We start from the raw sequence: 1,153,433 nt of genomic DNA on the forward strand, positions 1-1,153,433 counted from the left end.
ATATATGCATTTTTTTAAGGATTTATTTTATTTGCATGAAAGGCAGAGTTACCAAGAAAGAGAGGGAGAGATACAGAGAGAGAGAGGTCCTCCAACCACTGGTTCACTCCCTAAATGGCTACAACAGCAGGGATAGACCAGGCTGAAGCCAGGACCCAGGACCCAGGAGCTGCTTCTGGTCCCTAAGGGGTGCAGGGACCCAGGACTTGGGCCATCCTCCACTGCTTTCCCAGACACATTAGCAGGGAGCTGGATCAGAAATAGAGAACTTGAACCAGCACCCATATGGGATTCCAGTGCTACAGGAGGTGGCTTAACTCACTACACCACACTGCTGGCCTCACATTTCTTATTTTTAAGTGAGTTGTTTGCTTATATTTTTCAAACTGAGTAGTCTACATTTCCAATTAAATGGTATGGTCATTTGAAGAATAACTTCTTAAAATCTTATGATATTCACGATCTTCTGTATATAAAGAGAATTGGAAATGAAAAAAAAAAAACAAACGTGGTGTTAAATTGGAAATGGCATAGAAAATTAATTAATTTAAAAAAATATTATGTAGGATCTCTGTCTTTAATGTGCTGTACACTGTTATTTAATGCTATAACTAGTACTCCAACAGTATTTTTTTCATTTTGTGTTGCTATAAGGGGGCAAACTGTTGAAATCTTTACCTAATATGTACTAAACTGATCTTCTGTATATAAAGAGAACTGAAAATGAATCTTGATGTGAATGGAAGGGGAGAGGGAGTGGGAAAAGGGAGGGTTGCGGGTGGGAGGGAAGTTATGGGAGGAGGGAAGCCATTGTAACCCATAAGCTGTACCTTGGAAATTTGTATTCATTAAATAAAAGTTTAATAAATGAAAAAAAATCTTATGATATTCAGTTTCTTAATTCTTCAAATTTGCTTCCTAACCAAGGGATATTTGCACACTTAAGGTAACTAAGATTGTAGATGTTTACGTTGCGGGGCGCACAGATTAAAAGCACAGTGAGACTTTTGAGGTCAAATTAGGAGTCTTTGTTAGCCAGCTGGCGACTGCCCTCTCACAGAGCGAGTCCAGAGAAGACAGCAGCGAGCTGCAGTGGTAGGGGTTTAAAAAGGCAAAACCTATTTTTTATCAGACATTTGATTATACGTGTGAGCTTGTGCAAGCAGAAAGCAGGCATACAGAATCGAGAAGCAGCTAGCCAATCAGCCAGGTTTTTTGTAACCTTATTGAAAAATGTAATGATTCAATTATTCAGTTGTTCCTGGTCGGGGTCAAGCATGGCGTCACTGATCTTAGTGCCACCTATGTTACCTTGTGGCTGCAGCTGGGAGTAGACAGGAGAAACCTTAGTCTGGTGGCCTTGGCCATTATCAAGCAAGCAGAGGTACGGAAGCTAGAAATGGGCCAGTTACAAGCTAACATTTATTTTTATGAAGAACAAGCCTGTTTTAAGACAACTAAGCAAAATAACCTATTGGTTATAATCATCCAGGTGTGCTACACTTTGTAGACAAGTTAAACTCTGAGTCCCTTGTCACACTTATATATTTAAGTCTTATGTTCAGTTATATGATCTATTGAAAGTTAATTTTGTTGTGAAATGAATGTTGAAATTCTTTCTTAATTCCTTCCTTTTTTCCTTTTCCTCCCTCCATTTATCCTTTTATGTGTAAATTATTTTACTACTTAATCAAAGAAACTACAAAAAGTTCATGAGAAAAGTGATTTATAATATGCAGTTTCCATGAACTTTCTGAAGACTTCTGATATACATTAATTTCAAAATTTTTTACATTAATTTCAAAAGTTTTTGCATCAAAATAAACTTATTTTAATTATATTTCCATGAACTTTTTGAAGTGTCCTTTATAGCAGTTTTTATGTGTTTTAAAGGTTTTCTACATAGAAGAAGATGCCATGTTCAAATAAAGATCTAATTCTTTCCTTTCAAATTGTCTGAAGTTTATGTAGTTTACAGTCGAGTAGAAACACAGCAGCAATAGCACAGCACACATCTCTGCATAGTACATGTGAAATGTTTTTAAATATGTCATACTCTGGAATGTAAAACAAATATAAATAAATTGAAAGGATTTTCAATCATAGAAAGATGAAAGTATGGTTTCAGATGGCAAATGAATTGCATGAAAACTGGTAACATAAATATATCTAACAAAATACCCAAATATTTGGAAACTAAATACTAGACTTTCCGTAACTCCCTATCTGTATAAGAAAATCAAAAGAGAAATTAGGAATTCTTTTTAATTAGTGAAAATGAAATTTTGTAGCATACAACTTATCAATGCTTGAAAATTTCAGAGCACTAAATACTTGCTTCAGTAAAGAGGAAATATCTCAAATTATCTCAGACTCCTTTTAAGAAACAAGAAACAGGGGCCGGCGCTGCCGTGTAGTGGGTAAAGTTGACACTTTCAGTGCTGGCATCCCATATGGGCGCCAGTTTGAGTCCCAGCTGATCCACTTCCGATCTAGCTCTCTGCTGTGGCCTGGGAAAGCAGTAGAGGATGGCCCAAGTCCTTGGGCCCCTGCACCCGCGTGGGAGACCTGGAAGAAGCTCCTGGCTCCTGGCTTTGGATCGGCGCAGCTCTGACTGTTGTGGCCATCTGGGGAGTGAACTAGCAGATGGAAGACCTCTCTCACTCTCTCTGTCTCTCCTCTCTCTCTGTCTCTCCTCTCTCTGTGTAACTCTGACTTTCAAATAAACTCCCCAATATCTGATAGGAATATAGATGCAAAGCGGTTCTGTCTCTTTAACTGCAGGTTGGCTATGCCCACCTTCCCAAGATGCACCTGTCACATGGGACCAGGGCGCAAGCTCAGACCGCGGCTTTATAGGCCTCTGGGTGTCCGTTCCCTTCCGTATGGAAACGGGTAGGGGAGAGAGGGTTCTCTTTCCACCGTGGAATGCACTCTGACGTACTGCTTTCGTTTGCCCTCTTTTTGCCGTGGACCTACCTCAGGCGGAAAAAAGTCCTTTGTGGACCTCTCCTGAACTTCCTTAGAGGTACTGTTTTTATTTTTCTGTTTATCTCTTTTAAGGGTGGCTCTTTGACCCACCTGTGTTGGGTATTTCTGTGGGTACTTCTCACGTATGAATGTTTGTTCTTCCCCTCACTGTTAAGTACATTCTGTTCCTGTTTGCATGCAGTACTAGTGTCAGTTTTTTGTTTTTGTGTTTTTTTTTTTTTTTAAATCTACGGAAGACCAGAACCTGGTTTGGAAGTTAATATATTCATTGCACACATCTGTAGGTTGATTGTATTAATTGGCTACACTAGTTCTCTCTGAGAGATCACTGTCATTGACTGGCTTATGTCCCTTGTCTAAAAGCCAGTGCTTCCGGCCGGCGCCGTGGCTTAACAGGCTAATCATCCGCCCTGCGGCGCCGGCACACCGGGTTCCAGTCCTGGTTGGGGCGCCGGATTCTATCCCGGTTGCCCCTCTTCCAGGCCAGCTCTCTGCTATGGCCAGGGAAGGCAGTGGAGGATGGCCCAAGTGCTTGGGCCCTGCACCCCATGGGAGACCAGGAGAAGCACCTGGCTCCTGGCTTTGGATCAGCGCGATGCGCCGGCCGCAGCAGCCATTGGAGGGTGAACCAACGGCAAAAAGGAAAACCTTTCTCTCTGTCTCTCTCTACTATCCACTCTGCCTGTTAAAAAAAAAAACAAAAACAAAACAAACAAACAAAAAACAGTGCTTCCCATATGCATATTAATTAGCTGTTTCAGACAGAAAAGAAAATACAGTATATGTTCCTGAATCTTGGTCAAGAGCTCACGTTCCTTCCTGTTCACACCCTGTTTTTCCTCTTTATGTCAATTTGGAAAATTTTGGTTAATTGGCTCCTAAGTTCTTTTCTTGTCTTATATTGTCATAGACTCTTCAGAGGAGTTTCTCATTTCTGACTTTTGTTTCTACCTGAATCCTTTCGTTTCTGCTCCTCTCTTCAGGTTTTAAATGTTTACTGAATTCCCCAATTGCACAGGCATGTTCTCTGACTTTTTTACTAGATCTATTTTTTTAAAGGCTTATTCATTCATTTATTTACAACAAGACAGAAACAGGGATCTCATGTTCACTACTTTGCTCTCCAGATGGCCACAACAGCTAAGGCTGGGCCAGGCCAAAGCCAGCAACCTGGAGCTCCATCCAGATCTTCCCTGTGGGTGGCAGTGGTCCAAGCACTTGGACCATCATTTGCTGCCTTCCCAGACATATTAGCAGGAAGCTGGATCAGAGGCAGAGCAGCAGGGACTCAAACTAGCACTCCCATGTAAGATCTCAGCGGCTTAATCCATTGTGCCACAACAGTTGGCCCTCTACGAGATCGTCTAAGATGTTACTAATGATCGTTTAATCTCTAGTTCATAGTCCTGATATCTGTATCATTCCAATTTCTGTTTCTGTGGATATTTCTTGGGTTGATCGTTTTTCTTATTCTTTTCTTGGGTTTTTTATATTGTTACATGTTGATTTTGGAAAAGAACTTACAGAATAAGAAAATAATTTTTATTTATTATATATTTATTTATAAGATTTATTTATTTATTTGAAAGGCAGAGAAAGAGGGAGAGAAAGAAAGAGATCTTCCGGGGCTGGCGCCATGGCACAGTAGGTTAATCTTACGTCTGCGGCACTGGCATCCCAAATAGGCACTGGCTCTAGTCCTAGCTGCTCCTCTTCAGCCCAACTCTCTGCTATGGCCTGAGAAAGCAGTAGAAGATGTCCCAAGTCCTTGGGCCCCTACACCCACGTGGGAGACCTGGAAGAAGCGCCTGGCTCCTGGCTTCAGATGGATGAAGTTCCGGCTGTTGCAGTGGCCGTTTGGGGAGTGAACCAGCTGAAGGAAGACCTTTCTGTCTCTTCCTCTCACTGTCTGTAACTCTAACTCTCAAATAAAATAAATAAAATCTTAAAAAAAGAAAGAAAGAGATCTTCCATCTGCTGGCTTTTCCCCAAATGGCCACAATAGCCAGAGCTGGGCCAGTCTGAAGCCAAGAGCCAGGAGCTTCTTCTGGGTCTTCCATGTGGGTGGGTGCAGGGGCCCAAGCACTTGGGCCATTTTCCACTGCTTTCCCAGGCCATTAGCAGGGAGTTGGATGGGAAGTGGAGCAGCCAGGACTTAAATCAGTGCCCATATGGGATGCTGGCACCACAGGCAGCAGCTTTATCTGCTACCCCATGTCGCCGGCCCACAAATAGAATTTAAGCAAAGAAATCGGTAAGCCTCTTGTTTTTCTCCTGGCAAACAATGATAGGGATTGCATCCATCTGTTCCACACATGAGCTGGCGTGGTATTTTATTATTATAGCTTCCTATTTGGGAAGAAATACTTTTACTTTTCTAAAGTGGGAAGATAATGCTCTCCTGATTTTAATGCTTTTGTTGTCAAGCAACAGGTTTGCCCCACCTGGACAAATTCTTTTCCAAAAATGAAACACTAGGAGCCTGATCTTTCAAGAAAGAGAATCCTTGTTACAAAGGAGCCATGTGAAAAGATCAAGAGCATCCTAGCTCCATCTCCCCATTCCAAAAGGAGTGTGGGAATTTATGAAATTAGAGCAAACTGGGCAAAGATAGGTGATGAGATATGATATAGAAAGAGAAAGATGGTACAGCCTGTTCCTTGCGCACATGTGTTAACAAATCATGCATGCATGTTCAAAGACGGCTTGTGGGGGTGGGGGAGGAAGATGGTGTTGTACAGCAGAATGTGTCGCAGCTTGTGGCTCCTGCATCTTATGTCAGAATTCTGTTTCAAATCCCAGCTTTTCCACTTCCTATACAGTTTGCTGCTTATGTATCTGCAAAGCAGCACATAAATACCCAAGTACTTTGTCCTCTGCCACCCATATGGGAGACCCAGATGGAGCTCCTCAATCTTGGTTTGTCTTGGTTCATTCCTGGCTGTTATAGTTATTTGAGTGAACCATTAGCTGGAATTCATTCTGTTGGTCTTGGTTTCTGTCTCTCTCTCTTCCCCACTCCCACCCCCCTCACTCTGCCACTCAGTGTTTCAAATAAATAAATAAATCTTTTAAAAAATGTTGACTGAAAGAATATCATGGGTGGTATGTAATTTAGCATTATAATGAATCACAATGACAGCTCAACAAAAGTTTTGCAAAGGTAACTATTATAGGTTAGAAGGTCACCATGCAGTAGGCTGGTGAATGACTGTTATGGGTTGTTAGTATGTTAAGCAAGTAAGGAGAACTTACTGCTGACTAAGGAGGCAGGGAGCATTTATTGTCATTTCTTTTCTTTACTTGGCTCTCAGCAAACTCTACAAACCCCCTTCAGAAAGAGTGTCTTTCTGCGCTCTTGTTCCTTCCCGGGGGAAGGTTGCTGTGGCTTGTTACTTGGAACTACTGTCCTGGTGCAAGAAGGAATGTTGCTTGGTTTCATTCCTTGAGAGTCAGGGTAAGACAAGCTCATTTGAGCCTTAGGAGCAGAGCTTTATCAACGTTCCTGCTCCTTGCCTCATGAAAATCATATTAAATCTGTGGCTTGTCTTGAATAGCAGATAATTTGCTATTCTTCCTCCAGTGATTACAGGGAACATGAAAGATATGGCCACTGAATGTTCTGATTCATCCTTGATTGGATTCACAATTTTTTAAAATCCAGATATGTATAAATTACAGGTGCAATAGAAGCAATAGAAGTATGGATTTTTATGTTATTTATTTTACCAAACTGAAATAGAGATAATATGATCAATGGAACTCACTTTCAAATGGTCCTACCAAAAGAGGAAACAGTATGCCAACTTACACATAAACATGGAGAGAGAGAGAGAGAGAGAGAGAGAGAGAGAGAGAGAGAGAGAGAGAATAACTGTGGGAAAAATTACGCTTAAAAATAATGCTATATCCTGCCTAGAAAAATCATAGGTACTACATTTACTGTAAGGTGTTCTAACTTAGGTACACGAAGCAATCATTTGTTATATATAGTCATAAAACTTAGAAAGCTTATAAAGAACATTGAAAAATATATTGATTTGTAGAATCAATTGATATCTACTAAACTCTTGTATTTTTATTTACTTATTCATTTATCGATAGGCAAAGAGACAGAGACAGAGGGTGAGCTCCCCTCTGCCATTCATTCCCCAAATGCCTGCAATGGGCCTGGCCCAAAACCAGGAGCCTGGAACTCAACTATGTGAGCCTTCACCTGCTGGTTCCCAGGGTTTGCATTAGCAGGAAGCTGGAATGAAGAGCAGAGCCGGAACTCACACCCAGGCAGTCCAACATGAGATGTAGACATCACAGCTGGCTTCTTAACCTCCAGGTCAAATGTCTGTCCGTCTTGTATTCTTGAGTTATCAATGTCTTTTCTTTCCTTAATACCACATAATAGTTTAGTGTAACTGATCCAAAAATGTTTTGCAAAGCTAGTTGACACAAATATAAAATTATGCTCATGAATATATAGCTTTTATTTCAATACAGTTTATTTTAAGTACATGTATTGCAAGCACATATAAAAATAAGACATTTTATTTAAAATAACAGAAGATAGGGGAGGCATCTGGTCCAGTGGTTAAGTCGCCATTTGGTAGTATGCCTGCTTTGCACACGGCGTGGCTGGGTCCAGTTCTGTGTGCATTGCTTCACATCTAGTTTATTGTTAACGTGATGCTCAAGTGTTTGAGTCCTGTTACCCACATGGGAGTCCTAGGTTGAGTTGCAGATTTGTAGGTTATTTTAGTCTAGTCTTGGCTGGCATTTACAGGGAGAACCAGCAGATTGAAGATCTCTGTCTTGTCTCTCTTTGTCTCTCTGCCTTTCAAATAGAATAATGAAAAATGTACAAATTTAAATGACAAAAGAACATTGTGAGAATGAAAAAAATTGAAATCCAGAAATGGAATAATATGAATTTTGTTCTTGCCTAAAAATCAGAGAGATTATTGTCACTTCAACAACCACTTAATAGTTACCTACAGTGTGCCAGACATACAGGCATCAAAAAGTTATAAAGATGGCTAAGTCATGCTTTGCTGTTAAGGTGGTGAATAGCTTATTTTTATTTTAATATCTCAGTGAATTACTGAATCTATTTGCAATGTTTGATTGAAAATTTAAAGCTAATTATTTTGCTTTTCATTTTTTCTCTAACAGACAAATTATATGTTTAGAAATATGCGGCTCTGCTTCTTTGTAACTAAATATATTTTTGTTTTGTTGCCAACTGAAGGGTAGAAAACTATTTGATCCATTATTAAGTTGACATTGTGTTCTTCAAGGGAAAAACAACTCTCATATTTAATGAGTCATTTTATATTTCAATTGCTGTGTCTGTGGACTACTTTTATCTGCTATTTTTCTGTTATCCTACGAAGTCTACATTATCACAGAGAAAGCATATCCTTTTCAGAATAGCTAAAATAAATTTAAGTGCTCTTTTTAAACATTTGATTTCATTAAAATTACATAAGTATGTTAGATCAGAATATTGTAAGGGCATTCCTAATGTTTGCATTCAAATGTTGGTTAATGATGACATTTTGTGATGAGTTGTTTATCTTTGACCAAATAATAGCCGTGTCGAAATTCTAACACTCTCACCAAAAAATTTGATGTCTATGATATGTTATTAGTAGATCCTCTATAATAATCTAAGCATAGTATTTTTTTGCATACCAGACAGTTTTCTTAAGAAGTGACAATATATTTTTATGCTTCATTGAAACTATTTTGTAATTGCTCTAAATAGGATACTGATTAAAATATAATTCCACCTCTTCCATCAATATTTTTAATTATTAGTAATGAAATTATTTCACGAAAGCCATGATACATTAAGGTTTTTTCTACCTAAGATCTATCCAATTTAGTTTTGTGGAAAATTTCAAAATAAAAAAAATTATTATTAAGTATATTTTGTTTTAGTTTAATTGAGCATAAAAGAACAGATTCTGTTTTTTCTAATTGAGACATGATTTTGTTCTTCATTGAGGAAATGGATACATTGTTGTCAATAGAGAAATTTAAATGTGAAAGTTAGTATATATTTTATAGATGTGGATATTTATATAGTCCTATTACAAGAATAAGGAGAGAATTAAAACAAAAGCAGTTAAAAGAATAGGATAATGTGTCATAGGAGACAACACATAGGCTTTGACTATAAATCAAGTGTGTAATTGCAAAAATTATTTCAACTCTTCATGCTTTATATTTTCCTAAAATGATAGGTTTCATTGAAAATGCAGATTTACTGCAAAGAAGAGTTATCTTAAATTCAGACATTCCTTCCACTACACCATGCTTTTAGTTTTCATCCATAAATTCAGCATTAAGTTAACATTAGTATTTTTATTTAATAATTATATATAATCCATTTTATTTAAGAAAACAAAAGCAAGACTAGGGATATTAGATATAGAATTTACTAAATGTTAACAAGCTGTCCCCTACCTCACCCTATGATCTAAGACTTTTTTTAAGATTTACTTAGGTATTTGAAAGTCAGAGTTACACAGAAAGAGGAGAGGCAGAGAGAGAAAGAGATGTCTTCCATCTGCTGGTTCACTCCCCAGTTGGCCACAATGGAAGGAGCTGCGCTGATCCAAAGCCAGGAGCCAGGACTTCCTCCAGGTCTCCCATGTGGGTGCAGGGGCCCAAGGACCTGCACCATCTTACAGTGCTTTCCCAGGCCATAGCAGAGTTGGATTGGAAGTGGAGCAGCTGGGACTCCAACTGGCGCCTATATGGGATGCTATAATTGCAGACAGTGGCTTTACCCACTTTTCCACAGCACTGGCCCTGACTATTTTTTTTTTATTTTGTTGTTTTTCTTATTTATTTGGCATTGCTGATTTTTAAAATATTGAATATATGAACTCATCAAAAAAAGTTCTATAGTTTTAAATTTCAATTCATTTAAAATTAAGCAAATAGGAGTAGATCATAATATTGAGGAAAATATGGCATAAAGAACTTTTTTTTGTTAACAATTTATATATTTATTTGAAAGTCAGAGTATACAGAGAGAGGAGAGGGAGAAGGGGAGAGAGGTCTTCCATCTGCTGGCTCACTCCCCAGATGGCTGCAATTGCTGGAGATGTGCTGATCTGAAGCCAGGAGCCAAGAGCCTCCTCTGAGTCTCCCATTCAGGTGCAGGGGCCCAAGCACTTGGGCCATCTTCTACTGCTTCCCCGAGGCCACAGCAGAGAGCTGGATGGGAAGTGGAGCAGCTGGGACTCGAACTGGCGCACATATGGGATGCTGGCACTGCAAGCGGCGGCTTTACCTGCTGCACCACAGCACCAGCCCCAGGAACTTTCTTTTCTTTTTCTTTCTTGCTTCTTCTTCTTCTTTTTTTTTTTTTTTTTTTTTGACAGGCAGAGTGGACAGTGAGAGAGAGAGAAAGAGAGAAAGGTCTTTCTTTGCTGTTGGTTCACCCCACAATGTCCGCTGCGGCTGGCGCGCAGGGGCGGGCGCACTGCGCTGATCCGAAGCCAGGAGCCAGGTGCTTCTCCTGGTCTCCCATGCGGGTGCAGGTCACAAGGACTTGGGCCATTCTCCACTGCACTCCAGGGCCACAGCAGAGAGCTGGACAGGAAGAGGAGCAACTGGGACAGAATCTGGTGCCCCGACCGGGACTAGAACCCCGTGTGCTGGCGCCGCAGACAGACGATTAGCCTAGTGAGCCTTGGCGCTGGCCCCAAGAACTTTCAAATTAAATTAAAAATGTAAAGTAGCAATTGTTAAAATAAATAAAAGTGAAAAATCTGGGCAAGGCAATATTTTGGATGCATATGTCAGGAAAAGAACATGGGAATAATGAAAGACACTGGGTTCTATAACTGCATCACTGAAAAGACTGTGAGATTGAAGAAACAAAGTTAAAAAGCTGAGGATCAAGACTGGAATGAGAAAAGCGGTGAACAGGACTTGAACTGACCAGCAGATTTTCTCCTTAACACATAGGAACTGTGAAACTTCCAAGTGGAGTAGGGTAACACTGTGAGATTACATATCCATTTAAAAACAGAAAGTGTCTTTTGGCAGTTTGAGTTTGCAGAGGCAAAAAGATTGAGAATTCAGGGAAAGAAATCTCAGTTGACATTTCTGAGGACTCTAGCCGACGTGTTGGGTAACTCAGGGTGGACAGATCTTAACAAATTACTATCCACCATCCTTTCAGCAGGGCGTCTTGTTAGAGGGAAGCTACCAGCTGTCTTTCTCTCTTTCTAGCAGAGGAAAGAGAGACTATTCCTGAAGGAAAATAATAACAAACTTTATCTGGCACCTCTATAACTTTTTGAGGATGATTGCTTGGTCTTCCATAAAACGAACAGATTACTAGATATTTTGAAATATAGGATCATATGTAGTGGTTTCAGAAGTTGAGGCTTGTTGATTTGTGGCTTTTGCTGACTTCTCTAAATGTAAATATTCCCACTGTTACTAATGGTGCTATCAACATGAAGTCACGGAATGCAGTGTTGGGAAGCAGGGCTCGTATCACAAAAGATAATGTCATCTAAATTCTTATGGTACTATCGCTTTTTTTTTTTTTTTTTTTTTTTGGACAGGCAGAGTTAGACAGAGAGAGAGAGAGAGACTGAGAGAAAGGTCTTCTTTTTCCATTGGTTCATTCCCCAAATGGCCGCTATGGAATACATGTCCCATAATTTCTTTATCCAGTCTACTGTTGATGGGCATTTGGGTTGATTCCAGGTCTTAGCTATTGTGAATTGAGCTGCAATAAATATTAATGTGCAGATGGCTTTTTTATTTGCCAAATTAATTACCTTTGGGTAAATTCCAAGGAGTGGGATGGCTGGGTTGTATGGGAGGGTTATGTTCAGGTTTCTGAGGAATCTCCAGACTGACTTCCATAGTGGCGTAACCAGTTTGCATTCCCACCAACAGTGGGTTAGTGTCCCTTTTCCCCCACATCCTCTCTAGCATCTGTTGTTGGTAGATTTCTGAATGTGAGCCATTCTCACCAGGGTGAGGTGAAACCTCATTGTGGTTTTGATTTGCATTTCTCTGATTGCTAGTGATCTTGAACATTTTTTCATGTGTCTGTTGGCCATTTGGATTTCCTCTTTCGAAAAATGTCTCTTGAGGTCCTTGGCCCATCTCTTAAGTGGGTTGATTGTTCTGTTGTTGTGGATTTTCTTGATTTCTTTTTAGATTCTGGTTATCAACCCTTTATCTGTAGTATAGTTTGCAAATATTTTTTCCCATTCTGTCGGTTGCCTCTTCACTTTCCTGACTGTTTCTTTTGCAGTACAGAAACTTCTCAATTTGATGCAATCCCAAATGTTAATTTTGGTTTTGACTGCCTGTGCTCCTGGGGTCTTTTCCAAGAAGTCTTTGCCTGTCCCTATATCTTGTAGGGTTTCTCCAGTGCTCTCTAATAATTTGATGGTTTCGGGTCGTAGATTTAAGTCTTTAATCCATGTTGAGTGAATTTTTGTGTAAGGTGAAAGGTATGGGTCTTGCTTCAAGCTTCTATACGTGGAAATCCAATTTTCCCAGCACCATTTATTGAATAGACTGTCCTTATTCCAGGGATTAGTTTTGGATCTTTGATCAAATATAAGTTGGCTGTAGATGTTTGGATTGATTTCTGGTGTTTCTATTCTGTTCCATTGGTCTATCCATCTGTTTCTGTACCAGTACCATGCTGTTTTGATAACAACTGCCCTGTAGTATGTCCTGAAATCTGGTATTGTGAAGCCTCCGGCTTTGTTTTTGTTGTACAAGATTGCTTTGGCTATTCGAGGTCTTCTGTGTCTCCATATGAATTTCAGCATCATTTTTTCCAGATCTGAGAAGAATGTCTGGTATCTTGATTGGTATTGCATTGAATGTATAAATTGCTTTTGGGAGAATAGACATTTTGATGATATTGATTCTTCCAATCCATGAGCATGGAAGATTTCTCCATTTTTTGGTATCCTCTTCTATTTCTTTCTGTAAGGTTTTGTAGTTTTCATCATAGAGATCTTTAATGTCCTTGGTTAAGTTTATTCCAAGGTATTTGATTTTTTTTGTAGCTATTGTGAATGGGATTTGTCTTAGAAGTTCTTCCTCAGCCGTGGCATTGCCTGTGTATACAAAGGCTGTTGATTTTTCTGCATTGATTTTATATCCTGCTACTTTGCCAAACTCTTCGATGAGTTCCAGTAGTCTCTTAGTAGAGTTCTTTGGGTCCCCTAAATAAAGAATCATATCATCTGCAAAGAGGGATAGTTTGAGTTCTTCCTTCCCAATTTGTATACCTTTAATTTCTTTTTCTTGCCTAATACCTCTGGCCAAAACTTCCAGAACTATATTGAATAGCAGTGGTGAGAGTGGGCATCCCTGTCTGGTACCAGATCTCAGCGGAAATGCTTCCAGCTTTTCCCCATTCAATAGGATGTTGGCCATGGGTTTTTCATATATTGCTTTGATTGTATTGAGGAATGTTCCTTCCATACCCATTTTGCTTAGAGTTTTCATCATGAAAGGGTGTTGTATTTTATCAAATGCTTTCTTTGCAACTATTGAGAGAATCATATGGTTTTTCTTCTGCAGTCTGTTAATGTAGTGTATTACGTTGATTGTTTTGTGAATGTTGAACCATCCCTGCATACCAGGGATAAATCCCACTTGGTCTGGGTGGATGATCTTTCTGATGTGTTGTTGCATTCTGTTGGCCAGAGTATTTTTGCATCTATGTTCATCAGGGATATTGGTCTGTAATTCTCTGTCAATGCTGCATCTTTTTCTGGCTTAGGAATTAAGGTGATGCTGGCTTCATAGAAAGAATTTGGGAGGATTCCCTCTTTTTTGATTGTTTTGAATAGTTTGAGAAGAATTGGAGTTAGTTCTTCTCTAAATGTCTGGTAGAACTCAGCAGTGAATCCATCTGGTCCTGGGCTTTTCTTTGTTGGGAGGGCCTTTATTACTGTTTCAATTTCTCTGTCAGTTATTGGTCTGTTTAGGTTTTCTGTGTCTTTCTTGCTCAATTTAGGTAGGTTGTATGTGTCCAAGAATCTGTCCATTTCTGATAGATTTCCCTGTTTGCGGGCATACAAGTCCTTGTAGTAATTTCTGATGATTCTTTTTATTTCTGTGGTGTCTGTTGTTACGTTTCCAATTTCATCTCTGATCCTATTGATTTGGGTCTTTTCTCATCTTTTTTTAGTTAGTTGGGCCAATGGGGTGTCAATTTTGTTTATTTTTTCAAAAAACCAGCTCCTCGTTTGGCTGATTTTTTGTAATTTTTTTGGGATTCAATCCTGATGATTTCTTCTTTGATTTTAATTATTTCTCTTCTCCTACTGGGTTTGAGTTTGTTTTGCTGCAGATTTTCTAGATCCTTGAGATGACTTGAAAGCTCATCTATTTGGTGCCTTTCCAATTTCTTGATGTAGGCACCTATTGATATAAACTTTCCTCTTAACACTGCTTTTGTTGTATCCCATAGGTTTTGGTATGTTGTGCTGTTATCCTCATTTACTTCCAGAAAATTTTTGATTTCTCTTTTAATTTCTTCTATGACCCATTGTTCATTCAGGAGCATGTTGTTCAATCTCCATGTGTTTGCATGTGCTCTAGGGATTCCCGAGTTGCTAATTTCCAACTTCATTCCTTTGTGGTCTGAGAAGCTGCATGGTATGATTCTAATTCTTTTGAATTTGCTGAGACTTGCTTTATGGCCTAGTATGTGGTCAATCCTAGAGAAGGTTCCATGTACTGCTGAGAAGAATGTAAATTCTTTATGTGTAGGATGAAAAGTTCTGTAGATATCTGTTAGATCCATTTGGGCTATATTGTTATTTAAATCTACTGTCTCCTTGTTGATCTTCTGTCCTGTTGATCTGTCTATCTCCTAGAGTGGAGTATTGAAGTCCCCCAGAACTATTGTATTGGGGTCTAAGTCTCCCTTTAAGTCCCTTAACAAGTCTTTTAAATAACTGGTGCCCTGTAATTAGGTGCATATACATTGATAATCGTTATATCTTCCTGTTGAATGGATCCCTTAATCATTATATAGTGCCCTCTTTGTCTCTCCTAATAGTTTTTGTGGTAAAGTTTATGTTGTCCGATATTAAGATGGCTACGCCCGCTCTTTTTTCATTTCTTTTGGCGTGGTATATATTTTTCCAGCCTTTCACTTTCAGTCTGTATGCATCATTGTTGGAAAGATGAGTTTCTTGTAAGCAGCAAAAAGATGGGTTTTGTTCCTTAACCCAATCAGCCAATTGGTGTCTTTTAACTGGACAGTTCAAGCCATTAACATTCAATGTGACTATTGAGAAGGAGTAACTTTGCCCTGTCATTTGCCAAAGACATTTTCTAATATATGGTTTGAGATTCCTGTGATCTTTTGCTGTGTGGTTTCCTGCTTTTACCTTCTTTCATATTGGTGACCGTGTTTGTGTGTTTCTGTATGTAACACATCTTTGAGCATCTTTTGCAGGGTTGGACGAGTGGTGACAAATTCTTTCAATTTCTGTTTGCTGTGAAAGGTCTTTATTTCACCTTCATTCACAAATGAGAGTTTTGCAGGATATAATATTCTGGGCTGGCAGTTTTTCTCTCTTAGTACCTGGGCTATATCTCGCCATTCTCTCCTAGCTTGTAGGGTTTCTGATGAGAAGTCAGCTGTGAGTCTAATTGGAGATCCTCTGAGAGTAATCTGGCTTTTCTCTCTTGCACATTTTAGGATCTTTTCTTATGTTTCACTGTGGTGAGTTTGATTATGACGTGTTGTGGTAAGGATCTCTTTTGGTCATGTTTATTAGGGGTTCTATAAGCTTCCTGTACTAGGATGTCTCTGTCCTTCTCCAAACCTGGGAAATTTTCTGCTAGTATCTCACTAAAAAGGCCTTCTAATCCTTTCTCCCTCTCCATGCCTTCAGGAACTCCTAGAACCCGAATGTTGGGTTTTTTAATAGTATCCTGTAGATTCCTGACAGTATTTTTTAGATTTCTGATTTCTTCTTCTTTGCTTTGTTTTGCCTGTTTCCTTTCCTGTTCTCTGTCTTCTAATCTGATATTCTCTCTTCTGCTTCACCCATTCTTTTTTTAAGGCTCTCTAATGTGTTTGTCATTTGATCTATTGAATTCTTCATTTCATTATGGTTTCTTGTCACTATCACAGTTTCATGTTCTACTAGTTGTTTCATTTCATTTTGATTCCTCCTTAATATTTCATTTTCAAGAGAGAGATTTTCTATCTTGTCCATTAAGGATTTCTGTAGTTCAAGAATTTGTTTTTGAGAACTTCTTAATGTTCTTATCAATTTTTTGAGATCCGCTTCTTACATTTCCTCTATCTCTTCATCTTCATAATCTTGCATTGGGGTGTCTTGTCCATTTGGGGGCGTCATAGTGTCTTCCTTGCTCTTGTTACCTAGGTTTCTACGTTTGTTGTTTGGCATGTTGGAGATAATTTATGATTTTTTTTTTTTGCTGTGGTGTTTTTTTCTCGTTATAGTATTCCTCTAAGTGGGCTGTCTGCTTTGATGGATCCTTAGAGGCTGTGATGGGTGTGGCCAGAGAGCTCTGCTTGATTCTTCAGGTTTAAGGGTGTGCAAAAAGTGACTCACCCAGATTGTTCTCTGCCTTGCTCCTTGCTGGATCTCTCTCTCTCTCTTTTTTTTTTTTTTTTTTTTTTGACTCAGTTGGGAAGTAATTCCGAATGGCTGAGTGGAATTGAGGGTAGTTGAAATCTGGCCTCTGTGAGTATTCGTTTGATCTACCCCTGGGACCACACAAAGAGTTTATGCAGCCCTCAATGTGTTCTCAAGTTTCACCTTAGACCCAAAGTTACTGAGTTTGTGTACTCGTTGGCGCTTTACATATGTAAAAGGCTCCTGCTCTTTGTTTTGCTTGGTTTTGTTAGGTGAGTGGAGAGAGAGGCCTCTGCCTTTCCCCACCAATGTCTCGGGTTTCTGAGGTTTTTATCTTACCTCCCTCCCGTTCCCGCGCCGGCGGGATTCTGCGGCTCGGCTCCCGTGGCTGGGCTTCCACACAGTGGGCTCCCTGGAGGTCCTCTGTGTCACAACCACTAGATCCGGAAGCGTTTCCTCTGCAGTTTTTTTTCTTGAGTCTTTTCCTGAGGCTACAGTAATTCCACTTTTATGAAACTATATTTTCCCAGACTATCGGCGCACGTCCTCACTATCCGCCATCTTGGCTCCGCCCCCCAGTTGCATTTCTTATACTTTAGATTGTCTCACTTTATGGGATGATCCTACTCCATCCTTTCCTGTCATGGAAGTGTTGACTGTTTGTGGCACTATAAAATATATTACCCTCCCCCTAGAATATATACCCATAAATCAAAGTTGGTTGCTGTTGTGGTTAACATCATATCCCTAGAAATTTTTATAACACCAGTTACCTTACTGGTTTCCCATAAACATTTAAGGAATTAATTAATACTTAGCTTATACATGTTTTCTTAAAATAATTCTTGTCACCTAAATTAATCTGGTCTGTGGCTTCCTTACAGAGAGAAAAACATTAGCTACCTGTAGTTTTCACAAATATTCCTCTTTTTTTTTAAAGATTTATTTTTAATTTGAAAGGCAGAGTTCCAGAGAGGCAGAGGCAGAGAGAGAGAGTGAGGGAGTGAGAGAGAGAGCTTCCATCCACTGGTTCACTCCCTAGATGGCTGCAATGGCCAGAGCTGGGCCAATCAGAAGCCAGGACCAGGAGCTTCTTCCAGGTCTCCCACATGGATACAGGGGCCTAAGAACTTGGGTCATCTTCTGCTATTTTCCCAGGGCATAGCAGAGAGCAGCTGGGTCTCAAACTGGCACCAATATGAATAGCACTATGCCATAGCACCAGGACCCTCAAATATTATTTTCTAAACCTTTGCTCCTGTAACCAGGCATGGAGAACTTTGTAGAACTTAGGCAAGAGAAAGAGGTCATAGGAATGGGACAGAGACTATGAAACAGATTACTCATCAGAGCTTGTTTCCAGAGGATGTTCAGGAAGGTTTACCTTCCACCATTTTAACTTGGAGAGGGGGCAGTTGAACAGTCAGCCATGGAAAGTTACAAGAAACCACTCTGCATCAGAGTTTTAAATGCATGATATATGGGAGGTGTGTGTGGCTTAAGCAAAGTGGGTCCTCCAGCTCCCCTTTTCTCACATCCTGTGTGACCCATAAACCTTGCTTTAAAGCGCTTGACAGTTTCTTCAGGGATATAACTAGACCATGTGTCCTTTTTGGTCACAACTAAATAAAACTTCCTTTGAGTACTCTCACTTGAAGCTGATTATTTGGTGACATCCAAGTGAACACACACCTTGTGTCTATTAACACTCATAAAATTGTTTCCTTGGAATACCTTCCACCTGCTTATACATTTTACTGAATCTTATTGATCGCTAAACATAGTTCAGGGTGTACTTTTTCCTTCAGGCATCCTTGTAGTTTGTAAATCTATGTTAAATGTCTCTCTTTGCAGTTTATAAAGAGGTTCATAATAACTCATATCAGCTCAACTCTCCTCTATCATAAATCATTGTATAAAAGACTATAAATACGTTAATAGTGGAAACCATGTCAACTTTGTATAGGAAATATTATTTATGGCCAGTAGGTATTTGTCAAGTAAAGACAGTTAGTGGCAAATCCTGGCCTTGATTCAAAGAATCTCTTTCAACTACTCTTTTCTCTAAAACAATTGTCAAGTGTTTCAGAGAGATCAAATCTTTCCACAAATATTATCTTTTAAAATTTGTCTTACTATATGGGTAATTAATTTAATAGAAGAATTAATTCATTTTTACCAATATTATTCTATTGAGCAATCAAGTATAGGTTACCTAAACTCCAGAACTTAAAAGATATTAATGTAGGGGAAAATTAGATAAAACTATCTGTTAACCACATAAGAGCTGCTGATTGATAAACAAATGTAATATGGTATAGTAATAGAAGTTTGTATCTGCTGTATTAATAACACTGCTGAGAGAATATTCAACTCTATGTGTAGAGTTCAGGAGAGATTTTTTGAGTGCAAGCAATGATAAATTTAAGAGTCAAGAACCAGTTATTTTCCAAAGAAGTAGATATATGTATAGGGATTATATTTCTTTTTTTTTTTTTTTTTTTTTTTTTTTTTTTAACTTTTATTTAATGAATATAAATTTCCAGTGTACAGCTTATGGATTACAAAGGCTTCCGCCTCCCATAACTTCCCTCCCACCCGCAACCCTCCCCTCTCCCGCTCCCTCTCCCCTTCCATTTGCATCAAGATTCATTTTCAATTCTCTTTATATACAGAAGATCAATTTAGTATAAAGATTTCAACAGTTTGCACCCACATAGAAACACAAAGTGAAACATACTGTTGGAGTACTAGTTATAGCATTAAATCACAATGTACAGCACATTAAGGACAGAGATCCCACATGAGGAGCAAGTGCACAGTGGCTCCTGTTGTTGACCCAACAAATTGACACTCTAGTTTATGGCGCCAGTAACCATCCTAGGCTGTCGTCATGAGTTGCCAAGGCTATGGAAGCCTTCCAAGTTTGCCGACTCTGATCATATTTAGACAAGGTCATAAAAGACAGAGTGAGGATAGTAACCAATGATCCTAAGAGTGGCATTTACCAGGTTTGAACAATTATACAGCATTAAGTGGGGAAGAGGACCATCAGTACACACATGTTGGGAGTAGAGCCATTGGTGGTAGAGTAGAGGTTATGATTACAAAGGAATGAGGCCCAAGTGCACTAGACAGGGCCTAGAACAAAGGACAGAGTCATTATTAGAGGAGCTAAGAAAGGTGCTGTCTAAGCTACAATTAAGTTTTCTGATTGAGAGGCAAATAGAACCTGATAGAAGGGGCTTGATAATAATCTGGTGGGCTTTAGGCCTTGTAAGTTAAGAGGCCCAGACCTATCTATCTCTTCACATGGGGTATATCCTAAGGGAGGTGTGAACCTCCTAGGGGAAGGCACTCTGTTGACTTTCATTACTTGGCTGGCCTGGGAGGAGAGCTGGCCAGGTAAAGGCAGGTGGCATCTCTAACAAGAAATTTACAGTTCTGCCTGCAATGTTGCTGACCCTACTTGACCATCCCCTCAGCTGCAGTGGTCACTTTGGAAGTTGGGCTGAGTGAAGGGCTTTTCAGCTTAGAGCCAATAAGATCTGTGGCTCTGACCTGGGCATCCTTCGACTCCAGGGCAGGTCCATTTCCAGTGATCCAACTCTTGGCAGAGCTGCCAGGGCTCTTCACAAGCCGACTTCTGCTGAAGCCCAGGCTTACCACATTGAAAGCCACTGCAGTGGACTGGCCTGTTGGGTCTCCTTGAGGGCAGATCACTGTACAGATCAGCCATTAATAGGCCTGCCACCCATTGCTTCTGATGCCGAGCTTTCTTTTCCTCCTGGTTTGTGTTAAAGCAGACCAGAGGATGCAAGTCAAGGGAGTGCCCGTTTCCCATCTCTAATCTTCGGTGGCCTGAACTACAAGTCTATAGTCACAGGCATGTTCTGTAGTAGTTTTTCTAAGGTAGACAATGCCCATGAGGAAAATTATATTCTCACTTTAAAACTTTCTTTCCCTTTGGTCTGAAAGGGAGGTTTTTTCTACTTACTGTATACTTCGCTGATGGCGAAGTGAATCTAGCTATGAGATTATTATTTGAGTTCTTATTTTGGCTATGCTATTGCAGAAAAATGTTAGCCATCTCTTTTATAAGGTCTAAAGATTAAATTGTGCTTCCTACAGATTCCTTCATAATAGAATTAGTTTCCTACCTTGAAGAGAATAGAGAAATGAAAAAACAAGTTGGGCTTAGAATAGAGAAATGAGGGAGCAAGTCCTAGATCGCTTGCTGACAATAGCAATATTACATGAATACTTAGCAAACTGTTTCAACCATTAGATAACAACTTAAGAAAACATTTACCAGAAGGTCCAATGCCTTCTATAAATTTTAAGAATCATGTATTTGAAAACACCTCTTAAATATCTAACATGGTGTAGTTTGTTTAGCCAGTAAACTTAAGCACAACCATCTAAAATGTTGTTAGTTTCTTTCTACCAACAAGTCTAAAACATATGATACACAGATTCACGTCCCACAAATTAAAATGTATCTTTGATTGATTTTAGCAGCTTAAATTTATGGACAATCTTATCTATAAGCCATTTAAAATAAAACTCTTAATAAAATTTCCCCATGTGGACATACAATATGTACACACATATAATATAGCATAATAGACCAATATAGCAATTTTAATAATAGCTTTTAAAATCTTTAACTCTTTTTGTAGATTGCCAATTGATTTGAATTGCTTTTTCTTTTTAGTAACCTCAGTTAACCATACTTTCTCTCAGTTGGTACTGTTAATACATTATTGGCTTCATCTGTTTACAGAGCCATCCCAAAGTACTGAATACAATAAAAGTGGCTGGAAAAAGTCCATAGGAACCTATAGGAGGACAGCTAAACACAGAACCAACAACGCTTTAGTTTTATGAGCAGCAGATCATATATAACTGTGGATGACAAAAGACTTTAAGTCGCCATGTTTAAAATTATAAACTCATCAACCAACAAGAGGCACTTGCTTACTTCACAGTATTTTTGAAAGCACCTGTAGGATTTTACAAGTATTTAACCCTTTAAGCCTCTGGGGCTTTCTCATTAAGATAACTATCATGTCTAGTAACACAAGATCATTAGACTTTTTAATTCTCAAACATTTGTATTAATAGCATTTTCCATTATAGAAACTTAAAGTCTGGTACCACATCACATCTTGACAGTCCTTCTAATATACTCCAAATAGACTGATTAGTTGGTGTCTCTATAAGATGAGAGACATAGGTCCTTCGATTTTTTCAGTTGGGCCCAAACTGGAAAAACCAAAGTCCAGGATTTACTGGAAATTTTAGAGACCAGATTGTTTGAAACTTTGATTTTTTGAATGCCTGTCAAGAATGCAAGAAGGCTCAAAATCCAAAATATCTGGTTGAAATAAGATTTCTTAAAATCATGACATAACATAGACCAAATTTGATCATTGTTACAAGGTGATTATTCAAATTTTTGAAAAAAGCACATATTTAAATAACCCATAGCTCTTAATAAAAATTCAGCTGTTTTTGAACAATTAGAATTTAACAGACATCAAGAGAACATAATAGATTACTTTAACACATTGCTTTAACAGAGCATCAGAGTTTAATTCTATGTCAAAGAGAAATTGAGCTTCCTGTGATCTTTTGCTGTGAGGTTTCCTTCCTTTACCTTCTTTCATATTGGTGACCATGTTTCTGTGTTTCTGTGTGTAACACATCTTTAAGCATCTTTTGCAGGGCAGGATGAGTGGCAACAAATTCTTTCAGTTTCTGTTTGCTATGAAAAGTCTTAATTTCACCTTCATTCACAAATGAGAGCTTTGCAGGATATAGTATTCTGGGCTGGCAGTTTTTCTCTCTTAGTACCTGGGCTATGTCTCGCCATTCCCTTCTAGCTTGTAGGGTTTCTGATGAGAAGTCTGCTGTGAGTCTAATTGGAGATCCTCTAAGAGTGATCTGACGTTTCTCTCTTGCACCTTTTAGTATCTTTTCTTTATGTTTCACTGTGGTGAGTTTGATTACAACATGTCGTGGTGAGGATCTCTTTTGGTCATGTTTATTAGGGGTTCTATAAGCTTCCTGTACTAAGATGCCTCTGTCCTTCTCCAAACCTGGGAAATTTTCTGCTAGTATCTCACTGAAAATGCCTTCTAATCCTTTCTCCCTCTCCATGCCTTCAGGAACTCCTAGAACCCGAATGTTAGGTTTTTTAATAGTATCCTGTAGATTCCTGACAGTATTTTTTAGATTTCTAATTTCTTCTTCTTTTCTTTGGTTTGCCTGTTTCCTTTCCTGTTCTCTGTCTTCTAAGTCTGATATTCTCTCTTCTGCTTCGCCCATTCTGTTTTTAAGGCTCTCTAATGTGTTTGTCATTTGATCTATTGAACTCTTCATTTCATTATGATTTCTAGTCACTATCAGAGTTTCTTGTTCCACTAGTTGTTTCATTTCATTTTGATTCCTCCTTAATATTTCACTTTCACGAGAGAGATTTTCTATCTTGTCCATGAAGGATTTCTGTAGTTCAAGAATTTGTTTTTGAGAACTTCTTAATGTTCTTATCAACTTTTTGAGATCCACTTCTTGCATTTCTTCGATCTCATCATCTTCATAATCTTGAATTGGGGTGTCTTTTTCATTTGGGGGCGTCATAGTTTCTTCCTTGTTCTTGTTAGCTTGGTTTTTGCGTTTGTTGTTTGGCATGTTGGAGATATTTGGTTTCTTCACTGTGGTGTTTTTTCTTGTTACACTATGGCTCTATATTAAGTGGACTGTCTGCTTTCGGTGGCGCCTTAGAGGCTTGAGATGAGTGTGGACTGAGAGCTGTGTTTGGTTCCTCAGGGTTGAGGGTGTGTCAAGGATGACACTCCCAGGTTAGGTGTGGTAAATCTTTCTTTTTTTGATTTAAAAGGGAAGTAATTCCGCACAGCTGAACGTAATTGGAGGTAGTTAGCAGGCAAATGATATACCCACAGGAGCCAGAGATCGGAAGCTCTTTCCCAAGGACCACACAGGGAATCTCTGCTGCCCTCAGTGTGGGCTCTAATTCTCCTGCAGTCTCCCACTGGGTTGCCAAGTTAGATGCTAATCTCCTGTTATTTCACCCCTCCCCACAGAGTCAGGTTTTTCTGCTAGGCTCAGGGCTGGTGCAGACCTGAGGTCGCCCTGCTTATGACGTATCTCCAAAATGGCGCCTGCTCTGTCTTGCTCGCCTTTGAGAGGTGAGCGGAGAGAGAGAAACTTGTGTCCGTATCAGTCACTTTTTTTATTTTTTTTTCTCTCTCTTCTAGTTAGCCTGGTGAACTTTTCCCCACGGAGTTTCAAGCCTCGTTCCCTCTAGCCTCCTCTTTCCGCTTGCCCGCTGGTATCTCGGGCTAAGGAGGTTTGGCTCACCTCGCGTTCCAGCGCTGGGGCGTTGAGTCTGCCGCTGGTGTCCCGAACTTGGGCTCCCACGCTCTCCACGCAGGTCCACTGTGAATCACTAGTTCCGGAAGAGTTTCCTCTGCTGTTTCATCCCCTACTCTTCCTTGGCCCTGCAGTATCTCCACTTATATTAAACTTTCTCTCCCCCCGGACTAAGTGTGCTCCCTGCCTATTCCGCCATCTTGCCGCCTCCCCCGGGATTATATTTCTGAATAAATGGAAAGAAAGAAAAATAAACAGCACATTTAGAACATTCTCTAAATATTGTTGAGTGTAGAGTGCAATGGGGGAGAAGTTAGTGAGTAAATATGAAGAGGATATATAAGCAGGGATCATGTCCTATGTCATTGATAAGAATTTTTATTTTATTTGTCAACTAATAAGAAATCCTTGCTAGGATTATTTCCCTCTTCTAAATTTAATTTAATGATTTATTAAAAACCTTTTAACTGACAAAAACATTGTATATATTCATAGGGTGACATGTGATGTTTAGCTACATATATACATTGTCTAATGTACAATCAGGGACCTGTGCTAAATTTTAAGTAAGGAAGCACAATGATCACTGACACAGAAAGAGCACCTGTGAGCAGTGTGTACAATTTAGAGAGCAAAGACAAACCACCAATTTACAAGCAGTTCTGAGGACAACAGAAACATGAAGTGAAACAGATACAGAAAGTATGAAATTATTTGGATTTGAGGAAATAATAGATGGCTAGAATTATGTAAGACATAATTGCCTAAGACATAGGGACATCAGGAACTCTAAATGTTGGTAACAGTTTATTTCTAACTTAGCCAGCCAACATCACTGTGGTGCTCTTAATTGCAATAAGGATAATGAAAAGAAATGGAATATGCGAATCTCATTTTTTCTGAAAAGAAATCATCTGTTGGTTATGGCCAAAGCCATCATCATTTTTACAATATTGCTTATTATTGTTTTTGTAGTTGTTTTAGACTTCTGTGATTTCTTTTTTGATCTCAAGGAGAAAAAAAATGAAAATGGTTCTTTGTTACACTCTAACAATGCCCTTGACATTCTTCATGGATTCAAGTAGAAATGTATTCCTTGTCTAAGGTGTCCTCACAGAATGGGTAAGCGTGGGAAAAAGGCACATACACATTTATGGTGTTAGTTATTTACATGAAATTCACTGAAGAGTCATTTTACAAGAATATAGTAGTTTACCACAAAATAGACACGGAAAAGAGGGGAAAGTAGTACCTTCACAGTAATTGTGACCAGTGTCTGTTTTCCCTAAAGGATAATGATATGCTGTTAGCAACCAAGGATGAGATCATTTTCCAGTCTCTTCCCACACTTTTAAGGTTTTATTTTTATTTTTTACTGTCCTTTCATGTAAAGGTTAATGAAATGAAATTAGAAAACTAAGTAAGCTAATATTGTTGAATTTCTTGAATAATAATACCAAATACTTTTAAAGAATTTAATATCATAAACTCTTATTCTGTAAGTGCTGATGCAAATTTTGCCTTGCATCCAGGTTGCTAAGCAACAGGCCTGAAAATGTTTTTTGACCGTAAATATGTTATTGTGCAGTCCCAAAAAACATAAGCATTTCCTCCAACTGTTTTTGAGCTATTGTATTATATTATGCTAGTCATACTCTTAAAATAACAATGTTCTATAAAAATGAAAATACTATGTGTGAAATGCAAACATTTTTATATACAATCAAAATGTCTTCCCAGTCAGTAATTATTGTGGCAGAATTAAAATTGTAATTATGAACTATGTAATTAATTTGGATGAAGATTGTGAAAAAAAGCCCTGTTTTTAATATATGTGGAAATCAATCAGAATAATTCTTAATCACATAAAAGAATAATCTAAGAATTCTCCCAGCTTTTCAGTTACTCAAAAATTGAAATACATTCCATATTCTTTGATTTAAATTGGAGTATTTTATGTTTCATGATTTATTATGTTTAATGAATTTGGTAAGTTCTATGTGTATGAAGGATTGGTATAGGAAAGATAACTCTATAGAGAAAGATGTACAAATTCTTAAAGGCGAAATGGAAAAGGGGAATTAAGGTAGTTTATTCCATTATAAAATTAAAGTCACCAAATCAAAAGTTCAGGGTTACACACTACAGCACACAGATCTGGAAAGAATATTTAAAAGTAAATTCACAGTTGTGGAAATGAACTGCACTTGATGGTCTTTGTACGTTCTCAGGGATAAGGAAAGTAATTCATATGTTTTCTTATAATTTGATACCCTGGTAAATTGGAATCTGGCCTGTAGGGAAATAAACAAATTATTACTAATTTTACACAACCTTTGTGAAGTTCAGTTATGAAATTTCATTTAGAGGTGTAAGCTATATGTTCCCAAACAAAGATGGACATATCTTCTGATTCCAAATTTTGAATAGTATCTATCATTGTTATAGCATGTGTTTGAAGGATTGGGCTCAGAGTTATACTGAATCATAAGTTCACGTTTATTAAATACAGTAGTAACTGATATTGTTAACATTTTTCAAAAACATTTTATACATCTTATTAGAGGGATAAAGCAGCGGATACTTCATCGATTGTTCAGGAAAGTAGCATTGAACAAAATAAAGGTTACATAAATATGCTTTAAAAACAAATGAGGCTGGCTCTGTGGCGCAATAGGCTAATCCTCCTCCTGCAGTGCCGGCACACCAGGTTCTAGTCCCAGTCGGGGCACCGGATTCTGTCCCGGTTGCCCCTCTTCCAGTCCAGCTTTCTGCTGTGGCCCGGGAATGCAGTGGAGAATGGCCCAAGTTCTTGGGCCCTGCACCTGCATGGGAGACCAGGAGAGGTACCTGGTTCCTGGCTTCGGATCAGTGAGGTGCGCCGGCTGCAGCAGCCATTGGAGAGTGAACCAACAGAATAGGAAGACCTTTCTCTCTGTCTCTCTCACTGTCCACTCTGCCTGTCAGAAAAAAAAAAAAAAAAAAAAAAAAGAAGCATTAAACCATATTTTAAAAACCTATGCCTAAAACTGATGAAATCTTTACTTAGTATATACTGAATCGATCTTCTGTATATAAAGATAATTGAAAATGAAAAAAAAAAACCCTTGGTTTTAAATTCGAAATTGCATAGAAAATTAATCAATTTTTAAAAAAATATCATGTAGGATCTCTGTCCTTAATGTGCTGTACATTGTGATTTAATGCTATAACTAGTACTCCAACAGTGTTTTTCACTTTGTGTTGCTATGTGGGTGCAAACTGTTGAAATCTTTACTTAATATATACTAAACTGATCTTCTGTATATAAAGAGAATTGAAAATGAATCTTGATGTGAATGGAAGGGGAGAGGGAGCGGGAAAGGGGGAGGGTTGCGGGTGGGGGTAAGTTATGGGGGGGGGGAGCCATTGTAATCCATAAGCTGTACTTTGGAAATTTATATTCATTAAATAAAAATTAAAAAAAAAAACTATGCCTATACTACTTTAGCTGAAGTGGAATTTCTAGAATATACACTGCAAGGAAAGAAATAACAATAGAAAATTTGTTATAAAGTATAAACATTCAGGGACCTGCATGTAGTGCAGCAGATTAAACCCGCAGTGGCATCCCATATGGGCACCAGTTTAAGTCCTGGCTGCTCTAATTCAGATCCAGCTATCAGGTAATTAGCCTGGGAAAGCAGCAATTTGGGGAGTGAACCAGCAGACTGTAGATCTCTCTCTTTCTCCTGTCTCTCTGTAACTCTGCCTTTCCAATAAATCTTAAAAAAATAAGAGTAGCATTTTTTATGGAAAACTTTTATTTAATAAATATGAATTTTGAAAGTACAACTTTTGGATTATAATGGTTCTTCCCCCCATAAATACACTCCCACCTGCAAACCATTCCATCTTCTACTCTCTCTCCCATCCCATTCTTCATTAAGATTTATTTTAAATTATCTTTATATACAGAAGATCAACTCTATACTAAGTAAAGATTTCAACAGTTTTCACCACACAGACACACAGAATATAAAGTACTGTTTGAAGACTAGTTTTACCGTTAATTCTCATAGTACAACACATTAAGGACAGAGGTCCTACATGAGGAGTAAGTGCACAGTGACTCCTGTTGTTGATTTAACAATTGACACTCTTATTTATGACATCAGTAATCACCCGAGGCTCTTGTCAAGAGCTGCCTCTTGAGTTCACAAACTCGAGCTTATTTAGATAAGGCCATAATCAAAGCGGAAGTTCTCTCCTCCCTTCAGAGAAAGGTACCTCCTTCTTTGATGGCCCCTTCTTTCCACTGGGATCTCACTCACAGAGATCTTTCATTTAGGTCATTTTTTGCCAGGTGTCTTGGCCTTCCATGCCTGAAATAAAGAGTGACATTTTGTTAAAAGTGTAAACATTCAGCTTTATTTCGTATTCATTTATTTTCAATTAGTTAATTATCTCCTTTTAAGGCAGAAAGAGAGAGACAGGTAGATAGAGATAATTTCCATGCCCTGGTTTACTCCACAAATTTCAAGAACAGTTAGTGGTTGGTCAGACCAAGGTCAGGAGCAGGAACTCGGTTTGGGCCTCCTATGTGTGTGGCAGAGACCCAAGTATTTCCAGTTCTGATGCAGTAGCTCATTGGCTAACAATAGGCTCTTACTATCCTTCTCATAAATGGTATTGCCTTTTGGTCCTTAGTTTGTTACCTCATGGCCTAAAGATCTCTTCCAATATGATTGCATCATATTTTCTTGAAACTACATTTAAGGAAAGAAGAATCAAAGGAAAGGTCTCTTTTTTCCTTCCTTTTTTAAATTAGAAATGAAAGCCCTCCACAAAATTCCATTCGCTAGACTTCTGACTCATGTATCAGAATTAGTCACCCTTTCACTAATAACCAGTAACTAGTAGAGGACATGGAGTTGTCATGTATGGTTTCAACAGATAGTAACTCATCCCTGGGATTAGGGAAAAGGCATGTGTTATGTTAGTGTATTGTGGCTCAGACAAAATTTAGGTGTAATAAACTGAGGAAGACAAATTGTTAACTTACAAATGGTGTCTGACACCAACTTTGGGCAATTGACTGTTTAAATTAATTAATACTTTTTGAACAGAATGTAAGCAGAAGAAGAGTTGGGATTTTTTATTATGAGTGGATTCTGCAGAAACAGTTAATGCTAATAATTTGGTAAAGTACCAACAGTATTTATGCATAATTTTCATTTGTAAATTATGAAGATTGGTTATTTTACATTCAATTAATATTTATATCATATTAATTTTAACCAGCATGAAAATATAATTTGTAATAGTTAATAGTTAATTTTCATTTCAAATGAAGGAAGATAGAGAGATTTTATAATAAACGTGACAAAAATATCCACAAAAATTAAAAGTGTTTAAGTACTGTGCACATTTAACATGGAGGTCAAAAGATTAATGACTTAGTGATAAAAATATAAATTTCTAAGGATAGTCTATGGCCATACCTCCCTGAATGCACCTGATCTCCTCTAAGGATAGAATGTGTGTGGTTTTGAATCTCTGTGTATGTAACTGGATGAGGGCTTATAGAGTGTTTTCTGATAGATGACATTTATCACAAATTTTTAAAGTATGAATGAGGTGCCCAAGCCCTACCATAAATGCATGTGATAATGTTTAAAACAGCTGAAGATGTAGAATACATTAAATACATTAACAAGAAATAATTGTAGAGCGCACAGAAGGACATGCCTAAATTTAAGCTATTCCATTTGCTTAGATAAATAGAATTCTTAATGCAGTAGAACCATAGATGATTGCAAGAGTAAATTTTACATTTCTGTCTAGATATTAAAAAGTTTGTATGAAATGAAGTTTCCCTCCTGATCCATATCAATTTGTAAAGGTAGGCAATTCAGTTTACTATGAAATATATCCTTATGAAGCATAACAAAATCCAATTTCCAGTAAAATCTATTTAAATTAAAATCAAAGACTAATCTTCATATACTTACTTATACCATAATGATGAAACATGAACAACTACTAAAAGTGAACAGCCACTTATCCTGATTATTTTCTTTTTTTTTATTTGATAGAAATTTTCTTCCACATGGAAGAAAACTATGGAAATGTCACATTTCTTACTTCTTGTGTCAATAAACTTATTAAAGCTATAATAGAGAAATAAGACTGTCTATATTTTCTTGGTCATAGAGAATAGAACTGCATAATGGTTGTCATTAAATCTAAAAAAAATATAGAACTTATAAATCTTACAAAGTTCTCCTAAACAATTTTTAAAGTCTGCTGAAAAGTCATCATTCTAATTATCATATACAATTTTTTACACATAGAAATGAAGAATTTAAATGCAAATAGTTAAAATAGGGAAATACTGAAGAACAAACATGGAATTGCACTGTCATATATCACATTTCATTATACAGTTACAGTGTTTGATGGCTTTGAGTGAGTGAATGTTCTTAAGTGATGTATCATTGTGATAGGATCCCTTTGACTCTTTTATAGAAATAAATTTAGGGGCCGGTGCTGTGGCGCAGTGGGTTAACGCCCTGGCCTGAAGCGCTGGCATCCCATATGGGTGCTGGTTCAAGTGCCTGCTGCTCCTCTTCCTATCCAGCTCCCTGCTATGGTTGTTTCATTAATTTGTGATATAGTTACATTGCTTTTTCACTTACGTCAGTACATCTTGGAATCCCCTAAACTCCTAATTATTATTATTTTTTTAGTTTTGAATATATTGAGGGTTGGTATTTGTACTGTACAGTCATATAGGTTTTGAAGTACACATAGTGTCGTGTGTCTACCATTATCATATCATACAAATTACTTTCAGCACCCTAGAAAAGTTCCACATATATTACCTCATCATTGTTCTCCATTCTTATACCTGCAACCTGGCAACCAGTAATCTTTTTTGCCATCACTGTAATTTTGACTTTTCTAGAATGTCATTCCATTCAAATCACATAATATTTACCATTTTGCATTTGTTTTTTTCACTTAGTAGTATGTAGTTAATATTAATATCACATTAATATTAATATTCCAAAGCTTGATGACTCACTTCCTTTTATCACTGAATAATATTCCATTGTATTGAGGCACCATGGTGTGTTTATTCATTCACCTGTTAAGGGTATCTTAGTTGCTTCCTTTTTGTGGCAACTATGAATGAAGTTGCCATAAAATTTCTTGTGTAGGTTTTGTGCAACGTATATTTTGTGTAAAATTATTATATTCTGTGATTGCTTTGTCAAAAAGTAAGGCTATATTTATCTTTTAAGGACCAAATTGTCTTCCAAAGTGGCAGTATCACTTACAGTTCTATCATCAACTAAAGAAAGTTACTATTGTTACACTATCTTCCCAAAAGCTGGTTTTCTTTTTTGTTATTGTTTAATTTTTTTCTTTCCTAATAAGCAGAGTTCTTATGAGTAGATTAATGCTGCTACAAAAAGGGCTTGTAAGAGTAAATTCACAGGAAGTGCTGTAAGGCAGGGGTGAAATGGGTTAAGCCTCTGAGGTGCTGGCCTCCCATATTGGAGTACAGGTTTGACTTCCAGCAGCATCTCTGTTTCTTTTTTAAGATGTATTTATTTATTTGAAAGTCAGAGTTACCCAGAGAGAAGAGAGGCAGAGTGAGTGAGAGAGAGAGAGAGAGAGAGAGAGAGAGAGAGAGAGAGGTTTTCCATCTGCTGGTTCACTCCCCAATTGGCTGCAACGGCTGGAGCTGCAGCGATCCGAAAAAGAAGCCAGGAGCTTCCTCCGGGTTTCCCACGCTGGTGCAGGGGCCCAAGGACTTGGGCCATCTGCTGCTGCTTTCCCAGACCATAGGCAGAGAGCTAGATCAGAAGTGGAGCAGCCAGGTCTTGAACCGGCAACCATATGGGATGCTGCACTTCAGGCCAGAGTGTTAATCCACTGCACCACAGCACCGGCCCCAGCACCTCTGTTCTAATCCAACATCCTACTAATGCATGTTGGGAGGCAGTAGCCTTTGGCTTATGTGCTTGGACCACTGTCACCCATGTGGGAGACCTGGATGGAGTTCCAGGCTCCTGGCTTCAGCCTGTTCTATACCTGGCTATTATAGGCATTCGGGTAATAAACCAGCTAAAGGACAATATAGCTTTCTTTCTTGTTCTCTCGCTCACTGTTGCTCTTGCTCTGCCATTCAAGTAGATGAAAGTAGGAGGGATATGGCAACTTTAAAACCCTTTGTACTTTGGAGCTTAAACCCAGAGTTCCTCTGTTACTTGTAAAAATCAGCTGTCGTCTCCAGATATTATGCCCAATTTTTAAGTCATATTCACTTTCTTTTAGCTTTTGCTTATAAAAAATTACGCAGGGGCCAGCGCTGTGACGCAGTGGGTTACTCTTCTGACTGTGGTGCCGGCATCCCACGTGGGCACAGGTTTGAGTCCCAGCTGCCCCTCTTCCAGTCCAGTTCTCTGCTATGGCCTGAGAAATCAGTAGAAGATGGCTCAAGTGCTTGGGCCCTTGCACCCATGTGGGAGACTGGGAAGAAGCATCTGGCTCCTGGCTTCAGATGGGTGCAGCTCCAGCCATTGCGGCCAACTGGGGAATGAACCAATGGAAGGAAGACCTTGCTCTCTGTCTCTCCATCTCACTGTCTGTGACTCTACCTCTCAAATAAATAAATAAAATCTTTAAAAAAATTACACATACAAAAATAGAACTGTACTACAACAACATCATTTAGGTTCAACAGTTATGAGATGTACAAGAGGATTATGACTTTTTCAGGTGAGATAGAAGGTATACTGCAAACTCTACTGGAAATTGCATCATTTAGAATCCAACTTGAAGAGGCTACCATTGGCAAAAAGTGAGTTATTATGAGTCTCACCAAGGATTACTACTACAACTGATTAAAATGTTTCAGATTCATTTAAATTTACATAATCATAGTGATAAATAGGTGAAGACTAAAGATATTAAATTAATCCATTATTTTTAAAACTAATAAATAACAGAAAAGCTTGAGCCATATTTCCTATGTTTCTGAAGAGTCATTATGAAACAGGGTTTAAATATTACTATTTTGTAATAATATAAAATTTTGTAATAATGAACTTAGGCATCAAAAGTCAGTGCTAATAGTATCAAAAAGTTACATGCATCCATTATATTCTTCCTGATGTAAAAACAAGTATAAATTGCCCTCTGAATTACTCTTATCAAAAATACATAACCTGAACCTAGTATTATGTTTATTCTATTATCAAATTATACAAAATACAGAGAACTGAAAATGTTATCATACATTGTGAGGCCATGATCGATAAAATTAAGAATATGGAAAACATAGTGGCAATTACCTCAGTTAATTCAACAACCAAAATAACAATAAAAATGTGATGAGTAAAATCTTTTTTTTTTTAAGGTTTGTTTATTTATTTATTTGAAAGGCAGAGTCATAGAGAGGCAGAGGCAACAGAGAAAGAGAGAGAGGCCTTCCATCCACTGCTCCACTCCCCAAAGAGCTGCATTGGCTGGAGCCACGCCAATCTGAAGCCAGGAGCCAGGAGCCTCCTCCCGGTCTCCCACATGGGTGCAGGAGCCCAAGGACTTGAGCCATCCTCCACTGATTTCCCAGGCCATAGCAGAGAGCTGGATCAGAAGTGGAGCAGCCAGGACCCGAACTGGCACCCATATGGGATGCCAGCGCTTCAGGCAGCGGCTTTACCTGCTATACCATGGCACCAGCCCCAAAAGAATCATTCTTACACAGAATATTCTCAAAGCTAAAGGAGTAAAATCTTAATGCATTTTAAAAACATCATAAAGAATGAGAGAAAACCAAGATATTCTTTTTTTTATTATTATTATTTTTGACAGGCAGAGTGGACAGTAGAGAGAGACAGAGAGAAAGGTCTTCCTTTTGCCGTTGGTTCACCCTCCAATGGCCGCCACGGTAGGTGCGCTGCGGCCGGCACACCACGCTGATCCGATGGCAGGAGCCAGGTGCTTCTCCTGGTCTCCCACGGGGTACAGGGCCCAAGCACTTGGGCCATCCTCCACTGCACTCCCTGGCCACAGCAGAGAGCTGACCTGGAAGAGGGGCAACCGGGACAGGATCGGTGCCCCGACCGGGACTAGAACCCAGTGTGCCGGCGCCGCAAGGCGGAGGATTAGCCTAGTGAGCCGCGGTGCCGGCCAAGATATTCTTTTTAAGAATTCTTTGTGAGATGTAAAAGTAGGATGTATTCTACAGTTTATTTTTTATCTTTTTAATGTTACTGTTTATTCTTTTCTTCCAGGCAATTTTGAGGTGTTAGGAACGTATCTATTGAAATCTGTGTTGTATAATTTTAATTATCTAAAAAAACCAGAAGTATTAGGAAATAATACCAAACCATATCCAAATTTACACCAGAAATATGCTGGATATTTTGGGGAGAAAAATTGTATCAAAAGTAGCTAGAGAACTATAGTCTTATATAACTTGTATGATACTGATAGTACATGCTGTAAAGAATAATACTTTAAATAAAAAAAGTTCATTGGATTACAACATGTATCTTTTTTTTCTGGACAGGCAGAGTTAGAGAGAGAGAGAGACAGAGAGAAAGGTCTTCCTTCCGTTGGTTCACTCCCCAAATGACGTGCTGCACCGATCCAAAGCCAGGAGCCAGCTACTTCCTCCTGGTCTCCCTTGTGGGTGCAGGGCCCAAGCACTTGGGCCATCCTCCACTGCCTTTCTGGGCCACAGCAGAGAGCTGGACTGGAAGAAAAGCAACCAGGACTAGTATTCGGTGCCCCAACTGGGACTAGAACATGGGGTGCCAGGCTGCAGGCAGAGAATTAGCCAAGTGAGTCGTAGCGCCGGCAACATGTATCATTTCTGCAACTATCCAAAATAACATTTGCATAATTTCCAAAATTGTGAAAGTAAATATTTTATATACTTCTTAGATATCACATAAACATAGGAAAAATTTCAGAACATTTTAAGAGGAATATGTCATGATGTTGATGATGATAACCACAATGATGAATTTTGCTTTCTGAGCACTTTCCAGTATATGAAATATAGAATACAAAGGCAATTTTATAAATTTAAATTTCCCATAATAACCTCTATAACAAAATTACTTTTCCTCATTTCAAATTGTATGTCAGGTAAGGAAATCAAGTAAGACATCTTGGCTTCCTCAATTTTAGGTATCTTATTCCAGAATTAAATTGCTCTATAATGCTTTAATATTGAAAGCACTAAACAGCAAATTATATTTATGGAAAGATATATCGCCTAAGCTTTCTTTCCCTTTCATAGCCAAAATCTATTTTTCTGAAACAACCCAAGGGGCAGAATTTTTTTTTTTTTTCCAGAATGTTGACTGTTGGGAATAACATCATTGGTTATAGCATTTGATTTTCTTTTTTTTTAATATTTATTTTTTACTATTTATTCGAAAGTCAGAGTTACACAGAGAGAGGCAGAGGCAGAGGGGGCTCTTCCATCCTCTGGTTCACTCCCCAACTGACCACAATGGTTGGAGCTGCACCTATCTGAAGCCAGGAGCCAGGAGCTTCTTCCAGGTCTCCCACATGGGTGCAGGGTCCCAAGGACTTGGGCCATCTTGTACTGCTTTCCCAGACCATAGCAGAGAGCTGGATTGGAAGAGGAGCAGCCGGGACTCGAACTGGTGCCCAACTGGGATGCCAGCACTGCAGGCGGCGCCTTTACCTGCTATGTCACTGCACCGGCCCCTGATTTTCTTAAGAAGGGAAAACATTTCCTCTTTTATTAGTTTAAGCCGAGAAAGTTTCAACTTTACCTAAAAATTTGTAATGCCGTTAGTCCATAACCCATGGTTTACAACTTTACCATCATCTACTGTCACATCAGTGGTGCATAATAGCCACACTTTGAAATGCAGAAGTGTACATAATTAAGCATCTGCCCCATGTTTGTAGTTCTGAATTCACCTGCAGATCATCACATTTAGGCAGGGCTCTAGTTGGAAACCACCTTTTCAGACCACAGGTCTGTGAGATATGGTTTATCCTTGTAAGTTCAGCTAAGATCCACTTCACATGGCTTCATATTAGCTAAAGGCAAACTAGTAGGGCAAAAAAATAAAGTCCACCTACAAACTCACATTTAACTCTTATTCTCTCATGCCTGTTAATATTCAGTTGTCCAAAGCAACTCACATGGTCCAGCACATCTATGCAGTGGTTATGAGTTACAAAATAATAGTTAAATCAGGGCTGGTGCCGTGGCTCACTTGGTTAATCCTCCACATGTGGCATCAGCATCCCATATGGGCACTGGGTTCTAGTCCTGGTTGCTCCTCTTCCAGTCCAGCTCTCTGCTGTGGCCCGGGAGGGCAATGGAGGATGGCCCGAGTGCTTGAGCCCTGCACCTGCATTGGAGACCAGGAGGAAGCACCTGGCTCCTGGCTTCAGATCTGCGTGGCGCTGTCTATAGTGGCCATTTGGGGAGTGAACCAACGGAGGGAAGACCTTTTTCTCTGTCTCTCTCTCTCACTGTCTATAACTCTACCTGTCAAATAAAAAATAATTAAATCTACCACTTCTCTACTTTCTCAGTCACATATTTATGATCCTTCCAGCTCCAAATTTCATCCTCTGCTTCCTAAGATTTACCAGTTGGTGCTGAGGATGTCATGATCAACATTTAGCTCTGGAGTCAGTTGTTTTATGTGGAGAGCTATTAACTAAAGTAAGTTCTTCTCTACCTCTATTTCCTATATAAGATTGTGGAATAGGGACGGAGAAACTTGTGTTTGAAATTAGGAGAAGACGGTTATCACATGAGCCACTGGTCACTAAGAACTGTGAAAGCCTCCTGGATACGCATTACCATACCTAATCTTATGGTAGAAAACTTTCTCTGTGGACTCTGAAACCACTTCCTGGCAGAGGTTCTTTCCATTTGCCTTTTTGCCATGATCTGTTTATTCACTTCCCAGACTAAGTGAAGGACCAGAAGTCTTTTTAACATCTTGAACGCACTGCTAGTATTCTTGCAAATATGTAACAATCATTTTTAAATTTTTCTGCATTCAATTCCAGGCCAGAAGCCTCACTGAAAAATCTTTATAAGACATGATTCTTATCCAGCTTTGGTAAGGTCACATGCTTCTATTTAGGAGTCTGTTTGCAAGGGTGTACAGATCTAGCAAGTGCCAGCCTAATTGGCTCAGAGGTCTAAATGAATAGTGTGTATGTCAAGTCCTCGACTTCATTTATTTCTCTAGGAAATATTTTAATGACCACTTGATTTTACTGAGTTTTGTCCCAAAGTTGTGTGTTAACTTTTGAATTTTTATTTTATTTTATTATTTTATTTATTTATTATTTATTGATTTTTATTGACAGGCAGAGTGGACAGTGAGAGAGACAGAGAGAAAGGTCTTCCTTCTGTTGGTTCACCCCCAAATGGCTGCCATGGCTGGCGCGCTGCGCCAGTCCGAAAGCTGGAGCCAGATGCTTCCTCCTGGTCTCCCATGCGGGTGCAGGGCCCAAGCACCTGGGCCATCCTCCACTGCCTTCCTGGGCCACAGCAGAGAGCTGGACTGGAAGAGAAGCAACCAGGACAGAATCTGGCGCCCCAACCAGAACTAGAACCCGGGGTGCCGGCGCCGCAGGCGGAGGATTAGCCTAATGAGCTGCGCTGCCGGCCTTGAATTTTTATTGATTGAAGATGAAAAACAGTATTATTTTCAAACCTATAATATTTCAACATTTCCATGCTCTCCATAAGCCTTCTTTTTAAATTTTATTTTAAAAATTTATTTATTTATTTGAAAGACAGTTATAGAGAGGCAGAGAGAGAGAGAGAGAGAGAGAGAGAGAGAGAGAAAGGTCTTCCATCTGCTGGTTCACTCCCCAAATGGCCGCAACAACAGGAGCTGGGCTGATCTGAAGCCAGGAGCCAGGAGCTTCTTCTGAGTCTCCCACATGGGTGCAGGGGCCCAAGGACTTGGGCCATCTTCTACTGCTTTCCTAGCCATAGCAGGCAGCTAGATTGGAAGTAGAGCAGCTGGGACTGGAACCGGCACCTATATGGGATGCTGGCACTGCAGGCAGTGGCTTTACCCCCTTTGCCGGCCCCCATAATCATTCTTAATTCTTTTTGAAAACCAGGCTGTGTTTTTTACTTCCCCCTAAAGCACTGTTAATAGTTTTCTCTACTCCTGATGCACAGTCTCAAAGCCCCTATCATACATTTTAGTTTTTCATGATGGCAGCATTATACTTGAAGTTGTCAGTATCTTGATCTTTTATCTTTTGACTCAGTAATAGAAACAACTCACTCCAAATCTCAGAGACATGCATAACAGTAAGCATTTATTGTTTTTCAAAGTATTCAGTGTTTACTGTGAATATTTATTTTATTTTATTTGAAAGGCAAACAGTGAGAGGCAGAGATCACTCATCTGCTAATTCACTCCTCAAATACCTGCAATAGCCAAGGTTTGGGCCAGGCCAAAGCCAGAAGGTTAGAACCAATCCAGGGGCAGGAATTCAACTCTTTCAGCAATCACCTGCTGCCACCCACAGTGTGCATTAGTAGGAAGCTGGAATTGAGAATATAGCTAATACTCAAACACATGGTCTCTAATATGGGAAGTGGCATCCCAAGCAGTGTAAATGACTACCATATCAAGCTTTTACGCTTATGTTCATAGGTTCCAGTCTTCTTGTGAATCAGCAATTCTAGCCTAGGCTTGGTAGAGTGGCTTTTCCTGAAACTGTGGGTCTGGAAGGGTTCAGCTGCTCACTATGGGTTTGGCTTACAGAACTTCACTTGTGTTCGTGCTGAGGCAAAGGCTAAAAAAATTCTTAGGTACTTAAGAGAAACTCTACTCATAGTAAAGACAGAAATGCTAGGGGCAAGCCCATTTGCTAGAACTTTATTTATGTATCCATTTACTTATTTAGAGAGAGAAACAGATTGAGAACTTCTACCTATTGTTTCACTGTGCACTTACCTGGAGAGGCCAGGGTTAGAATGTGACCAAGGCTGGGAGACAGGAATCAGGAACACAAAACAGGTTTCCCACATGCACGACAGGAATGCAATTGCTTGAACCTTCACCACTGCTTGGCAAGAAGCTAGAGTAAGGAGCCAGAGTCAGGAATCAAGTCTTGGCACTCCAACATGTGACATAGGCATCTCAACCACTGGACTAAACACCCACTCCCTGAGATATGCTTAAAGGGCTCTCTCTCTCTCTCTTAAGATTTATTTATTTTATTTATTTATTTTATTTATTTATAAGACAGAGTTACAGAGAGAGGGAGATCCAGAGAAAGAGGTCTTCCATTCCCAGATGATTCACTCCCCAAATGACTGCAATGGCCAGAGCAGAGCTGATCCAAAGCCAGGAATCAGGAGCCTCTTCCAGGTCTCCTTTACAGGTGCAATGGCCCAAGGAATTGGGCCATCTTCCACTACTTTGCTAGGCCGCAGCAGAAAGCTGGATCAGAAGAGGAGTAGCTGGGACTTGAACCAATGCCCATATGGGATGCCGGCACTGTAGGCTGGGGCTTTAACCTGCTGTGCCACAGCGCTGGCCCCAAAGCTCTCTTTTACTGTCACATGAGATAACTAATTGATGAATTCATATGATAAGAAGTAGGGATACATAGTGGCATAAGTATAGGGATCAAAATGTAAGCAATCACAATAGTATCACTAAATTTATGGTAATTTTATATTAATCACCACATGCCAATTTTAATCTAGTTCACTAAGAAATTATAAACTACCTTGTTAATAATAAATAATCTTTAAAAAATGTAAAACAAGCCTCAAATATATGAAACTGTTATAATCAGAAATATCATAAAGTGCATCAGTTTACCCATGAAAATATACTTACTTACATAAAGCCTTTAATCTTGGAACACTCATTTTAACTCATATTGTTCTTAATACATATGCACAAATAGAATAAACTCAAGGTCAATGATTCCTCCAAGGAGACAGACATAACACAGATTTTAAAACATGTTTACTCTCTTTGCTTGGAACCAGTCTCCTCCTTGGGCACTTTTTTTCTGGAAGGTCAGTGAAGTCACAAATTGTCTTATTTTTGCTAACAGTAACTTTACCATTCATATTTTTAATAATCATTTACTTATCCTTGTTTAATTATCTTCTTCATCTTCTGCCATTTACCTGCAAGGATTCTTTTCATTGTCCCTTGCAGGCAAAGTCATGGCAAAACATCTTTATTTCCTCCACCTTTCTGTAGCATTTGAATGAAGGACTTGTGTCTTTGAGGTTGGTAAACAGAGCAGAGATGATCGGAAAGACATTTTAACTCAGGTTTCTGCATTACCTTAGGTATGTTTTCCTCTTTGTCTTTTCCAAAGTGCTCATAGATATTATGCAGGGAAATAGAGCATCAGGGAAAAGGAAATGCCTAATAATCCACAGATTATTAAATACTTGTCCTAAGCCACCAGAAACCCTGTGGAATTAAAATGCTGACTGGTAGAATAAAGCTTTGTCTGGATAAGGTGATAAGTAAGTTTTCCCTCAAGTTCTTATATTTTAAAAATGTATTTGAGAGAGAGAAAGAAGGATAGAGGGAGAGCTCCCATCTCTTTGGTCACTTCCCAAATGCCCAAGAGTGGGAAATTCAATCCAAGTTTCTCAAATGGGTGTCAAGGACCCATGTATTTGAGGCATCATCTGCTGCATCACAGCATTTGCATTGACTAGAAACTGGAATTGGGAGCAGAGCAGGGACTTGAACCCACAGACTATGATACAGTATCCAGGCACCCAAGTGACATCTTAACCACCATGTCATTCACTCAAGTTCAATTCAGTGGAGAATGTGTCAGTACAAAGGTACTGAGATTCACTGGATTAGAAATATAAGAACCACAGAATACCCACATTAATTATGAAATCATAGTGAAAGCTATTATTGAAGGATCATCAAAAGCCAGACAGGGGAATTTCAACCTCGCATTTCAAAATAATACTTCAAACAATACACATTCTGCTTTCTAGGTAGATTCTAATGAATAGATGATGGCCAAGTCTCCTGTGCAAAAACTATGGAAATTTGCACAAATTAAAAAAAATTTCAGTGAGGGGATCATTTTTCTGGAGTAAGCTGAAATCTAGAGTCTTTTAGACACTCATAAACATTTGCTGTTTCTGACAGAGGTTGGGGATGAGGTTGAGTGAGATAAAGCGGACAGAGTCTGCCTGAAGGAAGAGAAACCAGAAAGCTTTTAGTAGACATACGGTCCTGGATTAACAAAGGGAAAAGCCTTAAACGTGTGTCCAATTCTCTCCACAGCACATTTTTTGAGCTCTGAGACTATGTAGCAGTCTAAGGAATGAGGAAAACAGTTCTGAAATCCAATCTGTGCTGCTTGAGAAGGAAAGCCCTGCTGAGGGGAAGTGTCTGGACTCAAGCACAGGGCTGGATTGGTTTCAAGATCTTTACCAGATGTTGATCTTTCACGAGAAGGAGAAAGTAAAGCTTGCCTAGGAAATTCTGAGGTGTCGAGCTTCCAGTTTTATTTTAAAATCTTCAGAGCTATCCTTCTTTTCTTTCTTTTCTTTTCTTTCTTTTTTTTCTTTTTTCTTTTTTTTGGACAGGCAGAGTGGACAGTGAGAGAGAGACAGAGAGAAAGGTCTTCCTTTTGCCATTGGTTCACCCTCCAATGGCCGCTGCGGCCGGCGCACTGCGACCAGCGCACCGTGCTGATCCGAAGCCAGGAGCCATGTGCTTCTCCTGGTCTCCCATGGGGTGCAGGGCCCAAGGACTTGGGCCATCCTCCACTGCCTACCCGGGCCATAGCAGAGAGCTGGCCTGGAAGAGGGGCAACCAGGATAGAATCCGGCGCCCCAACCGGGACTAGAACCCGGTGTGCCGGCGCCACAAGGGGGAGGATTAGCCTATTAAGCCACGGCGCAGGCCCTTCTTTTATTTCATTAGCAAATGTATCATGTAAATATTCCAAATGATAATGGACTTTTTTTCATATATTTTCAAAGAATTACTTTAAGCTCTCATATGCAGAGAAAGAACACATGGATTGCTAAAGTAGTCACCTTAATCCTAGCTGGGAGGCCATTAGAAAGGCACATAAAACACAAATAAACACAAATCTCTGCTTTATGTGAAGACAGAGCTATTTTCACCTCTTACTATTCAATTGGCTTAGAAAGTTCTTTCCTCTAATTCAGGATGCCTCAGTAATGTTTATTCTTGAAATTTTTAGCTTACTTAACCTCAAAGAAACTGTGACTGGTCAGATTATTGGAGATAGCCTGGCATTCAATTTTAGCCTTTATGCTCGTTTCCTTCTAATAGCTTAGAACAATATGTAGGCAATCTATATTTTCTAGATTCATTTTCTCTCATTAATTTGCTTCTGTAGAATATTAGTTTCATGAAGATAGGGACCATTTTTATGCCTTTTCACCTTTGCATGTTTCTAGAAACCCTAGCACATGCCAGGTACAAAATAATCACTGAATGAATCAGTACAGAACTATAAAATACATGTTGTGGAAATAATTAATTTCCACTTTATTTTTGCAATTGCATATGATTTTCACAATTGTTCAGGTTACCAGTATTATTCTGTCCATAAAATAAAACTTACTATCTCAAATACTATATATTAAACAACCTCTGATATGTTATTAAGATATGCTCATAGAAATAAATGGACTTCCCCCTTTTACTGTGGTTTAATAACTACAATTCAATTGATCATTGTATTGTAGTCTTATTAAATAAGCAAGCACATTTAATGTATTGTTATCTAAAACAACTTTTGAGATTTGTTGATTGTTTATAGCCCTTATCTCTTCTGATGAGAAACAGTATTTTCTTCCTTCATACTATTTGTTGAACTCTTTTAGTTAGTGTAGGGTTAACTTTATGGCCATTAAATAAACTGGAAGTAGATCTTGGTAAAAATTCAGAGTGGGAATGGGAGGTGGATGAGGAAGGGTTGGAGTGTGGGTATGAGGGAAAGTAGAGTGAGAAGTATCACTGTGTTCCTAAATCTGTATATATTAAATACATGAAACTTGTATAATTAAAATAAAATTAAAAAAAAATAAAAGGTAAATATTTTCCTTGAACCTCAATTTGTCATTCAATAGGAGATAATAGTGTTTGGAATTCCAGATTGCTATTCGTGAATTGATTTCTTTTTATAGCTATCCCTTTGATAAAACACATCAGTGTTAAGCTTCAGTAGGCTGAGAAATTTAACATAATTAGTTCTCATTAATGTCAGAATTTAGCATTTTCCTTATAATAAGGGCAGATCCATTCAAACAAGTTTCTTACAGAACCCAAATATCTGTCATACAATGATTGTCCTTTCTGCACCATTAATTTCTAGTCAACTAACTGAATGTTAATAGAACAGTATTACATTAAAATTAAAGACCAGAAGTTTACATATGTGTGTATAAATTTAACAGTTATCATGAAATAATACATACAAAAATAAAATTGATCTGCTATAGGCTTTTAATTATTTAAACAGTATCATTTTATTTCTGATATTTGAAATCTATAGTCAATATAATCATTGGGAACTAAGCAAGAAAATAAAAGTTAATTGATAATCACCAACAAATCTAAAATCCAGGGGAAATAATCATTATCATATATATGCGTTCATTTCTTTCATGGCTTTGCTATTGGCATGTCCAAGGATGACTGAACTAAATCACTCCATTGGTGGTACTACAAACATTTGTTGAAAAAGAAACCTCTAGAAAAATAGAAAGTTCTAGAAAAATAGAAACTCTAGAAAAATACAAAGGTAGGTTGGGAGGGATCAGGCATTGAATTAGAAGTTAAGATGTTTATGCTGCCCACTGGAATGCCAAGTTTTAATTCCAGATTCTGGTTCCTGAGTCCAGCTTCCTGCCAATGCAGAGCCATGGAGGCAGCTCAAGTAATTAACATATGGTAGACCTGGATTGCATTCCTGCTTCCCAGCTTTGACCAGGCCCAATCCTGGCTATTGTGGGCATTTGGGTAGTGAGCCTGCACAAAGGACAACTCTATGTCTCTTGCCTCTCAAACAAATAAATTAAATAAATTTTAAAAGGCAGTTTGGGGCAATGGAATTGTGATTTTGATATTAAAAATAGAACTCAGGCTTATAAAATATTTAATGCAAATATCCTTTTTTCAGAATATAATTTTAAAAATCTAGTGATTTTTAAATATTGTACATTATATTTTATATACTGTGCATTATATTTGCTATGTAAATTTAAAATTGCTCTGAAGTAAAATTTTTTAAAGTACATAATTCACTATGGATATCTAGCAACTTGAATGTAATAAAAAATCTATAACTATATAAACTAGATTCCTTTTGTATTAAGAAGGCACACCAAAGCATAACAGGAATGGATATTTTATTCAGAAATAAATATACCAGTGTTAACTGATGAGATTCAGAAACTACATATGTATAGTAGAACAATAATAGCATGATATAGTAGTGGATTTTATAATATTTGCCAGGAGAAAGGAGGTCATCAGTTATGATGGTTAACTTCATGGCTTGCATGCTGTTAGTCATTGGTGGAAATTGGAAACCAATTGAATTTTTTTTATTTGAATCTTGTTTTCACTTTGGACAGATTGATTCTTTACCTCTAAGACAATCAAATAAAATTGAATACAGTGTTGAATATACAGGACTATATAGCTCATATAGAAATTAAATACTCAGGGCTGGCACTGTGGTACAGTGGGTTAACACTCTGGCCTGAAGCGCTGGCATCCCATATGGGCGCCGGTTTGAGACCCTGCTCCACTTCCAATCCAGCTCTCTATTATGATCTGGGAAAACAGTAGAAGATGGCCCAAGTCCTTGGACCCCTGCACCCACGTGGGAGACCCAGAAGAAGCTCCTGGCTCCTGGCTTTAGATTGGCTTAGTTCCAGCCGTTGTGGCCAATTAGGGAGTGAACCAGTGGATGGAAGACCTCTCTCTCTCTCTCTCTCTCTCTCTCTCTCTTGCTACTTCTCCTCTCTGTGTAACTCTGACTTTCAAATAAATAAATAAATATTAAAAAAAATAAATTAAACACTGAAGTAAATGAAATGACTGTGATTGATATTCAAATAACAACTGTAGAGCAAAAAAATCTCAAAATGATGACTCTACAGATGTGTTTTATTGTCCCATTGATGTTTAAAAAACCAGCATGTATGATTTTATTTTTTAAAAGATTTATTTATTTATGTTGAAAGAGTTATATATAGAGAGAGAGACACAGAGAGAGGGATTGTCCATCCTCTGGTTTACTCCCCAGATGGCTACAGAAATCAGCACTGGACCAGGCCAAAGCCAAGAGCCACATGGGTAGCAGGGAGCTATTGTCTGCCTTTTTTCCCAAACAACTAGCAGGAAGCTGGATCAGAAGTAGAGTACTGGAACACGAACTAGTATGCTTATAGGATGTTGGCATCGCAGGTGGTGGTTTAACTCGCAATGCTACAACACTGCCCACAATACGTTTGATTTTAGTTAGGGCATGCTCATAGAATCTTATTCTGTTAGGCAAGTTTTCTCCCTATTTACCATGTGTTACTTTGAGTGTTTTCACTTAATTGTGTTCCCCAAATGTCTCGTAAAGGAAAAACAAGAATAGATAAGCTTGGGACATCATTCTGATAAAATCAAAATATATGCACTTGATTTGTGAATGCAATATATTTCAGAATTACCCTTAATCAAATTATCTAGGGGTCAGCGCTGTGGTATAGTGGGTTAGCACCCTGGCCTGAAGTGCCAGCATCCCATATGGGTGCCGGTTCTAGTCCCGGCTGCTCCACTTCTGATCCAGCTCCCTGCTATGGCCTGGGAAAACAGTGGAAGATGACCTAAGTCCTTGGGCCCCTGCACCCATGTGGAAGACTTGGAAGAAGCTCCTGTCTCCTGGCTTCGGATCAGAGCAGTTCTGGCCGTTGTGGCCAACTGGGGAGTGAACCATTGGATGGAAGACCTCTCTCTCTCTCTCTCTCTCTCTCTGCCTCTCCTCTCTTTGTGTAACTCTGACTTTCAGATACATAAATAAATCTTTAAAAACAAAATCAAATTATCTGTAGAGAAGGGCCAGGATTTACTTTGTATTACATATATTTTTAAAAATTCAGCACATTAAGCCGGCGCCGTGGCTCACTAGGCTAATCCTCCACCTTGCGGCGCCGGCACACCGGGTTCTAGTCCCGGTCGGGGCACCGATCCTGTCCCGGTTGCCCCTCTTCCAGGCCAGCTCTCTGCTGTGGCCCAGGAGTGCAGTGGAGGATGGCCCAAGTTCTTGGGCCCTGCACCCCATGGGAGACCAGGAGAAGCACCTGGCTCCTGCCATCGGAACAGCGCGGTGCGCCGGCCGCAGCGCGCCTACTGTGGCGGCCATTGGAGGGTGAACCAACGGCAAAGGAAGACCTTTCTCTCTGTCTCCCTCTACTGTCCACTCTGCCTGTCCAAAAAAAAAAAATTCAGCACATTGATGTTTGACATTGCTGTAACAAAGTGCATTAAAGCAACAGAAATGTATTGGTTCATAATTGTGGGAATTAGCAACCTAAAATAAAGCTGTAAGCATAGGTGATTCCTTCTGAGGACTGTTGAGAAAGAATCTCTCCTAGCTTCTTTCAAGGAGTCCACTGGAAGTCTTTGATTTCCCCTGATGTGTGTAACATAGCCAGACCTCTGTTCATTTTCATGTGTCATCCTACTTGTGTGTGTGTTTGTGTCTTTGTCCAGGTTTCCTCTTTTGATAAGGATATGAGGCAAAAATGACTAGGGCTCACCCTAATGACCTCATCTTAAGTATTTTTTGCAAAAATATCACTTCCAAATAAGGTTATAATCTGAGTTACTGGGAGTTAGGACTTCAGCATACGAATTTGGAGGACACAAAATTTAACTCATAGTAATTACAAAAAAAATCACAGGAATTTCAATTTTTTAAAAAAGATTTTATTTATTTGAGAGGTAGAGTTACAGAGAGAGAAAGAGACAGAGAGAAAGGTCTTCCATCTGCTGGTTGACATCCCAAATGGCCACAATGGCCAGAGCTGGGCCCATCCAACGTCAGGAGTCAGGAGCTTCCTCTGGGTCTCGAAGCACTCGAGCCATCTTCTCTTGCTTTTCCAGGCCATTAGCAGAGAGCTGGATCCAAGAAGAGAGCTGGGACATGAACCAGTGCCCATGTGGGATGCCAGTGCCACAGGCAGAGGCTCAGCCTAGTATGGCCACAGCATGGGCCTAGAGTGTCGATTTTTTAAAAACATTTTTGACTATCTTCTCTAGTTACTGTACTCATTTGGTTTCAAAATAAACTGTTATTTGAGAGAGAAAGAGAGAGAGAGGGAGGGACACTAAAATTCAGAAGACTAGGAAGTGTAAATTACATTAAAGAAAAATGCTACTTTTTTTCCCCCCTTAGGTAAGCTGTTACCTTTCATTTCTGTCAGAAGCAAGTCCTGTGTGCCAGGTCCTGGGATTCTGGGGTTCTTTCTCTCTCTCTCTCGAAACTCTGCTTCCTGACTTTTCCGTTTACTGCTCTGTTGGCCTTGGAGAAACCCTTAGTTTTTGACTACTTCACTGTTTATTCTGGTTGGAACTTGCAGATTAGGAAAACATTTCTGTATCATTGTCTATTTCTAATCTATCTTCATATTTCTGTATAAGGAAATGTTTATAGAGATTTTTTTCTGGACTTAAGCCATTTTTCAGAAGTATTACTATTTTTAAAAATTATGAATATGAATAATCCTGATTACAGTGCCTTTCCATTTGGCTTAATCTCCACTGTAGCAAAAATTGCTTTATGACATATGCTTGGGACTCCATTTTCCTATTCAGCAGTTTTCCTATTAATGTCCCCTGCCCCAGGATTCACTTTTCTATAAGGTTAGAGAAAAAGCAAAATAAATATCTGCATTCATATGACTCTTTAAAAAACCCTGTGACTTTCTGTTTAAATCAATCTGTATGCACGAATGGTTTCTTCTTTAAAAACACCTTAAAATATATGGCTAATCTATTCTCTGTTTCAGAAAATAAATGTCTTTGCATACAACGGTAGACTTTCTTCCAGGCTGACTCAAAGTGTTACTTTATATCTTGGAAGGTCTAGTGAAAGAATTCTAAGAATAGTTTATACTAGGGAGTAAAAATCATACCTAACATATAATATTCTAGTATCTGAAGTGTGAAGTAGCTTATCAGATCCCTGCTGATGGGTGGTGAGAAACTGTCCAAGAGAATTATTTGAATTACAACATGAAGTGATACAAATAGTTAAAATGAGTATTTTCATTATAAAAGTAGTATGGTACAAATACTATTTAGTGTGAATGTTTCAAATATTTCTTAAAGCAGTTACTAAATCATTGATGGAACCACTTGGCTCATAAAGGAATAAAATCCTATTAGGTTTGTGGGAAAATTCACTTAGCTGTGTATATAAATTATTCAGATATAAGTCAAAATGGGTTTTATGCTATATCCCATTGTGCTTTATACTGCCTATTTCTATTTTGTTTGCAATTTTGAAAATCATTATTAAATGATATGATGACTTGATAAAAGTAAAGCAACTTTATATTGTTTATATTTTAAGAATGAACATCTTAGACTTTTATATTGTTTATAATTTAAGAAATGAACATCTTTATTTTTACTTACATATTTTTATTTTTTATATTTTATATTGTTTATAAATATTTAAGAATGTACATCTTAGATTTATTGTAAACTGCTAATTTGTGGCTAATTTAGTATCTCTTTGCCTCAGTTTCTTCATGAAAACTAATGACTTAATATTTGTAAATCAGTTAACATTTTTATTATGTGCATGTTTTCTACCTAGAAGTATTTTAAGATTTTCTTGTAACGTCAATGCCTCACTATTTAATAGTTTCAAAAATTTATATTAATATTCTCAGTTACATGACTTCCATCAAGTCATATTGTTTCAATATATGTTTTAAAAAGAAGGTAATCAAAACATAAATTATATCTTAATTAATCAGTTATTCCCAGTGCCCATCAAAGAAACAAATACATAATAGGTAACCATTTCTCACTTGATTTGCAAGAGGACCTTGCAAGGTATCCGGGGCAACAAATCTTCCCAGGCAGACGAATCAATTAATTCACAGGCTTTTGTTGGCGAGATTCCCCGGTCCCAACAGAGCAACAGAGTGGGGGGCTGGGGAAGTCTTGCATCAGAGATTGGGAGGGCTCCTTTTATAGATTCAGGGCATGGGGGTTAAAGGTTGAGGCGGGTCTTATCCTCATTGGTTGACCTTTAGGCACCCGCAGGGACCTTGACAAGGACTTTTCTTCCCTGGAAGTACAGGTAGGAACTTTCCATTCCCGGAGGTGTAGGCCTTTCCTCCTTGTGGATCCCAAACCTACCAGACCTGGAAATAAATTATCCAAGAACGGTAAAAGTGTGGACTGAGAGCAACCAGATACATGATGGGACAGTCCCTGCTTTGACTTCCCAGGATAATTTTTTTTATCTTCCACTGATATTTAAAGCAGTAATGATAAAAGCATCATCTTCTTCATTATATGATACAACTATCTTTCATGCAGCCAAAAATAATTTACCATCCTCCAACATGGATGTTTTCAAACACAGTGTATGAGCAGAAAATCTGAGACAAATTAAACCCAACAAGTGACTTTGTGATTGAAATAAAAGTTTATTACTCATAGTTACCAAGAAGAAGGGCATGTCATGCCATTGAGGGTAACACAGGGAAGCAAAGAGGTTGGACACAAAGCAGACACACAGGGGAGAATTTATAGCCAGAGCCTTTATCCATACATAGGCTTCCATAGGAAACGGATAGGTAAGGCATGGTAAGCAGGTTTAGAACAAAGTGATGTCAGGTTCTGGAGCATAGAGGCTACACCTGGTTATTGAGTACCTGGCCCTGGGGTGATTAGGGAAGTCATATTCTGACTGAGAGTGTAAATGCCCAGTAAAGTAGGTAGTTGGGAATTTGGACTTTGATTGATTGACTTGTATTGGATAAGTGTTCTCCCCAGTCCCAAGAAAAGACTGGTGAGGAAAGGGGAAGGAGTTATGAAGGTTTTCGAAGGCCAAACCATAGTTTTGCAGCCGTCTTGTCATATTGTTTAGAACAAGGTATATCTGGCACCTGCAGGTAGGGCAGATATTAAAGCATCAAGTTTACAGAAGAAAGTTAACAAGAGCCACACAAGAATATCAGTATCTTATCTATTGTAATTACGTTCATATAAAAATATTCCGTGATTTTATCTTCAATTAAGTTGTAAAGTTAACTATCACTACTCCTTGCATAAAATATGAACACAAGTGGTGAAGGTAATGCCTTATAAAACTTGTCACAAAGGGTAGTTTAAATACCTTCCATTACCTGCTTCATGTCTTTTTTTCCTCAACATGGACTTTTTCCTGTAGTTATCCTTAACTGTCTGTGTTGTTCAGACTTAGCATTCCTAAAGATGGGAGTCTCAAAAGTTCTGACACTGTCGAGTTGGGGAGTTTTTCATTTACATTTATGCCATTATACTGATATAATAGTAGATATCCTAGAGGACCATTCTGATTTAAACATAGTTCTCCCTGCCCCTTCCTAGTTATTTATTAATACTTTGATATGTTGCAATGATGAATTGCTATATGAATACCTAAAATACAAGATTATACTAGGTGCTAATTAAAAGAACTGGTCAAGACAAAAATCAGTTCCTTATATTTCTGTTGGCTGTAAACATAGAAAGTAGAAAATGAATGAAGTCCTTTGGCTTTGAACTGTACTCATGAAATTACAGCTTTACATGCTGACTCTCCTGTGGAAAACAGATTAGAAGGCAGCCTGAGAATGATGACACAGAGACACACATGCACTTTTGTTTATGAAGATATTCAATACTTAAAGATTTCCCTTACTCACATATTCCACAGTTCAATTTTCAGTAACTGTTTTATCAAGACACAGAAGTACAGAGATACTGATGGAAATGAAAGGATCAGATGATGAGCCTGTCTGTCATCGTTGGTAGATTGTAATGCCAAGTGTTTGCATTTTGGTTATTTGAATGGGAAGAAAGGAATTCAAGCCTCCAATAAGGAGGAGTAAGAAAGTGACAGAATACACTTTGGTTTTAAAGATTTTATTACTTTATTTGAAAGGTAGAGTTATAGACAGTGAAAGGGAGAGACAGAGAGAAAGGTCTTCCTTCTGTTGGTTCACTCCCCAAATGGTTGCAACGGCCAGGGCTGCGCCAAACTGAGGCCAGGAGCCAGGCACTTCTTCTGGGTCTCCCACGTAGGTGCAGAGGCCCAAAGACTTGGGCCATCTTCTGCTGCTATTCCAGGCCATAGCAGAGAGCTGGTTTGGAAGTGGAGCAGCCTGGACTAGAACCGGTGCCCATATAGGGTGCCAGCACCACAAGTGGAGGATTAACCTGCTGCGCCACAATGCTGGCCCTCAGCATACATTTTTTACCCCTAAAAATCTCACAGTAGCAAGTACTTTAGTATAGCAAGTTTCTTCTATTAGGAGAACACTGATAGATTTTAATAACTATAGTTTTCTGAACATTTTTTTCACTTCTATCTCTTAGTGACCCATTTCAGTAATTGTCAGGCTAGACTGGTAGGCATGATTTAGAAAATAGCAATCATGAAGAAATTTTAACTTTGGAGAACAGTGGACATTGGATAAAAGTCACCACCAGCATAATAAATATAATAGTAATTATATAATTATTAACAATAGTTACCATGCATTAAAATGGAATTCTATGAAATAGGTATGCTTATTATTTCATCTTTATTGCAAACTAATATTTTGGGTACTTTCACAAAAGATGACTTGAAAGGTATTGAAATTGGAGAGCATAAAAAGAGGTATTAGCTACTTTTATTTATTTTTAGAAATTAATGGTAGCTTCAATATCTGTGCATTGGTGAAAAAGATTCTGGTGCACTAGTGAGCATCCCACTTGCTGACTGAAAGGAGTGGGGTTTTCATTTGCGGACAGATAAACTCACCATCAGGTTGTAGGATGGAGATATAGAAATTTTTGCTAGAAAGAATATCTGCCTAATTTGGCTTCTGAGAACTTGCAATATATAATCATTCAGATAATAATTTCTTTTGGTCTATTAAGATAGAACTTTCTAGGAAGCTCAATCAGCAAGTTGTCCTTTTATAATTCCCCTAGCCTCCACGCTTTATATTCTACATCTTGATCAGTAAGCTATTAATAATATATCCCTTTATTCTTTTCATTTTTCTTTATCCATCTACATTTAAGGCTTATTGTTATTTTTCTCTTTTCTGCTCTAAACTTTTGAATGATGTAGTATTGGTAATCTTAATTGACAAGTCAAACAACAACCAGTCAACCAACAAGCGAACATTTTTGTTTGCTTCTCAAACACAAGGAGTAATTGAGATTCAAACACATCAAGTTACAATAAGGTACGTTAATGTCCTACCAACTTTGTGAATTTGAATCATCCCATAGCAGCAAGAAAATTAAAGAAAAGCAGGAATTCTGAGATTCATAGCAGAAAAGATACATAATGCTTTGCTATAATTGCCTTGGATACACTGATCTGGTCATTCTTAGCCTAATGTCTCTACATATGGTTCCCAGTTAATGCATAGCAGAAGAAAAAAAAAAAGGGATGAAAATAAGGTTAAAAGAGAAAACAACAAATAATATATACACCTGTGTATCGTGAAGTGTTGAGTTAATCCCCATGACTCTTGAGACCCTCTTATTTTCCCAAACAAAAATAGTGTTCCATATTCTATACTTAACAGAACATGAAGGCAACAAATATGAATGTATCATATAATTAAATCAAGCTGTAAACTTCTAAAGTTGTTTTTAACTTCAAACATTCTGCCATATAAGAGCCATGAAGAAAAGCTTAGTGCTTTGAAGATGATTCAAAGTTAAATATTGTTATGTGTACTACAAAATTAGAAGGACATTATTACTTGCTTCCCATCATGCCTCACATTAAAAGACATCCATCACAGAATCACAGAATTGTTAGAAAGATTACATATAGTTAGCTGAAGAATGACCACTCAAAAAAATATGTCCTAATTTTTGGAGAGCTGTGGGTTACTTTATATTGAAAAAAAAAATTAGTCTTCATAGCTGTGACGAAGGATCTTGTGATGGAGAGGTTTTCCACGTGGTCCCTAAGTAAAATCATAATCACATGTATTCTCATAAGAGGAAGACACAGGGAGATTTAACTTACAGAGAGGAGAAAAATGTTAATATGGAGCTGAAAGAGATTTAAGCTGCTGTCCTTGAAGACTGGAGTGATGTGAATACATCCCAGGGAATACAAACAGTGACCAGAAGGTGGGAGGAGGTGACTGATTCTTCTATAGAGTTTCATCCAAAGGGGTGACCTAATGTTATCTTTAATTTCATCTCATGGCACTAAGCATGAAGCAAAGCGTGCTTCAAGGTTGTAGGTTATTCACATCAAAACAATTCCAGAAAAGGGCATAGGATCAAGAACACAGATGAAAAGATCTACACAGCAATGGATACAATTCACTTCTTTGCAAAGGAGGAATGGGAGAAAGGAGAATAGACAAAATCATTAAGATAGAGAGGTGTTCCTCTGGAATCATCCTGCCTAGTTTGAAACTTTAATTCTAAAACTGATTTGCTAATTTCTCAAATATTATCAAAACATATACTAAGGTCTATATTATAGAGTCACTAAAATAACAAATGTGAGATTATAATGGCTGACTTACAGTAAGTTCTCACTAAGTATTTGTAGTAGTCATTAATATTTTGAATAAAGATGAATGAGTTTAATGATTAAACTCATTTTTCTTAATAAAATAGGAAATCAAAACCAGTTTGGGGTTTACAAGCATAAGGAAACTAGGTAAAGTTTTATAGATGAGAAAAACTGCTTTGTATGACATCATAGTGGATACAAAATAGGTAGTATGGGTAGTTCCAGAAATTTAATTCTAACTCAGTTTGAGGAAATTAGGAAATGGGTCACATATAAAGCATTGCTAATTAGGACTTAAAAAGTAATTAAGTAAACTAAGTTAAACAAGAAGTAGTACTATACTTTTCTATAAATTTTTGATCCAGGAATAATAGCCAACACATTGACACATATAGGACAGACAGGAAATATTTTGGGTTTTGTGGGTCTTGTAGTCTCTGTTGAAATTACTCAGTTTTGGCATTGTGATATGAAAGCAATCATAGAGAATACCTAGATTAGTGAGGGAGTAGCTTCCAAAAACGCTCTTTTTAAACACAGAGGGCAAGTTAGATTTCTTAATCCCTATTTTAGATGGTTGTATGACTTTGGGAAGTTTCCTATTTTAGCCAATTTCAATGAAAAGAGAATATACAGAAAAAGACATCTTCTTGTAGAGGCATATCTTTCTTGGAGGTCAGGTCATACATCAGAAAAACTGGGAAGCTATAAAAGTAAAATTCTGTAACCATCCTGGACTTACTGAATCAGAAATCCAGGGTTTCATTTGGAATCTCTTAGGTTTCATAGCTCTGGTGCAGCCTGTCTAGTATCCAACTAAGAACTGTAAAAATACTTAAGAGACTAGCCCAGTGAGCACTGAAGACTCAACAAAGCAATTATGTTTATACAGTGGAAAATAGACTTGAAAAAAAAATCAGAGACTGCTGAGAATAAAAAGTTCACCTAATGAATATGATGGGGGACCAAGAGTAATAAAAAGCAAGAATGATAGATGCTTCTACTTCAGTCAAACCTGGAAAGTTTAAAAAAAAACAAAAAACAAAACAAAAAAAAAAAAACAACGAAAAACGGTTTTAACATAGGCTTCATAGGATTGTCTTTTTTTTTTTTTTGACAGGCAGAGTGGACAGTGAGAGAGAGACAGAGAGAAAGGTCTTCCTTTTGCCGTTGGTTCACCCTCCAATGGCCGCCGCGGTAGCGCGCTGCGGCCGGCGCACCGCGCTGATCCGATGGCAGGAGCCAGGTGCTTCTCCTGGTCTCCCATGGGGTGCAGGGCCCAAGGACTTGGGCCATCCTCCACTGCACTCCCTGGCCACAGCAGAGAGCTGACCTGGAAGAGGGGCAACTGGGACAGGATCGGTGCCCCGACCGGGACTAGAACCCGGTGTGCCGGCGCCGCAAGGCGGAGGATTAGCCTAGTGAGCCGCAGCGCCGGCGGATTGTCTTCTTTCTATTATGGTTATTCTTGAGTACAGTGTAAGTACTTGAGTAAGCATTTGAGTCATAATTCAGATACAGACTTCAAGTTTTCAGAACTTTTCTGATCTAATTGGATAGATATACAGTTTTTTTCACACAGAATCGCATTTCTTCCCTATCACATAGATTTTTTTTGCAATTATACTTAAAAGTGCAATTTAATATCATCCTTGACAGTGATCACCCATTGTGTGATGGACAGTCATTCGTTATGGTGGTTATCACATAGTTAGAATTACTGGTTTTCCATGTGTGGCTTTCATCAAACGATGGGTTTGATGAAGTGAGATACTTCATTTTATTCATCATGCTATCCCTAGAATTTCAATGAGTATTGATACATAGCTGATATATAGTGCAAATATAGAGTGAATGCAAACTCCATTTTATTGTAGAGTAGTTACAAATTTTGATATGGATAGATTCATTGTATCTGTGTACAATAATAAGTGATACTAGGGAGCAAGCATTTGATCTAGCAGTTAGTCACTGCTTAGGATGCCTACATCCCATTTTGGAATGTGTGGATTTGAGTCCTAGTTCCACTCTTAAATCCAGCTTCCTGCTAATGTACACCCTGGGAGACATGAGGTGATGGCTGAGGTACGTGGGTCCCTGCCACCTCTGTGGGTGACCTCAATTGGGCTCCATATCCCTACTTCAGTTCTCTGGCCCAGAACCGTTGCAGGCCGTGAAGGATTGAACTTGTACAGGGGAGCTTTGTCTGCCTCTGTCTCTTTGTTTCTCAAGTTAATAAAAAAAAATCACATAATAAAAAAGAAAAACTAGAGAATTTTGAAGTGAAGATGAGGTGAGGACATAATAAACAAAATTTTAACATTGTGGAATTGAGAGCATGAATGTGCACACACTTGAGTCCATATTCCATTCAATCTAAGGAAGGAAGCAAGAATTGGATATTATTAGAAGTAAAGTAAATGCACAATAATTTCACCCAAAAGAGAAGGAAACTAAAGTAAATGCTGAGTACCAGTCTGCCAGCACACCTAAGTAATGAGTGGTTTCCATGATTACATTTCTTCATCACTGTGCCTCTCATGCTGAAGATAAACTTGCTCAATACACTTGACTATACCTGCTTTGTGAATCTATAGTTGGGTGTGATTACTAAATGGATAGGGAGTAGGATGAAATATTGATACTTGGTACAATATGGGTTAGTCAGGAGCATATTGTGCTAAGCTGAAGAAACTAGTTACAGAAGGCCACATATTATATGAAAACTGAAAGTAGATTAGTGGCTGCCAAGGGCAGGAGGCAATAAAAATGTTCAAAATTAAATCGAGGTGATGGTTGCATGACTATATGAACACTTTAAAAAAAACTGACTTAGGCAATTTAAAGTCATTAATTTTGTAGTATATAAATTATATTTTAATGAATACAAAAAGAAGAAATAGTTTGGTATATATAGGAAAATAGTTAAAAATCAGGGCTTCTTTAGAAAATACATAGCTTGCAGCATTCAAAATTCTATGTTTTCTTATTAGTTCATTATTATATCATCTATTTTGAGAAATTTTTATAAATATAGACATGTCAAAGAAAAAATAATAAAAGGCTATATTCACAATACATTAATAAATAGCTATTAGCAATTTTCACTACTTGCTCCAAGTTTTTTAATAAGAAACAAAATATTTCACATAAGCATAAATGCTTCTTCAACCAGTAGGCTGTGTCTATATTCCTATTTTGTTGGGGACCAGAAAATTTTAAATTTTTTAAAAATCTTATTCTTATTTGATTTTTTAATCTTTATTTTCTAACACTTTTTTGGGCCTCAGAAAATACAAATCAGCCACCAATTATTAACATTGATGTTTTCAAACTGCCAGTTAAGGTGCATGTATTGCAAAGGATAAAAATAAAATGCTCTGGGCCTCATTCCTTTGTAATCATAACCTCTACTCTACCACCAATGGCTCTACTCCCAACATGTGTGTACTGATGGTCCTCTTCCCCACTTAATGCTGTATAATTGTTCAAACCTGGTAAATGCCACTCTTAGGATCATTGGTTACTATCCTCACTCTGTCTTTTATGACCTTGTCTAAATATGATCAGAGTCGGCAAACTTGGAAGGCTTCCATAGCCTTGGCAACTCATGACGACAGCCTAGGATGGTTACTGGCGCCATAAACTAGAGTGTCAATTTGTTGGGTCAACAACAGGAGCCACTGTGCACTTGCTCCTCATGTGGGATCTCTGTCCTTAATGTGCTGTACATTGTGATTTAATGCTATAACTAGTACTCAAACAGTATGTTTCACTTTGTGTTTCTATGTGGGTGCAAACTGTTGAAATCTTTATACTAAATTGATCTTCTGTATATAAAGAGAATTGAAAATGAATCTTGATGCAAATGGAAGGGGAGAGGGAGCAGGAGAGGGGAGGGTTGCGGGTGGGAGGGAAGTTATGGGGGGGGGAAGCCATTGTAATCCATAAGCTGTACACTGGAAATTTATATTCATTAAATAAAAGTTAAAAAAAAATTAATAAAATATTGCTATCAATCTATATTGAGAGCAGTGACAGCCATAAAAAACTTTCTGTCACTGCAATTGGTTAAGGAAAAAAGCTTAAATTTTTCAGTGGAATAATGTGAATGAGAAATGACAATTGACACTCCTGTGAAGATGACAGATACTCAATTTTTTCTTTTCTTCAATCTAGCCAAGTGATACAATGGAGTGAAAATAGAGAAAGGAAGAATTGTAGAAAAAAATAGAACAAGGAGTTAGCTGGATAGTATAAACCAAAATTAATAATAATGTTTTAATAGGCAATAGTTTCAAAACAGAACAAGGAACTATAATTTAATTTTATAAAATTCAAATTCTTTTTAGTTTTGAGCTCTCATTTTTCCAAGCTGATGAGAAATGCTTTCTCTGTCATTTATAATGATCTCTTACCCCGTTTGTGGGAGTCCATGAAAGCTTTTGGATATTAGTAATAAGAATGAACCAACTCATGGTCCAAATGTATCTCTTAAAAAAATTGTATTTTATAAAATGCAAATTACATATTTTGAATGTCTACCTTACTATAGAATCTCAGCATGTCAGGGTTACTGTGCCACACTGTCATCAAAGTTTAGAAATACAATTCAGAGAACTGATTCACAAGCAGAGGCCTTTTGAAGCCATCATCACAATCAACATGACCACCAGACCCACATCCTATCTGAGGTCTCTGTTTCAAATGGAGTCAAGAAAAGCTTTGCAAGATAGCCTGTGGACCTGTCTAGTTATACAGCATTTGCCATTTCTCTTTGAGTTCTTTCTCCTACTGATGATGAGAATCCATTTCATCCCCATCACTATAGAGTTCTTTTGCAATGACTTAGCACTACTGAGAAGCAGGCTTCTTTCTGTTTCTTTCACACTCTTCCATCAGTCTTTCTATCCCACATGCTGGTTTGCTACATAACTTCCTTTCTTCCTTAAACCTAGATTGGATATCCTTCTGGTTCAGGGTTGAACCTACCCTTTCTAGGCCTGTTGCTTGTGTCAGAAAAAATGACAGTTAGATGGGTGTAGACATTAATACAGATAAAAATGTTTTAATTTAACATATAATTTACTATATAAAGATATTTAATTTAATATATGAATATATTAAATTTCATATATAATTTACTATATAATATATAATATGGTACTAATTAAATAATTGATCAATGACTCAAAATAGTCTCTGTGTTAAACTAAGGTATGTAAATGAAAACATTTCAGATACATAATGAGCTAGTGTCAGTTTTCATTAATAATAAGATTAAATTTTTTTTTTTTATTTAAAAGGCAGAGTTATAGAGAGGCAGAGACAGAGAGAGAGAGAGGAAGTGAGGTTTTTCCATCCACTGATTCACTCCCCAAATGACCATAACAATTGGAGCTGTGCTGATCCAAAGCCAGGAGCCAGGAGCTTCTTCTGGGTCTCCCATGAGGGTACAAGGGCCTAAGGACTTAGGCCATCTTCTACTGCTTTCCCAGGCCATAGCAGAGAGCTGGATTGGAAATAGAGCAGCTGAGACTTGAACTGGCACCCATATGGGAGGCCAGCACTGCAGACAGTGGTTTTACCTGTTATGCCACAGCACTAGCCTCCAGTAATGAGCTTTTAAGAACACTTAAGCAAGTGAAATGCCTAAAAACTATACAAAATGCATGTTCAATGGAGAATTTTGTTTCTAAAGAACTAAAACTCTTTCAGTATTCATAATTAGGTTTTAGTATTCAAGGATTTTGAGCTTGAGTTGTGTTCAATACAGAGTTTTGTATTAAAAAAGCATTAAAAAAGCAAACATTAAAGATAATCAAGGCCGGCACCGTGGCTTAACAGGCTAATCCTCCACCTCGCGGTGCCGGCACACCGGCTTCTAGTCCCGGTCGGGGCGCCGGATTCTATCCCGGTTGCCCTTCTTCCAGGCCAGCTCTCTGCTATGGCCCGGGAAGGCAGTGGAGGATGGCCCAAGTCCTTGGGCCCTGCACCCGCATGGGAGACCAGGAGAAGCACGCGGCTCCTGGCTTCGGATCAGCGAGATGCGCCGGCCAGAGCAGCCATTGGAGGGTGAACCAGCGGCAAAAAGGAAGACCTTTCTCTCTGTCTCTCTCTCTCACTATCCACTCTGCCTGTAAAAAAAAGAAAAAAAAAGATAATCAAAATAATTTTAAAGACCTTTTCTTGAATTCGTTCTTTTAGTTAACTTGAAATTTAATAGATTTTTTAAAAAGCCAATTTCAGTGTTGAAGGAAGTTTGTTTTGTTGATTTTGTACAGGATTAATTAAGGAAGCAAAAATTTTTATGTGAAAATTGCGATGATGATTTTGATAGGTTATTCACATATTTCCTTAAATAGATTATCAAGCCATTTTTTTAAAGGTTTATTTTTTATTTATTTGAAATGCAGAATTACAGAGAGAGGAGAAGAGACAGAGAGATCCTCCATCCAGCAACAGCTGAGCTGGGCCAGGCTGCAGCCAGGAGCCTGAAGCTTCTTTCAGATCTCCCACATGAAGCTCTTGGACCATCACCCACTGCTTTCTCAAGTGCACTAGCTGGGAGCTGGATTGGAAGTGCAGCAGCCAGGTCCCAAACCTGCACCCATATGGGATGTGGATTCACAGGCAGAGAGGCTAAACCTGCTATGACACAGCCCCTGCCACCTCAAACTATAGTTATTAAAAGCCAGATTTATTCCCTTTAAAAATATTTTTGGTTTCTGTTCAAAGAAGTAGCGAAAAAGAATCACTTTTACAAACAATATTTATAAACCTGGACAAAGTTACACATTAATTTTCTTGAACTTTTTAGAACTGAGATTATATGCAATTGAGTAGCTTGAATTGGGAAAGATAGCCACCTGCAACAAGAAACAGACCCTCTTATTTGCTTCCATGGAATTGATAAGAAATATAGGTAACATTTTGTACAAACTGCTTAGGACCAAGTGTGGGCAAAATGTATGTGGGAAGTCCCAAGGGGCTGCAGACCAGAAGGGTACACAGCCTTTTGCAGATTTTCACTCCCTGAACTCAACCAGGACATCACAGAAAAGATCAGTAAGAAGCGAGGTAAGCTCTCCCCTGGTACTGGCTGGGAAAATGGAACAGTGCTTCCTCTTGAATCTTTGCCCAGACCCCATGACCTCTCTTCTTCAGAATAAAACACTTAATCTGCAGGCAGAAAACAAAATAAAAGCTGCTTCTTTAAGGCACTGATACTCTCTGTTGACCTTGGAAAGGAATAAATTATCCCAATTGTAAATAGTATCTCCCAGAAATATAAAAGGAATAAACAATTCCCAACTCATTCTACATGGCAGAAATATTCAATATCAAACCAGATACATCCATTAAAAGACATCAATATACCTTATGAGGATAGACATAAAAATCCTCAACAGAATTTTAGCATATCAAATTCAGTAATATATTCAAGAGATAATCTGGCCAGCGCCGCGGCTCACTAGGCTAATCCTCCGCCTGCGGCGCCGGCACCCCAGGTTCTAGTCCTGGTCGGGGCGCCGGATTCTGTCCCGGTTGCCCCTCTTCCAGTCCAGCTCTCTGCTGTGGCCCGGGAGTGCAGTGGAGGATGGCCCAAGTGGTTGGGCCCTGCACCTGCATGGGAGACCAGGAGAAGCACCTGACTCCGGGCTTCGGATCAGTGAAGTGCGCTGGCCGCAGCGGTCATTGCGGGGGGTGGTGAACCAAAGGCAAAGGAAGACCTTTCTCTCTGTATTTCTCTCTCTCACTGTCCACTCTGCCTGTCAAAAAAACTTTAAAAAAAAAAGAGATAATAAATCACCACCATGGAGGGTTCATCCTAAGAACACACAACTGGCCCAATTATTTTCAAAATGTAATTTATCATATTAAAAAGAAAAATGTCATAGGATTAGCTGAATTGATACAGAATTACACTTGACATAATTAAACACACCTTCATATTAAACATTCTTAGTAAATAATAATTACAGAGGAATGACCTAACCTTAATAAAGAATGTTCTTTCTCCCTGATGTCAATAAAAGATATAGATGTCCATTTTTATCACTGGTATTCAACATTGTAGTGAATGTTCACACCAGAACAATGTGACAAAAACTGAAATATTGGGACTGGCTCAGTGGCGTAGCGGGTTAAGCTGCTTCCTGCAGCGCTGGCATCCCTCATGGGCGCCAGTTTGAGACCTGGCTGCTCCACTTCTGATCCAGCTCTCTGCTATGGCCTGGGAAAGCAGTAGAAGATGGCCCAAGTCCTTGGGCCCCTACACCCGCGTGGGAGACTAGAAGAAGCTCCTGGCTTCTGACTTCGGGTCAGTGCAGCTCCGGCCATTGAGGCCAACTAGGAGTGAACCAGCGGATGGAAGACTTCTCTCTCTCTGTCTCTCTCTTTCTCTTTCTCTCTGCCTCTCCTTCTCTCTCTGTGTAACTCTGACTTTCAAATAAACAAATAAATCTTAAAAAAAAAAAAACTAAAATGCACACAAATTGTAAAGGAAAAAATAAAATTAATCCATACACAGGAGACTGTTTATTATATAAAAAATATCAAAGAATCAATAAAAGCTAATGCTTATGAATGTGTTGAGCAACACATTTATAAATATACAAGATCAAGATATAAATAAAAATATAGTCACATTCTATTAGAAAGTAAGAGTATGGGGGTGGTTGTCATGGCGTAGCAAGTTAGCTGCCACTTGATATACCTTCATTCCACATAAGACTGAGGGTTTGATATCTGACACCTCTGCTGTAGCCCCAGCTTCCTGCTAAAGCTTCCAGGAAAGTAGCAAAACAACCCAAGTACTTGGGTGCCTGCTGCCCATGTGGGAACCCCAGATGGAGTTCCAAGTACCTGGTTTCAGACTGGCCCAGCCCTGGCTGTTGTAGGCATTTGGAGAATGAACCAGCAGATGGAAGAATTCTCTCCCTCTCTCTCCCTCTCTTACTCCCTCTGCCTCTCTCCCTCTCTGTCACTATGCTTTTGAAATAAATATACCTTTTAAAAATACAGTAGTAGTATATTTTAATGTCTAGACTGTCTAGAACCCACCAACCACGAATCTTATTTTTTAGGCATTTACTACATTCTTTTAAAATGTTTTTCTATAGGAAATTCATTAATACTTGTTCCATAAAAACAACAAAATTAGATTTTTAACAGTTGTATTGGGCTCTCATTAAGTGTAAACTACATCAATAAAATTAGATGTTTTCATTGAGATTATAATACTGATTTTGATAGTTTCTTATCACATTTCTTTACATTTTGTTTAAATTCTATCAATATGGACAGATAGATGATGTACAGATAGAGAAGCAGATTAAATTGGCATTATTACATCTTTATTATGCTGAGTAAACGTATACATGAAAAGTTCGCTTTCCATTTATTTCTTTACACTCCTGAGATTTCAGTAGTGTTTTCTTTATTACAGGTGTTGCACATTAAAAAATTTAGTTCTCTGGCTTTATATACTTTTATTATTATTTAAATTATTATCTCTTCCATTAAATCTTCTCACTGTGAATATGAAAGAAATAGGATTGGACAGAGGAAGCAGCTGAACATGACACAGGCCAGACAAAGCCCTAGCCTTCTTGTTAAGGAGCTTTGAGCAAGGATTGCCTTGATGATCTCAGGCAAGGTGGTTCTCTAATCTGAGACAGGTGTGCAAATGCTGAGGGCTGGAGTTGATCTCCTGAGTTCACTACCCACAGTAGGGAAGAGTAAGGGAAACATATAAAGGAAAGGGAGACTAACTGATTACTATTAGCCTTCAAAGTCTCTAAGAACACATGTGAAATAATTATTTTTGATGGATTAGGAATGTTATACACTGTGATTAAATGAAAAAAGAAAATGATTTTTGTGTATGTGAATTAGGTTCATAATGTTTGCAGCAACATAGAGTATTTGTGCACCAGGAAGTCATTTTTTGAAAGTGAGGAAGAGATTGGAGATACATATGATGAACTTGAGGAAAAACAGAATAGTGCAAAGTTGGAGAGAAAGCTCTTGTTCGTGTGCCCCAGGCAGATTTTCCTTATGGCCTGGTATAACATACCTTGTCCACTTACTATATATCCCAGCAACTATGTTTATTTACTGCTCATTTGTGACTGTTTTGATTTTATTTCATTTTCTTTCTCTTAGATTGGCCATAAGGACTCGGACCGGGCCTGACTTTAGACTTCTCAACAGAAACCTTACAGAGCTAAGGGAGCTGGATGTACTTAGTATGGGCTTTACCAACCCAGCATTGAGTCCCAACATGCAATTCATTGGCTCTTTGCTGCCTGATTAAGCCTGGAGGAGGGTGATGAAGGCATGCTTCTGTCCATCCAGACTGATAGCAGGTAGAGTTACACCTGGGGCCCACAGTCACTTGGCCCTATGAACTCCAGGGAATATATTTCAGGCCTGTTTGAGGCCAGCTACACACCCCAGAACAAGTCCATCCCATAGGTTTGTAGGCAAGTTTAGAGGCTCCACCAGGTGCTGAGTCTCACAGTAGTGGGCCACGTTCTATAACACAAAATTTTTGAGGTGGATGTTTTCTCTGGTGATTAAGTATCATGTTAGGACACCCTTACCCTACAGTAAAGTACCTGGGTTTGATATTCAGCTTAGGTTCCTGGTGTCAGTTTCCTGCTATTCCAGAACCTGAGAGGCAACAGTGAGAAAATGGGAATGAGTAATTGGTTCCCAGCTTTGCCCATGCCACCCATGGAAGCATCTGAAGAATGAATCGGTACATTGGAGTTTTTCTTTTTACCCTAAAAAATCTTTAATCAAAATTTTAATATTGGTAAGTTTATGTATTTAGTAATAATTTTCATGAGCCTAGATGTGCCAGAAAGTCTTCTAAAAATCTAACCATGGATCTAGTTAGGAATCCAACATTATGTACGAATTTCATTAGAAAATATTAGACTTTTGGCTGTGCTTGCATATTCATTTATTTCTTGCTTCAAGTGCTTTTATTTTTTGACTAAGTTTTCAGGAACTATCATAGCACACACAGAAATATTGAAAGGTCATATCCAAGGAAACATTTGTTTTCATTATATTATTTTTCCTTCTCTTCATTTAAAATATAAGATACATGCAAAATATAAATGGTCTCATAATGTTCTGTCTTCATATAGTGTGCTTTAAAGCAATTTTTAAAATTTATTGCACAGAGGATTAAAAAAATTGGAAATGGTTCAACTCATGGTACTGTCTTTCATTTATAGATTTCTTAGAAGTTTTCATTACTTTTCTATTCTTGACAATAGCTGTAGTTGAGATTCAAACGCTGTTTAGAAAATGGTCATAGATAATCCTGGATTTGACTAAGAAAACCCTATAATGTGTCTGTGCTTCTGTATTTTCCTCCTTCCTTTCCCAGGACATTCTAATTGGGAAATTAGCTATAGGTTTGGCCAACCAGATTTAATCAATAGAATACTACTGTGGCTGTAGAAGAATAGGTATGATGTAGAAATAAAAATGACATACACAATTTTAACTAATCTGACTTTGACCCTTTCTGAGTTCCTATAAGTATGTTTTTAGTATTATTATTTTCTAACTGATACATAAAATATGCAGATTTACTGAGAATCGTGTGTTATTTTGATACATACATACATACATTATATAATCTTCAGTCAGGATGAACATACCTGTCTCTTCAAACATTTATAATTTCTTTATAGAGAAAACGTTCAAACTCACATCTTTTAGGTTTTTGGAGTTTTTAGATAAATTTACAGCACATATTTGCTATCTATAGTTATCCTACTGTGTGGCAGAACAACGGAACTTATTATCCCTATGTAAAAAAACTTGATACCCATGAAATAATCTTTCTCAGCTCTTATTCCTGCCTACTCTGGCCTCTGGTAAACACTATTTTACTCTTCTATGATATAATCTCTTAGGTTTCACAAACAAGTGAGATTATTCTGTGTGGCACATATCAGTTAAACTAATGATCTCCACTTCCACCTATATTGTTGAAAATGTAAGATTTTATCCTTTTAAAGGCTGAATAGTATTCCATTGTGTATAGGTGCCACATTTTCTTCATCTGTTCATCGGTTGACGAGCAGTTTCTATTTTTTGACTACTGTGAATGATGCCTCAGTAAATTGGATTCAGGTGTTTCTTTCACAGTGGTTTCATTTCTCCCAGTACAACTTAGAAGTAAGTTCCCTAGATCATATAGTAGTTCTGTTTTTAGTTTCTTGAGAAAATTCTATACTGTTTTACATAATTACTGTCCTAATTTATATTCCCACTAACAATGTGCATGTATTCTCTCTTTTTTAAGAATTTTTTTTTTCCCAATAATTTGAAAGGCAGAGTTGGAGAGGGAGAGGGAGAGGGAGACTGGAGCTTCTTCTGGGTCACCCACAAGGGTGCCGGGAACCAAGTACTTGTGCCATCTTCTATTGCTTTTTCAGGTGTGTTAGGAGGGAACTGGATCAGAAGTGGAGCAGCAGGCAGTAGATCCTGGCACTGTGTGGGATCCTGGTGATGCAGGTAGTTGCTTAACCCACTACACCACAATGCCAGCCCTGCAAGCGTTCTCTTTTTGCTACATCATCAACAGCACTTGATAGCCTTTGTTTTCTGGATATTAAGTTTACTGGAGTGAGATGATATTTCAGTATGCTTTTGATTCGCATTTCCCCAATGATTAGCGATGTTTAACAGTTTTTCATGTACCTGTTGACCATTTACATGTCTGCCTATGAGAAATGTCGATTTAGATCTACAGTCCATTTAAAACAATTATATTTACTTATTAGTTTATTTACTTGTGAGTATGAGAGAGAGAGAGAGAGAAGCTACTGCTGCTTGACTCCCTCAGTGTTTGCAACAGCCAAGACTGGAACAGGCCAAAGCCAGGAGCCAGAAATTCAATCCATATCCCCTTGGGGTTAGAAGGGATTCAATTACTTGAGCCATCATTTCTGACTCCCATGATATACACTGGCAGAAAGCTGAAATTAGGAGTGGGATCAGGACTCAAACTCACTCTGATGGGGTGTCGTAACTGATCAAGTCCTTCCCCAACTGCCCATTTTTAAATTGGATTATTTAGTTTTTTGCTATTAAGCTGGTTGAGTTCTTTACATATTCTGGTTATTAACACCTTATCAGATATAGTTTACAAATATTTTCTTTTGTTCTTTCTTTTGTCTCTTCATTCTGTTGATTTTTTTTCATTTATTAAACTTTTATTTAATGAATATAAATTTCCAAAGTACAGCTTATGGGTTACAATGGCTTCCCCCCTCTCATAACTTCCCTCCCACACAGATCCCTCCCCTTTCCTGCTCCCTCTCCCCTTCCATTCACATCAAGATTCATTTTCAATTCTCTTTATATACAGAAGATTAGTTTAGTATATATTAGGTAACGATTTCAACAGTTTGCCCCCATATAGCAACACAAAGTGAAAAAAAATACTGTTGGAGTACTAGTTATAGCATTAAATAACAGTGTACAGCACATTAAAGACAGAGATCCTACATAATATTTTTTTAAAAAAATTAATTAATTTTCTATGCCATTTCCAATTTAACACCAGGTTTTTTTTCATTTCCAATTATCTTTATATACAGAAGATCGATTCAGTATATAATTAGTAAAGATCTCATCAGTTTGTATCCACGCAGAAACACAAAGAGTAAAAATACTGTTTCAGTACTAGTTATAGTATCACTGCACATTAGACAACGCATTAAGGACAGATCCCACATGGGATGTAAGTACACAGTGACTCCTGTTGCTGACTTAACAATTTGACACTCCTGTTCATGGTGTCAGTAATCTCCCTAGGCTCTAGCCATGAGTTGCCAGGGCTATGGAAGCCTTTAGAGTTATCTGCACATTAATGTTTATTGCAGCTCAATTCACAATAGCTAAGACCTGGAATCAACCCAAATGCCCATCAACAGTAGACTGGATAAAGAAATTATGGGACATGTACTCCATAGAATACTATACAGCAGTAAGAAACAATGAAACCCGGTCATTTTCAATAAGATGGAGGAATCTGGAAAACATCATGCTGAGTGAATTAAGCCAGTCCCAAAGAGACAAATATCATTTGTTTTCCCTGATCGGTGACAACTGAGCACCAAAGGGGAAACCTGTTGAAGTGAAATGGACACTATAAAAAACAATGACCTGATCAGCTCTTGTCCTGACCCTAGATGTACAATGTAACACTTTATCCTTTTTAGTATTTGTTGTTGTTGTTGTTGTTCTAGTACTAGTGGTTGAACTCTGTAATTAACACACAATTATTCTTAGGTGTTTAAATTTTAACTGAAAAGTGATCCCTGTTAAATTTAAGAGTGGAAAAAGAGAGGGAGGAGATGTACAATTTGGGACATGCTCAATCAGACTTGCCCCAAATGGTGGAGTTAGAAATGTGCCAGGGCATTCCAATACAATCCCATCAAGGTGGCATGTACCAATGCCATCTCACTAGTCCAAGTGATCAATTTCAGTTCACAATTGATGGCTCTGATAGGTCTAAGTGTCAAAGGGATCACACAAACAAGACAAGTGTCTGCTAATACTAACTGATAAAATCAAAAAGGGAGAGAAAGATCCAACATGGGAAGTGGGATACACAGCAGACTCATAGAATGGCAGATGTCCTAAACAACATTCTGGCCTTAGAATCAGCCCTTAAGGCATTCGGATCTGGCTGAAGAGCCCAAGAGAGTATTTTAGGCATGGAAAGCCAAGATACCATGGAAAAGAAAAAAAAGAAGACCTAAATGAAAGATCTCTGTGAGTGAGATCCCAGTGGAAACAATGGGGCCATCAAAGAAGGAGGTACCTTTCTCCGAAGGGAGGAGAGAACTTCCACTTTGACTATGACCCTATCGGAATAAGATCAAAGTCAGCGAACTGTTGATTTTTTTTTATTGTCCATTTGTTTAGTTTGGCTTTTATTTCCTCTGCTTTTTGGGTCTGCTTCAAAAAATCATTGCCCACTCTATTGGCTTGAAATGTATAACCTGATTTGTTTTTCATAGTTTCAAATTTGAAGTCTAATATGGTGGTCTTTAATCTGTTTTTGGTTGATTTTTGTACATCATGAGAGTTTGGGGTAAGGCAGGATCTAGTTTCATTCTCATACCAGTGGTTATCCAATTTGCCAGCACTATTTGTTGAAGAGTTATTTCTCCAGGGTATGCTTTTAGCACCTTTGTCAAAGATGAGTTTGGTGTTAAGTGTGTGGGTTTATTTCTGGGGTTTCTGTTTGGTTCCAGGTTTAGGTGCTTGTTTTCTTGTGAGTACTGTGCTGTTTTGATTACAGTTCCTCTGTAGTATGTCTTGAAATCTGATATTGCCATGCTACTTGCTTTGTTCTTTTTGTTAAAGGTTGCTTTCACTATTTCATGATATTTTAGTAGTGTTTTTTAGCACTTTGACTATTGTCAATGATATTTTGATGTGAATTGATTATAAAAAATATGTAAATTGCTTTGGGTAGTGTGTTCTTTTAAAATAATGTTGATTCTTCCAATTCATGACATTGTACTGTATTTCTATTTCTTTGGATCCAATTTATTTCATGAATGTTTTGTAGTTATCAGTATACAGATGTTTCACCTCTTTAGCTAATTTTATTCTTAGGTATTCTTTGTAGCTTTGGAAATGGGATTGCTTTCTTGATTTCTTTATCAGGTACTTCACTACTGGTATCTAGTAATGCTAGTGATTTTTGTACATTGATTTTATATTCTGCAACTTTGCTGAACTTGTTCTATTAGGTTTTGGGGGACTCCTTGGTGTGTTCTATATATAAGAGCACACCATCTGCAAACAGTGACAATTTGACTTCTTCATTTCACTTTGGAAACCCTTTATTTATTTTGCCTCATAACTTGAATTGCAACTTCATGTGTAATGTATGTAAAAGTGAAAGTGGGCATACCTGTCTTATTCCAGATCTTAGAGACAATGTCTTCAACCTGTGCCCATTTAGTATGATGTTAGTTGGTGGCTTGTTATATATGGCCTTAATCATTATGTTGAGATACATCCTTCTTTGCCAAGCTCAGGGTTTTTTTTTTTTTTTATGAAGGGATATTGAATTCTATCAAATTATTATTCAAGTTTTTATTAATTTATTTTCATTGTATTTGAAAAGCAGATAGGGAGAAACAGAGTTATCTTCCATTTACTGGTTTACTCTCAGGCTCCACCAGCACAAAGCCAGGAACTTGGAGCTCAATCCGTGTCTCACATGTGGGTGGCAGAGACATAACCATTGAACCATCATTTTCTGCCTCCCAGGATGTGCATTATCTGGAAGCTGGACCAGAACTGAAGCTGGGACTTGAACCCAGGGACTCTGATATAAGTTGCAGACATCCTAAGCACTGTCTTAATTACTGTGCCAAATGCCTGTCCCGGAGTTAGTTCTTTCTGAAATATTTGTGAGAATTCGGCAACAAAGCAATCTGGTTCTGGACTTTTCTTTGATGGAAGACTTTTTATTGCTGATTGAATCTCATTACCTATCATTGGTCTGTTGAAATATTCTATTTATATGTATCAGGGAATTTACTCATAATATTCTTTAGAGATCCTTTGTATTTCTGTAGTGTCAGTTATAATGTATTTCTTTTTATCTGCTTTTGAGTCTTCTCTCATTCTTTAAAATTATTCTAGATGCTTAGAGTTTGTCAATTTTGTTTATCTTTTCAAAGAATCAAATTTTTGTTCCATTGATTTTTTTTAAAAAGATTTATTTATTTATTTGAAAGGCAGAGTTACAGAGAGGCAAAGGCAAAGGCAGAGAAAGAGAAGTCTTCCATCTACTGGTTTACTCCCCAGATGGCTGCAATGGCCAGAGCTATGCCAATCCAAAGTCAGGAGTCAGGAACTTCTTTTGGGTCTCCCACACAGGTGCAGGAGCCAAGGACTTGAGCCATCTTCCACTGCTTTCCCATGCCATAACAGAGAGTGGGATCAGAAGTGGAGCAGTTGGGATTCTACCAGTGCCCATATGGGATGCCAGCATGACAGGCCACGGCCTTATCTGCTATGCCATGGTGCTGGCCTCTCCATTGATTTTTTTAAAACTGTTTTTAGGTCTGTATTTCATTTATTTCTACTCTGAGTTTTATTATTTGTTTCTGTCTACTAAGTTGGTTTTAATTTCTTTTTATTTTCTAATTCCTTGAAGTACAATGATGTTGTTTATCAGGGCTTTCTGCTTTTTCTTTTTCTTTTCTTTTTCTTTTTGTAGACATTGGTTGCTATAAACTTTCCTTGTAGTACTACTGTTGCTGCATCCCATAAGATTAGGTATGCTGTGTTTCCATTTTAATTCATTTAAGAAATGTTTCAGTTCTCTCAATTTCTTCCTTGATCTATTGGCTGCTGAAGATTAAGTTGTTTAATTTTCCTGTGTTATGTAGTTTCCAAAATTTTCTTGTTACTAATTTCTAGTTTTATTGCATTGTGGTCAGAAAATATACTCAATATTATTTCGGCTGGCAGAGAAAGACAGCAGCTAAGATAATCAAGTGACTGTCTTTCTACAGTGACATCAATTGGAACAGTTATTCTTGCACTGTCATCTTCACAAGAACCTAATGAAGCCATGTAGAAGTCAACAGTGTATGGTTTTAGTATAACAGTAAGAAGAGACACATTGAAGAAAGTAGGAGGGGAACAGTGTCCCCTGTCATCCTTTCCTTGGCTCTGAGTAAAGTGTCATGGAGGGAGACATTTCATCTCTTATTTGCAGGGGAGGGAGAAGGAATTACGTCCAGACTTTAGACTCCAAACCCAGGACCTGTACTTCCAGGTTAAAAAACAGTACTGGACAGGGTCTCATGGCCTCTGCCCCAGAGCAGTACCTACAAACTGCACCTCTGGACCCTCCTAAGCCAGGTGGCCAATGGATCATCTCCACCACCCGTGCCTCTACCTCTGGCAAACAGTGGATGAGGTCTCCAGCCCCTTGAGAGTGAAGAGGAAAGGGAGCTTAGGACAGGCCCTCTAAGGTGAGAACCAGCCTCTGATAAAGCCTGAAGTGTTCTACCCTCAGCGTCTCCAGACTTGCCCTGTCAGCTGGTGGAAATCTGCACCCTAATAGGAGGAACTCATTTAGGCATATACCAGCATCAGTCTTGTATGCACCTAGAATGCACCCTGAGACTGCACAGGGCCTGATGACTGTGAGATCCAGGTGTCAGACAACTGTTCTGTAAAGTGGTGCCTGACTGTCTATCATGAAGGCTACACAAGAATTCTAGGAAGATTCCTGTAGCTAGATGTTTTGTGCAAACTTTGCATATCACAGTTCTGTAGCCATTAATGTGGGATATTATATTTGCTTGAGATATTTAAGTTTGCCTAGAGCAATTTTTAAAAATTTACGTATTAGAGGATTTTTTCTTAAAAATAAATATTAGTAGTCTAATTTCTTGAGAAATATCAAAGGTAGTAAAATTTGTTTAATAACATCTTTGCTAATTTTAAAGGGTACACAATGACTAAGATATGAACTATGGCCTCAATAAAAAGTAGAATTTTGGGGCTGGCTCTGTGGTGTAGCAGGTAAAGCCACCACCTACAGTGCCGGCGTCCATATGGGCACAAGTTCAAGTCCCGGCTGCTCTTCTTCCAATCCAGGTCTCTGCTATGGCCTGGGAAAGCAGTAGAAGATAGCCCAAGGCCTTGGGCCCCTGCACCCACGTGGGAGACCCGGAAGAAGCTCCTGGATCCTGACTTCGGATTGGCGCAGCTCCAGCCATTGCGGCCATCTGGGGAGTGAACCAATAGATGGAGGACCTCTCTCTCTTTCTCTGCCTCTCCTCTCTGTGTAACTCTGACTTTCAAATAAATAAATAAATAAATCTTAAAAAAATGTAGAATTTCATAAAAGCTAAATAAGGCCATAAAAAGGAAAACAGGAAGTGAGTTTATAATCCAATGAAGCTGCTCACTAGGCTAATCCTCTGCCTGTGTTGCCAGCACCCCGGGTACTAGTCCTGGTTGGGGTGCCAGATTCTGTCCTGGTTGCTCCTCTTCCAGTCCAGCTCTCTGCTGTGGCCTGGGAGAGCAGTGGAGGATGGCCCAAGTGCTTGGGCCCTGCACCCGCATGGGAGACCAGGAGGAAGCACCTGGCTCCTGGCTTCAGATTGGTGCAGCACGCTGGCTGTAGAGGCCATTTGGGGGGGTGAACCAATGGAAGGAAGACCTTTCTCTCTCTCTCTCTCTCTTTCTCTCTCACTGTCTAACTCTGCCTGTCAAAAAAAAAAAAAAAATCCAATGAAGCCCTTATATTTCACACCAAAAGGCCTACTATAAAAACCAGTGTTTCATAATATGTATTCAATAGTTTTGTATAATTCTAAAAGTTGTTTTCTTTTTCCTTTGAAGTATTAATTTTAAAAAAGATTTATTTATTCATTTATTTATTTGAAAGAGTTATAGAAAAAGAGGTACAAAGAGAGAGAAATCTTCTATCTGCTGGTTTAATCCTCAAATGGCTGAAACAGCCCTCGCTTGGCCAGGCTGAAGCTAGAAGCTAGGAGTCTCATCTGGGTCTCCCATATTGGTGGCAGGGTCCCAAACACTTCCACTGCTTTTCCAGGTCATTAGCAGGGAACTGGTTCAGAAGTGGAGCAGCTGGGATATCTGGTGTCCACATGGGATGTGTTGTAGGAGGCAGCTTTATCCACTGCAGAAGGAGGGCTCCAAATGTTCTTCTATTTAGCAAATACCTAGAACACATTTCCACCTCAAAGATTTAGCTAAATACTTAAATGAATAGTCTACATTGTTACCTTTTTAGACTCCCTTTTTTCTCATTTATTTGTATAAGCTTCACCATATTAATTTTTGTATTCCAGAATTGTTAATATGATAAATCAATATTTTTAATGTGTATACTATATACTTACAATCTTTCATTGAGACATTTCTTAAAAAACAAAACAAAACAAAACAGAAACAAAAAAACCCTGATCTGAGGTGAGGATTCAGCCTTTATGACAAGAATTTAGATAGGTATAGATGTGTCTTTAAACCTTTTCATGTCACATTTTGTTCTGCCAAATTTTAAACTATAAATTTTAAAATATAACCACAAAGACACACATTATCTGTCATGTGCATTGGTATATTGTGGTGTAATTTCTTTGTTTATCTAGTTCACAATTCCTATGCAAGGCATCTAATGCACACATTTGTATTGGCCACATACACTGTTTTTTCTGTGAGGGTGAGTAAAGAGAGACATGTTATAAGGCATTTTTGGTGTTAAAATGCTACATCAGGCACCTTAATTTGCTGCAAATAAGACCAAATTAGAGTTTAAAATGAGAACATTGCTACCTTGTGCTTCTGGTATCAATGCAGCATCCTAACAGCATGTAAGCCATCGCAAGATTTAGAGCTCAACTCAATCAGTGGCAACAAAATTAGAAATAAATAGAGGAGGATCAATACAACGTGCTGTCTCGAATAATGAAACAGCCCTGGGCTGGAAAAATCTATTTTATTTTTCTTCTCTTAGCTAGGAACTCTGGAAATATCTGACTAGTCCAATGGAAACTAAGTCTATTTTGTTTATGAAGAGAAAGAACAATCAATGGTAACTATCAAATATAATATATAAATCTAATTACATACATATATAGGAGAGTACTCAAACGATTTTTAGAAAAAATCAAATTAAAATTAAGCTTATTTTGTGTAAAATTTTTGAAATCCATTTTTCCTTTTAATAATATGCATTTTTGTGAACTTTTTGAAATTTCTCCACTTTTGAATTTAACTTTTTTACCAAAAACAACTATCTTTTGACTCAGGATTTCCATGAACTTTTTGAAAGAACTTCATGTTATAATTAACTCAGATTGATAGAACAGCTTAAATACATTGATGTAATATATTTTACACAGTCAGTGCACGTGAGAGGTGTAGACGTTTAGCTGAAGTGTAATGTTAAGATGCCTGAATCTCACATCAGATTACCTGGGTTCCAGTCTCGGCTCCAGCTCCTGAGTCCAGCTTCCTGCTGCTAATGCAGACTCCTGCAGGCAGTGGTGATAGATCAAGTCATTGGATTCCTGCCATCCACATTTAGAGACTTCAGCTGAGTTCAGACTGTCAGCCTTGGCCCACCCCTGGCCATAGTAGGCATTTGGGAAATGAGCTAATGCAAGAGGGCTCTTTCTGTCTCTCTGCCACTGGAAAGAAAAAAAAATAAAAAGACGTGATATATCATGAAACAGGACAAATAATGATTAATATTATTTATTGCATTCTAGGGATCTTGAAGTGCTAGTTCAAACCTGTAACCTGAGAAGCTGTAGTATCATCAGGGTCTGGGATTGAAGAGCAGTATGACTTCTTAGTGCTTTGTCCACAGCTTCATACTGATAAGTTAGCATTAGTGCTTGGTGGAAGAATCAGCAGTTTCTTTAGTTTCTGTGGCATTGGTAAGGTGGTTGGTTCCAATTTTTACATTGTATTTATATGGTTGAGCAAGCCACTGGCAGACTATATCACATCAGACTTTTTTGTTAGGGAAAGCATCGGTCTGTCTTTGATGATAGAGCTGGAAATGGAGTCTAGTATCCGAGCCTTGCAATTGACTAGCATGAATTTATGCAAACCATGAGCCTAAACCAATTTCATTTTGAGAAAGAAAAACACGTCTTCTTACAGGTCACTTGACAGATGATGAGTCCTAGCATTATTAACACTTACATTTAAATAATCTTTGTTTGAAAAAGACAAAGCACATTTGACTTATGAATAGTCCCTAAACTGGGAGCGTCTTTGAAATTTTACCTATAAATGAGATATATGGATAAATGAGATTTTTCTTTTAAAATTGCTCTTTGCAAGTTTGAGGTTACAGTGAATCTGCCATAACCAAACAGAACCTTTAAATTCTGTTAAGCATATAAAATTTTTACATGGCATGGCCGGCGCCATGGCTTAACAGGCTAATCCTCCGCCTTGTGGCGCTGGCACACCGGTTCTAGTCCCGGTTGGGGCACCGGATTCTATCCCGGTTGCCCCTCTTCCAGGCCAGCTCTCTGCTATGGCCCGGGAAGGCAGTGGAGGATGGCCCAAGTCCTTGGGCCCTGCACCCGCATGGGAGACCAGGAGAAGCACCTGGCTCCTGGCTTCGGATCAGCGAGATGCGCTGGCCGCAGTGGCCATTGGAGGGTGAACCAATGGCAAAAAGGAAGACCTTTCTCTCTGTCTCTCTCTCACTATCCACTCTGCCTGTCAAAAAAAAAAAAATTTTTTTTTTACATGGCTATTTAAAAACAAACACTAGAGAAATCTTTGCAAGCAAAACCAGAATAGCATCACCTATTGATGTAAATGTCCTTCAGCTTTTTAAGCAATAGAAATAACGTTTCTTTTTCAAGAGGTAATTTGTTTTTCCATGGGAAGTGATCCTTTAGAATAATCTAAGCAAGTTCATGGAGAAAAGGAATTAAAAATAAGTTTAAATATGCTTTTCATGAACTTTCTGAAGACTCATTTTTTATTTCGGTTCACACATCTTTATAATGACTATCTTTTATGAACGATCCAACTAATGTGTTTTGCATTAAGCTGTAACAAGCACACATATACACAATCAAAACACCTCCCTAAATCATCCTTATTGCTTGAAAATATAAGTATTATGATGCTTACAGAGAGACATTTAGAATTATTTTTTCATATGTTTTAAAGTTTGATTTTCTATTTTTATATAGTAAAAATGAACTATAATATATACAATTTTCTTAATTTTTAGTGCACTATACTGTATTACCTCACCTGTTTTTTCATTACATTCTTATTAGATTTACATTTTTATTTATTTATTTATTTATTTATTTGACAGGCAGAGTTATAGACAGTGAGAGAGAGAGAGAGAGAAAGGTCTTCCTTCCGTTGGTTCACTCCCCAAATGGCCGCTACGGCTGGTGCTGCCCTGATCAGAAGCCAGGAGCCAGGTGCTTCCTCCTGGTCTCCCATGTGGGTGCAGGTCTCCCAAGTGGGTGCACTTGGGCCATCCTCCATTGCTCTCCCGGGCCACAGCAGAGAGCTGGACTGGAAGAGGAGCGACTGGGGCTAGAACCAGCACCCATATGGGATGCCGGTGCCACAGGCGGAGGATTAACCAGGTGAGCCACTACACCAGCCCCTAGATTTACATTTTTAAAAATATAAAACCTCCGTTATCTTCATTTAAATGTCATTATATTCAGTGATTATACTGGAATGCTGACTCTTCCAATGACAGTTTAAGTTGGTTTCATTCATAGTTTGTGCTTTTTAAAAAGAGTTTTAGAAAAAAACATATTTTTCATGCTACAGAATTTCTTGTTTCAATAGTTCTAATTTATGCATTCAAATTCAAATGAGCTTGTATTTTAGTTGATCTACTAAAGCCAGATGTGCAATAAATCATTGTTAGAAAATAAACAATTTGCCAGATTCATAGCTAGAAATAATACAATTAACCAGATTGAATCAATGCTCTATAGACTGCAATGTTTATAGTAAAAGAATGCAGCACCTAATTACCACCTTGGACCCTTAAAAAGGCGAGGGAATGTTACTGTTGTACCTCAAAGGTTGGTGATAATGGGAAACAGCTGCTTCATTTTCTGTGCCTTTGAAATGACCACCTGAGATCACACTGCTTTCTTAGCTGTTCAGAATATGTACATGTCTGCTACCAGAGTTCTGAAACACCATCTGCAAGAAATTCATTTCAAGGGATAAAATTTAGCCCTACCCAAATTCTCTTATAGATACTCTGAAGATATGTAAAATGGAATTCAAAAATAGATTTTTCCTAACCCAAATATTTGACTTCAGTTCTAAGTTTATTTATTTTTATTTTTATTAAAAATTAAGAGAGAAAGAGGGTGCTCACATCCACTGGTTTACTCCCCAAATGTCCACTTCGGCTCTGGCTGATGCAAGAGCAAGGAACACTGTCCAGGTCTCCCACTTGAGTGGCAGGAACTGAATTACTTAAGCATTATCAGACTCTAAGGGTTCCTATCAACAGGAAGCTAAAATCAAGAGCTGGAGTCAGAAAATTGAATACAGGCACTTCGGGGATGCAGATATTTTAATCACTGGGCTGAATGCCTGGCTCATCCAGTTGTAACTTGTAAGTCTTCCCTGGGTTGGGATCCATGTATCAAGAGATGTCAGTCACTTAAAAAAACAAAAAACAAAACAAAACAAAACAAAAAAAACAGTAAGTGGAAAGGCTAATTTCTTGTTTTTATTTTACCATTTTCTTTAAAAATTCTGCCCCCTCTTTTAATCTGAGAAGAAGTAAACATATGTTTCTATTTTACTCTCAGATTTTGAGGTGAATTTAGCAACAGCCATGTGATTCCATTCCCCAACCTCCTTTTGAACATATCTCATTCCTCCATAGACTAATATTGAAAATTATGTATATAAAATTACACAGCCTCTACCCCGTGTCTATTTTCTTTCACATATTACATTTCTGGAATATATTCCTTTTGTTAATACATAGCAGCTTTTCTGCTATTTCTTTGCTCAATAATGTTCCTTTACAATTTATCACAACTTAAATACCCCTTCTACTGCTGCTAAATACTTGGAAATGATAATTTTTTAAAAATATTTGTTTTATTTATTTGAAAGACACAGAGAATGGTAGAGCCAGAGAGAGAGAGGGGTCTTCCATCCTCTGGTTCATTCTGCAAATGACTGCAATGACCAGAACTGAGATGATCCAAAGCCAGGAGTCAGGACTTCTTCCAGGTCTCCCACGTGGGTGCAGGGACCCAAGGACTTGGGCCATCTTCCACTGCTTTCCTAGGCCATAGCAGAGAACTGGATTGGAAGTGGAGCAGCTGGGACTCAAACCGGTGCCCATATGGGATGCTGGCACTGAAGGCCAGGGCTTTAACCCACCATGCCACAGCGCCAGCCCCGATAATATTTTTAAATTATAAGTAAAGCTACTATTAATGTTGTGGAATATGTGTTTAGGTGGATATATTCATTCACTTTCTTTGGACATATACCTAGAAGTTATTTTTTTAACTTCTGTAAATATCACTAATTTTCCAAAGTGTTAACACTTATTACATCATACTAACTATATTTATGTTTATTAATTAAATCTTCTGGAATTTCCATATTTTTGGTAATTTCATCTGAGTTCTTAATATCAGAAAATTTAAAAAAATTCTTTAATGTCTTTTCAGTGCTTTTGTTATGGATTGAAATGCTTTGCTGAATATCTCTACCTTTTCAAATTTTGTCTTTTCATCTATTTTTTGAACATGTTATCAGTATTTTAACTTTCATAACATATGACTCACCTGTGGGCCTGTTTTTTTAATTGTTTTTTGATTATAATAACATTTCAGTTCAAACTTCTAAATTTTCCATAGGACGCCAGCTATTTTGACTAAAAATATGTTAGAGGGGTTGAGTGATAAAAATTTTCACACAGAATTTATCTTCTTCCAGGTAGAGTATCAGTAGATCATTTTGATATTATCTCAGAATAGTTTGAGACTATCACAAGTGATGAAATCATTGATGTTAAAATATTTGTAAAAATTAAGATTATCACTTACTATTTTAAAGGAAAATTTTGTTAGACATTATTTTCAAATAGAGTTGAGAGCTGATCTTCTGTAGGGATTTTGGTAGGTGTAGCTCATAGATTGGTAGAATTTCAGACATGTGAGTAGGTTGACATCAATTATACTTGTTGTTAGTTGAAAATATACTGGTTTTAGTTACCATGCAGATGCATATTATTGGAATCATTTGTTCTTGATCAGCAGACCATAATGAGTGAGATTAGCATTGGTTGGCTGACATAAAAGTGTGTTCACTGAGTTGCCATTGATCCATTAAACAACAGATTCTGATTGTGGGGCATGAGCGCGGCTAGGCCAGGCCCCGGGGGCTCCGCATGTGCAGCTGCCCCCAGGTGCCCCCGCCCGCGCGGAGCCAAGTAAGATGGCGCCCAGAGGAAGTAAGATGGGCGGAATCCAAAGTTGTTTACCACTAAAACTAATTGGCTGCGCAACAACAAGGGAGGTAACAAAACTAGTAACAAGTGTATAGACACAGGGCTAGTCCTATAGAAATCCCCCCATAAGGTGATTTTTTAAGTGATTGGTTGGTCCTTAGCCCTGCCCCAATGACTCTGCAGTTTTGTGCTATAAAAGGTACTATTATGCAAAAGGTGAATGAGTCCTTGCTACTAGACTTGGCTCCCTGCTGCGTCTGATTGTCTCCGGGATCGGGAGGCTGGGGAACACTTACCTTTCCTCGGACCCAGTCCATCCTGTACGGGTGGATTAAGACCCTGCATCTGATGGCTACTTAAAAGTTTTTGTCTTTTTGTGAAAATATTTCCAGTCTGAAGGGTTTTTTGGATCTGGTTTGTTTAGCTTTGTTTTGGTTTACAGGATGTAGCTATAAGCACTTTGATGTGACACTTACTTCTAGATATGGGTCATCTTCTTCCAAAGATATTTTGACAACCCTAAGACACAATATCTGTTTCCTCAGACCAGTAGAATCACTGCTTTCCGCTAGTGTTTTATTATGAAGTACAGGATGTATGTATGAATGTACTTTAAACGTTCATGGAAAATGGCATAAAAGAGAAATTTACTTTTGTACAAAAACGTTTTGTAAGCCAGGCAGATTTTTTTAAATATGCATTTTCTGACTTTTTGAAAGTCCTTCTTATATGCATGTACTTAAACATTTTTTTTTGCACCAAAGCAAACTTATCTTTTAATTCCTTTTTCTGTGAACTTTTTGAAATGCCCTTGAGCTTATCATATATGCTCCACTTTTCTCAGTGATCACAGATGCTCAGTTCCTCTATCTTTACTCTTCAAAACCTTCCAGACATTTATATATTTTTTCTGGTGCTGATAGATATTTTCAGCATGAAAGGCAGTCCAGTACAACTAATATATCTTTGCTGAAATGGAAACATTTTGGAAAGAAAATTACTCTCAAAAACGAACTCAAGAAGATTTAGAATAGATTCATATTACAAGGCTGCATCCTTTCTCTAGAATTAACAGTTTGACGACAATATGAAAAAGAGTATTTATATGTGATGGTATTTATATAAGATGGAAAACCTAGAACCACCACAAAGATGGTGACTGAAGAGTTCTAGTAATATCCTTCAAATCAGTCATGTTTGATTGCTCTATTGGCCCCAATTGAGGGTTCTCCTGTATTAATGTCCATTCTTCCATAATGTTCTAGCCTGTTTTCATCCTGACTTTGAGTTCAGCCACATAACTTGCTTTGCTCAGTAAGGAACTAAAAATTTGGTTGCAAGCAGAATCTTGAAAAGCTGTTTGCTCAAGTCTTACCTGTTTCTGTCTCTTCAAACTCTGCCACCACCTAGAACAAACCATGTTGCACTTAAGGAGGAGGATGAACCACATGGGGGAATTCACAGATGAAGATGTTCTAGGGTAGCAGGTCTCCAGCTCACTTCTTAGCTTGTCAAACACATAAGCCCAGGAAATATAAGATGAACCTTTTCTAGATCAAAAGAACAGCCTAAGTAATACATAGACTTATAGAAAATAATAAATAGTTTATATTCTAAGCCATGATGTAGAATCAACTGATAAACCAGAAAAGAATATGTATAATATTTCCTGCAAAATATAAAAGAGTAAGTTTTGTAAACCTTCATGTAAATCTTCACTAAAAAAAAAAAAAAAACTTTTCATTTTCATGTGTTGTTCACCTACCACCAATTTTTTTCACTAATCCATTTTTAAAAAATGCTTTTTCTTTTTTAATATACTTGAAAGTAGATAGAGACAGAGGAGAGATCTTCCATCTCCTGGTTCCTTCCCCAAATGGCTACAATAGACAAGACTGGGCCAGACCAAAGCCAAGAGCCTGGAACTCTATTCTGGTCTCCCACATGAGTGGTAGGAGCTCAGACATTTGAGCCATCTTCTGCTATGTCTCAGGATGCATTAGCAGGAAGCTGGATTGGAAGCAGAAATGCCTGGGCCCAAACTAGTGCTCAGATATTGGATGCCGGCATCTTACATGGCAGCTTAACCTGCTGTACCGCAATGTGCATCATTCTTCTTTAATTTCTACATGACTTGGTTTTGCCTCCTCTGATTTCTCTTCAAGAGAACTCATCAGAGAGTTTTCTGATCATGCCATATAGAATAGCACATCCTATACTTTGCTGTATTCACTATCTTCTTTACCTGCTCTTTTTAATTATTATTTTTAGCAATTTAACATTCTTTTGAATATTTCTCCTTTAGTCTCCCCTCCAACAGACACAAACTATTTATTCTTTAAAATATCTTTTTTTCCACACTGGAATTTAGCTGCATAGTGTAAAGACTGTGATTTGTTCTAGTGGATATCAGCAACCTCAAGTTACGCAGGAGTCTGAAATGCAGTTATTGATATACAGTTGTTAAATTAATAGTGACAGATAATATATGTGTATATGGTGAACAAACATTTTAAAATCTAAAATGGTCCAAAATAAAGATAATATTAACATTTAAAGTTTTTTTTTTCCAAGTATATCTTTCAGTCATGGCCATAAAACTAAATAGATGGGCTGAAACACAGAATTAAAAAATTTGAAATAATGATCTAGAATCCGGAACTGAGAATTTTTTCTAAAAAGTAAAAAGTCATAGCACAAAGGGATGGGAAAATAGTAAGTTAAAACAGAAGTTAAACAGATGAAGTGCAATGAGAACAGGAATGAAAAAAAAAAAAGTAAGTTACCAAAGAAACAGTAGCAGATCATTTTCCAGAGGTGATGAAAGATACAAGTATGTAAGTTATATAAAGAGTACCATTCAAGTGCTGAACAGAGTGAATATACCATAAGTACACAATTCTAAACATTGCAGAACAAAAATAATCAGGTAATAATCAGATACATTGACATACATGTATGCTAAATGGAGAATCTGTAAAATATAAGAATAAAGGTATCCATACTCAGCTCATGTACAACACTGGCTTACAGAAAGCAATGATAAAATATTTACTTATTCATGCATCAACAAATTTAACAGCATTTATAATTGTTCAATCATGGCCCCAAGGACTTATATCAATTAAGAAAACATATCTCTATCTACCCTCTACCAATAATTTAACACCCGAAGTGTCAATGACTAAATGAGCATTTAAGTGGCAGAGAAAAATAAGTCATCTTTTTAACATTCAGAGACTCAAGAGATTTTTTAACCCTGGATGATCTTTAAAGAATTACCAGAAAGTTTTTTTTTTTTTCAGCAATGCTAGTTAATTAATGGCCATCTACATTATGTTCTCAGATCCACATGGGATATTATATTTTACTTAGCAGTAGAAAAGAAGTGGAGTAGCCATTTAGCCTATCAGTTAAGACCTGGGTTGAGACAGCCATGTTCTATATCAGAGTCCCTGGCTTTAATTCCTGGATCTGGCTCCTAATTCCAGCTTCCTACCAATGCAACCCATGGGAGACAGCAGCGGTGGTTTATGTATACTTAGATGGTGATAGCTTAGTAAAGGGATTTGGACTAGCCCTAGCTGTTGCTGGAATTTGTGGTGTAAACCAGCAGATGAGTGGTCTGTCTGTCTCAAATTTTGAATAAGGAACTACCTAGCCCTTACTATTGAATAAATTACATCAAGTTATTTTTGTGCCTTTGCTGTAAAGGAAATAATCAGATGCCCATAGAGAAAGCAAACATACAGTGCTTATCACATTGATCTTGAGTTTCAGTAACCAAAAATATGGGAACGCTACACACCAAAGTGCTGTATACCAAACTCACTTATGAATACAAACTTCTTATATAAATTATAAATCAAAGCTGATGACACCTTAAAATGTATTAAATGGTGTTTATTTCAGGATTCGTGGAAATGCATTATAATGCTATGTAGTAATTAATCTAGTTATTCATTTATTACATAATCAATTTACATAACAAACTATCTCATGCTTAGAATTTTAAAACAATGCACATTTATCATCTTACAGTTTTTATAGCTCAGAAACTTCAAGCACACCTTAATTTGTTTTTCTGCTCAGGGTTATGAAAGGTAGCAATCAAGGTACCTTTTATGAAGGTTAGGACCCTCTCTCAGGATTACCTAGTTGTATTCAATCTCTTGCAGTTGCAGAACTGAGGTTTTTTTTAGTCCCAGGAGAATACATCTCTTGTAATTAGAGCTCACAGTAAGGCTGTAAACTTCTAAATGGTCAGAAGGAGAACGTCCTTGCTGCTGTTGCTGTTCTTGTTTCTACTCTCTCTGACCTCTAAACCCTCTTTGTCATGGCTAGCCTGACTACGTTATTCCCACTCAGGATAATCTCCATCTTGATTAATTTCAAGTGAATTGATGAGGGGCCTTAATTGCATCTCCAAAATCTTATTTTTGCTGTATTACACAATGTAATCATGAGAGTAATATTCCATTGTCTGCCATATTCTACTGATCAGAATGAAGTTACAGATACAGTCTACATTCAAGTTGAGGATATTAAATGGGGGTATGGGTCATTGGGGATCAATTCAGCATTCTTCCTATGACTTGTCATAATGAAGGCATATTAATAAATCCATTATCTCCATTGAGCCATTAACTTATCCATTGTTGTATATTAATAGAGAAAATAGCATATTACCATCTCTGTGGATTCTTTTTTTTTCTCCCAAGTAAAAGTGCCTGCTTTAATATCTTAGGTAAAATTTACATAAAATAAAAAATCTGATCCATCTCTGCTGCAATGGCTGAAAAACACAAGATGTGCCGTAAGCTGGGGGCAGTTACACCCCCAGTCAGGGAGAGCACGGCTCAGGATCAAGCCTCAGGTGTATCACTTTCCATTCTCTGTGCTGAACATGCATTCTATCAGTATCCACTCTAGCTTCACAGTGTCATGGCAAGCTTGCAGATCCCATCAGGAGCTTCACCAGAGCCATCTACTGCTCACTGTGCAGTCAGTGGAAGATCTTCTTGTCCAGGCGATTCTTCTCCAGGTCACTGGCCTGGATCACCTTGGCTAAAAGCAGAGGTGCCAGCTTGGTGCTGTCCTTGAGCAGCTCTGCTGGGAGCTGCTGGGCGCGATGTTGAGGAAGTCACAGCTCTGTGGATTCTAAAAATGCATCTGACAAATTATTTTCTTTATTCGTTTAAATACAATTGATTGGGACTGGCATTTGGCACAGCAGTTAGGATGCCACTTGACATGCTCACACCTCATGTTGGAGTCTCTGAATTTGAGTCCTGGCTCTATTTCCCATGGAATTTGTTGCTAATGTGCACTATGTGAGGCAGCAGCTGATAACTCAAATACTTGAGTTCCTGTCACCAACATGGAAGATCCAGATTGAGTTCTGGGCTCCTGGCTTCCACGTGGCCCAGCCCTGAAGGTTGCAGTTTGGAGTGTTAACCAATAGGTGGAGATCTTTCTCTCTCTCCTTCACCATCCCCTCAAATAAAAAAAAAAAAAGATAATAATTTTAGATCAATGGATACATCCTTAGCACATTGGAATTAAATATATCTTAGTATTAAATGAATCACTTAATAGTTAAATGCTGAGAACTTTCTCAGACACACATAAAAAGAATATATTTTGGGGTCGACACTTTAGCGTAGCAGGTAAAGCTGCCACCTGCAGTGCCGGCATCCCATATGGGCACCAGTTAAGAGTCCCAGCTTCTCCACTTCTGATCCAGCTCTGCTATGGCCTGGGAAAGCAGTGAAAGATGGCCCAAGTCCTTGGGCTCCTGCAGCCCCATGGGAGACCTGAAAGAAGCTCCTGGCTTCTGGTTTTGGATCGGTGCAGCTCCGGAAGTTGCAGCCATTTGGGGAGTGAGTCAACGGATGGAAGACCTCTCGCTCTCTCTGTCTGCCTCTGCTTCTCTGTAACTCTGCCTTTCAGATAAATAAATAAGTCTTTTTTAAAAAAGCATATATATTTTAAAAGATTTTATTTATTTATTTGAGAGGTAGAGTCACAGACAGTGAGAGTGAGAGGGAGAGACAGAAAAATCTTCCTTCCATTGGTTTACTCTCTAAATGGCCACAACGGCTGGAGCTATGCTGACCCGAAGCCAGGAGCAAGGTAAAAAGCATATATTTTATCTTTCTTACTACTTAACATTATGCTAGCAGAAGAATCTCTATTCCTCCTGCAGTTCTTATATCAACTTTTGCTTCAAAATATATTTTCAAGTGTGTTTATCTAATAAACAGTTTGGAAGATAGGCATCTCATCCTGAAGAGCAAAGAGTAGACATGGTTAGTGACCAGGACAGTAAAGATAATATATATCTTCTCCTGGGACAAAAGTTGGATGGATTCATTTGTTTCCCCTTGTTAGGCTGGAAATGTTCTAAGTTGGGAGTTTATCAATTATGACCCGAAACCACTGAGGATACAGCAACTTCAAGGGCTGCTCTCTGTAACAGGTGGAATTTGGCATGCAAAAAGAACAAACAGAATACGAAGCTCATGTTTTTGGCAACAAAATCCTTTGTATTTGATCCAAGAGTAGAATGTCTTCTGTCTGCACACTTGGAACTGTGGCAGTATTTGATAGTTTGGAAGCAAAGGAAAGTATCCAACCCTTCACAGTTCTTGACACAAAAGTTTGAAGATATGAGGCCTTGTAATTAGGTATGATAAAATAATGACAGTTATTAGAATTGGAAAGGAAAACATAATATAGGCTCTATTTGCATATAACTTGAATATACATCTGGGAATCTTCTGCAAAATCACTCACAAAATTAAAGCAAACATTAAGAATATACAGTAGAGAAGCAGGATTCAGACTACAGTATAGCTGTTTAGTGCTCAAAGTAAGGTTGTTTCTTACTATACCTGTCTGCTCTACCCCTATAGGAGCCAGGGACGCTTGGGCTCGTACAAGTTGATAAATTCAGTGACCTGAGCAGTGATTTTTGAATAAAGGTTTGTTTATTTGCAGAAAAAAAAAAGAATATACAGTAGAGTATAAATTTTTACAATTAATATACTAAAACCAAATAGCCTTCATTTATGTAAATAAAACACAAAATATCATTAAGATGAAATACCAGAAGATTGTTGTGGTAGCAAATGTTAAATATTCTTATACATGAAGTCATTAAATAATATATAAAACCTATGCAGATAACTAAAATGTATTTCTCAAAATAGATTTAAATATTAAGAAAGCATATTTATTTGGCTAGGAAGAATCCAAAAATTTGTTTGTTCTCAATTAGTGATAATTTAAAAATTTTAATTAACATAATATCAAGTCCCTAGCTCCAACCCTAGATAAGTTGGTCAAAAATATGTACTTGAAGGAACCAAAAAGATCAGTTACCCAGAAAGGCAAAGAGAATGGAAGGCACATAAAATAATGTGTTAACTTCAATAATTAGAGTCTGGTTGAAAAATCACATTTGAAGCATATTCAGCAAGTCAAACTAAAGATTAGATCAAATAATAACCAGTAAGATACCTCAGCTGTAAGCCTGAGTTGGTTACAGGTTCCATATATTTTTTTCAGAGTGAATACATGCATTAAGTCAAATTTAACACATATTTATATGTGGTTAGCAGTCACATATAAAATCCAACAATATGGGAAAATTGAAGAACACCTGGTAAAAGCTAACAAATTTGATTATTGAAGATACAGTTCATTCCCACACTGAAGTTATCTATCTGTAGGGAGAGGCAAGCAACAGGGTTATTAATCAGTCTTCCTAAAATGGCCCTCAGAGGTAAAGCTCATTAGGACTTTTGTTATAACCAGTGCTTTTATCACCAGTGCCTGGTTCTGACTACAATACTTTCTTCTTCAGACTGCAAAGCCATTGTGAGAAATAGAGGTAGGTTGAAGTGGGAGGGGAAGAAACTTTTATCAAGAAAATCCTAATAAATTTACCTAAAACTAGGATATGGGATTTATTTGATACATGTTACAGACTCAGATCATAGGGCTACCTTGACATCTAGGCAATCTCTTCTACTGAATACAAATGGGTGAAAACTTATCAATTGTAAAATCTAGATTTGTTTGCTATACACATATTTCTGTGGTGAGCATCTGGATATATTACTTTATTACAAATTCTTTTATTTTATTTGAAAGGCAGAGTTACATAGAGACAGAGGCAGAGAGAGAAAGAGAGGTCTTCCATCCACTGGTTCACTCCCCAGATGGCCCTAACAGCTGGAGCTGTGCCAATCCGAAGCTAGGAGTCAGGAACTTCTTCTGGGTCTCCCACACAGGTGCAGGGGCCCAAGAACTTAGCTATTTTCTACTGCTTTCCCAGGCCATAGCAGAGAGCTGGATTGGAAATGGAACAGCTGGGACTCAAACCAGTGCCCATCTAGGATGCTGGCACTGCAACCTGCGGCTTTACATGCTACGCCACAGAGCTAGCCCCTCACAAATTCTTTAAATAGAAATATCAGAAATACTTTCAACAAATCCACCAGTATTCTGACTACATGTTGCCTTTAAGCATAACTTTGAAATAAAATAAAACCAGTAATTTTGCTTTTAATATATAGAAATTGATATGAGACAAAATTGAGGTAGTAATGTGAAAACTTCTCCTATTACCACCTCTGATTCTTTTGAGACAATTTCAGTGTACCTTTTCCAAACTAATTGGGAGTTGAATCAGTGTTAACCAAGGCTGGCATATGGAAATAATTTATTAAATTGATTTAAAAGTTTGGGGTGTTTCCTATTCAGTGGAAGTCATGGTATAGATCAGTATGCATATAATTCATTAGGTATTCAATAGAGAAGCAAGCAAAAGCAACAGGAAAATTAAACCCAAGATTCTGGGTACCAGATTTTTAAGCTGTGTATTTTGGAATTAAAAAACCTATTAAATATAAATTTTTACATGATACAAGCTATATTATTATATTTTTCTCAGAGAAAAGAGTAAAACTGACATGATGAACTTCATTTTTGGAAATATTTTGGATTTTTTAATATAAATACAATGTTTTGGCATATTATATGTTAAGTGTTGACTTAAAGTTAGCCATACAGGTAACGTTTGTTTCTGGATCACCTCAGATCAGCCTGAGAAGATACATATCCTCGTATAGCCTTTTCTGATGTTTGTCCATGTTCTTATTCCCAGAGTAGTCTACCTTAGTTTGCACTTGGAAGTAAAACCTGTTGAAACTACATGACAGAAACAGGCTGTAAAGGTGGGAAAGGGAAGCATGTCCCTCTTGTCTTGATAAATCAGTGCCACACAGAATTCACATTTTCTGGAACATTATCTTCATCAGGAATGGTTTGAATCCATCATAGATGTCATCCACTTCCATTTCCTGTACTTTGCATCTAGCAGAGGAATGCCTGCACCCAGCAGTAGATGGGAGATGAGGCAGAAGACTGCTGCACCTCTGACTGATATTTCTGGCTTGCTGTTGTGCTTGGAGGAATCTGCGTCTGGGACAGAAGAAAGATGTAATCTGGACATTCCTTTGTCACCGGTCACCAGGGTGTGCTTGAGTGCCGGCATGGAGTTTAGGGGCGGAGGAGGTAACAGAAATGGGTGACGTGCCACAACCTTTGCCACAGTGGATCAGTTGGAGCTATCCGCTTGTGTTAGCTAGAGTTGTTCAATTCCAAGAGGCAGCCAAGCAGGAATGAGCTTCTCCATTTCCAATCTAATATAGAGCAACCATGCATGGATCCTTTAACTGCACAAGGTTGCAGGTCATACAGTGAGGAAGTTGCTTGATAAGAATTACTAAATGTTGAGATGGCTTCAATTTAGGCAAACTGAAAAGGAACTGTGGCCTAGTTGATCTTGAAATGACATGGAAAACATGAAGAAAATCCATAGTGTGGCTGTGTGAATGAGTAGTCTGGAATAATTCTCTCCATTCTCAGAATTTCAGAAGAAACATCCACAGAAACTATTTCTTCCAACAACTTCAGTACTAAAATTCTCTCATAAATTTCAGTAGTCCTTAAGATACAGCAGATATTTCCTGTTTAAGCTGGTTGGCCTTGGTCATGATTGAGGTATGTTGAAAGGTCACCTGGGCATCTGGTAATAAGGAAATCATTAATATTGGGAAAGCCTCTAGTAATAAGGAAATTACTAGTGATGGGACAGTCTCCAGTGGTGGGAAAGTACCTAGCTAGCAGCAGTCTGAATTATATATATCCCAGATATAGTCTGTGTTGTAGCATTATCAGCTTCTAGCTGCCCTTCTCATCCACTGCTGTCTTAAAACATGTTCAATAAGGCCGGCGCCGCGGCTCACTAGGCTAATCCTCCGCCTTGCGGCGCCGGCACACCGGGTTCTAGTCCCGGTCAGGGCACCGATCCTGTCCCGGTTGCCCCTCTTCCAGGCCAGCTCTCTGCTGTGGCCAGGGAGTGCAGTGGAGGATGACCCAAATGCTTGGGCCCTGCACCCCATGGGAGACCAGGAGAAGCACCTGGCTCCTGCCATCGGATCAGCGCGGTGTGCCGGCCGCAGCGCGCTACCGCGGCGGCCATTGGAGGGTGAACCAATGGCAAAAGGAAGACCTTTCTCTCTGTCTCTCTCTCACTGTCCACTCTGCCTGTCAAAAAAATAAATTAAAAAAAAAAAAAAAAACCATGTTCAATAAATCCAACTTTACTCACTCTGACTGCTCTGGTGATTTCTTTAACCACCTATGACAGTGGCCTCAACTGGTCACTTCTCTTGACTATAATACTGTAATGTTACCTGGGAACCAGTGGTCTCAGCGGTCAGCATTTAAGTCTGCAGATGGAAATAATATACCATAATGATCTTAACAGAAAGAATGACATTTTTATAGGCAGTGCTGGGAACAGTTATAACATTGGATCCATTCTTCCATGTATAACAAATGAAATTACAAATTTATTTTCTTTGAATCAAATATGTAAGTGAGCCAAATAAAATAGTAAAACTATTAGAAGAAAATATGGGTGAATTTCTTTCTAGTCAAGGAATAAGGAAACATCAATATGATTCAAAAACCAACAGAAAGAGGAAATATATAGGTTCAATTTATTTTTCAAAGACATTTGAGAGAACAAAATAAAAGTAAAAATAACATTAAATCTTCAATTTTTTCATAGTCTCAAGTGGAATAGAAAGATTACTTCAAAGTTCAATGAAATGATAAGATTTGAACAAACTTAATCTCTGAAGTAAAATTCAAAGCTTCAGGGAAGCTCTGTGACACACAAAACATGCCTACAAAACTTGGGGAAATAACTATTTTCTTTCATTGTACTCTCATGCTTATGGACTTATCTATGCTCTAATGTTAGACTAAGCATCAAGTATATCAAACATATCATCCTGGCTGTAATATATATACTCTTTATCAAGAAGCAAATGCATATTGCTATTTATAAAATGGTATATTCAGCGGTAGGTTTGATATCAATTCTTCTTTTTTCTGAAAAAGCTTCAAATCATAGAAACATCATGACAGATTCCTGCTTTGGTGTCCTGTGTATTGAACCATACAGAGACTAGGGAAGGCTATTTTCTGGTATACTTTTATTTGTATATATATACTCTTTTTGGAATAGACTCAAATATTCCATGTCACATATATTTATTTTTATTTTCTTTGTTTTATAGCAGCTTTTAAAGGTCATTGCTGTACCTCAGAGATTTTTCTTGAATTCTGTTTTTCTTTGACTTTAGTGAAACATATATTATGTGTTTGTTTTCCTGAGATTTTTATTGTTGCTTTCCTATTTTTATAGTCCCCAAGTTCTTTTGTGAGACTCTTTCATGATTTTCTACCAGTTTACTTATTTTAAAATGGCAGGACCATAGGCCATTGGCATGATTTTCACCTTGAATGTAGCAAAAGCATTGTCAAAATAATCATTTTAAAATAAGGCAGTATTTCAGTCATTTTTAGTTAATTTTCAAGTTAAATACATATCTTCTGAAATTTCTGTATTATAGCAGGAAATTAAAAAAACATAAATGCATTATCTAATTAAAGAATAATATGTTCTGACAGTTTATTGAAAAATATATTGAATTCTTTCTTCCCAAGGAAGGTTAATCTTTAGTACATTTGCATGCTATTAATTCTCCTATTTTTTAAACAATACTCAAATACATTCTCAGAAAAAAAGTGATTTTCCCTAGCATTAGAAGTGAAAAATAGTTGTGCTTATCCTCCATGAAAAACACAATTATTAGGCGTCTATATTTTGGCAGGCACAACTTCAACATCTGCAGATGTGGAAAGGCTACACATGCCTTTGATTGGTCTGGCATCAGATTAAAAATAATTGCTTGGTTTGAAATACAATCACATCCAAAGCAATACACTTGGCATTCAGAATCTCAAATCATACCAGAGATAGTAAGCTGCTGAAAAAAAGGTGCTTACTTTTCCAGTCACTGCCAACAATGAATAGATTTTACCTGGTAGTGATGGGTTTCTTTCTCTTCTCTTCACTCTTCACTTCTGCTTTGTCTTGAAGCTGCTTGGCTAAGACCCTTAGTTTGCTCAAAAGGTCATTGGGTCTTTTTGCCTTATGTACCCTCTTGCTCACCAAAGAATTGTGTTGGTTTAAAGTCTGACTTACCTTCATTACAATGGATAGATACTCTTCCTGATCATCTGTTTATTGATGATACCATCTTGACCTCTGAAACCCTTTATTTGAAATTTATCAGATTATTTGGACATATTGTGCCTATCTTGACTTTTCTATTTCCATTTGTGATGACTATTATACTAACTGTCTCCTGATTTGAGCTTTGAAGTTCAGGGTAGCATTGTAGTTGGAGAAATTACATACATTAGTCACCTACTATCTACTGATAAGAGTAGTTTGTTCATTTAATTGCTTTGTATTTGTTCAGCAACCTTGTGCATTTTAAAGACTATGTTTTTAGATAGACTATCCATTTACCTTGATAGAAAGAGTTACTGTCTTCAGGTCACATTCTTTTTTGTGAGAGAAAACAAAGATAATAAACTAAAACAAAAATAACATTGTATATAACAGTGGTAAGTGCTATGTAATAACATAAGATAGGCTAAAGGGACAGTGTCGTGGGTACACTAGGACTTGTCTCTCCATAACGCATACAAGATGTTTAGACTTTGGTATTACTGTTAACAGTTGATGGAGTAAGGTTAAGTTTTAATCTAATTGTGGCTGTCTAAAGAGGTGGGGTCCGGCTGGAGGAGTTTGGGTCATTGAAGACATACCATGGGACAATTGATTATTTGAGTTTGAGTTCAGCCTATGTTTGCTCTCTGTGCTTCTTGGCTCACTATGTGATTGTTTCTCCACACTTGCCATGTCCAGCCTCCATAGATGCCAGACTATGGAGCTGCCTGACCCTAAACTCTAACCTCCAAGCCATAAGGTGAAATAAACCTTTTCTTTCCCAAAAAGCTTATTTTGGGTATTTTAGTTAAAGTAATGAAAAGTAGACTAATACAGACAGAGAGTGACAGAGATATGGGAAATTTTTTAGTTTTTATTGAGAATGGTTAGGGGGTTCTTCCTTAAAGTGAAGAGAGCCTCAGGTGGGCAAGGAGCAAACAAGGAAACAGCTGCATCCAATCAGATTAAAGAGCATTTCTGTAGAAGGAAGCACAATGAAGACCTTGAAGTAAGAATCAGGGCAGTTGTGTGTAGAATACAAAGGAGGTATGTGTGATTGAATATAGAGTATGGTATAAACAAGAAGAATAATATTGAAATGAGGCAGATAAACATCATTATTTATTTATTTATATTTTAGAGATAGAAGTTTGATGCCTTCTAAAACATTGCGTAGATGCTGTGTATCCATTCATATTTCTTTTCCATGCCCAGCACAACTTTACTATAGCAATTAATATAAGCTGTACTCTTATTTAGTCATCACAACATCTTCATGAAATTACAAAAATAAACATGTCAGTGAATTTTACAGGTGAGGATGAAAGGAAATTATAACATGTCTAATAAGTGGTGATAAATTGGAATTTGCTGGAGATTGTACAATCACTTTTCTCCCTTTATCACTGATTTCTATTACTTAGAAATGATGTTCAAAGAGCCAGTTGGCATCTTCTTTTAGCTTTAATAGTGATTCTATCACTCAATAATCTTTAGCCTTCATTAAATGTAACATGTGAAGCACAAATTCAAGCTGGAGCCAAAATTGGATTTTTCCTATCAAACATCTTAAATCTAGGCTTGAGGTCTGTGTTTGGAGAACTTTAACTGTATGAAGGCAAAGGGTTCATTTACCTAGGCATCTTTAAGTACCATTTCAGTTTGCTTCACCACTTTAGTTACCTTGCAAAGAGAGTAGTACATCAGAGAGAAGGGCATTGTCAAGCCTTAGACTGTAAGCAAAGTGCAGACCACCTGGTAGTAGAAAACCTAAAGAGATACACTTTTCTCTAACTCACTAATATGTACGTCCAGAGTGTCAGACAGATTGCTGTTGCTGTGTATCTCAGTGACCCTGTACCCAGGTAATAATGTCACCCAATTATATAAAGTCCTCACCTATTAAGTTGATCACTGTTTCATCCCAGAGAATAGAACTAAAGAGGAATGTTGCAAAGAGAAAACAACTCAGTATTCCTCTTGGTAATCATCCTTTCAAAGTTAGAGTTTGAAATCAGAGGGACTGATGTTTCTCCTTTAAAAAAAATAATTTCTCAGCAATACTCTGATTTTATATCCATTATTTTTATACTTTGAAAACTGTGAATCATATATATGCTATCAAAAGGGAATAGTAAAAGAAAATGATAGTTGCAAAAGATAATGTGAGCAGCTGAATCACACACAGAAATTATAGCCAGAGTGGAAAGGCAATTCAAACTTAGATGAGGTATTAGTTATCTATTGCTGCTAATAGATTATCCTAAAACTTAGTGGATAAAACATTAACATTTTGGACTAGGAATAGGTGCTGTGGTACAGTGGGTTAAGCTGCTGCCTATATCTCTGGCATCCCATATGCGTTCAAGTCCCAGCTGCTCCACTTCTGTTCTGGCTCCATGCAAATAACCTAGGAAAGCAGCAGAAAATGGTTTAAGTACTTGGGCCTGTTCACCCATGTGGGAGACCTGGGTGAAGCATCTGGCTCCTGGCTTTGGCCTTGCCCAGTCCTAACCATTGTGGCCACTTAGGGGGTGAACTAGTGGAATGAAGATTCTCTCTCTCTTTCTCTCTCTCTCTCTCTGTAACTCTGCCTTTCCAATAAATAAATAAAAGTTGAACAATCAAGTTTTTGTTTTTCAGTAATATGAGTATGGCTTAGCTAGGTCCAGCACTTGGGGTCTCTTGAAGACTTCAATCAAGGTATCATCTATAGCTGTAATCAACACATGTCTTATCTAGGGCTGGATCTGCTTCCAGGCTCACTCACCTGATTCTTGGTAGGATTTAGCTCACATGCTGTGGCAATTAGAAATTAGAGCCTCAGTTCCTTGCTGACTACTGGCCAGGGATTTCTTATAATCCCTTGTCGCATGGTCCTCTTCATAAGGCAGCTCACGACTTAGTAGCTTACTTTACCAAAGTAAGCAAATGCTGAGAGAGGGAAAGGAAAGAGGGAAGAAAAAGAGGTAAGTCAGTGTCTTTTTTAACCTAGTCTTTGAAGGGTCATTTCATCACATTTGCTATATTCTACAAGAGTGCTTCAAAAGGTTCATAAAGATAATTGAAAATGAAAAAAAGAAACAACTTGGTTTTAAATTGGAAATTGCATAGAAAATTAATCAATTTTTAAAAAATATCATGTAGGATCTCTGTCCTTAATGTGCTGTACATTGTGATTTAATGCTATAACTAGTACTCCAACAGTATTTTTCACTTTGTATTACTATGTGGGGGCAAACTGTTGAAATCTTTACTTAATATATACTAAACTGATCTTCTGTATATAAAGAGAAAAAAAGGTTCATGAAAAATATATTTAACAGTAAGTTTATTTTGGCGCAAAATTTTTGAAATCCATGCATGGTGGTTTCCTCATAAAATATACTTCCATGAACTTTTTCATGTTCCATCATATTTGTTAGAAGCAGGTCACTAGATCTAGCCTATGCAGAATGAAAAGGGATTACAAAAAGGCATAATATAAGGAGGCAGAAATCACTGGGAGTCACTTGAAAGCTGCTTATCTCTGTTTTCAAATACTAGCTGTACGATTAAGGATAATGCGATTTTAAATAAGATATTTTATCACTTTTAAACTTCCAGAAAAAGTGTGTGGTATTCATTTGTTAAATGTATGATGCATCTCTAGAATATCTACTTGTCAGAATCGTGGTCAGGTGTATATGTTAAGAGTAGGCTAGGCCGGCGCCGGGGCCCACTTGGCTGATCCTCCGCCTGCGGCGCCGGCACCCCAGGTTCTAGTCCCAGTTGGGGTGCCAAATTTTGTCCCGGTTGCTCCTCTTCCAGTCCAGCTCTCTGCTGTGGCCCAGGAAGGCAGTGGAGGATGGCCCAAGTGCTTGGGCCTTGCACCCGCATGGGAGACCAACAGGAAACACCTGGCTTCAGATCGGTGCTGCGCGCTGGCCGTAGCGGCCATTTTGGGGGGTGAACCAATAGAAGGGAGACCTTTCTCTCTGTCTCTCTTTCACTGTCTAACTCTGCCTGTCAAAAAAACAAAAAACCAAAACAAAAAGAAGTAGGCAAAAAAATTAGGTATTATGTAAAGAGAAATTAGCATTGATATTGTTACTAGTAAGTAATAAGGATAGACTAATAGTAATATTACCTAAATAACATTTGTGGAATGAAGTTTGAGTAAGAAGCCTGTGCAGCAGACTTTTAGATAGGGTTCAGTTTTATATTTAGCTTCTTCTGATTTTTGGGAAATACTGAAATTTTAAGGTACTTCAAAAGAGTGAGGGAAACACTAATTTACTTTACAATTAATTGAACACCTTTGCAATGCAAATCAAACTAAATTTGGTTCAGCTGGAGATGGAAAGGAACTTTAGCTTATCCTTTTGTATCCAGAATGAATTTTGGGGAAAAAGTGTCTCAAAAGAATATTACTATTCACTTAATTTAAGCCTTATATTTTAACAAAGGTAAAGGTTTAATGATTTACTTAAACTCTTAAAGCAAGCAAGCTACAAAGTCTTTCCTAGAATTCTGTTCCTTTGATATCTAGGCCATTTTAAAAATAGAAGATAATGGCTTTTACCTGTGGGTTTCTTTTTCTGTTGAATATTTTATTTAAAAAAATTTAAAGATTTATTTATTTATTTGTAAGTCATAGTTACAGAGAGTGGGAGAGAAAGAGAAAGCAAGAAACATCTTCCTTCCGCTGGTTCATTACCCAAGTGGGACTGAGCCAACTGAAGACAGAAGCCAGGAGCTTTATCCCGGGGCTCTCACATGTGAATGCAGGGGCCCAAGCACTCGGGCCATCCTCTATTGCTTTCCCAGGTGCACTAGCAGAGAGCTCTATTGGAAGTGGAGCAGCTGGGCCTTGAACCAGTGCCCATATGGGATGCCAGAACGTCAGGCAATGGTTTTACCTGTTAAGCCACAAGACTGGCCCCTGAATATTTTATTTTTAACAGAAAAAGTGCAAATATTTAAGTACACCATACACTCAGAACTTTTTTTTTCTTTTTTAATATGGTTCTGTCTAAAAAATACCTTTTGGATATTAAAAAGAAATATACATCTGGGCCGGCGCCGTGCTTTAACAGGCTAATACTCTGCCTTGCAGTGCCGGCACACCAGGTTCTAGTCCCGGTTGGGGCGCCAGATTCTATCCCGGTTGCCCCTCTTCCCGGCCAGCTCTCTGCTATGGCCTGGGAGTGCAGTGGAGGATGACCCAAGTCCTTGGGCCCTGCACCCGCATGGGAGACCAGGAGAAGCACCTGGCTCCTGGCTTCGGATCAGCACGATGCGCCAGCTGCAGCGGCCATTGGAGGGTGAACCAACGGCAAAAAGGAAGACCTTTCTCTCTGTCTCTCACTATCCACTCTGCCTGTCAAAAAAAAAAAAAAAAAAAAAAAGAAATATACATCTGAAGAAAAATATAAGATTTAAATAAAATATATGCACAGAAACATTTAAAAATTTTCCTGTGTAAATAAAAAATGATTTTATTGGAAAGTTTTGAAAATTGATGACAGTAATATAAAGTACGATTTAATAATAATATCACAAAGGAAATATAGATATCACTGTCATCTTTATTTGCCCAAAATTTGTTCATGAGTCAGAACAAATATACTCAGTATTTACATTTAATATTTGTAGGTAGATTCGGAACACACATAGTGATCTTATGGTAGTGGGAATAGGTGACATGGGTACCTAAATGCTGAGTTAAAATTGGTTTTCATCACTGGCCCTTAGTAAAAGTTGGATTCATGGAAATACAGAGTAGAATCTCACCAGGGTCTTAGGAGTACGGGGAGCTGGAGAGATAGGTATTGAGGAAAGATTACAAAAATCTTAAAACTTAGTGCATAAAAACTAAGGAGTTAGTAGTTCAAGAAATCTGTTGTGAAACATGGTGACTGAAGAAAATGCATTCTGTTTTGAAAATTACTAAGACAGTAGGTTTAAATGTTTTCACAGACACAAATAACCACAGGAGACAATCTATGTTTACTTATATAATTGAGGCAACTAGAATGTATTTACATATTTCAAAACATGTTATGATACTGATGTTTTAGTCCCATACCTCAAGAAATTTAGCCTTTGTGGCTGGAGTCAAGGTATCAGTATTTTAAAAGCACATTCCATGAATCTAATAGCCAGCTAGGGTTAAGAATCTCTAAGTTACAAAAAGATTCTGATGTGAATTCCAAAGTTGTCTGCACACACAGAAACTGCTTAATCCGAATAGTTCCTCCAAAAGGAAGATTTTTCAGTCTGCAGTAGTTGAAGACATTTACAGTTACTTTCTCTTTAGAGCTCGTTTGGACTAATATTTTTTATGGCTTGTAAAGAGTTGGAACCATCAAGTTATCAAATTAATGATGTTTCATCACCTGCTAACATGAAATAGGTGTTATGTTTTTAACAGCAAATGCTAGATTAATGTCACTTTAGTCACAAGAAGTTCAAAATCAATTTCAATGCTAATCAGCAGTTGAAAGAATAGATTAGTAATGCAGTGAATGCCATTACCCTTTCAAGAATCTTTTATGTGATGCTCCCTGCTGAGGTGAAAAAGGTTGAGAGGCTGTGATATCATAAAGTAAGAGTATCAGTTAAAAAAAAATAGAAAGATCTTGGCTAGAAAAATGAGATAAAAACTTCCATTATGAACTTGTTTTTGCTTTCACTAAACTATCATTCCAGCAATTGACCCAACATATTACTAAAAATAAAAATGTCATCTAAATTGAAAAATTGAAGTTTACTTCTATGATATTTGAAGATTTTTGTGTTGTCATTTTAATTTTAAAATTAAATTCTTAAAGCTGTTTTTATTATCCTGTAAATTACTTTAGACTAATATTTCTGCACTTGCTCCATTATATATAATCTAATGATTGATAGAAGTTAGCATTATAATTCCAACAGAGAACATAATGGTGTTATTCTGGTTCAATGGTAATATGTAAAGCATATCATTTTTTACTATCAATGTCATATTGATTTCTAATATGGATTCGAATTCTGTAATTAAAGTTAATTTGTCTATTCAAAATTTCTTTTATGGAAACTAATTCAGATCATTATGAGTAGATTTTCAGTTGAAGGAAGTTATTATGGTTTTTGCATAATGTCTCTAATTTTGGAAAGCTTAGTAATAAAAAAGTAGACTATTTTAAACTTTGGTATTTTACTAGGAATTCCAGTGTAAATCCATGAATTTTATTTAACAAATTCAAAGTTGTAGATTAGAAATTGAACTGAAGAGCAAGTTGTTTGTTTCTTTCAAAGTGGGTGCTATATATGGAGGATATTGACTTTATAGATATGTACAATGTACTATACCTATCACAGTATACGAAAAGCAGCATGTTCCCTCATATCAATAGTCTACCATACTTCTTTAACTCAATGTTTATATGTAGCTAGTCTTGGGTTTCCTATACTGGCTACTCACTTTATAGCAACACCTTTTAGTTTTTATTATTTGTAAAGATTTATTTTATTTATTTGAAAGACAGAGTTACAGAGAGGTAGAGACAGAGAGAGAGGTCTTCCATCCTCTGGTTCACTCCCCAGATGGCCAGAGCTGTGCCGATCCAAAGCCAGGAGCCAGGAGCTTCTTCCAGGTCTCCCATGCAGGTGCAGGGGTCCTTGGGCCATCTTCTACTGCTTTCCCAGACCATAGCAGAGAGCTGGATTGGAAGAGGAGCAGCAGGGACTAGAACCTGTGCCCACATGGGATGCCGGAGCTTTAGGCCAGAGCTTTAACTCGCTGCACCACAGTGCCAGGCTTGCAATGCCTTTTAAATATGATCAAATCTAGAGTATAATGGAGAAGAATTTTCAAGTACTGCTTCAATGCATCTCCCCTTTTAAACTTTGGATTATGTAATGTCCATGACCTTGTTTTAATCCTTGTAGTAAGTTCAAATTCCGTTCAATGGCCACCTTCAGTAAAAAGCAGTATCCCTTTAATTTTGCTCAGATGTTTTCTCAGTTTATCGACACTCCCTTTCATTCTTGCCTGCAAAGTGACCAGGTAGCTGCCTTGTGGTGGGTTTCTTGTCATGTCATGTCAAACATGGCAAAGAGCTAAGACCACCTACCAGAAAGCTGTTGACCTCTTGTTTCTCCCCACTCCCATGTAGATGGTGTATATTTTGTGTCTTCCAATGAATGTGTTGCTGGTGTATTGTATGACATATTTCCCAATACCTAGTCTAGATATTACTTCATACTCTAATATCCTTTTTTTTTTTCACTGACTACTGCTTAATCCCTAAAGCAATACTACAAATGTAAGGTTTTAGTTTTAGAGGCAATACTCAGCTCTTTGGAAATAATTTCTAAATCAAACAGGATGGACTAAATCATACTGTCTTTAAAACAACGCAAATCTAAGATTTATTTCTTTTAATCAGTATTTTGTTTTGGAGATAATTTAGATTTACAGAAAAGCTTAAGACGGAGTTCTTCTATGACCCTTTACCTTCCACATATAATTTTCTTGGTTTTAATATCTTGGGTTAGTTGCTACATTAATTATAATTGATAAGCCAATATTAATTGAAAGTTAACAGTTTATTTTAGGTTTCACACCTTACTTTTTACAATTCTATAGGTTTTTGACAAATACATATCATGTAACTACCATTTTACTATTCAACAGGATCATTTCACTGCCCTAAAATTCCTCTGAGCTTCACTGATTTACTTATTTAATTTATTTGTATATCAGCTCAAGCCACTGATAACCACTGATCTTTTTATTGTCTTTAGTTTGCCTTTTCCAGAATGTCATATTGTTGAAATCATAGTATGGTGTTTTCAGATTGGCCTCTTTCAGATAGCAATATGTATTTAAGCCTCTTCCTTGTTGTTTTGTGGTTTGATAATTTGTTTTTTTCACTGAACAACATCTTATATATCACCACTATTATGTTTATCCATTCACCTTTTGAAGGGTATTTTTGTTGCTACCAATCTTGCACAATTATGAATAAATCTGCTTCAAATATTTGGGTACAAGTTTTTATGTGGACACAAGTTTTCAACTCATTTGTGTAAATACCAAAGAGTGTGATTGCTGGAACATATGGTATGACTGTTTAGCTTAGTGAGAAATGCCAGGCTGTCTTTAAAAGTAGCTGTACCATTTTGTATTCACATCAGTGACAAATGACAGTTCCTGTTGCTCCATATCTTGGACAGCAATTAATGCTGTCAGTGTGTTGGATTTTAGCCACTCTAAACGGTGTGTAATGATAGCTAATATGGCTTTAATGTGCAATTTCGTAATGACATATGATGTTAAGGATTTTTTTTATATGCTTATTTGCCACCTGTGTATCTCTTTTGGTGAGGTATTTAAACTCTAAATTTAATCTTTTTTTTTAAAATTGGGTCATTTGTTCACTTATTGCATTATATATATTTATTTAGTATTATATATTATTATATAAGTCTTTAGTTAGATCTATTTGGAAAATGTGTTTAGCCTCTCCATGACTTCTTTGTGCATTCTCTTAAGCCAATTATTCTAATGTGGCACATGGATGTCCTAACATTTATCTTCACTACTAGGCTGAATGCCTGCCTCCTCACAGGCATTTAAGAGACACATAGTAAGTGTGCATGTTTATGTTTTATTCTTATGCAGATGCACACTAAGATCTGCAATGTCTTCCTGGAGATCGACCTCTTTCTCATTATGTAATATCCCCTTCTATTTCTGGTAATTTTCCTTGCTGTGAAGCTGGCTCCACCTAAAACCATCACTCGAGTTTTCCTTTCACTAGTATTAGCCAGCTATATATTTCTGCATTCCTTTACTTTTAATCCACCTCAGTCCTTATATTTTGATGAGCTTTTTATTAATAGAAGATAGGTCATGCTTTTCATTTTAATAGACAGTAAATAGAAGTCAAGTGATGTTTTGATACATACATACATTGTTAAATGATAAAATACAGCCAACTAACATAGCTTGCCTTTCACACTTACCACTTTTGTATAGTGAGAGCATTTTGAATTTATTCAGTAACTTTGAAATGTACAGCACAATATTAACTACATCCATCACACTGTGTGTTATCTCAAAAACTTGTTCTAATTGAAAGTGTGGTCTCTTCTCATCCCCACCCACCTGCTTAACTTCTGGTAATCTCCTTGCTACGCTCTGTTTCTGTGTTCTCCTTTCCTAGATTCTATATATAAGGGAGTATTTGACTTTCTGTGCTCTATGTATTTCACTTAGGATAACGTCCTTCAGATCCATCCATGTGGTCGCAAATGACTCAATTTTATTTTGTTTTAAAGGCTGGATAATACTTCCATGTGTGTCTATGTACTATATTTTCTTTTCCAATTAGTTTCTGCCTTTTAACTGTAATACTTATATCAATATTCATTTTAAAATATGAATGATCTATTCAGTTTTATGGCCAGATTTTTATTTTTAGCTAACACAAATGTACATACTTTTATGGTCCTGTGTGATATTTAATACATGTGTATATTGTTTCGTGTTTCAATCTGGGCAATATTTCTGTTTCCTCAGTTATCATTTCTTCATGGTGAAGCAACCAAAATCCTTTCTTGTACTTTTTCTTTCATAAAATTATACAGTCTATTATTGTTATCTTTAACTATGTTTTAACATTGTTTTTGTTTTATTTTTATGATTGCAATTTTTCCTCTCATAGAATATCAATTATATTTGTTTTCTTAAAAATGTTTAGGGGCAAGACTTTGCCTAGTGGGTAAGATACTAGTTGAAATACCACATTCCATATCATAAAATTCAGGTTGATTCCAACTGATTCAGTTGGCTTCCAACTCCACATTCCTACTAAAGCAAAACCTGGGAAGCTCTGCTAATAGCACAAGTAGTTAGGTTCCTCTTTTCCATGTGGGAGCTCCCAGTTTTGGCCTGTGTCCCAACCTGGGACCCTTGCAGATATTTATGGAGTGAAACAGGACAAGAATGTACTTGCCCTTTCTAAGTAAATAAATACTTTATTTATTTGAGAGGGGGGGGTGGAGAGGGGAGGAGGGAGAGGGAGAGAGGGGTAGGTCTTCCATCCTCTGGTTCACTACCCAAATGGCCAAGCCATAGCAGAGAGCTGGACTGGAAGTGAAGCTGCCTGGACTCGAACCATAGCTCATATGGGAGGCCAGCGCTGCAGGCCAGGGCTTTAACCCACTGCACCACAGCGCAGGCCCCTGTAAATGAAAGATTTTTTTTTTTGACAGGCAGAGTTAGTGAGAGAGAGACAGAGAGAGAGGTCTTCCTTTTTCCATTGGTTTATCCCTCAAGTGGCCGCTAAGGCCGGCGCTTTGCGCTGATCCGAAGCCAGGAGCCAGGTGCAGGGCCCAAGCACTTGGGCCACAGCAGAGAGCTGGACTGGAAGAGGAGCAACCGGGACAGAATCCGGCGCCCCAACTGGGACTAGAACCCGGAGTGCTGGCGCCTCAGGCAGAGGATTATCCTAGTGAGCCGCGGCACCAGTCAAAATGAATAATTTTAAAAGTTAAATACACGAAGTATTTAGTCTTTGCCCCACATTGTGACAGGTTCATTTATACCAGTGAAGTCCATTTCCAAACAACACTGTAATATTTCACTGTAAGTAGTTATTTCCAACAGGAGACCCAAAGTACTCCTCTTGGAACTTCTAAAATTGTTGTCATTCCTTTGACTTTCCAATAGTTATAAGCATCAGTTATATTGCTACCATTATTTTGAATAAGTATGGTTATGAAGAAGTAGAATATTAGGTATTAAAAACCATTTTAAACTTTCAAAAAGAACAAGTACAGAGATGACTATGTAGCAAACAGATATACTTTTCTATTGTCTTGATCATATATCACTTATCCGGAAACATCAAACATCTGAAAAGCATTTTCATCATCACAACCATAGCCATATGATTCAAGTGAAGTGTTTATTCCTTGTTTATCTGTAACTGCATTAAAAGAACCCAAGTTTCCTTGCATTATCTGAAATTATTACATTGATTATGTCTTTCCAATGAGAAACATAACCTATAATAAAATAGCAACAACATTCCTGGTAAGATTATAAATAGAATTTATTTTTCTTCCATAAACAAGTGGTGAATTTAAAATTAGTTTTCAGCTTTTAAAATTAAATTACAAAATTCATGAAATGCAATTACAGTCAAATAAAGTTAGGTATGATTCTCAGGTATCTTTGAGATAATCTACTTTTTTAGAAAAATAGGACTATAAACATACAGTTATTAGATTAACCAAGAGAAGGAACTGAGAATATGGTCTCAAGTCAAGAACCACTCATAACACTAAAAATTCCTTAATCTGAAAAGCCACTTCAATATCCAATTTTATTTTGCTTAGCAGACTTAACAGGTTTTTAAGACATATTTTTCTGACAGGTTATTAGTAAAATGGTTACATTTTGTCTATAAACTTGAAAATCAAAAAAGTAGACAAAATTTCCAAAAAAATCATTCTTGTCAAAATAGGTATAATTTTTAGTATTTAAATCAAGAGGGAATATAGTATAATATTAGCCGTTGTATATTAAGAAAAGTTGAAGGTTTTGGCAGATATTTGATATGGAGGAAAACTGTAACAAAAGTTATTTAGTTTTATGTATCTGTAGTAGCTTGTAAGTTTCTAAGATAGTCATGTTTTCTTCTTTGGAATTATAGCCTCAATCTGGTTTATATAAATGATACTCTAATTTTGTGGTAAGGTATGTAAAAAATGTCAGATAAATATTTCAAATATATTTGTTTAAATACACTGATAGCAGCCATATATACATATGTATATATATAAATATTTACAATGTATTTTTTCAAGATTTAATAAAATTGAAACGGTGAATAAACAAGATGACAAAAAAATACTGTTATACTGTGAATGCTGAAATGAATATTGAACCAACAACAATAAAGCAAAAAAGACCCATCTACCCTGAGCCAAGAAAATAACATCTAACAGGGACACTGATGGTAGGCTAATTACATATAATGTATATTTACAATAAAGAATAATTACTGTTCTATTCTTTGTTGTCCGTGATCCAGGATCTGTTCATAAAATGAGACATTCTTAGTTTAAAATCATCTTTAAGTTTCTTTAATAATAAAAATATATTTTAATGTAAAATCTTTTGTGAATTAATACAGGTACTATACTAAGCAGTTTACATTAATACTATAACCATAGTTCTTTAGTGATACTTCATTACAACATTTTTTTAACTTGCTAAAATGCACTCCTTTTTTCTTCATTTGTTTCCATAGGAAAAGAAATATATACACAAATGTAATTTGTTAATCAAAGAAACAAACCAGACTAGTAAAAAAGGGGAAAATAAAACCCTACCTAATGATAACATGATTTAATATCATTTGGAGATGTATAAGAAACTCCCACAGTCTACTCATTGAGAAGCTAATTGTGATTTGCTGAAATGAGGAAAGTATGAGTGAATAGAGCACTTAAAATTCATCAAATACCATTATTATTATTATTGTTATATTATTCACACCAAATTGTAACCAGCATTTGCAGCAGCCCTACTCTGGAATTCCCAGAACAATGTCATTCACGTTTTATGCATATATGCTATTGAACTTTTCTTCTTGTGGACAGTTTATGATGGATCATCATATATTTCCCCAAACACAGTTTTCCTACATTGGCACATAGAAATATTATGTTTTCCAGCCTCCACTCTTTTCTTCTCATGCAGCTTATTTTTTTTGCCTAATAGATTATGAAAAAAAGGGACATGAACAGTAATCAAACTTGAGTTGCTGTCTCTCATTCACATAATCTTGTTTTCTTTCTTCTTGTGCTTCAACAGTATGGGCCATGTGTTAAAGATAACAGATTCACAAGATGAACAGATTGACAGGATAAGGTTTGTTAGTGGCAGCCACACTGGATGGTAATGCGAATGAGTAATCAAATTTTAGTGTTAAGGCACTGAAAATTTGGGTTTCCTTTTTTCCTTTTAATTTTAATTTTTATTTTTTTTAACTTTTATTTAATGAATATAAATTTCCAGTGTACAGCTTATGGATTACAATGGCTTCCCCCTCCCATAACTTCCCTCCCACCCGCAACCCTCCCCTCTCCCGCTCCCTCTCCCCTTCTATTTGCATCAAGATTCATTTTCAATTCTCTTTATATACAGAAGATCAATTTAGTATAAAGATTTCAACAGTTAACAGTCAATGTTATTTATAGATACAGGTCTAAGAATAAAATGATATTCTTCTCCCTTCCTCCATTCCCTTCACATTTTAAATTTACATTACAGTAGAAAGGCTCAATACTTCACCAAATAAGAAGTTTAACCAGGAAGAGCAAAAAGACCCTAGGTTAGTGGGAATAAAGACCATGGCTATAAACAATAATTGAATGTACAAATGACAAGATACAGTATTTTTTGGTCAATAGTCACTTATAATTTCTTTCAGTGAAATACAGCCAATGACGATGTAACATCTAAATATTTCTCGTGTGGTTATAAGACAATAATTAAGGTCACAGATTTTAAGCCATTTCCTCTCAACAGTTTATGCACAGGAGTAATCTTATGCACATTACAATGTAAACAATTATACATTATATCTTTTGTACTCTATTTGCTACCACAGATCAGGAAAATGTTATGTGTCTTTTTGTGATTGGGTTATTTCACTAAGTATAATGGCTTCCAGTTGTATCTGTTTTGTGCAAATCATAGGATTTCATTCATTTTTTTTGGCTGAATAATATTCCATAATGTATGAGTACTAAGAAATGTGCTTTCATTCATTGGATTGGGCAGGGGGATATACCCTGCCCTCTGTGGGGACTTTAGGCTGGAATTGAAGATGGCACAATTCCCTGGGCTCTCCTTCAGGCAATATCAGCAGTGGTGTTGGCTGCCACAGTGTGCCCTCACCTTGTTCCTCCAAACCAGTGTCTCCTCCAGCCACCTGAAGGGTTGTGGATTGTTTTCCCACTCACTGCTCCACATCCATACTTTCCACACTGCTCCACAGTGCTCATCTTCTTTCTGTAGAATTTCAACTGCCATCTTCTCTCCAATTCTTCCCTGGGAATACATTTCCTCCACTTTTTTTCTGCCGTTTTCCCCTGGTCAGAATCAGTATCTCTTTTCCCTATTCAGCTGTCTTGAAATCCTGGATTTCCTTTTTGATTCAGTGTCTAGCATTATGTACCTAAAACCTATTCAATTTAGATATATTATTTACAGTGTAATAGAATGCTTTTCAGTTTCTTAAAAAAGATCTAATCAAAATTGAATTTTAATAATTATTTTAAAGTCAAGTGAGTAGAAACATCTGATTTTTGTTATATTTTTGTATTGTACAGCATGAAACAGACATCCTCCTATAATAATAGTATGTTCTACACTTGCTTTACAGACATGTTCTAAAGAAATTTTACTCTGATAACTCTCCACATATAGGACAACTCAGAAGTAAATGCAGATTATGTTGCTGCTTTGCCTACCTTTTAACTAAAGGAGGAGTCATTGTGAGGATTTTATAAAGAATAAAAATTTTTCCTTGTTCCATATTTTTAAACAATCTAATTAAAATGTAACATACAGCCTTAAACTGTGTCTTTTCAAAGTTAACACGTTCAAATAGTGAAGAATTTAAAATATTTGTATACTTGAATGCCATCTTTTGCTTACAAATACATGATCAGTTAATGTGTTTTTAGAACCTAATTATTCATAAGATACCATTGATGGAAACTCAGTTTAAGATTTTTTTAGGCTTTATTTATTTGTAAGAGTTACAGAGAGAAGAAGAGAGCGAGCTAGCGAGTCCATCTGCCGGTTCTCTCCCCAGATGGCCACAATGGCCAGGGCTTGGCTAGTATGAAGCCAAGAGCTTCATCCATGTATCCCACATGAGAGGCAAGGACCCAAACACTTGGATCCTCTTCCCCTGCTTTATCCAGGACATTAACTGGGAGCTGGTTTGGCAGTGGAGTAGCTGGGATATGAACTGGTACCCATATGGGATGCTGGCATTGCATGTGGATACTTTACCCACTACACTGCAATCCTGGCCTCAAGAAAATGTTTTAATTTATGATATGTGTAGACATACACATACATACTTATGATACAATACCTAGAACTTTGTTGGAAAAGACTCATCAAAATTGCCTGTGGATGTATTTCCATAGCCTGAGCAAATAAAAAATATTAGTATCTTAATTAGATAGAAATGTGACAGAGCATGTCCTAATTTAGAAATAACACCTCTATGGAAAAAAGTGAGTCTTGTACCATGCAGTTAGGCATATTTCCATCCATGGGATGACTCTAAACATTGATCTCAGGCACTAGGATAATTAAATTTCTTGATCATAAATATTAGCCAAGGATAGATTTTGCTATAAGTAATATAGAAAATGAAAACCATGTAACAACCATATTTGTTTTTCCAAAATTATGTAGTTTTTCTACAATTCAGAGAGATTGCATTGAAAATATTGTGCTTTCACACTTTACTATGAGCCTGAATTCTAATTATAATATTGTCTCTTTTTCTATTTGAATGTGTCAGTTTTCATATTATGACTTTCACACCTGTACCAGCTAAGATTAAACAGCCATGTCATCTGAGACCACCCAGCAACTAAACTGTGAAAATTAATTTCAATTTCACCAAAGCTCAATCTCATGCTGTTTTCCTATTACTCCCATGCCAGGATATCTGTGACTTTTGCCTAGCAAATGACTTATTTATCATTATAGAAAATACTCCGAAGAGTTGTGGTGACAAACTCTATCCTGTATTTTAGTATAACTTTAATAAACACATTATATATTCTATGAAAGGATATAATTTTTCTGTTTCTCATTGACAAATATTTAATCAATAGCCTCCAAATGATAAATACTACACTCTCAGAAGTATTTAGACTGCATAACAGCAACTGAAACATAAGTTTCTTGAGAAATTAGTACTTTCTTTCTTTTTATTTAGTAAATATAAATTTCCAAAGTACAATTTATGGATTACAATGGCTTCCCCCCACCATAATTTCCCTCCCACTCGCACCCCTCCCATCTCCCGCTCCTTCTCCCATTCCATTCACATCAAGATTCGTTTTCAATTATCTTTATATACAGAAGATTGATTCAGTATATAATTAGTAAAGATTTCATCAGTTTGCACCCACACAGAAACACAAAGTGTAAAATACTGTTTCAGTACTAGTTATAGCATTACTTCACACTGGACAACACATTAAGGACAGATCCCACATGAGACGTAAGTACACAGTGACTCCTGTTGTTGACTTAACAATTTGACACTCTTGTTTATGGTGTCAGTAATCTCCCTAGGCTCTAGTCATGAGTTGCCAAGGCTATGGAAGCCTTTAGAGTTCGCTGACTTCGATCTTATTCCGACAGGGTCATAGTCAAAGTGGAAGAAATTAGTACTTTCAGAAAAAGCTGTTAAAGGAAATGAAACCAAAACTAAAAATCAAAAACTTACTCCTATTGTTGGGGATTTTATATTTTCTTTATTAATAGGAAAAAACAAATTTGGTGTGTGAAAGAGTAAATAGTGAATTTTACTTTTTAAAAAGATATCTTTGAAATGCAGAGTGACGAAAGAGACAAAGACATTCTTCACTCAGTTCAATTCCCTCCTAAAATGGCTATAACAGCCAGGATTGGCCCAGGCCAGAGCCAGGAACTCTATTCAGTCTTCCATGTGGGGGCAAGGAACCATGGACTTTGATCATCATCCCAAGCACATGAAAAGGAAGGTGGATCAGAAGTGCAGAGTATCTGGGACTCAGACCGGGCACTTCACTTTGAAATGTAAACTATCCAAGTGGCTGCTTAAACCACTGCACCACAATGTCTGCCCCATTGGCACATGCTTTTAAGGACATATTTTCTTTTTTTAAATATTTAATTTTTTCAGATTTAACAATTCTTAACACTGTCATATTAATTTCCTATATATATTATAAATCTATAAACCCATGCTACTTTTCTTTAAAGTGGGAATATACATATCGTGTAACATGAAACTCATGCAAGGATCATACCATCAGGAAAAAAGTGGTATACCTATATTCTTCCACATATGAAAGGAAATATGTGAAATTTCTCTGTGTCTGGCCTATTTTACTTAGTATAATGATTTCATCCATTTTGTTACAGTATCTAGGAGTAGAATTAGTATGTTATGTGATAAGTATATATTTATTTTTAAAAGATTTATCTTATTTGGAGGGCAGAGTTACAGAGAAAAGGGGAGAGAGAAAAATCTTACATCTGCTAGTTCACTCCCCAAATGACTACAACATGCATATGCAGGGACTCAAGCACTTGAGCCATCTGCTGCTGCTTTCCCAGGCACATTATCAGGGAACTGTATTGGAAGTGGAGTGACCAGGACTCGAACTAGTGCCTGTACGGGATGCTGGCATTGCAGGTAGCGACTTTGACCTGTTAAAGCACAACACTGGCCTAGATAAATGTATATTTAATGTCTACAGAAATTTCCAAACTGTTTTCCAAAGGATCACAGTCTCTTCTCACCCTCATTAGTGCTGGATGTTGCCCATTTCATTAATTTTTTCTATTGTGATATGTATACAGCTGTGTTTCATTACACTTTTAATTTTCTTCATATCTCACGACTTCTGATACTGCACTTCTCATGAATAGCTGTTGCAGTAGTTGGAGTAAGGGGAAGAGGGCTTCTGTGTTAGATTTATCCTTTATGCTTAGATTTTATTAAGCCAAAGTCTGTCAGTGTGTTCTATGGACCATTTGCAAGAGACAAGATGGTGTTGATCTGCCCAAGCCCAGATAATAAGCCCTTTGGGAAGACATAGAATTTCTGTGGGGTGGACTGTTAGACTCTGTAAGAGGAGACTTGCCAAGTTAAAGGAGTATCAAGGTTAATAGTGAATCTTGGTAATCCTAATGGATAGGGCTGTAATGAGTAGAAGCAAAAGAAAGAGTAAGCTTTCAATATTTGCAAAGTACAAAATGTGGAGATTATATAAGAGTAACCATCAAGTAGAAAATTTTTCTTTGCTCATGTGTCTCCTCTTTTGCCCCCTCCTCCCTAATTCTGAAGGAGTCAGAAACAACTGGTTAATGAGGCGAGCAAGAAAAAATGAAGACTCACCATTTGCCCTTCAATGCCAATGGATCAGGCTGCAACATGCATTAATAAGGAGAAAGGTAGGAAGAAGCTGGTTATTTTATTAAGATGGAAGTTTTCAGCAATGAGTTAGAATGCATATAAGAATATTTCTAAATCAAGGTTGTGTTTTCTGATTGCAGGCATTCAAAATCCTCTTAAGAGGATTTGGAAATATGAGCTTTGTGTTACTAGCCCAGAGCAGATGTGGCAGCTATAGCATATTTTTAAAGAAAGATTGTAGGCTAAAGTTCAAGTTCCTGCTATGTAAATATTACATGGGTCTTAATTGTATACAACCCTTAGAAATGAAAGCTTGAATGGATGTCAGACATTCTATGTCTGATCATTATACCATGATACCATAATGTGAAAGCAATATATTAGTGATTTTCAGGTCCATCAAATTTCTCTTGAAAAGCTAAATATGCAAAAAGAGAAACTCAGTGGAATAGTGCTAAGAGAGGCACATAGATACAATGCAGAAGTCAAAAACGAGGTTACAGTGATTAGTAAGTTAAATCTATACAATAGAAAGCTAGAGAGGCGAGCTGGCAACAACATTTAACATATTTAAAAACTTTGGCATGGCTCTGTATCTAGATGAATAAGTGGCAACAGATTTCTGTAAAGTTTTGAATACATGAATTCTGTTTGGGACACAAGGGATGTCATTGTATTCTGAATAATAAAGAACAATAATCAATGTCAGGAGACCAATGAGAAGCTTTTTGTGTTCCTATACCAGACTGTGTTTTATAATACCAGCTCTCATCTCTAGAAATCTTCAGAAATAGCCCGGTTTTCTTCCTGTCTACCTACAGAATTCAGCTGTTTACTAATGAGCTTTGTGTGTCTATATATGTAGATACACAAAGATATATAGATACTTTGACATAATATAATTCTTCTACCTCTTTTACTCTATACATGTATATGTGTAGTTATTATAAACACAACATCGTTAGCAGTGCTAATGACTATGAAATATCAAAATTTCAGTATACCATCATTTAAAATTAACCTTTTGATGGATATATATAAAATTGTGAATATTTAATACAACATAAGTATCATATATATACACATGTGTATGTGTGTCTAGTCATGGTTTCTACAGAGAAATTAACATATCATTCCACATAACTATTTTTTTCCTCCCTGTGGCAAGAGCAGCGATAATCTACTCCTTTAGCAAAAAAGTTCTTAATATAAGATACTATTGTTAATATATATTTGAAAGTCTTAAACATACACTATTACTAACTATTTTATTAAATATAGTCCTTCTATTATAAATTAAATCTTTAGATTTGTTCATCATACATATCAGCTACTTTGTATGCTTTGACCTACATCTCCCCATTTCTTTCCTGTTGTCCCATTCCTAATAAATACTGTTTTATTTTCTATCTCTGTATGTTTGTTTAACATTTTAAAAAATTTAATGTGACATCATGCAGTGCTTTTCTTTCTTTGCTTGACTTACTTCACTTCATATAATATGCTGTAGTTTCATCCATGTGGTGGCAAGTGGCAAGAACTCCTTTTTTGAGGCTGAGTAACAATTGTGTGTGTGTTTATATATATATATATATATATATATATATATATATATATATAAACGGCCTTTTTAATAAATTTATCTGTTGATCAACTCTTAGGTTGTTTTCATGTTTTGGCTATGGGTGAATAATGCAGCAATGAACTTTGGAATGTAGATATGTTTTTGAGGTGGTAGATTCATTTCCATTGAGTTTATACCCAAAAGAGACATTGTTGGATCATATGGCAATTGCATTTTTAATTTCTTTAGAAATCTCCATATATGTGTCTTCATGAATACGATTAATGATATTACCTATGGCTGTTTTTTATATATATCAAGGAACCATATTAGTCGTAAGGGTCGTCCTAGAGAGGATGGGTCAACTTACATACACCAGTAGAATCTTAATCTTGAGGGATCTGGTTTCTTTGGGCCTCACATGCGTAAGGAATCCTTACCTTTTATTTACTGAAATGCACTTAATAAATACTCAGAAAAGTAATATTTTTGTCAGTGTTATTTTAATAGAAAATATTTCATAGGGTTTAAAATGTTTATTTTCATCTGCTTGAAGGAGCAATAGAGAGATAAGGAGAAAGAGATCTTCCACTTGCTGATTGATAAATGCCCACAACAGCCAAGGCTTGGACAAGGTGAAACCAGGAGTCTAGTACTCCAGTGGATCTCCACTATGAGGGGCAGGGACACATGTCCTGGAGCATCATCCACTGCCACCCAGAATGCATTAGTAGAATGGGAAGTGGAGGTGTTGGGACTCCAGCCAGCACTCCAATATGTGATGCAGTAGTGTCAAAGATACATCACAAGGCTTGCCCCACATAGAGATCAGGATAATTATAAAACTATAAACTATTTAACAGTTTCCAATGCATACTTTAAGTCAGTTGTTTTCTATTAATCAAATAAATGTCAGAAATTCAAATTTTGTTCATCCCTCTAAGTAGCTAAATAACTGATTTTTGCATTAAAATAATGTCTAAGTAACAGTTTCACATTAACTATGGTGAGCAATGTCAAAACTTAAACTTTTATCTGTGATTTTAAAGGTGACCAAGACAACCTTAAGGTTCCCTATTCAGTTTGAGCATAGTTCTCCTTTCAGACTGTAAACGTAGGAGTTGAATTCCCTTTCCTTAGAGTATTTACATTACTAAATTGTAAAAACTTACCCGACTGATTTTAGATATAAATCATTTTAAAAGGATGTTAACTGTTTTACAACTCTGTCTTTCTTAAGTACCAAGAAACATCTTCATGAAATGGCAGTTATCAAGGATGATGGGGGCCCTTCTCTCATTGTCCCTTAGAAAGTAGTTGCCTAACTTCAAGAGGTGCCTTGCTCTAACCTTAAAACTGCCTCAGGTCAGTAAGATAACAGAGCTTCCTTTTGCTTTGGGTAAAGTTAATTGACAAATCTTGTGAGTCCTCAGTAAACCTCTTACAAACTGTGCTTACTGGTGGTGGGGTATATAGCAAGCACATGTTACTAAGATTTACAAATAACAATGGATTAACATAAGGTATTGAAATTATGTATTAATTGGCCGGCGCTGCAGCTCAATAGGCTAATCCTCCACCTGCGGCACTGGCACACCGGGTTCTAGTCCCGGTTGGGGTGTTGGATTCTGTCCGGTTGCTCCTCTTCCAGTTCATCTCTCTGCTGTGGCCCGGGAGTGCAGTGGAGGATGGCCCAGGCCCTTGGGCCCTGCACCCACATGGGAGACCAGGAGAAGCACCTGGCTCCTGGCTTCGGATCAGTGTGGTGCGCTGGCTGCACAGCGGCCATTGAGGGGTGAACCAACGGAAAAGGAAGACCTTTCTCTCTGTCTCTCTCTCTCACTGTCCACTCTGCCTGTCAAAAAAAAAATTATGGCTGTTATTTTGTTAATACATATCACCTAAAAGTTTAATCCATCTGTATAAAGTACCTATAAATAGTAAAAATAAAAATTAATACATTTGTAATAAAATATTAATTTTAAACTGATTTTATCTATGGTTGAAAGTTATATAAATCATATTGTCCTTAAAGTTTTTTAAATTTTATAAACGATAATCCATAATCCATGTGATGGCATTATTTTTTGGCCTCAGAATATTTGCACTGAAGCACTCATTTATTTTAAAAAAATAGAACACACTTGTGTAAAATTCTAGGTAACTTTCATATTTCAGAGCAATGTTTTAAGATACATATTAATAGAGGTTGGCAGTGTGGTGCAGCAGGTTAAGCTGCTTCCAGTGCTGGTCTCCCATATTGATACTCTGGTTTGAATCCTCGCTGCTTTGCTTCTGATCCAGCTTCCTGCTAAGCTGCTTGGCAAGGCAGCAGAGAATAATCAAAGTACTTGTATGCCTGCCACTCATGTGGAAGAATAGGATGGAATTCCTGGCCCCTGGCTTCCACCTGACCCAGCCTGGGCAAGTAGTTGTCATTTAGGGAGTGAATCAGTGGGTGAAAGATCTCTTTCAGATGAATAAACAAATATTTAAAATGCATATCAGTGATTAGCTCACCCTTCAGGTATTTGAAGAAACAAAAGAAAAGTATTTATATGGAGTCAATATTTTGTACTCCTGAGTAATTTAAACACAACATTCTTTACCTTTTAGAAAAGAAACTAAAATGGAGAAATATTTAATAAATATTTAGTTTTATATATTTCTCTTAAGGCACTATTAGCTTACATCTAAGAAAATTGTTTTTAAAAATGAGAGATGAGTAGATACGGAGACAAGGAGGGAAAGGAAGGGGAGAGATAGAGACCCTGTCTGCTGGTACTCTCCTCAAATGCCTGCAATGACCAGCGTAGAATCTGGGTCAGATGACAGCCGGGAGCCAGAGCTCAGTCCAGGTTTCCCACATGGGTGGCAGGGACCCAACTGTTTGAGATATCACCTGCTGCCTCCCCTGGACCGCATTACTAGGAAGCTGGAGTTAGGAGCTGGAGCTAGCACATGAACTCAGGCACCCTAGGAAGATGTTTTTAGATGAGACAAAAAGGATGTGAAGAGAACACAGATTTTGTACATCTTAAAGATGTCTATTCCTAGAAAATTCATTCCAATATGAGTCATAGACACATACAGTTGCATTCAGGCATATACATATGCACAGAATAAACCTAAATCATCACTTTTCTGTTCAAAGTAATCATTTTTCTGTATTTTACAACGTATTGTAGAAAGACACAGATGATGTAATTTTGGGAAGAGTTTAAAAAGAGTTGAATGGTTTAATGGCAGTGAATTAGGTTTCATTGTATATCAAGATACTACCTAAATAGAAACCCTCTGGAGTCTCAATATAAGTGTGACATGTCAAGGATAGGAATTTCATTAGGGTATTTGGAAGAGCATCCTTGAAATACATTAAATGAACTCGATAAAGGAAGATCCATGTATTTTAAGAAACTATTATCTTATACCTCTATTCTAACAGTTTAAATTGTCTCTCTCAGAATGTGTGGGTGTAGGCAACAGAGAAGACTAAATTAACTATCATAGCTTCCTAGTTTCTGTGATGTTTTCTTCCAGATTTCCTTTAAGAGTCTTCTATCCGGTCCTACTTTTGAAGCTTTTTTTTTTTTTTTTTTTTGATTACTATAAATCTGTAGTGTATTGGGTACTTCAACCTACTTTAATGTATTAGTTACTTGAATGCATACTGTCTGGATTCTGGCTGTATGCTTATTTATAAAAATGTCTCCTCCAACGATGTGGTAAGCATCTGTTCATCAGCTGGTCTATTATCTAGCTGATCCATGCAAATACTTACTGAGCTCCTAAGTCCTTTATATAACATTCCCATTCCTTGGGTTTTATAGGAACTGTTTAGACTGTTATTGTTGTACCTGAGCGAGTGCAAACAAAGGAGCTCCACACATTGATAAAATTTGATGGTCCTTTATTGCCGGCGGTGGAGAGTGGGCTCATGACCTAAAGAACTCTCGACTCTGAAGCCCAAAGCAACAGGGTTTATAAAGGCAAAAACCACAAAATTGGGAGGGGAATACATGGTTGCTAGGATCGGGGGGAATACATGGTTACTGGGGTCAAGCTGACCTAAAACCTATGCAAAACTAGTATCAATTATAATTTTGACAATACTAGTTACAATCTTAATTTCAATTATAATCTTGACATTAATCCAGGTATTGGTTTTAATCATATGTAAGACATAGACAAATTACATTTTTATTATTAACCCAGGTATAGCCTACTCACTTCCAAGCTTGAACGATCATGGTAGGGGGTTTCTGTGCTCTGCCAAGTGTGATGTAGTGGACTGCTATTGTTCAACTGTTTTAGATCATAGTTTCAGAACAGAGTCTCATGGCGTGGGGGGCACCTTCCCAGAATGGAGTCTCAGGTTCTCCAAAATGGAGTCCCTACTGTCAAGGTGCTACTTCATTATCAAAGTGTGAAGAAATGTTGGTAGATGGTGGGGTCATACAAAAGGGACTGCTGTGTTATAGAGAGATGAAGAGTGGAAGAATATTAGAAATATTTTGAAAAAAGCACCTAATAAATACATAAGTTAATTCTTTCAATTCAGCAATTTCATAATGTATAAATATTTCAAAACATGTTGTACATAAATGCATATGAATTTGTCAATTAGAAATTTACATTTTTAAATATAAGAATAACAACAACAAAAAAATATCTACTCTGTCTATCTCTGAGAGTGGAGTATTGAAGTCCCCCAGTACTATTGTATTGGGGTCTAAGTCTCCCTTTAAGTCCCTTAACAAGTCTTTTAAATAAGCTGGTGCCCTGTGATTAGGTGCATATATATTGATAATTGTTATATCTTCCTGTTGAATGGATCCCTTAATCATTAAATAGTGCCCCTCTTTGTCTCTCCTGACAGTTTTTGTGGTAAAGTTTATGTTGTCCAATATTAAGATGGCTACGTCTGCTCTTTTTTCATTTCTGTTGGCATGGTATATCTTTTTCCAGCCTTTCACTTTCAGTCTGTATGGATCATTGTTGGAAAGATGAGTTTCTTGTAAGCAGCAAAAAGATGGGTTTTGTTCCTTAACCCAATCAGCCAATCAGTGTCTTTTAACTGGACAGTTCAAGCCATTAACATTCAATGTGACTATTGTGAAGGAGTAACTTTGCCCTGCCATTTGCCAAAGATATTTTCTAATATCTGGTTTGAGATTCTTTTGCTGTGAGGTTTCCTTCCTTTACCTTCTTTCATATTGGTTACCGTGTTTCTGTGTTTCTGTATGTAAGACATCTTTAAGCATCTTTCGTAGGGCTGGACGAGTGGCGACAAATTCTTTCAATTTCTGTTTGCTGTGAAAGGTCTTTATTTCGCCTTCATTCACAAATGAGAGCTTTGCAGGATATAATATTCTGGGCTGGCAGTTTTTCTCTCTTAGTACCTGGGCTATGTCTCGCCATTCTCTCCTGGCTTGTAGGGTTTCTGATGAGAAATCTGCTGTGAGTCTAATTGGAGATCCTCTGAGAGTAATCTGGCGTTTCTCTCTTGCACATTTTAGGATCTTTTCTTTATGTTTCACTGTGGTGAGTTTGATTATGACGTGTCGTGGTGAGGATCTCTTTTGATCATGTTTATTAGGGGTTCTATGAGCTTCCTGTACTAGGATGTCTCTGTCCCTCTCCAAACCTGGGAAATTTTCTGCTAGTATCTCACTAAAAAGGCCTTCTAATCCTTTCTCCCTCTCCATGCCTTCAGGAACTCCTAGAACCCGAATGTTGGTTTTTTTAATAGTATCCTGTAGATTCCTGACAGTATTTTTTAGATTTCTAATTTCTTCTTCTTTTCTTTGGTTTGCCTGTTTCCTTTCCTGTTCTCTGTCTTCTAAGTCTGATATTCTCTCTTCTGCTTCACCCATTCTGTTTTTAAGGCTCTCTAATGTGTTTGCCATTTGATCTATTGAGTTCTTCATTTCATTGTGGTTTTTGGTCACTATCTCAGTTTCCTGTTCTACTAGTTGTTTCATTTCATTTTGATTCCTCCTTAATATTTCATTTTCACGGGAGAGATTTTCTATCTTGTCCACTAAGGATTTCTGCAGTTCAAGAATTTGTTTTTGAGAACTTCTTAATGTTCTTATCAATTTTTTGAGATCTGCTTCTTGCATTTCCTCTATCTCTTCATCTTCATAATCTTGCATTGGCGTGTCTTGTTCACTTGGGGGCGTCATAGTGTCTTCCTTGCTCTTGTTACCTCGGCTTCTATGTTTGTTGTTTGGCATGTTGGAGATAATTTATGGTTTTTTTTTTTTTTTTTTTTTTTTGCTGTGGTGTTTTTTTTCTCGTTATACTATGCCTCTAAGTGAGCTGTCTGCTTTGTTGAATCCTTAGGGGCTGTGATGGGTGTGGCCAGAGAGCTATGCTTGATTTTTCAGGTTTAAGGCTGTGTAAAGAGTGACTCTCCCAGATTGTTCACTCACTTGCTCCTTGCTGGCTCGCTCGCTCTCTCTTTTTTTTTTTTTTTTTTTTTTTGACTCAGTTGGGAGTGGAGTTGAGGGTAGTTGAAATCTGGCCTCTGTGAGTATTTGTTTGATCTACCCCTGGGACCACACAAAGAGTTTATGCAGCCCTCAATGTGTTCTCGAGTTTCGCTCAAGTTACTGAGTTTGGCTGCGCTTTACATATGTAAAATCGCGGTGCTCTTTGTTTTGTGATTGGACTTGTGCCATGCAAATAGAAGCCTAGCATTGAGTTTGCAGCTCCTGACTTCGGCCCCAGCCCAGCCCTGGCTATTGCAGGCATTTGGGGAATGAACCAGCACATTGGGTGCACTTTCTTGCTCTTGTTTCCTCCCTTTCTGTCTCTCTCATTCTCTAATACTCAGTTTTTAAAAGAATTATTGATGGGGCGAGCATGGCAGTATAGCAGGTTAGCCACCTCCTGAGACTCCAGCATCCCATATCCCTCCAGTTCGTGCCCCAGCTGCTCCACTTCTAACCCAGCTCCCTGTAAATGTGCATGGGAAAGCAGCAGAAGATGGCCCAAGTACTTGGGCACCTGTACCCACATGGAAGATCTGGAAGAAGCACCGGTTCCTTGCAATTTGGGGAGTGAACCAGAAGAATGAAGAGTGATCAATCTCTCCTCTGCCTTCTCTTCTGTAATGCTGCGTTTCAAATATGTAAATAAATACTTAAAATTATTGACATATACATAGTAAATATTTGATTAAAATATATAACATTGATTTTTCCAATATTTTTCCACAAGTAAGCTAATAATTAACATGCTTTTTATCCCTTCTTTATAGAATGCACTTATGAAATAGGTTCAGTTTATCTTTAGGGTCACTGTGACCCACTTTCTGTATTTTTTTTCTTGCTTGCTTTGCTTTATACTTTTGGTCCGTTCTTTCACTGGTTCCCTTGGATCCCTTACTTTTATAGTAAGGTAGGTTTTGGAAATCTTTTTGCTAAAAGACCAGAGAATGAATATCTTAGGTACTTTGGTTAACAGTCTGTTCCTTGATTTGTTGACAACATTTAAAAATGTGCAAATCAATCATAGTTCACAGACTAGTACAAAATCCAGTTATAAGCTGAAATTGGCCTAGGGGCCATAGTTTGTCAGTTCTTGATATAAAACATCTTGTCTTGAGCAGTGTTAGGTTTTAAAAGATTCTTGCTCATTTTTACTTTGTTCTATTAATCTATTGAGTCTGAGTACTATATCCTTTGACAATAAGAATTTCCTACCTAAGCATGGTTGTCCTTGCTTTACCAATTTTTTTTGACAGGCAGAGTGGACAGAGAGAGAGAAAGGTCTTCCTTTTCCATTGGTTTACCCCCAATGGCCGCTGCGGCCTGCGCACCGCGCTGATCAGAAGCCAGGAGCTTCTCCTGGTCTCCCATGTGGGTGCAGGGCCCAAGGACTTGGGCCATCCTCCACTGCCCTCCTGGGTCACAGCAGAGAACTGGCCTGGAAGAGGGGCAACCAGGACAGAATCTGGCGCCCAGACTGGGACAAGAATCTGGGGTGCCGGCACCACAGGCGGAGGATTAGCCTAGTGAGCTATGGCGCTGGCATTTACCAAATCTGATTTATTCTCTAACACTAAACTCTAACAACTTTCTCTTTTTATTTATACTACTTAATTGATTTGAGATTCAGAGACAGAATGAGGGCAAGAGATAAAAATAAAGAACATGCTCCCCTTGATCTTCCGTATGCATGGCAGGGGCCCAATTCTCTGAACTATCACTGCTGCTTCCCAGGGTCTGCATTAAGAAGGTGGAACCAAGTTAAAGCCAAGGTGTTCTGATTTGAGACATGGGCATTCCAACCAGCATCTTAACTGTTAGGCCAAAGGTTTTCCCCCAAAGACTTTCTGAACCTACTCTCCAACCAAATAGATCACTTAGTTCTCTGTGCTTTCGCTGTACTTCTTGTGAATTCTCTTTATGATATCTAAAAATGGCTTGGTAAGTTTTGTTTTCATCTCTCCTATTAAACGTTGCCTAGCTAAGGGCAAAACCATGTTTTAGTTTTAAGATTTATTTATTTATTTGAGAGTTACAGAGGAGAGGCAGAGAGAGAGAGTGAGTTCTTCCATCCCATGGTTGACTCCCCAAATGGCCACAATGATCAGGGCTGGGCCAGGCCAGAGCCTGGAGCTTCTGCTGGGTCTACCTCAAGGTGGTGTAAGGGCCCAAGCACTTGGGCCATCTTGATCTGCTTTCCTGGGTGCATTAGCAAGGAGCTGGATTGGAAGTGGAACAACCAGGATTAGGTACCCATGTGGGATGCCAGCAGGGTTGTCGGCTTTATCTGCTGTACCACAGTGCTGTCTTGTTTTCTTCTGTTAGATGCCTAAAATACAATCCCAGAAAAACTATGTAATATGCATATGTAGATATTAATGAATCAAACATTTAAATATCTCTGCAACTAATGTTAACACATAGAGCCATTAAATATCATTATATTATAAGAGCCAGTGCAAAATAACATGTACATTGCTTGTGCAGACCTTTTCACCTTTTGTTAAATTTTGGGTACATTTTATCCTTAATATTCTAGTCTATTCAATGTATTTAGTGATATTTTCATTTATAAAGTGCTAGTCTATTTATAAAGTGCTAGTTTATTAAAGAAGGATGTTATTGTTATTACTGAGTCTAAAGTGTTCTCTGGTCCAAAAGATCTTTTCATTTTAACTAGGATATATAGCGACCCAAAGGGGTTATCAACATAGGTACCATCTTTGGTTATTATGTATAATAATTTTTGTCTGAATCATCTTCCCTCCCCTAATTTAAAAATATTGGTATTTTTAATTGGTATTTCCTATGCATGAAATAGCACTTACTATCATGTAGATTGTAAGCAACAGACAGCTAAGTTTATTGTCAACTTCATAAAAAAATTATAACTGCACAATAACCTTGTAGAAGTAAAATATTACTTGGTCTAAAAATACAAGAGTAATTCAGAGAATTCTAAAATTTTTAAGAACTGCTCAATCTGCTGGCTTACAGTTCCTCAGGGAATGGTAGTGGTGAGAAACTATAAAGGCCTAATATCTGTGAGGTTAAATTAGATTTGGGAAAGCAACAGGATTCTCAAGTGTTTGGATGATTCAATTCTTCCAGAAACAAATTTGATTGAATTTAATAACAGTTTGGTCATATGACATTTCTGCCATTGAACATATTATAACACTATAAACTTAAAAACTCATCCAAATAAATACTGTTAGAAAAAGATTAGTAGTTTAATTTATATCATAAAAGTAAGCATAAATAAGTATCAGTTTATTTAGGATAAAATGTCCATGTCCAATAGTAACATTTAATGAATTATGAAATGTAACCTCATCCAAAAACCGTATAATTACATTTAGTGACAAAATGAAATTTAATTAGGGCTAATTAAATTGAGCTATTGACAGTTTTTGCTTATTTATTTAAAATTGTTTTAGTTAATTACAGTATTGATAAAATTGCTTCCGCATCAACTTTAAAATATATATATATTACACAAATGAATCATTTTGTAAAGTTGCAGATTTACTTTGTAATATCATGCATTGAATATATCTGAAAAGCATGAATAATATAGAAGTGCATGAATATAAAATTCCATTTTAAACTAATGATTATGATGTTGACATTTCTTTTACACAATAGAATGATTATTCAGAAGAAGATGGTTTCATAAGAGCTTTCCTTTTGTGAAATTCCATTGGCGTCGCTGATATTAGAGCAAATCACTTGTGCACTCTTACTCAGTCCTAGTGCATTTTCAAATTCACTGACAATTTTTTCAACCTTTTTTCTCATTTTCAGAGATCTAAACCAACATCTCTAAACTTTAGCAAGTTCCTGGCTACTGTGTTAATTGCTTCATAATTTTGCTGCTTCTGGAGTGGAAGCACTTGTTCTTGTCACCTGCACTAGTTAAATCTCTCATGGGCATTTTATTACCTCAGCAGCATGATCTAATCTTTTTTGAATTACTTATTTTTATAAAACTTCAGTGAAACAGAAATCCCAACCACTGGTATAGCATAAGGGTGGGAATTGCTGACTAGCTCAAGATGTCTATATTTTAATTTTAGTTTATACACAATTATGTATGTGACTTAAAAACTCTCGTTCTCAAATCCTTCAGCTGTAAAATGGTGGTAAGAGTAACAATATTCAATTCAGGGAGATAAAATAATTCACCCATCTTTATCTGTCTTTATGGGCTTTGGTCTTTTTCAGTTAACTTCTCAGTCGGGTTTACACATTTGTCTTGATCATCATTGTCATCCTGTCAGTTCTAATTCTGAGACACAGATCAGTAAGTGAAAGCATGGTTATGCGACTAATTAAATTCACGCTAGATTTTTGGTGTTTTTTTTTTTTTTTTAGTTACAATAAAGTGTCTCTTTGACCTGATAAACAAGTGAGATATTAGTGAAACTACTTACCAGTTATAAAGATACATTCACTACTTTGTTTTCTCAGTATCTCTTTTCCTATGTCTTGGCTGCTTGACCCCAAGTGGTTGTCATTTAGACAAATGATCAGTTACAGATATAAAAAATAAGGTTATTATAAAAACAGAAATTGGGTAGATTTAATTCTCAGACACTTAGATATGGAAGCAGAGCTTTTCCTTCAAAAAGCCACAATGAAATGAGTCATGTTATCTGAATAGATTCTGAGCTAACCATTGTAACGAGTGTATTTGGTCAGATGAGAAACTGATCAAGTGCACGGTTTAATAAAATAGTTAAGGATGCTGGGGATAGAAACTTGGACCTTAACTATGATCAATGTTTGTTTAATCTGAATCAGAGTCTAGATGTTTATCTTTTTTCTTCAAGGGTAGTAAGTACATTATATAACCTAAGCTCCTATTTTTATTGTTTTGCCTGTAATCATGTGTCCCTGGATACAAAACTTAATACTGACAAATATAGTGCTAAAATGTTAACAATCCATTTTTCAATACTAATAAAATTTCATATTCCTTATCCTTATAAATTAGAGTGTTTTGGAAATACATTGGAGAGATTTGCATTATGAAAAGATAATAATTTCATTTTGTATCATCTTTTCATGATTTACTAAACAAAATTTCCAGCATTATGATATGATCTGTTCTAATTTATTTGTTACTACTCTTCCACTCTGTTTTGCAGATATGAAAATACTACTGAACTACTCCAGCATGCTAAAGATTCTAAATGATTCTTTTCAAAACCAATTTTGTTAGTGCCTATTCATTTTTTTTGGACATATACTGATGATAACCTCAAGTATAACAGTTAAATAAGTCACATCCACATAAAATTGTTCCTATACTGATATTTTCTAATATTTTCCTTGTTGTTATCATTTAAAGACAAATTAAAAGGAAACAACTGGTAGTATTTCAAATAGAATGCATGTCTAATACAATTTCATTTTACCTTTGGGAAAGCATTTTGTGATTACAATTTTTTCAGTAGTATATACATGTAAATTTGTTTTTAAATTGTAGATTTTTAAAGAGTATCATGATTTATTACAGCTGAAATAGATACTAAATATTTATTGCATGGGTACATATGTGAATGTGTCTTTTGACAAGTTGATTTAGAATGACACATTGTGTATAAAGTATGAAAATGTTTTGCAACTCATGTGTTTTAAGTAATGCAAATGAAGAAAATTATGGCCCTGCTTCCTAGTGTACCATAGTTATTTTAGTGCAGTTTCTAATTTTAAAATAGCAAGAAGTGATTAATATTCATCCAAAGGAAGTGGGAAGAAAGGCATCATTTTATTTTCAATTAATAGAAAGCATGGCATTGTCTATTTTTAGACTCCTAGCTATTTATCCATTCCCTCTGGAAGTGAATGGGCTGCCACATTCCTCATCTGCTTTCCTGCTGAAAGTGCTTGCTGTGCTGCCAAGCTCACCACACAGTTTCTATCTGGCACTGAAGCACTATCTTTTTCAGCCATGCAAGTCTGCGCTCTGTGATAAAGTTCAGTCATGGGCGGCCTTGCTGACTCTACTCTGCTATTGAAAGAACTCTCTGTTGCTACATTATTCCATTTGAAAACTCTCTCTCCTGATGCTTGACTTTCTTCTGAAATTGTACTTTCCATCCTTATGGTTGTCTCTTTAATATTTTAACTCATTGTACTAGCTTAATATGAAGTAGATATTTAATTTTACATCAAACAGCAAAGGAAGTCGCTGACCACTGCAGAAAGTAAGTTTTATAAAGGGTAAATCAGTTAATATTCTTAATTTAACCAACTATATATTATTTAAGTGTGGGGATTTGTAGTTTCCAGGCCACTAAGGATATAATCGTGACTTGTGATGTGTTGATCTATTCATTTCAAATTCTTCAAGATCTGTGATTATTTCAGTCAGTGTGAGGGCATATGGTCCTGTACCTCTGCAAGCTCTTTCAACATGAGAAATGACAGGATTGGAGGTTCTATGAACCATTTATTTAAGGTACATATAGGCATCATATAGGAACATCCACTTCTGGCCTTTTGTAGGTACCTCGATAATCTCCTGTTTCAAATACCTGGAAGGATAATACATCAAAAATAAAATGTTGATGTGTATGTGAACTTAAAGTACCAGGAAATGCAGATACAAAAATAAGTAGAAACTTAATAAATTTTGGACAATATTAAATGAAAAAATAAGATCACTATCAAATAAAGCAATCATGCTAAAGTCCCAGTGTTTTGAAGGGTGGATGAGATTAATGGTTGTGTTTTATTGACCATACACAGTTAGAAAAATGCCAACATAAAAAGATTGCATATTAAGAGAATTGAAGAGTGAGTGTTTTGACTAGTTTTTAAGATGCCCATGTCCCACAGAAAAATGCTTCATTTCTATTCCCAGCTCTGGCTCTTGGCTCTAGCTTCTTGCCAATGCAGACCATGGGAGGCAGTGTTGACGTCTCAAGTAACTGACATCCTGTCATCCATGAGTTCTGGCTCCTGGTTTTGTTGTGGCCTGGTTCCAGGCACTTAGGCATTTAGGGAGTAAACCAGCAAATGAAAGCTTGCTCTCTTTGCTTCTCAAAAAAGAGTATACAGAGGAGACTTCAGATAGCCGTGTTCCTATAAGAACAACGATATCAAAACCAAAATCAAGTAAAAGATAGTTGAATGCCAGCACTTTGGTACAGTAGGTTAAGCCACTGCTTGAAATGTTGGCATCCCATATTGGAGCACTGGTTCAAGTCCTAGCTGCTCTGCTTCTGATCCAGCTCTCTGCTTATGTGCCTGGGAAGGCAGTGGAAGGTGGTTCAAATGCTTGGTCCCTGCCACCCATGTAGGAGACCTGGATGGAGTTCCTGGATCCTGGATTCAGATTGCAGTTCCAGCCATTTGGGGAGTAAATCAGCAGATGGAAGATTGGTTTCTCCTACTCTCTGTAATTCAGAGTTTAAATAAATAAATGAAGCCAATCAACCTGTCTTTTTAAAACAATAGGTGAACCAGAAACAAAATTAAATCAATAACACTTTAGTGTCAGTAAAAGCACAACTTGACCTGGTTTCGGCATACAAAAAGAAAAGCCATATTAACAGTGGCCCACTGCCTAGCAGGTTTAGGCATTTCAAACTTATAACTTATTAGTGTTTGAAATTGCAAACTGAAACATCCCTAGCTTGTGATCCGCTGGATGCACAGCAGAAATGAAATTAAAATCTATGCAGAGATATACACTTTAAATTTGCATTCTACGGTATTTCCAGAGGTTAAATAAAAACATGAATAGAATTATGCTTGGAATCCAAAATTTAGAACTACATGATCGATCTTTCAACTTTTAAGGAGTTAAAGCAGGACTAATAATAATTTTAAAAAAGTGGAGTATCTGATTATCAAGAACTTCAAGTAATGAAAGTATCAAATGCTATATATATAGCCATGTTGAAAATGTGAAAGTAAGAAAACATTTTCCTTTATGGAAGAAAAATATTGTATAGTCCAGATAAATGTAGGGGAAACTTTAGAATACATTAGAGAGCTGTTATGGCAGTCAGAACTTCAGGGCTCAGAGGTGGCAGAGAGAGGAAAACTCCTGAAGACAAGGATAGCTTTCTTTCTGGGTTGATGGAGAGATCATGGAAAGAGTATCTATTTCCAAAAGAGATAATGTAAACTTCAAAAGATGAGAGATAAACAACTTAGAATTTTGATCCTCAGAAGCAGTCGAATTTGAGGGTATACTATTAGAAAAAAAGACACCCAGGAAATATAGTCATGAAATGGCTCAACAGTTGACTAGGCATTGCCTCAAAATCCACAGACGGGAGCCTTTTTATTTTTCAAGATTTGCTCATTTAAAAGGCAGAGTTATAGAAAAGGAGAGACAGAGCTTCTACCTACTAGTTCACTCCCCAAAGGGCCACAAGGGCTAGGGATGAGCCAGGCAGAAGCCAGAAGTTTCTTCTAGGTCTCCTATGTGGGTGCAGGGATCCAAGCAATTGGGTCATCCTCCACTGCTTTCCCAGGCACATTAGCAGGGAGCTGGATTGGACACGGAGCAGCTGGGACACAAACTGGTACCCACGTAGAATGCAGGTGGTGGCTTAGCCCATTGTGCCATAATATGTGCCCCCAGTGGGAGCTTCTTAAAAGCAGAGGCATGGCCGGCGCCGCAGCTCACTAGGCTAATCCTCCGCCTTGCGGCGCCGGCACACCGGGTGCTAGTCCCGGTCAGGGCACCGGATTCTGTCCCGGTTGCCCCTCTTCCAGGCCAGCTCTCTGCTGTGGCCAGGGAGTACAGTGGAGGATGGCCCAAGTGCTTGGGTCCTGCACCCCATGGGAGACCAGGATAAGCTCCTGGCTCCTGCCATTGGATCAGCGTGGTGCGGCGGCCATTGGAGGGTGAACCAACGGCAAAAGGGAGACCTTTCTCTCTGTCTCTCTCTCTCACTGTCCACTCTGCCTGTAAAAAAAAAAAAAAAAAAAGGCAGAGGCAGGTATTACAGGTCCTATGGAAAGATAAAACCTGAATTCAGAATTTTCAAATGGGGTAAAAAAAGTGAAACTAGAAAATACCTCAGTCTCAAATTGGAAAGCTGTGTTATGATTAATGATAAAATGTTGAAATCTTCACTCCACAGATTGGGGGAAAAAATAGGAGTAGTAGCCAGAACTACTTGTGTTAAAAATTATGATGAAATTCTAAATGAATAAAATAAAGTAAGAAATAAAGGTTGGAACGTAAGAAGTAAAGTTGTCATTATAAGATTACCTGATTAGGATAATGGACAATCAAAATATTTAAGTTATTAGAATGAATAAATGAATTACCTAAAGTTATCAGGATATTAGATAATATATAAATCAGTTGCTTTTCTTGTGTCACCAACAATTTTTATTTATTTATTTGAAATATAGAGTTAGAGACAGAGGTCTTCCATCTGCTGGTTCACTCCCAGATGGCCGCATTGGCCAGTGCTGGGCCAGACCAAAACCAGGAGCCAGGAGCTTTCTCCGGGTCTGCTACATGGGTGCAGGAGCCCAAATACTTTGTCCATCCTCCACTACCTTCCCAAATGCATTAGTAGGGAGCTGGATTGAAAGAGGAGCACCAGGACTCCAACCAGCGCTCATATGGGATGCGACATCATAGGTGGTAGCTGTACCTGCTATGCCACAATGCCAGCCCCACCAACAAATTGAAATTAAACTAAACACTATTTTCAAAAACACATCTTTATTTCTTTGGTATTTATCTAATAAGTAATGTACAAAACCTCTAAACAGAAAACTATAAAACATTGAGAAAAACTGAAGTAGGTCTATACTCTCAGATTTGTGTGGGTGAAGTAATAAGTGGTAAGTTGATACAGAGCATTTGTAATCACTGTCAGTTTGATCAACACGTGGTCCAATGAAACGAAATAGAATAATGATTCTTGAACTTTGTAGTACATCAGAATCACCAGATGAGTGATTCAGTAGATTGGGGAAGCCGTTTTAGCTTCACTAAGTACTCAAGTGATACCAATGCTGCTTATGAGTACCACACTTTGAGAAGCACCAACAGATTTGAAATTAGGAAACAAACGCAAGTACTTAATTGTGATCAATAGAAATAACAAAGGAGACTTACAAGATAAAAATATGCAGATTTAAGTGACTTATCAAAATTGAGGACCTCTAAGTTTCTTATAAGCATAAGTAGAGATATTGTTTTGTTATTTTATGATAAATATTTTAATATTTTCAGAGTAATTATTAATAATGGGATACATCAAAGTCAGTATTTTAAAACAGAATAGGGAAGCCAAAATAACTCAGAAAATAACTTGCAGACCCAGGTTCAAGACCCACCTCAATAAACACCAGGCAGAAAATGTCTTTACACAGTGAAAAAAGGGGCAATTCAACAAGAGAATATCAGTCATTAATATATTTCTATACAGCATCAGAACATCTACATATAAAGCAATTATTGACAGATATGAAGAAATGGACAACAAAGACTAACTTTTTTTTAAGATTTATTTATTTATTTGAAAGAGTACAGAGAGATATTTTCGATCCACTGGCTCACCACCCAAATGACAGCAGTGGGCCTGAAGCTAGGAGCCAGGAGTTTAATCTGCGTCTCCCAAGTGGGTTCCGGGAGCCCAAGCATTGGCTTATCCTCTGCTGTTTTCCCAGGCACAGTAGTATGGAGCTACATTGGTATTGGTACAGCCAGGACTCGAACTGGCACCCATATGGGATGCTAGTGCTATAGACAGTGGCTTAACTCACTGCACCTCAGTGCCAGTCCCTGACTTTCACTCTTCTATTCAATATTATACAGGAATTTCTCGTCAAAGCAATAAGGAAGGGAAAAAAATAATTTCACCTTTTTTGATGCTGGATGACTTTTATCTTTTTTATATGTAGAAAATGTGAAAGTCACTATTTTAAGAACTATTTTTAGAATTAATGAACAAATGTAGCAAAGTTGCAGACTACAAAATGAATATATAAGTCATTTGCATTTCTCTATACTAACAATGAATTGCCTGAAATGAAAAGTAAGGAAAAAAAACCTGAATTATAAAAACATGAAAAAGAATAAAACAGCAATAACAAGGGTGAATACCTGTACATTAAAAACTATAAAATATTCATAACTGAAGCAGAGCAAATAAAAAACATCGTATTGTTGGCTTAGAGATTTGATTTTATTTGAATGTCCCTATTATCTAAGGTGATTTATAGATTAAGTGGAATTCTTAAAATCCCAATTTTTTTTACAGATATAGAAAAGACAATCCTAAAATTCATATGGAATCAAAAATGACCCAATCAAAGCAATTTTGAGAAACCAAAATAAAACTGGAGGAATTAGGTTTCCTGATTCAAAATGTACAATACCTAAAATAGTTTGTAGTGACATAAATACAAACAAATAGACCAAGTGAATAGAATAGCATGGCACAAAATAAATGCATGCATATGTGGTCAATATATGGACAATGGTGCCAGGAATAAAGTAGTGGTGACAGGATAATCTTTTCTATTGATAATGCCTGTAAAATTGCATATACATGTAAGATAATCAAACCAGACCTTTATCCCACAACAGACACAAATATTAACTCAAAATGTATTGATGATTTAAACATAGACCTAAAACTATAAACATGCCAGAAGAAAACAAAGACATAATACCTGGACATTGTCCTAGGCAATGCTTCTTATTAGCATTACACCAGACATACAGGCAACAAAGTTAGAAATGGACTAGTAGGATTGCTGTGGTTTAAATGTGGTTGAATGTGTTGGAGACTTGATCTGGTTTCCTGTCTTTCCAGGTAATTTCCTTTTCTCGCAGATGTCCCCACCAGGGTACTATCCACTTTGATATGCACCCAAGAGGACCCTTGGAACAACCTGTGACAAGTTGAACTTTCTGCCTTCAAAACTGAACTAAATAAACCTGTTTTCTTTATAATTGATCTGGCCTCAGTATTTCCTTATAGTAGTGAAAAACAGGAAATTCAGGGACTAAATCAAATTGAAAAAGCTTTCACAGCAAATGTAATGATTAAAAAATAAAAAGGCCACCTAGAAAGAAAAAAAAATTTGAAAAAGCATTTTATTAAAAGGAGCGTAGATACCAAGGGATGCATATAAGTGTATGGATCACTGACGTGCTATTTCAGCTGATTGCTCTTAATTTGGGTGTTGGTTATGAGCACAAAGTATTGATACTACCCCAAAAGTCCTCACCATCCCCTTCCATTTCTTTCTTTAACATGAAATAAGTGTATATTGTCATTTACCTGGTATGATTTAGTGAAGCAATATTTTTAGCTGTATATCAAATGTTCAGACATCCACACAATTTCTTTTCCTCTCATTAAATTTAACTACCCAAACAAGCCAAAGCATTCAATATTTTTCTCTTTGGCTATGATTATTACACCTAATAAAATGATCCCCAGTTGCACCCAATTTTTTGAAAATGTTGAATTTTTATTTTTTTATGAGTAATGTTCCATCATGTATATATGTACCACATTTCCATTATTCAGGCATCGGTTCATGGACATATAGGTTGATTCCATATCTTAGTTTTTATGAATTGAACTGCTATAAATATGGAATGCATGCAACTCTTCCATATGCTGATTTTATTTCCTTTAGATATATCCCAGTAGTTGAATAGCTGGGTCATATGGTAGGTTTATTTGTAGTTTTGTGAGTAATCCTCACACTGTCTTTCATAATGGTTATATCAGTTTTCATTGCCACCCAACAAAACTGTATTAAGATTCCTTTTTCTCTTCATTCTCAGTAGCATTTGCTGTTTTTGGATGATAGCCATTATAACCAGGATGAGGTGATACTTCATTTTTATTTGCATTTTGCCAACAGCTAGTGGTCTAGAGCATTTTCTGATGTGTTTATTGGCTATTTGTATTTCACCTTTTGAAAAATGCCTTTTCATATCCTTTGCCTGTATCTAAAATGTGTTGTTTGTTGATCAGTTCCTTGAGCTTCTAAAGTATTCTGGATACTGATCCTTGATCAGATATGTAGTTTACAAATAACTTTCTCCCAATCTGTATGTTGCCTCTTCACTTTATTCTTTCCTTTGCTGTGCAAAAGCTTCTTAGCTTGATGTAATCTCATTGGTCTTTTTTGGTTGTATCTTTGTGCTTCTTGAGTCTTATCCAAGAAGTCTTTGCCTACAGTAATATTCTGCAGCATTTCCCTTATTTTTTCCTCTAGAGATTTGATGCTTTCTGGTATTGGTTTAGATCTTTGAACCAGTGTTAACTGACTTCTGTATGTAATATAGGGGTCTTATTTCAAACTTTTGCATGTGGAGATTCAAATTTTCCCAATGCCATTTGTTAAAGAGACTGTCCTTTATCTGGTGAGTGATTTTTATCTCATTTGTCAATGATTAGTTATTGTAGAATGTGGATTAATTTCTTGGCTTTCTATTCTGTTTCACTGGCCCACATGTCTACTTTTGTGCCAATACTGAGTGTTTGGATTATAACTGCACTAAAGTATGTCTTAAAATCTGGTATTGTGTTACTTCCAGCTTTGTTTTTATTGTTTAAAGTTGTTTTTGCTATTCAGGGTCTTTTGCTTTTTTTTTTTTTTTTTTTTGACAGTCAGAGTGGATAGTGAGAGAGAGAGACAGAGAGAAAGGTCTTCCTTTTTGCTGCTGGTTCACCCTCCAATGGCCGCTGCGGCCGGTGCATCGCGCTGATCCGAAGCCAGCAGCCAGGTGCTTCTCCTGGTCTCCCATGTGGGTGCAGGGCCCAAGTACTTGGGCCATCCTACACTGTCTTCCTGAGTCACAGCAGAGAGCTGGACTGGAAGAGGAGCAACCGGGACAGAATCCGGCACCCCAACCGGGACTAGGACCTGGGGTGCCAGTGCCGCAGGCGGAGGATTAGCCTAGTGAGCCGTGGTGCTGGCCATGTAATATTCACTATAAGGGTCTTTCATATACTTAAATTTATCCTAAGGTATTTAAATTTTATGTGGGAGTGATCTTACAAGTTCTTTCTAAGCCTGAGCATTGTTGGTGTATAAGAATGCTATAGATATTTTGTGTTGATTTTATGCCCTGCAACTTTCCCAAATTCTCTTATGAGTTCTTATGGTCTCTTAGTAGAGTTTTTTGGTTCATCCATGCAAAGGATCAGGTCATGTACAGACAGGGATAATTTGACTTCCTCTTTTCCAGCTTGTATTGATTTTCTTTTCTTGCCTAATTGCTTTGACTAAAACTTCCACATTATATTGAATAATGGTGGTGAGAATGGACATCCCTATCTGGTTCCAGATCTTAATAGGAATGTCTCTAGTTTTTCCCCATTCAAAATGATGATGGCTGCAGGGTTGTTATATATTGCCTTGATTATGTGGATATATATTCCATCTAATCTCGATTTTTAAATGATTGTATCATGAAATATGTTTTATCACATGCTTTCTCTGCATCTATTGAGATAAAATTGTTTTTAGTTTTCATTTTGTTGATGTGGTGTATCACACTTGTTTATTTGTGCATGATAAACTATCCCTGCATCTCTAGGATATGTTCTACTTGGTCTAGGTAGATGATCCTGATGTGTGTTAGATTTGATTTGCTAGTATTTTTAAAAAGATTTATTTACTTATTTATTTGAAAGAAGGGGAGAGAGAGAGAGAGAGAGAGAGAGTCTTCCATCCACTGGTTTATGTCCCAAGTAGCCACAATGGTTAGGGCTGAGCAAGGTCAAAGCCAGGAGCCAGAAGCTTCTTCCAGGTCTCTTGTATGGGTAGTAGGGGCCCAAGTAATTTGACTATCCTCTGCTTCTTTTTCAGGGTCATTAGCAGGGATCTGAATTACAAGTGGAGCATCCAGGATATGAACCAGGCCCATATGGAATACTGATATTGTTGGGAGCAGCTTTACGCCACACCCACAATGCTGGCCCCATTATGCTAATATTCTTTTGAGATTTTTGTACCTCTGTTCATCAGGGATATTGGTCTGTGGTTCTCCTTTTTGGTTCTATCATTCTCTATATTTATAAATAAGGTAACGCTGGTCTCATTGAATGAGTTTGGAAGGCTTCCCTCTATTTCAGTTGCTCTGAAGAGTTTAAGAAGTATTGGGGTTAGTTCTTTAAAAGTGTTGGTAGAACTCAGTAGGGAAGCCATCCAGTCATTGTGATTTTCTTTGTTGTTAGGCTGTTTATTATTGATTTAATCTCACATGGTTATTGTTATATTCAGGTTTTCTATGTCTTTGTGCCAAAATTTGGCTAAATTATAGGTGTACAGAAATCTATCCATTTTTTGAGTATTTTCTAATTTGTTGGTTTATAGCTATAGTAATTCCTAATGATTACTTTTATAAATGTGCTATCATTTGTAATATTTTTTTCCATCTCCGATTTTGTTAATTTGGGTCTTTCTCTTTTTTAGTTATATGGGCCAGTGATTTGTAAATTTTACTCTTCCAAAAAGCCATCTCTTCATTTCAATAATATTTTGTATAGTTTTTTAATTCTAATCTTTTATTTGCCATTTTCCCAATTTTTATTGAGGCACTTATTGCTATAAACTCCTTGTAAGACTGCTTTTGCTGTACTGTATCCCATAAGTTTGAAATGCTGTGTTTTCATTTTCATTTCCTTCAATAATATTTTTGATTTCCCTTTTTTAATTTATTTTTTCTAACTTTTATTTAATGAATATAAATTTCCAAAGTACAGCTTAGATACAGTGGCTTCCCCTGCCCCATAGCTTCCCTCCCACCCACAAACCTCCCCTCTCCCACTCCCTCTCCCCTTCCATTCCCATCAAGATATTTTCAATTATCTTTATATACAGAAGATCAATTTAGCATATATTAAGTAAAGCTTTCAACAGTTTGCACCCACACAGAAACATAAAGTGTAAAATACTATTTGAGTACTAGTTATAGCATGAAATCACAATGTACAGCACATTAAGGACAGAGATCCTACATGAGGAGTAAGTGCACAGTCACTCATGTTGTTACCTTAATAATTGACACTCTTGTTTATGGTGTCAGTAATCACCCTAGGCTGTTGTCATAAATTGCCAAGACTATGGAGGCCTTTTGAGTTTGCTGACTCTGATCTTGTTTAGACAAGGTCATAGTCAAAGTGGAAGTTCTAACCTCCCTTCAGAGAAAGGTATCTCCTTCTTTGATGACCCGTTTTTTCCACTGGGACCCCACTTGCAGAGATCTTTCATATAGGTTTTTTTTTTTTTCCAGAGTGTCTTGGTTTTCCATGCCTACAATTCTCTCATGGGCTCTTCAGCCAGATCCAAATGCCTTAAGGGCTGATTCTGAGGCCAGAGTGTTATTTAAGATACCTGCCATTCTATGAGTCTACTGTGTATCCTGCTTCCCATGTTGGATCATTTTCTCCCTTTTTAATTCTATCAGTTAATATTAGCAGACACTAGTCTTGTTTATGTGATCCCTTTGACTCTTAGTCCTATCATTATGATCAATTGTGAACAGAAATTGATCACTTGGACTAGTGAGATGGCATTGGTACATGCCACCTTGATGGGATTGTATTGGAATCTCCTGGCACATTTCTAACTCCACCATTTGGGGCAAGTCAGCTTGAGCATATCCCAAATTGTACATCTCCTCACTCTCTTATTCCCACTCTTACATTTAAAAGGGATCACTTTTCAGTTAAATTTCAACGCTTAAGAATAATTGTGTATTAATTACAGAGTTCAACCAATAGTATTAAGTAGGACAAAAAAATACTAAAAGGGATAAAGTATTAAGTTGTTCAACAACAGTCAGGACAAGGGCTGATCAAGTAACTGTTTCTCGTAGTGTCCATTTCACTTCAACAGGTTTCCTTTTTGGTGCTTGGTTAGTTGTCACTGATCAGGGAAAAAAATGATATTTGTCCCTTTGGGACTGGCTTATTTCACTCAGCATGATGTGTTCTGGATTCCTCCATTTTGTTGCAAATGACCGGATTTCACTGTTTTTTACTGCTGTATAGTATTCTATAGAGTGCATATCCCATAATTTCTTTATCCAGTCTACTCTTGATGGGCATTTGGGTTGGTTCCAGGTCTTAGCTATTGTGAATTGAGCTGCAATAAACATTAATGTGCAGATGGCTTGTTTGTTTGCCAATTTAATTTCCTTTGGGTATTTCCAAGGAGTAGGATGGCTGAGTTGAATGGTAGGGTTATATGCAGGTTTCTGAGGAATCTGCAGACTGACTTCCATAGTGGCTTTACCAGTTTGCATTCCCACCAACAGTGGGTTAGTGTCCCTTTTTCCCCACATCCTCTCCAGCATCTGTTGTTGGTAGATTTCTGAATGTGAGCCATTCTCACCGGGGTGAGGTGAAACCTCATTGTGGTTTTGATTTGCATTTCTCTGATTGCTAGTGATCTTGAACATTTTTTCATGTGTCTGTTGGCCATTTGGATGTTCTCTTTTGAAAAATGTCTATTGAGGTCCTTGGCCCATCTCTTAAGTGGGTTGTGTGTTTTGTTGTTATGGAGTTTCTTGATCTCTTTGTAGATTCTGGTAATTAATCCTTTATCTGTAGTATAGTTTGCAAATATTTTTTCCCATTCTGTTGGTTGCCTCTTCACTCTCCTGACTGTTTCTTTTGCAATACAAAAACTTCTCAATTTGATGCAATCCCAAGTGTTAATTTTGGCTTTGATTGCCTGTGCCTCCGGGGTCTTTTCCAGGAAGTCTTTGCTGGTGCCAATATCTTGCAGGATTTCTCCAATGTATTGAGGAATATTCCTCAATACAATCAAAGCAATTTATGAAAAACCCAAGGCCAACATCCTATTGAATGGGGAAAAGTTGGAAGCATTTCTGCTGAGATCTGGTACCAGACAGGGATGCCCACTCTCACCACTGCTATTCAATATAGTTCTGGAAGTTTTAGCCAGAGCTATTGGGCAAGAAAAAGAAATTAAAGGGATACAAATTGGGAAGGAAGAACTCAAACTTTCCCTCTTTGAAGATGATATGATTCTTTATTCAGGGCATCCAAAGAACTCTACTAAGAGACTATTGGAACTCATAGAAGAGTTTGGCAAAGTAGCAGGATATAAAATCAATGCACAGAAATCAACAGCCTTTGTATACACAGGCAATGCCATGGCTGAGAAATAACTGCTAAGATCAATCTCATTCACAATAACCACAAAAACAATCGAATACCTTGGAATAAACTTAACCAAGAACGTTAAAGATCTCTAAGATGATAATTACAAAACCTTAAAGAAAGAAATAGAAGAGGATACCAAAAAATGGAAAAATCTTCCATGCACATGGATTGGAAGAATCAGTGTCAACAAAATGTCCATTCTCCCACAAGCAATTTATACATTCAATGCAATACCAATCAAAATTCCAAAGACATTCTTCTCAGACCTAGAAAAAATGATGCTGAAATTCATATGGAGACACAGAAGACCTCGAATAGCTAAAGCAATCATGTACAACAAAAACAAAGCTGGAGGCTTCACAATACCAGATTTCAGGACATACTACAGTGCAGTTGTAATCAAAATAGCATGGTACTGGTACAGAAACAGATGGATAGACCAGTGGAACAGAATAGAAACACCAGAAATCAATCCAAACATCTACAGCCAACTTATATTTGATCAAAGATCTAAAACCAATCCCTGGAGTAAGGACAGTCTGTTCAATAAATGGTGCTGGGAAAACTGGATTTCCATGTGCAGAAACATGAGGCAAGACCCCTACCTTACACAAAAATCCACTCAACATGGATTAAAGACCTAAATCTATGACCGACACCATCAAATTATTAGAGAACATTGATTTCCCTTTTGATTTCTCCTATGACTCACTGTTCATTATGGGGCATGTCATTCAGTATCTATGGGTTTTTATATTTTATATATTTTCTTTCATTGAAAATTTCCAGCTTTATTCCATTGTGAACACAAAAGACATATATGGTATGACTTCCATTTTTTAAAAAAAATTGTTGAGTCTTGTTTTATGGCCTAGTATATAGTCTATCCCAGAAAATTTTCTACTCACTGATGAAAAGAATTTGCATTCTGCAGTTGTGGGATGAAATTTTCTGCTCATATCTATTGGGTCCTTTTTGTCTATAGTGTAGGTTAGCTCTACTTTTTAATTACTGATTTTTTTTTGTCTGCTTGATCTGTCCATTGTTGAAAGTATGGTGTTGAAGCCCCTCCCCTCCCCTTACCATATTAGAATTTATGCCTCTCTCTGAGTCCATTAACATTTATTTTAGAAACTCATGTACCCTAGAATTGGGTGCATATATATCATATATATTTACTATAGTCCCATTTTCTTGTTGAATCACTACCTTAATCAATAAATAAGCACTATCTGTGTGTCTTTTAATAGTTTGTTTCTGAAATCATTTTTTTTTTCTGATATGAACATAGATACTCCTGCTCAGTTTTGATTTCCAATTGTATGGGCTACCTTTTCCTATTCTTTCACTTTCAGCCTGAAACTTCATTGGTGAAATGTCTTTCTTTAGGCAACATATATGCATGTTTTAATACATTCAACCTGTCTGCATCTTTTAATTGGGGAATTTGTCCATTTATATTCAAGTTCATTATTAACAAATAATGATAATGTCCATGCCATCTTTTCCATAAATATTGTTTATTTTGAATCCCTTTTCTTTTTACCAGGTTTTCTACCTTCACATTCTTTCATGATGCTGGTTATCTTTCTCTGTTTTTGTGTATAGTGCATCCTTAAGGATCATTTGTAAGAATGGCTGGCTGGTGACAAATTATTTTAGATTTTGCTTGTCCTGGAAAGTCTTTATTTCACCTTCATGTATGAATGAGAGCTTCACTAAGTAAGGTATTCTGAGTTGGCAGTTACTTTCTTTTAGGACTTGTGCTTTAACTCTTCATTCTCTCCTGGCCTGTAGGGTTTCTGTTAAGAAATCTTCTGTCAGTCTGATTAGAGTTCTTTTAAAAGTCATCTGCCATTTCTCTTTTGCAAATTATAGGATATTCTATTTGTTTTATTTAGAAGGATTAATTATAATGTGTCATGGGGAGACTTTTTAAAAATTTATTTTATTTGAAACACAGAGTTGGAGGGAGGGAGAGAGGAAGAGAGGGTGAGAAAGAAATATCTTCCATTCACAGGTTCACTCTAAATGGCTGCAACTGCTGGGGCTAGGCCAGTCTGAAGCCAGGATCTTTATCCAGATCTCGATGTGGATGCAGAGGCCCAAGCACATAGGCCATCTTCCACTACTTTCCCAGGTGCATTAGGGAGCTGGATCTGAGGTAGAGAAGCCAAGACTCAAACTGGTGCCCATATGGGATGCTGGCATCACAATCAGTGGTTTAATCCACTACACCATACTCCAGCCCTGAGATCTTTTCTGATCTGTACTTCCTGTATTTGGATGGATATATCTTTCTCCAAACTGGGTAAATTTTCTGCTGTTATTTCACTGAATAACTTTTGTAAGTCATTTTTTGTTTCTGTGTCTTCAGGAACCCCTATGACTCTCATATTTGCTAATTTGATGATATCCTTCAATCCTTATCATTGTTTTTAGTCTTTGTACTTTTATTCATTTTTGTCTGAGATATTTCAAAAGATCTGTATTCTAAATCAGATACTCATTCTTCTGGTCTTGGGCATTTTTTGTTGGGAGGATCTTTATTACTGATTCAATCTCTATCTTGGTTATTGATCTGTTTAGGTTTTCTATATCTTCATGACTCAATATTGGTAGTTTGTATATTTCTGGGAATCTATCCATTTCTTCTAGGTTTCCCAATTTGTTGGCATATGACTCGTAGTAGTAATATGTGATGATGATTTTTATTTGTGTGATATTTGTTATTACATTTCCTTTTTCATCTTAGATTAATTTTGATTTGGATCTTCCTTCCTTCCTTCCTTCCTTCCTTCCTTCCTTCCTTCCTTCCTTCCTTCCTCCCTCCCTCCCTCCCTCTCTCTCTCTCTCTCTCTCTCTCTCTCTCTCTCTCTCTCCCTTCTTTCCTTTCCTTCCCTTCCCCTCCTTTCCTTTTCCTTCCTTTTCTCCCTCCCTCCCTTCCTTCCATGGTATATCGTTTTTGTTTTTCAAGAAACCCCAGCTCTTAAACTCATTAATCTTTCTTATTTTTTTACTTCAATTTTATTTGTTCTCTAATTATTTCTTTCCTGATACTAATTTTGGGTTTGATTTGTTGTTGTTTTTCTAGGTTCCTGAGATGGCATTGATAGATCATTTATTTGGTGCCTTTCTGATTTCTTGGGGTAGGCACCAATTGCTATAAAATTCCCTGTTAACACTGTTGCTGTATCCACTAAGTTTTGATATATTGTATTATCATCTTTGTTTCTAAAAATTTATTGTTTTCTCTTTTGATTTCTGCTGTGATCCACTCTTCATTTGGTACCTTTTGTTCAGTCTCCATATGTTTGCCTATGTTTTAGAGATTCTTGAATTGTTGATTTATAGGTTTATTCCATTGTAGTCAGAAAAGATGCATGGTATGATTTTTATTTTTTTTTTAATTTGCTGAGACCTGATTTATGGCCTAGCATATGTTCTATTTTAGAGAAAGTTTCATTTATTGATGAGAAGAAAGTGTATTTGGCAACTGTGGGATGAAAAGTTCTCTAGATATCTGTTAGGTCCATTTGGTCCATAGTGTCAATTACCTCTGTTGTTTCTTTATTGATTTTCTATCTAGTTGAACTGTCCATTGATGAAAGTGGAGTGTTGGAGCCCTCCCATTACTATTGTATTGGCCTCTATGTCTACCTTTAGATCCATTAACATTTCTTTTTTTTATTTTTATTTTTTATTTTTGACAGGCAGAGTGGACAGTGAGAGAGAGACAGAGAGAAAGGTCTTCCTTTTGCCGTTGGTTCACCCTCCAATGGCCGCCGCGGTAGCGCGCTGCGGCCGGCGCACTGTGCTGATCCGATGGCAGGAGCCAGGTGTTTATCCTGGTCTCCCATGGGGTGCAGGGCCCAAGGACTTGGGCCATCCTCCACTGCACTCCCTGGCCACAGCAGAGAGCTGGCCTGGAAGAGGGGCAACCGGGACAGGATCGGTGCCCCGACCGGGACTAGAACCTGGTGTGCCGGCGCCGCAAGGTGGAGGATTAGCCTAGTGAGCCGCGGCGCCAGCTCCATTAACATTTCTTTAAATAGCTAGGCTCCCTGTAATTGGGTTCATATGCATTTACTATAGTTACATGTTCCTGTTGAATTGATCACTTAATCATTTCATGGTACCCTATTTTTTGTCTCTTTTAATAGTTTCGTCTATTTTGTTAATGTCTGTTTTGTTTGATATTAGGATGGCTACACTTGAGCTTTATTGCTTTCTGTAAGCATGGAATATCTTTTTCGAACATTAGACTGTCAGTTTGTGTGTATCTTTGTTGGTGAGATGTGTTTCTTGTAGGCACCAGATAGATGGGTCTTATTTTTTTAATCCATTCTGACAGTTTGTATCTTTTAACTGGAGCATTGAGGCCATTTACATTCAAGATTACTATTGATAAGTAATGACTTGGCTCAGCCATTTTTCATGAATGTTCTTACTGTTTGTATTTCCTTTGCTTTTAATGGGAGATCTTCTGCCTTCACATTCTTTTCATAAAGATGGCTATCGTTCTGTGTTTATGTGTGTAGCACATCTTTAAGCATCATTTGTAAGGCTGGAAAAGTGGTGACATATTCTTTAAATTTCTGTTTGTTATGGAAGGTCTTTATTTCACCCTTTATCCATAAGTGGGAGATTTGCAAGGTACAATATTCTGAGTTATAGTTTTTTTTTTCTCTTAAGATTGTACTATGTCTATCCATTCTCTCTGAGCTTGCAGAATTTCTGAAGAGAAGTCGGCTGTAAGTCTAATTGGAATTCTCTGAAAGTAATCTGGTATTTTTTTGCATATTTTAGAATCTTTTCTTCATGTCTTACTGTGGAGAGTTAGACTATAATGTATCATGTTGAAGATTTTTTCTGGTCTGTCTATATTGGGAGTTCTGTGTGCTTCCTATACTTAGATGCCCCTTTGTTTCTTCAAATGGGGGAAGTTTTCTGTAATTGTTCCACTAAATAGGCCTTCTAATCCATTTCTCTTTTCAGGAACTCCAAACACCTATATTTTGGGTTGTTTGCTAGCATCTCATGAATCTCCAACTCTGTTTTTAATTTTTCTGATTTCTTTTTTTTTTTTTTTTGGTCTGATTGAAAATTTAAGATTTGTCTTCTTCCTAAGTCTGTTATTAAGTCTTTCCACTCCATTTTTTATTTGATCTATTGAATTCTTAATTTCTGATACTTCATTTTTATTTATTTTTAAATCACAATTTCATGGGAAAAATGTTCTTTCATGTCATTTATGGATTTATTTAATTTGTGGGTTTGTTTCACATTGCTTCTTAGTAATCCTATGATTAAGCTTTTGAATTCCATTTCAAGCATTTTATCAGTCTCTTCATCTTTATATTCTAATATTGAAATATTGTTGTGTTCCTTTGAGGGGGTCATATTGTCTTCCTTAATCTTGTTTCTTGAATTTCTATGTTTATTTTTGAGGCATTTGTGGAAATACTTATTTTTTTCCTCCAATTGGCTTTTCTATTTGAGCTATGCCTTTGTGGCTTCGTGTGGACTCTGCTCTTTCTGTGAATACCCAGAGGTATGTGCTGGTTGTGGTGCAAGACCTGCAAAAGCTCCTACCTACTTATTATATCCAAAATGGTGCCTACCCTCTCACAGACAGTTCCTGTGCACATTCTGAGAGGGATGGGGAGAGAGAGTTGTGCCCTTTTGCTTTTTGTGTGAATGATTGGGTATGCTATTCCAGTCTGGGCTATGGCCTGGACTCAAAGATAGTGAAGCCTACTAGGCTCTCTCTCTGGCTATGTCACCTGAGGCATGGGATGTTGCAGTTAGAGCTCACTTTATGCTCTGCTTTCTGGAGCTTGTTCTTGTTCTGGCACTTTCTCTGGCTTAGTGCTGCTGGAGTTGTTGTGTCCCTGCTTGTTTCTGTGTGTCTGCACCTTCCACACAGATCCACAACATATTTCTTCCTTCTGCAGAATCTCCACTGGAGTTTTCTCTCCAACTCTCTCCTGAGAATGTACTTTCTCTACTTACAAATTTGAAATAGTCAAACAGAGAGGGAAAATGGTAGTTACCACGAGTTGTGGAGATGGAGAAATAAGATGTATTTTTCAGAGTATGGTGTTTTGGTTATTCAAGATAAGTTAATCCTAGGGACCTGCTATACAACATAATATTCCATTTTATACTTAAAAATTTGCAAGGAGGGTAGACCTTAAGAGTTTTCTTTTCTTTTCTTTTTTCTTTTTTTTTTTTTTTTTTTGGACTGGCAGAGTTAGACAGTGAGAGAGAGAGACAGAGAGAAAGGTCTTCCTTCCGTTGGTTCACCCCCCAAATGGCCGCCAAGGCTGGCGCACTGTGCTGATCTGAAGCCAGGAGCCAGGTGCTTCCTTCTGGTCTCCCATACAGGTGCAGGGGCCCAAGCACTTGGGCCATCCTCCACTGCCTTCCCGGGCCACAGCAGAGAGCTGGACTAGAAGAGGAGCAACCAGGACAGAATCCAGCTCCTCAACCAGGACTAGAACCTGGGTTGCTGGTGCCGCAGGTGGAGGATTAGCCTAGTGAGCTGTGGCACCGGCCAAGAGTTCTTATATCAATAATGACAAAGAAAAATTTTATAGGTGATACAATTGTGTTATAAATAATAGTGATGTTTCACTATTATATTATTATCTTCAGACTCAACAAGTCGTTGTTTCTTTGTATATCTTTTTCTATATCCAGAAAACTCAAAACTTTGTTAAAAACAGTCAAGAATAACATGGAATACATAGAAAAGTACTTCGCATCTATTGAAAAGTAGAGGAGGAAAAAAGTATAAAAATGTCTAAGTGGAAAACTAAAAATAAGTACATCCATACCTAATAAATGTAAACATAATAAAGGTAGTAATTAAAAGAGATGGTATAATAGTTCATATTATATTTTCAAAAATTTTAGAAAGATTTTGAGACATGCAATTATTAAGGATAATCAGGGATACCACTTATTAATACCCTAAACGTAAACATTCTACCTATGATTTTTTGTTAAAACTCTTGCAAAGCTTTTCCCTTGCATCTAAAAATTGAATGAAAAAATATATATGTATCCTATAGGCATGACAGGAAAGCACACTCTTATCAATAAAGTTTTTTTCCAAAATTTCTGAAGTTTCATAAACACAAATTTATACTCATTAATTAAATTCCCTTATACATTCTAACACTGTTAACAGAAAATGAAGTAATCTTAAATCTTTTAGCTGAAAATAGTGTATCCAATATATAGTAGCTCCTAAATGTCATAAGCATTTTCATTTTTAAAAAGTCACTGATTATTTTAAGCAATAATGAAATGATCTAGACTTGATTCCTTTATCATACCTTAACTGGACCATGTCTTCATTTACTAATGGGTCTGATGGGGTTACTTAGTGTAAAATTTTTTTAAAAAATTGTATTATTTGCTATGGTAGGTTTCCTATAATTACATATTTGTCTATCATTCATAAATTTGAAGCCACTTTATGGAAACTAAGTCTGTGCTGTGTTTTCCTCCTAGTTACTAATTAAACAGGACAATTTTAAAAAATATTTGATTTGGCAATATTTTTTAATGTCTAGTTGAATTTTGCTTCATTTTTTAATGTTCAGCTTCTTTCTAATGTTCTAAAGACATTTTCTTGTCTTCTGTGTTGTTGTACCACAATTCTAAGATTTTAATATCATTCAATTGGATTTCAAAATTCGTCCCTGTTTACTTTGTCTTCTGCAGTGAAAATCCTGATAGCAGACTGATAATATCTTAGCGACAATAAGGGAGATAAATTTATGAATACCAGAAAAAAATGGTGGTATTTCAGGTTTTTTCTTTCTTATAAACTATTTCCAGCCCAGTGTATGTATTAAATTGGCTTACAAATCCTGCTCTTGTTGGATAACAGCAAGTTCAACATGTTATTCACGTAGGAAATAGAAATCTCAACTGTTCTTCAACACTTGAGGTGATATTAATGCCACATTTCAAGTGAGATCCTGACATTGTATGTAGGATATTGGAAATAACTTTAGTTTTAATGTTAGTAAAACCAACATAACATAGTAACAGAATGAATATTAATCTGACACCATCAATCATTACCTATGTGATTTGGAATATAGAATTTTCAAATATCACTTTCTGTATATTTATATTCTGGATAACTATATATGCCACACTTGTGAAAATTACCTCACATATCTAAAGTACAAGGACACTTCAAAAAGTACATGGAAAAATAAAATGAGAAGTTAATTTTCATGCAATAGATTTGAAATCTGTGCACACTTTTTCATAATGTGCATTTCTATGAACCGTTGGAAGATTTCTCATACATTTAAAAGTGTCTGACCCATATATAATGGTTATTAAATTGTAGATGCAATTAGTTAATCTATCAAAATAATCTTCTACATGGAATGGTGGAGTGGTTCGTGACTAATATTAAATGTGGTTTCTAAAATAGATTTTACTTTTAAGCTCACTAGTGCAAAGAATTTAATTTTAAATCTGCCATCTTTCATGCAGATGTCAGGAACTGTGAAGGGTCTGAGGTTTTACCCTATGCGCAAGTTAATATGTTAACTTGTCATAAATTCATGGATGCAGCAAAAGACATAAGAGTCCTGTGTAAGAAACAGAGTAATTTTTTACTCAGACCAAAACAGCAGTAGTCAACAATGTGTCATTTGCACTGGTTCTTCAAGCCTTAATTCCCACAGGGTGATGTAAGGTGTAGGAAATTCCAGTTCATACACTGAGTTATACTAGAGGAGAAAACTCTGATCTTAGGAACTGCCCCCTGCATAACACATACACCCTAGTCTTTTATAAGACTAGCAAACCTACTCTGGAGAGAAACATTGTAATTTGTAACATTAACAGCAAGTCAATATGCCCCTGGCTCTCAGGGAAGATATTCCAGCTTTAAAGACTGTTAGCATCTTTGAATGATAATATGGAACAAAACTCAATGACATTGTTCAGAAAACATAGAAATCAGCAAGGAAACCAAAATTTTCTTTCTTTTTCTTTTTTGACATGCAGAGTTAGATAGTGAGAGAGAGAGAGATAGAGGGAGAGAAAGGTCTTCCTTCCATTGGTTCACCACCCCCACCCCCCCATGGCCGCTGCGGCCGGCGTGCTGCAGCCAGCGCACCGCGCTGATCCAAAGCCAGGAGCCAGGTGCTTATCCTGGTCTCCCATGCTGGGCCCAAGCACTTGGGCCATCCTCCACTGCCTTCCCATGCCACAGCAGAGAGCTGGACTGGAAGAGAAGCAACAGGGACAGATTCCAGTGTCCCAACCGGGGCTAGAACCTGGGGTACCAGCACCGCAGGCAGAGGATTAGCCTAGTGAGCTGCAGCGCCGGCCCCAAAATTTTCTTAGGCATAAAATCAAGAAACATTTTTATGAATACAATTTGAATCTTGATCATTTTAAAGTATTAAAAGTGCTGAATCCTACCCAAACATCATGTCTGTTGGCATGGTAAATGAGGTCACTTATTTAAGAATATCTTAATAGTGTTATAGGAAAATTGTTGGGACATTTATGAGGTAATACAGGTATGATTTAAGGCATATTCAGTGCAAATGCTTCATGCAAATGTCATAATAGTTTAGGATTGGTGGACAGGGTAAGGCTAAACTTTAAAAAATTCTAAGCGCTATCTACCCAAAGTGTAGAAGTCAAGTTTACTTAAGCAAGTTTTTCATAAGTTCATGACAGAGAAAAACAATGCTATTTCTGTACTTTCTGGGCAAGGATTTTCTAGAATAGCAAAAGTAAGTTTCAGATTAGTGAGGTAATGATAATACGGAGATTGAGCTGCATTAGGTATAAATGATGTCTATTCCCTAAAACAAAATGACCTTCAGCTCAAACCTGCCATTACTTGTATATGAAACTGAGAGATTTACAGAGTTGGCTTAAGTCAGTGTTGGTAGAGTCATTTTATATCTAGAATTCAAGGATGAGGAAAAGGGTAAAACAAAGAGTAGACTAACTGAGGAAATTGACCACGCTTTGCAGAGAAATGATCTATTCAAGATTTAAAAAGAGTATAAATAGAGTCAAATAAATGGAGGGAATGTTAAACACAAGTAAAATGATAGTAGAATACTGGGAATGAGTACAAGGATGGAGTCACTTTAATATAGAAGTGGAATCTTTCTCAAGTTTGGGATAATGGAAACAAATTCCTATCATAAAGTCTAATTCTGCTAAGTATATATTTATTTGTAATCTCCTAATACAAAGTACTTGATTGAATATTATTTTTGAGATGATTACTGTGATTCACAATTTGTAGCTTGCTGAGAAATAATTCATGTTGCTCCACGTATCCTTATATTTATTTCTTTTCCATTTTCTTTGTGTATATATGTGCGTAAATCTAATTTTTCAAAGTCAAAAGTTGCATAAATCCCTCCAGACAGAGAGGTGATTTATAAGCAAAGGGGGTCATCAGGATTAGGATGGAGTTCAAGAGAAGCAATAAGAGAGAAACCACTTGAGAAAACAAAAGTCATTTTATGTTCCAATAAGATTTCCCCAAGCCTATCATTCTCAAAGAAGACTGTCTGGAAAATAAAAGTTTTGTCCTAGAAATAAACTTTCAGGTTTGAAAAACACTTTTTGTTGGAATTGACAAAATTAGAGCCATATAACTGACATGTTCTATTTTCCAGGTATAATTATTCAAATTTGAGAAAACAAAACAGAAATGATAGGTGTAAATTTAAAACATTTACTGTTAGTTTTCCCCCCAAAAAGAAAATCTGTTCATATAGTTTAGTGAGCTATATTTTTTCTTTTTTAAAATTTTCTTTTTTAGATTTATTTATTGATTTGAATGGTAGACTGACACAGAGATTGTCCATCCACTAGTTCACTCCCCAGATGTCCACAACAGCAAGGACAAGGAGCTGGGAATTCCACTTGGGTCTCCTGCATTGGGTCTTAGGGGCCAAAGTAATTTGGCCGTCATCTGTGTTTCCTGAAGGATTAACAGGAAACTGGATCAGAAGCAACACAGCCAAAACTTGAACCAGTACTCCAATATGGAATACCTGCATTGCAAGTAGTGGTTTAACCTGCTCTTACATTCTTATTTATATCTCGATTTATACTGAAAATTTATGCTGGGGGAATTACTAGGAAACCTCAAAGCTCTGTCTTTCAAACTTCCTCCTATCTTTGATAAAACATTTATGTCCATCATTCTGATGCTTATCTATCAGAACTTTTCCTGAATTTGCACATAGCAAACAATGTAACAGTAGCTAACAAAAGAGGACATAAGAGGTCAAAGGGAAAACTACAGTAATCCCTCTGGAGTAAGATGAGATCCAGTATAAATTCTTATGTGATCTCTCAAAGCGGTAGATTGAGGACCAATCACTTTAAAGTTTGGGACAGCTCTATGGGGTTGTTGCTGAAAATCTATATAGACTGCAGAGGATGAATGGACATATTAATGTAAAACCTTAGAAATTATTGATTGACTTTCAAGGTGAACATTTACTCTCTATAGAGATGCAGGCATTTCCTGTTTCCTTATGAAATGTTTGATATATTAAAGTTTACCTTCTAAAAGGAGACGCAACCTTGATGACACATTCAGTGTTTCTTAACCCAGGATTCATCATGCCAAGAAAATCTGAGTCAAAGCTTGTGTGAAGCTGGTCTCCTTAAGAATGTGATCCCAGGTAGGAGTTAGAATGTAGGATAATGAGAATGCAACAGAGAAGGAAGAAACAAAAGAAGTGTAAGATGTTTTATTAAATTGCCCTTCCAAACAACTGCTACTTGTTTCTACTGGGACCTTCAGAGGAGACTACACAGCACACCACAGAATTGTTCACCCAGAGATGCTGCAGGAAATACTTGCTAAATATTTCTTTGTCCTTGTTGGTCCAGGGTAGTCCTGTTGACACTAATTCCTCATATTTCTAGTTTGATAGAGCAGTATTTCCACAGTCCCAGAAACCAAGGCTCCCACAGTCATGGGGTGCCCAGTATTTACTCCATCCTGCCAGAGGTGGAAATGCTCCCAGAGCCAGCTCCTGTGAGTGCTCTGCTTAGGCAGTTTATGCCCCAGAGCCTGTGATCTGTTGGGATCTGGGTGCATCTCACAGTCCTCCGTGGTTGCTCAGCCCCCTGTCAGTCTTCCCAGCCAGAACTAGGCGTCTCCTCTCACTGGTTGCCGGAGGAGTGGACGCAAGCTGGCACAGCTATTTGTCCAAAATGGTGCCAGCCCTGTCTCGGGCAGTTGCAGGGTGCTGCTGTTCGGAGGACGGAGAGAGAGAAGTGTGCCCCTTCTTTCCTCTAGCTTGTTAGGTACTCTGTCCCCAACAAGGCTTCAGGCCAGACTCGCACCAGGCTCTCCCTGCAGCTGTATTGCCAATGGCTTGGGCTGCTGCAGTCTCGGCTCACCTCTTTCTCCAAAGCCGGTGCTGAGGCTTTCAGCTCCTGGGGTCCTGTGTTGTGTGTGTTGTGTCTGTGCTTGAGCTACATTCTTCACGTAGAGCCACAGTATCCCTTTTTCTTCCGTGGGGTTACACTGTTAAGTTTTTCTCCTTAACTGTTCCCTGAGGTTGTACTCTCTCCATTTTTTTTTAAACTAACTTCCTCTAGCCTAGAACTGTAAGCCCTCTCCCTATTCTGCCATCTTGGAATCATCTCTCTCAAGCCCAACACTTTTAACTTACCTCTTCCACTTCTATCCTCTATGTCCTCCCTTTCATAAGGCTTTGTTTCTGCAGTTATCAGATGGAACTTCCCAACAAGCCCTTCGTTTGCTAATTTGGATCTGTGGGAACTACTCTCTTCATTTCCCACCCTGTATCTGAATGTGTACTGCTCCAAAGCTTTGCATTTCGAAGATATTATTTGAGAAATAGTCTAGCTGTTTGCAAATTGTTTTTATATCTTATTAATATTAACAGTTTAAATTTTACCCTTAAATCAAGGATTGTTAAGAAAAGCATCATATAGCAGAAAGCATAATCTGAGCTGATGCTCTTACACACTTTTCCTTAGGCTCACCATGTACTTCATAGTATGAATTAACTTTCAAAATGTGTTTTTCCTATGCAGAATTTCATAGCAAATGTTCCATCTCTTAAGATGGCCTTTACATGGTTATCTCTACTCTCTGCAGCATGTTCCACTGATGGAATGAAACTAGAAAAGATGAATTTGTTTTTCACATTGCACAATGCAAATTGAGGCAATCCTTCAAAAAGGGAGAATTTTGTTAAGCTTGGAAAATATTGTGCACAATGAGCGAATGAAAAGCTGAGATTATATAATGATTTTTTTTTGTCATACTACCATGTATTTGATTATTATGCAATTGTTTGAATATTTTGTGTGGAAGTTCAGTAACATTCTTCTGAAAAATAGAACAAAGGCTCCTCTTTACTATACTAAATACTGATATGTGATCTGTTTGTCCTATTTGATGAGTATAAAGCTTGGAAATGCCGTAAAAAGTTTCAAACTTTTTAGTTTGTAATACCTTATAGCTGTGTTTTTTGATGTAAAGTTCTTTTTTTTTTAAGATTTATTTATTTACTTGAAAGGCAAAATTACCAAGAGGCAGAGACTGAGAGCGAGTGAGAGAGAGAAGGAACGAGAGAGAGGGAGATCTTCCATCTGCTGCTTCACTCGCCAATTGTCTGGAATGGCCAGAGCTGCGCCGATCCAAAGCCAGAAATCAGGAGCTTCTTCTGGGTCTCCCAAGCAAGTGCAGGGGCCCAAGCACTTGGGCCATCTTCCACTGCTTTTCCAGGCCACAGCAGAGAGCTAGATCAGAAGTGGAGCAGCCAGGACTCGAACCAGCACCCAGATGGGATGCTGGCACTGCAGGTGGCAGCCTTACCCGCTATGTCACAGCACTGGCCTCTTTTGATGTAAGTTAACAGCAGGTGAATATGAGTATTTGTGTAAATTGTTCTTCAGTAAATTAGCATAGTAACCCTACAGATTGTCTTTTCTTAAGAAGATTTATTTTTTTTGAAAGGCAGAGTTAGGGAGAGACAGAGAAGTGTTCTTCTGCTGGTTGACTCCCCAAATGGCCCCAATAATTGATGTTGTGCCCAGATGAAGTCGTGAGCCAGGAACTCCATCTATATATCCCGTAAGATAGCAGGGATCCAAGTACTTTAGTGATTTCTGTTGTTTTTCTAGGTACATTACCAGGGAGCTGGATCCAAAGTGGAACAGCCAGGAAGGTGATGGCTTAACCTTGTGCACCACAATGCTGACCCTACAAAGTGTCTTATAAATCATGATCGGAAAGTAATTTCTTCAATTTCAATATAATGTCTTTATTTGCTCATAATGTATAGGTTTGAAATCAGGGAAAGCAAAGCTATATTTGACTGAATGCATAATTGGGACCAAAGAATGATCTAAAAGCCATTCTTTATTAACAAATACTCAACAACTTACACTGATTTTCAATTCAAATGCAGAACTGATTTTTAGTTCTGTTGGTAAAATCTGCTATTTTGTAAGAAGAAAATTATCATGTAGTCACCTCAACATCAGAAAATTTAGATTATTCCTTTTTTTAGGTTTAAAATAATTTAGAAAGTTGTTGATTATATCTTTTGTATATTTAAAGAATCAGTGATTTAATTTCAAATAAATCATGTAACTCATTTCTCCATCATATGACAAATAGTATAAAACCCTGAAGTTTGTACAGTTGACTTCGTCTTTTTTTTTTTTTTTAGATTTATTTCATTTTACTTGAAAGTCAGAGTTTCACAGAGAGAAGGAGAGGCAGAGAGAGAGGTCTTTCATCCACTGGCTCACTCTCCAGTTGGCAGCAATAGCTGGAGCTGTGCCGATCCGAAGCCAGGAGCCAGGAGTTGCTTCTTCCAAATCTCCCATGCAAGTGCAGGGGCCCAAGGACTTGGGCCATCTTCTGCTTTCCCAGGTCCCTGCAGAGAGCTGAATTGGAACTGGAGCAGCCAGGACTTCAATTGGCACCCATATGAGATGCTGGCTCTATGGCGCTAAGCCACAGCACTGGCACTGACTTTGTTCTTTATGTAACAGTCTTATGAAGTTTCTCTTCTCTGTTTAAACATATTAACTCTAATCAACTGGAACTATTATCACCAAGTAGTGAAATAATGTTTTAAACTTCAATTTATTATTATTTTCATCATAAAGTTGTGTTAGGAGCCAGGGTTGTTGTATAGTAGGTAAAGCCACCTCTTGCAACTCCAGTTATCCCATATCAGCTCTGGTCCCAGCTGCTTCACTTCCAATCAAGTTCCTTGCTAAGGGAAAGCACTGGAAAATGGTCCATGTATTTGGGCTCCTGCCAGTCATGTGGACAACCGAGATGAAACTCCTGGTTCTGGGTGTTGGCCTGGCCAGCCCTGGGTCTTGCAGCCATTTGGAGAGAGAACCAGTGGATGGGAAATCTCTCTGTATTTGAGTAGCTACTGAATTGCTCAACTAATATGATATTTTTTCATAATTTGTATTCTGTTTCATAAAAAAGTGTTAAAGTAGAAGAAAAATATATGGATTTTAATATATTAAATCAATTAGATGTAAAAGAATTAATAAAAACATTAAAATTGTATGTTTCAGTGTTCATATATATATATCACCTATTAAATTAACTCTCATGTAGTATAAAATATTTCATAAAGAATACATAATATAATTTTTTGAACTACTAGCATGCATATGTTTTTAACCACAAATTTTATTGAACTTAGACTAAAAATCTTTTTTTGAGAAGTATATTTTATTACTGTTGACATTTAAAATTATTGGATTATGGTGATAACAAAAATGTAGAACAACCTGTAGCTGATTTAATTACTTTTATGTTATCCCAGTGCTAGCACCCACTTATTACTCACCCTCAGCAGGTTACTAGCTGTGGCATGTCCATGATATGTAGAAATGGAAAGTAGCATTGAACAGGATTTTCATAGTCAATGCTTTGAGCAATCCCAGTACTCATCAATTCCATCTCTCTAACCATAGGAATCCTTACAGAATGAATTTAGTTAATGTTAGATAATACAACTGTTTGGGTCAGAAAGTAATGAGAAAGAGATGGCAGTAGATGACATTACCAATCGAAGAAGCAATTTAAATAATCTCATTTAAGAGGGGTGTTTAAGTATTGTGCAATGATCTGATCTTTTCTGATAGAATCAGGAATCAAAGGAAAAAACAACACTTGTGGATTTTCTTGATAGCATCTATATATTTTTATTGCAATTTTATTCCTAGAAATGTCAAAATCTATGAAAGCCAATGCTTAGGGACTGTGAGGCAGAAATAATGATCACAAATAGCTTAAGAAAAAGATTCTCAGGTTTTGAGAGCAGAACACAGGATGCAAACTTGTTAGACCTAAGCAATTCCATGTTAAATTATAATGGTGATAGTATCCGTTTTGTCTAAATTTGAGTAGACTTTATTCTCACGCAATTGAAGTACTTCACCTGACATTTACAAAGTAAAATGTCTGATACATGTTCTAAAATGATAGCCAGTTGTATAGTCATAATTAGTTTTCAACAACCTTCATATTATATCAAGATATTCAATTTAATTAGATTAAACACTTATAGATTATAATATATTTTTAGCAGAATCTAATTTTTAGGCATTTATAACACTTTTAACTGAGTTGCTAGATAAGACAAAAGTAGCTGATCAGATTATTTTCTATTTCCCTTCTTCATATGACCAGAGTATTTGAAATGCAGTGAAATACATGCTTGATGCCTAAGTGGAACATATTTCTACCTCTCTTCACTGAGCTTAAACAGTTTTCCTTGAAATTGGTTGCTTTTTTTTTTCTCGAATTGTTGGCTCTGTTCTTAAATTCTGTGCTGCTTCAAAGACTTCTCACAATCAATGTGCCACTACTGTAGAAAATGAAAGATAAGCTATGAATTTGGGAGTTTGCCAGCCTTATAAGAAACAGGTAAAAGACTTCAAAGATCCATTGCTAGAAAGGAATTCTTTGAAAATGGAATATTCTAATAACCTCCTACAAGTTTATAACTTGCAAATAAATGTTTATAAAAGGAAACATCCAGAGGATAAATGAACACCTATTATTTCACATTTATTGGCTGTATTCATATGCCAATGGATTTTTTCATTTATTCTTTACTAGTCTGCTTTTAAGATTCATTTCTGCATCCTAAGAACATGAAAACATGTGAAATTATCCACATTAGCTTCTTAAAATGAAGAATGTGAACCCAGAAGGGTTGTAGTAGAATGAATAAACAAGATGAAGAGTAAGATTTTCAGATAAATTCATAGTTGAATGATTCTCCATTTTAAACTTAGTGGAGCTTATTTTAATTTAAGGGATGGACCATGCACTTTTTCACTTCCATACTTCAGCCCTTGTTGCCACTAAGTTTTGTAGGTCCTTGGTCTGCACTCTTTGTCTGCTTTTAATTGTTTTTAAAATGTATGAAAAATTACTTCGTGAACATTTTCTGTTTTACCTTATACTTTCTCTGTGTCAAAGTGCTTTATAAATGGTCTATTTAACTTCTCAAAATTTGTAAGATCGCTGAACTTTGAAATCTTGCCTCCTTACTCTCTTTGGTGTTTCTCTACTGGCAAAACAGAATCTGATATATAATTAGTGTTAATATTTGTCGGCTAAATATTTAAACAACTGAATGACCAAAGGAAAGCTTTGAAAAATTAAATTTAGCAAAAATTCAGAAATTGAACAAAAAGAGGAAAAAGTTGTAAATTCAGAGACTTCCTCAGCAATGTGGGCAGTGAGTATTTATAGACTAGTTATGGAAAGTACAGAAATAGTTTGGTTATAGCCAGGTTTTACCTTATATGGACATGGTCTGATTAGTTGGAAATCTGGGATTGGCTGAAGTTCAGCTGCTTGTAATTGACAAATGTGCATAAAGAAGTTAAAATTAGATTCCTCAATTGGGTTTTGGTCCCTTTAAGTGCTCAGTTTTTGGTTTGTTGCATAGGATCTCAAAATAAAGACAGATTCTCAAGATAATGTCCCCTTATTTTAAAACAGTGAATATGTTCTGCAGTGATGACACTGGCACGCACCATTATGGGGTTCAGACATGTTTTAGAAGTAAACTCACAGAACTAATAATAGCCATGAGTAAAGCCATGATAAAAAACCAATTTTTCTCATTTTTTAGTGCAACTCTAATTCTACCCTGTATGCTTCTTTAATTTATTTTGATAGCTGATAATGTAAATTATAGTAAGCTGAGAACAAAAAGGAAGAGTGGTTTTTACAAACTATTTGTTTAAAATCCTCTTAAGGGTTAATACATGTATTCATTTTTACCAACTTTAGTAATTCAGGTGCATAGGACTTGCTCCAGAACTGTAACTCATTTGCTCTCATTTACATCTTAAAGAGCAAGAATTCTGCTGTCAATGAATAATGAATCACAACAGCTGGACTTTTATAGCTGAGCAGATATATAGAGTGCTATAAATAAATCAATATTTTATTTGTGTGTTATGGCCCAAATAATTTTTTCTCTCTTAAATTAAGCCTTAATGAATTTTGTAAGCTATCTTGGAATTCAATGAAAAGTTCATCAGCAAACTACAAAGGTATCCTTTGTGAAATATTAAAATAGAACAAATAATGGGGATGACCTGTTCTGAAGAGAAAAGGCACCCAGATTTTAAAGACCAGTTTGATCTGCTTTGCTTATATTTCCAGAAAACTTCTGAGGGAAGGAAGACAGTATTTGCTTTACTGAGTTAGGGCAGTCAGTGAGAGGGAGGAAAATGGTAGAATGATAGTGATAGGAGTGAAAGAAGGTAGAGAAATAACATAGTATCCCTTCAAACAGGGAAAGCAAGCAGGGTACCTTGGCATATATAGCCTTGGGTCATCTTTATGCTGGCTAATGAGTACTTCCCCTAATTCTCCAACTTATAAGGATATATAGAAAATAGTATAATCCATAAGAAAATAATCAGAAAAGATAATTCATTATGTTTCCTCTCCTGACTTCTTACTTGCAAAGAAAATGCCTAACAATGTCATTCTTAAGACTACTTAACACATAATTAAAGACATTTATTTCAGAAAGAATTTGAGATACAAATAGTTTTCTTCCTTACTATCTTCTAGTTGATATTTATTTTATACGTGACACATATTTGTATTTTTATATCATCAAAATTTCTTTTATTCATTTGAAAGAGGTGGGGATGCTCCCAACCGTTGGTTCACTCCCCAAACGCTTGCAATAGGTCTTGCCCAGATACCCAAGTATCCCAATGTGGGTGGCAAGAACCCAACCTCTTGTGTTATTACTGCTTCCTCCTAAGGTCTGCATTAGAGGAAAGCTGGAATCAGGAATCGAAGGTGGATATTGAACCTAGGTAACCTGACAGGGAACATGAGCATCCTAACCAGGGGTCTGCCAACTGGGCCAAAATCCCACCCTAAGAACATACAAATTGAAGTGCCATTGTGGTGTTTTTTTGGTACTATTTACGTTTTCTTATGAATCATTAGACGACATAACTAAGATACATTAATTAAATTGCTATATTTTTCATTTTCCAGACAATAAATAGGATTAGAATCTGTATACAATTCATTCTTTTTCATGAAATATAGAGAAAATGCAAAGGGTAGCTGGAGAGAAACATCTTGTTTACAAAAAAAACTAACAATAGGCCGGCCTCAAAGTTTTCTTCAGCTGGCTTTGTGGTGCAGCAGGTTAAGGCACCACTTCGAATGCCAACATCTCATATGAATGCCAGTGGTTGTCTTGGCTGTTCAACTTCCAATCCAGACCCCTGCTAATATGCCTGTGAATTCAGTGGAAGATGACCCAACTGCCTGGGCCCTTGCCACCCATGTGGGAGAACCAGCTGGAGTTCCAGATTCCTGGCTTCAACCAGGCTCAGTCGCAGCCACTGTGGTTTTTTGGGGAGTGAACCAGTAGATGGGAAATCTGCCTTTCCTTCTCTCTCTCTAACTCCGTATTTCAAATCAATATTTTAAAAAGTATTATCTACAATGATTTTAAATAGAGGGCTGTGAATAGATTTCCACAAAATTTTGTTGAAAATATTTGTTCTTCAATAATTTCATACTTATTTTTATTCTTGTTTGAAAAAATAAAATGGATTGATTGGTCAACATAGAATTGCTTGAATTATAATTTAATATATATGTTCAAGTCTTAATATTAATTGGATTCTTATCAAATAAGTAATTTTTCAAAGAAGAAAAATAATAAAACTTGCTTTTAATAATGAAAATAATAAGTATATTAAAATGATTAATTCTCTTTAAAGATAATATTCCCAAAAGTAAGCTCATCATCCATCAGTTTCTGAAGTTGACTTTATTAACCACTGGAACAAAATCGTCAGACTTGAGTTGATTTTTAAGACCTAAAGTCTTTGTACTAGAAACTCAGGAGATTCAAGATTTTAGGCTGACTCAATAACATTTAATATTCACATCAATAAAACTAGAAGTATTTTCCTAAATTTGTATGAAGAAAAAGCATAGCTATTAAATTTTAGCCATCTTGGTTAAGAAAGCATGAGTTCAGCTGGGTTTTTGATTTCTTTAATCACTCATATTTTTCTGAAGCATACTGAACTTCTGTCAAGGCCTAATCATCTGGTAAATGTTGCTTCCCTACTACATAGTCTTTTGGGGAATGAGGGAAATCTTAAACTGAATTTCTTCATTTTTTTTTTTCAAGGTGTGTTTGGGAATACTAGCCCCATACCAGTTGTATTAGTGTAAATAGAACTTCTTTGTCATTTTCTAGGTAGGGAAACGTATCAAAAATAAATAACTACATGTATCAATCGAACATTTTAATGAGAGGTATTTAATAAAGGATATGGGAAAGAATTGAAAACGACAAGAGGGTAATGTGACATAGAATTTGTGACATTGTTATTTAAGTACTATATATGTGTTTAAAGTGATGTAGGGTGGGAAAAAAATTTTTTTTAAATGTTCTGGTCTTGCCATTACCTGATAGGAAAATTAGGAAAAGCTATGTTTGTCTTGAAATTTTATTGATTTTTTTTAATCAAAAGAAAGTGGTGCCCACATAGAGATTTGGATTTCAAGTTATTTAAATCCTGATCTCCTCTTAATATATGGGGTTTTATTACCCTTTAATGATATCTTCTTTTAACATTAAAGGCAGACATCATTTTTGCTAAGATCTTTATAAACTTATGCCACAGTTTAGAGTACTAAAAAAGATTATTCATTACATACCATCTGTGTTGGATCTAGACCAGAACATCCTCAGAAGGCTTTAGTAAATTTTATAAATTAAGATTTTTATGAACTAAATTCATAGGTGCTGTAAGAGTGTCCAATAGTTTATAATCACTGTATTTTTAAAGTCACCTCTGCATTATGTCTTACTTTTCAGTGAATATTTTAGTATAAAATATTTGCATTCTAATTGAACACATGCACATATCCACATACCAAGTGTGCTCTAACATGGTAAGAGTTATTTTGGCCATTATATTGTACTGTTTGTGAAGTTGGAGTTACAGTGACCAACTTAAACTTTCTTTTTAGTTTCATCATTATCGTTTTCATTGTCATCATCACTAGAATATTACACTCTTCATATACCTTGAGATTACTTCAGATTACTTCTTAAGTATATTTTGATTTAAATGTTTTATGAGTTGGCTGAACTATAATATTGTTTTCTGTGATATAGCCTCACCTATTTTCTTTAAGTGGTAACAATTTTTTGGCCTAAAATGCAACATGGACATGAACAGCGTACACTCGTGGAACAGTCGATATATTGCATGGGAGAACAACAATATTCATAAATTTTCACTTTTGTTCCTGTTTATCACTTACTAGCTTTATGATGGGGCAATATATAGTCTATATATATTGAATCCCTACTACTATATAGTCTTTATATATTGAACCCCTACTCTTTAATGTTATGATGAAGAGAATTTGATAATCAAGATTATGGTGAGGCATAGAGGAATTGACAGTTTAAGCCTTTAAAAATAGATAAATGATTTATCAAATACCTATCACAAAATTCCTAGGAAAGCATGCTCTTACCATCTAGGAATAGACATGTAGCAAACAGTAATGATTGGCTAGAGTCACTTATATTGCCACAGTAATGGCCCTCATTAAATATAAGTTGTCTTGAACGACATAACAGCATTATGTCTTTAGCATTGAGAACATCGTATGCTTGGTTTATATCTCATGGAGCATTAGTGGTTAATGACCAAAACTTGAGTGATGCTGCCTGAGTTTGAGTGCTGCTTGAACTCCAAAAATCTTTGTAGTTTGGGACAAATTATTGAATGCTTTATATCATAGTCTGTAAAAACCAAAGATGACGGTATACTTGATGATTTGTTGGAGATTGAAAAAATTCCTGTTACTGAATAGCAGACAACAAATTTCAATCATTGCCATTATAGCCACTTTGTTTTTACTGCTGTTATTACTGCTCACATTTTAGAGGACAAAAAGATATGTACTTAAATAACTTTGGTTGAAAAATTAAAGTCATACATATTAGTTTTATAACTTATCAATAGTCACAATTAAATCATCTTACATAAATTGATCTTACAGTATTCTAAATAGTAACTTTTAAGTTGATGGTGTATGGCTATATATGAAACATTTTCCAAGTTTCAAGTGGGTAACAGAAAGAAGAGATATTTAGAGTGTTTTATAGATCCCTTGGTATTTTATTTGAAGACATAATTAATTCAATATTCACTTAACTATGTCCAGAACTTAAAATACTTTGATCACTCTCGAATTTAATGAGAACTAATTTGGCTGTACCACAGTCAACTATATTATGAATTGGGATGTCTTTAAATTTCTAATTAGACAATAGTACAGATAATTGCCCTTTAAAATCTTATATAGATTCAGAATGTGAATGCTTTAATTCATAAATATTCAAATTAAATTTTATTACATATGTCATTTATAAATAAATTTGACATTGCATTTTCCAACTAAATATTATACCCTTCCCAGCTTATATTTACTGTGTAGAAGACTTCTTTCCTGAAATGATTTAACTTGATATCTTCTTTCCAGTGCCATTTTATTCGTGTGGAAATTTTAATGACTATTTCCTATGCAAGCAAAGATTATATTAGATAAAAGAAGTTGAACCTGTTAGGTTGGTGTGTAAGTTGAAATTGGAATTCTTTAATGAAATTTTGGAATTTCTTAGTTTAAAGAGAAGGAAATAGCATGGCTTTTAAGGTAATGTTTCAGAAGAGACTTGTTTCGCGGATCCATTTTACTTTATATTAACTTTACAAAGCTCATAAAATCTCATTTTCTGTGAAAAAAAATTTCTGATCCAGTGTGAACAGCCTACGAATCAAAGAGTAAGAGAGTGAGACAGAATATAATCACTTAACTCTGAAACCATGTGCACTGGTGAGTTCAGTAATTGGCAACTGAATTTATAACATGGACAGCTGGGAACTTGGGCCTCAAGAAGGAATAGATAGAAATTTCAACTTCAACCTTTGGGGGAGACACCTATAATGGGTTGAGGAAAATTTGTTAACCAGTGAAACAGTGCAAATAGTAGGTAAGCAAAAAGTGTTGGCAAGGAAGCAAAGGGTATTATATGAACTCTTATTAATGGTATCCAACAATATTAAAAATAATTAAAAGCAATTAAAGGCTTTTTGATATTGTCAGGAGATTGTCACTAATGAGACACTCAAGTTATGACCATTAGTAAGCACATATTAAGTTTCAGTAAATAGAAGGTCTTTAATTTCTAAAAAAAATGTATGTGACAAGGAATGAGTATTTAGCAGTTAAAATACCTGAATCTCATATCAAAGTACCTGACTTCCATTTCCCTCTACTCTCTCGAATCCAGCTTGCTGCAAATGCAAGTTATTGGGTTGCTGCCATTTATGTGGGATACCTTGATTGAGTTTAGTAATCTCTGGCTTAAGCTCCAGCCCAGTCCCAACAGTTACAGGCATTTGGGGATGTACAGAACATGAGAACAAACTCTATCTCTGACTCTTAAGTAAATAAAGAATTATTACCAAAAACAACAGGAATAATATGCTCTAGGAATAAGTATTTCAGTAGTTTCTCATTAGTAGAGTACAGCTAAGAGTAGATCAATTAGGTAGTAAACACTTGGACTAAACTTTGAATTGCTTCAAGATTTCTATGGATTTAAGTAGTCTCATATTGTAAAAGTGTATGCTGTTTGGAGTTTCTGTGGGCATGTCCAAATGTGTAGGATTACTTACCCTAAAATAGGGCTTCCCAGAATACTGTACCAATGAACTGAGTAGTCATTGTATGGTGTCTCTAAAATTGGGATAAAACCTACAAATAGGAGATACAGTGAAAGCTTCATTTTATTTCAGTTTGGTGATTTGTCAGTGATAGCTTTACTCTTAAAATTTTGTTATGTCTGTTAGTACAGAACCGTCTTCTTTCCCTCTCCTTATCATCTTCCGTACTAAATGCTCTTTAGTTGTATCAGAAATTGGATCATTTTCTGATAGTATATTCTATATTCTCACTTGTTTAATTTTGTTTGTGTGTAGTGTCAGTTAATGTACTCATCTATCTCCTGTACTTACTGAAATTTGGAAATTGTATCTATTCTGCATTAGATTCAGATTTAATCTATTTAAAGGAGCGCTACCTAAGCAGTACCTATGCTTCATGCTGTATCACACCAGCAGGCTGCATAACATCTCAGTGACTCAGTTACAGCCAAGAGTCATCAGTGAGATCTTCTGATTACCACTAGATAATACCATTAAAAAGTTCCTTATCAACCTTTGTCCCCTCACCATTGTAGTATTTGTTGTTATTTCCTCAATCAATCATTTTTGAGGGGATAGTAAGATACTTATTTTTTGAATTCTGTCATCTGTGTTAATTATTTGTAATTGTTCTTTTAAAAATTAGCTAGGGTTATGTGCTTACCATAAAATGAAAAGCCCAGGAAAATCACTACTTTACTTTCTACTTACCAATTTTCAGAATAGAAATTTAAAGCCTAGCTCTCAGTAATAGAAACAAATGACTTCTTATGCTTTCTCCATCATTTGAAATTTCTAGATGATTTGAAATAAATGGATCTCTTTTTAATTTATAAGTTGTGTTTGTAAGTTTTAATCTTAGGAGCAAATGAATATGTGTGGTCTGTACCCATATCTCCAAACTAAAATCCTATAGATGAAAAGATGGTTGCGATTGAATCCTAATATTTATAAATGTAGAAAGTAAATAGTTTTGCCTAAGTGAAATCTGTTTCCATGTGGCCTTTTTATACCTCCAAGGAACCTCAGAACTCAATAGAATGAGGCTTGAAATTTTACTGCTTAAGCATTATTATTAGGCAGAAGTCTTATTGGAAGACTTACAGTTTTGTTCTTCTGTGTCTTTAATTAAAATGTGAGAGGAAAAAAGAGAAATCTATCCTTTGCAATGTGAGACTGAACATATAGTAGTCTGAATGCATTTCTCCTTTTGTTACTTGGATGCATATGATGAAAGCGTGTTTTTTTTTTTTTTCTCTAATTTTTGACTCTAGGAAAGAAAGAGGATGGTTGTCAGAATAGAGCAGGTGAGGGTAGAAACTTGTAATGTGTGCTTACTCATAAGTCTTTTTAATTTGTACTTCTCAGTTAACCTCAATGTTTTGTTTAGCTGTGTTTTTCATATATTGTATTTCAAGGAAGTTTCAGAGTTAGAGTAAGATTTTAAGTTGAGAGTGTTACAGTTTCATGTATTTTTGGGATAGCAAATCTTTCAGTACATTTCACAGAATGGTAATATGACAGAAAATACTATGAAAGAGGGGTTAATCAATTCATCATTAAAAAGTGTCTACATGGTTAAGGTGCATGTTATTTGCCAATTAGAAAGTAATACTGTCAAGTCCGCTTCAGAAAACAAATTGATATTCTTATATTTGTAAGTCCTTTATGTTATTATTGTTTATCACGAAAAATTCGTATTGGACTGATAAGTAGGATGGCTCATATAAAGGAAAACATGTAAAATTTTTATTTTCAGTACAATGAGGAAAGTGCATTTTGTGATAACTGAGATACATATAAATTCCCATAATAACTAATTCTTCTGTATATGTATATATAAATTTATATTATAGATCTTTTAAGAAGACCCAAACTAATGTGGGCATATAAAACTTTATGTAGTTTACATATCTACAACCACAGATAAACCATGATTTCCTTGCTGAAGATGGCAAGATAAATTATATTGTTCAATTCATAGAAATTCTCAAATATATAGACTCAGTTTTGTGAATAGTTCTGTCACAACTTTACGTCTCTTCTATAAATATTATTACAGTATTATTTTCTTTTAAAAATTGTGTTTATCAGTGCCGCTTTTCTGAGAAACTCCTTTTCAAAGATGATATAAAACTAAATATCTTATATATTTACATATAAATGTGGATTATTTACATATATGCACATATAAATATCTTTGAGGTCATTTACATATAAATATCTACCAATAATTACCATACACATCTACTAAACTTTTATTTATTATTGCATAAGTAAATGATTTTATATATTAAACATGTTTAAAAATAAAATACACAAATTTTGTTAAATATTTAATTGTGAATATAAAAGTATATGAATTTATATAATTATATTTTAATATTGATAATTTATAGCTATTCAGTATCTGCTAAGTGCAAGGTTATTGGTTTATATTGATATAAAGACATAGAGCAATATCACAAATGTATTGTGATTGTGTCAAAATTTAAAAGTAAAAAGATATGTTTAATTTATAAGATCATCTGTTATATACAGCTACTTGTAGCTTCTGACGTGATGAGTGATTATTCTCATTCACATATATTAGTTAAAGATATTTAGTTGAAAAATCATAGAACTTTTTGTAGTAAAATAAGCTGAAAAATGCAGGTTTGGCTTAAAAATCTGTTTAAAACGAATAGATTTGGAGCTAGAAGCTGATGTGGGTTGTAAAGGGATTACTAGAAGTGGAGGCAGGATAAGTCAGATGGACTAACACATTCTTTGAGGAAGCTGATATGTGAACTCCCACAAAAAATATGCCACACTAACTATCTTGAAAAAAGTAAACTGGGTTTTGTGGGTAACAGCTGTGGTGAGTGGGTAGAGGACACAATTTTCAAAACATTACATAGTCTACCAAAAATTGTTCTACAAGTGCTAAGGAATCCTGGATATAGTGATTTAAGTTGACTATAAAAAATGATTGAATGTGAAAGCAGAGGCGCCCACAAACTCACATGGTCCTTCAGTATTTTTTACTTTGTATGAGGCTTGAACTGCAAGTTTCAGAAAGCATATATTCTATATTTCTTAAGTGCCTTATGACAACACTTCAAAAATGCTTAAAACAACACTGCTACTCTATCCTGGCTCCTCTCCTTGCAGCAATTCCCTCACATCTCAATAACAGAGTTATGCTTACAATAAGCAGCAAAAGAGAGTAATAGGATTTGCATGACTGAATTTGCTAATTTGCTGTCATTACCAATGTATTTTGGTAGTGAAAATTCACAAAATAGGTATGAGCCATGTTGAATGAATATTTTCATTGGCTAGAACTTGTTAATTTTTTATTGTATAGAAAGCTTTTATTTAATAAATATAAATTTCAAAGGTACAACTTTTGAATTATAGTGGTTCTTCAACCTATACCCGCCCTCCCACTCCCAAAACATCCCACCTCCTACTTCCACTCTCATCCCATTCTTCATTATGATTCATTTTAAATTATTTTATATACAGAAGATCAACTCTATACTAAGTAAAGATTTCAACAATTTGCACCCACACAGACATAGAGCATATAAAGTACGGTTTGAAGACTAGTTTTACCATTAATTTTCATAGTACAACTCATTGAGGACAGAGGTCCTAGATGGGAAGCAAGTGCACAGTGATTCTTGTTATTGATTTAACAGTTGACACTCTTATTTATGATGTTGGTGATCACCCAAGGCTCTTGTCATGAGCTGCCAAGGCTTTGGAAGCCTCTTGAGCCCACAAACTCTGACATTATTTAGACAAGGCCATAATAAAGAGGAAATTCTCTCCTCCCTTCAGAGAAAGGTATCTCCTTCTTTGATGGCTGCTTCTTTCCACTGGGATCTCACTCACAGAAATCTTTCATGTAGGTCATTTTTTGACAGTGTCTTGGCTTTCCCTGCCTGAAATGCCGTCCTGGGCTTTTGAGCCAGATCCAAATGCCTTAAGGGCTGATTCTGAGGTCAGAGTGCTGTTAGAGCATATGACATTCTATGAGTCTACTGTGTGACCTGCTTCCTATGCTGGATCATTCTCTCCTTTTTAATTCTATCTCTTATTAGCAGACACTTGGTCTTCATTTATGTGATGCCTTTGATACTTAATCCTATCTTTATGATCCATTATGAACTTAAACTGATCACTCTAACTAGTAAGATGGCTTCGGTACCAGACAAATTAATGGGATTTGAAGTCCGATGGCAAGTTTTTAGGGTTAAGTCCAAGGGAGTGTGTGCTGAACTGTATATCTCCCTCCTCTCTTATTCCTATTCTTATTTTTAACAGGGATCAATTTTCAATTGGATTTAAACACCTAAGAATAATTCTTTGTTAAGTAAAGAGTTCAACCAATGGTATTGGGTATAAAAAGAAAACACTAAAAAGAATAAAATAGTAAGCTGTTCCTCAACAGTCAGGACAAGGGCTGATCAAGTAATTGCTTCTCATAGTGTCAGTTTCACTTCTGCAGGTTCCCTTTTAGTTGCTGCATTTGTTGTCACAGATCAGGGAGAACATGTGATATTTGTCCCTTTGGGACTGGCTTATTTCACTCAGCATGATGTTTTCCAGATTCCTCCATTTTGTTGCAAATGAACAGATTTCATTTTTTTTTTTTACTGCTGTATAGTATTCTATAGAGTACATTTACCATAATTTCTTTATCCAGTCTTCTGTTGATGGGCATTTACGTTGATTCCAGGGCTTAGCTATTGTGAATCAAGCTGCAATAAAAATGGAGGTACAGATAGCTCTTTTATTTGCCAATTTATTTTCTCTTGGATAAACTCTGAGGAGTGGGATGGCTGGGTTGTGTGGTAAGACTATATTCAGATTTCTGAGGTATCTGCAAACTGTCTTCCATAGTGGCTTTACCAGTTTGCATTTCCACCAACAGTGGTTTAGTGTGCCTTTTCACCTATATCCTCGCTGAATCTGTTGTTGATTTCTGTATGAAAGATCAGTTTGTATCTTAAAAAAAATTATTTCACAGTTGATCATACTGATGGGTCTAAGAGTCAAAGGGATCACATAAATAAGACTAGTGTCTGCTAATACTAACTGATAGGAAAAAGAAAGGGAGAGAACAATCCAACATGGGAAGTGGAATACACAGCAGACTCATAGAATGGCAGATGTCCTAAACAACACTCTGGCCTCAGAATCAGCCCTTAAGGCATTCGGATCTGGCTGAAGAGCCCATGAGAGTATAGCAGGCATGGAAAGCCAAGATACCATGGGAAAAAAACAAAAAACAAAAAACAAACACCAAAACCCTAAATGAAAGATCTCTGCAAGTGAGATCCCAGTAGAAAGAACAGTCCATCAAAGAAGGAGGTACCTTTCTCTGAAGGGAGGAGAGAACTTCCACTTTGACTATGACCTTGTCTAAATAAGATCGAAATCGGCGAACTCAAAAGGCTTCCATAGCTTGGCAACTCATAACTAGAGCCTAGGGAGATTACTGATGCCATAAACAAGAGTGTCAAATTGTTAAGTCAACAACAGGAGTCACTGTGTACTTTCGTCTCATGTGGGATCTCTGTCCTTAATGTGTTGTTCAATGTGAATTAATGCTATAACTATTACTGAAACAGTATTTTTACTTTATGTTCTGTGTGGGTGCAAACTGATGAAATCTTTACTTAATATATACTAAATTGATCTTCTGTATATAAAGAGAATTGAAAATGAATCTTGATGTGAATGGAATGGGAGAGGTAGCGGGAGAGGGGAGGGTTGCGGGTGGGAGGGAAGTTATGGGGGAAAAGCCATTGTAATCCATAAACTGTACTTTGGAAATTTATATTTACTAAATAAAAGTTTTTTAAAAAAGATAGAACGCCATTCTAATGGGGGTGAGGTGAAACATCATTGTGGTTTTGATTTGCATTTCCCTGATGACTAGTGATGCTGAACTACAGAATGTATCTTTTGGCCATTTGGATTTCCTCTTTTGAAACATGTCTGATTGTTTAAGAGCTTGACCCATCTCTTAAGTGAGTTGTTTGTTTTTTTGTTGTGGAGTTTCTTGATCTCTTTGTAGATTCTGGCTATTAATGCTTTATTAGTTGCATAATTTGCATGTTTTCCCATTCTGTTGGTTGCCTCTTTACTTTCCTGACTGTTTCTTTTGCAGTACAGAAACTTCTCAATTTGATGTAATCCTAGTTGTTAATTTTGGCTTTGGCTGCCTGTGCCTCTGGGTTCTTTTCCAAGAAGTCTTTGCCTGTGCCAATATTTTTGCAGAGTTCTTCCTATGTTCTCTAATAATTTGATGGTGTCGGGTTGTGGCTCTAGATCTTTAATTCATGTTGAGGATTTTTGTGTAAGGTGTAAGGTAGAAAGGGGTCTTGCTTCTTTGCTAGCACCATTTGTTGAATAGACTGTCCCTGCTCCAGGAATTGGTTTTAGCTCCTACATCAAATATAAGTTGGTTGTAGATGTTTGGATTGATTTCTGGAGTTTCTATTCTGTTCCATTGGTCTATCCATCTGTTTCTGTACAAGTACCATGCTATTTTGATTATAACTTCCCTGTAGTATGTCTTGAAATCTGGTATTGTGATACCTCCAGAGAGAGGAGAGGCAGGTCTTCCTTCTGATGGTTCAATCCCAGATGGCCACAATGGCTGTAGCTGCACTGATCAGAAGCCAGGAGCCAGGAGCATCTTCTGGTTCTCCACACGGGTGCAGGGGCCCAAGGACTGGGCCTCTACTGCTTTCCCAGGCCACAGCAAAGAGCTGGATCAGAAGAGGAGTAGCCAGAACTCGAACTGGTGCCCATATGGGTTGCCAGCATTTCAGGCCAGAGCGTTAACGCGCTGCACCACAGTACTGGCCCCTGTTTTTATTGTTAAGACTGTTTTAGCTATTCAAGATCTCCTGTTCCTCCATATGAATTTCAGCGTCATTTCTTCCAGATGTAAGAAGAATGTCTATGATATTTTGATTGCTATCACATTGACTCTGTAATTTGCTTTTGGAAGAATTGACATTTTGATAATATTGATCCTTCCAATCAGTGAATATGGAAGAGTTTTCTATGCTTTTGTATCTTCTATTTCTTTCTTTAAAGTTTTGTAATTCTTTTTGTAGAGATCTTTGGCTTTCTTGGTTTAATTTATTCCAAGGTATTTGATTTATTATTATTTTTTTTGTAGCTATTGTGAATGGGATTGATCTTAGAAGTTCTTTTTCAGCTGTGGCATTGTCTGTGTATACAAAGGCTGTTGATTTTTGTGTATTGGTGTTATATTCTGCTACTTTACCAAACTCTTCTATGAGTTCCAGTTTTCTCTTAGTGGAGTTCTTTGGATCCCCTAAATAATCATGTCATCTGCAAATAGGGATAGTTTGACTTCTTCCTTCCCAATTTGTATCCCTTTGATTTTTTTTTCTTGCTTAAGGTTCTGGCTAAAACTTCCAATACTATATTGAATAGCAGTGATGAGAGTGGGCATCCCTATCTGATACCAGATCTCAGTGGGAATGCTTCCAATTTTACCCCATTCAGTATGATGCTGGCCTTGGGTTTGTCATAAATTTCCTTGATTGTGTTGTTCCTTTTGTACCCAATTTGCTTAGTTTTCATCATGAAAGAGTGTTGTATTGTATCAAATGCTTTCTCTGCATCTATTGAGATAATCATATGGTTTTTGTTAATCAGTTTGTTAATGTGGTGTATCACAGTGATTGATTTGTGATTGTTGAACCATCCTTGCATACCAGGGATAAATCGCACTTGGTCTGGGTGGATGATCTTTCATTGAGTCTGTGTTTATCAGGGAAATTGGTCTGTAATTCGCTTTTTCTGTTGCATCCTTTTCAGGTTTAGGAACTAAGGTGATGCTGGCTTCATATAAAGAATTTGGGAGGATTCTCTCTCTTTCAGTTGTTTTGAATAGCTAGAGAAGATTTGGAGTTAGTTCTTCTTTAAATGTCTGGTAGAATTCAGCAATGAATCCATCTGGTCTTGGGCATTTTTTTTCTTGTTGGGAGAGCTTTTATTACTGATTCAATTTCTGTCTTGGTTATGGGTCTGTTTAGGTTTTCTCTGTCTTCATGGTTCAATTTAGGTAGGTTGCATGTGTCCAGGAATCTATCCATTTCTGCTAGATTTCCCAGTTTGTTTACATACAATCTTTGTAGTAATTTCTAATGATTCTTTATTTCTGTGGTGTCTGTTGTTACATTTCCTTTTTCAACTCCACTTTTTTTAAACCATAGAAAACCATCTCTACTTTTTTTAAACTATCTTCTCCTGGGTTGGAGCAGTAACCTCCCTCCCTACTCCACCATCTTGGAAACTCAATAAATAAAAAATTTTAAAACATCCTGGAAAGCATTTGTCTTGTTTTTCTGTAAACACTTCTTTATAGCAACATGATTTTCTTTTCTTATACCTCTATGTTTCTCTATCTAAGCCCAACCTTATTTTTGGCATTTGGGGAGAAACAAAGTGGGTGGGAATTCTGTCTCTATTTGTCTGTTTCTCCCTCTGCATCTCTTTCTGCCTCTCAAAATAATTTTTTTAAAAAAATCTTATTTTAGTGAAAAATATCTATTACGGTTTATACAATGTCAAATTTTGCATAAGGATTCTGATAAAATGTGACAAAATACATTTTGGAAATTAAATAACATTTTTAATGTAAATAGCTTTGTGCATAATAGATTGTTGTTAAAATTTGGAACATTCAGAGATGTTATTTGAAAAGTTGTATGAGTTACAAGATGAAGAATGTCTAATATTCAGTGATGAGTGGTGTGCTAATTAAATTGCATAATCAAGTAATGTCAAGGATTTAAAGATTATTATGCAGCTGCTTCAGAATGAGTGTGGGAATATGAGTAAGGATTAGTTATTGTTTACTCCTTTTTAACTCCTTTAAACTTCCATACATTCATGCTGAAGAAGGCAGGTAAGAGAGTAAGAAAATTAATGCAGGCTCACATTTAACTCTACTTGGAAACTCCTCCTTATGTCTTAATTTAGTCTCCTCATTTTGGACTATTTGAATTATTTTTCTTTAAGTAGAAATACATTTTTCACTAAATGCTGACACTGGCAATTGCTTCAGTTTCATGCTCCAAAAATCCAGCTATTTCAGAGCATCAGGATCCACATTTCACTTTAGCCCCTGGGGCTTCTAGTAGACCCACAGCACAACATTTCATTACATGGATGGAATGTAGCAAGACAAAAACAAGATGCATGGAATACTATTTGTGTGTACTCATTGCCCTGGACTGCTTTAGATGTAATAGTGAATTTTGTTTTTAATTAATTCAATATGAAAGTAGGAGAGAGTGAAAGACCTTTCATCTACCTGTTCATTCCCCAAATGCCCACAACAGCCAGTTAGAACCCAGAAGCCTGGAACTCAACACATATCTCCCATGTGAGTGGCAGGCATCCAAGCACTTGAGCTGACAATCTGTGCCTCCCAGAATATATATCAGCAGAGAACTGGATTAGAAGCAGTGTAGCCAGGACTCAAACTAGGCACCCTAATCTGGGATGTGGGAATCACAAATGGTGATCCAAGGTGCTGTGTCAGACACCTGCCCTTTTATTTTTTATTTTGGTCTAAGTGTGGAGGTGGAGATCCATATTAGAAAATACATTGTATTTGTGTAAATACAAAGTACAAATGATTATCTACATACATGAATCATTGGTTCTGTTCTGCCTTCATCGTGGAATAATGGAGTATTTTTGTCCAAAAAAGTACATTCACTGAAAGGTAGATTGCAGTTAATGTTTCTATATTTTCACCCTCACATTTGTTCCTCATGATAAACTTCAGTAAATTGAACAAAGCCAATATTTGATAAAAGCATTTATATAGACTGGACTGTAAGTTCTACATAACCAGGTACCATTTCTTTCTTATTTTTAAACTGTAATCTATGTGAACAACTCTATACATGGGTTGTGGTTGCCATTCAATATATATTTATCACATTTGTCACATTAAATTCAGTATGATAAATGGTGGTATAAGTGAAAAAATATTTTGCTTTTATTTATTTGATATTTATTTGGTATGTCATTATTCTTAGTGTTGGATAAAAGGATTAGTTTCTTGGTAACAAGGTTTAGGGTAACATGTGTTGTATAGTGTACTATGCTCATACTGGTTCCTATTGACTCATGCAGAAAATGACTTGGCTTTGAAGTTAACAGTGGAGAACATCCATGTCTGAGACTGATATCTGTATTTCCATAAAATAAGTGTGAATTTTTCACCTTTCTAAATAGGCTTAGCAGATATCTATAGAACATTTGAAGGATTACATATAAATATAGATTTTCATTCTACTCAACAAAAATGAGTAAAATTTTCCTTAAACTGTACATTTTATTCTATAAGCTATTACTTATTCCAATAAAACAAAAAGTGATGTTTTGTAAACAATTAGTATGTTACAACACATAGAAAATATTTTGATCAAAAGAGATTTTATATAAGTGGAATTAGGAACATAGTGATATATCCCACCCTTCCCTCCCTCCTGCCCATGCTCCAACCCTTTTTCTTACTCTCTTTCCTATTCCCACTCTTAATTTTTACAAAGAACTGTTTTCAGTATATTTTATATGATTTATTTGTTGAGTATTCTTTCTCAATTTTTATTTATATTCATTAGGCAGAGAGACAGAGATGTCTCCAATTTGCTGGATCTCTCCCCAGATGCCTTCAACAGTAGGGGCTGGCTTAGGCTGAAGCCTGGAGTTCAATCCAGGTCTCCCACATAAGTAGTAGGGTTCCAAGTGTTTGAGCCATCACCTGCTGCCTCACAGGTTACACATTAGCAGGCAGCTGGAATTGGAAGGGAAGCCACAACTAATCCAAGCAAGCACTCTGATGCAGGATGCAGATATCCAAGTGTCTTAATTGTTGTGTTAAATGCCCTCTCCATTGTTTTATATTCTGCCGTATCCTTTAAAAATTATAATGGAGATTTTATTCTGCTATTGTATTCCAGCAAAACTTGCAAAATTTGAATTGATAAATAAGTATTCAATAGCTCTTGCTTAGAAGAGAAAAGACTTTTGGTTTCAACTAAACAAAAATGGTTCACTATTTGTTTTTCTTATCCTTACAATGAAGCCTGCATAAAATGAAAAAAAAAAAAAAAAGAGTTTCTTTGACCTAGGAGATAACTGAGATTGTAGAGCAAAGTACTGTGCTAAAATTTGTAGAATCAGGGTGTACAAAGACTGAAGAGTTAAGCAGAAATAGCCATAGCCCAAAGTGGTAGGAATGCTTAAATGGCAGTTTTGATGAAATGCTGGAGACTGAGGGTAGACTAGTTTGAAAATGAGAAGCTCCCAAGAGAGGCAAAGTCTTAGAGGAAGTATTTGTGGAATTCATTTCCAGGAATCCCACCAGATTCTCATGATGAAGAATCCCGAAATTAGCTTTTTGTGAGTTTGGGAGGCATAGAGAAATTTAAATCTTCAGACTAAAAGCCCAATTACTTCAGTTTCTTTTATGGTGTATCATTTACATTTATTCTGTTTTTATTTTTTATTACAAAAATAGTACAAAGCATTTTATTTTTAATTTTTTAAAAATTTAAGTTACACAAGTTTCATTTATTTCATATATACAGATTTAGGAACATAGCAGAATTTTCCTTCTCTCTACTTTGCAACCCTTCCTCCCTCTCCCTCTCCAATTCCCATTCCTATTTTTTACCATGATCTATTTTCAGTATACTTGGTGATTGTATAGGAAAGGAATTCAAGTAAATAAGTAAAGGAATTCAACAAATAGTATGAAGAGGAAAAAAAAAACAAAAAACAAAACAAAACAAAACAAAAAAAAAAAAAAAACAAAAACCAGACAAAACAAAACAGTGGAAGAGACAAGGACTATAAACAATCATTGAATTGCAAAAAGCCTGTTACAGTCCAATACATTACATTTCAAGTATTCTGTTAGTTACTCATGAGAAACATATGATATCTGTCTTTTTGGGATTGGCTTATTTCACTATGTATAATGCTTTCCAGTTGCAACTATCTTATTTCATTTTTTTTTTTTTTTTTTACAGCTGAGTAGTATTCCATATTGTATATACACTATAATTTCTTTATCCAGTCAACAGTTGATGGATATCTGGGTTGATTCCATGACTTCACTATTGTGAATTGTGCTGCAACAAACATGGGGGTTTGGATAACTACTTCATATACTGATTTCTTTTGGTTTGGGTAAATTCCCAGGAGTTGGATGGCTAGATCATATGTTAGGTCTATTTTCAGATTTCTGAGGTATCTTAGTAATGCCTTCCATAGTGGTTGCACCAGTTTACATTGCCACCAGCAGTGGATTAGGGTACCTTTTTCCCCTCATCCTTGCAAGCATTTGTCATTTGTTGATTTCTGTACATGAGCCATTCTAACTGGAGTGAGGTGAAACCTCATTGTGGTTTTGATTTGCATTTCCCTGATGGCTAGTGATCCTGAGCATTTTCACCAGTGTTTAGTGGCCATTTGAATTTCCTCTCTTGAAAAATGCCTATTTAAGTCTTTTGCCCATTTCTTCACTCGATCCTTTGTTTGGTGGTTGTTGAATTTCTTGAGCTCTTTATATATTCTAGATGTTAACCCATTGTCGATTGCATAGTTTGCAAATATTTTCTCCCATTCTTTCCGTAGTCTCTTCACTTTGCTGAGTGTTTCTTCTGTAGTGTAGAAGCTTCTCAGCTTAATGTAATCCCATTTGTCAGTTTTGGCTTTGATTGCCTATGCTTTTTGGATCTTTTCCAAGAAGTCTTTGCCTATGCCAATGTCTTATAGAATTTCTTCCATGTTGTCTAATGATTTCGTGGTGTTGGGTCTTAGATTTGGGTTTTTGATCCATTTTAAGTGGATTTTTGTGTAAGGTTTAAAGTAAGGGTTTAGTTTCATACTTCATGTGGAGATCCAGTTTTCCCAGCATCATTTATTAGAGACTGTCTTGTTCCACAGGTTGATTTTAGCTCCTTTGTCAAAGATAAGTTGGCTATGGATGCATGGGTTGATTTCTGGAGTTTTTATTCTGTTCCATTGGTCTACAAGTTTGTTTTTGTGCCTGTACCAGGCTGTTTTGATTATAACTGCCCTGTAGTATGTCTTGATATTGGGCATTGTGATGCCTCTGGCTTTGTTTTTGTTGTATAATATTGCTTTAGCTATTTGGAGTCTCTTTTGTTTTCATATTAATTTCTGCATAGTTTTCTCTAGATCTGCAAAGAAAGTAGTTGGTAATTTTGATTGACAGCACATTGAATCTGTAAATTGCTTTTGATAATATGGATATTTTAATGATGTTGATTCTTCTAATCCATGAACATGGTAGATTTTTTCCACTTTTAAATCTCATCTTCTGTTTATTTAGTAGTATATAGCATTTTAAAGGCAAGAAAAAAATCTGAAAATAGAAATGATATAGGAGAAAAGCTACATTTGTTTTTAGCTACAACATCAAGAGCATAACCCATGATAAAAAAAAATTAACAAGTCAGTGTTTGTTAAAGTAAGAAAAGCAACCTAATTTCACCATAATATTAGGTGAAGTAAGACACACAAAATGAAAACCACATGTTGTCTTTCATATGTGGAAGATAAAAAACAAGTTACTCTAAATGTGAACTAAGGATTATTAGAGACTTGAGAGGGTTTGGGAGAGTGGCGACAGAGGGAGATCAGATATCAAAGTGTAGTCAGATGGAAAGAATGAGTTTTTTTATAGCATGAAGCAGAGATGGGAAAACTGTAGTTCAGTGACCTGTTATACATTTTATGCATGGTTGGAAGGGAGACCTTAGGATACTTTGAAGATGGGATAGTGATGGGGACATGGAGAGGTTGATCACCCTGATTTGATCAGTACAAATTGTGTACTTGTACATGTGTCTGGAGGTATGTACTATTATATCAAAAAGTTTTATATGTTACATAGAAAAAAGTCTAATCTGAGTAAAATTATTAGCAGAATGAAACACAATTCACATGCTGGGAAAAATATTTGTAAGACATGTATCTGATAAAGCATTGTATCCTAAATATATTTTAAAAACTCTTAAAATGCTAAAAAAACAAATAGCCCAATTTAAAAGTGGACAACAGATCTGAGCAGATACCTCAGAAAATAATGAATAGGCACATGAAGGATGCTGAATATCCTTTATCATTAGGGCATGCAAATTGAAAGAACAGTGAAATATCAGGATTCATAAAACCTAAAACAATGACCATATCCTCACTGGTGAGTATTCCAACAGCAGAAGCTCATTCATTGCTGATGGAAGGGTGAAATGGTGCAGCTACATTGGAAGACCATTTGACATTTTCTTTTTTTTTTAAAGATTATTATTTTATTTATTTGAGAGGTAGAATTATAGACAGTTAGAGGGAGAGACAGAGGGCAAGGTCTTCCATCTGCTGGTTCACTCCAAAAATGGCTGCAATGGCTGGAGCTGCGCCAATCTGAAGTCAGGAACCAGGAGCTTCTTCTGGTTCTCTCACGTGGGTGCAGGGGCCCAAGGACTTGGGCCATCTTCTACTGCTTTCCCAGGCCATATCAGAGAGCTGGATGGGAGAGGAGCAGCTGGGATAGAACCAGTGCCCATGTGGGATGCTGGCACCACAGGTGGAGGATTAACCCGCTGCTCCACAGTGCTGGTCCTGACACTTTCTTACAAAATTAAATATATTCTTATAATTCAATCCAGGTATTTTAATAGTGTTTAACTAATGGATTTAAAAGATTATGTCCCAAAAAGCATATTAATCTTGATAGAATATTTATTAATATTGACTTAAACTAGGAGCAATCAATATTTTCTTCAAAAGGTAAAAATGTGGCTGCATCAATACAATGGCACATTGTGCAGTGATAGAAATGAGTGAGATATCAATCAAAAGACAAGCATGAATTTTAAATGCATACCTCTAAATGAAAGATGACAGTTCAAAAAGGATAAAAATAGTGTGATTGTAAATATATAACATTTTAGAAAAGCCAAAATTATAGACTGTGAAACATCAAGGATTTCTTTTATTTCAGAGGAAAGGAAAGAGAATCCAGTAGATGAAATACAGAATTTCTTTGAGGACAATGACACTTTTCTTTATAATTTTTAAATAACATTTATTTGAAAGTGTCTGTCTCTTCTCTCTCTGTCTCTCCTCCTCCCCCTGTGTGTGTGTGTAACAAAGAAAAAGATAGATCTTCCATCTGCTGGTTAATTTCCCAAATGTGCATAACAGCCAGGAAATCTATAGGGGTATTCCATGTGGATTTCAGGGACCCAAATAATTATAACATTATCCAATGTCTTCCTGAGAGCATTAGCAGAAAACTGGTTCAGAAATGGAGAAGCTGGGAGTTGAGTTGCCACTCCAATATGGGATATGGGTATTCCAAGCAACAGATTAACCTGCTGTGCCACAACACCTGCTTTTGTATGTAATCCTGTAATGTTGAATACGTATCACTCCACATTTGTGAAAATACTTAGAAAATTATAGCATAGGTGAACATTAATATATGCAAATTGAAAAAAAATTTAAGGTCAACCACAGGACGAAATAAGAAAGTGGCAAACAGTATAACTGTCACAAATACATGAAAAAATCTCAATTAAAAACAGAAAAGTGCTAGCCCATGTATCTTTGGAAATTATAATCTGTACCTAGGCACTGTTTTTAATTGATAAGATGTATTACACAGGAGACATTTACGATCGATTCTGACCATTGTACGTCTACAATGAATTTAAACAGTTAAATAGATGGATGACTGAAGGTGGGAGCCAGCATCATCACAGTTGGAGCTTATATATAAGCAAAAATCTGCTTACCTCAAGCAAAAGAGAAAGAATAAGCCACTTGATAATGTAAGAGGAGGAATCAGTATAAACTCATGGTTAGCTTTTTTTTTTTTTTTTTTTTTAAATTAACATGTTGGTGTGGGGAGGGATATCATTGATCCTCTGGTTCATTCCCCAAATGAGGCAGTATCAGCCAGGGCTGGACAAGACTAAAGCCAGGAGCCTGGAACTCCATGGGGATCTTCCATGTGGGTGGGAGGGGCCCAAGCGCCTAAGCCATCTTTTGCTATTTTCTCAGACACATTAGCAGGGAGCTGGATTGGAATTGGAGCAGCTGGGGCTTGAACCAGCACTCATATGGGATGTTGGATTGGCAGGTGGTTGCTTAACTTGATGTACCCTGTCATGAATAGCTTAGTGTAACTGTTATATAAGCTTAATGTAACTTATTATTTCATATATAAATATTTAATTATGTGTATCTGCATGGGTTAGTATAAACATAAGTATTTTCTTGCTCTGTCAGCTAAGAGGGCTAAGAAGCAAGAACATCCCAATAACAATGAGCACCTCTAGCACCCACATATTGTTTTTGTAATACCATTCTCTTGTAAGAAGAAGCAGGATTGCTTGGAGAAATGATGGATTGAATGTTGTAATAAGAAATATATGAGATTTATCTGGGGCATTTCATGGTCCTAGAAAAGGAGGATGTACAGGAAAAAAAAAAACACACACATACCACAATGATGAGGGTATATCAGAGGGACAATGGACACAGCTAAAGATGCTCCCAGTAGCTAAAACTGGAACAATCTGAGCAAGGAAATGAAGAGATACTGGATGATAACCTAATTGTTCAAATATCTATGAGTCAATAATGATCTATAAATGAATAAAGAAACAAGCTGAGAAGATGCAAATCTATGCAGGAATTTGTAAAAGATATTCCATCTTGATGAGGCTGTAGAATAACTTCCACTTATATGAGAGTTATGGGTGATGGCTTCATTCCAAAAAGTATAGCATGGAAAAGGATAAAAGAAGAAACTACACTGGAGAAATCTGACACTACTACTAGACTATAAAGGATCACATCAACTGTGACAGCCATGTCTATCATATGCATTGTTAATATGATGAAATGGAAATGGTACTTTACTGTTATGTTTTACCTCACAAAGCCTATATAAGCTCAGGCTCTTCATGAGGAAAAAAATTAAATAACAAGTAACCTTCTACCAAATAGCTGACCACTATTCCTCAAAACCATCAAGTCATCAGAAAGATTTAGCATCTGAGAAATTTACCTAACCAAGAGGAAGAACCTAAGGAAACATAAATTACATAGGTAGCATTATACCCTTGATGGTATTGTAGAGGAGGAAAGGAAATTAAGTAAAAACCAAAGATGGGCTGACTGTTGCAGTACAGTAGGTTCAGCCCCTCTTGGGATGCCCACATTCCATATCAGAGTATGTGGTTCACGTTCCAACTACTGCACACTTCTAATCCAGTCTTCTGCTAGTACATCTGGAAGGCAGCAGATGATAGCCCAAGTACTTACGTCCTGGCATTGTGGAAGACTTAGATGGAGTCCTGCCCTCCCCACCCCCCCTCCCCACTAGGAACCTTTTATTTAAGATATACAAACTTCATGCATTTCATAAACACACCTTTAGGAACATAGTGATTCTTCCCACCATACGCACACTCCCAGTCTCCTACCTCTTCCCTCTCCTTTTCTCATTCTTATTTTTTCTAAGATCTATTTTTAATTAATTTTATACACATCAGATGGAGTTTCTGGCTTTGGCAGAGGCTAGCCCTAAATATTGTGGACTCTTGTACGTGAACAACAGATGGAGGATTTCCCTTTGTCCCTCTCTCTCTCTCTCCCCATTACTCTACCTTTAAAATATATACATCTTAATTAAAAACAAGGAAATCTTAATATATTATAGAATTAACAATAAATCAGTACTAGAGCCTTAAATCTGTCCTACGTACCATACTAATATAAGATTTTATTATGCGGAAATTGGTTGAGGAGTATACATGAACTATTTTTTCATAAATTTTCTGTGTATCTAAAACTGTTCTAAAGAATATCATTTATTTTTAAAAAACAAAATTTTCCATCTGTTTCAATAAAATTATGCAAACAATCTTGTAATTTTAATATTATGTTTTTTCCCCACACATTTGTGACAAATTAAGCATTGACATATGCTGTAGATTTCTACAAGGTAGCTTTGCAATATTAATCACCTTTTCTATTTTCTTATTATGGTTATGTCATTTACTTATTTACTTTTTCCTCCTTTATAATCATGCAATTTGTTTTTGAGAGCATATTAACAATAAGGATATTTGAAGAAATTTTTAAAAATTTGTTTATTTGAAAGGCAGAGAGTGACAGGGAGAGAGACAGAAATAGGGAGAAAGACTAACTGACTTAGTTCTTCTATTCACTGCTTCACTACCCAAATGACTGCAGCAACCAGGGCTGGGGCAGGCCAAAGCAGGGAGATAGGAAATCCATCAGACCTTCTAACGTGAGTGACAGGGACTCAAGCACCCAATTGTTCTCAGGTACAGTATCAGCAGGGAATTAATTCAGAAGTGGAGTAGTTGAGGCTCAAACCAGCCCTCTGATGTGGGATGTGGACATCCCAAGCAGCGGCTTAACCAACTGTACCACATCACCCACTGCTCTTTGGGAAAATTTCAACTGAATAGATTTTGTACGTGCTCCCAGTAAATTTACATTCAGAAGGATTGGAGTCATAATTAAAATTCCTATAAGCATATGAAAACTTTTAGAATGATAACTTTCTATGTTATTCATAGTTAAAATGCATAATACTGAAGGACTGACAGTGTTCAAAGCCTAACTTGAGAGCATAAAGCATATTTATGATAATTGTTGCTTTTCCAGCTTCATATCTTTTGAAATTGACTTGGTGATTTCAGATTTGGTATATTTTCTTACACCACCTACAGTCTTTAAAATGGATAATTTTGTGCAAACTCCACAAACTTCTCTAGTGTCATTGGCAAATCTTGTTACATCTTTTTAGAGATCAGCTCTCCGTAGTTGGGAATGTTTAGGTAACCTACATGCCTTATAATCCTCAAATCCTGTTGAATCAGGAAAATATGTACAGAACTAGGATAGTATTTTGATGGTTTTATGTCCTTTTTTGTTTCACATGGCTTTTTTCAAGAAATTAAACAAGACTTTCCCAAATACACAATGATTCTTCACTCTACTGGTGAGAATAGATCTGACCTTGCTGTTTAAAATGGGATATAGCCAAGCTATTATGAATTTTATTTTCTTAATTTTTATTTCACATTTGCAGCTCCACAGTATATCTAGTGACTACCATATCCCTGCTTTCAATTCTGAAATTTTGTACTCTGTTTTTAAATTTTCTGTGACATGTCATGTTTTGCTTCATATACAGTTTTTTCTCATTTGATTAATGTTAAGTTCTGAATTGTGAAGATCTTATTGTAGTAGTTACTATTTCTCTTCAATGTTTTATTACCTGGAGTCTCTAACATAGCAATTTCATGAAATTTTTAATATTTTTGTTTGGCTAAATAATATTAAGAAGATATTACCATGTTTTTATGCATAAAGGCATAATATAGCTATGAAGAAATAGAAATGTATGAAAATTGTCTATTCCATATCATCTCACAGTGATTTTGAAAAACCAGTAAATAAAGAAAAGGAATTGACATACGTGATTCCAAAAGTCTTATTACAAATTTAAACAAGTGATTTTCAAATACTCCCCAAAAGATAGCACATGTTCTGTATTTTATTGGAAACCTAAAACATGCAGCTAAATTAGAAAATACTTAAGAGTGGTTTTCCAGACCCTTTTCACTCAAAATTTGGCCACAGGGAAAAGTGCATTGTTTTTACAGTCATCACACTCAGCCAATATACTCTTGGAGTATAAACTTGACACTATTTTGTCTTATAGTGAACAACGACTCTCTTCCTAAAAATCCCCATTGTCTGTATAATAACATATTACTATTATATCTTTTAGCATTGATAATACTTTTATTTGAAGTTGCATCATTTTGCACATATTAACTGTAATTTTCATTCAAAATTTGTATTTCTAGCTTTGAAAATTGACTTAAGTGTTTTTGTCCAATGAAAGAACATAAAATAGTAAATTTGTAAAGGTTCTCTGATCACTTTGTTTTTGACAACAAATTTGATGATTTATTTAACTCTGAAGTCACAAATATAGGAAATATATTGTTTTCTTTGGTATCTGACATAACTTTTTTGAAAGTTCACTTTCAGCATAAACCATATTAATGTATATAAGTGTGTGAGGTGGTAGAGATATTAATTTCTTGATTTGATTATACAACAAGTATATACAGTACTGCAATACTGTCATCCCATATGGGCGCCGGTTCGAGTCCTGGCTGCTCCACTTCCAATCCAGCTCTCTGCTGTGGCCTGGGAAAGCAGTAGAAGATGACCCAAGTCCTTGGACTCCTGCACCCACGTAGGAGACCCGGAAGAGTCTCCTGGCTCCTGGCTTCAGATCAGCGCAGCTCTGGCCATTGCAGCCAGATGGGGAGTGAACCTGCAGATGGAAGATCTCTCTCTCTCTCTCTGCCTCTCCTCTCTCTGTGTAACTCTGACTTTCAAATAAATAAATAAATCTTTAAAAAATTTGTTTGCCTACCTCATAAACTACTTATCATTAATTATAAAATATACTTAAAATATTTTAATATATTTTAAAATAAGATATGCTGTGAAATACTGTATTGTTTATAACAAAATTCACGCTTTCTTAAATCAATTATGCCCATTCAAATGGGATTAATAATAAGTTCTTAATTCATTTATAAGTACTCTCTGTGGAAACTAGTCATAATTCAATCTGGTTCATTATTCATGTTCCTATAACATTCAGAGCTAGACCAAGTTGAAACCAAGAAATGAGAACTAAACCTAGGTTTTCCATGGGATGGCAGTTATGCACGTAATGAGCCATCCTTTGTGGCTATCCAGTGTCTGCCACAAGAAGCTTGAACTGGGAGCACAGTTAGGACTCAAACCTATGTCCTCAGTTGTAGGACATCATAGCAACTTTATTGCAATCCAAAAACATGGAAATTATTTTCATTTATTTGCATTACTTTTGACCTACTTCAATAATCTTTTATACTTCTGAATGTAGTCTTTCACCTTGATTAAATTTAACTTTATCGTAATTTAATGTAATACTCTTCAAACTATGCTTAGTTCAGAAAAATGTTCTATGCAAATTACTTTTTATAAAACAATCTCATGAATATTTCTTGTCTTCTATAGCTGTGTTGGATTTAATTATGGACAACTTGCTATGTCTCTATTATTACATGATTTTCATGTTGTAATCATTTGTTAAGAATTAAGATCAGTCACATAGATAACTTATTCAAGATAAATAACTTATCTAAATTTAAAAATTTATAAAGGATGGACTGCTTTTCTCCTAAAGGAGGTCAAAGTTTTATAATTATATACCTATTATGAAATTAATCCAGGAAGAAATTAATACTTTTAATAACTCATGTATGGCAAAATAAGTAATCCATATTTTTGATTATTACAATTAAAAATAAATTTTGAATGATAAAATTCTCTGCACATTTATAGTGGTTGCAATTTTAATGTGGAAAAGTGTATTACAATACACAGATATCTTTGAGTCCAACAACCAAAAAAACTAGAAGCATGTGTGTATATGGTCCTATATCACGACCATGCAAGGCAAAATAAGTACAAGTCCTTTCCCCAAATTAGATCTTGTATCATGCTAACTGAAAAAGAGTATGAAATAGGAATATTCATCAACTGAAAAAAAATTTAGTGGTGTTTCTCCTAACATTGGGAAGATTGTTTCAAGGTCCTTTGGAGAGAAGTAGAACCAGGGTAGAGAAGTAAAAGAAGGGATAGTAAAATTATTTTACAAAGAAGAAGAGTAAAATCTTGTAGAAGAAGCAGTAAAAAAAGAGAAATAGAAAAGTGATTATATCAGGAATAAAATAGATGACAAAAGAAGAAATGAAATACATCCTGACTATAACAAACTCTCTCCACGTGTGTGTGTGCAAAATCCATTGATAATAAGAAATGGAAGTAAATTACTGAAGATGGGAGAGAGTCAAAGGGAGGGAGAGATAAGAGAATAAAGAGAATGGAAGGGATGAAAGTAATGATGAACAAATAAATTATAAGCTGAAGAGTCACATTATTATGCAATGCTTTATTTTTTTAAAAGATTTATTTTATTTATTTGAAAGAGCTACAGAGAGAGGTAGAGACAGAGAGAGAGGTCTTCCATCCGCTGGTTCATTCCCCCAGATGGCCATAATGGCTGGAGCTGCGCCGATCCGAAGCCAGGAGCCAGGAACTTCTACCAGCTTCCCCAAGTGGGTTCAGGGGCCTCAAGGACTTGGGCCATCTTCCACTGCTTTCTCAGGCCACAGCAGAGAGCTGGATCGGAAGAGGAGCAGCTGGGACTAGAACCAGCACCCATATGGGATGCCATTGCTTTAGGCCAGGGCTTTAACCCACTGCCCCACAGCGCTGGCCCCAAAATGCAATGCTTTAGAGAAAGGAGCATTAGCTATGTAAGAGGAATTGGTTCAAAACAGAAAGGTTGAATTGCAGAAGAGTCATGATATTATACAATTGTAGGTAATATTGAAAGACAAACACTTTCATGAAACCTATAAATGAGCTATTTAAAGAAGTGTAACCAACAGATACAAATAGGATATGAGAAATGAAGGAACAAGGCTTAAATAGTATGATTTGTAGGTATCTTATGTGGCTAAGTAGGTGTATAGTGATACTTTTTATACTCAAAAATCACAAAATGAATGTTGGTGATTTTCTATAAATATAGATCTAATAATTTCTTTTTTTCTATCCATGAGCTCTCAATGATTCCCAATTTAAGTGTGAAGTCCAAAAGCGTTAATAATAGTGTCATCTCTCAAGGCTCATCTCTTCCCATGTTTTTCATACTTCACTCAAAACCACAGCCTAACTGAAAAACTTCCACTGAGCCTAATTTAATATGCATGTTTCCTTTGGAGTTTTTGTTTCTTGTGCTTGGAAATGCTCCTCATCTTTTTAATCAAGGCTTACTTGGCTTTTTTCTAAACTTCCTACAATAAGCAATTCCTAATATTCTGAGATTAGTTTGGGTATTCTCCCACAAAGTTGCACATGGCCCTCAATGTACCAATGGGTAACCAACATTGCAATACTGTATAATGTTAGTGTATGTGGTAGTTGTTAGGTGGAATAGACATCCAGATTTTGAAGGAAAGAATGTGTGTCTCATTCACTGCTGTGGTTTCTCACTAGATTGAGGTACTCAATGTACATTATTGCAATGAAGTTAGATAATAAATTGTCAGTCATTAAATATACTTTTATTTCTTATGTGTCTCATATAACTTAAGCACTGGAAACATGGACACTAATAATGTCAGTGCATAATGATGGCCTTTTCTTGCTTTGTTCCTTCCTTCCCCTCCTCCTTGTGCTCTCTTTTCTTCTCCCCCTCCTTCCCTCTTCTTTTGCTTCTCCTCTCTCCCCTTCCCTTTTCTCCTTCCCTTCCCTTAATTGTCCTTCAAAGCACACTAGCTAAATCTGCTTCCCAGCTGGAAGACTGAAGTTACTTCTTTCTAATTTTCTGTTTTTTTTTTTTTCTTAGATTTAGCTACAAGGATGCCACTTCTGAAGAGGGAGAGGTGTTGTAGGCATCGTGCAATGATGCTTTATTTTGTTCATTGTATTTCTCCTCCCCTCCATATCCCTGAGGCAAATGTTAATCTGGAGACCCTGAGTGGAATTAAGGAAAAATGAAAATTTTGATTTGCATATTTTTTGTTGAATTCCAAGTGATCATATTATCTTTTTATAAAGATAATATATGTTTATATGTATAAACATATATATGTATAAACCTCTCTTTTGACATAGAAGACACAATTTGCTTAAATATGAGCTAATCATGCATAGTGTATTAGAGATTTCCATGTGAAAAGTTATGTCATGCATTAAATGGGTTTTTACAGCCACTAAAATATAGATATTCTCATGGATGATTATGCATTTAAGTATCCTTTTCTGATCATGTAAAATTGTCTCATATAAAAAATCCCAAATAAATAAATGGAGGTTATCATCTTGAACACATACATGTGTTGTCAGTATACCAATTGGCGTATGTCTATTTTATGTCTCAAATCCAGAGTATTACAGAAGTGCTTAAAATTTTTCAAACTTACGGATAAAACTATCTTATCACAACACATAACTCGACTGAAATCAATAGAATTCAAAATAGCTCTTTATGTAGAAGAGAGATAATTTATAAATCTTTATTTTATTTGCAACAACTTATTTTCTTCAGGAGGATATTCAATGGGTTAATTTTTTACTTCTATGGTCACATATAATGATAGACATTCTCTGTTTCCATAACTTTTGTATTTGGCTGACATGTAAAAATTTATGTACTTTTAGGTAGAATTGCATTAAAATAAATAATTGCTAATAAAATATTCATATTGAGACACTGCATGTTAAAAATAAAAACCTTCTGCACATTACAAACTACAATAAAATGTCTTTCAGATCCAAAGAGGAAATTTTCTATATATAAGTGATCATTAAGACTGTGAAAAGGAATAGGATTTGTTAACTGAAAACTTTGAATGTTTGTCTTAGATAGAACTGAATATAGCCTGATAGTATGAATTTGAGACTGTAGTTTGGAAGAAGCAATGGTGAAAATAAATTTCATGCCAGTAGACACTTTAAAAACTAGATTTAGCAGCAGTCACATTAGCTTAGATAATGGGAGAATTTTTCTTCATTGAAAATGCTCTCTGTCGCTTAAGAAGAACTTACTGAGGCAGCCTGCCATCTAGCTTTTTCACAGAAAAACAGGCTTGCAGACTGCAGATGAGAGAGTCTGGAGCAGAGACAATTTTAACTTAGCCATTCCTAATTTATCTCAAGCGTTTTCAATTCATCTTCACTGCTCTGTGCACACAGGAACACCAGATTGCCATCCCTAGGGGACAGACTGCAACCCGGGATCTAGAGAGCTGTCACATTCCAAGAAATATTTAAATTGTGCTGATTTTCTTCTGGAGAACTGAGCCCAGGGAATGAAACTCTCCATCAAGTCATAGCTTTGCGGGCAATAGATCAGAGGATATTGCCAGTTTTCTAATGGATTATTGTTATCGGGCAGGTTTTCTCTGAAGGTACGTAGTTATTTTCTCAATTCATTACCTTCTCCTATTTATCAGGTTATAATCTAATGAGCTGGGGATCCAGACCTGGAAAAAAAAAAAAAAGCTGTGAAGTAGTCGGTATTGGCTGAAGAATGACACTTAAATGCTGCATGTTAATAGGTGAAATAATCAAATTCCTTTACTAAAGATTAGTAGGATACAGTTTGAATTGCATTGTCAGCAGAAAACAAAATGAGCAAAACCCAAACAAGACCGTGCTGCAGGCTGCATTATCATAAGTTCATATTAATTCTCTTGAGGCTTTTCCTTTTGCAGCTGTAACATATAATGAAGGGAAATCATACTCTGAAAACTCACTTAAGCATATAGATATAGATATATTTGAATATTTAAAAATACTCATAATATTCTGACCATATTTCTCAAATAGAAACTTTACATTATATGCTGTTATCAATTTTGATATTATTGATGCTTATAATGTACAAACATATGAATGACAAAGTATATAATTTGCAGAAACTCCAGAAGTGTTCCTGAGAATATTATATTGCTATATTTTGTTTTACTTTACAGATCTTTATTTTTGAATCTGAAAGAATTTGACTTGTTTATTGCTATTTTAAATATACTATGAAAATGTATTACTGAACTTTGTTAAGTAAAAAATTTAATACCTTCTATAGAAATACTAGAATTATTTACCAAAGTAAATGTTAAAAGCTGGCAAAGTTCCGAATATTAACTGAACCAATGAAAAGGAAGAAAGCCCTACACAAAACTGAAATTGAGTTTAATTATGCCTTTGATTTATTAGAACAGAAAGGGCTGAGTTCTGTGTTTGTTTCCTGAAAGTTAAAGATATGTGTATATATGAGAGCATGGTGTTCTGTCTCAGAGAGTGAATGCAGGCATAGGATACAAAGCAAGCAAATTGTAATCACAAGGAGTTTGTAAAAGTGAAAATATGTTTTAAATATAGTCTCAGGGCTGTTGATGCAGTGAAGTGTTTTATTGCATGAATAGGCTCAGGGAAACCCACCACATTGTTATTTTCTTTGTTAAAAATTACTCTTTAAAGGGATAAATAGGTATATTTGACCTGGATCAAAGTGCACCTGCTGCTGTATTTGGACTGGAACGTGGAGTTTGGGCACCCATCAGTGGGTTAATCACAGGCTCGGGAGAGGAAATGGTGGCTGAGCTTCACAAGAGCACTTGTTAGATGTGTTCTAATTTCTTTTGAGCATCTGAGAGACTATTAGAAGAATAAAGGAGATAGAGAAGAAGGATTGAGTCACCCAAATAGTAACTTTAAGTGCATTTTCTCTTATCCTCAGAGGGATTGTAAAAGGCCAAAAAAGAAAAAAAAATGGAAAAGAGGAAAGAGAACAGAATCGTCAAAGAATACTTTTAAGTGCCTCTCTTTCCACGAACCTTACAGGGATTGAGGAGCAAGGGCTTATATTAAGGTTTCCCCACGGATCCCTCCATTTGGCAAGCGTTTTCTCTCCTTTGTGGAACGTTTTCCCTCCACTCACTTAGAGGAGGGAAAGAAAGTGCGATTGCTCCTAGCCTGGTTTCTCCCCAATCACTTCCAGCTCTAATTTAGACCTACAGAAGTACTCTTGGAAACTGCATGTGCTTCTGGGTGTCTCAGTTTTATAATTCAAGGGCTTCTCTGAATGTCAGAGGATGAAGTGATTTAACATCCTGGTTTTTTGTTTGTTTTCTTTGTGGCTGTTTGAAATTACAACTGGCTCTTCTGGAAACCTCAGAGTAAACATGAAAGAAAGCATAAGAGGTGTAAAAAAAAAAAGAGGAATGATTTCAGGGAACAGATTATATTTTATTTGAAAATATGATACCAATGGATAATGAAATATAGTCACTCATGTTAGGGCATGAAGAAGAAAATGACAGCAGCTTAACAATAGATCCTTTAACTTACATTCTGAATATTAGACAAACAAAACAAAAATGGAAAGAGGTGCAGTTTTTGTTGTCAAATTGCAATAAAAAGTTTTGTTGCTGAGATTGCTCATTCACATTTTATACTACGATCATGTTAGCATCTCTTGCCTCCCCATTGGGTTCATTCACTTACCCAGCTATTGAAATCTGCTCAGTACTAAAACTTATTTTACTTCATCTTATAGTGAGTTCATTGCAAAATATACTACCATAATTTCATTTTATTAGTTGCTGTTGAATAACATTTATTGAGTATCCCTGATATGTTGGTTTCTTCCAAGAAACATGTAGGAAGAAAATGTGTAATGGCATTCTCTTAAATCAGCCAGTTCATTAATATTTCAGTTCCTCTAATTGGTACACACATAAGAGAATTAAGCCTGGCTCTTAAATGGCTACTTAGATTCATGTAGGATAGAAAAATGTCTCATATTTAGCCAATGAAATATATACACTTTTTAGGACCCCGACTAATGATCCACTTGCTTTCCAATTCTCACTGAACCCCATGGCATATGAGAAGTGTCATGATAGACAGCACATTGTACTGAAATAAGACAAACCTGGTTCAAACATATTAAGAAAGTTCAAGTGAATTATCGCTGCATACTTGTGGCCCATCATCTGTATGAGGATCATGGTTGTATTTATTTGCAGGTGATAGAGATCACATACATTAAGTACCACATAGTTTATGTACAGCATATGCTCAATAAACAGCATTTATTTTCTAAGTGTGTTTTGTCTTAGAATTTCATATAAGGCTGTTTCACTGAAATTACCTTGACTCCATTTTCAGTGATATGTGCACATGTCAATTTGTTTATATGTGTAAATGTGTACTATAGATATGTTTAGCAGTTTAAGTACTCAAAATGTTGAGCATGTTATTACTTGACACTAACGCACTACCCTTGTACAGATAAAATTGGAAACTGACTTTTGGAAAATCAGTTGTCATATTTATATGGCTGTTAAATGGATATATCATCAACCATAATTTACCAGGGAAAGCAGACAGAACTATATTTCATTCCTACTTTTCCATTCTCCCAAAGGATGTGAAAAGAGAGCAGGAGACAATAAATCCTCTTGATCTTTATCCTATACCCTTTGCCCCTATCATTTGCATTTTATTTTGCTGCAATGACTTGTCTAGTGAAATAGCCTCAAATTCTACTAGCTCAGAGTAGTTCAAGCATACAAATCTACCCCCCAAGGAACAAAACAAATATATGAAACTTTTATTAAAATGAAAGACAGCTTCTGCTTTGAAAAACGGCCATTTTTTAATGAGAGTGAAACTGTCAAATGTGAATGTTCAATTCAGCCAGATGTTGACCTTAACTGTGAATTTGAATCTTCACAAAAATAATATCCAAACTAGAAACAGGTTTCATTGAGTCTCAGGATTATTGAAAAATTCAGAGTTTTTCAGATATATTTTATGTTAATAACTACTTAGAAATTTCCTTAATATTTTGACATAGAGATAAATTCAACAAAATGTATGTCTCTTAAATTTCTCTATATTGGAATTTTGCATGAAAGGGAACCAGTTATTTTTTTTCTTTTAAGAATTATTGTTTGAAAGCAGAGTTACATGGAGAGAAAGAGGGATCTTCCATTCGCTGGTTCACTCCCTAAATGGCCACAATGGCCAGGGCTGAAAAAGTCCTAAGCCAGGAACCAAGAATTCCATCAGGGTCTCTCACATGGGTGGCAGGAGTCCAAGTACTTGGGCTCAAACTGGCACTCTGATATGGGTTATCAAGTAGCACCTTAACCCACTGTACCACAATGCCAGCCCCTTGTGTCCACATTTTTATGTAGCCCTAATATATTAAGTATTTTAGTGTAATTCACTCTTAAAACAAGTTGTTTCTTGGGGCTGATGTCATGGTGCAGCAGATTAAGCTGCCATCTACAATGCCAGCATCCCATATGGGTGCTGGTGAGTGACAGCTATCCACTTCCAATCCAGCTTGTTGGTAACGTGCCTGTTAAAGCAGTGGAGGATAACCCAAGCCCCTGCCATTCACATGGGAGAGCAGGATTCAGTTTCAGACATCCGGTCTGCTGCCTTTTGTAGATTGAACCAGTGGGTGGAAGATCTCTGTCTGTCTCTGCCTCTCTATGGCTCTGCCTTTCAAACAAATATTAAAAAAAAAAAAGTGGACCCAAAAGCAGGGTCCGCTGACAAGCTATTCTAGTGTGTTTTTGTTTTTTCTTTTAATGCATGTCTCTTTTCAGTGCCAATTCTGTCTTAAACCTCCAATACCTAACTACTCACCAATTAAGGGATCGATTTGGGCATCTAACTTTATTTTTGATTCTCAACTTTTGTTATTTTGACCCAGTGTTTAAGGTTATAACCTATGGTCTAATATCAACTCAGTTTCCTAATCTGCATGAGTGTTTTAGAGGGGGCAGTAGATCATAATAACATTTATATGTAGAAAAGGACAAAATGTAGCAAAATACTATTACAGAACTTTATATGTAAGTGCTGAAAATGATGACGGTTATGATTGTTCCTCTCATGGTATCACAGCAGCCCAACTTTCATATTGAATTTGCTATTACTCAATTTGATTTTCAGACTTCTTTTAGGTCTCAACTTTGTGGTTACCTAATATCTCCTTCTGCCTATGATTAACTCCAAGTAGATATTTTCATGCATTAAGCCCTGCCTCTTTGATCCAAATAGTTTAACAGCTTGTTAGGCTCTCAGTGTCTTAGGGTATTATCTCTTCAGCAAAATCTTTTCTTTTTTGTTTTACCTTTTATTTTGAATTTTTTAAGATCTGGAAGTAACCCACATGTCCATTATTTGATAAATGGTTAAAGAAAATATGGTAATATATTCATGGAATTCAGTTTTTCAAAAGATGAAAATTCTGTCATTTGAGTCAAGATGCATGGACTGTGCTAAATGAAACAAGCCAAACAAGTTCTTAATGGGAAAGCAGATTTCTCAACAGAATAATTCTTTCAATTTGTGTGTAAACTAGTGAACAAATAGGAAGGAAGGTACAAAGCAAACATTAGCTTGCTTGTCTGGTATCTCCTCCTGGGTCTTCTATATCGGGTACTGGTAACTGTTTTCTGTAGAATACCAGATAGTATAAGTTATTGCCTAGATTATATTCCCCACAAAGTCCGTAAGTTAAAGCCTCAAATCCCAAGACTTCAGAATGGGATTTTATTCGAATATAGGATCCTTAAAGAAGCAATTAAATTACCACAAAGTCATTAGAGTCAGCCCTAATCCAATACCACCAGTGACTTTATATGAAGGGGGAATTTGGACACACATACAAAAGTATACACAGGGAAGACGACATAAAAACAGAGAAGATGGCCATCTTCAGGTCAAGAAAAGAGGACCCGGAAGAAAACAACCCTGTTGTCATCTTGATTTCAAACTTCTAATCTCAAAAAGTTTGAGAAAATACATTTCTGTTATTTCAGTCACATTAGTGATACTTTATAATGCCAGCCCAAGTGTTATAACAGAGCCAACATTTCAGGCCTTTCCTGTCTCTGTCCCATTAGTCTCCCTTCCCTTCTGTATTTAACAATGTGAAAACCATTCTTATTTACCCTTTAAACACGCAAAAACATTCAAGATTTGGCTGAAGAGCAGAGTTTGCTAATCTTTGCTCTAAAACACAAAAAGTTTTCAAAATATTCTAAAGTTTTGCTAAAAAACTCCTTAATTTCTGTCTTACGAAACAAGATGATATACTTCGAAGAATGTCAAGACTGACTTATATCCTAAAAGATTTAACTTCACTGTTTCTCAATCACACTCTACCATGTTGCTGAATTAGATGTGAATACTAATTAGAGTATTTGACTTCACTGTTAACATACACTTAACAATTTTAACTGTTAAATTGACATCTGAAAACAATCATAATAGAAGTTTGCTCTTGGCTGGTGCCATGGCTCACTAGGCTAACCCTCCGTCTGCGGTGCTGGCACACTGGGTTCTAGTCCCAATCGGGGTGCCGGATTCTGTCCTGGTTGCCCCTCTTTCAGTTCAGTTCTCTGCAGTGGAGGATGGCTCAAGTGCTTGGGCCGTGCACCTGCATGGGAGACCAGGAGAAGCACCCGGCTCCTGGCTTCGGATCAGCGCAGTGTGCCAATCAGAGCGTGCTGGCCACATGGCCATTGGAGGGTAAACCAACGGTAAAGGAAGACCTTTCTCTCTCTCTCTCTCTCTCTCTCTCTCTCTCTCTCTCACTGTCCTCTCTGCCTATAAAAAAAAAAAGAAGTTTGCACTTATTGTATATACTTCATGGATTAATGGCTATTTGAAGAACTTGCCATGTTTTTTTATTTTTTTCATATTAATCATACCAACAAGTAAATAAAGCAAGAGAAATAAAGCATAGTGATTCAGATGTAAAGCATCTAAATGCTTAGCCAAGGTATGGGTCCAGCATTTGGCAGTTGACCGTGATAATGTAATGACATTCAAACCACGGCAGGGCTTCATGTTTACTAGAAGAATAGCTGTGCAAATGTGGAAGAATACATATCACATAGAAATTTAGGTAAAAGCGAAGGAAAATGACATGGTGCTATTTTAAGTATACATTTTTTGTAAATTTGGTAGGTATAATATTCTGTTCTTATAGATGATGTAATTTCTCTTTTTAGATCTTCTATTTTTTTCAGAATATACAACTGAATATGGATGAAGCAGTTAAATATGTCATATAAAATTTTAAAGAACAAAATAAAATAAACTTGAAATTTTAGGAACCATATTTAATTTTTATGTAAGTGTTAACATCTTTAATAACTCATGTTGGGACTGGAGTTGTGTCATTTGGGACACCTGCATCCCTTGTTGAAGTGCCAGTTCAAGTTCCAGCTTCTCTGTTTCCATTCCAGTTCCCTGCTTATGCATCTAGGAAAGCAGCAGAAGGTGGCTCTGGTACTTGGAACCCTGCCACCCATGTGAGAGACCAGTATGGAGTTTTGGACTCTTGGCTTTATCCTGGCCCAGGCCTGGCCATTATGGTCATTTGAGGAGTGAAACAATGGATAGAAAATTGATCTCTGTCTCTCTCTGTCTGTCTCTCTGTCTCTCTCTCTCTGTCTCTCTCCCCTCTTTCTCTCTCTGGTGTGTGTGTGTGTGTGTGTGTCCCTTTCTGTCACTCTGCCTTTCAAATTAAAAAAAAAAACTTAATTTTTTATGTTAAATGGAGAAATAATGAATAAACCAAAGCTGACAAGTAATTATAGATAGTCATTTTAATGACATCAACAGGGAATAGATTTGAATGTTTCTGCAGAAGGACCTGTGTGAGTAAAAACTTTGCCAGGTGGTAATTCTGCTTTAATTCTAAAAAGCATATGATGTTGTGTGAATTCCTGGGTTATCCTTTTTAAGCTCATTGATGCATCTGATGTGCATTTAGTATTTTTGTGGAAGTGAGTCATTTTTCTGGCCAAATTTGAATTTGGTAGAACATCTTTGAAAAGTAGGCCAGTACCCCCATGCAATGTAAGTGCAGTTGACCTACTTCACAAATTATTATCCTCTCACCTGATTTGCATGGTACAATCCCTGTGGATATTGTCTGAAGCCCATATCTAATATATGAAATATAATAATTATAAAGTGCAGTGATGTCAATCACTTGCCAAAATCAAGCAATATGAATAATCAGCATTAATAGTCCCAGCTTTTAACTATAATTTCTATTATATAATTAAAATACTTAAATATGTTTCCACATTTGTAGAACCTTAATATAACACAATTGTTTTGAAGGAAATTCTTGTAAGGAATCCTATAACTGTAGCCTCTAGTAGTTTCCTGGACAGAGTAAAACAAAACCAAGGTAACATGTTTTTTTCTGTATTCCCTTGGACATGTGATAACTGTATGCATAATGTTTTTTGAAATTATTTTTCTTTAATATGAATTTATCTTTACTAGCTCCAAATATTATTTTATTTTCAATTGTGAAAAGGTATACAAATGTGTGAGGGTGTTTATGTGAGCATCTGTGAGTGTCATGTGTATTTATATTTTTTCCAAGGATTAACCACAAGAGATTTGAAAAGCAGATTGTTAGTCTATAGGAAGAATATGGAGAAACATATTTCATACCAATAACAAATAAATCCTGAAATGCATAGGATTTAGAGATTAAATCATACGGTAGTCATCTTGCAGCTGTTTCTTGTCCTTCTTTCACACAGTGTTATTCCTCAAAGAATAATTCAAGATTTAGAAATATTCTACCACAGATTATTTTTTTCCTGTTTTGGGTGATTCTTATGGAGTCAACATTCTTGAAAATGGAAATATTCATGAAAATAGGTGTAATTTCTACATAGGAATGAAGATTAGTTTTGCAATGTATTGAATAGTGTAAAATCCTCAAGAGTTGTCACTGAGCGAGGGAGTAGACTAGAGCTTGAGAACAAAGCTAGAGGCTGAGAAATCTCCCTAAAAGTAATTTTCTAAATATTTAAGTTGTTCATTCTCCTTTGATTCTGAAAACAGTTGAATTTAGCATTAGTTTCAATTCCTATTCTTATTTTGTAACCCCTTCATGCTATCTTCAAGTTTTTGTCTCAACGCACATAAGTCACAGAGTTGAGGAATTGTGGAAATAAAGTTTGATAGTGTGTATACCTAGGTGGGATGATGACTGCAGCTAAAATGTTCACAGTCCCATTCAGGACAATAGTCTAAGAAACTGAAGGGATTAGAGTATTTTAGCAAGCAGAAGCCACAGGGATAGATCCTTGCTAGGAGTCATATCATAACATAGAGATAGAATACAATAGGGCCTACTCCAGGACCAAGTCACCATATCCTAAATAGACCGAGAAGCTGATTCTTGAAGTGCATGTGTGGACTCTAGTTGTTGTTATATAGACAGCAGGCATAGAGTTGGCAGGTACTTGAGAGATATATAATACATATACATATACACAGATACACATATTTTACCAACAGGAAGATATGTGTGCACACATTGCTATGTACCCTCATGTCTCTTTAGAAAGTTAACATTTTTAAAAGCATACAATAAATCTACACTAAAGGAAAATGTTAGTATGTACACATGAACAGTCATGGATAGATACATACATGGACAAATAGAAGTATATCTGTAGAGCACTCTATATAGCCTGACAGATATGCAAACATGTGGAGGCAGGAGGACAGATAAAGACTGATAGAGGGACAGTGACGGTCAGAACAACAGATGGGACAGGAATACTGACAGATGGTTAAAAACAGACTGAAGAAGGATACAGACAGATACACTAGAAGGAAACACAGGTGAGCAGAGAGATACAGAGATGGATGGATGGACAGGGAGGGATAGTGAAGCTCAGGCTTGCAGTCCAACAAGGACAAGTGGATGCAATCACTGATAAACATCCCAACATTGAAAGAGACGTGTGTATGGATGTACTTCATACATATTTGAGAAATTTAAACTGTACGTTCATGGAACAAAATTCACTGATAGGTCATTTTCATTGAATATTGAAGGTACTTTTGAAGATGTTCATTAATGTATTTTTTCATTATTTGGACTTAGAAGAAGGAACTAGAGATGTATGTAAAAATGCCTTGTAATTCCCTTTAATTTTATCTAGTCATTACTGCTGTCTTTAATTAGGAACACAAATAAAAAAGTTATTGTGAGGTTGCTGTTAAAATGTCACCTTAAGGTCTTTTTAAGCTCTGTTATGTAAGAGAAAAGTTACAATTCAGAAAGGAAAATGATCAGTTTTTCTCCAGGACTAGCAACCCCAGTTACAAAACAAATAAATAAAAGAACAAAATACTTGTGCCTCCAAAACATTAACAAATAAACAATTATCGCAATCCTTAAACTTTTGTTGTGGGTCACTGAAATCACTTCTAAGTTAGAGATGCACTTGATATTTTTGACAAAGTAAGATAGAAAAACAGGGGAAAATATAATGCTCCTGAGACTGAATGAAATTTTAAAGCATGGATGGGCATATATTGAGCTTTAAATCTTGTGGCAAGTTTTGACTATTTCATTATGTTTAACTGTTGATTTATTTGAAATAGTTACTCAGCCCTTCAAATACTTTAAATGTATATGGATGTTTAAAGAATGGCAAAATGTAGTGATTATTTAGATGCTACTTTTAGAGGTTTGGAAGGATGGACAGGCAGTTAAATACATTCATTAATTATCTTTAGCTAAATGTATACCATTAGTAATTTTTACAATGCTTTTTTTTTTTCCTTTTGTAAACCACACACACATACACACACGTTTTCAAAGCAAAGGGAGAGGAGGGGAGGGGAGGGGTGAGGACAGGAAAGCAGAGAAGAGGGAGATATCTGGAGAACTGGGCCAAGATGAAACAAGGAACTCAATAGGAATCTCCCATGTGGTGACAGGGAACCAAGTATCTGAATCATTTCATATGCCTTCCAAGGAAGCTAGAATAAAAAGCAGAATCAGGGCTTGGACCCAGGCACTACTATGTAGTTTGTGGTCATCCAAGTGGCAGTCAATCTGCAACAAACACACCCCATACTTTCTTTTCCACAATATGGAAATGTAATTCAACCAGAGACTTTTAATATTTCATACATTAGTTAAAAATACAATTGGATATCATATCTGATTCTACTTTGCATCATGAACTTTGTTTTACTTACAAGGCTGATTTCAGAGAAATGGCCTGATAGGCAATATTTTTCATTTTCTTTTGATCACTTTTTAAAAGATGTACTTATTGGAAAGGCCAGAGGTAGAGAAAGAAAGAGAAGGAGAAGTAGATCTTCCATTCACTGGTGCACTCCTCAAATGGCCACAATAGCTGAAGCCAGGAGCTTCTTCCAGATCTCCCACGTGGGTGGCAGGGGCCCAAGCATTTGCATCACCTTCCTTCCCCAGTCTATAAGCCAGGGAGCTGGATCAGAAGTGGAGCAGCTAGGACACGAGCCAGCACCCATGTGGATGCTGACATCACAAGTGGAAGTTTAACCCGCTGCACCACAAAACCAGCCCCCAAATCACTTTGAATTTTTAAAAATACTGTTTTAACTATGTTAGTCCAAAGAGAACCACACTCTCTCACATGGACTTATGATTCCAACTCATACTCACCACCCACAAACCACCACTTCTGTGGAATTCTTCTCATTATGACTCATATCCTCATGGATGAAAGATTCAATGAACTAGTTTAAGTAATAAGACGTTTTCTCTTCACTTTTGTTCTGTAGGACATATTTAAACAAAAAGATTGTGATGACATTATTGAAAACATTGAATTACGGTTTGACTTCCCTCAATTACAGCCAGTTTTTATAACCTGATTCTACTCTTTAGTCAATGTGATTAGCGTGGAACAGCTGTGGTCTCATAAACTAAATTGTATCAGTTATATTTTCTTTTCTGGAATCTGATGTACCATCAAAGAACTTTAATCAGTTTCAATTGGTGCCTAAACTGGAGGGTCAGAAAGTGGGCAGCCTTTACTGGGCTAAGTGCAAAGGGGCAGAGGAAAGCTGTCAGAAGACAGCAGTAGAGTATGATGTTTGGGAGGCAGGGGTGAGATATTCCACAGTTACAGAGCTGCAAGGCAGACGTAGTATAGTCTAAGTAGCTGCTAGCTCTTGGATAACACTGTTTCTACTGTTGGGTTCTGGGAAACATATAATGCCCCTATATCATACCAATGGACCTAGGATAGGCTAATTTTTATTTAAAAATAACATTTATCTTACATATTTGAAAGGCAAAGTGACATATAGGGCGACAGAGTAAGAAAGAGATCTTCCAGAGACAGAGAGAGAGAAAGAGAGGGAGGGAGGTCTTCTATCCTCTGATTCACTCCCCAAATGGCCGGGCTGTGCCAGGTTGAAGCCTGGAACCCAGAGCTTCTTTAGGGTCTCCCACATGGATGCAGGGGCTCAAGTACTTGGGCCATCTTCCATTGCTTTCCCAGGTGCATTAGTAGGGAGCTTGCAAATCAGCACCCATATGGAATGCTAATGTCACAGGTGGCAGCTTAACCTCCTATGCCACAATGCCAGCCGCTTGCCTGTCTATTTAAAGCATCTTTTTATGTTTTTAGCTGATGTCCAATAATTTTATTGGAATATACTGCAGTGTTAGCACTTTGGGCCCTTTTTCTCTGGGAATTGTTCCATTCTTTTTTTTTTAATTTTTATTTTAAACTTTTATTTAATGAATATAAGTTTCCAATGTACAGCTTATGGATTACAATGGCTTCCCCCTCCCATAACTTTCCTCCCACCCACAACCCTCCCCTCTCCCACTCCCTCTCCCCATCCATTCACATAAAGATTCATTTTCAATTTTCTCTATATACAGAAGATCAGTTTAGTATATATTAAGTAAAGATTTCAACAGTTTGCACCCACATAGAAACACAAAGTGAAACAAACTGTTTGAGTACTAGTTATAGCATTAAATCACAATGTACAGCACATTCTTTTCAATATGCAGATTCAAGCCTTCTTTTGGATTATAAACTTTTAAAAATGTTAGCTTTATTCTATTATTTAAATTTTCCCCTATCGGAATATACTTACACAAGTTTTGACTCTTTTTTTAAACAAGATTTATTTATTTATTTATTTAAAAGAGAGAGAGAGGTCTTCCATCTGCTGATTCACTCCCCAGATGGCCATAATAGCCAGGACTGAGATAGACTGAAGCTAGAAGCCAGGAACTTCTGGTTTGCAACATGACTGTAGGGGCCCAAGGACTTGGGTTTTCTTCCTCTGCTTTTCCCAGACTATTAGCAAGGAGCTTGTTCAGAAGTAGAGCAGCTAGGTCTTGAACAAGCGCCCATTTGGGATGCTAGTGTCACAGGTGAGGGTCTAACCTTCTATGTCACATTACTGTCCCTTCTTCTTAACTTTCAAAATTACTGTTTTCCATAACCTTTTAAGGCTTGTAAATATAAACAAATGGATTTCTTTCGCCTGTTTTCTACTATGTTCCTTTTGAGTACTTTCTTATCTCTATCATACCTATAATCTCTATAACTCCCTTTAAGAAATTTTGTTTATTTTTGTTCATCTTATATCCAGAAAATCCATTTTGATAATTTTATAATTTCATTCAATGCTTTCACTTAGCCTTGCCGAATAGCTTCACAACTCCTCTGTCTCAATCATTCTTTGAGTTGGTGGAATGCTTATGTGTGCTTATGCTCTATAGATGCAATTCTTTGTGGTATTTTTTGTAATTAGAAAAAAATATTTGAGAGAGTGAGAAAGGTAAACACATGGGGAAAGAGCTCCCATCTGCGGGTTGGCTCCTGCAATGCCCAGTGGCCATTTGTGTGAAAACAAGATGAGGGAAGCTCAGTGCAAGTCTTTCACATGGGTGGCAGTAACCCAACTACTTGAGTTCACAGAGATGCCTCCCAGAGTTCACCTTAGTTGATGTTATTTATCTTATTCTTATTTTCCTTGCAAAGACCTCCCTTATGCCTCAATTCAAAACAGGCTCAATCTGTGTGTTAGGGTTTTTCATCACACTTTTTGCAATTCCAAAGCCTGAGTTATTTTTGCAATTGTCTCTGTCTTCTACTAAATTATAATGTCTAATGGGCTGATTAGTATGTTCAGCAAAGGACTTAAGTGCTTAGCAAATATTTTTATTGGTGGAATGAAATTATTATTTAAACTTCTAGGGAAATGTGTTTTATAACTAGCATATATTTGTAAAATCTGTAGTCTTTACTTTTATTGGCTCTTAATAATTATTTACAGCATTAAACATTAGACTAAAATGTCAAAAAAAAAAGCTTACAAACCTCTTGGAATGGAGACTCCATATCCTGGGAATTTAATTATTTTTTAATTATTAAATAAATTCAAGAATATATATTGTGTTTTCTCAAGTGCCAAGGTCAGTAGGATGGTTTTCACAAGCCTGACTCCAATACAAAGGTTTCAAAAAAGATAATCAAAGGTCACTGTGGATGGACCATCATGTACTGCAAAATGACATTTTAGTCAGTGATAGACCATGTTTGATGGTGGTCAGATAAGCTATCATGGAGCTGGAAAATCCTTATCATTTAATGACAGTGTAGCCATCCTAACTTTGTAACACAATATATATCACTTCTGTTTGTGGTGATGCTGGTGTAAACAAATATCATGCAGTGATAATGCATGATGTCCTATAAAACTATAGCAATACACTTGTGTATGGTATATAATACTTTATAGTAATAATAAGCAGCTGATAATAATAAGCTGATTTATGCATTCACTACACTATTTACCATTATTTTAGGGCATATTTCTTTGATTACAAGAAATTGTTAACTGAAAAACAGCCTCAGGCTGCATATTCCAGAAGAAAGCATTGTTATCATAGGAGATGACAGCTGAGAGTATTACTGCCCCTGCAGCTCTTGCATTAGGACAGTATTTGTAGGCAGAAGACATTGATACTGATGATTCTGGCTTTGTGTATGCATAGACTAATGTATATGTTTTGTATAGTTTTTTTTTTTTAAATTAGTTGAACAAAGCTTATAGAATATGTACAGAAAATATTTAATAGGTATATAATGAATATGCATTTTAAACTAAGCCTTATTACAAAAGTGAAAATATTTTAAGAAGTAAATGTTGGCCTGTGCCATGGCTCACTAGCCTATTCCTCCACCTGTGGCGTCGGCACCCTGGGTTCTAGTCCTGGTTGGGGCACTGGATTCTGTCCCGGTTGTTCCTCTTCCAGGCCAGCTCTCTGCTGTGGCCTGGGAATGCAGTGGAGGATGGCCCAAGTGCTTGGGGCCTGCACCCGCATGGGAGACCAGGAGGAAGCACCTGGCTCTTGGTTTCGGATCGGCGCATCGCACCAGCTGTAGCAGCTATTTGGGGGGTGAACCAACGGAAGGAAGACCTTTCTCTCTGTCTCTCTCTCTCACTAACTCTGCCTGTCAAAAAAATAAAAAATAAAAATAAAAAAATAAAAAAAATTTAAAAAAAGAAGTAAAAGTTTATAAAGTGAAAACTCAGGGTTAGCTTTGTGGCACCCACTTCAGATCCAATCCCATGCTGATGAGCCTGGGAAAGCAACAGAAGACGGCTCAAGTACTTGGGCCCCTTTCAATCAAGACCTGTGTAGAGTTCCAGTTCCCTATTTTACCCAGCTTGAGCCATTTTAGTCATTTGGGGAGTTGAACCATTGGAAGGAAAATCTCTGTCTCTGTCTCTGTCTCTCCCTGTTTTTCTAACTTTGCCTTCCAAATAAATAAATCTTTTTTTTTAAAAAAAAAAAGCGAAAAAAAAAATAAAGTAAGTTAACCTTTTATATTACTGAAGAAAGCAGAACATTTCTTATGAGTTTAGGGCAGCCTGAATATTCAGAGTAAAGTCTACAGAAGGCCAGGGCTTCACATTGACTCACCACTCTCTCAATCCAGCAGAGCAACTTCCATCCTGACAAGCTCCATTCACAGTAAGTGCCCTATATAATTGTGCCATTTTTATTTCTTGTGTTTGTACTAGACCTGTCTCTCTTCACATAAGTTTAAAGACAAAAAATTACCATTGTTTTATAATTGTCTATAATATTCAGTATAATATGCTACACAGGTTTGTAGATTAGGAACAATAAGCTTCAGCAGAGAGCCTAGGTATACATTAGGCTATATCATCTTGGTTTGTGCAGATATACTCTATGAAGTTCATAGAATGAATTCACCTACAAGGCACTTCTCAGAATGCATTCCCATCATTAGGTGATGCATGACAGTATTGTTTTTTTTAAAGATTTATTAAGTATTAGTAATATATATTAAATTATATGCAATCATTGAAGCTGAAAAAGAAAGGCCAAATTTATTGAAAGGCAGGCAGTGTTTTCCAGGACATATTTTTGGGAGAAAAAAGAAACTTTCATAAAATTATGTGATACCATTTACATAAAATGGAAGAATATTAAAATGCTGTTCCTCTACATGGTATGATTTTTTATTATGTTTTTAAAGATTTATTTTATTTATTTGAAGGACAGATTTACAAGGAAAGGTATAGACAGAGAGCTTTTCCTCTCCTTTCCAGAGCTGCGCTGATCTGAAGCCAGGAGCTTCTTCCAGATCTCCCACATGGGTGCAGGGGCCCAACGACTTGGGCCATCTTGTACTGCTTTCCCAGGCCATAGCAGAGAGCTGGATCAGAATAGGAGCAGCCGGGACTAGAACCGGCGCCCATATGGGATGCTGGCACTTCAGGCCAGCACTTTAACCTGCTGCACCAACAGCGCCCGCCCCAATTTTTGATTATTTTTTAGTTTCTTTTGTTGTGCTGAGGTTGTCTTATTTTCTCAAATACAGTTATTGTAATATATAAAAAATCATTTTAAGAAGGCATTTAAGTATTACTTAACAAACATTCTAGTAACTAAAAATAGTACTTTAAAGAATATTAAAAATCCTTGATAATTATGATAGGTCAAGGCAATTTAAAAATATTTATAATTTTAATATTGTTAATAAGGTATATGTGAAAAATAATTATTCCTTTTCTGTAATCAGAATTTTATAAAAAATACCAAGAAAAGGAATTTAATTTTATCAAAATGATGTAAAGCTTCACATATTTAAGACATTGTAGAGTCATATTCCCATCCATTATACATGGATAAATAATTTGATTTTCTTATTTTTTATTTCACTACTCATTTTAAATTACTAATGTATGAATATCACTATATTATAGTTTTCCCCACATTTTTCCATTGTGAAAGCTTTTGTGAATGGATATTTTATAAAAAGTTTAATAACTAATGTATCATAGCATGATGTAATTTAATAGTATTTTAGAAATTACTCCATTAGTGTTAAAATAGCTGATATTAAAAGCCTTGAAATTCTCTCTGTGGTGTTACCAAGCAACTAGAGTTAATTTTTTTGAAAGAAATTTAAGGCAAATAAAATTAAAAAGTGGATTACATTTAAAAATTGATATTTCTAAGAGTTATTTAAATACAGTTTAAATTCTATAATTTACATTTTTTTATTTGACAGAGTTAGACAGTGAGAAAGAGAGACAAAGGTCTTTCTTCCGTTGGTTCACCCCCCAAAGAGCTGCTATAGCCGGCGCGCTGTGCCGATCCGAAACCAGGAGCCAGGTGCTTCCTCCTCGCTTCCCATGCAGGTGCAGGGGCCCTAGCACTTGGGCCATCCCCCACTGCCTTCCTGAGCCACAGCAGAGAGCTGGACTGTAAGAGGAGCAACCGGGACTAGAACCCAGCGCCCACATGGGATGCTGACGCCACAGGTGGAGGATTAACCAAGTGAGCCACTGTGCCGGCCCTATAATTTACATTTGAAATAAAGCTTCTTATACTTAAAAAATATCTAATTTTATCATCTTTAATGGGTTCTTCCTTTACATTTTATTTTATTGTAGTAAGAAAATATGAGTACAGTATTGCTGACTACTGATACAATGTTGTGCAGCTGATCTCTCTTAACTTAAAATTTATGCCCATTGGTTACTAACTCCCAAGCTATACATACCTCCTGGTCCATGACAACCATAATTCCATACTTTGATTCGATGAATTGACTGTTTCAGATACCTCATATAAGTGCAATCTTTTAACATTTGTCTTTGTGTGAATGGCTTATGTTACTTAGCATTGTGTCCTGAAGGTTCATTCATGCTTTCACATATTGTGTAAATTTCTTCTGTTTAGGCTAAACAATATTCCATTGTATCTGTATCTGCTCATATGCATTTATGCTTGGCTACTGTGACAAGTGCTGTAGTGAACACAGCAGTGCTGAATATCTCTAAACCTCTTACGGGTAAAATACCAAAAGTGAGATCACTAGATCATATGATGTATATGATTACAAGATCATACTTACTAAGTTTTTTAGGTAGCTCCATATAATTTTTCCACAGCAACTACACCATTTATATTTCTAACAGTGGTCAAAGCTTCTAACTTCTTAACAACTTTCCATTATGACACTTTTATTAAAATTAGTTTTTAATAATAATCATCCTGCAATATGGAAGATGTTGTGTTTTTATGGTTTTTATTTGCATTTTCCTGATGGATAGTTGTTCATAGACCATTGACCACTTCTAGGTCTTTTATGGAGAAATGTCTATTCTAGCTTTTAGCCCCCTTATTAAATGAGTTTCTAGTGTTTGCTATAGAGTTTATGGAAGCTTCCCAATCATATGCAGATTAACCCCTTACAAGATACATGATTTGAAACTATTTGATCCCACTCTGTAGGTTATCTTCTCACTCTATTAAATGTTTCCTTTGTCACAGGTAAGTATTCTTGTTTAACATAGTTCCACTTCTTTGTTTCCATTGTCTATACTTTCAGTTTCATATCCATTAAATCATTGCCAAGATCAATGTTAGAAAGATTTTTGCCTATGCTGTCTTGGAATTTTATAGTTTTTGGCCTTATTTTATGTCTTTTATTCATTTGCACTTGATTTTTGTGTAAAGTATAAGATACAGGTCCAATTTTTACTTTACATTTTTATATTCAGTTGTCACAATACTATTGAGAATATACTTCCTCATTGTATGTTCTTGACAATCTTGTGAAAGATCTATTGATGGCATATTTTGAAATAAAGCAGTCAGACGAAAATAAAGAGAAAAGAATTAAATAGAATGAAGAAAGTTGACAAGAAACATAGGGTATCATTAAGTGGCAAATATTTATATTGTAGGCGTTCCTGAAGGAGAAAATAAGAAAAATGGCATTGAGAATCTGCTTAAATGAAATAATGGTTGAAAATTCCCCAGGTCTTGAAAGAGACATAGATACAAGAAGCTCAAAAGACCCCAAAAGATTCAACCAAAAAATTCTTCTCCAAGGCATATTGTTGTCAAATTGTCAAAAGTTAAAGACAAGGAAAGGACCTTACAAACAGTAAGAGAAAAGTGTCCAGTTACATATAAAGGAAAACCAATTAGGCTAACATCAGACTTCTCAGGGGAAACACTGCAGCCCAGAAAGGAGTAGGAAGATATATTCAAAGTTTTAAACAAAAAATAAGCAGACAAACAAAAAAACCCCACAAAATGTCCAAGAATATTATATCTAGTGAAGCTATACTTTAAAAGTGATAGAGAAATAAAGTATTTTCCAGAGACGCAAAAACTGAGAGACCAGACCAGCCTTAGAAGAAATTCTGAAAGGCATCCTGCATTAGAGGTAAAAATCATGAAAATACATGACACTTTGTTGGTGCCGCGGCACACTAGGCTAATCCTCCGCCTGTGGCGCTGCCACCCTGGGTTCTAGTCCCGGTCGGGGCACCAGATTCTGTCCCGGTTGCTCCTCTTCCAGTCCAGCTCTCTGCTGTGGCCAGGGAGTGCAATGGAGGATGGTCCAGGTCCTTGGGTCCTGCACCCGCATGGGAGACCAGGAGAAGCACCTGGCTCCTGCCATCGGATCAGCGCTGTGCCCCGGCCGCAGTGCGCCAGCTGTGGCAGCCATTGGAGGGTGAACCAAAGGCAAGGAAGACATTTCTCTCTGTCTCTCTCTCTCACTGTCCACTCTGCCTGTCAAAATAAATAAATAAATAAATAAATATTCAAAAAATTAAAAAAAATACATGACACCACCAAATCTACTAATATTATCCAATCAATAAAACCATAGGTCTTATTTCCTATCTATCAATACTAATCTTGAATATAAATAGATTAAGTTCACCAAGGAAAGATTTAGGTTGGCTGAATGAATTAATAAACAACAACAACAAAAACCAAACCAAAACAAAACCATGACCCCATTATATGTTGGCTACCAGAAATTTACTCCACAACGATTCTCACGGACTACAGGTGATGAGTTAGAAAAAGATATAACAGAGAAATGGAAACTATTTAGAAATAGTATCTAAAATAATTTCACTGTTAGCTAATATTAAACAATTCAGTACTTTGTAACTATGTTCTTAGATACATGCTACACATTCAAATCAAAGGTCAATCTCATTGAATTTACAATATTTTTTATTAATATGAGGATAACTGATTTCATGTATTGCATAGATACAGTTCTAAAAAATACAATCATACTTCCTCCCTTAATCCTCCATCCTTCCTTCTTCTCATCCCTCCCTCTCTCCTACTCTTCCTTCCTTTCTTTAGTTCCTTCTATTTTTACAACAACATACTTTCAATTTACTTTATAATCACAGGCTTAATGTATCACCAATCATAATGTTCAACAAGTAATAAGTAGAAAGACCACTGTTCCACAGAAATACGAACAAAAGCTTTAAGCAATAATCATATCATAAAATGTCAGGTTGATTCTTAGACTTTGTTTTGTGATCTGTATGAAGTAGTTTATTATCACATATCAAAGAAGACATTTCATTTGTCTTTTTGGGACTGGCTTATTTCACTAAGTGTAATGGTCTCCATTTGCATCCATTTTGTTGTGAAAGACAGGTCTTCATTTCTTTTTTATGGCTGAGTGATATTCAGTCCTGTGTATATGCCACGTTTTCTAATCCAATTATCATTGATGGACATCTGGGTTGATTCCATATTTTAACTATTGTGAACTGAGCTGCTATAAATGTGGGGTACAGGTATGTCTTACATATGATGATTTCATTTCATTTCCTTTGGGTAAATTCCCAGGAGTAGAACAGTTCTGTCATATGGTAGATCTATTTGCAGATTTCTGAGAACTCTCCTTCCTGTCTTATTTAATGGTTATAATAGATTACATTCCCATCAACAGTGTATTAGGATACCTTCTTCTCCATGTCCTTGCCAGCATTTTTTTATTTTTTTTTTGATTTTTGGATGATAGTCATTCCAACTGGGATCATACCTCTTTGTGGTTTTTATTTGCAGTTCCCTGATGGTTAGTGATCTTGAGTATTTTTTAATGTCTGTTAGCCATTTGAATTTCATCTTTGAAAAATCCCTATTCATGTCTCTTTTTCATTTCTTAAGTAGATTGTTGTTCAGAAATTTCTTGAGCTCTTTATATATTGCAAATATCAATCCTTTAGGAGATTCATAGTTTGCAAATATTTTCTCCTCTACTGTGGGTTGCCTCTACATTTTGTTGAGTGTTTCCTTTGTAGTGCAGATACTTCTTAGCTTGATGTAATCCTGTTTGTCTATTTTGGCTGTTATCTGTGCTTCTGTGTTCTTATCCAAGAAGTCAGCCTATGCCAATGTCATGAAGCATTTCCCCAATACTTTCCTCTAGTAATTTGATGACATTGGCTAATCAGTTTAGGTCCTTGATCCACTGTGAGTTGATCTTTGTATAAGGTGTAAGGTAGGGGTCTTGTTTCACATTTTTACAGGTAGAGATCCAATTTTCCCAACACCATTTGTTGAAGAGATTGTCTTGTCTTGAGGGAATTATTTTAGCTCTTTTGGCAAAGATGAGTTGGTTGTATTAAATTCTGGGGTTTACTTTCTGGGGTTTCTGTTCTGTTGCACTGGCCTACATGTCTATTTTTGTGCCAGTACCAGGTTTTTTGATTATAATTGTCCTGCAAGATGTCTTGAAATCTGGTGTCACGATGCTTCTAGCTTTGTTTTTGTTGTTTAAGATTGCTTTAGCTATCAGGGCTTCTTGTGCTTCCATGTGAATATTAGAATCAGGTTTTTTATTTTTTTTAAAGATCTATTTATTTATTTGAAAGAATTACACAGAGAGAGAAGGAGAGGTAGAGGCAGAGAGAGGTCTTCTATCCGCGGCTTCACTCTCCAATTGGCCACAATGGCCTGAGCTGCGCCAATCCGAAGCCAGGAGCCAGGAGCTTCCTCTGGGTCTCCCACGGGAATGCAGGGGCCCAAGAACTTGGGCCATTTTCTACTGTTTTCCCAGGCCACAGCACAGAGCTGGATTGGAAGTGCAGCAGCTGGGTCTCAAACCGGTACCTATATGGGATGTCGGCACTGTGAGTGGAGGTTTAGCCCACTATGCCACAGCGCTGGCCCCTAGAATCAGTTTTAACTTTTTAGATCTGAGAATGTTGTTTGCTATAAGATTGAGATCATATTGAAAATGTAAATTGCTTTTAGTAGTATGGACATTTTGATGATTTTAATTCTTCCAATCCACAAACATGGAAGATTTTTCCATTTGTATCTTCTATTTCTTTCCTTAATGTTTTACAATTTTCATTGTAGAGATCTTTCACATCCTTGGTTAAATTTATTCCAAAGTATTTGAATTTTTGGTAGTTATTGTGAATGGGGCTTATCTTACAAGTTTGACATTGTATGTACAAATGTTATTGATTTTTGTGTATTGACTTTAAAACCTACAACTTTGCCAAACTCTCTTATTAGTTCCAATAGTCTCTTAGTGGAGTCTTTTGGTTCCCTTAAATATTGGATCATGTCATCTGAAAATAAGCGTAATTGTAATTCCTCCTTTATAAATTATGTCCCTCTGATGTATTTGATGTATTTTTCTTGTTTAATGGCTCTGGCTAAACTTTGAGGACTATATTGAATAGCATTGGTGAAAGTTGGCATCCTTGTCTGGTTCTGGATCTCAGTAGAGATCTGGATCTCAGCTTTCCCCATTCAATACGATGCTGGCTGTGGGTTTGTCATACATTGCCTCGATTGTGCTTAGGTATAGTCCTTTTATATCCAATTTGCTTAAGGTTTTTTGTTGTTGTTGTTGTTGGTCATGAATGGATGTTGTATTTTCTCAAATGTTTTTGTATCCATTGAGATTATCAAGTGCTTTTGTTTTTCAATATATTAGTGTGATCTACCATACTTACTGCTTTGCTTTTGTTGAACCATTCTTGCATTCCTTGCATAAATTCCACTTGGTCCAGGGCCATCATGGTGGCATAGTGGGTAAAGCCACCGCCTGCATTGTAAGCAATCTCATGTGGGTGCCAATTCGAGTCCTGGCTGTTACACTTATGATCTAGTTCTCTGCTATACCCTGGAAAGGCAGTGGAGGTTGGCCCAAGTCCTTGGCCACTGCTCCCATGTGGGAGACATGGTAGAAGCTCCAGGCTCCTGGCTTCAGAATGGCCAAGCTCTGGTTATTGCGGCCATTTTGGAGAGTGAAACAGCAGATGGAAGACCTCTCTCTGTAATCCTGCCTTTCAGATAAATAAAATCTTTATAAAAATTACACTTGGTTAAAGTGGATGATATTTTCAATGTGTTATTGTATTTGATTAGCTAGCATCTTGTTGGGGACTTTTGCAATGTTCGTCATGGGTATTATTCTGTAGATCTCTTTCTTTCTTGTATATATTTCTGATTTTGGAATTCTGGCCTCATAGAAGAAGTTTGGGAGGATTCCCCTCCTTTCAATATATTTGAATAGTTTAAGAATTGGGATTAATTCTTCTTAAAAGTTTGGTAGAATTCAGCTGTGAAGCCATCTGATTCTGGACTTTTCTTTGTTGGGAGAGGATCTTTATTACTGATTCAGTCTCCGTCTTGGTTATTGGTCTGTTAAGGCTTTCTATGTCTTCTTGCCTGAACTTTGATAAATTGTATGTGTCCAGAAATCTGTTTCTTCTAGATTTTTTAATTTGCTGACATATAGAGTATTATAATAATTCCTGATTCTTTTTATTTCAGTGGCATCATTATAACAATAACTCCTTTTTCATCTCTGATTTTTATTAATATGAGTCTTCACCCCCCCCTTTCTTTTTCTTTGGGTTAATTTGTCCAATGATTTATCAATTTTGTTGCTATAAAGTTTCCTCTCAATGCTGCTTTAGTTGTATCCCATAAATTTTGATGTTGTGTTGTCATCTCATCTACATTTATTCAAGGAATTTTCTTATTTCCCTGTTTTTTTTTTTTTTTCTGTGACCCACAGTTTAATCGGGCATTTTTTTTGTCTCCATGTGATTTTATATTTTCTAGAGTTTATTAAGTTGTTAATTTCCAGCTGCATTCCATTCTGCTTAGAAAAGATACATAGTATGACTTCCATTGTTTAGAATTTTATGAGGGGTTTGTCTATCCTAGAGAATGTTCCAAGCACTGATATAAAGAATGTGCATTCTGTGCTGTGGGATGAAATGTTCTATAGAAATTAATTAGATACATTTGGCTCATATTATAGATTAGTTTTATTTTATCTTTGTTCGTTTTTTGCCATGTTGATCTGTCCATGGAAGAAAGTGGTGTGAAGTTAACATTATGATTGTATTGGAACATATGTCTCCATATAGATCCATAATTGTACCTGTTTTTCAACTACTTCCAAGCCAGTTATGGAACTCTTGAAAAAAAATGTTTATCACTTTAAATTCTTTGAAAAGTTAAAATCCAAGTAACATTTGAAAATATAAATTGTTTTAAATAATTGTTGAACTTGGTTAGTAGAGCTATTGACATATATCATATTCTTCTTCTAGGCAAATGATTAGCTTCCAGTTTACTACCTCTAGAAGAGAGACATGACTTCTAGATTTGCGTTGATCAGTGAAATAAAACATGAAGTCTCATATGCCAATTGAAAGTGGAAGGAATTGATTGATTATGTCACATTCCAATCTTTCTTTGGGGCAGAAATCCTATATGTATAAAGAATATGTCATAAAAATTCCCTGAAATATCATAAGTAGAGTTTTCTTTCCATCCACAGCAGACATACATGCAGCATGAACAAGAAATAATCCTTGAAATGTTTAGCCAAATTTTGTGTTGTTATCGAAGTATAATCCTCTCCACTATAACATCTAAATTGGAAGACAATTTAAACTTTCCTTTCATTGTTCAGATTTATTCTTCAAATCTTTCTAGATGAAGCTATGATTAAAGGTGTCATCACATTTCCTAGAATCATTTTTCTTTTTATATTATTAGAAAGGCTGAATATGAGAGAGCAAGAGAGTGAGAGAGAGCGATCTGTCTTCCGTCTGCTGTTTCAGTACCCAAATGCCCAGAATAGCCAGATCTGGAGAAAGCTGAAGCCAGAAGACAGGATTCCATCCAGGTCTTTCATAAGGGTGGCAGGGGCCCAAGCACCTGGATTGTCCCCTAATACCTTCCCAGATGCATTAGTAAGAAGCTGGGTCCAAAGAAGAGAAGCCAAGACTCCAACCAAAACTCCGATGTGGGATGTTGGCATTGCAAGCAGCAACTTAATCCTCTACCAAAATTTCCCCATAAAATTTCTTTCCTAAATTGTGAGTGGATATTAAAAAAAAATTCAAAATAATTGTGTTCAGGTAAATCTATAGTACATGCCAAATTACCCCTATGTAGTCTAATCTACACAACACAACAATTATGTTCAAGTAATGTTTTGTTATCTTGTTTTGTCAAATTTTTTTTATGGAGAACTTCATGTGTTTATGCTTGTTAAACTCACACTCCTAATAAACCCTATTCACCATGTTGGAGAACTAGATATTTTTATTATTTGTTAAATAACCTGTTAAGTTCTAAGCCTCAATAAGTAAATTTAATCAATTTTTATCATTATGATTTAGAACAAAATGTTGAAGATATTCTAAGTTAACTTTCTCCTAAAATGTGTTTCATAAGAAATTTTGCAATAAAATTCAATTAAGAATTTCTAACTATTATTATTATTTAAAATATAAAATATTAATGGGCACAATAGATGTTTTTAAAATCTTGCAGTTAAAATTAACTTTCATGCTTTATACAGATATATTTTAACAGAATACATATTTTTCATACATGGGTTATTGACTATTTATGAAGCTGATATTTTGCATTGGATGATTTTGGAAAAACTGTTAAAAATTTCTAGAGAAAGAATGACTTAAGTGTAATCTACCATATGATTTTTTGTGTTTTTTGTTATTAGTATTCTTTGAAGTTTGAAACTTTATATGGATAACAAGAGATTAAATATAGCATTCTATACCATACCATAGTTTAGAGAAAAATTAAGAGGTGCATCTTTTCTGAAACATTTACTAGCTCTGAGGGCTTGGCAAAGTTATTTTAAGTAGTAGTTGGCTGTGATAATATTTAATAAATTTAGATATAAATAATTGAGATTCTTTATATAAACATCTTATCTCAGTGATTGGTATATGACTAGTATTAAATGAAAATGCAGTCAGCATTTTTGTATCTGTGGGTTTGACATCCACACATTCAAACAAATGATCACAGAAAATACACAAAATGGGCACATCTTGTTGTGTGTCAGTTTAAGCTTCTGCCTGCAACACCGACATCCCATATGGGGCTGGTTCATGCCCTGGCTGCTCCACTTCCAATACACCTGAGAAAGCAGCAGAAAATGGCCTACGTGCTTGGACCCCTGCCACGCATCTGGGAGACCAGGAAGAAGCTCCTGGCCCCTGGCCTTAGCCTGGCCCTGCACAAGCTGCTGCAGACAATTGGGGAATGAACCAGTGGATGGAAGATCTCTCTGTGTCTCTGCCTCTATGTCTCCCTCTTTCTCTGTAGCTCTGCCTTTCAAATAAATAAATAAATCATTAAATAAAATACACAAGCTGCTGATATGAAATACTAAGAGCAAATATCTTTACTGAACAAATAGAGACTTTTTATTGTTGCTATTCCCTAAACAATATAGTAGACAACTATTTATATAGCATTTACATTGCATTAAGTATTAAAAGTATTCTGTGGATGAGCCATTGATTCAATGGTAGAAATGCCACCTGGAATTTTAGCATCTCATGTTGTAGAGTGCTCAAGAACTGACTCTGTTTATGATTCTAGCTTTTGCTAATATGTACCATGTGAGATAGTGAGAAATTACTGAAGTACCTAGCTTCCTGGATTGATTTGCATTATCCTGGCTTGGACTTGGCTTAGCCCCAGCTGTTGTGGTCATTTGGAGAATGACCCAGCAGCTGAAAGATTCCCCCGCCCCCCTTTCAAATAAATTAACATACATTTTTTTTTTTTTTACAAAGTAATCTAGAGGTGACTTAAAGTATATGGGAAGATGTGTATAGATAACATGACAGTACTATACCATTTTACATGAAGGATTTAAACATTGATTTTGATATCTTTGGAGGTTCAGTACTCAATATCTTATGGAAGCAACTTTATGTGTTGAAACAATTTTGTATATTTTTCTCATCTCTTAGGGAGGAAAAAAAAAAGAGATAAAAGCTATCAATCTTAGTTGTTAAGTTGGTTTTGCAAAGTGGTTGTAACATTTTGTATTTGCACCTAAAATGTGTGAGATTTTTTACACATGCTTGACATTTTATTTTCCACTGTTTTAGTGGTTATGTAGTTGTGGTTTAAACTTGTATTTGGTAGTGAGCATATATTCATGTACATATTTGCCATTCATATAGGGTGTTATTTGTCTCCATGTAATTCTATTTATTGAGCTACAAATGTTCATTATTCAAGTCTTTTATCAGTTTCTCATATTTTTTTCTGAGTCATATTTTATTCTTTTTATTCAAGGTAGCTTAGGTTTTGAGTTCTAGATTGGCTTTTCTTCCTTTAACTCTTTGAGATAATTATTTCATGTTATAGTTTCTATGCTGGCACTTCAGATAATTACTGATATCTAATTATCATTGCTGTTTTGGCAGTAGTATTTTGTTTTTCTCTTCATAAACTTTGAAGTTTTTTTTATTTGAGATATGAATTTTTTCTTACTTGTCTAAATGTGTTGTGCTTCTTGAATTTAAATAATCAAGAATCATGTGAATTATAAAATTTCCACAATGATTACCTATATTAAATCACCACTCTTAGTTCTTATTATATCCACTATTTATTTAGTTCTTATTATTACACCTGATTTCTGTGCCTCTAGCCACTTACTCGTATTTTCTTTTTCTTCCCTGTATCTTCATAATGACTGCTCAGTTCACTGATAATCTGTTCAAGTGTTGTGAGAGTAGATTTACCTGTTTAGTTATTTTCAACAATTTGATTTAATTTTCCTCATAATACTTAATTTTTATTTTATGATTTAAAAATTTGCTTATTTTTAAAATGTAGTTTTGATGTTCTTGATGATTATATTAGAAAGCTTTAGAAGTCTAATTCTGTTTTCCCATGATTTGAAATTTAGGTCTTGATAGAAATTTTTTCTTCTGGCCGGCACCACGGCTCACTAGGCTAATCCTCCGCCTTGCAGCGCCGGCACACCGGGTTCTAGTCCCGGTCGGGGCACCGGATTCTGTCCCAGTTGCCCCTCTTCCAGGCCAGCTCTCTGCTGTGCCCAGGGAGTGCAATGGAGGATGGCCCGAGTCCTTGGGCCCTGCACCCCATGGGAGACCAGGATAAGCACCTGGTTCCTACCATCAGATCAGCGCGGTGCGCCGGCCGCAGCGCGCCAGCCACAGCGGCCATTGGAGGGTGAACCAATGGCAAAGGGAAGACCTTTCTCTGTCTCTCTCTCTCACTGTCCACTCTGCCTGTCCAAAAAAAAAAAAAAAGAATTTTTTTCTTCTGTTGTATTATTTTGGATAAATATTGTGTATTTAGTGGTATATTCTTCATCCTATGACATTTCATTTAGTCCCTTAGGGGAACATCTCATCAAAGTAGCTTTGATTGCATTAACTTACTCTAGTAGTCTTTGGAGGCTTAATATTCATGTCTCATTTTGCAGGTCTGATAAATCTGTAGTTCAGATAAATTTGTGCTTCTGTTTATTTTTTTGAAGGCCAAATTATGTCACTGTGAATTCTGGAAATCTATTCAAATTCCCTCACAAGATGCTGCCAAAAGCCATACCCTGTTTTCTTGTGTAGATGCAAACCCAGCCATGCCTCACTATTGTGATTTTCTTTTCTATCTTTATTTTTGCTGCAGACACTTTTTTTCCTGAGAAATCAAGTTTTGATAGAAAATACTTTGTAAAAGTAAAAATGGACTACTCCAAATGATAAAAAAGAAATTCACTAGGAAACACCAATGATTGTGAATCTTTTTTTTTTTTTTTTTTTTTTGACAGGCAGAGTGGACAGTGAGAGAGAGACAGAGAGAAAGGTCTTCCTTTTGCCGTTGGTTCACCCTCCAATGGCCGCCACGGTAGCGTGCTGCGGCCGGCGCACCGCGCTGATCTGATGGCAGGAGCCAGGTGCTTATCCTGGTCTCCCATGGGGTGCAGGGCCCAAGGACTTGGGCCATCCTCCACTACACTCCCTGGCCACAGCAGAGAGCTGGCCTGGAAGAGGGGCAACCGGGACAGGATAGGTGCCCCGACCGGGACTAGAACCTGGTGTGCCGGCGCCGCAAGGTGGAGGATTAGCCTACTGAGCCACGGCGCCGGCCTAGGTCATATTTTTGTATGTAAATGTTTTAGCTGGAATTTTTATTAAGATGACTGTAAGAAATAATAGATGTCCTATTTAGACTTAGTTTCTCACAATGGCCATATTTTGCAGAACTACAGTATAGCATTACAACTAACAGGTAGATGTTTATATAACCCATAGATGTTTTTCAAATTTCTTCAGTTTTACTTAAACTCAAATCTACATCTATGTGTCTATACATTTTTCGTGTGTAAATTCACATATCTACCACTCTAGCCAAGACACCAAAGGATCCATCACACTAAGGATCCTTCCTGTTGTCTTTATATACCCGCATGACTTCTCTCCTGCTATTCTCTCATGTCACCCCTATATGCTGTGCACACCTGTCTCTCACCACTGGCATGTGCTAATCTGTCCCTCATTTCTAAAATATGGCCATTTCATAATGTTTTATGAATGGAATCGTGAGTGGGTCAACTTTTGAATTTGAACTTTTATAGCATAATTGTTAAGAGATTCATCAAAGTTCTTTCATGTGTAGATAGTTTGTTCCTTTTTATTCTTAGTAGTATTCCATACTTTGCATTTACAGCAGTCTGAACAATCCTTCACTTGGTGAAGGGTGTCTGAACTATTTCTAGTTTGCAGCAGTAATGTTTAAACCTGCAATGAGTATTTTTGAACATCTTATAGGAATATACATTTTAGTCTTTCTGAGATAAATGCCAAGGATAACAATTCTAGGTTTCATGCTAATTGTACATTTAATTTTATCAAAATAAACTTTAAGAAATAGATTTATATTGTTAGTCTTGATATTTTATATATTGTAGTATTTTAGCAAAGACATATAGTATGTGAAAGAAACAAGATTTTAAAATTTAAAATCCAATTATTGAAATACCTCATAGGCAACAGAATATTTAGTTTATTTTTTGTAACCCATCTTAGGGGAATGGGGCTAATTACAACTTTGTCAAGAAGCCATTCATGATGTTGTAAATCATAATATTTTATAGAATGGTTACTGATCAAAGGCTACTTCTGGACCTAGATTAAAATGGCAAAGTCCCTTTACATAGCTGGCACTATATACTAATGAAAAGAAATTTTAAAAATTAAATTTATTGAATGGTAGTAAGACAATGCACGAGATTGATATTTACATAAATATTTTCATTTATAAATCAGAGTGACAAAATCAGAGTGGAAAAGGGAGAGAGAGAGAGAAAGAGAGAGAGAGATTAATTGATTTTCCATTTGCTGGTTTCCCTCTCAAGTTTCCACCTGCAACAGGCTGGGAAGGCTGAGATGAGAGCCAGGAAATCCATTCAGGTCTCCCACATAAATAGGAGAGATTTGGGTCATCATTTACTGCCTTGCAGAGTGCACAATGAGCAGGACTAGTTTGTAAGGGGTGACAGTGCTCATCCAAAGCACTCCTCTATGAGATATAGACATCTTAAAGGGAAGTGCTGTCGCCTACACTCAATACCTACCCCAATACTTTTTTAAAAATGGAATGCAACAGTAAATGACTAAAAAATCTGACAATCCACTATATGATAAAATAAAAATATTTCCTTTAGTCATTGCAGGGTTAGGTATATTGAATATCTCAAGCTTTTCTATATAACTACTTTCAAGAAACCCAAAAATTCTAGGTCTTCCATCTTCTGGACTCTCTTTTGTGAATCGATTAAATCTAAACTACAAATATAAACACTACCAACAATCTACACTTAAGAAAATGTAAGAGGAAAGGCAAGAAAAAAAATAAATCACTGACAGTCGTGTACATTAGGGACCAACAATCAAGGCATCAGGAATGATCGTAAAGAAAATATGACACCTATATCATTCTTAAGTAGCTTTTGTTATTACTGAAACTTCTGATAAATTCATTTCTTGAAATTGTAAATGCTACTTGTGCATCATAAATGACAGTTGCTAAGAAAACGGACACAATGATAGCTTAAAGGAAAAGAGCTATGAGGTAATAAAGGCTCTGTAACTTAAACCTCTGCAATATTCACATAGGAAATGATGCATTTTAGAGAATATTCTTTTGAGAACTTAGGCTTTAAAGCACTATGTGAAGCTGATAAGTTTTTGTTGTGATTGCTTAACCAACTGTTTTTATTTATTTTATTTAACAGGTAGAGTTATAGACAGTGAGAGAGAGAGACAGAGAGAAAGCTCTTTCCTCTGTTGGTTCACCCCTCAAATGGCCACTACAGCCGGCGCTGCGCCGATCCAAAGCCAGGAGCCAGGCACTTCTTCTTGGTCTCCCATGTGGGTGCAGGGGCCCAAGCACCTGGGCCATCTTCCACTACCTTCCCGGGCCACAGTAGAGAGCTGGACTGGAAGAGGAGCAACCGGGACTAGAATCCGGCGCCCATATGGGATGCCAGTGCGGCAGGTGGAGGATTAACCAAGTGAGCCATGGCGCCGGCCCTAAACAAGTTTTAAATATGAAAACCAAGAGAATTTAGAAAGTTAAAGAAATTGTCATACCTAATTAAAAAATATTTTGAGTACTAACAATTTTGATATAGCTTATAACAAGCAGAAATCACTACAAAAATGTGGTAAAGCTGGTGAGGATAAAAGAATATAAGAATATGTCAGGAATGATTATACCAAATCATTAGGCTCCATTCATTAAAACCAAGTCATATTCTTCTGTCTCTAATGCTTTTCTTTGTTTCTTTTTAAAATCTTTTTTGACTTTTTATAACATTTTTAATGTGAATAAAGTTCATGTATTTCATATATACAGATTTAGGAGCTTAGTGATACTTCCAAATGTACCCTCCCTCCCACCCCCAATCCCATCCACCATACTCTTTCCTTCCTTATTCTGTCTTTTAATTTTTACAGTGACCTACTTTGAGTTTATGTTATACTAATAAGGTTAACCCCACACTAAATAAAGAGTTCACCAAATGGTAAGAAGAAAGAAATACTTCTTCAACAGTAGAGACATGGCTGTAAACAATTATTGGCTTTCAAAATGTCAATTCCACTTATATAGATAACATTTTTGGGGGTACTTTTTAAATTACCACAGTCCAGAGAAAACATGATATTTATCTTTTTGGGATTGGCTAATTAAATAAGTATGATGGTTTCCAGTTGCAACCAGTTTGTTAAGAGAGGATTTCATTTATTTGTGGCTAATATTCCATAGCCTTTATAAACATCACAATTTCTTTAGTCATCAGCTGATGGGTATCTGGATTAATTTCATATTTTAGCTATTATGAATTGAGCTGCAATAAACATGTTGGTACAGATAACTGTTTAATTTGCTGATTTTATTTTATTTTAATAAATTCCCAGGAGTGGGATTATTTGGTCATATGGCATATCTGTTTTCAGCTTTCTGAGGTATCTCCATATTGTTTTCCAAAATGGATATACTAGTTTACATTCCCACCAACAGTTAATTAAAGTGTTTTTCCCCTACCTCCTCCTCCTTTGTTGATTTCTGTATGAAAACCATTCTGACTGGGGTGAGATGAAACGTCACTGTAATTTTGATTTCCTTTTTTCTGATAGCTAGTCATTCTGAGCATTTTTCATATGTCTGTTGGCCATTTGAATTTCCGCTCTTGAAAAATTTTCACGTCCTTTGCCCATTTCTTAACTGGATTGTTTGTTGTTATTGAATCTCTTGAACAGATTCTGAACATAATCCTTTATCAGTTACCTAGTTTGTAAATATTTTTTCCCATTCTGTCAGTTGCCTCTTCACTTTTCTTAGTGTTTCCTTTGCAGTGCAGAAATTGCTTGTCTTGATGTAATACCATTTGTCTAATTTCGGTTTTGATTGCCTGTGCTTTTGGGGTCTTTTCCAAGAAGTCTTTGCCTATGCCAGTCTTTCAGAGTTTCCCCAATGTCCTCTTCAAGTAGTTTGATGGTATCAGGTCATAGCTTGATACATTTTGAGTTGATTTTTAAGTAAGGTCTAAGATAGGGGTCTTGTTTTCATACTTCTTCATTCAGAGATCCAATTTACCCAGCACCATTTGTTGAGGAGGCTATCCTTTCTCCAGAGATTGATTTTAGCTCATTTTTCAATATTAGTTGGATGTAGATGCTTAGATTGATTTCTGGAGTTTCTGATCTGTTCCACTAATCTACTACATGTCTATTTTTGTGCCTGTACCAGGTTGTTTTGATTATAACTGCCCTGTAGTATGTCTTGGAATTTGGTCTTGTGATACCTCCAGCTTTGTTTCGGTTGTTTAATATTGCTTTAGCCATTCATGTTCTCATGTGTTTTCATATGAATTTTAGCATCATTTTCCTAGGTGTGAGAAGAATTTCATTGCTATTTTGATCGGGTTCTCATTAAAACTGTAAATTGTTTGGTAGTATGGGCTTTTTGTTTATAGTAATTCTTCCAATCCTCAAACATGGAAGGATTTTCCATTTTTTGCGTCTCCTTCTATTTCTCTCTTTAAAGTTTTGTAATTTTCATCATAGAGATTTTTCCCCTACTTGGTTAAATTTATTCCGAAGTATTTAATTTTTTTGTAGCTAATGTTAATGGGACTGATCTTACAAGTTCTTTCTCAGCCAGGGCATTGTCTGTATATACAGAATCTATTGATTTTGTATGTTAGTTTTATATCCTGCAACTTCAGTCAACTTCTCTTATGAGTTCCAGTATTCTCTTAGTGGAGACTTTTAGTTCCCCTATATAGTATCATGTCATCTGCAAACAAGGATAATTTGATATTCTCCTTTCCAATTTGTATCCCTTTGATATCTTTTTCTTGCCTAATGGCTCAGGCTATATCTTCGAGAACTATATTGAATAGCAATGGTGAAAGTGGGCCTCCTTGTCTGGCTCCAGGTCTTAGTGAAAATGCTTCCAACTTTTCTCCATTCCAAATGGTGCTGGCTGTGGGTTTGCCATAATTGCCTTGATTATGTTTAGGTATGTTCCTTCTATATCCATTTTTCTTAAGGTTTTTATCATGAAAAATGTTATACTTTATCAAATGATTTCTATGCATAAATTGATACAATTTTTCTATGGGCTGTTGATCTCTCCAACCTAGAATACAGGTTCCTGGGTTATTTGTAATATCTTCACTGTCTTGAGGCTTTATGCTGTTTCCTATAATTGTGGACATGAGAATCTTTGTTAGCACTTGTGAGAACAAGTTTCTGTAGTGCAGTTTCTCTGCAAGCACCCTGCACTGATTCTACTTGGGTGTTTTATCCCTTCTTGACCATATTTATAAGAAATTTAGGGCATTTGTTTCTCTTGCTACCTGGCTCATAATCCATGCTACAGCGGTGAAGAGACAAGCTCCCCTCCATTAGTTATAGTCTTTCTCTTTTGATTCTTCTTTTCAGAGATTTTTCCCCCTTTTTATACTTTCCTGAGAACACTTTGTAAATCTCCCTTGGAGAATTTAGACTTCTGGAAAAAAAATAGTTGAGAAAGGGATGTTTTGTGGCTTTGTCACAAACATATCCAAATGCCAAGAAGCAGAAAAATTGTTAACTGCTTGAATGAGAAGTGAAAAAATGCAGAGAAAATTTAAGAAAATCTTTAAAATATAAGTAAGTTCAAAACTGATCACATTACCACTTACATGAGAACAGGAAATAAGGTTTTTTAATGTTTCTTTTTATTTTAAAAGAAGAGTGACTGGGTTGGGGGAGAGAGAGAGACTGACTGACCTTCCATTTGTTGGTTTACTCCCCAAATGGCTGCAAGAACTGGGCCTGAGCAAGCCTGAATTTAGTACCCAGAAATCCGTCTGGATCTCCCATAGAGATGACATGGGCCCAAGCACTTGGGCCATCTTCATCTGCTTCCTCAGGCATATTAGCAAGAAGCTGGATGAGAAGTGGAGAAGCCAGGACTTGAACTGTTGCTCAGATATGGAGTGCTGGCATTAACCAGTGTGTCAAAATACCAGCTCCCTTTTTGTTTGTTTGTATTTAATTAAATATTTATTTATTTTTATTTGAAAGAGAATTTTTTAAAAGACTATTTATTTGTTTGAAAAGCGGTGTTACAGCTAGAGAGGGAATGACAGAGAAAGGTCTTCATCCATTGGTTCACTCTCCAGATGGCCACAGTGGCCAGAGCTGTGCTAATCTGAAGCAGGAGCCAGAAGTTTCTTCTGGTTCTCCCACACGGGTGCAGGGGCTCAAGCACTTGGGCCATCTTCCACTGCTTTTTCAGGCCATCAGCAGAGAGCTGAGTCAGAAGAGGAGCATCTGGGACACAAACAATATGGTGCCCATATTGAAAGCTAGTGCTGAAGGTGGAGGCTTAACCTACTATGCCACAGTGCCAGTCCCAGAGGTTTTACCTACAACTTTCCATCTATGTTTTCCTTCACCCAAATATAGGTTAAGAGAAAACAACAAAATAACGTATCATTTTAAAATACAATAGTTTCATTAAGTCAATACAGTTCTCTTTATTGTAATTGTTAAATCCATATGACCTCTGGTCTTCTTCAAGATGTTGCTTGGGTATATTAAAGGGATCTTAGATGCCTATTGGTATTCTGGACATCTACAGTGGAGTGAGTTTTCCATTGCTGTATTGCTTGAGTGACTGGACCATCTCCTTTCTGACTTGCCAAAGAGATTTTTGTCATTTGTTTGTGTCATCTATATCTTAGTCAATTTCCTCATTTATAAAATGCCAAAATATAGAGGTCTCTTGATCTTAACCCTTATCCTTGGCCCTCTTATCACTGATGAGTCCATTTACCAGAGCACACAAGAACATTTCTGAATTTATTTTAGCCATGCTAATTCAATGGAGTGAAGAGTCTTCTCACTCTTATCACCCTGGCAGCTTCCCAGTAGCCCAATGATGTTATTGCTTCCATAATGTGGGAATTGTTTATACAGTGATTGTCTTTTTTTCTAGAATGGTGTTTCTCAACATTGACTGAACATTAAAAATAATTTAGTAATTCTTTAGAAACTGTGTGGCTTTAGTACCAGACATTCAATGTAATTAGTCTTCAGTGGAGCCTTTGCATCAATAACAACTTTTTTTTTAAAGTATATATTTATTTATTTGAAAGGTAAAATTACAGAGAGACAGAGGTGGGGGGCGGAGGGGAGTTGAGAGAGATAAAACTGGTGCACTCCCCAAATGGCCACAATGGCTGGAGCACATGCTGATCCAAAGCCAGGAGCCAGGAGCTTCTTCTGGGTATCCTATGTGGGTCAAAGGGTCTAAAGACTTGAACCATCTCCTGATGCTTTCCCAAGTGCTTTTGCAATGAGCTGAATCGGAAGTGGAGCAGCTGGAACTTGATCCGGCTCCCATATGGGAAGCCAGCACTGCAGGTGTGGCTTTACCTGCTATGCCAAAGCGGTAGCCCCATCAATAACTTCTTGAACTTGGTATTTTCTTTCTTTCTGCAGCATGGGTTTCCTTGTGTCATATGTACCCACTCTTTCTTTCTGTGCATCATCATAACAGTGTTAGTCATATAGCTTTGAAATTATAAGACAAAATCTATGATTTAGCATACTAAGATTTGCTCTTCATGTGTGAATGGAAGCTAATGGAACATAAAACTATTTTTTGACAGACTGAATTTCAAACTTGGTGTCTTTGTATATATTTATGAAAGAAATAAAACCTCAAATAGAAGTTCCTATTGAAACAAATGCAGACAATGGCTGCTTTTCTCGGGTGCTCATGGCCCGCCCTCTTCTCCATGAGTTGAGAACCTTATGGCAGGTATTTCTTACACTTTCAGGAAACATGTCTAGTGGGACAGATGAAAATTCCTCAAGGAAATAGCCTCAAAATATAATTCTGGTTACTTTGTTTACAAATGTGAGTATATTCAGTAACTGTCAAATCAGAGCTCTGATACTTGATGGTTATGTGAAAGCTGTCAAGTAAATTTACTTCTGTGACTCAGTATTCTCATCAATATAATATAGGTAATAATAGAATAGTATGTGTTACAGTTATTGTGAAGATATATAAGTTAAACTATCCAAAATGTTCAGAATTCTGAAAGTAAATGCAGTGGTCCCTCAGTATCCACGGGCAATTTGTTTCAGTGCCTCCTACAGATAACAAAATCTGTGCATGGTGAAGCCCCTTATCCAAAATGGAATAGTATTTGCATGTAACTTACACACATCCTCCTTTGTACATTGCAATACTTATTATGATGTAGTTGTGGTATAAATGGTTGCTATACTATACTTTTGAATTTGTATTATTTTAATTTGCTAATCTTTTTAAGATCTGAAAAATAGAGGTATAGCAGGGTGGGGTGGGAGGAATGAGGTCGGGGAGAGACCTTCCAACCTCTGGTTTACTCAGCCAGGGCTGGGCCAGGCCAAAGCGAGGAGCCAAGAAATTACCTGCTGCCTCCCAGGGTATGTATGAAAAGGAAGCTTGAATCAAAGTGTGGAGTCAGGGGGCTGGCACTGTAGTACAGTGGGTTAAAGCCCTAGCCCGCAGCACTGGCATTCCATATGGGCACCAGTTCAAGTCCTGGCTGCTCCACCCAGCTCCCTGCTAACACACCTGGGAAATCAGTGGAAGACGGCCTGAGTCCTTGGCCCATGCACCCATGTGGGAGACCTGGAAGAAGCTCCTGGCTCCTGTCTTCATCTGCTCAGCTCCAGCTGTTGCAGCCATCTGGGGAGTGAACCAAGGTATAGAAGACCAATCGCTGTCTGTCTCTACCTCTCTCTGTAAATCTTTCAAATAAGTTAAAAAAAAAAAAAAAGTGGAGTCAGGACTTGAACCCAGGCACTATGATATAGGATGCAGATCCTAAGTGGCATCATAACTGATATGCTAAACAGCCATGCCAAGTTGTATGATTTTTTTTGTTTGTTATCTTTTTTTCTTTGAATACTTTGATTCAAGTTTGGTTGGATCCAGCAAAGAGGAAGCCTCAGATATGAAGGGCTGACTGTATTATAATAGGTGTTCACTGCTGTTGTTATATTTATATTTACTGTTACTGTATACCCATTAATATTGCTACAACTAGTGCAAATCCAAGAAGCCACCGTGATTGTTGCACAAATGAGAACTAGACAAAGAGAACTGAGTTAAAACTTTACCATGTTGAGTGATAAGCCATGTTTATCTGTACTTAGAGTTGGTAGAATGTCCAGCTGAATGGTAACTACCTTGTGATCATGAGGAGTTAGGTAATGACAGTTCATGAAAAACAAGATTCAAAATGAAAAGGTGGGACGATAAATACTGTTTTTGTCTCTGAAGCCCATGTATTAAGTTGCCCTTTGAGATGACCTTCTTCCTGGAATTGTTACATGTGTGAGCCAATAACTTTTCTATTTCCTGAAGGAAATGTAGATTGAGTTTTCAGTTCCTTTTGTGATCAAAAAGTCCTAAGAATTACAAAACCTGTCAGGTAGTAGTCTTTTGAAGATTGAATGAGACAACCTATATATTACTCAGCATAAACTTTGGTGTTTATTTCCAAATACATTTCAGTTACTGTTAATGGAAAGAACTATTGTTCTTTAATGTTAGCAAGAGGTGAGGTAAATACCTGACATATAAGCCACTTGACACTTTAAATTATGAAGATCATTTTTGCTTGATATTGCTTTTATACTGAGTCTTTTCTGCCTTCAGTTAGTTTACTTATAACCTTTTCTCCTTTTACAGAAAAAGTACTTGCACATGAATACATTTCTTGCCAGCTACACATTTTTAAGTAATTGACAATATCTTCTTCATGCTCTCCAAGAATAATCATCCTTGCTTTCTCAATATAAGTTGTTGATTTTATGGGCTGGCTAAAAAAGCATGAGAAATGTATTCTCTTCAAAAATCCTTTCCAAGTCACAGTTACTTTGTACATTGATTTAAGATTTCCTTCAAAAGGTAGCACAACATTTTCTACATAATGATGCCTGGAACATCATCTGTACTACAATAACTTCTCCACTAGACACATCTTTTGATTTTTCATTCCATTTTTGAAAACTATACATGAGAAACAATATTGTTTTATTCTGACTCCCACCACCTATGTGAAAAAGTGAAGTAATGGAAGTCTGTTGCTTTCTGAATAAAAGCACCTAGGTTTTAGGCAACAGAAATCAGCTCTAGCCAATTTGAGAGAGTCAAAATGAATTTCTTGAAAGGATTCATGGTAACTCATAGATTAAAAGGAAAAGAAAAACAATCGGTTTTTGTAAAGGAAAGCAGGGAGCATTGCAGGTGTGGGAAGGAAATCTGTTCATGGGGAGGCAGTTGAACACTCAGCTCCTTTCATTTTTTTCTCCTTATGTCAATAATTAAGGTTCAAATTAGTGGGAGAGTCAGAAAGCTTTTCAGTGAAAAATGATATTTACAAAAGATAATTCAAGATATTTCCAAAAGATAATTTGAGATATTTTTATACAAATACAATAAATAAAGGGTAAAATAAGACAAAAGTAGATAAGAAACATAGGCTGACTAAAAACAAATATCCACCCTAGTCTCTGATATTCAAATTGACCCTAATCTTTGTATGCAACCTTGTCTCCTTTTATTTTTCAGTTGATAACAAAACCTGTAGCCAAACTACAGATATTTCTTTATTCTAAAACACATAATAGCCTTCCTAACTTAAGTAGTTGTTATAGGGTTTTCCTCTACCTTGATCAAGCCATATGATCTCTTGAAATTCTTCCTAACAAATTCCAGCTTGAATTTGTTCTTTAGAGTTCTTCCCTCATCTTTAACTAAATCTAAACTCCTTGAAGGAAGGATCTGTGTTTATGAAATTTTTCTATAGCAGGTAGCACTGTGTCTAAAGCAAATGTGATGTTGAATTATACATGGCTCAATAGTTAAAATAACACTTGTCAAATTTTAGCAATTCCTTCAATATTTTCCTTCTTTGATTTCCCAGTCTAATCTTATCAATTCAGGTTCTTCTGTTAGTACTGTGTTAATAATCATCTATTAGTCATGTACCCATAAATTCTAACAATCACTCTACTTTCACTAAGCAAATAATCTACTCACAATTTTATTACTTTCCTGTTGCTTATTGATTGAAGAATTAATGTTAATCATACCAGTTTTCTAGAGTTCTCTGTTGTGATTACAACCTGAAATTCTGAATTTATTATAATTCAACAAAGTATTCACTGTCTTTTTTTTTTTTTTTTTTTGACAGGCAGAGTGGACAGTGAGAGAGAGAGACAGAGAGAAAGGTCTTCCTTTGCCACTGGTTCACCCTCCAATGGCCGCCGCGGCTGGCACGCTGCAGCCAGCGCACCGCGCTGATCTGAAGCCAGGAGCTGGGTGCTTCTCCTGGTCTCCCATGGGTTACAGAGCCCAAGCACTTGGGCCATCCTCCACTGCACTCCCTGGCCACAGCAGAGAGCTGGCCTGGAAGAGGGGCAACCGGGACAGAATCCGGCACCCCGACCAGGACTAGAACCCGGTGTGCCAGCGCCGCAAGGCAGAGGATTAGCCTATTGAGCCATGGCACTGGCCTCACTGTCACTTCTTATTTCATTTTCTTCTCTATTACTTATTTCTTATCTATTTTATAAAGCCTGCATTTAAATAAAACAAATCTACTTTGTGTTCCTTATATATAAACCAAGCCCTCAATTATCTCAATATTTTATATCTATCTACCTTTTATTTTAAAATTTATTTATTTATTTGAGAGGAAGAGCTACAGAGAGGCAGAAAGAAAGAGATAGAGAGAGAGAGAGAGAGAGAGAGAGAGAGAGAGAAATATCTTCCATCCACTGGTTCACTCCCCCAGTGGCCTCAAAGACCAATCTGAAGCAGGGGCCAGGATCTTCTCAGTCTCCCACTTGGGGGCAGAGGCCCAAGTACTTGGGTTATCTTCTGCTGCTTTCATAGGCCATAGCAGAGAGCTAGACCAGAAGTCGAGCAGCTGGGACTTGAACCAGCACCCAGATGGGATGCTGGCACTGCAGATAGTGGCTTTACCTGCTATGACACAGTATAGGTCCCCATCTATCCACTTTTTAAAATTTCTATTGTTGACTCAAGATCCAAGACCCATGCCTTCTCAATTATAGAACTCTGATTAGAATAATAGATCCTAAAATTTAACTTTAAAGTTAATATCAAAATCTTAGATAATAAAAGTGAATAAATTATGTTTCTATAAACTATTTAATAGTTTTTAAATTAATACTAAACATACAGTTTCAAAAATAAATGGAAGATTATATTTGGTTTTGTAAAAATTCTATTAATTTTGGTATAAAATAAAAAATAGACATTACTTTATCCAAATTTTTGGATGATCTATAATAACATAACTAACAAGTGGTAGTTCTTAGAAAATGTCCAAGGAAATCTTGGACATAGTCTCATTTGTCTAATTTTTACTCTGTATTTTGCCATTATATAATTTATCTTTTGATTATAATTAGAATGCAAAATGATATAAAGAGCACTGAGTTTAATTAAATACATTGTAATCCCTGACAAGCTAAGCTACTTACCAGATATGTGTTCTCTGACAATCTTTAATATACCCTTTTTCCTCTTCAGAAAAATAACATTTTTCAGAGAATTTATCCGTATATTTATATGTGTGTGTGCATTTGTGTATGTATATATGTGTGTACACCTATACTGGTATATACAAGGGTACTTCAAAAAGTTCATTAAATGGGATTAATAGATATGATTACTTTTTTGTAAAAACAATCAAAGCCTACATAAGGAATGCTTAAAAGTTAATTAAAAATGTATGTTATAAAAAGTATGTATGAATTTCAAAACTTTCGGCACCAAAATGAGTTTATTTTTCAATCCCAGTTTTCCGCAAACTTCTTGAGTATCCTCATATTCATATATAATGTATATATCAAATATCAGGCTTAGAAAAAATGGCTTCTATCCATTTTATTTATCAGGCTTCTATTGTTGCTTTGCAGTAATATTGGTTTGTTTTATATTGAGTTGGTTATTTAAACATTTAAATATTTGTCTTTCATTATGTTGAAATCAATTTAGATTTTCTATATAGGGTAATCCTCTGTAAGTAATACAACTAGTTGCATACTAGGCAGGGGAGTTTAAATGGTTTTGAAGACATAAAAGAGGCTAGTGCCTTGGCTCACTTGGTTAATCCTCCACCTGCGGCGCCAGCATCCCATATGGGCACCAGTTTCTAGTCTCAGTTGCTCCTCTTCCAGTCAGCTCTCTGCTGTGGCCTGGGAAGGCAGTGAAGGATGGCCCAAGTACTTGGGCGCCTGCACCTGCATGGGAAACAAGGAAGAAGCACCTGGCTCCGGATTGGCGCAGCGCTGACCATAGCAGCCATTTGGGGGGTGAACCAACGGAAGGAAGACATTTCTCTCTGGCTCTCTCTCTCTCTCTCACTGTCTAACTTTGTCAAATAAATAAATAAAAATAAATAAATAAAAAAGAAGACATAAAAATAAAAGTTCCCTCTTGGTTGGAAAGCTATTTTCTAGAGACCCTGTTTTCAAAAAGGGCAAATGTGTAACTTCAAAACAGGGGTGATTCGAATCACATAAGGCTATGACCTTCTCCTTGTTATTTGTCCCTGAAAAGCTTAGCAGTGGTGAAGATGCTACTGGCAGATGTATGAAACAAGGTTGGGTTTTCTTATTTTGAATACAATAGATGCCTCTTTCCTTAGCTCATTATAGAATTAACCATGAAGATACTTTTCAGTTTGCCAAGTCTACCATTTAAAATTATCTACTCATGGAACTTTGATGTTATTTTCATTATGACAACAAATTAAGTACTAGAATATAACAAGTCTTTTTTCTTTAAATTATTTCACATATCTTCCTACTAAGCTTCATTTTTCATTTAAATGTCAGAAACAAAAGAATTTCCCAAAGAAAAGTATACCTGTGTTTTTAATATCTTTTGCAAAATGCAAAATCAACAGTTTTTTTAAAAAAATATGCACATTCTCTATTGTTACAAAGTTTAATCTCTTTTGCCTCTCAGTCTGTTTTAATAACTTTTTCCTTTAATTTTTTGATTAACATGTAATACTTGTACATTTCTGTGGAGTAAAGTGCAATATTTTCACACATATACAAATGGAACAAATCAGGTAATTGGCATAATTAGCCTTTCTATTTCCCCTTTTCTCTCATTGTTTTTTGGATTTAAGAGCTCTCTCAGTTTCTCTCCCCCCCTTCCTCCCTTCCTCTCTCTCTCTCTCTCTCTCTCTCTCTCTCTCTCTCTCACACACACACACACACACACAGACTTGAGTGACAACAGAAAACCACAGATAATCTTCAGCCTAGGACCCTTGATGCTGTACTTAATACTGTGTATCCCTCAACCCTCCTATGAGGATAGAACATAGGCTACTCTGGGAAAGAAAAGAGGACTAAGGACACGAGATTTAAATCACGTTTCATCCTATGCTGAAAGGCAAAATTAAACTTCCTTTGCTATATATTTCACTTATATTCCCTAATCCTAGTTCTCTAGTTTTTCAAAACTAACACCCTTGAGTAAGAGAAAATCTGTGCCAAAGATGGCTTGTACCTTTTCCAAACACAAGATTCACAGGCTCTGGCTGGCTGTCTCTAATTCATTATCCCTAACATACCCATCAGAGATTCAGCCAAACAGGGACCAGACTGAAATATTTTGTGATCTGCCAAAGCAACTTATCAAAGAGGTAAACAGGTCTAATCTTGATAAATTATCTGCAAACTAAATAGATATTCTTTTAGCAAGGAAATGTCAATACTGTAACCAAACAGAGATGACAGAACTCAGGATATTAAATCAGTGGAATATATGAGATAAAATGCTTTTGTAGTGATGATAAATATATTAAACTTTATTCCAGCATTATATTGAGTTTTTGTTTGAGTTCAGTAAGAATGACTGGGGCAATAGCAGTATAATGAATTTCATATATTAATCTTGCCAAACTGGGTAAGTTAGCTTTTTACAGTTATTTTATGAAGAACTAGATGGCCAGTAGATGCAATTTTATTTGGCTGTATTTTGTATTCAAATAGATGATTTTTAATATGATTTTTGTTACATAGATACCAACCATCAGAAAAAAAATTGAACCTTTTTATAACTGATATTGGATGCATCTTAATAATCATATATTTCAGAGTGTGATAGTCATTTCTCCCACTTGATATGAATAAATACAAAGAGTAGGAAGAAAGTCATTTTACACATGCAAAACATTATACTAGGCAATTTCATGTTTTTTATCCAATTAGTCTTCAAAACATCTCTGCAATATATTTATATTCAATAGATGACAAAAATGAGGTTTATAAATGTACAAGGGCACACATTAGCAAAATGAAATAATTCTCAACTAGCTCTGGTAAAGGTAATGATTTATATGACAATTCAAAAAAGATATGTAATCATTTTGAATATGATTTGCTTCCCCAATTAACATGTAAAATCTCAATATATACTTGTTTTTCTTTTTAAAAAAGCTTTTTTTATGTGAAAAACAATGACAGAGAGGGAAGACAGGGAGAGAGATATGGAGAGAGGGAAAGAGAACAAGAAAGATAGAGCAAGGAAAAGAGGGAAAGAAAGAGGCAGGGGGAGAAAGAGGTCATTCCTCTTCTGGTCACTCCCCAAACGTCTGTAAAAGCAAAGGCTGGGCCAGGCTGAAGCCAGGAGCCTGGAAGTCCATCTGGTCTCTGATGTGGGTGGCAAGAACTCAAGTATCTGTGCCATCATCTATCTCCTCAAAGATTCATTAACAAGAAGCTGGATAGGAAGCAGGCATGGGACACTCCAATATGGGATGTGGTCATCACAAGAGGAGTTTAACTCACTATCCCACATTGCCTATTCCACAATATACAGTTTTAACCTTAAGTATTTAATAAAATATTTATTTATATGAAAGGAAAAATTGGAGGGAGACTGAGAGAGGTATCTTCTATCTGCTGGTTCACTCCCCAAATGGCCTGAATGTCCAAGGCTGGGACGAGTCAAAACCATGTGCCTGGAACACTATCTGGTTTCCACTTGTGGCAGGATCCCAAGTACATGGGCCATTCTCTGCTCCTATTACAGGCACATTAGCAGGGAGCTGGATCAGATATGGAACAGCTGAGACAGAAATAGCACTCAGGTGGGATACCAGTGTCACAGGTGATAGCTTCACATACTGTGCCACACCACTGGCCCCAAACTTTTTTTTTATTATTAAACTTTTATTTAATGAATATAAATTTCCAAAGCACAGCTTATGGGTTACAATGACTTCCCCCCTCCCAAAACTTCCCTCCCACCACCAACCCTCCCCTTTCCTGCTCCCTCTCCCCTTCCAATCACATCAAGATTCATTTTCAATTCTCTTTATATACAGAAGATCAGTGTAGTATATATTAGGTAAAGATTTCAACAGTTTGCCCCCATATAGCAACACAAAGTGAAAAAAAAATACTGTTGGAGTACTAGTTATAGCATTAAATAAGAGTGTACAGCACATTAAAGACAGAGATCCTACATAATATTTTTTTAAAAAAATAATTAATTTTCTATGCCATTTCCAATTTAACACCAGGTTTTTTTTTTTTTTCATTTCCAATTATCTTTATATACAGAAGATCGATTGGGTATATAATTAGTAAAGATCTCATCAGTTTGCATCCACGCAGAAACACAAAGTATAAAAATACTGTTTCAGTACTAGTTATAGCATCACTGCACATTATACAACACATTAAGGACAGATCCCACATGGGGTGTAAGTACACAGTGACTTCTGTTGCTGACTTAACAATTTGACACTCCTGTTCATGGCATCAGTAATCTCCCTAGGCTCTAGTCATGAGTTGCCAGGGCTATGGAAGCCTTTAGAGTTCGCTGACTTTGATCTTATTCCGATAGGGTCATAATCAAAGTGGAAGTTCTCTCCTCCCTTCAGAGAAAGGTACCTCCTTCTTTGATTGGCCCCAAACTTTTGAGTCTTAACGTGTCAGTCAAATTTTTATGGATTGTCCTCTGGAACTGTTTTGTGAATACTCATCTATTATTCAGGATAAGGAAGAAAGATATGCTTGATAAGTAAGACAGTGACTTATAGAACTATAATTTTATATATAAATGTGTATATGTAATATTCAGGATATTAAAAAATTTCCAGAGAAATTTTTTACGTGGATTTTCATAAAAACTAATGGAGACCCAGAAATAGTACATTACATAAGCCTAGCAAATGATGAAGTTGTGTGTTTGTGTACCCAGATATCATCCCACATTTTCTTTTCAGAGGCCATTGTTCACATATGAGCAATATACAAAATAGTAATGAAAAAATGGAATTAAAATTTATTTATTTTGGTGGGAGAAAACTTGAAATCCATACATAATATTTCATGAGCTTTTTGAATATCCTTTGTATGTATGAAGTTTCAAAAATGTTTTGTACAAGATAGGATGCCAGTGTCACTAAAGGTGGCTTAATCAGCTTTGCAACAACACAGGCCCCAGAAGCTTGTGTATATTTGTGAAAATCAGCCACTTAGAAATTATTTCTGCTTGAGGATGCTTGGACTACAGGTAATCTATTATATTGATTAGTTTTTAGTCAGTAATTTTCTCTTAAATTTCCAAGGATCACTTGTCTTTGGGATGTTAATCCATCACATAATGAAGTACTCCTGAGATGTCATGATATAACCAAATTTGTTTTCAGTAATTAAGTTAATGCTCTTCTGAACATGAAGTATGAAACATCGTGAATTGTGACTTCCTCGAAATGCTTCTTTATCTGAAATCCTCTGGAATAGTGAATGAAAGTCTTTTGTGGTAACAAAGAATGATATTTTAGTTCAAGGAAAACTAATTGGAATTAAATTGATATGTGGTAAATCATTGTATAAATAAACTGCATTGATAAAGACATGATTTCTTTTAAAAAGCATAAAAATGTGAAAATATAGTAATTATCATTTGAGAAGGCACCAAAGCCCAACTGTGAGAAAAATTAATTTCCAAAGAAATATATAAAATGCATCCTTATGAATTTATTTCCTTTTACTTATGTTTAGTTGTATGGCAAAGGGTAAAAAAGGTGTTTTATAGATTAGTTTTACTTAAGTTGAGCACAATAAACTGACATGTTTTAACCCACTATGGTTGATCTTAAAATATAAGTTAAATAATTTGTATTTAATTACTTTATACAAACTTAGGAATAGCCATGGATTCACTGTATGATGTGCTATATGATATATACTTATAAATAAGAGTTTAAAAATGTACCATATGCTTTCACTTATATGTGGGAGCTAAAAATTTTTAAACAATCAAAAAATAGATAAATGTGTGTATATCAGTCTTGCTGCAAATACAGTATTTTTTTCAAGCTTTGTTTTAAGTATTTGTCAAACAAGTTGCTATTAAGTATATACTACTGTAGTTGTAATGATTTTGACTTTTAAATCTTATTAGAACAATCTGCTCTGTGAAGAAGTTTAAAAACAAATTTTAAAAATACTTAGACATTTGAGTATATTTTTATAATCTAAGAATACATATATTCATATATATATGTGTACTCATATATTCTAATTTGGTAATATATATTTACTTATATATTTGGGTACTTAGAATAGTTCATGGAAAATGAAATTAAAAGATAATATACATTTTCATGAACTTTTTGAAGACCCATCATAAGCATGTATATATCCTGCTTGCTTTTTAAAATAAACAGTTAAGAAATTGAATACAAATATTATAAATGATAGACTCATAAGGCTTATAGTGTCTATAAATGTCAATGTTTCTCTTTCCTTTCTATGTAATAGTAGGTGTCTGCTATATTAGTGTGCTAGTGTTGTCATAAAAGACTATGTGGCTTAAAAACTAGAAATGTATTTTTCATGTATCTGTAGGTTGTAAGTCCAAGATAAGGGTGTTGACTGGGAAGCTTCCTTCTGAGAGCAAAAATGGCTGTTTTCTCCCTGAGCCTTCACATTAGCTTCCCTCTGTCTATACCTGTATATCAAAATTTCCTTTTCAATAATTATAACAGTCATATTTCATTAAGGTCTACCCCCAATAAAATCATTTTTACTGAACAACTTTTGCAAAGTAATTGCCAAATACACATGTATCTGAAGTACTAGTGGTTAGTCCTGCAACCTGTGAATGGGGGAAGCATAATTCAGTCCTCAACAGTCCACTCTTCTGCCACCCCCAATTCATATCCTTCTTAAATGCAAAATACATTACCTCATCTCAAAAGCCACCAAAGACTTAACCCATTCCTGAGTCAATTCTTTCTTTCTTTCTTTCTTTCTTTCTTTCTTTCTTTCTTTCTTTCTTTCTTTTTTTTTTTATTTGACAGGTAGAGTTATAGTCAGTGACAGAGAAACAGAGAGAAAGGTCTTCCTTCCATTGGTTCACACGATAAATGGCCACTATGGTCGGCACTGTGCCAATCCAAAGCCAGGGGCCAGGTGCCTCCTCCTGGTCTCCCATGTGGGTGCAGGGTCCCAAGCACTTGGGCCATCCTCCACTACCTTTCCATGCCACAGCAGAGAGCTGGACTGGAAGAGGAGGAGCAACCGGGACTAGCACCTGGCGCCCATATGGGATGCCGGTGCCAAAGGCAGAGGATTAACCAAGTAAGCCATAGTGCCGGCCCCTGAGTCAATTCTAAATGAAGAATCTCATTTAAATAGCGTATAAGTAAGGTATGGATGAGACTCTAAATATGACTCATCTTGTGGCAAAATTACTCTTTAGTTGTGAAACTGTGAAATAAAAAAAGTTGTCTGCTTTCAAAGTACAATGCTGGAACCGCAGTAGTATAGATATTCGCCTTTCAAAAGAGAGAAATCAGAAAGAAGAAAGAAGTGAAAGGACTTAAGAAAGTCAATATGTACTAGGGTAATTTCCATTAGAATTAAAGGCTCAAGAATGATCCTTTTGATTCAATACTGTTTCTTCTGGGAATAAAAGTCCTGTTGAGTAGGCCTGTCAAGGTAGAAGTTCTATCCTGTTGGCCCTGGGTGACAATAACCTGGCCCTCAGGGTCTTAGGAGGACACCTTGGCACCTGGAACCATAAAATACACAGATTAAATACTGAGCTTGTGCCTTCTAGGCCTGTTGTTATAGTGGGACAACGTGTTGTAGCTTCTAGTGCTTTCACAGTAATTATTTCCTTTTATTGAAACATAATGCACATCAGACAATTAGCTCTTATGGCCCATTCCATTGTCAGTCCAACAGACTTCCTTCATTTTGTCCCATATTGACTTCCTTCAACCAATCTCCAGGTGTTCCAGTTCATATAAAATTCTCAGCACCTTTCTGACTTCCATACAATTCACAAGCGATCTTTCCTGAACAATTGTGTCTTTATTTCAGACTTCTGCTAGAGTGGTTGAGAGGACCCATGAATCACTTGTGTAATATCTTTTTCAAATTGTTATTATGGCGTACTCTTGATGTTCTCTTGAGAACAGACTTTCTTATTTCTTGAAACATGGACAAGTGAGTATTTTCTACATATTCAAGTATCAGTTTCTATTTGCTTAGCAATTCTTTCTTTAATTTGTCACTCTTCTCACATTTTACTATAAGTAGCATGGAGAAGTGAGGCTGCATCCTGAACACTTTTCACAGAAATTTTCTCAGCTAAATATACATATTTAACAAAGTTCTACACTTTTTCAAACACTAGAATAAAATTTGGCTAAGTACGGAATCATTTCATAACAAGGATCACCCGTGCTTCCAATAATATGGTTCTCATTTCTATCTGAGACCTCATTGAAAGCACCTTTACCATTACTAATACTTCTAAAGGGAGTGCAAATTTGGCACAGCAGTGAAAGTATCACTGGGATATGCACATCACACACCAATATGCCTGGATTCATGTTCCTTCTCTGCTTCTGATTCCAGCTTCATGCTAATGCAAATCCAAGTAGGCAACAGAAGAGTTCCTGCCACCTGAGGAACCTAAATGTATTTCCCAGGTCTTGGGCATCTGAGGAGTGAGCCAGTGGATAGGAAGTGTGTCTGTCTCATAAAAATAATGAATTTTTAAAAATTAAAACTATGAATTTCTACCAACATTCTGTACATGATTAAATAAATATTTTCTAAGATTATTATCTTAGATGAAGATAGTTTCTGTATGACTCTCTTATGTCTTTTCTGAGCCCTTACCAGAAGTGCCTCTGCTGTCCATATATTTTATTAGCAATCTTTTTGAGGAAATCTAGGCTTCTTCCAATGCCAACGTTAATACTCTTTCAGTCCCTATTCTTTACCCAATTCCAAAACCACTTCTAGATTTTTATGTAGTTGTTAGAGTGTCACTCCAAAACTCAGTATCAAAATATGTATTAGTTTTGCAGGAGTTGCTGTTACAAAATACTATGGACTGAGTGGCATAAATGTTAAAATTTGTGTTCTTTAGGCTCAAAGTTTAAGGTCATAATGTCAGCAGGGTTGGTTCCTGCTGAAGGCTGTAGGGAAAGCTCTTTTCCAGGCTCTGTCCTTAGTGTGTAGATGACTGTCTTCTTCCTGTGTGTTCACATCATTGTCTCTCTGTACATGTTTGTATTCAATTTCTTCTTATAAAGTTTATTAGATTTGGACTTTCCCAGATGACCTTATTTTAATTTGATACTTCTAAAAACACACTATCTTTTTTTTAAAAAAAAATATTTAATGCATACAAATTTCATGCATTTCATATATACAGATTTAGGAACACAGTGATTCTTCCTACCATACCCTCCCTCCTGCCCACGCTCCCATTCTTCTTCCTCCTCTCTCCTATTCCAACTCTTAATTTTTATAAAGATCTGTATTCAGTTTACTTTATATTCATAATGTTAATGCTACTATAGTAAGTAAAAAGTTCAACAAATACTGTGAGGCAGAAACAAAAACAAAACAAAACAGTATTCTTAAACAGTAGATACAAGGGCTGTAAACAATTATTAAATCTCAAAATGTCAATTTCCCTCCTATACATTACTATTTAGATAGTCTGTTAGTTATCATAGATCAGGGAAAACATATGGTATTTGTCATTTGGGGACTGGCTAATTTTACTAAGTATATTGGTTTCGAGTTGCATCCATTTTGTTGTAAAAGACAAGATTTCTTTTTTTTTTTTTAACCACTGAGTATTATTCCAGTGTTTATATACCATAATTTCTTTATCCAGTCATCAGTTGATGAACATCTGTGTTGATTCCATATCTTAGCTATTGTGAATTGAGCTGCAATGAACATGGGGTTACAGATAACTCTTTCATATGATGATTTCATTTGCCTTGGGTAAATTCCCAGAAGTGGGATGGCTGGGTCAGATGGTAGATCTATTTTCAGATTTCTGTGGTACCTCCATACTGTCTTCCACAGTGACTGTACCAGTTTACATTCCTACCAACAGTAGATTAGAGTTCCTTTCCCCCACATACTCACCAGCATTTGTTTGTTGATTTCTGTATGAGAGCCATTCTAACTGGAGTGATGTAATACCTCGTAGTGGTTTTGATTTGCATTTCCCTGATGGCTAGTGATGCTGAGCATTTTTCATGTGTCTGTTGGTCATTTGAATTTCCTCTTGAAAAATGCCCATTCCAGTACTTTGCCCATTTCCTAACCAGATTGTTTGTTTTGTTGTTGAGTTTCTGGAACTCTTTATAGATTCTAGATATTAATCTTTTGTCAGTTTAATAGTTTGCAAATCTTTCCTTCCATTCTTTCAGTTGCCGTCACACTTTGCTGAATGTTTCTTTTGCAGTGCAGAAACTTCTCAGCTTGCTGTAATCCCGTTTGTCAATTTTTGCTTTGATTGCCTTTGCTTCTGGTGTCTTTCCAAAGAAGTCATTGCCTGGGCCAATGTCTTGCAGAGTTTACTCAATGTTCTCTAGTAATATGGTGGTGTAGGGTCATAGATTTAGGTCTTGATCAATTTTGAGTAGATTTTTGCAAAAGATGAAAGACAGGGGTATTGTTTCATACTTCTGCATTTAGAGATCCAGTTTCCCCTGCGTCATCTGTTCAGGAAATTGTCCTTGCTCCAGGGATTGATTTTAGCTCCTTTGACAAAGCTAAGTTGGTTGTAAATGCATGAATTGATTTCTGAGTTTCTATTCTGCTTCACTGGTCTACATGTCTTTTTTTCTGCCAAGACTAGTCTGTTTTGATCATTACTGCCTTGTAGTATGTCTTGAAATCTGCTGTTGTGATGCCTCCAGCTTTGTTTTTGTTGTATGATTGCTTTAGCTATTCAGGGTCTCCTGTGTTTTCATATGAACTGTGGCATAATTTTTTTCTAGATCTGAGAAGAATGTCATTGGAATTTTGATAGGGATCATATTGAATCCTTAAATTGCTTTTGATAGTATGTACATTTTGATTATATTAGTTCTTCCAGCCCCCAGATACGGAGGTACAGTCACACTCTGATCTATTGGAGGTAGAACTTCAACATATGAAATCAAGTTTGGGTGCTTTATAATTCAAGCTACAAGCTTGTTTATAATAGTACATTTTATAACTAAAGACTTCTAAGAAAACCACTGAAAATGTATAATCTTTAACAATTTCAAAAATATTATTTTTCCTGATTTATTATTTAAATTTTGAAGACATATTAAGATCTTTATTTTGAAGATTGGATGTTTGGTCTCAGTGTCAAAAACATTCAAAGGTAAGGTGTTACCTTTGGAGTTCTCTATGTATTACTGAATTATCTAGAAATATATCCACATTCTCTGATAAGTACATCATCTCTTTAAAAGAACAATTATTTTTGATTCTTCTTTTAATTGTCTACTGTGATCACAGTCCTATTCATCAAAATTTTTGGCATTTTGAGGTCCTAATTATATATTAAGTAGAAATCATAGTGGGTCATACAGCGTGTTTCTAAGAATTTTAATATTCATCCAAATAGCAGTGGAATAGTTGGTAGTTACACTTTTTAAAAATATTTTATTTATTTATTTGAGAAGTAGAGTTATAGACAGTGAGAGGGAGAGACAGAGCGCAAGGTCTTCCATCCATTGGTTCACTCCCCAAATGGCTGCAATGGCCGGAGATTTGCTGGTCCAAAGCCAGGAGCCAGGCGCTTTCTCTGGGTTTCCCATGTAGATGCAGGGGCCCAAATACGTGGGCCAATTTCCACTGCTTTCCCAGGCCATAGCAGAGAGCTGGATTGGAAGAGGAGCAGCTGGGACTAGAATCAGTGCCACATGGGATGCCGACGCCATAGGCAGAGAACTAACCTATTGCACAATGGTGCCGGCCCCTGGTAGTTATGTTTTTAATAGTCACTATTTTCCCATATTGTATTAATATGGAAAATAAAAATGTTGATTAATGTAAAAATATGTATGTATATAGTTGTATGTGTGTGTACTCAGTTGTGAATTTTATATACTAGATATAGAAACCCAGTTACTGCTCATTGTCTTCACCGCTGTTGTCACCATAAAGGGGTATTTATGTTAAAACATTTTATCTAATTGTTCATGGGATACTGATGTTGTATGAAAAATCGGTTCTGTTCCTGAAATTAACACAAGCACTAACATCAAATGCTAATCTTTATGTCAAATAATTTCTAATAGAATGAAGATAATAATATTATTCTTAAATATATTCGGGTTATAGAGAGCATGGATAAATATATGAACTGCTCTATAAGTATAATTACAGTCATTAAAGAGCAACTCATATCAAACACATATACAAATTTGTGTTATTGAATAGAATTTAATTTATCTGTCCCTATACCAGCATAAACTTAATCAAATGCTCAAAATCATGTGAAATAATTAGACTTGTGGAAGTTATTTACTGAATCATAAATTATTTTGGGGTAGTATTCAAAACATATATCTGAACACTATTGTTGTAAATAAATATGAAATGTCTGCCCTGTGATTATTCATAATTTACTTGAAGACACATCATCCAAGGATACAACACTGTTAATAAAATTCCAGTAAAGTACATAAAGAAGACATCAAATAACTATTATATTCAATCTGTGAAGATTTGTGTCTGTGATAAAATGGAAAAATTTCATATGAATGCAACTTTGTGAAAAGTAGACTGCAGATTTGTTTTATCCTACATACTTTATGATATATTCTTGTATAGACAAGAATCAATTAAGAATGGTAGAATAAATTCATAATTTTTTTAGAAGTCAGAAACAGTTACCATTTTTGTTCTGTATTCTGACTTGTCATTTATATAAAAATTTATGTTTTGAATCACATTTAATACTTTTCTTTTGATAGTTTATCTTTGTGATTTCACTAAAGTTGAATATGAGGTTATGTTTCATTATATGGTTTGTAAACCAATAAGGAAGCTATAAGAATGCTTACATTGTTATATTCTGTTACATTCTTTTCAAAGTATCAGAAAATTGAATAAGCTACACTGTGTAACAAAATGCTTTTTTGAGAAGCATAAATTCCTTAGAGAGTAGAAACATATGTTGTAACTCAGTATCTGATTTATACTGAACACCTGCAGACTAGAGTTTTTGTGTTTGGTTTTCATTTAAAAATGGCAGATAAGAGCACTATCATCAATGTGACTCTTTTTTTGTCTGCTTTGAACCTGCTACTGCTTTAAGAAATGTTTTTGTACTTTGAAAATGTGTTCAATGTTAATTTTTTAATGCATCATAGATGGAGCCTTTAAAAATGGACAAAATATTTTTAAAATGTCAAAAATACCTTATAGAGGTGTTCTGCTTTTTCTTATAACAACAATTTTCAGTGAGTTTTCATAGCTTATTTAACTGGGGAAAATGCTGTGTAACTTGAAACTAAGATTATATAACACACATCATAGTGATGAGACAAATTTTCTCTACCTGGTTTTCATGGAACTGCCATGTGGTGAGAGAGCCATATTGATAGATCTTAAAGATATCCTATAGCATCGATTAGCATTATCTAGTAAGAAATAGGACATCAGTTGTTTAATCTCAATTCTGTCAACCACTCAGACCTCATAGGAGTGTCCTGACTTATCAATCACCATAATTTCAGCCTGTTGACTGGAGAGAGGACCAAAGCACTCACTATGGTCTGCTGAGTAAATGTTCCCCTAAAGACATCTGTGTCCAAATCCCTGGAACCTGTGAACATTATCTTATATAGCAAAGAGACTTTCCAAATGTGTGTGAAGATGTTAAAATGGGAACTTATTGTCAGTTATCTGGGTGGGAACTTGATCCTATCAAAAAGTTTCTTATGAGAGGAAAACAAGAAAGGTCAAGTGGATAGCAGGCAATGCAAAGACAGAAGCAGAGATATAAAAGTGATTCATTCTACAGATGAAGATGGGGTGGATATTGTGATGCAGCCACTGTTTTGAACCCCTGCATCCCATTTTAAAGTGCTTGGTCTTACCTACTCCACTTCTAATTCAGCTTCCTGTTAATGTGCACTTCGTAAGGCAACAAATGGGTAAATGGATAAAGCGCTTGAGTCCCTGCCAATACATGGTATACTTGTATGCAGTTCCTGTCCCCTGGCTTCAGTCTGGCTCAGCTATTATTGGAGTTGGGGAGACTTGGGGAGTGGACCGGTGGGTTGGAAGTGTTCTCTCTCTCTCTCAAATAGATTAAAATTAATAATTAACATTTAAAGATAGAGCAAGGGGGCTGCAAGCCAAGAAATAGAGGTAATCATTGGAAGCTAAAAAGGGGGAGGGAAGCAGACTCTTTCCTGAGAGCATCCAGAGGGACAACTGAGACCTCACCTTTGGTTTATCAAAACTGATTTTAAACTTCTGATCCCCAGAATTGTTAACAGAAGAAACTTGTGTTGCTTTAAGAAACTAAATTTCTGTTAATCTCTTGTGGCAGTAATATGAAATGCATGAAACTATGCCTGGACTTCAGATCCACATAGAGTGTGAAATAAGAAATTTCATTGTCTTAAGCCACTAGATTTATGATAATAATTACACAGCAGTAGGAACAAATCTGCCTTTGTAGATCATTGCAAATAAGTTCATATTCTCTTAATGGCCCAAAGCAACTAATATTCTAGAGGGCAGGCATTTGATTCAGCAGATGAAACAGTATTTGGGATGCTGCAAACTGTTTTGGACTGCCTGAATTGTAGTCCATGCTTTATTCCCCGTTGCAGTTTCCTGCTAATGCACACTCTGGGAGACAATGATGATCACTAAGTACTTGTGCCCCTGCTACCCACATGGGAGACATTGTATTGAGTTTTCAACTCCTGAATATTTGAGCAGTGAACCAGTGGATTTGAGTGTTCTCCCCTCTCTTCTTCTCTGTAACTAACTCGTTCTCTCTCTCTCTCTCTCAGAAAAAAAACAGCAACAATAAAACTCCACCATTATTCAAGTCAAGCTAATCAAATGGCAGTCCTCTAAAAACAATTTACTTTTACTCTGTTTCTACAACTCACCTAGCTGAGTATTTCAATTTTCTTTTATCAACTTTTGTCATTCCATGAAGACTAGTAACAAAATCCAAATTTTCCAAAACAGTTCGAGCAAATTTTTTTTTGTTTTAGTAAGCTATAATTTGATTTTTGTTTAGATATAGAGGATAGTTTTAATGTATTCATAAATACAATTCTAAGACGATAACATACTCCCCATACTCCCCTCCCTCCCTCCCACAATCCACCCTCTCTCTTTTTTTTTTAATAACCAAAGGTCATGAAAAGACATTTTTTCAAGGCTGGCAATATAAATGGCCTACAGACACATGAAAAAGTGCTCTGGATCACTAGCCATCGGGAAATGCAAATAAAACCACAATGAGTAATAATACTAAGTTTCATAATAATGCTAAGTTTTGGTACATTTATGTGCTCATGAAACTATCACTACAATTAAGATAGTGAATATGTTCATTATCTACAGGAGTTACCTCATCCCATTGTGAAATCTCTGCAAAATATTCCCACAGTGTCTTTCTCAGGTGATCACCTATCTGTGGTTAGTACCAATTTGTCTCTATTTTCAAGTTTTAGGCAAGTGGAGTTCTCCACTGTATACTCTTTTTTGTATGGGTTATTTTGCTCCCGGTAATTATTTGGATATTCATGCATATTGTTTATGCACATTTCTCTCCATTGAGCTGAGAGTACTTTCAGTTGAGTCTCTTCAACTCAGAATTTTGGGAGCTTCCTCTGAATTCCACCCACCACTCCCCCCCCCCCCCGGTTTTTTTTTTTTTTTTTTTTTTTTGACAGGCAGAGTGGACAGTGAGAGAGAGAGAGAAAGGTCTTCCTTTTTGCCGTTGGTTCACCCTCCAATGGCCACCACGGTAGGCGCGCTGCGCTGATCCGATGGCAGGAGCCAGGTGCTTCTCCTGGTCTCCCATGGGGTGCAGGGCCCAAGCACTTGAGCCATCCTCCACTGTACTCCCTGGCCACAGCAGAGAGCTGGCCTGGAAGAGGGGCAACCAGGACAGGATCAGTGCCCCGACTGGGACTAGAACCTGGTGTGCTGGTGCCGCAAGGCGGAGTATTAGCCTATTGAGCTGCAGCGCCGGCCGGGATGTCTACATCTTATGCTGGTCGAGTGCTTGGTTTGAATTTCAGCCACTCTGCTTCTAATCCAACTTCCTGCTAATGTCCAATCTGGGAAAAAGCAAGTGATTGTTTAAGTACTTGGGTCTCCCCTGCCACCTATATTGGAGACATAGATTGAGTTCTGGGCTCCTAGCTTTGAACTGGTCCAGCCTCAGCTGTTGTGGGCATTTGGGAAGTGAACCAGCAAATGGAAGTTGGATCTTTTCTTTCCATTTCAAATAAAATGAAAACAAATGTAAATGAATAAAAAAAAAATAGCTTGGATGTTCTTTCAAGTTAATAAGCTGGGGCTTGTTTGGGACTTACCATTTATTTCCTTTCATTTTTTTAAAGATTTAGTTGGTTATTTGAAAGTCAAAGTTCTATATAGAGAGACAAAAGTGGGGGAAGATCTTCCATCTGCTGGCTCACTCCCCAGATAGCCACAATGGCCAGGGCTGAGCCAGGCTAAAGCTAGGAGCCAGGAACGTCTTCCAGGTCTCCCACATGGGGAACAGGGTCCCAAGCACTTGGACCATCTTCTGCTGCTTTTCCCAGGCCATTAGCTGTGAGCTGGGTCAGAAGTGGGACAGCTGGGACACAAACCTGTGCACATATGGGATGCCAACTTTGCAGGTGAAAGCTTTACTTGCTATACCACAATGCTGGCCCCATCCTTTTTGTTTCTTATATCTTGGGGATTGCTGTCCTTCCTTGCTTGATCCAGTGTCTATAACTGTTGGACCATGTTTTGTGTAGTATTTTTATTGTTTCTGGCAGGAAGATCTTGTTACTCCTCTTAGACATGGAAGTCCCAAACAGTTGTAAATGTTTATTGAATTTATTACTTGTATCAAAATTAGCCATTTTCATGTGTTACTTTGAAAAGATGCTTACTTCCTGCTTTAGAAACTAGGAAACATAAATAAGTTCTTATATTAAATTTGAAATCTAACCATATTAGTACAATGCTCATATTTGTGGTCAGAAGATATTGGACCATGACATCAGTAACATAAATGAAGAGTGTTTCTGAAAACTTAGGATGTTATGGATTTCCCAGTTTTGCCTAAAAAAATCTGCTACTTATGAATTTAAACATCTAATTTATTTGTCTGTGATCCACTGAATGAAAATTTTAGCAGTTTGTAAACATGGTTATAGGCATAGAAATATTTGGAACCCCAGTTGTCTCTGCTTGAATCTTGATTTTTTTCATCCACTATTTAATTGATAAACTTACTAAATCTTTTTGTGCCTCAATTTCTTATCTATAAGGGAAAGATTCATAAATATATTTATCTCAAAACATTTTTAAAGATTTTTGAGCTAATAAAATATAATAAAATTATGCCTAGGAATTTTGCTAAGTAAATGTAAATGTTATATATTTTTAAAAACTGCTTAGAAATGAAAATGTGCACTAGCTTTGTATTCCAATATTTGGGAGCTTATCAAAATTCCTTTGATTTCATCTTTATCCAAAAATGTGCTTCTTTGATAACCTGCCAACATGGTCTAGAAGAACCTTTAGTAGTATATGATTGCAAAGTTTTATAGCAATTTTCTTCTTGTGACACCAATGTAAGACCAAAGGAACCTTGGATGATTGAAGTGCAGTTTGTTGAATTTCAGTGGAAGCTCGTGATGTAAGATCTCATTCAAGAGTTCTGCCGCCTATCATAAGAAAAATATAAAGCGTCCCAAAAACTGTGGTCAGTATAAAATGTTATTTGGATAATTTTGGAAGGAAATTGTCAGAAAAAGGCATTTTCAGGCAGACTTTTTTTCAGGTCACCCAGGGGATGCTGTATGTGATGCCCATTGGTTCCTTAGTAACTGAATTTAAGAGGTTTTAAAAGTGACCAGATATGATTCATGGAGTACATAAGGATTTCAGCTGTTAAAATAGAGGGGAGGCTACAGTTTTACCTGAATTGGAAACTGAATTATTACTTTTTGTTATACAGAATGGCTGTCTTTTAGTGCCTTAAAGTCAATGGGAAGGCAAGAACTGGGGGGGTTGGGAGGGGGGTTGTATTACATTGTAGGGACCTGACTTCAATGAGGCAGACAGTCCCATTTGTGGCTATCCTTTATCTTTAAAAAATTACATGTATATTCTAAGAAGAATATGTATATATATATATATATACATATGTATATATATATATATAAAATACTAAACTGTGTTCAGTATCATCTGCAATTTGCATACCTAAGTTATTCTGACAGCATGAATCAATTAAGGGTTCTACTGTCTTGCCTTAGGGAGAAGGGGAGATTGCATATGAAAGTCCAGACTCCTGCACTCATATACCCATCCCACACTTCAATTAAGACACACTTTAATCTGTTTAATGTCCTGAATTTCATGGCAGCTCTTTATTTTTATAAAAAATTCTTACTTTAAATAAATTTCAAAATTTCTGTGTTACAGGTAGGGAAAATACATTATTTAGGGCAATGTACAAAGTAACTTGTATATGATTTTTGCATGTATTTCATACAATATCTTTGAGAGTTATTCTGGTTATAAATTAAATCTGTTAAAAAATCAATTCTAATTTAATTTACTTCAGCCTGAACAAGTGCTACTATGATTATACTATTAGGAAATTGAAGTGAAGCTAAGATTTTTGTTCATTTCACCTAGTTACTGTTTAGTTTTTAGTATAGCTATCTTTCATTGCTTTGAGGGAAAAATAAGTAGAAATGTCAGAGCCAAGGCATTTTTATTGTTGCTGCTCTTATACCCTGTGTTCATATTGAAATACAGCACTTTATTTTATGAAATTGAAGCTCTTGAGGTCATGTGATGTAGCAAAATAGGAATAGTACCACATACTAGAAGGAAATGATTACTGTTTTCTGCTATGACAGTAATGGCACACAAGGCATTTTATATTTTTAATTTGTTTATTTATTTCCCTCCTATGTAAAATAGTAATATGTTAATCTATATGTTTGACAAGATACTCATTAAAATCAAATAAAGCAAAATATGTAATGACATTTTAAGGTGTACAGTATGCCTATGGAAATTAATCACTAAGTTTATTTGGAGAACATTTATATAGTGCTATTGAATGAACAGTGTCTCCAAAATTTATATATTGAAACTATAACTCACATTGTGGTGGTAAATTTATCACAGTTAAAGAGGCTGGGAATCCAAGATCAAAGAATTAGCCCTTTTGCTGCTACTGCTCCTCCTCCTCCTCCTCGTCTTCCTCCTTCTACCCATCCTCTCCCTCCCCTTCCTCCTCATCCCTTTTTTTAAAGATTTATTTATTTATTTGAAAGGCAGTGTTACAGAGACACACAAAGAGAGAGAGAGAGGTCCTACATCACTGGTTTAATCCCCAAATGACAGCAGCAGCTGGAATTGGGCTGATCCAAGGCCAGGAGCTTCTTCCGGGACTTCCATGTGGGTGCAGGAGCCCAAGGGCTTGGCCCATCTTCTAATGCTTCCCCAGGCCATAGCAGAGAGCAGGATCAGAAGTGGAGCAGCTGGAACTCGAACCAGCACCCATATGGGATTCCAGCACTGCAGGAGAAAGCTTTGCCTTCTACACCACAGCACTGGCCTCTTCTTTCTTCTGAGTGTTTTCTTCTGCACTCTCGGATAGCTCCCTTCTCACAGTGGGCTCACCAGGTTTTTCTTGGGTCAGGGGATACACTGAGATAGCAGGAGAGAGAATGAGAGCTAGACAATATGCATGCAGGAGCAAATCTCCAGGATCTCTTCCCAAAAGAGAACTAATACACCTTCATAATCCAGTAGACTTTTCCAGCTATACCACTTTACATAACAAAATTTCCATGTAAAAACATCTATATTCTTTTAAGTTGTAATCATTACATATTAATTTACTAATTTCATTTTATATTTTATTATCTTAGTTAATACATTCTTATAAACTCTTTCCCTATGTCCCTGTGTACCAAGTTATAAAAAATAAATATTCTTAAAAATCTTAAAAAGTTTTATTGAGTATGTGATTTCTATCAGTTAAGTACTGAATCAAGCCTGATGATAAAAATACTTTGTAAATCTAATTTTACAAAAGACCTTTCTATTTTTTTATTACAATTGTGCTCACATATTACAGCAAGCCTTTCCAACAGAAACTGAAGGAATATAGATTTCTGTTGATAATTTTTTTTCCGAAGTCTTTAATTTGTCCCTTGATTGGCATAGTTCATCCTAAATAAATCATCAGTCAATAAAATAGTGTGCTTTGAATTTTCCAAGACACTAAAATGTATAATCTGGATTTCTATGAAGATGTTGAAGAAAAATAGTAGTTATTCCGAAGAAACTACAGTGATAAAAATAAGAAACTCAGGAGATAAAAATAAATCTGTTGGAATTCAATGCTATTCTGACTTAAGATGTCATTACCTAACTAATTGTAGAGGTGGGCTTGGTGGAGTATGAAAGAAGACCTAGAACATCAATAGTTTCTAGTTATTCTTAGTGCTCTTCAATTTTTTTCTAATTCTACATCTTATGGTATTAGATATCTCTTAGAAAAACCTATGCATACTTAACTGGTTAATATTTCTTAAAAATGTAGGAATGTTCTCACAAATTGAAAGCCACAGAAATTAAGAAACAGAATATATTATAGAAAAGTATTAAAACTCCATAGCTTTTTGTTTTTGAGGTTTGTTTCATGTACTTTAGCTGAAACATTGTAATATCCTTAGTTTCTAGTATGCTCTTCCACAAATATTCTTTAGTTCATTCCTTAGCTGGGACCATTGCAAATCCTTGGGTTCTGTTGCCATTATTTCTCATAGCAGTGCTAGACTTTTCTCCTCCCCAGTCCCTCTCATGGGATTGATATCATCAGTTCACAAATTTTCATTGAAAATTTCATTGATGGCTTTTTTTTAAAAAAGATTTATTTATTTACTTGAAGGTGCTAGCATTGGGACATAGCAGGTAAAGCCCCTGCCTGCAATGCCGGCATCCCATTTAGGTGTCCATTCGTGTCCCAGCTGCTCCACTTCCAACCCAGCTCCCAGCTAATGGCCTGGGAAAAGCAATGGAAGATGGTCCAAGTGAATTGGTCCTTGCCACGCACTTGAGAGATCCAGGCTGAAGTTCCGGGCCCAACACTGGCCTTTGAGGCCATCTGGGTAGTAAACTAGAGGATTGAGTATCTCTCCCTTTCTCTCTCTTTCCCTACTTCTTTCTCTGCAACTGACTTTCAAAATAAATAAATAAATCTTTTGTTTGAAAGGCAGAATGACAGAAAGGAGGAAGCACAGAGAAAATGAGAGAGAGAAAGGAGTGGGGAGGAAAGGAGAGGTTAGAGGAGAAAGAAAGGAGATGAGATCTTCCATCCAGTGATTCTCTCCTCATGTGATTGCGATCGCTGGGGCTAGGTCAGACCAAAGTTAGACGCTAGAACTCTATCTGGGTCTCCCACTGGTGCAGGGGTCCAACTACTTGGACCATCTTCCACTATTTTCCCAGGAGCATCAGGAGGCAGTTGGATAGGAAGCAGAGCAGCTGGGACTTGAACAAGTACTCTAATGTAGGATGCAAGTGTCACAAGTGGCAGCTTCTCCTGCTGTTCCACAATGTCAGCATCATTTATTGCATTCTTACTCTGCTGGTCCTTGATGTGGTAAGTTCCTGTGGTGCTGAGCTATCCAGATTACTCACACCTTCCCACAAAATCCTAATGATTATTTCTACCAGATGCTGGCTTGCCAGCCCATAACTCTTGAAGTTTGCTATTGGACTGTGTTTCATACGGTTGGCACAGAAGTCAGGACCGAAGTTTCTGAAAATTAATGCCTCCAAGTCCCACCCCACCAACCTTCAACCATTGTCAGTCTGGAGTTGGTGAAAAAATGCACCACTCCTTGTCCTTTTACTTAGTTTAGAGAAACTCTGATGTCTTTGTTTCATACAAATGATGTATTTGATTCCCAAAGTAACCAGGGGATTCAGCTTAAGTTACCTGCATTGAAAACTGGCATAATAGCAAACCTTTACTGCCCATTTATTTATTTTTTTTGTATTCCTTTCATCAAGTCATATTTTTTTCCCAGAATACCCTCCAAAATAAAGTGTTGTCATTTGAATTGTTTTTAAATGTCTTTCTGGGTAAAACTAAAATTTTATCATGAGCAAGTTTGCTGTGTTTTGTCTCCCTAAACAAGTATCCTGTACCCAAATACCTAGGAAACCAATCAAAACTGAATAAAAATGAAACAGATCTAGTTTAAAGTGATTGGGAATACAGGTAGAGAGCATAATCCTAGACTATTAATTTTCAAATACACTTTAAAAGTGTTTTAATTATTTTTCTTTTTATTGAAACATAATTGCATGCATTTATGGGTAAATTGTGTCAGTTCAATACCATATATAATTTATGATGATCAAATCAGGGTAAGTAACATTCCTGTCTGCTTATATATTTATCACTTCTTTGTGTTTGATGTCTTTGAACTTCTCTCTTCTAGTTCTTTATAAAACAACATGCAGTCTATACAAAATCATCTTCAGATTGAATTCAACCTCATGTTTGGGAACTCCGTCATAAATACTTAATAGTTACAGATTTTTTCAGTTGTGTTAAGAATTTCATGGGAAATATTCCCTATCCTATGAGCCTCCACTACAGCTCTTGTTAAAGTGTGTATGCCATTTGTATAAAGTTCCTGGAGGATTATTCTTCGCATCACTCAATGAACCCTTTTCCAGAATTCTACTTCCCTTTTGACTACATTTTGACAAAATATATAGAATTTCAATTTATTCACACTGATACCAGAGAGAGAAAATCAACAGCACAACTCGTCAGGTTGATTCCTCTTATGCTAACTGTATGCTAAGTATTCTTTAGGGTCCAAGATGACCAAAGTTATTCCTATTATAAAATTGAGCAAACCTGGATCATCACCATTCAACCAAGATACATCTATGTTCTCAGGGGTTTTAACATAAATTTAATATGGTGATACAGTTTTCAATTAGTAACGCCATACTAGCTAAATGGGGCTCAATAGCTACGGAAGAAATAGCTTCCTTTGAACAAGCAGATATCTTTGTATACAGTGACAGTCTTGATTTTTGAGTTGCATACTTTGTAATCTCTACAACCAACTATATTTTTGCTATGTGACAGGTTCCCCCACCCTACACAACCAAGATGTTTGATGCAGTTAAAATTCAGGTTGCCCCTTTGAAAGACTAGGAAACATTTTACAATTTGATGTACTGTACTGTTTCTTCTTCTTTCTCTTTGCTACTAGTTTTGTGAAATTTCAAATTATCCTTAAATAGACAAAAATCACTGTACTTGCAATCAGTTCCAGGAACTGTTTATTTATAAATAAATGAAAGCCTATGTAGGTTTTACATTACAAACCTCAGCAAAGTGGAAGTGTCTTTGCGTTTTGCACAGATAAATACAATAAAAATAATAGTAAGACAAAAATCCCATAATCTGTCAAAATATTCAATGTGATGCACCTGTCTTACTTTTATATAACATTAAAAATTAAGTGAAATATTAAAAGAGTAAGTCTGTTATTCAGAAGAATGGAAAACTAGGAAAGAATACTTGTATATTGAGAAAAGCTGTCATTCAGGAATATCTGATTATTCTTAATATTTTTCTAAGCACATGTACTTGCAGCTCCTTTAAATTAAAAGTTATTCTTAAACACAACACTTTTAACTATTAATTAACTGGCATGAATGTCTGTTAGCTGCTTTGGTTGAATTATCTATTGATAACCTCAAAAATTTAATTTCCTCCATTTACTGATCATTTTGTTATGATATGGCTTGGCTAAGGTTAAAAAGAGTAATTCTGATCCTAGCAACATATTAAAATTCACATTTCACCCTCAAGGTCTCCGTGGGTACTCAGTCATTGGATATCATTCCTGTTCATATTTCTTCTTGGGTTTACATAGTATTATACACTCTATACTTCTGAACTCTATTTCTTTCTCAATTCTGACTCCCAACATTAGACATTTCCTCCAGTTTTGCTCTCAGAACTCTTCCCTGTTTTTATATATTATTTCCTAATGCATTCATTCAGTTGTAGTCTTATCTAGCATCTTTATTTATATGAATCCCAAATGTTAAAAGTCAGTTATCTTTGAATAATTGATATGTTAAGCATGTGAGCCAAAATCCCCAGTTATTTCAGCTTTCAGTGAGGAATGGAACATTCCTTGGAATTCACTTCCAAGTGAATGTTTGTTTATTTATTTAATTATTTTAAAAGATTTATTTATTTGAAAGGCAGAGTCACAGAGAAGGAGGGAGGATGGGGGAGAGAGAGAGAGAGAGAGAGAGAGAGATATCTTCCATCTGCTGGTTCACTCCCCAAATGGCCTTACAGCCAGAGCTGGGTCTATCTAAAACCAGGAGGCGGGAACTCCTTCTGGGTCTCTGATGTGGGTGCAGTGGTCCAAGGACTTATGCCATCTTCTAATGCTGTTCCAGGCCACAGCAGAGAGCTGGATTGGAAGTGGAGCAGCTGGGACCTGATCCAGCGCCCATATGGGAATGCTGACACTGCAGGTGGTGGCTTTACATGCTATGCCACAGCACCGGCCCCGGAAGTGAATGTTTAATTCTTAACTCTACTGTCTTTCCAGTTTTTTATAATCATGTATTCTTGAAGTTATACAGAGAGCACATACCATTTATAAGATTATTCTGCAACTAGAAATGTTGCTAACATCTATATATCACATCTATGTATCTCACATTCTTTTAATAAAAAGCTTGCTTATTTTGGTTACTTGAAAGGCACAGTGAGAGCAGGAGAGAGAGAGAGAGAAATCAATCTACCATCCTCTGGTTTATTCTCCAATATCCACAATAGCCAGGGCTGGGCCAGGCCAAAGCCAGGGGCCTGGAATTCCATCCTAGTCTCCCCAAGCACTTAAACCATCATCTGCTGCTCCCATTATGATGCATTGGCAGGAAGCTGGATCTGAAGCAGGGCAGCCAGGACTTGATATGGGATGCTGGTATCATAGGCATTGGCTTAATGCTCTGCATCACAGTGCCAATGCCTGTAGTATTTTTTTGTTTTGTTTTGTTTTGTTTTTGACAGGCAGAGTGGACAGTGAGAGAGATAGAGGCAGAGAGAAAGGTCTTTCTTTGCCATTGGTTCACCCTCCAATGGCCGCCGCGGCCGGTGCGCTGCGGCCAGCGCACCGCGCTGATCCCAAAGCAGGAGCCAGGTGCTTCTCCTGGTCTCACATGGGGTGCAGGGCCCAAGCACTTGGGCCATTCTCCTCTGCACTCTTGGGGCCATAGCAGAGAGCTGACCTGGAAGAGGGGCAACCGGGACAGAATCTGGCGCCCCGGCCGGGACTAGAACCCGGGGTGCCGGCGCCGCTAGGTGGAGGATTAGCCTGTTGAGCCATGGTGCTGGCCTGCCTGTAATATTTCTAACTATCTGTATTACCTGAAGGTTGAAGACAGTATCTTACTGTGTAGATCACTGTGTCTTATAGTCATCCATTTAGTATTATTTAGCTGAATAATTCATCAACATTTAACATTCTTTTATGAGCTACAGATAGAATAACAAAAAGAATTTTACATATAGTTAGATCCCCTTTATCAAATACCCATTTATAAATTGATAAATAACAGTGCTTAATATGGGGCTTGTTCCTATTCATTTTTCAATCTACATACAGTAAATGCTAACTAAATTAAATATCTTGGCCCTAATTATGATGTATTATGATATGTTATAGATTTAACTATTGAAAACTCAGAATTCCAAATTCACTCTGTGGGTAGACTTTTTTTCTGCATTTTCAAGGATACTTTACATATTCCTTTCCCCTTTTTTTGTGACCCAACACTGTGATCTTTGAAATTGAATATATCAACCATTACCTTTTTTAAAAAAAAATTCCTTCCCAGCTACCATTGAAAATAACAGGCTGCTGACAGTTTTTTAATTTCTCTTTAGACAGCAAAAGACATATCTGCATGATTAAAATGCAAGATATTTCTGTAACTGTTATCAATTCTATTAAGAAAAATTATGAAATTTTCTCAGAAACAAAACAAAAAATTTCTCTAAAATCTTTATTAACACACAGCTGTGCAGAAGTTACTGTGTTTCCAATAGTTTAGTTGTATTGTGGAATTGTAAAGCAAAAGTTTTTTCAGGATTTAGAGAAAATGTAATTTTAAGAATAAATAATTGTGAAGTTGGTGCATGTGAATTCATGAGAAGCTGGTTAAATGCAAATTAATACAACCTCTGTACAAGTGCAGCCTGATTAAATAGTAGAATTGACTAATTGTTTTTAAATCAAGCCTACTTGGACAGCCATTTAAATTCTCTAACAAGCTGCACAGTCCAGAAAGTTTATAAGCCATTAGGAAAATGAAACTTATGGCTCAACAGCATTTCTATTAACATTTAGAAAATTATAGTTTGAATTTACAATGATTATAACTGTAAATCAGTATGTAAAGAGATTTACATACATTTTCTCCTTTAATCCTCACTGATCAGAGAATACTCTGAATTTATTAGACTTGCCCAGATACAAATGGTATTAAAATACAGATCCAAAATTGATTCATCTGGTTCCAAGTTTAGTGCCACATCCATATATTTATTTTTAGTCACCTGGTATATGCCAATAATTTGGAAGCCCCTTGTAGGAGTGGAACCAAGGGCACAATGCTGAATTGGACAATCTTTTTTGCTTTGATATAGCTTAAATTTAGCAGATGAAACAAGCAAGTGACTAGGTCACATGCTATTTTTAAATTATCATGTCCAGGGTAAGTATAGCACCTAGGAAAGAGACAAAACCCATATTTTGGAGTGGTCACAGAGAAGAAGATACCTAAGATGATATTTGTTGATCTTTTAGTAATCAGTCAGGTCTTTAGAGATGAAAATCTATTCCAGAAGAGAAGAATGGAAAGCATGTAGAAGTACCAGAGGTAAGAAAAAAGGTTGCTTATGAAGTAAATTAAATAATTCACTGTGATTGAAGTTTAGTAATATTTTAGTGAGGAATCTTTGGAATTGAAGAAGTTTTCCAACCTTCCCAGGGTCACTTGCAAATATCTGGAGATATTTTTGTAGGTTAGAATGATCAAGGGACAGCCTTACCAATAATTAGTTGCTGTGGGACAAGATTTCATTGCAGAATTCCTGTACAGTGAGTATTTTTCAAACTTAAATTACAATAATGGACTTCTGAGGAACACAGATAATAGACACCAACAGTTGGTAGGCTGAAATAAGACATTTGTGCTTTCTTCTGAGGCACTTTCCTGGGCCCTGAAGGATGTTAAACAGAATGTGGACACAATAACATTTCCAATTTTAAAAGGTCCTCCTGGGGCTGGTGCTGTGGCATAGCAGGTAAAGCTACCACCTGCCACACAAGCATCCTCTATGGGTGGCAATTCAATTCCCAGATGCTCCACTTCTGATCCAGCTCCCTGCCAGAGGAAGCTTCAGCTCAGCTCAGCTCAGCTCAAGCCATTGCAGCTATTTGGAGATTGAACCATATGGTGGAAGATTCTCTCTCTCTCTCTCTCACTCTGTCTTTTTCCCTCCCTGTAATTTTACCTTTCAAATAAATAAATCAATATTTTCTTTAAAAAATCATCCTAGTTGAGTACCTGGTGGAGGGTGTATTAGAGAGTATGAAAGTGGACAGTATCACTATTACCTAATACTACCTTGCAACGGCAGGTCCAGAAGTGCAATCGAGGTCTGGCCAGTACTCAGAGGATTTTACCACTTTGACTTTGGTCATTGGAAATTTGGATGTCAAATTCCTGTGAGCAGAGTGAATGAGAGTAGATGAAATTGGAGGGAAATCAAACCTCAATAGCAATCACTACAGAAGCTGAAACAAAAGACGCTTCAGAGAACCTTGATGCTTCTTTCCACAGGGATAAACAGCTCTGCCTCATTAAAACAAACGTCTCAAGTTTTTGTTTAGTTGAAGTACCTGAGGTTGATTTCCTGTTTCTACCGCTGAAACAAATCATTGATTTACATGGGAGTACTCTGTTATTTCAGATCTTGATTCTCCAAACAGTCATTACCAGAGATAGGCTTTGCTTATATTTTGGTAGTTTTGGGCAAAAGAAGATGCTTTCATGGACTTGGACTTATTAACTTGACCATGTATGCAGATACTTATTCGTGTGTTCATTTATCTTAAAAAAAAGATTCATTGTGGACATTGAGTTAAGGAATGAATAGATAGAAATTGTGCTCAGAGTTCCATCTTATAAATTACTGTTTCTGTATTTCACTTATGTTCTTAACATAACCTTGTTAATACTTCCTTTGAAACTTAGGCACACTGCAAGAACTCATGCCTGTTATATATTGAAATTTGGAATCCAAAATCTGAAGTAGAAGTGCAAAGCAGAAATTACATCCATAGAACTATGTAAATATCTTCTGAAACTGGTATTTCATTTATACAAATATGTCTTTCATTCTTCAAAATACTTTGATGACTACACAGAAATAGGACATTTGGTCATTCTCAAGACAAAAAGTGTTTCATTTGCATGACTATTTTGAATCTGAATATATGTACCTTTGTACAATTTCATTATTCAAGAATTTCTATGCCATTTTAAACCATGAAATGTCTTTTAATAGATAATGAGAATCTTTACTTTTTTTTTTTATTTTACACAGGTGTAACACAGGTGGTACGCCCTTTCCTCTCTGCCCCATAGGGTGTAGCTCTAACTACCCTCTAGGGAAGAGAAGGTTGGGTGAACAGCCTTACTATTTCTCCAGCTCAGTAATCACCTGCAGATATATTCTCTTCACTGTCCAGGAGTTTTTAAGGGAAGCAAAGGCTGAAACATACAGAATGGGCTTGCATCATGATTCTTCTGCAAGTCACTTTAGCCCTTTCCTCAACTTTAGTACACATTAAAGATGATGAAGTTTCAAATTTTGAGGTTTTTTTTTTAATTGAATAGTTCTGGTTACTGTTATGAAATTGTTGGGCTATCAGTGGAGGAGCCTCCTATGTGTTGATACTAACATTGAAACTTTTTTCCAAATGACACATGTTCATGAGTTTTTGCCACAAAGAATCATAGGATCTCAGAATGTATTCTACAGTGACACATCCTCATTCATAAGTACAAATTTGTAACTGTTATTATGCTTAGAATGCCCTGTGTTTCATAATAAAGTTACTTCAAGGAGTCAAAAATGAATGACAGAATTCTAAGTACTTCTGTTGTTTCAACTCTTTTTGAGACATGTCGAGCGCTGATGGGGTGTTAGCATCACCAGCTGGTGCTTCAGTCCACTAAACTACTCCAAGGAAAGGCAGAATTCCATCAGGGTTTTAAATGAGCCAGATGTCCCCGGACCTGGATGAGATGAAGGAGAGAGGGATGTTTGGGAAGATAGATGTGGTACACACATCCTGTTACCCCCTCTAGGTCTACTTCTCACCCTTCTCCACTCTGCTTGAGTGCCAGACCAACTTTTACTGGCTTTACCAATGGCCTTTTATTTCTTTTATAACATCCTACTAAGCCTGAGGTAAACTCAGGAAAGGGTATGGCTGAGCAGAATGAAGCTGGATTCTTTAGTTTTGGGGTTTTCTTCAGGCTAAGTGATGAATTCGTCTTTGCTAAGTTCCTCTGTCAAATTCCTCACAGTTCCTTTGAATTACTATTCATTTGTAGTGGTAGGTACAGCACCAGATTCAATCACTCTATTTCAGTAAGTGTTCTTTCCCACAGCTCCTTGTTATACTTTGGATACCCTGTTAATATGCTTCGACTCTGCACTCATATTTATAAACCTCTCTTGCATTAAAGTCTCCTACACTATTACATGGAACGAGCAAGCACTTCCATCCTCCAGTCTACTCCTTAAATGGCTGGAACAGCCGGAGCTGGGACAAGCTGAACCCAGGAACCTAGGACTCCATTTGGGTATCCCATATGGGTGACAGCAGTACAGTGCAAGCACTTGACCCGTCCTCCATCCACTGCTCTCCTAGGTGAGTTACTAGGAAGCTGGATCAGAAGTGGAGCAGCAGGGACTTGAAGCACCGCTCATATATGAGCAGCATATAAAGGCAGCGCTTTATATATTGTGCTACAATGTGCCCCTCACATAGCTAATTTAAACATTATAGAAGTAGACACTACAAGTACTGGCCTTTGGCAGGTACTGGACAATAGGAAGACTTATTGAGAAATAACGCAATCTACCAAATAAGGTTTGTAAAGAGGCATGTGTCAGTTGATATTAGCCAACTAATACTTGTGATGCTTTTCTAAGATTCAGAAGTGTATACTAGAGATTGTACAATTTAAGGAAACAGTATATGAATCTTTAATAACCTTGACCCAGAAAGAGATAAAAGGATTCAACATTGCTAATAGTTTAAAATAGATAAATGAAATGGCCAAAAATAGCCATAGGATAACTATACTTTACAATCAATGTCTAAATAAATGGACAAACCTTACAAAATACCGAAAGATGTGAAGAAGCTTTTGCTTAATCAAAATATAGGAAACATTTTGCTACTAGTTATACTTGTTTAATTTTAAATGTATATATACTTTAAAAAGGATGAAAGTATTAAATAAATCCTATTATTTCTGATAGCTCTGTTAGTATGTAAAAGGGACATTTTTAAAAAGATTTATTTATGTATTTGAAAGTCAGAGTTACACAGAGAGGAGAGGCAGATAGATAGATAGAGAGAGAGAGAGAGAGAGATGTCTTCCATCTGATAGTTCACTCCCCAAATGGCCACAACGGCCAGGACCCAGGAGCTTCTTTCGGGTCTCCCCCATGGGTGCAGGGGCCCAAGGAATTGGGCCATCTTCTACTGCTTTCCCAGGCCATAGCAGAGAGCTGGATCAGAAGTGGAGCAACTGGGTCTCAAACTGGCACCCATATGGGATACCGGTGCTTCAGGCCAGGGTGTTAACCCACTGTACCACAGCGCCAGCCCCAGACATTTTGTTTTAAAATAGCATCTTAGAGTTGGAATATTCTTAGATCTCCAGTAGTTGTAAAAGAAAAATTAATCATTGTGCCAAAGCAAAATCATTCTTGTACTGAATTTCTGAAATTTTCAAATATACTTCCTATTCATAGGGTCAAGGACTATTCACAGGCTGTCATTTTGTATTCTGAATTAAAAGTAAGCATTAGTCTTCCCAATTACATAAAAACAATGTTCATGTTTTACTCTTTGGATAGTAAATGTTCATATTTACTCTTTGGATAGTAAACATGAATTTTCCAATTTTAAACTTACTGTTTTCTAGGATTAACACTTAAGAATAGGATTGAGAAATATGATAGTTACGTTCTTAAGCAATTTTTCCAAGAGAATTGATTATCTGCTGAATATTCATTTTCTTTATTTACTGCTGTGCAAAAAGTGAGAAAATTATTGTATACAGCATATTATATTAACAAAATATTTTACAGCTTATAAGACAAAACCATTTGACATTTTTTTTGAAATTTCTATGTATATCAACTTAGAAAACCTAAAATAAGTAAGTTAAAATAAAACATAAACAAATTTTAAGTGTTATGTATCTTAAGTGGTTTTGGAAGCAATAGTATAACTGTGTGAATTCAGATAACAAATTACAAACATGTCAAATTTTCTTGTTTATACTTGATTTAAGAATAAGGCCATATTTATATTACTTGCCTAAAGAAAATTGATTTTTTGAAGGTCATGAATACACTGAAGTTCTTCAGAAAACTTTTAAAAGCTAAAAAGCCTAATACTGGGGCCGATGCCGTGGCTCACTTGGTTAATCCTCCACCTGATGGCACCGGCATCCCATGTGGGCACCGGGTTCTAGTCCCGGTTGCTCTTCTTCCAGTCTAGCTCTCTGCTGTGTCCCGGGAAGGCAGTGGAGGCTGGCCCAAGTGCTTGGGCCCCTGCACCTGCATGGGAGACCAAGAAGAAGCACCTGGCTCCTGGCTTCGGATCGGTGCAGCACCGGCCGTAGTGACCATTTGGGGAGTGAACCAATGTAGGTAGGGCCTTTCTCTCTCTCTCTCTCTCTCTCTCTCTCTCACTGTTTATAACTCTACCTGTCAAAAAATAAAAAAATTTAAAAAAAAAAGCTGAATACAGAAATGTTATTAGGAGTTAGAGCTGTGGTGCAGTGCATTAAGCCTGGCATCCCACATGTCCGCAGGCTTGAGTTGTGGCCATTCTACTTCTAATTCAGCTCCGTGCTGGAAAAGCATGTACCTGGGAAGGCAGTGGAGGATGACCCAAGGGCTTGGAACCCTGCACCCATGTGGGAGACCCAGACAGAGTTTCAGGCTCCTGGCTTTGGCCTGGCCCAGCCTTGGCTATTTGGAGAGTGAACAAGCACACATAAGATCTCTCTCTGTGTCTGTCTTTCTAACTCTGCCTTTCAAAGAAATAAATCATATTTTAAAAAAGAGAAATTTTATAAAATCATATATTGGCATTTCACTGTATAGACAAAATACACTGAATAATATATCGTGCAGGAATACTTTCCAAATATAAACTAGGAAATCTGGGGAGGACATTAAACTTTAAAAATAAATATTTTCTCTCTCATTCATTTTCATGTTGTCTATGAAAAGCTTATACAGCTATCCCATTATTCCAATGGGATTGGTTCCAGGGCACCCAAGGATAGCAAAATCTGTGATATTCAGTACTTCATATAATAAAATGACATAGAGCCCACACACATTCTCCCATATACTTTAAATTATCTCTGGATTACTAATAGTACCTAATACAACATAAGTGCTTGTAAACAATTCTTATATTGTGTGAGGTGTCTTCAAAACATTCATGAAAGAGGCACATTATCTTAATTCAGGAAACCAAGAATATTTTGAAGTAGCATCATACTGTTTCTTTGAATTTGTATTTTTACCCTAATATTGTATATACAGATGTGAATTCTATGGATAGAGAGGGTTAGTTGTATTAGATCTTTGAGTTTCAGAGTTATATACACAGTTCTGGTAATCCTTTTCTTCCATTTGACATTCAAATTTTCTACTGGGCAAAATCTATAATAGAAGGCTTTATAAGTATAAAATCATATCTTATGACCATGATTATTTTAAACATTTTAGTAGCTATTTTTAATTGACAAAACTGTATATATTTACCATTTACATGATATTTGAATTATATACAAATTGTGGCATGGGAAATATCACAAAAGTAGTATTTCTTTTCTGAAAGAAAAAAGTAGGTTTTTAAAAATCCATATCTTCTTATAATAATGTGAAATAAAATTAACTCTATTGTCCTTAGAAAAGAGAACATGGTTTTAAGATTGTCTGGAAAGTATTTGGAAAATGATTGAAATAATGAAGGGTTCTTACCATAGTGAAAATGAACATTTTGCTTTGAATATCTTTGTAATTTCAGAAACAGTGAGTTTGAATCAGCAACAGAATTTAACTTGCTTGTAATAATGGTACTTTTCACTGCTCATAGAGCAGCTTTATAGCTATGGATAGCTCTTAAGGAATGGTATGTTGTGAAAAGATGCTTTTTACTTAGAGAAAAATTTATATCATGTATATATCTCAATATTTTAATATTTATATGTACTGCTTATAATATATACTTATTACATAAGAACATAAGCTATGTAATTTGAATGTTACTTTTCAAAAGGGTTTAATATTGCAATGCATACATTTTAATTTCAAGTCAGGTATTTTAATTTGGCAGGTTAGCTTTTAATTGTGGATAAAATATAGACTTGTAGCTACAATCTCATATTGTCTTTAAATTTTATTTATGGTATTCAAATGTCATGTATTTCCTATATACATATTCAGGAACATAGTGATACTTCCCACCAATCCCTTCCTCCTTCTTGTGCTCCTACCTTTCTTCCTCCTCTTTCTCCTGTTTCCATTCTTAATGTTTACAAAGATCTATTTTTTAATGCTATAACTTATTTAATGCTATAACTAGTACTCCAACAATATTTTTTTCACTTTGTGTTGCTATATGGGGGCAAACTGTTGAAATCGTTACCTAATATATACTAAACTGATCTTCTGTATATAAAGAGAGTTGAAAATGAATCATGATGTGATTGGAAGGGGAGAGGGAGCGGGAAAGGGGAGGGTTGCGGGTGAGAGGGAAGTTATGAGAGGGGGAGCCATTATAACCCATAAGCTGTACTTTGGAAATTTATATTCATTAAATAAAAGTTTAATAAAAAATCTATTTTTAATTTACTTTATATTCATAAGGTTAACCCTACACTAAGTAAAGAGTCCAACAAATAGTAAAAAATATGAAACACTTCACAAATTTGCATATCATTCTTGCGAGGGGCCCTGCTAATTTCTGTATTATTCAGATTTTAGTATATGTGCTGTCATATTCTGAGGATGGGGACAACATTTGCAAAACTTTGTTTTACATTTAAGTTTATACTATTTAACTTTGTTCACAAAATGCTTTTGTCTCAGTTTTAACATAGGGTTTTTACAGTGGAACATAGCTGAATTAGAAATCTTTATTATCCATTTTAAGGAGATGAGAAGATTAAAAATGAAAAAAAAATGCACTGAACATCAGATTTCTGTTTCAGAAAAGACACTGGAGTAGGAAGAGGTTTTAGAGATGATACAACCTAATCTTTTATATTTTAAAGCTTTTCACAATATATTACTCATCCAATGTCCATGAATATTTTCTGTCTAGCTCCTTACAAAGCAGTACATTCCAAAATGGAGACATTTTTCTCCATTCGCAAAAGTTTCCATTTATCTTAAAATTATATATATTATATATATTTTTAACTTTTATTTAATAAATATAAATTTTAAAAGTACAGCTTTTGAATTACAGTGGCTTTTCCCCCCATAACTTCCCTCCCACCTGCAACCCTCCCATATCCCACTCCCTCTCCCATCCCATTCACATAAAGATACATTTTCAATTATATTTATATACAGAAGATCAATTTAGTATATATTAAGTAAAGATTTCAACAGTTTGCACCCACACAGAAACACAAAATGTAAAGTACTGTTTGAGTACTAGTTATACCATTAAATCACATAGTACAACACATTAAGGACAGAGATCTTACATGGGGAGTAAGTGCACAGTGACTCCTGTTGTTGATTTAACAATTGACACTCTTGTTTATGACATCAGTAATCACCTGAGGCTCTTGTCATGAGTTGCCAAGGCAATGGCAGCCTTTTGAGTTCACCAACTCTGATCTTATTTAGACAGGGTCATAGTCAAAGTGGAAGTTCTCCCCTCCCTTCAGAGAAAGGTACCTCCTTCTTTGATGGCCTATTTTTTCTGCTGGGATCTCACTTACAGAGATCTTTCATTTAGGTCTTTTTTTAACTGAAAAGTGATCCCTGTTAAATATAGTGGGAGTAAGAGAGGGAGGAGATGTACAGTTTGGCACATGCTCAATCGAACTTGCCCCAAACAGTAGCATTAGAAACATGCCTGGGGATTCCATTTCAATCCCATCAAGGTGGCATGTACCAATGCCATCTCACTAGTCAAAATGATCAGTTTCAGTTCATAATTGATCATAATGATAGGATTAAGAGTCAAAGGGATCACATAAATAAGACTAGTGTCTGCTAATACTACCTGATAGAATTAAAAAGGAGAGAACAATCCAACATGGGACGTGGGATACACAGCAGACTCATAGAAATGCAGATGTCCTAAACAGCACTCTGGCCTCAGAATCAGCCCTTAATGCATTCGGATCTGGCAGAAGAGCCCATGAGAGTATTGTAGGCATGGAAAGCCAAGCCACTGTGGCAAAAAAAAAAAAAAAAAAAAAAAAAAAAAAAAAACCTTAAATTTATATATAAACATATGTCATTGGCTCTTCATGATTAGGATTCTCCCTTTTTTATTGTTGCTGCTCCCAATGTTATCTCTGCTCTCTCTCTTTTTACTACATATTAAAACTGAACAAATTAGGGAAAAAAAAAAAAAGAACCTATATGGTTCTGTGTCCTCCTTCACCTTTCTTTTCTGGGGATAGATAATTACAAATATTCTAGTTGTTTAAAATCATTGATGGTTCCATAATCTGACCACACCAACAGCTACCCTCATCAAAAGCAACTTCTACATGGAGGTGTCCAACTCATTGAACACTGTCTTACTCCTGATCAGCTCTCTTCTACTTTCACATTCTTCCTCTATACCCAGCCTCTATTCCTTGCATGATGTTAATTATTACTCCTTCAAAAATATTCCTGAATCCCTTATTTCTAATCTCATAGTCTCTAACAAAGACTGAAATTCTGAACAAACTCCACTATATGCTATACCACAGCAGCTAAGAGTTGAACAAAAAAGTGGAGTCTCAATAATTTTATGGTCACTAATTCAGGTGGCCTTTCCACAATGCACGATAATGCTTCAGCAAGTTTACTCTGTCATATTATACAGTGAATTCACATTTTCTCTGCTTTACTTACTTCTTTAACTACATCTTTCTACCAATCTGAGTAGATGGTTTAACTTCCTAACAAAGGAAAATAGATTTAATCTTTGTGCTTCCATTTCTAAGAACTGATATACTACTTCTCTGTATTAGTTCAGGCTGCTCTACCAGAGTAGACTGAGTGGCTTAAACACCAAATATTTAATTTTCAGCATTCTGGTGCCTGGAAAGTCTGTAATCAAGGAGCTGGGATTTCTGGGGTCTTGTTAGGACATTCTTCCTAATTTCAGATGGTTGTCATCTGCTTGTATGCTCACACAGTGCAGAGCAGAGAGACGGAACAAGCTTTTGGGATTTCTTTATATCAGGAAACTAATCCCATTCACAAGCACTCAACTCCCATGGACTGATTACCTTCTAAAGTCCTGTTCCTAATGCTACCACATAGGGAGTTAGGATTTCACCACATGTATTTCTCGGGGTTAAGGACACAGATAGTTTGCACATGAAGGAAAAACTACTTCAATGCAAATGCAGCCCCTTTAGCCATACTCTTTCATTCTCTTTGCCTTTCACACTCTTGTCTTTTCTGAATCCTCAGCCTCTTTGTAACTCACTCTCTGTTCATTCAAACATGGCCTAATATACTTCACAATAAATAAAGCAAAGCAAGCCTTGTCTTGATCTGATATCCCCTTTTCACTGCTATTTATTTCTGTCTTTTATTTCCCTAGTTTTATTCACAACCAACTTTTCAAGAGAATGTTAATATCTTTTCTTTTCACCTGGATATCTGTAACTTTTCTACTTTTCCACTTTTGCCACTCTAGGTTCTGCTTCCAGTGTCCACAATTAATAACTGGTTGCTGAATTCAACATGTTCCCATCCTACTTTAGTTCTCAGTGGTATTTTACACTCTACTTTGTGAAAGACTGTAACTTCTTAATCTAAGTTTTGTAGAGACCTATTCTCACCCTCTAAATACCAAGTTCACACGATTTGTAACTCTATTTTAATTTTATTTGTTTTCATAATCAGAATTGGTATCTGGGTTTCAATTTTTCTTGAAAGCAGAAAAAGTTAACTGAATCAATTATAATAAGTAAATTCAGCCATTTCAAAAGTATTTGCAGGAACTTAAGGTCTTAGTTCAGTAAAATAAAAATGCCCCTCCCCTCATTGCTTTCTTTTTGAACCAGTTTCAGGAAAGTTTATGTCATACAGCGATATCAGATGGCAATGCGTCTGCACTTCAGCCTCCTTTGTCCTTTTCTGGCATCTGTTGTTCATGTTGCATATCCTCACCACACTGGCATATGTTAACATTTCAGTGTTCCCGCTAGGTTTCTTGACATATATATTCTACACTGATCTTTGTTATAATTTCCTCCAATCATGACCACAAAGCCTTCAACATCTGCCTGCTTTCTTTCTTTCAGCCAAGAGTTTTTGTCTCAGGCAGAAGAAAAGTCTGTTGAATTCCCTTGTTAGCTAAAGGACCTCAGGATACTTGCAGGGACAGCCTGTGTCTTCTCCCTCCTTAGCTGCAAAGAGATACCTCTACACTTTTTCTCCCATATCACTGTGCTAGTAGGGGAATCCTAAAAGAATACATACACATGTCTTGTATCCTGGATTGCTAAACAGTTCTCTGTGTTCTATGAACAAATTGAAAATTCTAGTGAACTTAGCTTTCATTTTCTTAGGCTTGTAGATCATAGGGAACAAGGAGAAAAGTTCAATAGTGGCTTAAATCAAGAAGTCTAAAAGAATATGATTCTTTCATAAAACTGGGTCTATCCAATTATTTATGCCCTCAATGGAAGTGTAAAATGGAAATGAATTTGTACTACTGAGGTTCCTAGTGCTAAATGAAGGAGAAAAAAAAATCCATCTAGTTAAAAGTTAGCCTTTATGTTGAGTTGTAGCCTAAGTTTACACAATGTATATGATATGAAAAACCTCAATGTGCTTCTACAGTTTAGAGGGCTTACAGGTCAGTATTGCCCCAAGGCATCTGGCAGAAATCATTTTACATTCTCTCTGGAAGAGAGAATGTCTCAGAATGTTCCACCAATAATCTGACAAATAAAACTTTAAACATATATGTTTTTAATGGAAAAATCATAATGCAAAACAAGGGACCAAAGACTGGGGCCTTCAGAAATAAGAGCCAGAATAGAACAGTGGTAAAGACACTTCATAGATGCCTGAATAAATGCTTGCCCTGAAAAAATAAGAAAAACACAATGTAATTTTGAAGAGACCAAGAAGATGTGACAAAAGACTCAAGAGAATGCCTTGATATCAGAAACTACTGTTTTAGGTCACAGTCCCTGAAACAGACCATGAGATCAAGATTTGCATAAAGGAAGATTATTTAGGTGCTATCTTAGGTGGTATGACAAGTTGGACTGGGCAAAAGGCAAGAAGGATGGAATTGAAAGGGAGGCTTTGCTGATCATTTCTTTAACTCTGGGGTCTTTTTAGTGTTCCTGTTGTAAAGAGCTACCACCCCCGAGACTGATGATAATGACTCTAAGGGCTAAACCAGATCACAAGCATGAAAATTCTTTTAAAAACTTTAAACGTGATATACAAATGGGTTATTTGACCATCTACACAAGGATCAAAAGAACTGCCACTAGAGATAGGTAATCTTAGGTAACTTCTAACTCCTATGATTCATTAGCTAGTTGTCTAAAAGTAAATTGCTAAGTCTCTCTGGTTTTCCCACAACTAGAGTGTCATTAATGATAACTATAGAATTACTGTGAAGTTTATTACTTAACAAGATGAGCATCATCTGAAGAATAAACATAATGTCTATTATTTAATAATAGTTTATTAAATATTAGATGTGTGGGGCTGGCACTGTGCAGCAGCGGGTTAAAGCCCTGGCATTAAGCGCCAGTGTCCCATTGGGTGCCGGTTCTAGACCCGGCTGCTCCTCTTTCAATCCAGCTCTCTGCTGTGGCCTGGGATAGCAGTAGAAGATGGCCCAAGTGTTTGGGCCCCTGCACCCACATGGGAGACCTGGAGAAAGCTCCTGGCTGCTGGCTTCAGATTGGTGCAGCTCCAGTCATTGTGGCCATCTGGGGAGTGAACCAGCGGATGAAAGACCTCTCTCTCTGTCTCTACCTCTCTCTGCAGCTCTTTCAAATAAATAAATCTTTAAAAATTAAATAAATATTAGATGTGTAATGAAATACTTTTTAATAAGAAGAGATCATGCTCCTAATCCCTAATTTGACATCTTCCTTTACCATTCTGATATTTTCTTGAATATGTTGTTTAACTCAATATTTCTATGACAATTTCTAACCATAGCACATACAGGACCTAATTTATACTCCAAAAGCACAGCAGTATTTCATCGAAAGTTTGTCGCTAATTAAATAGAGTATTCTGTAACAGCAAGAGGTCCTTAACTCTTCCTCTGACATATGCACTTATGGTAAAAAAAAAAATTTGTCCATCTTACCTTGCCTTTTTGAGATACATATCGTGTATGTGCATGGTTACACTATTCCTGGAACTAAATATTTTAGGTTGTGTTTGGATTGAATCCTTTCATCCTTCCATCACTTTAGCAGAATGACTTTACATTACAGTAGTCAGATTTTATTGGCAGAAATATTCACTATTAAGCAAATAACTGAAAAATGTGTTTTTCATCTGTGCTCTGAAAAAACTGTGAGATTCTCCCTGTGCTTACTGTTTTTTTTTTTCTTTCTACTTTTAGAACAAACTGAAGATGCAGTTGTTTAATAAGTAATTTCCTTTTTGTTTTTCTGGTTTTTGATAAAAAGCAATATTATAGCTAACATTTTTGGTTAATGCTTTCAAACTGCAGTGTTACAGCTGGATTAAACCTCATAGGAAATCTGACCCACAGGTTGATTTCTTTTGTAGCATTAAACCAATGCATTATTTTATTCTTAATACTTGACCAGATTTATTCCAGTTTTCTAAAATGAAAATCTGGGGCTCCTTGGCTTCTAAGATAAGCTGTCAAGATGAAAAATCCACTCTGTAATGTCAACTTGTAGTGCTTGTGGTTCAAAGTATATTTACTGCACATGTGATTTATTTTCCAATCGCCCAAGATTTAACAAATAAGCTATATCATAATTAATCTTACAAAAATTGGGAGGTAGTTTATTTTTACAAATTTTAGTTGAACAGCATAATGTATGTCTTTTCTAAAGGTGCTGTTAGGAACAATAGCACAACAGATATTGAAGTTTGTGTAAGGTGAATATGTCAAATTCGAAGGATCGATGCCCATTCTGAAGAATGATATCATGGGTGCTAGATAGAGAGAAGTGATGTATAACATTTTTTCAATGATTTATTATAGGATTAAGTACGCTTCAGAGCCATTTGATTGAATCCTCTAACATAATTTTGAAGTAATTTTTTTCTTTATGTATATATATATATATATATGTAATAAATTTGAGAAAAACAGTTGAAATAGAAATTGAATTACATCAGATGGTCTGTTTCAAATGACCATACTCTTGATATTTGCAAACAAATTATAGTAGTTCTTAACATTCAGAGTGAATCTCCAAATAGTTTCCTTTTAACTCTTTAATATTTAGAACCAAGCCTTTCAGGTCTGCCTCTGCTGAGTGTTTGATTTCTTTAGTTACATAATTTTATTTTCTTAGTGATAACATCTATCATTGCAAATTATACCTAAAATAAAATAATTGTTCTTTAAGGTTTCCCCTTGTTTTCTTGCAAAACAAGTTTAGTCTTATTTTCTTTTAATTATAAAAACTTACTTAGTAATTAACAGTTTTTCTTAAATGGAGAATTATTAACAAAAACCAACATTCAGTATATATTAATAATTCTATTTTGCTACAAGTATGAATCATTAAATAAAGGATATCTTTGAATAATATAAAATGACACAGTGCTAAGGATATTTGTAGAAGAGTTTTTTCATAATCATCTAACAATATGCATACATATATTTGCATGTTCAAGAAAATTAAAATACATAAAATATTTAGTGTTGTATGTGGTAATAGCAATAGCAGTCATTTGTTGTGTAAGATTACAGCAAATATGAATTCCTTGTATCTTTATATGTAATTTTATTTTGATTAGTTAACTTTTTTGTAATAAGACTAAGTCTAGGAGGAAGAATTAGAAGTAATATTAATTTTCTTTCTTCTTAACTATGTTTTAAAATATACATATATATTCATGAATAAGGTTGTTAATATTTGTAATACAAGATGGATTCATTTTATTGAACTAGTATTCAAAAATTTTCTCATCTATGTTATTTATATTTAATTCCTCATAAGCCTTTTCTGCATTACTGTGAATTCATAATATGATTAAAAGTTAATTAAATTAAAAGTTAACTTTTACTTTCATGAAATTTTTCAAAAAGGTATCTTATTTTTAAAGATTTATTTATTTTACTTGAAAGTCACAGTTACACAGAGAGAGAAGGAGAGGCAGAGAAGCGGAGAGAAAGGTAGAGAGGCCTTCCATCCTCTGGTTCACTCCCCAGATGGCTGCAATGGTCAGAGCTGCGCAGATCCGAAGCCAGGAGCCAGGAGCCAGTAGCTTCTTCTAGGTCTCCCCCATGGGTGCAGGGGCCAAGGACTTGGGCCATCTTCTACTGCCATCCCAGGCCATAGCAGAAAGCTGGCTCAGAAGTAGACCAGCCAGTCTCGAACCAGCGCCCATATGGGATGGCAGCAGTGCAGGCAACGGCTTTGCCTGCTACTCTACAGTGCCGGCCCCAATAAAGTATCTTGATTGTTTAAGCATTATTAAATCATTAACCTAAATGCAGTACATCATATGCACCCTAGCAGGTAGCAGTTGAGGGTTATGTATTTTGTGTCCTGCCACCTACACAGGTGATCCAGATTGAATTCTAGGCTCTTGCTTTGGACTGGCCAAAACTGAGAGCTGCGGGGTTCATTTGGGGAGTGAACAAATGGGTAGAAGATATTTCTCTTTGTCTCTGTGTCCTCTTTTCTCTTTCTGATTTTAGGTAAAATGAAAGTAAATAAATAAAAATTTAATGGTAGTATACCAAAAAACTAAGTTATTGTCCTTCCCAAGAGCTTCTTCAGTTAATTGTATGGGTACTGACAATTAACTGAGGTTTGGGTCTGTTCTTTCCCCTGGTGATGATATCATTATTTTTATATGGAGTTACACATCATGGCAGTGAATAACAGCATCCATCTTTTCATGCATAAGGGGGAAAATACAGTGAGAACACTGATTTATAGTAATAAAAATAGTTTAAAAAGTTAAAAAGTTTTATGAAGGATTCCATAGCCCTTGTTTTAGATATTACTTCCTTAGGTTTTATTTACGTACTTTAATAGGCACCTTTTCTCATAAAGTACATGGAATTTTCTGTTTCATTGATTTATTTTAAAAGTTCTTATGTTATTAAATGTATGTACTCTATTTCCTGATCATTATCTCAACTTTTCTCACTATTACTGTCTTCCTTTGGCTTCTGACTCTCCTTTGCATCTTCAGTCCTGTATGGTTGTATTTAAGATCTTTGATAACTGATGGTAGATCAGAGAAAATTTTCTGTACCCAAGCCAATCAAGTCTTTAAGTGATGCCTAAATATTCCAAGTGTGGCAGCTATTTACTGATGCATGTGAAAGATCAATAAACACTGCTTTACTACCAAGGCTAAAAGAAGTTAAATCAGCTGACTATGTGCAACCCAGCTTTATATAGCTATTTTAATTCTCATCATCAAGTTATAGCAATATGATTTATTAATCCTTCTGGCATTTTTCTCCCTGACAGTTTCTCAGCTGCTGTTACATCCTTCTTGGATGGGTAAGTACTATATACAATTTTGAAGCTGTGCATCAACTTTTATATGGTATTATATTATTTATTTTAGACACTTAGGGTAGGCTAAGTGAAAAAAAAAAAAGGATTTAACATCATCCAGGATAAAACGCAGAGTTAAGTGTTCAAGGTATTTGAGAATGAAGAAAGTATGTATTTGGAAATGTGATTACAATCAGATATTTTAATATATCCAACTCAGAGGAGGTTAAAACTTAAACTGACATCACCAGTTGTTCAGATCATAGCATTTTACTCAAAATGTTACTTTCAAATCTTCTTCAGTCTCTTAAGAATATTTAAATATTTTGGCTTAGGATTTTTTTTTGCCATATTGTCTATAAATACACACAAAACTTCATTATTTTCACATTACTTTAAAATTATTGATGATTCTCCATTGCCAAAGGTGGGTTTTATTTCTATGTATCTATCATTTTAATAAATTACTATTGAATTAGATTTTATGTTGCTTACATATTGTACATACTGAACACAAACAATAAAAACACTACAAAGTCACTTAAAGATGTATACTTTAGTGTACACCTAGATCAATGATTTAATTTGGGAGAGCTGTTTCATTACTGTGTTACTAAAATCTATAGAGAACAAAGAAGGAAATTTGAATTCTGTGGTTTCCTTTGTTTAGCAAGCATTTTTAACATGTGAACAGACAGAATTCTTCTTACCCATGAATCCAGAAGGCATTGGAGCATATACAATTCATTAAAAAATATCATATTGTCAACCACTGATTTACACAGAAACTTTATTCTGATGGGCAGTTTACATTTTGGGATCTATATCTCACCTGTTGCCTGTTTATTGATATTCCTCCCCTGTAGTTTTGTATCTTCAGTTAGAGAAAAATATATTGTAGGAAATAATGTGGCTTCGTTAGATTGATGAATTTATTTAAAATTTTTAAGTAAAAAATAAAGTTTCTTTCATGAAATGATGTCACTCAAACTTCTCATGTTACAAACTATCTTTGCCAAGCAATAAATCATGTTTCTGTAATGATTATTTAAATTTTTGAGTAGAGTATCTATTTGAAATTTCTTCAGTCAATTAGGAAAGACTTTATAACCTTAAACACTGGACTTTCTTCTCTGAAATTTTTGAAGTGTGGTTGTATGTGTCCTGAATTACAAAGATGGGTTCTATCATATTTTTTCATAGAAGCAAAACAAAGGATTGTTTCCTAAACATCTAGGGAAAATGTAACTGTAATGCAACTTAAAATCTGTGCCAACATGGAAACAAACTTGTTAAGAACGGAGGATGTTTCACCAACTTCTTGAAAGTCATTTAATGTGTCTCATGTATTTAATCATGGTTTCTGTAACTGCAGGTGAGTGTGCAGTATCAGAAAGGGACATTGGTGAGTCTAGTCTCTGTGTCTGTACAGCTTCTTATGGAATCTTCATCTGCTTTTATCTAACTCAAAATCAGGATTGCTTGCACTTAATATTCTTAAGGTTAAGAATGGTGATATTGGGGCCAGCGCCACGGCTCACTTGTCTAATTCTCTGCCTGCGGCACTGGCATCCCATATGGGCACCGGGTTCTAGTCCCGGTTGCTCCTCTTCCAGTCCAGCTCTCTGCTGGCCCAGGAGTACAGTGGAGGATGGCCCAAGTGTTTGGGCCCTTGCACCTGCGTGGGAGACCAGGAGGAAGCACCTGGCTCCTGGCTTCAGATTGGCGCAGCACTGGCCATACTGGCCATTTGGGGAGTGAAGCAATGGAAGGAAGACCTTTTTCCCTGTCTCTCTCTCTCACTGTCTATAACTCTACCTGTCAAATAAAAATTAAAAAAAAAGAATGGTGATATTCTTCCCTAAGATTTAGAGAACTTTTGCATAATCAATGGAAAATAATTAAGTAATGATTCATTTTCACATGGCTCCTTGTTCATGAATAAAGAAGAAAATGTGGTATATCCTAGCTTTTAAATAACTTAGATCCTCAATTTTAATTTCTTTGCTAAAGTACAAGGTAATGTCATGAGGCTTGGATATTTTGACTTTGAAATTACTGCTTTTTAAGCTATTATTATCAAAATCTTTTTAAAGGAAAAGAGTATTGATTTTTAAGCTGTTCAGTAATTTTTATGATAACATTATCAAAATCAGATTTTAATATTTTTAGATTTATATATTTGACAGGTATAGAGGCAGAGACAGATTGAGAGTTAGAGAAATCTTTCATATTTTACCTGTTGTGTTACTCCCCAAATAGCTGCAACAGCTGGGGCTGGGCATGGATGAATCCGGGAGCCTAGAGCCTTTTTATCTATGTCTCCCCTGTTGAGTGGCAGGACCCAGGCATGTTAGCAGGAAGCTAGATTGGAAGCAAAGTAGCTGGAACTCCAAACAGTACTTGTATATGGGATTGAGCATCTCAAGTGACGCTTAACCTGCTGCACTAAAACGACTCCCAAATTCTATTTTTTGAAATGAGAGAACATTTTTAACTTCATTCTGAAGTCACTTGAATGAATTAATGTGATTTTTATTACTGCATATGTCATGCAATATTAGGCAATTGTTAATTTGTAGATTTTTTTAAATTTTATGAGATCTTAAAATGATTTATGTATTAAACTGCTAATTAAAACTCTATAAAGTGCTAGGCAAGTGAAGGTGAAAGCTTCAAAGGATAGTTCTGAAATTAATAATAAAATTAAAGCAATAGATTACCCAGTTTTTAAAATACTGGTTAATGAGCAAAAATTAAGTTTGGAAAATTATTAGATATACCTGATGTTCCAATAGGGGTCAACTATATAATTATATCTTCACAGTCTGGGTAGGCCAGCAATGTTAGGAGGTCATAAAGATGTATACATATGGAAATACCACATGGTACCCCAAAACATGAACAATTTTTTATGCCCATCAAAAATTTAAAAACTAATGAATTAAATTTTAAAAATCATGTTTACATCTTAAATCTAACAGGTAATGATGGACTGTTACAGTGCCCATTTGACCATTAATTATTTTCAACCACAGTATTTATACTGTGTTCATTTAAAAATCATAGTAACTACTTCTTTTTAAAAAAAAATGTCTAAGTACACATAGGCAATATTGGAAAATGTATTTTGTTCAGTTTTGAATTTTTTTCAGCATGTTATTAAAAAGGATTGTACTGAGGTAGGTATTTGGTACAGTGTTTAAGATGTCACTTGGGATACCCAAATTTCATGTGAGAATACTTAGATTCATATCCCAGTTCCACTTCCAGCTTCCTGTTAGCATACATCCTGAGAGTTGACAGCTCAAGTACTTGAATTCCTGCCACCCATACTGAGTTCCTGGCTGCTGGATTTGTCTTGGTCTAGCCCTGGCTGTTGTGCGAATTTGGGGGATGAACCAATAGATGGGAAATCAATCAATCCATCTTCTCTCTCTCTCTCTTTCTCCCCCTCTTTCTTCTATCTGTACTTCTCTTTCCCTCTCAAATAAAATAAATAACTAAAAAAGAAGTTTGCTTGAGTAGTTAACAAACAAAATGTTGATCCTATAGAAATATGGAGAAGAATGATGATTACCAGGGTCAGGAGGTTAAGTGCCTATTTATTGGGAAGATTTTGGTCAAGGAATACAATATGCCATTACTTTAAAATACTAAGTTCAGGAGGGGTAGTGTACAACATGGTGACTATAATTAAAAATATATTGTGTTTTGCAAAAATGTGAAATGAGTAAATGGAAAGTGTTTTCATAAAGAAATGATAACATTGTAGGTATTGTATGTTAATTATTTAGATCTAGTCATTCCACAATGTATATTCTGTACTTCAAAATATGTTGTATACAGTAAATATGTACAGTTTTCTCTGTTTCAAAAGAAAAATTTTGAAAAAATAAAAATTATACTGTATGCATATTTTATAGAACAGATGCATGTCCAAAGAAAGATAATATTTCACTGTCCTCTTTTAATTGTTAATAGGAAAAATATATTAGTAAGTATACTTGAATACAATTTGCTAACAGAATTCCACAAACCTTTTAAGATAAGAAAAGTTTAATTACGTGTTCCTTGTAGTATTAAATATTTCTCAGTATACATTATTTAAATTGTTATTTTTATGTATTTTATGTATTTTTATGTATTTTAGTCTCAGAAGACTAAAAATGGTTGTAATATTTTGAAAATTTGAATTCAGTTTTTTTTTCTAATTTAAACTATAGTATAGAGAAAATAATAAGGAAAAGGAAACCATTTGTGATGGGTTAAATTGTGGTCCCCCTCCTACAAAATTCTTATATAGTCCCCTAGACCCTCAAAATATGACCTTTTTTAGAATTAGTGTCTTTACAGAGACAGTCAAGTTAATAGGAAAACATGAGGGTGGACCCTAATCCAATATGACAGCTATCTTTATCCAAAGTGGAAATTTGGACACACAGAGGGATGACAACATACAGAGAGGAAGAGGTTACCAAGGCTAGGAGTTTCTCTGTCACAGCCAGAATAAACACCTTGATTTTGTTCTGTAGCTTACAGAATTGTGAGGCAATAAATTTTGCAACAAATTTTACAACAAATTTGTGGCATTTTGTTACAACAGCTCTATAAAGCAAATACAGTCTCCTAAAAATATTTCATGACTGAGGTAGAGATTTAACCACATTGGCTTAAAAAGAATATATGTAGGAACTTGGATACTGAGTATAGTTACGAATTTCTGAAGAGTGATGAAGAAGCTAGAAATATTAGTCTGTTATTCTTAAAGTTCAAAGAGGAATACCAACTTTCTTATCTAATTATTATATAAATTACTGAATAACCATTTGTGTTGTGAATTTTGCAGTGTAAAATAGTTGTACAGACTTGGAACATGAATTCAACCTCAGCACTATCTCTTTGTTCTTCTCAAGAAATGGGAATAAAGAGTGGGACACATGGGTTTGGAATATATCTGAAGCTGGAGGAAACATATTTTTCGTATGAATACCACATCTCCTACACTAAAATAACCCAGATTATTTCATGTGTGTTAATTAGTGGAGACCAAACTCCCAGCCCTTCACAACCAGCACAAACAGAATGAGCGTTGGATAACTCAGGTCTATAAAATCAGAGTTCACTATTTTCTTGGTGAGAGAAATTGATGTAGAGGCAAACAAATAAACCAAATCAACCAAATTTGCTTTTGTCTCTATTTGAAGCTATTTTGGAACTGAGTACAAGAAAGCTAAAATATAGAGACCAGAGGCCCTTTGTCCTGGGTCGAATACCAAGAGTAATAACATCAGCCAAATTTACTTAACCAGACATCTATTACATTGGGGTTGATCTTGATAAAACAAATAAAAAACTATTGACTTAGTAGGATATGATACTTTGGGACTTCAGGTCATTTTCCGAGGTGGCCTTGGTAGTATGCTTGACTGAGTCCAAACGTGGTGATCAACATATAGGCTTTTCACAGAATATGTTAATAAAGGAGAAAATAATTAGTACATGTTTTTACAGTGTGCATGTGTGTATGCATGTGTATGTGTTTACGTTTTCAGGGATAACTTTATTACCAGGAAAGACTACAAGTGACTTCTAAGTTATCAAATTTTTGTTGGACTCTAAAGAATGGACCTTAACATCAAATACTTAACTGCTTTAAGGATACTGGTTCTGAGTCTTGCTATTGTCTTTTAAGGATCCTTGGAGAAGCTGTTTGCATAAGGTACTACCTGGCTTGCAGCAATACTAGATTTCCCTGTCTTCTGCTTTGCACCCTGCTTGCTTCCTGTTATGCTTAGTTAACAGTGCCCCCCCTCCTGCTGACATCCTCATTTCTCTACCTCTTGAGATCACTAATGGGAATAAAGAACCATTACTAAACAATGACTGCAAAGTGCTGAAGTGCTCACCCAGCCAAAAGATTCTTCTGTTTACTGCCCTTGTTTTTTATGTTATTTACTTAATCTAGGTTATGAAAGCATGACATACGGGTGGTTACGCAACACTATGGAAATATATATTATCCACAGCTCTTCCTATCATTAAATGACATGACATCAATAATATCAGAGCTAATGATTCCATGCACACCAAATATCACAGTAATGTCTCTAGATTTACCCTTTAAAGTAGGACATAGAAGTCACTGATGCATGTAACGTTGATGCATGTGCTGTACATTATAAGTGGAATACATTTACACAATTGGAGACCCAGTTTGGACACATTAATAAGTTCCACACATATTTTATTATTTTTAGAAATTTAATGTATACACACATTAGATTTAGGAATTTAGTGATTCTCCTCCAACCTACCCTCCCTCCTACCTTCACTTCCACCCTTCTTCCTCTTCCCTCTCCTATTCCCATTCTTATTTTTTACTAAAATCTGTTTTCAATTAACTTTTTTTTAAATTAAACTTTTATTTAATGAATATAAATTTCCAAAGTACAGCTTATGTGTTACAATGGCTTCCCCCTCCCAAAACTTCCCTCCCACCTGCAACCCTCCCCTTTCCCGCTCCCTCTCCCCTTCCAATCACATCATTGCTGGGTCTTAGTCCACCGTACAAGGATGGACTGGGTCCGAGGAAAGGTAAGTGTGCCTCTCGCCCATTCCCCAGCCTCCTGATCCCGGAGACAGTCAGACGCAGTGGGGAGCCAAGTCTAGCAAGGACTCATTTACTTCGTGCAAAACAGAGCCTTTTATAGCACAAAACTGCAGAGTCATTGGGGCAGGGCTAAGGACCAACCAATCACTTAAACGGTCATTTTACGGGGGGATTTCTATAGGACTAGCCATATGTCTATACACTTGTTACTAGTTTTGTTACCTCCAATGATGTTGCGCAGCCAATTAGTTTTAGTGGTAAATAACTTTGGATTCCGCCCACCTTACTTCCTTTGGGCACCATCGTGTAACTAATTTCCCCACACATCATGATTCATTTTCAATTCTCTTTATATACAGAAGATCAGTTTAGTATATATTAAGTAACGATTTCAACAGTTTGCCCCCATATAGCAACACAAAGTGAAAAAAAATACTGTTGGAGTACTAGTTATAGCTATAATAAGAGTGTACAGCACATTAAAGACAGAGATCCTACATAATATTTTTTTAAAAAAATTAATTAATTTTCTATGCCATTTCCAATTTAACACCAGGTTTTTTTTTTCATTTCCAATTATCTTTATATACAGAAGATCGATTCAGTATATAATTAGTAAAGATCACATCAGTTTGTACCCACGTAGAAACACAAAGTGTAAATATACTGTTTCAGTACTAGTTATAGCATCACTGCACATTAGACAACACATTAAGGACAGATCCCACATGGGATGTAAGCACACAGTGACTCCTGTTGCTGACTTAACAATTTGACACTCCTGTTCATGGCATCAGTAATCTCCCTAGGCTCTAGTCATGAGTTGCCAGGGCTATGGAAACCTTTAGAGTTCACCGACTTCGATCTTATTCCGATAGGGTCATAATCAAAGTGGAAGTTCTCTACTCCCTTCAGAGAAACGTACCTCCTTCTTTGATGGCCCCGTTCTTTCCACTGGGATCTCACTCCCAGAGATCTTTCATTTAGGTCGTCTTCTTTTTTTTTTTTTTTCTTTTCCATGGTATCTTGGCTTTCCATGCCTACAATACTCTCATGGGCTCTTCAGCCAGATCCACATGCCTTAAGGGCTGATTCTGACGCCAGAGTGTTGTTTAGGATGTCTGCCATTCTATGAGTCTGCTGTGTATCCCACTTCCCATGTTGGATCTTTCTCCCCCTTTTTGATTCTATCAGTTAGTATTAGCAGACACTTGTCTTGTTTGTGTGATCCCTTTGATTCTTAGACCTATCAGAGCCATCGGTTGTGAACTGAAATTGATCACTTGGACTAGTGAGATGGCATTGGTACATGCCACCTTGATGGGATTGTATTGGAATCCCCTGGTACATTTCTAACTCCATCATTTGGGGCAAGTCTGATTGTGCATGTCCCAAATTGTACATCTCCCTCTCTTTTTCCACTCTTAAATTTAACAGGGATCACTTTTCAGTTAAAATTTAAACATTTAAGAATAATTGTGTGTTAATTACAGAGTTCAACCACTAGTACTAGAACCACAACAACAACAACAAATACTAAAAAGGATAAAGTATTACATTGTACATCTAGAGTAAGGACAAGAACTGATCAGGTCATTGTTTCTTATACATTCAATGCAATACCAATCAAGATACCGAAGACATTCTTCTCAGATCTGGAAAAAATAATGCTGAAATTCATATGGAGACACAGAAGACCTCGAATAGCCAAAGCAATCTTGTACAACAAAAACAAAGCCAGAGGCATCACAATACCAGATTTCAGGATATACTACAGGGCAGTTGTTATCAAAACAGCATGGTACTGGTACAGAAACAGATGGATAGACCAATGGAACAGAATAGAAACACCAGAAATCAATCCAAACATCTACAGCCAACTTATATTTGATCAAAGATCCAAAACTAATCCCTGGAATAACGACAGCCTATTCAATAAATGGTGCTGGGAAAATTGGATTTCCATGTGCAGAAGCTTGAAGCAAGACCTCTACCTTTCACCTTACACAAAAATTCACTCAACGTGGGTTAAAGACTTAAATCTACAACCCGAAACCATCAAATTATTAGAGAGCATTGGAGAAACCCTGCAAGATATAGGTACAGGCAAAGACTTCTTGGAAAAGACCCCAGGAGCACAGGCAGTGAAGAACAAATTAACATTTGGGATTGCATCAAATTGAGAAGTTTCTGTACTTCAAAAGAAACAGTCAGGAAAGTGAAAAGGCAATCAACAGAATGCGAAAAATATTTGCACAATATACTACAGATAAAGGATTGATAACCAGAATCTACAAAGAAATCAAGAAAATCCACAACATCAGAACAAACAACCCACTTAAGAGAGGGCCAAGGACCTCAATAGACATTTTTCGAAAGAGGAAATCCAAATGGCCAAGAGACACATGAAAAAATGTTCAAGATCACTAGCAATCAGAGAAATGCAAATCAAAACCACAATGAGGTTTCACCTCACCCCGGTTAGAATGGCTCACATTCAGAAATCTACCAACAATAGATGCTGGAGAGGATGTGGGGAAAAAGAGAGACTAACCCACTGTTGGTGGGAATGCAAACTGGTTAAGCCACTATGGAAGTCAGTCTGGAGATTCCTCAGAAACCTGAACATAACCCTACCATACAACCCAGCCATCCCACTCCTTGGAATTTACCCAAAGGAAATTAATTTGGCTAATAAAAAAGCCATCTGCACATTAATGTTTATTGCAGCTCAATTCACAATAGCTAAGACCTGGAACCAACCCAAATGCCCATCAACAGTAGACTGGATAAAGAAATTATGGGACATGTACTCCATAGAATACTATACAGCAGTAAGAAACAATGAAACCCAGTCATTTGCAACAAGATGGAGGAATCTGGAAAACATCATGCTGAGTGAATTAAGCCAGTCCCAAAGAGACAAATATCATTTGTTTTCCCTGATCGGCGACAACTGAGCACCAAAGGGGAAACCTGTTGAAGTGAAATGGACACTATAAGAAACAACGTTTTCAATTAACTTTATACACATTAAGATTAACCCTACTAAGTAAAGAGTTCAACTAATAGTATGAAAAAGAAAAGTATTCCTCAACAGTCAAGACTAGGGATATTCAAAAGTCATCACATCTCAAAGTGTCAGAAGCCTTGTGTTTATTTTAAAACAACAAGAATTCAGGGCCAGCGCTGCGGCTCAGTAGGCTAATCCTCCGCCTGCGGTGCCGGCACCCCAGGTTCTAGTCCCAGTTGGGGCATCGGATTCTGTCCCGGTTGCTCCTCTTCCAGTCCCAGTCCAGCTCTCTACTCTGGCCCGGGAAGGCAGTGGAGGATGGCCCAAGTGCTTGGGCCCTGCACCCGCATGGGAGACCAGGAGGAAACACCTGGCTCCTGGCTTCGGATCAGCACGCCGGCTGCAGTGGCCATTGAGGGGTGAACCAATGGAAAAGGAAGACCTTTCTCTCTGTCTCTCTCTCACTGTCCACTCTGCCTGTCAAAACAACAACAACAACAAAAAACAAGAATTCAGATGGTCCACCACATATAATAATCAAATTCTGAACCTAGTGTAAAGTTAAATATTTTTCTCTTTCCCTTCAGGGACTTTGTAGTGAGAAGGCAGCAAGGTGGTTCTTAGCTTTTTCATTGACAGCATTTTGGAGTGCACACTCAGCTTATTAAGCAAAGGTATTTCTGCATCCATAGTCAAAGTAGGAGAGGGAGGAGATAAATTTTCTAATGGATCAGTAGATTTTAAAGATATAGTCCTACCAGATGGATTGCTGCGCCCACACTATTTTGATTTGCTTGTGATCATTGTTGTGGCTCTCTCAAGTTTCTCTTGATGGTCCCCAACCTTGATATGCAAAGGTCTCTTTAATTTTTTTAACTAACCCTCAAATGCTCACATAGTATATACCCTTAGTCTTTTGTTTAAAAAAAAGGAAGATTTTATTTATTTATTTGAGAGGTGAAGTTTCAGAAAGAGAGAGGGAGAGAGAGGGAGAGAGGTCTTCCATCTGCTGTTTCACTCCCCAAATGGCCACAACAGCTGGAGCTGGGCAGATCCAAAGCCAGAAGCTTTCTCCAGGTCTCCATGTGGGTGCAGTGGCTCAAGTACTTGGGCCATAATCTGCTACTTTCCCAGGCACATCAACAGTAAGCTGCATCAGAAGTGGAGCAGCCTGGGACTCAAACCAGTGCCCATATGAGAAGCCAGTGCTGCAGGCAGAAGCTTAGCCTATGGCGCCACAGCGCTGGCTCCATATACCTTCAGTCTTGAATAAGATCTTCAGGTACTTTAATTAAGGTCATCCTTGTAGAAAACATCCATTTTGGCCGGTGCTGCGGCTCACTAGGCTAAACCTCCACCTGTGGCGCTGGTACCCTGGGTTCTAGTCCCGGTTAGGGCGCCAGATTCTGTCCCGGTTGCTCCTCTTCCAGTCCAGCTCTCTGCTGTGACCCGGGAAGGCAGTGGAGGATGGCCCAAGTGTTTGGGCCCTGCAACCGCATGGGAGAACAGGAGGAAGCACCTGGCTCCTGGCTTCGGATCAGCGTAGCACACCAGCCATAGGGGCCATTTGGGGGTGAACCAATGGAAGGAAGACCTTTCTCTCTGTCTCTCACTGTTTAACTCTGCCTGTCCAAAAAAAAAATCCATTTTTAAATGAAAAACCATTGCTTTTTCTGCTTCTAATGTGATGCATAAGATCCTTGAATTTCTGGCCCACAATACAAGCAAATCTGACTATTTTGCATCTGCTGCCTTCTACTCTGCTTCTCCTTTAGCGTTTGTAAGCATGAGTCATGCTATGCTACTGTGCCCCCACAACCTTCAGTGAGCACATATCAGCATCTCTGGCCTGTCAGTTGCTAGCATTGATTTCGGATTAGTTTTAGGCTTCATTTTTTAATGTGGTCATTAGAGAGATTATGGGGAAAGAGTATATAAAGCTGTTCAGGTAAAAAGAAATCTACCTTAAAAATTCTATACTTTTTCCAACTCTCAACCATCTTATGTCTTTGATATGAATGAGGAGATTCACTTTAATTATCTGTTTGAATTTCTATAAATGACGTTTCATGTTGATGACTAGACCAAATTTTATTTTAATGCTCTTTTATTGATATATATTTTAGTATTTTGTTTCCTATTTTAGAATTTCCCTCAACTAATGGGTAGTCATGAACTATGTCATGAACTATGTTCTTTCTTCCTTTTGTTTTTCCTATTGTTCTTGACACAGCTAAGTCATCATTAATAATATTGGATAGATGATTGAAGAAAACTTTGAAAATGACAAAGGAATGTTGGGAAATAGAACATGATGAGGAAAAAATAACCCATATTAAAACGATATAGACATTGAAATTAATAGGACTTAATTGGTGTCATCCTTTAAAATAGTGATAACATGTAGAGTACTACAGTAGCTTTAAAGTGTGTCACCATTTTTTTTTACTTTCCTCTCATCAGATGATCACACCTGTTGAGTCCACTCCTCTTTAAACTACTTCAATAAATAAATAAACTGAAGAATACTTGATAACTTGGAGGTTAGATTAGAAAAGGCCATACAACTTCTGTAGGCCTCATCAATAAATAAATAAATTGCAGAATAATTGATAATTCGGAGGCTAGTTTACAAAAGGCCATATAACTTCTGTATGCCTTTCTTGGGACACTTTCTTTGGGAGACTCCAGCTACCAAAAAATCCAGCTACCCCAAAGATGCTGTATTATGATAATAAAGCAAGAAAATTGGAAAAGGAATTTCTTAATTTGTAAGCCAATTTTAAAGGAAGTGTAGTCATGATTATCTTGGCTCTTACCCTCTATTAACCTACTTTAAATATCTCTCACTTTTGTCTCTCGAAACTGCGAAATATTTTCAAATTATTACCTATTCTAATCAAAAGCTGAATTCAAGTTAGTTCTTTTTTCAAGCTGTCTAAAGGTTGTGTTTTATAGACTTTCTCAATGAGACAAAAATCTTTACCAAGGGTTGCTGTATTCCTAACAGATGTTTGCTGAAAATTGCTAAGAACTTTAAGAACTTTTACCACAGCCACCTTCAAAAGAACCCAAGCAAGAAAACAACTTTTCCCAGTGAGATTTGTGGGTGTGTATTTTCTCTAATAGCATTAAAAATTGATTCATGAAAAATCCACAGAGGTCTAAAGACATTTTGTCAGGTTAAACTGAAAGGACAGAGATAGTATAAAATTAAAGAGCAGTTGAATTCCCAAAACCTATGAGCAGGAGGCTGGCTTAGAGAATCAGTTGCAAACACCAATCATTTCTCATGTGAAGGGAAGGGTAACCCAGACAGAATCAAGATCCAGAAAGCAGACCCAAGGGATATGGAAAATCATTCCCAGTGATATACTCCATTGGACATAAGAATGGCTGTGAAATAGTGGCTCTGTCTTCTTCCCATTTTACCTGGTAGTTAATGGGAGAACAGTTATACACATCTGAGCCACCACTATATGATGACTATATGGTGAGTAGCTGATTTGTCTCTTAAGGTCATAGGTCTTCAGACTGAGAAGAAAAATACTAAAGGAGTTATATCCAAGCAACTACACTCAAGGAACTTCACATGTACCTGGGCTTATTTTAGATAACAAGATACTCAGACCTGATATTGAAGTAAATGAAATATCTAAAGATCCTGAGAGGGAGTTTATTTTGTATGTAAAATATATTTTGTATGTAAAATATATAAATGGAAGAAACAAGTGGTTGTACCCTTAAGTTCTTTGACACCACCCAACCTTTCATGAGGCAGGGCCAGTGTTAACTCTCCATGAATCTGAAAATGAAATTATCCGTGCCTTTAAAACAGAATACTGTAGAAGGATATATTTTAAAAATATATTTATATCAAGGGAAGAAATTTCATGTAAATAAACAATAAAATCTCAAAATCTCAATTTTGTTCAGAAGGATATATTTAACTTCGGAGAAAAATATTTTTAGCTTTGGCAATGTTTCTAGTGACTTCTCTGAAAGGCGTCAACCACCATATAAAGAAACTCAGTTACCCTGAGGCTACCTTGTGGGACCAGGTGGCGAAACTATATATAGAGAGGAATGATGTCTAAGCATCCCCAACTGTTCCAGCACTAGCTGTTTGAGTTTTCAAAGCCCAGGCATCAGATATGCAAGTGGTAAACACTTTAATGATAACCTTTAACTCAGTAATTATTTGACTACTACTGCAAGAGAAAAGCAGACAAGATGAACTGATTAAATATACACACATAACTACTAGACTCATGTACAAAATAAATGATAGCTATTGTTTAACCTAATGTTTGGGGCAATTCTACAGCAATAGGTAACCAGAAAAGAAAACAATGGATAAGCGGAGCAAGGACTATTGAAATATTGCTAACATTTTTTTCTTCAGAAAATACACAAGCCATGTGTCATTTATAATTTTTCACTCTTGGTTGTCTAGGTCAGAATTTCTTAGCAGTGGCACTGTATATATCTGTGGTCAGATAACTTTTGTTGTGGGGTACTGCCCAATGCATTGTTTAACTGGCACCCCTGGCCTGTGTCCACTGGATGCCAGCTGGCATAAAAGCTTGAAGTTGTGATGACCAGGAGTATCTCCATACATTGACAAATGTCGCCTGGGACAAATTCACTTCTAGTAGAGATTCACTGCTGTAGTTGAATTTAAGGATAGAATAGTGGGAGAAAAAACATCTTGATAAAGTGTATATAAATTCATGATCAAGTAGTCAAAAATCATATCACAGGCCGGCGCCGTGGCTCAACAGGCTAATCCTCCACCTTGTGGCGCCGGCACACCGGGTTCTAGTCCCGGTCGGGGCGCTGGATTCTGTCCCAGTTGCCTCTCTTCCAGGCCAGCTCTCTGCTATGGCCCGGGAGTGCAGTGGAGAATGGCCCAAGTGCTTGGGCCCTACACCCCATGGGAGACCAGGAGAAGCACCTGGCTCCTGCCTTGGGATCAGCGCGGTGCACCGGCCGCAGTGCGCTGGCCGCGGTGGCCATTGGAGGGTGAACCAACGGCAAAAGGAAGTCCTTTCTCTCTGTCTCTCTCTCTCACTGTCCACTCTGCCTGTCAAAAAAAAATATCATATCACATCTCCTACTATTAAACCATGAAGTAGAGATACTACGGGAACAATCAAATTTTAGAATTATAGTGTTTGCAAAGTCATTGAACTGTCTGTACCTCCTATACCTTTATAAACACACATAAGTGTATTTCCTTAAGTTATAAGGTTATTGATGCTCACCTTGACTAATTGTCTAATTTCTGGCATTTTTATTTCATGCTTCAACTGCTTTTTTCATGTGATTTTCTATTGTCCCAAAGAAAACTTTTATGAATTAATGATTTTCCAAGAGATGAGTTTTGTCCCTCAGCTAAACCTATAATTTAGCATTTTTGGTTTTCCAAAATACTTATCAAGAAACAATCATTAATTGAAATTAATTCAATATGCTGTACATTTCTGACGTATGATCTACCTCTAAATTTTAATGATAATAAGGGCCTGTGCTGTGGCGCAGCAGTTTAAAGCTCTGGCCTGAAGTGCTGGCATCCCATATGGACGCTGATCTTAGTCCTGGCTACTCCTCTTTCAATCCAGCTCTCTACTATGGCCTGGGAAAGCAGTAAAAGATGGCCCAAGTCATTGGGCCCCTGTACCCACATGGGAGACCCGGAAGAAGCTCCTGGCTCCTGGCTTTAGGCTTCAGATTGGCACAGCTCTGGCTGTTGTGGCCATCTGGGGAGTGAACCAGTAGATGGAAGACCTTTCTCTCTGTAGCTCTGTCTTTCAAATAAGTAAAATAAATCTTAAAAAAAATTTCATAATAATAATTAGATAGCAACTTACCATTTAGAAAAAAAAAAAGGTTATCAGGATTGCAGGTCATGGAGAAGGAATAAAAGGATTAGGTTTGGGGCTGACACTAGATGTTAAAAAAAGGGTCTTTGATTTTTTCAAAAGTATCGCTATTTTAAGTTATTTAACATCATTTCCTAAATGTTCATTTTTTTGAGTCCATATTCTTGGGCATTTAAGAGTGGACTCTGCCCGCCTTGCGGCGCCGGCACACCGGGTTCTAGTCCCAGTCAGGGCACCGATCCTGTCCCGGTTGCCCCTCTTCCAGGCCAGCTCTCTGCTGTGGCCAGGGAGTGCAGTGGAGGACAGCCCAAGTGTTTGGGCTCTGCACCCCATGGGAGACCAGGAGAAGCACCTGGCTCCTGCCATCGGATCAGCGCGGTGCGCCGGCCGCAACGCGCTACCGCGGCGGCCATTGGAGGGTAAACCAACGGCAAAAGGAAGACCTTTCTCTCTGTCTCTCTCTCACTGTCCACTCTGCCTGTCAAAAATAAAAATAAAAATAAAAAGAGTGGACTCTGCAGTGTGTTGTAATTTGTTATGTTTGTCTCAAACATTGTTCTCTAAACAAGTGGCTTAGTGTAATACTTTTGATTCCTTCCCCCTGTCCCAAGTTGTGGGCAAGAGGATGTATATTGGCTACAAGCAAAATAATTTATTTTTCTACCCCAAAGCCAATGAGAGTATCATTATTTCCTAACGTTTCGGTTTTAAATATTGTTTGTCACAAGTCATGAGAAGCTGCAGTGGATTAGTACAAATCCATCTTCTTTATTGGACAATTTAAATCTATCACTAGAACAATGGGAGCAGATCAGAGTGTAGAATAGTCATATACTTCGAGGAGGTGAGAAGACTCAACCACAGTCTTAAAGGACAGAGGATTTCCTCACTCCCCCACTACAAGCTTGCTTTTGTTTCTACTGGAAATTTAAGCTAGTACCTCATTCTGACTTTATTTTCAAGTATACAAGACATTATCTTTTTTTGGTAATTGGCATGTCACTATTATAAGGCATATATCTGTCATTAGTTGGCAACTACCACTTATCAGTGGAATAGGACATCCGTTGCACAGAGCATTCAAATAGATTAAATCCATTTTTCTCCTTTTTATAAACTTTACATAGTGCAATGATATATAAATTGATTTGTAAACTATTTATAACTTCAAGATGGGTTTGCCCTCTTCATTTTTCAAGAGGGAAAGGAGTTGGAAAGCTGAATAGATATGGCACACCAGTACATTTACCCTTATCTACCTGCTTTTCATTTTAATGTTACTTTCCTTTTTACAAGGGCAAGATGTTAAATGAGGGGAGATAATTTATATTTTGTCACATTTGCTTTCAAAGACTAATGAACACAAGCAAAAGAAATCAAAAATAAAATATTAGGCAGAGTCAGCTAAAGAACTAGAAGCAGTTGTTCACTATTTTAAATAAAATGTTATTGCATTTTTTAAATAAAACTAGTTTCTTATGATTCAATTTGGCACAAATTTAATGATTTTAACTACTTTAAAATTAATAATTCATTTAATATCATATCACCTTTAACAGATTGCTGATAATTTATAAATGTCACTGACAGTGTGCAGTTCACTTCACATCTTTCAGAAAACCATCAGAACATTTTTAGGCTGGTAACAAGCATAATACAGTATGCCAATACACTATGTAGTAATAGACCTTAGATTATAAATAGATTTATGAATTTCAGGTGAATAAATGGAAACAAAAAGTAGCATATTTCCTAGTTTGAGTCATGTTTTCTTCATCACAAACAGATATAAGATATTTGATTTCAAAATATGTTTTTACAAAAGACCATGATTTTTGTTTTTGAAATCTAGATAACCTGATTATTAAACTTTAGGTGTTCATGTATAAGAATATCCTAAAACTGATACTAATTTAAGACATCAAGTAAGTCTAGATAAATTATGCTAACTTCCAAAGTAGAACAGATAGACTCCCTTGCGCATACATTGAGTAAATATTGACCAGGAAGAGAAATGTACACAAGAATATTGCTAAAGAACCGAAGTGATAAGATCAGGCAGATTTGAAATTGCTGCTTAGATGTGAAAATTTATTGTTCTGTGAATAATTTTTCAAAATCTTCATGATCGCAGACTATACTCCAAAATAGAACAAGATTGCCTTTTAGAAAGTTTAATTTTATTCAACTATAATATACATATAGAAAATATATAGCTCCATGGATATTTAGAAATAAAATTCAATCATATAATCAGCACATGGAGTAAAAATAAAAATAAAAACACAGAATATGATGGTAGCCAGAATCTCCCATAACACTCCTCACTGTCAGCCATGAACTCTCTCAGCCCACGAGTAGCTTCTGCCCCAACATCTTCTATTTTGTTATTTAAAATTTTTGTGTAATAGTTTTACATTTTTATAGGACACAACACAATGTTTCAAGACGTATGCATAGCATAAAGCAAACAAGCCATACAACTAGCTGTTCAATTCCCTTATCTGTTCTTCAGGCCTCTATCCTACCAGCTCCTGGTTCCAGTTTTTTGTATACTACTTAATACAGTATTGTGAACTATAGGAAATACACAGTCCTATGGAATGCTAGAACTTGCTAATTCTAAGCAATAGTGTTTTGGAACCTGTTACTGGATCTCCCTCTAGCCTTTCCCAATCTCTAATAATTAATATTCTAAGTTCATATAGACTATTATTTTCAGCTTCCACATCTGAGGACAAACATGCAGCATTCGTCTTTCTGTGTCTGGTTTATTTCATGTAAGTTAATGATCTCTGGTGACATCCATTTGCTGCACATGACAGGGAATGGTTTTAGCTCCATTGTCAAGGATAAGTTGGTTATAGACATGTGCATTCATTTCTGGGGTTTCTTTTCTTTTTCATTGGTCTACAAGCTTGTTCTTTATGCTAGTGTTTAAGTGGCAATAGCTCTATAGTAGGTCTTTAAATTTGATATTGTAATGCTTTCTGCTTTGTTATTTTTGTTCTAGATTGCTTTTGCTATTCATGGTCTTTGGTGTTTCCAGATGAATTTTTGGAATGCTTTCTCTAGGTCTGTGAGGGATATCATTGGTGTACTGATGGGGATGCAGTGAATCTGTAAATAGCTTTGGGTATGATAATCATGTTAATGATATTAGTATTTCCAATCCATGGCCATGCGATATTTTCCATTTCATTATGTCTTACCCAATTTGATTCATATTTTCTAATCTTGAGTCTTTCATATCCCTGGTTAAAAATACTCCAATTATTTGATATTTTTGTAGCTGCTATGGATTGGGTTTCTTTTATAATTTATTTCTCAGTGAGTTTCTTATCACTGTATAAAAACACTACTGATTTTTATGTGTTCCTTTTGTAACCTGTAACTGTTGAATTCATTTATCAGTTCTATTAGTCTCTTGGTGGGATCTTTTACTTTCTCTGTAATTATGTGCTCTGCAAATAGCTGGATTTCCTCCTGTCCTATTTGAATGCCTTTTATTTTTTTGGGTTGCCTAATGGTTAAAACTTAAAGTATTGTACTGGATAAGGTTAGCGAGACACCCTTCTCTGTTCATAGATCTCAGAGAAAATACTTTCAGCTTTCACTGTTCAATTGTTGTTTGGTGTGTGTTTGTCATAGATAGCCTTCTTTATGTAAAGGTATGTTCCTTCCATATCTAATTTTTCAAGTATTTTATTATGAGTGGGTGTTTAATTTTATTGAATGCTTTTTAGAGATGTGATTTTTATCCTTCATTCTGTTGATATAACACATTGCTGTTATTGATCTGGAAACTTTGAATCATATCTGCATTCCTAGGATATATCCCACTTTGTCAGTGTGAATGTCTTTTTGATAGATTGTTAGATTTGGTTTGCAAGGTTTTATTTTATGTCTATGTTTAATAGGAATACTGGTCTATACTTTTGCTGTCGTTGTTGTTATTGTAATGTTGTCCTATCTAGTTTTGGAGCAGGGTCAGAGGCTTACCTCCCTTTCAATATTTTTGGAATAGTTGGATGTTAGTTCTTCCTTAATGGTTTGGCTGTATTTAGCAGTGGAGTCATCTAATCCTGGGTTTTTCTTTGTTGAGACTTTTATTTGCTGATTCAATGTTGTTTATTCATTATGATTCTGCTCAGATGTCTTTATGGTTCGATTTGGGTAAGTTTTGTGCAACCAGAAATGCATTGATATCTTAAAATTTTCCAATTTGGTGTCATGTAGTTGTTCATAATACTACCAAATGATCTTTTGGATTTCTTTGGTTTCAGTTGAAATATCTCTTTGTCATCTCTGATTTTATTTATTTGTGTCTTTTCTCTGTTTTCTTAGTAATGATTTGCCAGCATAGTTAACATTTGCAAAAACAATTCTTCATTAATCTTTTATATTGACTGTTTAGTTTCCATTTCAACTCAATAGTAAGAAAACAGTCCAATTTAAAGAATAGATAAATAGCCATTTCTTAAAAAGAAAACTTAATTGCCCTAGAGTAATGATGTTTGGTGGGGTTTTCTTCTTTCTTTATTTCTTCTTGTATTTAATATTGATATTCTCTCACTGATCTATGTTCTAGTTCTCTAATTCCTATCTTGTATTCAGTCCACCACCAAGGCTGTCAAACTCATTTCCTTTTGAATTTTTCTTAGAGTTCCATCTTTCTGCTTAATTTCACAATCCACTTTGCATGTTGTCAAGTTTTGTTCATTAGAGCTCTTATCATAGGAGTCTTAAAAATTTAACTTAAAAAGTTGTGAAAAATTATGTATGGGCTTCAAATTATTTTGTGCCAATATAAGCCTAAATAAAATATTTTAAAAGTAAAAAATTAAAAAATAGATTTCTAGGTTTCTTTTCATAAATGAGTGACTCTTCTTATTTATATTTTTAAATTTAATTTTTTTAAGATTTTATTTATTTTTTGAAATTCAGAGTTACACAGAAGAGAGGCAGAGAGAAAGAGAGAGAGAGGTCTTCCACTCAATGGTTCACTCCCCAATTGGCCACAACGGGCAGAGCTGTGCTGATCTGAAGCCAGGAGCCAGAAGCTTCTTCCAGGTCTTCCATGTGGGTGCAGGGGCCCAAGGACTTGGGCCATCTTCTGCTGCTATCCCAGGCCACAGCAGAGAGCTGGATGGAAAGTGGAGCAGCTGGGACTAGAACCAGCGCCCATATGGGATGCCGGTGCTTCAGGCCAGGGCATTAACCTGCTGCACACAGTGGCAGCCCCTAAATTTAATCTTTTGAAAAGGAAGAGAGATCTTTATCCCTCAGTTCACTCCTGAAATGTCTGTGGGCCAGGTTGAAGCTGGGTACCAGAAACTCAATTTCAGGCTTTCACATGAGTGACAGGGACATACATATTTGAGCTGTTATTGGTGCCTCCCAGGATGTACCTTAGTAGAAAGCTGGAATCAGAAGGAGAGCCAAGACTGGAACAGAAGAACACCATACGGGATGTGGGTATCCAACTGATTGATGTCTTATCTGCTATACCAGACATCTCATCCGATTCTTAGTTTTTTGAGGAACCTCTTTGTTCTCCATGATAGTTCTGCTAATTTGCATTCCCATCAACAATGAATAGGTGTTCCCTTCTGGTTTCCTCATCAGCATTTTTTTTTTTACTTTTGATTATACCTTCTACCTGGAGTGAGATGATACCACATTGTGGTTTTGATGAACATTTCCTTGATTCCCTTGATAGTGACATTGGTCACTTTTATATATATTGGTGTCCACTTGCATTACTTCTGAGGCATGTCTACTCATATTTTTTGTCTATGTCTTAAATACATTCCCTGCTTATTGATATTGGTGATTTTTTAAAAGTTCTCTATATATGCTAAAGAGTAATCCTTTGTCAAGTGCAAAATTTGCCAACATTTCATTCATTCTTTTGGTTGTTATCTTCACACTGTTTTTTGTTTCCTTTGCTGTGCAGAAGCTTCTTAATTTACTATAATCCTATTTGTCCATTTTTGCTTTTATTCCCTGTGCTTTTGTGTACCTTTTAATGCACAGATTAGTGTGATTAATTTTGAGTTTTTCAGGATGATATTTCCTCTCTGTGCTTCACACACACACAATAAACAAAAATATTATGGGATATCACAACTGCTCTGCTTCTGATCCATCTTCTTGCTAACATGCCTGGGAAAGCAATGCGTGGGCCCCTGACACCTATGTGGAAGATTCAGATGAAAATCTGGGCTCCTGGATTTGGCTTGGCCCAGCCATGGTTATTGTGACCAGTTTAGGAGAGTGAACAGGCCAATGGAAGATCTCATTCTCTCTCTCTCTTTCCCTCTCTCCCTGTCACTCTAATTTTCAATTAAACAAATCATTTCCAAAAAGGAAAGAATGTTGAGGCCATCCTTTTTGGGGAAAAAGAAGAAAAATATGAATTAATATCTAAATCTATGAATTTAGTAGACTTGTGCTTCCTTATTCTTAAAATAGAATAATGATAATTTGTAGAGTCATTGAGAAAATTCAGTGAACTCACATCCATAACATTGAGCCTAGAAATTAAGTTTAGCTAGTATTTTTGGTTTTCAGAATAAGCCATTACTCATCTGTATCATAGTGTCTTCCAAAAGTTAATGTATGTGTGAGTATAGTGTGTGTGTGTGTGTATATATATGTGTGTATGTGTGTGTATGTATAAACAATGCAGGGACAAGACATTACAACCCCATAAATATTAATGTTACCTCTAAATCAGCCTTTAGCTATAACAGATGTATTCACTGTGATGTTATAACACGGGAAGATGAATGAAGATTTTCATAATAAGATTTTACACTCTCAGAGGGATAAGGTCAGTCTAATATTTGTTGGTTGAAATGTTGGACAGCTGTTTGAACACATTGTCATGTGGGAAGGAAAAAGAAATAATTCATCACAATCAACAATACTCTCAGAGGGAATTGTATAGTCTCATAGCTATCGTTTGTATTAAATCTACTTTAAAATACACCACTGCTATACATACAAGACACTAGGTAACTGTAGTGCTATTCTTTTGCACAGAAGAAACATTGTTAATATTCTATATAATTTTAGCTTGACAGACTAAAAGGTGAACAGAAGTTTAATATTAAATGCAGGAAACCCGGTAAAATATGTTAAATTTATATTTGGTATATAAACATGATAAAATGAACTTATGTAAAACTGAGGAAATTTTCAGCATTAGCCAAAATTTGTAAAACTTAAGTTTATTACTGAGGCTGGAACTGTGATGTAACCAGTAAAGCTGCCTGCTGCAGTACCAGCATCCCATGACTGGTGCTGATTAGAGTTCCAGCTGCTCCACTTCCATTCTAGCTTTCTGCAATGGCCTGGGAAAGCAGTAGAAGATGGCCCGAGTCCTCGGGCCCCTGCACTCGTGTGGGAGCCTCAGAAGAAGCTTCTGGCTTGGATTAGCACAGCTCCAGCCATTGCTGCCATTTGGGGAATGAACCTGCAGATGGAAGACCTCTTTCTGTCTGTCTGTCTCTCTTTCTCTCTGCCTCTGCCTATCTGTAAATCTGATTTCAAATAAATAAGTAAATCTTTTTAAAAAAGATGAGTTTATTATATAGTCCTAATCAGATTTATTGAATGTAATAATATAAATGCCTGTGTGTATGTGTGTGTATTGAAACATTATGTATTTTAATGGAACAGTTTCACAATAAGTAAATAGAATGAAAACTTGACCTACAGGGATTTTTGAGAATAGTTGGCATTACAGATGGATTAAACTAAACTCTTGCATTGCTAACTTTTTTATTTTATTTATTATTATTTTTTGGCATTACTAACCTTTTAACAAAATCCCTTTTCTTGAAATATTTTTATCAATTCTCATTGTTACTCTTATGGGAGAAGGTGCTTTTTCTTTATTGCTTTAATCGCTGTAGATCAAGAGGTATTGGGTTGTGAAAAATATACACTGCAAGGGAAGGTAACAAGAGGTGAAATTAATTGCCCATAATTGTCAGCTCCTATATATATACACACCTATATATAATATTTATATGTATTATACATCACATGTATACGTGTGTGTGTTTGTGTGTGTGTGTATGTGTGTATAAACTCAGTACAAATTCTCCTCCTCCCTGATTATTTAACTTGAGACTTGGAGAATCTGGCTGCTCCAATTTTACTTCCTTCAAGTTAATGTTGCCTTTGTTTCTGTTGTGGTTCAAAGGTAGGAAATCTGAAAAAACATATACTGAGTGTTAATGATCACTGCCCAAAGAAAAAGCAAGTTTTTGAAATATTTTTGTCATGAGTCTCAGTGACACCAGATGACACAAAAGTTTGTCAAGTGACTCTCAACTGATAAAATGTTGGACACAACACCTGAAATCCCAGCATTCCCCAGCGACTCATTTCTCCTGTACTGATAATATACAGCTCATAGCATTGAATTCACCCAGGTTTCATGAGTTTCTGCTTTTGTCTTATACAGAGGGTCTGAACATCATCTTATTTGTTATGGCAGTTTATTGCTTTTATCTTTAATGGGTCAAGAACTGGTAAACATCTTTATTTAAAAAAATACTGTTTTGGGGCTGGCGCCGCGGCTCACTAGGCTAATCCTCCGCCTTGCGGCACCGGCACACCGGGTTCTAGTTCCGGTCGGGGCGCCGGATTCTGTCCCGGTTGCCCCTCTTCCAGGCCAGCTTTCTGCTGTGGCCAGGGAGTGCAGTGGAGGATGGCCCAGGTCCTTGGGCCCTGCACCCCATGGGAGACCAGGAGAAGCGCCTGGCTCCTGCCATCGGATCGGTGTGGTGCGCCGGCCGCAGGGCGCCTACCGCGGCGGCCATTGGAGGGTGAACCAACGGCAAAAGGAAGACCTTTCTCTCTGTCTCTCCCTCTCACTGTCCACTCTGCCTGTCAAAAATAATAAAAAAAAAATACTGTTTTGCTTCCTACTTCTTCCTTTTATTTTTGGAGTTAAAATTTTATTCATCCAGGATAAAGAGAAATGGATTTTACAGTTACACACTTCAAATATGTGGAAACTTTTAAAGATATTCATTATCTTTTTAATAGTTATTTTTCAAATTCTTTTCCTCCAAATTTTTATTTTACTATAATCTTTTTAATTTTTTTTTTTTTTGGACAGGCAGAGTGGACAGTGAGAGAGAGAGATAGAGAGAAAGGTCTTCCTTTTCTGTTGGTTCACCCCTCAGTGGCCGCTGCAGCCGGCGTGCTGCTGCCAGCGCACTGTGCTGATCCGAAGCCAGGAGCCAGGTGCTTCTCCTGATCTCCCATGGGGTGTAGGGCCCAAGCACCTGGCCCATCCTCCACTGCACTCCCTGGCCACAGCAGAGAGCTGGCCTGGAAGAGGGGCAACTGGGACAGAATCTGGCACCCCCACCGGGACTAGAACCCTGTGTGCCGGTGCCGCAGGCGGAGGATTAGCCTATTGAGCCGTGGTGCCGGCTATTTTATTATAATCTTAAATGTATTATTTTCTACTTTTCAAACGGATGGAATAGGAAACTGCCACAGATATGGGATGTAAAGGATTTTGTCTTACAAATTGATATTTATGTAACAAGGGAAATAGTTTCTAGCATGCAATATATCACATTGAAATCATCTTCATTTAAAATTCTAGTACTTTCTTCAGAGGCAGGACAGGTTCATGGGTATATGAAAAAAGCCACACAGTTAAAATGCTTGGTTTTGTGTTCTGATATTTGTTTTCAATTTTTTAAAAAAAAAATTTTTGACAGGCAGAGTTAGACAGTAAGAGAGATAGAGAGAAAGGTCTTCCTTTTTCCGTTGGTTCACCCCCCAAGTGACTGCTACGGCCGGCACGTTGCAGCCAGCGCACTGCACTGATCCGAAGCCAGGAGCCAGGTGCTTCCTCCTGGTCTCCCACGCAGGTGCAGGGCCCAAGGACTTGGGCCATCCTCCACTGCACTCCCGGGACACAGCAGAGAGCTGGACTGGAAGAAGAGCTACTGGGACAGAATCCGGTGCTACAACCGGGACTAGAACCTGGGGTGCGGGGCACCACAGGTGAAAGAATAGCCTAGTGAGCTGTGGCGCTGGTGATATTTATTTTCTTGAAAATTTTAAAAGTTTTTCACAAGGAGGACCACATTTTCACTTTGCACTAGTTCATTCAAATTGTGTATCTGAAACAATAAATAACATAAATAAAGGATATAGCCAACTCAGTATTTATATAATTCAATATATTAGCAATTTCATGAAATACCATTTTAAATAACTTTTTTTTGTGAGGTTAACCCTCTCTAGTTCCCATGTTTTTTTTTGTTTTTTTCTTATCATTTATCCCACATTACTGGTATCTTCTAGGAAAACGTGTTGTGTAACTAAAAAGAGATACAAGAAACAAGAAGCAGTGTTTCATGAGTCAGTGTATTGAGCAACCACAAAAAAAGTTGTCTAGTCTCATTTCCAAAACTATGTGGCAGGTGGACTTGGGTACATTTCGCAGATCTCCTTCAGTGATCAGTGTCATCTCTCCGGCCATTACGAATGTTGGAAATTAATGTTCACATCTAGGTTACCCCCATGGTTCCCCGTACTGATAAGGAGCAGTTCAAAGGAGAGGTAGGGATAGACTTTAACTTAAACACACAGCTTTAGCCTTTTGGCTCTTTCTCCTTCACTATCCTACTTGACTTTTTGCTTTAGTCAGTTAATTATTTGAATACAAATTCCTTCACAAGCTTGATTTCTAAGTTAAGTCAAACATGGTTTTAATACATAAGTCATACAGAATATATCTTTGGTAGTGGAACCAAAGAGACAATTATGAATAAACCTGGAGAAATTAATTTATAGAAATATTAAGGAATGCCAACTTCCTAGCACAGATGTTGAAGAGTAGCTATCATATCTTTATTTCCATAGAGTGTTTACGGGAAAAAAAGAGAAGGGGATGTCCAATTTGATAGTGAAAAAAAAATCTCACTTTTAATACATTAAACTCCAATGACAATGAAGCTGAAAGGATTTTAGTATGTTTATTGGATGTTCTTTTAGCTTATGTGAATTTTTATAGGAAATAAGTAGGAATAAGAATTGTTTGTCACATATTAAAAACATAATAATCTCAGAAAGACCTTTATTTAAAGGAGAGATTTTCTAAGGCCAAGAACTAGTAATTCTCAACTGTCGATATAATCAGAAAAAAAAAATTGTACTCAGTTTAAAGGACTAAGACATTTTTTGTGTTTTTAAGAGAATTTATGCTGAGAGTGTTAATACACATATAATTTCTAAAATTTTCTTACCTGCAGATGAAAAAAGAAAATGTCTATTGAAGTTTATATTGAGACCTATAAGTAAATTTATGAAACTATCAAGATTCAGATAGTTTGGATTATAGAACCTGTAACAATGAACATTTCTAAGAAATATTCAAAACATAGTTAATCATAATACTTCTATAACTGCTCATGTTAAAAACTATTTCTAGGAATTTATAGACCTTAAGATTTTAATATCTCTGCTTCTGAGCACAAAAGTAACATGATTGCCATAATTTATCATCAATATGTACAAAGCTGAAAATATAAAAAATCAATGAACATTTTTATCAACTGGAATACTTCAAAAGGGCAACACCGTCTAGCATTTTTGTTCTCCTCTTGTGCCTTTTGGTTATTTCAGTGTGCTGCATGCTTTGGAAGATAAGAATTTCATTTCTCAACACAAAACTCTATTGAAGCTTTTGCTTATTACTTTAGCTGCAGAGGTAAGGTCTGTCTTACCGTCTTTATAATGGGATCTTTACAACAAGTACATTTCCACTTATACTACCATAAGAATATTCCTTTAAGAAAACTTTAATTATAACATCACATTGAAAAGGAATTCTAGAGACTGTGCAAAATGACATATTCTTTTCTAAGAGAAGGATGTAGTAGCTGACAAAGTGGTCCAAATTCCATGTAGTAGTCAACCTAGTGCTAAAGGTTCCTGATACCTGTTAATTATTTTATACTACATTGTTCTTCTCTTATAAAATGCCAGTTTCTCTAAAGTAATTTCTTCTTAAACATCAGCCAAAAATTCCTCTATCCTAGAGGGTCTCATAGTTGATTAGATCGCATGTGAAGCTTAGTTCTGGATTATATTCCATCCTGATCCTTGAAATTTTTATTTTGGTACATCTGTTCATCCCACTGGTATAGCATAAAAACTTTACGTTTTTCTCTTACATAATATTTCTGCTAGCTATATTGTCATTCCTGTTTCTAAATCCACCCTCATTCCCATCCAGCTTCTATAAGTTCTATGAACTTCCAATTCTGTTATGAAAACTCTCCTAACTTTCCACATTACTTTGAGATTTGATAATTCCTAATGTGATATACTGTAAGTTTAGCACTTCTTTATGTGCTTTTTCTTGGCTAACCAGCTTCTTAATAGCAAGCACTTTTGGCTATTTAAGGTCCCTCCTCCCTCTTTCTTTTCCCTCTCTTTCTTTTCCCTGTCTCTTTCTTTTCCTTCTTTCCTTCTTTTCCTTCCTTCCTTCCTTCCTTCTTTCCTTCCTTCCTTCCTTCCTTCCTTCCTTCCTTCCTTCCTTCCTTCCTTCCTTCCTTCCTCCTTCCTTCCTTCTCTCTCTCTCTCTTTCTCTCTCTCTCCTTCCTTCCTTCCTTCCCTCCTTCCTTCCTTCCTTCCTTCCATCCATCCATCCATCCATCCATCCATCTATTGTGTTTAACAAGATCTTGTAAGATGAAAGTGTCAGTTTTTGTAGTATATGTTGCCAGAAAATTTTTGTTAAAAAGCAACACTAATTTGGAAAAGGCAACATTTGCCTGTCCTAGACAAATACCAGAAATAAATTTCTTTTGTGTCTGAATCTGATTGGTGTTCCTAGATAATATATATGCATCTTTCTCTAAGAAAAGTTTCAAACATTAATTCTGTTCATAATTTGAGAGGATGAGGCAAAAATATGGGATTTTGCTTAAAACAATATGCTGCTCAGTGTGCATGAAAGAAGGCAAAATATGAAAAATAACCACTAAAGTAACTTGGTTATTACTGCCTGTGTTTTTATGTTGTTATTTCTAAAAGTCTTATAAGAGATAAATCAAGTGTCAGAGTTCCTCATACAAAGCCTGGTGCTGGAGAAAGGGTGAGGGGCCTGATGCTGTGGCATCATAGGCTAAGCCTCTGCCTGTGGTGCCTGCATCCCTTCTGGATGCCTGTTCGTGTCCTGGCTTCTCCTCTGCCTAACCAGCTCTCTGCTATGGCCTGGGAAAGTAGTGTAAGCTGACCCAAGTGCTTGAAACCTTGCACCCATGTGAGACACCAGGAGGAAGTTCCTGGCTCCTGGCTTCAGATTGGCCCAGCTCCAGCCATTGTGGCCATTTAGGGAGTGAACCAACTGATGGAAGATTTCTCTCTCTCTCTCTCTCTCTCTCTCTCTCTCTTTTGACAGGCAGAGTTAGACAGTGAGAGCAAGAGAAAGGTCTTCCTTTTCCATGGGTTCACCCCCCAAATGGCTGCCATGGCCGGTGCGCTGCGCTGATCTAAAGCCAGGAGCCAGGTGCTTCTCCTGCTCTGCCATGAGGGTGCAGGGCCCAAGCACTTGGGCCATCCTCCACTGCCTTCCTGGGCCACAGCAGAGAGCTGGACTGGAAGAGGAGGAACTGGGACAGAGTCCGGCACCCAGACCGGGACTAGAACCCGGTGTGCCGGCACCACAGGCGGAGGATTAGCCTAGTGAGCCCCGGCATCGGCTCTCTTTCTTTCTCTCTCTGGTTCTGTTTCCACCTTTCATATCAATAAAACCTTTAAAAAAAAAAAAAAAACACCTGCCTGGTTAAAAACTCTGTCCCTTAAGTTTGGCTTTGGAAAATTAATTTCACTACATATTTCCAATCAAGTTTACTATTAACAAATATTGGGTAAATAAAATGTGTCTTATAAGGCTGTTGTTAAGCCTGATGAAAATAGCTTAGGTTCTGAGTACACATATTAGGTACTTTATGACTTAGATATCCTTAGGCATTATCCTCTTAATATTTATTAAAAGCGTGATAGGCATGTGAAGTTAACTGAAATACTGACTCCATAAAAAATTTGAAAGTTAACTATAGTTAATATGTTTGTTTTGTTTTGCATCATGCAAAAAACTTTCAAATAGTAGTCAATCTTCCATTTTAGTTTGCGGCGGGAAGTAAGGCCTGTATTCCACAGTATCAGAAGCCAGAGGTTAGTTCCCACATTTCTCCAGGTTAGCACAGCCAGAGGGCTGACCCATGACTTCAGCTGGGAGTGATGATCTCTCCCAGAAGTATAAAACTTATTCCCCAAGAACACAGACAATTTAAACAACAGAAAAAAAAAATAACTTCCATAAATTCTTTAAAAATAATTGAATCCCAAGGAGTGGGATGGCTGGGTTGTATGGTAGGGTTATGTTCAGGTTTCTGAGGAATCTCCAGACTGACTTCCATAGTGGCGTAACCAGTTTGCATTCCCACCAACAGTGGGTTAGTGTCCCTTTTTCCCCCACATCCTCTCCAGCATCTGTTGTTGGTAGATTTCTGAATGTGAGCCATTCTCACCGGGGTGAGATGGAACCTCATTGTGGTTTTGATTTGCATTTCTCTGATTGCTAGTGATCTTGAACATTTTTTCATGTGTCTGTTGGCCATTTGGATTTCCTCTTTCGAAAAATGTCTATTGAGGTCCTTGACCCATCTCTTAAGTGGGTTGTTTGTTCTGATGTTGTGGCTTTTCTTGATTTCTTTGTGGATTCTGGTTATCAATCCTTTATCTGTAGAATCAATGTACCTTAATCCCTGAATATGGGTAAATATAATTAAAATTAGCTCATCATTTTGATTAGTGTCCTTTTATTATCGGTCAGCTTTAGAGTCGAAATCATATGAAGGAACCTCAAAAAGGTTCATGAAAAATGAACACTGTCTTTAATTCTACTTCATTTGGACATTTTGAAGTATGTTGGTATTATTATACTTGGGTTCCTTTGATCAAACTGTTGCTTAAAACAGTTACTTCTTGAGATTCTTTGATACTTCTGACTTTTTCCCCTGAGTCTCACATAAATTCTGATAACACATGACATTCTCTGAATATATGTCACCTTTAGAGTTTGTTGCTTACAAATCAAGGACTTAAAGTGATAAAGATATGAGTTTATTTGCCTTTGAAATTTTAAGTAATAAAGAGCCCTGAATTTATTTCGTCATTACTTGAATGTTTAGCTTTATGTATTTTAAAGCAATTAGTCTATTCTTTTGAAAAAGGGTTGAGGATGTAGATGTATACAATAGCAGAGCTAGACCTCTGTTATCCCAACAATTGAATTTTCATATATTATTTTGCAAGTCCTTATACTTTCAGATATTTCATTGTGTTTATATTCCTTGAAACACTTCATACTGTGTTTTGGTAAAAATAAACTCCGTCATTTGCTAGTTTTATGTTAGAGAAGTTCTATAATATCAATAGAGCTTAATTTTCTCAGGTGTGAAAAAGAAAAATAATTACTTTTTTATAAAGTTTCACTTTTTAGAAAAGATTAAGTGCATTATTACAATACACTACATAATGTTCTTTTTATTTATTTTTTAAAGGTTTTGTTTATTTATTTGAGAGGTAGAGTTACAGACAGTGAGAAGAGAGACAGAGAGAAAGGTCTTCCTTCTTTCTTTCTGCTGGTTCATTCCCAAATGGCCACAAGGGCTGGAACTGTGCTGATCTGAAGCCAGGAGCCAGGTGCTTCTTCCAGGTCTCCCATGTGGGTGCAGGGGCCCAAGCACTTGGGCCATCTTCTACTGCTTTCCCAGGCCACAGCAGAGAGGTGGATTGGAATAGGAGCAGCAGGGACCAGAAGCAGCACTCACATGGGATGCCAGTGCCGCAGATGGAGGATTAACCTACTGTGCCACGGTACCGGCCCCATAATGTTCTTTTTAAATCAAAATGCATTGCAGGATCAATATTTAGAATAATAACAAAAGTCTTAACATTATTCTTAATTATAAAACAAGTTTCAATAAAGTTATGGTCATGTATTTTCTAATATAATCAAAGCATCTCTTTCCTTCTGAATCTATAAAGATAGAACTCAGTCTATATGAACCTACTATTATATACACATCAACTTTTCTTGGTCTCTTTAAAAAGATTATTAAGAAGTAATTCTGTTGAGATGTAACATTTAAATAATGCTTATTACTTTTTTGAGAGTTATTAAGGCACAATCACAAGGCTAGTGAAAAGCTGAATTTGCTTTACATGAAATTTCTACCTATATATGCATCTTGCATTTTAATGTACTGAGGGAGGGAGAACAGTATTTTTGAACAATTTAACTTCTATATGTAGCCCTGTGCATACAAAACCAGGATACAATTATGGTGAATGTTTGTGGTATTGTCATTGTTGCATTTATTATTTTTGTTGTTATTGTAATTTTTCAAAGCATTAAAGAATGATTTATTCATGTATCATAGAAGAATTTGATTCTGGGAACAGTTTGCTTTTTCCTTGAAAGAATTTCTGATGTACCCCAAAACTTTTTATATATGCACTACATATGTATATAAATACATATGTGATGCACAGATTTTTGAATATATAAATTTCTCTGAGTTTATTGAACTACATATTTGTCAGTTACTGCTCATCTGGTTCCAATATGGGCACATTTATGTGGATGTACTTTAAGTTTACATTTTGTGTTCATCATCTGTTGCTTTGGCTCTCTTGAGAGATTCTTTGCTATTGTGAATAGACATTAGAGAAAAATAGCTGTTTGATAATGATGACACCAACGTATCACACATATGGGAACTTAAAATGTTTGTGGAAATGTGTGTATTGTCCTTTTATTCCATTTTCCATGAAAGTTTTGAATTTCGTATACATGTCCTAAATGTAATTCTGTTTTGGTTGATATTTTCAGTGACTTCAATATAAATTTTCTGATGAGTTTGATGATATATAAATTATATTCTAGTTTATGGTCAAAATATCAGAAATGGAGTAAACAAATAAAAAAATTCCTTTTTCCTCCTTGACAGACAGAAATAATAGTCTCTGGTACACTAGAAACAATCGAAGTGCTAACATTGCTACAGCATATTGATTTCCTGACTGTAGAATCCATCGTAATTGGACAGCAAAATATCCTATTTAATTTGTGGCAGTGTTGTCAGAAGTATGTAATTTAGAATTATATATTAAATTAATTTAAATATGTCCCTTGGATTTATTTATTTATCTACCACATTTGAATTAAACTGCCCTTCTGTATGGTAATATGAAGATATAGAATCCCTATTTAATGATGAAGAATGATTAGAATTTTAACATTTCTTTTGGAATATAAATTAATCCTCTAGTTAGTAAAAATGGAGAAGAATGTGCCTTGTTGCTCTAAAGCACTTAACAGAGAATGCTATCTTGCCCATTAACTAGGAGCTTACTGCTTTTTTTTTCCCCCTTGCATGTTTTTCTAATCAAGGACATACTTTCTCCCCTGAGGCACGTGGGAGTTTAGCAATTACTTGCAGCTCTAACACTAGGCAATTTCTTCTGGGACTGCAATCTGTTAGAGTTCAATTTTCTCAACCACAGACAAAATGATCAGAATGAATTTGTTCCTTCAGAATGAAACCAAGTGAATAAACTAAATGTGATTGAAATGAACTTATGTGGCACTCATACATAAATCAACAGAATGCCCCAGCACACATCCCAACTGTACCTGCTTATAGAATATGTTTTATATTACAGCAGCTGTTTGAAAGTTTTTCTCGGATGTTGCAAAGAATATTTTATAAATACCAATAAATTTCAATGTAAGTGTAATAATTATAATTATGCATAGATGTTGCCATGTCATCCAGTAAAGAGCTTGCAGTGCATTATACATCTTCCAACATACTAGATGTAAGAGTGTCTGTGGCCCCACAAGTTTACCAATGCCAGGCAGTAATAAGTGTTTCTGTTTTTGCCAATGTACTAGTTTAAAACACAAGTGTATGCATGCTTTTTAAAATTCATGCTTTTTTCAGGATGGAAGAGGTTAAGCTTTTTATATGTTTATTGAGAACTTTATAGTTTTTGTTTATTCATGCTCTGTATGTTATTCAATTGGATTTTTGAATTTTTCTTTTTTTTCCTTGTATAAATCCATTCCCATGTAAGGAATTGAATCTCGTTTCATATGTATTGCAGATTTTCCTCCAGATTTGACTATGACACAGACATACCACTCTATGAAATCCATCCAACAAATATATATGAATATATACATAAAGATATACTTCATTGCCACATTACTGGTAAAAAGAAGGACTAGAATTCAGATAAATTTAGTCAACAGAGTACTTATAGATAAATCATTTTATGTCCAATTAAGACAATATGAAGTTATTAGAATGAAGTAGATATATTTGTAATATTCACGATATATTATGGGAGAAAGTCGATAATGAAGAGTGATTTGAATTGACAGGCATATTAGAATCAGGGATGAGAGTTTCACATTTCATTATCTAATCTTCATGATTAGTTTATTACAGTGATTTGCATTACATTTGTCATACCACCATTAACAACATCACTACAGTTGTCATTGTGGTTAGCATTATTCAAGTATAGAATCATTGCTTAACTTTTAGTAACAATGTTACATTTTTAAAAAATTTAACTTAAACAAATTTCCAGTAATAAATATATACAAGTTTAGAAACATAGTGGTATTTTCCATCCTACCCTCCATCCCACCCATGCTCTTACCCTACCTCTTCCTTCTTCTCTTATTCCTCCTCTTAATTTTTACAATGATCTAATTTTAGCTTATACTCATAAGATTAACAATACACTAAGTAAAGAATTCAACAAATAGTAAGAAGAGAAAAACATACTATTCCTCAACAGTAGAGACTAGGGCTGTAAACAGTTAATCTCAAAATGTGAATTTGACTCCAGTGCATTACTTTTTTGATACCCTATTAGTTATCACAGACCATGGAAAGCATATGGTTCTTTGTCTTTTTGGGACTAGATTATTTCATTAAATATAATGGTTTCCAGTTAAATCTATTTTGTTGCAAAAGAGAAGAGTTCAGTCTTTTTTACAGCTGAGTAGTATTTCATACTATGTATTTCATATATATCTCTGTGTATATATATATATATTCCATATATATTTTTATACATACCACAATTTCTATATCCAGTCATCTGTTAGTGGACATCTGGGTTGATTCCATGTCTTAGCTATTGTGAATTGAGCTACAATGTACATGGAGCTACAAATAACCCTTTCATAGGCTGATTTCATTTGTCTTGGGTAAATTCCTAGGAGTGGGATGAATGAGTCATATGGTAGATCTATTTTCAGCTTTCTGAAGTCTCTTTATACTGTCTTCCACAATGGCTGTAATAGTTTACATTCCTATGAACAGTGGATTAGGTTACCTTTTCCCTTATATCCTTGCCAAAATTCATTGTTAATTTATGTATGAGACCCATTCTAACTGGGGTGAGGTGAAACACCATTGTGTTTTTGATTTGCATTGTCTTGATGGTTAGTGATCCTGAGCATTTTTTTTAATGCTTCTACTGGCCATTTGGATTTCCTCTTTTGGAAAATGCCTGTTCAAGTCCTTTCCCTATTTTGAAATGGAGATGTTTGTTTTGTTATTGTTGAGTTTCTTGAGCTCTTAGACATTCTGGATATTAATCCTTTATCAGTTGCCAAGTTTGTAAATATTTCCTGCCATTATGTCAGTTGCCCTTTCACTTTGCTGAGTGTATCCTTTGCAGTGCAGAAGCTTCTCAGATTGATGCAATCCTATTTGCATATTTTGACTTTGGTTACCTGTGCTTATGAGGCCTTTTCCAGGAAGTCTTTCCTATGCCAATGTCTTGCAGATTTTCCCCAATGTTATTCTTTAGTAATTTTCATGGTATCAGGTCATAGATATAGATCCTTTATCCATTTTGAGTTGATTTTTGTATAAGGTGTAAGGTAGGGGTCTAGTTTGTATTTCTACATGCAGAGATCCAATTTTCTGAGCATCATTTGTTGAAGAGAATGCCCTTTTTCAGGAATTGATTTTAGCTCCTTTGTCAAAGATTAGTTGGTTGTAGATGCATGGATTGATTTCTAGAGTTTCTATTCTGCTCCATTGTTCCACGTATTTATTTTGGGGGCAGTACCAGGCTGTTTTGATTATAACTTCCCTGAAGCATGTCTTGAAATTTAGTCTGTGATGCCTCCAGCTTTGTTATTTTTTTAAGGTTGATTTTGCTATTCAGGGTCTCTTGTGTTTCCATATGAGTTTTAATATTTTTTGTAGTTCTGAGAAGAATGTCATTGGATTTTGATTGGAGCACCTTGAATCTGTAAATTACTTTCAGAAGTATGGATATCTTGAAGATATTAATTCTTGCAATCCATGAACATGGAAGATTTTTCCATTTTGTTATATATTCTACTTCTTTCTTTACTATTTTATAATTTTCTTTGTAGAGATCTTTGACTTCCTTGGTTAAATATATTACAGGGTGTATAATTTTTTTGTAGCCTTTGTGAATGGAACTGATCTTGCAAGTTCTTTCTCAGCCATGACATTTTCTGTGTACAAAGTCTATTGATTTTCATTTGCTTATTTTATATCCCACAAATTTATCAAACTCTTTTATGAGTCTCTTAGTATAGTCTTTTGGGTTCCCCTATTAAAGAACCATATCATATGTAAATAGAGATAATTTTACTTCCTACTTTCCAATTTCCATACCTTTGATTTTCTTGCCTAGTGGCTCTGGCTAAAATATCCAGGACTATATTGAAAAGCAATGGTGAAATTATACATCCATGTCTGGTTCCAAATCTTAGGGGAAATACTTCCGGCTTTTCCCCGTTCAATAAGATGCTGGCTGTGGGTTTTTCATGAATTGCCTTTAATGAGTTGTGCAGTGTTCCTTCTAGTTCCAGTTTGTTTAACGTTTTTATCATGAAAGGATGTTGTATGTTAATAAATACTTTCTCTGAATCTATTGAGATAATCATATGGTTTTTATTCTATAATTCGTTAATATGATGTATCATACAATTTGATTTGCAAATTTGAAACATCTCTGCATACCAGAAATAAATCCTACTTGGATTTATCTTTCTGATGTACTTTTGGATTCAGTTAGCTAGTAATTTGTTGAGGATTTATGGGACTATATTCATCAGGTATATTAGTCAATATTGGTTGTATATTTTTCTGATTTTTGAATTAAGGTGATGCTGACCTCATAGAAGGAGTTTGTGGGGATTCTCTCCCTTTCAATTGTTTTGAATAGCTTTAGAAAAATTGGAATTATTTCTTCTTTAAATGTCTAGTAGAGGGGCTGGATATGTGGCGTAGTGGATTAAGCTGCCGCCTGCAGTGCTGGCACCTCATTTGGGTGCTGGTTTGATACCTGGCTCTTCTACTTCCAATCCAACTCTCTACTATGACCTGGGAAAGCAGTAGGAGATGGCCCAAGTCCTTGGGCCCCTACACCCACATGGGAGAACCAGAGGAAGCTCCTGGCTCCCAGCTTTGGATCGGTGCAACTCTAACCATTGTGGCCAATTGGGGAGTGAAGCAGCAAATGGAAGACCTCTCTCTCTCTCTCTCTGCCTCTGCCTCTGCCTCTGCCTCTACCTCTCCTTCTCTCTTTGTGTAACTCTGACTTTAAATAAATAAATAATTTTTAAAAATGTCTAGTAGAATTCAGTTGTGAAGAGATCAGGTACTGGGGTTTCTCTTTGTTGGGAGGGCCTTTATTACTAACTCATTCTCAGTTTTGGTTATTGGTCTGTTTAGGTTTTCTGTATCTTCTTAATTTTGATGTGTCCAGGAATCTATTTCTTCTAGATTTTCCAATTTGTTGGTATATAACTGCTTATAATAATTCCTGATTATTCTTTTTATTTTGATATCCATGTTATACCTCCCTTTTCATTTTCTTGATTTGGGTCTTCTGCTTTTTTTTTTTTCTTAGTGATCCAATGTTATATCAATTTTGTCTATTTTTTCAAAAAATAATCTTCATTCCACTGAGTTTACATTGTTTTTGGTTTCAATTTTTTAATTCTCTAATTATTTCTCCTGCTAATTTTGACTTTGGGTTGTTGCTGTTTACTATGTGCTTGAGATGAATTTATAGCTCATTTATTTGCCTTTCCAGTTTCTTGATGTAGATATTATTTACTGTAAGTTTCCCTCTTAACACTGCTGTTGCTACATCCCATAATTTTTGATATATTGTCATCTTTATTCATTCCCAGAAATTACTTGAGTTGCATTTTGAGTTCTTCTATGACCCACTGTTTATTCAGGACAATGTTGTTTAGTCTCCATGTATTTGCATATGTTCTAGAGATTCTTGAGCTTTTAATTTCCAGCTTCATTCTATTGTGGTCAGAAAAGAAGCAAGGTATAATATAATTTTTTTTAAATTTGCTGATACTTGGTTTATGTGCTGTTGTAGAGATTTCCATGCACTGATGGAAACAATGTTTATTCTGCAATCGTGGGATAAAAGATTCTGTAGATATCAGTTAGGTCCGTTTGATCCATAATGTCAATTAGCTCTGTTGTTTCTTTGTTGATTCTCTATGTAGTTAATTTGCCAGTGAATGAAAGTAGAGTGTTGGTGTCCCCCATGACTATTATATTGGAGTCTGTTTCTCCCTTTAGATTTTTTTTTTTTTTTTGCAGTTTTACAACTTTAATCAATTCTCATCCACATTGACTGACTGTAGATTTTTGAAAGCAGTGACAGGTACATAGGTAACCAAAGTATAGTGCTTGTTTGGTGAATCTTCATCCTCATTATGTTTTCTCGACAACCTCACATGGATGTGGTATGGGACGTGCCTTATTTCTCTGGCCCAGAAGACTTTGTTAAGCCTGGTGTCAATGCACACATCATGAGTCGCCATTTCTTTCATAGCAAACTTCTGGATCTCTTTGAGTACCTGAGGGGCACGCTTCTTGAAGCCCACGCCGTGGATGCGCTTGTGAATTTTGATGGTATACTCGCCGGTCACCACTTCGTTCATGACGGAACGGCCCTTCTTCTCGCCACCCTTCTTAGCGGGAGCCATCTTGTAGGGCCCAAACTAGAAATGCCCCTTTAGATCTTTTTTTTTTTTTATTATTATTTTAAAGATTTATTTATTTATTTATTTATTTATTTTTTTACTTTTATTTAATGAATATAAATTTCCAGTGTACAGCTTATGGATTACATTGGCTTCCCCCTCCCATAGTTTCCCTCCCACCCGCAACCCTCCCCTCTCACGCTCCCTATCCCCTTCCATTTGCATCAAGATTCATTTTCAATTCTCTTTATATATAGAAGATCAATTTAGTATAAAGATTTCAACAGTTTGCACCCACATAGAAACACAAAGTGAAACATACTGTTTGAGTACTACTTATAGCATTAAATCAAAATGTACAGCACATTAAGGACAGAGATCCCACATGAGGAGCAAGTGCACAGTGGCTCCTGTTGTTGACCCAACAAATTGACACTCTAGTTTATGGCACCAGTAACCACCCTTGGCTCTCATCCTGAGTTGCCAAGGCTATGGAAGCCTTCCAAGTTTGCTGACTCTGCTCATATTTAGACAAGGTCATAAAAGACAGAGTGAGGATAGTAACCAAGATCGTAAGAGTGGCATTTACCAGATTTGAACAATTATACAGCATTAATTGGGGAAGAGGACCATCAGTACACACATGTTGGGAGTAGAGCCATTGGTGGTAGAGTAGAGGTTATGATTACAAAGGAATGAGGCCCAAGTGCAGTAGACAGGGCCTAGAACAAAGGACAGAGTCATTATTAGAGGAGCTAAGAAAGGTGCTGTCTAAGCTACAATTAAGTTTTCTGATTGAGAGGCAAATAGAACCTGATAGAAGGGGCTTGATAATAATCTGGTGGGCTTTAGGCCTTGTAAATTCAGAGGCCCAGACCTATCTATCTCTTCACATGGGGTATATCCTAAGGGAGGTGTGAACCTCCTAGGGGAAGGCACTCTGTTGACTTTCATTACTTGGCTGGCCTGGGAGGAGAGCTGGCCAGGTAAAGGCAAGGGGGCATCTCTAACAAGAAATTTACAGTTCTGCCTGCAATGTTGCTGACCCTACTTGACCATCCCCTCAGCTGCAGTGGTCACTTTGGAAGTTGGGCTGAGTGAAGGGCTTTTCAGCTTAGAGCCAGTAAGATCTGTGGCTCTGACCTGGGCATCCTTCGACTCCAGGGCAGGTCCATTTCCAGTGATCCAACTCTTGGCAGAGCTGCCAGGGCTCTTCACAAGCTGACTTCTGCTGAAGCCCAGGCTTACCACATTGAAAGCCACTGCAGTGGACTGGCCAGTTGGGTCTCCTAGAGGGCAGATCACTGTACAGATCAGCCATTAATAGGCCTGCCACCCATTGCTTCTGATGCCTAGCTTTCTTTTCCTCCTGGTTTGTGTTAAAGCAGACCAGAGGATGCAAGTCAAGGGAGTGCCCATGTCCCATCTCTAATCTTCGGTGGCCTGAACTACAAGTCTATAGTCACAGGCATGTTCTGTAGTAGTTTTTCTAAAGTAGACAATGCCCATGAGGAAAATTATATTCTCACTTTAAAACTTTCTTTCCCTTTGGTCTGAAAGGGAGGTTTTTTCTACTTACTGTATTTTTCGCTGATGGCGAAGTGAATCTAGCTATGAGATTATTATTTAAGTTCTTATTTTGGCTATGCTATTACAGAAATATGTTAGCCATCTCTTTTATAAGGTCTAAAAATTAAATTGTGCGTCCTACAGATTCCTTCATAATAGAATTAGTTTCCTACCTTGAAGAGAATAGAGAAATGAAAGAACAAGTTGGGCTTAGAATAGAGACATGAGGGAGCAAGTCCTAGATCGCTTGCTGACAATAGCAATATTACATGAATACTTAGCAAACAGTTTCAACCATTAGATAACAACTTAAGAAAACATTTACCAGAAGGTCCAATGCCTTCTATAAATTTTAAGAATCATGTATTTGAAAGCACCTTTTAAATATCTAACATGGTGTAGTTTGTTTAGCCAGTAAACTTAAGCACAACCATCTAAAATGTTTTTAGTTTCTTTCTACCAACATGTTTAAAACATATGATACACAGATTCAGGTCACACAAATTAAAATGTATCTTTGATTGATTTTAGCAGCTTAAATTTATGGACAATCTTATCTAAAAGCCATTTAAAATAAAACCCTTAATAAAATTTCCCCATGTGGACATACAATATGTACACACATATAACATAGCATAATAAACCAATATAGCAATTTTAATAATAGCTTTTAAAATCTTTAACTCTTTTTGTAGATTGCCAATGGATTTGAATTGCTTTTTGTTTTTAGTAACCTCAGTTAACCATACTTTCTCTCAGTTGGTACTGTTAATACATTATTGGCTTCATCTGTTTACAGAGCCATCCCAAAGTACTGAATACAATAAAAGTGGCTGGAAAAAGTCCATAGGAACCTATAGGAGGACAGCTAAACACAGAACCAACAACGCTTTAGTTTTATGAGCAGCACATCATATATAACTATGGATGACAAAAGACTTTAAGTCACCATGTTTAAAATTATAAACTCATCAACCAACAAGAGGCACTTGCTTACTTCACAGTATTTTTGAAAGCACCTGTAGGATTTGACAAGTATTTAACCCTTTAGGCCTCTGGGGCTTTCTCATTAAGATAACTATCATGTCTAGTAACACAAGATCATTAGACTTTTTAATTCTCAAACATTTGTATTAATAGCATTTTCCATTATAGAAACTTAAAGTCTGGTACCACATCACATCTTGACAGTCCTTCTAATATAATCCAAATAGACTGATTAGTTGGTGTCTCTATAAGATGAGAGACATAGGTCCTTCGATTTTTTCAGTTGGGCCCAAACTGGAAAAACCAAAGTCCAGGATTTACTGGAAATTTTAGAGACCAGATTGCTTGAAACTTTGATTTTTTGAATGCCTGTCAAGAATGCCAAGAAGGCTCAAAATCCAAAAATCTGGTTGAAATAAGATTCCTTAAAATCATGACATAACATAGACCAAATTTGATCATTGTTACAAGGTGATTATTCAAATCTTTGAAAATAAGCACATATTTAAATAACCCATAGCTCTCAATAAAAATTCAGCTGTTTTTGAACAATTAGAATTTAACAGACATCAAGAGAACATAATAGATTACTTTAACACATTGCTTTAACAGAGCATCAGAGTTTAATTCTATGTCAAAGAGAAATTGAGCTTCCTGTGATCTTTTGCTGTGAGGTTTCCTTCCTTTACCTTCTTTCATATTGGTGACCATGTTTCTGTGTTTCTGTGTGTAACACATCTTTAAGCATCTTTTGCAGGGCAGGATGAGTGGCAACAAATTCTTTCAGTTTCTGTTTGCTATGAAAAGTCTTAATTTCACCTTCATTCACAAATGAGAGCTTTGCAGGATATAGTATTCTGGGCTGGCAGTTTTTCTCTCTTAGTACCTGGGCTATGTCTTGCCATTCCCTTCTAGCTTGTAGGGTTTCTGATGAGAAGTCAGCTGTGAGTCTAATTGTAGATCCTCTAAGAGTAATCTGACGTTTCTCTCTTGCACATTTTAGGATCTTTTCTTTATGTTTCACTGTGGTGAGTTTGATTACAACATGTCGTGGTGAGGATCTCTTTTGGTCATGTTTATTAGGGGTTCTATAAGCTTCCTGTACTAAGATGCCTCTGTCCTTCTCCAAACCTGGGAAATTTTCTGCTAGTATCTCACTGAAAATGCCTTCTAATCCTTTCTCCCTCTCCATGCCTTCAGGAACTCCTAGAACCCGAATGTTGGGTTTTTTAATAGTATCCTGTAGATTCCCGACAATATTTTTTAGATTTCTAATTTCTTCTTCTTTTCTTTGGGTTGCCTGTTTCCTTTCCTGTTCTCTGTCTTCTAAGTCTGATATTCTCTCTTCTGCTTCACCCATTCTGTTTTTAAGACTCTCTAATGTGTTTGTCATTTGATCTATTGAATTCTTCATTTCATTATGATTTCTCGTCACTATCAGAGTTTCTTGTTCCACTAGTTGTTTCATTTCATTTTGATTCCTCCTTAATATTTCATTTTCACGAGAGAGATTTTCTATCTTGTCCATTAAGGATTTCTGTAGTTCAAGAATTTGTTTTTGAGAACTTCTTAATGTTCTTATCAATTTTTTGAGATCTGCTTCTTGCATTTCTTCGATCTCCTCATCTTCATAATCTTGAATTGGGGTGTCTTCCTTGTTCTTGTTAGCTTGGTTTTTGCGTTTGTTGTTTGGCATGTTGAAGATATTTGGTTTCTTCACTGTGGTGTTTTTTCTTGTTACACTATGGCTCTATATTAAGTGGACTGTCTGCTTTCAGTGGCGCCTTAGAGGCTTGAGATGAGTGTGGACTGAGAGCTATGTTTGGTTCCTCAGGGTTGAGGGTTTGTCAAAGATGACACTCCCAGGTTAGGTGTGGTAAATCTCTCTTTTTTTGATTCAAAAGGGAAGTAATTCCACACAGCTGAACGTAATTAGAGGTAGTTAGCAGGCAAATGATATACCCACAGGAGCCAGAGATTGGAAGCTCTTTCCCAAGGACCAAACAGGGAATCTCTGCTGCCCTCAGTGTGGGCTCCAGTTCTCCTGCAGTCTCCCACTGGGTTGCCAAGTTAGATGCTAATCTCCTGTTATTTCACCCCTCCCCCCAGAGTCAGGTGTTTCTGCTAGGCTCAGGGCTGGTGCAGACCTGAGGTCGCCCTGCTTATGACGTATGTCCAAAATGGCGCCTGCTCTGTCTTGCTCGCCTTTGATAGGTGAGCGGAGAGAGAGAAACTTGTGTCAGTATCGGTCACTTTTTTAATTTTTTTCCTCTCTCTCTTCTAGTTAGCCTGGTGAATTTTTCCCCATGGAGTTTCAAGCCTCGTTCCCTCTAGCCTCCTCTTTCCGCTTGCCCGCTGGTGTCTCGGGCTATTGAGGTTCGGCTCACCTCGCGTTCCAGCGCTGGTGTGTTGAGTCTGCTGCTGGTGTCCCGAACTTGGGCTCCCACGCTCTCCACGCAGGTACACTGTGAATCACTAGTTCCGGAAGAGTTTCCTCTGCTGTTTCATCCCCTTTTTTCCTTGACCCTGCAGTATCTCCACTTATATTAAACTATCTCTCCCCCGGACTAATAGTGTGCTCCCTGTCTATTCCGCCATCTTGCTGCTCTCAGATTTATTTATTTTTAAAGTCAGAGTTACACAGAGAGAGGAGAGACAGAGAGAGAGAGAGACAGAGGTCTTCCATCCGATGGTTCACTCCCAAAATCGCCCCTTTAGATCTTTAAATATTTGTTTTAAAGAGCCAGGTGCCTTGGCATTGGGTGCATATATTCACTATTTATTATAGTCATATCTTCCTTTTGAATTGATCCCTTTATTATTACATAGTACCCTTGTGTCTCTTAACCTTTATTTTGGTGAAGTTATTTTGTCTTATATTAGAATGGCCAAAGCCTCTCAGTTTTGCTTTGCATTAGCTTGGAATAACTTTTTCCATCCCTCACTTTAATTCTGTGTGTCTCTTTGTTGATGAAGTGTGTTTCTTGTAGGTAGAAAATAGATGGGTCTTGTTTTCTAATCCATTCCCCCAGTCTGTATCTGTTAAATGGAGAACTTATGTCATTTACATTCATAGTTACTGTTGATAAATAATGATTAGGACCAGCTATTTTTCTATAAATATTTCTATTGTTTGCTGTGTATTCCCTTTTGTACTTTTACTGGGAGATTTTCTGCCTTCATATTCTTTCATAATTATGAACTCTCTTTCTGTACTTCTGGGTGTAACACATGCTTAAGCATCATTTGTAAGGCTGGATGAGTAGTGACAAATTCTTTCAATTTCTGTTTAATATGAGAGGTTTTATTTCTCCTTAATTCATAAATGATGGCTTTGCAGGGTACAGTATTCTGGGTTGACAGTTTTATTTTTTTCTTTTTAAGACTTGGACTATGTCTCTCCATTCTCTCCTTTCCTGTAGGGTTTCTGAATAGAAGTCACCCTTGAGTCTAGTTGGAGATTCTCTGAAAGTAATCTAGCATTTCTCTTGTGAACACCTTAGAATCTTTGTTTTACTGTTGAAAGAATGACTACAATGTGTCATGGTGAAGATCTTTTCTGATCATGTCTATCAGGAGTTGTGTGTTTCTCATGTATTTGGTTGCCCATTTTGTTCTCCATATTAGAGCAGTTTTCTTTAATTATTTCACTGATAGCTCTTCTAATCCATTCCTTATTTACACATCTTCAGAATAACCTAAGGCATCTACGTTGAGACCTTTATACTATCTCATAAACTTGCAACGCTGTTTTTATTTTTTCTAATTTCTTCTTCTTTTTTTTTTTGTCTGAGATATTTCCAAAGATTTGTCTTCTAGCTTGGATTTTCTTTCTTCTGCATCACTAAGTCTGTTTTTAAGACCTTCCACTATATTTTTATTTGACATTAAATTCATCATTTCTAACATGTCAGTTTGATTTCTCTTCAAATTCTAAATTGGGAAAATTTTTTCTCCATGTCATATATGGATTTCTGGTTTTTTTAAAAGATTATTTTATTTATTTACTTGAAAGCCAGAATTATACAGAGAGAGAAGGAGAGGCAGAGAAAGAGAGAGAGAGAGAGAGAGAGAGAAACAGAGACAGAGACAGAGAGAGAGAGGTCTTTCATCTGCTGGTTCACTCCCCAGTTGGCCAAAAGGGCTCGAGCTATGCTAATCCAAAGCCAGGAACCAGGAGATTCTTCCAGGTCTCCCATGTGGGTTCAGGTGCTCAAGGACTTGAGCCATCTTGTACTGCTTTCCCAGGCCTTAGTGTAGAGCTGGATCAGAAGTGGAGCAGCAGGGACTTGAACTAGAGCCCATATGGGATGCTGGCACTGCAGGTGGCAGCTTTGCCTGTTACACTACAGCACCAGCCCCGTTTAGATTTCTTAAACTTGTGAATTTGCTTCTCATTGCTTCTGAGTGACCCTATGATCAATCTTTTGAATTACTTTTCAGGCATTTCCTCAATATCTTCATCTTCACATTCTAATATTAAAGTATTGTAGTATTCATTTGGGGGAGTCATATTATCTTCCTCGTTCTTATTTCTCTAATTTCTGGATTTATTTTTAAGCATTTGTCCAAGTACTTGTTGATTTTCTCCTCTGGATTTTTTTAACTATGCTCCTGTGACTTAGCAGAGTGTCTGCTGTTTAAGAATACCCATAGGCATGTGCTGGTTGTGGCCAGGGAGCACTGGTAGTGTTCCAACTTTGGGCCAGTATCCAGGATGACACCCAATTTGGGCTTGGAAGATCTCTTCTGTGTTCAGCATAGGGGAGTGTATGATCACCTCTTTTGGCATAATCACATCCTCACCTCCTGTCTTCCAAGGTGATCAGTGTCCAGGGTTAGCCCACAGTGGGTACACCACTTACCCGCGCTGTCTCATGAACTGCACAAAAGCTCTGTACAGTTCTTCTGCGGATGCGTCCCACTTCAGTACACACCCTGAACAGTCAGAGAGGTCTGAGCCTCTGGGGCTGGACACAGTGATTGCCCAGAGACCCAGCTACACCCTGTCCCCTATTGTATATTCACAGAATTCCCACAGTTACAGCACACAAGGCTCCCATAGTCATGGTGTTCAGAGGATCCACACTGCACCACTAGCTTGTGCCATCCTTGGGAGCAGATGTTCACAGAGTCAGATGCTTGTGGGTGCTCCAAATTGGCAGTTTGAGCCTCAGAGCCTGTAATATGTTGAGAGACTGGGGCATCTCACAGTCCTATGCGGGTGCCCAGCCTTATATCTACCCTCCCAGGCAGACTCAAAATCAATGGGAAACATGAATTTTTCCCTCTGGCAAAATCCATGGATCACCTGCAGCACAAAGACTCCAGAGCAGCTATTGGTGTCACAATGGCAGCTTTTCCTGCCAGTTTCTGGGTGCCCTCGTGAGGGGTCGGGGAGAAAGAAAGATACTTTTCTTTTTACTGGGTTAGGTGGGTGCCTTGACCCCATCAGGTCTCCAGGCCAGACTCAAAGACAGCGTGGTCTGCAAGCCTCTTCTTCTAGCAGTATCACCAGTTGTATGGGCTACTGCATTCAAAGCTGTGTGTTCTCTGGCTCTTGGCTGTGGGGATCATGTATTTTGTCTGCACTAGTTGCTGTGCATCTACGCCTTCCATGGTGACCCACTGAATCCCTCTTCCTTCTGTGGAATTTCACTGCAGATTTCTCTCCAGCTCACCCCTGGAAATGCACTTCCTCCACTTTTTTTTTCTGCTATTTTCCATTCCCATAAAGCAGTTTATTTTCCCTATTTAGCTGTGTTAAAATCTCCAAGTTGCACTTAACAATAAGCTTATATATAGATTTTTGTTATTCTAAGGAAAAGGTATGGTTGAGAAATACATTCTAAAAGTTATAGGTTACAACTTTTGTAACCAATGGTGGATAAATTTTTGTCCTGAGTTTTTTTTTTCTTTTCTTTTTTAAGAATTGTTAATTTTGAAAATGTAACTGAGATAGATCCTCCATCTATTGGTTCACTCCTCAGATGGCCACAATGGCCAGGGCTGGGCCAGGCCAAAGCCAGGAATCTGTTTTATCTGGTTCTCTACATGAGAGGCATGGTCAAGCACCTTGACCATCTTCTGCTGCTTTTCCCAGGTGACTAGCATGGAGCTGGTTTGGAATGAGCAGCTAGGACACAAATCAGTGCCTATATGTGGTGCATCACAGGCAGCGGCTTTACCCAGTATGCTCCAAATTCAAGCCCACTGTACTGATTTTTACTGTTAAAATTGTATTAAAATAATTATATTTTGGGAATCTACTAGGTAATAGATATACAAAACAGGTAAGCACCAAAAACTTTCCCTCATTGAATTGGCTGTACTTTTCATAAATCTCTTGATTTCTTTCTTAGAACATTTTTCATTGCAGCCTCAGATCCTACCAAGTAGTTTGTTAATAATAAACAATATATTTAATGATTAAATCCCAAATTTTCAATTCCATGAATATTTTAGTGGCAAAATATTTATTTCAAAAATTCTATAAGAGGTACATTTTGGGGTTATTTTAAGGTTTTATACATGTCTTAAATATAGCATGATGAAACATAATAGTTAAGGTGAAATCAAATATTATATCATTCAATATAAGCTAATTCTTCTCTATGGCTAGGTTTTACACCTGTTAAAATATAAAATTAGCATGAAAACATACATCAGTTTCTCATTCCATAAAAAGTTCTGTGAAACATCGGAACTATATTTACAATTGCTAATAAGCATATATCTGTATTCAGAATTAAATTTAGAAATCTGAAATCCATATTGAAACATCCACTGAAAATTATTTTTCATTGTTCTACTTGCCATTTTGGGCATGCTTACCTTCAAAACTATATGGTATTTATGTGCTGACTGTGCACTAAAGATGGTGAATTGGAATAACAGCGTTAGTAGCAAAAGTTGCTTGGATTTCAAGTAATCTTTCTTCTTTAAATTTCCACTTTCCTGGTTATAGAACTCACCATGAAGGCTCCAAAACATGATTTTGTCTCCAGTCTGAGGGTGAATCAATCTTTAATGTTTGAGTTCATGCTAACCTCATACAAATTCTCTCTCTCTCTCTCTATATATATACACACACACACACACACACACACACACACACACACACACACATATATATATATATCAGCCTTTCTGTGTGTCAATTCATAATAAAATCTCTTATTTTTTTTTAAATTTTTGACAGGCAGAGTGGACAGTGAGAGAGAGACAGAGAGAAAGGTCTTCCTTTTGCCGTTGGTTCACCCTCCAATGGCCGCCGTGGTAGGCGCCCTGCGGCCGGCGCACCGCGCTGATCCGATGGCAGGAGCCAGGTACTTCTCCTGGTCTCCCATGGGGTGCAGGGCCCAAGGACTTGGGCCATCCTCCACTGCACTCCCTGGCCATAGCAGAGAGCTGGCCTGGAAGAGGGGCAACCGGGACAGGATCAGTGCCCCGACCGGGACTAGAACCCTGTGTGCTGGCGCCGCAAGGTGGAGGATTAGGCTACTGAGCCACGGCGCTGGCCAAAATCTCTTATTAAATAAAATGAACCAGAATATACCTGCATTCACAGCAGCTGTCAGATAAATGGAAAAGCACATAATAATTGTTTCTTTGTCTCACTAGACTGTAGGTTTTTTAGAAGATCATTTCATATTCATATTTTATTTCAAGTAACTAGCACAGTAGTCAATAAATATATAAGCATCTGATGAATATGTGAGATGTATGAGTTATTTTAGACAGCATTATCCTAAACCATTATTTATAATTAAAGAAAAATCTAACTGAATGGTCAGAGCACAAGTCAGGTAAGATTTCCAAATAAGTATACTGTGAAGAAGGGGGAATTTCATATTCCACCAAATTTGAAAATACCATATCTTCCAAGGTAGTTGTCATAGACACTAGTCTTTTAAAATCATGTTCTAGCATTTGTACTTTTTTATGATTCATGATGTGTATATCTTTAATCTCATCGATGGCAACTTCTGAAATGGTTATTACAGAGATTATTACTGTTGACTTCATAATGAAACCTAATCATTAAAAGATATGCTAGAATATTGTGTAGAACATAAATACAGTATATGCCCATGAAGAGAATCATATACATCACAGAAATTTTAAGTATCGTGATGTATATTTTGTTCATCATGAGTAATAGGGCCTTTCTAATGTCTCTAATGTTTTTATTTATGTAAGTATGATAACGAAGTTTCAAAATAAATTATTGACATCTTGAAAACAGAACACAGAAATAATCCTGTAAGCACGATATATCACATAACAGAAAAATAGTGCTTGTAGTTGTATAACAAATAAGATGTATCTTTTCCTATTGCTTCCTGAAGTCTTGGATTTAAACAACTTTAACTTCAGAGCTACTGAAAAAAGAAATGAAAGGAACCACAATATAGTAACTTTAAATTCATAAATTAAGTATAATGGCTTATGTATCAGATGCAGTATACCAAAATCATTCTGACTCAAGTGCATGGTTATTGATTTATGTTCAGAGCATTGTAACAGCAAATATAACATTTCTTCTATACAAAGAAAATTAGACAGGCTAATTGGTATTTTTTCTCTGAACCATTGTTTAATCAAAGGATAAATTATTTGAAAAATTCATTTTTTAAAATGCAGTCTTGCCTAGAAACTATGTAACCATATGGTTAGGATTTATTCTCTCTGTGTCTATTATACTACACTGAACACAAAACAATTACACATTATACTGAAGCTCAGCCAGTAAGGAAGAAATTCATAGGATCTGGGATTCCCCCTGATCCAACAATTCAGTAGGTCTAGGGCCCGGAGAAAGTCACTCAAGCACTCTTAGTGCTATTCTATTTGCAAAACAAAGGTGCTTAAATATATCAAAATTCTCATAATTATATAAGATAATCTATGAAGGTACTTTGTAAATTACCAGGCATTATATAATTGCCAATTACTCTATATAACTCAGCCATCTAGATGTTATTAAAAGTGAATATTTACATATAGCATATTTATGTGAATTTAAATTCATCTAGTCATTCATCCAATATTGTTTACAGATCAGCTATTGTGTGCCAAGTGATCTTTAAACACAGTAGGAATTTAGCCAAACCCTCTTCCTTATGGAGCCCATGTTTTAGGAGGGAAGATAGATATTAACAAGAGAAAAAAATATAAAATTTCACCATGAAGGGATAGCAAAAGATAGCAAGAGAGAAGACCTGTCTGAACTAATGACAGTTACCAGTATGCTGAAAGAAGTGCAAAAGGGACAAGGATTGCAAACATTTTGTCTTGAAAAGTGGGTCCTGGCTTCTCTTTAGATGGCAGACCCAAATTAGTCAGTTCATCTGGGCTGTTAAAACAAAGACTCTGTGACTTACAAACAGCAGAAATTTATTTTTCTCTGTTCTGGCAATTAAGTCCAAGATTCATTTGCCTGTAGATTCAGTATCTGATGAAGGCCCACTTCCTGTTTCATGGAACAGAGTATTACTTTCCAACTGTGTGCTTGAATGGTAGAAGGAGCTAGCCAGCCCTCAGACCTCTCATTTACATGGTCTTGCCCTTCGTAAGTTAATCACCTCCCAAAGTCTTTACCTCCTATTACCATCACACCATGGATAAAATTTTAATATGATTTGCAGGAGAACACAGTCATCCAGACTATAGCAAACCCTGAAGAAGGAATCATATTGTTATATTTCAAAAAACATGCAAAGGCCATAAAGTAGGACCTTGTAGGTCATGATTAAATGTTTTCATTTGATGCCAACTATAATTGGAAACCATCAGAATATTTGAAACAAGAAGGAGCATGATCTGCTTTCCAGCTTAAAGATGATACTCGCTATTGTGTACATAAAAGTCTCAAGAGGAGCAAAAGAGTGAAGATAGTAGTTTGGAGGATGTTGAAATAGCTAGGTGGGGGGCTGGCACCATGGCTCACTTGGTTAATCCTCCACCTTTGGCACCAACATCCCATATGGGCGCCAGTTCTAGTCCCGGCTGCTCCTCTTCTAGTCCAGCTCTCTGCTGTGGCCCAGAAAGGCAGTGGAGGATGGCCCAAGTGCTTGGGCCCCTGCACCTATATGGGAGACCAGGAAGCAGTACCTGGCTTCTGGCTTTGGATCGGCACAGTTCCAGCCGTAGCGGTCATTTGGGGGTGAACCAATGGAAGGAAGACCTTTCTCTCTGTATCTCTATCTTACTGTCTATAACTCTACCTGTTAAATAATAATAATAAAAAAAAGCTTAGGTGGTTGGATGGTGCAACCAGAACTGTACACAGTATGCAGGAGTAATCAGTTAAGCTGAAAAAGAAAACATAAGTCTTGGGCTTTTGACTGCAGCACTTGGAGGGTTGTGGTGTCAATTGGTGAAGTGAGTACACTAAAGGGAGGAACTACTTGTTTTCTTTGTTCCTTCTTAAGTGTGAGATGCAAATCAAGATTCTGCTGAGTATTTTAGATTTTCAATAGAGGTATTCAAATAGAGATATAAAGTTGATTGAAGTACATTTATGCAAGTCTGTATATTAGGGTGAATTAAGAACTAGGAATCTACATTTAAGACTCATTAGCATATATTAGTTATTTAAGGCCATTTAATTTGATGTTATTTTCCAGGAAAAGAAAGAAAGAAGACAGATATGCAACACTAGAGACCTTTTGTATTCTTTTGAACACTAGAGAACGTCTGTTGAACAGTCTTAATCGTTTCTTTACTAACCTGAATAAATTATTAAGTACATTAGTATTACACTCCTCCTATTTAATCTTTTAACTTTTTATCCACATGTACCTCAGTTATCTAATATCAATAAATGAATTTTATGTGAAATCCACTAACTGTTATGCCACAGTATATTTATAAAAGAGTATTTAGGAATAGTTAACAATGCTTTTTATTTTATTCCTCTAAGAAGAATGGTATTAGTATTTCAGTATTGCTTCATAAATTTTCCACAAATGAAAGCTAGTCATGTCTCTAAAGAATTTCAAAGGCTTATACATATTTACAAAGGCTTATATTATCAATGATTTACAGAAATGTTCTTTGGAATGGTCTAGAATTAGGAGGCTATGACCTTATTCTCTGATTTCACAATTAAACAAAAGAGTAAATATACCAAGTTTTTTTTTGAATAATCATTTTGTACATAGCTTTTTAGTCACTGAATGTGATTTTAGAATGGAAGAAAAAGATTCAGTTAATACTAACTCCCAACTTGGGAACTGACAGTTTCATAATCAACATAACATTGGTGATAGAACAAGAAATATGGCTGGAATATCTGCAACTGTAGAGGGATCCAGTTAGCACAAAAGAAAGTAATTGTTTTCATTCAATTCTATAAAGTTTTTATATGTTTAAAAGTTTTCTAAAATGAAAATTTAATTGTTAGTTAGGAAAGTTTATATGTAGGGAATTTTTAAGGAGAAAAAAACCATTTTATCAAATGCTGTTCATTTCTCCACTCTGTGCTAAACCTCCACATCTTCATTGTGGTTAGTCCTTTCACTATTGTGCACTTGACACCTATAAACAGAAAATCTAGATACTTTATTCTGTTGAAAATTTTCTGACATTTGACCTCCATCATTTTTCCTCTTACCTTTTAGTTATGTCTTTTTAATCTCTTTCCAATGCCCCATATTTTTTGTATCTAACCCTTAAAATTTATGCTGCTAAAAGTTCTGTTTTTAAAACCTCAATCTCTTATAAACCTATAGTTTTAAATATCATATAGATTCTTTTAGGCTTGCTACACTGTTACCATGTTTCCTTTGTTCTCAGTTGGGTTCATATGCTTTTGATATACACATGGAAGATGTTTGGCCAACTGTCTCATGGTCACTATGTCAGCACAGAGAAGTCAAGATGGGTCATGCCCTTTTTTTAAACTCCTAAACTATATTTCTATGCTTCATGCCAAGGGGTTATTAATGGAAAAATTCATCTAAGAAATTCTCTAAAAAGAGAGATAATTATTGATTTTTCTTGATTATTACTATGCCTTTTAACTTGACTAACAATCTCTAATTCAGATATAATAATATTTCCTTGAAATCCAAAGCCAGCATATATTGTTAAAGGATATCATTTTCTAATGTTTCCACCATGCATGTAGAGTATGGAATGTGGTTGCTAATTAAGGTTCTTCAATACCCTCTTATTAATTTCAGAGTAAAATTTAACAATATTGGCAGGATATAAATATACTCCATAAACCAACTCCAAGCTCATTATTTCAAATTCATTGCTGTTTACTTCCCTTTTCCTCTACTTCATACTCATATCGAGCTGTAAACTTAAAATCCTTCCAGATATTCCGCACTGTTACATCTTTATAGCTTTGTACATGCTTTTTTCTCCTTTTTGGTAGTTGTTTCACCTGGGTGATTTTATTTCTTTTTTATGATATATTTATTTATTTGAAAGGCAGAATTTCAGAGAGAGAGAGAGAGAGAGAGAGAGAGAGAAAGAAAAAAAAAAGAAAGAGAGAGAGAGAGAAAGATCTTCCATTTGCTGGTTCACTTCCCAAATGGCCACAATGGCCAGGGCTGGGCTAATCCGAAGCCATGAGCTAGGAGCTTCTTCTGGGTCTCTTACTTGGATGCAGGGGCCCAAGGACTTGGACCATCCTCCGTTGCTTTCCCAGGCACTCTAGCAGGGAGCTGGTTGAGAAATGGAACAGCTGGGCCTAGAACTGGTGTCCATATGGGATGCCAGTGTCACAGATAGCAACTTTACTTGTTACACCACAATGCTAGCCGCTGGATAAATTTTTCTAAGACTAAACTTGATTCTAATATCTTATAGGAATTATTCTTTCTACCACACTCAGGTTGGTTTAGTGGCCCTGTCTTTGCTGCCACAGGAGCTACAGATCTCTTTATGATACTTGCTATAACTGTCTATCCATTTGTTAGTTTCTTTACATTTACCTATGGACTTCATTGCAAGAGATTTTGTAATTTTTTCCCATCTCTGTAATTATTAAGTGCATAGCATTAGCAAAAGAACATTTCATAGAGCCAATAATCTGTTACGATGTTGAAAATATGGGTATACTTTGAAATGTATACCCATTATATAGCTTTTGTGGCCTACCCAATATAGGAATTTAGTTCGAGACTTATGGAGGGAATGGAGAGGAAGTGATGAGAAAGTCTGGACCCAAATAAGTAGCCTAGGACTCAGTGTGGGTATGCACTTCAAATAAAGTGAACATACATGACACTAAGCTGAATTCTGGGTAGAACATGAGATGTAGAGCTTCATTTACAGAGTTGCAATATTTTTCTTTGTGTGAATGGCGTGTTTCAGATTTAAAGATATATTAGAAATCATGTTATTATGTTTCTCAGTGCTGGTTGCAGATTAAGCTTGAACAAGCAAAGCATTTCCTGAACATTTCAAGACTACCAGTGATGAAGTTCATTTCAAAGCAATTTTCCTCTAGGGTGGAGCACAGTGATTCATATATACAGTCAGGGTTTAGAACCACTGGTCTGGTACGGCAACCTCATTTTACAGTTGAGAAAACTGAGAACCTTTACATAGAATCTTTAAAAGCCCTGGTCATCTGGCTCCCTGACCCAGAGTCATTGAAAGGAATCAGAGCAGAAGGCTGTTAGAAGCGAACAGGATGATTGCAGACAGCTGACAGCTTGACAGGTGCTGCATCACCACAGGGTGTGATAATGGATGTTCATGATGGAGGCCAGGAATTGTCAAGATAAGAGTAAATTCCCTTGAGTGACCTCGTTTTAAGAAGACAGGGAAGTGTTAATAGTCTTCCAGAAGATTTCTATCAAAAAATGATTAAAATAAATGCTTCGATGAGGCCCAAAAGGCCATTTTCACTTTTGGAACATCAGTAGATGCATTCCCTTTTGTCGGGGATCATATTTTGTGCAGTAGAAAGAGACCTAGACAATCATTCAAAACTTGCATTCATTTTTGACTGTGGCCTTTATTTGCAGCACAATCTCGAGGATATGACATAATGAATGCTTCTGAGTCATCTTTGTTCTTTCACATAAGGACAGGAAAAATAGCAAGTGCTTAGTGGGTTGTAATGAAGATAAAAGAGGTAAAGTATGCTTGAGTACATATTTATATATGTAAGGAGCCTAGACAAGAACAAGTGAAAATTATACCATTCAACTAATCTGAATTAAACAAGAAATTTGGTAACATTCAGCATCATATTCAACTTTAAATGTTAATGCTATTTAATAATGTTAATAGCATCTTTTTATTATATGTATTTCTGCAGATGAACATTTTTATATGATTTTAGTAAGTTATTAAAGCAGCACTATATTTAGCCTTAAAAATCCGTTTTGGACTTTTGAAAAATGCACATGTGGGGCTGGCACTGTGGCTCACTTGGTTAATCCTCCACCTGTGGCCCCAGCATCCCATATGGACACCGAGTTCTAGACCCAGTTGCTCCTCTTCCAGTCTAGCTCTCTGCTGTGGCCCGGGAGTGCAGTGGAGGATGGCCCAAGTGTTTGGTCCCCTGCACCTGCATGGGAGACCAGGAAGAAGCACCTGGCTCCTGGCTTCAGATCAGCGCAGCACCAGCCGTAGCGGCCATTTGGGGAGTGAACCACTGGAAGGAAGACCTTTCTCTCTTTCTCTCTCTCTCTCACTGTGTATGACTCTACCTGTCAAGTAAAAAAAAAGAAAAAAAGAAAAGAAAGAAAGAAAAGAAAAGAAAAATGCACCAGTGATGAATCTGCAGATAAGCAGAATATGCTCAGTGGAAATCTGGAACAATCTTCAATCTTGGACTCAAATCCCTGGTGAAGAGTGAACAAAAATCATGAAAGTTATAAGAAGATGTAAAATTCAATAATATGAAAATATAAGCGTCGGCGCCTCAGCTCACTAGGCTAATCTTCCACCTGCGGCACCTGTACCTCAGGTTCTAGTCCTGGTCGGGGCGCTGGATTCTGTCCTGGTTGCTCCTCTTCCAGTCCAGCTCTCTGCTGTGGCCCGGGAGTGCAGTGGAGGATGGCTCAAGTCCTCGGGCCCTGCACCCGCATGGGATACTGGGAGGAAGCACTTGTCTCCTGGCTTCGGATCGGTGCAGCATGCTGGCTGCAACACGCCGGCCATAGCGGCCACTTGGGGGATGAACCTGCGGCAAAGGAAGACCTTTATCTCTGTCTCTCTCTCTCACTGTCTAACTCTGCCTGTCAAAAAAAATTATCAAGCTTATTTAAAAGAACGTATTTTGGTCTTTAAAAATAATTAAGAGTTTAATCAGTCTCACTGATGTTTTCATTGATTCAAATATTTAGCATTTTATACATAATCTACCTAAGTTTTTACAGCACTTTTTTTTGTTGTAGTGGCTATGTCTCAAAATTTACATTTTGTGTCATATTAACTATGTAAACATTGATTTTTAAGGTTTTTTTTTAAAAGTCCATAAAGATAAGGATTTGGATGTTTTATTCTTTAGTGGCAATGCTCTCAACTGTCTTACAAAATATTTTAAGTTCAAAACTGCAACCAGGGCAGGTGTTTGCAAAGTGCTTGCTTTGAGTTCGAGTTCTGGGATCCCAGTTTTGGTTTGATCTAGCACTGACTATTGTGGGCAGAAGACCACCCTCTCTGTTTTTCAAACAAAACAGGTAAAAATAACAGTTGAAATACCTTACCCTAAGGCTGTTAATAAACATGGGAGTTGAAGAGTAGTTTCCTTTATTCTTAACCTCTCTTATTGAACTTCCACTTAGAACAAATACAAATGTTACGTTGAAATTAAAAATCCTTGTACAATGTTCAATTGCATGTACAGAGTCACTTAAATGAGGAGTAACCTGTCGATGGAATAACATAATCTTATTCCTTTCAGACAAAATGTTCAGTTTAATTAAATAGCTCAAATCCATAAATCTAAAATAGTTAAGTATCCAATTAGTGTAAGATAACTTTTCTTCTTTTGCCTGCTAATGCTTTTCAGTAATTTTCACTTTTCTGATTGAGATAAGGTATATAATTATGAAATTACTGTGCTATTGAAAATTGATCAAGGCAGGCATTAAAGTTCACCTAAAGGAAGTTTATCTGGATCTCTTAATTCATGGGTAGCAAAATTGTATCTGTGTGGTTGTGTGTGTATGTTTAATTATATTTTTGCAAGAATGAGAAAATGATACATGAAAGGTACTTTCTGATTGTGCTAATAAACCAAATAACTTTATGACTGACTTTGTGGCAGTCCCTATATTAAATATTTTATATAGGTGAATTCAAAACAACTCTATGGAATATCTTTATTTTACAGCTAAATAAACTGAGGTGCAGATTTACCCCAAGTCATAGGATAAAAATTAGCAAAACTATGGTTTGTACAAGCAGTCTATTTCTATAGTCTAATCACCATAGCCACTGCAATACTACCTTGAAAATTTGAATGTATTCTCTCAAATTGGGTATGCTTTCATTTTAGCACTGAAATTTAAATACAAGCAACCACTATGTGATAAATTCCACATTTTTATATATTTTGAAATACATTAAATCTACATGCATTTTATAGAAAATAAAATGGCCAATCAATCTATTATATCCTTCAGGTCTCTGAGATAGCTTTATAACAACATGTGGACAAAAATATAAACGAGTAGAAATAACACTAGAAACAACCTTCAAAAGTGTTTTTGACACAAAATTGAGTCATAGACTCTTGCTACAGAGGAGATCAATTAGAATTCTGTGAGTTATAGATTCGATTGATTCTTGAAAAAAACTTCAAAGAAATCCTTGCAAAGCAATCAACCCAGATTTTGCATATTTCAGATCTCAGAAAACATACTCACATAAAATATGGGTTTCATTACCTTAGACCATGGGTTAGCAAACTACAACACATAGTTACGGGTCATTGTTGACCTGTAAGTATTTTTGTGGAACTTGCAAACTAAGAAAGATATTTGTATGGCTTTATATCACAAAAAAATAGCAACAACAGAATAAGACTTTGGATCATATAAAAACTCAAATTTTAGTGTCCATATATAAAGATTTTATTTACTTTTGTAATACAGTATAAATCACTTGTTTACATACTGTGTATGGTTGCATTTCCACTGTAAAGGCAGATTTTGGTGGCAGTAACAGAGCTTGAATGCAAAGCTGAAAACATTTGCTCTCTGACACTTTATAGAAAAAATTTGCTGAAGGCTGCTTTACACATTGATACCTTCTTAGGCTAAACCATGTTCTTTGCTATATGCTTGCTTGTTCAGAAAATAAACTATGTATTCTAGTGATTTGTTTGATTTTCAGTTTAGGTCTTTGTATTTCTCATTATTTGTTTTTTCATATGAAAATTAAAACCCCAGAGGTTTACATGTTAGCTTGATTTTGCTTTTGGCTGCTGCTAGGTGACAGGTGTCTTCCAAATCCCTTTCTCCTACTACAAGCCTTTGCTAAGGGTTCACAGTGATTCTACTCTTAGTTCTTGCATGTAATGTTACTCTTCCTTGTAATACTTTTTATCTTCTTAAAATTTTACCTTGTATGTGGCCACACATTTTCTGCTGTATGTGTTTTTATAGACTATCCTTCAATGACTTGATCTCTTTTGTTGTATGAAAGATTAGTAAAATACAGGCGATAGACATCCAGCAGTGCTATAGAGCAATTTCTGCATGTTCTGGTGATGCAAATGCTTCCCAAAGCCATATGTTGCACATTCCTTTCTCGCTAGGTAACCAATCACTCAGCACCACTTACTGTGGATTCTGACGACAGCTGTCTGCCAGGAGAAGTGTTGGACTTTCCTTCTGCAAAAGGGAATTTCAAAATGGAGAGATTACATTTTCAAGCCTGTGTATTTAGTAACACAATCTGGCTAATGTTTATTAGATTGATAAATGCTCACAAATATCTGTTTTGAGTGAAATACGCTGCTTCATTGCCTTGGGATATCTCAAAGTGTGTCAGAAAGATTAGTCGGTGTGCCACAGTCATGACACCTCAGAGAAAATACTGGAAACCTTTTTCTCAGAGGGTTTCTTAAATATTTTCGTGATTATAATTACCAACACACTTGTGGAGGAACAAGTGTATTTCCTTGTTGTGCTTTTGTTGCTTTTCATAAAATAATCATTTTTGTTATGGCTTACATCAGAGATAATGAGTCTGTGAAAGATGAAGATGAATAAAGTTATAATTCTCAGTAAACTTGGATTTTGCTTTTCTACAAATTTTCCTTTGAAAAAGTGCAAGCTATGCAGTTCAAGATGTTAAGGGAAAGGTGTGGATAAATAGAATGGTTTTCTAAATGTGACATGGAACATCAATAATGCTGTAAGTCTGCACGGATTACTGGTTTGCAGTAGAAGACGATTTGTATGTTTAAGAATGTGAAGATGTAACAAATATCCATTCTTAGTTCTATCATATTTAAAGGTATTATGCTAATTTAAATGACAATGCTGGTCTTAGAGCTGTAAAAAAGAATGAGGCTAATGGAACCAGAGTGCAGGTATTAGTAGAATAGCTAAAAAACTGGAACTTTCTAACTAGCTATGACCTAATGGTCTGCTTTATAAGTCTTCTCTGATATGCAGGACCTCTGTGACATGGACTGCAAAACCAGAGAACAATGTGAGGAAGTATGTGTATGCTTTGTTATTTTTCTTGAATGCTTATGTCCAAATTGTTTTATACTTGTTTTAAGAATTGCATTTTTGGAGCTGGCACAGTGGCTCACTTGGTTAATCCAATGCCTGCTGCGCCAGCATCCCATTTGGTTGCCAGGTTCTAGTCCCAGTTGCTCCTCTTCCAGTCCAGCTCTCTGCTGTGGCCCGGGAGTGCAGTGGAGGATGGCCCAAGTGCTTGGGCCCTGCACCCGCATGGGAGACCAGGAGGAAGCACCTGGCTCCTGGCTTCAGATTGGTGCAGCACGCCAGTTGTAGCAGTCATTTGGGGGGTGAACCAACGGAAGGAAGACCTTTCTCTCTGTCTCTGTCTCTGTCTCTCTCTCTCTCTCTCTCACTGTCTAACTCTGCCTGTCAAATAAAAATAATAATAATAAAAGAATTGCAGTTTTGAATACTACTTTTCTGTTTCATTGGTTAGGGAAATAAAGAATGGAACTTTATACAATATACTCTAAAAATATGCTTGTTTACTCACATTGAAAGATTGGAATTGAAAGTGATTTTATTTGCTTTTGGGAGCTTCCTCCAAGATGTTACATAAATAAAATCAACCTGGGTCAACCCAACTAGTTATCTCCAGTTTTCCTTGAGGAGAATGGTCAGTTATTTGAAAGTCTTCTTTTTGACACTTCCTACTATGATTCCAAACATAAAAATTGAGCTTGCTTAGGGGGCTAGCATGTTACCTAGTGGATAAAGCCTCTACCTGTGATTACAGCATTCCATACGGGTGCCAGTTTGAATCCTCACTCTATACTTCTGATCCAGCTCCCTACTAAGGGCCTGGGAAAGCAACAAAAAGGACACAAGTACCTGGGACCCTTCCATGCTTGTGGAATATCTAGAAGAAGCTCCTAATCTTGCTTTGACCTGGCCTAACCCTGGCCACTGTGGCTATCTGGGGGGTGAAACGATGGAAATAAGATCTCTCAACTCTGCCTTGCAAATAAAATGAATTAATCTTAAAAAATGAAAGTTGCATAATATTTCTTACATAATCACTTGTTTGTGATGGATTTCAAGTTGTCTCACCATTGTTCAAGAGTCAATTAAAAGAAAAAAAAAAATAGAGAAGGGTATTGCCTTTCAAATCCATAGAATTTGGTCACCTCACCTGAGACCGGCCTTCTACTGAGTACTGCATCTTGAAAGTTAGCTACATTTCTTATGGTGTTGGAGGATCCTGTGACTAACATCACTACCTGCTTTTTTTATATTATTTTTATTTGGGAGACAGAGAGACAAACAGTACTCTCATCTACTGGTTCACTCCCCCAGTGTCTGCAGTAGCCAGAGCTGGGCCAGGACCAAAGTTGGGAGCCAAGAAATCAATCATGTCTCCCACATGAGTGGCAAGAACCCATCAGTTGAGCTTTCACTATCTGCCTTCTGTGGTCAGCACTGGCAGGAAGCTGGAATCCAGACCCAAAGTCAGATAGCAAACTTGAGTACTCTGATCTCTATGTTGGAATATTAACTGTTAGATTAATTGCCTGCTTCTGCTAATTGATTCTTAATGAAAGTGAAGTAATTCTGTATGCCATCTTCTGAAAGGACATCTCTTTAAAAATAAAGTTCACCATTAACTAAATAGAACAAGGAGATTAGAATATTATTTATTCTACCCTGTATGACCACAGGCAACTAACTCACACTACCTCAACGACAAGCATATATATGGGGTACTAATACACAGATGATATAATCACCCTAAATAGTGGCCTATGCTATTTGCATAATTTATGTCTGGTTTTATCCAAAAAATAGTTTGTATTAATGTTGGCAATTATAATAGAGTATAATGTTAAATTAGAAGAGATTTTGGAGGGCTGGCATTGTGGTGTAGCAGGTTAAGTCTCCACCTGAGATACCAGTATCCCATGTGAGTGCCAGCTGCTCCACTTCTGATCGAACTTCCTACTGGTATGCCTGGAAAAGCAATGAAAGATGGCCCAAGGGTTCTCTATGGGAAGAGGCTCCTGGCTCTTGACTTTGGCCTGTCCCAACCCCAGACTGTTGTGGCCATTTCGGGAGTGAACCAGCAGATAGAAGATCACGCTCTCTGTGTCTCTCCTTCTCTCTTTCTAACTCTTTCAAGGATATAACAAATAAATCTTAAAAAATGATATTGTTTTCTAAGTAATATGTAGTGAAATCCCTTACTCTATATAACTACAGATTTTAGTATTTTGAATGTTATAAATTCAATATTCTCTAGGTTAATAACTAGTCCAGCTGCTTTTTAGTTCCTTAACTTTTTCTTCTTACAGGCACTAATCAATTCCTGAAATAAAGATTTCTCTATGGAGCTTGAAAAAAATATCAATGTAATTCTTTTGACTAAAGGATTCTAAATGAATGTGAAAATTCCCAGAGCACTTATGTGAATTGGCTTAAGAAACAGTTCTATAGCACATAAACTGAATTCCCAAACTGTTGAGATACAGGGTAGTATCTATTAGCACACTTAGAGAACTTCCATCTTTGTAATTACAATCCATTCTGTTCAACCTGATACAAATAAAATGATAAAACATGTTTTTTGACAACACCCTTTTGCACAGTTAATGAGCTTTCAAGATAAATCCTTTGTTTTAAGCATTCAAATTTAAATGAAAAGAGGGAGCTCTGAACAGAGGAAAGGAGAAAAGGAGGGAACAAGAAGAGAAGAAGGAGCAGGGAAAAGCAGAGAGGGAGATATCTAAAAGGAAAGTAGGAAAGATGTGTGAGAAAGGCAATCAAAGGAGCAATAAAGGCATCGTCTCCATTCTTTGTCCTGTAGCTGTGCAGAAGTATGTGTTTCAAGCAGGTACAGCAGTGACTGTGCCATAACAGATGATAAAACTGTTATTCAGAATTCCTTTTTATGTTCTTTGTTTGAAATATTTATTTATTTGAAAGAGTTACAGAGAGAGGGGGAGAAAGAGACAGAGAGCTTCCATTTGCTGGTTCACTCCCTGGGTGATCGCAACAGAGCTTCTCCCAAATCTGCAACCTGGATGGCAGGAGCCCAAACACTTGGGGCATCTGCTACTACTTTTCCCAGGCCATTAGAAGGGAGTTGGATCACAGATTATCAGCCGGGACTTAAACAGACACCAATAAAGGATGCCGACCTCACATTCAGTGGCTTAACCCCGCTACGCTACAGCGCAGGCCCACAGAATTACTGTCTATTTTTTTTTAAACTGTCTTAATAAGTGTTTCCAAATATTGGAATGCCAACTCCCAATAGGTAATTAAATAGAACCCTCTGACAGCTGTGAAAAACAAAAAAAAAAAAAACATGATTAGACGAAATACATGAACTCAGCCACACAACCTTTAGATAATTTGAACTTCATTTTTGGCAGAAACTCAGAAATGCTATTCCTGCAGGCACAGGAGCTTTGGAACAACATTTTAAATTCACAGTTTCACTGTCAACACTGAGAAACTGTTTTCTGTTTCATAAGTAGAACTTTAAAGCAACACTATATGTGCCAAGGTTGGGCAGACCTTTCAGGTAGTAGTTTCTGAAATGCAATTTCACTATTTCTCCATCTGTGACCATCTCATTTCTGCTCTTCAGTGTTCCCATTGGTTGTCATTATAGACAAAAATAGTATATTAAAAGCCATAGTTAAAGGGTCTAGATGTAAAAATCAATAGGACACATTTTCCAAGTAAAAATCAATAATACTTAAAACAACTTGTCTTACCTTGTAGGCAAATCCTATTGTGATAAATGACTAAGTTCCACATGTACTCTGACCCTGTCATGTCTGACTTACATGTCCTCTTATTTTTGTAGGAATAGTTATCTGATCAATTATTCTGGCAAAAGTAGCTCTTCTTACTGAATAAAAATTAATGTGCAAGATACTTGGATAAATGAATTAGTCAGCATGAAAATTATTTTAACTGCAATTATCAAATATGTATTTTATTCTACTAATAACTCCCACATAATTTGAAGTGAAAGTCAATGAAATTTCTAAAAAGAGTGGCAGTGCTCATTTTTTGACATCAGTTAATGAAATTTAATTGGCTTGCCTGTGGCCTTTCAAAAACTTGCTAGTGATTGACTTTATGATTGAAGAATAATACTGCTTCGGAGTATAGCTGACTCAGTAGCTATGAGTATAACAAAAATGACAGGTACCATTCATTCTCTGCCATATTCTCAGCTAGATGCCTTTGGTGCATTATTTTTAATATTAAAATAGTCCTGCAAGTACCAGTCTGTCCTCATTTGAGAGCCTAAGGATCTGAGATATTAAGGGGAAAATTCCCTCAAAATAAGTAAGAGGTAGACTTGAAATTCAAGCCCACAAGGTTATAATATCAAAACTCTTTATTTCATCCTATATTATACATACCCATATGATTTATTAGATAATGGAAAAAAATTAGCCACAGCTGTGATAATCATAGACCTAGACCTCATATCCTAGACTTCCCTGTATAAAATCTTTAGAGGAAAAGATTCTATTTTGTGATACAATATACATTTATAAATACAAACATGAATTTTGTGCCAGAAGTTATATCAAGATGATTTTCCTGGTGCTTATTTATATTTTTATTATTTCTTCCAAATATAATTTTGTGATTGTATTCCATAGACATTGATGAGGTATAGGATACTTGAACTGATATTCTATTTACCTCATTTTCTAAGGTTGCTTGTATTTCTGAGAACCCTGAACTTGTTGATGCCTTGGTTAAGTCAGTCACTGGAGGGTTTTTTGTCTCCCTAAATTGAAATGAGGGCTAGTGTATAAAGATTATAAATCACTCATGATGATTAGACTGGGTTACTCTAAAGTGGTAGGCTGGTTACTGGAAATCAGATACCCAGAAGAGATTAGTCAGAGTGTAAATGCCACCTTACTCACATTGGATTTCTTCACTTGTACACTAGCCAGCCTCTCATAAAGATACTTAACTCACCTTGAATTATTCCCTATCTCTCAGTATTTACTTCATCAACTAATGTATTATTTTTTCCTTGTTAAAAGCTAACTTTGGAATTTTTCTCCTCCAGAAATACATTTTTATAATTATTTGGCTACTGATTTAAAGAGCTGATGTTTATATTTTATTAAGAATTTGAAAATTATTCATTTTTTCACATTTTAATGCATCTTATTTAATCTTTATTTTAAACTTCCTCTGTATCTTTTAATTTAGATTATTTTTGTTTATTCATATAAAACTATTTACCTTAATATTTACCTGTATTTTACTCTGAAAGTGGACTTTAATCATCTTATCTGATTTTTTCTCCATTCCATTTGACTTTTCTTCTTCTCCTTTCTTGTTTTTACTTTTGTAATTTACATTTTAAATTTTATACATGTAGATTTTGATTTTATTGTTACTGGCACAAGTATGACAATAATAATGGTAATATGAAAGAGGCCCAAGCCATCCAAGGGGTCCTTCTTACACATAAAGTTTCCAACGAGCATCCTGACTTCCCTACAGGATCTTCCAATTCATTTAAGAATGGTTACTCAAGACACCTCACCCTGGGAGAGCTAGTTCATTCTACTCAGGGCTATAAATCACCATGCAGATGTCATTCTTGATTTATTGAAATAATGTTGCTTCCTGACAGTTCACATCATTCAGATATTATATGATAAATTATTTTAAAAATCTATCATCTACAATATGGATAAGTAACACATGTCATGATTGACCATAAATCATTAAAAGATTGTATGCAGAATGTCCCAACTGAAAATAAACCTTCCATATGCTTTATATGGCCTGACCTTGCTAATGGTATATAAACAACCTAATTGTCCAAAGCCAAGGACACAAAAGGGTACCCTTGATTATAAGTATCCTCTGGGGTACCTGTCCTTAGCAGCCTGCTGTTTTCACTCTTGTTGATAGAATTAAATTCCTGTTATACTAGGTAACAGCTCTCTGTTGGTATTTTTATAAAGCATTTAATAATTCTTTTATAGAGAAAATATAAAAGCTACATCCAAGGTTGGTTCTATTTCTTGAACCCCAGATCTTTATATTCTTGAGCCTCAGATAATTAATATTCTTTATATTATTTTTCCTGAGGTCTGATGCATGTACATAGTTAATGCTTATCTTTAATTCAATGCAAATACACTTTACTTATTAACTTACCTCATCCCCCCAAAAAGTCTTTGTCTTGAATCTCTATGATTTTATTATTTCTGAAATTCACATATGAAGGAATTAATGGACGGGGTAAAATAGGATCTTCATCTCTCAAACATGTTTCATCCCCTTTCCCACTTCTTTGTCTCAAACATGTTTCATCCCCTTTCCCACTTCTTTGGAGTGACCACCAACTTCTCTTGCTTGGAGTCTCAATTATCAATTTATTGCTTCTCAGCTCCAAATTCATGCTGCCTGATCTATGAAAACAAAACTAGGTCCTATAAACTTTTAACCGGCATAATTTTAAGCTGTGCTAGTTGAGTGTGCTTGACAGACATTGCAAGAAGAAATGGTATTGCCTTGTTCTGGTATGCTGTATTGGGTGGCTTCTTCAATGCCCTTCTCTTACAATTTGTAGAGACCAGCATTTTGCTTGTCATACCTTCTTTGGTGGTTTCATAGCAGAACCTAACAGTGAGACACTGTTTAATCAAATGCTCTCATTTAAAGAACATGTAGTTCTGGTAATTTCCACAAGGACAATACCACAATGACTTATCTGCCATGTGGTTAAGTCAGAATATTGCTGTCTAATGAGGTCTGTATCTCAACCACTGATGGAAGAAAGGGAAAAGCTACAGCCTCTTCCTTGGGCACTGTCTCAACACCAGTGCTTTATTCTTTTATATTTGTGGCTGTTTCTTGAATCTACCACTCCTGTAATCTATAAATTCTCATAATCAAAGCAGGTATTTTGTGCAGCGGTTAAGATGCCACATGGGGGAATGGTATTGTGATAAAGCAGGTTAAGCTGCCACCTGCAATGCCATCCTATATGGGAGCTTGTTTGAGTCCTGGCTAGTCTGCTTTTTATCCAGCTCTGGGATAATGCAGCTAAGAAAGCAGTGGAAAATGGTCCAAGTGCTTGGGCCCCTGCCACCCATGTGGGAGACCTAGATGAAGCTCCTGGCTCCTGATTGTGGCCATTTGGGAAGTGATCCTGCAAATGGAAGATCTGTATCTTTTTCTGTCTTTCTAACTCTGATGTTAAAATGAATAAATCTTTAAATAGAAAAAAAAAATGAACCAACTCTGTTGCATAGCAGGTAAAGAATCTGCCTGCAGAGCTGGCATCCCATATGGGTGTCAGTTTGAGTCCCTGCTGCTCCACTTCCAATCCAGCTCTCTGCTATGACCTGGGAAAGCAGTGGAAGAAGGCCCAAGAGCTTGGGCCCCTGCACCCACGTGGGAGACCCAGAAGCAGCTCCTGGCTCCTGGCTTTGCATCGGTGCAGTTGCAGCCATTGCAGCCAATTGGGGAGTGAACCAGGGGATGGAAGACCTCTCTCTCTCTCTCTCTCTCTCTCTCTCTCTCTCTCCCTCTCTCTCTCCCTCTCTCTCTCTCTCTCCCTCTGCTTCTCCATAACTCTGTCTTTCAAACAAATAAATAAATCTTTCAAAACAAATAAATTAATGGAAAATAAAAGATGTCACTTGGGACACCTTCATCAAATGTTAGAGTTCCTGAGTTGGAATCCTGGCTCTGCTTCTTGTTCCAACTTCCTACCAGTGCTCATCCTGAAGATAGCAGCAATGGGTCATGTAGTTGAGTCCTTGCCACCCATGTTTGAGACCTGGATTTAGTTCTCAATTCCCAGCTTTGGCCTGGCCCAACTCTGGCTGTTAGAGGCATTTGTGGAGTGAAGCAGTGGATGGAAGATCTCTCTCTCTCTGTCTCTCTCTGTTTTACTGTCTCTTCTCTCTGCATTTCAAATTAAAAATACAATTATTCCTATCTCTAAATATCCTATCACATATTACTCATTCTCTGTGATTGTTAATATTTCTGTGCATTAAATGGGCCCATTCATATTACCACGGAGTTCCTTTCTCCTGATTGTATCAAGCTACACAGAAAACCACAATTACCCTTTCCTCCAATTTCTTGTCTGTTCCGCTATCATTTCTTTTCCTCCTAAAGCTAGAAACATTATGTGAAATTGATATAATTGAGCAGCTTGGGGAGAGTGCCCCATTAAATGGAAATACTTGCCTTTTCCCCCTGTACTTTCCATCTGGCTCATAAATACGAGAGTCCCTGCACTCAGCCCTGGGAATTTAGCGGTGAAGAGAACAAAGTTTCAGTTGTCCTGGAGCTTACATTCTTATAGACAAAGAAGGACAGTAAACACATATACTTGCAGACATAGGTGTTGTGTGGCCAAATATGTGATAAAAATAAAGAAGCAAGGTGGAATAGGCAGATCTATTGTTTTACATAATGTACCATTTCCCTGAAAATAGGCTATGTTGTACTGTAATAACAATCAAAACTCAACTCTCTGTTTCATACAATAAATTTTAATTATGGCTGAAACTAAATGTCAATCACTGGTCAAAGTTGGCTCTTTTTCATGTTGTCTTCCCTCTGGGGCTCAGGTTCACAGGGTACCTTCTATCCAGATCAGTAAGAGGCATCCTGGCACAGGGAAAATAGCAACCATGTGAAGGTACTTACAGGTTCTGCCTGGAAGAACATAGGTTACTTCCCTTCACCTAGCATTGGAAAAAGCAAGATCATATGGCAAGCCTAAAGACAATTGGACAAAAATGTATAATCTTTTTGGGGTAGTGAAGAGTTGTGAACAATGGTGAAGTGTAACAGAAGTGATAAAGAAACACTTTAGGGAGACACTGACATTTTATCAGTGAACTCTGAAGACCAAAAAAAGAAAAAGACAGAGTTGTAAGGATATCACAGGATAGATCATGCCATAAGAGGCACATAATGACTACTTTCATTTTTTTTTAAGTAAAAACACTTTAAGCCTAGGAAAAATGATTCTTTTAATGGTAATGCTCTTGACAGTAATTGCTGTGACATGTCATGCCATGTATAGTTAGAATCATACAAATCTAATAATAATTATTCAACTGAATGGAGATTCAAATAGACAAGAGGATAAGTACATCCTTAAATGCATCTCTAGCTTGAAGTTTAAGGGAAGTTTTGTTTCTGAATCAAAATATCCTTGAATTATTTTTTGTGTAGAGAGCTTTGTCAAATCCATCTCATTTGACATTGAGAAATTGACTGTTCAGAGTTCTGTTCTTCAGTTAATCACTTTGTGAAACATTTTTAAAAGATTTATTTGTTTTATTTGAAAGAGTTACAGAGAGATGGAGAGACAGAGAAAGAGAGAGAGAGAATCTTTGATTCACTGCTCCCCAGATGGCCATGAAGGCCAGAGCTGGAAAAGGCCAAAGCAAGGAGCTTCATCCAGGTCTCTCACATGGCTAGGCCATTTTTTGCTGCTTTCTCTAGCCATTAGCAGGAAGCTGGATTGGAAGTGGAGCAACCCTGACATGAACTGTCACTCAAATGGTGTTGGCATAGCAGACAGTGGCTTTACCTTCTATATCACAATACTGGCTCCTGTAAAATAGTGGTTTTTTAAATTTTTTTTGCTTATGCAGGAACTGAATTTATGAATCATTAATAGTTGAATTTGGTTTATCAATAGTTAAAAGCTAAATTTGTTACCTTCCAAGATTTTTTACAGCAGAAAATTTTTAAAAACTTTTATTTAGTAAATATAATTTTCCAAAGTACAGTTTATGGATTACAATGGCTCCCCCCCCCCATAATTTCCGTCCCACTCTCACCCCTCCCATCTCCCACTCCCTCTCCCATTCCATTCACATTAAGATTCATTTTCAATTATCTTTATATACAGAAGATCCATTTAGTATATATTAAGTAAAGATTTCATCAGTTTGCACCCACACAGAACATAAAGTATAAAATTAATTCACATTGGACAACACATTAAGGACAGAGATCCCACATGAGGAGTAAGTACACAGTGACTCCTGTTGTTGACTTAACAAATTGACACTTGTTTATGGCATCTGAAATTTTATTGATAAGCTTTATTTGTGATTATTAAAGCAGGAAATATTCTTTATAGAATATTTTATTTATAAATTGTTTATTTGTACTTATTTGAAAGGGAGAGAGTGGGAGAAAGAGAAAGAGAGAGAGAGAGAGAAAGAGAAAGAAAGAGAGAGAGAGAGAGAAAGAGAAAGAAAAAGAGAGAGAGAGATCTTCTATGTATAGATTCACTTCAAATGCCCACAATGCCAAGATTGGGCCAGGCCAAAGCCGGAAGACTAGAATTCAGTACAGGGTCACCACATGAGTGATGGATACCTGAATACTTGTGCCATCACCCGCTTCTTTGTAGGGTCCATATTAACAGGAAGCTTGAAGGGAACCAGGACTAGAACACACCCTTAAATGAGAGATATGGAATATGGCTGTCCCAAGCAGGATCCTAACAATGAGCCAAATGTCTGCCCCTATAGCATATTTAGTTTGCTTTATTTGTTTGCAAGGCAGAGAGATAGACACTTAGAGAAAGTTTCCATCTGCTCTTCCACTCCCCTGTTTGCTGCAATTCCAAGGCTGCGTCCAAATAAAATTTAGGAGCCAGGAACTCATCTAGGTCTCTCACTTGGATGTCAGTGGCCCAACTACTGTTGCCTTCTAAAATATACATTAACAGGAAATTAGAATCCGGAACTGAAGCTGGGAATAGAACCCAGGAAGTCCACTGTAGATTTTTACAACTGTGCCAAAGACCCATCCTTGAATAGAATATTTTTATAACACCAAATAGTTTACAAAACATTTTCTGCAATTATATTTATTTATAAACCTAAGAAACCACTTTTTAAGGTTAACTACTCATATTCCTAAAAATATTGAGCATGAGACTCTTTCAATGATTATATCTCCAGTATGTCTTAATTTTATTTGTTGGTTTAGCATTAACTTTTTTCTAAGATTTATGCTTTTTAAGCTACATTTTTAAATAAAATCAGCTAGAAAATTTAGTAAGGTAGCATTGTTCATAATTTTCTCATATTTTTAAATTGTTCCTATTCTAGTTATACTTTTTTTTTCTGTCTTGATTAGAGTTCGAGAAACTTAACTGATGTAATATATTTTAAAGACTTAAAACTTGGTTTTCCTGACACACACAGAGTTACTTTATTCTGATCCAGTTTTCTCAGCACTTAATTCCTTTTCTTTCATTTTTTTTTTCTTTTTTAAAGATTTATTTATTTGAAAGTAGAATTAGATGGCCACAACAGCCATAGCTAAGCCAGGCTGTGGCCAAAAGTTTCATCCCAGACCCCATGTGGATAGCAGGGGCCCAACTACTTGGGCCATCTTCCACTGTTTTCCCAGGTGCATTAGCAGAGAGCTGGATTGGAAGTGGAGCAGCCTGGACACGAATCGGAACCCATGTAGGATACAACTGTCAAAGGAGGCAGCTTAAGCCCCTGTACCATAATGTTGTCCCCAGCACTTAATTTCTACCTTTGACTTTCTAATTTTCCATTTTTTCTATTCCTTTCTTTTAAAAAAATATTTATTTATTTATTTAAAAAGGGACATTCCACCCACTGGTTCACTCTGCAGATGGCTGCAACAGCCAGTGCTGGCCAAAGCCAAAACTGGGAGCTAGGAGCTTCTTCCAGGTCTCCCATATGGGTAGCAGGGGCACAAGCACTTGGGCCTTCTACTACTGCTTTTCCCAGGCACATTAGCAGGGAGCTGGATTAGAAGTAGAGCAGCAGGAACATGAACTTGTGCCCATATGGGATGCTGGTGTCACAGGTGGCAAGCTTTACCTGCTATGCCACAGCACATGCCCTCTTTTGCTTTCTATGTGCTGATGCTAAAAGTTTTAGAAGTGCCATCTGAGGTACATAAGATGTTTTTATCACCTCTTCTTTTCCTGTCATTTTTTTTTTCTCTCTTTGAGGAGACAGCACTTCTCCCTATGGTCATGAAGATGTTCTGTTACCAAAGATTTCAGCAGAAGAGTGATGATACAAGAAAGAGTCTGTTACTTTTATGGTGTACTGTTTTTACTTGAACTTTCATTGTTTTTGCTTAATACAGATTCCTTCTAAGTTTTTCCAGATTATTAATTTATATGCTCAGATTTCATGTTCATTGACTCTTTACTTCTCTTCTTTGTTCTTCCATGATCTTGGAAATGACAGTGTAATAAAATATGGGGACAGTCTTCTAGCTGTTTGATCTTTGTTTTCCATGACTAATGTTGTGGTGTTTCAAACTTATTAAAACAGAAATGTTTGAAAATATTTTCAGATAACTGAAAAGAAAAACATCAAAAACTATAAATATATTCTCAAATGTAATCCCTAAGCTCTGTTTACGAAGAAATTAATTAATTAGGAAGGTGTTAATTAAATGTGAGATATTGAATTTGAAAAGAAAAAGCATTCAACTCAGAACATGTGATGGCATGTGCTCTATTATTTCTACAAAATCACAAGATTTCAGTATATTTTCAACTTGTAAAATATTTTTCACACTCAGATAAAATGGTTATATCCATTTTTGAAGATAATAAAGGAAATGGTAAACACTGTGAAAAGTTACAGAGTGTATGTTTGAAATATTTTAGTTTATGAACTTGATCCTCAGGTGAAGTTTTTTTTTTTTAGTGTCTTATCCGAGTCAGCCAAAAGTGTTGATTCAGAAATAAAGGAGAGGTTTATGAAGAGGCACAGGCATAGATTTGTTAGCATCTCAGGTCTCCAGTTCAATCTTTTGTTGATATCTGATCCATTTTTAAATATTGATCCTAAGACCTTCCAAATATGCAAATAAGTCATAAGCTTATAGTTTTGTTTAAATATTCTTATAGTTAAATATACTTACTTTCTTCATGTATGCATAGTCTTTTATTTCCAAAAGTAATGTCTGTAAACTCATCAATAAAAAAATATATTGCAATTGACCACAATAGAACTATTTGTTATTTTTGTTATGATACTAAATTATTCTAATGATTCACCTAACAATTTTATTTATAATCCATATTAATGGGATAGTGTATCTTTCTTTGTGTTTCTTCCAGACTGCTTTTGTCAGCAATGAAAAGCTGTCCTTTGTCTTTTCCTTCTATTTTTCCTTTTTAAGTCTACTCTCAGGGAACGCATAGAATTAGATGAATGAAGTACAAGGTAATGGCTGATGTTGCTCATTTCTGAATGCCTAACTCCACGCCTGGACCATAATAGGCAAAGAAAATAATTTGTTAAATGAATGTTTACCATAAATATTTTTAAAAATGTATTAAAGATTTATTTATTTGAAAGTAGAATTAGATGATAACAACAGTCATAGCTAAGCCAGGCTGTGGCCAAAAGCTTCATCCTTTATTTTACTGATTTGAAAGCGGATATATATATATATATATATGCATACACATATTGAATATATATATACATCCATACATATATATGTATATGTATGTGTGTATATATATGTATATATACATATAAATTGGACAGTGCTAGTTCACTGCCCAACTGTCTGCAACTGCCAGGGAAGAGTCAGGCTGAAGCCAGGAGCCAGGAACTCAATAGGGTTCTCCAATGTAGGTGTCAGTCAGGCACCCAGTTTCTGGAGTCATGACCTGTTGCCTCTCAGGGTGCACATTAGTAGTAAGTTAGAATCAGAAGTAGTGCCAGGACTCAAACTCCAGCAAACTAGTAATGGATGAGGGCACCCGCAAGTGGTTTCTTGGTTGCTATATCAATATCTGTCCCTCTTTCTGTATTTTTTATACCAAATGTTCTTTACTTTTTTTTTTTTACATTTTCTTTCTCCATTATTTTCATCTTCAATACATATAGAATACTATGGTAGCTACCATTTATTTAGTAATGTCTGTATTGGGAAACTTAGGTATTATAGACACATACATATGTTTTAACACATATGTATATGTATATGTATATGTATGTATACACATGTATTAGTGCCCAAGTTTTCTAGGTTATTTCTCAAAATTCCATACCATACAAAGAAACTGTTAAAGATGGCAAGTGATTTTTCCCACTTCACATGACTAATGAGAGCAGGAGCCAGAATTCAAACTGAACTCTGCTTAACAGAATTTTTCCACCACTGTCTGCTTGAAAAACTTGTCAACTTAAGTACCACCAGTAACTGCGGAAACTTATTTTACTGAATAACATAATGAGTAGCAAAGCTATGGTTGGTTGGCGAGACACATAGCTTCCAATTTTATTCTACTAACCATTTTCTTTAAATTCAAAGTCTGTGTGAACACACATTTCTTTGTGAAAGTATATTTTAATATTTTACCAGTGGTATGATGTACTAAGTCATTACTTAGTTCTTCTATAGAAATATGATTGAAGAATAGTTGATAAAATAAGTTTGGCTGAACAAATGAAGTTTTATGTTAATGAATGTGGCATTTGAATTGTGGAAGTGAAGTTAAATTATGCTGCATAATGTAATTATGGGGGATGGAATGGGGAGAAAGTCAAAGACTGCTGTTAATTTACATTGATGAGGAAAAGATTTATACAGGACTTGTATAATGTTTTGGGTGTCAGCGTGAAATGTACAACAAATCCAACATTATTTACCAAAGCTGTCCAAGGTGAATGGAATTGAGTGAAAAGGGATAAGGAGGAGAAAAAATTAAGAACTAAGTAGTAAGCTAAGATTTGTATAGATAGAAAAATCTGTCAAAATGGATACTACCACATATGTATTTTTTTATACTTTTTTTTTTTTTTTTTTGGACAGGCAGAGTGGACAGAGAGAGAGAAAGAGAGAAAGATCTTCCTTTGCCGTTGGTTCACCCTCCAATGGCCACCGCGGCTGGCACTCTGTGGCCAGTGCATCGCTCTGATTCAAAGCCAGGAGCCAGGTGCTTCTCCTGGTCTCCCATGCGGGTGCAGGGCCCAAGCACTTGGGCCATCATCCACTGCCTTCCCGGGCCATAGCAGAGAACTGGCCTGGAAGAGGGGCAACCGGGACAGAATCTGGCGCCCCCACTGGGACTAGAACCTGGTGTGCCGGCGCCGCAGGCAGAGGATTAGCCTATTGAGCCGCGGCGCCGGCCTCACATATGTATTACCTTTTTTTATACTTCACCTAAAGTTTGCCTCATTTTCCATAATTTATGTTTTTAAGTATCAATAATTTCTCCTGGCTTCCACAAAAGCTTCACATAAATGATGATTCTGAAAGGTGCTTATGTTCATTCTGAAGATTTTCGTATCTCAGTTGCAATAGTCATACACAATATGATACAGCTTGTTTAAAAAAACATCTTACATTGGGGGCTGGTGTTGTGGCTTAGTAAATTGGTCCTCTGCTTATGATGCTGGCATCCAATATCAGAGTGCTGATTTGTGTTCAGGCTTCTTTGCTTCTGAACAAGCTTCCTCTCATGGGCCTATGAAAGCAGCAAAAAAGATAACCTATGTACTTCTTGTCCAGTCACCCCTTTGGGAGATCACGATGGATTCCCTGGCTCCTGACTTCATCCTAGTCCAAGATCTGGCTGTTGCAGCTATCTAGGAAGTTAGCCACCAATGGAGAATTTCTCTTTCTCTGTCTCTCCCTTTCTCTGTCACTCTGCCTTTCAAATAAGTATGTAAGTAAATAAATAAATAGAATTTGGCACTGATAAATTTTTAAAAAGTGAGTATCCTAGAGAAATTAAAGTTAAATCATTAATGTATGATTTTAGGAGGAAAATATAGATACATAGAACATTGTTGAATAAAATCAAACTCCTAACTCTAAAACCCATGTTCTTATAGTCAAATAAAGAAAAAAGAATCCATAAAGAATTCATTAAAAAAAAATCCATTAAAGGTAGAATGGGTATGTAAACACTGTTTTGAAGAGCTAATTCTGATTGATTTAACTCTAAAATTGATATGGAGAATGCCATTTTTCTTTTAGAACTAAAGCTGTTCCTTAGAATGAAACAACACACAAAGTTGCTGAGTCATGCATATCTTCACGTTTTCGTGCTTTTTAGATCCTTATTTTTGTCCATCACTTTTAAAGAAAGTTGATTTTCATTGCTTTAAGAAAAAAAAAGTCTCAAACTTATTTTCCTTTAGTTACCAACTTCTACGTTATTTTTTTCTATCTTTCTCACATCAGCCATAATTTGTAGACTTTACTTTCATTGTCAGATACAATCAGGACAAATGAAATGGAAAATAGAAAAAATTGAAAGGTCAATACCTTTCTAATCCAGGAAACACCAGCGCATTTTTACTTTCTCCCAGTTGTTTTAAGCCATAAGTGCTTCCATAAGTAATTACAATTTTGGAACCATAGTGCTTTTAAGAATGTAGATGCTTTCCTGCGTAATGCTCTCTTATATTCTCAAAGATTTTGAGAACCTGACAGAAATATGATGGCACACTCTAATTTGTATATTAAAATTTTTTCACATCAAAACTGGTATTCCTTATTAAAACTGAAACTACATCAAGATTATGTATAATTAGAACAATTATATAATGAGAAATATGGTCTATAAAATTAATGAGGTATTATTTCATATTTTTCTGTATTAAAATGTTTTTCTAATTTTTTTTTTCTTGTTAATAGATATATGTTGAATAGAATCTTTGAAAAAAAAAAGCTTTCAGCTGGTAATTGGTGAAACTTCTGATGTGATTGCTACTATCAGAATATGATTTTCGCATGTTATTTTTATACAGGAGACATGTAGAAAGGATTACAACAGATTACCCATTGGCAATGGTTCTAATTTTACCTCAATTATTGTCTCTTTAGCAATAGAATCTTATATCTTCAAGTTTTAGCAGATCTGTAGTCTAAAGTTAAAAGATTTTCCACATTGTTAGTACGACCTTTTATAATGCCCTGCTGTAAGAATATAAGCACAGGTGTGCATACAACTTTCATGTTACTTCCATAAAATGAAACTACTCATCCTTCATCTCCCCCTTTATTCCTCTACACTCCCCATGAATGAATGCAGAATAAGAAATCTCTATTTGATGAAAGTAAAAGTTACTGCCAACCTGAGTACCTGATGAAAACCTGAAGAAGAGCTGCCCTGGACCAATCACTCATCCCTATGGGTGATTGCGTGCAAAAGAAGTAAACTTTTGTATTATTTAAACTAATAACCTTGAAAACTCAGATGCTCCTTGACTTACCTGCCCCCCAAGATACATTCAACACCTAACCTACAAAATATCTTAGGTTAGCAATCTAATACACTGTACAGTACTGCTGAAGGTTTCTTTACTCTTATCACTGCATGATTCTGAGCTTCAGCGCACTGTGGCTGCTCAGCAGAAGGTGAATGATCACACCACAAACAGAAGTTTGGGAAAGATCACAGTTCAAAAGTTGAAGTGTGCCAGCGCCGCGGCTCAATAGGCTAATCCTCTGCCTAGCGGCACCGGCACACAGGGTTCTAGTCCCGGTCGGGGCGCCGGATGCTGTCCCGGTTGCCCCTCTTCCAGGCCAGCTCTCTGCTGTGGCCTGGGAGTGCAGTGGAGGATGGCCCAAGTGCTTGGGCCCTGCACCCCATGGGGGAGACCAGGAGAAGCACCTGGCTCCTGGCTTCGGATCAGCGTGGTGCGCCGGCTGCAGCGCGCCGGCCGCGGTGGCCATTGGAGGGTGAACCAACGGTAAAGGAAGACCTTTCTCTCTCTCTCCCTGTCCACTATGCCTGTTAAAAAGAAAAAAAAAAAAAAAAAAAAAACAAAAAAAACCCACAAAAGTTGAAGTGTAACTTCTTTTGGATGCTTATGTCTTTCAGGCATTGTAAAGTACAAATCACATAGTATTATTTTGTCTCCAAAATAATTGTATGGGGGCCAGTACTGTGGCGCAGCGAGTTAAGCTGCCATCTGCAGCAATGGCATCCTATATGGTATCCATTTCACATTCCAGCCTCTTCACATCTCATCCAGCTCCCTGCTAATGGCACCTGCGAAAACTGAGGAGGATGGCCCAAGTGCTTGGGGCACTTTCCCCCATGTGGGAGACCCGAATGAAGCCTCTGGCTTCAGCCAGGCCTGGTCCTCGCTATTGTAACCATTTGGGGAGTGAACCAGCAGATGGAAGATCTCTCTTTCCCTCTCTCATATAACTCTGCCTTTCAGCTAAATAAATAAATCTTATAAAAATTTAAAATAATTGCACGGAATGCCTGAAAATATATCAGTGTACTTCTAATTTATAACTGAAGCAAAAGGAAAAATGTATACCACCTTCATCTCTCTAGAAAAGAGCAGTTCTCTCATGAGAATTCAGAAGTGACAAACTTAGAAATTACTGCTAATGAACATTCATAATCATTGATGCTTTTATTGTTAAATAAAAGGTAACCGCATAAACATATTTGTAACAAAATAAAATAATAAATTATGGATTAAATAAGACAGAAATGTACCATAATATGAAAATGAAATGCTGCCACAGAAGAAATATATATTTGCAGTGTCTTCATCTCTACCATGCGCAAGGTTTCTCATCCTATCTCTCTTTATGCATCTGTTCAGTTTTCCTGTATAGAGAGTGGCATCTTAGAATATTTCATTTTATGCTTCCCAAAATTTTCACTTGAGCATTGCTTTAGCTACCACTGGCAACAACATAAGTGCCAATAGTATGAACACTCCTAAAGCTGTTGTCCATGACTGACTATTTCAGTCTATCATCATATAAAACTCCCGGAAGTAAAAGAAAATGATTTGCCCGGACTGGATCTGGAATTCATACTCATGCTTCCCAATTCTTTTCCCTATCTAACCAGAAGTACTGGAGGTTGAATGTGGGTGTGTTACACAGAGAAGGTGCATAGCATCTCCACCAACATTTTGAAAAATTTAAAACATTATTCATGAAATGAATGGAGCTACTGTTTATTTTATGTTTCAGTGATATGGAATGTAGGCAGTTACTTTTTTTAGTTGAACTTCAGTAGTCAGAAGTATAAAATACGTCTAAAGATCAAGGCAGTACATCTGTATGTTTAATTATTTCTATCCATAATCATTGTTTAAAATAAGAATTAGGTGTAAAGATTTCTTCTGAAATCTTTATCATTGTGTTAGGATAATTTTAAGTTTGAAAATAATATCCTAGAAAGGAAAGAATGGTGACTATCAACATGAGCATTGAATATAAGAAATTATTTACGAAGACAAGAAATTTATTAACTAAGAAATTACAACTATTTGAAAAGCAGTCAATGTGTGTCTCACCTGGCATTATCTTCACCATTTTCACCTAACATCTAGTAATTAAGTCACTGTCTCAGAAATGATTTTTAAAGTTTTACTTGTTTTAAAGTATCTAATTTTTACAAAAGAAAATATAAAATATTTCTGTAATTCATAAATTTCTAGAATCTGAATTACTCAACTGTGATAATATCCTGTTCCAAAATTAAGCATTCATCTATTTATTGACTACAGTGGCAATCTATATGAAATCAAGTGATGTCATTTATTTTAACCACTCATTTTCCTGTAAGTAAAACAGATCCTTGGAAAATAAAGTAGCTGAATATTTGTGGAAGTTCTAGAAACATGTATTTGTGGAACTATCTCACATTTTTCTTTTTTGCACTATTAGAATCTCACAGGCAAAGAAAAGTAATTAATAGCATCAGGGCTTAATTTTTCACAGTTCTACTATGTACTTTTTTTTTTTCTACTATGTACTTTTAAGTGGCAAGCAAACCCTTAAAATGAATTCTATGTTATCAGTTTAAAAATGTTATCCAAAATTATAACATTTAGGCATTATAAATTTTTTTGAAATGGAAGAATTTCTTGGAGACATTAATAATAAAATTGTTAATATAAAATTTAAATTATTACATTTTTGATTGAGTTGCTAATATTTATTTGGTGTGGTGTTGAACTCTTTGTTCATATTAGATCTGTCAATGATTTTACAAGTAAGTGCAACTACAATAATGCAGATTCTGACTCCCGTTTCCCTCTCATTTCATTTGGCTAATATTCAATGAAGAAGAATTTTGTGCTTCTCCAATAGATTATAGTAATACAGATGGACTGGAACTTTCATCTAAGGTAGAGAACACACACAATATACTATCACTTAACATCTCCTAATATTACATATAATTAGAATGTTAACTGCCACTAAGTACACTTTATAAATTATAGCTAATGTACCTTTCAACAGAATTGCTCACCTGCTGATCAGCCATCATGTGCAAAGCCTGTTTCCAAGTCTTGTAGCCTCAAGGATAAGACAAACTAAAGTAATGGTTCTATTGGAATGGCATATATTCAGCACCTATAAAAACATCTAGTCCTGATTCCAATTACGCTAATTCATTGCAGTGGGACTATACATTTCAATCATCAGAAGGTTCAGTGAGTTTCTAAGGCCCCTTGGCAGCGTACAAGCAGTCCCCATGAAAGTATTTAGCAAATCCCTTTGTGATGCATGAGGGGTTTAAAGCAGTATTAAACCAAACCCTTTACATTGATAAATTTCTCTTAAGTCAATGAGGGCTTTTCTGGGACTGAAGACTGGAGATTTTTCTTCTCCAGTTGAGTCTTCTGAAGAATCTCAGATAATACATAATAATATAGACATCTATTTTCAACTTCAAGGGCCAACAGAGGGCAAATGGATCATAAATTCAAGGTAAAAAAGTTTAAATCTGAACTACCAAATGTCAGTCTTTTGGAAATGCTAGTGATGGTTTTTCTGCAGGATTTTACATTTAAATGTGTCACTGCTGCATTCCTTTGCACTTAATAGAGTTCTTAAGAAGCATTTGTTTTGATGTGAAAGCGATACATTGCAATATTGTTGCTTTCCAACAAAACTCATTTTTTAATAAACAGGTTAACTTTTATTCATAGCAAAATATGGAGAACAAAATTTAGATGCTCAACTACTTTTAAAGACTCAGAAGGAAAACTATACTTTTCTACTTGGTAGAACTATGAGCTTAGGAGGAGTATTAGCCTGCTCTCTCACATAATTCTTTGTTCTGGAGAAAGAGAACGTTTCTTAGTATATTTTTTTCTTTTTCCAAACATGAAGCTGTTTATTAGCGATTAATATACCCAGTGGTGTCAGAGGAATATATTCTGAAAAGACGAGGGATTGTAAAATACAAAACACCATGAAAAAGTATATTAAAGTTTGTAACTCCAAAAGCATGACTTAATTAAGAATTGTGGTCTGCAGCAGTTATTTAGTAAACCTTGAGTTCTTCAATTTTCCAGACTGCTGGTGCATTGCAGTGGGGAAAGTATGGTAAGGATATTCCTACTGACTTTCAAATTCTTTTAACATTTTTAATATTTTAAAGTACCTTAAATATTCAAATTTTTAAAATAGTATGGGCATTTCAAATATATGATACAAAATATATGAGCAGAAGTTTTGATATGTGCAAATTATCAATACTCTAGGTATATTTTCAATATTTTCATATAAGATCTTTAGCTTCATATTTTTTAAAAAACCCTTTAATAGCCATTATATTCAAGCAAGACTAGGTATTCAATTAAATATTACATCTTTTGATCTTGTTCTTGGTCAAGAATAAGCTTTGGAACAAGATAATTTTATATGAAAAGTAAATGATACAGCTTCAAAAAGTTCATGGGAAATAAGATTTTTCGCTTTCTTTTACCTTAAAGATTTTGAGGTACCGTCTCCATTGTTAGATAGGTTCATTACAACTTCTTCGCATGGAGGTGTAACATATATATATATATGTATATATATATATATATATATATACAACTAGTATATATATATATTTATGTATATATGTAATATATACATATATATGTATAATTAGAAAAAATTTGAAATTCTAGAATGCAGACATATACATGAATATAGGTATACAACTGGTGTATATATATGTATGTATTCTGTATTCATATATATGTCTGCATTCTAAAATTTCAAATTCTTTTTTAATTATACATATTAGAAATCATTATCTAATATCTAAATGAACCAGTTGAGTTTGAAATATTTCTTAGATGCCTACTACTTTGAATCTTTTATTAATAACCAGAAGTAAAATAGTCAACATAATATTTCTCCTCTTATCAAAGAGCTTTAGCCTGTTGAATGAACTGAATGTGAAAACAGTTAATTTCAATAGAGTATAAAACTATTATAATGGGATCCTCTGAGGCAGACTCAGAAGAAGTTAACTCAAAGTGGTCTCACATGCTGAGATTTCTGGAGGAAGTAACATTTTTGTTGGTTCTCAAAAGGTGTCTAGGTAGAAATGTTAGGTCATAATTATCTCTAAAAGTCTGCCTAACAGATATTGATTATTATTATAACCATTGAAAAGAGTTCATGTTTAAATTACAGTAAGGATTACCACATAAAGACCTCAAAATACATTCTTATAAATTTTTTTTTTAAAAAAAGAAAGAATCCAGGGGCCAGTGCTGTGGCGCAGTGGGTTAAAGCCCTGGCCTGAGATGTTGGCATCCCATATGGGCACCAGTTCTAGTCCTGGCTGCTCCTCTTCCGATACAGCTCTCTGCTGTGGCCTGGGAAAGCAGTAGAAAATGGCCCAAGTGCTTGGGCCCTGCACCCACATGGGAGACCCTGAAGAAGTTCCTGGCTCCTGGCTTCAGATCAGTGCAGCTCCGGCTGTTGTGGCCATCTGTGGAGTGAACCCAGAGGTGGAAGACCTCTCTCTCTGTCTCTGCCTCTCTCTGTAACTCTGTCTTTCAAATAAATCTTTTTTAAAAAAATAAAAAAAGCCAAACACCAGATTAGAGGAGAAGCAAGTATGTTTTTGCTTTAGAATCCTAATTTCATATGAAGTATCTACAGTTAGGGAGTAATCAGTGCCTTCTCAAATAGATACAGTTTTTCACATGAAAAGGCTGGCTTACCAGTCCTGTTAATATTGTTAAGTACTCTTAACTTCTCAATTTCCTATCTGTCTTATTATCTATCTACATATTCTTCTCACTGAAAATTATATATTCTTTTCTTCCCTGTTTAGAAAAAGACCAATTCCAATAATCTTCTAGAATATTCTCAAGATCTCATTCACATTAACTAGAAGTACTAATATCAGATCAAATATATTTAGAACAAAAATCATATAAATAAAAGCTTTATCTAAAATATTTAGAAATTATAAATCGCAGAGATAACATTATTTTATAGAAGTAAAATAAATAGAAATAAGAAATTGTCAAAAGCACCACAATACAAGAAAATGTAAACAGTATTCCCCTGATGGTAGAGAGTTCAGCGGATGAAAATATTAATGAGAATATAGAATATTCACATAAAATGGTTAGTGATTTTGCAGTATTACAGAAAACATATGGATCCTATACATTCCTCAATGTTCAGGGACACATAAAAATTGACTATGTACTAGGTAACTAAGGAATTTTCCACAAATTTCAAACAATAAAATACTAAAGCCATAACAAAATTATATGCAATTGCTCATGAAGTTGTAGGAAATTTGTATGTAAAACAATATATGTATGTGTATTTGTTTGTGTTTTCTCCATAAAAACCTGTAGCCTTTAAGTTTCTAGATTAAGTTTACATCTTCATATATAACAAAAATGAGGAAAGAATACTAAGATGTAAGCCTCAATTGAACTTTCTTATGTTCAACAGAACCTGGTATTTGAAAGTGCTTAAATTTACCTTCATTCATTGAACAAAGAGTTTTTGGCAATCACATTGCTAGGTCCTGAGACCACAATAAATCCCCTGTCCTCATAGAACTTATTATCAAGAGGACAGATGGAAATTAACCAAGTTTGTTTGAAAAAACTATTAGAAGTATTACAGAAATATATAACATGGAGATCCAACCAAATATGGGGAGATTGGGGAAGACTTTGAGAGGAAATGACATTTGATTCAAACATTTTGTCATAATGATGAAAAAAAAGTTTATTTAATGAATCAGGTAGTTTTTTATTAGTAAATATCAGGTGTTCTCACCACCTTGAATTTACTCACTTTTTATTCAATAAATATCTTTTGTCATTCTGGGTTACCATAAATATCAGGTATGGGATGTAACTCAGCTAACAGTTGTGTCATGTGACATAGATTAGGAAGTGCACCTGAAATTCAATTAAATTGAAAGAATTTCTTAAAATCCTAGAAAATATTGTATTGGAATACCCTGGCACGTTTCTAACTCCACCATTTGGGGCAAGTCCGATTGAACATGCCCCAAGTTGTACATCTCCTCCCTCTCTTTTTCCCACTCTTATATTTAACAGGGATCACTTTTCAGTTAAAATTTAAACACCTAAGAATAATTGTGTGTGAATTACAGAGTTCAACCACTAGCACTAGAACAAAAAAAAAAATACTAAAATGGATAAAGATTTACATTGTACATCAACAGTGAGGACAAGAGCTGATCAAGTCACTATTTCTCGTAGTGCCCATTTCACTTCAACAGGTTTCCCCTTTGGTGCTCAGTTAGTTGTCGCTGATCAGGGAAAACAAATGATATTTATCTCTTTGGGACTGGCTTAATTCACTCAGCATGATGGTTTCCAGATTCCTCCATCTTGTTGCAAATGACTGTGTTTCATTGTTTTTGACTGCTGTATAGTATTCTATAGAGTACATGTCCCATAATTTCTTTATCCAGTCTACTGTTGATGGGTATTTGGGTTGGTTCCAGGTCTCCGCTATTGTGAATTGAGCTGCAATAAACATTAATGTGTAGACGGATCATCTTCAGTTCACAATTGATCACACTGATAGGTCTAAGAGTCAAAGGGATCACACAAACAAGACTAGTGTCTGCTAATACTAACTGATAGAATCAAAAAGGGAGAGAACGATCTAACATGGGAAGCAGGATACACAGCAGACTCCTAGAATGGCAGATGTCCTAAATAACACTCTGGCCTCAGAATTAGCCCTTGGGGCATTCGGATCTGGCTGAAGAGCCCATGAGAGTATTTTAGGCATGGAAAGCCAAGACACTCTGGAAAAAAAAAAAAGAAGAAGAAGAAGAAGACCTAAATGAAAGATCTCCGTGAGTGAGATCCCAGTGGGAAGAACGGGGCCATCAAAGAAGGAGGTACCTTTCTCTGAAGGGAGGAGAGAACTTCCACTTTGACTATGACTCTGTCGGAATAAGATCAAAGTCAGCAAACCCTAAAGGCTTCCATAGCCTCGGTAACTCATGACTAGAGCCTAGGGAGATTACTGACGCCATAAACAAGAGTGTCAAATTGTTAAATCAACAACAGGAGTCACTGTGTACTTACTTCTCATGTGGGATCTGTCCTTAATGGGTTGTCCAATGTGAAGTAATGCTATAACTAGTACTGAAACAGTATTTTTACACCTTGTGTTTCTGTGTGGGTGCAAACTGATGAAATCTTTACTTAGTATATACTGAATCAATCTTCTGTATGTAAAGATAATTGAAAATGAAAAAAAAAAAAACTTGGTGTTAAATTGGAAATTGCATAGAAAATTAATCATTTCTTAAAAAAAATCATGTAGGATCTCTGTCCTTAATGTGCTGTACATTGTGATTTAATGCTATAACTAGAACTCAAATAGTATTTTTCACTTGGTGTTGCTATGTGAGGGCAAACTGTTCAAATCTTTACCTAATATATACTAAAATGATCTTCCGTATATAAAGAGAATTGAAAATGAATCTTGATGTGAATGGAAGGGGAGAGGGAGCGGGAAAGGGGAGAGTTGCGGGTGGGAGGGAAGTTATGGGGGGAAGCCATTGTGGTCCATAAGCTGTATTTTGGAAATTTATATTCATTAAATAAAAGTTTAAAAAAAATCCTAGAAAATATGTTCACCTAAAGATAGGCATAGACTTAATTTAAAATGTAATACATATGTCAGTATAGAACTGAGAGAAGAGAAAAATTAGGTCTCATTGATCAATATCATTTGAAACCCTGATTGATTCAAATAAAAACGTTGGTACTGTGTCTCTGGATTTAAAAATTATTGAACCAAATATTCTCTCTTTCCTTAAGTAAGTTCAGTGTAGGTGCAGTTGCTTTGAATCTGAAAGAAATCCTAACTTGTAACACATGTAATAATCAAAATAGTTGTGTTAGTTGTTTCTATATAAAACGCATCAAAATTCTGTTTATTAAAATAACAGCCATTATTCTTGATTTTTTAGGTGGCTGGACAGTTTTTGGCTTCACCATGTGGTAGTCCCAGGGTTATTAAAAGCAAGAGAGACAAAGCCCCAGTTAACAAATTTTTCCAAATCCTCTGTGTCACCTTAGCCAAATCAATTCTATGGTCAAGTCTGAGAGGTGGAGATAAAAAAGCCAGCTCTTGATTGAGGAGTAGCAAAGTCATATTGTGAAGTACGTACATACGTGGGTGGGAAAACTGTGTAACTGTTTTTGCAGTCCACCACAAAAGGCATTAAGATAAATAACAGATGTGAACAAGAGAAAATATTTACAGAAAGAATAGAGTGTAAAATGACCAGAACATAAAATAACATTTGCTGGACCCACAAAAAGAAAGAGAAATAAGATGCTCCTGGTCACCGTAAATTGCCTTTCTCAGGAGCAGTTGTAATCTATTCTTTCCTGAGTGGTTAATTAGCACTCAGATTATAATAGTATCTAAATCTTTGAGTACTCACAGAAACTAGCCTTTAATGGTCATGTTCTCATAATAGAAGCAGACACTCAACAGTATACATCCTATTTTCACAATTAATTATGTTTCTGGAACACAGCACATGGTCAATGAAAGTTTATTCAATAAATTAGGATAATTTTCATCATAGGAAATCATCATAAGAAATTTGCAAGCACTCCAAAATAATAATTTATTTAGAATAAAACCTACTTATTCCAATCTCTAATCATGGATGTTTACTACTTGTCTTACCAGTGCTCTTTTGGCTAATGGATTTTGTTGGTATATTGCCCATTCTCACTTTTTTAATTGTGGTATTATTATTATTATTATTTTATTTATATGAAAGGTGTAGAGACAGAAAGAGATCTTCCATGTTTTGCTTTACTACCCAAATACCAACAAGAGTCAGGGCTGGGCTAGGCCAAAGCCAGAAGCCCACACTCAATCTGGGTCTGTGGGTGGCGGGGATCGAAGCATTTGAGCCATCAGCTACTGCCTCCCTGGGTGCATATTAGCAAGAAGCTATAATTGCAAGCAGAGCTGAGACTCATGTCCCAAGGGGTGTTTTAGCCACTGTGCCAAATGTTTACCCCTACTCTCACAATTTTTTTATTAATAAGCAGTGATTTTTTTGTTGCATTCTCATGGAATTTCTCCTAATATCTCAATTATTTTGCAGGGAAACCATAGAAATAATATTAAAACCTAGCAAATGAAATACTTTTGTTTCACTTTAATCTTCTATATTTACCAAGTGAGGCTCCAAAAATTACTATTATTAATGTAACTTTAAACAAAGCTGATTGAGAGGCCAGCATAGTGATGTAGCGGGTAAAGCTGCAGCCTGCGAAAATGATATATGGGTGCTGGTTCATGTCCCAGCTGCTCCACTAATGGCCTGGGAGAAGTAGTGAAAAATGGTTCAAGTGTTTGGACCCCTGCCACCTATGTGGGAGACCTGGATAAGGCTCCTTGTTTCCGCCTGACCCAGTGCGACCATTGTGGTCATCTGTGGAGTGAATGAACCAGCAGATGGAAGATCAGTTCATTCTCTCTCTCTCTCTCTCTCTCTCTCTCTCTCTCTCTGTCACTCTTTCAAATAAATAAATCAATCTTTTAAAACATTTTTAAAAATTGATACATGACTAAATAAATAGATTTAAAAACAGAAATCCTTTTCTTTTGGGAAATTCTAACTAAAGAACAGTGCCAATGAGCATGTTAAGCGTAGACATACCTATTTTGAGCAGAAAAAGTTAATAAGAATTTTGCTAAATAATATGGTTTTTAACTTCCTGGTTACCTTTCACTTTTCAAAACAAGTGTCAAGGGCCACTGGTGTCAAGAATGGAATGTAGAAGGTGCCTGCCTTTTAGGTTTGGCTCTGGATTGTAAAATGCTGATTTGTAAAAATTTAAAGGTTTACGAGAGAAATGCTTCCATATAATCCCACTGCCATGAATGCCTTAAAAACTTCCTGAGATTTTTAAAGTTTGCAAAATTAAGGAGGTATGGAGGATAGGGAGAGAAATTACTGCCAGGATTTTACTTTATTGCTTGCTGAATATTGTTCACTCTCTGAAAGTGCCTTGACACAGGTGACTGAGTTTTACCACAGAGCATTTTCCTTAATAATGTTCCCATATTACACTGAGATGATTGAAACCTTATAATTCTGAAAACATTAATGAGAAAAAATATCTTTAGTGTAGCCCATAATTTCGTTTAAAAGTTATATAATTATGATTGCTTTCAATAAAATAAAATTAATTTTCAAATGTAAATATAAAACCCATGCTTGTTTCTTGCATTGTAGGCCAAAAGTCAGAGATAAGCACTGCTAAAGATTGTGTTTCATTTCGATAGATGTTTACCTCTTTATTTATATACCATATATTAGCTATATAATTTCCACATAAGGCATTTATCAGCTACAAATACAAAATATTTTAAATATACACTATGTGATTTTGTTTTCAAAGTATATGAGTCACATATCTGCATTATTCATTCACCTTGATTTTTTAAAAAAAAATTATAACAGAGAAGACTGCAGAAATCACAATTGGTCAGTTCAATGATCTTGCAAATGCCATGTAACTTAACATACAGAATATTAGCACCATGTGAGAAGTTCCTATTTATGTTCTCTCGGTGAATACATACTGCCCTCTTCCTAAGTTTGCTGTATATCATAACTTCTAATAATATTTATAAGTTCTACATGTACTTTTAATTAAAATACCCCTTTTGTGACAGACATTTGGTTCAGTGGTTAAGGCCACTGGGCATGCCCAGATCCCTTGTAGGAATGCCTAGGTTTGAGTTCCCACTCTGCTTCCTATCCAGCTTCATGCTAATGGGCACCCAGGGAGCAAGCAGATGATGACTGAAGTACTTGGATCCCCGCAAACCCCAAGGGAAATTGAGTTCCCAGTTCCCAGATTTGGCATGGCCCAGTCCCTGCTGCTGCAACATCTGCGGAATGATCCAGCAGATGGGAGATCTCTCTGTGTCTGTCTCTTTCTACCCTTAAAATAATAATTAAAAAGTTAAATAAAATGTTAAATAAGATAAGTTAATCATTTTGTGTCTGGTTATTTTCATATGCATTGTATATTTGAGAATAAATTTCTTTTTTGTATCCCAATCAATAATTGTTAGTATAAAGGTAACATAATCTATACATTCTTCAAATGATGGTCTTTATATTGATATTCATTATATCTTTATAATGAAGATAGTTAAAAATTGTTGTTGGGTATGTTAGACAAAAGTGTTAAAGACACAGGGGTTAAAGCTTGTGAAAAATCAATTGTACAGAGAATCATGAGGTATGATAATTGACAGCCAACTACTAGATTTATAGACTGTAGTAGCTGAAGGATTTGTTTATTTGTAGCAAAGGACTGAAAGTACTAATATTATTAAAAAATTTCAAAGAAGAATGGCACTTAGAATATAAGAAATGAATGCCTACAGATGTTATTCAACTATAAAATGCAAGTTTCAATAGGTTCACTCAAAATTTTATTCACATGAGGGAACATCAAAGTTTGTGGAAAATGTACATTATGAAAAAACTATGTATGGACTTCAGAGGTTTTTACACCAAAATAAGTTTTTCTTTTAGTCCCATTTTTCCACTACCTTTCTGAAGTACTCCTGTATGTTTCTAGATATTGCCTGGGACAATTAATGTTCTAGGTCCTGGCAAACAAAGATAAGACCTGAGAGAAGGCACAAAAGTGATAAAATCAGAAATCCCAGTAGTTGTCCTTAATCAAATTCACAATATCTATCCTGAGTTAGAAGAACTAAAGAAACATTAAATGAGACTCAGAAGAGGAAAGTGAAAGTGAAAAATCCTTTTGAGGAGAGGACTGAAATTACCTCTTCTTTTTTAAAACTGGTAGGATCTCTGCTGTGGCCTGGGAGTGTGGTGGAGGATGGCCCAGGTCCTTGGGCCCTGCACCTGCAGGGGGGACCAGGAGAAGCACCTGGCTCCTGGCTTCGAATCGGCGTGGTGCGCTGGTCACAGCGTGCCGGCCACAGCGGCCACTGAGGGGTGAACCAACGGAAAAGGAAGACCTTTCTCTCTGTCTCTCTCTCTCTCACGGTCCACTCCGCCTGTCCAAAAGAAAAAAAAAAAAAGTAACAAAAAAAACTGGTAAGATCCAAGTTCGTACAGGTGATTAACCTTAACTGGGAAGATGAAAACTCCAGGAGAACCTCTGGTTTGGGGGGATATTAAAGTGCCCTTGGGGAACCCCAAATATGGAAGCTAAGGCATTATATAATATGGATTTGGGGACAAATAATGTACTTCAAATATAAATTGTAATGTTACTAGTTTAGAGACACTTCCAAAGATGTTTAAAAAATGTGCATCTTTTGGTTTCTCAAACATTAATCTAGAATTTGATGATAAGATTTTTAGTTTTATTTAAGGTCATTAATCAGCTGAAGGTAGGATCATCTTGAATTATCCAAGTGCATGTAATATAATAATATTAGTCTTAAAAAGCAAAAAAAAAAAAAGAAAGAAAGCAAAAGAGGCTGTAAGATGAAGGAGCAGAAAAGAAAAGCCACAGCACAGGGTTGTAGAGGCAGGGGGTTAGGTAAGAGAGTTTCAAAGAATAAGAAGGATTTTAACCCCATAGTTTACTTTGAAGGTAAAGGAAAGGAGACATGAGCCAAGGGATATAGTACTTTCCTAAATTAAAAATATTCCCTAGTTGACAAAGAATAAAGAAAAAGAAACCTTCTTAGTCCTACAGTTTCATGAATCTGGATTCCTTCAACCAGCTGAATAACTGAAGAATGCAGACTCCCTCTCTCAACAAGATTCCAAATAGCAATGCTTGATTTTAGGCCAGTGAGATCCAGCTGGCTTTGTATTGCACACTCTGTGGGAAAGTCACTGGAGTTGCTTTAAGTTGCTAAATTTTTTTTATATGTCAATATGATGCTAATATAGTGATACCAAAATTATTATGCTTCACTAAAGGACTTGTGTTTGATATGACATCTTCCAAAGGAGGTGGTTGTATCTATTTCTTTATTTTTTGATGATTTATTTATTTTGATGAGTTACAGAATGAGAGAGAAAGAAAGAGAAAAGGCATCCATCCACTGATTCACTCCCTAAATGGGTACAATGGATGGGGCTTAGGCAGGCTGAATCCAGGATCCTGGAAATCTATCTGGGTCTCCCACATGGGAGTAGGGGCCTAAGGACTTGGGCCATCATCTGCCGCTTTCCCAGGTGTGTTAGTTGGGAGCTAAATCAGAAGTGGAGCACCCAGGACTCAAACCACCACCCATATTGGATGCTGGCATTGGAGATGGTGACTTAACCTGCTGTGCCACAATACTGGGTCCTGTCTAATTCTTGGAGGAACAAAATATACCACACATAGAACATTGGCAGTCTCACTCTTCTAAGAGATGAATTAAAATAAATAGTTACTTAACAAAAATTTTTATTCCAAAGGAAAAGTGAGCCTAGAGGGGGACATTTTTGGCTTTTATATACTCATTAGACATATTAAGTAGAGACTATTAAGTTATACTTCAAATACTATGGAAATATAATAAAGTATGAAGTTATGATAATCATGAATAGTTTTAATTAATTAAAGACTTTATGAAATAATTTTTTTAAGTTGGTAACTTTTTTCGAGGTAGCTACAAATCCATTTGACCTTTCCAAAAAATGATAATGGTATTTTGGATTGGGTAATGATTCTGAGAGGATATCACCAGCATTATAGAATGTTTTTGAGATTTGATGATTCGTTACAACCTTTGTCTCTACTCTTGAGGAACAGTGTTTTTTCCATCTTACTATCTGTTGAACTCTTTCTTAGTGTAGGGTCAATCTTATGAATATAAAATAAAGTGAAAGTAGATCCTTGTCAAAATTAAGAGAAAGAATAAGAAAGGAAGGAGGAGGAGGAGGGATGGGAGTGTGAGTGGGAGAGAGTAGGGTGGAAAGTATCACTGTGCTCCCAAATCTGTATCTATGAAATACATGAAATTTGTTCATCTTAAAAAATTAAAGATTAAAAAGGAAAAAATCTATAACTTCATCTCTCTCTCTCTCTCTCTCTCACACACACACACACACATGCACACACACACAGAAAATATTTAGGAGAATCTGAATCCTCTAACCACTGAGTACTGAATGCAGTGCCCTCCTCCATTTACATTCATGTGCCTGCACACACACACAGAGTCCACTTGTGACATTGAGAGATATCTTCAGACATGGAAATGTCTTCTGGGTGCAGAATCACCTCTGGATGACAGCCAATTCTCTGTGTTATAAAAACTAAAGAATTTGATAGTACAAACGTGTACCCAGGAAATTAAGGAGGGCCAAGTATAACAAACTGACATTGGTATGGAAAAAATCAGATTTTTCTCTTTCAGTTGTACTGCAGAGGAAAGTCAAATCTCATTTTTTTCCCACATACTTAGGTATACAATAATTTATCATAATGCTGTTTTAGCAATGCCTACTCTCAACTGCTGGTGCCAGATGTCTGGATTCCATGATGCTATTATGAATTTTACTCCACTTCCTTAATGATACAATGATTATTAAATTCAGCAAAAACTGATAACAATGGTAACTTGTATAACAGAATATAACTGCCTTATAATCATAAAAAATACTGGGACTTAAATAACAAAAAATAAAGAGCTTAGGTAGGAATTGCTAAAAACATTCTCAAGCAATTTATTTTATTTTGGAGCTGCTTCAATACCACAAGCAAGGCTATTTGGACTTTGAAAATTCCTAAAACAATTTATAGGTGTTTGGGTTTACCTCATTAGTTAATTCAGGCTGTCAAAGCAAAAACACCACAGATTGTGTTTCTTTAACAAAATTTATCTCTTATAGTTACACTGACTAAGTGATGCCTGATTTGGTTCTTGGGGAGTGCTCTTTCCCTGCTGTGCAAAAGGTTGACTGCTGGTTGTACATTCGTAAGGCTTTTCCTCTGTGTGTGCACCTAGGTAGAGAAAAAGATGAACCTCTCTGGTTTGTCTTCTTATAAAGGTACCGATTCCATCATGAGTGTGTTCCTAATGGCTTCATGTAATTTTGGTTACCTTCTGAAGGTATCCTATCCAGAGATTATCACACTGGGGGTTACAGCTTCAACATATGCATTTGGATGGGAATAAAGCATGCAATTTATGATAGGGACTCTAGATGTGTTGCTTTTTACTTTGAGGGATACAATCAAATATCTTAGATGATGCCTGAAAAGCTTTCTCTTGAGGAAGTCCCTACTCAGCAAAACTATCTAATTAATTGAACTGGGATTTTCAGGGCCACACTAGGGAGTCAAGAAAAAAAGCAGCCTGGAGAGTACATTTGCATTTCCCTCAGAGATTTAATTCCTGGCATGGCATTATACAGTGTGCCCAGAATTGGATTCTTGGTCAGGTTTCAATCAACAGGTAATTGGCATATGAATGGAAAAAAGGAAAGGGATGTTGGTGTACAGAAAAAAATAATTGAACACAAAATAAATCTGCTTAAATTGTAAAACTGCAGTTGCTTGGCTGTCTTCATTTTAAATAATCATATATAGGGATAGGTGTTTTGGTACAGAGGGTTACACCATTTCAGATACCCGCATCCCATATCAGAATACCTGGAATCAAATCCAACCTTTGCTTCTGATCCACTTTCATGCTAATACTCCAGGGAAGGCCTGGATGATGGCCCAAGTACTTCAGTTCCTGTCGTTCATATGGGAAACCCAGATAGAGTTGCTGGCTCATGGCTTTGGTTTTCCAGGCAGACTGTTATAGCACGTAAGGAATAAAACAGCAGATAGAAGATGATTTGTCTCTCTGTTTCTGTATTTTCCTCCAACTCTTCCCTTCAAATAAATAAATATTTAAAAAATCATGTGCAAATGATACACAAAGTCTTAAAGTCATTTGATCAGAAAAAATAAAACAGAAAACAAAAAGAGTGAATTATCCGAAGTTCTTTCATACAGATACGATGGTTGTGAAAGTTTCTTTAATCTTTAAGATCAAGATTTATTTATGTTGATCTGATTTGTCTACTCCTAAAGAAAGAAGTGCTGGTGATTGAAATAGTTTTGGGTGGTTCTAGGTTAATATGAATTATTTCAAAATATTTATTTAGATCAAGAACACTGAATAGATTATCACAGGAAATAAAATCTGAGTGTCATTTTAACTGGGTAGAGGAACACTATCAACTTACATCTAATATGGCCATGAGTCCTTTGAAGTGAAGTTGTGTTCTGAGAAATGCATTGTTAAGTGATTTGATCATTATGTGAAAATCTTAGAGTGTGCTTACCCAGAGCAAGACAGCTACCAGCCTGACTAGGTGGTAACATTTTATGGGACCTCCATCACATGTGCACTATGTAATTTACCAAAAAGTTTTATGACTCAAGACTGTATATTTGAAAACAATGAGAAGGAAGTAAGGATCCTAAAGAAAAGAAAGGCTCTAGAATATTTTTTATTGTTATTTTAGAAATCAAGTTTGGGAGAGGAGTTCTATGTCAAAGTGGGAGATATTTATAAATCTGGTCCAGTTATAAACCTCAAAATTCTTGGGATACTAGGCTAGAAATCAAATATCAAAATAATCCTGAGTGGTCATAAAGGGAGACAGATTTTCATTATGTTAACAGAAATGGAATCAGAATCTTGTAGTCTGAGATCCTAGAATACAAGGCTAAAAGAAACAATTATGAAAAAGAGTTTCTTGAAATCCTTGAACATAAGACAAATTCATACTATCTTGCTGCAGTTGATAATTAATACCTCATTGACTCACCAAACTGACCAGTGTTAGCTGGAATTGCTCTTTGCCCTACTTATTTGGGAATGCACACAGGGAATTAACTCCTCTTTTTATTCCAGCTACCAAAGAAATTGGTTCTTTACCTTCATTAATGTGTAAAATTTCCACTTCACTATCTAGAGCTACAAAAATCAGAGAATCTTGTCACTAACTGGACAGTTGAGATGAACAAAGAGAAAGTTGATGATCAGTGTTCCAGATAGATTCATACAGAGAAGACCATAAGGAGAATTTATGGCAGTCTAAAAATGCAATCAACCAAATTTGTAAAGCAGTAGGAGCATGAAACAGTGTAGAAAGTTTTATTAGGTAAAAGCAGCAGTAGTTGTGAAAAGCTACAATTGCTGAGAATATCCTTTTTGCTAGCATGATTATATACTTTTAACCTATATTAGTTAATTCAATCCTCATGAGTGGTATGCGTCCTAAGGTGACCTCAATGAGTCACTCACTTACATAATCTTCTTTTTATGTGAGCAAAACCTGTGACCCACTGCTAGTCAAGAGGATCTGGCAAACAATATGGCAAAAAACACCTGCGATTGCTTTAGCTTATATAAGATTGAGTTTTTAACGACAGAAATGAGATTCTACAGATGGCCTTGAAGAATAAGTTGTCATATTAATAGAAGGTCTGTGGGGAGGTCTACAAACTCTATTCAGTGTAGGGTTAATCTTATGAGTATAAAGTTAACTGAAAATAGATCTTTGTAAAAAAAAAAAAGAATGGGAATGGGAGAGTACAAAAGAAGAAGGATGTACAGGTGGGATGAAAGTAACCTCAGATAAGAATGAAACTGAGCAGATCACGTGTAGCCTTGAGACCCTGATAGGACCTTGATAAGCTATGCCCAGATTCTTGACTCACAGAAATCATGACATGATAAATGGTTTGTTTTAATTTTCTCAATTTATGATAATTTGTTATGAAATAAATGATAATTAGTGTATGCAAACAGAACTACATAAATTCTTTACTATTGTTACTTATCATTCCAAAATCAGTAATATTTTCATTAAACTTACATACTTAATAAATGGTGAATTATACCTGGAAGAAAAGAAAATAAGAATGATTATCTACAATGGTAAGTTCAAATATAGAAACAATGCTTTCAACTACTGGAAAAATCACTGTTAAAACAGCAGCCACTCATGCTTTTTGTGGGCGATCCTTTGCCTGGCTGGGAGACTGCCATGCCCTCTTATAAAAACCCTAGTTGAAGGCTCAGCACACTGGGACCCCCACACATGACCTGACTGCTGGTAGGCGGCAGGGACCCCAGGCACATTTCCCCCAGCCCCACTTCCTGTTGAAAGGCCTTATAATTGTTAACTAGCTAAACAGCAAGTGTGGCCCAGATCCATTAAGACCACCTGGAAGGCTATGTAGACTACATGACCTTCGAGCTGATTGGAGAAGCCTAGAGGCACCAGTATCTGCTTTATCCTATAGAATTATTGTTGCTACCCTGAACTAGCTACTCCTCCTTGCATAGCCTTTAAAAGTTAATACCTAATTGTTAATAAGCGGACATGTTCACTGAAACTTGTCTCCAGTGCTTCTTGTTGAAGAATGCCATCACCCTACCATCCTGACAGTGTGGGTCTCGAAGGACAAGTCCACAGCTTTTAGGTGATCAATAATTTTTAAAGATTTATTTATTTGAAAGATTTATATAGAAAGATGGAGACATAAGTACACACACACACACACAGAGAGAGAGAGAGAGAGAGAGAGAGAGAGAAACTTCCATCAACTTGTGCACTCCCCAGATGGCCTCAATGTCCAGGGCTGGATCAGGCTGAAGGCAGGAACATCATCCAGGTCTTCCATGTCGCTGTCAAGAGCTCAAGTACTTGGGCCATCCTCTGCTGCTTTTCCCAGGCCGTTAGCAGGGAGATGGATTGGAAGTGAAGCATTAGAGACTCAAACAGGTGCTTATATGGGATGCTGGCATCACAGGTAGCAGCTTTACTTGTTATATCATAACACTGGCGCCTGTTAGGGTACCAATTTAGATATGAATTGTTTTCTAATTCTTAGTAAACATGCTGAGAATGTTTCCTTATTTTTACGTCCTTATATTTATACTTACAATAAATTACTTCAAATTGCATTATCCAAAGCATTTTTCTGTTCTTGGTTCTTTTTTTTTTCATATCATAGTTAGCAACATCCATGGGAAAGTACATTTATGTTTTAACTATTTCCCATTACTACAGGAGGAAACACCTTGGGTAAAATTAAGGATTCATATGTTATACAGCAAAGTCTAGAAGGGAGGTGAATTAATGATCTAAGAATTACATTTCATATCTGAGTTTCTAAGATGAACCCCTAATGTTGTAGCTAAATAACACAATTTCATTTGATTTTAAGGTCTATTTACTTGTAAGATTTTAAATAAATCCAACATTTTACCACCAGCACAATAGAAATGAAGCCAAGTTATTTCAGTTTTAGAGACTCATTTAAATCTTTTTCGCATGCAGCTATACTGACACATAATTCTATAGCCACAAGGCTAAAATGTTGACAGAGATTTTGCACTAATTTGTGATAACTGGCTATATTTAAGATTACTGGCATTTTTATTGCTGTATAAAGGGGGGAAAGTCAGATTAAATTGTAATTATGAATATTTGAAAATATTGTTGTCGTAGTCTAATTATTGCAAAATATGCCACAAATATTCCTACAAATCTAAAAAGGAAAGGCATGTTCCTGTGGTTAATTGAAGTGACTGGAAACAAAGAGATAGAAAGTAAAGCCTAAATATGCGTTTTGAAATAAATATCAGAAGATTTAATGTTCATCCAAACTAAAATATTTTATAATAATAATGTTGGAAGGAAGAAAAACAATCAATCCCAACATCCCATTATATTTCAGTCTTCTTAGCACTGACCTACAAAATAGACTGATTTTCAGGTTCATTTATTATTTTATATTTTTGGCAAACAGGACAAAGTATGAAATAATTAGCTTTACAAAACACAATATTTAATATACAAACCCTGCAAAGGTTATTAACAAATACTTAATATATAGGTTTAAAATAGGAAAATATAGAATAGTGATAATTTTTTTATTTTATATTGCTACTTAGAATAAAGTCTTCTTCAGTACAAGAATTATCTTGTTTAACAGTTTTGCTTTATTGTGTGTGCGTATGTTTTTTTTAAGTGACAAATTCAATTTCTGTTTGCTATGAAGGTCTTTACCATTTACATTCAATGTGACTATTGATAAGTGGTGACTTTGCCCTGCCATTTTTCCAAAGATATTTTTTTTTGACAGGCAGAGTGGACAGTGAGAGAGACAGAGAGAAAGGTCTTCCTTTTGCAGTTGGTTCACCCTCCAATGGCCGCTGTGGCCGGCGCACCACACTGATCCGAAGGCAGGAGCCAGGTGCTTCTCCTGGTCTCCCATGGGGTGCAGGGCCCAAGCACTTGGGCCATCCTCCACTGCACTCCCGGGCCACAGCAGAGAGCTCGCCTAGAAGAGGAGCAACCGGGACAGAATCTGGCGCCCCAACTGGGACTAGAACCCGGTGTGCCAGTGCTGCAGGTGGAGGATTAGCTATTGAGCCGCGGCACCAGCCACAGATATTTCTAATATATGCTTTGAACTTCCTGTGATCTTTTACTGGGAGATTTTCTTCCTTTACCTTCTTTTGTATTGATGGCCATGTTTCTGTGTTTCTGTGTGTAACACATCTTTAAGCATCTTTTGCAGGGCTGGCCAAGTGGTGACAAATTCTTTCAATTTCTGTTTGCTATGAAAGGTCTTTATTTCACCTTCATTCACAAATGAGAGCTTTGTAGGATATAATATCCTGGGATGGCAGTTTTTTTTTCTCTTAGTTCTTGGGTTATATTTCTCCATTCCTTCCTAGCCTGTAGGGTTTCTGATGAGAAGTCTGCTGTGAGTCTAATTGGAGATCCTCTGAGAGTAATCTGACGTTTCTCTCCTGCACATTTTAGAATCTTTTCTTTATGGTTCACTGTGGTGAATTTGATTACAACTTGTCATGGTGAGGATCTCTTTTGGTCATTTTTATTGGGGATTCTATGTGCTTCCTGTACTTGGATGTCTCTTTCCTTCTCCAAACCCTGCTAGTATCTCACTAAAAAGGCCTTCTAATCCTTTCTTTCTCTCCGTAAAGATTTACTTAGTTGAAAAGCAGAGTCACACACACACACAGAGGGTGACAGAGATATCTTCCATTTGGTGGTTGACTTTCAAAATGGCCATTACTGCTTGGATTAGGCCAGAGTGTAGCTTGGAGCCTGGATTTTCATTTGGGTCTCACACATGGGTACAAGACCCATGTACTTTGGACCATCTCCTATTACTTTCTTAGTAGGGAGCTGGATCCCACAGAGAGTAGCCAGGACTCAAATTGGTGCCTGTATGGGATGCCAGTGTCACTAGTGTGGTCAGTTTAACCCACTGTGCCACAATTCCAGTCCCTACAGTTTTAATTACTATATCTGGCATCATATTTGCCTTGTATTAATACAGCCAGTTCTGCTTTCTTTTGATTCACTTTTGCATTGTTTTGTTTTTAATTATCTGTTCTTTGTATTTAAAATAGGTTTCTTATATATAGATGGAATTTGTTTTTTAGTCTACTACTCTGTGTCTCTTAGTTGAGCTATTTAGTCAATTTATATTTAGTGCCACCATCAATAAGAATATACATATGTCTATAATTTTCTTATTAGTTTTATGTATTTCTCATCTTTCTCTTTTTTCTCTTTTTAAGTTTTATTTGGATTGAGGATTTTTATAATTCCAATTTACCTTCAGTATTAGTTTATTAGATATAATTTTTCCTGGCTGAAAACAATCCTCTCTTCACTGTATTTGCATTTTTTCCTAGAATACTTATCCTTTAAAATATTTCTAACATTTACTACATATCTAAGTATTTTTTATTTTATATGGGAAATAGTGGGCAATATATAAGACTGTAATTTTAATCGACTTACTATTTCTACAGTTACAAATAATTGTCCCGATTTAGGCTTACTCTAAAGTATCCATGAGAGGATCCTTACAAAGAACTTAATATGTTTGTAGTCTAGTAGTAAAACTACACAAGTACATGGACAAACAACTTTAGGGTATTCTTGCCATGGGAAACAAAGTAAGTATACTATAAAGATGCTACTTTATTTTCTACTTCACTGGTAAAAAATAAAAGGACCTCTGTCCTTAATGTGCTGTACATTGTGATTTAATGCTATAACTAGTACTCCAACAGTATTTTTCACTTTATGTTGCTATGTGAGGGCAAACTGTTGAAATCTTTACTTAATATATACTAAACTGACCTTCTGTATATAAAGAGAATTGAAAATGAATCTTGATGTGAATGGAAGGGGAGAGGGAGCGGGAAAGGGGAGGGTTGCGGGTGGGAGGGAAGTTATTTGGGGGGTGAAGCCATTGTAATCCATAAGCTATACTTTGGAAATATATATTCATTAAATACAAGTTAAAAAAAATAAATAAAAGGAGAGTCTCAATAAGGGTGGAAAAAGATTTAGACATATGAAAAGAAAGAAAACAACACAAAAGATGCAGGAGGGGCAGTATGATAAATATCTTTTTTTTTTTAACTTTTATTTAATGAATATAAATTTCCAGTGTACAGCTTATGGATTACAATGGCTTCCCCCCCCCCATAACTTCCCTCCCACCCGCAACCCTCCCCTCTCCCGCTCCCTCTCCCCTTCCATTTGCATCAAGATTCATTTTCAATTCTCTTTATATACAGAAGATCAATTTAGTATAAAGATTTCAACAGTTTGCACCCACATAGAAACACAAAGTGAAACATACTGTTTGAGTACTAGTTATAGCATTAAATCACAATGTACAGCACATTAAGGACAGAGATCCCACATGAGGAGCAAGTGCACAGTGGCTCCTGTTGTTGACCAAACAAATTGACACTCTAGTTTATGGCGCCAGTAACCATCCTAGGCTGCCGTCATGAGTTGCCAAGGCTATGGAAGCCTTCCAAGTTTGCCGACTCTGATCATATTTAGACAAGGTCATAAAAGACAGAGTGAGGATAGTAACCAATGATCCTAAGAGTGGCATTTACCAGGTTTGAACAATTATACAGCATTAAGTGGGGAAGAGGACCATCAGTACACACAGGTTGGGAGTAGATCCATTGGTGGTAGAGTAGAGGTTATGATTACAAAGGAATGAGGCCCAAGTGCACTAGACAGGGCCTAGAACAAAGGACAGAGTCATTATTAGAGGAGCTAAGAAAGGTGCTAAGCTACAATTAAGTTTTCTGACTGAGAGTCAAATAGAACCTCACAGAAGGGGCTTGATAATAATCTGGTGGGCTTTAGGCCTTGTAAGTGAAGAGGCCCAGACCTATCTATCTCTTCACATGGGGTACATCCTAAGGGAGGTGTGAACCTCCTAGGGGAAGGCACTCTGTTGACTTTCATTACTTGGCTGGCCTGGGAGGAGAGCTGGCCAGGTAAAGGCAGGTGGCATCTCTAACAAGAAATTTACAGTTCTGCCTGCAATGTTGCTGACCCTACTTGACCATCCCCTCAGCTGCAGTGGTCACTTTGGAAGTTGGGCTGAGTGAAGGGCTTTTCAGTTTAGAGCCAATAAGATCTGTGGCTCTGACCTGGGCATCCTTCGACTCCAGGGCAGGTCCATTTCCAGTGATCCAACTCTTGGCAGAGCTGCCAGGGCTCTTCACAAGCTGTTACTTTTGTATGGACTATATAATAAATTATACACTACATACATTTATTGAAATGTCAAAATATATACAATCATTATGAACTTAAGAAAGTATAAAGAGGTGTAAATGCTAACTTGCTTTATTTAAATTTTATAGATTGAATACATATGCTGGATTATCAAACTGTATCCCATAAATATTTACAATTAAATAATAATAATAATAAATTATAACTAAAGTACAAGAAGACAAAGTTTTAGAAGGATAAAAGTAAAAGAGGGACACCAATACCACCCTTTGGTGTAAGGACTGTATTTATGAAGAGTGAAAACTATGGAAAGGGGAATACAGAAGTAGGCTGAGGTCAGAGTTATATAGTACGGGCTTTGCCTGGAGTAGGGAGTCTAAGAAAAAAGTAATGGAATTAGAATTTCTTTTTTTTTTCTTTTCTTTTTAAATTTATTTGACAGGTAGAGTTATAGACAGTGAGAGAGAGAGAGACAGAGAGAAAGGTCTTCCTTCCGTTGGTTCACTCCCCAAATGGCCACCACGGCAGGCGCTGTACCAATTTAAAGCAGGAGCCAGGTGCCTCCCCCTGGTCTCCCATGCAGGTGCACAGCAGAGAGCTGGACTGGAAGAGGAGCAACCAGGACTAGAACCCAGTGCCCATATGGGATGCCAGCGCTGCAGGCAGAGGATTAACCAAGTGAGCCATGGCGCCGGCCCCTAGAATTTCTTAATAATCTCATCCTGAGATTACTGTGAGAAGATATTTTGTTAATAGGCTAGAGTAATCAGGAGATAAAGTTTAGAAGGGAAAAATTGAGTTTCATTATAGTGACAACAGTACTTATATATAGAGAGATACTATGTTGCGACTATGAAGATAATGTCATATAGTTAAAATAATTGTCCATGTCTCAATTCTACCTAAATGATGATGTGAAACTTTTAAAAAAACTGATCAAAATTGTAGCAAATTGTGAGGAAAAAATGACTAATTTGCTTTCAGAATTTTCTTAGACCAGACTCTTAAGCAACTAATCCAATCTCAGTCTACAAGGAAAAGCAGTTTGTTTAAATAAAGAGAATCTTAAATATTTTAGAATTGAGGTTCATTAGTGTGGTGATCTAATCAATGCATTTTGTTTTTTTATGAAATTTTATTTCTTGCAACATCCTATTTTCCCTATTGACATGTTGTAGTGTTGTGATAGTTGAGCACAAGTAACACATTTTTGGAAAGTTAACTTTGTGCAGGTGACCTAGAAGGGGAAAATTAATATCCCTCAGCTAGTCTTCTAAACATCCATTCCCCTGCCTGAACAGTTTGTATATCAAAAGACTGATATATTGTGCATCCCTATGTGTACTTGCCTCTCCTTGGGCTTTTATGCATCCAAAGGTTATGACAAACATTTTGAGAAAATGACAAACATTTTGAGAAAAAAATTGTTCTTATTGAACTTGGGAGAGGAAAAAAAAAAAGAAGCCCTGTCAACTCTAATAAAAGTCAGTTCAAATACCATATAGCAATAAATAAGTATTGTGTACAGTGAAAAATCTAGATTTTTTTAAAAGATAATTTTTATTTTTTTAGTATTTTAAGAAGGTATAACTAAATGATATACTTTCAGGTCATGAAATAGTAACTTACATGAACTATACTTGCAAAATGTTCTCAAAAATGTCAAAATTCACTATTTCCCACTATTTTCCTTACTTGCATTCTTACAATGATCTGAATTTAACGGTTATTAATGTTTATGCTTACTGATGTTGTTGCTGCTTCTGTTTTCATCAAAAGTTTAATTATTAAAAGTGTTCTTGTAAATTTATAATTTTTAAAATCCAGAATTTTCCTTTCCAAAGCATAGGTATTTACTCAGTACTCACAAGCTTTAGGGAAAGAAGCAATTGTTTTTAGTGTAGCAAGGGTTTTTAAGAGTAGAATTGGAGATTGTATATCAGATATGATTAATCTCCAAAGTTTTTAGTACTTAATACTGATGCTAAAATAATATCAAATAATTATTTCTGTCTTAGTGCTGGTTTCAGGATTAAAATCATCCCCACATAATATAATCTGTGCACACCTCCATTCTTCAAGTAAACAAGGACTACAAGCTTAAATTATACAACTGAGAAGAATTTTATAGACATTTTACAGCTTTCTTACTGGATCCTGACTTAAAAAGCTCAAACCAAATGAAATTTTTTAGGCATATATTGGACTTCTAGAATTATGCAATAATCTCTCTCAATAGTGAGGGTCATCATTCACTAATAATAATTCTCTTGTGGCTCCATTTGGGCTGAGCCTGACCTATACACAATTTTATGAAGTGTGTTCATAAATTTAAAGAAAAATAGTTTAAATCATATTTATTATTGTGTTTAGTAACTATAATATTAAATGTGAAGAATTCTTTTACAAATAATTTTTATGGGGCTAAAAGGGGAGTATTTTTAGACTTTTTCCTTGTATGTTGATTCTCTTTCAGAGTAAGACATTTGATTTTTTAAAGGACTGAAATCTATGTATTTAGGTTTTAAATGTTGTTGTGCTAAGTAGCACCTAGGATGAAACCTAAGGAGCCGGCTTCCTGGGATTCATATTCACACATAGACTCCTTCCCACTTTGTACCAGCTCTGGTTTTTGGTATCAGTAGCAAACAGCAGAACTGATAGTATGTTACTTTCAATAATCATTTTTAAAAGTTTTCCAACTTCTTCTTGGGGTGTTCTTCTTCTGTGTCTTTTTAATTACTGACTTGGCAGGAATAGGTGGCTTCCATGTTGAGTAGCACCATGAAGAGGCTCCTGTGACAAAAATCTGATACCTCAGGTCCACAGAAATGGAGGACCAATGGCCTTCTAGCTGCCTTATAGGAACTTGGACGTGGGCATTTGGAAGCCTATCAGAGATGCATGGGTTCACTCAAAGTAAATGCCTTCTCAGTCAAGTTTTAATTTAAGAATAACCCGACCTAACAGTTTGATGTAACCTTGTGATATAGCTTATGCCAAAATCATCCAGCTAAACTATGACAACTTAGAGATAATAGATTCTTAGGATTTTCAGCCACCGAGTTTCAGGCTAACTTATTATACAATAATAAATCAGTAGTGTGTATGTCTTCATAAGCATCTCCGAACTGTGGCCATAGTGTAGTGAACTGCTTTAATTTATTTAATTTATTTTCCAGCATTTTATTTTTGGAGCCCTTGTCTTTAATAAGGAATTATGTGGTATATTACTGCTTCAAAATCGAAACCTTTCTCTGAGGAATATTTTAATTTGAAGTGGTTTGATTATCTTTCTATGTACAATCCTAATATCTGATTTACTTTAATGTGATGATATAAATCCTTCTATTTGCTCACTAGATTGTCAAAAGTATGGATCTATCCGCAGATCACTATACAAAGCACATATATTCTATATAATACAACTTGAAATAGTATTGTCAACATTTTATTGTAAATATGTTTGCTGTAAGCAAGAGGATACATTGATCAAAATAATATTGAAATCCAAATATGATCACAAAAATAAATAGAACATTCTTGATATTATTTCAGGCTCTGATGAAATTAATTTTAAGCAATATATTTGATATATTTGTATATGCTAAATTATACAATTAATTAAGGGAAGATAAATTAAAAATACACTATAAAAGGTGTCTCTGGGATAATTAGTGTTGATTTGGTTGATGGGTAGATTTAACATGGAACTAGCAAATCTCCTTTTATTGTACCTAATTTGGTTTCAGAAATTTTGTATTCTTTCTCTTTGCTTGTCATTAAGCAAGTGATACTTAAATATAACACCAAAAGTTAGGATTTTTGTTATATACTTTCCCTACCCAATACTGTATTTCTAAAGTTGACTCATATTACTAAACAATTTTAAATGAAATAACATCTATTTATAGTGAAGATAATTATTAAAAATAATTCACAAAAATTGAAGCATATATTATCTATAGTTTTTTAATTATTCTTTTAAAAATGGTTAATTATTAAAATGATTAAGAACTAATGTTTTGTCATCATATCCATACAGCTTCACAGGACAGAATGTTGAAATGCCTGTTGTTGCTCAAAGAAATGTCTTCAATGTACTGAATCAAATAAAATGTTGTTTGGCCTGTAGTGATTTTACAAGAAATAGTTATCTGAATCTCACATGATATGTGACATGCGATTCACTTGTTAGAGTGACCTTTCAAAATAGTGCACCAAAAGTATTTGTATCAGCATTTACAAGAGGTCATATTGCCTTGCTTCTAACAATCTGGTATGTTTTGACATCATGGGTGCTGAAAATCTTTTATCTAATAATATTTATCTCTGTTGCCTCTTGGGAAATCCAAAGCCTGATTTACATACAGTTCATTTTTAGCAGTTGTAAGGGAGTGTTACGGCATACATTTTGTGTACTAGAATTTACTTCTTTTCCATTCATTGCTTTATTCATGTATCTGTTGTCTCCAATCTCCTCATTGTCTCTTTAAGATTTGTTTATTTATTTGAAAGAGAGTGAGAACGAGAGTGAGAGAGAGAAATCTTTCATCTGCTGGTTCACTCCGCGAATGACCACAATTGTCAGCACATGGCCAGGCCTGAGGCAGACTCAGGAGCTTCTTCCAGGTCCCCTAAGTTGCTGTAATTAGGCCATATTCCTCTGCTTTTCTCAGGCCATTAGTAGGGAGCTGGATCAGATGTGGAGCAGCCTGAATGTGCACTGGTGCCCATATGGGACACCAGTGACCTGGGCAGCTACAAAACCACTACCCCACCTTTTTGAAGACCCACGTGTTTTTAATGTTGTATTTCTATACCTCTTTCACTTTATGTGTAAGCTGTGTGAGAGCTATAAAATAAAGGTTTTTTTTTTTAAATCCCTTACTGTGTTTTAAATTTATTGCTTATGTTGATCAGCCCCCAGATTTCTCCTTGTTAAGCTAAGTATCTATAATTTTACAACCTCTATTTTATATGTTGTTTATGTGAAAAGCTGTTTTAATACACATTGAATCTAGAAAGCAGGCTTTTTTTATTCTATTGAGAAACTTATAAAAGACTTTATCAGCTCATCTCTTATTTAAGATGTTTCTAGTAATAGAATTTATAGGATCTCTGAAATATTCTTGGTTAAAATGCTGAGAAAGTTTTTTAAGTACATACTTTAAGGAGTCATATTTCAAGGCTATGCTTTTTGACAGCTGTGAAATAACAATGTAATTGCATCATAACTGTAAAATATGACTCCTTCTTGCTTGTAGAAAGAGTGTATTTTGCCATTTCTGACATTTATACAACAGCTACAGGGCATCCCATATTTCCTGATTAATTAAGTCCTAATATCCCTCTTGTCAGATTCATTGTCATGTTATCCAGAGAGAAGCAGATTAAATATGTAAGATATTAGCTGGTAGCTTGACAAATACAAAAAGACTTTCTGATTATATATTAGGAGATTTATATATATAGAAAAACACTTGCTAGTTTATCATATATAATTTAATATAAAGTATAAAATTTGTCAATCAAGTACATGCTAGGTATGCATTTTAAAATTAAAATTTTAAAAAGTTTTATTGACGATTACAGTAGAGAGCAGATGTTTTATATAAATTGGTAGAATCATACTCATATATTAATTAAAGTCACTTTCAGTTAGCTCCAGTGACTCTTATAATTTAGATATGTAACTATCAAAATTCAAATCGTTAACTTACATACCATTTAAAGGGAAAAATTATGTTGTTAGTTCTTTTAGAAAAAGACGTATTTTACGTACAAACCATTCAGTAATAAGTTTGGACATGTTACCATAAAAAGAATGCAAATGCAATTGACTCAGATTTCCTAATTCATTTGATATGCACTTTAGATGAATGGAAAGTAGAACATTAATTGCAATAATTTTTGTAGAGTTTTAAAACTTATGAAATAATAACAGTGATTTTATGAGAATAATTTTTTCATATTTAAACTTTTCTTCTTGAAGAAAAAAAATCATGATTTATTTTTAGGAGAGGAAAGTAGTTTGGCACATAAACGCTTTTAATTAATCTTGTTCTTTTTTAGAACACAGACTGAATTTTCATTCATGACCTCTGAAGCCAAGGAATAAGATAAATGCATTAAAGTCAATTATAAAGCATGAGGGAACAGAAGAGAGTGTGCAGCCAACTGGTGGAAATTATAGTTTAAGCCAAGACTTTTAGGCATATGTATGATTTTACCAAGTAGGGAACATGCAATTCACATAGCATAGCATAACTAAAGAAACGTAAATCTGAAGCATTACAATGTATTCCAATATACTCATCCAAGTTTCCATAATATCTAGAGGATGGATGTTGAATAATAGAAGATAAGGGTGACTGGACTAGAACAAATAGAAAGGATAAGTCCAAAAGTTTGAAATACATGCTGCTGCCAAATATTGCTAAGGAATAGAGATTTCCCAAAGACTTTCAAGCAAGTGTTGACTAATTTTTTTTAACAACTTCCCATGTAGTTCCAAATCTCGTTGTTTTTTGAAATATATTTAAAACATCTAAAAAATCTTTATATGGCTAACTTGATGGTTAAAGTTTCTGGGCTCTTGCCACCCACAGGTTGAATGCAGATTGAGTCTGTGGCTCCTGGTTTTGGCTTGGCCTACCCATGACTGCTTCAGACATTTGAGTAGTGAACCAGCAGATGGACAATCTATCTCTCTCTGTCTGTCTCTCTCTCTGTCTTTATCTCTTTTATCTCTGCCCTTCAAATAAATAATGCAAAATTTAATTTAATAATGTAAAATTTTGTATGTATGTATCAGAATGAATTGTAAAATACTTACAAATATTGCTTCCTGATTGAAAATTTAATATGGTTATCAACAGTAAAATTCCAAACAGTAAAATCTGTACATTGAATATTCTGATATAAATATTTTATTTCAAATACAAATAGAGCACAATGCTTATTAGTTTATTATGGAAGTATTCAGAAATAAAAATATCATCAAAGCAATTTTCTATATTAATCTATTATTAATTCAACAAAAGTGATGGGATTGATACTGGAGAAAATTGAGATGTGAGGAGGCAGGGAGTCCTGAAAGAGTGTCATGAATTATTGAAGGTGACAAATAGGTGAGTTGGTAAGTACTGATGGGCCAACTAGGCAAACCGTCAGACCCAGAAGAAAATATATTTTACTGTCATTCGTGTATTGCTATTGAAATTCCAAATAGGAAACCTTCATGTGAAGTGCACAATGCTTTGGTGTCAAAATTACTATAAAATTGAATTTTGTTTTTGTATGCCCTTAACATTTTTGTGTGGTTTTCTAAGTGTATCTGTCATGGAAATGTTCCCCTCAAATCTTCCTTCAACAGAGACCTTATTCCAAGGAGTAGTTAGCTGATAGGTTCCAAGTGCCATACCTTTAGAATCTGCTACTATGTTGAAAGCAAGGCTATATACTTTCAGGTTGATTCTAGCCAGTGAGTGAGCATAGCAGAATTTACCAATTTACTTCTAACCTATGTATAAATCTCTGCCCTTGGTGTTTTCCATCAACTAGCCAATCTGAGTATCTAGCCAAAAGAATGAGGCTATTTACATACAATATTTCTTCTTTCTCCTCTTTTTTATGCACAGTACCTGCAATGTGGTCTAAAGATGGTACTCCCCAATCCCTGTTCCCTTTATCCTTTACTCTTGCCACATTGCTCTTAATGTATCTGTTTCCCTTTAATTCTCGCTTGATATTGGCTTTTTGTAGAATGAACTATCCCCATAAGAGATATCAGCTAATATTTTAAAAAAATGTCATATGTGTTATCATATGGCTGACACATTTGTGGATAGTATTTTGTGTTGTCTTTCCTCAGCTGGTACATTCCTTCAAAGTAGATGGAATGTGTGGTTTGGCTGTGGGTCTTCCAGAGTTAATATTTCCAACTTCTTGAAGCCAGGGCTATATATCCTTGTAAACAAATATGGTAGGTAATTTGTCAGCATGAGATTTTAAGAGATTTTCAACCTCTCTTCATCAATCTCTTCAAAGTTAATATCCCTCTTCAAGAACAGCAATTTTCACTTTCTATCCTCAACCACCTTTATGAAAACTTTCACATCAACCAAAAATTGTAGCATACACACACATATGAAATACAATCCTTTGGTATTGTGGGAGACAAATTTTTGCCATGGTGGTCAGTACATTCTAGTGCCTTTTTCTAAAATCGACATATTTTTAAAAATTTTAATAAATCATATTTGCCATCTGCACACTAGAGTATGTCTTTAAAATTAATTAATTAATTGGGTTGGTGCTGTGGAATAGCAGATGAAGCCACCGCCAGCAGTGCCAGCATCCCATGTGGGTGCTGATTTGATTCCCAGCTGCTCCACTTCCGATGCAGCACTCTGCTATGGCCTGGGAAAGCTGTGAAAGACGGCCCATCTGATGCATGATCTACCTCTTTAAATTTTAACGATAATAGGGGCTGGTGCTATGGCACAGCAGGTTAAAGCCTTGGCCTGAAGGCCAGCATCCCATATGGGCATTGGTTCTAGTCCCAGCTGCTCCTCTTCTGATCCAGCTCTCTGCTATGGCCTGGGATGGCAGTGGAAGATGGTCTAAATCCGTGGGCCCCTGCACCCACCTGGGAGACCTGGAAGAAGCACCTGGCTCCTGGCTTTGGTTTGGTGCAGCTCCAGCCATTATGGCCATCTTGGGTGTCAACCAGAGGAAGGAAGATCTCTCTCTTTATCTGCCTCTGCCTCTCTGTAACTCTGCCTACCAAATAAAATAAATAAATCAGAAAAATTACTTGAAGCTTAGATAGCACCTTTCTTAGCTCCTCTGATAATGACTCTGTCCTTTGTTCTAGGCCCTGTCTAGTGCACTTGGGCCTCATTCCTTTGTAATCATAACCTCTACTCTACCACCAATGGATCTACTCCCAACCTGTGTGTACTGATGGTCCTCTTTCCCACTTAATGCTGTATAATTGTTCAAACCTGGTAAATGCCACTCTTAGGGTCATTGGTTACTATCCTCACTCTGTCTTTTATGACCTTTTCTATATATGATCAGAGTCGGCAAACTTGGAAGGCTTCCATAGCCTTGGCAACTCATGACGACAGCCTAGGATGGTTACTGGCGCCATAAACTAGAGTATCAATTTGTTGGGTCAACAACAGGAGCCACTGTGCACTTGCTCCTCATGTGGGATCTCTGTCCTTAATGTGCTGTACATTGTGATTTAATGCTATAACTAGTACTCAAACAGTATGTTTCACTTTGTGTTTCTATGTGGGTGCAAACTGTTGAAATCTTTATACTAAATTGATCTTCTGTATATAAAGAGAATTGAAAATGAATCTTGATGCAAAAGGAAGGGGAGAGGGAGTGGGAGAGGGGAGGGTTGCGGGTTGGAGGGAAGTTATGGGGGGGGAAGCCATTGTAATCCATAAGCTGTACATTGGAAATTTATATTCATTAAATAAAAGTTAAAAAAAAATAAATAAATGTTTAAAAATTTAATTAATTAATCAATTAATTTGAAAGGCAAAGAACAACAGATCTTCCATCCACTAGCTCACTCCCCAAATGCCTTCAACAGCTGGGACTGGAATGGATAGAAGCCAGGAGCCCAAAAGTGAAGTCACATTTCACACAGGTGGCAGGGACCCAATTACTTGAGCCATTACCTGCTGCTTTCTAGGTTGTTATTAGTGGAAAACTGAATGAGAAGTAGAACTGGATTCAAGTCCAGGGACTCCAGTATTGCATGTGTGTATCCTGCTGTGCCAGACACCTTCTCGTTGAACAGGTTTTGAATAAGTAATTGAAATAAGTCTAGAAAATTGTGATAATGTTAAAAACTACAAAGTTATCATCCATGGGTTGCAAAACAATGCCATATTTGAAAAGAAGAAAATCACTTTGATGCTAAGGCATTATTCTACATCTCTGGTTGAATGCAAAAATATTTAGTGGCTTGAAAGAATGATTCATTTACTAAGGGTAAAAAATATAATACCATCTGTGTAAAATATGTTATGGAGACCTCTAGATTATTAAAAATTTCCTGTGGTGATTCTTTTATGTCAGTAAGGTTTTCCAGAATGAAAGACTAGTTTGGGTGTTCAGCATATTAGAAGTCTTGGTAACCAGACACTTTCTTCTCATGAAATATAAAGCTACAAGACAATATCTGCTTCTCAAATAATCTTGTCTCATATATAGTAAAATTCTATTTAGAATTATAGCTTCTTCTGATGTCTTGAATAATTAGAATAGGAAAAATAACAGTTTATTCAACAGAGTTAACACTGCTTCCCCTATTCTTTCCATAATATGAGCCTAGCAGGAATATTGCTTCTGTTGAATTTCTAAAGCTTGCTTTGAAAGACATTTCCATTGCCAACTCCTTTCCCACAGCCATTGCCTTCACCTTTAACTTTCTAAGCACTCATTTCCTTCTTGGAGTCAACATAGTAGAAAAATCTTAATTCTTGAATACTCTGTGTCTTCTCCCATGCTCCCAACTATCATGCATGTTTTTCCAACATAGAATGCTATATTATTACATAATATATATATGAATACAAAGTCTTGAATGTATTATTTTACTAGTATATATCCTGATAATGCATTTTTATCATGTGTGCAGTTAAATTAGCATGTTGTTCTTTGTCCAAGCATCTTAGCTTTATTTCATTGAAATTGCTTACTTTGCTTTCATTTCTATATTTTCAGTTATTTAAAATTACTTTGTAGTTTTATTCATTTAATTTGAGACAGACACACACAGATAGACACACATAGGGGAAGGAGCAGTGGGGAGAGAGAAAGAGAGAGAGGGATCTTTAATCTGTTAGTTCACCACCCAAATGTCCGAGCACCTGTGACTGGGTCATACAAAATCCAGGAGCCTGAATCTCAGTCTGGATCTCCAAAGTGGGTTACAGAGAACTAATAACTTGATAATAACTAATAACTTGAGCCATCACCTGGTGCCTCACAGGATGTGTACTAGGAGAAAGCTAGAATTGAGAGAGAAATCTGGATGGAAACCCTAGCACTCCAGAACGGAATTTGGACATCCCAAGTGGTGTCTTATCTGTTTTGCCAAATGTCTGCTAATCAACAATTTTGACTCGTAGTAAGATAGGCAAAAGTAATTGCTAAGTATAAAAGACACTATGCAAATCTGTTTGAAACAAATACATAAAGACAGAGAGGGCAACTGTGTACAAAATTATAGTGCCTTTCTTTTATCCATCAACATCAGAGATGATCTCCATGTAATTCTGACATTCTTCCAATTGTATCTGGGATATGGCCTGAATTGTATTTTCTTTCTCCACACTTTTTTTTTATTTAAAACATTGCATTAAATTTTGGGGAAAGAAATTCATTTTTTCTATATAAACTTTGGTCAAGAGTTTTGAGAGATATGTATATTCTATAAGTTTCAAGCATGTTTTAAGTCAAATCCTATCCATTAATTTATTCTGTGATATGAAATACTTTGTACATACTGTGATACATCTATTTTGGGCATCTTTCCAATTTTGATTTTATCGTAGGGTATGATAATTAGTTTTCCATTTTTGTCTTTCTATTCAGAGTATGAACTCCTTGAATCCAGGGACTCAATGCTATTTTTCATTGCATTCTCAATTTCTGTTATTTGAAATCTTGGAAGACAAATCAACCTCAAATAAGTGTTTCCTAACCTAACATAGAATGTATATTAAGATATTTGGGGGGAGGGGCTCCAAGATGGCAGAATAGGGAGGGAGCTCACTGATAGTCCAGGAAAAGATAGTTTAATAAAAGTGGAGATAGTGAAGTCTAAGGGAAGAGTTAGGGAAAAAACTGCAGAGGGAACTCTTCCTGAATTAGAGGGACATAGTGGTTCTACATGGAGGACACAGGTGTCCACGGCTCAGGAGCTCAGCTACCAAGAATCTTCTCCTCTGCACCAGCACTGGAATGAGAGGTGAGGTGAAACCACAGTAGCCTGAGACACTGGCAGAAAAGTAGCAGGAAGAGCCTAGAGGGAACAAGGCTTAAAGCCCCATGGAGGAAAGTACACCAGCCTAACTAGAGGAGAGAAAAAAAAAGGGATGGTATAGAAACAATTCTTTCTCTCCACACACCTTACAAAGGCATGTGAGAAAATAGAGCAGGCGCCATTTTTGACATATGTAACAGCTGCACTAGCTCGGAGCTGCGCCTGCCCTCACCCAAACAGAAAAACTTGACTCTGTTTGAGAGTAATAGCAGGTGACTAAGACCTAGTGAATGTGTGGGGCTTGTGAACCGGGACTGTGGAAAAAAAACAAAACAAAACTGAGGGTATATGGGAGAACTCATGGTGTGTTTGAGACGTGAGTAGTCTCAGTGGAAGAAGCCACAAGCTCAGACAGCCTTAGCTACCCAGTAAGAGACATTGCAGGGGAATCTGAGCTTACACTGAGGACTGCACAGATCCTTTGTGTTGTCCTTGGGACAGAGCAGACGAATATTATACCCACTGGGGCTAGCACTCAGGCACTGATTGCCATCAAGGAAAAGAGCTCAACTGAGCAGAATTACTTCCCTTCTGAATAAAAAAAAAAAAAGAGAGAAGATTTACCACGCCAAACCTGGGTGTGTCACCTTTGGCACACCCTTAACCCTGATGAACTGAATAGAGCTCTCTGGCCACACCTAAAACAAGCCTCTAGAGATTCACCAGAAGCAAACAGCCCACTTAATCTAGACTCATAGTATAACATGAAAAGCCACCACAGCAGGGAAAAAAAAAAAAAGAAACCAAAGAATATCTCCACAATATCAGACAACAAACACAAAAACCGAGGAAACAAGAACAAGGAAGACATCATGATGCTCCCAAATGAACATGACACTCTAATACAAGATTATGAAGATGATGATATAGAAGAAATGCAAGATATGGATTTCAAAAAATTTATGATAAGAACATTTAGAAGTTATGAAAAACAAATGCATGAACTACAGAAATCCATACAGAACAGAAAATCTCTTGTGAAAATGAAATCTTAAGGAGGAATCAAAATGAAATGAAGAATTTAGTAGAAGATGAAATTGTGATATTGAAGAGAAATCAAAATGAAATGAAGAATTCAATAGAACAAATGAAAAACACATTTGATAGCCTTAAAAACAGAATCAGTGAGATAGAAGAAAGAATATTGGACTTAGAAGACAGAGCACAGAAAGTACAAAGCCAAACCAAAGAAAAGAAGGGTAAATTAGAAATCTAAAAAATATTGTTGGAAATTTACAGGATACTATTTAAAAACCCAACATTCGGGTTCTAGGAGTTTCTGAAGGCATGGAGAGAGAGAAAGGGTTAGAAGGCCTTTTTAGTAAGATACTAGTAGAAAACTTCCTGCATTTGGAGAAGGAAAGAGACATCCAAGTACAGGAAGTGTGTAGAACCCCCAATAAACGTGACCAAAAGAGATCCTCACCATGACAAGTTGTAATCAAACTCACCACAGTGAACATAAAGAAAAAGATTCTAAAATATGCAGGAGAGAAACATCAGATTACTCTCAGAGGATCTCCAATTAGACTCACAGCAGACTTCTCATCAGAAACCCTACTGGCTAGGAAGGAATTGCATGATATAACCCAAGTACTAAGAGAAAAAAAAAAACTGCCATCCCAGAATATTTTATCCTGCAAAGCTCTTATTTGTGAATGAAGGTGAAATAAAGACCTTTCACAGCAAACAGAAATTGAAAGAATTTGTCACCACTCGTCCAGCCCTGCAAAAGATGCTTTAAAGATGTGTTACATACAGAAACAGAAACACATCCATCAATACAAAAGAAGGTAAAGGAAGAAAATCTCCCAGTAAAAGATCACAGGAAGTCCAAAGCATTTATTAGAAATATCTTTGGAAAAATGGCAGGGCAAAGTCACCACTTATCAATAGTTACATTGAACGTTAATGGCCTCAACTCTCCAGTTAAAAGGCATGGACTGGCTGAATTGATTAAAAAACAAAACCAATCTATTTGCTGCTTACAAAAAAACATATTTCCAACAAAGATGCATATAGACTGAAAATGAAAGGTTGGAAAAAGATAGTCCATGCCAACAGAAACCAAAAAAGAACTGGTGTAGCCATCTTAATATCAGACAAAATAAACTTTAACACAAAAACTGTTAAGAGAGACAAAGAGGGGCACTATATAATGATTAAGGAATAAATTCAACAGGAAGATGTAACTATTATAAACGTATAAGCACCTAATTACAGGGCACTGGGTTATTTAAAAGATATGTTAGGAACTGAAAGGGAGACTTAGACTCCAATACAAAAGTATTGGGAGACTTCAGTACTCCACTTTCAGCAATGGAGAGATCAATCAGACAGAAGATCAACAAGGAAACAGCAAATTTAATCAACACTATAGACCAAATGGATCTAACAGATATTTCATCCTACAGTTAAAGAATAGAGATTCTTCTCAGCAGTACATGGAACCTACTCTAGGATTGACCACATGCTAGGCCATAAAGCCAGTATCAGCAAATTCAAAAGAATCAAAATCATACCATGCATCTTTTCAGACCACCATGGAATGAAACTGGAAATTAGAAACTCAAGAATCCCTAGAGCATATGCAAACACATGGAGATTGAACAACATGCTCCTGAATGAACACTGCGTCATAGAAGAAATCAAAAGAGAAATCAAAAACTTTCTGGAAGTAAATGAGGATAACAACACAACATATCAAAACTTATGGGATACAGCAAAAGCAGTGTTAAGAGGAAAGTTTATAGCAATAGGAGCCTACATCAAGAAATTAGAAAGACACCAAATAAATGAGCTTTCAATGCATCTCAAGGATCTAGAAAAACTTCAGCAAACCAAACCCAAAACTAGTAGGAGAAGAGAAATAATTAAAATCAGAGAATAAATCAACAGGATTGAATAAAAAAAAACATTACAAATGATAAGCCAAGCAAAAACCTTGTTTTTTGAAAAAATAAACATTATTGACACACCATTAGCCCAAATAACTAAAAATAGAAAAGACCCAAATCAATAAACTCAGAGATGAAAAGGAAACGTAACAACAGACACCACAGAAATAAAGAGTCATCAGAAATTACTACAAAGATTTGTATGCCAGCAAACAGGGAAATCTATCAGAAATGGATAGATTCCTGGACACATGCAACCTACCTAAACTGAACCATGATGACATAGAAAATCTAAACAGACCCATAACTGAGACAGAAATTGAATCAGTAATAAAGATCCATCCAACAAAGAAAAACCCAGGACTGGATGGATTCACTGCTGAATTCTGCCAGACATTTAAAGAAGAACTACCTCCAATTCTTCTCAAACTATTCAGAACAATTGAAAATGAGGGAATCCTCCCAAATTTTTCCGATGAAGCCAGCATCACCTTAATTCCTAAACCCGAAAAAGATGCAACAGAGAAAGAGAATTACAGACCAACTTCCCTGATGAACACAGATGCAAAAATCCTCAAAAAAATTCTGGCCGATAGAATGTAACAACACATCAGAAAGATCATCCATCCAGACCAAGTGGGATTTATCCTTGGTATGCAGAGATGGTTCAACATTCTCAAATCAATTCATATGATGCACCACATTAACAGACTGCACAAGAAAAACCATATGATTATCTCAATAGATGCAGAGATAGCATTTGATAAAATACAACACCATTTCATGATGAAAACTCTAAGCAAACTGGGTATGGAAGGAACACTCCTCAATACAATCAAAGCAATTTGTGAAAAACCCATGGCCAGCATCCTATTGAATGGGATAAAGTTGGAAGCATTTCCACTGAGATCTGGTACCAAACAGGGATACCCACTTTCACCATTGCTGAAAGTAGTACTGGAAGTTTTAGCCAGAGCTATTAGGCAAGAAAAAGAATTTAAAGAGATACAAATTGGGAAGGAAGAACTCAAACTATCCCTCTTTGCAGATGATATGATTCTTTATTTAGGGGTTCCAAAGAACTCTACGAAGAGACTATTGGAACTCATAGAAGAGTTTGGCAAAGTAGCAGGATATAAAATCAATGCACAAAAATCAGCAGCCTTTGTATACACAGGCAATGCCACGGCTGAGAAAGACCTGCTAAGATCAATCCCATTCACAATAGCTACAAAAATTATCAAATACCTTGGATATTTGTATTTTTGTAAGCAGCAAATAGATGGGTTTTGTTTTTTAATCCATTCAGCCAGTCTGTTCCTTTTAACTGGAGGATGTCAAAGTTATCTATGATGAGAATTACAAAACATTAAAGAAAGAAATAGAAGAAGAAACCAAAAAATGGAAAAATCTTTCATGTTCATGGATTGGAAGAATCAACATCATCAAAATGTCCATTCTCCCAAAAGCAATTTATAGATTCAATGCAATACCAATCAAAATACCAAAGACATTCTTCTCAGATCTGGAAAAAATGATGATGAAATTCATATGGAGGCACAGGAGACCTCGAAAAGCTAAAGCAATCACGTACAACAAAAACAAAGCTGGAGGCATCACAATACCAGATTTCAGGACATACTACAGGGCAGTTGTTATCAAAACAGCATGGTACTGGTACAGAAACAGATGGATAGACCAATGGAACAGAATAGAAACACCAGAAATCAATCCAAACATCTACAGCCAACTTTTATTTGATCAAGGATCCAAAACCAATCCCTAGAGTAAGGACAGTCTTTTTAAAAAAAAAAAAATGGTGCTGGGAAAACTGGATTTCCACGTGCAGAAGCACCTGAAAGGAAACCTGTTGAAGTGAAATGGACGCTATGAGAAACAATGACTTGATCAGCCCTTGTCCTGACAGTCAAAGAGAAACTTACTATTGTATTCATTTTAGTGTTTTTTTTTTGGGGGGGGGGGGTTCTACTTAATACCATTGCTTGAACTCTTTAATTAACACACAATTATTCTTAGGCGTTTAAATTTAACTGAAAAGTAATCCCTGTTAAATATAAGAGTTGGAATAAGAGCGGGAGGAGATGTACAGTTCAACACATGCTCAGTTGCACTTACCCCTAATGGTAACATGCCAGAAATGTGCCAGGGAATTCCAGTTCAATCTCATCAAGGTGGCATGTACCAATGCCATCTCACTAGTCCAAGTGATCAGTTTCAGTTCAGAATTAATCATAATGATAGGATTAAGTGTCAAAGGGATCACATAAACAAGACTAGTGTCTGCTAATACTAACTGATAGGGTTAAAAAGAAGAGAACAATCCAACATGGGACGTGGGATACACAGCAGACTCATAGAATGGCAGATGTCCTAAACAGTACTCTGGCCTCAGAATCAGCCCTTAAGGCATTCAAATCTGGCTAAAAAGCCCATGAGAGTATTCAGGCATGGAAAACCAAGACACTCTAGCAAAAAAAAAAAAAAAAAAAAAAAAAAAAAAAGGACCTAAATGAAAGATCTTTGTGAGTGAGATCCCAGTGGAAAGAATGGGCCATCAAAGAAGGGGGTACCTTTCTTTGAAGGGAGGAGAGAACTTCCACTTTGACTATGACCTTGTCTAAATAAGATCAGAGTTGGCAAACTCAAAATGCTTCCTAGCCTTGTCAGCTCATGACAAGAGCCTCGGGTGATTACTGACGTCATACACAAGAGTGTCAATTGTTAAATCAATAACAGGAGTCACTCTGTACTTACTCCCCTTAATGTGTTGTACTATGTGAATTAATGGTATAACTAGTACTCAAACATTACTTTATGCTTTGTGTTTCTGTGTGGGTGCAAACTGTTGCAATTTTACTTAGTAGATACTAACTCTATCTTCTGTATATAAAGATAATTGAAAATGAATCTTGTTTAAGAATGGGATGAGAGTGGGAGTGGGAGATGGGATGGTTGCAGGTGGGAGGGAGGTTATGGGGGAAAAAGCCTCTATAATCCAAAAGCTGTACTTTGGAGATTTATATTTATTAAAGAAAAGTTAAAAAAAAAGATATTTCGGGATATGTGAATTGCAACATTTGCCATTTGCCACAAGTTGTTTTTCCTTTTTTTAAGTACCATGAGTTGATGTCTTTTACTAATCAACTTTGATATTGGGCAAAATTCTTAGATTGAGAAGGAACATCCAAAGATAAATGAGAGATTTAAAAAAAAAAAAAAAAACCTCATTTCTGTGGATTTTCAAATGCTTTCCTAATGTGGGTACTTCCAAAAGTTCATGGAATATGGAATCAATTGTTTCAGTGGAAAACAATTTTGAAATCCACTCATGGTTGTTTTTTTTTTTTTTTCCTTTGTAATACAGATTTTCCGTGAACTTTTTGAAATACTCTTGTATTTATAATATCTTTTTTTAAAGATTTATTTATTTTATTTGAAAGTCACAGTTACACAGAGAGAGAAGAAGCAAAGAGAGAGGAGGAGAGAGAGAGAGAGACCTTCCACCCACTGGTTCACTCCCCAGATAGTCGCAATGGCCAGAGCTGTGCCTATCTGAAGCCAGGAGCCAGGAGCTTCCTCCGGGTCTCCCACGTGGGTACAGGGGCCCAAGGAGTTGGGCCATCTTCTACTGCATTTCCAGGCCTTAGCATGACAGCTGGATCAGAAGTGGAGCAGCCAGGTCTCAAACCAGTGCCCTTGTGGGATGCCAGCACTGCAGGCGGTACTTTACCTGCTACGCCACAGCGCTGGCCCCTGTATTTATAATTTCATCCTTGTGGGTTATAAACATATGCTTTGAATGATAGAACATACAGATCTTTGTAACTTTTATGTAGCTTAACTTCAGAGACCACCATTTACAAAATCTGTGAACATAAAGTAAAACTATGCAAAGAAGTCCTGTGTGATTTAAAATAGTCTCATGTTAGTATAAAATTTATTATTTTCAAACACAAAGCATTGATATTATTTATTGATCTATAAAACAAAAGTAAAGAATACAAAATGGAATAATAAAAATACATAGGATATCTTTTTATAAAGATCATTTTAAATTTTGATTAATTTTAATAGATCCAATATGATTTGTAGATACAATTCTATGAACATAATGATATTCTCTTTGTTCCTCCCTGTTTACCCATCTTACCCTTCCACCCTGCTTCATTCTCCCTTTTTTCTATCTTTTTTTTCAGTTTTTGAGATAACATTTTAAATTTACATAACAGTACAAAGGCTTAATACTTCATCAAATAAGTTTGACAAGTAAAAACAAAAGGACCCTAGTTTACCGTGAATATAATCAACAACTATAAGCAATAATTTGATGGAAAAATGACCATGACACCCATATACAGTAGATTTTAAAGTAATATCAGATTGTAAGAACTATCATAGTATAATATTCTTAACCATTGATTTGACAAAGATATAAAGTTTGACAAAACTGTATTTGCCAATATAAATTTTATTTTTTTAAAGATTTATTTTATTTATTTGAAAGAGTCACAGAGAGAGGTATAGACAGAGAGAGGTCTTCCATCCGATGGTTCACTCCCCAGATGACTGCAATGGCCAGAGCTGTGCCAATCCAAAGCCAGGAACCAGGAGCTTCTTCCCCATCTCCCATGTGGGTACAGGGGCCCAAGGACTTGGGCCATCTTGTGCTTTCCCAGGCCACAGCAGAGAGCTGGATTGGAAGAGGAGCAGCTGGGACTAGAACCAATGCCCATATGGGATGCTGGCGCTTCCGGCCAGGGCTTTAACCTGCTGTGCCACAGTGCTGGCCCCTAATACAAATTTTAAAACCTAACAAAAACAGTGCAAAAACTCTCATAGCCATAAGAAATACCCACTATGTATTTTTACAACGACTGATTTTAATTCAGTATGTTTTATATGCTTTAAAGGGAATAGTAATGATTAGAGAATATAATTATAAGCATTATGTTCTATTTTTATACATTTTTTTAATCATTACTTAATATCTTATGAGGCAAAGATTAGTTCAAATTAATAATAAATATGGTTTAAAAATATTGGCTTTCATATTTTACAAAGTCAAACATATATCATGAGTGGTAGGAACTGTAGTTTAGTACTTTTTGCTTTGAAGAAAAGCTAAATGGTACATATTTACAGTGAAAAAAAACCTGTGAGAATTCCTTTTTCTTTAATTATTACTTACTCATAATAACTTAATCATACAAAAGATTCAGTATATTTTTAGTTGTAATGCATCATCTGCTTTTGAAAAAATAGAAGAAAAATTCTATTACCCTGGAAGGCTGTTAAAAATTCAGTGTGTTTACTATTGAATCATGTTCAGAATCCTTTGAATGCCTAAATAGCAGAAGGTGGATTTCAAATTAAGAAATATTCAAAATCTAGTAAGGGTGTACTCTGTCATCTCATTTAAAGGATATTTATATATAAACCAAGTTTCCAAGGGGCGTCTGAGTAAATAGTGCCAAATTCTTCCCCACCCCCAGCCCTCAGCCCTGTGGTAATGCAGTCTATTTATCCAGCAATCCTGGTAGTTTGATTTTATCACAAAGCTCTGAATTCCAATGAGGACAATGACTATTAAAAATGTGGGGGTTTTTTGTTTATTTTTTATGTGGGTATTCAGAAGTAACACACAACAATGATTTATGATTAAGTTAGAAGAGAATGGGGCTATGGCATTCTCAGTCAGCAGAGTAAGCTGCTTAGTCCCTGCTCTAGCTAATGAGGGATACCACGTAAGTCAAATGGCATCCCAAACGTCTGGCACTTTGTGTAGTTCATTGCTCTTTACAAAGGAGTTATAAGGAAAGTAGGAGAATTTGTATTTTCATTATTTCATATATTTGCATGTCATATTCCTTTAAGATGATATGAAAGCAAAATACTTAAAATTTTTAATACTTGTTTTTCTATGCATTCATTAAAAATATATGAAACTGAAGGCACAGCAGAAGGGAAAGTTCATATTTCACTAGTGTCTAAATATATAGGTGCATATTTTTTGCCATGTGTGAAACTTATCCTAGCCCATAGTTGTGATCCCTGGAAATCCTTATTAGCCAGGGAAAATGAGTAATGTAATTTGATTGAGGTTGACAATGGCTGTCTATGTTATGCCAGTGCTTTCTGGGAGTGAAATACTGTGGAGCTTCATTTAAAAAGGAATTTTTTCAAAATAGTCAAAACCTCTAACAGCACTTGTCCAAATTTTCTAGCTGGATGGCCTTAATGAGAGATCTATATTTCATTTAAGGTGATAATGGTAATCAACTTGGATAGTGAGACTGACTGAATGAAAAGTTTACTGTTAACTGTAGAAATGGACTTAGAAAAAAACTGAATACTTGAAATTTTTTAAAGATTTATTTTGTTTATTTGAAAGTCAAAGTTACAGAAAGAGAAGGAGAGACAGAGGAAGAGAGAGAATCTTCTATCTGCTGGTTCACTCACCAAATGGCCACAATAGCCGGGCTGGCCCAGACTGAAGCCTGGAACCAGGATCCTCCTCTGGATCTCTCACATGAGTGCAGGTGCCCATGCACTTATGTCACTCTCTGCTGCCTTCTCAAGCACGTTAGCAGGGAGTTGGATTGGAAGTGGAGCAGTCTTGACTCAAACTGGTGCCCATATTGGATTCTGGTGTCACAGTTGGTAGGTTTTCCTATGATACCACAATGCTGGCCCCTTGAAAAGTTTTTTTTTTTAATAACTGTTATTTATTTATTTTTATTTGAAAGATAAACTTAGAAAGATCTCCTACCTAGTAATTCACTCCCCAAATGCCTACAACAACAGTGGCTGGGCTGTGCTGAATACAAGGAATTCAATCCAGGTGTCTCATGTAGGTGACTCTAATACTTGAACCATCCCATGCTGCTTCCCAAGGAATGCATTAACAGAAAAGTAAAATAGAAAGCATAGTTGGAACTCAACTCCAGGTACTCCAATATGGGATTTATACATTTCAAGTGACATCTTAAGCACTGTGCCATTTTTGATTGATTAATAGATTATCATTACTGTCAACATTACTATTTATGGATAGTACACTAAGTCAATCTGTGTATGTCAGTGATAATGTTTACTTATCAGAAAAGGACTTATTAAATGGGTGCCTCTAAATTTTAGAGATGGAGGAGAGTCATGAGTTTAATGACATGGAACTCCTATCTGTGAAACTGAACAAGATACAAATATTTATCTGTCCAAATAATAAAGAATGGAATGCACAAGAATTTGCCCTTTTTATCAAACACCTTTTTATCTAGAAGCATCTAGCCTTATTATAATGATAGAATACCATATTTAACATTAATTATATGGTTACTTATACCAAGATCATGCATTTAAAGTATTGACAAGTATTTTTCAGGATTCAGAATATTTTCTGAAGCAATGTTCCTGAATCAAGATAAATGGACCAGAATCATGAAGTAATATTTCTCAGAATCACACTTAATAGTTCATAAATTTTTACTTTCTGTACTGTGACATACTTATCTAGTGGTCTTAGAAAGGAATTCCCAGAAGAGAAATATTCTACTTTTGTCAGCTAGAATAAGAAGTGAAATGACAAAGATAAAGAAAAAAGGGAGACAAGTTCCCTAATGTCTTGAGACTTGCAAATATAAGGGTTGAAGTTGTGCTTTGTTTGTTACATGGAGCATTTTTCCTCTATTTTATTTTAAATAAAAGAACAAGCATTTTTATGTGTTCTCTTTCTGCACTATATAATATAGAAAAGGTGTTGAATTAACATTTATTTCTAAAGTATTTTAATATTGATATGGTAGGAGACTTTGGGGGACCAGTATTGTGGTACATTACATCACACATCCTCCTGTGATGCTAGTATCCCATTTGCAACTGTTGGTTTAAGTCCAAGATGATTTGCTTCCAATATGGCTCCCAGCTAATGCACCTGTGCAAGCAGCAGGAAATTGACAAAGTACCTGAGCCCCTGCCACCCACATGGGAGACCCAGATGAAGTCTTAGTTCCTGGCTTTGACCTACCCAACCCCAGTCATTGCAGCCTTTTGGAGAGTAAACCACTGATAGGATCTCTGTCTCTGTCTCTCTGTCTCTCCTCTCTGTCACCATGCCTTTAAAATAAATGTTTTTGAAAAAAGAAGAAATATGGCTCCCTGAAGAACCACTATGCTATCTCTAACTAGAGTAGTTGAAGTGACATCAAATTATATCCTTTGACGCTGAATGGTTAGTGTATAGTATGTGCTTTGCTAGGCAGATGCATTTTAGATAGACAGGAATGTTTGTGTGTGTGTATATACATTCATGAGGTAGGATGTAGAATATTTGTAATAGGTTGATATTTTGAAAAATTGTGTGTGTGTGTGTGTATTCCATTCACTGCAAAGGACTCAGTTCAAAGACATGTAGACCTGTGCTCCTTTTTGGTATGTTACATCTCCAACCCTAGATAATTCAGGAGTAGACCAAAACTAGGTCATTAGATTATAGATCTTGGAAATTTTAACTAGAATCAAGAGATCTAGAAATTATATCAATTGAGTATTAGTAAAGGTATCCTAACCCCAGCTCTTTAGTTGTTCCTCAGTTATCATTTCTGCTCTTTTAGATGCGGTATATTTTCTTAGATATTACTAAAATTTTATGAATAGCCAGGTATCTTTCAGTATGGTATTTTTTTTGTTTCATTATGTTAGTTTCTGTTGTTCACAGTGATGGAAGTTTTTCCCTCAGCATTGTTGATGTTTAATTGACAGATACATTTGTATATACATATAGTATACAATGTGATTTTTTATATATGCATATCTTGTGAAATAGTTGCCACAAGCAGGTTAACTAACCTATCAGTTACCTCAATGTTACCTTTTGTATACGCACATGTATGTGATTAGAAATCTTAGTAAATTTCAAGTATACAATACAATTTTTTCAATTTTGGTCATAATGCTGTACATTAGATCTCCAGATCTTACCCTTCCTGTGTAACTGAAACTTTGACCAACATTTTCTAGAGTTCTCTACCTACAAGTAATTGGCAACCATTATTCTACTCTCTACTTGCATGAATTTGACTTTTTCATATTTTATAAATAAGTTAGACCCTGTGGTATTCATTCCTCTAAGTGTGACTTACTTCACTTTTCATAAAGTCCTTCATGTTCATCCATGTCTCAAATGACAGATTTTACTTCTTTTCAAGGATTAATAATAAATGTGTATCAAATTTCCCTTATCCACTTATCAGTTAAGGAATACTTAATTTCATTCAATATCTTGGCTACTGTGAGTAATGCTGCAATGAACATGTAAGTTCAGATGTCTCTTTTAGTTTTAGTTGCTTTTGGGTATATTCTCAGTATTAAGATTTCTGGATCACATGATAATTCTATCTTAAATATGTTTATCTTAACTATATCAATGTGTTTATGCATAGTAAGATAATACCAAAGAACCACTTCTCTTAATCAAGAATTTATAAGGGTGACCTGAGAGTAGAGCTTCAGAAAACAGGAAAAAATAGAAATTCCAATAATTAATTAGTTGGAAGATGGTTTTGAAGTTTTTAAGAAATGAAATATTTGGTGACTATTGTGGTGCAGTGGATTAAGTCACTGCTGGGGCACACACATCCAGTATCGGAGAGTAGTTCAAGTTAATCAAGCTTTCTTCTAATGTGACTGTGAGTCAACAGATGATAGCCCAACTGCTTGAGCCCCTGCTATCCAAGTAGATGACCCAGATGGAGTTTTTTGTTTCCTGGCTTCATTTTGGCCTAGCCCCAGCCAAAATGTAAGTAAACCAGCAAATGAAAGTAAACCAGCAAATGTAAGATGTGTATTTCTCTTTCTCTCTCCCCCTTCTCCCTCTCCCTTTCCACAACCACTCAGCCATTAAAATAAATATTTTAAAAATGAAATATTTACTCACATATGAATGATTTTCTTATGTTAGATTTAAATTTTCTACAAATTAGGTTTCTATGTCTATATATAGAACAAGCATGTTTTGGAAGGGTGACCTTGCAGTCCCTATTTTTCCCTACGCTTAGAGGAGCACCTCCAAATATTCAAGTCACCTTCTATGTGTGTCTGCTCTGTCACTTTAGGAAGTCGATTTTTAGTCATGAACAAATGGCATCACCTTCTGATGGAGCTGTTCATAGTGAGGGACTGTAGTATCAGTTAAGAGTGCAGGCTCCAAGAATAGGGTGCTGGAGATTGTAGCTCTATGCCACCCCTTACTTGCTGGATGATCTCCTTATTGATGTCCCTGCTCATACCTTTTCACATCTCACATGGGCTGTCTTCAAAATGACCTTTTATAATGTAAGTGAAATCTTGCCATTCCCTTGTTTAATACCATTAACCGGCTACCATGTATTACCCAGCAAATTTCAACTTACTGAAAGCTGCCTGTAACATCTCCTTGCTAGTATTTCAGGCTCAGCCTGCATCACTGTCTCTTACGTCATTTTGTTCAGTCCTAGAATAGGTTTTCAGTTTCTTGAAATTAACCAAAATATTGCTAACCATACATTTTCTCTTTTTCTCAGAAATTTTCTCCCTCCTTGTCTCTTTTATCTGTCATGACTCAGCCTAAGTGTAATCTTCAGGAAATAGCATTTCCCTACCTTTCTAGAATAAGTTCCACCTATTCCAACTATATTTTTTTCCTTGACATCTTATTTGCTACTTTCATTGAACTCATCATACATGAAATCACTTAATTTTTCTTTCATTTTATTTTCAATATCCTGCACTACTTATAAACTCAAGGAAGAAACTCTGTTGCTCATAGTGATAACTGAGCCCATAGAAAATGTCTCACATTTGATATATATTTTGAACATAAAATTTGTTTACTAAGATAGTATGTAATCATACATGTTTTTTTTTCTCCTGAAAGTGATCTTCAGATAAATTTTTATAAGTTTTGAATTACCTTTATTATTTGAAACACAGTGGGGAAAAAAAAAGAAACAAATCTACCTTCTATCCATTTATTCATTCACAAAATGCCCACATACTCAGAATAGGGCCGGGTGGAAGCCAGGAACCTGGAACCCAATCTCAGTTTCCCATGTGGATGACAAGGACCCAAGTCCTTGTACCATCATCCAGTGACTCCCAGGGTACACATTCGGAGGATGCTGTATCAGAAGTAGAGCTGGGACTCTAACCCAGGAACTCTGAAAGAAGATATGGGTGTCCTAATTGGTGTCTTAACTACAGTGCTAAATTCCCATCTTACCTTCAGATACCTTTAATTCTGTTTTTTTTTTAATAAGGTTTTGTGGTAAAATGAATTATGTTTTGTCTCTCACTCTCTCTCTCTGTGAATTTAGAGAGTAATTGAACTTTTCTGTGCTCCAATTTCTTCTGTTGCAAAATGGACTGATAGTCACCCTACTACTCTGCCTTGAGTAAAGTGGTATGACACCAATCTTTAAACTCTGAAGGACTAAACAATGTAAGCTTCCATTATTTGGAAAATGACAATAAGTAGCAACCATACATTTCTCACTATTAATTGGCTTTACAAGCTAAATTACATTAGGTACATTCATAAGGGTTTATAATATTTCAAAACAGTGATCATATTTGAGTCCATTATTATGCATTTATAGACAGATATTTCTTGCTGACAGTAGGCTATTCTCATCGAAGAACTAGGACTTAAATTATAATAATCACAGATAGTATAATGTTCACAGAATAGCATAGTGTTCACAGAAAATGATATTAATGGTTGGTGTTTTTCAAGCATCTAATATGCATTAATTTACATTTCTTACCTCCTTTAATCAGCAATGCTGAGTAGTATAGAGTTTTAATATATTTTATACACTAATAAAAAATTTGAGAGAATTCATGGGCCTTGCCCAAGATTGTATGCTAAAATACATAAAAACTGGATTTCAAATCTAGAAATGTAGAGATAACACCCTTCCCTTGAAATATACAGTGAAGGAAATACAGTTTTTAAATTTTTTCTGTTGCTTTTAGTATTAATTATAAGTTTTTAAAATTTATATAAAGTAGACCAATTACATGTATTCCGTATATATATTTCAAGAACATAGTGATACTTCCTATCCTACCCTCCCTTCTTCCCCTGCTCCCTCCCTTCCTCCTCCTTCATTACCTAATCCCTCTCTTAATTTTTACAATAATCTATTTTCAGTTTACTTTATCCTTGTAAAATTAAACCTACACAAGAGTTCAACAAATAATAAGAAGCCTATGAACAGTCATCAAAGCTCAAAATATCAATTTTACTCCTATAAATTACATTTTTGGTATTGTGTCAGTTGCCACAGATCAGGGTAAAGTATGGTATTTGTCTTTTTTGGACTGGTTTATTTCACTAAGTACAATGGTTTCCAGTTGCCTCCATTTTGGTGCAAAAGACAGGATTTCGTTTTTTATGGCTAAGTAGTATTTCATATTGTATAGATACTATAATTTCTTTAGTCAGTTATCAGTTGATGGATATCTGGGTTGACTCCATATTTTATCTGTTGTGAATTAAACTACAGTAAACATGGGGGAATAGATAACTCTGGCTGATTTCATTTCCCATGGGTAAGTTCCCAGGATTGAAATTGCTGGGTCATATGGCGTATCTATTTTCAGCTTTCAGAGGTATCAATGGCTGTACAAGTTGAGATTCCCACCAACAATGGGTTAGAGTTCTCCCCCCCACCCCAAATCTTCACCAACACTTATTTTTTGTTGATCTCTGTAAGAGAGCCATCTTAACTGGGGTGAGGTGAAGCATCATTGTGGTTTTGATTGCATCCCCCTGATGGCTAGTGATTCTGAGCATTTTTTCATGTGTCTGTTGGCCATTTGGATTTCCTTTTTTGAAAAATGTTTGTTCAAGACCTTTGCACATTTTTTAACTGGATTTTGTTGTTGTTGTTGTTGAGTTTCTTGAGCTCTCAATAGATTCTGGATTTCAATCCTTTAATACTTTCATCGTTTGCAAATACAGTCTTTCATTCTGTCCATTGCCTCTTCACTTTGCTGAGTGTTTCTTTTGCAGCTCAGAAACTTCTCAGCTTAATATAATCCTGTTTTTGGCTTTGATTGCCTGTGCTTCTGTGCTTTAAGAAGTCTTTGCTTAGGCTGACGTCTTATAGAATTTCTCCCAATGTTCTCATATAGTAATTTGATGGTAATAGATCATAGATTTAGATCTGTGATTCATTTTGAGTTAATTTTTGTATAAGGTGGAAGGTAAAGGTCTTATTTCATACCTCAGCATGCAGAGATCCAATTTTACCAGCACCATTTATTGAAGAAACTGTCCGTGCTCCAGGGATTGATTTTAACTCCTTTGTCAAAGATTAGTTGATAGATTAGTTTTTATTCTGTTCCATTGTGTTACATATTTCTTTTTGTGCCAATTCCAGTGTGTATTGACTATAAAGCCCTGCAGTGTGTTTTGAAATATGGTTCTGTGATGCCTTTAGTTTTGTTTTTGTTGTCTACTATTACTTTAGCTATTCAGGGTCTCTTGTGTTTCCATATGAATTTTAGCATTTTTTTCTAGATCTGAGAAGAATGTCACTGGTATTTTGATTGTAATTGCATTGAATCTGTAAATTGCTTTAGTAATTTAGACATTTTGATATCAATTCTTCCAGTCCATAGACGTGGAAGAATTTTCCTTTTTTGTGTCTTCTTCTATTTCTTTCTTTAATGTTTTGTAATTTTCATCATAGAGATCTTTCACCTCCTTGATTAAATGTATTCCAAGGTATTTCAGTTTTCTGTAGATATTTTCAATGATATTGATCATAGGAATTCTTTGTCATTGTGTATACAAAGGCTATTGATTTTTGTGTGTTAATTTTATATTCTGCCACTTTATCAAACTCTTTTATGAGTTCCATCAGTCTCATAGTGGAGTCTTTTGTTTCCTCTGTATATAGAATCATGTCATCTGCAAATAGGAATAGTTTGACTTCCTCCTTTCCAAATTTTTTCCATTGATTTCTTTTTCTTGCCTAATGGCTCTGGCTGCAACCTACAGGACTATCTTGAATAGCAGTGATAAAAGTGGGTATCTGTGTCTGGTTATGGATCTTAGTGAAAAGGCTTCTAACTTTCCACTACTCAATAAGTTGCTGGTTGTGGGTTTGTCATAAATTGTCTTGATTGTGTTAAGCAATGTTCCTTCTGTACCTAATTTGCTTAAGATTTCCGTCATGAAAATTTTATTTTATCAGATGCTTTCTCTGCATGTATTGAGCTAATCATAGTTTTGTGTTCTTCAGTTTGTTAATATGATGTATCACATTTATTTATTTGTGAATATTGAGCCATCCCTGCATACTCGGGATAAATTCTGCTTGTTTCAGATGAATGATCTTTCTGATGTATTGTGGGAAATTAAAGGCTAGTATTTTTTGAAGATTTTTGCATCCATGTTCATCAGGGATATTGATCTATATTTCACTTATTCTGTTATATCTTTTTTTTCTGGTTTTGGAATTAAGGTGATGCTGGCCTCATAGTAGGAGTTTGAGAGGGTTCCTTCCCTTTCAGTTGTTTTGACTATCTTGAGAAGTATTATAATTAGTTCTTTAAAAATCTGGAAGAACTAAATAGTGAAGCCATCAAGTCTGGACTTTGCTTTGTTGGGAGTTTCGTTATTACTGATTCAATTTATCTTGTATGTTGATTTGTTTAGATTTTATATGTCTTCATTACTCAATTTTGGTAGATTACGTGTGTACAGAAATCTATCCATTTCTTTTGGATTTTCCAATTTGTTAATTAGGCTCTTTGTAGTAATTCCTGATCATTTTTTTCTTCCTGTGTTATCTGTTGTTACATTTCCTTTTTCATCTCTGATTTTGTTAATTTGGGTCTTCTGTGTCTTTTTTTATTAGTTGAGCAAATGCTATATCAATTTTGTTCATTTTTTTCAAAGAAACAGCTCTTCATTCTTCATTTCATTGATCTTTTGTATTTTGTGTTTCAATTTTATCTATTTCTTTTGTTATTTTAATTATTTCTTTCCTCCTACTAATTTGGGGTTTGTTTTATTGTTGTTTCTTTGGGTCCTTGACATGCACTGATAGCTCACTTATTTTTTGCCTTTCCAGTTTCTTGTAGGCACCAATTGTTATAAAATTTCCTCATAACACTACTTTTGCTATATCCCATAAGTTTTAGTATGTTGTATTGTCATCTTCATTCGTTTCCAGAATTTTTTTTTAATTTTCATTTTGATTTATTCTATGTTCATTCAGGAACATGTTCTTCAAGCTCCATGTGTTTGCAGATGTTCTAGATATTATTTTCTTTCTTTCTTTTTTTTTTTTTGACAGGCAGAGTGGACAGTGAGAGAGAGACAGAGAGAAAGGTCTTCCTTTTGCCGTTGGTTCACCCTCCAATGGCCGCCGCGGTAGCGCGCTGCAGCCGGCGCACCACGCTGATCCGATGGCAGGAGCCAGGTGCTTCTCCTGGTCTCCCATGGGGTGCAGGGCCCAAGCACTTGGGCCATCCTCCACTGCACTCCTGGGCCACAGCAGAGAGCTGGCCTGGAAGAGGGGCAACCAGGACTAGAACCCGGTGTGCCGGTGCCGCAAGGCGGAGGATTAGCCTAGTGAGCCGCGGCGCCGGCTAGATATTCTTAAGTTGTGGATTTCCAGCTTCATTACATTGTGTTTAAAAAGATGCATGGTATAATTTAAGTTTTTTTTTTTTTAATTTTAAACAGATACTTGCTTTATGGCTTAACATAAGATCTATCCTAGAGAAAGTTCCATGCCCTAATGAAAATATGTATTCTGCAACTCCAAGATGAAAGGTTCTGTAGCTATCAGTTAGTTCCATTTGATCCATAATGTGGATTATCTCTGTTGTTTCTTTGTTGATTTTCTTTTTAGTTTTTCTGTCCATTGATGAAAGTGGGGTATTGATGGCCCCCATTATTATTGTATTGGAGTCTGTGTCTTCCTTTAGATCTATTAACATTTGTTTTATATAGCCAGGTGCCCTGCCATTGAGTGAATATACATTTATCATCATCACATCTTCTTTTTGAATTGATCATTAATCATTACATAGTGCCCTTCTTTGTCCTCTTTTAAGTTTTTGTTAAAGTCTATTTTGTCTGATATTAAGATGGCTACATCTGTTCTTTTTTTGCTTTCCATTAACTTGGAATATCTTCTTCCTTCCTCTTACTTCCAGTCCATGTGTATCTCTGAAATAAAAGAGAGACCAAGAGAAAGGTTGTCCATCAGCTGGTTCACTCCACAAATGGCCACAATGGCTGGAGCTGTGCCAATCCAAAGCTAGGAGCCAGGATTGTCTTCCAGGTCTCCCACTCTGGTGCAGGGGCCCAGGGAATGGGCCATCTTCTTCTACTGCTGTCCCAGGCCGTAGCAGAGAGCTAGATCATAAGTGGAGCAGCTGGAACTGGAACCGGCGCCCATATGGGATGCCTGCAGTGTAGGCAGAGGCTTAACTCGCTACGCCACAGTGCCGGCCCCAACATGTCGATTTCTTCAATTTTAATATTTCAGTTTGATTTCTCTTCAAAATCTCAATGTCATAGGAAATTCATGGATTTATCCTGCATTTTTTCTCATTGCTTCTGAGTAATTTTATGATTAATCTTTTGAATTCCATTTCAGGCATCTCTTCAATCTCTTCATCTTCACATTCTAATATTGAAGTTTTGTTGTGTTCCCTTTCGGAAGGTATGTTGTCTTACTTATTCTTGTTTCTTGAATTTCTGCATTTATTTTCAGGCATTTGTGGGAATACTTGATGGTGTTCTCCTCTGATGGATCTTAGCTTTGAACTGTGCCTCTGTGACTTAATGGAGTATCTGCTTTTCAGTGAATTCTAAGAGGCATGTATTGGGTATTGCCAGGGAGTTCTCATCAGTGCTGCAGTGTTGGCAAGTATCCAGGGTGACACCCAAGTTGAGGATGGTAGATCTCCTCTATTGTCAGTAGAGGAGTGAGTATGATCACTTCTGTTGGCATGATCACACACTCATCTCCCCTCTTCCAAGGTGTTCAATGCATTCAGTTAGCCCACAGTGGGTGCAATACTCATTTTTGCTGCCACATGAACTGCACAAATGATCTGTGCTATCCTTGTGTGAACATGGGTCCCAATACCATGAACAACCCTAGGTAATCACAGTTCTAAGCCTTTGGTGCCACACACAGTGATTTCCCAGAGACCCAGCTACACTCTGAGCCCTATCATGCACTCACAGATTCCCCACTGTCTCAGAAAACAGGCCCCTACAGTCATGGTGTGCGGAAGATGCACCTTGTGTCACTAGCCTATCCCGTCAATGGTGAGAGCAGAGACTTTCCCAGAGCCAGCTGCCTGTGGGTGCACCACTTCGGCAGTTTGAGCCCTGGAGTCTGTGATATGTTGAGATAATGGGGACACCTTGCAGTCCTATGTGGTGCCCTGCCCTATGTCAATTCCCCTAGTCAGACTCAAAGTCAGTGGGAAATTTGGATTTTTCTCTCTGGTAAAATCTTCTGTATATAAAGATAATTGGAAATGAAAAAAAAACAACCTGGTGTTAAATTGGAAATGGCATAGAAAATTAATTAATTTTAAAAAAATATTATGTAGGATCTCTGTCTTTAATGTGCTGTACACTGTTATTTAATGCTATAACTAGTACTCCAACGGTAGTTTTTTCACTTTGTGTTGCTATATGGGGCAAACTGTTGAAATTTTTACCTAATATATACTAAACTGATCTTCTGTATATAAAGAGAATTGAAAATGAAAAAAAAAAAAATCCCGGGATCACATCTGTACACAAGAGTCATCATTGTTGCTACTCATTTCAAAAATGGAGGCCTCTCCCTGCAGGTTGTCAGGCATAAACAAGAGTCACCATAGCCACAACTGATTTGAAAATGGTGCATATTCCCACCCATTGCTGTGTGTGCTCACCTGAGCTGCTACAGCTGCCACTGTTGTCAAGATGGTACCTTGTCTTTGCCGGTTGCTGAGCCAACACAGCCACTGCTGGGGTCAGTTTTGTACCCACTCCCAGCCAGTTGCCAGGCGCTATTGTAGTGGATGGGGAGAGTGAAACGTTCCCTTTTTTTGCTGGGTTAGGCTGGTGCACTAAGGGCTCCAGGCCTGACTCAAAGATGGTGTACTCTACTTTCCTTTGAGCAGTATTGCCAGCGGCCATGGCTGCAGGATTCTGGTCTCACCTTGCTCTCTGAAGCTAGCACTTACTCCAGGTCTCAGCTGTGCAGGTCATGTGTTTTGTCTGTGCTCGTTGTTACATGTCTCCACCTTCCATGCTGTTCTACAGCTTCCCTCTTCCTTCTATAGAATTTCCACTGCAGATTTCTTTCCAACTCTACCCTGGGAATGCACTTCCTCCACTTTTTTGCTGCTGTTTTCCCATGCCCTAAAGCTGTATGTCCTTTCTCTATTCTGACATCTTGGAATCCCCTCTACAATTTTTAAGATAAATGTATTTGAAAGGCAAAGAAACAGAGGTAGAAAGAGGGAGAGACAGAGAAAGGGTTCTTCCTTCTGCTCTCTTACAAACCAAAGGGTTGCAATGGCTGGGGTTCAGCTAGGTGTTCCTAAAATGGTATAAAGGAAATGTATAAAACTTATATAGCAGGACCCTGGAACATCATCTGAGTCTTCCATGTGGGTGGCAGGGATACAAGTACCTGAGCCATCATAATTGTTAATGATAGTTTAGATTGTGACTGAATACACACAAATTGAAAATATAATGAAGAAAATAATCTTTTTTCCAATGATAGTGCCTTGAGTATTGCAAGAGGACAGATGAGAAAGTATAAAATACAACTTTAAAAAATTATCCCTATGTCTTTGAAGTTATAAGAAAATTGAAATAGAATCATTAAAACCTTTCTCATGTGTATTTCAATTATGAAAGATTATGTTCTGTTTTAGTTGCTTGGAAAACTAGGGAAGTATTCTCAAAAAAACTATGAATATGAGTTGTAGAAAAAATGAGTGATTGAGGAGTCACTTGTAAAATCAAAAATGGCTATGAACTTCATTGGGTGTGATTATAGGTCATGGTAGGTACAACTCTAAGATGATTTCCAAGACTTATACCCTTGGATAATCCACTTCTTTTGAATGTGGGCAGGATCTCACTCCCTTGGTTAGTATGACAGGTTAGGATATTATAGGATAATCGCTATCTTTGTTAAATTCCATTGTATGGAAAAGGTGATGGGCACTCACTCCTGTATTTACCTTATTTTGTGTAAGACTCCACTAGAGCAAACTGGGATTTCCCTGCTGACTCTGAAGAAGTAAGCTGCTATGTTGTGAGAATGCCACCTGGTTAGGACCTGACAGTAGGGTCTAGATGCTGCAAATGAACCCTCCCTATTAGCTACCAGACAATGAGGGAAATCTGTCTTACAACTACAGGAAAAAGAATTCTGTCAACTACTAAATGAACTTGGCAAGGACCTCAAAATCAGATGAGAGCACAGCTCTGGTAGATGTCTTAATTTTTGTCCGACGAGACACTGAACAGAGAACTCAGTTCCACTGAGCCGGGATTTCTGACATGCACAAACTGTGAAGTAGTAAACAGGAATTATTTTAAGCTGCTGGGTGTATGGTAATCTTTTTTAAAAAGATTTATTTTATTTATTTGAAAGACAGAGTTAGAGAGAGAGGTAGAGACAGAGAGAGGTTTTCCATCTGATGGTTCACTCCCCAGATGGCTGCAATAGCTGGAGATGCACCGATCCTGGCACCAATGCCAGGAGCTAGGAGCTTCCTCCCGGTCTTCCATGTGGGTGCAGGGGCCCAAGGCCTTTGACCATCTTCTACTGCTTTCCCAAGCAACAGTAGAGAGCTGGATTAGAAGAGGAGCCGCCAGGACTAAAACCAGTACCCATATGGGATGCCAGCACTTCAGGCCAGGGCTTTAACCCACTGTGCCATAGTGCTGGCCCTGTTTGGTAACCTTTTATAGAGTAACAGAAAAGATAAACTTGGAGAGAAATCATAAGATTGTGGATTAGTTTGCATACTACCATAATTCCTAAGGACATACAGCAAATGAAGAAACATTTACTTAAGAAACTCAGCTAAAATTTTCTAAAAACTATGAGTCTGTGGTATTTGTTTTATTTATTTATTTATTTATTTGACAGGTAGAATTATAGACAGTGAGAGAGAGAACAGAGAGAAAGGTCCTCCCTCTGTCGGTTCATCCCCCAAATGGCTGCAATGGACAGAGCTGTGCCGATCTGAAGCCAGGAACCAGGTGCTTCTACCTACTCTTCGATGCAGGTGCAGGGGCCCAAGCACTTGGGTCATCCTCCACTGCCTTCCCAGGCCACAGCAGAGAGCTGGACTGGAAGAGGAGCAGCCAGGACTAGAAGCCAGTGCCTATTTGGGATGCTGGCGCCACAGGTGGAGGATTAACCACAGTGCTGGCCCTACAGTCTTTCAATCACCAGTAATTGATATACACAAAAAGAAGGAAATATTAACATATCATTCAGAGTTTGACTAAGAGAACAGAAATCATTCAATATATTTTAGGTAAAAAGCGTTTAATATCAGAAAAACACAATATACAATATTTGTAAAAATTTGAAGGAGGTAGAATTTTAGAGGAATTAAGTGAGTTTGGGAGAGTCAAGAGCAAGAGTTCAGGCTGAAGAATGGAAACCAGCAGGGGCCGGCGCCGTGGCTCACTTGGTTAAATCCTCTGTCTGTGGCGCCGGCATCCCATATGGGCACCGGTTTCTAGTCCTGCTACTCCTCTTCCAGCCCAGCTCTCTGCTGTGGCCCGGAGAGGGCAGTGGAGGATGGCCCAGGTGCTTGGGCCCCTGCAACTGCATGGGAGACCAGAAGGAGGCACCTGGCTCCTGACTTCAGATCGGCGTATCTCCGGCCGTGGCAGCCATTTTGGGGGTGAACCAACGGAAAGAAGACCTTTCTCTCTGTCTCTTTCTCTCATTGTCTAACTCTGTAAAATAAAAAAAAAAAAAAAAAGAAGAAGAAGAATGGAAACCAGTGGTTCCCAAGAGTAGCTGGGAGAATGTAGACTATTTCACACGTGCCCCCTCATGCTGCTATTGTTGCCTCTGGCTATAGATATAACAACATCTCATACGATTGCATATATCAAATATTGGGTGTGTATCTATTATTAGCAAATCTGATTGGAAAACTATAGAAAATAGATTGAGCAAATGTACATAAACTGTATAATGTGTTAATAGTGAACAACAAAAAGAAAATGTGATACTTGACATTTCTTTCTAATTATGTAGTATAATGAGACTTTTATACACATTGCATAATTAAATATTTCTATCATAAGAGGTAAAAAATAATGTTCCTGATATAGCTAGAAATTCTGAGTCTTAAGTGGGCTAAATTACATGTTCAAAACCACACAGTAGATAAACTAAGCTAAGTGGAAATTTAGGTCTTCCAATGAAAAGATGTAGACTATGTTCATTATAGCTATTTCCATCATGCCAATGATATCTTCTGTGTTCACTTTCTACCAAGATCAGGAACTCAATTTGATTTGAAATTCACTTTAATCAACTTCTGCTGACTAAATAAAGATTGTATTGACAGTTACAAGGGTTTATCTATATTAATTTGGTTTCCCTAACATAAGCTTCCTTGTCTATAGAGTTGAATTCTTAGCGTGTCTTTTTCAAAGCTGCTATGAAAGAATACAACTTCGTCTAAAAAATATATATACTAATTTTGTTGAAAGACTTTGTGAGTTAATCCAGAAATAACAAGATACTATTAATTTGTTGGCGACATTTTTTCATTGCTGTTTCTTATGGTTCACCAGTAAATACCTAGAAATGTAAAAAGGATATACATTCAATTTCCACTTGAGAAACTGCAAATAAGTAAATAACATGTATTACCAGAAAATTGTGAAGATTGTTTGAATTTTTAGTATCAATTAATGGCTTTTGTGATTAAATTTTTCAGAGTGTTATAAAATTGAGTTCATATTGCATGATCAAGTTCTAGAATATTTGCATACCTCTTAAAATGTATGAGATATTTGAACAACATGTTTAAATATTCCATGTTAATGTGTGTTTTCTAAACATATCATCTTCATATAATGATGTTTTTCATTATAATTAATTGTTTAATGATTCTTTGTTTTTTCCTCATGTTAATGTGATATTAATATAAACAGAACAGATTCAATTTAATTAATGGATAAAATTCTAAGACTCTAAAGACTTTTCTCTTCCTCCTCCCCCCCTCCTTTTCTCTCTCACTCTCTTTCTGGCTCTTTCTTTCTTTATGTCTTTTTGAGATAACATAGATTAACATGTTTTGGAACCTTAGTTTTACTAAATTTTGCATCTTTTTTCTGGTCTTTTTGTTATATAAAAATCTGATGCAGGAATGTATTGTACATTTTATTAGAATACTAAGTAAGAAAGTCAATAATGTTTTATTCAACAAGTCAAAGGTACTATTCTGAGATCATGACTTGATTTAATTAAAATAACCATAAATTATAAAAGCGAATAGCTGCCTAGTGTCCTCTGTAAAGTTAACTGAAAATCTCATCACATATCCTAACATAGAAGTGGTGCAGTTTCTACTGCTACAAAAATGCCCTATTTGATTTCCAGGGATGTAGGGAACCAGACCGGAGGAACCGTGCCCCTAAGATGGCGCCGACTCCCTGCTTCCGGGTTCTTCCTCATCTCAGGGAGTTCCCGCTCTTGCTCGCTCTTTCCCGCCTTGCCACGAGATTGTCCTATCCCCGCGCTTCTAGCCTATCACCTGATTTGTGACGTGTATTGTGCATATAAACCCTTGCTACGCGGGTGTAAGAGAAGTTCCTGCCCAGAAGAGATCGAAGCTGGATCTCCTGCTTGCCGAGCAATAAAGGAACCCCGTGCAAAGTGTTCGGTCTCTGTCTCTTGCTGGACGAGGACGGCGCCGAGCAGCTGGTGGCCCGTACGGGGAACTTCCTCTACGTTGCCCGGTAAGTAGAAGGTAAGCGAGGTCAGTCTTACCGTCTGGGCCCCGCGAGTGAGGTATATCTCGTGGTTGGAGGGTGGACGCACCCTAAGATAGCGGACGTGTTCCCCCGCTTTAAACTGAAAGAATAGCAGACTTGTTCCCCCGCTTTAAACTGAAAATAAGATAGCGGACGTGTCTTCCCGCTTTAAACTGAAAATGGGAAATTCATCTAGCCATTCAATGTTGCTTAATCCGTTAAAAGCATTATTGCGTAGCAAAGGGATTAAGGTTTCTAAGACCACACTTGTCAGGTTCCTTGGAAGTGTTGATTTCTTTGCGCCGTGGCTCACCCACGAGGGCCAAATAACTCTTGAGTCTTGGGAGAAATTAGGAAAGGATCTCCGGCGCACAGTTAACGATCCCCAGGAACCCGATATCGACCCCGTTGTTCTCCCCTTATGGGAACTACTGCGGGCGTGCCTCCAAGAGGAGAGGTCGGTGGGAGCGGACCGCCCGACTCTTACGGCGGTTCGCGAGGCTCTCGAGGAAGTTCGTTCTCAGAGCTCGGACGGCGCCCGGGACCTCATACAATTTAAGGACACGGGATGCCAGACTTCCTCACTGGCCTCAGGCTCCGAATGTGGCTCCGCCTCCTCTGAGTCTGAGGGGGAAGGGGACGGCGATCCTAAATCCCCGCCTCCTACGTATGCGCAGCTGCGGCAAAAGTTAAAAGATGCCTGTTTACGCCCTCTAGTGCCTACGGCTCCTCCTATCGATGTCGTGCCCGCCCATCAGATTAAAGACGCAGCGCCTCCTACTGGCGGTCATGTAGGCGTGCCTCAGCCCCATCTAACACCCGTGCCGCCATGGCCATTAAACGTCCCAAATGTGCCACCTTTTTCAGGCAGACAGTTTCATCAACAAGCCTGGAAACAGTTGCGAACTGGCGCTCCCGCTGCCCCCGCTCAGGCTTACCCTGTTTTGGCTTTGGGCACGCGAGAGGCCCGGCACGAACCATTGGACATGACAGTATTAAAACAACTTAAGGCTGCGGTCCATGACTATGGACCCACAGCCCCATTCACATTGTCACTCCTTGAATCAGTCGGCCAGTCCATTTTAACACCTAGCGACTGGACCCAATTGGCTCGGGCCTGTTTAAGTCCAGGCGGCTTTCTTTTGTGGCAATCTATGAATACAGAGTGCTGTCATGACCAGGCAGATGAAAATGCTGAGGACGGCCACCCTACGTGGAATGCTGATATGCTTTTAGGGCGTGGACCTTATCAGGCTGACCAGACCCAATTCCCTAGACAAGTATACAGGCAAATTTCCAACTGTGCCCAACGTGCGTGGAGGCAGGCGTCCAATCCAAGTGACTCAGCTAGCCACCTCACCAAGATCGTTCAGGGCACGGCCGAACCCTTCGCTGATTTTGTCGCTCGCATACTTGAGGCTGCGTCGCGTATTTTCCCTTCCGAGGTTGACGTTCAGCCACTGGTCAAACAAATTATTTTTGAGCAGGCTAATAAAGAGTGCAAAAACATTCTTCGACAATATAGACATAAATCTCTGGACTCCTGGTTAAAATACTGCAGAGATACCGGTGGGCCACTTACTAATGCGGGCCTAGCTGCGATGCTGGCAAAAGTCAAAGAAAACAGTCCAAAATCTAAATCGACCCGACCCCCCATATCTTCAGGACTTTGCTTCCAATGTCATCAACCGGGTCACAGAAAACGCGATTGCCCCAATCTCAGCCATGGGTATTCCACGGCACAGCCTTCAGGCATAGAGCCTTGTCGCCGTTGCCGCAAGGGCCCTCATAGGGCAGAGGTATGCCGTTCTGCTTTCGATATCGATGGCAACCCACTTACAGGTAGCGCCCAGGGGCCAAAAAACGGCCAGAGGGGGCTCCCCAACCCAGCGAGGAGCCCCCAAAATCAAATCTACTCTCAGGTTCCACCTCCCGTGTCTGCGCTACACCCAGTGCACCCTCAGCCCGTGCCACTCACGGGTCCGCAGGCCTGGACCTCCGCGCCACCTCCCCTCTCCTCTTAACTCCGGAGATGGGGGTACAATTAGTGGAGAGCGACTGCTCCGGTCCTCTGCCCCCGGATTCGGTTGGATTAGTGTTGGGTCGGTCCTCCGCCGCCCTCCGAGGGCTAGCTGTGATCCCCGGGGTAGTTGACTCTGATTTCACTGGTAAAGTAAAGATCATGGTTCAGGCCCCTCAGGGACCTTTAGTAATCAATCCTGGAGACCGTATCGCACAAATGTTATTACTGCCCAGTCTTCACTCTTTAATCCCAGCTAAAAACCACGTTCGCGGCGCTGGTAACTTTGGGTCCTCTGGCATTAATTTTACCGGCTTACATATGCTTTTAAATGAACGTCCCACTTTAGTGTTGCAGATTAATGGCAAGGACATTAAGGGACTTTTAGACACAGGAGCCGACAAATCCATTATAGCAACAAAGGACTGGCCTAGTACATGGCCTACAAATGTGGCGGAACAAACCTTGCAAGGACTTGGTTTTGCTCATTTCCCAAAAATCAGTGCAGCCTTGTTGTCATGGCAGGATAGCGAGGGTCATAGAGGACAGTTTTCTCCATTCATTTTACCTCTACCCATTTCCCTTTGGGGGAGAGACGTCCTGGCCGAAATGGATGTTGCTTTGGTCACCACTTCCCCTGCAGTACGATCTATGCTACAAAATATGGGTTACGTCCCAGGCAAGGGACTCGGTGTCCAGCTCCAGGGCCACCCTTCCCCCATTGAACCAAAACAAAGACCAAGTAAAGTTGGCCTGGGTTTTTCCTAGGGGTCACTGTTTCGCCTCCTAAACCAGTGGAGCCTTTACCCATCTCGTGGCTAACGGACGTACCCGTCTGGGTTCCACAGTGGCCCCTATCTCAGGAGAAACTGGAGGCAGTCAACACTCTGGTCTTGGAGCAGGTCAACGCTGGTCATTTGATCCCATCCACCTCTCCATGGAATACGCCTATTTTTGCCATCCGCAAAAAATTAGGTCAATGGAGACTCTTACATGATCTTAGGGCAGTCAACGCACAGATGCAGCCTATGGGCCCTGTGCAACGTGGTCTTCCTCTGCTTTCGGCACTTCCCAACCAATGGCCTGTTATTGTAATAGATCTTAAGGATTGTTTCTTTTCCATTCCATTGGACAAAAAGGATACCCCACGTTTTGCTTTTACTGTCCCCACCCAGAACCAGGAACAACCGGACAAGCGTTGGGAGTGGACAGTCTTGCCTCAGGGTATGACTAATAGCCCCACCATGTGTCAAGTCTATGTAGCCCAAGTACTAAAACCTCTTAGAGACCGATATTCCGACTGCAGGTGCCTACATTATATGGACGACCTACTGTGTGCAGCCCCCACAGCAGAGAGGCTCCTGGCCTTATACAGTACACTCCAACAAGTGCTGGAAGGGGCAGGGCTGCATATTGCACCTAATAAGGTGCAATTGTCGTCTGTAGTTTCTTATCTTGGGGCTATAGTCGCCCCTACTCAAATTAGACCTCAAAAAATTCAAATAAAAATCAATGCTATCTCCACTCTAAATGACTTACAAAAACTTTTAGGGGATATCAATTGGATTAGGCACTACCTTAACATTCCTAATGCTGCATTGCAGCCCCTCTTTAATATACTTAAAGGAGACCCGGATCTTGCTTCCCCCCGAACCTTCACCTCTGAGGCCAAACAAGCACTGTCAATTGTCAACGATGCCCTTAGTAAAGCTGCCCTAAAACGTTGGGACCCTGCGGGAGACCTTACTCTTTGGGTCCTCGACACCCTTAAACAGCCCACCGCGGTCCTATGGCAGGATGGGCCTCTCCTCTGGATCCATCCCTCAATGTCATCTACTAGATCTATTAGTTACTATCCCGTGGCAGTGGCGGAGATAACTCTCCTAGCCATTCAGAGGGCTATCCAACATTTTGGACGCGAACCATCCACCATTGTTGTCCCCTATTCCATGGAACAGGTACGTGTGCTAATCGCTTGTACTGATGCTTGGGCGGTTTTAGTCTGCTCCACTTCCGCAACTATTACAAACAGAACACCCTCTGATCCTTTGCTAACCTTTGTTCAGTCTCACCCAGTTATTTTTCCAAAGTCCACATCCCAAAAGCCCTTACAGGGAGCCCCAGTAGTGTATACCGACGGTTCTAAAACAGGAGTCGGTGCATATGTTGTTTCAGGATCTGTGCCAAAAACATTCCAATTCGCTACTAACTCCCCCCAGGTAACTGAACTTCTTATAGTTAACCAAGTCTTCTCTGATTTCCCCGGACCTGTCAATATTGTGTCTGATTCACGCTATGTGGTTAATTCTGTGTCTATCCTTGAGGCCGCAGGACTAGTCAATTCTTCATCCTCCGTAGCGACAGTTTTCCTCACCCTGCAAAAATCTATTTGGAATCGGTCTGCTCCTTTCTTTATTACTCATATTAGAGCTCATTCTTCCTTACCTGGACCCATGACCACAGGCAATGCTATAGCTGATCAAGCCACACGCCCCATTTGGATACTCCAATTTTCTTCCCCAGAAGAGCAGGCTATCCAGTTTCATTCAGAGTTCCATGTAAACGCAAAAACCCTTGCCGCCAAATTCGGTCTTTCTCGTGCTGCCGCTCGCGATATTGTTCGCCATTGTGCCGCATGCCCTACTTTAACCCCTGTGCCTTCGGTGGGGGTTAATCCCCGAGGATTACTACCAGGACATATCTGGCAGATGGATGTCACCCACATATCCGAGTTTGGGACCTTAAAGTATGTTCATGTGTCAGTTGACACCTGTTCCCAAGTAATTTTTGCTTCTCTGGAAACGGGTGAGCGTACCACCCATGTCATTAATCACTGCCTTGCTGCATGGGCAGCCTGGGGCAAACCAAAAACTTTAAAAACAGATAATGGTCCTGCATACACAAGTAAATCATTCCAAGAATTCTGCACCCGTATGCAGGTACAACATAAAACTGGAATCCCTTATAACCCTCAGGGACAGGCCATAATTGAAAGGGCTCATCGAACCCTCAAGGCTTTTCTCTTAAAACAAAAGGAGGGAATTGCCACGGGCAAAACCCCTCGAATGCGCCTCTCCCTTGCACTGTTTACTATAAACTTTTTGAATTTGACAGATCATTCTATGTCCCCCGCTGAGAGACACATGTTAAAGGAGCCATCTTCACGAGGCTATGTCCGTTGGAAAGATGTCCTCACGGGAAAGTGGTACGGCCCGGATCCGGTATTATGCTGGAACCGAGGCGCGGTCTGTGTCTTCCCACAGGAATCTGGAAGAGAACCTCTCTGGATACCGGAAAGATTGGTCAGAAAAACAGCCCCGCCGCCACAAGATACACCTCTATCACCTACGGACGACATCTCCCCCGAGATAACCGAGATTACCACGCTCTCACAGGACGACAAATTGCAACAAAACAACGAGACGTGAGATGCACCCCTTCCGCTTCTTCATACTGGCAGCGGCTTTGCTCCCTGGCTCTTATGCGGGCTTTAACTCCAACCCCACTGCTTTACTGCAGAACGTAGGCAACCCTTGCGACTGCAAGGGGGGGACCAGCAACACCGTACTGCAGCGTACTCACATCGCCACAGCTGATTGTGGGGACAAAACTGCATATCTGCCCCTCCAGGGGATCCCCGGCCTACCACGCGGCTACATATGTGTGCCCAAACCCCGCGTTTCTGATCCCCATAGCAAAAACCACTCCTGTCCTTGCTCGACCTTTCAAGAATCCATGCACAGCTCTTGCGATTCCTCATACTTCCAATGCACTTCTGGCGGTCAGTCGTACTATGCCACCCAGTTACAAAGTACTCGCAGGTCCTCTAGTCCTGACCATTTGCCACAGGTAGTCCATTCATCCCCCTACCTCTCAGCCCCCTGTGTTGGTACGCCTGGACAGTGGGCGTGCTGGCGCACTACGGCACCCGTGCATATCTCTGATGGCGGAGGCCCACAGGACCAGCTCCGCCACCAACAGCTAACAAAGCGATTAAAACCCTCGTCCCCCCATCCCTACTCACGCCTCACATATGGACAATGCCTCCATCAGGCACACACCTTCCTCGAGTTGTCTTGTTCCCCCTCTCATTCATTGGGCTGTATCACCCATCCCTGACGGGGAGCGAAAACTGGGTATGCGAGACCAAAGGTACTGCAGCAGGAGTCCACCCGGGGGTTCCGGGGGTCCTGGGAGAGCATATGCATATGCATGCAGGTTCAATTCCCAGCCTGCCCCAGCAAAAGGGAATAAAAACTGATCCCTAACGGAGACATCAGGGGTTGTGGCCAGGCCCTTGAAGTTCCGTAACTAACGGATCACAAGCACGCTGGGTATGCACCTCTACTCTCTGCCTAGTAAATATTCTCCCGGCCCTCATGAGCCAGGGCCGTCGGGGATGTGATTTGTGCAAAAACAAAAGGAGGGAGATGTAGGGAACCAGACCGGAGGAACCGTGCCCCTAAGATGGCGCCGACTCCCTGCTTCCGGGTTCTTCCTCATCTCAGGGAGTTCCCGCTCTTGCTCGCTCTTTCCCGCCTTGCCACGAGATTGTCCTATCCCCGCGCTTCTAGCCTATCACCTGATTTGTGACGTGTATTGTGCATATAAACCCTTGCTACGCGGGTGTAAGAGAAGTTCCTGCCCAGAAGAGATCGAAGCTGGATCTCCTGCTTGCCGAGCAATAAAGGAACCCCGTGCAAAGTGTTCGGTCTCTGTCTCTTGCTGGACGAGGACGGCGCCGAGCACAGGGACTGAGTGCATGCTGATCTATTCACAAAAATGACCTGGAGAACGTTATAGTAGATGTGAGCTTCTGTTTGCTGACAATACTCTTATTACTAGAATTTAGCATTTTAAATGAATTATTATTAAGTCAAATTACATAAACCAACTTCTTTTAAAATAAGAGTGAATTCTAATAAAAATAAATTGTGAATATGAAATCACCTCTCCTTTTTTATTTTGAAAGGATTATGCATGGCTTTTAATAAAAGTGCTGATACCTTTTTTGCATATAATTCTATATACTCATGAGAAAGAGATACAAAGTAAAGTGTGCAACATATTTTTCTTGATTGGCTATAAACTCTCTGATGCATTTCCAAGTGCTGAAAATAGGCTTTCTCGATGCATTTCAGGAATAAATCCTTTGTATCTGATTAAAATGCAGATGAGCATCATAAACTATTGTAATTTGAAAGGACTGAACTCATGATGCAGTCTACCTCCATCTGCTTTCAGGTGTAAAGCAGGAGGGAGTTTTGCTGAAAGTACCACCGAATTCAATTTAGGTTAAAATTCAAGGGATTAAACATGCCTGTCTGATATCCTAATTTCTTTTTGTTTCTGCACTTATGTCATTTTGTTGTATGCCTATGTAATTGTAAGCCATCTGCATAATCATATTGCTGTTAATTATCACAAAAATGCCTTTAATATATTTCTTACAAATATGAAATCATACATGTATGGGGGAGACACAGCCAAATTATTGGCAGGGATTTGAAATAGCTTTGGAATTAAATTCACTGCCATAGGCTCATTTCTTCAATAACTTGTTTGCCTTTTCTAACATTTTTCAACAAATATGAGAGCAGTGAATTGAAGCCATATGTAGTGAGGAGGAACCAGTTAAATAGCAGACACTCTGCTGAAAGTCATTGCTCCAGGGTTGGGAGCAGAAAGACTGGGACTTTGGAAGAAATGCACTTAGATATGAAAACTAAGTCTTTTGCCTAATAAATGTGTGGTTCAGGGGAATTCTTAAAATTTCACTGAGCTTCAATTTCATTCTTGGTAATTGGCCATTATTAATGAGCATCCATAGCGTTTACGAGAGGATTGTGGCTACAGAGCACCTAGGGGAATGTGTGAATACTGCTGGTGTAGAATGCATGTGGTCTGTTTTTATTCTATTTTTTATCTACACAGCTATACAGCTTTTCCTTTTTAAAGGGAAATCAAGGAAAAAAAATAACTTTAAAAAAAGGATACGAGGAGAGGGTGTTACGTCCATCCTCCACAAATGCTCCCTGGACTTACTCTCATGTTTATATAAATTTAATGTTTTATATTTTTGTTTTAATGTGAATAATAAAATTGCAGTAGTGTATTCTGAACCAGTAGATAATCACCCAACGTAAGGCTTGGTTTTTGTCTGTGCTTGGAAGCATATTACTACTAAGTAGTAGTATTTTCAAACATGCAGCCTATTTGGAAAAGTAGAGATACTCTTCATGATGCCCTAGTGGCAATATCACAATATTCTGTAGATAAAGTAAAGATTTCTAGGCCAAAAAGACAGAATGATCTTACCGAGTCATCACATGGTCCACTGAAATATGAATAAGTTACCATCAAGAGTTGGGTGGTCGACTGTGGCATAGTGGGCACATGTGGCCCCAGTTTGTGTCCCAGCTGCTCCACTTCCAATCCAGGTCTCTGCTGATGTACTGGGAAAAGCTGCAGAAGATGGCCCAAGTGTTTGGGCTCCTGCTACTCACATGGGAGACTCGGATGAATCTCCCTGCACCCAGGTTTGGCCTGGCCCAGGGCTGGTCATTGTGGCCATCTGGGGAGTGAATCAGAGGATGGAAGATCTCTCTCTGTGTATCTCCCTCTTTCATTGTAACTCTGACTTCCAAGAAAGAAAGGAAATGAAAGAAAGAATTAGAATCATAGCTGCTGAAAATGAATTTTACCTTTAAGCCAAAACATCATTTGCCATATTCAATTAATGTGATTATTGTCTTTGCAAAATTTAAGTTTAATCTTTGACCATTTTGCATTTTAGGTTACATTGAAGCCATAGCCAAGAAAACTAGAATATCTAGTTTCGTACATTTTGCATATTTAAATAATATTTAAAATGTTAAATTTGGGGTGGGTATTCAGTGTAGTTAAGACACAGTTTAAGATGACTGTACCACATATTGTGGTGTCTGAGATTGAGTATCAGCTATGTTCCAGATTCCAGGTTCATGACAATGCTCACTCTGGAAGGCAGTAAGTGATGTCTCAAGTACTTGGGTCCCTGCCATCCGTGTAGAAGGCGTGTATTGAATTCCTGCCTCTTGGCTTTTTCCTGACTCAGTCCTGGGTGTTGCAGGCATTAGAGAGTGAATCATGGGTGGAAAACATCTTTCTCTTTCTCTTACTCTCTCTCTCTCTCCCTTTCAAATAAATAATTTAAAATTATTTACAAAAATGTTATCTTACTTCTGGAAGTCTGAATTTTGATTTAGAATCATATGTCCAGCTCTGTAAATAAACTGAAATATAATAACGAATTAATTCTAAAACACAGAGAAGTTATCCATTTCAAAGAAAAAAGTCCAATTTTATGCTGCCCATGAAGTTATAAAATCATAATACAAAATATGTGTATTATAGACTAAAAGAATTTTTCTTTCTTAAATAAGCTACAAGCAAAGTCAAATGATAAGTGACAGACTGATTCTTATAAAGAATTGGATTGAGAGATGATTGATGTTTTTGAAGAACAAAAAGTGTCACAAATTGTCAAATGCATTTATTTTGACCCAAAATTTAGGCTGTTTAACATGTAAGGAGTTAATATTTCCTCCTATCCCCAAAACTACTCATATTAATAAAATAAACAGCCTCAAGAACAATGAGCAAAAAATAGAAACAGAAAATTCAGAAGAGAAAATGTAAATGACTATCAGTGAAAATAGGCTCCACTTCATTAGTCATCAAGGTCATCATGTTTGATACAAGTAGTCCTTAAAACAATCAGACAGAAATCTGAACGATTAATCACATTTAGTGCCACAAGGTTTCGGTACAACCACAACCTCAATTCAGGGAAACTGGACTTCACTCCAAACTTTGTGGAATTAGAGTAGACATACCCATTGAACCAGCAACTTCATTTCTGGGCCTTCATCCAATAGAAATTTAAGCATCATCATATGGAAAAAATGTGCTTAAGGGATTTTTGATTATACTTTAAATATAAAAAAATAAAAGCAATCTGATATCCATTAATAGGTGAACAACAAATAAATGCTGAATCAATCTTCTGGGATCTAATTTTTGTATTTCGCTTAAACAAAATATGTTGCTAAGTAAATAAAGTAAGATATAGCATAATATTTTCTTATGATATACTTTTCTTTAAAAAAAACTTTGGAATTAAACTTCATAAGAAAATTTCCTTAGGATGTGATTGCTGAGTCAATATGGACATAATTAAACTGTTTAATTATATGGCCAAATTTCATTAAATGTTGTAATACAAATATTTATAACATATTATTTGAGGTTACCAAATTTTTCATGAAATTACGAATGCAAAGTTATACTTTAAAAAACATTTTCTACTAAGTGATCCCTGTTAAATATAAGAGTGGGAATAAGAGAGGAAGGAGATGTACAATTTGGGACATGCTCAATCTGACGTGCCACAAAAGGTAGAGTTAGAAACGTGCCAGGGGATTCCAATTCAATCCCATCAAAGCCATCTCACTAGTCAAAGTGATCAGTTTCAGTTCACAATCGATCATAATGATAGGATTAAGTGTAAAATGGATCACATAAACATAAACAAGACTAGTGTCTGCTATTACTAATTGATAGAATTAAAAAGGAGAGAATGATCCAACATGGGAAGCAGGATACACAGCAGACTCATAGAATGGCAGATGTCCTAAACAGCACTCTGGCATCAGAATCAGCCCTTAAGCCATTCAGATCTGGCTGAAGAGCCCATGAGAGTATTTTAGGCATGGAAAGGTAAGACACTCTGGCAAAAACAAAACAAAACGAAACACCTAAATGAAAGATCTCTGTGAGTGAGATCCCAGTAGAAAGAATGGGCCATCAAAGAAGGAGGTACCTTTCTCTGAAGGGAGGAGAGAACTTCCACTTTGACTATGACCTTGTCTAAATAAGATCGCAGTTGGCAAACTCAAGAGGCTTCCATAGCCTTGGCAACTCATGACAAGAGCCTAGGGGGATTACTGACACCATAAACAAGAATGTCAATTGTTAAGTCAACAACAGGAGTCACTGTGCACTTACTCCCCATGTAGGATCTCTGTCTTTAATGTGTTGTATAATGTGAATTAATGCTATAACTAGTACTCAAACAGTACATTACACTTTGTGTTTCTGTGTAGGTGCAAATTGTTGAATCTTTAATATATACTAAATTGATCTTCGTATATAAAGATGATTGAAAATGAATCTTGATGTGAATGGAATGGGAGAGGTAGTGAGAGAGGGGAGGGTTTCAGGTGGGAGGGAAGTTATGGGGGAGGAAGCTTACTTGGAAATTTGTATTAAATAAAAGTTAAAAAAAAAACATTTTCTACTTCACTATGTAGCACTTTATTCCCATATTTCTTGGTTTTATTTCATAGTGCTTGACATATATTCAGCTTAACAAAGCATGATTAGATTTGTCTTGGATAATTAGTGAGTTTTAAATTATTTTATAAGATATTTGTCTTGCGCATTTTGTTCTCCTAATTCCTTATCTATGACATGTACCCAATTATCTACTAAGTGACTGAATATTTAAGAATCTCCAAATAATACACATAAAACCCATACTTTGCCAGCTCCGTGGCTCACTTGGCTAATCCTCCACCTGTGGAGCCAGCACCCTGGGTTCTTGTCCCGGTTGGGGCGCCGGACTCTGTTGCAGTTGCTCCTCTTCCAGTCCAGCTCTCTGGTGTGGCCCAGGAGGGCAGTGGAGGATGGCCCAAGTGCTTGGGCCCTGCACCCCATGGGAGACCAGGAGAAGCACCTGGCTCCTGGCTTTGGATCAGTGCAGTGTGCCAGCTGTAGCAGCCATTTGGGGGTAAACCAACAGAAAAAGGAAGACCTTTCTCTCTGTTTCTCTCTCTCTATCTCTGCCTGTTAAAAAAAAAAAAAAAACAACAACAACTACTATTTAATTATTTTATTTTAAGAAGTTGTCTATTATCTAGCTAGTATAATTTTCAAATTATTTCTGAGTATTGAAGATTAGAAAACATTGAGGGACCAGTGCCATGGCGTAGTGGGTTAATCCTCTGCCTGCAGCACTGGCATCCCATATGGGCACCGGTTCTGGTCCCAGCTGTCCCTCTGCCAATCCAGCTCTCTGCCGTGGCCTGGGAAGGCAGTGAAGGATGGCCCAGGTCCTTGGGCCCCTGCACCCATGTGGGAGACCTGGAAGGAGCTCCTGGCTCCTGGCTTCGGATTGGCACAGCTCCTGCCGTTGCGGTCACCTGGGGAGTGAACCAATGAAGGGAAGACCTTTCTCTCTGTCTCTCCCTCTTACTGTCTGTAACTCTACTTCTCAAATAAAATGAATAAAATCTTTAAAAAAAAGAAAAAGAAAACATTGAAAAAGTTTATGACTTTTTTCCAGGAATACAAGATATATATTTTTAAGCAATATATTTTCCACATTTGAGAGCAGCATGCAATGTTATACCAACAATTTAATTTAATTTAATTTTTTTTTAATTTTAAACTACTCATGGGAGGTTTTTAAGCTCATATTATATGCTGAATATATTTCCACTCTTTTAGTTCAGATTTTTAGCTCTAATAAAACTTAGATAAAAGTACAGAGGTATATATATTTTATCTATATTATAAGAATAGAATAAAAGAAGAGTTAAACTTTTTAGTACCATTTAAGTACATCTTCAGCTTCAGAATGTAAAGCCTAAAGACTGATGTTGATATTTATTAGCAAATGTGCTGATCCTGGTAAATAGAGTTCAGTTATTTAATGGCAGATATATCCATGAAATGAAGAAAGAGGAAAAATAAAGAGCTCAGCCTGAAAGGAGTTTTGCCTTTAAAATGGGTTGCTGTTGCCAATGGTTTTCTTTATTACTTTCCTTATTGAGGGAAGAGTCATTGAATATTTCATTCACTTTCTTTTCAGTAGATGTTTTGATAGCCCCAGTGTCCCTTTATGGAAAACTCATTTCCTCAAAAAAACATTTTAAAGTAAATCTAAGAGATTTTAAATCCCTAGGGATCTTTTACTTGTTCTCTGGTTTCTTACTGTTTTATGTGAAATATGTAGTTCTGAAGGCATAATGCTATGTAAAATATAAACTTTCTGAAAACTTACGTAGGAAATATTCTGATTGTGTTTTCTCAAATTTTATATGAAAGAGGTCATTGTGTCTTTGAAATAGTTTATGTAAGCCAGAGGCAATACAATGTAATTTAAATGTCCTTATTTTGCTTTTTATATCTTTCAAGTTTGTGCCATTTCTTATTTGTGGTTATGTCTGGAAAGTAGTGTATTATTATTTATGCATTATTATTTTGTAGTCTGTAACCAAAAGAGAAAGTTTTAGTCTCAAGATATCTCCTTTTGTTATATTTGTTTGATTTACCAAAAAGCATTTGAATACTCAGAGTGTTATAACCATTCTTACTTTGTTATTACCAGCTACAATAGGGGAGTCATTTGTTCTATATAAACCCCAATGTTCGTGGAAATCTATGCCTCCAGTACATGGGATTACTGAATCATTCCATTAAATATCATCCGAATATTTGACCACATTATACCCATCAGATGAGTGGTCTAGTTCTTAGTAAATATTAAGATGTCATGATTATCTTATCAGATAAAATTTTAGACAGTTTAATTCAATATATTTTATGTGTTTATCATATCAGTAGTCTGAAAATATTCTAAATACTACCATTCTATCAAATCAACTACAGTAATGCTTCTGTTCCCTTCCAACTAGTATATATTTGCGTTCATGCATTTTACATATTTGTAATCATGATGTAGACACAATTGAATTTCATTCAATCTTTAAAGAAACAAATTGGCCCTGAATAGCCTTGCCCTCCTGGCTCATGAGTCTAAACATACAGGATATTAAGTTCTCATTGATTCAGCTTCATCTAAGTCTAAAATATTTTATTGAAATAGTGAATTATTTTTAAAATGTCCGTCATTTCACATTGGGAGATAACAAATTCACAAAGTATAAATAGTCTCATGAAGACTTATTTCTATCAGCAAAATGAGCATCTGTCTCAACTATGACATCTGAAAATATTGTATTTACTTTGTGTATTATATATATATATGTGTGTTTATATATAAAAATATATAGTCATTTTGTAATGTAATTAACAATAAGGCTTTCTGTGCACCTTTAAGGTAAATTAAATCTAACACACCTATATTGCCTAAGAAAAAGACCTTAAGGAATTAAGAATACACCAGGTGTGCTGGACAAAGTTGGTTGGCACTTGGTATCTTTCTAGAGGCTAAGAATCTAAAAACAACATTTTCCACCACCTGCTCACAGCAAAGTTTCTTAGCATGAAATAGGTACACCAGTTAAACACAGTTAAAAGATCTTAACTCACATACATTATGACAAATTAAGAACTTGAGCAAAAATGCCTACTTATCACAGAAAACTATACTAGAGATATTGTCCTCTTAAATCTGTGAAACACTGACCATATCTTCCCTATTAATTAAAGAGAGAAGCAGAAGATACCAGCCTGAGTCAACTACTAGTTAAAGATTAAGTCTATGTGTATATAGTAATTAGCATAATATGTATGTTTTATCATATATATAGAATAGTTATATATTTATATAAAGTTATGTATATTATATTTAGAAAAGCTATATATGTATATGGTTATATAATATATAAAAAGTTATGTATAACAAGTTATATATATAAAAGTTATATTATATCTATGTACATATATATAAAAGAATATAAATGCTTACCTCCTATTTGAAAGGATTCTAGGATTACCACTCAGAACCACTTCTTGCAGAACTGGCTCGCCAGGGAGGTGTAATGTCTTTCTGGCTTCAGGAAAATACCACTGTGACTGAGATCCAGGAACCAAGCCACAGAGCAGTGGCTTTCTCTAGACACCCATGAAGTTAAGTGGCTGACACCGGCCTCTGTTGAAAAAAAAATCTCAACATCCCTGAACTTGTCTGCAGCTACAGCTAAATCAAAGGAAGGATGCTGCTGCCTGTACTTCTGCCTTCTAAATCTCACACCATGTGTTTAACTGGTATACCTATTTCATGCTAAGAAACTTTGCTGTGAGCAGGTAGTGGAAAATGTTGTTTTTAGATTCCTAGCCTCTGGAAAGATACCAAGTGTCAACCAACATTGTCCAGCACACCTGGTGTGCTCTTAATTCCTTTTGATATCTGAATTTATATGTGCCTATTAGGTAGGCTAACCACATGTTCTTGCTTCCTTGAGGCAGTCTTGATATGCATCTCTTGTCTCACTATTGTTATAAATAGTGCCCTCTCACTACTAAATGAGTTCTGATTTAGAAGATAAATCCAATTTCACTTTACCTTTATATATGTGTAATGTGACCCAACAGAGTATAAGAAAGAAAGAGTGAAACGCTATTAATTGGTATACATCTTCTTATTCAACACTCAAAATGAAGCTATGAAGACATTGTTGGAATTTCATATTAGAGATACTAGACAAGTACTTGAAGTCCTGACTACTGACTCTCCTGTGTTCTCATAGTGAATAAGAGCAAGGATGAATTTAAATTTAAACCTGTTTGGGTTTGCTGGCTGAACAGACTACACCCTGTTGGATATTTGGGAGGTGTTTTCAAATACGTGATTCTTAAAATTTGGAGAGGGCATTGGACCTTCTGGTAGATGTTTTCTTAAATTGTTATCTAGTGGTTGAAACAGTTTGCTAAGTATTCATGTAGTATTGCTATTGTCAACAAGCGATCTAGGACTTGCTCCCTCATTTCTCTATTCTAAGCCCAACTTGTTCTTTCATTTCTCTATTCTCTTCAAGGTAGGAAACTAATTCTATTATGAAGGAATCTGTAGGACGCACAATTTAATCTTTAGACCTTATAAAAGAGATGGCTAACATTTTTCTGTAATAGCATAGCCAAAATAAGAACTTAAATAATAATCTCATAGCTAGATTCACTTTGCCATCAGTGAAGTAAGCAGTAAGTAGAAAAAACCTCCCTTTCAGACCAAAGGGAAAGAAAGTTTTAAAGTGAGAATATAATTTTCCTCATGGGCATTGTCTACCTTAGAAAAACTACTACAGAACATGCCTGTGATGATAGACTTGTAGTTCAAGCCACCGAAGATTAGAGATGGGACACGGGCACTCCCTTGACTTGCATCCTCTGGTCTGCTTTAACACAAACCAGGAGGAAAAGAAAGCTAGGCATCAGAAGCAATGGGTAGCAGGCCTATTAATGGCTGATCTGTACAGTGATCTGCCCTCAAGGAGACCCAACAGGCCAGTCCACTGCAGTGGCTTTCAATGTGGTAAGCCTGGACTTCAGCAGAAGTCAGCTTGTGAAGAGCCCTGGCAGCTCTGCCAAGAGTTGGATCACTGGAAATGGACCTGCCCTGGAGTCGAAGGATGCCCAGGTCAGAGCCACAGATCTTATTGGCTCTAAGCTGAAAAGCCCTTCACTCAGCCCAACTTCCAAAGTGACCACTGCAGCTGAGGGGATGGTCAAGTAGGGTCAGCAACATTGCAGGCAGAACTGTAAATTTCTTGTTAGAGATGCCCCCTGCCTTTACCTGGCCAGCTCTCCTCCCAGGCCAGCCAAGTAATGAAAGTCAACAGAGTGCCTTCCCCTAGGAGGTTCACACCTCCCTTAGAATATACCCCATGTGAAGAGATAGATAGGTCTCGGCCTAAAGCCCACCAGATTATTATCAAGCCCCTTCTGTGAGGTTCTATTTGACTCTCAGTCAGAAAACTTAATTGTAGCTTAGACAGCACCTTTCTTAGCTCCTCTAATAATGACTCTGTCCTTTGTTCTAGACCTTGTCTAGCGTACTTGGGCCTCATTCCTTCGTAATCATAACCTCTTCCACCAATGGCTCTACTCCCAACCTGTGTGTACTGATGATCCTCTTCCCCACTTAATGCTGTATAATTGTTCAAACCTGGTAAATGCCACTCTTAGGATCATTGGTTACTATCCTCACTCTGTCTTTATGACCTTGTCTAAATATGATCAGAGTCGGCAAACTTGGAAGGCTTCCATAGCCTTGGCAGCTCATGACGACAGCCTTGGGTGGTTGCTGGCACCATAGACTAGAGTGTCAATTTGTTGGGTCAACAACAGGAGCCACTGTGCACTTGCTCCTCATGTGGGATCTCTGTCCTTAATGTGCTGTACATTATGATTTAATGCTGTAACTGGTACTCCAACAATATGTTTCACTTTGTGTTTCTATGTGGGTGCAAACTGTTGAAATCTTTATACTAAGTTGATATTCTGTATATAAAGAGAATTGAGAAGGAGTCTTGATGCGGATGGAGGGGGAGAGGGGGCGGGAGAGGGGAGGGTTGCGGGTGGGAGGGTGGTTGTGGGAGAGGGAAGCCATTGTAATCTATAGGCTGTACACTGGAAATTTATATTCATTAAATAAAATTTTAAAAAAATAAAAAAATAAAAAAAATAAATTTAAACCTGTTTGACTATTAAAGGAATGGATTTTAGGTAACTGTGTAGCTTTTTACCATAAACAATACTGTATTGATACCTCCTTTTTCTATTAAATTCATTATAGAATGCAGAATTTTATGTATTAATCATTTTCATCAATTTGTTATATTCATACCTTTTGAGTATACCTACTGTAAGGCAAGCTATTTCCTGTGCCATAGGATATAGTGTTAAACCAAATGGACAAAAATCCTTATCCATATTAAGCTACCCATCTACACAGGGAATACATTAAAGGAAGAGAAGCTTCGTCAAATATTAAGTGATATATTGAAAAATGCAGCAAACAGCTATGATTGGGGATCTGCTAGTGAAGGCTGCTATATAAATCTGAATAACCACTGATAAAGTGAGGTTTCCTTAGAGGCATGAATACGTCAAATTATCAAGGTATCTTTGCAAGAGCATTTAAGGAAGGATGGCAGATAACATAAACCCAGAACAACAGATAATGTAACCCATGTGGCAAAAGTAAATTAGAAGACTTTGAAAGGGACAAGAAAAATAGTTTAGGTGACAGGGATGAATGGGTTCAGAGAAATTGTGTGTGTGTGTGTGTGTTGCTAGGAGGAAAGTAACATATCCCTGGCCAAACTAAGGCTTTGACTTTGAAGTGATATAGGAAAGTAGCTTTATTGATATAGCATTCTGGTACATTTCAGCCAACTGTAAAAATGGTCAGTTGACCACCTTGGTGCAAGAACATTATTCAAAGTGAATTTTAGACTTAAGTAAGGAAGTAGTCTTGTAATATTATATACATACTATCTTATTTAGTAGTCAATTCTGTCACCAGTAAGTGTGGTAAAGATTTAAAAAATTTAAAATACACTTACCTAGCACAAACTAACTGCTCAATCATTAAAGGCTGTTATTATTGGCCTAAATAATAATGATCTTTTAATCAAGTAAGCAGCATGCAGTGCCAATTGCGTTACTTTATTGTGTGTGACCCAAATAACTGGATTATTCAATTCCACATAAGATTCAACCATGCAGCTGTTTATGTTTATCACTAGTCTAGGGATTTACCTGCACAACAGAGGAATCCAGCTGGTCGCACATATAAAAGCTAAATATATTATAAGATTGACAGGATAATTTCATTTTAAAATAAATCAGGAAATTGCTATTGGGGTTAGAAAGTGTATTCCACAATTCAGGTCAATAAATAACTCCTGAGTAGTTAATGGCCAAGGCATTGTGTAGCTACTGACACTGCAAAAAAAAAATATATATATATATTTCAGCTTCATATGGGAGGTGATAAACTTGAAGTTCTTACTGGGGAATTGGGAGCAGAAAGAAATATCTTCCCTATCTGAATCTACAATCTGAACTGTAGGACCAGTTACTTAATCTCTTTGTCTAAATATTCCTATAGGTAAAACTAAAGAATACAGCTTTGAGACAACCTGTTACTTGAGTTGGCCTCACATGTTCACTAATTGTATGACTGCATGTGGAAATCTTTCATAATAATTTAAATAGTAGTAAAATAAAAAGATTTCTTGGATACTTTTCATGTGTCAAAGTCTGTGATGTTTCTTTACTCATTTCAACAATCCCATGAGTTAGGTACTAAGTACTAATAAAGAAACAGAAGTAGAAAAGCAACAGATAATTGCCTCTACTTAATTAAGGTTAGAGAATAGGCTGGGGGGAAAAGTGAGCATGTTTTTATCTGTATAAACTAACATTCTAGTTTGGAGGAACTTATAATTGTCTATAGCTCTTAAAAACTCATATTTTTGGGGACTGGCATGGTGTAACAGGTAAAGCCACTGCCTGCAATGCCCACATCCCATATGGACACTGGTTCATGTCCCAGCCTTTCCACTTGCAGTGCAGCTCCCTGCTAATTACCTGGGAAAAGCAGCAGAAGGTGGCCCAAGTGCCTGGGCCCCTGCCACCCACATTGAAGACCTGGAAGAAGCTCCTGGCTCCTGGCTCCTGGCTCCTGGCTCCTGGCTCCTGGCTTAGGCCTGGCCCAGCCCTGGCTGTTGTAGCCATCTAGAGAGTGAATCAACAGATGGAAAATCTTTCTCTCTGTCTCTCTCTCTCTGTAACTCTGACTTTATGAGAAAAGAAAGAAAAACCTCATGCTTTTGATGACTAAATTGGGAAATATGTTAACACCCTTGCCCTCAGGGCATCTACTATTTTTAAGATGGATAAAGAAAGAAATGGAGAGAAAGGAGGGGTGAGGAAGTGGGGGAAGAGGATGGAGAGAAAATTTGATAATATCCATCTTTGCTTAAACTTTATAAAGAAGAAGAACACTATTTGATTAAGTGTGAGAAAGCCAGAGCTCCTGTAACAGAGCAAGTGATTTTTGATCTGGTTGTTTAATAATGAGAAGTTTATTGGAGCAAACAAGTTAGAGAAAGAACACAGTGAATCAAGAGAACAGCCTATAAAATGCAAAGACCAAATAAGCAGGACATGTGTTAAGAAATGCAAATAGTTCAGTATGCCTGCATTGCCACAAGATCTTGATGAATGAGTTATGGGTGATGCAGATGCAAAGGTAGGAAGATGTCACAATAAAGAATGGACTCTGGAAAGTTATGTTCATTAAATAAAAGTTAAAAAAATAAAAATAAAAATAAATTAAATTAAAAAAAAGAATGGACTCTTCAATATTTTGGATAATGGTGTGATTTTACCAGCATGACATATTTATAAGAAAAAACATAAGGCAGCAAAACAAAATCTAAGGAAAATATTGATTATAGAAGTTATGGCACTGTAAAAGCACAGGCTGTGAGGGAGAGGAAAACAAAAGTACAAGATGTGAGAAGTAAGAAGTTATTCCCAGAATCCATGGAAGTATTTTCTAGAAAGAAATTATCTGGTTGGATTGATTTATATATTTTATTTTTTTTAAGATTTATTCATTTATTTGAAAGAGAGAGAGAAAGGGAGAGATAGAGACAGACATTTTCCATCAGTTGGTTCACTCCTCAAATGGCCAAAGTGACTGGAGCTGGGCCAATCCAAAGCCAGGATCTTCTTCTGGCTCTCAAGTGTGGGTTTAGGGACCCAAGCACTTGGGCCGTCTTTTACTGCTTTCCTAGGTGCATCAGAAGGGAGCTGGATCAGAAGGGAGCAGCTGGTACTTGAACCAGAGCCCATATGGGATGCTGGTGCTGCGGGTGATGGCTGCAAGCACTATGCCACAGCACCAGCCCCATGCATATTTTATTTTTAAACTAAGGTACATATACTGTGGTTAAATTACATCTCCATCCTTTGTTAAAATTCACACTGTGTTGCAGTAGAGAAAGCAGTCTTTAAACTAAAACCATTCTTCAAGTGATAAGCATGGCAATTTAGCCATTCATTTTTAAACATAGTTAGGTTCAAAAAAGTAAAGGTAAGGTAGAGTTCAAATGCCATCATAAACTACCGCAGATTATCACTGTAAGTGTTTGCAAAGGGCATAATTTTATTGATGAAAATTTTTAAAATTCTAGAAATAAAATGAAACATAAAGTAGGTTATGTTAAATAGAATTTACAACTATGCATTTAATGTGAACCACCTTCTTCAAAGGGCTGCTGAAAATGTAGGTAGAAATCTGAGTGTCTAATTTGTATTTCATTTCTTTGACCTTAAACTCTGAGAACATTTAACATACGGCAATGTGGGGCTTATCCTGAGTTTTCTTATTCAGATAAAATTAAAGTCTCTTTTAGTTAACTCTCCATTATCTGTTTTAATCTAGGATTAAACTAGTATTGTTAATGCATGTGCATATACATACAAATACACACATTCACTGTCTATTCGTGAAGAGTTTAGCCCATTTTCCTATTTATTAGTGTTTCTTCAGAGAGTATATAAGCAGCAGTGCATGTTTTAATGTATGTGTGTGGGGGTAGGGAGAATCTTCCTGGATGTATGTTATACTGCTGACAAAAGGACTGTTGTGTGTCATGGACATCTTTGAGATTAATTTGGTTTAGCAGTTGTCACTCAGGACAGCCATATCCAAATTGGAGTACTTAGTTTGAGTCCCAGCTTCTACACTTAGAATCCATCTCCTTGCTAATGAACACCCCGGCTGAAGTACTTGAATGGCATGTGAGACATGGATTGGGTTTCTGACTCCTTGCCTTCTGCCTGGCCCAGCCCTGGCTATTGCAGGCACTGGAGAGTAGACCAGCAGATGTAAGATCTCTTCCTTTCTCTCTGTCACTGTTTCTGTATCCCTGGTCTACAAATAAAACAAAAATAAACTTAAAAGTTCAAAAAAGAGAATACTGAAGTACAAACTGGTTTTTAAATTTAATATATTTTTTTATTTTAAAGTACATTAAAAATACAGCTAGGATCCAGTGTTGTGGCACAGTGGGTTAAGCCACTGATTGGGTTGCCTTCATCCCATATTTGCACTTGTTCAAGTCTCAGCTGCTCCACTTTCAATCCAGTTCTCTGGAAATGCCCCTGAGAAACCAGCGGAAGATGTCTCAAGTACTTGGGCCCCTGCTACCCACATGGGAGACCCATTGGGAGTTCCAGGCTCCTGGCTTTGGCCTGGCCCAGCCCCAACCATTGTGACCATTTGGTGAGTACACCAGAGGATAGAAGATTTCTTTTCTCTCTGTAACTCTGCCTTTCAAATACATAATTGAATATTTTAAAAAATGCAATGTATCAAATTCAGGAAATAATGCATATATTGTTAAAGTGAAGACAGGAAAGAGTAATTTTAAGTTAAAGGAAAACATTAAATAAATAACATCCAAAAATATATTCCTATGGCTAAAACATAAATAATTGCATCTGGATAAGACTTTAGTAAACACTACATTTGGACAGGTCTCCTTAGAAAAATAAATATATATGCATATGCATATGTTTATTTGGAGCATATCCATGTTAAAATAATGCCTATAACATATAATATTAAAATTATTTTAATTGTAGAATTATATATCTTTTATGATACACAATATAATTTTTGATATTTGTATACATTTTCCAATGCACTGAAACAAACATTGCCCCGCATACTTAGTCTTTTTGTTTGTCATGAAAACACTTAAAATCTATCCAATATTCAAGTATGCTATATTTTGTTACTTACTCTAGTCACCATTATATACAACAGATTTCTTGAATTTATTCTTGTCTAAATGAAATTTTGTAGCCATTGACCAACATCACCCTAATTTTCCCATCTGCTAGCCTCTAATATGAAACTCTACTTTTATGAGTTCAGCTTTGTAAAAGTTTCTTATACAAGTGGTCATACTTCATTTTATTTAATGTTCTCTAAAGTCATTCATGTTGTTGCAAATGACAGATTTCCTTCTTCTTTAAGGCTGAATATCATTTTGTTGTGTGCATATAGCACATTTTTAACCATTCATCAATTGATGGATCTATACGTTGTTCCCATACTTTGGCTATTGTGAATTCTGCTGCAGTGAACACAGGAGTGTAAATATCTCTTTGACATACTAGTTACATTTCCTTTAGACACAGACTCCTTAGTGGGATTGCTGGGTCATATAGCAGTTCTGTTCGCGATTTTTTGAGGAAACTTTATGCTGTATTCCATAATGGTTATACTAATTTACTGAAAAATTCTTCTATAAATATTAATTTGAAAAGAAAAAAAATTATTATTGGGGTCAATAAGAATTCAGGAGTCCAAACCATTACTTATTTTATTGGAGTAAACCTCTTTTGCTTATAGATAAAAATCGTGCACAGCACAGCATTCTCATTCCCAAATATTTAGCAAAAATAATTTTCTGAGAAAAATCCAGGAAACAAAATAAACTCACATGTAGTTAGAAGGTTTATGTTATTGTAAAGAAATTCGACAAATGCCTGAAAGAATTAATGAAACTATCAATATTTAATCTCTCAAAATTTCTCTTTTGCTACTTTCTTTTTTTTTTTTTTTTAAGATTTATTTATTTGAAAGTCCGAGTTACACAGAGAGAGGAGAGGCAGAGAGAGAGTCTTCCATCTGCTGGTTCACTCCCCAGTTGGCTGCAACAACCAGAGCTGCGCCAATCCAAAGCTAGGAGCCAGGAGCTTCTTCTAGGTCTCCCACGCGGGTGCAGGGGCCCAAGGACTTGGGCCATCTTCTACTGCTTTCTCAGGCTGTAGCAGAGAGCTGAATGGGAAGTGGAGAAGCCAGGACTTGAACCAGCACCCATATGGGACGCCGGCACTGCATGTGGCAGCTTTACCCGCTATGCTACAGCGCCAGCCCCGACTTTTCCTACTTTCTGTCTAAATGTTTCTCTAATCTTCTCTATATCTGTGTCTATAGTAGTTTTCTTTCTGGGAGAATGTTTAGTAACATTGAAATAATTGAAGAATTGGTGTTATAAAGGCCTTATAATGGTAGCAAAATACAATATCCATAATTGAATAGTTGAGCTTTATTTATTTATTTTAGGGTAATTTACTTATTCACTGGCAAATAGCTAGATATTTCAAGAAATATCACCTATATTAAAAACAAATATCTAAAACCGTAAACTGAAAGACCAAACTTAAAGCACAGTGAAAGAGAACATCAACAATAATTAATGTGTTACTTTTTTGATTTTGAAATTTTACTATCATTTGTGATGTTGGGGAAAACAAAAAAAATGCTATTGAAGAATACTATTGATATATTGGAAGATGCTTTATTCGAAAGATTTAACATTGACTATATCTTTAATCTTTAGATTCTTGTATTAGGCTCCTGGTTTGTGTGTAGAATAATATTGTAATGTATCAATTTCACCTCTTAATTATTTAGGTTAAGTATATGTAGAATAGGTAACCTTCACTATGTTGAAAAGGTTTTTGAAATAAAAGACTGTGACTGATGTACATGTTTGATTATAAGTAGTTTTGCATCCCATACTTGCAGTGTTGTAATATACTCTCTTTCTGCCTTCATAAAGAAATACTTTGCACTAATTGTATTTAATCTGTATGTGTGAGTATTTGACTTTAGTCCAGGAATATAACAAGGGTAACATAGACCTCTTCCTGCAGATAGCAGAGCAACATTGATGTTTGAAAAATACACACAAACAATAGTTCCTTGAGGGTCAAATATGTCTTGTTCAGATAATATATTGAAGATAATTATGAACTTGAGAATATACCAAATTTGTTATTTGCATAGGCTTATTTGTGTGTCCGTTGAAATGTAAGACATGTCAGCTATTGGAAAATGGTATGGGGGAAAAAAAAGAGGAAAGTGATAGGATTGGCAACACCTGGTGATCACAGGCTATGGATGTCAGAGGCACAGAGATCAACTAAACTCCTAGGTTCCTGATATAGGATGAGAAAGATGTTAGCTGTTTCACTGCGTTATGCAAAAGAGAGAAAGCAAACAGCTTAGGGCAGTGTTCTTCAACTGGGGACATTTTTTCCCCAGTGGATATTTGGCAACTCTGGAGTCCTTTGGGTTGCCACAACTACAGAAGTGCATATTGTCATGATGTATAAAGTCCAGGGATGTTTCTAAGCCCAAAATGTCATTGTGGGATTGAGAAACATTGGTATATGAGAGAAAAGAGGAAGATAAATTATTTAATCCTTAGTATGATATGTAGAATAATGCTTTATAAATCTGTATCCTAATGGAACGACCTATGAGAATGTTACTTTAAATGCGAAGAAAATGACTTTGCAAATGGGATTACTTTTTAAGAATCCTTTAGGATTCTGAGATCCTTAGCCTACCTATTACTTGAAATATCCATGTGAATCCAGTAACCCAAAGGGCCTTTAAGGGAAAGAAGAAGGCAGGAGAGTCAAGGAAGAGAATGTGACAACAGAAGCAGAGTGCAGAGAGAGCAAAACAGATCTACAGTGGAAGCAGCCATAAGCCACAGAAATAAGGTAACCTGTAGAAATGGGGAAAATGAGAAAAAAAAAAAAAAATGCCAGCGCCGCGGCTCACTAGGCTAATCCTCCGCCTTGCGGCGCCGGCACACTGGGTTCTAGTCCCGGTCGGGGCACCGATCCTGTCCCGGTTGCCCCCCTTCCAGGCCAGCTCTCTGCTGTGGCCTGGGAGTGCAGTGGAGGATGGCCCAAGTGTTTGGGCCCTGCACCCCATGGAAGACCAGGAGAAGCACCTGGCTCCTGCCATCGGATCAGCGCGGTGCACCGGCCGCAGCGCACCTACTGCGGCGGCCATTGGAGGGTGAACCAACGGCAAAGGAAGACCTTTCTCTCTGTCTCTCTCTCTCACTGTCCACTCTGCCTGTCAAAAAAAAAAAAAAAAAAAAAAAAAAAGAAATGGGGAAAATGTATTCTCCCCTTGATGTTCCAGAAGGAACAGATTTGCTGAAACCTTGCTTTTTAACTCAGTGTGGTCCATTTCATATTTTTTAACCTCGAGAACTATAATATACAGTTATGTTGTTTTAAGCCACTACGTTTCTAGCAATGTGTTATGACAGTGATTAAAAATGATTGTAGAAAATGTTGCATTTAAGTTATGTTATGTGGAGGCATGTGGTGGTGTAAAAGAATTGTGGCTAGCAATATTAGTTGGTGTACACTTGTTTATTGAAACTACTCATATTGATTATGCATTTCCAATGAGTGATGTCCTAATTGAAAAGAAGACCTGGAAAGAGACACAATTAACGTGAAGTAGCAAAAGATGATCTTTTGAAATGAGGTGGAGAGATGGGCATGGTGATGAGAAGCAGGAGAACTAGGCATTATGACAAACAAAAGCAAATAGTTACGAGTTTGTCAGATGTGAAATAAGGATAGAAATGCACATTTGGATCTAACAGGAGAGCACTGGTGACCTCAATCAAGGTAATTTCGGTGATATTTCAGGCACAGAGAGCAGTCATCATTGGCTCAAATAGTAAAATGAAGATCTAGAGTTTTCGCTTAAAAAATGTAAGAGAAACAGGAATATTTGATAAGGGTGTGAAATTGCCTGAGCATTTGTGTGTATGTGTGTTTTTGTGCTATGTGTTTTAATGAAAGAAAATTTGAGGTATGTTAAAGAGAGAAAATATGAAAAATGGGGAACAAATAGAAGGTTCATGCAATGTGAGTAAGCTTAAATGTAAGGACGACTTCTACAACTAAAATGGAAAGGAAATATACATATGAGTATGAAAACATTTATGAATGGGCAGGGAACCAAGAAGATCTGTAACTTTCTGTTTTCTTTTATCTGTTTTCTTGCAAAGTTGGAGGCAGATATTCATAGATAAATATATGCTTAGAAGTAGTGAAGAACAGTACAATTGTAAAATAAATTTCAAATTAGAATTTGTAAAAATGAGCCTGGCAAGTTGTAATGTTTTAGAGTTTTAGAAAGCTAGCCTTATATGATTGTACTCTTAACGACTTTTTGATATTTGGGAGAAAACATATGGCCACCCATTCAAGGGATAGCACAGGGTTAATGCTGTGGCATAGGAAGCCTACATCCTATTTAGGTATGCCTGGGTTGGAATACCTGCTCTGCTTCCCAACTAGCTTCCTACTAATGCACACCTTGAGAGATAGCAGACGATGGTTTAAGTACTTGGATCCCTGCAACCTGCATGGGAGATCCAGGTGTAGTTACAGCTGACTGATAGCTGCCTGGCCAGGGCCTGGTTGTTGTAGGTATCTGGGGAATGAGCAAATGAATGGAAGATCTCTTTCTCTTTCTGTCACTCTGTGTTACAAATCAATAAATAAAGCTTAAAAAAGAAAAACGGAAGAGTTTCAGGTATACTGATCATCAGAAAGAAATATACTTTCAGATAAAACAAAGAATTAGAGCTTATAACTTTAAAGGCAGATGTTTTAAGAGAAGTTTCTATGGGATTATGAAGGTGATTCAAAGGCAGTGAACAGAGTATTGAGAATGGCAAAAGGGACAACATATAAATAGGATCAAATTTATTTTAATAATTTTTTAAGTCTGTGCTTCTTCCTTATTATAAACTTTATCCATGAGATATAATTTAATGGAATTTTTCTTTTGGTTTGAATTTAGGGTGTATGTAAGTTTAATTATTTAAAGTCAAAATGACTCATATACCTTTATTGGTGACATAACCACCACTCCTAAAAAGAAATGGCCCAAGGTCAGTTATAGAATATTGAATCACATTTTCATTAAGCCTGCAACAATTAGAATTAATAGAATTTTCTGAACGAATAAAGGTTATGCCAAGGTTTTGCTGACTGGACTGCAACATTATTACCACAGATTAAATATAAAAATGACCTTAAGTAATATTCCTGATAATTATGTGCTGGTATACAAGCTTTTAAATTACTTCACAGACGTACTTACCCAGGTAATATGATGATATCTAAAAAAAAGCAAATGATTATTATTTTACATTCTTTATTACCAAGAAAAAAAGACTATGGCTAATATCAAAGAAGAATACACATTGTACTTATACATTTTTTTTGATGTACCTCATTAAAATCAGCAGAAGTGTCTATGCAATTTGCTTCACAATAGTTACCTAGCAACCTTCAGGAAATCAATAGCTTATTTTACAAAGACTTTAATTTATAATTCCTTTTATATTTTTTCATTTTCTCTACCTACCTAATTTTGTTTGAAGCTGTCATTTTGTTTGAAGCTGTCATCATCATTTAGAGCTCTAAGTAGAAGCAATATTAAGATGTTTTGGGATGAGAAATAAGCCAGTCTTTCTAATGAGCAATAAAACATCATCAAACCTAAAACTATAACAGATACACTATAAACTATAGTTTATAGTTATAGTTTATAGTATATAGTATATAGTTATAGTATATATATATATAGTATATATATAGTATATATATATAGTATATAGTATATATATATAGTATATAGTTATAGTATATAGTTATAGTATATAGTATATAGTTATAGTATATAGTTATCACATTCAATTTAAAAAGAAAATGACACCATACTTCTAACCATAAGGTAACAAGTATAACTGGCAATCAATCTTGTTAGGTGACTTAAAGATTAAATACTTTGCATAGGAATCTACTAGTATGCAATTGATCAGTTACTTTGAACAATCATTTTTATGAGCATTGGCAGTCAGAACCTCTTGTTCAAAAACACTGAGTCATACTTTATTTATCTATAGAAAATGTTATTACATATATGCTAAATGCACATAAAGTGAGTCACCAGTAATCACACTAGTGGTTTTAGCATTTTATCCTATAACTTAGATATTTTTGTAAGATCACTGCTATCAAAATAGTCATAATCATCATCAAAATAGCTCACTTTCATTATTAATAAGAGTGTTAATTGCTAAAAGGACAACAGAAGTCTCTGTGCACTCACTCCCCATATAGGACCTCTGTCCCTAATGAGTTGTACTATAAGAATCAACTACAAATTTTGTTCCCACGCTGTACTCTATATGTTGTGTGTGTACACGGGTGCAAACTGTTGAAATCTATGCTTAATATGGAGTTGGACCTCTGTATATAAAATCAAACTAAAAATGAACCATAATGAAGAAGGAGATGGGAGAGGGAGAGAGGTGAGATGGGAGTTGTGGAGGGGGGAAGGTGGGTATGGGGGAAAGAACCAATATATTCCTAAAGTTATATCTATGAAAAAATGCATTCATTAAATAAAGACTTTTAAAAAACTCACTTTTATTAAGAAGCTTTCTGCATACTTGGTTTGTGTATTGTAATTTGTGAAATGAATTATGAAGCATTATGAATTATGTAGTATTACCATAATCCCAGTTTTCATACAGAAACTAATTAGGACAGCAAGTAAGTGGTAGAATCATGGTATAAAGCAGTCACACTCCTTTGGAATTAGTTTCCCCATTCAGAAGCTTCCTTCTGTTAGTGTATATTTCAAAATGGTATACACCTATAGTTAAAAACATGCTGCCTACACAAACCTAAGTTCTTTATATTTATTGAGTTATCTATTCATCTCAAAGTATGTATGAGTAATTTGCTCAAAACCACACCCTTAGTGATGGGAAGATTTGAGCTTTGGCCCAAACTCAATTTAGCTGAAGAATCTGTGCTCTTTACTAAAAATCTATGTTAAATGTAAATCTTAACTGAAATGTTCATCGACTGAAGTCCTTTTGTTTCATATTCTTCCCCATTAAACCATTAACACAGGCTGCATTCATTCCAAAAATCTAAACATATATAATGTTTGGGAGTTTGCTAAAACAGTAGGAAAATTGTAAGCTATCAAAAAGAATTCATGAAAAGATAGAGAAAAACTCTTAAGAAATCTTTTAACTGCTAAATTTTCACCTGAGCAAAGACACCCAAGAAATGGATCCCTTGGGAGATGACCCCTTTTGGTACATGTTGATTTAAATCTTCAAATATTAACTGAACACCTTCTGTATTCCTGACATTAAAAAGTCCCTCAATAAAAAGAAAACTGCCAGTATGGAGCTTAAGTTATAAAATGAGAGTGGGTGAGGATTCTGTTTCTTACCTAGATTTCTTTGTTGCCACACATAATATAGATCCTAAAGATACAGCTGAAATAGATAGAATATAGTCCTATCCCATGGCCTCCATAAATTTAACTTCACATGAGGGAGACATACAACTATAAATTACTTTTACATATACAGGCATGTATATGCATCTACATATGTACAATACTTGGAAGATTTCAAGAGATGTAGAGCGACAGGGAGATGGGAAAATTTCCTCAGATGGAAAAACGGAAATAGGCATGTCACAAAATTGAAACTGGAACTGAGATATAAAATACAAGAAGGAACCAACAAGTCAAAATGTTGAGTACAGAGCGAGAACTTTGCCTACACTGTGAAACACGTTAATAAGTGGGTTCTGAAAAATTCTAGAAATTTATTTTTTGTCCTAGAAACAGGAATCATTATTCAATACCTTTTGGTGGATGTATTTACCTGATCGGACAAGATTTGGAAAACTTGTGATGTTTGAATCTCAAATATTTAATTCCACCATTTTGATTATGGTATTTTGACTTAAATCACATATTAAGATTCCTTAACTTTGTGCTGAATCAGTTATTTTCTTCTTCTTCCAAAAAACAAATGAAAATTACTAGCAAATGTCTATTGATTTTTGTATGGGATAACATGAAACAGATAGACTATACAGTCATATGAAAATATTTGTGAATGTTTGTGTACTCTCTGTAAATCAAATTTTTAGAAGCACAACTAGAAAATTAGGGAGATTAGCAGTCAGGAATTCCTGCATCCGTGAGAATTATAATTTGTTGGAACATTTAGATTTGTTTGCAATGACTTAAGGTAGTAAAATTGATAAGACTAAATGAAGATCAGAAGGAATAGGTGGGGAAAGATAAGGAAGTGGAGGAGGAGAGAAGAAAAAGAGAAGAAAAAAAAAAACTTGCAAATGCTATAATTACTAAAACTTGATGTAAGAAAAACACATAGTGTAAACTTTAAAATTGAGAAAAAAAGAACTCTGATGAAAATCATTATACTGAACTGAAAGAAAAATGTAGCAAAATAGAAGCAACACAAATTTATGGAGAAAATATATTTTTATTTGACTTAACCTAGAAAAATAATTTTAGTAAATATATTAATGTTGACATAGTGATAACATTTTTATTTATTAAAATTTACTTATTATACAATGTAAAATTTGCAAGAACACCAGTATGGGTCAGCTCACTCTTACCGTGCCACTTTCATGTGGTATAGAGACACTGGCTGTTGGTGGATTCCTCCTTAATTTGGACTATCTTCACGCACTATTTTAGATGTTATCCACGACATTCAGTTTTACAATTCATTACTTTTTTCAGACAAATTTATTTACATTTGTGAACTTACAGCATAGAAAAAAAGAATTTTTAAAATGTTCAAATAAATATATTTTTCACAGCAGGTAAAATATAATGATTAAACTATTCAAACAAAAGCATATTTTAAATTTGCCTCTGCTTAGCTTTTTGAAGCCTATAAAGGACATCTTTGTAGAATCAAAAATATTGCCTCAGTCCAATCATTCTTTAGCAATCAATAGAACATTTTCTCCCATCCAGTTTCAAAAGTGTCACGCAGAGATGCAATGGGAAACCTGAGCTTCTTGTTTCTTCGTATTTCATATCCATGGTAATTCAATACATGAAATGATATAAAACTACCTAATCATTTTCTTTTCTACTTTATACAATAGTGATAACTTGATAAAACCTTATGATCATAGCAAAGATACATGTAAGGCATTCTTTAAATGGTAAAAACTGCTGAATGTCTGGTACTGCAATATGGAAGAGTAGACAAAAATACACAAACAAGCTTCAGTATCTCATTTTCAAATTAAGTTATACAGATTTAAACAGTTATAGAATTATGTTATTCAGATGTGATCAAATAGGAAAGTGACCTTGATTGGGGTTTATTTCTTTTCATTGTGGAATACATATCACATAACCTAATGAAAGTGTTTCTGACAATTTTATTTAATGCTTTGAGAAAAAAAGAGAGCTCCAAGTATTATTTCTATTCACTGATACTTTCATAAAAGCAATAGAAGTATGCTTTTGTGACAAGGTTCTTAGAACTTTTATTTTTTGGTATTAATTATGACTCTGTTTTTTTGAGTTAATTTCAGTTTTTCTAGGTCAAAATACTGTAATTCTATTCTATCAAGCTGAGATTTAAAGATTATTTCTCTTCTACTTTCTAACATTTATGCTTTCAAGTATTATCAAAATAAAGATTTATTTTATTTTATTGCTTGCAGGAAAAAACCACACTGTTTCTAAAATCCTAAGCAAACATTTGGAAACATATGGCAGTTTAAAAGTCATAATCTGGCACTATAGAAACAGCCTGTTTATACACGAGGATTTTGTGATTTGAATATTGCTTGTCATCTGATGTGGCAAGAAAATATAATGTGAAATATCTGTTTTATTTAGAAGAGACAGCCTATGGTTATGTAAAATTATTCAACCTATCTTGAACTATAGACCAAGTTCTAGTTGTAATAAATATTTTATGATGCAGCTTCTACATGAGGTTATTGAGATTATCATTGCACATTAACCATTTGAGAAGAGACATTGCACTATATTATTCAGTTGCTGCTGCATCTATTTTATAAAAATGGATTCATATTTAATGAGTTTTATAATGTGGTCTTTGCATCAATAAGTTGTATTTCTTTCTGGGCAAGTGTATAAATCATCATTTATAAATCAATTCACATTTTAATGTACCACAGAGTGGCTATTGAAAGGAATATTGTGACAAATTGATTTGAAATTAAATGATCATCACCTAATTTATTCTTTTGGATCCATATAGAGAAATGTTTGTTAATCTTCCTGAGTTCAGGACACACTCTGTATCTAGAATTTTTGGAGACTTACTTGAAAGAATTAAAAGATTAAAATCTAGATTAAACAAGTTAATAGTGATTATAAAGCAATCATTATTAAAGTGTTGCATGGTGAATACAAAAGCAGAAATAGATGTCTCATTACTTGTTTTATATCTATCAGAATAATACACATCTATCAGAATAATATTTGAGTATAACTGTGTTACATCTTGACCACATGTTATAATTCAGAGTTTCCTCCTTCAAGGAAATATACATTTGCCTTTTCTTCTTCTTAAAACTGTGGTGTGCTTTTCTTTATTCATAGCAAGCCATTTCCTGCTGTACAGTACATTGATCTGATTGACCAAACAATGCTCTGTTTAATAAATGATATTCTAACAGCATGAACACTGTACTTGGTTGTGTAAGTTGGAGATAAAGCACTGAAGAGTTTCCAGTTATGCCATGTACTATATATAGCACACTGATTGAGAACCACTAACCAAAATGTTTGTATAGTGGATGTATTTATCAACACATTCCTTTGACTGTGGAATGGCTTCTACTTCTTGAACACTACACAACTAAAATTAACTTTCAGAAACATAAAATGATCTTTATGGAAATAAACTACAAAATGTTATATTTATAATTAGTATATATGTTTTGTAAATTTTAGTTAAAATATGACTGGATAGATTAAACCTATTCCTGGGGCCATACGGTGGCATGGAAAGTTAAGCCTCTTCCTAAGGTGCTGGCACCCCATATCAACACCAGTTCAAATCCCAGCTGCACCCTTCTGATCAAGCTCCCTGCTAATGGCCTGGGATGACAGTAGAAGATGGCCCAAGTATTTGGGCCCACGTGGGAGACCTGGAAGAAGCTCCTGGCTCCTGGCTCCTGGCTTCAGATTGGCCCAGCTCAAGCTATTGCATCCATCTGGGGAGTGAACCAGTGGATGGAGGACCTCTAACTGTCTCTCCCTCTCTCTGTATGTAACTCTGCCTCTGAAGTAGATAAATATTTTAAAAAGTCATTCCTGAGCAATTTTATGTATATCCCAATAAATAATATTTAAAAAGTTGGCCCCATCAGAAAAATATTGGCTGATTTATCAATTATGCACACAGAAATATGATTTTTTTAAAGTATGTGAGGCTGAGATTATTTGGTTGAAAACACAGTTCAGACTACTTCAGAATGCTTCCTAAGTAAAAGTGTCTCCTCTCCTTGAGTCTTAACTATGTGACTTGCTTGACCAAGGAAACATTAGCTTATATGCAAGCAGAGCTTCAAAAGTGACTATGGAATGAAACTTGCTCTCTCTAAATAATATAAGTAGTGGGGCTATAAAGTGCACCTACTTTCCCAAGTGCATTAGCAGGGAGCTGGATCAGAAGTGGAGCAACTGGGACTCACACCTGTGCCCATATAGAATCCCAGCATTGAAGGAGGTGGCTTAACTTGCTGGATCATGCCAGCCCCAGGTGTTTCTTAAGTTTACTCAACATGTCCGGCACTGATATAGTTTCTCAACATTTAATTGCAAACAAATAATGCATGACCAAATGATATCAAGGAAGTATGGGAAGAAAATGTACATTAGAAGTAATAGAACACACAAAAATATAATGGAGTAAGTTCAAAAAATAGAGGTAATTAAACTGCCAGCAACAAAATGCTTTTGAAGTTATGGTGAGGGAAAGACAACTCAGTGGGAGCTCAGTTAATAAACACTGAATATAATGGGGTATGGGAAACAGAAGTTATATTCAGAGACTGAATTATTATTAAAAGTGAAATATAAGCAGAAAATGAGATGTCCTGAACTAAAATTTTGGTGATATTATCAACTCTTTTCACTCTGCACAGAGAGCTTTGTCATAATTTGCTTCAACTTGTGTGCCTCTTCTGAATGCAGAGTAGATCTGCCTCTGCCAGATTATGGTGATATAAAGTATACAGTGGTTCCCTGAGTTATGATGGACAAAGGTCCTGGTAATCCCATTTTCATCTGAAAATATCATACATTGAAATTGCATTTAATACACCTAACTTACCAAACATCATATCTTAACCTGGCCTGCCTTAAACATACTTAAGACACTATATTAGTGTATACTTAGGGAAAATTAATCTAACACAAAGTCTATAATAAAGTGTTAAACATCTCATATAATTTACTGGATACCTGTATACAGAAACATTAGCAATAGAGTGCATGTGGATTACGCCTTGTTAACTCTCCCAGATGTGTGGCTCCCTGAAAGCTCTGGCTAGCCGCCGCCACCCAGTACCTCTCATGTGCATATTACTATCCTAAAAAAAGATCAAAATTCAAACAGTGTCTTATATTGAATGAGTTTCACTTTCACATCATTAGAAAATTTCAAAATTTTAAATTGATCCATCTTAAATTGGGAACTTTTGTAGTTCAAGATTAATTTGTGTTGATTCCAAATCAAGCAAGAACTACATCATCAAAAATTGCTACTACCAGATTATAGATATCATTTCTCAGTCTATAACATGTAGTAGTATTGCTGTATAATGGTAATATACCCTGCACATACTTATACTGTAAAACATAATTTTAGGAGAGAAATGAGGGCAACATTTAGCTGTCTCATAAGATGGAATCTACACAGTAAAAACTGGATACTTTGTTTTATTTTGCTTTTTTGCAAATAATTGTACATAGTTCTGATTGTGTTTATCCAATTTCCTCTACATTTTGTTGTTCCTCAATCATTAGATGTATCTGAATAATATGGAGGGTTTATTAGAAGGCAGATCACTGAGTTCTACCCACCTTTAGGTAACAGTTTCAGATTAAGCGTATCTGAGATGGGGTCCAAAAGATTACATTTGTAATGGATTCCCAGGTGATTCCGGTGTTACTGGTCCCCGGATCACACTACAGTTTTGTACTTAGCGGAAATTCCTCTAATAGACACTCACAAAGGCTTAAATGTCTTTTGGTTAAATGTATTAAATTATTTTTTAAATTTATATCATTGGAAATATTTGGATTTAGAATCTGGATTACCAGCAAGGGAAGGTTATCTGACTTAAACCAGAATTTAATACAGAAATAGTACTTTCTTAAAGGTTAGTTACATATTTTTGTCTAAAAAAATTAGCTCAATATGTAGTTACTTAAAAGAACAACAAAAAACATTATCTCACAGTTTCTCTGGGGCACAAATTTAAGAATTTCGATTCCCAAATTAAAATTATGTGTTTCTTAGCTGGCGCCATGGCTCAACAGGCTAATCCTCCACCTTGCGGCGCCGGCACACCGGGTTCTAGTCCCGGTTGGGGCGCCGGACTCTATCCTGGTTGCCCCTCTTCCAGGACAGCTCTCTGCTATGGCCCGGGAGTGCAGTGGAGGATGGCCCAAGTGCTTGGGCCCTGCACCCCATGGGAGACCAGAAGCACGTGGCTCCTGCCATCGGATCAGCGCAGTGCGCCAGCCGCAGTGCGCCGGCCATAGCGGCCATTGGAGGGTGAACCAATGGCAAAGGAAGACCTTTCTCTCTGTCTCTCTTTCTCACTGTCCACTCTGCCTGTCAAAAAAAAATGTGTTTCTTGCTAAGGCTTTCTTATGAGGTGTAAAGCAAGATGTTAACCCTAATTGCAATTCTGTGAAGACTGACCTTGAGCTGATGTACCTGCTTCCAACAGGACTCATTTATTTGCCTGGAAAATTAGTGCTGGTCTTTTGTAGAAAATCTCAGTCCCTCAACATTTTGACCTTAGGGCAACAGGCTTTCTCCAGAGAGTCATCCAGTAGAAACCATGGTGGAAATTATCCTGACTTCAAAGATTTAGCCTCAATTTATTTTAGATTTTATGAAAATTAAACAATAACATAAAAATTATAATTTCTTAAATATTTTGTGTATATTTATTTTTGGGATGCAATATAAATAAAATGTAATAATCTATAACATTATATATTCACAATGGTAGGAAGAAGAAATATTTATTTCTTTATATAAATATAGTCCATTTTGAGAACTGCCTAAATTTAGTACAAAATCTTTCATTGGTACAGAAAAATGTGTAGAGACTTAGCTTTTAGATCTGGTGATGACAAATACATAATTCCTTACCCTTTCCATAGCAGATATATTTACTCTCACTGGGCAACATTAGGAGACTGAGTCGCTCCATGTAAATTCCTTCATAAAGTTCTCAGGACTGTGGTTCCTGATGTTGAGCCCTTACAGTCTTCACAGCCATTCATTTAGTCATTCTCTCCATGGAATTCCACAACCTTAAGCATAATGTATTCCAGAAAACTTAGATTTCCCCCATTGGATCTGTAACACCACCCTTCTCCTTAACATTGGAAATGGGCAACATGCAAGCTGTCTACACACTTTGACCATTCCATAGTTGTACTATTTCATGTACCATCTCACTCTGGACTTCAGTTTAAGCCTTTCTTGAAACTAGACCTCTGAAAACAAAGAATTAGTGGCCAGCATTTGGTACAGCAGGTTAAACTGCTACTTTGTGATGCTAGCATATTGGTACTCCCACATAGGAGTACTGATTTGAGTCCCAGCTATTCAGCATCCTGTCCAGCTTCTTGCTATTGTGCCAGGGAAGGCAGAAGAAAATAGCCTAATTACTTGGGCCCTGGATAAACAAGGGATAGTGATCCTGGCTCTTGGCTTCAGCCTGACTCAGCCCTGGCCATTGGAACCATTTGAGGAGGGAACAGAGTCAGTCTTTTTCTGTCTCTCTCTCTTTCTTCCCTTTCTCTTTTCCCTGCCCAACCCAGCTGTCATCACTCTGCCTTTCAAATAAGTTAATAAATCTTAAAACAGAAACAAGTACCTTGTTATAATAATACCTACTTTTAGATACGTATGTGTAGTCCTGCACATTTTCTGTAATGATTAATATCAAGAATAAAGCAGTACTCACTCCTTTGATTGAAGGTGTTCTATGAGTATGTGCCAGGGATTGTGTGTTAGGGGAAAAATAAGGGTAATTTCATGAGAAATGACCCATGCACAACTGGGCATACAAAACCTTCATCACTGTTTTTTTTAGAAGATTTTATTTATTTATTTGACAGGTAGAGTTACAGACAGAGAGAGAGACAGAGAGAAAGGTCTTCCATCTGTTGGTTCACTCTCCAATTGAACGCAATGGCCGGAGCTGCGCTGATCCAAAGCCAGGAACCAGGTGCTTCTTCCTGGTCTCCCCTGCAGGTGCAGGGGCCCAAGCACTTGGGCCACCTTCTACTGCTTTCCCAGACCACATTAGAGAGCTGGACTGGAAGAGGAGCAACCGGGACTAGAACCGGTGCCCATATGAGATGCCAGCACCGCAGGCGGAGGATTAACCTAGTGCACCACAGCACAGGCCCCATCACTATTTATTTTTGTCATTCCATTTTCTAATATTTTGGTTGACAAAATATGTATTTTCTAATCTGATTGTTATCATGAATATACTTTATATCCTTTACTATTTGAGATATTTAATTTCATAACTATGTTAACAAAAGGAAGTCTTCACTTTGATTTTGATTTTTCATTTTTTCCCAAAGAAACCTTTTATTTAAGGAATACAAACTTCATGCATTTTAGAGTATAACTTTAGGAATATAGTGATTCTTCTTACCATACCCACTCTCTTACCCACCTCCTTTTCCCATTCCCAGTCCCATTCTCCACTAAGATCCATTTTCTCAAGAAAGGGAAAATGGGTGATTTATTTTCTGCAAATTTGTCTGTGAATAGCAGCTCTGCTTGATAGATAGTTATTAAATCTCATGTTTCCTGCTTTAATCTACCTACAGATTATCCTATTGACCCGTTTTTTTCTCTGTTGTTGAACAATTTTCACTGCCTGAAGTCTTATAGGAGTTTTCTCATTTTATTTATAGTCTTTAGTATAGATTTGTTAAGCATTTGACTTGTTTGATATACAATGAATCTCTTTAATTAAAGATCCACTTCCAGTTGAGTAAAATTCCATGTTATTATACCTCTGGGAATATTACATCATTTATTGTTTGAAAATCTTTATTGAGAACTACTTGTGAGTAGGTCGCTGTGCTTCCAGTAGGCAGCTATGTTTTCTCAAGAGTGAATTAGACTTGTACTTTTGAAGTACAAGTTCTGTGTCCTTTGTGAATTTTGGAGATTTTTTTAAGCTAATACAGCAAACTATTGTAATATCCAGCAATGCAATATTTTTCTCCTTTCTCTAACACTGTTTCCTCAGTGGAAGGCACCAAGGAGACTATAGTCTGACAACAAAATTAAAGATCAGGTATAAACTGCCATTTTCATGAAGTTGTCAAAACTAATATGGATAGTTCTTTTAAAGGAGTCCCATAATTCTGCATTTCATGTGTTTGTACTCATGATTGCTTTTAAATTTCAATTACTTAATTGGAGCTACATATAAATAACATGTTTTTTATTAAGAAGATGATTTCAGTCATTTCATTTCATCAAATAAAAATCCCTACAAAGGAACTAAGAAAATGAAAACATTTAAAGTAACTTTATTAACAAATATAATGTTCTATGCCACCTCTCTTCAGCATTTATTATTTCATGTTAATAAAGTCTTAAGAGTACAATTAGTAATGAAACTGTTTCCAAGGATGAGATATAAAAAAAAAGTGATAATCCAAGTCTCTTGATTCCCAAAGGAATAATTTATGTATGTATTTGCATTTCCCGATGCCTTATTAGTAATTTCAGTGAAATGTTTCAGAAAGATTAATTGCTTGGATTTGCACAAGTTCTTTATTTATCATCATTAAAAAGCCTGTTGAAGGAGGTTTTTTGTGGTATAATATATCACTTACTGAAATTTTCTTTCTGCCAACCTGACTAAAAAAAATCTTAGATGCTATACTGTCTAATTATATGGTTGAAATTTAACAATTATTTCCAATTTGTTGGTCTTAATATATGAGTGAATCAGCAGTTAAGTCTCTGTGGGTGAGACCTGTGCCTACGGATAGTAAACAAAGTTTTAAAACTTTAATATATAACGTGCTGAAGTTTATACTGAAGATCATATGTGAGATCAGGCTACCCTTTTCTGTAGGAAGGTTTTGATTACAGAAATTAGGTACAAATATAATCAGTTATCAAAATTAACTCATAATTAAGACTTACTAATGGTTACATGATACAGAAATTAATGTTGGTTAAAATTACATAATGTTGCGTATTGCTTTTCTTGAGTGAAAATATATATGAAATACATGGGTAACTTGCTAATGATACTAGTCTAAATAAATATCCTGGCACCATGGTTGTGGTGCAACAAGTTAAGCCAACCCTTGCCACCCTGGCATCTCAAATCTGAGTACTGGTTGCAGTCCCCAGTACTCCACTTCTGATCTAACTTCCTGCTAACACACCTGGAAAGGTTGGGGGTTATAGCCCAAGTACTTTGGCCTCTGCCACCCAAGTGAAGGACCCAGATGGAGTTCCTAACTTCTGACTTTGGCCTGGCCCAGTCTTGGCTGTTTCTTGAATCCTTTTCATATTTTAACCTGCCAGTGGTAGATTTGTCTGTTGTTCTGTATTAATTCAGAATACCAGAGAAGTTACTGTGGTTTTCAAGTTTTATGCATTGTAAAATGCAATTTCTATCCCACATTAAGAGTAACCCACTTGGTTTTTAGTTAATAATATGATTATTTTAATCTGTAAGTTAAACACTGTAGAAAACTACATTTGTTTGATTTTATTTTTCTTAGATTGAATACCAATTTTGAGCTATCAAAAATGAACTTTTTCTGTGTGTATATAATGTTCAAATGTTGAATTAATCTATAGATTATCTAATATTTTTATAATTAATTGATTTTACTGATTATTATAGTTCTGATTCCCCAAGTGTAGTTTCTAGCTTATTTTTCCACTTGGCCTCATCTAAAGTATAAAAACTTGAAGGACATAGTCTACTGACTAAAAAAAAGCATCTTGTTTGTAATTTAGAGGACCCATAAAATAACTAGAGAATCTTGAATGGCATTCTCATTTTAATGTAGAATTTCAGGCATTAACAAAATTAATTTGAATTTGCCATTCACTGATTAAGGGATTCTATTGGGTTGAGTACTCTATTAAGCTATGTGCAAAGCCAGCTGCCTAGGTTTCATTAATCAGTGTGCTTATACATTATGAACTTGATGAGTATCAGAAAATCTATTTTTTTTCAATTTTAAAGTTCAAGCTTTTGCTAAAAGGTATAAGAAAACAAAATATTAAAAATTAAATTTCAGAAGTAATTAAGATAAAATATTAAAAGATGCATATAAAATGCAGCATTCTCCCTATTATGCTACTGGAGCAAAGAAATCTGTTCAGAAAGAAAACAAAATACTTCTTTCCCTCGGTTCTGCAAATCAAAAGGCAAAAATGACTGCATAAGTGAGCGGGTACAAAGTCTGAAATTGTCTGTAATGTAGAAATCAAACTTAAGAAGTTTGAGAGTTACAATTTAAGCCTCTACTTGGTTTCTTCATTGTCTTTACTGGGCATAAAAGAAAGGGCAGTCAGTAAACAAGTGAAAACCTTTACCAAACATGGCTTTAATGACCACTGGCAATACCTAGCTTCATACTGGGAAGCAAATTGGTAGTCACTGGAGACTGCTGTGCATTTGAAGGGATATTCCCCAAGGCTAAAACCAATCAGCAGTCAAACTATTCTATATCCCACGAAGTTTATAAGTGGTTTCCACAGGTAACCTCTTTGAGAGCACATTTGAATAATCTAATTTGGTGTATCCAAATTTGGGAAGTGATGGACAGATCCCATGCTAACTGGCACCATTCCTCTAGACTCAATAGAGGGATACTCATATCTGAAATACTTTATATTGCATGTTTTAAAACAAAACCAATACTGCATAAGCTGCTTGATACATTACCGCTACAAAAGTGGTTTTCAGTGCTCTGCTCTTTTTGTCTAAAGATGAGTCTACTTCTCCCCCAGGTAGCTGAAAAGCCATCCTTTCTTCTTGAGAATAATGCAGGGGACTGATACCTCTATCCTTAAAAACGTCAGACATATTGTTATTTTTTATTTTAAAAACTGAAATGTATATATTTTCATGTATTAATCATGTAAAGAGTTGGCTGTTTCTGTCCATGTGAGAAATGCAAAAGGTACTTCAAAAAGTTTATGGATACCGGAAACTGTTTGGCACAACAGTTGAGACAACACTTGGGATGTTCACCTCCCATACTAGAGTGCATGGGTTTGAGTCCCTGCACTATTTAAGACCTAGCTTTCTGATAACACACATCAGAGGTGGCAGAAAGTGGTAGTTTAAGTTATTGGGCTCCTGTCTTCCATGTAGGAGACCTTGTTGGAATTTCTGGTTTCTGACTGTAGCCTGACCCAGCACTTGCTGTTAGATTAACAACAGGAATCACTGGGCACTAATTTCCCATGCAGGACCTCTGTTCTCAAAGAGTTGTATTATAATAGTTAACAGTAAAACTTGTTCTCAAAGATTTATTTCATTTTAGTATGTTAAGTGGGAGATATTCCTGTCTCATAAGTTTTAGTTATGCCTAAGTGTCCAACTCCATTGCTTGTTTTCTTAGGTGCTTCCTTAATTAATGATAAAACTTGTTCTCAATAACTTACTTTCTTTTAATGTATTAAGTGGAAGATATTCTGATGTCTCATAAGTTATAGTTATGTCTAAATGATCACAAAAGATGTATCATTCTTGGGTGCTTCTTTAAAGGCAATTAAATATCTAAAGAAAAAGAAGTAAAATTAACTTTGAGATGCAATGACTTTGAATAGCCCTTGTCTCGACTGTTGAGGAACTTTTTTTTTTTTTTTTGGTGCAAATTGTTGAACTTTTTACTTAGCACAGAATTGGTCTTCTGCATATAAAGTTAATTGAAAAAATATCTTAGTGGAGAATGGGACTGGAAATGGGAGAGGGAGAAGGAGGGGTCGGTGTTTGGGTGGCAGGGTGGGTATGGTGGGAAGAATCACTATATTCCTAAAGTAATACTTATGAAATTCATGAATTTTGTATTCCTTAAAGAAAAGATTTCTTTGGAAAAAGAAAAAGAAAGGAAAACTTAGAATAGTGTTAAGAAGTCTAGAGGATTAAGAAAAAGTAAGAACTCATTGCTAATGCCAGGGATTATAGGAGGCTTAAGTTGGGGCATATCTCTAGCCAGAGAGAACAGAGGATTCGATGAACAGCAAAACTCAATCCCACCAGAAAAGATGTATTTTAACAGACAGCCATACAAGTTGATATTTGTTCTAAAAACAATGGTAGACTTTGTGTACAAAATGAAAGAAAAAAATATGACCTTTACATTGGAAAAGTCTGCTATTGAAGCATGTAAAAAAGTTACTGGATCTAGGAATCAAGGTAGTAGAATGATTGCAGAAAAAGACAAATTATGGGCATTAGGACTGAAGTATCAATTAAGGTTGACAGTGCCGCTAACAATGCTGAAGTGTTAAGCCATTGGCTCATAGCTCCTTAAATCATCCCTGTAAGAAAGATGATTTTTTGCCAGATGTCAAGCCAAGTCTGAGTGTGTGGAAATATGAATTAAATAAGCAAGAGACTACTTGCCAAGAGACTATTGCATTACCTACAGTGTCCCTGGAGGGAAAGAGGGAACAAAGAAAGTAGATTATTTATACTGTGGCTCAGTCATCACTCTAATAAAGGAATTGTCTTCAAGTGTGGCAGATTATTTTCTATCTGAAACTAGCAATGACATTTATCCAAATTGCACATGAACTTCATGAAGGGAGAAATTTTTCACCAAGGACATTATCTAGAATTGGAAATACTATTTTTATGGACTTAGGTATAAGTTTGTTATATTTAATGCACTTGCTCTTTTGTATTACAGTGCATGCTAGCATTCCATAGATGCATTCCTTTATTCATTTATTTATTCTGTGCTACCTTAATATCTACCCAATTGCCTCTACCAAACTGAAAAAAAAGTTTAATGTAGTATACTATTTTTAAAGATTTTATTTACTTACTTGCAAGGTAGAGTTATAGACAGAGGGGAGAGACAGAGAAAGGTCTTCCATCGTTGGCTCACTCCACAAGTGGCCACACCTGCTAGAGCTGAGCCAATCCAAAGCCAGGAACCAGGAGCTTCTTGCAGGTCTCCCATGTGGGTACAGGGGCACAAGCACATCTTCCACTGTTTTCCCAGGCCATAGGCAAGGGGCTGGATCAGAAGAGGAACAGCTGAGACATGAACTGGCACACATATGGGATGCTGGCGCTACAGGTGGAGGCTTAGCCCACTATACCACAGCACCAACCCCTAGGTACTATACATTGGATATACTTTCAATATTAATGTCATTTCACATTGCTTTGTAGTGATAGTTTCCATGATCAACTGTGAGAAGTACAGTATCAGAATTCTAAGTGTTAAATAAAAAAATCAAAGTAAAATAAATAAATAGAAGGGTTGACACATACCCTAAGGTCTAAAATCAGTAATACTGTTTTAGGGACCAGAACTAGAGAATTTATGATTATATTTTTCTGTGTGTAAAAAATTTAAAATCCTCACAGTAATACTTGCATTTTGCTCAATTTTTTGTAAGTCCAAATTGATGCAATTAATTTTCTGCCAGTTATTAAGATAAAAAACAATGTAATATCAATCATATGTACTATAGAATGATTATATGTATCACAAACTTTCTATGCTAAAGAGAAATTGTACTTCTAATAAATTATTTTTTTAAAGAGAGAGGTCTTCCATCCAATGGTTCACTCCTCAAAAGCCTGCAATGGCTGGAGTTGGGCCAATCTGAAGTCAGGAGCCCATATGGGATGCTGGCACTAGAGGCGGCGGCTTTACCCACTACACCACAGTGCCAGCTCCAATAATTTTTTTTTTTAAGATTTATTATGTTTATTTGAAAGGCAGAGATAGAGAGAAAGAGATGGCAGACAGAGAAAGAGAGCTTCTGTCTGCTAGCTCACTTCCCAAATAGCTACAACATCTGGGATTAGGAAGGGCTGGAGCCCAGAGCCCAGATCTCCATCAGGGTTTCCCACGTCGATGGCAGGGGCCCAGGTATTTGGGTTGTCTATCATTGCTTTCCCAGTTGCATTAGCAGAGAGCTGGATAGGAAGCAGATTAGCTGGGACTCAGCAACATTCCAAAAGGGGATGCCATTGTAGCAAGTGATGGCTTAGCCTGCTGTGCCACACTATTAACCCTCCAAAATTTTATTCTTATATCATGCATACTTATTTTGCATGATCACATAGAAAAATTGACTATAGTATTTAAATATGTTGGACATTGATATTTTCTAAAAAGCAAATGTTACATGTCATAGAATTTTAATATGCCTATAGACATAAAATCCCCTATCTAGAGAAGCAGAGTGAAACTGACGATATAGTTGGGCTATCTCTGTTTTAAATTAATGATCATTTTTAGGGCCACATTCCAGTTTACATTCTTACTATATGTATGAGCCATTTGAATAGCATAAATTTGAAAAGGCCTTGTGTATTTTGAATTTGGTATTTTGAAGTAAGTTGTATTTTTGTTTTTCTCACTAACTTGTAGGTGTTTTTAGACATGAGTTGTTTGTTGAATATACAGATTGTGAATATATTTTACTACTCTATGGGCATTTTTTATAATAGACAGTATTTTAGAGAAGTTTTAGATTCAAACAAAATTGAGCAGAAAATCTATCATTGCTATATACCTAAACATGCCCAAAGCAGTTTTCCTATACCAACATCTTACACTGATGCAGTATATCTGAAGTTACGGTGAAAGTTACTCAGTACTTCAAATTAAGTTTAATGTTTGTTTTTCCTAAGACATTTTTGCATTGACAAAGTTCCTATTATTCCTAATCTACTAAAACACTATTAAAATTAATTTATCATAAGAGGGAATTGAATTTTATCAAGATTTTTCCTCAGTTATTGTAACTAAGTGAATATTCTCTTATTCAAATTGATGGCTTATTTTGGCTGATTATCAATGATTTACTAAATTTTTATTCAATGATTCAATCTGGTTTGTGATCTATTATTATTTTCTATTTTGCTGAATTCAATTTTCTAATATTTGCCAGAGATATTGTGTTCATGTTAATACAATATTCTGGCCTATATTTTTCATTTCCTATAATATCTGTATCTGATTATGAAACAACATATTCAAGTATTCCTGAATGGAGTAAACAGTGTACTTTATTTTCTTATCTTGAAGAATTTGTACAAATTCATGGATCATTTCTTCCTTAAGTAGTTTGAAGACTAACTGTAACTCAATCCAAATTCGATTTTTTTTAGTCATTTGTATTTATATTTTAATTACTTCAATAGATAAACAATATCTTCTCTATTTCCTTGTATTTTATTTAGTCTATTTTAATGAAAATGTGTGTGATCTTAGAGTCTATTTTTATGTAAATATGTATGGTCTTATGGAATTATTTTCTTAATTCTTTGAGTTTTCTGTGTTCTAAATTCATTACACAGGCACGAATACACATATAATTGATTCACATATTCTGTTTTACATTTCTGATGTGTATGAGACTCTAAGGTGGCCTGCTAGCTTTAGATGCTCTCTACAAGTTTTGGTTTGTTGTTAAGAAGCAGTTTGCTTCTGCTTTTTCTTGTTTTCTAAGGCCAGCTCCCATAGAAACCGGCAAGTTCTGATTGGGAAATAGGAAAGTGTCCCATTCACTTCCATGTGTTTCTCTTCTATCCATTATTCTGGCATCTTAATTTCTTGTTGAAGATGTTCTTTTGTTAATTCAAATACATTTTTTAGGGTATTTTTATTTGGCTTCTCGAGTTGCTTGGAGAAAATGATTGCTTATTCTAATCTACTACATCATAATCCAAAGCAGAAACTCTGATTTCTGGCTGCTATGTTAAAAATGGTTTCTGACAACTAGAAATGGAAAAATGAGAATTATTAGAATGTTGTTATAGCAGTCCTGACAAAAATATTTATGTAGTGTGAACTGGCGATTTGAATACAAGGGTGACAAATAGTTGCTTTGAGATATCTTCTTAAGTAGGCCTAGCGAGATTTTATAGATATAAAACTGGAGAATGGCTCCAAGTGTTTTTGTTAAAAGCACAAGAGAAATTATTTTTCCTCAGCCTCAGATTGAAACAGGTTTTCCCATCATAGAGGCAATGTAATAGTAGCGCTTTAATCATCTGTATATTATAATTAATTATATATGTGTACATTACACATAATAATAAATCACACACTTGTATATCTGATTAATTTGGATGGATCTATCTGAGGCATTGTGGCGCTCAGTGACATTATTCAGTATTAACCAATATGTACACAATGAAAAAAGGAGGAAGAGATAAATGCCACAAAGAAAGTCACAGACATACTGTACAACAAAGAGAAACAGATGCTTACAACCAAAATGCTAACAAATAAAAAATTGACTAGAGTAACCATGAATAAGATGTTCATAGCAGAGCTTGGAGTCAAGATTATTCAAAACTTTAAAAAAGTGTTTAGTATTTACTGCCCACAATTTTTTTCTTTTTTTCATGATAGAAAGGAAAAAAAAATCTATTGAAGGTGAAAAGGCCTGTTTTCTGATCCAAAGTATCTATATAAAAGACCTCTAGGAATTAAATCTGAGCAGTCACCATGCTGATGAAAAATAACAGACCAGAATAGATTCAAACTTCATGAAAAGGAAATTTGTGGAAGTTACCTGTGCTTTCACAGGAGAAATACAACTTGAATCACGTGCATCCTAAAAGCTCTGTGAGGTTATTTGTTATTATGGTAATGGGTTCACCAATCACTAGGAATGTAATTATAGCTTCTACTTTTACTGTTGAGAAATGGGAGCAGGAGAACTACCTCTGTTTCTGTAAAGGAGGGATTTGATTAGTTTGCACACACTAGCACTAAATATCATAAACCAATTATTAATGAACATAATAAAATTAACCACTTCCTTCTTTTAACATCAATATTCAACTACTGTAGTGTAAAACATTGATAAAGGCAGTTTATATAATCAATCTCTTCTCTCTTGATCGAAGTATCAAAATGCTGCAATAATTTTCAAATGACATGGCTCATAGGTATATATTCCTAAGAGGCTAATTTACCCATGCTTAATTCTTTGGATTATTTTCTTAGAGGCAACGTTGTTGTGTTAGTAATGCACATGCAGAAAGGAATAAAGTAATTTAGAATATGAGGAAGTACACATTTTGCATTAAAAATTATTGTAATTAAATCCATAGCAATTTTAGGCATCTGGATTTTTATCAAAATACTTGCCTTTTTGTAATGTCTGAAATTTAAAAAGCTATGTAGTATGTGTTTTAATTGTTAACATTTTTCTAACCTTTAACTTGCGACTGTAGAGAAGATAAAGTTTGATTATGTTTTCCTCTTAGGAATAAGTGTACTGACATATTCTTAAATTTAGATCTGTCCGCTAGAGTTATTTTAAAAGCTTCATCAATATGATTTTATGAAAGGCCCATATGGTAGCAGGTACATTTTCAAGCATGAAATGCTGTGCTTTCTAAAATACTCTGAGCGATTATATGATTCACAAATTATTTAAAAGCATTTAGTGATGGATTGCAGAATGAATGGTGACCTCAATTACATTGAGCCAATTAGCTAAAACAGGTGTTTGCTGTAATCGTTGTTTACTTTTCAATAAAACTTCATGTATAAATAAATATGTATTGTATGTATTTACATGCAAGTATGTTTAAGAATTTTTAAATCTATAAATTCTATGCCTTCAAGACAACATATTTTTAATGGATGAGCAAGAAAACACACTTTTTCCATAGATATTTTAATTATTTTTAAAATACAAGTATTAATTTTATCACTGAATATTTTTAGGTATTAACACAAAGGCCTCTGTGTCATGTATAGTACTCTAAAAAGGTTCAAAAATTGAACCTTAGTACTTCCCCCAGAAAGCTCATAGTTTTTCTTTCATGTGTAATGTCAGTAATTAATCCAATTATTTTATATCTTACTCATTTATGGAATGGCCTCTATAAGATAATTATTAGACTAGATCTATTAGTTGCATAGAATAAATAGCAAAACAAATGTCTTTTAAAGGTTGGAGAGAGAAAATTAATTGAAGTTATCCTTCTGCTCATATTGTAATCAGCATGAAAGCCAGTCAGGACTCAGGCTTCTTCCACTTTTGTCTTTATCACTTCATAGGTCTCATCATCAACTGCATATGCTGGAGGAAGGGACATTAGGGAAGCTGTAATGGGCCTGGATTGGTAATTGCTTGCATATATTTACTCAAATTCTGTTAAAATGCAGTTACATAGTTGTACATACATGTAAGTGAAGTTGGGAAATGTAGCTTATTTGTGTGCCTGGGTTAAACAAGGAATCTACACTGTTGAGCAGTTAATATTATTAGCCTAGATAAATAAATTTTGGGATAAAGCAATTAGTATTACCACCCAAGTTAAATTTTGCTATATGAGCTACATTTTGCTATAATGTAATTTAATAAATCATGAGAGGAGACTACTGAATTGCAGGTAACCAGAAAATGAGGTAAGTGCTAAATTAGAAATAAGGTATGGAGTGGGTGTTGTGGCACAGTGGATTAAGCTCTTGCTTGGGTTGCCAGCATCTGTGCGGAAGTGTCGGGAACTGAGTCCTGCATCTGGTTCCAATCCAGCTTCCTGGTAATGCCTATCTTGGGAGGCAGCAGTGATATCCCAAGTACTTGTGTGGTGGCAACCACATGGGAGACCCAGATGGAGTTTCAAGCTACTGACAAAAATAATCATGTACAATTGATGTACAATGAAGATAGTTTGCTATTTACTTACATGCTGGAATGATTAAACCAAGCTAATTAACATGTATATCACTTCACATATTTACCAGTTTTGTGGATTTTTTTTTTTTTTTTTTTTTTTGGACAGGCAGAGTTAGACAGTGAGAGAGAGAGAGACAGAGAGAAAGGTCTTCCTTTTCCATTGGTTCACCCCCCAAATGGCGGCGCACTACGCAGATCTGAAGCCAGGAGCCAGGTGCTTCCTTCTGGTCTCCCATGCGGGTGCAGGGCCCAAAGACTTGGGCCTTCTTCCATTGCCTTCCCGGTCCACAGCAGAGAGCTGGACCGGAAGAGGAGCAACCGGGACAGAATCCGGCGCCCCAACCAGGACTAGAACCCAGGATGCCGGTGCTGCAGGTGGAGGATTAGCCAAATGAGCTGCAACGCCGGCCCAGTTTTGTAAATTCTTACCACAAGCGATCTATATTGTACTGGTTATGAAATACACAATACTAGGTGAACCTAGATGTGATTATACTGAGTGAAATAAATTAGGCAGAGAAAGATAAATATTGTACAACTTTATTTACAGGTGAAATATAAAAATGTTGCACTCGCAGCAATAGAGATTCGGGTGGTCATAGGCTAGATGGAGAAAGGGGTTATTAAATGGTGAAAGTTGAGATTGCTAATCAAAGAGCTTAAAGTTTCACTTTGAAGGAGTAAGTCTTAATGAACAAAACGATGACAATAACTGATAATAATATGTTATACTTTTCAATTTTGTTTTAAAGGATGAGTGAATTTTTCAGATAGCCTATGGGATAGAAAATTTTGTAAAAGATGTATGAGATTATAAAAGATAAACCAACTTGATACTAAAGATTATATTATAGTTCATTTAACAATTTAAAAGTAATTTGGCAGTACTCATATTTAAATGAACAAATAGTAACACATCTGTAAACCCATAAATCACACTTCTCAAATATTGACATTTCTTATATTTGTTTCATTATGGTAGATTGTATTATTGCTCTCCATTCTCCACTTGCCTTCTTACTTTAGCCTGTCACTCTGCAGTTCCTTCTACTAAATATGTGTTTATCGTTTGAGTATGTCCACTATAGTCATACATGGGGAAATACAATCTCCTTTACAAGGGAATAAGAGTTTGGAAGCTTACTGTGATCAAGGTGTTTAGAGGTGGGCGCCTTTGGAAGATAATCAGGACTGGATAACATCAGGGTAGAGTTCCCATGATGAGAAAGCAGATATAGACACACACACGCACACACACACACGACCTTTTTCATTTGTCATGTGATGCTCCATGCCACCTCAGACTGCCAGCAAGAAGGCTGTCACCACATGCAGGTCTTTGAACTTTCAGAACTATGAGCTGAATAATTTCTTCTTTGTAAAGTAATCTAGCGTCTTGTATTTTGTTGTAGAACTTGCAACCAGACTGGTACAGCAAATTAGTACTGAGCAGTGGGATCATGAACTGAACTATATTTGAAAACAAAGAGGAAGCTTTTGATTTAGGTCACAGGCAAAGATTGGAAGCAGGCTAGAAAGAACCTAGAATGCTGAATTTTAAATAGAGTATTACAGATAATTCTGACGATGGCTCATAAACTGAGGTGACTAGGGGCAGAGGTTGTGGTGCAGCAGGTTAAGCCACCACCTGCTATGCTAGCATCCTATCTGAGTGCGGGTTGGAGTCCTAGCAGCTCCACTTCCAATCCAACTCCATGCTAGTCACATGGGGAAAGCAGCAGTGATGATTCAGGTACCTGAGCCTCTGTGAGAGACCTGTATGGAGTTCCAAGCTCCATTCCAGGCCCTTGTGAGCATTTGGGGAGTGAGCCAGTGGATGGAATATTTCTCTGTTTTTCCCCTATCTCTGTGTAACTCTGCCTTTAAAATAAATAAAATAGAACTCTATTTTGAAAAAGAGACAAAATTATCTTACTAGGGAATTAATTTCAGATGGGAATGAGTCTTGGAAAGGAAACTAAATCCCACAATTATTGCACTGCAGCAAAGAATCTGGTTTCATTTTGCTTGTGCGCTAAAACTTTATGAGAGGCCAAAATTAAGAATGATGCACTGGGGCAGGTGTTCGGTAACAGCGGTAAAGACTCTGCTTGAACAACTCTCTCTCACATCACAGTGGTTTTGCTCTATTTCTGTCTCCATTTCTGATTCCAACTTCCTACTAATGTATGGAAGGGAGGCAGCACATGTACTTAGGCTCCTGCCACCCATGTAAGAGACTCAGGTTGAGTTGCTAGCTTCTAGCTTTGGCATTGCCCATTGCTGGCTATTGTGGCATTTGGGGATAAAGTAGTGGGTGGAAGATTTCTGTTCATCTCAGACTTTTGAAAAAACGGACTAGTTTGCTTGGTAGAGAAATTTCTAAATGAGATTGTGGCTTGGATCTTCTTGACCACCTTTGTTCAGATTTTTAGAGATGCTCAGGAACAAAAGGAAACAGCAGAATGATTTGGAAAATTTGCAGACTGATGAAGAAAGGAGAAACAAAGCTTTTAAAGGTCAGGCCAAGCTCCATCTGCCAAAGACATAAGCAGAGATTCCAATCAACAAATACTACTCATCAAAACAGGGGAATCAGGGGCATTTCAGAAATCTTTGAGGGTATCCCTGCTGTCACAAGTCCAGACACTTCCTGAAAATAATGATCATGGAATTGCTGTGTTCGAAAAGAGCTCACCATTCAGGTCCCTCCAGGTCCATCTCTGGATTTTTTCCTGCTTTTCCCCAGTGAATGGCCTGATGGCTGTAGCCATAGTTTAAGCAGTTATAGACTGGACTCATGCCAGTGGGAAATCTCAGTGTCCATGCGGAGCTTATTCTGCAGGCGTTAAGGAGGCATGTAGTTTACACCAAGATTTTATATTATTAGAAATGGGCCAGAAGTTTGCCAAAGGATTAGAACAGTTGCTAAGAGAGCCTAATAGGTTGATGCCTTGTGGGGCCATGAGAGCAGAGCCACAATAAGGGCCTTAGAAAGGTACAGCTACTAGCAAAGTGCAACACCTGCTGTGAAAGATGCAAACCCAGCCTAAGAGAGGAAACATGTGGCATGCAACTAGGGAAACTGTAGAGTGAGTCTGCTAAGGCCTTAGGTGTCCACCCCTCATGGCAAAGTGTGTAAGATGCTAGACTTGGTGTTTGAAGATTTAATTTTTTCCTGATGAGTTTTAGTCTTGCTTTGGGCTAATTATTCCTTTCTATACGTCTATTTATCCATGGTAGAATAGCAATATTTACCCTGTGCTTGTCCTAATGTTATATATTGGAAATAAATTATTTATTTTCATTTTAAAGGCTCGGTTAGAAGGAGTTTTCCTTGGAACTCAGATGAAACTTTGGAATTTTGAATTAATGGTGGAACAAGAAGTTAAAACTTTTGGAGATGGAGTTATGGCTTGCGTTTTGAGTGTTTCGTAAACCTAAGGGGTGAAGGCTGGAATGCTATCGCTTGGATATAGTTTGAGTGCGTTCCCAAGCATTTATGTGTTGAAATTCAATCCCCTTTTTGAGATGTTAAGAAGGAAGAAGCAGTATAACTATAGTGTTTATAGGTGAGGCCCTTGGGAGGTTATTAGGACTAGATGAAATCATCAACATGGAGCCCCTATGATTAAATACTGGTGACATTACAAAGATGGATAGAGACAAAACATATCCCACCTCTCTTGCAATGTGAGGTCCTTGTCTGTCAGCAAGAAGGCCATCGTGAGATTCACGTGCCTGAAACTCCAGAATTATGAGCTAAGTAAACCCTTTTTCTTTACAAACAGACACAGCCTATGCTATTTTGTTATAGTAACAGACAAGCAACAAATGGAGAAGGAAAGTAAAACCACCACTCACGTGCCTCCTGACTTTGGACTGATCCATGTGAATTGGTTGAGTAAAGGGATTATTTGTTTTTCAGGAATGATGCTAGTAGTAAACTCGATATGTTCCTTTGTGACTGTATATTCCCTCTTGTGCCTTGGACTTTCCCACAAGAAATTCCTCTATGCCCAGGTGCCCTTTCAGTTTGGGACCAGGCAGATCTATAGGTTGAAGCTGAGCTGCCTAACCAGGCTCAGCCTAGATCCCTGGAACACCAGCCAAATTCCAAATACATAAGCAAGTGCAGCTGTGGGCCATAATGCCATCCATTGAATCACAGATGTGAGGAATACATTCTTACTGCTGCTTGCCACTGAGATTTTATTGCTGTTTTTTTTTTTTGTTTAGAATAATTGAAATATCTAATTCCTGTATTTGTAGAAAAGCAATATTATAGAGTATATTCGACACCTTTTGTTCCTACAAGTCCAAATTGTTTTCTTCTCCATAGAATAAGCAGTGATATGCGGATAACGGGACCCTCATTTGTAATTCCTAGCATTTTGATGCACTACATGTGTTATAAGTGGAATACTGCTTAATTTTCCAGTCAGGAGAATTTATATTCTGTTCTTGCTGATATGTAAATACACTGCTAATGCCATACCTAGAATGAGCATTATTCAAAAGTAAATACTATATAATCTGAATACTGCAAACATTAGATAAGAATATTTTCTATTTTATTGCAAATGGACTTCCCAACTAAATTCACTCTAAAGCTTAATAATATCAGACTTTTCAATTTTACTATATGATGGTTATGTAATAACATCCCATTATATGTCTCCATTTAAATGTCCTTAATCACCATAAACTTGGAAACATATTTATATTTTACTGGTAATTAAATATTTATAGATTGCTGAATAATAACTTCAAATTTTTCTATTTGAAATTTTTTTGAGTTAAATATCAAAACACCTTATATTTTCTGATGCTGAAACTGTATGTTAAAAAGTTTCTCCCAGGCCGGCGCCGCGGCTCACTAGGCTAATCCTCCGCCTTGCGGCGCCGGCACACCAGGTTCTAGTCCCGGTCGGGGCGCTGGATTCTATCCCGGTTGCCCCTCTTCCAGGCCAGCTCTCTGCTATGGCCCGGGAAGGCAGTGGAGGATGGCCCAAGTCCTTGGGCCCTGCACCCGCATGGGAGACTGGGAGAAGTGCCTGGCTCCTGGCTTCGGATCAGCGAGATGCGCTGGCTGCAGCAGCCATTGGAGGGTGAACCAACGGCAAAGGGAAGACCTTTCTCTCTGTCTCTCTCTCACTGTCCACTCTGCCTGTCCAAAAAAAAAAAAAAAAAAAAAGTTTCTCCCTGTCTCAATATTTATTGTATTGTAATTCACTACTATTGTTTTATCCTTAAATTTCTTTTTAAAAGTTTTGTTTTAAACTGATAGGTAAAAATCCCATATAGATATGGGATATCATGTCATGCTTTTATACATGCATACACTGTGTAATGTTCAACTCAGAGTAAATATATCTAACTTCTCAAACATCATTTGTTTTGCTGAAAACAGCAAAAGTCCTTTCTCATGGCTTCAATATATATTCTATTCTATGGTATTGGCATATATATGTTATGGTAGTGGCATAAAAACTGACATATAGACCAATGGAATAGAATAGAGATTCTAGAATTAAGCCCATGCACCTATAGCTAACTGATATATATTAATATTTACATATAATTAATACACATTAACCAACACCTAAACTCCCCTGTTTCTTTTGCTGTGTAAAAGCTTTTTAGTTTGATAAAATTCAATTTGTCTACTTTGATTTTGTTTCTTGTATTTTGGGGATCTGATTCAAGATATATTTGCTTTTTCAGTGCCCTGAAGGAATATCTTATATTTTCGTTTAGTAATTTCAAAATTTCAGGTGTCTAATTTTTTACTTCTGCATGTGAATATACAACATGTCTGGTACCATTTATTAAAGACATCATCATTATCCCAATGCATTTCTTATTTTCTTTGCCAAAGACCAATTAGCTATAGATACATAGGTTTACTTCTAGAATCTCTGTTCTGTTCCATTGGTCTATGTGTATGTTATTATGCCAAAACCTTGATGTTTTAATTACTACAATTATTAGACTTTGAAATAAGAAAGCAATGAATTTTAGCAACATTTTTTTCTATATCTGTGATGAATGTCATTGGTATTTTGATTGGGATCACATAGAAACTGTAAATTGCTTTTGTTAGTATGGAAATTTTGATGATATTGATTCCATGAGCTTGGAAGATTTTCCCATTTTTTATGTCTCCTTCTACTTCTTTCTCTAATGTTTTTATTTTTATTTCTCCTTTTATTTCCTCTATGGACCTACTGTTTTTTCAGGGCATGTTGTTCAGTCGTCATGGGTTTGCATATGTTCTGGAGTTCTTGAATTGTTGATTTCCAGCTTCATTCCATTGCGGTCAGAGAAGATGCATGGTATGATTTTGGTTTTTTTGAATTTCCTGAGACTTGTTTTATAGCCTAGCATATGGTCTATCCTAGAGAAAGTTTATACACTTATGAGAAAAATGTGTATTTTGCAACTTTGGGGTGAAAAGTTCATAGATATCAGCTTTTGGTCCATAGTGCCAATTAGCTCTGTTGTTTCTTTGTTGATTTTCTATCTAGTTGATCTGTGCATTGCTGAAAGTGGTGTGTTGAAGATCCCCATTACTGTTGTATTGGAGTCTATTTCTCTTTTTAGATCCATTAACATTTCTTTTAAATAGCCAGCCACTCTGTAATTGGGCACATATACTTTTATTATAGTCAGATTTTCCTGTTGAATTGATCCCTTAACCATTACATAGTGCTCTTCTTCATCCCTTTTAACAATTTTAATTCTTGCTTCCAATTTGTTTGTCATCAATTACTTCTTTCTCTCCCCTAATTACTCTGGCCAAGATGTCCGTTGCTATCTTGATTAAAAGTGGTGACTGTGGGCCACCATACCTTGTTCAAATCTTAAAGAAAAAGATTCAAACTTTGTTTTATTTTTTTTTCTCATTCAATGTGGTATTAGCTGTTTTCTTGTTACATATGGCCTTGTTTTGATGAGGTTTGTCCCTTCCACACCTAATTTGTTCAGTTTTTATGATGAAGGGATGTTGTGTTTTTCCAAATGTTTTTTTCTGCATCTACTAAGATGATTTACAGATTTTCAGCCTTCATCCTATTAACAGATCATATTTATTGATTTCTGTAGGTTGAATCATCCATACATCTTTGGGATGAGTCCCACTTGATCCTGGTAAATAATTATTTTAATATGTGGTTGGATTTAATTGCCAGTATTTTATTAAGGATCTTTTTTGCTTTTTTTTTTCATCAAGGATATTGATCTGTAGTTTTCTTTTATTCCTGTGTCCATTTCTGGTATGAGTGTCTCTGGTAACACTAGCCTCGTAGAATTAATTCTTAAAAATTTTCTAGAATTCTATTTTTTTTAATAATTTAAGAAGAATTAGTGTTAATTCAGCAAATAATCTAATTCTAGATTTTTCTTGGATACGATACTTTATTTCTGAGTCAATTTTTAGTTATTCATTGTAGATCTTCATACTGAAACCCTTTCATTTCCTGCTCCCAACACAGCTTTCTAGATAAACTGTACTTCAACAATACTTAGTACTTTTTTTTCCTCCAAAAATCTTTATTTTTCTACTTATAATATAGACAATCCTCACTGGTCAAAAGACATTGTTATATAACAATTTAAACAGAAATAGAATAAATCTTGTAAGTGATAGCTTGTAGCAAGAAGAAATCATGTCTTTTGTTGTTGTTGTTATTTTGTGCCTATTCAGTCATAGTAAAGAGTGCTATGGACTCCATGTTTATGCACCCTTTACTTATTTATTTATTTTGACAATCAGAGTTAGACAGTGAGAGAGAGAGAGAGAGAGAGAGAGAGAGAGAGAAAGGTCTTCCTTCCACCAGTTCACCCCCCAAATGACCGCTAAGGCTGGTGCTGCACTGATCCGAAGCCAGGAGCCAGGTGCTTCTTCCTGGTCTCCCATGCGGGTGCAGGGGCCCAAGCACTTGGGATGTTCTCCACTACCTTCCTGGGCCACAGCAGAGAGCTGGACTGGAAGAGGAGCAACCAGGGAGCAACCGGGACAGAATCCGACACCCCGACAGGGACTAGAACCTGGGGTGCTGATTAGCCAAGTGAGCTGTGGTGCAGGCCCTTCTGTACCTTTAAAATTCACATATTGACACCTAATCCCCAATGTGAAGGTATTTGGATCTGATAAGAGCAGAGCCATTGTGAATGGGATTAGTGCCTCATAAAGGAGAAAAAGGAGGCTCTGATTCCTTCTGTTACCTGAGGACCAGTAAGAAGAAAGCCATTTAAGAAGTGAGTTCTCCTCAGACACTTCTCCTAGTGTATTGACCTTAGGTTTTCCAGACTCCAGAACTATGAGAAATAAATTTCCATTGTTAATGCTCACCCAGTCTGTGGTATTTAGCTATAGCTGCCTGAGATAGCTAAGGCAAACAGAATGCCTTAAAATATATGTGTCAGTAAATACATACATTAATATGTGAATCACCCAGTTTTTCTCCTTTGAAACTACTAAGGAGCATAAAATGTGTGTATGCTCCAACAAATAAATACAGGCTAAAATTGTGAATTCTGCAGCATAACCAACATATGAATTTTATTATATGTGATTATTACTTCCTTGGACCTCCTCTTCATTATTACCATTCAGTCTTCACAACTGCCTCAGTGAAAATAAACAGATACAAATTGGGAAAAATGTATTCTTCAAATCTAATTCATTCCAAATATGAAAACACTTCCAAAAAAGCACTAAGATACTTGCAAACAGTGTTATTTCTTTCTCAAAACATTCTAGCGAATGAATAACCTTGGAATCTGTCAAAGATGTAAATCAAGAAGGTAGAAAACAGAAATTAATCATATCAAACTCACATTAACTCTAATTCTTTGGATTTTTCATTGCTTTTTATGAGATTATACATACCCCAAGGGTTTTTTTGTAATTTAAAATAAGGATGCATCCACTTTGTCAAGTTGATTATTTTCTAAAACATTATAACTTTGACAATCTACTGAGAATTAAAGAAAAAATTGAAAGCAGCATGTGGGTTCTCTTCTCAAATAGTAACTTGGCTAGAATGTGATGACATTTATAAGTTTTCTCATTCAAGCGTATCTACAAACTTTTTCTTTTGCTTATTGAATTTTATTAACAATGAGATAATATTGCTCTAATTCATGTATGTAAAAGCATGTATAAAAGAGTAGTAATATCCCTTAAAACTAATTATTATCTAGAGCTGCTTTGAGAGTGAAAGTACAATTCATGTTGGATTATTTTGTAACCTAACAGGAAAGATGTTATGTGTTCATGAGAGTGTGCAGTAAGAAATCTAAATGCAAATAGTACAAGTAAGAAAAAGGAGGGAATTCCTTAGGAATCTAGAAATGATCAATATAAAGGATTTTTAAATTATTTAATTAACCTGATTATTTGAATGGGCAAGAGACAGAGAAATAGTGGGAGAATGGTGGGGGAGTGGAGGGAAGAATATTCCCATCCACTCGTTCACTTCCCAATTGCTCACAATGGCTGGGCCAAAGTCAAGATCTAGGAATTCAATCTAGATCATCCATGTAGGTGGCAGGGACCCAATTAGTTGAGCCACAGTCACTGTGTCTCAGGATCTGCATTAGCAGGAGATGGGAATAAGGAGCCAGAACTGGATACTGGATCTAGAAACTCCAATATAGGACACAAGTGCCTCAGTTGTCATATTATCCACTAAATTAAATGCCACCCTCTATCAAGGATAGCTAAATATATGTTCTCTTAGTATTTCATATATGTTATACTTAAATAAATACCCTTTTTAAATATAGCACACCTACTTCAGAAAATTTGCAGACAAGGGATTTAAAAGATAAGTTTACCTCAGTGTATACTTTTTTTAATATTTTCATATATATATGACTATACATACATGTATAGCATGCTTTTTATATTAAATAATGCATTTTAGTTTTTCTATTGATTTACCAAATGACCTAGACTGATAATATGCTATTAATTTTAGTTGTCTGAGACTATTTCAGGATAATCTCTGAAATAACAGAGAGACAAAGAGAAAGGTCATCCACTTGCTGGTTCACTCCCCAAATGGCCACAATAGCTAGAGCTGTACCAATCTGAAGCCAGGAGTCAGGAGCTTCTTCCGGGTCTCCCACATGGGAGATCAAGCACTTGGGTCATTTTCTGCTGCCTTCCCAGGCCATAACAGAGAGCTGGATCAGAAGAGGAGCAGCTAGGACATGAACTGGTGCCCATATGGGATGCCCGCACCACATGTGGAGGCATAGCCTACTATGCCACAGTGCTGGCCACTGAAATTAACTTTAAAAATATATTTTATTTATTCAGAAATGTCAGTAGTATTTCAACTTTTAATCAAAATGGAATTACTAAAGAAATGATTTACATTGTTTTCATACCAAGTCTCGAAGTCTCGAACTCTATTGTATATTTTTATACATTTTATACATTTAGATTTTTTTATACTTTTTTTTGACAGGCAGAGTGGATAGTGAGAGAGCGAGACAGAGAGAAAGGTCTTCCTTTTTGCCGTTGGTTCACCCTCCAATGGCCGCTGCAGCCAGCGCATCGCGCTGATCCTAAGCCAGGAGCCAGGTGCTTCTCCTGGTCTCCCATGTGGGTGCAGGGCCCAAGGACTTGGGCCATCCTCCACTACCTTCCCGGGCCATAGCAGAGAGCTGGCCTGGAAGAGGGGCAACCGGGATAGAATCCGGTGCCCCAACCGGGACTAGAACCCAGTGTGCCGGCGCCGCAAGGCGGAGGATTAGCCTATTGAGCCACGGCGCCGGCCTTTATACATTTTATACATTTAGATTTAGACTATCCACATTTGAAGTGTTCAATAGCCATGTTCAACTAGTGACTCCCATATTGAATTATTCAGATCTATACTGTTAATACTTATAAGTATATTCCTTAACATGAATAATTCTAATTCTAAGATCTCTAAAATATTAATAAATTTTCTAAGCTGAAAGATCATCTAGCAGCCAAAGTGTTACTTTTCAAAGGTAGGGAAGATCATATTACTATCCTTTTTTTTTTTGACAGGCAGAGTGGATAGTGAGAGAGACAGAGAGAAAGGTCTTCCTTCTACCGTTGGTTCACCCTCCAATGGCCGCTACGGCTGGCGCATCGCGCTGATCCGAAGCCAGGAGCCAGGTGCTTATCCTGGTCTCCCGTGAGGGTGCAGGGCCCAAAGACTTGGGCCATCCTCCACTGCCGTCCCGGGCCATAGCAGAGAGCTGGCCTGGAAGAGGGCATCCGGGACAGATTCTGGCTCCCCAACCGGGACTAGACCCGATGTGCCGGCGCTGCAAGGTGGAGGATTAGCCTGTTAAGCCCTGGCGCCGGCCCTATCCTTTTCAAAATCCTTAAAAAGGCTGCTAATGAACAAGAGTAAACTCCCAAATACTTACCATGAGCTGCCACTCCACAAACAACCTCACCCGTCCCTTGTTATTTTCCACCCCATCTTCCTTTAGTCATTAATTTTCTTGCCATGCTTTATTCACATCAAATTCTCTTCTGTTTCTCAAATACTAATATTTAACTCTCACTTTCCCCTTGCTATTACCTCTGCATGGTCCTCTTCCCTCATGCAGTCATTGTGGTTCAATCCCTCACTTTCATGTCTTCTTACTTACCTGCTACAGCACAGCACTGGACCAAAACTAAGGTTTTTAATATAGTGATATAAAATTTGTTTAGAAATTATTTAAAGTTTGTTTACCTAATATTAATTTTTCTCTTAAAAAGCTAATCATGGCTTAGTTAAAATGTATTTTCTATGAAGTATTTTAATTTAAAAAAATGTAACTTGGGGCCTGAGCTGTGGCGTAGTGGGTAAAGCCGACAGCATCCCATATGGGTGTGGGTACGAGTCCTGGCTGCTCCATTTCTAATCCAGCTCTCTGCTGTGGCCTGAGAAAGTAGTAGAAGATGGCCCAACTCCTTGAGCCTCTGCACCCACCTAGGAGACCCAGAAGAAGCTCCTGGTGTCTGGCTTTGGATTAGCGCAGCTCGGGCTATTGCAGCCAACTGGGGAGTGAACCAGTGGATGGAAGACTCCTCTCTTTCTCTCTCTGCCCCTCCTTCTGTGTAACTCTAACTTTCAAATAAATAATAAGCAAATCTTTAAAAAATGTAACTTGCATCATATTGGTGTAGTCATTTCTGATTTGTAAAACTTGGGAAAGGGACTGGCGCTGTTACACAGCATGTTAAAACCTCAGCTGCAGTGCTGGCATCCCTTATGGGTGCCAATTCAAGTACTGGCTGCTCTACTTCCAATCCAGCTCTCTGCTAATGCTCCTGGGAAAGCAGTGGAAAATGGCCCTAGTCCTTGGGCCCCTACACCCATGTGGAAGACCTAGAAGAAGCTCCTGACTCCTGGCTTGAATCTGCCCAGCTCTGGGTGTTGTGCCCATTTGGGGAGTCAACCAGAGATTGAAGACCTCTCTCTCTCTCTTTCTGTAACTCTGCCTTTCAAGTAAATAAAAAATAAATTAATTAAAATAAGGAAAGACTATTAAGTAGACTAGCTGTTGAAAAAAATACTGAAAATTTGAAAAGCTCAGAATAAAATGTGCCATATATGATATAATTTAGTTTCTTCATGAGAAATTATGGAAATATAAACCACTCATTTTTAAATTTTGACCTAAAAATTTATGAAAGTGTTGTGTTGTTCTTTGTGCACAAAAGGAAACTTACACAATTTATAATGTCTCTAAAAATGAAACATTTTAGTAAGACCATAGAAATAACCATATACTAATAATGATTGTGATATATTTAGAAAAGCAGCAGAGATATAATATTCTTTAAGGGTACTTTTTTTGTTATTTGAGAGGAGGGGAGGAGGGGAAGAGAGAGAGAAATGCTCCCATCTGCTGTTGTATTCAGCAAATTCCCACAACAGCTGAAACTGGCCAGCCAAAGCTGAACACCAAACACTAAGGTTTCCCACCTGGATCCAACCACTTCAGCCATCGCCGCTGCCCTCTGGGGCTGCATTAGCAGCAAGCTGGAATTAGAACCAAAGCTATGACTCAAATCAAGGGACTCCAATATGGTACACAAGTCTCTAAACTTACATATTTAATGCTAGATCAAATGCCTGTGCACCTGAACATTTTTCAAAAATAAAGTTACTTGTTTCTAAAAAACAAGTGTGGCTTTAAATCAAAAGTACATATGTATCAGGATACCCACACTAAATGTAACTGTGCAAGTAACTTAGATAACAAAAGACAGCTTTTTCAGATATCCAGGCTAATGCTAAAAGTAAGCACATAGTTCATTCAAAACAATTTAAAGATTAAAATTATTTGTAGCAATATTAACAGCAGTGTTTCTCATATATCACTTGACATATTGTGATATTTAATAAACATAATTGTAAACATTATATCTTATGTCTGATAGTACTTTTATATAATTTAAATATACAGCTGTATAGAGTCCCACAAAAATAATGGCAAATTGAAATTTTTGAAGAATGTATGGTTTGTATTCAAACTAGTCAGTGGCATGAAAATTACAGTAAGGTCATTAGGAATGTAGAATTCAGATTCACCAGATTTGCTGAGTAAGAATCTAAATTTTCACAGGATGTTCAAGCAGTTCTTAATTAGGACCTATTTTTCCATGAAACTGAGTTATGGATTCTAAGGAATTGACAGCATTTGAGGCAGGGAAAGCTATGATTTACTTGAATATCTAGAAACTAGATAGAAAATTACACAAAAAGAAAAAAAAACTTTGCATAATATTATAGCAAACCTGTAAGATTTCTGATGATAAATCATCTGTGAGTCTAATTGGAGAACCTCTGAAAGTTATCTGGATTTTCTGTACTGAACAGTTTAGAATCTTTTCTTTATGTTTTATTGTTGAAAATTTGACTACAATATATTGTGGTGAAAACCTTTTCTGGCATGTCTGTGAGGAGTTCTGTGTGCCTTATGTGCTTGGGTTCCCTTTCTTCCTCCAAATTATTGAAGTTTTCTGTGGTTATTCCACTGAATAAACCTTCTAACCTCTTCTCTTCCCACACTCAGGAACTTCTTTTTTTTTTTATTAAACTTTTATTTAATGAATATAAATTTCCAAAGTACAGCTTATGGGTTACAATGGCTTCCCCCCTCCCATAACTTCCCTCCCGCCCGCAACCCTCCCCTTTCCCGCTCCCTTTTCCCTTCCATTCATGTAAAGATTCATTTTCAATTCTCTTTGTATACAGAAGATCAGTTTAGTATATATTAGGTAAAGATTTCAACATTTTGCCCATATAGCAACATAAAGTGAAAAAAACTACCATTGGATTACTAATTATAGCATTAAATAGCAATGTACAGCACATTAAAGACAGAGAACCTACATAATTTTTTTTTCAAATTAATTAATTTTCTATGCCATTTCCATTTTAACACCAGGTTGTTTTTTTTTTTTTTCATTTCCAATTCTCTTTATATACAGAAGATCACTTCAGTATATAATTAGTAAAGACCTCATCAGTTTGTGCCCACACAGAAACGCAAAGTATAAAAATACTGTTTCAGTACTAGTTATAGCATCACTTCGCTTTAGACGACACATTAGGGACAGATCCCACGTGGGGTGTAAGTACACAGTGACTCCTGTTGCTGATTTAACAACTTGACACTCCTGTTCATGGCGTCAGTAATCTCCCTAGGCCCTAGTCATGAGTTGCCAGGGCTATGGAAGCCTTTAGAGTTCGCTGACTTTGATCTTATTCCGATAGGGTCATAGTCAAAGTGGAAGTTCTCTCCTCCCTTCGGAGAAGGGTACCTCCTTCTTTGATGGCCCCGTTCTTTCCACTGGGATCTCACTCACAGAGATCATTCATTTAGGTCTTTTTTTTTTTTCCATGATATCTTGGCTTTCCATACCTGCTATACTCTCATGGGCTCTTCCGCCAGATCTGAATGCCTTGAGGGCTGATTCTGAGGCCAGAGTGTTGTTTAGGACATCTGCCATCCTATGAGTCTGCTGTGTATCCCACTTCCCATGTTGGATCTTTCTCTCCCTTTTTGATTCTATCAGTTAGTATTAGCAGATACTTGTCTTGTTTGTGTGATCTCTTTGACTCTTAGACCTATCAGAGCTATCAATAGCACACTCAGGAACTTCTAATCCATTCTCTCTTTCCATACCTCAGTAATTTCTAAGATCCATATGTTGTGTTGTTTGATAGTATCCCATAAATCTCCAACATTGTTTTTAATTTTTTAATTTTTTTTCTTCTTTGTTTTTAGGTCTGAGATATTTCCAAAATTTCTCTTCTAGCTTTGATATTCTTTCTTCTGCCTCACTAAGTAATTGTTAAGACTTTATACTCTATTTTTATTTGATGTATTGAATTTTTCATTTCTAATATTTCAGTTTGATTTCTCTTCAGAATCTCAATGTCATTGGAGAATGTTTCATCCATGTCATGTGTGGATTTCTTTAACTTGTGAATTTGCTTCTCATTGCTTCTGAGTAATCCTATGAGTAATCTTTTGAATTCCTTTTCAGGCATCATTTCAATCTCTTCGTCTTCACATTTTAATATTGAAGTGTTGTTGTGTTCCTTTGGGGGAGTCATGTTGTCTTCCTTACTCTTGTTTCTTGAATTTCTGCATTTATTTTTAGGCATTTGTGGGAGTATTTGTTGGTTTTCTCCTCTGATTTTATCTTTAAACTATTCCTCTGTGGCTTAGTGGAGTGTCTGCTCTATCAGTGAATACCCAGGGACATGTGCTAGTTGAGTCAAGGAGCTCTAATCAGTGTTCCAGGGTTAGTTGAGTATCGTATCCAGGGTGACACCCAACTTGAATGTAGTAGATCTCTGTTGTCAGCAGTCGGGAGAGGGTATGATCACCTCTGTTGTAGCAATCACACCCTCACCTCCTTTCTTCTAAGATCATAATGCCTGGGGATAGCCCACAGTGGGTACATCACTCACTGCACTGACACATGAACTGCAGAAAGGATACAGGCAGTCTTCAGTGTGAGCAGAGAACCCTCAGCAGTGACCCACCCCAAGCAGCCAGAAGCTTTGAGCCTCTGACACTAGACCATGTTGTACCAGAGACCCAGCTACACCTCCTGCCCAATCGTGCAGTCACAGGATTACCACAATCTCAACAAACAAGGCTCCCACAGTTATGAGGTGCATCCATGGAGAGAGCAGAGAATTCCCAAAGCCAGCTGCCTATGGGTGCTCTGCCTTGGCAGTTTAAGCCCCAGAGCCTGTGGTATATTAAGAGGATCGGGCACCTCACAGTCCTCTATGGGTGCCCAGCCCCTGTTAACCTTCCCAGCCAGAATCAAAGTCAATTGGGAAGATGGATTTTTCCCTCTGGTAAAATTTCGTGATCACACATACACACAAGAGCCCCCTCAGCCTCTACTTGTATCTCCACCACTTGGCAGGCACTTTTGTTGTGCGATGTGGAGAAAGGAAAGTGCTTTTCTTTTGCTGGATAAGGCAGATACCCTGCCCCAGGTTAGGCTTACAGGCCGGACTCAAAGACAGTGTTGTCCACAAGGCTCTCTCTCAAGCAATATCACCAGTGTCGTGGGCAGCTTCAGTGTGCTCTCATTTTGCTCTCCAAAGCTGGTGTATTTTCCTGTTCCCATCTGCAGGCATCATGTGTGGTATCTAAACAAATTGCTGCACGTTGGAACCTTTCACGCAGCTCCACGGCATCCCTCTTCCTTCTGTAGAATTTCCACTGCAAACTGCTCTGCAGCTCGCCCCTGGGGATGTATTTTCTCTGTTTTTTTTTTTTTTTTTTTTTTTTTTCCTGCTATTTTCCCATTGTCTAAAGGAGTATATCTTTTCCCTATTCAGCCATCTTAGAATCCTCACGGGTATTTTATAATGCAGTGTTTCCCATGTGTGTTTTACAGAAGCTTATTTTATATAACATTTAAAATAATAAAATTGTCTCTTCTAATTAAGTACTGTGAATTTGAATCTGAGAATCGTGGATTATAATTTATCATAGATCTATAGATAGCATTTTTACCTAAATATTCACAATATTCATTTAGTGAAACATAATTTGCATTATGTATCAATGTAAAATTGATAACATGACAAATTGAGGTTCTTTCCCTGTTGCACAGTTAATGATAATAACAAGCAAGTGTTAATATGTTAGTGTAGGGTCCAACTTTAGTCAATGTAATCTCTACAGTGTAACCACTTTTCTATTCTTTTTTTTTTTTTTGGCAAGTTGTATTTCTAGGATCCTTCCTTATTGTAAAATTCATTTTGATGATGCTTACTCATACTTCAGTTGCAACTAGATGAATGGAACCTTTAAACTAAAAAGACTACTCTTCTATAATTTAGTCATTTCTCTTAGTGAGAGTACCATGAATTACTTGCAGATTACTGAAGACAGGTACTTTAGACATTCTGCATCACTGTGGCCATTCACTAATCTTCCCTTTCATCATTTAAATCAGACTTGGGAAGAATTGTTAATCCAAGGTACTTCAAGTATAGCAAAAATAGGTAGGATTAGTGTATCATATGACCACTTAGAAGATAGCTACTTTAATATAAATATAAGAATTTGGCCATTATAACTCTCCTAAATAGCAGTACATAGCTATGCACATATGTGTAACCATGTGTTACTATTTAGAAAACATACATACTTAACCGCACGCACACACACACACACACAGCACCAACTTTTCTCCCAATACAGTATCATGGTTTTATTTTAAACTGTAAGTAGAAAACTTAGGTGGCATTGAAAGTACTTATTATGCTATACTATTTCTTTATACCATTTATTAATTTATCATATCCAACAGTTATTTATTTTTCTAAATTTATTTATTGGCTCTCTATGTAAGCTTTTAAGAACACGAATCATTGTCTATTTTCATACAGTGATGTACTTTAGTGCCTAGAATATGTAATAATACGTAAATTTATTGAAGGATGAATTTGAATTTTTTGAGCTTTAGTAGGTTTATACAACAATTAGTTATTTTGTGGTGTGAAAAATTATTGCCTATTTAATTATGCTAATACTTTGTTTGCAAAATTTGCTCACTCAGAATTTTTTCAAACCAGAAGAACATGGAGAGATAACATATAACATTTGTATATTCTTCAAACATGAACTTTCAAATCATAAAACTTTTAAACTTAGAGTAATGTCAAAGAACAATTTATCGTGGGATTATTCAGCACTTGTTTAGAATTGAAATTAATTATGTAATTTACATATGCTGGGTTCAATTTTTTTTCTTATTGCTTAATAGCTTTGGAAACCGGTTTTAATCCTTGTTCCTCAATTCATTTAAAATGGGTATAAATAACAGCATGATGTTGTAAAGATGGAATTAGTTGATACATGAAACAAATGAAAGATATCTGGGACATAGTGACTGTGCAATAATTCTTAACAAAGATGCTAAAACTGATCTAATAGTGGAGAAGCCATGGCAGTTTACTATAGTAATTTTCTGTCAATATGTATTTACAATATACCTATTCCAGAGAGTTTCACGTGAAAGTTGATGTACATAAAATTTAGTTCTCCCATTTTATATCAGCTGATTTTAATAGATTATTTATAAGGTCATTAAACGATATACTTTCGGTAGCACATTAAGAGTATTTCAGAAATGTATGACCAGAGTCAAGTTGAAATATAATGCATTCTTTCTGTATAACATAGTTAAATGCTGTCCCACTCAACCAAGCTGTTTTTCCATGAAATCTTTTCAAAGTAATGACTAACAATTTATTGTATCTGATATTACATAGGTTTTTAAATTTTTAAAAAAGATTTATATATTTTGAAAGTGAGCATTAGAAAAAGAGAGTGAGAGAAAGATTGAGATCGAGAGATATTCTATCCTCTGGTTCATTCCCCCAAATGGTTACACAACAGCTGTGGCTGGGCCAGCTGAAGCCAGGAGCTAGGAGTTTAGTCCAGGTCTCCAACGTGGATGCAGGGGCCCACACATGTGAGCCATTTTCTGCTGCTTATCCCAGGCCATTACAAGGAACTAGATTGGAAGTGGAGCAGCCGAGCTATGATCCGGTGCCCATACGGGATTCTGGTGTTGCAAGTTACAGCTTTACCTGCTATGCCACAATGTTAGCCTCTGATATTACATAGTCTAATATTCTATTGATAATAACATAAAGACAACAGTTTTATAGTGGAAAATCTTCCTTCATGAGTTTAAAACTTGAGTCTTCTTTAAAGAGCATAGCAATTTTTTGTTAATTTTTAGATGCCCAATAACTCAGATAATTACCTTTGCAATTATTTTGCATTCAAATTTCATCTAGAAATGAATTACAGAATCCTATGAACAAAGGAATTTATTAAGCACCTTTTGTATTCATTCACTAAAACAAACCTTTGAGATAGTAAACATTTTTTTCTGTTGTATACTTAAGGAAGCTAAATTTTCACAAATTTTGGGAGTTTATCAAAGACTACAGTAAATATATAGGACTGTTTGGAAGCTGAAAATGATCATTCTAGTATGGTTTTGCTTTCTCTTTTATGTGAGTTTATCATTTTCACAATGAATATTAAAATATATGTAGTTAAAGCTGAGTTTGTTGTTTTAACCATGTATTTTTAAAATCATTTTGGTAATGTTTGACAAATTTATTTGTGTGAAAATTTCCAGTCATACATTTCAATTATTAACTGGTTAGAAATTAAAGAACCCAATTACATATTTGCTTTGAGTAATATAGGATTAAACTGATATAATGTTAAACACATCTTTGCTAAAGTATAAAAAAGTAAGGTAGAAGTTGTATAATATTGAATCCTATATAATTCTATATGAATCTGACTATATCTTCATATATCCCAATAGCAAATCTTTATTTATTATTAACAATGGAACTTATAAGAAAAAAAGTAAGCAGCCAATGTATGAATCTTTTTCAGTAAAATGGGGAGCTTTTGTCATTTATGCAATCCATAAAATCAGTTGAACCTCTCTAGACACAGTGTGTGTATCTATAATTTAGGTACTTAATTACTTCTAGTCAAGAGGGAGGCTTAAACAGTTCTGTCTCTGACTCTGTGTTTGCTAATGAAAGAGATCTCATTATTGCAGTCTATTCTGGGGAGACTTTATGAAAGTGAAGTGTCAGAAGGGAGTAGGTCATTACAGAGCATATCAGAAAAGAACAAACCATGAAAGAATCTTGTTTTTCAATGTATCCTCTGATGGAATTTCTTGGTTTCAGTTGCCCAGTAGATCCTATTATCCAGCTTATACAAATTCTCCATATTCTGAAACAGACTTTGTGAACTAACCTTAACTCAAGTCTATTGCAATGCAAACACCTCCTTGTCGCAACTGAAATGTCTATTATTTCCTCTTATAATTTCTTGTTAAAGGTAGACTTTTTAGTCACTGAACCAGAAAGAATTACGTTATGACTGTATCTTAGGGAAATATATTTAGAAAGTCTTAGTATAAAGTTTAATGATAATTGATGCAGGGAACAGTGTTTCTTCTAATATTTTTAAAGTAACATTATCTGGTCCAGTGCAGTGGCATAGCATGTAAAGCTGCTGCCTGCAAGTGCCGGCATCCCATTTGGGCACCGGTTCAATTCCTGGCTGCTCCACTTCTGATCCAGCTCTCTGCTATGGCCTGGGAAAGCATTAGAAGATGGCCCAAGTCCTTGGGCCCCACTACCTATGTAGGAGACCTGAACGAAAATCCAGACTCCTGGCTTGGATCGGCCCAATTCCGGCTGTTGTAGCCATTTGGGGAGTGAACCAGTGGGTGGAAGACCTCTCTCTCTCTCTGCCTCTGCCTCTGTAACTATGCCTTTCATAAATAAATAAATAAATCTTACTATTTATAAAATTATTAATTTGATCATTATACATAATATATTAATATGTTATATATTTATATAAATATATTTCTGTGTTATAAGTTATTATTAAATAATATTATTATAAAAATTTGTTATTTTAATTAATGCTTTTCAAACTTTTTTAAAGAAAGTTCTCAGTGCTCTGGAAACTAGAAAATGGCAGATATTTGGAATTTATGTTTCATTTTCTCTGTCAATCTCTGAGCATGTCTAAATGTTTCAGTTATTGGGAAATAAGTAACAGGATAAAGATTCTAACAGAGGTATGCATGAACAAAGAATCTATATTTAAATTAAAAATGTTATCTCAAGACCTGAGAAAGGAAGAGAGGGAGAGAGGGACATATCATGATGTTCTTAAATATCTATGCATCTATGAACTACAGTGAATCTATTGTTTTCATATTAATCACATTAACATGAGAATTGTGTTAAAGTAATTGTCACACATTTGCTGTCACTCTGAGAAATTAATGTATAAATAAATTCATTAAAAATGAAATTTAGCAATAAAATTCAGCTTTGAAATCTGAAAATTACTTTTGCATAATAAAATACCAGTGATCTAACATCTTTATCTGAAATCTTTAAGTGTTCAAATTCCTGATCAGTATTGGTTGACTTTAGATTTTTTCATTGCATTCTAACTAGATGTGATCTCAGATTTCTTGGTGACTGCCTTCCATTTCTAGTTCAATGAAAAAAATTTGCCATCATCAGGTTTCTTCCTCCCTCCATTTCAATCAGTTATATCTTTTTTTTTCATTTATTAAACTTTTATTTAATGAATATAAATTTCCAAAATACAGCTTATGGGTTACAATGGCTTCCCCCCTCCCATAAATTCCCTCCCACCCGCAACCCTCCCCTTTCCCGCTCCCTCTCCCCTTCCAATCACAACAAGATTCATTTTCAATTCTCTTTGTATACAGAAGATCAGTTTAGTATATATTAGGTAAAGATTTCAACAGTTTGCCCCCATATAGCAACACAAAGTGAAAAAAATACTGTTGGAGTACTAGTTAAAGCGTTAACTAAGAGTGTACAGCACATTAAAGACAGAGATCCCACATAATATTTTTTTTTAAATTAATTAATTTTCTATGCCATTTCCAATTTAACACCAGGTTTTTTTTTTTTTCATTTCCAATTATCTTTATATACAGAAGATCAATTCAGTATATAATTAGCAAAGACCTCAACAGTTTGTACCCACACAGAAACACAAAGTGTAAAAATACTGTTTCAGTACTAGTTATAGCATCACTTCACATTAGACAACACATTAGGACAGATCCCACATGGGATGTAAGTACACAGTGACTCCTGTTGCTGACTTAACAATTTGACACTCCTGTTCATGGCGTCAGTAATCTCCCTAGGCTCTAGTCATGAGTTGCCAGGGCTATGGAAGCCTTTAGAGTTTGCTGACTTTGATCTTATTCCAATAGGGTCATAGTCAAAGTGGAAGTTCTCTCCTCCCTTCAGAGAAAGGTACCGCCTTCTTTGATGGCCCCATTCTTTCCACTGGGATCTCACTAACAAAGATCTTTCATTTAGGTCTTCTTTTTTTTTTTTTTTTTTCTTTTCCATGGTGTCTTGGCTTTCCATGCCTACAATACTCTCATGGGCTCTTCAGCCAGTTCCGAATGCCTTAAGGGCTGATTCTGAGGCCAGAGTGTTGTTTAGGACATCTGCCATTCTATGAGTCTGCTGTGTATCCCGCTTCCCATGTTGGATCCTTCTCTCCCTTTTTGATTCTATCAGTTAGTATTAGCAGACACTTGTCTTGTTTGTGTGATCCCTTTGACTCTTAGACCTATCAGAGCCATCGAATGTGAACTGAAATTGATTACTTGGACTAGTGAGATGGCATTGGTACATGCCACCTTGATGGGATTGTATTGGAATGCCCTGGCACATTTCTAACTCCACCATTTGGGGCAAGTCCGATTGAGCATGTCCCAAATTGTACATCTCCTCCCTCTCTTTTTCCACTATTAAATTTAACAGGGATCACTTTTCAGTTAAAATTTAAACACCTAAGAATAATTGTGTGTTAATTACAGAGTTCAACCACTAGTACTAGAACAACAACAAATACAAAAAAGGATAAAGTATTACATTGTACATCTAGGGTCAGGACAAGAGCTGACCAGGTCATTGTTTTTTATAGTGTCCATTTCACTTCAACAGGTTTCCCCTTTGGTGCTCAGTTGTCACCGATCAGGGAAAACAAATGATATTTGTCTCTTTGGGACTGGCTTAATTCACTCAGCATGATGTTTTCCTGATTCCTCCATCTTGTTGCAAATGACTGGGTTTCATTGTTTCTTACTGCTGTATAGTATTCTATGGAGTACATGTCCCATAATTTCTTTATCCAGTCTGCTGTTGATGGGCATTTGGGTTGGTTCCAGGTCTTAGCTATTGTGAATTGAGCTGCAATAAACATTAATGTGCAGATGGCTTTTTTATATACATTCAATGCAATGCCAATCAAGATATCAAAGACATTCTTCTCAGATCTGGAAAAAATGATGCTGAAATTCATATGGAGACACAGAAGACCTCGAATAGCCAAAGCAATCTTGTACAACAAAAACAAAGCCGGAGGCATCACAATACCAGATTTCAGGACATACTACAGGGCACTTGTTATCAAAACAGCATGGTACTGGTACAGAAACAGATGGATAGGCAAATGGAACACAATAGAAACACCAGAAATCAATCCAAACATCTACAGCCAACTGATATTTGATCAAAGATCCAAAACTAATCCCTGGAATAAGGATAGCCTATTCAATAAATGGTGCTGGGAAAATTGAATTTCCACGTGCAGAAGCTTGAAGCAAGACCTCTACCTTTCACCTTACACAAAAATTCACTCAACATGGATTAAAGACTTAAATCTACGACCCAAAACCATCAAATTATTAGAGAGCATTGGAGAAACCCTGCAAGATATAGGTACAGGAAAAGACTTCTTGGAAAAGACCCCAGGAGCACAGGCAGTCAAAACCAAAATTAACATTTGGGATTGCATCAAATTGAGAAGTTTCTGTACTTCAAAAGAAACAGTCAGGAAAGTGAAGAGGCAACCGACAGAATGGGAAAAAATATTTGCAAACTATACTACAGATAAAGGGTTGATAACCAGAATCTACAAAGAAATCAAGAAAATCCACAACAACAAAACAAACAACCCACTTAAGAGATGGGCCAAGGACCTCAAGAGACATTTTTCGAAAGAGGAAATCCAAATGGCCAAGAGACACATGAAAAAATGTTCAAGATCACTAGCAATCAGAGAAATGCAAATCAAAACCACAATGAGGTTTCACCTCACCCGGGTGAGAATGGCTCACATTCAGAAATCTACCAACAACAGATGATGGAGAGGATGTGGGGAAAAAGGGACACTAACCCACTGTTGGTGGGAATGCAAACTGGTTAAGCCACTATGGAAGTCAGTCTGGAGATTCCTCAGAAACCTGAACATAACCCTACCATACAACCCAGCCATCCCACTCCTTGGAATTTACCCAAAGGAAATTAATTTGGCAAATAAAAAAGCCATCTGCACATTCATGTTTATTGTAGCTCAATCAGTTATATCTCTTATCTACTGTTAAACAATAGGATATGTTTTATATGAAATATGTTTCTCAATTTGTATCTATCGATTTTCCTTTTAATTAGAACCTTACTTAAATATTTTGTGACTGAAATTTACATTTGGTATTTTAGGCAATGATTATATTGTAAGACCATATTCAAAATTGCTTCTCTTTTAAAACTTGGAATTACACATACCTTAGTTTGTAATTGAACTCATTTGTTAAAAAAGTCCCTGTCTTCTAGAATAAATCATGTTAAAGTTACTGACAGTACATTTAGAACTCTCAAGCTAATAGAAAAGATTTCTTTGGCAGTGAGATTTTTGCTACATAATAAAAATGCACATCTTGACAGATGAAAAGAAATTAGAACTTTTGCAAATTTCGTTAATGAAAACCACTTTTTAATTGAGTTCAATACTGTTCTTACCTGAAAATACCAGATTTATGTTACAGAATTAATTGTGCCCCCATACAAAAAAGGGATCTGGCCACTCATGAATGTAGTTACTAAATACTGTAAACCTCCTTAGGCACTTGCCTTCAGCCAATGTACTGAGAATACTGTATAAACAAAATTAAGTCTTTTCATAAGCCTGATGATCCAGTTTTCTAGCAAACTAGCATACCAGCCATAACAAAGTTCAGAAAATTTGTACTTGCTAGAGGAAGACACATAACAGGAAGACATATAGAAAGGCAGAAGTTTCCAAGCTTGTCATTTATTATGATCCAGTCCTTTAACAGATTGCCTTAATAGGAATCTTTTAAAAAATCGTCCATTAAATTAATGTAATGTTATTAAAAAGTAAAGTATATATATTCACAGTTAAAATAAAAAAAAACTATTGGGCCTTAGAATGTATACCAAAATGCAATTTATATTAAAGTACTAAATTTATAACCAGTAATTATAAATAATCATAAATTAGTGAATCATATGATCTGTAAAATCAGCTTCTATGGTTCAGAAAATTTTCAAGGAATAGTCAATAATATAAATATAAAATATAGCAAATAGAAAGCAGAATTTAATTGTTCTCCATAACTTTGCTGTCTACCAAATTCAGCTTCTTTCTCCTGCATTTTGAAAACTCACTTTTATGCAATGAGACTTATGTCCTGTGGTTCATTCCATTTTTTCCTAACTATGCAAGAATTTTCTCACTTTTCTAACTTAACTTCAGAGTATCAACTTTGTGGTCTGTTATTTCAAACAATTGTATTTTACATCCTATATGTTCTGATTCTATTCCGCTGTTCCCCTTTTCCTCCTTTTATGCCTATTTGAATATATTCAGTGTAGTATTTTAATTAGTTTATTGGCTTTATAGACATAACCTTTTCCATTTTTTGGTATCTTTTTAATGTTTTCTTTAGGAATAGCAATATAAATCCCTAAACTATCAACATTTTTCTAGCATTAATAATTTAATAATTCATGTGAGATATAGAAGCTTTATAACCCTGTAGAGGCATTACCTTCCCCTATTGGCTTCCATATTATCATTGTCATGGATATCACATGTGTACACATTGAAAACTCCAACAGAGAAATGGACATTTGGAGCAGTGGTTAAGATGCCATACTTAGGCCGGCGCCGCGGCTCAATAGGCTAATCCTCTGCCTGCGGCGCCGGCACACCAGGTTCTAATCCCGGTTGGGGCACCGGATTCTGTCCTGGTTGCCCCTCTTCCAGGCCAGCTCTCTGCTGTGGCCCAGGAGTGCAGTGGAGGATGGCCCAAGTGCTTGGGCCCTGCACCCGCATGGGAGACCAGGAGAAGCACCTGGCTCCTGCCTTCGGATCAGCGAGGTGCGCCAGCTGCAATGCGCTGGCCGCGGCGGCCATTGGAGGGTGAACCAATGGAAAAGGAAGATCTTTCTCTCTCTCTCTCTCACTGTCCACTCTGCCTGTCAAAAAAAAAAAAAAAAAAAGCCATCCTTATTAGAGTACCTGTGTTCAAATCCTAGCTCTGGTCCTGATGCCTGCTTTCTGCTAATGCATACCCTTGGAGGAAGCCAATGATAGCTCAATAGTATGGTGCCTTTCACCCATGTGGAAGATGTGGATCGAGCTCCTGGAGCTGACTTCAGCTTGGCCCAGTCCTGACTCTTGCAGGCATTTGGGGAATGAAATAGTAGATATGAGATTCATTCATTCATTCTCTCTCTCTCTCTCTTTCCTTCCATCCCTCCCTCCCTCCCTCTCTTCCTCTCACTCCTTCCCTCCCCCCATATGTGTGTGTCTTTCAAGTTAAATACATAAATAAATCTTAAAAAAAATCACCAACTAAGAATTTTTCATTTCAACAGCCATACATACTTTAAAGAACCTAAGTAGATAAAAATGTCCTTTTATGTTTATCCAGATGTTTACCACTTTTGTTGTTCTTGATTCATTTCTCTGAAGATTCAAAGTCCTGCTGATATCATTTGTCTTTAGCATGAAAGCATTTTTTAGCACTTCTATTAGAAATGTCTTCTGGCAACAAATACTTGTTTTCTGCTTTCATCTGAGAATTTTTGTTCTGTGTTTATTTCTGAGAGGGATTATTATTGGCTATAAAATCCTGATTTAGTGGTTCTTTGCCCTCAGTACTTTTAATATGCTGCCCATGGTTTTCTGGCTGTTTTTGATATCTGATAAGAAATCAATGGTCATTTAAATCAATGTTCACCTCCTAAGATGTTCAGAATGAGGTAAATATGAGAATAGAGAGAATAGCATAAAAAGAGAGGGGAATACATTTATGTTATTTTCTCATGATTGTATGGATAAAGTGATTTAGCTTTGCTTTAATATATCGTGATTGTGATAAAACTGTGACATATATTTCATAAATATATAAAATTGCATACATATGTCAGACTATTTTAAAAGATGCCATTTGCTTATTGAAATGTCATAGTAACTTTTAAATATTCTGCATAGCACACAAAAATACTTAAAATACATAGAGATAACTGCATGAGTTTAGAATAAGTTTCAGTGCATAAAATTTAAAGAAATCAGATCAAACTGTTAAAAATTAATTTCTCTCTGACCAGCTTGTGATATATTCACATTTCACAGTGGGGTAGGGCAGATGGAGAGGGGGAACTTTACTTATCTATGATGGTTAGCTTGGAATTCCTTCTTTCTCAGGTTCATCTTGATGGAGGGGAAGTCCAATTATCATATTTACATTTTGAGAATTAAAAAGAGAGAAAATAGTAAGCTAAGTAAGTGCCTTACATAGGAATGTTCCATTGGCTACCTCTAGATATAAGGGAGACAGTAAACTATAGTCCATTAGGTAGAAATGCTATTTTCTGAAAAATAAAATAAATTTGGAGTTCTATGATTAAAAAGCAAGGGAGAATGAATATAAGACAAGTAATTAGTAGTCATTTACCGTAAGCCTTAATATAAATAATTTAGAAGTGAATCAAGTCCAACAACAGATGAATGGATACAGAAAATGTCAAATCAAGTTAATTAGCATATCCATCACCTCAAATATATTCTGTTTCTCTGTGTTGAAATATTCAAAATCCTCCCTGCTATTTTGAAACATATAATACATTATAAATATAGCCACATTGCAGTTCAATGAACAGCCAGAACTTGTTTGTCCTAACTACAACTTTGTACCCATTGACTAACATTTCCCTACCTCTCCTCTCTTCTCCATCCTCTAGTAATCACTGCTCTACATCAACACAACACATTGAACCCACAAATTTGTGTGATTATTATGTACCCATTAAAAATAAAATAAAAAGGAAATGTGGTATATTCATACAATGAAATAATATTCAGACTTGCAAAAAGAAGGAAAATATGAGGCCAGCGCTGTGCTGTAGCAGGTAAGGCTGCCGTCTGAGGTGCTGGTGGCCTGTGTGTGTGCTGGTTCCAGTCCCGGCTGCTCCACTTCCCAGCCAACTCTCTGCTGAAGTGCCTGGCAAAGCAGTGGAAGATTGGCCAGGTCCTCCTTGGGCCCCTGCACCCACGTGGGAGACCCAGAGGGGAAGCTCCAGGCTCCAGAGTTGGATTGGCCCAACTCTGGCCATTGTGGCCATTTGGAGAGTGGACTGGTAGATGGAGGACCTCTCTCTCTCTCTGCCTCTGCCTCTCTGCAACTTCACCTTTCAAATAAATAAATCATTGAAAAATAATAAAAAAGTTCATGAAAAAAAAGGAAGAAAATACTTGCTGTGGTCAGTCTTTAAAAAACAGAAGGAAAATACATCATTGGCAGCAACATGTGTATCCTAGAGTACATTATACTAGTGAAAATTTCAATAACACAAGGAGAAATACTGAATAATTCCAGTCATCTGAGATATCTAAAATAGTAAAAATCACTGAAGCAGTGAACAGCATGGTTGGCTGTCAAGGAGTGGGAAGAGGGAGAAATGGGGAATTAGGATTCAATGGATATAAAGTTTCAGATTTGGAAAATTTGTAGGTTCTAGAGGTCTGTTGTACAATGTAGTACCTATAGTTCATAACAGAGAATTGTGCTCTTCGAAATTTGTTCTGACTATAGTTCTCATGTTAATTATTATTACCATAAAATATAAAAACAAACCACGAAAGAACACAAGGAAATTTTTTGGAAAGATGGATATATTTAGTACTTTGTGGTGAGAATTCATGGGTGTATGCAGTGTCCATAGTCATCAAAGCATGTATATTCAATATGTGCATTTTTATACTTTAATAAAGTATTATAAAATATAATGAGACTTTTAGCATTGCTCCAGCATTTCCCAAGCCATATATATCTTTGTTCTAAACCTAGCTTCATGGTTTCGTAAAACCATAGGACATAGTATTAGTCTGGACTCCAGAGACTATGAAAACCAGATGCTCGTTGATTAGATGAGGGAATGGAGGTCCACAAAGACTTTGGGTTGAGTAACTTCTCAGTGTCAGAGCTGGAAAAAATAATATTATCTCCTGATCCATGCTCCTGATATTTCCAGCATAGCATACTTAATTGAAAATCACTGCAGTTTCTGCATTAGAATCCAAATATGTTTTAGAGGAAAGGAGTAATTTAGGTAGAGTTATTCTTTTAAAATTTTTGTCCAGAAGTTTTTTTTTCTTTCTTTTTTTTTTTAACTTTTATTTAATGAATATAAATTTCCAGTATACAGCTTATGGATTACAATGGCTTCCCCTTCCCATAACTTCCCTCCCACCCGCAACCCTCCCCTCTCCCGCTCCCTCTCCCCTTCCATTCACATCAAGATTCATTTTCAATTCTATTTATATACAGAAGATCAATTTAGTATAAAATACTTCAACAGTTTGCACCCACATAGCAACACAAAGTGAAACATACTGTTTGAGTACTAGTTATAGCATTAAATCAAAATGTACAGTACATCAAGGACAGAGATCCCACATCAGGAGCAAGCGCACAGTGGCTCCTGTTGTTGACCCAACAAATTGACACTCTAGTTTATGGCGCCAGTAACCACCCTAGGCTGTCGTCATGAGTTGCCAAGGCTATGGAAGCCTTCCAAGTTCCCCGACTCTGATCATATTTAGACAAGGTCATAAAAGACAGGGTGAGGATAGTAACCAATGATCCTAAGAGTGGCCTTAACCAGGTCTGAACAATTATACAGCATTAAGTGGGGAAGAGGATCATCAGTACACACAGGTTGGGAGTAGAGCCATTGGTGGTAGAGTAGAGGTTATGATTACAAAGGAATGAGGCTCAAGTGCACTAGACAGGGTCTAGAACAAAGGACAGAGTCATTATTAGAGGAGCTAAGAAAGGTGCTGTCTAAGCTACAATTAAGTTTTCTGATTGAGAGGCAAATAGAACCTGATAGAAGGGGCTTGATAATAATCTGTTGGGTTTTAGGCCTTGTAAGTTAAGAGGCTCAGACCTATCTATCTCTTCACATGGGGTATATCCTAAGGGAGGTGTGAACCTCCTAGGGGAAGGCACTCTGTTGACTTTCATTACTTGGCTGGCCTGGGAGGAGAGCTGGCCAGGTAAAGGCAGGTGGCATCTCTAACAAGAAATTTACAGTTCTGCCTGCAATGTTGCTGACCCTACTTGACCATCCCCTCAGCTGCAGTGGTCACTTTGGAAGTTGGGCTGAGTGAAGGGCTTTTCAGCTTGGAGCCAATAAGATCTGTGGCTCTGACCTGGGCATCCTTCGATTCCAGGGCAGGTCCATTTCCAGTGATCCAACTCTTGGCAGAGCTGCCAGGGCTCTTCACAAGCTGACTTCTGCTGAAGCCCAGGCTTACCACATTGAAAGCCACTGCAGTGGACTGGCCTGTTGGGTCTCCTTGAGGGCAGATCACTGCACAGATCAGCCATTAATAGGCCTGCCACCCATTGCTTCTGATGCCTAGCTTTCTTTTCCTCCTGGTTTGTGTTAAAGCAGACCAGAGGATGCAAGTCAAGGGAGTGCCCGTGTCCCATCTTTAATCTTCAGTGGCCTGAACTACAAGTCTATAGTCACAGGCATGTTCTGTAGTAGTTTTTCTAAGGTAGACAATGCCCATGAGGAAAATTATATTCTCACTTTAAAACTTTCTTTCCCTTTGGTCTGAAAGGGAGGTTTTTTTTTTTTCTACTTACTGTATACTTCGCTGATGGCGATGTGAATCTCACTATGAGATTATTAGTTAAGTTCTTATTTTGGCTATGCTATTACAGAAAAATGTCAGCCATCTCTTATAAGGTCTAAAGATTAAATTGTGCGTCCCACAGATTCCTTCATAATAGAATTAGTTCCCTACCTTGAAGAGAATAGAGAAGTGAAAGAACAAGTTGGGCTTAGAATAGAGAAATGAGGGAGTAAGTCCTAGATCGCTTGCTGACAATAGCAATATTACATGAATACTTAGCAAACCGTTTCAACCCTTAGATAAGAACTTAATAAAACATTTACCGGAAGGTCCAATGCCTTCTATAAATTTTAAGAATCATGTATTTGAAAACACGTCTTAAATATCTAACATGGTGTAGTTTGTTTAACCAGTAAACTTAAGCACAACCATATAAAATGTTTTTAGTTTCTTTCTACCGACAAGTTTAAAACATATGATACACAGATTCAGGTCATACAAATTAAAATGTATCTTTGATTGATTTTAGCAGCTTAAATGTATGGACAATCTTATCTAAAAGCCATTTAAAATAAAACTCTTAATAAAATTTCCCCATGTGGACATACAATATGTACGCACATATAACATAGCATAATAGACCAATATCAAAATCCAAAATATCTGGTTGAAATAAGATTCCTTAAAATCATGACATAACATAGACCAAATCTGATCATTGTTACAAGGTGATTATTCAAGTCTTTGAAAATAAGCACATAGTTAAATAACCCATAGCTCTTCATCTCCTCCCTCTCTTTTTCCACTCTTAGATTTAACAGGGATCACTTTTCAGTTAAAATTTAAACACCTAAGAATAATTGTGTGTTAATTACTGAGTTCAACCAATAGTACTAGAACCACAACAACAACAACAAATACTAAAAAGGATAAAGTATTACATTGTACATCTAAAGTCAGGACAGGAGCTGATCAGTTCATTGTTGCTTATAGTCCATTTCACTTAACAGGTTTCCCCTTTGGCACTCAGTTGTCACCGATCAGGGAAAACAAATGATATTTTTCTCTTTGGGACTGGCTTAATTCACTCAGCATGATGTTTTCCAGATTGCTCCATCTTGTTGCAAATGACTGGGTTTCGTTGTTTCTTACTGCTGTATAGTATTCTATGGAGTACATGTCCCATAATTTCTTTATCCAGTCTACTGTTGATGGGCATTTGGGTTGGTTCCAGGTCTTAGCTATTGTGAATTGAGCTGCAATAAACATTAATGTGCAGATGGCTTTTTTATTTGCCAAATTAATTTCCTTTGGGTAAATTCCAAGGAGTGGGATGGCTGGGTTGTATGGTAGGGTTATGTTCAGGTTTCTGAGGAATCTCCAGACAGACTTCCATAGTGGCTTAACCAGTTTGCATTCCCACCAACAGTGGATTAGTGTCCCTTTTTCCCCACATCCTCTCCAGCATCTGCTGTTGGTAGATTTCTGAATGTGAGCCATTCTAACCGGGGTGAGATGGAACCTCATTGTGGTTTTGATTTGCATTTCTCTGATTGCTAGTGATCTTGAACATTTTTTCATGTGTCTGTTGGCCATTTGGATTTCCTCTTTCGAAAAATGTCTATTGAGGTCCTTGGTCCATCTCTTAAGTGGGTTGTTTGTTTTGTTGTTGTGGATTTTCTTGATTTCTTTGTAGATTCTGGTTATCAATCCTTTATCTGTAGTATAGTTTGCAAATATTTTTTCCCATTCTGTTGGTTGCCTCTTCACTTTCCTGACTGTTTCTTTTGAAGTACAGAAACTTCTCAATTTGATGCAGTCCCAAATGTTAATTTTGGTTTTGACTGCCTGTGCTGTTGGAGTATTTTCCAGGAAGTCTTTGCCTGTGCCTATATCTTGCAGGGTTTCTCCAATGCTCTCTAATAATTTGATGGTTTCGGGTCGTAGATTTAAGTCTTTAATCCATGTTGAGTGAATTTTTGTGTAAGGTGATAGGTATGGGTCTTGCTTCAAGCTTCTGCACGTGGAAATCCAATTTTCCCAGCACCATTTATTGAATAGACTGTCCTTATTCCAGGGATTAGATTTGGATCTTTGGTCAAATATAAGTTGGCTGTAGATGTTTGGATTGATTTCTGGTGTTTCTATTCTGTTCCATTGGTCTATCCATCTGTTTCTGTACCAGTACCATGCTGTTTTGATAACAACTGCCCTGTAGTATGTCCTGAAATCAGGTATTGTGATGCCTCCGGCTTTGTTTTTGTTGTACAGGATTGCTTTGGCTATTCGAGGTCTTCTGTGTCTCCATATGAATTTCAGCATCATTTTTTCCAGATCTGAGAAGAAGGTCTTCGGGATCTTGATGGGTATTGCATTGAATGTATAAATTGCTTTTGGGAGAATAGACATTTTGATGATATTGATTCTTCCAATCCATGAGCATGGAAGATTTCTCCATTTTTTGTTATCCTCTTCTATTTCTTTCTGTAAGGTTTTGTAGTTTTCATCGTAGAGATCTTTAACGTCTTTGGTTAAGTTTATTCCAAGGTATTTGATTGTTTTTGTAGCTATTGTGAATGGGATTGATTTTTTTTTTCTCCCCTGAGGTCTTTTTGCATTTAGAAGAAGAATCAATTGATCTGAAAGGTAATCTCAGACAATTAAATTTCAAACTATGAAGTAGCAGGGTGTACTTTCATATAATATCAAATCTTAAATATTTTGTCATTAATGGAGGCTATCAGAATTTTTAAAGTACTGTGAAAAGAGTGGAGGTAATATAACTTAGCATTGAATTTTAAGCAGTGTTTTATGTTTCAATATATTTTACACATGTGGGCAAGTATAAAAATAATAGTATATCACTAAAATTTATGTTTAACTTATGAGATTCATATTTATGACTGATTAGCAGAAGAATATAACATGAGATGATAGATGTGAATTAGTGTTATGCTCATGTGATTTGAAAGCCCAAATTATGCTTTTACTTGTATGAACTTCACACTGAAAAAGAGCTAAATGCTCTGTTTCCACTGTTCCTAAGAAGATTTAATCTTCATGTAAATATATGGTTTGGGTTGAGAATTATTTTAGTAATCTACTGTTGCACAACAAAAATCTCAAATACTAGTGGATTAACAGTATAGCATTTATTATCGCACGTTTTCAATGGGTTAGGAATCCAGGCTACTTACTTGGTTCATTGTGCTCTTTCAAAGTTCCAGTCATCTAAAGGTTCAGCTGGAAAAAAGATTTCTCAGTTTATTCACAACATTGTTGACTGGGTTCAGTATTTTGCTACCTATACTGAGACCTCAGTCTCTGATGAACTGTGTCCTTCAATTTGGATCTTTCCAGATTCATCCATGAAAGCAAGAGACTTCCAACAAGAGACAAGATTAGTAACACACGTGTCAATGTGGTTTTGTAGGTTATTCACAGAAGTGATAATCCATCACTTATCATGTTGGCTGTATTTTCTTAATTAGAATCAAGTGTCTAATTCCATATCACACTTGAGGGGAAGGATTACATAAGGGTGTGAATATCAGGAAACAGGGATCATTGGAAGTCATCTCAGCAATTGCCTACCTCGGGTTGGCTGATATGATGCAGGCATCCTTCAATGAGTTTGTGGAGAAATTGAATTACAAGCATGAGCTTATTTTTAGTGCAAGGGTTTTCTTAACATCCATGAATAGTAATGTGATTGCACATATTTTTCATAACCTCCCTGAAGACCCCTTGTAAAACAGATTTTAAAATTTTATGCACTGAAATACTTAATTTTAATTTTCCTTTTTCTTATATAATACTCAGACTGAAATGCAGCAGGTGTTTAGAATTTCAGCAAATATTTTCTGGCAGATATTGAGTGTTGTAAGAACATAGAATGCTTCAGAGAACAAACCACCCAAATTCCTTTCTCACATGGAGGAGAACAGAGAAGGATAATGAATGGTAAACAAACTAAAAATAAAATTATTATCTCTGTCATGGAAACAGAGATCAGTAGAAGAGATGAATAGGAGTGGTCTGATCTGGATTGCAAATGGGTATCTGTGGATAAATTGTATTAAAATATTATTTAAGGGGCTGGCACTTTGGCATAACAGGTAAAGCCACCACCTGCAGTACCGGCATCCATATTGGCACCGGTTCGAGTCCCAGCTGCTCCATTTCTGATCCAGCTCTCTGCTATGGCATAAGAAAGCAGTAAAAGATGGCCCAAGTCCTTAGGCCCTTGCATCCATGTGGGAGACCCGGAGGAAGCTCCTGACTCCTGGCTTTAGATCAGCACAGCTCTAGCCCTCCAGCCATTGCAGCCAGTTGGGAAGTGAACCAGGGAATGGAAGACTTCTCTCTCTTCATCTTTGCCTCTCTGTAACTCTTTCAAATAAATTAATTAAAAATTTTAAAATATTATTTAGCATAGTATTCATTGAAAATAGAGACTCCATGCAAAGACTTGAAGGAATTAAGCAGTTGATGAACATTTTTATTTCTTTAATGTCACACACTCAATTTATCATAATTCCTGTAATTACCTTAATTTTTTTAAAAGGAGTTTTATTTGAAAGGCTGAGTGACACAGAGAGAGACAGAGACAAAGAAAAGACAGTTTCTCCATCCACTGGTTCACCTCCCAATACCTACAAGGGCTGGGACCAGGTCAGGTGAAAGATAAGAGCTTGGACCTCTATCCAGGTCTCTGAAGTGGAAGACAGGGACCTACTTACTTGAACCATCACATGCTGTCTACCCTGGATGTGTATTAATAGGAAACTGGGTAGGAAATGGAGTGAGGCTTGAACCCAGGCTCTCCACTATGGACATCCCAAGTGAGGTCTTAATTGCTGCACTAAATTCCTGTCCTGTCTTATTCATTTTCCCAAAACACATCCAATTCTAACTTCTTTCATTGTTCACATTGTGCAAAATGTTCCATCACAGATTTATTCAATAGCATTTTGACTAGTCACCATGCTGTATCCTCCAAACCAACTCACTACCAACACCTATGGAAAATATACCTAGATGCACCAGTCTAAGTGGTCCTTTTCCTCCCTCACCCTCCTTCCCTTCCTCTCCTCTCCTCTCCTCTCCTCTCCTCTCCTCTCCTCTCCTCTCCTCTCTTCTCCTCCCTTCCCTTCCCTTCCCTTCCCTTCCCTTCCCATCCCTTCTCTTCTCTTCTTTTTGCTTTATGTGAAGAGAGACAGAAACTTTCCATCCATAGGTTTATTCTTCAAATGCTGAAAAATAGCTAGGTCCGGGCCAGGCTGATATCATGAGCTTGTTACATCATCCAGCTCTCCCATGTGGGTGGCAGGCATCTAAGTACTTGAGCCATCACCTACACCTTCCCATCATTTTCATATCGAGGATTGGAAGCAAAGGAGTTGAGACTCAAAGCAGGCACTTGGATTTGGGCTGCCGACAACCTAAGGAGTGACTTAGCCACTAAGACAAATGCCCAAACTTGAGTGGTATTTTTAAAATGAAAGTTGGATTACAGTATATTTCCTGCATTCAAAATCTGATGACTGTCTACCCCTTCATTTAAAAGCCCAAGTACTTTGATTAGTCTATAAATTTTCCATAAACATAACCCTAGTTCTCCAATCTCCTCTTCTATGGCTCATTCTCTTTCCCAGATCTAGCCACACTGGTTTCATTGCTATTTTAGAGACTCTAAGTGATCCCTATCTATCTTACAAGTTTTATCTCAACTTTCTCTGTACCTGGTATGATCCCAATAGCCAGGGACAGACTGGTTAAAATAAAGAACATAGAATACCATCCAGGTCTTCCACATGGGTTCAGTGACCCAAACCCATACCATCACACACTGCCTCTGAGGTTATGCATGAGTGGGAAGCCTGGTTGGAAGTGGAGTAAATGGGACTTGAACCAGGCTTTCCAGCATAGGATACAAGCATCTCAAGTCTAACCACACAAAACACCTGCCTCCACAAAAATTTAGCATGTGGTTATTGGACAGAAAATCTAAAAGGACAATTATCAATTGTCATAGGAAAATTTGTGTTTGTATTAGGTTTTATTTTTAGTTAGGGGAAATCAAGAGTTTAATTTTTGATACATTTAGTTGGAATTAGAAAGTAGGATATATGATTTTTTAGTTAAGGAAATCAGTTTTGGCTATGGATTTACATTTGAGACATGCAAATTCCTAGCTAGAGAATGGTAAAATAATAAAGGAAGTATATAACAGAACCATTGGTCATTCAACAGTTATTGATAAGATGGAAACTATATCTAATTCAAATTAATAGCAGATTAAGAAATTCTTAGGTGGCTCAAACTAATTTGACATTTGTCATTATACTATGTAACTGGTATTGGCTTTAGAGTTTTGATTTGTTTGAATTTTGCTGAGTTAATAGACCCAAATACCCTTTGTCTTAAGAAGCCTGGAAATATTATTTAGGCTGAGAGTATACAAAAGAAACATCTGTCAATTGAACAGAAAGCTAATATCAATTTATTTAATTATCCATCTGAAAATGTACATTTATTTAACAATAAATATGCATGGAAATTATATATATACAAATTATACAATGAAAATTTACCAAGAAACCACTGAAATAATTATATTCCCGTGTTACTTTATATATATATATATGTGTGTGTGTGTGTGTGTGTATAGAATACAGTTTCTGGATATTATTACAAAGGCCCATATAACATTGGTTATGAAAGATAGAAGTTTAAAAAAAAAGCAGGAAAGAACTTTATTTCTCTCTTGTATTACGGTGAAAAATATATAGTGCTAAAATAGTCCCAAAGGCTAGTTTCGTACTACTGCATAGTGTCTTGGCTGTAGGCTTTTAAAATTTGTTGTTTTGGCACCCTCAACACAAAACATTTCTCTGCATCTAAAATAGCTGATTCCACTCTTACAAACATATGTATGCTGGTCCTTGGGGGAGGAGAAAGAAAGAAAAAGAGTCTTTTGCTTTATGGACATACCCAGGAAGTTGAACATGTTGCTTCTGATGCTTCAGTCATATTTTACTTGCTCTAAGTTAGTCTTGGTCATATGAGACATCATGATTATGATAGAAAAAATTATCTGTTACTGAATGAATGAATTTAGGGAGAACTAACAGTTCTATTATTATTACTATATAGTCAACATGAAAAACACTACCCATAGCAAAGCCCTCCCCTATATATATATATATATATATATATATATATATATATAATGAATAAAATGTATAAAAATAATGCATTATATCCCATGTGGCAGATTCACATAAATACCAACAGATTCATGAAAAAATACACAACTTTAAAATGTATAGAAATAAATAGAAATTATGTGTATTGCCAAATATTTAGCATCATATAGAAATGAAAGTATTTTTAAAACCATTTTTTGAGATAACTTTTAGGTTCACAGCAAAATTGAGAGGAAAGTATGCATATATCATATATACCCCTCCCATATGTATACACAGCCTCCTCAACATTCAACTTCTTCCTTCAGAGTGGTATAGTCTGTAAAATTGATTAACTTGCTTGATATACTATAATCACCCAAACTGCATTGTTTATATTAGTATTCATTTGTAATTAAAGATCTATTTATTTGTAAAGTAAAGTTACAGAGAGAAAGAGACATATCTTCCATCTGCTGGTTTACTCCCCAAATGGCTACAATGGCCAGGTCTAGGCCAAATCAAAGCCAGGACCCAGGAGCTTATTCTGGGTCCCCCACGTAAGTGCAAGGCCCAAGCACTTGGACAGTCTTCCACTTCTTTTCCCAGGACACTAGGAAGGAGCTGGATTAGAAGCTGAGCAGCCAGGACTTGAACTGGTGCCCCTATGGGATGTTGGTGTCGCAGGCAGCAGCTTTAACTGCTAATCCACAGTACCAGCCCCTCACTATTCATTCTTAGTGTGAATGTTTTCTACTCTTTTGGGTAAGAAACAGGGAACATAATTGCTTGGTCATATGGTCAGAATATGTTTAGTTGTATAAGAAACTGTCAAACCATCTTTCAAAGTGGCTGTACTAGACTGAATTCTCCAGCAATGACTGAGAGTCCCTGATCCTGCACATCCTCATCAGCATTTGATATGGTGAGCATTCTGGACTTTTGGCATACTAAAACGTGTTCACTTCTATCTCATTGTTTCAACTTGCAAGTCCCTAACAGCAAGTGATATAGAGCATTTGCTCAAATGCTTATTTGTAGTCTGCATATTTTCTTTAGTGAGATGTCTACTAAAGTCTTTCAATTATTTTAAATTGGATTGTTATTTTTCTGTTGAGCTCTGAAAGATTTTTTTTTATGTATTTTGGATAACAAACTTTTATCAGATATCTTTTTTGCAAATATTTTTCTCCCAGCCTATGGTTTGTTTTCTTATTCTCTTGACATTTTCTTTTGTTGACCAGAAGTTAGTAAGTCCAATAACATTCAGCTTATCAATTCTTTATTTCATAATGCACGACTCTCATACGATATCTGAAATATCATCACCATTCCTATAATCATCTAGGTTTTTGGCTATTATTTTCTAAGAGTTTTATAGTTTAGTATTTTGGATTTAAGTATGTGATCCATTTTCACTTAATTTTTGTTAGGTGGATAAGGTTTGTGTCCAGATTCATTATTTTGCAGGTGTTGTCTGGTTTTTCCAGCACCACCTGTTGAATGAAAACATTGTTTCAATGGAAGGAATGTAGTCCACTGATAGAGAAAACCCAGAGTTAACTCTTTTTTTTTTTCATTTTTAGTTTTTAAAAGATTTTTTTTTTAACTTTTACTAATTTGAAAGGCAGAGTTAAAGAGTGAGAGTTCTTCCATGTTCTGCTTCACTCCCCAAATGCCCACAAAGACCAGGGCTGGGCCAGATCAAAGTCATGAGCCATGAGCTTCTTTCAGGTCTTAGACATGGGTGCAGGGGTCAAAGCACTTGGGCCATCCTCCACTGCTTTCCCAGGCACATTAATAGGGAGCTGGATCTGAAATGCAGCAGCCAGGACTCAAACCGGCATTCATATGGGATGTTGCAGGCTGGGGCTTTAACCCACTGCACCACAGCATCAGACCCCAGAGTTAACTCCTGACCTTATCATTTTCTAGCTGCTCTTGGTAAATTACCTAACTCTTCTGACACTCAGTTTTCTCACTACAACGTAGGTATGACAGTACTTCTATTGCCCATCTCAGAGTTGCTAGAATGATTCAAGAAAACACTGTGGAATTATAAAAAATTCATATAGTACAATGTGTCATATAAATATAATGTGTTATTCACACCTGAATGGCAAGCTGACTTATATGAAAATAATAAATTTATTTGCCATAGGTAAATGAAGTGATATTGGTATTCAATTAATAATCTTTTATAGGTTAAAGAAGCATGTCAATATACTTTTGTGAGTGTTAATTCAGTATTAGAACTTTTATAGAATAGACTCACTTTGTAGATAATCAAATTAAATAACCAAGTGCTTCTTGGAAAGAATTTAATATATTTAGATATTTTTGGTTATTTCACTTGTAAATTTTGAAAGATTGAATATTTAAGACTAAATATATTCTCTAGAACATCTGTAAAAATTTGAATGTAAAATCATCAAAGTTAAATTTGACTGCAGTTGATTTAGGTTTATTTGCAGAGTGTAGATGGTTATTTGAAAGGCTGATGTTATAATCACATATAAACAGGTGCATATGTTTGAATGGTCATGACTTTTATATTCAGTGATTTCAATATAAACTCATTTTAAGGAGTACAGATGCAGTTTTCTCTATTCCCTCTGCTTATTCTTTCTTACTTAAACAGTGCAAAATGATTCTTTAATGTTGTAAGTAAACAATTTGCCTCTAACTTCAGTGAGCTTCATTAGATTACCGGAAGACTCAGCAGCAGCCCTGTATGACATTCTGTGCGGTTAAATTGCTCCCATATTCTTCAAATCACCAAATAGACTTTGCTTGGAATCATCAATGAAGCATGAAGGGAAAAGTAATGCAAAACTATTCCCCAAGTAGTACCATCTTACAGTATGGCAGCACCTGTGAAGAATCTAGGTGATGAACAAACTTTAAAACTACTCAAAAAGAAGGCTGACTAAATTAAAAACTCATTAACTCTGTGGTGCTGCTTTCCTAAGTAACATCTCTGAAGCAGCATAAAGAAGTGGATAGAACTAGTGAATCACAAGAAAGATGATAATGTGTTGATTTAAATAAAATTAGTATGCATTTTAAATCTTAAGCTTTGCATTCATTTCCACCTATTACTGTCTTTAGAGCATATCCCAAGCAGATAGATATAAGGGGAAAAATAGCCAAAGAATTTTTTTATTTAACTTAAGGGGGGGGGAATATATTATAGTTTTCTCTTCTTAACTATATTCATTAGATACCTAATTATTATTATTTGTATATTCTTTCTGCACACAGTGGATTTTTTTTTTAACAGATAGACAGTGAGAGAGAGAGAAAGGTCTTCCTTCCATTGGTTCACCCCCCAAATGGCCACTACGGCCGGCACACTGCGCCACTCCGAAGCAGGAGCCAGGGGCTTCCTCCTGGTCTCCCATGCGGGTGCAGGTGCCCAAGCACTTGGGCCATCCTCCACTGCCCTCCCGGGCCTCAGCAGAGAGCTGAACTGGAAGAGGAACAGCCGAGACTAGAACCTGGTGCCCATATGGGATGCTGGTACCGCAGGTGGAGGATTAGCCAAGTGAACCACAGCGCCGGCCCCATGCACACAATGGATTTTAAACAAGATATTGAAACAAAGAAAGATGAATGTTACTGAAAGAAAATTCAGGGTACTAAATGAAGATATTTTAGGTGAGCCTAGCTTCATATAGAAGTCAGGGAAAATATATCTCAAAAAGTGATCTTTAAGTCAGAATCAGATACTCCTGATGGATGAATAGTAGTTTCCAAAGAAAAAGACCAAAAAGAATGTTAAGGATGGAGCTTGGTAAGGGTTCTTTGCCTGGGCAATGACATATAAAAAAACCTAGAGATGTGGCCGGCATTGTGGCATAGTGAGTTAAGCTGCTTTCTGTGACTCCAGCATCGCATATGGGTGCTGGTCCAAGTACTGGCTGCTCCACTTCCATTCCAGCTCCCTAATAATGTGCCTTGGAAAGCAGTTAGGGTGGCCCAAGTATTTGGGTCCCTGCACCCATGTGGGAGACCCAGAAGAAGCTGCTGTCTCCTGGCTTTAGACCAGCTCAGCTCTGCCATTGTGGTTTGTTTGGAAAGTGAACCACTAGATGGAAGATCTCTGTCTCTTCCTCTTTCTTTCCATAACTCTGCCTTCAAATAAATTAAAAAACCATAAAGGCAAAATAAACTCCAGATTCACAGGAACAAGGAAACAATAAACTTGGACCTGGTGCAAAATTGTCTAATCATATGACCAAAGCTATCTGTTCAGGGCAAGATTATATGCAAGATAAGAACTCAAGCAAAATCAGGCCGGCGCCGTGGCTCAACGGGCTAATCCTCCGCCTTGCGGCGCCGGCACACCGGGTTCTAGTCCCGGTCGGGGCACCGATCCTGTCCCGGTTTCCCCTCTTCCAGGCCAGCTCTCTGCTGTGGCCAGGGAGTGCAGTGGAGGATGGCCCAAGTGTTTGGGCTCTGCACCCCATGGGAGACGAGGATAAGCACCTGGCTCCTGCCATCGGAACAGCGCGCTGCGCCGGCCACAGCGCGCTACCGCGGCGGCCATTAGAGGGTGAACCAACGGCAAAGGAAGACCTTTCTCTCTGTCTCTCTCTCTCTCACTGTCCACTCTGCCTGTCAAAAAAAAAAAAAAAAACTCAAGCAAAATCCTGAGACTAAATATAATATTATGTGTAAACATCTTTTTATTGATTCAGATGATTACTTTATGATTTTTAAATTATTCTTTAGTTATCTGATGGACAGGGTACAGCTAATATTTAAGTCATAAATTAATTTCTACTCAGTGATCCGTGCCTACACAAAAGGGCAGAATGCCCTAGCTGGGACCCAAATCTAAAGTCAATTGCAACTCTAAAGTCAAATTCAACTACAAAAATTAAAGGTCTAGATCCAGGGTGGGATAAAAATACCACAGAGCTATTAACTACAAATAAATGTGTTCCACATGCCCCAACTATTGTCACTGTTTTGAAATGGGAACTTGTCTTGAAGACAGGGAGCATATCTTATTCATGTTTATAGGCAATGCAATATTAAACACAGTGCTGAAAATAACAGGTCATCAATAAATATTTGTTGAAAGAATAACTACAATTATTACATTTGAAAAATTCTTATGGATACATCCTAACGGCAAATTTCCTCATGTAGAAAAACTGTTGCTAAAGACACATTGTGTTTAATATATTCTAGAAAGTCACACTCCTATTTTATAGTGAACTAAACTTCTGTTGTATCAAGGAAAGCATGCAATATCAGTTATTTTAATGCCTATATTAGTTTAAACAGAGTCTTTCACCATCTGTTCCAACTCTTAACCATGAATGCAAAAGTACACATTTCCTATTACATTTGTAAAATGTAAGATATAAATGATTTAAATACAGTTATACACTCATGAAGTAATGCTGCATGCAGCTGGTATTGGGCTCCCTTATGTTGCAAACAGAAATAAAGGAGAAAGCCTACCTATCTCTGGCAGAGAGATCTTCATTCTGTATGACTTTTTTTTTTTAAATAAAGGCAGCAGAAGATCAAGTCCTCACTACAGCACAATATTGACTTTTGTCAGTAATGAATATCATTTATAAACTATAATTCCCCCATCTCATTTTGTTAAATACTATTCAATACATTTTTAATTGCTCCAAGAAATTCATCAAATTGTGTGAAGTTATCAAATAATTGGTATTTATATTTCTATTGGAATATTTGGTGGACTTTATGAGTGTATATTTATTTTTCTGGGTGTTCTTTGCATCAAGGTACAAAGGTCCAACAAAAGAATTCTTCATCAGTATTCTTTGTAGTCAGTGTTATAATTACTGGGAACAATATTTATGAAAATTTAAAAAGTGTGCTTTATTTGGCCTCTCTGCATTAGTAGCTCATTATAAAAATAATTAAAATCAAATAAAATACATGATATCTTGCTGTTTGTCATATATTTATCCATTCCCCATGATAATCAATTGAATGCCTTTGAGACCTACAATTTTCCAGAGTTATATTCATGAAAAGGTCATTAGGCATGATAAATATTTATATTTTAAGAAGCATAGTAAATGAGAATTAATAGGAAAAATGTGCCAAATTTAAAAACTCATTTGGTTTGTGTTAACACAACATATCTCCCTCATCCTCTGAATTAAATGCCATAACTGTCATTGGTGTGTTACTGAGAAAATAGTGTATTTCAACCATAACCTTGTTTACTATTGACATTTACTGATAACATTTTAAAAATGACAAGAAGAAAAAATTCAACAGTTTAACTACTGTGAATTAGTTTAGCATCTCTAAAACTCTGTTTGTGAGGTAGATTCCTCTGGAAAAATACGCTAACAGACTATCTTTATTTACTCCTGATTTAGCTTGAGATATATAGACTACATTTAGGATGCTAGTGTTCATGATAATAGGTAAAGCCTGCCCACACATACGTACAGGCACTTACACATTCACACAGAAGAGACTATAATGTGAAAAAATCATAAGACACAAAGAAGTGGTTCAGAAAAACGCTGTAGAAATTCAACTAGAAAAACTGCTAAAAATTAAGTTTAAATATGTTTTTCAAAAGGTACGAACTTTGATTTAATTTCTAGTTATGGCAATTTGCCAACCAACTACAATATTAATCTAGCTTTGGTTATGCTCAGTTCCATAATCATAATCTTAAAAATATTGATTTATTGGATTAAACTGTATAACTTCAATATAGGAAGGAGTTTGTCTAATATCTTACAGTGACTCTTCTCCGAGAAGTTGAAATATTTAGGGACAAGGTTGATTTTACACAGTCTTGGCTATTTTACCACTTAATATAATTTTAGTATTGAAAAATTTAATGAACAAATCTTCAAAATCAGTACAATAGCAGTGCTTAACTAAAGATGTCTGAATATCAGAAAGTAAATCTTAATACATCTGAGTCTCAGTGCCTTTCCTGTCTTGGAGTAAGAGTAAAATAGGGGAAAGGGGAGGACAAGCAACAGGATTTACTTCCATAGAGAAGATTATGGGTACTTCCCCTTAACTCACAGTAGATTCACTCAGACCAAGGAACCCTGTTGCTTTCACATACATATTTGTTTCCTTCTCTGTTTGAGGTTTTGGCAAGCTGACATAAATTTATGATTCTCATCTGAGGCTTAGAGTTCTCTTATATGATAATTGGTTGTTAGCAGATTTCATTTCCTTGCGACTCTGTGAGTGAGGTCCTTAATAGGTTGCTAGCTTTTGGTCTCAGACTGTTCTCACCTACTAGCAACTTTTGTAGCCCCTTGCCATGTGGCCTTTAGGAAAGGTACAACTTGGCGTTTTGCTTTCTGCAGGCCGGCAGGTGTGAGTCTCTCTCACCTCACACCTGCACAAGAAAATTCTCCTTGTGGAAAACTCAAAGTCAGTTGATTTATAAGCTAATCATAGGAATGATGCTGAAATTATATGCATAGATGCTACCGACACTCAAGGGAAGGAGATCATGGTAAGAGAGGGGACGTCACTTCAGAAACCTGTTATTCATGTTAGTGATAGCCTGAAAACACCTTCATTAATATTGTTCTTTTAAAAGTTGTATTCTGATTCCATTGCTATAGTAATATCTTTATAATTCATCTATGTACATGTACATTGATATAAATTCTCAAAATGCCTTCCTATTAAATCACTTCTCTAAGAATTGAGTGCAGTGATGGAATAGGAAATGTATGAAAAATTAATCTTTAGAAAATTTTAAAAAATCAAGTCATTGGAAATTGTATTCTGAAAACTCACCCCACTCTTACCTGCATTACAATCTCTTAAATTAGAATCAAATTTAAAGGGCTGGATTTAGTAGTCCTGTGCTTAAAAGAATTCTACACATTATAATAGCTGTGCATATCAATACCTTTTATAAAGAGAGAATTTTTTTCCAGCTGGGATGAGCAATATTGTAAGAAAATTACAATTTATATTTTATTCAGCCTGAATGGTGTGTTGATCATATCTGCTTATGATTTTTCAATGCACTAAATATGGTCTTCCAGAATTGTAAGGAATAAATTGAATTTGTGTGAAAACACCTAATAGGCTGAATACCACATATTGTGTACCCAGTGGAAAATTGTTTTCTTCCTTCATGTTCCATTCCTCCAAATGAAGATTTATGACTGTTCCTTTGTATACATACAAGCATAGCTCATTTTACAGTGCTTTGATTTATTGCACTTTGTAGATGCCTTTATTTGTTAATTGAAAGTGTGTGGTAATGTTACATCAGGCAACTCTACTGGCATTAATTTTCTGACAGTATGTGTTCTTTTCATGTCTCTGTCATATTTTGATATTTCTTGCAGTAGTTCAAACACTTTAATTACTACTCTATCTGTGGTAGTGATGTATGATCAGTGATGTTTGACATTACTATTATGGTTTTGGGAGGCGTTATGAATAGCACCCATATGAGAGAATTTCATTGATGAAAACACAGGTGTTTGAGGCCGACTCTGTGGTATAGATGGCTAAGCCTCCACCTGCAGTGCCAGCATCCCATATGGGGGCCAATTCATGTCCCGATTTCTCCTCTTCTGATCCAGCTCTCTGTTTATGGCCTGGGAAAGCCGTGGAACATGGCCCAGCATGCACATGAGAGACTTAGAAGCTCCAGGCTCCTGGCTTCAGGTCCTCCCAGTTCTGGCCTTTACAGCCATTTGGGGAGTGAGCTAGCCAGTGGAAGGCCTTTCTCTCTATCTGTCCCTCTGTCTGTTTGTAACTCTGCCTCTCAAGTAAATAAATAAAATCTTAAAAAAGTGTGCTCAGACTGCTTCACCAATCAGTTGTTCCCCCGTATCTCTGCCTCTTTTCAGACCACCTCATTCCTTGTTCCCCGGGACACAACAATATTGAAATCAGGTCACATAATAACACTACCATTTCCTCCAAGTGTTAAAGTGACAGAATCATACATCTCTCACTTTAAATCAAAAGGTATAAATGATCTAGTTCAGGAAAGTAAAACCCCAAACTTCAGCAACCATCCCCCTGATCTCTCAGCACTCATTGACACTGAGGCAGGACCCTTCACCAGCAAAAAGATTACAATTTGCTGGGGCCAGCGTTGTGGCATGGTAGGCTAAGCCTCTGCCTGTGGAGCCAGCATCCCATATGGGCTCTGGTTCTTGTCCCATCTGCTCCTATTCAGATTCAGCTCTCTGCTATGGCCCAGGAAAGCAGTATAACTTGGCCAGAGTGCTTGGGCCTCTGCACCTGTGTAGGAGACCTAGAAGAAATTCCTGGCTCCTGGCTCCTGGCTTCAGATAGGCCCAGGTCTGGCCATTGTAGCCATTTGGAGAGTGAACCAGCGGATGGAATATATTTCTCTGTGTCTCTCCTCTCTGTCTGTAACTCTACCTCTCAAATAAATGTCTTAAATTTTTTTTTTAAATTTGCTAAAGTCTAGGATGATTGTCAGCATAGTTTAGTAATTAAATGTTTTAATTAAAGTAGGTACATTGTATTTTTTAGACATAATCTATCACTTATTACCATATCAAAAATGTGTGTGTGACTTGCTTTATGGAAATATTTCCTTTATTGTAGTAGTATGGAGGTTAACTAGCAATATCTCCAAGTTATGGCTATAAATATAAAATGAAAAGATGAGAGTACTTCAAAAATTGTGGAAAATGAAGTTAAATAAGTTTATTTTTGTACAGTTTTAAATCCATGCATAGGTTTTTCATAGTATTTTCCATGAACTTTTTCAGGACCCCTCACCTAGCAATGTAATTCAGGATGATACCACATTGAGAACTAGAATATTAGTAGAATTTGGCATTACCAAGAAAAAAGCTTGCATTGCACTTTTAAGAACTTTTAGGAAATAATGGGAAGGATTATAAAGGCTGCTTATGTAATTTAGGCAATGAAAGTGATAAATCTGGTTGGTCAATGTAGAACTCAGTAAACCCTTTAATAGGAAGCATGTTTTGCTGAAGAGCCCATGAGAGTATAGCAGGCATGGAAAGCCAAGATATCATGGAAAAAAAAAAAAAAAGACCTAAATGAATGATCTCTGTGAGTGAGATCCCAGTGGAAAGAACGGGGCCATCAAAGAAGGAGGTACCCTTCTCCGAAGAGAGGAGAGAACTTCCACTTTGACTATGACCCTATCGGAATAAGATCAAAGTCAGCGAACTCTAAAGGCTTCCATAGCCCTGGCAACTCATGACTAGAGCCTAGGGAGATTACTGACGCCATGAACAGGAGTGTCAAATTTAAATCAGCAACAGGAGTCACTGTGTACTTACACCCCATGTGGGATCTGTCCCTAATGTGTCGTCTAAAGCCAAGTGATGCTATGACTGGTACTGAAACAGTATTTTTATACTTTGCGTTTCTGTGTGGGCGCAGACTGATGAGGTCTTTGCTAATTATATACTGAAGTGATCTTCTGTATATAAAGATAATTGGAAATGAAAAAAAAAAAAACAACCTGGTGTTAAAATGGAAATGGCATAGAAAATTAATTAATTTGAAAAAAAAATTATGTAGGATCTCTGTCTTTAATGTGCTGTACATTGCTATTTAATGCTATAATTAGTAATCCAATGGTAGTTTTTTCACTTTATGTTGCTATATGGGCAAAATGTTGAAATCTTTACCTAATATATACTAAACTGATCTTCTGTATACAAAGAGAATTGAAAATGAATCTTTACATGAATGGAAGGGGAAAGGGAGCGGGAAAGGGGAGGGTTGCGGGCGGGAGGGAAGTTATGGGAGGGGGGAAGCCATTGTAACCCATAAGCTATACTTTGGAAACTTATATTCATTAAATAAAAGTTTAATTAAAAAAAAAGGAAGCATGTTTTAGCTAGTCTTTAATGATTAAGTATTTTGAAAGTCATTCATATCTGCTCTTTCAAAATTAGTTTAAAGTAACAGCTAAAATCTTAGATAGCTAATCACAGGTTGCTTACTTTTGAAGGTAATATTGATTCATTTACAATTTATTTTCTCTATTTTGCTGTTGGTACAGCATTTTCCTTCAGTTTCACTTGTGTATGATGCAAACAATAAAAACAATCCTAACTGTATGATCCTCTAACTTTAAATATCAAGCTATTTCTAATTTTTTATTTTAACATATTCTCATAAGGAATTTGAGGGAAATACAAATACACATGGATTAGTGCACATTGAAGCACATGGAGTAAGGAAAGAGAGAAAAACATCTGTATTTTTGTTTTTTTTTTTTTTTTTTTTTTTTTTTTTTTTTTTTTTTATTAAACTTTTATTTAATGAATATAGATTTCCAAAGTATAGCTTATGGGTTACAATGGCTTCCCCCCTCCCATAACTTCCCTCCCGCCCGCCACCCTCCCCTTTCCCCTTCCATTCATGTAAAGATTCATTTTCAATTCTCTTTGTATACAGAAGATCAGTTTAGTATATATTAGGTAAAGATTTCAACTTTTTGCCCATATAGCAACATCAAGTGAAAAAACTACCATTGGATTACTAATTATAGCATTAAATAGCAATGTACAGCACATTAAAGACAGAGATCCTACAGAATTTTTTTTTTCAAATTAATTAATTTTCTATGCCATTTCCATTTTAACACCAGGTTATTTTTTTTTTCATTTCCAATTCTCTTTATATACAGAAGATCACTTCAGTATTTAATTAGCAAAGACCTCATCAGTCTGCGCCCACACAGAAACGCAAAGTATAAAAATACCGTTTCAGTACCAGTCGTAGCATCACTTGGCTTTAGACGACACATTAGGGACAGATCCCACATGGGGTGTAAGTACACAGTGACTCCTGTTGCTGACTTAACAATTTGACACTCCTGTTCATGGCGTCAGTAATCTCCCTAGGCTCTAGTCATGAGTTGCCAGGGCTATGGAAGCCTTTAGAGTTCGCTGACTTTGATCTTATTCCGATAGGGTCATAGTCAAAGTGGAGGTTCTCTCCTCCCTTCGGAGAAGGGTACCTCCTTCTTTGATGGCCCCGTTCTTTCCACTGGGATCTCACTCACAGAGATCATTCATTTAGGTCTTTTTTTTTTTTTTTTTTTTCCCATGATATCTTGGCTTTCCATGCCTGCTATACTCCCATGGGCTCTTCAGCCAGATCCGAATGCCCTGAGGGCTGATTCTGAGGCCAGAGTGTTGTTTAGGACATCTGCCATCCTATGAGTCTGCTGTGTATCCCACTTCCCATGTTGGATCTTTCTCTCCCTTTTTGATTCTATCAGTCAGTATCAGCAGATACTTGTCTTGTTTGTGTGATCTCTTTGAGTCTTAGACCTGTCAGAGCTATCAATTGTGAGCTGAAATTGGTCACCTGGACCAGTGCGATGGCATTGGTACATGCCATCTTGATGGAATTGTGTTGGAATCCCCTGGCACGTTTCTAACTCCACCATTTGCGGCCAGACCGATTGAGCATGTTCCAAATTGTTCATCTCCTCCCTCTCTTTTTCCACTCTTAGATTTAACAGGGATCACTTTTCAGTTAAAATTTAAACACCTAAGAATAATTGTGTGTTAATTACTGAGTTCAACCAATAGTACTAGAACAACAACAATAACAACAAATACTAAAATGGATAAAGTATTACATTGTACATCTAAAGTCAGGACAGGAGCTGATCAGTTCATTGTTGCTTATAGTGTCCGTTTCACTTAACAGGTTTCCCCTTTGGTGCTCAGTTGTCACCGATCAGGGAAAACAAATGATATTTTTCTCTTTGGGTCTGGCTTAATTCACTCAGCATGATGTTTTCCAGATTGCTCCATCTTGTTGCAAATGACTGGGTTTCGTTGTTTCTTACTGCTGTATAGTATTCTATGGAGTACATGTCCCATAATTTCTTTATCCAGTCTACTGTTGATGGGCATTTGGGTTGGTTCCAGGTCTTAGCTATTGTGAATTGAGCTGCAATAAACATTAACGTGCAGATGGCTTTTTTATTAGCCAAATTAATTTCCTTTGGGTAAATTCCAAGGAGTGGGATGGCTGGGTTGTATGGTAGGGTTATGTTCAGGTTTCTGAGGAATCTCCAGACAGACTTCCATAGTGGCTTAACCAGTTTGCATTCCCACCAACAGTGGGTTAGTGTCCCTTTTTCCCCACATCCTCTCCAGCATCTGTTGTTGGTAGATTTCTGAATGTGAGCCATTCTCACCGGGGTGAGATGGAACCTCATTGTGGTTTTGATTTGCATTTCTCTGATTGCTAGTGATCTTGAACATTTTTTCATGTGTCTGTTGGCCATTTGTATTTCCTCTTTCGAAAAATGTCTATTGAGGTCTTTGGCCCATCTCTTTAGTGGGTTGTTTGTTTTGTTGTTGTGGATTTTCTTGATTTCTTTGTAGATTCTGGTTATCAATCCTTTATCTGTAGTATAGTTTGCAAATATTTTTTCCCATTCTGTTGGTTGCCTCTTCACTTTCCTGACTGTTTCTTTTGAAGTACAGAAACTTCTCAATTTGATGCAATCCCAAATGTTAATTTTGGTTTTGACTGCCTGTGCTGTTGGAGTATTTTCCAGGAAGTCTTTGCCTGTGCCTATATCTTGCAGGGTTTCTCCAATGCTCTCTAATAATTTGATGGTTTCGGGTCGTAGATTTAAGTCTTTAATCCATGTTGAGTGGATTTTTGTGTAAGGTGATAGGTATGGGTCTTGCTTCAAGCTTCTGCACGTGGAAATCCAATTTTCCCAGCACCATTTATTGAATAGACTGTCCTTATTCCAGGGATTAGATTTGGATCTTTGGTCAAATATAAGTTGGCTGTAGATGTTTGGATTGATTTCTGGTGTTTCTATTCTGTTCCATTGGTCTATCCATCTGTTTCTGTACCAGTACCATGCTGTTTTGATAACAACTGCCCTGTAGTATGTCCTAAAATCAGGTATTGTGATGCCTCCGGCTTTGTTTTTGTTGTACAGGATTGCTTTGGCTATTCGAGGTCTTCTGTGTCTCCATATGAATTTCAGCATCATTTTTTCCAGATCTGAGAAGTGACCAGAAATCTTTCTTGCTGAATAAATTAACGTGCTATTTTATCTTTTAAAAATAGTTGACATTTCAAATGATATTGAAAATAAACTGTCTACATCATAAAATTTCCAAGATATATATATTTTTTGTCATGATCTGAAAACAAGTGTACAGTAAAAAGCAGTATTTTTCTTCCCAGATTATGTGTGGTTTAGCTGAATAAATCTATTCGTAAGTAAAAGCAAACATTTTCAATTAGACAATGAGAATGATTTATTACTTCAAAACTATTTTAATTTTGGTTTATATTCAGGTCAATAGGATTGAGGATTAATTTGCATGTTCGCTTCCATTAATGCTTTGTGTTATGTGGTTTTGAAAAAGTGGGTTATGAAAGTTAAATAATGAAAAGTAATATGCCTGATTTTGAGGTCAAAAATAGTGTTATGATACTTTAAGCAATACACAGGTTATAAAATAATTTAATTTCATTCAAGAAAAAAATGTGATATATTAAGTTCAATGATTGAAAAAATTGAAAGTGGAGTATCTTCAGAATTTGTGATCCTGGCATAAAGTTGGTCTGTTTTATGTATCTTGTAATAGCAGATTCTAAAACTGGCTGACTGTCACAATCACTTAAGCTGATTGAAACAGAGACTTTCTGGACCATTATGCCTACTGGATCTCCCATTCAGTCGTTCTGGAATGAGACCCAGGAATCAAGATTTTGAAAAAGCTCTGCAGACATTTCTTGTGAAGGTTGTTGAGTGCACGTTTGTAGACTGATGTTGGAAACCAGTCCTCTGCCATGTGGTTGTGGTGTTCTTAACAGACCTTCCCAAGAGAACATATGATAGAAAAGTCATACTGTGGGGGCCGGTGCCATGGCACACTAGGTTAATCCTCTGCCTGTGGCACCAGCATCCCATATGGGTGCCGGGTTCTAGTCCCGGTTGCTCCTCTTCCAGTCCAGCTCTCTGCTGTAGCCTGGGAAAGCAGTGGAGGATGGCCCAAGTGCTTGGGTGCCTGCACCTACATGGGAGATCATGAAGCAGCACCTGGCTCCTGGCTTCGGATCAGCGCAGCTCCGGCCATAGTGGCCATTTGGGGAGTGAACCAACAGAAGGAAGACTTTCTCTCTGGCTCTCTCTCTCACTGTCTCTCACCTGTCAAATAAATAAATAAATAAGTCACACTGTGGATTTCCTTTAAGCTTTTATATCATGCATCTTTTAAATTGTGCATTTAGAGTTGTTTCAACTGAATTTTCCACAAGTATTATCCCAGTATGCACTAACTATATAGTTAAACCTGCCCCCTTCACAGTCTTTCATTTTATTAAAAGAGTGAAGAGAAGTTGCCTAAAATGAAGATATCTTGAATCAAAATCTTAAAATGGATTAAATTCTGCCTCTCTTTTGTGATCTCATAACTTCTCAGGAATTTTTGCATTATCAAAACCCTCTTAAAAATGTCAAAACTCAAGGCCAAAAAGAAATCTCTTCAGCATTAGATATTGCTAATGGATTGCATGTTCTCTCCATAAATTTCTCTCTACTTGTATTTCTTTTATTTTTTTCTAAACTAATTCTGACAAAACTTAATTTGCAATAATACTGATATATAAAGGCATTTTTTGTTTTGTTATGTCTTTGTTTTATATTTTTTTTAATTTTAGCTCCCACATATAAGAGAGAATATTTGTCTTTCTATACCCAGCTATTTCACTCAGTGTGCTTTCCTTCTGTTGCCTCCATTTTGAAGCAAATGAATTTCATTCTTTTAATAGCTGAATAATATTACATTATTATATAAACATATATATGTATATCATACTTTCTTTATCCATTCATGTGATGATAGACATATTTGTGAATTCCATGTTTTAGCTATTGTGAACAGATCTGCTATAAACATGGTGATGTAGGTATCTCTTAGATACAATGTGTTCATGTTTTTTTGGATATATACCCGTAATGCGATTGCTAGATCATATGACAAGTCTATTTCTAGTTTTTCAAGAAGTCTCCATACTATTTTCCACAGCAGCTGCACAAATTCACATTACCACCAACTATGCATAAGTGTTCACCTTTTTTCACATCTGCTTGAGTGTTTGTTACTCTCTGTCTTTTGCATAATAGCTATTCTGACAGGCATGAGATGATATCTCATTGTAATTTTGATTTTCATTTCTTTGATGGCAAGTGATTTTGAGCAATTTTTTTCTCTATTTGATTTATTTATTTATTTTGATAGATTTGCAGAGAGAGAGAGAGAGACAGAGATGTTACATCTTCTGGTTTACTCCCCAGATGCCAGGAACCAGAAGCTTTTTCAGGTCTCCTATGTGGGTTTCCAGGGCCCAAGCACTTGGGCCCTCATCAGTGCTTTCATTAGATCATTAGCAGGGAGCTGGATCAGAAGTAGAGCAGCTGGGACACAAACTGGTGCCAAATGAAATGTTGGCATCACAGGCAGTGGATTACCCTACTTCTCCATGATGCTGGCCCCAAGCATTTTTTTCAGATATTTGTTGACCACTTGTATTTCATCTTTTGAGAACTGTCTGTTGAGTTCCTTTGTCCATTTCTTGACTGGAATGCTTTTTATTTTTGTTGTTGAAGTTTGTTTGAGTTGCTGATATATTCTGGGTATTAATCCTTTGTCTTATAGGTAGGTAGCTCACAAATATTTTTCCTGTTCTGTTGGGTGTCTCCTCATTCTATTGATAGTTTCCTTTGCTGTGCAAAAACTTTTTTTAGAGATATATTTATTTATTTGAAAGTCAGAGTTATGCAGAGAGAGAAGGAGAGATAGGAAGAGAGAGAGAGAGGTCTTCCATCCGCTGGTTCACTCCCCAAATGGCCACAGTGGCCAGAGCTACACTGATCCAAATCCAGGAGCCAGGAGCTTCTTCTGGGTCTCCCCAGTGGGTACAGGGGCCCAAGGACTTAAGCCATCTTCTACTGCTTTCCCAGGCCATAGCAGAGAGCTGGACTGGAAGTGGAGTATCAGAGTCTCGTTGAACTGGTGCCCATATGGGATGCTGGCACTGCAAGTAGTGGCTTTACCCGCTACACCACAGTGCTGGCTCCCTGTGCAAAAACTTTTGAATTTGATATAACCTCATTTGCTTAGTTTTCTTTTGTTGTCTGTGCTTTTGGGGTATTATCCAAAAAGTTTTCACCTACACTGATGTCTTAGAGTGTTTCCCCTGCATTTACTTTCAGCAATTTCATTGTCTCAATTCTTAAATTTGGGTTTTTGATTCATCTTGAGTTGGTTTTTGTATATGGTGAAAGGTATGAATCTAATTTTATTCTATATATATATATCTAGTCTTGCTGCATCATTTATTGAAGAGATTAACCTAGTTCCAATGTATGATCTGGCAATTTTGTCAAAAGTCAGTTGGTGGTGTGCACACAGATTAATTTCTTGGCTCTCTATTGATCTATGTGTCAATTTTTGTGCCAGTACCATGCTGTTTTACTCACTGTAGCTTTGTAGTTTACTTTGAAGTCAGGCATTGTGATGCCTCCACTCCCAGCACCCCTACCTTGGGATAGATTGCTTTGACCTTTCTGGGTCCTTTGTGATTTTGTATGAATTTGAGGATTTTTTTTATAATTCTTACAAGAATATCATTGGTATTTTAACAGGAATTATATTGAATCTATAGATTCTTTTGGTAGTGTAGACATTTTAATGATACTGATTCTTCCAGTCCATGAGCACGAATATCTTTTATTTTTTTGTCCTTGATTTCCTTCATTGATGTTTTATCATTTTCATTGTAGAAATATATAATTTCTTTGGTTAAATTTATTCCTAAATAAATGTTGTTTTGTGACTATTGTCCTCTCATGTAACTAAGCAGCCCAGACTTACAAGATCATGCAAACTCTCAGAAGCAGAATTCCAAGAGGTAATAGGTAGATCCTCCTTCATGTAAACTTGAATCATGTAGACATACAGAAGTAAGACTATGATTATTTTTATGAGGATAGTCTTTGAGGCACAGCTGTTAACCTCAGCCTGCCATTCACTAAATGAGTTTATTCTGATTACTTAAATTCTAAATTAGTTGATTCAGAAGATGAGATAACTAACATTGATTACATTCTTTCTATTTCTCAGGAAGTCTTAATAACATTCTAGCATTTAAAAATTCTCTGTAGGGGTTGACATTGTGGCGTAGTAGGTCAAAGTCAACTTGGACATTCATATCACAGAACCAGTTTTAGTACTAGCTGTGCCACTTCTGAGCCAGTCAGACACTCAGTTCTTTTCCTAAGCTCTCGCTTGCAGAGAATTATTTTTAGAAACACTTCATTGTCCCTGTGAAGGAAGTGACTTCTAAATTATTATTAGCTTTTCTATTTTCAGTAACAGCAAGAGGATTAAAAAGCATCATTTTTCTGGTAAAACAGTATGAAGGAAAGAAAACTGTCAGTTATTTAACAATGACACACATTTACTGATAGGAATTGAACCAAGGTCGACCTCATCCAGAGGAGCTAAAACTGTTCTCAAATAGATATTCCTTACGTAAGGAGTCATTCAATTAATGGATTAGCATATATAACCATTGACTGTTGGAAAGGTAGGACATAGTGTTGAATACCTGAAGCATGACTTTGAAGGAAAATTCTATATAAATGGCTGGAATAGTTGACACAAGAATAGAGCAAAATTAATACCTCTTCATTAAACCACATTTATTTCCACTATCTTCTTTTTAGCTAAAGCCACAGAAGCTCAATAAATGACACAAGGGCAACTTAAATTAAATAGTAGATAAGAGGATTCATGACCAAACTAAACAGACAACCTGACAATAGCATTAAAACCAACACAATAAAATAACAGTAATCAGTTCAAAGGCAGCACAAGTCCATTTGCACTGCTGATCATCCAGCAATGTATAAGAAGAGATGTACTGGTAGAAAAGAGGAGATAGACAAAATAATGTTAAGAGACAAAAACAACATAAAATATACCAGATAAAATGTCTCAATGTCAGAACTTGAAGTTACCTGTATTGAATATGAATGCCTTGACCCTTTGCAACACTGTTTTTTCCTGAATTTGTAACTTTAAAAGCCAAACCACAATTACTGTTTTAAAATTTCCCCCCATGTCTCTAAATTTGCTCTTTGCTCCTTCTCCAGTGCTGAAAATACCAGGTATTGAATGAATATCTGATATTTGACATACTTCATTGCTCATAAATGATATATATGTTGAACTGATGAGCACATACAATCTATGTGAATTTTGCATGGTAGTATGTCTTTTTGTATATACATAGTCATATAATTTATACATATAATCACATATGAACTATGACACTTTAGTAATTTTCTAAAATGTCTCCTAAGGCTAAGTAAATCTGTAGGATTTTAGGTATTATAAGAACAAAAAGCCTGTTTCCTTAAAAAAGTTATAAATCAACTAACAGTTTTTCTGGTTTTTTTGGTGAGAGTTTTCTGAGCCTTTTTGTTGGCTCTTTAAAAAACATTTATCAGATAAGTAGTTTCCAAATATGATTGACCATATAGTCTCCTTTTTTTATGGACTGAAATAACTTGAGAAACAATAAAGTAAATAATAAGAATCTAATCCTATGAGTAATAAGTAAATTGATGGACACATTTGGTTTTTGGAAATGGTATGCTGTCTGAAAAAAAGTACATTTTCCAACTGGTATTAGAGTAAAGGATAAAATTCCTTTAAATAATTTCTGGGGAAATTTACTACTTTTTAAAAAAAAATATTTAGTTAGTTATTTGAAAGTCAGAGTTACACACAGAGAGAAGGAGAGGCAAAGAGAGAGAGAGAGAGAGAGGTCTTCTATCCGCTGGTTCATGCCCCAATTGGCCACAACGACCGGAGCTGTGCTGATCAAAAGCCAGGAGCCAGAAGCCAGGAGCTTCTTCCTGGTCTCCCAATTGGGTGCAGGGGCACAAGGACTTGAGCCATCTTCTACTGCTTTCCTAGGCCGCAGCAGAGAGCTAGATTGGAAGTGGAGCAGCTGGATCTCAAACCGGCACCCATATGGATTGCCGGCACTGCAGGCAGCAGCTTTACCCACTGTACAACAGTGCCAGCCCCAAAATTTACCACTTTGACATAAAAATTATCTTCTTGCTGATAACTGCCTACTTTTGCCTGCATCTCAAAAACGTATTGGAAAATGTACATTAAAAGAAAAACTATGAATACATTTCAAACATTTTCATCTAAATGAACTTATCATTTAATACCATTTTCCACAAATGTTTTTAAGTACCCTTATATGACTCTGGAGAAATGGCACTTGTGCCAACATGAGACGATCATGAAGGCAGCAAATGCCAAAGACTAAAAATATTGAAGCTTAAACTTTAATGGAGTCAACTTTTGAATGTCATCTTGAGCCACCATACTAATCCTGCTTGCTTGCTCTGTGGAAAAAAAAAAAAAGTTTCTTTCATTCACAGCTGGATGAGTTCCCACCTAGTTGCTAAAACAGTATAAAGTTAACAGTAAGGTCACTTTCTTTTTCTTATTAGACTGGAAGATTTACATAAAGAGAAAATATTTTAAGAACAGTACAACTTAATGAGCAACATTCACTATGAAAAAAATGACTGTATGTCAACTGAAAACTAACTTTCTGGTATTATAATTTAACATTTGTATATATGAGTGCTGTATTCTGCATATCATTATTGTGCTGTTGACACTTGTTTTCATTTATTAATGAACCCAAAAGGCAAGCTAAGCCTCTGCCCTGTATTAATCACTTACAATGTGCTCCTCATGGTACGCTGCATAAGAATCTTCTCATCTAAAATTTATTTACTTACTGATTTTTAAAGATTCATTTTTTTTTATCTGAAAGTCAGAGTTATAGAGAGAGAGAGAGGGAGAAAGAGAGACACAGAGAGATCTTTCATCTGTTGGTACATTTTCTAAATGACTGCAATGGCTGAGGCTGCACCAGGACATATACCTGAGCCAGGAGCTTCTGGATTTCCCATGTTCGTGGCAAGGACACAGACACTGGGCCATCTTCTGCGGCATTTCCCAAGCCATTAGCAGGAAGCTGGATTGGAAGTAGAGCAGCCAAGACAAGAACTGGCACCCATATGGGATGCCAATGTTGCAGGTGGTGGTTTACCTAAAATGCCACAATGCAGCACCTCATCCAAGATTTAAATATATCACCTGAGTGGTATGTTTAAGCCCATTAAAATAATAGAAAATTAAGAATTACAAAGTTTAAATAACTTTCAGAATTTTACTATCATGTAGTAATAGCTATCTGACTTAATTCTCACTGAGAGAAACTTTAAGAGTTTAAACATGTAAAACCCAGCTGTTTCAAGGCATCAGGGTGACTGAGGATTTGAGGGGACAAGATTTGCAGAGAAGGGAATACACTGAGGTGAGTCCTTCATTAACCTTCCTTCATTTCCTCCAGTCCCCTGCATTAAGACTTTTCTAAATCTATTACTTGACATGAGGTGTGAACAGAGAGATAGGTTTTGCAGTTGATGATTAGCTTACTGGGCTATGGAAACAAAATTTTAGTCAAGTGTTATCAAGCAGTCAGTACTGAGGATGTCAATATCTAGAAGAAAAATAAAATGTGCAGAATCACAGCAATATCCTATATGCAATTTATGTGAAATATTTATTCACCCACTAAACTGTACAGACATGGAGTAAATTAAGAAAAATCATGAAGAAAACAGCTTTTACAAAACAGAAGACTTCAAAATCTCTCAGAACTAGGAAGTGAACAGTTGGAGTTCAGTAACAAATAAGGACAAATAACTCTGCTTATACCTTATCCTTAACAGTGGAGAAGATAGAAAAGCTCCACCTAGCAGATAAGCAAACAAGAAAGAGGTCAGCCTCAACAGAGTCAGGTTAATCAGAAGAGGTTATTTCTGATAGCAAATAAACATGAATAATTGCCCCTTACAGAAAATGGGACCAAAGTACTGAAATCAAAGAGAAACATTAAGCAGTAGAAAAAGTCATCTAGGTTATCTAGGCATAGGAATTAACAAAGACTTTAAAATAATTACTATTAAAACATGTAAAATTTACTAAGATAATGCAATATTGAAAATGTCAACAGCGAACTGAGTTTGATTATGTGTGTGTTTATATGCGATGTGAAATTCCTAGAATGGAAAATTTTACTAACTGCAGTGAAGAATACGGTAGGTGAGTGGAAAAGGAGGTCGACACTGCAGAAGAGAGGATTACTGTGTAATCTTCTTTCAAAACCATCTATTGAATTAAGCAGAGAATATGCATCTTGAAGAACAAATGCAAAAACCAGATGGTACATACATGTAATGACAGCCCTAGAAAAACAGAAAATAGCAGGCAAATCAAAATTCAAAGAGATATTGATCAATAATTTTCTAAATCTCATGACAGATATAATATCAAAGACTGAGTAAACTGCAAAAATAACAAATGCTAGCTAAAAACCAAAACCAAAAAGAACATATATAAGGACCATGAGAAAGGGTATGTTGTCTCAAAGCCACTAATAGCTGACCCATCTTCACTATAGAATAATCAAATACACAACAAGAATATCAACAAAAATAGCAATGTGGTATAAATTTGCTGGAATATATATGTATATATACACACAATATACTATATGTAAATATACATATATATGTATGTATGTGCATGGATATAAAATGTGTGTAAATATGTATGTATATGTATATACCCGAATGGTCAAGAAGTTCATAGAATATGTGCATTACTTTTAATTCCATCATTCCAGGAACTTTTTGAGGCACCTTCATATGTGTGTGTGTGTGCATAAACATAAGTTCCTACATATAAATATACAAAGTTATGTGTGGTTAAACAAACCATCCCCAGATTACTATGGCTCAACTTACAGTTTTTCAACTTTATAAAAGTAAAGAAGCAACACTCCCGCCATAGAAGTTATAATTTGAATTTTGTACTTTTCTTGGACTACTGATAGATGATGTGATACTCTTCCAATTCTGGGCAGTAGCATCAAGGTTTAATATAGATTCACTTAGATATCCTAAAAAATGTTTTCCACAAACTTTCTATTATGGTTATGCTAAATGATACTAAATTCAATATGTGAGAAATATTTTAACTAGCATGATAATATCAAGATCATCCTAGTCTCCATTTTTATATTGCTATTACAAATGCTTTGTTTCTTAAAAGCAGGTTGCAATTTTCAAGAACAGAAAATATTTCCTCATGTAGCTAATAATCCGTTATCAGCATAGTATTTCTCAAGTAGTACTTAGGAAGATCATACCATTAAGAAGAAAGGTTTTAAGATGCTGAGTGATTGAACTGAAAACTGTAACATTAAGAGAAAATTCTGGATTATTCACAATATAAGATACAGAGCCATTAGATTGATAATTAGAAGTTTGAGGACAGAAGTTAAGATTGTGTAAGGAAGAAAATATTTCCAATGTTCAATTTTGGAGAAGTGATAGAAAATTTTAGTGGAAATTATACATAATGCCAAAACACTCAGAGTTCAAGAATAAGTAATCGCAAAACACAGCCATGGTTTTTATAAAATGCTAAGCTCAGAATCCAAGTGCTATGATCAGTTGATTAGTTGACAGGAAAAAAGAAGACAAGAATCATAATAATCTTCTGAAGAGTTTATTAATAAATTGATACTTGTGAATATTAGTGAGTTCATCATGGTAGAACTGAAAATTTAAGGAGCAAGCCATTTCTAGTTTTTTGTTGTTTAGGGAAAATTCACACTCTTTTCATAGTAGCTGTACAAGTTACATTCCCACCAACAGTGAATAAGTGTTTCCTTTCTCTATGTCCCCACCAGTATTTGTTATTGCCTGGGTAATGGCCATTCTAACAGGGCTAATATCTTTTTTTTTTTTTTTTTAATGTGAAGAATGTCATTAGTATTTTGATGGAGATTACGTTTAGATTGCTTTAGGTGTATGGAAATTTTAACAATATCAATTTTTAATCTGTGAACAAGTAATAGGTTTTCATTTCTTTGTGTACTTTAAGATTTGCTTTTATCAGTGCATTATAGTTTTCGTTAGGGAGCTCTTTTCATTACTCTGGTTACACTTATTTCTAAATATTTTATTTTTTGGAGCTATTATGAATGAAATTGTTTCTTGCTTTCAGCAAGATCATTATTAGTATACAACTCAACTAAATTGGTTTATTATTCTAACAGTTTTTCCACGGAGTGTTTAGGTTTTTCCATGTACAAAATATGTCATCAGCAAACATTCACATTTTGAATTCTTCCTTCCTAATTTTGATGCCCAGTTTTTCTTTTTCTTCCCTAACAACTCTTGCTTATACTTCATCTACCTTGAATAAGTGTGGTGAAAGGGGATAACCTTATCTTGTTGCAGATCTCAGGGAAAATGCTTTCAGTTTTTCCACTTTCAGTATCATATCGACTGTGGGATTTTCATGCAGAGCCTTCATTATTTGGAAGGCATATTCCTTCTATAACTAATTTGTGGAAGTTTTTATCATGAAGGAATATTGAATCTTATACCAACAAATTTGGAAAATCTTGAAGAAATGAAATGAATTCGTGGGTACATACAACTTACCAAGATTAAATCAAGAACATATAGAAAATAGAAACAGACTGAGATTGAACGAGTATTTAAAAGCCTCCCATTGAAGAAAATTCCAGGACCAGATGGCTTTACAACTGAGTTCTACAAAACATTTAAAGAAAAACTACTCCAATATGTCTCAAACTATTGCAAAAAAATTAAAAAACATGGGACTCTGCCAAATTCTTTTTATGAAAGAAACATTACTCAGATACCAAAATCAAAAACAAAACACGAAAAGAAAACTACAGTCCAGTATTCTTGATGCACATAGATGGAAAAATTCTCAGCAAAATATTAGCAAACTGAATCCAACAGTGCATCAAAAAGATCGTACAGCTTGATCAGGTAGAGTTCATTCCAGGGATTCAAGGATAGTTCAACATATACAAATCAATAAATGTAAAAAATCAGTCAAAATAATGAAGAACAAAAACCATATGATTATCTCCACAGATGTAAAAACATATTTTATCCATTTTTATATCCTGATATTCCAAACTTATATTTTTTACAACTGTAGTCATACATTGCCAAGTGAGCCATATTGTTATTAGTGCATTAGATGGTGATAGTATTTATGTGCATGTAACTTTTGCATTTATTATTATTTTATTGACGTTATATAAATTTCATGTACCTCCTAGGTAGAGATTCAGGAACAAAGTGCTATTCTAGGCACTTCACTTTCAGTATCATACTGTCTTCTCATAGTCCTGCAGTATGTCTAGCATTACCATCTCCTTTCCCAGATGAAGACAAGGGGCACAGGAAACAGTAAAAACTCACACACATTTACACATATGCAAACCTATTTCTGTATAGCCGTGATATATATACTCTTTCCACCTTGGCTAATCACTTCATATATTTTGGAAAAGTGATCTACATGATATAATTCCAAGCTCTGATAGCATTTTCATCTTATTTCATAAACAGTATATAATTTAGAAAATAATAAATAGAATTTATAATCATAATGTAATTAAAACAGAAGTAAGATATTATAAATAAGATACTAATTTTGTGATCTTTTTCAATTATGACATTGTAAATCTGCACCAAAAAGTAGTGGTTTCTTTGTGTCAGAAACAAACACTTTTATAAACAGATAACATTAAATGGATACAAAGTTATACTGATGCTCTAATGCTCTGTTATTTTGAGGAAACAGATGTAATATTTATCATGATGATGTCATCTGTATCAACTTTCCTGGGATGAATAGTTATTCAAATGATCATTTTAATCCTATGCATATGTTTTAATTAGCAGCACAATATGGACCATTGCCTAAGCAATATCTTTTCACAAACATGTCAACTTTATGTTGAAAATTTAGTCATCTAAGTAGCAAAAATGATTTTATTTCATCTCTAAATATGTGAACATAGAATATATAATGCACTTCAAAAAGTTTATAGAAAATGAAAGTAAAAGATGAGTTTATATAGAGGGAGGAGGAGGGGAGAGAAAGGAGAAGGAGGAGGGAGAGAGAAAGGGAAAGAGTATCCCTTGTGGCTATAGGAGACTCAAAGAAGAAAGCATGACAAATCTCATTGAGCATCTAAAAGGAATCATGGGTGAAATATGAGAGTTTGATAGACAATTGGGACTTTTTGGGATAGTTGGGCACTCTTACTCGGGAACTATTATTAATTCGATTTAAGGAAGATTCTCTGCAGTGAAGAGGGTAATTTGATGTTCATGATCAGAATTTAAAGTAGTAACAAGCATCAGGATTTTAAATTTTTCCACTTAGATTCAAGGTGCTTCTATGAGAAAGTGATTAAAATTTTGGTTCAGATTTCCATTAAACCTACATCCACATTATTGGAAAATTATGACTAAGAAACATGGTGTCACATGAAAAACAATTCTGTCCTCAAGTTAAATAATATAAATTAAAACATTGGAAATAATTGCAAGTATATTTTTAATTAATGAGACAAAAATTTTTTAAGTCATTTAACTAATATGATACATTTTGACTATTTCTTTTTGTGTCCCTTTTTTTGTGTGTGTCCCTTTTTTAATATATTCATTTGAGGGCTATTAATAATAATCTTTAGTGGAAAAGTTGACTTATGAGTACAAAGAATAGTGTAATTGGGCTTTTTCATACCTCATTCATGATCAAGGCATTAATAATATTATTAATATTATTTATAAAGAGAGAGAGGGAGAGAGAAGGAAAGGCAGGTAACATGACATTGAAAATAGTAAAAAAAAAAAAAAACCTGCAATCTTAAAATATTAAGAGCAAGAATTTCAGAATCATTTTTAAATATCTATACTAATATTATCAAAGAAGTTGTTTCTTTTATTAGTCTTTTAATAAAGGCATGCGAAGTCTGGAGCCGACACTGTAATGTAGTGGGTAAAGCCTCAACCTGCAGTGCCAGCATCCCATATGGGCGCCAGTTGGAGTCGTAGCTGCTCCACTTCTGATCCAAATCCCTGCTTTGGCCTGGGAAAGCAATGGAAGTTGGCCAAAGTTTTTGGGCCCTTGCACTCATGTGGGAAACCCAGAAGAAGCTCCTGGCTCCTGACTTTGGATCAGCCCAGCTGCAGCCATTTCAGTCATTTGGGGAGTGAACCAGTTGATGGAAGCCCTCACTCTTTTTCTGCCTCTTTCTCTCTGGAACTCTGCCTTTCAAACAAATAAACAAATCTTTTGAAAGAAGCCATCTAAAATCTAATAATTTACAATTCATCATTTTATCTATCGATTTATAACATACCTCCTTGCCATTGACAATCTCCAAACAAATTTGTATCTTATGCTCAATTATTTTAATTTGGATATTGAAAAATTGCATGTAGAAAGTGAGGATATTTATCTTATTCACCACAATCCTTAGACTTTAACAACAGGCCTGCCACGTATTAGTTACTTACATTTATGTTGTTCAAATGGTGATACTGTTGGTAAATGTTAACCAGCCTTTTACATATGGGAAGTAAGGCTAACAGTACATCCTGATGTAGTTGTAATGTTGACGTATTGCTTAGATCATCATAAAAAGTGATACAGATTGAGGTTGTGTTTTTTCATTGAGATGTACTTTTTTTGATCTAGTATTCTCATTCTCTTGGTTACAAGAATATATGTCACTTACTGCCAGAATCAATTAGTATATCCATAAAAATTGACTATTTGAAAATCACAAAAAAAAAGCCCAGATTTGTGACCCCTTCATTACTCCCAGAAAAAAATTCAAGGATGTGATTGTGTCTAGGTCCCTTTGATGTCTTGGGCAAAAGAACAATGGAATATTTAATAAGACTTAGAAATCCAGCAGTGGGTCTCAGACTCTACCTTATGTTGCAGACATTATTGATGTGGCTTCTGTGCAAAACAGATATAGAATGTTCATTTACTTTTATCACATAATGAATAAAAGAGACTTAATAATACTGATATCTCATCAGCATATAAATTATCACCTGAGAATTTCTTAATTTAATAATGTATAAAGGTACTAATACATTTATTTGGCTTGATTTAAAATCATGTCTTTGCATTATTTTCTGCTTCTAAGTCTTAGACCACATATTCAAAACCCAAGACTATTGCCATAATAGAACTATCATTCAGATATTTGTGCTTTCTTTAAAGATATTAATTTCAGCATTGAACAGAGGAAACCAAACAACTAGTAGTGAGAGTAGAAATATAATGGGCCTGTTTGGAAGAAGTCTACTAGGGTAAGAGTAACTAGACTCAACATGCAAGTGCCATCATGATGAATGTTTAAAGCAATTTTTTTGAGAGCCAATTATACTTTGTGTGTATGTGTGTGTGTGCACGCACAGAGACTGCAGATCAGCCAGATCAGAACAGTTGTATGCACAAAGCTGTTTTGGAGCTGTCTTTTCAAGCAAGAGCTGCAGAAAATGCTATAGCAATGTTGAAGCTTTATTTCCCTCTGGTAAGAGAAGCTTTCTTTTACTTTGCTGTGGTGAGAGTCTGATAAGAAATCCTTTAAAACCAAAATGTGGTCAGAGAGAAGAAGCTGTTCTATGTTACAACTCGTAAAATGTTTTTTTCTTTGAAATGTTTTTTCAAAGTGCTTTTTGCCTTTATGTGACAGAAAGATAAAACTGAAATATTAAGTCATATTGTATATGTTAAATTTGTATTGGATATAGGGGAGTCTTAGACCTCTCTTCTGTTGAATGAAATGCAGGATTATTTTACACTTTATCTGTAGTTGTCCTGGTTAGGACAAAGAGAAAATAAAGGTCAGAATTCTGACACTGTGGCTGAGAGCAAATCCATATGTTTAAATTTTCCTCTAACTGAAAGAATTATGAATGCCCAGCAGCTCACCACCACCAAATCAGGCCTTTGGATTTACTTGCAAATGAAAGTAAACGTCTTTCATTTTAAAAATTGGAAATATAAGATAATAATTCTTGGTAAATGTGTTTGCCTTTAGTCTAATATAATCATGTACATATATACAAAGTAGAAGATTTTGTTTTACACATAATTATTTGGCTTGTAATCAACTTCAGTGTTAGCATGAAAATCTGTACTTTTTATGAAATCTTTGGATTCATATCTATATAAAACAATAAGAAATCATTATAAATCTTTAAGTGTATATATACATATATTTGTGTCTGTTTATACACAGATACATGTATACAGAAGTATATGCAAGAGAGCTTCCAAATTATGCATACTATTAAAACATTATGCATGGATATTAATTTCAATATTTATTTGTACCATATAAACTTATCTTTGATTCCTATTTTTCCATGAACTTTTTGAAGTCCCCTAATATGTGATTGTACACAAATTTTTTTTTTGACAGGCAGAGTTAGACAGTGAGAGAGAGAGAGAGAGAAAGGTCTTCCTTTTTCCGTTGGTTCACCCCCCCCCCCCCCCCCCGTGCGTTGTGGCTGGCACGCTGCGATGATCCGAAGCCAGTTTCCAGGTGCTTCCTCCTGGTCTCCCATGCGGGTGCAGGGCCCAAGGACCTGGGCCATCCTCCACTGCACTCCCAGGCCACAGCAGAGAGCTGGACTGGAAGAGGAGTAACCGGGACAGAATCCGGCGCCCCAACTGGGACTAGAACCCGGGATGCCGGTGCCGCAGGCGGAGGATTAGCCTAGTGAGCCGCGGCACGGGCCTGTACACAAATATTTAACATATGCATTCATTATTTTACATTATGACAAATTCACATCTCATAGCAATGTAAATCCTATGAAAACTTATAGTCCTCTGTTTATGTAACTTTTCAGTTTTTTTGTAAGTATTAGTTTGAGATAACAATGATAGACATATCCAAAGGACTTCAAACCCAAAGGGTTGTATTTAAAGATAAATCCATTTTTTAATATTAGCTTGTATGATGCAGTTTTTATTCTTTTTAGTTGCTCAGTATCATACTTGGTTAATTCATGTATTCATTGTACTTGAATGTAACACTTGTCAGAGTTTTATCTCAGAGTAGCATTCCCTATTTTGAATTTATATGCAACTCCCAGTGTCTGCTTAATAGGGTGCAAATAAACAGTACTGATATTTTATCACTTTAATAAATATTTATTAAAATGTTTCAAGGCGAGGAAGTATGTAACTTGGAAAAGAAATGGAGCATATACGATATATACAGATTTAATGAGGATTTAACAAATATGCTTGGAAATAATGTATTTACAGTGAGAATTTGCCTGAGGACAAAGAGAAAAGAATCAGGGAGAGTAAGCTTTGACAATAAATTGGCTGATAATTAATTTTTCCGATTTAAAATATAATTCTACCCTTTAATGCCTGTGCTTACAAAACTCTAGAAATGTCATTTTCCCATCCTTCTGTTTACATTTACATAGCATATGCTTTTATCATAATCAATTTTATGTCTGCTATGTATACTACACCAAAAGAAACACAGAGACAGACATGCCTCTGAGATTCTTGTCTTAAAAGGAGCTGGTGGAAAATATTAACTATGCTACCATGAACCCATGTATATAATTTTAAAAGAAATAATTGCTATAATTTTATACATTTCCCATAGTCTTAAAGATTGTTGTATATGCAGGAATTAGACAATAATAACAAAAAGTATCAGTTCCTTTAGATTCTATCTTTCCCACTTTTGAAGAGAATCTTGGAAAAAAATGCCCTTTTATGGCAAGAACTATATCTAATCTATTTATATAAATATATATAATTATATATAACTATATAGATATATATCTTTTCATTATTACCCTTGCATTTAGAAACAATACACACACACACACACACATACACACACAAATACCTTATTTTTCAGAAGCTAGGAAAGAGAAGGCAGTAAGCACCTCTGTCCCCTGAAGAGTATGGCACAGCAGAATATCCCAGAATTTTCTACTTTCATTCCTTTTCTTTTGGTATTCATACCAAGAACATTGCTTTTTCTATTGTCTCGTGTCTATCTTGTAACTATCCTTTATAACTCTGGGTGGAGACCATTTTAAATCTCTTAAATCTATCCATGAAACCTCCATCTATGAAACCTCCTACCTTTTTCCAGGTAAAAGTGTCTTTTCCGTTTTGAAACTTCTTATCCCTTTTTTGTGGAGAGACACTGTGAAAGAATGTATGAGCAGCACACAAATTCATTATTTCCTAATCACAGAAACAAGACACAGCTTCATCACACCGTCTTTCCTTTCTAGACATTTTTTGAGAAGTATGCCTTTTAAAACAATACTTTTTTGAATATTGTTTTATTTAATTACTCTTCAAGATTCCTTTGCCTTCTCTGGCCCTCTGCTTTGCTTATAACTGAAAGCATTGCTTCCTAGTTCATGAAGAAAGTAGAAATCCTCTGGGGGTTGTCCCCATGCCCTTCCTTTTGCTAAGAGTTGAACTCATTCTGCATTCATTCAATTCTTCTTTACTCTACTTTAGTAGGAAGAAGCATCCCGACATAAATGACCTCAATTTATATCTCTTCTGCTACTGATTTCTGAGATGTCTCCTTCTACCTGTTAATTCATTTTCATTACTTGATATTCATGACTCTTACAAACTGCGTATGGTGGCTACAAGACTTGATGCTTTTGTAGCTAAGTCCATTGGATACTTTTCAGTCTTCATCTTGGTTTCCTACCAACATTTAAGAATTGAATATTCAATCCTTTCTGAAACATATTTCCCTTTACTTCTATGATACTCTCTGAATTTCCTTTTGTTTTTGTTTTATTTTTCTTATTTCTTTGGTAGCTCCTACCCCTTCTTTTACTATGTATTTAAGAGTTTTCCAGGACACAGTCAAGAGGTAAAATATCTCTATACCTTACCTCTTTTCCTTCTTTCCCTTCTCCACCATCTTTTTCACTATAATTACTTACATATTAATCATCTTAGTTGGACATTTAGCGTAGAAGTTAAGATGCTAGTATCCCATATCAGAGTGTCTGTGTTCAATACCTGGCTTCACCTTCTGACTCATAGTTCAAATACATCTTCTTCAATGCAAGTTCTTGTTTCCACTCAAATAGATACTATAATTAATAGAGATACTGCCCACTTGGAAAAAATATTTTTTTCTTTATTTGACAGATAGAGCTAGACAGTGAGAGAGAGAGACACAGAGAAAGGTCTTCCTTCTATTGGTTCACTCCCCAAATGGCCACTATGGCCGGAGCTGTGCCGATCCGAAGCCAGGAGCCAGGTGCTTCTTCCTGGTCTCCCATGTGGGTGCAGGGGCCCAAGCACTTGGGCCAGCCTCCACTGCCCTCCTGGACCACAGCAGAGAGCTGGATTGGAAGAGGAGCAACCGGGACTAGAACCCGGCACCCATATGGGATGCCGGCACCGCAGGCAGAGGATTAACCAAGTGAGCCACGGCGCCAGCCCCCCAAAAAAATATTTTTTAAAGGTAGAACAATTTGTGAGGTATCCCACCCTCTCATGTGAGGAGTTTCATGCTTGTGTGTGCAACTTTTAAGTGTATTACAGACTTAACCAAGGACATTTTCCTACCACAAATAACATTTGTTCTGATATGAGATTAATTTATTTCTGTCTTCCTAGCCATATGGTTTAAGAGTGTAATTTTGTTTTCTTCTTTTCCCTCTCTTTCATCTTTGGTATATTAATAGTTTCACTTAATGTTATAAATTCTATCTTGTGGAGAAAGTGAGCTTCTTGGTAACTATTAGCCTTTATCTGTGTTTCATAAATCTCTTGACTATAAGGTAAACATATATACATGTACAGAATATGGTCTACAGATTATTCAAGAATTTTTTTTCCAAAATCTAGAATTATCACCAATACATGTTTTGTTTACAAAGAGACATTGTTATGTGTTTACATCACAAATGCTAAGTTTAGAATATATAGTTTTCTTAAGATTTGTTTATTTATTTGAAGGTAAGAATTACAGAGAGAAAGGGCAAGACAGAGAGAGAATCTTCTATTTGCTGGTTCACACCCCAAATGTCCAAAATGGCCAGAGGTAAGACAGGCTGAACCAAAGAGCCAGGACCTTCATCCAGGTCTTCCATCTGGATGACCGGGATCCAAGCACTTGGGCCATCTTCCACTCTTTCCCAGGTCATTATCAGGGAACTGGATCAGAACTGGAGCAGCCAGAACAAGAACTGGTGCCCATTTAGGATGCTAACATCACAGGTGACAGCTTTACCCACTATGCCACACTGACCCCAGGATGTGTAGTTTTAAAGAAACAGCTTTGGAAAATGTTTTTCAAAGAGCATTTTTAACATACACTACAGAGTCTTACGTGTTTATAGAGACCATTTACATCAAAGGGATTCTGTATCAGAGAGTAGAAAATGCAAACTACAAGCTAAAGAAAGCATGATACAGAATGGGAATAAATGATGTTAGATCCTTTATCAGAAATTGGACAGTAACACCATAAAATCTAAAGAAGTAAAATAAAGTATTATGTGTGCAATACTATTTTCACAATGTTTGTTGTTTGATGTTCCCCAGTGTGAATGAGAATTTAGGAAAGAATTATATGTTTATAGTGTTTTTTTCTTTTAATTGATCTGTCAGTAAGTTTCGAAAAGTGGTTGTAGGTTAATATATGCCCAACAGCAAAATGTAGTTTCTAGATGAAGTGTCCCTATTTTTTTAATTTTTTTTTTTTAAGATTTATTTATTGGAGTCAGCATCATAGCAGAGAGAGTAAAGCCACTGCCTATAGTGCCAGAATTCCATATGGGCGTGAGTTTGAGTCTTAGCTGCTCCACTTCCAATCTAGCTCTCTGCTATGGCCTGGGGAAGCAGTAGATGACCCAAGTCCTTGGGCCCCAGAACCCACGTGGGAGATCTGGAAAAAGCTCCTGGCTCCTGGCTTCGGATCGGCGCAGCTCTGGCCATTGCAGCCATCTGGGGAGTGAACCATTGGATGGAAGACCTCTCTCTCTCTCTGCCTCTCCTTCTCTCTCTGTGTAACTCTGACTTTCAAATAAATAAGTGAATCTTATTGAAACAAAGATTTATCTATTTATTTGGAAGGCATAGTTACAGAGAGAGAGGAAGAGAGCGAGACCTTTCATCTGCTGGATGACTCCCCAGAGGTCCACAAAATGACTGGGAATGGGCCAGGCCAAAGCCAAGAGCCTGGAACCCTATCCAGGTATCCTATGAGTGTGTCAAGAGCCCAGGCACCACGCCATCTTCCATTACTTTCCCAGGTGCGTTTGCAGGGATTTGGATTGGAAGTGGAGCAGCTGGGACTTGAACTAGCGCTAATAGGGGGGTGTCGGAGTTGCAGATGGTGGCATAACCCACTGCACCACAATGCCAGCTTCTCTGTGGTTTATCTCTTATAGAGAAGAACTAACTCACAGTATCTAGAGTTTCTTTAAGCATGACATCATATTGTAATGTGCTTGACACAGACACTTTTGCACTATTTTAAATTTTGCTGTAATTTAGGCACTCTATTAGTAGACTTGCTACTTATGAATTTGCTTAACTAGTAAGCTCCTGTAAAACACATTTTCCTCAAATCTACTTGAAAAATACAGAGTTTCAGATCAGACTTAAAATAGTTACTCTTTAAATCATTTCTAAGCATGAGTTTTATTATAATTCCTTCACTAAGGGAAACCCATTAATATTTAAGTTAAATGTAAGATTTTCTTTATTACTTTTCCCCTTATATTTACCCTTCCACTCAATACATACATACTAAATGATTTCATTCATGGTTTTTTTTTTCATGCCACTTCCCAACTCCCTTGATAAGTCAAAATTAGCCTTTCTTCTCCCAACACTACCACATGGAGCCTTCATAAACATATTGATTCCTTAGCATTCAAGGTTCAATTTCCTTTAATTACCTAATCACAAGATAACTTTGTGATGCACAAATTGTCCATTCATTTCTGTTTGAGTACTGAAACATTAGTATCTGTTGCTCTCAATACTTTCACATTTACTACTACTGTCTTCTAAACAGTTAGACGAAAACTCACTCTTTTAACTCGGGTCTCCTGTCAGAATTCAGCTTGAGTTTCTCACTTCATCTCTTGATCTAGGCTCAACTGAAAACCTCGTTTATTTGCAAAACTATTGATTGATTTACCCTATACATTAAATGGAATTTTGGAAAACATTTTGTTATACTGTTCTCTAATAGGAACCTTTCACAATAATCCTAATAACATCCCAAACTATTGAATGTTCTGGAAATTGTTCTGAGTGGGAAAAAACATCTAGGATGCCATTTCAATAGACTATTTAGGTGCTGGCGCTGTAGTGTAGAAGGTTAAGCTTCTGCCTGCAATGTGAGCATCCCATATAGGTTCCAGTTCAAGTCCTAGCTATTCCACTGCTAACGCACGTGGGAAAGCAACAGGAAATGGCCCAAGTACTTGGGCCCCTGCATGCACATGGAAGACCCGGAAGAAACTCCTGGCTCCTGGCTTCACCCTGGTCCAGCCCTGGCCATTTCAGCCATTTAGGGAGTGAACCACTGGATGGAAGATCTCTCTCTCTGTCATTCTCTCTGTCATTCTCTCTGTATCTCTGTGTTTCAAATAAATAAATCTTAGAAAAATTAGAATATTGAGCCTGAACTTTCTACCAACATTATTTTATAAAAATACAAATGATTTGACAAAATCTAATAAAATTTTCTTCCTTATCCCAATTATATTTGAGAAATATTTAACACTATCTTCCATATCTTCCATGAAGCTTCATTTTGGTTGCTTGTTTCTCCTTGAAACTCTTCTTATTGTGATCAGCTACAAGGTACGCAGTTCATGAACACCAGTTTGCCCTTCTGTGAATTAGCATAATGATTATACCAAGATCAAGTTTTTCTTGTATATTTTTGCTTTTGAAGATTAAATAAGATAGTCTCTGTAGAGTCTGTAGTATCATAAGTACTCCTTACAGTTACATCTTATGATCATCATCACCATTGTTTTCTTCTTAAGCCATTCATCTGTGTTCTTTCTTATACTCTATACAATCTAAGGTTTTAATAAAAATTTTAAACATTGACTATAAGTGTACCCCGCTTAAGCCATTTATATGTACAAATGATTTAAATATTTTAACAGTCAAGCGTTTAGTGATCATGACATGTACAAGTCCCACATTCAGGGCGAATATTTAACTATAATTTATTTTTACGTGCAGTTTCAACTCATAAAGCAAAGCAATGATTGCAAAGTACTGCTACAGATAAGTACAGTATCCTGAGAATAAATAATGAATACTCTACAGCGTATTGTGTTGCTAAGCAATGAGATTTGATCAGTCAGGTGAATCAAATAAATGCTTCACTTATCATATTTTTAATCCATGTTGGGTTTATCAAGATACAACTTCATTGCAAGTTGAGGAGCATCTGTAGCTTTGGAAGTGTTTTTGAAAGTGATAAGACTGCCGCCACTCCCCAGGCACAGGATCAAAACCATGACTGGGTAACCAATGCCTCTTGTTGATATTCCTTAAAGTCATAGTTTGCATTTTTTGTATTCTCTATGAAAGTCCTTTAAAATTTTTCTAAATTCTTCCTTAAGTCCCCTGCCACTTAAACATAAAGCTGATTGATAATTAAATCCATTATGGATTGATAAAAATCGTCTCTCAGGGGACAACTATTTCTATCCCACAATTAATTTTTCCTAAAAAGTTGAACTAGGTTCTTTTCCACCTCCATAGAGAATTCATGCCTTTTCTTTAGTAAGAAGTATTTCCAAATAGCTTCACATTTTATTTACCCTTTTAACTGTTTTGATTTAGTTACTAGTTTTCTTCTTAGTCCATTTTTAATATCTGGCCTATTGGATTTTTGGTTCTTTGTATATAAATGTGTACAGATATCCCTGAACAACTACAAAAAAGCAAAAATTTGCTTCCTATCTGGATATCTTTCCCTCTCAGTAACATTCTACCTCATTTTCTTTCTAAGTCTAGTGCTTTTTTTTTTTTTTTTTTTTTTTTTTTTTTTTTTTTTTTTTTAGATTTATTTGTTTGAAATGCAGAAGCAGAGAGAGAGAGAGAGAGAGGAGAGGTCTTCCATCCGCTGGCTCACTCTGCAGATGGCCAGAATGGTTGTAGCTGTGCTGATCCGAAGCCAGAAGCCAGGAGTCAGGAGCCGGGAGCATCTTCTATGTCTCCCACATGGGTTCAGGGGCCCAAGGATTTGGGCCATCTTCTACTGCATTCCCAGGCCACTGCAGAGAGCTGGATCAGAAGAGGAGCAGCAGGGACTCGAACTGACGCCCATATGGAATGCCAGCACTGCAGGCAGCAGCTTTATGCACTATGCCACAGTGCCGGCCCCTCAGCATTATTTTTGAAGCATTATCCTCTATTTCCTCAAATCTTGTTCGTACAATTGGAGTTTTACTTTCAATAATCTATTGAAATTGCCTTTACAAAGATCACTAATGATTAACATTTGGTATATTTTACTACACATATAACTAGGATTTTTTCCACATTTAATGTGAGCATACCCATTCTTCTGTCTTATTTTGAAGTTTCCCTTTTGTTTCTATAGAGGTTCTTCTCTTGAGAAATTTTATCAAATATTATTTGAATTTTTTAAATGTTAGGATGCTTAGAATTATGATATTTAAATGTTTTTTCATTTTGTATTTACTTTTCTTCTATAATCATGCACTCACAGTTTTCTTTAACTCAAAACTATCTTATTAACACCAGATTTTTTACATTACGCATATAACATATTATTTATACTTGAAGTATCTCCTAAATGCAACTTGCCTTCTCTTTATTTTCTATCATTACCATGGATTCCTTTCATTTATCATCCCTATCTCCCTCCTTTCTTCCCTCCATTTCTTCTTAATCTTTATAAAACTTTTTTGTACATCCATTTATCCTTTCTACAGTGTTGTCAGGGTGATCTTTCTAAAATTCTAATATCAATATATCATTCTCTATCTTTAAAAATATCCAGTTCATGACATCCATGCCATTCAAGGAATGCAACTTTTGCCCCACAAAAACTGGCAAAACTGATTTAACTCCCTTTAATAATTCAGATTTGCTAATGTAGAGATATAATTCCCTTTAGTCCCAGAAGAATCTCCTGGCTCCTGGCTTCGGATTGGCACAGCTCCATCTGTTGTGGCCATCTGGGGAGTGAACCATTGGATGAAAGACCTCTCTCTCTGTCTCTACCTCTCTCTATAACTCTGTCTTTCAAATAAATAAAATAAAATAAGAGAGATATAATTCCCTTTAATAGATACACAGAACAAGCAAGTCACTGGGGTCCAGTTGTCATCTTGCCTCCCATTCATCCTTTCTCTCCTTACAGTCTTCCTATAGGTTATAGGTAGTCCATTGTTGATGCTGGGAGGAATAAGACATTAAAAAAGGAAGACTTTCTTTAGAATCATCAATTGAAACTGAAGATGAATTTTACTATAGATAATTATTGTAAATGTATGTACTACAGTATAAATAGTGCTAGCACATTACAGGTTAAATTTGCTTTGCAGGAAAAAGGGACATTTGGCCTATTAAATGAACTGTCATTTATAACTTGAAATGCAGCTGTTTGAAATGGTTACTACTACTCTTGAAATTAAGGAAATGGCAGTTTGGGAAAAGTGACTTGAATTAATAAGCAGTTCTCTCTAACAGGTTCAAAGTCAAATGCCTTGTAACAAGCACACTTGTAGCAAGCCATCTAATCTCCTATTGAGAAGCCAACTATTAAGGTACAGTAGTTAGAAAAACCAGAGAAGACACAGTGATTAGAACTATAGATATTTAACTTGAAGTTAAATTTTATTTTTGCTCAAAAAGTTACTAATGATTGTTTTAAAACATCTACAGTTGGGGAATCTTGTTATAACTCTAAAGAATGGAATTTTTCTGACAATTCATATATTGTCTAAATCAATAAAATGCAACTAATTTGTGCCCTGCATTTTTTAAGGAGGCCCTTGGGTTTGAAATTGTTTTTAGTAGAATAGGTTTAACTTGCTACATTTTGCTGAACAGGCAGCCTATTGTAAACATTATATTCGTGAGGAGAATAATTAAAAAGCAAAAATCTATTTTTCTGTATACCATATCGATTAATGCATATGATTTCCTCATTTGAGGATTTGTTTAGCCATAATTAAAATCCATTCTTTGAATCTTCAGGTTTATTTTTTACTTCAGGTTTATTTCCCACACTAGTTAATTTAGTTCATGGTCTTGATTCTTAAGATTATTTCAGATGCATGAACGCTATCAAACATTTTAATTTTACCTTTATTTTCCATTTTAAGATTTTTATATTTGTGAAAATTTGTGCTTTAGTTTCTCCATCTGTAATTTAGATACAATGATGTTAATTTGGGGGATTTATTTTTATTAAAGGAATTTATTAGTACATTCGATTCTCAGGGTCACAGCAAATGCATGGTAATAATAGTAATTTTGAAAGGTTGTTAAAATGATTAAAATTATACAATCTATATAATGCTCTTGAGTCCCCAAAACATACCAAGGCTTATATATATTCTAATTTTTATTATCATTATCACTTTCTTTGCATTGGACACTTTAGGTACTTCTATCATGGTTTATTATTATTGTTACTATTATTATTTCCAATACAATTCCTCGAACATACTATGTGTGTGATAATGTTAGCTTGGCTCAATGAGTAAACTTATCTTTGCTTTTCAATAATATTTGCATTAACAGATTTCAGGAATAAAGTAACTCAGTAGATAAAGTGCTGTAGAAGTTAGAGTTCATTGCTGAGCAGTGCAGTGAAATAAACTAAATTCCCTTATTTAAAATTTCTTGCTTTCTTAGGTATTGAGATGTGTCTGTTCATGAACTGAATCCCATTTTCCTTATTAGACTGCCACTATCCAACCAGTAAACACACTTGGGAACATAAGAGCAAAATATGTCAGAAAGAAAATGCCTAAAAATCTTTTATGAGCTTTTAAAAAGCTTTTGAAGGGCTCAACCTAAACAAAAGCAAACCATTCTACCAAAACTTGTGAAATAAACAAACAAAATCATCCTAGGAATAGACATTTTACTCTGGAAAGACAGGATCTGAAGATTTATCTCTCATTTTGTATAGCAAAGTAAACAGTAAACTCAATCTTGGTTATTTCTTCAGAAAAGAAAGAAGAATATAGTTTATCAAACTTATTTTTCTCAGTAGTAAATATTATAGAATTTTTTGATATCTCTTTTCCTACCAAAAGTTGCCATAAACATTTGTTCAATAATAGGTTATATGTGAATTTCAGAGAGAATCTGGCTATGAGAGCAATTAAGAAAACAAAAAATGGGGCCAGCGCTGTGGCACAGTGGGTTAAAACCCTGGCCTAAAACGTAGGCATCCCATATGGGCGGCGGTTCTAGTCCCAGCTGCTCCTCTTCTGATCCAGCTCTCTGCTATGGCCTGCGAAAGCAATAGAAGATGGCCCAGGTCTTTGGGCCCCTCATCGGAGTGGAAGACCCGGAGTAGGCTCCTGGCTCCTGGCTTTGGATTGGTGCAGCTTCGGCCCTTGCGGCCATCTGGGGAGTGAACCAGCAGATGGAAGACCTCTCTCTCTGTCTCTACCTCTCTCTGTAACTCTGTCTTTCAAATAAATAAAATAAATCTTTTAAAAAAAGAAAACAAAAAAACTTTAAAAATATAAGAAAATTTTGAAAAGATTCCCATATACAAGATATATGTACAGTTTTCAATGTCTATTATTGTACGGTTTATTCAGTTACATGAATGATAAGAAAAAAGTTATTTTATTTTTGGCTAGTTGATTTTTTATTGACTAATATCTATTCAAATAATTGTATAAACCTTCAAAGGAACACTCAATCCTAGAAAATAAAAGGTTTCAGTCCTTAAACATAGATGAAGGACTGAAAGTCTATGATAGGTCACATGTTTATTAAAGACCTACACAATGAAACATCATACAAAACAGAATGCCATTTTTATCACATACCTGTGCAAAGAGGTTTTATTTTTATAGTATTTTGAAAATACAAGAGTTTTGGGCTGTGATCATTCCTTTAAGTGTTTGTGTGTGTGTAATGATGCCATTCATCCCATAACAGGAAGTATATTTAATCTGTCTAGGGAAGTTGCTTGGCAACAACATTGGAGTCAATTGCATTGCAGGGTATGCTATATGCCTATGTTTAAATTGCTATTTATCTTCATTATAACTAAGTAATTTAAGTTGTCAACTCTCCCGTGACTATTGGATATCTGTTAACTGTACATTTAATGCTTGACTAGGCTGTGTTTCCACAAAGAAAAAGCAGCTATAAATTTCAGTGTCGGATTAAAACCCTATGTCTGACAGAAGGCTATACTATGTCTTCATCTTCTTGGGAAAAAATTGTCTTTCAACCAAGTATGTACTAAATGGGCCTTACAGAGAAACAAGGAGAAATTTATGTACAAATTCATATGGGACAAACTGTTTTATGACTCTGGATCAAATTGTACCAGAGGGAATTGTTGAACCAAATGGCAAACTGATTAAACAGAGGAAAAAAAAAAAGAACAATATCCAACTCTATTAAACTCCACTATAAAATGGCATTAATCCTACTGAATCACAACAGACTATGAATCATTTTAAAGCAAATAAGAACTTCACCCAAACTTTTATTCCCCATAAACATTGTACTCTGTATGTGTGATATCCTCATCTTTTTAGAATAAGAATAATCAAATGTGATATAGTAATATTATCATTACATCTTATAGTTCTACCCTAACAACATGAGTAATCATCAGTGGTGTCCTGTATTATAATTTGGTATGTAATATCAGGAATTATAATGCTGGGCAAAGATCCTTGATTATATATTATATAAAACATTATATATTATATGAAAACATTTTTATAAAGTTATTAAATTCTACCATATATTTTAAGTCCAATAGTGAATAAATGAAAACTAAATCTATTCTTTATTTAAATGAAATGCATTTCCCTACATATGTCAGTATTATCAGGAAATAATTGAAATTTGAATCTACCATAAGCAAAGACAAGGGCAATTACTTAAATTTAAATAAATATAGCATTTTTCAAAATTGGCATAATAGTAGAAATGATTTTGTTTTTTAAATCTCATAAAAATATTTACCAATCATTTGTAATACTAAACATTGATCTTAGGGTCAGCTCTGAATTCTAAAGTATCATAGTATATTATGGTAAATTAATTTTATGAAGTAACAATAATAGTTTACCATTTTTAGTTTACTTTGGAACAGCAATACTAAGCAAAATATTTTAAACTACTTAATCAAAAATGTATATTTTTATGCTATTTTGTTGACTATTTTCGTTTCTGTGAGTTTTTAATGAAGGACAAGTTAAAACTAAATAAAATTGACTGGTATTGCTATATGCTTATGTAATTGTCATGATTCTTCTCAGATAATAAGGATAGACATTTGAGTTTGTGCATTAAAGATCTTTCCTTCTAACAATGGATATCTTTGGTTTTAAATTAGGAGAAAATACTTCTACAAAATAAAGTTTTCTGAGTTCATATTTAAGAATATTTATTTGGCCTAAAAGTAAACATGTATTTGAATAAATACATTGCCTTTGTATTAAAATCAAAATTGATGATTTGTGAAGTTAGGAACATTTGAGATTTCAATAAGTTTATTGGATAAATTAAATTTCTGAAATATATGAAACAAGTAGAGCATTGTGTTACTGTTTTAACTTACTCTATCTAAACCATAACAACAAGAAATATTTCATTGTTTTTCTTTGTGTTCTGACATTCTTGATATCTTTTTTGCCATTTAGAATTTTCCTGCTTGAATACTTAGTCTTACTGAACAACTATCATGAATCAGTTGTCATATGATGCATTTGATAGAAGTCAAATCATTTAGTACTTTACTGATCATGTATTTTCATTTCCCAGTTTTTTGAATAAGTGTGTAGTTGTCTTTTTCTCTTATTCTTTTTAAGTTTTTATTTATTTATTTGAGAGGTAGAGTGAGAGAGAGAGGGAGAGACAGAAAGAAAGTTCTTTCACTCTCCATGTAGTCACAATGGCCGGAGCTGGGTGGAGCCGAAGCCAGGAGCCAGAAGCTTCTTCTGGGTCTCCCACATGGGTGCAGGAGCCCAAGCAATTGGGCCATCTTCCACTTCCTTCCCAGGACATAAGCAGATAGCTGTATCAGAAGAGGACCAGGCAGGACATGAACCCTGAACCATATAAGATGCCAGAGCTGGAGGCAGAGGCTTAGCCTACTAAGCCACAATGGCAGCCCCTTCTTCCCCAAAAAAGAGAGAAAGGGGGGGGGGGGGTGAAGAAGGGAGGAAGGGAGGAAGAGGGGGAGGGAGGGTGGGAGGAAGGAAGGAAAGAAGGAAGGCAGATGTCGTGGCTCAATAGGCTAATCCTCTGCCTGCGGCACCAGTACTCAGGTTCTAGTCCTGGTTGGGGCACTGGTTCTGTCCTGGTTACTGCTCTTCCAGTACAGCTCTCTGTTGTGGCAGTGGAGGATGGCCCAGGTGCTTGAGCCCTGCACCTGCATGGGAGACCAGGAGGAAGTGGCCGTAGTGGCCATTTGGGGGGTGAACCAATGGAAGGAAGACCTTTCTCTCTGTCTCTCTCACTGTCTAGCTCTGCCTGTCAAAAAAAAAAAAAAAAAAAAAAAGGAAAGAAAGAAAGATTGTGATCTGTGTCTACTAGAAGTTTTTTCAAGGTCTAAGTGTGGTTGAAATCCCTTCAATGCTTTTAGCCTACACTATTTTGTAGTGGAATGACTATTTTTTCTCAAGGTTCTTACATTCTAATTATGCAATACCAAGCTTCTGATATCCTTTTTTTTTAAAGTTAAACTCTTTATTTTGAGAAAATTATAATTTCACATGGAGTTTAAATAGTAATATACTATTTAAGTTACTGATTTGGCATTTGGCATGCTTAGTTTAATAACTAATATACTATTTAAGTTACCGTATATTGTGTACCTAGTTTTTCCCAATGGTATTATCTTAGCTGTTCTACAAGGTAACAACCAAAATAGTGATACTGATGTGGTCAAGAAACAGAACAGTTCCATCACCTCAAGGATCCAGGTTGCACTATTATGACCATATCCCATTCCCTCCCATTCCTACCTTCTCCTTACCTCCTGGCAATGATTACCATATTCTTAATTTCATCCTTTTTATCATTTTGAGAGTGTTACATAAATTGTGTCTCCATGAATGCTATATATAATCAATGTGAATTAATCTGTTCCAAGAAAAGGAGTCCTTTAAACCCTAGTTTATGGCGAGTTGATCAGAAGTATACAGGAGAAAAGGAAAAACTGTTTCATGTGATTGGCATCTGAAGTGGGGATGGTTTTGTTGGATTGAGCCCTCAACCTATTGGTCTGACATATGTACAAATAGGTAGCCTCAGAACTGAATTAAATTTGAAGACACACAGTTGATGTCCCTTTTAAAATTACACACTTCCCTCCTATCCATGTGTTCTGTATCCATATCAACCACAGATCAAAAGTATTCAGAAAAAAAGTATCTCTACAGATCATATACAAAATATTTTCTTGTCAATATAACATAAATAACTCAATTTGACATCTGTTTATAAAGCATTTACATTTGTTAGGAATTATAATTAACCTGCATATAATCACAAAGAGGGATATTTGGTTTATATGCACATGGTACACCATTTTCTGTAAGAGATTTGAGCATAAATTGATAATGATATCATAGTGGTAGAGAGGTTATAGGGGGATGAGTCTTACAACCAATCTCCCATGAAAACAGAGGCAGAAGCCAAACCTCCATGAAAACAGACTGTTTTTGGTGTGTGTGGGAGAAAAACCCACACTGCTAATCCCGGAAGTGTTATGGCTTGAGTATAAGTAGAGAGAAAATGAAAGTATGTTTTTGTCTTTACAGAGTTCAATTGCTATGTTGAAAGGTAACCACATAGTTAGTTTTTAAAGAAAATGCCCAAACCAGTTCTGAGTAGCTAGACTATTTAACATTCACATTAACAACCTATGAATGCACCATTTTTTTTTTGCATTTTTGCTAGCATTTGATATTGTCATGCTTTTTACATTGGCCATTTTGTTATATGTATAATGACTGAATCTGCATTTGACTAATTGCTAATAATATCGAACAATTAACATAATATGTCCCTATTTGTCACTGGTATTTAATCTGGTGAAATGTCTCACTATGTTTTTGTGCACGTTTTATTGGATTACTTTTTAACTGTTGAATTTTGAGAGTTTTTTTTTCTATGTGTTAAATATAGAATTATTTCTATTTGAATTTTTGAAATAACATATTTTAATGTACATTATAATAAAAAATTTAATGCTCCATTACATATAGAGCTCAACAAGTTAAGCAAAAAGACTGTAGATCACCAGTAATATAGCCAAGGGCTAAAATCAATTATCAAAAGATGTTCATTTCACTCATATACAATAAATTTTAAAATTATCACAGATCATTAAAGCTATACTAGTATATCCACATACATTAACCACCACAAATCAGAGAAAATGTGAAATCTTTTTTGAGTCCAGCTTTTTTAAAATGATTTATTTGAAAGGTGGAGTTACAGGCAGAGAGAGGGAGAGACAGAGAGGGAGGTCTTCCATCTGCTGGTTTACTCCCCAAATGGCCTCAACAGCTGGAGCTGGACCGATCCAAAGCCAGAAGCCAGGAGCTTCTTCTTGGTCGACCATGCAGGAGCAGGGGCCCAAGCACTTGGGCTATCTTCTACTGCTTTCCCAGGCCATAGCAGAGATCTGTATTGGATGAGAAGCAGGGACTTAAACCATTGACCATATGCCAGCACTGCACGTGGGGGCTTTACCTATTACACCACAGTGCTGGGTCTGACTTATTTCACATAGAATAATGATCTCTAGCTCCATAAACTTTCCTGCAAATGTCAGTATGTCATTCATTCTATAATTCAGTAATATTACAATATTTATGTATATATCACATTTTCTTTACCCAGTCATCAGTTGATGGACATCTAGGTTGGTTCCAGATCTTGGCTATTGTGAATTGAGCTGCTAGAAACATAGCAGTGCAAGTAACTCTTTCATATGCTGTTTCATTTCCTTTGGGTATATTCCCAGGAGTGGGATAGATGAGTCAAATTATATATATGACTCATGTATATTAGTTTGCCCAGGAATCTTCATCCTGTCTTCCATCTTCCATAATAGTTGTACCAGTTTCCATTCCCACCAACATTGTATAAGGGTACCTTTTTCTCTACATCCTAACCAATATTTGTTATTATTATTTTTTGAGCATCATTGTGGTTTTGCTTTATCCCCACAGTCTTTTTAAATTATTTTTTATTTTATTTAAGGAATACAAATTTCAGAAGTACAACTTTAGGAATATAGTTATTCTCCCACCATACTTGCCCTCCCACCCAAGTTCCTACTCCCCTTCTTCTGCTCTCTCCCCTTCCCAGTTCCATTTTCCATTAAGATTCATTTTCAATTAACTTTATACACAGAAGACCAACTCTATACTAAGTAAAGATTTTAACAATTTGCACATGCACACACACAACTGGTTGAAAACTAGTTTTGCAGTTAACTCTAATAATAAAACTCATTGAGAACAGAGGTCCTGCATGGGGAGTTAGTGCACAGTGACTCCTGTCATTAATTTAACAATTAACACATTTATGTATGATATCAGTGATCACCTGGGGCTCTTGACATGAGCTGCCTAGGCTATGGAAGCCTTTTGAGTCCACAAATTCTGTCAGTATTTACACAAGACCATAATCAAAGAGGAAGTTCTCTCCTCCCTTCAGAGAAAAGTATATCCTTCTTTGATGGCCACTTCTTTCTGCTGGGGTCTCACTCGCAGAGATCCTTCATGTAGAACATTTTTTGCCACAGTGTCTTGGCTTTCCATGCCTGAAATGCTCTCACAGGCTTTTCAGCCAGACCAGGAAGCCTTAATAGCTGATTCTGGGGTAAGAGAAACAGCTGGCCATAGGTCTGTCATAAATTGCCTTGATTGTGTTGAGGGATGTTCCTTCTGTATGCAATTTATTTAGAGTTTTCATCATGAAAGAGTGTTGTATTGTATCAAATACTTTCCCTGCATCTATTAAGATAATCATATGGTTTTTGTTTTTCTGTTTGTTAATGTGATGTATCACATTGATTTGCGAATGTTGAACCATCTCTGCACACCAGGAATAAATCCCACTTGGTCTGGGTGTATGATCTTTCTGATGTGCTGGTGGATTTGATTGGCTAGAATTTTGCTAAGGGTTTTTGCATCTATGTTCATCAGAAAAATTGGTCTGTAATTCTCTTTCTCTGTAGCATCTTTTTCAGGTTTAGAAATTAAGGTGCTGCTGGTTTCATAGAAAAAATTTGGGAATATTCCCTCCCTTTCCATTATTTTGAATAATTTTTCTGGTAGAATTTAGCATTGAAGCCATCCAGTCCTGGGCTTTTCTTTGAATGGAGGGCCTTTATTACTGATTGAAGTTCCATCTTGGTTATAGGTTTTCTATGTCTTCATGGCTCAATTTCAGTAGGTTGTATATTTCCAGGAATCTATTCATTTCTTCTAGGTTTCCCAGTTTGTTGGCATATAGCTTTTTGTAGAAAGATCTTTTGTATGTCCATATGAATTTAAGAATATTTTTTGGTTTATGAGTGGTATTTCACTAATCCATAAATTATTTTGTGTAGTATGAACATTTTGATTATATTAATTCTTCCTAACGTGATTATGGAAGATGTTTCATTGTTTTTCTGTCTTCTATTTCTTTCCTTAATGTTTTATAATTTTCATTGTAGAGATCTTTCACATTCTTGGTTAAATTAATCTCAAGGTACTGAAAAACTTTTGTAGGTATTGTGAATGGGACTGATCTTAGAAGTTATTTCTCAGAACATTGTTGGTATGTAAGATTGCTGTTGATTTTTGTGTATCTATTTTACATCCTGCAATTTTACCAAATTCTGTTTTGTGTACTTATAGTCTCTTAGTGTAGTCTTTTGATTCCCCTACATAAAGGATCTTGTCATCTGCACACAGGGATAATTTGACTTCCTCCTTTCCAACTGGTATCCCCTTAATTTCTTTGTCTTGCCTAATGGTTCTAAAAGTTTCATAACTATATTGAACAATAATGATGATTGTAGGCATCCTTTTCTGGTTCCGGATCATAGTGGAAATGCTTCCAACTTTTGCCGCTTCAGAATGATGCTGGCTGTGGGTTTGTCACATACTAACCTTCATCGTGCTGAGGTATGTTTCTTCTATATCCAGTTTTTTTTTTTTTTCATTTTCAATTCTCTTTATATAAAGAAGATCAGTTTAGTATATATTAGGTAAAGATTTCAACAGTTTGCCCCCATATAGCAACACAAAGTGAAAAAAAAAAATACTGTTGGAGTACTAGTTACAGCATTAAATAAGAGTGTACAGCACATTAAAGACAGAGATCCTACATAATATGTTTTTTTAATTAATTAATTTTCTATGCCATTTCCAATTTAACACCAGGTTTTTCCTTTTTTCATTACCAATTATCTTTATATACAGAAGATCGATTCAGTATATAATTAGTAAAGATTTCATCAGTTTGTACCCACGCAGAAACACAAAGTGTAAAAATACTGTTTCAGTACTAGTTATAGCATCACTGCACATTAGACAACACATTAGGACAGATCCCACATGGGGTGTAAGTACACAGTGACTTCTGTTGCTGACTTAACAATTTGACACTCCTGTTCATGGCGTCAGTAATCTCCCTAGGCTCTAGTCATGAGTTGCCAGGGCTATGGAAGCCTTTAGAGTTCGCTGACTCTGATCTTATTCTGATAGGGTCATAGTCAAAGTGGAAGTTCTCTCCTCCCTTCAGAGAAAGTACCTCCTTCTTTGATGGCCCCGTTCTTTCCACTAGGATCTCACTCACAGAGATCTTTAATTTAGGTCTTCTTCTTTTTTTTTTTTTTTTCTTTTCCATGGTGTCTTGGCTTTCCATGCCTACAATGCTCTCATGGGCTCTTCAGCCAGTTCCGAATGCCTTAAGGGCTGATTCTGAGGCCAGAGTGTTGTTTAGGACATCTGCCATTCTATGAGTCTGCTGTGTATCCCGCTTCCCATGTTGGATCTCTCTCTCCCTTTTTGATTCTATCAGTTAGTATTAGCAGACACTTGTCTTGTTTGTGTGATCCCTTTGACTCTTAGACCTATCAGAGCCATCAATTGTGAACTGAAATTGATCACTTGGACTAGTGAGATGGCATCGGTACATGCCACCTTGATGGGATTGTATTGGAATGCCCTGGCACATTTCTAACTCCACCATTTGGGGCAAGTCCGATTGAGCATGTCCCAAATTGTACATCTCCTCCCTCTTTTTTTCCACTCTTAAATTTTTCTTTTATTAAACTTTTATTTAATGAATATAAATTTCCAAAGTACAGCTTATGGGTTACAATGGCTTCCCCCCTCCCATAACTTCCCTCCCACCCACAACCCTCCCCTTTCCCACTCCCTTTCCTCTTCCATTCACATAAAGATTCATTTTCAATTCTCTTTATATACAGAAGATCAGTTTAGTATATATTAGGTAAAGATTTCAACAGTTTGCCCATCTAGCAACATAAAGTGAAAAGACTACCATTGGAGTACTAATTATAGCATTAAATAACAATGTACAGCACATTAAAGACAGAGATATAGTAGGCATGGAAAGCCAAGATATCATGGAAAAAAAAAAAAGACCTAAACGAATGATCTTTGTGAGTGAGATCCCAGTGGAAAGAATGGGGCCATCAAAGAAGGAGGTACCTTTCTCCGAAGGGAGGAGAGAACTTCCACTTTGACTATGACCCTATCAGAATAAGATCAAAGTCAGCGAACTCTAAAGGCTTCCATATCCCTGGCAACTCATGACTAGAGCCTAGGGAGATTACTGACGCCATGAACTGGAGTGTCAAATTGTTAAGTCAGCAACAGGAGTCACTGTTTACTTACACCCCATGTGGGATCTGTCCTATTGTGTTGTCTAATGTGCAGTGATGCTATAACTAGTACTGAAACAGTATTTTTACACTTTGTGTTTCTGCGTGGGTACAAACTGATGAGGGCTTTACTAATTATATACTGAATTGATCTTCTGTATATAAAGAGAATTGGAAATGAAAAAAAACAACCTGGTGTTAAATTGGAAATGGCATAGAAAATTAATTAATTTTAAAAAATATTATGTAGGATCTCTGTCTTTAATGTGCTGTACATTGTTATATCCAGTTTTTAAAAGGTTTTCATCATGAATGGTTGTTGTCTATTAACAGATATTTTCTCTGCATCCGTTTAATCATATAGTTTTTTATCCTTATTGTGATGCATCACTATTTGTGTATATTGAACCATCCCTTTATCGCTATGATAAATTCCACTTTGTTCAGGATTGTGATTTTTTTGGTTTGTTGTTGGGTTTGATTTTCTAGTATTTTGTTGAGAAGTTTTGCATCTATGTTTATCAAGGGTATTGGTCTGTGATTCTCTTTTCTGATGCATCGTTCTCTGGTTTTAGAATTAAGGTAATGCTGACCTCATAGAATGAGTTTGGAAAGCTTCCATCTCTTTTAATTCTTTGAATAATTTAAGAACAATTTGGACTAATAATTCCTTAAAAATTTGGTAAAATTCTGTACTGAAGCCAGCTAGTCCTGAACTTCTCTTTGTTAGGAGGTTCTTTATATCAGTATATTTATATCTTTGTATCAGTAAACTCAATCTCAACTTTGGTTGCTAGTCTCTTCAGGTTTTGTAAGACATCATTCCTCAATTTTGGCATGTTATCTGTGTTCAGAAATATACCAAAAGTAACTTAAAATATAACACATATAGTACTGGAAAAATATATATTATATATTTATATAAAATTATATATTATATATAATGTATTATAATATATAATATATATTTTATATATACTATGTTTTTTATATATACTATGTTTTCTCCGATATGCCCAGCATTATAATAGAACCAGAGTTAATCTGCTTCCATGTCTTTATGCCCTGTTGCCTCCTTTGCATCACCACTCTTGTGCTTTGGGGCCATTATTAAGTAAAATAAGAGTTACTTGAGCACATGCATAGCAATATCACAACTGATTTGATAATTTGATAAGGGGCCACTAATTGACTAATGAGTAGGTAACATACTAATGAGTAGATAACACGGAAGGTATTGACAGTGGGATGATTCATGTCCCAAGTGGGATGGCACAAGATTTCTTCATGCTCGGGCCAGCATTGTGAGAGTCGATAAGGCTACTGCCTGCAATGCTAGCAGCCCAGATGGACACCAGTTCAAGTCCCAACTGCTCCACTTTCAATCCAGATCTCCTCCAATGGCCTGGAAGCATAATGAAGTTCATGGACTGAAGAGATAAAAATACCTGAAGTGAATTATGAGTGAGTTCAAGTGGCCATATTCATGGAAAAATGGAAAATTCTACAGCAAATGCTAACACAGAATGGTATCCCAGGAGATACCTGCAAGTAGACAAGATCATTCCAGTTGAAGACCATACTACACTGGAAGCAGAAACTGGAGGCAGTAATTTAGAGAATAAAAATATATACTTTCAAAAAAATATATAACACATATAAATATAAAATGTAATATAAAACTTTTAGAAGCAAGCATAAAAGAAAATCATCATCTACAGTTAATTTGAAGAGCTCTTAAAATGACACAAAAACATATTTGACGGGTTTGGTTTTGGCATAGCAGTTAAACCATTGCTTAGGTCACCTGCATCTCATATCCAAGTACCTAGTGAGAGCCCTAGCTGTGCTAATAATTCCAGTTTCCTGCTGAAGTGCAACCTGGGATGTAGCAGCTCACATAATTGGGTCCCTGGCTCCCATGTGGAGACCCAGATTGAATTTCCTGTTCCTGACTTCAGTGTCACCCAGCCTGGCCTGTCGCAGGCATTTGGAATTTGAACCAGTAAATGGAAGATTCTCTCTCTCTTTCTCTCTCTCTCCTTCTTCTTTCTCTCTCTCTCTCTTTCTCTCTCTCCTTCTCTCTCTCTCTCTCTTTCTCTCCATTTCTCCCCCCCTTCAGTTAAATAAAAGTAAATAAATACAATTTGAAGAAATAAGTTTATTTTGGTGAAAAATTTGTAGGCATACATGAAGACCTCCTCATATAAAAGATCCAACATGGGAAGTGGGATACACAGCAGACTCATAGGATGGCAGATGTCCTAAACAACACTCTGGCCTCAGAATCAGCCCTCAAGGCATTCAGATCTGGCTGAAGAGCCCATGAGAGTATAGCAGGCATGGAAAGCCAAGATATCATGGAAAAAAAAAAAAAAAGACCTAAATGAATGATCTCTGTGAGTGAGATCCCAGTGGAAAGAACGGGGCCATCAAAGAAGGAGGTACCCTTCTCCGAAGGGAGGAGAGAACTTCCACTTTGACTATGACCCTATCGGAATAAGATCGAAGTCAGCGAACTCTAAAGGCTTCCATAGCCCTGGAAACTCATGACTGGAGCCTAGGGAGATTACTGACGCCATGAACAGGAGTGTCAAATTGTTGAATCAGCAACAGGAGTCACTGTGTACTTACACCCCATGTGGGATCTGTCCCTAATGTGTCGTCTAAGGCGAAGTGATGCTATGACTAGTACTGAAACAGTATTTTTATACTTTGCGTTTCTGTGTGGGCGCAAACTGATGAGGTCTTTACTAATTATATACTGAATTGATCTTCTGTATGTAAAGAGAATTGGAATTGAAAAAAAAACAACCTGGTGTTAAAATGGAAATGGCATAGAAAATTAATTAATTTGAAAAAAAAATTATGTAGGATCTCTGTCTTTAATGTGCTGTACATTGCTATTTAATGCTATAATTAGTAATCCAATGGTAGTTTTTTCACTTTGTGTTGCTATATGGGCAAAATGTTGAAATCTTTACCCAATATATACTAAACTGATCTTCTGTATACAAAGAGAATTGAAAATGAATCTTTACATGAATGGAAGGGGAAAGGGAGCGGGAAGGGGGAGGGTTGCGGGCGGGAGGGAAGTTATGGGAGGGGGGAAGCCATTGTAACCCATGGGCTATACTTTGGAAATTTATATTCATTAAATAAAAGTTTAAAAATAAATAAATAAATAAATAAAAATAAAAAAAATAAAAAATAAAATGAACTATATGCTAAGGGAGAGAGAGAGAAATGTATATCAATCTTCCATCTGCTGCTAACTCTCCAAATGGTCACAACAGCTGGGGTTGGGCCAGGCTGATGATAGGAGTCTGAAACTCCACTCTGCTGGCACCTGCACATCAGTACTTTAAATATGCTCAGATGAATTTACTATGTATTCATCATAGTTGAATATAATGACTTACATCTCTTTATGTTTCCTTATTAAGTCTTTATAGAATCCAAAATATCATTGTTAAATAATAGTTATTATCTCAAGGAGAAGTTGTATAGATGGAAAACTAGAAGAAAAAAAATAACTACACAATGATGTTTAAAAAACACCTTAAATGTGGAGGCCAATGTGTGTAGCAGGTTAAGCCTCAACCTGTGATGCCAGAATCCCACTTGGGCACTGGTCTGTTTCCTGTCTCTTCATTTCCAATTTAGCTCCCTGATAATGCAGCTGCAAAAGCAGCAGAAGATGGTCCCAGAGCTCAAGCCCCTGTTCCTGCATGGGAGACCCAGATGAAGCTGTAGCTCCCACCAATCCTGGTCCCAGCTGTTGCAGCCATTGGGGAATGAACCAGGGGATGGAATCAATCAACCTCCCTCTCACTCCCCTCCCCACCTCTCTCTCACTCCCTGAAAACTCTGCCTTTCAAATAAGAAAATCTTTACAAAAGGTAGACAAAAGTAAACCAGCAAAAAGAATTATGCTAATTAAATATAAATCGCATTTACAATGTATTATTAGACTATATATCTACTTATTCTACAGCATTTTTGTTAACGCATAATATTAATTTAATTATCGCTGTGAAGTTCTGAGACATATTATTATCATTCCCCAATCATATAATAGACCATTGCCAACAAATACAAAAAAAAAAAAAAAAAAAAAAAAAAAAAAAAAACAGATGGATCTGTGTTGGAAAGACACTTGCTTTAAAACTGTGTCATAGCATTCAAGAGAAAGAATATCAATGAATTATTATGGTATTATAGTTACTGTGCACTGAATTGTAAATCTAAAAGGCCACTGCACTTTTAAAATATAAGAGCTCAGTGCCACACATCAAAAACCTACACTGGTTGACTATGCATAACAAAGCACGGATTTTATTAGAATTTTCCTTGAATACAATTTTGGAACATGTAATCTAAGCCTTAATAATTCAGCTCAATTCTCCCTTACTGTTGGTTGATACACAGTTCTTAAATGCATTGTATAGCTTCTATTTTTCAATGCTGATTTAAAAGCATGATTTCAAATGCATTGAATGTGCATTGGTTTAGTTATTAAAACATCTTCTCCATATAGATGCTTACATAGATTGAAAGTATAAGTAACTATGAACAGCACTATAGTAATAAAATATTTTAATAAGCCAAACCTTTTTACAATGCAAAGAATGATCTCTTCTTTTCAGCTCTAAATTTAGCAATATTTTCCATTACATGGAAAAGAAGCTGGTTAGAACTGACATCACAAATCTTTGTTATCTAAATTAGTAGACTGCTTCCTGAAAGCTGTATGTATTATGTTCTGATTTTTTAATCTTAAAACTTTGCTAAATAATCTGATGTCCCTGTTTTTCATTCAAAGACCACAGGTTTCCTTTTCTTAGGTATGTAGTTTCTTGGCAAAAGGACACTGACAAATGTGAAGTAGAGGAAATTCATGAATATATTCCTGAAATATCATTTTTGAGAAAGATTATATTTTCTCTATGCATGTAGTGTTCCTCAAAAGTGACATAGCAACCTATTTTCAATAAAATTTGAAAGCAATGGAAGTATTCAATGGGTTAATATCAATAAAACATATAGTCTCTTTAAAACCACGATTGACTTAATTCTAGCCCACAATATTCACATTTCTTATTTCCAACTATCTAATTTATACAAGATATTTATTATATTCAGTCAGCTTGTTTGAAAAGAAAGCCTGTAGGGCAATATTTAATCCATATGGTTTGTGTTGCTTTTTAAAAAAAGATTTTATTAGTTTATTTGAGAGGTAGAGTTACAGACAGACAGAGGGAGAGACACAGAGAAAGGTCTTCCATATACTGGTTCACTCCCCCAAATGACCGCAACGGCCAGAACTGAGCCTATCTGAAGCCAGGATCCAGAAACTTCCTCTGGGTCGCCCATGTGAGTGCAGGGACCCAAGCACTTGGGCTATCTTCCACTGCTTTCCCAGGCCATTAGTAGAAAGCTAGATCAGAAGAGGTGCAGCTGGAACAAGAACTGGCACCCATATGAGATGCCAGCACCACAGGCAGAGGCTTAGCCTACTATGCTACAACACCTGGCCCCTGTTTTGCTTATTAATTGAGAATAATGGAGAGAGAGGTGCATTCTCCAAGGGGATTCAGTAACCCTCTCATGCTTCTCTGCGTGTCTGTTACTTTCTTTATTATGCTACTCTCATCATCATAGGGTGGGTTCCTCAGTGTCCACTACCATATTTGGTGAGGAGAGTGCATCAAATAATTAGGAAGGGTGCCAATGCCAAAATGAGCTTTCTTCATAGGCCTCCTTCCTTAGAGCAATAAGAGATTCACTGAAGTCCATCACAGATTTTGTTTCATTTGTCTGAATTGGATAAGATGCCTTTCACTAAACTAGGTCCTAGCAAAGTAGGGCAAGTCCACTATTAGCTAAGCCAGGGTTTCCAATTGCTAGCACTCGTTTTCGGGATGAGGCAGTTGTTTGGCTTTGCGATTGATAGGCACTGGATCATAATAACCATTGTCACTCTTCACACATCATGGAGAAAGTGTACTGCTACCTATTGAGAGTAAGAGATTAGAACATCCACCAGGACTGGGTATGACTAAGAGAATAAATTCATTTTTGATTTATGATGAAAAAGTGGGGACTGACTGGGAGTGAGTGATCAACAGAGTCTGCCATGTCTCTGGAAGGAAATGAATTAATGATTTGGTTACTATGTCATTTTTTCTTATACAAATTCTCCTTTTAACTTTTAATATAGATGAAAGTACTTTAGTACCAATTTCAGTTTGCCAGTTGTGATTTGTTGAGAAAATTGTGTCATTTCTCCAAATTTCAATTTTTATCTCTGAAATGAGGTTTTGGATTGCATGATTTCTTATATTGCACTCAATTCAAAAAAATTTATATACCTCATGGGTAAATAAAAGTTTATATCAGGTGTTATCATATACTGTGATAAAGAAAAAGACCTGAATACGGGTCACTAAATTGTTTTGGAAGACTTTATTAAGCAGTGTTTCAAGTTTTGGGTTGAAACTGGAATTCCAAACATTGTTCTTATATTGTCTTTTGCAGATTGAATTAACACAAATTTTATTGACTTATTTAGAAATGTGAAATTATTTTTAAATATATGAATTATTTTTGTTACCAGAATTATTTTACAAAAAAAAAATGTTGCTCAGATTTGACTCCAATGACTCTATCCACCTGTAAAATGCAAATTGTTAGATCTGTAAAATATGAATAATGTCTGTAAACTAAATCAAATGAAATTTCTTTCTTAACTAGTATATAACAAAATATAGTAGTTTCTCAACAATAGTACTAAAACAATAATGCCAGCAAAACACCTTAAACTCCATAACTTAACGACAAAACTCACAGATCTGTGCATCCACTGTGGCTCTTCTGAACTCTACTAGAATCAAGTTGGTGGCTCCACTGAGAGCTGTGGTCCAGCTGGACTTGGTCCAGGACATTTGGTTGGGTTCGGATGGTTCAGGTCTGCTTCACGAGTTTCATACTTGAACCAGGCTGAACAGAAAACTGTTGAAAGTGTCCAGGTTCTCTCAAAGATCTTAGGATCACACTATCCAAATATTGTACCAGTACCTTTAAGACTTCGACACTCTTGTGTTCTTTCCTATGACTAGCCCAAGTCACGTGCCCACACCCAGTGCATTGTTACAGTGATGTATACCTCACCCTGAGAGAGAGGACAGAATTATTATTCCCTGAATACCAATTCATTGCAGACACTATTCATTTGGAAATGATATGAAATTTTGATGGTCTTGGCTTGATGGGAAATCTTCTTAATAATCAGATATAACTAGCTGTGAAATATAACTATTTGATACTTAGACTCAGTAGCTTCAATGGGCTTCACCTTCTAATTTAAAAGTTCTCTTCATTTACTAGAGGGAAAAATAAATCTATGCTTAGGAATAAAGCCAAGGACTTCATTAATTTTCAAGTTTCTCTGACAGGCAATATGCTTCAGAAGAAAGAGCTCTTAATTTGGAGGCAGTTCTTATTGAATTTTAATTAAAGTCTTTTCTGATAAATTTAGTTGACCCACGTGGAAAGCCAGTTGCAGGAATTGATATCCAACAACTGCTTTAAAGGTTATAGTATTGTTTCAAAACGTTCCTCATTGCTATCAGTTCTAGTTTACATATGAAAAGAAGTCTTAAGGAGATAGCATCTCTTGCCATATATTTATATATATATATATATATATATATGTATAAAATTAAGTAATTGTTCTCATCTTGGAAATCACATTGTATTTCCTTTCCTAGAGGGGTAATAATATTTTAAAATTATATAGTAGGTATTAGTTTCTTCATTGCATTCATATTTTCTTTCCCAGATATATATTTCAAATTCTACTAAATACAGTCTTCTAAATAACACTATGAAAAGCTTCTGATTTTGCACATTTCCTGATAGAATGAGAGCCTTAATATATTAATAATATATTATCATTACAGTCATCCTACTGCATGTATAAAACAGCTTTGCAGGAATCATTTAAGATAAATGGCTTGAATATTTATGTTACTGGAGGAGAAAGAAATTTCAGCAGCAGTGTGTGAATTATAAACAATCTATTCTGTCTTGTGTATAAGTGTCTAAACATTAATATCTTGAAACTACACTCTTACTGAATTTCACAATACCAGCTCATGTCTTGACTTTGTAAAACAATAGGACATTTTGTCATAGAGTCTTTGCAATATACACATTTATCAAATTATGATTAGCTAAGGTCAAGCTTGCAGCTACAAATAACATCCACAGTATTTGATAAATAATGCAATAAAATATCATTAACTGTTCAATGTAATGGATGATCTACTTTTTTCCCCTTCTGCTGCTCAGTTATAATCTTTAGGGCTACAAAAGTCACACCACAATTCCAGTTATAATGGGCTTGTTATTGAGTCCATTAACTTAATATTTGCTCATTTTATTGAACATTTTAGATAAGCATTGACAACATTTGTAAATAAAGTCATTGAACATTGGTTAAATAGATTTTAACACACTTCCTTCCTCAATGGTTCTTTGTAGCAAATTTATTTATTCATAAATATAAGTATACAATATAGGCATATAAAAATATAATCTTAAGTATGTTCATAATCTCCTGAACAGAGAATGTCAATCATGTTTTTAGAAATATTATATTTTAATTGTATGTTGCTATTGTTAGCATAGATATATATGAAATATACACATAATCATATCTATATAGCAATGACAAGAAAGGAGGGTGGCTTGAATATTAATGCATCTGAATCTGAAAATCAGGAGGTACATTATCATTATCCCTAGGGAATTAGAACTAGTAAGTAAGTAGGCAGTAAAATTTTCATTGCTGTGGGCTCAAGACCACTTGGAAATTCATGAAGATATAAAAGTATTAATTCAGATAACTATTTACATTTTGTATTTGGAAGGAATCTGTTAGAAGGGAGAGGAACTCATTAAAGTGTCTGAAATGTTGACATTAGATGTGTAATATTCATAAAATTATGCCAATATTTAAGTCAATTTATATAAAATAAGGAATAAATATGCTAAATTAAATACATGAAACTTGCTTAAAATTTTATTCATCTTGTAACAGACTTGTGAGAGAAAATATTTATAGTGAGATATTTTATTAGGTAGCTGTGCAAACATAATAACTGAATTTAGCATTGCATTAATCTAATTATACTATTATAGTTAACAAATTAAACAGAGAAGATACTTTCCATAATATTTTGGGATATACAAAAAGAAGTTCAGTCTTTTGTAATATTTTTCGGATATCCTTTATCATCGGCTATATTCTCTAGTCATTTTTCCTTCAAAAATACTATTTCAAAATATTATCTTGTTTCCATTTAAGAAAATTATTTTTTATCTTTTGTCAAGGCATAGAACAACATTTGAAATAAGCAGAAAGAATGTAATTGGAAAGGAAACAAATTAGGTATACAATTTTGTTGTGCAACCTGCACCTGGAGTGATCTTTCAAACTAAAAGGTGTCTCACTGTGATTATGAAGTCCTGAAGTGAACAGAGACTCCCATACAGGTCAGAGTGTGCTCATTTATCAGTGAGCACTTACTGTCTGTTATATTACAGTGCCTAGGATTGGAGGAATAGAAGGAAGACCATTTTCTCTCAGGAGTTCACTGACTAATGGAAAGACGCAAGCAAATGCAATGCTCTTCCCAACTAGACACTGAGACTGTGAAGACTGGAAATCTAGCCATCTATTTTGCTTGCCACTGCATCCCATGTATCTGTGTATTCCTTGGAAAAAGCTTAGTTCCTTTTATACTTTACTGCCAAAAATAAGTACTGAAGAGGCCAGCGTTGGGCAGAGCAGTTTAAGCCTCTGCTGGTGATTCTGACATCCTTATCATAGGGCTGACTCAAGCCCTTTGCTGCTCTGTTTTAAATCCAGCTTTCTGCAAATGTGTCTGGGAAGGCAGCAGAATACAGCCCAGGTACTTGGGGATCTGCTATCCATATGGGAAGGCTGGTCTGAAATTCTAGGCTTTTGGCTTGGGTGGAGTTCAAACCTGGCTGTTGCAACCATTTGGGGAGTGAAGCAGCAGATGCTAGATCTTTCTCCTTCTTTGTCTTTCTGTCTCTCTCTCTCTCTCTCTCTCTCTCTCTCTCTCTGTCACTTTGCCTTTCAAATAAATAAGTAAATAAATAAAACTTAAAAATATTAATGAATAAGAACAATGGTACAATCGCTTCTCGGCCTTTTGTCTAAGATCAAGTGAAGAACAATGGTACAAATATTGTTCACCTAAGATTGAGAAGGAGCACATAGTATGAACATTCTGGCTATAGCTGGAAACAGGATATCACGAGGGCAGGTTATCTGAATTTAATTTTGAACAATGTAAATGGATTAGCCAAGTGAATGAATAGACTTCACGAAATCAGATTTCCTGTTTCTGCAAGCGTTGAATGTGTAAAGAATGATATGCCATACTAGGGAAGACTGTAGGGAGCTACACAGAAGAGCTCAAATGCTATCTCTAGGTGGATGTTAATGCTAACATGTTCATTTTCAAAATATGTTTGAAGGGGAAGGAAGAGAGAATAAATTAATGAGTCAGAAATGAGTAGATACACTGTTTAACTCTGTCAAATAAATTAAAAAAGAAAAAAGAAATAAATGAGTAGACATCTCTGGCTGATTTGGGGTAGATGGACCAGTAGATGGAAGATCTCTCTCTCTGTAACTCTTTCAAATAAATAAAAATAAAACTTTAAAAAAAAAGAAATGAGTAGAAATTGGCACTAAGAATCAACCATCTTAAAGGGAACAAGGATAAGCATTTGGCCTAGTGGTTAAGATGCCTGTATCCATATCAATATGCCTGCATTTGATTCCCATCTCCTGCTCCCAATTTCTACCTCCTGCTAATACAGATCCTAGGAGGAATAGGTGATAGCTCAAATAGTTGGCTTTTTGCCATTCTGAAGAATTCTCAGCTTCTATCTAGCTCTGACCATGCCTTGGTAGGCAGTTGGGGAGTGAATCAGTGAATGGAAGAGCACTCTCTCACTGTGTCTTCCCCACCCTTCATTCCTTCTTGCCTCCCTCACCCTCAGCCCTCATTTGTTCTATCTCTCTGACTTTCAGATAAATGTAGATTTTTAAATGTATAGAGGGGCCATGATTTCAGCTCAGTATATTAAGCTGCTGCCTGTGACGCCGGCATCCCATGTGAGCATTGGTTCTTATCCAGTGCTAATGGCCTAGGAAAAGTAGCAGAAGATGGCCCAAGTGCTTCAGCTCCTTCCAACCACGTGGGAGACCAAAATGGAGCTTCAGGCTCCTGGAGTCAGTGTGGCCCAGCCTTTATTGCTATAGTGTTTTGGGGAGTGAACCAATGGATGAAGATTCTCTCTCTCTCCCTCTCTCTTAACTCGTCCTTTCAAATATATAAATTAGTCTTCTGAAAAACATATGTAAAAGGCAACAGCTATGTCAGTAGGTTGAGGAAGGGGACCTGTTTCTATATATATATATATATATATATATATATATATATATATATAGTGGTAAGAAGCATTGCAATAGATGATGATGAGCAGTATATGAAGAAGAAATAGTGGTTATAAATTTATACACATGGTGAAAAACATGTGTCTTATTTTTGAGTCCAGAGCCCTTGAAATTAAACAGGAAGATAATTTTATATCTGGTGATATGGCTAGTTACTTGATTATTCTGATACAGAAAGGATATTCTGATACAAAAAGGATATCCATTTGACTGACATTTAACAAAATAGTTACAAAAAACTATTAACTGTTTTGTTAAATGTCAGTCAAATGGATAAAAGAAAACAAGTAGATTTATCAAGAGAAAAATATTTTCACAACCAAGACTTTATTTCTTGCTTTTTCAGGTACCAATTAGTATGTAAGTTTGAGCACAAAATTTAATTATTAAGCCTCACCTGATGATGAGGCCTGTTTTATTGTGTTATGAGGATTAAATAACATGCATATAAAGAATTTGGGTTTTGGGGTGTGGTGTTTCTGGTTAATCTAATCATGATTTCTCACGTAAGCTTTTGGACATTCAAGAAATAGTACTGATTAGAACAGAAAAAAAAAAAATCTATGTCCTCAAGGATTTCACATTCTACTAAATGAAATCATCATAATTATTTTTTAAAGACTTATTTATTTATTTGAAAGAGTTACACAGAGAGAGGAGACACACACAGAGAGAGAGAGAGAGAGAGAGAGAAAGAGAGAGAGAGAGTTCTTCCATCCACTGGTTCACTCCCCAAATGGCCACACGGCCAGAGCTGTGCCAATCCGAAGCCAGGAACCAGGAGCTTCTTCTGGGTCTCCCATGTGGGCGCGGGGGCCCAAGGACTTGGGCCATCTTCCACTGCTTTCCTATTCCATAGCAGAGAGCTGGATAGGAAGTGGAGCAGCCGGGTCTCAAACTGTCACCCTTGTAGTATGCCGGTGCTTCAGGCCAGGGCGTTAACCTGCTGTGCCACAGCGCTGGCACAAAATCATCATAATTATTCATTTATTTTTGCATTAATAAATATTATCATACCTGAAATGTTAATAATATTCTAATATATGCATTATTACAGAGGCTATATTCAAAATGTCAAAATTCAAAAATTTTGAAGAGAGTAAGACTATTTTAACCAATAGAAAAAAACGGTAGACCTAAGAAAATTTCAGTAAAATTGGTGAATTTTTTCAACTTGTTTTCAATGTAAGTTCCAATATCAGTGAAACCTTGTACTCTGAATCTAATTCTTAGCATTTTCTAATTTACAGGAATAATGTTTATTGTGATGCAGATTAAAAATTATTATGGAGAACATATTTGAATATACTCCAGGGTTACAGAACATTAGTCATTGTTGCCACAACAGAAAGATAGAGATGAATCAAGAAAGAAATAATTACACTAGGCCTACTCATTTCTAGTCTTTGATTCATACAGTAATATCTAGGACACCACATTTAAAAGTCATGGTGTAAGAGGTTATAATAATAGTTGGAGGATCTACAGTTCCCTCCTACATAAAACCCACTTATGAATCCCCATAAATTTTTCGATGCTATGAAAAAAATTTTTATGAGTTTTCTTGGGATGTAAAAGGAATATGTTTAACAAGTGCTGTTATGCTGTCAAGGAAAACTGGAATTTTAGATTGGAGAATGACAGAAAGGGATAAATGATACATTGACAACTATAAGATTATTGAAAATTGAAGTAGAAATGAGCAAGCTTTAGATCATAATAGTTAAAAGTATATTAATTGGATTTAACTATTTTAAACAAAAATTATTTATGAAGGTTACCATTAAAATGCTAAAAGCAAGCAGGTTTCTCATTTACTCTGAATATTTATCAAATGATTACTCTGGGCCCTGCACCATTTTAAGCAGTGAAGATATATTGATGAATCAGTCCTACGTTCTCCCTCCCTCAAGATACACTACGTCAGAACAGGTGGCAGTGGTATTCAGTGCAGATAAGAAAAATCTTGCTACACAATGCTATTTTGAGAGTCAAACACATTCATATGCTGAGGCAGATTGGAATACATATTCTTAGGGTCAGTGTACAAGTGTCTAATGTCAGTTCAGTCATTGGATTTGGTAGCAGCAAGGTGATGATTAAAATGAAAAAGAATGATTTTGGTCCATACCAGTATTGAAATCAATTGGCGGCTGGCGCCGTGGCTCAACAGGCTAATACTCTGCCTTGTGGCACGGGCACACTGGGTTCTAGTCCCGGTTGGGGCGCCAGATTCTATCCCAGTTGCCCCTCTTCCAGGCCAGCTCTCTGCTATGGCCTGGGAAGGCAGTGGAGGATGGCCCAAGTGCTTGGGCCCTGCACCCGCATGGGAGACCAGGAGAAGCACCTGGCTCCTGCCTTTGGATCAGCGTGATGCGCTGGCCGCCGTGGTCATTGGAGAGTGAACCAACGGCAAAAAGGAAGACTTTTCTCTCTGTCTCTCTCTCTCTCTCTCACTATCCACTCTGCCTGTCAAAAAAAAAAAAAAATCAATTGGCTATCCCATATTTATGCAAAAAAAAACCAAACAACTAGGTATGACATTCTAAGTGCTTTGTATAAATTATTCATTTAATTTTTCAAAAAATTTATGAGGTATTGATAAATATCAGTACTGTTTTTAGTTATAAAGATAAAATGAGAAAATTTCTCAGTTACCCCTTGCCTGAGGTTACACATATAAAAGACATAACTGAGATTCAAGTCACCCCCTAAATGGCCATAGTCAGGAGCCATGAACTTCATTGGGGTCTCCCACAAGGATGCATGGGCCCAAAGACTTGGGCCATTCTCTGCTCTTTTCCCAGTACATAGAGAGAGCTGGATCAGAAGTGGAACAGCTTGGACTCAAACTGGTGCCCATATAGGATGCTGGTGCTGCAGGCAGTGGCTTAATCTGCTGTGTCATAGCACTGGCCCCTAATCATGTGATTTAGCTTAACTGTCATAAATTAAAATTTTAAACTAGGAATAAAAGTAACTATGTGCTGGTATACAGATACTCTAGTCCTTTGAGTACCTACAGTGATGTACAACAGTTTGGAAGAAATCTATCATATTTATTTATAAATACTTCTTTCCTCCCTGAAAATTTTACAACTTTAGGAAACAGATTTACTAGATTGAACATAAAGAAAAAAAATGCGCTATTAGCACCAAGTATAGTCAATCTAAAGTTTGTGGGTACCATAGCTGTCCAATATTTATTTTGAGTTTACATTTTTATGTTTTTGAGATGATGGAAAAAGATTCTATGTAGTGCTCAGTAATAGCACAACACACAATTTTTCACATAAATCTGCATATCTTCTCTCCATTGTCTCTCTGGTATTATTTCAAATAGTGAGTACACTTTGGGTACACTATTTTTTTTTTAAGATTTATTTATTTATTTGAAAAGCAGAGTTACAGAGACAGAGGCAGAGAGAGAGAAAAAAAGGTTTTCTCTCCCCTGGTTTATTCCCCAAGTGACCACAATAGCTGGAGCTGGGCCAATCTGAAGCCAGGAACCTGGAGCTTCTTCTGGGTCTCCCATGTGGGTGCAGGAGCCCAAGGACTTGGGCCATCTTCTACTGCTTTCCCAGGCCATAGCAGAGAGCTGGATAGGAAGTGGAGCATCCAGGACTCGAACTAGCACCCAAATGGGATGTTGGCACTGCAGGCGGTAGCTTTACCTACTATGCCACAGTACCGGCCCTTAGATATACTTTAAGAAAGAGAAACATGGAGACAAAAAATGAGATTTTCCATTGCTGGTTCACTCCCCAAATGGCCACAATAACCAGAGCTATGTCAGGCCAAAGACCAGAACCAGAAACTCTATACTGGTCTCCCACATGGGTGACAGGACCCAAAATACCTGGGCCATTATCTGCTGCCATTCCAGGTGTACAAGAGCAGCCATGACCCAAACCAACACTCCCTAAGTAGTGGCTTACCTTGTGCCACTACCAGTCCTTATAGTTTTCTTTTATTTTCCCTATTTCTATCTCTCCATATACACTGCTTCAAAAGAAAGCTTAGACATTACTGGTTGCTTCTCTTAAATAAGACAGTTCTCACTCTTTCCCATTCTATTTGTGAAAAATCATAATTAAATGATACGGGCAGCACTTAATTTATTTTAACTATAATAGAATATTCTTGGTAAGAGTGTTAAGCAGAGGAAATGGTTGCCAAGTCTGCATTAGAAATATTACCATACCAGCAGAACAGACCTTACCTGCTCGTGCCTAAACTACTGAATTAGTTTTATTTTTAATATTCTTAATAACTAATGTTTCTAGTAGCTGTAGTAAGCCTTCGATAGATGCACCATTAAACAGAAAACTTCTCCATAAAATCAGAAGTTATGCTCCATTTTCTCCTTGAAGGGCAAATACATAGTGAGTATGAAATGTGGAAACAAAGCTTGCTTCTAATCTCAGCTTGGTAAATTACTTAACAGGGCCTAAATTACTCATTTATAAAAATGGAATAAATACTAAGCATTTTGTAAGATATTTACAGGAAAGTAATCCTTGTAAGAAAAATTTAATATCTTGCTTGATGTTAAGCTAAGTATTTAATAATTGGTAATTACTGCCAGTTTTGTTACTATGTGAAGTCATCCAATATTTAATGCCTTCTGAAGGGACTTCCATGTCTTTGTCGCCTTTATGGCAATATTTATGCCACCTATTGGATGTAAGATAAATAAAAGTCACATAAATGCTGGATATTTAATATTGTGTACAGTCACAAAGTTATTCTTACTTAAAATTAAACCATCACTTTTAACACACTTCTCAGAATGAGTCTAGTTTCTGCCATCAGTATTTTGTTTATTTTCACCTCACTGTTAAAATCTGCACTGCAACCGAATACCTCTCATCGTTTTCCTATCTCTGCTTGTGCCTTTTCTACCTCCCCTACCGAAAAGAAAATAGAAAAGAAAAATGACCTGTAAACCTTTCACTAAAAATGTCTAGATTTCTAAATTTCTAACTTTGTTAGTACTCAATGTAGAGTTCTATTCTTTTTATTTTGATACTATGAACACCTACACTTGAAATCTAGAAAGCTTTCAAAGTGTATTTGGTTAATGTAAGAATGAAAAAATAAAACTATACGCATCAGTAGTTGTCAATGTGAAGACTTCATTGAATAAATTAATAGTAAGGTAGTAAAAAAAAAAAAAGCTGGGTAGAGTGTGGGACAGAAGAGAAAAGGAATAATGGAATTTAACAAATTTAGTATTACACACTAAATAATCTTAGTTCCAAGTCTTTTACCTGGTTACCCTCTCATCATGAATTTCCCAACCATTCAAAGCTCCCTTACTATAGTAAATGAATTCAGCAACACAACTATGTTGTATCCAAAAATTCCATTTTCTTGTGATGACAGCTCTTGTTTTCCTATTTAGTGTGAAAAAATGTACAGAAATTTACATTTCTTATTTGATTTTCTCTGAGATACATTTATATACTTACCCAGTTTAAAAGTTTTTTCTGTATATATATATATATATGTGTATATATATATATTTTTTTCTATGTGTGTATGTCTGTGTGTGTTCATGTATATATGTATATTTATATATATATATAAATATGCATAATTTTATTTACAACTAAATTGCTTCCATATAGAACTGGAGGTTGCTTAGTGATTCCTTCATTTGAACTGAATAGTTGTTTGGTATTTAAATTGTGCTAATTCATATACTGGGTGTGACAATCTAGTGACAAAGGAAAAGTACTTAACAAAGGAAACAGTAAAAAACTAAAATAATATAGTGGCTGATGCAAGTTATATTGGAATTGAATGTGAAATTGTATTAAATACATGTAGGTCACAGTTTAGTTAAATATAACAGTTCATTATATAATTTCTATGTTTTGGGTTGCCAAAACACAAAGAATTATCAGATCTAAAAATATAATACTTCACATAGACTTAGATTTTCTATGCAAACATAATTTTAAACCAGAAATTCTTATTCTTTCAGTAGATGGCCTGCCTAATTCATCAGTTCCCTGATGATGTCCTAACAAAAAATTGCCAGTTTTTTCTTTGTCCCCTGCATGAAATATGTAACAATAGAATGATGTGATTTTAAAGTATTAGTTTTGTTCTTGATTAATTGCTTTTTTTCCTCTTTTAATAAGAAGTGGGAGACATGTTACAGGATTAAGGTACTCCAGGGTGTGTTTTATTGATCCACTAATACATGATTTGGGCAGTTAAAGCACTTAGCCTTTACGTTTTCAACTCATAACATACCCTAGGCATGAATAAATGGAATAATAAAATGTACCCTGGAGTGTCTTGATGTCATAGAAGAATAATAAAACACATGAACTGATATATTCTGAATTCAAATAAAGGAAAAGTTAGCTATGCAAACATTGCTTTGCTTTGAATTAAACTGACACTTTGTAAAAACTTAATAATATGGTTGCTATACATCAAATTTTATTCTACAGGGTATAATTTTAAAATTTGTCTTCAAAAAATCATCTAACAAACATGAAAAAAACTTGATTAATTTTGAAGGAACTGAAGGCAAATATTGAATACTTAAGTAGAGAGGCTTCCATTGGGAACATTTTTAACATATGTGATTTCCAAAGAGTTTCTTTCATGATTTGTTATATCATTTAACTTCTAAATCATTTTCTCAACCCTGGGTTAATTTATTTTTGTTTAGTTCACTTTAAAATTTATTTTATACTTTCAACATAAGAACCAAGCCAGGAACTCTGCCAAGTACTGAGGGATCAATGGTGAGAAAACGAATTCTTTATCTGAAGTTGTTCACAGTTTAGAGGTAGATGTGACATCTGAGTAATTTTACACAAAAGAAGTTCTATAATTCAGCACCCTGACTAGTTCTGCCTAGGGGATAAAGAAGGAGGCTTTACAAACACACATTAAAAATATATATTAAACAATTTGAGGGTGAGGGAAAGGCAGAGGGAGAACAGATGAGGTGGGTCACCATCACCTGGGGAGTTGTGCTCCATGACCTGCCCAGGGCTCTGGGCTTCTCCCTGAAGGCAACAGAAGATTGCTGAGTGCTTTTGTTGTTTATTTTCTGAGCAAGGGGATCATAAGAGCATATTTATCTTTTGGAAAGATCCCTCTAGCCACAGTATGGAAGATTGATTGTCTTGGAGTGAGGTAATTACCCAAGTTTAAGTGAGAGATGGTGGTGACTAAACTGAGTAAGAAGGGAAGTGAACAGATGTGGAGAGTAGACAGGGAGTCTGTGTGATGAATAAGATACAGGGTAGTGAGGGTGAAGGACACAATAACAGAAGAGGACTTAGAGTAGTATCTAGTCTTATTTAGCTGGAACAGTCACTAATTCCAGCCTCAGTGGAGTGAGTGATTTCTGCAATTGTGTTCATCTTTCATGACTCCGTGTAAATTCTATTTCCTGCACAAAATAATTCCTTAGTCAGCTGGTCTAAGTTTACAGCCTCTATATTTCCATATATATAGCAACTTGTGCATGATTTTGAGTTAACTCAGGAATGCTATTGAAATCTCACTCCCCCACACCCTCTATACCAAAATTAATATCCCAGACTCTCGCCTTTCCCTTTTACTTAGAGAACAATTTTAAGCACAGGCACAAACACACATGGAGCATGGTAAAGTTTATTTAGATAGAAGAATACACAGGCACATGAGGGCTTTATTTAGGGAGAGTGGGCCAGGAAAGGTAAAATGGGGAATTTCATACCCTGCTCTGTTCATCCCGGGTCCACGATGTAGAGAGAGTTAAAGGCTTCCATAGCCTTGGCAACTCATGGCGACAGCCTAGGGTGGTTACTGGCGCCATAAACTAGAGTGTCAACTTGTTGGGTCAACAACAGGAGTCACTGTGCACTTGCTCCTCATGTGGGATCTCTGTCCTTAATGTGCTGTACATTTTGATTTAATCCTATAACTAGTACTCAAACAGTATGTTTCACTTTGTGTTTCTATGTGGGTGCAAACTGTGGAAATCTTTACTTAATGTATACTAAATTGATCTTCTGTATATAAAGAGAATTGAAAATGAATCTTGATGTGAATGGAAGGGGAGAGGGAGTGGGAGAGGGGAGGGTTGCGGGTGGGAGGGAAGTTATGGGAGGGGGAAGCCATTGTAATCCATAAGCTGTACATTGGAAATTTATATTCATTAAATAAAAGTTTAAAAAAAATTTAAAAACTATAGGAAGGAAATGGAAATCTTGTGGTATGATTGTTGTTTTAGGCCTTGTTTATACTCTTGTGGAACTGTGGGGAGTCAGAGGGGTTAATAGGCAGCCAGGTTGGTCCTGAAGTAGGCAGGCATATATGTTAAAATTGTTAAATTTGTGAACTGGAAGACCACGCCTTTGCTACGCCTCTATGTGACATTATACCCCTACCTGATGCCTTTGCCATGCCCCTGAGTGGCCTCATTCCCCTAACTAGCCACACCTGGGTGCCCACCAGCCAATCAGGTTAATTAACCACTCCCCTCTGGAGTGGTTTAAAAGCCGAACACGGTGTGGCCAGGCCTGCTCTTCCTCCCTGGCCTCTTGCCAGGACAGGGCTTGCTGTAGCCCTGCGCCTCCAGGGCGCATGGCCTTCGGGCCATGTGCTCTAGGCTTACTGGCCTAGATGCGCATCCATGTGGTCGGTTCCTGGTGCTCGGTATGAGCCCCCATTCACTTCTGTCTCCTAAGTAAAGCTCTCACTGTCTTATGCATCTTATTAAATAAAAGCTTAAAATGTACCATGCTGCCTGGTTTATCTGTGCCGGTATTTAGAATTCTTCTCTAAATATCAGGCAAGAACCCTCTCGGGCTTATTAATATCGGGGATTTAGTAATAAGCCCGTGGTGAAATCGTATGGCACCCCAAATTCCTGTAGTGCATATGGCACCCCGGATAGTATGTCTAGGGAACTTTAAGGGGCCACAATTTAGTATAGATTTTAGGGGGTCTTGTCCGATTTCAGTCCCACTTGAAATCAGGGATGCAAAATGCTTCTCCAAAAAAAGGTCAAAAAGGTCCAAGGTGTCTACCTGCTCAATCCTTGAAAGCTTCAGTTTTACCGTAAGAATAGCAAGGCAGTGGTGATTCCTTTTTCCTGAGCTCACAGTTTTCTGTAAACAAGTTACCTGTCCCACCCTTCTAAGGGCTTTTTGGTTTATTATGAGCAAGCCAGATTGGATAAAGCATTGCAAATCAGGTCTTCTGATGGGTTTTGTCCTTGACTTGTAACTGAATGTGAAAGTGAAGTTCTTTCCTTCCCCAAAATTCTGCTTACGAACCCCAATACTGAAATCGAGGTTTGTACTGAGCGCTTTTTGGGACAGTCCTTGCCTTTTTATATATTTTCTGCAAGGAAGTGGCTTGTGGGCAGGTGGGCGCTCAGGTATGGTCAGGTAGAGCCTGGGGGTGTGGTGAAGGTATCAGGGTGTGAGGTCACACAGGGGCGTGGCAAAGGCGTGGTCTCCAGCTCACAAACCTAATCAATTTTAGCCTGTATGCCTGCCTACTTCATTACCACCAGCCACTTCGCGTTTTTTCCCCCCTTGAAGCTTTCCTCTCATGCCACTTTGCTGGAGGTCTTTGACTCTGATAAATCTTGCTTTTAAAATCTCTCTGCTTGTCCACTTGGAAATTCTTCTTCCATGTGAGACAAAGAACGGAGGTAATAATATTCTTTCTGCCAGTGTTTCACCTATAAAAGAACTGTGGTCTTTCTACTTTTTTACTTGTTGGATATTATGGTTAGTGGTGAATTAAGCCTTTGGTTTCAGAGTTAATTAAAAGTTTGTCTTTGCAAAAATTAATGAAAAAAAAAAAGAAGAAGAGAGGGAAGGAGGAGGGTTGGAGGAGGGAGGGAAGTTTGGTTATTTTCTTAGAACTATGCTTACGAAATACATGCAGTCTGTTTTCTGTATATTAATAAAAATTAAAAAGATCTAGCAACTGCTTACAACTATCTGGAAGCTGGTCAGGACCAGCCAAATTTCACATAAAACATACAGTATATACCAACATGCTTATATTTTTCTCACACATTATATATGTACATTCCTTGGTATTTTATATGCATAATTAAGGCTAACACTTTCTATTTATCTTCCAATTTTCAGTGCAAGTGCCATTCCCTGGTGTTAGTTTCCTGTCATCTCTGAATGAGATACACTGTTTTTCTGTTCTCCAGTGCATATTATTTTAACAGTTAGAATACTATGTCATTATTCCCTCATTTTAGACTATAATTTGCTCCTTATTTCTGGGAAAGTAAATGTCACACAGTTCGCAAGCAATAATCACTTCTGAATAAACAAAAAACTTGTTGGCTGATGTCCCATGTAAGCTGCTTTCTGATAGCTATTATGTTTGATGCATAGTTCTGTTGTTTTCTAAATGGGACATGGGTAACAAAAGAAAAGAGAACTAAAAATATTTGCATTAGGACAAAAAGACTAGAAAAAGTCCAGAGAAACAATTTACCAAGGATTGGGAATGAGGAATGATATCTTCACAATCTATTCATCTTAGATTAGATAAAAGCCTACTAAATTTAAATTTACAAAGTGAATTAACAACATAAAGAAATTTAACAGATAAAGAGTCTACTGAAGATTGAAAAGAGGTAAACTTTCAAATTCAGCAGAGGACATTTTACCCTTATTTTTCTAATTAGCGAAAAAATTCATTATGTAAGAATGAACTACAGAAATGTATAAAAATGCTATTTATAAATTGGCAGTGGTATTGAAAAAAGATAAAAATTAAATTAAAATAGATGTGTAATTTAAAAGAAGTAAATGTTAACATCATTGAAATAAAGAATATTTGGTGGAAGTTTATATGTGCAATTGAAGTTATGTTGAAAAGATTGGTATAATAAGAAATTTTATACTACCTTCTTGGTAACTACACAAAAAGAAAACTGATAGAAGATTAAAAAAAAATAAAGAGAAAACAAAGGGCACCACTCTAATAATTATTCAGATTACAAAGGAAGTAACAAGAAAGGAACAAAATAATAAAAAAATTCCAATAGTATGTTCTTGCCTTTCAAATATTACTTTAAGTGTAAATGAACTAAATTTACAAATCAAAAACTCACTTCAAAAATTTCATGGATTTATTATCACTTTCATGCCAAGCCAGACTAAGATACTGTGAGGAGTCCTGGGTTGATAGGCAATCTGGAAACTGAGGGTGGAAAATGTTCCCCTCAAAAGTTATCCTTAGCAAGATCAGAAGTGCTTGCTTGCCCACTCCTTGAAAACTTCCAATCTTATGAGAATAGTAAGGGAGTGGTCACTCCACCCTTCTGAGCTCCCAGTTTACTGTAAAACAAATTAGGTATGCCACCTTGTGATGGCTCTTGTTTTATCCTGAGCAAGCCAGACAGGATAAAGGATTGCAAACCAGGTCTTTGGATGGGTTTTGTCCCCTCCTTGTAATTGAATGTCAATCTGATTGTCAAGTTTTTTGTTTTTTTTTTTTTTTTTTCAAAATTATGCTTAAAAACCCCTGTGCCAGGAGGCCCTTTGGCTTTTTTCCTCTCTTGGAAGCCCCCCCTCCAAGCCACTCTGCCTGGAGGTCTTTGACTCTAATAAATCTTATTTTAAATCTTTCTGCCTGTCTGCTTGGAAATTCTCCTTCCATGTGAGACAAAGAACTGGGGTAATAATGTCTTCTCTGCTGCTGTTTCCCTATAACAATACCACAAGAAAAGAAAATTATTAGCTAATATCTCTTATGAGCATAGATGAAAAATTCCCCATTATAACACTAACAATTTTAATTTGAGAGCATGTTAAAAGAATCATACACTGTGATCAAGTGAGATGCATCCCTGAGATGTAAGGATATTTCAAGTATAACTCAATAATAAATCTCTTTAACATAATAAAGACTAAATATCACATGATGGGGCCAGTACATCGCATATGGATACTGGTTTGATTCCTGGCTGCTTCACTTCAAATCTAGCTTTCTTATAATGGCCTGGGAAAGTAGCAGAAGATGGCCCAAGTGCTGTTACTGTCAGGAAAAATGGTGCAGTTTTATCTATGGCACGATCTACACCCTGATTTACATCCTATGCCTGGGTTCCTGCTGCCATTGCTGAAAGCCAGGTAGCCACATGGCCCGACTACCTGTGCCAAGCTTCACCCCCATCCTAATGGGATTCACTGCTCCTGCTTCCCTGCCCACCCTCCGGCAAAGTTTTAAAAGGGCTTGTTCCTGAACACGTGGCTTTCTTGGCTCCTCTCTGCTCTCCTCTCCCCCTCTCATCTCTCTTCTCTCTCTTCTCTCCTCACTAGCTCCTCTCCTCTCTGTTTCTCTCTTATATTCTCCTTCTCTCTCTTTTCCTTCTTCACCCCTTCCTTCCAGCCTGCTGAGTTTCCCCAATAAACCCTCTCCCTTACTCTGGTGTTTGGTGTGTTTTGTGACGGCCTAACAGAAATACATAACAGTTACCCATGTGGGAGACCTGGAGAAGCTCCTTGCTCTTGGGTTCCACCTGGCCTAGCCCCAGCTGTTGTGGCCATAAGGGAAGTGAAAAAATGGATGGAAGATCTCTACTTCTCTCTCTGTCACTCTTTTAAATAAATAAATAAATATTTTATAACAATCACATGATTATTGTAAGAAATTCAGAATATAGTTTGACAGAATCTGGTACCTTTCCAGGATAAAAAGATGTCAAATTCATCATAAAAATAACTTAACACAATGAATGTCATATATAAAATGCTCTTAGTTGATATACTCAATGATGAAAAATGTAAATCTTTTCCTGAAAGTTCCATGACAAAACAAGATGCCTACTCTATTTACTTCTATTGAACATAAAACTGGAAATTCTAGCCAAAGTAACTAAGCAAGAAATAGAAATTAAAAAAAAAAGAAATTTGAAATTAGAATTCAAGAAGTAAAATTATATCTATTTGCAGATGGCATAATCTAGTATATAGAAAACTCTAAAGATTCTACTCACACACATTCAAAGTTCTCAGAAATAAATTCAGTAAAATTACAGGATACAAAATCAACTTTTAAAAATTAATAGCATTCCTGCAAGTAAAAATAAACTATCTGAAATGAAAATTAAGAAAACAGCACCACTTACCATTCCAGCAAGAACAATGAAATACTTGGGAATAAATTTGAGAAGAAAGACTTGTATAGAGAAGAGTACAAAACTCTGATGAAAGATGTCAAAGCAATAGAAATAGATGGACATGTATCCTTTTTTCATGGGTTAGGTGGATTAATATTATTCATGAAAATTTGCATTATTTTACTGAAATAAGCAAATCAGCATAAACTTCATATGCCACCACAGAGTCCCTGAATAGCCAAAGCAATTTTGAGCAACAACATAATTTATGAGTTCCAAATATGTTAGATAGCTGTAATAATCCAATAAGCATGGTGCTACAAACATATAGGACAGTGAAATATAATACAATGCTCAGAAATAAACCCACTTATATATGTGAGTTAAAGAAGAGTAAGTCCTAGAGCTTACCATAACATAGTGCTTATACTTGACCACATTGTGTTGTATACCTAAAATGTTGCTGAGGATAGAACATACATTATAAGTTGTATCACCAATGATAATAATATATAAATAGAAAATTTTGAAGATGATAGATAGCTTTATAGCAAATAATACTAGAATTATCTCTAAAGTCATCAAATTAATACAGATAAATACTCAAATTTTTGTATGTATACTACTCCCCAATAGAGTAAAGAAATAATGTCTATATAAGAAATGGAGATATGTACTTGTGCCAGCCAAGACTTTCTACATACCTTTGCAGATAACAGGCAAGAAAGTGGAATTTTACATAGTCTTTCTTGGAAAGAAAGCAAATTTGGTGAAATCATGAGTTTATACCGTATTTGAATACAGAACTCATGTATAACTCATTTTATGTTATGTGTATGATGTGGAAATTTGAAGCCAAGAGAACAAAAAAAAAAAGATACCAAAAACAAATGATAAAAATAGCAATAGCAACAATGAAAAACTGGTCCCTACTTAGTGACATTCTTGGAATGCAACAACAGTAAATGCAGAAGGAATACCAAGAGCCATTCCTGTGTACCGCAAGTTCATGCCTCTCCCACAACCCAATAAAAGCAGAATTTAGAAGGAAATAAATCAAAAGAAGATAAAAACATGCATAAAGGACAGTTATGGGGGCCGGTGCCATGGTGCAGTAGGTAAATCCTCCACCTATGGCCCCAGCATCCCATATAGGCACCGGTTCTAGTCCCGGCTGCACCTCTTCCAATCCAGCTCTCTGCTATGGCCTGGGAAAGTAGTAGAAGATGGCCCAAACCTTGGGCCCCTGCACCCATGTGGGAAACCAGGAAGAAGCACCTGGCTCCTGACTTTGGATCAGCGCACTCTGGCTATTGCAGCCATTTAGGGTGTGAACCAATGGAAGGAAGATCATTCTCTCTGTCTCTCCCTCTCACTGTCTATAACTCAACCTCTCAAATATCTTTAAAAAAAAAAAAAGACAGTTATGCTTCTAAACTCAGAGCAGTCTGAAAGAGAGTATAAAACAAGAGTGCGTAAAGTGAGTAAAGAAATAAAAGAACTAGAAATTGCATTAGTAACAGCATTTTTGTTGGGAGGCAGGGAGATTCTAGGAGTCTTGGAAAGTTCATGGAAAATGAGTGTTGTCAAAAATGTGTGTGGATTTCAAAAGTTTTTGCAGCAAAATAAACTTACCTTTTAATTCCATTTCTATGAACTTTTGAAGTTCCTTCATATTTGATGAATAACCAAATGGAACTTTTAGCAATGATATATATTGTCAATAAAATAAAGTCTTCATTAAGTAATAGATTAAGCATATTTAGACAGAAAAAAATTCATTGCAGTGTAAGATTTCAGAAAATTTTTAAAGATTCAGCATAGAGACTGAAACAGAAAAAAATATAGAAGTCAGTAAAAATGGAAAATGGAATTAAAAGTGGCAACATGATTAAGAGAATTTCTAGGAAGAGATAATATGTAAGAGACAACATTTAAGTTGTAACACTAAAGGGGTCTTCCAGGTTAGGTAAAACATAAACTCCCAACACCGAAGAATCAAACTTCCTGCTGAGAAATCAAAGATAATAAAGAGTAAACTGCTGCCAGAGATGCTGAGTCTGGCTGCTCCACTTCCGATCCAGTTCCCTGCTAATGGACTGGGAAAAGCATTAGAACGCCACCCACATGGAAGATGTAGATGAAGCTCCTGGCTCCTAGCTTCAGCCTGGCTCAGCCCTGGCTGTTGTGGCCATCTGGGGAGTGAACCCACAGATGGAAGATCAATCTTAGTCTCTCTGTCTCTCTCTCTGTCTCTCTCTCTGTCTCTCTCTCTCACACACACACACACCCCACCAAGTAACTCTTTCAAATAAATAAATTAATTAAAAATAAATAGAGCCACACTTAAACAAGTAATAGTAAAGTACAAAAACAGGGACAACTAGAGAAAAATACAGAGAAATAGCATATTATTTACAAGGATACAGCAACTGATTTCTCCTGTGAAATAGAGTCCCTAAGATAGATTTGTCTTCCAATATATATATGGCTGTGCCATTGTATATTTTGCATTCTCTGGAAATTAGAATATGACATCCTTGGTAGATTCTCAAAAGCAACTATTAGAAGAAGACAGGAGAAAAATAAGAGAATAAAAGAAGAGAATGACTGCAAAGCCAAGATATTTTCCCGAGGGCTTAAAAAATATGTTAAGAACAACAAAAACAAGATGAATTTGTGCTTCAATTGGAAAGACATTGAATCCAGAAAGATGAAGAATAACATAAAAGCAGTGGTAAGTATGTACATTTGTAAACATTTTGACTGCAAAATAAGAAAAAAAAAAAGCATTAACCAAAGCAATCATTTGATTAATAGTGGGAAGTCTGTAAACAGTATGTCATTCTAGTACCATTATAAATGAAAGAATTAGGTCTTTTGATTCTTTAGTTACTGGAATATGCTATAGCAAGGGAGATACACTGAATTAACTCTAGACATTTTTTTAAGCCAGTGTGCAAATTACAATTTAAGAGCAAGCAGTAAAATAATAGAGAATATATGTCTCATATCAATAAAGGAAAAATGAAAAGAATAATTATTTCAATAAAGGTCACTTTATTTCACTGGAAGATATTACAAAATAAAGAAAAGGGTGAGAATTGTGCTCCCAATAGATTTTGCTGCTGATTAGGATGCCTGCAACCCATATCAGAGTGCTTAGTCCTGGCTCCTCTGCTTCTGAACTAGCTTCTGTATACCTTGGAGGCAGCAAGTTATGGCTCAATTACTTGGGTCCCTGCCAGCCTGTGGGAGACCCAGATGGAGTTTCAGCCTCCTAGTTTCAAACTGGCACAGCCCTAGCTGTTGTGGGCATTTGGGACAGGAAACAGCAAATGGATGAACTTGACCTCTCTCTCTCTCTCCACCTCCTCCCTCTCTCTCTCTCTCTTCCCCTCCTTCCTCTCTCCCCTCCTCCCTCCTCCCTCCTTCTCTTGACCTCTACTTCCCTCTCTGTCACTCTGTCTTTCAAGTAAATAATAATTAATCCTCTTACAAACCTGTATATTGCTCTCCAGGATGGTTCTAGTCCAGACTATTATGGCCATTTAAGGAGTGATGGACCACTCTCTGTGTTTCATCTCTCCCTCTCTCTGTAACTCTGCCTTTCAAATGAAAAAATAGCCAATTCAAAATTTCCTTTTTATTATTGATATGTATACTTTTGTATAATAATCTTGCCAAGTTTATCATACATTTTTTCAATTAGGTATGTTAACTTGATCTTTTGCAGAACAAAAACTGCTTTTTTGTTTTAGCAGATTCTAGTGATTTTTATAGCATAGTATTTATTTATGAGTTCTTATTTTAAAAGTTATTGATCTAGGCCAGGCCAAAACCAGAAGCCTGGAACTCCATCCTGGTCTCTCATGTGGGTGACAGGAGTCCAAGTACTTGGGCAATCAATGCCAGTTCCTACAAATCTGCAGCAGAGAGGAAACAGCTTCATTTGAGCTTTTACTGTCTATGATGGCTGCACCTGCTTTGGATTCAGGCTGGTCCTAGAGTCTAAGCCAGAAGGAATACGAGAAAATATAAAAGAGAAAACGTACCTCCATCTGGACCCTTCTCTGAGTTTTTATTTCCCTATGTAGCCCACATATTACTATTTATTTTCAGAGTCTCCAAATAATCATTTACATATTTTCCCATAAAAATAAAATTTTAAATTTTATACAATGTAAGACATATAATGATATGTGTTTATCCTAGCCAGTTGTGGAAGTCCTACTATACATTTTTAAAGGTATTTCCTACTGTCTATTGTTTTGAGACTAGACCATAAAGGGGGTAAACATTGAAAATGGGAGACACTTTAAGATTCAGTTTTATTAATCCAGATGTGAGATGATAAAAGTTCAATAGAAATGATGGGATGTGGTTAGATTCTGGATAAATTTCTAAGGAAAACAAACAGGATTTCTCAACAAACTGCTATTGTGCGTGAGAGGAAAATGGATGGTACTTTGATAGTTTACAGCAGACCAACAAATACAACAACTACTAAAACAACTAGGAGTGCTAGGTGATTCTTTTTTTAATTGCTTATGAATGAGGACAAAGTTGGATGCACCTACATAAGGAAATGCTATGGAGTCATAAAAGGGAATGAGGCAGGACAGATTTGTGCTGATATGGAAAGATTTCTGAGATAAATTGTTACCTGAAAAAAATCAATCTGCAGTAATTTATGTATAGTAGGCTGTCTTTGTATAAAAAGAAGGAAATAATATATACAAGTATTTGTATAGAGAGGAAGTGAAAGGAACTGGCAGATGATGGGGGGAGGAAAATTGATTTCAGTATATATTCTTTATCATTTTTGATTCATATGTATGTATTACCTGTTTAAAAGTTAAATTAATTTTAAATGACTGTCAAAGTTATTTAGTCTCCAAATTTACTCCAAAAATATTCATCAAGAATTTCTCATGTATAAGCCATTGTTTCATACATTATGATATAAAACATTAAGACACAGGCAATTCCTATCTGTAAAAATTAAACGGTCTAGTAGACTTTCTTTTACTGTATAGTTAATGGTGTGCATTTCATAATAATTTAGTAAAAGCAATTGGCTGGCAGATTTAAAAATATTTAAAAGTCAGGTCAATTGGTATGTACCCATGACTGCTTATCCCAGTGATATAATTAAATCTCTTCTTATTTACTTATAATTTTCCCAGGACTTTTAAATATTTGTTCTAAGAATAACAATAAAAACTAAATGAAACTCACAACAACCCAAGTATCCTAATGCAACTATTTCATATCTTAAAATGTGTTAAATCCCTTTCATTTCTAATAATCCTCCATAAACTGCTTTTCAAAATTATGTCACAATAATGATGTTAGGATGATAGGATTATATGTGATTTCATTTTAATTCCATACTTACATTTATTTTGTTATGATTGAGAAATGTATTAGATAATTTCTCCCTACTTTGATTCTATGTTAAGCAAGACTAATTGCTCTTGAACACTTCTATATACTTTCTCAGTCTCCACAAAAATGTTTTTATTAAAGAAATTTATATTATGAACCATTTCTATCAATTACTTATAAAAGAAACTTCAATGGGAATAATACACATATTGCGAAGTATCTTGTTTAAACAGAATGTCCTGGAATATATTGTCAGAAGGAAGCATATGAGGCAAATTTGGCCTAGGTTTGGTGCCAAATGACTTCTACTAGCTAAAAGAGGCTCCCTCTCCAGGCCAGCGATGTTCTGTGATGTGAACGGATTGTTCTCAAAATAAATGTTAATCACCTCTGTGTATTAAAGAAGGGTTTAGAAAATCATCCTGCTGAATTTACCAGTTCTAGATAATACTGATTTCGATAACAGATAGAACCAGTAAACACTGTCACAATAAGTATATAATAAATCTGTAGTGGAGTTGATCCTCGTGGTAGGAATCAAACCAAAGTAAAGTAACATAACTGAGATATGTATGAAATCTGGTTTTTCTACTGACTGTAAGATCCATAGAAATTAACCTGAACTTTTAGTAGCTGGTATTGTTAGTGGCCAAGTGTATTTCCTAACTGTACTGTTAAAGTCTACAAAGAGGGGATTCCTAGCTGTTTTAAGAATTTATAGGTTCCCACTGGATAATAAGTAAAGGATAACAGAGGGCTTAAGAGTATCTATGGCAGAATGAAGCCAGAATGCAGGGTAGAGGATTTGCCATCCTCATGCAGATGAAGACACACATTTCTGAGTTCAGGAGACTTCAAGGGTTAGGACCTTGCAAACACAGCAGCTCATAGTTGGAGTTATCAGTAGATCCTCTACTGGGAGCAGAAATGAAACATAAGTACAGTGTTTTTTTCAAAGTCTCAACTCAGCTATTAATTACCTTTGCACTTTACTGGATTATGGAAAACTGCCCTCCTGCCCACCAAAGGCTAAGATGAATCTTAAGAAAGATAAATTTACAGGATCATTCTAATTTTCAAGCACCATGTCTGTATTATGTATCAACATATATTCCAGTCCTTTCTATGGTTATTTACAAAAAAGATTCTAAGGACATCATTACCACATATCTTCAAAATACAATTAAAATAAAACTAAGTAGTTAAATTTTTAGTTTCAAAGAAATTAAATTTACCCATTTATTGCTAATGAACCTGTATCCAACTAATTCTAACAAAATGGTTCCTTTTTGTCAGTAAATGTGTTTTATCTTTGTAAAATGACTGGTGTGATACTAAAAATTATAAAATACAAAAATTCAAGAAGTTTATAATTAGTACTAAAAAGAAAAAAAAATTGAGGCCGGCGCCATGGGTCATTTGGTTAATCCTCCGCCTGTGGTGCTGGCATCCCATATGGGTGCCAGGTTCTAGTCCCAGTTGCTCCTCTTTCAGTCCAGCCCTCTGCTGTGGCCCAGGAGGGTAGTGGAGAATGGCCCAAGTGCTTGGGCCCTGCACCCACATGGGAGACTAGGAGGAAGCACCTGGCTCCTGGCTTCCGACCAGCGTAGCTCCATCCGTAGAGGCCATTTGGGGGGTGAACCAACGGAAGGAATACCTTTCTCTGTCTCTCTCATGGTCTAACTCTATCTGTCCAAAATAAATAAATAAAAAGAAAAGAAAATTTACAAATAGAATGATTATAATTTTCCAGATTCAAGAGAGACATTTGTAGCAAGATTTTAAAAACTGCCAATACCAAAGCACAACAAAGACTCATATAAATGGATATCTTATGATATTTCTGAATATTATGAATAAATAGACAAAAAATTTTCCAAAGAGGTAAAACAAACACAACCAAAGAAGACCACTTATAAATGAATGGGATACACACAGATGGGTAGAACACTGGGTAACTGGGTAAATTCTTAAAAAAAAAAAAAAAAAGGAAAGTTATCATTCAAATTCCAGGCTGCCAATGTAGCTTGAGGTAGCAACAATGCATAAAATGTACTGCCAAATAAATCCTTGCCTAAGGAAATTGCTTACAGATATTAAAAAAAAAAAAAAAAAAACTAGGGTAAAATCCAACAAAAAGAAATACACAGAAACAAGCAACAATGAAACTGACAAGTTAGGTGAAAAAAAATCCCTTTTGTGTAGCAGATCTAGAAAAAAATTAGTTGATATTGAATAAGGACATCAGTAAATTCTGAGAAGAGTATCTTTAAAAAAAAGCAATGAACAGCACTTGAGGATAATAGTGCAAATGGTCACTAGTCATGTTATGTGTACTTAGAATAAAGCTAGAGAGGGCCGGTGCTGTGGCTCTCTAGGCTAATCCTCCTTCTGCGGCCCCGGCGCCTCGGGTTCTAGTTCCGGTCGGGGCGCCGGATTCTGTCCTGGTTGCTCCTCTTCCAGTCCAGCTCTCTGCTGTGGCCCAGGAGTGCAGTGGAGGATGGCCCAAGTCTTTGGGCTCTGTGCCCGCATGGGAGACCAGGAGGAAGCACCTGGCTCCTGGCTTTCGACTGGCACTGGGTGCCGGCCATAGAGGCTATGTGGGGGGTGAACCAATGGAAGGAAGACCTTTCTCTCTTTCTCTCTCTCTAACTCTGCCTGTCAAAAAAAAAAAAAAAAAAAAGATAACACATTGTTAACATTGCTATAGAACAAAATGTAATATCTCAATTTCGTGTGAATTAAAGGTTCAAATGCCAGTATATGAAGGTTCAAAGGAACAAACCAGAGGTAGAAGTAAGTTAAAGTATAAATTTTACTTTTTGGAAAGGCTTATTTATTTCAAAGAGCACCAAGTAGGTGGAGGGAGTTGGAGAGAGGGAGAGAGAGAGAGAGAGAGAGAGAGCAAACGATCCCTTCCAGCTGCTGGTTCACTCCCCAGATGGCTACAATAGCCAAGTCTGGGCTAGACCTAAATGAAGAGCCAGTAACTCCATTCTGGTCTCCCACATTGGTGGCAGTGGTTCAAGACTTGGCCCATCTTCAACTACTTTTCCATTAGCAAGAAGCTGGGAGGGAAGTGGAGCAATTCGAACTTAAACTGTCACTCTGATATGGTATGTCAGGAGTCGGGGAGCTCTGGCTTAACTCACTATGCCACAACACTGACTCTCTTATTTTGATATTAATGCTATTAGAGCAAAGTGCCAGCAGTCGGCTGACTGGGGAGCATGTGGACCATTCTTCTGGTCTTCTAAGAGGTTCTTTTGACTTTGTAAAATGGCTCATTTCAACAAATGCACTGCAAGCTTGTCATCCATGCTTTCTGCCAATACTATGAGTGAATACTTGTGTATAAGAGGTGGCAGGTACTTAAGTTCAATAACATCTCATAATTTCATAGGCAGCTAATGTGACTCTAGCAAGTTCCTAGGGATACAAGTAATTGGCAAAGTATTCTTTTTGGAATTGAGAGACTTCTTCTCCTTATTAAGCATAGAACTAGAAGGTACCAGTAAGATTTCCCATAGTTAATGTATCTCGCTAAGACATAAATTCAGTGATAAGTTGCTATAAGTTTATAATTAATATAGATATAGTATTTTTAGTTATTATTTATTTTATTTATTTGAAGGGCAGCATTACAGAGAAAGAGAGGGAGAGACAGAGACAGATCTTCATTTGCTGCTGGTTCCCTCCCCAGATGGCTCCAGGTCAATGCCAGGAGCCAGGAGCTTGTGGATCTCCCAATTGGATGCAGAGGCCTAGGCACTTGGGCAGTTCTCTACAGCTTTCCCAGGCCTATTAACAGGGAGCTAGATGGAAACTAGAGTAGCTGGAACTCAAACCAGAGTGTATATGGGATGCCAATACTGCAGGTGGCAGCTTTACCCAATATGCCACAATGCTGGCACCTAGGTTTAGTGTTTTTAAAATATACCATGCATAATACAAAATTGTGATTGTTCTTCAATAAGTGATCTGAAAATGTTCTATTTTAAATGGAAAGTCTTTTAATTCATTTGTTATTCATTGTTGAAAGCAATGTCTCTCAATAGATGAATGACTAAACAATTTGTGGTTGATTAACTTCAGCATATGAACTACAGTGTGGTAGTCATATTTGAATAGCAAATGACAAGTAGCTTCTAAAACTGTATATATTGAAATACTCTCTGGATAAAACAAAAGTGGTGTAATTTATGTGTAAAGTTTAAATTGGATTAAAGTATAGATGTAAAATTGATCAGTAAAATCTGTTTTGCTATATCCCCAGGAAATACCTTTTTTTTTTATGAGAAAGAATAAAAAATGAAAAAAAGTAATCTGAATGCACCTGTGAAATCCCTTTGGAAACTTAAGGTCAATCACAATTTTATGTAAGATATTCTTAAATTCTAGAAAAATTAGCATACTAGGACAGACCTTTTAGTGACTGACTCCTGTTAGGACATCCAAGTCCCATATCTGGGTGTGTGGGTCCAATTCCCACCTGGCTCTGGCTCCTGACTTTAGCTTCCTGCTAATGCTAACTCTGGGAGGCAACAATGATAGCTCAAGTGGGTTCTTGCCACATATGTGGGAGACCTGGATTGAACTCCAGCTTCTAGCTCCATCTGTTGTGGGCATTTGAGTTGTGACACAGCATATGTGAGCTCTGTATCTATCTCAAATAAATATTTTAAAAATTATTAACTGTACAAAATGTGTATATTATACTGTCTTGAGAATATTGCATCTGAATTATGTTTGTGTGTCTGAAATAGGTTGTTATTTTTAAAAAGTAACACCTGGGAATAAAAATGCTTAAATAATGCAATATTTACATTTCCTCATTAATCTCATCAAGGATTTTCCTTAGGAATGTTTAAAGAATATACAAAGCTCAAAGACATTTATATACCTATAAATAGTTTTCTGAATAGTCACAGTAAATTTGATGGATCCAATGTATTCACATAGTTAATCTAACGGGTCACATCTTCCTTTACTTTGGTGTTTGGCCATTTTGATCTTAACACTCTCCCTCCCTGCCCCTATACACACACACACTACATACGTGCACACACAAAAGAGACAAAACTGGTTATTTAACACTTAAGATAAGTGACATTTTCTCAACTAAGTCTTATATTTCAAGGACTTTTAAACACATTTGTGTAGACTGTTCAATATGTGTAAGGTATAATCAACTGGAAACTATATTACTTCTTTTGATGCACTGAAAAGAGACAGAATGGCAATGGAATTTAATTTTATTTAAAGGTATTATTTAGCAATGTTGGCAAAAATTTAAAAAGTGCTACTTTTCAGAAATCAGTTGATTTCCCTTTTTGCTCTAGGTATGTTTTTCTTCTTGGAATTGTAAATCTGTCATGGAGTAACAGAGTAGGCAAGTTAGTTCTTTGGGCCTTACAGAATCAATTAAAAACAAATTTCTCTCTCTTTTTTTTTTTTTTTCTTATTTTTGACAGGCAGAGTGGACAGTGAGAGAGAGAGACAGAGAGAAAGGTCTTCCTTTTTGCCGTTGGTTCACCCTCCAATGGCCGCCGTGGTAGGCGCACTGCGGCCAGCGCACCGCGCTGATCCGATGGCAGGAGCCAGGTGCTTCTCCTGGTCTCCCATGGGGTGCAGGGCCCAAGGACTTGGGCCATCCTCCACTGCACTCCCTGGCCACAGCAGAGAGCTGGCCTGGAAGAGGGGCAACCGGGACAGGATCGGTGCCCCGACCAGGACTAGAACCCGGAGTGCCGGCGCCACAAGGCGGAGGAATAGCCTAGTGAGCCGCGGCGCCGGCCAATTAAAAACAAATTTCTCTTTTATTTTAAGAAAAGTCCCTAAAGAAAGGTTAAAATTAAGCACAGATATAGTCATGATTTCATTTCAAACCATGGTTCATTCTTGATTCTATAAATAGAACGTCTTCCTCTCAAGCTTTTAAAGAATATCCATACAGTCTTAAATTTTGCTTTTTTGACTTTTTAGCTCCATTTATTCCAGTTTATTGGAGAAATTCCCCTTGAAATTCACATATCAGGCTATTTTTCTGGGGTGGGAGAGGTTTGAGAATCTGCAATCCTCTCAACTCTAGCAGATAATTCTGTTTTCTGCTTCAAATTAGCAACAGGAAACGGAATCAAAGGAAAAGGCAGAGCTGCCAAACTTCTCCTTAAACAGATCATCCCTGTGTGGATCCATTGTTGGATGTGAAAAGAACAGCGTAACAGAAAGCATTCACTCACAGGTAAATACAAAGGCATATAAAAAACACATTCAAAAGCCAAAGAAAAACACTTTTCCATTGCCAATAGCTTAATTCCAGTAGTTTTTAAACATCAATAATTCAGTAAATCCGCAGGTGTTGTGGTGCAGCAGGTTAAGCCACTGCCTGCAATGCCAGCAGCCCTAAAGAGAGTCAGTTTGAGCACCGGATACTCCAGTTCCAGTCAGGCTCTCTTACTCATGTGCTTAGGAAAGCAGTGGATGATGGCCCAAGTACTTGGGTTCCTCTTACCCATCTGGAAGTCCAGCATGGAATTCCTGGCTCCTGGTTTCAGTCTGGCCCAGCCCCAGTCATTGTGACCATTTGAGGAGTTTGAATCAGCAGATAGAAGATTTCTTTCTTTGTCTCTTCCTTTCTGTGTCACTCTGCCTTTCAGATAAATACCAAATTTTTTTTAAAAATTGACTAAATGAGGCATCATAAGAGTTAAGAGAGGTTAGTCAGGGAAGTCAGTAAGATGTTAATATCTCATTGGGTCGCTGATGTGACATATTTGAAAATGGATATGTTTGACATAAAGAAAATACAGTTTTATGCAATGTACTCAAGAAGTTAAAAATGGGTACTGATGAACAGAGAAGAACCTTTTCTGAGTCTGTCAAGTGTTTTTTTTTTTTTCTTTTAATCTGCACTATTTGTCCTAAAATTCATTTTTTCAAATTTAATTTTAATTTTAATTAACTTTAATGGATTCAATATAAGTTGTAGATACAAGTCTAAGAATATTTCCTTCCTCCCTCTCTCCTCTTGTTCCCACCCTCCTTCCTTCTACCTTTTATTCTATATTCTTTTTTTTTTTTTTAGTTTTTGAAACAACATATTCTATATTTACATAGTAGTAAAAAGGCTTACTACTTGACTGACTAAGAAGTTTAACAAGTACAAAAGCAAAAAGACCCTAATTTAGTGGGGATAAAGACAATAGCTATAAACAATAACTGAATGGAAAAAAGAGAATTTTACCCATACAGTTTTTTTTTTTTTTTGTCAACTGTTCATTCATAGTTTCTTTCAATGAAATAGAACCAATGACAGTGTAGCATCTAAATATTTCTTGTGTGGTTATAAGATAATAATTGAAGTTTAAATAAACATTATTATTTGTCAAGTGTTTTACACACAAATCCAGCTACTGTTTTAGGTGGCAGTAGATTCACATATCTTTCATAGTTTCTCTTCTGAAAGGTGTTTCCAATAAGATGGAAGCTGAAGTTACAATATCAATGTTGAGAGCATCTCTTTCAATTGGACCTACACAGCAAGTGTACATATGTTCTATGTTCTCTCGTTTTTCCTCCTTCTGGAACCTATGAACTTTGCCTGGAACTGCAGTAGCAAGATTTCAAAAGCCGTGAAGATAGACACTCTCTGCTAAGAGCTGCTATACAGAAAGGATCCTAAGTCCTTGATGATCCCAAAGCCACAAAAAGCAACCCTGACATGCCTCTCTCATTTCAAGTCACTTTTTAATTTATTGTTATTATATTTTTGAATTATTTACAATTAGATTTTATCTAATAAAAGTAGTCTTCAGGGTGAGGCAAACCTGACAAACAATACATTGTTTGCCACAACCTTTCCTTGGTAATTTTAATCAATCATTGTCATTAGTGGTGTGTTATGAATTACTCACTGTAAATTCATGGCTTATTACCAAGTCTCATTTATTCATGAAATATTTATGGAACTGGCATTGCATTAGGTACAGGAGATATATTGTAATGTAAACACCAACATGGTCTCTGCCCTTGTTGGACTTAATACTTGGTAATAATTTTGTCAATAACTATAAAACACATGTAAAATGGTAACTTTGAAAATTACTAGGCAGAAGCCAGTGCCGCGGCTCAATAGGCTAATCCTCCACCTGCGGTACCGGCACACCGAGTTCTAGTCCCAGTCGGGGTGCCAGATTCTGTCCCGGTCGCTCCTCTTCCTGTCCAGCTCTCTGCTGTGGTCTGGGAAGGCAGTTGCTTTATTTTTCTTTTCATGTGATACAAAAAGTTGTCTAATTTCTATGGTTTGATTTTTCTTAGAGTTTAATCATGCATTGGCCTCTATTTGCATGATCATTTTCAAGCATCAGGCATCATATATAAAATTAAAGGGGTAATTTAAAGATCTAAATGTTCTTTTCTTTTTTTATAATTTTTTTTATTTGACAGGTAGAGTTATAGACAGTGAGAGAGGGAGAGACAGAGAGAAAGTCTTCCTTCCATTGGTTCACCCCCCAAATGGCCACTATGGCCGGTGCTGTGCCGATCGAAATCCAGGAGCCAGGTGCTTCTCCTGGTCTCCCATGCGGTGCAGGGCCCAAGGACCTGGGCCATCCTCCACTGCATTCCTGGGCCACAGCAGAGAGCTGGACTGGAAGAGGAGCAACCAGGACAGAATCCGATGCCCTGACCAGGACTAGAACCCGGTGTGCTGGTGGAGCAGGTGGAGGATTAGCCTATTGAGTTGCAGCGCCGGCCCCTGAATGTTATTTTCATAAGAGTTTTTATCTAATGTCTGAATTAGATAAAAAGGTATATGGAACAGAGATAACCTCTCCATTGTCTACAAAGCTAAGCTGGAAATTGTAGGATATGTGGATTTATAAGAACTTTAGAATTAAATCATATTTATTATATTTGATGTACAAATGCTTCTTTATATGAAGTAGAGAAAGGAGAAATTGCAATCTCTATTGATTTTTTCCCTAGAAAATTAAAACAATAAAGGGGCCACAGTATGCATGGTAATTTACCTTCCTAATTCAGTCTCAGATAAGTCACACCTTTTTCCTGGATGAGAAGTGATGGATTCCTACAGACAAGCAGGAATTAGACAACAGGTAGAACTCTCTCAACAAAGAAATATCATTAGTAAAGGATAAACATTTTCCCTTTAAAAAGTCACCACATAACCCCTAAAACATTATCACAAAATAGGGCAGAAAGTAGAAGAGGAACTATTTGAAAAAGGGCTAACAATACAAGATTTGGGAGAAGATTAAATAGGGAAAGGAAGCAGGTAGGGGCTAGGTTTGTTTGGAGAAAACAAAAACAATTGTGGCAGGAATATCTTGGATCTTGAGATTTTCTCTGTATATCTTTTTGTATGTATTATATATGCATGAAGGATAAACTATAACCAGGGAAGCTAAGGTAAGTAGTTTGCAGGATTTTTGTTTGTTTGTTTTTGTTTTTCATTTTCTTTGAAGAGTAAAGACGGTGAGGTTGAGGGGGAAGATGAGAGACAGAGAGAGAGAGGAAACATACCACACTGGAACTCCCATCTAGGTTTTCCATGGGATGACATGGACCCAAGTGCTTGAACCACCACCTGCTGCCTATTGGATTGCACATAAGCAGGGGGATGCACAGGCAGCAGTGTGGCCAGAACTGAGGACTACAACCAGGTGTTTTGAAATGGCATGTAAGCATTGCAAGCAGCATCTTAACTGCTCTACCAAATACCTGTCACTTGTAATTTGAGGTTTTAGATTTTTAAAAAAGATTTATTAAACAATGCAAACATTGTATTTATTTCTTTAAATATTCTAACAGATCTTTTATTACATTTTTATATTTTCTGTGTTGCTTCACATGCATCGTCTAATGCTTTAATTGCACATTTAATTCTGCATTTACTAAAGCATCTAAGAAATTACTGGTGACTTTGAAGTACATTGCAAATAAAATAACTCTATATAAGCAAAATAGCTAGATAGAGCAGAAATAATAATTTTTATTGCCTGCTAACTGAAGTTCTTGCATATTTGAAATGATGCTTAATGTTGCTTAAATTGTTGTGGCTGTAAAGAATTATATCTGATCTAATTAAACCTGTGTAATTTCAAAGAAGGTAGCTATCTTTATGTTCCCCAAGTGTCATTGGATATGATATTTTGAAGATGCTTTTGCTTTTGTTTTGTTTTTTAAAGATGCATTTATTTGTTTGAAAAGCAGAGCTACAGAGAATCAGAGAGAGAGAGAGAGAGAGAGAGAGAGAGAGAGAGAGGTCTTCCATCCAATTGTTCATTCCCCAAATGGCCTCAGTGGCTGGAGCTGGGTTGACCTGAAGTCAGGAGCCAGGAACTTCTACTGGGTCTCTCATGTGGGTGCAGGGGCCCAAGGACTTGGGCCATCTTGCACTACTGTTCCAGGCCACAGTGGAGAGCTGGATTGGAAGTGGAGCAGCTTGGTTTTGAACTGGAGCCCATATGGGATGACTGCACTGCAGGTGGCGGCTTTACCTGCTAAGCCACAGCAGTAGCCCCACTTTTGTTTTTTATGCATTTAGAATTCTATGAATCACTTCATATATGGGATAACAATGAATTTAAATAAGTCTGACATATTGTACAGTCTCTAAATTATTTGACTTATTTTTTCCATTCCGGTGTCATTATCTCTCTCCTAATTCTAGAAGACCAACTGTTTTGGCATGTATACAGATATTAATCTAGACCTGAATTTCACTAACTGACCATAACCTTAATTGGTTTCTACAAGTTCATTGGGCTGAAATTTTGCAAAGAAATTGGGGGAAGGGAGTCATAAACGTCATCTACATTTGAAATAACCAAAATTACAAATTAATACTTTTAATAAAATTTTTCTCCTTTGACTAACTGGAAGTTGATTTGCATGCCTTCTAAATGGCAGTCATGGGAAAACTAAGATTTTTGTCATTTTGGTTTTACACAGACTCACCCTGAAAGCCCAACCCTGATTCTGCATGAGAAGGGCCGTATCTACTGCAGCTAAACCGTGAGTCCTATGAATTCTTCTATGCTAGATGACTGACCTAGTAATGTGGCATGGCATTATTAAGGCTTAATGAAATGATATTAACTAAATATTGGATTATAAGGGATACAAAAGGTGAGAATTTGTGTCTTTAGTCAATGTAAAGGATTTCTAGAGATTAATAAATGTTAAGCTTTCAAGAAGATAAAGCATTTGTAGTCTTAACTGATACTCTGTTTAAAACACAGTTTTATTATTTTTGATATCTTTATTTATGGCTGGTAAGATATATAAATAATCTAAAAAAAATTCTATTTACTTCCCCGGTTTTTAAAAAAAAAAAATCTTTTCTGTAACCAATATCCTTAAGTCCTTATAACATATATTTAGCCAGCTCAGTCTTTCTTTAGCTTTTTTCAAATGGAATAAGCGGTCAGTTAAAGACGAAGGTTTGATGCACCTTTCTTCCTTGCTCTGTCATAGATCTGTCTTTCAGCGACTTACTAATGGTTGGCATCTCTTCCTCCCGTTTGGCCTCTGATAAGTTGTCTTTGATAACCTGCTGTTTTGTTCTTGAACCTTGCCGTGGCTACAACTCTGGGATATCAGAACTGTCAAAAATAAAAGTAAAAGAGCAAGAGGCACAGAGCTGATGAAAGTTAGAGAAGACATAAGGCCTAGTAATGGACTGATGAATTTTCAACGGGCAGATAGCTTTCACTTTATCCCATTTGCTGTCACAGTACCTGAAATAATAAGGAGATTTTTCCCCCAGTAATGGATGATGGGGGCTATTTGCTTTGTGAGAATCTGCCAAAGCAACATGCCACGTGGCTTTATCTTTGAAAGTGAGGGCTAAACAAGCTTGCCTGGCTGCAGATAAGCGACTTAGAAGGCATCCTATTCAGAGGTACCTGTCACTAATTTATCTGGAGGTTTTGTGATTCATACATACTGTTCTATGTGCAATGGAGCATTAAATTGCTTTCCTCTGGGAGCAGGTCACATTCAGGGGTCATCATATCCATACTCGTGGACAGTGCATGCTTGATTCATACGGCTTCTTGCTACTGAATTTTTATCTATTAGAATGCTGGTAACTTGAGTCTAAGTTAGATAATTGCTTAGAACATTTCAACAGCACAGATACTGAATGAAAAGAACTTGATAATCTCCTAATATGGTACTACTTGTAGCAACAGCAACAACAACAAAAAATCATCAGCTCTTCTCCTCTTGGCACATTTATTCTGATAATTAAGTAGTTATATTTATGTTTCCATGTAATGGCCTAGATCTTGTTGAATATGGTTTTATGGCCTTTTTACTTATTTGAATAAAATAATATGTACTTAAACTCATTAATTTGTACTGAAAAAAATCAGAGCTGTCTTGAAATAAAGAAAAAAGCTTTAGAAAACAAAAGCTTTCTCATTTTCAATATAGTTTTCTACTGTGGAAATTCTGCTTTATCACTCTATATGCCTTGAAAGACAATGGCATCCCTTAGAAAATGAGATAAGCATTGGTTCAAATTGGGAAGGAACATAAAAGCAAGAGATGATGCTTACTTTTGTTTATGATGATTGTGCTGAGAGCCTTCAATATGGATTTATAGTTTTGGCTATGGGATAGTTAGCAAATATAGTACCTTCAAAAATCTGTTTTCACTTTTCCATGAGGTATGTTAAACTCAAACCTTGTATCCTCTCTTGGGTTTTAAGTGTGCTTCATTTTGTGCAAAATGAAACCAATAAATGGCAAAGTGGCAGTTAAATGCAAGCAATCCGTGGAATCTTTCTAACGTGTTTGTAGCCGTGACTGCAGTCCTTAGGGTGGGAAAATGAACAACATAAACTGCTATGTCCTTTCTATATTTTAATTTAAAAGTGCTCATTTTATTCTGTATCACAATGTAAAACAAGTGTGTTCATTTCATGAAGTAGCAAAAAGAAGACTCTTCCAAGTAGATAAAAATGATAGCTTTTTGTTGTAGTTACATAGTATAATTCTTTTAATTTTGTCCCAATTGTGAAAATGTGGAACATTCAACATAAACCAGAATTTTCTCATTAATGAATTAAAGCATAATTAGGGCATTTCTGTGGGGAGCCTATTAGAACTTTCATGCATAATTCACCATATTTAAATGAGATGTTCTTCACATCTCCCAATCCTTAAATTAGACTGCAACCTTAAAACCATGCAAGGTCTCCTAATAAACAGGATTGTGAAATCAATATATTTAATAATGTTGTTTTAGGATTCAAAAATGTTCCTGTAAGCATTTTTCTGAAGGAAAAAGAAGACAAAGAAAAAGAAACCCAGTTCATTGAACTAGGAAAAATTGCCATTACACCATCTGCAAAGTAGAGATAATTAGGCCTATTTCTGTTCTTCTCTCTCCATCTTAAAATTCTGTTTTCTACAGATTGAAAAATATCTAAACTTCTGATTTTTCATATTTTTAAAAAACTTATTATACATCTTATGAAGTGATTATTTCTTGGGAAAACCTTTTCCAAACCTAAACTATGTTCATATTATTTTTAGAGCAATTCAAAGAAGCTTTTTGAGATTTAAAATATTAATAAATATTTTGTTGCTCAAATTATGGTATTTGAAGCAAATAACATTTGTTTTTGAATGACATAGTAATCTGAATCACATAGTAAAAGTCAATGCTTTATATATATATATCAAAAATAGATTTGTATTAGATATATGGAACCAATATAGTTGTGCAATTATTGCTTTAACAAAATATTTATACCTACACTTTGAATAAAAATAGAAAATTTAGCAAGATTCACACCTTAATAGTTTCTTTGCTACATAAAGACAGCTACCAACATTTATCAGATATTGTCACGTAGGAGAGAAAATACATGTCTCTTTCTTACCTATCTCAAGGCTCATGGCTGACAGTCCTGTTAAGAAGACAGATTGGCAAAAGAAAGCAGAGCAGATTTTCAACAAAGGTGTTAACATGATATGGGAAACCTCAGAAATAAAGACCCAAAGAAATGAGGAGACCTGTGTTTTTTATGCTTAGATTTAATGAAGAATGGGCAGTTGGGTAGAAGTATGATTGGATAAAAAGGATTATAATCTAATGGTAATAAACTAGTGGGGCAGTAGATTGTGCAAGGCCTATTTCTTCAGATTCTTCCTGGCCTCTGTGTGCAATATTCCTTCCTACTGGATATGTGGCAAGAAATGTCACCTGAAGGTTCTCAAAAGAAAAGAATAAGAAGAGAAAAGGCTTTTTGCTGCTATATTTTCTCTATTTCTTTCAACTTAAAGTACTCAAAATACCAACATGCTATAGTTTGAAGTCATATTTCCTGCATCCCTTAATATGGAATGCATAACTTGTATTCTCTGGAAGGAATTAAAACATTTTCTGTGCATAATTTTTAGATAGTTTTTTTTAAAGAAAAATATCTAAAATTAAAAACTTTATTTTACAAGTATTTGCTTGGGATTGATTTATGTATCAAACTATGGACAAAGGACACAGGGGATTTACAATTGCAAATTATAGAGAAATTCAAAATACACTTTAAAAATACAGTAGAGCTTTAACTATAAAGCAGAAGTCAGAATGTTCATAGTATTTAGCAGAATAAGAATTCATTTTTGGGGAACCAGCTTTATGGCACAGCTGGTTAAGTTGCCACCTGCAGCATCAGCATCCCATATGTTTGCAAGTTTGAGTCCCAGCTCCTCCACTTCCGATTCAGCTCCCTCCTAATGCATCTGAGAAAGCCACAAAAGATGGCCTCAGTGCATGGGACTCTGCTACCCACATGGGAAATCTGAAGGTAGCTACTATTTGGTTTTTTTGTTCTGTTTAAGAAATAATGATATCCTTAAGATTGCATGTATTCACTACATTTTCTTGCTGAAGCTTTATGCTGCCAGCTTTTACGTGTTTTTTTTTTTTTTAAGATTTATTTATTTGTTTGAAAGTCAGTTACAGAGAGGCAGAGGGAGAAAGAGAGAGAGAGAGAGAGAAAGAGAGAGAGAGAGGGCTTCCGTCTTTTGATACACCCCAAATGGCCATAATGCACAGAACTGTGCTTATCTGAAGCCAGGAGCATGGAGCTTCTTCTGGGTCTCCCACATGGGTACAGGGGCCAAGGACTTGGACCATCTTCCACTGCTTTCCCAGGCCATAGCAGAGAGCTGGATCGGAAGTGGTGCAGCTGGAACTTGAACTGAAGCCCATATGGAATGCTGCACTGCAGGAGGCAGCTCTACCCACTATGCCACAGTGCCAGTCCCTACATTTAGTTTTATGAACGAAGTAAGTTGATTTTTCAATGTTGATAAAAATATGATCAAAAGTATTTTATGTTTTTAAAATTATTTTTTTTTTTACTTTATTTGAAAGATAGTCAAACACAGAGAGAGAGTGAGATAAAAAATGAGACAGACAGCCCTCCCTTCCGTGTACTTGTTCTGTCTCCCAATGCCTGCAACAGCCAGTGCTGGGCCAGGTCCAAGCCAGGAGCCCAGGATACAGTCCAGGTCTATCATGTGATTTGCTGGAACCTGCATGCTGGAGGCACCAGCTGCTGCCTCCAAGAATGGGAGTTATCAGTTAGTTGAATTAAAAACAGCGGAGCTAGGACTCAAACCAGGCACTGTGATATTGGATATAGGCATCCTATGTAGCATCTTAACTGCTATACAAAACATCCACCACTAATTTTAAAATATAAATATCTAGGGTTTTCTATGAGGTTTCTATTCTGTTTTCTTGCTCTTTGTGTTTTTGTTAAACCATGAAACTGTTATTGATATATTTTTCTATTATTATTGTAGCTTAGAGCAAATTTTAAAATGAGTCCATGTAACCCTATGAAACATATTCATGTTCAAGATGATTTTCATTATTCCAAATCCTTTTCCATTTCCTTTTAGAGTCTGTTTGTCTGTGTCTTCAAATTATTGTATTATTTTGGTTAAAATTTAATTAATGCTAGGGAGGGCATGATGATACAGTTTAGCTGCTACTTCAGTGCAGTGTAGCTGCTACACCCACATCCCATTTCAGAGTGCCTGAGTTCAATTCCTCACTGTGGTTTCAATCCAGCTGGACCAGGCCAAAGCCCGAAGCCCAAAACTCAATCTGGACTTCTGATGTGGGTGTCAGGGACCCGTGCACTTGAGTTATCATCATCCTGCCTGGGATATGCATTAGTAGGAAGGTGGAATTGGGAGAACAATTTGGATTCAAACCTAGGTACTCCAAGGTGGGTTTGGGTGTCCAAAGACATGACAACCTATAATTTTTTATCCTAATATGTAAATACTGAGTAATTATATTAAACTGATAAACTGAAATAGTATTATCATAAATATTAAATATGAGTTAACATATTTATTATTGCTGAATGTGAGAGTCAATAATTTTTAATACTCATTTGTAAAGATTGAATAAAAAATAGGGTTCACATACATATTTTATGTGGAAAGGCATTGTAATCATATAAGTTTATGTTTTCTGAATATTTAAAACATTGTACATTTTTAATGTTTATAACTTGGTGAGTTTTAAAATAGGTATACACCCATGAAAACATCTGTAGAATCAATGCCAAGAATATATCAACCACCACTAAGTTTTCTCTCACCATCTTTATTTGTGTGTATGTAATTAGAATATTTAATATAATATGATCTACCTCCAAGGTAAAATTTTTAATATGCAATAGAATGTTGAGTTATTCTGTGTTATGCTGTCTGTGCAGTAAACTCTAGGATTAGTTTACCTTGCATAACAATACCATTATATTATTTGACCAACACCTACTCATTTCATCTGTTCCCCCAGACTAGGTACTCTGCCTCATGGACTATGTTAGATTCCTCCTTCTTTGGAATCATGTAGTATTTCTCTTTCTGTGCCTGGCTTATTTCACTTAGCACAGTGTCTTTCAGCCTCATCTATGTTGTTGCAAATCAAAGGATTTCCTTCTATCTAATGACTGAATATTCCCTTTTTATTTTTTTATCACTGAGTATGATTTTAGCTGTGGGCTTTACATATACGGTCTTTATGGTGTGAGGTAACTTTTTTCTATACCTAGTTGGTTGAAAGTTACTTTTATCATCATGAAATAATGCTGAATCTTGTCCAATTCTGTTTTAGCTTTGATGCAGCTGATCTTGTGACTTTTATGCTTCCTTTTCTTTTTCTTTTTAAAGATTTATTTTATTTATTATTTGAAAGTCAGAGTTACACAGAGAGAGGAGAGGCAGAGAGAGAGAGAGATCTTCCATCCTCTGGTTTACTCTCCAGTTGGCTGCAACGGCTGGAGCTGTGCCAATCCGGAGCCAGGAGCCAGGAGCCAGGAGCCAGGAGCCAGGAGCTTCCTCCAGGTCTCCTACACAGGTGCAGGGGCCCTAGGACTTGGGCCATCCTCCCCTGCTTTCCTAGGCCACAGCAGAGAGCCGGATAGGACATGGAGCAGCCAGGTCATGAACCGCCGCCCATATGGGATGCCAGCACTTCAGGCCAGGGAGTAAACCTGCTGTGCCACAGCGCTGGCCCCCATCCTTCCTTTTCTTTATGTGATGTATCACATTGATTGCTTTTGCTTGCATTCCACAGATAAATCCCATTTGCTCATGTTGGATGATCTTATTAATGTGCTTTTTAATTCTGTTTGCTAATATTTCATTAAGAATTATTTTGCATCTATTTCATCTTTTGTTTGGTAAAATGCTTTTATCTACCTATTCAGGTATACATCATTGAGTTTTTATATTAACTTAACTAGGTATGTTGCCCATCTATTTTTCTTAGCTGTCTTATCCTGGTTTTGGTGTCAGGTTGAAACAGGCTTCATAAACGAATTTGGAAGTTCCCTTCTTTTATTTTTAGAAAAATTTAAGAAGACTTTTTATTAATTATTTTTTAAATCTTTTTAATAATTCACCTGTGAAGTCACCTGGTCCTCGTTTTTTCTTAGGGGGTGTTTTGATAACAGATTCAATATCTTTAGTTAATTTGGGTTTGGAGTTCTGTTCTTTTTTGTTGTTGTTGTTTTTTAAAGATAAACAGTGAGAGAGAGAGACAGACAGAAAGGTTTTCCTTTCACTGGTTCACCCCCTAAATGGCCGCAATGGCTGGATCTGCCCCAATCCAAAGCCAGGAGCCAGGTGCTTCTTCCTGGTCTCATGAGGGTGCGGGGCCCAAGCACTTGGGCCATCCTCCACTGGCTTCCCAGGCCACAGCAGAGAGCTGGACTGGAAGAGGAGCAACTGAGACTAGAACCGGTGCCCATATGGGATGCCGGCACTGCAGGCAGAGGATTAACCATGTGAGCCACTACTCTGGCCCTGAGGATTTCTATTCTTGATTTTGTTTTGACAGGTTGTAGTTTGTAAGAAAATGTCTACATCTAATTTGTTGGCATATAATTGTTCATAGTAGTCTCTTATGATCTTTTTTTAAAAAATGTTCCATGGCATTGATTGTAATGTCTTTTTTTCTCATTTTGCTACTTTTATGTGACTCTTCTGGTTTTTCAGTTAGTTTAGGTGTTGACTTGCAAATTTTACTTATCTCTCCAAAATCATCTGTTTTATCACTTATTTCTATTATTTCTCATTTTCCATTTTTAATTATCCTCTTCTTTCTGCCAACTTTGGCCTTATGTTCTCCTCTTTCCTGTTTTTTTTTTTTTTAAGGTAAAAAATCAGGAGAAACAATTCTTCTCAACTTTATTGGTATAAAGTTCCCTTTAGGACTGCTTTTGCTACATCCTCTAAATTTAATTTCACTGTTTTCATTCTCATTTGCCTCAAAAAAGTTTTCTGATTCCTTTTTGATTTCTCCTTTAACCCAATGATTGTTAAAGAATTTGTTAATTTTTCTGTCTTGTGAGTTTTCAATTTTCACATTTCCCTTCTGTTATTAATGTCTAGTTTCATTCTACTGTGTTCAGGAAAGATACTTGCAATAATTTCGGTGTTCTTAAAGCTATACAAAAACTATAGTATTTAAATGAGTGACCTTTAGGTTTATAAAGTTCAAGGATTAAAATTTATAGCTAATAAGCACATTAAAAGACAACATCTCTTGCAAGCTACACTCTAAGGTAGACTGTCAAAACTGTCTGACACGATTTGAACTTGCCATAGCAAGGATGTCTAACCTATTCCAGTATTCTTTCTTCTGTGAAACAAACTGTTATATAGACTTAAACAGTGTTAAAAAAAAAAGCCAACATCTCACTTTACACATATAAAAACAGTGAAAGCTAAAAAACTTACCCCAAAATACAAATATTGATAAGGTCAGGCCGGCGCTGTGGCTTAACAGGCTAATCCTCCACCTTGCGGCGCCGGCACACTGGGTTCTAGTCCCGGTCGGGACACCAGATTCTATCTCGGTTGCCCCTCTTCCAGGCCAGCTCTCTGCTATGGCCTGGGAAGGCAGTGGAGGATGGCCCAAGTGCTTGGGCCCTGCACCCGCATGGGAGACCAGGAGAAGCCCCTGGCTCCTGGCTTCGGATCAGCGCGACGCGCCGGCCGCAGCGGCCATTGGAGGGTGAACCAACAGCAAAAAGGAAGACCTTCCTCTCTGTCTCTCTCTCACTATCTACTCTGCCTGTCCAAAAAATAAATTAATTAAAAAAAAAAAACAAATATTGATAAGGTCTGTAATAGTAGTGTCCTATGTTCAGTGAAACACTGATACTCATAAATAAGGCCTTCATGGATATATAAAAAACTTGAATAATTTTGTCAATTACGGAAAAAATGGAAACTATTTCATAATATCCTTAATGTAAATCCATCATTTTTTCTCATCCACTAAACAGATCATAATTCACAATAGGGATGGAAATATTTGTATTTCCTTCTCATTTGACAAAAGAAAAAAAGAGTATGGTTCCAATTTGTGTGCTACTACCACATAAATCAAACATTTTTAAAGTAAATGAGAAACTTTTATAAGGAAAAGATCAGGATAGCTTGAGTAAGTGCCATTTATACTAAAATAAATACTAAAATATGTTTTTGGGAAAATGGACTTCCATGATTATATTAAGAAGGAAACTTAACTGTTTGCCCAAGTATTTGTTCAATTGGCCTATCCATTGGAAACAAATAGATGCTCATGTAAGGATGGGAGAGTGCTTCTTCTGCGGTCAGCTGGTCCATGGGCTAGATGTCAGAATTTGTTCCAGGAAATCCAGTGCTTCTTGACTAATTTTTAGAAGCAGCCGAGTTAAAGGTTTGTGTAACTCAGTCATGTCATTTCTAATGTAAACTGGAATTACACTGACAGTCTTCCTCATGTACAACAGGAATAGATTCTATTTTTATTTTTATTTTTTTTGTGGGTGGCGAGAACCCAATTACATTTTTTTTTTTTTTTTTTTTTGGACAGGCAGAGTGGATAGTGAGAGAGAGAGAGAGAGAGAGAGAGAGAGAGAAAGGTCTTCCTTTTTGCCGTTGGTTCACCCTCCAATGGCCGCTGAGGCTGGCTCATCTCGCTGATCCGAAGCCAGGAGCCAGGTGCTTCTCCTGATCTCCTATGTGGGTGCAGGGCCCAAGGACTTGGGCCATCCTCCACTGCCTTCCCGGGCCATAGCACAGAGACTGGCCTGGAAGAGGGGCAACCGGGATAGAATCCGGTGCCCCAAGCGGGACTAAAATCCCGTGTCAGTGCCGCAAGGCGGAGGATTAGCCTGTTGAGCCATGGCGCCGGCCTACAGGAATAGATTCTAAAATCAGTTGCATCTATTCAAGTTCATGTACACCTGCAAAGAGGGTTTTATCAGTCAACATCTCAACAAAAATGCAGCCTGCAGCCCACATGTCAATGGCTTTACTATTATTATTAGAAGAAAGTAAAAGGAGATCTATACCATTTAGTAATGAATCCTTCAGAAAGATGACCCTTATGGGAATAATGAGGATCCATGATCCGTGCACGGCCAAAGTCACCTATCTTCAGTACCAAGTCTTCAGTATTAATAAAAAGATAAGCTGGTTTGAGGTCTCCGTGCAGTACATTTGCAGAATGAATATACTTGAGCCCATGTAGCAGCCGGTACATGAAAAACCTGGCATGCTCTTCCGGTTAAGGGCCCTGTTCTAGCGTGTTGCCACGTCTGTCTCCATGTACTCCTGAACAATGTTAACACTGTTCAGTTCAGTAAGAGAGTCCACATCATCTGTTAACTGGCTTCCACTGGCACCAAGAATTACAAACACTTTCACAATGTTATCACGGTCAAGTCTGACAATTTTGATTTCACAAACAGCATGTTTAACACTCTGGGGATCAGTAAGGACGATTTTCTTGGTGACTACTCTCTTATTACAGTCATTGTCTACAGCAGAAAAAAACCAAGGCATTGCCTTCACAACCCAAGGATTTTTTTTAAAAAAAATTTATTTTATTTGTTTTTTAAAGACAGAGTTACAGAGAGAAGTAGAGTGAGAGTGAGAGTGAGAGCGAGAAAGTTTTCCATTCCTCTGGTTCACTCCCCAGATGACCAAATGGCCAGAGCTGAGCTGATCTGAAGCTGGGAGCTGGGAGCTTATTCCAGGTCTCCCACACAGGTGAAAGGGCCCAGGGAGTTGGGCCATCTTCTGCTTTCCCGGGCCATAGCAGAGAGCTGGATTGGAAGAGGAGCAGCCTGTACTAGAACTGGCACCCGTATGGATGCCAGCGCTGCAGGCTGGGGCTTTAACTTGCTGTGCCACAGCGTTGGCCCCAACTCAGTGGTTTTAAGTTCATATACCTAAAGCCCACATCAAAATCGTAAATGTTCATGAGTCTTTCAAATTTGTCTGCCATTTTGAAACCCTTACTATTGTCTTTTCCTTTCAAACTGTCAAACGGGGGTAAACAAGGGAGAAAACTGGCTACAAAAGGAAAGATCTTTCAAAAAGGTAAAAGAAAAATAATTATGTTTCCATAGCAGATGGTTTCTTTTTGTTGTTGTTGTTGTTGACATGTAGAGTTATAGACAATGAGAGAGAGAGAGACAGAGAGAAAGGTCTTCCTTCTGTTGGTTCACCCTCCAAATGGCTGCTATGGCTGGTGCACTGTGCCGATCCAAAGTCAGGAGCCAGGTGCTTCTTCCTGGTCTCCCATGCGGGTGCAGGGGCCCTAGCACTTGGGCCATTCTCCACTGCCCTCCCAGGCCACAGCAGAGAGCTGGACTGGAAGAGGAGCAACTGGGACTAGAACCGGCGCCCATATGGGATTAACCAAGTGAGCCACGGCACCAGCCAAGATGGTTTCTTAATGTTCTTTGCATTTGCCAACCAAGCCTGTTGAGTTCCCCTTAGATTTAAAGCTGAAAAAGCTCTACCCATACTGAGAATTAAAACGATTGCAGTATTCATAGTTCAAGAAAAGGGTAGCACCTCTGCAGACATTAAAGAAAACATTCAAGAAACTTAAATGGAATGAAATGGCATACTATGTGCTCAGACTTACTGTGCTAAATGATCTAACATTTAACAAAAATGTTAGTAAATATTCACACAACAGGCTTCTATGAATATACTCCTCTCAGTGCAGATACATTCAGTGTTGGACTGGTCCTGAGCAGCATCATTCTAAGCTGCAGGGAAGAACTATTTCTGTTTTGTTTTTTTACCTTTGTTGCTATATATTTAAACAGGAGCCCTGGTGGCTGTTGGTTAACAGAAGATTTCTTTTGTTAGTGATTAGGTGGCTCCAGCTCACCACAATCACAATCAATGCCACCGTCAAGTCTTACTCTGATACAACGGGACTTCCCCAACTCATTGAGGAAGTGTGGGGCTGTGGACAGCCCCCAGTGTTGGCAGCACCGGCATCTCAGAGGTTCTCGCTTTGCCACAGTGGACTGCACTTTTCATAATGACAAATTTCAGGCACTGAGAGAGGCTCGCCGAAATGATAGGCCATATCAGTTTGTTAGAAAGCTTTAAGACTGTCACTGTAGCATCTTAATTGACTCATAGTCCCAGTGATATTTTCTAACACAGTAATGCTTCTTATGGACAGATCTACAGACAGTAAAGCAGGGATTCCTTTGGCATTGATTTGTCATGGTACTTTCATGAGTTCCATAATTTTAACTTTCTTGCATCTAGAGTACATATGTTATAAATATAATTCTCTTATGAAACTTAAAGTTTAGGTTGTAGCATACTGTTTGACAGATCAAGAAGTTGAACTCATTCCACTTAAATTATACGTAACACCTGCTTTTTTGAATATATAGGGCTGTTCTTCAGTAAGGACGTTTTTAACTCAATAAAATTAAGAACAGTTCACTTTAAGTATGGCTGTATCCTTTAAAAGAAATATCTGGACAATTCTTGTTCCTTCTTGCCTTTTATTCTGATTTCTACACTTATGGAAACAACTGTTGGGACTCTAATTGTCATGTTCTCCTCCTTGCCAAATTTCATGAACATTACTAATTTACATAGGGGCTACAGTCTCTCTTCATTTTCTATCATTCTGTTTTACTTGTTTTTTTATTGCCTCAGCTTAAATGTTATCTTTTCTAGGAGACTTTCTCTGAATTACTGAGCCACAGTAAGTTTTTTTTTTTTTCCTATGTGTATCCATAGCATCTTGAGATTGTTCTCCAAAATAACAAAATACAAACTAAATGAAATGTCTATTTATATGACTATTTTCCCTTAAAGACTCAATAAAAAGTATAACACCTGATACAAAATAGATGCTCCTAATACTCTGTTCAAAACTGGATATATTCTACACATTTTGAAACTTACTGTACCTATTTTAACACTCAACATTCTATTTGTTAAGCTGTTAAAAGTTATAGGCTCTTATAAATTCAATAAATATTTTAAAAGCCAAGTTTTAGGTATAGGTGGTAGATTGCGCATTTACATCTACTTTTTCTCTTTCCTCAAACTCCACTAAAATAACTCTATAGAGTATTTTGTTTTATTTCTAAACAAATATTTTCAAGGTGAGAAAGACTGGGGGTCATGAACAGTGCAACAACATTTTGCAAGGTGAAAAGTCTCTAGACTAGAGGCAAATGAGAAATGTGAGGAAACATTAAACCCACCTGTCAGTGGCTATAGAAAAGAAACAATATCATCGATGTCATAAAGTTTTAGCAAACTGCAACAAAAAAGAACCTGTATGCCAAGGATAAATTATGGCAGAAGGTGTAGGAATAGAGCACAGATTGACTAAACTAAGAACCCAGATTAGTTCTATGAGTATTTCCTTTTTAAAATATTTTAAAGTATTCTTTAAAAAAAATTAAAATGTAATTAAGTTTTTTAGTGGCAATATTTGTAGGTCATTAAATGTATTAGGTCAGAATTTTATTTTTTTTAAATTTTGTTTGTATTAATCTCAATTTACCCCAATTATTGTTTCTGTTTTTGCAAATTTTCATTTCCCTATTTCCAACTTTGTTATACTAGCAATGATGTCCTTATATTCTTTCTTTGAATTACAACCAAAGTCAAGGAAACTGAACAGGCTTGAAGCAGCACTAGGCTTACCTAGCTTTCAGAAATCAAGAAAACATTTCCAGGGTACACCAAGGAGGGTGAGGACTAGGGTAAAGCTAATTGTGTGCCCATTTTCAATGTAAAATTTAAGGGTCTACCAATCAACTCACTACCCCCAAATTAATTATACTGTAACATAATACTTCTGGAAATAAAAGGATAAATCTGTAATGAAGAAAATAATTTAAAAAATAGACAAAATCATATTACTAATGTTTCCTTTTGGCCTTTGAAGGCATAGGAGAGCAATTCTTTGGAAGTCAAGCAAAAATACAATGTAATGAAAAACAGGAACAAAATATAAGCAACCAATGGTATCCATCCTGGAGTCCCAATTCACTCATGATCAGGAAAATATAAATAAAAATCACAGTGAGATGTCAACTTACACCTGGTAGAGTATCTGCTAAGAGGAAAGTGGACAATAACAGGTGTTGGCAATATTGTGGAGAAAAGAGAACACTTGTACAGTCTTGGCAGAAATGGAAACTGATACAGCCATTGTGAAAAACAGTATAGTGATCTCTCAAAAATTGAAAATAGAACTACATTTTGATTCAACAATGCCAATTACAGGTATACATCTAAAAGAAATGTAATCAGTCCCAAAAATTATTGCAATTTCATGTTACTTCAAAATTATTCATAGTAGACAAAATATAGAAAAACAGAATGCCAATGAATAAAGAAAAGTGGTCAAAGTCATTACTAATCTGTCTTAAAAATGAAGAAAACCTTGCAATTTGTGACAACATGGAAGACATTTGCTATTTGAAAAAGTCACACTCTGAAGGACAAATATTGCACCATCTAACTTATATATGGAATCTAAAAATGTCAAGTTCATAGAAACTGAAAGAACAATTGTTACTAGGTAATGGGGAACTTAGGCTGTGGGCAAGTAGTCAAGATGTACAAAGTCTTAACAAACAAATTAGTTTTGTAATCTAATGGACAATAAGGTGACTCTAGTTAGCATCATATAATTGTATGTTTAACTTTTGCTAAGATGGTAGATCTCAAATGTTCTCAATGTACACAGGCACAAAAATGCTAAGTATGTAAGGTAAGATATATGTTAGTTTGGCTGTCATGAATATTTCACAGTATATACATATGTCAAATAATGAAGTAGTAAAACTTAAATACATTTAATTTTTGACTGTCAAATATTCCATATGTTTAGGTTCTATAAACAAAAACCAGTTCTAAACATTTTCCATAACTTCTGCTTTAAATCCTCCCCACAGACATTAGAATTTTGGAGAAAGTTTCTTCTTCTTTTTTTTTTTAATGTTTCTTTACATATTTGAAAGGCAAAGTAACAGAGAGATAGACATACACAATCAGAGCAACAGAGTGAGAGTAAGAGAGAGAATCTACCATCCACTACCTCACTCCTGAAATATAGACAATAGCTAAGAAAGGTACAATTTCAACCATTTCACTGGAATAGATAGCAAATGGAAATCTTGAAGAAAAAGATTTTTCTAGCTCTCTTCTATGGCCTGGGAAAGCAGTAGAAGATGAGCCAAGTCCTTGGGCCCCTGCACCCATCGGGAGACCTGGAAGAAGCTCCTGATCCTGGCTTCAGATCAGCACAGCTCCAGACGTTGTGGCCAATTGGGTGAGAACCAGCAGATGGAAGACCTCTCTCTCTCTTTCTCTCTCTCTTTGCCTCTGTCTCTCCTCTCTCTGTGTAATTCTTTCAAGCAAGTAAATAAATCTTAAAAAAAAAAAAACACCTCTTTTTCTTTGATGAAAGCCTTCTAATACCTGCATATTCATGGTAAGAATATTTTCTAGGTAATTTATAGCAATGGGTGTCCTAGTTACTTAGGATAGTAGTGAAATGATATCTTTCATGTTTAAAGGATTGTAAGATAATGGCCAACACACATTTCACAGGCTCCATGCATTAGTGTTTGCTTGTCCTTTATCTTGGTGTAGTCACATAACTGATATCACTAGTTTAAAGTTATGCTCCTAGTTAGTAGGAACATTTTTTAAAAGGGGAGTCTGCTCACCAAACTAACATTTGCTCTTGGAAGCACTAATGAAAATTTTGTTGCTATCATAATACAACATGTCTAAATTACCCTTCTAACATACTTTAGTGCCTGATTTTTGTTATTTTTTAAGAAGGAATGAAATAAGACCATTTAAATGCTTTTATTGGTTAAAATATTTTCATCTGAATTGTCTACTACCTTGATTTTTGATTGTTTATATTCTTTCGTTTGTGATTGTTTATATTGGGTTCTTTTTGTATGAAGTAGGAAAATTTGTACAATATTTGCACAGTTCTAGAAATGTAAAAGCTCAAGTACTTTTATTGCTTTTCAATGATTAGACATATTTGTTCTATAAAATTTTACTTATGAGACATAAAACATGATACACATTTATTTAAAACTAATAGTTATTTGCTCATCAGTAATTTCATCTAGCTTTTCTGCATTGTAAATTCTATTATTTCATTACAGAGTCTAATGGATTTAGGGATGTTTCTTTATTTCTTTGTGATTTCTTTTTCCTTTTTTCAGTTTTGAGATTTAATTGACAAATGCTATATATATATATATATATATATGTAAAATATGTATACATATTTGGAATATCCAGTGTGATGTTTTGATATATGTTGTAAAATGCTTACCACAAGCACAACCAAGCTAATTAATACATGTAGTGATTCAGAGTTACCTTTTGTGTGTGCTGTGTGTATGTACTGAGAATACTCAAGATTTACTCTCAGCACGGTTCAAATATATAGTACATTATTATCTATGATCACAGCGCTATACTTTAGATTTTATGATTCTTTTCCTCAGTTAAGGGACAGAGTAGCAAATAAGACTAATATTTATTGGCTATATGTTCTGAAAATATACAATTCAACTCATTTAATTCTCCAAAAATGCTATATAAAATTTTTCATTTTTAAAATTAATTATCAGATCCAGACAAGTAAAATAATTTGCTCAAAGTCACACATTTAGCAGACAAGATGATTTTCTTCCAAGCCCATGCAATGCTGAAGACACCATTTTGATATTAAGAATATGATAGTAATAAGATAAAAATTACTGTTTAATATAGAAAGCCCTGTGTCAAGCACTATTTTTATTGCATTTGATGTTGCATATTTTTTTGCATATTCTTTAGTTTCTTTTAGTTTACCCACTTTACTCATAGGTAAGCTGAACTTTAGAGATCTTTAGTATTGCCTATGTCTACAACAAAGTAATGTAGTCAGGACTGAACTATCATACTTTTTAATTACAGAGTTAGAACTGGAACACCTTGCCAATGGTCTATTGCACACTTATTTGTGCATTTGAATGGGGTTCTTCTCTTCTTTCTTTCTTTCTCTTTTCTTTTGCTTTCTCACCCTGTGTCATGAAGCCATAGTAAGCTCTAAAAAATACTCTATTGTTTGATATATCACTGGACTATTTAATGGTTGACAAGAACTTTATATTTAAAGATGCAGAGCATGATCAATATATGGCTTCAGGAAGGGAAAAACAACATTTTATAATTCTTAGTATAAGCTGTTACTATGAAATACATTGTTTTAAGAGATAATCCAATCTAAAATGTCAACAAAATAAATATCCATGTTTCAATGCCTACGAACTATAAGCATGCATAGAATCGATCTGCTAACTTCAGATTGTGATTCACCCTTGTTTGAAGTATAAGTGAAGAAGGCAACATGTATATTGAAACTATTGACTGCCTCTCAACATCTACTACACTTCAGAAAAATTGACATTTATTTTATTTTATTTTTTCCATCATTCATATGTATATTTATTTTGTTGACTGAGAATATACACATTTATTTTTTTTTTAACTTTTATTTAATGAATATAAATTTCCAAAGTACAGCTTTTGGATTACAATGGCTTCCCCCCCTCATAACTTCCCTCCCACCCGTAGCTCTCCCTTTCCCCTCCCATTCACATCAAGATTCATTTTCAATTCTCTTTATATACAGAAGATCAGTTTAGTGACATTTATTTTATAACTGATATTTGAATAGCTGAAATAAGTTTTTAAACACTTACCTTGAACTGAACGTGCCATTTTAATATGGCAGGCTGAATAATAATCATGAGGAGGTGATGTTGGGAAAAACAGAAAATTGTCATTACCTTTATAACTCTGCCATCCAAGTAGCTCAAATAAGCCACCTCCCTTGAGGATGATACAAATCAACTAAACATGCACATATAAATCTGGTGCAGAGAACAAATGCTTCTAGAAAAGAAATATTGATTGTTTTGCACAAGCAGAAACAAAGAACCTTGTTTTTCCATGGACTTACCACTTTACTCTTAATATAAAATTAAAATATTCTGAATGGTACAATAACTGTTATTGATATATTTTCCCTTGAGAATTTATCCTTAACAAAGTTGCATATTTGAAATATGCTCTTATTACTCCTTGGCTTAAAGCATGTTTAACAATAAAATCTATAGCTGGAAACGATTAAAAACAAAAAGAAAATGAGGAAATAAAATACAACCAAGCAAAATAAAGAATTTCAATCAATTAGTAACTGAAATGCGCAAAAAGAAAAAAATAAATGTAAGAATATTGAAACTACACATCAGAAGATATATTATGGGATGGGCATTTTGGAACAGCCAATTAAGCTGCCTTTTGGGATGCCTGCATCCCTTAAAGATCTTCTGATCAAGCTTTACTTCTGATCTAGCTTCCTGTTAATATGCAGAAGAGATGTCTCAAGTACTTGTTTACCTGCCATTCAGGTGGCAGACCAGGATAGATATACTGGCTCCCAGCTTCAGCTTGGCTTAGCTCTAGCTGTTGTGGGCATTTGGGGAGTGAATAATCAGAGGGATATTTCTCTGTCTCTTCCACCTCTCTCACTGTCACTCTGTCTCTGAAATAAATGGACACAACTTTTCAAAAATCAGAAGATGTATCATGATGAAACCAAGAAGACTTTTGGTTGCCAATGCAACACCAAAATATTTGCTTTTGCTGAGGATATATTTTACAGTGCCACTGTAAAAAAAAAAAAAAAAAGTGCTACTTTTTTTGCCACTCATGGCAAACGGAATAAATATGTGAGATGAAAAACTGTAATAAAAAGGAGAGTATATCACCACAGGAGAAAAAAATCTTAGCTTTGTTTTTAACCATGGAAATGTAACTTGCTAATAAGAGAAAATGAGTTCATGACAATGTGTTTAATTTACATTACTGTATTCAATTAAAGGGAAAGAAATTCTATTTGTAGTAATAAATCAAATAGTAAACTAACGGAGGTTCCATTTTTTAAAAGATTTAGTTATTTACTATTTGAAAGGCAGAGTTACAGAAAGGCAGAGACAGAGAGAGAAAGAGAGAGAGACAGACAGACAGACAATCTTCCATCAACTGGTTCACTCCCCAAATGGCCGCAACAGACAATCTGAAGCCAGGAGCCAGCAAGTACAGGGACCCAAGGACATGGGCCATCTTCTACTGCTTTCCCAGACCATAGCAGAGAGCTAGATCAGAAGTGGAGCAGCCAGGACTTGAACCGGCAGCCATGTGGGATGCTGGCACTGCAGGCAGCACCTTTACCCATTATGCCACAGTGCCCACCCCTGAAATTCAATTTTTATCCCTAGTTTTCTTTGATTAGTGAAGATTTATGGAAGAAATTGAACAATTTACATTAAAATATAATATTTTGACTTCTACTGATTTCACTTTTGTGTAAACCTGAATTACTCCTGGGAACAGATTATGTTGCCTCATTTGGCCTAATAGGGAAGATTTGATAGCCTTACGTAGTCTTTTATTTTACCTTGATTTATTTATTTTAATTTTTAATTTTATTTATTTTTCTCAGCTTGCTTGGATTATTTATTAATACAAAGAAAACATTTTATGTAGTTCATAGATACAACTATAAGAATATAATAATAATCCACCCTCTTCCTTTCCTTCTTTCCAGCTTGCTTTATTTAATTTTTGTGATAACATTTTAATTTACTTTACAGCTGCAGGTGTAATGTTCCACTACATAAACAGTTTAGCAAATAAAAAGTATAAAGACCACTGTTCAGCAGGAATATAGAGAACCTCTATTCGAAAGATAAAAAGAAAGAGTGTAAGTCTGGAACTCAGCTCTAGGAAAACCAGATTCAGTGTCAGGCCAGAGAATAACTTGGAGCTGTTTATGGATTTATGTTCCTGTTTACTCACAGTGGTGTTGAGGATATGCAGAAAATAACCACTGGCCCAAGGAGGCCAGTGGGCTACAAAGGGAATCCATCTTTGTGTTTAAGATGGCCAGCAAAGGCGGAGACGTCTATACATCTGCTGGCTTTCACATCTAGTCATGCCTCCCAATCTCTTATGGCCTACAGGCCATAGTGGCAAATAGCGGTTACATAATATGCAAAGGTAGGTTGGTTACATAACAGATCCAAGGCAGTTCTGGGTCTGTCAGTTACCATGATACTGGTTGATATAGAAGCATTGAGATATGGGAGCATACAGATAGGTAAGAGAGAAGTGAGGGAACCTGATAAGGTTCACTTCCCACAGAGAGAGGGAGAGAGAGAGAGAGAGAGAGAGAGAGAGAGAGATTGATTGATTGATTACAGACACTGGTAAACTCCTCAGATGCCTAGAACACCAAGAGTTGCGTCAGGCCAAAGCTGGGAGCCTAGACCTCCAGCCAGGCCTTTCACATGAAGGGCAGGGCCCCATATACTTGAGCCATCGCCTGTTGTCTCCTAGGATGAACATTAGCAGGAGGCTGAGTTGGAGGTGGAGAAGCTGTGCTTGAAACCACTCATTCTGCCGTGGGTTACAGGTGTCCCAAGTGGTGGCGTAGCCTGCACCGTCCTGGTCTTTGGTTGCAAATATCAAATTGATATGGTAGGAACTGTGTAAAGCATCAACAGTTTTATTGAATTTTTAAAGTCAGCATGAAACATTAAGTTAGAAAGTTAAGTGTAAACTTATTTTAATGAGTAAATATATACAAAGAATATATACTAGGAACTTCATGTGTATATATATACACATACCTATATGTATGTAAAGCTATAATTTTATTATTTTCCTTGGTGTGAAATCCCATTGCATTATGATATGAAACACGGCATCTAATATGTAAAGACAGCATTATGCTTTATTTAAACTATTTAACTGTGTTATTCTTTCACACATTTAAGGTATTTTTTTTGCCTACTATATATAGAACACCATCTTAATGATGCAAAATAACTATTGGCTCTTTTCATATTGAAACTATTTTAATATCATTATAGAATAAAGTGGAGGGGCTGATGCTGTGGCTCAGTGGGTTAACGCCCTGGCTTGAAGCGCTGACATCCCATTTGGGCACCGGTTCTAGTCCCGGCTGCTCCTCTTCCCATCCAGCTCTCTGCTATGGCCTGGGATAGCAGTAGAAGATGGCCCAAGTCCTTGGGCCCCTGCACCCATGTGGGAGACCCAGAAGAAGCTCCTGGCTCCTGGCTTTGGATTGGCGCAGCTCCGGCCATTGTGGCCATCTGGGGAGTGAACCAGCAGATGGAAGACCTCTCTGTCTCTACCTTTCTAATTCTGCCTTTCAAATAAATAAAATAAATCTTAAAAAAAAAAGAATAAAGGTGGAATGTATTAAAATTTTACTAAATTATTCACTAACAAATTAACAAAAAGCAAGTGAAATATTAATATATAGGAGATTATTAGACCATGGGCAATTGACCTAGTAATTAAGAGGTTGATAGCTCATATGTGAGTGCCTGGGTTTTATATCAACTCCAGTTTCCTCATAATGCAGTTTCTGGGAAGTAGCAAATGATGGTGCAGGTAACTGGGTCCCTTTCTCACCTGTGGGGGATCTGGATCGAGTTACCACCTGTTAGCTTGAACTAGCTCAGCCTTTGTTGTTTCTGACATTTAGGGAGTGAACCAGTGTGTCAGAAATTTCAGTCTGTGAAATTTCTCCCTGCCTCTGTGTGTGTGTGTGTGTGTCTATGTCTATGCCTCTAAAGTTATACACACACACACACATATCTTATATAGCAAAAGTACTTTGCGTATGTGATTAAATTTAATTACAAGTGTCCTTGTGTGAGTGAAGTAGTTGGAGGTTTGGCAGCAGAAGTTGGCAATGTGAAGACCGAAGTCAGATGTTCCATTGCTAACTTGGAAGGGACAAAAAGCCAAGGAATACAGGGAGCACAACTCTGGAAACCTGAAAATGCAAGGAAACAGATTTTCCCGTAGAGCCCCCGCTCTCCCTTATACCACAAGAGGAAACGGGGGGCTTCTGACACATTGATTTCACCTCCTGAAACTTGTTTTGGAGCTCCAAAACTGTAAGATAATGAATTTATGTTGTCATTCACTACTTATGGCAACTCATGATGACAGCGATAGGAAACATATATGCACACTACATAGGGGCGCCCATTAAAGCTGTCACAAGGCTTCTGTGCAGATGCCTCTGCTTGGACATCTGCTTAAACTTCTTGATAGCTTTGAAAGCTTTGCTTAAATGTCAGTGAGGACTTCTTTCCTCCTATTAAAATTAAAATTGCAGATCATTTCATTTTTATTCAACCCCTTTAGCCTCTTGTTAAATCTTTGCAGACTATATAACGTTTTCTATTATAGTAGGTAATATATTATAGTTTTTACTTAACTCCTCTATTAGAACAAAAAATCTCATGAAAGTTATTGGACAGCCTAAGCTCCTAGTATTGTTTCTACCATGAATGCAAATTTGAAGACTAAATTAACATTAAAAATATGAGTTAAAGACAGCAGTATTGAGGCCAGCACATCAGCATAATGGTTTGAGTCCTGGATGCTCCACTTCCAATCTTGCTTCCTGCTAACATGCCTGGGAATGCAGCAAAAGATGGTGCATGCATCCGGCCCCTGTCACCATGAGAGTGACCAGAATGGAGTTCTTGGTTCCTGGCTTTGCCTAGCCCAGATCTGTGTGTTGCAGCCATTATGAATGATTAATTTCCTGGAAAAAAGAACTGAATACTATTTAATACATTTTGTGTGTATTTTGTTTTCGCCTTCATCCTGTGGGGAGATGGTGGGGGAAGAAAAGGTTTGAGAATCTGAACCTAAGAGAATTGAAGGGAATATTGGTCAGGAAATGGATATCAAGAACCTTCTCTATGTGAGATACTTTTTCTTAATGATTTTACTTAATGAAAGCTTTCTTTAGGCTGCCATCGTCCTTTCTTCCTCTCACTTTCTATCTATAACTGAATGTTCAGACGAAAATGAAAATTTTGCCATACTTCTCAAAATTTGAAGCTATAGTGGATAACAAAAGGAGACAGTTAAGTTCCAATTACTTTAATTATTGTTCTAACTATTTAGCCTAGTTTTTAATAAAGAACTTAAATACTACATGCATTTTATTTGGAATTTCATTGAGATATTTAAAGATTCTATATTTTTTTGGCTACCAGATATATAAAACTAAATGACATTGTATAGTTAACATAAAAGATAATTTCCATGAGAATATTTCTGAGGGCTTTATTAAGTTTTTAAATCCCTCTAAAATTATACTACACCTCAAACCTCGTATGTTGCTGAATTTTACAATAGTATTTAAGCTCTGATGCAAAGCCAATAAAAATGAGCAGTGCTTGTGATGAGTTTATAATCTTCTTAAAAATTACTTGAATAATGAATAAAAATCTAAAATTAACCTCTCCTTATTTCCCAGCAGTAAGTTTGGTAATGTACACAGAAACTGAATCAAGCATTACTATAAGTATGAAACTGATATTTCACAATCTAAATCTAAAGCACTTTATCTTACACTGCTAGAATTTTGCAATTTTAAAAATGTGTGCTGTATAACTGATATACGAGTGTGTTGCTGGCCTTGCAAAATGTCAGGAGGTGAAAAAACTTTTATGTTTTCACATCAGAGCAATTGGGGTGGCCTTCTTGTTGATCAGTCCCACTGAATTTTGAGGAAATCACAGCAGTGACGGCTCTACCAGCAGAAATTGTAGCAAAGGAGGCTCTAAATTCCCTTTTTTACAAACAAATTCAATACAATACAAACCTTGTTTCCATCTCTTAAAAGTGAGAGGCAACTTGATATAATTATGTCTAAAAAAAGCAATTTTAGCCATGTTAATTCAATGTCTGAAATAGTGATTTAGAAAATAAGACCATATAAGCAGCTCTCTGAACTAAAAATGTGCTATTAAAAGATAATTTTTGAAACGACAATGTGTTTCTTAAATAATTTGCTTTATAATTGCTACTTTCCAAGTATTGCTTTAAACAGTTTTCGGGGTTATTTTCAATGATATCTCCTTATTTTTTTTAATATCTCTTTTTACTCATATCAGCTTACTATTTAAAACTCAGGAGAACATAACTGAAAAGTTTCATTTCATTTAGTCTAGAAAAAAGTTTCTTGTATCTGAAGCTAAGTATAAATAATCAGTTTTGTGAAATAACATATTTCAAATAAAAAATAAGCTAAAATCCAAGAACATGAGTGCTATATTTTATTTATTTTATTTTTACTTATTTGTTTAAAGATTTATTTATTTATTGGAAAGGCAGAGTTATAGAGAGGCAAGGGTAGAGAGAGAAATAGAGGTCTTCCATCCAATGGTTCACTCCCCAGATGGCCACAACAGCTGGAGCTGTGCAGATCTGAAGCCAGGAGCCAAGAGCTTCTTCCTCTGGGTCTCCCATGTAGGTGCAGGGGCGCAAGGACCTGAGCTATCTTCTACTACTCTCCCAGGCCATAGCAGAGAGCTGGATCAGAAGTGGAGCAGCTGGGACTGGAACCAGTGCCCACATGGGATGCCAGCACTGCAGTCGGCAGCCTTACCTGCTATGCCATAGCACTGGCCCTCAGTGATCTTTAGAAAGCATACCCTACATTATTAGGTATCTGAGTGTTGTATTTTTGATACAATATAATGTGATCTTTAGAAAGCATATCCTATATTATTAGGTATGAAAAATATTTAATTTGCTGCTAGCTATTAGTTATTTGATTGTAAATGTTGAATGGCTGTGCTCTACAAAGACATAGTAAAGCCTATTTTGTCTCTTGATATTAATCACGGCCACATTTAATTCATGTTATAAGAAATTGAAATAACCCATGTAAGTGGAAAACACATTTTTTTTTAACTTTTATTTAATGAATATAAATTTCCAGTGTACAGTTTATGGATTACAATGGCTTCCCCCCCCCCATAACTTCCCTCCCACCCGCAACCCTCCCCTCTCCCGCTCCCTCTCCCCTTCCATTTGCATCAAGATTCATTTTCAATTCTCTTTATATACAGAAGATCAATTTAGTATAAAGATTTCAACAGTTTGCACCCACATAGAAACACAAAGTGAAACATACTGTTTGAGTACTAGTTATAGCATTAAATCAAAATGTACAGCACATTAAGGACAGAGATCCCACATGAGGAGCAAGTGCACAGTGGCTCCTGTTGTTGACCCAACAAATTGACACTCTAGTTTATGGCGCCAGTAACCATCCTAGGCTGTCGTCATGAGTTGCCAAGGCTATGGAAGCCTTCCAAGTTTGCCGACTCTGATCATATTTAGACAAGGTCATAAAAGACAGAGTGAGGATAGTAACCAATGATCCTAAGAGTGGCATTTACCAGGTTTGAACAATTATACAGCATTAAGTGGGGAAGAGGACCATCAGTACACACATGTTGGGAGTAGAGCCATTGGTGGTAGAGTAGAGGTTATGATTACAAAGGAATGAGGCCCAAGTGCACTAGATAGGGCCTAGAACAAAGGACAGAGTCATTATTAGAGGAGCTAAGAAAGGTGCTGTCTAAGCTACAAGTAATTTTTCTGATTGAGAGGCAAATAGAACCTGATAGAAGGGGCTTGATAATAATCTGGTGGGCTTTAGGCCTTGTAAATTCAGAGGCCCAGACCTATCTATCTCTTCACATGGGGTATATCCTAAGGGAGGTGTGAACCTCCTAGGGGAAGGCACTCTGTTGACTTTCATTACTTGGCTGGCCTGGGAGGAGAGCTGGCCAGGTAAAGGCAGGGGGCATCTCTAACAAGAAATTTACAATTCTGCCTGCAATGTTGCTGACCCTACTTGACCATCCCCTCAGCTGCAGTGGTCACTTTGGAAGTTGGGCTGAGTGAAGGGCTTTTCAGCTTAGAGCCAATAAGATCTGTGGCTCTGACCTGGGCATCCTTCGACTCCAGGGCAGGTCCATTTCCAGTGATCCAACTCTTGGCAGAGCTGCCAGGGCTCTTCACAAGCTGACTTCTGCTGAAGCCCAGGCTTACCACATTGAAAGCCACTGCAGTGGACTGGCCTGTTGGGTCTCCTTGAGGGCAGATCACTGTGCAGATCAGCCATTAATAGGCCTGCCACCCATTGCTTCTGATGCCGAGCTTTCTTTTCCTCCTGGTTTGTGTTAAAGCAGACCAGAGGATGCAAGTCAAGGGAGTGCCCGTTTCCCATCTCTAATCTTCGGTGGCCTGAACTACAAGTCTATAGTCACAGGCATGTTCTGTAGTAGTTTTTCTAAGGTAGACAATGCCCATGAGGAAAATTATATTCTCACTTTAAAACTTTCTTTCCCTTTGGTCTGAAAGGGAGGTTTTTTCTACTTACTGTATACTTCGCTGATGGCGAAGTGAATCTAGCTATGAGATTATTATTTGAGTTCTTATTTTGGCTATGCTATTGCAGAAAAATGTTAGCCATCTCTTTTATAAGGTCTAAAGATTAAATTGTGCATCCTAGAGATTCCTTCATAATAGAATTAGTTTCCTACCTTGAAGAGAATAGAGAAATGAAAGAACAAGTTGGGCTTAGAATAGAGAAATGAGGGAGCACGTCCTAGATCGCTTGCTGACAATAGCAATATCACATGAATACTTAGCAAACCGTTTCAACCATTAGATAACAACTTAAGAAAACATTTACCAGAAGGTCCAATGCCTTCTCTAAATTTTAAGAATCATGTATTTGAAAACACCTCTTAAATATCTAAGATGGTGTAGTTTGTTTAGCCAGTAAACTTAAGCACAACCATCTAAAATGTTTTTAGTTTCTTTCTACCAACAAGTCTAAAACATATGATACACAGATTCAGGTCCCACAAATTAAAATGTATCTTTGATTGATTTTAGCAGCTTAAATTTATGGACAATCTTATCTATAAGCCATTTAAAATAAAACTCTTAATAAAATTTCCCCATGTGGACATACAATATGTACACACATATAATATAGCATAATAGACCAATATAGCAATTTTAATAATAGCTTTTAAAATCTTTAACTCTTTTTGTAGATTGCCAATTGATTTGAATTGCTTTTTCTTTTTAGTAACCTCAGTTAACCATACTTTCTCTCAGTTGGTACTGTTAATACATTATTGGCTTCATCTGTTTACAGAGCCATCCCAAAGTACTGAATACAATAAAAGTGGCTGGAAAAAGTCCATAGGAACCTATAGGAGGACAGCTAAACACAGAACCAACAACGCTTTAGTTTTATGAGCAGCAGATCATATATAACTGTGGATGACAAAAGACTTTAAGTCGCCATGTTTAAAATTATAAACTCATCAACCAACAAGAGGCACTTGCTTACTTCACAGTATTTTTGAAAGCACCTGTAGGATTTTACAAGTATTTAACCCTTTAAGCCTCTGGGGCTTTCTCATTAAGATAACTATCATGTCTAGTAACACAAGATCATTAGACTTTTTAATTCTCAAACATTTGTATTAATAGCATTTTCCATTATAGAAACTTAAAGTCTGGTACCACATCACATCTTGACAGTCCTTCTAATATACTCCAAATAGACTGATTAGTTGGTGTCTCTATAAGATGAGAGACATAGGTCCTTCGATTTTTTCAGTTGGGCCCAAACTGGAAAAACCAAAGTCCAGGATTTACTGGAAATTTTAGAGACCAGATTGTTTGAAACTTTGATTTTTTGAATGCCTGTCAAGAATGCCAAGAAGGCTCAAAATCCAAAATATCTGGTTGAAATAAGATTCCTTAAAATCATGACATAACATAGACCAAATTTGATCATTGTTACAAGGTGATTATTCAAATCTTTGAAAAAAGCAGATATTTAAATAACCCATAGCTCTTAATAAAAATTCAGCTGTTTTTGAACAATTAGAATGTAACAGACATCAAGAGAACATAATAGATTACTTTAACACATTGCTTTAACAGAGCATCAGAGTTTAATTCTATGTCAAAGAGAAATTGAGCTTCCTGTGATCTTTTGCTGTGAGGTTTCCTTCCTTTACCTTCTTTCATATTGGTGACCATGTTTCTGTGTTTCTGTGTGTAAGACATCTTTAAGCATCTTTTGCAGGGCAGGATGAGTGGCAACAAATTCTTTCAGTTTCTGTTTGCTATGAAAAGTCTTAATTTCACCTTCATTCACAAATGAGAGCTTTGCAGGATATAGTATTCTGGGCTGGCAGTCTTTTTCTCTTAGTACCTGGGCTATGTCTCGCCATTCCCTTCTAGCTTGTAGGGTTTCTGATGAGAAGTCTGCTGTGAGTCTAATTGGAGATCCTCTAAGAGTGATCTGACGTTTGTCTCTTGCACCTTTTAGGATCTTTTCTTTATGTTTCACTGTGGTGAGTTTGATTACAACATGTCGTGGTGAGGATCTCTTTTGGTCATGTTTATTAGGGGTTCTATAAGCTTCCTGTACTAAGATGCCTCTGTCCTTCTCCAAACCTGGGAAATTTTCTGCTAGTATCTCACTGAAAATGCCTTCTAATCCTTTCTCCCTCTCCATGCCTTCAGGAACTCCTAGAACCCGAATGTTGGGTTTTTTAATAGTATCCTGTAGATTCCCGACAATATTTTTTAGATTTCTAATTTCTTCTTCTTTTCTTTGGTTTGCCTGTTTCCTTTCCTGTTCTCTGTCTTCTAAGTCTGATATTCTCTCTTCTGCTTCGCCCATTCTGTTTTTAAGGCTCTCTAATGTGTTTGTCATTTGATCTATTGAACTCTTCATTTCATTATGATTTCTCGTCACTATCACAGTTTCTTGTTCCACTAGTTGTTTCATTTCATTTTGATTCCTCCTTAATATTTCACTTTCACGAGAGAGATTTTCTATCTTGTCCATGAAGGATTTCTGTAGTTCAAGAATTTGTTTTTGAGAACTTCTTAATGTTCTTATCAATTTTTTGAGATCCGCTTCTTGCATTTCTTCGATCTCATCATCTTCATAATCTTGAATTGGGGTGTCTTTTTCATTTGGGGGCGTCATAGTTTCTTCCTTGTTCTTGTTAGCTTGGTTTTTGCGTTTGTTGTTTGGCATGTTGGAGATATTTGGTTTCTTCACTGTGGTATTTTTTCTTGTTACACTATGGCTCTATATTAAGTGGACTGTCTGCTTTCAGTGGAGCCTTAGAGGCTTGAGATGAGTGTGGACTGAGAGCTGTGTTTGGTTCCTCAGGGTTGAGGGTGTGTCAAGGATGACACTCCCAGGTTAGGTGTGGTAAATCTCTCTTTCTTTTTTTGATTTAAAAGGGAAGTAATTCCGCACAGCTGAACGTAATTGGAGGTAGTTAGCAGGCAAATGATATACCCACAGGAGCCAGAGATCAGAAGCTCTTTCCCAAGGACCACACAGGGAATCTCTGCTGCCCTCAGTGTGGGCTCCAATTCTCCTGCAGTCTCCCACTGGGTTGCCAAGTTAGATGCTAATCTCCTGTTATTTCACCCCTCCCCACAGAGTCAGGTTTTTCTGCTAGGCTCAGGGCTGGTGCAGATCTGAGGTCGCCCTGCTTATGACGTATGTCCAAAATGGCGCCTGCTCTGTCTTGCTCGCCTTTGAGAGGTGAGCGGAGAGAGAGAAACTTGTGTCCGTATCAGTCACTTTTTTTATTTTTTTTCTCTCTCTTCTAGTTAGCCTGGTGAACTTTTCCCCACGGAGTTTCAAGCCTCGTTCCCTCTAGCCTCCTCTTTCCGCTTGCCTGCTGGTATCTCGGGCTATGGAGGTTCGGCTCACCTCGCGTTCCAGCGCTGGTGCGTTGAGTCTGCCGCTGGTGTCCCGAACTTGGGCTCCCACGCTCTCCACGCAGGTCCACTGTGAATCACTAGTTCCGGAAGAGGGAAAACACATTTTAAATCCCAATATCTGCTAATGAAACTGAAAAGACCTTTAAAAATTGTCACATCATTTTATCTTATTTTCCTTTAAATTTAATTTTTTTCACAAGTAGATTTTGGAGAACATTGGGAAATAAAAATTAATACTTTTTTTGAAAAAAGTATGATACATTGAAGTGAATTATACTATTTGGACATAATTTTAAAGTTTATATAGATTTTTAAAAGATCTATTAAAAGATTTACACATATTTCTCATAGATTTTAAAAAATAATCTTAGCATGTCCCACATTGTACATCTCCTCCCTCTCTTTTTCCCAATCTTATATTTAACAGGGATCACTTTTCAGTTAAAATTTAAACACCTAAGAATACTTGTGTGTTAATTACAGAGTTCAACCACCAGTACTAGAACAAAAAAAAAATGCTAAAATGGATAAAGTATTACATTGTACATCAACAGTCAGGACAAGAGCTGATCAAGTCACTGTTTTTCATAGTGTCCATTTCACTTCAACAGGTTTCCCCTTTGGTGCTCAGCTAGTTGTCGCTGATCAGGGAAAACAAATGATATTTGTCTCTTTGGGACTGGCTTAATTCACTCAGCATGATGTTTTCCAAATTCCGCCATCTTGTTGTAAATGTCCGGATTTCACTGTTTTTGACTGCTGTATAGTATTCTATAGAGTACATGTCCCATAATTTCTTTATCCAGTCTACTGTTGGGAAAAAGAGAGGGAAGAGATGTATAATTTGAGACATGCTCAATTGGACTTGCCCCAAATGGTGGAGTGTGAAACGTGCCAGGGGATTCCAATACAATCCCATCAAGGTGGCATGTACCAATGCCATCTCACTAGTCCAAGTGATCATCTTCAGTCCTGGCTATGCTCTTGATTTCACATTCCTGGTAGTGGGCACCCTGGGTGGCAGCAAGAGTTGGCTCAGGTAGTTGGTCCCTGCCACTTCCTATGGGAAACCTGAATTGAATTCCCAGCTCCGGCTGTGGTGGGAATTGGGGGATTGAAGAAATGGATAGGAGTTCTCTCTTTCTCTCCCTCCTTCTCTCTCTCTCTCTTTGTCTTTCTCTCTACCTTTCAAAATAATTAAATGGGTACATAATTATGTGCCTTTCAAAGTGATGAAATAAGCCATTATCAGATGTCAACATTTTTGCTCAGATAGGATTATCTAATGAATTTTCATAACCAAACTGAGAGTGAGAGAAAGAGTTACAAGTGCAAGTGGGTTTAGTGAAGGGTAGGATGAAGAAGAAGATCCTATAGTGACAGGAAGAGTTCAATAGGTTGGTTCTCAGTGCAGAACTACAGATAACAATCTGTACTTCCTTGAGGGTTATTGTATTCCATGTCTCAAAGAGAGACAAAAAGTACCATGGAGCAGGTTTCCCAGGAAGCCAAATTCACTCAGCATATTATAAACTTATTTCCTCATTGCTTTATGAAATTAAAATTTCATGTCTTATTTGAAATTATAGTGGATAGTTTCATTGTAAAATTTAGTACTCATTTAATCATACATTATTGCACACACAGGAGAGATGACCAGTGAGACTGTTCCAACTTTCAAATACTTGATAGGAAGTATAAGATGCTGATCCAGTAATGTTTCCCAGATAACTTAGTAGAAACAATCATTCATTCAACAAATAAGCATTTGTTAATTCACTCACTTTAAAAAAAAAATAGACACTGTTAGGTATTGGAAATAGAACAGAAAATGAGATAAAATCCCTACCTGCATTGCACTTATTTTATCATGGAAAAAGGTAGCAAAGCAAGCAAATATTACCATTATAGGCACTAATAATTGCTAAGAGATTTAAAATAGGGAAATGAGTGATAGGGCAGTCCACTTTATGTAAGAATCAGTCAGTGCATCTGTAAGCACCATAAGCTTAGATGTTGAACTTAGATCTGAATGATCTAAAGGAAACAGCCATGTATTTCTGAGGATTAAGTTTGAATATTTGATGGGTTGTTGGGGTGGTAAGAAAGAAAGCAAGAGATATATGAAGAGACTTGAAGATTTTCCTGGAAATGGAATTAAACAGTAAGTTTATTTTGGTGCAAAAATGTTTAAATTCATGCATTTTTTCATAATGTGCAATTTCCACAAACTTTTTGAATATTTCACAATGTGTGATATCAAGAAATTTACTGATATTCCAATATAGAGTTCTGATGAAGTAACTGTAGAGAATAAAGCCAAATAATCTTAGATAAAATCATGAAAAGCCTTATATTCCATGTTAGATACACAAACTCCCTTGAATTTGGTCCCAAAAACAATGGAAAGGGATTATAAGGAAAAATATACAATCAGAATTGCACTGTAATAAGATGTAACTGACATTGTGGAGAATTATACAAAGGCCACATAGGAGTTTGTTGTAGTAGGTTGTTCCTTGATAAAAATCTGTGTAGGCTTTGGTAGGAACACAACAGATTGCAAATTATATCTCACAAATATTTTTTTTCCTTTCCTTGAAGGAAGCATTTAGCCTGCATCTTGTAAGATAGGAGAACATGTTTGATGCATCTTGAAAAATAGGGGTTGGATGATATAAGTGAAAATTCCCTACAGAATAGGACAAGTGAGAACAAACATAAACATGGAAATCGTGTCTTGATCACTAACACTTTATGGCTAAGGTGTAAGATGATACAGGTAAAGGTCAGAGATAAAACTGGCAGTCTCATCTCTTGAGAGTGATAAAGAACAGCTGCCTAAAAGCTATTAATAATAGGAAGCTGGAGGGATGCTGAATAATTTAACAGTGGAAGTTTACACCACTTAAGGGGAAGATACGCCATCAGGATTGTGTGGGTGAAAACTGAGATAGAACATATTTTGCCTTAAATATAACACAATCTAATATAATGCAATCTAATATAATACAATATAGGGTAATATAGTCAAAGGTGTTTTGTTGGTGGCTTATATGTGGAAGCCAACTGTACAGTTACCTTATGATACAAATATAAGATTTAAATGAAAAGACATACACTTAATTTATGGTCCAGAATTGAGCTCAGTATGAGGAAGCATGTTTCTATACTTAGTGTCCTTAAAATGAAGTGGTCTGGCCAGGGCTCACTTTCATTTAAAACTTTTATAAAAGGCATAGAGACAGAGATCTTCCATCAACTAGTTTACTTTCCAAATGCCTAGGAAAGCTGGTTGGGTCAATTCAAACTCCGGAGCCCAGAACTCAATCTGTGTCACCTACATGGGTGACAGAAACCCAAGAACTGGAACTATTGCTTGCTGCCTACCTGAATATGCATAAGCAGGAAGTTATAATCCAGAGCAGAGCTGGGACTCAAATCCAGGCACTCCAAAATGGAATGTGGGCATTAGAAATAGTATTCTAACAGGTGCACTAAATGCCTGCCCCCTCACTTGCATTTTAAATGCTGTCACACATTGGGGGCAGTGATGTGTTGCCCCAGCTTTGTTAGTTGTTGACTCTGACACAAGCAGAACTGCTGAGCACTAATGTTCCAATTCTATGAGGCATCTTGGAAACAGAGTTCAAGATAAACATGGAGAATTAACATTATATTGTTCTCTGATGTATGGATTCAAGCTGAGAATGAATAATAAGAAAATCCACATAAAATACATTATGATTTTTATATTCTGCAAAGAAAGTTAAGCCAAATAACAGTATCCTTACATACCCAATTTCTCCTTTGTGACTTGTGCATTTCTAACTTCTTTTCTCTTTGATTTCTCTGAGAGGTTTTCAGCAAAAGTATCTTCAATGGAAATTTAATATAGATCTATTTTGCCTTGAGTTAAGTTAAATGTGTTGCTTTATTTCTAAAGGCTGAAATTCTTTTTTTACCTAGGATCAATATAGAGAAGGGAAAGATGTGTGAGAATTCTTGTTGCAAAAATTCACTTAAGATGTTATATTTAAAAAAAAAAATTGGTTTTGGTTTTCTAATAGCAGTTGTTTGGAAATCTTTCTGCTTTAACACATTAGACCATACAACCTCTGATTTCAATGTCACCTACTTGCATGAAACATTCTGAAATTATATATGGAGAATTCACTCTTTTACAGGTTGATTCATTACAATGTTATTCAATAGAAAAGTCTTATGTGTTTTCACCTGAAGTTTCCTCACACTCCACCATGCAATAGCTTCAACTAAAAATCATAATTCCTAAAAAAATGGTTTATATTGTTTTGTTATCTATATAAGACCAATGTTGCAACTATAATCCTTGACACATGTCCTTCTCACTCCTAATCCAACCCCATTCCCAGTTGAAAACATTCTTACCTTAAACTACTTGTTGCCATTTTTTCTGACAGATTCAAATCCTTTAAAATATAAATATATTGTACCTTCATCATTTTTAAGAACCCCTGTTTTTCTTCTACCAGGAATTAATAGCCATTCCCAAAATTTATATCATTATTTTTTAAAAGATTTATTTATTTTAAAGCTAGAGCAACAGAGAGAGAAAGGGGAGAGAGCATACAAGAGAGAGAGAGAGAGAGAGAGAGATTTTCCAGATGTTGGTTCATTCCCTAATGGCCATAATAGCCATGACAGGGACAGGATACAGGATGCTGGAAACTCCAACTTGGTCTCTCATGGGTGACAGGGGACAAAGTACTTGGGCCATCCCCTAGGGCTTTCCCATATGCAGGAAGAGAGAACTGGATCGGAAGTGTAGAATAACCAGGACTTGAACCAGTGTGTTGATATGGGATGCCAGCATGGCAAGTAGCAGCCTAATGCACTACACAACACCAGCCCCTATAGCCTTATTTTTTGGGTCCCAGAATTACATTTTTATTTCTTCAACTAGGAATATGTTGTTTTCAATTTTCTCTCTCTCTCTTTTTTTTTTTTAAGATTTATTTATTTATTTGCAAGTCAGAGTTACACAGAGAGAGGAGAGGCAGAGAGAGAGGAGAAAGTGAGGTCCTCCATCTGCTGGTTCACTCCCCAGATGGCCGCAACGGCTAGAGCTGTGCCGATCCAAAGCCAGGAGTCAGGAGCTCCTTCCGGGTCTCCCACGCGGGTGCAGGGGCCCAAGGACCTGGGCCATCTTCTACTGCTTTCCCAGGCCATAGCAGAGAGCTGGGTTGGATATGGAGCAGCTGGGTCTTGAAACAGCGCCCATATGGGATGCTGGCACTTCAGGCCTGGGTGCACTGGCCCCTCAATTTTCTCTTTAAAAATGTATCTCTTTTCTCTCTTCAACTCTCCCCTTCCTTGTGACTCTCAAGTGCCATCTATAGTAATACTTTTTGCTTCATGAGCTGTGGTGCAGTGGCCTAAGCCTCTGCCTGAGGCGCCGGCATCCCTTATGGGCGCTGTTTCATGTGTCAGCTGTTACTCTTCTGATCCAGCTCTCTGCCATGGCCTGGGAAAACAGCAGAAGACGGCCCAAGTGCTTGGGCCCCTACACCACATGGGAGACCTAGAGGAAGCTCCTGGGTCCTGGCTTCAGATCGGCCCAGTTCCAACAGTTGCAGCCATTTGGGGAGTGAACCAAGGGATTGAAAATCTTTTTCTCAGTCTCTCTCTCTCTCTGTAGCTCTACCTCTCAAATAAATAAATAAAATCTTAAGAAAAAAACTTACAAAAACTCTTCTGAAATCATTCCTGTCTTCCAGTCTTTGTGAATATATTGATTATAAAGATTATCAGCACACAGTATTGGCCTTATATGAATTTGTTCACTGTGGAACCAATGATTTTATTTTATTTTTCTCCTTGTACAATTGTGTTTTTCCAGGATTTTCTCTTGCTTTCCATTATTTCTCTTTTGGCAAAAACCACGTAACATGAAATCCACTAATTTTAGCTACTTTTAAATTGTATGATATAGTACAGTTATTTACAAGTACAGAATTTCATAGTAGATCTCTGGAACTTTTTTCTTCTTATGTGACTACAGTGGGTATAAAGTTTCCATCATGCAAGACAGTTTTTTCTTTCTAGATTTAGAAATATTAATAGAGTTATAATTGTTACTGACTCAGTTGTGTACCCTGGAAATTATATATTACATTCATAATACCACCACATGATAGAGCATTTGGAGACTGGGTTTTAAGACAATTGCCCTTAGACAGGGTTATAAGAGTGGGGCCCTCATGGTGAGATCAATGTCCCTGTACGAAGAGACAGTAGAAGCTGTGCTCTCTTTCTTACTCCCCACTATGTGAGGAAGTAGCCATAGCAAAATGTGGCAATGTAGAGGGCAAGAAGAAAACTCTCACAAGAAACCATAATGTCATGGTATTCGGCTGAGTCTCCAGAACTGTGAGAAAGCACATTTCTGGGGCCAGCACTGTGGCACAGTGGGTTAAAGCTCCAGCCTACAGTGCCCACATCCCATATGGATGCTGGTTCAATACCCAGCTGCTCCACATCCAATCCAGTTCTCAGCTATGGCCTTGGAAAGCAGTAGAAGATGGCCCAAGTCTTTTGGCCCTTGCTCCCCTGTGGGAGATACAGAAGCAGCTCCTAGCTCCTGGCTTTGGATTAGTTCAGCTCTGGCCATTGAGGTCATTTGGAGAGTGAACCAGTAGATTGAAGACCACTCCCTTTCTCTGTAACTCTGTCTTTCAAATAAATAAAATAAATCTTTAAAAAAGAGAGAGAGAGAGAAAGTACATTTCTACTATATCGAACAAGTCAATAGTATTTGATTGTGACAGCCTGAGCAGATAATACAGTATTGGCATCTTAATTTTTTAATTGCACTTTTCTAATTTGTAAAGCTTTATTTGTTTAAAAGGTAGAGTTACAGACATGACGGGCGGGATGAGGCAGGGAAAGAGGGAGAGGGAGAGGGAGAGGGAGAGAGAGAGAGAGAGAGAGAGAGAATCTCCCATCTGCTGGTTCACTCCCCAGATGGCCAAGGGTGGCCCAGAATGAAGCCAAGAGCCAGGAGCTTCATCCAGATCTCCCACATGGATGGCAGGGGCCCACACACTTGGGCCATCCTCTGCTGCTTTCCCAGGTGTATTAGCAAGCAGCTTTATTGGAAGTGGAGCAACTGGGAGTGAAACCAGAGCCCATATGGGATGCTGGAATCAAAGACGGAGGCTTAACCTGCTTTGCCACAATGTCAGCATTCTCCTAATTTCAAACTCAGGCATTTATGTTCAATAAAAAAAATGCTTCTGTTTTGATTGAAACTACACTGAATCTGAAGAATAATTTTGTCAATATAGAATTTCACAATATTGTGTATCTAATCCCAAAAAAATCACTTTTACAATTTTTATTGAAAATTTCTATGATTTCTTGTAATATTTTATAAATTTTTAAGTTGTCAGGGATACTTAATATTTTTGTTATGTTATAAGTTGATTCTGTTAAATAATATCATAACTTTTTTCTTTTTCCCTTCTATGCTGTCAGATCAAAATTTCTTGAGAGATTTTCAGTATTTTTTTATTAATAATGTCTTTAAATTCAATAAAAGCATGCTTATTTTTTATTGGAACACTTAAACATTGCCTTAAGTATCAAAGTATTATCATGTTTAATCTACCTCTTTCTGACTATTATGGAGTGAGGAATATAAGCTTTACCTGTTCAAACTTTTCCAAAGTATTAAATCTTACCATGTCTCTGATGTGTATTTACTTTATAAATCCCAAGGGTATCATTTCATTGTTAGACAGGACCTAGGACATGTTGCTGGTGTGAGAAGAGAGAATAAAGAGAAGAATTTTTTTGTTAAGAAATTCAATAATATACTTGAAAAACCAAAGTCTTGAAAAAGAAGTTCAGTAGCTACACTTTTTCTTAAATTTTGAATCAGATTCTAGAAGAACTTGCGATTGCAAACACAATAGTTTGCACATAATAGGGACTGATGGCAATTTCTCCTCTATCTCTTATCCCTCTCTCTTCTCCATCTCCCTATTTTATTAAATCCATTCTATGCTGCTAAAACATCCTACACATTTCAATCTATTGTGCTATGCTTTTAATGAATGCTGCAAGGAGGTGGAGAATGACTGGGGCCAAAAGATACAAAAAGATATTGAGAAAGCTGAGAAGTTTATTGCCCTTGAAATAAAAAGGTATAGGAAATATTTATCCGTTTCCTTTAGAAGCAGAACAAGAGGCCATACGGCTAAATTAGAGCGAATATGGTTCAGTTTGATTCACTGAAATGAAAGTGATTCAGCTAGTTACTTCAGCAGGAATTAATCCTAACAACTGCTTAGGTCTCTACAATATCAACAGTGATTTAAACTTGTCTCACATTTGTGAATCCCATTTCATGGTACTAGCTTTCCTTCCATAGACATTGTAGATCATCTGGAAAATGTTTTTGGATATGCATAAGCTTTCACTATTTATTTCTAGTATTTATTGCCAAACAAATGATTATTTCTAATAATCTTGGCAATAAGTACAAGGATATGTTTATAACTGTAGCTCTTTTGCTAAGATAGAATTTAGTTAACATAGTCACAAGCCGCCTGAATAAATTATGTTAACAAAATCATTTTTCCAATTTTTCTAAATAAACTCTGTTCCTATTGGTTGCCTACCTTTGTTTTCTTGCTGTTTATTTTAAGAGTTCATGCATGGGAAATTAACATTTTTCTCCTGGATTTCCTTGTTTATAAGAATGTGGTTTGTTCCACTTTTGGTTAACTGCCTTAGGGTTTTTTTTTTTTTTTTTTTTTTTTGACAAGCAGAGTGGACAGAGAGAGAGAGAGAGACAGAGAGAAAGGTTTTCCTTTTCCTTTGGTTCACCCTCCAATGGCCACCGCGGCCAGTGCGCTGCGCCATTCCGAAGCCAGGAGCCAGGTGCTTCTCCTGGTCTCCCATGCGGGTGCAGGGCCCAAGCACTTGGGCCATCCTCCACTGCCTTCCCGGGCCACAGCAGAGAGCTGGCCTGGAAGAGGAGCAACCGGGACAGAACCGGCGCCCCAACCGGGACTATAACCCGGGGTGCCGGCGCTACAGGCGGAGGATCAGCCTATTGAGGCGAGGCACAGGCCTCCTTAGGGGTTTTTTGCTGCCTTCTATTATTCACTTTTTGTCCATGATTTTGATGGATATATCAACTGACTTATATGATAGCCTTTGGTAAGCAAGATATTAATTACTCAAGACTGAAGATAATGATTTTATTATCTTGAAAAGAGAATCATGAAATTATAAAACACTACAAATAAAGTTTGTCTCTAAAAATTTTTTCTCTCTATAGCTGATGCAACTTGTGTGTGTTCATTACAAGACTAAACAATTTAGTTGTTGCATTGATGAGTACCTTCAGTCGTTTCTCACAGACTCTTTTTTTCTTATAATTCTAAAAATATAATGATGTTTTCTTCCTCTCACACTATTCCCGCCTCCCTCCTATCCTCCTTTCCTCTCCCTCTCTTTTTTAGTTTTTGAAATAACATTTTAACTTTACACTAGAGTAAAAAGGCTTAACACTTCACAGAATAAGTTTAACAAGTAAAAAATAAAAAGACTCTAGTTTAATGGAAATATAAGCAATGGTATAAGCCACAATTGAATGGAAAAATGACCATTTTCATTCCTATACAGTAAATTTGAAAGTAATCACAGATCATTAAAACTATAATACTATAACATTCTTTTTTATTTTTTTTAATTTTTTTAACTTTTACTTAAAGAATATAAATTTCCAAAGTACAGCTTATGGATTACAATGGTTTTTTCCCCTCCATAACTCCCCTCCCACCCACAACCCTCCCCTCTCCCGCTCCTTCTCCCCTTCCTTTCACATCAAGATTCATTTTCAATTATCTTTATATACAGAAGATCAATTTAGCATATATTAAGTAAAGATTTCAACAGTTTGCACCCACACAGAAACACAAAGTGTAAAATACTGTTTGAGTACTAGTTATAGCATTAAATCACAATGTACAGCACATTAAGGACAGAGATCCTACATGAGGAGTAAGTGCACAGTTACTCCTGTTGTTTACTTAACAAATAGACACTCTTGTTTATGGTGTCAGTAATCACCCTAGGCTCTTGTCATGAGTTGCCAAGGCTATGGAGGCCTTTTGAGTTCACCGACTCTGATCATATTTAGACAAGGTCATAGTCAAAGTGGAAGTTCTCTTCTCCCTTCAGAGAAAGGTACCTCCTTGTTTGATGACCTGTTCTTTCCACTGGGATCTCACTCACAGAGATCTTTCATTTAGGTCATTTCTTTTTTTGACAGAGTGTCTTGGCTTTCCATGCCTGAAATACTCTCATGGGCTTTTTAGCCAGATCTGAATGCCTTAAGGGCTGATTCTGAGGCCAGAGTGCTGAATACTATAACATTCTTAACCACTGGTTTGACCAAAGTATAAAACAAAGTTTCACACAGACTCTTTAAAAGTACTATGAAAAGAAATTGTGGCTTATTTGAAATTTAACTTTATTTATCTTAACCTTTTGTAATTTTACAAATATTTTTGACTTCAAAATCCACATGAAGAAGATATCTAAATTCATGCTTTTTCTAATTATTATCACAGACATTGGCCACTACTAGTAGAATGAGATAATATAGAGCCATATTTTGTACAGGATAAGTCTCATAGATAAGGAAAAATCAGAAAATTCTCATTACCTGAGAGAAACATGTTTTGTATATGAAAGACCCTGGATGGTGTTCAGTGGTTCCAAAGTCCTCAGGTTGCCACTATAAGGCCTCTACCATCTCAACTCTTGCTCACCCTGACAGTTATGGGGCCTGTGTTAGCTATTGGCCAATATAATGAAATCCCTTACAGAGGCTAACTTTGTCTAAGTAAAGAGGTTTATTTGGCTCATAATTTGGAGGCTGAAAGTCCAGCCAGTATAACGCAGGCTTCCTGAAGGCGTACCACAACAAGGAAGATAACAATGGCAAGAGCATATGTGGGTATAAGCAATCATATCATGAACCAGGAAGCAGAAACAGTTTGAAAGTGGCTAGGATCTGACTTTTACAGCAAGTTTCTCTCAAGACTGACCAGGGCATTGTAGAAGTTTACCTTAACCCTTTCTGAAGGCAGCACCTCAGCAAAAACCAATGAATTCCCTATGGGCCCCACTCTAAAATTTCCATCATCTTCTAATACCTCCACAGTGAGAGGACCAAACTTCTACCACATGCACACCTGGAAGACAAATTATATTTAGACTATAGCAGCTCATCCAGATTCAGTGGGCATGTTCTCAGCAAGGTATATGATTACATGTTTGCTGTATTTCTTTATTGATTGATTGATTTTTTATTTTTATTTTTTGACAGGCAGAGTGGATAGGGAGAGAGAGAGAGACAGAGAGAAAAGTCTTCCTTTTTGTCGTTGGTTCACCCTCCAATGGCCGCTGCGGATGGCGCATCTTGCTGATCCAAAGCCAGGAGCCAGGTGCCTCTCCTGGTCTCCTATGCAGGTGCAGGGCCCAAGCACTTGGGCCATCCTCCACTGCCTTCCCAGGCCATAGCAGAGAGCTGGCCTGGAAGAGGGGCAACCGGGATAGAGTCCAGCACCCCAACCGGGACTAGAACCCGGTGTTGCTGGCGCCGCAAGGCGGAGGATTAGCCTGTTAAGCCATGGCGCCGGCCATGTATTTCATTATAAATATGTATTTTTCCCAAGAACATTAATGTACTGTATGCTGGTGTTGTATTATGTATTTGATTCATATGACATAATTCAACCTAAATAACTTTGCTAGAACATTATTAAAATTATTTACAGAACAATTAAACTGTTTAAGAGAGGTTAAGTAACTTGCCAGCCCAAAAATCATCCTTTTTTTTTTTTTTTTTTTTTTTTAGAATTTGAATGGGTTCAATTGAGCACATCACAGCTCTGTGTTATACACCCTGTATGTGAGAGAAAACTAAAATGAGCAAACAGGTGCATTAACAACAATTAAAAGTGATAGCTGTTATGCAAGCACTTTCTTTTCACACTTTCCAAATTTGCAGAATGGAGTCATGCCTGTTTCTATATAAATTGTTTCCAGTTTATAAAAATCTTTTAGGTTTTGCTAGACTATTGAGTTGGATATTGCTTGTTTTAGACAAGGAATAAGAAATTTGTTGGGTTCAAGGGAAAGGGTAGGTGAACAGTAATAAAGTACTCTCATGTGCAGGGCCAGCTGTGTAATTTTCAAGGCTCAGTATAAAATGCAAATGTGGAACCCAGTGTTTCAAAGGTAGGGAAAGATCTTTTTTTTTTTTTTTTTTCCTGCAGTCTCCATTGAATTGTTGCTGGTGTTTTGGATTTTCTAGTCAACATTGTGAACTTCAGGCATGAGATAATTTGCTGAGGAGCATAGTGTCTTCCAGGTACCTGGGGCACAGCCCCTTGATTCCATCCCATACCCTGACTCACCTAGACCCTTGATGATGTGGAGGGCATGAAGTATGGCGTTGGTGTCTGGGCAGGCAGTGGAAAAGAGCCCATTCTGGTGATGTAAAGGAATGGTGGGAAGTAAAGGAGGCTGGTCAATGTATGAGCAGAGACTCTAACCCCCAGCTCATAACCTCAGTCCCATCTCACAAAACAGATCCCAAAAGAAAAATTCATAGTTTTAAGACAACAATCATAGGTTTCATAACACTTTTTTCTCCGGCCTCGTTTTACCCTTAGCTCAACTTCTGTATTTCATACCGTCCCTTTTCTTCTTCCTGCACTTTCTATTATATTTACCTTTCTAGTAGTCTTTTCCTTCCTCTTTTTATTTCTCTATCCTGTCCCCTTCCCCCTCCTTCCTCCTATTTTCTCACCAGTGTCTCCTCGTCAAGGATTATATCGTATGTTTCCTTATTTTTATTTTTCCTTTTAAAGGAGTATATATTTATTTATTTTGAAAGAAGGGGAGACAGACAGAGATCATGCATCTGCTCATTCACAGACAGAGATCTCTCATCTGCTCATTCACTCCCCAAATATCTGCAACAGCCAGAGCTGGTAGATCAACCAAAACCACATGCTGAGAACTGCAAACTCAGTCCGGGTCTTCCACATGAGTGATAGGGACTCAGTTACTTGAGTGATCACCTGCTGTCTCCCAGGGTTGCAATAGTGAGAGAAGTTGGAATTGAGAACACAGCTGTAGTTGATGCAGGCATCCCAGGTAGCATCTTAACCATTGTGCCAAACACCTAGTACTACTTCCTTGTTTTACGTTATTTTAGTGCACACTGTGACAAGAAAGCTTGACAAACTTTTCTTTTCTTTTTTTTTTAATTGTTAACTCTTTTAGGACCAACTCTATTGGAATTTGGGCAATTTATTCAAGAATAGTGAAGTCATCAAATACATAAACCATAAAACCACTTTTTACTAAGTTGCCCCTAGGTACACTATACCCACTGATTCAATGGGACGTAGTGGGTATATTGGATCCATATTGTTGTTCAATTTTGCACATATTAGCTGATCCATACCATTCAAGGCATTGAAAATACAGATCAAAATACTTATTTGATTCAGCAGGCATTCTAAAGATGAGAGTATTGGGATAATATGATTGTTAAGTGAATACTATCATTGCAACTCACTAAACAAGAACTTCTTCACAGAACTAGACCTTGTCTTGATTGTGGAAACAGAATGGTTAACAACTAAAGCAGAAATTTTACTCTTTTATTACTAAATTAGATAATGCCACTAAAAAATATTCTCAAAAGAATTTCTTCTGGTGACTGATAATCAGTTCAAAATGCCAATGATGACTACAGACAAGTTTCTTGTCTCTGAAATCTTATTTTTATTTTGTAAAACCTATGCAATAGGAATAATACTCAAACATCACAAAATTGTTGTGATCTGCCAGTGAGATAATGGCTATAAAACACTTAATATAGTGTTTCAACAGTTGTAGGTTCATACTAAACATCAGTAGAAAAGAAAAGAAAAGGTCATTATCCCCTGAGATGTCTTGTATTTGATTAAATAACAAAAAAAGAATGATTTCCTCTGTGTTCACTAGTCAGTTTTCTTGTATTTTGCCAATCTCTTATTTAATGGTCTCTTTACTGAAATCACTACCATGATTGATAGGCTGTTATGTGACCAAACAAACAACCATGTTTCTCTTTAAAAATAAATAAATGCCCAAATCCCTATTTGATGTTTCCTTTGCTAAAGAAATCTTCCATTGAATTTCCTCTGCCCCAGATCTCTTTTAAGTAAAAGACAATTTGGATCTATTGTTGGTCTCATGAACATTTACAGATTTGTATAAATTCAAATCTTTCGGAAATCTATATTGGAGAGAAATCAGATGGGAAAACTCAGAACACACCAAGGATAGATTTGTATTGTTGTACTTATATCTTTCTCTCTAATGTTTACATGGCATAAAACAATGTTTAAAAGTTCTTTTTAAATGAATAAAACAGAGGCCAGTATTGTGGTGTAACCACAAAGTTAAGCTTCCTTTTACAATGCCAGCATCCCATAGTAGAGTGCTAGTTTGAGTCACAGTTGCTCTGCTTCTGATCTGGCATCCTGCTAACATGCCTGGGAAGGAAGAGGAAGGTAGTCCAAGTGCTTGGGCCCCTGCCACCACACGGGAGACCTGGATGGAATTACTGGCTCCTGGCTTTGACCCGGCCCCGCCCTGGTTTATTGCAGCTCTTTGGGTAGTGAAACCAACAGATGGAAGATTCCTCTCTCCTCCACCCCCATCTTTGTTACCTGTGCCTTTCAAATAAATAAATCTTTAAAAAATAAAGTTAATGATAAAGATATATTTTTGGAAAAGTACATTATTTCCATAGAATATTCAGTCATATGTATGTATACATCAATATAACTTACTATTTTTATCAAATACGTCTATAGATGTCATATATTTGAAAAAGAGTTTTAATATCCAAACAGTTAGCTAAAAATATTGCTATTAAAACATCTCAAAACACGAGCAAACAAACTATCATTTACGATGTCTGCTAGGAGTATTGCATTACTGTATTGCAACTCCTGGCTTCAATGCCCTGCTCCGGCTGCTTACTCCAGTTTACGGCTGGTGTAGACCCTGGGAGGAAGGAAGTAATGGATCAAATAATTGCGTCTCTGACGCTGACCTGGGAATATTTTTTTTTTTTTGACAGGCAGAGTGGACAGTGAGAGAGAGAGACAGAGAGAAAGGTCTTCCTTTTGCCGTTGGTTCACCCTCCAATGGCCGCCGCGGCCGGCGCACCGCGCTGATCCAAAGGCAGGAGCCAGGTGCTTCTCAGGGTCTCCCATGTGGGTGCAGGGCCCAAGCACTTGGGCCATCCTCCACTGCCTTCCCGGGCCACAGCAGAGAGCTGGCCTGGAAGAGGGGCAACCAGGACAGAATCCGGCACCCCAACCGGGACTAGAACCCGGTGTGCCGGCGCCGCAGGCGGATTAACCTATTGAGCCGTGGCACCAGCCATGACCTGGGAATATTGTACTGAGTTTCCAGCTCCTGGTTTCACACTAGCCCAGCCCCTGCCATTGCAGGCATTTGCAGAGTGAACCGGCAGATGGGAGCATACTGTCTGCCTCTCAAGTAAATATTGTAGGAGCAAAATAACATATTTTCAACTGAAAATTGTGTTCTCCCTTTATTTAACATAACATTTTTGATTGAAAGCAGCTGTACCTGTGAACATGGCCCACTCCCCACCCCCCACCCCACCCCACCCCTGCCACTGGCCTAACAGCCATTTAGTTGTCAAATAAACTTTCCTGTTTGGCAGTGCCTGTGTTCAAGTAACCCTTATTTTACATGATGATTGTCCCAAAGTGCAAGAGTAGTATTGCGGGCAATTCAAATATGCCAAAGAGATGCCATAGAGTTCTTCCTTTAAGTGAAGGGTAAATGTTCTTTAATTTTTTTTTTTTGAAAGTATGAAAGAGGGAGAAAGAGAGAGAGAGAAAGAAATAAAGATTGAGAGAATTTCCATCTGCTTATTTACTCCTCAAATCGCCCTAACACCCAGGTCTGGTTGAGGAAAAGGCAAGAGCAAGGAATTCTGTACTGGTCTCCCACATGAGTGGCAGTGGCTCAAGCACTTGTGCCATCTTCCTCCATCTTCCTAGGCACATTAGCAGGAAGTTGGATAGGAAGTAGAGCAGCTGGGGACTCAGTCACTCCTATATGGGATGCTGATATTACAAGCAGCAACTTAAACCACTGAGCTACAATGCTGGCCCCAGGAACAAGTTTTTGACTTAATAAGCAAACAAAAATAATTGTAAGCTGAGGTCACCAAGATCTACAATAAGAACAAATAGGAGTAAAATGTCTAGGCATCTGGTGAGAGTCTTGGTCTGCATCCAACTCAGAAAGGTGGGGGATAGGGACTACTATATTTTCAAATAAGGTCACATTTTTAGGTACCATATTTTGGGGGGCCAGGCACAAGTCACCCTATAGCATAGATATATATTTCCAATTACGAATATGTTTGAGATGGTGACAGAGTTAAAATTTTATACGTTTCTCAAATATATTAGGATGTGTGATTTTGTGGAAAATATTTCACTGTTAGAAAAAGTATTTTGTATTTTGTTAGGTTTTTTTTTTTTTTTTTTGTTACTCTCTTTGTCTAATAGCAGTAGAAACAATAGTATAGAAGGTAGAGCTCATAAATGGTTGTTTCCTTCAGGCTATGTAACAAAAACATCAAAACCATACAACTTGTTTCACAAATCACCAAACCATTACTTATGGAAAAAAATAAGCTTCATGAGTGAGCTTATCCAACTCTATATCAAGAAAACGTAACTGCCACCAAAATCATTTGGGAAAGCTAAAAGCATCTTCTGTTTTTCAATACTGTCATGACAGCCTCAGTGATTTTGATTATTGGTTAGAGTTCTAGCAAAACCACTCTCACTTTATTTTAGACTTATGGATATTTGGTTTCAAGAAAGTATGTGGGGGGTGTGCTGACATGGTGGAGTAGTGGGTAAAGCCACTGCCTGCCACACTGGCACACCATATGGGCACCAGTTTGTGTCCTGGCTGCTCTACTTCTGCTCCAACTTCCTGCTAATGACCTGGGAAAAGTGGTGGAAGATGGCCACAAGAGTTTGGGCCATGCCACCCACATGGGAAACCTGCATGAAGCTGTTGGCTCCTGGCCCTGTCCTAGCCCAGTGCTGGCCATTGTGACCATCTGGGGAGTGAACCAGCAGATGAAAGATCTTTCTATCTCTCCCTCTCTCTCTGTTAACTCTGATTTCAAAATAAATAAATAAATCTTTCTTTTAAAAAAAGAAAAAACTGAGAGGGTCAATTTTGTAGGACTAGGTGGTTAACCCACTCTTCCAGGACACCCATTATAGGGTGCCAAGGATTAAATTTCACCTCTGTGTCCCATCAGCTTTCTGATAACGCACTTGGGAGGACTCAGATGATGACCCAACTCCTACTACAAATGTGGCACACCCAGTTGGAGCTCCTGGTTCCTGGCTTCGTCCTGGACCAGTTCCAGCTGTTGCAGGCATTTTGGTAGTGAACCAGCAAATGGAAGATCACTGTCCCTGCTGTCTCTCCATCTCTCTCTGTCACTCTGCCTTTTAAATGAATAAAACTTAAAAAAATGTATGAAAGCAGTGAGCAGTGCTGGAATTCGATAAGAAAACAGAATTTATCACCATATGTATTTATGAGACATTTCCCTTTTATCAAATCAAGCTTTATTTACAATGTCTATCTTCTATTTTAGTAGATAAACATAGTAGAGATAATTTAGATACTGAGAGACAGGAAGAAAAGAGAGATTCGTTTCAAGCAACCAAACAATGTGAAAATGACCCCATTATTAGTTCTTTAGCCCTTAGAAAAATATGTTCTGAAAAAAGTAAAAGAACTAATGAGCTTATGAATCTTTGTCAATATCATAATTTCATGACAGTGATTTTTTTATGTTCTTGTGTACAGAATCTGAAAATGCATTAGTGTCCACAACTATATTACAGAAATGAAGGGTCAGTGTTGTGTAAAGTATCATAATTAAATGATAACAGAGACCAGAAATTGATGTTTTCTAACTCTAGAGTTTAGCAGTTTTACTACTTGTCTTTAAAAACAAAGCAAAACCTTCTTTTAGCCATTCTCTAGAGTTTATCCTTAAAAGTTTCAGTATTAAACTTCAGCTATATAAGGGTCTAAATCAAGGTGAGAGTAGATGCTGATAACATTTTCACATGCAATTCTACCATGAGATGTTTATTTTTCCTATTCACATATATTTATTTACTTTATGAGTATGTAAATATTTATATATACATATATATTTTGCCTATTGCTTTAGGCAAAATGTGGCTAATAGTATCCTTTAAAGATTTAAGACTTTATAAATGTGTCTAAGTAATTCTATCAAGTTCTAACTTTTGTATTATAATTAGAAAATTCAGAAAAGCCAACATGAAGCTGAAGGGGGAGGGTGTATACAGACACACTTAGTAAATAATAACTTAGAACATAAGCTTTTAAAAACAGTTATGTAAATCTAAATTTTTTAAAGGTATTATTTATTTATTTATTTATTTATTTTTTGACAGGCAGAGTGGACAATGAGAGAAAGAGACAGAGAGAAAGGTCTTCCATTTTCCATTGGTTCACCTCCCAATGGCCTCTGTGGCCGGCGTGCTGCAGCCAGCGCACCGCGCTGATCCAAAGCCAGGAGCCAGGTGCTTCTCCTGGTCTCTCATGCAGGTGCAGGGCCCAAGGACTTGGGCCATCCTCCACTGCACCCTGGGCCATAGCAGAGAGCTGGCCTGGAAGAGGGGCAACCAGGACAGAATCCTGTGCCCCAACTGGGACTAGAACCTGGGGTGCCGGCGCCACAGGCAGAAGATTAGCCTATTGAGCCGTGGTGCCGGCGGTAAATCTAAATTAAATTCTAGGTTTTCTTTTTATTTTTCTTAAGCAATATATCTTATTGTTTTTCAAAAGAAGGGATTAAATGCTATAATTTACAATGATAATTCTGGTAAAACTGTAGGAAAAGTAGAAGTAAAATTCATATTAAAAAGCTTGGAAAAATGGTTGAAGCTTTACTCTGTGAACTGGTGGCAAAATCTTGCATCTTCATAAAGTCTGAGGAAGAGCTAAGTCTTCTTGTCTATAAGATGTGCAGCTCCTTCCTGACTCTTGGTCTCAGCTTTCATTTCTCACATGTCTATCCCTCTATTCAAATCACCATAGCTGGCAATCTCAGATTGTAGAACCTTCCCCCGGCAGAGATTAGGTTAGAATGATAAATAAATAGCAATAACAAACAAATAAAACCAACTTCATTGGATGTCTTTCTCCATGGCAATTTTCTTTTTTTTTTAAACTTTTATTTAATGAATATGTATTTCCAAAGTACAGCTTATGGATTACAATGGCTTGCCCCCCCATAACTTCCCTCCCACCCGCAACCCTCCCCTTTCCCGCTCCCTCTCCCCTTCCATCCACATCAAGATTCATTTTCAATTCTCTTTATATACAGAAGATCAGTTTAGTATATATTAAGTAAAGATTTCAACAGTTTTCCCTCACATAGCAACACAAAGTGAAAAAATGCTGTTGGAGTACTAGTTATAGCATTAAATAACAGTGTACAACACATTAAGGACAGGGATCCTACATGATATTTTTTAAAAATTGATTAATTTTCTATGCAATTTCCAATTTAATACCAGGTTTTTTTTTCATTTTCAATTATCTTTATATACAGAAGATCAATTCAGTAAATACTAAGTAAAGATTTCATCAGTTTGCACCCACACAGAAACACAAGGTGTAAAAATACTGTTTCAGTACTAGTTATAGCATTACTTCACATTGGACAACCCATTAAGGACAGATCCCACATGAGACGAAAGTACACAGTGACTCCTGTTGTTGATTTAACAATTTGACACTCTTGTTTATGGCGTCAGTAATCACCCTAGGCTCTGGTCATGAGTTGCCAAGGCTATGGAAGCCTTTAGGGTTTGCCGACTTTGATCTTATTCCAATAGGGTCATAGTCAAAGTGGAAGTTCTCTCCTCCCTTCAGAGAAAGGTACCTCCTTCTTTGATGGCCCCGTTCTTTCCACTGGGATCTCACTCACAGAGATCTTTCATTTATGTCTTCTTTTTTTTTTCCCAGGGTGTCTTGGCTTTCCATGCCTAAAATACTCTCATAGGCTCTTCAGCCAGATCCGAATGCCTTAATGGCTGATTCTGAGGCCAGAGTGCTATTTAGAACATCTGCCATTCTATGAGTCTGCTGTGTATCCTGCTTCCCATGTTGGATCGTTCTCTCCCTTTTTGGTTCTATCAGTTAGCATCAGCAGACACTAGTCTTGTTTGTGTGATCCCTTTGACTCTCAGACCTATCAGAGTCATCAATTGTGAACTGAGATTGATCACTTGGACTAGTGAGATGGCATTGGTACATGCCACCTTGATGGGATTGTATTGGAATCCCCTGGCACATTTCTAACTCCACCATTTGGGGCAAGTCCAATTGAGCATGTCTCAAATTGTACATCTCCTCCCTCTCTTTTTCCCACTCTTATATTTAACAGGGATCACTTTTCAGTTAAAATTTAAACACCTAAGAATAATTGTGTGTTAATTACAGAGTTCAACCACTAGTACTAGAACAATAACAACAAATACTAAAAAGGATAAAGTATTACATTGTACATCAACAGTCAGGACAAGAGCTGATCAGGGTTTCTTATAGTGTCCATTTCACTTCAAAAGGTTTCCCCTTTGGTGCTCAGTTAGTTGTCACCGATCAGGGAAAACAAATGATATTTGTCTCTTTGGGACTGGCTTAATTCACTCAGCATGATGTTTTCCAGATTCCTCGATCTTGTTGCAAATGACCAGGTTTCATTGTTCCTTACTGCTGTATAGTATTCTCTAGAGTACATGTCCCATAATTTCTTTATCCAATCTACTGTTGATGGGCATTTGGGTTGGTTCCAGGTCTTAGCTATTGTGAATTGAGCTGCAATAAACATTAATGTGCAGATGGCTTTTTTGTTTGCCAAATTAATTTCCTTTGGGTAAATTCCAAGGAGTGGGATGGCTGGGTTGTATGATAGGGTTATATTCAGGTTTCTGAGGAATCTCCAGACTGACTTCCATAGTGGCTAAACCAGTTTGCATTCCCACCAACAGTGGGTTAGTGTCCCTTTTCCCCCACATCCTCTCCAGCATCTGTTGTTGGTAGCAGCATGGTACTGGTACAGAAACAGATGGATAGATCAATGGAACAGAATAGAAACACCAGAAATCAATCCAAACATCTACAGCCAACTTATATTTGATCAAAGATCCAAAACCAACCCCTGGAATAAGGATAGTCTATTCAATAAATGGTGCTGGGAAAATTGGATTTCCACGTGCAGAAGCATGAACCAAGACCCCTACCTTTCACCTTACACAAAAATTCACTCAACATGGATTAAAGACTTAAATCTATGACCCAAAACCATCAAATTATTAGAGAGCATTGGAGAAACCCTGCAAGATATAGATACAGGCAAAGACTTCTTGGAAAACACCCCAGAAGCACAGGCAGTCAAAACCAAAATTAACATTTGGGATTGCATCAAATTGAGAAGTTCCTGTACTTCAAAAGAAACAGTCAGGAAAGTGAATAGGCAACCGACAGAATGGGAAAAAAATATTTGCAAACTATGCTACAGAGAAAGGGTTGATAACCAGAATCTACAAAGAAATCAAGAAACTCCACAACAACAAAACAAACAACCCACTTAAGAGATGGGCCAAGGACCTCAATAGACATTTTTCAAAAGAGGAAATCCAAATGGCCAACAGACACATGAAAAAATGTTCAAGATCACTAGCAATCAGATAAATGCAAATCAAAACTACAATGAGGTTTCACCTAACCCCGGTTAGAATGGCTCCATGGAAATTTTCAATAATATGCAGATGTTTATACATAGAGAAAATCAAATTATCCTAAGGTTTATTTACAATTTGATTGTTTTCATTTCAACTCTTTGTTTCACCGCATGTCAATGTTCAGATTTGTTTGAAAGCATTTGAACATATGTTTATATAAACTTTTTGTAAACAGAAAATTTGAATTGCATACTCACATATTGGAGCAAAACACTGATTCTGTGAAAAATAATTTCAATGAGTGAATAAAAATGCTACTTTGGGTTTGAGACTTGAAAACAGAATTATATAAATGTAGAGTCATTGTACAGTTTTGTAAGTGACTAAAGTAGATTAGTTAAATATTACAATAATGTAGATCATAAACATTTTTTATGATGTCACAGGAGATGATCTTAATTTTTCATCTATAGGTAAATATTTTTTTTTTTTGGACAGGCAGAGTTAGTGAGAGAGGGAAAGAAAGAGAGGTCTTCCTTCTGTTAGTTCACCCCCCAAATGGCCGCTATGGCCGGCGCGGTGCGCCTATCCGAAGCTAGGAGCCAGGTGCTTCCTCCTGGTCTCCCATGTGGGTGCAGGGCCCAAGCACTTGGACCATCCTCCACTGCCTTCCCGGGCCACAGCAGAGATCTGACTGGAAGAGGAGCCCCAACAGGGACAAGAACCCAGAGTACCGGCACCGCAGGCCGAGGATTAGCCAAGTGAGCCGCAGCGCCGGCCGGTAAATATTCTTATGCATACTATATTTTACTAATTCTGAGATTCCATAAATCAGAAGATATGTAATATAAATTGAATATACACTTTGTGTGGAAAATTGCATCAATACATGCAGCAGTTTAATATGAATCTTGATTTCAGAAACATTAAAAGGAGAAAAAGTAATTTTTAGAAATAAATATGGCACAATATTTTATTCATGTGTTTCATTGTCTTTGTTTTGTTAAAGTAGAAATACTTTATAGCAGAATAGTACAACCCTCCTAAGGTATAATACACCCATCCATCAGTATGGAAGGGGCAGGCAAGAAGAGATGACATTTTGCCTTTGAAAGGAAATAAAAGAAACATCCAAGTCCATATAGTATCATGCATTTGGTAAGAGAGCACACAAATGTAAAAGTAGAAAAAATTTGTTTTCTGAAGCATATCACTCATTAAGTGCAATGTGTGTTAGAGTGGTCCTAATTTGTAGCTCATAATGATCAGAGTATGCTGAACTAGACCTTATTTTCCACATTCTAAAATAAATAAATAAATAAATAAAGAGTTCCAGGCAAATTGGTAATGCAAACAAGGAAATCATTTCTGCTGTTTCAGAGTGAAGGTCAGAGTACATTTCAAGACTTGGAAACAGGGATGCTAAAAATACAGGAGCTCATGATGAATGACTTTTTTTTTTCTTTTATTTTTATTTATTTATGTTTTTGACAGGCAGAGTTAGTGAGAGAGAGAGAGACAGAAAAAGGTCTTCCTTCCATTGGTTCACCCCCTAAATGGCTGCTATGGCCGGCACGCTGTGCCCATCCGAAGCCAGGAGCCAGCTGCTTCTCCTGGTCTCCCAAGCGAGTGCAGGGCCCAAGCACTTGGGCCATCCTCCACTGCTTTCCTGGGCCACAGCAGAGAGCTGGACTGGAAGAGGAGCAACCGGGACAGAATTCGGCTCCCCAACCAAGACAAGAACCCGGGGTGCCGGCGCCACAGGCAGAGGATTAGCCAAGTGAGCCGTGGCGCAGGCCATGATGAATGACTTTTATCTTTAAAAGGACTTAGAGGGCTCCCTCAGATGCAAAGGTCTGTTTAACATTATCTGTTTCATTCAGCAACCCTTTGAGATGAGCTGGATGTTCAGGATTTTCACTGTTAGGGAGCCCCTGAGTATGGATGAGTTAATGAGTAAATGTAAAATGAGTTAATGGTAAAATGTAAAAGGTTGAGGTGCAGAACTTTAAAAAAAAAGTTAACTGTCTCTTAAAAGTTCCCTCCAGCCCTCACCAGATTAGATTAGGGAGTAGGGATGTCTGCTCTGTACCCCTGTAACACAGAGCAAATAGCTCATTCAGTGCAAGTACCCTCTGTCTTGCATTGATTTCACTCCTCAGGTAACCCTACCTGAGACTGTAAAAGCACCTGATGAAGAAGCATAATTGACGTTCAGTAGCTAGTGTCTCCCCAGAATGTGGATTCTTAAAAGTATTGAATTAATTTAAACAAGTGTTATTTTGGATTATTCATGAAAAAAAAAATACATGTTTCAGTTGTATTTTGGCAAAGGAAGGAGGTAGCTTTCAGTTGTCTTGGTCGTGCTACATCACATGGGCATGAAATTTTTGAAATCATGGAGAAAGTTAACAAGGAAAGAATATTAATGTTTAAAACATCAATGTTTTTATTGATTTGGAAAAATACATTTAATTGTATGTCATTAAAACTTTATACGTATTTTAAATGATACAAAATCATTATCTACCATGTTAATATTTTGTCACATGGAGGCAAGTAGTAGGTGTGCTTCAGCCTAATAGAAGGGAACTGAGTTGTACAATCATATACTTGAAATTTTTAAACTTTGCCTAGAGGAAATACCATTAGTTTCAGTACTTTGCTGAGATCTCAATGTTATGGACAGATATAATACAATCTCCCACTTGGGTAGATTTGCTAGTTTTATGTAGCGCAACTTTGTTTTATATTGAGTCCCTGAAATGCAAGTGAAATTGAGTTTCCACAGGAATTAAGGGTGGAGGAGTAGGGGGTCTTCTGCTACCTGACAGGTTATATTTTTAAAAAACTAAAATGGAAGATAATGCTTTTCAATGACAGAGTTTGACAAGCTGATTGTAGATGGAATTTGAAGTTGCTCAGTAGTGCTATTACTTCTTGGAGAAAAAAAAAAATCACTGTAAATCTGTCCCTGTCATGAAAGAATTACTCTTTTCTGTCTTTCTCTCTCACTCCCATATCTAAATATATTCTCTATCTATACTTGGACAGATTTTGATCAGTTCCTGGTTAATGTGTTTGGAAAGCCATGTTCAATTTTATTATTTTATATTAAGAGATGGTAACATTTCCTTTTTAAAAAGTTTCATGACCATCTCTTGATGGTCAGAGCTGACATCCAGTTTCTGCAAGAATTTATTTCTTAATAGAATAAAGTATGTTTTTCTTCCATGATCAGTATTCTTGATGACTTGCTTGTCAGTGTGAAGCTCCCGTCAATTGCCAGCTAAGTACAAAAGAAAAAAGAATAGAAAAAAATTGAACACACAGGGAGTAAAATGCCATTTCACACTGGGTGCTTTGTAAATGTGAGCCAACTCACACAAATCCTTTAGGCATCAATAGAGATGGAGCTGAGCCAGAAGAGAAGAAAACATGTCCAAATAGAGATAGTTTGTTTAGCAAATTGAAATTCAAGCTTAAAATTGAAAAGTTGGAGTTAAACCTATTACAAAGGGCATATTTTGTCATTTACTCATTTTTTTCTTTCAATGTAAATTTTATTAAATTGAATTTTATTACAGATTCTCTGCATATCTCCAGTCTTCCATTTGATTTTCTGACATATTAGTTATCACTTGGGGAAATGTAATAACAACATAATGCTAAATGTTTGAACAATTTCATCTGAGTTTGCACACAGTACTAAAATGTATTATTCTCTATAATTACAGCTTAATAGGAAAAATAAAATTAAGAATTTATTGACCTAAAGCAAATACCTTTTATATCATTGTATGATATATGTAATAAAAAAGTTTAGTTGTAATTAGAGGGCTTTTACATTAAATGTTATATAATAGCGTTCTTCAAGCTATCATGCTCATTAATGTAGAAATATTTTGTAATCTAAAAATTTAATAAGAGAGAAATGGTAAAATTATTGAAAACTGAAAGAGAATGTGGAGTTAATAGCATGTTAAAAATTGTCCCTAGTGGCCTAAAGTGAAATATATTTTACATCATTTCTAAATTCTGACTGACATTACATATCAACATGTGGACAAGACTTTTTCAGGGAGAACTTTCTTGGAAAAATTAAAGTAGTCTATAAATGTATTGATTCTCCTACCATACTTCAGAGAAAAAAAGCAAAGAACAGATTTATTCCTAAATATTGCAGGGAGTTGTGGCAAATACATTTGCAAAATAGTATTTATATGCAATGATTCTGAAAGTGCATATATATATATATGTGCTCATTGATGAGAATTTTCTGATTCCAGAAAAGTGTAAGAGATAAACATCAAGTTTATGCTCTTTTTAAGAATTATTTATATATTTATTTATTCAAAAGAATTACAGAGAGGGAGGGAAGAAAGAGAGAGATAGAGAGATAGAAAGGAGAGAGAGAGAGAGAGAGAGATCTTCAATCTGATATTTCACTCCCCAAATGGCCACAATGTCCAGGGCAGGGGCTGAAGCTAGGACACAGGAGGTTCTTCCTCTTCTCCCAAATGGGTGCAGGGGCTGAAGTACTTGGTCCGTAATCTGCTGCTTTTCAATGCCCATTATCAAGGAGCTGAATTGTAAGCAGAGCAGCCGGTACCTGCACAGGTGCCCATATGGCATAACAACATCACAGGGGATGGCTTAACCTGCTACACTACAATGCCAGCCCTAAGTTTATACTCTTTTTTTTTTAAGATTTATTTTATATTATTTATTTGAAAGAGAATTACAGAGAGAGGGAGAGACAGAGAGAGAGAGGTCTTTCATTCACTGGTTCACTCCCCAAATGGCTGCATGGTCAGGAACCAGGAGCTTCTTCCAGGTCTCCCACATGGGTGCAGGAGCCCAAGAACTTGGGCCATCTTCTGCTGCTTTCCCAGACCCTTCAGCAAGCATCTGGATTGGGAGTAGAGCAGTCGGGACTAGAACCGGCACCCATATGGGATGCTGGCACTTCAGGCCAGGGCTTTAACCCACTGCACCACATCACCAACCCCATAAGTTTATACTCTTAACAACTGTTTACCAAGTGACTGGTATGTATCATGTACAGCACTAAGTAGTGTACATTTAGAGAAGTATAATTTCCTCACTTTTTGCTGACAATCTAGTTGTTGACTGACAGGGAATAAAGATAATCACTACAAATATTTCTTTTCAGCACAATAGAATTTTTCTTTTTTTAATGATTTATTTATGTATTTGAAAGGCAGAGTTACAGAGAAACAGAATGGGGGGTGTCTTCCATCCAATGGTTCACTCCCCAAATTGCCGCAATAGCTGTAACTGGGCTGATCCAAACCTAGGATCCTCCAGTTTCTTCCAGGTCTCCTATGCAGATGCAGGGGCCCAAGAACTTGGGTCGTCTTCCACTGGCTAGAACCAGAGCCACATGGGATGTCGGCACTGCAGGCGATGGCTTTACCTGCTATTCCACAGCACCAGTCCCAACAGAATTTCTTATGCATCCAATCCTTAATGTAAGAATTTTCTTAATTCATAAAAATTTCCCCAAAACAATATTGCACCACTGCATCTGATAAACCATCATTATTTAAGCTTTGCTTTTGAAGTTTTAGAATTGTTCCAGTGTTCACTAAAAAATATTGACAAAATGCATTTATATTTGCTTAGATAGTTCCTTTATGATAGAATTTTAGAAGAAGAATTCCTAGGTCATAAATTAGGAATACTTTAAAGCTCCTGATGTACAACATCAAGTTGATTTTCAGTAACTTTGTGGCAAATTTACATTATTTTCAATACTATGTGAAACTACTATTTAGACAATTGTAGAAATTGTATATCATTTTATTTTTAAATATTTAATGAATCAAATATGTTTATTATTTTTGTCTTCATGAGTAATTAATTTGAATATTTAATATGTACATTAACCATTTGGATTTCCACTTTTTATCAATTGTCTGTCACCAAAAGACAGCTGGAAGATAGTACTTTTAGAGTTTGCACTTGAAACCAAGTTATAGGCCGGCGCTGTGGCTCAATAGGCTAATCCTCTGCCTGTGGCGCCAGCACACCAGGTTCTAGTCCCAGTCGGGGCACCGATCCTGTCCCGGTTGCCCCTTTTCCAGGCCAGCTCTCTGCTGTGGCCAGGGAGTGCAGTGGAGGATGGCCCAAGTCCTTGGGCCCTGCACCCCATGGGAGACCAGGAGAAGCACCTGGCTCCTGCCTTCGTAAAAAAAAGAAACCAAGTTATACCTGGCTACATACTACTAGTAATGCATGAGCATTCCTATTTCTTCATAACCTTACAGTGTTTAATTCTATTGAACTTTCTATTTTTTTCTGATTACTATTGTTTTTTTTAATTTATTTTATTTTTTTTTTTTTTAATTTTTGACAGGCAGAGTGGACAGTGAGAGAGAGACAGAGAGAAAGGTCTTCCTTTTTGCCATTGGTTCACCCTCCAATGGCCGCCGCCGTAGGCGCGTTGCGGCCGGCGCACTGCGCTGATCCGATGGCAGGAGCCAGGTGCTTCTCCTGGTCTCCCATGGGGTGCAGGGTCCAAGCACTTGGGCCATCCTCCACTGCACTCCCTGGCCACAGCAGAGAGCTGGCCTGGAAGAGGGGCAACCGGGACAGGATCGGTGCCCCGACCGGGACTAGAACCCGGTGTGCCGGCGCCGCAAGGTGGAGGATTAGCCTAGTGAGCCGTGGCGCCAGCCTCTGATTGCTATTGTAATCAAGTTGCATTCTTAGTTACTTCTGTGAATTTCTGATTTATAGGCTTTGTCCATTTTTGTTAGCTATTTCTCTTTTCTGTTCCAATTGTTAGATATAATCTAATGTTCTAGATATTAAATGTTTACCAGCTCTTGTATTGCAAATGTATTGATGTCAATTTTGTCTCTCATTGAATATAAAAAATTATTTTAATATAATCAAATTCATCTATTTGTTTCCTTAACTTCTGTTCTTTACTCTTTAGGACTTTATTAAGTTTGTCTCTAAATAATGACTATAAGTGCATTGCCCTATACTTTCTTCTATTAGCTGTACAAATATATTTATGCATGAATTTATTGATCTCTGTATTACATCATCCACAAATTTATACGTATATGTACATATATAATCAACTATTTCTCCGATGTCATTTGCTTTAAAATTCATTATTTCTCTGCTGATTTTTGCTGTAACATTTCATTTGTCATATATCAAGCTTTCATATTTTCTTGACTCCTCTATCCTCTCTTCATTTATGTGAGTAAGTAAAATAACATTTGTATTGATATGCATACCTATAGAGTAAATAGATCTAAGGAGATTGTATGAATAATCTCATCTCTGTTCTTTTGTTAAAATTGAATTTGATATTCAGAAGCCTCTTGAGCTGTGTGAGCTAGAGAACATAGTCAAAGGTGAAATGAACTTGAGATCTCATTAGGATCCTCATCCCGGTTACAGAGAGCTTTTCAGTGGAATTCTCCTCAGTCTTCCCTCATATATGTAGCATTATCAGTTGGTCGAACTAGGGGGACTAAAGTAGGTTTTGGTTCTTATACCTTCTGCAACTTGTTACTAGAATCTTCCTCTTTGTTATGCCTAGACTCAACTATAGTGCAACAAAATGTTATCATGTAGATGGAGTAAAATTATAATACAATTTGTTTATTTAGAAAATGTTCTCATAACAATCATTTATATGTGTATATAATTACACACACTTATACCCTATGAAATGCAAAAATCACAGTTGTACTGTGCTTCGAAGATTGAATAAACACCCTTGTCTCCACTTTCTATTTTTATAAGAATTAAACGCTACAGGATATACTCATCAAAATTATTTTGTTTGAAAAGATTTATTCATTTATTTGAAAAGCAGATTTACAGAGGGAGAAGAAGAGAGAGAGAAAAAGAGATTTCCCATTTTCTGATTCTTTCCTCAAATGACTGCAAAGGCTAGAACTGAGCCAGGCTGAAGCTAGGACCTAGGAATTTCACCCAGATCTCCCACGCAAGGGGTGCAGGGGCTTTAAAACTTGAGCTGTTTTCCACTGCTTTCCCAGGCTTATTAGCAGAAAGGTGGATTATAAATGGAGCAGCCTGGATTTGAACCAGTGCCCATATGGGATTCCAGCATCACAGGCAGTGACTTAACTCACTACACCACAGTGCTGTGCTCCATCATAATTCTTAAATGTTCACAATTTAATGTCAACATTCTTACATATCGGTAACTCAGAAGTTTTGAGTATGATTCAAAAGCCTAAGTCACCTTGACAGTGACAAAATACAATTTTACTTTGACTCCCTGTGAATACATTTTCTATTTTCGTTTGTTAAGTTTTATCACTGTAGATTTCCCTTTTCTTGTTTTCACCAGGGAAATATGCTATCCTTTTTTTTTTTTTTTTTTTAAGACAAAGTTAGATGCCTAAGATTTCAATTTGTCTTCGCTGGACTTCTTTTATCATTTTTTATTTTTTTGACAGGTAGAGTTATAAACAGTGAGAGAGAGAGACAGAGAAAGGTCTTCCTTCTGTTGGGTCACTCCCCAAATGGCCGCTACGGCTGGCACGAAGCCAGGAGCCAGGTGCTTCTTCCTGGTCTCCCATGTGGGTGCAGGAGCCCAAGCACTTGGGCCATCCTCCACTGCCTTCCTGGGCCACAGCAGAGAACTGGACTGGAAGAAGAGCAACTGGGACTAGAACCCCGCGCCCATATAGGATGCTGGTGCCACAGGTGGAGGATTAACCAAGTGAACCACAGCGCCGGCCCCTTCGTTGGACTTCTTAGAAAATATTTTTATTCATATCTGTTACTTGAATGCAATAATGCAAATTAAAATTTATCAAATATCTTTCTAATTTTTGAAATTGAATTTTAAAACAGTACTAATTCTAAAATTGAACAAAAAGATTCATGTCTAGTAGTGAAATATATATTAATAAATTATTTGCGATTATTTTTCAGAGAACAAGATATATTGAAGACAAAGGCCTGAATAAAATAGCAAGTCACTAAGGAATTTTTAGCAAGGGAGTTATTATATAATCGTGTTGTGTTTCAATAGGATCATTTTCTTGCAATGTGGTAATGTGGTTGGATGGAAAAAGGCCTATTGAGAAATTTGAGAATGATTGGAAAAAATGTTTGTGATAAAGATTGTTGTAGTGGGAATATGGAGGAGTAAGAAAAGTAGAATACAAAGCTAGGAGATGTCATTGATAATTATTACAGTTGATTAAATGTTGCTATCGATGAGCAAGAAACAGGAGTACGTGATGGGTTCCTCACAGGTCTGTGATTCAGCCATCAAAACGCATCAGAGTCTTGTATTCTGATACAGGAAAAGAGAAAACAGCAGGTTTACAGGTTAAGAGGATTGAGTTCATGATTGAGTCACAAGTTGGATATATGAGTCAGGGAGTAAGTGTGATGTCAGCCTAGAAATAGAGGTAAAACTCATCATTGCTTCTCACCTAGAGTTCTGTGAAAACCTTCCTCAGAATTTGACATCACCTCATACTGTTCATCACTTCCATCACCATGGCTAAACACATAATGTTTCATTCTACCTTGGGATATATCCCACTTAAAACTGTGGTGGGTGCCGGCGCTGTGGTGTAGCAGGTTAAAGTCCTGCCAGCATCCCATATGGGCGCCAGTTCTAGTCCTGGCTGCTCCTCTTCCGATCCAGCTCTCTGCTATGACCTGGGAAAGCAGTAGAAGATGGCCCAAGGACTTGGGCCCCTGCACTCACATGGGAGACCAGGAGGAAGCTCCTGGCTCCTGGCTTCGGATTGGTGCAGCTTGGGCTGTGGCAGCCATCTGGGGAGTGAACCAGCGGATGGAAGACCTCTCTCTCTGTCTCTACCTCTCTCTGTAACTCTGTCTTTCAAGTAAATAAAATAAATCTTAAAAAACAAACAAACAAACAAACAAAACACTGTGGTGGAGTTTCCCCCCAGCTACTTATTTGCTACTTCCTACCTTCTATGGGTTTCACTGCCTAATTTATCATAGTTGTTTGTTTTATATCACTAATAATAAGAGTAGTACCTGGACTCAATACATTTTTCTTGAATGAAGGAATACATATCTTGATGTAAGAATGAATGGGTTTAACCAGGTACTGCTGAGAGAGGGAAGAGGTGGCTTTGTGATAGTAGCACAAATAACACTGTCTCTTAGTAAGATAGGCAGAAGGAAAGCCTGCAAAAGGCTAAAAGAAGAACCCATTAATAGGAAAATAAAAATCCAAGTTGAAATCCTTGAGAGGTGAATGGAGAGTGAAAAGTGACAAAGTGAGTCTACAATACTGTTGTGAAAATTTATTATGTGGAATGAGAAGTTGAACATGTGACGTCTGGGGAGTTTCCTTTGTTACCCATTTTGTCTTGTCTTACTTTATTTTTTTTTAACTTTTTTTTTTAATTTTTTTATTTTTGACAGGCAGAGTGGACAGTGAGAGAGAGAGAGAGAGACAGAGAGAAAGGTCTTCCTTTTGCCGTTGGTTCACCCTCCAATGGCTGCCGCGGTAGCGCGCTGCGGCCGGCGCACCGCGCTGATCCGATGGCAGGAGCCAGGTGTTTATCCTGGTCTCCCATGGGGTGCAGGGCCCAAGGGCTTGGGCCATCCTCCACTGCACTCCCTGGCCACAGCAGAGAGCTGGCCTGGAAGAGGGGCAACCGGGATAGGATCGGTGCCCCGACCGGGACTAGAACCCGGTGTGCCGGGGCCGCAAGGCGGAGGATTAGCCTATTGAGCCGCGGCGCCGGCCTTGTCTTACTTTAAATACAGTACAAATTTGAGTTTATTAAAACCACTTAGAATGAATTGGGATAGTTGGAGGAGACAAAGACTCAGTAAAAGAGGAAATTTTGCCTTAGATTTAGGAATTACAGTCTTATTTTCCATTGTAACAAGGAAGAGAAAAGTGCTGGAGCAAATGTGGGTCATTTTGCAACCTTGGAGGAGGTAGATTGAGGAAGTTCTTATAAATAAATGAGTATTGTTTATTTATAAAACAGGAATAATCACAATGATGTGCTCACAAGTGGAAGACTCACATGCTTGAGACAGGTGGAAAATAAAAAGTATCAAATATTTTTTCCCAACATGTAATGGACTACAAAGCAGAAGTCATAAAACTTAACTGAATATTTCCGATTGTCTTACAAAGCGTTCTATATTCAGATTGTCATACTGCTCTCCAGAAGCCATTTATGCAATACAAAACATTTATATCTGTTTTCTAAATTATATATTTATTTATTTGAAAGGCAGAGCATCAGAGATAGAGGGACAGAGAGATCCTCCATCTGCTGGTTCACACCCGAAAAGGCTGCAACACTAAGGATAGACAAGGTTGAAACCAGGAGCAAAGATCATTATCTCCATCTCCTAAGTAGGTGTTAGGGACTCCAAGCATTTGCCTGTTTTCCTCTTGTTTTCCCAGGTTCATTAGCATGGAGCTGTGTAGGGAAGCAGAGTAGCTGAGATTCAGAGTAGCTGAGATTCAGACCTGTACTTCATATCCAATGCCAGTATTGCAAGCAGCTGTTTATCCTGTTGAACCATAATGCCAGCAGCTCCCTGCCTCCCTCCCCTCCCCTCCCCTCCCTTCCCTTTATCCTCCCTCTTCCCCCACTCCCCCTCTCCTCTCCTCTCCTTTTCAGGGAAGGGTGACTTCAGTTGTTGCTTCTCAGCTTCATACCAGGCCTGTTCTTCAGCTACCCTTATGTCCAACAAGAGTATTTTAAGCAAAATTTGAGATTCTGTCATCTTACCAAATATGATAAAGGAAAGATGAGTTTGATCAAAATATTGTTGGCCCTGGGTAATGATTACCATGATAGTATAAACAGATGTGAAGGGGGGAAATTGTGCTTATATTTTGGAAATGCAACAACTATGAAAAACAGAATTCAATTATAAGTTAGTATCATGTTCCTAGAGCTTTAAGGAAAGGAAGAGAATAATGATACACATTGTGGAGTATTTACTTGAAACCAAAATTGTAAACTAGGAAATTTGAGTATAAAATGGCAAACCTAACAGCAACAAACCGAAACACAATATTTGGCAAAATATAATAAAATAGGGAAGGCAGAGCTAGTAAAAGAGGATATAGAAAAATATTAGGAAAAAAATGAGATGAATCAATACAAGGCACAAACTATAGAGTGGAAGAAAGTGGGCTTAAATAAGCAGATGAAGATAAAAAAATGTCAGATGTAGCAAGAGGCCTGAAAAATGAGAACTCAGGAAAGATCATTACATTTTGTAATTAGGATATCAGCAGAAACTTTGAGAGGACAAATTCATTAACATGAAAGACTTAAATATCACATCTATGTAGTTAAGAAAGGAAGGGGTAAGACTAATATCCTGGCTATGGATGTTAAATATTTCCTGTAAAAGTTTTCTAGAATTGCATGCAAGAGAAAATCAGACTGGAAAAAAAGTTAAAGTAAAATGAAGTGTTTTTTACTCCTTTGTTTAGGTTTTCTGAATTTTTAAGCCATGTTTGTATTTGCATGCATGGGAAAATGTGCCCTTGAAAAAGCATGTGGTGCTAGACAGGAGGATAGTGAATTTGGAAGCAGAGTTCTGAAATAGCAAAAGGAATAATAACAAAGATTTAGGAGGAACATGGTTTAATGAGTGTGAAAACACATTTCATCCTTGGTAAAAGAAAGGAAGGAACAGATACAGAGAAAAAAAGAAGATTTGAAATAGCGACTGACCACGTGAAGAACGGCAAGAGTTCCAAGGAAAATCTCAACACCTGTAGTGATCTGACAAACTGACAGCTCAGTGAGAGCTTCAGTAAACTTCTGAGACACAGTTGGACTGTGTAACATCATTTTGGTTTTTTTTTTTTGGGGGGGGGGGGTGGATTTTTTTTTTTTTTTTATCCTTGAAGTGCCATGAGCCAGGTACCCTTCTATATCTTAGACTATTTGTCTACCCTCAAAGAATTAATATTACATTTTGGGAGACTGTTGTAGGTGTTGAAGCAAAAGAATTAAAGAAGAAAAGTGAGACAATATTAAGATATGAATTATTGACTCTATGTTATACTAAACTACAAATGCAGCATAATTGAAAGTGACTCAAACATTAAAAACTTGGTTTAGAGGCTGAGAATGTTTCTCCCCATACAATAACACACGTACACATTGAATAGGAAATGCCTCAATTCAGATCTCAAATTCCTCCAAGGGACAATAATGTACATATTCTTCAGTTGTCAAAGAAAGTGAAAACCTTGAGTTCCTATCATGAAAATGAATGTTATCTTATCATTTAAGAAAAGAGAAAAAAAGAGCATGTCCAAAGTCATAATGTCCTGCTGGAATAAGAAGCTCATTCTCTCATAATAATTAGGCAATACTTATTAGGAAAGGAGCTTAGGAGAATAGTAATGCAGTATTAATCACAAAAATAATAGCAAACTATCTATTTTGGCATCCAACTACTTGGCTCACTCTCATGCACACACATGGAAAAAACCAATCAAATTTGTGGGAAATGAACCAATCACTCTTATCCCTAGGATCACTCTCATTCTTCACACTCGAAATTAAATATTCAAATAAACCCAACAACATGTCTGTCATAGAAATCTTATTTACCTGAGGTTACATTAATGTTTGGCATATTTCCAAGTGTTCTTTTTCTGTGTATGTCTCTTACTTGTGATCAACTAATATTTTCCATTAATGTTAAATTACATATCAACTAATGCTCATTAATTCTTTAAAGAGTAGCCTGAGTACTTTAAATCCGTTAGTAAATTGCTGTTTCTGGTCTAGAGGCCCCAGAGTTTTAGGGTAATACAAAACAAGTCATTTTGTTACCTTTCTGTTTTCCCACTATTAATGAATAACTCATAGGAGCTATTTTATTTTCTTCTGTCAGAAAAGCTGTAACTACGTGATTAAAATGGCCCTTTAAGCCCTAACTGTTATCACTTATACCAATTAAGGTCAAATATAATGGAACAGCAATCTTTGTGGAAAACAATATGGCCAATATAAAACCGTTATTAATTTAAAGGCAACACATTACCTATGACAGCTTCTTCAGAAATTATCGTTAATTATTTCTAGAAGTCTCTTATAATCCCATCTCTAAAATATGCATGCTATTTTGTATTCCTTGAATTATGGTGAAAAATAGGCCCCAGTGAAAATTAGTGTTTGCTAAATGGAATTTTCCTAATTTCCTCACTAGAATAGGAGTAGTAGAAAACATTTTCTTATTTTTTAAAAAATAAACCTTGAAAAATTATGAATGCTGATGTCTTTGGAAAAGAATACAAAAAGCTTAACCTGTTTGCAGTGTTAAAATATTATATTTTAGTATCAAAATATGTGTTTCTCTTAAAATAATATTCTAATTTTTGTTATGATTATACCTTTTAATTATAATTATTTTGGCTGAAAAGTATATATATATATATATATAATGCATCTGGGTTACTAGTGCTAACTGTTATAACAACAGCAACAGCACCACCACCAACAAATCTAGAATTCTCAGTGGCTTGATATAAATAGTTTACCTTTTACTTATTTTTTTCCTGAGTGGTTTGCCTACAGTGACAATATGCCCCTACCACCTTTATCTTAGTCAATGAGTAACTGTTTCTTTGCCCAATGGATTAAGCTGCTGCTTATGACACTGGAGTCCCATATCACAGTGCTGGGTGGAGTCCCCAACTGCTAAATAAATAAATATTTTTTAAGAAGTATGAGTGTGGAGGATCAAGCAGGTGATTTTATGGACAAAAGTTAGTCAGATGATCCCAAGCTAATGGAAATGAAGACCTGTAGTGTTAATTGTCAGTCCAGGAGGAAGTGGAATTGGTTTGGTAAGTATAAAGCAGTGCCTGTTCTACACTCTATTCTTGTCACCCAATATTCCTTTTGTGCTATCTCCCATATTCCTTACTTCTCCAAATCAGACTATAATACACATCACAAGAGTTTGAGGAAATGTTCTCTATGGTAACCAGGCAAAAGGGCAACGTTTTATCAAAAGTTATCTTTCAGTCACAAAGGAATCAAATGGGTTCAGCTGAGGATATTAAGTGGTTAAAAGAGACAAGAGAATCTAATTGGAGTTAGTCACGGCCACAGCCAGGACAACTGAGCATGCATAAATATCCAAGAGTTGGGGCCCGCACTGTGGCACAGCGGGTTAATGCCCTGGCCTGAAGCGCCGGCATCCCATATGGGTGCCGGTTCTAGTCCTGGCTGCTCCACTTCCAATCCAGCTCTCTGCTATGGCCTGGGAAAGCAGTAGAAGATGGCCCAAGTCCTTGGGCACCTGCATCCGCATGGGAGACCCAGAAGAAGCTTCTGGCTCGGATCAGCACAGCTCCAGCCGTTGTGGCCATCTAGGGAATGAACCATCAGATGGAAGACCTCTCTCTCTGTCTCTACCTCTCTCTGTATCTCTGTCTTTCAAATCAATAAAATAAATCTTAAAAAAAAAATCCAAGAGTTAACTTTTCCTTGATTTTAATGCCAAGATCTCTGCCCCAGAAGGAGTTTAAGTCTTAGTTCCATAACAAGCGATCTATTTATTAGCATGTTTCTTACTCTGCCTGTGTGAGCCTACATCCAGGCTTGCATGTGATGACAGGTATTTCCCCTCCAGGGCATTCATTTCCTGTGAGATAACAGGTACCCACCTCTCTCTGCTCATAGAGTCACAGCCTTGGAAATGATTCCTTTGTTCTCCTTATCTGATGAAAATAAATTACTTTGTGAGACAACTACTTCTGCCAGAGTTTTTTTTTTTTTTTCTTTGAGTCTCTCTTTTTTTTTTTTTTTTTAAGTTTTATTGATTTTATTTGAAAGGCAGAGTTAAAGAGAGGCGCAGAGAGAGAGAGAGAGAGGTCTTCCATCTGCAGGTTCACTCCCCAGATGGTCGCAATGGCTGGAGCTGTGCCTATCCAAAGCCAGGAGCCAGGAGCTTCTTCTGGGTCTCCCATGCAGGTGCAGGGGCCAGCTGGATCAGAAGTGGAGCAGCCAGAACTCAAACCACCACCCATATGGGATGCTGGCACTGCAGGTGGCGGCTTTACCCACTCTACCACAGCACAGGTCCCCTGGCAGAGGTTTTGATTTCTGCTCACCAAGAGGTAGTACCACAATTTGGGTGGGTTAAAAGACAACCCAAGGCTGGAGCCGCGGCTCAATAGGCTCATCCTCCACCTTGTGGTGCCGGCACACTGGTTCTAGTCCCGGTTGGGGCGCTGGATTCTGTCCCGGTTGCCCCTCTTCCAGGCCAGCTCTCTGCTATGGCCCGGGAGTGCAGTGGAGGATGGCCCAAGTGCAGGAGAAGCACCTGGCTCCTGGCTTCGGGTCAGCGCGGTGCGCCGGCCGCAGCGCGCTACCGCGGCGGCCGTTGGAGGGTAAACCAACAGCAAAAGGAAGACCTTTCTCTCTGTCTCTCTCTCTCACTGTCCACTCTGCCTGTCAAAAAAAAAAAAAAAAGAAAAGAAAAAAGACAACCCAAACCCAACCCAGTCACTATATCCAATTTTTGTTTTGGAATCTTCATGATGACAATTGTATGTGTAATGCCAAACATACAACTATATTCCTAGTTCTGAAATCTGAAAATTCAAAACCATATATTCTGTTTGCTATGCTTCATATACACATACTAACAGAAACAAAATAACAGAATAGCAACTGGCACTTGTAAAAACCAGTACAAAAGGCACAGAGAAGTGGTCCATCCGTATTTGTGGAAGCCAGCTAAGCAGACATTTTTTAGTTCTCCCTCCTGTAGAAAAAAAAAAAAAAAAGTCCCTCCATTAGACCTTAATGTGTTACCTTGGAGAAATTCCCTGGTCAAAAAAATCCAATTCACTGAATGTTGTACTTTCTTATCTTCCATTTCATATATACAGTAGGCATTTAAAGCATGTATTTATTTGCTGTCACTATTATAAAACCCATTTCATATTCTTATTAATGCCCAAGTTCTTTCAGCAGGTGAGTATTTTCATTGCAGTGGTTATGATGCTTCTTGGGATGCCCACATCATACATAGAAGTGCTTGAGTTTAAGTGCCCGCTCTTCTATTGTTTCCAGCTTCCTGGGGTTGCAGCAGGTAATTGCTCAAATAGTTGGGTCCCTTCATCCACATGGAAGCCTGGATCGAGTTCCTGGCCCATTCCTGATTGTTGTAGGTATTTAGACTGTGAACTAACAGATGGAATATCACTCACTATTCTGTCTCTCTGCTTTCCAAATATGTAAAAAAATTTACTTATATATACATATAGATATATATAAATATAGAGTCAAGACTATTTGAATCAGAACTTGTGGCTATTTGACCATATAATTACTTGATAACTTGGCAGACTGTTTGTTTCTCCTTCATCTCAGGTACAAATAGCCAGAGCTACCAGACACGATTCTCAAATATATTTCATTTCTTTGCTCCCATGCTATCATGCCTCTCCCTATCTCAGAAAACTGAATGTTGGTCAAGCTTCAGCAGGTGGAGTATGCCTTTCAGCTGATCACTGTCACAAGTCAGTCACTTTGTTTAGATGAAAAATCTCTTATGGTCCTAGTCAAAGCCTTTTAAATCCCATCTCTTAACTGCTTACTTCTCTGACCGTTATTTCTTTTTTATCTTAAACCTGCTAATTATTTTTGTCATGAATCTATCTTGTATAATACTTTGTTAAAACCATCAATAACACTATCTTCCAATCACTTCTGAGTTACAGGCTTAGTAATCTTTTGCCTTCTAAGTTACCTCCACTGATGTTTTTTAAGTGTGTTTCCATTATTATCACAAAGGAATCGATCCATGTTACCCATTTACTTGCTATCTCCTACCCAAATACTAAGCTAACATTACCTGTTTTAATTTTTGTTATGTCAGCATCTCACCTCAAGATACTAGTTTCTATAGTAGTTAGCTTTTCATTTTTAAAAAGAAAGACCCAAAGACTAACTTTATAAAGAGAAAAGATTTAATTAGCTCATCATTTTGGAGTTTCAAGTCCAAAATCAAGTGCCCTACTGGTGTGGCCTAGAATGAGGATGACAGATGACAAGGGTAGAGCACTTGCTGATGGAGGATCAGAGAGCAGGGAGCAGAGTGGCTGGATGCAATTTAGTTTTTATAGCCAACCCTTTCACCAAAACTAACTTCTGAGGTGGACCGTCAATGAAGTAATGACTCTCACTACATCCACTCCCTAAACATCCTAACTAGGTTAAGTTTTCATACTCTCAGTACCATGGATTTCTTACTTATAGATTCAAAGTCCTGCATGAGATTCAGTCAAATCACATTCAAATCATAGCCGGCTGTGTAGTTAATGCTAGCTGCTGCAATAAGTAATCAAAATCTATGCACTATTTCTGTTGCACAATTTGTTGTGAGTATTCATCATTGTCTAGCTTTCCTGGTCAACTCTTAGAAAAAATGATTTACAGATTCAATGTAATTCCATTTAGTAAATCCATTCTCTTTAAAATATGGTCTAGAATGACTCTTTTTTAAGAGAAATAAAAGCATGAAAGACTATCTGCAAAGTGTTTGTAGATAGGTCATAAAGCTCACATTTCTTTTTCCAGTCATGTTTTTCCAACATAAAAGTAAAATAGACTATGAGTTTAGGCTAACTGTAGTCCACGAGAACAATTGCCTTAGTAGTAAATACTTTAAATGAAAAAGAAAACAAAACAAATAAAACTTTGATAATAAACTATGCAATTGGATGTCTTTATTTTATTTTCTCACAATTATAACTTTCTTTGAAATGATTCAGTTTGCACTTAGGAACTATAGTCAAACTGTCATGAACAATAAGTTGTAAGTTTTATTGCTAATGAATATTCAGTTTACTGCCACATTTTAAAATATAAATGCTTGCTAGAGTAAAGAATATTGGCCTATTCCTTGTATTATTTCTTACATTCCTGTTTCCCCTGAAGTATAAATAGGTACCAATTTTGAAACACATTTTGATGGAAAGCTTAATGTAAAAATAGTGTGTGGCCACTTCCTGCTAAATATGTAGGTTTGATTACAGCATCTCTAATGTGCTTTTTATTGCTAACATTTTGCCAAATGTGACACACTTGAATTTAAGCAAAAGTCACTCTAGGCTAGCATTTTAGTGTGTATAAAACTTCACACCTTCTTTCCAACTAATCATAAAAATTAGTTTTCTGATGATATGTTCAAGAACAAATTATTAGATTAAAAATGGACAGGATTTTAAGGGAGTATTTCCCTGATTAGTAAATGCACGCATTATAGGAAAAATGAGGTAGAAGAATAAAAACAAAAGAAAAATATCTTCAAAACTCTCATCGCATTTTTACTCTGTGTACTTTGTATATATGACTATCAATATTCAAATGAGTTTGAATTCAAATTGGTTTGTCTAGGATGTTTCTGCCAAAATAATCCTGAATTTTGATGAATATAATATAAACTAACAAAATACAAATACAAAAGATATGGCTTTGTTTCTACGAAATTTTGGATTAATATTTAAAGTTTGATTGCTAAAGTTAATACTATTGCATTGATTGAAAATCACTGAAAAAATGAATGTCTAGATGTTATATGCATATAGATTTTCCTGATTTAAATTATATTGTAAGACCCCCGACAGGTGTCTCACACTTTTACCGACCCCAGAAACACGATTCCAATCCAATCGCTGCAAGTGCATGAGGAAGTTTATTACATCTGCGCAGATGGGCCATCTCTGTGCAAGAAGAGAGGCACTGATCATCAACCGCACAGCGTATTTAAGATTGAAAACCACAACATTAGCATATCTCCATAGCATGACACAGAGGATCACAAGATAAACCGCAGCATGACAAACCATCATAAGATCCAGGGTGAGGGTACAAAAGACCTTAAGCAAGCATAAACACGGGGTCATCATGACCAAAAACTTAACATAGCTCCTAAAATAATAATCATATGCTCAATTATCTCATAAAAGCATTAGCACAATCATCACATGCTACAAATTTAACTAAAGTTCAACTAGCACATGAAGGCATTTTGCAAGCCCAGCTATTTTGTACAAAAGCAGAACAATATGCAGTTAGCCAAGCGACTCCATTTTAAACCCAGGCTGCCTAATTTCTTTCTTTAAACCTGTCTAATTTCCTTCATTCCCCCCTTTTCTTTTCGTCAAATTTTAATCTTAAAATTTAAGGGATTACTTCTTTAAATTTTGTCCCACATTGGTAACAATTCCTTTGTTTCATAGGGGAGTCTGATCAGAAAACAGGTGCAAGGAGGGCCACCATATCCCAGAAGGGGCCACGCGGGCCACACAACCTCAGCGGTACCAGATATTACCTCCCACGTGATCTTTATTGGGATATGTGGGCTGCCCATCACCGGGGTAAAACAATACAGCCAATCTTATAAGCACAGAAGCAAGTCTGCAGGGTAGGGGAAGTAGGCCCCGCAGAATACAAAGTTACAAAAAGGCATCAAAATTCAAAAACAGAAAATACAACAGAGACAAAAAAACAGAAAACACATTCCTAAAGAAGTCATACAAATTCGGATTAATACCTGGTGCCTGTTCAGCTGAATTGACCCAAATACTTTCTGTGACTTTCACACACCCTCTTCGACTTACTTTAAACATTTTACCATTTCCATTTCAGTCTAGAGTAAACTAGCCATCCGGATAAAGTCATTCTGACAAACCATGTCCTTTCCTTATATAAAAAGCTCTCTCTTTTTTAAACCCTTTTTACCAACAATACTTTTTTCTTTTATGTCCTTTATTTTTAAACTTTGGCACTGCTGGGTCAGGACCAAGGTATGGGTGATAAACACTTCTACTTTTAATAAACTAAAGAAGTCTATTCATTATGCAGGGTCAGCAATACTTCTTCTTTAGCAATAACAGTATCACACAGATCTATTTGGTAACTTCCAGAAAAATCTCTTAACCAGAATTATATATAAAGTAGAGCCTCTTCCACTTCTTGCTGGATGGAAAAGGTGATGTTCTGCAGCACTCTGGACGTCTTGCTCAATCCCTGTCCAGGCTGCGGCGTCTTCAGGATATACAGCAAATAGTCCTAAGCCAGCATATGCACATAGGCAAACTCGCAGTCACTCATCTTCCGCTGCTCGGAGAGCAGAGCCAAGGACTGCTTCTTCAGGAAGCCTTTAAAGAAAGCCCTAAAAGGCAGACATTTAAGCAAAGCCTGGCAAAATAGGGAAGTTGCAAAAGTGTAGCAGCATATAAAAAATATGTAGCATTATAAAAATGTGTAGCAGCAATTTGACCCAGTCTCCAGTGCCAGCCTCCACCATTAATTATACGTTTTACCTAACTATGTCCCCAGTACCTTGGCCACCGCTACCACCATCTGACTTACCCTATAAACACAATGTAACTTTCTATTTCCAACACCTGTGCCACCGTCTGACTTACCCTGGAGACGAAAGCCGGCCCGGTGTCTGACCCCAGTACCTTTGATAGTCCAAATCAGGGAAACATTGGCGCAATTCTTCTTCCTGGTCGATAAAGCCTCTGTCCATTTTGAGTTCCCCGTAGGTAGTGGCGAGAGCGTACCTGCTGTTCTTGTGCATTGCCACCCGCTCCTTTTTCTTAGCTGCACGGAGTGCATGGTCCATAGCGATCAGCCCTGCCTGCCGAGCAGAGTCCTCGGGGGGGTTGAAGATGGAAACCCAGACGTGTCCCAATGAGGGAGGGGCCGAGGGGCCGCTGTCGCCCAGTCTCACCACTCCGCTGCTGTCGTCTTTCCTCTCGCTGGCTTGCAGAGGCCGTTTTCGGTCAGTTCAGTCTCGTGTGGCAGTCGTACACCACTTGACTCTCGTTGTTAGTCGGACCTTAGGCAGACTTGTCCTTTTGGGCACTTTTCTGTGCTTTTGCCAGTCTCCGGGGGTCCCTGCTTACCCTGATTCTCCCTTACTCTGCTTCCTGTTAACTGTGGTGGTCAGGATCCTAGTTAGTTCCTCTTTTTTAGCCCATTTTAAACTTCCCCTTTTTTAACTAAAAAACTTTAACCCCTTCAGCTAAACTCCTCAGGGGAGTCTGGCAGTAGAGACTGAGTCTTTTACAAAATTCCATTTAAGTAAAGTAAAATTAATGTTAATAAAACAGGCCCTGCAAGTCCTGTCAGGGCTTGTCTTCCCAGTTATATGGAGGAGGAGGACGGCCAGTTAGAACGGGCCGGGGGTCCTCCCTCCTCTGCTTCATTCTAACTGTTACATTTTTGTAGGTTTGTACAATCTTAACTATTTATTTCCCTTTTGGCTAGACCTCCCGTTTGATCCACATTTGAACTAGCAATACATTTGAACTAGCAACGCCTGGTTGTTTAGCGTTCGCTGGACGGAGACTTCATCGGTCCCTTTTAAAGGATCTGGCTTCTGAGCCAGAGACTGGAGCAGCTAGAAAGAAACATGTTTATAGCTGAAGTTTAGCATCATTTTACATCTTGGCACCACTTTTAATTTAAACAGCCGATCAGGATGAGAGATCTCTTTTTGACATCTCCAGGGGCCCTCTGGGGGTGTCAAAAGTTCGGATAATTTAGAACTTGGATTTTTAGAAAGTCTGTTAAAGGTGCCAAGAGAACTTAGAGTATCTGGTCAAAATAGAATTCCTTAACATCCTGAAATAGTAGCCATTTATTAGTCAGGGTGATTTTTACACTTTTAAACCAGATTTGATCATAATACTTAACAATGCTTTTTACTAATTTGAACTTAACAGAGACAGTAAAGTACACAATAGATCACCTTGGTAGAACATGAATTTTATACCTGTTGTTGAATAAACCAAAAATAAAAACCTTAAACATAAGGGTTTACATAATTTAGAACTACCTAACAGAGTCAAAAAGAGCTTATAGGACCTAACTCTAGAAATGGCAGAGTAACTGATTCAGCAGACACTGTTAAAATAGACATTACAATTTTTGCAAAAACAGATTTTAAAACTTAAACCATTTTTAGGTATTTTGTTGTAACAGAAGATCAGACTTTAACTTTTAGGTCAATGCAATTTTGGCATTAGCACTTAACTTAAAGAAAACTCTGTAAACAATTTCAAAGTTGCAAACCTTTTAAAACTTTTTATGACTTGCTCACATTTTCTGAAACTTTATACCTGTAGTTACTTTTACATAGTCTTGAATTGTTATGCATAGACAATCCATGAGAATACATGTTAAACAAACTCAAACAATCTCTCCTATCGAATTTAAGATGTGAAAAGTACAATACATTTTTTTACATTTTGCTTAGCATTGATGCCTAGATGGCTTAAGACACTGAGTTCTGAATTAAAAGTCAAAATTACATTTCCATGCTTTTAAGTAACATAAGAATAACTCCTCCTGGACAGCAAACATGGGCACAACTATGAAAAGACAGCATCGGTCTGACACCATTTATAACATTTTAATATATTTTACATAATCTAAATTGACTCAAGCAGCGGTTACTTTAACAAATTTTAGAGTCTCATCCCTTGAGAGTTCCAGGGATCCGACTGGAAGCCCAAAGTTGGAAGACTCAGTTTAGAATTTAAGCTGTCAGAGTCAAGCGGTTTGGCCAACAATTAGTACACTTCTGATCAGTTGAGTAATCACTCAAACACTGAAAACAACATAAACAACTTTGCGTTGCAGTTTTCCCAATCAAGACTCATAAAGTAAGACTCAAAGGTGTAGTTAATTCCTGTCCCATATTGAAGGGGAAAGGCAAATAAGGGAAGTATATTAAAACACAGAAAACAACCACAAGACTCACAAATCACAAGACTTTACAAAGACACTGCGCACAACACTGGAACGAGACCTGCGCGCCCTAATGAGACAAGACCTGCGCGCAACAAAACTGAAACCAAAACGGGAGTGGCTGCTGCCACCAGCTCTTCTCCCGGGGAAAAAACCCTACTGAATCCTAACCAGAGCTTCCGATGAGAGCGAAGCGGCTGCCACCCGCCACGCCCCCCAGGTAAGCTTAGTGATGGGAGCGAAGCGGCTGCCACCCGCCAGGCCCCCCCAGAATACCGCCAATGGAGCGTCCTCCAAGGGCCTGAGCCAGGGGTCTTGACACGTCTGTCCTTCCTACTACTGGCTCTTTTCAGATACAGGTCCTGCAGGCACAATCTCAGTAAAACATGAACCTCCGGTACGTCAAGCGCCCCGGGAAAAGAATAAAAATCAACAAAATCAACAGAACACAAAAAAACACTTAAAACAGCAAAAACTTACCTCCGATTGGAAAATGGAGCGTGGGTCTGGGGTCTCGAGTCTCGGTGGGACCTCCAAGAATGTAAGACCCCCGACAGGTGTCTCACACTTTTACCGACCCCAGAAACACGATTCCAATCCAATCGCTGCAAGTGCATGAGGAAGTTTATTACATCTGCGCAGATGGGCCATCTCTGTGCAAGAAGAGAGGCACTGATCATCAACCGCACAGCGTATTTAAGATTGAAAACCACAACATTAGCATATCTCCATAGCATGACACAGAGGATCACAAGATAAACCGCAGCATGACAAACCATCATAAGATCCAGGGTGAGGGTACAAAAGACCTTAAGCAAGCATAAACACGGGGTCATCATGACCAAAAACTTAACATAGCTCCTAAAATAATAATCATATGCTCAATTATCTCATAAAAGCATTAGCACAATCATCACATGCTACAAATTTAACTAAAGTTCAACTAGCACATGAAGGCATTTTGCAAGCCCAGCTATTTTGTACAAAAGCAGAACAATATGCAGTTAGCCAAGCGACTCCATTTTAAACCCAGGCTGCCTAATTTCTTTCTTTAAACCTGTCTAATTTCCTTCAATATTTACCCAAAATTAATAGAAACTGAAAGTTATGGCCCACTTGTGATGATTGTTGTTAGACGAGAAAGCCTGCATGGAACTATTATCCGTAGATTATTGTCAAAGGAAAAAGCTCCAGCTGCAAACTGGGGAGATCAGTGTGGGGGAGAAGCCTGAAATGTCCACTTATATAGTCTATGTCAAAGCAAATATTTATTACAGGAACATATGATTTTCTATGGTTTCCTGTTTTATCTCACTGTTTGTTTTCGATTATGCCAAATGTTAAGAGTAATTAACTGGGTAAGCATGAGACATGGAAAAATAGGATTTGTTTTCTGAATACAATTTTTGGCAGATTTTCTCAAACTAAATTTAAAATTTGGCTTCTGAAAGAAAGATCTTGGGTGAAATCTTAGAAATAGGTGACGTCAACATTACTAGAAGAGGTGGCTCCAGAGGAGTCTCACGAGGACCACCTTACTAACTTTTTCTCAAAGTAAAGAGAGAAAGAATAAAACAGATAAATATAATCATTTCTTTCAGGATACTAGCGGACACTTTTATTTTTACACACTATTAAATTTCACTTTATGTTCTACAGTTCAAAATTATTTTGAAATGAGACAACCAGTTATATAATAATTGGTTTATATTTCCAACCCTAGATAGTAATTTTGTATTTCATATTTTACTTTCTTCATAAAAAGATTTTGGGTGACTGCATTTACTTACATGATACACAAAAGTTTATCTTTGAGTCCACTTCTTTTTTAGAAAACTTTATGCCCATCTTTCATTCTGCTACGTAAAGTTCTGTGTAACATGGGATATTGGTTCTAGTGGCTTCAATAGATGCAGCAGAGCATCAAATTGTAAACATTTTGAAGTAGCAATGCCTTAGCGCAAAGTGTTGAACATGTTATGAAATCCATATAGTGATATACCGTATCTCTACAGAACTGTCAGGGTGAAGAAAAGGAGTGTGGCAACAGTTATAAACATATCACACTCAGACATTTATTCAGAAAAATAGAGATGTAGTTGGGTGTCATTTTAAAGCATGACTATTTATGCTTTTGGCAGATAGTTGAAAACAGAATGCATGTTTAACAAGGAGTTTAGAAATATAAAAGCAGTCAAGACACAGTGTGTACTCACAATGTATCAGGATCACACAAGACTATTGAATAATAAGGGTTACTATTCTTTGATTTCAGTGCGGTGCGCCGGCCGCAGCACATCGGCCGCGGTGGCCATTGGAGAGTGAACCAACTGCAAAGGAAGACCTTTCTCTCTGTCTCTCTCTCTCTCACTGTCCACTCTGCCTGTCAGAAAAAAAAAAAAAAAGATTTCAAATAGATTAAGAACAGCTGAGAAATAAGTAAGACTAATCCACTGTAAAGATTCTTTACTAAATCTTTTTTTTTTCCTTCTTCATCGTGACTTGTTAACAGTTTCTATATTCATATAGTATTCCAGAATGGGAAAACAATTTCTAAAGAGGATAATGAAAGTTGAGATACAGTATGTAATAATAAATATTTTACTATCCATTTATATATATATATATATATATATATATATAATGTAACATAAAACTACCATAAATACCTAATTTCCACTTATGTTCTTGATGGACGTTAAATAGCCTTCCCACTATAAATTACTATAAAATCAGATAAAACAGGTGAACGGATTGTGTTTAGAATTTGAATGAGAGACAGTATGAGCTTGTGGAAAACAGAAGTGAACCTCACAGTTGTATCAATTTTCTAACTTGAATAGCTTTCCTTATAATGGAACAGGACATATAGGTAAAGCATAAGTGAAGGAAGGTAACCTCACTTTGCCGAAGGGACACAGGTGAGAATTTGACAATGGTAAAATGGTTGGAATTGATGATGCAGATTATGTAGACAGAAAGCTCAAAGACATTGTCTAGGGTTGTTTTTATGTCTTTTGCCAAATACTGAGCTGCAAATGTCTTTGGTGGTATTCTGCAATTTTTTTGTGTCAAAAAATAAAAAAAAAAAACAAAGACAAAAACAAAAACAAAGAAACTGAACAACTGTGATTCAAACATTCACAATGCAAAAAGACAAAGCAGGTATGACAAACCAGGGTGCTTTACTGAATACCCTAATTACTTATTCTAGAAATGCCTTTGCAGTATGGCTGGCTGCTATAATCCTATAATTAAGGTTACTCTAGATGCACATTTTAAACAAAAGGCTTAAGAACTTGCCTGGAGGTAATCATGGTGAATTTTTCTGTAGGTTAAGTATTGCCAGAACAAGCTCAATATCTTAAAACAGAAAACTATCAGATTCCTGGCAATACAATCCAAATAAATATTTGCTAGGGATCTGAAAAAAGTGGAAAATATGTTCTATAGCCAAGCAAGAAAACGGCATTATAGACCAACTCAGATGACAAATATACCAGATTTGGCTGTTTTAATATGTTAACTTACTATTACAAATTATAATGTAGGGAATTTTTCAATATAATGAATTAATAGAAAGAAGACCTCAGGAGAATAATGATAAATTAAAAAAGAACTAAATTAAATCCTAGAGCTAAAAACTGTGTTATTGAAAATGAAAAAGAAAGCATTGGATGGGTTTTATGGAAGATAGGCTAATGTACAGAAATGAGCATTTTATTTTCAAAATAGAAAAATGGAAATTACTAAAACTTACACATAAAGAAAAGTTGAAAAAATAAAAGTGCCTCAGGAGTCTATGTAAAATATCAAGAGAGGTAATACATGAGTCATTGGGATCTCAGGAGAGAAATAGTGTATGAGGTAAATAATTAAATCCAGATGCTCCTCTATGAATGATGAGGCTACGTACCAATAAAAGCATTATAAATTGAAAATATCATAAGTTGAAAATGCATTTCATACACCTAACCTGACAAAAATCATGACCTAACAATTCAGTATATTGTAGAGTTGATAACCCCCATGATTGATGACTACGTGGGAGCCGTGGTCCACTGTCTTGGCCCAACATCTTGAGAGAGTGTTATCCTCATGTGACTAGCTTAGAAATTAATCAAAACTCAAAATTTGATTTATAGCTTACAGTGAATATATATCTCATATAGTGAATGCAATATTGTAAAGCCGAAAAATTGTAGGTCAAACCAAGAAGTTAGGGATTGTCTGTAATAGGGAGGATTTTTTTTTTTCTATTTAAGAAAAAACATAAACTGGAGATAAAGAATTAGAACAAACCCCAAGCCAGATAAATTAGAAAAAGCCATGTGAAACTATACTAAAAGAAATTAAAGTAGGCAAAAGGGAATAATATTCTTACAGAGGGAAGGATGACAATTGTAGCCTCATATTTTTCTTTAAAAAAGAAGCACAATTTAATAACATCAGTAAGGGCTAAAGGGAAAAAAATTATAAAATATATGTCAAATTCCAGAAATAAGCGTTCTTCAAAAAAATTTAGAAAGGCAAAGTAAGTATATTTTTCTCATCAATCTCTCTTGAAAGGGATGTGTAATAATCATTATGCAGAAAATTATTAAGGGAAAATGGATGTATAAAATGTATTTTAAGATAAACTAATTTGATAAACAAAGGACACACATTTGCTAATGCAGATGCTAATGCTAATGCAGTTGCCTGTATTCATCTGTGGAGTCTATGTTACTTTGGTAAAATGAACTTTGCTATTCTATAAATGTTCACTTTTCTCACATTATTCATTTCACAGAATGGTTTTAACTGTTATGCAGTAATTGATTTTCAACTCTTCTTACATATTCTGCCCTGGCAAGTTTGCAGGCAAACAACTGACCCCAGTGTTATTTTTTTACCTTAAGATAATAGGATGAGTCCAGCAAGCCTGGAAATGTAATATGAACTGAGGGTGGCTAAGCAGTCTTGTAAATACAGGTTTTGCTCTTCATTCAGCCCCTGAAATTTACTTTTAGAGTATTCCATCTGTAATGCTACTTAGGAAGTTTTGCTTATTGTCTACCAGGCCCCTATTTCATACCTTTCTCTGGTATAAAACTTCAGTAGCCAAATAAACTTTGAAGTCTATTCTACAACAGTGATGTTATTTGAATTCCTTCCTCATCACTTCATATCAACTATATTCACATTGAATACATTCTCTAGGGAAATACCAGTTTTATTGGCAAGAAGTAAGCTTGTATGTTGTCATTTAAATGACAGCCACTTGTTAAAGACTAAAATACTTTGGGAACTAATTACTATTTATGTTTTTGACTTTGAAGGTGCATAATTTCCTTTAGATTAAAATGATGCACAGATACAACTTTTTTTTGAGATTGCACTGTTTGGCCTGCTTTTCTTTTGTATATGCACTAAAGGTTATCACAAGCAATCTATGTACTTATTGAATCTCCAAGTTTACATTCCAGGTCTGATCTCCTATCTCTGAGTTTCATATTTGTGTATTCCGATTTTAACTTAGAAAATCATTATGTGTCTCCCTTAATGTCTAAATTTCAACACTGTCCATAGATGTTCATCTTTCATTGGCTTCTATTATAGTAACTGGTCTACTCAGTCATCTTATCTGCTGTTAATCTGGGAAATACTATTGATGCCTTCATATTTTAAACATTTAATTAACAAATATGAGGCTGGCGCACTGACATAGCAGGTTAAGTCACCTCCTGTGATGCCAACATCCCATATGTGCACTTGGGGTCAAGTCTTGGCTGCTCCATTTCTGATCCAGCTCCCTGCTAACACATCTGGGAAAGCAGTGGAAGATGGCCTGAGACTTGGAATCCTGTACCCACATGGGAGACCCAAACGAAACACCTGGCTCCTGGCTGGGCCTGGCTCAGCCCAGGCCATTGATGCCATTTGAAGAGTGAATGAACAGATGGAAGATCCTCCATCTCTCTGTCTCTCTAACTTTACCTTTCAAATAAATAAAATCTTTGAAAAATTAACAAAAATATATAAAATCTATCTATATATAATATATTTATATACAGCTCTACTCATATTCAGTTCTTCTACGAGTATTAAATTCTAGTTTTATTTAATTCTTAGAAAGTACTAATGAAATAAATATTATTATTATTCTCATGTTTAATGAGACTAACCTCAATAAGGTATTAAGGAACTTGCCCAAGGTCACCTAGTTAGTAAATTATAAGTCAGTATTTGAATTAAAGTCTATCTCAAAAATCTGTTGGTTTCAATAACATCTGTGATATGAATTTAGGAAACTGATCTTGCCAACTCTGCTTTTCAAATAGTACTCTGTCCTAGTGTCTAATATGTCTTCTATGCCATTAATATCTCCTGTTTTGATGACTTAAAAAAAAAGACGAAAAACCCTCCACAATCACCACTTATCTTCCTTGTCAGGAAATGGGAAATGATTAACTGAGACTCATTGAATATTTAGGAAGAGCTTTGTTGCTGTTTATGCAGCAGAGAGTCATTATCAGGCTAACCTGAGATCGGATCTTTGTCTGCCATCTGTGCAATGACTGTAAAGATTTATTGTGGCTCTCATCATTGCATTGGTTCCTTAGTTGGGGACTCTTTATTTTCAAAAAATAAACTGAGGTATCATAGATGAAGTAGCATTTGTAAAAATAAATCAAATCTTAATAGTTGATGATTTCTCAAAAAGACTTCAAGAAAAAAAAATACTGCTTGATTCTATAGTTCCATTTTGGGAATATATCCAAAGAATTAAAATCACAGACTTGAACAAACATCTGTATACCAATGTTCATAGTATAACATTTATGATAACCAGTAGAAGGTTATTATCTAGGGATAAATGGATGGACAAAATGAGCTTTGTACAGATAATGAGGTACTATCAGGGTTTTTTTTTTTTTTTTGTAAAATTATTTTATTATTTGAAAGGCAGAGTTACAGAAAGGCAGAGAGAGATTTGTTTATTTATTTGACAGTAAGAAAGTCAGATTTTTAAACACAGTGAAAGAGAGAGAGAGGGGGAGAGAGAGAGAAAGAGAGAGAGTTCTTCCATTTGCCAGTTCACTCCCCAAATGGCCTCAGCAGCCAGAGCTGGACCAATCCGAAGCCAGGAGCCAGGAGCTTCTTCTGGGTCTCCCATTCAGGTGCAAGGGTCCAAGGAGTTGGCCCATCTTCTACTGCTTTCCCAGGCCACAGCAGAGAGCTGGATCAGAGGTGGAGCAGCCAGAACTCAAACTGGAGCCCATATGGATGCCAGCACTGCATATGGCAGCTTTACGTGCTATGCCACAGTGCTGGCCCCAAGGTGTTATCAGTTTTAAAAAAGGAATGGAATTTGACATATGCTCAACATAAATGAAACGTGAAGACATAAGACTCAGTGAAATAAACCAGACACAAAAGGACAAATACTGTATGATTCCATTTATTTGACATATAAAGAGTAGTCAATTTGCATAGACAAAAAGTGGAATGGTTGTTTTCAGGAGTTGCAGAAAAAAAGACATGGGGGATTATTATTTACTGATGTGGATTTCAATTAGGGAAGATGTGAATGTTATAATAAGAAACAGTGATAGTTTTGCAATAATACAAATATTCTTAATATCACTGAATTGTATAATTAAAGGGTTAAAATAGAACATTTTATATAATGTATATTTTACATTATACATTATAGTGGTTGTGAGGGGGGCAGTGTACTGTCTTTTCTAAAAACCTTTCAGGCAAGAGAAATACTTCTTTTAAATGTGTATTTATATTTAAGAAGAGATAGCTTCAGTTTGGTTTTCTCAGAATATCAATTTTTCAGAAAATTAAGACTTATTGATAAGAATTGAAATCAACAATGAAAATAAGTGTAACACTGGTAGAGCACATGACATATGTGCAGTGTTATGATTTAGATATGAAAGTCATGTTCAAATTCAATCTCAATTGTGAGGTAATAAAAAGGGAGAAACATTATCTAACAATGAATTTAAAAGGAGATTCTTTGGAAAGTGACTCAACAACTAAGATGATTGAAGGTTGGAGGCTTTCTAAGAAGATAGAGAAGGATCTGCAGACACACACACACACACATACACACACACCACCAATGTGATGCCCAGCACCTCCTCTGAAATCTTTCAGCAAAAAGGCCATCACTAGATGGGTTATCTTGGCCTTTGAGCTTCATAACTCTGAGTCAAAACAAAAACATTTTTTTAAAAAAATATAACTTATTCATGTTATGTTCTTAGAAGCAGAAAAGGGACTACCTCTGTAGTTAATAGCCTTTCATTTGCTCAGGCAATAACAGGAATTAAATAAGTAAAACAAAACATTCTAGTAATATTGTATCTTCTCAACTCATATTTTTATGGACACTTTAAAAATTTATAAATCCAGAACTAAAACTATGGTAGGTATCAGTTTAAAAAGGGGAAAAAATTCAATACACATTCACTTCATTGAAAGCTCTTCTCCGTTATATAAGGTCTTTCCCAAAAACAATTTTTCCTGTCCACATGGACCATATTTTGACATGGTGAACAGTTATTTTGTGATGGGCCAGTTGAATCTAAAATAAGAAGAAGGAGGTAACAAAGAAACAGGAATCTGAGAACCAGAGTTAAAAAATCTTACTTCCAAATAAGCATGTCTAGCTAGAAGATCTTGAGCTAATTAACTAAAAATCCAGAGTTTTGTTTTTCATAGGTGTAAATATGCAGTTTAAATTATATGGTGAAATCAGTCATTTGGAAGGTCACCACCATCTGCACAATCCCATAGATCTGTAAGACTAATAAAAGCATTCTCTTTATAATGGAGAAGAACTTGTAATTCAGGGAAGGCATTTGGCATCATTAGTTGGGATGCTTGCACCCCATATCAGAATGCATGAATTTATGTCCTGGCTCAACTCCCAATTCCAGTTTTCTGCTAATGGACAACATGGGAGGCAATAGGTCATAGCCCAGATAGTTGAAACCCTGTCACCCACATAGGTGACCTGGATTGAGTTTCTGCCTCCCAGCTTTGGCCTGGCTCTACTCCTGCTCCTGCAGGAATTTGGGAAGTGAACCAGTGAATGACAGATCTCTGTCTCTCTTTTTCTCTCATTGTCTGCCTTTCAAAAAATAAAATAAATAATTTTCCTAAAAGAATCTGTTATTCAAAGCTGACTTAACCATCTTTCTAAGCATCTATTATAATGATATCTTGATACTTTAAAGTCAACCTCACCAGAATAATCTGGGTGTGTCACTGTGATATTATATTCTAAATCCACCAAAATTTTTTTCTGCTCAACTGTGGCCATATTCATTATATTTGGCAATAAATGATTATGAGTGAGTGGCAAGAGGTTCAGATGCATCTATGTGTAAGGGAATGAAGCAAAATAGAAAGAATTAGTCAAGAGCATCCCAGCAAAAGGAACTATCTGTGCATATAAGCAGGACATGTAGCAAAAGGAACCAAGGCAGGAAATGGAACTTAAAGCTGTTCCTTGCAATGGAGACGAGAGGACAAGCGTGAGGTGAGAAGGATTGTGGGAAGTAAGGCTAGAGAGATTGGGGTTAGATCATTCAGGATGTCATAAACTATATTGTGGGAGTCCCTGTCCTCTTTTAAGAATAATAAAAGCTGCTAAAGGATTTTTAAAGAAGGCATGGTGGGGGTAGGGGTGAGATTTCAAGGGTTGCTTCATTTATATGACAGGTCTATTCATTGTGACTCTTACTATTTTCCAGCACTGAGCAAAACACTAACATATCCCACACTTCTGGTAGCTCTCATTAATCATGAACTCTATTACATCTAATCAATCCAAGATGATTCAGAAAGCACTTGAGTGCCTTGATGCGCCTCTTGGTCTTTTTTGTGCACATTGAAAATCAATAGAGTACGGTGGATACACAGGTTGCAAAATATTTTTCTGAAACAGTCATGGCATTATTATGTATCTTAAAAGTTGCTTTTCTCAGGAAATTGCTTTTAATAACTTGCTGGGTTTTTTTTTTTTTTATTAAGTAGGAAACAGAGACATTTGACATTTCAGACTTCTAGGTAAACTTATGTTTATCTTAAGTGATCAATGAACATTGTCTGCTATATTTTATTTATGTTTCAAACTCTCCCTTGACTGAGAGTTCCTTGAAACCAAAGTATGAGTCATGTTCACATTTGTGTCATAGCAATTAGTGCAACGTCTGGCATATATAAGGTCATCAATACTCGTTGATTGAATAAATGGAAATGAAATCAAGCCATTTATTTTTTATATGTTCTGGTACAGATTTTCACAATTCTTAAAATGTCAAATCAATTCAATACATATTTAATGAGCTACTACTCTCTGTAAGAAAGTGCTAGACAAGTATGAGTATTTATAACTGCCCCACAAGTGTTTTCAGATGCTAAGTCTATCAGACACACTTGTGTTTTACCATATGCTCCTCGTTGTCCCTCCTGGTACTGTTGAATACATATGAGCATCTATAAATGCTGTTTAATGAACAAGCCTTCCTCCTTAGCAAAATATATATATGGCCTATAGTTCTTTCTTTGTTTCAAAGACAGTTTATTATATTAGGATGTAATGTGATTTGTGAAAAAATCTATTTCTTCCATGAGCAATTAGAAATTAGCAAGTGCTAAGTAATGATCTAAATAGTTTATATAATTTATTTTTTCTTTTTAATAACTGAGAATCCATTGAGATGCATTACAATTATGATTCAATATTAGAGAAAGTAGATAATATCATTCGGCAAAGGCAAATAATTTGCTCCTTTTCGTGATGAAGTAAAGTATTGAACCAATAATTGAGACCAAGAATCTCTGATTTACACTCTGTGTTCTAATCCAATTCTCTTATTAGAGTTGTGCCAGGGAAATTAAGTGTAGATAATAAGTTTGCTTTATCATTTCCTATGGATACACCCTCTGCCATAAAGAATCATTTGAACTAGAGATTTCTCTCTGTCTGGAAATTGGCAGTATATTATTCAATGCTTTTTAAATAAAATTCCAATAAGAAAAAGATAGTAGGATTCTGGACTTTATGGTATTGCTGTACCTGCATCAAGTACTAGTTAAAGAAGGCCTTAGTTAAACATATGGCTAGTGGGGAGGGTACATTGAGATGCTAATTTAGAATTAAGAAGGTATTTAAACACAGATGCATTCTTAGTTTAAGTGGAAAGCTTAGAATGGGGCAATGGGAATTAGGAGATCAACCAAGAAATGATGAGATGGGAGTCAGCTATAGAAAGTGGGTATTTCCTCACATTTTCTCTTTTTTTCTGTGTGTTTTTTTAATTTTTAAATTTATTTATTTATTTAAAAAGTAGAGAGATTAAAAAAGAGAGACAGAGGCAGGAAGACAGAAATCTCTGTCACCAGAGACAGAGATCTTTGTTCACCATCCACCTCCAAAATGCCTACAAAAGCAGGGCTGGCCCGGTCTGGAAAACAGTTCATGTCCCCAGTGTGGCAAGGACCCAATTATTTGGACCCTCACTGGCTGTCCTATTGGAACAGGAAGTCAAGTTAGTTACAGAACCCAGGCACTTTAATACAGGATGAAAGCACTGCAAGTAGTGTCTTAACCACTAAGCCAAATGCCCGTTCTTTCGGTGTGCTTTTAATTCTCTTACTACTTCATTCCCTGCGAACATATTTCTCTGGTTTTTGATATACATCTCGATTTGATGTATCAAGTCATCTTTCCATTTTTGAAAAGATTTAACTTGAATTTTCCTCCAATGACAAAGCTTATTTATTTTTAAATTATACATCTATGTAGTAAAATAATACCAATGAATAATAAAAAGTCTACATTGGAACTGATTACCTTTCTCTCACCATATACAATATTATTTGTTCTTGAATTAAGGTTGAAGGACCCCAATCCCCGCTGGGCCCTTTAGATTGCGACCCCAGACTCAAAAATCCTCAGACCAGACGATGCAAATACAAGAGGTGGCTTTATTTCACGAGCGCTCGCGGACGCCGTCTCCAGACCCAACTCAACGGGAGGCAGGAGAGAGGCGTGCGTAGTAGTGTCTGGGGGGCGCTTATATACCTGGGAGATAGCAGAAGCGGGTGATACAGAAGCGGAAAAAAGCGTGGTTACAGGGTTTCAATAAGACAATGGGGTGGGGGCATGCAGAAAATACCTTGCATACTTTTGCCGGGTGCGGTTGGGTGCTTCCCATGCCTTTATCTGGCAAATTGGTTATCTCAAACCACCCGCAGCTGCCTGCCCTTGACTTATGGTTTCGGCCCAATTTCCAGGGAATGTTTTACTAGCGCTCCCTAAGATGGTGCTGGGGTAGTTAAAATGGCGTGACCATTGTCAGGTTGTTCAAGGTGTTTTAATTTTAATGGTGTTGTGTCAGAAGGAAAAATTGGTTCTGCAGTGGATAATATAGGCTTTATTCAGAAACAACACAAATAAGGCCTTTCATATATATGTATATAGAGAGTATGTATAGTATTATGTCTACATTGTGTTGTGTATATGTATATATACACCATACATAGATTATATATACAGACACATATATATTATAAATACAATATTATATATATTGTATACATACTATATATTGCATTTGTGTATTACATATACCTATATGTAGTACTATATATAAAATATTGTGTATATATTATATTGTATATGTATATGTATTGTATATGTATTTTGTTATATTCATTATGACATAGGGCTTTTATGCTAACATTCAGGGTGCTGCATTATGGAATTCATGGAAATGATTGATACTACACTGAAACTATTCAACCTAAACTTTACTCACTTTATGGTAAAGAAAGCAAAAAGGACTCATATGCTTGAGTTTGAGAATAGCCTTGATACTGGAGGCAAATCTGTTTCTCCAAGATGTTTAATGAATCTTACTGAGTTGCATAACTGATTTATATGGGAATAGGATAAGTACAATATAAATCACAGCTAACATCTATTGACTGTATACTAAGTTATAGGTCTGTACATGTTGCATATCCTAGCATTTTCCTAACTTGGTTAACAGCAGAGCAGGATTATTGACTTATCCAGTGGTTAAGTAATTTCTCAACAAATGGAGCAACAGGATTTAATCTTAATAATATTTCATTAATATATGAATAGTATATGCTTTATACATTTGATTCTTCAGTTGCTTTAAAACATGAGTATAATATCTTTGCCTTTGGTGTCTCCTACTTTTCCCTACTAGTTCCATTGAATTTTAAATTTGAAACAAAAATACAGTTTTGTTGTAGCAGTAGTAGTAGTACTAGTAGTAGTAGTAAATTCTCTCCCTTTAAATACTTTTAGTTTTCCTTGCATTAATAAGTACCTTAGAGTTTTTTGTTGTTTGTTTGGTTTAGTTACTTAGATTTCCGTTTCCCTTTGTCTAAAGTAGATTTAAATGCACTCAGAAAAATGAATTTCTCTTTAGTATATTCAAACACATCAAATAATCTGTCAGTTTTATTTCTTATTTTAAGAAAAATGTATTTATATGAAAGCTAAAATTTCAGAGGGAGGGAGAGGCAGAGAGATACAGATCTTCATCCATTGGTTCACTTCCCAAATGTCCACATGGCCAGGGCTGGGCTAGGTCGAATTCAGAGGCCAGGAGTTTCATCCAGCTTTCCCACATGGGTGCAGGGTTCCAAGCACTTGGGCAACCTTCCACTGTTTTCTCAGTTGCATTAACAGACAGCTGGATTGAAAATCAAGTAGCTTGAATTCAAAACAATGACCATATTGGATACCAGCATTGCAAGGGGTGAATTAATTTGCTATTCCACCAAGCTGGACCCAATTTTATTTCTTTATAGTTGAATATATTTCCTAGAAATGTCAACCTTATTTCTAATTTATATTGATTGTTGTCCAACCTTGCTACCTAGCTACCATGTTGAGCTCCTTCCATCACCATTAACTAGAAAATCCACATGGTTTCCCTTGAGTGTTATACCTATTTCCTGAACTCATGTCTTCCTCTTTCTTTACCCATAGCTTTGGTGGGAGACATCCTGCAACTTCTTTATGACAAAGGGTATAAAGGTCACATTGTTACGCATTTTCATGTGTGAAGATGCTATGAGATATTATTTCATCTTTAATTGGTAAGGTGGATAGGCATAAATGTCTGTATTGAAAGTATGTTTAAGCATCCACTGTTCTTTTCTCACTTTGCTGTTGAGAAATTTGGTGATGGTCTAATCTGATTCATGAATTATATTTATTCTTTTCTTTTTTTTTTTAATTTTATTTTTTTTTTACAGGCAGAATGGACAGTGAGAGAGAGACAGAGAGAAAGGTCTTCCTTTTGCCGTTGGTTCACCCATCGGACCGGCGCACCGCGCTGATCCGATGGCAGGAGCCAGGTGCTTATCCTGGTCTCCCATGGGGTGCAGGGCCCAAGCACTTGGGCCATCCTCCACTGCACTCCCTGGCCACAGCAGAGAGCCGGCCTGGAAGAGGGGCATCCGGGACAGGATCGGTGCCCTGACAGGGACTAGAACCCGGTGTGCCGGCGCCGCAAGGCGGAGGATTAGCCCAGTGAGCCACGGCGCCGGCCCAAGAATTATATTTAAAAACATGTATTTGAAAGGCAGAGTGACACATATTGTGTGAGAAAGAGACCCTTCATCTACTGGTTTACTCCCCCAAAACACCCCAAATTCCAGGGCTGGACTGGACCAAAGCCAGGAGCTTAGAACTCCACACATATTTCTCATAGGGGTAGTAAGGTCCAAAGCACTTGGACCATCTTCCTCTACTTCCCCAGGTGCATTAGCAGAGAGCTGTATCAGAAGCAGAGCAGCTGGGACTCATGCTCTAATATGGGATGCTGGTATCACAAGGACAGCTTAACCCACTAGGCCACAACACCAGACACTGGCCCCTAATTCCTGAAATGTTTATGTAATCTGATTGTTTTTCATGTCAGACTTGCAGGATCTTTCCTTTACTGCCAGCAGTTTAAAATTACATGAAAATTTCCTTTAATGTGCATCTTTTTCATTAATTTTGCTGACCCCTCATGGGTCCTTTCAGCACCGACATATGTGTGCTTTTGGGACTTTCATTTTATTAATTACATATGACAAAACATTATGATCTGTCTCCAATGAGGGAAGAATCATTGTGAGGGGACTGAGGGATTTTTTTGGCCGATACCATGAATTTAGTTATATCCTGTGTGGAGTGAAATATGAATCAATTTTTTTACAGACTGTATAGGCAAGACTAAACAAGGAATGATGCAATATATTTAATTTTTTTTTTTTATTTGAAAGAGTTACAGAGAGAGAGAGAGAGACAGAGAGAGAGAGGTCTTCCATTCTCTGGTTCACTCCCCAAATGTCTGTAATAGCCAGAGTTGAGCGGATCCAAAGTCAGGAGTCAGGAGTTTCTCCAGGTCTCCCACGCTGGTGCAAGGGCCCAAAGACTTGGGCCATCTTCTATTACTTTCCCAGACCATAGCAGAGAGCTGGATTGGAAGAGTAGCAACAGGGATTAGAACCTGGTGCCCATATGGGATGCTGGCACTTTAACGCACTGCGCCACAGTGCTGACCCCAATGCAATATTTTTTTAATGATTTGGAAATCAATGAAAGGCTTAATTTTCTATATGCTCAGGACAACATTGGGTTAAGGGTATAATGTGAGCATGAGAAGAATTTAGTAAACTTGGCACAGGCCAGCCACAAAGAAAGGGAGCCCACTTCTGCTTTCTGTACCTTAAAGGCTTAAGGGCCCTGACCCTGATCCAAGGGAAAGAGCCATTGGTTTACTCATTCTGAGATTTAGAATCTGGGGAAGATTTGGAATCTTGGCCAGGTACTTAGAGATCACACAGTACCTAAAAGTCAGATTGTATACTTCGTGAAGCCCTGTTAAAAAACAAAAACAAAAAGAAACAGTGTGATATATTTTTGGTCAAGAGTTTATTTCCAGCATCTTAGTTGATTCTGAATTCAGGGTGATAGAGAGGTGGAACTATCTCTCTTTCAATCTACAAGCAGTTTTGATTTTCTATTTGTCACAGTGAAAAGTAATTGTACCGGGAGTATGTAACCTCTGGGAGAAAAAAATAACCATTTCTTCTTATCTCCAACATTTTCACCAGATACTTAGTGACTTTTTTTTTTCCCCTGGTTTTACCTGAAAAAGGCTAGTGCATTTTCCAGATCTAGAGTTTTAAACATGGACTGACAGAGATGATAGATAAGTTTTTCTAGTTGTATCACAGAGACTTCAGTCACACCGATTGTTATTTTGGTTAACAAAGTGAGAAGACCCAAAGCCTTTTAGAGTGACTGTTTTCCTTTGATGATTTCACGAACTGAGTTGCATAATGAGCTCCTGCACAATGAGTCAACCAAGATCTGGTGTAAGATCATAGATTCCTATAGCCTCTCTGTAATGTCCCAAACTTATGACTATAATTTTACCACTTAAAAATGGCTAAAGGAGCACTCAGTTTTTTTTTTTTTTTTAATTTGGGGATTCATAGGCTATTAGTGGATAATTCTTGGTAAAGGATAACAAGAGATGCATTACTTAGTATTAGCTACATAGAGAAAAAAGTCACAGATAAAAAGGATTATTATGTACAGGTATTGTACAAAATTAGACATTTAAAACAACTTTATGGATTTGGGTATGTATAAGCAGTTTGCTAGTAATTATGAAATCTTTATTTAAAACCCTTTACTACATTTACCTAATTGCAATACACAGATAAATAGATGCATGTGTTTCAACTTAGAGACTATAACATAAGATAGTATTCTCACTTTGTTACAGACTGATGCTTAATGGCTAACTCTAAAAAAATGTCAGTGCTGGTGTATACTTGAACAAGAGCAATTAAAATGTGAAGATAGGGCAGATGCCAGACACAAAACTTGCTCTTATGAATAGAAGACTTTGGAGTCTTAAAATTCTATAAAAAAATCACACTTTCATCTTTGTCATGAGGTTTTTTTTTCCACAGGACCCATTCCTACTCAAACATGTGTGCTGCTCTCTTTCTGCTCCATACACCACATCCATTTAAGTATCATTCTCTGAGTCTTTGAAAAGGACCATTTTTGATGTGGCTAAGAAAGGGCATCGCTTTTGCTAGAAACATTCAGGGAAATTCTTCATCCAGATGGGAACTGATGAATTGCTGCAAGATCTTTGAATATGGAATCAGTGCCTTCTTGTACAGATCCCCTGATTAGTCTTTTTGTCTTCCTTAGCCATCATGAAGCTGCTACAAGATTAGTCTCTATGTCATGTTCCTTCTCAAACTTGCCAGATAAGTGACATGTGTCTTATTACCTGAAGTGGAATAATCTAGATTTTTCTAGTATTCATTCCCTAAACTGTTGTTTGACATAAACATTTACAATTTTTGTTAGAGATCTTTTAGAACAGTTTTTACTTATTTTTAAAAGTCTGATGTAGCACATGCAAATCTTTAAGTCAATTCTCAAAGGTTTTGACAGTAAGTTTTAAAGCCAGCAACAGTCAATCATCGGCCCTGCTGGGGCAGAGAGGCATGCAAGAGTGTCACCCACCTTCCGCACTCACAAATTCTTATTGAAGGAATTCGATTAGGACTCTATATTTTGGCAATTTCTAACTGAGATTCAAATAAGTAGATATGACAGAAAATATACTGGCTTGCAGTGTAAATTTAAGAGCTGTTAACATTCTTGACATTGACCTATCTTCTAGCATTGTTATAAAACCAAACCAAACCAAACCAAATAATCCATGCAAGATGATAAGCAGAATGCCTAGCACAAATTAAACATGTATACTGGTGATCATGGTGATAGTACTTTTTTCTTTTACTATTATAATCATCCTAATGCTACTTCTGGTCGTGTGGACACCTCTGAAAGACCTGAAGTCTTCTAGGACTACGTTACCATGCAATCATTAGTATTTCAATTGGTCTTTCACTCTCTGTCTTTTGAAAGCAACCATAAGTCTGAAACCATGTTTTGAGCACGTTTTGGTTTTACATGAACAACTCCTTTCCTCTGCAGTATATAAAATGTGTTCCGACTTCCCCTATCAAACTTTAACTTCAGGTCTAAATTTCTGAGATCAGTGTTGTTCCTGACTCATGGAAGTGGTAGGCCTTGGTTTTATGTAATTTGGGTAACATGAGGCAAAAGGAGGGGGAATTAAAGTGAAAGAAAAAAAATCACAAGTGAAATTGTAAAATTGTGTATCAGTGACAAAGCAGAATAGATGCATTTTCACTTTTTATTTGTTGAATTCTTTATTTAGTGAATCATTAAGCCTTTGGCTATAATATAAACAAAGAATATGGTATCTAAAAAATCATAAATAAAATGTTAATTCAAGAAAGAAAGTAAAATATGCTTAACTATACATCATTATGAAAACATATTAGATATAGTTGTTGAAAGAGCATGATAAAAAATATCTGTCTACAGATCTTTAGGCCTTTTACAAAGATTCACCACAACATTCAGAGGAAAACTAATCACATAGATTAGGGTATATCTTAAATTTAGATGCCTTCAATGATAAGTTAATGTTTTCAGTTTGCATTTAAAAAGAGAGTGCTGAATCACAAAAATAGCCTTAACTTCTTACCATAATATTTAAGAATTTATATTTCTTTCACATAGAAATGGAGACAACATTTGTCTCATTTATTTAAATATTTTCTCTTTTTTTTTCCAGAATGAAATTTAATGACACATAAACAAAGAGCCACATCATGGGGTTTTTCATTCTCAGACAGGAAAAGTGAGATGGTCTAATAATTCCAAGTGTTTTCAAAATTTTGTCTGTGCAGAAAACAGAAATAAAGATAATTTTATGAAACTGCCACATGATAGATTTAAAGTAGACCTAAAGAAGGGAAAAATGACAATGATGATAACTAAGTATAAAAAAGAAATCCAGGTGAAGTGTCAAATATAGATAGCCTTACGAGGTTAGTTATCCCTGGAATGAGTTAGATGGAAAATGTGATTCTTACAGGGCCAGTGAGTTGCCATTGGTTCACAGTCACAGTTCTTTTGAAATATGTTTGGATTTTTAAAAAGCAACCTAAGTCTTTATGAAACAAAGTAAGCACCGTCTCTTAAAAACAATCTAACTCCTGTGAAGTAAATTTGAGAAGCTTTTGCACATAGTGCCAGTCCAAAGTCAATATTTAGAAATTAGACATCTTAAGATGATTTTAAAAATACCTACTTCACAATAGGTTTGATAAATACCTATCCTTCACCACTTAGGCTGAAAAATTACATTATCGCTCACATCGATAAGTTCACAATGTACTTTGCATATTATGCATTGTTATGAAAGGATAAATGTGTGTGTTAAGAATGTCTGTGAATGAAAAGAAAAAAAGAGTGCCTGTGGCCACACAAACAGAGCTGCCATCTTGTGGATAACTAGGTAATGGGCCTGGAGTTATTGCAAAGTATAATAAAATGCTGCATTCTAATAGTTCTAACCACTCAAATAATAATGTTCACAATAGTTTAAAACTCCTTTAAATTCGTCAGTTATAGCCATAAAATAATTACCTGAAGGACGTTTTCCTTTTTTTTCTGAAGTCAATATTAACCTAAACCTTATTAATATGTAGGATGGGAAACACTGGAGGATGGTTTCTCCAGTTTAATTAGCCTCTAGTGATGATTTGTTTTGATAATATAAATAATTAGTTTAACCACAAAATTGATGTAACAGAAATAATTGTCAGGCAATTAAATACTGCAATGATTTCAGCTCCTGGGAAATATATTGTATTTAAGTATAGTAATAAAATTGAAATTTACTTGATTTGAACTCTAAAATACCTTCTACTTGGTTTTCAATAATATTTTTTGCAGAGTTCATGTTCTTCATGTAAGAAGACACACACTAATATAATTTTGCTAAAATTAAGCACTCAGTCTTATAGATATTTTTTACCCTTATATTAATCCTTTACATAATATTAAAGTAAAAATATTTCATATTCTCTGGAACCCACAAATGCTAGCTGTTCATTCTAGTTGTAGGAATATAATTAATAATATTGGTTAACTTATTCTAAAATGTAATATTTATTATTTTCCTTTATAAAATTAGATAATTTTTAAAACCCAGAAAAATATATTTTTACTTCTCTACCTGTACATATGAAAGTCTATACTCAAAAAATGACACCATCTTTTTATTGTCCTTGCAATCTCTTAATGTTCTAACCATTTTACCTTTTGAGTTTTCCTTTACATTATATAATCAGGTTACATTTCTTAACATATTATTTTATGATAGTAGTAAGCATTTTTATGTTCTTACCAGTGTTCATACTGAACCTAGATACATATGTAGACTTATGTGCAAAATATTTTTAGACCTCAAAAGGACATCCTACAAATTACATAAAGCCCTGGCCTTTAGTATCTCTGACTTCCTAAAGAAAACTACTAAAGAGTCACTAACAACTTCATAAATCCCATTCATCATTAATCTCCAGTGTCTACTACCACTGTAAGAAAATAGGAGTTTTTTCTTTTGTTACATATAAAAACTACTCCAGACTTATCAGACTGATATTGAAATGTGATCTATAGCTTAAAAATCTTATGTATGTATTTTAGTAACACAAAACCAGGGACCTTTACTAAGATAATCACTTACTAATGAATGTGCAGAGCACCGGGATTATTTGTATTTCTGACATTCACTGTGGCCCATTTCTTTAAGCCAGTTGTATGTGACATCTGGTCCCTAAACAAATGCAAAACAAAAGAAGAAAGGCTATAAATTGTGTATTAAAGTCATTAGAATATGTATTTATCTTTAAACATTTACTGAATCATATATGCATCAATGTGCTTACTTTGTGTAATAGGATATAATTTAATTTTGCTAGTTATCTATCTTTGCCATTAAATATTTATATCATTAAAATTTTATGGAATATATGAATAGAAAAACATATTTTATAAACAATTATTTTCTTCATGACATATCCTCCTAGCAATTACAATATCCTAGCATTATCATTTGTCTACCAGAAATACAGTTGACACTCGCATTGTCTAAATTCATCTTTCTGATCTGTAATTCAATTTTATGCCACTTTGCATGGCAATGACACTTTTTTTGTGCACATTTCTATCCAAATGTCCATGTTTTTAGGCAAAAATAAATGAACAGTGTCTTTAACATTGGCCCAAAGTACATTTTGACAAATAAGTCTTTTTGAGTCTGGAATCTTGCACTTGACTAATATGATTAAATTCTGAAAAATTCTGGGAAGGTCAAAAACTTGAAGAAATAAATAAAGACCCCTGACTCATTCAGTGTTATAAACCAACTTAATCTGCAACATTATTTTCCAATTGAAACTTTAAGAATTTAAGATAATATTTCTTTTGTCATTACTTTGAGAGCACTGAAATATGTTTAATTTTTAAGTCTTCCAAATATTATTGAACCTAGCATATATGATCTTTTCCCATAAAAATGTTGTACTAATTATAACATATTTTTGTTTCCATTTTATATCAAGTTTCCATAGTTTGCATCATCTGATCCCTGTATCAATTTTTCTGTAGGTAGAATTGTCATTCTCATTCAATATATGAAACATGGTAAATTTCTAAAATTCTGAAGAGCTAATAGGTGGTAGAATGAGAACTGCAGGCCGGATCTTTTGAATCTCAATCTAGAAATCTTGCCTATATTTCAGACACTAATTTGCTATTTAAAAAAAATCAAATAAGCCAATGGTCATGGAAGTTAGAACTTGGGAGGAAATTTTGAATGTACCGTCTATAAGACTGTCTTTTTCATGTTATCAACTCTTAGAATTCTTATTGAATTCATCCAGTAAAAGTAATTTTCTGTCATTGGAAATGCGGAGGGATTATAACAAGTATTTGCCCTGAATCCAATATTCAGAAGGAAATGAACCAACATAAAGGCATACAAGTGCATTGTTGGTTCATTTCCGTCCCCTAAAGATGGGGATGAATGAAACAAATTTCCTTACTCGCTCTCCAGGTGCTGATACTGTTTGCATGCTGAGCTGCACAGCTTTCAAAGGGCTTGCCCTGGGATATGGCTGTGCTGGATTTAGAAGGAGTTTGGTCATTGAATAGCTCTGGTAATTCTTGCATCTCACAGTGATGCGGCTGACAGCTCCTTTTGGTGGGGAAAGCTTGGGTATATTTCAAGGTGATTGTAGTTTTGTCCCTCCGGCAGCAAGCTGCTGCAACCAGCTTAGCCCATTATCCTCCTCTCCCACTGGACTTAAGCCTGGGGAGAAATCTGGGGCTTTTGTCAAGATAGAAGGTAAGAGATGGATAATTATTCCCTGTTTGTACTCAAAGAGAACAGTGCTATATCATAAAGTAGCTTTCGATTACTGAAATGGGATTGCCTATAGTTCTAGTGACTTTTAAATTACTCTTTAAAAAACAATATTTAACATTATTATTTCAGTGATGTTATATTTTAATATCTCATACATTAAGCTTATTACCCATAAATTTGGAGATATTATTTAACATTTAGAGACCAAAATGCATTTCCATGTTTGTATTTTTATTAAAAGCTTTAAAAATACAGATAACTACTCTGACTGAACTGATTGAAAATTACACTTTCTAATCGTCTACATTGTAATATTTCCAAATCCTACTTTCATAAATCTCACGGGATAGTACTATGAAATCAATGTAAAGTAATTAGAAAATTTAAGATGCTACTCTATGATTAAGTTGCTCTTTTACTTTCATATTCATGAATACTGTTATTTAATAAACAGACTTGAAAAATCAAATTGTCACAGATTTTAATAAATTAGGTAAATATGTCTTAGGCTGTCTGGGGCACAACATTTTCAGTTTGTGATCCTCCAGGAACTCGACGTTACTTTCACTCTGCTTTTCAGCAGAAATTGTAGTCAGAGATGAGCATTTCAATTTGCAGCTGACAGTTTAGGGTTAAGATATGATTCCAGGTAACAGAAGCCAATGAGAGTACACCCAGTTGATGTTTGTGACATCATCTTCCAGTCGGAGTACATAGAACAGCTAAGGTAGCGTTCAGTTTCAGCCCCAGTGCTGTTATGATGGATGTTTACATCTCTTCATTGAGAGCCAATTATCTTGCTTTTGTGTGAGGCCCAAGGATCACTCAGGCTGCCAGGCTGCACAGAGCACTGTTGGATGTAGCTGAACGAATTGTTTTCTCTTTCTCTGGTAAGAGCCTCTTCTGTTTTACCTTCTGTTTCAAAATAAAGGTAAATGTGCCTCACAGAGGAAATAGTGGAAGGGCTGAACGGGATTACTGTCTGGTAGGCTTTTAATCAGAGCAATGTTTAATGTTATTAAAAGGAAATGTGGATTTAGCGAAATGAATTGGAAAAGCGATTACAAATGTGTACCTGAGAAACTAATTTGCATTGTAGAATGAATGGCAGGTAAATTCAGCTTTTCTTCAGTACAAGGAAAGTAAATGTTATTACAGAAGTGTTATTTTGACTGTTTTAAAAATCTTATGTGTGTATGTATACTCCTCTGCTTCATTTCTTTATATTTTGCTGTTACTAGTAGAAGTAGAAATGAATGATCAAGTCATGTTGCTATAAATTTAAAATGAGCCAAAGTTTCTAATTGTTAAATGATAGTTCCTTGGGACAGTTTTCCAAAGTTGTGTCTATACAGGAAAAACAAAATATATCAAGTGAGCAAAAGCTTTTGCTTCTGAAATGAAGTTGTAGCACTTTATGTTCATATTTATTATTTCAACCCAAGGAGATGATGAGAGCAAAAAATTTTTAGGGAACAGAGGAAACCTCCCCCCCCCCAAAAAAAAAAAAAGAAAAGAAAACATTAAAAGATGTTAAAAGAATTTAGGACAGTGATTGCTTTTGAATGTCTAGAAAATTCTGTGGAGTGTAAGTCCTCAAAACACTTAAACCTTGAAAATAAAGCTTTAGATAATTTAATCATTTGTAAGTAGCAACATTTATATCTAAGGATCTTTGTAATATTGTTATAAAACATATCTATTTACAGATTTTGAACTGCTGTTGGTGTAGGTGAGTGAATCTGATGGTTCTTGAAAAATCAGATACACTAAAAGCTTTTAATTGGCTGAGAATGTGTATATGCTACTGAGTGAAGAATTCAAAAACATTTTTTAACTCTTTAAATGGTGCCTATTATTATGATATAAGTCAATAGATTATTGTTATTTTAAACAGTTTATTAATGAAATAATGATAGAAAAATAACAGGTGTTATTTATTTACATGCTCTTTTAATAGCTTTTCTATTTCTGTAGGCTACTAAAACTTTTGAATAATGATCTGTCCACTGAGCTTAGATATGCTTATACTTTTCGGATTTATTTTCACTCTGCCTTTAACATAGTATACTTCTGCCTTTGCAAACCAGCAGTTTTGAAAATTAGAAATCAGAATTTGGAGGTGCTCAGTTGTACTTAAAGACAGCAGGGATTTCTCAGCTTTGTCACACATTTGGATCTTCTACTAGCCCAGTCCTGCTTGGCAGCTCTTGACATTACTGTTGTTCGATTTGTCTCTCTCAGTCAATTCAGGTCTGGACAAAACTGAGCTTATAGAAAGTGTCAGGTGTGTATTAATGGGATTCAAAGAACTGAGCTTGTTGTCTCAGGAAAAGCAATATATAACCAACCCAACTTCAAAAGCTTACACATATACATCCAGAGTAAGTTTTTTCTCCAGGAAATTTATATTGGGATGTTATATGAATTTCAGAACAAAAGTTTAATAGTATGAACCTAACAGCATAAAGATTCACAGCTTTGAAATGAAGCTTGTTTATTTTCTTCCCTTAAGTACTTTAAAGTGAAATTGAATAACCCGGTGGTATTGACTCTGTCATTTTCACAGGTGATCAATCTTGACCAAAGGAAAAGTGGTTGTTTCCCAACAATTCACCCTCTAAAAATCTATTTATATTATTCTGTCCACAGTAAAGAAAACCTTACTCAGCCAATGAACAATCTGGACTTTTTAATTGTATTTTCTTCTCTTTAAGAGGTCTCTGAGTCTTAACCTCTATAATCACAAATGTCTGCTTTGGTAGTAATCATAGTGTTACTTTGCTTATCTCTTTGCTTTCCTTGAACCACATTGTGCAGCATACATTGATATGACCTACCCGGCTTATGTACTTTGTTGATGGAAAGTTTTTGTTTTCTATTTGATTTGATGTTTTTAAAAAAAGACATCCATGGGATAACAACAATTCCCTATGTCACAAACTCTTTAGGAAGGATTTCAACTGCAGGGTGATGTGGGTGAGAGATGTGATGCTGCAGGTAGTGATGTGTGTCTTACTTCTCTTCTAATACTTGTATGTATCCCTTGTCTGACTTAGGAGGTCATTCTATTGTTAAGACTTCTTTTGATTTTTAAAAATTATTCATCTCTGTATCATTTCATCCACTCTACATATGTGGTGTACCTAGTGATGCAAATATTCCGGTTATCTTTTCTGAAGTTTTCTGCATATCCCAGAAGGTATATGTATGCTGTGAGATATTAATTTCTTAGGAAAATTGTTCATCAAATTATATTTTTACTTACTCAAAATGATGATGTTTTGTATGCCTTAATTCTTTCCTGGAATATAGTTTAATATAAGACCCTTCATTTTCTTCTAATGACTGAATGCATAGCACCATTTGATTTTCTAGTTTGTTAATTCAGGCACTTGAATATAACATGAATTCTTTGCTTGTCTTGACCATTATACTAATTCTGAGTTCCCAAGGCCAACTTTTTACTTAAGGTAGAAGATACCATAAACGTGGTAACATCTTAAACACCTTGGGCTAATATTATTATGTGAATGTATGGAAATTTAGGTGTGTATTTTATGTGTATAAGTACAGTGTTTTTATGTATTTTAAAGCTTAAAAAGTATTTTTATGGACAAAATATCTTTCATTATTAACAGTCTGAGATAATGTAAGCGATATTATGCAGCTAGAAAACAGAGGTTAATAATTTGCAACTTGTTGCCAGCAATCACCCAATAAATAAATTGGTAAGTGGAGGAGTTGAGACTCAAAAATAGCTAACAAATTCCGATGTCTGCAACCAGTAAGTCTCTCCATTCCTGTAGTCCTCCCTTCATTTTCTGGATATCTAACTAGTTACTAAATCTTTTTCTACGCTGTGCCAAACACTCTTCTAGGTACTTGGTATTTAAAACTGCCAATGTAAATGATTCTATCCTTGTATATATTAAATATTTTTCATACCACCTGACTAGGTCCCTCTTTAAATTACCACAAATATAGTTAATTTTAAGGTGTGATTTGACTAAAACTGAAAAAATTTCTAAGAACTGGAAAACTTGAGTTCATGAATGAACTTAAATGCATTTTGTGTGTTTCTGTAAGTTCTTAGGTATGTTCCAAACTAAAATAGACCTTTACATACTGCATGTTTGGGTTTCATGAACATGTCTATTGGTTATTTTATAACATACTTGATCACTGCAATATCACAAAAATAAAATAATCTATAGTGGATTTCAGGAACACCATCAAGCATTTTTGGACAAAATTTATATGTGGAGTGTATATATAAGCAAATCTAGCTTTGTGTTAATCTTCTATTTTCCAGTAAAATTCTTGGTGATAATAGTTCATCAAGTATATAGTTATTTGGCTTTTGGTAGTGTTTATAGAGATAAATAAAAGAATGAGAAATGGAGGAATCTTATCTTTTCGTTAATAAAGTTAGTATCTTCCAATTATTTGTAGTTTGGATCTGGATAAGCAAACAAAAGGGAATATCCAGTTTAAGATTATTTTCAATACATTGGCATAGATATGTACTAGTTTTAAGGACAGTTGAACCAAGAGTGCAGTTTACTGTCTGTTGAATTTATTTATAGAGAGTGATTTGAAATGGAAAAAGAAGACCTTACGTATAATCTTCTCAGAGAAAAATCAATCTATACATAGAAACTATCAGTTAAAGTATTTTTAGATAGTATTATTTAATTAGCCACTTAAAAGTATCTCCTGACACACCTATAAATTGCATAACAATTCAAAGTTACCTGAACACACTTGATTTAGCACAAAATGCTTTACTCTTATATTATATAATAAAAAATTAACAGCCCTGAACTTATGCCCTTTAGTAATAATATCCATTTGAAATGGGCAGAACAAAGGAATGAAATTAGAATTCAATAATTATGAATATGGATGTGATTTTTTTATTGGGCTTTCACTCTTGCTCAGAAGCCTTGGCCTAGAAGGTGCCTTTTCAGAGGTTGTTAAATTGTAAATACTCACCTGTGCCCTTCAGAACAGAAACAGAGAAGCTTGTGTACATTAGAACAGCATAAGATGTAATTGTAACCCATGGTTATTTAGCAGTTGATGTTTTGTCAAGTTTAGTAAGTACTGGGCTTGGTATTTAGCTATTTTTATCTAACGATTTTGATATCTTATGATAATGAAAACATAAACTCACATCAAATTTTGTCCAATGTTAAATTCTGTTAAAAGCAGAGGATTGGGAGTTTCTTTCTGTAATATTAGTTTCAGTGGCAAAGAATTGAGCCGAGTATATAGATTATTGTGGTTCCAGACTTGACAAGGAAGTGGCCCCATTGCCATCTGCCATGGCACACTTTAAACTCTTTACAGCATTTGGATCAATATGGAAAATGTATTTTTGCTAAAACTGATTATATGTACTTGTACTGCATACTTATAACCAGTACATAAAACCATGAGCTGCAGGAATCCTGTGATGTAGGGTAGAGAATGATTAATCTGCTGTGATTGATAGAAACGCATGGTATAAAGTTAAGTTTCAGAAACTTTCCTTACCTTGAAGTATGCAAGACTCTATAATCAGGTTCACCAGCAGTTCTGCTCAGTAGAGCAAGAAAATAACAGATGTTTTAGAAGATATTTTTGTTAGTTTCTATGCACTGTGGTTTTAGGTACAAACAGAGTATAAGTCTTCCTGTTTTCGTTTAAAAAATAGGAAAGTTAAAAGTACCTACGTCATACAGTTGTGAAAATTTTGTGAACTAATCCTACAAGTACTGAGAACAAGTACAAGTCTAGGATATAATAAGTGCTCCATTAGTGTTGCCTCTTAATATTTTCATTGTTACTGATTTGTTTAGAACTGTGTATGTATGTGTGTGTGTTAATCAATTCAGAGTCATTAAAAACTGAAATTCAGGAAAGGTATTTAACTTAGTGGTTAAGCTGCTGGTTGAGACACCTGCAACCCATATCTGAGTGCCTGGGTTTAAGTCCTGGCTCTACTCCCGATTCCTGACACTAGTCCTGAATCTGAATTTCTGCCAATGTTCACTCTGGGAGGCAGTAGGTAATAGCTCAAATGGTTGGGTCCCTACCACCCATATAGAAGACTCAGACTGAACTTCTGGTTCCTGGCTTTGGCCTGGCCTAGCCTTAGCAGCTGAAGGCATTTTCAGAGAGAACCGCGGAAGAGCGTTCTGTCTCTATCTTTGTCTTTCTACCTCCTAAATAAATTAGTATCTTAAAAATATATGACTTTCACCAACACAAAATCTCTAATGGACTACAAATTCAGAAACTGTGGCAACCAGTCATACTAATTATTCTTAGAATTTGATGCTAATTTCAATGAACTTTTAATTTTAATGATATTAATGATTTAATAATAATTAAATTTTAATGATACAGATTTACCATGTAATACATGAAAGATTTCTTATACATCTTAGATTTTGTATTTATAATATAAAAGTGCATTAAATAACTTTTAGGAACCTTTTAAAAATTCTAAATATGGCAGCGTGAAGTATCATATATACATAGAAATGTAAATATTAATGTAAATGAAAGCCTTTGTATTTACCTTTATTTTATGCTACTATTTTTACCTTTTATTAATTTTTAAAGATTTGTTTATTTATTTGAAAGTCAGAGTTACACAGGGAGAGAAGGAGAGACAGAGAGAGAGAGAGAAAGGTCTTCTATCAACTGGTTCACTCCTTAGTCGGCTGCAACAGCTGAACCTGCGCTGGTCCAAAGCCAGGAGCCATGAGCTTTCTCCAGGTCTCCCATGTGGGTGCAGGGGCTCAAGGACTTGGGCCATCTTCTACTGCTTTCCCAGGCCATACAAGGGAGCTGGATCAGAAGTGGAGCATCCAGAACTTGAACAGGTGCCCATAAGGGATGCTGGCACTGGAGGTGGCGGCTTTACCCACTACGCCACAGCGCCAGCCCTTTATTTTTTATTTTCTTATATTCATGATTCAATGAAAGTTTGAAACCTGAAGCAATAAAATGTTTTATTTGATTTGTGAAGACATCTCCCTCTTCCCAACAACTCATTGTTTCATTTGAGCTATGCACTGCTGATAGAATTAAGTTGAAACTCTCTTATCGCACGTTGTTCTGTATTCTTAAGCTACTCTTAAAGGCAAAGTAAGAGTATCATTGTTTTCAGAATTTATGTACATGTAAGTGGTAAGGTAGTTTGCTTTTTTTTTTTTTTTATTTGACAGGTAGAGTTATAGTCAGTGAGAGAGAGAGACAGAGAGAAAGGTCTTCCTCCCGTTGGTTCATACCTCAAATGGCTGCTATGGTCGGCACTGCATCGATCCGAAGCCAGGAGCCAGGTGCTTTTTCTCTGGTCTCCCATGCAGGTGCAGGGGCCCAAGCACCTGGGCCATCCTGTACTGCCCTCTCGGGCCACAGCAGAAAGCTGGACTAGAAAAAGAGCAGCCAGGACTAGAATCCGGCTCCAATATGGGATGCCAGTACCGCAGGTGGAGGATTAACCAAGTGAGCCACAGTGCCAGCCTGCTTTTTTTTTTTTTTCTTTTTTCTTTTTTTTTTTTTTTAATGGAACCTCAACCATATGCCCAATATTGTCAGGAGAGAAACATACTTTTCCTACAGTTTTTAATGTTATGGAATCAAGGTGTTAATGAATGTGAAAATCTAAAAGAACAATCCAATCATTCTACTAATATATTTTTTATTTACTTCTAAATGCTGTGGTTGATTTCACAAGGATTTACAGCACTGGCACGCAATCATTGTGCACTTAAGGCTTGCACACAGTTATCCACAAACCCCTGCTGCTTTCAAAGGACTCACAAACCAGAGGATCACACAAAGTTGGCTATAAAGAATTATATATATTGTGATGAGTTTTTTATATTAGAGATACACAAAAAGTACTCAGAGAAATAGAAAAAGGATGACTTATTTTATCTGTGAAATACAGGAAATTCTTAAAAATTAAGCTTTCATTTAGCTGAGTTTCTAAGTACAGAGTTTTCCAAGTATAGACCAGCAATGGATCTTGCAAAAGGGGAGACTCCAGTAAGGACAAAGTCCAAATGAGAGGAGAAAACACAACATGCTCAGGTGAGGATGAGTGGTTTAGCAAGAGTAGAGGCAGGCGTGAGGGAGAATTAAAACTAGCTGCTAAATATTGAAACAAATACTGATTGTAAATAACCAAGATGGACAGCAGGAAGTACATTGCTATAATCTGTGGCTGGAGGTTGCCATTAGATTGCTTAAACTTTAAATACTGCCAAGTGTCTGTGATGAGATCATCACTGTGGTATTGAGTAAATGAGCAATGCTTCCCCAAAGAACCTGGGGGCAAGATTATTGGAACTATTTTAAGCAGTCTGACACATCAATGGAATAACAAAGGCCAAGAGAATAATTTCAATTAATATTATTATATTTCTCATTCTTTTTTTTTCCATTCTATTTATTTTTTAAAAAATGGATAGTACCTAGTGTGGTGGATAATTGAGAATACAAAAGAGTGTGATGGGTGTTTGATATGGAGGTTAAAAAGCTGGTTGAGCTGCCCACATCCCATATCATAGTGCCTGGGTTAGAGTCCTGACTCTGCTTCCAATTCCAACTTCCTACTAATGTGCACCCTAGGAGGCAGCAGATAATGGGTTAAGTAGTTTGGTCCCTGACACCCAAATGGCAGATCTGGTTTGAATTCCTGGCTCCCGGGGTCATCCTGGCCTGGTTACAGCCATAGTAGATATTTGGAGAGTGAATCAGTGGGTCAAATAGCTCTTTGTCTTTTTCTCTCTCACTTCTGTATCTCTGCCTCTCAAAACATTTTTAAAAAGAATAAAAAAAAATGTGTCTCACAAGAAATTATTCAGGGGAGTACTAGCGTTTTGGGAATAGTCCTCAAAGTCAATATTCATTTGCTATTTTCACTATCAACAACCTTGAGGAAGTATCAGGGATAGGAATTGTCTGATCCCCAATTACAAAATGTTTTAGTATTGTACTAGCATCAACTGAAAGGTCCAGAAGAATGAACTCTTATTGTACTTGTTTTAGAAATGCCTTGAGCAACCTAGGTACTGGTTAGTAGTTATTGAAAATAGAAAGAAACATTGCATCACTCCCTCCTTGCTGTAAGATTTTCTTAGGTATTCATAGATCAATAATGGAGGAAGAGGGAAAGATAAAAAATTAACGGTAAAACTACTACTCAAACAGTACTCTATACTTTGTGTGTCTTTGTAGGTGCAGTCTGTTGAAATCTTTACGTAGTATATACTAGGTTGATCTTTTGTGTATAAAGATAATTGAAAATGAATCGTGATGAAGAATGGGATGGGAGAGGGAATGGGAGATGGATGGTTGTGGGTGGGAGGGAGGTTATGGGAGGAAAAGCCGCTATAATCCAAAAGTTGTACTTTGGAAATTTATATTTATTAAATAAAAGTTGAAAAGGGGGCCGGCGCCATGGCTCACTTGGTTAATCCTCTGCCTGTGGCGCTGGCACCCCATTTGGGCACTGGGTTCTAGTCCTGGTTGCTCCTCTTCCAGTCCAGCTCTTTGCTGTGGCCTGGGAAGGCAGTGGAGGATGGCCCAAGTGTTTGGGCGCCTACACCTGCGTGGGAGACCAGGAAGAAGCACCTGGCTCCTGGCTTCAGGTCGGCGTAGCTTTGTCCATAGTGGCCATTTTGGGGGTGAACCAACAGAAGGAAGACCTTTCTCTCTGTCTCTCTCTGTCTAACTTTGTCAAAAAAAAAAAAAAAGTTGAAAAAAAAATTACCTGCAACTATGCATTGGAGCAAGAGTAAAAAACCAATTTCATAGCTGTTTCATAAAACTGTCCCAAAATAGTATATTCTAAGTCTATTCCTTTATACAATAGTGATTAGATTTCAATATAGGAAAAGAGATAGCATCCAATGATAGCAAATAAAGCCTGCCACGCCTACATTGCTATAAGTAATCTTGTAAGTGGTGAAGAAACAGACATAAGGCTTGTGGTGATGTTGAATAAAGAAAATGGATGTTACATCAGGCACAAGAAGCAATAGAACAGGTCAACCCAGAAAAAGCAAAACAGTTGCCTACGTCTTGGAAAACTCCTCCCCATTTGCCTAATTGTAATCTTGAGTAATGTTGCATGTGTTACATTGCAAGTGATGACTTCAGGAAAGAGAACATTAGAGGAAGGACAATAGGAAGAACTATGAGACATTAGAGAGGTGGAAATCCAGGAAGGTAAACATTTTGGGCACGTAAAAAGAAAATACATGATTAAAAACATCCACTAGTAAACAGGATGGTGGTAACTATACATGGGGAATAATTTATTACCTTGAGGTCAAAGATCGTCCTTAATTCTTTGAAGACCCATGATTTGGAAAGGGTCCAGCAGATGGTTGTCAATGAATCTCTTGAGTGCTGGATTGAGGATGGAAAGGAAAGTGTAGAGAAAGGAGGGAAAGGGAAGGGGAGGGGAGAAGAGGAGAGGAGAGGGGAACGGGGGGGGCGGGGAGGAGGAGGAACTAGTTTTTTTTCCTTGTGTACTTTAGATGTGCTAAGCTTGACATGCCCATTAAATAGAAAAGACAATATGCCTTGTAAATATTGGATATAAATTGTTGATGTACTTGTGTGATGGGAAGAGGGAATATATGAACTACAGAAAAAGCTTTGGGAAATCCCACTATTTAGAGAGTATTACAAAGAAGGGTCAGAACAAAGGAGACATGGAACTTAGAAGCTTTTGAGGCAGGAGAATAGCTAAGTGTAGACTGTCAGAACTTCAGATCAGGAAGGAAAACATGAGACTGAGAGGAGGGAATCCACTCATATCTCCGTGCAGAAAACATGAAACTAGACTTGAAACTCCTTTCTCTCGCCTCCTTTTATTCTGTTTTCCATGTCACCTAAAACTCTTCAGTGGCTTTCCATTAGAGAACAAAAAGCTAGTATGGTTTGTAAGGCTCAGTGGGGGCTGTGTGTCTTCCAGCAACATTTATATTCTCCTCTTCTCTCTCTCTCTCTTAAAGATTTATTTTTTTATTTGAAAGTCAGAGTTAAACAGAGAGAGAAGGAGAGACAGAGAGAGAGAGGTCTTCTATCAACTGGTTCACTCTCCAATTGGGTGCAACAGCCCAAGCTGCACTGATCCAAATCCAGGAGCCAGGAGCTTCTTCCAGGTCTCCCACATGGTTGCAGTGGCCCAAGGACCTGGGCCATCTTCTACTGCTTACCCAGGCCAAAACAGAGAGCTGGATCGGAAGTAGAGTAGCCAGGATTCAAATGGGCGCCCATATGGGATACTGGCACCTCAGGCAGTGGCCCTACCTGCTATGCCACAGCACCAGCCCCCTTACCTCTCTTTGCAATCTCTGTTCTACCACTGAACTTTAGCTTTTGCCATTCTCTGTGGTTAGTAGGTCATTCTGAAGCTTCTGCCCACACTTCCTATTTACCTTTCAAATGTCATTTAAAGACGTATATCTTTGAGGAGGTCCTCCTAAAACCTTGCTGATCAGGACAGATCTCCATAAATTAATCTTAAACCAATATTTAACACTTATACTTCTAAAAGTTTCAGTTGGAGGCTGCTGTAGTTTGTTCTCAAGGCTTCCTGAGTTCAAGTGTAATCCTCATCTTGAGGTATTAACATGATGGAAACTTTCTGACTGTAGTATTTAGAGGTAACGCCCTTGGGAAGTGATTAAGATTAGACAAATCCATTAGGGTGCAGCTGCCATCCCCTCATCCTGGTGGCTTTGTAAGAAGAGAGAGAGACCCTTTAGAAACACACATTCTCACGTACTCCCTGGCTTCGGCCATCTGATTCTCTACGCTGCCTTGGGACTCTGCCAACAAGAGGGCAATCGCCAGATGAAGCTCCTAGATTCCTGCACCTCTACAACCATGAAATCCTTTCCTTTAGAGAGTGGTCTACCTTAAGAATTTCATGGTGGTAACAAGAAAATGATTTAATTTGGAGGCTTTCTTGGGTAATTAACTCTTTGAGGTCAGTCTTCCTCTCTAGACTATATATATATATTTGTTGTTGTTTTTGTTTTGTTTTTTTTTCATTTATTAAACTTTTATTAATGAATATAAATTTCCAAAGTACAGCTTATGGGTTACAATGGCTTCCCCCCTCCCATAACTTCCCTCCCGCCCGCAACCCTCCCCTTTCCTGCTCCCTCTCCCTTTCCATTCACAATATATTTTTTTGACAGGCAGAGTGGACAGTGAAAGAGAGAGACAGAGAGAAAGGTCTTCCTTTTGCTGTTGGTTCACCCTTCAATGGCCGCTGTGGCCGGCGCACTGCACTGATCCGAAGGCAGGAGCCAGGTGCTTCTCCTGGTCTCCCATGCGGGTGCAGGGCCCAAGCACTTGGGCCATCCTCCACTGCACTCCTGGGCCATAGCAGAGAGCTGGCCTGGAAGAGGAGCAACCGGGACAGAATCTGGCGCCCTGACTGGGGCTAGAACCTGGGGTGCCGGCACCACAGGCGGAGGATTAGCCTATTGAGCTACAGCGCCGGCCAAGACTATTAGTTTCATGAAAGCAAAAGCAGAGTCCATTGAACCTCCAGCTACTGGAGATCAGCTGAATAAATATCATTGGGCAAAAAGTGGTAAGAACAGAAAGAAACATTTAAAAAAATGTATTTGCACCTAGGAAAAACAGCACACTGAAATGCTAGTGAGTGCTAATCATAGAAAAGAAAATTGGATGGACTTTCTTAAACTACTAATAAAATGTCTTCCCATCTCTGCAACCTCCATCCTATTACTCTCTGGATAGCTCCATACCTAATTATATCACACGACTGTTTTTTTCAGTGATGCTGCAGAGTGCACACTTTGAACTATGTGCAGAATAATAAAAGTACTATCCCTATCTACTTGTAAATTTTGTTATAAATATGGTAATAATAATTCAGAACACAGTTAGTTGAAGGATATGCATAGAAACTGAGTGTGTGTGTGAGAGAGATACCACAGTGTGACAAATGCTGCTGAAACTGGAAAGAATAGAACTGAGAATGTGGTGGCCAATCATAAGAAAGGCAGCAGAAATGCTCAAAATAGAAGAACAAAGAAAACTGCACTTTAAATTGAAGGGAAGGTCACTGGTGGACTTAAAGAAAGTAGTTTGAGATGCTAGACAGCAAGGAGTCCAGCAGGAAATTGATAGTCAGGAATTGAAGTCATGTTCAAGCAATTTAGTCCTGAAAAGGAATAAAAATTTGCTGGAAAGAATTGTCAAATAATGACTCCATCAGAAATTGAAAAACTTTATTTGATGGATAGATGTGTGAAACAGTAACATTTACCTTTGTAAACTGGTCTCCATAACTTGTGCAAAATAGAATCATAATTTATAGTGTGTGCAAAACAGATTTATAAAGCATTTATTAAACTTTTAAGAACTTCAAGGCTGTTTGAAAATGGATAAGCCACATATTTGAAATATACAGAAAGCTGTGGAAGTTGTTCCTTCAATAGTTATTCTCATAAAAATGATTCTGTTTCGACACTAAATTACTTATAAACATGTTTATAGACAATAAGCAGTTCTTAAAAAAATAAGCAGTTCTTGACTTTATAAGCAAATATACAGGGCCCTTCAGCTGATCGCAGGTTTTCTAAGAAGCCATAGTACATTAGGAAATGTTCATGACCAGCTAAACTGAAGAGCTCCTACACCTTAAGGTTTGGAAAAATTAGCTGAAACCTGGAGACATATTATGGATACAGGTTAAAAATCTTTTTGATTAGAGGGAATATTACACAAAAATGTATAAAAATTAATGGACAATTAATTTGTGTACCTATACTTACACTATCTTCTTGTGCTTTCCCATCTTCTGCTGCTTTTTCTGCTGGATGGGAATTGAAGCACCTAGGACTATAATACGTACTCTAATATGGGATGCTGGCATTGCATCCAGTAGCCTAACTTTCTGCGTCACAGTGCTGGCCCAAGAATTATTTTCAAGAGCTTTCTGATTTATTCAGAACAGAAACCAGTTTGGTTAATTTGTTTGGGGGGCATGCATAACATCTTTTGCTGAAACTGGATAAAAGGCTTAGGAGTTGTAGATGGTCTGAAGAGGTGGACTTAGAGGTGTGAGTAGTGGCTGGATACAGCTACTCTTTTCTCCTGCTGAGCTCTTCTCACTTTGTGGGCAGTGTATGAGTATACATGGCTGTGTGGCCAATTACTACAAACTTCAGATGCTTTAAACAACAGTGATTTATTGTCTTTCAATTTCAATGGTTCACTGATGCGAGCACAATTTAGGTACATCTTGTATCCAGGATTTCAAAAGCTTTCAATAAGATTCTTCTAGGACATGTTCCTTTCTAGAGTTCAAGATTCTCTTTCAGACCAGGTGCTTTGGTAAAATTATGTTCTTTGTTGCTGTGGAAATTCCAGTTCACTGGTCAGCTATCAGTTGGGGTCCATTCTGTGTCAACACCTTCCCTTGTTCCTTGACGGGAAGCTCTCTCACTGACAGTTCTCTCCCAAAATGGCAGCTTAGTTCCATGCCAGTATGAGAATCTCTTGCTTAAATCTGCTAAGGTTTAATCGGAGATAATACTATCAGGTATTAATGAGAGTGACAGACCATCACTTCTACCATATTTTATTTGGTATTGGTAAATCCCAGGTTCTGCTCATACTCACATTGAGAGAACTAAATAAGGATCACCGTATGCTATGGCTACCACACAGGGAGCAATCACTGAACATCTTGAGACCTCTAAGTGACTGTCAGCTGCTACAGCCAAATCACTTCTGAGGACTTCACTCGGTCACTTAAATATAAAGAATGATGCAGATTCAGAGGAAATACAGATTGAACCCAAGGTGGGGGGGTCTCTGTTTGACTCATGTTTCTTATTGTGCAGTATAGCTTTGCATCCAAGTTCAATCCTCCCACACAGTTGAGAATGACCATGACCCAATCTGGTAAAATGCAAGACAGAAATGATTAAGTAAAGCAATGAATGCTAAACTTTTGAATGAATAGCAATTCATGAGTCAATATCAACAATACATAGTTAACAAATATGTGAGAAGAGAGGGTCCTTTTATATATTAGAATGCGGAGGGCCAATTGCTAAATGTGCAGGGAAAGTGAGAGTTGGAAAAGTGTCATCATGCTTGTATGATAGTAAAGACTGAATCAGACAAGAATCACAAACGCTTGGTAAATCCAGGGGGAAATTTTTGATTTGAGCAGGATATTTATATGCCTAAAGACTGTTTATTCATTTCAAGGGACAGTAAAAAGCCATTACAGTGGAAAACTGAATGGTAATAAATCGTGTTTTCAAAATTTATGCCATCCGTGGGGGACAGATGGAAGTTGTGTGTTCTCATATTATGTTCCAAGAGAAGAGTGAAGTCACTCATGCATTATTATTCTTTTTTTTTCTGGAATGTGTTACCTAAAATCAATCATGAATTCCAGACAAACCAAAGGGAGGAATATTCTATTAAAAATAGAGCAGGGAAGCAGGGAATTCTTCAAAATTGTAAATGGCCTGAAGAGTAAAGATCCTCAGGTTAGAGCCTCAAGAGATATGACAGCTAAATACCACTACCTGATCCTATATGAGAAAGGTTATAGTGCTCAAAAGTATGTTTTTTGTTTAATTGGCAAAATTGGAAGGCAGAAATGTATTTTAAAATAATCTATTAGTATTGAATTTAAAATATTATTTAGTATTTAATAACATTTAATAATTTTAAACAATTTCAGTAAATAATTTAAAAATAATTAATATTAAATAATAAATTATTCTGTTAATATTAAATACTGAAATTGTTACATTTTATTATGATTGTGTAACAGAAAATCTTTAGTGTTAGGAAATAAAAATATTTAAGGGTAAAAGGCTATGATCTGTGCAACTTCCCCTTAAGTGATTCAGGAGAGTGAGAAACAGAGACAGACAACCAGAGAGTCAAAGGGAAGAAGGGAAAGACTAAGCAATATGTTAAAATGTTAATAAGAACTGAATCTTGAGGTGGGCGTTTGACAGAGAAGTTAAGATGTTGCTTGGGATACCTGCATCCCATATCAGAAGGCCTGTTTTGGGGTTCCAGCTCCACTCCAACTCAAGCTTCCTACTGATACAACCTTGTTAGTCAACATGTGATGGTTTTAGTATGATAATTTAAGTACTTGTTTCCTGCCATGCATGTAAGAGACATAGATTAAGTCCTGGTGCCAGGGTTTGACCTGATCCAGTCCTGGGTATGGTGGACATTTGGGGCATGAACCAACAGATGGATGATCTCTTTCTGTCTCTCTTTGTCTCTTTGCCTTTCAGACAAATTAAATAAAGTTTAAAACAAATAAAAATTGGATCTAAATCTAGGTCAAGGGTGTATAACAGTTCCTTACACTTGTTTTTTGCTGCATTTTGGTATATTTGAAATTATTTCCAAATGGAGAGATTCCAAAAAGTTATCTAATAAATATTGCTAAAACATGAATATTGAGTAATATGTTTTAGTTGTTATTGTTAAACAAAATGAAAACACAAAAAATACACATATTTTGGGCGGCTTTGTGGCCTAGCAGGTAAAGCTACTGTTTGTGCTGCCAGCACCCCATGTGGGCAACAGTTCAAGTTCCAGCTACTCCTTCCATTCCAGCTCCCTGCAAATATGCCTGGGAAAGCAATGGAAAATGGCCTACGTCCTTGAGTCCCTCATCCACTTGGGAGACCTGGAAGAAGCTCCTGGCTTCCAAATTCAGTCTGGCCCAGCCCTGGCCACTTCGGCAACTTGGGGAGTGAACCAGCAGATGGAAGATTCTCTCACTCTCACCCTTTTTCTCTGTGTAACTGTGCCTTTCAAATATAAATCTAAGACAAAAAAATAAAAGTACACATGCCATTAATATGCGTGAGACTATTTGGAAAGCTACATATGACATGAAAAAGTTGTACTCACATGCCTTAGGTCAGGGATTATATGGATGGGTAGTAACCCTTTCACAAGTTGTGATTTATAAAAATCACACACATTATGTACCTACCTTTTAAATAAAAAGCAAATAGCACTTAATAATTATTTATTAATGTCTTTCTTTACATTAGGCCCTACTCAAGTAAATATTTAAAATTGTATTTTGAATCTTTCAAAGAGCTAATATTCTACTTGGAAAGAAAAGGATAAGATGTTTTAACCAGTGAAGAAAGAGAAAAGAATTAAGATGCTTATGTTAAAAATGAAATAAAAGGGAAAGAAGTACAACACTTTGATTATACATCTGAATCTCTCACTCATTTACCTAAACCCTTTATGCTTTATCACTTTGTGACAGGATAAATTATATTTTTCCAAATACTTTCTACATAATTGTGTTCTAAAATTATTGAGAATTTTCATGGTGATTTCTTAACTTCACTTGGAAAAGGTATGACATAAATACAAAAAAGATTTTATTAATGTCATGTGTAAAATATACATCACTGAAACATTCAAGTTTCAAAAATGTGTGTGTGAGAGAGAGAGAAAGAGAAAAAGAGAGAGAGAAAAGAGAAGAGGGGAGAGAGAGATGTGTCTTCTTAAGCCTTTCACTGGCTCTCAGACATTTCTGTGTAATTTATCTTTTACAGCAAATGTAGTCATGTTCCTTCCTTCACAGGCTTCTATAAAAGAACGTTTTCATGTCATCAAAGCCAGATTTATTGAGACATCCAAAAAGTGATGACTTGGGGACAATGACTTTGCAGTTAGTCCACTGAGACTGAATCAGAGTTTGCAGTGGTCTCGGACCACTCTTTTGGAACAAGTCCAGTTTTAATAATGCAGTTACTGTAGAACATTTCCTAATGGAAAAAGACAAGAGCTGTAGCAAAATACCACTATATAAAAATAAACAATGTTAAAAGATCGTGTGTAGAAAGGGTCAACCTTTAAGATCACAAAAACAATAAATTCCAAGTTTAATGTTAAAATAGGGGTCTTAGAGTTTCCCATGGTGCCATATATTACTGTTTTTACTGAACAAGTCTTAATGTTGGCCTGACAGCTCTACAACCTATGAGGTCCACTAGAAATGATTAATATTAATATTCTGAGTTTGCATAATACTTTATATTTTTCAAAAGCTTTCGCATTCATTATCTCATTTGAGAGCTTAGCTGCTTGTTCAATGGCCTTTTCATTAAATCACATCACCTTTCAAGTAACTTTTCCATTCCTCTTGCGACTGAAAAATTCACCTTAATTATAACCATAAATAATTCTATGTTTTATTATTGTTCTGGATGAAATATTGATTATTGAGTAAAAACGCTTAACAATTTGAAGTTAGAATGGAATGCAAATTTAGATCTACTATGAAGCTATGTGGGCTGTACAGGTTTTCCAGCACATTAACGCTGTTCCGTCTGCTAACAGCTTTGTAACTGCTGACCCTGAAACCATGCAAGCTGAATTCAAATAAACTCTATGACAGTGTGGAATGTATATGTCTGCTTTGCACAGAATGCATTTTTCTCCTGCTTCTGTAAATTTAAAGATTGTAAGAGATAACATCTGATACTCTAATAGAAGAAGGAAATTATGGGAATGGATGTTTGGCCTAGCAGTATAGAGGCTGGTTAAGACACCCATGTCCCATATCAATGTGTCTGGGTTTGATACCCAGCTCTACTTCAGACCCCAGCTCCTACTAATGAAGGCACTGAGGGGCAGTGGTGATGGGTCAGATGACTGGGTACTGTCCTCCATGTGAGAGACCTAGAATGAATTCCAAGCTCCCACCTTTGGCCCCTTTGCTGGCATTTTAGCAATGAACCAGCAGATGGGAAACCCACTGTTAGTTTCTCCCCTACACTGCCTCTCTCTACCTTGTAAATAAATAAATAATAAATATTTTAAAAAGAAACCTGAAAATTTTTTAAAAATAGAACTTAATAGATCTCAAGAAAACTGAATTCTTTCAGTGATAGATCGTTCTTTGCAATGATTTATATGCATGTTCTGTTTGTTCAGAATTTTGGGTTATTTTACTATACAATGTACTAGGAGTTAGGAGAAGTCCAAATTTGCCAACTTTAATATTTAGGATTTGTAGGCCCCTTACCCCTTAATAGAGACTACAGCAGAGGGAAAGGCACTAATGTGTTTCGATACTGACTTCCTAATTTTAACAATGATTCCCATAACTTTTCAAAAATAAAGAGAAATGATATATTGCAATTCAGTTTATTATTGACTGCATTTTGATTCCACAATAAATGTAAATTAAATCTACCTAAATATTGCAAAGTAATTTTAAATATTAAAAAGTTGTATACAACAATTGCATAAATATAATATGCCTACTTGTACAAGGTACCACTCTCACTGAATAGAGAGCAGGAAATCGGCTTTGGAGAAAACTTTCATTCTTAAGAAATTGTTATAAATGCTTCGCTCTTTTGGCAATATGCGCAATTTAGAGATTCACTGAAGATTAACCAAATGATTGTGTTACATAGGTCACAGTTCTAAATTTCTGGTTAGGTATTTGTCATATGCTTATTGTGACCCAGATCTTGATTGTTCTAAAGTTTTAGATACATTGTGTGATTTAGTTCTCTAATCACTCTATGAAATAGATGTTGTTCTTGTGCTCAGACTGTCTGACTTTAGAGTGTGGGGTTTCACCATTTCACGGTGCTACTAAGGACAGTTAGTGGTGTTACATTAATCCATTTGTGTGTTTTGGAAATAGAAAATACATTTGTGATATTTTTATGATGATTTCTTTAAAGGATAAATCCAACCACGTTCATGCTTCATTGTTTGCTGAATTTCTCTAATTTAAAACCATTATAAATAGTATGACGTTTTTCCAAAACTTCATGTTGATGGGATGAAACAGTGTTAATAAATTCCTAGCTATCCTAGTATTAATGATTTAAAGTTTGATGGCATTGTAAAACACAAATTCCTTGCACTTCATGATTGCAAGGTAAAATTATTTGTAGATTAACAACAGTTAAATTAATCTAATTATGTCAATTTTCATGTTAATTTAGATATCTTATTTTCTGTCTTCCCTAATGTGATATCTTTGATTCATGTTTCCATGAAATATTATTTTATTATAAATGGATTATGAGCCTTAAATAAGTTAAAGTGAAATAAGTTTCTCCCATAATATCTTCTATTCTACGTTGCTTCCTCTCCTAATTTTCTCAGAGATACAAATATGAGAAAGAAGTTGAACCTACTGAAGTAACAATTATATTCTGCTCAAGTCTAATTAAACAAAAAAACTTTAAAAATTTTAAAAAGCTTTATGCATGAGATTTGCTTATTTTATCACACTTTAATATCCTAAAAAGCTATTTCATAATAATATTATAGCTAGTATTCCTATGGTGTTTACACAAGGAACTATGGTTACTCATTTTACATTTACCAGTCACCAGTCCTGACAGTTTATAATCCAAATTTCTTTGATAAGGAAGCTTGATTAATTAGCAAGGCCATGTTGTTAGTGAATTTTTAAACTGGGGAACAAACTCTATGTAGGCTATCTATCTCCAGAACGTTTTCTCACACTGTTTCAGTAAATATTAAATGTTTTCAAAAAACATTGTCCTGTGTCTATTTGTGTGTGTGTGTGTGTGTTTAGATATGGCGTGTTTGGTGTATGCTTTCTACATTATTATATTAATATTATTTACTCACACTCTTCTCTCCCCCTCCCTCCCTCCCTCCCTCCCTTCCTCCTTCTCTCTCTCTCTCTCTCTCTCTCTCTCTCTCTCAGATTGAACTAATGGGGCATATATTTTCTTGATCAAGAGAAAGTCTTTACCAGGTATACAAATATGGCTGAAGTTTTTCTTTTTGAAACCATTTTCTTTTGATCATCAGGATATTTACAAATATTTATCAGGATATTCAGTGTTCCTGCTTGCAATTACCACCCTTTTACCTGACCATGTAGGAGCGCCTAGCTCCCTACTCTTGTTCATAATATTCCTGTATTTGGTTCCATTGGCTTCAGAACCTGAATAGTGATAACTCTTGACTAGTTTTATATTGGTCATAGTAGTTGACTCTTTGACATCTGTTTCTATTTTTCTCATTATTAACTCAGCCCAATTGTTTTAATTCTATCTTTAACTGCCAGAGATTTAGAAATGAAACTAGGACCTTACTTTTGCCTATTAAATATGAGCAGACACCTGCCAGGATTAGGGTGGTGATGATGAGAATAACTCTTTACTAAAATAAAGACACAGAGGTGAAATTCCTTTAACACAGCTACAGATATTTTGCCAATTTTGAGTAGCCAGAAGGCCAAGGAAATTATTATGGGAGAATTGATAGCAGGAAAGAATCCAAGTCTCTGATGATTTTATGGAGCTGCTATGTCAACCAACTTTGACAAACCCTATCTTTATACTGTTAGATGAGATGGTACCTTTCTACTTCTATGGAAAATGTATGTGTTTTAAGTGATGATGAACTGTAGAGTTCTGTGGTGTCAGTAGAAAATTTACACTGACATTTTGAATGGCCATAAATCAGACCTCTCAACTGCTGCAAAGACAGGTTAGAATTCATCTAGAAATGGAATGGTGTATTAACCCGTGAGTATATTCTAAAATATGCATACCTTCTGTTAAATAGACTTGATCCTTAGGATTTTTAGTAGTTGCTGTTATTGGTTTTTAACTAATACCACAACAGACACTATGGGAAACTCTAACAATAATACCAGTAAGAAAGACATGGGTACTGGTCTTCTCGAATCATCTTCTCATGGTCTCTGTTAAGAGTAGGGTATTGTGATAGTCACAGTAAGGGTAGTTGGTTTATAGTGTTTAAGGAAATTTTCCCAAAGGAGTACTTTCTAAGATTAGAACTAAAACAGTGAGGAGATGTTGGTCAAGTTAAATGATGTGACATTTCAGAGAGCATATACAAACACTCAGAGATAAAACAGAAGCATAAATATTCATCAATATGCAGAAGAAATAAGTATGATGGTAGTGTAGAACACGGTATCGGAACATGGTAATGAGACTGGAGGATTTGTCAGGGAATAAAGGAAATGTTACAAAATGGTCTTGTAAAGCTTTAGTATGAGGTTTGTTTTGTAACATGCAAGAAGGAGGACATCATTGAGAGTTTTAATTTTGTTAGGGAAATGATGTGAAAATGTCTATATTTAGAAAAAAATCCCTTTTGGCTGGCACCATGGCTCACCGGGCTAATCCTCCACCTGCGGCACCCGCACCCCCGGTTCTAGTCCTGGTTGGGGTGCCGGATTCTGTCCCGGTTACTCCTCTTCCAGTCCAGCTCTCTGCTGTGGCCCAGGAGTGCAGTGCATGATGGCCCAGGTGCTTGGGCCCTGCACTCAAATGGGAGACCAGGAGGAAGCACCTGGCTCCTGGCTTCGGATTGGCGCAGCATGCCAGCCATAGCGGCCATTAGGGGGGTGAACCAATGGCAAAAGGAAGACCTTTCTCTCTGTATCTCTCTCTCTCTCTCTCTCTCTCTCTCTCACTGTCTAAACTCTGCCTGTCCAAAAAAAAAAAAAAAAAAAAAAAAAAAGAAAAGAAAAAAAAATCCCTTTTAATTCTCTATTGATGAACTGGAGATAGGTAATTTTGAAACAGAGAAGTCATGTAAAATTATTCAAGAAAGAGATGCTGCGACATGAACAAAAATTGTAGCATGGATAATAAGAAAAGCAGAGATAAGAAAATGATTTTTTGACCAAGGAAAGAGAAAGAATATGCATTATCTGACTGAATAAATAAGCCTAAAGTTCATGTGGGGGAGCTGCAAAAAAGATGCAAAACATAAAATATTATAAGGCTATAGAAATGAAACACTCTTCCAGTAATGGAAGAAGAAAGTTTGTCTTTTAGGTAGAGTTAAGGACAGATTTCTTAAAATATATAAGCATTTAAGCCAGCGCCACGGCTCAATAGGCTAATTCTCCACCTTGCGGCGCCGGCACACCGGGTTCTAGTCCCGGTCGGGGCACCGATCCTGTCCCGGTTGCCCCTCTTCCAGGCCAGCTCTCTGCTGTGGCCAGGGAGTACAGTGGAGGATGGCCCAAGTGCTTGGGCCCTGCACCCCATGGGAGACCAGGATAAGCACTTGGCTCCGGCCATCGGAACAGCGCGGTGCAGCGGCCGCAGCGCGCCTACCGCGGCGGCCATTGGAGGGTGAACCAATGGCAAAAAGGAAGACCTTTCTCTCTGTCTCTCTCTCTACTGTCCACTCTACCTGTCAAAAAAAAAAAAAAAAAAAAAGAACCAAAAAAAATAAGCATTTAAGATGAACAAATTTCTTAAAATATATAAACATTTAAGAAGAGGTAGAAATAAAGACAGACAAAATAAGTAGCAAAACTGAGAAATAATGTAGGACTTAAGAGTACTTAATGAAGGTGAAAGGAAACAATATTGTCAAATGCAGTACTAATCTATGTGTAGGAAAAGAACAAAAACAAAAGAAAATCCTGAGGCATGTTTATTGGTTTTAGCAAAAAGGTGATCTATTGGTAATAGCAGCTTCAGGGGTATTATGTGGGAAGAATACAAATTAGAACAGACTTAGGAATAAATCAGAGAGTAAAATTAGAGAAGACAAAACCCAGGCAACTATGTGAAGGAGAAAAAGGAGACAGTTAACTAGAAGGGACGACTTATGTCGGCCAAGAGCCATGCACTGATGTATGAGTTATCAAGGATTCTGTGCACTCAAAAACTGTCACTGCAACTGGGACTTCTGCTTGTTTCCACTGTTTATCACACAGAGATTGGTACCTATTTTGCATTTAGAATGATACTCAAGCCACAACAGCATGCTGACTCAGCAGTGTGATTCAAACTTGATGGAGAGTTTTTCCCAAGTGTGCATACAAAGTGTGGTGTTAGGCATGTAGTCACTCTTCAATAAACATCCACATGAGGTGGTTAAAGGGCTGTATGTATTAATCTTGGGTTACCTACCACTTTATGTAAATCAATTCAAATCGTTAGTTTTCTTTGCATGAAATTTCTTTCCTGAATATTGATTCTATATCAATATAAGATGATGTTATATCAATTTCTATTTGAAATAATCCAATTTATATACATTATTTTCAATATTATTTAGAATTAATCTTTAGAGAAATGTGCATATATATGTTTTTACCAAAAATGAAATAAGATGGCTATTTTAAGTGAACCATATGTACCAAATAAATTTTCATCTTGGCCCACTTTCATACCTTTTTTTTTACTACTGTTGCCATGATATCATACATTACTATTTAGAATAAATACATAAGTATTATTATCATCAAGTACAAGTGAGGGCAACATGTCCAGTTTCAGATAAAAACAATGTATCACAAGACACATATAATAAACTTATGTACAGTATAAAACAAACCTCAATCTTTTGAACCCATAATACAATCAAAAGGACATGGAAATCTGTATTTAACTGATTTTGATAGTAAGAAATGCTAGAAAGTTAATTTATACATTTGCTTATTCTAATTTAGATTTATGTGGAAATCCTATGAAAATTAATTCAGCTCAAAAGGAAAAAAATAATTTCTTCCCATGATATATTTAAGTAAACATTATGAATATCCTCAGATCATACATATTTAGAAAGTAAATTCCTATTCAATTTAAAAAGAACAAGCTTTAAATAGGTGATATGCCTTGCTATTATCAAGGTTGCTTAATTCACCCTTCTTTCTAGTCACAGCAGAAAGAATTTGTGGTGGAATTTACCAATAAACCATTAAGACCAAGGTGATACAACTGTGATGCCTAGCAACTCAGAGGGAGATTAAATGTTCCACTCCTTGAAACACAGCAAGACTGTCACCTATCAAAGGCCGCACCTTTGGAGTCCTCGTAATAAAGGTCTGAAGAATAATCTAATGTGCCATTAACATCAGTGTATCTGCCAGCCTACAATATTGGTTTTGCTTTAAATGTGTTCAGTACTAAACACTTGGCTTGCTTCCAGGTTAGTTCCTTACTGGGGAAGCACTGAAACTTTTTTTTATAGAAACAGCTTTTTGAAAACAGACTTGCATATAAGCCACTTGTGGAGAAATTCTTTCCTGTAAAATACCACTTCCTTTTCTAAAGCACGTACCTAGAGTACCAGGGGCATTAGTCATACAACATTCCTAAGATTGTACCACATATTACTTAATACCATAAATCTAAAAATTAAAATGCAGTGACCTTGAATCCTCAGCCGTGGTATCATTGAGTCCCTACTCCATAGCTGGCATATTACAACTGTTTATTGTACAAGTTAAAATCTTGCAATCATTTAACATGTAAAGTTGTAGGTTAAATCATGTGCTGAATTGTTCTAGAGGATCAGCAATGTTTTATTCTCCACAAAACATCAAATGGCATTCCACAGGGGCCAGTCCCAACTGTTCAGTGTAACCAAATGGTGACATTCCTGCACCAATCATCACCTTCACGTGTGTGAAATTCATTTGCTCCTTCTGTCCGTCTGTCAATTATTTCACTTGTTTTCCTCGTTGGTACACACACACATGTGCCTATATATTCACTAATTCTGTACGAGATAGTCAGGGGAACACTCCTAATTTGGCATTCCTTTTCACTGGGTTAAAGTAGCAAATAGGCAACAGGATGGATTGAACATTTACACTGCACTATGCTGTTTTCAAAACTCCAAAAGTTTTTTACTTTATTCCTCCACAGCATAATTGTTGGAGGTAGATATAATTTTCTAAAAGTTCATATGAAAAAACCTGAAGAGCAAAGAGAATAAGTAGTCGAAGAACAATCAGTAGCCAAGTTGGGTTTTCCCTCAAACACATGGGTCCCACATCATTTGTGTTCAGGTACTCTGCTCTACTGCATTTCTTTCAAATCTCATCACACTTGAAGTGCTAGCTCTTATAATAATTTATTTAAGAAGAAATTTCTTGAATACATTGTGAGTGTTGTCTTAGTTAATCAGCACAAAATGGTAATGAATTGATATTGATCTTTAAATGAACTTTATATATTTCTTAAAATTTCAATCTTAACATTTTTCCACATAAATAATCAAAGTATGACCATCCTGCTAAAAATAGTAAACTTTAACAAGTCACTTAAACCTTTTGAGGATTGTTAATTCCTAATAATGTTTGCCTTTAATAGATGGATATTGTTTGTCATTAAATAATATGACTGATGTGTGTATTATTTTCAACTGTGAATTCCTGTACAAATATGAAATACTATTACTATAATGAAAACAAAATTAAAATTAGAACTCTATAGTCTCTATGAGATGGACAAATCTAACAGAATTTCAAGTCAAAGAAATATAAATGCTCTTTAAATTTTTTAACATGTTTAGAGGAAGTTAAATACCTAGGTTCTGAGGTTTTTTGAGTCTGCTTTATCATATAAGGGCATTACTTATTAGCATTTGATTATGATGAATGTTCTATATATTTGATGTCCAGAATTAGATTCTTCTTTGGATAATTACATACTATACCTCACAGAATCTTACTTTATTCTAAATGTTCCCTAGGTAATTAGTTAGGTAGATATTTAGAAAAGGTAAAACATAACCCCTAGTGAGGTATACACATATCATAAAGCAGGACTTTGATAAACCCCCATGCATGTGAGAATTCACAAAAAACATCAAAATACTTTTTAATGGATCTTGCCTCAGGATAAGCTATCTTCTTAAAAATTGCTTAAAAATAGCTTAAAATTTCTTTGTGATAGAAACATTGTCTTTTCAAGTATGTGGAAATACCATTTCTGCTACATCTTAAATAATTTGCTAAAAGGAATACTCTAGAAAGTTTCCATTAGTAGGAAAAATTCAACATGTAATCACAGATTTCCAACACATTATATTTGATTATCAGAGCCATCAATTATATTAAAGTTTCAGGCGTACACTTTTAGTATGGTTTTATTTCAATGTGATCGTGCTCCTGTACTATTGAACAATGGTAGACATCCATTACTGCTCCAGATTGTGTTGACCCTGAGAGAATGCAGAAAAGGAGGGGACGATCTCTTCATAATGTAATGGAAATTACTTTTTCCATTTGGTACATAAATTAGGAAGAAATTTTTTTTTTTTAAAGGGAGTTTTTAAAGTAATCATCTGGGGACCAGTGCCATGGCTCACTTGGTTAATCCTCCACCTGCGGCACTGGCATCCCATATTGGAGCTGGATTCTAGTCCCGGTTGCTCCTCTTCCAGTCCAGCTCTCTGCTGTGGCCCAGGAGGGCAGTGGAGGATGACCCAAGTGCTTGGGCCCCTGCATCTGCATGTGAGACCAGGAAGAAGCACCTGGCTCCTGGCTTCAGATCGGCGCAGTGCCGGCCATAGCTGCTATTTGGGGGGTGAACCAACGGAAGGAAGACCTTTCTCTCTGTCTCTCTCTCTCACTGTCTATAACTCTACCTGTCAAATAAAAAAAAAAAGTAATCAGCTGTTAAAGGTCAAATTTCCAAAGACATCTTTACTACAAATCTGAGGAAAGAAATAATTCACAACCGTTTGCTTTATACCGCAAATGATAGAGGTATTATTCCTTTGGTGTTGCTCAGAAATTTTCATCATTATATATGTATATATATTCATATATATACTCATATATATATATATATATATACATGAAAGCACCATTTATTGTTATTCTGTTTTCAATTTCTTGGTCAGAATAACAAACAATATGTTGATATCAGCTCCTTTTATGTGACAAATTCTCATTTTCTGCTATGTAATTAGATCAAGTTACACTGGACACATCTCCTAAAGATGACTAGTTGAACATAAATTCATTTTATACAAGCATTATAATATAAGTGCTAGTATTCCCTTTGAGTTAGAGAGGATGAATGAAATTGAAAAAGGTCAAAACCTATTTGACTTCCTTTAAATGTTTGATAGCTTGTGTACTTAAATTTATTTTATTTGAAATGCCAAGACATTTGCCCTTTTCTTGTAGATGGTGGGACTCTTTATTAATTTTTTTCTGGCATTTGTTCGTTCCAAAATATTAAACACTGCCCAGTATATCTATGTGTTTATAAAATTTAATTGAGGTAGTTCTTCATTTCAAAGATCACACAGTCTGATAGATGAAAATAACAACTTAGTATCAAGCAATAGTGATTTTTAACTCTTTTATTCCTTTATTACATATTCATAAGTAGCTGTTGCATACCAAGCGGCTGTCTTCTACGTTACAAAGAAATATCAATAAATAATACTTGCCAAATCCCAACCTTCATGGGTAGTTTTCATTCTAATGGGGATCATTGCAATATTTTAGTTTCTAACCAATTAGATAAAGATAATGGGGAGCAATTGCAATATTTTAGATTTTAATCAGTTAGATTAAGATAGCCTTTTCCCTTTGGAATTTTTAAGTGCTTAGGTTGGCAAAGATGGTGGTATAGGAGGAAGGGATTCTTTCCTCCCTGCAGTAAGAACATTATTTTGCATTGCTCATACAGAAAGGGCATCCATATCATCATATAATGCTTTTTTAATAGTGTGCTTTGGTATGTGTTATAGATAAACATATTTTGCTTGTAGAATTAAAATACAATTTTCTACTATATTTACCAAATTCACTCTTAGAGCTTTCTCCATAAAGATTTCCAGATTGTTCCTATAAGAAGTCTATCCCATTCTTCTCTGAAAACTACTCTTTTTAAAAGCCTCTTTTATAATTTTCATTTTGTTGTTTATGTGTACATATTTTGTGCTTCCCAATACCATTTCTAGATTGCAAAATACCTACAGGCAAGACACTGTGCAGCAGTTAACATTCAGTTACGTCAGAGACTTAATAGGGTATGAGGATGCAGAACAAATACATGCTTTATTTGCAGTTGTGACATAACAAATGCAAATTAAGAATGAGGACAAAGAACACATGTGCACCCACACAATCTTCTCCATTCTCTCTTTAATTTCCAGTTTGAAATTCAGCATAATTTTGAATCACGTGATTTTGTCCACATAGATATCTTAATACTTCCAATATTTTACTAATATATTAGATACAGAATTATAGTTTCTGATTTTTATAACTATTTCCCCAATAACATTATAGTACCAGATTAAAATATGTTTATTTCATTAATAGAAGTATTTTTAAAAATCATTCTTGCAATTCACATTTTCAGAAAGACCTTTCTAAATTCATTTACAATTTTGAACACATTATACAAGAGAGGATAACTATATTACAGTTAGTTATCTATTATTTATAACTTTGCTATTTTTTGCATTCTAATTTCTTTGAACTATGATCACAAAAATGTTGGTTGCTTATTAATTTATAGACAATATTCCTTATAGTATATGGAGCAAAATTAGGAGGAGCATCAAGCTAATTATTTTTTCTTTCCAAGTCTGCTAACATTTTTTGATACCTCCAGACATAAGAAGCCACAAGTTCATGTTTTCTTGACAATGGCTTTGAAAATCTCTGATAACATTTACTGCCAGTGGAGATGGGTTCCCTGTGGAGTTAGTCGGTTGACAGGCTAGTTTGTTTAGTTTGACTTTGCTGATCATAACAAGAATTAATTCTCCTTGCTGTAATTAATATATAAGTATTATAAATATGTAGATCTAACTGTTCATTGCTGGCTAATTTTTTAAATTGGTATCTTACATACATAAAAAGAAAACATTAGAATTTATTGCCATAAGGAGTTTGTTGCATAATACAAATCCTTATTCCTTCTGTGACATAGAGAAAATATAGTGTATAATACAGTACTCACTCTATAAAGTGCAGACAAATCCCACAGATGTAAAATTTGTTTTAGTTCCTGCCTCCTGCCCCACAAAAGACTTTAAATGGTTCCTCCATGGATAATTGAATGCTCTGGAAACGCTTTTTGTATGTTCAAAGGGATTTTCTAATTCAAGTTAAATATATCTATTTCATTGATTTTAATAAAATTTCTACAGAAAACATTCACTGTGTGCATTTTTAATTTAGTTATAAAATAGATGAAAAACCTCATCTTAAAAAATTCTGTAGCTAGATAATACACTGTACATTTTTAGGAGTCACTCACATAAAATTTTAAGCTATTGACATTTTTCTTCATCTGCCCATTGTTTCTATTCACATGAGCTTCATTTAGGAATATTTAATTGATTCCCTTTGGTTTTATTCTGTTTTTCATTAGATTTCTTTTTCCTTTGTCTGCAGGAAAGTCAATAGATAGACATGATAGATGAGAATGTGCTGTCTCCAAAGACAACTGAAACCATTTGGCTCAGAGCAAGAACCATGTTGTATTCATCCATTCTCCCCCTATCAACTGATACAGTGCTTGACACATAGTGTACTTCGATGAATATTTGTTAAATTGAGCAAGCTGGAGGATGAGCAAGATCTACTAAAATGAGTTAGCATGCTTGGGGAGGACATAACGAATAGTAAAGATTTGAGATTTTCATGGTTCAAAAATTGGCATATGAAGCTCTGTTCTAGTATTAACATAGGGAAAGATACTTGTTTATATTTCTAAGTGGACTAATATATGATTTAATCCCATTAATGAATAACAAAATCAAAATATTGATTATATCACTCCTGTCCTTCATCATACACATGAAATGGTCTTTCCATATGAGGAGAGAGAATCCTTCATATCAGATACACCTATCTTTGTGCTGAGTCATTTTAATATATATGTATATTGAAATGTTAAAACTATGAACATTGCATTCAAATGTAGACACATGGAAGATATTAATTTTGTAGTATTTGCTGTAGATAATGAGAATGTACAAGGGTACATCAAAAATTTCATAGAAAATAGAATTAAACGATACATTTATTTTGCATGGTGGCAGAGAGGAATATTTCGTGAATACAGATGAAGCATTTCCTGGGGCAGAAAAATCCCAGTAAAGATGGTAAAGGATTCAAGGAGATTGTAGATCTTAAGATAAGTAAATAGGGGTGATCCAGGGAATGCTATTTTGATATGTTGCTCCTATATTAACATGCTAAGAGGAAACATAAGTTACATGTGATTAAATATTCATAGGAAAATGTTTGAAATTTATTACTCTAAAACAGTAACACTATATTATGGTACTAAATTTACATGATTATTTTTCGGTTTTGAAAATGTTTTCATTACACATCTTAAGTTACATTGGTGTGTTATTTTTAAAAATGCAGGTGCCTAATTTGTAGTATACTTTTTTAGAAAAGGTTTATTTTTATTTGAAAGGCAGACTGATACAGAGAAGGAAAGATGAAAGAGAGATCTTCCATCCACTAGTCCACTCCTCAGAAAATTCAATAGCCAGGACTGGGCCAGGCTGAAGTCAGGAGCCTGGAGATTCATCCAGGTCTCCCATGTGGGTGGCAGAGACTCAAGTACTTGAATCACCATCTGCTGTCTCCCAGGGTGTGCATTGGCAGGAACTTAAATCAGAAAGAAAATGGCCTGCCATCTCCAATATGAGACTAAGATACCTCAAACAGCAGCTTAACACACTGTGCCACCTTGCCAGTCCCTGTAATTTTTTTTAAAGAAATCAATGAGGATAATTAAAGATGTCCTGATCCAGATAATTTATGACCATCTGCATCTTACATCTGTTTGTGTCTCCAGCCAATATCCATGACCTAAAGGGATGATTACAGAGCTCATGATGCTTTGAATGTCTAAGCTTCAATGTTTGGAGCTGATTCAAGATGAATGGCAAAATTTCATTCATATGAGTCATGGCAAGGCAATGACTAGGTTTAGGTAATCAAACTTCAAACCCAAAACAAAGTAATTCCATGAACTCATCCAGTGAGAACACAAATATCTCTGTGAGATTTTTTTCTTTATTTCTCTGGTAACAGACTCATCACCACCTTTGCTTATTTGTGGAAATCTACTTGCACCTACATAAATGCATTTGGTTTTCAATAGTTATACTATGTTTGTTATTTCTTATTTTAATGTGTAAATTGATGGTCTGAAATTATTATTTTATTTTATTTCTTTAAAGATTTATTTATTTATTTGAAAGGCAGAAATAGAGAGACAGAACGAGAGAGAGAGATCTTCCATCTGCTTGCTCACTCCTCAGATGGCCTCAACGTCCATGGCTGGTCCAGGCTGAAGTCAGGAGCTTCTTCCAGTCTTCCATGTGGGTGCAGGGGCCCAAGTACTTGAACCATGTTCTGCTGTTTTCCTAGGTGCATTATCAGGGAGCTAGAGCGGAAGTGGAACAGCTGGGACTTGAACCAGTGCCCATAAGGGATACTGGCATTGCAAACAGAGGCTGAAACATTTACATTAAATCTTTTAACTGGGACATGCTGAAATTGAAGTAGGCCATTGGAGATATAGTGGACCAAAGAGAGAGAAAAATAATAGGTCAAGTGGGAGGTGATGGTGGCTTTTACAAGGATCATGACAACAAAGATGATGTAAAATCCTTGAATTCCAGTTGTGGTAGGTGGATACAGACTAGTTGAATACTCATTACTGCGCTACTCCATTGTTTGGAGGCTGGTAAACTGAAGAACCAGAAAAGGATAAAAAAAATGCACACACACACAGAGTAAGGAAGGGAGGAGAAGAAAAAAGATTTTCTCTGATGACTCAGAAAACAAGAAGGAAGTAATGACCACATTAGTCACAAGCTGAGGAATTGACTTAGAGAAGGAATGAGTGGGATGGGAAGAAAATTTGGTTTGACAGCCTTAGACTTTGATAAGAGAATTTTCACTGGCATAATAGAAACAAAACTTATTTGTAGAGAGTTTTTAAAAGTGTGTAAAATATAGAAAAAATAGTGAATATAGATTACTCTACAGTGTGTGTGTATTTGTAAATGGAAGCAGAAATTTAGGACACTAGTTGAAATGGGTTGTGGAGTCAGAATAGGTTTGCTTCTGAAATGGAAGCCTTTATGTAGTATCTGTATTCTGATGTGGAAATTGTTAGTAGAGAAGATGAAGAAAATACTCAAAAAACTTTCAACAATACACGAGAGAAAGAGGAAAGCCAACTGCAAAATAGACATATGGGAGTGGAAGTAAGGAGATGAAATCCAGAGTACTAAGTAGAAGAGTTGATCTTGGGAAAAGGATCCTGTCACTGTAATAGGGGGAAGGACAAGAGATATAGTTGAGTGTGAAGAGATTTTAGTAGATTCAGTAATTTGGGTTGAGGTGGGTGGCATAAAAGTGTTCATCTGGTTTACCCTATTGCCTCAGTGAGACAAGGAACACACACACAGTGGAAACTGAGAAGAGGCAGAGGAAATGGACAGTTTTAAAAAATGGGGATATGACTTTTATGAGACTTATTTTCAGGTGTTAAGAAAGAAGGAAATGGGCAAAGAAGTTGATACAGACATCCTCACTGGTAAATGCAAATTCCTGGGAAACCCTATTCATGCATTGTATTCCAGCCATTCTGATTTTTTTTTTTTTCTTATTCATCAAATAGCAACTCACATCTGAGGTCTTTTTAAATCCTGTTGTTGTTGTAGAGAGCTATGGAACTTTTAATTGTCCTTGTTTTTTAAGTTTTTCTTTTTTTATTTTTAAAGATTATTTATCTATTCATTTGAGAGGTGGAGTTACAAACAGAAATTTTCCATCCGCTGGTTCACCCCCCAAGTGGCCACAACAGTGAGAACTAAGCCAATCCAAAGCCAGGAGCCAGGAGCTTTGTCCAGGTCTCCCATGTGGGTTCAGGGGCCCAAGACTTGGGCCATCTTCCACTGCTTTCCCAGGCCATTAGCAGAGAGTTGGATCAGAAGTGGAGCAGCAGGAACTTGAATCAGTGCCCATATGGGATGTTGGCACTGCAGGCAGAGGTGTAACCTCCTATGCCACAATGCCAGCCCTTTTAATTATTCTTTAAATCACAATTTAAAGTCCAGGAAGCTGTCCTTGTCTTGAGTCCCAAATCACTGCTGTCATAACACTTGTTATATTATATTGCATATACTTCTTTCCTTTCTACCAACTGACTACAGATTGACTTCATGATGGTGTTACATCTCCAGGAGCTTTTAGTAAAATTTCACATATTAAAAACAACATAGATCCATTATTATATGCAAATGAATTTTTGGTTCCTTTCTTCCCACCACAACTTATTAAACACCTTCAAATTTACATAGTAAACTTATATCTAGAATTACATATTCTATTTAGAATTAGAAATTATCTAGTCTCACTGCCCTTTTGGGAAATACCAGTCTAGATTTACTTCTTCGTGGACACCAATATTAATTTTTCTGCTTCTCTTTTTGAACTATACTTGAGTTGCAGTGTGATATTTATCAGTATTGTCTATTCTAAGTTGAAGAGTACAAAACTAAAAAAAGATACTTGAAAAACCACTAATAAATACAATTTATAAACCTAATTTAAGATAAAAACAAATGTTTTAGGATGTAAAAAAAAAGAATTAGAAATTATCAGGAGCATTTTTGTTTTACTTAGGCTTGATATTAATGTGCACAAACAAGGGTTCAAGTTGAAATATCCAGTTTAGAAATGAAAACATCCCTGAAGTAGGCATAATTTTTGTAAAAGAAAAAATTAGCTACAACTAGGAGATGAGAATACTTATAATAAAGTTCCAAAATCTTAAAGGTTCATTTTGAGTTTAATCATTTCCGGAGAGATTAAAATTAAGTATAATTCATCCTCTAGCTAACTGAGATTTTTCTTAAATGATGTTCCATAATTAACTCAAACATGTTATTCAAACCTTAACTTTCATACAAATATAAAGGTATAATTTAGATGGATGGAAAAACCTTGCCATACAAAGATGTGACAATAAGATTATTTTTTTCTTGCTTCATTCAATGTCAGGAAAAATAATAGAAAAACCTGTCACTTTTGATGGAGAACAGAGTATAATTAAATTTAATTTAGTCTTACTTGAGACTTTTGTTCCATTTGGATTTCCAGTTAAGGAAAGCTCCTTGTTTAGTTTAAAAGCATGCAAATTTGGTTTTCTTATCTGCACAAAGGGACACATTTAAAGCACCATACCTGATTCTCAAATGCACTTTCAGTTCTCTGTGGTCTGCATGCCACTTTTCTTTCATTTAGACCTGATTCGGTTTTAAAAGGGACACATGTATTTCTGGCATCATAGTTTTCTTTTTAAAAGTGCTTATATTTTTTACTACTGTCTGCTGAGCTTGTGTGATGTGTACTAGAATAGAGTTTCTTTGAGATTCTCTACTGCTGACCTATCTGTTGATTTTCATAACATAGATGGCAACAAATATTCATTCAAGATCTTAATTACTTGTATAATAAACTAACCTGTTACAAATACTATTCTTCAGTGTATTATATATATGTATGTAAATACTGTTAAGCAAAATGCAGACACCCTATTTGTTACTGAAGGATATTGCATTTTTTCATTACAGATACTATCATAGAAAGGTGCCAGATATTGAAAACTAATAAACTAGAAATAAACTCATAGAAATATTTATAAAATGCATAGCCTGTGGGCTGTTTTTAGAAGATTTGTTATTTTATTATTTATTTAGTTTTTTCACATTAATGCAAAGATAACAGATTCAATGCATTTCATAACTACAATTCTAAGAATATAATTTATTCCCTTCCTCTATCCCTCTCTCCCTCCCTCCCTCTCCTTTATTTTCTTCTTTTATTACTGTCCTTCTCTTCCTTCCTTCCTCCCTCCCTCCCTCCCTCCCTCCCTCCCTCCCTCCCTTCCTCCCTCCCTTCCTTCCTTCCTTCCTTCCTTCCTCCCTCCCTCCCTCCCTTCCTTCTAGCCTCCTTCCCTCCCTCCATCTCTCTTTTTTAGTTTTTGAGATAACATTTTAAATTTACATTATAGTCAAAGGTTTAATGCTCCACTAAACAGAGTTCAGCTTGTAAAAAGAAAAAAGACCCTGGTTCAGTAGAAATACATGCAAAGACTATAACCAACAATCAGATGAAATTTTTGCAAATACAGTTTTGTCAACCTTTGTTTTGCATCTTTGTCAAAGCATTGGTTAAGGACACACTATTATAATTTTAATGATCGGTGATTATATTAAAATTTAATGTTTGTGAGTAAAATGGTTTCTTCTGTGGACTGCTTTTAATTTGAAATATGCTTATACTTTGGCTTGTTCCAGAATGTATTGTAGGAGGATTTTGTAAATCATAACCTTCACAGAAAACCATCCGCATTCCCTAACTCTAAGTCTACGGTGGCATTCTACCATGTGGGGGAAATAGAAGTAAGTCTTAAAAACCTTGTGAAGGTCATTGAGACAGAATAGAATCTATAAGCAACTGATACAATGCAACTTGACCTAAATTTGGAATCTGAGCAGTGGTTCCAAATGAAAGTAACATATTTATTATTCAGCAAATATTCATTGTGCATATGCTGTGTTTCAAACATTGTTGTAGACTGTGAATGAAACAGTGAGCATTAACACTGAGACGAATGTTGGTACCCTCCAGAATTTTCATCCTGAAGCTCTATTCCTCGGTTTTACAGTGTTTGGAGGTCAGGCCTAAATGAAGCAATTAGTTTATGGGTGTAGCTAATATAAATGGGATTAGTACACTTACAAGAAAACACAGAGATAACAGCATGAAAGCACCCAATCTACAATCTTCAAACCAAAATCATCTATCACTTCTATCTTGAACTTTTCAGTCTATCTTGAACTATTCAGTCTCTAGTACTGAGAGAAACAAATGTTTAGCCAAGGACAAGTCCTCACTTTCAAAAACCTTTGGAAAGTTTAGAGGAGAAATACCATAAAGATTTGAATTTAGGAGAGCAGTTAGTTTTTCATTAATGGCACTATTAGGGGGTAACACGAGACTTTTTTTTTTTTTTTTTTGACAGGCAGAGTGGATAGTGAGAGAGAGAGACAGTGAGAAAGGTCTTCCTTTGCCGTTGGTTCACCCTCCAATGGCCCCCGCGGCCAGCGTGCTGTGGCCGGTGCACTGCGCTGATCCGATGGCAGGAGCCAGGTGCTTCTCCTGGGCTCCCATGGGGTGCAGGGCCCAAGTACTTGGGCCATCCTCCACTGCACTCCCTGGCCACAGCAGAGAGCTGGCCTGGAAGAGGGGCAACCGGGACAGAATCCGGTGCCCAGACCGGGACTAGAACCCGGTATGCTGGCGCCACAAGGCGGAGGATTAGCCTATTGAGCCGCGGTGCCGGCCTGAGACTTTTTGCTTTTCTGAAAATAGCCAAAGCTCTGAAAATACACCTGGGCTGTTAACTCCTAAATTGTCCAACTGTTCCAAGGTTCAGGCACCAAACATAGAGCAGGAGCAGGAGATACTCTCTGAAGAAGTTACGTATTGATAGACAATAGGAACAGCTGATTCACATTGGTAAGACCCACTTTTAAAAAGATCAAAGAAGAAGTCAAAGTCATGTAACAAGAGAACAAACTTTTCTCTGGTTAAGTTCCTGTGAAAGCAAGACACTAATAGCAAAAAAAGGTAGGAGTGGGGCATGGAAAGACATAAAAAAGCAAGTTAAAACATGGATACCAAATGGTGGTAGGAAACATACATAGTTTTTTTTTTTTTTTTTTTTTTTTGCATCAAATTAAACTTATGTTTTAACTCTATTTTCCATGAACTTGTAGCTATGAGACTTTTTCCTTCAAAGACAAATGGAAGCAATAGGACATATTGCCAAATGGTATTTACAGTCTCACACATTCTGAGCTACATACCTGTTCTCTATACTTTAGTAGCAATGTGCTGATAGTTTTATCACTTTGTGTCCTAGTTGGTGGGTCACTTCCTCATCCAATCAGATTAGAAGCAAGGTGAAGCCTGTTAATTTTTTATCCCCAGTGCCTAGGAAAAGATTGGTAATCTATTAATTATTTATCATCTATCTATTAAATGTGCCAAGTTTAACATTCAGTATATACTAAGACAAGCTAACCAATTAAACTTAAGAAAATGTTACTCTAGAGAAAAATGTGAAATAATATGGGAGTACACAGAGATGATGTATTTCCAATAAAACACAAAGATGTTTGACACGTTAGCCTGTCGGTAAATGGTAATTCTCTAGTACATGTTTCAAAAATGGAAGGTAGTTCAGGAATACTTCTGGACACCTTTGCTGATCCCTAGTTGGAAGTAATTGAGATAGAATAGATGAAATTCTTGAGCACCAAAGTCTGGACCATTTCTGAACTTGCACTTAGTGGATGAAACTGCCAATTTCAAGACATGGAAGCTGTCAACAATGGAAACAAGACAGAAGCTAACATTTCACATTACAGTCTTTTAGAGTGAACTGATCTAGTATGCATATGTATTTTTTAAATCACATTTCTAGATGTTGTCAAAGATAGCACTAAGGAGAGGTGCTGAACATTACACCTTCAGTTTAGTGTTTCCCCAATGTGGACCTAGACACTGAAAATGGCTTTAAATTTAAAGATTAACCTCTTCTATGGTTTAAACATGAGTTAGCTCTTACATTCATGTAGATATTTAAAACCCAAATTCATTAAGTCAATGACATGAAGAATATGGAAACATAATCCAGTTATGGTGATTAGAAGTAAGACCTAGGAGGAAGTTTGAACATCACTGGGAGCGTGCCCTCAGAAGTATTTTGTTGCAATAATGAAAAGCTGACTACTACATCACAACTTTGTGAATAAATATCTGTTGAAGAAACTACTAAGCTTATCCTGAGTATATGTGTATAATATCATTGAATCAAAAGACACATTCTGAAATTGATAGGTCATAATGACACATGGGCTAAGCATATAAATTTGAGAGGAAAAACTGCTCTGAGAAAGTGGAAAATGAAAAGTTTGGGGCTATATTTTTTAGACTTCATCTTTGAAGGTATAGCAGGATCATTATTTGTATAATGGTTAAGCGGTAAGATGGAAAGCATTTGAATAAGAGAATTTAAACTTTCTATATAAAGAATAGAAATTATATTTAAAAAATTTTTCTAAATGCATGTTTTCATTTATAAAATAATTATGCTTTCTTACATTCATCTTTGCTGATTGTGGGATAGAGAACTGAGAACTCTAGGAAATAAAATAGAGTAATGAAAAACATATATATTCTTTCACTTGTTCCAACTGAGATCCCTTATATACTTATTTCACTCCCTGGCAGTGACTAGGTCTGTCTTTGAGCTTTCTGTCCATAATTAGAAATAAAATACAGACCACTTAATTAAAATCATGTTGAGAAATGTAGATAAGACAGCTTAGATTTAGTTAAATTAATTAAGCGTGAAGATGGGAAGAATTACATGTGCCCTAAAACTTGATGCTGGTGCTAAGCACATTAAGAAAGTTGAAAGTTGCTTAACTTAATATTATAGCTTAGAATTCTAAGAATCATATTAAAAATCAACTATACTAAGTGCGACATCCTTACATTCATATTTTTAAAAATAGTTTTAAGTTAAAGAATACTGATAATGACTTTGAGGTAATACCAATGGGAAATCACAAGGTAGAATTATCTTCAAAGTATTACCATTTTTAATTAGGAAGAATATGACCTGACTTTAATACAATGTAATTTTTAATTCCATGATTCTTACAACTTATGTTAAATACTGTAAATATTCAGAGAAAAATAATGAAACAGATATTAATATTATACAATATTTATGAATATAAAAATTCTAAATAAAAATTTAGGATGCATGAGATGTTTTCTGCTTAAGTTAAGCTATGATTCCTTTAATTTTCGATAAGACCCAAGAAAAGTCTATTATGCAGAGTTCTTAAGTGCTAATACTAATTAATACTTTCATTAAAAAATAACATCATATTTTTATGCAAGATTCAGATTAAAGCAATCCATGCAAATTTTAAAAAATCATTTTTGTTTCTGTCTGTCTCTCTCTCACTGTCTAACTCTGCCTGTCAAAAATAAAAAATAAAAAATAAATCATTTTTGAAGGTAATATTTAAAATTTTTGAAGAGGCCAATAGTGAATTTATAGGTCTTTGCTGGCTTTATGTTTTATTGTTGTCATTTTTATTAGTTACTTAAATATACATGATTTGAGGCGGATCAGTCTCCTATTGTACAAGCTTAAGTATACAGCTGGAATTTGAAATTTGAGGCTTCAATTGGATCTAGATATTTACTATGCAAAATGTTACTGTCTTCAGAGTTTGGAAGATTAAAATTATGCAGAAAAAAAACTGCATTGAGCAAAGTTAAAGAAACAAGAAAAACTTTATTCTGAGCTTTTGTAATAGGGTAGAGAGATCAAAAGACAGTCTGAACTCAGCACTACTGAGCATTTCTGAAGAATGACAACTCCTTAATAGTGACATTCAGAGGCTATAAACCTGGCAAGGGTTTTACATCTTAATGGGGAAGAGAAGGAATTTACAAGTTTTATAAAGTGTGTACTCTAAAACAGAAGAGGGATCTCAGTGTTTAGGTCATCTGAATTCTGTAAACACTGGAAGAAGGGGTAAGTGAGCGACCTAGAGGCAAGAGGAAGCTTTTCCTACATATAATTAAACTGAGGAAAACATCAGTGCATTCTTAGTCAATTATACAACTGCAGGAAAAAAAAAAAAACAGAATATGATTTATCATTGATTCAATTTTACTTTTTATTTACTTTTGAAAAATGCTAGTCGAAGGGCAGGTGCTTAGCCTAGTGGTTTAAATGCTGATCAGTATGCCCACATTAAACAAAAGAGTTTTTGGAGTTGATTGCTGGCTCCAGCTCCTTATTTTAGTTTCTTGCTAATGTAGACCCTGGGAAGCAGCAGTGATGTCTCAAGTAATTGAAAGACCTGGATTCAGTTCCCAGAGTTTAGCTGTGGCCTCAGCCTAGGGTGCATCCAAGGCACTTGGGAATACACCAGTGAATAGAACTCTATCCCTCTCTCAAATGAAGACATGATAAAATATCAATTAATCAAAATATTTCATTAACTTGAATAATATAATTTACTGTATATGAGTATGTTTTAAGATATATTTTATCTTATATTTCATATAGATGTATATTCTAGGAATTTTGATAAAATGTTTATTAGTTCTCCATATTCAGGAAGATAAAAATCAAAGTTCTTAGCATTGTTTTTTCCAAAGATACACATAATTGATTTGCCATTCTTGAAACTTACATGTTAGCTATATGAGATTATTTTTAAGAAAGGGAGAATTAGATAAATTAAATATTTCACAGTATTTATATTCCTTTGAGCTAGCACATATTATGTTGTATGTTAGTGTTAGCAAGTCTTGTCCTGTGTCATTTGATGTATCTGGATTCTCACTGAAAAGATAATTAATATATTTGAACTTCTCTTACCTCACATCTAACAGTAACTATTTGATGGAGCCACAAGATTTAAATCAGTTAAAGAAAAGAAGGACTTGGCTGGCGTCATGGCGCAACAGGCTAATCCTCCACCTTGCGGCGCTGGCACACCGGGTTCTAGTCCCGGTCAGGGCACCGGATTCTGTCCCAGTTGCCCCTCTTCCATGCCAGCTCTCTGCTATGGCCCGGGGAGGGCAGTGGAGGATGGCCCAGGTCCTTGGGCCCTGCACCCCATGGGAGACCAGGAGAAGCACCTGGCTCCTGGCTTCGGATCAGCGAGATGCGCCGGCCGCAGTGGCCATTGGAGGGTGAACCAACGGCAAAAGGAAGACCTTTCTCTCTGTCTCTCTCTCTCACTGTCCACTCTGCCTGTCCAAAAAAAAAAAAAAAAAAAAAAAGGACTTTACAGAGTTCCCTATGAATGCTGGTCCCTCATTTACCTCTTTTTTTTTTTTTTTCTTGTGAAGTTTTTTCTAAAGTGTACATTACTATTTAATCCCCTACTCTATACAGTTATCTATGACTTCTGATAAGGGCAGATCCTGATAAACCCAGTATAAGTTGAAAACATAAAAATTAGAAATGCATTTAATATAGTAACCTTCCAAACATTGTGACTTAGCAATGTTGTACACTGTAGAATATCAGTTGCTTTCTTTCATGACCTTGTGGCTGACTGGATTCTATGGTTTGTGCCCACCATCCAGCATCTCAAGAGGGGACTGTATGACATTTTGTTATCTCAGGGAAAGCTCAAATTCATACATTTTCTACTGAACACATATAACCTTCTACCACTGGAAAGCAGAAAAAATAGTCAAGCTATTGTAAGTTGAGGACTGTCTGTACTCAAAATTCTATTTGTAATGCCGGCACCGTGGCTTAACAGGCTAATCCTCCGCCTTGCGGCGCCGGCACACCAGGTTCTAGTCCCGGTTGGGGCACCGGATTCTGTCCTGGTTGCCCCTCTTCCAGTCCAGCTCTCTGCTATGGCCCGGGAAGGCAGTGGAGGATGGCCCAAATGCTTGGGCCCTGCACCCGCATGGGAGACCAGGAGAAGCACCTGGCTCCTGGCTTCGGATCAGCGAGATGCGCCGGCTGCAGCGGCCATTGGAGGGTGAACCAACGGCAAAAAGGAAGACCTTTCTCTCTCTCTCTCTCTCTCTCTCTCTCACTATCCACTCTGCCTGTAAAAAAAATAAAATTCTATTTGTAATTTTCTTTTTATATCATTTTTAACATTCTCTTTTTGTCTTTCTAAGTATATTCAGGTATAAATGTCATGGAAAAGTGTTTGGTACATGGCAGTCATTTGATTAATGATTACTGAGAAGGAAGAAAAGGAAAGTAAAGTGAATGAAGTAGAAATATTTCATTTATTTTTCATCTTTTGCTTTGACCGTGTATTTTGAAAATGCTCCACCAAATGTTGCATATGAATATTGGATCTGCCAATCTGAAGCTTAAAACACAGTGTCTTTTCTGAGAATTCTTAATGCCTTTCAGAGAAAATTCTTCAACAGATGTTTCTGAAGGGGGGGTGGTGTAGAGAAAGAGATGGGGAGAGAGGGATGGATTCTGGGAGGGAAGAGAAAGAGAGAAGAAAAGACCAAAAGGAATTTAGGGGAACTTAAAGTCAGAAAATGGAATAGGAAGAAAGAAATAAAAAGCAAAATAAAATTAAATAAAAATGAGTAAGCTTCCACTTAAATATCACCTACCTCTCAGATACTCCATACGACCTGCCAACATTTCTGCTCCCCAAACCCAATGCCTGCTCTTATATTCAGAACCCAGTCAGACTTCATCTTGCTAATAAATGGGTTATGCATATGACTGTAGATGTGCCTCAATTTGCAATGTGGCTATACCCCCAAAATTCATTGTAAATTGGAAATGTTATAAGTAAAAAGTGCATTTAATACCTAAATTACTAAACATCTTTACTTATCCTATATGAAGTGTGATCAGAACACAAACATTTGCCTACAATTGGCCTAAAAATCATCTAACACAATGCCTACTTTATAAAAATCTTGAATATCTTATCACATGTAATTTTATTGAAGAGTAAAAAAAGTTTAAAAAGAGTGAATGTATGAGTACTCTTTTGCATCATTGTAAAGTCAAAAAATTGTATGTCAGATTATCCTAAATTGGTGACAGTCTGCATAGATATTTCTGACCATTCTTAGTTAAAAAATTCGTGAGTGATTTAAAATCTTATATTCAAAAAATGTAATGTCATAAACCCCTTGTGCTTTTCCACAGCCTATAAAATACTCTTCCATTATTTCAAAAGGATAATAGTTATTGAAAAAGTAAGTTTTCTATAAAAATGCTCAAAACTTTAATGGCTAGTGACAGAAAGTGCATTTTAAATTCTTTTAAAATTTCAATTAATTAACACATACAGGCAAACACAAATCATCGCATGAAAACAATTGAGATATGGTATGTGTATTTTATATATAGCAGACAAAAGTACACATAAAGTAGAGAAATGACAAACTCTTCTATTATTATTGAAGTTATTAAAAAATATAGCTCTTAAGCAACTAAATCAGTGCCTCATCTATCATAATTGCAACTTCACTTATACACAAATAATGGCCATTGTGAGAATGAACTTACAAATTTCATAATTTCTTTTTAAGAGAAATCAAAGTTAAACTCTGTGTCTACATTATCCAAATAGAGTAGACATTTTGCAGAGATTGAATATTTTACAAATAAAGAAATTATAGGTATTTATGGACTATATTTGAATACTTATTTCCTCATAATTTACAATCTGGGTTTGGCATAATTCAATTTACTCTGTAATTAATTAAGTAATTATTTGATTTTATTTACTACCATAACCCTTCCTTTTTCTCATCTTTCAGCTAATGTCTATTGAACTCTTATACACATTAGATCCTCTGTAGACTGCATAGATTCAAGGATCTTACAATATTCAGTAACTCTTTCCCAATATTTGTGAAGGACACTGGGTTCCTATTTACATTTTAGTTAAAAGATATCTTCTGTATTACCATAGACCTGCTTATGTTGTCTAAGGGTAAAGAATTAGTAATTGTTTAAGTGATTTTTTGTAGAAGTATCTTGAAATGCATAGCATGAGTATAAGAAAATAATCTACTTTTAAAAATACTGGTATACAAATGTCAGAACCTGAAATAACTCAGAACACAAAGTTCTCAACAGGTCTCTGCAGGGAACTGCAGATTTATTTTTGAGTCAAAGTATATGATGTCCTCATTCACATGGAAATCTGAATTTATGTGTTGAAATCCAGCTGAGGAAGAAAATGTTCTTATTACACAGCATATATTACAAATTAGGTAAAGTACAAAATTATCAGTCTTTATTAAATGCTTCTAGTAGTTGAAGAGCTTAAGAATCAATTTTCAGGTAACCCCACTCATTGCAAATATTATTCAGATAATTATATTCATCAACACTTCTAGGAAAATCTATTAGCACTACAGGTATCTATTTTTTTAGAGTGGAGATATTGCTTTTAGAAGATTAAAATATATATAGATACTAAACATTGAAAACTATACATATTTTACAGCTAGTATTCAGGTGAATTATTTATTATTCTTAAACATCATACTCTAATATTACATTTCTAAATATTTCAAGGATAAGCTTTTTAATCCAAAAATCATTTAAACTTACATTGATTATAATTATCAAGACTCAAACTTAGAAAAAAATCATGATTTTCTCAATACTTTTATGATAATGAAATATGACTATATTTATATTTATATATCTATATATTTATTTACCATTTAATTTCTGTTTTATGATCTCAAAATGAAATTTTCTGCTTAATTAAAATATCATCATTAGTTTTAGAAATTTATTTTTATCATCTTAATCTGAGAATTGATATTTTTACTTCAATAAAAATCTAGAACCCATATTTACACATTTTGATTTATATGTGCTTCTACAACAAAGTAAGTATATTATAATATGTACAGAGATCAATATTGCACCCACTGGAAGACCAAAGTGAAGTTCCTGGCTTCTGGCTTCTGCTTTAGTCTGGCCCAGCCCTGGGTGACATGGCCATTTGGAGAGAGAATAAAATCAATTCATCTCTCTCCCTCTCCCTCTCCCTCTCCCTCTCCCTCTTCTATCTCTGATACTCTGGCTTTTAAATAAATAAATAAATCTAACAGTACCAGTTGTTTTAAAAAAAGAGTTTTCATGCGGCTATTAAAAATGTGTTCAAGCAGGCAAATAAAAATATGGACCTATGAGGAAATAGTTGATGAAAATGCAAAGAAATAAAAACTATAAAATGAAAATGTAAATGCTAGAATAGTAAATATGATATATGAAAGAATATTTATAGAATGGGCTAAGAGCATGCCAAACACTGGAGAAAAAGTATCAGTAAAATTTGTGACAAATTAACAGAAATGATCTAAACTAAATCCCTCTCATTTGAAAAATAGACAAAAAGGACATTCAGTGTTGTGAACAAAATTATCAAGTAATATAATAATAGTCATTGTGATTTCTAAGAGGAGAGAAGGGAAAAATACAGAAGAAAATATTTAAAGTAATAATAGTTTCAAATTTGTCCAGTTGGTAAAATTATCAGCTTACATATGTAGAAATTCAGTGAAACATAGCAAAGATGAAAAATATACATAAGAAATATTAGCACATTGAATCTAGTAACAAGTGAAATTTATCATGACCAAGTATGCTTTATCCATGAAATATAGGGTTGGTTTAACATTTAATGAACAATCAATCAAATTATAACATCGATATAGTAAGAGACATTATAGGAATACATCATTCAACAATCTTTAATGCACAGTCATATTAATGACAAAGTACTTTTTTGGAAAATCCTGCTGTTAACATCATAACTAACAACAAAACATTTGTTTCCCAATTTTAAATTTTAAAAATTAAAAAATTATATTAAAACTTAAAATTTTGAAAAAGGCAAGGAAGTGAGCCCTCTCAACTTTACTTAATGTTTATTAGAGGTCTTGCCAGTAATATTCAACAAGAAAACATGGGGGGAGACACTGTATTGACTGAAAAAGAAAAAAAAAAAAAACTCCATTACTCACACTAGAGAAGACTGGACTTGAGAAAAGTTGTGAGAAGTAGCCGGCGCCGCGGCTCACTAGGCTAATCCTCCACCTTGCGGCGCCGGCACACCAGGTTCTAGTCCCGGTCGGGGCACCGATCCTGTCCTGGTTGCCCCTCTTCCAGGCCAGCTCTCTGCTGTGGCCAGGGAGTGCAGTGGAGGATGGCCCAAGTACTTGGGCCCTGCACCCCATGGGAGACCAGGATAAGCACCTGGCTCCTGCCATCGGAACAGCGCGGTGCAGCGGCAGCAGCGCGCTACCGCGGCGGCCATTGGAGGGTGAACCAACGGCAAAAGGAAGACCTTTCTCTCTATCTCTCTCTCTCACTGTCCACTCTGCCTGTCAAAAATTAAAAAAAAAAAAAAGTTGTGAGAAACAAACAAACAAAAAAAGATAAATATTTGGGCAGGTTGGGTAAGATACCACTTGGAATACTGTCACCCATACTGGAATGTCTGATTCAAGTCCTACGTACTCTACTCCCAATCCAGTTTCATGTCAGTGTGTACCCTGAAAGGGAACAGGTGATGGCTCAAATACCTGGGTGCCTGCCACACAAGTCAGAGACCTGGAATAAATGTAGGCTCCTTGCTTGCTTTACCTGGCTGTGTCTTGACTATTGTAGGCATTTGAGGGAGTAAACCAGTAAACTGAAGACCTATCTCTTCCTCTGTATTTCCATCTCTATCTGTCTCTCTGCCTTTCAAATGAAATGAAAATAAAGAAAAGTTTAAAAAATTGATAAATATTAAGCAAATCTTTAAAATTCACAAGATATAGTCAAAACATACAATTGCAATTTTATATAACAAACAATTGGGAAATTAAATTGAAATAACACTGTTTACAATAGTATAAAAACAAAGTTAGCAATAAATTTAGTAGAAAATATACAATACCTTTGCAGTAAACTTTGAAAACATTTTTGAGACAAAGACCAATGCGATATAATTGTTGTTCACAATTTAGAGGTCTCAGTATTGTTTAAAAGGTTATTCTAAAATTCTGTGATTTAAAGAAATCCAATAAAAATTTCAACAATCAATTTGTTGCAAATTTTTTCTCAACTTACTCTGGAAATGCAACAGACCTAGAATACTCAAAACAATACTAAAATCAAGCACAAGTTTGGACAACATACACTACCTGATTTCAAGACTTATTATACAGCTTTATTAGTTGTGACAGTGTTATTGACATTATGATGGGCAAATACAACAATGGACCAGAGTATAAGATCTACTTTTAGTAGACTATAGTGGATACTAACATAAATGTCAAATTAGCTTTTGACAAATATGTCAAGAGCATTCAATGGTAGTATCTCATATCATATTAAAAATTACTCTGAGATGGGTCATACATACTGCTTTTTAAGTTTTTTACTTATTTGTGTATTTGAGAGAGAGAGAATTACAGACAATGAGAGGGAGAGACAGAGAGAAAGATTTTCCATCCGCTGGTTCACTCCCCAAATGGCTGCAATGGCCGGAGCTGCACCAATCCAAAGCCAGGAGCCAGGAGGTTCTTCCATGTCTCCCACCCTGGTACAGGGGCCCAGGCATCTAGGCCATCTTCTGCTGCTTTCCCAGGCTATATCCAGAGAGCTGAATTGGAAAAGGAGCCGGAACTAAAAGCAGCGCCCTTAGAGAATGCTGGCGCCACAGGTGGAGGATTAATGTACAGAGCCACAGCTCTGGCCTCCCATATATACCTCTTAAACTCTTAAAATCATATAAGGAGTACAAAATAATAACTTTGTATCCTTGAAAACACAAAACATAGCTGGAGATAAAATACTCGCTAAAACAATTTTATTAGTCATCTAGGACTGCCATAACAAAATAGCACAGACTAGGTGTTTCAAAGAACAGAAATTTATATTCTCACATTTTGAGAGCCCAGATGTCCAAGAGCCTATGGTTACAGGAGAGAAAGAAAAACAGAGAAAAGAGAGGTGAGAGGAGAGAAAAAAGAAAGGCAGTCAGAGACATGTTTTATATATGCTAGTTCATTGTCCAAATGCCCACAACAGTTGGCCTCATTTAAGTTTTATTATGGCCTTATAGTCCCTATCACCAAATACTGTCACATTGCTGAACAGGATTTTAACATATGGATCTTGGAAGATAAAATTCAGTCCTCAGCAGTGTAACTCTGAGGAAGGAAAAGTATGCAAAATCCGTATCTCTGCAGGCCAGCATTATGACATAGCAAGTTAAGCTGCCGTTTGCAATGCCCTCATCCCATATCTAAGTGACAGTTCAGTTCCTGGCTGTTCTGCTTCAGACCCAGCTTTCTGCAGATGCACCTGGGAAGGCAGAGGAGGAAATCTTAAGTAAATGACCCTCTGCCACCCATGTAGGAGACCTGCATGGGTTTCCCAGTTCTTCTTGCCTTCAGCAGGGCCCAGACCTGGTTATTGTGCAGCCATTTGGGGAGTGAAACAGCAATGGTTGGTCTTTCTGCGTCACTCGGCTTTTCAGGTAAACAAACAAACAAACAAACAAGGAAAACTCTGACAAAGGAGTTATACGCAAAATGCATAAAGAAATGTCAACCATGCTAACAAATCTACACAAACATATGCCAGGATCATGAAAAGATACTCATCTTTAAATCTTTATTGGTCACGTGGGAACGAAATAAAAATTGAAACCACAATGAAGTATGACTTTGCTTTACGTATTTTAAGAGACCTAAAACTAAAATGACTAATAATAATAAAAATGGAAAGGAAATAGAGTAGCATAAACTTTCTTAATATACTAATAAAATTTTACCAATTGTAAGAAGTATCTGATATTCTTTCTTATAAAGTAAATTGTATTCCTACACCATGATGCAGCTTGAGATTTACCAGAAAGAAATGAAACTACATGGCAGTAAAATTTCCCATAGAAGCATATTTGGTGAGTTTATAGGTAATACCAAAGACTGGAAATAACTGTCTATAAACAGGATGAGGAGGAAAAATACATAGATAATCAAGAAATGGAAGATAACACTATGTACAACAATAAAATCAACAACATGGCTAGCTCTAAGTTCTATTACAATAATAAACAAGACACAAAACAATACAAACTATATGATACTATTTTCAAAAAAATATTCGAGAGGCAGTAAGTCACACAGAAAGAGACAGAGGGAGAGAAACAGACAGAGAATTCCCTGTGCTGATTCACTCCCCAAATACCCACCACAATGGTGGGGGCCAGGGCCAAACCAAGAAATCATTCCAGTTCTCTCAGGTAAATGGCAGGAGCCTATTGCTTGAGCCATCACTTCTACCTCCCATTGTCTATCTTAGAAGACAGCTGCAGTCAGGAGCCACAAACAGGAGTCTAACCAATGCATTATGACATGGGATATGGGCCTCTCAGTTAGTGTCGTCACTAGACTGAATACCTTCTCTGTGATACCATTTTTAAGAGGTAAATAACAGAGCAAATTTATCTGTGAAGGTAGAAATAAAAGCTTAGAATGCCCATGTAGAGAAGTGTTTGTCAGTAAGTTGTCATGAGGTAGCTCTCTGGTTATGGAAATGTCATATGTTTTGACTTGGTTGTTGGTTGTGCCATGTATTCACATGACAAAGTTCATCTTAATGAACACCTAAGAACTATCCATTTTACTGTTTATTTAACTACGACTACAATTTACAGACATTTTTAGAAATATTAAATGGTAAGTTTTAGCAGGTGGTATTTGTGTTTCAGTTCATAGCTCTTTGATGTGGTACTAGTTACATACATGCTCCAAAATTAATAATGCTATATTTATTAAGATTAATATTTACATGTTTTACATTTTACAATTTTACATCCATTGTGTTAGTAATTATGACAACTCTGATACTTGTTCTAGTAATACATGATTTCATAGAGGAAAATGCAAACTCCACAAAGGAGAAATTTTAAAAAATATCTTTTTTTGTTAACCAATATATCTCCAATATCTAAAACAGACCATGGACGTATATTATATATATTCCAGATGAATGAAAAAGTGATGAAATGAAATATGACTTGGAAAATTAAAAATAATATTTTTAAATATTTACAAGGGATTAAGCACTGAATTTAGAATGTGCAGCTGATGCAAAACCAAATTCTTCTCCTAAACTATCCCTTTACACTGGTATCTCTATCAGTAATCCTGCACAATTCTGTCCTTTCCTTTTTGCCTCTGCTTCCACTCACTGCTAGCTCTGCCAGAAACTTGGATTCTCCAACAGTTACTCACTGATCCTTCTATTCCTGAGGTTCCCATAAGCAACCTCAATCTTCTGTATTGATAGGGGTCCTATTGGCATATCAAAATATAGCCAGATGAAGAGAATCTAGGGATGTAGTAGCAGCAAGAGCCATCTATCAGGATGCTTTAATCCTGTATAAATTTTTGGAACAGATCAATTCAGCATGATCATTAAGGTAACCATTACAAGAATGCTATTAAATGCTTTAAGAGCGTTTTATTGCACGCAGATGGCATTTGTTCTTTGAAAGTCCCACTGATGTAAAATGAACAAATTATGGCACAGATTTCAGTATTCGCTTCACATAGCTATCTTTGTCTAGCAGTGAGCCATATGTGGTGCCCATTCTCTCAAAAGTGCATTTGTCTTTGTAGCATACTCTTTAGTAGACCCTCGGCACTGTGGAAACGGGAGTTTTCAACCTGGGAATGAAGACATGCTGATGCATTCAGCCTTCTGGAGGGGAAAGAGGTGCAGTTAGTGCCAACACTCAGGGAAATGCTTGCAAATTGCAACTACATCCTAAAAACATAGCTCCATAGTGAGCCACCCATTCTTAACCAAAGTATAAATTCTACCCCCAAGAGCATCATAATTGATCAAAATAAAAGTGTATAAGCTACTACTGAAACAGACCAAAAATATGCTGGAAAAATGAGAGAAACTGACAGAATAGGAAGAAAGTTCTGTGCGTATGAACAATGAAAATTTAAGAAAAATAGATCATAAAAATTTTTCAAAATAGTTTTCAGAGATGGATGTTTGGTACAAGTGTTGAGATGTTATTTGGGATGCCTACATCCCATAGCAGAGCACCTGCTTGCAGTCCTGTCTCCTCTGCTGTCAAATCAGCTTCCTGCTAATGTGCACCCTGGAAGGAAGCAGATAACAGACCAAGTACTCTGGTTGCTGAAATAGACTCAGGAGACCCAGGCTGAGTTCTGGGTTCCTGGCTTCAGACTGGTTTAGCCCTGAATATTACAGGCATTTGGGGAATGAAGTCTACAAATGGAAACTAACTAACTCTCTCTCTCTCTCTCTCTCTCTCTCTCTCTCTCTCTCTCCCCCCTCCCTGCCCTGCCTCTTGCAGATAAAATAAAAAATAAGTTTAAATATAATTTTCATAATAAACTTATCTGAAAGAAATGTTTTATAACTATTGAAGTCCCTCCTCCCCCCCCCAAAAGAGGACAAACCAGAAAATCAAACACTGATAGTAACCAAGAGGACATTAGATTATGGAAATTATTTGTTTTTAATTTTTTAATAATGCTGATGTCCCAAGAAAAGGGTTCTTAAATGAGCTGTATAACCGGCTAACCAAAGGGAATATTTTTGGTTCCAGGGTATTATGGTGAGTTGTGTGATTTATGTTTACGAGCATCCACCCAGACTCTGCCATTCAGTTAAATGCTCCCTGAAGATTTTTGGAATTTATCACAGTAATAACACTTTAGGGACTTTGTGTTTCAGAATATATTACTAACCCTAATTCCATTAGCTAGCATTTTGAATGTGCATCATATAAAATTTTCCCTAAAAATTCTAGGCTTTTTCAATGAAACATAAGGAGGCATGCTGTGAACTTCATCATGATTCCAATTTCTTGAGTTATTTATTTGAATGATATTTTTCACTTATCTAGTCTTGGCCTTATTTCTGATTGATTCTAAATTAATACAGAAATTGTATCACTAAAAACAATAAATTAGGCCTGTCCATGAGACATTACTCTTACTCCTATAGAGGATTCTCTTGCTGATTAGACTACACATGCAAATTAGAGAGGTAGGTATCCTATCTATACATAACAGTAATTCTATTAAGAATCCATCTTCTACTTTGGTGAGTCAAAAGGATTACAGTGCTTCCACTTGTACTATCAGCTGCGTATCTGTCTATTTTGGCTAGTTTGAACTGCTATAACAAAGCACCATAAGGTGAGTGCCTTATAAACAGAAGAAATTTATTTTTCACAGTAATGAAGGCTGAAAGTCTGAGATCACAGTATTATCATGGCCAGGTTCTGCTAAGAGTCCTCATCTGGTTGTAGCCTGCAATTTTCTCCTCTATTCTCTCACAGCACAAACAGGACAAGAAAGTTCTTGGTGTCTCAATTAGAAGGAAGCTCATTCCATTCATGAAAGCTTTACCCTAATGACCTAATGACCTCCCCAATACTGTATCTCCTAACATCTTTCTTGGTTATTGTCAATATATGAATTTGTGAGTATGGGGAAGAACACATAAATATTTGCTCTATCTATCTATCTATCTGTCATCAACATAAAAAGAAATAGAAAAAAAATCACATCCACAATATATTTGTTTTACATGAATATTGTGAATATATATGCAAATCACCTGTACTTGATAAAGAGTACTACTTTTTGGTTTTTGCAAAGTTAGGAGTTGTGAATTTATAATACATATTTGTGTAATAAATCAAATATATGGATTGCTTTTTGATGAGTGTGTGTATCCATGGGGATGCACAGAAAGTTATAATTTAAAGTCATTAAGCCAACTTCATATAAAATGCCTATTTAGCAATAAAACATTATTACCTTAATATTTGTGTGAAGTATAAATCATAACTTTATCTTTTAAATATGAAAGTTTATTTTTTCTTTTTAAAAGTTATTCTTGAGAGAATGTATTTTTAATGTACATTGTAATCAAAGGCTTAATGCTCCACTAGGTAAATAGTTCAACAAATTAAAAAAATAAAAAGACAATAGTTCAGCAGGAATATAGGCAAGGACTATACAAATAATCAAATGAAAACTGTTCAACTTCACTCATACACAGTAAATTTTAAAATAGCCACAGATCATTTAAACTACAGTAGTATATCATTTTAACAATTTGTCTGACAAAGACTTAGAACAAAGTTTGGCAAAGCTTTGTATTTCCAGCAAAACAGGTACATAGGAATTCCTTCCTTCCTTCCTTCCGTCCGTCTTAGCTCTGACGTATAAGGGAGAATATGTAGTATTTGTCTTTCTATATCTGGCTTATCTCATGCAATATGATGTCTTCCAGTTGCAACCATTTTGATGCAAATGATAGAATTTCATTCTTTTTTTATAACTGAAATATATATATAAATAAAGTTTTCTTTATCCATTTATCTGATGATGGACACTTTGGTTGTTTCCATATTTTGGCTATTATAAACTGCTGCTATAAACATGAAGGTACAAGTATCTCTTTGATACAATGTGTTCATATCTTTTGCATATATACCCAATAGTGGGATTACTGCATCATACAGCAAGTCTATTTCTAGTTTTTAAAAAAATCTCAATACTATTTTCACAGTGGCTGCACTAATTACCTTCCCACCAACAGTGTATAAGAGTTCACCTTTCTCCACATTCTGACTAGCATTTGTTACTTTCATCTTCTGGATAATAGCCATTCTGACAAGGGTGAGAGGCTCTCATTGTGGTTCTGATTTGCAATTCTCTGTTGGCCAGTGATGTTGAGCACTTTTCATGTATTTGTTGGTCATTTTTATTTCTTCTTTGAGAACTGTTTAGGTCCTTTGCCTTATCCTTAACTGGATTGTTGTTTTACTTATTGTTGTTGAGTTTTTGGAATTGCTGATATATTCTGATATTAATCCTTTGTCAGATAAGCAGTTTGAAATATTTTTCCCATTTTGTTGGCTATCTCTTTATTCAGGAAGCTCAAAGGACCCCAAGTAGCCCAAACCAAAAAATCTTCTCCAAGGCATATTGTAGTAAAATTGTCAAAAGTTAAGAGCAAGGAGAGAATACTAAAGACTAAGAGTAAAGTATCAAGTTAAATCATACCTTTAAAATGTAGAAAAAATACATAAAGATGTTTCTCCTTCTTCCTAGACCATGTTAATAACTGAAATAAACACACTTTCCACATAATGTATTTTTGTTTCAACTATATCAGTTTATAATTGTTAGAATGAGGAGAGTAAGCTTAATTGACAATTTTCTTAATTATATATCTACATATCTATGAAGTTTCTTAAAATTACTTTGTTGAATATTTTAATCAAATTTTGTATTATTTTGTTTCTTTACTCAATATGTATGTGTATTAAGTGCTAATGCTGGACATCTCATGTCATTATGTTAAAAATTCACCAAAATTCTCAATAAATTAAACTAACTACAAATAATTATATATCAAAGCAATTACATTACTGAGAACTTTTCCATAATACACCAAAAATTATCTAATAAATAATTTATGGAACTTATCGCTGCACTTTTTTTTTTACTGAATTGTGTGTAACTTAAAATGTCAGCATAAAATTCCCTTCAATTTCTAGAGATGTTAAACAGAACATGATTAATAAATGTTTATGATAGGACTTGCATCCCTAAAGTAATTTACTTAAATATTTAAATCTGTTTTTGTACTTCTCAAAAACTCATATTTTTAATTTTTTTATGTATTTCCAAATATTTTATCAGAAGTCTGTTTGTAATTTTTGGCTTCCCTAAGTTTGCAGGATATTCTAGGTAACTGAAATAGAATATATCAATGCAGCCATTCACATCATCTGAATTTAGGGGACTTATCAATATTGGTAAATATAGGCTGGCGCCAGGGCTCACTTGGCTAATCCTCCGCCTGCAGCGCCAGCACCCCGGGTTCTAGTCCTGGTTGGGGTGCCGGATTCTGTCCTGGTTGCTCCTCTTCCAGTCCAGCTCTCTGCTGTGGCCCAGGAAGGCAGTGGAGGATGGCCCAGGTGCTTGGGACCTGCACCTCCATGGGAGACCAGGAGGAAGCACCTGGCTTCGGATCGATGCAGAGCGTCGGCCATAGTGGCCATTTACAGGGTGAACCAAAGGAAAAGGAAGACCTTTCTCCCTGTCTCTCCAAAAAAAAAAAAAAAAAAAAAAAAAAAAGATATTGGTAAATATAATGTATATCATCTAAACATAAAATATAGAAACTTCACTTCAGGCATTTATGGCAAAATTCTCCAAACTAAGCTAATCTGAAATTATGAGGAAAAAAGGAAAGGCAATATTGATTTGATGGACCATACACAACATCTCTTATTCAGATTAAAAAGCTTTTCAGAAAAAAACAAGCTATTTGCTTATCCTTTATATGCTTCTGGTTGGAATGTTGGCATTGTATGTATACTTGTTTATATATGTGTATGCATTGATGTATTTACATGGCATTTGCAAACATATATTCTGTTATTATATATTTATGTATGTAGATTTGTGTTTGTGTAGAAACACACAAATCAAGTTATGTCCCTTTAAATTCCTATGTTGAAGCCTAACTCCCAAGATGACTATTTAGAGAGAATCTTTAAGGAGATCTTCAAGTTAAATGAGATCATAATGGTAGAGCCCTAACCCAATGGAACGCCTATCCTTGCAAGATGCGGAAAGTACATCCTTTCTCTCTCCCTCTACCTACTCCCATACCTCCTCCTCCCTCTCCCTCTCTCCCTGTTCTCATACATGGAAGAGGCAATGTTAGGATCTAGTGAGAAGGAAACATCTGCAAGGTGAAGAGACAGGCTTTACCAGGAATAAACCTTGCTGGCATCTTGGTTGTGGACTTCCAACCTCCAAAATTTTGTGAAAATGTAGTTATATTATTCAAGCAGTTTGTGGTATTTTGTTATGGCATGCCAAGCAGACTAATACAGGTTTTGGTACCATGAAGTAGGGTGCTACCATAACAAATATCTAAAATTGTGGAAGTGTTTATGGAAGTTTGTGAAGGGTAGAGGTGGGAGAATTTTTAGGTACATGCTTGAAAAAGCTGAAATTTCCTTGGAAAAGTTATGGGTAGGTAGGGATATTAAAAGTGGTTCTAAACTTCTGTGTGATCCATAAATTCTACTACTATGTTTATATTCAAGGGAAGTGAAATGAGTCTATCAAAGTGATGTCTGCATTCCATATTTATTTCAGCACTACCCACAATAGCCAAAAAATGGAAACAACCAAAGAATTCATCTGCTGATGAATGTATGAAGGAAATGTGGTACATATGCACACTGGAAAACTATTCAATCACAAAAAACAATGAAATCTTGTCATTTATAACATGCATGGAACTTGTGTTCATGAGCTAAGTGAAATTAACCAAAGAGAGACAAGTGTCACATCTTCTCACTCATATGTAGAGTCTGTTAAAGAAGTAACCTCATAGAAATTAAAAGCATAATAATGGTTATCAATAATGGAAAGGAAGAGAGAAGGAAAGATGGGGAAAGGTTGATTATATCTAGAAAAGTGCAAGAAGTTCGAGGGTTCTATACACAGTAGTGTGACTCAAAGTAAAGTCAAAATACTGTATATTTTGATATTAGAAGAAAAAAACTTGAAGAAAGGATTTTGGATGTTTATTGCATAAAAGAATGTTAAATGCTTGAAAAGATAGATATGGTGGCCCTGATTATGCATTACACAATGCATACACATATTGAAACATCACATGATTCACCATAAAGATGCATAATTTTTATGTAAAAGTTTTATAATAAAAAGTTATAATAACACAAGTAATTCTAGTATGGTGGGCCTTTAATCTAGTATATAAGACACCACTTGATAAGCCTACATATATCTTTCTGCCTCTCTTTCTTTTAAATGAATAAAACAGTTTTCAAAAATAAGAATCAGTTTCATTAGAACTCTCAGATGTGGATTTTTGAATAACTATGATTAATATATTCTACAGACATGATACATAATGTTATCAGAGAACTGAAATCTATATATAATTCGTGTAGTAATTTTAGAACTAACATTAAGAACCATGTTTAAGACATAACCAAAGTGAGGATTAATGACTAGGATGATGGGGCATTAAGAAATAGAGTAGGATACAGACAGAAAAATGTATTGAAAATACAGTAGAGTCCATACATGATTTATGAGACATGATCAAAATTTATAGGATATATTCTAGATTCCTAGAATGAAAGAAGAGGAGGAAAAAGAGGTGATGTGGTTAGATGAGATTAGACACTATGAGGGAAGAGACAGAAAGTGCAGAAACAGAAGTGGGACAGAGAGCAGGGAAGGGGGTTAGGAGGAAGGGAAGTGAATGCAGTGGCTAAGAATTTCTCTAAACTAATGAAAGTCAAGAAACCAAAGAGCTCTGCTCCTCAAGTGTAAAACCCCGGTTACTGAAAATCAAAGCCAGGGAGAATATCTATACTTAAAAAATCTTTGAAGGAGGGCCACTGTTTCTGGCAGTTGACTTCATAACAGAAATAGAACTAGAAGAGAATACAATGATGGTATTAGAGGCTGAAAAACGTAACTGCCAAAGTAGAATTCTATGCTAGTGGCAACATCCTTTAAAAATAAAGAAAAAAATGAAGAATCTTCAAAGAACAAAACTTAAGTTGGCATCCCATATGGGCACTGGTTCAAGTCCCGGCAGCTCCACTTCCAACCCAGCCCTCTGCTATGGCCTGGGAAAGCAGGGAAAGGTGGCCCAAGTCCTTGGGTCCCTGCACCTGTGTGGGAGACCCAGAAGAAGCTATATGCTCCTGGCTTTGGATTGGAACAACTCCAGCTATTACAGCCCTCAGGGAGTAGACCAGCAGATTGAAGACCTCTCTCTGTCTCTCTCTCTGCCGCTGCCTCTCTGTAACTCTGCCTTTTAAATAAATCAATAAATCTTTTTTAAGAAAAAAGTAAAATCATGAACTCATAAAATGAGAATATATTAAAATAATTATCATTTTTGTGAAAACACTATGTATTATGAGGAAATCAGTTAACTGTGAGGTTGAGGATACCTAGCCAATAGAGATGACTCTAGAGAGGGTCAAATGCATGGTGTTGATCTGATGAAAATGTGTCACCCATTCATTTAAAAATGTGCTTCAGCAACAGTTATTATTGTTATTTTAGTGTTACAATTAATGGAATAAACCCAATTCAATTTTTCCAATTTGATTATCAAACAAAATTTGATCAAGTTGAATTAGACTCTTTTGGTCGTAATTATTGGATGAAATAATCTCTTCCTTCTGTTTCACTAAACCACAAAAGCAAATAAGGTAGAAAATTGGTAACAATGAAATGTCTTTCCTTTCAATAATCTCTGGTGCAACAAAAGATGGAATATCAATATTATAAGATTATAAGATCTTTTGCTTTTTCCTTAACTTTGTCCCTAATTTTTTGCATCCCCCCAATTCATCAAGAGTTAATTAAGAATCAACACTGACAAACTGTAGTTTTGTCATCAGAAGGAAAGATGTATTGAAATGTCCTTCAAGATTATAATTATAGAACATGAAATCTTTTTTTTTTTTAATTTGACAGAGTTAGACAGTGAGAGAGACAAAGGCCTTCGTTGTTTCACCCCCCAGATGGCCGCTATGGCCAGCGCTGCGCCAATCTGAAGCCGGGAGCCAGGTGCCTCTTCCTGGTCTCCCATGGAGGTGCAGGGGCCCAAATACCTGGGCCATCCTCCACTGCCTTCCTGGGCCACAGCAGAGAGCTGGACTGGAAGAGGAGCAACCAGGACTAGAACCCGGCGCCCACATGGGATGCTGGCACCACAGGTGGAGGATTAGCCAAGTGAGGCACGGCACCGGCCCCAAAACATGAAATCTTATAACAATTCAATATGTATCCTCCTTTTGAAATATGTTAAACACTTAAAACACTACCTAATTGCAAAATGTGAGCATGAAAAGGGGTAGCTGAGACCCTTTTCAGGATTATTGTGTTGTTCCATGAGAAGGAGCATGTTTGCCTGCTGATGCGTTATTTTTCCATGAGTGCCTGCAGAGGGAATACAAAAGGATTTAGGGAACTTCAAGTGAATTTTCACGTCCTGACTAATGTCTTCCTTTTTGCTTTCAAAGAATTGGATTTATAATTTGAAATGGTGTTTACATGTTTGCATATGAAGGTGTTTTCTAAGATGGAGAGTTTTTAACAAATAGAGGATTTTCCACTTGTCAAGAAGAGTTAGAAAGGACTATTTACTTTTGAATAGGAAATCAGTGGCTTTAATTTCTACTTATGCTAAGAAGGACTAGAACAGGAAAATCTTTAAACCAATTACAATATTTTCACTGTCTCTCTGAGTTGCTGATTTTCTTAGTATCCCTCGTTTTCACTATCACAATACCCAATCTAATTTCTTTTTATGCTTTCTGTAGAGCTCATTGAATTTTTTTTTTTTTTTTAGCAATCTGGGACTACTGTAATATGTCACTGCATATGAAAGACTGGAGGTTGGGCATGAATGTATCACAACTTGATAATTTCAGTCATTTTAATAAATGATTTATATTTAAAATATTTTTGGAGAGATTTCAATAGTAAAAGAAATTGTGAAAAATAATTTTATGAGAAACCTATTTTACAGAATGATTCCTTTCTCTAAAATGGATTGAGATCTTGAATAATGATCCAGGAACCTAGTGTTCTCTTTGGGTCATTATTTTTCAAATGTAAATATATGAAAAATAATCCCATTTGCTAGCAATAAAAGAGAATTTTGTATTAGAGAAAAGACTGTAAAGAGAAAAAACTGCTAACTCATTTGAGAGAGTGACCAATTTCTAAACTAATGCTCCTCTATCCCCACATAAAACCAAATTTACTCAGCATCTTTTAAAGCATATTCTTTAAAATGTATTACTTGTAAATGTACTTACTTATTCAAAATTTAGAATTTATTAGGTTTATAACAGTAATTTTCTTATAGGTTATTCAATATTTACTAAATAACTTCATCACCATGACTTTTTTTTTTTTAAATGACTTATTCACTTACTCATTGAAAAGGCAGAGTGACAGAGAGAAAGGGAGAGAGAAAAGGAATAATTTTCCATCTGCTGGTTCATTCTCCAAATTCCCACAACAGCTGGAGGAGAGACTTTATCTCATGCACTCTAATATGAGATGTGTACATCACAAGAAGTGGCTTATGTCATTGCACCACAATGCCCTGAGCTTTTAGTGACTTTTTTCCCCGTTCCAATAAACTCAAGTGAACATCAAGTCTCAGTGTTTTCCATTGCTCTTTTACACTGGCTTAGGGACTTAAAAAGTTAGCTTAGTTAGCACATTCCTCATAAGGCCATAAGTGCAAACCACAATGACTACAATGCACACATCAATTTTCTAAACTTCTTGATATATATCAAATTTCTCAAATATCTGAAATGAATTGTAGAGATAATTATTTTTTTCTTTCTAGAATAAGTGGATGTTACATAATTTATTCATGTTGAAGTTTCAGATTCTTCTGTGATTATTCTTCTAATACATGTTTATGCATTCTAAATCTATCCCCAGCTTGTTTAGATTGGGTGTAGTGCCTAAAAATGTAAAGACCAAGTTGGAACCACAGTTGGAATGAGCATGTCCCTCTGGTCTGGCAGTGTTCCTCCTATTGGATATGTATGTTCCATATGCTATGCCCTGCTGCCCACAGGCAGGGAAGATAGAATGTTTATATGCCTGCTGGAATGGTAGATGCTGTTTCAATGAATCCCTTTTGCATTCTGCCACCAAACTATCACAACAAATGCAATTTCCAGTTCTGTTTTTCCCACTAGAAAATAATCTCTGTGCTTGAGTAGATCACTTAAACTCCATTCCCCTAAAATCATGGGACTTCTCAGTCATTTCTCACCATCATTTTGTTTATTTGTTTCAAGTTCCTGTTTGAAAAATACTTTACTAGCATAACTTGAGCACAGAAGTCTCAGTAGAAAAGAGAAATCCAATCTGCTAGAGGAATGTAATTTAAGACAGGAAAAGGCCCAGCAGGTTCTTATCTCAGCAGGGCACATGCCTCATCCTCAATCTCAGTGCATTTTGGATGTGAATTCTTTGGTTATCTCATTTGGGAGCCATCGGATAAAATTGTCATTTGATTGCCATTTGATTTGTCGAGGTAATTTTCTCCTAATTCAAAAATAATCTTTGGATTTCTCAAGATTGCCTGTTCTCCAGTTGTGTGGAATGTTCTTAATGAGGTGCATCTTAGATAAATAACCTTCCTTAAATATTTTCATACTGAAAGCTCTGAAAAATGTCATTTTCTTTGGAATTGAAAGGTGACAAAATGTCTAGGAGTAAAATACTACTACTCCATCCACCGTAGATTTTTTTTTTCTTTTCTTGGCCAATATCAGACTATCTTTAAGTAACAAGAAAGAAATTCCTACAAAAACGAAAGATTTCCTGTATTCTAGTACAGGCAAATATAAATGAATGATAGTCATATCAGTAATTGCCAGGGGCAAATAGGGATAAAGGAGAGTCTACAATGGATAATTATACCACTATTTTGGACAATGAAAATGTTTATTTTTATCATGATGGTGGTTACAACATTGCATAAGTTCATCAACATTCATTGAATTGTACATTGAAAAAGGATGAATTCTACTAAATATAAACATTACCCTAATAAGCAGAAAAAGTGTTACAGAACATTGAATTCATAATGATGTAGGGCTCCAGCTGTGTAGAATTTAAAATACAGCAACTATCTTTAAGATAATTCAATTGTGAAATTTAGACTGACTTGTAAATTCAAATTTCCAATCTGTACTTTGCTGGTTTTATGTAAAAATCAAAATATTCCACAAATGTATATTTAAGTGCTGCTTGTTCCTCAGTGACTATACCCAATTCAGATGGAGAAGAATTAAACCATATTTGAAATTTGTCACTAGAAACAACTACTTGAGGCCAGTGTTGCAAGTCAAGAAAGAATTCACTAGAGCAGTCAAATGGAGTGAGCAGGGTTGGATTTATTGAGCATGCTGCAAGAAGGCAGCAGGCAAGAACAGCTAGAAGCTGATATTGCTGCAACATGGACTACAAGCCAAGAAGCATACTTGTAACATGACTTGAGTTGTCCAAATTACATATCTGAGACCCAGCCCTTCCAGTTCTGATCTTGTTCACCCTGGGAGGCAGAAAGTGATGGCTCATGTGTCCCTGCTATCTTGGAATGGGACCTAGATTTTGATTCCCAGCTCTTAGCTTTAGCCTGGCCCAATCCTGGCTGTTGTAGGCATTTGATGGTGAACCAGTGAGTGGAAGATTTCTCTCTCTCTCTCTTCCTCTCTTTCCTCCCCTCTTCTCCTTCTCCCCCCCTCTCTCTCTCTCTCTTGATCCATGTGTGTGCCTTTTAAATGAAGTGAAAATAAATAAATAATGTTTAAAAAAAGGGTTTTAAATGTATTTTCCTCTGAGTTGGAATTCAGAGACAAGCAGCTACTGGCTTAATTAATCAGCACATTGAGATGAGTAGGCATCTCTAGTTAAGGAGAACAGTGTGGGAAGCAAATTTCTGCTCAAGTTGTTTAACCAAAAACAAAAACTGTGACAATAAAAGTGTGATGAATAAACAGAATGTGATAGTGCAAGAGACACCCTTTTAATCCTCTGAGAATTATAGAAGCAAAAAGTAGAAAAAAGTCAACATTCTGCTCTTAATTAAATTCTCATCATGACTGTGAACATCATGGAGTGTAGAGATTACAAATGACCTATCCCTACAGCATTGTCTGTATAAAATGTCAAATTAATGTTCTCTCATCAATGCACTTACTTTCATTTTATTTTTATATACTCAAATTATTGTGAATAAATATGAAATTTATATTCATAGATCAGTATATGCAAACTGACTTCCACATTATTAGTACCAACTGAATATATATTTTAAATGACTGCTTCTAGTAGCTAGAGTTATTATTAAGTATCAAATTATAAATCTCAATCTAGTATCTGTCCTTAAAAGCCTGAAAATATAAGGCTGAATTTCAGATGAAAATGATTAGTAGAAAGAGGTATATCCCTGAATACATTATATTAGACACTATAGTCATTGGATTCTTTTTTAAAATCCTTTTGCAGTGTATTAATTATTATATAAAGAGTACTTTCTTTTTTTCTCAAGGAATTCCTTTTATGTATCTATATTATTTAAGTATAAGGTACTGCTGACATAGATAATGAATTATTTATTTTTATGAATTCTAAATGCATAATTTATGCCATGTCAATATTTTTAAACTATTTATTATTTAACTATTTATTTTTATTAACTTTAAAAACAGAGAAACAGACCCAGAAAAGAAAAGAGAGACAGAGAGATATCCTATCAACTGGTTCATTCATCCAAGGCCTACTAGACTGGCGTTGGGTAGGGTCAAAGCCAAGAGCCAGGAACTCAATGCAAATCTCTCATGTGGAGGTAGGGAACCAACTACAAGACCCATCACCCACTGCTTCCCAGAGTGTACCTTAGTAGGAAGCCGGAATGAGGAACCAAGCCAGGGCTTGAACCCCAGCACTCCCAGTTAAAACGTCCCAAGAGGCAGCTTGACTGCTACGCAAAATACCCACACCGTATCTCTATTTTTTAAATATTGGAAAAAGGACTATTAATTATTATGATAATTTTGCTATATTTGCAAGTGTGCTTGAAATAATTTCTTGAAATACTTTAAAAAATTCACAGTATTGCTTTTGTTTATGTATACATTGAAACATGTTCTCAAAAGTTTATTAATATTTTTCTGTTTCAATTCTGGTCAGAGAGCATTAAGAGAAATACAGGATAACTTTAAACATTCATATAAATGGAATTAAAAAATAAGCTTATTTTGGTACAAAATTCTGAGAATTCAAGTATGATTGTTTTATAATTGATATTTTATATTTAAAAAGATATTTTTATATATTTGAAAGGCAGAGTGACAGAGTGTGAGAGAGAGATCTTCCATCTGCTGATTTACTCCCCAAGTGGCTTCATTGGTCAGGGATGGGCCAGGCCAAAATCAGGAGCCTGGAAATCCATCCAGGCACATGGGTGACAGGTGCCCCAGTACTTGCCCATCATCTGGTGCCTCCCAGGAACATTAGCAGGGAGCTGCATCAGAAACAGAGCATCCAGGGCTCCAACCAGTGCTCTGATATGGGATGCTGGTGTTGCAAGCATTGGCTTAACCCAGTGTTCTTCAGCATCATATGCATGATTCTCTTAACACCTTGAGTCACAGGTAAGACAAAGAAAATATGTCCAGGAATGTAACTACCATCATAACGTTCATGACTCTGTCTCATTGCTACTTTTTCTGGCTTGGCCATATGACCATGTCTTCCCTTCCTCCTCTGTCTTCTGCTCTACTGCTAAATGTTCCCAAGTACCCAGAGCCTGCACTTGTCTCAAATGTCATGGGAAACTGCAGGTGAAATTTATTGAATAGTAAAATGGTTATTCTGACAAAACTTTTGCAAATCATACTGTAGAGGAGATCTGGCAAAGAGGTAAAAGACTCAGACCCACTGATCTGCCTTTTCACTCTTTACTCTTGTCTCTGAGTTTTGGGAAATTCTGTATCCCACAGTGCTTGCTAATTCAAGCTTTCAACAAATATCCCTTAACTGCGTGAATTAATGAAATATCACTTAATATAAACACTGTCTTTATCACTTCAGTATTTACTAAAAAGGAAAATAAAAGCAGTAAATATGATGTCTTCAAAAAGTTGGTGCAAAATGTGTATTATGAAAAAATTATGAATGGATTTCAAAATATTTTTCAACAAAATAAACTGATATTTTACTTGTTTTTATATATCTTCGGTTTATTTTACTTATTTATTTTATTTTATTTGAAAGAGAGACAGATTTACAAAGTTTCTATCATTGATTCACTTTCCAAAAGTCTGCAACAGCTGGGATTGAGTCAAGCAAAACCTGGGAGCTGGGAACAAGATCCAGGTCTCATTAGAGGGGAGAAGAGACCTTGGTCCTTGAGCCATCACGTGATGTCTCCCAAGATGACAGTGCCAGGTAGCTAGATTTGTAACTAGAACCAGGACTCAAGCTAGGCATTCCAAAATGGGGTGCTGGTGCCTCATGCAGCAACTTAACTGCCCCTAAATTTATCTTTAAATTCCACCTCCCCCAAATGTTTTTGAAGTCCTGTTATATATACTTGTCTCAATCTACATAAAGGAGTACATAAGATATAATGTATAATTTCACCCATATTTTTATGTCATTAAAATTCACAATAATCAATAAATTGTGCATATTCATAAAAAGAATATTCTTAAAGGGGTTTGTTAAAAAGTAAACACTCAGACATACAATTCATCTAGTGGACATATCTATTTCATATTTTCATTTTCTTTCTCATGATTAGTATCTGTGTATTTCACTTTATGAACAGGAGGGGAGGGGAAGAGAGGAGAGGAAAGAACAGGAAAGGAGAGGAGAAGAGAGAAGAAAAATAGATGAGGAGTGGGTATTGTTACACAGTTGATTAAGCCCCAACTTGGGAAAACCACATCCCATATATAAGTGCCTGGGACCAAGTCGTTGCTCTGCCTACTAACCAGCTTCCTGCATTTGTGCCTGGGAAGCAACAGATAAAGTGGCAAGTACCTGGGTCCCTGCCTTCCATGTAGAAGACACTGATGGAGTTCTAGGCTCTTAGCTTTGGCCTGTTCCAACAATGGCTGTTGGAGGTATTTGGAGGCTGAATCAGTGGGTGAAGGATCTCTCACTCTCTCTCTATCTCTTGCTCTCTCCCTCTCTCCCTCCCTTTCAAATAAATCTCAAAAAAAATAATATCCACTCTTTTTGTTTCTACCCTCAAAGCTAACATTTTTTTGAAATAATTTTATCCCAGCATGCTCATCCTTTCACAATTGTATAAAATATTGCCAAATTATATGCTAACATTGCTTCTTTCTACAAACACTACAGTGGGAGATCAAATAAAACTGAACTACTATTTTGAGCAAGAGTGTATTTCTGGAAATGCACATCAATAGATATATTCATAACTACGTAAAATATTGCAGCTCGTGTGTCCAATTCCTGCTGATATATTGAATGTATTCTTTAAAAGAAACAAAAACTTTTAAATAAAAATAAAGTAGCTAATTGGGATATCCTTAAATAGCAAATCTGCTTAGGCATTACTGCTTGAAGTATGATGGTAATTACAAAAGTCACATAGACATTTCCAAAAATATATTCCCCTTGTGTAGTAAACTGATGTGATTTCTATTGTTTAAGGGATCTTCAGAATATATAAATGTTCACATATAATAAATTTAGTTGTCCAATATGAAAACTGCTGACACAGAGCTCTTGGTAATAAAAACCAATATTAGGTGAGAGATAACAGGAAGAATTATACAAATACCTGGTCAGGTTATTCTCTCCCCTATACTGAGCAATTTAGCACCATGACTACAATTTATCCCAGCCTCAACTAGAAATCTCTTGCAGAACATTAATGCTTGCATTAATATAGATTTTGCTAGCTAACATTTTTCTCTGTGGCAGTTTCATATTCAGAATTGTATATGCATAGCTCTCTACACATATAATTTTATGATTATATTTTAAAATGTAATGACTATAATTTTACACCTGGAAAAGCCATCAATGGCCCTAATAACTTTACCACATTTAAATAATTAATATCAATTATTAAAAAGCTACAGAGAATACACAGAGTCAGAATACTTGGTTTGGGACTCTGTCAGCATTACTAGAAATAATCTAATTTTCAATTGCTTTATCACAATTAACCTCTGGAAAAAATCAATTAAGTTCTAATCAGTAAAATATATGATATTTGTAGTATAATTTGGGATGGTCTTTTTGCTCTGAGTTGAAAATCTAAGGTGTACTGTATACAAACTTAGAGGGCACACAGACAATTGAATAAATAAATAAGATATTAAAGAGTAAGTAGATAGTAAATTATTTGTAGCATATATTAGGATTTCAATATGTTTATGATCAATGAGATAAAAAGTTTTAGTTAAAAAATCAAATTCATGTATTTTTTTCATAATATGCATTTTCCATGAACTCTTTGAGCACCACACATGTGCACCGATTTCAAAATTTTTTGCACAAAAATAAAGTTTTAGGTCCATTAAATTCACAAACATTTCAAAGTTCCAGTGTATAAGCTGTGTTCTGGCTGAGTATGGATTCACTGTACAAGTATATAATTATATATTTGTTAAAACAGATTGTCATATATGTATCCCCATTAAAACATCAAAATAAGAATTTATCTGTTTAAAACTTTCTTATCCTTAGATCTGTTAACTTAGTTATTCAATATTTGTTAAATACTATGAAATGGAAAATAAATAAAATCTACCAAGCAACCATATTGTTATATACCAAACAGATGTCTCAGTATGCTATTTTGAAAATAATTTCTAGTCATTCAATGAAAATACTATTCTGAAGATAAAATAAGTAGATGAGCTTGTATTAATTTTTAAACTTTTCTGGATAATAATAATCATTATAACTTAATTAAAATATAAGCATGATTAAACATTAATTTAAATCATAAGCTCTGCCAGCTTAGGCAAATGACTTACATTCTTTGACTTTATATAGCCTATGTTAAAAAAAGAAAGAAAGAAATTTAAGATTTATTTTAAATGGAATACTGAAATAATGAAAATCTGCTAGCACATAGAACTAATGCAAAATAAATATTACACAGAAGTAAGTAAAATAAAGATATTCACCAAAAGAATTCACTTATTGACAATTTATTAAAGACATCCAAACATAGGCTTTCCAAAGAGTTTTATATTTTAACAAAGGGCAGAAGCTGCAATAGAAGATTTTTTAAATTTAAAATTTTTTATTTATATAATGGAACAAATTTCATGTATCTCATACATACAGTTTTAAGTAATGACGCTTCCCACCCCATTCTCCCTCCCTCCCTCTCTCTCAATGTTCATCCTTTTTCCTTTCTTATTTTTCTTCTAATTTTTTCAATAATATACTTTTTTTTTTCCTTTGAGAACAAGTTTTATCATTAATCAAAGAAGCATCTACGGAAACAAGCAATGGAGTTGGTCACTTAGGCATATATAAAACTATGAGACATAAGAATATCCTCCACTTAATACACTAATACAAAGTAGATCTTTGATAACAAGTTTTATTATTAACTCTAATAATACGATTCTTTGAGGATAGAGGTCCTGCATAGGAAGTTACTGTACAGTGACTCCTATTGTTATTTTAACAATTAACACTGTTATGTATGATATCAGTAATCACACAAGGCTCTTGACATGAGCTGCCTAGAGCCTTTTGAATCCACAAACTTCTTCAATATTTAGATAAGGCCATAAGAACAGTGGAAGTTCTCTCCTCCCTTTAGAGAAAAGTACCTCCTACTTTGATGACCATTTCTTTCCCCTGGGGTCTCGCTCACAGAGGTTTTTCATGTAGGACACTTTGCCACAGTGTCTTGGATTTCCATGCCTGAAATGCTCTCATGGGATTTTCATCCAGAACAGAATGCCTTAAGGGCTGATTCTGAGGTCACAATTCTATTTTAAGTGATTGTCTTTCTATGAGTCTTCTGTATGGACTGCTTCCCATGGTGGAGCATTAACACATTTTTAATTCTATATATTATTACCAAACACTTAATCCTATATATATGATCACCTTAATGCTTAATCCTATCCCTATTATCACTTTAATTCTTAAAATGCATTTTTACCACCCTGCTTATGCAATTAGTAGATTTTTAATATCATCAAGATTCATTTATCTCAATATTATTTCTTAATGCACAAAAAATACAAAATCATGCACTACAATCAGTTGTCTTATTTTATTTCTTTCAATCTGACATACCTCTGAAATTTTAAAAATATATTTGTTGACAATTGTACTATTTTGTGCACTCTCCCTCAAATTGGTTTAGGTGCAACATATTACCTCATATCGGTTCTGTTATAGAAATTTAGCAGAAATATCTCACAAATGATGTTGTACAACATATTGCAAGACACATGCTTTTGATTCGTATCATTACTGGTATTAATTGCTCAAGAAAGAGTTCAATAAATCAAAATAATTTAACATGATATATCTGTGGCCAGGAAGCTTAATTTTTCCAGTTAAGGAGAGTACATTTGGATTAATTTGTGTAATTCTGTATATACTCATGACAAATCCTTTAAACAAATTTGTAATTAAATGAAATACATATATAACTTTAAACAGCACTATTTTGAATATTGAATGAAGTTTAAAATTATAATCTCAAATGACATTTGATAAATGATATTTGAATACTGAGTTTTTAAACCAGCACAATTTTATGATAATAAAAAATCCTATTTGTTTTAATTTAGTGTGAAAACATTAATCATAGCACTTAACATACTTGAATTAGAGTATGAGCTCACCAGGAGATGACATTCTTATTTACAACTTGATTGTAAGTAAAACTTAGACCAGGGCCTGGCGTTGTGGCATAGCAGGTAGAGCTCCAGCCTGCTGCACTGGCATCCCACATGGGCACTGGCTCGAGTCCTGGATGCTCTGCTTCCTATCCAGCTCTCTGCTGTGGCTTGGGAAGGCAGTGGAAGATAGCCCAAGTGCTTGGGCCCCTGCAACCACATGGGCGACCTGGAGAAAGTTCTGGCTCCTGGCTTCGGATAGCTCAGCTTAGGCCATTGCTGCTATCTGGGTGGTGGGCCAGTAGATGGAAGATCTCTCTCTCTCTCTCTCTCTCTCTCTCTCTGTGCCTCTGCCTCTGCCTCTTTGTAACTCTGTCTTTCAAATAAAGAAATAAATCTTAAAAAACAAAACCCTAGATCATAGCTATATCTAAATAAATGTTTTATAAAAAGTGGATTACATTTTTGAAAATATATTCTTAAAAATGCTCACTGATTCATATTAAAAAATGGAAGAATATATTTGTAAGCTATGCATCTGACAAGGGACTAACCAGAATAAAAAAGGAACTCAAACAATTCAAAAAGGGGCCAGTGCTGTGACTTAGTGGGTAAAGTTGCCACCTGCAGTGCCCACATCTCATATGGGCACCAGTTCAAGACCCAACTGCTCCACTTCCGATCCACCTCTCTGCCACTTCCAAACCAGCTCTCTGCTAAGGACAGGGAAAGTAGTAGAGATTAGCCCAAGTCCTTGGGCCCTTGCACCCATGTGGGAGACCCAGAAGAAGCTCCAGGCTCCTGACTTCAGATCAACCCAGCTCCAGCCATTGTGGCCATTTGGGGAGTGAACCAGTGGATGGAAGACTCTCTTTACTGCCTCTGCCTCTTTGTAACACTACCTTTCAAATCAATAAATACATCTTTTTTTTTTTTTTTTTTTTTGACAGGCAGAGTGGACAGTGAGAGAGAGAGACAGAGAGAAAGGTCTTCCTTTGCCGTTGGTTCACCCTCCAATGGCTGCCACGGCCGGCGCGTTGCGGCTGGCGCACTGCGCTGACCTGAAGGCAGGAGCCAGGTGCTTCTCCTGGTCTCCCATGGGGTGCAGGGTCCAAGCACTTGGGCCATCCTCCACTGCACTCCCAGGCCACAGCAGAGAGTTGGCCTGGAAGAGGGGCAACCGGGACAGAATCCGGCGCCCCAACTGGGACTAGAACCCAGTGTGCCGGCACCGCTAGGTGGAAAATAAATACATCTTTAAAAATTAAAAAACCTCAATATCAAATAAATACTCCAACTAAAACATGGATAACAGAACTAAAAAACACGTTTTTCAAAGAAAGACATACAAATGATTAGCAGATTCATGACAAAATGCAAAGCATTACCAATACAAATCTCTAGTTGGTTTGAATTAGTGAGGTTTCATCATGTTGCCTAATTCAGTAAACAGTTAATCACTACCATCTACATTATTGTTTCTCAGAATACTTCATGATAAACACTGTGAACTGAAAAAGAAGACATAATCCCTGATTTACAAAAACATACAATTTTATATGCCTATAAGCATCCTCACTGCTGTGTTATTTTCCTGTTTGTCATATCTTTTTTTTTTTTTAAACTTTTATTTAATGAATATAAATTTCCAGTGTACAGCTTATGGATTACAGTGGCTTTCCCCTCCCATAACTTCCCTCCCACCCGCAACCCTCCCCTCTCCCGCTCCCTCTCCCCTTCCATTTGCATCAAGATTCATTTTCAATTCTCTTTATATACAGAAGATCAATTTAGTATAAAGGTTTCAACAGTTTGCACCCACATAGACACACAAAGTGAAACATACTGTTTGAGTACTAGTTATAGCATTAAATCACAATGTACAGCACATTAAGGACAGAGATCCCACATGAGGAGCAAGTGCACAGTGGCTCCTGTTGTTGACCCAACAAATTGACACTCTAGTTTATGGCACCAGTAACCACCCTAGGCTGTCGTCATGAGTTGCCAAGGCTATGGAAGCCTTCCAAGTTTGCCGACTCTGATCATATTTAGACAAGGTCATAAAAGACAGAGTGAGAATAGTAACCAATGATCCTAAGAGTGGCATTAACCAGGTTTGAACAATTATACAGCATTAAGTGGGGAAGAGGACCATCAGTACACACAGGTTGGGAGTAGAGCCATTGGTGGTAGAGTAGAGGTTATGATTATGAAGGAATGAGGCCCAAGTGTGCTAGACAGGGTCTAGAACAAAGGACAGAGTCATTATTAGAGGAGCTAAGAAAGGTGCTGTCTAAGCTACAATTAAGTTTTCTGATTGAGAGGCAAATAGAACCTGACAGAAGGGGCTTGATAATAACCTGTTGGGCTTTAGGCCTTGTAAGTTAAGAGGCCCAGACCTATCTATCTCTTCACATGGGGTATGTCCTAAGGGAGGTGTGAACCTCCTAGGGGAAGGCACTCTGTTGACTTTCATTACTTGGCTGGCCTGGGAGGAGAGCTGGCCAGGTAAAGGCAGGTGGCAACTCTAACAAGAAATTTACAGTTCTGCCTGCAATGTTGCTGACCCTACTTGACCATCCCCTCAGCTGCAGTGGTCACTTTGGAAGTTGGGCTGAGTGAAGGGCTTTTCAGCTTAGAGCCAATAAGATCTGTGGCTCTGACCTGGGCATCCTTCGACTCCAGGGCAGGTCCATTTCCAGTGATCCAACTCTTGGCAGAGCTGCCAGTGCTCTTCACAAGCTGACTTCTGCTGAAGCCCAGGCTTACCACATTGAAAGCCACTGCAGTGGACTGGCCTGTTGGGTCTCCTTGAGGGCAGATCACTGTACAGATCAGCCATTAATAGGCCTGCCACCCATTGCTTCTGATGCCGAGCTTTCTTTTCCTCCTGGTTTGTGTTAAAGCAGACCAGAGGATGCAAGTCAAGGGAGTGCCCGTTTCCCATCTCTAATCTTCGGTGGCCTGAACTACAAGTCTATAGTCACAGGCATGTTCTGTAGTAGTTTTTCTAAGGTAGACAATGCCCATGAGGAAAATTATATTCTCACTTTAAAACTTTCTTTCCCTTTGGTCTGAAAGGGAGGTTTTTTCTACTTACTGTATACTTTGCTGATGGCGAAGTGAATCTAGCTATGAGATTATTATTTAAGTTCTTATTTTGGCTATGCTATTACAGAAAAATGTTAGCCATCTCTTTTATAAGGTCTAAAGATTAAATTGTGCGTCCTACAGATTCCTTCATAATAGATTTAGTTTCCTATCTTGAAGAGAATAGAGAAATGAAAGAACAAGTTGGGCTTAGAATAGAGAAATGAGGGAGCAAGTCCTAGATCGCTTGCTGACAATAGCAATATCACATGAATACTTAGCAAACAGTTTCAACCATTAGATAACAACTTAAGAAAACATTTACCAGAAGGTCCAATGCCTTCTATAAATTTTAAGAATCATGTATTTGAAAATACCTCTTAAATATCTAACATGGTGTAGTTTGTTTAACCAGCAAACTTAAGCACAACCATATAAAATGTTTTTAGTTTCTTTCTACCTACAAGTTTAAAACATATGATACATAGATTCAGGTCACTCAAATTAAAATGTATCTTTGATTGATTTTAGCAGCTTAAATTTATGGACAATCTTATCTATAAGCCATTTAAAATAAGACTCTTAATAAAATTTCCCCATGTGGACATACAATATGTACACACATTTAACATAGCATAATAGACCAATATAGCGTTTTTAATAATAGCTTTTAAAATCTTTAACTCTTTTTGTAGATTGCCAATTGATTTGAATTGCTTTTTTAGTAACCTCAGTTAACCATACTTTCTCTCAGATGGTACTGTTAATACATTATTGGCTACAGGAAGCTCAATTTATCTTTGACATAGAATTAAACTCTAATGCTCTGTTAAAGCAATGTGTTAAAGTAATCTATTGTGTTCTCTTGATGTCTGTTAAATTCTAATTGTTCAAAAACAGCTGAATTTTTATTAAGATCTATGGGTTATGTAAATATGTGCTTATTTTCAAAGATTTGAACAATCACCTTGTAACAAGATCAAATTTGGTCTATGAGTTTATAATTTTAAACATGGCGACTTAAAGTCTTTTGTCATCCACAGTTATATATGATTTGCTGCTCATAAAACTAAAGCGTTGTTGGTTCTGTGTGTAGCTGTCCTCCTATGGGTTCCTATGGACTTTTTCCAGCCACTTCCATTGTATTCAGTACTTTGGGATGGCTCTGTTTGTCATATCTTATAATTTCATTGTAAAATGTAGTGAAGACGTGTATTTTTCAACATCAAAATTGCCATACAGTGATTATTGAATATGAGCTTCAACATTAGAATAAAATGCCTAGTTTCATGTTGTGAATTCATATCTTTCTAGAAATGTCACTTTAAGTAATTCATATGTACTCAATAAGGCTTGGTTTCTTCATAAGCAGGATATTCTGAGGATTAAAGTAAACAAGATAATATAGTAAAATGTAAGGTATAAAATTTTATTTCAGAATCATCAAATGAAGTTAAATAGATTATTTCATAACTACATACCCTGGCCACATGAGAGGTTTAATGTTTCTAGTTGACTGGCATTTATATTATACTCTTAAAATGTTGACCATTTTTTCCTGTTATAATATTTAGCATTTATTTTGCCTTATTTTAGATAAATTTTCTTGTACATTATATAAAATGCTACTGTTACACTTAGAAGGATAACAAAATTAGGGTTACTTAAATAATATTGTGCCATGCTTGTTAAGAAATTACAATAGTTTAAAGCTATTTAACAGTCAAATATTATTTCAAGTACAAGGATATGTTTTTGGTTTTTTTTTCTTCTTGAAGTAAAAATTTATCCTTGAAAATGCTATCTTATGTTTGGAATCAGTAGCAGTTTAGGATCTAAGATGCATTTTATCACTTTAATAATTTTGTAAATGATTTGCAACCTGTCAAAAGATAACTTATCCACAGCTGAGCACCTAATGCATTATGGTTGACTGTAATTCCACACTTACGTGCCCTTGTTCTTCACCGTGCAATATGTGTAAATAATTTTGGCTACCTCATAAGAGTAATAGAAGGAAGTTGCAGAAAAAAAAGAAAAGTGTCAAATAAGTTCTTTAAGTATATTTTCTTGTATGTATATTCTATTTTTTAAATCATGCATTATTTTGAATTGTCCTAATTTGGAGGGATGGTCTTTAATTTTTATTTATTTTTTTACTTTTTAAAAGTCATACAAAGGGAACAAATTTCATGTGTTTAATATATACAATTATAAAAGCATAATGATACTTCAAACCCTACCCATCCTTCCTTCTTCATACCCACCGTCTTATCTCTTAATTTACTATTTTAAACATCTATAATCTATCATATTGTTTGGTTGTTTCAAACCTAGATATTAATATACCAGTATCAACTCTACTATGCTCATTAAACACTTTTGTATATCACATCATATACTTGAAAAAATAGATGAAGTATCTCTTTTGATTGAATAATGGATGTGAGGGGGGCTGTGCCATGGCGCAGTAGGTTAATCCTCTGCCTGTGGCGCTGGCATCCCATATGGGCGCTGGCTCTAGTTCCAAGCCACTTCTCTTCCAATCCAGCTCTCTGCTATGGCCTGGGAAGGCAGTGGAAGTTGGCCCAAGTGCTTGGGCTCCTGCACCTGCATGGGAGACCAGGAGGAAGCACCTGGCTCCTGGCTTCAGATCGGCGCAGCTCCGGCCGCTGTGGCCATTTGGGGAGTGAACCAACAGAAGGAAGTCCTCTCTGTCTCTCCCTCTCACTGTCTGTAACTCTACTCAAATGAATAAATAATTTTTTTTTTAAAACAAGCATAATGAATGTGAGTTGTTTGTGATTACATTTTGTTCTTGTAGTAGTTTTTTCTCAAAATAAATTTAGGAAATGGGATACTATAAGAAATTAGTTGTCCATGATTTATATCACAGTTTTGATTTGACTTCAATTAAAATTCCATAGATAATTTTAATATTATTTTCCAATAAAATTCTAAAATTGATTCAAATAATAGACAAGCTTAGGAGAACTATATATATGTATATATATATTTTAAAAATTCTTATTTTAAAAGATATATTTATTTATTTGAAAGGCAGATTTAAGAGAAGGCAGAAGCAGAGAGATAGAGATAGAGAGAGAGAGAGAGAGAGAGAGAGAGAGAGAGAGAGAGAGATCTTCCTTTTGCTGGTTCACTCCTCAGATGTCCAGAGCTGGGCCAATCTGAAGTCAGGAACCAGAGCTTCTGCCTGCTCTCGCATGTGAGTGCAGAAGCCCAAAGGCTTGGACCATCTTCTGCTTTCGCAGGTGTATTATGAGGGAGCTGGATGGGAAGTTGAGCAGCCTGGTCTCAAACCAGTGCCCATGTGGGAAGCAGGCACTGCAGGCAGCATCTATATATATATATATATATATATATATATATATATATAGAGAGAGAGAGAGAGAGAGAGAGAGAGAGAGAGAGAAGAGTGTGTGTGTGTGTGTGTGTGTGTGATTTATTTATTTACTTGAAAAACAGAGCTACAGTGAGAGAGGGAGAGACAGAGATCTTCCATCCACTGGTTCATTCCCCAGGAGGCCACAATAGCCCAGACTGGGCCAGGAGAAGCCAGGAGCTTCTTCTAGGTCTTCTATGTGGGTATCAGGGACACAAGCACTTTTACCAGGCCATTAACAGGGAGCTGGGTAGAAAATGGGGCACCTGGGACACAATCCAGTGCCCGCTTGATATGCCAACATTGTAGGCGGCAGCTTAACTCACTACGCCACAACACTGGTCCCACAAGAAATATTTTGAGGAGGAATAATAATAAATAAATGAATATATTTACTAAAGTATGTTGTGAAGATTTAATTAAATGGTTTACATTGTGAAATCATAATGCAGAAATGAAAATAATTTTGAAGGAACAAAATGTTTAGTTCACAAATGGAGTTTGGTATTTATAAGAATATACTGCAGAATGTGTTAACAAAATATGTGAAAAATCTGCTCTAAAATACTACTTAGATTATAAAATATTGACTTTAAAGCTTATTTATATATTATTATATAATATATAATATAAAATATAATATATATTAATGTATCTATGATTAATTATTAAAGGGTATATCAGTGAAAAATATTTGTGATATCAATAAAGGCATAATTTATATCAAAATATACTGTATATTTATTTGTTGTCTTAATGAATGAGCTCATTATCCATCAAGTTAATCTGTCTGAAAACCTAGTTTTTATTCTTGGAATCACCCTTTTCTTCACTTTCAATAGCCAGACTGTTACTAAGCTTTATTCTAAACATCCTTTACATCTGTTTCCTTACTCCTGTCTGCCAAATTGTAATGCAAACTTACTATTTTTCACCTGGATGGACTATTTGTTTTAGCAGCCAGATGTTCAGATATTCAATGTGCCTTATGTTCTGGCTTAAATGAGTAGTTTCTAGCTTAATGTCCATCTTCGGTTAAATCTGTTAAATGTCCATCCTCTGTTAAAATCTTTCAATGTTTAACCACTGTTGCTTTTTCCAAGACTGATGTCATTAGGATGTCCTAAATGGCCCTGCTAATTGGGCTCTTGCCTCCCTCTCTGGCCACCCTTGTCTCACCTTCACTTTCTGTTACATTAGCTTTTTTTCAAATCTCCAATTGTATCCAGTTCCCTGGCGTGTCAGGACACTGGGGCATTTTCTATCCTCTGCCTGTGACACTTTGTTGTTGCAAAATTGTTTACGCAGAACCAAGCTCAAAGTCACTCAACGAGCAACACCATCCCTATAACCCTGACTTACACTCATAATACACCGTGCAATTTTTCATAGACGCCATCACAGTATCCAGGTATAAGTACTGTTGTATGATTATTTGATCCGTGTCTGTCTCTAGCCCTTTAGACTTAAAGCTAAAACGGTGTGTATTTAGTCAACACTGCACGCCCACCAGCTGGCAGAATGCCTGGGAGAGTGTCATACAGCCCATTTTCAATAAACGTTTATTGATTGACTATATGAATAAATGTTCATATATATTCACTTCAGTTTTCTAAAGAATTTTCTTTTTAATGGAATGACATTGAGAATCATTTAATTCTCACCATTCTGTTAGTCACTCATTGGAAACATCAAGTCAACACAGAACCTGTAGGATAAACTTCAAATCCTCTGGCCTGGCAAGCATGTCTTTTCAAACACAGCTACCCTTTAAAACTATTTCATGGGGCCAGTGTTGTGGCACACAGGGGCATTCTCCATCCTCTGCCTGTGAGACTTTGTACCTCTGCTACTCACATTGGACACCAGGATGGAGTTTCTGGCTTCTGGCTTTGGCCTGGCCCCTATCTGGCTATTGTGGCCATTTGGGGAGTACACTATTGGATAGAAGATTGATCTCTCTCTCTCTTCCTTTACCCACCCCCTCCACTTCTGTTCTATAAACAAATAAATCTTTTTTTTTTAACTTTAATTTAATAAATATAAATTTCCAAAGTACAGCTTTTTGGATTACAGTGGCTTTTCCCTCCCATAACCTCCCTCCCACCTGCAACTCCTGCTCCCTCTCCCATCCCATTCACATAAAGATTCATTTTCCATTATCTTTATATACAGAAGATCAATTTAGTATATACTAAGTAAAGATTTCAACAGTTTGCACCCACACAGAAACACAAAGTGTAAAGTACTGTTTGAGTACTAGTTATACCGTTAATTCACATAGTACAACACATGAAGGACAGAGATCCTACATGGGGAGTAAGTGCACAGTGACTTCTGTTGTTGATTTAACAATTGACACTCTTATTTATGGTGTCAGTAATCACCCTAGGCTCTTGTCATGAGTTGCCAAGGCTATGGAAGCCTTTTGAGTTCACCAACTCCGATCCTATTTAGACAAGGTCATAGTTAAAGTGGAAGTTCTCTCCTCCCTTCAAAGAAAAGTACCTCCTTCTTTGATGGCCCGTTCTTTCCCCTGGGATCTCACTCACAGGGATCTTTCATTTAGGTGGTTTTTTTTTTTTTTTTTTTTTTTTGTTTGTTTTTTTGTCAGAGTGTCTTGGCTTTCTATGCTCGAAATACTCTCATGGGCTTTTTAGCCAGATCCGAATGCCTTACGGGCTGAAAGAAGCTGTTTCACACTTTACCTCTCTGAAAGTCCTCAGATTTCATCATAGATGAAATTTCTATTTCTCAAGGACATCTTACATCTTCTATTTCAATATGTCTCTAAAACCTTTGTTCCCTATTTACTTTTACCTGTCCTTTGCAGCCTACTCAGGTTCCTTCAGCTCTTCAAAGTTTTAGCTAAGAGGAATATGAATTGCCTTCTACTATACAAATGTACTTGTATCTAAATTATATATATGTATATAAATTTGGAAATTCACTGTCTACCATCATGCTTATATTACCTTTATGTACCTATATGTGTTTTGTAATTAAATCTTATTTATTTAATCTTTTTATTTTTAAGGAATTTATTAATATGTTAGATTCTCTGTTTCAGAGAAAATGCATGAAGATTATTACAAGACTATTCCCATCCATGCTCATGTTAATAGGATATTAATACAAAGAGTAGTTCACAGATAGAGTTCTAAGAATATAATGATATTTCCCTTTCTCTCTCCCTCCCTCCCTCCTCCTTTACTATATGACCTAGTTTCAAGATGAATTCATATTCCTAATAAGACTTTGAAAATATAGATTAATATGAAATTATGGAATTAGAACATTTAATCTTGGTACAAATAAGAGTTTTACTCATCCCAATCCTACTGAATCAGGGTCTGTATGTATGGATATCACACATGAAGCATTTAAGATATATATATATATTTATTTATAATAAGAATTAATGTATAGTGTTCAGGAAGAAGCTATGAAGCTTGGTTTCTATGTTGGTAAAAATTTAATAGAATACCCCACAGCTTATTGGTGATATAGGACAGACTTGCAGTTTTCTGCAGTGTGCAAAAAGCCAATTGAAATAAATGGTTTAGTCTCTTCAAATTTAACATTTGAATAAATAATTACTAGCCTAAAAACATTATCTAATAAGCATCGACTGTCAATAGCTATTTGTTGGCCTGGAATCTTAGACTAAAGGCCCATTTATAATTTTGCGAATAGTTGGCAAGATTTTAAATACTTAATTTTCCTTAATGACATAGTTTACATATTTCATTCATTATATCCATGACATTTTCTAATTTTATTCATATTTTTTGTAAATTTCACATTTTTTAAAACAATAAGCATGATATATGGAAGACTGTCATTGTTTGGTTCTACATTTGTTGTTTCTTTCTTAAAAGAATATTGTAGACTGGGGAATGGTGTTGTGGCAGGCACAGTGGGTGAAGCCACCTCTTATGATACTGGCATCCCAAATCAGAGAGCCAGTTCAAGACCCAGCTATCCCTCTTCTAATCCAGTACCAGGCTAATGTGCCTGGGAAGGCAATGAATGATGACCTAAGTGCCTGGACCCTGCTACACAGATGTAACCCAGATAGAGTTCCTGGCTCCTGGTTTTGGCCTGGTCCACCCCTGGCTGTTGTGCCCATTGGAAAGTGAACTGTTGGAAGAAAGACAGCTCTCTCTGTCTCTCTCCCCCTCACTCTGACACTCTGCCTTTCAAATAAATCTCTTAAAAATTATTATAAACTGAGAACTTGTAATTGTATATACTTACGGGGGCACAAAGCAAATTAATATATGGAACTCTTCAAAGAATTATCATGTTTTTATGATGAGGACTTTTTAAGCTTACTGTAATCAATTTAGAGATGCTTAATATAGGAGGTCTTCAAAAAGTTTATGAAAAATGTTATCTTTTTTTTTTCTTTGACAGGCAGAGTTAGACACTGAGAGAGAGAGACAGAGAGAAAGGTCTTCCTTTTTCCGTTGGTTCACCCCCCCACCCCAAATGGCCGCTACGGCTGGCGCTGCTTCAATCCGAAGCCAGGAGCCAGGTGCTTCTCCTGGTCTCCAGTGAGGGTGCAGGGCCCAAGCACTTGGGCCATCCTCCACTGCCTTCCTGGGCCACAGCAGAGAGCTGGAAGAGGAGCAACCGGAACAGAATCCGGCGTCCCAACTGGGACTAGAACCCGGAGTGCGGGTGCCACAGGTGGAGGATTAGCCTAGTGAGCCACGGCGCTGGCCATTATCTTTGTTTTAAAGATTTGGTTTTTTATTTGAAAATTAAAACTACAGAAAGTGAGACACACAAGTGAGAGCGAGAGCAAGAGAGAGAGAAAGAGAGAGATATCTTCTATCTGCTGGTTCAGCTACCCACATGGCTGCAAGGGCAAGGACAGAGCCAGGCGCAAGCTAGGAGCCAGGAGCTTCTTCCAGGTCTCCCACATGGGTGAAGGGGCCTAAGCACTTAGGCCATCTTCCACTGATTTCCCAGGAGCAGTAGCAAGGAGCTTGATTAGAAGTGGAGCAACCGGGACACAAACTGGCACCCATATGGGATGCCAGGGCACGATGATTGCTGTACCCACTACATCACAACACCAGTCCTGCATGTTATCTTTTAATTCCAATTTTCCAGATTTTTGAAGCTCATTCCTACATTATTGCTAACTATATTTACCACAATGAACAATAAATTAAAAAAAAAATCTTCCTGTCTAAAATTTGGTACTCTTTGATCACCACATCCTTATATTCCCTTCCCCCAGTCTAACTACCATTCTGCTCTTCACTTCTGTGAATTCTCCCATGCAGATAAGAACATGTGATATACCTTTGTGTAACTGACTTATTTGATTGAGAATGATGTTCTCCGGCTTCATCTATGTTGCTCCAAAAGAATTTCCTTCTTTTTAATGGCTGAATAGTAATCCATCGTGTGTGTATATTTTCTTTATACATTCACCTGCTGATGGCCATTATGTCTGAGTCTGTAACCTGGGTATTGTGAATAGTGCTGAAGTGAATATGAGAATGCTGACATCTCTTTGATATACTGATTTCAAATCTACCAAGCTGTATAATTTTCAGTGAAATTTATGGTAAACTTTCACTTGGGCAATATGATTTGCTTATTATCACTTTCAATCACTTTTAATTATAGTTATTTCAGAAGGAAAATATTTTCCAGTTATTTGATTTTTTATCACTGATTATCGAAGTCACAGAAGTGGATTAATCATTTTCCTAACCACTTAAAAACTTTTTATCTATCTGTTCAATCAGAATATGCATAAATTTATAATGTGGTGAATAGGTGATAATGACATTTTATTTATTTTGCATTACACAATATATTGTTCATGCATTGCCTTTAACCTCATTACAAGTTTCTGTTTTCAGTTGAGGAATTATTATTTTCAAATTGTCATATTTTATACTTCATACAAATATTATTTATAATTTTAGATTTAGGATTAAGGTCATTATGTATTTTCTTATAATTACATAATGGAAAGTCATAGGTTAAAAAGAAAGAAATATAACTCTACTTAATCAGTATTTTTCCATTTAAAAATTTTATAAATATATATGTTCACAATCTTGCAATATAGGTAAGCTGCTTTTTCATATTTTACCTGTATCATAATGCTTCATTCCATGATAGTGTTTGCATTTCCTATATGTCTATATGAACCAATTTTGAAGTGACTCCTTTGCATAAGATAATATAGTTAAGGGGTAGTTCTACAGTATTCAGGGCCTAAATTACAGCAATCACACACCAGCAGTGGGATAGGAGTAAACAAAAGGGAGATTGTCTAATTTGCCCATTAGCTCTATAACATGTGAAGTTATTTGAATCTGGAGAATTATCTTTCTTTTGGGGAAAAACCTGAAATTTTGAGTCAGGCCCACCAGGGTTACATTTTCATCCTAACATTTTTCAATTGTAAGACTGTGGGAGAGCTACTCAAGATTTCTGATACATAATTTACTCAATAGGAAAAATGAAGATGGCAAAAACCTCAGAGTTATTCTGAAATATAATGAAATGACACTAATGTTTCCTATACCCTGGAACCAGAACCATTCTCACATATTTTTCTGTGCTATGTCTTTGTGTAATCTCATCAATTTCATAGATATCATCTACATGTTAATGACTCACAGAATTATGTCTTTAACCCTTACGTCTATTATAATTTTTAACAAGATAAATGCTGTAATCTCATGAAATTATGAAAGGAACACATGGATAATGATGCCTTTTAACTCATTCATTAATGACAGAACACGCTAAAATTTGTCCAAAAAGCATATGAGAAGATAGCTATATTTTGCTATTTGTGTATGTGTATATTTGTCTATAAATGTATTATGTACCCTATATCCATAAGTAGATATAGAATATGCAGATTAATAAAGGAATGATAAGACAAAATTTCTGGATTAGAAAACAAAGCACATTAATGTTTTACAGGGCAATAAATTTTAACGAGAGAGAAATTAAATTCATATAACTCATATAACAACAGCAGACCTACAAGTTAACCTCTTGCTCCTATGGGATTGAAAAATGTCCTAGTGAATACAAAAATCAAGGCCAGCATTGCACTGAAAGTTCACCAAGTATCATTTTTGTTTAAATTTTGACCCTCATCAAATTTTGTCTATTTATATAAAATTATTTATATATACACATACACCTGTATATATTATTTACACCTATATAAATACCTATATAACTTAACTTTATACATATACATTAATATATAATTTTTTCCTTGCTTATATTTCCAATTGGTTGTCTACGGTGCCATCGCTGTTAACATACCTGAAACACACACATGCAGTCAACTTGCTCCTTCCTTGGTTTCCATATCAGTAAATAATGCTGCCACCTCTCCATGTTTTCAAGCTCCAAATCTAAGCATTATTTTTATAAAACATTTTATGGAAACACAACATACTTACCAAGAAATGTACGTTAAGTGAAAAGATAAATGAGTTTATTAACCATCTGATCACACTCATAACCAACACTCAAATTAAGAAAAAATTTTATTAGTATCATCCTTCTCCATTTGTTTTTTGAACATGTTTAACAAGAATATATTGTCATTCACATGGTGAGATTCAGTGAAGCACTATTTATATCTATATGCTGAATAATATAACATACACACAGTTTTTACTATATATATATATTAACTACCACAAATAAGGGAAAACATGATATTTGTCTGTTTGAGTCTGGTTTATTTCACTAAGCATAATGTTCTCCAGTTGCATCAGTTGTGTTGCAAATGTCATTAATTCACTGGTTTTTTATTTTTTTTTTACGGCTGTGTAGCACTTTTCTGGATCCTTTGATTATTCCATTACTTTTATGCCCACATAACTACCAGTATCATGTTCTATTTTCCATACCTACACCATATTACAAATGTATCCATTTTATACCATTTCCATCCCTTCTATTACAGGATTTCATTATCTCTTATCAATATTGCTTCTGTAATTATCATTGTAGTCACTTGCTTCCAAGTTCAACTCCTTCTCTTCCTTTTCCCATACACATGCCACTAAATCATCCACAGACTAGCTATAGCACTTTGATACAAAACCGTTAGACTTGCCAACAAGGGTCTGTGATCTAACTCTACCTAATTTGCCAAGTTCATCTCTTATAATTCTCTGCTATATACTCAATATGTCAGTGACTGTGATTTCTGCTTCCTGAATTCTCCAAGTTCTTTCCCACCTTTAGGAAAGTTGATTCCTCCTTTTATAAAGCTTACCCCAAAGATCATCTTCTTTTACTTGGGTCTTTGTTTAAAAACTACTTCTTAAGCAGAGTCCGCACTGATTGCTCAATTTAAATGATCACTCTTTAATTTATCACTGAAATGACATCCCACTTATTTCCTTCAGAACCCAACACAACTTTTATAATGTACATTTCCATTAATTGGTCCTGTTTCCACTGGACTATAAACTCCATGAGAACAGTTGACTGTGATTCAGCACAGTGCTCAGGATGTGAAACAGGGTTGGGTACATGGTAAGCTGTAAACACATGTGTGTATGAAGAATGAACAAATGACACAGATGAAGTCCTAGATATGCTAACCTCTCAATGAAAGATAGTTTGTTGGTGCAGAAAATGGTTAGCATATTAAACTCTAAATTAATTTGCTTATTGTTTTCCTTTCACTGTGGCTAAAATTATAACTGCATGTAAATGTATAGGCAGGATTTATAGCCACTTCCTGTGCAGCTGACTCACACTGCATTGGTTACCAACTTGTCTGAGTGTGATAAGACAGAGCACCACCACCACCACCACCCCCCCCCCCCCCACACACAACAAGCTTTGTGAAGTGGGATAGCACTTCAGAACAAGGGACAACAGAGGCCTAGCTGATCCACCAAAGCTCAAAAAAGCTGTGTGGTACCCAATGATGTCTTATCTGTATGTGTCCCACTGGCAGCACAGCTGAGAGACCCTGAAAGGCAACCAGCCTCTGGCTGTATACCTCAGGGGTCACTGAAGGGCATCCTCTTTACACAGGAGAGCTCAGCCTGTAATGACCAATTTCCCCATATCCAAAAGTGTCCCATTCCCAGCACATGCTATAGTCTTTCTGAGAACTACAGTTGAGAAAGAAAGGAGAATTGGCTTGCTCTAAAGTCATTTAGTGAACCATCTTACACTTTCTAAATCACACCCTTTGACAGTGGAGTCTGGAATTTGATCAACAAATACTGAAAAACAAACTGATAACTACTTCATGGTAGTAAATATATTTTGCCTAAGTACAAATTTCTATAACTTGCCTTTTCCCTTTCACCAAATTTTGATTGGTGGTTGTTCCACATCACTAAAATATTATTATCTATAACATGAGAATCAGTTTTCTGCTATAAAGTTTATGGTCACAGAACGGAAGAATGCTCAAAATGAGAACAGAATATGTGGTGGCTTTGACATTTTTGCAGTCATTTTAGAGATAACTATTTTTGTGACTTGTAACAACACGTGAAATGAAATGTAAACAGACTCCTCCGAGAATTCAATACCTGGTCTATTTTGTGTTTTTTAGAAGTATACTTGTATGATTTACTTTGAGTAGACTTTGTTAAATATTTTACTTTATTACACTTGTCTAGTGTGTTCTGATACATTAATTTGGAAGTAGATTTCACCACCACCACTACCCAGTGGCCTGAATATAGAGCCTTCTTCTAGAAATAGAACTAGAGTTCATGTACTTCTGTGGTTTACAGCTGTTTGTATTGAGAGAGGGCAATTCAGTTTTTGTAATTCTTTGTTTTTAATGTGAGGGAGGCTGTGATCCTTTGACACTGTCCACCACATTTGCGGCATGCAGGGGCAAAGAGTATTAGTTTTACAACCAGTGTTGCAGATTGGGATCTGTAGAGTGGAAAATATAACAGTGTGTACTCTCAGGATCAGAGCATAGTGTTTTCCTGTGATTGGAAAGCAATCCGTGCTGGATTGGACAAAGTAGCCAAGCACTGAAAGATCCATGGGGTATTGAAAGAAAGAAGAGAGATGGGAAAGGGCCAGTTTGAAATCATTTCTACATATTGGCCTTTGATGTTTATTAAAAGAAGACTAGAGCACATGTATTCATGTATGTGTGTGTTAATAAAAATGTGTATATGTCAATATAGACATTCATTGGTTAGAACTATACCTGTGCCTATTTCCTGGTATTGGAAGGGTGCCTGGTATTTAATATGCACTCATTATTTGTTGAATATTTTCTTTATTAATGAAAGATGTATTTTTGTCTGACTCAAGTATGCCTGTGAGATGTTTCATGAAAAGACAAGTAATCTTTGTAAGAAACTGGAAACAAAATTAAGTGCTATGGTTTCACTGTGGCCTCTCAAATCCACTCTCTCTCTCTCTCTCACACACACACACACACACACACACACACTTCGTAGGCTGTAACTTAATCACCCATTCGAGAGTATTAAGAGGTGGGCTTGTTAGGAGGTGATCAGGTTGTGAGTGTATTTGTATTTGTATATATATACATATTCATTTCAAAGGCAGAGCAGCAGAAAGAGAGAGAGAGAGAGAAAGAGAGAGAGAGAGAGAGAGAGATGGAGGAGAGAGCTTCCATTGGCTGATTCAATCCCCAAATAGTCACAATGACCAGATCTGCACAAGGCCAAATCCAGGAGCCAGGAACTTCCATCCTTGAGCCATCATCTGCTACCTTCCCAGGCACAGCAGCTGGAAGCTTGATTGGAAGCTAAGCAGCTTAACAAGCAGAGGCTTAACCCACTGCACCACAATACTAGCTCCTCCGTCTGATTTTTTAAATACGGAAGTAAACCTGAATGAGAAGAGCTTTCTAAGTCCTGTGTAACCTTATGGCAAATTATTGAGCTTGATGGTCATCTTGGAGACCTCCATCACAATTTTCTGTATCAACAACATGAATAATACATCATCCATGATTTTTGGATTTTGTTTCTTTTTAGAAGAAACACTTAATAAAACTTATAATCTGAGAGCAGATTTCTATGATGTTTGAATTAAGGGAAAATTTCAGCTTGCTAAAGCATGAGAGCTACCACAAATGGTTCTTAGCATACAAGAATGCTAGAGGGAATTGAAGTGTAGGGATGTTTCTTGTTAAGTAATAACTTTTATTTAACATGTATAGATATTATTTTCTAGGCTTTATTATATACCCTTACTTGTTTTAACTCATTTAATGATCAATTATGTCATTGGAATGTAATGTAATGAATATCTACTAGTAAAATAAATTGACTCAAGATGGAAATTTGAATTTGAATTTTCAACTTAACTTATTATCCTTAAAAGCTTTTTAAATATTCTCTTTAATTTGTGGATAAATTGGATCTTCATTTTATTGAGAATTATGGTAGTTCTTTATAATTTTACCTTTGGAGATAAAATTTGATGCTGATATTTTCAATAACTATAAATCATTTTTGGATGAATGTGATATGCTTTGAGACCCCTGTTCACAAATATATTGTAAGATGTTATCCCACATAGAGCTTCCATTCACATCATGTCTTTGCATTTTTCCTTCCTGGTTATGGTTTGAAAAGGAAATAAAGATCTTGTGTATTGTTTATTCATTCATAGTTATGTAATACTGAGTGTTAGTAGACATTGTATGAAATGTGTACCCTGAGATACTTATAGTTTGTCTTACATAAAACCTGTAACAATGACATCCGTTAAAAAAAGAGTGACATAAAGTGCACAGATATTAGACTAGCAATCCAGATGCCTGTAAGTGATCAGAGCACCCAAATTCAAGTCCCAGCTGTGCTCCTGATTATAGGAGATTGAGTTCCCAGCTGCAGGTTTTGTCCTGGCCATATCCTAGCTGTTATGTGAATTTGGAGAGTGAAGCAGTGAATGGGAATGCTGTTTCTCTCTCTCTCTCTCTCCACTCCTACTTCTACCTCTCTACCTTTGTGTGTGTGTGTGTGTGTGTCTTTGTATCTGTGTGAATGTTTTCACCCTGTCTCTCTGATATATAAATCAATGGATTTTTTTGAAGACTGACATAGGAAATGACTGATTTTAAATTTAAAATATTGAATGTAACCTTTAGTGACATAAGTTAAATTAACACATATAATTTTCTTGTTTTTACTGATCTTGATCACATGACACACATATGCTTTAATATAATCCTGGGAGCTGGCACTGTGGCATAGCGAGTAAAGCTGCCACTTGAAATGCTGGCATTCCATATGGGCACTGGTTCGAGTCCCAGTTGCTCTACTTCCTATCCAGCTCTGTGCTATGGCCTGGGAAAGCAGTAGAAAGTGGTCCAAGTCCTTGGGTCCCTGCACCTGTGTGGGAGACCTGGAAGAAGCTCCTGACTCCTAGCTTTGGATCTGCACAGCTCCAGCCATTGTGGCCAGTTGAGGAGTGAACCAGCAGATGGAAGACTTTCTCTCTCTCTCTCTCTCTCTCTCTCTCTCTCTCTCTCTGCCTCTCTGTAACTCTTTCAAATAAATAAATAAATATATATATATTTAAAAAAATCATAATCGTAGTGTGAGGATTTGGTGGTAATATCAATTTTTTTTTCACATGGAAATGCAATTAAATCTAGGAATAGAAGTCCTTTTAAAAGATTTATTTATTCATTTGAAAGGCAGAGTTAAAGAGAGGCAGAGGCAGAGAGAGAGGGAATCTTCCATCCACTGGTTCACTCCCCAAATGGCTGCAAAGGCCCTATCTGCACCGATCTAAACCCAGAAGCCAGGAGCTTCTTCCAGGTCTCCCAGGTGAGTGCAGGGGCCTAAGGACTTGGACCATCTTCTACTGCTTTCCTAGGCGATAGAAGAGAGCTGGATAGGAAGTGGAACAGCTGGGACTTGAACTGACGCCCACATGGGATGCTGGGACTGCATGTGGCTGCTTTACCTGCTATGCCACAGCAGCAGCCCCAACAGAGGTCATTTTAATACTAAATACTGGCAAGCTGTGATCATTGTGAAATGTGAAAATATTTCAAAAATAAACATTTTTCTTTACTAATAGAAGCTTAAAAATGTGGTTTCTTATATTATTTTTAGCATCAAGAATCCATTCCTTATTTTTAATCTATAAGAAAACTTATATTCAGCACCAAATGAAGAACTAAAAATGTATTGCAGACACTCCTACTGATCAATCAGGAGTAAACTTTTTCTTTTAGTAATTTTTCATAAAATGAAAAGGGGGGGGCCTCCGCAGTGCTTGAGGAGAGATATAAAAATCAAACATTAATTTATTCAGATAAGATGATTTGTATGCAAACTGATCAGGCTACAAGCTTATCTCATTACAAGCTCAAGGCTGTGTTTCATCATTTCTCAGCTGCCATTAAGTTTAATAATATGACTGCCTCTATTGTATATTAAAAATGTGTGTCTGTTCTACATTTCTGTTTAATGGTGAAGTATTTGTGAATATGTATTACTCTGTCTTTAGCACTCTCAACTTTATACCAAACAGCAAAGTTAATTGTTTATACTACTCTAATTGCTTTGTTTAGAGAATGTTCTCTCCTCTTCCCATTTTTTTTGACGTACAATAATTGGCATGTGAAAGCTTGCACAGACATATAATTGCACCCCGAATTAAAACACAGTAGGTACACTGGGTCTCTAGCAGGGTCAATTAGTTCCATGCCCTTTTCTCTGGAAATGCAGTAGCCAGTCCTGCTGATTTTAAGCAGTTCCACAGGCTCTGATTTGCATTTGCAATTTGTTCCAAGAAATTATGATAAGAGCACAATCTTTAAATGCCAAGAAATGTTTGTAAGAAGTCTTTTTAAAATGGACCTTTTAATTAGTCATTCAGTTTATGATTCTTTGCAAAATTAGTAGTTCCACATGAAATGCTTCCAAGTGAATTTTGTAGGTGTTATTTGTATTTTTCTGTTTTGGTTTCTCAAATTGTTCTCTCTCCTTTAGATTGCTCTTAAAGGGACCCAGTAAATATTTTGTTTGTAAACAAAACTGTGAAATCAAGAAATATGAGAGTTAGCTTTAGTGTTCTTTCCTCTCAAATGTTGCCTAAGAGAGAATATTTTATTCTTCTGCATGTACTACACTGTCTAAATAATATTCCCCTTCTCTATAGATATAATCTATACTTGTCATCTTCCTAAATTACTAATATTATTGTAATCATAAGTAATTACACTAGTAGTTTAAGGGTTTAAATACAGAAATTTTCATTCAATATGAATTATCTGCACATTTTCCCCTTATCTAGTGATTTATCACATATTTGCAATTTCTCCAACTTTGAAGGATCAGAACCAGATTTTCTTTTGTCAACATCTTTGATGCACCATTCAAATGAGGCTCATCACTGTTACAGGGAGAAGCTAGTTAGGAGGGAAACATTAAATAACACGAAAAATTGTAGTATTTAAAGTGCTTCTTTTATAGACTTCTGTTATCTTGCTTCTTTTTTCTGACATCACCTCATCAGTTTTAAGCACCTCAGTCTCTAGGCCCATTTTTCCAAGACATGTATGAATCTAATGCATATTTGCCCTTGTAGTTGAAAACGAATAAATCACACACACACACACACACACTTAACAATTCTATAGGTGATCATTGTAACAATGAGAATGTACCCATCCAGTGTTTTTGAAGCTGACCAAAGGTTTAATCTCTCTGATGAGTGGTGTGTGGTGGGAAATACTTCAGAACTTTACAGAAACGGTCAAGTTTAAGATAAGTAAGATTATGAGATGATAGCAAGAATATAGGCAAAGGATATGAAAGTGGAAATAAAAAGGATACAAGCAAAGAATATCAAAATGTATGTTACGATCTGGAATCTGGAATAAATGAGAACTTTAGAACGTATAAAGAAAGTATCATGTAAGACAGATTATTGTCAAATTGTAAAAACTTTGACTCTTAATTATAATAATAATATGTTGTTGTAAGAAACCTCCATTTTTGTAAAGGTATTATTTATTTATTTAAAGGGCAGAGAGAGAGAGGGAGAGAAGGAAAGAGAGAGAGAGCGCTAAAGATAGCAAGCACTTCCATTTACTGGTTCATTTACCAAATACCTGCAACGGGATTGGTCTAGCTCTAAAACTGGGAGACTGGAATGCAATCTAAGTCTCTCAGGTAGGTGATAACGATCCAATCATTTAAGTCATCATTACTGCCTCCCATGCTCTGGACTGGCATAGAGCTGGAATCTGTAGCTGGAGTCAGAGTTGAGAATGGAATCCAGGTACTCTGATGTGGGATGTGGACAACTTAGCCACTAGGCTAAATATGAGCTCTAAGCCACTGAGGTTCTAATAAATTAATTAAAAATGTGAAATTCATGAGAACAGAAAAAGTAGTACATACTCAGGAATATTCTGTGCTGCAGTATCTAGGATGAAGAGTTAGAAAGGGCCATTGGGCTGAATAGCTTGCTACTTCTTTGAGAGATAGTATATGAAAATAGAACATGAAACACAAGCAGGAAGATAATATTCTGCTGAAAATTCTTTTTAAAATAACTTCTAATTATCAGTACCTAAGAATAAATGAGAGGTAGAAAATCAAAATGATCAAGGCAAAAAAAATTAAAAGAAGAAGAAAAAGAAAACTCTATCATTTTCATTAAAGAACAAGAGTATATACGTTTTAGCTAATTAAATAAGCAAATATGTGTTGATGTGAAAAATAAGATAAAATGAGTGGGTTCCTCCAAGTAAGCATGTTCATTTTCCGAGTGGTCTTGGCAGGTATCCTGCCAGCCATGATGAATTAGAATACATAGCTTGTATTATGACAATTGATGGAATAATCCACAGACCTGAGGTCCTTGGATCTCAGAAAATAAACTTAAAAAATGTTTATTCAGATATTGTTATGCTGTTGAAATTTGATTATTTTCTTTACCCACGTTATCAGAAGAAATGTCTGTAACTTATTTCCCATGTCCCAATGGGATGCTTGAGTTTTTTTAAATCATACTTATAATGAAGTAATTAATCTGCTTAATAATTTTTAATATGGGCACGTTCGTATGTCTCACCTAGTTGTAAAAGTTGGTTATCAAGCCTGGGGCTCTCAGGTGCTCTGACAATATTCCTCTGGAGTTGAATATTGGACAGAGTTCCTTCTCTATAGTGGGAAGTACTTGGGGAAGCTCTATTTTTTTGCCGTAAGTAACTTTTTCTTTCCTTCTTTTTCAATAAAAACATAACTGAAATAGTTTTACATACTCTTAAAAATCAATCATTTCATTTTTATATTTGTGTTTTAATATAATCATATAGATAGGAGACACCAGATTAGCATGAAGCCCATATCACCATTTTTCTATAATTATTATATCACCTGAAATAAAAACATGTCTAATTCCCTGACATGACAATCATAATGAAACTCAAAATCTACAGATTATCTCAGCAACACGGATGTTTTCAAAACATTAAAATATGATTAGGTCTAGATTTGGCCAAATTCAGAAGAAGGGTTTCAGAATCTGCTACTTTGTAATTAATATCTAATTGTTGGTAATTATGTTGTTTAGTTTTGTGTACAACCCAATTTATTTTTTGCACAAGAGCCCATGCCAATTATACTCTGGCCACAACTGTCAAGGCTATATTAAGTGTTGATTTCCAGGGCTGCATGATAATGGTCTCCTACCAATTTACATAAAGTAAGCTCTTAAGCCAAAAAAAGCAAGTCTGTATTGAATGTTGCATCTCCCCATGTCACTTTTAATTATCTGCCAATGGCTAGCCAGGCCAGAATTCAACTCAGAAGTTATATATGAATAGCCATACAAATTTTAGAAATCTATTTGTTATTATGTTTAAAATATTTAAACACCAATTAAAAGTTGTATGGCCTGACAGAAAATTTAGAAAGATTTTTTAAAAATTTTGTATATGAGCAGCTTTCTGTCTGCAGTTGCTTATGATTTAACTTCAGCAGAATTGAGTCTTTACTGCTTTTCTTCCTTTGTCTTTTTTACTGCAAAATATTCACTTGGTACAAGCTGAAATAATGTAAAATGAAGATCCAGCATTAAAATTCTTAAAGTCTGATTGATGTTTTTTTCTCATAAAAGACATTTTAAAATTGAAAATAATTAAAAATTTCCAAGGATTAATTTTACATTAGTACCTGTAAGTATTTTCAACATTTAATTACAGAAGCAAATAACTTTAAAGAGAGGAATTAAAACATAAAATCTCTTTGTAAAACCTCACTGTAGTGATAATTATGCTATTTAGCCCATAGCATACAATAAAGATATGTCATGGAGAATATGTTACACATTACAGTGGTGATGTATAACCCTAAGAACCCCGATAAAATGAATCCCAACCACGAAGGTATTTAGGGTTATAATTCATGGAAACAATAGCTTTTAGTGTTTCACAGTATATCACAAGAGTGACAACTTTGTGATGAAATGTAACACATAATCCCCTTGGTCACACACTCCAATTTTTTTTCTTGACCTGAAGAACATTTTGTCTCTATTTTAATAGCAGTGCCATGATTCTTAGCATCATATAGTAAGTAGATGTAAGACCTACACTTGAGGGTATAACCAGCAATGTAGTTTCAATTAGGAGAAGTCATCAGCATTTTCACTGCATATAGCTTTCTTTCTAAAAGAAATATTTCATTTTCTAAAATAGATGAACATTCGTTACCATGGTCTACAGTGACCATATGTTAAAGTCAAAGTGCAAAACATGAATTCCAAGTCTTGCTTTTGTCAGGACATTCCAGCTTATGTAAAAATCTGCGGTATATGTAGAGTCTTTTCTCTCACTGCATTTACATCTGCCCCAGTGGTCTCTCCCGGATAATCGTGCACCCTAGTGTTCCCTCTATGGCAAGCCCCATAGTTGGAGTTCATTATACTCATTATCCTTGTCACTGGAATTTATTGAATATATACTATATACTACACACTATGCAATGCCAGGGACTGAGATCACAGATGAATCAGCATGATCCCATCTGGAAAAGAGTATCATGAAGTGAGCCACATAAATTACAGAGCCACTGTGACATTCTTGTCCTGTGAGCTCTTTGATTACTCTCCCCTTGTCACATTAGTTTAGGCCACCTTCATGTTCTGGGTGCAGCAATATCTATGACCTGCTAAAGTAGCATATGTCATATTTAGAATTTCTGTTTTGTTTTTTTTTTAATTCTTTCTACTTCTTCTTTTTCTTTTTTCCTCTATTTTCTGTTAACAGGTTATCAAGAATCTATTACCTGATTATCCTATATTTTCTTTTTGGTACTTTAGCAAATTAGTGCTGAGTATCTAAACTAAAATAACAATTTCATATTAACAAAGGACCTTAAATGTCTAAAATCACATTTTTCAGATGAAAGAGGTTTTTTCCAAGAACAACAAAAATCCCATAAATATAAATATTCCCATTATTTTCAATGAATTACTCTTCTGTTCTCCTATACAAGTTATATCCAAATCTGTATTAGAATGCTCATTACATTGTCATCGCTCGTTATTATGACTTTCCCTTTCTTTCTGCAGAGCTATGTCCTCTAGATCAGAAAGGCAAACATAATTCTGGGTACTAATAAATTTGGTGTAAATTTCTTTTATCCAGGAAAAACATGGCATGAAAATATGTGTACTTTTTTATGGAAGAGTGAGGAGTGTTTTAAAAAGCTTGTAGAATAAATGGTTTAAATGATGACCTTCATTTTACACAAACATTTTGAAACCCCTTCATGTATATTCCAGTGGAGATCCTTCATAAGGTTTAGTAACTTGCAATTTGCTTGGTCCTCCAGTTTCACTAAATATGAATTTGGTGGCTCTCAGGTCGAAGGTGGCGCCTTCAAGCATGGATTTTGTTGAACATATGTATTAATCAGAGATAGCTGCCTTAAAAATGTTATATACTGGGTAGCTTTAACAACATACATTTATTTTTCAGTTCTAGAGGCTGGAAAGTTCATGATCAAAGTGAGAGCAAAGTTGGTGTCTGGTGAGGGTTTACTCGCTGCCTCAGAGATGGTCACTTTCTCCTGTATTCTTAAGAAGACTTTCACCTGTGTGTGTGTGCAGTCAGTGAAAGAAAGCTCCCCGTGTTTCTTCTTAAAGACCCAAATCTGGGCAGGCATTGTGGCATAGCAGGTTAAGCTTCCGCCTGCAATGCTGGCAACCCACATGGGTCCCTGTTTGATTTCCAGCTGCTCCACTTCTGATCCCGTTCCCTGGTAATGTGCCTGGGAAAGCAGCAGAAGGTGGCCAAGTGCTTGGGCCCCTGCACCTACACCCTATCCGAGCTCTGGCTGTTTGCAACTGTTTAGGGATTGAACCAGTTAATGAAAGATTCTCTCTCTTTCTCTTTCACTCTCTCTCTCTCTCTCTCTCTCTCTCTCTCTCTGTCTCTCTGTCTCTCTGAAACTCAGCTCATCAAATAAATAAAATCTTTTAAGAGATGAAATAAGAACACTAATCCTATTAAGTCAGAGCTTCCAGAGATTGCTGATTGGGGGTTATTGTCTTTACACAAGAAAAATTCAGACAGGAGAGAGTGGTGCTCAGTGTGACAGAAAGGTTTAATGAAGTGTGAGGCCGGCGCTGTGGCACATCAGGTTAAAGCCGTGGCCTGAAGTGCCAGCATCCCAAATGGGCGCTGGTTCTAGTCCTGGCTGCTCCTCTTCCGAACCAGCTCTCTGCTATGACCTGGGAAAGCACTAGAAGATGGCCCAAGGACTTGGGCCCCTGCACACAAGTGGGAGACCCAGAAGAAGCTCTTGGCTTCGGATCAGCGCAGCTCTGGCCATTGCAGCCATCTGGGGAGTGAACCATCAGATGGAAGACCTCTCTCTCTGTCTCTGCCTCTCTCTGTAAATCTGTATTTCAAATAAATAAAATAAATCTTAAAAAAAATTAATGAAGTGAATACACTAATAGACCAAGCAGGCAATTCAGGAAATAACTGAATGCCCAGTCAATGTCCAGATTGGAGTTTTTATGGGTGTGGATTTGGCCCCCCATTTCTCCTACCCCCTCCCTCTCCCAGGATATTGCCTGGTACAGGGTTCTCTTGATGAGGAATTCCTGAGATTCCTCCCAAGACTTTATCCACACAGTGTTATTGGACCTCACAGCTGCCCCAGCCTCAAGCAGGGCTGGGGAGATTACCCTAAACTGCCCGTCAGAGGATTACAACCTTATTAGGTTTTGCTGGTCTTCCTCCAAGGGATGATTATACATTTCTTATTCATTCGACGGTACAAAAATTCCCATTTTCTTCACCTCCTCTCATATACATAGGCTGATCTTCACCTTGCCACTTACTATCAGGACCCTACCTTCAGGATGCCATGTAACTTTATTACCTTCTCATAAGTCCTGTCTCCAAATATAGTCACATTGGGGGTTAGAGCTTCAATACATGAGTTTGGGTGTGGTGAGAAACAATCTAATCCATGGCAATATCAAAGTCTCAACTACAGCAAACTCTTTGTAAATATAAACAAAAATAGAATGTTCTACAATGTTAATGTCCCTGCCTACCTGCATAGTGTGCATAACCATCAATATATATACAAGCTTAAACTTAAATTCAGCTAAAGAAGAGTAGGCCTTTGCACAGAGAACTGCAGCTACTAAACAAAAGAGAAAACAGAACTGGAAGCTATAGCACCATTCCCTTGTAACTGGTTGTTGAGATTACAGATATTGGCCGGCGCTTGGCTCACTAAGGTAATCCTCCGCCTACGGTGCCAGCACCCCGGGTTCTAGTCCCGGTTGCTCCTCTTCCAGGCCAGCTCTCTGCTGTGGCCCGGGAGTGCAGTGGAGGATGGCCCAAGTGCTTGGGCCCCTGTGCCCGCATGGGAGACCAGGAGGAAGCACCTGGCTCCTGGCTTTGGATTGGCACAGTGCGCCGGCCATAGAGGCCATTTGGGGGGGTGAACCAACGGAAGGAAGACTTTTCTCTCTGTCTCTCTCTCGCACTATCTAACTCTGCCTGCCCCCCCCCCCCAAAAAAAAAGAGATTACAGATATTAAGATATGGTCACAGGTAAGTTTGACAGGCAGTCAGTAGCCTATTATCTGAGTTCTTTCCACCCTTCAGTTACCTGAAAACAAACAGATAGGCACAGCCGCTTGTCAAGGGGAAACCTGGAACTGGGTAAGTCTTCCCAACCCAGGTAGAGAGCTCCATCTTTCATTTCTGCGCATATACTACTTTGGTTTTGATTTACTTCTCTCTGTGTACTACTGCACTGTCTGTCTTCAGCATCCATATCACTATCTTTAAAGACTCTCTCAAGTTACATCTCTCAGATTGCAGGAGTAGAAACACCATAGATGTAAATAGATATATGCAAATTCCAGTCCTCAGTACTCAGCAAAGAATCAGGTAGCTTTAACTTGAGTCATAAATTTATTCATAGTGAGATTAACTGTAGTGGGACCATCAGACATAGGGAGATAATAAAGTTTATGAGGTTTCCTTAGAATCCAGGTTCCTGGGTGTGAATGTTCCTTGGGTTCTGGCATACAGTCACTGTCTGTAAGAAGAGAACACTGCCTCTCCTAATAAGGGAGGCACAATCTGGTATCAACTTTATGTTTGGTTGACCGAGTTGGACTTCAGTTTTTCTAGTCTCGCTAATTTTGCTTAAGAAATTTGAGCTACTCCTGATTCCGAAGGCTATTTAATCCAGGGATAGACTCAGCAGGTTTATTTTACACTCAGATTGTATTATCTGTGTGATATAAATGGCCTGCTTTTAGTTATGATATACTCATTATGTCTGAAACTTAATTGGCTTTCTTTCTTATGACTAAACTGCTAAACTTGAACATTATGTATAGCTGATAATTGTTAAGAGTATTTTATATTTCAGCGTTGAAAAGTAGGGGTCATCCTAAGGAAAGATTACAAAACCCTTTCTGTACAGCTAATGGAAAATGTTAAATTTCAAGGTTGCCCTTAAAATGTTAGAAGAAATTGTTGGTTATAGATGATAATAGCCATAGTCCTTACTGTCTTATGTTCAGACATATGAAAGACAAATATGTGTTAAAAGGCTTAACATCAGAGTTTAAAATCAAGAAGTCCTCTACTCAAATTTTCTAGTATTTAAATTTATATTTAATTTTCATCTAAGTTATTCAAATAAAACACATTTCAGCAGCTACTTTGGTCTCATTTTATTTCATTGATAATTAATTGAAAATTTTGTGTCTGTTAACCTCGTGTCCTTTTAATAATTATATTTGTTTTAAGATATATCAGATATGTCTGTTCACTTTTTTACCAAGAAATAACCCTTAACCTCAGTGGCTTACAAAAAGAAGCATTTATCCCCAATCTTTGAGTCACATGGTATCTGGCTCAGCTATACTTGTCTAACATGATGTTTATTCACCAGAAACCAGTAAGTTCACTGGAACTATTCTTCTCATGGTGATTGTAGAGAGTAAAACAGCATGCCTAAAAAGGCAAACATGGCCCAAATTTCTGATTTCATTATACCTTCCACATTCCCTTGGTAAAAGCAGATTATGACATCAATATCAATGGCATAAAATGATACCATTAACTTGGAAGTTGAGAGAATTGTGAATATGAAAATAACATGAATATTTGTTAACTAATATTCTCACTTTGAGAATGAAAATTAATCTAAAGAATAATGTATATATATAAATATGTATATGTGATAGGGACTAATCATTCGCATTCAACATATATAGTGAACATTGACTATTTGTCAAGTGCTTTCTGGTTGTTCTAAATAAATTTGTGAATAACACAGAGCAAGAGATTATAATTGACTCATTGAACATGAAGGTTATACGGATCACATTAAAATGCATAATGTTCTTAATTATTTTTGTGATAAGTGCTATATTTAGAAAATGCAATATACAAATACAGAAGTTAATGAGGGGGGCAAATCAATTCTAAAAGTCAAGAGAAGCTTCCTTGTTGTAGTGACATTTGACATGAGACAAATAGAACAAAGTTAATCAGAAAAAGAGAGGCATTGCAGGCATTTGGGGAATTAGCCTGCAGAGGGACGATCTCTCTCTCTCCTTTCTGTCATTCTTCCTTTCAAGTAAGTGAACGTAAACAGATAAACATTTTAATAAGTGGTCATGTTTATGTCTGAGTGAAGACAAAGCTAAATAGGATCAGGGAAAAACACACGGGAAGTTTCTTAAACCAGCTGGTGACTAAATGAGTGTTTCATATAGATTAAGTGATATATAATTTATGATGGTGGTCCCTTAAAATTGTAAAGGAGCTGGAAAAATGCCTATCCCCTAGTGACACCACAGCCATTCTAACTTTGTAGGATCAGTACTTACCAGCTTGTGGGAAGACTGCTGTAAACAGACCTACTCTGCAGCTAGTTCTATCCAACATTCAAATGCTTGAGCTCCTCAGTACTTAATCTTGCATTCTTTTCTCATTGCAATCTATACCTTTCCTTTGTCTATTTCATCCAAATCTATAGACAGTCCATCTAACAACCTTCTCAATTCACACTTGCATGCCGGAGAACTCAAACTCAAAGCATCTCAGAATGAAGTTATGATCTAGATCAACTCACATTTCATATACAGCCATGTGTCACTAGCATCACGACAAACATGAGTAAATTGTTGCTATAAAAGCATAGCATATACGATGATATCTAGTTTGTAATACCTTATGATTACAATAAATGATTCTTAATGGTTTATGTAGTTACTATGTTATATCTTTTATCATCATTTTAGTGTCTTCCTACTTACCAAAAAAAGGTTTACTGAAAATTGTGTGCTGTGTTACACTTGCAGTGGCCTCAGAAATCTATTTACATACTCTCTTGTTGCATCATTTTTCCCTTCTACATGACATAATTTCATGCTATTTTGTTTATCTAAAATCTAGGAGCAATAAGTATGCTTTACCTACATAAAACATATCAGCCATGGCATCTAGATTTCTATAACTATAACCCATGATATTCAGCTACTAACAAAAACACCTAATGATTTTTTTTAGAATGTATCACACTCATAAGTGACACATCACTGTATCTGGAATGGGCATTGAGCTAGATCCAGATCTCATTCTGATATGCATTGATTAGAGTTCTCTGGCATCCAAATGGGAACTCTGAGGAGGCAGTTCAATGTACAGATGTGGATGAAACTGCCGAGGGAGTGGGTTTAGAGTGCAATGAGAAAAAGATCCAAGATTAAGTGCTGAAGAGCCCAAGTATTTATGTTGGAAAGAAGCAAACTGACAACGGGGAGCAAGGAAAAGGAGCAGGAGATATGAGGGAAATAAGAGAGGGTGATGTTTTAAGTCATGCCATCAGAAGTCAACCTTGAGATTATGATTCATGTTCTAGTGACTTATTACAAGAGTACCCCGGGAGAAACTGGTGAGGGAGTAGGGAAGGGGAGAAGCCAAGTGAGAGTATGATTTCAAGCAAATTCCCAACCATATGCTGATTTCTAAGGCAAGTTCTGAATTTCTCCTCAGAACTTTTCTCTCTTCATATTAAGTGAAGAGGACTTTTATACTATCCCACAATGATATTTGTTGAAGATTGCTCCATATGGTTACTGACTCCCAGGCACTTCCTATTCACTGCGAAAGGTTGCAGTTGCCAGAAAGCAGGCCTGAAAAATTAATTGCAGATTCAGGAAGGTGTAATCAAGGATCATGGGTGAGGAGGGCTTGTGTACAGAAGTGGTAAAGACGCTCAGAGGAAATTCAGCCAAGCCACCTACAAAAGTCTTCTAAACACAGCATCCTAGAATCCAAAGATAATTTCTAGGCATTGTAGAGTTTGCTAAATTTTCCTCTTGAATGTTAAAGTAAAAAGAATGCATTAGATTTAGGCAATGAGCTTGTTTAATGTTAGGCAATAATGTTATGACAAATGATATAAGGAGCTTGGACTTTATCCTTCAGATAATAAGTAGTCACTGAATTATTTTAAGGAGCCTGACAAAGTAATGTAGACAATTGTCTTAATAAGGTCATGATAGGACAGATAAGGAAATTTGAGTTCACTCTACAAAACTATTTTGTAAGATATTGCAAAAGTTCAAGTAAGATATGAAGATATAGGGTAGTAAGATTCTAAAAAGGTTGCTGTTTTAATTTAAGAAATATCTAAGAAGCAAAGTAAATAGAAGCTTATTTTAACCAAGAATGGTCACAGGTTTCTATATTTGGTTGCTGAGTTATAGAAATGCAAAACATGGGTGCTGGAAATAATCCATTTCAATTTGGATAGGTGTGTCTGAGGTGTCTCTGGCACATTCCTATTGAAATATCAGGCAGTTGATATAAAAGTCTGAAATTTGGGAGAAATATCAGAATACCAGAGGGGAATTTGCATATCATTAACTTGTCATATTTACCATAAACAATAACGTGACTGGAGAGGCAGGTGTTTGACTTAGCTATTAAGCAACCAGTTGGGAAACCCATAGTCCATGGCAGAGTACCTGGATTCAAATGCCTGCTTCAGCCCTGATGGCAGCTTTCTGCTGTCACACCCTTGGTGTTAATAGATGACGGTTCTGACTGAGACCCTGCAACCCACGTAGGGCACATAGATTGGGTTCCTGGCTCCTGGCTTTGGCTCTGGTCTGGCCCTGGCCATTGTGGGTGTGTAAAGAGTGAGCTATCAGATGGGAACTCTGCTGCTCTCTCTTGCTGCCTCTCATATAAACAGATAAAATGAAATTTGTTAAAAAAAATGAGTGGATAAGAGGAGCTAGTAAGAGTTTGTAAGTTAAAAAAAGAAGTAAGCTTATAGAATCCTGGATAATAACTGCATTTTAGGAATATCAGGGTCTTATTAGATGTTAATTGGCAAGTTCTTTCAGATTTGATAATATATTTTTGATGTAACTACTTATTTAATCATGTTGTTGTCTTGTCTCTTCAAATCACACAGAGTGGCCCTTCCAAATCTCTCTATTTAAAATCTAACTTCCAAATCACCACCTCCATTCCTGTTACTCTCTATTTCTATATTTGCTTTTTCCTCATAGCATGTAAACTAACTGGCTTTTTAGTATATGAGGGTACTTCAAAAAGTTCACACAAAAATGAAATTAGTGGTAAGTTTATGCCAAAAATTTTTGAAATTCATGCAAAGTTTTTTTCTTAGTACACATTTCCAGTAACTTTTTGAGGCTCCCCTTCTATATAAGATGTGGGTGAAGAAAGGAAATAGTAAAGGACTAGCTTGATGATATTACTTAAGATGCTATTATTTTCAGGGTTTTTGCATTATTCACGTTCTTTAAAAATACTCAGTTATGCAAAAGTATCATACAGATTAGTCCTTAGTGATTTGAAATGTAATGAGCAATAACTTCACAAGTAAAAGTTTCCTTTTTGAAGTTCAGCTGAAATATCTCATTGAAGGCAAGCCTACTATTAGATTTTCACATGTGACAAATGGCTTCCTCTCACCCACTCTGTCCCTTTCCACTGTCCATCATCGCAGCCTTGGAGATCAGCACTCTTCTCCTTTGAATGCATTAGTCACTCATGAATAATGACATAAAAGCTTAGCAATACTCTAGAAAGACAGCCTTTTATTATACTTTTCTAACAGCCATTAATATCTATAACACTCAGCAGTTTTCTAATTTTCCTTTATAAAAGGACAAGCTGTAACTACATGACAAAATGGCATGGGGTCCAAAACTATTACCAGTTTCATTAGTGAGGATAAGAAAGGAAAAAGTAGAAGAGCAGACTATACTATTATCAAGCACAAGAAACCTTTGATTAAAACAGGAATTGGGAGTGAAACATGGTCATTGAATTTATAATCACTGATTACAACAGAAAGCTCTACATTAGAACACTTTTTTTCCATCTAAATCTTTCAATTATTCTGAAACAAAAACTTTAAATTTTTATTGGATAAAATTTTAAAATTAAGATTGATAATTAAAAAGTTATCTTTTCTTGACAAAGTGTTACATAAGCTAAATTGAGCAGAATTATACTCTTGTCAAATAAAATATTAATTTAAAAGTTATGTGGGTGAATCACTTTGGTAAAATATTAATAAATAACTTTTGAATCTAAGTGAGAGGCTATCATAATTGAAAACCAAAACAAAAATTTTTATAATTTATGAGTTATATAGTATTTTATATAACATAACTGAGACTTTCTTTTTTTTTGCCGAGCAGAGTTAGTGAGAGAGAGAGACAGAGAGAGAGTTATAGACAGTGAGAGAGACAGAGAAAGGTCTTCCTTCTGTTGGTTCACTCCCCTAATGGCCACTACGGCCCAGTGCTGCGCCTTTCCAAAGCCAGGAGCCCGGTGCTTCCTCCAGGTCTCCCATGCGGGTGCAGGGACCCAAGCACTTGGGCCATCCTCCACTGCCTTCCTGGGCCACAGCAGAGAGCTGGACTGGAAGAGGAGCAACTGGGACTAGTACCTGGCACCCTAACTGGGACTAGAACCCAGGGTGCTGGCACCACAGGTAGAGGATTAGCCAAGTGAGCCGCGGCAATGGCCAACTGAGACTTTCTTAACTAATAGTACAATGCCTTTTCTTCTTGAATTTAGGAATGATGGACAAAACAAATGAAGCATTTGAACTTTTTCATCTTTTAAAGATATTTTTATAGTAACATAAAGTGAAAAATAAAACCTTTTAAATGGCAAATAGACCTAGATTTAGGAATTAAACTGAATAATTCTGTTCTCAACATAAAACATGTTTTACTTTGTTTTTATTTCGTTTTGTTTTTTTTCTAATTGAATATGCATCACCTACTTAGGCAAGAGATTTACTTACCCAAATGTTTATTAAGAATATTTATAATGACCCAAACTTTGTTGTTTATTGTGAATTATGGATCCTTTATGGATTTTTTCAATTTTTATTTATTTATTCTCACCTTATTTGAAATACAGAAACAGACAGAAAAAGAGAGATCCTCCATCTGCTAGATTACTCACCAAATGCCTGCAATAGCCAGGGTTAGGCCAAACCAAAGTCAGGAGCCGAGAACTTGATCCAGGGCTGCCAGGTGGGAGGCAGGGGTCCTACTATCTAATCATCACCTTTTGCCTCCCAGAGTTCACATCAGCAGAAAACTGGAATCAGAGGTGGAGGGGGACACTTGAACACAGGTGCTCTGATATAAGGTGAGGGTTTCTCAAGTGGCATCTTAACTACTTTGCCAAATACCTGCCCCTGCTTTGGATCTTCCCACATCAGAATTTTGCATCAACTTACAAGGGGAGAAGATAACATGGGTAGATTCAGAATAACCTGCATGATAATATATGTAATATTTCAGTGTGATAACACTGATTTAATCTCATTTATGAATCTATTAGAATAACACTGATTGTGGTTAGAACTTATTAGTCATTATAGCAATTTTTTCCATCTTTGCTGCACATTTCCAATTAGGGAAAATCACCAAACTAATCTCTAATTTGCATTGCTGCCAATAAACTCAATTTACTCCCATATACTTCCAGAAGCTTAGAAGGCAAGACAGGTAGCAATGTCTTCATTTACAATACGTAGTCTAGAAATTTAAGTGACTTGATTTTGATGTGACAGTCCACAGCAAGGCTTAAGTGTTTGTTCCCAGTCTCTCAGCTCTAATCTCTCAAGATACAATCAAAGAGCAATCTAATAACATGAAAATGAGCAAATCAATTAACTGTACTCTGATTTCATGTTATCTATTTTTTTCTAACACATAGTGATTAGAGAAGACAGACTTCACTAGTGTTTGGATCAGAATCTGTTGAAGATGATTTGCTTTACTTTTGCTAGCAGAATTACACGGAGATGCTAAGTCAAAGTTTCACTGTGTTCTCTAGGAGAAAATTAAAAAAAAAAAATAGAACCAATGCAACATAGTATTGTTAACTGAAATCTGTTGCTTTCCATTCTAAAGTGTAGAATTATTATCACAACACCCAGGAGTTTATTTACCTATAATATAAAGAAATGTAATACTTGTCTGGCAAACATACCCTATACCCTAAGAATTTAAATCAATTTCATATCATAATGCATTATTTAAAGGTGTCGATCATTATGCGTTTCATTGCTAAAAGTTATTTTCTCAGAGCAGGCGTTGGCATAGCAGATTAAGCTGCAGCCCGGGATGTCCACATCCCATTTCAAAGTATCTTTTTTCAAGTCTCAACTCCTCTCCCAATTCCAACATTCTTGCTAAGGAGCACCCTGAGAAGCAGCAAGCAATGGGTCAAATACTTGGGTCCCTGTCACTCACATAAGAGATCTAAAGTGGGTTTCTGGCTCTTAGCTTTAGCCAGGACCAAACCCTGGTGTTGCCTGAATTTAGAAAGTGAACCAATAGATGGGAGATATGTATCTCTCCCTCTCTCTCTGCCTTTATCTCTCCTTCTCTTAAATAAATAAGTAAATAAACAAATAAATTTAAAAAATGGTTTTCTCAGAGATTGAACTGAAAGAATGGTATGTTATTTAAATAGTTGAAAATCTCTTAGTTCTTCTGAGTTTTTGGTTAGTATTAAAGAGAAAAAAATTAGGATAACAAAAATATTTATAGTTTCCACATAAAATGATTGTGTATCGCATTCTACTTATCCTCCTTGAGAAATTGTGCTGTTCTGACTCCAGTGTGTCTACAATCATTACATTCTTTCTCTTCCTTTCTATTATGCAAAGTTTAACAACCAGCATGGCATTTTAAATTCTGAAAACCTTGTTAATAAAATTTTATCAGCTTATAGATTTTAATCATCTGCTTTTGTGATAGTTGCTTTATTTATTTGATCTTTCTTCCCAAGGACAAGTGTTGGGTCAACCATTGTCAGTTTATAGCGTACATTATTTGTAAATGCAATACTTCTTTACTGTCCTACACATGCTGCTCTGTTGAAGCCCATTCTCTTTTATTTATTAGAATCCACCTAAAATAATTTGGAGTTTAGGGGAAATTAGTATGAATCTTTGAAAAATGCATAGTATTTATATATTTTTCGTGAGTGAAGATAATAGTATTGTTTTATCTCATTGTATTTTTATCATTTTTATTCCATATTTTACTACTCTCATTAAAATTATTTGAAAGCTATAAAATTTACCTATTTGCAATGTACAAGTTGGTGAATTTTACTATGTTCTTGGGGTTGTGTGAAATCTACAACAATGCCTTCAACACTAAAAGAAATCTTGTGTGCATTTCTAGTCTCTATCAGTGTCTACTATTAGCCTTAGTAACCACTAATCTAAATTCCATCTCTTTATATTTGCATTTGGGGATATTTTATATAAATAAATTTTTAAATATATTTAAAGGTATATTCTTTGTTACCTGACAGTTTATGTATTTACATTTATCAGTTCCCTTATAGTTGGACATCAAGGTTCTCTACCCCAACTGCCTATTATCAAAAATATGTTGCATAAATACCTCATTCATGGGCCTAACCTTAATACCCAGAGAACACACCAAACTAAAGATCAGTTAACTAAATATCATCACATTTTCTGCAAAAATACTATACTAATTCACATATCTGCCCATAGATTATGGGGATAACTTGTTTTAAATATTACCAACACTTGATAGTGTTGGATTTTTAATTTTAGTGATTTATGTCTAGTGTTATTATTGTTTTAATTGTTAGTTGTTTCATTACATGAACTGAACTTGTCTTTGTGCACTTGTTACTCATTCAGGTTTATCCTTCTGCATATTTCATACTAACAGTCTTCTTCCATTTGTGATTGCATTTCTTATTCATATAGGCTATCGTATCTCATAGTTTAAGAGTTCCTTGTATATTCTGGTATTAATTTGTGTATGCCAAATAGCTTCTTCCATTTTGCCACTATTAAAATTACCTATCATATCCAAGATTAAACAGAAATCAATCAGGATTAATGTTTTTCTATACCTCTTCTTAACAGAATTATACAAGAAGGCTATGAAGCAAACCCTTAACAAAGGCACTTGTATCAAACCCTTCAAAAAATGTTTTAAATATCAATGAGAGAGCAGACTATACTTCCAAACTGAGAACTTAAGGAACAAATCACTTTCTTTCCACACTAGAAAAATTATAGAATTCGTGAAGAAACTGAGTCTGTGAGGATAATGAAAAATTTAATGATACTGTATTTAAAGGAAAATGTATATTTTGACTTAATTATGTCAATTATGGGATCCTTTTAATGAAAGAATAATAGCATTTAGCCCTGTCAGCATGTCATTTGTGTCATTTAGTTTCTACAAATATTGTAGAGTGTTTTTAAGTTTCATTGTATTGAATCAGAAGAACTGATTACGGGATGTGCTATTCTAAGTCATTAGTTCAGTAGAATGATTCTGGCAAAAAAAGAAGCATGAAAACATTGTTCAATTTTAGAGACAATTTCTATTAACAGAAAATGAAGCTGCTCATTCCATCCCATGAAAAGTTACATCATATGTTTTTCTCCAAATAAGGAAAACTATTTCAGTCAATCAGAAAAAGTATTTATTGAGTATTTATTGAATACATTGGTGCCAGTTTCAGGACAAAGATTTGTTCTTTGCAACATTAGAATAAAAATTCATGACCTGCACAGACTGGCAGTTTCTAAAATAACTTGGTGTTGAAAGCTGTCCAGAGAGAGAGATAAAATTCTTACCATCAAGAAAATTATGGAATTATTCATTTTAATCATTTAGGCAATTCACAATTTTACTGCCTTTAGTGTAATCTATTCTGATTTGAAAATGTACTAGACACTTTTATTCATATAATTGAATTAAGCAGACCACAGAATAGTTTATATATTAAGAAAATTATTTATGACTCATATAATAATGTATCTAAATTTTAGCTATAAAATTAGTCTAAGCTGCTTATTTTTATTAATTAAATTGAGAATTTTGATAGTTGTATAGACTGAAAAAGACATTTGTTCTTATGAATTTACCCTTCATTTTGGTATTGCTGTCTTGCTTCTTAGTAAATTATTAAAAATAAGAGTCTGGTAAGACAAACACCAAAATATCACTAATGGCAAGAAGCCAGTAAAATTCATACAGTATCTCAGCACCCTTTCCTGGAGAATTTAAAAAGCAGTTTCTTCTGAAAGCAATAAATTGTTGCATCAGCCTTTTGTTTCCATGAGTTCCACATCCCAAGCAGACAGATAAAAAATATGCAGAAAAAATTTACAGCTATACTGAACAGATAGAGACTTTTCCCCTCATCGTTATTCCCCGAGCAATGCAGTGTAGCAACAATTTACACAGCATTTACATTGTGTTAGATACTGTATGTAACATAGAGATGTTTTAAACTGTATGTGAGGATGGATTATCGTTTCTATAGAAATACTATAACATTTTATATAAGGGACTTGAACAGCTATCTGCTTGGATCCTGAAACCAGTTTCCTATAGATACCAAGGTGCAACTGTATTAATAGCAAAGAAAAAAATTTAAATATATCATCATCGGAGCCTGTGCTGTGGTGTAGCCAGTTAAAGCCCTGGTCTGAAGCGCTGGCATCTTATATGGGCACCAATTCTAGTCCCGGCTGCTCCTCTTCCGATCCAGCTCTCTGCTGTGGCCTGGGATAGCAGTAGAAGATGGCCTAAGTCCTTGGGCCCCTGCACCCCTGTGGGCGACCCAGAAGAAGCTTCTGGATCCTGGCTTTGGATTGGCACAGCTCTGGTCATTGCAGCCAATTGGGGAGTGAACCAGCAGATGGAAGACCACTCTCTCTGTTTCTACCTCTCTCTGTAACTCTGTCTTTCAAATATGGTTGCAAATCCACCATTGTTTGGAAATGTGTATCACATGCTTTTATTCAGGTCTTTGTAATTCTTAGATAATATCAAGATCCCCAAAAATGCTCAAATATGGGTATATGAAATTATGAAAGGAATCGAAACTGTCTATATGAAGAACACCTTAAAATTGGTGCAAGAAGATAAGGATCAATACCTGGGTAAGAAGTGGATAGGATTTATTGATTTGTGAGCATATTATGAACATTATCAGCTCCTAGGTCCAGGCATACCATATATGCCACCATACTATCTTTCAACTAAACTAAGATATATTATTATCATATTTTATGGAGGTAAAAAAAAAACCCGAGACTCAAAGAGAATAAATTGCTTACAAAAGGCTATATATAGCCAGTAATTAGCATGATCTATCTGTTCCTAATGCTGTGCTTTTTCCCAAACTGCTCTGCCACATAAAAGCATGAATTATGAGGTCTGGAAAGCTTGAGAGAAATCACTATAGAGCTAACACAAAGAATGATTAGTTATGGAATAACCACGGTTTCAATAGCTGCAGTAAAAGTAGAAAGTATTAGAGAAGTAACAGTATAAGGATTGGTAATAGTAATGATAGTGGAGATGTGATGGTGAGGGTGGTTGTGGTAAGAAAAATTATAATGATTAGATAGTACTGATGCTATCAATGTTTATTCAACTAAATAAAATGGAGGTTTAGTTAAGTGGTAAATTTAACTTATCTGGGAACAATTTGATAAGGTTTATTAGGAACATTATATACCCAAATAGTAATATAAAATTTTAAATTATATAAAGCATATGTTATTAGAAACTCTATTTCAATGACAAAGTCATTAAGTGCATAACTTCTGCTAGTTTAATATAATCATCATGAATTTATTTTATAAATATGTATACAAATATTTGTCAGCTTTCTTTATAAATGAGAAAGAACACTGGAGAATTTGCTTACTCGTATACTATGGTCAAGTAAGTATTTTGCATTGAATGAGAAATACATTGTTTATATTAACTACTTTTACAATATGCAGATATTATTTCTCTTAAATGAAGATACCTTATGAAAATCAGAAATCTTTGAGTATAAATGTTGCTCATCCTTCTAAAATAACATTTTAAGTCATTTTATTGCATTTGGCATGGAAATGATTATTCACACATTACTTTTAATTCATCTTCAATATAAATTATGTAAGTTTTTTCTTTGTTTTGATTTAAAAAAACTCTAATATTTACTCACTAATACCAACTGACATTGTCAAGAAAGTGAATCTTTAGGAAGACAAATTTTAAGTGTTAGTGTTTTTGGTGAAAGCTATTTGTTAAGAAACATACAAGCGGTGCCGACGCTGTGGCACAGCGGGTTGGCGCCCGGCCTGAAGCGCCGGCATCCCATATGGGTGCTGGTTCTAGTCTCGGCTGCTCCTCTTCCGATCCAGCTCTCTGCTATGGCCTGGGAAAGCAGTAGAAGATGGCCCAAGTCCTTGGGCCCCTGCACCCATGTGGGAGACCTGGAAGAAACTCCTGGCTCCTGGCTTCAGATCGGCACAGCTCCAGCTATTGTGGACAATTGGGGAGTGAATCATCGGATGGAAGACCTCTCTCACTGCCTTTCTTCTCTCTGTGTAACTCTGACTTTCGAATAAATAAATAAAATTAAAAAAAAAAAAGAAGCATACAAGCTCAACAATCAGTTATCCCTCAGGCTATAGGAATAAAAGGAAATTCTCCCCTTTTAGGGGAATAAATTCTTCCCCTACAAGCAACTGAAAAAGACCACTGGATATGTACTCTCCATATCTGATTTGTATCACTTGTCAGAATTCATGTTCCCTTTCTCATAGTAAAACTACACTAATTCCGAATGCCCTAGTCACTTTCACACAGCACGTGTGATTTTTGTTCTAGAGGTTGACTCTGACTTGCTTAAATCAATCAGCCTCCACTCTGATAGGAAGTTTTGTCCAGAAACCCTCACATGAGCAAAGGACACTGATGAAGCAATTTGTTAAGGAACTTTTAGAATCTTCCTGGACAGAAACTTTCTTAAAATATCATGATATGAGTCTGTGAGGCCTAAAATTGATGCAACCGTTTTGTCACTGTAAATAGGATGTCAATATGAACAAAAATAACACAATGGTCCAATAAAATCATGGCTAAAAGTTGTCAAGCCATTGGGGTTTTATTGAGTAAACCAGTTACTTTCTTAAAATGCTTAAAATTTGAAAAATAGAAGAGAGCTAATAAGTAAAACTGATTAGTAGCAAAGAATTAGATACCTTGACAACGGTGAATGTGAGGTATACAAAAAAACTGAAGAAAGAATATATTTCCAGAGAGGTATGACTTGACTGTATCACATTCTACTCAAATACTGAATAAGCTATAGACTGAAAACTGTTTCCCTAGAACTATGGATGCCATTGGTGATCCTAGAAAGCAGTTAAATCCTATAACTGTGATAAAAGTATTATACAACGAGTTTAAGAGAAAATTATATGATGTATTTTTCATGTTATCATTCTGGATTTCCATAGGTAAAAAAGTGTATCATCTTGTGGCTTCTCTTATTTAAGTTTTTCTATACTTATTTCATTGGCTGTCATGCTTAAGTAAATGTTAAATAAGGTGTGATGTATGACAATTTAAACTTATTTCTTATATTAAAGTTGGTTGCTCTTCTGCTTTTGCATCCCTTGATAGTAAATTTTTTTAAGATTATCTATTTGAAAGGCAGAAGGGAGTGTGTTTTTTATGATTTATTCATTTACCTGAAAGACAGAAAGATACAGAGAGAAAGAGAGAGAAATCTTCTATCCCAAATGGACACAATAGCTATAGCTAAGCCAGACTGAAACCAAGTACTTGGAACTTCATATGGGACTACCATATGGGAGTCAAGGTCCGAAATACTCAGACCATCTTCTGTTGCTTTCCCAGGTGCATTAGCAGGGAGCTGTATCAGAACTGGAGAGGTTGAACTAGAACTTGTGTTAATATGGGATGGTAGTAAACCGGCGCCTCGGCTCAATAGGCTAATCCTCTTTTTTGCGGCGCCGGCGCACCGGGTTCTAGTCCCAGTCAGAGCACCAGATTCTGTCCTGGTTGCCCCTCTTCAAGGCCAGCTCTCTGCTGTGGCCCGGGAGTGCAGAGGAGGATGGCCCAGGGCTTTGTGCCCTGCACCCGCATGGGAGACCAGGAGAAGCACCTGGCTCCTGGCTTCAGATCAGCACAGTGCACCGGCCACAGCGGCCATTGGAGGGTGAACCAACGGTAAAGGAAGAGCTTTCTCTCTGTCTCTCTCACTGTCCACTCTGCCTGTCAAAAAAAAAATTTAAAAAAAAAATTTGGGATGACAGTTTCATATGCCATGGCTTAACCCATTGTACCACAATGCCGGACCCTTTTGATAGTGTTTTAAAAAAAAACACTAGGCCAGCATTCTGGCCTAGTGGAGTAAGTAATCACTTATGACACCAGCACCCCACATGAGCTCCATTATGTTTCTGATCCAGCTTCCTACTGATGGTCTGAAAACACAGTAGAAGATGGCCCAACTGTTTGGGCCCTTGCCACCCACCCATGTGGGAGACTCAGAAGAATCTCCTGGTTCCTAACTTTGGCCTGGCCCACCCTCTGGCCATCTGTGGCTATTTGGGAAGTAAAACAGAAGGTGGAAGATTTAACTCACTTGACCCAACCCCTTGTAGCTCTGCTATTCCAATAAATAACTAAACCTTAACAAAAAAAGAAACTCTGAGACCAGTTAAATTTAATAAAGTTTATTTGGCCATGAAAAAGTTCTAGAACATTATCTCATTCTTGACCAAACATGATTCAGAATGACCTCATCTCCAAGTGAATAATTGTATTTATAACCAGAAAAAGCAAATAATGACTTTGAATTACTTGACTGGTCCAGTTCAATGTTTGTTTTATCTCAATATAATTTGAAAGCCTCCATGTGGCATTAGCTGAAACTTCTGCTAATGTAATTGGCTGAGGTTCACCTGCTCTGGTTTCCATTGTACAGTCAGGTTACATTAAGATTGCTGTATATCAAGTTAGTTTGCTAGGTTCACCATTTAAATTAGGCTACCCTGGGCCAAATATTATCACACAAAAGATAAGTACTCACATATAGCCAACTTAAACTCAATGTAACACTACTCCCCTTTGGTCATCCTCTTAGCCTTGAGAGACTGATCAGAAACCATGGGTATGAGCAGTGGCACCATCTTCTACAACCATCACAATGAATCTTTTTGATCACATCCAAAATTTATAATTTCTTCATGTCAAACTAGTTAGATAGTTAGATAATTTTTTTTTTTTGGACAGGCAGAGTTAGACAGTGTGAGAGAGAGAGAGAGAGAGAGAGAGAGAGAGAGAAAGGTCTTCCTTCCATTGGTTCACCCCCCAAATGGCCACTATGGCCACTTCCTCCTGGTCTCCCATGCAGGTGCAGGGCCCAAGCACTTGGGCCATCCTCCACTGCCTTCCTGGGCCACAGCAGAGAACTGGCCTGGAAGAGGAGCAACCAGGACAGAATCCGGCGCCCCAATCAGGACTAGAACCCGGGGTGCCGGCGCCGCAGGCGGAGGGTTAGCCAAAAACATAATTTCATTCCACCCTATAATCATAGTCTTAATGCACCAATAAGCATAGTATTCAATGAGTAAAAAAGTAGAAATACCACAGTGCCACAGAAATATGGTTTAGGAGACTCTTGTCTGGGTTCATTTTCAATCCAGACAACTAAAACTTTATTTTTATCAGTAGTAAGGCTGTTACACCTTATTACCATACATGTGTTCACTGGAGAAGCAGTTGTAATTTCCTCCAAAAAGCTTTTCCTTCGCATTTACAACTTGGATGTTTGGCATAGGTGCTTTAGCTTTTGATGTCTTCTTGTTAAGGATAAAAATTTTGTATCTTTTGATCAAACACTTAAAGGCAATTGTAGGATTACTTATTGATGTAATTTCAGTATCCTATCTCAGGAAATAGGGAGGCCTGATGGTGGGCCAAATTTTATCACCCACATGTGGTAGCCAATTTAGATTAAATATACCTCAATTTAAAAAATATTCAGTATATATGTTGAAATTGATGTGCTTTATAGTATTAGGAAGAATTCTTACAGCCTAGCTTATAGAGTGTTATCAGTAATATTGGATATTATCTCATATCTTCTTGCTTTTAAACATTCCATAAGTTTTTATCCTTCAAGCTAATGATATTTCTTATGATAACTTGCTGTACTCGATTTCCTCTGATGAATATATATCTTTTCTCATTTAATCATTGATGTGAACAAATTAAAGCTCTTGGCCACATAAAGCTTACAGTGTAATGGTGAGGAACTTATATACATAATAAATATGTCAAATGTTGATCATTTCCATGGGAAAAACAAGGAATAGTAGATGAACCTAAAGTAAACAACTGCTATTTTGCAGTTACTAGAGATGCAAATGACAAGAGAATAATAAATGTGTATATATGAAGTAAGAACATTCAAGACAGAAATATAAAGACATTTTAAGGTCCTGAAATAGAAATATACATGACATATTAGTGAAATAACTATGAAAATAGAATAATGGAGCTTGGTGAACAAGGGAGAGAGTGAGAGATATGTGAGTTGGAGTGCAAGAATGATCCGGATCATTTGGTGTGCCATTGGAGGCGTTTCATTTTATAGAGTGAGCTAGGAAGCTACTGAGCTAAAGAAAATCTGTCTTGTGTATTTAGTCAACTGGTCTGACTTCCATTTACATTCTCAGAAGGAATGGATAAAGTTTGTTAGAAAAAATAAAACACGTAAGATATGGGATTATCTCAGACTAGAGTAGTAAATGAGAAGTAGTGAGAAAAAGGTCAGATTTGATATATATTTTGAAGACAGACAAAAGAGTAAATCTTTGGACATTTGGTATATATAGAGGAACCAAGGATGACTCCATAGACTTTCCTGGAGTAACTGATGGAATAGAATTCAACCTGCAAAGGTTAAAAACTAACTGGAGGACTAGGAATTGAGAGAAAAAAAATAAGAGTTAGGTGTGGTTTTGGTTGGAAATACCTACTAGATACACAAAGAGAATTATCCAACAAACAGTGCATATATAATGCAATAATATTCATGGAGCGAATTCCACTAGCTCAGTGAATATGAGTATTTTATTCTAATGATTATTTAATTTAGAATTTTAGATTTTCTATTCCAGATTAAAGTTGATTATTAAAAAATTTCATCTGTTTTTGCCTCAGTCATTGTCAGGATGGACTAAGGACCTACAGAAATAAAATCCAAATGTATACTAGCCCAACATTATAGAAAATTTTTGGTTTATTTGGGTGTTCAAGTCAGCAGAGTGGCTCTCTTACCAGCTCTTATTTGAGAATTTAAGCTCCTTTGTTGCTTGAGGCTAAACAAGCCATTGTGTAGTGCTTTATCAAACTTTACATCCAGATTAGGAAAAGAAAAGAACGTGGAGAAGACTCATGGACCATTTTATGGCCACAATTGCATAGTTACTGATCATTTCTGCTCCTATTCCATTAGGTATCACTCAATCCTGTAGCCAAATCTAAAACCAAGAAAATCTGAGGAAAATAGTTAAAATGGATTTTGGTGTACAGTAGGCACTCTTTCCTGGTTAGGAAAGAAGCCAGGAACTCCATAGAGTTCCCCCACATGAGTGACAGGTGCGCAACTACTCCGATTCATCTTCTTCTGCCTTCCCAGGCGCACTTGCAGGCAGCTGAATTGGAAACATAGCAGCCGGGACCAATCCAGTAATCTGAGGCATACTAATGTGTCACAAGCAGCATCTTAATCATCTATGCCACAACACTGGCCCCAGTCCTTTCTTCATTCAGTCTCACCTCCATTCCCTCTTGGAGGTTTCTTTATTCCTGCAAGTATATAGAATTTAGATTCTTTAAAATCTTTCCCTAGGTTTTAAAGCTGATACAAATTTTTCCAAAAATTGAAAAGAATAGTGACAATTCCAGAGATATACCCTATCTCCCCAAGGGAAATTTTTCAACACATGCCTTCTCTGTGTCTGGTAAAGATAGGACATTAAGGAAAATGCACCAGCTCTGCTGTATGCCCTGTCTGTAGGTCAGATAGAAACTCTAAGTCTCACTAAATCTCATTCTATGCCTAAATAAACCTCTTCCGGCCTTTTGAGTAGCATTTTTGCTTACAGGATCACAGAGGCCTCTGCGTACTACTGTTTTCAAGTCATGATGGTCATGACCATTTTCTGTTCACATTTTATGAATCACATCTTTCCCACTGGTTGTTAGCACTCCCCTACATATTAGAATTATTTTGTTAGCTTGGTCAGGACAGAAATTCAATGAAAGTCTCTCTCAGGTTCCTAGAGCTATGAAAACTTGGTCTATATACTCTTTATAAATTATGAGCTGATTTTAAAATACAACCTCTGAATTATATACAATCTCATTCTTCCATGTCATGAAAAGCTATCAAAACCAGATTTGTGATCTCTATGTCTCATTAGGCTATCACATATAGTTAAATATAAAGATTTAATACAGTAGAAAAATATCGATGACTGTTTTCTAGTATTGAGTAAGAATGGAATTTAAGGGTGATAATGGGACTGTTGTTTTACCTTTATCTCAGTTCATAGTTGAATTAAATAGATAAGGAGTACATAAACATATTTTCTAGTCATTTTAAAATAGGAATTAAAGACTACAATTGCTCTACATTTTTAAATGTTGAGATATCTCGAAATTCTTACGGCTGGCATTTTGGCACAGTATGTTAAGTACCTGCCTGTGACACCCCCATATGGGCACTGGTTCAAATGTGTGCTGCTCCACTTTTGATCCGGATCCCTGCTAATGTGCCTGGGAAAACAGCAGAAGTTACACCAAGTGCTTGTACTCTGCCACCCATGTGGGAGACCCCCATGGAGTTTCAGGTTCCTGGCTGCTGCCTGGACATTGTGGCCATTTGGGGAGTGAGACAGCAAATGGAAGATCTCTCTCTCTCAGTTTCTCTCTCATAAACTTAGCCTTTCAAATAAATAAATCTTTTAAAAAATTTCTTAAGTGCATTAAAGATTTTAACAAGTTTAATGAAGAATCAATCAGTTGATCTTGGTTGAAAACTGAACCAAGGATACTACACCTAGGACTCAAATGATTTTCACCACAAAGATATTTAAAGGTAAAGAAGAACTTAACACTCGAATTTCAATTAAGGGAAAATTGAGTGTGTGACAGTTCAAACCCTTTGCTGAAATAATTAAATGTCTACTAAAAGATTACTTTATCTTAGGCATCAAATAACTTCTACTAGAATCAATATTCAACAACAATTACATAATGTTTATCATCAGTCAGGGATAACCTGGAATGCCATTGAGAGAAAAATACCATTAGCAAAATCCAGCAAAAATTACACAGCAAAAACAACCCTGCAAAGATGGTGGGGGAATTATCAGACTCAGGCTGTGAAAATCTAGTTTTTTATATTATCAAAAAAAGAAAATCTTTGAAATGTTTGCAAGAAACTAGAACTTATTAAAATACCAGCAAATTCTAAATGCATAAGAACAAACAGAGTAACAAACATCAAAATTTTATGGACAGGTTTAAAAATGCTTTTCTGAAAGTTGAAGAGCAATTTGATGATTTGGAAGAAATGGCACTTTAGGTAGAATGTATATAGAATGGTAAAATATAGATATAGATATATATAGTATATATAGATATGGCAAAAAGGTAGAATGTATATAGTAAAAGTCAGGAAACAAAAAGAAAATGAAATGGCATAATATAAAAATCAATTTATTTCCAGACAGTACAGGAGAAGAAAAAACAGCAATAGAAATAAATGCAATGCCTGAGGATTTTTCATTAAAATCAATACCATGCTACAGATTCAAAAATTTTAACAAAGTAACATTTCTAACAAAAAAAATCTTGTAAGCTTTGAATTAACTGAAGTTTATTTTGATGCAAATGTTCTGTAGTCTACTCATATTTTTTCATAATATGCATTTCCATGTCCTCATAGTCATGGATTTCAAAATTTTTATATCAAAATAAACTTATCTTTTGATTTCATTTTCTGAAATCTTTTTGAAGCAACCTCATATATACAAAGGCTAGTATGGGTTGCACTACAGTAATAGATTACATCCAAAAGTTGATCATTTATTAATCAAAATGTGTTTCTCACTTATTGTTAAACAGAAGGAAGTAAGGGGTCCTGTTCCAAATGGACACTCTAAAACACCATCATTTTTGTAACTCTGCCATAAAAATGAAAAGACACAACGTTTAGGGAAGCCAAAGCGATGTTTGTTGGGTACTCATTTTTTTAACTGTTCATACTTATTCAAGTGTAGCACTACAACCACTAACAGGAAAACAAAAACAAAATTTCCAAGCATCCAGAAAAATTAATGCTGTCAAAAGTATAATTAAATCAGCAAGTGATTTCCTCAGTGAAATAATAAAAGAATTAGAGTGCTATCTTCAGTGTGCAGGAAAAAAAAATAGCTGTCAAATAAGAATTCTTTACTCAGTAAAATCCACTAATGAATGAATTCTGAATCATGACCCAATATTGACTTGTCTTGATGAAACCTAAAACCTGGAGATCCTACTGGGCATCTTTCCTAAAATAAGACTTAATGTAATTGTCAAGTCGTTTTGAATTCCCCTTTCTTTTCTAGTTAACTTGAAATATGCAGAAATAAAGTTTATCCATATTCATAAATTGTACTTCTTTTGATGTTGTGCTAAGAACATTAGTTTGTGCATACTTATAGGTATACACAAACATACAGTAAATGAACTTTTAAGTGTTTTCCTGTTTCTTGTTTATTGTCTGGTTGATTCCTATCTTATACATTTTATAGCATCTAGCAATTTAAATAGAAGCTTAATGGAATCATTTACATCTCACTAATTCTTCTTTCTGTGTATTTCTGTAATATAATGTTTATTTTATTCATTTATATAATTAGATGAAGTACTTATGTACTACTGTAGAGATGTTATGGATTAATTAGTTAGTTATAAACTTTGATAAGATAAAAAGTGTCATATAAATTTTAAATACTCCAATTATAACTACTTTTTGCATAACTATAATAAAAGGAAAAACATTTTAAGAAAAATAGGAATATGTCACAAAAAATGCTATAGAAAATAGAAGACAATAAAAGTTACACAAATTTAATAGGTATACCTCAGGATGTTGAAAGACAGAAATGACCAAAAGGGTCAAATGTTTTTATATTACTAATTAAATTCTTAATTTTAATTTTATACATGCAAAGATAGTAGAATGTGGTTTTTGGCTAATAAAGGCAATACTTTAAAAACAAAATGCCTTTAATTCTTCATAAGATTATAAACATGAACTTCTAAATCATTACATGAATTTTACTGCCTTTTGGCAAACATGGCTTTGATTTTCAATAGATTATGAAACATAATATAGTACATCAATATTTATTAAAAGCAACTATCATCTGAAGACTATCTGCTTTTTCAATTTTTAGTTACTTCTGGACAAATAGCAATGAATTAAAAGAGAATGTATTTTTATTGTGCCTTACTTGCACTATTCATTTCCTTTTGTGAGTATCTCTATATTTACAATTTTGGTTATAATTTAATAATTTGTATAACCCTTAGGAGAGGAGTCTATCCAAAAGCTATGGATAGCTTCATTAATTATATGAGAACAATTGGTTTTATGAACACAGGAGGTTGAAATGTGATCTGCTTTGATTAAATACTTTTTCTCTTATTACATACATATAGTATGTTGTCTTCTACCTATGTTTTTTGTAAACAGACCATGCAAGGGAACTTCAAAATATTTGTGGAAGGTTTCAAAGAAAAGTTTATCTTGGTGCAAAAAATGTTGAAATTGGCCAGCGCCTCGGCTCACTTGGCTAATCCTCCGCCTGTGGCGCCGGCATCCCAGGTTCTAGTTCCAGTTGGGGTGCCAGATTCTGTCCCGGTTGCTCCTCTTCCAGTCCAGCTCTCTGCTCTGGCCCATGAAGGCAGTGGAGGATGGCCCAAGTGCTTGGGCCTCTGCACCCATGTGGGAGACCAGGAAGAAGCACCGGGCTCCTGGCTTCAGATTGGTGCAGCACGCCATTTGAGGGGTGAACCAACGGAAGGAAGACCTTTCTCTCAGTCTCTCTCTCTCTCTCTGACTGTCAAACTCTGCCTGTCAAAAAAAAAAAAATGTTGAAATCTATGCATATGAAAGGAATTCAAAATATTCATGGAAATTGCATGTGCAAAAACTTTTTTTCATCAAAATAAACTCAATTTCAGTTTTCCACAAAATTTTGAAATCTCTTGTATATTTAGTTGTAAGGAAGAGGCCCTTAAAGTTGAGCTTTCATTGACTACTTACTTTGTAATACATAAGGAAAGCATGTTGAAAATCTATTGCATATTTGAAAATTTTTTTAGCAGTTTGCACCATTAAGTAAAGCCAAATAAAACTAGTGTTACTACAATGACATCATTCAAATGACACTGTCCTTTGACATTTCCCTATCCCCCAGGTCTTATCATTCTAACATATTATCAAAAAAGAATGTTTATGGAAAATGGGAGTTTGTCAGTCCCCACAGAAGATGAAATTTAAAATACATCTTAATTCTAGATATTAGTCATTAAAAGGTACTCATAATTTTATGTTTCTAGTCATTTTGTCCTGGTGGTGACTCTTTCCTTCTGGTTACCCATCTCTCACTTGATACATAAATATCTGACATTGAAAAAAATAGTTATTCCTTTAAATTTAAATTTAATTTTTTAAAATCTCTTATGATCTCAAACTTGTCCATATTACTTAAAGAAAATAAAGGTTTGTAACATTGGCTTGAATTACACAAATGAGCCTCTCTTGAGTTATGTTGTTAATCTTATTTCTTATTTCATAATAACCACATTTTTGAGAGTCAATTCTTTGGATTTAAGGAGTCCAATTTAATCATTGAAAAGGATACCTCTGTTGAAATCATACATCCTTTTAGGCTAGTAAATCATTATTTGAGATCTACATAAAATATTAGGAAAATGGTGGAAATATGCTTCCTAGGGGGAATATAACATAATTATATTGCTTTCTAACTATTTACTCTTTTAGTAATTTTGCTAAAATAAAGAGAATGCTTTTATTTGGTATAATTTCATTTTAATTACTTACAATATCTCATCATGATATTTATTATTCTCAAAGTCTATAGAAACCATCCTTTAAACAATCTATTATAGAAATACATCTAATTTAATTTTGCAAACTTTTTGTTTATATGGTATTTTTTCATAATAAAAAAGGGAACTCATTGATAGCATTGGCTCGGTGAGGAGGCTCAGTTGTTGAGAAGAAGCTCATGGTACTGGTCTTCCTTTCTTTCAAAATATCCAGTTTTCATGGTTAATCTTATGAACCCATTGGAAAAGAACTGTGTAGTCAGGTTTAAGGAATGGCTCACCTACACAGGATATTTTATCTTGTCCACTTGATTGCTGAGCCACTCCTCTAAGGAAGATGTTCTCCAGTGATTCTAACATAAGCCATCAAGATCTCCATGCTTTGTGCCTACCACCTATCAACATACCTTCCTCTCAGAGATTGTTGTCATCTATGATACCTTGATTTTGTTCCTTACAGGACCTGGAATAATCAGACAACACATTAGTAACTTCCCCAAAAGAATTAGCAGGCATTCTATAGTTTACTTCTCCCTCAAATACACAGGAAATATCGAGGTTTTATTCCCTTGGGCCAGAGGAAAAGCAGTAAGTCATTTGTGGAAATGATCAGGGAAATATTGGTCATGCCTTTTGGTGGTAACTGTGCAGCCTCTCCTCCAGTCATTAGAATCTAGTTATTTGAATTTTCTTAGATCTACAAACTGGGTGAATAATTGAAAGTTTCCATTTTAGTGACTGAAGACTGTGTCTTCTTGCCTGTTTGTAATTTTTCTGAGTTATACAAGACAAAATCACTTTATACAGATATCTGTTCATCTCTCACACCACTAGGAATAGCATGATTCAATAGCATCACCACATATTCCTATTTTTGAAGACACTCTGTTTGCCTTTCTGGCCATGATGCACTGTGTCAATTAAGTCTACCATATCACTGGTGTGTGAGTAGTAATACTGTGTCATCATGGCCATTCTTGAATCCTTTCGGTCTCAATGATAATTAGGAAATGGCAACAATTCTTACTCTTTTTTTTAAAGATTTTATTTGAGAGGTAGAGTTATAGACAGTGAGAGGGAGAGACAGAGAGAAAGGTCTTCTTCCATTGGTTCACTCCCCAAATGGCCGCAATGGCTGGAGCTGCGCAGATCCAAAGCCAGGAACCGGGTGCCTCTTCCTGGTCTCCCACGTGGGCACAGGGGCCCAAGGACTTAGGCCATCTTCTATTGTTTTCCCAGGCCACAACAGAGAGTTGGATGGAAGAGGAGCAACCAGGACTAGAACCAGCACCCATATTGGATGCTGGCGCCACAGGTGGAGGATTAACTTGTTGCACCAAGGCACCAGCGCCAACATTTCCTACTCTTATCCCTGGTTTCTCAAAATCTGCTACTCTATGCTTTTCTTTTTCATTTTTTTCAAGATTTATTTATTTAATTTGAAAGAGTTACGCAGAGAAGGAGAGGCAGAGAGAGAGAGGGAGACAGAGAGGTCTTCCATCTGCTGGTTCACTCCCCAATTGGCCACAATGGCCAGAGCTGCACCAATATGGAGCCAGGAGCCAGGAGCTTCGGATATCCAGGTCTCCCATGTGGGTTCAAGGGCCAAAGGACTTGGGCTACCTTCTACTGCTTTCCTAGGCCATAGCAGAGAGCTAGATCAGAAGTGGAGCAGTCAGGACTCGAATTGACACCCATATGGGAGCCTGCATTGCACGTGATGGCTTTATCCACTATGCCACAGCATCGCCACCCCCCCCCCACCCCCAGTGCTTTTCAGTGATACCAATATTATCAACAGTGCATGGCTCGTTGTTGTGGTGAAAGGCATTTTCTCTTTTTTTGCCATTTTTTTAAATTTATTTTTTAAGGAATACAAATTTCATAAGTACAACTTTAGGAATATTGTTATTCTTCCCAATATGTCCACCTTCCCACCCCTCCTCCTCCTCCTCCCTCTCCCCTTACCAGTATCATTCTCCATTAAGATTCATTTTCAATTAACTTTGTACACGGAAGACCTACTCTAAGTAAACTAAGTAAAGATTTCAACAATTTGCACACACACACACACACATACAGAAAAAAAAAACTGAGAACTAGTTTTTTTTTTTTTTCATTTTCAATTCTCTTTATATACAAAAGATCAGTTTAGTATAAATTAGGTAACGATTTCAACAGTTTGCCCCCATATAGCAACACAAAGTGAAAAAAAAAATACTGTTGGAGTACTAGTTATAGCATTAAATAAGAGTGTACAGCACATTAAAGGCAGAGATCCTACATAATATTTTTTTAAAAAATTAATTAATTTTCTATGCCATTTCCAATTTAACACCAGGTTTTTTTTTTTTTCATTTCCAATTATCTTTATATACAGAAGATCGATTCAGTATATAATTAGTAAAGATCTCATCAGTTTGTACCCACGCAGAAACACAAAGTGTAAAAATACTGTTTCAGTACTAGTTATAGCATCACTGCACATTAGACAACACATTAAGGACAGATCCCACATGGGATGTAAGTACACAGTGACTCCTGTTGCTGACTTAACAATTTGACACTCCTGTTCATGGCGTCAGTAATCTCCCTAGGCTCTAGTCATGAGTTGCCAAGGCTATGGAAGCCTTTAGGGTTCGCTGACTTTGATCTTATTCCAATAGGGTCACAGTCAAAGTGGAAGTTGAGAACTAGTTTTACAGTTAACTCTCATAATACAACTCATTGAGGACAAAGGTCCTGTATGGGGAATTAGTGCAAAGTGACTCCTGTTGTTAATTTAATAATTAACACTCTTATGTATAATATCAGTGACCACCCAAGGTCTTGAGGTGAGCTGCCTAGGCTATGGAAGCCTTTTGAGTACACAAACTCTGTTAGTATTAGACAAGGCGCTAAGCAAAGTGGAAGTTCTCTACCCACTTTAGAGAAAAATACATCCTTCTTTGATGGCCACTTTTTTCCCTTGGGTCTCACCCAAAGAGATTCTTTGTGTAGAAAATTTTTTTGCTACAGAGTCTTGGCTTTCCATGGCTGAAATGCTCTCATGGACTTTTCAGTCAGATAGGAAGCCTTAAGGGCTGATTCTGAGATCACAATGTTACTTAAAGTGATTCATTCTATGAGTCTGCTGTGTGGACTGCTTCCCATGTTCTCTCCTTTTTAATTCTATCTATTATTATTACCAGACACTTGATTCTATTTATTTGATCACTTTAACACTGAAAGGAGTTTTTTATAAGCCCTTTGAGGAACTTAACCCAATGCTGCACCTCCATTCACATAATAAATTCATTCTAACATATCTAAATTTGCATTTTCTCATCCTGTCATTAATATTTTACTAACACTTTATATTTCATATAGGTTTGCATAGTTCATCTTCATGTGTAAGCTTTGAGAAAAAATTACATTGTATATCAGAACTAGCTCCAGGAGTTTCTGATGCTTAAGAAATTAGAAAGCATTTAAAGCTTTGTTATTACCTATCCTGTCTTATTTTCACCCTCTTGCTCAGAATCCTCTAGATCTACTCTCACATCTATTTATCTAGTTCATTTTAGTATAGACAAGTTGTCTTTAAAAATTCATGGCAGGGCTGGCATTGTGGTATAGCAGGTGAGCCATCACCATATGGGTGCTGGTTAAAGTCCCAGCTGCTCACTTTCAATCCAGTCCCTGCTGACATGCCTGGAAAGCAGTGGAAGAAGGCCCAAGTGTTTGGACTCCTGCATCCATGAGTGAGTCCATAAAGAAGCTCCTGGTTCCAGGCTTTGGCCTAACCCAGCCCCTGCCATTGCAACCATCTGGGGAGTGAAACAGTAGATGGAAAATCTCTGTATCTTTCCCTCAGTTTCTCACTCTGTATCTCTGTCTTTCAAATACATAAACAAACAAATATTTTAAACAAATTCACAGCCATTGAGTTTTAGGGGAAAAAACTTGATGGATTTCAAAAATAAATCACATTAAAAAAAACATTTGAAATTCCATTTTACATAAACTTTTTTTATATATAAAAACTTTTTATTAAAAAGCTCAAGCAGCTTTTTATTTTTTTTTTTAGTAAAAGGGTGATTTGCTTCTTTAGCTAAAGTTGTGATTTCTTATTCCAGATAATTCATGGCCTGACCTATTTACTGTTCTGGAGGAAATGAGAAGTAGAGTACACCTCTGAGGCAAATAAACCTTCCCTTGTGAGGTGCCATTCCAGGCAAGGTCATTGCAGGGCCTACACACACAGGGAATCTGTTCAGCTCTACTTGAGTAAAGAAACTATTTCTGTTAGTCTGGAGGATTCAAACAAATTTGAAAATTCAATTAATGATTCTCACACTTGTCCCTAAAGATGTCCCATATTGGGATTCAAATTTATCCTATTTAAGACATGATTTTGGCATAGGAGGAATTATTAGGGGAGTGTATTTATTTCAGTCATACTTCAGTTACCATTAATACAATTCTAAAACTATTTTCAGCTTGGTTTTTCTTGTTTGTTAAGGATAAAAGGGTCTTTTTAAAAGGTACCCTATTTCACAGGTTTCCTAAAATGGATAACTGTCTTATCTGAGCATTATATTCCTTATTTCTAAAATCTTATATCCCTTAACAAAAGATAGCCACCCCAATGTCATTATGCTCATCACTGTCCCTTAAAATTCAGGTACTGGTGAAACTATTATATCTTTCCTGGATCCATGATAATTCCATCAATTTCACAGTACAGGTTTTCAACTAAAGTGGAATATGTATATATATATATATATATAGTCAACCTAAGACTTTAATAATAATTTATATACTGTTAATATTAGTCCAATATATAAACTTATCCCTTTACGCTAACAAAAAATACAAATTCAGTTACTAAATAATCATTTAATTAAAACTGTTTAATATGCTATAGAAATTAAAATTTTGCTCTTCTGATTTTCAATAGCAATGGTGATATTTGTTCGTTAAAAATAGCTCCAAAATGTGTTGGTGTTTTTAATTTATGATAGGTAAATCCTCACAATAGTTTATATCCATAAGGCTATAAGATTTTGGCAGTATTATCTTTGAGAGATTTCTTTCAACCTTAGCATTAAAAATGGTTGGTTTTTACTCAATTTCTCATTTTAGGTATCTATAGCAACAGATACTTATGTTACCATGAGGTAACTGTTATGATGTAGGATCATTCTAGTTGAAAAACATTCCTAATTTCTCATTAGTCTATCCTGATAGAGCTTTTGTACTAGTTCTTGCTGTTTTCTGTATTAATCTGGAATGTGTCTTCTCCTCCAATTAAGAGCTGAAGGGACACCTGAATGCTTACTCTTAATTTCTTCATTTTCTTCCTGCCCAACATCTAATATAATGTCCTGTTGGCTTTACCTCAAAAAAAAAAAAAAAAAAAGTCTCCCATCTGAGCACTTCTCACCAAGGTTACAGCTGCTTCATTCAGTTAGAGGGCTTTTCACCTGGACGACTCAACTGCAATAGTTTCTGACTGATTATTTGCTCCTTCTATTGCCCTAACCCTTACTATTCATGGAGAAGTCAGTGTCCATTAATGCATAATACAGATTTCTTTATTTGAAAGGCAGAGTTATAGAGAGAGACTGAGACTTCCTTATGCTGATTCACTCCCCAAATGACCATAACAACCAGGGCTGAGCCAAGTCGAATCCAGGAACTAGTAGCTTCTTCCGGGTCTCCCATATGGGTGGCAGGGGTCCAAGGACTTCAGCCATCCTCCTCTGCTTTTCCCAGTTACATTTTCAGGGAGCTGGACTAGAAGTAGAGCAGCTAGGACACGAACAGGAGCCCATATAGGATGCTGGCACTGGTGATGCTAGCTTAACCTGCTGCACTACAGTGCCAGCCCCATTTGTGTCCCTTTTCTGCCCCTACAATTGCTTCACATTGATAAAAAAAAGTAGAATTCAGAGTGTTTACCATATTCTCTAAAGCCCCATGTTAACTGGCCCCTGACTGCCAATTTAATCTCTCTATCTGCCATTTTTTTCTGCTATTCTCTGACCATTGCAAGCTTTCTGCTATTCATTGACATGGCAAGCGTATTCCTTTCTCAAAGATACTGTTGTTTCTGGAACACTACTGTAGATCCTTCATATGCCTTTTGTTATTGGCTGAATTGCTCCCTCCCCATTTATATGTTGAAGACCTACCCCAACATAACTGTGTTTGGAGACAGACTCCTGAAAGAGGCAATTAGGTTAAAATGAGATCCTTGGGGTGGATCCTAATCCACATGAATGGCATTCTTACAAGAAAAGGAAATTACAACCCAACACACACACACACACACACACAGATCATGAGAAGACAAATGGAAAACATAGTCATTTACAACCAAAGAGAAATGCCTCAGAAAAAACTAATCTTACTGACATTTTTTGTCTTGAACTTCTAGCTCCAGGACCATGAGGAAATAAAACACCTTCTTAGTCAAAAAGCCTGTGCCTGCCTTAGCAAACTAGTACAGAAACTGAGCCCATGATACAATTATCTTCTGCCCTCAAGGTTACAAAGATCTCCTCAATTTCTTCTTTCTAGACTTTTTACTCCTAAAGATTCATTTATGTATTTGAAAAGCAGAGAGAGAGAGAGAGAAAGCAAGCGAGAGCGCGAGCGCTTCCATCTGCTGGTTCACTCTTCTAATGAGAGCAATGGCTGAGGCCAGGGCAGGTTGAAGCCAGGAGCCAGGAACTCCATCTGGGTCTCCCTCGTGTGTGACAGTATCTGAGCCATCATCAGTTGTTTCTTAAGTACATTAGCAAAGTACTGGATTGGACCCAGAGTAGCTGATAATAGAGGTTGCCGTCCAAAGTGGCAGTTTAAACCATAGCGCCACAATGCCCGCCCTTGTTTCCGCTCTTATCTTTTTCAATTATACTTTCTCTTAAACTTCTATATGGGTAACTATATGTGCAATGTGTATCCTCTCCACAGGAATCTATACTGGTCCCATGTTTCCTCCAAGCATCTCTGCTTTTCAAGCCCCTGCACTTTCTCCTTACTTCCCATTCTATGATGCTCCCCAATAGAAGCTTCGTTGAAAAAGTTACTTATCTATCGTCATTTGCAAATGGCACCTTGCCTCCTTTCTTACACTGTTACTTACCACTTCCTCCTGTCAATTGTGCAGATCCACCTAGTCTGTGAATTACTTCACAGCTTCTATAGCCATCATTCCCCTGTCAAATTTTTGCTGAATTTACCATCTTTATGACCCACCTAATCCTTAGTTGATCTCTATTTTTATATATTTATTTGTTACAAACTCTTTTTTTCAATTTGTATTGCTCTCAGTGATTAACATAATAGTATGCATGTGGTAAATTTTAAGTAAATAAATAACTTCTGGGCATGAATCAGTAATAAGTTTTCCTACAAATATGTGGAAAGAGATAATGTCCTCTGTCACTTTCCCAAGACACTCACGGCATTTTCTAATGTTTCTATATAGAAAGATGAACTCCTCAAGGACACTAAGCATATTCATAGCATTAAATATAACCAAAAAGAAATCCGCTGAAAGTGAGAAAGAGAGAAGAAGGATTATACAGCACCACTTAGGGAATATTGAAATGTCATCCACCTTCTCAAAATGATAGAGATTTTATCTACAGAGCGCTAAATGTTACCATAAACCTGAAGCTCACTTCAATAACTATTACCACTGATTATAAGACCTTCCATGCATGAATAATATGAGATGATTTGCACTTTAATTTTCATCTCTTCCATTGTATTTAGACAGTATTTACCTCTTCACATACAAAAAATGTAGATCCTACTTACATACACAAGTATATTTATACAGTAGGTACGTGTGCATATATTTGGCATTTTATGCAATGACATTTTCTAGTAGTTATATTTTTCAAATAATTACATACATACATACTAAAATGACTGGTGATACACTTTCACCTCCAGGTGGCTCTCTCTACCATTCAGAAGTGATTACAGAAAGATTGAATTGATATTTTGCATTCCACTTGTGGCCGACTTTTATTGAACTTGGTTAATGTAACATGCTTCTGTGATTTTCGGGTTTTAAAGTTAAGTATGGTCCTGCTGGAAGTGTTTTCACATAAGTGTGGATGAAAAACACATAGCCATACTAGTTAAGCTTTCAAAAAATACATTTAGAAGGGCTTGAAATTGATGCTCTGTATACAGACTCTCTTTACCATGTACATATAACTCCCACTAATCTTAAAGGGAATAAAATACATATGGAAGGACAAGTAATATTTTTCTTCTGCTTATAAAATTTGTAAAAATCCCTTTATCTAAAAATAATTAAATAGAAGATATTAGATATATTTGCAATCTCTATGGAAAAATCTAAAAATTAGTTCTTTGTATAACTTTAAATGTAAAAAAAATTTGTTTCATACTCTTGTATTGTATATACCACTGATAGCATTTTGCAAATATACAGTAGATTTGATCTCAGTTGAATCCACAAATTCATAAACATTTCTTATATGTTTACAAAACCCTGACAAAAGCTTGATATACTTTACCTCATTTCCTGTGCTATTAACTTAGGCAGTTTACTGATACATTTATATTTTTATTCCTGTGTAATAAAGTTTCCTGTGCAATGTGGCAGCATAGCTCTTAAAACAAATAAATGAAGAAAATTAGTCTCCCTAAAGTGTTAGAAACTTTCTATGGCTTAAAATCTATAAAAGTTATTTTGAAATTGCATTAAATTTATAAAATAAATTAGTATTTCTTAAAGGAAAATGTTCTACAGCTTATATTTTAAAATGAAATAAAAATAATGCATTTCAAATGTAGAAAAAATAAATGTTCTACCATCCTCAAATTTTAAGGAAAATAGGCTCTAACAGAAACAACAGTAGTCTCACTGCAGGTTGTAGAGCCCATATTCATCGTAGACCTGTATTAACAATGACTGTTAACTTTTGCTGAGTCCTGCAAATCCCATAAATGAAGATTTGATTTCAAGGAATCTTGCGAATCTTTCAGGACCATTCTATCTATTATTAATATTTAACATAGTTATAAAATACATACTTTTAGGATATGTTTTATTAAAACTGAGGAAATGGAACATAATCCTTAGGGAGTATGTGTCCTAAGTGTCATTTGTTAGAATTTCTCTTAATGCTTAATTTCCTGTGAAGGAAGCTTAAAAATAATTTAGTATGTGTTCAAAAGAATAGTTTTTTTTTTTTTCAAGGAAATTAAGACTTGATTGAATAGCATTTTATATTGTTTAGTTTTTAAGATTTATTTACTTGAAAGTCAGAGTTACAGAGTGAGAGGGAGAGACAGCGAGAAAGGTCTTCCATCTACTGGTTCACTCCCCAGATGGCTACAACGGCCAAGGTTGAGCCAGGACAAAGCCAGGAGCTTCATCCGGGTCTCCCTTGAGGATAGCAGAAGCTCAAGCACTTGGGCCATCTTGTTCTGCTTTTCCCGGGGCATCAGCTGGGAGCTGGATCGGATGCATAGTAGCTGGACAAGAACCCATGACCATATGGGGATGCCAGTGTTGCAGGAGGAGGCTTTACCCAGTTCTCCAAACAAACCCATTTTCTCTTTTGAAAATATTTTTTCCCGGGGCTGGCGCTGTGGCGCAGCATTTTAACGCCCTGTCCTGAAACGCCAGCATCCCATGTGTGCGCTGGGTCGAGACCTGGCTGCTCCACTTCTGATCTAGCTCTCCGCCATGGCCTGGGAAAGCAGTAGAAGATGGCCCAAGTCCTTGGGGCCCTCCACCCACTTGGGAGACCCGGAGGAAGCTCCTGGCTCCTGGCTTTGGATCAGCATGGCTCCGGCCGTTACAGCCAATTGGGGAGTGAACCAGCGGATAGAACACCTCTCTCTCTGCCTCTCCTCTCTCTCTCTGTGTGTGACTCTGACTTTCAAGTAAAATGAATCTTTAAAAAAATATTTTCCCAATATCTACCTTCAGTGTTATAACTAATTTCATTTTTAACTGCTTCACTATGTATTTGTATTCTTGTATGTATAGACACATACTATATATAGATGCATACCATTTATTTTTCATGTGGATTAAGTCATAATGCCTGTACTTGCTTAACATCCTTTAATTGCTTCCTCATGCTTAGCTGACAAAATCCTTACATGTTGGAGCTGGTGTGGTGCAGCAAGTTAAGCTGCTGCTTGCATTTCATATTGGAGTACCTGTTTAAGTCTAGTCTGTCCACAACCTAGGCTGTGGTGGCCATCTGGGGAGTGAACCAGCAGGCGGAATAACTCTATCCCCATTTCCCCCCATCACTCTGCTTTTCAAATAAATAATCTTTTCTTAAAAAATTGTATCTTTATATGTTATTTACTGAACGTTTCTTGATGTAACTCTAGCCTCAATTATCAGCAGCCTTCTCTTACAGCCTATTGGTAGTCATTCTGATCCTCTTTCTGTCCTCAGAATTCCTAAAACTATCACTGTTACTGGACTTTTGTCATGTATTTTCTTCTGTCTGGAACATTTTCCATACTTCTTTGAATAATTCCTATTCATTCTCCAGGAACTCTTCCCACAAAAGCCCTCTGACCTCATAGCTTTATTGAACTTATTCAGCTCATCCAGTGGCTATCCCCAGTACTGTTGAAATTAATTAACTCTTAGTGTCATCTGTTGCTTGTATGCTTCCCCTACCATTGAAAAAGATCCATTGAGTGAGGAATTGTATACGTTTTACAGATCACATGTTTTCATTTTTATTAATTATTTGAAAGAGAGAGGGAGAAGCTGGCGCCGTGGCTTAACAGGCTAATCCTCCGCCTCGCGGCACCGGCACACCGGGTTCTAGTCCCGGTTGGGGCTCTGGATTCTATCCCGGTTGCCCCTCTTCCAGGCCAGCTCTCTGCTATGGCCCGGGAAGGCAGTGGAGGATGGCCCAGTTCCTTGGGTCCTGCACCCGCATGGGAGACCAGGAGAAGCACCTGGCTCCTGGCTTCGGATCAGCGCGATGCGCCGGCCGCAGTGGCCATTGGAGGGTGAACCAATGGCAAAAGAAGACCTTTCTCTCTGTCTCTCTCTCTCACTGTCCACTCTGCCTGTCCAAAAAAAAAAAAAAAAAAAAAAGAGGGAGAGGGACAGAGGGAGGGGTGGAGGGAGGGAGAGAGAGAGAGAAGAGAGAGAGCATCCAGGTGCTGTTTCACTCTCCAAATGGCTGCAACAGCTGGGACTAGACAAGGCTTAAACCAAGAGCCTGGAACTCCATCCGTTTCTCCCATGTGGTGGCAGAAAATCAAGTACTTAAGGCATCTTCCACTGCTTTCAGGGACACTCTTAGGGAGCTGGATAGGCAGCAAAGGAGTTAGGACTCAATCTCAGGCACTCAAATATGGAATACAGGCATCTCACAGGACCACTTAACCTGCTGCATCACAATGCCTGCCACAAAACTAGAATTTTTAAAGCACAAGGCTCTTGGGGCCGGTGCTGTGGCACAGCAGAGTAAAGCCCTGGCCTGAAGCACCAGCATCCCATATGGACACTGGTTCTAATCCTGGCTGCTCCTTTTCTGATCTTGCTCTCTACTATGGGTTGGGAAAGCAGTAGAAGATGGCCCGAGTCCTTGGGCCCTTGCATCTGCATGGGAAACCTAGAAGCTCCTGGCTCCTGGCTTAGGATCAGCGCAGCTCCGGCTGTTGCGGCCACTGGGGAGTGAACCAGCAGATGGAAGACTCTCTCTCTGTCTCTACCTCTCTCTGTAACACTGTCTTTCAAATAAATAAAATAAATCTTTAAAACACACACACAAGGTTCTTGTAATTAGAACTTTAAGTTTGACGCTAATGTGAGTCTATAGATTATCAGACCCTGTCATATTCTTGATTCCAGACTGTACTTGTTTACGAAAGTCAAATCTACAAACATTTTTTAAAAATGTTTTATTTTAACTGAAGAAAACTGCTTATGCTTCAGGTCAGTGAAAGTCAGCCTTGCGGGCTTAGTGGACCTGACAAAGGAGGGCTCATCATTTGTAGTGACTCAGCCTACTCTCTGTAGAAGCCATCAACCTTTCTACTTCAAAAAAAAGCCCTGCAGATATTGATTTTCATTACATTTTCTCTATGGACCACAGTAATTACTCTCCGTCTACTTCAAATGCAAAATCAGGCATGATCCTACTTAGATGATTTGTTACTTTTAATGACCAATGGAAGAAATTAAACTGTAGAGAAGCTATTGAAATGACAGTAAATTTTCCTGGGATAGCACCTCACACATTTAAAGAAATATACACGTAACTAAACAGATGACACAAAAAATTTAAATCATTCTGAGAATAAAGTATCTTACCATTAACACTTTCAAAGCAAGAAAATGCTGCTTTTTTAAAAAAAAGTATTTTATTTTATTTATTTATTGGAGAGGTAGAGTTACGGACAGTGAGAGGGAGAGACAGAGAGAAAGGTCTTCCATCCAAATGGATGCAAGGTCCGGAGCCGGGCAGATCCGGAGCCAGAAGCTTCCTCCAGGTCTCCCACGTGGGTGCAGGGTCCCAAGCACTTGGGCCATCTTCTGCTTTCCCAGGCCATGGCAGAGAGCGGGGTCAGAAAAGGAACAACCGGGACTAGAACCAGAGCCCATATGGGATGCCAGCACTACAGGCAAAAGATTAACCTAATGAGCCTGAGAAGCAACAGGATAATGATCCAAGCACTTGACTTCCGGCCACCCACTTGGGAGACCCAGATGGTGTTCCTGGCTCTTAGCCGTGGCCTGGCACTGCCCTGGCTATTGTGGGCAACTAGATAATGAACTACTGGATGGAAGATGGATTTCTCATTCTCTGTCTCCCCTTCCTACTCTGTCACTATGTCTTTAATACAAATAAAAAATAAATCCTAATAAGACAATAAAGTAAAAATGAAAATGCTGCTTAAATGGGTGAAAAATAGAGAACTATAATGTCAAACACAAGATAATATAACAAAAGTCAAAACATGGAAACAAAGCAGTACAAGATGGCCCAAGTGCTTGGGCCTCTGCACTCTGGTGGGAGACCCGGAAGAAGCTCCTGGCTTCCTGGCTTCAGATGTGGACATCTGGGGAGTGAACCAGTGGATGGAAGACCTCTCTCTCTCTCTCTCTCTCTCTCTCTCTCTCTGTGTGTAACTGTGACTTTCAGGTAAAATAAATAAATCTTGGAAAAAAAAAAAAAACACCTGAAGCAACCAAATCATAAAGAGGGAGGATTTATTTAGCTCACAGTTTGGGACATGCAAAATCAAAATAGCATGACACAGGCTTTGTTCTAGTGGGGAACACATGGAAGATGGCTGAGCAGGCACACAGCATGGATTCTGTGGCTGACTAGGAAGCAGAAGAAGTGGGTGGTCTCAAACTGGGCTTTTATAACAGCTTCCATGACAGAGTTATTTCCTGCGGCAACACTCACAATGACCTATGAACCTCCCATTGAGCTGCACCTCCTAAAGTTTCCATCACCTTCCTACAGGCCTACCTTGGAACCAAGTTTTTAACCCATGAGCCTTTAGGAGACATTCAACATCCAACTCATAGCACTCATGTTGAAAGAATATTCCAACTTATTTTACTTAGGTACCAACTATTCTCCTGACTGAGTGGTAGTATATTCCTATATAGTATATATTCTATCATTTATTTATTTAATTAAATAAGAAATACTAATATGGAAGATAAAAACATGAGTAGTGTGGTTAATCATTTTTCCTCCTTTTCACATGCATTAGTGGGAAGTACAGGGTGGAATTTGTATGTTTTATAATATATCTTACAGGTGTTTCACATGATTCTCTTCGCCTTTTATAGAAAATGCCAGATAGATAGATACTTCATGACATATGGGACTCAATCAATATATGTTATTTAAGATAAAAATTTTGCTGTTATTCATTTATTGAACTGATAACATATATGATTATGGTAACTATGAGAAAATTTTTGGAAATCACACTTATTGTGCTTTTGCTATAGGATCATACACTAATTGTGGTATTCAAAATATTTGGGTTTCTCATTTTGCTGATATTGTTTTGTTTATTTTAAGGCATTCTCAGATATTAAAAAGGCTCGCCAGGGGCCGGTGCTGTGGCATAGAGGGTTAAAGCCTGAAGCTGCTCTTCTTCCAATCCAGCTCTCTGCTATGGTCTGGGATAGCAGTAGAAGATGGCCCAAGTCCTTGGGCCCCTGCAACCATGTGGGAGACCTGGAAGAAGCTCCTGGCTCCCGCCATCTGCGGAGTGAACCAGCAGATGGAAGACCTCTCTCTCTGTCTCTTCCTCTCTCTGTAACTCTGTCTTTTAAATAAATAAAATAAAATATTTTAAAAAATAGGCTCTGCCAGCTAAATCTTACTTGAGGAAGAAAAAAAATATTCCCTCAATCTTTTAAAAAGGCAGAGAGAAAAAGAGAAATTGAGCTTCCTGTGATCTTTTGCTGTGAGGTTTCCTTCCTTTACCTTCTTTCATATTGGTGACCATGTTTCTGTGTTTCTGGTTTTTTTTTTTTTTTTTTTTTTTTTTTTTTTTTTTTTTTTTTTTACAGGCAGAGTGGACAGTGAGAGAGAGACAGAGAGAAAGGTCTTCCTTTTGCCGTTGGACTCCAAAGGCCACCGCAGTAGCGAGCTGCAGCCAGCGCACCGCGCTGATCCGATGGCAGGAGCCAGGTACCTATCCTGGTCTCCCATGGGGTGCAGGGCCCAAGGACTTGGGCCATCCTCCACTGCACTCCCTGGCCACAGCAGAGAGCTGGCCTGGAAGAGGGGCAACCGGGACAGGATCGGTGCCCCGACCGGGACTAGAACCCGGTGTGCCGGCGCCGCAAGGCGGAGGATTAGCCTAGTGAGCCGTGGCGCCGGCTTCTTTAAGCATCTTTTGCAGGGCAGGATGAGTGGCAACAAATTCTTTCAGTTTCTGTTTGCTATGAAAAGTCTTAATTTCACTTTCATTCACAAATGAGAGCTTTGCAGGATATAATATTCTGGGCTGGCAGTTTTTCTCTCTTAGTGCCTGGGCTATGTCTCGCCATTCCCTTCTAGCTTGTAGGGTTTCTGATGAGAAGTCTGCTGTGAGTCTAATTGGAGATCCTCTAAGAGTAATCTGACGTTTCTCTCTTGCACCTTTTAGGATCTTTTCTTTATGTTTCACTGTGGTGAGTTTGATTACAACATGTCGTGGTGAGGATCTCTTTTGGTCATGTTTATTAGGGGTTCTATAAGCTTCCTGTACTGAGATGCCTCTGTCCTTCTCCAAACCTGGGAACTTTTCTGCTAGTATGTCACTGAAAATGCCTTCTAATCCTTTCTCCCTCTCCATGCCTTCAGGAACTCCTAGAACCCGAATGTTGGGTTTTTTAATAGTATCCTGTAGATTCCCGACAATATTTTTTAGATTTCTAATTTCTTCTTCTTTTCTTTGGTTTGCCTGTTTCCTTTCCTGTTCTCTGTCTTCTAAGTCTGATATTCTCTCTTCTGCTTCACCCAAGAGAGATCTATCATCCACTAATTCACTCCCTAGCTGGGTTTAGGTCAGCTGAAGCCAGGAGTCGGGAACTCTATCCAGGTCTCCAACATGGATGATAGGTACTCAAGCACTTGAAACATGACCCACTCCTTCCCAGGTGCATTAGCAAGGAGTGTATTAACAGAGTAGTTGGGGCTGGAATGGACACATTATGGGGTGCAGGTATTCCAAGCAGTGGTTTAACCCACTGCAGCACAATGTCCATCCCATCTTAAATCTTAAAACTGACATATATCAAATACATAAAGCAATCTACCCCTTGGGTCAAACATGGGGCATTTTCAATAAAAGACTGATGTAATTTAACCTCTGTCTTCTTGTGATTTATTCAGTGCATCACATTTTCTCTGCATTTACATAGGAATTTTTCATGAAAAAGGAAATTGAAACAAGGACCTTTGTAATCAAGCCCATCTCTTTTCCACTTCTCTTAATGACATATTAGCAGCAAGGATGGATGATATGAGGAAGAATGAGACAAGGCTTGTTGAATAAATGAAGCCTGTTAGGTATGGATCAACCCAGAAACATTTATAGTCTGTAAAAAAAATCAGGTTTTCCATGTAATTTTCACTTTAACATGTTACCTAGGTTTTTGTTAAATAATATTCATAAATTTATCAAACAAAAAGGCTGTATTGATGGCAAGATTAAATTAAGTTCAAAATATGCTTCATTTTCACATGAACTTCAGTCCAACAAACACAGCTGATTTCAATTTTAAGTAAAGTTGTAATTTCATATTCTAAAACAGGATTATTTAAGTTTGAGAATATTGTGAGATAATACTAAACATCCTAATATTAAAAACAAAAATTAGCTTTTTTTTTCTAGCTTGTTAATCTTACCACTTTTAGACCATATCCTACTCTCTAGAAATTAGATTACTTGAGACTTTTAGGAAAATAATATTACATATTGTAAGACTTTTTTTTTCACATTTAAACTTTTATTTAATGAATATAAATTTCCAAAGTACAGCTTATTTGTTACAATGGCTTCCCCCCTCCCATAACTTCCCTCCCACCCGCAACCCTCCCCTTTCCTGCTCCCTCTCCCCTTCCATTCACATCAAGATTCATTTTCAATTCTCTTTATATACAGAAGATCAGTTTAGTATATATTAGGTAAAGATTTCAACAGTTTGCCCCATATAGCAACACAAAGTGAAAAAACTACTGTGGGAGTACTAGTTATAGCATTAAATAACAGTGTACAGCACATTAAAGACAGAGATCCTACATAAGTAAGACTTTTTTTTCAGTGTACCCTAACTCAACTTCCAACTTTGGATGTTGAGATATTGCCAAAAATTTGTCTTTAGCTCAGATGGTCTTTCTTCTGCCTCACCAAGTCTGTTGTTAAGACTTTCCACTGTATTTTTGATTTCACATATTGAATTATTCATTTCTAATATTTCAGCTTGATTTCTCTTCAAAATCTCAATCTCATGGGAAAATTTTTCCTCCATGTCAGGTATGAATTTCTTTAACTTGTGAATTTGCTTCTCATTGCTTCTAGGAAATCCTATGATCATTCTTTTGGATTCCTTTTCAGGTATTTGATTAATCTCTTCATCTTCACATTGTAATATTAGTGTTGTGTTCCTTTGGGAAGTCACATTGTCTTCCTTATTCTTGTTTCTTGAATTTCTGTGTTTACTTTTAGGTGTTTATGGAAATACTTGTTTGTTTTATTCTCAGATGGATTTTATTTTTGAACTATGCCTCTGTAGCTTAGTGGAGCATCTGCTCTTTCAGTGAATACCCAGAGGCATGTTCTGGGTGTGGCCAGGGAGCTCTGGTCATTGTTCCAGGATGGTGTGAGTATCCAAGTGACACCCAGGTTGAGCTTGGTGTATCTCCTCTATTGTCAGTAGGAGGGAGAGTATGCTTACTTCTGTTGGTGTAATCACATCCTCACCTCCTCTTTTGCAAGGTTATCAATGCTCAGGGTTAGCCCACAGTGGGTGCAATACTCACTTGTACTGCAGCACGAACTGCGCAAAGGATCTATGCAGTCTTCAGTGTGAGCATGGATCCTTGTGCAATAGCCTATCCCAGGCCATCTAGGAGCTCTGAGCATCTTCACCAGATACAGTCATTTCCCAGAGACCCAACTACACCCTGCACTTGTTCCAACACAAGGATCCCACAGTCACAGCATGCAAGTTTCCCACATTCACAAGGTGCAGAGGATCTTCTCTGCCCCAATAGCCTGTCCTGACCACAGAGATAGCAGATTGTTCCCAGAGCCAGCTGCTTGTGGGTGCTCCACCTTGGCTTTTGAGCCCAGTACATGTGATATATTGAAAGAATGGGGGCACTTCACGTGGGTGCTCAGCTACCTTTCAACCCTCCCAGCCATACTCAAAGTCAGTAGTGATTTTTCCCTCTGGTAAAATCCTCCAATCCCAGGTGCACACAAGAGGTACCACAGCCTCTACTGGTGTCAAAATGCCCTCTTTCCCCACCAGTTGCCAGTCGCCTTGTTAGGGGTATGGGAAGAAAGAAACATGCTTTTCTTTCACTGGATTAGGCGAGTACCCTGCCCCCTGTATGGGCTCCTGGCCAGATTCAAAGACCAAATGAGGTCCACAAAGATATCCCTCAGGCAATACCATCAGTGGCATGGGCTGTAGCAGTCTGCTTTTACATGACTCTCCAAAGCTGGCATCCTTTCCAGTTATCGGCTGAGGGGGTCCTGTGCGGTGTTTACACTCGTTGTGTAACACAATGAGTTCAAAGCATATTGCACATTCCATACTGATCTACAGCATCTCTCTTCTTCCTGTAGAATTTCTATTGCAAATTTCTTCCCAATTCTCCTCTGGTTATGCACTTCCTCCAATTTCTTCTGCTATTTTCTCATCATCTAAAGCAGTACCTCTTTTCCCTATTCAACCATCTTGGAATCTCTGAGAAATATCTTTCATCCACTGATTTACTTCCCAAATGGCAACCACAACCAGGGCTGATATAGGCAGAAGCAGGAGCACTAAGCTTCATTTGGGTCCATTACTTGGGTGACAGAGATCCAAATATTTGGGCCGTCTTCTGCTGCTTTCCCAGGTGCATTAGCAAAGATCTGGGTCAGAAGTGGAGCAGCCTATACTTGAACTAGTGCCCATATGAGATGCCAGAGTTGCAGGTAGAGGCTTAAGCTGTTGCATCACAATGCCAGCCCCAAGTTTATTTTTCAAAAAATAATCTTGCGCTGGAGATTTTCTGATCCATGCATGTTTTTATTCTGCCCAATCAACTATGGCTGCATGTATGAGTGAGGGAAGAATACTAGAAGTGGCACAGTTTGGATTGGATATCCCCTTCCTACCTCATCTTTGGTTTATAAAAGCATGACATCTTGAGTTCAAAGCATAGGCATGTTGGTTTAGAATAGACAAACTAGTAAAAACTTGGTGATGTAAAACAGCAAATATATATTTTTCACAATTCTGGAGATCAGAAGTCCAACAATAAAGAGAGCACCAAGATCACACACCCTACAGAGGCGATCATAAACTATTCTTTGTCTCTTCTAGCTTCTGGTAATTGTTGGCAGTGCTTGATCTGTGGTTGCCCTCGAATTATCTCCTCTGTTACACTGCCTTCCATTTGCATGTCTCTGTGTGTGTCTGTGTATATTGTTTTCTGTGTGATTATCTCAAAATTTGCTTTTCTTAGCTCTGAAAGATATGGGTGATTGCATTTAGCACATACCATAATCTAGGATAAATTCATCCTCTCAGGTTCCTTCGCTTAACCATATATGCTGCCATGTGAGGTATTATTCATTCTTTGGACCCATATGATAATATTCCCAGTTTCCAGGGTTTATGAATGGACATTTCTTTGTGGCCACCATTCAGCCCTCTATGGGTGACACAATCTTGGTGGATATATATTATCCCCATCAGTTGAGATACCAATTGTAATATATACAGTCAGAATACGGGGCCAATGTAGACACTATTAACTCCTTCAAAGTGTTAAATATAGTTGAGTTGTATCTTTTTTCATAAAATTGAAGATTATATTATGAACTTAAAAATTTGAATAGGTAGGTATGGTGGTATAGTGATGTAAGCCACCACTTGGGATGCTCATATCCATCTTGAAGTACCAATTCAAGTACTGACTACTTCAATTCCAACCCTGCTTCCTGCTAACATACATCAGAGATGTGGCTGGAGTTCTTGGCGCCTGGCTTCAGCCTGGCCCAGCCCTGGCTGTCACAGGCATTTGAGGAGTGATAAAAGATCTCTCTCTCTGTCTGTCTGTCTCCAAATCTCTGTGTCATTTTGTCTCTCAAATAAATAAATGAATAAATTATAAAGCAGTTGATGCTTATTTCTTTTAAAAATGTTTATTTCCACTTAAGGATTTACTCTTCTTAGTCAAGATAAGCAAATGCAAAATACCTCATATATTTGTGCCAGTTTTTCTCTTTGTCCATTGCATGTTGCAGAAACCAATGAGAAATATTATCATATTTAAAGGGTTAATATAAAGAAAAAGCATAAAATTATAAAAATGATAAATATTAAATGTTAAGTATTATAGATTTCTAAGGATTGTAATTATTTTTTAAAAATAGATTAGTGTTGTGTGTGACTACTAGGAATCATTATATTAGGATATCTTTCACCCTTCTTTATTATGAGAATCCACATTTGTTTTTTGGGGGTTAACTTATACTTTTCATCTATTAAACTATTCGTAAAAGTAAAGGAGTCGGGGCTCCTTTAATCCTCCGCCTGCGGTGCTGGCATCCCATATGGGCGCTGGTTCTAATCCCAGCTGCTCCTCTTCCAATCCAGATCTCTGCTGTGGCCTGGGAAAGCAGTAAAAGATGGCCCAAGGCCTTGGGCCCCTGCACCCACCTGGGAGACCTGGAAGAAGCTCCTGGCTCCTTGCTTCAGATAGTGCAGCTCTGGCCATTGCAGCCATCTGGGAAGGGAACCAGCAGATGGAAGACCTTTCTCTCTGTCCCTCCCTCTTACTGTCTGTAACTCTACCTCTCAAATAAATAAATACAATTTAAAAAAAACAGTAATAGACTCAGAGATCTGAAAATACCTCAATTCCAAACAACTCTGATTGCCTAATACTCATTTATTATGCTATTGAAATATTCCATTTATTAATTTTTACCTTCAGTCGATATTCTTTTGAGTTTTTTATAGAATTGCTCATAAAGGTACATGTATTTTCTGGGATATTTTGTTTGTTTTGTTTTTACTAAACTAATTATATGCTTTAAATAACATTATTACTGCAGTTAAAGTAGTGTTACTTAGGTAAAAGAAGTATTTAAAAGAACTAGAAAAATAGATAATGTCACCTTTGTTACATATCATTAGCTTTACCATTTCTCTTAAACTTTAAAGAAGTTTTAATTTGTTGTTACAGCAAAACTACATTCCATTTCCTTATCCACAACCATGCTTCTATTTGATGCCTTATATTTTAGTTATTCACATTCATCTACATATTTGGCTCCTCTTCCACTGTGTCTGCTCCCATTAAATGTGGTGGCTAAAATCTTTTAAATGAGATGTAAGAGGCATTAAACATTCATAAATATTTTGGCTCTATCGTACCTCAATTGTGATTAATTTTAGGATACTTGTAGCACATATTTCTAGTCAAGAACTTTATTCTTTTCAAAGGTAGGTTTTCATCAGGAAAAATCTTATTTGATGTATGAAATTCAGCAGGAGATTTTCAACATGGGAGTTTGTGGTGTTGATTCTATTAATTTTATTGCTTAAAGACTGAAACTCATAATGTGCAACCTTCAAATGTGTATGCACATGTATTCCTATTAAATCTATAGTCAGTTGGCAGAGTAGCAAGGTTCTGTTTGTTTTCTCAGAACTTGAATTAAATCATACGTACTCTATGCCTGTCTCATACCAGCACCACCTTAAACTAATTACCTCTTTTATTGTAGGAAAGGTTTGGCTTCCTGAATAGATGATGTTGAAGTATCCACTGTGACTTAACCAAACAGAAGTGCAGTCATGTTGAAAATAGTGTCTCAAAGCAGAGCTATACATATTTAGTCATCTCTCAATTTAGAAAGGGAGCAATTTTAAAGATTATTTTATGTTGCAGATTATGGAGATTTCCTTTCTATCTCTAAATATTTCCTCTTGACTATGTTAATTCATCCACTTATAAAGATGGTTTCCATGTGGCTCATGTGTTGGAGGCTTGGTTCTTACATGGCAGTATGAAAGGTAACAAGATCTTCAAGAGGTGAGGCCTACTGGGTTCTTACTTCAATAAATGGCTGAACAAGAAAAAAGTATTTAGTAAAGAATGAAAAAGTCTGTAAAGTATATTTTTACTTCATAGTTGTCAAGTAAATAGTAAAATTAGTGTTAGCAATACAAACTTCCAGGTCAATAGTCATAACAATTTTATCAATAGTAATAACGTTTTTAGTGTGATAATTTTCAGGAGAAATCTTTGAGATCATCTTACAACTGCATATGTCAGAAACATCTAGAATTGCATGCCCATCTTCTCCCTCCTTCCTCTCCATCATTGTTCAACCATAGTACTAGCCCTTTATGATACCAAGAAATAAGTGTAAAAAAATTCAAAATTTTCTTTAAGTTTGCCTGCAAGTTATTACATTGTTTCTTACATTGGTTAGAATTAGTGACTTAAGATAAAACTTGCTATAAGAAAAAAATTTAATATATGCATGTTTGAGTTTATCAGTTATTAATATACCTTCATGACGAATAGTAGAGAGTGACAAAAGTAGCAAGTCATTTTTGTGTGTCAGACTAACTGCCATGACATTGGATATTTAAAATTAACAAAATGTATAGGATGTGTCAGCATGAAAATGGGAGGAGGGCATTCCAGGGAGGAGGCAGGAGTAGAGGAAGACTTTGTCTTGTATGGAAATAGTCTACAGATAATAACTATCCTTGAATGTCCATGTACAATCTACTTCAAATGCTTTATATTTAATAATTTAGTGGCAAGTATCAGAAGAATAACAAGTAGTTGTATAAAATCTAAGTCATTCCGCTAGAAGGAAATGTTACTTCAACAAGGGTTGCGGGTGGGAGGGAAGTTAAGGGGGGGGGGGAAGCCATTGTAATCCATAAGCTGTACTTTGGACATTTATATTCATTAAATAAAAGTTTTAAAAAAAATAAAATAAAAAAGAAAGAAAAAAAGAAAGTATGAAAATTAAAGAAAAATAAAACAAAAATGAGAATATATAATGATATAAAACAATGGGCAAATATTGTGGTATAGCAACTTAAACCTCTGCTTGGGACACCTGTGTCCAGTAGTGGACTTGCTGGTTTAGATTCCTACCCTGACTCCTCTTCCAGCTTCCTGCTAATGTGCATCCTAGGAGTCAGCAGATGATTGCTCAAGTATTTGGGTCCCTGAAACCAACATGAGAGACCAGGATGGAATTCCAGCTCTTGGCTTGTGTCTGGCCCAGGCCTGGCTGTTGCAGGCATTTGGGGAATGAACCAACAGATGAAGATCTCTCTCTTTTCATATTCTCTCTCTCTCTATCGCCCTTCCACTGCCGCCTCCCCGCCAAATACATACATACATACAACAACAAATATATATAATACAATATGCCAGGCCTGGGTTTCAGTCCTATTTCTGCTTCTAATTCCATCTTCTTGATGTGCACCCTGGGAGGCAGCAGTTGTTGACTCAAGTAGTTGGGTCCCTGACACCCACATAGGAGACTTGGATGGAGTTGCTTGTCTCCCAGCTTTGGCCTGCCACTCCCCCACGCCCCTTCCTTTCAAATAAATAATAATAATAATAACAATAATAATAGACAACTGAATTAGAATATGAAAAATGGAAGAAATAGACCAAACTGTGCCCAATTTAATTCAGTTTAATTGTATCTTCTCTTCTAAATAAACCTTTGTTTTTAAGAAGAGGATGAACAAACATGGAAACAAAATCTAGAAGTGAATGACAAAGTTTCAAATAAAAAGACCTATAAGATTCACACTATGAAATAGCTAAGAATAAATATATAAAAATTTTGATTTTTTTACAGACATAAAGATGGCAAAATACTATTTTCTTGTGGATGTTGGCATGTTCCATACATTTTTCTAAGCACAAACATAAAAATATTTAGTGACATATAACATGAGCTGAATAAATGGACTAGTTACACAAATAGAGAAAATATTTAAAAATAGGGAATTCAGGTGTACATCCTTATGTAAAATATAATTTAGTGATACTTTAAAAGGATAGAATTTAAATAAATTCTAGTCTATTTTAGAAATAGTTTTAGATAAGAAAATTTATCTGTTGAATAAAATATTTTAGTATTTGCATTTTCTTGACATGAGAATGCGTGACTTTTCTATAAAAATGTTAAATTATAGGAATTGCTATTCATTTGAAAAATATTAGTATCCAATTATAATATAAAATGTTAGTCACATTTCACAAAAATATGTGAAATAATTTTCAGCTATTCAGAAGAATAGAATTAATATATATATAATGCAAAAAGCAGCAAAATGTTATATATGTATGTAGAGGTATATATATATATATATACACACACACACACATTTTGCAGTTTGTGTGTAAATTCCATTTATATTTTAAAAGATCTGTTAGTTGTGGAGAAATTGGTGACTATGGACAGATAATAAAAAAGGGGTGAGTGCTTAAAATATCACCTGAAAATGTAACAGAAACAGTAGGATTACAGAAAGCCTGTAACATGCAGTCCTAGCCTTCTGCCTAGTCACACAGTGTGGAAGCCAGAAAAACTCAGTTAAACAGAGCACAAAATGAAGACAATATACGAGTGAGCCAGAACATCACCCATTGGCACTCAATCATACATGACCCAGTGGTTCCAGCTTAATGTCAGATTCCAAGCAGTTGCATCAAAATTCTCCTCTAGTATGTGGTCAAATCATTTTAGACAGACTCATACTGATAGCAATGAAAGAATAAAATTACATTATTTTGAAAATTCAACACTCCAATACTCAAAGCCCAAGTATTAAAATATAGAAATGAAAAGCCTATGGAGGCCCATGTAAAAGAACAATGGAGAAAAATAAACTTGAGGTTATTTTAATTATTTCATAAGGATATTTTCATGTCTTAGTAGATATTGTAAATTCCAGTTTATGTGTTATACACAATGTGACTTCAGCATTAGAAATTCTCTTATGAAGTGATTTTATAAATACAGACATTTGAAAAGTGTGGGAAAAGTCTATTAACTGAAACTAAATGTAAAATTTTGTGTTTCTTCCAATAGGATGTGTCAAATGACAGATTGCCGAACTACATTTTATTAGAATTTTCTTAGAAATGAGACAGTAGATGGTTAAAAAGTAAAAAAAAAAATACTTTTTTTTTTTTGACAGGCAGAGTGGACAGTAAAAGACAGAGAGAAAGGTCTTCCTTTTTGCGGTTGGTTCACCCTCCAGTGGCCGCCGTGGCCGGCGCACCGCGCTGATCTGAAGCCAGGTGCTTATCCTGGTCTCCCATGGGGTGCGGGGCCCAAGCACTTGGGCCATCCTCCACTGCCCTCCCGAGCCACAGCAGAGAGCTGGCCTGGAAGAGGGGCAACAGGGACAGAATCCGGCACCCCGACCAGGACTAGAACCCAGTGTGCCGGCGCTTCAAGGCGAAGGATTAGCCTATTGAGCCGCGGCGCCGGCCCCAAAAAGTACTTTTAATAATGAAAGTAATTGGCTTGTTTTAAACGCATATGTATTTTTTCTGTCCTGATTTAATAGTAAACATCTTTGATCCATTGAATAAAATACATGGATCCATAGCAAGTGACATGCCCTAAACATATGAGGGGCCTTCAAAAAATTTTTTAAATTTGAGCATTATAGAAACAACTATGTACAGATTTAAAAAAAAAATTATACCAGAAGGAAGTTTTCTTTTAAGTAAATTTTTCCTTGAGGTTTTTGAAGTACCCTCATATACAATATATTCCTATCGTAACTTTCAGTCTGTATCTCAGTGGAAATCAACCAATATTTGCATGTTCAATATTTTCATGTCATAACCATCTCTAACAAGCAAAATAACAAAATACTAAAATTCCTTGCTCTATGATGTTGAAAAGGGTAAGATTTAGAGAGGCTGCAGATTACAGAAAATTAGTCTGCATTTTATCTGAGTTTCCAGGAAGACAATGTGTTGCCATTCTAAAGTCAGCATGGTAGGGTTCTCACAAACAGGCGACCAATCTAGTCAGATTATTTTCTGTGGAAGTTGTACATGTTATTCTTGTCCTTCCCACTTTGCTCCTATCTCCAAAATTAAATATTTACATAATAAACTATAACACTATCTATAACAAGAGAATTTTGGCTTAGGACCTATTGGATGGCAAAACAATTTGGTGTATGAAATTCTAATACCATGGTTCTATCTGAACAATTCAGTTGAAGATAAATAATGTAGTTGAAATTGGATGGAAGTCCACAGTTTGAATTTATAGGGCTGACGCATGAATCTATGCCCCATGAGTACATTATCTTAAGAGTATAGATATATTTAATACACACACACACACACAGAGAGAGAGAGAAAGAGAAAGAGAGAGAGAGAGAAAGTATCAAAAAATGACCTTATTCTAAGAAACTGCAAAGTCAAATAAACAAAGAACCTGGGAAGGCTGGGGAATCAGCATTTTATATAGATGACTGTAGGTACTGAGAACCAATTATAAAGATATCATTTGGAATTTAAGAAGAATCCATTCTAGATGGGGCCTGGAGTACTAGGATCATATCTTAGTCAAATTCCCTATGATGTTTCTACAAAGTAAAGAGAGTGTGGGGAACAATACACCCCAACAGCAACAGAAGAGTATACATTTCTAAGGATTTAAATAGTAAAGAAATTGATACATGATATGGAATCACAGGAGGAATTGAGTGAATTTGACCTAGTAGATAGGGTGTCCATTTCACATATTGGAGTACATGGGTTCAGGTCTCAGCTCTGTTACTCACTCTAGACTCCTACTAATTGCAACCCTGGAAAACAGTAGTTATGGCTGAACTGGACTCCTATAACCCAAGGAGGGAACTGGATTCTGCTCCTAATTCTGGGCTCCAGCCCTTTTTCAGCCCTAGGTGTAGGGAGCATTTGGGAAAAGAACCAACAAATGATGGAGTTTGTCTCTGTTTTTCCTTCTCTCTCTCTTTTTTTCTTTCTCTCTTTCAAAGTAAACTAAAATAAAAATTTAAAGAGAGGCCTATATTGTAGCATAGCCAATTAAGCTGCCTCTGTGATGCCTGCATCCCATACATATCAGAGAGTCAGTTGGAGTCCCAGCTGCTCCACTTGCAATCCAGCTCCCTCCTAATGCTTCTGAGAAGGCAACGGAAAACGGTCCAAGTGTTTGAGCCCCTACCACACATGTGAAAGACTCAGATGGAATTCTAGACTGCTGGCTTTGACCTGGCCCAGCTGTGGATGTTGCAGCCATTTGGGGAATGAATCAGTGGATGGAAGATCTCTCTGTGTTCCTCTCTCTCTCTCTCTCTCTCTCTCTTTCAAACAAACAAATAAATATATCTTTTTAAAAATTTGTGAATTCACAGGATGAGATTAATATAAGAAAAGTAGAGGCTTGTGTTTGGCACAACAGTGAATGCATTGCTTTGGACACTGGTGTTTTTTATCAGAGGGTTCATGTCCTGGATCCACTTCCAATCTGGCTTTGTGACATAGCACACCCTGGAGGCAGCAGACGATGGTCCAACTACTTGGGTTCTTGCCACACACATAAATAACCCAATAAGTTCCAGGTTTTTGGCTTCAAATTGGCCCAACTCTCCACTGTTGCAAGCATTTGGGGAATGAAAGAGCAGATGGAAAGATTGCTCTTTGTCCTCTGTTTTTCTCCCTGTGATTCTCAAATAAACAAATAAATAAACATTCTAAAGAAGAAAAATAGAATAAGTTTAATACTTAAAGGAATTGACTAGGAGTATATTACTATCCATTACAAGACATGGGGAGGGAGCACAGGGTAATTATTAACTAATTTAAATATAGTTTTAAGGAGATAAAACAGAAAGTAGACCCCCAAAGTATTCACTAAAGCATTGTTATACATAGAGGTAATCCCTAGAACAAAATGCAGTCATTCCTGAATAATCCTTTTCTGTATGTAAACAGTTCTAAAAATAGTTAGCAATAAGAAGAAATCGGTTTAAAGGACTAGAATGCCATCTAAGATTTTGGAACCAAATCAATATTGTACATAATTATAAAAAGCAATTAAAATGCATTCTTTCAAAATCAAAAGATGACAAAATTAACTAAAATTTTATTCAGAACTATATCAGAGAAAATTATTTCATTTGATTTTACAGATATTAGTTTGTACTAATCAGAATTTCATGACTTTAACTATAATACCTGAGAGGAATGACTTAAGGGGCAGAAAGTTAATTTGGGCTTAGAGTTTGGAGATTCTCAGTGCCAGGTCAGGTGACTCCATCAGTTTTGCATCAGGTAGAAGCTGTCAGCGATGCAGTGCATGGGGAGGAGTGATCATAAGGTGAGCCAGGGAGCAAAGGCAGGCACAGGAACTGCACGTGACTTATATAGCCAATCCTCTTGAGACTACTACCTTCCAAGGACCAATCCCCAGTGATCTAAACACCTTCCCCTAGACTCACCTCCATGACACCATAATTAGGACAAGTTTCTAACCTCAGTATACTGACATTCACCCATCCATTAACTGCATGAAACTCAGCGTTTAAATGTCTGCCTGTGTTTGGGGAGCCAAGTCCTCTTCAGACCTCTTCAAAAACCATCCCTAAAGTATGTACATAAAGGATTTTCATTCCCCTCCATCCACTTTAAATAATATTTCCCCTCACTCTGCCAAGGTTTGTGCTGGAATTCTAGGCATCATTCCCATGTTAACAGAACAACTGTGAACTGTCAAGTCTCTTTAAAGAATTTGTTCCCAAACTGTACCCAAAAACATCCACTTACATTGCATTAGTCAAAACATAAGTATATGCAACAGCCTACGTGATCCACTATGGTCACTGTGCTGCTACTTCCCTAAGCTGGAATTCTGAAGCTAAGGAAATAGGGGAGAATAGATATTAGAGATACAGTTTACATTCTCTTCCACCAGTTTTTGATGAATGAGTAATGTGCCAATGAGCAGGTATCAGGCATTTCTTCTTATCTCTTTCTAGGGAAAGAGTTGGTTCTTTAATCAATAGCCTAATGTACAAGGGAAGTTTGAAAGATTCAGAGGCAGTGAACTAAATGAGTATAAGAAGAATAAAATCCCTGCCTTTTTTTACAGGGAAAAACTGCATAGCATTGTACAAAGCAAAGCAATTGATAATAACCATAAATTACAAGAGCTCATTCTCATAAGACAGGAAAAATAGGAAGGTTATAGATAATTATAAATTTCATATTGAAGAAAATTTTATCTTTGTAAAATTCAGCACATCAGAAGACTGTGTAAAAATTCAACATTTTGTAAAGTAAATGAAAAAGATTAGGATATCTGCCAATGTGTTAAGTGAATAGCTTCGTTTCAGAGGTATCATATATTTAGATATTTTTAAATGGTATGTAAAATATTTAACAGTGCAGAAGACATACTTGTATATATATAATCACATTGACCATGCTAGTAAATGCATACTTTGTGTGTGTGTGTGTGTATATATATATAAAGATATAACACAGTCATTGTCAAGCTTGTTTACTTTCAACTCAGAATATTATGTTGCATACTCACTTCCTTCCAATCATTTCAGACTGCTTTAAAATATTCTATTTACTGACTTTCTCAATTTTTTTTTAACATAATAAGCCATGGTATGCTGATATCACAGTTCTTTTTTGTGAGCCAATACTCGAGTCTGTCTTTTTAAAGATTTACTTATTCATTTGAAAGGCAGAGTCACAGAGAGGCAGAGGCAGAGGCAGAGAGAATGAGAGAGAGAGAGAGAGAGAAAGAGAGAGAGAGAGAGAAAGATCTCACATCTGCTGGTTCACTCCAAAATGGCCGCAACAGCCAGAGCTGGGCCTATCTGAAGCCAGGAGCCTAGAGCGTTTTCTGAGTCTCTCACACAAGTACAGGGGCACAAGGACATGGTCCACCCTCTGCTGCTATCCCAGATCATAACAGAGAGCTGGATGGGAAGCAGAGCAGCCAGGACATGAAAGGGCACTCAAATGGGATGTCAGCACTGCAGGCGGCATCTTTACCTGCTACACCACAGCACCAGCTCCTCAAGATTTTCTTAACTGGTATGATTTCATAACCTTTTCCCTTGCCTTCAATTTTTTACACATTTCTTTACCCATTTAATGTGTCTGTTCTTTCATAATTCACATGTTCTTTATTTTCATTATTTATTTCATATTTAAATTCTGTTATATCAACAAATTATTTTCCTGTTTCTCATTACATTCATTGAACATTTTTCAAATAATCTTTTTTTCATTTATTTCTAAAAATTTATTTGTTATACAAATTTCATATTTTTCATACATACAGAATTAGGAACATAATGGGACTTCCCCTTTCCCATCCTCCCTCCTGCCCATGCTCTAACCCTCCCTCACCTTCCCTCTCAGATACCCATTCTTAATTTCTACAGTGATCTGTTTACAGTATACTTAATGATCAAATAGTTAACCCTACTCTAAGTAAAGGAGTTTAAAAAATAGTATGAAGAGAAAGAAAACAAGCAAAAGAAAACATTGTTCCTCAATGGAAGAGACAAGGGCTGTAAACAATCATCTATTCTAAAAATTTCTGTTTCACTCCAATACATTACATTTCAGGTATTCTATTTGTTACATTAGATCAGAGAAAACATACAATATCTCTCTTTTGGGGATTGGCTTATTTCACAAAGTATAATGGTTTCCAGTTGGCACCATCTTACTGCAAAAGACAGGATTTCATTTTTTTAACAGCTGAATAGTACTCCTATATGAAGCAGATCCAAAATAACTCCACCAAGAGATTAATTGGAACTCATAGAAGAGTTTGGTAAAGTACCAGGATATAAAATCATTTCACAAAAAACAACAAGCTTTATTCATTGACAATTCCTTGGCACAGAAAGAACATTTAAGATAACCCCATTCACAATAGCTATAAAAATAAGCAAATATCTTAGAGTAAATTTAATCACAGAGGTCAAAGATTTCTATGATTAAAATTACATAAAATTAAAGAAAGAAATAGAAGATGATACCAAAAGTTGGGAAAAAAACTTCCATTTTTATGGATTAGAAGAATCAGTGTCATCAAAATGTCCATTCTTCTGAAAGCAATTTACAGATTCAATGCAATACCAATAAAAATACCAAGGACATTCTTCTCAGACCTAGAAAAAAATGATGCCAAAATTCATATGGAAACACAGGAAACCTTGAATAGTTAAGCAATCTTATACAACAAAAACAAAGCTGGAGACAGCAGAATACCAGATTTTGAGACATACTGCAAGGAAGTTATAATCAAAACAGCCTGGTACTGATTCAAAAACAGAAGGATAGACCAATGGAACAGAATAGAAATGCCAGGAATCAATCTAAGCATCTACAACCAACATATATTTGAACAAGGAGCAAAAACCAATCCCTGGAGCAAGGACAGCCTCTTCAACAAATGGTGCTTGGAAAACTGGATTTCCACATGCAGAAATAAGAAGCAGGACCCCTAACTTACACCGTACACAAAAATCTACTCAAAATGAATTAAAGACCTAAATATATGACCTGATACCATCAAATATTAGAAAGCATTGGAGAAATTCTTCAATATATTGGCACAGCCAAAGAGTTCTTGGAAAAGACCTCAGAGGCACAGGCAATAAAAGCCAAAAATCACGAATGGTATTGCATCAATTGAGACACTTCTGTTCTGCATAAGGAATAGTCAGGAAAGTGAAGAGGGAACTAACAGAAAGGGAGAAATTATTTGCAATCTATGCAGCTAATAAAGGATTAATAACCAGAATACATAAAGAGATCAAGAAACTCCACAATAACAAAACAACCAATCCAGTTAAGAAATAGGCAAAGGACTTAAACATTTTTCAAAAGATGAAATTCAAATGGCCAACAGACACATGAAAAAATTCTCAAGATCATTAGCCATCAGGGAAATGCAGAGCAAAACCACAATGAGATATCACCTCACCCCAGTTAGAAACTAGGCTTTCATACAGAAATCAACAAACAACAAATGGTGGCAAGGATGTGGGAAAAAAGGTACCCTAATCCATTGTTGGTGGGAATGTAAACTGGTAAAGCCACTATGGAAGAAAGTTTGGAGATACATCAGATATCTGAATATAGCCCTACTATATGACCCATCTATCCCACTCCTTGGAATTTACCCAAGGGAAATGAAATCAGCAAATAAATAAAAGAATTATCAGCACCCCATGTTTATCGCAGCTCAATTCATAATAGCTAAGACATGGAATCAACCTAAATGCCCATCAACTGAAGACTGGATAAAGAAATTTTGAGATATGTACTATAAGGAATACTACACAGTGGTAAAAAATATTTTCCAGTCATTTGCAAAAAAAAATAAAATAAAATGGATGAGTCTGTAAAACATCATACTTAGTGAAATAAGGCAGCCCTAAAGGAAAAATAAAATACCATATGTTCTCCCTGATCTGTTATAACTAATAGAGCACCTAATAGGTAATCTCTAGAAGTGAAATTTACACTTTGAGAAGCAATGACTTGAGCAGCCCTTATCTTGACTGTTGGGGAAATAGCCTTTGTTTTTCCTTAATAATATTGGTTGAACTCTTAACAAAGAGTTTATCATATGCATATAGTCAGTTGAAAATAGTTCCTAGTAAAAAATAATAGTGGAATAAGAGAGGGAGGAGAAAGTTTGCAACTGTAAAGCTGTATAGTTCTGCATACATTCCTACAGACTTACCTCTAAGGGTACAATTTAAAAACTTGCCATCTGACCCCAAACCCTGTTAAGCTGAGTGGTAAAAAATGCATTCCTAAGTGTTAAAGTGATCATATTAAGTGTTAAATAGATCATATAGATAGGATTAAGTGTTAAAGGGATCATAATTCTGGTAAAAATAATAAATGATAGAATTAAAAGGAGAGTAATTTCCAACATGGGAAGCAGTCCACACAGCAGACTCATAGAATGACAATCACTCTAAATAACACTCTGATCTCAGAATCAGCCCTTAAGGCATTCTGGTCTGGCTACAAAGCCCATGAGAGCATTTCAGGCATGGAAAGCCAAGACACTGTGGCAAAAACAAAACAAAAAAAGTCTTATATGAAGGATCTCTGTGAGTGAGACCCAGTAGAAAGAAAGGGCCTTCAAAGAAGGATATATTTTTCTCTGAAGGAAGGAGGGAACTTCTACTTTGCTTATGCCCTTGTCTAAATACTGATGAAGATTGTGGACACAAAAGGCTTCAATAGCTTTCTCAAGAGCCTTGGGTAATCACTGACATCAAACATTAGAGTATTACTTGTTAAATTAACAACAGGAATCACTGTGCACTTACCCCCATGCAGGACCTCTGTCCTCAATGAGTTGTCCTGTGAGAATTAACTGTAAAACTTATTCTTAAACAGTTTGTGTGTGTGTGTGTATGTGCAAATTGTTGAAATCTTTACTTAGTATAGAGTTTGTTTTCTGGGTATAAAGTTAATTGAAAATGAATCTTAATGGAGGATGGGACTGGAAATAGGAGAAGGAGATGGTGTGAGAATGGAAGTGGAATGGCAGGTATGGTGAGAATTATCATTATATCTTAAGGTTGTATTTATAAAATTTGTACTCATTAGATTAAAAAGTTTATTTTTGGAAAAAACAAAGATTTACTGCTATAGTTTTAATATGTGGTTATTTTTAAATGTGGTCTATATGAGTGAATTTGACATATTTTTACTTCCTTATTGTTTGTCTCCCTTGCCTATATTCCTACTATTGTGTGGTCTTTTTACTCTTTACTTTTTACTTTTCAAACTCTTTTTTTAAGATTTATTTTATTTATTTGAAAGACAGAGTTAGAGAGAGAGGTAGAGACAGAGAGAAAGGTCTTCCATCTGCTGATTCACTAACAACATGGCTGCAATGGCCAGAATTCAGCCAATCCAAAGCCAGGAGTCAGAAACTTCTTCTGGGTCTTCCATGTGGGTGCAGGAGCTAAGGAAGTTGGGGCATCCTCTGCTGCTTTCCCAGGCGCATTAGCAGGGAGCTGTACCAGAAGTGGAGCAGCCAGGTCTCTACCCAGAGCCTATTTGGGATGTTGGTGCTGCAGGCTGAGGCTTTAACCTGCTGGTCGACAGCACTAGCCTCTGTTGAACTCTTTTTTTAGTGAGCATTAAGCCTTTGGCTGTAATGTAAATTAAAAATGTGTTATCTCAAAAGTTGAAAAAGAAAGAGATAGAGAAAAAAAAGAGAAATAGGGGGAAGGAAAGGAGGAAGGAAGAAGGCATGGACAGAGGAAGGGAAGTATTATATCCTTAGAATTGTATCTATGAACTGTACTAAATCTGTTCTCTATATTAATATCACATAAAAATGAAAATAGTGTTATAGTAATTATCACGTATTTGCTGTGACCCTGAGAATCTGATTTTTTAAATAAATTCCCTAAAACAAAACAAAACAAAACACTCTATGATTACATTTTGTAACTCAGATTGTCCGTGAGCAGAAGAATCTGCTCTCTTGCTCAGTGAGGATGTTTGAAAACAAGTACATTCAAACATGGTTGATGGGATTTTAGATTGGATAATTCCTAGATGAATTATTTGGCTTCATCTACCTAAATTATACCTATACTCTTCTAGAAAAATCTAATAAATATTGTGCACATATATTTACAAATTCATGTATGAAAAAATATCTATCATAACATAAAAGCACAAGATTTAATTTATAGGTCCATCAGTAGTTTTCTTGGTAAATGGAGCATAGTGCATCTATACAGTGAAATTAAAGGCATTTAAAAAAGGAAAAAGAAGAACAATTGCCTCATGGGGTGGCACCAACAATCTCCACAATGCATTGAGTGAAAGAAAAATGGTGGAGTGATATGTGTGGTATAACAATGTTTTGTTAAAAGCAAATAAAAGTTAATATATACTTATTTGCAAACTCTAAGCATGGAATAATTTTTTAAATAAAAGTGGTTGTATTTAGGGAAGAATGTCAGTAGCTAGGAAACAATGAAGGAAAAAATATACTTGATACACCATTTTGCACTACTTTAGTGTTGAATGATTCCTGTAAATTACTATCTATCAAAACATGTAAAGTTAAATCTTAAAATAAATATCACATTATTTCAGGAAATGAATTATGAGAGTCTGTATGAAGTAAGGGCTGGACTTGGAAAAACAAATCACATATGTGATATTTTTAGACAGAATTGGGTCATTTGGAATATATGTCTTAATATAGTTGAAACTCTGCCTTGTGTGAAATGTTGATACAGATACATTAGATCGATATAAATAAAAATATCATCAACATTTAGATACTACTTTTTGATAGTAACAGGGATACAGTCTGAGGTGGATTAAGGGAAGGAGATGGAGGTACATTCGTTAAATCTATTAAAAAGGGATTATAGAATAATGGTTCTATTAAGAAAAGAGCTGCACTGTAGAAATTGTTGGAGGACTGAATTTAAGAATTGGATGGTATCCAACCATATCCAAGGTTGCCAGAGATTCGACTCACTGCACCAAGAATTATTGACACTATAAAATGTGTAATGTCTTTTATTGAGTATGATCCACAAACTGTAAGTCCCTTGCTAGTGGGGTTTGTATTTAACTTAAATTACACAGAGAATGTATTCATATAATAGAGTCCAAACTGATTAAAGAGTCATGAAAAATTTAAATGGATCTATGTTTTTTCTATATGGTCAATTTACAAAATATATTTGAGAGATATAGAAAAATGGATATTGAGAGATGAGTGTCGTGCTCGCTTCGGCAGCACTTATACTAAAAATTGGAACGATACAGAGAGAGGAGTGTCTTTGGAAATCTTCAGGAGTCAATCATAGAGGAAAGGATGTTGTGGAAAGAACTTGACAAAGAAATAAATAGAATCCTGAGTAAAGAAAAGATTTGTTTAAGCAGAATCAAGAAAGTCAAACAAAATATGAAAAAATATAAGAACTCTCATTTTGCAATACCAGAGTAGAAAATGTCAGTGGACAAGGACATGCTAATAGATGAAAAAGCTGATTTAATAATAGAAAAAGAAAGGTTTTGAAGGGGAGCAGAAGAGAATTCAGGTTACTTTTGAAAAGAGAGCATCTTCATTTCTTTCTGACATTATAGAGGAAAGCATGGATAGTGCAAGTGTTCCAAGAGATTAACAGGATAAGAGAGAGAAAGAGACAGAGGAAGAGAGAAAGGGCTCTAAATGTTGAGTTAAAGGGATAATCATTTGTCTCCTAGATGATGAGTTCATTTCATAACCCTTTAGATGCCACACCCTGTAGACACTTAAAACTAAAAGTAAATACATTGATACAGAGAAAATAGGTCTACTTCCCTGAGAATAACAATCAAGGTGAAATGTTAAATGGAGAGTACTTTTGTCACCCAAAAGGAAATGAAAACCAAAATTAACTTGGGACTTGGTTAAAATAAGTCCATATAAGTTAATGCTTAAATTCCTCCAGGGCACACGCATTATGTTACAAATCTCCAATGTTAATAACATAATAGTTTAGTCTTTTTCATATTTTTATCAATTATTATAGGGTTAATCTGTGAAATTTAATCACAAATTCTTCCTTAACCTCAGTTTAAGTATAAATAAAATAGTAGGCCAATGATGACTTATGTCTATCCTTCTTCAAGCAACTTCCAAGCACAATAAGTATTATTATCTAATCAAACATGTATATAGTGCAATGTGCAAAATTGTGGTGTTTGCTTCTGCACTTTAACTGGCAATTTAAATACTTATTTTCTGTAGCTTATCATCACTGATTTTCTTAGGGAGTATGAGGTATACATGTGGTTATTTGAGAGAGTTGTGGCTTGCAATGATAATAATAAAAAAATTCACTGACACTTTCGAAGGTATTTTCATCCTATCATATATATCAGAGAAGGCTGAAGAACCAAGGTTTACCTAGGGTGACAAGAAAAGAAAACTTTTTGCAGCAGACGATGGAGTTAAAAAAGAAAAGACTCTTTCTAATTCTTCGTGTGACACTAGTGAGCATGCCTCATTGCCTTTGGGACTCTCTCTTGGGAGCTGTTATTAGATAAAGGGAAGACTAGCTTCCTCTCATGATGTCTTTGTCTGGAGAATGCCAGAGGCAGGCACTTGCAGGTTATGCGATGCTTCAGTGGTAGCATCGAGATATTATACACTTCAAGGGCTCTCCATCAAGTCAAGAGACGTACACAGACATACTTTTGTGTCAAGGAACATCATTTTATTTTTTTCTGCAATTCTATATTTAAGTAACTTGCCAGTGGAATAGCAAAAAATAAAAGAAGTATTATAAAGCAGTGAGTTCCAATCACTCAGTGTTTCCTTGCATTTGCTGTTTGTTATTTTCACGAGACTAATAGTCATTTCAAGACAAGGTCTAATATTCTCTAGATACTGTCATTTATGGTTCACTTTCTCCTGTTTGATTAGCCATTTTATGCTTTACTTTCTTTTGCATTTTCCTAGTAATATCAAAATGCATCAATGTTTCATATAAAACAGAAATATCCAGAGGATCCTCACAATAATGTTAATAACTGGAGCCAGCGGGGGGGTGGGGGATATGGTTAATAATCCATCACAATATTCATGTTAAGAAATTGCAGCAATTACACATTGAAGTTTTGTGTTTCTGCCTCATTGACTCAATTCTTAGGAAGTGGCTGTTATTCAAGGCTACTACTTTTATTCTTTCTTTTCTGATAAATTTGCTATTTTCTTTCCTCTATTTTTTTTTACTTTTTATTTATTATTTTAGAGAGAGAGAGAAAGAGAAAAGGCAGGGAGGGAGCTCCTGTTCACTGACTCACTCCCCAAATGCCTACATCAGCCAGATATGAGCCAGGCCAAAGGTGGGAGACTGAAATTGATGACATGGGTGGCAAAGACTCAAGTACTTGAGCTATTTTCTGCTGCCTCTCAGGATGTGCATTAGCTGGAAGATAGAACTGGGAGCCTCAAACACAAATGCTCTGATATGAGGGATGTGGACATCACAACTGCTATATCAAACACCCACCACTTAATTTTTATTTATTTGAGAGGCAAAGAGACAGAAATAGAGAGAGATGGCTCCCATCCATGAGTTCATTCCCCCGAAGTGCCACAATGGCCAAGGTTGGACCAAGTTGAACTCAATCCAGTTCTCCCATTTATATGACAGGAACCCAATTAATTGAGCTGTAATCTACTGCCACCAGGATCTTCATTATCAGGGACCTAGAGTCAGTAGCCTAATTTAGCATTTAACCCAGGCACTCCAACTGGAGACTCAGCTGTATTAACCAGCGTCTTAAGAACTAGGCAAAATCCCTGCCCATAGTGTGCTTTTAAGAAATTTCTTTTCTTTTCTTTTCTTTTTTGACAGTGAGAGAGAGAGACAGAAAGGTCTTCCTTCTGATGGTTCACCCCCTAAATGGCTGCTGCGGCCGGCATGCTGCGCCGATCCAAAACCAGGAGCCAGGTGCTTACTCCTGGTCTCCCATGCAGGTGCAGGCATCCAAGCACTTGGGCCATCCTCCACTGCCTTCCTGGGCCACAGCAGAGAGCTGGACTGGAAGAGAAGCAACTGGGTCTAGACCCCGGTGCCCATATGAGATGCTGGCGCCACGGGCAGAGGATTAGCCAAGTGACCCATGGTGCCAGCCCCATTTAAGAAATTTCTAAAACAATATTTTTATCTTATAAAATATAAGAATTAGATCAAGAATTAGAATTCCTTGTGTGGGCACATCAACTTTAAATATTTTTTCATGTTTTTTTTGGCTAATTCCATTTGGCACTTCATGTGATTATTTTACAGAAAAAAAAAGGGGGTACAGGTTTAACTTTTCATGTAAGCTATTGCAACAAGTGAGCAAATTGATTTGTGTTTTCCTCTGAATTTTGTTCCTCAACAGAAAAACAATAATTTTTGTATATAAAGATTAGGAAAATTACTTTAGGAAAAATCTAGAAGGCTCCCAAGCACAAACTCATTATTCTCAAAACATAGAGATAAGCTTGATCTAACTAATACTGCTGAAAGTAAACTCCAAACATATCTGTAACTTGGGGTTTCAAGAAGGATTCTGAGTAAGTTGTCATGTTTAGAGGTCTACAAGGTTGCCAAGGACTTATTAGCCATGACTAATATTGAAATCTGTAAGACTTAAGGTGACTACAGAGATAAAAGCAGAGAACAGCAAAACTAGTATCTATCTACACTGAGCCAATGTGTTATTTGCACTTGAGGGCTAAAATTAGGGACAATATGAAGATTGATAAAGCATGCTGCACTTGAGTGGGCTGTGAGATAATTATATGATAGTCTACTGTATTCAAACTGAAACAAAAAAGTAATATATCAATGTGGGAGGCATTTTTTGAGAAGTAGTGATGTTTAATTAATCTGTTCTAAATTTGGTTTATCACAAAATGATGAGAATACTGTTGTTGAGCAGTATTAACTGTGGAGATAAATGCAGTTAAGGAAATTTGAGGAGCAGGTATTTGGCATGGCGATTGTACCAATGCTTGGGATGCCCATACCCTATATCAGACTACCTAGTTCAAGTCCTGGCTATTCAACTTCCTATCTGTTTCTACTGATGCACACACTGGGAGACAATAGATGATGGCTCAGGCATTTCGGTCCCTGCCACCCACATGGACTCATGGATGGAATTCCTGGCTCCTGGCTTCAACTGACCCATCTAGTACTGTTGCAGCCATCTGGGATGTGAACTAGCAGATGGAAGATATTCTCATTCTCTCTCCTGTCTCTCTTTCTCCCTCTCCCTCCTTGTCCTCATCCTCTTCTCTCTCGTCCTCCCTTCTTTTCAAATACATAATACATAAATCTTAAATAAAAACAACTTCATAGTAAAATATAAATATAGTATCAACTACATGTTATCACAGGAATTCAACTCTATCATTTATGAAAAGGAATTGGTAGAATTCAAAGATAAAGATTCAATTTTAAGTAAATGAATATTAACAGAAAAATTTGGGAAGAAAAAACATGATAAAAAGTGATTTTGAATTAAATGGTAAGCAAAAATGTGATAACTAACTTGGAATTAGTTATGCTAATATTTAAGGACATAAGTTTAAAAAGTGAAAAGATGGGATAAATTTAATGATGCAACCCACCAAGAAGTACATTAAAAAAAAACCTATAGAGATATACAGGAAAATTATTAAATAATTAAACATGGCAGGGACTTTTAAAAGCATTATCCTGAGAACTGAAAATTCAATCAGTGTGGGAGAGGATATGAAAAATTTGTGCTGAAAACAAAAAGTCCAATCTGATGCATTTGTGTTTACACAATTTAATTCTACATTGGTATCTTCATGCTGTTGTATAATGTTCATTGGAAATACATGATAACTAATTATTTACTTGATTACAAATAAATCTTTAATGCATTGAAAATACAGATTATTGTATATGTCTTATAATGAAAATACAATGGCTAAGAAAAAGATTTCAAGAATTGTTCCAACAATTCCTCTGGTCTAACAGTCTACAAACAAAGAGGAAGAGAGTTTAAAGATATTTGACATATTTTTACTGTTTGATCCTTATTTTAGACTTTCCTTTTGAGAATTTTGTACTAATAAAACTGATACAAGATAATGGCACATAGAATTATTATATTATTGATATTAATTTGAAGGTTTAAAGTCATGGAAGACAAAAAATAAATATTATATTAAAGAAGACAGTTACTCATCATTACTTAGAGACTGTACTGGTATACTTACAAATAATCAAATACTAGAAATAGTATAAGCATTAAAACAGATCATAAACAAATAAATCACAAGCTATTTGAGTCTCAAATTATTATAAATAAGCCAACAATAATAAAAACATCAATCTTTCCCAATTAATGTAGAAAATGACTACAATTCTGAGCCATCACAAATTAGTGTATTTGTTTCAGTGTTTGGTCAATTATTCTAAATTTCAAACTGTTAAATATATGTGAGTATGGATATTTTAAAGGAGAAATTGTGAGAGGGGCATGGTTTGTCTTATACTCCCTTATAAGCATTAGTCAGATTAATTGATATTTTTAATAATCCTGATTAAGTTTCTTTTTAACCAACATCTATTGTACTCAATATAATGCAGCTTTTGGATAATTCTCCTACTGTCTCCTTAGAGAAACCCATTCTACTCCAATTACTATGGCGTTACATCTGTCTGTCAAACACGCAAAGCTCAATTCTGCCCCAGGAAAATACACTTTACTTTTCAATGAGTAAGAAAGATCCACCCTGCCCAGATGTTCACATGGTACCTCCTCACTTCCATGGAGATCTGTTCAAACCTCATTTACTCAGGAAGATATTTCCTAGCCATCTCACCTAAAGTAAGTGTCCTTTATTTTTACTATATTCTAAGCCTTTGTCCAAAATTATGTTCCTACTTAATGCTTATCACTACCAGATATTATGTAACAAATGTATTTGTTTATTTAGAAGATTGTGTCCCTCAATAAAAATGTAAGCTTCTTAATGTCAGAAACTTTTTCTTGTTTTATTTTGTTTTGTTTCATAAAGATTTATTTATTTGAAAGGCAGAATCACACACACACACATAGAGAGAGAGACAGAGACAGAGAGACAGAGAGAAAGAGGGAAAGAGGGAAAGAATCTTCCATCCACTGATGTAGTCCCCAAATGCCATCAATGGCTAGGGGTTGGCCAGGCTGAAGCTGGGAGCGTGGAACTCTATCTGGGTCTCTTACATGGGTGGGAGAAGCCCAAGAACTTGGATGATCTATGACTCTCCTAGGCACATTAGCAGGGAGCTGGATTGGTAGCAGAGAGCTGGATTGGAAGCAGGAAAACTGGGACTGGAATCAGCACTCCAATATGAAATGCTGGCATCACAAACAGAGACTTAACCTGGTGTACCATAGCTCCAGCCCCAGTTAGGGACTTTTGCCAGTACAAAGACAATGTTTCATACATAGCTGATGCTCACTATTGTAAATAGTTGCTGAATGAAAAAACATTTCAGTAATAAGCTTCCATGCATAGGCCGTGTGCATGAGATCTTCTCCCTTGTGCTCTGGTATTTGGGATCCATAGATGGGCTACATCTGTGTTTAACAGAAGTATAATTTCTGTCCAAGGAAGTAGACATCCCTTTATTCTTGGGATAGGTGTGAGAGTAATTCTCTTTTTAATACTTGCCAATATTAGACTCTGGAGATTCATGTCACTCATAAGTTTTCATAGAAAGAAGTCTTTTGAATATGAATATGAATCAAAAGTGAGATGGCCATCTAGCTGAGGAAGAAGACTTTAAAGAGTATTGGGGTAATGGTCTGGATCTTTGGATTTGAGACATTGCTCGGATCTGAATTGTTCTACATATAAGTTCTGCCCGATATCACCATTAATAGTTACTATTAACTACTAACTGGTACAGTCTGTCTTCACATTTATTGCTGTGATTTTATTTGTAATCATCAAATGGTGAGATGTGGAGGGATCCCTAGGTTAGTGTGGATGGAGTACAGATAGATACTTGTGATGAAATGACAGTGAAAGAAGAAAGGGAGGTTTTTTCAAGAAAAGCAAGATCCTGACCATGAAGAACTTGTATACAGTACTAAAAAACTGAATCTTATTTTGGAGGCAATAGTAAGTGAACCCTTTTAAGCCAAACAGCAACATGATCATTTTATATTTCGAAAATTCTCAATTTGGCAACAGTCTGGAGAAGCCAAGATGGTGGAGTCCTGAGGTAGAGACCAGTTACCGGCCTGATTAGTTCATAGGGGAAGGTATGAATGTCTGGAATGAGCAGTGGCCATGTAAATAAATATTCAAATATATAAAAGTTAACATTGACTATGCATTTTCTACTCTTGGAAGCCAGTGAAGCAGAGAGGCTTATGATGGATTAGAACATCAGACTAAAATGAAATGTGGGTGATGGAATCTTCAAAGGAGGCAATAGGAAGAGAATACTTGGGAAGGAGAGTTTGAATTCATTCTTGGGGAGACAGATTGAGTTGTCATTGAAAAATGCAACAATACATTACATGTTGATAGGAATCTAAATAAAACACACATGCTTTAAAAAGAATTATTTTTATATTTAACATGGCACAGATAACAAAATGTAGGTTATTTATTGTAAAAATTAAAATGCCTAAAAAATACCAAGAAAGTATATATCAATAATGCACGTTAGAATTGTCTTGCTACTGAAAGATCCAAATTAATTTTTGGTTTGTAAAACCCCTTCCCATTTTTCCCACAACGTTAATTTTTATAATGAATAAATGAATAAAGCAAGGTGTTTTACAAAGAGAAGATATTTAAATGTATTTCATATTATTTTAACAGTTTGATACATATATTGAACTTTCTGTTTGATAAATTTATACTGAAATTTATAGTTTGCAGTTTACTGTTTACAACTATGCTGAGTTTATTTTCTCTTTTCCCTAAAGATTCCTAAAACTGTCTTTGATATGTGTTAGTACTAAATCTCTTTTAAGAAAATCTCACATTTGACAAAATGATATGCTGCAGATTGTCTCTGAAGAAATATAGTAACACAAATGAATTGGGGCCTATGAATTCCTTTTTCAGTAAAAACTTTTACTTTATTCCAGTTGCTCAAAGGAATCATCTCTCTGGGAAAACAAAGAGACACAGCAATATTGAAACGAATCCTGGGCTTTATTGAGGTGAAAACACCTTAGAGGTGGTTTCATCCAAACCATTCATTTTGCAAATAAGGAAATTGAGGCCAATCTAAGGTCACATAGCTCATTTCATGGCATTGCTGGAATTAGAAATACCATCTTCTGGTTTTCAGTCTAGAGCTTTTAAATTATTATTATTATTATTATTATTATTATTATTATATTCCACTGTGGTCCCGTTCATGACACCTCTGAAAGTGAGTTCTCATCAACTCTCTATGCATGATGCATGGTGTTTCTGAAAGAAACACTTCCCCTGCAGAAAACACCTGCCAAGAATTCTGCTACTAAGAGCTCCCACTGGGCAAGGGGTCCCTAGACAGCACATTGTGCAAGCTATAATGAGCAATATAATGTCTCCATTCTCTAGTGACATGGAGGCTTCCCAATGTAGGCTTTTTAATGAAGATTTTAAACAAGAATTTCAACTGTCTACTTTCTGGGCTTCATCCCATGAGACAGTGTCAGCACTCAGCAATGTGAAGTTTGGGGGCAACAAGGGGATTTTTCAAGACAGTTGTTCTTGTTTGTTTAGGCCATATTTTTTCCCTTTTTGAAATCAGCATGATCTCTCAGGGCTTTTCAGCAACTGACCAATTAAACCCTTTTTTAAAAACATTTATTTAATAAATATAAATTTCCATGGTACAGCTTTTGCATTACAGTGGCTGTCCCCCCCCCCATAACTTCCCTCCTACCTGCAACTATCCCATCTCCCGCTCCCTCTCCCATGCCATTCACATCAAGATTTATTTTCAATTCTCTTTATATACAGAAGATCAATTTAGTATATACTAACTAAATATTTAAACAGTTTGCACCCACACAGAAACAAAGTGTAAAGTATTGTTTGAGTACTAGTTATAGCATTAATTCACAATGTACAACACATTAAGGACAGAGATCCTACATGGGGATTAAGTGCACAGTGACTCCTGTTGTTGACTTAACAAATTGACACCCTTGTTTATGGCGTCAGTAGTCACCCGAAGCTCTTGTCATGAGTTGCCAAGGCTATGGAAGCCTTTTGAATTCACCAACTCCGATCTTATTTAGACAAGGTCATAGTCAAAGTGGAAGTTCTCTCCTCCCTTCAGAGGAAGGTACCTCCTTCAATTAAACCCTTAAGGCATCAATGTATAAACCACAATTACAATAATATTGCAGAACATCAGAGAGGTCACCCGCAGATTTCATTCAGTTCTTGTAACAAATATTTCCCATTTTACGTGCCAAAAGTTTTTTTTTTTTTTTTTTTTTTTTTTTTTGACAGGCAGAGTGGATAGTGAGAGAGAGAGAGACAGAGAGAGAGAGCCGTTGATTCACCCTCCAATGGCCGCTGTGGCCGGCGCATCGCGCTGATCCGAAGCCAGGAGCCAGGTGCTTCTCGTGGTCTCCCATGTGGGTGCAGGGCCCAAGGACCTGGGCCATCCTCCATTGCCTTCCCGGGCCATAGCAGAGAGCTGGCCTGGAAGAGGGGCAACCGGGATAGAATCCGGCGCCCCGACCGGGACTAGAACCTGGTGTGCCAGCACCGCAAGGCAGAGGATTAGCCTGTTAAGCCACGGCGCCGGCCGTGCCAAAAGTTTTATTAGCATTGTTTCTTGGTATTATGAGTTGTGTTATATGAACACTATTTCCTGAATGGTCCAGAATGGATTCATGAAAAAAGTTATCAAATAAGTATACTACTATAATGAATAGCTTCTGTAAGAGATTAAAATGAAGTCCTTAACTTCTGTCCAATGAACATTCATCTATGTTTTGGAATACAGACTCTCAAATTAAAGCCACTTCGATTATGCTGACTGACATTGTCCCAAAAAGTCACTATAACAACAAACATGAACCATGACAATGACAACAATTTCAGTGTTGTTCCCTAATATCTATAGGTCACCATGATGGACTTAATCCATTATCCAGGAACTTTTCACATTTATTTTATTTATATTTCATAACTGTTGCTTTGTTTTCACAATAGCTGTGTGTATTTTTCAGACCCAGAATGCTAACACTGTGTTATATTAAAATAACACACTTTGTCCATATTCCATTAAACCAGAGAGAAGCAATGATGATTGCTACTCACATAAACTTATTGTCATTCACTCTATCTTTCTCTCTCTCTTTCTATCTATATAGATAGATATAGATGTATTTATCTTAAGTTAGATGCTTAGAAAACATATGCATTATTTATACCCATGATTTAATATATAATTTCTTTTCAAAAAAGGTATTTTCTTGGTGATAGCAGAAACCTATACTAAAAAATTAAATACTTTAATCATGTTATCCAAATATATTTTACAGTAATGGAAAACCATAATTGTGTTTTTAATCATACTCACACTGGGAAGCTGGCTTTATTAGGCAACATAATCATTTGAATATTTCCTCCCCCAGTTACTAACCCCTTTTTTTTAATACCTACTAATTTTAGAGTAGAATATATAACTCCAACTACCTGCCACTTTTTTAGAAGATTTGTAACTCTAGTTGGTTAATTCCAGTTCAATTCATAGTATGTGTGTGTTCTTCAGCACATTGTTATAAATAGTTGAGACACACACAGTGGAGTGATACTTTAAACTCTACTCTCCTACTTTAAGAGCACTTCACATATTTCCAAGTATTTTAAGTGTCTTATTTATACCCAAAATGAAAACATATTGCTTATTTTCCGAAATAACTAAACAAAAAAAAATATTAAAAGGGAAAATAAAGACCTAAGTGATTGGTAAAATCCAGAGTTATTTACTAAAGGTTAAAATAACCCAAATAAATCACCCAAAAGCTGATTTACTAATCAGTCAAAGAAAATGAGCTGGATTCAGTGAGACAAAGTAATCACTTTAGCTGAAGCTAGAATACTTAGAAATAGCAGGTGGTCAGAGCTAACACTGTGGTGCAGTGAGTTAAGCCACCACCTGCAGTATTTGCATCCCATTTGAGTGCCAGTTCCAGTCCCAGCTGCTTCATTTCAGATCCTGCTCCCTGCTAATGTGCCTGGGAAAGCAGCAGAGTATGGCCCACGTGTTTAGGTCCCTGCACCCTGGTGGGAGACCTCAGATGAAGCTCATGACTCCTGGCTTCAACACAGCCCAGCCTTGACCATTGTGGAGTGAACCAGTGGATGGAACATATCTCTCTCTCTCTCTCTCTCTCTCTCCCTGTCTTTCTGTAACTCTTTCAAATCAAAAAAAGGATCTCAATAGGAAAAAAAAAAAAGGAAAAAAAAACAAATAATAAAAGAGATGGCAAGTGGCAGATTGAATAAAAGAAAGAAAAAGAAAGAGATGTCTGTGTGCATCAGTATTGCTGCAAATGTACTTTTGTAAAATTTGTTTTATAACTTTGTCAAACCACTGGGCAAGAACATCATATTACTTTGATTGTAGTGATCTGTGATTATTTTAAAATTTACTGTGTATGGGTGAAATGGTTATTTTTCCATTGTTTATAGCCATTGTCTATATTCCCACTAAACTAGGGTCTTTTTGCTTTTTACTTGTTAAACTCTTGTTTGTAAAGCATTATATCTTTTTACTGTCATGCAATTTAAAACAGGTTCTCTCAAAAACTGAAAAAAAATTAAAGAAAGGGAGAGAGAAGATTGGTAGAAGAAGGGGAAAGGTGTATCATTATGTTCTTAGAATTATATCCACAAATCACACTGAATTTGTTAAAAACTAATTACAAATTAAAATAAAATTTAAAAATTAAAAAAGAACTGGACAGAAACAAATAAGAATGGAGAGAAAATAAATACAATTCAAACACTAGTAAGGAAGAGATGCTTGTCAACGACATCCATGAAAACAAGAGTCAAACTATGGCATGGCTGCATAGCATTGGCACTGTGTGTCACTCCTGAGACAGAAGCATCGGGAAGGTTAGCGGAGTTCTCATTCAAGACCTAAGTATGCTGGGTATTTTCTGTGGCCATCCATTGTAACAGAGCTGACAATGCAGCAGGGAGGATTTGGGAGATCTTCCTGGTGGGAATGAGGTAGGGGTATCAATTAGGAAAAGAAAATAAAAATGGAAAGAAGAGAAGAGGGAGAGGGAGAGACAAAGAGAGGAAGGGGAAGAGAGTCAAAAAGAGAACTGAAAAGGTAGTGATTCCTTTGAGTAGGCACAACCTGATTGACAGTGACTTGAAAACTGCAAATCTATACTCTTTATTCTTTATTCTTAACATTGAAACATTTCTTACTTTAAAATATAAGTATATGATTGACTGGCGCTGTGGCTCAATAGGCTAATCCTCCACCTAGTGGCGCCAGCACAACGGGTTCTAGTCCCGGTCAGGGCACCAGATTCTGTCCCGGTTGCCCCTCTTCCAGTCGAGCTCTCTGCTGTGGCCCAGGAGTGCAGTGGAGGATGGCCCAAGTGCTTGGGCCCTGCACCCCATGGGAGACCAGGAGAAGCACCTGGCTCCTGCCTTTGGATCAGTACGGTGCGCCAGCTGCAGTGCGCCGGCCGAGGCGGCCATTGGAGGGTAAACCAACGGCAAAGGAAGACCTTTCTCTCTGTCTCTCTCTCTCACTGTCCACTCTGCCTGTTTAAAAAAAAAAAATATATATATATATATGATTGTAATCATAGTGTATATTGTCATATATACCTCTCTCTCTCTCTCTCTCTCTATATATATATATATATATATATATATATATAGTATATTGTAGATTTTGAGTACATGAGAATGTTTATAAGGTGATTTTTCAGAGAAATTTTCATTTTTCTTGCTGAATATGGATCTTAGCCCTCATCCAACCTCATTCTTCCCTAAGATAAGATCATTTCATTATATAATATAATGAAACTTGAAGATGTCTGTTAAGTATCCTTAGATATTTTAAGGAGATGAATTCTGAATATAACATTTTAGAAAGTTCCTATGCTCCAGTAGTCCACTATCAGAGGCGGCTGCCTGAACTCTGAGCAACTTAACTAGAATTTCCTCACTTGGCATTGAGTTTGGCTATATTGAGGCATCACTCTCATTGAAAGAATAAGATAAATAGTCTTTTGTTTCTTTTATAACTATAAGAAATAGTAAGGTTGTTTTCTGTGTTCCTTTGAGTGAACCCCCTATTCCAATACATTGTAAAACAGTGAGTATCTTTTCTATTCCAGAATTTAACTAGACACCCAGTATGCAAACACTACACCTGTCAGCCAGAGTGTTCCACCTGTTCATACCTGTTCACATGAATCTTCTTTTTTCAAAGAGGAAACAGTGGCTTTCTACTCCTTGTTTCCATCATTAAGCCTCATCTATTCTGAACGATCTTCCTTCTCAGCACTTTTCTGCTGTATGACTAATTTAGAAAAGAAGTTCAACTAAGATATTAATAGAACAAGTTCAAATGATTGTTGTACTTCAAAAATGGCTTCCAAATGGCTTCCAGAATTTTAGTGATACTAAGGATGAAATGCATGTCAGTTTTTCCTTGGGGTTTTACAAACCTCACCATTTGGGGAATGACTTTTAATCATTCATAAAATATTTGTTCTATCACTATTACTGACAGAATTATGGGCTGTCTTTCAGCTGTGTTGGGATGGAAAAAAGTTTGGGAACTATTGCCCTTAGTAGTTCAATTTGATGTCTTCATGTCAGTTGGGAAATAATTTTGAGGAAGGAAGGTTTTAGAACTGTTAAAAATCATACCTTACTATTTTGCCACAGGCAAGGATGGCAGAAACAGGGTTGAGGAAATAAGAATACACACAAACAAGACAAGTATCTGCTAATACTAACTGATAGAATCAAAAAGGGAGAGAAAGATCCAACATGGGAAGTGGGATACACAGCAGACTCATAGGATGGCAGATGTCCTAAACAACACTCTGGCCTCAGAATCAGCCCTCAAGGCATTCAGATCTGGCTGAAGAGCCCATGAGAGTATAGCAGGCATGGAAAGCCAAGATATCATGGAAAAAAAAAAAAAAGACCTAAATGAATGATCTCTGTGAGTGAGATCCCAGTGGAAAGAACGGGGCCATCAAAGAAGGAGGTACCCTTCTCCGAAGGGAGGAGAGAACTTCCACTTTGACTATGACCCTATCGGAATAAGATCAAAGTCAGCGAACTCTAAAGGCTTCCATAGCCCTGGCAACTCATGACTAGAGCCTAGGGAGATTACTGACGCCATGAACAGGAGTGTCAAATTGTTAAGTCAGCAACAGGAGTCACTGTGTACTTACACCCCATGTGGGATCTGTCCCTAATGTGTCGTCTAAAGCCAAGTGATGCTATGACTGGTACTGAAACAGTATTTTTATACTTTGCGTTTCTGTGTGGGCACAAACTGATGAGGTCTTTGCTAATTATATACTGAAGTGATCTTCTGTATATAAAGAGAATTGGAAATGAAAAAAAAAAAAACAACCTGGTGTTAAAATGGAAATGGCATAGAAAATTAATTAATTTGAAAAAAAATTATGTAGGATCTCTGTCTTTAATGTGCTGTACATTGCTATTTAATGCTATAATTAGTAATCCAATGGTAGTTTTTTCACTTTATGTTGCTATATGGGCAAAATGTTGAAATCTTTACCTAATATATACTAAACTTATCTTCTGTATACAAAGAGAATTGAAAATGAATCTTTACATGAATGGAAGGGGAAAGGGAGCGGGAAAGGGGAGGGTTGCGGGCGGGAGGGAAGTTATGGGAGGGGGGAAGCCATTGTAACCCATAAGCTATACTTTGGAAATTTATATTCATTAAATAAAAGTTTAATAAAAAAAAAAAAGAATACAACATGATGAAGAAAAAGAGCTTCATGACACCATGTGTTAAACTACCATTTAGGATGCATGCATCCCATACCAGAGTGCCCAGAATCCAGTAATGCCTCCACTTTTGATCCAACTAAGGAGAGCCTGGGAGGCAACAGATAATAACCAGAGCACTTGCATTCTTGCCACTCATGTGGGAGATCCAGATGGAATTCCAGGCACCTGACTTTGGCCTGGCCCAGCCCTGGCTGCCTGGCTGTGGGGGTCTTTTGGGAAGTAACCAATAAATAGAAGATCAAAGGATTTCTCTCTGTTTATCTGCCATTCTACTTTTCAAATAAATAAACATTTCTAAAGAATGCCTAATTCATGTAATTATTGAGATAATAAAATGAATTAATATGTGTAAAGCCAGGATACTTAGTGATTGCCATTGTTACCATACCCTTCAATGCTCTGGGAGATCATTTGTGTGGTGCTGTATGTGAATAAACTATACTCTCTGGACTTGCATAAACCTATAGCCCTTGTAAGAGTTGCAAGTTAAACATTATTACCTATTGATAGCCAGAGTAAAGTCAATGAATATTTTATGATCTAAATGATACTGTTACAAGCCAACAATAAAATGTTTTATGAATTATTTACATAGATGTGTTATTCTTCCAAAAAACTGAGTTTATCTCAATGAAATATTTCAATTTTGTTTGATCCTATAGAATTTCAAGCACCTGACTAATTTTTCCAAAATGAGATTCCATTTTGACTTTCATTTTAATTTTTTATCTTTATTTTTCCTGTATTCAAAGAACCCTGGGTACTCTCCTAACCCTTCCCAGAAATCATCTCTTCAGGCTGTGATAGTTCCACAATGCATTTGATACAATCGAGATACATACTCTATCTAGTTTCATGTGATGTTACTCACTACCTCGAAATTTAAAAGCAGCATCACTTTGAAATTTTATTTCCATAGTATTTGTATTATTTCAGAAACTTTGAATAATTCTTTAGCTACAATTTAGAATAAAGAACAAAACTCTATATAATAATCCAGGTTTAATCCTTTGTTTTTAAATTCTACATACTCTTGAATAGATAATCAAGTACATGTTTTCCCATGGATTTTGGCAAAATAATGAATTTACTTCTTGCTTGGTGAATTTCATTAAATTGGCAATTAACTGCATTATTCGAACTTAGTCCAAAATTAGAACTCCAAATATAATTTGTTATGGACCTGGTGAGAAAGTATCTAAGTGTATCTTGGAATATCTCTGTATATTTCTGTACAGTTTGATTGTATTCTTGGAAATCTCTTTAGGGATAAATAAAGCTTTGAGACCTACCTCATTTAAAAAGACAGAGACAACAATGTCCTATAAAAACCAGTAATATTTATACAAATAAATATTCTCAAAGGAATTTTCACAATAGATCAACTGTTTCTTAAATTGAAATTTGAAAAAAAAAGTGTTGCTGAATATCATGATTCAATCTGTACCCAAAAATATATTGGTGGAATACTTCTATATTTCTTACTGACCAAGTACATGTAAATCATTGGAGAAAAAAAATTGTTTTTATAAAGTTTGCAATCTAATGTGAATAGACAGCAAGTAAATGAATAAATAAATAGTATAGTATATTAGAAGACTGTTGGTGCTATGGCAAAATTGTATAGGTTAACCTTGTGGTACTAGAATGTGTGAAGGGGGAACTTGCAGTTCAATGGTTAGGATGGATCTTGTTGAGAATATTATATATGAATGTGACTGGAGAGAGGAAAAGTGTTAGAGACATAGAAATATTTGGGAGAAGAGATTTCCAAAACAAGTGAAGGAACTTACAGATATAGAAATATAGAGATATAGAAATTGCAAAATTTCTATATCTGTAGTCTGTATATCTGTAGTCTCACAAGCATTTACACAGAACACCAAGGAAGGCAGGGTGGTTGCTGTTAAAGGAGGCAGAAGAGATAAGGACAAAGAAGAAGCCAAACCAAGGAGGTCCTTCTGATAACAGCTTCATCTTTCTGATTTGCTTCACATGGTAAACAGTGTGGAGGTGACAATTTACACAGGGTTAGAGTCCTCTCCAGGGACTCTGTGGCACAGAAACAAGCGAGAAGAGCAGGAACCAAAGCTGCAAAACTCATTAAAGTTCCTTGTAATCCACTCCAGTTGAAATTTCACACTGTACTTCTGTGTCCAAAAAGTAAGCATACCTCGCTACCACAGCCTAGGTAGAGTACTCTTGATTAACTATACAGTCACATCAGATGAAGTTTCAAATTTCCCGTTTGGACTTACAGTAAGGAAGTATCTTCAAGAAGGGAGGGATGAGTTACTATGGGGCTATCTACATTTCATAGAAGAGTAAGTTTCCCACCAGCAGAAAGGAAACTGAACACACTGCTCTCAGCCCAGCTCAAAAGAATTATAGTTTCTTCTGGAAAAAGAAGAAATCAACAAAGGGATAAATAATATGTAAACAGGGATGAATAGATGAAGAAAGGGCTGGCATGAAAGTCAAGAAAATAGGGTAGATCTTTCAGAAATATGTAATATTGTAGCATACAAATTCTATAGACATTTGAATAAAACGTTATATTCTTTAAATCAAATTGCAGCCCTAAAAAAGTAATGAAGATATATTTTTAAACTTTTTTTAATAAACTTAAGAGTCACCATTAAACTAGGTTGGAATTGGGGAGAATTTCTGGACTAAACTTAAGTAGAGCATGTTTTATATCTACAAGATAAGTAAATTATCAAATTATATTTTAAATATGTTTTGTTAGAATTGAATTAATTCTTACTTTCTTATTAAAAATAACAGACTTTCAAAAAGTCAGAGAGATGACTTTCTATATTACATGCCATGAATTATTTTCCATTCAAATCTAGAAGCCATATTATATAATATATATATATATGTGTGTGTGTGTGTGTGTACATACATAATATGACCTTGGTGAAATTATCAAATCTTTTATGGTTCATCTTTTAGGTATAGAAAACAAACAAAAATCAGAAAATTATTGTGCTTGCCTTATAAGACTGCTATAAGAATACATGAAAATATAGTTATTTTTCAGATCTAAATGACTGTACATTTTAAAGCGCAATTGATTGAAAGTATTATTGAATACTATATAAACTACTAGTGAAAATAAAAATATTTCTCACTGTTAGTATATAATGAGTTTATTTTTCGTGCTGAAAAGGGCCATGACTGAAATTTGAACATATTATTTGCTATGCTGCATTTCTGTAGATTTTCAGGAGATTTATTCCATGTATATAAACTGGTCAAATAATGGTCAGAATGAGCCACCATCTTTCTGATGAAGTTTTAAATTTGACTGCATTATGTCTGTTTGGCATATTTGTTGTAACATTGATATGCATTGTTATGAGAAAATATAGTTATTTGGATAGCTTAGGCCCCCAAATCTCTTTAATAATTAAAATATCAAGTCATAAAAAATCTTGCTTTGGTAATTAAACATGCATTTTCATTTACAGCCTCTTTTTTCCATGTATTTCTGTATGAGAAAAGGTTTATTTAATGACTAAGCAAAGAAGTGAGGTAACGTAGGTTAAAATCTAGATTTAAAAAGCCCAAAAATTAAGTGAAACTATACTAATGTATTATTTAAAAAGTAGAGAAAGAGCTGCTAGCTCAAAAATACTTCTGCAAATAGTAGTACACAGAATTCAAATTTCTGCCTGCTAGAGAAGTCTTGTTGAGTTAAAGTATTTCCGCAAAAAGCTGCAATTAATTATCCAATCAGCACAAGATACTATATTAATTCATTATATCCCTTACATGAAAAATGACTATTAATATCTACTGTATTCCAAACTCAAAATTGACATGCTGTATGTTCCACCCTTGTGTTTACAGCATTGGGAATGTACAGACACTCACACCAAGACTGCAGTAAGGGGTAGTTAGTCCTCGAGTTGTAGTTCCAAGAAGGGAAAGTGACTGACATTGCTGCAAGGGTCACAAACACTCTTGTAGAGGTGACAGTTGTTCAAGGTTTTGTCTCGAAAATGGAATATGTGTTCAAAGGCACTGAAGCATGAAAGTGCACATGCACTGTTTTTGGGAAATGGCAAGTGGTTCAGAGTGCTGCAGCTCAGAATTCTTGATGTGAGTAAAATAGATGAATAAGAATCTTATTTAATCAAATGGACCATAAGAACCAGAGAAGGGATCAGAGTCAGGCATGATTTGATCAGTTTTGCATTTTGGGACATCATTTTGGCAGCACAGTTATCTGATTCGCTGATCTGATAGGATAGGGACATCCTGGGAAGGCCCATGGGCAGGTGCTGTGGGAACAAAAACACAGAGGCTGACTACTTGGAGTGAAAAAGAAAGCTCCCCACACTTGTGAGAAAATCTTTTCTTTAATAAACGATCCTTCTCCAATGTCATTTCTTTTATGCCATCATCCCAAAAGACTAATTTCAGTAGACACCTTCTCCAGTAGACACCTTCCCCCAGATTCACTCATGAATTCCTTGTCCTTCTCTTGTGTTTGCATGTGATGATTCTGTGGAATTTGGATTCCAAATTTTAGCAGTGATTGAAACCCTAAAAATCCACAGGATGTAGTAAATTTTTACACAATTTTTAAAAATTTTTTTTCTTTCATTTTATTTGAAAGAAAGACAGGCACAGAAAGACATAGAACGATCTTTCATCTGCCGGTTTACTACCCAACTGCCTGCACCAGTGTGATCTGAGCCAGGCCTAAACACCATCTGAGCCTCCTTCATGGTGCCAGAGATGCAGGTACTTGTCCTATCACCTGCTAGCTCCCAAAGTGTGCATTAGCAGGAAGCTGGGTTGGAAACAGTGGAGGTGGGACTCAGACCAGACCGTCAGATATGGGATGTAGGTGTCAAAAGCTGTCTCATAACCACTGTGTCACATGCCTGCCCCAAATTTCAGGGCTTTCAGGACAATGAACAAAAATTAGTCACCAAGGAGATAAACATGTCCAATACCCACCCAGCCTTCCTACCTCAATTTAACATTAATTTAAAAATTCATTGTTACTCAACCAATATAATAACTACAGAAAAGCATTTTTAAAAAATAAAAGAAAGAAAACAAACAACAAAAAAAACCCATTCTGGTATTATTAAAATCTGAAACACCCTATTGCCACCCAGAGGAAAAAAAAGACTCTCATACAGTTTTGGTAATTTTATGTTAACATGAACGTGAATGTTTATTCTTTCAATTTAGGGAAATTTTCTGCATTTCTAATACAAAAATTAAGCAGACAAATTCATAAGGGAACTAGGTTAGACCGTTCTTAACAGAAAAGAGGTGGTGTTCTTTGGTCCATTATTCTGAGTTATACTTTCACTAACACTTCACCAATATTTGCAGTTTATACTTCCTCAATATTTAATGTTCTAGAAAAGTATGCAGATAATCTAAGGAAAAGTTACCAAACACCTACTATTTGTCAGCAGTATACAAGACTCCAGAGATGCAATTCTGTACTAAAACAAATAGCACCCTATTTATATTCTAAGAGATCACAAATTTGTTAGATAAATCACCCATGTTAATATATAATTAAAACTAAAGATGTTGAAGATATTGAACATGGTTGTTTTGTACAGTTTTTAATTCTAGGTTCTTTAGAGAAGGAAAATACTTCTTCAATACCAAGATTTTTTTTCCTGATTATGCACTAAATACATTTCAAGGAAATTACCTATTCATCCACTTGAAGGTCCCACTCTCCACCTCCCGTGACTAGGTAGAGCTGATAGACAGAAACCCAATAACTTTCTGATTTCTGTTACTGTTATTATTATTTTTGCTATTGTTTTGTTTAATTTTACCAACATTTATTCAGCCTTTTAAATTAATAATAAAAATTTTATATATTTGTAGCGTTCAAATAATATCCTAAAACATATTGTGGAAACATTGAGCTAACTAACATACTTTACCTCATATGCTTTTATTTTACTCTGTTGCAAATTTTCAAGTATACAATGCATTATTATTAACTATGGTCACCACATTATAAAATAAATTTCTTGAATTTATTTTAACAAATTTTGTACACTCTTAGTAAACTGGCCCACTCGGAACTTCACTCCCATCCTAGACCCTGCTAACCACCATTCAAAAAGTTCAACTTTTTGAAGTTCTATGTATGGGAGTGAGATCATGTAGTATTGTTTTTTTCTGTGCCTGGCTTGTTTAACCTAGGGTAATTCCTCCAGGTTTGTCAATGTTATCACAAGCGACAGGATTTCCTTCTTTTATTTAAGGCTGAAAGATATTCCATTATGTATATGTATTATATTTCTTTCTCCATTCATCCATTGATGGACACTTAGTTTGGCTTCATATTTTGGCTATTGTGAACTTTGCTGCAATGAGATGGGACTATAAATATTTCTTCAACCTAATTTATTTCAGTTCCCCTATGTATACACTTAGTGGTGAGATAGCTGAATTATAGAGCAGTTCTATTTTTAATGTTGAGAAACCTTCATACTTCTTTCTACTGTGGCTATACTGATGTATATTTCCACCAACAATGTGCAAAATTTAATTTGCCTCCACAGCTTCTCTAATACTTATCTTTTTTGTCTTTTTGCTAATAGCCTGACAGGTGTGAGGTGGTGTCTCCTGTTTTTAATTTGCATTTCTGTGATGATAGAGACATTGAGTTTTTTTCTCATACATCTATTATCCATTTGTATGAGTACCTTCTTATGAGAAATGTTTATTCATGCCCTTTCCCCATTTTAAAATTTATATGAGAGAGAGAGACATAGAGAGGGAGAGAGAGAGAGAGAGAGAGAGAGACTGATTCTATACAAGTTCATTCCCCAATTGCCTGCAATAGCCAGAGCTGGGACAAGCTGAAGCTAGGAAACAGTAACTCAAATCAGATCTCCCCTGTGTGTGTCAGAGACCCAACAACTTGAGCCATCACCTGCTACCTCCCAGGGCATGCTTTAACAGGAAGCTGAATTTGGTAATAGAGGGGGTAACTTGAACCCAGGCACTGTGAAATGTGCTGTGAGTGACCCAAGAGACCGTTCAACCACTGTGCCAAATGCCAGCCCTTTTTGTTAATTTTTAAAGTGGATTACTTTTTATTTTGCTATTGAGTTGTTTTAATTCCACATATATTTAAGATACTGATCAGTTATCAGACCAATTTTACAAATCTTTTCTCTCATTCTGTAGGATGACTTTTATTTTGTTATTCATTTCCTTTGTTGTGCAAGAATTTTGTAGTTTGGTTGTCATCCCATTTGTCTATTTTTACTTTTGTTGCTTGTGTCATTCAGATCCTATCCAAGAAATCATTGCCCAGACAAATGTCATGCAGCTTTGCCTCTGTGTTTCTGGCTTTCAAAGGGATACTGGAACACTCTTTCTGTTTTGTTTTGTTTTTGTGCATACATACTGCCCAGGGAATCCTCAGCTCAAGTGACAAGTGACAAAGATGAATCTATGAACAGAATCCTTAGTTAAACTGAGGCAAGCCACATTCAACCAAGGGGTGACATATCCTGTGTTTTCAGTTTGAAGTTCGAAGATCATCAATTGTCTTTTAGCTATCTCAGGTATTAGGAAGAAAGTTTCCACGACTGAGTTAATATTTTCCAATTAAAATGTTTAAATAAAAAATAGTTGTTGTGGCTTATCATCTCATGTAAAACTCAGATTAAACCTCTAGGCATTTATATGGAGCTGAAATATGTTGGCAATGAACTGACACTCTCCATGGTTCCCCCAGATTCTTTTATTTTCGTTGGCTAACTTTGCAACTTGGTAAACTGCAACCAGACTCCCATAAAAAGAGATGAAGACTTTGACTTTTCTTACCTTTGCTGCCGTTTGCATTTCACCACTCAGCTTATAGAAATGAAATCTATTACTCGGCAGGTACTGCTTACACAAATGAAAGATAAATTTTTCTTCGAGATGGGAGGTCAGTGAGACTCATAAAATATTAATGATGAAAGCTCTGGGAATTAGATGTATCCCTGACCATAGGTTTACATTGACAGTGAAGCACAATCAGTTTAACCTTTTTTTTTTTTTTTCCGTGTAAGATTTCCATCCAGAATGATGTGAAGGAAAAAGAATACATGACTTAAGATTCATATGAGCATAGATTTTCTGGAAAGGTGATCTTTCTTTTCTTTTCTTCATGTTCTTTGTTCCTTAACAGCAATAAATTTTGCTGAGTGATGTAGTCTGGTCGATTTGATTCTTGAAGCTCTTCATGTGCTCATGGAGAAGACTGCCAGGGAATAATGCAAGAGGTACACATTTCTTATTATTTATATTAGCATACCATGTACAATCAATATGGAAAGAGATAGCACTAGCTGATATTTATGCAATTAAAGCAATTCATTTTTTGAAAAATGAGGACCCCAGTGATATTCACGAAGGTCTTCACTTTCACTTCTTCATATTTTGTTATCCTGCAAACATTTCCATAGCCATTAGAACTCTATAATGCTTTTTCAATTATGATTTCTGTAAAATGCTAGGCCATTTGCCATTACTCCGAAGTTATTTCAACACCTTTTTTATTTTAAACATATATAAAGTTCACATTTATATAATATAAATATGTCAGAAATACATAATTCTGTTTTTATGGAAACTAAGAAATTTTAACATACTTATGTTACTTATTAATATAATATATTTAAATAGATATGTATACATATTTAATTTGGGATATTGGCAGTTTATTAGAAATTATAAAATAATGCCATTATTTTATAGACGTACCTATAGAAAATATATTTCCAAGTTCATTCCCCAATTGCCTGCAATAGCCAGAGCTGGGACAAGCTGAAGCTAGGAAACAGTAACTTAAATCAGATCTCCCCTGTGTGTGTGTCAGAGACCCAACAACTTGAGCCATCACCTGTTACCTCCCAGGGCATGCTTTAACAGGAAGCTGAATTTGGTAATAGAGGGGGTAACTTGAACCTAGACACTGTGAAATATGCTGTGAGTGACCCAAGAGACCGTTCAATCACGGATTCTTAAAATCCAGAAATATTTTATATTAATGTAACTAATCATTAGACTAATATAATATACATGTAACAAACTATTTTTAATTATGTTGGGGAATAGAAGTGTACAAGATCAGCCATTGTTCATGATAATGCCTCAGAAAGAAGAAAAATACTTGGGGGACCGGTGTCATGGAGCAGTAGGTTAATCCTCCACCTGTGGCGCCGGCTTCCCATATGGGCTCCAGGTCTACTCCCGGCTGCTCCTCTTCCAATACAACTCTCTGCTGTGGCTTGGGAAAGCAGTAGAAGATGGCCCAAGTCCTTGGGCCCCTGCACCCACAAGGGAGACTGGAAAGAAGCACCTGGCTCCTGGCTTCAGATTGGTGCAGCTCCGGCTGTTGCGGCCATTTGGGGAGTGAACCAGCAGACAGAAGACCTTTCTGTCTGTCTCTCCCTCTCTCTGTCTGTAACTCTACTTCTCAAATAAATAAAATCTTAAAAAAAAGAAGAAGAAAAATACTTGGGGGCCAGTGTTGCATGTTAAAGTCTCTGCCTGCAATGCTAGCATCCCATACAACTGCCTGTTTGAGTCCTGGCTGCTCTACTTCCAATCCAAACCCCTGTATATGGGCTTGGAAAAACAGTGAGGGTGAAAGATGTCTCATGTATTTAGGCCTCTGCCTAAATATCTGGAGACCCAGATAAAAGCCCCTGGCTCCTGACTTCAATATGGTCCAGCACTGGCAGTTGTGGCCATCTGGAGAGTGAACTAGAAGATGGAAGATCTCTCTCTCTCTCTCTCTCTCTCTCTCTCTCTCTTTCTCTCTGTCTCCCTCTCTCTTTTTGTAACCCTTTCAAATAAATAAATAAATATTATTAATAATAAGAAGAAAAACACCTAAAACTTAAGTAAAACAGCTAAATTCTGTTTGATAATTTTGAATCACAGTGAATATTTCACCTAATATAAATAATCATAAAAATTAAAATTTTCATTTATATATTCTATCTCTCTAGAACTTACAATAATTTTTAGCTTTTGCTATAATATATTGATAAAAATCTGATTTAATTTGAGGAAATTCTGTAAGTTTAAGTAAATATCATGTTTTATATGTATCTCTTACTGTTCTACTCCTATGATAGTCTTCTCAATATAAGTGAAAAATGATCATCCAAATACAATATTCACAAACCATGTATTTGTTCCTAAGTCTTGTACCTGCAGTGTATTCAAGCTTCCAATAGAGGATATGGATACAATGTTAAGTCCTTAGTATGCATTTTGTTAGTCAGTCTTTTAGGAAACCATGGACATGGAGGACTGAAGGACATGTTGAGTGAAATAAACTGGACCCAGAAAAACAAATACTGTGCAAGTGAGAGCTAAAGCTTAAAAAACACATATAAAAAACAAACACAAAAAAATGTCTATGTGCATCAGTAAGGCTGCAAATATAGTTTCATAAAACTTTGTTTTATAGACACACACCCAACCCCAACAAAGAAAAGCCCATGATAGGATGGCTTCACTGCTGAATTCTACCAGACAGTTAAAGAACTAATTCCAATTCTTCTCAAGCTATTCAAAACAATTAAAAGGGAAGGAATCCTCCCAAACTCCTTCTACAAAGCCAGCAACACCTTATTCCTAAACCAGAAAAAGATACAGAGAGAGAGAACTATAGACCAGTATCCCTGATAAATATAAATGTAAAAATACATAACAAAATACAAGCTAGTCAAATCCAACAATGCATCAGAAAAATCATTCACCTGGACCAAGTGAGATTTATTCCTTGTATGCAGGGATGGTTCAACATTTGCAAATCAATAAATTTGATACATCACTTTAACAAAATAAAGAACAAAAGCCTCATGATTATCTCAATATATACAGAGATAGCATTTGACAAAATACAGCATCTTTCACATTGAAAAACTTATGCCAGCTGGATATAAAATGAACATTCTTCAACACAACCAAGGCAGTTTATGACAAACCCACAGCCAACATCTTATTATATGGGGAAAAGTTGGAAGCATTCCCATTATTATCGAGAACCAGATAAGGATGTCCACTCTCACCATTGCCATTCAATATATTCTTGGAAGTTTTGGCCAGAGCCATTAGGTAAGAAAAATAAATCAAAGGGATATGAATTGGAAAGGAGGAAGTCAAACTATCCCTATTTGCAGATTACATGACTGTATATAAAGGGTATCCAAAAGACTCCACTAAGAGACTACTGAAACTCATACAAAAGTTTAATGTCTATCATACAAAAGTTAATAGCCTTTGAATACACAATGTCATGTCTAAAAAAAAAATTTCTAAAATCAATCCCATTCACAATAGCTACAAAAACAAAGTTAATCAAGGGCATCAAATATCTAACAATGAAAATTATCAAATATTCAAGAAAGAAATAGAAGAAGACTTAAAAAATAGAAAAATCTTCCATGTTCATGTATTGGAAGAATCGATATCATGAAAATATCCATACTGCCAAAAGCAATTTACAGTTCAGTGTGATCCCAATCAAAATAACAAAGACATTCTTCTCAGATCTAGAAAAAATGATGCTAAGTTTCATATGGAAACACAAGAGATTAAAAACAGCTAAAGAAATATTATACAACAGAAAAAGCTGGAATTATCACAATACTGGATTTCAAGACATATTACAGGGCCGTTATAATCAAAACAGCCTGGTAGTGGCACAAAAACAAACTTGTAGACCACTGGAACATAATATAAATTCCAGAAATCAATCCATGCCTATGACCAACTAATCTTTCCCAAAGAAGCTTAAATCAATTCCTAGAGTGTGGACAATCTTCAACACATGGTGCCGAGAAAACTGGATCTGTGCATTCAGAAGTATGAAACAAGACTCCTACCTTACACCTTACACAAAAATTAACTCAAAATGGATCAGAGACCTAAATCTATGACCTAATACCATCAAATTACTAGAGAACATTGAGGGAACAATGCATTGGAGAAAGAAGGCTTTGGCATAGGCAAACACTTCTTAGAAAACACCCCAGGCAATCAAAGCCAAAATTGACAAATAGGATTACATCAAGCTGTGAAGCTGCTGCACTGAAATGCTGTTTCTGCAAAAAAAAAAAAAAAAAAAAAAAAAAACTCCCAACAAAGTGAAGAGGCAACCAACAGAATGGGAGAACATATTTGCAAACTATGCATCTGATAAGGGATTAATAGCCAGAATCTATAAAGAGCTCAAGAAATTCAACAACAACAAAAGAAATCATTCAGTGAAGAAATGGGAAAAGGACTTGCACAGACTTTTTCAAGAGAGGAAATGCAAATGGCCAACAGACACTTGAAAAAATGCTCCTATGGGAAATGCACATCAGCACCACAGTGAAGCTTCACCTCAGCCCGCTAGAATGGCTTCATACAGAAATCAACAAGCAAAAATTGCTGGTGAAGATTTGAGGAAAAGGGTGCCCTAATCCACTGTTGGCAGGAATGTACACTGGTGCAGCCACTGTGGAAGACAGCATGAAGATACCTCAGAAATCGGAATATAGACCTACTGTATGATCCAGCCATCCCACTCCTGCAAATTTACCCAAACCAAACGAAATCAGCATGTACTCCCATGTTCCTTGCAGCTCAATTGACAGTAGCCAAGATAGAGAATCAACCCAAATGTCCATCAACTAATGATGGGATAAAGAAATTATGGTAGAAAGTAAATATATATATATATATATATATATATATATACACACACACACACACACACACACAATGGAGTACTACTCAGTTTAAAAAAAATGAAATCCTGTCTTTTGCACAAAATGGACACGACTGGAAACCATTTACTTAGTGAGATTTGCCAGTCCCCAAGAGACAGATATCATAGGTTTTTCCTGATCTAGAGCAACTAATAGACCACCAAAAATGTAATGTATTGGAGTGAAATGGACATTTTAGATTTAAAGATTTTGAACAGCCTTTGTCTCTTCTGTTGAGGAGCAGGTTTTTTTTTTTTTTTCTTTATACTATTTGATGAACTCTTTACTTAGTGTAGGGTTAACCTTACAAATACTAAGTTAACTGAAAAATAGGTCTTTGTAAAAGTTAAGAGTGGAAATAGGAGAGGGAAGAGGAGGAAGAAGGTTTGGAGCACAGGTGCGAGGGAGGGTAGAGTGGGAAATATCACTATGTTCCTAAATCTGCATATATGAAATACAGGAAACTTATATAACTTACACAAACTTAAAAAAATAACTTTGTTTTATAACTATGTTAAACCACTGCTTTAGAATTTTTTAAAGATTTATTTTATTTTATTTTATTTTATTTATTTGAAAGAGAGTTACAGAGAGAGGTAGAGACAGAGAGAGAGGTCTTCCATCTGATGGTTCACTCCCAGATGGCCACAATGGCCAGAGCTGAGCTGATCCAAAGCCAGGAGCCAGGAGCCAGGAGCTTCTTCTGGGTCTCCCACATGGGTACAGGGGCCCAAGGACTTGGGCCATCTTCTACTTCTTTCCCAAGCCATAGCAGAGAACTGGATCGGAAGAGGAGCAGCTGGTGCCCATACAGGATGCCAGCACTTCAGGCCAGGGCTATAACCCACTGCACCACAGCACCGCCCCCTGCTTTAGAATATTATACTACTATAATTTTAATGATCTGTGACTATTTTAATATTTACTCTACATGGGTGATATGGTTATTTTTCCATTCAATTATTGTTTATAGCCATTGTCTATATTCCCAGTAAACTAGGGTGTTTTTTTTTTTACTTGTTAAACTTCTTATTCAGCAAAGTATTAAGCCTTCTTACTCAAATGACATTTTAAATATGTTATCTCAAAAACTAAAGAAAAAGAGAAAGAGAGTAGGAGGGAGAGGGGGAGAGAAGGAGGGAATCTCATGTTCTTAGAATTGTATTTATAAATCACATTGGATCTGTTGAATTAAAATAAACAATTATATAAAAAGATACTTCAGTGAATTTAAACTAGTGTTGGAAAATATGCTAAAGTTTTTCCTATATGTTAAAAAAAAGGAAATCCGTGAGCCATTTTTATAAAGTATAAGGTCTGCTGTTAAGATTTGTGTTTTATTTAAAGTCACATCACTAGTAAGTACAAAGAATCAAAAGATACACGTCTGTTACTGCACACTTGGTCTTGAACGGTGCTGACATTTTAAAAACCAATAGTTTTTCCCAGGTGCCTGGTCACCTGATTACCACCAGTAGTGTCAATACTCAATGTGTTCCATCCATTAGATTTGAAAGATAAACTTCATAACCCAAATACTGACTGACCTGACCTTCAATCCATTTTTCCATTTTTGCTATAGACTTCTGCCTTTCCCATATCATGGAATCCACAGATGACCTCCTTAAATCCTGGTTCCTTTCTGCCCCCGCCTTAATGACTGGAACTTGTTGTAGGTCCTGGTCTAAATTAGCTGTAATGATGACAGCCCCATATTGAAAATCAGTTTTGTTGAAGTGAAAATGCCAGAATGATTACTACTGTTTTAAAATGTCAGCTTCCAGTTGCAACTTTTTTTGTTGTTTCTTGAAACTACAAAACAAAAGAATTGAGGAGAAACGTGGACATTCCAGTGAGGAAATACCAGTGTTGTTAACCACAGACACTGACCACACTACAACTCAGTAGAGATGAGGAAGGTTGAAGAGATGCCAGGAAACAGGGAAAAGTCTATGCCTCAAAAGTATACCACTTTCCACAACTGACTGTGATCTAAAAGGAATAAATGTTTAAGTAGCATAAAAATCCAGAAAGTAGTGTTATTGTTTCTCTTTGTAGATACCTAAATAGACCAGAATGACACTGAATTTTTAAAAATTATAGATGGTACTTGTATGTATACTGGGGAAAATAATGAAAATAATTACCTATTTATTCTTCAGGCTACCTTCAGTTAACAAAAATGACCATGATTTTAAAGGCATACCACTTTAGGGGATTTTCTCCACATATTCATTGTGTTAACAGCTACGCGATTTCTGCTGAATACACTTGTTAACATAGCTTGGCAGACATTCAATAGCAAACTGTGTTCCAGGCAGTGAATTTATAATGTTGTAGCAGGAACAATCTCTGAACGTTGTAAGCCTTTATGTATGATGGAAAAATCAATGACATGAATAGATGTGTAACAAACTAGTCTGCACGTTTTAGGTGAGGTAAAGCTTAGCAATATGGACTGAAGTTACTTTCCAAGGGCAAGCAATCCTATGCTTAAGTAGAAAGTATAAAATAAACTTAAACTTAATTATAAAATTTATTTATAACAGACAAAATTAATGGTAATATTAAAATATAACTATATGTATATCTCTTTATAATATGTTATATAGTATATAATTCAATTAGCTTGACAACTTTTAAAAAGTTTTATTTATTTGCAAAACAGATAGAGGAGAAAAACAGACAGAGAGAGCTGCCATATGTTGGCCACTCCTCAGATGCTGGCAATGGCAATATGTGGGCCAGGCCAAAGCCAGGAACCTAGAATTCAGTGCACAATTCCCACATGGGCAGCAGGGAGCTGTTCACTCCAGTTATCACCTGATGGCTCCCAGGGATGTACGTTCACAGGAAACTGGAATCAGGAGCAGAGCTGGAACTTGAAACCAGGCACCCTGATAAGAATGCAGATTTCCCAACTGGTGGCTTAGCAGCTAGACTAAACAGCGACCTCTGATATATATTTTTTTAAGATTTATTTTTATTTATTTGAAAGACAGAGTTACAGAGAGAGGTAGTTGTTTCCATCCACTCGTTCATTCCCCAGATGGCCGCAACGGCCGAAACTGCACCGATCTGAAGCCAGGAGCCAGGAGCTTCTTCTGGGTCTCCCACATGGGTGCAGGAACCCAAGGACTTGGGTCATCTTCCACTGCTTTCCCAGGCCATAGTAGAGAGCTGGATCGGAAGAGGAGCAGCCGGGACTAGAACCAGCGCCCATATGGGATGCTGGCACTGCAGGCCAGGGCTTTAATCTGCTGTGCCTCAGCGCTGGCCCCCTAACTCTGATTTTTAAAGAATTATTTAATATAAATGAATGGTCTGTGATATGCATATACAAAATAAAGTATGCTAATATTTATAATTTTGTCACTTAGGAAAAAATAAATAGATACAAGAATAATATAATTACACAGAAAATTCCCTAGAAAACTTTTTATTTTGCTTTTATCAACAATAAACCTATGGATTATATTAGTAATATGGGACTTTCATTTTTCCAGGGAATCAACAGTTTCTGTACAGGACAGATTATGACAGCAACTTTCTTAAGGTAAGACTGGGAGTCATTCACAGTAACATTTTGAGGGAATACACTTATTTCTATATACTTTCAAAAATATTTCTTAAGATTGTCTTGGAGTACCACAGGTATCTAAATTAATAGCATATATTCATTAGTTTTTTGTGTACAATTGTTTATTCAACAACACTATTTTCAAAATAAACTCCAGAGGATATAAATTGGAAATTTCTGAGTACAAAAATACATTTTGATACTTTCATTATAACTGGGAATTATTTTAACTACAGAATAATATCAAGTCATAAAGCAAAAATAAAATATAGTAATATAACTAATAGAATTCAGGTATCTTTTAGAGCATGTGTGCATGTGGAGACTAACACACACACACAGGTTTTGCCTTCCTCCTCAAATATAAATATTTTTCACCATTTTAATTATCAGGAGCCTTCTACACTCTTAGGTTGTTATGAGTATTTGTGGTATCTTCTTTCTTATCCCAAAACTTAGAAATATTATTATTGAATCATAAGTCAGTTAAGTTATATTTACTCACTTTCACCTACCATTTTCTCTTTTCAGAACTTCTACTTTACTAAATTGCTAAAAGCATATTCTTTAGAATTCCCTTTATTGAGAATGTCTCACTTTTCTTTGAATATATTTGCATTTTGTTCTCATTCTTGAAGAATATTTTCTCTGACTAAATTGTTGATAATTTTTCTTCTACCATTCAATAGTTTTATTTTTAAAAAAGATTTATTTATTTGAAAGGCATAGCATCATAAAGAAAGAGGTAAAGAAAGATAGCCTCCAGCTGCTGATTTTTTTCTCCCCACATGGCTGCAACATCCAGGTCTGAGCCAGGCAGCAGCCAGAAGCCACGAATTTGATCCTGATCTCCCACATGGGTGCCAGGGGCCCAAGTATCTGGGCCATGTTCTGCTGTCATCCTGGGTACATTTTCAGTGAGCTGGATCAGAAGCAGAGAAGTCAAGATTTAACTCAACTGATGGGCTGGCTCTGTGATGTAGCTGATGAAGCCACCACCTGAAACTCTGGCATCCCATATGGGCTCTGGTTCAAGTCTCAGCTGTTCCACTTCCCTTCTAGCTCCCTGCTATATGCACCTGGGAAAGTGGAGGAAGATGAACCAAGTGCTTGGGCCCCTTCACACATGTGGGGAATCTGGATCTGGAAGCTCCTGTCTTTGGACCAGACCAGCTCTAGCTGTTGTGGCCACTTGGGGATTGAACCAACAGGTGGAAGATATTTCTCTCTCTCTCTCTCTCTCTCTCTCTCTCTCTCTCTCTATATATATATATATATATATATATATATATATATATTTCTGCCTTTCAAATGAAGAAAGAAAGAAATAACCCAACTTTTAGTCTAGTTTTTATCTATATGGGTAGTTTGCTATTTCTGCTTTGCTGCCTTGGGAATCTTCTCTTGTTCTTTGGTGTTCTGAAACTGGTTATCACATGATCAAGTATATTTTCATGTATTCAGCTTTGTATTTTTGAACTTTCTGAATCTGCAGATAGGTATTTTCAGCAATTCTGGAATGCCTCAATCATTAAATCCTTTAAAGTGGTCTCTATCTTCTGTGTTTCTTATTTTTATATCATTTTATTTTTGCTTAATTCTTGAGTCAACATTCAATCCACTGATTTTATTTGCATTATAGACTTACCTGTCTTTATTTTTTAAATTTTTATCATGTTTGTGTTAAGAAATTCTGTTTCTGTTTTTACCGATGTAGTGGTCTCATCTTCCCTGTTCATACATCCAATCCAAGCCTCTATTGTATTTGTGGTTCTTATTTCATTCTCTGTTTTCCTTCATGGTTTCAGTCACAGGGCCTTAGTTTTCTTATGTGTAGCTTTTTTGTTTTTAGCTTCTTTTTTTTTGTTTTGTTTTGTTTTATGTATGATCTCACATGTACAGAATGTTATCTATAAAAGTTCTTTAAGCCCAGATTTGAAGTTCTATTCTTGAAGTTTTTTTTTTCCTCTATTAGTCACACATACACACACATACACATACACACACACAGAGGCAGATGTATATATCTAAAAGATATATTTATTGTGTTTAAAGGCAGAGTTAGAGAGATAGGGATGGACAGCATTCTTTCACCTACCAGTGTCCATCACCTACAGTGTCTTTCACCTACACAGTTTCACAGTGTCTACAGCCGGGAGCTTCAACTGGGACTCTCATGTGGGTGGCAGGGGCCCAAACATTTGATCACCTTTCACAACTTTCTCACATGCATTAAATGGGAGCTGGATCAGAAGTGAAGTAGCCAGGACTCAAACGGATGCCCATATGGGATGCCTGTGTCTCAGGTGTCCATTTAACCTGCAACACCACAACACTGTCCCCATCTACCAGCCACTTTTAAACTGCATGATTTTTCACCAAATATCATGAATTCATTCAAATAAGGTTATAATAAAGATTCATTTGATTTTATGATTCTTATGGGTTTTTTTGGTTTGTTTTCTCAAGGCAGCACTATGGACAAAATTGCATATTTCCTTTCAGATCCTATTGACCTGCAAGATTTATTTCTATTTTAGCAGATAAAAATATGTTTTGCTATAGTTCCACTATTGGTGGAGGTTTATCTTCTGCATTCTGCTTCTCATGAAGTAGTCAAAATGGAAACTCAAGCATTTGAACATTTGGTGGAAATTTGAAAGCTGCATTTGGTGAACTCTCTCATGGCTGCTGTCTTAATTTGATCTTAGTCTTCAGATGTCCTTCTGTCATGCCAGATCAAAGATTGTTATAAAGCACCTACATATATGTGTATGCTTAATTGCACCTTAATTGTTTTTATTTTTTTATTCCATTGGGAAGTTTACTCTGGCTATACAGATTCAATGGGTTGACTTGAAGCAGAAAACCAAGGGTTAGGAGTTTCTGCAGATACTAATACTTGATTTTTCCCATTTTTCAGACAGTGAAAATGGTTATATTTTTCTCTTTGGACTCAATAACTGACACCTGCTAAAACAGTTTTCGACATTTACCTACTTATACAACTCTCTGATGCTTTGCTTCCATAATTCTGATATGTTCGTTACTTCTTTATCTTCCCTGAAGCTAAGTTTTTATCACATTAGTCTTTCTAAACCATTAAGCCCTTACAGCAGAGAAAATGGGTATGAGCTTTGTCTGGCGCTGCCTTTGAAGTAAATTTTAAAAACATATAGATGTAATTTGTGCTCCCCTTCTAATATGTTAGGTTCCTTAAACCTACATTATAGATTTTGCTGCCTTTGAGATTCTTATATTTAGCATCAGTACATAATACATAATTAAATGGGCAATTCACAAAATGCCCATTCAGGCTCTCTATTGAGTTACCCCTTAGAGAATTTGGAAAGTGGAACTAAAATTGGATAGCACATCTACAAAAATCTTTTCTTGTCTTTACTCATGTGAAAGGTGGGGCATCTACCAGCATTTTCTGGAATAAGCATTTCAAACATTTGTGTTGACTAAGTTTGGATGCTGGTACTTTCATACTGGTTTAAATAAGCGAGATTTATTTGGAGAAAAAATATTACAGTGTTCATATGCTATTATTTTTAATATAAAATTCCCTTTGGTTTTAGTTTACAGTGCTGCACATGCTATTTTCCCATTTTTTTCAAAAAGGCAAAGTGAAAGTTCCATTAAAATATTCAATTCATAAAGATTTCAAATATAAACTTGAATTTATGAGTACTGAGTTCATTTTCATAAGGTGTTTTATTTTTTAATTTTTCCCAATAGTCTGTTTTTCCCAAATATTTGTCATGTACTTGATCCATTTCAAGAAGCTGAACTCTTTACGTTGCTTACTTTCAATATTTCCACTACTCCTGATACCCAATGGCTAAGCCAAAGAATTAATGGCGACATATTAAGCAAAAGAAACTATTTTACTCAGATAAGATTGAGTTGATCAACTTAAATGAGATATTTTAGGAAGCTTTTATGCATCATAGGATGCAATATCAGGCCACAGAAAATTCTAACTTTTCATAATCCTTTCATCACAGGAGATATATGATCCCATTTCACCTGCCTGTTATATGGACTCCTTGAGCATGGAGTAGATATTTTCTAACTTTTGATTCATTTGTTTACAAAAAATTGCAGTACTAATTCAGTTTTGGTTCAAAATTCCTTAATTATGAACTAAGTATGATGAAACTTATAAGCATCATTACCAAAGCCATGATAGAATTCTTCAGCCATTAGTTTAATAATAAATTTAGCAAAATCTAGAATGATCACTATGACAGTTAAAGTCCTCAACTCTCTATGCTACATAAAAATTATTGTTTTATATAAAATTTAATAAAGTACTTGCTTATAAATTAAATGAATGAATATTAATATTTCTACATGTGTGTTGAAAATGCTAATATTAGCCCAGTTTGTTGTAAAATAAGATTGACGTGACTATAAGCACAGCTAACAGGTTCTAAATCATTAAAATTGCAAAGTATGTTGTGGTATTATGTTAAGAGAAACAAAGTATAATTTTTTTTTTTTTAGGAATAACTGCTATTCTCAGAATGTAGAAATGTTGCAGAATGAAAAAAATCACCAGTTCTCAAACTTTGTTCTCAGGATCCCTTCACTTTTTAAAATGTATTAAGGACTCCAAAGAGATTTGTTCATATATTTTCTCTAAAGATATTTATAGTATTGTAAATTATAATTCACTTTTTAAAACATTTATAATTTTCTTTTAACATTAATAATACTTAGTATTTGTATCATGAGGTATATTTTTACAAATAATTTCATTTTCAAAACAAAAATTAACATGAAAGGAAGGAGGCATTGCATTATTAGATAACTTCTTTAATGTCTGACTCAATAGAGTGTTGGAGGCTCAGATCTACTTCTGTACTCATTCTGTTTGGGTTTTAAACATCACATCACCTATGGAAAATTTCACTGTACATTCTTGACAGAAGGAGAACTGCAAGACAAATCATGTCTTAGTATCATTAGGAAAGTAATTATTACACTGTAGTTCTGAGAATCCCCAAGAGACCCCAGGAGACACCCCCCCCCCCAACACAGTTTAAAACCTACTCACTTTATAATGTAAATAATATTGTAAAACACTTTTTCTCCCATGAGGCTACAGGGTGCCAGGGTAATTCTGCCAATCTGGGGTGGGCTTAACTGATCTCAGTTGGCTTACTCATGTGTTTGAAGTCAACTCTCGGGTTATTCAGAGCCTGGGTGTTCCAGGATGGCCTTGATTAAGATCCTTAGGTCCTTTCCATGTGACCACTACGTGTCTAGTCAAGTAGCCTAGGTTTGTTCCCATGGCAGTGAGAGTAGGGTTCCAGGAGGGAAAATTGAAACAAGAAAGGATTAAAGTTCTGAACTTAGAATTGCGCATTATCAGCTATATTGCATTCTTTTGCCCAAAATATGTAAAATAGCCTAACTTCATGTGTGAAAAACAGACTCTACCACTTGATGAGAGTTACTAAAGTCATATTGAAAATGGGGTTCATACAGAGAGAAATGAAAAATACTTGACATTTTGTCAATCTACTGTACATCTTAGATTCCCAATAGGAACACATGTAAAATTGTTTGTTAGCCACATCTTCAGTTGTTTTAATAATTATGTCAGGTGGGGAATCTTTTTTTCTGCCAAGGACCATTTGGATAGTTATAAAGTCATTTGTGGGCCATACAAAATTATCAACTTAAAATTGGTCTTCTGCTATTGATTTATTAAATTTCAGTTCATACCTACAGTTGCTTTGGAAGGGACAGAGCAAATAATTCATGGGCTTATTTTAGTTCACTGGCTGGATGTTTCCCAGCCTGATAGTACTGCCATAGAAAATTTGTTAGTTTTGACCCTACACTGTAAATATTCAACTTTAATCAGAGCTTCACATATCACCAGGCACTGGAAAACAGGCTTACACTAAATAAAATCTATGAAACACTACACTTAATGACAATTCTGCTAATTTCTTAAATTATGATGATAAATATAGTTATTAGCTGAACTGTGAATCATATATGTAAACATAATCAGCAAGAACTCTCAAAATTCTCAAGTTATTTTAAGGGTACCATGGACATACATTCAAAAATTCACTTTCAGAGAGACCAGAAATAGACACATTTTAAAACGCATTTCCTCCTTAAAGCAGATGTATTGGAACAGCATTCTATTGTTCTCTGATTATCAAAACAGATTATTATAGCTCAGATAAGTAAAGATGAAATTACTTTAAGCTGTGAGAGCTCTAATGATAAGAGGTTTTAGGTTTTTTCCTTTTCAAAATGGACAGCTAATGCTTAAAGCATGTGTACTGCATCTCTCATCATCATCTGAAAGATAATCATACCATTAAGCAGGAATAACAGTTTTATTGCTTCTGGATTAGATATTGCATGCCCAAATGTACAATCATATAGGTAATGTAAATGAAGGATGTAGTCCTGTGGTAGAAGGTCAAGAAATTGGCAGGAAGAAGGATTTTAGGGAATTGGGGAGAGTCTTCCCTTATATTTTGAATAACTGTTACTTAGGTCCAATGAATAAAATCTGAGAATGAGAGCCCATTGTTACTTTGTACTCCAATTTTAAAAATAAAATAAATATACAGATATTTTTGAAATACTTCCTATTTCACACAATATGTGGCCAAACACTGTCAGAACCTGGATTCTTTGGCTGTATTTATGAAGCCTATATCATTTGTACATTGCAGATATTGCAATGAAATTTCCATTTTAGGCCTTTTCCAATTGGTATATTGTCTTGTTATTGATGTTGTCATATTTTTGTATATTCATAATTTTGTCCCTTCTCTCCCTTTAAAAATCTATGTAATCTTCTCTGCCCTTTCATTAAAATGTAGAAATAACCCTAAGCAGATTTAGTTCATATGAACTCTACTGTTAATATTTTTTAAAAGCACTCAAATTGCACACTGATCATTTTATAAACCATTTCCTTTGGTATAGCACACTGTGACACCAAGGATAACATAGAGGTGATTCTGCTAGTCTTCAGATGAAGACTGTGGACATCTTACCACACTAATACGATTCTAATGTCTAAGATGCAAGCACTTCATACATGATGCTGAAATCCAAATTAGTTACATGTAGTAATCAATAAAAAATGTATCAATTGGGGAGAACAACCAACTGTAATAGACTCAATTTGAACTAGAAAATTGATCTCAAATGTGACACAAAGTTGCTATATTAGGTAATTAAGATTGATACGTTTGTTGGTGACTGAATTTAACAGCTACTTGAAACTCTATGATCTAAAAGGACAAATTTGTATCTTTTCAAAAGTACTGTACAAAAGTCAGGAATCCTCACCTTCTCTTTGTCCTCTTGATAACCAATTAGATCAGTCACTTGAACCCTCTGGCATTGATTTGTTTTTTTTCTTTTGCATTAATTTCTAATTGGAGTAATCGTCACATTTTTTCTAGCTATTATCTATGACTATCAGTTTGTTTTTTTGTAATTATGCTTTGACCACTGAGTAAACAAAAGCTATTTTCCTCTATATTATATTACCACTAATATTCTATTGTTTAGCAATGCACAAATATTTTCCGCATCTCATCAATCTGTAGTCTTGACTCTATAACCATCTTTTAAACAGTATCAACTCAATGTTTTATTCCTAACAATTGGCTCAACAAGTACTTGATACTATTGACCTTTTTCACTATCTTTATTGTTTGTGTGATGCCATTGAATGTTTTCAATTAATATGTATTATCCTGATAATCAAGTCTGTAAAGGTACTCACACTGACTACCATTAAGACATATATAAGTCTCATATATGGAGAGTAAAGTGATGATCCCTGGAATGAACTGCTGTGCCTTTTATTCCACAATCATACTGATCCCACTTTTAGTATCATTCTAGAGATGTAATTACCAGACAAATTTCTTAGATGTAATCTTTCTCTTCATCAGTGGACATAAAATTTTAAGATATAAAAACTCAGGTACAATTTTTATCGTACTTTGCAGGTGTCTCTTAGCCGTTATGTAAATATGGGCAAATTACTTAAATCTCTGAACCTCCTCTGTCTTTTTATTTTTATATTTTTTGGTAAAATGCACATGACTTCAACCTATTGCTATATTTTTCTCTCTTTCTTTACAACTGGTTGTCATATATAGGAAAATCAATTTGTTGTGTTTTTCCTTGATATTCAATGTTCTCTTTTAAGTGGATACAATAAACACTTGGACAAGTTCATTGATTCTTGAAGTTAAGAAATTTGGTGATTGTCATTAAATGGTTGTTTGTATACTGTCTATCCAAATGCAAGTTGTATACAATTCAAATTAACCTGTAGACACTTTCTATTCCATAATCATTATAGTTTCACTGTTCTGTTTAATGGTAATGAGCATTAAACACATTCATCAATAAATAAAGAGAAAACTCTAAGCCAGAGTCTAATTGCAATACATCTATCTTGTAAAGTTCCTCATTAAGTGAACCTATAAAGCGCCATCACTAATATCACAGACAACAATATAAAATCAGACAAATGACTCCCTATTCACCAAAGAAAATTAATCTTAAAATGATAATAAATTAATTTATAATCCTCAAGAAATAAAGAAGCAGGTTGTCCCCTCTACTTTTCTTTTTATAAGAACCAGCCTCCTGACATTTCTTAAGGCTGGGAACTGTTGCCAGAAGCTGAAGGGGAAATCTGTATTCCCACACTGGTTAAAGATTTGATTGTGTTGGGTTTTATCAGGCTACATCATTGCCCAAGTATCTGAAAAGCAATTTGTATGTATTTAAGTAGGCTATTTAAGAAGCATGTTAAAATAAGGAGCATATCAGCAACATTTCCATTATAGAGGTTCTCATAAGTGGTGGCAGATCCACTCCTATGCTTAAAGTAGTTCCCTGCTGACTTTTACTCCTTTGTTTCCTGTGTGTCTCACCCTACTTTTCAACTCTGTCGCTGTTGACATGAAATTGATATACACACTTACCTTAATCTAGGACAAGTTCTGCCAGGGATAGAAACATTTTCCAATCTATTGAGTTATTGAGTTTAGGACTGTTTTATTCTAATGCTGAACAAATAGAACTGTGGGGTACCATGGATGTAAAAATCTTACAAAAGGACAAACTCATTCAGTTTTATATTTCTTATAATAAACAGTAATAAAAATAAGACATGTAAGTTAAATTTTGTGTTAAGAAAGTGTAGCATACTTTTTATCACATATGATTCTAACCTAATTTTACCAATGTATTTGGTTAGTATGCAGCTCTGGAAATTCAGAAAATGTAGAATTTCTGTAAGTTCTGAAATGGAAATGTGAATTAAATGGAAGCAGTTTATTCAGCTGATGTTAGGGTAACAAATTGAACTGACATACTACTTTTGTGTTTACCAAGTTCTAGTTATTCTATCTCAATCAAAACTACAACAGAGCCAGATGTTAATGTGACAGCTACAAATTAAGATAGTGAGGTTTAAGACCATGCTTCAAACCACAGGGCCAAAGTAGAAAATTCGGATCTATCGAGCTTCCACATTATCTCTCTAAAGCAGATGCAGAGTGGAGACATTATTTAAAGTCCAGTTTTTAAGAATGAATAGGATTTATTTAACAGTCAAGGAGAAAGAAATTCTAGGCACAGAAAACAATGGAAACAAAGAAATGTGATGGAGTGAAGGGTGTAGTTTGGGAAGCGAGTAGGTCTTTGTAGCTGTAATATTTGCCTAGAATGGAATCCCTGCAAAATTAACTGGAAAAGTAGGCTGGATCCAAGATGTAGCATATGAAATGACAAGCAGCTATAAAACACTGAATGCTTCACTTAAACAAATTGAATAAATCGTATCTTTGCAAAGATAGCTCTAGCAACATAGAGAATAAATGGAAGGAATGAGTAGGTTTGGGCATGGCGATTAATTAAAACCCCATTTTAAGGATGCTGGCAAAACATGATCACATTCTAAGAAAATTATATTAGTTGTGGACCAGGGCTTTTGACTATGACTAACCTGTCACACCAATTTATTCTGGAATACTTCAAAAATAAAGTGTGAAATGTTTAGAAAGCACTTGTCCCTGTGTCTCACAGATAGTGATCCTCCAAAAATCATTTTTACATTATTTTGGCAAGAAGATTTGATGAAATCCTTTAGCAAATATGAGCTGAAGCTTTCCAGGAATTCCCTGAAGCAGCAGGAATACTGCTGTGAACAAAAGATACAGTACTTGCTCTCAAGGAGCTTGCACTCTAGACTAGTGAAATGATTCTGCAAATGTATTTTGGTAAAATTATTGAAAAAAAGTGTCAGAGATGTTTCTGAAATAGAACTGACTTGACGTACTGCATTGTGATATGGGGGGTGTCCTAAGTGAGAGTGACAGGGGAAGCATTCAGCATTTGCTGAGATTGCTACCCCAGTTAAAACACAGGGCACTGTATTGTTTTCTTCTTCAAAATAAGAAAACAAGGTGGGCATTTGATGCATCCCATATCACAGTACCTGGGATCCAGTCCCAGCTACATTTCAATTCCAGTTTCCTGATAATGTACACCTTGGGAGGCAGGAAGTGAGGCCTCAGGAGTTGAGTCCTTCCACCCACATGAAAAACCCAGATTGAGTTCCTGGTTCCTGGATTTGGCCTGGTCCAGCCCTGGCTGTGGCACAGGCACTAAGAAGTGAATCAGTAAATAGAATATCTTTATCTGTCTGTTTCTCTTATTTTCTTCTGCCTTTCAAAACAAATAATATATTAAAAAATTAAAAAAGCAGGGGCAAGGGTTGTGGTATGGTAGGTAAAGATGCCACCTGCAATGATAGCATCCCACATGGGCACTGGTTCACATCCCAACAGCCCACTTCCAATCCAGTGCTCTGATAATGTCCTGAGAAAAACAGCAGAAGATGGTCCAAGTACTTGGGCCCCTGCTATACATAGGGGAGACCTGGAAGAAGCTCCTGGCTCCTGGACACCACCTGGCCCAGCCCCTGCTGTTGCAGCTATCTAGGGGAGTGAGCCAGCAGATGGAAGCATTCTCTCTCTCTCTCTCCATCACTCACTCTCTCTCTCCCCACCCCTTTAATACTGACTTTCAAATACATAAATAAAGCATGTATTTTTTAAAAAAAATACAGACAAGTTAGGGAGAAAGACAGATACAAGTTAGGTTTAGAACACGCTAAGCTACAGGTTACAGATGTCTATATATCCAAATAGAAGTGCCAGGCTAGAGAAAAAGGGATCTATCAGTGTTATACTGCAGGGCAGAAAATTTTGCCTGGGTTGTGTGTATACGTAAGTTCAGTGAGCCAAAGAATGCGATGCATACTAATGATGTCCTCTCCAACTTTATTGTTGAAAGTAATACAAGTATTTTGCAGAAAATCCTATCTATAATTCTGTGACTTGTTTATAATAAGATTATGATAAATAAATTCCCTTCAGCTTCCCATCTTTGCTATTCATTGACCATATCACCTCTCAGGCAGATTCAAGTGGCAAACCTTGGGTTGTTTGGCTAACTTGTTGGGTTTACAGTTTCCCTTGGGTAAGAGCAGTATTAGTTATGCTTCCTTTCTGATTATAGTTCTGCTGAAGAGAGATAATCATTAAACAGAGTATGAGTTGATATTTAATTAAAATTTTAAAAACTCTCCAGTAAGAGACTCTATTCTTCTTGGGGAAAATATTATATTCATACATGTTTCTTCATCATTTATCTGGGTAGATAGGAGGCATGAAAATTCTGACAAAGTAATGAGTGAAATTGGGGAACACTGGTATAGCTGTTAGGATGTTGATTAAGATGCCAGTATCCCACATTCTACATAGCACCTGGGTTTGATGTCCAGCTCAGGTTCCAGACATTAGCTTTTTGCTAATGTAGCAATGATGACTCAATGCAGAGCCTAACTCATACTGAAAACTCTCTGTTGCAACAGGAGTCTTCAAAAAGCTCATGAAAAAAATGGAATTGAAAGATAAGTTTATTTTAGTCCAAAAAATTAAAATCCCATGCGGAAGTTTTGTTAGTAACATTTTTGCAAGTTTTCCAAAGATCCCTCTTATATATTTAATTCAAATTTGTCTTTGCACCAAAATAAATTTATCTTTAAGTTTCCATTTCCCATGAACCATTTGAGGTCCCCTTCAATAATATTGGAGGTCATCTGTTTGTCTTGTTTATTCCTTTGTTCATTAAAATCATCAGATTTTACTATTACTTTAATTAGTTATTTTTAAGGTTTTTTGTCACTGTCAATTATAAGAATGACTATCAAAATGTTAAATGAATTGCAGATACTTAAGAAAATTGAAGATGTAGGGCTGGGTATGCCAAATTGAATGATCAAATAATAAAAAATGTCACATTAGTTACTTGTAAAGTGAAAATATAGATAAATGAGTTCATGTATTAGAAGTATTACTCATTTCTTGATTATAATATGGATTTTTGGGTTATTTCTTACTCCCAGCATCTAGAGTCTCCAGGCACCAAGATTAAAACTTCCCACACATTTACATAAAATATAGCAAACAGAATAGAAAAATAGTGTCTTATAGTTAGAAACATTTCCCTTGAAGTTCCAATAATATTAAAGAGATGCTTTTGTCTGTGTTTTCAAACACTAAATTCATCTATTAAGTTGTATTAAAAATATTGAGAACATTTTCCTAAGTCTCTATGAGGAGACTTTAACAATTTTGTGGAAAATAGAATTAAAAAATAAAAATAGAAACTTTCTCAACATAAACTCCATCAAGTTCAAGACATTTTTTTAAGTTTTGAAATCAGTTACTTAGTTTCTCCACAAATAACCAAGGTCCTACGAATTTAACTATGCCAATGCAATCATTTTTACATGATATACTCAGAAAAATGGGTGCTTTTTTAAGACCAGGAAATAAAAACAAAAGTCAAGAGGAGCTCAGTCAGGATTATAGGGTGGAAGTCTAATGATTTCCCATTTAAATTCAGAAAATTGCCTTGGTTTAATGAAAGGGATGAATAGGATCATGCCAGGGTGAAGAAGGACAATCTGGTAAAGTTTTCCCAGGAGTTTTTCTGCAGAACTTTGACTAACTTTCTCAAAACACTTACATGACAATCAAGCTCTCCAGAAAGTCATAAGCAAAGTGCCCTCTGTATCTTGAAAAGCTATTGGCATGACCTTTCCTCCTTACCAGAAGCTTTGCTTTGACTGTACCACTTCCACTTAAACATAGCCAGGGCTTTGATTGTCCTTTGTCTTCAGGATCATCCTGATAAAACCATGTTTCATCTCCAGTTAAAATTCTTGGGAGAAATTCTTGAGGACTTTGATGCCACTTGTTTAAAACTACCCCTTTCGGCCGGTGCCGCAGCTCACTAGGCTAATCCTCCGCGTGCGGCACCCCGGGTTCTAGTCCCGGTTGGGGCGTTAGATTCTGTCCCAGTTGCTCCTCTTCCAGTCCAGCTCTCTGCTGTGGCCCGGGAAGGCAGTGGAGGATGGCCCAAGTGCTTGGGTCCTGCACCCACGTGGGAGACCAGGAGGAAGCACCTGGCTTCTGGCTTCGGTTCCACGCAGCGCACTGCCCTTAGCACACAGGCTGTAGTGGCCATTTGAGGGGTGAACCAATGGAAGGAAGACCTTTCTCTGTCTCTCTCTCACTGTCTAACTGCCTGTCAAAAAAAAAAAAAAAAAAAAAAAAGACTACCCATTTCTGCAACTGAGCAGGGTGTGATCCTTTTGGCATCCATCAAGAAAAAAGTCTGTCCCACCCTAATTTTTCAGTTAGAATTGTGTAAGCTGAACTAATTAAGATACCTTTGGAACTGGATGTTGTTTCTGCTGTTAATTGTCCATCCTCTTCAATTAGGGCACATGCAAATTAATTTTTCCCTTGAAAATTGATTTGGATGGTCTGCCACTCTTGGCTTCATCTTCTACATCAACTCATTACTTTTTAAAATGAGTTAGCTGTTTGTAAATTACAGCAAACTTTAGTCCCCACCAAAATTTAGTAAAGCATCAGGATTTTACCATTCTTCCTTCCAAGTTTCACAATAAGTTAGGCTTTCCTTCTTCCATCAATTTCAGCAGATTTCATGTTTTTAACATAGAGGCTGTTTTCTTTTCCTTTTCTTTTTTTTTTTTTTTCTTTTTTGACAGGCAGAGTTAGTTTGGGGCAAGTCCGATTGAGCAGGTGCCAAACTGTACATCTCCTCCCTCTCTTATTCTCACTCTTTTATTTAACAGGGATCACTTTTCATTAAAAAAAAAAAAGACCCAAATGAAAGATCTCTGTAAGTGAGATCCCAGCAGAAAAAACAGGCCATCAAAGAAGGAGGTACCTTTCTCTGAAGGTAGGGGAGAACTTCCACTTTGACTATGACCTTGTCTAAATAAGATCGGAGCTGACAAACTCAAAAGGATTCCATAGCCTTGGCAACTCATGACAAGAGCCTCGGATGATTACTGACGTCATAAACAAGAGTGTCAATTGTTAAGTCAACAATAGGAGTCACTGTGCACTTACTCCCCATGTAGGATCTCTGTCCTTAATGTGTTGTACTATGTGAAATAATGGTATAACTAATACTCGAACAGTACTTTACATTTTGTATTTCTGTGTGGGTGTAAACTGTTGAAATCTTTACTTAATGTATACTAAATTGATCTTCTGTATATAAAGAGAATTGAAAATGAATCTTTTTTTTTTGCTCTTTTTTTTTAACTTTTATTTAATGAATATAAATTTCCAGTGTACAGCTTATGGATTACAATGGCTTCCCCCTCCCATAACTTCCCTCCCACCCGCAACCCTCCCCTCTCCCGCTCCCTCTCCCCTTCCTTTTGCATCAAGATTCATTTTCAATTCTCTTTATATACAGAAGATCAATTTAGTATAAAGATTTCAACAGTTTGCACCCACATAGAAATACAAAGTGAAACATACTGTTTGAGTACTAGTTATAGCATCAAATCAAAATGTACAGCACATTAAGGACAGAGATCCCACATGAGGAGCAAGTGCACAGTGGCTCCTGTTGTTGACCCAACAAGTTGACACTCTAGTTTATGGCGCCAGTAACCACCCTAGGCTGTCGTCATGAGTTTCCAAGGCTATGGAAGCCTTCCAAGTTTGCCGACTCTGATCATATTTAGACAAGGTCTTAAAAGACAGGGTGAGGATAGTAACCAAGGATCCTAAGAGTGGCATTTACCAGGTTTGAACAATTATACAGCATTAAGTGGGGAAGAGGACCATCAGTACACACAGGTTGGGAGTAGAGCCATTGGTGGTAGAGTAGAGGTTATGATTACAAAGGAATGAGGCCCAAGTGCGCTAGAGAGGCTCTAGAACAAAGGACAGAGTCATTATTAGAGGAGCTAAGAAAGGTTCTGTCTAAGCTACAATTAAGTTTTCTGATTGAGAGGCAAATAGAACCTGATAGAAGGGGCTTGATAATAATCTGGTGGGCTTTAGGCCTTGTAAGTTAAGAGGCCCAGACCTATCTATCTCTTCACATGGGGTATATCCTAAGGGAGGTGTGAACCTCCTAGGGGAAGGCACTCTGTTGACTTTCATTACTTGGCTGGCCTGGGAGGAGAGCTGGCCAGGTAAAGTCAGGGGGCATCTCTAACAAGAAATTTATAGTTCTGCCTGTAATGTTGCTGACCCTACTTGACCATCCCCTCAGCTGCAGTGGTCACTTTGGAAGTTGGGCTGAGTGAAGGGCTTTTCAGCTTAGAGCCAATAAGATCTGTGGCTCTGACCTGGGCATCCTTCGACTCCAGGGCAGGTCCATTTCCAGTGATCCAACTCTTGGCAGAGCTGCCAGGGCTCTTCATAAGCTGACTTCTGCTGAAGCCCAGGCTTACCACATTGAAAGCCACTGCAGTAGACTGGCCTGTTGGGTCTCCTTGAGGGCAGATCACTGTACAGATCAGCCATTAATAGGCCTGCCACCCATTGCTTCTGATGCCGAGCTTTCTTTTCCTCCTGGTTTGTGTTAAAGCAGACCAGAGGATGCAAGTCAGGGAGTGCCCATGTCCCATCTCTAATCTTCGGTGGCCTGAACTAGAAGTCTATAGTCACAGGCATGTTCTGTAGTAGAAAATGAATCTTGATATGAATGGAATGGGAGAGGGAGCGGGAGTTGGGAGGGTTGCGGGCGGGAAAGAAGTTATGGGGGTAAAAAGCTGCTATAATCCAAAAGTTGTACTTTGGAAATTTGTATTTATTAAATAAAAGTTTAAAAGAAGATAATTAACAATAACACAAAAATAAAAAAGAAGAGGGCATCTCAAAAAAAAAAGAAAAGAAATTGATAGAATAGTTTTAAAAGCATGTGTTTCATACTTTCCTGACCAGATACACTTTCTTTCAAATGCTGGAAAATTTAAATATCTTAGGTCAATGGAGGATGTATAAAACCCAATTATGTTGATTGCAAGTTATTACTATCTATAATATTTTATATTGCTATGAATAATTATTATACATATACAACATTTTTCTAGGAAAAATGAAAAAGAAAAATGTAATTCATAACTACTATGTTAAAGTTGTAAAATATGAGTTTAGCCAAGTAAAGTGAATTTTAAAATTAGATCTATGGACAATTAAAATAAAAGACCTACTCATGGTCACAGGGCTTTGAAAGATTCTGAATTCATTTATGAATCATAAAATTTTAAATTATGCTTAATATGGTTTCTGTGTTACATGTCTTCACATAAATTCCAAAGTGTGGCCAATAATTAAAATGCATAATTTTCCATTAACAAGAATATTTTAGCTGTATGACAATGCCTAATCAGAATGAAAACACTTTAAATGCATAGTGTCTGATAACCTATATTCTATGTTAATATTTTCCATCATATGAATTTCATAGAAAACCATGTATATTTTAAGACAGACTTCTCTGTTCTGTTACCTTAGGGAGACCCATAAGTTTAATTAATTAATTAATTAAACATTAAACAATAGAGTAGCCAATGAAGCATTGATTGAGGAACCAGTATTTTGTTTTTGTTTTTTCATAGGCAAAGTGAATTTATTCAAGGGAAATAATTTCTCAGAGGTGACTAAATACCAGCGTGCACATAGAGCAAACACATAGCAGAGAGCAATTATTTAATACAGGCCAGGTTTATATAGCATGACCCAGGTAAGAGCCATGAGGTGTGATGGAGCTGAGCAAGCTGTCCACAGGCCTTCCTCTCTGAAGGCTGGTTCCTTGGACAAGAATTCAGGGCATGGGACCAAGCCAATCTAAGAACACAGGGGCTATGTACTTGCTGTATCCATCCTAACTCTGAATGTAGGTAGGAAGATGGGGCACAGTTTCTTTTTGGCTACTTTCTGTTGATATGGGGAGTTGATATGGGATGGGGTATCTATACTCTGGATCAGATTGATTGAAGAAGAGCAGTCTTGCGATGTTCCTGTGTGATGGCTTGGAAAGTAGCAGTCGCTCGGTCCAGTAAGAATTTTGAAACCTGTTAATTATACATGGTGGGAATAGAAGCACTAAGATTATGAAGATAAAAGGAGATAATAGAGACATTGTCCATGGCAGAAACTGTTATGGGAAAACAGCAGGGGAGAAATTATTGTTACCTCAGTTCTTTGTCTCACATGGAAAAATTTCCAAGTGGACGGCAAGGAAATTTATAAGTATTTATTAGAATCAAGGACTTCCATGCAGAACAGCGTGGAGAGGGGCTTCCAAGAGAGGAGAACCCAACCCAACCATGACTGGAGGCAGTCTGCTTTAAGTGCAATTTCTGGAGAAAAAAAATCTTGAACATTCAGATTGGCATTCAGTTACCAGGCAGGGACAAAAACCATCAAAAGACCTCATTTACAATTCTCCACCCTATCTGGCTTGCTAAGGGGGGGATCTCAGAAGGAGCTCCCTTGTTATTCTCATGGTAAATTTGGAGATTTGAAGGAAGGAGAGCTAAAGATAAAGTTTTGGGAAGGAAGCAAATATTTTACACCCCAAATTCCACTGGGATCCCCGACTATCTATTAACCCATTTGACTCCTCACAAAATGACCTATGAGGTGGGGTTACTTTGGGATTAGCATGTGTTTTATGCATGCAATCCCTTCTCTACCACACCCAACTTACTGGTGTAAAAGCACCCTTCACCCAAAAAGAGAGGGAAAGTCCTACTCTTTCATCTGTGAGGTCTACTCCCCAGCAGTTTTGAAGGATCTCTGCTCCCTGGGAATTCATCTGGTCCTGGAGGTGAGACACTGCTGCACTTGGCATGTGTCTTTTTTGAGAGTCTGCTGAAATTGCTGGTCTGGGTGCACCTGTCTCAGTTTCTGCCAGGACACCCGACAAGATTAGCAAGGGTGTTGAGTCCTAAATCCCTCTTGACACAGTGGGTTAGAGGGATGGAAAAGAGAGATTGTTCCAGTGTATAGCACAAAGGGAGAAATAGGAAAGCAAGAGTACAATTCCTTGTCCAGTAAGTGGGAAGATGGATGTACACCTGGCTGCCATGGAGAAAGAACGCTCTTGTTTACTGTGTGCAGGCTGACAAGAAGCTGTGGGATGGCATTAGTCTGGCCTGCTTCTAGTTGTGGGCTCCCTCGTTTCCTCCATCTGCTTATAGAAATCCTGGCTGCTGTCCGGGGTTTAAACTGAGTGGTGTTGCAGTAGGGGCCCATGGTCAAGACAGGCCTCTGGAGATGATACCGGAATTTGACCCCTTAAAAATATATACGAAATGTGGCCCCTTAAAGTTCTCCAGAAGTCCCATCTGGGGTGCCACATATGTTATCGGAAATTTGGAGTACCATACAATATCACCATATGCTTATTAATAAGTCCCCAATATTAATAAGCCAGAGTGGGTTCTTGCCTAATATTTAGAGAAGAATTCTAAATACCGGCATAAATGAATGAGGCAGCATGGTACATTTTAAGCTTTTATTCAGTGAGAAAGATGCATATCCATATGAGACAGGGATAAATCTGGATTCATACCGAGTACCAGGAACCAGCCACCAGCCACGTGGAAGAGCATCCAGGCCAGGAAGCATAGGGTGGGTTGACCCGAAGACCATGCACCCTGAAAGCACAGGACTACAGCCAACCCCTTACTGGCAAGAGGCCAGGGCTAAGAGAAAGGAAGAAAAGGGCGGGCGGACACACCCTGTCCCAGGCTTTTAATTCACTCTCAAAGAGGAGTGGTTAATTAACCTGATTGGCCAGTGGGCACTCAGGTGTGGCCAGGTAGGGGCATGAGGTCACACAGGGGCATGGTGAAGGCATGGTCTTCCAGCTCACAAACTTAATCAATTTTAACCTGTGTGCCTACCTACTTCAGAGGGGGCTACAGCACCAGCTCACGGAAACTATTTCCAATCCAGGTTTCATGTGCATGGCCATCTAGAATTTTATTGCTTCAAGTCTGGAAGAAACAGATCTAATAAGCAGATTAAATACATAAGGTCCAAAACAAAGAATAGATCAATATTAGAGGACCTAGGAAAGATGCTATCCAAACCAAGGGGAAGCTTTCCCACTGAGAGGCAAATAAAAACTGACAGGAGGTGCTTGATATAATCAGTTGGCAGACCCAGACCTATCTATCTCTTCACACAGGGTACTGAAAGAGACATCATAAGAGAGGTGTGAACCTTCTTAGGGAAGACAACCTGTTGACTCCCATTTCCAACTGGCCTGGGAGAGAGCTGGCCTGAATGGGATGTTAGCATAGAATAGGTGGCATCTCTAAAAAGAAATCTATGGTCCTGCCTGTAAGGTTACTGACCATAGGCTATCCCTTCAATAGCAGTGGTTACTTTGAAAGCTGGGCAGAGTGATAGACTTTTTCAGTTTAGGCATGGCCAACAGGGTCTGCAGCTCTGACCTGGGAGTCCTTCAATCCCAGGGCAGTTCTGTTTCCAGTGGCCCAGCTCTTGGCAGAGTTGGCCGGACTCTTCGGAGGCTGGCTTCTGTCATGACTGCTGTCTGTCTGAAGCCCTGGCTTTCCACATCGAACACCAGTGCCATCTGCGGGTGGACTGGCCTTGTTGAGTCTCCTGAATGGCGGGTCACTGTGTGAAGCTGTTCCTGCCACGTATGCTGACATTGCTCCTACCGCCTAGCTTGCTCCTCTTCCTCCTGGTCTCTGTTAAAGTAGACCACAGAGGCAGCCTTTAGGAACCAGTGTTTAATTCATTTCCAAAACAAAATTTAACAGAATAATTGAAAAATAATATTCTACTTATCTTTCTTATTAATATAAAAAGAACACAGTTCAAGTATTTAATAGAGAAAATTCTAAGAATATAATAACATTTCCCTGCCTCCCTCCCTCTCTCCTCCTTCTTTTTTTCTTTTCATTTTTGTAATAGAATATTTCAAATTTATAATCACAGACTTAGTGTTCCATTAAATGAAGACTTCAACAAGCAAAAGGGCCACAGGAATATAGACAAGTGCTATAAACAAAAATTCTTCATACTGCAATATGTCAAGTTTGTTACTGACGTTTGTTTTCTTAGGACATTGGGAATAAAGGAAAAGTATTTTGTGCTTAGTTATCCGAAGAGACTCTTGTCAGGAAAATACCCATGAATATACTCCCACAGGTCTCTCTTAACAATGTTCTATGTTCAGTTTGCTTATGAGGTGAGGTGTGGAGTCAAAATCAGAAACCCTTTATTTCTAGATTTCTTAGTAATGGTTCAGTATAGCTTTGTTTTGTTACTAATTTTCCTTTAAGGATATGAACTTATTTATTGGTAATATACTGAGAACTAGTTAATAATGACTGTCCAAAGCAAATTGAAGCATGTATATTTCCCTTCCTCCTTGTAGTTGGAACACCACACAAATGCTTTCCTGTTGCCATTTTAATTGGAAAGGAGCCCTTTTAGTAATGCTCCTGAGCTCTGGAGGAATTATAAACACACAGTTTGGAAGACCCAAGAAAGCTTATTTAACTAAGCTGTCAACAGCAATAGCTCAGATCTGCTTAAATTTATTGGGGGGAGGGAATCTACTTGAAATGTTGACAGTAAACACTGAACAACTTGTAATAATGTTACATTCCATAAGCAAGGATATATTTTAGCCTTAAAGGGAGATGGCAGTATCTGTCATAAATGTGCCTGCCCTTTGCCCTAGCAATTTCACTGATAGGATTATATGCAAAAATGATGCACAAACCTGTCTTACAAAAGTTCTAATTGGGGCATTTTTGTAACAGAGAATATTTGAAACCAACTCACATTTACATATGTAGAAAAAGGATTAAAAATGAATACACAGGTACTTCAAAAAGTTTGTGCAAAATAGAATTAAAAGATGTGTGTTGATAAAAAAATTTGAAATCCATGCATACATTATTCATTATACACATTTACATGAACTTTTTGAAGACCCTTTGTACATGTTCAACTATATTATTCAATCCAAATGAAAAAAATATATCTATATCTATTTGTGCTGACATGGAAGGATATCCAGTATACCTTAAAAGACAAAATGACATAATATGATTCAATTTGTATGTGCTTTTTTTAAACATATATGTGTGTGCATTGTGTATGTGTATCATGTGTATATCTGTGAGTGTGTAGAAAAATTAAACTATAAAGGAAATGACGATCTGACATAGGAACTACGATGATGAGATTTATATAAGGTATTAGTTACTTCTATTTTTGTCTGTTGTTGCATAATTTGTGTAAGTTAAAATTGAAAATAGTCACTATTTTCAATGGGTGCTTTGGATACTTTATTTATTAAATCATTTGTTTTCATTTTTATATTAGAATGAGCGTAAGATTTAAGGAACAGTAACAAATCACAACTGCAGGGGCCGGCGCCGTGGCTCATTTGGTTAATCCTCCGCCTGTGGCGCCAGCATCCTATATGGGTGCTGGGTTCTAGTCCTGGTTGCTCCTCTTCCAGTCCAGCTCTCTGCTGTGGCCCAGGAAGGCAGTGGAGGATGGACCAAGTGCTTGGGCTCCTGCACCCACATGAGAGACCAGGAGGAAGCATCTGGCTCCTGGCTTCGGATCGGCACAGTGCCGGCCGTGGCGGTCATTTGGGGGGTGAGCCAACAGAAGGAAGACCTTTCTCTCTCTCTCTCTCTCTCTCTCTCCCTCTCTCTCTCTCACTGTCTGTAACTCTACCTGTCAAATAAAAAAAAAAAAATCACAACTGCAGGACATATCTATCTGTAGTATTATAAGCAGTATTTTTCTTAATTTATAATTTACATTGACTATGTATATGTTATGGAATAGTGTGCCAAGCATATTTATATGAAGAGACCTAATCATTGAGATTGAGTTGGTGATGAATTATATCACTATATGAAAAACTATTAACATCTAAGACCACAGTATCTAGAGTTAGATATACCCATGGATTGACTCCCAATAACCATGAGATCTTGGACATGTGTTTTAAACTTCCTCTATCTTTTTTCTTAATAAAATAATAGGTAAAAATTACCACTTATTGGATTCCTAGGAAATATAAATCAATAATGCATGTAGACAGCCCCATAATATAGTGCCTATCTTGTTAGAAGTTTTCCTAAAATCTGTAATTTTTAGTGTTCTTCATAGATTTTGATAATATCCTATTTTTCTCATGAATGATGTAATTCTTGAAGCAACATATGGGAATATCATTCTTTGAGTTTCTCAGCACTAAACTATTTGTAAAACTGCTTCATTCTCTAGTGACATCTTTAGCTATTGAATGTAAATGTAAGTATTTTATTATAAGACCACTAGTGGTTGGCCTTGGAGAAATGTATTTTATGTAATTCTTCCATTCTAATCATTATCTGCATAATGCCATAAATCAATGATGTTTCAGTTACATATGGGAAATAATGCAAAATAGATTACAAGATTGGACATAGGAAAATTGGTTTGTACTGCTGAAATTATTAATTTCCTCCAAAATGGGTTTTTCATTACAGATTTTCATTATGCACTCAGGCCCTAGCTTCCTAATCAATAAAGTCATACCATGGGTAATGAAAAAGAGGAAATGAAAAGGTTGGCGTAGACGTTGTGTAGAAGGAGCTACTAACAAATCTAGATTAACATGTCTACTTTAAAATTCTGTTATTTCCTTATGAAAAACCACTTGATCATTTACGTTAAGAAATCCATAACCAAGAAAAGGCAAAGTGTTGATTCTGCTTCCATCTGAGGGTAAGTCGAATGAATCAATATTGTCATACAAGTGTTAATATAACTAAGTTTAATCTTTAACTTGAGTCTGAGAATTGAAAACCTGTAAATTTCAGTGTCAGAAATGTTTTTATTAAAATACTTTATTAAGAATAATTATACAGGGGCCAGCACTGTGTCATAGTGGGGTAAAGCTGCTGCCTGCAATGCCAGCATCCCATGGGGGTGCCAGCTTGAGTCCCAGCTGTTCTGCTTCTGATCCAGCTACCTGCTAATGTGCCTGGGAAGGCAGCAAATGATGGCCCAAATCCTTGGGCCCTGGTACCCACGTCAGGGACCTGGAAGAAGCTCCAGGCTCCTGGCTTCAGATAGGCCCAGCTCCAGCCATTGAGGCCATTTGAACCAGCGGATGAAAGACTCACGCACTCGCTTGCTCTCTCTCTCTCTCTTTGCCTCTGCTTCTCTGTAACTCTGCATTTCAAATAAATAGATAAATCTTTTTTAAAAAGAATAATTATATATATATATTTCTGGAGTACAGTGTGATACTTCTTTTGTTTTGTGCTGCTAGCAGCATTTTTAAAATTTAAAGATGTTACAATTTTTAAAAAAATTTGCTATATTCATTGTAAATGTTGATATTATATAAATATATATATATACTATTTTTTCTTGAAGACAGGGTTATTATCACAAATTGTGGTATTCATTGCAATGATCATAAAGTGAGGAAAAAGAGTATATTGTCATATGGATGGTATAGTTTAGTGAAGACAATTTTTATAACTATCTGTATACCAAATAGTATGACAGCTACAAGAAAGGAAAGTGCGACTTTACAATACATTTCTCAATGTGTGATTGATATGGCTTCTCAGTTAACCTTTTAGCTATGAAAATGGTTGTTTCCATTTCATATGAAGCATACTGTAGAATGGTTAATGACATTTTTCTTCTTATGTATGAATTACCACCTTTAGTCAACCTGAAATTGTTTCTAATTCATGCTATATAATGTGCAATTTTGTGGCCTATGTTGTTTTGAGATATGGGAGTACAGTTTTAAATCTTTTTATAAATGCAAATTGTCTTTCATAAAATGGATATAGATACTGTAATTCTGTAAATCGTGAAAGAGGAAACAAGAATTGAAACACTCAGTCTCTGTACACAGTTGGTTTTTAATTTTAGAAATAATCCCTTCTAAAATTCTTCCTCTATGTGATTTTTGCATAATTTTGTCCATAGGGTACATGGAGGAAAACAACTAGGAAATATAAGAGAGTATAAAGAAGAAAATAATACTTCCTATATTTGAGTTAGATTCATGTTATTATGGCTAATATGTCATTGTAGTCTTTAATCTTTTTCCATGTATTTTTACATAGTTAAAATTTTACATATATTTTAAAGAGCCAACAATAAGAACATTTACTGGTTTTAGATATAAGATAATATGTGATGGTGCTTTTTTTGACACATTATAAATGTTCATTCATGAAAATTTTTAAAATTACAAAAAAGAACTTTTAAGTTTACTCACATGGGTATGTGTGAACCATACATCTTTTCTACTACATGAGGTAAATTTTAATTGTAGTCTGGCTATGTGCTTCCCATATCACCTTTGGGAGCTTCAACTAATGCATGCTCAGGAAATAGAAATTCCTATTTTTTAAAAAAATATTTTCTTAAATAATAGATAAATTCACAAAGCAAAAATTGAGAAGTACTAATATAGAGTGCCCAAATATCCTACACCTTTTTCCCCCGTAACATCTCATATTTTTATACTTGCCACAATTTTGTCAGAAAATACCCAGCTTCTACTATTTTGTTTTATCCAAAACAAAATTTGTTTTAGCTCTCTATCCCTCCAAGCCTCTAGTAATCAACATTATGTATTCCTATTGAGATTACATTTTTGTTAAATTTAGCTCCCACACGAGGGAGAACATGCAGTAATTGTCTATCTCCAGTTCCATCCATTTTGCTGACAATTACAGAATTTTCATTTCTTTTTAAATAATTGAATAGTAGTCTATTGTGTAAACATACCATATTTTTTTTATTCATCCATCTGATAATGGACACCTTGGTTGATTCCATACTTTGACTACTGTGAACAGGGGCACTATAAACATGGTGGGACAGGTATTCCTTTGTTATAACAAATTCATGTATTTTGGGTATTTAGCTGGTAGTGGCATTCCCAGATCATATAGCAGTTCCATTTTTAGATTTTTTTTAAGAACCTCTATGCTATTTTTCATGTGGCTATACTAATTTACATTCCTCCCAAGAGTGTGTGTAGACCTGCCAGCATTTGTTGCTGTCTTTTGGATAATACCAATTTTAACAGCAGTAAGGTGAAGTGTTATTGTAGCTTTGATTTGCATCTCCATTATATATATAGTGATATTGAACTCATTTTCCTATATTTGTTGGCCATGTTTATTTCTTTCTTTGCGAACTTTCTTTTCAGGTCATTTGCCCATTTTAAAAAATAGATAGATTGGCTTTTTTTGTTGAGTATTTTGAATTAATGATATATTTTGGATATTAATTCAATGTCAAATAAGTAATTTGAAAATATTTTATCCCAATTTGTTGGTTATCTATTCACTCTGTTGATTGTTTCCTTTGCTGTACGAAAGTTCTTAAGTTTGATATAAACCTATTTTTCTAGTTCTGCTTTTGTTGCCAATGCTTTTGAGGTATTATCCAAGAAGTCATCACCTATACCAATGTCTTGAAGTGTTTTCCCTACATTTTCTCTTTTTTTTTTTAAAGAAGAAAAATATTTATTTATTTATTTGAAAGGCAGAGAGAGAGAGAGAGATCTTCCATCCGCTGGTTCACTCCCGAAAGGCCACAATGGCCGGAACTAGGCCCATCCAATGTCAGGAGCCAAGAGTTTCTTCCAGGTCTCCCATGTGGGTGCAGGGGCCCAAGGAGCTGGGCCATATTCTATGGCTTTCTCATAGTAGAGAGCTAGATTAGAAGTAGAATAGCTGGTCTTGAACCAGTGCCCATATGGGATGCCAGCACTGCAGGCAGTGGTTTTACTGACTATGCCACAGCACCAGCACCTTCCCCTACATTTTCTTCCAGAATCGTCATGGTCTTAGGTCTCAGATTTGGATGTTTGACTCATCTTGAATTGATTATTGTATATAGTGAAAGGTTGTGATCTAATTGCATTCTTAAACGTCCATATGTCCAGCATTGCCAACACCATTTATTGAAAAAGTCATCCTTTCTCCAATGTTTGTCCTTTGCACCTTTGTCAAAATGTCGATTTGCTGTATATGTGGATTAATTTCTGGGCTCTCTATTTTGTTCTATTGGTTAGTGTACTAGTTGTTATGCAAATAGAATTCTGTTTTAATTACTATAGCCTAGTAGTATTCTTTGACATTAGATAACATGATGCCTCCATTGAGTGTTTTTTGCTGGGGGATCATTTTGACCATTCTCTGATTTTGTGAGTTCATATGAATTTTAGACTTTTTTGTAGTTATGTGAAAAATGTCACTGATATTTTGATTGATATTATATTGAATATGTAGATTGCTGTGGGTGGTATAGAAGTTTTAAAGAGACTAATCCCTGTAATCCATGAGCAAGGAATATTTTCCCTTTTTCATATCTTTGATTATTTCTTTCATCAATATTTAATAACTTTTATTAAAGAGCTCTTTTACTTCTTTGGTTAAATATATTCACAAGTATTTTTGTAGCTATTATGAATTGGATTCATCTTCTGATTTCTCTTTTAGTGAGGTCATTATTGAGTGTAAAAATGCTACTGTTTTTTGTGGATCCATTTTGTATCTTGTAACTTTACTGAATTGGTTTAATAGTTCTAGTAGCTTTCAATGGAGTATTTAGAGTTTTCCAAATATAACACCATGTTGTCTGCAAGCATGGATATTATTATATTGGCTGTTGGTTTGTCTTATATAGCTTTTATAATTTTGAGGTATGCTTCTTCTATACAACATTTGTTGAGTTTTTTAATCATGAAGGGATATTAAACTTTATCAAATGCTTTCTCTCAGTTTATCAAAGTGATCATATAGTTTTTGTCCTTCATTCGTTTGATGTGATGTAAGGTATTTATTGATTTTTGCATGTTGAACCACTTACCCACGCATCTCAGGGATATACACCCTTGATCTTAATGTATTATCTTTTTGATATAGTATTGTATTTGGTGTGCTAATATCTTGTTGAGGGAAAACCTTGAATAAATGGATAAATTTCTGGATACAAATAACTTACCAAGATTAAATACAAAAATATAGAAAATCTAAAATAGCAAACAATGAAATTGAAGCAGTAATTAAGACTTCCAGCTAGTAAAAGTCTAGGACCTAATGGCTTTACTGCTGAATTCTAAAAAAATTTAAAGAAGAACTAACTCCAGTAATTTTTAAACTATTCCACAATATTGAACAGCATGGAACTCTACCAAAACCTTTTTATGAGGTCAGCATCATTGTGATATTAAAACATAACACACAACATAGAAAGAAAAATATAGGGCTATATAAATGTATATATTTATATAAATAAATATTTGTGTGTTCAGAAATATATATTCTATAGTTTTCATACATATATATACATATGATATTTGTGTATCCTTAATGAGTATAGATGTGAAACCATATCAAAAAGATCACACATCATGATCAAGTGGGATTTATTCCAGAGATGAAATGGTTGTTTGACATTTGCAAATGAATCAATATAATAAATTACCTCAGCAGAATGCAGACCAAAAACCATATGGTCATATTAAAAGATGCAGAGAAAACATTTGATTAGATTCAACACCCCATCCTGATGAAAACGCCCTACAAATTAGGCACAAAAGGAACATACCTCAAAGTTATAAAGGCAATGTAAGACAACCAACAGCCAATATCATACTGAATGTCGAAAAGCTGAAAGCATTTCTCCTCAGATCTCGAACAAGATTAAGATGTCTACTTTCACCACTTGTACTCAGTATAGTACTGGAAGTATTAACGAGAACAATTAGGGAGGAGAAAGAAAGAAATGACATCAAAATTGGCAAGGAGGAAGACAATATGCCTATGTTTGTGAATGATATGATGTTATTCATAAAAAAAACCTAAACACTTCCACCAAAAAGCCGTTAGAATTGATAAGCCAATTCATTAACGTTGCAAATAATAAAATTAACAGGCAAAAAAAATAGCTTTTTTTATACATTAATGATGAACTCACTGAAAGAGAAGTCAAAAAGAAAATCCCATTCACAATAGCCACAAAAAATTACAAAAAAGTTACTTTTGTTCCTATCAGTATCTGAGACATTTGTTCAAAATGTAAGGATAATCACGTTTTTCATTTTTTTTTTTTTTTGGCTTCTTGAAGCATTTGTTATGTCAACAATATTCTTTCTCTTCATCAGAAAGTATTGAATATTGCCATGGGGGCATGTTCAGCCTTCCACAAAGCGAAGTAAAAAATGAAAATTGGGCGAGTATTAAAAAAAAAAAAAACAACCCATTGAAGTCAGATAGACACAGTGGCATATGTCAGAGAGAACAGTGGGTTGCAACACTTGCATGTTTTTCCTGATGTGAAGTTGAATATTGGATACAAGTCCTGTAATTTGAAGAGTTTAACTGATTCTTGCATTGTAACAGTTGATTTTAATATACCCTATTAAATAAATTTACACTACAGGTTAGTATCCAGGGGCAGATATAGGGAGCCACATTCATTTAGATGGGTAAAAATTCAGTTCTCCTTGTTCCTCACACCCTTACAGGGTCATAGAATAGTCTGTGTTGGGGAAATGTTATTTTACCCTGAAGAACTGGAAGAGTATTACGCTCAACAGTTTGTTCCATACAGTCCAGGCAGCGTTATAACTGATGAAGAATGCGTGATGCCAGGCACAAGCATATGCCTTCTATGCCAACAGCTCTGCAGCATAATAATTCATCACTTCATATCATCAGTTCTTTAATAAATGAGCTTTTTCTCTTGAGTTGACAGAAACTAACGCACAAATCTCCACACAGTATCTTCCCAGGAAGAAATAGAATGAACTATGCACAACTAATATTTTACCTGCCTCTGTGAACAATGATAGGAGGTAAATAATTGATATTTACATTATTATAATGACAGAATCTTTGTTTCCATATATATGCACATATACGTATGTGTATGAGGTAGTAACTGTAAGTAGATAGCTCAGAAGGTTCAAAGAGTATCTGTTCCCAAATTATGGGATTTATAAAATTTTGTGCCATTTATGAAATCTGGTATTAGACAGCTCAGATACACTCTGAGGCTCCCTGGACACAAACTAAGGACCCAGTTTTGCTATGGGTCTTCTAACTGTCTACAGTGCCTACATTATTCTGCTGCATCTTTAATATCCTAAAAGATTTTGACTTATTGCAGTTATAAAATATTTCAATTTATTATACAATAAAACTAACAAATGGCACTGTCGTCCATCAGCATCTAAATTATAAACAAACAAAAATGAATCTGTGGTGACTTGTTAGCAGACAGTATTAAGTTTCCTATAGTTATTGGCATTTTTGAAATTTAAGAGTCTAAAGATTACAGAGTGATTCTTGGTCATGACAAGGAATCTCTTGAAAATCTTTAGAATATTGTGCTTTAGGAATGAAACATATCTTCATGTATTTTCTGCTGCTCCAAGTCCAAGATTTCTGAAGCATAAAAAGAATCACACATACAGATAGCGTAATAGTTATTTGCTGTATATATTTTAAACACTCCACTGGACACTCAAGTGATACTATATAAATATTTTAAAAGTTTCTATACGGGAAGTTGGGTATGGTTTATTGATTGTAATAAATATATCACTCTAATATAAGATATTAATAATAAGGGAAGCTGGGTTTGGGGTATATATAAACTGTATTACTTCACAATTCTTGTTTTACAAATTTGAAACTATTTTGACTTAAAAAGTTAAAAAAGTAAAAGTTTCTACATTTAAGAAGCTCATGATACAAAAAAGATTTATATTAAATAGATACTAATAGCAAGTGATAGACTATATTTAAAATGATAGTATTAAGAAAATAGAAATATAGACAAAATTGTAAAATAGTACAAAAAAGGGAAACACAGCTATTAATGTATATCTTTAATGAAAGGTAAATATCTTTGAGGCTTAAAATTGATTTTTAAGGGGCGGTACCGTGGTTCACTTGGTTAATCCTCTGCCTGCGGCGCCAGCATCCCATATGAGCTCTGGGTTCTAGTCCCGGTTGCTCCTCTTCCAGTCCAGTTCTCTGCTGTGGCCCGGGAAGGTAGTGGAGGATGGTCCAAGTGCTTGGGCCCCTGCACCCACATGGGAGATGGGGAGGAAGTACCTTGCTCCTGGCTTCGGGTTGGCGCAGTGCTGGCCGTAGCAGCCATTTGGGGGGTGAACCAACAGAAGGAAGACCTTTCTCTCTTTCTCTCTCTCTCTCTCTCACTGTCTAACTCTATCTGTCAAATAAATAAATAAAATAAACTTTAAAAATTGATTTTTTAAATGAGAAAATGAGTAATAGGAAAAACATGGAGATTAAAAATGAGACAGATTAGAGAACATTACTTTTTAAAAACTGATGCAGAGAATGAAATGAACTTAAGGAGGAAAGTAATATGTAGTGTCTGAGTCCAGCTCCAGCAGATCCAGGGGTCCCAAAGGTGTGGGAGGTGTCGGCATAGGGAGGAATGAGAGACACACTCACAGCAAGGCTGATGGCATGGCTCTGATGAGAGAGCACCAGACTTTATTTTTATACCATAAGTTACATCCGCTATTCATTTTACACATTGTTTACTGTTCTCATAAATTTTGCAAATGTCCACTCATAAATGATCCTTATAGAGTTAATGATTCATATGCTAACAAAGTCTGTTTCCCATCCATTTAAAACCATTGACCTTGTATTATGTGTAACCCTTCCCTAATCCCGGTTTCCATAACAATTTCTTTGATTTTAAAGATTTACTTGATATTTAGATACAATAGAACAGAAACTCAAAGTGATACTAAATTATGTAATAATCTATTACAAAAAACAGAGTGGTTATTTTGCAAAGAATCGGAACATTTACTTCTGCTTTTATTTATTTTTTAATAAGTTTTATTAATTTATTTTGAAAGAGTTACACAGACCAAGAAGGAGAGGCAGAAAGAGAGGGAGAGAGAGAGGTCTTCCATCCACTGGTTCACTCCACAGATGGCCGCAATGGCAGTGTGGATCCGGAGCCAGGAGCCAGGAGCTTCTTCCAGGTCTCCTACGTGGGTGCAGGGGCCCAAGGACTTGGGCTGTCTTCTACTGCTTTCCAAGGCCATAGCAGAGAGCTGGATCTTACTTCTACTTCTGGTTTTATAACAATTGATTACAAAGTTTGGAACATTTACCTTTTAGTTTAACTCCACTAGTACCCATTAACACCCTGCTCAAAGAGATCCATTCATTACACATTTCCTCTTCCAGTCCAGCTCTCTCTATTATTTGGTTTTAGTAACTCATTTAAAACTCACTCACTGATTTCAGTAATTACTTTATGTTGTTTCCACCAGGCCATCCAAACTAAGGTATTTACCACTGTTTGTATTTCTCTCAGCCACTTAAATTGTTAACTCTCATCTACAAGTCATTAGTCTATAATAAGAGCAGGAGACTGAAGACCTTCCCCAAGTCCTTCTTATCCCTGAATCGGGTCTACTTGCACACCACAGACCCTACAGTTTGGAGTTTCCTCTAGGCTTTTATTGCAGGTAACTAAAGCATCAGAAGGGGTTGAATTGCTCTAGGAGGATCTATTCTATCAAACATCTCAACCATCAGTGAGGTCATTTTGAGCAGAAGTCGTTTCTCGCAGATTTACAAGAATATAGCAATCATCAGTGAGATCACCAGGAAACTCTAGCTTTCTTGTATAGAATATAATTATCAATAAAACCACCACGAGAACCTTGTAGTTCTCATGCTCTGCAGAGAGAGGGCTTGGTGCATTTCTGCCTGTGAGAGACCAGGAGGCACATGCTTTGGGAGATAACTGACTAGGCCATTAGAAAGCTGAACCTGAGGCTGACACTGTGGCAAACTGGGTTAAAGCCCTAGCCTGAAGAGCCAGCATCCCATATGGGCATCGGTTCTAGTCCCAGCTGCTCCACTTCTGATCCAGCTCTCTGCTATGGCCTGGTAAAGCAGTAGAAGATGGCCCAAGTCCTTGGGCCCCTGCACCCACGTAGGAGACCTGGAAGAAGCTCCTGGCTCCTGGCTCCGGATCTGCACAGCTCCTGCCATTGCAGCCATCTGGGGAGTGAACCAGTGGGTGGAAGACCTCTCTCTCTGTCTCTACCTCTCTCTGTAACTCTTTCAAATAAATAAAATAAATCTTTCTTTAAAAAATAAGCTGAACCTATAAAAAATGAGAATCTGGGAGAGAAGCAGGCAGCACCATGTGAACTTTTAGATGTATTGTATATTGACTAGTTAGGCAATCTCCATGGAGACAATAAGCATAATTCAAAAATTGGGTCAAGGATTCAGGAAGGAGTCCTAGCTATAGATGTAAATGTTAATTTTGTTGAAAAAGGATTCTAAGATGGCCATGCAATACTAAAATGTTTTAAGGTAAAAACGGCCTGAAGGTTGCCTAGCATCAAGGGAAAAAGCAATGTTTAGAGGAATAGGAAGGTTTACTAAGAAGGCCTTAAATCCTCTTTGGTGGTAATCCATATACTTGTTACATAAACTTCAGATAGGACCACAATTAAAGGCTTAGAACAACTATACTTCTCATTTATTTACCTCTTTCATCGCGAGTGAATACAGCTCTATGTATAATTATGGGTATGTAATTGTATATGAATATATGCCACAATATATACAACTTCAAAAGTATATATAAATATATGAATATGTAAAGATATTTCTTGTGAGTATATTTTCTACATATTCATATAAAATAATATGCATAAAAGTAAGTGTAGCATGAAACTTGTTTATTTCTACTAAAAATGATTTGGTATGATGTCATGTAAAAGAAATTCTAAATGTTTATATCCTTTAAGTATGTTCATAATACTTCCAGATTGATGAAGATTAATCATGTAGATCTTCCAAAGAGAATGGGATTTTGTCCCCAGACAAAAGTTGATGAAGTGTAATTAAACCAGGCATGCTAACTTTGCATATTTTCAGCACAGGAGAATATAATATTTATATATTTTTATTTTCTAACTGCATTTAACAACTAGCAGCACTGTTTCTTAAACTTGTGACACAGAATTTATGAAAGCATGTCCAATATTTCCCATCGGATACACAAGACATCAAGCATATTGTAGCATATGTTGTGGTTTTTTTGTTTTGTTTTGTTTTTTTACTTTTGACAAGCAGAGTGGACAGTGAGAGAGAGGCAGAGAGAAAGGTCTTCCTTTTCCATTGGTTCACCCCCCAATGGCTGGCGCACTACAGCCAGCGCACTGCGCCAATCCGAAGCCAGGAGCCAGGTGCTTCTCCTGGTCTCCCATGCGGGTGCAGGGCCCAAGGACTTGGGCCATCCTCCACTGCACTCCCGGGCCACAGCAGAGAGCTGGCCTGGAAGAGAGTCAACGGGACAGAATCCGGCACCCCATCCGGGACTAGAACCCGGTGTGCCGGCGCCGCAGGCTGAGGATTAGCCTATGGAGCTATGGCGGCGCCAACTAGCATATGTTGTTATAATGAAAATCTCTAGAGACATTTAGGTTATATTAAGATGATATAACTTCATCCTGAAGAATAATTATTCCAACCATGTATATGAATTGCTATTTTCCTAAATGCAAATAATCAGCCCATGACCTTTGAAAACATTTTCGCTCTTGCTAATATTGACTAAAGACAAATTCTAAAAAATAAGATACTATTTCATCATCGAGCCAAAATACTGCTCACATAACTTGTCCTCATTTGTATGACTGATATTTTCAGCAGTAGCAAGGTGTTTGGAATTTGAAATTATCAAGTTGGGTCCACCTGTTTGCAAATTTGAGACCAAAATTTTAATTTCTTTTAACACTTCCAGCTTGTAAAGCATGTAGGCATCTGTCTGTAATGTTCAATGTAGTACTTTTCTCCGTTAATCAGTATTTTTAGAAAGCACTTTCTACATTGGGAACCTGAGTAAATAATGTATTTTCAGTGTCTGTGGATTACAAATCTAAATTTGTATGGCCTCAGTGGCTACTCAGTAGCTCTATCTGCTTTCTAGAAGTTATCTTCTTTTTGAATCTTTCCACTTCTCTCTATCTCCTTTCTACCCTTCTATTCTAAGCCATCAGCTTAAGAAAAAGGGAACAGAACAGAGAGGAGACAGGGTACGAATTTGCAGCCAGACAGAATTTATTAAAAAAAAAAAATCCACAGAAGTGGGTAACCAACTGCCAGTATGCAAACAGAATGAACGAGTGGCAGAGGGCCTAGACTCCATTAGGCTGGGCCTTTAGGCTAGGAGTGGGGCGGGGGGGGGGGGGGGGGCAGCAGCAGGCAGAGGTGAGCTTCTCCATAAAGGTTTTTCAAGTTTGTCACCCTGGCTTTCAGACCTGGGAAAGAATGCAGGGGGGGTGGGGGAACCGTGTAATCGTGTAGGATGGAGAAAAATAGAGTGTAAGACTAAACTAGTCTCTTGAAAGAAGGCCAGGATGATAAGAACCTTGTTCCATTAATTAGCATCCAGTTGAATGTGGTTCTGTCCATCTTTGTTGGATTATTTTGACTTATATCTATTTACCCTTACACGGTGAATATGCTAAATATAGCTACCTATCACATCTATCTTGTTGACTAAAACACACAACATTTTAAAATGTTTAAAGATAACTTGGAATTTTTTCAGTTCACTTTCCTTGCTCATTTTTAAAGTACTTAAACTATCAGATTGTGAGAGAATAATATTAAAATGCCTTATTGTGTGTATAGGTTCTAAAAGTGCACGCTGGTCGTTTTGCTGCTATGACATTTGGCAGTTTGAGACTCTTGACCTATCTTTGTTCTGTGAGTCTTTTTTTTTTTTTTTTTGAATGGTTTCTTTTTTTTTTTTTTTAAACTTTTATTTAATGAATATAAATTTCCAAAGTATAGCTTATGGGTTACAATGGCTTCCCCCCTCCCATAACTTCCCTCCCGCCCGCAACCCTCCCCCCTCCCGCTCCCTTTCCCCTTCCATTCATGTAAAGATTCATTTTCAATTCTCTTTGTATACAGAAGATCAGTTTAGTATATATTAGGTAAAGATTTCAACATTTTGCCCATATAGCAACATAAAGTGAAAAAACTACCATTGGATTACTAATTATAGCATTAAATAGCAATGTACAGCACATTAAAGACAGAGATCCTACATAATTTTTTTTTCAAATTAATTAATTTTCTATGCCATTTCCATTTTAACACCAGGTTGTTTTTTTTTTTCATTTCCAATTCTCTTTATATACAGAAGATCACTTCAGTATATAATTAGTAAAGACCTCATCAGTTTGTGCCCACACAGAAACGCAAAGTATAAAAATACTGTTTCAGTACCAGTCATAGCATCACTTGGCTTTAGACGACACATTAGGGACAGATCCCACATGGGGTGTAAGTACACAGTGACTCCTGTTGCTGATTTAACAATTTGACACTCCTGTTCATGGCGTCAGTAATCTCCCTAGGCTCTAGTCATGAGTTGCCAGGGCTATGGAAGCCTTTAGAGTTCGCTGACTTTGATCTTATTCCGATAGGGTCATAGTCAAAGTGGAAGTTCTCTCCTCCCTTCAGAGAAAGGTACCTCCTTCTTTGATGGCCCCGTTCTTTCCACTGGGATCTCACTCACAGAGATCATTCATTTAGGTCTTTTTTTTTTTTTCCATGATATCTTGGCTTTCCATGCCTGCTATACTCTCATGGGCTCTTCAGCCAGATCTGAATGCCTTGAGGGCTGATTCTGAGGCCAGAGTGTTGTTTAGGACATCTGCCATCCTATGAGTCTGCTGTGTATCCCACTTCCCATGTTGGATCTTTCTCTCCCTTTTTGATTCTATCAGTTAGTATTAGCAGATACTTGTCTTGTTTGTGTGATCTCTTTGACTCTTAGACCTATCAGAGCTATCAATTGTGAGCTGAAATTGATCACTTGGACTAGTGCGATGGCATTGGTACATGCCATCTTGATGGGATTGTGTTGGAATCCCCTGGCACATTTCTAACTCCACCATTTGCGGCCAGTCCGATTGAGCATGTTCCACATTGTTCATCTCCTCCCTCTCTTTTTCCACTCTTAGATTTAACAGGGATCACTTTTCAGTTAAAATTTAAACACCTAAGAATAATTGTGTGTTAATTACTGAGTTCAACCAATAGTACTAGAACAACAACAACAACAAAAAATACTAAAAAGGATAAAGTATTACATTGTACATCTAAAGTCAGGACAGGAGCTGATCAGTTCATTGTTGCTTATGGTGTCCATTTCACTTAACAGGTTTCCCCTTTGGCGCTCAGTTGTCACCGATCAGGGAAAACAAATGATATTTTTCTCTTTGGGACTGGCTTAATTCACTCAGCATGATGTTTTCCAGATTGCTCCATCTTGTTGCAAATGACTGGGTTTCGTTGTTTCTTACTGCTGTATAGTATTCTATGGAGTACATGTCCCATAATTTCTTTATCCAGTCTACTGTTGATGGGCATTTGGGTTGGTTCCAGGTCTTAGCTATTGTGAATTGAGCTGCAATAAACATTAATGTGCAGATGGCTTTTTTATTTGCCAAATTAATTTCCTTTGGGTAAATTCCAAGGAGTGGGATGGCTGGGTTGTATGGTAGGGTTATGTTCAGGTTTCTGAGGAATCTCCAGACAGACTTCCATAGTGGCTTAACCAGTTTGCATTCCCACCAACAGTGGGTTAGTGTCCCTTTTAGGCTCCTACCTTTCATTCGAGGTTTTGACATTTTGTATTTTGTTTCTGATATAAAAAGTTATTCATTGTAGTATTTGATCAGATTTTGTTGAGAATTCTGGCATTTAGCATTATAATACACTTTTAATTATATAGTTTATGTGTTAATGACCTATATTTGCTTATATTTGTTTATATAAAGGGAACAGAAACAGATTTCATGTATTTCATGTGTACAGTTTCAAGACCATCATGTTTCTCATTGTCCTCCATTCTTCCTTTCTTATTCTTCTTTTAATTTTTGTGATGATACACTTCACATTTACTTTATAATCACAAACTTAATCCTCCACTAAATAAAGGATTCAACAAGTAGTAAGTTGAAAAACCACAGTTCCTCAGGATTATAGACAAGGGCTATAAACGATAATAAAATCCCAAGATGTCAATTTTACTCATATGCATTGCATTTTTGGTATTCTGTATATTAGTTACCTCAGATCTGAGAAAACATATGATATTTATCTTTTTGGGACTGATTTTTTTTCATTATGCATAATGATCTCCATTTGCATCCATTTTGTTGTGAAAGACAGGATTTCATTCTTCGATGTGACTTTTTTGTGCATATTTAGCACATTTTCTTTATCTAGTCATTAGCTGATGGACATTTGGGTTGATTTCATATCTTAGTTATTGTGAATTGAGCTGCTATAAACATGGAGGTATAAATAACTATTTCACATCCTGATTTCATTTCCTATGGGTAAATTCCCAGGAGTGAGGAATTCACCTACATTTCATACCAGGATTGCAAATCCTAATTTCTTTTTGTACTTACTTAATCTTCTTCCAGCCACGTGGAAGAGCATCTCCGCCAGGAAGCCTAGGGCGGGAGGCCCACAGGCCACGTGCCCTGGAGGCAGAGGGCTATAGCCAGCCCCCTCCTGGAAAGAGGCCAGGGAAAAGAGAAGAGAAGGGCCACACTGTATCCCAGACTTTTAACCCACTTCCAAAGGGAGTGGTTAATTAACCTGATTGGCTGGTGGGCACTCAGGTGTGGCCAGGTAGGGGTGTGAGGTCACACAGGGGCGTGGTGAAGGCATGGCGAAGGCGTGGTCTTCCAGCTCACAAACCTAATCTATTTTAACCTGTATGCCTGCCTACTTCAGAATGCTGTTTCTGACCATGATAGGTAGCAGATTTACTTATTTTCTTAAACAATTAAAATAAAGACTAAGCATAGAAAACAACATTTTTCAGTTTTTCAGGCCATTGAAAAGCAGGCAAAACAGAGGAAGGATTCCTGATGGAAGGGACAAGTGACATAAATGCTCTAGCTTACTGTGTAGAGTTTCTAAGCTGTAGTGCAAGGTGAGGGAACCCCCCTAAGTGTGATCACTGTGATTTGAGGGGACACAGTTGAGCATGTTGATAGTCCAAAGTTGCTGGTATTTACCGGCAGGTCCTAGAGAGAAGGTTGCTACGTGGGGGACACAACTGGGAAGAGAGACAGAGCTTTACAAGGTTTACAAGACAGAGGTTTACAAGGAGAATCCTTCCTGTCTTCAGCTGAGCGTTTGTCAGTGCGTGTATGTGAGGAAGCACACACAAGATGCAAAAAGAATCCTTGGAAAGGAGCATGGGAAATGTTCTGAAAGGCAGAAAAAGGAATAAATTATTCCTCCATAAATTTGAGTGAAAACTATATAATATGTAAGACATCAAATAAAGTATTTAGAAGGGTGTTGCCTTGGTAGTGCAACAAAATAAGCCCTAGACTTCTCTGAGAACATTCTAATAGTAAATGCTGATGATAATATTAAAAAAGAAAAAATCATAAATCAGTGTTTCTGAATAACATAAATGTAGCAATAAAATGTTAGCAAATTAAATCCAATAAAACATAATTACATAATTACTTAATATACAATTCTATTTGGTTTAAATTATAAACCCATTAAGTATAATCCATCATATCAAAATAATAAAGGTAAAAAACTGCACTAACTCAATACAAAGTTTGACAGACTTTTCTGTCAAAGATTCACGGAATAGAAGGAAACGTCCTCAGTGTGTTAAGGTGTATCTGTGTAAAACCTGTAGCTAATATCCTACTTAATGTTGAAATATTGAAGACTATCTCCTTACCATCAAAGAAGGCATGGAAATTTACTATTTTCAAATAACACTTTATCACAGCCCTTGCACCAGCAAAGGTGTTGGCAACAACAGCAACAACAAATGTTAAATGATTATATTGGAAAAGAAATATTGAAACTGTCTTTGCTTGCAGATTTGATGATTGTTAAATTTAACAAGGTCTCAAAATCTAAGGTGTCTAGAACCCGGGGTGCCGGCGCCGCAGGTGGAGGATTAGCCTAGTGAGCCGCGGCACTGGATTGCTTTTTCTAAATGTATAAAGAATGTGATTGTTATTTCCATAGGACTGCATTGAATCTGACATGTATCCAAAGAGGTGGAATGTAGGCAGGTTCTTCCCTATGTCCCACTGCGTAGATTCTGGTGGGTTTGTGGCACTTAGCACTGATCATTTCAGTCCTGGTGTTGCAGGGTATGATGGGTTCATTATCCAGATCTCCCAGGGAGGGAACCAGGTTTGAAGGTAATGGTAGTTACATATCTGAGGCAGAGTTACGCAGAATGAACACTCCAGATACTTTGAGTGAGTGGTCATTGTATGGAAAAGTTGTGCACATCAGAGAGGAGACAGGATATGCACTCACAGCCAAACCAAATTTATTCTAAGAAAATAAATCCACAGAGGTGAGTGACCAACTGCCAACATGCACAGAGATCAAACATGTGGCGGAGGGCCCAGACCCCAAGAGGCAGGGGCTTTTTATATCTTAGATGGAATAGGGATCTGGAGAGAGGGGCAGTAGGAGGAGGTGAGCTTCTCTATATAGGTTTTTCAAGTTTTTGTGGTTTTGAAACCTGAAGAAGAATGCAGGGGATGGGGTGGGGTGGGAAACAATACAAGGTGTGAGATTGGACTGGAACTTGAATGAAGGCAGGGGTACCAAGAACCTAAAATGAGTAAGGCTTTTGTCCTAGTTCCATCAATCCTGACTCTGAGTATAGATAAGGACATGGGGCACCAGTTTCTTTCTGGCTACTTCCTGTTGATTCAGGGCATTGATGCATGGTCGGGGAGCTGGACTCTGGGTCAGGTTGACTGAAGAAGAAGCAGTCTTGTGTTTCTCCTGCATAACAGCTTGGGACATAGCAGTTACTTGCTCCTGTAAGGACCTTTGAAATATGTTCATTATACATGCACAAATAGGAACACTATGGTTATGAGGATACAAGGAGAAATTAGCAACATTGCCCATGTGGAAAAGATGACTGAAATGAGGAAGACAGGGGGAAAAATAGGAAAGCAAGAGTACAAGTTCATGTTCAGTTATTAGGAAGACAGTTGTATGCCTTGTTGTCGCAGAGAAAGAACAATCCTGTTTTGAGTCGTGTGTATGTGCTGGCAAGGAGCAATGGGATGGAGTTAGTCTGGTCTGCTTCATTTCTGGACTCCCTCATTTCCTCCGTCTTCTCATGGAAACCCTGGCTGCCGTCATGGGGTAGGGCGAGGACTGCTCTGACTTCTCCAAGCTGAGCAGGGTGAAATAGGGACCTGTGATCATGACAGGGTTTCAGCAGAAGGTGAAGGGGCTGCAGTGAAGCTCACAGAAACTGTTTCCATTAGAGGTTTCATACGCACGACCATCTAGAACCTCACTGCTTCAAGTATGGGGGAAATAGATCTAACAAGCAGATTAAATACACAGGGTCCAAAACAAAGGACAGAGGACCTAGAAAAGGGGCTGTCTGAACCATGAGGCAGTGTGCCCATTGAAAGGCAAATAGAAACTGACCGGAAGGACTTGATAATCAGGTGAGCACTATGGCCTGGCTTGGTACATGTAAGGTCCAGACCTGTCTATCTCTTCACATGGGGTACTGGAAGAGACATCATAAGGGAAGTTTGAACCTCCTTACGGAAGGCACCCTGTTGACTCCTATTTCCTAGCTGGCCTGGGCATAGAGCTGGCCAGGAGGTCAGTATACAATAGGCAGGATCTCTAAATGCAAACCTATAGTCCTGCCTGCAATGTAACTGACCCTAGGCTGTCCCCTAAAGGTGGTATTTACTTAGGAAGTTGGGCAGAGTGATGGGCTTTTTCAGCTTAGGGGGAGGTCAACAGGGTCTGCAATTCTGACCTGGGAGTTCTTTGATCTTGGCAGAGCTGAAAGGGTTCTTCAGAGGCTGGCTTCTGTCATGACTGTTGTTTGTCCAAACCCTGGCTTTCCACATCAAAAATCAATGCCATTTGGGATGCACTGACCTTGTTGGGTCTCCTGAATGACTGAATCACTGTGTAAAGCTGTTAAAATAGGCCTGCCACCTATCCTTATATCACTCCTGCTGTATAGTTCACTCCTTTTCCTCCTGGTGTTTGACAAAGTAGACCACAGTGGCAGTCTTTAGGAATGTCAGCCAAAGGGGTGCTCAATGGCATCTAATCCATAGTGACCTGAGCTAGAAATCTGTGCCGTGGTCATAGGCATGTTGTGACAGTGTTTTTCCTGTGAGATAAGATGATGGACATGAGGAAAGCTGTGTCCTTCTAGGTAATATCAAACACACAGACCACTTTATCCAAGCTGTCTATAAATTTTGAACTAATTATTAAGAATTTTTAACTCGCCCTTAGTTAGGTTTGAAAAGAGGTGTTTTGCCTGTTTACCCATGGAAATATAAATCTAATAGTTAAGCTCTCATTTAGGCATTGCTATTTGGTCTTCAATATGTGGTCAAGCTATTAGTACAGACAAATGTTAGCCATCCCTTTTATAAGGTCTGAGGATCAAACCTCCTGACAATGAGTCCTTCAAAATAGAATCAGTTTCCCATCTTGAAGAGAATAGAGAAATGAGGGAACAAGTCAAGCTTCCCAGATTGCTTACTGTTAATAACTTAATATCTAGTGAAAACAGTAAACAATTTAAGCTGTCAAATAACTTGTGAAAACATTTACCAAAAGGTCCAATGCCTTCTATAAATTTTAAGTGTACATGTAGTTGGAAATATTTCTTGAATATCTAACAGAAGTGTAAGCCAATTAAAATAGAACTCTTCATAAGTTTTCCTATGTATACCTACAATATGTACACACATGTAACATATAACATACATTACAGAGCAGAACAATAAAAGTTAAAGTGATAGCTTTTTAAAATCTTTAACTGCTTTTTAAAAAAATTACCACCATTCAATTAGAATTACTTTCTGCTCTTAGTTACCTGAATTAACCATACTTTTTGTTGAAACTTGTAGTCCACTATTGGCTTTATCTGCTTACAGAACTGTCCGAAAATACTGATTACAACAGAAGTCAAGGAAAAAGTGTTTAGAGGAGGATAGGAAACTAGATGTTACAAAAGACTTTAAATAGCCATGTTTGAAGTTATAAACTCATTAACCAACAAGAGGCACTTGCTTACTCCACAGATTTCATGAAACATGTATCCCATTTAGGCCTCTGGGCCTTTTTCATTAAGATAACCATCATTGCTACCAACAATACAATAGGATCATTACAATTTTGTAACTTTTGGACATTGATATAAGTGGCATTTTACATTATTGTAGCTTAAAATTTAGCACCACTTCACATCTTGACAATACCTTTAATATAATCCAAATAGCCTAATTAGTTGGTGTCTCTAACAAGATGAGAAATCCTTTGACATTTCCAGAGGCCCAACTGGAAATAACAAAGTCTGAAGAATCTGGAACTTTGATTTTTGAATGCCTATCAAAGTTGTCAAGAAGGCTTAAAATATCTGGTAGAAATAAGATCCCTTAACATCATGATATAATATAGACCAGACTTGATCATTGTTCCAAAGTGATTACTCAAATGCTTTAGAATGAGTATGTATTAAAATAAACCATGCCTCTTTTAATTAAAAAAAAAACTCAGCTTTTTTAAATAATCAAACCAAAGGGGAGAGAGAGAACACAAAAATTATCTCAATAGGATATAAAATCAAATTGATGTCTCTTTGATCTGTCACCAAAATGAGAAATGAAAACCTGTAATATAAAAGTTAGCACATGAAATTGTCTCATAACTTGGAACAATTTAAACAATGTCAGAACTAGGGAAGAAAAGAGAGATTCACCCCTCTGCAAGTTCACCCCTCTGGAGAGAGCGATTCCTAAGGAGCTGAATCTGATAGATGACAGAATAGCTCCAGGGTAATGTTGCCTTAGGAGGAGCCTTTCCTTGTCTATCCACTCCCTGTGTGGGTAGAGGGCTTCCTGGGCATGGAATTCCTGAAATTCCTCCCAGGCCTTTACAATGCATTTAATAGCCCTGTTGGTACAGGGCAGGGGAGATGCCAAGGTGGCTAGGTTAAAAAAGAGTGTGCAAGCCTCTGTCTCCATGAAATATTGGCAAAAAGATTTTGGCTGCCACTAAATAAGGCAAGGGAAAGGAGAAGAAAGTCATGGAACATTCTTCGGAGCAAAATTGTTTAGGACTTACCACTATTCTTGAGTTTTTCTTGGCTAGCTCCATTTTGATCTTCCCAAATCTTTGAATTCAGTCCACTACATTAAACCAAAGGGCAAGAGTGACTCTTTGGCATAGCAGTTAAGACATTGCTTGTGACACCTCCATCCCATATCAGGGCACCTGGGTTCAAGTTCCAGCTCCATATGCACTTCCATCTTCCTGAGAATTGAACCTTGGTTGGCACCAGGTGAAGGCTTAATTACTTGGGTCCCTGTGACCTGGATTGGGTTTCCATCACCTGGCTTCACCTTGTCCATCCTCAGTTATTTTGGGCATTTGAGGAGTGAACTAGCAGATTGGATTTTCTCTCTCTCTCTCTCTCTCTCTCTCTCTCTCCCCCCCCCCCTCCTTGCCCCCGTGTGTGTGTGTGTGTGTGTTTCTGCCTCTCAAATAGAAGGATCTAGGAGTCCAATGTCTCCAACATCATAGGGGGTATATTATTCAGCTTTTCATTACTATACTGAAATATATATGTCAAGCTGCAAAAGAAAAGTAGTTACTCTGGCTCACAATTCTGGAAGCCCAAATATCTCCTGGCCTCATTCGGTCATGACCTCCTTGGTAGCAGAGACATGAGGAACCACAGAGCATCACATTATAAGAGACGTGGAGTGTGTGTGTGGTTCTCATATCAATGTAATCCCTTATAAAGCCACCAGGATTCAACAACTGGAGCTCCTCTCTAATGACTCAATCTAATCCAATCACTTCCAAAAAGTTCTGCTTCTAAATATAATCACTGGATTAAGTCTATACTCTCCTAGTACCTGACTGGGGTACCAAAATGCTTGAGTTTTAGGGGCAAATATTCAAACCAAAGCAAGGATCTTCCCACGTATCCCCATTGCAACTTGTAGGATCCTGCTTTTTCCCAACCAAAGTGCTCACTTTAACAGCACACACATTGTGAGATAGCTCGTTCAGCTTTCGGTGTAATTCTGTCAATCTCATGATAAGGACTTGTGTTTGATTTTCAGCAATTTAAGCCCCATAACTATAGGAGAAAAAACTTCTTCTCAGAGCCCACTCAGAAGTCATTAGGCTATTTGTTGTGGACCAGGAACTGGGACTTCAAATCCCCAAGCTTATCATTTTCTTTTCTCATTTTGTCCAGTGACATTGGGAACAACTAACCAATATCATATTTCTTACTTTTCTACAAATGCTCAGAAGTATTATACACAGTGTCACCAGGTATTTTGTCTTTTTGTTGATGAGAAGTGTTAAATGCAGCTCATTTGCATATTTTATTAACAGTTCACACCATGGGCTATCAGTGCTGTTGTAAGTGGAATCTTAAGCATTTTTAAGTATAATCATATTAGCCAATTACAACCTCCCCTTCTCCCAACCACTTAAGGAAGCATATCCTTAAAAGTCTGTCCTGTGGGCTGGCGTTATAGTGTAACAGGTAAAGCAGCTGTCTGTGATGCCAGCATCCCATATGGATGCAGCTTCCTATCCTGGATGCTCCTCTTCTGAGCCAGCTCCCTGATAATGGTTTGGGAAAAGCAATGGAAGATGGCCCAAGTGCTTTGGCTCTTACCCATGTGAGAGAACAGATGAAGCTCCTGGCCTCTGGCTTCAGGCTGGACCAACCCTGGCCCTTGTGGTCAACTGGGGAGTGAATCAGAAGATGTAAGATTCCCTCTCTGTGTCTCTTCCTCTCCTTCTGTAACTCAGACTTTCAAATAAATAAATAAGCTTTTTTTAAAAAAAAAGTCTCTTCCTCTGTAACCATTCCTACTGCTAAAATCTGCATAAGAGTTTTTCAGAAAGAACCAACAGGACATATAAATACGGATGAAGAATAGATGAAGAAAGGGGATTTATTAGAGGAATTGGCTCACATGATTATGGATGCTGAGAAATCCCATGATAGCCATCTGCTCTCTGGAGCTCCCGAGAAGCCATGGCCTAGCTCAGTCAGCCCAAGTCTATGCATCTCAAAAGCTGGAGAGCTACTGGTGCAATTCTCAGAGCTCCATGGAACAGAGAACCTGAAGTTTCTGACTTCTCAGGGAAGGGGAAACAGGGTGCACTACTGCCAAGAGAAAGGGCGATTTTGCCTTTACCCTGTGTTTTTGTTCTTCCTGGTTCTTCAACCAATTGGATGGTTCTATGTCCGTATTAAAGACAGGTCTTTCCCATTCAGTCAGCCAACTCGTTCAGCAATCTCTTTCAGAAACACACTCACCAACAAACCAAAGTAATGCGTTACCAAGTTTCAGTTGACCCTAACATTAATCATCATAGAGAGAATCTTTGTTGGTCTCTCCTCTTTTCATGGAAAGAAGAAACATTCTTTTCTTTGTTGAACAGTGTAAGCCCATTGTTCCTTGATTACTGTTTGTTGGAACTTGATAGTTGAGAGTATTTGATCAGTCATAATTTTAATGAAAACAAAAGAAAGATGAAGATAAATAGTTGAAAACCTGGATTTTATTCCATTGGGAAACCAGTTGATGCTTCTAGACTTGAAAGTTCAGTAATCTTTAAATGATAGACTACAGATGGCAATGGCAATCTAACAGATTTCCTGGTTTGCAGTTCACATACCTGGTGGTGCCATAAGTTGTTTCAGTGAGCTTTCTGAGTGGCCCGCATGGCAACAGGTGCAAAGATTAGACGTGATCTATTATGGTGATTTTCTCATAAGTCATATCACTTCATCCAGCTTCTGCTTCAGGACTTTGGGAAAAGAACACTGTTAGTTCACAGTGACTCCAAGTCAAGAGGGTGAGAGAAAATTGGAAATGTTCATTTGGAATGCCAGAGCCAAAAACTGGAGAAAGTTGTAGTAATTGAGAATTCACAAGGATGCAATGTAGTTCCCCATTGAAATACAACACTTTTCTCTACAGGTTCCCCATATCTTGATCAAAGATATCCAAAGTAAGGCTGTTCTGTTTTATAAGATAAATCTGGTCTCATTAGATTTAGCCTGATTATCTACATACCTGAAGCAAGAATGGTAAGCCACATAAATCTTTTTTTAGTATGATTTATTAGAATTTTTACAAGGAATCTCAGATTAGAATTTTAAAAACCTCTTCAATCTAGGAAGGCAAGCCAAAAACTCATCATATTTCACTTGCAGTATCTGTAGATATGGGTGAATTCTTCTCTCTCTCTCTCTCTCTCTCTTTTTTTTTTTTGGTTCCCAAGATATCCAAAGGTTCAGAGCCAAAGCCCCGAGACTAGAACTCCGACCAGGTCTCCCACATGCATGGCAGGGCACAAGGACTTGTTCATATTCTTCTGCTTTCCCCAACACATTGGGAGAGAGCTGGCTTGGGATGCCAAGTCACAAGCAACAGCATAGCCTGCTGCACCACAAAGCCAGCCCCAACTTTATAACTTTTTTTATAATCTTGAACATTGAATAGATATAGCATTACCTTACTCAGCTAGTGGATGCACATGCAATAAAAATTAATGCTAATATTGAATGTGATAACTCAAAGAAAGAAATAGCTGATTTTATTAAGTCAGAATGTTAAACTAGTCTTAATTGCAAAAGATATGAACTTCAAAGACATTTGAGTTTCTTTCTGTATTTCTGGGAGTACTAGGAATCTTTAGCTCTTATAATTAGTTCTCATACTCGCTCATTTATCTCTAAGCTAACTGGAATAGAATTCCTTTAAGGGATTTTTTAAAACTTTTATTTAATAAATATAAATTTCCAAAGTACAACTTTTGGATTACAGTGGCTTTTTCCTCTCATAACCTCCCTCCCACCTGCAACCATCCCATCTCCCGCTCCCTCTCTCATCCCATTCACATCAATTCATTTTTAATTATCTTTATATACAGAAGATCAATTTAGTATATACTAAGTAAAGATTTCAACAGTTTGCACCCACACAGAAACACGAAGTGTAAAGTACTGTTTGAATACTAGTTATGCTGTTAATTCTCATGGTGCAACACATTAAGGACAGAGATCCTACATGGGGAGTAAGTGCACAGCGACTCCTGTTGTTGATTTAACAATTGACATTCGTATTTATGGTGTCAGTAATCACCAGAGGCTCTTGTCATGAGTTGCCAAGGCTATGGAAGCCTCTTGAGTTCACCAATTGTGATCTTATTTAGACAAAGTCATAGTCAAAGTGGAAGTTCTCTACTCCCCTTTAAGGGATTTTGTAAAGTAACTCAGTAACACCATCCAGACACTTTAAAATATCACATGTACATAACATATACAAAGAGAGATGCAAACATAAATCTTACACCTTTCATTCTAAAATCTTAGTCATGAGTCAGACATCACTACAGTGACACTTTCCTCCTTATTCTATTTTGTGTTTTGTATGTTTTTACTGACAGATGGAACAAGGTAGAGCTAACTCCTTAATATAAGAGCTAAAGCTTTTTATTTGTATTTATGGAGGATATCTTCAAGGTTTTTTATTGGGGCAGGTGTTGTGATATAGCATGTTAAACCACTGTTTGGGGTGCCATATCAGAGTGCTTGGGATTGAGTCCCACTTCCACTTTCTGATAATGTGCCTGGGAGACAGGAAATCATGGCCCAAGAGCTTGGATTCCTGACACACATGTGGGAAACTCAGAAGGGGTTACTGGTTGCTGATTTCAGCTTGGCCCAGCCATGGGTATTGCAGACATTTGGGAGTGACAGAGTGGATGAATGATCATTCTTTCTTTCTTCTCTCTCTTTCTCTCTCTGGCTTTCAAATAAATAAATAAAATATTTTAAGAAATATTTTCTATTATCCAGATATGTGAACTTATAATGGTAATGCCAAAATTTTAGGCAAAAGACTATTGTGCTATCAAGCATCTGTCTATATGTCTACAACACCTCATCTGTATAAAGTGTTCAATCTATTTCCAATTGGCCCTGTTTTGCTTCTAAATTTCATGTGATTGCTTTCTCCCTTGAAAGTGCTAATGGATATAGGGCGCCTAAAGTTCGTGTATCTCAGGGGTTGCAATGGAAAGAGAAAAGCTCTGGCAGTAGAGGAATAGAAGAATCAAGGGGTTTGAAGGAACATGTATTAAAGAATTCAGGCCGGCGCCTTGGCTCAATAGGCTAATCCTCTGCCTTGCAGCGCCAGCACCCCGGGTACTAGTCCCGGTCAGGGCGCCGTATTCTGTCCCGGTTGCTCCTCTTCCAGGCCAGCTCTCTGCTGTAGCCCGGGAGTGCAGAGGAGGATGGCCCAAGTGCTTGGACCCTCCACCTGCATGGGAGACCAGGAGAAGCACCTGGCTCCTGGCTTCAGATCAGTGCAGTGCACCGACCACAGCGGCCATTGGAGGGTGAACCAATGGAAAAGGAAGACCTTTCTCTGTCTCTCTCTCACTGTCCACTCTGCCTGTCAAAAAAAAAAAAAAAAAGAATTCAAGGGATCTGAATAGTAGACTAAAGGAGATATAATGAGCAAGAAGGAGCAGAAGTAGTGAACCCAGGGAGGTATCAGAGATTCCAGTAGTGAGAAGGAAATCTTCAGTTTCTCAAACAAGCCATTGAAGTTCCAAATTATCTTCAGCAAAATCCCCACAAGAAAAGAAGTGCACTGAGTCAGGGGAGCAGGGGATAGTAATACAGTACTATAGTAATATAGTAATCAGGAGCTTAAGAATGGGGATTCAGTCGATGCAGAAGTTAACTGTAGCAGACATGGGGTCAACTTGAGGACCAGAGAGGCCTTACAAAGAGCCCGGAAAAATTCCCAGCCCAGGAAATGGGGAAGTAAATTTCCATTTTAAAGAAAGATCAAGGAAGGAGGATTCCCAACTCAAGAGGTGTCTTTCAATCGAAGAAGACTGTTTACAGTTGCTTACCTATGATGCTAAACCAACATTGAACAATGATAACTAGGACTCTAACCCAGCCTCTCTTTGTCTAGGGTTCTAACCCAGCTTGTAGAATATATACAGAATTTTAAGAATCAAAATCTGTCCTTACTTTGCTTCAACACACTGTCATCTGGAATATTGTCTCAAAAGTGGAAATCATCAATGGATCCCTCATCAGTTTTCCAGGAGTGAAGGTAAAGATTTCAGAGATATACACTGGGGAACTTGGTGAGAGGTCTGGGGAGAGGAGTGGTATCCAATGATAAATCTGTTCCTATCCAAGTCACAGAACTAAAACTGTTAAGAAAACTTATTCATGACACTTGTCAAAGATAGCATGGTAGACTTATTCAAGGGAATTTAAGAGATTACTGCAGTGGAGTTTTGCAGTAGGGGAGAGAGTTTCAGTTCAACTTTGAATAGAATAAGGGAGTGTTTTTTATTTGAATACAACAAGGAAATTCATAGCCAAGGAGCATGTTGTGAATGAAGAGTTGAAAAGTCACCAAATCAGTAAGGTAATTCTGTGTTAAATTCTTACTGTTGATAGTTGAGGTAATTAGATATTACTTGGAGAATGGTGGTAAATGGATTTAATTATAAGAATCATCATACATGGGGGTGGGATTCTGTCTAACAAGAGTAGATTCTTCGAAATCTAAACTCTTGGAGAACAAGCTCAAAATCAGGGTCTAGTTGTGTTCAGGAGGAGCCTGATTAAAATTTGGTCAAGGAGAAAAATCTGTCAATGCAGAGACAGAGAAGCCCTCTTGACTACAATGTTCATATAAAGATGATAATATAAAAATATATTTCATCATTTTTCAAGTGAATTGTGTATGTCTAATGAAAAAAGGAAATAATATTTCTTCATTCAGAGCATCATTTAATATGGAGGATTTCATCTCATATTATTATGTGAAAAGAATCTACCTATCCTGTTTTCCTAAAAGGATTTGGGGCTGAATTCATTCATCTTTTGGAATGTTTATGAACTGGGTTTTACTTAAAACTGGTAGCACAAAAATGTGAAAGCCAGGAGTGTATACCAAGAGGGCTGGATGGAACATGGTGATGTGGAAATGAACCTAATGTTTCTAAATCCAAAAAAATTAAAATGCATAGTGATTATGAATCAAATAAAAAGGTTGTACTCTCTTCAACAAAAGTAGGAATCATCAGATCTCCCAAGAACTGTTTCTTGATGGATGGTGGAAATGTAAGAAGAGCACCATGTAACGATAACCAAGTGTATTTAGAAATGTACTTGAGACCTGAAAGCAAAAGTTTCAAGATTAATATGCTACAAGTTCATGCATGGTGGATGAGGGGAAATTGATGAGCCAGTGTACATATATTAGGAGCCGTAGGAGCTGTTCAAGCTACTTCAGAAAGCTTTTGAAATAATTTAATTAAAAATAATATACTCCATGAGCATTTTGAGGTTCCTCTCAGATAGTTTCAAAATCTAAAAAATAAAAAACAAAATCTGGGTTAACTATGTTAAATTCTTGCTTTTGTTTCTTTTTTATTGCTTTTTATTTATTAATATATAGAGAACATATTTCATGAATTCCAAGAAGACCACAATGAGTTCCTCCTTCCCTCCTCCTTTTCTTTTATTTTTTTCTTAATTTTTTTTTTGCTATGAAATACTTTCAATTTACTTTATAATCACAGGCTCAATGCATTTCTAAACAAAGAGCTCTACAAATAAAAGGTACATAGACTGCTGTTCCACAAGGGCATAAATAAGAGGACAATCAAATCACAATATGTCAGTTTAGTTTAATACACATGAAAAAGAGTTCCAGGATGGTGGAAAAGCCACAATCATGCAGGACAAAATTAATAATTAAAGAAAGGATAGAAACTACATGCCTGAGATAAAACCATGGGGAATTTGCAGTGGAAAACCCAGTGAGAACAATAGAGAAAGAGCAAAAAGGAAAACAAAAAAATAACAGTGGAGTTCAAACCCATAGCCCCCGGAGGACCAGGAGAGAGGGGAATCCGTAGGCCCACCGAGCTGTGGAAAGTATGAGAGGGAATGCTCGATGAACTGCTTGGAAGTTCCATGTGGGTGGAAATAAGAAATGAACAATTAGGGAGGTGGCACCTCCCTCCCTCTCCCTGCACTCTGCAGGTACCAGCAGCCTGTTGGCCTAGAGAAACCACTCTGCCACTTTGTTCGATTTTTTTTCTTTCTATTTTTAGATGCAGGCAGGTGGCATAAGGCAAGGGGAAGCCCCATCTATTGAAAGCTTGTGTCCATCCACCAACATTGAGAAGTAAGCTGGGCTCAAGTAGGTGGGGGCTCTGCACAAACACCATGACCCACAGACTTACAACAGCTCATAACTGAGGGAACTGTGCTCACAGCAAAGATGCCACAGATCAAACATGCAGTTTATTAAGCAAGGCAATCTTGTGCTAAAAACACCAGGGACTAACACTAGGGCTTCCTGCAGATGTGAGGAGAAAGGTGGGTCATACCAATTGAGGCGCATCTAGATAATCAGAGGAGAACTACAAAGCCCCAATGGGGCTTTACCTTGGATACTTGATCCTCCCTGGAATACTGAACAGTGTGGCAGGCCACACCCAGCATACACATCTTGGTACTCACTGAACATATAGATGTCACATTAAGCCAAAAAGATGTAAAACAAAGATAAAAGCTACCAGACCACCCCCCCCCAAAAAAAAACACCAACTATACAAATGCAGAAAAACAAAAAAAGAAACTTAAATAAGAATAAGGAAGACACTATTAGCCCTCCAAAGGAACTCTACAACACTTCAGTAGTAGAAATTGAAGGAGAAGAGATTGAATATATGCCAGAAATGGAATTCAGAAAATTAACCATATGATAACTTAGAAGGAACCAAAAGCAAATTCATGAAATAAAGGAAATTTTTCCCATGAAATTGAGATGTTAAAGAGAAATCAGAATGAAATACTAGAAATGAAGAACTCAATAGATCAAATGAAAATGCAGAAAGTCTTAACAATAGAGTAGGGGAGACAGAAGAAAGAATATCAAAACTAGAAGACTAATTTCTGGAAATTTTACAGTCAGACCAAAAAAAGAAGAGAAAATTAGAAAATGAAAAAACACTGTCAGAGATCTACAAGATACTATAAAACTACCCAACAAATGGGTCATAGGAGCTTCTGAAGGTGTGGAAAGAGAGAAAGGATTAGAAGGCCTTTTTAATGAAATCATAACAGAAAACTTCCCCAATTTGGTGAAAGAAATGGACATCCAAGTACAGGAAGCATGCAGACCTCCCAATAGACATGACCAGAAAAGATCTTCACCACAACACGTTGTAGTAAAACTCTCTGTAAAACATAAAGAAAAGATTCTAAAATGTGCATGAGAGAAATGCCACACATTTAGAGAACCCCAATTAGTTTCACAGCAGTCTTCTCATCAGAAACACTACAGGCTAGAAGAGAATGGTAAGATATATTCCAAGTCCTTAGAGAAAAAAACTCAACCCAGAATACTGTACTCTGCAAAGCTCTTATTTACAAATGAAGATGAAATAAAGATCTTCCATAGCAACAAGAAATTGAAAGGATTTGTAACTACTTGTCCAGACCTACAAAAGATGCTCAAGGATGTGCTACTCACAGAAATATGAATATCACTAAGAAAGAAAATGAACGCAGAAAATGACCCAGTAAAAGTACAAAAGAAACCCAAAGTAAATAATTTGAACTATTAACAGAAATATAGAAGGGCCAAGTCTCTGAACAATAGTCACCCTGAATGTAAATTATCTCAACTCTGCAGTTAAAAGAAACATACTGGCTGTTTGGCTTAAAAAAGAAAACCCAACTCTTTGCTGCCTACAAGAAACATAGCTCACAAACAAAGATGCACACAGGATGAAACTTAAAGGATGGAAAAAGATAATACATACTAACAGAAACCAAAAAAGAGCTGATGTAGCCATCCTAATATCAGATAAAATAGACTTTAACACAAAAACTTTTAAAAGAGACAAAGAGGGGCACTATATAATGACTAAGGAATCAATTCAACAGGAAGATATGACTATTATAGATCTATATGCACCTAATTACAGGACACCTGACCATTTAAAAGAAATGTTAATGGATTTAAAAAGAGACATATACTTAAATACAGATGTAGTGGGGGAACTCAACATGCCACGTTCAGCAATGGACAGATCAACAAGACAGAAAATTGGCAAGGAGACAACAGAATTAATCAGCACTACAGACCAGATAGAAATAACAGATATTTATAGAGCTTTTCATCCTAGAGCCACAGAATACACATTCTTCTCACCAGTGTATAGAACTTTCTCTAGGATTGACCACATGCTAGACCATAAAGAATGTTTCAGCAAATTCAAATTCAAAAAAATTGAAATCGTACCATGCATATACTCTGACCACAGTGAAATTAAGTTGGTAATCAACAATTCAGGAATCCCCAGAACAAATGCAAACACGTGGAAACAGAACAACTGCTCCTGAATGAACAAAAGAGAAATAAAAAAATTTCTGGAAACAAAGGAAGATGATAACACAACATATTAAAACTTATCAGATAGAGCAAAGCAGTATTAAGAGGAATGTTTATAGCAATTGGAGCTTATATCAAGACATTGGAAAGGCACCAAAGAAGTGAACTATCAATACATCTCAAGGACCTAGAAAAACAACAGCAAACCAAACTAAAAAATAGTAGGAGAAAAGAAATAATTAAAATTAGAGAAGAAAACAACAAAATTGAAAATAATTTTGTTGATTTTGTATTTGAAAATAATACAAAATATCAGCAAAACGAAGACCTGGTTTTCGAAAAAACAAAGTTGACACACCATTGGCCCAACTAACCAACGAAAGGAGGGAAAACACCGTAATCAATAAAATTAAATATGGAAAAGGAAATGTAACAACAGACACCACAAAAATAAAAAGAATCATCAGAAATCACTGCTAAGAACTGTATGCCAACAAAATGGGAAACCTAGAAGAAATGGATAGTTTCCTGGGCACATATGACCTACCTAAATTGAGCCATGAAGACACAGAAAATCTAAACAGACCAATAACCAAGACAGACCTTGAATCAGTAATAACGATACACCCAAAATAGAAAAGCCTAGTATTGGGTGGCTCCACCTCTGAATTCTACCAAACATTTAAAGAAGAACTAACTCCAATTCTTCTCAAGCCATCCAAAACAATTGAAAAGTAGGGAATCCTCCCAATTTCTTTCTATGAAGCCAGTATCACCTTAATTCCTAAGCATGAAAAAAATACAGCAGAGAAAGAGAGCTACAGACCAATCTCTCTGATGAACATAGATACAAAAATCCTCAACAAAATACTAGCCAATCAAATCCAACAACACATCAGACAGATCATCCACCAGAACCAAGTGCAATTTATTCCTGGTAGGCAGGGCTTGTTCAACATTTGCAAATCAATGTGCTACATCACATTAACAAACTGAAGGACAAAAACAATATGATTATCTCAATAGATGCAGAGAAAGCATTTGACAAAATACAATACCCCTTCATGATGAAAACTTTAAGCAAATTAGGAATAGAAGGAACATTTCTCAGCACAATCAAGACAGTTTATGACAATCCCATAGCCAGCGTCCTATTGAATGGGGACAAGCTGGAAGCAATTCCACTGAGATCCAGAACCAGGCAAGGGTGCCCACTCTCACAACTGCTTTTCAATATCATCCTGGAAGTTCTAGCCAGAGCCATTAGACAAGAAAAAGAAATCAAAGGGATAAAAATCAAAAAGGAGGAAGTTGAATTCTATCTATTTGTAGATAACATGATTCTATACATAGATTATCAAAAGACTCCATTAAATAGTCTGTTGGAACTCATAGAAGAATTTGGAAATGTAACACAATATAGAATCAACACACAAAAATCAATAGCCTTTGTATACATAGGCAATGCCACAGCTGAGAAAGAGCTTCTAAGATCAATCCCATTCATACTAGCTACCAAAAATCAAATATCTTAGAATAAATTTAACCAAGGATGTCAAAGATCTCAACAACCAGAATTACAAAACATTAAAGAAGAAATAGAAGAAGATAAAAAAATGGAAAATCTTCCATGTTATGAATTGGAAGAATCAATATCATCAAAACGTCCATACTACCAAAAGCAATTTACAGATTCAATGTGATAATATTCAAAACACCAAAGACATTCTTCTCAGATACAGGAAAAATGATATTGAAATTCTTTGGACACACAGGAGACCCTGAATAGATAAAGCAATAGATAAAGCAATCCTATACAATGAAAACAAAGCCGGAGGCATCACAATACCAGATTTTAAAACATACTGCAGAGAAGTTATAATCAAAACAGCCTAGTACAGGAACAAAAACTGATGAATAGACCAATGGAACAGAATAGAAATACCCCAAATCAATCCAGGAATTTGCAATCAACTTATCTTTGACAAAGGATCTAAAATCAACCCCTGGAGCAAGGACAGTCTCTTCAACAAATGGTGCTGTGAAAACTAGATTGCCACATGCAGAAGCATGAAGCAAGACCTTTACCTGATACCTTTCACCAAAATCCACTCAAAATGGATAAAGACCTAAATCTATGACCCAACACCATCAAATTATTAGAGAACATCGGGGAAACCCTACAAGACATTGGCATAGACAAAGAGTTCTTGGAAAAGACCCCTGAGGCACAGACAATCAAAGCCAAAATTGAAAAATGGAATTACAGCAAATTGAGAAGTTTCTGTACTGCAAAAAAAAAAATAAAAAAAAAAAGTCAGCAAAGTGAAGAGACAACTGACAGAATAGGAGAAAATATTTTCAAACTATACAACTGATAGAGAATTAATAACCAGAATCTACAAAGAGATCAAGAAACACCACAGCAACAAAACAAACCCAGTTAAGAAATGGGCAAAGAAGTTAAATAGACATTTTTCAAAGGAGGAAATCCCAATGGCCAACAGACACATGCAAAAGTGTTCAGGATCACTAGCCATCAGGGAAATGCAAATAAAAATCACAATGAGGTTTCACCTCACCCAGGTTAGAATGGCTTTCATACGGAAATTAATAAACAAGAAATGCTTGCAAGGATGTGGGGGAAAAAGAAACCTAATCCATTGTTGGTGGGAATGTAATCTTCTAAAGCTGCTCTGAAAGACAGTATGAAGACACCTCAGAGGTCTGAATATAGACTTACCTTATGACCCAGCCATCCCACTCCTGGAAATCTACCCAAAGGAAATGAAATCAATATATGAAAGAGTTATCTTTACCTCCATGTTTATTGCAGCTCAATTCAAAATAGAAAAGACATAGAATCAACCTAAATGCCTCTGAACTGAAGACTGGATAAAGAAGTTATGGGAGGCCGGTGCCACAGCTCAATAGGCTAATCCTCTGTCTGCGGTGCCGGCACACTGGGTTCTAGTCCCAATCGGGGCGCTGGATTTTGTCCCGGTTGCCCCTCTTTCAGGCCAGCTCTCTGCTGTGGCCCAGGAAGGCAGTGAAGGATGGCCCAAGTCCTTGGGCCCTGCACCCCATGGGAGACCAGGATAAGCACCTGGCTCCTGCCTTCAGATCAGCGCAGTGTGCCAGCCGCAGCGCACCAGCCATGGTGGGTATTGGAGGGTGAACCAATGCCAAAGGAAGACCTTTCTCTCTTTGTCTCTCTCTCACTGTCCACTCTGCCTGTCAAAAAAAAAAAAGAATTTATGGGATATGTACACCATGGAATAATACTACACAGCAGGAAAAAAGAAGTTCCATCACTTACAACAAAATGGAAGAACCTGGAAAGCATCATACTTAGTGAAACAAGCCAGTCCCAAAGGGACAAATTCTATATGTTCTCCCTGACCTGTGATAACTAACAGAGCACCTTAAAGGCAACATGTAGAAATGAAATGGACACTTTAAGAAGCAATGATTTGGAACAGCCTTTCTCTCAACTGTTGAGGAACAGCTTCTTATTCTATATTTTTGTTTATCTTTTCCTTTCTTTTATTTATAATATTTTCCTTTTTCTTTTTTGTATGATTCACTGAATGCTATACTTAACATAGAGTTAATCATATATGTATAAAGTTAAGTTTAAACAGATCTTAATAAAGAATAAAGTGAGAATAAGAAAAGGAGGCGGAAGGGGGTGGGAGTGTGGGTGTGAAGGCGGGAACAGTGGGAATTATCAAGATCCTAAAGTTGTAATTGTGAAATGTATGAAGTTTGCAACTGCAAAGCAGTATAATCCTACATACATTCCTATGGACTTACTTCTAAGGGTACAGCTTAACAACTAACCATAAGACCCCAAAATGCCTTAAACTGGCTGATTTTATTTTTATTTTTATTTATTTTTTTTGACAGGCAGAGTGGACAGTGAGAGAGAGAGACAGAGAGAAAGGTCTTCCTTTTGCCGTTGGTTCACCCTCCAATGGCCGCCGCGGTAGGCGCACTGCGGCCGGCGCACCGCGCTGATCCGATGGCAGGAGCCAGGTGCTTTTCCTGGTCTCCCATGGGGTGCAGGGCCCAAGCACTTGAGCCATCCTCCACTGCACTCCCTGGCCACAGCAGAGAGCTGGCCTGGAAGAGGGGCAACCGGGACAGGATCGGTGCCCTGACCGGGACTAGAACCTGGTGTGCCGGCGCCGCAAGGCGGAGGATTAGCCTATTGAGCCACGGCGCCGGCCTTAAACTGGCTGATAAAAAGAGCAGCTTAAGTGTTATAAAGATCGAATGGATAGGAAAAGTGGTAAAGTGACCATATAGATAGGATCAAATGTTAAAGTGATCACATAAATAGGACTAAATGCTTAGAAACAATAATAGAATTAAAAAGGATTGAAGGCTCCAACATGGGAAACAGTTCATATAGCAGACTCAAAGAATGACAGTAGTTTTAACTTAAAGCACTCCAACTTCAGAATCAGCCATAAAGGTATTCCAGTCTGGCTGGAAAGCCCAGGGGGAGCATTTCAGTCATGGAAAGCCAATATGCTCTGGAAAAGAAAAGGTCCTACACAAAGGACCCCTGTGTGTGAGACCCCAGTGGAAAGAAATGGCCACCAAAGAAAGATGTACTTTTCTCTGAAGGTGAGGAGAGAACTTTCACATTGATTATGCCCTTGTCCAGCCAGTGGATCCAAAAGGCATCCTTAGCTGAGGCAGCTCATGTTATGAGGCAGCTTAGGTGATCACAGATGTCATACATAAGAGTGTTATTTGTTAAATAAACAACAAATTCACTATGCACTAACTTCCTATGCAGGACCTACCTATGTCCCCAAAGAGTTGTATCATGAGACTTAATAGTAAAACTTGTTCTCAAGAATCACTTCCATTAAGTGTATCAAATGGAGGATAATACTATGTCTCATAAGTTAAAGTTATGTCTAAGAGCTCACAAGAGAAGTACCCTCCTTGGATTCTTTATAAAGATAATTAAGTTTCTTTTTTTTAAATATTCATTTATTTACTTGAAAGTCAGAGTTACACACAGAGAGAAGGAGAGGTCTTCCATCTGTTGTTTTTCTTCCCAGTTGGCCACATTGGCTAGAGCTGTGCTTGATCTGAATCCAGGATCCAGGAGCTTCCTCCAGGACCCCATGCAGGAGCAGAGGACCAAGGACTTAGGCCATTTTTTACTGATTTCCCAAGCCATATGAGAGCTGGATCAGAAGTGCAGTAGCCAGGATATGAACTGGCACCCATATGGGATGTCAGCACTATAGGCAGCGATTTGACCCACTATGCCACTGTGCCAGCCCCAAGACAATCAAGTTTCTAAAAGTAAAGAAGGAGTAGGAAGGAAGGGAAAAGAGGAAGGGAAAAAAAGCAAAATCACCTTTGAAAACCAGTACCATAGAACAACTCTTGTCTAGATTGTTGAGGAATATTTCTCTTTCATTCTTCTCTCTCTCTCCTTCTTTCTTTCTTTCTTTCTTTCTTTCTTTCTTTCTTTCTTTCTTCTATCTTTCTTTGTTTCTTCTCTTTTTTTCTTTCTTTTTCTTTCTTCTTTCTTCTTTCTTTATTCCTTTTTCTTCATTAGACTAAATCAAAGAGTGAGGAGCAAGGGAGGAGTGGATAGAAAGGCGGATACAGTGAGAAAAATTACTATGTTCCTAAATGTTGTATTTGTGAGATACATACAGATAAAAAGGGATGAAATTACATTCAGTACCAAAAAATACACATGAAGCTATTTGTACTCTACATTAACTACAATAAATCAGAGAAAGCATGTGATATGTATCTTTTTGGGTCTGGTCATTACATAATGACATTTTTTGTATCTTTTAACAGTTTTTCTTTGTTTTAAGTCTATTTTGTCCACTATTAAGAAAGCTACTCCTGCTTATTTTTGATTTCCATTTGCATGGAATATATTTTTGCATCCATTCATTTTTAGTCAGTGTGTCCCTTTATTGGTCAGATGTATTTCTTGTAGGCATCAAATAGATGGGTCTTGTTTTTTTAATGCATTCAGGCAGTCTGTATGTTTTAATTGGAGAATTTAGCCCATTTGCATTCAAGGTTATTATTGATAAGTAATGAGTCAACCCTGTCATTTTTCCATAAATTATCCTTTTGTTTGTTGTAGATTTACCTTGAACTATTCTTTAAGGACTTGCACTATCTGTCTTCAATCTCTTCTAGCCTAAAGGCTAGAATTATTCTGATATTCTGTTATTCTGATAGGAGATCCTTTAAAGATATTCTGGCTTTTCTTTCTTGTGCATTTCAGGATATTTTCTTTATGCTTTAATTTTGATAGTTTGAATACAATGTGTAGTGGTAACAATATTCTCTGATCAGGCCTATTTGGGTTCAGTGTTCTTCCTGTACGTGGATACTCATATCCTTCTCCAAATTAGGGAAATTTTCTTCATTATTTCACTGAATATTATTATTATTTCATTCCTTCAGGGACACTTAATACACCTATATTTGCTCATTTGACAATATTGCTTATATCCTGAACACTGTTTTTGATTTTTCTGATCTTCTTCTTTTTTGTCTGACTGAGATATTTCCAAAGATTTATCTTCTAGCTTGGATATAGTTTCCTCTGCCTTACCCAGTCTATTTTAAGGCTTTCTAAATTATTTTTTATTTGATATATTGAAGTCTTCATTTCTAATATTTCAGTTTTATTTTTCTTTAATATTGCTATCTCCTGACAGAATTTGTAATACATGGCATGTATGAATTTCTTTAACTCATGTAGTTGCTGCTCTGTGTTTTTAAGTAATCTTACATTTGTTCTTTTGAATTTCATTTCTGGCATTTTGTTGAGCTCCTTGTCTTCAGTGTCTAATATTAAGGTATTATTGTGTTCCTTTGGGGGAGTTGTATTGTCTTCCTTGTTCATGGTTCTCATATTTGTACATTCATTTCTACATTTCTAGAAAAGCACTTGTGGATATCTCTTCTGAAGGCTCTTTTTCTTGGCAATATCCCTCTGTGCCTTAGTAGAGTGCCTGTGTTTTGCAGTGGATATCCAGAAGTGTCTCATGGGTGGGTCCAGGGGACTCTTGCCAAGATTTGTGGGTGGGGCAAGAATCCAAACACTCAAGCTGGGCGTGGTGGATATCCTCCATACACAGTAGGAGGAGGGAATGGTCATAATGGTTGGTGTGTTTATAGCTTCAGCCTTTGTCTGAGCCTTGGGTGAGCACATAGTGCCTGTGCACCCCACCCACTCAGGTGAAAGAATCTCACAAAGGGTGTCTGTCCTCCATAGTATGAGTTCTGACCCCTCTGCAAGTCCCTTCTCCAGCATTCAGGGAGTTCTGAGCTTCTGGAGATGGACCAGGTGACTGCCCAAAGACCTAAACAAACCCCATGCTTTTCCTGGCCTATGTAGACATCACAGTCATTGGATTCCCACAGTCATAGGATGTCAGGCTCTCCCAATCATAGGGTACAGGCATCTGCTTTCTGCCTTATCAGCCTCCCTATCTGCCTGTCCCTAGACCCAGCTGCCTGCCTAATAGAGGACTATTGGTGGTACACCTCAGCAAGCTGAGTCCGTTGCTTTAGACGTGGGAGAGGAGGGAAGCAACATTACCTCACTCTCCTTAGTTAAGTGGTCATCCTGGCCCCATGAACCCTCCAGGTATGACCTGCTAGCTGCTGCATTTGTATCCTGCCTTTACTGGCCCATGGTGTCTCTCTTTTTTGTACATTTTCCACTGAAACATTCTCACCAACTGTCCTTTGGGAATGCAGTCCCTCCCCTGCTTTTCTGGTATCTTCCTTTGGTCAAAATCGGCATGTCCAATTCCTATTCAGCCATTTTGGATCTCTCATTTTACAGTATCCATTTTCCTCTTACAAATTGTTCATAAAATTACTGAAAATTATCAAATAAAATGTGAATGTTTCATTAGATCTGGAGAGTATGCATTATTTACTCTTCTGCTGTCTAGAAAAGATTGTGTAGAGCTGATATTATTTTATCCTTGAAAATATTTTACAGAATTCATATGTAGCTAGAGTTTAAATATTTATATTACCAAAAATATTGGCCTGATATTTTTAAAAAGAACATTCTATTACCATTTTAATATCTGTAGAATCTTTAGTGCTACCACCTGTCTCATCCATAATATCAATAATATTGTCTTTTTTTTTTCTTGATCAAAATGGCTGGAAGAATATCAATTTTATTGATCACAGAATGAGCATTTGGTTTCATTGTCCTTTTCCTTGTTTTAGTTTTAATGTGAGAGATAGAGAGAACTTTCATTTTCTAGTTTACTTTACCCAGAACTCATTCCAGGTCTCCCACCTGAGCCATTAACTGCTCCCTCCCAAGATCCAAATTATTAGCAAGAAGCTGGCCAGAGCCCAGTATGAGTCCCAATATGGGATGTCAGCATTCTAATCAATAGTTTAAACATTAGGTCAGATGTCCATCTTCATTGTTATTTGTTGAACTGTTTGATTTTCGCTTTAGTTCTTTCATTTTTTTCTGCTTATTTTTTGCCTTATTTGATTCCTTTCTGATTAGAAGATCAATTTGTTCTTCCCCTTCTAATTTCTTATTTAAGGACTTTAAACAATAAATTTTAGGTGTTTCTTTTTTCTTATGTAAGCAGTTCATGTTATTATTTGTTACTAAAATATTGCTCTGTCTGAATCACACAATTTTGGATATGTTTTGTGTTTCAGTTTTATCCAATTCAAAATATTTTTCTAATGTCTGATTTTTTTCAATGAAGGCTTATTTACTTTACAAATATTTCCTAGTTTAGACATTTGGAAGTAGTTGGGAATTTTTTTCACATATTTCCTTTTTTAAAAAATGTTATATTTACTTATTTGAGAGGTACAGTTAAAGACAGTGGGACAGACAGATAGAAAAGTCTTCAACACACTGGTTCACTCTGGAGATGATCACAATAGCTGGAGCTGGGCCAATCTGAAGCCAGGAGCCAGGAGTTTCTTCTGAATTTCCAAAGTGAGTGCAGAGGCTCAAGCAATTGGGCCATATTCTACTGCTTTCCCAGGCCATACCAGAGAGCTGGACTGGAAGAGGAATAGCTGGGTCTAGAACCGGTGCCCATATGGGATGCTGGCTTAGCAGGCAGTGGCTTAGCCTCCTGCTCCACAGCGCTGGATCCTGCACATTTCTTTTATATATATACATATATATATATATATATGTATGTATATACATGTATATATATATATATTTATTTATTTATTTATTTGAAAGACAAAATTACAGAGAGGCAGGGGCAGAGAGAAATGTCTTCCACCCACTGGTTCACTTCCCATATGGCCACAATGGCAGGAGCTACAACGATCTGAAGCCAGGAGCTAGGAGCTTCTTCCAGGTTTCCCACGTGGGTGCAAGGCCCCAAGGACTTGGGCCATCTTCCACTGCTTTCCCAGTGCAGAGAGCTGGATTGGAAGTGAAGCAGCCCAGACTCTAACAAGAGCCCATATGGGATACCAGCAGTGCAGGCAGCAGTTTACCCATTACACCACAGTGCCCCCCCCAACATTTCTGATGCACATATTTTGATATCAGTGAACATAGTTTGTACAAATGTTCCTCTAAATTTGCTAATAATTGGCTTATGACACAAAACATGATTTTGTTTGGTTGTTTTTTGCACCTTAAAAGAATGTGTACTTGGTTATTGCTTAGTGAAATGTTTCATAAATGCTAATTTTGTTAATGTATTTGATAGTATTATCAGTATTTTCTATATCTACTAATTTTATATCTCCTGTTCAATCAATCATTGCAAGATGAATATTGAAACCCCTAAGTATAATTGTGTGTGTGTGTGTGTATATATATATATATATATATATATATATATATACATCCTTTCACTTAAATCAGGTTTTACTTCAGTGTATTTTGAAAATTTTTATGGTACCTGCACATTTAGGATTGTTATAATCCCTTTAATAGATTGATACCTTTGTCAATTATTAAAAGTTTACTTTGGATGATATCAATTTATCTGTTTCAGTTTGCTTCTAATTAATGTTTCATACTTTATATCTTTTTTCTTGCCTTCTATTACTAACACATCTGTGTCTGTACCTTTAAGTGAGTTTTCTATAGACACCTGTTTCAGTTATCTATTGCTGCCTCAGAAACTATGAAATTTAGTGTCTTCAAACATCTATTACCTGACATTTTCTGTGGGTCATCAAATAGAAAAGAGTTTGGCTGGATGGTTGTTTTTCATTCTTGTAATTTTTCTACTGCTATGTCTTACCAGTTCTATTTTCCATTGCTATTTCTTATCTGTACTTATATATATACTAGGAAGTGTATTTGCATTTCAGGTGTTATATATTTCATTTCAAAAATTCTACTTTCATCTTTTTAATATATTTTATTTCTCTTATCATTTTCATATTTCCCTCTGTCTTGAGCCTTTGGGTCATAATAACAAGCATTATTATATTACTATCATCTCTGCAATTTTATTTTTCCCTATTGGTATATTTTATCCTATAGGTTAAATGATCATATAATCTTTTACATACTGATAATTTTTAGTGAATGTTTTGAATTTTATGTTCCTAATTGTGGTTATTGTCATGCACCCTTATATTTTTCATAATGTTTATTTATTTGTTTTAAAGGCAGAGTTACAGAGAGAGAAGGAGAGACAGAAAGACAGAAAGGGAGAGAGATCTTCCAGCCACTGGTTAATTCTGCAAATGGTCATAACATCCAGGGCTGCACCAAGCAGAAGCCAGGTTTCAGGAGCTTCATCTGAGTGTCCCACATGGGTGCAGGGGTTTAATTATTGGGGCCAACTGCTGATTTCCCAGGCATGTTATCAGGCAGCTGAACTGGAAGTGAAGCAGCCAGGATACACGTTGGCACCCATGTGGTATGCTGGCATCGCAGACAACTGCTTAACCCTCTGAGCTACAACACCAACCGGTCATGTGCCTTTAGAGATTGCTGGAATTTATGGTGGCATGGACTTAAGTCATGATGCTATTAATACATGCTTTTAAGCTTTTGTTATGACATGGTTAAGGCAGCTATTTTAGCCTTAGTACTAAAGTGCTATGTGTCTGTGGATTCTTCTTAATGTCTCATTTACTGCCCAAGCTTATCCAACTGGCTAACAGACATATAAATGTGACAGACACATAAATAATCTCCAAATCCGTGTAATCTTTAAAAACTGCTTAGCCTGCTGCTTTTTTGAATTTTCTTTCTCCAGCCACATGGGGTTTCACGACAAATGTTAATATCAGTATTAAGTTCAGATTTAGAAGACTCCTTCTGCAGAATTCCAAATCTATATTCTGTTTAACCTTCTCCTCTGAAATATTTTGCCTCTTTCATTCTAGGTAATTCAGTGCTTAACTCTGCTGAACTCAGCAAGATCTCTACATTCTATTTGTATTCACACTCCCGTCTGAAAACTGTCCATTGGCAACAAACTGCAATATCAGGGGACTGTCCCTTTTGCTTTTGTTTCTCTCAAGGGTACTCCACTGAGCTGCCTGATGTCCAATATCTGAAAATACCCAACATTAACTGTGGATGATTTAAGTACAATCCCTCCCAGAAATGCAGGAAACTTTAGTACTTTCTGTTGCAAATTTATAGGGTCAGAAGAAAGGACTCTGATCACCTCCAGTTGTGGCAAATGGGATTTTTTACATTTTATTTCTTTTTTTAAAAAAATCATCATTTAAGCTTGAATTCATTGATATACAATATTTTACTATCAACCAAATTACTTTTAAAAATCACCTATTTTTCCCAATAGAAACCTCTTCAAGTGGTATTCTGTGTCCTTAATATGCATCCTATCCATCTTGAGATCTTCTCTTCCTATTTTTAATGGTGCAACAAAAGACAGCATCATCTTCCTCCTACCTAAAATTGGTTATTTGTTTTCCTCCTCATAGTAACTCTGACTCTCAGTCTGGTTTTGTTTGGTGTAGACTTTCTTTTTTCTGAAAAGAAAAAATGTTTTGGAATTTCCTGGGCCCTTATCCAGGAGGTGATTCTAAGTTTGGCATAAGGGAGTGGTTTAGGTGGCTTTATTAACTTCATTAATTTTTTTCTACAGTGATACAGTCAATGTAGTATCTGTAATAATTGACCTGTATTTTAGTCTGTCTTCTGACCTGCTGTTTGCTTTGCTTTGGGCTCCTGGGTCCATTCTGCTTGTTGTGGGTATTTAAGTTCTCCCTTATGTGCAAGTTGAAGTTTGTGCCATTTTCTTCCTCACAGTGATACTCGAGGTGTACAGAAGGAAGGGTGGATTTGTGCTCTGTATTACTCTGACTGCATTTTAGAAGGTTATACTTTGGAAGATTGGGATTTTAGCATTTAGGTGGCTACAATTATTCTCTAAGCATTCGCATTCTTTGGCAACTTTTTGGAATAATAGCCTGGGGTTTTATTATTATTGTTTCATTCTATTTTACATTATTGCAGACAGAATTGTAATATTGCCCCCAAACCATTACTTTGTTCACTTTGCATATGCTTTGAAATATCGTATATCGGCAAACTCCTGGTATTATACTTTTATGTCTATATATATGTCCTTCTTTATACATATATTTACAAATCCTACAAATGAATAAGAAAAATCAAAATACCTCTTGATAAAAATATGGCCATAGGAAATAGTAATATTTATTTCTTTTTCAAATTTCTTCCATTCTTCTGGATGTTAAGGTTTTCTCCTTAATTCTTGACATTCTTTACCATAATTTATATGAATCCATGAATTCTTTCTTCTATGAATTCACTGAAGAGGTACTATTTGTTATCTAGCGCATAGGCATATTTCTAAGGTTTAATGTACAAACCTTTTACACTTGTGAAGTCCTTTCTGCACATAAATACTTCATCCTAAAGATGGATACAGGCAGACCTATTACACAATTCCAAATAGCTCTATTTCCAGATTATAACTGTATTGCTTTTAGACAAAATATGATTCTGGTCATCTGTTGATCATTCTGTATACATTTGTACTTTTGAAGACAGTAGTCAGAAGTTAGAATGACTATTATAAAAAATAAAATAAAATAACAATGGTTGGTGAGTATATAGAGAAAGGAGACCTTATGCACTGTTGGTAGAAATACAAATTAGTAGGGTCTTATGGAGAACAGAATGGAAGCCCCTCCAAAATGTAAACAGGGGCATGCATCTGGCACAGCAGTTATGATGTTGCCTGAGAGAGCCACCTTACATATTAAGAGTGCCTAGATCTGTGTCCTGGTTTTGCTTCTGAGTCAGCTCTGCTAATCTGTATCCCTGGAGGCAGCAGTTTATGGCCCAAGTACTTGGTTTAGTGCTGGTATGTTAGAGACCTGGATTGAGTTCTACCTCCTGGCTTTGGGCTGGCACATGTGTTTTGGGAGTGAACCAGAACATGGGAGATCCCTGCCTGTCTCTTTTCTCTTTGTGTCTGCCTTTCAAATAAATAAATTAGTAAGCAAAAAAAAAAATTTTTAATTAAAAACTGATCCACCATTTGACCCCACCATCACATTTCTGGGTATATATCCAAAGCATTCAAATCAGCATATGAAAGAGATCCTTGTATTTCCATATTCATTGTAGAACTGTTAACAATAATGAAGATATATGAATAACTTTGGAATCCATCAACAGATGAATGCCTAAAGAAAATATATACAAAATAGAATATTACTCACCTGTAAGCAAGGTGAAATGCTGACACGTGCTGACAGGTAGATGGAACTGGAGATCACTATGTTAAGGGAAATAAGACAAAGAAAGAAATTCAAATGCTGTATGTTCTCCCTCATATGTGGAAGTTAGAAAAATAGGTAATCACAAGCATGAGTATGCTGGGAATGGTGGGAGGGAGGCAAGATAGAGATTGGATAATGGGTACCAAAACAGTTACATGGAAATGGCAAGTCCTATTGTTTCACATAACAGTGGGGTGACTACAGTTCACAATAAGGTATTATGTACTGTGTAAGGAACTGGAGGAGAGGAGCTGGTAGGATCCTAATAGAAAGAAAGGATAAGGGCATGGAAAGCCTGGTTGCCCAGCTTCATCAATTTTTAGTTTGTAAATGTGTTAAAATATTCCACTATACCTCATAAAGCTGTACATTAATCACAACAGTAAAAAACATAATTATTAAAAACAACAGTAGTTGGTAATGTAAATTGATCTTAATAGGAAGATGCCACATAGTATAGAAAAGTGAAGTGGAAAAAAAATTTGGGTTTTCCACTAATCTTACACCCATTTTGCCTTTTCTCCGTACATGAAATAATCCAAACAGCCAAAGTGCTGCTTACTAGATCCAACAAAATAACATGGTTTTGCTGTATGAGGATCCACAATGATTTAACAATGATTTTTCTTCAAATCTATGCTTGATAATGTCTCCAAAACTTTAACTTCTTTTGTTAAATTCTCTTTCCTCCTCCCAGATTCCCAATCAAAAGCTGTTATGCTACACACTCTTAGATTAATATTAGGTGCACACTTCTAGTTTCTTCCATGTTCATTACATTTTAACATGGGAGGTGGGTGTTATGTTAATGTTGGATCCCATTTATAACAATTGACATGTTTTTCTCTGTGTTCTTGTTCTCCCTCTCTCAAAGGCCTTCTTTTTTGTCCATTTTTCTTTTATTTGATTCAGTCACCAATTTTTCAAATTATTTTAAAATATATTTTATATTTAATTGATATATGGTAGATACATGTTTTTAGCTCCTATATTTAAGTGAGAACATAGAGTACTTATCATTCTGTGCCTGACATTTCATTTATGATGAAGTCCTATTTATTTTTCTTATATTATTATTATTATAAAAATTTTTTCAATAACTCTGAGGCATGCTTTTCATTTTGATGTAGGCTGTATCACTATAAACCACAACATTTACCACATGTTAAATATATAATATACACATGACATAAAATATATACTGCATATAATCATGTATGTGAACCTTATATGTGATTTTGGAAAACAATTTTATTCTCAACTTTGAAGAGTGTCATTGTTTTTATAAAGGCCTGGCTTTTGATATATATATCAATATATATCTATATCTATCTATCTGTCTATCTATATATTTGTATCTAAAATTAATTGTTAGTAAACTGTTAGTAATTATTTGCCTCTTTTAAACAGGAGAGGATGTTTAAATTTCATCAAATGAAGCAGATTTTTCAAATACTGGATAAAATGCGATACCTGAGAAAACGTTCTGTGGTGTCATTCTTGGGAGTTCTTGTCATTTTCCTTCTATTTATGAACTTGTACATTGAGGATAGCTATGTTCTGGTAAGTTCTGAAGACTGATTATTTTTATGTGAAGTAAAGTCTAAGTCTAACTAGAATTATTACTATTTGTAACTTAATTTCAACCCAAGACCGTTGATGTAGGCTCAGTTTGAAAAAAAGTTATTATTATAAGTATTTATTTCTATTATTTTTATTAAAAATATTATATTTTAATTTTTAATTAGTAGGTAAAATTCACTTCCTCCCTGCTTCACTTCTCCCTCCTACCCTCCTTCTCCCTTTCTTTCTTTTTCTTTTAGTTTTGGGATAACATATTAAAATTACATTACAATAAAGAGCCTTAATACTTCACCGAAAGAGAAGTTTAACAAGTATAAAGCAAAAAGACTCTAGTTTAGTGGGAATATAGACAATGGCTATAAATGATAATCAAATGGAAAAATGAACATTTCACCCACATACAGTAAATATTAATTATGCATAATTAAAACTATCATAGTATAGCATTTGTAATCATTAGTTTTATAAATTTATACATTTCCACCATTACACTTTTTTTACTCATGTTCTAATATTTTCTTTAATGCTATGTATATTAGAATTCAAGTAAGTTAGATATTACAAGTAAGTTAGATATCATCACTGTAATTATGTAAAATCATTAAGATTTGAAATATTTGGAATATACAAGTTTTGCCTACAAAGTATTACCTATTATTTTCTATACTATTGTTGAAATTTTCAAATATTTATTGATAACAATGATATTTCTGCTATGTTGTTTAAACAAATTTTGTTAAGTTATGTAATCACTTTTATTAAGATTTTGAATTGTCCTCAGTGACTACCATCTTATATGTTTATATTCACTCACAAGATATCAAAGATATAGATTTCAATGTAGAAACTATTCTGTAGTCAAAAAGAGCTATTAAAAATAATGGATAATGACATGAGTGGATTTTAAGTGAAATATCAAAATATTCAGAAGGACTTATTCTCAATTATAAAGAATCAATTTCTTAGTTTCTATTCTTTTTTATTTGTTGTATCATGTCATTTCATGTCTTAGAAGAGTAAAATAGAAGATATTGTTTATTTACATTCTCTACCTGGTTTGAGCCCAAGATAATCTTTCCTAATCATGATGTTATTACTACCATTTGAATACATCATAAAATCAAAACCTTTAGTATCACAAAGACCAAAAAACCTCCCACTTGCAAGCACACTTATTTTCTCTAGTACTGTCTTACCAAAGTGAGTCTGATAATAATAACAATGAGCATTTCCAAATAAAATGTTTTATTTTACTAATTAAACATGATTGTTTTATTACCTTCTATTTGCCAGGTCCTGGTTTTGTGGACCTTTCATTCTGTCATCCATAATGGATTTACAATGGCTGAAAACAACACAGACTGACAGAATTTGACTAAGCATGGCTTAAGTAACATGCATTTGCATTTTGGAAACATGCATTTTGGAAAATTTTTAATGTGACTCTTAACTTTATGAGATATAAGGGCATTGGAATAAGGCCCATGTGATATATCAATGCTGTGTTGATCAGATTGGCGATTATATATCCAGTTTTAGATTAAATAAAATCTTGTATAACAAATACATGTTATTGGTTAGATGCTGTTGAATTCAATGATTTGTTGCCTTAATGATGCAGTCAACAGTTTCTTCCAACCCAAAAGACCATTTTATCCAACAAATACCCTTATGCCTTTTTTATTATACTGTCTCTTTAAATTCACTTTAAAATGTGTAACAAAATAAAACCAGCATTGCCTGCTCTGTTAATGTTCATACAGTCATATCCAAATGTTAGTCCTAGCCACCTAATACACTTAATATAAAAAAATATAATTTTTTGGAGTAGCTTTTCTAAAGTGCACTCAAAGAAATTTCTATCTTAGGAATCTGTTTAGTAAAATTTGCAAATCAGTCAAGGTGCAAAAAGGTATTGCTTCTTAACTTTAAAAAGTGACTACTTTTAGTTACTTTTATTAAGGTAGAAAAATGAGTTAAAATGATTATTACATACCATCAAATCTCCCTTTCATAAATTCAATGGGAATATTTTTCTAATTTAAATTTATATTATTTGCTAGATAATTTCTAACTAAATTGAATTTTGAGCTGAATTTTATCTTAAAACTTAATCTAGCCGGCGCCGTGGCTCAATAGGCTAATCCTCCGCCTTACGGCGCCAGCACACCAGGTTCTAGTCCGGGTCGGGGCACCGGATTCTGTCCCGGTTGCCCCTCTTCCAGGCCAGCTCTCTGCTGTGGCCCGGAAGTGCAGTGGAGGATGGCCCAAGTGTTTGGGCCCTGCATCCCATGGGAGACCAGGATAAGCACCTGGCTCCTGGCTTCGGATCAACGCGGTGTGCCGGCCACAGCGCACCAGCCGTGGCAGCCTTTGGAGGGTGAACCAACGGCAAAGGAAGACCTTTCTCTCTGTCTCTCTCTCTCACTGTCCACTCTGCCTGCCAAAATAATAATAATAATAATAATAATAATCATCTATGTGTGAAGATTTGCAACATTATTTCCATCATTAATATTAAATGTTAGAAAAATTTTTTGTCTAGAATATATAATACTTTTGGAAAACTGGCCTCCTCCTAGAATATAATGCAGTTTACTTTATACACATTTCCCTCCTAAATCATTTATCTGCCTTTATTTTATTTTCATTGCTTTCCCAATGTGATTTTCATCTTCTCTTCATAATGCCACAATGTATATCATTATCTAAGCAAGAAATGAATTGGTCTTTTATTTTTCCATCTTCCTTATTTTACTAGGAAATAATACTTATAATTCAGATAAATGAGACGAACAGTTAGAAGTAGTAATGTCTCTGGAGTTACTTGGCATATTCTGTTCTGTTCATTTTGCTAGTAAATCCATCTGTGGGCCAAAATCCTAGGCATATCAACAGTTTAGCATATTTGCTTATGTATTGAAAACATATGTGCCTTTCAGTGTTAAAGGAAGCCAAGCTCAGTGTGAGAGACAAATACCATTACAAGGCAAACTAAGTAGAAGAGACGCTGCATGCCCAATCAACTTAGCTCTCGGCTGTAAGCATCTTCAAAGTAGCCACTAGGGTATATATTTAGTCAGTAGCTAGTCCATTGAATTGCATTCCCATCCAGAAAATGATTGTCATAAAACTTTGTCTTATTACTGAGAAATACACATCAGCGAAGTAGCTACAGAAAGAATGTATCCAGGGAGAATCTGGCTGTTCACTTCGATGCTTCTGGAAAGCAGCCAGCAAGGCTGACTCAGGTGAAAGTTGTATTATTTATTCATGCTCAAAGTGTAAAGAAACTTGTTCTTGAGAATTTTATAAAGTGTTTTCATACAAGATCCATTTTATTTTATATTCTGTTATAGCCCTCAATCAGGATGAATGTACTCCCTCTTATCACAAAAAGTCTAGAGTTTTACATGTTCCAGATAGAATTCTTAAAGAGATACTCAACATCTTGCACTTCTGTAGAGTGTATCATCACACAGAAACAGAACAGTAAAATGAATACAGTATAGTGACTACTAGGATTTTTTTTAAAGATTTATTTCTTTATTTGATAGGGTTAGACAGAGAGAAGAGAGGGGGGGGAGAGAGAGAGAGAGAGAGAGAGAGAGAGAGAGAGAAAGTCTTCCATCTGTTGGTTCACTCCCCAGACGGCCGCAATGGCTGGAGCTGCACCAATCCAAAGCCAGGAGCCAGGAGCCTCTTCCAGGTCTCCCATGTGGGTGCAGGGGTCCAAGCACTTGGGCCATCCTCCCCTGACTTTCTAGGCCATAGCAGAGAGCTGGATTGGAAGTGGAGCAGCCCGGGTCTCAAACCGGCGCCCATATGGGATGCGGGCACTGCAGGCGGTGGCTTTACACGGTATGCCACAGTGCCAGCCTGACTACTAGGATTTTTAAAGATACCTCATCTTATCCTTATTGGTTGTATACACCGTTACAGTATTATTACAGTGAGTGATGCTAAACTGAATCCCCAGTAATTTTGCAGCATGCCTAAATTTATTTATTTTAAAACTTCAATGATGTATAGATTTTTCTGGCAGAAATGAGTGAAAATATTTATGTGTAAAGAATTTAAAATAATCAGAACTCAGTGATATTTAAAAGAAATTTAACATCTAAGGTTGAATTTCAGGTATATTGAAAGTTTATATCTTTTACAGAGGGAAAATACATTATAAACCTTACAAGAAGCAAAAATATTTTTACCTATGCAATTAGCAAAACATTAGAAAATATGGAAGTACACTAATAAAAAATTAATATAGTTTCACAAACATAATTGGATATGCAGAAAAGATATTCAAAATGAATCTTAATTTAATAAGGATGATGTTCAAGTTCTTATAAATTTCTAGTCATACTATATGTTTTTCAATTTTTATTCTTAGAAAATTCAAGTATGGCCATAGATTTTTGCAAGGCCCATTTAATCAAGATAAGCATTGTGGTGCAATGGGTTAAGCCAGACCCTTGTGACCCAGGCATCCTATATCAAGGTGCCCTGTTTGAGTCTCAGCTGCTCTGCAGCCTGTCCAGCTTCATGCTAATTCAGCTGAGAAGGCAGTGGATGATAGCCCATGTGTCTGAGTCCATGTCACTCATCTGGGAGACTCAGATGAAATTCCTGCCTCCTGGCTTTGGTCTGACCCAGTCTTATCTGTTGGAGCCATTAAAATGGGAGTGAATCAGAAATAGAAGAATGAATAATAGAATAGAATAGCATAAAATATTATAAATATTATATTATAAATAATAAAAGAATAGAAGACTATTTGTATGTATACCTCAAATAAATAAGTCTGTCTAAAAATTTGATTTGATCATCTATCCAATTTAAGTTTTACCCATCCAGGGAAAACTTGTGCTTGTGTCTTACGTAATCTTTATTTATTTTTTAAAGATTTTATTTATTTATTTGAAAGTCAGAGAGTTATACAGAGAGAAGAGAGGCAGAGAGAGAAAGAGGTCTTCCATCCGATAGTTCACTCCCCAATTGGCCACAACGGCCAGAGCTGCACCGATCCGAAGCCAGGAGCCAGGAGCTTCTTCCGGGTCTCCCACATAAGTGAAGAGACCCAAGGACTTAGACCATCTTCTACTGTTTTCCCAGGCCATAGCAGAGAGCTGGATCGGAAGTGGAGCACCCGGGACTAGAACCGGTACCCATATGGGATGCCGGCACTTCAGGCCAGGATGTTAACCCACTGTGCCACGGGGCTGGCCCCTTATGTAATCTTTAATAACAGTGATTTTTAAAAAAAATTTTTTGACAGGCAGAGTTAGAGAAAGAGAGAGCGAGACAGAGAAAAAGGTCTTCCTTCCATTGGTTCACCCCCAAATGGCCGCCACTGCCAGCATGCTGCACCGATCAGAAGCCAGGAGCCAGGTGCTTCCTCCTGGTCTCCCATGCGGGTGCTGGGCCCAAGGACTTGGGCCATCCTCCACTGGCTTCCTGGGCCACAGCAGAGAGCCAGACCGTAAGAGGAGCAACCAGGACAGTACCAGTGCCCCAACTGGGACTAGAACCTGGGGTGCCGACGCCGCAGGCGGAGGATTAGCCTAGTGAGCCGCGGCGTCGGCCCAACAACAGTGATTTAAATAAAGTTTTATGGTCCTCAGCCAAATGATATCAGGATCAAAGTTATTTCATTCATTTACCTTCTTTATTGTATTAATTATTTACGCATACCTGGTCTGACACTCTGAGTAGTAGAAATAGATCCCCATGGCACTACATACCAGAATGTCCTGAAAAACAATTTCTTTCTAATTATGCTGCCCAAAATATATTGCATCAATAATAATAAGCTATTTTCACAAGCCACAGAAGTTATCATTTTGCTAATATTGTATAGCCAATAAAGATTTGATCAGATGGTGATTAGATAATCATAGTCTCTGTGCGTGTGTGTTGTTCTGCCTTTCTAATAAATATAAATGATTTAGCAAGGGAAGAAAGAAAGAAAGAAAGAAAAAGAAAGAAAGAAAGAAAGAAAGAAAGCAAGCTTAAGGAGTAGGCATTGTGATGTAATGGATTAAGTCACCACTTGGGACACTTCATCACATACCAGAGTCCTGCTTCCACTTCTGATCATTCTTCCTGCTAATGAACACCCTGGGACTCAGCAGATGATGGTTCAGGTACTTGGTTCTCTGCCATCAGCATGGAAGACTTGGATGGAAATCCAGGCTCTTGATTTCATTCTGGCTCAGCCAGAGTTGTGACTGTTACTTGGAGAGCAAACCAGTCAATGGAAAATTAGTATTCCTCCCAAATAAAAATACATCCATCCATCCATACATACATAATCAAAATCCACATTTGAACTTATATGAAATTTGGGAGAAATAAGGAAGCAATGAATTGTTAACAGGATATATTTAACCCAAATCTAAATATATTTTCTTAAATATAAACCTTATTGAAGATTTAATGACATGAAAACTTTCCTACCATGTAGGTAAAAGAGACCTTACTTATAAAAGGACCAGAGCTCATCTCTGATATAATAATATGCGAACACACACATGTACCCACCCACACAAGCAAGCATATTATTATCACAAAACTTAATGCAAGGTCTGAACACATTCTCCTGACTTGGAGCAAATACATCCTAAGTAAGGTTACTTGAGGACGTTTGGAACAAAAATACAAGAGCTTTCAGTTACAGTGGCTATGTAAGTGACTTACCAAAACTTTATTAATAAATTATCCAAAATCCAACTATTGTGTCTACTGCTACATCTTCCTACTTATGATGTGTGACATATATTTGGCAATGCTTGAGGAAGAATAAATATACTCAAAGGACTCTATAATGTGAGGAATTTTGTAAGAACTACCCTCAAATGAAACTGTAAAATAGACTACTATCAAATTTTAGGATCTGTTGGTTATTATAAATATTTAAATTTTAACATGAAAGTTGTGGGAATATCCAGGGAAGAATGAGTCCGGGTAAGAAATCAAATGAGTGAGGGTGATCTACAGTTTATGGTGCCTGTAATTGAGATTTACACAAACCTCCACATTTTGTATCATAATCATATATTCATTGTCTCAGGGGAAACATTATTTAATTCATGGCTACCTATTTTTACTTTCTATTTTCTCTCTTTCTTAACATTTAGGAAGGAGACAAACAACTTATAAGGGAAACATCCACACACCAACTGAATTCTGAACGCTATGTTCATACTTTCAAGGATTTATCCAATTTCTCAGGAACCATAAATGTTACCTACCGTTACCTCGCTGCCACACCCTTACAGAGAAAGCGTAAGTATCCTTACACTTCTAAGTTATAAATGTATACAAAATTTTGTTTTAAAATAATACTGACTTGTTTCATTGGTATAGAAATAATGATGATAGGAGACTTACTAATGTATTTCTTGGGAAGGACTTGAGTGCTTCTTCACAAATTGCAATTACTCATGGACTTAATGTCACTCATAACAAAAAATTGAATAAAAGGCCCAATTGTATTGTGAACTTTTTTAACAGTTTGCTATAGGACTGTATAGAGAGAGTAGACAAAATAATTTACTTTAAATTTTAAAAGTTTACTTTAAAAATACTTTAATTTTTCTTAAATCATTATGTTTTCAACCTCTGGTGATTTGGCTTTTATGAGTTGCCACTAGTTTTGAATTAATGAAGGTTAGTGTATTAGTTTATGCAACAAATTACCACATACTAAGCGGCCTGAAAAAAATCATCAATCTATTCTCTCATACCTCTGGAGGCTAGAAGTTGAAATCCAGTACCAGCAAGGCCATGCTCCCTTTGTGAGTTCTGAGGGCAAAACTGTCCTTGCCTCTTTCATCCTGTGGTGGCTCCTTGCTTCCGTGGCTTGTGGCAGCATAACTCCAATGTCTGCATCCATCATCCATGACAGCCTTCTTTTGCTTCTCTCTTCTCATAAGGGCACCAGTTATAGGATTTTTGTACCCACTCCTAAATCTAGGATTTTTCATCCCAGAATCTTTAGTGACTTACATCTGCAGTGGATATTTCCCAATTAGGTCACATTCACAAGTTCCAGGTAGAAGTGACTACTTGGAAGAAAGTTCAGGCTACTACAGATTAGAAAAACAATATTTAGAATACTGAAGTTACAATGCTAGCATTTCATGGATTTCAAGATAATACAGTTCATGAAAAGAACCATTATCTAATGAATGTACCACTAAGAAAGTATAATATTACAAATTTTAATCACAAGACACCATCAATTGTAATATGCAGTCTGATTTTAATGTTTCAGTGTAAAAAACATGAATCTTACTAGTTTGTGCAAGAGACTGTATTTCACTATATTCTATTAACTTAATAGATTATGTGGAAATTAAAAAAAAACGTTGTCTTTGAAGAAGTTTTATACAAGTGAGTTTGTAATCATCAGGTTGAAGAAATTGGTAATTTAGATTTCTTTTAGATAGCTTTTCTTTTCATTTCATCCTTTCGAGTCTCTAGTGTTCTTAGAATTCCTTCTAATTGCCTAAGACTGCCACTGTTGTTTCAACTCCATCTGTTGTACCACATTGTTTAAACATTACTAATTTCCCTTTTCCGTGCTAGTTTTACTAATGTTTATTGGCACACATATGAACTGCCTTATACTATCGGAGCAATATAAGGCAAAAGGGAAGGGGCTGGCATTGTGGCTCAGTGAGTTAAGCCTCTATTCATGACACAGAGTATTGGTAGCATCCGAGCTGCTCTCCTTCAGTTCCACTTTCCCACTAATATGCATGTGATGGCCACAGAAAATGGTCCTGGGCAAGTGTCATGGCATTGCAGGACAAGCTTCTGCCTGCAAAGCTGGCATCCAATAGGGGTGCCAGTTCAAATCTTGGATACTCCCGTTCTGATACAGTTCTCTGCTAATGTGCCTAAGAAAGCAACTGAAGAGGGCCCAAGTGCTTGGATCTCTGCACCCTCAAGCACCCATGTAGGAGACCAGGAGGAAGAGCCATTCTCTCTCTCTCTCTCTCTCTCTCTCTCTCTCTCTCCCTCTCCCTCTCCCTCTCCCTCTCCCTCTCCCTCTCCCTTTCTCTCTGTAACTCTGCCTTTCAAGTAAATAAATATTTTAAAAACAAAAGAAAAGAAAATGAGCTAAGTACTTGTGGCCCAGCCATCATGTGTGAGACCAAGAAGGAATTCCTGGCTTCTGGTATTGAGTTGGCCCAAATCTGGTTATTGGCATTACAGGAGTGAATTAAAGATGAATGATATCCCTCCCTTCCTCTCTTTCTCTCTTTCTTTGTCTCTCTGACCTTCAAATAAGTAAATAAATCCTTAAGAAAATGCTGAGATTGGGGCTGGCATTGTGGCCTAGCAGGTAGCGTGCAAATCTGGCATCTCATATGGGCACTGGTTTGTTTCTCAGCTGCTCTAATCCAACCCAGTTTCCTGCTAATAGCCTGGGAAAAGCAGAAGGAGATGACCCAAGTGTTTGGGTCCTTGCTACCCATGTGGGAGACCCAAATGAAGCTACTGGCTCCTAGCTTTGGGCAGACCCAGCATTGGCTTCTGAGGTCATTCGGAGAGTGAACCAGCGATGGAAGATTTTTCTCTTTCTTTCTCTGTAACTTTGACTTTCAAATAAATAAATCTTAAAAAAAAACAGAAAACAAAAAACTACTGAGGGTAAAAGCAAGTACTTCTTAATCTTGGCACACCTACCACTTACTAAGTGTGACACTTGTACAAGTTACCTCATCACACTTGACTGAGCTTCCTTAACTCTAAAGCAGAATGATGCTCATTGAAAATCTATCCCAAAAGACTGTTAGGAACATTTTACACACACACACGCACGTGTACATAACAGATAAAATGTATAGACTTTGCCTCTTATGTAGAAATTGTTTTATTAAATGGTGACTGTTCTGAACGTTAATGAACTTGATGGGGGCCAGTGTTGTGGTGTAGCAGGTAAAATCTCCACTTGTGAGGCCAGCACTAGTTCATTTCCCAGGGGCTCCAATTCCAGTCTAGCTCCCTGCTAATGGCCTGGGGAAAGCAGCAAAAGATGTCACAAGTAGTTGGGCCCTTGCCATCCGTGTGGTCCTGGCTTTGGCCTAGCCCATCCCTAGCTGTTAAGCCATTTGGGGAGTTAACCAAAAGATGGAAGATCCCTCCCTCTCTCTCTATAACTCTGACTATCAAACAAATAAATAAATATTTAACAAAAGAAAGAAATTTGATGGCTTAAAGCTCGCTGGTACCATATAACGCTTTTGTATTTTAACAGAAGTCAGAGTTGTAAACCCAGGTATTTAAACAAAATATATAAATCTCAAACTTTTTGCAGGCCAAAAGAAATATTATTCTTGGGGAAAATTTTCAATATCATACAAATTACACCATGTGTGTATCTACTAAATTGATGATGTTGTGCATATAACATTTACCACTTTTCAAATGGCAGTTCAGAAATTAAATCTACTTCGAGCCATGTGGGAATAAGAACTTTAAATTATGAAAATACTTGTATTTCAAAAGAAAGACACCTATAATTTTCACAGGCAAACTGTCTTTCCTTAGTGTTTTATTTTATTTCCTTAGATTATTCAGTTTTTACTTTTAGAGTTTGACTGAATAAAACTTTCTTCAAAGTTACCATAAGATGTGTTTCACAATAAAGAAAACAATAATATTCATGTCCTGGAACAATGTACCATATGTTTAAACAATGATAAAAGTTTCCCAAACATATATTGGGATATTATTTGTTTCTTAAGTAATAGACTAGGTAAATCTCAAAATGAAATAGTGAAATTCAAATATAAATTCTTCTAGTACAAGATAATGACAATAATCAAATAAAAATGAAAATACAAGACCTACATCCTATGAAAAATTTAAAGATTATTTAGAAGATTTATCCTTATGTTTCCCTTTCATTGTTTGAGAATAGTTTGTCATTCTTAACTGTGAGTTCATTCCCCCTTTTGTAAATGGTTTTAGCTATGTTATCTAAGCATCAATCTCTCTTTTCTAATGGACATTTATGAGAACTCTAATTTGAAGATACCTTAAATGGATTTAGGGTCCAGACATCATTATATCTAAGATGTAATTGATTTTCCCAAAAATATCAATTACATATAATATCAATTATGCATAAAGTACTATAACCATTACATATTAAGCTTAGTACTTTAATTGTAAAATGTTCTAGACATAGTAATTCACTAAATTTACTTAATATAGCAGTGGGTCTAAGGGAAAGGACTCTCCCTTTAATTTTTTTTATTATTACTTGGTTCACATTTAATTTGTCTTCCTTCTTTATTCTTTTGCTCAGGATATCTTACAATTGGACTTTCATCAGTGAAACGAAAAAAAGGGAACTATTTACTTGAGACAATCAGGTCAATTTTTGAACAATCCAGCTATGAAGAGCTGAAGGAAATTTCAGTGGTGGTTCATCTAGCAGATTTTAATTCATCCTGGCGTGATGGCATGGTCCAGGATATTACACAGAAATTTGCCCACCATATTATTGCAGGAAGATTAATGGTTATACATGCTCCAGAGGAATATTACCCAATCCTGGATGGTCTGAAAAGAAATTACAATGATCCAGTAGATAGAGTCAAATTTCGTTCTAAGCAGAATGTGGATTATGCTTTTCTGCTTAATTTTTGTGCCAATACTTCAGACTACTACGTAATGCTTGAAGATGATGTTCGATGTTCAAAAAATTTTTTAACTGCCATCAAGAAAGTCATTACATCTCTAGAAGGAACTTACTGGGTAACTCTTGAGTTCTCTAAGCTTGGATACATAGGTAAACTCTATCATTCTCATGATCTCCCACGATTGGCACATTTTTTATTAATGTTTTATCAAGAAATGCCTTGTGATTGGCTATTGTCTCATTTCCGGGGTCTGTTGGCTCAGAAAAATGTGATCCGTTTTAAACCATCTCTCTTTCAGCACATGGGCTATTATTCATCATACAAAGGGACTGAAAACAAGCTGAAGGATGATGATTTTGAAGAGGAATTTTTTGACATCCCAGATAATCCTCCTGCCAGTCTATACACCAACATGAATGTGTTTGAAAATTACGAAGCAAGCAAGGCATACAGTAGTGTTGATGAGTACTTTTGGGGGAAACCACCTTCAACAGGAGATATCTTCCTGATTGTATTTAAAACTCCAATTGTAATAAAAAAAATTAAAGTGAATACTGGGACAGAAGATCGACAAAATGACATTTTGCATCATGGAGCCCTAGATGTTGGGGAAAATGTTTATATTACTAAACAAACAAGACAATGTGGTACTTACTTAAGACTAGGAGAATTCAAAAATGGAAACTTTGAAATGTCAGATGTGAATCAGAAAATTCCATTTGATATAGTTTGTATGAGGATACGTGTTACTAAAACACAAAAGGAATGGCTGATTATTAGGAGTATTAGTATTTGGACTTATTAGTCAATTAAATCAATATGATCAGTTATTGAAGCTCATCTTCCTGTTTCCCTTTCTGCTAAATTCCTTTTTTGCTACTTTTGTCTTTTGGAGGGAAAGCAATGGATAATACAGTTTTAAAGAAAAGTTCATCCTCTTAGCAGTTTTTATTTACACATTGTCAACATAATTTTACTCTAGTACACAATTGTATTTATTTTAACCCTTGATGTTGAATACCAGCCTATGGTTAATGCTATTTTCACTGATATATTTCTTAATGAATTTAGTTTCAAATATCCACTTACTGTCAAAAGAATGATGTGAAAGATTTCAAGTGAGAATATTTAGTTTGTTGGATGATGATTCTTGAAAAAGAGTTGCCAACTGTACACACTTTCTCAAGAACTGGTAACTATGTCATCAGAGAGCCTTTATTAAGCATCTGTGTGAATATGCAATGGATTATAATTATAATCTGGTCTAATTTATTGTAAACAGGTTTTAATTAATTTCTGTATACCTGCAATGAATACCTCCTCAAAGAAGTGGTGTCTTCACAACAGATTTTTTTTGTGTGTGTGTAGGTAGGGTTATGGAGAAAGAAAACGAAAGACTTAAAAAAAAAATCTCACCCTGATTCTTGATATGAAAGGAAATTTTGCTCATTGTTTAAAAATATTTGATTGAATAATTATTGTTAATAAATTTTCTGTGGGAAGCAGTCTTTTTCTAGTTTCCCTTTTGCAAAAAAAAAAAATAGCTAAACTCACTATTTTCAGATTATGTTGGTTAACTGCACTTAACAAAAAGATACTGGAAAAGGCCTATAGTTAGTTCATTCTTACATTTTCACTATATGCAGAAAATTTTGATGATTTTATATATTTTGTATTAAAATGCATATGATTGACATTAGTGTAATTTATCATATACTTTTTTGTAATTTAAATGGATACCTTATAAAAAAGTAAAAACCATAGAAATTAGTTGACTTTTATAAACTCAAAGAGTTTTTTATTAGCAAAGCCAAAATGACAGATTTTATGTTCTGATAACCAAAAAATATTCTTTCCATCATGTAGAGATTACTCCTCATATAATTTATGCTTATTGTTGTCCATTTGCTATGTTGAGTTTTAATTACACTATCTACAAATAGTTGGTATAATTCTTCTATAAATCATATTATCATGCTACAGATTAATCCTAAAGTGTCCTAAATGTTGCCTTTGTTTTATATGCACATAAATATTAAGACAACTCAACTTTTATTACTAGGACTGGCCAGTTGCTTCTCAACCAGTTGCACAATAGAACAATCCAGGACACATGAGCCCTAAAGACATTGTTTTTCCAGGATGTTGTGAACTTGCCTCATTATTTTCATTTTGGTTGAACAACAAAAATGAAGGCATTTGTGATTAAGAGAACTAGAGGGTTCTTCATATGTGTTTATAGAAAACCTCAAATACATGTTAATACATATTGAATACACACACACAAACATAATTTGTGAGAGAAAAAATGTGGAAATCTTCCTGCTCTTCCTTCCATCCTGAAACGTAATCATTAGGACTCAGAATATGCTTTAGTTTTAAAAAATTAGTATCTTTTATAATTTTGATCATTTATGCAAATAAATTAAATTAGAAACTCAGATAAAAATGGGAAATTTTTGTCACTTTTATACAATAACTATTGTGTAATTTTTGCCCTTATTTATACTATTAGAGAATACATGAACTTTTATGAAACAACAAGCATTAATATTTTGTGGCATTTTAAGTCTTAAAATCACAAGGAAATGGGAACACTGCCACTGGACTTACCTTTTCCTTGAAACGAAGGATGCTTTTCAGACTTGAACTATTCTGTTTTCTTGATGTTCCTCATGATGTTTCATTAATTGGCTATATGTCAGAAATGACAAATAACATTGTTCAGCACTATAATGATAAACAGCAGATGACTATGATCCAAAGATATAATACCAAGATCTGGGAAGATTCCAAGAAGTGAGCAGTAAACTTTTTCATATCCTTCAGGAAATGTGAAATGTTTCGAACAGCAGTGTTGATATCTATCAACTTCTGGAAGACACTCCAAAAAAGATTGCTGAGGAAGACAATGAAGTTGGTTGTTTGCTAGGGATTTATCAATGTGGATGTGACCCAGAGGAGTCACAATTCATTTTATGATCCTGTCATTACTCAGTTTGGATAAGTTGGTTACATCACTTAGTGATGCCTATAATATTCAATGATGTCACTTTCCAATGATGTCACTGGGTTAACTCTCTAAGAAATAACCCCAACTTTGACAAAGAAAGCTTTTCTATTACAGATCAGGAAGTGCAAATAAACATTCACTTTCAAAAAGAAAATATTGACATTTATATGCCCCAATGTTGTATTTCTTATATTTAAGAACTCTTACTAGAGTTCTAATTAGTGGCTCTAGTAAATTTATATCAGACATAGAGCCAAATACACAGTTATTAGGTTAAACCATGCTCACTCAATTATGTTTTTAAGAAGAATTATTTATTTGAAAGAGTTAGAAAGAGAGGTAGAGCCCGAGACACACACACACACAGAGAGAGAGAGAGAGAGAGAGAGAGAGAGAGAGAATCTTCCGTTCCGCTGCTTCACTCCCCAAATGACCCCAACAGCCAGAGCTGAGCTGATCCAAAGCCAGGAGCCAGGAGCTTCGTCTGGATCTCCCATGTGGGTGCTCGGGCCCAAGGAGATGAGCCATCTTCCACTGCTTTTCCAGGCCATAGCAGAGAGCTAAATCAGAAGAGGAGCAACTGGAACTTGAGCAGGTGCTCATATGGGCTGCCAGCGCTGCAGGCTGGGACTTTAACCCACTGCATCACAATGCTGGCCCCTCAATCTGTTATCAATGATTATGTTATTTCTATTATATGTAGGCTTACTTCGAGGAGAGAAATAACATAATTAACATGTGTGTGTGATTTCCTTTTTCTTAAAAATAAACATTGAAAATAATCTTGATGCGACATAAATAGCTGAGTCAGTTAATTGTCATGAAAATAAGACACTGATATATTTCAAGCACAAAATACAATATGTACCTTAAATAATGTATCAGATTTCTATGGTAACTTAAGTTGACCAAAAAGGTAACTGACACTTAAAAAGTTCTCCTTAAGGCAGCTTTCACTCATTCATATTGAAGAAGAGCATTTTCTACAAGCACAGTAAGTTTGGAAAATATATGTTTATGGAAAATACACATTTTAGCAACAATAACAAATGTGAATATAAACGTACATAGAGTTAATGTAAACTCTATTTCCATCTCACTGAAAACTACACACTTGTGCAGTTTCTAAAGTAGATATTTTACAGTTATAAAGACATAATCTAGAAACTGATGTGTCATTTGATCTGTTTCTCTCATATAGCTATACTTGTGTGACTTGAAAATTCTATTTCTTATTGGACCAGTAACTTTTTTGGAATTTTTATTGTGATCTCATAGACAAACTGTGCTGTATATTCACATTGCATAAGTATTTATAAAATAGATGACATGTTAGGAAAAGCACTTACTCTTCTTGACGTCCATATGGAATATTCATTTACTATTTACCAGTTTATCCACATCTCCTTTAGAGTATGGCACCCATGATTAACATTGAAAACTCTACATTCATTGCCCTCTCTCTGAAGGAGACAGTGTAGTTCTCTTTTGCCTTGCCAATGGATCCATTAATACAATAAAGTATTACATTAATTTTTATCACCATATTATTGAGTAACAGCACCCACACTCAAATTTTATATTTATTGCATGATCTACTGATAAAAGTGATTTACTGTTCTGTGCATACTTAATTTATTTTTTTCAAATTTTAAGACTGTTCTTTTGAACCATGATGCCATACTTTTTAAGACTTTGTTCTGTCATTTAATGTTTTTATTACAGCTTTCCAGCTTTATGTTTCCACAAATGTAAGAAGTATATCTTTTGTCTTCATAGGAAACACAATAGAAGTTTCATGCACACTTAAGTTTAAAATCCAGTCTGCAATTTCTATACCTCTTTGAAACAGAGTCTCCACATCTGTGAAATATTTTCATTGGAATTGAATAGGCTGCAATTATACCTTGTAGCTCTTTGTAGAGCTGGAAATGAGGTAACATAAACTAGGCACATAACAAATATGTTTCCTTTTTACTCAAGTCGTATGTATGTAAAAGGATCTGACCCTGCAAAGCACTACCAGAAACCTTCATCATTAGCAATCATAGAATATATTACTCATTAGCAATATCATCCATCCCACCTTTTGATATTTTGTGCAGAAAAATGTCATGTAGAATCGTGTAAACACCTGCCTAAAAAGAAGGTATATTCTTCCCACTCTAATCTTTTACTCTGGAAATTTTATCAGCAATGACTTTAATGATCTCATCACAAATATTAATAATCAACTCTACAAAATTAAATTATTTTACTATAAAAGAAAAAAAATAAAGAAGTTTCCTAATTTCAAGAATTTTGCTCAGAATCTACATTAAGTTCACAGAAATAAACTCTTGAAGAAATTCTTTTTGCTGTTTTTTTTTGTTGTTGTTGTTGTTGTTGTTGTTTGTTTTTTAACTGAATTCCTTATTCTCTTGTGTCTTTTCCATTACTGGCAAAAGTTACCAGTGCACTGACTTTTAAATTACCTGGGCAATGATGTTCAAATTTGGAAACAGGTAGTTTACTGCCTAGTCTACCTTGAGTTTCAATGTTTAGATTTCCAGTGCTTGGGATTTTTTCTCTGTTCAATTTTGGATTATTCTTGCTAGGAGAAAAAAAGCCATAAAATTGCATTTTGATTTGTTCCTGCTCTTTGGTTCTCTTTTTACTTTTAACATTTCTTTTTGCCTACCCCCAAAAGAGAAAATTTATCTTTCAAATATATTTTTGACATATTTTGTAATCAGTGCATCACTGCATGTGTGTGGGCTTTGTTACAAAGATAAGTCTCTCTCACTGTGTGTATATGCATATATATATGTACATATGTCTGTGTACACTGTATATGTTACTTAAGTGTGTGTATTTGTATTTATGTATATCTATGCAAGTGTGGGGTTGTGTGTATAGCAGTGTGTGTGTATGTATTTATACAGATGAATAGAGGCACATTCTTAGCATTTTTTACTTTTACACTTCCACTTATTCTTTTTTTTTTTTTTTTTTTTTGACAGGCAGAGTGGATAGTGAGAGAGACAGAGAGAAAGGTCTTCCTTTTTTTCCTTTTTGCCGTTGGTTCACCCTCCAATGGCCGCCACGGCCGGCGCATCTCGCTGATCCGAAGCCAGGAGCCAGGCGCCTCTCCTGGTCTCCCACGCAGGTGCAGGGCCCAAGCACTTGGGCCATCCTCCACTGCCTTCCCGGGCCATAGCAGAGAGCTGGCCTGGAAGAGGGGCAACCAGGATAGAATCCGGTGCCCCGACCTGGACTAGAACCTGGTATGCCGGCGACGCAAGGCGGAGGATTAGCCTGTTAAGCCACGGCGCTGGCCCACTTATTCTTGATTTTAGCCTTCCTTACACTGTCCCTGTGGTTGTGTACCATTTCTTAACTTACTTTTAATTAATTGTCCTCACCAGTCTGTTTTGTACGTAACATCATCTGAAAGTTGTAGCATATTGGAGATTTTTCTGCAACATCTTAGATTCTTCAAATTCTTTGAAAGATTGTTCATTAGAGAACAGCATCCTTGAAAAGAGGATTTACCTTTTGGAATTTCCAGTTTACATTTATTCATTTGAATTTCTAGATGACAATTTAGAGGATCAAAATATGAATTGTAAGACATTATCTTTGTAACTTCTAAACATTTAAGATACAAAGGTAAAACTTTCCTAAATCTCTTCCATATCATTAATCTGTTGATCGCATCTACTCTAAATCCAGATTAGGTCTCACTTCATTGAGCCCAAAACCTTTTAAAATGTCTTAATGTTATATTTTTACCATTGAAATTGAACTGTAGATTTCACATCATTTTCTGGATAATTTAATCTTTTATGAAAAGCATACACATTTGAGAACAAAGTAGTCTTTATTTGAACTATTCTTTTTCTTTCTTATTTCACTCTATCTAGATACTCTCTTGGAAAATTTACCTAAAAGATAAATTTGTCATGTGAGAAAATGATATGTAAATTTTATATGCTCATAGTTAAGTACAATCTCATTAAGAATACACCATGTTCAAATTTTCACCTCTTCTTGGATTAATTATATCCTAGATAGCCACCTCTTCCAATAGGTGAGCCAGAGATATAATAATATAACACTCAATATTTTTTCTAGCAAATGAAAATGTCCATGAGGCTCATACTTCACGTGATATTCAGGAAATCATTGTTTTATTTAATGGTTGCATTAGGGTTAATAATGTCAATGAATGAACATTCAGAAACTTAGTCTATAATTTTAATATACTACATATTATTATAGCATTAACCACAATGGCCAACTTGATTTATAATCATTCTGTCCAACTACTAGTAACTATAATTTTGGTGTACAAAAGTCATCAAAAATCAATGCATAAATGAATAACATCTGAGAGCTCTAATAATTTAAAGCTAATTGTTACAAAACTCTATAAAATATTTAATGTGTTGTCCTTCAATTTCTGGAAGAGATAGAGGGAATTTTTCTCTTCCACTTTGTCATGCATTTCACTATTTGTCATTAAGATAAGTAAAATATTGTGTAGGGATATATGGCATTTTTAATCACCAAGGTATTAAAGTCCATTACTAAGAAGGCATTTCAAAATACTTTTATTGGAACTTGATCAGATTCAATTTTCTCCTTGAGTAATAATCTGTCATTTCTCTAGAGTACAATTCCAAATATTTGAAAAATGTTTCAAATATTATATGCATCTTTCCCCTATAAAATACCACACAGCACTTTTAACTAGTTGGATTAAATGGTATTGTCTCATTATTTAAATAATTTGCATAACTACTCCCTACTTTTAAGTATATTTATTTTCTGTCACTGTTAAATATTGTTTGCTTCACCAATGAGTGAAAATAAGGTTACATAAATTTAAAACTTGATTATCTTGATTCCTTTACCATTTTTCATCCTGGTCAAAACCAGATTAGTGGTTACCACATAATCTGACAATGGTGTGCTATTGTTCACTAGAGGACCAGAGATGGTATCAATAGACGGCAAAAGTTATTCACTGTTATTACAAAATAAATTCAATAGTATAAACTACATCCTACACTTAAAGAGTACTGTTTGTTAAAGGTTACTAAGTTTTACACATTTCTCTTTTTATATCATATTCCACCTCTTGAACTTAATTTCTTATCTTCAAGTAAATATATTTTAGTAAAGGGATAACATATAACAAGGATTAAACCTCCTAGAAAGTAGCCTAAGATAATTAAAAGCAAACAATCTCTGCTAATGGAATGAGCAAATGTTTTCTTTTTTTTTTTCCTAAACAAAAGTATAACAGTAACCTTGTGTGGATTTACACAAATGAGATTTCCTTTCTGAAAAAAGTTAAAGATCTTATTAATAGAATTTTGATGTCTATATCTCTTAAGCTCAAACTGAATGTAATTGGTACAAAATTGTTTATTGAATGTGGTATTTATACTCACCATAATTTGGTCATCAATGAGTCCCATTAATGTCTTTAAAAATGAAGAAAAAACAGTTATTTTGGGGAAATCCTTTGGAAAATTTACCACTAATTATCAAGAAGATTTTTAAAACTTAAATGTGTATATAAAATACCTGAAATTATATGATTGGGGATATGATCAATTATCTCCCTAAACCAAAGTACATTTTTCTACACTGTAACTTTGTGCTGATTCACTGTAACCAATATTAAGCAGAAACAGTCACTCAAAATAGTTCCATCAACCTAGTATTCGTCTTTGACTCTTGAGGAAGTATCCCTTTGAAATATTGCAAGGAGAGTGTGCTTGTACATCAAGAGAGAGTGAATACAAGTAGAGAGAAAATATTATAGACTGAAAGAGAAGCTTTATTTCATAATTTCCCCTTGAGCAATTTTCATCTTTCTTGCCAGGATTGAAAATTTCAATGGCTTGGTTATTTTAAATTGATTTTTAATTTTTACTGAAACAAATCAAAACTTGAGAATATCAAAAAATAATTTAGATACAAATAGAGTGTTTTTACTTACTTGGCCAAATTAAGTAAAGTTTATTGCTAAGTCAAAGTTTCAGATTAGACTGGAAGCTCTATTTTATGGACATTATTTTTTTATTTAGTAAATATAAATTTCCAAAATACAGTTTATGGATTACAATGGCTTCTCCCCCCCCCCATAATTTCCCTCCCACTAGCACCCCTCCCATCTCCTGCTCCCTCTCCCATTCCATTCACATCAAGATTCATTTTCAATTATCTTTATATACAAATGATCGATTTAGTATATATTATGTAAAGATTTCATCAGTTTGCACCCACACAGAAACACAAAGTGTAAAATACTGTTTCAGTACTAGTTATAGCATTACTTCACATTGGACAACACATTGAGGACAGAGATCCTACATGAGAAGTAAGTACACAGTGACTCCTGTTGTTGACTTAACAATTTGACACTCTTCTTTATGGTGTCAGTAATCTCTCTAGGCTCTTGTCATGAGTTGTCAGGGCTATGGAAGCCTTTAGGGTTCGCCGACTTCGATCTTATTCCGACAGGGTCATAGTCAAAGTGGAAGTTGTCTCCTCCCTTCAGAGAAAGGAATAAGCTCCTTTGCAATCAGCTGTCTCCATTGAGTTGGGCAAAGGTGAACTTGAGTCATGTGTTTCCCAAAATACTAATACAAAATGTAAGTGCCCTCTAGTTAAAAAAAAACAAACAAAACAAAAACAAAAAAACAAAAAAACTAAGCTGCTAATCTTTGACAAGTGATGAAAGTAATAGCATATTTTTATTTTCCTTTTTAAAAAATAATAAAAATTATAGAAATATATGGAATACACCATGATATCCCAATATGTATGTGTCATGTAATATCCAACCATGCTAAACATGTCTAGCTCATCAAACATTTAACATTTCTTTATGATAAACACATTCAAAATTGTTTTCCCTAGATTTTTAATTGACTATATTCACATTATCTACAATCATGCTAGAGTACAATATAATGACAGCAATACTTATTCCTATCTAACCATAACCCAGTACCCATGAATCAGACTGTCCCCATCCCTCTCTTTCCCCACTATCCTGCCCTGCCCTCTCTCGTAATCACTATGATGCTCTTCATTTTTTTGAGATCTCCTTTTTTAGATGTTCATGACTGAGGCCATGCGCTCCTTGGCTTTCCATGCATTACTTATTTCAGTTAACACTGTAACTTCCAGTCCATGCATGTTCATGCATAAGACAAGATTTCATCCTCTTTATGGCTCATTAATATTAATATTCAAATGTATATATGTATTTTCTTTATCCATTCATCATTGGAGAGACACTTAGATTGTTTCCATTTCTTGACTATTGTGAATAGTGCTGCAATAAACATGCGTGTGCAGTTGTCTCATTGAAAGGGAAATTTCATTTCTCTTGGATATATACCCAGTAACAGTATTGCTGGATCATATGGTAGCTCTATTTCCATTTTGTGAAGAAATTTCCCTACTATTTCCCTCAACACTGTAATAGTTTACATTCCCACTAACAGTTTTCATGAGCTTTCTTTTACTACATCTTGTCTTTTTGATAATATCTGCAGTGTGATGTACCTAAGTGTGGTTTTAGTTTACCTTTGCCCAATGAGTAGTGATGATGAATAGTGATGTTGAACATTTTTTCATGTACATGTTGTTCATTGTTATGTCTTCCTTTGAAAAATATCTGTTTATATCTACTGCCCTGTTTAAATTGGATTATTTTGTTCTTGTTTTGCTGTTGAGTTGTTTGAGTTCCTAATATGTTTCTGTTTATTAATCCCTCGTCAGATGTATAACATATAAATATTTTCTGTTGTTCCATACATTGTCTCTTCCCTCTGTCAGCTGCTTCCTTTGCTGTATGAAACCTCTTTATTTAGAAGAAATCCCATTTGTCTACCTATGCTTTTATTTCCTAGGCTTTTGGGAGTGGATCCAAAAAAATCTTTGCTTATGGCAATAGCCTAAATTAATTTCCCTGTTTTCTTCTAGTAATTTCAGAGTTTTAGTTCTTATATTTAGCTATTTAATCCATTTTTTAGTTCATTTTTATACACAGTATGAGATAGGTATTTAATTTCATTCTTCTGAGTATGGATATACAATTTTTCCAGCACTTTCAATTAAAGAAACTATCATTTCTTAATAAATTCCTCCACTGACCAATTTAACATAGACAAAACTACACAAGGTCAATCAGCAAAGCACCAAACAAAGAAGTGCTTAATAGTGATTGGCATACCACTAAAAATAGCTACCAAAACAGCACTTTCTTTTATAAAAATAATGTGACATTTGTTAGATTGTTTTTATCTTATATATTTTAAATTCCTAAATATCACATTGCTTTAACGTGTATTTTACTGTTGTAAATAATAAAATTATTACAGATGTACAAATTTTTCACAATGCTTTCATCATTAAATTTAATAACAATTTTAGAGTGAAAATTAATATTGATCTCACATTAAAAATTTTATAAGGCACAATTCTTATTAATATAAATAGCAATCCCCTGCTACTGCTTTATTTCAATCTCAATATTGATGTGATTAATGCTGCTTTTTTAGACATTCATGTGTTATAAATAATAAGCAGACATTGTGTAGCCATAAAAACATAATTTTACTAAGTTAAAAAACCAGCTCTATATACTATGTCAACATTACAGATTAGTCAATCTATGGTCTTGCCACAAAATAACATAGAACATTAATTACTTTTATTCAAATGGCTTAAAATTTGATTTCAAAGCCAAAAAATACTTGAAGTATAAAAGAACCAAAAATTTGGAATAATGAGAGCACAGTAATTACAAATACTGCCTTACTAATTTTCTTCAGGGTACGTTCAGGACCAATAGCTTCTTAAAATGAGTGTACTCAAGGAAGGAAGTTATCTCCACAAACATCAAAAGGATTATATGACAGAATTAAAGCTAGATTATAATAACTGAGTGTTCACAGCCTTTAAGGTAGTTTACATGGACTTTTAAGCAAAGTCTGCATTCATAATCACTTTAATAGCTTCCTCTGATTTTATCCAACAATTTATATTTCTGGATCACAGAAATAACTAATTTTGGTCACTTTATGAAAAAACTATTTTTATACAGTTAATTCTGTTAGTGAATCTGCCAGATGATTCAAATTTTGTGTTTAACCATTCCTTAATGAAACTACCTGCCAATCTACCAAATAGAAATAATAAAATTAAAAATCAAACATTGCTACCCGAACAAAACCATTAGAAAAAATATTGAATTAAGTTTATGATTTAATCAGTTTAAGTGACCTAGGAAAGTCATTTTGTTCTAATTGACAATATTTCCTTAGAAATGATGTGGTTAAATCATGGCGTTAATAATTAATGCTTAGTGAAGAACAAGGCCACAGAATAAGTTATCTAATTCCAAAGAAAAGTCACCTAGGATGATAAGGTAAAGAAAAAAAATCTCTTCTAATTTGTAGAAAATTTAATGTAGATTCAGCACAAAGAATAATGCTTAGCACAGACATAGTATGTTCTGAACACCTAGCTATAGACCCGGTGTGCGGATTTCATGTTTATTTCCTTTTTTTTTTTTTTCTCCCCACAGGCAAAGTGGGTAGTGAGAGAGAGAGACAGAGAGAAAGGTCTTCTTTTTTGCCCTTGGTTCACCCTCCAATGGCCGCTGCGGTCGGCGCATCGCACTGATCCGAAGCCAGGAGCCAGGTGCTTCTCCTGGTCTCCCATGCGGGTGCAGGGCCCAAGGACCTGGGCCATCCTCCACTGCCTTCCCGGGCCATAGCAGAGAGCTGGCCTGGAAGAGGGGCCACTGGGATAGAATCCGGTGCCCCAACCGGGACTAGAACCTGGTGTGCCGGCGCCGCAAGGCGGAGGATTAGCCTGTTGAGCCATGGCGCCGGCCCCGTGTTTATTTCATCAATCATATACGGTAGAAATGTTACTAAACCTAAAGTATATATGAAAAAATTGGATTTTAGTAACATTTAATAACTGACAAAAGGGTACTTCAGACCTGTAGTTCAAATGTCAATGCTACTATACATCACTGAAAACTCATATGGCTATGAGGTGATTTTCTAGGAGGTATGGCAATATTTAAATAACATAAAATATAAATGAAGTTATTAATTAGTAGTTTCTCAATGTGATTTTTTTCATTTTTTAACTTGAATAGTTGGTTCTATGATTTTTTTCATGAAATTCAACCACAGCTTAAATGCAATTATGCAAGGAAAAATAAAACTCATGGACTCTGGATACACTAAAGAACTTTTTATTGATTATATGATAGTCTTTTATAACATTAGCACCAAATTTGGCAGACTTGGTACTAATATTATAAAATGTTTACATATATATATACTTCAGCATTTTCCACTGATTGACATTTTTTCACTGATCAACATTTTTTTTGCTGATCAATTAGCTTATATGTACTGAGTTTTTAGTATGTGCTTGTTATTCACCTAATGGATATTCTCATTTCCTATTAAAATGTTGATTATCAAGTCATTATGTCAAATAATCTCCCTTACAGTTTGTTGAAAATGCATGGTCTGCACACTACTAGATTCTTACCAGTAATGTACGTTTCGAGATTTTAATGAACATTAGTTAACATTGCTGCAGGTGGTGTAAATAATACTTTAGAAAAGGTAAACACAACAATGAAATAAGAAAGATGAGAATCTCTACTTCATATATGAGGAATTTCACGGTGAAGAGTACAGTAATTTTCTCAAGGTCACACAGTAATTTTGCATCAAAACTCCTACCTTTTCAGGGAAATCCTAAACCCAGTTCTTCTGAACACTGTTATTCTCTACTCATATTTTTGTTACTCATTTTCAAATCTGGTTGTTCATCAACATCACTGGGGAAACACTTTACCTGTTCCTGAGCACCTTGCTCAAAGAATCTATTGTAACACTTCTGGAGTTTACAAGCTTCAGTGTTTTTTAATTCTTCATAAATGATTCTGATGTGAAGTCAGAATTGAGACCTACTGTACACTTGTGAAAGACTGCATTACAATGAAATTCCAAAGTTTCTTATTTGCCCAAGATGAAAAAGCTGAGATTATGAGACACAATAGAAATTTTACATAATTGTGTTATTTTTTGCTCTCTTAGGGATATCAATACTATTATATTTGGACTAGAAAAAAGCCCCAGTTTCCTAATGCTTTGTTGGATTTCCACTGGTTACCATGCATACTTTCCTATTGAACCTGGATTTCTAATTTCTTGGAAAACTAATCAAGTAATACTCTTTTCACATGCAATATTGATATATGCAATTTAGATGCACCTTATTTGTTTTTTTTTAAGATTTATTTATTTATTTGAAAGTCAGAGTTACACAGAGAGAGAAGGAGAGGCAGAGAGAGAGAGAGGGAGAGAGGTCTTCCATCCGCTGGTTTACTCCCTAGATGGTCGCAACAGCAGGAGCTGCGCAGATCCGAAGCCAGGAGCCAGGAGATTCCTCTAGGTCTCCCACTTGGGTGCAGGGGCCCAAGCACCTGAGCCATCTTCTACTGCTTTCCCAGGCCATAGCAGAGAGCTGAATCTGAAGAGGAGCAGCCAGGGCTAGAACTTGCGCCCATATGGGTTGCTGCCGCCCCAGGCCAGGGCTTTAATCCACTGTGCCACAGCATCGGTGCCATGTACCTTACTTAATAAGAGATTATAATTTCAGTTTGACACATAAAATCTAATGGTGACATCTTTCTTAAACATAAGAATTTAAATAGCAATGTAACTTTGTATAATCTGTACTTCTTTCCTTTTTCCATAAAACTAAGGAAATTTATCCTAGAAAGAAAGAGAAAAATGATTACTTTTCCATGTTGGATTCTTTTTGTCGTAAGTTCTCCAACTGTCAGTGAAAATGTCTTTTCTCATTCAGTCATAGCCCATGTGATCCCAGCTCCCAATTTATTCTTGTTTTTCCAGGAACTAGGTACTTTAAAAATGTATTTGTCAAGTTGTCAAATTTCAGATAGCTGAATCAGAAAACAAACAATCTTGCTTTCTCTGAGTATTTAGAAGGTTGGGTTATTTGGTGTAGAACTTTATATATATGGATACAGATATAAATATAATACATATATGTTCCCATAAAAAAGGGAAAGCATTTACACAAATACCTATAAACAGAGGCCATAGACGTGGCTATTTGAGTCAAAAAGAGCAACACCAATTCATAGAGTAATTTAAGTTCACATTCATATGTGTATATACATACGTTCAAACACACTCATTCATAACTAGTCCCAGGAACTTCCCTCTATCAATTCCAACTCACAAATTCTCAATATTATCTGACTGGAGAGAAGCATGTCCATTTAACTGAACTCAATTTTTTAAAATATCAGGTTACCTATGATTTTTGGAAATCAATAAGTGTATTATTCTGATGTTTGGTCTTTTTCAAAGTGATTTTTTTCACAGTATCTTTAGGTAAAATGAATATATTTTTGCAACTGGAGATGCCTCATAAAGTAAGAGTTTGAGGTCAATTTTATCTCGGTTGGATTCATATGATTTTCAGATTGTTTTTAAAGATGAAGGACATTTTTAGAAATATACTTGCTATTGTGTCAAGAGCATGTTGAAGATATTTTGTGGTGTGTGTGTGTGTGTGTGTGAGAGAGAGAGAGAGAGAGAGAGAGAGAGAGAGATTCTGTAGGGAGAGAGACAGACAATAACAATAACAGAGAGAGCTTCTATCTGCTGGGTCATTCCTCAAATGCCCACAACAGCCAGGAGTGGGCCAGGACATAGCTTGCAGACAAGTGCACAATCTTTATCTTCCATATTGCAGCAAAGACACAGTCGCTTGAGCTATCCATCGCTTGCTGCTTTTCAAAGTCTGCATTGGTAGGAAGTTGGAATCAGGAGCTGGGTCAGGTTTCAAAACAGGCACTCTGACGATGAGGGCATCTTAATGAGTGTCTGAATTGTCATCCTAAGAGCTAAACCAAATTTTCAGGTCTGACCTGCTTAAAATTAACATTTCAGGAATATTCATGTGTACTTATATTACTTATCTGTTCTGTGCAATCATTACTGGAAATGCTAATAGTAAGTTCAAATTTATTCATTTTATAGACTAAAATAAAATGTACAATGATTTCTTACTATTTTATGATTTCAACATAATCAACTTTTCTTTAAACTATTATTTAATTGAATAACATAAAATAGAAACTTTTTCCATAAAGCAAAATGAAACTTCGTCCTATGCAAACACCATTTACATCAAATAATTTATAGCTGAATACCTTCAATTGATAGATTATGACTCCACAACCTCAGAAGGTTTAACAATTTTTTCAAGGTTTTATTGCTGGTAAATATCAAAGACAGAAACACAAATCAATGTTATTTTTTCAGTATCTGATGTTCTATCCACTATTAAGCAACCTTTTGAATCCAAAAATGTATTTTTTTATCATGAAGTTGGGGTACGTAGTAGAATGGACAGTTAAGGTTAATAGTTATGCCATAAAATGAATTTTTAAAATGTCTTTTTAATTAAATACCTATATATCCTTTTGGAACCCCAGATATTTCAAGGTAGATAGATGATGGGTGATAAAAAGAGAGGGAGATAATTATATGTGCTTGAGAAAAAGAAGCCTGCACTTTTATCTATAATGTAGCAAAGATAACAGAAAATTAAAAACCACATTGGCTAGAGGTAAATTTAAATGATCTGCTACGGATTGGCTTTCAAATTAAATAATTAAGTGAAAGAATATCTTTTTTTTTTTTGCTATCTGATTACTACTGTTTTTTACATCTTAAATAATAAAATTTTTTTGACAGGCAAAGTTATTTATTTATTTATTTATTTTATTTAATGAATATAAATTTCCAAAGTACAGCTTATGGATTACAAAGGCCCCCCCACACAACTTCCCCCCCAGCTGCAACCCTCCCCTTTCCCACTCACTCTCCCCTTCCATTCACATCAAGATTCATTTTCAATTCTCTTTATATACAGAAAATCAGTTTAGTCTATATAAAGATTTCAACAGTTTGCCCTCACATAGCAACACAAGGTGAAAAAATACTGTTGGAGTACTAGTTATAGCATTAAATAACAGTGTACAGCACATTAATGACAGATCCTGCATGACATTTTTTTAAAAAAGATTGATTACTTTTCTATGTAATTTCCAATTTAACACCAAGGTTTTTTTTTTTTTCATTTTCAATTATCTTTATATACAAAAGATCGCTTCAGTATATACTAAGTAAAGATTTCATCAGTTTGCACCCACGCAGAAATACAAAGTGTAAAAATACTGTTTCAGTACTAGCTATATCATTACTTCACCTTGGACAACCCATTAAGGACAGATCCCACATGGGACGTAAGTACAGACTCTTGATGTTGATTTAACAATTTAACACTCTTGTTTATGGTGTCAGTAATCTCCCTACACTCTAGTCATGAGTTGCCGAGGCTATGGAAGCCTTTAGGGTTCGCCGACTTCGATCTTATTCTGACAGGGTCATAGTCAAAGTGGAAGTTCTCTCCTCCCTTCAGGGAAAGGTTCCTCCTACCTTGATGGCCCCGTTCTTTCCACTGGGATCACACTTGCTGAGATCCTTCATTTAGGTCTTCTTCTTCCTCTTCCTCTTCCTCTTCCTCTTCCTCTTCCTCTTCCTCTTCCTCTTCCTCTTCCTCTTCCTCCTCTTCTTCTTCTTCTTCTTCTTCTTCTTCTTCTTCTTCTTCTTCTTCTTCTTCTTCTTCTTCTTCTTCTTCTTCTTCTTCTTCTTTTTTTTCCTCCAGAGTGTCTTGGCTTTCCATGCCTAAAATACTCTCATAGGCTCTTCAGCCAGATCCAAATGCCTTAAGGGCTGATTCTGAGGCTAGAGTGCTATTTAGTACATCTGTCATTCTATGAGTCTGCTGTGTCTCCCCCTTCCCATGTTGGATCCTTCTCTCCCTTTTTTGGTTTTATCAGTTAGTATTAGCAGACATTAGTCTTGTTTGTGTGATCCCTTTGACTCTTAGATCTATCAGTGTGATCAGTTGTGAACTGAAATTGATCACCTGGACTAGTGAGATGGCATTGATACATGCCACCTTGATGGGATTGTATTGGAATCCCCTGGCACTTTTCTAACTCCATCATTTGGGGCAAGTCCGATTGAGCATGTCCCCAATTGTACATCTCCTCCCTCTCTTTTTCTCATTCTTATATTTAACCGGGATCACTTTTCAGTTAAGATTTAGACACCTAAGAATAATTGTGTGTTAATTACAGAGTTCACAAAAAAAATACTAAAATGGATAAAGTATTACATTGTACATCAACAGTCAGCACAAGAGCTGATCAAGTCACTATTTCTCATAGTGTCCATTTCACTTCAACAGGTTTCCCCTTTGGTGCTCAGCTAGTTGTCGCTGATCAAGGAAAACAAATGATATTTGTCTCTTTGGGACTGGCTTAATTCACTCAGCATGATGTTTTCCAGATTGCTCCATCTTGTTGCAAATGACTGGGTTTCATTGTTTTTGACTGCTGTATAGTATTCTATAGAGTACATGTCCCATAATTTCTTTATCCAGTCTACTGTGGATGGGCATTTGGGTTGGTTCCAGGTCTTAACTATTGTGAATTGAGCTGCAATAAACATTAATGTGCAGATGGCTTTTTTGTTTGCCAATTTAATTTCCTTTGGGTAAATTCCAAGGAGTGGGATGGCTGGGTTGAATGATAGGGTTATATTCAGGTTTCTGAGGAATCTCCAGACTGACTTCCATAGTGGCTTAACCAGTTTGCATTCCCACCAACAGTGGGTTAGTGTCCCTTTTTCCCCACATCCTCTCCAGCATCTGTTGTTGGTAGATTTCTGAATGTGAGCCATTCTAACCGGGGTGAGGTGAAACCTCATTGTGGTTTTGATTTGCATTTCCCTGATGGCTAGTGATCTTGAACATTTTTTCATGTGTCTGTTGGCCATTTGGATTTCCTCTTTGGAAAGATGTCTGTTGAGGTCTTTGGCCCATCTCTTAAGTGGATTGTTTGTTTTGATGTTGTGGAGTTTCTTGATTTCTTTGTAGATTCTGGTTATCAACCCTTTATCTGTTGCATAGTTTGCAAATATTTCTTCCCATTCTGTCGGTTTCCTATTCACTTTCCTGACTGTTTCTTTTGCAGTACAGAGACTTCTCAGTTTGATGCAATCCCAATAGTTAATTCTGGCTTTGACTGCCTGTGCTCCTGGGGTATTTTCCAAGAAGTCTTTACCTGTGCCTATATCTTGCATGGTTTCTCCAATGCTCTCTAATAATTTGATGGTGTCTGGTCGTAGATTTAAGTTTTTAATCCATGTTGAGTGAATTTTTGTGTAAGGTGAAAGGTAGGGATCCTGCTTCATGATTCTGCACGTGGAAATCCAGTTTTCCCAGCACCATTTATTGAATAGACTGTCCTTACTCCAGGGATTGGTTTTGGATCCTTGATCAAATATGAATTGGCTGTAGATGTTTGGGTTGATTTCTGGTGTTTCTATTCTGTTCCATTGGTCTATCCATCTGTTTCTGTACAAGTACCATGCTGTTTTGATAACTACTGCCCTGTAGTATGTCCTGAAATCTGGTATTGTGATGCCTCCAGCTTTGTTTTTGTTGTACAAGATTGCTTTAGCTATTCAACAGGCAAAGTTGTACAGTGAGAGAGAGAGAGAGAGAGAGAGAGAGAGAGAGAGAGACAGAGTGAAAGGTCTTCTTTCTATTGGTTCACCCCCCAGATGGCTTTGATCACAGACAATAATGACCATAATTTAAAATTCTTATACTAGGAAAAACACCTGACTCTTAATTGTTAATATCATATATTTTTATAAATTTTATCAATGGCACTTATTGGCCATCTACTTAGGGAGTTTACTCTGTTGCAAGCACATTATTAATTTTTCTTCCTTCCTTCTTTCTTTCTTTCTTTCTTTCTTTCTTTTTCTATCTTTTCTGTATCTTCTCACTCCCTTTTTTTCTTTCTTAGACGTATTTATTTATCTGTATATTTATTAATTTGAAAGGCAGTGATAGAGAGAGGGAGAAATATATAGAGAAAGAGATCTTCCATCAGCTAGTTCATTCCCCAAATGGCCACCACAGTCAGGTCTGGGTCAGGCTGAAGGCAGGAGCCAGGAATTCCATCCTGGTCTTCCACATGAGTGGCAGAGGTCCAAGCACTCTGGCCATCTGTCTTCCACTGCCTTCCTAGGAGCATTAGCAGGTAGCTGGATAGGAAGCAGAACAGCCAGGACTGGGACTGGTGCTCTTGTATCAGATGCGGACATCATAAACAGAGTCTTGACATGCTGCACACAATAGCTGCCCAGGTGCATCTCTTTCTAGCCATAGTCTTAAAAGTCAGATTTGAGTATCTTTATTAAATGCAGATATGTCACTATGAAATTTAAAATTTAAAAAAGAAAGAAAGAAAACAGGGCCGGCGTTTTGATGCAGTACGGGTTTGAGTTCCAGCTGCTCCATTTCCTATCCAACTTCCTGCTTATGCGCCTATGAAAGCAGCAGAGGATGGTCCAAGTGCTTGGGTCCCTGTACCCATGTGGGAGACCCTGAGGAAGCTCCTAGCTCCTGGATTCAGTCTGGCCCAGCCCTGGCCTTTTTGTGACGCTTTCAAATAAATACAAAACACATCTTAAAATCTTAGAAAAAAACATTAAAAATGGAGAACTAATCCAGGTTAAGTGAAAACAAAATTGATTTCATAATCTGAGATATGCAACAATCCCAAGCAATTGAGATTGCTTGGACAGAATCTGTCAGCTTTTAAATTAGTTTAAAACAACCTTTAGGTGACAGTTAAACCAAATTTGAAAATTCTAACCAATCATAACAGTGCTGTTTCCATGTTTCCAGTTCATCTACTCATTTCTTGAAAGACGTTTCTTCAGAATTTCTTCTCTGGCTCTCACTGTGGTTCTTATTTATTTGTTTGGTGTTCTTTTCACTGGGTTTATGATTTTAATAATAGAAAGTAACAAAATGTTAAAAACAAGAGATTTTATAAATAATGCTCTTTCATCATTCAACAAAGATAATATGTCTACAGCAATTAATGTACATTCTGAGCCCCAACTCTAGATTTCAGAAAGGATTCATGACCTCAATATTTAGCGCAGAAAAAAGTAAAACCTTCATGGTATTCATAACAATCCAGCAGTGAATTCAGTAATTGTTTATTTGTATCTCTCAAGGGCTTTCTGGGACCTCACTACCTTACCTGCAAGTGACTTTAATAAAAGCAATTGCAGACTTCAGTCCACAGCTGGGACATCTATTTTGGGAAGAAGTTTTAACAAATCATATCACCTAGGTGGCCACTTCTCCATATGGCAGGCTCTGTAGGGGAAAAAAGTGCTGCTGATCATAGTTTCTCCTTTACCACAAAGCTGTCATAAGCAGTAGGTGAAACTTAAAACCAAGCTGCATTATCAGGATAACTAATCGTGGTTTTCAGAGGAGCAGTAAGTTTTCTGGTTTAGATATAGGAAAGAGTATATTATCTTACATAAATAATGTCCTCATTATTTGTAAAGGTGATATACCTTTGCCCTAACCTAGTAATTATCTTTCATTTGAATTCCCTTATATTTAAAAGCGGTGTTATCACTGCATGCTTTAGGGATGCTACATAATATCTTAAAAGAGAACAATAATATTGATTCATCCTGGTATAAAAATTTTTACAATTTCATCCAGAACTAGTATTCTATGAATTCTATGACCAATATACCTTTAAATATTTATGTAACCACAGAAAAATATATAGCATATTTATCTTATAATTTTACAAAACAGATAAAATATTTTAGAATTAATTTGGGAATCCGAAAATTTCTGTGAGGAATTTCATCTATAATACAAGATATTAGAGAGGATCCTACTGTTTAGTGTTGAATTGTAGCATTTTTGTAGTAATAGAATCTAATCGTTAGTTTTATGATATTTTCATAATTGTTCATATACTTAATAAATATTGATGTTGCTCTTCTTTCGATTCCATTGTCAGTAGTTCTTTTACATTATTTTAGCTCTTTTCTACAAATTTGTTTTCTACTTGATTCATCTTGCTAAACCATAATCTCAGAATCAAGAATTAGACAAAAGCCAAGTATTTTAGGAGTGTTACTTTGGGGTGATTATTATAGATATTTGTACCTAGTATAATATTTTTCCTTTGGGTTGTTGGTATACTCAGTGGTTTCCTGTCTCTTTTATATGCACACACATTTTAAACAAATTCTCTCCCTAACATTCTATTTTTCTCTTATTGTACTACTGTTGATTTTACAGTTTTTGTCAGGTACTGTTTACATATGATTTAACATACACCTCTATTTTGTGTTCTCTTCTACTCACACCCCCAACCATGAGAGAAAGGCTCTGTCTGCCATCTCAGTGGCCATGATCAGACTTGCATAATTGATGCCATTAAACAACCATGCTCATATCTATTCAATTCTTAAATGGGCATTGTTACATTGATGACTATTTTCTGGGACTAGGCAATGACAGCCAGAAGTCTCATGATGTATCAATCACAAATACTTCTTGAAATAAAATCCAAATGTCTTTGACTTGGTATTTATGGTTAAACCCATGCATAATCTTCAGGAGATCTTTAAACTTCCTGATTTCATCAGCACACACTATGTGTGCTTATCTGGATAGTATGTCTGTGTTTCTTTCTCGTTATCAAAAAGTTTCAAGACCCCAATAATATTAGGTCCATTGGGTATGTGCTAGTAATACTTAAAGAATATCTTCCTGTGCGATAGGAAAAAGCTATAGGACAATCTGTACCTTTTAAATAAGTATGAGAAATCAAAAATTCAATTCTTACCATTTTTCCTATTCAAAAATTGAAGGATATTGTTATGTAATACTCTTTAAAAATATTAGGGGACACCCAAATAACCATACTATGAGAACTTGCTTACAGCCAAGAAAGAAAACTATTGTCCTAATGGCAAATGCAAAATGAATATCACATTAACACGTGGACAGTTGTTTTAATGAATTTATTGTTTATATTTATTACTTTCTGGTAAGAAACATTGCTATTGGAAAGGATCTTTTTCATTATGTATTTATTTTCATGTTCTTTGTTGGCAAAGATAGAGAAGGAGATATAACAAAACAGGGAGAGATCATCCATCCTTTTGGTTCACGTCCTGGTGCCAAACAACTGGGCCAGGCTGAAGTCAGGAACCTAGAACTCCATGTGGGTGTCAGGGACCCAGGTCCCTTAAGCCATCACCTGCTGCCTTCAAGGTGCCCATTAGCTAGAGGGTAGACCAGAAGCAGAGGTAGGGCACAAAACCAGGACTGATATGGGGAGCAACATTCCAATCAACAACTGAACGTCTGGGCCAAATGTTTACCCTAGGATGGATATTTAATCCTAATAAATACATGTTACTTTATGTAACTCTTTCTTGAAAACAGATAACAAAATAAAGTTAATAAATATATAATCTATAGAGTATTTATAAATATTTATGTATTGTGATTTAATTATTTAGTCAATTATGCAATAATCTGACTGTTTTTGTTAGTTAAACACAAATAAAGTTATCTATAATGGTTAAGCTACTTAAATTATAGGAAGAAATTTCTTGGGATTAAAACATGAGTAATATTTCCATCCTACATAGAATATAGTTGAAACCACAGATATACAAATGATGTTATAAGTGAAATAGTTCTCTCCAAATTTAATATGTCAAAATCATACATCATCTTTCATATTGTCCTTATCACTTAATCTAGCCATTCCTTACTTGAAAAGCATGATTTGTATAATATATTTAATAATAATTCATATCATGTTAAACTTTTGTCATGGCAAAAAGTAATCATTCAATGTTCAATTATTGTGAATATATTACACCTAAAGAATTACTTAATACAATTTTACCTTATTGGACCTTGAAACTTGTTCTGATGATTAAATGGTTGCTTTGACAATTACACATTTGAATTAAAAATTATCTGTGTTCTGCTGTTCCCAAAACAAAATATATGGTAGAACTGTTAAAACTAGGAAATGTTCTACTGTATCTAGGAGTACACTAACATCGATCTTGAGATGTCAGTTACAGTATTATGCTAGCTATACTCAGTCCACATTCTTTTTCCACATGCCCACTGGAGCATATCAGGCCCGTTGACATGATAGTGTATTCTTTTCTAAATAACTTAAGGTTTTGGGATGACTTTTATAAATCACAGTTTTAAGAGTTCCTAAGGAAACGATAAGTATATTATAGCATTGCATTTGCCACATCTCATTCAGAAACACAAAACAGAATGAATAAAACTGGACATAGGTCAGTCCAGCTCTAATTTGATGATAAACAATGATTTTCTATATTACTTTGAGGGGCAGAGAGACAGAGAGAGACATATACAAATGGAGAGATAGAAAGAGCTTCAGTCTCCTGGTTCATACCCTAAATGTCCAGAACAGGCAGAGCTGCGCCAGGCTGAAGTGAGTAACTGGAAATTTAATCCAAGTCTCATATCTGGGTAGCCAACTACTTGATTCATCACCACTGCCTCATAGGATGCACATTGGCGGGAAGCTGGAGTCAGGAGATCGAGTCGGAATGGAACCCAGGTACTCTGATACGGGACTCCTTGCCTTTTTACAGATATCATAACTGTGAAGCTAAATATCTGTACCAATGTAATGATTTTTGACAATGAGAAACTAATTCGCACTTCATGAACTCCATCATCATCACTGGGTAACTTCAGGATCCCAGTTCTTCAAAGCTGTATTCCAGGTGTGAAATCCAAACCTCCTAAGTTAAACTATTATTTTCAGGTCAATGTAAAGAACATATCAACTTGCCTGTATATAGTATGAAGTGGGAACTTTAAACAATGTTAGCTATAAAAAAAAAGAAAATAGGAAGCTGATGTGGTACATTTATTTTCCTCTGTGGCTTTTATTGTATCTGACATAGAAATTTTCTCAGGGAAAAGTTTGAAAGGTGGCAAGAACAAGAAATATTCCCAAGAATATTCTTACTAAGTCATAGAAAAAGGAAATACTGATACAGGTATATATATATATATATATATATATATATATATATATATATATAATTCTTACTAAGTCATAGAAAAAGGAAATACATACATATATATATATATATATATATACTTGGATTATAATCTAGTAAACACAGGAATATATATATACATATATATCTATTTGGATTATAATCTAATGTTCATTAGTACCATCCCACACACATTCTTTTTATTTCTTAACTTTTTTCACTCTCTGAAATGCATACAGCTAAAACTAGAGATGTCTAACTGTTCATTTTAGGCATTTTTTTCTGATCTCATAAAAAGCTTATGTGATCATTTTAATATGTTCTTTGTAATAAAACTATAAAAAATTCAGTGCTTTGAGTCTGCTCAGCAATGTCCATACAAGTGACAGTCCCCAGAATGATGAGGAAAGCTGGAGTTAGATGTTCTAGGTCACGCTTTGTAAACCCGACTGAAGCAGAACTAGAATACTAATGAACAGCAGCAACAGTTCCCCTACCTGCTGCCAATTTGTAATTCTTTCCCTGGTGGCACATACATTGTGGAGAGAATATTGTTTTCTAATTTATATTCAGAAAGACATTGGAATGACTATATGACTTTGTTCTTTAAAAAGTTAAGTTTATCAAGTTATTAAAAATGCATACTGCTCTAGAAAGATTGTGAATGAAATGACTTTTAAGTCAAACATAGTTTCACAAAATACCAGATTGCACATCATATAGGGATAGTTAGAGTTTCAGTACAGTCAAACCAGTAGCTGAGGGCAATTTCTTCAACTATGACTTTCACATTAAATTATTATTATCCTTTTTTTGGCAATTTAGTTTAATGGGATTTTAGGGTATGGGCCCATTCTTCTCATATTCAATGAAACAACTCTCGGAAATTTTCCACAATATCAATTCCTTCAGGTCACACTTCAAAGTAATCTTCCCATTACTGACATTGAAAGTTTTCCAAATAGAAATGGAGCCCCTTCTACATGTGAATAACGGACTGCACACAAAGCAACAATCATCAGCCAAACTAGTTCGAAAATTCAAATAAAAAAGAAAGATAAGAGGAGAGAAATGAAAGATTGATTCACTTGCTACAAGACTCATGAGCTGATCCATGTTCCAGATTTTCCATTTATTCATCTCATTCGATTCAAACTACAAATGTGAGTCTTGTTGTCCTTATTCTACCAGTACGGACACAGCACTCTGTGGTGGTTTTGGATTCATACTTAAGACTCTGTTTTTTCCCTCCATCAATTTCTCCCCCAAAGCGAGATGTGCTGGATGCTGTTATGACGCTTTCACTCAATGGGAAAGTTGCTTCCCTGCTAGTATTCACGATCTTTGTCTATAATGAGAGATAGAGCAAAGACATTTGATCACAGTTCTCTACAGTTATAACACATTTCTGCTCTAAATGGGTAGTCCTTTGTAGCCTGCTTGAGGCTGGCAAGTGACATGCTATGGCCACCAGAGGCAGCAAAGAAAAAAAAAAAGAAATTTAAAAAAAAAAGAGAGATATTTCACGAACACTAGACTATCAATGCAATCAATGCAGCAATTTTATTTGATACTGAATTATATCTTTTTAAAGATTTACTTGTTTATTTGAAAGGCAGAGTACAAAGAGGGAGAGAAAGAGAGAGGTGGGGGTACTTAGAGGTCGTCCATCCTCTGGTTCACTCCCCAGATGGCCGCAACTGCTGGAGCTGTGCCAATCGGAAGCCAAGAGCCAGGAGCTTCTTCTGAGTCTCCCACGAAGGTGCAGAGGCCCATGGACTTAGGCCATCTTCTACTGATTTTCTAGGTCATAGCAGAGAGCTGGATCAGAAGTAGAGCAGCTGGGACTCGAATGAGTGCACTTATGTGGCGCTACAGGTGGCAGCTTTGCCCACTACGCCAGAGCTCTGGCCCCTGAATTATATATATGTATATTTTTTATTTGACAGATAGAGTTAGACAGTGAGAGAGAGACAAAGAGAAAGGTCTTCCTTCCATTGGTTCACCCCCCCAAATGGCTGCTATGTTAAGAGCTATGCCAATCCGAAGCCAGAAGCTAGGTGCTTCTTCCTGGTCTCCCATGTGGGTGTAGGGGCGCAAGCACTTGGGCCATTCTCCACTGCCTTCCTAGGCCACAGCAGAGAGCTGGACTGGAAGAGGAGCAACCAGGACTAGAACCTGGCGCCCATATGGGATGCCGGCGCCGTAGGTGGAGTATTAACCAAGTGAGCCATAGCACTGGCCCCCCTGAATTATATCTTATATATTAGTTTTGTACTGATCTTCAAAATAAAAGTATAAGAAAAAGGGAACTGAATCATATTTTTACAACTTTACAAAATTTGGAGGTGAATTTTAATACTTTAATAAATAAAAGATATAATACAATTAATAAATTACAACATTTTATTTAAAAACAATTTCCTACAATAACAATCATAAATTGATTCAGCTAACTTTGAGGGTTAACATAGAAGAAAATGGTAAACATTGATAGAAATACAGAAACCATGAGAATTGGTTAATGTGAGTGAGATATGGGCAGAAGTTGTTCTGAGAAACAACACAACCTATTTATTCAAGTGCTGGTGTCAGATTTAAAGACACGATTTCAACACAACTTTAGCATAAAATTTTTTCCCTTTGTCTGAAGTATAAAATACATTCAGAATGAAGCTGAGTATGTATTTCTCTTCTCAAATCCAATATAATGCCAGGATTGTAAATTACAGGAGCCCCTGAGAAGAAATGGCAAAATAAGGGGGAAGAAGAGGGAGAAAGAAGGATAAAAAAATTCATAATTTGAAACATGAAAGGAAAACATTTGTCAAAGTTAGATTCTGTACTCCATTAAAAAAATAAAGATTATTTATTTGAAAGGCAGAGTGAGAGACGGAGAGGAGAGGCAAAGACAGGCATCAGAAAGAGTTTCACTTTCTAAAAGCCCACACCAGCCATCTTGAAAATCATTAATTCCTTTGTTGCTGATATTGGAATTCATCCATGTGGTGAAAGGAAATTTAGAGAAACAGTTCCTGTACCCATATCTCTGTCACAAGTCCCTGCAAAAGACCAAAACATATTGATTTTTTTTTTTTGGATTTTTGCAAATGAACAATATGATATGACTTTATTTCAGAAGGAAATGCAAAGTTCTCAACCTAGTCTTCTGCAAGTCTTATAGCTTTATTCACACTGAAATTATTAAAGTAAAGTAAAATTTCAACACAAATATAGCTCAGCTCCTTGCCTCCATACAGAAAGGATACGATCACTTTTTCTTTGATAGATAAGTGAATTCTGACTAATAGTCTTTAAGAGAAGTTGCTTTGAGGAAATATAGATGACAACAAAATAACCACTTACAATTTTTAAGCGTTGACACTGGGAAAGTGCTTTTACCTATATTCTGTCATCACTTATCGGAGCAGCTCATCATTCCACGCCTGCCTGAAAGGCCTGCACCCGTGAAATCGGCTTTTACGATTGGAAGCGGTTTTGTAACTTATTTTGGAATTGGCTTTGGTATGTGCTTATTGACATATTTCTGTGCTTGTTTGTGTCAACTCCACAAAGCTTACCAAGCGTGATTTTTCCAAACATAATTTGGGCCACAGTGAAGGCAAATAAAATTCTGTGGACTCGCAGTCACTCTGTGTCATGGCCTGAATTATGGGCTTCCCTAGTTCTTGACTCTGTTTCATGTTTACATGATTAGCGTCGGCGGAGCACAGAATTAGTGCTCATGATCCACTGTCTAATTACACAGTGTTCCCTCTGCGGTTTGGGGTAAATCTTACAAAACAAACAGACAAATGAAAATTATAATGACAATGTTGTGTTCTCTGCATTATACCAAGTATTACTGTTTGATTGAATTACATCCTTTATTGTAAGTGTTAAATGTAAGCCGAAGAATATACTATGAACATTCTCAAATTTTTACTAAGTATTACTTTAGCAATTTAGAAATATTTACCTTGAGTTGCCTAAAATTCAAACATGATGCATATTTTGTCTCTGATATCTCAGAACAAACAAAACACTAAGTTTATTGAGAATGGATTCCTGATCATATAAATTTCTTCTAAAAAAGAGAGTCATAAAACAGCTGACATTTCAGTTCACAGATGGAAGCCAATTGGTTTGAAAATTTGGTGGCTTCATGTTATAGAGCAAAAGATAGCCAAAGCTGTTACAGTTCCCACTGTTTTCCACACAAAGTTCGATTGTATCCAAATATGAAAAATGTCCAACTCATCAGAACTATCTACCATTTATATTTATTCTTTGTCATTTTGAAGAGTGTTTTAGTTGCTAGTCATTAATCTTATTTTCTAAAAATTAGAATCCTGATAGCTCAATTTGAAAGCTGTATTTTTATTATATGTGTTCAAAGGCTTCATTTCATCAAAAACAGTAATATTCAGTGCACTTGTAAAGAGTATCGTTACACTAATCTTATGGCCAGCATTGCTGACTGAAATGTGTGTGTATGTATGTATGTATATATAAGGCTTGTAAAAACTGATGATCTAGATGTTTCTTCATTAGGTAGCACAAATTATTATTGTCAATCTTTGTCCTGTAAATTCTCAGAGTTTTTGGTATGGTGAGTAGTGTGCTTTATGGCTTTAATGGTTGTACTTGCAAGGTATTATTCATCTGGAACAAAAAAATGAGAATGTTTTAATATAGTGAAAGCTAAAGAATATAAAAAAGGCAATGTGTTTAGTTTTTTATAAATATATGCTTTCATCTTACTAATCTTGTACTTGTCCACCAAAAGAAAAGAAAAGGCTGTTATTTATAATGAGCATAGCTTTAAAGGTCATACATGAGAACCTTAAAAATTGAAGTGAGTGGGGGAGATCTTCTGTTCTATTCTTTCATTTAAAACCATATGGGCATATAAATCAAAACATTGCTACGTAACAGTAAAATTGTTGTAAAAACATAAAAAGATGTGGCTAATCTGCCAACTTAAATGTCACAGTAAAGAAAAAGTTGAGAATAAAATAATCGTGCTTTCAAAAAAAAAATTTGAGAATTTGAGCACTCAATTATTCATACTTGGATTCAGGTTGCCATCTAGTGGTCAAATTTCACACTTTCCAATATGAGTGCCCCAAAGACACTTGCACAGCATTTTAATTTGAATATATTTTTTAACCATTTCAGAAAGCTGTCAACATGAGTCATTGCTAGGATAACTGTGCATCTTGGTTTGTCAGGAATACTTGTGGATTTCTCATTTTGTGGTACATAAAGGCTTCCTTCCACTTTCTACAGCTCCTAATGTTTATTCATAAATAAGGATATATAAGTAAAGTGATCTGATGCCTTCACAGACTAAAAAAAAAAAAAAAAGAATCAAATGGAAACCTCAAAGTCCATTCCATTTTAGAAATTAAATAGAAGTGTTTTTCTAATAGTAGGAGCTTTTCTTAAATCTATGAGTCCTTACAAAGCATCACAACCATGATGGTGAAGTTTTCAAGCTAACTGACTAGGTAATAGTTAGACGGTGAAGCATTATTTCTGAATGTACTTCGTGAGGGAGCTTCCAGGAGAGATGAGCATTTCAGACAGCAGACTTAGTGAAAAGCTCACTCTAGGCGGCACTGTGGGCATATGGGCACTGGTTCTAGTCCCGGCTATTCCTCTTCTGATCCAGCTCTCTGCTGTGGCCTGGGAAAACAGTAGAAGATGGCCAACTCCTTGGGCTCCTGCACCTGCATGGGAGACCTGGATGAAGCTCCTGGCTCCTGGCTTTGGATGGGCCTAGTTCCAGCCGTTGAGGCCTTCTAGGGAGTGAACCAATGAAGGGAAGACCTTTCTCTCTGTCTCTACCTCTCACTGTCTGTAACTCTATCTCTCAAATAAGTAAATTAAATTAAATAAAAAAGAAAGAAAGAAAAGAAAAGCTCACTCTTACTATGTAGACTGGCATCATCCCGTCTGGGTGAGGACCTGGAGAGAACCAGAAGGCAGCGGAGGGGTAAATTTGCTTTCTTCAGAAGGGTGACATCCATCCGTTTCTGCTCTCAGACATCAGAGGTCCTGGTTCTTGCGCCTTCAGACCCAAGGGCTTACACCAACGCCCCCAGCCTCAGGACTCAAGCCTTTGGACTCACGTTGAATACTGCTCACTTTCCAACTTTCAATGATATTATCACGAGAAATGCTCAATCTTCAAAATCAAAAAAGCCAATTTCCATAATCCATCTCTTTGTTAAATAAAAATGATTTATCTATTTCTTTTTTTTTTTAACTTTTATTTAATGAATATAAATTTCCAGTGTACAGCTTATGGATTACAGTGGCTTTCCCCTCCCATAACTTCCCTCCCACCCGCAACCCTCCCCTCTCCCGCTCCCTCTCCCCTTCCATTTGCATCAAGATTCATTTTCAATTCTCTTTATATACAGAAGATCAATTTAGTATAAAGGTTTCAACAGTTTGCACCCACATAGACACACAAAGTGAAACATACTGTTTGAGTACTAGTTATAGCATCAAATCAAAATGTACAGCACATTAAGGACAGAGATCCCACATGAGGAGCAAGTGCACAGTGGCTCCTGTTGTTGACCCAACAAATTGACACTCTAGTTTATGGCGCCAGTAACCACCCTAGGCTGTCGTCATGAGTTGCCAAGGCTATGGAAGCCTTCCAAGTTTGCCGACTCTGATCATATTTAGACAAGGTCATAAAAGACAGAGTGAGGATAGTAACCAATGATCCTAAGAGTGGCATTAACCAGGTTTGAACAATTATACAGCATTAAGTGGGGAAGAGGACCATCAGTACACACATGTTGGGAGTAGAGCCATTGGTGGTAGAGTAGAGGTTATGATTACAAAGGAATGAGGCCCAAGTATGCTAGACAGGGTCTAGAACAAAGGACAGAGTCATTCTTAGAGGAGCTAAGAAAGGTGCTGTCTAAGCTACAATTAAGTTTTCTGATTGAGAGGCAAATAGAACCTGATAGAAGGGGCTTGATAATAATCTGGTGGGCTTTAGGCCTTGTAAGTTAAGAGGCCCAGACCTATCTATCTCTTCACATGGGGTATATCCTAAGGGAGGTGTGAACCTCCTAGGGGAAGGCACTCTGTTGACTTTCATTACTTGGCTGGCCTGGGAGGAGAGCTGGCCAGGTAAAGGCAGGTGGCAACTCTAACAAGAAATTTACAGTTCTGCCTGCAATGTTGCTGACCCTACTTGACCTCACCCTCAGCTGCAGTGGTCACTTTGGAAGTTGGGCTGAGTGAAGGGCTTTTCAGCTTCGAGCCAATAAGATCTGTGGCTCTGACCTGGGCATCCTTCGACTCCAGGGCAGGTCCATTTCCAGTGATCCAACTCTTGGCAGAGCTGCCAGGGCTCTTCACAAGCTGACTTCTGCTGAAGCCCAGGCTTACCTCATTGAAAGCCACTGCAGTGGACTGGCCTGTTGGGTCTCCTTGAGGGCAGATCACTGTATAGATCAGCCATTAATAGGCCTGCCACCCATTGCTTCTGATGCCTAGCTTTCTTTTCCTCCTGGTTTGTGTTAAAGCAGACCAGAGGATGCAAGTCAAGGGAGTGCCCATGTCCCATCTCTAATCTTCGGTGGCCTGAACTACAAGTCTATAGTCACAGGCATGTTCTGTAGTAGTTTTTCTAAGGTAGACAATGCCCATGAGGAAAATTATATTCTCACTTTAAAACTTTCTTTCCCTTTGGTCTGAAAGGGAGGTTTTTTCTACTTACTGTATACTTTGCTGATGGCGAAGTGAATCTAGCTATGAGATTATTATTTAAGTTCTTATTTTGGCTATGCTATTACAGAAAAATGTTAGCCATCTCTTTTATAAGGTCTAAAGATTAAATTGTGCGTCCTACAGATTCCTTCATAATAGATTTAGTTTCCTATCTTGAAGAGAATAGAGAAATGAAAGAACAAGTTGGGCTTAGAATAGAGAAATGAGGGAGCAAGTCCTAGATCGCTTGCTGACAATAGCAATATCACATGAATACTTAGCAAACCGTTTCAACCATTAGATAACAACTTAAGAAAACATTTACCAGAAGGTCCAATGCCTTCTATAAATTTTAAGAATCATGTATTTGAAAATACCTCTTAAATATCTAACATGGTGTAGTTTGTTTAACCAGCAAACTTAAGCACAACCATATAAAATGTTTTTAGTTTCTTTCTACCTACAAGTTTAAAACATATGATACATAGATTCAGGTCACTCAAATTAAAATGTATCTTTGATTGATTTTAGCAGCTTAAATTTATGGACAATCTTATCTATAAGCCATTTAAAATAAGACTCTTAATAAAATTTCCCCATGTGGACATACAATATGTACACACATTTAACATAGCATAATAGACCAATATAGCGTTTTTAATAATAGCTTTTAAAATCTTTAACTCTTTTTGTAGATTGCCAATTGATTTGAATTGCTTTTTTAGTAACCTCAGTTAACCATACTTTCTCTCAGTTGGTACTGTTAATACATTATTGGCTTCATCTGTTTACAGAGCCATCCCAAAGTACTGAATACAATGGAAGTGGCTGGAAAAAGTCCATAGGAACCCATAGGAGGACAGCTACACACAGAACCAACAACGCTTTAGTTTTATGAGCAGCAAATCATATATAACTGTGGATGACAAAAGACTTTAAGTCGCCATGTTTAAAATTATAAACTCATAGACCAAATTTGATCTTGTTACAAGGTGATTATTCAAATCTTTGAAAATAAGCACATATTTACATAACCCATAGATCTTAATAAAAATTCAGCTGTTTTTGAACAATTAGAATTTAACAGACATCAAGAGAACACAATAGATTACTTTAACACATTGCTTTAACAGAGCATCAGAGTTTAATTCTATGTCAAAGATAAATTGAGCTTCCTGTGATCTTTTGCTGTGAGGTTTCCTTCCTTTACCTTCTTTCATATTGGTGACCATGTTTCTGTGTTTCTGTGTGTAACACATCTTTAAGCATCTTTTGCAGGGCAGGATGAGTGGCAACAAATTCTTTCAGTTTCTGTTTGCTATGAAAAGTCTTAATTTCACCTTCATTCACAAATGAGAGCTTTGCAGGATATAGTATTCTGGGCTGGCAGTTGTTCTCTCTTAGTACCTGGGCTATGTCTCGCCATTCCCTTCTAGCTTGTAGGGTTTCTGATGAGAAGTCTGCTGTGAGTCTAATTGGAGATCCTCTAAGAGTAATCTGACGTTTCTCTCTTGCATCTTTTAGGATCTTTTCTTTGTGTTTCACTGTGGTGAGTTTGATTACAACATGTCGTGGTGAGGATCTCTTTTGGTCATGTTTATTAGGGGTTCTATAAGCTTCCTGTACTAAGATGCCTCTGTCCTTCTCCAAACCTGGGAAATTTTCTGCTAGTATCTCACTGAAAATGCCTTCTAATCCTTTCTCCCTCTCCATGCCTTCAGGAACTCCTAGAACTCGAATGTTGGGTTTTTTAATAGTATCCTATAGATTCCCGACAATATTTTTTAGATTTCTGATTTCTTCTTCTTTTCTTTGGTTTGCCTGTTTCCTTTCCTGTTCTCTGTCTTCTAAGTCCGATATTCTCTCTTCTGCTTCGCCCATTCTGTTTTTAAGGCTCTCTAATGTGTTTGTCATTTGATCTATTGAATTCTTCATTTCATTATGATTTCTCGTCACTATCACCGTTTCTTGTTCCACTAGTTGTTTCATTTCATTTTGATTCCTCCTTAATATTTCATTTTCACGAGAGAGATTTTCTATCTTGTCCATGAAGGATTTCTGTAGTTCAAGAATTTGTTTTTGAGAAGTTCTTAATGTTCTTAGCAATTTTTTGAGATCCGCTTCTTGCATTTCTTCGATCTCATCATCTTCATAATCTTGAATTGGGGTGTCTTTTTCATTTGGGGGCGTCATAGTGTCTTCCTTGTTCTTGTTAGCTTGGTTTTTGCGTTTGTTGTTTGGCATGTTGGAGATACTTGGTTTCTTCACTGTGGTGTTTTTTCTTGTTACACTATGGCTCCTTATTAAGTGGACTGTCTGCTTTCGGTGGAGCCTTAGAGGCTTGAGATGAGTGTGGACTGAGAGCTGTGTTTGGTTCCTCAGGGCTGAGGGTGTGTCAAAGATGACACTCCCAGGTTAGGCGTGGTAAATCTCTCTTTCTTTTTTTGATTCAAAAGGGAAGTAATTCCACACAGCTGAACGTAATTGGAGGTAGTAATTAGCAGGCAAATGATATACCCACAGGAGCCAGAGATCGGAAGCTCTTTCCCAAGGACTACACAGGGAATCTCTGCTGCCCTCAGTGTGGGCTCCAATTCTCCTGCAGTCTCCCACTGGGTTGCCAAGTTAGATGCTAATCTCCAGTTATTTCACCCCTCCCCCCAGAGTCAGGTTTTTCTGCTAGGCTCAGGGACGGTGCAGTCCTGAGGTCGCCCTGCTTATGACGTATGTCCAAAATGGCGCCTGCTCTTTGTCTTGCTCGCCTTTGAGAGGTGAGCGGAGAGAGAGAGACTCGTGTCCGTATCGGTCACTTTTTTTTTTCCTCTCTCTCTTCTAGTTAGCCTGGTGAACTTTTCCCCACGGAGTTTCAAGCCTCGTTCCCTCTAGCCTCCTCTTTCCGCTTGCCCGCTGGTGTCTCGGGCTATGGAGGTTCGGCTCACCTCGCGTTCCAGCGCTGGTGCGTTGAGTCTGCCGCTGGTGTCCCGAACTTGGGCTCCCACGCTCTCCACGCAGGTCCACTGTGAATCACTAGTTCCGGAAGAGTTTCCTCTGCTGTTTCTTCCCCTACTCTTCCTTGACCCTGCAGTATCTCCACTTATATTAACGTGTGTCTTGACGAACTATCAATGTGCTTCCTTCCTATTCCGCCATCTTGCCGCTCTCTCAAAATGATTTATCTATTTCAAAGTCAGAGTGAAAGAAAGAGAGAGATCATCCATGTGCTGGTTCACCTCTCAAGTGGCCACTATTGTGAATTTATTATTTCTGAAATCTTCCACTTAATATTTTGAAACTGCAGAAAGTAAAACCACGAGTCGAAGATGAATTACTGTATCTCAGGTGTGTTGGTTCTGTTGGCTTTGTTTCTCAGGAGAACCCTTGATTAAAAACTTCTCCTAATCGAACTAAGCATGCCATGTTTCCAAGTAATGGAAATCAGCTTATTAATAAACAATAACCACTGAGCACCAATAGTAAGTCAGTAAATATGCAATACTTGATAGACTCATTAAGGTCCTTGATTGTGGTTGTGTTGTGTTTGTGTGTAAGGATTTTGTTTCTTCCTTCCATTCTTAAAAAGAAAAATAAAAACTTGGGGCTTAATAAATCATCTGCTGTAATCTTATCTTTTGCAGCAAATCTATATTCCTGATGGATTACAGCCTCTCTGACAGTCGTGTAAGAAAACTTTTATTTTTTAGCATCTGCTTTAACCACCAGATGGCATTGTAAGGCAAATAATAAATTAGGCCACAAAAAAGGGGGGAGGGGCGATAATTCAGTGATTTCCTCATTTCTCTAGCTTTCTTTTCCTGACAAATAAAATTTCAATGTCTGTGTGCTATACTTGTAAATTGGATCCTGATATTTATAATCATCATTTCCCATTAAGTCTTTTAGATTGTTAGCTTATAGAAAAAAACACAAAAGCTGCTCTGCTTACATAAAAGTAATTATTTTCCAGTTCCCTAATGACATCAGGAATCTACTATTTATGATTTTAATTTAAATATTGGATGTGATAATCTTAAAAATAGCAGAAATGTGTATGTGTATTGTAATTATAGAAAAAACACTGTATATTACACACTTTTTTAAAATAAAGAAATTCAGTTTTCCTGAAAACAATATATAATCTGTTTTTCAAACAATGACATTAAATATATACTTTCCTTAATATCTATTAAATACAATTTCATCTTTTTTTACTCACTTTGCAGCAAATTGAGAAGAAAGACCTCTAGAGTTAGTGGAGCTCCTTATCCCACAATCACAATCACCCTTCCCTGACCAATACCGTATACAATAGGGTTTGAACTGTATTCCTTGTTCCACCTACATATTTTTTATAAATATTTATTTTCCTTATTTGAAAAACAGATTTACAGAGAAAGGTAGAGACAGAGAGAGGGGTCTTCCATCCGCTGATTCACTCCCCAGATGGCTGCAATGTCTGGAGCTGCATGAATCTGAAGCCAGGAGCCAGGAGCTTCTTCTGGGTCTCCCACATGGATACAGGGACCCAAGAACTTGGGCCATCTTCCAGTGATTTTCCAGGCCATAGCAGAGAGCTGGATCAGAAGAGGAGCAGCCGGGACTAGAACCGGCACTTCAGGCCAGGGCTTTAACCCACTGCGCCACAGCGCCAGCCCTTCCCCCTACATATTTGTTAAAGTACATTATATACTTTTGCCTTTAAAATTCTCCATGAATGCTCATTGTTAAATTTATTCCAATGGTTAAGACTGTTCAAGAAAATGGGGAGGAGGAGACTCAAAGTGAGTTGCCAGAATGGTACTGCTTCAGATGATCCTGGTAAGGATAATCTACTTTAGACAATGGAAGTAGAGAAAACATAAGAAGACTTATGTTAAACATAAAAAGATAAGGTGAATAACACATTCATGTTTATTGTGAATCCTATGTCTTTACAATTCTTCTCCATTTATTGACTCTAAATTAGTAACTATCCATTGCTATCCACTACTATAAGGAGTGTTATGTTTATAGTGTCTACAACATACATATAATATTTCCATTATTTAAGTATTATTTTTGAAAATGACTAAGCTTGCTTATTCATAGAGGAAAAATATCAATGCATATTGTAGTTAATCTAATTACATACTATATATAATGTGGTAGAATTTTAGGTCTCCTTATATAGCCTTATTTCACACAAATTTTAAAAATAATGAACTTGTGTGAATTTTTTCTATTATTATTTTTATTTGTTTTGAAAGAGTTACAGATACAGAGAGAATGAGGAGGGAGAGGGGAGAAAGAGAGATCTTCCACCTGCTGGTTCACTCCCCAGGTGGCCACAACAACCAGACCTGGCCAGGCAGAAGCCAGGAGTCAGGAACTCCATCCAGTATCCCATGTGGGAGGCAGGGACCCAAGCACTTGTACCATCTTCAGTTCCTTTTCCTAGGCCATTAGCAGGGAAATGGATCAGAAGTAGAGCAGCTAGGTCAGGAACTGGTGCCTATATGGGATGTCAGGGTGTCATAGGCAGTGGCTTTATGCTGGCCCCCTGAGTATTTTTTATTGCTTTTAAGATTAAAGGACTCAATTTTACTCATTTCTAAAAATTGAAATAATCATATTATGTGGTTTTGAATAACCAATTCATTAGTGTGCAATTTTCTCCTTAAACTTTGGATTTGGGAAGGCAGATATTTGGCCTTGCAATTAAGGCACCCTTTTAGATGCCCACATCCCAGGATGGAGTATGTGGGATTGAGTACTCTCTCTGCTCCTGACTCCTGTTAATGAATTCGGAAGCAGCAGGTGATGGTTCATGTAGTTGGATTCCTACTACCCCTGTGAAAAACCTGGATTGAATTCCTGGCTTTTGGCTTTGGCCTGCCCCAATCCTGGCTGTCCTGGCTGTTGCAACCATTTTGGGAGTGAACTAGTGGATGGAAGATCTGTCTGTCTGTCTTTCCCTCTCTCTATCACTCAGCCTGGGTTGTTTTTTGTTTTTTGTTTGTTTGTTTGTTTGTTTGTTTTTTAGAGTTATTTTATTTATTTGAAAGGTAGAGTTACAGAGAGAGAGAGAGAGTGAAAGAGAGAGAGATCCTCCATTGCAGGTTCACTCCCCAAATGGCCACAACAGCGAGGGCTGGGTCAGACCAGAGCCAGGATTTAGGAGCTTCGTTCATGTGGGTGCAAGGGTAGAAGGACTTGAGTCATCTTCCGCTGCTTTCCCAGGTGCACTAGTAGGGAGCTAGTATCATAAGTAAAGCAGCAGGAGCTAGAACCTGCTTGCATATGGGATTCCAGAGTCTCAGGTTGCTGCATAACCCATTAGGCCATAATGCCAGCCTCCCTACCTCCCTACTCAGTCTTTTAAATAAATAAATACTTTAAAAAGCAAAAAAAAAAAAAAAAAAAAAAAAAAAAAAAAAAAAAAAAAAACCACTTGAATTCCCTTGCTCTTGTCTTTGTTCCCAACTGTACCTTATACTTATTCCTATTATAATTTTTCAAACAAGTTTTCATTGATTATTTCCTCATTATACTCCTTCATGGCAGAAGCACTAGCTCATTGATATTTCTTCCATGTCACATGGTAAACATTATGGAAAAATGAGTGAATAGTCAGTAAATGTTGCCTCCATTTTTGCTAAAAATAGAATGCTAATATATGCTCTAGTACACACGTAAGTATAACATTATATGATTTACAACATTATTTAAGCAGTTGATTTAATGTACAACAAAAAGCATGTTATATTCTGCTCTTATGCTTCCATTATCTTTTTTAGATTGATAAGCACTTATATTGAAGGGGGTATTTACTTTACTAGATACTTAAAATATTTTTAAATTAAGGTTTCCATCAAAATGTTTTGAAATAGCTTTCTTTATACAAAAATTCATCTGTATATACCTTGGGGAAGTAAGGTATAAATGGAAATTCTTCCTGCCACTGTTCATAATCACTAAAATGAAACTATTTATATGCAGATATCCACTTTATAACTGTTAGAAGTGCTTTCATTTAGACTAGAGGAAGCTATAAAATAATCTTGCAATCAATTGAAAATGAGATGAATCCAGATAATGTACAAAAATCATAATATTTTGTGAGTCAATTCAGAAACAAGAGGATACAAGGCAACCAAGAAAATGGAGTCTGAAAAGGAGACAAGGATGTGTGAACCTTTCCTGGAACATGGGGACAAGAGATACCTGGCACACATACACATGAAAGAACAAATCATGTAAAAAGCTAGCAAGCTATTAAAATCCAGGTTGCTGGAATCTTCAGGCATAAAGGGAATCTGGATTAGATTGCAAGCTCTTTTCCATGGTCATCAACTTGGTACTCACTACAAAGATTGAGGGTAAGGTGGAAGAAGAAAGACCAGTCCTTTTTATTGTTGGAGGTATGCAAGTGGTGATTGCCTGCTGCTGGGGGACCCAGGAGGAAAAAAACCTGTCCACCTATCTGTATATCTTTTCTAATGCAAAAATAATGCTGGAGTAAGGGAGCAAATGAACTCACTACCAGAGCATTGGCAAAGAGCCACTGTTTCAACAGTGGAAAAACCGATCTGCCTTTCTAATAGGGAAATGCAACAAACCATCTGGCTCTCAGATTTTCAAAATGAGCCAATGATATTAAGGGATTGGAAATAGACATATTTGTCAGTGGTTGAAAGGTCAAGAAATTCTCATGGGTTATGGATCACACACCAATAACAAGCAGTGAGGAAGGTACAGAAAATTGTCCTGCCTAGGGACAGCTGGAAGGTAGAGTTTAGTTTCCATGGAGAGGAGTGAGAATGCTAAAACCAGAATGTGACAAAAGAAGACCCTATGCTACAGCGCTAGGCTTAGAACTGTTAATAAGCATCCACAGCTTAATGCTGGGCGAAGAACATGATCATTAAGAGTGTAAAGAATTGCAGAAGGACTAAGCTGTCACTCCAGCTGCAAGCCACAAGTTAGCAGGCTTACCATTTCTCCAATTCTACCAGAAGATGTGAGACTCCTGGATCAGAGCCAAAGAACTTGATTACACAGCAAGGTAGTATTTTTTCATATTCATATTTTTGCCCCTTGCATCCATCTCCCACCATGGAGAAACCTTGTCAATGCTGCACCTATGGTGAGTTTGTCTCACAGATCAGAATTGCTGAATTTAAAAAAAACTTTAATCAATCAAAAACAATGGGCAGGCATTGTGGCTCCGTGGGTAATCCAACTTCCTCCCAATAAATGCACACAATGGGAGGCAGCAAGAGACATCTCAAGTATCTGAGTCTCTGCCACCCTTACAGAAGACCTAGATGGAGTTCCAGGCTCTCAACTTCGGCCTGGCTCAGCCCTAGATGCTATGAGTACGTGTGAAGTAAAGACATCAAATAAAATATCTCTCTCTCTATTTTTCTCTCCTACTCCCCTCCCAACTTTCTGTCTTTCTGTCAACCTTCTTTCTCATAAAAAATAACTTAAAAATTAAAATTAAATAAAGAAATCAATTTTCATTAAAATGAAAATAGATGGCCAAGTATGAAAAATGTGTCTTTATTTCTTTAATCAGTAAACAAAGTTATACTCTGTTCCAGAAAGAGGAATTATTCAGTTTCCCAGACTGTTTGTTATTTACATTTCCATGAAAACTTGGAAGATCTGCCAGTGTATGCTTACAAGACACATAGAAACGCAGGAGACCTACACAGTGCAAATGTCGGTGTAGGGCTCAGAACACTACTGATAAGTGAAAGTGGAATAGAACCTCTGAGAAAACCCTTCCGCACCACTAGCTTCACACTAAGTACAAAATAATGCAGCTCGTTGATAGAGAAACTTGAAGTCAGTGATATACTGAAGATAAAAAACAAACAAACAAAAATCCTAAATCATGTCCAAATTTTATTATCAGCCAGTTTAGCTCAACCCATATATAGATGGGCTGGCAAAGAATGTGGTTACTTATAAATGTGTCTAGCACTTGTCTCAGTGTCTCCTGATACTCTCCACGTGATATCTATCATGTAATAAAAAAAAATAGCAAGTTATACAAACAGGTAAGACCTTAAAATATGTGGTAGTCAAGAAATGAAGCCATCTGTAACCCCAAACACAATATTATAGTTCAACTTGTTTCAAAGACTGTTTATTTTAAAGAGCACATCAAATCCTACAGATTTTTTTTAATTTGTCACCTTTTCCTTAGAACATTAGAAATACTCAGCAAATTTGTCAATTCATTGACCACAGAGAAAGAAAGCTTCTGGCTCAGTCTCCAGTCTCAGTTTGTTTGCTAATTAAATTGCTCAATAAACTAACATTGGAGAAACATAAGAACAGGAGTGGACCATTCACGTCTGACAAGAAGCAAAAGAAAAAACACTAGGTTTACACTTTTCTGACAATAATAAATCAAAGTGTACTTTCTGTTCTACATGGTGAAAAATGTGCAGGTCTCCACATTGAATAATATTCATTTTCAACCCACTAGGGACACCTACATGTGTTACTGGAACCCTTGGGTTCAAGTCTGGGCTACACTTCTGATTCCAGCTTCCTGCTAATGTTCCTGGCTTTAATCTGGTCCAGCCTAGGCAGTTGCAAGCATTCAAGGAATGAACCAGACGATGGACATCTTCCTGTTTCACTCTCTCTGGTTCTCTGTCTCTCAAGTAAAATAAATATAAATAGATCTTAAAATGTTTAAAAATTAATTCAATTTGGTATACTTCTGTTATCAAAAAGTAAAATAATTAGATTTTAAAATCATGTCACCTTTTTTGAATAAATTGAAAAATTACTATTTTAGTCTGCATTCAAAATAATATTTCATAACCAAATTAATTTTTGAGATAAATTCTCACCTTAATAATTAATATATATTATTTAAGAAAAATGGCTTAAAATATTTAAGAAGCTTTGAATTTATCTTAAAATAACAATACACAAGTAGGTTAAGAAATTTACAAATAAATGGAATAAAAATATAATTTTATTTTGTTGCAAAATCATTTTGAAATCCATACATAATTTTCTCATAATATGCATTTTTCATCAAAAATTTTGAAGACTCTTAATGTATTTTAAATATTTAATTATCATATTGGAAAAGGCTGCCTTGGATAAACATATAATCCAATGTAATGATTTCATATACTCCTCTTTCTCAATACTTTTTCCATAATAAATTTTATATTCTTCATATTTTTATCTAAATTCTCTCTGCTACCAGAATGCTACTACTCATGCCACATTTTATCACAAAAGGAAGTAACTGTTTTGTTATTTTTTTATATTTGCCTATCAAAAAGCATGCTTTATATTCATCTAAATAATTTAAGTATCACTTCAGGTTTCCACTTGCTACTGCAATACATTTCACAGAATTATGTATAACTACACTCACTATCACAAAGTACCCTGCAGTTAATAAGCACACATAAAACTCATATGACGGCTACAGTTCTTAATATATTAATAAACTTAATGAATTTGTGTTGGTGACATATGAGCCTATTTAGGGAAAAGAAACTGAAGCCAGTGAAAGAAGTAAGCAATAATACAGTACTAAGTAGTTAGTAGAGACATCGAATGTCTTATGAAATTACCCACAACTTCAAAGTACCCTCTGAGTTATATATTTAGGCTATAGGTAGTCCACTGAATTGCCTTCTCATCCAGAAAAAAGATTTTAATAAAGTAGTTTGGATTTTTTTTTCTGAGACACAGACAACAAACAGCTGGCTATAGAAAGAGAATATTCATGGGAATTCTGGCTGTTCAGATGTTACTTTTCTTGACCAGCATTATGACTTCTCTTTTATAATTGTCATATTCAACAAACAAATGTAATGTTTGATTTTGTTAGATTTAAGTCACTTATCCTGATATTTATGTTTTATTTGCTACAGCTGTTCTTTGCTCTTCTATCAGTTTCTAACTTTTATGGACTGAGTATTCTTAAAATTATGTTGTTTTACTCAACTGGATGATTAGCTTTATACATTTATTTAATTTGTGTCCTCTTACCTGTAGTTTAGAATATGCACATTTTTTGTATTATGTTTTACCATCAAATAATAATATAACAGTTAATATTTAATATAAGTTGTAAATTTCCCTTTCCCCTTCTTTTAGCTTTTGCTGTTGTAAACTTTACTTCTATATATTTAATTAATTCTGAAGTAAATTCTTACCACATCTAAGTGTCTAAAATGCATTCAAAGTATCCTTCCAAAATATTTGTCCAATTTCTCACCCATGTACCTGGAAATGTGATTTTTATTTGGAGATATGATCTTTGCAGTTAAAGTAACAGCTTAGGAATAGATCAGATTGAGTTTAGGGGAGTGAGGAAAATAAATCAACTTATTGGTTTTCTTGTAAGATCAAAGAGAAGAAGATTTGAAACAGACACAGATAAAAGTCCATGTTAAGACAAAGGTAGAGACTGAAGGACCACAAGGATTGTCAGCTGCCAACGGAGACTAGGAAAGAGGCATGAAATGGATTATACTCAAGATCCAGTAAAAACAGCCTACCAACACCTTGATTTGGGTCCTCTGGCCTCCCAGAGTAAGAAAGAATGAATTGCTGTTTTGAGCCACTTAAACTGTTTGGAAAGCCCTAGGATATTAATACAGTATTTGATTTTAAAAATATTATCTTTTAAATACACTTGTAAATAAGAAAAATAATGTATATTTCACCCATGCTTACATATCTAATCACTTGTCTTACCTTTGTGTAGGAATTCCCATTCATTACCTTCTTTCAGCCCAAGGTACTTCCTGTAACATTACTGTATTGTACATCTTCTGGCAACAATTTCCTTTAAATTTTCTTCCATAAAAATATCTTTATTTTGCCTTCATTTTCCATGTACTTTTTTCCCTGTGTATTCAGGCATTTTTCTCTTTTACCCTATTAAAGATATTGTTCTATTGTCTCCTGTCTGTATTTCTTAAGGCGTCAATATTAACTTTTCTTTTCCATTGTATGTGTGTCTTTTTCCTTCGGCTGTTTTCATAATTTTTTCCATTTTTATTTTGCTTTCAGGAATCTGATATATGCCTAGATGTGGTTTGTTTTCTGAGCATCTTGTTTGAGTTTTGTTGGATTTCTTGTGTCTATGGGTAATTTAGTTTCTATTGCTACATTTCAAAATTACTCCAAACTTGGTAGCTTCAAATAACAGTTTTATTTTGCTCAGGATTTTGAGATTTCAGAAATTCAAGAAGCCCATTGTTGATTATTCGTTCTTAGATTATTCGTCTCTCATGTGTTTGCAATAAACTGATTCCTATGACTGTGGTACTGTATAGGCTCAGCTAGGTTGAGTGCCCAAAGTGCCTCACTCAGAGAGCCCACATTGATGCTGGCAGTCAGCTGCAAACCAGCTGGTGTCATCACCTGAGGGTCTACATGTGGCCTCTCTGGCGCAGTGTAGGGTAAATTGGAATTCTTACAGGGAAGAGGCTTCCCCAGGAGCAAGCATCCCAAAAGAATTAGGCAACAACTGCATGGTCTTTCATGGCTTCTTCCAGACATCACAGAATTTTCCTCACGGCCTGCTTTTTGTTCAAAAACATAAGCTCATCCAAACTCAGCAGGATGAGACAGAAACTCCACCACCTTAAAGAAAGAGTGTCAAGGAAGCTTGGAGTTCTATTTAAAGTTATCACTTTAAAGTATACTTCACAGATTCACTGTATCTTCAAATAGTTTTGTCCCAAATCCCATCAGATCTCTTCACTATACAATTTTGCAGCTGGTCACAACTATCTACATTTTGTTGTGTCCTGTGCTTTGTTCCAGATATTTTCTCTTGCTTTTTTTTTTCAGATTCCCAGAATTATTTGAATTTTATCAAATAGTTATATGTTTAATTTCTGTATGTTGACTGTTTTATAATTTGATCTAGTGTTTCATACAGGTTCTCTGTTTTTTTTCCATTTAAGCTGAATTTTTGCTCTTTTATTGTTTTTCCAAAAATTTTTAAAAAATTTATTTGAAAGGCAGTTACAGAGAGAGTGGGAGAAATGGAAAAAGAGAGATCTTCCATCTGCTGGTTCACTCTCAGATGCGTGGGACAGCCAGAATTGGACCAGGCCAAAGCCAGGAGCCAGGAACTCCATCTGGATCTCCCACATGAGGGACAGGAACCCAAGTACCTGGGATATCATCTACTTCTTTTCCAGCTGTGTTAGCAGGAAACTGAATCAAAAGTGGAGCAGCTGGGACTCAAGCCAACATTTTTATATGGATACTAGCATCATAAATGACAGCATAATTAACTATAACACATTATCAGGCCCTTTATAGTTTGCTTTTTAAGTGGAATTCAATAAATTGAAATCTCTGAGGATTAAGAAATTTACTATATGATAATAAAAATGAAATTAAATGTATCAATTTGACATTAACTTCTATTTTCTACATTTGAAATATCTAAATTTCAAACCCAGGCATCTAACTGTAAACTTATGGTGAAAAAGAATTTTATTTGGCTTACAGACTCTCATCATGTTAGAAAAGATTATTACAAATTGCTATCATTATATTATTTTATTACATATTATTTTATATTTTTAAGATTGATTGTTATTTATTTGAAAAGGAGAGTTGTATAGACAGAAGAAGAGACAGAGAGAGATCTTTCATATGCTGGTTCACTCCACAAATAGTCAGAATGGTAAAGGCTGTGCCAAGCCTAAATCAGGAGCCTAGAACTCCACTGGGGTCTCCCATGTGGGGTGCAGGGACCCAGGTACCTGGGCCATCAACCACTGCTTTCTCAGGCACATTGCCAGGGAGCTGGATTGGAAGAGGAGCAGCCATGACTCCAACAGGCACTCATATGGGAAGTCAGCATTGCAGATGCACCCACTGCATGACAACATTGGCCCCAATATCTTATTTTTTTTTTAATTTTTTTTTTTGACAGGCAGAGTGGACACTGAGAGAGAGAAACAGAGAGAAAGGTCTTCCTTTGCTGTTGGTTCACCCTCCAATGGCCGCTGCGGCCGATGCACTGTGGCCGGTACATCGCGCTGATCCAAAGGCAGGAGCCAGGTGCTTCTCCTAGTCTCCCATGGGGTGCAGGGCCCAAGCACTTGGGCCATCCTCCACTGCACTCCCAGGCCACAGCAGAGAGCTGGCCTGGAAGAAGAGCAACAGGGACAGAATCCGGCATCCCGACCGGGACTAGAACCTGGTATGCCGGCGCCGCAAGACGGAGGATTAGCCTATTGAGCCGCAGCGCCGGCCCCAATATCTTATTTTTTAAATATTAATTTAAAAGAACTTTAGAATGATGGTGCTCATCTCGAAAATTTTCTCCTCTTTAAGAGATATATGATATAAATTTTGATCAAAAGTACTCTCAGCTTTTAATAAATTAAAACTGACAAAAGCAGTTTTGTTCAAAACTTTTCCTTTAAAAATTGGATCTCTTTGGCAATTATGTACATATATTTAAATATAGATTATGCATTTTTTGTTGCAAGGTTTGTGTAGATAAAATCACAAATTGGTAAGGCAAACATTTTGGCATTTATAATCTTTAATTCATATGTTTAAATTTGTCAGAAATTAAAATCTATCTTCATAAATAATACAGTGGCATCGTATTTGTTATTAACTCAATGAGCTCAAAAAGCAATATAATTTAATAGTTCACAAATATAAAAGACAATAAAGAAACTATGCAAATGACTAATACTTTAGAAAGACAATCTGTAGAGAAGAGAAAGCACACGGGTTCACAGAGTCTCACCTGCCAGCTTTGCTACTTAGTTTCTAATTTGTTCATGTGTATCTTGGTTCATAGCACAAGAACTGAAAATACAATTCCAAATGTTATCTTTCATAATTATAACACATCAGTGCCTAGAAATTTCTACCTTGTCACTTTAAATCCATGATTATATTAATGAAACTGCCCACCAACAAAAACATTCTTTTCAAATGTCGGACCATTTACTTTGGGTGACAGTAGGCTTATAATATGCCATGTCTTAAATAGAAAAGAGGGGCTGGCATGGTGGCATAGCAGGTAAAGCCGCCACCTGCAGTTTCAGCATCACATATGGGTGCCCTCTCGAGACCCCGCTGTTCCACTTCTGATCCAGCTCTCTACGATGACCTGAGAAAGCAGTGGAAGATGGTCCAAGTTTTTCAGCCCCTGTATCCGCATGGGAGACCCAGAAGAAGCTCCTGGCCCCTGGCTTCAGATCGGCACAGCTCTGGCCATTGCGGCCAACTAGGGAGTGAACCAGCAGATGGAAGACCTCTCTGTCTCTCTCTGCCTCTCCTTCTCTCTGTGTATAACTCTGATTTTCAAGTAAATAAATAAATCTTTTTAAAAAAAGTAAATAAATATAAAAGAACTGGAAAATGTTTACTCTGCTCACAACAAAGTTAACACAGGAACTAAAAATATAAGTCAATGAACAACTAAATATAAATTAAAAACCATAACTTTCAGGAATCATTGACCAAATTGAGCCTGCAAAGGGAATAAAGGAGAGGCAATAATTCTGGGTAACAAAAAAGTTGCAGCAGGCCTGAGAGGAACGGCACTGCAGAATTTCAGTCCCTAGATCTGAGAACTTGTCATTCTGTTTCACACAGAATTAGAAAACTGAGCTCCTTTACTATGCATTTATTCCAGAAATATAGATAACTGAAGTCAAGATAATTTTTTATTTGAATGATGACCACCATTTCCATTATATTCTCTCTACAAACTCCCTTTGCAATTTTCAACAAAAGACAATTTCATCACATAAGGAAATGACTTGTAAATTATATACCCATATTAAATTATGTTAATATCAAGAAAAGAGCTTATTAAATGCTCATGTGTCATCCTAGGAAAGAAAACATAATAAATTTGTTCTAGTTACCATCGTTTTAAATAACTAGTCCTCCACTGTAATATTACAATTCTGAGTATTTTTATTAAATGATATTTTACATGAAGCACTATATATAAAAACTTTAAATTATTGAATTATAATGATTAGAAATTAGTAGTGAACTATAATAGTAAAAACAAAAAAAAGGTAATATCACTTCACAATTTCTACATATACAACTACAGTTTTTATCTTATAACCAACCTAACAACCATCGTGATTTACCACTGATTTGAAGAGCTCACTTCCTCCTTTCTCTCCATTATTGACCTATCCCTTAGTAAGACTAAAATATAAAGTATTAGGGTACTTCAGAAAGTCGGCAGTAAAGGTAAATTAGAAAAAAGTTCATTTTGGTGCAAAAAATTTTGAAATCTGCATATAGTTTTCTCATTATACACCATTAGACACCATTACATGCACTTCTTGAGGACAGCTCTATGAATAGATTTCAATTTTTCTGCACTAAAATAAAGTCCTTTATTTCCACTTTCCCACCATCTTTTGTGTTTTGGAGTTGGGAGGTTTTGGTAGGTTATGGCTGTTTGTTTGTTTATTTGTTTTTAGAGAGGGAGAGAGATAGGGAGAGTGCCTATCCAGTGATTCACTTGCTAAATGTCTGTAATGGCTGTGGCTGGAGCCAGAAATTTAATCCAGGTATCCCACAGGAGGCAGGAAGCCAATTACTTGAGTCATCACTGGTATTTCTCAAGGTCTAGGTTATCAGGAAGCTGAAACAGGAGTCAGAGCCAAATACCGAACCCAGATACTCGACTATAGGATACACACATCTTAACTAGTGTCTTAAGTGCTAGGTGAAATGCCTACTCCCCACCAACTTTTTAAAGTACCTCAAACCAACATGATAATGTCCCAGCTATTAAGGTTTTATTGAATAATCTATTGATTAATTAGATGTCTCTTGTTTAGATATGGAAAAATCATATAGGCAAATACTTGGAATGTATTTTTTAAACACAATGTGTTTTTCTGTTCCAGATCAAATTCCATTCTTCTATTCAGGTGCCTCAAGTAAGTCTTATTTTCCCATCTTCAAAAAATTCATAGTATCTTTCCAACTGTGATATGTAGCCATATCTGTTCTACTACATAATTCCATTCCCTGATTTAACTAGATTAGCTAATCAAAAGTTAAAGTTATGAATTAATTTCCCATTTTAATGTCAAGTCCATCCCTCAATGTCCTTAGTGGTTTTCATCTACCTCATATTCAAAATCATCTTTCATCCTCTGATCAACTCTTCTCCACTCAAATCAATGGGAACTACTGGTTCTCCACTGTGATGGAACATATTTTCCTGATAAAAATTTATATATCATGCACTATAGACAGTGTTAATGTGTTCTAACAAAGAAACCACATCCTGCACTGCATCTGAAGCTACTCCTTGCCTGTGTTTCTAAAAATCCACTGTAATCTCCCAATCTCCATCCAATCAACAATTGAGCCCTTTTCTGCATTTAATTTTTTCTTTATTTTTTTAAAAGATTTGTTTGAAAAGGAGAGACCAGGAGAAAGAGAGAAAGAGAGAGGGAGAGAGAGCAAGAGAGCAAGAGCGAGAGAGAGCACTCACATCTGCTGATTCACTCCCAAATGCTTGCAACATCCAGGACTGGGCAGGGCTGAAGCTCAGAGATAGAAACTCCATCTCAGCCTTCCATGTTGATGACAGGGTCCCCCCATACACTTGAGCTATCAACTACTGACTTTTAGCATGTGCAATAGTAGCAAGCTGATTGGAGCCAGTACTCAAAACTGGCACCCCAAAAAAGGAATGTGGATACCACCCTGGTGGTTTAACATCCTTTGCCCAATGCCACACCCTTGTGAAAACTTATTATTTGATTTGAGAAGAACAGAAAGAGAGCACTTCAATCTGTTCACTATTCAAATGCCCACAATGACCAAGGCTGTGACCAGAAGAAACAAGGAGCTAAGAAGTCAATTCAGGTCTCCCCATAAAAGTCAGGGAACCAACTACTTGAGCCATTGTCTGCTTCCTCCCAGGTATGCACTAGCAGGAAAGTGGAGTCCATCAATCCACACATCTACAACCAACTAATATTTGACAAAAGAGCTAAAATCAGTTCCTACAGAAAGGATAGTGTCTTCAACAAATGGTGCTGGGAAAATTGGATCTCTGTGTGCAGAAGTATGAAACTAAACCCCTACCTTACACCTTAAACAAAAATCAACTCAAAATGGATCAAGGGTCTAAATTTGTGACTTAATACCATCAAATTACTAGAAGACAACATTGGGGAAAATGCTGTAAAACATTGGCATAGGAAAAGACTTATTGGAAGAGACCTCAGAAGCACAGGCAATCAAAGAAAAAAAATAGAAAAAATGAGATTACATCAATCTAAGAAGCTTTAGCATGGCAAAGGAAATACTCAACATAGTGAAGAGGGCATTGACAGAATGGGAGAAATGATTTGCAAACTATGCAACTGAAAAAGAATTAATATCCAGAATTGGGGCCGGCGCTGTGGCACAGCAGGTTAAAGCCCTGGCCTGAAGTGCTGGCATCCCATATGGGTGCTGATTCTAGTCCCGGCTCTTCCTCTTCCAATCCAGCTCTCTGCTATGGCCTGGGAAAGCAGTAGAAAATGGCCCAAGTCCTTGGGCCCCTGCACCCACATTGGGAGACCTGAAGGAAGCTTCAGGCTCCTGGCTTCGGATCAGCATAGCTCCGGCCGTTGCAGCCATCTGGGGAGTGAACCATCGGATGGAAGACCTCTCTCTCTGTCTCTACCTCTCTCTGTAACTCTTTCAAATAAATAAAATAAATCTTTGAAAAAAAATCCAGAATCTACAAAGAGCTCAAGAAACACAACAATAACAAAGCAAATAATCCAGTTAGGAAATAGGCTAAGGACTTGAACAGGTATTTTTCAAAAGAGGAAATTGAAATGACCAACAGACACATAAAGAAATGTTCAGGATTACTAGCCATCAGGGAAATGCAAATCAAAACCACAATGAGGTTTCTCCTAACCCCTGTTAGAATTCCTTTTATGCAGAAATCAACAAACAACAAATACTGGTGAGGATGTGGGGAACATGTACCCTAACCCACTCCTGGTGGGAATGTAAACTGATACAGCCATTGTAGAAGACAATATGGAGATATCTCAGAAATCTGAATACAGACCTACCATATGGCCCAGTCATCCCACTGCTGGGAATTTACGCAAGGGAAATGAAATCAGCATATGAAAAAGTTATCTGTGTCCTCATGATTGTCACAGCTCAATTCTTAATAGCCAAAATATGGAATCAACACAGATGTCCATCAACCAATAACTTGATAAAGAAGAAGTGGTATATATTCACTATGAAATACTACTCAGCCATTAAAAAAGAATGAATTCCTATCCTTTGCAATAAAATGGATGCAACTGGAAACCATTATACTTAGTGAAATAAGTCAGCCCCCAAAAGACAAATCTCATATGTTTTCCCTAATCTGTGGTAACTTAAATGTACAAAAATTGTATATGAATGAAATTCACATTTTGAAATTTGATTATTTTTATTCACTTTGTCTGTACTGTGGAAGAACAGTGTTTTTTTAAGTTACTATTTGTTCAAATGTTTACTTAGTGTAGGTTAATCTTATGATTATAAAATAAACTGGAAGTATGTCATTGTAAAAAGTGAAAGAAAATATAAGAAAGGACAGAGGTGGGAGTGTGGGGAGTATCACTATGCTCCAAAACTGTATATGTGAAATACATGACATTCATTCACCTTATATAAACAAAACAAGAAAACAAACAAAAATTTAAAAAAAAGAGCAGAGCTGGGACTTGAACTTAGGCACTGCAACCAGGCATGTAGCCATCTTGAATGACAACTTAACTGCTATGCCAAACACCCACCCAAGTATCAAGTTTTGAATTACAGGAATATATTTGTTTAATTGAATAGCATTTTGATCGAAATCACTTTTGTATCCTTTATGACTCTGAGGGTGGCACTAATCTTTGTCATTCGTGTTGAAAATGCAATATAATTTTTGATTTGTTATCTTGTCTTAGGGTTGCAGATTGAAAAGCTTGCACTGAGCTTCTTTTTTTTTTTTGGGGGGGGGGGCTGCAATTCTTTTTACTATCTAGAGATCTAGAGCAAAAGATCAATTCGAGAATTCTACCAGTGGTAAAGTATGTCTATTGCAACTATCATTTGACAATTGAGAAAATGATCATGAGATAGTTCCATGGAAACACTATGCTCACATTCAGATTGTATTGAGCTAGGACTCCAAATTGTACCTGGCCTCTACAAACCTCTATTTAACAAGTGAACTTACAATAATTCTTTGGCTATCCTCAGTGAAAAATCCTATCAAAACCTGTGTCAAATTGTTCTCAAAAGATAGGCAATTTTGGTTATATATACTTGTCTAAGTAAACGGCCAGAAATCCATTTGGGAAAGGACTTATGAAATAACTCCTACTATACCTTTGCCATTTGCAGCAGGGTTCTTGTTTAGGTGACAGACACAGGGTCCGAGAACTGGTTCATGTCTGGAAAGTAGTCATGGGACCCCAGCTTTCCCTTGTGGATTCCTCCTTCAGGCTTATGCCCATCTGTTCTTCTCTCTTCACTGTACAAGATGTATTAAGTAATATCTTTTTGGTGGCTCGTTTGTATGAAAATATATGTCCTATGTGTGTTCCAAATATAGAGGTCATATGTGTCCTTATGATCACCATTCCTATATCTCCTATTATTTTACAAATTTCATTCATGTTTCTGGGTGTTTAAGTGCTGCCACCTGACCTCTATTATTCCTGGATCCTCTCATTGCCATTGTTACTTAAGAGCCCAAACATAATAGCATCTTTTAACATTAGCCCCAGGTTATAGAGGAAAACTAGCACTAAGCTACTTAATGATTCTTCTAAAGTGTGATGTCCCTAAACTACACATCTTACTTCCTTGATAGATGTGTCTCCTTCACATGATCTCAAGGGACATACAATTTTGAAGATTTTCTAGTCTGTTGTAGAATCCATTCTAGAATGTTCCCTCTCTCCCCAGTAAGTCATTGCAGTCTTCACATTTGTACTTTGATTGTGTGAGCCATAAAATTTTCCATTCTTCCAAGAATCATCCTGACAACAAATTAGAAGGAACTCTTGGGGATCCTTGCTAGAGTACGAAAACCTCTGTCATCAGAGAATCCCACATAATGATAAACTCTCTTATCCAGCTTTATATCCCACCCCTCTGCTCTTGTCCAGCACCTCTAGGATCCATTTCTAGACCTACTCTCTGGATCCCTTCTATACACTATTACCCAAATCCTGCAGTGCTGTTGGCGTGTTATAAGCTGTCAATAGTGACCAATTCAGCCAGTACTTACAGGCACCATCCATAGCCTTGAATGCTACTTTCTTAGCTCATCATTGATTTTTTTATAAACAAAAGCAACAAAACAAACAGATGACCAAATATTCATTTTATGTCTTTGTGCAAGCCCATAAATGAAATATTTCGCATTTGCTCCCGCTTTTCCCTAAAATAAGAGAGCAACAAAAATAGATACTAGCTTCCAAATAGTTGTTGGCTACAAAAATTATTGTAAAATAATGGAGTTGGATACCACAGGTTGCATTTTTTTAAACCTGGCTTTGACAGGACTAGAATACTAGGAAAAGTCAGTATCTGCAATCAGTTTTTTGTACTTCGGCTGCATGGCACATGTGAAAGTTAAAGTTAATATTTACCAATTTATAATAAGAATTTCATTGGATGGGGACGGCGCTGTGACGCAGTGGGTTAATGCCCTGGTCTGAAGTGCTGGCATCCCATATGGGCGCTGGTTTGAGACCCGGCAGCTCTTCTTCTGATCCAGCTCTCTGCTATGGCCTAGGAAGGCAGTAGAAGAGGGACCAAGTCCTTGGGCCCCTGTACCCTCGTGGGAGACCAGGAAGAAGCTCCTGGCTCCTGGCTTCAGATCGGCGCAGCTTTATCTGGGTCTTCCATGTGAGTGGCAGAGGCTCAAGCACTTGGGCCATCCTTCACTGCTTTTCTCAGGCCATTAGCAGGAAGCTAGATTGTAAGTGGAGCAGCCAGGACATGAACTGGTACCTATATGGGATGTTGGCATCACAGGCTGCAGCTTTACCCACTGTGCAACAATGCTGTCCCTTCTCCCTGCTTCTTATCCCCTCCCAAGCATGCTATATAGCCCAAAGGCATATTTTATCTAAATAAGATGGTGATTTCTAATCCATGCTGGTGTTAGTACTCACATAGCCTTCCATTAAGGAATTCTACCAGAGTTCAGTGAGTGCCTGGAATGAGGTTCTTGAGACAGAGTTAATGTGCTACACCCTCCCCTACCAGAACAGATGGAAAATCATACACTGGTGAACTTTAAGCCCCATTTTCTGATGTTTCCTTCTATCTCCTCTTGAGGACCACAAGGGAAATTCCTGTAGCACAAAGATGTGTTCTGAAACTTCAAATAAAAAGTCAACTCAGGTTAAAAATTTCAGTCAATAACATACAGGTTACAAATTTTTTATTAAAAACAAAATAAGGCTTGAGGCCAGTGTTACGGTGCAGCCAGTTAAGATGCCACTAGCATCCCATACCAGAGTGCTGATTTGAGTTTCGGCTGCTCTGCTTCCAATCTGGCTTCCTGCTAATAAGCCCAGGAAAGCATCAGAAGATGGCCCAAGGGCTTAGGCCCGTTCCACACATTTGGGAGATGTGGATGGAGCTTCAGTCTCCTGGACCAGCCTGGCTGTTGCAGTTATTTGAGGATGTGAACAACAGATGGGTTATTTCTTTCTGTCTCTCCATCTCACTGTGTCACTCTGCCTTCCAAATAAATAAATCTTTTAAAAAATGAAATAGAAGGCTAGATCAAAAGAATGTTGAAAGTTACATTTACAATTAATTAATCCAAATGATAATCAAACTTTATTTCTAAGAGCAGACTCTCTAGTCAGAATGCTTGTGTTTGTCCTAAAGTGATATTTTATTCTCTGCTAACATGGAAGAATTCACTGATTTTTCAGTCAAGTTAGTTTTTCAAAAAGATTATGACAGCCTTAAAGCCCTAATATGATATCACTGTTGGCAAGCTCCTCTAGTCTATTTAGCTAGGAGTCCAAGGATGCTTTTTTTATGATACACCATTTAGAATTAAGCACAAAATAGCAAATTAGTATTAGTAAATATATATATGTGGCCCAAAATGATGGCTTTAACCCAGAATATGCAAATATGTAACTACATGTTTTCAAGAATTTATTTACTTGAAAGGGAGAGAGAGAGAGAGAGAGAGAGAGAGAGAGAGAGGAAGAAGAAGAAGAAGGAAGAGGAGGAGGAGGAGGAGGAGGAGAAGGAGGAGAGAGAGAGATTGATTGTCCACCCACTTACTCACTACCAAGTGGCCATAATAGCCGGGTCTAGGCCAGGCTACAGCCAGGAGCCAGAACTCCATCATGATCTCCCACATGCGTGGTAGTGATCTAATGAGTTGCCGAGACCCAAGCACTTGGGCCATCTTCCACTGCCTTCCAAGGTGCATTAGAGGGAAGTTGGATCGGGTAGCTGGGACTCAAACTAGCACTCTAATATGTGATGCTAGTTTTGCAAATGGTGGCTTTATTTGCTGAGTCACAATATAGTCACTATAACAATATTTTAATAAATTTTAAGATAAACAAAAAGGAATATAATATTATTTTCATGTCTCTTTTCAATATTTTTTTGACTGAGGCTTTTGGCCGTGTTTTTCCATACCAGTTATAACCACTAGATGGCAATATAATGCAAAAAATAAAATTAACAAGCCAGGTTCTCTGAATATTTTTTTACTGGCAAATATAATCTTACAAATATTTTTGTGCTTCTTTTAAATTTATCTTGAATTAAAGAATGAGATTCTATATCTAAGTATCCATTTCATGTTATGTTTTCCTCTGGCCATGTCCTTGAAATATGAAATATGTAAGAAAAATGATCTTCTTTGTATACCCAAGAATAAAATTAATTGTCCAATATGCGATCACAGTAAAATGTTACACTAATGGAAACTTCAAACACAAGGTAATGTAGGAGTATTAGAATGTGAAAAGACAGTTCATAATTTCTCATGTCTGGTAAAATGAGGAAATTGAATTATATTGTTTTAATTGTTATGATCACATAAGGCTATTTTCCAAGATAATTAGAAAGCTATAAGTGTACACTTTCCTTTAACTCATCTTGATTCTTATAAAAATATATGTGAACTAAACTGTAGAATGTGCAATGCCTTAGAGTAACAGCCAACCCAGGAGCAAAGATGTATTCTACATTCAGAGAACTCAATGTTTTTGAATGTTCTGACATTTAGCTCCTTAACCAATAATGTAAGGGTATTTAAATAACCTACCACAGTTTTACAAAATTTATCAAACTACCTTTAATGATTGTATTATTTCTTTAACATTTCCCACAAATATTCGTAATGCATCTTCACTATTTTGAAAGTGTTGAAGGAAGTAGAGTCGCATTCAAGATAAATGGTGACTCCACAACCTATGGCAGAGACATGTTCTGCCTGCCCTGGAAGAGGCCCATGAAGTCAATGGAAACACATTGGGGGATTTCCAAGCCTCTTATGCTTCTGCACGTGTTACTGTGACACTTCAGCATAATTATCTTATAGGGTTGCAAAGACTACCTTTTGCAAACAGTGACTCTTGGATCTTACATCTGGAAATGGGAAATCACTTGTAACTGTGGAATTACATGAACCCACCATGGATGAGCTGTAACAGGACATGTTCTTTGTGCTTAATATCTTAAAGAGAGTGACAACAACAGGTCTGATGGAGCCTACTCTATCAAGGAGTTAGTTATTTAAATAAAAGCATTGATATCCCAAATAAGTAGTGTGACTATAAATGCTCTGGAAACATGGGGCTAGGCAATACAGTAGTTACATTTACATTAACAGTATTTTTTACTGAATTTATTCAATCTATACCTCAGGTAAAAACACATCCACAATATTTTACTTTTCATATACATACTTTACTAGCATAGAAATATGGTCAATGGCACCTAACTTGATTTTTTTAGACCACTCTAACCTAGAGGTTAAAATCTGAGTCACTACATATTATCTTGAAAAAAAAAATCTTTGAAAACTACCAAATTACATGTTTCCTTAAATTTTCTTCTTGATTTCACATATTGACATTTGTATCACTTCCTGTCACTGGGCTATAGAAAATATAAGGCTTCTTTTCTCTTAAGCCTCTTTTCTTTCATTCTCAAATTGATGACTTTCCTTTACAGATCTATGGCAACTTTTGTGACCCAGGTGCTAGAGCATTCAACTAAAAGGATGATTCAATATCTTTTTTGGGTAATGAGTGCGACCTTGTAGCAGAGGCAGAATGCTTCTAGAACAGTTCGTCCAAGCTTTTGTTCACAAATAATGGAGGCAACTCATTTTGCATCATTACCAATCACTCCTCTGGATTGCTGCAGCATGCTTATTACTTCCATAAGAGCTATAGTAAGAAAAATTCTCGGAAATCACCTATTACAGAAAGCATAGGGATGACCTAGGTCATGGTTTAGCCAACAGAAAAGAAGAGATGAAGATATCTTTTCCAAAAGGTAGACAACTGTGTTCTGGGCACTTTTCATCTTTGCATCTTGCTGAAGGATCCAAGTAGAACTGTGCAATTTCAAAGACCGTGTTTTCTGGAAAGATGAGAGAATAAGATTTACAGAAGTGCCTTTGCATCAAATCACAGATTTTTTGAAGTTGTCATTCTTTTTTGTAGTTCATGTAAATATCCAAAATACAGTTTCCTTCTCAAACTTACATGAGTCTCAATATAAGCCAATGTAACTCAGTATAAACCAATGTCAGCTCCCAAACTGTGACTTCTCTACTTTTATGGTTTGAATTGCACATCCCTAAAAGTCATGTTCAAGTTCTAATCCTGCCCACATACCTCAGAATGTGAACGTGTTGGAAAGGAAGGTGATTATAGAAGTAATCAGGTAAGATAAAGTCATGCAAGAGGGAGTAGGGTGAGCCCTTAATGAAATTTGACTGATGCGTTTATCAGACATGCACACACACACACACACAGAGAGAGAGAGAGAGAGAGAGAGAGAGAGATGGGGAGAGTAGGGAATAAATGTCTTGTAAGGATGGAAGCAGAGTCCAGGTTGATACTTCTTTTTTTAAAAAAAAAATTTTTTTGGACAGGCAGAGTTAGACAGTGAGAGAGAGAGAGACAAAGAAAAAGGTCTTCCTTCCATTGGTTCACTCCCCAAATGGCCACTACGGCTGGCACGCTGCGCTGATCCAAAGCCAGGAGCCACGTGCTTCTTCCAGGTCTCCCATGCAGCTACAGGGCCCAAGGACTTGGACCATCCTCTACTGCCCTCCTGGGCCACAGCAGAGAGCTGGACTGGAAAAGGAGCAACTGGGACAGAATCCAGCGCCCCAACTGGGACTAGAACCCGGTGTGCCAGCGCCGTAGCCAGAGGATTAGCCTAGTGAGCTGCGGCGCCAGTCTGGGTTGATACTTCTATAAGCCAGGGAATGACAAAAATCAACTGCCAGAAGCTAGGGGAATTGCTTGAAACAGACTTTTTCTTACAACCTTCAGAGGGACCCAATCCCTCTGACACCTTGATCTGAGACTTCAAGCCTCCTAAACGATGAGAGAAAAAAATTCTTCAGTTTGTGATACTTTGCTCCATTAGCTCCAAGAAATGAATTCATCTACCCGTCTGCCCAAGTGAAGCAGCAACCACAGCCAAACACACAAAAAATAAACAAATTGTAATAGCATTTTTATTTTTGTTCTTTAATTTCCTAGGGAACTGTGCAGTTCTAAAAGTTGGAAGCCCAGGAGTCATTCTGAGCACACCCTCGTAGTGAACTTGGATTATCCAATCTTGAAGGGCTGTGGGCTCTAACTCCAAAACTGCTTTCAGGCCTGCAGCACCCATTTCAATGCAAACGCTGAGCCCAGGTTACATCAGTTCTGACCTGAAATATAACCAAAGCCCCCAGAGTAGTCGCTCTACATTGACTTTTGCCCTTTTCCAATCAGTTCTATCTGCAGACAGAGGAGTTGTTGTTATTATTATTATTATTATTATTATTATTATTTTGACAAGCAGAGTGGACAGTGAGAGAGACAGAGAGAAAGGTCTTCCTTTTCCATTGGTTCACCCCCCAAATGGCCACTACAGCCCATGTGCTGCGCCGAACCGAAGCCAGGAGCCAGGTGCTTCCTCCTGGTCTCCCATGCGGGTGCAGGGCCCAAGCACTTGGACCATCCTCCACTGCCTTCCTGGGCCACAGCAGAGAGCCAGACTGGAAGAGGAGCAACTGGGACAGGACCGGCGCCCCAACCAGGACTAGAACCCGGGGTGTTGGCGCCACAGGCAGAGGATTAGCCTAGTGAGCCACAACGACGGCCCAACAGGGGAGTTATTTTAAAAGGCATATTGGCTGACATTGTTCCCACATTCATTTAGCATCTCAGTATTCTTGGAATAATAACTTTTACCTTATCCAAAATTCTACCTTATTCCAGTCATCACCTAAAAGGGGATTAGGGAACTGAGCTCCCAGAATGGAGCAGAATTGGAAAGAGTGCTTATGTGCTCAGGTGGTACTGTGCAACAAGATGACAAGATGGGGTATCTCTAACTCAGGGAGTTTTGAAAGGTAATCGCAGTTTGGGGTCAAAATTCAGGAGCCTTCTTTGACACATTTGTATAACAGTCTGCATATCTGTATTTTAGAGTGATCATAACATGGCCTTTACTACTTTGAGATAGGTTAGGATCAACATTAGACTGAATATATGGAGAGTTTTTTGACATTGATAACTTTTTTATTTTTAAAAAATTGTTAGTTTTTAAAATAAGCAAATTTCATGTATGTCATATATACAGATTTAGGAGCATAGTGATACTTGCTATCCTGCCCTCTCTCCTGCCCATGCTACCACTCTCTTTCCTCCTTCCTTTCTTATTCTTTCTTCTACTTTTTACAATGATTTACTTTCAATTTACTTTATACTCATAAGATGAATCCTACACTAAGTAAAGAATTCAACAAATAGTGAGCAGAAAATAACTGTTCCTCGACAGTAAATACAAGGGCTGTAAACAATCAACAAATTTAACATGGCAACTATGCTCATACACATTGCATTTTTTGCACTCTATTAGTTATCAAAGATCAGGGGGAATATATAGTATTTCTCTTTTGGGGACTGGATTGTTTCACTAAGTATAATGGTTTACAGATGCATCCATTTTGTTGCAGAAGACAGGATCTCATTATTTTAAAGCTGAGTAGTATTCCATATTGTATATATGTCACCTTTTCTTTATCCGATCATCAGTTGATGGATATCTGGGTTGGTTCCATATCTCAACTATTATGAATTGAGGTGCAATAAACATGGGAGTACAGATAACTCTTTCATATTCTGATTTAATTTCCTTGGGTAAATTCCCAGGAATGGAATTACTGAGTCATGTAGTAAATCTATTTTCCGATTTCTGAGGAATCTCCATCCTGTCTTCCACAATGACTGTATTAGTTTATATTCCCACTGAAAGTGCATTAGGGTACATTTTCCCCTACTTTCTCACCAGCAACTATTGTATTTTGATTTTTGTATGAGAGCAATTCTAACTGGGGTGAGGATAAACCTTATTGTGGTTTTGATTTGCATTTCCCTGATGGATAGTGATCCTGAACATTTCTTCATGTGTCTGTTGGCCATTTGAGTTTCCTCTTTTGAAAAGTGCCTGTTCAATTCCTTTACCCGTTGTAACTGGATTCTTAGTTTTGTTTTCAAACATGAAGTAGTCTTAAGAAATATATTTGAAAGTACTATCAAGTCAAACAAATAGAAATTTTATGAATTGGGAGGAAAGTGACAATGGTCAGGGTACAGTTATATGAACCTCCTTTGTTCTGTTATTTTTTAAATAAAAAAACTAAACTGTATATTATATTTATAATTTTCATATCATTTAAGTAGATTATAAACAAAATTTGGTGGATGTAACTAATCTCTATATAAATATTCCAGTGATATATAGTCATGTCATATATAACTCTTGAACTCATATTTGGTCAGAAATATAAAATGGCATAAAAATTATACCACATTTCCTAGAAATTCTGTACCTGTGTATCATATTGAGTAATGGCAGAAATACTATATGAGGGTATCAAATTTGTTATTATACTATTGTAGAGGTTGAGATCATGGACACCAACATCTGGAAGTATGGTAAATGGTATCTCCAATAAAATCAAAGAAAAAATGAGATGATGCATAAAAGCAATATCTGACAAAAAATTTCACCAGCACTATTATTGAATTTTAATGAGCTCTATTTTACTGGATGTGTAAATCTATGAACTGAAAGTTAATCCTAGGGTCTGCCCAACTATGGAACTATGATCGATGGTTTAATTGGGATCTCAAAGAGCTACATAGTGAGAAAAATACACATATATAATTTTATACATTGCATAATATGTAATTATTTATGATATACTTTTCATTATTAAATACTCATACATATGCATTTCATTATGATATTGCTATATATTTTTATTATTTTATTTTTTATTGACTAGATTAATTATTTTGAAATTTCTAAACTTGAGGAGTTTTCTAGTTTTTTGTTTCCTGTTTATTTCTAACTTAATTAGATTTTGAGCATGTAATGAGTTCTGTATGATCCTAAACCTTTGAAATTTGGCAAAATATTTTATGGCCAAGAATGGATTCAATTTTTAAAATAGATGTTCTCAGTGTGCTTGTAAAGGATGTGTACTTCCTAGTTTTGTGGGAGAAATCCTGTATGTGTCTATTAGAGTATAATAATTGTATTTTTCCAATCTAATTTTTCTCATAGTAATTTGATGTTTGTCCCCTATATTGAAATACAATTGAAATAGGATTATAACAGTTCGCTATGGATGCCATAACCAAATATTAGATTACATGGCTTAAACAACAGAAATTTATAGTCTCACAATTCGTTTTTTATTTTAATATTTTTCCTGATATGTAATTTATATGACCTGTTTAGATTATAGTGCTCAGTAGTTTCTAGGATATTTAGAGTTTTTTCAACTATTACTATAATCTAATATAAGGAAATTTTCATCACTCCCAAAAGAAACTTAAACCTATTAACAGATTCTTCCTGCCTCCCTATTTAGCAACTCTTAATTTATTATCTTTATAGATTCATTTGCCTGAGCCACATGTTTACCATAACTGGAATCATACTATGTAGTTATGTGTAACTGATTTCTTACCTATATATATTTTGAGATATACTATATCTCAAAAATATAGTATACTATATATACTATATTTTGCCGCTCTATTCTTCAACATCCTGATGTTTCTTGTTCCTAATTTTGGCTGTTGTCAGTGGTGATGCTATGAACATTTATATACATGATTGTGTGTGGACACATGTTTTCATTTCTCTTGGGTAAGAGTATAATTGTATGATATATAAGTAGAATTGTAAATTCAGTGGGAACTCTCTTCTTGTCAGCTTTACCACATCAATGCTCACTAAGTCAGAGGTTAATGGAGGTTGGGAACTAGCTACCACCAGTACAGCTCTTCTGCAGCACAGAGCTTGGTGAGATGCAATTTGCCCATTTTATCTGCTGCTGAGTCTGTCCAAATTCCATACATGGAAGTTATGGGACAGAGAAGTTGCTTGATAACTGGAGACCAGCATGATAACGTTTTCATTTGAGTTCCAATGATATGGCCTTCTCCCTTGTTCTTACCAAGTTCTGTAGATTTGTTGACTGAAAGTCTCTTAATTCCTTACAAGCCCTTTTGTCATGGAATGGCTAGGTTCTTGGTTCTAACACAGGAAAGAATCCAAGGACAAGACATATGTAAACGTTTAGCAGAGGAACAAGAATTATTTTTAGCTATGCAAGAATGCACATTTAAAACAGAGTGGAGGCCTGCTCACGTGTGAGCTGCACCCACAAAATGTTTGGGGTCATCCCTTTAGATTACCTAAAGGCATAGGGGTGGCATCTGGAATGAGGTTTAATTGAATATTCATAATAGGCCAGCGCTGTGGCTCACTAGGCTATCCTCCACCTGCAGCACTGGTTGGGGTGCCTGGTACTAGTTCCAGTTGCTCCTCTTCCAGTCTGGCTCTCTGCTGTGGCCCAGAAAGGCAGTGGAGGATGGCCCAAGTGTTTGGGCCCTGTACCCACATGGGAGACCAAGAGGAAGCACCTGGCTCCTGGCTTTGGATCTGCGTAGCGCCAGCCGTAGCGGCCATTAGGGGAGTGAACCAACGGAAGGAGGACTTTTCTCTCTGTCTCTCTCTCTCTCACTGTTTATAATTCTCTCTCTCTCTCTCTCTCTCTCACTGTCTAGCTCTGCCTGTCCAAAAAAAAAAAAAAAAGATTATTCATAATGGTGGAGTTTGAATACCTATGATTTCCCTGTCTTTTTCTATAGAAGTCTCAGAAATGTCATGCCATCAGATGCATGATGGGAGGAGTGTCAGACATGGTAATTTTATTATAAGAACATTACAATTGGTCATATGTCATTACAAGGACACAGTTGACAATCATTTTGGTTATTTTCATTTGATATTGGTTCTAGCCAGTGCTAAACAGCTAAAACAGCTGCTGTCTGCTATACAAAAAGTTGTGATGGTGGTGGGGGCTTGGGATCGGCACTGTGGTGTAGTGGGTAAAGCCGCTGCCTGGAGTGCCAGCATCCCAAATGGGCACCGGTTCAAGTCCCAGCTGCTCCACTTCTGTTATAGCTCTCTGCTGTGGCCTGGGAAAACAGAAGATGATGCAAGTCCTTGGGTCCCTGCACCTGTATGGGCGACCTGAAAGAAGTTCCTGGTTCCTGGCTTCAGATCGGCGCAGCTCCAGCTGTTGAAACCATCTGGGGAGTGAACCAGCAGATGGAAAACCTCTCTCTCTCTATGCCACTGCCTCTCTGTAACTCTGCCTTCAAATACATAAATAAATCTTTAAAAAAAGATGTGAGGGGATTTTTTGAGCAGGAAATTTTGATCAAGATTATTAAGAGGAACTGGTGACCTCACCTCCTGCTTGCTAGCTATCTCCTTTCCTGTATCATTTTAATCAATTTGTAGAGAATTTGAAGGAGTTTGACTTTTTTAAACATTTATTTATTTATTTTGTTTACAGACAGAGCCACAGAGAAAGAAGGGAAAGGGGAGAGGAAGAGAAAGAGAGAGAGAGAGAGAGAGAGAGCAAGCAACATCTTCCATCCACTGATTCACTCCCCAAATGACTACAACAGCTAGAACTGGGTGGTCTGAAGTCAAGAGCTTCATCTGGATCTCCCATGGGGATTTCAGAGTTCCCAAGGCCTTGGGCCGTCTTCCACTGCTTTCACAGGTGCATTAGCAGGGAGGGATTGGAAGTGGAACAGCCAGGACTCAAAAGGTCACCCATGGATTGTGCCCCAGGCAGTGGCTTTACCTACTAAGCCACAGCACTAGCCCATGATGATTCTATAAGATATTTCTCTAGGGGCGAGATTCCCCACCTCACATCATCATTCCAAAAGCCTTGCCTCTAGCCAATAATTTATTTTTTATTTATTTTTATTTATTTTTATTTTTTGACAGGCTGAGTGGACACTGAGAGAGAGACAGAGAGAAAGGTCTTCCTTTGCCGTTGGTTCACCCTCCAATGGCTGCCGCGGCCCATGCGCTGCAGCTAGCGCACCACACTGATCCGAAGGCAGGAGCCAGGTGCCTCTCCTGGTCTCCCATGGGGTGCAGGGCCCAAGCATTTGGGCCATCCTCCACTGCCTTTCCGGGCCATAGCAGAGAGCTGGCCTGGAAGAGGGGCAACCAGGACAGAATCCGGCGCCCTGACCGGGACTAGAACCTGGTGTGCTGGTGCCACAGGCAAAGGATTAGCCTGTTGAGCCACGGCGCCGGCCCCAATAATTTATTTTGCATTTCCTATTTATTTTCCTTCCTTTTCTTTAATTGAAAGCCATCTTTAGAATTTACAGAGCAGAATTTTCCTTTTTATTTATTTCATTTGCATTTTTTTCTTTACCAACTTTTAAGTTACTCTACTATTTGACATGTAGGTGCTCTCACATAATTCAAGGCCCCTAAATATTTTAATTTCCAACTTCTTTCTAACATGATACTGTTGAACTTTCTATAAAATTTTCCTTTTTAATCTTTCAAAGTACATACTGGCATAATATTCTCATAAATGGATGCTACTTGTGCTTTGAATCAACATAGCCTACAAATGATTCCCTTCATTTCAGATCTTTTTTCATGGGATTATGTTCTTTCTGAAATTATTTTCTAAAGTGTCAACATCTGTAAATTTCAAAAATTGCCCTAATTTTTTAATGGGTTTATCACTGGGCACAGCAATATAAGCTCAATTACTTCTCTTGGCACATTAAAGACATTATTCTCTCCTAATGTCTGTTACTGAGAATTCAATTCAGTATATCCCTCATTTCTCTCTAGGTGATTTTGTTTTTTGTGAAAGTGAAGGTTTTTTGCTACCTCTAATATCTCTTTGTATTTAATAATTTCATGAATAATTGTCTGCATATAAATATTTTATTATTTATCTTGTTTGGAAATCATTAAACTTCCTTTTTTTTTAACAGGCAGAGTGGATAGTGAGAGAGAGAGAGAGAACTTTTTTTTAATTTCTGTAAATTCTTAGAAATATCTTCAGATATTTGTTCCTCTCCATTTTTTCAATGTTCTATGTTTCTTAAATTCTCTTTCATATTTTCAATCTATTTATGATGGATTATAGGTAATTTATTTTTTCTTTATGCTTTTGTTGCTTTGGTTGATACTTATCAGGGGAAGATTCCTGGAGAAATGATTTCTGGTACACATGGTAAAGGATTCATAAGGCAAAGCAGATTGGAAGTTGATCTGATTGTGATTTTACCTGAAGTAACAGAAAACCTTGAAATTACCAATAGCTTAACAAAACTTTTTTTTTCTTTTTTTAAGGATTTATTCATTTATTTGAAAGTCAGAGTTACACAGAGAGATGAGAGGCAGAGAGAGAGGTCTTCCATCCATTGGTTCACTCCTCAATTGGCCACAGTGACTGGAGCTGCGCTGATCTGAAGCCAGGAGCCAGGAGCCTCCTCTGTGTTGCTCTTGCTGGTGCAGGGGCCCGAAGACTTGAGCCATCTTCTACTGCTTTCACAGGCCATAGCAGAGAGCTGGATTGGAAGTGGAGAAGCTGGGACTCGAACTGGTGCCCATATGGGATGCCAGCACTACAGATGGCGGCTTTACCCGCTACACCACAGAGCTGGCCCCGAACAAAACTTAAATGTTTATTTCTTTCTCTTGTAAAAATTCAAAAGTGTGTCATCAAAGGCTAGTAAGTTGTTGCAGGGACCAAGCTCCTTCCAAGTCACTGTTGTGTCTCACCTACTGTGTTTCCCTGGACTTTATGGTCCAAGATGACACCTGTGTTTCTGGAGGCATGACGAAGGAAAGATCAAGAACAAGGCACAGGGGCCAGCGCTGTGGCTCACTTGGTTAATCCTCTGCCTGCGGTGCCAGCATCCCATATGGGCACCAGGTTCTAGTCCTGGTTGCTCCTCTTCCAGTCCAGCTCTCTGCTGTGGCCCAGGAGGGCAGCGGAGGATGGCCCAAGTGCTTGGGCCCTGCACCCACATGGGAGACCAGGAGGAAGCACGCTGGCTGTAGATGCCATTTGGGGGGTGAACCAATGGAAAAGGAAGACCTTCCTCTCTGTCTCTCTCTCACTGTCTAACTCTACCTATCAAAAAAAAAAAAAAAAAAAAAAAAGAACAAGGCACAAAGCATTAGTATCTAATGTTTATCAAGGGAATTCTTGGAAGTTGCCAAATATACTTGCTTTCGTATCCGTCTCACCAAAACTTAGTCATAAAAACACAGTACATGATTTGGAAAGGTATTATTTGTACATAATAGGAAAGATGCCTTTATTTTAGTGTCGGCAATGGTGTTCACAGTGCCTCAGAAAGTAGGCAGTCATGAAATATTTGTTAATTAAAATGATAAATTAATTAAAAACTACACAAGCTAAAATATCCTGACATGTATCCTAATGAAAAAGAAATCAGAATTTCTTGGAAAAAAAAAAAATCTGAAAATCAAGCAAAACATCAAAGGTTTAGACCCAGAAGAATGATGTTCTGAGAAAACTAACCTGGCCCTGGAACTTACCTTGGTATCTTTGTGATGGTTTTCCAGAATTTTACAAAAATATTTTGGCAGCCCTTCATTGGTTTCATTAGGGCATATTTTATTCACCAAGATGACATTTCACAAAGAAATAAATTGAGCATCTCTAAGCTGCCCTTGTCTGTAGGTAGCTTTCCCTTGATTAAGAGTTGGTTAGGAACAGCAAGTGAGTCAAATTGTTTCCCTGAAGACAGGTAAACAGCAGGCTTCTATCTGTGAGGAAGTGGTAAGTTCTTAAGTGCATAGGAATTAACTTAGAAGCACAATGCTGAGGATAATTTAGCACTCATTGAATTTAAAGCCGTGGAAATGAAGCCTTTCCCAATAAACTTCAGATGCTTTGTCTTTCATTAGGCTGTGCCACACTAAACACAGCCACCCATTGTGTTTCCTCACACATCCTTTAAAAGGTACCAATAATAAAATCATAAGAAATGGTTTAAATTCTCATTTTCCCTCAGACTCCTACTGAGAACACTCAAAAACTCTTGTTTGGATTCATTTGTGCATATTTCTGGCTGCTGGTATTTCAGCACTTATATGAATTCTCCCCCTAAAGTGAAAGTTCACATATTGAATGCGCTGTTAAAATCTAAAGTAATTTAAATTAGAACAAGGTAAAACCCAGAAGCAATCATTCGCAAAAAGCTTGGAAGCACTGAAAGATTTTTCTGTCACAGAAACCCTAATTGCACATAAGCTGTGGTTTTAAATCAGAGAGGACTGGGTTGGGTTGGCTTTGGTGAAAGTAGAAATTCCAGGTAAAGGAAGCCAGTTTGTTTACCAGGTTAGCTGGGCTGAATAAGAGGATGTTAGGCATGGGATGCATCCTGGATGAACATCAGACAGCAAGAGAAGTGCTGTGCCTAGAACGTAATCACATGGGCTGCTCATCACAACCTGAGCTGAGTCAGTGAATTCCTGAAACTGTTTAGTGCCATAATATACTAACGGCACTGAAGTGTGAGGGAGAGCCCACACCCATTGTGAAATAGCAAGCTGAGAACTACTACATGGAAAATCCTTGTGTTGGGGCTGGCTCTTCAGCGTACAGGCTAATGCTGCAGCCTGTGGCGCCAGAATCCCATATGGATGCCGATTCAAGTCCCTGCTGCTCCACTTCTGATCCAGCTCCCTACTGATGTGCCTAGGAAAGCAGTGGAAAACGGCCCAAGTACTTGGGTCCTCAATGCCCACATGGGAGACCAGCAAGAAACTCCTGGCTACTGACTTCAGATTGGTCCAGTTGGCTGTTGCAAACATTTAAGGAATAAACCAGCAGATGGAAGATCTCTCTCAATCTCTCTCTCTCTCTCCTTCTCTCTCACTCTCTCTCTCTTAAACTCTACCCCTCAAATAAAAATAAAAAATCCTTGTATCCATAGGGGACCATACAGTGGTATGTACAAGGTTAGAACAGGTTCTTTCTAGATGTTTGTCCACAAAGGAAGAGGATGAGGTGGGCTGACTGTAACCATTGGTCATCTCAATAAGGCAATGGTTTTCATTTATTGAACATTTTATAGAATGCATCTGTGTGCCAGAAGGTGGACAAGCTATACAGAAATAAACAAAGTTCAATATCTAATTTAAAGATAGTTGAAATATCTTCAGAACAATTTTATATTATTATACAATGTGACTGTGTTAACAGGGACATAAATAAGGTATTACAGCAGTGCCCAGAAGAAACACAGGGAAGACTTAACTGGGCTTTGGGTGAATTCAATGTTAGAAAATACTTCCAAGGAGTGACATATCATCTTAGTTTCAATAGAATGCAATGTGATCAATTAGACAACAAAGGGAAAAGTAACTTTCAGGTAGAAGCAATGGCATGAGAAAAGTTGTGGAGCAGTAAAGAGCAAAGGAAATAAATTATTATTAATGCACAGAACATAAAATGAGAAACTTGATGCCAGAGAGATACATCATATCATATTGTGTTTATGTGTGCCAGGCTAGAAGTTATTTAGCTTATTCAGATATGTTTATATTCTTCAACGAACTCAGAGCATAGACAAGTTCAGACACACTTTCATTATAGTTTCAACAGAAACTTTTTTTAAACATTTATTTAATAAATATAAATTTCCAAAGTACAGCTTTTGGATTATAGTGGCTTTTTCCTCCATAACCTCCCTCCCACCTGCAACCATCCCATCTCCTGCTCCCTCTCCCATCGCATTCATATCAAGATTCATTTTCAATTATCTTTATATATAGAAGATCAATTTAGTATATACTAAGTAAAGATTTCAACAGTTAGCACCCACACAGAAACACAAAGTATAAAGTACTATTTGAGTACTAGTTATAGCATTAATTCACATAGCACAACACATTAAGGACAGAGATCCTACATGGGGAGTAAGTGCACAGTGACTCCTGTTGTTGACTTAATAATTGACACTCTTGGTTATGGCGTCAGTAATCACCCGAGGCTCTCGTCATGAGTTGCCAAGGCTATGGAAGCCTTTTGAGTTCGCCAACTCTGATCTTATTTAGACAAGGTCATAGTCAAGTGGAAATTCTCTCCTTCCTTCAGAGAAAGGTACCTCCTTCTTTGATGGCCCGTTCTTTCTGCTGGGATCTCACTCACAGAAGTCTTTCATTAAGATCATTTTTTTTTTTACCACAGTGTCTTGGCTTTCAAAGCCTGAAATACTCTCATGGGCTTTTTAGCCAGATACAAATGCCTTAAGGGCTGATTTTGAGGCCAGAGTGCTGTTTAGGACATCTGCCATTCTGTGAGTCTGCTGTGTATCCCACTTTCCATGTTGGATTGTTTTCTCCTTTTTAATTCTATCCGTTAGTATTAGCAGATACTAATCTTGTTTATGTGATCCCTTTGACTCTTAATCCTATCATTATGATCAATTATGAACTGAAACTGATCACTTGCACTAGTGAGATGGATTGGTACATGCCACCTTGATGGGATTGAATTGGAATCCCCTGGCACGTTTCTAACTCTACAGATTGGGGCAAGTCCAATTGAGCATGTGCCGAACTGTAAATCTCCTCCCTCTCTTATTCCCACTCTTATATTTAACAGGGATCACTTTTAGGAGCTCCAAGATGGCTGAATAGGAGGGAATGCACTGATAGTCTGGGAAAAGATAGTTTAATAAAGGTGGAGATACTGCAGTTTCAGGGAAGAGTTAGGGGAAAAACTGCAGAGGAAACTCTTCCAGAACTAGTGGGACACAGTGGGCCTATGTGGAGGCCATGGGCGCCCATGGCTCGGGACCCCAGCCAATGAGTCTACACACCAGTGCTGGAAAGGAAAGTGAGGTGAAACCACAGTAGCCCGAGATACTGGCAGAAAAGGGGCAGGAAGAGTCTAGAGGGAACGAGGCTTGAAAAAATCTTATACTGTTATGATCTTATGAAATGAAATGTCCAAATGCTTCATGATACCAAACTCCTATGAGTCAAATATACTTTTTTTTTTTATTTATTTAGACAGGCAGAGTGGACAGTAGAGGGAGACAGAGAGAAATGTCTTCCTTTTTGCCGTTGGTTCACCCTTCAATGGCCGCCGCGGGAGGCGCGCTGCGGCCGGCGCACCGCACTGTTCCGATGGCAGAAACCAGGTGCTTCTCCTGGTCTCCCATGGGGTGCAGGGCCCAAGAACTTGGGCCATCCTCCACTGCACTCCCTGGCCACAGCAGAGAGCTGGCCTGGAAGAGGGGCAACCGGGACAGGATCGGTGCCCTGACCGGGACTAGAACCCGGTGTGCCGGCACCGCAAGGCGGTGGATTAGCCTACTGAGCCGCGGAGCCGGCCCTGAATATACTTTTTTAAAAGATTTATTTATTTATTTGAAAGAATTACAGAGAGAGGAGAGGCAAAGAGAGATACAGAGAGAGAGGTCTTCCATCCGATGGTTCACTCCCCAGATGGCAGCAACAGCTGAAGCTCCAATCTGAAGCCAGGAGCCAGGAGCCTTCTCCAGGTCTCCCACATGAGTGCAGGGACCCAAGGACTTGGGCCATCTTCTACAGCTATCCCAGGCCACAGAAGAGAGCTGGACTGGAAGATGAGCAGCTGGGATTGGAACTGGCGCCCATATGGGATGCTGGTGCTTCAGGCCAGAGCTTTAACCCGCTGTGCCACAGTGCTGGCCCCACAAGTCAGGAGCCCAAGGACTTGGACCATCTTCTACTGCTTTCCCAGACCACAGCAGAGAGTTGGATCAGAAGTGGAGCAGCCGGGACTGGAACTGGCACCCATATGGGATGCCAGCGCCTCAGGCCAGGGCATTAACCCGCTGCGCCACAGCACCGACCCCTCAAATATACTTTTTTTTAAAACTTTTATTTAATGAATATAAATTTCCAAAGTACAGCTTATGGGTTACAATGGCTTCCCCCTCCCAAAACTTCCCTCCCACCCACAACCCTCCCCTTTCCCGCTCCCTCTTCCCTTCCAATCACATCATGATTCATTTTCAATTCTCTTTATATACAGAAGATCAGTTTAGTATATATTAGGTAATGATTTCAACAGTTTGCCCCCATATAGCAACACAAAGTGAAAAAAAATACTGTTGGAGTACTAGTTATAGCATTAAATAAGAGTGTACAGCACATTAAAGACAGAGATCCTACATAGTATTTTTTTTAATTAATTAATTTTCTATGCCATTTCCAATTTAACACCAGATTTTTTTGTTTTTTTTTTTTTCATTTCCAATTATCTTTACAGTTTGGGACATGCACAATCAGACTTGCCCCAAATGATGGAGTTAGAAATTTGCCAGGGGATTCCAATACAATCCCATCAAGGTGGCATGTACCAATGCCATCTCACTAGTCCAAGTGATCAATTTCAGTTCACAATTGATGGCTCTGATAGGTCTAAGAATCAAAGGGATCACACAAACAAGACAAGTGTTTGCTAATACTAACTGATAGAATCAAAAAGGGAGAGAAAGATCCAACATGGGAAATGGGATACACAGCAGACTCATAGAATGGCAGACGTCCTAAACAACACTCTGGCCTCAGAATCAGCCCTTAAGGCATTCGGATCTGGCTGAAGAGCCCATGAGAGTATTGTAGGCATGGAAAGCCAAGATACCATGGAAAAGAAAAAAAAAAAAAAGAAGAAGACCTAAATGAAAGATCTCTGTGAGTGAGATCCCAGTGGAAAGAACGGGGCCATCAAAGAAGGAGGTACCTTTCTCTGAAGGGAGGAGAGAACTTCCACTTTGACTATGACCCTATTGGAATAAGATCAAAGTCAGCGAACTCTAAAGGCTTCCATAGCCCTGGCAACTCATGACTAGAGCCTAGGGAGATTACTGATGCCATGAACAGGAGTGTCAAATTGTTAAGTCAGCAACAGAAGTCACTGTGTACTTACATCCCATGTGGGATCTGTCCTTAATGTGTTGTCTAATGTGCAGTGATGCTATAACTAGTACTGAAACAGTATTTTTACACTTTGTATTTCTGTGTGGGTACAAACTGATGAGATCTTTACTAATTATATACTGAATCGATCTTCTGAATATATATAAAGATAATTGGAAATCAAATATACTTTTAAACCATCAACAATTATTCAGATAAAAGCTGAAAAATCTGAATGAATCGAGCAGGGTTCCCATTGTAGCATGTGATGGAGGGCTTGTGGAGATAAAAAATCAGAGGAAGTGAGTCAAAATATAATGTTCTACAACAAATACAAAGAGGTGGAGCAACAGCAATTTTCACACTTTGCTGGTGAAACTACAAAACAGCACAGCCAATTTGGCGGCTTCATACTTAACTGATTAATGGTAAGTGAAACAAGTCAATTTGAGAAAACTGAATGCCATGTGTTTCCAACTTTATGACATTCTGGAAAATAAAAAAGAAAACTATGAAGACATTGAAAAGATCATATTTTTTTTTTGCCTGAGGCGGAGGTGAACAAAAGGTAGAATAGGCAGAACTTAGAAATTTAGGGCAATGAAAATTCTGTATGTGGGAAGGTGAATATTTAACCTAGCAATTAAGAGGATGTTTCATATGCTCACGTGACTTATCCACGTGTCTGCACGTATCTGAGTTCTGTCCTGGCTCTGGCTCCTGACCCCAGTGTCTTGTTACTGCAGATCCTGAGAGGCAGCAGTGATGGCTCAAGGAATTAGATTTCTGCCAGTCACTTGCAGGCATAGATTTTGTTCCCAGCTCCCACAAGTCAGCTCCAGCCCAGACTTGGCCATTGCTGGCTTTTAGGGAGTAAATCAGTGAATGGAGGTGCCTCATTCACTGTCTCTCTTTCTGCCTTTCAAAAAATTTTCTTTTTAAAAAAGAAAATATTCTGTGTGATTCTATAACAATGGATATATGTCATCGCATATTTGTCCAAACCCAGAGAATGCCGAACCCCGAGAATGAAGTCTAGTGTAAACTATGGAGTTAGGATGATGCTGATTTGCTGATACAGGTTCATCAGTTGTCACGAGTGTAACACTCTGGTAGGAGCTGTCAGTCAAGGTAGAGGCTGTGCATGTGTGGCACAAAAAAAAAAATTCTGTACCTTCCTCATTTTTTATATGACTCTATAACTACTGTAAAATATTTTTAAAAGCATAGTGTTCTCCTTATTCACCTTTCAATGTCTTTATATGTGAGAGTAATAATGTAGGGAAACACAATAAAGCTTTATATGGAATTCTGTATTTCACACATATATTTTTATACCTCCATAAGAAAGACTAAGCAAGTTTGTTAAATGAGTTTCCTTTAGCTCTGTTTTCTTAACTGAGTTAATAGTGATTTTTAAAATTTAGCCCTGAAATTGATACACAGAAAATCTAGTGAAATCAAATATAGTTTAACAAGTGAAAAATAAGTTCCTTAGGGGTTAATGTTGTGGTGCAGTGGATTAAGCCACTGCCTTCACCACTAGTACCCCATACCAGAGTGTGGGTTTGAATCCATGGTGCTCTTGTACCAAGCCAGCTCCCTGCTAATGCACCTAGGAAAGTAGTGGAGGATGGCATTGCAGGCAGTGGCTTTACCTGCTATGCCACAATTCTAGCTTCTCTATCTTAGTTTTTAAAAGATTTATTTTATTTTCTTAACCCACTATGCCACAGCTCTGGCCCCTAAGTTCCCTTCTTAAAATCTGACCTATCATATCAGCCAATTAAAAAGTTAATTTGATGCTTCGTTAACACGAAGTGTCAAACTTCCAAAGAGAAGTTTTGTTTTTCTATTAGTGTAACAACAGATTCAAATTTGGATCCTTTTGGGATTTGAATGGACAGTCACTTATTTAATTCTTTAGCCTAGCCGATGTTGGCAGGTTGTGACCTATACTAGGGTGTCAAGAAGAGAAACTGCATGAGAGATGAAATCTTAACCACAATCTGCTGATGAAGTCATGCACTGGGCGCAGAGCTTATCCACTCTGGAAAGGGACACCTCTTTCTAAACTGGCCTGACAGTAACACTGGTTTTTATGAGTGTTTTGTAGGAGAGACAGAGGGAGAAAGAGAGAGATAAAGAGAGAGACAGAGAGATAGAGAGACAGAGACAGAGAGAGAAATCTCCTATCTACTGGTTAACACTCCGAATGCCATAACAATCAGAGCAGAGCCAGGCCAAAGCCGGGAGCAAGGAACTCCATCCAGATCTCCCACGGGGTTGGCAGGAACTCAATGACTGTTGTTTTCCCAGGTGCATTAGCAGGAAGCTTGATCAGAAGTGGAGCAGCCAGGGTTTGAACCTGCACTCTGATATGGGATGCTAGTGGCAAAAGCAAGAGGGTTAATGGCTTAATCCATTGCCTGTAAAGACAGCCCAATGATCTAGTCGCTGAGGAGAGTAAGGTTTGTCACTTGCAATGCATGTCACAGTAGGAGATAAAAGACAAGTAAAATTATCACATATTTGGAAACAACCTAATACATTTCTAAAGTTCAAGGCCTTTAAAGAATTGTGTTTTATAATACCAAATGTTTCACAAATAGCCCAAAAAACGATCAAAGGTCAAACTAAAAATTTTGCTATTTTTAGTAAAATGAAAGTACTCACATTTTGGGGGGCAGGTAGTTTTTCTTATAAAGATCATTGTTTTTCTGGCATTAAACAATAAAACAAATTATGTTTTCAGGTGCAAATGAATCAGAATGAATAGTAACTGGCCTTTTCAGCTGTTAAAATTGTAAAATTATTTCCATATTTGTTATAGTACACCTACAAAAATTTGAAATAACAGAATTTTTGCTGGTATTGCAGTGTTTATAGATAAGCAGGTAGCTTTATAGAATTTGGACTCTGTTGGCTGATTTAGGGATCATTACAGGAACGGTGGTTTTGCTCTGGATTGAGTGTTTTCTGGAAATGAGGACAATTCTATGATGGAATATCTTTGTAGTTTTTATCCAAGAGGTAGAAAGAATGGCACAGTTAAAATGGTGGCTGGTATAGAAGCAACAGTCATTCAGACCAGGAAGAAAAAGAGGATGGCCTTTTTCTTTTTGTTCTACATGAAGAGAGAGTGGCCTTGTTTATGTCTTTTACTATCATGATAAAAATGATCTTTTCTGAGGCAAGTATTTGGCTATGTCCCAAGTCAGTGCCTGGGCTTGAATCCAGGTTTCTAATGCAGACTCTGGGAGTTGGCATAATGTCTCAGTGGTTGTCTCCCTGCAACACATGTGAGAGATTCACATTGACTTCCCAGTTTCTGAATAAGTCCTGGCCCAAGCTCAACTGTTTGTAGGTATTTGTGTAGTGAATCAACAGATGGAAACTTTCTCTCCCTATCTCTCTCTCTCTCTCTCTCCCCTTGACTTTCATATGAATCTGTATGCATGAAATTTGAGTTCTAAGACATTGCTAATGCATCAAAAAAGAACACCATGGCATAGCTGCTGTTGCCAGTATAGTTCCCAGTTGTCAGTGACTGCTTTTCTTTTGTTTTATTTTTCAAGTATGAAAGAAAAATAAAGTATGTTAAAATGATCGTAAATGATTAATGAATGAAAGTTATTCAAGGTGGGTATTAGGAAAATATTTTATTGTACATACATCATTCAAGAAGAAATCTAAATGATTTGAAGAGATAAACCATGAGAAGTCTTGGGAAATGATTACAATGGTTTTAAAAAACAATGGATATGATGTTATACCAATAAGGCTAAAAAAGGCAGTGCCTCCAAGTAGTCATCAATACATTTGTATTTCAAGTCACAGTCAGGTTTTGTTCAAACTGGTGAGGCAGCTTAGCTGTACAAGGTTGTCAGATGACCCAAGCTCTATCAATATATGTGCCATCCTCAAAAGAATGGCATTTGCTTGTGGTTATAAATAAGTCCACAGTCATGAAAAAAAAAAAAAAAAAAAACAAGGAACAAAATGTTCCAGGAGCAAGGTTTATCTTTAAAGTATAAAATCTACTGGTTGGACATCTCTAATTCATTCAAACTTTTATGCCATTGGTTCCAACTTAGCCATTGCCATTCCTAGTGATAAGGGACACTGGAAACTTAGTCACTAATTGAGTATCTTGTGCCTTGTGTCTTTAGGAAAAAGCATTTTTTGACAGAAGAGCTTTCCAGAAAAGGAGTTTCAGCAACTAGAAAGGTTCTGAAAAGGAAACAAGCCAGCTATGTTAATGAAAGAAGAAGAAAGTTGGTGTGTGTGCAGAATGCATGAAAATAAATAAAAGAGTAGATCATTGCCAAAGCATTCAAGGCCTGCTAAGATGCAATTTGAATTTTATTCAAAGTGAAAAGAATTGAGGATGTGTTTTATGACAAATTATTTTCACAGCAAGTTTCAGGTTCACAGTCAAATTAAGAGGAAGGCACTGAGATTTCCTATATACTCCTTGCCCTCCCAGATGCACAGCATCAGCCACCATCAATATGCTCATGAGAATTGTACAATTATTGGCACAGTGAACCTAAATTGACACATCATTATCCAAAACCCATAGTTAACATTGGATTTCACTCTTTTTTTAAAAAAAAAAAAGATATTTTATTTCTTTGAAAAGCAGAGTTACAGAGAGGCAGAGCCAGAGAAGAGAGAGAAGTCTTCCATCCCCTGGTTCACTCCCAAAATGGCCCCAACAGCCAGTACTGGGCTGACTTGAAGCCAGGAGCCAGGAGCTTCTTCTAGGTCTCCCACATGGGTTCAGGGGCCCAAGCACGTGGGTCATCTTCTGCTGTTTCCCCAGGACATAGCAGAGAGCTGGGTCAGAAATGGAGCAACTGGGGCTTGAACTGGCACCCATATGGGGTGCTGGCACTGCAGGTGGTGGATTTACCTGCTATGCCACAGTGCCAGTCCCTGGATTTCACTCTTGAGGTCGTTCATTCTATGTTTGAATAAATATGTAAGGACATGTACCTACTGCTTCAGTACCATAGAGATTAATATCCCCTGTGCTTATTCATTCTTTGCACCACAACTCCTTACAATCACTGATCTTTTTTACCTTTTCCAAATTATCATATACTTTATCTTTTTATTATAAAGTTTTTCTTTTCCAAATTATCATATACTCAGAATCATACAGTGTATAACATTTTCAGACTGACTTCTTTCATTTAGCAATTGGCATTTAAGTATTTTTATGCCTTTTCATGATTCAATAGCTCATTTCCTTTTTAATGCCACTGATATTCCATTGTCTGGATGTAGAGCAGCTTATTTACCCATTTATCTAGTGAAGGATGTCATGTTTTCTTCAAAGTTTCAGTAATTATGAGTAAGTCTGTGATAAACAACTATGTGCTAGTTTTGTGCATTTATGTGGGAGGGCATATCTTTTCAAATTTTCTGGGTTAATCTTAATCTCCAAGTATTTAGAAATTTTCCATCTATCTTCTCACCATTTATTTCTACTTTAATTATATTGTGGTCTATGATTTCCAGATTAAAAATGACATGAGGGTAATGTATACTCTGCTGTTGTTTGATGAAGTATTCTACAAATATTTATATACAGTTAATTGATGGTGATGTTGAATTCAATTATGTTCCTGTTACTTTTTTCCCTGCTCAATCTGTCTATTTCTGACAGATGGTTACTGAAGTTACAACTATAATTGTGGATTCAGTCATTTCTCCTTGAAGGTCTATCAATTTTCTTCAAATATTTTGACACTTTTGTTAGGTGCATATACATTAAAAATTATTGTGTCTTCAATGAGAGTTGAACTCTTTATCATTATGTAATGCTTTTCTTTATTCTGATAACTTTCCCTGTTGCACTCTGCTCTGTCTGAAATTAGAATAGCCACTCCCACCCTATTTTCATTAGTGTTAGCATATTATCATTCTCTAGCAATTTACTTTTGATCTATATATGCCTTTCTATTTAAAATGAGTCCTGTAGATAGTTATCTTGTTTTTTATTCACCCTGACAATATCTGTCTTTTAATTTTTACCTTTAGAACAAAGTGGTTACTGATAATGTTGGATTAATACTTATCATATTTGTTACTCTTTCTTATTTTTGTCCCTGTTCTTTGTTCTATTTTAGTTTTCTTTTTCTACTATTTTCATTTTTAATTGAGTATTTTACAGTATTGTGTTTGCTATTCTTTTTAACCTATCAATTGTAGTTTTCTTTTGTTGTTAGACTTGTTTTGAATAGTTGCTTCTCCTAGACTTTGCTAAGTCCATTTTCAAATAACATTATACCACTTCATGAGTGATATGAGCACCTTATAATAATAAAATAATCTTAGTTTCTTCCTCACACTCCTTGTATGATTGCTGTCATTCATTTTACTTATTTATAAACACACAAGTGCCAACACAAAAGGTCTATGGAAATGTATATATTTTCCATTTATTCTCACCAAAAAAAGCTTATATTTTTCCATGAACTTTGTTTGAAGCATCATTGTGTGTGTGGTTACACACACACACACACACACAGATTCATGCACTGCCTAACAATGGAGATATGTTCTAAGAAATAAATCATTAGATGATTTTCTCATTGTGTGACCATCATACAAGATGCCAACACAAACTAAAATGATTATGATATTACTAGATTGTATAATCTTATGGGAAAACTACTATGTATGTGACCCATTATTAACTAAAATGTCTTTATGGGATGCAATATATATTATATAATATTATGTTATTATATATAATACACACACATGCACACTTGTATATATAATCAAACACATTGATAATGCTTTTACTTGAAACAAACTTATTTGATAGATCAATTAAGAATTAAACAAATAGTTCTTGTTTTATTTGCATTTATTCATTCTCCCATGCTCTTCCTTTCTTGTGTATATCTTAGTTTCTGACTTACATAATTTCCCCCACTGTCTAAAGTGCTACTTTTAATATCTCTTGCAGGGGAAGTCTAATGGCAACAGATTTCCTTAATTTTTGTTTACCTGAGAAAGTCATTATTTATCCTTTAATTAAGAAGGATAATTTTGCAGGGTATAATAATCTAGATTGGTGAGTTTTATTTCCTCTCAGAACTTTTCACTCTCCCCTTGCTTGTATGATTTCTGAGTAGAAATCTGATTTAATTCTTACCTATGCTCCTCTATAGGTGAGGTTAGTTTTCCCCTTTAGCTTCTTTTCATATTCTTCCTTTGTGTCTGATTTTATGTAGTTTGAAAATGATATCCCTATGTATAGTTTTCCTGACATTTTTTCTTATTAGTATTCCCTGAGTTTCCTGGATTTGTAGTTTACTGTCTGATAATAGTTCGTGGGAAATTCTCAGTCATTATGGTTTAAATATTTCTTTTGTTCCTTTCTTTCTCCCCTCCCCTCTGATATTTTTATTATGCATAGGCCACACCTTCGGTAGCTTTGTTACAGTACTTTAATATCTTAAGCTTTCTTTTTTTAATCGTTCTTCTCTTTTTTTTTCCAGTTTTTTTTTTTCATATTTCTGTTGAGGAAGTAAATGGGCAAATGTAAATTTTGTGATGGCTTATGCGATTGCAAGTATTATGTTAAAATAAATTTAGGAGGAGTTGCTTCAAGAATAGCTTTTTGCCACAAATGTACCCTCCTAATTTGGAAAAAAAATATTAGTCACATAATACCTCAGTGAAGTTAAAAATAAATCTTTCACTTACTGGATCAATGTGAAAAGAGGGTGAAACATCAATAAAAGTAACTCTTGTAATGGAAGCAAATCATCAGAAAAATGTATGATTCTGATGGCTTGTCTTTTTTATTAGTTATCAAGTTCATTTAACAGACAAAAAATTCAACTGAAGATCATTAAGATAGGCATAATTAACAATAGTTCATTAATTGTTCTTTCAGATGGTTCTATCTTACACAACTACTTTTGCTACATCTGAGAGATGCATAAGTAAGTCTTGAAAAGAGCAGATTTCTACCAATCCAATAAAACATTCAATCAAATACTAAAAGAGGTACTATTACTTTGTTTTTGGTTAATGATATGTAGGCCAGACTTTGCTGTAGCACTTTGCTGTATCATTTATAATAGGATGTAAAATGTCAAATATTTTGACTATTTAAACAATTCATAATGTGCTTTGCAAAATTACAAAACATTATATGTATGACTCAACTAATAGCTACTCCAATTATACACAATACATCATGCTCAAGATCTAGATTTATTTGAAAACATTTAGTCCAATTTAAATCAATGCAGAAAAGTCACATTCAATAAACCACAATTTCAGAAAAGACAAAATTATTGTGCTTTGTCACATTGTCACACAAATATAATCTGATGTTTAAAGAATGATAAAACACAATCACATGTAAATGAAATACTGATCTTCTCAGTAGTAGTAAGAACCTCTTTTGAGGATATAGGGTCTTCTGGGCTTATTTTCATACAGCTGCCGCTTCAGAATGTAAGGAATTTTTCTCTTTATGACTTCTTCCTTTTCATTTTTGTCATTTCCATTATCAAGAATATCTTCCTGTATCAACTACAATATAAAGAGAACATAACTAAAAGTTACAGAAATGAAATATTTCATGGTAAGGATTTGCCTACATTAAATCACATTGCTATTTAGATGGCAAGGTATATATGGATAAGGTACATGAAGTTCAAAGAAATTGTTTTGCCAAGAAACAATTTTTAAGTTTCACAAAGAACTTGATAACTGTGATAGGATCAGAACCTGGTCTTTCAGGTTCTCTGTACAGGGTTCTTCCTAGTTCACCAAGCTAACTCTTCTCAAGAAACTTAAATATATTTGAGAACATAACACTAATCCCTCCAATTGAAAGGACACACCAAAAGACATCTCAGTATTTTTCAACCTTGAGTTTATGATGGAGAGAACAAAATGGTAAGAAGTATATATTTATATGTGTGTGTGTGTGTGTGTGTATATATATATATCACAACAAACATAGTTTTGAATCTAGTAAATCAAGTTTGGCTGCAAAAGTAACAGGATTTTGCATATAAGTAAGTCAAATACTGACTTGACTTGGATTTATTTTCAGTCTTAAAGAATTCTTGCTCTTCTTAACCTACTCATTCCTTGTTGAAATCGACATATATGAAAGCTATGTTTAAATGATTAAAATCTCTTTGGAGTGTGATTGCCTTCTAAGCCTTGGGGTCACTACAACTAATACTGACATTTAAATTATAATGCATGTGCATACAATCATGACAACAGTACTTTATTTTAGCCCACAGCTATTCAATTTCAGAGAAAGAAAAACAGCTACTGTCAGACAACTTCATTTCTTAATCTTTAGTTTCTCTGTGCATAGTCTGTAATTACTTGTACTATGCTCAGAATAATATTATCGTTTTATTTTTAAATCACTCAATAACATTTAGAATAGAAAAAGTTCCAATCTTATGTTCACTTGATTCGTCTTCATAATAGTTTATTGAGAGTCTTTTTTTTTTTTTGGATAAATAGCACATAATTAACATTTCCCTATGTCAAAATTGGTATTATTTATGTTTTATTGGTCTAAACAATATTTTAAGATTAAGCCATTTAACTGGAATTGAAATTAAAGGATGACTAGCACAGCAAGTAAAAAACTGGCCTTTTTGGTTTTTCATCTGGAAAACATCTTTTTTGCTTGCCATCTAGAGTAAACACTAGAAGTTTTGCTTGCATTTCTTCTTTTCCACAGGATATCTTTGTGATAGTCAGGAGTAAGTTCATTATACCAGCAAGAAAGTCACCCTCAAATATTGTGTTTGTATAAATTCAGAATACAAAAATATTAAGCAAATTTTTTTTAGGTTTATCTAAAAGAAACGGTTCCCCTTTGGGGAAAATTTAAATTTCTATTTTCTGTTAAAGCATTTTTTTAGACTCATCTTTTTTACATATCTTTCCAATAATCTAGCTTATCTTTTACAGCAACATATATCAATTACTGCAATAAATTGTAGTGTCTTCCAAGTGCTTTATTTTGAATAATCTTTAAGCTATTAATTTTGAAAATAATTTATTTTAAAGGTAAGCTATAGCATATTTAAAAGTATACCTTTAACAATGCCATGCTTAATTATGTCTTTACTAGGAGAAAAGAGAATGAAATTAGAACTAGTATCTCAGGAATGGAACACATTTTGAGTATATAAAGATGAAAACTGTTGAAACTGTCAGATCCTTAATTGGAAATCACAAGATATAGATAACCAAGGTGAACTCTCTACTTGGTGTAGGACTAATCTTATGAGTATAAAAATTAACTGAAAATTGATCTCTGTGAAAAATAAGAATGGAAAGGGAAGAAGGAGGAGGAAGAATGGTGGGAGTATGGGTGGGAGGAAGGTACAGGGGGAAGCACCATGTTCCCAAATCTGTATATACTAAATACATGAAGTTGTATTCCTTAAACAAAATAAATTATTTAAAAAATCTAAACACTTACAAGGCAGAAAAAAATATAGCTAACCTTGATGTCTGGAGATTGAAAGCAAACTGCCCTTAAAACATCTATAAAGCATTCAAGAGCAACACCTTCTGAAACCTGTCCTAGAGTCCAGAGAGATAAATCTTATCTGCCAGATCAGTTTAACTTGGGTGATGTGCACATTGGGTCTATTTTGCCTTAACAAAGTGGGACAACCTTGCACAATCCTTAGTTTTTTATCTCTACATTCCTTATCTTGTCCCAGAAATGTCCTTCTTTCAATTAATCAGTAGCCCTCTTTTCAATAGCCTCTTTTCTGAAATAGAACCCTCCCTGAAGATGTTTGTAACCACTCCTGTTCAAAGTCAAGAATTTACAACTTGAGAAATTTATCCCTGCTTACCAAAAAAACCTTTTTGGGCCAGTAAGTTTAACATGTTGCAATAAAAGAAAATTTACTCTCATGAAATGCGTAAATTCTCACTAGAATGTGACCAATTTGGAACACTTCCCAACACTCATTAAAAATCTTTGGTGTTGAGTCTCCCTGTAAGTCACTCTTATTCTGTAATGAATAAACATATTTACCTTCTTTCAGAAGGTAAATTTTTTTTCAGTAACTGGAATTCTTAAGGGTAAACGTAGACATTCTAGTTAATTAATTTCTTGTTGCATTTATTCATATGTTTGGTTCTGCACATTTACATTGTGTGGACCTATAGAAGAACTGTTAATTGTTTTCAGACAACCTGGTTCTAGATGACTGGCTCTGGAAATACATCAACTAACTGCAAATCAAATTTCACCAAAAATTCTTAAAATTTTCAACACACATTCTCAAATAAAATGTGGTGAGTACCAGCTTAGTACTTAATACAACTTATTCATCCAGTTTTTCATTGTAGCTCTGTATGATGAAACTTAGCTGTCGTGGCTGTAGTGGACCTGGTTTAGCTGCTAAGAATGCCTGAAATTCACAAACATTTTAAATAGGACTACAAACATATGCACAGAGTCATGTACTTTTCTTTATAAACAAACACAAATCAAAGAGTTCTGGATAAAAGTGGAATGGTAAAAATATATATCATATATATTTTACAATTACAAAAAGATTTTATTTTGCCTAATGTATTTAAATACAAAATGTTCCAAATCAAGAAAAAATGAAATGAAAGGGATATATCTCCCTATCTTATATGTTTTATATAAATGAATATATGCATATGTATATGTGTATTTTATTTGCATAATATATTCAAATGCAAACAAAATCTTTTGTGTTTTTTCTGGTTTTATTTGGAACACTTTGCATCTTGCATTTGTTTATAGGTAAGCAAACACATGACTTTGTGTTTCTAAGAAAACGTTTTCAATTCCTTAAATTTCTTAGACAAGCCACAACCACCACCAACAGCAAAAACTGCCAAAATATGTCATCCATTTAAGCATGATAAAGCATATGGATCAAATCTGCCTTAAAATATATCCCTTTTTATGATTTAAGAAAAAATATTTTTTAAACTCCAAATATTGTAAGAACTCTTTGAAGATTTGGAGGAATGTTGATCTCAGCACATGGTTTATTCTTTAATATTTGTAATTCTTCCTGTTATGATATGATTGGGATAAAAAATCAATGCAAATGAGAGCTAAATAGTTTACATATAATTATACTCATATTTCACTTTTGTTTTACCTCCCAGTGTTGAAAGGCTCTGCTGTGGCAGATTTTTTGGAGCTGGTATATTGTCAGCATTGCTTCCAAGCTAAAGCCATCTAAAGTGGTAGGGAATTTCCTTCTTGTAACAAGCTCCTCTTCCCGAACCTCTCCTGTTTCTTCAGCTTGGCTGTTCAGGTTATTTACAAAACTGCAAACATTGAGCAGGGTCATTTTCCAAGAAGGAACACTAGCTTTAGTGATCTGAAATACAGAAGGAAAAACAACTATTTGAAATAAAACTTGTGGAATATGAGTAAGAAATAAATTTTTATTATATTAATTAATGGCATTTTGGAGTTTAATTGTTACTCTAGCCTAATAAATATAGTATTGTTGATGTAATAACTTCATGTCATAAGTTAAATTCCTGGCATTCTCTGGATAATAGAATACATAATAGAGTTAGACACACATACACACATGCATATACACAACAGTTATGTATGAAAGTAAGATATTAGAGACAGTGGCCAGTAGACATATATTGTCTATACATGTCAGAGATGAAAAAAAAATTAAAATTCAAAAAATATAATTTGCTTTTCATTATGTTCCAGCTTAGTGCCTAATGCAGCAAGAACTAAAATGATATTAACAGACCTGGACAACTACAATAGTGTGAGGCTGTTAACATATTCCACACATTAATACCTGTCATGGAAGCATTAGAGCAGACCAATTTATTTGTGAATTATAATATTTCATGGAATTTATTTTCTAATAAAGTCTTTTTTTTAGATTTATTTATTTGAAAGACAGAGTTACAGAGAGACAGAGGCAGAAACAGAAAGTTCTTCCATCCGCTGGTTCACTCTGCAGATGGCTGCAATGGTCAGAGCTGCGCCTATACGAAGGCAGGAGCCAGGAGCTGCCTCTGGGTCTCCCATGTGGGTGCAGGGGCCCAAGGACATGGCCATCTTCTACTGCTTTCCCAGGCCATAGCCCATAAGGGATGCCCATGCAGCAAACTGGGCTTTAACCTGCTATGCCACAGTGCTGGGCCCCTCTAATAACGTCTTGTTAAAAACCATCATTAACCATGATCAACAATGTTCCTCCATATCAACAATAACCAATAAGAAAAAAAAAAGCAGTAGGAAATCCTAGCAGTGAAATACTCAAAATGAGCAAAAAATTCAAAGAGCACAAATAAAGGAAATTATTATTTTTTCTCAAAGACTAAAAAAGAGATTTAAATGAACACAAGGGCATTATGGACAGGCTTAATTATTATAATATCAAGCTATATTTTTTCTGAACTACTCTCCAAATACAATGTAATTGTAAATCAGTGTTCCAGTGTGGAAAACAGAGGGATACTGGAAGTTGCAGAATGGGATTTGGCAGAATAATTATAAAGGTTTGATCGAATGAGAACAACCAAGAAGATGTAGAAAAATGGTGCCAAGGAAAGGCTTATTCTACTAAATGTTAAAATGCATTTGAAAGCTACAGTAATCAAAGGGGTGAATTAATAGTGCAGGGATAAACACAAAATCTAAAGGAAGAGAATATAATGTTCCAGAACAGACCCAAGTGCATGTTTTTGTGTTGTATACAGCAAAGGTTGCATCTCAAATATTTTGGGACAGTTATCTATGGAGATACATACATGTAGATATGATTATAACCTTTTAAAAAGACTTATTATTTCTCTATTTTTTCAAAAGCAATGTAACAGAGAGGGAGAGAGAGAGAGACAGAGCTTCCATCTGTTGGTTCACTCCTCAAATACCCAAAGACAGGGCTGGGAATGGCTGAATCCAGGAGTCAGGAACTCCACTCAGATCTCCCATGTGCGTGGTAGGGCCCACATACTTGGGCCATTTTCTTCTGCCTTCCAAGGCACATTAGCACGTATCTGGATCAGAAATTGAGTAGCCAGGACGTTAACTGGCACTCCAGTATAGGACGTCAGTATCGCCAGCAATGGCTTAACCCACTGTGATGTAAAGCCAGTCCCTAGTTATAACTTTTTTGATGTGTTATGTTCAAGCAATATCCAGATAGATTAATATGAATAAAAATAAAATACTGTGAAAATGTCAGCCAATTTATTTTACAAGCCAGGAATCATAATCATAACAGATATCTAAATCAAGATCCATAAAGACAAAGATTTTTTTTTTTTTTTGACAGGCAGAGTGGACAGTGAGAGAGAGAGACAGAGAGAAAGGTCTTCCTTTTCTGTTGGTTCACCCCTCAATGGCTGCTGCAGCTGGCACATCATGCTGATCCGAAGCCAGGAGCCAGGTGCTTCTCCTGGTCTCCCATGGGGTACAGGACCCAAGCACTTGGGCCATCCTCCACTGCACTCCTGGGCCACAGCAGAGAGCTGGCCTGGAAGGGGAGCAACCAGGACAGAATCCGGCGCCCCGACTGGGACTAGAACCTGGTATGCCGGCGCCGCAGACGGAGGATTAGCTTATTGAGCCGCGGCACTGGCTGGACAAAGATGATTTTAAATACACAAATGTGTAAATCATCAATATCTCTATGGAAACATAGAGCATCCTGAACTAAAATCAAAATAAAGCTACATAGAAAAAACTGACACAAAATTTTAGTATCCTTAACACAACTATTAAGATTTCAAAAAGAGGGGCCAGTGCTGTGGTACAGCAGATTAAAGTCCAGACCTGCAGCACAGGCATCCCATATGGGTCCCAAGTTGAGTCCTGGCTGCTCTACTTCTGATCCAGCTCCCTGATAATGCGCCTGGGAAAGCAGTGGAGGAAGGCCCAAGTCCTTGGGCCCCTGCACCCATGTGGGAGTATGGAGGAGGCTCCTGGATCCTGGCTTCAGACTGGCGCAGCTCGGCTCTTGCGGCCAATTGGGGAGTGAACCAGCAATGGAAGACCTCTCTTTCTCTCTTCTTTTTCTCTCTCTCTTTCTCTCTCTCTCTTTCTCTCTCTCTCTCTGTGTGTGTGTATGTCTGTCTGTCTGTCTCTCCTCTTTGTAATTCTTTCAAATAAATACAAATAAATCTTTTTAAAAAGATTTCAAAAAGAAGAGAGTAATTACCCTAATTTAAAAAAAAATTAAAACTGGAAAATATTGCATTAGTAACAGAACCAGAAAAATCATGGAATCACTGTTTAAAAGCAAATATGTAAGAGAAATATGTGGAATAATTTTCAGTCTGGTTACCATCAGACTGGAAGACTTTAAATGTATGACACTCAATTGTACCAATGACGTGGGGAACAAAGCACTCCAATCCTAAACATCTGTGGTTCGGGGTTAGGTTTAACTTCTTGAAACCTGTTTTTGGGGCCAGCATTGTGACATAGGTGGTAAAAGCTGCAGCCTGTGGTGCTGGAACCCCGTATTGACGCACTTTGTGTCCAGACTGCTCCACTTCTGATCCAGCTCCCTGTTAATGGCCTGGGGAAAGCAGCAGAAGATAGACCAAGTACTTGGGCCCCTGCCATCTCTGTGGAAACTGAAGGCGGCCCTGGCTCCTGGCTTGGACCTTGCCTAGACCTGATGGTTGCAGACAGGAGTGAACCAGAGGATGGACTATCTCTCTCTCTCTCTGTCTATCCATCTCTGTAGCTCTGACTCTCAAATCAATCGATAAATCTTAAAAAAGAAAGTTGTTTTTGGCAATACATGTAAAAATTGTAAATGTTTATAACCTTTGAAGAATATGTCACCCTAAAGAAACTCTAAGCTGTGAATATAAAAATATTCACTATAATATTTTCAGTTGGCTCAGAAATCCTTTCTACTATACCCTTGAATATGGTTATCCAGCCATTGCTTAACTTTTTCTGTTATAGGAGTATATTTTAAAAGACAATATGCTCCCATTTTGTGACAGCAACACCTTATAATGTTACACTTCAGAGGATACTATAAATTTACATTTGGAAAACTCTTTACAGATAATGTCTCATGTTTTCCAAAATTAGTTCCAGAGAACATTAGTTCTACACTCACTGACCAAAAAAAAAAAAAAAAAAAAAAAAGGAAAAAAAAAAAAAGTTCCACTCTTGAGTAAAGTGGAAAATGAGTTTGAAAGAAATCAAAAGTTTTCCTGAATTTTAAGTGTCTCTGAGATTTTTGCAACCAGATATTCACTGTGACTTTTCAGTAGTGCCAGATAGAGTGTTCAATGTTCCCTAAACAAATTTGACCTTTGAAAGCCCGGTTTAAGTATCTGTGATGACAAATATGAGATGTCTGTTGATAGGTGAGGAAACTGAGCCAATCATCTTGCCCTCCCCTGCCCCCCTTTTTTTTAGACAGGCAGAGTTAGATAGTGAGAGAGAGAGAGAGACAGAGAGAAAGGTCTTCCTTTTGTTGGTTCATCCCCCAAGTGGCTGCCACGTGCGCTGCGCCAGTCTGAAGCCAGGAGCCAGGTGCTTCTCCGGAACTAGAACCTGGGGTGCCGGCACCACAGGCGGAGGATTAGCCTAGTGAGCCACTGTGGTGCCAGCCTGTCTCGTTCCCTTTTATCAGTTAAAATAGTCACTGTGTCGTGTAATACTGTTGTTTAACATTATATTAGCCTCCATCATGCCTGTGACATACAGGACACACAGAACTCTTGACCAAGGATGTCTAAGCAGATATTTGAAAATATATTTATATTAGGTTTAGTCTAAAAAGATCTAACTTTCAGCTGGTGCCGCGGCTCACTAGGCTAATCCTCCGCCTTGCGGCGCCGGCACACCGGGTTCTAGTCCCTGTCGGGGCACCGGATTCTGTCCCGGTTGCCCCTCCTCCAGGCCAGCTCTCTGCTGTGGCCCTAGAGTGCAGTGGAGGATGGCCCAAGTCATTGGGCCATGCACCTGCATGGGAGACCAGGAGGAAGCGCCTGGCTGCTGGCTTCGGATAGGCGCAGAGCGCCGTCCATAGTGGCCATTGGGGGGTAAACCAACGGAAGGAAGACCTTTCTCTCTGTCTCTCTCTCTCACTGTCTAACTCTGCCTGTCAAATAAATAAATAAATAAAATAAAGTAAAATAAAAATCTAACTGACCTAACCTCTGTGACTAACATTCACTAACTATAATGTGCTGAACTCAAGTCTGTGCAGCAGATGATATGAATTCAAGGATTTCATTCAATTAAAAATAATTAAGGTCATTTGTAGGAGGGTCCCAAAGATTTATATATTAATACAAAAATGTAAGGTTTAGAAATCAATACTAGATTTTGGTTTTTAGTTCATAAACACCTGCTGAACATACTTTTTATAAGGAAGGCATTTAGCTGATTACAGAAAATTATGATATTCTATCAGCATTCCGATAGTCTAAAGAAAATGTGTTGTGCTGAGTTCTCTTTCTTAATAAGCTAAATGGAGAAACACTGGTATTGATAATAAAGAGAAAAAAGTCTTCTCTATCTGCCACTTATTTTCAATGTTAGAATCTCTGCTGGCTTTCTATTGAATAGCTGTATTTCAATAACAACATTTCACTCTCAAAACAGTTTTATTTTCAAATTGAAATCACTCAGATATTTTACTTATAAAGTAAAAAGAAGGAAGTTGAAACTTTTTGAAGCTTTTACTAATGGAATTTTCCTCACACTAACATCAAATAGCTCATTAATTAAAATTTTAAATGATATATAACACCTGTGCATATTTATAGGTATTGTGTGATGTTTCAATACATTTATATCCCATATCATGTTCAAATCAGGGTAAACACATGTATCCCTTCAATTGTGTATTATTACTTTGTGGGGAAAACACTTAAATTCTTTTCCTTGGCTTCCATTTTAAGTAAAAGGTACAATATATTATTGTTAGTAAAATTTTAATGTAGTAGTAAATTTGGCTAAAATAGTCCCAACTCTAGAGATTTCATTTGTGTAAGACTGTGAATATAGCAAAAATTATTGAATAACAAATAAATAAGAAAATGATTTTGTTTTAAAAATCAGGAAGAACATTTTTGTTTCATCCTTGCAGCAAAATTGGAATAATAGTACTTCAGGATACCAACTTATCATACGTCATATCTTACTCTCTCAAAGGTGACAATGGAATTTAATTTTCCTTAATCTGCTTTAGGGACCAGATGAAGCCGAAAAGAAATTCTATTCTGCTAATACTCATACAGTGTATTTACAGAGAAAAACAAAACCACTCTATATAGTAGAATCATTTTTTTTTTCTGTGCAACATCTTGCTCATGGAAGAAATTAAAACCCTCCATTTTCACATGTTTTCAAAATATCTAGCATTCTTCAATCTATATCCTATTTTCAAGATTATTTAGAACTTTTATATGCCAATGTACACTTATAATTTCAGAAATGGAGTCGATATCAAGACACCAAGGCATTCTATTCTCTTCTATTTTCTAACCAAGACCATGAACTTGATTGTTTTCTTTTTTTTTTTTTTCTGGCCTGAAAAAAGTGTAGCCATTGCTGTTCTGAGTGCAAAGCTAAGGATCTCTTATCATTAGTTAAAATATATTTGTACATTGAGTTTCAATGAGAAATTAAATTTTATCACCCCTGATATGAGATCTACCAAATTATGGTAGTATTTGGTTTCAATGAGATCAATTTTCTAAATATGGCCATGATGAAAATCTGTGTGTTCTTAAACTTTCCCAAGTGTCTTTTAAGGACCCTTGTAGAAACTGTCTTTGTTAGCTTTATGATAACAGTGCCCTACACTGTCAAAATTGTTGCTTTTACGCACACAGAAAAGGTTCTTGTGCACAAAAATGGTTAGTTTTTCCTTCATATTTACTATTACACAAAACTCAATCTTACTTGTATGCCAGGGATTGCTGTGCCTAGAACAAGATGACCCCATTAGGGAAGAGAAACTGAGATTCTAACATTTAGATTGGAATATTGTTTCAGGATAAGGTAGGAGTTGTGAGCACATATGTTTTTACCACAGCATCTGCTGAGTTTTCACCCTTGGTACAGCAGTGCTGTAACAATGATTGCACCAGACAACTCCCACGCTTCAAAATTTGTTTTTCCTTGAGAAACATCTTTTTCTTGAGAAGCTGTGTCCTGACCATACATTAAGATACACACTGACTCACTCCAAGTAAATCAATACTATATGGTATCATATTCCAAGGGAGCTTTTCTGCTAAGTGTAGGTTGGGAGCCAGGAAAGTCGGCTTCAAAACTCTTGGAGAGGATTCATCAGGTTCATGAGGCAAAGTTGTATTTAGTTTCATAAATGTACTAAGTAGGTACAGATAAAAATAGGAAGAATTTAAATACTGACATGCAATAAAAAGTAAAGCTAGCATTTTTTAAAACCTTATGGAACTGTAAATTTCTAGGATATCATGAACTACAACCATTGCATTTAAAAATAAGGAAACAAAAAAAAATATATAAGGAAACAAAAGAAGTAATGTTAACTAACCCAATTGCTTGGGATCAAATAGTTGTCAGTTTGAGGATTAGAACTCAATACTACTGTTCTTGTCTTTCGCCCTTTCCTCTCTACCACATTTGCTTCTTGGGTAGTCATGAGCTTTCATTTTTAATTTAGGAAACCCATTTTGCTTTTCCTAACATAATAAAAAAAAAGCAAAACATTCACTTAGTTTCCATTTATGTATTTAACTCAAGGTCAATATCCCTTTTATCATACACAATGTAATAGGAATGGAACAAATATCTTTAAATACATGTATATGCCTATATAAATTATAAATGTCTACTTAATTAAAGTTGAAATATGATTATTAAAAGTCTCTATAGCTTCTTTCCCTGTCACATCCACACTTTAACTTTTGAGAATTCAAAAAGTTGTCCAAAAAGGGAAATGCCCCCCAAGGAACTCTTCAGTATTGATGGGAAATTATTACTTTAAGGAAAGGACACCATGTTTATAATGAAAGTTCAAATGTTCTTCAACCCTAGGTTAGAGGAAAGAAAAAGTTACCTTTGATGTATGCATATTGGTCAATAAATCTGCTTCTAATGCTTTCATTTCCTCTTCAGAATCTGAGTAAAATCAAAACCATATGTTTACTACAAAGTCACAACATACAACTATATTGTAATTTACAGATTTTAGATTCATGTCAAATAAAACTTAGTCTTAGCAGCTTAGTGTCCATTTCCTGTATTTATTCTCCTTCAAATAGTATTCAGAAGAAGTAGATTGTGATTTTACTTTAGGCTGACAGGCTCGAAGAACAGAAGCACTTCTAAGAAAATAAGCACAGATTATTTCCTAATGAAGATATTCACGATTTGAGTTTTTAATCTCCGAATATGAGTAAAATTCTGATTATATTGTCTGACATGTGGTTAGATCAAATATGCTACAGTACCTTGTTGTTATCAGCAATAGTCTTCATACATAAAAATATGCATGTTGGAAAATATAAGTACAAAAGAATTTTTCAAGACAAATTCAAAGAGAATTGCTTACTGATAATTTTACCACACTGAGATTTATTTACCTTAAGATACTATTTTATAAAGCATTCTTTGAAATATTGTTTTGTACTTTAAAGAGGAATTTGGGATTATGTGCACTTAGCAATTTTGTCAAAGGCAATTAAATAAATTATTTAAGCTAAAGTGGAGCTGTCCATCAACATATGCACAATAATGTTGAAAATATATCTCAAATTTTAAGATATTCTTTAAAAGTTTCCATTAATAAATATTTCAAAAATGAAAAAAATTATAAAATACTACATGGTATTAGAAATAAGTTATCAAACACCATAGCGAGGTGAATCCATCTATATTCATTAACCTCTTTGTTATAGGACAAAGTAGATGATAAAAATGCTTCTCTCTTCCTTGTACTAGATATTGTTTCTGAAAAGAAGCATCACATTTGGAGAAAGCATTTGTTAAATTGTCTCTTAGGAACTAAATCACACTTGATGTCTTTTCCTCATATTTGTTAGAAGTGCAGTTGGTTTTTCAAAAGGAGTGATAAATTCCACCAGTCACTGATGCACAATGTCCACCAAAATCCCCATAAATTTTGACTTACTACAGTAAATAGTATGAAGAGTAAGTAGACACAGTGTTTAACAATATGCTCTGAATATACTTTTAATCTCATGTAACAATTAGGTAAAATAATAATTATAGAAAAATTAGTATCTTTCACATAGAAAGATTTGTAAAACTAACCCGTCATTTTAATAATTATAGAAATGAAAAATTATGCATAAATCATATTTATGTCTGGTGCTAGATTTTAATTTCATAGTTTAAAACAAAAACCTTGAGTTTGAATTAAACATTTAAATATCATCATATCCATGTGCTATAAAAACATAAACAACTTAAATGATTTTTATTGCCTTTAAATACTAAGTTTTTTTTCCACTTTGCTGTGATCATTCAATTATTTTACATGGAGTAATTGAAGCATATTGTGATCATTATATTTCATATTACTCCTATATACTGATATCTAATTTTCAAAGTGAGTTATAGGCAGATAGTTAACAATGTTCTCATTAATGGAAAACACAATAAGGCTTAATCATTTCTATCAATATAAGATTACTAATTTTCCAATTACATTTTGAATCAACTTTGATGTCATACAAATAATTCAAAAATTATATTAATACCATGGCTTTTAATACATGGACTATATGTAATGTATTCTCATAAAAGGCTTGCTCTCTTTTTTGTGTGTTTCAAGAAATAATTTTTCTACAAATAATGTTTCCTTCATTTTTTCATTAACTACCAATTTTCACTTTATCCTAACACACACAAAGTTAAAAAAATAATTCTGGGACAAGAGTAAGAAATGTAGAGACCACTGCTTCTCAAGAAAATGTCTAAGGATGACAGCAAAATATTGTGAATGGAATGAACTTTAATGATGAGTTTGAACACTGACAGGCACCGTCTCCATACTTCTCATTAGATAATGACCAGCCTAATTTAAAGTTTGTGTGTGTTTGTATGCATGCCTGCTTGTATTTCTGTAGTGATGCATTCCAAAGGGGAGCATGCATTGTTTCCTTGAAATCCCTTTTATTGCTTTGCATATTTAAAAAGGGGAAAAACACTCTCAGTTCTTGTAATCATAAAGACAGAGCAAGATGACAATATACACAGTTTCCATCACCAAAAGAAAATTCTGAATAAGGAGGGTGGGGGGGAGGATTCTTCTCCCTGGATACATTAACTTAAGTAGCAGCACACTGTAAGGGATGAAAAAGAAATCATTTAAGGGAGTTGTGAATTGCAGCTGGGCTTACCTGAGCACAGACTCCAGGAGCTAAAAGCCAGAAGCATCACGCATACCAGCTGGATTTTCATTGCTGCCTTCATTGCTTTCTGCCTTCTAGCAAGCCAAGTCCTTGTAACTCAGAAACACACTGAAGAGGGCTCTCTCTAGCACCGCCTGTTGCCTTCAGCTGGCTTCGAAAGTGAACTGTGAGAGATGCTCTGACCATTCCCTATATATATATATATAAATATATATGTAAGTAGGATGATGTCATGATTGCACAGGGATTATCTTTGCAGGATGTGCCCTTTCTTCATCTCTACCCCTGCCCCCTCTCCTCACTTCCTCTTCCCCCTTTCCTTGGCCCCCACTCACCTCCCCCACTTATAAAGCTTGAGTGAATGTGATGATCTTCCCTAATTGCTGCTGCTACTCAGGATTTCTGACGCACAGAACGAGTCATTCAAAAGCACTCTCATATACTATGTGCTAGCAAAGAACCCCCAGCACCATTCTTTCCCCATTTCCTCTCATTTCCCCACTCCAAGAAGTTGTCATTTTGATTTTGTGAAACATGAGATTTGTTATTTCTAATACTTAAACAAAATCTCTGTGATTAATGAATGCATCAAATTAGTGAGCCTTTTGGCTTGGAACTTCTTAAAGACTTAGAGTATATTTTTTAGTAACCCAATCTCCCAAGCAAATCTTTTTTGATTTCATAACTAATACATGTTTTAGATAATAGAAAGTAGGAGAAGGAATATAAGCAGTGAATCAGTTAAAGTCCAGGGAATTATCAAAAGAATTTGAGAACAGAAAGAACATGAACAAAAAAGAAAGAGGAATACTTCCAGTAGGATGATTTTTCCAACAAATTAAAGATTTTAATATAAGTAATTGGAAAAATAGCTGAATTATTTATCCTGACTTTTGATTGACTGTCTTAGAAAAACAGTTTTGTATTTGTAAATCCCAGCTATCTGTTACTTAAGTGTTTGCAGGTGATAATGTGGATAGACTTACCACTGATTTTTTTTTTTAAATATATTTTTCCTGCCCACACTACTCTGCTCTTTTTGGATTCATTCTTGGTCATATCTCATTCTTCATAAAATTTCCTCCTCACTGTTGTTCACGACTGCATCAACATTCTTTCCTGTTACAGTTCTCTGTAATGGGACTGTACTTTGGGAGAGGAAACAAACCCAAGTAACCACCACCCACCAAAGTCCCATTTCTAAAGCAAAGTCTTCACGTATTCCATGAGTTGCCGTGATACTCATTCTTTGTCTGTGTTCTCAGAAGAAAATTGCTCAAAATGCCTTTTGGAATGAAGCTATCTTCTTACATTAGCTATTTCAGGATACATGGAGTAATCTGAAAAAGCAGCACTCTTACGGGTGTAAATATTTAAAGATAAAGTTGTTTGAGACTTGTTTAATTTTTAAATAAATAAATCAATCAAGTAGTGACAATTGAGAAAAATTGGATTTCCCTTTATAGAAAATTGATCTTTATTTTACAGTACATGTTTATGAGATTAACTACCCTATTCTTCACCATAAATTTATGAAAAGGGATTAATTCCAGACAATAATTATTTAAGAGTTAGGAGTCATTTATGGAATTTAATGCTCCAGAACTGAATAACAGCTGATGATTTTATTACCTTTAGTTTTTTTTTTTTTGTGAACCTACATATAGCACAGTATTGAACACTACTCACCTGGGGGAAATTTTCGTAAAAGGATAATTAATTAGGAAAGACGTGAAACTATATTTAAGTATGGATTTTTTGCTTTGCTACCATTAGGGGGCGCAATGACAGTATAAATACTTCATTTTAACTGATAGAATTTTTGAGTTCTGCTTTCCTTTTCCTCATTTTCAAAGCATCTTTGTGATAAAATCTTCCAAAAGCCACTTTCATGAATAAATAAATTATGTATTTTTTTATGTTTAAATCTTTTTCTCTGCTTTTGAATGGCAAGCACAATCAACTTAAAATGCTTGATAGTAGTTTATTAGTAAAAGTGAAAAATGTGTAAATTAGCTTAGATACAGCGTGATAAATATGAAAAAATAGAGTAAATGTGTTAATCCATGCCAAATGGCTCAAAATCAAGTACATACTATGTACTTTTTTTTTGAGAAATAAGGATGTGTAACTTTTTCTGGTAAAATTATGATGTAGATAAACCTTGATCTCTCTAAATGTTTTATTCCTTTCCTTGTCAGCACTAATGCCTTCCAGTTATAGCGAAGTCGAATAGTTTGTTTTAGGAACAGATTAAGTTTGTATACTTACATACTTAATTATTTATTGTATTATTTAAAAAATACCCTAGAAAGTAGCTAAATAATGGCTTGAATACAAAATTTTAGGTACCTTTATATGGAGATGAATGTGCTGTCTTTATTCTAAAGGATTTTTATCTGAATCCTCCCAACTTTCACGTATCTAATAGAATAACTGTCAGAGTCAAAGCATTCCTCTTTGATCCTGTGTTGACCTTTTAGTTTAAATCACTAACTTTAAGTGGATGTTATTTGTCTGTGTTAATTGTAGCCTCTCCATAGTATGAGACTTCTGTCCTCTTCTGTGACCTACTCAGATCTTTATTAGGTAAGAAATAACCCAAAATAATTCACAGAGATACCTGAAAATTCGCAGTTAGAAAGCTCATTTAACTTGGCAATGCACAAACTCTGGAACTATCTGATGAACAATAGTGTTTTAGTTCTATAGGACTTCTGCCTCCAGTACCTTTGGAGGCTTCTTAGACTCGTCAGCCTTTCTATAGCTGAATAGCCAAAGTATAGCCTGAGGTGTTTGTGCCACCTGGAATCTGTCCTCCATCTTCCTTTGACCATCTGATCTCTCCCTTTCTTTTTTAAGTTGTAAAAAATTTTTTTAAAGATTTATTTATTTATTTGAAAGTCAGAGTTACACAGAGAGAGGAGATGGAGAGAGAGAGAGAGAGGTCTTCCATCCGATGGTTCACTCCCCAGATGGCCACAATGGCTGGAGCTACATTGATCCGAAGCCAGGAGCCAGGAGCTTCTTTACCCATATACAACCTCTCCCTACCCCACCTCCACACACACTGGGTGGGGGGTGGAGTTGGAGAGAGAGAGAGAAAGAGGGAAAGAGGCAACTGGTTCACTCCCCAGTTGCCCACAACAGTTCCAGAACTGGCCTGGGGCAAACCAGGAGCCAGGAATTCAGTCTAGGTCTCCCATATGGGTGGCTAAAACCCAAACATTCAAGTTATATCATTATTGCCTCCCAGGGTCTGCTTTAGCAAGAAGCTGGACTCAGCGGTGGAGCTGGTACTTCACCCAGGCATTCTGTTATGGCACGTGGGTGTCCCAACAGGCATCGTAACCGCTACACCAAACATCCACTGTCTTTCTTTCTTTCTGACTTTATCTCTCATTTTTTAAAAATGATTTTATTTATTTATTTGAGAGGTAGAGTTACAGACAGTGAGAGGGAGAGAGAGAGAGAAATCTTCTGTCCATTGGTTCGGAGCTGTGCTGATCCAAAGCCAGGAGCCAGGAGCTTCTTCCAGGTCTCCCATGCAGGTGCAGGGGCCCAAGGACTTGGGCCATCTTGTACTACTTTCCCAGGCCATAGCAGAGAGCTGGATTGGAAGAGGAGCAACTGGGACTAGAACCAGTGCCCATATGGGATGCTGGCACCACAAGCAGAGGATTAACCTACTGCGCCATGGCACCGGCCCCTTATCTCTCATTTTAAAGACAGTGCATTATAACCTAATCAACATAAATGTTTTTAAGTTTGAATTCTGAGAGTAGTCTCATCTATCTCCTCTTTTCAGCCTCTGTTAAATGCTCATCCGTAGTTTGTACTGATCACATAAACTTGCAAGCAGCTCAAAGGATAGGACTCTTACTGACTGCACTATCCCTTCTTCTTATACTTACAAGGACTTGGCATTGGAAACACACTAACTGAATTAAACTATAATACTAATTATTTTAAGCTTCTTACATATTGTTTCCATTTTTAATATTCTTTCACCCATGATCAAAGATTCTTTGTTAGCATTAATCTTTATATTGAATGTGAACCTTTACAATAGTCAGTTTTCTCAGTCTTTCTCCAGTCATCCATTTCCCCCCTGACCAGGAAAGTCAACTCTTAAAAATCCTTTTAGAACTTCACCCTGGCTGGGATCATGTGCACTCACCAGCTAAGTGGTTAGGACACGTGTGGGTTTACTTCATTTATCTAAATGAGTCTCTGGTTTGGAGCTGTAACTCTGATTCATCTGAACAAACAATGATGTCAAACTCATGGTAAACCCTATTGATTTTTCTGTTCAATTAACGTCCATTTTCTAGGCATGGAAACAGAGATGTGCATGCACACAGGCACACGCACATGCCCTTGTCCACAAAATGCATAGAACGGAGACCTCAGAGATTTGTGAAAATGTAAACCCAAATCTAGGGCTAACTATGCTTTGCCTATCCTCTTTACAGATTCCCAGCTCATTTTCTTCCTAACTCTTCTGGCATCATTGTAGGTCATTACTTGGAAAAATTGACGGTGGATTTCTGAAGTGAAAGCTTATTCTTCAACTTAAACTCTAATTACAATGTGTGCTTTGCTGGGGCCCACATGTTGGTAAGCTACCGCATTTAGTTAAAGGTGTTCCACACTGCAGTTATTGCTAACTTCACCTGTAATCTTTTTTTTCTGATATTTCTAAGAAAATATTGAAATACCAGTAAAATCACTACCCACTATGTTTAATGCTCAGGAAATTGTCCTGATAAGACTCTTTTTTTTTTTTTTCCAGAAAGACCGAAATAAAGCTCTACAGGTAAAAAAACAAAATCCTTGATGCTATCCTTTCATGTTTCTTAGTTTTACAAATGACTGTAATTACCTATTTTATTGAAAGAAATATTGTACTTTTCTCCCCCTACCCACCCCCTATCTTTTCATGGTCTAAGACTATTTCTGTACCTGCTTCAGTACTCCAAGCAGAGTCGGTATCAGTGCCTCCGATTTGCAGAGCAAAGTTGTGCCTGGAGAGTAGAAGCAGAAGACTACAGTGAACAGGCAAGCAGTTTGAGTCTAAAAACAAGCACTGTAACTAATACCACAGGCCCAAGAGCAACCCAAAAATTCAATCTGAAATTCATGTATTAAAAACTTGTGCTATGACAGGCATTATGCCGGGTTAATTTGATTTCATGTAACGTAGCAGCTCATGAATCAGAGTTCACAGGATGATGTTATTCCCATTGTGTTGGGTAAAAAAAAAATAAAAAGAGCTCTAGAGGGTTTAAGTAAGGATAAGTCTTCTTAAATAGAGTGTGGATAGGGCTGAACAAGGCTTCATTCCAAAGCAACAACTAATCTTCATTACATTAATACCAGATCCAAGTAGCAAGGAAATCTTGCATTAACTTGCTGTAGAAAATGCCATGCCAAATAAGACAGGCTAAGACTTTTAAACTAAAAGTACATTTAGTTTAAGAAAATCCAATAGAATTTTGAGTTTTGATTCTAGTTGCTCATGTTTTTCTCCCTTTCAGGCTTAGGTGTGGTCCATATTGTAAACAAAAATACAAACTCTTTTTCTCAGAATCTTTCTTTTTTCTGTAAGTATTATGTAGAACCTAAGAGAGTTCATTTGCACCGAATTCTTTAATTAGGGTGGGAGATCAGAATGTGTGGAAGGAAGAATTAGGGGGAAGTTGTAGCTCTAGGGGAGTCAACACTGGTGACCAGGGGAAGAACATTTCTCACTTTGTACTCTAGGTGGAGGCACGCGTATGTATAGAATGAAAATACCAGGCAAGAACTGCAGTTCTAGGTCATGTTTTAATGTCAGCATAATTCATTGACACAAAGAATGTGGAACTGAGAAGAATCATATAGAACAAGAATTAAACACTCAATGTGCTGAGAAAGAATGCAGGCTCAGGTACTCTAAGTAGGTTCTCAATTCCTTTCACCTGCCAAGTCTTAAATGACTTCAGTCTGGACTGCTCAGAGTCTGATCTCATTTCTTGTTCCAGGAGAAGGTTATTCTCAAACATGTGCCAACCTATTTTGAGAAATCAAACCTTTGTGAGTTTCTCTATTATTAGTATAGTGTTCCTACAAGTTGAAACATGTGCAAAGGGCATTAAACACTATAAAATGACTTATGATAGTCCTTTTTAATATTTATTATAAATAATGTCATGCTTTTGATATAATCAGTTCTGTTGTTATCTTTTTCTTTCTTTTTTTTTTTTTTGACAGGCAGAGTTAGACAGTGAGAGAGAGAAAGATCTTACTTTTCCATTGGTTCACTCCCCAAATGGCCACTTTGGCTGGCCTGCTGTGGCTGGCGCGCTGCGCTGATCAGAAGCCAGGAACTAGGTGCTTCCTCCCAGTCTCCCATGTGGGTGCAAGGCCCAAGCACTTGAGCCATCCTCCACTGCCTTCCTGGGCCACAGCAGAGAGCTGGACTGGAAGAGGAGCAACTGGGACAAAATCCAGCGCCCCAACTGGGACTAGAATCTGGGGTGCCAGTGCCGCAGCCGGAGGATTAGCCAAGTGAGCTGTGGTGCTGGCCTGTTGTTATCTTCTAATAAATACAAGTCCTTTAGCTCCTAGACCATTATTCTCTGTTTAGATGATTTTTATTTTACTATGTGATATCACAATCTTTTTTTCCAACATCTTTTCTAGTCCTGAAGTAGGAGGAACACTATCTTAACTTTTATGAGTTATGATAAATATGTTGATTTCAAACTTTTTCTCTTCCCTAATTAATCATTTAAATCTATAAATTTCTGCCATATTACATTTATGGCTTTCTTCCACTAATTTTGATTTACATTGCCATTTATCTAAAAATGTATTCTAGATTTAAATTATATCAAGGATCTTTTCTGATCACAAAAGTATAAAGTGAGAAATCAATAACAGGATGAATTTGGGAAGATTCACAAATATGTGAATATTAAATAATATATTCCTTAATAACTAATATGACAGAGAAACAGTTAAAAAGGAAACTAAAAATATTTTGAGACAATAATGAAAACACAGCATACAAAACTTATGAGATAAAGCAATAGCGATTCTAAGAAGGAAACTTATAACAATATATATCTATATCAAAAAAGAAGAATCCAAGTAAACTTCCTAATATTACACCTAAAAAAGCTAGAAAAAGAACAAACTGACATCCAAGTGAATAGAAGAAAAGAAAAATAAATACCAGAACAAAAATAGAGACAAGAAAAAACAACAAAAAGAAAACTAAAAGTTGAGTTTCTTAAAAGATAACCAAAATGAACAACCGTTTAACTACACTAATAAAAGACTAAAAAAATGAAATGAAAGAAAAGAACTATAAATTATGTGCCATAAACATAAAAGATCATAAAAGGAAAGAAGAAACACATTTCTAGATTTATATAATCCACCAAGAATTAATCATGACCTGAAAATTGTAACAAACTGATAATAACTAATGAGCTAGAATCCATAATAAAATTATTTATATTAGTCATATTTTCATTACTACAATGAAATACTTATGATTGAAAGAGGTTCATTTTGGCTTATTCTGGAGGCTCAAGCTTGGGTAGACCCATTGGTTGGGCACCTGTCTGGTGAGGCCAGAGGCGGCTATGGTAAAGTTCATGGGAAGCAAGAATTACATGGGAAGCCAGGAAGCAGAGATGGTAGCTGGGCCCATCCCAGGCCTTTATAGCCAATCGCCTCCCAGGAACTGCATTCTGATAGCACAGCTTCAATGGCCTAAGGACCACCCACTCCTACTCACAAGAACTAAATTATTTCTACCCCCTTAATGCCATCAGCTTATGATTTAGGAATTTAAACATCTCCATGAGTTCATGAACCAAATCTTCAAACCATAGTAATTAAGTGAAACATAGCAAATCCTGTGTTAAATACCACATGATCTCACTTGCCTTTGAAGTCTAAAAAAAAATTGAAGTCATAGAAATAGAGTAGAATGGTGATTACTGGAGCCTAGAGTATTGAGAGGGAGTGTGGAGAGATAATGGTTAAAGGCTATAAAGTTACAGATAGTGGGAGATCCATTTATTTTACAATGTGGTGACTGTGTTTAACAATAAACTACTCTTTAAAAAAAAAAGGCTAACACAGTAAATGTGGTGTTCTCAACACAAAAATGACAACAATGTGAGGTAATAACTGTTAATTAGGTAGATGTGAGGCAAGTGCTGTGGCATAGCAGCCTAGGCTGCAGTCTGCAGTGCCAGTATCCCATATGGGCACCGATTCGAGTCCCAGCTGCTCCACTTTCAATCCAGCTCCCTGATAATGTGCCTGAGAAGGCAGCAGGGGATGGCCCAAGTGTTTGGCTCCTTCACCCACATGGAAGACCAGGATGACACTCCTGGCTCCTGGTTTCAGCCTGGCACAGGCACAGCTCTTTGGGCCATTTTGGGGGATGGAACAGTGGGTAGAAGATTCTCTCTCTGTCTCTCCCTCTCTCTCTGTAATTATGACTTTCAAAAAAATAAATAAATCTTAATAAAAACAATGTGTTCTTTGCAGCAAATACACACAGTTGTTATCTATCAACTATAAATGAAGACAATGAAAGAATAGCAAGTTCTTAATTTATACTAAGATCTTTGCCACAGTGTGTGCTCTCACACTCCCATGCTGAGACATTCTCCTATTGTATACAGAACTATTATAATCAAGAACTGTTTTGGGACAGTGAAGTCAATCCAAAGACTATTAAGTGATAAGAATGATTTCTGACACCAGGCTCTGGTTATCTAACTCTTAATCTGCATAGTAATGATAGTTAATATTTATTGAGTCATTAGTTTCTCACAGTGTCTCTATCATATTAAATTATATGGTTGTTTTGCAAATACAGACACAGAAACACACAGAGTTTATCTAACTAGGGAATGGCAGAGCTGGAATTCAAACACATGAAGCCTGACTCAAGTGTTCAAGTTCTGAACCATTCAGTTATAGGTATGTGCAGAATAGAATATATTTTCAGTATTTGATATATTGATTCTTGAGATGAGCAATTCTTTAGCTGAGATTGCCTGGAAGCAAATTTTTTTTCTGTTCACTTTTGGATGCTTCAATGGCTGGCTAATGTCTTGTCTACTTCCTCAGATATGATGGTGCAGTCAATTATATTTCAGTGACGTTAGATAGCTTTGAATAATTCTCAATTATGATAAATTTATAGGAGTATCACACATAGGTATTCTACTCAGAAATGTCATATTTGGTTTTGGCATTTTGTTTAAAAATATAATTTGTTGCCATCCATTCAGTATGGCAATATTTCACATTAGAAAATAACAGATTTTCAGATATTCTCTGGAAACACCAGAAAGTTTAATGCAAACATGTTCTATATAGTGGCACTGTGCAAGAGCAGGCCAGGTCCCTATATTCATTAGCATCTCCTGCTTGATTAACCTTCAGGTATTTTAGCTAGCAATTCTTGACAAGCAGTTTCACTAAAAGGAGAATGATCATTGATTTTATTTCATGAAATGAAATAGATCTGCCTTATTCTTTTAAATATTCACATCAAGTAGTCTATAACAAATATGTTATTTTTAAACATTCTTCTGTTAAAGTTCATTCAAACTATTTCTTTATATGAGAAGTAGCCTGTTGTAATTGAGCATGGCTAAATGTCTGTTTTGTAGCTTTGTGACCTTAAGGAAAACCATTTCATTTTTCTATTTCTGTTTTCCTCTTGTCTATAAAATTAAGATATAAAAATGAGTACTAAAGATCAGCCTACCATACAAGTGGTTGCTACACTATTCATTTTTTATTACTGCATACGTTGTTATAAAACTGCATCTTTTTGGACATTTAAAATACTACTACTTTAAGTTAGATTTTTACAAGTAGAACTGGTAAGTTAAAAATTTTCATAGATAGCATGCCAGAAAATTATTTCCCAAATAGGGAATGACAATTAAATACACATCAATAATGTACACCCTAGTAGTTAGTGGGGATTATTATTATTAACATTTAGCCAATCTAATGTTTAAGATGTGGCTTGCCTTTGCTGTGTATTTTGCTTTTCTCCTATAATTAGTGAGTCTAATTGTAATAGTTATTTAGCTCTGTGTAGCAGTTGACCTGAAAACTTAGTAGCTTATATTTATTAGGTAAGGCAATTTGTACAAATCCAGAATCTGGGAGCAATTTTTCTGTCTCAAGAGCTCCATGGGACTACTGTTAAAGCTTTAGGTTGGGGCTACAAAATCCGAAGGAACCAGAACATTTTCTAAACACTCTACATGGCCACAGGAACTTGAGTTTTGAGACTTCAGTTCCTATTTCCATAGGGCTGCTTACAAAATATGACTTCCCCACGAGGAAATCAGAAGTCCCAATCTTTTTCCAACCTGATATTAATAAGGACGTGTCATCATTTCTGCCATCGTTTGTTAGAAGTGAGACACTAAGTCTAGTCCACTTCAGTTCACTAAAAGTGTGTTCTAAGACCTGTCTACACTCACAGACAGTGGAATCAGCCTTCACCTAGTAAAGAGAAGAGCATCAAAAACTTGGTGGGGATTTTTTTTTTTTTTCAGGCAGAGTTAGACAGTGAGAAAGGTCTTCCTTTTTCCATTGGTTCACCCCTCAAGTGGCTGCTATGGCTAGCACGTTGCAGCCGGCGTGCTGTGCCAATTCAAAGCCAGGAGCCAGATGCTTCTCTTGGTCTCCCATACGGGTGCAGGGCCCAAGCACTTGGGCCATCCTCCACTGCCCTCCCGGGCCCAGCAGAGAGCTGGACTGGAAGAGGAGCAACTGGGACAGAATCCGGCGCCCCGACTGGGTCTAGAACCCTGGGTGCTGGCGCCGCAGGCTGAGGATTAGCCTAGTGAGCCACAGTGCCGAACTTGGTGGAGATATTTTTAACACCTCAAAACCAAACCAAAGATTGTTCTGTTGTCTGTTTTCATCTCATAAACATTTTTAATATTGTAGTTTTTAAGGATCTGCTACACATTAGAATCAATTTTATTATCATCTAAGTCATATTGGGGTAGCTGTCTAAACACTATTTTTTTTTTTTGGTTTGTTTTCTTCTATTTCCCATATTAATTACTGGAGTAAGTGCTATTTCATCAAGAAATCTAATATCACATCTTCCTGTCTCCCTCACATCGTCCTTTCTCCTTTCTTATAACAACAAAGCAGCCTTACCTTACAGAAAGTACTGGGAAGGAAGATGGAAAATGTGAGCAGCTCACTTCCAGTCTTTCCAGTTGCTACTGCTTTCCAGTTTGCTCTAACTGGGATTCAGTCTCAAGTGGGTGAGCAAAGTCAGACCTGTGACCCCTGTCTTAACAAGCTCAGAACCCTGCAGAAGAGATGACCTTCACATCACAGAGGGACACGTTACTTCCTAATCAACACTCTCCTACTTGCACACTTAGAGTCTGCAAACCCATAGCCACTGTGTGTTGAATGTTCCCCAGAACGAGTTGTCTCTCATAAGATTTTTTTTTTCTGATGAACCCTAGGAAGATGCAGTCTGTGAAAGTCCTTACTGTTGAATTTGAATCTCCCTTAGCAACTAGGGTATCATTTCAGTCCAGCAGGACACGTTTGCTCACTGAGACATTCTGTGCATTGAAGTTCAAATGGAAGATGTAGAATTGGACTCCTGCACTTCCCAGGTGGCTGCTACCTCAGCTACAAACTCATCCGCCTCATGTTCAGGAGCAACAAAGAATGGTAAAAGAAGGTAATGTCTTTTCAAGGCTAAAAAAGATTGGTTGATGTCCTTCTCTAAGGAAATAATCAAGCTAAGTTCACCTACTTCATGCTGTTGGTGTAAGTCTATTTTGTTGGCTTAGGAAAATACCACAGACAGAGTGGCTAAAGCAACAGAAATTCATATTCTCAGTTCTATAGGCTAGAAAATACTAGAAAATTTAGTTTCTTACCAGGTCTCTTCTTAGGTTGTAGATGACCACTTCTGGTTGTATTCTTAATCACTTCTCTTATGCATATGCATGGTGAGAGAAAATTCTGCTCTCTTTTTCTCTTCCTATAAGGATATGAGCTCCACTTTTAATGACCTCATTTAACCTTAATTACTGCCCTATCTCCAAATACAGTCACAGTGGGGATTAAGGCTTCCACATATAAATTTGGGGAGGGTACACAAATCAACTCATAACTATTGGACTTAGCGGTTTGTTACGTGTAAGACTAATATGTTCTCCAAATTATAAGAAAAGAAAACTTATACAGTGTTGAGTTCAATTCACTAAATATTTAATACATTTTAAAAAGGGAATATCCCCAAATCTATGTAATAAAAGGGAAAAAATAACAAGGAAAAATTTCCAAATTGAGATGTTTAAACTATTATTGTTTTAAACACCTGTAAAATGACAATAACAACACATACTTCTCCAAGTTTTTGTGATTTTCCTCAAGTCTTAAATATATTTAATTCCCTTTTCCCTCCCCTGATCAGCACTGTCAGTTTTACAAATCTCAATTCAAAGAATGATATTTTATAATTGTGTTTCCCATTTGGCTACACATTTTAAAAGCTACAAGTATGCCTTTTTCATTTTTCAATAGTAGGCATTTAATGCGATGGCTGATGCATCCCAGGTATCCAATAAACATTTATTGTATCAAATACCAAATTAGTTTCAAGTGAATGTGTCTTTTAAGCACAAAGCAAACATAAGTGGTAAGGAATAATAATAGCAAAGTCATTAACTGTGGTTCTTTCTGTGTCTTTTTAACACAAACAATGTAGCTGTTTTCAACCTTAACGTTTGCAGCATTTATAATTGCATGATATTTTCTTCAAATCCCACAGCTTCTTATTTCAAATTCCACTCACAAAATGTATTTCAAAAAGGAAAACAAGATTCAGGGTTTTATTTTTGGTGCTAATAATACTTGAAGCAAACCCCAGGGTTTTAAAAGAGCGAATTATTGTTCTTTGTACTATATTTTAGATGTTCTGAATTGAAGAATAATAACATCATTTCCCCTCTTTATAGCTATTGGCTTCTGGCATTCAGCTTAGTTTCTCTATTTTTTTCCACCACTCTGTTACCAATTCCCTGAAGTAAAAATCTCTCTGTCTGTACTACCTAAGGTAGTGTCTAATATCCTGCATGTAAACATGAAGTATAACCTTTCATTTCCTTATCTATCCTTTAAAAATATTTATGTATATATTTGAAAGAGAAAGAGAGAGAAAGAGATATAGAGATAGATAGAGAAAGAGAGAGAGAGAGGAAGGAGAGGTCTCCCATTTGCTGGTTCAACATCAGCTCTTCCAGTACAACAAGGGTTGAGTTAGGCTGAAGTCAGCAGCTCTGGACTCAATCTGGCTCTTTCACATGGATGGCAGGAATCCAGAATTCCAGCCATCACTTAGTGCCTTCCAGAGTACTCATTGTCAGGAAGCTGGAGTCCGGAGCAGAGCCAGGGCTTCAACCCAGGCACTCCAATATGAGAAGCTCTCATCCCAAGTAGCTACTCATGGCATCAAATGCCTGCCCCATCCCATATTTATTAAGAGAGAGTTCTAAATTTTAAAAATTACTAATCTTTGACACATTAAATTGTAAAGAAATAGGATTCAAGTAATAGGCACATCATACATCTCTCTGTAAGCCTTTTTTCCCAAGAAAACTTTTGAGACTGCTTTTGTGGCAAAGCAGGTATTACCGCTTGCAAAGCTGGCATCCCATATGGACACTAGTTCGAGTTTCAGCTGCTCCATTTCCAATCCAGCTCCTTACTAATGGCCTGGAAAAGCAGTGGAAGATGGCCCGAGTACATGGGACCCCGCCACCCACATGAGAGACCCTTGGTCTTACCCAGTGCTAGCCATAGCTGCCATCTGGGGAGTGAACCAGCAGATGGAAGATCTCTCTCTTTCTGTCTCTTTCTAACTCTGATGTTCAAAATTAATAAAGAAATCTTTAAAAAAAAAGAAATAAAACTTTCACTAAAATTTCATCAGTTTATGAAATTTCTTTATAAATTCACATTATATTTAATTGAGAAATCATAATTTTAAGATAACTAAAGAAATAAATTTCAAAAAATTTCCTACTAATAAAGATAGGTACATGAACTGATGGATGTGTCCATCAGTTTGATTTACTCATTCAACATTGTATACATATATCAAAGTATCAAATCACCTGATAAATGAAATGCCTTAATAATGGATCAAAACAGTTTTGTTTCTTTATTACCATTGAAATAGATATGAGATATGAACCTTTGGCATTTAAATGCTTACAAATAGATTGAACATACAGAGTTGTATAATTAAAAAGAATACTGCATCAGGAAAGTTGTGCTTCTACCCTGTTACTGTAGACTGGAAATTAATTTATTTCCTTCTGGACTCAGAACCCTTAGCAGTAAATTGAGGACTTGAATGGGCAACTTCTTTCTTTAAAAGATTTATTCATTTATTTATTTGAAAGGCAGAGTGACAGAGAGGGAGGGAGAGGTGATGAGAGACAAGGTTAGCATTGTTTTTAAAGATTTATTTATTTATTTGAAAGTTGAAGTTACACACAGAGAGAAGGAGAGGCAGAGAGAGAGAGAGAGAGAGAGAGAGAGAGAGAGGTCTTCCATCTGCTGGTTCATTCCCCAATTGGCCACAACGGCTGGAGCTACACCGATCTGAAGCCAGGAATCAAGAGCTCCTTCCGGATCTCCCACGCGGGTGCAGGGGCCCAAGCACTTGAGCTGTTTTCTACTGCTTTCCCAGGCCACAGCAGAGAGCTGGATTAGAAGTGGAACAGCTGGGACTCAAACCAGTGCCCATATGGGATGCCGGCACTGCAGATGGCGGCTTTACCCACTACACCACAGTGGCGGCCCCACAAAGATACCTTCCATCCACTGGTTTACTTCCCAAATGTCTACATCAGTTGGGTGTGGACCAGGCTGACGCTAGGATGTAGAAATTCCACACAAATTTCCCACATTAGTGGCAGGGACTCAAGTAGTTGATTCATCATCTTCTGCCTTATCAGGCACATAAGCAAGAAGCTGAATCAGAAGTAGAGCAGTTGGACTTGAATCAGGCACAATTATATGGGATGTGGATGTTCAAGCAGTTGTTCAATCTGCTATGCCACAATACCCACTTCTTACATGGCTGAATCCCAAGATGTTTTAGTCCTTAGAATTTTTTTTTCTATTTTACATGTCAAATGAAAATAGGCTATTAACACAGTCAACAAAAGCAGTTTCTGCTGCTATTCCATGTAAATATATCTTTGAGCAACTGCTTTTATTTCTGAGTCTCATGTTCTTCCTTTATAGTAAGAAATTTGAAATAAAGAGTATCTTCGTTACCAAATATAAAATCAGCTTTGATTCTAGTTTGGCCTTGACTTTGAGTAAAAATTCAGCCATCACATGGTGGTAAACCTCTGTATTTCTCTATTTCTATAAATTTGAGATGATATTTTCTTTCCTGCTGACCTTACAGGGATAAAAAATACCAAATGTAAAAATACATTGTGCAAAAAAATATAATATTATAATACTATTTTTAGTAGCAGGTGAATGCATATTTGTGAGTGTTTATATACTCATGTGCTTGTATTTAATTTTATGAAAGTATCTGTTGCACAGCTTTCCCAACTTTCTTTGAAGTTGAGCCATCTCTAGTTGTAGTCAACTTTGTATGGATTTGTCATTTTATCTCATTAGAGTTAATAACAGCCGTGGGTACTAAGTGAAGATATTTAGCCTTTTATTTAGGACACAGGTCAACCTTTTATTTAGGATCTGGCCAACACCCAACGAGTCAGCTCCCCAAATACTGAGTTTAATTAGTTAAAGGCTATGGAACTGCCTATTGAAGCTGGATGACTAATTAGGTACCTGACTATGTATCCTACAAAGCTTAGAAGTGCTACTCTAAACTTTTATGGAGAATCAAAATATACTGCACCATAGAATACTAGCTGAAGCAGAAGCTCTGCTTCTGGGCTTTACCTAAACCATTCAGTATAGTTATTTCTTCCATGCTTAAAATCTACTACAGAAGAAATTTCACAATCCGTGAAACCAGCATCCATTCTTTAAAAGATTAGTTGGGAGAAGCCATCACTGTTGCAATAGTTAGATAGAAATTCTATAACTATGAGGAAATTTAAGACACGAACTAATTGCAGAGTATAGAAACTGATTGCAGGTAATACTGGTAACAGCTATGGAACTGAGTTTAACCATTTATTCTCCATTAACTTTTGGGGATTTTCTACTTTCTGCTATAAACATCATTGTTTTGCACTGAGCCTCTTTTACCACATCTTGATTGTCCAATGCTTAATTATTTCTGTTCCCATCTTTCTGGTCAACTCTTAATCATTTCTGAGTTCTTCTTTTGAGTCTAAACAAAACAGGTTAAATGTCTTACTATTTTTCCTATTTTTTCTATGGGGTTTTGAGTAAATCAGATAAACTGATCGATCTAACATCTGGTATGTTGTTTCCTCACAGAATACCTTGTTGGTGGGGACAAACTGGCTCACAGTCAAGTGTCTTTGTATAATCCAAGACACAGAATTTCAGCTCTCCTGTTCTTTTTATGCAGCCCCTCAGAAAAAGTGGTCTTCACCAGCAAGGATACCAATGACAATTATACCAGTAGGCCAATTCATTCATTAAAATATGGAGATGACATTTCTAGTAATAAGAACAAAACACATTTATGTAAAGCAGTGTTTTTCAAAAGAAAAAATCCTGTTATATTTACATTTAATGAAAAAATGAGTATGCATTTTTGTTACTTCTTTATTTTTCAGATCAGGAAACCAAGACTCAGACAGGTTAAGTAATGAACTCAAGATCTCTACTGGGCTGTTGCCTGCAGCCTGCTACTCCTTTCAACCATGTGGGAGACCTAGATGGATTTCCTGGTGCCTGGTTTCAGCTTGGCCCAGCCTCTGCTGTTGTGGCCATTTGTGTAGTAAACCAGAGGATGTGAGATTTCTCCATCTCTCCCTCTCTCTGTATCTTTGCTCAAATGAATAAATATATAAGTAAATCTTTTTCTTTAAAGGAGCTGTGGCATGGATTCAAAACTCTGGCTCTTAATTTCTATATCATATCTGCCACCTTCAATGAAGTTATATATCTTACAACTAAAAGTCAGAGAAATTTGTAGCTGGGCCTACATTGTGGCACAGCAGATTAGGCTGTTAGCATTGCATATAGGCACTGGTTCATGTCCTGGCTGCTCCACTTCTAATCCAGCTCCCCACTAATGCCCCTGGAAAGCAGTGGAGGATTGTCCAGGTACTGAGCACCTACTACCCGTGCGGGAGACCCAGAGGAAGCTCCTGGCTCCTGGCTTCTGCTGGGTTAGCCCTGGTGGTTGTGGCCCTTTACAGGGTGAGCCAGTGAATGGAGGATCTTTCCCCTCCCTTCCCTGATAACTCTGCCTTTAAAATAAATAAATAAATCTTTAAAAAATATTAAATTTAAAAAAGAAAAGCTTGTACAATAAGGAGAGAAGAATGCCAAGCTACAGGGTTTATATTTAATTTTCTAAGAGGTTAAAAATGCTTAACCCTGGGAATGAAGATACCATTTTTAGTAAATACATTTTATTTTGTGTATTTATGGTATATAACATGATATTACGAGATAAAAAGCAAAATGCCTACTATACTTGAATGAACATATCTATCTACTCCCTTAGTTACCCACTTTCCCCCTCCTGTGGCAACATCAGCTGTAATGTATTCAATAAAAATCCTGAGTACGGTATTAAATATAGCCCTCATATTGTATATTGATCAAATCTTTTGACTTGTACGACCTAAATATTTTCTATTGTGTAGGCTTTGCCTCACATTTCCCCGTTTCCTCCCTCCTACCTTGACCTGGCAACTAAGAGTTTTCACATATATTGGTAGAGGACGATAATTAAGATTGGTATAAACAGTTAATAGGTTCTGCCAAGAATTTGCTCTCCATTCTGTGTATGGTAAATATCAGCCCAAATAATTATGAAATGTAGTTGACAGAAATGCAATCAAGACTTCTTAGTCTTAAAAAAAAAAAAAGAAAAAATTAAAAAAAAAAGACTTCTTAGCATGAGGAGAGGTTGGGTCTATCCTTCAAACGAAAAAAGGAAGACCTTTCTCTCTGTCTCTCTCTCACTGTCTAACTCTGCCTGTCAAAAAAAAAAAAAAAAAAAAAAAAAAAGAACTAGCCCCCAAAATCATACATTATTTTCTTGGTTATATGTCCTTCAAAAGTAGCCTTTTCTATTAGAATATATGTTTTAACATGATTTTTACTTTATTATGTCAACTCAACCAAAGAGTAATTGTTATTTAATTGAAATTAATGTTCATTCATTGTTATCAAATATAATGCACCATCTTCCATTTTGATTTTTCATTAGCAATCTAAATATTTAAGGAATTTGATCTTTTCTACTCTTCCATTGCTTCATTCTTACAGATATGAAAGAGATTCTACTATCAATGACCATTTTACACATATTATGCTTCAAGAAAAGAAAGAATTATATAGGTAAGTAATCATCCTTCTTCTATGAAAACTTTCTATAGGTTCAGAAAAGGGCTGATGCATTCTAATAGCTTTTCAAAGTGTAATTATTAAAAAACAAAAATTCATGAATTTTATACCAATATATAATGGGCAAAAATCAAAGAGTGACTCATTCCTGAAAATGCCAGTGGAATTGAAATGTTAATCCAAAAGAAGATAGGAAGGACTGTTATGTGTAATGATTTGAAGACTGCAAGCTGAGATAAAATTAAATTAGATACACAGTTGGTTGACATCCTACAAGGCAATAAAACTATAACGTTGGGGCTGGCAGTATGGTGTAGCACACAAAGCGACCATCTGTGGCGCCAGCATCAAATATGGGCGCCCAGCTGATTTAGAGCCCTGTTAATATGCCTGGGAAAGTAGCAGAAGGTGGTCCAAGTCCTTGAGCTGCTGCACCCATGTGAGAGACCCAGAAGAAGCACCTGGCTGCTCGCTTCAGACAGGCCCAGCTCTAGCCATTGAGGCCATCTGGGGAGCTAACCAGTGGATGGAATATCTCTCTATGTTTCTCTCTCTCTCACACACTCTCTCTCACACTCTCTCTCTTTCTCTCTTTTCCTCCCTGCCCCACCTCTCCCTTCCTCCCTCTCTCTAACTCTGCCTTTCAAATACCCAAACTATAATTTCTTGGATTATGTTTTCTACTAGACAAAAACCATCTGTACTGGTAGGCATTGTGGCACAATGGACTTGGAACACCTGCATCCCATATTGTAGTGGCTTGTGTAGAGTCCTCTTTATTAATATAAAGAGAACAGATTTCATGTATTTCATAGGCATAGTTCTAAAAGATAACCATATTTCCCTTCCTCTCTCCATCAATCCCCCTCCTTCCTTCCTTTTGTTTTTCCTTTAAATTTTGCAATAACATACTTTCAATTCACTTTATAACCACAGGCTTAATATACCACTAACCACAATGTTCAGCAAGCAAAAAAGTAGAGAGAGAGAGAGAGAGACCACTGTTTCATGGGAATACAGACACACTCTGGCTCTTGCTCTCATTCTTGCTCTTGTTCTCCCCTCTCTCCCTTTGCTCCCTCTCTCTTGCTCTGCCTCTCAAAAAAATAAAAATAAATCAATGAAATTTAAAATATCATTTGTGTTATTCCTGTACAAAAATCATTCACTACACATCCATTTTTCTTTATAATCTAATGTGCACTTCTAGAGTTTCCGTCTAACCAATAAATAAGTTTAAAATGCATTTTTTGAGTGGTCTTTGAAAGAGACTATCAGATAATGTTCCATTTTATCATTCAAAGGGCATGTGGTCATTCATTTGCCTTATTTGCAAGATTGAGATAATATTTCTTAACACCCTCCACCCCGTAAAGAAAATAGTTAATGCTTAGACTAACAAGATGTCTTCATACTTCGTTTGCTCCTCGTTTAGTTCTCAAAATCAGTATCAACTAGCATAAAGCATAAGCCTTTTTATGAAGCTGGGTATTTCCTTAGAAATATTCTTGTGAGAAAAAACTTCAAAAAGCGTTTGAATATTTTGGAGGCTATTGCTGAACATACTCAGACACAGTTCTTAAAGATCACGTGTCAGTGAGTATTGCTCAGGTAGAGTAATATACTGTGGCCATGATACTGTCAGAGTTTAACATCATCATCTTAAAATTCAGCCGATTTGTAGATGCAAAAGAGAATCTCCTTTCAGTTTCACCTTACAGCACTTGGTTACTAGAGATGGTGACTTTTTAAACACAGTTTTATGATTGTCTTTTAAATATGTTCTTTTGATTATTTTCATTTAGGTTTTAGCACCCACATTTTTTATTCCTTTCAATTTTCAATATCTGAGGAACATTAAACTATTTGTGTCTTTCTCCAACTTTATTGAGGTATAATTGACAAATAAAAACTGCACATGTTTAATGTGGACAAACCTCTTTGTATTTAATTCTTATACATCAGAGACCTTGACATGAAAACTATTAATAGGTTATTTTATATGAGTAATAACATCCTAAATGAAACTCATTTGTGATAACTTGAAACTCAACATAAGATTATGCTAGTAAAAAAGACATAATATTGCTTCCTCTTTTTCCATTAAACTCTTCTACGGAAAAATGCAGTACACAAAAATATCTAGTATTATTAAGAAAATCAAAACTATGGGAAACAGAGATATTTGTAAATGTAAAATTTTCACAAACTGATTTCGATCATTGTAGTAAGTAAGTAGCGTAGCTTTAAGGGATTATAGTGAACAGGTTAGAGTAACTGAGAAAACTTCCATAATACTTTAAATCTTATTTTTTGGTGATATGCTAGCAAAATAAAATCAAGAATTCTAACATAAATATTCCAAGTTTAGTTAATTCATGTTGCACTTAAAGTACATATATTGTAAATATAATACATAAAGCATATATGTGTACTCTTACAGTTTTATATATATGTTTATAAATATGAAACATGCTATTACTAACTTTACTGTTTTAAAGATTTTTCTGTTACCACTGACAACAAATCCATTTTAGGCTATGTATTTTTTTTTCAACTTTGATTTAATAAATATAAATTTCCAAAGTACAACTTTTGGATTATAGCGGCTTTTCCCCCCTATAACCTCCCTCCCGCCCGCAACCATCCCATCTCCCACTCCCTCTCACATCCAATTATGCTGTCTTCCAGAATTATAAAAAGGTTTTTAACTTAAAAAGATTTGGGAGAATAAATGGAGATATGATATATGATTTATAAAATTATCAAGACACAAATGACAGACTTTACATCCATCATAAAATAATATATAAAACACCCAGAGGAGGGATAGAGAAGGGCTACAGTAAACACAGAGGAACATGATTCTTCTGAGTGCAGTCGTCCCGGATACAACAGTTCGTTAAGTGCGCGCACACACTTGCGAGGTCACACTTGCGGGCTGCTCCCAAGCAGAGCCTGAGCCTCACGTTCTGTGCCAAAGCCCAGCGCCCCGCCAGCCCGCCCCCTCCTCATCCACCGCAGCAGGAGCACCACACTAGAAGCCCAGCGGGGTACGGGGTGGGGATGCCTGAGAGGAAACAGCGCCCTGGGAAAAGTCCCTGACCCTCCAGCCCTGGACTGGGCTTCCCGCGGGGCCGCCTCCACCCGGAGCCCTCCAGGGAAGCCCGCCCACCCCTCGACCCCAACGCACACTTGATTCCCACACTTGACTCCTCCAGGTGCCTCCTGCCTTGCTCTTCTAGCTGAGGGGCGGGAACAAATCACTCGGGTGGTGGGGGTGGGGGAGCGTCCGGGCCCTGTAGGGAGCAGAGGAGGCAGGGGTCGGGGTGTCCTGGCCGGGAGAGAGTCAGGCACAAACCCGCGCTGGCCTTGGCGCCGGCTGCTGTGATCCATCAGCCGCGGAGCCCTCTGGCCCCCTCCACTTCTGGAAGATGAACCTGGAAGTGTGGAGGAGGGGAGTGGAAGGCCATTCTTAGAGTCCTGAGCTCAGGGCTTCCAATCTCCAGTGTTCTCTGAGCTGCAGCTCCCCCCCCCCCCCAAAAAAAAAAAACAGTTGGAAAGCTCGGGCACCCAAGGCAGGGGATTTTTGTGTGGAGTCGATAAGGCAAAGTGTTCTTGGCCCTCACTCATGCTTTGCCACGATCAGATTACTTTTCCCAGACTGGAGCTGGCTGGGAGGTTGAGGGGTATTTCTTTTCAATCCTTTTATGTGTGTTGAGTTCACCTTGTGTGGTTGGGTGTGGAAAGCGGGGGAAGAGGGGGGTGTTTCCAAATTGAGTGAAATTCTCATTCCATGGGTATTACCATGCCTGTGGGGTTGGCAGTTCTTAAAGTTTAGCTAGTCTGCAAATAACTCAACACAATAGAGTCCCCCTCCCTTCCTCTCTCTCTCTCTTTTTTTTTTCTTTTCCTGCTTCCAAACGCCTTCTTGGAGGCTGAAGCTGGGCAGGTCTCCAAAGGTGCAGCAGCCACAACAATCCCGCAGTTCAAAGTTAAGCAGCAGTTGCACAACTTCCAGCAACTCTCTCAGCCGGCTGCTAATGAGCTGAAACCCCTGAACATCTGAGGAGGTGAAGAGGAAGCTCCAGTCCTTCTTCCTTCGCCCCAGAAATCCAGAAAAACCCGGCTCCCACACCACTGGTCACTTGGAGATTTTGTACCTGTTGCTGGCTCGCCTGGTAGACCATGGCTCCCTTTGGAAAAAACTTGCTAAAGACTCGGCATAAAAACAGGTAAAGTCGAGTGTGTGTGTGTGTGTGTGTGTGTGTTTACTTCGGTCTTTTGAGGGACAAAATCCTAGGGGCATTAGGTCCAGTATGACACTGTCCCAGTGTTGATGGTGGCATCGGACAGAAGACAATAAAGAATGATTGTTTTCAACTCTTGCCCTCCACCCCACCTTTGGCTAGTCCTGTTTCCATAAGTAGCATGGCCAGTGATTTCTCTTTTTGCTGCTCTGGGCATCTGAGGGAAATAGGATGACAGGCTTCATGTTGCTTCAAACAGGACTTTAGAATGCAGTAGAAAGGTTTGACACTTTGATAAAGATGTAACTGGAATTGAGAAGCACTCATTGGAATAAAGAAACACAGATACTGATAGAATCTGGAAACAGTGGTTCCCCTGAGACTGGGAGGTGGAAAGTTCCCAAGTGAAAATACTCTGCAGAGAAACTTTATGTGAACTGATTCTTTCGACGGTAGTTTTAGGCACTAAAGGAGAATTCCAACAGCTGTCCTCCTTAATTCTCATTACTGCTAGTTCACTTTGGTTGGGTTTGATATGTCAAGTCTGCAAGGTTTATAAGACAAATAAATATACTTACCTCTCTCTCTCTCTTTCTCTAACACACACACACACACACACAGATTTTCTTCAGCCTATGTGTGTGTCTTAGTTCCATTAAATATTTCATTTACACTTCAAGTGTTACATTTTTATGCCAAAAAAAATGTGAGGGTAATTTTAGGCACGGGGTTTATTTTTTTGAATGTGTTTGTTTTGATACAGGGGCTTTTCCATTGCTCTTCTCTCAATCTTACCTGTTTGTACTTGTCATAATTTGCTTAGTGTAAATTTAAAAGGATACAATTACATGGTAGGAAATGATATAATTATTTTAAAGTGTTGGCATGACAATATAGAATGATACAACTTTAAATTTCCATACCTTAGTGTGTGCACAAATGTCTACTTCAAAAATTGTACTTCATTCACGCCATATGCATTCATGAGTTAGTTGATTAAGTTTCTATGAAAAAACAGCCATGATAAACACTGTAAAACTTTATTTTATTTCCTAGTAACTTGATTTGATATCACAAATAGATATTTATAAATGTTAGTCACACTATGTATGTTAAAGTAATTTGGGTATGTGAAAACATTGTCTGATGTTTTTGTTTTAAATGTGTATTTTTCTGGAAGAGTCCCCCAGCAACAAAAAATCCTGACTGTATTTTCAGTGCTGTTCTGTAGTACTATTTTGGTAGCATTATGTTGGCATTTGTATTTTGGAAAAGTACATGATTTTATAAAACAAATGTGTTTCTGGCATACTACCTTGTAGTGGAAGCTATTTGGGGATTTTTGTTCCAATAGAAGAATTTGTCATCAATATGCCAGATACAGCCCAATAAAACTTTGCAATCCCCTGTGAGTTTCACTTGGGGAAGTACATTTCCCACTTTCTTTAGTTTTGCCACTGCACCATCTACTCTATCCAGAAAGCTAACTTTCATTCAAGGAGGTGAGTCTGCAAACATTTTTAATATGAAATTTTCTGTGGAAAATTATGAAGGAGTTGAAAGAATAATTAAAAATAGAGTTTCATAGCATTCCCATTTACTCTGAAAAATGGATTAGTGCTTCCCAAGGTGATGTCTTATCAATAATGCAGGTGCTTTGGCAAAGATATAAACAGTTGAGAAAGTGCTTAAGCCATTTTAATTGAGTGCTTCCCTTTACAGATTTATATTTTTTTAATCCTTAAGAAAAAAATTAAACCATAGCAGTGGTTGAATAAGAGAAAAAAATGAGTACCATAAGTTAGGTAGTGAGTAAGTTACAGTCTATTGAAATAGAAGTAGTGTATTGTTGGGAGTCATTTTGAATTGCTATCTATGAAGCCTTTTGTTTTTCTACCATCTCACTGGTGAAACTACAAGTGAAAATTAGTTATATGATTTAGTTTACCATTTTGTCTACTAGGTTCCATAATGATTTGAATAATCCTACTTCAACGTACAGAAACCAGATATCTTCCCTTAAACTGACTAGTGATCTATCCTTTTATAGAAAATGTGATTGAAATTAAGAAAGTCATTTGATAAGAGCCAATGAATTCTTCAATATTCCTTGTGGAAGGTAAAGAAAGGATCTGAGTAATATATTGGTAGACCTTATGATAGGTAACTTAAACAATGGCAGAACTACTTAGGTCTAATTGCATGGTTATATTCAGGAAGTCGATGAATTGCTAAAAGGAGTGTTAGCAAGTTGAGATCATAAAATTTTGAGAAAGGTTTTCTAGTAAATTTCTTTGCATGTTTACATATGTCTGCTTTTTTCATTCTTGTTTACTCTTAGAGTGATATTTATTCATCCAAAACTGAACTTCATGAGATAGTTCTCTCATTGTTCACAGAGCAAATGTATATTTGAGAGTTTTAGAGACAAACAGGATGCAAATGATGCTTCAAAATAGGAGGCATAGAAACTTGGAGAAAACACAAGCTATAAAGCTTGGAGAGGGAGAGGCCATATCTGGTCAAACACTATTATCTTTCCATGCTCAGCACAGTGCCTGGCATGTGCTGGGCCTGCAATACAGTTGTTTATTTAATTTTGTGAACTAAAATTACAATTTTATTCATACTAGAAACACAGTAGTTATTTTATTCTCTATTCCTCATGTGATGTCATCTGGTATATAATTGTGAGTATTTTATATGGGATTGGTTGGTATTTGATATGATCCAATACTTATGGAGATAGTCGAATAATTATATGGCTATTGACACCAAATGAATCCTACTGTACTATAAATTTTTGTATTTTAAGAAGAAAAACTAGGAAATAAACAAAATTTGAGACTAATACCTGGTCACAAAGCCATTATATTTAGCCATACAAATGCTTTAGGATTTTTATTTCAAACTTTTATATAAATTAAAGACATAGTGTCAATCTAAAAGTTGTTTATGTTTGTAGTTGGAATTAATTTAAAAAGTTTTTCTAATTGCAGTAACCTGTAACTGTGAAAGTACAGATTGCTGTGGATCTTTTGCTCTTAGGTGATGTACTATTTACTTCGGTTCTAGGATAACTGAATATTCCATGAATGAATCTCAAAGACTGATGCACGTCTCATTGATCACTCTTTTCTCCAGAATGAAGAATAAACATGTGCAGAGTCCAGATACTTTTTTGACAAACCTTTCAAGGTTGTAAATGTCATTAGCAGCCATTGTTTCTTACTTAAAAGCCAAAGAAGTAAATAATGAAGTACTGATCTATTAGATAGTCATATAGACATCTACTAATTGGATTTAGATTGTTAACCTATTTAAGTATTCACATGGATTCGATTTGTGACAATAATTATCTTTATATTAAATTGTATTTTCAAGGTAATAGTTGTTTTAAACTGGAATATTAGTATAAAGCTTTATGGAACACTTGGTTATGAAAAATGATTCCTTAGGGTTTTAATTAATAAAATTGGGGATATAGAATCAATTGAAATTTCACAAAACCTTGCTAGAAGCAGAAGTTATTGTAGGGAAGTAGTATCCCATATATTTGTCAGAAATAAAAAATACAGATTGTTCATGATGGTGATGTGTAAGGTGGAAGGAAATTGATGAACATAAAATATCTAATCCAGTTAAAAAGGCCTCTATAATTATTTTCAGGTACTACTTTATACCTCTCTTCATCATCTCCAGGTTTTTCATATATATATATGTAATATATATACATTACATTATACATGAATATACATGTAATTACATATATATGTGCAATCCCCATCACAGGGTACAGAGATAGTCTCATCATATCAACCTAAAATCAGAGGTCTCAAAAATATACTTGTGATGGATAGCAAGGGATATATTAAAAGTAAGCATTATAGTCTATTATTTTATAATTAATATACAAAATTTGCATTAAATTTGCTTTTGGATGAATTATAACATATGTGGCCATTTTTGAAAAATCAGACGTGTTATATTACTGCTGTCAATAAATCATGCAATGGCTGCTACTTCAAAAGGAAGAATTAAGTTTTGTGGTTAGGATAAAAGTTGCTGTCAAGAATATCTCTTCTCTATAATTAGAAGAATGGTGATTTATCAGTTCTGCAAGTGGGAAATTATTGCATAATGTGTTGTATACTCCTCAAATAAAGATTTAAGATGCTCCTGAAATTGCATTGAGAAATGCTAGATATTTGAGTATGTAAATCTTCATAGTTCTCAGGAGCTCTTGAAAGTGATTTCCCCTAATGATACCCAGTAACAGAAGCAGTTTAGTTGACAGAATACAGCCCGCTGGGAACAATGACTGGAATACTTTATCCCTGGCAAAAATATCACAGAAAGCACTGGCCGAAATTGAGCTCTAGGAAAAAGTTTGCATTATTACTCAAAAACAAAACAAAACAAAACAAAACTAAGTCATCTTAAATCTGCTTGAATCTAATAAGATATTATGGATGTTAAACCCAATGTATAACACAAGGTGAATAGTTCTTAAAATAAATTCTTTTGAAAAACATTTTTAAAAGTTTGAAGCTGGTTAACAGTTTTATTTAGATGATATTTTATTGCCAGACTGTATAACTCAGTAAATTTTTATGTTACTTAATTGGTATGTACTTTCAGAAGATCAGATTATAGTACTAAATAATTCTATGGACACAAAAATGTAGCCTTACTCTTTTTATCTTAGATCTGAAATTGGAAGAAAGTTGAAGGTAGGGTATGTGTTTATTTCCTCCAAGTGTATAAAAATTCCAGTTTTTAACAAGGAAACCCTGACAGATTACTTTTCTAAAATGAGGCCTCATGGTATTTGTACCACATATATAGAAGTTCAGCATTCTTGTGTGTACTAATGTTCTTTGATGTCTGTTTGCTTAAGGAATTTTTAGACATCCAAGCACAGCACGGGAAAAACACAACTTTAATTTCCTTAAAGTTAATGATTTACAACTTTTTAAAATATATTGTTTCTATTCCTATATGGCCTGTTGTAATACTACACCTTTCAGAGAAAGTTTGCACATTTGTTGGATAAAGGTGAAAATAATTACTAACATAAATGATCACCCAAGTACAAAGTAACTTATTTGTATGAAAGCAATAGAGCCTTGGAAAGATGCTTTGCCTTAAACAAGATACTTCAAGAGTAAGAAAGATCAATGGATATAAGTGGGCTTACAAAGAAGAATTACCCTCAAAGGTTTATATCTGGAGGCTGTAATGCCCTCTGTTTTTATAAAGTGATTTAAGATTCCTATAAACATGTCTCATGGAATATGAGCCTGGTGAAAACAGAGAACTTATCTGTACAATTCCTTTCTAAATAATCAATGAGTAGGGGTTCAATGAATGTTTGTTGATAGGATAAAGAAATTGAACACACTGTCAAAACATAGCTGATCCCTATGTATTACCTGGATTGGAGTAGTGGATCAGTACCTTTTTATTGGATGGGTGTGTGGTAACTTAAAAAAATGAATCTGTAGGTCCAAGGCTGAGCTGTCATCACCCTTGGTCAGACTCATCTTGTTTTCTGGTGGTAAAGGGCCGCATCTCACAAACAGGCAGCGTTACTCATTCTCCAGCAATGTTCTTACCTCCCCTAAAAGACCTGAAATGCAATCATGTATGTGCATGAGTGAGATTTGACTGTTCACTGGGGCTGGCTACCATAGACCCCATGGCTGAATATGGAGCATTTCCCCCTTCTTTTGAGTTAAGAGAGAAATATTTGTTTTCTCATATGAAAGGAGGATGTATGCCCTTTGTGTCAGATAATTGGAGTTTATAAGACAAAAGCTAAGTGCTCAAAATAGCCAGAAAAATATTTTGCTTAAGATTTCCGGCTCCCTAGGGGCAGGCATTTTTCGCAGCTGTTAAGCCCCCCCCCCCCCTTGGGACACCCGCACCCCATACCTGAAGGCCTGGTTCGAATCCCTCCTTTTCTGCTTCTGTTCCACCTTCTTGCTAATGTGCACTCTGAGAGGCAGGACATGATGACTCAAGTACTTGGGCCCCTGCCACCCACATAAAAGTGTCAGATTGAGTTCTGGGCTCCTGGCTTCAGTCTGGCCCAGCCCTGCAGCTGCCAGAAACTGGGGAGGAAAGCAGCAGGTGGAAAATCTTCTATTCAAGTACAGTGAAAGTAAATTAAAAATAAAAAGAGTTCTTACTGTCTAGACATAGCACATATCTCAGCTGTGATATTACCAGTTGTGTGTCCCAGGGAAAATATTTATAGACTTTACTGCAATGATAATATACAAGGGCAAATCTGCACTTTACAGTATTGGGGAAGGGAATGCTCTTTAAGTAGAAGATTATGCAAATATGAATTAAAGAAAAATTGCTGAAGTCATTCTGGGACTTTGGGAAGTGACATGCAACTGAGGGAGAACTGATGCTTAGGCATCACTAATGTCAGTGTCAATACACCACTGCTCCCACTTCTTATGGCCCTCCTTTTGCCTAGCAGTCTTTAAGTGATTAACACGAATCAACTAATGTAATAGTAAAAAGAATGCTGTGAAGAAGGAACTGTTATTTTCTCTATTTCACATATGAGACAAGTAAGACATAGAACGTGAATAATAAGTGGCAAAGAGAATTCATCTCCATTCTGCAAGCCATTAATCTGATGGTCTATTGAAGACTTAACTTTCTCACCTTTAAAATAGAGTTGATCCTAAACCATCAAGTGTTTGGGTTGAATCAGTTATATATAAAAGATTTGTCACAATCCTAAGAAATAAATATTCACTCACTGCTCAGGTCTGTTGAATTCAAGATGTTATAAATTATACCCAAGTTTTTAGTACCTAATTATGGTGGAATTTGGGGGCATTGAAATCCTAACCTTCATTCACTAGAATTTCTGGATTACCAATGATCTCATTCTCACCCTATGTATAAAGAGATATATTATGAATTATTAAACATAGCTACAAAAGAATCTACATGTTGCACAAAATTATACTTAACTCTTGATGAAATATATGGAAAGAACGGGGCCATCAAAGAAGGAGGTACCCTTCTCCGAAGGGAGGAGAGAACATCCACTTTGACTATGACCCTATCGGAATAAGATCAAAGTCAGCGAACCCTAAAGGCTTCCATAGCCCTTGCAACTCATGACTGGAGCCCAGGGAGATTACTGACGCCATGAACAGGAGTGTCAAATTGTTAAGTCAGCAACAGGAGTCACTGTGTACTTACACCCCATGCGGGATCTGTCCCCAATGTGTCGTCTAAAGCCAAGTGATGCTACGACTGGTACTGAAACAGTATTTTTATACTTTGCGTTTCTGTGTGGGCGCAGACTGATGAGGTCTTTGCTAATTATATACTGAAGTGATCTTCTGTGTATAAAGAGAATTGGAAATGAAAAAAAAAAAAAAAACAACAACCTGGTGTTAAAATGGAAAAGACATAGAAAATTAATTATTTTGAAAAAAAAAATTATGTAGGATCTCTGTCTTTAATGTGCTGTACATTGCTATTTTATGCTATAATTAGTAATCCAATGGTAGTTTTTTCACTTGATGTTGCTATATGGGCAAAATGTTGAAATCTTTACCTAATATATACTAAACTGATCTTCTGTGTACAAAAAGAATTGAAAATGAATCTTTACACGAATGGAAGGGGAAAGGGAGCGGGAGGGGGGAGGGTTGCGGGCGGGAGGGAAGTTATGGGAGGGGGGAAGCCATTGTAACCCATAAGCTATACTTTGGAAATTTATATTCATTAAATAAAAGTTTAATAAAAAAAAAAAAAAGAAATATATGGATTTTGCTACCCTCTTTGAGCCATTAATGATTTTTCAGTACATAGCACAGTGTAATTAAGGGATGTTTCCTTATGTGCCTTTTTATATTTTGATAAAAAGGACACATAATTAAAATATTTTAATTTTATTTTTTGTTATAAAATGAGAGCTTGAATTAGATGTCTAGAATTCCATTCGATTTTAAGCTTCTATGATTCTCAAATATTTTCTTCAGAGTAGAATTTAATTTTATCATGCTGCTTATTTATCTCTTCAAGTTAACTTAAAAGACGAAATTGCAAACAGGAGCATTTTGTAATCTTATTTCACCTAAAACATTATGCATTGTCATATAACCTCAACAAAGAAAGATGGCATCTTGGTAATTTCCATTTATAAAATGATATGATTAGTTTACAAATGACAATATCAATAGTTGTTGAATGTTTAGTATTTGCTAAACCAAATTCTAAGTCTAGCTGTACAGATGCATGTTACATGTAGCTGCATTTTAATTATCTCTCTTTAGGACTGATAAACTTGGTATTTTTACTGTGCCAGGCATGCAAAGACACAACCCCATTCTTTAGAGATTAAACTCCTAATTGGAGAAAACAGCATTATAGTTAAATAACTCATGCATGAACTTAAACAAAAATCCACTCTTCCATGGGAAACTGTATTTGACAGGGTAAATAAAATCATAATACTTATAATACAATTTAGAAAATGAGAGTATAATCTATGGGAGTTGTGGAAGGTTATTTCTCTAGAGTAGCTGCTCAATAAATTGTGATGACTGACTAAGTAAGAGAGGAGTAAACGGAGGTAAAGGAAAATAAAAAGACCATCATCATAATTAGGTAGCACTTATTAAACTCCCACCTGTGACAGGCTTGGACAAGAGAAGGGAACACAATAAGATGTACAAAAAGATGTAGGAGGGGGCTGAATCACACAAAGCAAGGACTGACTCAGGATAATCAAAAGAGAGGGGTCCAAAAGCAGGCAGCACTATCGTCAGTTTGGCAAGAATCCATAATCCTGGTTGGACTGGTAGAAAGCAATACTTACAACTGAAGTTATAATGGAAACATTTTGAAAAATTTTATGGATGTATTTACATGTGTCAGACTCAAACTCAGCTCTAGCTGACTACCATTCATTCTAATAATCATGTTAACTTGGTCAGTTTATTGGATTACGGAGTTGAATTATTCTACCTCTTTATAAGTCTTTTAAATTTTAATTCCATTCATGCAGATAGTGGCCCAACTTGGGCAAATTTTCCTGCTCACTAATTATGGTGTCTCATTGATAGAAGATTTTTGTCTGTGGCCTAATGATGTGCCCCACAGTGTATGCTTGTTCTCAGTCAGTGACTAGCATATTTCATAACCACTTCAAATACCTTAGTTACCTAATGCTCCTTATTTACTCTGATCACTTGCAATCCCACTGAAATTCTCTGTAGTGATTGCTAGCTAAGGGAACAAAGCATCTAGTGGAAGAATGTTATTCTTAGGAGACCACAGTGTCCCACAGCAGAGTCTGAGGGTACTTATTTTTATTTCTGTGCAGAAGGGTTCACATTTGCTTGTCAGCTCTTAGAGATGCTATTGAAAAACCATGGATATTTCCATGGGTAGACATAAAACAATTACATTCTCATATGAATGAGCTTATCACAATTAGAAAAGGCATTTAAGATGCTATAATGGACTTTTTTTTTACAAAAAGATTTATTTATTTATTTGAAAGGCAGAGTTAGAGAGGTAGAGACACAGAGTGAGAGGTCTTTCATCTAGTAGTTCACTCCCCCAAATAGCTGCAATGGCTGGAGCTGGGCTAATCCAAAGCCAGGAGCCTGGAGCTTCTTCCAGGACTCCCATGTGGGTGCAGGGGTCCAAACACTTGGACCATCCTTTACTGCTTTCCCAGGCCGTAAGAGAGAGCTGTATCAGAAGCGGAACAGCCAGGACTCAAACCGGTGCCTGTTTGGGATGGCAGAACTTCAGGTAGTGGCCTTACCAGCTACACCACAGTACTGACCCCTATAGTGGACCTTTGAGGCTTCATCTTTATGAGTAGTGCAGGAAGCCAGGCAACTTATAGCAGTAGACCACAAAATATTTGCCTTTGTTTCTTGACTGTCTGGTCTACTGTAGTAGTTAAACTCAAGGATTCTTTTTCCTATAATTATTAACAATAGTCATGAGTTATGAAAAGTTTACTTTTCTTAAAATATTCATCACTTTTAGTGTTTCTACTTTTAATCAGAAGAAATTATTATAATCGCAATTTAGAGGATTAAGTGAAATGGTATGCAATGTAATGCCTTACATGCTCTGCATGCGCCACTTTACATAGTACTGATTTTTAAATTTATTTCAGCATTTAAAAGGAAAATGTGCAACAGGAATTCCGTCAAGAAGTGCACGCCACTTGGGTCACCTGCATGTCATTTCAGAGTGCCTGAGTTCAAGTCTGAGCCCCACTTGTGCTTTCAGCCCCTGGCTAACGTACAACCTGGGACACAGCAGGTGGGTCCCCACCACCCATGTGGGAGACATACATTGAGGGCCCTACTTCCGGTTATGACCCAGTCCAGCACCTCCTGCTGAAGGTATTTAGGGAAAGAATCAGTAGATGGGAGATTTCTCTCAGTCTTTCTGTCTTTCCCTTTCGCTGTCTCTCTGCCTTTCAAGTAACATAAATACTTTAAAAAGATTTAAAGAAAAGACATTCATTAGCTTGTCCACATTTTAATTCAAAGTGATGGTTGCTTGATGATTTAAGAAACATCCCCAAATATTAAATTTTTGAACATTATGAAGGATTAACATCAGATATGGATCGTATTTTTATGGATCTTGCTGACCAACATACCCAGAAGACATAGATAAATAATTAACATCAAAAGACATTTTAAAGAGTTCTAATAAAAATCCACATATCCAAACATAAATACTTATTTACTGTGTAATGTATGCCACATGCTATTCCTGGTGCTAGAGATAAAGTAGTAAGAATGAGAGTCAAAGTTTGTACTCTCATTAAGAATATGGTATAGTGTTAGACAGTGAATTACAAATTTCAGATACAGTTTTTGCTATAAAGAAAGAAATCAGTAGGCTGAATTGAACCTGTATAGTGGTCTGTAAAGAAGAGGCTTTTGAATAAAGATTTGAATGAACAAAAGCAATCAGAGCTTGTAAAGCTCTTAAAGAAGACAGATGGGATAGAAAGTGTAAAGTCACTGAGGTGGAATTGGGCTTGGACTTGTGGAAGAACGGAAGGAAAGCAGTGCAAAAGGAGTCCATTAGTACAGAATGTACCTGAGGATCAAGATAGGGATATGGTTACTTGGGTATTTGTGGACTTGAGATGCTCGTTGATTGCATTTAAATGTAAAGGAAATCCATTGACAGGCATCAATCAGGAGAGTTATCATATTTATGGTTTTAAATTGTCTACTTTTATTCATTTGAAAAGGAGTGAGACAGAAAGAGACAGAGACAGAGAGGTCTCTTGCAGCTGCAGGTTCACTCCCCAAATACCTACAATAGCTAGAGTTAGGCCAGCCTGAAGCCTGGATCCCAGGACTCAATCTAGGTCTCCCAAGTGGGTGGTAAGGACCGAAGTACTTGAACTATCACCTGCTGCTTCCCATGGTGTCCATTAGCAGGAAAATGGATTCAAGATTAGAGCAAGGAATTGAATGCACACATTCTGATATGGAATGTGGGCATCTTAGCTGCTATGATAAATGCTTGTCCCTTATTTACATTTTTCAGAAGATCAACTTGGCTGCTGTATGAGGAGGTAACTGTTAGGACAAAGAATGGAAGCAAATAATCCAGTTGAGAAATCATTTCAATAGTATAAACAAAGGCTGATGACTAGCATCATGATAGCAGAGGAGGAAAGAGAGGAAGTAGAGCTTATGAGATTTGTAATGGTTGGGGAGGAAAAGGAATAATGAAGGAAGTCTCTGAAGTTTCTGGTTGGAGCAGCTGTGGGTGGAGGTACCAACTCCTGACACAGAGATATTCGTACAGGATTAGATTTTAGGGGAAAGTAATGATTTTGCCTTGGCCTTACTAAGTTTCATATGCCTATTAAATATCCATGGGAGGTGGTTAGCAGGATAGTAGTGCCTTGGACTCATGACTAGAGTTAAGGGATAAAGTGCGATTTAAGAGATAAGGGGAGAGTAGTATCCCTCTGTGGGTTTCAAGAACAGCAGCTGGGTTGGAACCTAAATGAGAGGTAAGATTTGACTATTTTAAGATAGAACACTTTCGTTAAAGAAAGAAGAAACAGGAAGAAAGGCAAAGTGTTTAATGTGATAATATCACTATAGTTGGTAGAAGGCCAACCACATACTGCCACCTTCTTTGTTTTATGGTAGGGGCCAATGAAAGAGCTGTGAGCCAGAAAATGACTTGATTATTGTGTACCATAAAGATCACCCAGAGAGAAATATAGAGAAAATATTGGAGAGAGTAGAGAAGGAATAGGATTGGGGCAGCTGGGAGAGAGTTAGAGGAGTCTCTTACATACAGAGAGAGGCTAGATATAATCACCATGAAGACAGAAATCATAGGAAATAAAAATGCGATGGGTCTGGATAATATATAGATAGAAAAAAGAATCAATGTCATTGCAATTTTGGCTATTAATAACTGGGAATCTATGCTTGTCATCATAAAGAACCAAAAGAATGGCAAGATAATTTGGGGGAGAGAACAAGATAATGAGCCAACTTTAAGGTGTCATTTCAATGTTTTCAAATATTCCACCTCCATACACCTGGTGGTTGGCTATACTGCACCTGAGACAGGACTGTGAAAGCAGCCTTTTATCCAGCCTACTCTCACCCCTCCTGACGTCCATATGGGGCTGATTAATAGGGAGCACAGTGCACCTGGAGTGGCGCTTTGATGGCAAAACACACTGGTTTCCCACTCACAGCCTTCGTGCTGACTCATCCAGTGTTAATTCCATTTGGGCCTCACAAAGCAGCTATCCTTTTAAGGATCACTTACTCCTAAACTTTGAAATTTCTCTCAAACATGGCCATCACTTCCACTAGATTGTAAATTTCTTCTGTATAAAAATCATGATATTTTCACAGTCACTTTTAATCTAGAGAATCTTGCACAGAATACTTGCATAGATACTGAAGTTGAAAGAATGTTTTACTACTGAAATAAATAAGTCTAATTTTTGGATCAGATAAATTTTATAGGTCAAATTTAGCAATGAATGTCCCAGTTTCACTGTTTCTATGCACACTCTGGAAAGAAGATTTGAGTACTTAGGTCCCTGCCACCCCCATGGGAGACACGAATGGCATTCCAGGCTCATGGCTTTGGCCTGGTCCAGCCCTGGCTACTGCGAGTATTTGACAAGTGAACCAGAAGATGGAAGATTTATCTGCCTGTCTCTGTGTTTCAGTTTCTCTGTGTCTGTATCTCTGTCTTTCAAACAAAATGAAAATAAATAAAAATTTAACAGTGGAATGGTCAATGATTTTTTGTAAAAGGCCAAATAGTAGGAGCTGGAATTGTTACACAGTGAGTTATGCTGCTGCTTGTAACTCCAGCATCCCATATCAGAGTACAATTTGAGTCCCAGCTACTCTACTTTCAATCCAGCTTCCTGCTCATGTGCCTGAAAAAGCATCAGGAAATGGCTCAAGTACTTGGACCCCTGCCATCCATCTGGGACATAAGGATGGAGTTCCTGGCTCCTGGCTTCTAGCTTCTGCATGGTCTAGTCCTGGATGCTGCAGCAATTTGGGGAGCATATCAGTGGATAGAAGACTCTCTCTCTCTCTCTCTCTCTTTCAAATAAATGAGTAAATAAATATTTTAAAACAGGTCACATAGATTAGATTTTCCCAACCACAATGGAACTGTCTCAACAACTCTGTCAATGTAGTAAGAAAACAGTCATAGATAATATATAATGAAATGGGCCTGTACAGGTGATGGGATAGTTATAGCCACCAGACCATAATTTTCAGACCCCTGATCTTGATTACTGGCTGAGAAATTCATTCAACTTACCTCTCATAACCCCTCCCTATCATCCTCCCAAAAGGAAATTTTTAATACCTACCTTTAAATTTCAGAGGAAAAAATTCCTAGCCCAGATCCAACTAGAAACCCAAGAAGAAAGTAAGCATTACACAAGGTAGAAAGTGTTACTAGGCGTACTCTGGGTTCTGTAAAAGCACCAAGAACGGGCATCTATTTGCATCCAGGTTGTGGAGGGGATTATTTAAGAACGTCAGGGAATTTTCCTAAGGGAAAGAATACATGAAGCAGAATAAGAGTCAGGTGGAGAATGGGGTGGGGGGCAATGGTGATTCAGAACAAGGAAACAGATTGTAGAAAAACCATGAATCAAAATATAAGCATAGCAGATACATTGGTGATTTATGTGACAGCAGGTTGTTTTCTTATTAGATCTGTCATAGATGAAAAAGAAGTTAGGAATGACTGGTGTGAAGTATGCATTTAAGAATACTTCTTTCTGAGTTGGAGGGGTGAGATCATGGAAGGAATCCTAGAAGAATGGAGGGGGAAGGAGAGAGACAGGGAGGGTGGGAGGGAAAGAGGGGGAGCGATTTAAAATGAAGGACTTGGGAATCATTTAAAGACTTTAATCAAGGAAGGTTCAAAACTAGATTTGAAGTTTAAAAAATGGCAGTGTGGTAATACTGTGGGATACAAATATGAAGGTGCAAGATTTCATAATAATATAGTAGCTTACTATGATAACAGAGTTAAACAGAAGGGTGGATATTTAGAACAGTTGTGTGAAAACACAGTTTTCAAGCTTGGGAGACAGAATAAGGGATGGTGATCACATTCAGTAGATGGGAAATCAGGAGAATGGAATAATTTGGGATATGAGATGAGAGGAAGACGTCAGTTTTAATGGGTCAAATTTGAGCTGTCTTTGGGTTATACAAATTCAGATGCCATGTAAACATAAAAGAAAGGGATTTGGAAATAGTGGAACTAGTGTAGAGCTTAAGGTCAAAAAAAGTTATATTTGCATACATCATCATACAATTGATGGACAGTGTTGTGGATATTGTCACAGCTGCTCAAAAGAATGTGTTTAGTGAGATAAGAAATGACTCATAGTCAGAAACCTGGGGGATGCCAGCTGTATCAGATGTAACTTGCATAATAGAACATTCCCCCAAATTAGGGACTGAAACAACACTTCTTCTTGTTGATGATTCTGCTGGTTGGCAGGTCTGTTGCTGCTGCTTGCCCCTGGGCTGTCTCATAAGCAACTGGCTGGGTGAGAGCTGCATCAGGTACATCAGCTTCAATGGCCAGGGCGCTCTCTCTTTTCCTCAAACAGTAGCCTCTGAAAAGCATCCTAAAAGAAAGGAAACAGACCACAGGCTTCCTGAGCCTGTGCTCCAGAACTTCCACGACATGGTTTTTGTAATCTTCCATCCATTACAGCACGCCCCAAGGTCTATTCCAGTGGTGAGGAAATTGGCTCTTTGTTTTTATGGAACTACAAAGAATTTATCACCTTGTGAATCTTACCCTGTATGACAACTTCCTCTGTTAAAAAAGGGAAGAAGGAAGGTCCGCGTGGCAACTGGGCAGGAGAAGCTAAGAAGTAAAGATAGAAGTAACAGAAGAATTGCACAAGAACAGCTTCATGGAGGTCAAGACTAAGCGTTACAAGACCGGGAGGCAGAGGTCACCATGCATTCCATTACAAAAGGTCAGGTCCAGTCAGTTAGGAGATTCCTGATAACCACAGAAGAAATCAGTCATAGAGGGTTAGCTGCAGCAAATGTCACTTTGTGGTGGGTTGAAGAGTTCCTGGAAAGAGGTGCACTAGGAAGTGATTAGGACTGTCCTTTGAGTTTGTGAAGGAAAGGAATGTATGGTAACATGCAAGCCATTACAGTAATGCACAGACAGTGGAAAGGGCCAGAGGGAAAGATCAAAGATAAACAGTTTGAGAAGGGATAATTTATGAAACAAAGACCTAGAAGCGTTACAGGCAGTGAAATTCAGAGTATATTAAAGAGTTCAAAACCTCAAGGAGAAAAGTGGACAAGAACTACTTTTGATTAGATGACTGTTATTTTTTCTCACTGATAATGTTTTCCAGTATTTTTCCTTTGCCTTAATGTATTAATAGGCCCCAATATGCCATCATTTCTACCAGTTATTATTGCTTCTATGTAATGTGTTCATGATCAATTTGAAGAGCAGATCATTTTATATGAAGCATCTCATTTAAAGTCACATTTTATTGTACTCAAATATAGAGTTTGTTCAATAAATAAAAATTGGGAATAAAGGAGTTATCTGGTATTTTCAGCTATATTACTTGAAAATTTAAATTCTCACATATTTTAGTGCTATTCAAATATGGCAACATATCTCAGAGTACATTTAGAGGGACAAGCTAAAAACATAAAATCATCACTAAGTAGGCAAAATCATTTATGGATTTGTCCTCCAAAGGAAAACTGATGCTAATAGTATTGAAATAACTACAGTGTCATTAAATAAATTATTGAGGCTAGGTAGCTGTCCTTTTAATAAGTGGCCTTTTGCTTTGTTACGAAATATTTCTCTACAACATACAAATCAGTAAGGCAACTTAAGGTACTTGCCAGGCACAGGTAACACTGAGTAGTAAATGCTGGAATTTCCAATGAGATTAGATATTTTCTCAGCATTTCATCTGGTTAATACTACATGTTAAATATTTACATTTGGATTATAATCAATTTCCGGAATCTGAGCTAAGAGCTTAGTTTACTTAACCCCAAGTGGTCTCCAATGCACATTCTTTACACATTCCCTTCCCTTTGCTCTGTTTATGGGAATTATGTAGCACAGCTTCCCTGCAGTTGTGGAATGTCTGGGCTCTTGCTTATCCTGCATGACTGGTTTATGCCATTACTGCCTAGAAAATTAAACTGGCATCAGCAGAGGATGAAGCACACACACAACTTTGCGTTTTCAGGAATCTGTGTTTATTAATTTTGGACTACCCTAAATTTTCAAAGAATAATCTTTTGAAGAATTCCTATGTTCCAACTATTTTAAGAAAAATGTTAGTAGCTTGTATTTGGAGGAAAGTTTTTACAGAAGTCGTTTCATTTTTCATCTGTCAAAATAGTGATTTGAATTTTCTTAGTGACCTAAAAAAATCTGTATTATTTATGGTTGAAGGATCTGTGTTTATCTCTTCCTAGGAATGCAGTGCTATGAACCAAAAACTATTACCACTGAGGACATTTCCCACACACTAGGTAAAATTGGCTATGGTAAAATTTTATGGAGCAGAGCATCAATATCATTTGCCAGCTTCATTAATTTTAATTTTACTTAAACTTTATTTTTTGGGTACCAAATTTCTTTATTTGAAGGAATGGTACAAATTAAAGTACAAAAGTGGTGTTATGGTACAATGTCTAGAAAAGGTAAAGGTAGCCCCAACATGCATGCACTGCCTTGGTACACGGCCAGGGAAGTTAGTTAAACTTTATTTTTTATGTATGTATGTGTGTGTGCATTTTAAAAAAGATTTGTTGATTTTTTTTTTTTTATTTGAAAGGCAAGAATTACAGAGCAGGGTGTAGATGGACAGGGAGAAGAAGGAGTTAGAAGGAAAGGGAGGGAAATGGAGGGGCGGTGAGGCGAGAGAAAGAAAAAGGAAAACCAGCAACAGCCAGGTCAGGCCAAAGCCAGGAGCCAGGAATTCCATTCTGGTCTCCCACATGGATTACAGGGGCCTTGTTCTGATGTCCTATGAGGGACGTTAGCAGGAATGGAAGCAGAGCCGCCAGTACTTGTCAGACTGACGCTCTGATGTGGGATGCTGGCTGACATCACATGTGGCAGCTTAAACTTCTGCACAGCACCAATCAGCATAGCTATCAAAAATCAACAAGCAGGGACATCCCATGTTTTAGAACTTACTAAAAACAAATTGAACAATACTCTAAATCTTCAAGAACACTTGCAACTGTCTCCTAGATTGTTTCAACATATATTAATACATCACACATTCTTTAAAACTTTGGGATTTTGAAATTGTTATTCATTTTATTTAAGAGAGAGAGAGAAAGAGAGAGAGAGAATCTACTTTCCATTGGTTTACTCCTCGAATACAAAAGCTAGGCCAGGTCAAATTTGGAAGCCAGGAACTCAATCCATTTCTCCCTTGTGAGTGGTGGAGCCCCAACCCCTTGAACCTTCACCTGCTGCTTCTCGGGATGTGTCCGTTAGCAGGGAATTACAGTCAGGAGTAGACCCAAAACTCAAGCCCCAACACTCTGCTATGGGATGCAATCATTTTAAGAGGCTTGTCAACTGCTGTGCCAAATGCCTATCCATGATTTTTTTTTTTCTTTTTTTAAGATTTATTTGAAAGACAGAGTTACAGAGAAATGTAGAGACAGAGAGAGAGGTCTTCCTTTCCTCTGGTTCACTCCCCAACTGGCCGCAATGGCCAGAGCTGTGCTGATCTGAAGCCAGGAGCCAGGAGCTTCCTCCGGGTCTCCCATGTGGGTGCAGGAGCCCAAGGACTTGGGCCATCTTCTACTGCTTTCCCAGGCCATAGCAAAGAGCTGGATCGGAAGAGAAGCAGCCGGGACTAGAACTGGCATTCATATGGGATGCTGGCACTTCAGGCCAGGGTTTTAACCTGCTGTGCCACAGCACCAGCCCCTATCCATGTGTTTTTATAAGTGAGCCCATTAGCATGTTTTATAGAATTATAGAGTCATGCTTAGTTTAATGGGAGAAATAGTTTTGTTAGTAGCATATATTATGACTTGTAAGGAAAAAATGGCATGTTTGATTTCATATAGTAAAGGAAATAGCTGAATTTGTGTGTTGCAGATGTTTCATACAAATCATGAATTTTTATGAGTTGTTGTGCCAAGGTCAAATAGACTTAGGGGATTCTATCTTGTAGAGTTCCTTCTCTTGAGTTTTAATAGCATAACATTAGCAAATTAAATGCTTTCAGAATTTCTAAAGAAGGTTATTTTACTGTTTTTACAAGGGATTAGCAATTTTTTTGCAAATGATCAGATAGTAAGTGTTTGGAGTTTGTGAGCTATAAAAGTCTCCCTCCCTCAGTAAATCACCTTTGCCATTGCAGAGTGAAAACAGCTGGGTGTAATATGTAAAAAATGAATAGAGCTGTCTTCGATAAAACTATGGACATTGAAATTTGAATCATATAATTTTCATGAGCCATAAAATAATTCTTATTACTTTTAAAACACTTAAAAATATAAAAAAATGTTCTTAGTGTGTGGATCATACAAAAAGAGACAGTGAGCTGGATGTAGTCAAAGGTCCATTTACTGCCTACCCTGTACTAGATAAATATTTGCTAAATACGTTTGACTATCCAAATAATGACCCATCACCTACTTGTTGCAGAGTTGATGCATTCAAATAAAACTAGAAAATTAACTGAATCATTTATTGCTTTCCATTTTTAGTTTCCAAAATTAGTGCTGACATTTGGCTCTGTTTGCTGAATATCTCGAAAATATACTGATATTTACAAATATGAACTTGGTGTCATTGTATAGCCCCATTGCTGTCTTCTTTCTTGCTAAAGCAGAAAGGGAACTAGTAGTTACTAAATTCTAACAAACAGAACTTCATATCTGTTGTCATATATTGTTTAATTATAACCTTGTGAGTTAGGTGTTATTTTGATGAAAACATCTAGCTTATGTATATGAGGGGTCTCCAGAAATTTCATGGAAAAATAGAATAATGTCCACTTTCCTGAACTTTTTTAAGCGACATGATTTTAAGTAACTCCCTCAAGGAATCTTTAAACAAATGATAATCAGGGATGGGCATTCAGCACAGTGGTGAAGTCATACCTCGCAATGACTGCATCCCATACAGGCTTGGCTCCTCCACCTCCCATCTGATCTCCTACTGATGCACACCTGGGGAGGCAGCAGATGATGTTCAAGTACTTGGGTACTGCCACTTAACTGAGATGCCCTTATTGAATTCTAGGCTCTTGAATTTGGCCTTACCCAGCCCCAGCTATTGTGGGCAATAGGAGAGTGAACCATCACTGTCTCTGCTTCTCACTGTCTCTCTGTCTTTTGAATTATAAAACTATAAATTTAAAATAAATTTTAAAATGACAGTCTATACAACAGAATATGGTGCCTTAAAGTGTAGGTAATATCATTGGGAAAAATTAATGAATAATTTTAAATAAAATTTAGTATGTGGGCCGGCGCCGCAGCTCAATAGGCTAATCCTCCACCTTGCGGCACTGGCACACCGGGTTCTAGTCCCGGTCGGGGCGCCGGATTCTGTCCCGGTTGCCCCTCTTCCAGGCCAGCTCTCTGCTGTGGCCAGGGAGTGCAGTGGAGGATGGCCCAAGTGCTTGGGCCCTGCACCCCATGGGAGACCAGGAGAAGCACCTGGCTCCCGCCTTTGGATCAGCGCAGTGCGCCGGCCGCAGCGTGCCAGCCGTGGCGGCCAATGGAGGGTGAACCAACGGCAAAAGGAAGACCTTTCTCTCTGTCTCTCTCTCTCACTGTCCACTCTGCCTGTCAAAAAAAAATTAGTATGTGTAAAGTGTTCTATTATTCATTCATTTACTCAGTTATAAATTGATTATCATTGATGAAAATCCCTTATTGGTTCAGGGTGATGATTAAATGAACTAGCACATGTAAAGTACAAATTACAGGACATGGAATGTAGTAAACATTTATTAAATGTTGCTATTGTTATTAATATTAACGTTATATGTAAAATAAACATTTACAGAAAAAAGACTATAAAGAAATAGATATTAACAGTTTCTAGGTTCTGAGATGAATAGATCATTTGAAATTTTCTTATTTGAAATTTGTATTTTGCTGATTTTCCTGATGTGTTATAATATAATCAAGAATGATTAAAATAGTAAAAAAATTGCTTAGTAAGTGAAAAAGCCAGTAACTTAACATATCTGATTCCTTCAATTTTATTGCATATATATAGACATAAATATATATGTTTCACAATATAATAGAAATGAGAAAACTTTACTTCTTAGAAGTGTTAATTCTATTTTGAAGATATATTTTATTTTATCTTTATTTGAAAGTCAGAGTTACACAGAGAGAAGGAGAGGAAGAGAGAGAGAGAGAGAGGTCTTCTATCTGCTGGTTCACTCCTCAGATGGTTGCAATGGCTGGAGCTGGGCTGATCCAAAACCAGGAGCCAGGAGCTTCTTCCGGATCTCCCACGTGGGTGCAAGAACTTGGGCCATCTTATACTGTTTTCCCAGACCATAGCAGAGCTGGATCAGAAGTGGAGCAGCCAGGTCTTGAATCTCCGCCCATATGGGCTGCTGGCACTGCAGGCAGTGGCTTTACCCACTAAGCCACAGTGCTGGGCCCGAAATATATTTTAAAATCTAGGGGCCAGCACTGTGGCTCAGTGGATTAAGCCACCACTTGTGACACCAGCATCCCAAATGATCACCACTTCAAGTCCCAGCCGCTCCACTTCCAATCCAGTTCTCTCTTAATGTGCTGGAGAAAGCAGTGAAGAGGGCCCAAGTCTTTGGAACCCTGTCACTGATGTGGACCACCATGATGAAGCAACTGGCTGCTGGCTTCTGGTTTCTACCTGGTCCAGCCCAGGCTGTTGTGGCCAACTGGAGAGTGAACCAGTGGATGGGATAACTCTGCTTCGTAAATAAATAAATAAATAATCTTTTTAAGAAAACTGAATAGAATAGACAATTCGGTATTTTATCTATGGATCCACCAGATAAACTGTAAAATAATTTTATAGTTACTTCTTAGGTTAAAAAAAAAAAATAGGAGTCTGTGCAGGATAAGCCCCTGATAGCCAAGAAAACCACTCATTGAATATTGAGTTGACAGATGATCTTTTATGTATTAATAACATATTGAAGTAAGTGGTAAGTATTCTGTTTTGTTATAATGACAAAAATTCTTTTTTCTTAGTGGTTTCATATGCTGACTCATTTCATATTTCATTCTCAGAAAGAAAATTTGGTTGATTATCATATTAGACTTGATAGAGAGTTCACCAGTAGTTCAACTCAATTCTAAGCCATTTATTCAAATTTATTTTTCCATACTTATTAACTGAGGCTAGCTTTAAACAAATATCCCATGTCTTGTGCTTCAATTTTATAATTGGTAAATGGGCTTGAAATAGAACTTACTTGATAAGGTTGCGATGAAAATTAAGCAGTCAGTACAATGGCTGGCACACACTCAGTGCACAATAAATGTGAGCTATTATGACCCAGTGTAGTCTTTTTAAAAATGTTTTTATTTATTTGAAAGGCAGAATTACAAAAAGAGATAGAGACACACAGAGAAAAGAGGTCTTCCATCTGCTGGTTCACTCCCCTAATGACTGCAACAGCTAGGGCTGGGCCAGGCCAAAGCTAGGAGCCTGGAACTCCATCCAGATCTCCATGTGTTTGGCAGGTACCCATGTACTTGGGCAATCTTTTGCTGCTTTCCCAGGTGTATTACCAGGGAGCTGGATTGGAAATGGAGCAGCTAGAACTCAAATCCATGTTCCAATATGGGATAAAGAAATAACACTGGCACCTTAACTCACTGCACCACAACAGCAGCACTATTTTTTTTTTTTCATCCCAGGGTATTCTTTCACACATTCTTCTTTGTTCTTTACTCCTGCTATTTTGCTATTTTGTTAAATACAGGTTTCTCAACTATCAAGTTCATAATAGTCAGGTTAAGCCTCAAGTTCGAGGAATCTTTCTGATAGGCGAGGTCTAAATTGATATACTAATTTTAAATTAAATGCCTTTAGACTCTTATTCCATCTAACTTTCTACAAATGGTTAGGGGTTTTGAGAATGGCATTCTATGATACTATGCCTGTTTTAGCTAAAGGTAGATAAAATGTACGCTATTAGTAATCTTTTCTTTGTGCTCAGAAATCAGAAACCACAAATGGCCATTTTTTAATTTAGTTTGTTGCTGCCAATTCTAGTGCAGTGGTGTTATTCATAGTGTCAGATTCCAGAATGTATTCTTAACGAAAATAAGATAGTGTCATATTCAGTGTAGCTTTTTGCTAAGGTAGTTTTAAAGATCGTCTCTGATTTATGTAAGCCTTTCTTCCATACCTACAACTTCCCTGAACTAAGTGATAGCAGAGATATTTTTCTCTGTCATTTCCCACAGTTGTCTCTGGGGATTGCTTCTTCACCCTGTACAGATTACAGATATTGTCTTACATTCCACCTGTGCTGAGCTTTGGGGGCCTAAACACCTCTCTTCCTAATTCTAATCTGTGGTTGTCCACCAGTTCCAGGGCAGGATACACTTCAAGGCAAGAGTGAGAGAGGAATGATAGCGATAGCCTACTTGCTGACTCCCAACCCCTCCATCCCCTGGCGCTCACTGCTCTCTGGATCATCCCTAGCACACCATATCATCCAAATATCTTCTTTACACCCTCCAGCCCACTCCCCATATTTAGTAGCCATATGTCCAAATATTGATTCTGCATTACAAAGGATGATCTACCAGACTGTCAATGTAAGATGCTTTTTGAACTAAATTTAACCCTATTCTAAATATTTGTGCTTTCACAGCATCTAAATGCAAACCTAATATTGCTAAGAATCAGTTCTGGGACTAGCAGAGAGAGATCCAGGTGGTTGGGATTAGTAAAACCAAGTACAGCCATTGAGTATAGGATGAAAGAAACAGCAAAAAAAAAAAAAAAAGAAATAAATAAAACGTTCCACTTACATTTCATTGAACAGAATGCCAAGTAGAATGGGGATGTAAAGTCTTCCTTGTTCCCTATCTTTGCTTTTATACATGTTACTGTAAGAGTCACTAAAAGATGTAAGAAAAGGGGTGAAGGTCAGGCTGTGAGGAAGGTGTATTTTGTTTTAAATCTAGAGTAGAGTTCTTCAGTTGCATCACCCTTGGCATTTTAGGCCAGACAGTCCTTTGCAGTGAGGAGCTGTTCAGTGCATTGTGGGATGTTTGTGATCCTCCAGACCTGATGTGAAAACCAAAACAGGTATTCCCATGCCATCAAATGTCTTCTGAAAAGCATAATCATCCCTAGTAGAAGATAAGCCTAAAATTTGCTGTTTAAAGAAAAAGCAATTGTAGTAAAAAGGATAGAGAATTGTCTTTGGGCCATTGGCTAGGACTCAGACAGGACTCCAAAGCTTTATAGTTCTTTATTCTGCAACAGGAGGAGGCCTTCACAATCCCCTGGCACAGATGCCACCAGTAGCTTGGAACTAACTCTGCTTTCCAAGCGTGAAGTCTTGTTCTACAGACTCAAGCAATAAGAGCATTTCACTTAAATCACTCTGACGCATGGTAATTAGATTGTGTTAGTATTTACTGCGTTTTCCAGCCTGGCCTTGGAAATAAGGAATTATTGCAAGTTTCTAGGGAAAAATATGTTGAGTTCCAAACATTTTCCATAAATATTTGTGGCTTGCATCCTAATTTTCCAGTACAATACTGGCTTTTAGAAGCATACTTACAATGTAATTATTGTAAATAATCTAACATTTTAATGATTTTTTATTGTTTTGAAAGAAGGCTCAATTTGAAACATTTATTCCACTAAATTTCATATATCAAATTTCACCTGAAGTTTGTCTTCTATATACAGGAAGAAATGCTGGTCTTTGATTCTCCTGCATGCCAACTACAATGGCTCTTTTCCTTGGACGACTGAATAAAAATGGCCAAATATTATCCATTTATGTTCATGTTGTCTGCCTTCAAACTCAATCCCTGTTTTGTAGGTGTATATTTTGTTGGATCTTAACTTTGACACAGCAAACATAATTGGTATGTTAATCTTAAGACTTCAAGATTTTAGTTGTTAATTTATTCTCTGATACTGTGTGCATTGTAGTTTCTTAGTGGAAGATTGTTGAAGGGATATTTGATTTATTGTGTTCTATTTTAAATTATAAGCCAACCCATTTTAATTCTTCATAATTGTTTTTTATGATGTTAAAATAAACTATCAGTGGAAAAATAATTTAAGATCCTGATTGACAGTAGAGTCAATGTAAAAATTCCCATATTCAAGCAACAAACAGCATATATGTAAGAATTTAGGATAATATTTAATATTACTAAATTTAATAAAGTATTAAAGCTCATATAACTATAGAATATGCATGTGGAATGTCAGGATTTATTACATAGTTATAGCTGTGGTAAATATATTTAGACTGTGCCATAAAATCTATTGAATGATGTTTCAGATTACTTTTAGTTCAGTTTCTAGTCCCTAATATGCAGAACAGATACCTGGGAAAAAGAGTTTCATACTAGTGGGAATTATAGTTTAAATATTAAGCATTTTTCCTCTTTTATTACATGATATTCTTGAAATAGACAAACAGCTTTAAGTCAAGTCAAAGCACTACTACAATCTTATTCAAGTTTTCAACGTATGTTCCACTGTAAAATTATTTAAGTTTTATTAGTTGTTGTATATTTTAATGAGAACCAAAATGTAAGATTGCCTACTTAGTACTATGTAAGGCAATAATATAAATTTTCATCTATTCATTGTTTCTGCCTGCTTCATGTGGCTATCTGGTAAATTACTTTGCTATAAATGGTGATGTAGATAACTGAAATCTTTCTGATCATGTAATTTATTCAAGGAACTTAATGGGTAATAAGATATTAGGAATGCTAAACTTGATACATTGAAGCCATGATGCAGCTAAATTCTGGTTTACAACATTTCATATCTGCATGCCAATTGAAGGAGTGAACAGTTACCAAATTAACATAAAATTCCAGTCTTAAAGTGGCATGAATGAAATGTATGTGGTATTACTTTGCTTTGATACTGTAACTACAAATTTTGGAGTGAATGCTTTTAGTCTTAAATACAACATAAAAGTAACACATTTTGAATCCTATAATCCAGATAATCTCCAGTTATTTTAAAACTAGCTTAAACTTGGCCAGCGCCACGGCTCACTAGACTAATCCTCCGCCTGCGGCACCGGTACTCTGGGTTCTAGTCCCGGTTGGGGCGCCGGATTCTGTCCCAGTTGCTCCTCTTCCAGTCCAGCTCTCTGCTGTGGCCCGGGAAGGCAGTGGAGGATGGCCCAAGTGCTTGGGCCCCTGCACCCGCATGGGAGACCAGGATAAGCACCTGGCTTTTGGTTTTGGATTGGTGCAGCGCACTAGCTGTGTTGGCCATTTGGGGGGTGAACCAACAGAAGGAAGACCTTTCTCTCTGTCTCTCTTTCTCTCACTAACTCTGCCTGTCAAAAGAAGAAGAAGAAGAAGAAGAAGAAGAAGAAGAAGAAGAAGAAGAAGAAGAAGAAGAAGAAGAAGAAAAACTAGCTTAAACTTGCAAATAAATTCCTATTCAGCCTCCTATCAGGATGTTTACCTTTGGATTCCTCCATCCCAGAGTGTCCAGAGAGGCCATTCTTGGAACCACCATACATATTAACCTTACCATATCCTTTCAATTTTTGTGGCCCTGCTCTTTTAATATTGCAGCTTATTTTCAAGAATTAGTTGTGGTTTAACATCTAAAGGCACAGTTGAAAAAACACTCTCTAGCTTTGTGACTGTAAGCAAATTGCTTTCCTTCTCTCGTCTCAGTTTTGTCATCTGTAGAATGGTGATAATATTAGTAATTACCAAAAAATGTCTAAAAGAGAAGTATCTTCAATGGATTGAAAATAGGAACTATCACGTTGACAGTGAGAATGTTTATAAATGGAAGTAAAGCACTGGGATATAAACAAAAAGTTTTAGAACATGAGATTTTTATAAATTAAAAAACTAAAGATAAGTGAGTTTTCAATTTTTATATGACTATGTTATCTGGGCAGTTTAAGAATTGTAAAATGTTTATCTATTCACCTCCAACAAACACTCACAAAAGCTAAGCAAAACACAACAAACTACATTTTTAGGTTTGTAGTGTGTGTGTATATTTATATGTCATAATGACAGTCTGGCATTAGAGTAGCAGGTTTTGTGTCTCAACCACTGGATTGGAATCCATTAGATAAGAAAGGCTGGCTATACTGTATTATGTAACAAATCAAGTTATCTAGTATGAGTTTGTATTTTTAACCATTTGTCGTGTATGTGTTTGTAGATATCACTTCTATTAGATAGTTAAACTACAAAAGTTGGGAAAGGAACATTTTAGTTTACTCCAATTTTGGTGTTAAATTCTTTATTTGTATGAGGTTTGCAGGGAGACAATTATTTCCATTAAGTTATGGTTATTTAAGATTTCTAAATTGGTTTCATTCTAAATATTTTTGTCTTTTTCCTATACTTCTGATTTAAGTGTTTATTTTACCTTATGAAAATATGCTGAAGATTGTTTAAGTCAGTGAAGCCTTTGGGCACCACCGCTGTAATAAGGACCTTAGCATTAACACTGACACTAACTCAAATGTTCTCTTTCCAGCCCTAGCACTAGTTCCCTCAACAAACCAGAGATGCTGCATGTAAGTCGTGTGTGTCTTTGCATCATTCACACTTCTCATGAGAGTGCCAGCTATAGAGGAGATGCTCAGCAAATTTTATTGAATAAATAAAAAGGAACTTGCTTGGAACCATATTACAAAATAAGTACAGTTTTCTTCAACATCCTAAGCCTTCTGTAAAGTAGACTGCAGATATGACAAAGCACATACTAGTTGTGGAAGATTTATTGCCTAAATTCAACAATGAATGGTCATTACTTTTAAGTATGTTCAGTCCAGTGGCAAAAGTTTTGAAAATTATTTTGTTTGAATGATGGTTTTGAATTTCCCTTGAATATTTAGAACTAGTTGACCCAAGAAAATACAAGGGCATTTAGAAAAGAATTTTTTTTTTTAAAAGTGAAGAGGTTTGTAGCCAAGACTGTGAGTTTAGTAATAAAGGCATTAATTTTCTCAGGTGTAACACGGAATTAATAGCTTTTTTCTTGATTGTGTATAAGGTATATTAGTACTGCTTATCCACATGAGATGAAAATGAGTGAAGTTCTATAAGAGACCACAATATACAAAATTTGAGCTCTCCAAAGCAAGAATAATCCCAGATCAAGTGGGGATCATGAAATTATTGGAGAAGTATTGTCATGGATACCATTACTATTCTGGTATTCAAAAGAATTCTCTGCTCCTTTTTTCTCAGTCTTCCTCACAGCTCAAACTCTGAAGAATTTATAGGTTGTGTGTCGTCCTCAGCTATAGACCCAGAACTGGTGATTCTCAATTAGATAAGGTATTAGATTAGATAGATTCTCAATTAGGATATAGGGACTACTGCAAAGAGACAACAGTAAGGGCTTTTGAGGACATGACAGTTTTGTCAGCAAAAGGTGTCACTCAGTCCATGCCAAAACCTTTTGTAACTGCACTAGCTCAAGAACAAAATTAATACAATTTTAAAAGGCATAGGAGGCCACATATTCTTGCCCACTTTTCTCCATGGCTGGTAGTGGGAGAAGTTTTTCTATGGCTCCACTGCCATAAAAGTTCTTTTTATAAAAAAAGTATTTATTTATTTGAAATTCAGAGTTACAGTGAGAGAGGGAAATACAGAGAAAGAGAGAAGAAAGAGACCTTCCATCCACTGGTTCACTCCCCAAATGGCCTCAATGACCAGGGACGGGCCAGGACAAAGCCAGGAGCCAAGGGTTTCATTTGAGTCTCCCATGTGGATGCAGGGACCCAAACACTTGGACTATCCTTCACTCCCCTTCTGGGCACATCAATAGGGAGCTGGATGGGAAGTGGAACAGATGGAACTTGAGCCAGCGCCTATATGGGATGCCAGTAATGCAGACAGTGGCTGAACCTGTACTTAGGTCTTTGATGATCTTCTTTTGATAATTTATACATTTTCCTCATAAGGAAAGTGACTTGTAAGTATTCTAAATAGACTTCTCCTTCTTTCAAATCATCTTCTCTCCCTTCACTCAGTTTATTTTTCTTATTGCATTCACAACTATCTTAAATAGGTTACATAATCCTGTCTTCATTCTTGCGTTTGTATCCTTAGTCTCTTCAGATAGGTTTGGCACACAACTGGCATGCAATAAACATATGTTGAATGAAATGGTCACTATTTCTAATATTGAACTTTTTTTTTTAAAAAGATTTATTTATTTACTTGAGAGGCAGAGTTACAGAGAGAGATAGAGAGAGAGAGAGAGGTCTTCCATCCTTGGTTCATTCCCCAAATGGCCTCAACGACCCGAGCTGGGCTGATTGAATGCCAAGAGCCAGGAGGTTTTTCCAGGTCTTCCATGTGGGCACAGGGGTCCAAGCACTTGGGCCATCCTCTGCTGCTTTTCTAGGCCATCAGCAGGGAGTTGATTTGGAAGTGGAGCAGCCAGAATGCGAACCAGCACCCGTATGGGATGCTAGCACCACAAGCAGATGCTTAACCTACTATGCCACAGCATCGGCCCCCTGAACAGTTTTTGACTCCTTGACTCCAATAACTGTCCCACCATTGCTACTTATGCTTTCGTGGTCCTCCTCCATGCTTAAGGGTGCAAAAAAAAGTCTTATTCCATCTCCTGCTATTCATTTCTCTCTTGATTGGTGTTTTAACTGGAGCAGCTCTAACTGTGTTTATATTATAACTAACTTCTGAAGAAAAGCAAAAGTATCATTACCTTGCTGATGATTTGAACTTTACATAGGAAATAAAAAGGGAATTAAGGTATTCTCTATAGTTTAAATTGTTCTTTCATTAAATCTTCTGATTTTTAATAAATAAAAAAATTAACTGGCACATAAAAATTGTACATATTTATGGGGTACCAGCTGTGAAATTTTCATACATATATGCATTGCACAATGTGCAGTGAGAGTAGACATAATTGTCTTCTCAACACTTACCATTTCAATGTGGTAAAAATAGTCAGAATCCTGGCCGGCGCCATGGCTTAACAGGCTAATCCTCCACCTTGCGGCGCCGGCACACCGGGTTCTAGTCCCGGTCGGGGTGCCGGATTCTATCCCGGTTGCCCCTTTTCCAGGCCAGCTCTCTGCTATGGCCCGGGAAGGCAGTGGAGGATGGCCCAAGTGTTTGGGCCCTGCACCCCATGGGAGACCAGGAGAAGCACCTGGCTCCTGGCTTCGGATCAGCGCGACGCGCGGCCGCAGCGGCCATTGGAGGGTGAACCAATGGCAAAAGGAAGACCTTTCTTTCTGTCTCTCTCTCTCACTATCCACTCTGCCTGTCAAAAAAAAAAAATAGACTAGATTTTTCTCTCTCTCTCTCTCTCTCTCTCTTTTTTTTTTTTTTTTTTTGAATGTTGTCTCAACCTCAAAATGCAGCTTCCTTTGGGGTTAATCTAGACTTTCAAAAAGGATAGTAATGAAACACTACCTTGTAAGTTTACACTAGCGATGTTTGACATATAATGTGTGTTTTGTGTGTGTGTGTGTCTTTTTGTCGTTGTTGTTCCAGGTCTCCCACTAAAGACATGGATTCCGAAGAGAGGGAAATTGTGGTTTGGGTTTGCCAAGAAGAGAAGATTGTCTGCGGCTTAACTAAACGCACCACCTCCGCTGATGTCATCCAGGCCCTGCTTGAGGAACACCAGACAACGTTTGGAGAAAAACGATTTCTTCTGGGGAGCCCCAGCGATTACTGCATCCTGGAGAAGTGGAGGGGCTCAGAACGGGTGCTTCCTCCACTGACTCGAATCCTGAAGCTTTGGAAGGCTTGGGGAGATGAGCAGCCCAACATGCAGTTTGTCTTGGTGAAAGCAGACGCCTTTCTTCCAGTTCCCTTGTGGCGGACAGCAGAGGCCAAGTTAGTGCAAAACACAGAAAAACTGTGGGAGCTCAGCCCAGCCCATTACATGAAGACATTGCCACCAGATAAACAAAAAAGAATCGTCAGAAAAACGTTCCGGAAACTGGCTAAAATTAAACAGGATACAGTGTCCCACGATCGAGATAACATGGAGACACTCGTTCATCTGATTATTTCCCAGGACCATACCATTCATCAGCAAGTCCGAAGAATGAAAGAGCTGGATCTGGAAATTGAGAAGTGTGAGGCTAGGTTTCACCTTGATCGGGTAGAAAACGATGGCGAAAACTATGTTCAGAATGCATATTTAATGCCCAGTTTCAGTGAAGTGGAGCAGAAGCTAGACTTGCAGTGTGAGGAAAACCAGTTTCTGGAGGACCTGAGTGAAAGTGATGGAATGGTACAGCTGGAAGAGCGGCTGAAATATTACAGGATGCTCATTGATAAGCTCTCCATCGAGATAGAAAAGGAGGTGAGAAGTGTTTGCATGGACACGGGTGAAGATGCAGAAGGGGCAACTGCGAGTGAGCCGGAAAGCTCCAGTTTGGAAAGCGTGAAGTGTGATTTGGAGAAAAGCATGAGAGCTGGTTTGAAAATCCACTCTCATCTGAGTGGCATCCAGAAAGAGATTAAATATAGTGACTCGTTGCTTCAAATGAAAGCAAAAGAATATGAACTTCTGGCCAAGGAGCTCGATTCGATTCACATTAGCAACAAGGATGGATGTCAGTTAAAGGAAAACAGAGGGAAGGAATCAGAAGTTCCCAACAGCGACGGGGCGGTTCCTCCCTTCACTCAGAGAGTATTTAACACTTACACCAATGACACAGACTCAGACACTGGTATCAGCTCTAACCACAGTCAGGACTCTGAAAACACTGCAGGAGACCTGGTGTTGTTGTCAACATAATTTAAATGGGCTTTTCCGATCTGCTCTAATGTTGTTCGTGTTTGCATAATTTAATAGGAAACTTTATTTGAAATACTACTTTCTGAAAAATTGTGAATCATATTAAAGTATTCAGTAGTAAAAATTAGTGAACTCTAGATTTTTTTTTTTTTTGTTATTACAAGATTTCCAGTATGACCTTAAGTATTACAATTTCAAGAATGAGCTACCAGGAAAGTAGCAGAATGAGCCTGTAGGTATAGAACACAGAAATTAATTAAATGAGAATCATAGATAATTTATCACAGCTTCAATGAGAAATGACTTATATAAGCTGACAGTTCTTAATAGTGGATAGTCAAAATACTGAAACTTCAAACATGACAGAAGAAAAATTAAAACATACTGAAACATCTTTTTTCAGCACTGCCATTGGAATTTGTAATCTGTAAAAGAAAATGGCAGCTACTATGTTGTAACTATATTAATCCAAATTCTTTGTTCTTTTAATATTTAGTCTGTGTAACTTACTAAGTCTGTCACTTCCTGAACCCTTTACGTTTTAAGTTTAGGTGACAAGCTGCTCTGGAGACATGAATAACGACTGGCAGTATATTAGACAAGGGTAGAGGGAACAGATGAGGCAAGGCCAAGTGCTGCACACACACAGTGAATTTTCTAAAGAAGAATAAAATTATTAAGAGATATGCATGAACTTTTATTATCTAGCAATGCAGATCCTTTGATCAGACCAGTTTTGCTGCAGGCTCATTTCTGAATGAAGTATGATGTGGGTTACAGAGGAAATCAGTCATAGTTTTGTTTGTTTATACCCTATCTACACACATTACAGAAATGAAATTTTACCCCTTAGTGTGGGCAAAATAGAGTTCTATATGCATAATTGTTAGCATTTTGTTTCTGAATGTACAAAAACCCATATGGAGAAAACACTTATTTTACACTACAATTCTTTTTGTTTTCTTAGCACTTCATCTAAAAAGCTTTTAAAGGATCTAGCAATATCTCCAGAGTGCTACCAAAAACCCAAGAAACTTACTGGATTATTTAGTTTCCATCTTGAACACTGTCATATGCCAAACTACACTTGGTTTTGATTACGAATGATTATGAATTTGCTTTCTCGCTCCCTTTTTTCTTTCTTCTCTGCCTGCCTGGCTGTCTTTCTCTTTTCCCGCCTCCGTTCCTCTCTTTTCCCCTCCCTTGTTTCTTCCTTTCCGTCCTGCCTGTCAGTGAACACATGGTAAAATCATACTGAAAATAGTTTTTATCATTTTATTATGTGAACTGAATACTGATGCAGTTAGTTTTTTCTTTAGCTGACATCTTCTTTCCTGAGCCAGTGCATATGTAACTAAAATATTTGACTTAGTTTTAATATGTGGATAAAACTGAAATTCATGTTTCTTTTCATTTATTTTTACATGTAGTGTATTGTAGGTTTTGATTCAATTTTACTTTTTCATTTTTAAAATTTCATGAGTTTTCAACTTTTCAACTTCGTTAACTCAGTTTTCTTTGACTTTCTTAAATTTTCTTCATATATCCTTGTATTTTCCCTCTCCTAATTTTTCACTCATATTTGGGAAGGTATGTAGACTGTGTAGCATCTGTGTTGTCATTTTTTGCACTGAGATATTTGTAGGCCATATTTGAAGTTGGCTGGTAAGGAAATGTAGAAATTTCCGTTCAATAAAATATACAGTGATAAACAATAAGTACAATGCAACATGGCATGTATATACACACACAAATGGACTTGAATAATAATCATTTGTGAAATGAAAGTTTACCTGCCTAATAGGCCATTTTAAGTTATTAAACAATGTGGTAAGCTGTTGACAAGTTCACTGTTCACTAGGAGGGATTAAATGCAAAAGTTTGTCATAAGTGATAAAACAATTGTAAATGTTGCTTTCCTAAAGTGAAAATAATCTCTTTGGATTACTCTAAATGAGAAAAATCATGAACAAAGATACATTGCTTATCTTCTTATGTAACTTTACTGAGTTCAAAAGATGTTGTAAAGAAAGAACGTGAGAGAGAATTTGATTGTATAAATCAGTTAACTTCTGCTTTTATATTGGTAAAGACAATGATACAATCCAAAAAGCCAATTCTAAATTTTATAGGAAATAATGTTTAAAACCCTTGGTAGAGAGGAAAACTATTAGTTTTTAAATTCATTTTAGGATTTCTATTTGATCTTTAATTATACACAGGTGTTTGTGCTGCTAATCTATATAGTACATAATCATTCATCAATTTCCATAGTGAGTCTCTAGAGCTATTTTTAATATACTAATAAAAACAAAAAAACTAAAATATCATGTTCTTATTTGTGAATACTAAAATATTCATTATTAATTTAAGAGAAAATTTAAGTTGTAATTATAGGACTTGATAGAAACCTTAGTGTTTTTCATTACTTATAAGAAACCTTAAAATACAGTACTTATGGATTTTTCAAAAATTTTCAGTAACCTGAGAGGTTAACTATGAAATTGCTGTATGCAGCTAGAAGTAAACCAAAGCTGACAACTCTTTATTTTTATCAAAAGACTTAGATTCTCACAGGCAATAACTAGTGCATTCTTCCCCGTAGAATGCCTGTTTTTCTCTCCATCTGCTACCCTCTGGAATCCTATCCATTTTCCCAGTCTTTATAATGTACTATCTCTTTAATGAAACATTTTTGTTATATTCAACCAATTGTAATCTCTTGTGTATAAGCTCACAAATATTTCAGATGTATTTCTTGTTTATTTCATCATTTATATTCTGGCTTAGGTTATATTCATTTATGTTCTTATCCAATTCCCCTTCCATAAAGGATTCTTAACATATTACTTTATCATCTGTCTTGTTAACTTAACTCCCTCCTATCAACTTCTGTACCCCTTACTCAATTTTTAAATTGAATACTTAAATTTTAGGGAATTGAAATTTTGTATTTGTATCTTTATTTGTGGTAGTTGATACTTGTGTATTTGTACATAAATATCTAAATACCCATTTTCACAGACTTAAAACATTAAAAGTAATTCTACTTTAAAAAATTTTAGAGGAACACTGAGTCTCTATGATACTATGAGGTTTTTTTGATGTTACATTAATTTTTTTTTGCCTTCCTCCCCCTGGTGCCACATTAATTTTTAATCTCATTTGTACTTCACAGAATTACTGTTAAAGCAACACAATAATATCTTTTTAGCCAATTTTATGGTTAATTATTGAATTTCTCTTTCCATTTTATGTTTATAAGAAAAACATATTTTATAGAGTTGAGTTTGAAATAGTAGACATACAAAATAATTTTAACATATTCTAAATGAAATATCTATTATATTTTTCTTCTTACTTGTAATAATGAATGATCCTTCGTTAGTATGTAGAAGATATTTTAATTCATTAAAAATTTATTTTTATATTTATTTAAGCATCTATTGACAAAACAAAATATATTTCTGTTGCTGCATTTTATAATTTTTTTAAGTAGGATTCTTGTTCTACTTAAAAATATTTTTCTACTGACAAAGGAATACCTTTTAGTCCGGATACACTTTTTAAATATTAGGCTATTTCTTTTTGTACTGCGTGATTGGTGTAATAAACCTGATGTGACAAATATAAGTATATACAACTTCTGTAACTGACAGAGCAATAAAAGCATCAGTGAACACTTCATTGTAATATTGTCTTTCTGGGTGGGTTGACTGTGTTGACAATAAGTTTTATATAGATATGAATGATATTATTAATTTATTTTACAATATATTTCAAAATCAGTTATTTGTTGACTACATAAATGCATAAATAAAATCTAACAAAGATTTTTATTAGGTTATATATACTTTTGTTCTGGTTTGTTAGTAAATTCAATACGTGATTTTATAGCAAGCTACCTTGCTTCCTAGAATGAAATCGTTCTAACTTAAAACCACTCAACAAAGTGTAAATCTTTTACAATGAGTTATAATTTGTCACTACAGTGCCTCTTCGAAGTGTAACTTAGAATAGATCTTAATTTTGAGTTTTTTAAGTAGTTGTTCATTTAAACCATAAGGAAATTCACTTGTCCTTTCTACAAATGACCTTGCAATTAGTTTCTTTTCTTTTTCTTTTTCTTTCTTTCTTTTTTTTTTTTTTTTTTTTTATTTGAGAAGTAAAGTTATAGACAGTGAGAGAGAGAGACAGAAAGAAAGGTCTTCCTTCCATTGGTTCACTCCCCAAATGGCCGCTATGGCCAGTGCAGCACCGATGCAAAGCCAGGACCCAGGTGCTTCTTCCCAAACACTTGGACCATCCTCCACTGCCCTCCTGGGCCACAGCAGAGAGCTGGACTGGAAGAGGAAGAACCAAGACTAGTACCTGGCGCCCCAACTGGGACTAGAAGCCAGTGGCCATATGGGATGCCGGTGCCACAGGCAGAGGATTAACCAAGTGAGCCACGATGCCGGCCCCAGTGAGTTTATTTATTTATTTATTTTTATTTTTTTTGCACTGAGTTTCTTAAAGATTGTATATAATATCCAGTAAAACAGAAATAAACTAACACCATTGTATTACTAATTCATCTCAACAGTGAGAGAAAACAGAATAGTTATTTTGTTAATCTAGATATAATTTGCTTTCAACAACTTTTGAGCCTAAGAATAACATTTGTTTTTTAAATTTTGTAGCTACTAGATTTATATCAGAAATAATTATTTTGAGAATTATTTTGAGAATTCAAATGAAGCAATTAAAACATGCTTTTCTTATGTGGAACTATTAGACATAATTTAACAGGAGGCGGTAAGTCACCACATTTGATGCATACAGTACCATTCAGCTATTTATTTTTATTTTTAAATAAAGACAGAAAGCTCTCACTCAGTGAATGACTCTCCAAATAGCTAAAACAGCTGGAGCTGGGCAAAGGGTGAATCCAGGAGTCTTGATCTTAATTTAGGTCTCCCGTGAGAGAGTTGGGAATTCACTCACTTGAAATACCACTGCTGCCTCCCAGGGTCTTCCTTGGTGGGAAGATGAAGTCAAACAGCCAGAGCTGGGAATTGAAAGGAAGTACCCCGATGTGGGATGTGTGCTTTTTAACTAAGCTAAACATCTGTCCTATTTCTCTTTACTTCATTTTTTTCTAAAGATTTTATTTTATTTATTTGAAAGGCGGAGTTAGAGGGAAAGAAAGAGAGACAGAGAATGAGGTCTTCCGTCTCTTGTTCCCTCCCTAGGCGGCTGCAATGGCTAGGGCTGGGCCAAGCTGAAGCCAGGAGCCAGGAGCTTCATCCAGGTCTCCAACCTGGAGGGTGGTCCTCCACTGCATTCCCAGGCACATTAGCAGAGAGCTGGATTGGAAGTGGAGCAGCCAGGACTTGAACCGGCACCTATATGGGATGCTGGTGCTGCAGGTGGCAGCTTAATCCACTATGCCACAATGGTGTCCCCTTTCCTATTTGTTTCTAAATGAAACAGGTAGATGATTTCAAACTTGGATTACTCAAACAATGTACAACATGATATATGTATGTTGATATAATTATTATTATTTTTTTTCTAAAAATATTGCTTACTGTCAAGACTGGAACTTCACTTTGCTCACACAAAGTGTGACACATGCTTATTCTGGAGACGGCCCTCTATGGGACATACAGAGATTCTATACTCTGAGAGCAGCAGGGAATCCATCCTGTCAATTATCATAATTTATTCCATTAATCGTCTCATGGGCATTTTAGGTGATTCTCAGTCATTTACAATACTTTTTATAAATATTGCTATCTTAAGAGTGTGTTTCTGTGAGACTAGATTGCTAGATGTAGAAATATTGGCTCAATGGTGACAAATGCAATTTTTAACTTTGATAAATAATGACAGTTAATCTCTATAAAAACTAATCCTTTATGACCTGATTTTTGTTTAATTCAAATCTATAGGATTTTAATAATAAATTAAATTTACTAATTATTATTTTGAGATAAGTGAATATTGCTTACAAAATTTATCAGTTAAGAAATAAGACTGGCTGGCGCCGCGGCTCACTAGGCTAATCCTCTGCCTGCGGTGCCAGCACCCCGGGTTCTAGTCCCCGTTGGGGCATCAGATTCTGTCCTGGTTGCTCCTCTTCCAGTCCAGCTCTTTGCTGTGGCCCGGGAGTGCAGTGGAGGATGGTGCAGGCCCTTGGGCCCTGCACCTGCATGGGAGACCAGGAGGAAGAACCTGGCTCCTGGCTTTGGATTGTCGCAGCGCGTCAGTCAGCCGCAATGCGCCGGCTGGCCGTAGTGGCCACTTGGGGGGTGAACCAACGGAAAAAGGAAGACCTTTCTCTCTGTCTCTCTCTCACTGTCTAACTCTGCCTGTCAAAAAAAAAAAAAAAAAGAAAGAAATAAGACAATGGGGGAGGGCATTGTGGTACAGTGAGTTAAACCACAGCTTGGAAGCCTACATTCCACATCAGCTGAATGGAGTCCAGCTTTTGCTAATATTTCCTTGAGAAGGAACAGATGATGGCCAAAATACGTTTATTCCCACCATGTGCCTGGGATATCCCAATGAAACTTGCAGCTCTTGACTTTGGTCAGGCCCACCCTGGCTGTTGTAAGCATTTGGGGAGTGAGCCAGAGAATGAAATATTCTCTCTCTCTCTCTCTCTCTCTCTCTCTCTCCCTCAGTCCTTCATTCTCACTCAGAGGTTCAACTAAATAAATGAATAACTAAAAATAATTCAGACTGTGGCCAATAATTAAACAACTAGCTGTCAAAGCTATTAAGGATTTCCATATGAATCTGATTTAAAAGTAACAAAGATCTAGATCTTATTTGTTCTAATTCTTATGTTCTCAACATTATTAGAATGGGTGCTTTTCTAACAAGTACCAGCTCCATTATGCATATTATTAAGAACCTTCTATTTTGAAAATAAAATGAATCAAATATGGGGATTTACTTATAGCAGGTGGCAAATACCCTGAAAAGTGATTTGGAAATAATATATAGGCCCACAACCCACAATGATTCATAGCTTTCAATCTGTGCTCTTACAGTTCATAATAGATAGCAAGGAAATATTTCAAACTTTGTGAAAACATATATACATGAAGATATTAATTGAATTCAATAATAGAAGAATTTTAGGCAAGTTCTGAAATATTTGGCTTTGTTCAAATTATTATTTGTAAATTTTAATTCTCATGGATATGAAATGATACAAAATGGACTCTAGTTTAAAAGAAATGAATTTTAAAATATAGATAGGTCAAATATGTTAAGAATAATTTTAAAACTTCTGCATATCAATAAACAAATCCATTTGAAAATAGAAATACATCAATTTTGCTAATAATTTTTATCAGAAAGTGATGGTTTAGGCATGACATTCTTATTTTCACCATAAATATATTTTAAAATATGGAAACTTTATAATTTAAAAACATTAAAAATATTTCCTTTTTACAGTATTTTTCTGACTCCTATTTCTTTGCCAAGGTGCGTTAGGGACTTTCAAGAATTGGTCAAATGGCAGGAGAATAATAAATAATGGCAAGATCAACTCTCTGGGAACTAGAAACCTGAATAATCTAAACAAACTTTTTGAATTCCAGAATGGCAGATTCCTAGCCACAAAATAATTGTGAAAAAAGAAAAGGAAAGGTTAAATTAGACATTTCTTTAGGTCTTTTCCAGCTTGATTAAATTATGCAAAGTAAGGCATTCTGTGGGTTTGATACATTCTCAATAAATCTTAGGTATTTATTGTTCATGGCTCTCATCTTGTTATTTTGTCCTTGATGGAGCATGTTCTAGCTTAAAACTGAGTAGCTCATTTATTGAGAAAGGAGAGAGTTAAAATTCAAAACTCTGTCTTTACCAACATTTTCACTCTTATCTCCCATTTCTTTCAAAATTAGTTAGGGAAGGTCTGTAGGGTTGTTACTAACACCTTTTATAGACCGGAATCATTGTTATGTTAACTAGATAATATATAGCCAGGAAAAAAAGACATCATTTTTGTTTCCAGAACAGAAAAAAATAGACTGGAAATAGAGGTGGAGGGGAAATTATCCTGTATTATTTATTTTTATCTCTCTCATGCCTAACAGAGATTAGTACTGAATATTTGCCAATAAATGTAATAAAACTAGATAAGTAACTGAAGGGCTGGCATAGTTCCTGGAAAATGAGCTATTCTACAAATGCTAATTTTATTATTATAAGAGTATAATAACTTATTGTAAGGGTGCAATATTGCTTATATGCTATATTTAGTATGAATGCTACTTCTTTCCCTTTGTTTCGGCACAAATACACTAGTGTTCATGTAGATATGTGTTCAGACTAAGGTTATCCATTTCAAATCCTATTTATAAAGATTTTTTTTCCTACTATAACTAGCATTTGTCATACTTCAGACAAGAAACTAGAGAAAGGTTTACAATCTCTAAGAATTGAAACTAAAATTTTAGATGTCTGTTAGCATCAACTTTTTGCATATGTGAAATGTGTACAAGTTACTCTTCTGTAGTTAGTGCAAGTTTATGACATGGTGATTGTTAAGGATGTTTTTTTGCTTTTCAAATATAGAAATTTGACCAAAATCTAAATTACCTTTAGGGGAAAGAGGCCAAATGTGGATTTATACATCGCTTTTTCAGCACCTAAAGCTCAACTCCTGAGGTCATATCCTGGAGGATTATAAATGCACAAATGTTAGATTGTATGAGGAACAGCGGTTTTACTTGAGGTGAGGGTGGTAATGCTAACTGGTATGTCATTCAAATGCAGGAAGCCGAGGGAGGAAAATGTCCTGGGTTGGAGATTTGATTTTTCGGTCAGCCTGAGTCATGAGTCTTTCTGAGGTAGTTCCCAAACTTGTCTCCACAACAGAATCACAAAGAGTGCCTGTTAAAAACAAAGATTCCTGAACTTCACCCTGGAGAACTTGATTGGAGAGATCTGGGCTTCATCCCCAACTTTTGTGCTTTTAAACAGCTACCCAAGTGTTCCTAAACAGACGGCTTTAGAATGAGAGCACGGATTATTAATTCTAACAGAACTGGTGACTAAAGACCAAGCTAGAATGAAGGGATGTGAAGAGCAAGGGCTCCCAAAGTGATGAAGAGAGCCCATCGATTGGAACAGACATGAAAGTCTCCAGAGACCTTAAGTCAAAGAGAGCTTGGAACAAAAACCTAACGAATGACTGCACCAAGATAGCAGGAAGTCAAGGAGAGAAGGCTTTTTGTCTCTTTTCTAACTAATTCTTGTGAACAGGATAGAAGAGATTAGGCCACTTTTTGAATTTCTGCTGCCATGTGAGTCCTGTAGATGCTGTTGATGTGTCTTACAAACTTTTCCTCAACTATGTCACAATGGGGGCTCACATATTAAGAATAACAAACTATCCATATTGTGATTTTCCTTAGCTCAAATCAAACGTAATTGTACGGAATAGCTAAGATAGATGATCTTCAAGAATCCTGAGATTCAGTTCATATTTGGAATCCAGCCCTTACTACCCACATGATTTTAATCAAGTTATTCAAACAATCTCTTCTTGAATTTGTTCAACTGCAAAACTGAGATGAATAATACCTGACTTTCTGGAATGTTTAAGATGAGATAAGTGGCATGGGAAACGCCCAGCATCCCTCCTGGCTTAGAAAAGACTTTAATTACTATGGCAGCTCTAATTAGTATAGCATATTCTTGGTTTTTATGATTTTTACTATGTTAATGATAATAAAAAATGAAGCAGAATTGTATTTGTATGAAATGAACTTCAAATGCTTACCAGGTTGCATAGAAGACTATGTTTTTGGTATTACTTTTATCCCTTGGAGATCACTTATAGAGATCTGTCTGTTCTTTTGGTCATCATTTCAACTGAGTACTTATATAGCATGCTCTATATCACCAAATTCACTTAACATATTTTACTGCAGTCCAGCATTGGAATAAAAAGCTTGTGTATAAACACAGGATGGAAATAGAGGTACAAGATGAAATAAAACAGTTTCACAAGTAATGTATATGTTATTCCTTAGAGGATGACAATATGTTTATACTTAATTTGGAACAACAATCAAAAGTTTTATAGTTTCTAATAAGATAAGATATAGTTGCCTTGCATTTGGTTCTTGAAATGTTTTTCTACTCATAAGACAGAAATGTAATCAAAGACAGTAGAAATGGACAACTATCTCAAAATTTTCAGGGAAGACAAGTTGGTGTGAAGTTAGCTACATGTCACAAAGACTGTTAGGCACCAAATGACAGTTTGTCAAAAATCATCTGACTCATTTTAAGAAAAATTAATTCCCAGTAACATTTAATTACGTTAAGGGATTAAATTTTATTGAAGAGGACAACTATAGATTGTTTATATTCTACTTTTCCTCAAAGAAATCACTTTCATAAATATTTGTTATGACAGCCAATATTTTATACACATAGAAACTGACAATGTTCAAAAGCAACCAAGAGCAACTTAGGACTTCTGCTTCTTAATGGAAAGCCTTAGATCTGAGTTTCTACTACATAAAGAAAAACAAATTCATATAAATGCTGGTTGAAAACATTAGGTGGCATGTAAGATGATTTGTTTTATTCTTCAAAAACTGGTGTGAGGGCACACATTGTGGCACTGAGTGTTAAGCTGCCACTTGGAATGCCAGCATCCCATACTGGAGCACCCATGAAAGTCCTGGCTGCTCCACTTCTGATCCAGCTCCCTGCTAATGCACCTGGGAAAGCAGCAGAAGATGGCCGAAGTACTTGGTTCCCTGCAGTGCATTAAACCACCCCTTGGGACCCATCTCCATATCAGAAAAGCTTAGTTTGAATTCCAGCTCCTCCACTTGGGATCCAGCTTCTAGCTACTGTGTCTGGGAGGCAGCATGTGATGTCCCAAGTACTTGGTTCACTGCCACCTACATGGGAGCCCTGGATGGAGTTCTGGGCTCCTGGCTTTGGCCTGGATAAGTATCAGTGTTGTTTTGGCCATTTGGGGATTGAACCAGCACATGGAAGATCATTCTCTCTCTCTCTCTGATTCTCAAATAAAATGAAAATAAATACACAAAAATTTAAATGGAAAAATAGTGTTACCAGAGATGAAAAATAAATCAGAGATGTAGAGCTTTTAAGCTTAGGAAGTGTTGGTTACCCAGTGATGCCTTATGAGGAATTAGCAGTGAGTTTTGAGGTCTTATATTTGAATTGGAGTTTTGCTGTGCTAAGCTTCATTTACATGTCATCATCTTCCAATTTCAGTAATATTCTGGTTACACAAAAATGATGTTTTTCAAAAAATTTTTATACTAGGCCGGCGCCGCGGCTCACTAGGCTAATCTTCCGCCTGAGGCACCAGCACCCCAGGTTCTAGTCCGGTCGGGGCGCCAGATTCTGTCCCGGTTGCTCCTCTTCCAGTCCAGCTCTCTTCTGTGGCCCAGGAAGGCAGTGGAGGATGACCCAACTGCTTGGGCCCTGCACCAGCATGGGAGACCAGGAGGAAGCACCTGGCTCCTGGCTTCGGATCGGCACAGCATGCCAGCCGCAGCGGCCATTTGGGGGTGAACCAACGGACGGAAGACCTTCTCTCTCTCTCTCTCTCTCTCTCTCTCTCTCTCTCTCTCTCTCTCACTGTCTAACTCTGCCTGTCAAAAGAATTTTTTTTTTTAGACTAAAGAAGATTCTATGCCTACCTACTAGCAAAGTGGAGATGACAGAAGAGAGATACTGAAGAAATATAGAACAAGACATTTGGTGGGAATGGGGCTGGCGCTGTGGCATAGCAGGTAAAGCTGCTGCCTGCAGTGCTGGCATCCCATATGGGCACTAGTTTGGATCCCAGCTGTTCCACTTCTGATCCAGCTCTCTGCAATGGCCTGGGAAAATAGTAAAAGATCGCCCAAGTCCTTGAGCCCCTACACCCAAGTGGGAGACTCAGAAGAAGCTCCTGGCTTCTGGCTTCTGATAGGCCCAACTCTGTCCTTTGCAGCCATTTGGGGAATGAACCAGTAGATGGAAGATTTCTCTCTCCCTGCCTCTGCCTTTCAAATAAATAAATAAAGCTTTAAAAACAAAAGAAATTTGGAGGAAAGAGAGACAGGAGCAGTAAGTTTCCCTGTCCTTTGATAATTCTAGGAAAACTTGGAAAGAATCTTTATCCCCTGTACTGAATGAAGTATATTTGAAAAGTGCTTCAAGTGGTTTTCTTTGGATATCAAAAGGAAAGATAACTCCAAAATCCCAGATAAAATTACACAAAATTAGGCAAGGCAATTGTAAAAAATAAAAATAAAAAAACCTGAGGGTTAAGCTGTGGCTTGTGACACTGGCTCCCACAAAGGAGAGTTAGTTTCAGTCCTTGGCTCCTCCAATGTGATCCAGCTTCCTGCTAATGTGACAGAGAAAGGAGAAGATGATGGCCCCAGAACACAGGTCCCTGCCACACACACAGGTGATCCAGATGGAGTGCCTGGTTCTGGGCTTTCGCCTGGCCCAGATCTGGGTATTGCTGACATTTAAGGAGTTAACTAGTGGATAGACGATCTCTCTATCTCTCCTTCCTTCTCTATAACTCTGCCTTTTGAATAAACAAATAAAATTTTTAAAAGGTAAATCAAGATGCATCTTATCTTTTTTTAAAAGATTTAGTTTATTTATTTGAAAGACAGAGTTACAAAGAGAGGTAGAGACAGAGACAGAGGTATTCCATTTGCAGTTTTACTTCCCCAATGACAGAAATGGTCGGAGCTGAGCCGATTTGAAGCCAGGAACCAGGAGCCAAGAGCTTCTTCCAGATCTCCCACAAGGGTGCAGGGGCCCAAGTACTTGGGCCATCCTCTGCTGCTTTCCCAGGCACATTAGCAGAGAACTTGATTGGAAGTGGAGCAGCCGGGACTCAAATTAGCACCCATATGGGATGCTGGTGCTGCAGGTTTGGGTTTTAACTCACTGTGCCACAGCACCAGCCCTCAAGATGCATCTTAGAAATTGGTTTTGATCTATTATATGAGTTGAATTCACTACAATCTTTGGAACATTTATTACATTTTTTCAAATTACCTATGATTATTTACCAATCAAATGTTCATTTGACCATGGTCCTCTAATATTATTTCATATTAAGTGAGATAAAGAGAAGGCAATTTGTAACTGAAATGTGGCTGGCGCTGTGGCGCAGTGGGTAAAGCTGCCGCCTGCAGTGCTGGCATCCCTTATGGGCATTGGTTCGAGTCTGGGCTGCTCCACTTCCGATCCAACTCTCTGCCTTGGTCTGGGAAGGCAGTAGAGAATGATCCACTCCTTGGCCCCCTGCACCCACATGGGAGACCTGGAGGAGGCTCCTGGCTCCTGGCTTCTGATTGAATCAGCTCTGGGCTTTGCGGCCAGTTGGGGAGTGAACCAGCAGTTGGAGGAACTCTCTCTCTCTCTCTCTCTCTCTCTATCTATCTCTCTTTGTAAATCTGCCTTTCAAGTGAATTAATAAATCTTTTTTTAAAAAAAAAAAAGAGTTACATTTTCTATATGGTACAGCTGAAAAGAGACCAGATCTAACTTTATTCTAATGTTGGGATTTTTAAAAGATTACTTTATCAATCAACATGTTGGAGATACCGATGTAAAAGCATACGTGCTTTTTGTAGTGTGAAAAGAAAATACTTTGGACAAATTAAACTTAGCATAATTTATATTTAAGCAAAGCAATCATTCGTGAATGGGGTAGTACCCTTAAAGAGAAAATGTTCATGAAGTTCCCCCAACTACAGGGTCAGGCAGTGTTTATAGGCAGAAAAAGGAAGTGACATCTGGAAAGAGTCTGGTAACAGCTCAGCATTTGCCTGATTTGAACTTGTCCAAAAAGTTTGCAGCCTGATTGGCTGAAAGTTGTACTGCCACGTTTGGTTGAAGATGGATACTATTTTTTTTTTTTAAATAGATTTGTTATTTTATTTGAAAGGCACAGTTACACACAGAGAGAGGGAGAGACAATGATCAGGGCTCTGCCAGAACAAAGCTAGGAGCCAGGAGTTTCTTCCAGGTCTCCCACAGGGGCCCAAGCACTTGGGCCATCCTCCGCTGCTTTTCCAAGCCATTAGCAAGGAGATGGATCAGAACTGGAGCAGCCGGCAAAGGAACTGGAGCCCATATGGGATGGCAGCCTTCCAAGTGGCAGTTTTACTTGTTATGCTACAATGTCAGCCCCAAAGCTTGGTCATTTTTTAAAGATTTATTTATTTATTTATTTATTTATTTTTTTATTTATTTGAAAGAGTTACAGAGAGAGCCAGAAAGAGAGAGCAGTCTCCCATCTGCTGGTTCACTCCCCAAATCACTGCATTGGCCAGAGCTGAGCGGATCTGAAGCCAGGAGCCAGGAGTCAGGAGCTTCCTCCAGGTCTCCCACGCGGGTTCAGAGGCCCAAGGACTTGGGTCATCTTCCACTGCTTTCCCAGGCATGGCAGAAAGCTGGATCGGAAGTGGAGCAACCAGGACATGAACCAGTGCCCGTATAGGATGCCAGCACTGCAGGCCACACAGCGGCAGCCCCCTCGGTTATTTTTTTAAAGATTATATTCTCAGGTTGTAATTTGCACATTAAATCTAGTTACAGTTCACTATGTACACAGGTGGGTTAAGACCAAATTTAATGATAGGAAGAATATTGCAGGGCTGTTAAATGACAGGCAAATATGAATTCTAATGATCGAGAATGAAGAATTCCCAAATTACTATAAAAGATAAAATGATCTGCCTATTTTAAAAATTAAATTCATTCAAATTTTTAATAACACACAAGGAAATAAGCAACTTGCCATATTTCATGGAATGAGAGTATGTGACATGCATTAAATACAGACTTGATGAAGAGTTGCCATTGCAAACAGACTTCTACCAGCATTTTGTGAAAGCGTCCATCATCCAGAGGCTCCGCTGTAGCTGACAGTCTCTGTCTTCACCCTATTGCACTCTATTCCACCATTAACTAGGCACACAGGTTGTCACTACTTTAAGTTTTACCTCACTATCTGAGAATCATAATTAGAGCCCATGCTTAGTATTCCTCATTCCTTGTAGATAAAAATTAAATGAGGCTTGAATGGTATATGCTTTCTCCATGCTAAGTGAGTAATGAGTTTTTATGCATAATGCCAGGGGAATTTTTCTAGATTGTTAGAACAAGAATACACAAGTCAGGGAAATGAAAGAAAAAAAAAAAAAAGATTGGTTGTAGCTTTCCCAGGCAATCAGTGCTCAATTGTTAGATCATAAATCATCTTGGCTGCTGCTTTCTCGCACTTTGCCTGCATTTTGGGGTTAACAGATAACCCCTCCAGAATGGTTAATCTGACATCAGTTATCCAAGTTGAATTCTTCAGAATCTTTTTAGGCTCCTCACTTAACCCTCATATCCAATGTCTCCAGGGCCTGTAAGTATTTGCTACTAAGATCTTTTCAAACATCCCATCTTTCTTTTATCATAGTATTTTTTTCAATTGAATCTAGAAAGAATTTCAAATTTCATGTAGTCTGAATCCCTCAGATTACAAAAACAGCAGAAAGAATCTCAGATAGCTAAAGTTTTACAGATAGTTAATGATGACATTATTATTGAAATGTACACCTTTGGACACTCAATATAGTGATTCCAGGAAAGTGAAGTCCTCATACTTCACTGTATTAATGTAACTCTTCTTCCTGATTTGAAAAACAAAATTCTATCCATCTGCAGCTTACTTTCAATATTTCCTCAGTGTCCTTTACATTTTTTTGGGGAAAGATGGTAGAACTGATAGAAAGTATAACACATAGTGGCTCCAGTGGTTAGCGTGCGGTACTTATAATAAAAGTATAACACAGCCCTGGAAGAGCTTGAGTCTGGGATTGAATCCTGTAACTCACAATATCTATAGAAGCAATAAATTATGGACAGGAACCATGTCTTGTTTAACTACCTTTTTTTTCTCTGCCACCAGAAAAATCGCTATGATTGACATGAATATTGACTGAATTCAAATTATATCAGTGCTTGACAACTAATCGCAAAATGAGAAGAGAGGTGCCTCCTCACCCATCTCAATCAGCGGTTGACATTTTTCTGTATATCTACTAGAGAAAAATCACCAGCTTTTTCCATAAATTTTTTTCATAAATTTTATAAATAGGTGGGCAAACATTATGGAAGCATTATTTCATATATAGCCTAGATTGTAAAATGTTTTCTTGTCAACTAGCTTATTGCAGTGAACACATTTTACAGTATAAGTAGCCCATGATTTAAGAACATCTGACAGAACTGTCTCACACCTAAGTATAGCTTCCTTAGGGAAGAGCTTGTACTGCCACAGTATTTCAATGATTGCACTTACTCCCTGTAACTCTGTGATAGAAGTGAAAGAAACGCTCTCTCATCTTCTGGAACCACCACACCAAGAAAGCCTCTCTTTGGTACGTTTACTCCACAAACGTTGTGGCTACAGAATCTCCGTTTTGTCAGTCCTTTCATCCTCAAGAAAGGGTGGGAGAGTGACAAGTGGACATCCCCGAAATCGTCTGCGAAGCTGCCTACCGGAGCCTGAGTCACTGTGAGCACTCAGCCTGCCTGTTCCCTTCGCCCTACTCTTTCTGCCACACCCAGGGGACAGCATGGGAGAGTTCACACAAGGTGACAAGTTTCCAAACGCATTTATTTATCCAGGCTCTCCCAGGAACCCATTATCATAGATAATTGAGAGTTGGTTTTACTTTAATTATAATAAAGACATCTTGGGCTTCAGTCACAACTCTAGGGGTGGGTGAGGAAGCTGCACCTGGGTAGGTCTGAACATCACATGGCGCATTCGGCAAACAGTGGCAGGAGAGGAGAGCAGATAATAGCATGTATAATAAGTGATATGAAAACAAAAAATCCATGACTAAGAAGAAGAAGAAATTATGGGTGGCTGTGGTGAGTCTGCTGCTGGGCCTCTGCTCTCTGTGCCAGGGTCTACTTTTCCTCTCAAAGAGGAGCACTCGCTCCTGCAGCGAAAGTTACTAAACCTCACCCGATAGGACAAAGTGTCCAAACAGTTGTTTGGGTACCAGACAGTGGATGGCAGGGCCAATCGCTCTTCTGTCCATGGGAAACCCTTCATTCTGACTGTAGATTGAAAGCTTCTGCTACCGGTGTTGATCAAGATTTCATAGCTCAACGTAACTTCCTCAGCAACATGACTTGTAGAGTTTGCTGGCAGCTTCAGAAACAGATTGAAGCGTTTCAGTTCCACGGACTGCAAGCCCGTGGGGCCACCGGCTATAATTGACTACTTTTCCCAAAATGCTCTATTGCATGAGGACTAGAGGCTATAAGGGGGTTGTCGTGTGTTGCTGAGCATAATTCTTGATGGGTTTGGAAGTGTCCATTTCTACTGTTGTTTCTGCTAGGCCTGTGGCGAGTTTTCAGCAAGCTCTTTAGGTTCGGTGGCTTCAGAATGTGAACATTAGTAGCAGTCTTGTGAGTTGGAATTGGCTATGTGGATTCAGTAGACAGCTCTTTGTACATTCAGCTGTGAGAATTTGCTTCAAAGAGGAGTAATACTAAGAAAATTGCTTTTGCCAGCCAGTATGAATTGACATGGTAGGGGTATACATTTGTAAGCTTTTAATGTACAACATTTCACTTTGTTTGCCTTGATAAAGGTAAAATAAACAAATGAAACACTGAAACAAAAGAAATTATAAGCAACTGAATGCACTAAATCTGTGAAGAAACATACTTACCCAATGTTTACAGCATACACAAAGATGATGTCACTTTAAATATAGTAGCTCTTTGAAGCTTTACAAAAAAAAAAAAAAAACCTCAAAATATTCTCATACAAGATACCAGCCTGTTATCATAACTCACATAGAAGTAGTTAAAAGCAAATTCACATACATTTTAGATGCTGAAACTAAGGCACAGTAGCGTATTTTCTCCCAGAATTTCCTTACTGTAGGACAAAATTATTTCTCTGGTTCTCTCATAACAATTTGATATTAAGTTGTTTATGCATTTTTATTTTCAAAAATTATTTTGATGGCTCCCTCCCTTCTTTTTTTTTTTTCCTTTGCTTTGTGTTTTCTATTTAAATACAAAAGTTATATGGATTTGTTTTTTCAGTCACAAATGTAGAGCTCTTATGAAGTCTTTCACAATTTGGGCTTGCATGACTTGGTTTGTACTTCCAGAAGATTTCATAATTTATTTAGCAAACTCATTCAACAAATATTTGATGAGTCCTACAGTGAATATAATACATGTTAAGTACTGCAGTGGACACAAAAGAAGTATGAGTCAAGACAAGGGTACATTCTCTAAGATCTTGTTCAGGAGGCAAGATACCACCGTAAGAGTCAAATGATGATAATAAAAAATACCAATAGAGATTTAAAGGTCTATTTAGAAGGGAAAATCAAGTAAGGAGGCTAACATTTTTAAGGTTTGATTTTAGCTAGGAACTTTGTAATTATTATTTCAATTTCACAACTCTAGGTAATAGATAATATCATGTCAGCCCTACATATTAAAAGAAAAATAACAAACAAACCTGAGGCCAAAGGAGGATAAGCAAATTTCATATGATACAGTCAGATCTGAGACCAAAGGCCTTATGTCAAAGGTCCTGTTTTGGAAACTGGAGGCTTGCAAAGTTGTACATAGACACAGAGATAAAAAGACCAACATAAATAATGGGAGGAAAAAATGAATACATGAGCAAAAAAAAAAAAAAATCTGAAGAGTTTGTGAATGGGCTTTTAGCCTGGTAATTAAAACACTCACTTCCCACATCAGAGTGCCTGGGTCTGATCCCCAGCTCTGGCTCCTGGCTGCTGGCTCCTGGCTCCAGCTTCTCACCAGTGCAGTAACTGGAAGGCAGCAGTGTTAGCTCAAGTTATTGGGTTCCTGCCACCCTTGTGGGAGAATTGGATTGTGTTTCAGGCTCCTGGCTTCATCCTCAGCTCAGCCCTGACTGTTGTGAGCACTTGGGAGTGAACCAACAGTTGAGAGCCCTCTGTCTGTTTTTCTCTCTCTCTGCCTCTCAAAAAGTGAAAAATAAATGTTACGTACATGTGTATTGTATTTGAGTGAACAGTTGATTGGTAACATAAGTATGATCACACTGCTAAGGAGAATAGCATTCTGGAAGCACACACTGAGTACATGCTATTGCAAAAGTCTAGGCAGGAGACTATGAAGCACTAAACAATGACTGCAAATGGGATTGTAAAGGGAAGAATAAGAGGAATGCCTGGCAATATCACCTGCAGAAAAGCACTTGAAATTCTTGGCTATACTGAAGGAAGGAAACAAACAAACAAAAGAATATACAATTTTAAATTTACTGGGGCTCAACACCATCAAGAGCAGACAAAAATTACAATTTCCTGATTTCTTAAGATATTGTTAGAACTAAAAAATTAGTCACCATAGCTAAGAGAAAATTCCCAGTGCAGTGCCCTTGGGCCTTGGTTGTTCATCATAATGACTTTAAGAAGGTTATAAAGATCCCAACATTCAGGGAATACCACACTAATTAAGTCCATATAATGGAGGGTTTATCTAGTTATCAATAATTTTTAAATCTTTCCACTGTGAAGCACTTCCACAGAAGAATATGATTTGAAATTATGGATGTGCATTAAGTCACAATGTGGTATAGTAAATAAATAGATTATAGAATGCCAAATCAGCAAAGTACACAGAGAAGGGGGAGAAACTGGATACTGAAAGATCATGAAGGCCAAAAAGGAAGTCACATAAGAAGAGATACTGAATATGTCACCTGTAAAGATACAATTAGGCCAAGCACTGAATGAAAGCTTCAGGTTTGCAGATCAGTAAGGTATTTGGGAACTGCAGAATCACTTTCAGGAATGTATGAAGGTCATAATACAACTGATTTAGAGAGTGGGTGTTGAAGTGGAGTTAGTTCATGTGAACAAGGCTTTGGAAAGGAAACAGATTGAAAGCTGAGGAAAAAGAAAACAAATTGAAAGAATTTTATATTTTTTTCATTCTGATAGAACTATGAACATTGTAAGCTGAAGGAAAGAAATTCGATTCTTGAGAAAGGTTAAAGGTGTACATAACAGACTGATGAAACAGTCTTGGTGGATGAAAGGACAAATAACACACAAAAATGCATTCAGAAGATCAGTCCAGGTAAATAGGGAAGTTTGGTTTTTGGAAAATGAAACAGAATAGAAAGAATGACAGGGTTCTCTGACAGCAACATCAACATGAACATCATTTTCTTAAGGTTTCAAAGTAGGATATGCATTATTAAGAGATTCAAAAAAGCATGGGAAAGTTTATGTGCAAAGGTTTTTTTGGTAATGTTTTCAATAAGACGCGCACACACACACACACACAAAGATTTCACAGTAGCAGTAAGAGCTCCTGAGGACACATAACAGGAATTTATTGTAAATCTTATTAGCATAGTTTTGAAACATCTTTCAATAATGCTGTGCATGGAGGGAAGCTGGGTGTAGACATATTGTGAAATAAGTTTGCTATTTATATGACTCATGTTTGAAAATTGATAAGGAGGAAAGAGTGAAAGGTCTACAGATTTTGTGGAACTTTATAGGAGTAGTAAGTACATTATAATGCAATCAAGCCTTATTTAGTTACCTTGATATGCAAACCCGAGATGGACAAAAGAAGACACAGATATGTTGAAATATTGATGATGAGGCCTAATTTGGGGAATTTTTTCAATTTAGTGAAGACATGGAATAAGTAAGATAGGGGATGTGATAAAAGAGAAATATTTCAGAGTTTATTTTCAAGCAATAGAAATTGATGTCAAAATGCCTTGGGAAGAGTAGCAAGGTTGAAGGTTATTGAATTTAAAATGTTAAAGACATTTGTGGTTATGACGTTAGAATATCTGCATAAGACTTACATTGCAATCTAGTGTGTATAAACCACTAAATAGAATCTACAACAAGAAAAAACATGCTTAGCATGCAAGGAATATATTTTCTGATATTTCTACATAAGCATTTGCCAATGATTGTTCATTGTTAATACTAGTAAGATAATTCAAATGAAGGGATCTCCATAATCAAAAATTTGGGACAATATTGTATTTCTGATTTGGATATTATTTATTATGCACATTAACACACTGAAATAGTAGAGAAGGTCAGAGTGGTCATTTAGCCTAAAGATTACATCAGACTACTGAGTTTGATTCCTGACTCAGCTTCCCTTCAGTGTAGACCGTGGGACAACAGTGACTGAGATTTTGCCACCTATATGGGAGAGACAGATTGGGTTCCCAGCTCCTACTTGTGGCTCTGGCCCTGACCCAACCCTTCCCACTGTGGGCATTTGGGGAGTGAACCAGCTCTCTTTCTTTACCTGTATCTCTACCTCTCAAATAAACAAATAAAAATTTAAAGATGAAGATATGAGAAGATCAGATATAAGAACATATAGAAAAACAATATATAGTAACAACAGCAACAACAGAACTTATTTAAGCTAATATAACTAAGTGTGTCCAGAATTATTTGGTTACTGAACTTCTTTTTTTCCTATTATATACCTAAGAGGATCCCCTGTAGCAGTGACTTAATTAAATTGTAGTTTCAGCAATTGCTTTCTAATATTAATTAAGAGGTAATTAAGTTATTCAGGGATCTTTTATGTTTTCCCCTGGCTATATTTATTTATTGAATTAAGTAACCCACTAATTTCTATTTTGTTTCCACTCAGAAGACAAAGTTTAATTTTCATTACATTCTATTTACATGAGTTGAAACATATATTTTGTGCACTGGCATTTAAATAATAGGGGAATACTTACACATTTCAAAAAATGAGAGCTTCATTGACAGAAGTGTTTTCCTTAAAGTGTTCAAAGGAATACTACAGTAACAAGTATTCAGAAAAACAAAATGTTAACAAGGCCAATCAACCATCCATTTTTCTATGCAACTACACACACATAAGCACACACGCATAATATGTGATGCGTGTGCCTATGTTGAATTATGCAATTATAATACAGGAGAAAATCTTGGAAGAATATATATATTTTTTCAGAATGTTAACGCAGGTGTCCTGTATAGACATTTGTTGCATTTGGTTTAAATCTATATTCTAAGTTTTCTGTTATTAAAATAATTCAATGGGAGGCTGCCAGACTGAGGTGGCTCTAACACTCTGGGTTCCTATGCTGTGCACACAAATAAGCTCTGTAAAATTTTTATGTGTCAGACTTTGTCTTTTAAGACTCAATTCCATAGATACTGTGTCTGTCATGATTTTAAATGGAAATCAATTTGACTGTATGTTTAACTGATAAAAGCAGTCCAGGCCTGACTTTAAAAGGGTAACTCATGTTTTCATAGGTAATTATAGACCACTAAAACAAAATGTAAGCCCTCCCAGTCATGCGTTCACACCTGGTCAAGAGGTAGTCTTGTTGGTGTTATACATAAAATATTGCTGTGTCAAGACTAGAGATAAGCTGAAATATATGATTTTAACTGAGTCTGGAAGAAGCAAAAGCTTCTCATAGCCAAAACTGTTCAATGAATTTTAAAACAATGTGGAAGCCAAATATTAATTTCAAGTGAATAATAACCCAAATGTAGGCTTAAGTTTCTTAAAAGAATATTTGTAAATCAGGTATTTTGGTAGGTTGAGCAATGCAAAATTACTGTTATTAAGCCATTTTTCACTTTAAAAATAGAAAATTGCTTTTAACTCAACTACCACTTGAGCATTCAGGAAATCAGGAAGTTAATTATTTACAGTAGAATGCATTTGCTGAATTGAAAACTATCTCCTATCTAGAAAATAACTTAAAACAAGAAAATAAGTGTTTTTATTGTTCAGGATGGCATAAATCATTCTGTTGTTTTCCCTTTCTCATTTCCTTATGTCTGATGGTAAATAGCTCCAAAGACAGATAATTAATAGTTTAAATTTCATTGTATTGAAGGCAAGCAATTAAGCTCTAGGTTGTAGTTACACACAGAGACATATACGTATATTATTAAACAATAGAGGTAAAAGAAATTCCTTGGTTTTCTCTCACAAACTTAATCAGATGAAGGATTTGGACCATGTTACAGTAAATGGTTAATTACATAGATAGTTGATGCAATTAACCAGTAGCAGAAAAGGACACTTTGTTTCTAAGATGAAAAGTATTTTCAGAATAACAAGATTGTCTATTTTCCCTTTTAAAACTATTTTTTGTTTGCTGTGTATTTAATTATTGAACGCAGGGTGGCAGAGTGAGGGACAGAGAGTGAGATCTCACAACCACCCACTTGAACACTCCCCAGTGCCTGCATCATCCAGGGCTGGGCCAGGAGGAAGCTGGAAGCCAGGAGCTCCTTGCAGGTCACCCATGTGGGTGGCAGGGGTCCAAGTACCTGGTACATCAGACGCTGCCTCCCAGACACAGTAGCTGGAAGCTGGAGTTGAAGTGGAGGAGCTGGGGCTCAAAGCACGTTCTCTGTTATGGGGATGGATCCACAGGGGAGGTTTAACCGGCTGTACACAGCACCAGTCATAGACTATCAAATTTTTTTTTTTTTTTTGACAGACAGAGTGGATAGTGAGAGAGAGAAAGAGAGAAAGGTCTTCCTTTTTGCCGTTGGTTCACCCTCCAATGGCCGCTGCGGCCAGCGCGTCGCGCTGATCCGAAGCCAGGAGCCAGGTGCTTCTCCTAGTCTCCCATGTGGGTGCAGGGCCCAAGCACTTGGGCCATCCTCCACTGCCTTCCCGGGCCATAGCAGAGAGCTGGCCTGGAAGAGGGGCAACCGGGATAGAATCTGGCGCCCCGACCGGGACTAGAACCCGGTGTGCCGGCGCTGCAAGGCGGAGGATTAGCCTGTTAAGCCATGGCGCCGGCCTAGACTATCAATTTTTAATCCTCATCTGCTGAAAACTGAACATTGCTTCCTTGACCACCTGATTTTTTTCTAATCCAAATGTTGACCACCTACTTCTTTCTTTTCACAGAGACTTAGCATCAGAAATTCTGATTTTATGGCTTTAAGTTCTATTAGTTTTGGTTACAGTCAACTCATTTTCTATAAAGCTCCTTTTGAGTTTTTTGTTTTACTAACTACTGTTATGTTGGAACATAAGTAAAGAATCGGAAGAAAAGTTAAAATATCACTGTAGTAAAAAAGGTTATATTACATCAAAGACAAACAAAAGTGAATCACACAGTGGGGGAAAGTCGGCATACAATTAGGTGAGAGATTCTGTAGACAAGAATAAATTCAGTGATGTGCCAAAGCCAAAAATGAAGAGAACAGACTCTCAAAAAGACTACAAAAGGAAGGAAATGGAAAGTTCCACAGATAAACAACTTATTTTAGAAATAATAAAATGGGATATATGGGAAACTAATTGAGAATAGGAAACAAATCCAAGTATGTTTAAGTTTTACATGTGATAGAATAATCTTGTAGTATTTTGTAGCTTTAAAAAATGAAAAATCTGTTGAGGTTTTGATGGCTGTTAGATATGAATGGTGATGCCTTTGAGGACTAAAAATGTATTTTTCAAGCAATTATATTTTATTAATAAATCTTGACAGTGCCATAAATAAATAAATACATACATAGATATCTTTCAGAATTACAATAAAAATTTACTTTTCATGTTCCATGGGCAGATAAACCTATGCAACGAATCTGGATCCACTGCTTCCGAACAAATCATCTCAAAATTTAGTAGCCTCCAAATAACACCAAGAGTGCATGGGATTCCTTCCATCACTGCTGATCCCAGCTGCCTGCTAATGTGCACCCTGGAAAGCCTCAGGTGTGGACTCAAGTACTTAGACACCTGCCACCCACATGCGAGACCTGGACTGAGTTCCAGCTTCAGGCATTTAGGGAGACAATGAGTGAAAGGCAAACATTCTCCCTCCCTTCCTCCATTCCTCCATTCCTCCCTTCCTCCCTTCCTCCCTTCCTCCCTTCCTCCCTTCCTCCCTCCCTCCCTCCCTCCCTCCCTTCCTTCCTTCCTTCCTTTCTCTCTCTCTTTCTCTGTTTTGCTACTTTTCATATAAATAAAAAAAATAAATAGAATGAAAACCACAAACTTTGAAATAAAAGTGATGGAACTAATGGCAAAAATTTGAAGCAATTATGAAGTTACTTAGCTGCTTCAGTAGTGATTATCAGTGCTGTAATTCCCATCTTTTTTTCTTTTTTTCATGTATTTTTATCTCAGCTGGTGTTTTCCAGTTCTTAGTTGTTTCTGATGACAGTGAACAAAACAGTGTCCCTGACTTCATGTCACTTTCTTTTGTAGTGAAAGGAGATGAAAAAGAAATATTCAACATGTTACCTGGGGATACCATGAGAAAGTAAAGAACATTATGAGACTGTGGCTAATTTAATATAGCGCGGTCATCTAGATTTCTGATTAGGTGACATTTGTGCAGACATCTGAAGGAAGCAAATAAGTAACATTTGCAGATAATATGATTTAAAGCATTTTTGACAGGGACGAGAAAGCCTATTTCATGAATTGTAGGCATGTGTGATGTGTTCACAGAACAGTGAGAAAGAGAGAATGACTGGTAGCATGGTTAGGGGATTCAGTATCCGGAACTCCATGAGGAGAATTTTAGGCTAGATTGGACAGGTTTAGGTAGATCATCATAAGGGCTACCATTTCTCTGAGAAAAGTGGGAAAACAACAAGAAATCAAGATCTAACCTTTGTTTTAATGAGATATGCTTGAATAAAATGTGCACAACAGAAATTGGAATTGCAGTGTCCAGGATAGTAAAAACTAGAAATGTTACTATTTAATACTCTACTGAATCACCCACCGAAGTAATTCAGCTAGAAGTTGACAGTGGCTGAATTAAAGTGACAAAGTGAAGATGGTGAGGCATGATCAGATATGGAATATACATTGATGTCGTGGTGGATTCTTTCCCTGAAAAATTAGATGTGGTATATGAATGCATTGAATAAGGTTTCTTGTAGGTATTAAGTAGATTAAATTCATCCCTAATTTTGTTTGATAGAATTTTCATGTAACCAATCTAATCTTGTTTTTTATTGAAGGAAAGAATATTTTTCACTAAAGAGAAGAAAAATAAATGTTGGTTTTATAGAAACATAAGTATATATATATGTATTTATTTATTTGAAAGAGTTACAGTGAGAGAAGGAGAGACAAAGTGAGAGAGAGAGAGAGAGAGAGAGAGAGAGAAGGAGAGAGAGGGAGCACGAGCATTCATCCACTGGTTCATTCCCCAGATGGTTGTAATGGCCAGGATGAGCTAGGTGGAATCCAGGAGCCAGGAGCTTCATGTGGGTCTGCCATGTGGGTGCAGGGGCCTAAACATTTGGCTCATCTTCTGCTGCTTTTCCTAGGCCATTAGCAGGAAGTTGGACCAGAAGTGGAGCGGTCGGGGTATAAACCAGTACCCATATGGGACGCTGGCATTGTGTGGCAGCCTCACTGTTATGCCACAACGCTGGTGCCAATATTGGTTTTGTAAATGTCACAAGCTCTTTTACCTGATTTAGAATGCTTTACAACTTTAGGATACATACATAGCATATTTCTGAAAGAGTTTATTTCTAATGAAGAAGCCTGTATTTGAAAAAATCTTTTAAGGTTAGTCATATCAATAATCGCTGCTTATTTCTAATATAGGAAAAATATGTCTAATGCAGGAAAAATTTTTAAGAAGATTTGCTGTATGATGGTCATGGTATACTCTTAGGGCAAATGTCAAAAACTTAATGGTCAATTATGTGTCCTGGAGTTTCTGTACTCATTACTATTGGTCTACTCTCTGTTCGACAAATACATATATATATATATATATATATGTATATATATATATGTAAAATTTATATATAGGCTGGCGCCGTGGCTCAGTAGGCTAATCTTCTGCCTTGCGGCGCCGGCACACCGGGTTCTAGTCCCGGTCGGGGCACCGATCCTGTCCCGGTTGCCCCTCTTCCAGGCCAGCTCTCTGCTGTGGCCAGGGAGTGCAGTGGAGGATGGCCCAGGTTCTTGGGCCCTGCACCCCATGGGAGACCAGGATAGGCACCTGGCTCCTGCCATCGGAACAGCGCAGTGCGCCTACCGCGGCAGCCATTGGAGGGTGAACCAATGGCAAAAAAGGAAGACCTTTCTCTCTGTCTCCCTCTACTGTCCACTCTGCCTGTCAAAAAATTTAAAAAAAAATTATATATAAAAGTATATATGTATAATGAAAAGAAATCAATTTTATGGTAGAGTTCTAATTCCTGGGACGTTCATTGTTAAATGCAAAAGCAATAAAACTTGAACAAAAGAGCTATAATTAAGTGATAGCAATGCCATTAATAGACTAAGTAATTAACTTGAATTAGTTTTGCTTGTTCCTTTCTTTTGTGCTTTTTTTGTATACATAATTGAAAATTTGTATTTACACTAAATATAAAATTGAGATTATCACATACCAATTGTATGATTTTAGTGAAGCTTTATCATTTTGAGAATGATATATTTTCATGTGAAAAAGATAATGTTGACCTATGTGGCCACTAAGGCCAACTATTATAACTACTATTAATAAATAAGACATTAATTTAGGAACAGGTTTTGTGGCATAGTGGGTTACATTGCCACCAACAACGACAACATCCCATATGAGCACCAGATCCACTTCCAATCCAGCTCCCTGCTAATGCAGTTGAGAAAGCAATAGAGGATGGACCAAGTGCTTTGGGGGCCCAGATGGAGTTCCAGGCTCCTGGCTTCAGCCTGTACCAGATCTGGCCGTTGCAACCATTTGGGGAGTGACCCTGCAGATGGAAGATTTCTCTTCTTCTGGCTCTGTCTCTCTCTATAACTCTGCCTTTCAAATAAATATTTTAAAAAGCAATTCATAAAAATGAAGTATTTCAAAATTAATAATTGTGTGTAATCAAGTTTAGGGACAAGTATTTGGTCTAGCGGTTAAGACATTCTTAATCCATATTGGAGTACCTAAGTTTGATACCTGCTTCATGCTCTTGACTCCATCGTTCTGCTAATGCAGACCCTGGGAAGAGGAATGATAACTCAAGTGATGGGGCTCCCGCCACCCACGTGATAGACCCGGATTGAGTTCCCAGTTCTGGCTTTGGCCTCAGCCCAACCCAGCCATTTTGGGCATTTTGGAAATAAATCAGTGGATAAAAATTCTTTTTTCTCCTCTCTGTCTCTCTGTTTCTCAAATAAATAAATAAAAATTTTCAAAGAAAATCTTAAAATTTCTTTATTTTCAAAGCTTTGTTAGATTACTCATCTATTAAAATATTTATTAAATAATTATGTATTTTTATTGTATGGAATCAAGTAATTACTTGATTCTTATTTTATTATGTCCTCAAAATGTATTTACCTCTATTTATGGAATATGTAAGAAAAAGAACACAATACCATAGAGTATGAGAACATTCTGATAACATGTGAGGAAGGATGGTCATTTTTTATCAGTCAGGGTTCTAGTTATAAGTGGCAGAAACCAAACTAACATGTTTATGCAAAAAATAGAACTGCAATGGGAGCATAATAAAGAATGTTTCATAATTGAAGGATGCACTATAGCACACTGGTTTCTCTGAGGACCTGGGGTTTTTAAAAGAAATTCAGCTCTACCAGTTGTATTGTTCTGCCTCTCCTCTATTTATTGTTCTTTCTCACATTGGTAGACTTTTTCAAGTAATAGAGAGTAGGGCCAATAGCTGAGCCAGATTCACGTGTTCTCAACTTTGTGTCCCAGGAAGAACAGAGACAGAGAAAATCTCAGAAAGGAGCTCTGAATGGATGGGCTGAATCAGTACTAGACTAATAACTATTGCCAGAAGAGTAGGCAGACTGGGATGGGTCCAGGTGGGGCCCTTTGTCCTCCTGTTTCTTGTGAGAGGTTAGGAAAGAGTCTGATGAGAAAACAATAGTAACAAACCAAGAACTACCCCAGTAGATAACTCAGATTATGGGGATTTTGAAGAGGAAATATTTGAATGTAATCTTAAGAAATAAAGATGAAGAAGAAAAGAGCATGTTAGGTCAAAGGAGTAGCAAGCATAAAGGCATGGAAGGACAAGCACAAGGAGATAGTCTGGAGTACAGGAAAATAGCTGTGGAGGCTGCAGGAGGATGTGAGGTGCTGGGAGAGGGTTGAAAGGAACAAGGTTGGAAACAAGGGCTGGGTCATATTTCACAGGGCATTTGTTTCATGCTAAGATGAAGGACAATGACTGGCCAAGGAAGCCTGGAGAGAATCTAATCAACACCGGGGAGAGATTGACTAAAACAGAGAATGTGGAAAGAGAAGAGCTAGAGAGGAGCTGAAGACGGACTTTGAAGTTACTAATTTGATTTTTTGCAACAATACAGGGGCAAGAGATGGTGAAATGTAGGATGAATCCCCAGTCAGTCATTCATACTCAGAACAGGATAGAACTGGGGAGAGTGAGAATGTTAGGAGGGGGAATATGATTGTCTTCAGAAAATACTTCTTTAATGACTTCAGAATATGACATTTTCTTAGGCATTTAGATTATAAATCATGCCTATATCTTCAACTCATACAGTATAGTCAGTTCTAGTACTAATACCTTTCAATTTTCTGCTATTCACATAAGCTATTATTTCTCACTGAATTATGTTTATTTTGGTTTTATACAGTGGAAGCAATTAGAGAAACAAGCAGAATTGTTTCTATCTATTAGTTTAAAAGGCTTAAAATAAAGGAATGGGTATGAAATGAGAAATAGAAGCCTGACCAGTTGGAATTTATTATGGGATTAACTGACATGATTAGCTGTGTGTGTGACCAAGGAAATATAAACCAGTCATTATAAAATTGAATTAACGGCCGGCGCCACGGCTCACTAGGCTAATCCTCCGCCTGTGGCGCCGGCACCCCGGGTTCTAGTCCCGGTCAGCGCGCTGGTCCTGTCCCAGTTGCTCCTCTTCCAGGCCAGCTCTCTGCTGTGGCCTGGGAAGGCAGTGGAGGATGACTCAAGTGCTTGCGTCCCTGCACCCACAAGGGAGACCAGGAGGAAGCACCTAGCTCCTGGCTTTGGATCAGCGCAGCGTGCTAGCTGTAGCGGCCATTTGAGGGGTGAACCAATGGAAGGAAGACCTTTCTCTCTCTCTCTCTCTCTCTCTCTCTCTCACTGTCTAACTCTGCCTGTCAAAAAATTGAATTAACAGCTAGAACTGAAAGAAACAATAATATGAGTTCACATTAACATAGTTCACACCATGAACCAGGTACTGTTTTGAATGCTTTTGCACATACCCATCATTTAGCCATCATAGCAAAGCTATGAGGTAGATTTTTAGTTCTAATTTCCATCATTTGAAAGGTAAGTACAGCCGGCTGGACACTGCAAGTGATTTGTCCAAAGTCTGAAAGGCAATAAGTGAGGATAGAGTCAAAGTTTTAGCCTAGTGTCTCCAGAACCGGTACAAAGGGACTTCATAAAGTTCATGAAAAATCCATATTATGAAAATACCATGCATGGCTTTCAAAGGTTTTTTGCACCAAAAGAAACAACTTTGAATTTCATGGTTCCACAAAATGCCTGAAATCTCTTGTATGTGTAATCATTATGAAATTATTCTGCTTGACAAACAAGGCAGTTTAAAGTCACTGGGCGGCCGGTGCCATGGCTCAATAGGCTAATCCTCCTCCTGTGGCGCCGGCACACCGGTTCTAGTCCTGGTCAGCATGCCGGATTCTGTCCCGGTTGCTCCTCTTCCAGTCCAGCTCTCTGCTATGGCCTGGGAAGGCAGTGGAGGATCGCCCAACGCTTGGGCCCTGCACCCGCATGGGAGACCAGGAGGAAGCACCTGGCTCCTGGCTTCAGAAAAGCGCAGTGCGCAGGCCGCAGCTGCCATTGCGGGGTGAACCAACGGAAAAGGAAGACCTTTCTCTCTCTCTCTCTCTCTCTCTCTCTCTGTCTAACTCTGCCTGTCAAAATAAATAAGTAAAATAAAATAAAAAATAAAGTCACTGGGTTTCTGTAGGAGTAGGGAAGACTGTGGACTAAGGTATCCGGTGGCTTTGATGGCATGATTTAACTTTTTCCTTTAAACTTACATATTGCTGCATTTATTTCTGGGCAGCTTTCAGCCAGAAGAGAAAATAGGTTCAAATTTTCTGTTACTAGGAGTTGACTGGTCATAAGCTTCCTACTTCAAATAATGTTTACTATATTTTAACAATTTAATCCACTGGTAACCAATTATGTTTGAGCAAATCTTAATTACTAGAATTATGGAAATAAAAACAATGGCTCTATGGATTATATTAATGTTTGTTTAAAAACTGTATTGACTATGACATGCAAAGTGGAATATCTATGCTTCCTAGATTACTATGGCCTTTTGGAAGTAAAGAAAAAAGTAAAACATTTCAATTTTTATATTATTGTAATATGGATAGTCTCTGTCTTGAGGATATGTAATATTATTTATGCAAACACTCTGTTTTCAAAACCAGTCTGATCAAAAACATAGTGGGTGTACTGAACAGTATGTGTATAAACAGGTGCCTCTTGATTTCTTTGTATTTCCTCCCATGTTTTACGGTGATGACTATGAACCTTTGAATGTTGGTTAAGCATGTTTTATCAGCATCTAAATACACTTAAATACCCAACAGATCAGACACATTTTAATTACATTGTTCAATAAAGCAATTAGTTGATTCAAATTAGGCTGATATATTGAATTATTATCTTTCATTGCCTTGATAAGTGTTATACAAGATGATAAATCAGTTCAGCATATTGTGTAATGAACAAAACTGCATTGATCCTTTATTAGAATAGTTTCTCAAATGAATATTGTTCAGCTCTCATAGATTTGCAGAATCCCTTTGGTTTCCTGAGTGAAACAGAATTAGTGATATTTTCCAAGCAACGTATTTTAAAAATAACAAAGATTTCAAATGAATTAAAATCAAATTAGGATATCTATTCATCCTTCTAACTTTTGTATTATGTTACATATTACATCATTTATTAAGGAAGTCCTACATATTAATTATTACTCAAATATAAATGATACTATAGCACAGCACAAAGCTATCAGGGGAACTCTCTTAAGTTTTTTTTTTTTTTTTTTTAAATTGATAAATGTGGGTGATTCTGTGCCTGGCTGGGGGATTGCCTGCCCAGCCCATGCAGGAGGTTAGGAGTTGTGGCACACCATGGCCTGACTGCTGGCAGGCAGCTAGAGCCCCAGGCACTCCCCGCACCTCCTTATTGAAAGGTCTTGTAATTACCAATACAGTAAACAGCTCCTGGATGTGGCCCAGGCCCATTAGGACCACCTGGAAAGCTTCCCTGGCCTATGTGACCTTCAAGCTCATTGGAGGAGCATAGTGGCCCCAATATCGGCTTCATCCTATAGAATTAGTGTTGCCCTGAATTAGCTACACCCCCTCTGTCTGCCCTTTAAAGGGAGTGCTTGATCGTTAATAAACAAACACGTGCGCTGAAACTTGTCTCCCATGCTTCTTGTCTAAGAACGTTGTCGCCCCCATCCCGGCAGTGTGTGGGCCTTGCAGGACGAGCCAGAATATTAAGAATGAAAGAGTGGTGTTATTTGTTTGGGGCTGCTGATTAAGTACTAACAGCTTACTACAAGTAGAATCTTTTGTAAGTGAATAAGGAGATGAATCCATAACCCATATGGATTAGAATATTAAGAATCTATTAAGACTCTATAAGACTGGATTTTCTGTTGCGGCTTTGGCATACCTTGTCTCCCACAATGGTTTCTTCGCATTCCACTTACACCTCTTCTTCCTCACCCTTCTTGATGAGGCTCAACTTACCAATGAGGAAAAAATAATCCATCGAATAATTTCACCCTATTCCCAGAGCTGATTTTCAGTATTACCAAAATTACCTGACTTTTGTATAATACCTCTTGTTAAAGTTGTATGAAATCCCCCTTCCTTTTCTAAGACAAAATGCTGCTAGCAAGCATTCTTATTCTCAGCATTTTTGAAGTCTTAAGCTAACGGTCCTCTGATTTTCTTCCACAAATGGGCAGAAAACGTAGCAATACATTCATCTAGCAGTGTTTAAGGCTAGGATGACTTGCGATAATTAGATTCTTTTTAAAAACGATGTATTTATTTATTTGAAGGCAGGGTGAAAAGGAGAGGAGAGAGAGTGAATGAGAAAGAGAGAGGGAGAGAGCATGAGAGAGACTGAGAGAGAGACACACAGAGAGAGGTCTTCCATCTGCGTATTGACTCCCCAAATGGTCTCAATAGCTAGAGCTAGTCCAGGCCAAAGCCTGGAAACCAGAACTCCAGCCAGGTCTCTAACCTAAATGATACTTTAACTATGTTTTGCTGCTTTCCCAGGTATATCATCAAGGGGCTGTATCAGCAGTGGAAGAGCCAGGACTAGAACCACCACTTCAATATGAGATGATTGCCTTGTAAGTAGTGGCTTAACCCATTGCATCACAACAGTAGCCCTCAACATTTGAATTTTTTTTTTTAAGGAAGATTTTTTTTTTTTTACTTGAAAGATTGACAGGATGAGAGAGAGAGGGAGGGAGAGAGAGATCTTTCTATTTGCTTATTCACCTAAAGAGGTTAGGGCTGCGCCAGGCCAAATACAGGAGCCTGAACTCCACCTGGGTCTTCAAGGTGGGTGACTGCAGCCCAAGTACTTGGGCTGTCTTCTGCTGCTTTCCCAGGAGCATTAGCAGGAAGCTAAATGGGAAGCAGAGAAGCCAGGACTCAAGTTGGTGCTCTGTTATGGGATGCTGGTGTCACAAGAGGCAGTTTAACCTATTGCTGGCCCCTAGGATATTCTTTACTTGGTCAGAGGGCTAAATATCATACTGTTGCTTTGGTGTTCTCAGAGCAGGAAGGATCCTAACTAAGGGCTGTCATTGCCCATTTCCCACACCACACAAAGCAAGTGTGTGATTAGTAACAGAATATATTCAGAACAGAGAAGGAAGCAGAACAAGCAGATATGAAGAGCTCTGAGCATACCAAGTAAGCCCTAGATACACTCTTAAGCCTGTGTTGCCTCCACACCTGTCCTTCTCAATTGTAAATCATCCATGTGTTTTTATTTCTCTGAGTGACTTAGTGTTGAGTGAATATTAAAGAATCTAATACAAATGAGATTAGGAGAATTTAATTATCTACTGCTGATTCAGATGTCCAGTATATAATTCTTAAGAAGCACACTTGATGATATTAACAATAATATCAATACCAATATAAAAGATCTTGCATTCTGTGCATGAATGAAAGTAAATGAAACTAGATATATACTGAGACAAATTTACATAGATATTAAAGTCAGGGGTCAGCATTGTGGCATAGTGGATAAAGCCACCGCCTGCGATATGGGGGTTGATTTGTGTCTCAGCTGTTCCACTTCTAATCCAGCTCCCTGCTAATGGCCTGGGAAAACAGCAGAAGATGGCCAAAGTGCTTGGGTCCCTGCTACCCACATGGGAGACCCTGATGGAGTTCCTGGCTCCTGGATTCTGCCTGTCCCAAACTTGGTTATTGCAGCCATCTGGAAGATCTCTATCTTCCTCTCTCTCTCTGTCTCTCTTGCTCTCTCTCTCTGTGTAACTATGGTTTCCAAGTAAATAAATAAATCTTTTTATAAAAAGAAACTAAAATATTTAATTTGTGTATGTTCATAAATTATCCAGTTCAATCTGTTTGTTATTTTCAATTGACATGTTTTCCGATTAATCCATTTTGACAATCTAACCTTGAATGATGAGATTTTGAGATGATTGGTAATTACCTTCCTTATAATGTCTTTTATATTACACAAAATTCAAGTCCTTAGTTTAAATATTTAAAAAATGTTATTATATGGTGTGCCATACTTATTTAATGTACTTAACAAAAGTTAACATTTTAACAAGAGTGTATGTGTTTGTGCTACATTTGTGGTTCATCCCATCTTGCACTGAACAATCTACCTTTAGGATTCCATAGGACTTTCACAAACAAAAGCAATTACAAATGTATTTCTTCACTACTAACATGCTGTTGATGTAAGGATAGCTGACTCTATGCATCAATCAAGGACATCTTGCAAAACCAGGTTTTGTGGAGGCTGATTAACAATACAGCTTGTCTTTGTTGGATTTTATAGGGCATCATTCTGTAGTGTTCATTGAGTGTTGACTCAGTTCTGACTTTATACTTTCTTATAGGTATATCAATATTATCTATTGTGATGATCTCAGAAACCCATGATCTGTATCCTACAGAACATAGTAAATCATTTATGTGAGTCACTTTGTTCTACAGCTATTCCACACTTTCTTCCTGTTCAAAAATGTCTAAATTCTTCATTCAGCAAATGGGCAAAGTAACTTTGATTAATCCAAGAACTTTTTACTAGAAACTCTTTATTACATTGAAAAAATTATCTTTATTTTATTAATGAGGACTCTATTTCAGATCTTCAGGTTCTAATTCATGTTTCCTTTGTTTATGTTTAGATTTTTTAAGACATTTATTTATTTGAAAGTCAGAGTTACACAGAGAGGGAAGGAGAGGCAGAGAGAAAGAAATCTTCCATCTGCTTATTCACTACCCAAATGGCCACAATATACAGGGCTGGGCCAGGATAAAATCAGGGATCAGAAATTCTATCACACACAGGTGGTAGGGGCCCAAGTACCTTCTGCTGCCTTCCCAGGTACATTTTCAGGAGACTGGGTCAGAAGCAGAAAAGCCAGGACTTTAACCTGCACTATAATATAGGATATGGACACTGCAAGCCACAGCTTAACCCTCTCTGCCACAATATTGATCACAAAAGTCAAATTTCTCAGGGACTAGTTATATACAGTTAGGATTAAGATGCCCAAGTCTTATATCAGAGTACCTGACTGCCATGACTAGGTCAAACTCTTGACTGCATCTTCCTGCTGATGCAGACCCTGGAAGTCAGCAGTGATGGTGTCAGTGGTTGGGTTCTTGGCACTCATGAGGGAGACCTGGATTTAGTTCCCAGCTCTCAGCTTCTGACTTCAGCTTTGCCCAGTCTAGATCATTATTAGTATTTGGGAAGTGAACTAGCTGATGGCATATTCTGTCTGTCTCTTTGTATCTAAGCTATAATATGAGTAATGATAATAATAAATTCCTGAGGTGTTGTAGATGAGAAAAGTTGGGAAATTTGATTTTTATAGCCATCTACTTACATATCTACAAAATTAGGTAAAACAATATAAGTAATGATGTAAAAATGAAAAGAGAAAGAGTAAAAATGAAGGTAAACAAATTGATGAAAAACAAAAGCCTGATTGTAGCATCTCCTTAATTCTGTAATGTATAAAATGCACACTATGGCTTATTTATAACTGCCAATCTGATGTCACTGAATACAGAGCAGGGATAGATGCTGAAAGTTGGAGCTAACTAGCCAGCATGAGCCTTCCCCAACATATTACTGAATATGTGCGGTGAGGGAAGAAACTCTTATGCACTATTTCCTTTTTAACGGACCACATTTTATGCAATGGGAAAATAGCATGTTTTCTAAAATCTCTTCCAGTATCCCAGGGAAAAGATAAAGCGTCTTCCTTAACAAGAACCCTAAAGACCTGATGAATGCATATTCTAGAACTTGAAAAATACAGAGTGAGGATTTGGCTTAATTGTTTAAGACACCAATTAAAATGTCTGTATCCCTCATCAGACGACTTAGGTTCAATTCCTGGCTCTAGCTCCTGACTCCAGCTTTGTGCTAACTCAGGCCCTGGGAGGTAATCAGTGAGTTTTTAAATAATCAGGTTCTGTCTCACACATGAGAGCCCTGGATTGCATTCCTAGCTCCTGGCTTTGGCACTGGCCTGGCCATGGATATTGTGAGATGTTTTGGGCATTTGGAGAGTGAACAAGTAGATGGGCGCTCTCTCTTTCTGTCTCTCTTGCTATCTCACTCTCTCTCTGCCTTTCAAATAAATAAAAGTAAGAGAAAAAAATATTAGAAGGAGTTCAAAAGATAAAAACACATAAAGTTGTAGCACAAAGATAAAATAAATTAAAACACCAATTGCCTTTGACTTACATTTATCAAACTGGATGATATCTTCAATGAACTTTACAAGAGTTGAGCAGTATTTCTCAAAGAATGGCCCATGAACCATGTGCACCAGAATTACCCATGATGATAGATTAAATTACAACATTCTGGACCATGCTCTTCTCTACTAAATAAAAGTTTTTCCATTTGAGTTCTTTAAATTTGCCTTTTTGTTTAACTTCCTAGAAAAATCTTATGTATTTTGAATTTTGCAAACACATAAGCAATAACCATAAGGAATTGGAACTATAACTTTTCTGTAGGAAAGAATGCAATGGCACATGTATTATTTTCTTACTAAAAGAATCTTGCTTTTATTTCCTTAAAACACATACTTGAAAATAATTGCTCTAGGACTTGTTATATTCTAGCCAAATTTAGAAGTTTAGACCCAAAGTAAAACAGACAGCTTCCATGACCTTAGTCCTTGTTCGACTTTGAAATATGGTCACGTTTCCTGAAGGTAGAGCAGTGGCCAAAATCATGTGCTAATGATGGCAGATCAGGGAGTGAATATCCATCCAAGTCCTTGGTGATTTCCTTAACCAGTGACACCAACCTTAATTGCCTGTTTCCTGACTCATACAATTTGAAAAACATAAATGGTGTTTTAGCCACTGTGGGAAGGTCTGATGCAAAAACAAAATTCTAACTGATGTAGGCCTCCAAACAGTGGAGTCGATCATGGCAAAGGACTGAGTTTGATAATAAGTAAATGAACATCACTTAATATCAACATTTGTATGCAGAATAAAAGTATCTAGACAATTGAGCTTTATACACTTTTATTTGGCTTCATTTAATTCCTTACAAGCTAGCATTTTGCTATACATTTTATTTTTATTTTCTTCTTTGTAAAACTCACATTACACGGTATAAAAAAGGTACATGTCTGATAATCTTTTGCATTTAACTATGAACCTTTTCAACAACTTAAAATAAAACGTGTGTAATTTTTACTTCTTGCTTAAATATGATACTTCTGATTGGTATTATGCCATTCCAAAACACAACATATAAATTATATTTTAAAAAAATAAATGAAAAAAAATCTAACTTAAGGAAGTCAACTTTATAAACAGTAATTTTCAAAAGTCTGGTGAAACAATAATATGTATGAATTATGAAGCAGTTAAAAGACTGACTATAGCAGAAGTGGCAGGAGAAAATTTCCCAAGTGTCTGATATAACCTCTTGAATCGTTATCAGGCTATGTAATTCATCAGAAACTTATAAATATAACAGCATATGTGGAAACAAAAAACAATTCAGTACAGAGTGTTGAAGTAAAATCCAATAAGTTCATTTTTAAAATCACTTCATAATTGTGTTTTGTACTTGAAAGATAATATCTTTGATTTTCCCAATATAACCTGAAACGGACACAGTGCTGACAGAACTGCTGAAGGAATTCAAAGAAACAGATGTGATAAATATTTCCAGCATGGAGTGGAATGAGCCCACCCAAAGTTCCAGTTAGGAAGAGACATGTGCCAGTAGAAAGGTTACAGAGGTGTCTCAATGAAGAATTCAAACCCGAGAACCACTATTATTGGGCAGAGACTAGACTTGACATTTTTTCCAGTGAAAAAATATTTTGTGGAGGTGAATAAAAACAGGATAACTCTCTCCTGGGAGTTTGGAAAGACAGGAAATCCTCAGTCAATTTTTCTGCTCTGAGGCAGGTCCTTGGTAGTCTGGTTACACCATATTGCCCCTCTATCACTTTGAGAAAAAGTCTATCACTTCTTTCAGATTTTATGTGCAGAAAGTAGCCCTGAAGGAAAGGGACACATCCCATTCTGCTGTGCACATGGAACAACTAGAAGGGGCACAATTCAATTGACGATGCTAATGTCTTCTTGGGATACCTTAGTGACTCATTCAGGTACCAGAGATGTTTCCTCTTCTAACCAAGATCTTACTTGCCTTGGTCTTTTCCTTAGTTTTAGTATGGAAGATAGCAAACACCCCATGCTAGAGCAGCACCAAAAATGGAGGAATCCTTATTCCATCACACAGACTTGCTCTTTCCAGAAAAATAAATAAATGAATGAATGAAGAAAAAGAATCTTTTAAAGGAAGAGCACAGAGAAATGATAGAACTTTATGTTTAGCAATAACATCTTTTGGAAGAAGATCTTACAAGGAAACCAGAAGGGTAAACGATTCCATCGTAGGAGAACATTATATGTCCAAATCCCATGTTCCTGTGTGTGGGGACTTCCCCGGGATTGGACGTTTGCCTTTCACTCCTGTCTTGGAAGAAGAGTGATAAATCTGATCAGACAATCTGGAAAGAGCTGAGCCTGACGCCCCATGCCTCATTCTTGGGCCCACCTGCCTAATCTGCCCTTCCCCCTTTGGGAGGCCTTCAGTTCCCCAGTAACCTGTGTCTTGAGTGGATAAGCATGGCTTTCATGTCCACAGGGCTGGCAGCCAAACGGATAAATTATACGCACCTCTGTCTGAAATGTGAGTCCCACTCTACACATAGAGGGAAAGGCTGGGCATGTACAGGAGTCATACGAGACACTCCTGCTGGGTTACTGCTTTGCTTTACCAGTAGCATTTCTTACTAGCTGAGGCCTTTGCTGAATTTCAATTTCTCTGACAATTTATTTTAATACTTTTTGCTGTTAAACTTCATTTTTTACTGAGTTTGCTGTCTCTTATTCAAGCCTGTTTCTTAGTTGCTGTGCTTGAATCTTGAATTCAAATTTCCCATTGCAAACTGTAGCAAGATGAGTTTTATGTTTCCAGTGGCCTCTCAAAAGTTGGGTGAATTGCTTCTCCTGTATTTTTAGATAGAAACCTTGAGTCTCAGACTCTGTTCACAAATTATAAATTATATTTATAAACTGCTCTTTCTTTAGTTCATAATTTAAACTCCTTATTTTGTTCCCTCCTTTAGATGTATTCCTATATCAAGTCCTCAAAATAAATAACTGCCCCTCGTTTCAGTCTTATAGTCAACCTCTTGAGTGATTCTGTTCTGTTCTTCCTCCTTCTACTTCTTCCCCCTTCCTTTTCTACATTTTATCCATCTCCTTCTCTCTCTCCCCCTCTTCTTCTTCTCCCCAACTTCTTTAACATTGTCCCAATGGACAGCTCAAGTACTAGGTCTGACCAGACCTATTTCATCACCCTCCCTCTTACTGCCACACCTATATTTCCTACTATCACTCATTACCATCGAAAATAATGTGGGCACCTGGAGTTTAACAATTGAAATGCACTCTCATTATTTTCAGCTGTAAATCTATTGCTTCTCTTACTCATGTTTCTCTCAATGCACCTACTTTTACCTCTTGCCAACCTTGAAACATAAAGGGCTTAGTTACCAAACATAATTACTGTTTGGTGAAAGAATCTGGTAAACATAGTTACCAAAGGTGTAAAAAATAATCATCCTTATTTAAAGATTAATTTATTATTTATTTGAAAGGCAGAGCAATGGAGAGAAAGGGAAAAACAAAGAGATCTTCCTTCTGCTGGTTCACTCCTCAAATGGCCGAAACTACCAGGGCTAGGCCAGGCTGAATCCAGGAACTTGGAACCCATCTGGTCTTCCATGTGGGTGGCAAGGTTATCTGGTGCTACCCAGATGCATTAGCCAGGAGCTGGATGGGAAGAGGAGCAGCAGTGACTTGAATGAACACTCCAATGTGAGATGCAAGTGTCATAAGCCACCTCAACCATTGTGCCAGAGTCGCAGACCACATAGTCATTCTTGAGTTATTGTTCTGCTCCTGTCCATAATTCCATGTTCTGCCCAAGATGTTATTAAATACAAAATCAAATGAAAATACTTTTAGTTGTTAATTTATAAGTGCACTTATAAGTGCATAAGTGTGTTATAGAAGAGTGCTAAGGTAGATCTCAAACAACAGTATTGCTATTGAATTTAGATATATCTAAAAAGTAAGACGACATCAAATAACTTTACCTATTTTGAGAAACAGTACATGAAATAATAAAAATATGTAAGGAATGTGAAACATTGTGCAATGAAAATGCATGGAGAGCAGAACAGAGTGGAGAATGGCAGAAAAGGCAATGTGATGAACCTATTAATAAAGTTACAAAACCCTAGTGAGTTTTTCTAAACAAAATTGTTTTTGTCCCAAATGAATATTTTTTTCTATAATAGAAATAAGTATATATCTTATCACTCTTGATATATAGAGATGTTTAAAATATTTTGGATGAAAAATGAATTGCTTATCCTTTGCTACATTTCCATAAACTTCGCATACCAATTTGATAAATTCTTTTAACTAAAAATTTACTCTTCATAAATTTTAGTAATTTAACTGCCATATTTTTTTCTTACAAAACAGTTTCATGTAGATTACAATATTTATGAGACAAAGTATCTGACATACTTTAGCATAGTTTTACATAATATTACCTTTTTTTAAAGATTTTTATTTATTTATTTATTTGACAGGTAGAGTTACAGACAGTGAGAGAGCGAGACAGAGAGAAAAGTCTTCCATCCGCTGGTTCACTCCCCAAATGGCCGCAATGGCCAGAGCTATGCGGATCCGAAGTCAGGAACCAGGAGCTTCTTCCTGGTCTTCCATGCGGATGCAGGGGGCCAAGCACTTGGGCCATCCTCCTGGGCTTTCCCAGGGCCATAGCAAAGAGCTGGACTGGAAGAGGAGCAACTGGGACTAGAACCCGGTGCCCATATGGGATGCCAGTGCCGCAGGCAGAGGATTAACCTAGTGTGCCATGGCACCAGCCCCATAATATTACCTTTTGAATAAAATGTTCTGTTTTGTAACGGGCATACATGATGATTGCTTTCTTAATAATTTTCAAAACTTTAGATAGGACTGAGAATCACAAATAAGCTGGTTTATAGTGAAAGAAATAGTGATCTGAGAGTTGACATGTCAGAGAACACAAAGGCAGGAGGGTTAGTTAGGCAACATGTTGCAACAAAGCAATAATAAAATGAGGAGTGGGTGACAGTGACAGAGACAGAAGAAATAGGGTGTTGTGAAATAATGAGCGTAAGGTTTTCTCCAATCCTTTGAATAAAAGTGAGAAGAATATAGGTCAAATAAGGATACAGTTTTTGTTATATGAATATCATGTTAAGCAAAGGCCGCAGCACACTGCTTCATTTGCTTTAAATCATCATAAATTGAAGCATCAATTTATGGTGTAGGGGAGTACAAAAACAGAATTTTGAAGTTTAAACTTAAAAGAAATCATTAAGAGAAATGATAGTTTAGAATAAACAGCTTATGTTTGATTCTAATCATATCAAGCAAATTAAATTCTATTGGGAATGGCTTGTACTCATCACTAATTAGATGTCTACAAACAATGTTGAATATTCCTTCATTATTGCTATTTATTGTTGTTTTAATTTTTGAGAGTATTATATATCCAAGTTGCTTTGTATTGTTACACTGTCAGATAATTTTTTTCTTTGGTTTGGTATATATTTCAAGGTTAAGTAACAAATCCAAAGCAGAAAAGAGTTAAGAATACCTGAAATAATTACCTATCAATTTTTGATTGCTTAAACATCAAAAACAAAACAAAACAAAAAGTTTTTTTTTTGCTTCCTTTAAAGCATATGAGGAGATAAAAGATGTGTAACTAATGAAGTAATCAGCCAACTCCTTTCTTTTATGCAACAGTATAGGAAAATATTCTAGTTTTGGTTCATGGGAAGCAGAGTAAAATTCCCTCTCCGCAAAAAAAAAAAAAAAAAAAAAAGTGATTTTAACCAAATACATTAATACTTCTTAATTTTTGCTAAATTTCCTTAATATTCGTAGTGCGTAAGCCAAGTGCATAATGGGTCAAAATTCCAATCTCTAGTCTTCAAAGGAAGTTGATTCTCCACTGTTTCTGTCTTTGAGAAGCCAAAAGGGAGGGTTGTCAGTGCATCTGCACATGCACTCCAGCCCCTAAGACAGATTCTATGCATACCCAGTAGGAATGTCGGAGAAGCTCTAGGAAGTAGTAGATCATGTAGTTTCATCTTTTATCATTAATGTCTAATGCAACATGAAACATTAGTATTTGTGGAATGAATGAAATGAGTGAATAGACTAAAATAAATTGAATGAGTTGTAAGATTCTTCCTTCTTGTTTGTCCTTATTCCATGATTAACATGACTCCACCAATTTCACTTTGAATCCCATCATTTTTCTGTTATACCTGAAACATCAATTCTATAGTTTGAAGTGAAAATGAGGGAAAAGATGTTGAGCCCTTATGATAATAAGAAGAGATTTTGGTGCCTCCATGATAAGTGGGAAAATTAAATGTTTGTCAAAAACATCTTATTGATTTTTTTATAAAAGGAATTTTTAGTACAATAAGCAGATTAAAATTTCAACAGTGTTCACTTTTTAGAAGTAACTCTATTAGCAATAGAGGGGACTTTGTTTTAAAATTTGACTTTCAAATCTGTAATTGAGATACATGTTTTTTCATTCTTAGTTATAATTACCTGTTGAGAGACTTATGATACATTTAATAAAATAATCAAACATAATAAAATGTCTAAGTAGAGGTGGATATTAACAGTTATCATTGTCTGAGAAGGAGCATAAAAGTTTGGGATTTTATTTTTATTCTGCAAAGAATGAAAGTACCACTTTAAGTCAGTCAAGAATTCTAGACAGCGTCATTATCATAATATATGTAACAATGATGTGTGATAGCTCTTTTATGATCATCGTGATGAGAAAGTGATTCATTTTTATTGAGAAAGCAATTATGTAATTTAAC

General features: G+C 36.5%; 4 protein-coding genes, 2 non-coding genes and 2 pseudogenes across 7 annotated transcripts; 3 read left to right on the top strand and 5 right to left on the bottom strand.

The window, feature by feature from the left end:
• Positions 1 to 89,142: 89,142 nt before the first annotated feature.
• LOC133768008 (cyclin-I-like) lies at positions 89,143 to 92,563 on the bottom strand (annotated as a pseudogene).
• A 171,169-nt stretch (positions 92,564 to 263,732) lies between these two features.
• Positions 263,733 to 263,837, bottom strand: LOC133769242 (U6 spliceosomal RNA). Its single transcript, XR_009867137.1, has one exon. It is a non-coding gene; the product is annotated as a U6 spliceosomal RNA (small nuclear RNA).
• Positions 263,838 to 274,109: 10,272 nt separating this feature from the next.
• On the top strand, positions 274,110 to 959,989 carry MGAT4C (MGAT4 family member C). The gene is made up of 5 exons (XM_062202448.1): positions 274,110 to 274,140; positions 591,862 to 591,924; positions 947,348 to 947,500; positions 954,661 to 954,808; positions 958,848 to 959,989. Exons 3-5 carry the CDS (start codon positions 947,354 to 947,356, stop codon positions 959,987 to 959,989), a joined length of 1,437 nt encoding a protein of 478 aa, XP_062058432.1. The 5' UTR covers positions 274,110 to 274,140; positions 591,862 to 591,924; positions 947,348 to 947,353.
• On the bottom strand, positions 311,027 to 311,407 carry LOC133767605 (large ribosomal subunit protein eL31-like). Its single transcript, XM_062202037.1, has one exon. It carries the CDS (start codon positions 311,399 to 311,401, stop codon positions 311,027 to 311,029), a length of 375 nt encoding a protein of 124 aa, XP_062058021.1. The 5' UTR covers positions 311,402 to 311,407.
• On the top strand, positions 600,006 to 600,131 carry LOC133769268 (small nucleolar RNA SNORA28). The gene has a single exon (XR_009867159.1). It is a non-coding gene; the product is annotated as a small nucleolar RNA SNORA28 (small nucleolar RNA).
• On the bottom strand, positions 600,973 to 602,737 carry LOC133768009 (mitogen-activated protein kinase 6-like; annotated as a pseudogene).
• Positions 959,990 to 1,041,110: 81,121 nt separating the features above from the next.
• On the bottom strand, positions 1,041,111 to 1,055,248 carry NTS (neurotensin). Its single transcript, XM_062202038.1, has 4 exons — positions 1,055,107 to 1,055,248; positions 1,052,799 to 1,052,860; positions 1,044,882 to 1,045,106; positions 1,041,111 to 1,041,267 (listed from the first exon to the last, which is right to left on the bottom strand). The coding sequence occupies exons 1-4, from the start codon at positions 1,055,177 to 1,055,179 to the stop codon at positions 1,041,115 to 1,041,117; spliced, it is 513 nt and encodes a 170-aa protein (XP_062058022.1). The 5' UTR covers positions 1,055,180 to 1,055,248; the 3' UTR covers positions 1,041,111 to 1,041,114.
• A 22,338-nt stretch (positions 1,055,249 to 1,077,586) lies between these two features.
• On the top strand, positions 1,077,587 to 1,111,806 carry RASSF9 (Ras association domain family member 9). 2 transcript variants are annotated; one of them, XM_062202040.1, is made up of 3 exons: positions 1,077,587 to 1,077,935; positions 1,105,266 to 1,105,305; positions 1,108,274 to 1,111,806. In XM_062202040.1, coding segments are annotated over exons 2-3 (1,263 nt in total). In that variant the 5' UTR covers positions 1,077,587 to 1,077,935; positions 1,105,266 to 1,105,303; the 3' UTR covers positions 1,109,535 to 1,111,806. The 2 variants fall into 2 exon arrangements, with proteins under 2 accessions (XP_062058024.1, XP_062058023.1); XM_062202039.1 differs by lacking the exon at positions 1,105,266 to 1,105,305 and having other exon boundaries at positions 1,077,588 to 1,077,935.
• The last annotated feature ends 41,627 nt before the right edge of the window (positions 1,111,807 to 1,153,433 follow it).

The sequence above is a fragment of the Lepus europaeus genome, chromosome 10 (assembly GCF_033115175.1).
Source record: "Lepus europaeus isolate LE1 chromosome 10, mLepTim1.pri, whole genome shotgun sequence".
Lineage (NCBI taxonomy): Eukaryota > Metazoa > Chordata > Mammalia > Lagomorpha > Leporidae > Lepus > Lepus europaeus.

Coding starts and splice junctions, on each gene's coding strand:
- MGAT4C (XM_062202448.1), top strand. CDS start 947,354: ATGTTTAAATTTCATCAAATGAAGCAGATTTTTCAAATACTGGATAAA. Junction 947,501..954,660: donor TTGAGGATAGCTATGTTCTG/GTAAGTTCTGAA, acceptor CTTAACATTTAG/GAAGGAGACAAACAACTTAT. Junction 954,809..958,847: donor CACACCCTTACAGAGAAAGC/GTAAGTATCCTT, acceptor TCTTTTGCTCAG/GATATCTTACAATTGGACTT.
- NTS (XM_062202038.1), bottom strand. CDS start 1,055,179: ATGAAGGCAGCAATGAAAATCCAGCTGGTATGCGTGATGCTTCTGGCT. Junction 1,045,107..1,052,798: donor CCAATATGCATACATCAAAG/GTAACTTTTTCT, acceptor TCTGTATTTCAG/ATCACTAAAGCTAGTGTTCC. Junction 1,041,268..1,044,881: donor GAGCCTTTCAACACTGGGAG/GTAAAACAAAAG, acceptor TTTATATTGTAG/TTGATACAGGAAGATATTCT.
- LOC133767605 (XM_062202037.1), bottom strand. CDS start 311,401: ATGGCTCCCGCTAAGAAGGGTGGCGAGAAGAAGGGCCGTTCCGTCATG.
- RASSF9 (XM_062202039.1), top strand. CDS start 1,077,889: ATGGCTCCCTTTGGAAAAAACTTGCTAAAGACTCGGCATAAAAACAG. Junction 1,077,936..1,108,273: donor AAGACTCGGCATAAAAACAG/GTAAAGTCGAGT, acceptor TTGTTGTTCCAG/GTCTCCCACTAAAGACATGG.